This window comes from Podarcis muralis, chromosome 3 (assembly GCF_964188315.1).
Source record: "Podarcis muralis chromosome 3, rPodMur119.hap1.1, whole genome shotgun sequence".
Taxonomy (NCBI): Eukaryota; Metazoa; Chordata; class Lepidosauria; order Squamata; family Lacertidae; genus Podarcis; species Podarcis muralis.
The window spans coordinates 78,013,108-79,166,540 of record NC_135657.1 but is presented as its reverse complement, the minus strand read 5'-3'; the positions used below and the strand labels follow the sequence as shown (position 1 = coordinate 79,166,540).

The 1,153,433-nt window shown below is 41.9% G+C and overlaps 17 protein-coding genes and 1 long non-coding RNA gene across 49 annotated transcripts; 6 read left to right on the top strand and 12 right to left on the bottom strand.

The window, feature by feature from the left end:
* Nucleotides 1-27,618: 27,618 nt before the first annotated feature.
* On the bottom strand, nt 27,619-52,913 carry CNR1 (cannabinoid receptor 1). 2 transcript variants are annotated; one of them, XM_028722945.2, is made up of 2 exons: nt 51,935-52,913; nt 27,619-32,575 (listed from the first exon to the last, which is right to left on the bottom strand). In XM_028722945.2, exon 2 carries the CDS (start codon nt 32,514-32,516, stop codon nt 31,095-31,097), a length of 1,422 nt encoding a protein of 473 aa, XP_028578778.2. In that variant the 5' UTR covers nt 32,517-32,575; nt 51,935-52,913; the 3' UTR covers nt 27,619-31,094. The 2 variants fall into 2 exon arrangements, with proteins under 2 accessions (XP_028578778.2, XP_028578779.2); XM_028722946.2 differs by lacking the exon at nt 51,935-52,913 and adding an exon at nt 36,942-37,081.
* Nucleotides 52,914-246,392: 193,479 nt separating this feature from the next.
* RNGTT (RNA guanylyltransferase and 5'-phosphatase) lies at nt 246,393-369,855 on the bottom strand. Of its 3 annotated transcripts, XM_028722947.2 has the most exons (16): nt 369,636-369,854; nt 368,929-369,038; nt 367,260-367,363; nt 367,092-367,180; nt 360,217-360,292; nt 355,445-355,697; nt 345,837-345,946; nt 345,017-345,118; nt 329,439-329,574; nt 326,336-326,407; nt 314,062-314,226; nt 294,497-294,565; nt 272,093-272,193; nt 265,308-265,374; nt 256,307-256,430; nt 246,393-248,122 (listed from the first exon to the last, which is right to left on the bottom strand). In XM_028722947.2, exons 1-16 carry the CDS (start codon nt 369,697-369,699, stop codon nt 247,965-247,967), a joined length of 1,800 nt encoding a protein of 599 aa, XP_028578780.1. In that variant the 5' UTR covers nt 369,700-369,854; the 3' UTR covers nt 246,393-247,964. The 3 variants fall into 3 exon arrangements, with proteins under 3 accessions (XP_028578780.1, XP_028578781.1, XP_028578782.1); XM_028722948.2 differs by lacking the exon at nt 294,497-294,565 and having other exon boundaries at nt 369,636-369,855; XM_028722949.2 differs by lacking the exon at nt 368,929-369,038.
* A 13,507-nt stretch (nt 369,856-383,362) lies between these two features.
* On the bottom strand, nt 383,363-384,729 carry LOC114593947 (BLOC-1-related complex subunit 6-like). The gene has a single exon (XM_028722953.2). The coding sequence runs from the start codon at nt 384,571-384,573 to the stop codon at nt 384,076-384,078; it is 498 nt and encodes a 165-aa protein (XP_028578786.2). The 5' UTR covers nt 384,574-384,729; the 3' UTR covers nt 383,363-384,075.
* Nucleotides 384,730-385,135: 406 nt separating this feature from the next.
* PNRC1 (proline rich nuclear receptor coactivator 1) lies at nt 385,136-388,114 on the top strand. The gene is made up of 2 exons (XM_028722950.2): nt 385,136-385,733; nt 387,075-388,114. Exons 1-2 carry the CDS (start codon nt 385,308-385,310, stop codon nt 387,507-387,509), a joined length of 861 nt encoding a protein of 286 aa, XP_028578783.2. The 5' UTR covers nt 385,136-385,307; the 3' UTR covers nt 387,510-388,114.
* Nucleotides 388,115-396,156: 8,042 nt separating this feature from the next.
* SRSF12 (serine and arginine rich splicing factor 12) lies at nt 396,157-405,608 on the bottom strand. 3 transcript variants are annotated; one of them, XM_028722951.2, is made up of 5 exons: nt 405,131-405,608; nt 401,507-401,611; nt 399,743-399,846; nt 399,407-399,548; nt 396,157-398,669 (listed from the first exon to the last, which is right to left on the bottom strand). In XM_028722951.2, the coding sequence occupies exons 1-5, from the start codon at nt 405,193-405,195 to the stop codon at nt 398,315-398,317; spliced, it is 771 nt and encodes a 256-aa protein (XP_028578784.1). In that variant the 5' UTR covers nt 405,196-405,608; the 3' UTR covers nt 396,157-398,314. The 3 variants fall into 3 exon arrangements, with proteins under 3 accessions (XP_028578784.1, XP_028578785.1, XP_077782293.1); XM_028722952.2 differs by having other exon boundaries at nt 396,157-398,609; nt 405,131-405,603; XM_077926167.1 differs by lacking the exons at nt 401,507-401,611; nt 405,131-405,608 and adding an exon at nt 401,088-401,480 and having other exon boundaries at nt 399,743-399,866.
* Nucleotides 405,609-411,260: 5,652 nt separating this feature from the next.
* PM20D2 (peptidase M20 domain containing 2) lies at nt 411,261-432,764 on the top strand. Its single transcript, XM_028722954.2, has 7 exons — nt 411,261-412,082; nt 412,404-412,552; nt 418,020-418,162; nt 422,415-422,569; nt 423,874-424,006; nt 425,521-425,628; nt 426,892-432,764. Exons 1-7 carry the CDS (start codon nt 411,558-411,560, stop codon nt 427,095-427,097), a joined length of 1,419 nt encoding a protein of 472 aa, XP_028578787.2. The 5' UTR covers nt 411,261-411,557; the 3' UTR covers nt 427,098-432,764.
* A 2,833-nt stretch (nt 432,765-435,597) lies between these two features.
* Nucleotides 435,598-448,480, bottom strand: GABRR1 (gamma-aminobutyric acid type A receptor subunit rho1). The gene is made up of 8 exons (XM_028722956.2): nt 448,029-448,480; nt 444,118-444,185; nt 443,082-443,305; nt 441,776-441,858; nt 440,686-440,826; nt 439,568-439,720; nt 437,687-437,883; nt 435,598-436,397 (listed from the first exon to the last, which is right to left on the bottom strand). Exons 1-8 carry the CDS (start codon nt 448,045-448,047, stop codon nt 436,107-436,109), a joined length of 1,176 nt encoding a protein of 391 aa, XP_028578789.1. The 5' UTR covers nt 448,048-448,480; the 3' UTR covers nt 435,598-436,106.
* A 35,703-nt stretch (nt 448,481-484,183) lies between these two features.
* GABRR2 (gamma-aminobutyric acid type A receptor subunit rho2) lies at nt 484,184-505,674 on the bottom strand. Of its 2 annotated transcripts, XM_028722960.2 has the most exons (10): nt 505,110-505,674; nt 499,269-499,375; nt 495,157-495,224; nt 494,528-494,751; nt 493,821-493,903; nt 492,045-492,185; nt 490,571-490,723; nt 489,502-489,698; nt 489,258-489,395; nt 484,184-487,652 (listed from the first exon to the last, which is right to left on the bottom strand). In XM_028722960.2, exons 1-10 carry the CDS (start codon nt 505,298-505,300, stop codon nt 487,344-487,346), a joined length of 1,611 nt encoding a protein of 536 aa, XP_028578793.1. In that variant the 5' UTR covers nt 505,301-505,674; the 3' UTR covers nt 484,184-487,343. The 2 variants fall into 2 exon arrangements, with proteins under 2 accessions (XP_028578793.1, XP_028578794.1); XM_028722961.2 differs by lacking the exon at nt 489,258-489,395.
* A 1,736-nt stretch (nt 505,675-507,410) lies between these two features.
* UBE2J1 (ubiquitin conjugating enzyme E2 J1) lies at nt 507,411-520,595 on the bottom strand. The gene is made up of 8 exons (XM_028722962.2): nt 520,287-520,595; nt 513,992-514,065; nt 513,619-513,750; nt 511,958-512,042; nt 511,336-511,441; nt 510,636-510,765; nt 510,065-510,199; nt 507,411-508,463 (listed from the first exon to the last, which is right to left on the bottom strand). Exons 1-8 carry the CDS (start codon nt 520,315-520,317, stop codon nt 508,200-508,202), a joined length of 957 nt encoding a protein of 318 aa, XP_028578795.2. The 5' UTR covers nt 520,318-520,595; the 3' UTR covers nt 507,411-508,199.
* Nucleotides 520,596-522,711: 2,116 nt separating this feature from the next.
* On the bottom strand, nt 522,712-536,068 carry RRAGD (Ras related GTP binding D). Its single transcript, XM_028722963.2, has 7 exons — nt 535,583-536,068; nt 529,198-529,493; nt 527,947-528,146; nt 526,497-526,611; nt 525,833-525,975; nt 524,685-524,833; nt 522,712-523,481 (listed from the first exon to the last, which is right to left on the bottom strand). The coding sequence occupies exons 1-7, from the start codon at nt 535,788-535,790 to the stop codon at nt 523,330-523,332; spliced, it is 1,263 nt and encodes a 420-aa protein (XP_028578796.2). The 5' UTR covers nt 535,791-536,068; the 3' UTR covers nt 522,712-523,329.
* Nucleotides 536,069-538,604: 2,536 nt separating this feature from the next.
* ANKRD6 (ankyrin repeat domain 6) lies at nt 538,605-607,180 on the top strand. 15 transcript variants are annotated; one of them, XM_028722967.2, is made up of 18 exons: nt 550,142-550,274; nt 551,876-551,943; nt 571,027-571,291; nt 583,980-584,102; nt 586,084-586,335; nt 589,255-589,353; nt 590,591-590,689; nt 592,144-592,242; nt 593,842-593,940; nt 595,951-596,049; nt 596,198-596,275; nt 597,008-597,112; nt 597,420-597,557; nt 598,767-598,943; nt 599,818-599,970; nt 601,099-601,212; nt 602,574-602,901; nt 606,144-607,180. In XM_028722967.2, exons 3-18 carry the CDS (start codon nt 571,172-571,174, stop codon nt 606,710-606,712), a joined length of 2,652 nt encoding a protein of 883 aa, XP_028578800.2. In that variant the 5' UTR covers nt 550,142-550,274; nt 551,876-551,943; nt 571,027-571,171; the 3' UTR covers nt 606,713-607,180. The 15 variants fall into 15 exon arrangements, with proteins under 15 accessions (XP_028578805.2, XP_077782286.1, XP_028578804.2 ...); XM_028722964.2 differs by lacking the exons at nt 550,142-550,274; nt 551,876-551,943 and adding an exon at nt 538,607-538,854; XM_028722970.2 differs by lacking the exons at nt 550,142-550,274; nt 551,876-551,943 and adding an exon at nt 538,608-538,854 and having other exon boundaries at nt 584,004-584,102.
* Nucleotides 599,653-616,102, bottom strand: LYRM2 (LYR motif containing 2). 3 transcript variants are annotated; one of them, XM_077926164.1, is made up of 5 exons: nt 615,752-616,102; nt 614,764-614,811; nt 612,308-612,448; nt 610,405-610,605; nt 599,653-599,881 (listed from the first exon to the last, which is right to left on the bottom strand). In XM_077926164.1, the coding sequence occupies exons 1-4, from the start codon at nt 615,794-615,796 to the stop codon at nt 610,525-610,527; spliced, it is 315 nt and encodes a 104-aa protein (XP_077782290.1). In that variant the 5' UTR covers nt 615,797-616,102; the 3' UTR covers nt 599,653-599,881; nt 610,405-610,524. The 3 variants fall into 3 exon arrangements, with proteins under 3 accessions (XP_077782290.1, XP_028578812.1, XP_077782291.1); XM_028722979.2 differs by lacking the exon at nt 614,764-614,811 and having other exon boundaries at nt 615,752-616,087; XM_077926165.1 differs by lacking the exons at nt 614,764-614,811; nt 615,752-616,102 and adding an exon at nt 615,150-615,557.
* A 2,691-nt stretch (nt 616,103-618,793) lies between these two features.
* On the bottom strand, nt 618,794-708,831 carry MDN1 (midasin AAA ATPase 1). 2 transcript variants are annotated; one of them, XM_028722980.2, is made up of 102 exons: nt 708,572-708,831; nt 704,871-705,097; nt 703,654-703,878; nt 702,922-703,029; nt 702,616-702,808; nt 701,002-701,217; nt 700,310-700,441; nt 699,524-699,627; nt 698,694-698,808; nt 697,681-697,871; nt 697,323-697,404; nt 696,769-696,864; nt 695,609-695,721; nt 695,158-695,306; nt 695,004-695,064; nt 694,061-694,266; nt 692,647-692,750; nt 691,829-691,973; nt 690,861-690,957; nt 689,412-689,525; nt 687,588-687,735; nt 687,327-687,437; nt 686,224-686,375; nt 684,772-684,950; nt 684,425-684,633; nt 683,761-683,907; nt 683,268-683,409; nt 683,012-683,146; nt 682,765-682,903; nt 682,521-682,659; nt 682,234-682,361; nt 681,874-682,009; nt 680,662-680,791; nt 678,832-679,065; nt 678,342-678,539; nt 677,509-677,717; nt 675,362-675,484; nt 674,157-674,354; nt 673,879-673,986; nt 673,041-673,229; nt 672,148-672,237; nt 671,778-672,038; nt 671,290-671,560; nt 670,351-670,510; nt 669,592-669,708; nt 668,351-668,553; nt 667,959-668,104; nt 667,498-667,700; nt 666,320-666,540; nt 665,404-665,517; nt 664,869-664,998; nt 663,886-663,995; nt 663,607-663,740; nt 662,610-662,770; nt 662,030-662,150; nt 660,751-660,961; nt 660,256-660,478; nt 659,712-659,838; nt 658,440-658,607; nt 656,859-657,073; nt 656,201-656,588; nt 655,299-655,408; nt 654,104-654,803; nt 653,082-653,243; nt 651,833-652,106; nt 650,224-650,459; nt 649,794-649,889; nt 649,481-649,575; nt 648,750-648,874; nt 647,642-647,779; nt 646,690-646,799; nt 646,428-646,501; nt 645,662-645,857; nt 644,393-644,549; nt 644,113-644,259; nt 642,945-643,071; nt 641,588-641,693; nt 640,100-640,215; nt 639,310-639,765; nt 637,882-638,111; nt 636,711-636,851; nt 635,639-635,811; nt 635,268-635,429; nt 634,844-634,981; nt 634,019-634,160; nt 632,528-632,703; nt 631,343-631,483; nt 630,272-630,410; nt 628,966-629,261; nt 628,529-628,690; nt 627,436-627,537; nt 626,774-626,975; nt 625,804-625,977; nt 625,193-625,347; nt 623,799-623,879; nt 623,239-623,354; nt 622,505-622,679; nt 621,891-621,964; nt 621,689-621,803; nt 621,216-621,279; nt 620,530-620,672; nt 618,794-619,708 (listed from the first exon to the last, which is right to left on the bottom strand). In XM_028722980.2, exons 1-102 carry the CDS (start codon nt 708,668-708,670, stop codon nt 619,520-619,522), a joined length of 16,620 nt encoding a protein of 5,539 aa, XP_028578813.2. In that variant the 5' UTR covers nt 708,671-708,831; the 3' UTR covers nt 618,794-619,519. The 2 variants fall into 2 exon arrangements, with proteins under 2 accessions (XP_028578813.2, XP_028578814.2); XM_028722981.2 differs by having other exon boundaries at nt 701,002-701,214; nt 708,572-708,830.
* A 3,173-nt stretch (nt 708,832-712,004) lies between these two features.
* CASP8AP2 (caspase 8 associated protein 2) lies at nt 712,005-729,082 on the top strand. The gene is given in 11 exon segments (XM_028722982.2): nt 712,005-712,166; nt 713,801-713,881; nt 714,550-714,627; nt 715,570-715,670; nt 716,078-716,152; nt 716,607-716,722; nt 718,661-720,843; nt 721,953-724,911; nt 724,913-725,170; nt 726,177-726,276; nt 727,059-729,082. Coding segments are annotated over 10 exon segments (5,982 nt in total). The 5' UTR covers nt 712,005-712,166; nt 713,801-713,826; the 3' UTR covers nt 727,116-729,082.
* A 4,692-nt stretch (nt 729,083-733,774) lies between these two features.
* GJA10 (gap junction protein alpha 10) lies at nt 733,775-735,377 on the top strand. Its single transcript, XM_028721698.2, has one exon. It carries the CDS (start codon nt 733,809-733,811, stop codon nt 735,375-735,377), a length of 1,569 nt encoding a protein of 522 aa, XP_028577531.1. The 5' UTR covers nt 733,775-733,808.
* Nucleotides 735,378-742,094: 6,717 nt separating this feature from the next.
* BACH2 (BACH transcriptional regulator 2) lies at nt 742,095-987,289 on the bottom strand. Of its 6 annotated transcripts, XM_077926155.1 has the most exons (7): nt 986,840-987,289; nt 980,128-980,249; nt 827,784-827,938; nt 789,721-789,975; nt 759,371-760,918; nt 750,446-750,652; nt 742,095-749,125 (listed from the first exon to the last, which is right to left on the bottom strand). In XM_077926155.1, the coding sequence occupies exons 4-7, from the start codon at nt 789,961-789,963 to the stop codon at nt 748,643-748,645; spliced, it is 2,481 nt and encodes an 826-aa protein (XP_077782281.1). In that variant the 5' UTR covers nt 789,964-789,975; nt 827,784-827,938; nt 980,128-980,249; nt 986,840-987,289; the 3' UTR covers nt 742,095-748,642. The 6 variants fall into 6 exon arrangements, with proteins under 6 accessions (XP_077782281.1, XP_028578817.2, XP_077782282.1 ...); XM_028722984.2 differs by lacking the exons at nt 980,128-980,249; nt 986,840-987,289 and adding an exon at nt 919,300-920,227; XM_077926156.1 differs by lacking the exons at nt 980,128-980,249; nt 986,840-987,289 and adding an exon at nt 918,736-918,804.
* A 5,625-nt stretch (nt 987,290-992,914) lies between these two features.
* On the bottom strand, nt 992,915-1,031,885 carry MAP3K7 (mitogen-activated protein kinase kinase kinase 7). Of its 4 annotated transcripts, none has more exons than XM_077926153.1 (17): nt 1,031,130-1,031,885; nt 1,029,047-1,029,157; nt 1,026,580-1,026,645; nt 1,025,762-1,025,807; nt 1,024,819-1,024,957; nt 1,023,337-1,023,461; nt 1,021,255-1,021,383; nt 1,020,070-1,020,200; nt 1,018,386-1,018,467; nt 1,017,037-1,017,188; nt 1,016,441-1,016,600; nt 1,012,808-1,012,888; nt 1,002,731-1,002,795; nt 1,000,094-1,000,208; nt 997,255-997,316; nt 996,155-996,267; nt 992,915-993,165 (listed from the first exon to the last, which is right to left on the bottom strand). In XM_077926153.1, exons 1-17 carry the CDS (start codon nt 1,031,217-1,031,219, stop codon nt 992,985-992,987), a joined length of 1,848 nt encoding a protein of 615 aa, XP_077782279.1. In that variant the 5' UTR covers nt 1,031,220-1,031,885; the 3' UTR covers nt 992,915-992,984. The 4 variants fall into 4 exon arrangements, with proteins under 4 accessions (XP_077782279.1, XP_028578820.1, XP_028578822.1 ...); XM_028722987.2 differs by having other exon boundaries at nt 1,002,731-1,002,798; nt 1,031,130-1,031,884; XM_028722989.2 differs by lacking the exon at nt 1,012,808-1,012,888 and having other exon boundaries at nt 1,031,130-1,031,882.
* A 37,788-nt stretch (nt 1,031,886-1,069,673) lies between these two features.
* On the top strand, nt 1,069,674-1,152,463 carry LOC114593963 (uncharacterized). The gene is made up of 4 exons (XR_003705836.2): nt 1,069,674-1,069,761; nt 1,090,260-1,090,420; nt 1,149,274-1,149,373; nt 1,151,817-1,152,463. It is a non-coding gene; the product is annotated as an uncharacterized LOC114593963 (long non-coding RNA).
* The last annotated feature ends 970 nt before the right edge of the window (nt 1,152,464-1,153,433 follow it).

Genomic DNA, 1,153,433 nt, shown 5'->3' with positions numbered 1-1,153,433 from the left:
TATGCATTCAAAGCAACATACTAAACAGGGGACTAAAATTCTATGAAAAAGATTTCAAAATACAACATTAAACTACAAAATGAACATTAAACACAGCAAAGTTAACAAAAAAAAAATCTTAATGTTTCAAAAGAAAGCATTACTAAAGGAAGTCAAATATGAAATGCACCTTTAAAATAGTATAATTAACAAGGGACTAAAATATTATCCTAAGCGTAGAACATATCTGCTGCTGTTCTGCTAGTTGTGCAAGTTTCCAGTGCAATCCTATGCAAGGAGACCATTTTGGCTGTGAGTCCTGTAAGACCTGCTCCCTGCCCTTCCGGACCAAGTAGAAAAAGTCCTGCAAGACAGGGAACATGTCTACCAGGACTCACAGCCAAGATGGTCTCCTTGCATAGGATTGCCCTGTAACATGTTGTATGATTGTTAGACAAGCAAACCACAGATATTCGGTAAACTGCTGTTCCATGGTGCTTAGTAGAATTGGTTGGTCTTGGAAGCAGTTGGAAAGCAATATGGATTATTCCCCTGGATCTGATTCTGTTTGTGATAGCTAGGAACTGCTAGCACATGATGGGTGTTCTGTCATGCAACCTAGAAATATATGCCTTGAGTTAATGATAACATTCATTTCCCATCTGCAGTAAGCATTGGCATTTAATCTGGTCAACTGGGAAACAGTGAAAACAGTTTTCTGCAGCATGCAAGAAAAAAGCAAGTATTTTGATATTTATGGTATTAGGTGTTTTTGTTTTCTGTTGCTGGTATGCATATCAGACAACCACTAGATCGATATCCATGTCTGTGGAGAAACATAGTATCCAGATAAACTTGAATGCTGGGGGAAAACACACACACACGGTTTACAGTAGTGATATATTTCAAATGGTTTGGCCAAAACCTCTGGTATGAAAATGAATATTTCCCAACCCAGACCACAGAATCGTAAGTAGATACTGCTAAATTGTTGTCTATCAGAAAGTGTAAAGTTAAGCTGGTTATTCAACTTTCACACCTAAATTGCTTCATGCCTTTAATCTTAATGAAGACAGGAAATTAGAAGCACACTCCTTTTGAAATACGCTTCCCCTGCTGTTTGACCTTGCAATAGGTGTGATCTAATCATTTCAGATTTTCATTTCCTTTTTCTTATTTCTAGAGTCTGGTTGGTTCAAGCTCCAATGTAGGAATTCACCCATCTCTCTCTCTCTCTTGCTCTCTTTCGCTTGCTCGCACACAAATGCCCAGGTCTCCTTATTACTCACACCCAGGGTTCATTCTTTTTAAAGTCTATGTTTTCCTCCTATCCGCTTGTCAATTTGACATTCCTCTCAGTTCCCTCAGATACAATCAATTTGTGACTAGTTTTGTTTTGTTTTTAAAAAGTCAAAAAGCCAAGCAGGAGAAAATGGAAGATGTAGCAGCAGGCACTGAAAATATATTTCCACTTGCTCTTCTTTTGCATGTCTCCCATAGGCAGGTTTTCCCACTCTTGGTATTAGAATTCACTTTTAGGTTGCCCGGCAAACTAAGAAGCACACGCCTCTCTATGAAGGGAATATGCCGACTTCTGTACATCCTTAGCAGATGTACTGCACTGATATTTCAGGGGTGGGGAACATTTGGCCCTCCAGAAGTTCTTTCTTTGATTCCAACTTATATCAACCTCAGCCAGTGTGGCCAGCGATTAGGAAGGATGGGAATTGGAGTCCATCATCTTCTGGGGGGGGGGGCACAGGTTCCTCACCCCTGCTATATGAAATACTGCAGAGGACATCATATGTGACATCATAGTGATGTCAGATGATTGACATCATATGTGACACGACATCATAGTGTCATAGTGATGTCAGATGATTGACAGTTGGGTGGGCTCTACCTGTCAAAATATTCCAGCAAGGATGGGGGAAGACCCAGTTTTCTATTCCTGGTCAATCGTCTTGATGCCTCAGATTCTAAAGGCAGCCCTGTGTCAGGAAGTTTTTAATGTTTGACGCTTTACTATGTTTTCACATGTGCTGAGTGTCTGGGGAACCCCAGCCAGATGGATGAGGTATAAGAAACAACAACAACAACAACAAACAACAACAACATACCCCTCAACATTTATTCGATGAAAATAGGGACATCTTATTCCATTATTATTATTATTATTATTATTATTATTATTATTATTATTACTATTACTATTACTATTATTACTATTATTTTTATTTTATTTATACCCCACCCATCTGACTGGGTTGTCCCAGCCATTCAGGGCGTTTGCAACATATATAAAAACATACATAATAAAACTATACAGGGCTGCCTTCAGGTGTCTTCTAAAGGTTGTTACTTATCTCCTTGGCTTGGCTGTCGCATAACTCCATACCCTCCAACATTTCTCCAGTGAAAATATGGATGTCCTAAGGAAAAGCAGGACATTCTGGGATCAGATCAGAAACTGGGACAGACTGTCCCTGGAAAATAGGGACACTTGGAGGGTCTGCATACAGCACAAGGGTAAGGGTGACATCCATTGCTCCACCCATTCTTTACTCTGGCCTGCGATTCAGCCCTCTTCCTGTTCCCCATCTTATAGGGAAGTCACTAAATAGTTCCATGCTATCTAAGGCATTCTTTTTTCTTGTTGCTGACTATATAGAGGGACATTTGAGCCTGTTGTACTGATAGCAGAAGAACTTAATGGCAAAATCTGAAAGGTTGCTAGGAAGGCAAGATTTAGTAAGATGAAAGTATACCAGGTAAAAGGTGAACGAAGCCCACATTGACATCTGTGATGAAGCAAATAGCTGTGTCTTATTAGATAATCCCCCAGACGTGGGCCAAGCTGGATGTGGTACGCAAGTGGAGTTCTCAGATGTGAGCATCACTGATGCCTCTTTCCACTTGTAAATTCAGAATTACACACACACACATCTCATAGCCATATCACAGACATGCCTAACTCATTGCTGCTGCTGCACCAAACTTGATGGGACGGGGGACAGGGAACGGGGTGGTCCAGAACCAGGTCTCAATAAGTTTGAGCAAGAAATAGCAAGTAGGCCTGGTTTGCCCAGTGCCTTGTGGGTGGCAGGCCTACTGCAATGAGTCAGAGAACTCTGCATGCTTCAGGTTTCAAATGCAGCACTAGAGTGTGAAGCCCATGTTTTTAAGTTCCAAATACATGTTATGAACTAGAGTTTCTGAGACACTGTTTTGTAGCTCTAAATTATTGTTTCTATGTGATGTCTAAACCAGTCATGGGTTAATTTAATGCCCCATACAATTTCTAGTACATAGAGAGTACTACTAATAAATATATGGTTAATTGGTATCTGTAGTAGCAATCCTCAGTTATATAAGGTGTTTCATGTAAGAAATTGAAATTGTATTGGTTTTAGCTACATTCAGTGATTCCTGAATATAGGAAACCGCACTTGATACTTTAGCCTAAATCAAGAAGGAGACAGGGAGACGACTGAAATTGCTTCTTAACAATGAACAAATTTATTATTTTTATTATTTATGTGCATATACTGTAATTCAAGAGAGCAATTAGCATCCCTTTGAAATCTTACCATGGAATAATACAGTTTCTGTGGAAATGGGACTGTAAGCATGATTTGTTGCTGCTAGCAAAAAGAATATAATCAGATTCTGTTTCCAAATGTATTTGCTTAAGAAGACAATAGACAATATTAGCAGTGAAACATTTATCTGTCTAGCTGAACTGGCTTAGGTGAGAGAGTTACTGCTTAGAAGCTCAGAGAGAAGGAAAGTTAATATCCTTGGTTTGGTCAGCTTGTAACTTTCCAGTTTTAACATTTCTTCACAAATGCCACTTTCCCACAGGAACTACAAAAGGGAAAACAGAAAGGACAGTGCCTTCATGATATCAACAGCTGCTATCCCAGTCCTCCTCTTCTTCTTGCACTTAGTTGCATGATTACAATCCCTAGCACAAACTGATACACTATGGTGAATTCCATGCTGCTAAATTAAAATATTGCGTAGCAACCGACAGGTCTTCGTCTCAGACAAACTGCTCATATGTGCTATGTTTTTCTTACCATTGGACATGACGAAGAGATTAGCCCTTCCCATTTTATCCTCTGCTCTTTGTTCCTACTCAGAACACTTAAGGAGAGAGTTGGATGAGAGGTTCTCCTGTTAAGACTGCAGTGCAGACTGGGTATATACAGTCCACCTGCAATCTTGCACACAGTTAGGCTTCTCAAATCCCACAAAGCCGGTGGAATTTAAACAGACTGTGAGGAATGCTATAGCCCTGTAATTCTACTTTGCAAGGGAAAAGGCAATCCTGCTTTACCAAACAAGCCATTTGCATCAGCATAACTGCTCCCTGCCCGCTTACAAGGAAGGGGCAATGTCTACTCTGAATGGAGCTCTGAAAGGATGGAATTTTCCTCAAGCACATCATAAATATTTCCTTCAGTACCTATGGTGAGGAAGCAAGGATTGGCCAGAAATACATCCCTGGAATACATTAAACAAATGGAATTCCTCTACTGGAACACACTATATACATTTAATGGAAACCTGCACCCTGAATTATATCTTGGTGCTCCAAAGCCTGAAACAAGCTAAGTTTCTGCTTGCTTTTTTTTTTAAAGAGAAGCCAGAGTTCCTGAGTTTTGTAGAACTGCAACATCTGCAGCACTGTTATGAAACAGGTTTAAAATTGGGCTGGGGAAATTCCCTTGTGATACACCAATGAGAAAACAGACCTAGATTTTAGAAGCTGGATGCCTAAAATTAGGATCCTAAGTGCCTAGTTACACACCTAAATAAGCAAAGTGATTTTTGAAAGTGCTGAGTTGCCTGTATCTCCTGGTTTGGGAGACATTTGCCCCATAAACCTATCTTGCTGTAAGCACAGCACAGGAGAAGTATTTTATTCCCTTTCGTTTGCTGATAATCCCTTTTCTTCTTTCCATTTCTTGACTGCTTAGCAGAGTCGGAAGGGACATTGAAAGTAATTTAGTCTAACCTTTTGCTCAATGCAAGATCTGCAATGCGGAGTGCAACAACTGCAGCCTCTCTGCCCAGCCTCTGCTAGCCTTAAATACCTCTAGCAAAGGACAGCTCAGGTTTTTCTAGGCTTTAGACTCCCTGACACCACCCTGTAGATTCAGGCTAATCTGTTGAACTCATCTTTGTTTTTATATCTCTTCTTCCATCTCCTATACAAATCCTCTTTGAATCTCAGCTCGTCAGAGAGCAATCTGTGCAGCCACACTGGCTTCTTTCAATATCTCCCATTTTTCCTCCCTCCCTCCCGTGTTTCCCCAACATAGGGATTTACTGCTTTCCTAAAGTGCCCCCTCCCCAAGTTATCTAACATTTATATTGAGATATGGAAGCTATGGCTTGTGGTGAACACTGATGGATGTTTGCAATGAGAGTTGATGGTGCAAGAAGGAGCAAAAATGAACTGCCATGGCCCCAAGCTATATAACACTCATGTTTTATATTTATTTGGTTAAGAAACAGTCTGTCTAAAATTAAAGCCATTGGATCTGCCTTGAGCAAAATGCATGAGAATGAGCAGAAAGCTGACACATTTTCCTTCTGAGGGCCTGGCAACAGCTGCCACACAACACTGGGTACTCTGCCAGGAATGCCAAGTACCACATTAGGACAAGGACATGTGCGTGGAGCACACTTCCGAGTAATCATACTTACTAACACCCAGGGTGCATATTCAAAACTGAACTCGCAGGATAACTGCACCTGCGAAACCATCTAGGAAACAAGGATAATTAGGTAAAAGGTAAAGGACCCGGACGGTTAAGTCCAGGCAAAGGCAACTATGGACTTGCAGCGCTCATCTCACTTTCAGGCCGAGGGAGCCGGCGTTTGTCCACAGACAGCTTTCCGGGTCATGTGGCTAGCCTGACTAAACCACTTCTGGCATAACGGGGCACTGTGACGGAAGCCAGAGCACATGGAAACACATTTAAGCACATGGGCACATGGAAGTACATTTACCTTCCCACTGCAGCAGTACCTTGTTTATCTACTTGCACTGGTGTGCTTTCGAACTACTAGGTAGGCAGGAGATGAGACAGAGCAATAGGTGTTCACCACTGTTGCACAGATTTGAACAGCCGGCCTTTTGATCGGCAAACCCAAGAGGCTCAGTGATTGAGACCACAGCACCACCCGCTCCCCTACAAGGATAATTACCTATCATTTGACGGAAAGAAGCTCAAGGCCCACAATGTTTGGCACATCTTTGACACAACTTATTGCTGCATTAGGCCTCAAGTAGTGATGGATAAATGTGTCTCTCAGTTTCTCATTTTTCCTATTTTCAATTCAGTTCTCCAAATTTGCAACTTAAAAAAAATCCTTATGAAAATTCTTCAACATTTTCATGCGAATTTCTCCCAGATGTGCTCCTCAATGTGTTTCTCAAATTCTGTTTTTGCACTCTCTATCGTATTCTTTTTCCAAGGTTTGTGTTCCATTTTGTTTTTCTTCCTTAAAGGGAGCCTTAAATCTAATAGCTTCTTTAATTTTGCTCATTAACCTGATCATGCTCATAACGTAATGCTCTCCACTGTCATTCTCTTGGTCCTGGTGGTACCTTTCCTGATCTAGGATACATATTCTAGCTGAACATCATTATTGTGGTTTTAGACAATTCTATTTTTTTAAAGAGATTTGGCACTTGACAATTTCTTTCAGGTTCTCCTTCTTTCTTTTTTTTACCAATCCCCACATTTGGGGGAAATTTCCCTTTCCTTCTTTTTATTTCCTTATTTAATAACACATCACTTTTGGATATAGTGAGATATTTCCACACAAAACCTTCCTTTCCCCCCTACCAAGTGTTGAACCCCATTGAAGCAGACAGTTAATGATGCTACCAAAACAGAAAGCACACAATTTCTGAAGTAGGCCTCTGACGGAGTATCATCAGTGTCCTTTGTTGCTTCCAATATAGCATCACATGTGCTATTGTCATGTGGCTTTGTCTTCTGACACCTAACTATATCACATGTACCCAGTACTAAATTACTCTTGTGGTCTGGTATCGTCACTCATAGCAGTTCTGTGGAAGAGTCTTCCTCTTTAGGGATTTCTAGCTTGTTGGACTCTTACTTCCTCTTTGATTTTCAAAGCAATGGCAACTCTTGTGCCTCATTTAACTAGTTCTGCCTATTATGTACCCTCCTCTATGAGCAAGCACTCCAGTTTGCCCGTCCTAGCATTAGCATATAAGTAGTTATATGCAGCACTGTCTCTCTCCAAATGGCCTCTCTAATTTTCTATCAAGCCTCTGCACTTGTAGTGCCTAAAACCTCACTGGAGGTTTTTAAGCAGAGGTTGGATAGCCACCTGCCATAGATGCTTTAGTTGAGATTCCTGCATTGCAGGCGGTTGGACTAAGTGACCCCAGGGAGTCCCTTCCAACTACAGTACTGTGGTACCTCAGGTTAAGTACTTAATTCGTTCCGGAGGTCCGTTCTTAACCTGAAACTGTTCTTAACCTGAAGCACCACTTTAGCTAATAGGACCTCCTGTTGTCGCCGCACCGCCGGAGCACAATTTCTGTTCTCATCCTGAAGCAAAGTTCTTAACCCGAAGCACTATTTCTGGGTTAGCAGAGTCTGTAACCTGAAGCGTATGTAACCTGAGGTACCACTGTATTTGATTCTATGACCCCTCCTTTGCAAGAAAGACCCTCAATACAGTGGTACCTTGGGTTACAGACGCTTCAGGTTACAAACGCTTCAGATTACAGACTCCGCTAACCCAGAAATAGTACCTTGGGTTAAGAACTTTGCTTTAGGATGAGAACAGAAATCGTGCGGCGGCGCAGCAGCAGCGGGAGGTCCCATTAGCTAAAGTGGTACCTCAGGTTAAGAAATTTACCTCAGTATGAGAACAGAAATTGTGCTCCAGCGGCACGGTGGCAGCAGGAGGCCCCATTAGCTAAAGTGGTGCTTCAGGTTAAGAACAGTTTCAGGTTAAGAACGGACCTCCAGAATGAATTAAGTTCTTAACCTGAGGTACTACTGTATTAACATGCTGCTTATTTCAAAATGTTAGTTGATCGGTGCAAGTAAAGAGCTAATTTACTAAGGTCTTTAATTTACTGATACAATGTAGAAGACATTGGGAACTACAATGGAAGAAGAAAAATATCTTCTTCAGAAGATAATGTCCAACTTTATGGCTACGTCATAGATTGGTAAATACAAATGCTCTCATTGCAATGCTCTGCATGAATTCATAAAATATTTTACTACAGTTTATCTGATCACCATCACAGAACATTCCTCTTGTAACTGCTTTCTTTTTACATAAACTAATCCTCGAGGTCTTCTGTTTCCTCCCCAAGCGCATGTCTCTGATGAATAGCTGTGAACCCTCCCACTTTGTCCTCTGGGTGGGAACAGATTCTTAAGTGGCTGCAGCTGTAGAAAGCGATTAAATATCACTGTCTCCCTGTAAGTAGCAGGTGGCAGGTGGCAGCCAAAGGTTGGGGTCAAAGGGCTCCATCCCATTTTAGCACTTGCATTGAGTAACAGGGCAGGGGTGCAATGCATCAGTCCTCTTTTATCTTTTCTCCCTATTGAAAATGGGGAGGGGGTAAGGGTACAATTGCAAGGTGCCTGCTGGGTTGAGAAGCATCTTTCTACATCTAACTTTCCCAGCAAAGAGTTTGATCAGAGAACGGAACACAACAAGAAGAGGGGATCAAAAGACATTGGATACAAGAGGAAAATGGCTGATGTGTTACCTCTCCATTCCCATTTCACTATACATTCTTTTTCAAGGGAAACAATTCTTATATTTTTGCTTTAGACGTATAGACATAAAAATACATTGCATCTGCACTATACATTTAAAGCAGTATCATACTGCTTTAAAATGTTATGGCTTCTTCCAAAGATTCCTGGAAACTGTAGTTTGTTAAGGGCACTGAGAGTTGTTAAGGTAAAGGTAAAGGGACCCCTGACCATTAGGTCCAGTCGTGGCTGACTCTGGGGTTGCGGCGCTCATCTTGCTTTATTGGCCGAGGGAGCCAGCGAACAGGTTCCGGGTCATGTGGCCAGCATGACTAAGCCGCTTCTGGCGAACCAGAGCAGCGCACGGAAACGCCATTTACCTTCCCGCCGGAGCGGTACCTATTTATCTACTTGCACTTTGACGTGCTTTCAAACTGCTAGGTTGGCAGGAGCAGGGACCGAGCAACGGAAGCTCACCCCATCACGGGGATTCAAACCGCCGACCTTCTGATCGGCAAGTCCTAGGCTCTGTGGTTTAACCCACAGAGCCACCTGTGTCCTGTGAGAGTTGTTAGGAGAGCCCTATTTCTCTCATAAATGCTACAGTTCCCAGAGTAGTCAACCCTTCTTCCCAGGGAGTTACAGAGACAACCATTTCCTTCATTTGCCAGCAGAGTAACTCAGAAACGGAAAGGTGATGTGCACATGTTGAAAAAGAACTATTGACTGTGCTATTTGGAACGGATCTATTTTTTTCAGCTCATATTTGGCCGAATTTGGCCCTGTTGGATCACAAGCCGCTGAAACCATAGTTTGAATGTCCCAAAGAGACATCAGCAGATATGGATGCAACTACGAAACTATGATGGTGCCCATGAAATAGCAACAAGGCAGCCCTGGGGAAAGTGGGAAGAAATTTGTTCATGTGACAACAGAAGGAATATCTCATCATGAATGACAACTGCTGTACCAGTCTTTGGGAGATCTCACACAGTCACAAAGGAGGTAGAAGGCTACACTGGCCGTTGCAGAAATAGCTGAAATAATAGACCACAAATTTGTAACAGAAAAATGCCACAGCATACAGACTCATTGGGAATTTCAGTGTCTGCCCTCAAATGTAAACATGTGGGGTAGGGGAATAGTTGGTGAGACTCAATGGGTTCCGTCAGCAGAAGCCCCCTGCAAGGACTTCTGCTTGCTCAAGGGGGCTTCTCCCTCTCTCAACACTCTGCACCCCTGAAGTTGTCTTGCAGTGGGGGGGGGGGTGTATGAAGAACCCCCAGAGCAGCACACAGTGGGAGGAAAAGGAGTTGATTCCATTTGCCCAGCTCAAATGCTTGCACTGACAGAACGGTCAGAAGAGAACTGTGTTGAATTCCTCGTAGTATATATTAGAGGGACATAGGCGCCAACTCTTTTGGCCCCACCCCAATAATTTTTTGGAGGGCAGGCCCAGGGTGCAGAGGAGGCTGAGCATGGAGCCAAGCACAGAACAGCTTCAATGGCTGGCTCCTCCTCCTGCTGTGGAGAGGAAGTGGGTGGGGAAACAGCCCTGGCCGGTGGCGGCGGCTGTAACACAAGAGAGGAGGAACCGCTGGCCATTGAAGCCATGCTGCCACCACATTCAGCTCCACCCTGTGGCTCCTCCCAACATCTGATGTTGCAACGGCACATGTGTGACGTCCCAAGGCCACGTGTGTCATTGCCCCGCCAAATCTTCTGCCTATATTGGGGCCTCTATACATGGATATGTGTTGGGGTAGGGACTAAAGGGCTGTGTTTTATCATTATGTTGTAATTTGAAGGAAGAAATAAAATGTAAATAGTGAAGCAAAGCATCTTCTTTCTGTCTTTCCCGAAGCACTGGGAAAGCTGAATCAGCTGCCAAGATGGCTGAGAGAATTTGATTCAAATCTAGGACAAGCAGGAATTAATCTGTATTTCCCTATCTTGGACCAATACAACACTCCCTCACAAGGTTGGGGGAGGCATGGCACAGGGATTAAAAAAAGAATTTGGGGAAGGGGAGATATTTTGTTTGCATGCCTTTCTACAAAAATGTGCAAGTCATACCTGCCTGCAGACACTCTCTCATAAAAAACCCATTTCTTCCTCTTGTTCTTACCATCCAGCATTTTACAATTACAGCATATCTTCCATTAAATTTAATATAATCCATCAAGAGGCCTCACTGGGGATCTCCTTCATTCCAGATTTATTTGCTAATAGACTCATGACAGCCGATGATGGCTCTCTCTTTTCGTGCGATTATTAATTGCTAATGCAGTTTTATCACTGCAATCACAGAGTTGCCAAACACACATTCACTTCTTTTGAAAAGCTCCAGCCTAAATTATGGCTTCATCGTCCAAGTTTCTGCGGGAATTCAGAGCACCAATATAATATATGGAAAATAATTGAAGGGCGTAAATTTTAGCATTGTCTCTCATCTTCTTGACTGACTCCTAGCTCCTCGTTGGAACCAATTCTCTTTTGAGCACTTATACTCTTGTTCTCTGTCTCAGATTTATGCAGAATGAGGCCAGTCTCTCTTGGAGCAAATTCTGTGGCCAGAGATAGGGAAGCATGAGATCAGAGAAGTTGAATATGCCCAACTCTGAGGGAAAGATAAAGCCATGGCAGCCAGATACTTTGATTTCCCATCCCCCCCTGATCCTAAACACAGCTAGCTGACAGGAAATCTGTTCATTTCTATGGATTTTATTCCAACAGAAGTCTTTTAGCAAAGAAGTGTGTGAATTTCTGAGAGATCTATAAGGGCTGTTGGAGCTTGTTTTTGTTTTGGTTTCGCTTTTTTATGCAGTTGCCCCTGGGGAAACAACTGTCGGAATGTTGTGTGGGTGAGACAGCAGGTTTTCTGTCAAAGAGACTGTCCAATGTTCTTCTGAACAATGTGCAAAGAAGCCCTTCCCTCAGAATAGCTCATTCTGTATTTCTCCCATCCCATGTTGTGTTTTAACATCTTGAGGCATTTGTGTTGTGGTTCTCATTGCAATTTAATTGTTTTATAATAACACTTCATTTAACTGGATAATTGACCACATGCTTAACTTTAAGTACATAAGCAGCCCTACTGGGGATGTTAAGAACGGTCCTCCCAGCTCTTTCTTCACATTAATCAGCCCATACGTTTAGCTTTCTGTTCTTGTTCCCCATCCCTTTGCACTAGTTTCAAATTGAAAGCACTCTTCTTGAACACCAACACGGGTTGTAAAATGGTATTCACACTTCCCTGTTCTCATTAGAAATACAATGTATACATTGAATAATGATATTGTCATGAATTTGGAGTGAGAGAAGTAGGTTGTATACCCTTCTAATTCCTGGATCCAGCAAGTGTCAAAATCTAAGCAAGGATTCAGATTCATGGAGTAGACAGGCTAGCATCTTGGTGGGGCAATGGTCCATTAAAGAAACAAAAGAAGTGGCTCTGTGTCAGAGTGGGGGCCTCTCCCTGAACTCGCTGGTAGTTAGAAAGACAAAGGCCTGAGTTGAGAGTCACTTATATGAGCTAGAAGCTGGAAGCTGGAAGCAGTAGGCTGAGTAGGCAGAGAGGTGGAGTGATGCTTGATTTCTGTCGGAATCCAAGGCTATGGAAGAAACAAGACGCTCTTGGTCTATGTGTGGTCTATGTGGTTTTTGGTCTATGTGTGGACACTGTCACACACCATTTTGAGTCAATATGGTAAACCCTTCCAAAGCTAGAAACTATGACTCACCAACCCGCCTGGGCAGTAAGAGGTAGGAGTGGGCTCTGACATACCCTTGCCTAGAGAAACACTCTACTTGGTCTATCTTTTGTATGTCAGTATCTTACGGTACATTGATTTTATTTCCCTTCATTTTGGTTATTCTTTCCATGTCCATATTCTGTTCTGGGGGATCCCACAGATTCATCTCCCGCCCTCCAAAATATCCTGGCGTGACATGCGCAGCACTCTTGAGAGACATAAGGTAAAGGTAAAGGGACCCCTGACCATTAGGTCCAGTCGTGGCCGACTCTGGGGTTGCGGCGCTCATCTCGCTTTATTGGCCGAGGGAGCCAGCATACAGCTTCCGGGTCATGTGGCCAGCATGACAAAGCTGCTTCTGGCGAACCAGAGCAGCACACAGAAACGCCATTTACCTTCCCGCCAGAGTGGTACCTATTTATCTACTTGCACTTGACGTGCTTTTGAACTGCTAGGTTGGCAGGAGCTGGGACAGAGCATTGGGAGCTTACCCCGTCGCGGGGATTCAAACCCCCAACCTTCTGATTGGCAAGCCCAAGGGGCTCAGTGGTTTAACCCACAGCGCCACCCACTTCCCTCTGAGAGACATAAGCTAACAATATTTTATTCTATATCTTATCTCTGATAGTTGTCACCACCCAACTCCTTTCTTTTACATTCAGGCAACTATAGATTCTTCAACAGCTTCCTCAACCTAGTCTTTCTTGCTACCTGCTGGTGGCTTTCCAGTTTACCACTGAAGACGACGACGACGACGACAACAACAACAACAACAACAACAACAACAACAACAACAACAACAACAACAACAACAACTCTGCACATTTGGCTGGGTTTCTCCAGCCACTTTGGGAAGCTTACAGCACATATAAAGACGTGCTTGTTCTCCAGAGGCATAACCCAGAGGAAGAATGCATGATTATTAAATCTAAGTGTTTTGTTAATTTGATTTAGTGTTGGTCATTTTTATTTTAGAATTGTGTGATATTTCAGTGGTTTTACTGTATGTCACTGTGATATTGCTGCTGCTGCTGCCATTAGTTGATGTCTTATACATACTCTCTTAAATTAACATACAAATATTTTTTTGGGGGGGTGCCTCTAAGCCTTTGAAAATAATAACCATATAGAGTGGCTGGGGCAACCCAGTCAGATGGATGGGTATAAATAATAAAAATATTGTTATTTATTATAGTTTCCTAGTTACCAGTCTAATTCCTGGAGGTGGTAAATAGTGATTGGGTTCATTTTACAATATAAAGATGTCCAGAACAGATATCAAAGATATGTTTTATAGACAGGCCTGTGACCACCTGTGGTAGAAGTTGTTGCAAACAAGGTGTTTGTTTTGCTCACTGAACATCTCATTTCTAGCTCTGATTAAATATCCCTTTTCATTTATAGCCCTGTTCAGTATCCATTAAAGGCTCAGAAAGCAATGAGTGTATTGAACAAAGCAGTGAGGTCTATATTTTATGAGTGTCATTTGGCTTTCTGCCCCTTTCCTAGGCATGTGATAAGCTCACCTTCTAACCCTGCTTCTTATTCTGATTAAAATATTCAGCTTCTGTAGGGAAGCAGTGATTGTATTCAGAGTAACATGAATTGTACTCTTGCATATTGTATATGGTTTATGGCACTTGCTTCAATAGAAGTGGCAGTTGGTACACATAAACCCCTGGTGAATTCTAATTGCATTTTTTATTATTAATAGTATCGTGACCTTTATATTTAGCAGACTACTGGAGCTGCCATCATTTATTGTAACTTCCCAATTGCTGCCAGTTGTTGTTAGCATCCGTCTGTCTCGAGAAACAATGGAGTGCGCCTCCGGGGATGAAATCAAACTGGTGTGTTAGAAGCACTGAAGTGACTTCCCTGGGGTGCAAGCTTGGGCAGTGTGCAGGTTGGTCCTGGGCTTCCCAGATGGCAGGACCCCCCTCTCGGCCTCGCTGATGTGGTCCAAAGCAAAGGTGAGCAATACATTTGGCACCAGCTTGGCTGCAGGAGTTGCCAGAAGGAGCCGTACAAGGCGCCACCCAATCGCTTTAGGGACTGCAGTCCAGATTTGTGTAGGGTTCATTCCTTAGCCTTTTCTTCTCCTGAAGATATCCCACAAGGCAGAGGAGGTTTAGGATCAGAGTTTTTCTTCTCCTAGATGGACTACCTCTCCAGGTTGACAAGCCCCCTCTGCTCCTCACTTCCTTCTATGGCATGTGCAGAAACTGTCTTCTTGACCGTTGGACCCACTGTTGGTCTCGTCTGCTCAATCTGCCAGAGCCTGCCATCGCAGTAAGCCTAGCAGCTGCCATTCGATCCATTGTATCTCCACCAGAAGCTTGTAGAACACTGCGTTCCATTTGGTGTAGCCTAGGGCGGGAAACACTTTTCTGCCCACGAGCTGCATTTCTTACTTGGGTAACCTTCTGGGGAGGGGGTAATATGTCAGTGGTGAGTGGGGCCAGATGAGACAGCAAAACAACAAATGTAAATGCTACTTTTGCACAGTGAGCTAGTTTCTACACACATTCGTGGGCCTCTCTCTATCTTTCATTCCGACAATCAAGAGGCATCATCAGAGTTCAAGGACACATTTCAGTCAAGCAAAAGCACCCAGGGTGTAAAACAGGGTCCAGTCAGGTGGGCAGCCTGGGGAGAGTTTCAGGGGCCAGGTAGAGAGGGCTGTATTCAGCCCCTGGGTCTGATGGTCCTCATTCCTGGTGTGTTCAAGAAGAAGAAAACAGGTGAGCTGGTTATGTGAGCTCTGTTATGGCTTCTCTTGCATTATTAGAGCAGGGATGGGAACCAGTGGTCTTCCTGATGTTTTTGGGTCACAGCTCCTGCCATTCCTGACCACGGGCCATGCTGGCTGGGCTGATGGGAGAGTCCAGTCATATCTGGAGGGCCACAGGTTCCTCACCCCTGCATTAAAGATTTGAGACTGTGCAAGGGTAAAAAACATTTGCTTATTAAGTGAAAATGCAGTGACACCATAATCACATCCCCATGCTCCAAATCTCAAAAGTGTGGGCAGAAGGACCATATCTCTCAGTTTAAGAGCCCTAAAGCATTTGCAGCTCCAATTTGTCACCCAGCACAATTTTCCTTTAGAATCGAAAGAACGGCAATATCCCCCACGCTACGGGCACTGAACAGATTTGACAAAAGTAAATATATGGAAAGCAATGTCTACAGCCTCCCCCACAAACACATGTTGAGGAAAATCAGCCTACTTCTCAAATTGTGATGGAAATAATAATAATAACAAACTCTGCTGTACTTCATGCAAGCCAAGAGTCATCAACACGTGCCCATTTGCATTTGCTTTTCCTCAGAGACAATCTGTATCCTTTCCAAGCTGTATTTATGTACAAGATGTGTCTTTCATTGTGGTATAACCTTAGAAGTTCAAATGTGACATCTACTCCCTGAGGTAGGACAGCTATACCCGGAACGGAATCACGTAACTCATTTTCTCTTGCCATATGGTGATTCCCACCCCCTACGCCAGTCACCCCATGCTGACTGAATACTGGAGTAAAAGTCTCCATAGCCACTCCATGAGTGACAATGTGTCTTGCTATTCTGGGGGCGGGGGGTTGTGCTCTGCATGTGTGTGGTGCAGCTTTTGTGGTGCTGTTGCTGCAACGGATGTGTTTTGATCCTATATCGATGGACTGAAGTATTTTATATGATTGTAAGCCTCCATGGCAGAGATGAAGGAATTTTCCCGCCCTTCCCCCCCCCTCATGGGGTACCTCCCAGGGGCTTCGTAAAAGTGGTGGCCAGGCAAAAGACTAGAGGCAAAAGTTGCCATGGCAGTGGACGTGGCTTTTACTTTTTTGGACAATGGGCACGTTTTGAATTTTGAGAGAGTGCTGAGGAGGCCAGTAAAAAAATTACCTACTATGAGGAGGGGGTGGGAATTGCATTATTTAAAATGGCTACCATGGAGTACATGACATAACACAACATTAAGAGAGACAGACACCCACGACAACCTTATGCTTGGCCGTGGCAAGTCAGCTGTGTCCTGCTGGAACTGATCTTGGGGATCACACAATACTGGTTTTACTGATGCGGTCTAATAGCAACCAGAAACATTCCTCAGCACCAGGAAAAATACAGAACAACCCCACCTTCACTCTAACCTCACAGGACTCGCTTAGAAGGTACCTGCACATTTTGCCCCATAACTTCCTTTCAAGAAATGCTAGAGACTTTCTTTGTTTCTTTTTTAAATGAAATATTAGAATCTAGGGCATCAGCGATCACATTTGTCTGCACCAGTTTGGCACCCTCTGCTTTAGCAGTAGGCTACATTTTAGCCATGCAAAAGTCAGAACTACCCCTCTCCAAAAAAAACCCCAACCACCCTTTCCATCCAGGCAACCAAGAAACAATATTACAGTTCAAGGGCAGATTCTAGTCAGGCAAACCCACCTGAGGAAGCTGTGGAGCAGAGCCAGTGAGGGGTGTGGCCTAGAGGGGCGCAGCCTATGGAGCACCCCAAGGGTGGCATAGAGAGGCATGGCGGGCCACATTTGGGTCCCAGGCCTCAGGTCCCCCACCCTTGTTCTATGGGAAATCCTTTGATCCTTGTGCTTGAAGGATGGATTAAATAAATAAATATTTGTCTTGATCTGAAGGAGCTTGGATGCTTTATCATCATTGCTGAAGCTAAGCATGTTTGGGTCTAATAATAATAATAATAATAATAATAATAATACCCCACCCATCTGATTGGCTTGCCTAGGTGAGAGACTGCTTGGAACCTTTAAATATACACGGCCTTGAATTTTATGGGGGAAAGGCAAAATATAAATGTGAGGAAAATAATAGTTAAAAAATGATATCTGTGCTATGTTGATGGCCTGCCCTGGGCACTGGTTCCTGGGGGCCAAGGTACTATGCCCCACATTTTTTTTGAAGGGGCCAGACCCCCTCAATGTTCAGAGTGCGCCCCCCCCCAATATCAGAACGTACTACACACACTATCAGTAACAAATTTGCTCTGAAATTCCTCATGTGTGTGATTTTAAACATTGCCATGCTGGGAGGGGGGCAATTTTTTTAAAAAAACCAATAATAGATTTGGATGTGGCTAATAATAATAATAATAATAATTTATTTGTATACCCCCCCCCCAATCTGGCTGAGTCTCCCCAGCCACTCTGGGCAGCTCCCAATCAAATGTTAAAAACAGTACAGCATTAAATATTAAAAATTTCCCCTTCAGATGTCTTTAAAGATAGGATAGCTGCTTATTTCCTTGACATCTGAAGGGAGGGTGTTCCACAGGATGGGCGCCACTACCGAGAAGGCCCTCTGCCTGATTCCCTGTAACCTCACTTCTCGCAATGAGGGAACCACCAGAAGGCCCTCGGCACTTGGACCCTCAGTGTCCGCGATGAACGTACAAGTGTATGGGGCCTGAAGCTCAGTCATTTCCACATTGGATCATGTTTTTCCCCCCTGAAGGGGATCCAGCATAGGAAAGCTATGAAGACTATGAAGCAAACAGAGCAGTGAGTAAGCATGTTTCCTTTTGACAGGAAGATAAGGCAGTACAGTACAATAAGAAGGATTGCCAAATAGTGACTAATTTCTTGACAGGCATTTTCAAGTGACTTATTCATTTATTTACTCCTCTTGCACCTCTACTTTTCTTCAAGGAACTCAAGGTAACATACGTGCCCAGCCCCCTCTATTTTATCCTCACACAAACCCTGTGAGGTGGGTTAGGCTGAAAGATCGTGACTGGCCTATGAGTTGGTGGCTGTGGGGGGATTTGCACCTGCAACTCTTGAGTCCTCGCTCAGGCATAGAAATAAATAGGAAGTAAAAGTTGCAGCCGTTGATGGGCAAGCTGAAATCATTGCTTGATAAATGTAAATTTTGTAAGTCAATTCTTTTTAGTATCAGCTCATCCAGTTAGTATAGGAAACAGTGAAATAACTAAGGATGCGGTCCTCTGCCCACTTACCTGGCCTTTGACAGAGGTCATGTTTTTGTGACCTACTTTAAATTGCAAACAAATGTGATGTCTGTCTCCTGTTTCCCCACACTCCATATTAATGGTTGGCTTTATTTTGCTTTAAAGTTGTATTACCTTTGCTCTTGTAACCTGCTTTATGATGAAGGATGGGTAAGAAATCTAATAAACAAATAATAAACAAGTGTGCATAAGCTTGCAGCCTTAGAAGTTATAAGCACTATTTCTGGGCGAGGAGCTTGCAAACCTACCAGCTTAGAAATTAATACAGGGATCATTGCCTGGGAAGGTTGTTGTGTCTTGTTGTGTTCGCATGCCCTAGTGGGTACGGACATTTGTGGTTTAGCCAGATCCAGTTATGAGATTATGCTGTTTTTTAAGTGGAGATTTTATATTCCTATTACGACTGTTGCTACAACATTTTGGTGGCACATTATAACGTGTAAAGATGCTGTGCAACCTTTATATTGTTTGTCTGGTTCTGAACAGCTGTTTGGGGAATTTTAGCAATATGTGGTTTTGTACGGAGACTGTTTTGCTGGATGCTCAGCCATTATGGCTTTAGGCAGATGGAGTACTTCCTTTTGTTTCCCAGCCTAAGTTCCTATTTCCTCCTACTCTAAAAGGTATCAGTTTGTCTCATCAATAATATGAAGGCAGGCCATTAAATTTCAAGAATAATTTGCATCAAGGATTGCATGATAACAACAACAATAATGAGGACAATGTATTTAGCCGATACATGAGATATTCTGGGCTGCTTCTGCAACCCAAGTATCAGGAGAGGGCTCCCTTCAAATGATGCACTTTATCAAGAGAGAAAATCATAAACAGGGAAGCAGATGGAGGAGGAGGAGGAGGGAAAAGAGCTTTGTGAGATTGACCCATCAGCAGCAGACAAAATTATGCCAAAGACAAAAGCTAGTGGTCAGTTTAACAGTTTTTTCTTGCCAAGGGTATTTCATACACACAGATGCCCCGGGGGGGGGGGGCACTTCAGCTTCATATTTCAGTTATAAATATTTTGCTATTTCCTCATGCGCTACAGTGGTTCATTGTCTAAAAAAACAAAATAAAATCTCAGCCCTAGGGATAGACGACATATTTCCAAGGAATTTGCCCAATCATTTCACATTCAGCAGTAAGGAGCAAGTGTTAAGCAGAGGCCAGCTGATTTAGAGTCTAAGATTAGATACCACAAGCAACTATTTAAAAACCTCTCATAATCAGCAAGATTTGGACAGATTGTAAATGAGCAAGAACAGCGCATGAATGTGAAAGCTGCTTCCCCCCCTTCCTTTTGCAGTAGAATCAGGGGTGTGTGTTCATATAGATATGGAGAAGGCTAAGGATCCTCGCCTGCTTGGTTGTTAGAGGAAGCTCTAGAAATCTCTGACATATGGTAATGGATAAAGGCCTTCCATCTGTGAAATGATGCTATTTAGTACCTTCAGCTTCCACTTAGAGGAACTCAAGCTTGAAGACTGAAAATTCTTGTCTGAATTGAGTATTGGATCAGCAACTTACTTCTGTGGCATCAGGTGCAGTCCCTGGCGAGGATGATGTGGCCTCTGATAATTCAAATTCAATATGCACCTGCCTGGTTTGAAGCAAGGCCTTCTAAGAGTGGTCGTTCTGCTCGTTTTTGTTTAGGTGCTTTTAAATGGTTTTCAGTGCTCTTTTCAATAGGGTTGCTTATTTAAGTATAATTTTTAATATGTATGCTTTGAGCTACTCCTGCTTTAGCTTATGTGGCGAGCCACCTTGGGCCTTGCACTGGGAGAGAGGTGGGATGTCAAGAAATAAATATTAGATTCAGTGGGGCTTATTTTGAGGGGGACATGCTTTGGATTGGGCTGCCATTTTACTTTTCTTCCTCTCTTCTTGTGCTGAAGCCATTTGCCCCACTAATTTTTCTCCAGTGAAGCTAGTGTCTTGAAGGAGAATGGGCATGTTTCTCTGAGGCAGACCTTCATGCACCGTATTTCTTGTTGCATACATGACCACCCCCACCCCCGCTACTTTTCTTCCAGCAGGGTTTACCTTTTGCTATAGGAGCCCAGCTTTGGAGAAAAGAACTTGAGGGATGGATCCAAACACACATAAGCCAACCATGCACCCCTCTGGTGGCTGTCCAGATCCTGCTGGACCAGCAGCCCCATAATCCCTGACCATTGGCCATCCTTGCTGGGGCTGATGGGAGTTGGAGACCAACAACACATGGAGGGTCATTGTTTCTCCATCCCTGCCCACTTTATATCTGATTGGTGAAGTCCTGCACTTAAAGGCACTACCGTCACATGTGGTTTGGCCCTTTGATTTAGGAGAGAATGCCTCTTCGCCACTTTGGATTTCCAGCAGCTAATTGTTTTGAGTTCGACGTGAAAATTATTGTGGATTAGATTACATGGCCTGAGTTGCAGAAATGTGGATTGCATTGCTTCTGTGGCTTCTGCTGCCGGTGATACGTTTGATAGGATTAGGGTGTTCATTTCCCTCTGCATATTTCATTTGCAAAACACATTTGTTTTATGGATTAAGACAATTTTCTGTGCGCTTCCATTATTGCTAATGCAGATTCATTAATGCTCTTCATCCCCACCCCCACCCCTAAGATTAAAAATAAGTTGTGTTTCCAGAGTCCCCGTTTTTCTTTATGGAACTAGTAAGCAGAAAGTGTCTTTGATGGCTTTACAGCTTGTCTCTTCATGTGTCAGATGGCATTTTCATTTATTTTCAGATGACAGGGTGTTGTTTTTCTTTGGAATTATTTCCTTCATTTCGTCTGTCCTAGTATATCCTTGTAAGAATGTAGGAATTGTGCTGCATAGGAAGCTGCCTTCCTTCAGGTTCAAATCATAATCCATCTACTGCAGGTATGGGGAACCTCTGGTTCTCCAGTTGTTGCTGAATTACAGTTCCCACCATCCCTGGCCATTAACCATGCAAACTGGAGCTGATGGGAGTTGTAGTTCCATAATATCTGGGAGGCCAAAGGTTCCTCACCAATGTTTTCTACTCTGCCTGGAAGTGGCTCTCCAAGGTCTCAGGCTAAAAGTCTTTCATCTGCTACTTGTTCCTTTTACAGATGGGTAGCCGTGTTGGTCTGCCATAGTCAAAACAAAAAAAATTCCTTCCAGTAGCACCTTAAAGACCAACTAAGTTAGTTCTAGGTATGAGCTTTCGTGTGCATGCAGGAATTTTTTTTGTTCCTTTTAATAAGAGATCCGTGTTAAAACCTGAGACCTTCTGGATGCAAAGCACATGATCTACACTGAGCTATGCTCAGTTGTCTTATCATTTCCCCACCCCCACCCCAATGTAGCATGACCAGTGCCGTAAGTTGCCAACAAATGAACTTACAAATGCACTTGAATATTCAGTGCTGATGCCTAAGTGGCAGATTGCCACATGGGTTATTCCAGAATCCACAAGATCAAAGAGGACAGAGTTGCATTTTTTGAATATTATGTATATTCTCCTGTACAAAACACTCTCAGTCCAGAAATGTGTGTAGTACATATGTCAGGAAAAAAATAGCTGGCTCACTATCTTCTTGCTTAACATTTTATTTGTGACATTTCCTGCATCTGCCATTGCACATTCTCTCTCACTTGGAAGATATAATGCAGCAAGCTTGTAAAATATCATTTCCTCATATGACTGGTCAGTGAATTTTAAAACTTTGCTTTAATATGGCGTTTTAGAATATTGCTTTAATTCATGCCAACATCAAGGGCCTATTCCACAGTAATATTTTGCCTTATAGGGTAGCTATTGAAGTGTTCAGACTATGCTACTTGATCAAAGGCAGCCGTGTCAACTGATAATCTGATTTGTGGGCCGGTCCATTTCATAAAATTGTCCTCCAACGAATTACATGAATGACCTGTCCTGATTAAACATGTTAATATGGCTCAAGAGGCACAATTTGCAAATCAAATACTAGGTGCTTGTTGGATAGATGTTGTAACAAGCTTTCTTGCTACAGTATGTTGCTATCTTCCTTCATCGTTCGCATTTAGTCCTAGATAACATGGGTATTGGGGAGACTCAACAAAAAGGTAATTTGAAGAAGACCAACGCTTTCCCACCAAAAACTTTGTATAAGCTGATAATGACTAACCAGAGCCATTAAGTCTCTACTAATTGCTGAACAGAGCTCTCATGCAAGGACTTGGCTATGGTATTAAACTACAGCATATAGAACACAATTGGGGGTCCGCACAACCTACCCAGGGGGTCTGTGGTGCCATTCACATAACAAAACTACCATAGAGATATCAGAATTTTCAAAAGTAGGGGTCCATGGCTTGGCTTTTGAAAAATAGAGGGTCTGCTGTACTTAACTAATTGGGAACCCCTGAAGTATATAGCGCACCACTTAGGTATTCTAAGCAGTGCGTCTCCCCTGGTGCTGGCATGTGTCTCTATGGATTCAATGCATTTATTACTGTGTTGCAGTTCCCCCAAGTCAAGCAGGAGATGCTTATGGACTAGCTAGAGTTCCTGGCCAAAGAGACCTTTGCCTGATACTGCATTTTAGTGTCGAAATGCCATTTGTTCTTATTTTGGGACATGTTCCTTCTATTGCTCTTGCTGAGGGAGGAAAAAAATGGCTTTTTCATGCACATTATAATTAACTTGCCTACATACATATCCTTCCATTTTCCAAGGTGGAGGAACCTTTGTAACTCAGTCGGTAGAGCATGAGACTCTTAAATCTCAGGGTTGTGGGTCTGAGCTCCATGATCCTCACAGTCCCTCCCAACTCTACAATTATGTATTAACATACAAGTCTGAAAGTCAACAGTCAAAAAAACCACGGGGCTTTTCAAACTAAGTAAGGTTGCTGCAAACATTCCCAGGATGAATGCCACTAAAGTAGCAACAGGTTTCCAACCAGTTATCTCAGATCTGCAACAGCAGCAGCCCAAGATCGTGTTGTATTGTGCAAGATTTTGTGTAATTAAGCCAATTGCACAGCGCAGGGAAGCAATATCAAGCTGGTTAGCAATTGAGTTGGAACTATGATGAGCTGTAATTATACTGGCTGGATAGAAATCGCTAGCTGGCCTTTGCTTTGAATGGAGAATGTGATGAGTACCACTTAGACCAGATGGAAACACAATGGATCGCTCATCTTTGTGTCTTTCAGTTGGGAACCATGCACAATTAAGCCAAGTCTCTGTGCCTTTAAAATAAGATAAATGTGCAATAATGCTCAGATCCAGACTTAACATGAGGAGTAATTACCATTTTGACAATCCTAGCCATGTGAAAACTGTGTGCCCGCTTCGTAGATCTGTCCAATAAGAACGCAGTCTCAGTTTAGGGGAAGTTGAAATAGCTATAGAAAAAATGAAAAGGGTTTACACATCCCTAAAACCAGGAGAAGGGCAGAAAGTCTAGCTTTGTTTTTCTTAATGATATTGTTATCTTGCCTCCATGATACCACAAGATACCCTAAATAAATGCTGGTGGAATGAGAATTCAGAAATCTGGGCAGGCGTTTAAAAATCTGTGAGGTTTGAAAAATGTTATGGAAGTAGAAAAATTAGACATGAGATCTAAAAAGGAATCTCCCGGGGACACCACATGACAATTTCATAGTTTCAGATTCAAATAAACATAATTTTACTTTGAATAAATAACAGTTTAATTACACTGAAGAAATAAAATATGGTATGGTAGTAATACATTGGCAATATTACAGAAGTACTATTCCGCTATAGGTAGTTTAATGGTAGAAGCTACTTTTAATGACAGTCTTACCAGTACACTTGTGTACAAAGTAATATACAAGTTGCCAACAGAAACATTGCAGCAGTTGCAAGGATGTTACCAGCTCAAACAAACATCTAACAATACAATATACTTCAAAGTGAAAAGTAATAATGTTAGATTTACAGACATTAAAAGAGATAGGCTCTCCACTCGGAAACAATAAAAATAAAAAGCTACAGAAATCCAATTTTGCAATTTCATATTATCACAAGGAAAGACTTTCCTTTCTCCGACATTGCATCCCTGGAACATTTTGAGATGTCACAGCAACTTAATTGTTCTATTCTACAAGTACAGACTTGATTATTATTATTTTTTTAGGCCACTGCTTGTATAGCTGACATTTTAAATGTTTTTAATTTTATTTACATACATTCAACCCTATATCACCACGAGAAAGGATTTATTTATGATACAAGAGGCATTTTAATCAGTGCAAGAAAAAGAAATCCATAAGTGATTGCACGGCATTGAGGAGGTAATATACAAATATACATCAAGACTGCTGAGAATCTAATATGCAGATAATACAAATGGTCTCTGGTACAGATATACACAACATTTAAAGTTAATAAATACATAGAACTGTTAAACCACAGAGCTACTCATTTCATGAGAGTGGGTATGTGAGTAGTGAAACAGTGTGAGGATAAGCTGCCAGGCTATTCCCAAGGGAATGTGAACAATTGAAAATGGCATTATCTGCAGCAAGGGTGGAAATCTATTACCCTTTCAAATCCTGCTGTACAACAGATCCCATCATCTCTGACCACTGGGCATGATGGCCAGGACTGAAAGGACTCCAACAGCAGCTGGGAGGCTGTAGGTTCCTCATCCCTGATCTAAAGGAAGCTTTATTTTCAAAATAAGCTTTCCTCAATGATAAAAACTGCCTGTCCATGTTGCCTAAGAATAGGGCAATTGCTTTAGTGGCTCAGACTAAAACCCATGGAGTCTATTGCTCTGTCTCCAGCAGGAGACCAGCTAGATGTCTCTAAAAGATACAAGAAGGGCTTAACAGGTGTTGGTCATCCCTGTTGCTTGTGCTGAGCATCTGATTGGCTGAGATTACCCATATTCAAAATTGGTTTATCTATTTAGGCCAGGTGGGAACCAGTGGCTCCAACAGATGTTGTTGGCCATGCTGGCTAGGGCCAATTCCTACCCTTGATTTAGGCAGTGGTGAGCTGTGAAAATTGCAGCCGGTGACCAAGACGAGCAGAGGTGTCATGCTTTGGGTATCTACTGAAGGCAGTTGAGAGAAGGGGTAGCTTGCACAGCACCATGCAGGTGGCTGCTGGCGAATGGCCAGCAGTGCCAGCCACAGCTATGAGCCAATGTCATCAATGGCACTTACAGGGAACTTCTAACCATGTGGAGTTCCTCCACATGGCTCAGCTGCCTCCACCAGACACACCATGCAAAAGCTACAGGGCTCCTTCCCTTCCTGGTTGCCATTCAGAAGTGGCACCCATCTACTGCTTTCTGGTTGTTGCTGAATTTAGGTATCTATAGTGAAATGAAACCTCTGTGCCAAGGGTCACAGGTATTGTATCTCCCCAAAAACACCACCATCACCTGCGATGATTCTTCATGTACATGAGTACTTCCAGACATAGACATGGAGGCATGCATGTACAGAAGCACCCTGCACTGAAATAGAATCCTCTTTGCATAAGAGCTCTGTGTACGCCCTGGAATGTGCACAGAACTCTGACCATTCCATCGGCAATGCTTGCTTTTCTCAGCCTAGAAAGATACTTTAAAATATATATTTCCCCCCAAAAGGACATACTGGCCACAATATGCTTTAAGGGTCCCAGATAACAGTGATGCAGAATTGTTTTAAAAACACTCGCCATAATAAAAGGTGTCGCACCAGTCCCCAGAAGTGACAGAAGTGTCTATACATACTTTTAGTTCCAATAAATAGAAATAATAATGTGTCAGTTGGGAGAGGGTGGCATTTGACTAGCTTGTTTCCTGGCACCCACTGGGACGGATCAGAGTGGAGTTTGTACCTTCCCTTGGCTGAATGAACTTTCCTTCCCTAAGCAGCTTCCCAGCCTTAAGAACTACTATTCTAAAACATGGCTTAAGTGCAGCTAATTTATGCAGCGTATCTAGCAGCAGTTGCACTTTTGCGCTCCTTTTGTAGGGACATCACCACCAGCTCGGTTGAAAAATGTTGTTAGGACAATACACACAGCTAGAAGCACTTTTCTTTAAACTCACATATGGGAATGAAATATACTGATGAATACATACTATTTCACAGAATGTTGTTTCTTATTATATCAAGAAGCACCATGTTTAGTGCCAAGACAGCCCCTTTGTCCCGTAGTTTGTTTTTTTTAATTACATAGAAGTTAAGATCTTGTACATAAACAGAAACCCATACAGTGTGCATTAAAACCACAAGAATAGTTTCAAAAATGGCTCTTGAAGTTACCTTTTTTTCTTCTCCTCTGGGTTTTCTTTCCTCCCAAACTGTTTCAGATTGAAGATGTATTGTCAAAGGAAGAAAGTAGTTTCAAACTACAGCCCACCATAGACTCAGCACCTGCACACAGAGGAATTCCTACAGCACAGGAGCCTACTTTCTCTCCCCCTTCAGTATGTACACACAAGCAATTGAATGGGCTATGCTATTATGGGGGGGGGGGGTGTCTCACATTCTTTGACCAGTCAGAAAGACAAGGTGCTGTATAGGGATATGGAAAGATAGCACAAGTCTCCAGTTCCACAGAAAGGCCTGCCACATGGGACTGCTTGAATGTACATGCTGCAGGGGAGGGGAAAATGAGGCTTATGCCCCAGAGAAACCTCTGATCATGTGCTGCATCCATGGTGGCCTGCACTGAGCTCAGAATATTCAGTAAACATTATCTGGAGGTACCCAAGTAGTTACCAGAATTATCTTTTCCTTTCCTGTTTTTTAAATAGAGGACGATAAAGGTTTTCCACCGCTACTGAAAGTTACACACCCTGATCAAGTGTGCTATTTCAAGTGTGTGTGTGGGAAGTTTCAATGCACATATGGAGGATGCTTGCTTGCAAGGACTTGCGAATTCGCTTCAGTGGAGGGGGCAGCTCTGCAAATGAAATAAGTAACAAATGCACAGCTGCCCTCTTGGCAGAAGTCGTGGCATATCCCTCTTGTGCATGTCTTGAAGCAAACCAGAAATAATCCAGTCCCTTTCGATTGCCAAGCTACACCTCTCAGGAACATGCGTAGAATAGAACAGATCTGTTCTACACCAAGTCCAACATTTTGTACAGTATTTTGACATAGTTGTGAACAAATAAGGTTTGCATTTTTATCATCATCATCTTGCCTTTTAGCAACTTGCCTGATGGTTTTGGCAAGCTGTTCCCCTGGATGGAATTGTTTTATTGCACAAGGCCCAGAAGCTCTTTCCGATATTTTGAATTACCATGCCTCCATTGAATTGCATTGACTGTTTTGATGAATTTGTTATTCTGGTTTGCTACTCTGTTTGATAATAAAATGATTGCAATGCTTGTTGCTTTTTAATGCTACTATTGCGATTATTGTGAGCTGTTTTCAGCTCAACACTGTTGCTGGAGAAGAATACAAACATCAAATCAAATAGAATTCGTTCTGTAGGTGACCACCCAACTTACAATGCTGAACCAATGAACATGTTAAAACCTCCACTGCTGTGGCCCCTAGATTGTCCAGAAAGGACTGTGGCACTTCAGATGAAAAAGGTTGCCCACTCCATAGAGGTGGCAGAGCCATTTCTGGTGTAACACTTTTTATGACGCTTTCATTTCTGGAAAAGAACTAGTGTGAGCCAGTGGCGTAGCGTGGGGGGTGCAGGGGGGGCCAGCCGCACCGGGCGCAACATCTGGGGTTAGGGCAAACCCACAGGTTAGGGGGCGCAAATCCACGGGTTAGGGGGCGCAAATGACTTGCCTTGCCCCGGGTGCTGACAACCCACGCTACGCCACTGGTGTGAGCAGTGGTAAAATGTCAAGCACTTCACCCAGGAATGATAGCTCTCTTCTTTGCTAGATCCCCTTTAGTCATAGAACTTAAAAGCAGCATGCCACAAACTAGTATCTCTCTCCCTTTTCTATAGTTCTGTGCTTCCTTCTTTCTGATAGACTGCGGCTTCCAAGAATCACTGAGCCACCGCAGGCTAGGAATTCCCTACTGTACAATGTTACTAAAGAACTCCCAAGCTGTGAGTGAGGAGGTGTTTCCTTGCTTTCATTGCTAGATGCTCCTGAAACTTGTTCTGGCACCTCCTTCCCCATCTTACATCGAAATCATACTGATATCTAGTATAGGCAGGCTTTCCCCATATACTCTCTTTCTGAAAGGAGTCGTATTCTAGTAAAACTCTTCAGATGTGGAGCAGGGAGGAAGAGACTGGAGATGGAGAAGTTTTTCATATCAGAACTACTCTTTCATAACTTGCTCAGCTCCCAACCCTGAATAGGGTTGCCTTTCCTCTCTTGAGCATCAAAGGATCAACTTGTATGGATTCTAAAAGCAAACGATTTGCCCTAGTCAGCTTCCAAACTCATGTTACTCGGGATCTTTAGTTCTCGGCAGGCTACATTCTAGCTACAGCTTTAGTTTCACTTTACATTCTGCTAGATGATGGCATTAAGTTTGCATGTTCCCGGTTTTTAATTATTTCAGTGTCCATTTTATCTACTGTTGACTGGCCCCCACAGCTCTTCATGATCTGCCTTCACGCAGATGTGTGACAGCACTAGATTCACACAATGCTGTCCATCTGGTGCTTGGAATGCAAGCTACAAGTTGCAGCCCAGCAACTGGAACCCCACACACAATCCTCGGTGCAAGATGCAAGGATCTAAAAAAGAAAACTGCCCACGTTTGGTCCCCCCCCCAATACACGTAGGACCTGATAAAAAAGATGGATCTTAATATAGCAGTCTGCTTCTTTGTTTGAGCTGCCTTTGCTGGATCAGAGTAACCTTCTTTTAGCAACAGGAGGCCAACTATCTTACTATAAATGTGATTTAAGGTTACTACCTTTCAGATGGTTGGCATTTCAATTTTTGTCTCCTGCATTCTTAGTTCTGGCAAAAGAAGCAGCAGCTACAAATGTGGAGCATCCAATTTGAGAGGGATCTTAATTTTGTTGCAGTGGGGACTTGATTCTGACACGAGTGGATGACTGTTTTAAATTTCCTTGCATTTGTTCACAGAGACACTCGGCTTCCTCCAATCATTCCTGTCATTATTGTGGCTGAATTCACATTAAGCCAGTCAATTTTTTAAGCGCTACAGTACTTCTGCCATCTTAATCAGCTGCCAGCTACATATATTAAAATACTTCTCTTCAGTTATCATATTGGGTTGTTGTTTTCAGTATGATTTTACAAGTGTGCTCAATAGATCCTGCGAGCTCATTGCTGATTGGTTGGAAGAACTCACTTTTAGAAACAGAATTCATGTGCAAAGAATGCAGTAAGGAGTACAGAGAAAACATTTGGTCACAGTTTCTTATCTTAGTAATATTAATGTAACCACGGTTATTTAGAATACGTACACGATACACACAGCTACATAGATATTAATTAATTATATATACACATTCATTTTTTTAATCTAATACTAACACTTTATCCTCTTGTTACTGAAGACTGATGTTTTGGCATTTCAGGTTTGAAATCTATTTAAACCTGGGACATAGGAATGAAACACGTTTTCAAGTATACGTCACAGTGATTGAACTTTGTACATGGAACCGAACACATGTTGTCTTCGCAGATCCAATGCCAGCAACAGACCAATGAAAAAGCAGTTGCCTGTTAAAGCCATCACTGCCTAATAACTTTCTTTTGGGTCATGTTGGCATTCACACAATTTCCAATAAAAAGCCAACAGTCTTATAGACAAAAGATGGCATTTTTTTGAGGGGGGGGGGGGGAACACACACATCTTTTTCAGTCTGAGCCAGTGAATTTTTCCTTTTTCCCAAAGGTATTCTATGTTCCTTTGTTTCTGTTATTTCCATATTTACACATTTGTTTGTTTGTTTGTTTTTGTTTGTTTTAAAAAACTTAATAGGGATTTCAAATGTGAGCAGAAGAAATGCAAAGCCTTTCCTTTTAAGTTCACTAAAAACCACTAAGAATGTAAAAATTTCAAAATACCTTATAGGGATTCTTCAAAATACAGGAAGTATTTTCATGGTGGGGAGTGGGGGGGTGGGAAGGGGTTACATCACCACATACTTTACATTACATCCACACAAGTCTACCTAATCACTTTGGTTAGACAAATATCAGTAACATACAGTAAAACATCATACATCTCACAAGACATGGTACAAAATTTCTTACAATCCAGTACTGCCGCTTTGCGGGTGGGGGAGGATGAAAACCTACTTACAGACAATTAACATAGTTCACACTAGAAAAAAACAAAAACCTATGATTACAAAATTTACTTTTTTGTTCTAATTAAACTGTTGTATGTTTCAATTTTCAATAAGCTTCCTAAAGTGTGTATATCTTGCTCACTGATTAATGTGATTTATTTTTTTGTATACTATAATAGCCATTATTAGTAAATTAGCATTTTGCCAATGGAAAGAAATCTGTTTTTAAAAACTTCAGTTGACTTCTTATTTGTAGAACTCAGAAGAGGGGGCTACTGCTCAAGACTCATAAAAACAGTCACTTAGAAATGATAAACTTAAAAAAATGGTTACATTGGAGGAAACAAGCCATGAATTTCTACTTGCTTTCTCTTAATCTGTTCTCTTACGGTGTCGAGAGGTCTTTGTTTTACAGCGCCTCTGCAGTTGTGTCTGAGGAGACAGACATGGTCACTTTGGCAATCTTAACTGTGTTTTTAATACACTTTTCAGCAGCCTTGTGGACATTACCTGGGTTGTTAGCATGTCTGTGCTGGCAGTCAGACTCCAAGCTGTTATCAAGAGGCTGTGCAGTCCCATTGCAAGGTGGAAACATGCTCCTGAAAGCATGTCTCAGGTCCTGGCTCCTGAGAGCATAGATGATGGGATTCACGGTGGAATTCAGCAGGCAGAGCATGCTGCAGAAGGCAAAGATAGTCTTCACGAGCTTGTTCATCTTCCCAAAGACATCATAGAGCATAATTGCAAGTAGAGGACCCCAGCAGATGATCAAAACCACAAGAATGAGGACCAAGGTTTTGGCCAACCTAATGTCCATACGTGTTTGTTCTGGCCTAGTAATCTGATGCACTTTACCATCCTCTGAAGTATGTATTATTATGCTCTTCTGAGTGCCGCGCTGGAGCATCCTAACAGCATGACTATGAGCCTTCCACAGTATGTACATATAGGCATACACAATAAAAAGCAAGAGTACAGTGGTGACCCCAATCCAGAACAACAGATAGTTCTCGTCTATTAGAGGAAATATATCTGAACAAACAGAATTGAGCATTTTGCAGTTCCAGCCCAGCAGAGGAAGGACAGCTATTACAATAGCTATGGTCCACATCACGCAGAATGCTACAACAGCCTTCGATCTGGTGACAATCCTCTTATAAGATAAGGGCCTGTGTATTGATATATACCTGTCTATTGCGGTGAGGAAAAGGCTGCCCACCGAGGCAGTGAACGAGGCTGTAACTCCACCCAGTTTGAACAGGAACACATTAGGGCTGTCTTTCCGATGGAAAACATGGAAGTCAACAAAACTGTAGACGAAGATTACACTGCCCAGGAGATCAGCTACGGCCAGGCTGCTGATGAAATGGTAGGAAGGCCTGCAGCGAAGGCTTCGGGACTGCAGGATGACAATCAAGACCAGAAGGTTTTCCAGAACAGTGAAGGTGCCCAGAGTAAGGGACAGTACTGCAATGGCCAGCTGCTGGCTAGGGTTCAGAATCATAAAGCACTCCATATCCATGAAGTTATCCCCACATTGTATATTCTCCTCATTATCCTTGAAGGTGGTCAAGGTCTTGTTGTAAAAATCTGTAAGGTTGATCTGATCCTGTGGGTGCCCACCCAGGATGGCATCTTCTCCTGCAGTCATTTTTGGTCGGAAATCGCCTCGGAAAGAAGACAGAGGGAATTTCTGTGGGTAGTATCCTAACTTGGAAGCCATGTCACTTTTGAAATCTTCGTACTGCATATCGCTGGAACCCATGTATAGAAGATCTGTCGTAATTGTTCTGAAGGTCGTATCTGCGAGGCCATCTAGGACTGACTTCATAACCCCAGGTGTCAGTTATGCAGGCTTCTGGGGGGGAAAGACAGGAAAAGGCAGCAATCCTAGTAGAGAGGGAAGAAGACCAAACTTAATTAGCTATATGCAAACCATGCAAACTATAGGAAAAGGGCAAAAAGCATTGTAAACAGCTTAGCTGAGTAACATCCAACAATACTGCAAAGCTTATTCTACCTAATGGTGGATCTGTCTCATATTTTACATCAAGTGCACATTCATTCAGATGTAGAATGTCTAGACTGCTGGTTATGCAATGAAATGACTGAAGGTAGGGTACTTCTGTATTAGAAAATATATTGATTTTTATTAAATTATTATAGCTAGTTCTGCTGGATACATTTTCTAAATGGAACTTTGATGAGAGCCCCCTCAATTCCTTCATCCAAATCGATTAGACAGGGAAGTGGTATGTGAGCATGCACACCTCCAAGAATCTTGTTCAAATCCTTAAGCCACAACCAAATAAATTATCCAACAAACCAGGACTAGGTATCTGCAAGCTGGATTGCAGAAGTGGTAACATCAGATCAAGGAGGATGTTAGCATTTTTATCCTTAAAATGCTTAGTGAATTAATCACAGCAGATCACGGAGAGTTCTGTTGCATCACAATGCTGGCCAAGTTGGAAAAGGCCCAAATCACAGGGAAGAGCTCTACTGTGCAGTGTTGGGCATACATGACGATGGTAGAGAAGTATTGGGTAGGCTCACTAATGAGTGATTAATTGTGTTCAATCACTTACTCCAGCTACATCCTAGAATAAATGTGAATCACTTATGATTGCTCCACAACTTTTGATACTATTGATAGCAATGTTCTGATGCCTTAGTTAGAATAGCTGTAGCCCTGAAAGGACTTCAATGGTTCTATTTCATTCTTTCAGGCAAAAATCCCCTGAGGGTAGACTTGGCACATGCTTGCAGGGCATCTTGGGAGACATTTGTTCATAGTTCCATGGGTGGGTAAACACTGACATGTATACTGTGCAATTTATAGCCATTGAATGAGATCATCCAGAACTTTGGAATGACATGTCACCAATACACTTGTTACAGCTGGGTCTCTACTATTCCAAACATCCAAGTTAAGCACATGAAGTCCGGTAGGCAGGGGTGGCCTGTCCTGTTTTGCTGCCTGTTATTGTTGTTGCTGTTGCTCAGGTGCTCTAAGATGTTCTCACTCAGCCCAGCTCCAATATGGGGAATGAGCTGGGTGGGAGAAAGGTATTCAGAAGTACCCCAAAACAGTGAAATGACACAAGGGAGGGGTTAGGTTTCACTCCCGTCTTCCACACGTCCATATTTACACTAACAGTAGACCTTCTGCACCAGCTTTATAGCAAATGGAGCAGAGCATGATGATGACAACAATAATTTAATCATTTTTTATCCCACCTTCTCTCTCAAAGGAGCCCAGGACAGCAAACAACAAAAGAGGAAAACAAAACATTTTTTAAAATAAATAAATGAATAAATAAATAAATAAATAAAAACTCTTAGCAGTCATATATTGTTACAGCTAATAATTTCACAGTTTCCAGAAACAGTCATCAAAATGCCTGGAAGGTTTAAAAATTTCTCCTGAATGTTAATAATGAGGATGACATATGTACCTCTAGGGCCAGGGGTGGCGGAGATGTATTGAAAAAAATGGTAAACTCTACTGAGAAGGCCCAGCTATGGGTCAGAACCAAGTGGGCAGTGCCCAGCAGTGGCATACCAACTGGGCCTCCCCTGGCAATCATAGGGCCTGAGATTGTTTATACTGAGGGAGGTACTTTTTGAGGTACTTGGCTCCCAAGCTGTTTAGGGCTTAGTAAGCTAGTACTAACACCTTGAATTGGGCCGGAAGTCCAGTGAAACCAACAAGGTACATTCTGATTTACCTTCAGCTTCCAGACCATCTCCAAGGGCAGCCCCATGAGCAAGTGCCTAACTGTAGTTCTGTCCTGGCACCATTCTTAAAAGATCTAGTGAGAAAGGATGTCTGTTCACAGAACATGACAAAGAAGACAGGCCAGCCAAGATGGCAGAGATCCTTCATTGGATTTCATGACACCTTAATTTTTACTGGAAAACATCCATGGGGGAACTCCATGTTTTATGAATACAGTGTGGAAAGGGGTGGAACTAACCACCATATTGTGTTCCCATGTAATCTGATGCTGCTATTAGTCCTGCAGCAGAACACATACACTTCATGGGGCAATTTAAATAGGGAAAGTAGTATCAGGGTAAGGTTAACCTCCCATTCCCTTTCACTGCCTCTGCTTGCTCTCATTTGGGATTATCCCCTGGATGCGCTTAGGCAAAAATGAAAATGTTAGGAAATCCAATTACAAATGTCCTATGTCTTGTCAAATTTGAGAGGCAAGAACATGGTCTTCTACTTTATTGTCCCAAGGTTTAGGAACTGTCACCCTGTTGATGTACTTGTGACTCTTCGCCTGCTTTTCGGGTGGAGGCAAGTAAGACTCATTTGTTCTAACAAGCATTTTTTATTGTATTGCGTTGTGGTTCTACTGTTTTAAATTGGTATTTTATGGTTGTTGTAAATGTCATTGTAATTTTAACTCTCATTTTTACTGTGGTTTTATTGATGTTTTATGTTCGGACTATGAGCTGCCTTCAGCAAATTGTTTAAGACAAGATAAAAAAAATTATAAATAAATAAACATCAAAGCAACAAAACATGGATTAATATTATTTGGGGGGGACGGGGAGCTGAGAAGAACAGAAGCAAATTACTTGTGCTGCATTTCCAGATACAGTAATTTGCGATGCGCTCCATAGATCTGCCAGTAAACAAAATAGGGAATTTGCCTTTAATTGCCAAGAGTATATATAAAAATAGCTAATCCATTCAATGTCATGGGCTGGATGTACAGGAGTGGTGGGAGGCACCAGCTGGGGTGATAGCCTGTAGCTTATTCGAATTAATATGTGGAAGTCTGGTAGCAGATACCCCTTAGTCTGTTTTTGCCTGTGTTCTTGGGTCACCTTTGCTCATTTCTTCAATCTTCCTTCTCCTTAACGTACACTTTCCTTGGATTCCTCTTTCTCTGTCAGTCCTTTACCTACCAAAGTCTCTGGGCTTTCTTACACTTCATACAGCTAACTCCTTTCTCTGAACCCCGTATAATATCTTAATCCCAACAAAACTGGCAACTTCCCTTCCCTTTGCTGCAGTGCAAATTTTATGACAGATATTTGTCAGGGTAAGGTATTATTTATTTATTATTATTTATTACATTTGTATACCACCCTACACCTGTCGATCTCAGGGCAGTTAGGAGTGGGGAAACATTTTCAGCCCAAGGGCAGCATTCCCTCAAGGGCAACGTTCTGGGGGCCACATGCCAGTGGAGGTGGGGAGAGGCAAAAGTGGGTGGGGCCTGAGCCAAAATGTGGGTGGGACAAAGGTTGTGCTTCTTACCCTTTGCATGGTAGGCTACATTCCAGCTGTACAAAAATCAGACGTTTCTACACGCACCTCTTTAAACGTCCTCTAGGCAAGCAAGGAGCATTAACATAGTTCAAGGACACATAGCAACCATGCAAAAATAGTCAGATCAGAGCCAGGAAGGGGTGTGGCCTGGAGAGAGGGGTGTGGCCTTAGAAGGAAACGGAGGAGGTGTGGCTTGTGGAGAATTCTGGGAGCCAGAAGGGCTACATTCCACCTGCAGGCCCAATGCTCCCTACCCCCATAAGGAGGTGTGGACTCTCCTTCCTTGGAGGTTTTTAAGCAGAGGTTGGCTGGTCGTCTGTCATGGGTGCTTTAGTTGAGATTCCTGCATTGCAGAGGGTTGGACTAGATGACCCTCGGGCTCCCTCCCAACTCTATGATTCTATAATTCTAAGGCATGGAAGAAAAATATTGTGTGGGTTCTAAAGCAATATGGACATACATTTGGAAGATGCAAATGGAATAGTACCACCTGTCATTTTGACAGAAAGTTATTTTAAAATCTATACAACATGACAGTGGACTCAATGGAGAATAAAGAAAAATCATGGTAGAAAACAGTAAGTGTTGCTAATGATGAGCAGGGAAGTCCTGCATATGATTTAGTGCTGGCTCAGCAAATCTTGGTTCATAATTCAGTCTTCCAAAATATAGAGATGGAAGCGTTTCAGAAATACTGTTATAGATAGACTCTGCTAAGATGGACACTTCAGCTGGTTATCACTCTGTATTTTTATTATGCTGTTGTTAACTGCATTTTGTATTATTCCAATTGTTTGTATTTTAATTCAATTGATGAGAAAGCACTTTTTACAGCTTTGTTTATTGAGAAGCTAGAATGTTCACAAACATGCCATGTCATCACAGGAGCTCAGCCAATTGGTGCTGGAGCTTTCATCACTACAAGAACAAAGTAACATTTATTTTTTTAAAAAAGCTCTGTACCATTGGTGTCCTTGCGTAAAGTGCCAGGGGCTTTTGATCCAGGAGAAGGTATCTTCTAATGGAGGAGGTGACGCCATTTTTGCCGATTCTGCTTCCTAGCAACAACACTAGGCATGTCAATTGGATTCTACCCAAAGTCTGCTTTTTATGACACAAAATCCTGATAATGTGAACGGAAGCAGAAATAAACCCTTTTTAAACCTAAGTAAACTTTTAAAAGAGCAGATTTAAAATATGTGAGACTGAATTTGGAATCAATGTAGCATTCATCCACAAATGTTTGTGACAGATTATACAGGTGATCAAAATTAATTCCCTGACTGCTATAATTTATAGCCATTCTTGAAGCAAAATGTATCAATATTTCATGTAGTGCAGAAATGCTAGAAAACAAATAGTTTTCTGGTGACTTAAACTGCCACACAGTTAAAAACAAAAAGCAAAAATAACCTCACTCATTTATAATACAGGCAGAGTGTTGTACATAATGTTTCAATTAACCATTTAAAAATTTATAGAAGTGACTTTACTTAAATATGTTTATTTCTATAACACAAGGGGTTGCTATTTAAATCATTCAGTAGCAGACAGTTAGGAAAGTGTCTTTTAAACATTTTTCAATTTTTCATGAAGCCTAAGTAGTATTCAGTGATAAAGCTGCAGTGAGTATGATTTGTTAGTCTACTCAGAATAAATACCCCTTTCTCCACCTTTGAAGCACAAGAGTGTGTGAGATCGTATGTTTATTGAAAATGCTAATAAGACACTCTTATGTTTTAACAAACATTCAGCAAAGTACTACTCTGTATGCATATGCTTTGCCAGAACCATAGTTAATGGGATCATGAAAAGCAAATCCCACCCTGCATTTCAATTCCCCCCCCACACCCGTGCATTTAGATTTTTACAGTAATTTCCAAGTTATTGTATTTGCAGACAGAAATTTATTTGCAAGTACCAGGGAGTTCATTAGAACAGAGTTTAGACTTTGGAGGATGCTGCTGACATTAATTTTGTTTTGTTTGCTGTTGGGACTATCATAATTGCAAATCACTAGCAATGTGTATAAATGCACCTATTAAAATAGGAAGGAAAGTTTATTAAAGCCGGATCAAAACAAATCATACAATGAATTTGGGGGTTTGTTATTAATATAAATTAGGTACATATGCCTTTAAACTATGATATGTGAAGAGTATAAGACCAACCAATTATGAGGAACGGCTAAGGGAGCTGGGCATGTTTAGCCTGGAGAAGAGGAGGTTAAGGGGTGATATGATAGCCATGTTCAAATATATAAAAGGATGTCATATAGAGGAGGAAGAAAGGTTGTTTTCTGCTGCTCCAGAGAAGCAGACACGGAGCAATGGATCCAAACTACAAGAAAGAAGATTCCACCTAAACATTAGGAAGAACTTCCTGACAGTAAGAGCTGTTGGACAGTGGAATTTGCTGCCAAGGAGTGTGGTGGAGTCTCCTTCTTTGGAGGTCTTTAAGCAGAGGCTTGACAACCATATGTCAGGAGTGCTCTGATGGTGTTTCCTGCTTGGCAGGGGGTTAGACTCGATGGCCCTTGTGGTCTATTCCAACTCTATGATTCTATGATTCTATGAACCCATTACTGGTCTTGGAGATCCTTCAAAATACTTTTTAAAAAATAAATCATTTCTTAGTGCTTGCTTCATGCAAGCATACTCAAGTGCTAGTAGCGCTTCATCCTGTCTCAAACTTGATGACAACAAGAAGGGGGCATCAAGGGGAATTTGTCACTTCAAACAAACAAACAAACAAACAAACAAACAACATGCATAGCCTTCAAATAATTAAATAAATAAAATAAACAAAGGGGGTTAGATCCAGAAGTTCTCCTCTCTGAACAGAATAGCCTTTTTCCAACAAAGAAAAGATACTTACACAATAAAAAGGGAAATGAAATCTAGCAGGCATTGTGTATCTCTTGCACAAGTCTACTCAGCGGCACAAGCTTCCACCATTTGCGCTGAACAATGCCTTTCACTATCTCTTGGGCAATTTGCAGAACAGCTTCAGCACCAGAATTTCTTCCGCTTGCACATTTCTGGATCCAGCCCAAGCCTTACAAAATGGCAAGCCTTTGCTGTTGAGATGTGGAAGCTTATGTTGACAGCTTTTTTGAAAAAAAAAGGATGCCTGAACTCTTAAGCATTTTGACCAGTACAGCATTAAAAAGTGCTCCAAACTCTAAAGCAGAGAGAGACAGAAAACTTAAAATGTGAGATTAGAAGAAATGAAAGATTTGGGGGTGGGGTGCGTGGAAAAGTGAGATTGTGATATGCAACTTTTAAAATATGTAACCGTCAGCTTTCTTACTTCTATGTGTGGAGAGGAGAGTACAGTAGACGGACAGAACAGTGTGGATCTGATTCCCCCAAGAGACTTGTGAAGGACGTTTATCTCTAAAGGGGATGTATTGCAAGGAAAAGATGACATGGATCTTCAAAGCACTGAAATGTATGCAAAACAGAAATTTTCATGACTGCCTTAAACACCACAGTTGTTATCAATAGTAAGCTGCATGGCTGGCCAAATAGCATTGGCTGGAAGAGGCTCAGAGGTAGGTTAAGGCAGCACGACCAGTTCAGTGCCACTGAAATGTGAAATACTGAAGTCCTCCCCTGGAGAGGCTAAAGGGTAGGTTAGGAAGCCCTGTATAGATCAATGTAAGGCTTGTTCCTGCATTCCTCACACCCTGCAAACTTTAAAACGTTGAAATGGATCTCTCCTGCACTTCACAAAATCAGCCCTCAAGTTAACTATCATGTGGTTGTGCAGGGAGATTCTCTGTAAATAATTTGTGAACAGTTCAAATTTAATGATCTCTGGAGCCACTTCCCAATGCAGGATGTAGTCATCCTGGCCTACCAGTATTCATTTGGAGATCAGGAGCAGGCTGTAGATTCAGCCCTCCAGTTTTCCTTGCCATCTCTCAAGTGCAGATTCCTCAGCCCTATTCAGATGGACAAATCTAGAAATGCAACATGCCAGCAGAGTAAGGATGACTGTAGACTATGCTGTATTTATGTTTAGAGAACATTTACAGCTAACTTGATAAACGGAGGTGAAGAGTTGAAAATAGTTATCAAATGCCTATATTTACATGGTTGTTTAATGCACATGTATATTATCTAATTAATCTTTGACCTGCTATTAATTTATTAGTCTAATTACTTGGAAATTAGAAGACTGTATTAATCTGGGGGAGGTAGTTTCAGATGGACTGTGTTTACATTTAGATGAGGGAGGTGAGGAGTTTGTTCCTCCCTTTCTTTTTTAAAGCATCAGCACACCAACCAGGTCGCTGCTCCCTGTGAAAACGGGGGCTAGAATGCCCCCCATGGGAACAATTCTAAATAATGACAAAGTATAATAAAGTGCCTGAATTACTGACAGGCAGCTTTTGAAGGCACAGAAAAGCATCTTCATGAAAAGAAAACACCTGTAGCAGGTGTTGCTTTGTGTACCATATCTGCTGGATTTCTTTAGGGGCTGCCAACCATTTTGGTCTAGTGGTTACATTTTTAATTTTGAGACCACCATGGAGGGGGTGTGGCTTAATATAAAATTAGAGAGACAACCACCCCTGGTAATCTTATGCCCAACATGGGAAATCGGCTTTTTCCTGTGTGAGCTGACACAGAAGACAATTATATTGTAAACCTCCTGGTAATCATTGGATGATGGCCAGAATAGACATTTCATAAATAATATTAACTCAGTGTGAGTTCTCTTATCCAGGAGCAGCTTAGGTGTCTCTTATCATCCTGTAGTGGACGATAGCAATGTTTTATGGATGCGTTTTCCCCCTCTTTTATGATCTTATTTTCTAAATTATGCCAAAAAGGCTGAATAAATTAAATGAGTAAAATTGTGGTAGAATGTGTGGCTTAAAAGAATCACTCATATGGGCTCTCTGCCACCTAAAACTCAGTGTCACTACCTAAGAATATTGGGTTTTTTGCTCCAAGTTTTCCTATCATTACCTTTTAGTATTTAGTATATATTGGTGGCTTACCCACTTACCTGGGAGTAAGCCCCATTAAACTCAGTTGGACTTACTTTTGAGTGTGCACACATAAGATTGCACTCTTAAGTGCTTGGTCATGTCTTTCTTACCTTTTTCTGGTATGAACACCCACAGGCAATGGCATAATTCATCAGATGTATTATTTATATATGGTACCGTTATATATTATTTAGTGCGTTTTTGTTCTGCCCTTCATCCAAAGAGTTCAAGGCAGGATGCCTGTCCCTCAAAGATCTCCAGTGTTATTCTTCCATAATCTAGTGTCAAGTCTTTCTGTTTCAAACAGAATCAAGCAGAAAAACTTTTCCTGAATATAGGCCTGCAACTGAAGATAACAATTCATGTATCTAAAGGGAATTGTACCCAACAAAAGTCTAAATAAGCTATAATAAAATTTGCCATGAGTCACTTTGCTGTTATAGACCTATAAAATCAACTAGATAATCTGGGGAAATTTTACTTATGGTACTTATGGTTATTGTGGGGCATAGGTATTTGTTCATTCCCCCCCCCCCAAAAAAATATAGTCCGGCCCCCCCACAAGGTTTGAGGGACAGTGGACCAGCCCCCTGCTGAAAAAGTCTGCTGACCCCTGGACCAGATGGTCCCTGTGGTCCCTTACAACTCCACAATTCTGTGGTTCTATGTATCAGCTCTGTGTAAGGATAGAACACTGGCCCTGAGGTTGTGCACTCTGATGCTCCCAGAGAGCATGGTTGAAGTTAATAGTGGGATTATGGGAATAGAAATGCCCACCCACACAAAGTAAATCAAAGTAAGACTGCCTAAGAATGCCCTAATATTAGTCACAAAACATCTGTTTATTATTATTGGGGGGGGGGCTATTTCAAAAAAATTAAAAGCAGTGGCCCAGATGAAGTGTCAAGCTTCAGCTATTTGCTTTATCTCTGACTGAAAAAGAAGTTTGACTGACATTTTAAAAGTTGCTAAGGTATTTGTTGTACAAATTTACTGAGCACCAGAGTCGGTAGAAGTGAGTTCCACAGATTTTGTGCTGATGCAAACAAAAAAAAATCTTCCAGGCAAAAATGAAGCAGGCCCGTTTTTTTCAGCAAAAAGTAAATAAATATAAAAAAACAAACAAACCACATTTGTAGAAGCTGCACTGAGACCATTACAAAGAAAAACCTCTCTGCTTATAGCTATAACCCCATCTGCACTGTATATTTTAAAATAAAAAGGTGGGGTTTTCCTGGCTTTAAAAATGGTAAAAGGTATATTATTATTATTTAGTACATGTATATCAGGGACATCCAACTCCCAAGAGACTGTGATCTACTCACAGAATAAAAAACTAGCAGTGATCTACCCTTTTTTTGGGGGGGGGGTCAGGTCAAAGTTGTTGAGCATTTTTTAAGGAGGATGGTCAAAGTTGTTGACCTTTTTGGGGGGTTCATGTCAAAGTTGTTGACCAGGAAACAAATGGCCTCACAGCGAAAACTACGTCTTCTGTTCTAGCGATCATGCGCAAATGGAGGATGGGCCAAGGCGGTGGGGCTGGATACTCTTTTTCCCACGCAAAGGAAAAATCAACCACAATCGACCAAAACCTCCCAGGGATCGACCAGTCAATCGTGGTCACCCAGTTGGACATCCCTGCTGTATATCTTGTAAGTCTTGATGGTGTACTTGTTGAGTTCCATGATGGAAGACAAGTGGGGTGTAAATGTACTAAATTATAATATTTTAAAAAACTCAAAACTTAAAGGACTGGGAGACAGTACAAAGCAATTAATTTTGTTGCCATCTAGTTCACACTGCTGTAAATCTGTTGGATGCAAGATTCAAAAGCAGAAATGTAAGTGATCATAGCACTATAACTGCATTTGACTGGATTACAAAACAAGCAGCACGCTTGATGCTGGAAAGGGACTTTCAAATGTTGCAGACTGCAGAACATCTTCAAGTATTTGGCCAAGGAATGTAGTCTGAGATTCTGCCAAGCATATTCGTCCCGCAACATGGCCTTTGTACAACACAGCCTCCCAAATCTCCTTGCTTCTTCCCTACTTTAGGTTCCTCCATCTTCTTCTGCATTATGTTAAAGAAAATGATCTATGTTTGGAAATACTAACACTAAATCAAAAAATAAACAAAAAATGTGAAAAGGTAGGAAACTTTTTGAAATTGGGCAAACCTTCAGTTTCATGATAAATATGATGACAGTTATGAAGAAACAGATATGGATAACGGTAGCTTAAAAAAAGACGCTGATTGAATTTCATGCATTGGTCATTTAGTATTGTTTTCCCTTCCCTCCCCTCCTTTTGTGAAAATGAATGATTTATGTCTGCTTGATACTGTGAAGGACTGGAAAGAGACAAAATAATTTGCAGAATAAATAATAATTTGTTTTACTATAACACTGTTGGTTTATATTTTTCTTGGGTTTTTGCCTGTACCTCGTAAACTGGCAAAATCAAAGAGATTCTAGCTTCCTTAGTGCTCATCAACTTGTAGCTACTTTTGTAACAAAAAAATGTAAAGAATAAATTCAATTTGTAATCACTGTCTGAATTAACTGTACTTTTAATGTACCAGACATGATCATCCTATGGGAAACCAACTTATACATGATGCATTTTATGTTCCTTAAGTAATGAAGTGACCTTTGATATGTAGTGCTTTAATGAAATATTCAATTTTTAAAGAAATTTCTGGAAAATGGGCTTTCTTCCAGAAAAAAGATCCCCCATGGTTTCAAAAATTCCAGATATTTTACATCTCTAATCAAGCTGTTGAAGGAAAAAAAGAGGGAAGATTCTTGAGCTAGCTTAAAGTAGGTTGACAGACGACTTTAAAAAGGGCACTTTTTAATTGAATTTTATAAAGAATACAGAGTATTTGAAGGTTTTTGAGGATATGTCTTCTCGTTTATTTATTTAGATCTAAGCTATATCCTATCTCAGGGGCTCAAGGGGGTTACAATATCTTGCAAATATTAAAAATGTAATATAAAAAGACACAAGACAAGTACCGGTAATATGGAAAGGTGGTAATGATGGAAAGTTGAACCTTTGACCCAACTAAACATGCTTAAAGATTAGAGTTAAAGCTTGAGGGAAACCATAAACCACTGTATTTCATTCATGTATAATTATATTTAAGAAATGACCCTTTTTCTGGACAATAATGTTTGGAGTATGGATATGGATTTCATCAGACAGTACAAATGAGATGCTGGAGGCCTAAGGTAATGTTGCAGATGAAGTAGTGAATTGTTTTATGTGGGAGGAAAGGGAGAGCCAGCATGATGGATGGTGGCAGGGTTATGGACGGAAGAAGAGGCAAGAAACACATCATGAATTTTGGGAACAACAGCCATTTTCTACCAAAAGTAAAACTGAGGTAAAAAGTATTGACTACGTGCCTTATTTTAAGCGTATACTTCAGAAGTCCATTTGTAGAATGGTTAACATATTTGATATAACATATCAGCAAAACTATAATGAGTATCATTGATTTCCCAGCCAGATTTGACATGGAGAGAAGTATTTTCATTGTAATAGGTTTGCAGTGTACCAGTGGTTTTTCAAAGGGCGTGGTGTGTCGCACTGGTTTTGCAGGAGAGGGTGGCAAATGTAGTGGGAAGATTCAAAGGCAACCAATATTATATTTGGGAATGAGTCATGTTCCTACAAAGCTATTGTTTTATACTTTCTGGATGTCCCGTGATCATATTATAAAATGACTGTGTTCTGTGATATAAACCAAGCAGTGCCGGGAGTTGTTTCTTGTTGTTTTCCACTGCATTTCTGATCAATTAAAAATTCAGTTGTGGTGCGAGCAAGTTTTCATTCTGAAACTGTGGCCTAGAGAAAAGTTTGAGAACCACTGCAGCGTACTGTCAAATGATAAATGCAGATTGGTCTGATGAGAGGCGTGAAATGGAATCTGATGTAATAGCACCAAGAAAAAGCTGAGAAATAATTGTCAGTTTTCTCAAAGAAAGAGCTGATTTTGAAAGAGCACAAACTACTCATTAAGGAAATTGTTGGTGTTTTATGATTTTGGAGACAATCCAGAACTCAATCCACAATGGGAAGTTAAATTATTCATAGAATGATTAAATATACAAGTTTATATGTGAGACATGAATGGGCCATGAGGCAATACTGTAATGTAAAAGTTTCATAGACCCAATATCAACTCTGAAAAGGGTTTTGGGACAATATTTCAAGCCACATACCCTAGTGCAGGTCTGTCAAAGAGGCTGTTGCCACAGATGCCATCTTATCCAAACCTCTTCACCTCTTTTGCTTCTAGACTGGCAAGTGTAGGGACAGGTGCCACCTCTTTGGTAACTGGATTTAACCCAAGAACCTCCAGTTGCGGTCTCGTTTTTTTAGACTACAAGTAGTGATGAACGCAACTGCAAACGCATTTTCTTAACATTAGACCAATGGAGGAAATCATTGATGCATTATCATGCTTGGTAAAACTCTGCTGTTAAGAAAGAAAGAAAACATACTCTCTGTCATCAGCTTAAGTGATGAACACTTCTCAAGATGATGTTTTATGCCTCTCTTCAAAGCTGAATTCAAGTTAAGTAGGTATTCAGATACATACCCTAAGGGAAACAAATAGCTGGTGACACAGATACTTCCTAGCGTTTCAAGATATCACACCAGATTGTTGGGCCACGCAGCATACATTGAAAACGTGCAGATGCTTCTGCTTATGTAAAAAGAAAGAATTAGAGTGGATAATACTATTCAGAACAACAAAACGTGGGTGATGTCACATCTGCAAGCCTCAACTGCAAAAAAAATATGTTTAATGTAAAAATGCATTTCCATATGCTAAAGGGAGTAGATTAACTCACTCTGCACACATATAAACAACAACTATTACGGTATGTCAGCTCACTTGAGCAATGAAAAGCTTACAGATATTGAGGTAGTTCTTGGTATCAGCAAATGAAAATTGTTTATGCTGAAGTGCAAACAATGAAGCTGAGAAATATCCAATGTGTTTTAATACATGCCAGAGACACTTCATGTGGAATGTCTATCATATGTGAAATTCATACAAAAAAGCTTTCTGAAAAGAGGGAATACAGAAGAGGGATGGGGTGGAAGGGCTCCACTGAGATTATACTAAGACGTTTAATTTGCTCTCCGCACCCCAAGTTGGATCCAGAGCTGCTCTTCTGCAAGTGGAAAAGCTCATTCTGTCCACATGAGGGACTGAGATCCAGAAGCAGGTTCCCCTGGATTGAGTGGAAGAGGGTTCTCTCTACCCCTGGGGCCCATGCCCTCACTCCCAAGCTGTTCTGCATGGGGAAATGCAGAGGGAAGATCTTTGCATCAGCAAATATCACCTTCTCCCCTTCTCTAGCTCATGGTGGATACAGTAGATCTAACCTATCTGCACACTATGTTAAAAACAGGCAGACGTGACTAAAAATAACGATTCCGTACTAATTTAACATAGTCATCAAGGGGAGAAGAGCTTTGCAAGCTTTCCTAAAATGCAGGTGTGAAAATTTACTCCAGCTGGGCTAAAATAAGATTTTTATAGTGTTATTTAATCAGCATCGTCTACTCAAGTCTTTCTAGTAAACATGACTAACTCAATACACATGATTGCTTCAGATAAGGTCATCTCTAGATCATGTAAAATATTACAGCTTTGGTACGGCCTTTCCCTCGTAGATTTTCAGTGAATAAAATTGATATACAGAAGTACCTAATTTGTTCATTATCAACAGACGGGTCTGTGCTGGAGGGGGGGCAGCCAGATATTCTTGCCCAGGGTCTTGGATGGCTAAGCTGGACCAGCTGCTTTTTGTTTTAGGTTATAACTTTATTCTTATAAGACTCCCACCCTAGGCCTCAGGCAAGCTCTGCAGGGGCCTGCCAAGAGATCAGATGCCAGAAGATCAGATGCAAAAGAAAACAGGGTTCATGAACCTTTAATTGTTGCGTAAGAAGGGGGATTTAGGTAGGTGATGCACATTTGAAGTTTCCTGCATAATCAATAAAGGTAGAGATGTCTGGATCTCTACTATATCTGGTTGGCCTGCCATAGGGTAACATACTAGAAAAACATGGACCTGGTCCATTTGGGAATGTAGCAAAATAAAGGCTACTTTTATCACATAGAAAGAAACAGAAGGCTATGCTACAATTTGTAACTGTATTCTTTTAATTCAAGAAAAAAGTTTACAAAATGTTCTTCCAGATTACAAACCTTGACTTGTAATCAATTCTATAGACTTGATTCCCAAATAATTCCATGCAAATAGATGTGTTTAGCTTTTGGATTTCAGTAACAATATCACTTCACATATTTTATTCTATTGAGATCAAGCGTTCTTTGAAACACAACTATATACACACAACTATAACCCCAAATGCACACTGAGAGCGCAATTCTGTTTTTGTCTACTTAGAGGCAAGTCCCCCTGAGTTCACTTGAGCTTACTCCCAGGTAAGTCATTATAAGACTGCAGCCTTACAGTACAAGCCTAACTACGTCTACTCAGCTATGAGTTGCATTGAGTCCAGTGAAGGTTATTCCCAGGTGAGTATAGGACTGCAGCCTTAGCAAACTCTTAGTTCTAACATCAAATGTGCCAGCAGTATAAGAACAGAACAGCTTAAATTTTATCACAGCTTCTATTCAAATTTATTAACATAATATCATTTTAGGCCTGTTTTGGCACGCTTGCAAAACTGCTCTGAACTAGATGTTTAGTCCCCTACAAGTAAGAAAACAAGAGCAGCATTGTTGCAATTAAGGGCCCATTTCTCTCTGTCTTCTGTGTCCATTTGTACAGTTGCTTTAATCCTGGACAAGTCCCAGTGTTAGGATTGTTGGCAGCAGTTGACCGTACAATGCCTGAGTTTCAAAAAAGGTAAAATATTCAACTTTTCACAATGAATACATAGGAATTATTTGGGGATGGCTTGGGGGGGGGAATGCAACTCTAAAATATGGAGGAATTGCTCCAAATGGCATCCTTCTGAAAGTGAACGTTTTTGAAAACTAATAATATAGCCACGAACAAAGGAGAGTCGGGAAAAGACTCACACCTTAACAAGAGACAAAAATGAATTCTGAAGATGCTTTGAAGTATGATTGAGTTGGTGGAGAAAATTCATAGAATCAGTTGCTTTGAAAAGGACGTGAATCTTTTAGGGTATTATAAAAAAAACCACCTTTCCCTATAAGAAATTAGTGAGATGCGTGGGAGTGAGTGGATGAAATAGAATTGTACAGTTGAAGGGGGGGTTAACTCTAAAATTCTTAGCTATTTTATCACCCCTTTCCTTCATCAGTGAACCAGGTTTCCCATCCAGGCACTGACCAGATCCAGACCTGCTTCACTTCAGAAAGTGTGACAGCCTTTAGACCGTATCTATGTAAGATATGCTGTTTTATATGCTGTCTAGGATTTTGCTTCATTTTAATCTCTTGACTGAACTGCTTCAGTCACAAACAGAGACTAGTACTCAAAGTTTCAGTTATGAAAGCAGCACTGAAAATTTCTATTCGATCTCAGTCTCTGAGCTTTCTTAATCAAAACTACAGTATGTTTATATGTGAAAGTAGGAAGAATTCAATTAGAAATTTGAATTCAGAATCACAACGGCAAAGTTTGCCCAGGACACATCATCCATTTACCAAAGCATTAAAAAAAAACTTGTAAGGATGTCCTTTATGCAATGGAACCAATGTAATTATTTAAATAACAGCTAATAAAGTCAAAGACATCACACTCTTGCAGTGCAATACGCTGCATTTTTATTTGAAATGGAATTTATTCCCAAGTAAACATGTTTAGGAGTGCAGGTGACATCCAACATTGGTCATACTCAAGAGTAGGCCCACTGAAATCAATTAATGCACTTAAATTCCTTGATTCCATAGGTATAAACTGAGTATGATTAATGTTGGATATTACTCATGATCTTGGATTTTTTCCAGGTTTGTTATTTTTCCATTACTTTCCAATTTGAGGTGTTAGAGGAGGCTGATGATGTATATTAATAGAAAACATATCTTACATTCCTTGAAGACTTCTCTCTTTTTCAGTGCTCATTAGTTTTGAAATTAAATTATTGGTTTTATAAATTCAGCTCAAGATCATTTTATTCAGGTAAGTTCTATACTTCATCCCAATATATTCTAAAAGGTGATTCTGTGTGTGTTTTTGCTGCAAAGCCAATTTTGAGTTAATGCAATTTTACATGTGCATATTTGGCTTAAACTAATTAGACACTCCTGCTTTCTCTCTTATTGTAAATTTACACTTGCTGCATAACATGACCTATCACCATAATGACTGCTATTTCTTCTTCTTCTTCTTACTGAGTAGAAGAGGCAACATCTCTGTAATTTCTATTATGTGCAGTCTGTGTAAAAATAAGCTCCGCTAATTGCTGCAGTGTTAACCATCTTATTACTTAAAATGCATTTTTAAAAAATGCTGCTCTGGCTGGGTTCTTTAGGCCAAACAACAACAGCAATAATACCAGCAGACAGAGAGGTGCTTGTTCTTTAAGGCAAGGAAGAACAATAACACTGGAGGAACATACAGGAAGAGTGAGAACGACCCACCACCATATTTAAGCCTTTTAAATCATAATAACCATAATACAAATAAAACTTTGCATCATTATTGCTTAGCATGTACAAATAAACCTCCAAAGAGATCCCCCCCAAAAAATCTGATTAATTGAATTTATTTTCCTAGATGGTTTCAAAGTAACCACACAATAGGCAACCAAGCCATATTGCATGCTGAAGGCATATTTTTTCCTTAAAAGTAAAATTCATAGCATTCTTCAAAGCAAGATAATGACAGTTATCATCTAATATTGTTATATAGTTAAATATATATATTAGTAAAGTGATGTCAGAAATCACCATTTCATCCAAGGCTTGAGACATACCTCGCCCTGGAAGCTTTTCACTGTAGCTTGTACTTTTGATAGAAGCCCACCCAAAGAAGAGTTTGTTTGTCAAAATACCTGATGCTTAACACCAAAGATTTAACCATTTCTTACTTGCTGTAGATAATTCTACTAGATTGGAAGGTGGGGAGGAATCATCAAATATTTAGAGGCTATTGGATGCTCAGTGTTTTGTTTATATCTCACTGAGCATCTCTGCATCCAGGATAACCACCAGTGTACAAAAAAACAAAAACCCTATAGTTGCCTTTTCCTGCTGTTTAGAACCTTAACTGTTGGGAGTTGGGGCGGGAGGGAAGGGGAGAGGCGAGAGAAGAGATAATACAGGAAAAATCAATAAGAATGTCTTCCATTATTAATCACCAAAGGGTTAGGATTAAAGACGAAACCCTCTATGTCAGACAAAGTCCTATGGGAACCTAGAGGTTGACTGCCTGAAAGGTTCTGTATGGAGAAGAATGAATGCATATTAGCCATAAAACTACCAGTCTTTAGCTTCTACAAAGCTGCCTCTTGTCAGATCTCACATCCCTCCACCCCCCCTGTGCCCCCCCATCCCCGTTAAGATCACATCCATTAACAGAAGAAATGAACCTGGAGAAAATATATTTTCCATTCACTCAATCTTGCCTCATTACATAGTCACTCTGCCCTGATCTCTTCTGGATCAGATCAATTATACCTGTAACACGAAGGAAATAAGAGAGCAGTGCACCATTTGCCATATGCAAAGGACCTTTATTAACACAACACAGCATCTGCAAATTTCTGGTTGCTTTTAAGAATCCATTGATTTTGATTATGGCTCTTGTATCCAGCAATGATGCTATCACACAATGGAACGACAAATAAGACACGCCAAAATCTAGCAAAGCCACCTGAACACCGCTTTGCAGTTTTAACCTCAAATGGGTGAAGCGCAACAAAGTCTAGGCTGAGGTCTCAGGCTCAGTGTCCACAAATGACTCCTTTAAAGCGCTAATTCATTCAATGACTGTTAATTGAGGTCACCTTCTGCCTCTTTATGCTCCTGTATAATTCCAGACTGGTTATTTTCTTTCCCTAACAAAGGACATTAGAGTGGACATTTATATTCTGGGGCCACAAATACATAAATAAAAACTTTCCTGGTTCATCAGGTGCTGTGGATTTCATACAAGCCCCAATGAATTGTTATGATTTTCCGTTTCAGACCATTTTTTAAACAGATGCCTACACTGATCCTATGTAGGAAAATTGCCCAGTTTGAGAGTGAAGAGCATTTATGCATCTGGTACTATACCTGAATTGCTGTAGGCGGCTCTCAAAAGATTCATAGTTACAACAATACAGATACTATACAAACAATAATTAGAAAGCGGTTGGGTGGGATATATGTATATAAACATATGCGCGCGCTCGCTCTCGCTCTCTCTCTCTCTCTCTCTCTCTGACACACACACACACACACACACACACACACACACACACACAGTGAGCTACCTATGTGTGACACATAAACTACTTGATCTTCCTAAAGTAAAGCTTTTCAAAAAATCTATCCCCTGGGGAAACAGATCACGCATTAATTGGCATTTCGGAGAACGCTACTTGGCAGCAACTTCCCCGATTCGTCTGCTGATGACCGGGATCCAAAGGTGCAGTCCGGACAGAGGAATCAGTGGAGATTTTGCTCTGAGGACTGAACTCTCAAGGGCTTGCGTCTACCCAGAGGAACACCTTGAAACCGGCACCTTGAGGCGAGTCCAGCGAGGTCCTCGCCTTCCAAGGAGTTCGCCCCTGAAATTCGGAGCACCGCGCGACTCCGCGCGCAACTATCCTGGGCGGACGGGGCTGAGTTCCAGGCGGGGTTCTCCATCCAGCCCTGCGCGCGCGAGTAAAGCGGGCAGCAACACGGCGCCCCCGGCTCCCCCTGGCTGACCTATAGCCATTGCCCGCCCGGGTCTCCTTGCCCAAAGAGCAGCTGCCCCCCCCCACGTCCTTACCTTTCCCCACGTTCACATGGCCCCGTCTCTCGCAGCTCCCTCGGCTGAGGGGAGGCGGCGGGGGTGGTCCGGAGAGCGCGCGCTGGGTTTTCGCGCCTCGCGCTCCCTTCGCGGTGGAGGCGCGCTGCTGCTCCAAGGCTGACCCTCGGCGGGCAGCGAGCGGGGCGAGCTTTACCGCCCGGCGGCACTGACTGAGGGGAGCGGAGGGCTGGACCGGGAGGGGTGGGGGAAGAGAAGGCGGCGCGAAGGTAGGAGGAAAGGGAGAGGAGAGGGGAGCAGCTCCGCGTTCCTCTCGGCCCCTCAGGTCTGGCGCCGGCCTCGGTCTCCCGCGCCGCTCGCCATGTGCTTCTCTTCTGCGCTGCTCCTGGAGCTCTGAGAGGAAAAGGAACTGTGCGCAGCGCCCTCCCCGAAGCCCCGTCCTCCTCTTCCTCCTCCTCGGCTGCTGCGGCTTGTTGCCCGACGTCTCCCCTCCTCAACAGCTTGCCTCGCCGCACACCCCTTCTTTCCCTCCTGGTCCCATTTATGAAGCTCAGTTGCCATCACGTGTTAATGTGCCTTTGTCCTGTCGCTGGCAGCAGCGGCAGCAGAAGCGCGGCAACAGTAACTAGCGCGGAGGGAGGGAGGCAGGCAAGGAGGGAGGGAGGGAGGGAAGGAAGGAAGGACGGCGTGGGGGGTGGGGGACCAGGCAAGAGCGCCAAACTTCGCGAGTGCCACGCATGAGGCGGGCAGGGAGGCGCGCTGAGTTGTGCGCGCGCGTGTGGAGGGACGGCGGGGCGAGAAAACAGGGCTCTTTCCTGGGACTGCGCAGGGGGAGTGGGGGTCAGTGGAAAGGGGCCGTTTCTGGAGTGCTGAGGGACACGCTGCTGTTCTTGCTAAGGGGCTGAAGTCCCCTGTGGGGCGAGGGCATTCGTGCCTCGGCTGCTCTCCTTGGAAAGCAAAGCGTGCGGCTCGTTTTGCCCGCGCTCGCACTCTCGGGAGGCCGTTTGGATGGCTGGCACCGGCGCAAAGATACCGGTTGCTGCCGCTGCGTGCGTTGGTTGGCGAAGGCGGAATGGACGGGGGCAAGAGGGCTTCGAAGCCGCGCTCGTGAGAGCCGGAGGGGGTCGGCGCAGTGGGGCGCCCCAGCGCAGCTCGTGGGGCGCGGGGCACAGCAGGCGGGCTGAGGCGGGAGAAATAGAGCCGCGCGGGACCGGGCTGCCCTCCGGCTCGAGGCACCAAGGGCGCTGGAGGGGCGGAGAGTTGAAGGAAAGTTAAGCTGCGAGGGAGGCCTTTCACGAGAGACCTGCTTTATTTCAATCTTGAAAGGTGACCTGAAGCTCCTCGTGCCGAGGGCGAGACCTCTGCTCGGAGCCACCGGCAACAGCCTAGCAACGACTCCGGCCCCCTCCTCTCCCCCCCCCCCCCCATCCAGTGAGGGGCTTTGCATTATTCATACTAATTTGACTCCCCTCATCATCTCGGCAGGTTTCTCTTTGGAATTACAGATTATTATTTTTCTGCATAACACGGCTGGCTCCTCAGGGAGCGCGTTTTCCCGCCCTGCCCGGCCACCCCTCGAGGCGAGGTTATTCGCGGCCCTCTTACCCACCCCATAAACAAACAAATCAGGCTCGGTGGGTTTTGTGACCCCACCATTGCTCAGTTTTCTGACTGGGATGATATGCCCGGGAGAGGACCCGGCTCCTTTCCTCTCCCAGCGCCTTCTGGGAGCGCACGAGCAGGCTGTTGCCGCAGCCGGAGCAAGGAGGGGCGCGGGAAAGGCGCGAAGGAAAGCCGCCGCCGGGCCTCTGCTGCTCTCCATGGGCGCAGATCTGGCTGCCCTTCTTCGCGAGGGGGCGAGAGGAGCGCAGAGTAGGTGGTGGTGTTTTTATGTTTGTCTCCGGCAGCGTCTCTCCCCCCCCCCCCTTCTCCACCCCCATTTCAGTGATCAATACTACAGCTATAACTGCAACGCATTTAGACTGAATCCTCCTCCCACACTCTGGCGCATATTCCAGTCCCGTATGATCTGTTATGCAGGGAATAGACTGGGAAGCACGTGACAGGCCGTATTTATATGGTGCTTCTAGAGTTCTCCGTGCAAAACATTTTGCAGGCAGATTTCAATAATTCTTTCCAATAACCTGGCAAGGCTGTACCATTTTTCTCATATTAGTGACAGCATTCAGTCCACACACTTCTTTAAGTGTCGCCTTAAAACATCTCTGTTTTCCCTGGCCTGCTGAGATTTTAATATGCAATGCAATTGGTATGCATGTTTTCTTGGAGGTAACTCCCACTGTGTTCAGTAGGGCTTATTCCCAAATAAGCCTCCTCCGTTGCCTTTCCTTACCTCCTCCTTCCTTCCTTCCATTTATTTAAACAACATGCTGGCATTGTCATTGTTCATTCCGCTTTACACTGGGCAGCACCTTGCTTTCTCCAATGGCCTTAAGAAATAACAAAATCATATTATGTCAGAGGCACGTTTTGGAAGAAGACTTCCAGGTCTGCAGCTCAGGCTCTTTGTATTAGCATTATGCTGCACTAGCTCTTAATGTAATTTGCATTGTTGAAGGGAAGCGAGTGTGGACAACCAGTAGCCACTGGGAACCCAATGGAACCAACACAGAGCTTTTGAAATGAAGAAAATAAATACATGGAATATTATAAATGCTGCAGTGCTTTTCTCAAGCCTGCCATTCTATAATCATGGCAATATTACACAATGATTTAATGAGTAATAATGCTAAACAGTGCTAAATAAATATTGGATTTGCGGTCTGGTCGCATGGATCTATCTGACCTATCATTAGAGTGCCTGGAATTGCTATGAAGGCACAAGGCTGTATTGGGGAATTCCAAGTCTGGGTAGCTCAGTTGGTTAGAGCATGGTGCTGATAATACCAAAGTTGCAGGTTCAATTCCTGTGTGGGACACTTGCATATCACTGCATTGCAGAGGGTTGGACTAGATGATCCTCAGGGTCCCTTCCAACTCTACAATATGATTCTATATGTACAACACTTCCAGGGATGGGGAAGAGGCAGGTCCTCTCCGTCAGTTTCCTAAGGGCATTCCACCCCTGGCAGATGTAGGTAAGCTTATCCTGTGCAACATTGTGCCAGGCTTTTCTGATAGTAAGGGTTGGTTGTCCAGGAAGTAGCAGTAGCAGAGACTAGTGCACTCAGTCTGCCCTCTGCTAATCCCCACCTGCCTTCTTTCTTACAGCTACCAATCCTGGGAGCAGCTTTCTCCTCCTTAGTCTCAGTTTTGACTTTGTAGGGAGATGATGAGGACAACACAATACAGTCATACCTCTTGTTACGTTTGCTTCAGGTTAAATCTTTTCAGGTTGCGTCCTGCAGCGACCCGGAAGCACCTGAAAGGGTTGCTTCCGGGTTTCGCCGCTCGCGCATGCACAGATGCTCAAAATGACGTCACATGCATGCGCAGAAGTGGCGAATCGTGACCCGCAGACGCGGGTTGCGTTCTGCTAATGTTGCAAACAGGGCTCCCAAACAGATCCTGTTCACAACCAGAGGTACCACCGTAATTAGTTGGCTCTGCCTGTGGTTGGTTCTGGAGCCACCTACTGTTCACCTCCCTGCCTTCCACCTTACCAGGCACCACTAGCGGCAAGTTGCACGGTTGCCTAGATGAGTAATGTACCAGGACAGACAAAGAAGAGAGAGCAGTTCTTCACACAAAGCATAGCTAAACTATGGAATTCACTCCCGCAGCAGTCAGGGATGGCCACCAACTTGGATGGCTTTAGACAAATTCATAGAGGTTGAGACTAACTGGCTCTACTCTGCCTCCATGGTCGGATATACAGTGGTACCTCAGGTTACATACACTTCAGCTTACATACGCTTCAGGTTACAGACTCCGCTAGCCCAGAAATATTACCTCGGGTTAAGAACTTTGCTTCAGGATGAGAACAGAAATCGGGCAGCGGGAGGCCCCATTAGCTAAAGTGGTGCTTCAGGTTAAGAACAGACCTCCGGAACGAATTAAGTACTTAACCCGAGGTACCACTGTAGTATGCTTCTGAATACCTGTTGCTGGAAACTGCAGGAGCGGAAAGTGCTGTTCTGTTCAGGTCCTGCCTGTGGGTTTCCCAAAGGCATCTGCCTGTCAACAGGATGCTGGACTAGATGGGCCACTAGCCTGATCCAGTGAAACTATTGTTACATTCTTAATGGCAGCAGTGCTTGAAGCCACTGTTGTACCACTGTAAATATGCACATCACTGTGTCAGAGATATAAATGTGGGTTAGGATTCACCTTTCATTGAATGGAACCTCCGCCCTGAGACCTGCAGGTATTGGGTGGTATATGAATTTATAAAATAATGATGATGATAGACAGCTTTCTATCTAGACGATATCGTTAATCTAGCAATTTCTTTTTCACTGATAAATTTCAAGAAATGTGCCCCAGCAGCAGTAAATTTTGTGGAAGGGCAAACAAAGAGAAAGATGGCTAAGTTTTTCCTATTCCCATTGGGGATTCATATTATAAAATCATTATTATTAATCATTCATATTTATAACATTGAGGTCAAGGAGAATTTGGCACTTACTACAGCAGCCAGAAATGTATCCTTTTGCATGAAATGGTTGCCCTCTGAAAACAACTAGGTTCTCAAAGAAGAAAGAGACCAAAACTGCCTGCTCTGCCTCCCCCTCCCTTTTAATACATTAACACCTTTGAGATTGACAGCAATTCAGAATCAAGAAGACTAACTGTGCTGGAGACTTCCTAGTACTGACTCTGAGATGCTTGCTAAGTCTATTTGATCCTAGCTTTCTACATGTATTTCTTACCCACCAAGCCTCTTGCTGATGGTAATCCAATTATTAAAAGTGCAATGAAGAGAGAAGCATATTTATTTTAGAAATGGCTTCGCTACCTGGAGGAAAGAGGAGCGTTACCTCATTTGTGCCCAAGAAGAGTATCTGCTGTATATCTGAAAATTCAGTGAAGCTGCTGTGCAAACAAAACACAAACAAACACCCTTCGTTTTACACTGCAGTAAATCATAACAGATTTCCTTGGTTTTTACGTTTCTTTTCCTAAAGGGACCAGTTTGTTTTCACCTGCGGGGTCTGTTGTTGTTGTTGTTAATTTAATTTAAAACCCGTTAGGCTCTGCTTGCCTCACCAAAGGCCACCTTTCCCCCTTCCTAAGGTAAAACATGCTCTGTGTAAATGCCAACAGACCAGAACCAGCCCACAGAATGCTCTAGGGTGCTTCTCTCCTTCGCTGGCCCATCCTCCACCATGTTTACTGCTTGTTAAACAGGCTTAGCCTCAACTAGTAGAACAGATTCCAACAGCAGGATAATTATCTCTCTCCCCCCCCCCTTCTAAATAACGATACATCAACAAAGGGCTTTTCAATGCAGAAATCTATCATCTCAGCAGTTTCTCCCCCCTTAACAGCTGAATTTGTTTATTAGTTTAGCATAACGCAGTCACGGGAGATAATTCTAAAAGAGGCGAAGTATTACTGGATACTGTTGTTAGCACATTGAAAGCATAAGTCAACTCCTAGGAGGCAAGGTCTCTTCGGTTTCCCCAATAAAACATTTGAGCGCCCCCCCCCCAAGTTAATAGGCACTGCCATTCAAATGGTATGCATGTACCACATTGTGTGCTCGATTGGCACCCCTGATTGAGAAAAAATAGTCCTTCTTCAGGTAGGAAAGATTGAACCCTGTGACCTAGGACATCTTTGTATTGTCTCTTCCTCAACTGTTGAAACTTGGCCACTGAGTTCAAGCTCCACGTGGTAGCTGGTTTGTTTTCAGGAATCTGTACAGCTGCCCTGCAGGGCTCTTAACACAGGCCTGCAGCAGTGTTTTTCTTAGGCTAAGAAAAGAGAAGAAGCGAGGAGGCTGGAAGCTTGGTTGTACCTAACTGGGGAAGTGCACAATGCCTGAATACAGTGCACTTTTGCAGCAGTGCAGATAGTTGTGCTGTTCCAACACCAGTCTGGGGGTTACTGTATGCCAGTACTCATTCATTTCATTTCAACACCGGTCCGGGGGTTACTATATGTCAGTACTCATGCAATGTAAGAGTTAACATTGGTGCAGACACAACCCTTGTGGTTCTCAGCACCAGACCTTTCCTTACCTATATTGAGCATCCTGTGGACACTTCCTCAGAAGCAAATCATTCTTGATCTCAAGGAGATTAGTTTCCAAATAAATGTCCATAGGATTAGTGTTTAGTTGGTTTATTCCACTCATTTTTATTCAGGCTACCAAGTTCTGTTTCTAAGACTGGTGAGTGCACATTGTAGCCGTCAGTTAAAGTGTATGTCATATACTCTTAAAAGTTCCACTTCCCAAAGTATTCATGCTACTACTGATCCAGTGGTGGAAGCCATTGGGGAGTTATATATAGAGAAACTAGCTGTCATATACATGAAGAGATTCTTCCAAGTCAACTGAATGGAACAATGTTTTTCAGTGCTCCATTTGCCAGCAAACACAAGCGCTGCTGAATCTAGCCAGAGTTTGGACCCCTGGATTAATGTCCTTCGAAGGAAAATTACTAGGAATACTTCTCTTCATTAAACAGTGAACAGTTAGCTTCTTCAGTATCTGGGCTGACAACTGCAACTGTCATGGCAACAGACAACAAGAGACGGTGAGGTATGTGTTGGTTCTAGGTAGTCTACTTATCCCCTTCGTACATTTGCCCTGTAACACTTTTCTTCCTGGTACTGATTTCATGTGGGAATGTAGGCGAGAATGCCTTGCACCTTACTCCCAGACACCTTTTCATGACAGGTTGGTTTCCCCTCTAGCTCCTTCCCAAAGGAAATCCATTAGGCAGTTCTCCAGCACTTGCCCCCGCTCAAATGAACATAGCGGAGTAATGCTTTTGTGAACCTTCCCTGGGGATTGCAATAAGAAACATTCTCAACAAACTCTGCCCAATGGCATTGTGTTTTCCATGCTCACAATGCAGTGCTCAGAACCCCTTCTGAGAATTTCTGAGAGTTGGATCTACTGAGAATTTGCCACAATCCTAAGCATGCATGCTTGGAATCAATGGGACTTCTGAATAAATATGCTTAGGACTGGAGAAGCTGCTTTTGTTTAATGTCTGAAAATCAGAAATTATCCTACCATACACTTTCTTCCTCCTAGTCTTTTGTCTCTTTAGAATCTGGACTCTTTGTTTCTTGTTCCTGCTTCAGTACTATATTCTTGGGTGTTATCTTGAGCAGCGTTTTGCAACAGAAAGAGTTGGAACAAGCCATTACCAAACAGATCTGTTGAGAGCTAACTCCGCTGTCATCCATTGTGCCAGAAGCACACCCGCAAAATGAAGAAGGAAAAAAGAGTGACCCCACGTTGCCCTGATGAATAATTTAATTGCCTAACTTAATTGCACAAAGAGCTGGACAATAAGGAACCATTTGCATTTTGTAAAGTGTTTTGAAGTGCTCCTTTCTGCCTTGCACAAGTTTAATTTTTGTTGAAAGTGCTCCATTAATTTGCTGAACCCTGAGATAAATACCCAACCAGTGTTTCAGAAGGATTTCTCCTGCCATTCCAACCTACCCAATGCTCCTCAGATTGTGGGTGGGGAGGGATGTAGTTCAAGGTTGAAATCCACAAAGCACCTGCTATTCATATTCTTTTCAGCAGGGTTGGTACAAAAGCAGCACATACCGAGGTGGATTGCCTACATATCTAGTGGTTTGAGTACTGTTGCTGTCACAAAGGTGCCAATTAGGCTGGCGATTTTTGTAATGTGGATATCAGTTTATTAGGACAAAGGCTGAGACAGTAAACTCACAGGAAAAGGAATAGCTATCATATGTTAATGACTTCCTACCGCTACTGACCTGAAACAAATTAAAACCAGTGATGCAGGCATTAAAGCCTTTCTTTCCTATCATTAACTATACCCTGAAGCTATCCCGTCCCCCCAATATTCCTCTCTCCTGTCTTCTTTTTCTGCTTTGTCCTTTTAAATTGGACCTGAGTGACAGTACACCAATTTAGCCGCAATTCTTGATAATTTGGGTTGTGCATTCACTGAAACCAAGATGAGTAAGACATGGAGTATAGTTAACTGATTTTTTTTTTTAATCTATTCTTGGCAGAACTGTTAATAGGTAAGCTGATCCAATTGTGTTGGGAATAATCATCTGTCAATGCATTTATTGTATTTAGTTATTACTTTTTAAATGGGTGGCATTAGAAGTTACGAGTGGCTTGTTTTGTTTTTTGCTTTTGCTGTTTTGATGGCGAGGCTAATCCTTTCTTCTCTTCTTTTTACCGCTCTCCTCAAATGCCCCATTCTTCGACACAGGGGAAAGTATATCTGAAGGCAAGTGACAGATTGGTTCTTATAACAATGAAAAGGTTACCACTTGGAACATTTTTATCTGGAATATTTCAGAGGGTGCCTGATTCTGAGGGGGAAACTGTTGTCAAATTTTCTCTCTGAGGCAGTGCTGCTGTCTGCTCCTCTTCATTCCCTCCATGTTCCATGAGTTTCAATATATATAGGGGAAAACAGTATTCAGTACAGTGGTACCTCAATTTAAGAACAGTCCCGTTTAAAAACGATTTGGTTTACGAACTCCGCAAAACCAGAAATAGTGTCTTGGTTTGAGAACTTTACCTCGGTCTAAGAACGGAATCCGAATGGTGGAAGGGCACCGGTGGCAGGAGACCTCATTAGGGAAGGCGTGCCTTGGTTTCAGAACCTTTTCGGTTTAAGAACAGACTTCCGGAATGGATTAAGTTCGTAAACCAAGGTACCACTGTACAGGCAGCGACTGTTTTACGCACGTCCAAGTGATGCGCGACTGTGTGTGCACATTGCAGTGTCGGGGAAGTGGTCAGAGAAGGGGGCAGGGCAGGCTTATGCACGCACGGCTAACGTATATGGAGGTCAGGAACATAACCGCAGGGCAAAGCAGTCACTGCCTGTATAAAGTCTGTGTTCAATGTTCATGAAAAACTGATTTTCTATATATTTTCTATTTTGGAATCTGTGAGTGTGGTGGGCAGGGAGAGCCCCTACACTGTTCTTACTAGCGTTTTTTAAAGAACAGAAACTTCTGCACTGTGGCCAAAGCCAATTAAACTGCTTTTTAAGGTATCTTAAGTTGTATCTTAAATCGGTGTATCGGTGTGACTCACCCTGGGGACTGTTCCAGGAGTTTAAAAACTGCACAGGCTACTGGCTAGTCAGAGCTACTCCTTTAACAAAGCATGCGGTAGAGAAGACTTTCTCTCCCACATTCCTTATGCACTAAGCAAACCAAAAAAGGGACAATAAAATTAGGTCCCTTTTCACTAGATCACCATAAATTCAAACCTTGAGGAACAAGAAAAAAATGACACAAGGTGCAAAATTGGTTATGAGGGAGAGAAAGGGACTCTGCTGCACCAGGAGTCTGTCCTTTGTGACCTCGGTGTGCGTGTGATGATTTCAGACCTAATTTGTGCATTCTCCTAACACAAAAGAAGTTCCTGCAGCTCCTAAGTGATCTTTCAATGCAGAGGGAACACCCTCATTAGTTTTTTTCACCTTCTCACCTGCCTTCATTAAGGCATACCCTTCACAATCCCAATTGAACAGCAGGGGACATTATGAGCTGACTGAGAAGCGTTTTTCCTCCCCTTTGTTAACATGTGTTTGTCCCCTCCATCACTGAGCACCAGAGAAGAGTGCTGCGTGTAGATCATCTTTTCATAAAATTTGTACAGCAAAAAACCCCCCTCCCCCAGAATGTATCTAAACTGCACCTCATGACTACATAAACATCAGTATCAAGAAATTTCCCAAATGGGTTTGGGGAGCTGTGAATTCTTCATTTTCTGAAGCAAACTTAAGACATGTTTATCAATTCAAAGGTATGGATATAGATCACCCAAAACCACAAAAAAGGGGAAAAACTGTATCCTGCAACTAAAACAACAACTCTAATGTAGATTTATTTTGTTATAAAAATGCACACACCGTGGTTTTGTTTCTGTTGGTTATTCCTCACATTTGCCTTTCCTTGTTCTTTGTATGCATGAAGACAACCCTCAATACCAATTTCTCAGATGGAAATAATATGTATCTGTCTCTCTTCCGCACACCTTAGCTGAGCTAGCACCTTGAATTGTTGCTGCATGGATGAAAATTACCTGGTTTATGGCAAATGCATGTGCCACAATGGCCTTAATCCATTGTCAGGCTGCAAAACAATAAACTTGATTATTGTTTAAACTATAATAGTTTTAAGTTATTTATGTTATTGTTGACATGATCAATTATGTCAATGAACAAATATGGACTGAGAATAGAATAACAGGGTGAAGCAGTTAGCAAGCAAAAGCCCCAGAATTTAACAGGAAATAAGGCTTACCTTTATGAAGGGGGGGGGGCACACTCCAGTCCCTGCTAGAGGACCAAGGGTTCACCCCCTTCCTTCCAGGAAGAATATTCTGGCAAGGGGAAGACCTGGTCAGAGAAGGAGCAGCTGCAGGAAATTTTTCTTTCTGTTTTGAAACCAAAACAACAACAACCAATTTCCCTGAGACTGCAAAGCAGAAGGGAGCTCCATCTATTAGCCTAAGGGCTATTGGCTTGTGTGTGAGAGAGTATATGTTTGGGGTGTTTTGTTTTGTATTATTACAACCGATTACAAGTCACCTTGAGAATTATTTGATGGAAAGGCAGGTTATCAAAAAAACAAAAGAAGCAATATTATTTACTATTATTGCTGTTTGTTTTACAACCTAGCGTTCCAATTCCTTTTTTTTTTTTAATGTTGACATTAGAGGACACAAGTAGGAGCTATAACAAATATAAGGGATGGATGAACCCAAGAACAGATTTAGGGTGTATTTGTGTGTGTGTGCAAATGCCAGCCAATGATTGCAGCAGGAGCAGAAAAACCATGAGCATGTTGACATCATGACAGACATCATCTTTAACCAGATGACAGGTCAGTGGCAGCTGCATATACCTTGTAACATCAAGTTTTGATCTTGGGCATGATTTGGCTCCTACAAATGGATACTGTACAGCAATAGTGGTCATCTTGCTAGGACCACAAGATTGAATTGGATGCGCTCTGCTATTTTTGATGATGCAGCTCTTAGGCATCTCACACCTGCTGGTTATCCTTACAGGTCACCTTGGTTACCAGACAATCTTTAAGGTATGAAACATTAAGGCAAGAGATGCTGGTAGAATTCTTTTTACAGAATGATGGCCTTGCTTATCTTTTATTTGCTTTATGAGAGTATACAGATGAACGAAGAAGGTAATTTTGGCTTTGGCTATTAATCATGCAAAGAAATGGGCATGGAAAATATTTCAGTGCGTTTGAAGTCTGACTGAGGAGGACAGTTTGAAAACACCATTAGAATATTCCATTGCTCGATGCTTGATTTTTCCTTTCTGCCTTCTTTTGTGGAGGAAAGAAAACCCAGAAGAGTTTTGCTGCCAAATGGTCCCCAAAACAGTTCTCAAAAATCAAATGAGCCCTTTGTGTATCTTGGTCTGTCTCACACCAAATCCTGATTCTATTTAGACCTACTCCTCACAAGACTCATTCTTGGCCGTCATGGCTGACTAAGGACAGAGGGAGAAATTTGGGTCAGTGTTTCGTAGGATGTTGGGAGATGCTTACTGCACTGAGAAGTATGTCAGTCAATCAGACAACTATAGCTGGAGGCAAGGGATCAATCTAATTACTGGTTGCTCTCTAACCTAGTTCCTAGGAAAGGTTATTGAGAGGACAATGGCTCCAGCTTTGCTTCTTTCATTCCAGGCTCAGGCTCTTATAGGGAGTAGCTTGCTCAGTAAGGCAGAGCCACAACAATAGCCTCCAGGCAGCAGCTGTGCTGCCACTTACCAGGAGAAGGAAGGTGAGGAGAGAAGCATTGAAAAGGCACCTGATGGAGTGCCAAATCATAGAATCATAGAGTTGGAAGGGATCCTGTGGACCACCTGGTCCAATCCCCTGCAATGCAGGAATATGCAGCTATCCAATACGGGAATTGAACTTGTGACTTTTGGAATTATCAGCACCATGCTCTAACCAACTGAGCTATCCAGGGGTGCATCCGCACAGCCCCAGCCTTGCCAGCACTTTGCCTCTCTGCCTCCCAGTAAGCCAGGAGGCTATTGCTGCAGCCCCGCAACATCCCATTCACCTAGTGCAGGGAGAGGGACTTTTAAGGTGTTGTTGGACTACAGTTGCCATCACCTTTCCACACTGGCTAAGCTAACGGGAGCAGACGGGAGTCTGAGTCCAACAGCACCCTGCCCCTGATGTAGCAGTGAATGGTGACAAACAAGGGAGGCATACCCTTGATTTTGTACTAGCGGTTTTACTACTCTGTAGCTCACCAAAGGGTAGAGCCACCAATCACCTATTGTGATTTGCCAGGTTTTTGGCCATCTCCTTTTGCCTGCCTCAGTTAGATGGCAAAAAGAGGGGGTTTCTTTTGCCCTTTCTTTAATGGGCTATGAGTTTAGTTTGGCTTGGTGGGCTGCAAGGTTACTGGAATCGCCATGAGTCTGCTTTTGTAGAGTGAGGTGCTGGGTGATTGCTATTCCCCCCCAGGATTCTTAGTTATCTCTAAAGTTATTGGTGTGTTAGGAAGGAATATAGGTAGGACAGGTGGGACCTGCAACAAAACATGCAATAGAGTCTTGCCTCCTAATAAAAATGTTACTCTTCAGGGTCCTAGCCAGCCAGCCAGCCAGCCATGCTTTCCTCCAGAATACTATAAACTATTAGTACGGTGTGTGTGTGTGTGTGTGTGTGTGTGTGTGTGTGTGTGTGTGTCAATTTTATGGAACTCCTTCCAGTTAAGTCAGACAGGCTCCCTTCCTACTGAACTTCTAGCACCTCCAGAAGACTTTTTATTTTAATTGTAGTTTGATTTTATCATTTTAACTTATTTTTATTTTTTGTATCTTTGGATTACTAGAGTTAAGTTGCATAAACATTGTTTAAACAAATAAATACAAATATAAATTATGTGTGAATAAATCCTTTGGGTTTACAGAAGAATGAGATTAACAATAATGGTATAGCACTCTGAAGTCCTTGAGTAGAAAGTACAGAAAAAAGCAGGATATTTTGCTGCTGCTGCTGCTGCTTTTGTTATGATTTCGTTCTGTCTTCCAGTGTTGCTCTGTGAAGAATCATTGTCAAGGCCAAATTATATGAAGGTGCGCTAGTCTAATAAGCACATCTTGTCTGTACAACTGCATAGAAAATAGACCCCCCCCTCCTCCTCCTCCTCCTTCTCCCTGAAAAGGCTCTTTCCCCCCATTATGTCAGGCGGGGGAAACATGACCTTTCACAGTCAATCTTCAGCACTCTTCAACTGTGTACAATTACATTACAGGCTCAGTACATTTTTGACTGCATGCAAATACACAATGTGGGTGAGGATTATATACAAAGTACCTCACTCGCTATTGCTTTCATAAAAACCCACTACTGTAATTTAAATTGTGACACTTTGGATGGGGAGGCTCTCAAAACAGTGGCACCAATGCTCCTGGAATCACTGGTCATGTGGAGGGACAGGGTGACATTCTTTCTTTTGTAGGTACATGGGACTACCTTATAGTGAGTCAGCTGGTCTACGTAACTCGGCATTGTGTCTCCTGATGGGCAGCTGCTCTCCAAGGTTGCAGACAGGAGTCTTTCGCAGCTCTTCCTGGAGATGCTGAGAACCTGGGACCAGATGCTTTACCAAGACACTTACTATTTTATTTTATTTTATTTTTACTTTTGAAGTCTAGGTTTCTCTGTGTTTCTCAGGAGTAGGTCAGTGCTCTTTGAAAGCAAGATTTCTGCTCTCAACCTTCTGCTTGTTTAGGATAGCATCATCTAAGGCAGTCTTCTCTAATCTGGTGATTTCCAGATGTTTCTGACTACAACTCACATTGTCCCTGTACACTGGTTCTGCTGGAAGGAGCAGAATGGAGTTAGGCACATAGAAAGCTGTCTAATAGTGTGATCTATCAACTGACTGGCAGTGGCTTTCCAGGTCTCTCCCAGACCCACTTGTAGATGTTGGGAATGGAACCTGGGAACTTTCATATACATAGCAGATGTTTTGCCACTGGGCCACAGTCTGTTCTCCCAAGCAGTGGTCCAAAACATCTGGAAAGTACCAGGTTGGTGAAGCCTGCTATCAGGTAAAATTTGGGGGGAATGTTATGCACATTCAAAAGTCATTGACACTCAGGGGTCCCAACTTGCCTTCTGGCTCATCCATGACTGAAAGTGCATTGCTTGGGCTAGATCAAGGGTGAGGAATCTTTTACAGCTCAAGGGCCACATTCCCTTCTAGGCAACCTTGCAGGGGCCACATGCCAGTGGTGGACAGAAGCAAAGGTGGGTGGAGCAACAAATGTTAATTTACACCTCCCCTATTCTCTCTGTCCCTCATCCAGGCAACCAAGAAGCATGATCAGCGTTCAAGAACAGATTCCAGCAGGGCAGAAACACTCAGTTGCCCACATAGCAGGACTGGTACTCACTAGGTGTGGCCTGGAGAGAAGATGTATGGCCTGAGGGTGGTCACAAAGACCAGCAAGATTCCTGGAAAAAGCACATTCACCCCCAGAGCTTGAGGTTCCTCATCCCTGGATTAGGTGTTTGTGGGCAGCTAATGTGGCACAACTGTGGAGAAACTTCTGAGACTGAACGTGGTAATCCCTGCTTGACCTTAGTGTTCATTGAACAGCCTTGGGTGTCACTCATGCTGCCAAGCCATCCTTATAATTGCTTGGCACAAGCAGAAACTGCCTGGACTAGTGCTCAAGGGGCAAAATCTGCAGTGCTACAGCCATGCCACATACCATGTTTCTCTCGCACATCAAAAAGGCCTGTGATCATGTTAAGAGCTACTACCTATGCAGAGCTGCGGAGTGAAAAATTGTGCTGGGTGTGTGTCTGGTTGAGTGCTGCGTCACAAATTTAGCTCAGTATTGTTCTTTTCCTCTCCCTAGAGCCAGGAGAGCTACTGAGCCCTTAATGGGCCCAAGATAGAAAGGGAGAGACTGGCTTAACTCTGCCCTGATTAAATGTAGGGCAAGTGATGCAGACTTTGCTGCATGCCCAGCTTGATAGAAGCTACCAATGTAGTCTGCCTGCCTGTCTCCCTTCTGCCTTATAGGCTCATGGCCCCAAGAGAGATACCCAAGACTGGCTGCTACCACATCAACCTCTGTGCATGATGTACTCTGTCTCCTGTCTACCTTAAAAGATACTGACTCACACAGACAAGAGGATGCACCTGTGCTTTATGGGCTGAATGTGTCCTGGCATTTCCAAAACACACATCCTCCTGCAGTCTCTGCTTGCACATTCTGCCTTGACTTGTCATCACTGTGTTGAAGCTTACGAGTAGACATCTGCAGGAAACGGTACACAGCTGCATACAAGAAACCCACAAGGAACATGGGAAGATTGAGCTGCCCCCTCGCATTCAAATGTGTAGCTAAACATGACACTGTCATCCCTACCATGTATCATGGTGAATGGCCGCACAGATCTTGCACTGTAGAGATCTCAGGAGGAAAGGAAGGATAAAAAACATTGTAGGATGAGATGGAGGGGGGGGCGGGTGGAGGTAAGTTAAGGGCAGAGCCATAGCTCAGTGGTAGAATATCTTCTTTGCATGCTGAAGGTCCCAAGTTCAATCCGCAACAGCTCCAGGTAGGGCTGGGAATTGCATTTTTTAATTTATTTTGTTCATTAAATTTGTATGCTGCTTTTCATCCACAGATCTCAGGGCAGTTCACAACATAAAAATATGATAAAAAGCACAAAATGCAAAAAAAAGAGGCAGCTTCCGTATTTCCAAGTAGGGGGGAGCCCAGTGGCATTTTCAGCTGATTTTCAGCATTGTGTTGAGGGAATGTATTTCTCTCTTGTGAAAGTAGAACCCTGATTTCAAGCCCAGCAGACCAGTGCTTTCAGAAGTTAATTAGAAAACTCTTACACCGGGGAGGGGAGATAAGCATACAGTGCGGAATTCAGTGTAGCGCCAATACCTCTGCTGGCCAAATGGACAGGGCCGGCCCAAGACATTTCAGCACCTGAGGCGAACAATAAAATGGCGGGGCCTCCCCTGCCAGCGAAGAAGGGGTAGTGAGTGAAGATGTACATCAGGAACAAGGGGGAATAAAGACCTACATCTTATGGAGGAAAGCCCCATTAAACTAGCAGGTAACCTTGCACTGGCTTCAGAGAGAGCCCTGGGTTAATTGAATACAGGTACATCTAGAAACAGATCATCACAGTTTCTCAATAGACCCTACTATCAGCAATTCAGATGATTCCACCCGGTTCATGGACCCACCTATCATTTTGACCCGACTCAAATTGATTGGGATAGCTGAAATACATATAACAACAAAGATCAAAGTTTGAGAGTAGCACAGATGTTGTAAAGGTGTGTTGATCTGTCATGGAACAGCCCTGTATTCAGATCACGTTGCTGGTTGCGAAGGAGCCCCCATTACAGTTCAGTGCCCCCCAAAATGTAGGTCCACCACTGTCGGCACCCACGGCACTTTCTCAACATTCCACCAGCCATGGAGGATGATAGCCTTAAAAAAAAACCCACACACATATTTTAACTTTTGTAGGTTGTGCTGACACCAGAATGTACTCTCGTTTTGTTTCTTTTGCCAAAATACTTAATCTAAACTGGCCAGGCTAACAAAGATTTTGTCCAGGATATGTATAGCAAAGTCAAGGTTGGAATAAAGAGCCCAATATACTCATTTGATGGAACTAATGCATAAATACAACATACTTGCCAGCAATAAAAACATATAAAGTGATGCAAGAGAATAAGTTTTCTTGTTTCTATTATGAGTAGGACACATAATAACAAGAAATTATGAAGTTTTCTAGCCATGAATGCCAAAAATGCTGGCCATACTTTATTTACACTAGCTAATTTCACAGAAATAAGACTTTAAAAAGAAGAAGAAAAGGCATTTGGGTGGTGAGGGAGAACTGATTGGAACAAATTCAACATCTATCTGCAGTGTTTACAGCACAAACTTATAAATGTCAACCAAAATGTAATTCCTGTTGAGTTGTAAGCAGATACAGAATTACAGCCTTAATGATTTACAAAGCAGAAAAGGCAGTGGAAGCAAAAGGTTTTGACTGGAAATAACCCCAAGCACATTCTTACAGCAACGGTTTGTGTCCATCTTCTGGGCCTATGGCACTAAAGGCTTTTAACACTCCTTGGAAAGAGCACAAGAAAACAGATTTGGGTTAATCAGTATGCTAAGAATGCCATAGAGCAGAACAGAGCTTCAGTTATAATGGCCTCTGCTGGAGAGCGATTATCTGAGAGCACCTCTCTGTGGAGCATGTGCCAATCGTGCTCTGCAGAGCAGAATGACCACACATGCTAAAAGGCAGCAGGCAAGACAGGACCTTTGCTTGTTTCTGAGTGTTTAAGACCGACCGGCTCTGTATTAATCAGAAGGCAATGGGGCCTTATCATATGGTTCTGCATAGGGTCTCCATGTATTTTAATCAAATACTTAAAATATCTAGTGAAAGGCAACACCAACAAGGGATGTACTGAATAACTCAGCAGATCAGTAATAAGAGGCCCACATGCTGATCTTAAAAATGTACAATGGGCCAAACATTCAGCATCACACAGGCCAATAATTTTGACCAACTAATGTATACTAAGATGCTTGCCACTGTGCATTTGAGGGGAGAAGGATGTACAAGGCATGAAATAGTGTTTAGAGACCTGTGTATTTACCCATGAAAATGTAGTGCTATCAGTTAACAGAAGCTGCCCAGTTATTTTCTGCACACCTAGTTTTCTAGGGAATTATCAGAAGCCGGGAGGAAGCAGTTTTGTTGTTGTTGCAGATCCCTTTAGATCATCTTGCAGCTTTTACTTAGAAATCATTAGCATATCTTTATACCGAACTCTTTGTTTTGCCTTTTTCACTCTCCGCCTCCTAAAATTGCTTTAAAACCTTTGTGCTTCTTTGTATTATGTGACTTTGAGATAAATTAATTGCACAACCAGGAAAACAGTTGAGACATATAAATATAGGCTATTTAAGGAGGAAAGGGGGTTAAGCACCCCCATGAGCATGCAGATTCCAGAACGCCTCAAGCAGAGAGTCAGGAGGGATCAAAAAGCACCAACGCCAAAGTGTATGTAAGACAAGGAGTCCGTTTACTGAAGCAGGAACAGTCACTCTAGGCTCCAAGCAGAGGTCTAGGGGTAGGTTCAGTAACATATTTTACTATATAACCCAACCATTTTGTGGATGGATAAATTTTATAATGCAATCAGTATTCAGCAGCAGCCGCAGGAGCTTCATGGGACACTTCCGGACTGTCGTTTTTTTCAGGTGAGATTCAACTACATAACGGCAAATTCAGGTTGTGTGGTTAAAGCTGATTTCTAGCTCTTGTGCAACCTATCCCAAAAAACCAGGTTCTTTAGGATAAGGAATATATTGGTTTGATGCAACGTCAAATAGCCTCCCCAATAAGCAAATCTGGATGAATGCTCAATAGAAAGGTTGTCTGGAAGCACCCACAGTTCTGATTCATATGGGTAATAAGATTACTGATGGGAGCAGGGAGAGAGATCTGGTAAAAATTGCATTGATTTCCCCCCATGCCCATCATTGTAACAAAATGTCTCTAGAGGACACTGCCTGTTTTGCTCTGTATTTTCTCTGTGGATGTCATGACTTGAAAGCTCTACTTCTCCTTGTGAGAGCGAATTTGGTAGAATTTAACATCAACTCTGGGAAGAAGTCAGGTTTTGGTTATTTTGTTTGTTTTTTGTCTGTTCTGATTCTTCCGACATTCAGCTTCATTCCATGTTCATGAATTCTAGTATTATGAGACGAGGACAAAACCTTTACTCCATGCTTTCTCCATGCTGTGTGTGTTGCCTTTTTCTCCAAACTTAAAAGCCTCAAATGCTACAATGAATCCTCATAGGGAAGTTGCTGCATCCCTTGATCAGATCTTGATTGTGACTTTTCTGAACTTTTTCCAACTTTACAATATCCTTTTTGCAGCGAGATGACCAGAACCGACCACAGTACTCCAAGTGTGGTCACACCACAGCTTTGTATAGCAGCATTATTATTTTGGCAGTTTTATTTTCAGTTCATTTCCTAATGATCCGTAGCATGGAATTTGCCTTTTTTACAGCAGCCACACACTGGGTCAACACTGTCATCAAACTTTTCACTATGGCCCCAAGTTCTCCCTCCTGCTATGAGTGAATATGTGAAATGAATATTTTTAATGCCCTGACATGCATCACTTTACCCTTGTTTACACTGAATTGCATTTGCCATTTTTTTTACCGGTTCACTCAGTTGGGAGAGGTCCTTTAAGATAAGAGCTCTTTGCAATCTTGTTTTGCTTTGTTTGGCTGACTCATTGCTCACCCCTAACGCTAGATGATTTATGAGCAAGTTAAAAAGCACAGATCCCAATAACTCTCCACATTCTACAACCCTCCACTGGGAGAACTGCCCATTTAGCCCTACTCTCTGCTTCCTGTTCCTTGACACATTCCTGATCCCAAGAAGACCTTTCCTCTTATTTCATGACTGTCAAACTTACTCAGGTAAGTTTGGTATTTTGTTGAAGGCTTTTAATGATGTCATGTGTGGAGCAGGTAAGGGCAAGTCTTGAAAGGAACAACTGAGAACTGAAAGTCAACTCCTAATTGTTCCTTTGCATGCTCCCACTGCACAAGGACTGATGGGTTGTGGGAACACACTTTATTCTATGAAGGGGAAGCAGCTTCTATTCAATACAAGCTGCTTCTTCCTCCCGAAGCTGCTCCTTGAACCTCTGAAAAACAGAGGTTCAAAGAGCAGCACGAGGCTGCTTGTAAAAGGGCTTTCAAAGACCCTGTGCTGCACTTTGAAGTCCTGGCAATTGGAGCTTCAAAGCACAGCTTTGCTGGATGCCATAGTGATGCCCAGTGATTGACAAGTTCATGGCCTTGTCCACCTTTCAAATTTGACCCAGCAGGGTGGGAACTAAAGATCCGGCCCTGCAAGCAGAAAAGGCTCCCCACCCCTGCTCTATACCCTCATCCACATTTTTTATTTTTTATTAAAAAAAACCACAACAACCTTGAATACCACAGGGCCTAGGACAAAACCTCCACCCTCTTAGACTAGGCATGCATAGAACTGCACTGCAAGTCTGCTTTTGGAGCCAGTCATAGGGCAAGCATTTTATTTAGAGAAGTACAGAATATTGCTGGTGGTTTTCTGGAGCTTTATGCACCTTGATAATAAACATTATGGGAATTAGATAAAGGGTTTGGTATGAGAGTGATTATTAAAAACAATAAAGACTGGGGAGAGGGGTGTTCCCTGGAAACAGGAAAATGCTCATTTGAAAGTCTTAGAGTTATTGGAACTATTTGTTTGGATTTTAAAACAGTAGCAGAACATGGAAGATGCCTTTCATAGTCCTGCCTGAAACCCTGGAGAGCTGTTGCCAGTCAGTATAGAGAAGCTAGATGGTAACATGGACTGATTCTGCACAAGGTGGCATCCCATGTTCCTAATGTCACAGGCACATGGCTCTTGTGAGTAAGTATTACCCAGATGGAAATCAATTGCTTTCATTCTATTGACAGAAAAACAATTTTCCTTCCCATTAACTTCCCAAAAAAACTAAAAGTACTTTAAATATCGTAAGCATCTTGAGTGAACAATCAGTACTAGGAATTGTGGAACACACAATATTCTAATTTTCAATTGCCTGGGTGTTTATGCCTGGAAACAAAAACAAACTCGTTGATAATGGTTCTTTCAGGACAGCTGGCGAAGTGCAAAACAAAAATAGAACTTCATCTTAATAATTTAGCTAATATCACTAATATTTTGATTGTGTCCCTTCAGCTCCAGTCTGGCTTGGACCACAGTTTCCAAAGGGTTTGAAGTTCCTCATCTGAATCACCTTAGCCTTGTCTTGTTTGCTCCTCCACAACCAACAGACTTTCCTGTTACTTCATCCTCCCTGGTTTTCTAGTCTTGTCCCTCTAGTCCACAAGTGAGGAGCCTTTCCTCGGCCCATGCAACCTTCTCTAGGGGCTGTGTGCTAGCAGTGATTGGGGCCAGATGCAGACATGGGGGGCTGCCAACCTAAACATTTTGATTGGCTAAGCAGATGAGATGCTGCGCAGCCAGTGAAAAATGTATTAATAATGACTGTCAGTGCTAGGAGGAAGACTGGACTATGTATGGCCTTGGAGGTTTTGAGGGGCTCAGAATCGTAGGCCCTGAGGATAAAAATTAAACCTGAAGGGAAGCATCTTTCGGGGAAGCATTTATGTTGTTGTGCATGGCTTATTATAGCATTATTATTATAATCACAATTCCTCTAAAACCAAGCACCAGTGGGGGAACAAAAAGACAAAACTGAAGGGTAATGGAAGTTCTGCATCCTCTGTAGAGAACAGGGCGAGGCTTCCTTGTATTAATAGGTTAATGAGGTCCAGCAATTGTCCATTATAATCAAGTTTCTCAAACAAACCAGAGAGATGATGTAATGGATGTTGGCCCCTGCATTTAGGTCATAGATTTCCTATAGTGTATAACTTCCGCAAAGAGCAAAACATTAGCTTAATTGTCTGCCGAGTATAACATTCCGGTGGCTCACTTGGGACCTCATTGCCAGTGCGCTGCTAACACATATGGGGAGATACTTGTTGCTCCAAGGACTAACAACCCAAATGTTTACACAATGCTTGGCAAGCTGTAGGGCAGTCAGCTAAAACTGCTCCATTTAACCAGAATGAATAGGTTAAACTTCAAACAGTGTGTACATAGGCGCCGACTCCATGGGGCTTGAGGGGGCCCGAGCCCCCTCAAAAATTCGTTTGGGGGGGCTCAGCCCCCCCAATAATCTCCGGCGCCCCTCCAGCAGAGCGCCATCGCCGCCCCTCCCCCAGCCCAAAATGCACAGGGAGGGGCGGGCTGCGTGCCTCCTGCCCTCCCTCCCGAGCAAAAGCTCCACCCAATTTCCTTTGGAGCTGATTAATAGGCGCAGCACGCTCTCCCCTATTCGCTCACGAGGAGGCGGCGCCACTTTATTTGCATATTCATGAGCTTATTTATTATTCATGAGCTTTCCCGGTCCCCCCCAATATTTTTTATAAGTCCGCGTCCCTGAGTGTGTATGTTGTGGGGAGTACATTTTGTATGGAAAGCTGGTTTACATTTATATTTAAGTAATCACCTCCATATAGGGGCAAGTTACTGGTCAGTCTCAGGAGTGCTTCCTCCTGGAATTTCTAGGGGACAGTTGCTTACAGTTCCTGAGAAGAGGCTCCGGAGCATGAGACAGATTATCTTTCCCTGCCCTCCCCCAGAGAGTTGGAAGCAATTTAAAGGAGAGATTGGTGCTTGTGAAGTGTACACTCAATTCCACATTCGCCTTGGATAAATGGGGCCATTAGAAAAATGTTTCTGCATGTGTGTACACCATGGGAAGCAGTGTACCTCTCAGACAACCCTCTTTGAAAATACTGTTTTGTCTCCAGCCTGTGTGCTTCCGCTGTATGGATTCAGTTCACAAAGGACACAACTAGTGCAGCTGTAGATAGGTAGATAGATGATAGAGATAGATGATAGATAGATAGATGATAGATGATAGATAGATAGATGATAGATAGATAGATAGATAGATAGATAGATAGATAGATAGATAGATGATAGATAGATAGATAGATAGATGATAGATGATAGATAGATGATAGATAGATAGATAGATAGATAGATAGATAGATAGATAGATAGATAATAGATAGATGATAGATAGATAGATAGATAGATAGATAGATGATAGATAGATGTTAGATAGAGATAGATGATAGATAGATAGATAGATGATAGATAGATAGATAGATAGATAGATGAATGATAGATAGATAGATAGATAGATAGATAGATAGATAGATAGATAGATGATAAATAGATGATAGATAAAGATAAAGGTAAAGGGACCCCTGACCATTGGCCAACTCTGGTTGCGGCGCTCATCTCGCTTTATTGGCCGAGGGAGCTGGCGTACAGCTTCCAGGTCATGTGGCCAGCATGACTAAGCCGCTTCTGGCGAACCAGAGCAGCGCACGGAAACGCCGTTTACCTTCCCACCGGAGTGGTACCTATTGATCTATTTGCACTTTGACGTGCTTTTGAACTGCTAGGTTGGCAGGAGCAGGGACTGAGCAACGAGAGCTCACCCCATGGCGGGGATTCGAACCGCCGACCTGCTAATCGGCAAGTCCTAGGCTCTGTGGTTTAATCCACAGAGCCACCCGTGTCCCAGATGATAGATAGATAGATAGATAGATAGATAGATAGATAGATAGATAGATGATAGATATTCTCCGTAAAGAATCCAGAGATTAGGCCGATCAGCATTCCAGGGGCCATAGGCAGCCCCCAGCCTCAATTTTAAGTAGTCCCACCCCCCATTTCACAGGAGTACCTTTGCTTCATATTTTTCTGAGTTATTTAAAATGCATTTTTCCTCTTCCAATAGTTTCAGAACAATTGGAAGGGGCAGTATTTGATTTGACAGAAATAAATTGATGGTTTAAAAACTTCTTTCTTTCTTTCTTTGGCTTAGGGAAAAGAAAATCGCCTCCCCCCCCCCTCCACAGCTGTCTGAGAATAAATTGGTAGGTTTCTGCCGTGTGCGTGTGTCGCACACTAAAGTAAAAAAGGAATTACTTGTCACTTGCTTTCCAGAACAGTAGCTAGCTGTATTAGCCTGTTGTAAATTAATGATCATTATCATATTCATTCTCCGCATCTAAGACTAGCCCCAGCAAACCAAGCGGGGCTGACTTCTGAGTAGACTTGCATAGGATGGGTAACTAATCCTAACTTAAAGCAGGGTGATCTTTATTCCAGATTAGTTAATCCAGAACACTTTTGTCTGTGCAGCTGATAGCAAGTGGCCTCTGAAAGAGAGCATGTGGCCCTTTCAGGATGAAAAGATTGTTCACCTGGATTAGACCTTCTGAACCATCTCTATGCTTCATTCAACTCTGCCTCTACCATGCTGATTTATCTAGAGGGCAAAAGTCTTAGCCAGTGCTCATTTTCTGATATTGGTTTCTATAATGTATCCACATGTTAATTTAACTACTGCTTTACACTGAGTTTGGGCTAAAAAAGGAGAAATAGTCATAATTCCCAAGAAAGAAAAGAATTGATCAGAAGAAGAATCTATTTGAAAAGAGAACATTGTCACTCTAATCTCATGATTATTGGGACAGCTGAGTTCCTTTCCTCCCCAGCCCCTCACGGGAAACTTCAGGGGACTGATCTCTGGGCAAAACATTGGCATACTTATCTCATGTACAGAGTCCTAGCAAGTGCAAAGAAACAAACCATCTGCCTATGCAGTTCCATCAATTCTATGTCACAAAAAAGCAACAACCCATTAACTATCCTTTGGATGATGTGTTGAGGAAATAAGCTGCTAGAATTTAAATGCAAGACTAGTTCAATGGGAGTGCAGGAGGATCTTCACTCAAAATTAGATAATCTACAGTACCTGTTCTGTCCTCACCCCCTATGTATATACCAGTGACTGGTGTGTCTGAATTCTGCATCTACAATTGAAGTCTATCAAGCAAATGTACATGTTGGACTGGTTGAATACCCTTTCCTTCCCCCACCTTCAGGACTGAAAATAGCAATGTTGCTAGTAAAAGCTGACAGGGCATGTATGTGTGGATTTCCTTCCAATTAACTATGCTTATGACTGCAGCCTGACTTTGAAAGGTTGGAAATCGTACTATGTGGGGGATAGAATCGTCACGGCTTACTAAAATAATGATTCTTGCATAGGGATGAGCAACGATGTCAACTGTGGTTTCTCTCCGTTTCCCATTTTTTCAATCTTAAATTCAATTTTCCACATTAGTTTGTGATTTTCTTATACTAAAAAAGAGTCCTCATGAAAATTCACCAGCATATTAGGGCACATGTAGTATGCAATTTTCCTAAACAGATACATTTTTGCAAAGCATTTCCCCCATTAAAGTGAATTTTTGCACATTGTTTTCCCGAAGTATGCATTTATGTGCACACTTTAGTATATGGACTTTTTGCACACATTAATTGGTTGGAGAACCACATTGCAAAATTTAGAGAGAATGGTTGTGTTTTGATTTGCATATTGTTTTGAAAAAGGCAAATTGAAAAGGGTAGGTTCACTTTTAAATGTGAACTGAATGGGATTCTCCCGCTGCCATCCCTCAGTCTTGCATACCAAGGAAGGAGCTGTATCTAAGTGAAGAGTTGTTACGTGGTTGTATTTTTAAATGGAAAAGGTCATCTTCAAAAATCAAGAAAAGATGTTCATGCCACTATTGTCCTCACTATGGAAAGGAGGAATTCTCTCATATAGTAATAGAATTTCAAATTTGGGAGGGTTTTGAAAGTCATCTAGTCCAACTCGCTGCTCAACATAGGATCTACTGTGCAGGATGCAACCACACCATGCCCAAGTCCTGCCCAGTATCTGCTTCAATACCTCCAGCAAAGGTATTTAAGGTATATAATGTAAAACACACACATATTTACATCTGACAAATGAGGAACATGGAGAGGGTGAATAGGGAGGGAAATGCACTAAGACTTACACTGTACCACCATGAAGGTCAGTTCCCATTACGACCTCTGGCAAAACATTTATTTTGGGTCTCCATATTACAATGTCATGAGGGTCATGTGAGCACTCTATCATGGGCTCAAATCTCAAATGGATGTACCATCACCCAGCATTAGAGCTGGCCTAAAGCACTTACTAATCCGAGGGTGCAAAAAAGGTGAACACACAGCTGAGCTGCAGGCCCTGCCTTAGAGGACAATATTCAGACCAAAGTCTATATCTAGTGTTCCCCCCAAAAAAGCTGGCTAGATGCCTCCAGGGCACTCACAAGTAGATTATGCAGGTGGTGGCCTTCCTCTGTGACATGCAAAGAGACAGTATTATGCAGTGGTTAGATAAATCCTGGCCCTTTCTTATCCATCAGCAGCTCTGTGTGAAGATCTGCTTCAAGTTGATCAAAGTAGATGAAAGGTAGACTTGTCTTCCTTACAAATATGTAAAAACAAGGAGGTCACCATGCATTTTGCAATAACATGCTTGCAATTTTTGAGTTCCAGTTGCAGTCAGCGTTGGCGTTTGCTGGGGAGTGTGAGCGAGAGCTCATTTCCTTTTTGTGGGCTTCTCACAAGACTCTGGTTTTACCACCAGGAGAAGAGAATGCTGGACCAGGTAGGCCTTTGGTCTGACCCAGCAGGGCTCTTTCTGTGTTCTTGTGTTTGTCTTGGATCTACCACCAGACAGCTTTATTGGGTGTCCCTGAGTACAAGAATCAGTGTCATTCTCTCTGCTTTCCCCACACTCTTCATGATTTTCAGTGGCCGTTTGATCTTGAGAATATGACACCATGTTGCAGAATCTCTTGAGCAGAAGCAATGTGCATTCTGGGTACTGACGCAAAATATCGCGGCACTGTGGCCATGCCAGTTAGGCCTGATTGTTTCCTTTGGGGGTTGGTGGAAACATACAACGTAAAATTCATCTGAGTTTAAATAGCAACGTTTTGTCTTGCTTTCTATAAACAGCTCTCAGTGGGAACCAAGGGATTAGGCCCCTTAATTTGAAGCACTCAGGACTTCCTGGATTAGCCCATTCCATTAACAGTCTTGGCCGTTCTGCCTTTGGCTGACTGAAGGTCTTTTGAAAACAGAAACCACCAGTAATTTTTTTTCACGGGGCTGGTGCCAAGGCCAATTGGCCTAAAATTTCTACTTGCCCTGTACCACCCCTAAACATTTACATTTTCCTTGGCTCTGTTATTTTGCACGCCTCCTTTATAAAGGGAAGAAAAATACCAGTTTCGGAAACAAGAGCTCGCAGTAGTGTTAAAATCCAGCTGGGTGACCCGCTCTGAGCACATTCTGCTGATGCAGGCATGCTAATAACAGAGTTTTGCAAGGCAGCTGTGCCCTCTCCTGCCTCTTTGTGTCAGCTCCACAGCCACCAGCTTGCAGATTAGAGGAGCTAGGCAGAGTCCCATTTTCAACACATTTTGCATGAGAAGATTTCTACCTCTCTCAAAATATATTTGCCGGCTAAGAACAGAAGATGCTAACAAGGAAAGAAAATACTGGACAGTACTCCTTTCGTGTTCTTGGATCTCCCAGTCACAAAAAGTTGTGGTCTGAGTAGCATACCTATAATACCGTATTTTGCCATGCTTATTAAAAAAATGATTGACTCAGCAAGGTCTTCACTAAGGTCAGGAAGAATTAATTGAGAACTACAAGTGGTTTATGTAGTACAGCTATGTTCAAGTGACTCAGTTAACACTTGAATCTGGAATCCCGGGGTTTGCATCACAGAATGCCCATTTATCTCAAGTATGTACCCCATTCACTTCACTAAACAGAGCGCCTACCACCACAGATCTATTTATGATAGCAGGGCTGCCCCCTCCATGAGGAAGGGAAGCAATGGAAAAGCCCTGGTGGGTAAGAGAGCATGAAGTGCACAACTGAGCCCCTATATCTGAAATAGATGCTGAATCCAGGTAATTGCCTCCAACAACACAGCGAGACCCAAAAGAATTGGCATTATGAGCTGTGGAGCAGCTTTTAGGAAACTCCTGGCTTTGGATGCAGAAGAGTCAGGGCCACCCTACCATTAGGCAGATGACTTGGGCAGCTGGTTTTGGGTGTCATGAAAGGGTAGCCATTTGTTAAGTTGTTTCATTTATTGTTGTGTTTTTTTAATGCCATGGAGAAGAAGAGACATGTGTGGGATTGTCTACCTCAGAAGACAAAACAACTTGGCTGGCATTGGGTACTACGGACTCTGACAGGAGGGTGAAGGGCATCTGCTGATGCACCTCAGGCAGCAAAATGTCTTGGGCTGGCCTCGTGGGGAACCATGCTTTTGGTCCTTCATTCACAAAAACTACTGGATGGCTGAAAGCAAGTCACCATCTCTCATCCAACCGTATTATGCATGGCTATGTTGGTGATAAATCGGGGTGATCTACATATATTTCACTGAGGTTTGCCACCAAGTGCACATTCCACAGGGAGATTTAGTGCATCACAGTTGCTCAACAAGTTTACGCATATTTCCCCTCCAATATTTATTGAGCTTTTCACCATAGATGGTCAAAAAGCAGTTTACAATACGGTCTTTTTTTAAAAGTACAGGTGAAATGTAAGTTCTATAAATAGGCCTAGTACAGCTTACTTAAAATATGGTGTGTGTGCTTTCAAACATCTGTTCATCAATTTAATATTTTACCTACAGGTGATAGATGAAGTGGCTCCTAGGAGGGAGGGAAGGTAGATTATATGTACATCATGTCTATAGTTAAATCTGCAGATATCTATAGTAATCTGCTTAGAGCAGGAAACAAATATAAATGAATAAAAAAGCAGAACTATTAAGCAGTATCTTTCGTTTGTAAAAAATGAGAGTGAAATACAAAAGTTCAGAAGAAAATATCACTCCTAAAGGCCCTGGTAATGCCAACTCATCACTCTGCGTCTGAAGACCCTAACTCAGGTGGGGCTTGCAAGGAAAAGTCTTGCCAGTGATTGCCTGCTCCTGTATTCACTTTTCTGAGACTCAGGGCAAATGGATAGACAGATAATTACAAATATTGACTGGCAGAAAGGTGAACATCTAGATAACAGCACCTGAGGGGGGTTTAAATGGTCCCAAAATTGTTACAGGTTGCCTGAAGGCAACACACAAGGACAAAATGCACAATCAAAAGGAACTATTTTTATCCAAAGGCAATTTTTATTTCCTGCTATTACGCTCAAAAGCGGAGTATTTTGTTTTATTGTCTGCATCAAAGTAAGGCCCAAAGGGTGCCGGGAGATTGATGCTCCTTTGTATCAGACAGACTCTACACAAATACAAAAACATTATATCTTAATGGTTTGTCTTTTTTATTGTATTCTTAACATAAATTACCTGCAATCTCAAGGATCCTGGGAAAAAACACACAAGGTTGTTTGTCCATGTTGCTCTTCAAGAAGGTAAAAGGTTCTGTACAAATGAAAGAAAAATGTTCTCTCTGCTTATATGTCCTGTTTCCATGACAGATGGTAGATTTTGTCAACTTCTTGTGTTTTCTGATTGTTTACAGGTTCAGCAGCATCCCAGTGACCTCCAAGCTATCATACTGTGCTTTGTGTCTTCAAACTAATCATGTTCAGAATTGTACATCTACAAAGTTGTATATCAAACAATGACTTGGACTATCTAGTACATCTCATATGTAAGTTCACCGAACCACTGTATCCAGTTGACCTTATTTATTTATATGCACACCCCTATATTACTGCACTGTAAAGGTCTTTATATTGAAGGTCTTCAGATTAATGACCTGGCACATTTCCTTTCTTTCCAACAGTAACCCATTGGGTTTTATCATTTCACATCAATTGCTTAATGAAGGACTGTATACAATTGAATAGTTTTGTGGAACCAGAAGAGCCACTGATAAGAACAGAATTATTAACCTAGATAAGTTTAATGATTTTCATAATTATTTTCTCTTTAATTGTCCCCTTTTATGAAATCTAACTAGTGAGATGGAATTTAATCATACAGCAAAAACTGCTGTAATAATTTGTAATCTATCTTTAATAATGATACAAATCTATATGACTCAGTCTTCTCAGGGTGCTTGTGAAATGAATATCTGCAATACAGTGGTACCTCGGGTTACAAACGCTTCGGGTTACAAATGCTTCAGGTTACAGACTCTGCTAACCCAGAAATAGTATCTCAGGTTAAGAACTTTATACCTCAGGATGAGAACAGAAATCGTGCGGCGGCAGCAGGAGGCCCCATTAGCTAAAGTGGTACCTCAGGTTAAGAACAGTTTCAGCTTAAGAACGGACCTCCAGAACGAATTAAGTTCTTAACTTGAGGTACCACCGTACTCTTTTCTTTCTCACAAGCAAAAGAGAAAAATTAATTATGGGGCTAGCTAGTCTGTCTCCCCCCACCTGCAGGCCTTAAAAAAAGATAAAATCCATCTGGGCCTGGGGATTTATTTTGTTTCATTAGCTATCTTTTTTGTTTGTTTGCTTCATTTTATTTTTAAGTATTTATGTCTTCAATCCTAGAGCAGGAAACAGAGGCAGGAGGCAGAACCAGAAGATCCCAGCCAGCAGCAACTATCAAGAGTGTCCTTCCCACAGAGCCAATGATTTGGTGTCCCCAAAAGCTGTGATTTCTTTGAAGCATTCTGAATCCAACTGCAACAGGACAACTCTTGGCAAACTCTGAAATTTGATGCAGTGTGAGGATGTGGAAATTGCACGTTTGAAACAAACTTTTTTTCAGAAATGTATTTATCAAATTTACCTTAAAGGTATTATAAGGAAGGAAGGAAGGAACTGTTCCTTTTCTTTTACTATTTGAATGTATAAAAACAAAAAATTCAAGGGCCATTACAGCTTTTACATTCAATTGAAAGCTGTATAATGAAGATTTGTTTTTTTTGTGTGAAAGTTACCTTAGGAATTGATGCATCTTTAAACTAGGTACTGTATTGGAGAGGATGGGGTGGGTGGGTTTGCTTTTGAAGCCCATAGGCATTCTTTTGGATTCTCCATACAAACTGAACTATGAAAAATGTCTAGGAGTAACCACATGCAGAAAACCCTGCATAACTAGATGAATAGATATACATATCAATTGTGCTTTATGGTAAGTGTCTTATGCAAGTTAACGTTTTGTATGCATAATATCCTCTTTGAAAACTGAGACCTCTAAACTAAGTGCCACCTCTCCCATTGAATAATTCTGTAAGGCAGAAATGGAACCCACAAAAGCAGAAAATTCATGTACAAGTCCCTGAAGACATTTCAGCATCTTCTAAAGTGGTCACGTACAATATAGTCCGCCAAAGGAGTCAGGGAAGGGGGCAATACACTCGACATTTCTTTGCACTGATTTCTCATTTAGCCTTGGTGGGTTAGGGCAGCTACTTTGTACGGCTTACAAGACATATTTCTTCCAGTTGGCTCTTGGTTGAACTCTTTCTGTTGCTGCTAAATTTGATTATTAGGTTCTGCTGACATTTTTGTTTTCTTTGTATTTCATATTATTGATTGTAAATGACTTTGAAGAGCTAGGGAAAGTGGTATCTACACACTTTAATAAATAAATAAATAAAAGAATGCACCTTCCCTCCCACCCAATGCATTTGCAAAACCTTATTTTCACACAAAAACCTGTGCGCTAGCTCCAGAAATTAGGAACCTAGGAAGCTGCCTTATCCTGACCACGGAGACATCCAGCTCAGGATTGTCTACACTGACCAGAGCAGTGGCTCTCCGAGGTTTCAGACAGAGTCTTTCCCAACCCTGGAGATGCCAGGGATTGAATCTGATACCTTCTGCATGCAAAGCAGGTGCTCTGCTACTGAGTGATGGTCCTGTGGTTGCTTCCAATGCTGTTCTGAGTAACATTCTCAGCTGAGAGGTCACATGTGTGGAAACAATGATCTGTTGCTTCTCACAGTAGAATCAACCAAGCTGGGTGATGCATCCATGGAAGAATCTACATTGTTGGCTTCACTCATGTGATGACACAGGTTCAAAATGTACTGAGAGTGCATGGGATGGGATAAAAACACACTGCTTCCCTAAGTTTCTGAGAACAAGAGATCTTAAGGCAGGGGTGCATTCCGGATGTTGTTGAATTCCAACTCCCATCAACACCAGCCAGTTTGGCCAATGATCAGGGATGATGGGAATTGTAGTCCAGCAAAACCTGTAGGGCCATTGCACAGGTTCCCCTTAAGGGCTGGCTTGCATGTTGACAACCCATTGACCATAACATCAAGTGATGACCATCACAAGTGCGAATTATTCATCACAGGTTAATCACTACAGACTGAACCTTTTTATCATGACTTAATTCAGAAGCAATGCTTACTAGCAGTCAGAAATCAAGTGTAATTAAGTTGCACGCAGTACATGAATGCATGAACCAAACCAAAGAGTAAAGCATCATTGCAATCATACACACCTCGGCAAACTGTTATTTACTCATTGTAGATATGAACTCATTACGTTCATGTGCACATAGTGGGTTTCCGATAAGAACATCCTGTTGAAAATAGGACCTTTCCTGGCGCTTCCTGTGTGGATATTTCACACACAAACACACACCCTTTCCTCCAGCATTGTAATTTCTCTGCCACCCCACAAAGCTTATTTTGCTACATCTGTGACTCTTGGGCACAACACTGACCTTTCACTGTACATACCTTGGCTGACTTTGATTTAGAGTAACCTTTTGAGGGCTTTCCTATCCCCCTGCTAGGAAAGGAGTACTATGGAGCAGCGGAAGGTGTGGCATGAGGAATGACTTGCACTATCACTTCTGTTGCAGAGAAGTAGCTGGTTCAGGAAGAAATCCTTCTAGCAAGCTGTCCACAAAGAGATCAGCATTTATTTTCCTTTCAGTTCTTACTCCATATAAGGGATTTTCATTTTTACTTGCTAACTTTTTGGGATAGCGTGGCAATGATTAGACTAGGAGAGCGACTGTTTTCCTGGACTCCGGACAAGTTTGCAAATCAATAATGTATCTGTGAAAGGTCACATCCAGAATTGCTCGTTTGTCTCATGGGTGATCAGTGGCTTGGCTAAACTTATACGATACCATTTCCATAAAAGTGGGTAGCAGCAATTTGAAGGAGACAGCAGAGGGCATTGATCATCTTGCAGCTTGGGTAACTGAGTCAATATTATTTATATACTTACTTACTTACTTATTATGTTTCTATATCACCTTTCTGCCAAAGCACTCAATGTGCTTCAAAGTTATGGCTTGCAATCTAGAATGCACAACACAAAAGGGAAGATAGGAAGGGCAGAAGAAAATAATACACTCTCCGGGGCATTCTGGGACAATACATGGCGGAAGCCAAAACCGGATGCCGAAATCAGCTCTGAAACTCCTGCAACGGCTAAGAAAGTTAATCCACTCCCCAAAGAAGCATTGAATGGATAGGAATTGGTATGATTCTGAGTCATGAACAATAAACCTATTTGTATCCATTCATCACATAGCATAAGGTAAAGGTAAAGGTACCCCTGCCCGTACGGGCCAGTCTTGACAGACTCTAGGGTTGTGCGCCCATCTCACTCAAGAGGCCGGGGGCCAGCGCTGTCCGCAGACACTTCCGGGTCACGTGGCCAGCGTGACAAGCTGCATCTGGCGAGCCAGAGCCGCACACAGAAACGCCCTTTACCTTCCCGCTAGTAAGCGGTCCCTATTTATCTACTTGCACCCGGGGGTGCTTTCGAACTGCTAGGTTGGCAGGCGCTGGGACCGAGCAACGGGAGCGCACCCCGCCGCGGGGATTCGAACCGCCGACCTTTCGATCAGCAAGCCCTAGGCGCTGAGGCTTTAACCCACAGCGCCACCCGCGTCCCAGCGCCACCCGCGTCCCAAATCACATAGCATAGTGCCTGCCAAATTTCAGGGAGATTGAATATAGGACACCATATGAGATGCAATTAAGAATGGCTGACATCTAATAAGCATCACGTTATTTTCAATTACAGGTGAACCTGAGTTTTGCCACCTATAGCATGGGAGTTTTGCACCCAAATATAAAGAAATTTGCAGGTTTTATAGCAGGGTCAGGGAACCTCTGGTCTGCTGTCCGAATGCAGCCCTCCAGGCCTCTTTGTCTGACCCTTGTGGCTTTCTCGGGATCACACACACACTCCAGCCACCCCGTTACTGGCCCAGCTCTCTCCTCCTTGTTTTAGAAATTAACTACTGAATGAAGGATAAGATGCGCATGAGGGACAAGAGGCACCCTCGGCTGACCTAATGCAAGTATCCTGGCCAGCCTCCCTCCTTCTGCTGAGGGCAGGCCTCTGGGTCAGGACCTGCCAGCAGTTCCCAAAGGTGTTAGGCTTTGGGTCCACGTTCCATCAGGTTTTGTGTGCTCATTGTTCTGCTGCCCATTGTAATTCCTGCAGAGCCTGCCCCCATGGTTCTGATACATGCTGGGCAGGATGATCTCTAGGCAGGGTTGAGAGAAAGAGGGATGAATGCAGCCCTTCCATGGGGGCAGCCCTGGACCAATTGGAGCAAGGGCCATCTTTGGGCCTTCCACAGCTTCGGATTTTGACAGCCTTGGTGGGTCGGTGTTGTTGGCTTTCTTTATTGCATCTGCTGCCCATTCTACAACTTTGATGCACCATGTATTTATTTATTTGATACCTGCATTGCAGGGGGTTGGGCTAGATGACCATTGGGGTTCCCTTCCAACTCTAAAATTCTATAATTCCCCTAGAGTTGCTTTACCTGCCCCACCCCCAACCAGATCTGCTTGGAAGGGTTAGGGGGAAACCCACAACAGATTTAGTGGGTGCATGGAGCACACGCAGGCAGAGGAGAGGGAGGGGAAGTTCCATTACATAGCCAAAAATGCCTGTGCTTGTAAAACTGTTTAGTTGATTACAGTCCATTTAGCTTACGGAGTATGTACTCATTTATATTTTATATTATTTTATTGTAGGCAGCTTCACTAACTTTTTCTTGTGAAGTGATTTATGAATATGCAATTTTTTAAAGAAAATAAAAACTAAAAATTCAATTATGGTACACCTGCCCTGAATGTTGAAGGAATTCATTTCCAGGAAAGCGGCACTATGTTATTTCCTGAATACACCAAATAGTACTTACCAGCTTAGAATGCAAGTTTCAAATAATGCAAAAGGGGTGAAATTCCACCATGATGTCTGTCTGGCCAGGACTTTTGAGATCCCAAACTCAAACAATAGCTGAAATATTTGTATGTCTCTAAGCAGTGCTATAGATGCCGGAACTCACCATGAACACATCCCTTGTTCTCTTAAATGGCAATGGCACCCACTTGAGAGGTGCCAGAACTGAGTTCTGGTGAGTTCCAGGTGGAAAAAAAAATACCTGTCTATAAGAAAAATATATACAATTCTGAGGGGAAAGTATATCTTATTTCTATTGGGAATCAAAGCTAAAATTAATAAGCTATATTTAATAAGCCTAATTTAATTAAAACATAAGTGCTCCCCATCTGGTGTTATTTGTACAAAGTTGGGGATAGACAGAGTGATTATGCAATTAATCTGTGTTTCCATTGCATTTTCTATCCACGACATTCTGGTCAACGTATATTTTATATTAGATTTGTTACTTTCATTCTCAGCCTCTTTAATGTTTTAAGTGAACATTTAAACAACAGACAAACCTCATTGTGTGATAGAAAGAATATAATAATGGGTAATATGCATTCCAGAAATCTTTGCTGACACCTAGGAGACCCGTGCTCCATTTACTTCAGCGGAGGGCATAGCTCAATGTATGCAAATAGAAACATGCATGGAGGTGTTAGCCCTCCATTAACGCTACTAACAAAGGCTGCTCACTCAGATACTCCCTGTGCATAACATGAAACCTTTGATCAGGGTCAATGTATTTTTAAATCGATTAATCAGATAATTACTGTTCTGCCAGCCAGCTTGCTTGTAGCTGTGACTTGTTTCTCTTTGCCTGTCTTCTGTCGAATCCTGCTTGCAAAGTGCAAAATATCTGAACAACAGCTATCAGCATTAGTATCTCATTAGGACTCTGCCAGCTATTTATCAGTGCAAATGCAAATGCAATCATTGCTTTAGTGTTCAGTGCCATTTGCCTGAAAGTTCTGGTAAATACAGATAAGGTGAGGTTTACTATGGTGCCTTTTTTTTTTTTTTTTTTTTTTTTTTGGTAGGCCTTTTAAGCATCCCAAATTAAAACTGTAACAGCCAGGCGCTTTCCAGGTGATCCAGAGGCAAAACCAGTTCCAAGCCTGTTGTCTCTGATTGGGAAATACCAGGGAACAGCTGTAACCAGCACAACTGAATAGAATAAGGTGCTGCCTGCTACTGCTGCACAAAATCATCATCATCATCAGCAGCAGCAGCAGCAGCAAGCAGCAGCAGCAGCGTGACACTGTTGCTGTATTGAAGTGCAATGCCTTATCTTGGTTCATTTTGCTATGAGTTGTCAACCTTTTTAGAAACTGGACAGCATAAGCTGTAAATGAACAATAGCACATGTCAGCTTCTCCCAATAATACCAGCACTATATAAAAGGCGGTGACTGAGGACCTAAACTACTTCACAGTAGAAATGTGGACCACTGGAGTTGTAGATTGATTGGCAGCAAAGCCCAGCTCAAACCAGTTTGTGAGAGCGACATTTCAGATCACAGGTTGTCACTTGTCTTCATTTTTCCCTCTGTGATGCCCTGTTCAGTTCCAAAAAGATGCTTTTAGATACCCTCCCTCTTAATTTATATCATGTCCTTTCCATAGCTGTCAACTTACAGATTTGAAAATAAGGGACCAGCAGCCTCAAAAATAAGGGATCAGTAGCCAAAATAAGGGATTTTGCTTTGCTTATACAGAAATCCGGCACTCATGGAGCCATGCTGCTTTTGCTGCCACTGACTGTGTATTGCAGGGGGTTGGACTAGATTATCCTAAGGGTCTACAACTCCGACTGAGGAAGTGGCAGACAAAACTGATGAACGACGTCGAGATGGCAAAGCTTACAGGCAGAATTAGAAACCAGGAAGAGGACCTCTTTAATAAAGAATGGGGAAAGTTTATAATTTAGTTGAAAAGCTATTGTTAAGAGTTACATACATTGGTAGGATTGACAGAAAACTTGTAGTAAAAATTTGAACTATGGATGGACAAATGATTTATAAAAATAGAGTTATGAAAGGGATGCAGAAGGGGAAATCACTACATTAAGATGCTGCACTGGTTGGAGGGTATGCTAAGCAGCACGTCGGGGCTGCCGTCCTGATGCGAGAAGTTCCATCGGCCCTTCCCCGCCCGAGAGGGGGCGGAGGGAGAGAGACTCTCTCCCATGCCACCCGCGAGCCCGGCATGAAGTGGTTGCATCGTGCTGCGGCCGCTGAAGCGCCGCCCTTCTGGCAGTGCGGCAGAAGTCTCGTAAGAGAAGGGCTGCCTGCCCGCCCACCGCCACCCGTCTCTTCACAACGTGCCCCTGAGGGGGAAAAGGGAGAGACGGGGACACAGCAGCTTGTGCGCACGTTCTCTTTCGCGGCGGAGGACCCTAAGCCGCTGCTTCCCTCCCGAGCCGGGCGAGCATGAAACCCAGGAAATTTAAGGGACATCATCAATAAGGGACAGCAGTGGGACATGGCGCTGGGATAAGGGAGTTTCCTGCCAAATAAGGGACGGTTGACAAAGGAGCCTAGGGCAGCAAAGAATCAAATGATAAAAGAATTAAAACAGCTAAAAACAATTCCAATACAGATGACAGGTGAAGGCTGGAAAAAATGAAGAGGGCTACTTAAAAGGCTTGTTGGAAGAGGCAGGTATTCAGTGGGTACTGAAAAGAAAACAGAGATGACACCTGTCTGATAGTTAATGGGGGGGAATTCCAGAGGACAGGCACCTCAATACTAAAGGCCTACTCCCTATATTTTGCAGAATTTGGCATATGTCCTCTTTTTCCAGGACATGTCCTCTTTTTCCTGTGTATATTTAATGAGAGTCGTCATTAAAAGTAGTTAAAAGTAGATTTTGGTGCCCCCATATATATCTAAATTGAAATATAAACAATAATAAACTAAAATATTTCCCCCCCTTAAATGAAACAAATCCTACAGTTTTGTATGTAGCTAATTTATGTTATTACTATATTATTACTGCTTTTTAAATTATTAATTACTGTATGTGTATGTAATCTTTTTATTTATGATAGGATCTTTTTTTGTGGAACTTGGTTCAGCTGCATCGTATGGTCCATGGTAAATCCAACAATGGAAAATTTCTATGGAGCACCCCCTTCCCTTGATGTCCTAAGAACGTGCTTATTTTGCTTAATTGTTAATCCAGCCCTGTACATAGGTAACCAACACCTTGGACTCAGCAGAGTAGCTAATTGGCCGCCAGTGTAATTCTTTCAGCAGCAGTGTAGCACGCTGGTGTAATCCTGCCCCAGTGGGCCATCAAGCCAACACAGCAAAGCTGCAGATCAATCAATCAATCATTTATTTGTATGCCACCTTTCCATATTCTAGCCATGTGCAAGGCAGCTTACAGCATATAAAAAATTATAAAGCTACAAACATAACAAAACTAGTCATAAACAATGAACAAAACATCAAAAAGTACACAACCAAGTTGAAAATTTTCCACATAAACCATAAGACATAAATCATAAGATCCAAAATAAAGATATAAAAAATTAACAGCAACAGCAACAACAACACCCGCCCCGAACACAAACCCCTAAACAACACCCCAGCCCCAGCTTGCAGATCAACTTCAAGGACAGCACCATATGGAGTAAAGGTAAAGGTAATGGGACCCCGACCATTAAGTCCAGTCATGGACGACTCTGGGGTTGTGGCGCTCATCTTGCTTTACTGGCTGAGGCAGCTGGCGTTTTGTCCACAGACAGCTTCCAGGTCACGTGGCCAGCAACCAGAGTTGCGCACGGAAACGCCGTTTACCTTCCCGCTGGAGCGGTACCTATTTATCTACTTGCACTTTGACATGCTTTTGAACTGCTAGGTTAGCAGGAGCAGGGACCAAGCAACGGGAGCTCACCCTGTCGCAGGGATTTGAACCGCCGACCTTCTGATCAGCAAGCCCTAGGCTCAGTGGTTTAGACCACAGCGCCACCTGCGTCCATATGGAGTACATTGCAGTAATCCAACCTGCAGGGTACCAGGTCATGGACAGCAGTGCTCAGGCTACCCTGGTCCAGAAAGGGATAAACAATAAAAGAAGAAATGGAATAGAAAAAAAATTAAAAGATCAGCAAGGTAAAGCTGTTTCCATACCTGTGTGGCCCAATTCAGTACTGGATTCACTCTCCTAAGCTGTAAGCATCAAAAGTACAGGTTGCAGAGTGGTACAATTATTTACACAGAGATGCTGAGAGCCTCTTGTGGGAGATCAATCTGTTATAACGCTAAAGATCTTGTTTTGGCTTCAAGGCAATAAAATGGATCAGTGAAAGCACAAAGCTCGCTATTAGAAGCCGATTAGATCATCACCACTCCATAAAAACAGCAAGAGAGGAAGAGTCTGGCAAGAGGAGGGAGGATGGCACATTAATGCAAAGAATACAAAATGTCAAAGTGCTAGGATTACTGAAATTAGGTTTGATAATTATACCACTTTAATTTATGGTTTGACTCAGATCTGGATGTCTTAGTGTGGCAAGATGACAGACTGAAGAAAGTGTTCACAAATGCCTGACTCACAATCAGTCAGAAGCACAATATATCTTCCAGTGTGATGTGTTTACAACAGAGGAGTTGTTATAAGGTGTCAACTCTGAGCTCAATATGTAGATAACAGCTAGTGGTCCCAGAGGTGTGCGCACATCCACACACATCCCTCCATTCCTATGGAGCCAATTCAAGAAGGCTCAAGTGAATATCATGTTGGGTGCACATCCTAAGCAGATCTAAATGGTTTGGAACCAGGTGATTTGAAGGGCTGCTTACACCCATACGTATCTGCCTGACCCTTATGACAGGCTTCAGAGGCCCTGCTTACAGGATGCCATCAATATATGTTAGATTGGCGGACACTAGAGAAATCAGGGCCTTTTCAATGGTGGGCCCATGGGAACACCTTACCAATACATTTGGTCCCTTTTAGTCAGCTTTTAAATGGGCCTCAGAATACTTGTTGTCTCGATCTGCTTTTAGTTAAGAAACTGAGCTTAGTATTTTAATTGTTGAAACTGTGTCTGACTGTGTATTAAATTGTTTTATTTGTTCTATCTGATCAGCTATGCTGGCCTGTAGGGCATTTTAGATTTCTGGTTTAATTATAATGCATTATTTTAGTTGTATTTTACTTTTTGTATTATTTCTCAGAGCTGCATTGGGAGTGTTTGCCCTGAAACGCAGCACAGAAATATTGGAAATAATATCAACAACAAACATGCAATGTTTCCTTAGGAGTCAAAAATCTAATTTCAGGGTTGTTGTTTTTCCATTGGCAAGGTAATAGGATTAGAATTACAAAATCTTTTGTGTTTGCTGCAGATGTCCTAGTGCATAAATGGCATCTTTGTCCAAAGATCTGGTGTATAATTCAATCCTTTTAGCTAGTAAGATATTTCAGAAGTTCATTTGGGATAGTTCTGCACCTCACATCTCACTTAAGAGAATGCAGATGCCAGTATCTGAAGGAGGATTTAATTTTTCAGCAGTTAGTTTATACCATAATAAGGCATATCTTTTCACTCACACACAAATGACTGGCAAGTTTATTCCACTATGAATACCCCAACATGGGTAATTTTAGAGATGATTTAGCTAGGACCCCTCCTTGGGTGGTTAATTTTGGGCTCTACGTGAATAAAAAAAGGAAAGAACCTAAATGGTCTATAATCTTAGCAACTAGAGAGACATGGTCTCTCATCAGTTACGATTTGACCAAATGCTCACAATTAATTTTATGGGGTAATTCATATTTGAAAATAGGAGGCTGCCTTTTCTGTGGAAGGAATGGGTTGATTATAGGCTATATACACCTATCTGCTGATAGGTTCAGGTGAAAAATATTTGTTGTTTCCACATTGCTGTTTAAATATCATTGAGAAACAGTGTGGTATAATGGACTAGGACCGGGAAGAGCAGCACTGAAGCTCACTGGGTAACCTTGGGCCAGCTACTCACTCTCAGTTTAACCAACCTCACAGGGTTGTTGTGAGGATAAAATGGGAAGGAGGAAAGCTATAGATGCCACACTGAGCTCCTTGGAGGAAATGGGGCATACAAATGTAATAAATAAATAAATTGCCAGCGAGTGTTAAATGGCAATATCTTCACTTACAGCACCTGTTGCTGTGTATTTATCGACCATCTGCTTTGAGTGGTTTGGCATCATCTAAACTGTTTGAGGGAATTATTTTATCTTTACAGAAAGCTAAATCCATAACTGCTGTTTATAAATACTTATTGGATCTTTGTAAAGCAGATGTTTGGGAACTTAGGGAGGTGTGGAGTAGGGAATTAGAATGCACTATGCAATGAAAATTGTTTTAGAAGCTATATGGGACATTTCTTTAGTTCTGAAATTGAAATTGATCCAGCAAAAAATTATGTTTTAGCTATACTGCACTTCACAATGTGTTTACGGGAAGACACTAAGACAGATAGATGCTGGAAATGTCATGCTGGAAATGTCTTATTGAAGCATACAATGTAGGCACGTCCAATGATTTTTTGAGTCTGAAGTCGTTGTCTAGATCAATTTTGTATTGGTGTAATCCTTGATATTTGCAGATGTTCATGTAATAATAAACCACATTCGTTTAGTATGGGGATTAATGCCAGAAGAACAAAAATGGCTTTTGTGAGCCCTGGTGGTTGCTAAAAGACTTATTATTTGACCCTGGAAGGATAAACACTCAGCATCTGTTAACAATGGTTTGAGGACCTCATCACCCTTGCTGCATTTGAACATATTTTCTATAAAAATCAATCTCATGTGGATGCCTATTCTGAGGGGTGTGAGGAGTGTTAGGGGAGAGGAGGACACGTCATGCTGTTTGTCCACCTTTGGTTCCCACCCTGCGCTCAGTTCTCACCTGTGGCTCCTAGAAGCTGTCGGCATGTGGCAGTGGCCACACCCCAGGAAATGGCTTCAACTGGTTGTCTAAACCAGGTGAGGTTGGCCAATTGGTCTCAAACCCTCAGTGAGTTAGAGACTTCCCCTGCATGTGAAGAAAGGCTTTGGAGGACTGAGCGGACAAGACCAATAGTGGGTCCAACGGTCAAGAAGGTGGTTTCTGCACATGCTGTAGAGGGACGTGATGGGCAGATGGGACTCTTCAACCTGGGAAGGTAGTCCATCTAGGAGAAGGAAAGCTGACCCTCAACCTCCACGGCCTTGTGACTATACTCATTCGTGAGAAAGGCTTCAGGAGTAAATTGTGAGGAAAACGCCATAACCACTGCCTTGCAGAACATCTTCAGGAAAAGAAAAGGCTACACAAATCTGGATTGGAGTCCCCAGGACAGTTGGATGGTGTCTTGTATGCCTTCTTCCAGCATCTCCTGCAGCCAAGGTGGTGCCAGATGTGTAGCTCTGCTTTCCATCAGTGAGGCTGGGGGGGGGGGGGCTTTTCTTCTGGGCAGACCAGGACCTCAGGCTTGCTCCCCAGAGAGGTCACTTTGGTGCTGGAATGCCTATTACCTATTTGGACATCTGGAGGGCTTATATCTACTTATTTGATGAACTTCAGATGCATGTACTGATGGTTATTGTATTCCTTAATGTGAGCTGACAGTGTTTGTTGATATTGGATTTTTCTTCTTCACTTTTTTTCTTTTTTCTTCTTCATTAAATTTGCTATTAAAAAATAATGTTCAGTAGTTTCTCTCTGTAACAACATGAACTGCAAACTTATGTTTTCATCTTATATACAGTCCATAAGGTTGTGAGGGTATGATGCAGGACATAAGAAACTTTCAATATTTGACAGAAGAATCCAGTTGTGCTTGTTTTATAAAGAGCAAAGAAAGGTATTGCAGTAATGAGCAAACCAGTTGACCAAAAAATAGGGGGTGCATCAATATGGTATAGATCGCCCCAGCAATTTCCATGCACAATAAGAAAATTGTAATTTTATGTCCACTGAGTTCTGTTGGAGGTTATGAAACAAATGAGTTGCATGTCAGGTACTTTAGAAAGAAATCTGATGAAAAGCAAAGCCCTCAGCAAGAGCACACATCTGATTGTGTCAGATTTCACAACACAATGCTTATGTTGCTGAATAGGTTCACATCTCAAACTAGAAAACATTGCTATCTTACAAATGCCACCAAGGTTGAAAAACACTCAAAACCAAACACCAGCATGGAATCTTCTTTCTGCCCAAGCTTGAATGCAGGTCCCCCCCAAGAAACAGGAAGGGTTACTGAGGGTTCATATATTTTTCTTAGCATAAGCAGATGAAGATAAGCCTAAGCATGTCAACAGTTTTAAAGCTGCCATAGCCACACTGGTAATGGGCCTGGATAATAGTTTAATAAATAAGGGTGTGTTTGACTGCAATGAAACAGTTACTTTTTGCAAAGTAGTGGGGCCAGAAAACATTGGGTAAAACAAAGCAATTTTGTGCAAAAGGGATTTCAAAAGCTCGTCCATAGTAGTACTTAATTCTCTACTACCATATATGTCCACTTGCGAAGTTGTCTTTAAAAACAGCAAGAGTGGAATTGATTTTTCTAGTTAGAACAGACTGTCTATAGCTCTGTATCTCTATAACAACACAACAGATAACTTACAATGGAATGCAGTAACTTTTAAGGCCACATTCTGCCCACTCCATTTATGTGCAGTACGTTTATATTCTTATGTACATGTTTTATTTGTTCATCTATTTATTTTGCATACACAAACATCATTTTTTAGAGGAAAGACGTCAAAATACTCAAACTGTGTGAAAAAGAAGAAGTCACTTGAAGTACAATGAGTCACTGAGGGCCAAACATCTCTTACAGATGGATAATGTTCTGAAGTTTGTGTATGGGTATGTATAGAGGCAAGGAGATGTTTCATGAATTCAGATCTGGCTGCCCTGGACTCCTTTGAGAGGAAGGATATAAATTTCATAAACTATATAAATGGTTAGACAGACAGATTTAGGACACAAGTGTAGTGAATAAATAAATAAAAGTTGTCTTCTGTTTTCTAAAAAAGATATCAGCAGAATGCAGCCTTTTGGTATTACCTGGAACTATCAAATCAATTGGAGTTTTTCATTCGCTTTAGTGAAATGTGAAGTGCAGTCTTCAGCTGCTGGCTGAAGAAGAGAACTCTATTGCCCTGCTGTCCCATTCATTGCCTGTAAAACTTGAGCTTAAAGGAGGAGGAAGTGGTTTGACACATTCTCACTCATTTTTAGACAAAGCAACAGACATTGCTACATAGCGATAACTTTGAAAGTTCTGCTCTGCAGAATTTCCTGCTATTATTGTCACTTTTTATGGAAGGATAGTTTTGCACTTCTGGCCAAAGTAATATTGTTATTATTATTTTTTGTTTGGTTTACGCAGTAGCTTTTTGCCAGAACGATCTGAGAGAATTGATTGACTGCGTGTGTATTAGATCACTTCATGCAAGACTGTTATACAGCACAGCCATGCCAAAGTGGAAATGCAGAGCCCATCATGGTCAGCAAAACAATATTGAATGGCTTGTGCACAAGTGATAAATGACAAAGTTTCCCCATGTCTTCTAAAGTAATGTGTTGTATATTGATAGATTCTCTTCTAGATGCTTGAGAGAGATTCCTAAAGTACTTTCAAATAGCCCATACAAAGCAGGGTAAGAAAAATGGCAGAAAGGGCTAGGATGATCAAGGTTGCAAAGCTAGGAATGTTGGAGAATTCCAACAAAAACAGAAACGGGCATGGAAATGTTCACTTATTCACCCCATGTCCAGAATAGAAATCAATGCGGTGAACTGATACTCACCGTTGTTGCTGCTTTCAGTCTGCAAATGATGCATAATTGATTATGCTCCCCCTGTTTGCATTAAAAAGAATGGGGTGGAATGATGTAATGCCAATGTGGTCACACAGGACCTTGGTTTGCAGGTCTCACTATTCCTCTAAGTCAAGCTGTAATGTATCTCCCCCCTGTTCTCTTCAAATGCAAAAAAAGGGTATTAAGATGCCTACTTGGGAGACAAGGGCTACCTGAACAATTTGCTTTGCCACCCCATTGCTCAGCAAAGGTCAGAGCCACTCCCTCAAAAGACAGAGGTGAGAGAGCCTTTTAAAAGCAGTGCTGCCCTCTCTCACCCCCAGGGATCCAGACTGGACTTTCTAATCCCATTGGAAATCTGACCATCCACGCTGCCTACTTGTGCTAATTTTTGTAATTAGGGCAGGAGTAGTTCGGTTTTGGAGTCACTGGGCTCTTTCTGATTTTAGTATTTCTGTCGGACCCAATTGCCCTCCTCCTTAGATATTCTTATTAAAGTTTTGTAATTGGAGTGGTGGAGTTTGTATGTATTTGCCAGTCTTGGGATTTGGCAATCCCCATGAGCCTGGAGCAGGGACTTTAACAAGTAACTTGAATATGTGATGTTTGCTTTGATGGGAAATGGGCAGGGCTGTAAAATGAACCAAGTCACATATGGTGTAGTAGTGGAATTACAAAATGAGATCCTGGTGTACTGAGCATGCCCAAGGAATTTGGTAAAGGTGACCAATCACATAAGGCTCCCTTTGTTTGGTATTGGCCAATCACACGACGCTCTCCATGACACTCATGACATTCTCTGTTCAAGATGATAGTATGCATGCTTACACTGTTTGTAACTTTGGACCAATCAGGGAAAATGGGGTGAGGGAATCTCAGTATTTGGATTGGATAGGAATTGGATAGGAAATTTAAATGTAATGGAATTTGTGGAATGTGCTTTATCGATGTATAAAATGGTATGGAATGCGTTGGCACGAGGCCAGAGAATTTGGGAGAAATCCCTCCTGGTCCTTTCTGCGCGGATAAGAAAATAAAATACTCAGGACTTCTTTTTCACTCATTGCCTCCTGTGAGTTTTGGCTGTCTGTGAGACAGAGCAAGTTATTACCTGCAACAATGGGAGCACTCAGCTATGCTGCCCCTCAACAAATAGAATAGCCATTTGATTGGTCCAAATCAGACAAGTTACCTTGTAGTTTGCCAAATTGTTTCATTTTTTAGTGGCCTAGGGCCTGCTCTGAATTTGTCTCACTCACCATCTAATTAGTTTGGTCCTCACTATAGTTTGTAAGGTGAGGTACCCAGGGATCACACACTTAAATATGCTGACTGCAACTAGTGGACTTAAGGCATGTATTTCCCTACTCACAAAAATATAATATAATATAGAAATATATATTTATTTTATATATAATATAAAATAGAAATGTCATTTGCTTCTAATTAGAGGGTGTCCATTTAAAACATGAAATTTTGAAGCCCTATGCAGGGCCAGGCAGAGTGAGGCGCCTGCCCCAGGCAACTGATTTAATTTAATTCTATTTAATTTATTGTTGTTGCATTTTCATTTTTTACTGTTAGGGAGTGAGAAGGGCACATGTGGGATGTTCTGCCTCAAGTGCCAAAAGCTGATCAGCCTTGAGTCCCATAAGACTGGGCAGGGGGTGGTGGAGAGGGGACTATTACTGCTCAGACTGTCCCTGGTTCTACATTTCCTAAGACTGCCACTAGCTGCAATATCCCCTCAATCCTCTGTTAGGTGAGAGATGAACTGGTTTCCAGTTCTCACCCTACTTACACCTCCTGCTCTAGGCCTGTGTAGGGAGCGGTGTAGGAATGTGAAGCTGCAGAGACTACCCATCTTTTTGCCTCTACAGCAGATCCTTTCTCTGGCTCTTCATTTCTCTAGCCAAGAAGCAACAATTAGAACAGCATTTGATAAATGGCTTTGTGTGGGCTCGGACAACTGCTCCACAATTTCCTAGATTGAAGTCAGTGATTGCGGTATTTTGTTTATCATAGTTTCTCCAGGATCCTATCAGAACAACCATATTAAGTCCAGGAGTGCCTAGAAACCAGGATCTGGCTTGACTTTTCAGAGAGAGATGTTTCTGTCTAAAACACTTGTGAAGGATGCAGTGATTGATACCGTTTCAGAATATAGCAGCTTCTGAAATGACCAGATGAATGTGGCTGAGAAGCATACAAGGAAATGGCTCCACAAACTCTACAAATCACAATTTTGTACAGGAAGGAAAATGTTATTATTCCTGAGGCTGCTATTCTTTGCTTTCAATTAAAACACTTTCTCCATCTTGTTTTCTGCCTGCTTCCTGCTACAGATATATATACATTTTATAACACTAAGCATATCCTTAGCATCAGCTTTACATCTCATCATAAAAGTGGGGCACACAAACTTTACGAAAGTTGCAAATGAAAAAGTAGCACAATTCAAGATGTTAAGACTTGAGAATTTCCCTCACTGCAGAGATCCTGAATGTAGGAGCTGTGATTTGCACACATTTAGTGCCCCTCCAAACTGATCTGTTTTCTTTAGGGTATATGCTGCAGCTTATCATTGACTCAATAACAGTGCCTTAAAGCTGGCTTTAAATTGGACTGTCCACACCTCATTCCACTTTATTAGTTGTTCTGGAATGCTTCTCCAATGTGATAGCATTATTGTCTTCTGGAGAAGCATTCTTGCACTCTGGTGCAACAAAAGCGGGAGAAAACAACAACTGGAACATTTTGCGTTTTTATAAGTTCTGGGATTTCAGCAGGATGTTATCGGACATGCACTGATCGGAAATGAAGCAGTATGCCCGCATCAAAGCTTTTGCAGGTTACAAAAGTGTTGAAAGCAGGAGCCACCGTGATATCATTGTTAGCACAATAAAAAGGTCACCTGGAAGGGTCTGTAGACAAGAAAGCTGGAAATGCTGTCCTCTCAATAGCAAACTTAAGCATGCTCAGAAAGGAAATACTAGAATATGGTTAGCACCACCAGTACACTTAATATTCAAGAAGTCAAACAGCTGTATTTTGAGTTCCCATTTTTCTGTCACCAATCAAGACAAAAATAAAATGAGTAGGTACTCTTCCATGTAATGCTATGCCAGATGGAACACCAGGTTTTCTCCCTTGAATTATGTTTCACAGAAACATCAGCAGCACTTCACAGAACAGCAGAGCCTCCTCTTTACAAAAAAAACAACTCATCCCTGAATCTAGGGAGTCAGTGCAGTGTAGAACAGGTGCGAGGAACACCAGGCCTGGGGAACAAATGCTGTCCTCCAGACATCTCTATCTAGCTCTTGGGACTGTCTCCAGGCTACACCTCTCACAGACCCTGTTGCAATCCCTTTTTGAACCTAGAATAGATGGAGTGAACTGTAAAACCCCTCTTGTTTTCCTGGAGGGAAGTGGGGGAGAGAAATGTGTGTGTGTGTGTGTGTGTGTGTGTGTGTGTGTGTGTGTGCGCGCGCGCGCATGCGCATGCGCATGAAAAGCTCTGGCTTTTGTGTGACTGGAATATGGCTTGCTGTGCAAAGGGAAAATGTTACATCCATTGTTCCACCTACCATTGGCAGGAACACCCCAAAAGGTTCTAAAAGGTTCCCCACCACTAGAACAAAGCATAGTAGAAATCAGACCAGTGGAGACTTTGGGCCTCCATCCATCCATCCATTCACCCATCTCCTTGAGAATTAACAGCTGTTTCCCCCTCAGCTGCCAGCTCAGAAGCAAGAAGGGGGGAGTATCAATATGGGATGCTGGTAATCCACTTTGGCAGACTCATGGGGTGCTACCCCACCATCAGCCGTGCTCTCTTCAAGAACCCCTTCAGTCATTCACTCTTGGGTCCTCACTGCCCCTGCTGCCCACCCACCCACTCACCCCATTCATTGCTTAGAAATGTCTGAAGCGGGGAGCCTGATATATGTGTGGGAGATTAGCAGCCAAACCTAACAAATGAGAAGGAGTTAAGACCACAGAACTGCAGATACTCAGACCATATAAATACAATTGGTAGAGAGGACTCTGTGTGATGTCATTTCTTCTTCTCTCCTGGAGAGGAAAGAGCATATAGCACTTCCTGTTCCTTTCTCTCCCCATCTCTTTTGACCAGTGTTGGATGCAGACATCCCTCTGCTTGCTCCAGCTTTAGGCTCATGCCTGAAGCTGGTTATATGGTAAATATAACTATTTTGCCTGTATAATTTTTACTGCTACTGTTGCTGTGAACCAATGCAAGATTATAAAGTAAGTAAATGTTATTTTTAAACTTACTTTACAAGTCGTTGCCTAGTTCTTTATGAAGCGGGGTAAGAAAGGGGAGCCCACTTACTTCTTAGCTGGACTTGCTCAAAAGAAACCTAATTTGCAGCCTAATTTTAATTTTACTGCCAAGGATGAGATTTTGAAACTTTCTTCACCCCACACACCTGGGAGCCTGGTGGGATAAATTGCAATTAATATACTCTTTCCAACCCATTGAAAGCCATTCCCACAGTATGGACATATGTAGAACCCTGATGGTGGAGCGTTCTCCACTGTGTAGGGAGCCTAAATGGCTCTCCACCTCAGCCCTTCCTGACCAATGTAGGGCTGGCAGGGGGAGGACCAGCAAACATGGTGGCACTCCCCCTTCATATGATTATAATCTCATGAGGGGAGAACATCTGAAGGGAGCTAAAGCAGTCCTCCCATAAAATCAGTAACTGACCAGAGGGATAGAGCATTGCACTTGGACCAAGGAAACACTCTAGTTGGCCTCGAGTCAGTCACAGTCCCCCAAGTCTAACCTTTGATATTATGATGGGTTGTGGTGAAGATAAAGTGTGTGGATGGTGAGAGGACAATGTCTGGCATCCTGAGATCCCTGAACAAAGGACAGCACAACAACGTAATATCTAAATAAACCTACCCTTTAAAATGCATCAAGTGAAAGAGTGAGAAATAAAGGTTGCAGGAGGAGGAGGAGGATGAAGATGAAGAAAACACAAAATATTACTCCAATTTTGTGCATCTAAGATATACTGTCCAATGTTGCCTTTTGGGGAAACGCACTGGGCAACAACCATCAGGACGTTCTCCTGTGCTCACACCCCCCCTCAATGAAATAAATGGGAGGTGTATACAAGTTTGGAAGCATCCTGGCGGATTGTGTCCAGCGTGTTAATATGTAAGCAATAAAAGCAAAGCAGATGTTTATAGTCCTAGTAAAAGAAATGTTGTTTCCAAGTTCATTGTCTTTGGTTTTGATATATGCTTAGTTATATTACATTCTGGAAGCAGCTCATTTCCATATAAAGTGTAGATACTTTCATTTTTACTATGCACTGTGCAGGGAGAGAGACTTTGATTTGTGTGCCTGAGGGTGGATCAAAGAAATGCATAATTTCCTTTAAGTCCCCACTGTCATGCACCATCAGTAAATTCCTGTATAGCTTCACAACATGGATATTGAGTTAGAAGAACTGCAGTCCTCCCCACCCACTCCTCCCCTCAAAAAAAAAAAAAAAAAGATGTGAGAGAAAAATCAGTGTGTAGACTGAGAGAACTCCTGCCCACCTAGCAGTTCGAAAGCACCCTTAAAAGTGCAAGTAGATAAATAGGTACCGCTTTATAGCGGGAAGGTAAACGGCGTTCCGTGTGCTGCGCTGGTGCAGGCTTGCCAGAGCAGCTTCGTCACGCTGGCCACGTGACCCGGAAGTGTCTGCGGACGGCGCCGGCTCCCAGCCTCTTAAGTGAGATGAGCGCACAACCCTAGAGTCGGACATGACTGGCCCGTACGGGCAGGGGTACCTTTACCTTTACCTTAGACTGAGAGAAAACCTCATTAAGGAAGGTTATGGAATCAAAGAAAACATATTAAAAAGAGGCTAGTTGAAGCATTCCTGGAATTTTTACCCACTGTTGTAGTCTGGCAGGGCTTGCCATTTTCAATTGCGCTTGTAAGTTACTATCAGAATGGGGAGAAATTGCATGAATCTTATATGTACTTCATCGCATGCACTTACTTCATGGTATCTGCACACAGGGAAAGGCTACCACTGCTCACGGTTCCACGTACACATTTTGAAACATGTATCCTATGCAACAAGTACACAAAGGATTAATGCAATGTACTAGGCTCCCTTATTTTATGGTGGCAGCATAGGAGAGCTGTTGCAGTGCAGATCCTGCTGATATCACCAGGTTGATGGTAGAGCACATTTCCCAATAGCAGATGGAGCAGCAGCACTCACCTGACCTCTGGTCAGTCACACTGCTGATGCTTACCAGGAGGCAGACAAGGGTCAAGGTGTGGCGAGGTCAGCACACTGGAGACACATCAGCAGAGCCAACCCAGGGTTCTTGCTAGTGCAGGGATGTCCAACCAGTAGATCGCGATCTACCGGTAGATCCTGGCTGATTTGGTAGATCGCAGGATCGTTATCATGTACAAAAAGTTACGGGGGAAAGCTAAAAAACTCTGTGCAATCCTCCCCCCAAAAAGCTCAACAACTCTGTGCAATCCACCCATCCCACGCACGCTCCTCATCCTTCCAATGACAATGGGTAGATTACTGCCAGTTTTTTCATCACAGTCTCTTGGGAGTTGGACATACCTGTGCTAGTGCATTTGGACCATCAACCTCACTGCTGTCTCCTCCTCTACCTCCCAGCTGCGGCAGCAACAGGTCAAATGAGCCCCACCACCCCACCATGCCACCAACTACTGATATTCCCCTCCCATGATTGGAGCAATGACGGCATGGAATAAGGGAAGAACTACATTGTGGGCTCCTTGTATGTGTCCCAGAGCTTGGATAAGGGGGAAGGAGGTGACCTGTAGCAGCTTCTCTGGAGCTTTCATAACAAAAGAGCAAGGAGGAAAGGGGGAACTACTTCTATGTAGGAAATCTGTCTTGTGTGAAAGAGTCCTCACTAGACATTCATTCAATTCAGCAGCAGTGATAGCAAACATTAGTTATCTCTCCCTGCCACCTCTAGAAGCTGTGTTTTGAGGCTTGATTTGATTAATCACACTTTCTTGCGACAAAGACAAGCATATGAACTGAATGTGTAGCATTTGTCTCCTAGCATGAAGTGCAGCAGAAATCATGGCTGTATATTATTCTCCTTCTGAAGATCTGAATTAATTGGAAACCTACAAAGAAGGGAAGTGCACATGCGCACGCACACACAACCTATCAGCTTACGCCTGTGTAAAACAAACTCACAATGATCACAGTTTTTGACTAGCAAAGTATATATTTTGCTTTGGATAGATATGGAGATCTACAGAATCCTTCAGACCAAGGGCTGCTTCCTACTATTTTTATATTTTCCAAATCAGTCACTTGCATGACTAAGACAGATGTAACTTTAAATCATAGGTAAAATAAACTATGGTTTAAATGTGAATGTGCAATGTGCTGTTGTACGCTGCTGAAATTGCAGGCTACGCCCAAGGCATTTGTGGCATACAGGTAATGGTGGTAAAATGCACTTATTTACACCCTTCTTTTATGGGAGTGGTGTGCAGCAGTGCTTAATAAAAGATGCAATGTGAGAAGCACTCCTACTGCCCAGCCCTAAAAGCAGGGATAGAATTTGTACTTCTCCAAAATCCCCTGCAGGATAGGCTTGCCCAGTCTGCAGTCTAAGGAGCCTGATTGAATTTTGGGTGACTGTCCACATAAAGTTTGTTTTCCCTATGCAATTGTAGAAGTTCATAATTTCTTAAGTTATAGTTTAATACAGTAACCCTAATTTACTCCCCACACAGTGTCATGCCTCTTTATTTCTGATTTCCCACTGCAATAGATGCAGCTTCCACTCCTTCAAATTTTCCATGTGGACACCAAGGTAGAAGCGGAGATCTCAAAATTCCCTTACAGCCTCCTCATTGGCAAGGCTGACATATGAGATGTGTTACTTACACTAGCGAATAAGTACGTTTATACTTTTCTTGGGAATCCATCACATATAAAAAATTTAAGTGCCTTCTATGAAAAAGTGAAAATCTCCTGATTCCTTGACATTCTTTCCACAGATTTATTATTCTATTAATGACTCCCCCGTTCTTCAATGTGTCTCTCTTCTTGGCAGATAATAGTCTTTTGCAGTGTTCTTTTCTCTCAGCTCGACTTTTGTCTTGTTTGCAGCTTGTTACTTGGACTCTGGCAGAATGTAGATACAAGAGGTTTCCCATAATCAGCTCAATAATTCCACTTCAAACCCAGTAATACTCCTGCTGCTGACAACTCATTATCCAGAAACCAGGGTAGGCTTGGCTTCTGCCTATTAGCTGTTCTGTGAACATGTCTTCCTTTCTTTCCTCCCACTCTCATCCTCCCTCCCTTTTATACCCAAAGTCCTTGTGCCAAATTTTCTCCTTGTTTGTGAAATCAATAGGTTGCACAGTTGTAGCTGAGGGCAAATTTCCTTCCCCCTTACCATTCATGCCCAAGGTTATGCAACAGAGTGGCATGGACTCCCGTGAAGGGTCCTCAAATTACCTTTCTTGTGATGGCAGCAATGGAAAGAGAGTTTGCTTCTACGGAGCCTGCCTCTCTCTTCCGGTCGTTCATCCATAAATGGATAGAGCTGACACCCAGATGGAGCACCCATTGCTGGTGGCGCTTTTGCCTCCCCTTGGAGGCAAGTCAAGCAATATCTTTTCCCTCTCCCTGCATTTGAGGAAACACTGGCATAAAAAAAGGAATGGACTTGCCAGAGGAGAGGTCAGAGGTGGAGTCACAGAGCATATTGGATCTGGAAACCAGACACCTAGCTTAGCCACAATTCAACCCACAATTCATATTTAAAGGTGGACCTACCTAATTTTCACCTTCTGGCACAATATAGGAGCTGAAACACAGCAATCCTTCAAAATTTGTACTTTTCTGAATTTTTGCAAAGCAGTTCTCCAGTCAAGTGAGGTGTACGAAAATACATATACTGGAGTAAAGTGCCCATAAAAATGCACATACAGTGAAAATCGTATACAAAACTGAATTATTTTAAGGGAAATTGCTTTGCAAAAAAATGGCATATATTGGGCCAAATGCCATACAAAACATGTGCATGAGGAAAAACCTGCATTATAATGCTGGTGAATTTTCACCTGGTCTTTAAAAATATAATAGCAAACCGATGTGGAAATGTGGAGAACAGAACTGAGACTTGCAAAAGTGAAAAACTGCACTGACAGATTTGCTCATCCCCCAAAGGGATAGGGGACAATAAATTATTATTATTATTATTATTATTATTATTATTATTATTAGATCTAGATCTGCCATGGAAAGAGCAAACATGCCCTCTGTTCTCTGTTGGTGTTGCTAATAGCAGACCCATTTAGGGCAGGTGCTTATTTTTTTTCTACTTTCTTGTTAGAGGACATTCGGCACAGAAACATGTGTGTATACCTTTAAGAAGTTTCTGGGATTAATTGGCTGCAGGTGACCATTGCTATAAAGGAAAAAAGCTGAGTTTTGTTGTCTGCCTGCAGGAATAACATCCACCAGAGTTTGTGTTTATTTGCTTAGTAATAAAGTCTTCGTTTTAGTTTGGGTTTTTACACCTATGTCTCCTGGAGTCACTCTGTCCTCTGCCACCGGCTGGAAATCCCCCTCCAACAGGTTATGGGCCCAGTCCCCAGTCCTGAGTGGGCAGAGACAGAGCGTGAAAAGAACCCAAAGAACTGGAAGCAACTCAGCGTTTCTCAAGCAGCTGGCTGTGCGAAGGCATCGGCAGGGAGTGTCTGTTTGGGACCAGGAGCCGAACATTTTTTCAAGCCACGTGTGAGTAAGAACTGAGTGGAAAGCTGAAAGCTGGGTGGTGCCATGGCTGGACTTGGAGCTGGAGCTCAAGGGGGAGCTTCCTATTTTCCAGTAGAGAAACTGGGAGAGTCCAATTATATGTCATGGAGTTTACAGATGCAGGCGTTTTTAAAGAAAGAACAATGTTGGACTGTTATTGTTAACCCTCCTGTAAAAGAGGAGGATGAAGAAGTAGATGGAGCAGACCAAAGGCTGGAGGACAAAGCCTATGCCAATTTAATTTTGAGTTTAGAGAAGTCTCAGTTATCTCATGTGCGAGACCTTGAAACAGCAAGTGAGATTTGGCAAGTACTGAGAGCAATACATATTAGAGACACTGCTGGCAGCAAAATTACTCTAATGAGAGCTCTGTACCGAGCCAGACTAAGTGAGGGTGAATGTGTTTCAACACACCTTCAAAGAATGCGTGATTTGTTTTCACAGTTAAATGAACTTGGGGAACATTTTTCTGAACAGAGAAAGGTTTATATTGTGCTGTCTTCACTTCCTGAGTCATGGGACAATTTAGTGATGACTCTGGAAGCAATCCCAGAAAGCCAATTAACAATGCATTTCTTAACTGGGCGTTTGCTTGATGAGGAGGAAAGACGCCATGAGAGGAAGGCCACAACCCCTCACCGTAACTCCAGAAATGGGAGGCAGTCCAGTAAAAGATATGCAACTGATGAGGAGCGGCATCCTAAAGAGGTTGTAGACCACAGAGAGGAAGCAGCGTTCACAGTTAGAAGATGCTATCGTTGTGGGTCAACCAAGCATTTAGTACGACAGTGCACTGTGTCCGTGGGAGAAAATACAAGACAAGGGCGGCTTGCATTTGCTGGGAAGCGAGGAGACAGGAAGAGTCAAGTCCAGTATGTTTCTGCAGCAGTTCGAGGCACCAGTCACGACGTTGGACAAGACTGGATTTTAGACTCAGCAGCGACAAACATTTTTGTTAAGTCTGCACAAACCCTTGTAGAAAAGCAGCCTTGTAAATCTGTAAATGTAGTACTAGCTGATGGAACAGTGCATGAGTCAGCTGGAAAGGGTAGTGTGAATATCAACTGTTTAAGTACCAAGTTTACCAATGTTTTATGTGTACCAAGTTTAGAAAATAATTTGCTTTCAGTTACAAGTCTTGTTAAGCAGGGATTTAAAGTAACCTTTTCTGGTTCAGGCTGTAGAATAGAGAAAGCTGGAAAAGTGGTTACAGCGTCACTACAAAATGGTTTGTTTGTTTTGAAAGACCAGCTAGTAAGTGAGTCTGGGGCATGTGTTAAAGCCTGTAATAGAGCCTTGCATGATGAGTGCCAGCATCTGTGGCATCGTCGTTTGGGGCATGCCAATTTCCGCAGTATTGCAAAAATGCCAGAATTAAGCAAGGGAATTAAAATGAAAAAATGTTCAGTTTTTCTAGACTGCAATACCTGCAAGGAGTCTAAAAGTAAGCGAGGGTCTTATCCTGAAAGTACTAGAATTAGCAAAAGGCCATTTGCTTTAGTACATTCAGACCTTTGTGGGCCATTTGCAGAGTCTGAAGGAGGAGCAAAGTTTTTTTTGGTTCTTGTGGATGATTATAGCCGGTATACTTGGGTATATTTGTTAAAACACAAAAGTGAAACTGGTCAACTGATTAAGAATTGGGTCAACTATATAGAAAGGCAGTTTCCCTACAAAGTTACCCAGTTGCAAAGTGACCGTGGAGGCGAGTTTATGTCTGAAGCCCTCCAAGTTTGGTTGAAAAAGCGTGGTATTAGTCACCGTAAATCGTGTCCTTTTTCGCCTGAAGAAAATTCAGTTGCAGAACGCAAGGTAAGATCTTTACAAACAATGCTAGATTCAATGCTATGTGATTCTGGCCTATCCAGGAAGTATTGGGGGGAAGGAATTCTGTGTGCTAACTACATACAGAACAGATTGTTTCATTCTACCATAAACAACACCCCTCATTTTTTGCTTTATGGAAAAAAACCCTTTTTGGACCATGTTAAAACTTTTGGTTGCTGGGCTTGGGTTCACATCCCAAAAGGACAGAGAAGGAAAGGAGAGCCCAAGGCAAAGAAACTTAGGTTTGATGGCTATCAAACTTGGTCAAAGGGGTATCGTTTTGCACTAGGGCGTGGCAGAGTTGTAATATCAAGACATGCAGAGTTTTGTGAGCAAGATGGTTGGGTTCGTTTACATGGAAATTTAGAAGTTGTGTTATCTTCTGATGATACAGATAAATTTGTGAAATCTGAGGAAGAAAAGCCACAAATTAAAGAAAGTTCTGAAAGTGACAGTGATGAGGATTCAGGGGATGAGGATCCCAGAACACAATCTCCTAAAGCTGAACCAATTTCTCCTGAGCAGGATAAATCAGAAGGGGAAGATAGTTCAGAGGGGGAGAGTGTTCAAGTTAGAAGGTCACAAAGAAGCAATAAGGGGGTACCTCCAGAAAGGTTTACTATACAAGAAGCTAAAACTGTTGATGTGAAAAAGGAACCTCGTGATTATGAGGAAGTTTTAAAGTTACCACACCAGGAAATAGTAAGGTGGAAAAATGCAATGAAAGCAGAAATGAAATCTTTAGCAGAACACAATGTCTTTACCATTGAGCCATTGCCAGAAGGAAAAAAGGCAGTGGGCTGTAGATGGGTGTATAAAATAAAACATTTGGCAGATGGTGATGTTAAGTACAAAGCCAGACTGGTAGCACAAGGCTTTACTCAAAGAAAAGGTGAAAGCTTTGATGAAACCTTTTCTCCTACTGCAAGGAGTGAAAGTGTACGTTTATTGCTAGCTCTTGCAGCACAACGTGGGTTTAAGGTAAACCATTTTGATATTGAAACAGCTTATCTTAACGCAAATCTGCAAGAAGAAATTTTTATGAATCAAGCGCCAGGTTTTGAGGCAGGAGAACAGAATTCTGTATATAGGCTGAACAAAGCAATTTATGGGCTCAAACAGTCAGCTAGAAATTGGAACGAGTGTCTTGATAATGCTTTAAAAAATCTTGGCTTTAAAAGAAGCTTAGCTGATAACTGCTTGTACACTAAAGGAAAGGGTGATAAACAAGAATTGTGTTTGTGTTATGTTGATGATTTGCTTTACTCTACAAAAAGTGACAAGCAAGTGGAAAAATTTGCAGAACAACTAAGAAAGGAATTTAAAGTAAGAGATTTGGGTCCAGTAAAAAATTATCTCGGTTTAGAAATTCAAAGAACAAACGATGGAAGTTTTTTGTTGAGTCAAAAAGACAAAATAATGGAGTTACTTGAAAGAAACAATATGCAAAACTGCAAGGGAATAAAAACCCCAATGGAAATAGGTTTTTTCAAAAATGAAGGAGAATGCACAGAACCTGTAAATCCTGAAATGTACCATTCAATAATTGGAAGTTTATTATACATTTCATTGTGGAGCAGACCAGATTTGAGTTATGCAGTTGGAATACTAAGCAGACTAGTAAGCTATCCTACAGAAAACGCCTGGAAAGGTTTAAAACGTATTTTCCGGTATCTAAAGCAAACACTTGATTATTGTTTAAGATTACCATCTTCAGGTTCCACCAAATTGCAGTGTTACGTTGACAGCGATTGGGCCAACCTGCCTGATAAAAAATCAATTTCTGGAATGGTATTTCAATTTGGAGATTCTTTAATAGGTTGGAAATCCAAAAAACAAAGTATAGTGGCCACATCATCAACTGAGGCCGAATACTGTGCATTGTCGGAATTATGTAATGAAGTAAAATTTTATGTTCAGATCCTAAAGGATATAAACGTACAGTGTAATTATCCTATTCAAGTTATGGAAGATAATCAAGCCGTAATAACCTTGTCTGGATCTGACCTGTTTAGAAACAAATCAAAGCATTTGGAAATTAAATATAAAAATGTAGCTGAAAATGTAAAACAGAACCAGATAATGCTGAAGTATTGTGAAAGTACACAAAATGTGGCGGATGTATTTACAAAAGCGTTAACTTTTGAAAAACATACACGACTGGTAGCAAAGTTGGGAGTTGCTGTGTGTGATATGTAAATATGTTCTGTTCTGTTTAAAATATTATTGTTTCTGTTTGAATGAGAGGGGGTGTTAGAGGACATTCGGCACAGAAACATGTGTGTATACCTTTAAGAAGTTTCTGGGATTAATTGGCTGCAGGTGACCATTGCTATAAAGGAAAAAAGCTGAGTTTTGTTGTCTGCCTGCAGGAATAACATCCACCAGAGTTTGTGTTTATTTGCTTAGTAATAAAGTCTTCGTTTTAGTTTGGGTTTTTACACCTATGTCTCCTGGAGTCACTCTGTCCTCTGCCACCGGCTGGAAATCCCCCTCCAACATTTCTGTGGGCATTTTTATTGGCTGTGTTAAAGTATCAGGATGTTTGAATCTCATGTCAATGGTCACATTTGTGATAAATGCTTCATTGCCAAAATATGCTTATTTAGAAGTGCACAGATAACAAGGGGTAAAGTTAAGGCTCAGTTTCCTGTGTAATACCCTCAATACACATTTCTATGATTTTCATGGACTTTTCACTTTTTATTTGTTGAGAGCAAAAAAGGAAGGTACTATATTTTCAAGGAAATGGGAAATGCAAACATTCTGCTCCTATGATGTTGAGTTTGGGTTTTTAAAAAATAGAACAGAGTCTAGTAGAGTTATCATTGGCCAAGGTACACCCATTCACATTTTCTATCTTGCTTTGGCCCCTGGTAAAGCAAGGTTTGCAGGATTTCAAAGCACTGCAAGAAACCCCCAAACAAGAAACAATAAGCAGAACTGGGTGTGGGATGTGTACATACCTATGTCCAGCAGTCAAACTACTATCCTGTGTTGTCTCTGAAAAATGATTATCTGTACCTCAATAAGTTATTTTTAATGGGTTGTTGTTGTAACTACCATATGTGAGTCAGCCCACCAGTCCATCTAACCAGTCTACTCTATAATTCTACTAGTTCTCAAAGCACAGTCCTTTCTGAGCACTGCTACATGAGAACTTTTAAACTGGGGATGTGAGGCATTGAGTTTGGGGCCTGAACTCTGCCAGCCACATGAGCTACAGATCCCCCCTATATCTACTAGTAGGCTGGTTTAGAGCATGCCTGTGTGAGTCTGCTGCCATCCATATTTGGTAACATAATTAAAATATAGCTCTCAAAGTTATTCTTCCAGTGTCTAGCATCTACAATATAGAGTTCTGAGCAGTGTACATATTTTTCAGATAAAGAAATAATTAAATGACATTATAATATGATGCAAAAGCCAGACCTTTACACACCCAGAAAATCAGCTCTTGTTGCAGAACGTATTCATGCTGATAACAAACACGTTTCAATGAATTTCTTTTAATGCCGAAAAATAAGTAGAGATACTTTTCTTCACTCTGACTCAATAGAACTCCTGAAGGATGTCAGCCATTAAACCATGTAATTAACCAACCATTCTGCTCTTTCTGTCTGTCTCTCTTTCTCTCAAAAGCCCCATACTGTATCAAGATGTCCACTTAAACTTACAGCTATATTGTGCTATTATCTAAGTTAAGATTATTTTCATATTTCTTAGTACATCATCTGGGCTAATGCAACAATGGAAACCTATTAAGCATACGGACTGTAATTCTGCATAGTAATTTGCACATAAATTCAGTTCATTTCAGCAGGACCTATGGGCTCATAACTGTATGCAGGATTGTAGCCATGGGTTCTTACTTAACCCCAATAAAGCAGATGGATCAACTGTAATAAAAAAAGACTTTCTTACAGCCTATCTTCTAAGGGAAATGTGCTTTAATGTTTTTGCTAGTTAAAATAGAAAAAAACCTTAAGAAAATTCTATTATTATTATTTTTAAAAATATGCATATTTTGGTTTATCCAAAGTATCTGCTCACAATAATCACAATAGAATACCAATAGATTAAAACTCATAACAGTTACAGAACAAAAGCAGCAACAACAAAACAGCAAAATAAACAATGATGAGATTAGCAGTACATACTAATCATACCTAAAGAAATATAATGGGTCTTTGGCTAGTGCCCAAATGCTAATAATGAAGGTGACAAGTGGACCTCTTTGGGGAGGGTGTTCTAACTCTCATACAGAAAATGCTTCTCTGGTCACTACAATTCTCCTCCCCAAAGTAGAGGCATGGCTATATGGCATACTTGGCCCTCTATTTGCAGGGCATCAAATCCAAATCCAGTTTAAAGATTAAGAACCATATGAAGGGAGAGCCAGGGTTGGAGGTTTGTGCTTCCATTTAAATTACAGCATTTATTTCCAAATCCACCTATTTCTCTATATTTCTAAATTAGCACATTTGATGCAAATCTGTATCCTCTTCTTTTTGAGGAGTGATGCATTTCCTATTTTTTGGTAAGTGGCCACCCTGCCCAAGTGGAATGCTGAGTCAGAAAAGGGTCAACGAAGATCTGAGATAATGATCTCCTCGTATACATAGAGCCATTAGGGCAACTATACTGCTCAGTGATCAGGACTGCAGCACCTTAAGGAACCCATCTGCAAGGTACCCTCTGATTTTTCTCATGCAAGGCAAGAAGCAATATCAAGGGAGGGAATTGCAGGAGACAAGCAAGATGGACCGTTTGACATAGCATTTGATGTGCTGGTATATGCGTGTCTGGTCAATTCAGTCAGGAAAGTGGACTATCAGCCTATGCAAGCTCACTTTTCAGAATTTCGTCTTTCGTTCTCCCTGAGAACTGCACAAAGCTAAAGAAAGCAGAGGTGATAGAGGAGTGAGGCTGGTTGAGGGGGCAGGACAAGGAACAGTCTCAGCAGATGGAAGAACAAGCCTGAAAAGCTTGGAAGCCAGAACATTGAAATTCTAGGCTGACCCCCCAAGGGGTGTGTACGGGATGGGGATTTAACTGAGAAGCTGCAAGCAGTAATGAGGATGAATTAAAGGAACTGTCGAAAAGGAAATGAAACGTAACAAACAGAAGTTCCACATAGTTTCAGGGGGCTGTAAAAGTCAGAAACAGGGGGAATGGTTGCTGGACTGCAAGACTGCAGAGAAATACCTCAGGGTAATCACTCATGGGAATGATAAAAGTAAAGATGAGTATTTAATGAAATGGCATGATTAAAAAGGCAAATGCACTTTGGGGCTGCATGAAGGAGTGAAAAGGCAAACTAGGCAACAGTCAGCCCTGCGTTTCTTAAGAGGAAATGAAGGGAGGGAGTTTCATCAGAGGCACTCAAGTGCTGGCATTTACTTCCTCACTTTGCCCCCACGCAAGCCTGAACACCTTCAGATAAACAGCAAGGCTGATCCATTTACCCAGGCTGCGCCAGAGGAAAGTTGCTGAGTAGGAAGGGATTTGACTTGGATGGGGGTGGTGTTTTGTCACATTAATGACATGTTTATACTTTTCAGTCATGGTTAAGGTACCTTGAGGATAATATGAAAATGGAGAGAAACCACAATCACTTCTGAGGCATCGCTCATGAGGATAGAAGGAAGCAGAAACTTTCTGCAAATTGATTCTCCCACAGCCTTAAATTTATAGACCGACCTTCATCTGAGAATCACGGAGTGGTTTACAGTATAAAAACACAAAAATATATAACATAACAACAAACAAAACAATACCCCCTGCCACACATATAGATTGTTTAATTAGCCGAAGGCCTGGGTGAAGATGAATGTTTCTGCCGGATGCCTAAAGATATGTAATGAAGGCGCCAGGAGAGCCTCCCTGGGGAAAACATTCCACTAACGGGGAGCCACCACAAAAAAGGCTCGCCCTTGAGTTGCCACTCTCCAGACCCCTTGTGGAGGGCCTGAGGTGATGATTGCAGGGTCTGTGCTGGTTCATGTGAAAAGGCGGTTCTTGAGGTATTGTGGTCCTGAGACATTTAAGGCTTTATACGTCAAAAGCTATAATTTCAAGATCGATTGAAAACAACTCAATGTCGCAATAGTACATGCTGGTACATGCACCAAAGGACAGGGCTTGTCTTCGAAAAGGTTGTGCGGGGAGCAATGTAGGTGCTGCACAACCACAGTATAATGGCGAATCCTTCTGACTGCATTTTCACACATGATCACTGAAGTTGTCCCTTGAGGGCATATGAGACTGCTCCCATGGATCAGATATTGTGGATCACTGTCTCTTTTCTTGTCAGGCAATTTCCCAGGAGGTGATAAGCCAATCATGCCCCTCTGGTATCGTTTTTTGAACTGAATGTGTGGGCTCGCTCTTGAGGATCCATAATAGCTCAATCGATTCTGATTGCAAAGATGATACAACATGAGGTTTAAATGCAAGGTGTTAAAGCCCCAATTTTACTGCAGTATATACTGTAGAAAGATAAAGGGATGAAAGAAGCTGAAGTGAAAGGAGGAGTTCTTCAGAGAAAATGAGAGCTGAAGTCAATAGATTGTGAGGAGAGATTAAAGGAAATAAGCCTGGTATTTCCAAAGGGCCTAAATGCTGAAATCCCATTGAATCACCTCCTTTACTTCCTTTTGTGTGGGCTGTGTAGAAACCTAAGATATTATATACATGCATTGTAAAGAATAGGGACAAGACGCATGAGTTCCCCACACAGCTGGTAAGTACAATCTAAAATATGAACCTCAGCTTACTAACCAACTCCAATTTGCTTAACTATTTGAATTCTGATGTTGAGGTGGACCTTTGACTGCTCAAATTGTGACTACGGATTTAGAGAGCATAAATCTATATTCCTTTATTTTCTGTGTTGCTCTGCCTTGAATTGTTTTTGAAATAAATATACTATAATGGTTTAAATAAGAATTACCAGTTGCCTTGTGTTATTTCTAAGTCCGTCTTATGCTTTATTTTAAGCATTAAAATACTACCAGCCTGTTTTCTATTAGCAGGGCCAGCCCATACATGAGACAGGATGAAGCAGCTGCCTCGGGCAGCAGAATCCAAGGGACACCTCCTCGGGCTTGCCCCATGCCCGCCGCCAGAGAGGTGAGGACAAGTGATTGCAGTAGCTTCTGTCGAGAATTTGCAAGAGCCCCGCAAAATCACATGGAGGCTTCCGGAGGCCTGACGCAACCTTCCCAAAACACTGGTTTGGTGGGGGCTTTGAGATGTGGGCAGAATCATGCCACCCTCCACTAGCAACCGCTTCTGGTTGTCCATGCACTGTTACAAACAGTTTTATAAACTACAAATGCATGTATTTCCAAAGCTTTTTGTAACGAGTTGTAGTGGGTTACTGCTCAACAGTGCAACCCCATGCATGTCACTAGAGCATAACAAGTGCCAGGGCCCCACCTAATCTAGCATCCTCTTCTCACAGGAGGCAAGCAGATGCTCGTGGGGAAGCCTGCAAGCAAGATCTGAGCACAGCAGCACTCTCCCCTCCTGCAATTCCCAGCAAGTGGTCTTCAGAAGTATACAGCCTTGGACATTGGTGATCCACTTAGAATGGGTGGAGCAATGGATGTCACCCTTACCCTTGTACTGTATGCAGACCCTCGAAGTGTCCCTATTTTCCAGGGACAATCCCGGATTTACAAAAGCCATCCCAGTTTCTGATTTGATCCTGGAATAGCCTGCTTTCCCTTTGGACGTTTCTATTTTCATCAGAGAAATGTTGGAGTGTATGGAGTTATGTGAAACCCCCCCCCCCCCAGCCAAGGAGATACAACCTTTAGAAGACATCTGAAGGCAGCCCTGTATAGTTTTTTTAATGTTTAATGTTTTATTATGTTTTTATATCAGTTGGAAGCTGCCAAGAGTGGCTGGGGCAACCTAGTCAGATGGGTGGGGTATAAATAATGTTCTTCTTGTTGTTGTTATTGTTGAATAGGACGGCCACATTTTCACTGGAGAAATGTTGAAGGGTATGTTGTAGAGTTTCTATGTACACTTCTATTTCTCCAGCCAGAGAAAGAAAATGTGTCATCACAGTTCAATACATTCGAGCCAGGCAAAAATACCTGAGGACATGGAGCAGGGGCAGTGAGGGGTGTGGCCTGGGAGGATGGGGTGTGGCCTGGGAGGAGTCATGACCTGGAGACTGCCCTAAGAACCTGAAATAGAGAGGTCTGGAGGGCTACATTCAACTCCAGGGTCTGAGACTCTCCAACCCCGTTGTATAGGATGGCAGTCCAAGAAATGCAAGCTCAAAGTTCCCTTGGGCATGCAGAATTATTCATGTAGGTAGAGCTAATTTAACGGAGAGGACTTGGCCCTACTCCTTTGCCCATTTCTGTCAGCACAGGAACAAACCTCTAGGGGCAGAGGGGTCTTCACACACCCCCCAAGTTGATGAGTACTGCCATTCAAATGGTGTGCATGTCAGTATTTTATTCAAATGTGAGAGAGTTTAGGATCCTGCCTGTGCAAAAAAAAAGGGGACAATAGTACAAGTCATTCTGAATAACTCCTGCAGAGGTATTGAGTGCTGATCATTTTATCTTGTATAAGCAGATATCCAAGAGGATCAGAAATGGCTTGCTTTTAATGTGACAGAACAAATACTAATAAAACATTTTATAATGATAGTTCAATCTAAAGAGCCATTATTATTATTTAATGGAATGGCCTACAAGGAAGCATGATTGACCTAGGAGTAACATGTTGAAATAAAAATTGTTTGAGCTGTCTAAATGATGATAGATTTAAAAAACATCCTGGACCTATTAAAAATATATCAGAAAATGTATCAGAAAATGATGTGAGGCTGCCTACTGTTCCCTTTGCTCACGTCAGTGGCAGAATTCCCTTGCCTTTCTTTTCATAGATTTGACCTAGGTGACTCACCGTACAATCTTTCCAGCTTAATAAATGTTTCATTGGCAGCTTCCTCTCTCACTGATGGAGCAAGACGTTTTGTATAGTGTAACAATCATAGCTGTGTCGAAAGGTGCATAATATTAGTGATTAATTTGCTATGGCAGTTGTTGATATTTTGATGAGGTATGCCTATCTTTCCCCCCATATAGTTCAGGGGGAACCCAAATTTCCCCCTTGCAGCAACAGAAGCTGTGCACAAAACTGATTGGCTAGACACCGGTAATGTCAAAAACAATGGAGCTTTAAACAAGGAGAGGGAGATGGCTGTAGTTTAAAAAGTAAAAACAACAACAGCGAGGGGCTGAACCTCCGCTTTCTCTACTCACCAATCTCCACCACTGCCCCCAGATTAACCCTCTAGAGCTTTCCCCCCACTTTCTCCATTCAACTCGCTTTTTACCTTTCCAGCCCCATTTGTGATGCCATTTCTCTCTTCTGTTCTGCAGTCCCGCTTCACACCCATTTTCACCTTCACCTCCCCCTCCTTCTGTGCAACCCTCCCTTGCAAACAAACCACCCCATGGTGTTATTGTTTAGTCGTTTAGTCGTGTCCGACTCTTCGTGACCCCATGGACCAGAGCACGCCAGGCCCTCCTCTCTTCCACTGCCTCCCGCAGCTTGGTCAAACTCATGCTGGTAGCTTTGAGAACACTATCCAACCATCTCGTCCTCTGTCGTCCCCTTCTCCTTGTGCCCTCCATCTTTCCCAACATCAGGGTCTTTTCCAGGGAGTCTTCTCTTCTCATGAGGTGGCCAAAGTATTGGAGCCTCAGCTTCAGGATCTGTCCTTCCAGTGAGCACTCAGGGCTAATTTCCTTCAGAATGGAGAGGTTTGATCTTCTTGCAGTCCATGGGACTCTCAAGAGTCTCCTCATGGTAGAGTCTCCTCCTCCCCATGGTAAGCTCCTGCATATTTTTCCTTCCGCACACTGCACCAACTAAGCCCCCTTTTCACCTTCCACACAGTTACAAAGCCACTCCTTCCTATTCTGCAGACCCTTTGATGCCCCCTTTTCATCATCACCCGATTTCCATGTCTACCTCCTTTTTACAACCCCCTTTGCACTCCCATTTTACCTTCACCTCATTCTCCCCCCTCCTTACTTTTCTCAATTCTCCTTTCTACACAGATTACCTCCATTTCCATGCCTTCTCCTTTCTCCTATTTTGCAGCTTCATGATGGTATATGTTACTGTAAAGAAAGCTTGTCAGTTTGTTTCATTAGGGAAGGTTAAATTCATTTGATGGATGTTGTACATATGTAGGTGTTTACTTGTTAATAAAATGCCTGCTCTAAATTACTGCGTTGAATCTGGAACTTCATGTTGAAGACAATGCATGGGACTATGAGCGAAATATATTGCCAAAAGATGCAGTGGTACCTCTGGTTACAAACTTATGGTAATTCGTTCCAGAGTCCTGTTCTTAACCTGAAACCGTTCTTAACCTGAGGAACCACTTTAGCTAATGGGGCCTCCCGCTGCTGCTGCTGCTGCTGCTGCTGCTGCTGCACAATTTCTGTTCTCATCCTGGGGCAAAGTTATTAACCCGAGGTACTACTTCCAGGTTAGCGGAGTCTGTAACCCAAAGTGTTTGTAACCCGAGGTACCACTGTACCTAAGACCCCAACAACATGGGCTATACATCCTTTATTTCTCTCAGCTGGAAGAGGGGAAAGTTTGAATACAGCAAGAAGTTAAAGACATTGAAAGGGGTGGAAAGAGACCTTTTAAACAATGGGAGAAGTTTGAGTTAAAATAGCGTTGGAGTAAAAGTTTAGAAGAAAATGGCAGTTTTGAACAGCAGCAGAGGTTTGAGTAAAGCAAGGATGGAAGAACACTGAGAGGAAAATGGTGGCTGGAGACCACTGTTCTATAGAACTGACCTATAAGATGTACTAGAAGGCATGAAGCACAATGTTTACTCATAGTAGGTCCCACTGTTTTCAGTGGGGCTTGCTCCCTAGTAACACAAAAACAGGCTGATTAGTAGAAAAAGAAATACATGTGGGTCAAAATATATACTCATCACTGCTCAGTGCCACTTCTGTCTCTCTTCCAAATTTCTCATCAGAACCCACATTTCTTCACCTTATGCCCATGCTTAATCCCCTCTCCATTCTTCAACCCCAACCTAAACAAACAATAAGTCTAGGAACTAAGACCCCAACAACATGATGAATAAATATCATGTACAAGATTGCCCTACACTTCATTCACTCCTATCCCCCCTTTATTCTCTCTGTTCTCTTCACATTGTCAGCTGTTTGACTGTGGATGGAATTGGAGACCCATCTTTCATTCTTCCTTTTTTTGTTTAAGTTGTAAAAATGTTTACATCAATGTCTCTGTAATAAAAACTACAGCAGCTATCCAGTTTCCTTAACGTTTTGCCTCAGTGAGTGACAGTTACCCTGAAAAATCAATAAATATATTTCTGCTTGTTCTCCCACCTGTCTTCTCCGTTTACTCTTGCCTTGAAGTCCCCAAGTGAAGAAAATGGAATGTGAATCGTCTTACCTCATGAACAATTTCCATATTGTTAACTGCCTGGCCTAGCTTTTGATGTAATGAAACTTGATTACCGAACACAGCTGCAGTAAAACTGGATACCACTGAGCCCAATGTCCATTTTGATGGTTCAATAAATCACTTGGTCCACAGTGGCTGCAAGTCTGTGAAATCCTGCCTGCTAATGGAGAGGAAAACTCTCCATAGCTGAAGCTGATATAACCCTGACACTTTCTGCTTTTAAATGCTCAGAGCCCTACACACACACACACACACACACACACACACACACCCCATCTCTTCTTGAGATGCTCTGGGAATATTTGCAGCAAGCACCCTTGTCGGTAAAAGAAATATGATTAATTATTCATTGGGCACCTTAGGAGTAACTGACACATTAAAGACAACTGTAAAGGAAAAGGCATTGACCACAAAGGGGGAGGCGTTGTTAAGTTTAGACATCATAAGACAGATAATCACAGCAAGAAAAAGAAAAAGAAATAGTGCTAACAGTTAATGGACAGGAGAGCAAGGGTTAGAAAGATAGCTATTCCTTTGTTTTAATATGTTTACATCTCTGTCACGTCACAACGTATTACTGAGAGCAAAGCTTTGGCAGAATTCCAACGCCAATTAGGTATGTGTATTTGCGACATATACAGATCCTACTTATTACTACATTGTGCATAAAAATGGGAAAGAATACTACTGTTCAGGGAATAAGACTGTTGCAGTGCACCATATAGTCACACTCAGTGTATATACCAAGCACCAGAGTGGCATGCGTTTCACGCCCAGAGGGCTTACAGTGTAAAGCAACTTAACAGAAAAAATGGTGGCAGGAATTGTGAAGAAATATGGGAGGTTTTTGGAGGGGGGGATAAGTGGCAGTAGTAGGAATTTTTAAAAAGATGATACAGCAGTGATTCAGAAAGGTAAGAGTTTTTGATCCACAGCAAGGGAATTTGGCATTTCTGTAGAATGACTTGTGTCCCTAGACAGTGTGGGTGCACTTGGTGAAGCCAGTCTGGTGCTGTCACTGGTATACCTGGACAGCTCCAATCTACCTGCTTCCTCATCCCTCCCTCTCCCAGTAAGAGGCAGTGTCCTGGCTTCTTCCCACTGAGTGACCACCACCTCTTTCAAGTTCCCATCACCTTTCTGGAGCCACTCTTCTCAAGAAGTATCTGCCCACCCTCCTGTTCTTTCTCAAACTTCCTTATGGATTTTCCTTCCTTTCAGTCCACCTTCTTTCTTTCTTTTTTCATTCACAATAAAAGAATGGAGGGGGGGGGGATAAGTCTACAAAGAGAAAGTAGAAAGAAAAACAAAAGCCGTTAGCACTTGGTAGTCTGGAGAAGCTTTAAACAAAGAGCAAAAATGCTGAGGCTGCAACTTGGACAAGACATCCCAATTATAGAGATCTGTAAAGTAGCAGAAGTGAAAAGAAAAGTATATAATGCAATGTGGCAGCAGAAAAGATTTTATTATCTTGCCTATGGAAGGAAAAGCACAGCAAAAATATGAGTGCTAGTCAGGATAGTCTCTTTTTTGGAAGGAAGGAGAACTTCGGGTGTGATGGTTCTTCTGAGAATATATATCTGAACAGAGTCATGGTGGGAGCGGGGGGGCGAGGTTAGAAGATCTATATATTTTTTCAGACTTGCACAGACCCTTTGGATATTACCCAGATACATGTGTTGGGTTGGTGTCACCCCATCTCCAATTTATAGCGGGTGAGCTTGTGCTGAGTTCATTTCTATACAACATCTAACACCTAGCTTTTTAGTTTCCAATGCTTCCAAAGGCAACTTGCAAAAAACAACATATCAAAAAAAGTATCACCAAAAACTTTTTTAAAATGCAAACAGCTAATTTGCCCCAAACACCTCTTAAATGCCCAGGCTTTCACTGCTTGCCAGTAGGTGAGCATGGCTTGAACCAGGTGGGCCTCCTTTCGAGAGAATGTTCCATAACCATGGTGCCATGATCGAAAAGGTCCTGCCTTGCACGCCAACCCGCCTCACCTCTGAGGGTGGGGGAAGCACAAAGCAGAGTCTAAGATGTTGTCCAGAGCACACAGGTAGACACACGTGAGACAAGGTGGTCCCTCAGATAATTAAGGTGTTTAAAGGTTATTAACACCACTTTGTTGATTACATTTTTATTCCACCTTTCCCACAGGGAGCTCAAGGTGGCATTTATAGTTCTTCTCCTGCCCATTTTATCTTCACAACATCCCTGTGAAATAGGTTAGGCTGAAGGACTGGCCCAAGATCACCCACTGAGCTTCCTGGGGACCTGAACCCTGGTCTCCCAGGTCTTAGTCAAACCCTCTAACCACAACAACACACTGGCTCCTTTGAAATGGGCCTGGAAACAAATTTGTAACCAGCATGGAGAAAATAATGAGCTTCAGTGCTCCATAGAGCCCCAGTTAGACATTTAGGGCCATTTGATGTTTCTAAGCCCTTTTCTACTTCAGTCTCATATGGAGAGCATTACAGTAGTCTAATCTGCGAGTTGCATTTGCCCGAATGTGTACAGTCAAGTCTTGCTTCTTCAGGAAAGGGCACAGCAGCCTAAGCTGGTCATGCATCAGTAGTATAGCACTGAGGTCCAGGAACACTCCCAAGTTGTGAGTCTGACTGGGGGGGGGGAGGGGAGTGCAATCCCATCCAGACCAAGCTGCATACCTACCTAGGTAGGTGAAGTGGCAAAATGAAGTTTTCTGGATCACAGAACAAAAGTAATATTGGGCAGGGTAGCTTGCTGGCAAGAGAGTCACACACTGAAGTGCACAAAATGTCGTATTTGGTCAAGTTGCTTCCATAAGGTCAGGACAGGTGTGATCATACAACAGTGGCAAATCTTTTCCTAATGGATGCATCTTGCTTCCTTTCAATGCCTCCCCTTTTTTGGCTCTTTCTATCTATGAATGCCATTTAATGGCATATGAAAGAATGTATTTTATCATTATGCACACAGCATATCTGCTAACAAAAAAAATTCCTTGTTTATCTGGAAATTGAAGGAAATTGCACTAGGCAAATGTGGATTTAATTGCTGTTTCTGGCAAAGAGAAGTTGAACCACGCTGCCTTTTGCCTCACAAATACAATTTTCCATTGAGTAATGTTAAGGTGTGGTATTAAATGCTTACAAGGAGTGGGAGCAAATTTCAATGCTTGAACAGTTGGGAGCCGGAGTTAGTTTACACACTGTAATTCATCAAAAGCTCTGACAGCATATTATCAAAGAGGGAGGACTTTTGTATTTTACAAGAACTTTTTAAAAATACAAGTGACCCAGGTACATTGTTTGATCAAATAATGACAGTTTAATTTACATTAATTTCAAAGCATGAGTACAGAACAAAAAAAATACTCTGAAGCATTAAAGACATCCTTGTATAAAGTGTTTTCTTTAGAGCCATTTATAAATGGGCCTGTCAAACAAGATGCCCCTTACTGAAAGAATTTCGTGTCAGGTTGTGATTGAAGAGAAAATAACGTATTCCACAAATCATGTATTCCACTTCCACGATGCACACTTGCACCAGAGTCAGAAACTGGTTATCATTTGACATATACAGTGACAACCAAGGCTTGGTTCACACGTTAGGCACTACATGAACAAAAGCCTCCGGGCATCTGTAATGGATACTGGTCCTGACAGCTACTACAGGTACCCAGGGCTGGGAATTCTTTTTTCCAGCCCTCTCCTTCCCTCCACTCTGTTCACCATGACCCTGCTCATCATGTTGGAATAGAGGTGGCCTCTGACTTCCCTGGTAGTGCCTCATTTTTTCTTGAATATAGGAAGAAGGGAAGCAATCACCCTGAGATGGTTTGCAACCTTATTCACCAAGCGGGGGGGTGGGGGGCGCAGGGAAGGAAAAGTGCCAGAACATGCTTCCCAATGAGAATGAATGAATGAATGAATGAATGAATGAATGAATGAATGAATGAATAGCACACTCCCATTTAGAATGGGGAGAAGTAGAGGAACACGTTGGGGAACCAAGAAAGGTGTCATGGGGTGCCATGGCGCTTCCAGGCACCATGTCTCACTTTCCCCAAGGGTGGGCTATGAACATAAGAAGAGCCTACTGGATCAGGCCGATGGCCCATTTAGTGCAACGTCCTGTTCTCATAGTGGCCAGCCAGATGCTGGTGGGAAACCCACAAGTAGGACCTGGGCACAATAACCACACTCTCCTCCTGTGGTTTCCAACAGCTGGTATTCAGAAGCAACACTGTCTCCAACTAGCCCTCTGTCAACACCGACGAAATCAATGAAAAGGTAAAGCATGGCTATGGCACATTTAGACAAATAGGCTGTCTTGTGAAGACTGAAGTGATCTTTCTCTCTCTTTTTTTGCCTGAAGATTTACATCAGTGCTTAACGCCATAATAGTTTTAAAGAAGATGGAAAACTAGCTTGCCTAGAGGGAGGACATTAATTAAGCTGAGCTTAGCATTCCATAAATAGTTCTCTTAAATTCTATCATCTTACTTGCTCTCCACCCTCCTGCTCCCTGTTCATATGCAATTTGAACTTTGTACAATTCAAAGCCGTGCTGGAAACGCGCCAGAAATTTCCAGGTCACCACTTCACATGGAATGCAGCAAGTTTGCTTCATCCTTGTGTTTAATAAGGAGGTAAAGTCCACAGACATTACAGTCCTGGTATTCTATGTTCCACTGACAGATATAGCTAGGTAGAGAGATGAGTAGATATGTGTGTATGTTCTGCTATGGAAAAATGGAGGTGAAATCTCTGAGGGTTACATCATTTTTATCAGATGTGCTCAGAAGACACAGGTGGCCACCACTTCCCCAAAGCTAACCAAGTCTGGGTCAGGTCAGTGCCAGGTGACTGATCACCTGGGAGCCACATGTACACCACCTTGAGTTCCATAATGGAAGAAAGGGTGGATATGAATATAAGGAATAATAATAATAATAATAATAATAATAATACACAAATGTGACAGTATTCCATCTGTACTTTGACCTTCCTTGGTCCAAATATTATTTTCCTGTGAGCAGAAGCTCTTTTAAAAAACTCTCCCTCCACCTTTGCTTTATAAACTAAGCCCCATCTGTAGTATACATTGTTTTCCCCAAATAATCCTGGGAACTGCAGTTTATTTAGGGCCTGTGACCTCTATTCCCATCACAGAGCTACAATTCTCATGGTCATTTAACAGTCAACCCCCCTTCCCAGGGAACTCTTGACATTATAGCTTTGTGAGGGGAATAAAAAAGGTAAAGGTAAAGGAACCCTGACAGTTAAGTCCAGTTGTGGACGATTCTGGGGTTGCGGCGCTCATCTCACTTTACTGGCCAAGGGAGCCGGTGTTTGTCCACAGACAGTTTTTCCGGGTCATGTGGCCACCATGACTAAGCCGCTTCTGGCAAAACCAGAGCAGCGCACAGAAACACCGTTTACCTTCCCGCTGGAGTGGCACCTATTTATCTGCTTGCACTTTGACGTGCTTTCGAACTGCTAGGTTGGCAGGAGCAGGGACCGAGCAACGGGAGCTCACCCCACCATGGGGATTCAAACCGCTGACCTTCTGATGGGCAAGCTCTAGGCTCGGTGGTTTAGACCACAGCGCCACCTGCATCCCTTTGTGAGGGGAATAGGATGCCCCTAACATCTCTTGGCAGCTTTAACAAACTACAGTTCCCAGGATTCTTTGGGGGAAGCCATGATGGTTAAAGTGGTATAATAGTGAAGATGTGGCCTGTAATTCTCAAGAGAATGGGACCATTCTGTTTGAGTATTTATATGGCACTCTTAAAAAAAAACAAAAACCCAGCACTGTGGAAACATTAAGATATAGCATGCAGTAGGAGTCTGAAAAACCCACTACCAAGATCTTGTCTTTTAAATTAACCAAGCTGAATGGAGGTCCGTCCCTGGAATGGTAGCTCTGCATATTCTACCCTTTGAGCCTTGGAATTCTAACAAGTTCTCTTTATAGAGAATGTGAGTTACTTATCTTTAGTTATCTATAAAAAGAAGGAAAAAATAGTCTCTGCATGATTGCATTCAAAGTGGGGAAAAGCCGATTCCACTCCTAGCTCCTCTGTACCCATAATGTTTATGGTTGGAGGATTGGGCTCAGGTAGTGCTTTTTCCCCTCTCATTTTCCTACACATATTGAAATGCTGCCCCTCAATGAGGCCAAACTTAGATCCACAAAATGTTTAGGGGTATGGGTACCCCTGCGTCCCCCAGAAAAGAAAGCACTGGGCTCAGGTGATGTACACCTAACATCTATTCAACTTTCCTGTCTGCTGGCAATAACAGAACATTGATTTCAGACCCTCCAAGTGTCCCTATTTTCCAGGGACGTCCCCGATTTAGAGAAGCTGTCCCAGTTTCTGATTTGATCCCGGAATGTCCCACTTTTCCTTAGGATGTCCCTATTTTCATCGGAGAAATGTTGGAGGGTTTGTGATTTACATCACTTAAGTAGTCAGTCGTTCCACCCCACTCCACCTCTGCTGCTCCAAAAGTCTTCTCTCAAATGACTGTGTAATAACCTCTGGGAGCACAAGGATGGGCCAGTTTAGCTGTATTTTAAAACTCTAAAATTAAAGCATGAGCACTTTTTTGTTTTAAAGTCTGTGTGCATTCATGGAATAAACTGCTTGAAAGAACCTCATTTGATGCGCTTGGGATATATTCCAGCTGAAAAGTGAAAGCAGGTACCAAGGGACTGAGAAGCCTGTGTTGCTGCCAGTTATTTTTTAAAAAAACTTTTTCAGAACTATTATGGTTCACAAGTCAAGTGGATGGCAAAGGGTTGTTAAAGTTTCATCAGCTGAAAAAATAACAACAAACTTTTTTTATCTTGCAGAAAGACGTTAGTAAGCAGTTTTGGCTGACTCTGATGTATGGGTTGTAGGGGAGAAAGGAGAAAAATGATTCTACCTTTGTCAGAATGCTAATTCTCTGTCTTTAATGTCATCTGATTCCAAAGTGGAATCTACAAATATTAATCGTTTGTACCTGTGAACCCAATGGTCTGTGGAGCACTGTGTGCACCTATAAGTCTTTTTCCATTCCATTTTACAATCCTCCTTAAAATTACTTTTTCAAGTGCTGAATTTTAATGTTGCTTCCACAGTATCCCTTTTCTCTAGAATTGCCATCCTTTATTCACTCATTTAAAAACAAAATAAGATAAGGAGCCCATATGATGGCATTGTCAAATAGTTGGATTTCAGTATTTCCATTTTTTTTGTTTTTTCAGATCTGATGTGATTTGTTTGCTATAAAATACAGTTCTGACAATAGCCTGCACAGTGTGGAAAGGCACAGTGCTATTTAGGCTTTTAAAGGACAGTTTCTGTTATTTTAATTTGTTTTAACTGTTTTTAATATTGAATGTTAAATTGTTGTAACCATCTTGGGACCTGCTGGCAATAGCACCACCACCACCACCACCACAACTAAAAACAACCACCACAATAATAACTGCAATGGGAAATATTTCTGAGTAAACATACATAGGATTCCATAGTGAGTCTATGGGTGTAATTTGCTTCCTTGCTACCTTTCTAGTAGACCTTGTTTAAAATAAAATTTAAAAAACCCACCACAAATATAACAGAATTGATCATAAAATGAACAAATTTAGACAGGAAGCAGAGGCAATGAAGATGCAGATTTTTTGAGCCAGCAAAGTTAAACAAAGGTAACGCAGGAGAGCATTTGAACAAGAAGGTCTCTGTCTATGCAAGAAGGCAACAGGAAAATCCCACGGTGATGTTTCTGTCAGCACACATTTTGTTGTACTGCAAATTGAAGTATTATAATCACTCTTGTGTTAGAATGTCATTATCCATGATTGAAATGGATGGTTTTGATGATGGCAACTGATGCATAGGTACACCAGTTCCTGGCTATACATCCAGATACTAGGCAGGTAAGATGCATGACAAATTCTTGTTAAATCAAGAAGATAAGAGTTCAGCCATGCAGGCAAGCTTCTGGTCAGTCGGTTAACAGCATCACTGTACTGCAGTGTCTGTCTATATCCAAAGCCCCATTTATATCCATATACTTTATATAGACTTTTCTCCATTCTGCCGTAAGTGATTATTTGCAGACTTTATCATCTTTCAAGTTCTATAACCACAGTGAAGTAGGGATATCAAAAGCAGCAGATGAATCTTAATATGATTTTAAAGAAGTATTTTATGCAGTAGCCACCCAAGTATGAAATATTCATCTCATTCTTTTCCAGTGTTTTTACCCAACCTTTTACAAGAATCCAGAGGAACTTGTGGCCGGGTGACAGGGCCAGGAACGCTAAGTGGGGAGATATTGTGCAAGAGCTCCTGCAGTCTTCAGCAAGGCTTACAGTACTGAAGATGAAAAGTGTAAAGATGACATCAACTTAGGAAGTGGGGGATCAGGGATGTAGTGGAGAAGGAACACAGGACCCCCCTCACCTCCTTGAGCTGGAACCAGAGTAATTGGGGGCATTGGGGGGGCTGACAGCCCGAACCCCCGGACCTTTCCACTGGTCTTGAATATTCTGCCCGTTAAAGGTAAAGGTAAAGGGACCCCTGACCATTAGGTCCAGTCGTGGCTGACTCTGGGGTTGCGGCGCTCATCTCACTTTATTGGCCGAGGGAGCCGGCGTACAGCTTCCGGGTCATGTGGCCAGCATGACTAAGCCGCTTCTGGCGAACCAGAGCAGAGCACGGAAAGACCGTTTACCTTCCCGCCGGAACGGTACCTATTTATCTACTTGCACTTTGACGTGCTTTCGAACTGCTAGGTTGGCAGGAGCAGGGACCGAGCAATGGGAGCTCACCCCGTCGCAGGGATTCGAACCACCGACCTTCTGATCGGCAAGTCCTATGCTCTGTGGTTCAACCCACAACGCCACCCGTGTCCCTTAGTCTCTTTTAAAACTTTAAAAAATAAATAAATACATACTGGGTTGCTGGGCAAAGCACAGTGCTGGTAAGGCCCCAGCCACCCACCATCTTAAATTTCCCAGAGGCAAATGTGTGCCATGGTTCTGTACCCATAAACTTTTAAGTACTTTGCACTGCCCCTGAGGATGATGGACAGAACTAAGTTGATCTGCTAAGTAGATACAGTCATAATAAGGCTTTCAAGGTTGTTTATGATAATTGGTCACAAACAAACAAAGTCAGAGAATGAGTGAAATAATCAAGCAAGAGACTAGATATTTCCTTCCTTTTCTTTGACAGGGTTCTATCAAAGTTCACTGAGGAAGTTTTGGCTGAGTGCAACATATAAACGGTTCCAACTATTTCTACCTAATAGTGCAAAGAGAAGCCAAGACTGATTCACAACAAATGGTTTTCTGGTCTCTAAAATAAAGCTAGTTTCAATTTGAAGACAGACTCCTAATTTAATCAAAGTTCAGCAGAATGTAACAATGCTAGTGTTCCATTTCCTGAAATGAATTAGGTAATGGGAAGAGGGCAACTATCTCACTGTGTGGCTAAATGTCTGCTAACTAGATTGGAAATAAGTGCAAATGCCCCTGTTGTCCTCTAACCAGTCGTTTCGTTTACAGTTGCTATGTAGCATGGGTAGGCAAACTAAGGCTTGGGAACTGGATCCGGCCCATTTGTCTTGTAAATCCAGCCTGTGGACGGGAATCAGCATGTTTTTACATGAGTGGAATGTGTCCTTTTATTTAAAATGCATCTCTGGGTTACTTGTGGGGCATAGGAATTCATTCATTTTTTTCCTCCAAAATATAGTCCGCCCCCCCCCACAAGGTCTGAGGGAGAGTGGACTGGCCCCTGCTGAAAAAGTTTGCAGACCCCTGCTATATAGTGTGAAGTCATGCTAGCCGAAGCAACAGCATTCAGACCCTTGAGTGGCCATGAGGGGAAAGAACTGGAACAAAGAGGACCATGAAGAACTGGGGTAAAAAAAAATATCTCCGTGAGTCGCCCACCACACTCCTCTGTCTGTTATGCACCAACCAATCAGACAAAAATAGTGCAGGAAGTGCATTCCATAAGACCATACACAAACATATATCTGATTTTGACTTCCTATTGCTTATGAGCACTTTTCATCCCTCTTCTTCTAGAGATCAAACTACACACAGATGTCGGCATTCCCCCCCCCCCCCCCATTTTCATTTTCTTGTAGACTTTGTGGCTGCAAATCTCAGCAGAAAAATGGTGGGGTTGAACTGTGTACGTGTTTGTGCTTAACCCTTTCCCCTCTACCTAATGTGTGTGTGCTTAACCCTTTCCCTTCTACCTAATGTGGACAAAAGGGAAAGACTTATGCAACTCCTTCCCCATAGCACACATTCACACCTAATCACATTGGAGTCTCAATGGCTGTGAAAATATGCTGCTGTTATCTGAGGGCCCCATGAGCACCCATGGGTACCCCACTGGAGATCCCTGATTAAGACCCTGACACAGGCTGCATAACAGTTAACGATACAGAACAGCAATTTCATATCTCTTCACCTGAAGTTGTTAACCCTTTAAAGCCCCCCCTCCCACTGCCTAAAGAAACAAGCAATATTTTCAATGTTTACACCATGAAACATATAGGCAGAATTTTCATCATCAGGCAGAGATAGTTTCTGTGATTGAATAGCATAATTTCAGGACCATCTGCCTAACTGCAACTGGCAGCAGCGTGTTAAAAAGTAACAAAAGACATTAGGAGGGAAGAAATAAAAAGTTCTACAGAACTCTCCCCCGTCCTTGCTAAGCCCCCATCTGCAGAATACATTGAAAGAAGCACTGTGCCACTTAAAACAGGCATTGCTTCCCCTAAAGAATCCTGGAAGCTGTAATTTATACAGGAAGAAATACATGTTTACTTCTCACATATTTCATATTTTCTTTCTGCATTAATGTTTCAGCTGTTAATTACTACAGAACTTAACAGATCAGTTCATAAATATAATTTTTAAAAATGCAGTAGCTTTTTCCAACTCAGCAAAAGGTTTTTTAATTTTTCAATATGCAATCCACCCACCCTCTTCCCTCCTCTCTGTTAAGTTAGGTGAATGTTTTTAAAGCCCAGTGTCTACAGTCTCACGAATCACGTATCAAGCCTCTGGTATCATATGTTGAAGGTTTTAAGAACTAGCTGCATCTTCTTCAGCCCTTGATACTGCATGATTCCACTGTTTTCATCTGTTCAAAAAGCCCACCTGCTAACATATCTCATACCTGTTAACATTGCTTCCCACCATCCTCAACGGATGCCCAGTTTTTGTTGCTTTCTCACTAATGTCTGCAGCTGAAAGATTTCTCCCTTAGTCCCATTTCCCCTAAGCCATATTCCAGCATTCTTAAACTATACCGGGGGGGAGGAATGGGAGACCATGTGCCCTCCTCCCCCCTTCATGACTTTATTCCATTCCCAAGTCTGAAATGGGGTTGCAATGTTCTTGCAATCACTCCCCATGATCAGGAAAGCTGCATGATCAGGGCTCCAGTTGTGAGGAAGGTTGAAATTGCCTTCTGCAATTACACACCCCTCCTTCAGACTTTCCAATGCAGTGCAAGAAGATTGGGAGTGAAGGTAGCAAAGCTGGCTTATGCAAGCCCACAACCCCTCCATGGATATAATTTAATCATACCTGAATAAAGCAATAGTGAGGGTTATGGGCTAGAATGCAACTCAACACATTATTCTCCAGAGAAATGTGGCCCCTGATGGAGAAAATATTCCCTGCCACTGTTTTGCTCCCTTGTACATTTGCAATCTCTTTTTTTCTTCCTTCCTCATCTGACTGATCTCCAGAGGTTTCCTCCTGCATTTCTCCAGGCGGTCAGATGATCAGTCCAGTACTTTACAGTGATATAAAAATGGTGGGCAAGAAAGCTGAATTTAATAGGCAGCTTAATATCTCTGAACTCACAATAACCTCTGGAAGAGAGCAAGCAAGCAGCATGATTGACTGCAACAATTATGCTTAGGGACCTCTCTTATTGCAAGAACCTTGCTATTAATTATTTTTATTAAAGTTCACTTTTTGCTCATTTGAATTCTTCCAATGAGCCTCGGTACATTTGGTCTCCTATAGCCTGATAAGATTAGATTATAGCACTAGGACAATACATAACTCCTTGTTTATATTTCCAGTATTCTGCATCGAGGCAATGCATCATCCAGCGAAATTGTTATTCCCTATGATGAATGACCATCTTTACACCATTATCCTCTAAGCATCATAGAGACATTCATTACTGCAACATTTTCAAAACTTTGTCTTCTGGATGTAATAAAGAGCTGTGATAAAAAAGATAAATACAATAGGGAAATGGCATAGTTAAGCGGTGAAGGTTTGTTGTTTTTACAGGGCACGTAAACCAAAGTCACATGATACCAACGGTCAAGAAGGTGGTTTCTGCACATGCTGTAGAGGGAAGTGAGGGGCAGACAGGGCTCATGAACCTGGGACGGTAGCACGTCTAGGAGAAAGAAAACTCTGATCCTAAATCTCTGCTGCCTTGCAGGATATCTCCAGGAGAAGAAAATGCTAAGGAGGAAACCCTACACAAATCAGGAGTGGCGTCTCTAAAATGGTTGGATGGTGTCTTGTATGCCTCCTTCTGGCAATTGTTGCAGCCAAGCTGATGCCAAATGTATTGCTCTGCTTTTCTTTGGACCACATCAGCGAGGCTGGGAGGGGTGGTCTTGTCATCTGGGCAGCCCAGGGCTTCCATACACATTGCCCAAGCTTGTGCCCTGAGGAGGTAACTTTGGTGCTGCTAACACAGTGGTTTGACTTCACCCCTGGTGGCACACTCCATTGTCTCTCAAGACAGATGTATGCCAACAACTTCCTGTTTCTGGCCTTCACTTCCAACCCATAGTGGATGGGCCAGCATGGGCTATGGCACTGGGCTAGCAAGCCCAGTCCTGCTCCTTACCTCACACATTGGGGGGATAATGAGTGAAAAGGGCTACATTCTCATTGGTTTCAATGTGACTAAGTTGGATTGAATTTAGACAACAGGTCTAAACTCCAGTGATTTTGAGGCACTGTTACAGCACTGTGGTCTTGTGTAGATGGAAGAGGCACATCAGAAAGGGACTCAGGTTTTAATCCAGTTAAGAGCCTTCCCTAACTCATCACAGACGTAGGCTGAGGGCAGACCATCCATTTAAAGCACACGTCTCCCCCAGAGAAACCTGCCAACTGTCGTTTGCCCTTCACGGAGCTACAATTCCCTGCAATCTTGAGTCCCCAGGATTCTCTGAGGGAGGCCATGCATTTCAAATGTGCTTTAGATGTATGGTGTGTACACACTAAGTATAACTGGAGTTCTAGCACCATATAGTCTATAAAAGGAGGGTAAACGATGCATTTGGCATTGGACACCATACAACAGAAGTGGAAGATGAATGAGTAAAACAGGAAATGGATCACAGCCAATTTACAGTTCATTAAATGCAGCAGATCATGGCAAAACAACAAGACAAAGCTGGCAAGCTGGCATGAATCTCAGCAGCAAGCTGATTTGTAGAGGCTGGTGGAGTCCTTGCTTCCTTGGTTCACAGCAGTTCAGCAGCACATCAGGCATCTTCAGTCTAGAAACAGCTTGACTAAGCTAAGCATCGACAACAGCAATTATTGCCCTACTTAATTTATGACAAAGCAAAAAATAAATAAATCCTTCTTCCTGATACACCCCTCACAACGATACCTTATATTACTAGGGTGTGGTCATTTTAGGAGGTGAAACTTATTTTGATGGAAAATTTCTTCAGTGAGGGATCTTTATAAGATGTTTTTGGGTGTGTGGAATTCAAATCTGTTATTATTTTTGTGGTTGGACAACAGTTTGCTTGATAAGTCTGTGTTTGATGAAGAATCACATAAACTGCTTTCGGAAAACCAAAATAATAATAATAATAATAATAATAATAATTTTACCTTATGAAAATGTCAGATAATGCTAAAAAATAATAATTAATAAAAGTAATATTAATATGTAATATAACTGCAAGTTCTTGGCCACAGTTTTTAATTATTTCTATGCAATTTTACACACATTTTACTTACCAAGCAAAACTAAATTATTATATTAATTTAGCCAAAATACCTTTTGAATTTCCTAGTCATGTTACAACTTTTTAGTACCCCTCATTTTTGGAATCTGAAAGATGCAGAATTCAAACACTCTAATGTATTACTGACATCTCTAGCTTTGTGTTCCTTTCATGAAGGAAGAATAACCGTAGCCTCCTCACTCAGGCTGAAACCCTCAACACACCTAACATGGGGAGTGACTCTAACTGAACTGAATGGAGTTTGTATACTTCTGCAGAGTATTCTCCTTTTATGACATGGAGACTAGAGACAGGACGAGATGCAATCTAGAAATTAACAGGAGATTCCCTGGAAGTTGCAAAAACCTTGGGCCGGAGCTGCCAGCCTCATTCATGCCACCTACCTGAAACCCTCACCTATCCCACTCTGATCCACAGTTTCTGCCCCTACCAGATAGTTGCTTGCCTTGAAGATGGCTATTTAAGTGGAGCCTTTGTTCCTTTGGTACATGTTGCACCTGAGTGTATTCAACCAAGCCACCAAGTTCAGGGATCTGTCAGGATCTACTGTGATGTGTGGGTACCCACGTGGGGTAACATATCACTGAAGCACCTGCAGAGTCCTGGAAAGACTGTCAACCTAGACTGACCATCCTTGGAAAGAAAGGAGTATAAAAGATTTTTCCTGTTCTATGTGAGCTTTGCCTAAGCTCTGCTGCATTCCTGTATTCTTTGGCTGTCCTTTGGTCCTGACCGTCAGCTTGCTCCTCCATTCTCTCTCCTGCTTTGCCCTTGAGTCCTGACTTTGGATTTTGACCAAGACACCTGCTTCCTGGCTCATCAGGGACTGTTGCTTGCAGGCCCAGAACTGACAAGAATATATTCTCCTCCTCCAGACCTAGATTTCTGGCCAGCCATGACCAGCTCCAGCACTCTGAGTACACTGAGGGCATTGCCTGCTATCACCACCAGGCAAACCCACAGCCAGGAGTCTAGGTCAGGTGTTGATCCTCTTGGGCCCTGACAGCTTCTTCAGGGCTCTGGCAAGAGGCATGCTCACAACGCCAAACTTGCCCTGACAACAGAGAATATTTTCCTACATATTCCAGAATGGTTACGTGCTAAATTGATGCAGAGTTGGGTAATAGATGCTTCATAGAGCCAAGAAGCTTTCACTACAATGTTGGCTTGCAGGACTGCATCGTTTATTGATGTTTCTCAGCTCCAGTGCCATATTTCGACGGTAGAGTCTGTGATGAGCCTACGCCCCTGAAGAGCATCGCATGCCAATCATTATACGGATTTATGGAGTCAAAATGTCAGCCAACTTCAATCAATGTATCATCCCGCCCCCGCCCCCCAAAAATCAACATTCTTAATAAAATAAATGTTGTTCTGACCAGGGAAAAATCGATAAAAGATCCCCAGTTTCTTTTCAAGTATAGCATAATAACTAGTTGACTGTGAGAGAACAGAACTGTAGGCTTTTTATTGTTTCAGCTGAGATCAGCTGTTCGCATTGGCTACATCTGAAGCAAAAGGAGAGGAAATGAATGATTTGGAGGGAAAAGCCTATAATAGGACTAATGATAACTTGCTACAGTTGAAAGTGAATTGATATTGCAACAGAATAATAATAAAAAGGAGGAAATAAAACAAGGATAAATATGCCTTTGCACATATTTCACTTCACTTTCTTCTTCCTCCTTTGGCGTGGAGGTTTTGAAATAATTGGCTATTCAAAGCTACGTTTCCAACTGGAGACCATATTAATTGTCACACAAAAGGTTCCTTAAAACTGCTCCATGAATGGATGAGCTACATGGGAAAACAAACCTGAAGACAATCAGTCACCAGCAAAAAAACAAAACAAAACTTCAGTTTTATCCAAGGGAGCCAGCTGCATAAACAATATTTTTGGTGCCAGCAACATCTATCTGTATCCTTGTTTACAGGAGTACTACACTTTAAAAGTTCAGAAGAGGCTTGTTGACACGTTACACCAAAGACAGGTACAAGTTGTCTCCACACACACACACACACACACACGGGTTCATGTGGAAGAGTGTACACTTTTTTATTTGCACAGCTCAGCTACTGTGTGCACAGATACACAGACTGCATACTTGCTGAGCGTTACATGTTAACACCCCCAATATCAGGAAACCTGGGCTCAAATCCTTTGGTGCCCCTGGGCAAGGTGCTAGCCCTCATACATGCCTCATGATCAAATACAATGTAAAGGAAGTGGGGGGTTGGGTACAATATAACAATACATGAAAAGATAGACAGTGTCTTGCTTTACTACTTAGAAATGTGAGTGCTTGGACATAGTACCTGTACAGTAGGACCACAACATACAAACATTTAACTTGTGTGCGTTTAGCTTTATGCGCTTGGCAAAATGAATAAATAAAAGGGAGCGGAAAGGGGGTGGGCATCCAGTAAAAAAGACTTTGGCAATCCCACCTGCCATTGCACCCAATGTGTGCTGACCATACATGATTTGGTATAGTAAGTTGCTGTTAAGCTGCTGTCTACAGTACAGCAATACATACAGCACTGTAAGAAACAATCGCTTTTGCATGTGTCACACATGATGTTGTTGTTGTTGTTGCTATGACATAAAAAAATAACTCGGGACAGACTAAAAGATAAAACAGAAGAGCACAAGTACACTAAATATACAGTAAATACAGTACTGTATAGTATTCACAGGCATGAGAGTGAGAGAGAGAGAGAGAAAGAAAGAGAGAGAGAGAGAGAGAGAGAGAGAGAGAGAGAGGTCCTGTTTTGGTTCATTTGGAATGTATCTGAATCAGCTGCATACCCTTATTGGTATCTTCTGTTCTTCCATAGATGTTTTCCCTCTTTCCCCCTTACAACAATCCTGTGAGGTAGGTTGGGGCACTTGTAGCCAGGCAAGTGGCATGCCAGCGGTGCTGGCAGTAGCAACGGCATTTGAATTCACCCACAGTCTCAAATGCAACATCTTTATCACAGCAAGCGGGAGCAGTGATAATGATCCTCAGAAGCAGGCCTCCCCTGCCCCACCCACTGCCCTGCAGGCTGAAAGCTACAAAAGGGGGCTCTCTTTGTAGACAAGGAGGCAGTTGGCAGTACTTTGCCACTGGCAGCTCCTTTAACAGAAGCTGCAGGGGAGGCCAGCTTATTAGATGCAGGGACAGAGACAGCAGCACCTGAAGCTGGGCACTGAGGAGGAGTGGGGACTGATTCCAAAACACTGCAAAACAAGTTAAAACCAAAGCAGGTCATTTTCCAAAATGCCAAACTGGGGTCCAAACTGAACATTGGCGTAGCCGGGGGGGGAAGGGGGGCAGCTGTCCCCTCCCAATCAATAAAAACACATAGCTAACTGAGGTTCTCCCACCCAACAAAAGGCCTGTCCCCCCTAACAAAAATCCTGGCTATGAGAATGGAACTGAATCTTTCTTGTTCAGTGGTGCATCCCCATAGTCCTTGCCAGTACTTTTGACCTGCCATGACAGGGGCCAAGGAACTGGGAGACAGGAGCTAGCTGGAGCAGTATGAATGGACCTGAGGTTACGGGCCGCACTTTCCAAAGAAATAAGATGGATATCTAGTTGGATTCCCCCCCCCCCCCAAATCTCCTATCTATCCCTATTGGTCTAGGTAGAACATCAAAGTATGGTGCAAAATGGCAGGGAAGAACTGCAAGCTACTTTCTGAATGAGGATGACTCAGATAAAACTTTTGTTTTGACTCCTTTTCTGGATAATAAAAGAGGCTTTTTGTTTCATTGTCTTTTTCTTCTTTGAGTGATGATGATTTTCCTCTCTCACTCACTTACTTACTTATTTTGCCTGCCTGCCTGTCAGACTTCTCCATCTACCCTTCCTTCCTTCCTTCCTTCCTTCCTTCCTTCCTTCCTTCCTTCCTTCCTTCCTTCCTTCCAATATATTATCTGATCATTTCCCCAATGTTCATTTACAAAAGCAGAAAATAACTACTAAACAGCACTGATAATTCCCAGAAAACAATGCCGCTCTCTGATTTGAAGTAGCACTTGGGCTCTTGGCATTCAAAACAACAAGACTAATTAGTTTCTTGAGTGGATTGTTCAGAGAAAAACAAGAGAAGTGGAAAAAAAGAGAACCGCACATGATTTGGTAGTGGAGGACAGGGGTAAAAGCATTCTCAAACACACAAATATAACTTCAGTTATGGGAATAGATTATGATCAGTGATGATAATGTTAAATATTTATATAGCATTGTGCATGAACAAAGCATTTTAGAATAACTTATGCCAAAAGCCATGGGTCCTTACCTTCAAGAGCTTATCATTTAATGTTTGGATCCAGACTTGCTTTTCTACAGACAGAAGGCTCTTTGAGCCACTGCAAGAAGGGGGAAATCAGCCCAGATTTCCTTTCCCTGCAACTCTCCTCCCCACAATACCTCTCATACTGTTCCAGGCAGTTCCCCAAACCTCTGGAGCAGTATTTGGGGGGAGGACGTAGGGCGCTGCAGGGGGAAGGGAACTGGCAAAAATTGTCCCCTCCCTCACATAAGTGGGAACATCCCATAAATGGAATTCCCTGGATCGAAGATTAAATACTGGCAGTTTTATGGCAGGAGATAAGATTGAGCTCCCAGTGCTGACTGGAGACTTCTTCTGTTGTTATTATTCCAGCAGCCATATTTAACTGAATTAGGATTTTATAGTTTCAAGTGGGTTCCCCCCCCCCCCATTGTATTATATTCCTTGCAGACTGCCTGGAAAGAAGTGGCATAAACATTGTCCAAATAAATAAATAGAGATGGGGGAAGAGGAGGAAAGCGTAGAAAAGGGTAACTTAAATAAAAGCAAATGAACTTGTGAATATTGGCTTTGCTGCAGTTGGAGATGAGGACTAATGGGTTAAAAACAGAGGTCAGAAAGGGGGGTGAGGGAGGGGGGGAAGCACCTTGTAGATGACCTGGAACAGAGTTCCAGGTATGGGGGCAGGCAAGACGGAATAGGCAATTGAAGGCCAAACGAGACGTGTGCTTAAATACATAGCAGGCAGCCAAATATATTTTTCCGAAATGTAATTTCAAGGGCAGGGGAGCCCAATTCTCAATGTGATGGCAGTACAAGAGAAGCGGGTGCTTATCTCTTTATTCCTTTACCAAGATCAAAATGGAGTTTTCCCACAGCAGGAGCCTAAAAACAAAAGGAGAGCAACGGCACCCCTTCCAGCACGATGCCTTCCTTGTCCCTGCAATAAGTTAAAGAAAAGCAATTTATGTATCTGCCTGCTTATTAAGCGCATACAATTTGGTTTACTATATATGTTTTTTTAATAGTTTTACTGATTTTGTCTGTGTTTTGTTTTAATTACATACTTACTTTATGTATACAATTTTCAATAGTTGGTTTTTTAATCTATAATTCAATTACGTACACCATCCAAAGAGTTTTATGATTAAACTAATCACTAATTAGTTTAAAACTAATTAATAGTTTGACTGACCCAGGAGGCTTGTCCATGACTAAGTGTGGTAGAGCTGGAGAAGGGAAGCTCATGAGAAGCAAAAGGAAAATGGGAATCATTTACGGCCTTGGGGAGCTCTGAAGGAGGTTCAGGCAAGGAGTTTGCTCTCAACTTGGTAGAAGACTGTAAGCCAGCACAGCATTTTGAGGCAGGACATCCTGTGATCAGAGAAATGTGAGAGGCAGCAGAGTTTTGGATAGATGTGGAAGGATGGAGGTGTGATAAGGGAAAGGTGAGCTAGCTAGAAGAAGGGTGCAGGAGTTAAGGAGGTTGTTGACTAGAGCATGAGCCAGCATTTTAGCCAAGGGACTGAAGAGGAAGGAGCTGGTGGTACTGTGGTACTGTGCAGGTAGCATATCTTAGCAATACAAGGAGAATAGAAAGGTGCCTTAGATCAGCTCCCATCTACCTTGGTATTGTTTACATTGACTGGCAGTGGCTGTCCAGAGTTTTGGGAGGAATCTTTCTGGAGATGGAGACTGAGCTTGGAACCTTTTAAATGGGATCATAAGAAGAGCTTGTTGGTTTAGGCCAATGGTCCATCTAGTCCAGCATTCTGTTCTCATAGTGGCCAACTAGATGCCTATGGGAAACCCACAAGCAGCACCCAAGCACAAGAGCCATCTCCTGTCCTATGATTTCTAGCAACTAGCATGCAAAGCTTGTGCTTTACCACCACCACCACCACGTATATGAATCAGTCCTAAGTCCTAAAGATGTATTTCCTGCAAAGGTTTATCATAGAAACTTTCTATGATAGTATTTATCTGTACCTAATATATTTTCTTCTGATCTACCGAGTTTGTCCTTGCATTTATGTTCTCTTTTTCTTTAAACTAACTAGCCCTGTTCTTCTGCATTAACTTCCCGATGTGTTTGATGTATTTACTTGGCTATAAAAGTTAAGGATCTGCCCCTGAGTTCGCAGCTGTGATTAATGTTATAGAGGGAGAAAAACTGCGCAACAAAGCACAAATCTTCTCAGAGCATTCATATACAGAAGACTCAAGGCAGGCAAAAGAAATAGTGCATAGAGGCAGAGATGACCATCAAGAGAGATGGCTTTAAAAGGGGATTAGACCAGGTCATGGAAGGTAAGTGTATCAATGACTACTAGCCATGATGGCTAAGTTCTGCCTCCACTCTATGCCTCTGCATACCAGTTACAGGGAACCGCAGGTAGGATGAGTGCTCTAGCACTCAGGGCCTGCTGACAGGATTCCCATAGGCACTAGGCTGGCCACTGTAAGTACAGGATACGGGACTAGATGGGCCTTTGGCCTGATCCAGCAGGACTCTTGTGCTCCTAGATACTGAGAAGCAACCATGATGCTAACCCAGGAACCAAGGAGTCCGGATCCCATTGCCATCACCTGTCATTTCAATCGTCCAGCACAAGAACCCCCGGAGTGGTACATCATATCAGCTGAGGAGTTATTGGCTCCTCCCGTGGACTGATACATTGTGAAAGCGCTGTGTGGCCCTGTGGTTCATAGATTCATTATGAAAATGGCTGTATGATGATAATTTGTGAGAGTCACTCAATGTCTTTAAAACCTGGGGGGGGCGGGTAGTCCACACATTAACCCAGGCTTGCCACCTGCTATACTAAAGGTAAAGGTAAAGGTAAAGGACCCCTGGCAGTTAAGTCCAGCCGCAAACGACTCGGGGGTTGTGGCGCTCATCTCGCTTTACTGGCCGAGGGAGCCAACGTTTGTCCACAGAAGAGTTGGGACCGAGCAACAGGAGCTGACTCTGTCGTGGGGATTCGAACTACCGACCTTCCAATGGGCAAGCCCTAGGCTCAGTGGTTTAGACCACAGTGCCACCCACGTCCCAGCTATACTAAAGAGGCAGTGGCAAATATTGACACATTAATACCTTTGATATAGAACTGTTTGTGACATTTGCTTCTTTAGGTGTCCATTACAAAAAGAAAACTTAGGTACAAACCTACAAAAAAAAACAACAACTACGTGGTATGTGAAGTGGTGCAGAACTTCTCCCTCAATATCTCAGGAATTCCTAGTGATCATTTTCTGCGAGATCAGAACAAATCTACCTGAGCTGCTGTTGCTCACTGCTTGCCACTTTGCGACATTCCCTGTGCTCATAACTGAGGTTCTCTTTCCTCCCCCTCTTCTTACTATGGGATTCCTGAATCCCCTCGCCGCTGTAAACACAATATACCCAAACTTGTACAAGAACAAAAGTAGCAGGTTCATTATTTTGTATTCAACATATCGCATTGTAGCTTTCGTTGGCTTCAAGGCTGTATTTGCTTTCAGAAAGAGAGAGCACAGGACTTTACGCTGGGATTTCAAGGAAGGCTGCTCTTATAAATTAGTAAAATGGGTGAGTCATTCCAGTGTTGTGTTTGATGTTGCTACCAGCCAAGCATAACATTCTAGCATCTGTGCAGGGTACAGCATCCTCTTGTAGTCTGTACACCCGGAAACCTGGAGGTTGCGGAGAGGTGCCGCTGTTATAACACGGGTGAGTCAGACTGCCCTACTATATCTGAAGGACAGCAAAACCAAACAAAATGTGTGTGCGCAGAAGAAAGAAATCACCTCGAAAGGAATGCTGTGGGATTCCAATGATGTATTTAATTACCCTTGTGTGAATACATTTATTTTTAAGCAGCACTTGTCATTTTTACAGAAAGCATAGCCAAGGATTTTCAGAGCACCAGGTTGCTTTAAAACCTGAACAAAAATCAGCCAGGCTGACTCTAGGGAATTCTATCTTAGAATCACAGAAGTGTAGAGTTGGAAGAGACCCCGAGGGTCATCTAGTCCAAACACCTGCAATGCAGTAATCTCAACACTCAGTCTCTCATTCAATCTGAGAGCATGCCTGCTTAGTTTTGCAAATGTGCTAGCAGTTTTATTGCTGCACCACTAGGTCATTTTATAGGGAACAGCCACTTGAATGAGAATGCTTCCACCTTTGGATTTTGAAGCAGTGTTTTTGGCTTTGGCCAGAGTAGCAACTCAAATGCCAATCCTTTTATGCCAAAGCACACCTTTGTTTTGTTTTTAACAGGTCTGAGGGCCCACATTCAGAATCTCTTAGGTAGAATCTCCTGGTAAGTGTTCCTTTCAAAATCATCTACCCCAAGGGAGAAAGGGATTAAAGTCTTTGGTCCTCCTTTGCAAGGTTCCCCAACTTGCTTTTCCACCAAATGGTTCATTTTATGCCACTGGCAGGCAACGCTGCTCATAGCTGCCTTCCGTCAGCACTCTCACCATGGGAGAAAAAAAGAAAACAAGCTAGCTGAGTTTTGGCTGGCAAGTAGCCATGTACCTATTCCCAGCAATACCACAAACCTGACTGGAAACCCACAAATTATGGCAACATAGGAAATACAAATGAGCACAGTGGAAAGAACCATGCAAATGTGGGTGCTGGGCATTTATTTAACACCATTATATCCTGCCCTTTCCCAAGAAATCCAAGGTGATGCATAGTAAATTGGGTTATTCTGAGAGATAGTGATTGGCTTAAGGTCACTTCATGAGCTTCATGGCTGACTAGGGATTCAATCTCAGGCCTTGCTTGCTTGTCATAGTCCAACACCCTAACCACTACACCACCCTGGCACTCACCAGCTGAGAATCACCAAGCATATCAACACACCTTGCAAATTTACAAGGTCTGCTCTAGAGCTAAATTAGGGCCTAACTAGATGTGATGGCGGCAGAACCATGCATTTAAACAGGGCAGATCTCAGTGCAGTTATACCTCCCCCCCCCCCCACATACCCTCATTGCATTGGGACTAGGAGGAGAGCACTACTTTACATTTGCATTTAACAAGTTTCAAGCTTCAGCAATAAACTGGCAACATTTCTCTTTGTGACAGCTGTTTGACAGCATTTGGAAACGGTTAAAAATGGAAAATTATCCTAGAGAGGAAACATGCCCTTTTCTTCATAATTCAAACCGAGACATGGAATGAATGAAATAACACAGTCATTACGTTCTGGGTGCTGAAGTGAAGATGCACTGTCGTTCACGCTTCCCCTTGATTTGATTATCTAGTACAATTTAGGCCTCGGATCAATTAAATTGTTCAGAAACTTGGTTCACTGCCTAAAATCTGTGCACTGTTTAATGATGTCTCTTCCTTTGGGGTTTTTTATCCTGAGGATAAATGAGGAGCCCAACCAAATGTTTAAATGTGGATCTACCCTAATCAGGTCCAAAATGGAGGATGAGGGGCAGGGTCCTGTTGTCTCCTTGCTCAAGGCTTAGCTCACCACAGCCCCTTTCCCCAAGCACTTTTTCCAGCAGGCTGAGCACACTTTTATTGTCAGAGCTCATTTGAAGAGAAAAACACCTGCAGGAACAGACAGCAGGCGGTAGTTGTAGGTTTGGGAATAGTTCTGCTTGGTTGGGGTAAGATCTGCGTTTAGACACGTGGATTTGCTGCATTTGATTTGTCTCTCACTTACCCTTAATATAAAAAAATGTCAGAAGAAAGAAACAGCATTAAACAGTGCATATATTTTAGGCAGTGAACCAAGTCTCTAAACAATTTAATTTATCAGAGGCCTAAATTGTACTAGAATATTAAATCAAGGGGAAGCATGAAAGCAGGGCATTTTCAGTTCAGCATCCAGGATATAATAAGTGTGTTATTTCATTCATTCCATGTCTGTTATGAAGAGAAGGGCCTGTTTTCTCTCTAGGATATTTTTTTAATTTTTAACCATTTCCAAATGCTGTCAAATAGCTGTCACAAAGAGATATGGTGCCAACAAAGTTCGAAACTTGTTAAATTCAAATTTAAAGTGGGATTCTTCTTATAGTCCCAGTCCAATGGGGTGAAGCGCAGCTGTTTGGGGACCTGCCTATACAGAGAGGATAGCCAGACAAAGAAAGGGGAATGAAAAGGATTTAACCACAAGCAAAGGGACAATGACAGATAGTTGATGTTATGGAGACAGGGCCTACTCAGTTGTGGCCCCAGAATTCTGGAACTCTGAATGGACCTTGTCCCTTCAGTTCTGGCATCTAGACAGGCCCTGAAGACCTCCTTCTTTACAGCTGCCTTTAATTGATACCACAAACAGCTTGTGTTTCCACAGCAGCCTCTCCTAGGAATCTGTACATTTATGTTACTATTTTTCTATTGTGCCTTGCCTCCCACTCCTCTAAATGTCACTTTAAAAAGCTGCTTACAATATTGAATAAATATTTCAGAATAAATACATATTCTAAACAAAGCCTGAAAAGGAATTTGGGTGGAATTCCCTTAAGAGATGCACTTCTGTTCAAGAAATAGGGAAGATTCTCACCACCACCATAGGACTAGGCGTGAAAAACACATTAGCACAAAGGCATAAGGAAGAACCCGCCCCATCTGTCTTACTGCCTTGTGGTACAACAATGCAGCCATACCAGCCACAGTGCAGCAGGCTGCTGAGCTGGACGCGAGTGAGGTCAGTTCATCAAAAATAAAATCATGCAAGACAAGAAGAGGCTGGAGAGAATAACCAGAGCATGGAGCTTACACAGCGGAGTTCCTTGCAACAATGTCCACGACTTAGGAGGTGGATATAATAAATGACCAAATGGGTTACACATAAAGGCGGAGGCGGACAAAACAGTATGAAAAAGGGCGATAAGCAGATATTTGCAGCCATCAGGAAGGAGAGAAGCGGAGGCAGCTGCACAGACAGGCGGCCGGAAAAGATAAACGAATTGGGCTGGAAATATATACAATAATGATAACGACTGTGAAAGAGATTACATGGAGCTGCAATTAAATATCTTTGCTCTGCTGCTATTCCCTTTCACTCTATGCCTTTTGTTGAGTATCGATTAGGAGAGGAGGGAAAACTAGCTTCAGCAGCAAAGACTTGGGTGCTTGGATTGGATATTATGTAGCGCAGACTCATGAAAGGGCCAGGATATGTCCTCCCTCCCCTAAAGCCGGTGGCTGCAGGCAGATGGTCTCCTCTCACATCGCAACAACCGGACCTTCCCTTGTGTTTGGCACCCTTTTCACTACAGTTAAAACAGACTGAAATATGAACCAAGAAACTTGCTTTTGCCTACTTGTTTCATTATTCCTTTTAATCTCTCTTGTAAACTGCTCTTTGGGCTGTTCCTCCTTTCCTCTCTGTGATTTATTTCATACCTCGATTCTGGAAACTCTCCCTGAGCAAAATGTACTTTGGAACACGGGAGTGTGAACAAAACTGAGTTTTTTAAAATGTAGAAATTTTCCAACTTGGCCTTACGAAGGTCTGTAACAGGTCCTCAATGGGCAAAACATCAAGTTTCGCAAAGGCAGGATTCATTAATCATCTCTCGTGTATTTATTAAAATAGTCACATATCCTAAGTTTAAGTCACAAACAAGTATCCTAAAAAAGCATCAAATAAAAACACAACAACAATGTGGAAACATATATGTTATTATGATCTTCAAGGTTTACAGGCTTAATGCTACAGAGATCTGCTCTATACTGTAGTACTGAAGTCAATGGGATTTACACACACCCCCTGCCCTCTAATCCTATACGATTGCAGCCTTAGTTTCCATTTGGACAATACATTATTTATTTGCAATATCCTGAGAAATTACCGTATTTTTCGCACGATTGGACGCACCAGACCATAGGACGCACCTAGTTTTTTGGGGGGGAAATAAAGGAAAAAAATTTCCCCTTTATTTCCCCCCCCCCCAAAAGCAGGTCAGGGAAACCGAACCAGGTCGAGGAACAGCGGGATAGTGGCGCTGCGCCTCCCTGCTGTCCCCCGAGCTTGTGGGGCTGGCTGATGTCTGCCTGGTGCGCGGGGCGCTCTGCTTCAGGGCGCCCCACCCGCCGGGCGGCAGGCTGCTATCCGCAGCGTGGGGAGCCCTGTGGGGAACTCCTGCAAGGCTCCCCAGGCTGCGGATGTCTGCCCGGCGAGAGGGGCGCTCTGCTTCAGGGCGCCCCTCGCGCCGGGCGGCAGGCTACTATCCACAGCGTGGGGAGCCCTGCGGGGAACTCCTGCAAGGCTCCCCACTCTGCGGATGTCTGCCTGGCGCGAGGGGCGCTCTGCTTCAGGGCGCCCCACCCGCCAGGCAGCAGGCTTATCCGCAGCGTGGGGAGCCCTGTGGGGAACTGCTGCAGGGCTCCCCACGCTGCGGATGTATGCCTGGCACGAGGGGCGCTCTGCTTCAGGGCGCCCCACCCGCCAGGCAGCAGGCTGCTATCCGCAACGTGGGGAGCCCTGTGGGGAACTCCTGCAAGGCTCCCCACTCTGCGGATGTCTGCCTGGCGCGAGGGGCGCTCTGCTTCAGGGCGCCCCACCCGCCAGGCAGCAGGCTGCTATCCGCAGCGTGGGGAGCCCTGTGGGGAATTCCTGCAAGGCTCCCCACGCTGCGGATGTGTTCCCGAAACGCCTGGAGCTCTGCTTTCAGGGCGCCCGACGCTCCGGGAAGCAGGCTGCTATCCGCAGCCTAGACACGGCTAGCGGAGCGCTAATCCCGAAGCTTGGGGCGTGCGGAGCTCAGCGCGCCCCAAGCTTCTGGGCGCCGGCAAGGTCTCCACTAGCCCTTGCTGGCGCCCAGAAGCTTGGGGCGCGCTGAGCTCCGCACACCCCAAGCTTCGGGATTAGCGCGGCGCTTCGCTAGCCCTGGGAGAGCCCCGCGACGTCGCGGGGCTCTCCCAGGGCTAGCGAGACCTTGCCGGCACCCAGAAGCTTGGGGCGCGCTGAGCTCCGCACGCCCCAAGCTTTGGGATTAGCGCGGCGCTTTGCTAGCCCTGGGAGAGCCCCGCGACGTCGCGGGGCTCTCCCAGGGCTAGCGAGACCTTGCCGGCACCCAGAAGCTTGGGGCGCGCTGAGCTCCGCACGCCCCAAGCTTCGGGATTAATGCAGCGCTCCGCTAGCCGTGGGAGAGCTGGGTCTCCCACGGCTAGCGGATAGCTTCCTGAACCCTGGAGAGCGAGAGGGGTCGGTGCGCACCGACCCCTCTCACTCTCCAGGCTTCAGCGAAAGCCTGCATTCGCTCCATAGGACGCACACACATTTCCCCTTGCTTTTTAGGAGGGAAAAAGTGCGTCCTATGGTGCGAAAAATACGGTACAATTTTCTGACCATTTTCTTTTTCAGAGCCCTTCCAAACAAGAGCACTTTTTAAAAAGGGTGTTTTCAGAATGCAGCTGCCTCTCACACTAGGAAGTCACTCTCACTTCTGGCTGGGTGTCAATTAATGGGAGCTACCCTGCTCATGTGATTCCAACGTCCAAATATCACGGGAATGTTATAGCACCTGTGAAAAAGCAGCTCCCACACAATTGCACTAATTTATGAACAGCCCCTGTGAGATGCGGTAGGGCAGAAGTAGGGGACCACTGGTCCTCCATATGTTGCTGAACTACAATTGCCGCCAGCTCTAGCTAACATGGCTCATGGCCAGAGATGATGGGAATCTGAGAAAGTCATTTGTCTATGGCATTGAAAGAGAAAGATGGAGAGAGTTAGCTGGAGATTGAAAGCATCTCAGGCTACGGCTCTCTCTGGAGATATGATGAGAGGCTGCGGGGGGGGGGGGGGAGATTTGTTCGGTTCACCATAGTCACACTTGCTGAACCTATTCGAAAACCAAAGCACAGCTCTCCTTTTAAATTCGAACTTCTCTGAATTCTACAATGCAGTTCACCAGCCTGCCGAATGCATAAAATATGCTTATATGAGTGAAGATAACATACAAAAATGAAGTCTATTATAAAAAGAGATACAGAAATGCATTTATTAGGAGAACTGCAGGAAAAGTCATAGAATTTATGCAGAAAGGGTTGCTTTTTTAAAAAAATAATTACTCATATATGTGGAAATTGGATGAACTGAAGATTGGAAAATGAGAAATTGATGCTGAAGATTAGTTTCAATCTGCATTCACTGCAAGGTAGAACTTTAGGCATGAAGTACTTGAGTCACCCTGACCTTTCCTGAAGGTAACCTAACATGGGTTCTCAAGCATATTGTACATCGACTGTGTCTCTGGTTGCGTAGCAACTGTTCTTATTTGTCCCATGCTTAGGTCAGCACAGAGCCTCCTTTATATGATAGAGAATGTACATAAGTGCCAATATGCAACCTCCTGAGGTACTAACAATGCTTTTCATTTTCCTCAGGCAATATGGAGACTGAAGAGGGTAGGAGGTTTGAATGAGCAGGACACTGCAAAGCTAATGTGGGCCAACTTTCAGAATGGAAACAAAAAAACCCCAGAATATTCCTCTGAGGACCACTTCGCTTATTACATTTTAAAGCATTTTTAAAGCATGCACCAAAGATTCTGTAAATGTAAAGAGGGAATGTGGTCAAAAAATGAAGGGTAAATAAAAGAAGTGCATTCATCACAAAGCCCTGTTTTGCCAACAGTACCAAACAGTACCAAATCCAAACAGCAGACAAAGAAGGAAGCCCTGGGGATTGTCTCTAAGACTGGACATTCATAAGTGCAATCCTATACATGTCTGTGGAAAAGATACTTATTGGGTTCAATGGGGTTTACGGCAAGGTAAACTGTATTCTGCTGTCATATACTGTAATATCAAAAGCAGGAATGGCCAACACGGTGCCCTCAGATGTTTTTGGACTCAGCTCCCATCAGTCTCTCAGCTCAGCTAATGTCATGGATGATGGAAGTTGGGAGTCCATCAACAAAAGTACTGACAATAAGTTGGGGGGGTGGAAATAAGAAGGGCTTGCTTTTATTATTAACACTTTTTTAATATAGTCCCTTATATACATATCACAAACTTTGACATCGGTGCACAAGTTGTTCTTTAAATTGAAATATCCTCTATGAATGGATTTTTTAAGGGAGATGAACCTCACACTATAGCCAAATGTGACAATTTTAGATAAGGACAGAGAAACCAACACTTATCCTCCTGTACTATGGAGATGTCTCTGGTGTTAATGCATCTGTGTGTGCAAGCAGCAGAGAAGGCTATATATATGACTTTGCAGACATTTGGGAATCACACTAACTGGCTATTTGATGTAAGGAACAGCAAGACACAATCCTCTTTTTCTGCCCTTTTGAACACCTGATCTGCACTCCCCCACTGATTTTCTGAATGAGGTCTGAGAACTACATAGGGTCATAGAGTCCTCATCCAGCTAGTAAAACACACAGAGAGAAGTGTGCACCTACATACCTATAACCCTAACTGAATTGGGGCAAATATGTAGAACAGATAGCATCTATAAAAACTTTTATTAGCATTGTTATTGCTTTGAAGACCTTGCCCTAAATCCCTAGATTAATTAAGCATTTCAGAAGTTACTGCCCAGAATTCAGGGCCTTGTTGAACTGAAAATATTGGGATTTAAGGTGATTTATTCCTATTGATTTCAATGAGAGAAACTCAGATTAAATCCTACTACTTGAGTGTTACTGCATTGTGGATCAGGCTGCTAATTGGTCAACCTTGAAAGGATGACATTCCAAATCAACCCCTGCTAGCAATTGAACACTCCAGGGTGCCTAATTATAACAAATGTGGTGTTTAGACCACTAAGCCATTTCCCTAGTGTTTTAATCAGCTGTTTTTAAGAACATGTTTTGTAGCCTACAAGATCACGTGTCACATTAGATAAAGGCAAAACAGTCAACAATCCTCTCCTGAGTGGTTATTACTTGTGTTACAGGAAGCTGGATAATTTGATTATATACATATTGAAAGTCATTTAGATAAGAAAGATAACAAATTGTGTCATCCAACAACACAGCCACGCCCATGCCCCCCCCCAATCTAATTCCTTAATCCTATTCCTTTACTCTGCTTGTTACAGGGTCAATTCTAGGTACCTTTGGGTCTTGGCAAAGTGCCTTCTTCATTTGCCACAATGCCCCTGAAGCATACTTTGTCAGATGCAGTCAGGGAAATGAAAACCATCGCTCACTATAGCTGCCCCTGGGGCACCAAGTTGCCAGGTGCTGATATCAGGCCTGGGATGGATTCAAATGACTGGAAGCTACGTGGTAGCCAGTTAAAGCCGCCACCTAGTGCCTGAAAATCATGGAGGAGATGGTCACCTATGGCCTCAGATCACAGAGTTAAGCCCACCATTGCCACTGCTCCATCTCCACAGATTACTGAGCAGTTGTAGGGGTGGTAGCAAGACTGGGCTTCACCTCATGGTTGGTGGCTGTGGAAGGAAGGAAGGAATTTTCAGAAAGGGTTGTTCCAGTTTAGCATATCCTAATGACGCTGTGACAGCAATGAGTGGTGTGTGTTTTCTACTTGCTACACCATTTGGTTAACTTATGATGTGTCTGACATTTTCTCACAGTTCAGAAGATGCTGTCTCTCGTTTGTATCGTTGGAAGTTGATGGGAAGCCCTCGCTTCTTCGTTTAATAAGGCTTGTGGGTGGAGAAGGCAGTTTTATTCTGTAGCCAGTAAGAATGTGTGAGTTGTGAGGAAATGGCATTATGAACTTTTTATCAGAGGATAACACTGCAAATGACAGGCATGACCTCTCTTTCCTATCAGGGGAGGCTAAAAAACAACAACCCCAAAGTGTTGTTTTGGTTTGATATTCTGTATTCCGCCCCCATCAAAACATATGCTGCATGAAGAGAATTTGTGGATACCTGCTAGTGACACATAGAGTCTCACATGCTAATGTTTGTAGTGGACAGTTTGCTGCTGAAAAGTGGTTGGCAGCATACCAAGTTGCAGTTCTTGAATCATGCTCCTGAGTCACAGCCATTTGGAGACACCCAGGAGTGTTGCCTAAAGCTTGCTGCAGTCACTGACGGATGACTTCATGCACAATCACAAATTATCCTTATTTAGACCATGGTTTCTAAAATTGTAGATACCCTGGGGCACAATTGTGTGCGTCCCCACCCCCCAAAATAATACTAGAGCTACATCATTCCCTCTATTTCTGACCTTCAGGCTGTGACCGTCATTGCTTATCTATCCAAAATGGGACCACCACCCAAAAGAGGGCCTTATCAGCAGGCTCAAGGGAATCTCAAAGTTTGCAAAAGCACAAACATTATTTTGGGAACAGCCCACTGAGAACTAAGTGAGTTCAGTGTCCACGGAATGCTGGTTGGCTGTTGTGGAGGAAATGGAAAACTGGGGGGGGGGGGTTACCAGTGAAAGGGAGTTGCCTGGGTGGCTGGATGAAAAATTAAACAGGAGCCCTCCACACTGCAAAATTATGCTAACATATTTTCTTTGTCAGATTCTAGAACAATGGTCAGGCACCGTCCTTACAACTGCAAGATGACCAAAGCCATTTAAAGTACTATTATACCATGTTAAACATCATGGCTCCCCACAAAAATCCTGGAAATTTTAGATTGTGAAAGGTGCAGAGATGAGAACCCCTATTCCACTCACAGAGCTACAATTCCTGGAGTGGTTTAACAAACAATCCCTCTTCCCAGGGAATTCTGGGAACTGTAGCTCTGTGAGGGGGAAGCCTTAACAAATGACAGTCCCCAGGATGCTTTGGGGGAAGCCATTGGTATGATATGGCTTAAAACGTAGGGTGCAGATGAGGTCAGAGTTAATATTGCCACATACCTTTTCCCAGTTATGAGAATTTATTGGTGAGGCCCCATTTTCCGACAATGGTGCTAATTTCAGGGATTCCTTATTCCTGTGACTTGTACCGTGGTGCTGAGAGTTACTAGGAGACCCTTGTTCCCCTCACAGTTTATATGTGAGGAGCTCAGGTTCGGTTTTCTGCATATCTAGCCCCTTATCTCTGAGCTGGCAGCCATTATCTCTGAGCTATGGAGTCCTCCCAGGCATACAACGTAACTGGTGTAGAAATCCTTTCATTTTGGATATCCATTTGAGCAGACACAAGGCAATATAGCTTCTCGGTCTAAATCCTCAGTTTAAAGCTGTGCTCAGCTTGAGCCCAATGCTGGAAAGGACATTTGAATCAGGAGCCAATTTCATTTGCCTGCAAAATGCGAAAGAAATAGCTTGGGGAAATTGGTTGAGAGTCAAGGTTTTGCAATATACGTGTGTGTGTGTATGAATGAGAAAGGGAGGAAGAGAGAGTGTGTATCATGTAAAATCTGGAACCCAGGGTTCACAGATTATACTACAAATGAACTGCTTGTGGTTGAAAGAAGCTTTTCTTTTCAAAGAATGGAGAGGCGCGAGAGGGGGAAAGAAGGAAGATGCCTTTCCCCATTTCTTTTGATTTTCATCTGCTACCAATTCTTGTGCAGCTCACACCTGAATATTTAGGCAAAAAGCTAATTCTTTTTTAAATTAAAATTAAGCCTTGCAGCCTCAGACCACTACAAATAATCAGATGAAAGACCACATTCCCCTACAATATTTCTTTTTTTCAGTGCAGAGTTAGTGTTCTCCACATCCCACCGCTATCAAAGATGGTGCTAACAGGACTTGCCTTGGGCACAGAGAACAGCTTTCTTGATACATCCCCTAAAGATGTAACCTTGGTTGATACACAGATGCACAATTATGCTAGTTCTTTAAGCTTTGAACAGGGTCCCCAGCACCACTATGTTCTTGTAGCCCCTTGATGTTCAATGCTCACATGAGAAATGATAGTACACTTTCTTATCTAGTGCATGCATTAAATAATCTTGTGACTATATGGGTATATGGGAGTTAGTTCTAAGTACAGCATGATCTTATTTCAAATTAGCATGCTTATTGAAAGGAAAAGCCTTCAAATGTTCCTTAAAAATGCTGTGCATATTATCATTCAGCATATCTACTGAGCAATGAACTATTAGCATAATTCAGTAGCAGTTTGAATGCAATTGATCATTCTCCTGATCTGTACAAAATAGCAGAGCAGGGCATATACAGGCCGAATGCAAATAATGGGATGTTCTGTGTTATTAGCAAATGGCAACTGCAGCTGGCAGTTTCTGCCTTGTGAGATCAGGATTAATGGGAAATTCTACTGGCATAAAGATAGAGAGAGCAAAGCCAATCTACCTGTTGAGAAAGTTGCACAGGACTCCCAGCGATCAAAGCAAAAACAAATTTTCCCAAAATTATCCACAAAATTCTCTGTTGTGATTTTTGATGTCAGATAGTCTCTGAAGCATTAACCACACTCTGGACCCCACAAGTTAAACCCTGCTCTGCTGGATTTAATAACCCAGGAAGGGCAGAGGTCCAGAGTGTTGTTGGAGGATCCAATTTGAGGACATGTACTCTTTGGTGAGAGAACCCCAGCAGAATCACCAAAACATGCAGCAAAGTAAAGCATGGAAATATAGGTTGTTAGACCTTTAAAACACACCCTTGTGAATTCCAAAACTTCCCTCTTCCCCCACACGCAATGGCGTTGCAAGGGGGGTACACCCCTGGTGCCATGTCTGGAGGGGTGACAAGAAGGCAACCTATGGGGTGCTCACCCTGCCACCCCTGGGCACGGCAGCACGAGCAGCCATTGTGCCGCGACAGCCGCATGTGGAGGATCCTCCGTTTGTGGCTGCAGTACGGCGCTCGGGCGGTGCTGGCGGAAAACCGCTACGTACAACACATGCGCGGTGTCACACACATGCACTGTACTTTGCCTTTCCTCATGCACATGCACCCTACGTAGCGACGCCACACATGCGTCATACATAGCAGTGCAACACATGCACAGCCGGCGGTTTGCCCCACCCCGGGTGTCGGTTAGCCTTCGTTCACCCCTGATCACATGTTTGGTACGTTCAAATTTGTTTTACTTACAAACTGTTCAAAGGTCTAGTTCATGTGCTTTTCCATACAGCATTCAGAAATGTAAAGTAAAACTTGGCTTACTTACATTGCTGAAAGTTCCTAAATTATTGGTATAGGAACTCAAGAGTGGCTTGTGAAAGCCACGGAGTTTGAGCTTGGAGCAACACTCTCTGACCTCCTCAAATGCTGAGCTTCTCGGGTAGACTGAAGGGGAACAAAGGCTTGATTACCTAGTCCCTCCCAAGATGCTAAGCCTGGCATGACAGCCTACTCTATGGTTTTAACCCCTTCCTGCAGTAATTTGACTTAAGTATGCTTTTTATATGAGGCTGGTATCCCACACACAGGGCACATGGTTGGGCAGGTATAAGGAACAGGCAAAGCTAAGCAATGGGGAATTATAGTTTTCCCCACATTCCCCATTAAGCTTAGAGTACACATATTGTACCCTACTAGCACCAATGTAGTGTAGCAGCCAAGAGCCAGAGCTGTCAACCAGGAAATCTCCCTTCAATTATTAAAACACTAGATGGTATCAGAAATGCCACTATCTCTCAGTCACAGCTCCAACCTCTTCTCCAATGTGCGGCTAACATTACTGGCTATCCTTGCAAGACCGCTTTACAGATTACAAAGATGCTGCATGTGAAACATATCCGATATTCTGAAATATCATATAGATGCTGGGTGTTATTTTAAAAATTCATGGGAGCTCCTGGGAGAAAAACATGTTATCCATGGCTTAAATCCTATAGAAAGTGACAAATCTATGGCAAATGTATATAAACAATACACAATACCATTCTATTCCTCCCTAAAAGCTACACAAGTTCTATGTAGCTGTGAGAAAATGTGCCACCCAGGACAGGTAAGTATAGAGAGCTCATCATTCAAGACCTAACATACTTGTCAAAAGTATTATCCACCTGATGTTTCCATTCTTCTTTTGTCTGGAAAAGAAAATCCTCCCAATTGTCAAGCTGCATCCCTGCTTTATGAGGGCAGCGCAAACATATGCGTCTTCTTGCATCTCCACTGTGCCTGCGGCTGTCATTCTGACAGCGCAGTCAATCCAGCCACGTCCTAGAGAGATTTCCTGACATTCTTAAGTCATAGACGCATCTTCAAAGCTCACTGCATGCACAGTGGGAGTAATTTTCTCCCCTAAGAATTGCCAATCTTCATAATAATAAGGCAAGGAAAGGTTACACACAGTGAAAGGAAGATGTGGTTTTCCAAAATCCTTGCTTCAAAGGTGTCACTCAGAAGGAGTCATTTGTGGGCAGAACCATGACCATTACCACACACACACACACACACACACACACACACACACACACACACCTTGGCCATCAAGAAAATATCTCCATCCAAACCACCTTTGTAGAGAATATTTTGCTCCTTGGGACTGGCCAAAAACATTTTGCTGCCTGAGGCACAGGATAAAGGCACAGGCGTCTTACACTGGGGATCGACCAGCGTCCTCCGCTGCACTCAATGGCAGCAGGTGAGCTTAAGGGATTGCTGGGCAGGACATGTGGAACACACAGCCCTGTCCTTCAGTGCTTCCCTGCCATCACACAGCATATGCTACTTCATCTTTCCTGGTTGTAGAGCTGGCCCAGTTGCTCCTCATGCCCCAAGCAGTGCATCAAAGAGGATGACCATTTTGGAGTCAGTTTCCAGAACACAGGAGGTTTAAGGAACTCCAGCAACCTCTTTCTGCCCCTCATCCGCTTGTTTACAAATGTACAAGTTGCAAACATACGGTTATGGTGTGCTGTCAGCACAGCCACACCTACTGTACTTGCAAGCCCACACCAGTCTGGAGTCCTGACCGAAAGAGTTTTCCTTTGAAGCAATAAAAATATCCAGATAATCTAAAACACTATGGGTTGAATCCATTGTAGCACCAAGTAACTTGTTAAGTTAGCACAAGGATTTGTGTTTGTGCAATGGAACTGCCCCCTCTCCTCTCCTGTGCCCCCCTCAAACTGTTTTGGGGGTTCCTCCAACCCTCTGGAGTAGATTTGGGTAGTGTGCTGGCTGCATGCATTGTGAGGAGGGGGTGAGTTCTGTTGCACAAGTGTAAATCCATGGAGTAATGGAAAAAGTGTATTAGGTACCACCCTACGTGCTTGGACACACTAGCAGATGGTGCAAGTGGTCAAAGTGTGTACTGAAAAAATTAAGCTGCCATGTAGGATATTGTCACTGGTGCATTAAAGTCCCAGGCAGCAGCAATATAGGGGAACCGACATCATTCCTTGGACAGGAGCAAGTTCACTACATCTGGCCAGCATGAAGATTTCCTGAAGCATCACTACTGCACAGAAAGCACAGCCCTGTCCCTGATCATATAGAAGTACAATGGGGAGGAACACTGATGATGTTATCCCACAGTTGAAAATAAGACACTTCCTAATTATTTTGAAACCAGCCAAGAAAACCTAAAATGTTGCGCACAGAGCAAACTGGGCAGAAGACTACGTTACTACTCAGACTAGCTCTCTCAGCCTCTCTGGTCAAACAGGCCTAACAGATTGTAAAAGCTACTTTCTTCAGCTAATGGCCAATTTAATCAACTTAAATTGTTCCACCATGGAGACTCAGGGCTTCCAGGAAGAACACAGTGTCCCAAGCCTGTTTGCCTGGCCATTATAACAGCATGACACTTAGCCCCAAGTCATCTTTGACTGTTCAGTGGAACACATGGGAGAAATCCATCTGCTAAGCACACAGATACTAGCCTCCAAAGGACTTTGTATATGGCAACACAAAGTTTATACTGATTTTTTTTTTTATTCAGAGGAAGTCAGTGAACATCCTGGAAGGTAGATGCCACAGAATCCTTGGCTCATAAAGCAGAGAAGCAGGTGGGCAGGCAAATCAGTTTCCATGAATCCTCTAGCATTAACCTCCTCAGTTTTGTCCAGTCTCAAGGAGGAGCAGCAGGAGCAGCTGTGCTATACAAAGATATCAACCAACAGGCAGGCTTAAAACAGAATATAATCTCGCTCAATAGCCTCTTCCGCAAATTGAATATTGGAAATGACAAAATGGAGTTCTATAGGAACTGAAAAGGAGTATTCTCCCTGCACCATCCACTGGGGATTTGTTAGCTTGATATAAGTGGAAGAGGAGCATGCATTGTTGGCCCGCCAGATGCCTCTGCTGAGTCCACAAGTAGGATATGAATGCCAACAGTACTCTCCTCAATTGTGCTCCCCAGCGACTGAGAGTCAGAGACAATGCTGCTTCCAACACTAGAGGTAGCCCTAACCTCCCTGAATTTGTCAAACTCCATTTTAAAGCCATTCTAGTTGGTGGTCATCATTACATCTTGTTTCATGCTCCCCCACCCCACCCCACACCAGACAAGACAGGGCAGGGATGGCACGGTCTGCCAGAAGAGGAGGAGGACCACAGAACTGAGGGTGAGCAGAGTTCGGGCAGTGGCAGAGAAGAGGGATCCACCAGATGTCTACACCACCTGAGAATGAAGTTCCCAGGGTAGCTGAAAAGGCAGCTGTCTAATCAGTGGAGCAAGCAGAGATGGAGGGGGAAATGGGGTTGGACTCCAAGGACTCCCCACCTGTCTCCAAGGACTCCCCACCTTCTGCAGAGCATGGGGAGGCAACTAATTTACAAATTCTGGAGTACAGGATATAATCTAATTTATTACAGTCATTTACATTGCCATTACAAAAAAACAAGGGAGGCATTCATGGAGCATTCCGGCACCTCTTTTTCTAGAAAAATAGTACAGTGGTACCTCGGGTTTCATATGCTTCAGGTTACATACGCTTCAGGTTACAGACTCCACTAACCCAGAAATAGTACCTCGGGTTAAGAACTTTGCTTCAGGATGAGAACAGAAATCGGGCTGCGGCGCGGCGGCAGCAGGAGGCCACATTAGCTAAAGTGGTGCTTGAGGTTAAGAACAGTTTCAGGTTAAGAATAGACCTCCGGAACGAATTAAGTACTTAACCTGAGGTACCACTGTACTGCCTAAGGATGCATGCTTATTGACTAAGCACATCCACCTTGGACCTGATGGCTCGCAAGGCCTCCAGATTTAATCAGCGACAGCATTAAGCAAGAGCTGAACCAGTGTCATGCCCTAAGTTTCAGCCCAAGAGCAAAGGAGGTCCTTTCAGTTGTTCATTCTCAGAGCTATCCCCCTCCCCAACCTCCTTGCCGTTTTCCACTTCAGCCCCTTTTTGTCCCAAAGACTTTCCCCTCCCCTCTGCTTCTAGTTGCTTCCTAAAGCTTCCTTCAGCCCTACTCATCCTTCCAAAGTGTCAGTAAATCTCAAGTTGTATTAATAGGTAGAGAGAAATAATCCAAACGTCTGTCAGAGCGGCTGACTTCGGCAATGACTCATCCACAGCCTCTTACCGGGCGGCGGCGGGGGGGGGGGGACAGGGTTGAAATTTAACTTTAATTGCTCATTGTAAAACAGTATCTTTTTAATGAGGATGTTTAATAGCTCACACTATGAAATAATTACCCAGGGAAGGGAAGGGGGCGAGGGAACCACCTGACGTCTGCACCCTGCTGCAGGCATTTATGTCAGAAATTCATGAATGTGTAGATGATGGTGACAACTAGCTGTTAAAGTGCAGGGATTCTGCACTCTGACCTCTTCACCTGCCCTCCAGTAAATAAACCATCTCCTAGGGGAAGAACTTTAATGTTTGCTCAAGCCAGCTGCTTCAAGAAGAAAAATCTGCCTGCCACCAATTTTCTCCTTTTATTTCCTCATAAATGCATAAGCCTTATCCCTCCTATTGTCTCAGAGTCCAGAATATTCAATATTCAGTCCCTCTGGACTGGTTTAGGAAACTGCATTAAAGAAACAAGGAATTATGACACTGGGAAGGGAAGATGATAACACAGCATTAGAATGAGAAGTGTATCAAGACATCAGGACGTTGGACTTTACCACTGTCATATTTTTAAAACACTGAAAATATGTCCCTGTCTCTCTTATTGTTGCTGTAGATTGATTAGTTTTAATATTTCTCTTTTTCTGAATCCTGCACAGTTGGAACCATGGTAACTACAGAAGGATCTCAATAAAACATGATCTCAATAAAAATCTGTGAAAGAGAAATTCTAAAAAAAATACATTTCTTGCAAAATATGTGGCATAGGGACCTGTATTCTGCAACACATTATAAACTTGTGAGGCTCCTCAAATAAAGCATGGGGTAGTGTCATTATATTGTTTTGTCTCTAGGTGGCACTGGACTTAGTTGTATCTGGGTGGAGTAAAGAGTTTCCTCTTGCCATTATCTTCTTGTCCTCTAAGCTTTCTATGACAACATCCAAGCTGAAGTAGGAGGAGCTGGTGCATCAGCTAATGATCCAAATCTCTTAGGAGACACCAGGCTTGCTGCTGCTCTTCTTAGCTCAGAAAACAACATAAAAGGGAAGGCAACAAAAATTGTTAGAGTAACAGAAAAGCTGATGTCTGCAGGGAGAATGGAAACACCAAGCTCAGCTATACTTAAAGGGAGACCAAGAAAATGAGGGGCGATCAAAGCATGCCAAAGTAATGAATGGCCCTAGGAAAAGTCAAGGGATGCCTTTCATTTAGCATGGCTCACCGTGCAAGTAAAAAGGGAGGCATTCGGCTGAATGGAAAAAGAACCCATCAAAACCAATGTTGTTTTATTTGTTCATGTGGATCATAATTCACTTCTGACACACCGATTTTGCTGCAAAAAAAAAACCTCAACATCTGTCTCGGGCAGAATTTTTTAAAGTATTTGGACATAGCTGAAGAAATGAGATCACAAATATAGTGTGCGATTTCCCTTAAAGACCCTCAAAATCCCCATTACATGCTCTTCATCTCCTGTTTGCTATAGGTACCAGACAGTGAAGAGCTCTTCCCCTACGTCAGGATGTTGAGTGTATGCTGCCGAAGCTCAGTCAAGCAGCTAAGCTCACCACAGGAAACAGCTGTTTAGCAGAATTATCTAACACAAACACACACTCTATATACAGAGTTATCTAACACATACATTCACTTTATATACACACACTATTATCAGATATTACTAGTAGTCTTCACTCTCTGAGCCCAGAGAGGGTTATTTGCTTACAAAGTCCTTGTGCCAAAGTTCACAAGCCAAGTCCTGAATTCAGTTGCTTGCAAAGTCCTGCAACATTTCACAGTCATCCATCTTCTCCACAGTTCGTTATTCTTTCTAAACTGCTCCACACTCTCCCACACTGAATACTTTAACCTGAGCTCTTTTTCTACCCAATGTTACATGTAATTCTGACCAGTAACAGCCATAGCTAGCAAACCAACTGCAGCTGGGAAAGACACTCCATGCCACTGCAAATATTTGAGACTCCAGTGACAAGGTGGAAACCAGAAGTACCTCTGGACTACAGACCTTTTACTTCAATGTGATTTTCAACCTGTTGCTCATCTCATTCCTGGACTTAAGAAACCAACAAGCCACAGCATACCCATCTTATCAGAAATCATGTTTAATTATGTTTAGGTATTAGAGAAGACTACATTTTCCTTTCTTTTTTAGCCTTTCTTAAATATTTAATCCTGAGAATGCTTCTGTATGCTGATTTTATTCTTTTTAATCTGTTTTGTGTTCTAAATTGTGTGTGCATTATTTATTTTGAATTTGTAAATTGAAAGAGGGGATTAAAAAGTGTTTTTAATAAACAGAAGGAAAACCTCTGTGTTCAGATACAATGATAAGGGTGTTGCATTAATTGTGGAGAAGAGCACTCTTCTGTATAAATCAGAGCTCTTCTTTTTATAAGGGGAAACAAATGAATAGTGGAAAACTACAACACACATCCCTAAGAAGGAAAATGTATGATCTACACATCCATGTAACTGACATGATACAGTGCATGTTTATTTTGCTCTCATTACCTGTAGACACATTTTCTTTTACAAATGTAGTTCTTCCCTTGCACCGCAGACACCAAGACAGACCAGGCTGATGAAGGATGCAAAAAGAGCCTAACTCTATCCATCTTTCAGGTGCAATTTCTATAACCTGCTGCCTTAAAATCCTGCGTGCTCAGCAGGCTGCATCCTTGCTATCTTCCTTATTGCATCCTTTCATGGGGTTCTGAATAGCAACCAAAAATCAATCTGTCTTCCACCACTAGATGGCCCAGAAACCAGGATCACGTTTTGAATGAAATGGCAAGTTAATTGGGTTAATCAATCATATGGATTTAGTCTGAAAGATCTGTCATGACTCCACTGTAAAGCATATGGAAGGCACATGATGTTGTTGTTAATAAACCGAATTTTGCCTACCGCACTGTAGCAAATAAACCTACTTCACTCTGCACTAAACCGATCCTAAATTAGTGCTATGATTTCAGCTTTCTGTTGTGAAATTTGCAGTAATTATTGCATCTCCCTCAACTATCTTGACTAGGACATCCCTTGTTTTTGTGTGACAGCAAGGCACCCAAAAATGTGCATTTTGGGTCACCACAATCTCACCCTGAACAAAGCACTCTTTTCAAGGCTGCAGTCTTGCCCATGCCACGTGACTTACGGTATGCGGGAGTTCAGCTCCAGAAGATGTGCATCCCAGTTTTTCATCTCAATGTGTTGGAGGGTGTGTTATTGGAGGTAGCACTTTGGCAACCCTGGCTTTTCTAATGGGCCTGAATCTGAACATGGAGGAAGTCTTCTTCTGTGTGGCATGCTTCACATATCAGTCTCCCAGTACAGCCACCTCAGTGAAGGCTGACCATTTGCTACATTACAGGTGCATTTTGGCTGGAAACCATCTTAGAATGTTGTGAGGTGAGCAAATAGCCACCACTACCCTTGCCCTCCCTCTGAGCTCTGCATACATAGGAGAAGTTGGAAGCAGGCTGGGATCTGTGGTGGTTGCCGGTTGGAAAAGTGGCCTGTCTTTCTATAGGCTTTGTGAACCAAACTACAGGTTTATTGAAAGAGTTTATTCGTAAGAAAGGGTTGTAGCTCCGCAGTATAGCATCTGCTTTGCATTCAGAAGGTATCCCCCCAGGTACAGGGATTAAAAGAAAATCCACCATTTCACTTCTTACCTCACCAAGGATTGTCCTAGTGCAAAACAGCTTCTCCCACTGAATGGCAGAATCTGTTGAGACACAGAAATGTTCCTTCTTCCATTTTTGGCTTGGCCAAAGCAATAATCAGAAGCAGATTCCCTACAGGGTAAGATGAAGCAGCACTGTAGGTGGGATACTCAGCACTGTCAGAAACCCAGGTGTAAGGCTGGCAAACACATCTCCACTATGACAAATTGCCCACACTGCTGATAAGAAAAATAATTCAGAATGCCTTTACACAAGTGCCCAGGTTATCTCTTATAAACAGTTATTCCTTTATGGTAACTATGCGAGTGAAGCAAATGGGCTGTTCCAATCTTGTATAGACTCCCGGAGAAAAATAATTGTAGACAAAAAACATTGATTGTATTCTAGAAGAACATTAATTTAAAAATTGTGTGCCCCCCTACTCTCATTTCTCAGAACTGCCCAAAGAAACCCTAATACAACCTTTGGAAAATATTACAATTATCTTACAGAGCACAAAAGAATAATGGGTTAAAAATGGAAGTCCTCCAGTTCTAGGATCATGGAGGTGGTCTTCTCTCTCTTTCCTGGGCAACAAATTAAAAATGGGGGAGGGAATAGTTTTGTGTATTGCAACCACTGGGGGGGGGGGATGGAGGAGAAAATGCACAGAAATAAACTTTGTTCAGCAGAGAATACCCTAAATCAGTTCCCTTTTCATTTATTTGAGAGCCAGTGTGGTGTAGTGGTTAAGAGCGGTAGTCTCGTAATCTGGGGAACCGGGTTCGCGTCTCTGCTCCTCCACATGCAGCTGCTGGGTGACCTTGGGCCAGTCAAACTTCTTTGAAGTCTCTCAGCCCCACTCACCTCACAGAGTGTTTGTTGTGGGGGAGGAAGGGAAAGGAGAATGTTAGCCGCTTTGAGACTCCTGAAGGGGAGTGAAAGGCAGGATATCAAATCCAAACTCTTCTTCTTCTATTTTACAGGTCTGCTTACCTTATTTGGTAGGCGGTGTTGTGGCCAGGCCTTGGGCCCCACGGTGATCCGGCTGAGGGCCAGAGACTGGTGCCCTCCTCACTGGCACTTGGTCACACCAATGGCGCTGGGCAGGGCCCTACCAGGGGGTCGGTCCGCGGGGAATTTAAACCGCAGCACAGGAAGGAGACCATCATCTCTTGCCCTTTACAGTAACACATACATTTAAACCAGAAACTTGCATTTTTCTAAACACAAACCAAAGATTGAAGCTTTCCTGCTCAATTGTTCTTAATTTAGTGAGGCAACTCTGTGTTACTTACCAATATTTTATAGCAGGCATAGGCAAACTCAGCCCTCCAGATGTTTTGAGACTACAATTCCCATCAACCCTGACCACTGATCCTGTTAGCTAGGGATGATGGGAGTTGTGGTCCCAAAACATCTGGAGGGCCAAGTTTGCTTATGCCTGTTTTATAGCATAATTTTATTCAGAATGGGACAGATCCTGAGGCAAAGAGAGGAGACAAAAAGCCATCAGGCTATTTGAGACTTTTCAGTCTTCAAGGCAGTGAATGTAGCAAGTGTCTTGTATATGTGTGTGAGTATTCAATACCTTTCTCTGTCCTTATATTGGCCCAAATTTCAAATAAAAATGGCTGAAACATAAGCTGTGTCTATACACTATAACTTTAAAACACATTTGAATCACAATCTCTCCCCCTTCAAAGAATTCTGGGTACTGTAGTTTGTTGAGGGTTGCTGGGAATTGCAGCTCTGAGAGGGGTAAACTACAGTGCCCAGAATTCTTTGAGTGAAAGAATATGTTTCAAATGTTTCTTAAAGATACAGAGTATGCTATAGAGATAAAGCTCTTAGCCTCATAGTGCTGTTTTCCCATCTTATCTTAGGTAATGACTATCATTCTGAAGAGATTGGATATTGTATGTCGAACACTTCTTAAAAGCTTTTGTGACTCTCTTCGTGATAATAACAGCAACAGCAGCAACAAAAGTAGCATTAGCCACAACAGCACCAAAAATCTAGCTATGTTATCTGAAAAGCACCCCCATTGTGTTTTGCTGTTATTTGTTTTATTTTTGTTTTATTTTTCCTGCTGAGTGCATTTTGTCTTCTTTGAGCCTATTTATTTTATTTTTTACTGTCGAGTGTGTTCTGTTTTCTTTGAGACCAAAGGATGCTTGACCATTTCTGTTCTTCCTTTACAGAAACTCTTCTAAAGACTGTGGCATCGGTAAACATTCACAACAATGGCTCTGAATGTGTTATATAAGAGAGTGGCAAGCGGCAATATTTCTGTAGGGGAGAACTGTGGATCATCCACTCCAGGCAGGAGTCGAGGATGTGAAGACAAAGTAAGAACCAAGAAGCTAAACAATGCATTTACAATTAAGGGCTGGCAGTAAGCCAGCAATGAAAGAGTGGGTTCAGAAAAATTGGGATTATTCAGTAATGGCCAAGTATTTTCTAAGAGATCATGAAAGCGGTTTGCCAACTTCTTGGCAAAATTGATATATTAAGATGTGGTTTCAAATAAGACTTACGGATTTACAATGTATTAACATTTAGGAAGGAGAACCAAATTTTCCCCACACAAATGCTTACACTGACCATCTTTTTGTCATATTTATCATATTGTAAGATGCTGGGAAAGACCTCCTTACTATCACATTTTAGCATTCTAACTTTTCTTGCACCTGCTGCTTCACAGTTCCATCTCCAGTTAATAAGGGTCATTTTTATTAATTTGCTTTGTTTGTATTCTGCCCTTCCTCTCAGGATTTGAGGATAGTATTTTACCCTCACAACAACAATCCTAGGCTACCCACTGAAAAGGTTACTGGGCCTGGGGTGTTCCATCCCAAAATCTAATCACACCACACCACACCACCTTTGGTTTCTGTTATTGTTTCTTTGACTGTGCTTTGTTAAATATCACCGACCAAGCCCTGCCCAAGACATTTTGCTGCTTGAAGCAAAGCAGCAAATGAAACACACCCAAATCAAAGTGTATACTATTCAAGGCCAACCAAATAATTTTGGCACCTGAGCCAGAAACTCCTACAGACACTCACTTCCAGGCAATTTAAAAACATTAAGTTTTTCTAGTTTTCCGCCTCACTCTCTGCAAATAGTAGGACCTGTCCCATCACCCACTTACAAATCATAGAGCCAGCAGAGCACTGATCATCTATTCATCCATTCCTTGCTTTTTGCTGTGAAACCAAACACAAAACTGGAAACAAGGAAGACAACAACGCAGAAGTGAACTCCTAAAAGTTGTAACAAAGACCTATATAGAGCACTAGTTAGATGGAAGCACTAAGAGTTCCTTGAATCACCCTTAGCTTATTTAGCAGAAATGTCTGCTAGCCATAGCAATAGCCGGAACAGTGTATTCTACCAACAGGATGAGAAGAGTGAAAAGTCACATTATGTCTTTCATAAGTCTAAGGACGTGCTCCATTCACTTTGCAATAGACGCCAAATTGTCTCACTGCAGTCCTGTCAGCTTCCTGGCTGAGAATCATTCTGTGTGCTCAGGTACAATGTGGAACTCCTGATATTAAAACATCCTTGCAAAGGGAAAACTTTTTACTTTGTTATGCCTCAAAAAATTCTCAAAGTAATTTATGTGGTAGAATTAGGCAACAATTAAAACATAAGAAGCTACCTTTCAGGTACGTCAACACCACTTTCTAGGCCTAGTACACTGCACAACCACCTGCAATCGATGGACAAGAACGGCTGCTGATGTGCATAGATTAACTTAACCCAGTCTACCTGGTGGGTAAAAGGAGGAGGGGAGGGTAATGTACAGAACCTAGGAAGAAAAGCTAGCTACATATATATAATGTCACTCACAGACTGTGTCAAGAAAAATGCCAGAAAAGCAGCCTTTGTCCAATTTAATTGTCCTCCTGAAATTGCCTCCCATTTCAGGAGGCCCAAATTTCCCGCACACTTTTCTAATTTTGAGGCAAAAGTTCTCACATGAGAACCTTCAGTTCAGCTCCAATTTTTGTTTTTGTTTTTTGGGGTGTGTTGTGTGTGTGTGTGTGTGTGTGTGTGTGTGTGTGTGTGTGTGTTTTCTAGGTCTCTATCTCAGTTCAAGCAGGACAAACACTGAGGCCCAATAGGCTCAGCCAGCATTCTCTATGAACTGAAGGTGTGCCTTAGAACATGTGCCCATAATCCTTTGCATCCTAGGGTTTCATACTGGATGTGGAAATGATTCCCTGGAGGTACAACCACTGGAAACACTTACATTGGAAGCAGCAGCACAGATTTAATGAGAACACTCCTGTCAATAAGTCATTTGATATGCTCCAAACATTCAATCCCCAAATAAGGTTCCTGGAGCCCTTTGGAGCAGCAGCTTTCAATGCACTTTGCGCATTCTGTCAGGACAGGCTCACAGGGAAAGAACCTGTGTGCAGCCTCCTCTTTGCACAATAGGATTATAACAAGCATGCCTGAGATTCTAAATTTAGTATATATGTCGTACGCATAGGGGATGAACTCATCCAAGAGATGTGTTACAGATTTATGATGCACAGCTCATTAGGTTTTGCTGTCTTATTCCCCATGATTTTGGCAAAGACGGATTGCCATATGTGAATCGAAGGAACGGAAATCAGGCCAAGTTATTCCATGAAGGAGCAGTACTTCCCAGGCAACATGGAACTAGACAAACGTTTTAAATCAATGTGTGTTCAGATGATTTATATAGCATAATTTGATTTGATTATATTTAGTAAGCCCTCATCATGCAATATTTATTTAATCAAAGGAAAGGAAACAGAAATATACACAGTAATTGGAAGATTCATCACTAATCTAATGAGGGCTGATCTTATAATATTACTTCCACAGCTATTCTGGGAACAAGAGGACTCTTTGTTTTGTCATCCTGGCCCATGAGGATCTCCCACTTTGCAGAATTCGTGGTGAATGTGTTCAAGAGGGACGGGAAGAAAATGAATGAATCTCTCTCCCAAGGTGCCATGATTATCCATCTTTCTGAAGACACAAGATCTATAATGCACAAGTGCTGGAGACAGGAACATATTTACAAGTTTATCTTGTGTGCAAAAAAAATAATCCATTTTCTTGGGCATGATTTAGTATGCATCCCAAAAGAATGGAGATAAAATAAAACAAACACATTTAATTTTCATTATATTTCCAGGTCTGGGCTGCGGCCATGTTTTGATCGTGGAACTTCAGTAGGGCACACATGCCAATGTTTCAGAGGCATGTGATTATTCCTCAAAATAATCTATACATCTGGCCAGCCCACTGGTTCGACACATTGAGTGACTACAGTAATGCATGTCATTACTTAAAGGTTTAAGGGAGGGGCCACAGAGTTTTGACAGCCACATCCCAGAACCCTGCATCCCTGGCCAACTAAGGAAGGCCGATCTGGCCACAACAGAGTGTACCCTCTCTTGCACCCTCCCTTTTCCTGTTTGAAATACTCACCACCAGATAAGACATTATTTACCAGGCTGCAGCCCCTTATCAGATAGACTCCAAAGTTCCCTGGGGTGTCTCTGAAGCCTCCTTAGGTAGCATGATGATTAAAACTCTAGGTAAAGGTAAAGGGACCCCTAACCATTAGGTCCAGTCGTGGCCGACTCTGGGGCTTTATTGGCCAAGGGAGCCGGCGTACAGCTCATGTGGCCAGCATGACTAAACCACTTCTGGCAAACCAGAGCAGCGCATGGAAACGCCATTTACCTTCCCATCGGAGCGGTACCTATTTATCTACTTGCACTTTGACATGCTTTCGAACTGCTAGGTTGGCAGGAGCAGGGACCGAGCAACGGGAGCTCACCCTGTCGCGGGGATTCAAACCACCGACCTTCTGATCGGCAAGTCCTAGGCTTTGTGGTTTAACCCACAGTGCCACCCGTGTCCTCTAGTTATGAGTGTTTTTAAAATAAGCTGAGATCACACATAGGGTTTATGCATCAAAACTTTTTGCAGCAATTTGTGAAGTTAAAAAAAATCCTCATGGAAATTCATCAGCATTTTAGTGTGCATTTCTCCCAATAAACATTGGGAGAAATGCACCGCAAAATTTGGTTAAGTGCAAAATTTGCAGGACGGCTGTGTTGGCTCACTGTGTTGTTTCAGAAAATGTGAATTCGATAGCTTAAAATTTAAATGCATACTGAATCAAATCTCTCCATCCCTAGCCTCCACTGACCGAGGAAGCTCCAAAAAGTGTGAAAGTATTAAATATCTTTAAACTTTTCAGTGCTTGTTTTACATTCCTAATGAATGCAAGCATATTGATATATCTACCCAAGTTTTCACACTACAGATCAAAGAGCTTGTGTCTGGGATTTTCAGGTTGTGTTCCATCCATAAGATGTGGTGTCCAGCCATTATTGGACACAGTTGGGATATTTCTGCAAGAGGGCTTATTTCAGATCAATCTGCAGTAGACCTTTTAGAGTTCATTTCTATGAACTGACTGGCTTAGTCCTGCTTATTAGTAGGACTAATAGATGTGCCTAGGGGCACTGGAGAAGTGAATGCAGGGCTCAGATTCGATACCTTTGTGATATATTCTGGCATTCTGCCAGGTAAACTGAATTTAATAGCCCATGAAAGAGAGGGTATGTAATACAGTTCTACTGAATTAGCTGAGTAAATATATTGGCTACAGGCTACAGGGAAGCACGTCAACATCAATTATGCCGCATTCCTTTAACAGACAGACCAAAAAAAATTGAGAGGGTTTTGTTGTTGCTGTTAATTGTTTCAACTGCTAGCTAGCACACAGCACAAAGGACCCACAGAAGATTAGGAAGGAGCTAGATCTAGCTATTTTTTATTTTTAGAAAAACCTTTAAATGAAGAAGAAGAAACGTTTAACATTGTTTTAAAATATTATAGGTGTTCCTTGAGAATTTAATGGTGTTTTCCATGCTGCTGGAATTTTTAATGCTGTGTTGTATATTTTTGTGCGTGTGTGATTTATCATTGTATCTTAGGCTGCAATCCTAAAGTGGTGGTTGTTTCCACCTTCTCTCTCACCAACAGAGTGGAAGCAAGGGCTGATTATCTTTCTTACACTGAGTTTGGTTAGGCTAGGAGAACGTGATTGGCCAAGTGAGTTGCCAAGGGACAGTGCTGCAGTATTTAATAGTTGCTTGTCTCTTTGTTTTTTATCAGAGAGAACTGGGAATCATAGAATTCTAGAGTTGGAAGGGATGATAAGGAGCATCAAGTCCAACCCCCTGCAATGCAGGAATAGGCAGCTGTCCCATACAGGGATCAAACCTGCAACCTTGGCATGATGAGCACCACGCTCTAATGAATTGAGCTATGGAGTCATTGTAATATTTATTTACAAATGTACAAGTAGATCGCTTTGGAGCAGACTCCTGAAGTGCACAGCACGAGTGCTAAACATTAAGGGTTGCAGCAGGTCACCAAAGACAAACTGTATGCAAGTCTATTTCAGTTTAAGCCAACTCTAGCTAATAAACATTCTCTTATTTTTCTCTGGCCGCATGCCAATTCAAAGTACTCAAGCTGTCTGTCCCTCACCAATTCTGTGATAGATGTCACATACCAATGGCAAAGCAGAGAGATTTTCATTCATCAAGGAATACTAATATTCTTTTATTAATTCTCTGAGTGCATCTATTAGTTTGTCTGATAAAACCATAGCAACAGGCTCATTCATGCTAATCAAGATACCCAAAGTCATAACAGGATTTGCCCACACATGCACACAACACTATTAATGAAACATATAGGTAGGCTGTTATAGAATCCAATTCGTCAGATCTTACTATCACACCAGCTTTTGTCCAAACCATATCTCAAGCACGGGTTGCTAACCCATAGTCCATGGGCTGTACCCATCCCCTGAGTGTTTTTACAGGGTCCAGGATTCCTCGAATGTGGCATTTAAAAAAAGGTTTATTTTAAAAATCACAATATTGTTTTACTGACCACTCCTGCAAGCCTCTGCTGTCATACTGTGATTTTTATGGATTCTCCTCCCCAAAATGTACCCTTTAAACAAATAATTGGTCATGCCCTCTTTTACACTTTGACCACCCTTACTTTGTCATGCGTCTCCTGGAGGGTTGCCAATGCAGCCCTCAACCCGAAACAGGTCAGCCCCTCTGTTCATTAGGTCTTTTAAAAAATGGTTTTCCTTCACAAGAAATACCTTGGTGCTTCAAGGGAGGGGGGAGGGGAAAACTCCTGGTGCATAAACCTAGACGTATGTTGATGTAATCACCACACGTTCCTAAACATAAGGATTTTGTGCTAGTCATGCCCTGTTGCCTGTAAGTATTAAAACAGCCTGTTTCATGTTTGTAAATTACAACTTCAAAAAATAAATCAAACTCTTTTTGATTACTATTGATTTGTTTACCCAGATTTGTGCAGAGCCATCCTATACTTACACCAGAAGGGAGCTAACAACTTGAAAGCACATCAGCACTGGGAATTTTGCTGCCTGGGGTAGCATTCCCACCCCTAGTCCCAGCCCCCAATTGCTTCTATGAAAGGTAACTGGACTGGCAGCTAATTCTTACATCAGCACTGGCTTCCTCCGTCACATCTCAGGGCAGCAGACTAGTATAGGGGGCACGTGGCAGAATGTGTGGCATACGCTCTGCCGGTCCCCAGCACCTACCACCTGAAATGTCTCCCTAATGTTAGGGCTGGCCCTACTTGCCCAGAGTTAGCAAGTTAACAACCACAGAGGGATGGGTCTCCACAGAACGAGGTGTGCGGTCTTGTATCTGTGGTATAAGCCAGAGCATAAGCCGGAGCGTAAAATGGAGAGTAACAAGCAGTAGAATCATAGAACTGTAGAGTTGGGAGGAACCACAAGGGTCATTTGATCCAACCCCCTGCAATGCCTGAATCTTTTGCCCAATATGGGGCTCAAACCCACGACCCTGAGATTAAGAGGCTCATGCTCTACCAACTCAGCAATGCTAAGGTCCATCCCTGAAGCTAGATGTACAAGAGGTGATTATGAGAAGCTATAACTTGATGGGGTGCCCCACCAGTGGTGCAACTGGTATTCTGCCAGCCTTAGCAGGTTTCTTGTAAAACATGCAGCCACTCAGCTGGCAGATATTCCATTTGGAATTATCTCTTTATTTTCCTGTGTTGTACTGAACATAACACAAAGTGAAAAATAAAACTTGGTTTGGGAAACAGAAGAAGTCTCCACATTTCATTTTCTAGCTGATTGAGTTTTGCAATGAGCATTAGTCAGAGCCATGGCTCAGTGACAGAGCACATGTTTTGCATGGAGAAAATCTCTGGTTCACTCCTCAGCATCTCCAGGTCTGGTAGACTCCCTCTTTGAAATCTTGGAGAGTTGCTGCAATTCAGTGTAGACAATGCTGAGTGAGAAGGGCCAATGGTCTGACACGGCAAAACACAGCTTCCCCATCTCCATAATCAGCATTATGGATGCATAGGACAGGTTATATGCACAGTAAGCTGTGCTCTAATTGTACATAGCTGAAGGGGAAGACTTCCTATATTGTGAAATGAAGAGTAATCCTCCTCATCTAAAGAGCTGGCCACTTGCAGTCCTTTAACGATACCCCAAAACATGCTGCCCGAAGCAGCCCACCTCACCCTGCCAGCCACCTTCATTTGTTGTTTCTTAAATTTTTGTTTCTTAATAAGTTACAGGCTCATTGTTGTTTTCACACACCGAAGGCATAACAATGCTTACACAGGACGAGGTACCTGCTATTTCTATCACTGCATGAATTACGTGGAATAAAGATGTTCCTCTCACACCATTTCAAAGCACATGACAAATAGCTGGAAGAGCCCAGTAGCTGTGAATGAGAACCGGCAGTCCCATCAAAGGTTAGCTTTAGCAGGCACCTGCCAAGGCCTACCACTCCAACAGGCAGGGCCAGACCAGGACATTTTGTTGCCTGAGACAAAAGACAAAATGACAGCACACAGAGACACAGGTGTGTTTGAAGCTGACTGACAGCAGACTGGTGTTGAAATATACTTCAGCTGGGTTATGAGGCAATGTCCCCCACCATTCATGAGGGCAGAAGGCTAGCTTAGAGGCTGCCAGGTAAGATCACATGGCATGAACAGCTTGGTCCTCCAACTTCCTGCCATTGCTCTCCACCCTCTAGCATTTGCCACCTGAGGCGACTGCCTAATGAAAGGGGCAGCCCTGCCCACAGAGATCCCACTTCTGATCCTCAGAGCCTCCTGACCCTGTTGCTTCTCCTCCTCCTCCTCCCTGTTGCTGCCCTGTCTCCTTCTCTACAAGGGGGTGAGCCATAACAAGTGCAAGAAGAAGGAGAACGTAAGAAGAGCCTGCTGGCCAATGACTCATCTAATCCAGCATTATGGTAGCCAATCAGATGCCAACAGGAAGCCACATGCAGGATCTGACTGCACTAGTGATTCCCAGCAATAGGCATTCAGAAGCATACCATCTCTGACACAGCCATTGTGGCTAGTAGCCATTGGTAGCAGCAGCTTCTCATTGCCCTGACCTCTCCCTTCTGGGCTGCAGTGCATATTGTGCACCAATATGGGGGGCAAGCAAATGGGCAAAGCCCCCAAAATCTGGAAAAACACTGGGCAGGAAACCATGATAAATAAGGTAGCTAGATATTTTTGCCATCTCTTGTCAAAGGAATCTCATTTGCCAGTGCAGAGTACACAAGCAAAATTAAATCAGTGTTTGTCATCAAAAAAAAGTCCTCATCTTTTACTGAGCAACCATTTCTCTGAGGCTTCCTGTTCCTCTGTCGCTCTGTAAAGCGGGCAACAGTGCACACAGCGATAATAACTTTTCCTACCATGTAGTCCCTACACTTACAAGCTTGCCAACTCATTTCTTTCGTAGCTGAATGCACAGAGCAGATATTAGTATGCACAACTGCATCTGGGTGCAGAAGTAAAATGCTTATGCCTTGGTATTAACTCCATTGCTCTAGGAACCACTAACTACCACCACTGAATATTAAACAGATCCTACAGTTAAACACGCAGGTTCCATATAAGGCTGCAAAGGGTCAAGGTTTTGTTTTGTTCTGTTCTGGGGTTGTTGTTTTTTGCCAGCAGAGCCTGTATTCTGATTTCCTGGTTCATGACCAGCACAGCCACCTTGCTAGCAACATTTGGCATGTGTTGTTTCCGATCTGGAGATGCTTGGCAGGAATCTCCTCTTATCATTCAACAAACAGATCTGTCTGACTTCTTGGAGCACTGTTGTTATTAATGTTTATTTGGTCTTTCTTTTTTTTTAGGGTTCTGTTCCAACCTGCCCCAAAGATCTGGGGGTAAGATAATTCCATTATCTTACTTCAAACAACCCAATCCTATGAAATGGTATTATTTATTATTTATTTTGTTTATTGCATCTATATCCCTCCTTTTTCTCCAAGGAGCTCAAGGTGCCAAGCATGGTTCGCTCTGCTTCTCATTTAATCCCCACTACAACCCTGTGAGGTAGCTTAGGCTGATAGGTAGGGACTGGCCCAAGGTCACCCAGATTCTACTCTGATGCTCTAACCACTGTACCACCCTGGCTCTCAGGCAATGAGAGGCATTCTTTAGGTTTAGAGGCACCATCCTTTGGAGTGACAGTTGCTGGGGAGCCACAACAGGAGAGGGTCATTGACTTCCCTTTTGGGCTTCCCAGAGGCACAGCTCACAATAGCATTTGCCTGAAGCTCTCAGAATAGCAGCCTAAGATGTGATACCACAGTGCAACCTCATGGTGCTTCTTTTTCCAGTAGAAAAGGGGTGTTGATGTTTAGCATACACTTCACACAACAGTCATCATGGGCCCCTGACAACCTTTATAAATGACAATATATATATATATATATATATATATTTGCTTTCGTAGATTTTCACGGGTATAGGAATGCAGGTTTTGGTGTCCTCGGGTGTCTTCCCGTGTAAAAGTTGGGGTGTCTAGGCGACGTTTCGACGAGGTCTCACTCGTCATCTTCAGGCTGGTGCTTTCGGCTTCTTGTTACTGGAACAGAGCAGGATCTCAGTGTTTGAGTTCCTATAAATACTGTTGAGGAGGTGTGGTGTATAGCCTCCAATGTTCTGGGCAGAGAGGAAGTTCCCAGGCTAGTGTGCCTTTTCTTCTTTTGTTCCTTAATTGCTTGAGGGATATCTTGAGTGATTTCTTGAGTGATATCCTGAGTACCACTTAGGTGGGTCATTAGGTATGGATTAGTTGCTAAAGCCTTTGTGTCTTGACCTCTTGAACTTTGTGAAGAGTTTTTCTGAGAAGATGGCTGTACTGCATTTAGTTGTGCTCTGGCTTGGCTTCGTGTATAGGGGCGAGCTGTGGTTTTGTGGCCTGTGCCAGCCAGATCTGTGTAGGGATTGCAGGGGGGTGCAGCATCCGGAGGTGCCACCATGGTTTGGCTACTGGATGGTGTCTGTAATTTATCTGTGGAGAGGGTCTGGGTTTGGGTCTGGTGTGGTTGATTGGTGATGGCGTTCTGTGTGCCTCTGGATCTGGTGTCAGTTTTTGTGGGGAGGGCTAATTTCCAGATGTCTGGCAAGCGGGATGTGTCGTCACGCTTGTTCATGTTGTGAGGGTGTTTCTCTATCTCGATGGCTTCCATGATTATTCTCTTGTGGTGATGTTCCATGTTAGAGAGCAATTTGGAATCTGCAAAATTAATTTCGTGTCCTGTTTCTTTCATGTGTTGGAAAAGAGAGGAAGTTTTTTCTTCTTTTTTGACGGCATTCTTGTGTTCTGCGATACGTGCATTTATTCGTCTGTTTGTTTGTCCAATGTACGTGGCTGGGCAGACTTTGCAGGGTATTTCATAGACCCCTTGGTTTTCCAACTGGATTTTATCCTTGGGGTTTCTGAGGATATTGGCTATTTTTTGGTTGGCGCAAAAGGCTGTTTTGATATTGTGTTTATGGAGGATTTTGCTAATTTTATCTGTAGTGCCCTTGATATAAGGAAGGAGGGCCATGCCATTGTTTTCTTCTGTGTCTTGGTTTTTGGGGGGTGTTTCTTTTTGGATTAGCTTCGTAACCCTGTTTTGCTGGTATCCATTGGCAATTAACACATTTGAGAGATTCTGTAACTCAGTTGTCAAGTGGTCTTTGTCAGCCAGGCGTTTGGTTCTGGAGATGAGAGTCTTGGCTACGGAGTTTATTTGTGCAGGGTGGTGGTGTGATTGTGCATGTAAGTAGCGGTTGGTGTGTGTTTTTTTCCGGTAGATAGTGTGTCCTAGGGAGCCATCAGGTTTTTTGTAGATTAGGACGTCAAGGAAGGGAAGTTGGTTGTTGGCTTCTATTTCCATAGTGAATTGTATTTTGGGGTGTAGGCTGTTGAGATGTGTGAGGAAGCTGTCCAGTTTTTCCTTCCCGTGTGGCCAAATTACAAAGGTGTCGTCAACATATCTGAGCCAAAGTTTGGGTTTGTGTTCTGACTTGTCTAAAGCATTGGTTTCAAAGTGTTCCATGTACAGGTTTGCGATGACCGGTGAGAGGGGTGATCCCATAGGTGCTCCTTCTATCTGTTTGTATCTTTGTCCATTGTGGATGAAGTACGTGTTGGTTAGGCAGTGGTTGGTCAGATCCAAGATGTATTCGGGGGGATTGTATTTGTTTTGAATGGCTGTCAAGGCTTCATTAATGGGCACTTGTGTGAAGAGAGATACAACATCGAAGCTCACAAGTAGGTCATTGGGATGTAGGTTTTGCTTCTTTATTGTTTCTATGAACTGGAAGGAGTTTGGAACGTGTGAAGAGATGGATTCTGCATAGGGCTGAAGTTGCTTGGCGAGAAATTTAGCGAGATTTTGTAGAGGTGAGCCTATGGAGCTGACTATTGGTCTGAGTGGTGTTCCTTCTTTGTGTATCTTGGGGAGGCCGTAGAGTTTGGGGCATCTGGATGATTTTTCTCTGGGGATGATTCTTAGCTGGATTTCTTCACTGATAGGAGAGGATTTTATCGAGATAGAGAAACACCCTCACAACATGAACAAGCGTGACGACACATCCCGCTTGCCAGACATCTGGAAATTAGCCCTCCCCACAAAAACTGACACCAGATCCAGAGGCACACAGAACGCCATCACCAATCAACCACACCAGACCCAAACCCAGACCCTCTCCACAGATAAATTACAGACACCATCCAGTAGCCAAACCATGGTGGCACCTCCGGATGCTGCACCCCCCTGCAATCCCTACACAGATCTGGCTGGCACAGGCCACAAAACCACAGCTCGCCCCTATACACGAAGCCAAGCCAGAGCACAACTAAATGCAGTACAGCCATCTTCTCAGAAAAACTCTTCACAAAGTTCAAGAGGTCAAGACACAAAGGCTTTAGCAACTAATCCATACCTAATGACCCACCTAAGTGGTACTCAGGATATCACTCAAGAAATCACTCAAGATATCCCTCAAGCAATTAAGGAACAAAAGAAGAAAAGGCACACTAGCCTGGGAACTTCCTCTCTGCCCAGAACATTGGAGGCTATACACCACACCTCCTCAGTATTTATTTATAGGAACTCAAACACTGAGATCCTGCTCTGTTCCAGTAACAAGAAGCCGAAAGCACCAGCCTGAAGATGACGAGTGAGACCTCGTCGAAACGTCGCCTAGACACCCCAACTTTTACACGGGAAGACACCCGAGGACACCAAAACCTGCATATATATATCTATATATATATATATATATATATATATATATGCAGGGGGGGGGGAATATCCAACAGAACAAATTACAAAAGGGCAAGGCTTTCAGCTAGCACTAGCACACACAAAGATTGCATAAGCAGAACTGTCTTTTCAAACCAGGAAAGGCTTTTTAAAGCTACAGAAGCCCTTTAATAACAAAGTAGAATTAGTTAAGTTGGGCAATGCTAGATGGCGCTCCCGCTTGCCAGGCATCCAATCTATAACATTAGCAACCATGGCTCAAACCAGTTTATCTGAAGCTTCAACTATTCTAATCCTAGGGAATATGATGGTCCAAGAGAAAACGAAGTAAACATCAGAATAAATATAAATCCAAGTTTAGCAGTCTGATCTAAAATCCCCTCTTTCCCCTCCCATATTAGTGTGTGTTTCTCTCCTGCACATTCAATCCAACCTCCTCAGAGATTTTATGAAGAAAAATGCCATGACGCTGCACACAAAGGAAGCATTAAGGGCAACTATGTCACCTCATGAAACCAGTTCTAGACAGACCTAACCAGCTGAATCAGGAGTAGTCCAGAGCATAGCTGTCAAGTGTCCCTTATTTGAAGGGACAGTCCCTTATTCCAGCGCCATGTCCCGCTGCTGTCCCTTATTGATAGATGTCCCTTAAATGTCCCTTAAATGATGTCCCTTAAATTTCAAAGGAAGCAGCTCCTCTCCCTCCCTCCCTGCCAGCCAGGGAGGAGGGAGGCTCCAACTGTGTTGCTTGGCTGTGTTGCTCACCCAATAAGAAGTCTAAGAACGACTGGGGGGTGGAGCTTGCATGCCTTGTGTGTGGCTAGTTAATGCAAGCTGAGGAGTTTTTTGAATGCTGGATGCCATTTTGTTGCATGTGCTGCTGCAAACTTTGCAGTGCAAAGCCAGGCCAGGGAACCATCTTAAGTTGAGGCTGCATAGGCCTTGTGGTGCATGTGATTCAGATTCTATTCAGTTGAACCTCTGGTTACAAAGTTGGTTGGGCAGTGTTCTCGAAGCTACCAGCATGAGTTTGACCAGACTGCAGGAGGACAGGAAGACTGGAGTGCCTGGAACAGGTGAGGCTGCAGATCCCTTATTTTGGCTGCTGGTCCCTTATTTTCAAGGCTGCTGGTCTCTTATTTTCAAATCTGTAAGTTGACAGCTATGGTCTAGAGTGGCAATGTACATTGAATAAAACCAGTTTCATCTAAAGATAGCCTCTAGTTTAATCAATCTGCATGAAGCAGAATACAGCAGTCCATAAAACATGGACTAGAGGTCTAAATCTTGAGTTCAGCTTACTAGTCACTCCTAGCCTGTCCCTTACTTTCCTCATGAAGAAGGAGAAGACAGCAAGCTTTGCAGAGTGGGTGGGTATCAGAGTCACCTCTGAGTAGCTGGCCAGGCTGGAGCAGCCATCACCAGCCTGGTGCCATCCAGATGTTTTGGACTACAACTCCCATCAGACACAGCAGTTGAACATTTGATGAGCTGAAAACCATTAAACACCGCATTGCAGGAATGTGTGATTGCTGATACCATCACAGTACTAGACTGACACCTCATTCTTATGTGTCACTCTTTGTCCTTAGACACACACATTTTTGGACCTCCTGGGAAATGAGTTGCTGCTTTCCCTTTCGCATTCCTGAGTCCCCCTTTAGTGAAGCTGTCCACAAACTGTGGGATGACAAAATGTTTTTCTGCAGAGGGTGTGATGAGACAGTCGCACCGCAGGCAGGCAGGCCAAAAACGCTTGTCGGAGATTGCACACTGCAGTTGTTCCAGGTCCAGCTGATATTTTCAGGTCAGGAACCTGTAGCTGCACAAGAACTGACATATACAGCAGGCTGCACCCACGCAGGCTGTCGCCGATGAAGATTGATGGAGAGCAACTTGAAACAAGCACCTTTAATGAAGCAATGAACTTTATCTCAACTGTGAATACAAATGCTGAAAAGGCATCAGTTCTCCTGCTGTTGCCTATCTCAGTCTAGCATGGAATAAGTGTTAAATTATCATCCCCTGCCCATGCTGCCAAGTTTTGAGGTATTCCCAAAACAAAGGTGTCTGGCAAACGATGGTGTTGCATATATGTCAAACAGACTTTCCACAATCCAGCCACACCCCATTTGGTACAGACTCTGGATAAGCAATATACTGAATGAAGCACCCAATCGATTTATAATTTTATTTCAGCCCTGCATTTGCATAGTGACCTTGAACAAGCATGTTTGTTATAAAATGGAAATAGCATTAAACTGCTTTTCCATGCTGGAAATGAGATAGCAATGAAATAATGAAATATCAATTGGGAAATGGGAGGCACTAAGTGCTTTATCAGGGGTTCCCCACCTTTTTTCGACTTATGTGCACATTTGGAAAATTAAGGAACTGTTGTGGGACCAACAAAATACCCATTTCACAGAAGAAAATCTGACAGTTCTCAGGCACCCTTGAACCAAAGAAACACCCACCTTGATTAAAAAATGTAGGGAGAGGATTAGCTGTAATGATGATGATGATGATGATGATGATGCATATATTTTTATGATTTAGCAGTGTATAAATATTTTTACAATTAATTAATTAACAAAAACCATCCTGTTCTACAAGAAGTGCACATAATGTGCAGCATTTGGATCCTTAGCATGTGGCTTATTTAGGAGCACGGAAGGAGTAAACATGGCCCGGAGTGAAAGGAAGTTGCACTGGAATGAAATAACAATACGTGGCAGACATGCTCCAAGTCTCAGTGCTAAACTAAGAACTTATCTAAACAAACAGATGTGTGTTGTGTGCTATGGGGGGCAGGGAGAATACCAAGACAAATGTGTATGTTCAATGGACAATCTGCCATAGCTTGTAAAACCATTTAGAGATTTTACTACATCCAGCAGTTTATAAATTTTGTTAAATAAAATAGTCTGTGCTACAGTTGCATTCAGGAATACCGTACGGAGATTATATTAGCTCCTAAAGATAATACATTCCAATACAAGTGTGGCGTTTCTGGTGAGAGAGCCGGTGCATTGTAGTGGTTAGAGTGTCAGAATAGGTCTGGGAGACCAGGGTTCAAATCCCCGCTTGGTCATGAAGCTCACTGGGTGACCTTGGGCTGCCTCCCAGCCTAACCTACTTCACAGGGTTGTTGCAGGGAGTTAAATGAAGAGAGGAAGAACTATGTACACCCCTTTGATCTTCTTCGAGGGAAAGGGTGGGATACAAATGCCACCAACGAACAATTCATCAGCTATGCACAGGAAGCCCCTGGACTAAAGAGGTCCTCATTCATTTTAGCGGGGAGAGCAAAGCTGTGCTGCAAAGGAGGGTGTACCAAAAAAGTCAGTTCCTTCTATGGAAATGAATGGGTAAGCATTTCTATGCTGATGAGTTTCAGGCACACATCACAGCATTTATGATCAGAACAGATTACTGGACCAGGCTGTCTGTCTGCTGTGCTAGCAGGGGATAAACTAATGGTCTTTGCTCATACAGTATCTGTTAGTACAATTAAAGTGCTTTTAGCTTTCTATAGAGCTACCTTCTGAATGGCACTTTCAAAACAACTTCTGTTTACATTTATAAAGAATGGAGAGTGTGGATTGTGCATTTCTTTCCTTTTGTCCATTACACCACATTATTGGGTTGATTTTACATTCAGAAAGGCAAGAGATTTAGCTGGAGTTTGAAAGAGTCCATTTCGTAAGTTAAGTAAGTGAGGAAAAATCAGGCACTCCCCGCCAATTTTTTGTTCTGTCAAACTCTTACAAACACATAAAGTAATTTTACTTTTATTACTATGTCCCTCAGAGTCTTTAACATATAGGGAAGAATGAGTTAATTCTTCCTAATTAGAAAAACAAAATCAACTTTGTAGCTTAGAATACTTTCTCTAACCATTAGTGAAAGACTGAAGAGGAATAAAAGAGAAAGTTAGAGGGAGGGAGAGAATGTGAAAATGAAACACAAACCAATAGACTATTCCCAAGCTTCTAAGTGCAATTCCATTTACGAAAAGCAACTCAGTGGCCAGAAAATAAACACATTCCCCTTGCTTCCAAAGAGAAATAAGGCCAAATCCACTATTGGAGAGTCAGCTGAACACATCCAATTTTCCATACAGAACCTCAGCTACCCTGTTATTTCTGAACTGAGCAGGAATAGCATTGGTAAGGGGGCATGATGCTAAATGATCATTAGACAGTATGTCAATGTTTTTAAAAAAATACAATAGCAGGCAGGCAGGCAATTTTATTCGCACTGCAGCGTTTGGGGACCCTTCAGGCATGATCCCATGGTCTCAACAAAAACTACATCCTCTGGCTTTCATTTTTTTTTTTAAATACTTTTTATTAAGTTTCTTTTCTTATGATCATAAACACAGAATAGAAAGAAGAAGAAAAAAGAAAAAAGGCAAAAAAAGATAATAAAAAGGTTATTACAATCCAACTTTCAATAATTTTTCCAATATTCCAAATGGACTTCCCCACATCCTCCAGACTCTGCGTTCTTTGCAATAAAAGTCTCAGCAATTTGTTACCTTGTTTCTTAACTTACTGTGTCTTTCAGTTATTATGTTTCTAAGTTCACAATATTGTATCCCAATTTTGTACATTTAAAATAAGCATAATAAAGTTGTTTCATGTTACACCCTCTTTTTTCTTGTCACTTAATTTTCAATTTACCTAATCAAGTTGCTAAAGCAAAAATTTCCTAGTCGTGCGTATTCTTAACATTCGTACAACTTATAATGTTTTTGCAAATAGTCCTTAAGTTTTTTCCAGTCCTCTTCCATTGTTTCCTCGCCCAAATCTCGGATTCTGCCAGTCATTTCAGCCAGTTCCATATAGTCCATCAACTGCGTCTGCCACTCCTCCAGCGTGGGTAAATCTTGAGTCTTCCAATGCTTTGCAATAAGAATTCTTGCTGCTGTGGTAGCATACATAAACAAAGTTCTGTCCTTCTTTAACACCTTCTGGTCCACCATGCCCAATAGGAAGGCCTCTGGTTTCTTGGGAAAGGTATACCTAAATACCTTTTTTAACTCGTTATAAATCATTTCCCAGTAGGCCTTCACTTTTGGGCAGGTCCACCAAAGATGGAAGAATGTCCCTTCTGCCTCCTTACATTTCCAACATTTATTATCAGACAGGTGATATATCTTAGCTAACTTGACTGGGGTAATGTATCACCGGTATATCATTTTCATAATGTTTTCTTTCAAGGCATTACATGCCGTAAACTTCATCCTCTGGCTTTCAAAGTTCAGTTCCACTCCTATGCTAAATAGGGTTGCACCAACTTTGAAGACCCAAGTTTGCAGTTTTGGTGCACTCTTTGATTCAGGCCTGAGTCTGAATGCCCAGTTTGCAGAGGAGGCCAAGACAACTTTTGCTCAGCTGAGACAAGTGCGCCAACTCTACGCATTCCTGTAAATGTTAAATCTGGGCACAGTGATGCATGCTTTAGGTACATCTTGTTTGAATGACGGTAGCACATTCTATGTGGTGCCGTATGCATATATTTATGTTAAAAATATCTTAAATAGGAAGGTTTAATTAAAATGTCCCTTAAAGCAAAAGGCACATTTAAAGTCCTCCCATATAATCTACCCATACTTACATTGTCCCTCACCCCACTCATAATTGTATCATGTCCAACCTTCAGTTTCAATATTTAAAAATCCAGCTAATTTATAGTTGGAAAGAATGTTGCCTCACATGAACAAATGGCTTATTTGCCCAGCTTTATGCAGTTTTCTGGTGCCTTCCTGCTCCCTAGTAATAGCACATTCTTCCTCTTAATGTAAAGGTAGCAATGGATATTACTGTAATGTAGTTTACCTGCAGTAGAAAAATGTTTTTGCAGAATTTATTAACATTAAAGGGCTCAAATCATTACCTTCTATACCATCTCTCTTTCTCCAGCAAGATAACTTTCTACAGCAACAGAGCACCAGCTGGAATAGGAAAATGCTGCAATGGGGCCTTTTCTGTTTAATCCCTTAATCTGCCGAACATCTTCAAACACCAGGACTTCCCTTTCAAGCCCAGCTGGAGAGTGGCATCTGTGCTCTGTGTGTGTGTGTGTGTGTGTGTGTGTGTGTGTGTGTGTGTGTGTGTGTTTGCGTGTGTCCCCAGAGGAAAATCCATTAAGTTGTGAGTTCCTTCTTTCTGAGTCATTTGCTTTCACAGACATTTGTTAAAGGCTATGGCCCAAGCAGGCCCTAAAATAGAATTCCTTGCTTCACCTCCCTCTTAATTATAGCTCCATGGCCGCTCGTGTAGAGACAGATGATAAAATGTGGACACAATAAAGAATTGACCTAAGTAGTCGATTCAACTCCCTAAATGTTTGCTTTATCTTCATCATACTCTCTAATCTAATCCATTAATTCTAATCCTAACCACTCTTATCTCTCTTTCAAGGCTCTCCATACCACTTGACAGACTGTACAGCCGTCTAAAGTAGCAGATGCAAGATTGTGATGGGGCAGCAGTGACAGCCACCACAGCTCCACACAGCTCTTCCTAAGTCTCCTGGCTCTTCCACTCTGTTGGAAGCCAGAGTTGTGTGTACCAATTTTGGCTTTAGGCACAGTTCCTGGAACGTTACCCCCACATAGGCTGAGAACTTACTGTGCTAAAATCTGCTGAGCACAAACTTGTAAGAACACAGCTTAAAAATAACAAAATATATTAGGTAAAGGGACCCCTGACCTATAGGTCCAGTCACGGACGACTCTGGGGTCGCTGCGCTCATCTCACTTTACTGGCCAAGGGAGCCGGCGTACAGCTTCCGGATCATGTGGCCAGCATGACTAAGCCGCTTCTGGCAAACCAGAGCAGTGCACGGAAACACCGTTTACCTTTCTGCCGGAGCGGTACCTATTTATCTACTTGCACTTTGATATGCTTTTGAACTGCTAGGTTGGCAGGAGCTGGGAGAGAGCAACGGGAGCTCACCCCATCGTGGGGATTCGAACCGCTGACCTTCTGATCGACAAGCCCTAGGCTCAGTGGTTTAACCCACAGCGCCACCCGCATCCCAACAAAATATATTACTTCTAACCTAATGCCTTCAAGCGCTTCATTTTATTGAATCAGGGGGTAGAGAGGGGCTCAGTCATGCAGAGATCTTAGATTTGGGTCCCCTTGGAAAGCAGTGTCTGCAAGTCAAAAAGTTCTGATGAATCATAGAGCAAGAAGCAGTAGGTAGGAATGGACAGAAACAGACTTGGAAAGTGCCATCGTGATCCAGGATTTATCCTCAAGGGAGGAGACCACGGATTCAGAGGACATCTTGGACCAGGAGGAGAGTTGGGTCTCAGAACCAGTCTTTGATGTCCTTGGCATTTCTAGCACCAGAGGAGCCTATAATGCCTCTTTGACCTGAAGAGGTTGCACTGCCTTTGTCAGACCCTGAGGCCTCAGCAGAAACCTGCTCCTCATGCCACTCAAGTAAATGGCTGAGCCCATTAAGAGAAGATACTCCACTCATCAGGGATGTGCTTAGCTGCCCACAGAAAGCTGCAGTCCTACTTAAGGTTCCAACTGGTTGTTGGAGCAGTATTCAAACCTGGTTTATTGGATGTCTAGTCTAAACTTCACTGGGAGCTGTCCAGAGTGCTACCTGCTTTGCTTGTTTGCCTCTCTGCCGACTTCACTTCTGTGATCCACTCTCTGCTTTGTTTGACAGACCTCACTGGAACGTGACCCTCCTAATTGGACCCACACAGCTCATTCAGCCTTGCCCTGCTTGAACTTGACCTCCGAATCATGAATTGGGACTGGCGGTGCCTGACCTTCCATCCCTTGAATCTGTGTCCAGTGCGCACACACCCATCACTTGGGAATGACCCCTGCCCTGCATCTGCTGCCTGGGACAGAACAGTAAGTCATAGTTGGTTATCAGGAACCAGGAAATGTACAAGAAAAGCAAGTGAGTTCAAGGTCACAACCAGATAATCCAACCAGAGAAAAAACAGCAAGTGGTGAGCAAAATGCTGATGACAAACAGGAAAGTAGCACCATTTGGGAAGCTGGATAACTTCTCATCGTGAGTTACTCAGACACAGATCAAGGGAGAGGAAGCACAAAGCCAGTAGGCTGAAACAGATTATAGTGTGAGGATACTTGTGCATACAAATCACTGGGCTTAAGGTTATCAGTGGCTGCAGCCTCACACAGTTCCTGAAGTCACCTTCATCAGCCACAGAGAAAAGATGGTGCATTCAAAAGTCATCCCACCACAACTACCCAAGGTCTTGGGTTTCAGGTTCAAGGTATGCATTGACACAGAGAACCTATGCATGCTAGTCAAGGATAAACAAACAAACAAACAAACAAACTATGCTATGCTATGCTATGCTATGCAACTGCCTGCCTACCATGCAGTGTTAAGAAACATCTGCAAATTAAGAGCTAGTCAATACTGCCAGAAGTAAAAAATTGTGAACTTAATGTAAATATAAGAAATCCAATCTCCAGAAATCAATAGTTATAAGTAATAAGATAAGGTTGGCTGTAGTAACTTTTGAGAAATTTGTCCAGTATCATAGCTTCATATAACAATAGCAGGTCAGCCACGAGAAAGAAAAAGGCCAATCTGAAATTTGTATCCATTTAATACAGTGGTCAAAACAACTCCAACAGAACACTCAAGTGCAAATCTATAATGGCAATGTGAGGAACACATTGCTCTGTGAAGATGAATGCTGTCACCTAAGATCACCTACAAGTTGAGCGTACAGTACAGTATTTTAGCACAGCTGTCAGCAAAGAATAATGAGAACTTTCTAGGCTTAGAAACAAACGAAAGAATAAAGATACAAAAAAATGTGGCTTTTATTTCATGCAAGCATGCAATGGATATATTTATTTATCATACTTCAATTTCCACCCTGTCCTCCTAATGCATAAAATAATTACTCAGGAAACTGGAGGCTGGTCCATTAGGGCAAGGGAGGCACTGTCCCACCAAGCCCCCCACCTGCCTATAGCCTTACTCACAATCAGTGCAAGGGGTGACAATACCTGTCAGCTTCCTCCTCCTCAGACTCAGTGTTGCCATTGTAGAAGTCAGCAGGGACGAAGATGGAGACAGAAACAGAATTACCGGTAGTTGGCTCTGTCTATTATTGGCTCTGGCACCACCTACTGTTGGCCTCCTTGCCTTCTGCCCTACCAATGCTAAAGACAACTCAATAAAGCATAGACCTGTCCATCAAAAGAAAGATCACTTCTTTACATCACCTCCTCTCTTTAACTGTGGGCATTTCCCCAGTCAGCTTGGGTTTGTTTCCCAGAAAACACAAGGTGAGGGGAAAAGATAATGTGCTTAAATTTTGGGGGAAACCCGAGGAACAAAGCTACTGGTAAGATTAGGGATTCCCTGAATTGCCTCAATAGGCCTCATTAACAATGTGATCTGACTCAGGAATGTTAGGAGTACATACATTCTTTGGGGTACATACAGATGCACACCTCTAATAAATGCTGAAGAGAATCGTCTATTGGATATGTTTGTCAAGTATATTTAAACACAGAGAATAATAGGATATGGTAAGAGAGTATCTGACCAGAAAGCATTCTTCCTATGAATGCTTGAAATAATTTGATCTTTCTCTACAGCCAGTGGATAGGTAGTGTAACCATGAAATTTCCATTCTCCTACACTAATTTCCAAGCAAAGCACTACAATGTTTTCCCAAAGTCACATCTGTTCAGTGCAATTTTGATACCAAGTGCAGCACCCTGAAGTTAAGAATCTGGGAAAGTCTCAAGTCAGCTAGAGCAGGTTGGATATAATAGTCTTATGTTGGAGTTCAGAGGGAGGGTTAACAGTTTTCTCAAGGGCACCCTGCCCAGAGCCTTAGCCTCAATCAGCTTTGTTCAGCTCAGGATGCAACAATTCACTTTTTTAGAAAAAGTATATATATAAAAGAACTTAGGGTGTGGAAGGAGGCCTCCTCAATTTGTTACAAGCCAAGGAACTGCTGAAGACGTGAACTGTCACCTGTGCTCAGAAGGGAGCTAAACTTTTTTGGGTTCCTTGAAAGCCCTAAAAAGGAAGGAGTGATCTCACCCACAGAACTCTCTCTCCTGCTTCTCCTTCCCCTGATTTTATTACAGAACTGGCTTCAGAAAGGGAACAGCACAGATTACCTTGATAACTTCTCTACAAAAGATCAGAGCACTGTACCTTCCAGCCAGTCCTATTATAGATAATACAGTTCAGGGACGAAAAGAGAGAGAGGGGATGAGAAGAAAAGCTTTTTAGCAGTGATCAGCCTTCACACAGTGAAAGCTTTACCAACTCTTTTCATTTCCCACAAGAAACACCACAAGACCAAGGGCACAACAATGTGCTGTGGCCTTACCTTGCTCCTGTAAAAGGCCAAACCTGTGGTCGTTTATTAAGGTGACCTAAATGAAACCCAAAACTATTGTCACAGATTCCAAAGGAAACCTGGTGGCATTGCTAACAGCTTCAACAAAAGATGTAGCAGAATGAATGAAGAACCTGGAGCCCTCCTGCAGAAGACACAGAACAAAAGGAGAAAGGGGTAAAGAAGACATGGGAGATTTTTTTAAAATAAAAAAAATAAAGAACACCATAAAGAGTGATCAGGATGAAGAGAAAAAAATAAGTTTTTTTTAAAAAAGGATGGAGAAGAGAGAAGAAAGCAATCAGCTCAACAGTAAATAGTGATAATAATCTGAACAAAATAAACCCTGGTTTTAATAGACTTTCAGAGGACACACACTTCCTTTTGGGACAGCCACCTTAATATTTAATAGCTGTATAGCACAGTCAACTGTTCAAAGCAGTTCACATGCATTATCTAGCTGTAATCCTGACAACCACCCTGCAAGGTAGGGTGTTATCTGCCATTTTGGCAGATGAGAGCACCAAGGCTGAAATAGAGGCCACCTAGTAAGTCATGCTGGCCACATGACCCGGAAGCTGTACGCCAGCTCCCTCGGCCAGTAAAGTGAGATGAGTGCCGCAACCCCAAAGTCAGCCACAACTGGACCTAATGGTCAGGGGTCCCTTTACCTTTACCTAGTAAGTTCACGACAGTAGTGAAATTCAATTAGAGGACTTCCTGATTAATAGTTCAGTCTGCAATCCTTTACTTCATTACCTGAGACTAAGCGCCACTGACTCAATGGGACTTATTTTTTGAGAGCATATACAGGGATGGGCAAACTGGTCAATTTCTGATTCAGTTTCTCATTCAGCTTACTACATTTCAACATCAGTTGCAATTTTCTTTTAACATTTGTCATAGTTTTAGTGTGCATTTCTCTTAATATACATATTTTTGTGGTTTTCACCAATATAATGCATTTTAACGTTATTTTCACTAATATAGTGTTGTGAGTTTGGGGGGGTTAGCGTGCATGATGCCCGAGTCCCTTCTGATTACTGGGTCTTGGATTAAAATCTAATGGAGGGTTCCATTGCTGAATGAGCTAGGCAACTTTCTTGGTGAATAAATGGTCTTGAGTACTGTCATTTGTATAGCAAAGGATGTTGCTCTGTGCCAGAGAGCAAATAGGTGGACCCCCTTCCTCATCTGGTAGGTAGGGAGAAAGTCAAAAGCCAGAGTGTGTGTGAATTGGGCTAGAAGCAGGCACAAGGCAGAGTGCGAGTCATCCTTGATTTCTGTTTGAATCCAAGGCTGTGACCAGCACAGGATTTAGGGCAGTGAGCATAGTTCCCCTGCACAGGGTCCAAAATATAAACAACCCTCTGAGACAAACTTTCCAAGATCGCTGTCTTTTGGCAAATAGGGAGCGCTGGAATGAGAAAGTCTTTTAATTTACACACAGAGATTTTGAAGCATCCTTCAGGTAAGAGCACATAAGGATTCTATGGAGAATTTCGTCCTTTAAACACTCAAGTATACTAGCAGTGTAGCTGAAAGCGTTTCCTCCAGACCCACATCTCTGGCACCCTACATTTCTAAATGACAGCTCATTTATCTTTCTCTTTTTTAATGTACAGGATTGCCTTTAAGAGGTAATTTTAATTTATTCTGATCTTAGCCTGCTGGCTGTTCATCACTTTCTAAGCCTTTTCTCTCTCAGAAGCCTGGGTGCACCTGCCTTCTCTTCCCTTCACTCTGATATATTGCTGCTGTATCGTTCCCATAGCTGTTGTCCTGAAGGGACAATTGTTCCTGTCATTCCACACCCCCACGCCCTCATCTTCAGGCTCTAGAATTAAATAAAGGGCCGTTTGGTGTAACCAAACACAAAGCCTATCTCCTTAAATGAACTTTGTGGATAAATACTGGTTGCTATCACCTGGTTCTTGAGGTATTGTTTTTCTCCCATCCAGTGCTCCCCCTCCCCAGAAAATAAGGTGTCGGTACTCACTGTACCACTCAAAGGCACACTCACCTCCCTCCTCAAAGAAGCACTCCTAGTAGCCAGCTGAGGCGAAGTACCCCACGCACTCCTGCAGCATCTCCATTGGTGACATGGCCGCACAAGGAGATTGGCAGCAAGGCGGGAAGAGGGGAGGGAAACTGTATCTGCGTGGTGGGATGAGGCACTAGAAGTGCTTTCCTTACACAACTTCTTTCCCTCAGTTCCTTCCCCTCCATTCTCAAAGCTCATTGGCTGCTGGCACCTTCCGTCTTTGCAAATCATGCCTCCAATGGCTTGCAGAGTTGCCAGTCACTGCTCCCCACCTGCTCACCCACCAACCAAGAAACCAGCCATCAGTCACCTTCCATATAATGAATTAGAGTGGGCAGAGGAGACGGTTGACTTGGGGAATGACTGGGGTGGGGGTTAATTTCTGGGATTGGCTGAGTAAACCGAGAAGGTGCCAGGGCTGGCAGCTGTGAGGAGTGTGGGTTTTTTTGTCACCAGCAATGCTAAGAAACTGGAGGAGATGGGAAGCAGAGAAAGGGGATCTTGGAAACACTTCCAAGGCACAGATGATTTAGCAGCTGCCAGTAACTGCTCTCCTGCTTTAAGGTGGTGCTGTTACTTGGAAAAAGGCGCCGGTACTGCGTACCTGCGTGTACCACAAGGAAAAAAGCACTGCTCCCCTGTCAGATTAAACATCAGGAAAAAAGTCTGTCAGCTTTGGATCAAATCTTGAAAAGGGAATTAATGTAGACTGGATTTGAAGAATCCCTTTCCAGATATTTATAGCACAGGTATAAAAAGGTAAAGGTAAAGGACCCCTGACAGTTAAGTCCAGTCGCAAATGAGTCTGGGGTTGCGGTGCTCATCTTGCTTTACTGGCTGAAGGAGCTGACGTTTGTCCACAGACAGTTTTTCTGGGTCATGTGGCCAGCATGACTAAGCCACTTTTTGCGAAACCAGAGCAGTGCATGGAAATGCCATTTACCTTCCTGCTGGAGTGGTACCTATTTATCTACTTGTACTTTGACGTGCTTTCAAACTGCTAGGTTGGCAGGAGCTGGGACCGAACAACGGGAGCTCACCCCATCATGGGGATTCGAACCACAGACCTTCCAATCGGCAAGCCCTAGGCTCAGTGGTTTACACCACAGCGCCACCCGCGTCCCATAGCACAGGTATAGATCACTGTAAAATCCAAGCCAGTCATTCCATATCCACTCCTCTAAACCATTTTACCATACTGAAGCTGCAATCCTATATACACTTGCACCTCACCGACCTGGGAGCAAGCCACATTGCACACAACAGGACTTATTTTGGAGTAGACATGTATTGGATAGCACTACTGATAAATAAAAACTAATAAGGCTGGGTGGGTTTCTCCTGTCCTGCCTAACCCCCATCTCAAAACTTACTTCTGACATCATCTGCACAAGTAGATGCAGTAGACTGAGGAATGTAGCTTTCCTATAAGCAGAACTTTCAGCTGCTTCCGGCCTTTTATCACTTTGTTCTCCACACCTCTCTTTTATAAGCATCCATACTCACAAGACATTGCAGGCCATCTTCCCACAGTGGGTCAATAATCAGTGTCTCCTTTTACACGGTTGGCACCTCACCCTCACAATAGCCCCGGTGAACTTCCACAGTGGGTCGTCTTCTTTACCTTATACTTAGGCTTACCCATTAGCACAGGCTGCTGCCGAGACAAGTAATGCCGATGCAATTTGTTAAAAATCCTTATTTCTGTTTGGAGTCCTTCTGTGTGGCCGGCACAAAGAACTTCCCAAAGAACCTGGCACGCTAATTTCCCCCTTGATTTTGCTTTTCTAATAAGCACATGCTCAGAGCCCTGCAGATCTTTCTCCCCTTCCTTTTCTATGAAAACCCTCTCCATTATAAAAACATTAGCAACTAACCCTTTTCTCTCTGCCTTTCTCCTTCTCCTCCCCCTACCCTGGCGCTCTTTTATCTGCTTAAATATCCTTGACTGCAAGACATCTAGCACAGAATGTTCATCAATTTTTAATTCATTTAATCTCCTGGTAACGGTGTACTTATGAACTGAAGGGCCTCTGACAATGACATATATAGGAGCCTTAGAGACTAGCCTCTTTTGTTGGATTCAGGGATGAGGCGTTGTGGATACAAAAGACTCGGCTCCAATGAATAGTTATTAACAGGGTAGCCACTTTCAAAAGCAGGAGGACATTTTTTCCCCCTGAACTAGAATAAAACACATCTCTTTTCTTTTTAAGTGCATGTACCGAGCCAAGTTCAAGGTGTTGCTTTCTGTCCCTTAATGGTTTTGACCAGCTTATTTGCAGGATCATCTTACCCCATATGTGTCCACACCACAACTTGGAACTGTAGAACTGGCACTATTACAGGTACTACATAATACTTGTCCTGCACTTGGGAGAAATTGATATTTTGGTGTGGCAGTACCTTCACTTTGGAACTCCCTGTCTATTGACATCAGGGCAGGAGGAAGAGAAGTTTTTAAAGTTTGACCTTTTACTATGTTTTTATATGTACTGTAAGCTGCCCAGAGTGGCTGGGGAAACAGCCAGATGGGCGGGCTATGAATAATAAAATTATTATCATTATTATTATTACTACTACTACTACTTTTGAGATTTTCCATAGATGGTGTTTTGATGTTAATGGGGGTTTGAATGTGCATTCACAGAGACATACCTGCAATGGGGACTGACTTACAAAGATTCCCCTCTGACAAAATGCACCTGACTGACATCTTTGCAAAGGCAAGTTTCTCACGTTAGACTTTTAAGTGTACTCATAAAATATCTGAGGTGCACACCTAAAAATATGTACACATTGCCAATGTGAAAGCCACTTTCATGGAAAAGCTTGGTCAGAGAACTATTAGATGCAGCTCCCTTTTCAAGGTATGTCCATTACAAACTATGTTTACCTTGTGAAACGGTCCTTCGACATGAACCTTTCTCCTTTCAAATATCCAGTTCTGTGTATTCGGACTTGCAGTGGCTCCCCTGGCAGAGGGTCTTTCCTGTCATCTACAACTGAAGTGGGGAACCTTTGCCCCTTCAGATGATGCTGAACTACAACTCCCATCATTCCTTCAGATGATGCTGAACTGCAACTCCCATCATTCCTAGCAAGCATGACCAATGGCCAGGGGAGATGGGACTTGTAGTTCAGCAACATCTGTCAATCCAAAGGTTCCCAGTGCTATCATTAACCTAACTAGGCAGCTACCCAGGGCACAGACCGCAGAGGGGCCCAGTACGAACCTTTCAAGGACACAGTTTTACACAGATTATCTTTTGTTATATATTAGAAATTTCTGATAATATGTTACTTTTATTTTATATTTTGAAGATTTTATCATTTTTTAGGTAATTTATACATTAGAATTGTTTTTTATGTATATATGAAATAGATAGACCATAGAGTTGATTAGAGGGTATCCACACACAAAGTTAAAATGCACTTAATTTTAAATTGTACTGTCACATCTTCATCTTATTTAGAAAATGTATTCATTATTCTAGTGAGCTATGGCTGATAAAATAAATCAACCATCTGGAGCTCAGTACTGCAAACGAAAGGCTGAAAAAGCTAAGGAGCAAGCAAAGTCAGAGGGGTTCTTCCTGAAATTCCTTTGTACACAGAAAGCAATTGACTAACAAGAATATGACTATACACTTGTTGAAACTAGCACTGAGGGAGTTGAATGTGGTGCACCCACTACAAATCATATAAACTCTAAGACAGAAGTTTCACAGATTGGAGGTATTTCTGGAAAACAGAAGAAAAGGGGGGTGTCAAGAAAAGAGAGTACTGCAAAGTCTGCAGAAGAAGGTGGTATTGTGCCTGATTTGAATTACAGTGACCTGGCTAACTGGTCTAACTATTGCAGTGAAAATTTGTGACAATATGGACTGCAGCAGGTTGTATCACATTATTTTTGCAAAGACTAAAAAACCAAAAGATTTTCTCCTATACCATACAAGAGGAGACTTGAATTGCACTTATCTAAAGGTAAAACAATTGATGATATAAAGCAGCAGAAAATTAGGCAAGATTGGAGACCAATCTTGGAAGGTTTGAGTGCTTTGGTCAGAGTTCTAGGCATGCAAAACTTGGCATTCCATGGTACAAGTGAAAAGTTGTACAGTGCTAGCAACTGAATATTTTTGAAGTTTGTAGAATATCTGGCCCTTTTCTATCCTATCATGAATGAACTTTTGTGCAGAGTTAAAGATCAAGATACAATGGTTCACTAGCTAGGAAAAAATAGTCCAAATGAGTTTATACTGCTATAAACAGAAAAAAGTGCATCCAAACTCAGCCAGATACTACCCAGTTATTGTGGGCAGCACACCTGATGTTAGTAATATTGAACAAATGACAATGATTGTATGTTATGTTGATGTAATCAAACCATCAGTCTGAGACTGAGGTTATCATTAGAGCACTTGACCTAGAGGAATTGGTGACAAAATTTGCAGAGGAAAAGGCATGTACAGTAGTGTAAGATATTGATGTGCCTGAAACTGAAACTTTTAAACTTTAACATATAAACTTGATCTCGCTCTGAGAGATTGAGATGCTACCTCAGTGGAAATAGAAGTTACCTGCCATTTTTGCACACCTACCTCCTAAGCTCTTGACTGGTATCTTTACCTGGCAGATTTGTCAGCTGTCTGTCTGGAGCTTTTAGCCTGACTGCCTTGCTGGTGAATCTCTCACTTTTAACATGTGCCATAGTAATTCGGGTTATTTTCTATTCTCTCAGTGCAGCAATATCTAGTTCTGGAAGTGTTAATCCTTCCTTTTTCACAGGTCTACTTTGGCAGAGGTGTTAAATTTTAGTTAATAGAATCAAGCCGGCTCTCCCCCCCCCCATCAGTCTTTTGTGTGCTTTTGAAAGATGTTAGGATAATCTCTCCTTTGATTCTTCCTCTGCCCCTTGGAGGTTTACTCCTGTTCTTTTTTGCCTTTATGACTATTCAGTTATCACCTGATATGGCCTTGTTGTTTTTTTAACTCCTACAGCAGTGCTCCTCAAAGCTTTCGAGGCTCAAAAAGGTTGTCCTGTATTAATCATGGTGGCCCTCTTACAATCAGTTAGGCAGCAAATATTACAGAAAACATCGAAGCAGGAGTAGGGAGCCTGGTGCCCTCCAACTCCCAAGCCTGCATAGCCAAGGGTCAGGAATGGGAGACATTGTAGTCCATCCACATCCCAAGGGCAGGGATGAGGTTCTGTTCCATTCACATTAGAAGGCAAATCTCCCTATTTTGTCCTTTCCAAAACAACACGAGAACCGAAACACAAGAATCCTTTGAAAGTCACACTTCTCCAAATTTTGCAATGCAGTTCTTCAGCTAAGTAACTTACACAAAAATGCACATACAAAGGCAATGTGGGCATTAAAAAATGCACACATCCAAGAAAATAACACACAAAAATTCATCATATTACAGGGAAATTGTTTGCAAAAAATGTGCACGTTGGCCAAAATTGCGGACAAAACTGGTATATTCGTAGGAATACTGGCAGATTTTCATTAGGACTTTAAAAAATAATAATTACCACAAAATGATCTGAAATGTGAAGAACTTAGAATCTAACAACTATACTGTAGCAGTTCACAACGGTAATTTATTCCTCTATTCCCTAAGCATGAGTACTTAACTTCACAAAAAAGGATGCATCTCTTCTGGAATATTGTTTGATTTTTCAGGTTGGCAATCTGAGAAGCAGAAAGAATATATTGCACTGTAAAATAATTCTGGACAGTAATGGAGATAGAACAAGAAATACAAACCAATTTCTGTACTGCTCCAGTTCTTTTGATAAAAATGATTTGTGACAGGAGACCCTTCTCCCTCACATCCCATTTGATGGGTTTCTTCAGGAAGAACACAAGCACAGAAGAACAAAGAAGTCATTGGCAGAAGAAAGACATTGATGTATCCATCATGAAAAGGAAAGCTTTTTTCTTCCAAATCAAATGTTATAGCAAATTGTTGTACATAGCGTAATAAGCGAAAACTATTGGTATTACTATTTTATTTCTTATAAAATTTGCTTCCTAGCAGGGTCACTTTGATGTATCTGCTGCTGGACCACTTCAGCAGGCGCATGCAAAATGTAGGCTGTGATCCTATAGCCACTTTCCTTGAAGTCCATGCATAACAGGTGGGGATGTAAGAAGGCATTAATTTTCATTCTGCCCTGTATTTGTTGCATGCAGCCCTGTTTCCTTTCTACTGTAGTTTATTTTCACCAAAACCCATGTTGTTCCTCATATACCCTCAGGAGGTGGGATATAACCTTTAATTTAGGTGCCCTGTTTATTCTGCGTGCTTTGAGGCATAGTAAATTACAGAAGCTCTTGCATTATATTGACACGCAACTTCAGAAATGACTGCCTCAAAAATCATCACTCTTCAGTGGTACGAAGTTAACCTCACAATAGCTGGCAACTACTATTGGCTGAAATTCAGGGCATTGGTGGCCCTTAATCAACTGGTTATGCTAAGCCAAGCATCAGTAGGGTTCATTCAAAGGACGATTGACACTCCTTTATAATTATGCAAATTGTATTGCCTCCTTTCAAATCCTTGGTCTTTTGTTCTCAAGAAATAAATAAGAGGAAATGGATATGTACACTTGAGTTTCCCCAAGTCTTAAGGTGGACTACAACATGCTGACATTGCTGGCACCATTTATTTTCTTCATACACAGGGCTTATCTTCAGACAGAACTCACCAGAACTGAGTTCTGGCACCTCTTTGGTGTGGTTCCAGCAGCTCTTTAGGTCAGGGTTGTGCACTGGTGGAGGGCACCAGGCCTGAGGCTGTGCGGCGCAACGATCAAGTTGCCATGGTGATCGTGTTGGTGCTGTGCTTGTGGCTGCGTGTCAGAGGTGGTGGAGGTCAGCAGCAGTGTTGCTGAAAGTGGTGGTGGGAGTGAAGAAGTGAAGGTGGGTGCTCAGCGAGTTCCACCACCTCTTTTTCAAAAAAAATAAACAAAAGTCCTGTCCATATATACCTGGCAGTAGAAACAAGTGTGAACATTCTTATTGTGCTTTCCAAATGTCTTTTGTGGTCAATGGGATCTTTGTGGTGCTAAGATATACTTAATCAGATGCAAAGTTTCCTCTCTCTCTGATTTACCTAACCAAAAAGGAGACACTTTTCTTTGTTTCTTTGTTACATTGTCCTACAGACACTGACGATAGAGAAGTTATTTAAGCCATTGCAGATTCTGCTGCTGCTCTAAACTATATTTCTCAGCAAACTTGTTGTATATTAACAATCACATTACATCTTGGCCTGAGCAAAGGCTACCTTGGCACCTTCCAAAATTGTTTCAAAAATAAAGCAACACACATCAATGTGGCATTATTTTCACCACTCATGTACCATAAGTCTAAAAATAAGGTGAACAAACAGCTTTTAAGGACTATAGTTGGTACCGAATATACAAGGGGCACTAGGAGACAGCCTCCTAATGTCCCCATTAACGGGTGGCATATTTTTATCTAGTTTTGGCCTGCTTAGCTTGTGAGTACTGAGCCTCTCATAAGGAATTGCCAGACCGCAGGTATGGATCTCCATCAAAGCAATACAGTCTTGCCTTTCTGAATGACAGATTCTTGGAGGGGAATGTCAGCTATCTGAATAATCAAAAGTGATGTTTCCACATTATTATGCCAACATGGAGCTGTGGTGGGCAAGTAATACAGTGGCCTCTCTATTACAATAGCTAGAGATGCAAGGAGGCTTCTCTACAGCCCTGTCCAAGCATTTGCCTGAACACAAAAAGGCCTAAATGGAGATGGGGGAACAGGTATGGCACATAAAACCCACCCCCAGTATCCACAGGCTAGGGATGGACAAATCTGTCAGTTTCAGTTTCTCCGTTTCTCATTTTTACAAAGTTCAGCTCTTAAGATTTTTGCATCTGTTTGTGAATGTTCTTTAACATCCTCATGAAAAATCATCAGAAATTGAGAGAGCCAGTGTGGTGTAGTGGTTAGGAGCGGTAGTCTCCTAATCTGGGGAACCGGGTTCGTGTCTCCGCTCCTCCACTTGCAGCTGCTGGGTGACCTTGGGCCAGTCACACTTCCTTGAAGTCTCTCAGCCCCACTCACCTCACAGAGTGTTTGTTGTGGGGGAGGAAGGGAAAGGAGAATGTTAGCCACTTTGAGACTCCTTAAAGGGAGTGAAAGGCGGTTTATCAAATCCAAACTCTTCTCTAAAAGAAAAAAAAAAAAATCATCAGAAATTTTGTTGCAAAAATTCTCCTAAATACACACATTTTTAATTGCCATTTCCTCTAATGCACACATTTTTGCAGGTAATTTTCCCTAACATAGTATAGTTTGTATGCTACTTTCAATAACACAGATGATTTAAGGCACACTTTCCCCTAATTTACACATTTTTGTATACATTATCTAGTTGGAAAACTGCATTGTAAAACATGGGAAAGTACAATTTCAAAGGACAGCTTGAGCTTTGTTGTTTCCTATATGGGAGAGAGGGTCTCTTTGAAGAAGAGGATGGACCATGACCCCCATAGTTCAGGGGGGCACCTCTAACTAGCACCTTCCACTTTTGACGCCTCACAAAGCAGTGGAGTTGTTTGCATCCAGCTTTCAAGGATCCACTGGGTTGCGAGCGACTTGCAAATATTTACAAGTAGTGGCACTGTTTTCTTCTTAGTGACCTCGATACACACTTTTGCCTTATTTTTAGGGAAGTGTTTGTTAAAAAAAAAAAACACCTTTCAGCAGCCTCATAAGCATATTTGGAATCATCCCAAGTTACTGAGGAAAAAGCGGGGGAGAGATTTTCATATTCCTGAAAAGTGCTCAGCTGAACTAACTGTACGTGTTGCAGGCTCTTTATACACGTTTTAAAATTAAATGTCTAGCCACACACACACACACACACACACACACACACACACACACCCAAAGTCACAGTTCAACAGAGGCCAAATTCAAAGGGCTTAGACATGCCAGAACCTTATGTTGGACTGTCACAACTGTCCATGAAAGCTACCCTGTAGTATCGGGGTGGGGGGGACATGCCTAAAGGTTTATTAATCACTGAAGCCCTATACCTGAAGGAGTAGCTCTTCCTAACTACTTCCACCACTGGCTTAAGAGCCGCTGAATGACTCCTCCTCCTGCAGTATTGTGGGTGACCACCAGCTTTGCCAAGAGAGGCTTAGCTGCTCATTCAGTTTGTGCACAGAAGGCTGAATCCTTCTCAGAAAGGCCTATTTCACTGGAGCTAACACTTTGTCTTATTTATTTCTTGGTTTTATTACCATTTATTCTGTCTTTTAATCATTTTATCCTTTTTATGGCAAACCACTTTGGGAATCATCCTGGGCTATGAAGTTGGGGACACATTTACATAAAAAAATTTAATACAGAAACACTACTGGAGGATGAACACTCCCCACAGTTTTTCTGCTTGCAAAAATCCCACCTGCACTCCCTCTCCACAGCATCTCTTCACTGCACACTGCTTCACCCACTCAGATTCCTGAAATTCCAGCACAGGTGATGGAGCCCTTCAGAAATGGGAAATGGAAAGATGGGCATATGTAGTGCCCTGCTGCTATGGCGTTGCCAACATCTGTTGGCCAGTATCCAGTTTCTTCAAATGGGTTGGAAGTTAAGGGACCCACATCAGGAGTGCTTGTGAAGTAATGTTTGCTTTATTAGTTTTGAGAAAAATAAACTCAAAGCTCTTTTTGTAAAGGGGGGGGGAGATATTGAATGCTTTTTTTTTTTGAAAACAACATAATAGCTCACCTACTCTGTAGGTTCAGTCACAAGTTAAGATAAATTATAATCTTTGGAGGGGAGAATAATGCCGAGAACCTACCCAGAGTACACTTTTAATCTTTTTTTACGTGGTTTTAAGTGGTATTTTGGTATTTGCTGACATTTTGCACATGATTGGATTTCCTGCACTGTAAACACCAACAGCAATTACCCAGACAACACTGTGTACCCAAAATAATAACACTTCTGATCATTACTTCTTGTTGTGGCATCTCTTTTTTTTTACTATAACCACTTAATTCATTATCTGCCTGGTTGGCGGGGGACTCTTGTCAGATTGCCCACCCATTGTCCAACCTGTACATTTAGAAAATTTAAAAAAAAAAAACAGCTTTGCAGAAGGTTGCATCATTATTGCCTTTCCTTCATCCTTGAAGAAAGCATATTGTAAAGCAGTTTTCTCAGTTCTTAGTAATTTCTGTGCTTTCTGTTATTACACAACACAATGGTACAGTTCTTCCAAGGCTTATCACATTAAAATAGTCACATATTTTCATAACAAAAAGCAAGTGTGTTGCTCCCTCTCCGCACATATTCTTAAAACCTCAGTCTTTAATGTGAGCACTTATTAAAAAGAACAAAAGCGAGCACTTTATCCATTTTCCCTTTTTCAACTAATGCCATGGAAATTGCCACCACCTTTAACTGTCCTCCTGTACTGGTCGCTCCCCCAGAGTCCTTTGTTCCTAGCTAGTACATTGGAGGGGAAAAGGAAACAGACTTTGATTCCCTGACAACAAGCTTTTTCACCTGGATACTTCCTGCTATCTTGTGGCGGCTGCCCTTTGCTTCGCTAGAGAGCTTTGACATCTCCTATGGTTACTCATCTGCTTCTCAGTCTGGCTTTAGCCCTTTCCTTTCAACAGCACTTGCAAAGACTCTTTAGAGACCCAAAATGGCATAAACCAATATTTGGTCAGCAGGACTTGGAAATATTTTGCCTGTCTCTAACACAGAAGGGAGAAAATGGGTCAAGGACAGGGTTTTGTTTATTTATTTCTTAAAATTTATATACCGCTTGAGTGCGGGGGGGGGGCTCAGTGATTTACAAGAAAGATAAAACAATCCAGTTATCACGGGGTGGGGGAGTACAACCGTAATTTGAAACATACAGAAAGTTAAAACTACAAGAGGATAGACTAAGAGGAATTGAAACTCATACAGACTTATTAAACATAAGGCTTACCTGCTCAATAGATGCTTCAAGCTCACTTGAGGCTGGTTGTCCTGCACCTCCGGCCTATCTGGCAGCAAGTCCTGCAGGCATATACAGTATGCCAAATTCAAAGTTCAACAGTCAAGAACCCTAGGGGTCACTCCACATAAGCAACGTCCAACGTCCAATGGTTAGTAAACACAGTCCCGAGTCAAACCCAAAGCACTGTCCCATAAAGGTTCTAGAGCGTCCAAGCCAAGGTCCATCAACATGGGCAGTTGAGCAGACACAGCACCTCAGCTCTGCTTCCCTTTTGTACCTTGCATGTTGATTGCAGCATCTGGGCTTGACGAGGCAGGTGACCCTCACCTGTTCTGAGCCTGAGGAAGCACACACTTCCTGCCAGAGCTAACAAGCCCCACCTAGGCTGTGCGCCCTTACTTGTAGAGTGTACCAACTGCTGCTCCTTGCACCTTGGAGCTTGTCTTGTTTGTGGAGATGGGGGCCTCTCTGGCTCTGATGAGGGGTCCTGCCCTTCTGCACACTGACCCCCATCCCTCTGTCATCCTGTGTGTGCTTCCACAACCCCAACCTCTCCTTTCCCATCTCTTTTTTTTTTTTTTTATATAAATATTTATTAGGGTTTTTAGAAAAAAGAATACAATATTAATAAACATTGTTACTTTGTTTTAACAAATTTTCATAATATCCTTAAACTTCCTCACGTCTCCCGCTCCCACTTGCATCATTAATAAGTTTTTGTCGAGCAAATTATAATCTTATTTCCAAATCTGTAACCACTTACTTAAATACAATAAAATAATTCTCCTGCAAATTTGTTTCTCTTAATCTCTCTTATCATCAATTCCTGATCTATTTTAGTGATGGCCAATTATTTATAACCAAGCATCCTTCTTAACATTCCACTAAATCACAATATTTCTGTAAGTAAGTCTTGAATTTCTTCCAATCTTCTTCAATCCTTTCTTCTCCCAGGTCTCGGATTCTGCCGGTCATCTCCGCCAGTTGCATATAGTCCATCAGTTGCATCTGCCATTCTTCCAGTGTGGGTAAATCTTGAGTTTTCCAGTTCTTAGCGAGTAGTATCCTTGCTGCTGTTGTTGCATACATGAAAAATGTTCTATCTTTCTTTAACACCTTCTGGTCGACAATGCCTAAAAGAAAGGCCTCTGGTTTCTTGGTAAAGGTATACTTAAATACCTTTTTCAGCTCATTATATATCATTTCCCAGAAGGCCTTCACTTTAGGGCAAGTCCACCAGAGGTGGAAGAATGTTCCTTCATTTTCTTTACATTTCCAACATTTGTTATCAGACGAATGGTATATTTTGGCGAGTTTAACTGGGGTCATGTACCATCTGTATATCATTTTCATTACATTTTCTTTCAAAGCATTACATGCGGTAAAGTTCAACCCAGTGGTCCACAACCTTTCCCAGTCCTCAAACATAATGTTATGCCCAGTATCCTGTGCCCATTTTATCATAGCCGACTTAACCATTTCGTCTTGTGTGTTCCATTTCAACAGCAAATTATACATTCTTGAAAGTACCTTAGTCTTAGGTTCTAACAGTTCTGTTTCCAACTTCGATTTCTCCACCTGGAATCCTAACTTTTTATCACTTTTAAAAATTTCCTTAATCTGAGCGTAGTGTAACCAGTCTCGCACATTGTCTTTCATTTTCTCCATACTCTGCAGTTTCCAATTATCTCCATCTTTTTCTAACAGTTCCCAATATTTTGGCCAGTAGGCTTCCATATTGGGTCTTTTCCGGGCCTTAGCTTCCAAAGGTGAGAGCCACCTTGGAGTTTTGTTTTCCAATAAGTCTTTGTATTTTGTCCAGACATTAAACACTGCTTTTCTGACAATATGGTTCTTAAAAGCCTTGTTGATCTTAACTTTGTCATACCACAAATATGCATGCCAACCAAAAGCATTGTTATAACCTTCCAAATCTAACACATCAGTGTCTTCGAGAAGTAGCCAATCTTTTAGCCAGCAGAAAGCTGCGGCTTCATAGTACAACCTTAAGTCTGGCAGGGCAAAGCCCCCTCTTTCCTTTGCGTCTGTTAATATCTTAAACTTGATTCTGGGCTTTTTGCCCTGCCAGACAAATTTGGAAATATCTCTCTGCCACCTCCGGAAACACTCCGTTTTATCCACAATTTGCAATGTTTGAAACAAAAACAACATCTTTGGCAGCACATTCATCTTAATCGCAGCTATTCGTCCTAACAAAGAAAGCTTCAGTTTTGCCCAACTGTCCAAGTCTCTCTTAATTTCAGACCAACATTTTTCATAATTATCCTTAAATAGACTCAGATTTTTGGCTGTTATATTAACCCCTAGGTACTTTACCTTTTTCACCAATGATAATTCTGTTTCTCTCTGAAACCGTTCTGACTCTGTATCTGTCATATTTTTCCCTATCACCTTCGTTTTTTGTTTATTTAGCTTAAATCCTGCCACCTGACCAAAATCATGTATCAGTTGTAATACTCTTTTCGTACTAGGTTCTGGCTCCTGCAATGTCAAAACTAGGTCATCTGCAAAAGCTTTAAGTTTGTATTGTTTCGCTCCGACCTGGATCCCCTGCACCAGCCGGTCCCCTCTAATCATGTTCAAGAGCACCTCTAGAACTGAAATAAATAACAGAGGGGAAATCGGGCAGCCTTGTCGTGTTCCTTTTTCAATTTTAAATTCTTCCGTTACCACATTGTTAACTATCAATTTGGCTTTTTGTTCTGAATATATTGCATCAATCCCATTTTGAAAACCCCGCCCCGCTCCCATTTCTTTTAAATTTCCCTTCATAAATTTCCAGGAGATGTTGTCAAAGGCCTTCTCCGCGTCTATGAAAATCAGCACTGCTTTAGTGTTTATATCTGTTTGCAAAAGTTCCAAAATGTCAATAATGTTCCTTGTGTTTGCAAACATATGTCTACCTGGGAGAAAGCCAGCCTGGTCCTTATGAATTACTTCATTCAAAACTCTTTTAAGTCTGCCTGCTAAAACATCAGCAAATATTTTGTAATCCACATTTAAAAGGGAGATGGGGCGGTAGTTCTTAAGTTGTGTCTTTTCAGTTTCTGATTTTGGTATCAACGTGATAAAAGCTTCCTTCCACGATTCCGGCGCTTTCTTTCCCTCCAAAATTTCATTGCTGACCTCCATCAAAGGTTGAATCAGATAGTCACTCATTGTCTTGTAATACTTGGAGGTCAAGCCATCTGGTCCTGGAGATTTGCCCAGCTTCATGTTCTGAATGGCATGTTCAATTTCTTGTCGTGTTATTTGACTATTCAGGAGTAGTCTATTTTCTTGTGTAAACTTTTTAAAACTGTTTTTTTTCAAAAATTGTTCAATCTCAACCTCATTTTGTGGCCCTTGAGTATATAGTTTCTTGAAATATTTCTGGAAAGATTTTCTGATTTCCACGGGGTTCTGAATATTTCTTCCTTCAATTTCTAGATTTGTTACTATATTTAACTTTTGTCTCTTCTTCAACTGCCAAGCCAGCAGTTTCCCACATTTATTTGCCGATTCAAACGTTTTTTGTTTCATTGACTTAATCTTCCATTCTATTTCCTGATTTATCAGTTTAGAATATTGTGCCTGATGAAGTTTAATTTCTCTCAGAATCGGCTGCGACTTCGGATTTACTCTTAGCTTCTTCTCTAATTCTTTTATTTTTTCCAGGATCTTATCTTTCTTTTCATTTTGTTTCCTTTTCTTAATAGCATTCTGTTGTATTAAGAACCCTCTCATCACTGCTTTACTTGCGTCCCAAATTGTTCTTTTTTCCACCGTTGTGTTCAGATTTATTTCGAAATAGTCTTTCAATGCTTTTTGGGCCTTTTTGATAATCTCCTGATCTCTAAATAGATTGTCATTCATCTTCCATCGAAAGGAACCGGTTGGTAACAATGCCAAATCCATTTTCAAAGCGTTGTGGTCGGAGCAGGTCTTTGGGCAGATTTCCACTTTTCTGACCTTAGGTGCCAGACCTCTAGTAATCCAAATTTGGTCGATTCTTGTCCAAGTCAGATGGGCTTCAGAGAAGAATGTTCCTTCCTTTCCCAAGGGGTTTCTCATTCTCCAGATGTCAATCCAGTCCATATTGTCTGTCATTTCAAAAAAGGTCTTTGGTAGTCTGCCATCTTTGGTAACTTTTTGACTTTGCGACTTATCCATGTTAGTTGATACAATCCCGTTCATGTCTCCCATCATGATGATGTTGTCAAAGTCCAGATATTCCAGCATGCTCTCATGCAGCTTCTTGTAAAATTCCGATTTCCCTTCATTTGGTGCATAAATTCCTAATAACATAATTTTTTCTCCTTGATGCTGTATTTCAACTGCCAAAATTCTGCCGTGTTCATCTTTAAATAATAATTTGGGTGAAAGGCTCTCCTTTGCATATATCACCACCCCTCTCTTCTTTACTCTGTCCGAAGATATAAATTCCTGGCCTAGTCTTTTATTTACCAAAACTTTTCTATGGAGCCTAGTCACATGTGTCTCTTGCAAGCAAATAATGTCCAATTGTTCCTTTTTTAATATATGGAAGATTTTCTTCCTTTTTTCGGGAATGTTGCAGCCATTTATGTTCCAGCTCAGAAGTTGCAGAGACATCCTGTAGAAATCTGGTTATTTTTCAAGGGGTGGTACGTTGTCATCCAAGGGTGCCGGTTCCTTTGGTGCTCCAGGCTCCGGCAGTGATCCAAGTCCTTTATGAAGGTCTTCTCCGTACTGGTTCAGAAACTTGTCTCTATCTTCCAATGTTCTGATTTTGATCTTCCTCCCTCTAAAAGTAAACGATAATCCTTGAGGAAATTCCCACCTAAAGATGATTGAGTTACTCCTCAGTAGTTTTGCTAGTTCCAAGTATCCTGATCTCAAATCCAAAAGCTGTCTAGGAATATCCTTAAAAATTTCAATTCTTTTGTCCAAAATGTCCAGTGAGTTTTTGTAATGTAGGCCCAAAATTCTGTCCCTTTCCTCCTTTGATCTCACTGTAATCAAGCAATCTCTGGGCTTATCTTTTCTTATCAATCTTCCCAGCCTAAAGGCTGATGTAATTTTAAAGTCTTTTTCTTCCAGTTTCCACTGCACGGAAAATATTTTAGTCAGGAACTCAGCCAGTTGATCTTCTTCTACTTCGGGTACAAATCTTATCCTTAAATTGGTCTCCCTATTTTTCAATTCAATCATCGAAAGATAGGTCTGGTGTTCACCTACTTGTTTGTTGAGTGGTCTTACCTCTTTTTCTAACTGTCCAAGTCTTTGGCTAGTGTCTTCAACCAATTTCCTGTTTTCACCTGAAGCCTCCTCCAATTTTGCAATTGATTGAGTGTTCTGTGCCACTTGCCCAGTTATTCTATTTAGGCATTCTGTGTTCTGGTCTATTTTCGCAGTTTGCTCATCAGCTTTTTTGTCCAAAGATTCCACTCTCTTATCCAAAGATTCCAATTTTTCATAGATTTTTTCTAGAATGGAAGAAGCTGATCCTGAGGCCATATCCTCCAATTGTAAATCCTCTGTCTCTCCTCTCCCTGCCAGTGGCAAGGAGGCAGCTTCTTCCTCAGAGTGCAAAATAGGCACAGACGATCTGCGTTGCTGTAGAGTTGAGGCTAGAGTTGTTTGTCTCGTTCTTGGTCTTTGTTCTTTTTCTTTAGTCTCCTTTTTCTTTGCGCCACTCATTCCAAACTTATCTAGAAGTCAAGGTCAAGCTGAGTTGTTCCCATGGGAAAGGGACAGCCCAGGTGCAACACTCAGCCAGCAGGCCAAGAAATAAAAAGTAAAGCAAAATCACTGATGTTAAGTCCAAACACCTCTAGGGGGAGCCTAAAATGTCTTTTAGGAAGGATTACCCCAAAATAAAAGTTAAAGTCCCAAAAACCTTCAAATGTTAAATTTTTAGCAGAGTTGGTGTTGTAGAAACACAATGTCTCAAAACAGTGCTTGCTGGTACTTCAATTGATGTTATAAAGTAACAAAATCCAAGCCTCTCAAATTTTCCCAGTTTATGTATCAAAATGCTTAGGTCTGCAAACTGATTGCTACTGTTGCCAGGCAGCTCCAGCCCTGGTTTCCTTCTTTAAATTGTAACTTCAACAGAAGAGGATTTCAAAGTCCATGCTAACACATAAATCCAATGCTTGAACTCCTTTTCTGCCTTTAAATACAGTTCAGTAAATGCTCAGATCCAGTCAGTAAAAAGTTTACTTACAGCCTCCACTCCTCCGGCTCTTTGCGTTGAAGTTCAATGACAGCGGAAGACGGACTTCCTTTTTCTTTTCGTCCTCCGCTTTCCGCCAAATTCAATTACTTTGGTCTCAAATTGGTCTCCAATTGATTAAAAGTCTCTGTTACTCACGGATTGCTGTGTTTTAAGTGCCAAATCCAGGAAGAAAGGTCGGCGCTCACCGGCAACGGCTTCGCGGCTTCTCTCCGCCGATTGCGGAACGACCCTCAGCGCCGCTGCCTCCTCCGCGATCCGGAGCCCCTTACGGGGTCCCTTCAACGTTTCGGGGGCAGCTTCTGGCGCCCGCCGGGTCCCAAGGCTGCAGGCTTCTGCCGCCTGCAGTTTTCCGGTGTGGGTCTCCGCTTCGCCGTAGCGGACGACCCGTTCTCGGACGGAGCTCCCTTCCCGGTTAGGAAAAGGCAGCCATTACCCTTCGCGCCGCCTCCGGAAGTCTCTCCTTTCCCATCTCAGGCTTGCCCCAGTGGGTCCCAGTCACAGCTGCACCCCTCGCCAGGATCTTCTTCCTCCTCCCTGCTGTCCTGCCAGTTCAGGATGCTGGTGGTATCTGGTCTGTGCTTACACATTTGTGAGTTTGCTCATGCTCAAAAGCTCTCTCTTCTTTCTTTGATCCATGTTTTGGGTCCTGCCTCAAATTCTTGGACATTCCCACGCATGGCAAAGAAACCTATAATGCACAGGGCCAGTCATTAAACTGAATCTGGAAACATTGAGGAAGGCAGTAGAAATCAGACAAGATAAAATAAATTTGTTTGTTTGTTTAACCTCCATCCATAGATCTCAGGGCAATTTGCAATATAAAAAACAAAAAGATACGTAAGAAAAATAAGAACAAAACCAAATCAATAATTCCCCCTCCCACAACACATTAAAAAAGGGTATCAAATGTTACTTCATGATAACTGAAATATCTGGATGCTTCTTAAGGGCAGCCCCAGATAGAGTGTGATCTGTCCTAGAGATTACTGTGGTACAAATGAGTAAAACAAGTTCCAACTTGGCCAGACATAGTCACAACTCGTGCACCAGCCAAAGCTGGTAAACAACACTCCTAGTCCCCTATGCCCCCTGAGCTTCTAGATTAGGAGCAGTGGATCCAGGATCACTCCAAAGCTACCGTATATTCCCCATCTAGAACAGGCTATACTTCAGACTAAACCCATATTTAAAAAAGTCTCCCCCACCAACAGACCTTCCATCTTGTCTGGAATTATATTCAAGTTGCTCAAGGCTGGGAAATATCATTAGTAAGCTGCCAATATCCTTTGCCTCATAATGGCAACAGGAAAGATTATATTAATAATATGGAATATTCAATCACCCAAGCAAGAAAGATTATAAATGAGGTTCCATGAAGTGTTATTATCAGAATCCATCCTCCTCACGCTAGTACAGGGTAGTGCTTTGGGGAGGCAAATCCCCAGCGCTTCTAAATTAACCATTAAAGGCACTGCTTGACACGGCTGGAGTGGCATGAATAGGTTAGACAAGAATGATGGGAACAAGCACAAAGGGATCCCCAGCTTATGAAGCACCTCCATCTCAGTGACAAAGCACCAAGATAAACAGCTGGCAGGTGAGTTCAACATCTGTGTGAATGTATCAATAGGGCAAGGAGGCCAGGGCAGTTAATCATCCTTGGGTTTTGATCTTACTCATCCCAGTTGTCCAAGATTTCCAACAGTTATGAAGTTAGAAAGCCTGCAGGGGTATCAGGGCTACCCAAAGCATTGTACAGAGTGTCACGTGTACAACTAGGTCTCTGATGGATAGAAATCATGGGTGTGTGCTAGGTGCAATTAACTCCCGGTTTTCAGGGAACAAGATCATTCCCTTGAGACCAAAGTAATTCACCTGGAGAAACTGAGGAAGGCAGAAAGGTTTGTGGAAGAGTCCTTTCCAGTTTCAAATACTGGCATGCCACTCTCAGCATGACAGCTTTTCTGCTGTTACTGACAAGGAGGGTCTTGGATAAGGGGGTGTCTTTCCAAAAAAGGAGGAAATTATCCCACAAAGGGGATCTATTTCTTGGGGGATAAACTTATGCCATGTCATGCCAAGGATATGTCTGTTAGGATAAGGAGATCAAAGTAATCAGTTATAAAATCGTTAGAAGCCCAGAGAGACGGCCTTCTGATGGGTGTGTAGACCACATGGTAATATGTCTGTCTAGTTCAGAGTTAGGAGATGTCACACACCAGCTAAATATGTGAGTAGATAGCACTGGGAAGGCACCAATGATGGGGGGGGGGAATGTAGTCACACAGTCCTAGAAGCAAAATTTAGTTGGCTGGGTAGGAAGTTGATGGCACATGAATGAGAAGTTGTTGGCAGGAGGAATTTGTTATGCACACAGGCATGTGTTGGGATAAACTGAGCTAAAGGAATGGACTTCACTTCAAGCTAAATGGAACTAGGCATTAAAACTGGGGCCCACAATCACCCAATGAAGCCAAATGGTGGCAGATTCAGAACAGACAAAAGGAGGTACATCATCACTCAGTGCATAATTAAAGCACAGAATTTGCTACCGCAAAATGTGGCAGGGGCATCAATTTAGATGGCTTTAGGGATTAGACAAATTGATGCAGGATGAAGCCCTCAATGGCTACTAGTCATGATGATGACTATCTGCTACCTCCAGGATCAGAGACAGCCTATCTCTGAATTCTAGTTGCTGGGAAACAACAGCAAGAGAAGGGCTCATAGGCTTTGGTTTGATCTAGCACGACAGATCTTAAGCTCTTCATGAGAAGACTTGGCTGCATTTACATCATCTATTCTAATTGATGGTGTGCAGATAATGTGGTAGTGGGAAATTGCATTTTAAATTTCAGAAGTGTTTGAACAGGAAATCAAGTTGTTCTGTGGGAAACGTAGCAAACTGCATGGCCGATAACAAAGAATAATTACTGACACGTGCAAGTGTATTGTCTAAATTTAGATGCCTAATTACTAGCGTTGTTAAATTTCAACTTGCATGATGCACTGGATGTCCACGGGTGTTAGACCATATGGCTGAACAAAGTTCTTGTCTAAACATGTTCCATTTATTTATTTATTTATTAACCTGTCTAAAAACATTGCAAAGAGCATCCAAGTCCAATCATCTGCGTAATTATCATAATGTTGCCAGTTCGTGACTCTGTTCCTTACACTTGAGGCAGGACAGCAACAACTTTGAAGTTTCAGCAATATAGAGAGATATAGGATATAGCACATCCTATACGTCCCATACCCACCTCTAACATTCTTATTTTAAAAAAGCTTTTGTGTTGCTTGTGGAATATAGACAAGCTTACATTTTCAAGATAAGACGATTACGGAAGAGGAGAGAAGCCCTCCTTAACCACCCTACCACTGTGCCTCTTGAATGTATGGAAAGGACTTTCAAATAGTTGCTCAGAATCTGGACTCTGCTTGGCAGTGCAGTCAAGCTCATAGTCATCTGCTAAAAATTAGTGAAGAATTGCTCTCTCTGACAACTTCTGGGCACAGATGATACAAACAAAACTATCCTCAACTGGGTAACACTTTGTGGATGCTGTAGTCACATACAAGTAGGTTCATGCAAACAACACAACCTAGAGGAAAATGTGCATCACCCATCATCATCCAAGGATACAACCAAACAGTTCAATGAGGCTTAGATGGTGCACTTGTGCTTTCCAAAGTACAACTGCACTAGTGATACATGTGAAAGCTGTTTCTGTGTACTGATCTACTTCATTGGATTAGACCATATATGTTTCTATGTTGATGAAAATAATATTCTCAGTCTGTGGTGGTACACAAGTGATGTTTTGTTTATGCACAGTAGCTTAAATTAGGAAGAAAAGGAAATGTACTGTAAATGTAGCAAGAATTCAGGACTTATTGAATGTAAAATGCAACCCTTAGGTATCTATTATTGCGTGTAAATCTCTCGGTACACAGCAAATGCACATCAAATGTTCTTCAGCAGCCATGATTATTTCAGATAATGTAGAACAATTTCTCATTATTTATATTAAAGTGTTCAGATGACACAGCCTTCTCATTTTGCAAACATTAGGAAACCATTACAGAGATTGGATATTACATTTCCACTGTCTCTAAAAGCCCCTCTTTTCTTCTTAGCATGAAAAGACCTCCAAAGCACAGTGTTTGCCGATGTGCAAATGCATTTCCCAGTTCCAGCACAATTGCTTTAGCAGAATTGATAAAGGACATTGTAATAAGAACAGCCTTGTTTTGTTCCTAATGTCCACCCCAAGAGAAAATATGTTTCTTCCTTATAATAAAGAATGCAAGCAAAAATACTGAAAACACATTTTCCATTCATATTCACTTGCCAAAACAGATCATTCGCAACAAAACACACACACAGTGTGTCTGGCTGTTAACCAGAAGGTTGGTGGTTTGAGCCCATCCAGAGATGGAAGTGGATTCCTACACTAAAGGGGGTTGGACTAGATGACGCTCAGGATCCCTTCCAGACTCGGGTGGTGCTGTGGGTTAAACCACAGAGCCTAGGACTTGCCAATCAGAAGGTTGGTGGTTCAAATCCCCGTGACGGGGTGAGCTCCCGTTGCTCGGACCCTGCTCCTGCCAACCTAGCAGTTCGAAAGCACGTCAAAAAGTGCAAGTAGATAAATAGGTACCGCTCCGGCGGGAAGATAAATGGTGTTTCCATGCGCTGCTCTGGTTCGCCAGAAGCGGCTTAGTCATGCTGGCCGCATGACCCGGAAGCTGTACGCCGGCTCCCTCAGCCAATAAAGTGAGATGAGCGCCGCAACCCCAGAGTCGGCCACGACTAGACCTAATGGTCAGGGGTCCCTTTACCTTTACCTATTATTTCTATGAGCTCCACATTAACCTGTTCATTCTATTGCTGATGTCTTCAAAGCTTGCCTTTTTTTATTTAAAAAAAATCATTTTATTAACCATCTACAGCACACCTACCAAAAAATTTCTATACAGTGGTACCTCGGGTTACATACGCTTCAGGTTACATGTGCTTTAGGTTACAGACTCCACTAACCCAGAAGTATTACCTCGGGTTAAGAACTTTGCTTCAGGATGAGAACAGAAATCGTGCTCTGGCGGCGCGGCGGCAGCGGGAGGCCCCATTAGCTAAAGTGGTACCTCAGGTTATGAACTGTTTCAGGTTAAGAACAGACCTCCAGAACGAATTAAGTTCTTAACCCGAGGTACCACTGTACCTTTGTGAGAAACTATTTTTTCTGTTACATTCATCACCTAGTGAACTGTTCAGAATAAGCAGACTTCGTACTTCATCCTGAAGAGAGCATGCAAACTACAAAAGGTGGGGAGCTGCACTATTTAGAGGCAACTGCTAACCAGTACAAGGCCCAAGGGGTACAACCCAGCTTCTCTTCTGATACTCAGCTTACATGTGTGGATGCCTGTTTTGAGTGCACTCAGACACCAAACCTCTGTATCCAAAGGGAATGAGGGATACACAGCCCCTGGTGGAAACAAGCCTTCTGAGCATCAGAACTGGCTTCAGAATCCAGGGCAGAGATGGGGCAACCCATAGCCCTCCAGATGTTGCTGGACTTCAACTCCCATCAGCTCTAGCCAGCAAGGTCAAATGGCCAGAGACGAGTGGAGTTGTAGTCTAACAACACCTAGATGGCTCCAGGTTCACCATGGAGAGAGACAGTGCTTAACTCCACCCGGCATGTTTCCTTTTTCCAACCTGACTTCAGACATCACACCTCCAGCTAAGCTTTGTGGCATCTGCCCTTCAGTGTTGGTCTACATGCCCTCCTTGGAGGCCCTGGAGACCAGGCAAAGCAGGGAGTACAGCTCTGTTGGCAAGTGGACCACCATGTTCCACTCCAGGCAGCTCAGGCAGGATGCAAGGACTACACCCGCTTGCAACTGAGCCATTGTTTCTCCACTGGACATGCTGTTCTCCTCCATCTTGGCTCCCTACTGCAAGGGTCACTTTGGCCACTGGAGAAGCGGCGGACCTTGGGGTCTCAAATTTCAGCAGCACCCTGTACAACATCAAAAGAGACTTTCCAGCAAATTGCTTGGTGAGAACCCTAGACCTTTCTTCCACCATCAGCCAGATCCATTGTCAATACTGCAACACAATTGTTGGTTGGCAAGGATCTCACTTCATTCCTATTGTGGTCTTTTTCTGCATATATTTTGCACCACGTACCTTCCTTCTCTCCTTTGTCCAAGTACTTACATCCAGAGTATGCACACTGATAACACTGGAGTCGCTGCCAGTCAGGGTAGACAAGGCAATGGTCTGATCTGGTATAAGGCAATTTCCTTTGTTCTTAATGGCATGAAATAAAATATTGCCCAATCGCCTCTTCAAAGCACACTTTCCTGCAGTGGGACATGCATATATGTATTCACAGAACCAAAAGCTAAATGCATATGCAAACAGAAGGGGGAGACCTGTGTGGCTGTGTCCAGAAGCTGCCTGAGGACACAAGAAAGGACAGGACACAACAGATGGAGGAGCAGCAGGTTCTCCTGTAATTGCTGTGCCGTGTCAGCACAAATCAAAGCACGCTTGCTTGCTGGCCATATAGACTACAGCCACCCTCTCTAGCACCTGTTCAGGCTAATTGACCATTATTGCATCGGACTCATTCTGTGCTACAAGACCCTCATTCGACCACCATTCTTCCCAGGTCAGACATTAGTGATGAGAGTTCTGTTAACTACTATGTACTCATAGCAATCTAGCCAAAAGAGCAACCAACTGTGGTAAAGAACGGAACCAGTAGGAAGGCAACTGAGTGATAACCTCTGGCCAACCTTCCTTTGTTAGGGAGATTACTTGTTAATGGTCCATGAAGGTTAGGTTGGTGCTTCTATTATAGTTTGGGAGATAGGTGGACAATTTATTCCTGTGCGTGAATGAGTTAGCCAGAGGACTAGAGTGTGTGAGAATGGTTGTGTGTGTGTGTGTGTGTGTGTGTGTGTGTGAGAGAGAGAGAGAGAGAGAGAGAGAGAGAGAGAGAGAGATTGCTGGGAGTTAGTGAAGGCATTTTGGGTGCAGGATAGCTTTCTTTCAGGGGGAGGTTGTTGCAGGGGAGCAGAGCTGCTCCCTCTCCTTGTAGCAGCATCTGTACAGTTGTCAATAATTTTCTTTACACAAAATGCAACTAGTCTTCATTGTTTTCTCCCCCTAAGAAGAGCAAATCCAGGTCATGCTGCCCTTGGGCCATCTCAGTTCTGAGTGGGGAAATGCAATACGTAATTCATTCAGTTTGGACATAATGTTTCCATTGAATAGCATAGGCCCGGGAATTATCTGGCTATCTATTATCCTATTATCTGTGTTTAGGCTCTACAGGCATCTCGTGGGGGTGGCAGAAGCAGGGAACTGGTCCCTGGATATTTTGTTGAGTGGCAAAGGTAGTTCTCTGCCACCTCTATCCCTTCATTCTAGGAAAGCAGACATCTTTCCCTAGATCATCTCCACACACTTTCTTTTTTAGAAGTATATTTGCTGCTGTTTCTTGCTTTCTTCACAACCCAATAATCCCCCTTATAAGACAGTTTTCTGAAAAGGAAGGACAGATACAATGAATGAACCTATCAAAACCATTCTGGAATGATGCAGAAAAGGTAGCTCGCCCTGGCAGGGGCACCAAACTTTGTCTGCAATATATAGCTACCTTTTTAGTAGTCTTCCTTTTTAGGAAGGGTCATTTTGGCAGGGTCTTCCAAGGGCTAAAATAGACATGTAGCTGCTTGCTAAACACACACTCACTGGTTGGCTATAAAACAGGAGCTGTGTGTCTACTTTTATCCCTAAAACAGAGTGCAGAGGGATGGGAATGAAATTAGCCACCCTCTACTGCTTGAAGAGTCCCTACTTAGCTCATTTTTGAGAGAAGAGCCAGGCTGATTAGGGGGGGGGGGGGATTAAAGCAGTAGAGCTTTAGGTGGTGGTGGTGGGGAGTAGAGAGTTGTTTTGGTCCCTTCCCCTATGCACTTCATTTAATGACAAAAGTAGACCGGACCACCCCAGCTGGCAGTGAGAAAGAAGCAGGCTGCTGGCAAAAGCCAAAGGGTGAGAGCCAGGCTTGATTTCTGTTTGATGCAAGACCTTCAGTGGTGTTAATGCTGTGAGCCCCTTGAGTTATATATATATGTGTGTGTAAATAAACCATATATCATAAAGACACCACAGTCTCTGCTGTTCCTCATTCCAAGGAAACCAAACCCTGGACAAGTGTCTGGAACTGCTGGGATCTCATACCACTCACAGATTGGGCTGGTGTGCAAGAATATTAAATACTGCCTCTCTCACCCACTGCAAGAAATGTACCAAGTCCATGACAAGGCAGCATAAATTAAAGGACAAATTAAGTTGACAGAAGTTAAGCAGTCTAGAAAAACACTGCTATCATTTTAATTAGGGCTGTTCATTTTCTGCAGTATCATGCAAGCATATACTATCTGCCTCCTTGCTCGGCTTGAGGAGCTGGAGTCTGATGAACTAATTCTGTCTTCAGGCAACAGCATCCATCCAATGCCTCCAAGGGGGATGGTTGTTCTTCCTAGATAGTCTCCAGGCATGCTTCTCCATCTCACCTAAAGAGTATCTGGATGAAGGAAAAGAGCTCCTGTGCCTTCAAACGAGGAGCAGAGGAAATTTCACCAGATTCACTTATCAGGCAGTGCCTGAGATGAAGCGCTTTCCCCCCGCTCCACCCCAGTGGTATTATGGGAATTACTCATTTGTGCTGAGAGCAAGCCAATACTATTTATTCGTTTTTGTAGCCTTACCTTCCTCCAGGCAGCACACACAGTTCCTTCCCCCCTGCTTACTATTAACCTTACAACAGCCCTAAGATAGACATTAGACTGTTGGGCTCAGGAAGAGGGACTAGCCCAAGGTCATACAGTGAGCCTCATGGCCAGGGATGGCAGAGAAAGTCATTTCAGTTTGCATTTATAATAATAATAATAATTTATTATTTATACCCCGCCCATCTGGCTGGGTTTCCCCAGCCACTCTGGGCGGCTTCCAACTGAATATTAAAAACAATACCGCATTAGACATTAAAAACTTCCCTAAAGAGGGCTGCCTTCAGTTGTCTTTTAAAAGTAAAATAGTTGTCTATTGCCTTGACATCTGCTGGGAGGGCGTTCCATAGGGCGGGCGCCACTACCGAGAAGGCCCTCTGCCTGGTTCCCTGTAACCTTACTTCTTGCAATGAGGGAACCGCCAGAAGGCCCTCGGCGCTGGATCTCAGTGTCCGGGCTGAACGATGCGGGTGGAGACGCTCCTTCAGGTATACAGGACCGAGGCCGGTCCTGTATTTAAAGGCAAGCCTGCCTAATTTGCACTTTCTGAAACAACAGGTGAATCAAAACAAAGCTATCCTTCAGAATTTGCACTTCTCTGAATTTTGTGGTGGTGCTCTTCAGCAAAGTCATGTGTACAAATATGCAAGTGCCTTTGGTAAAATGTGTGCATAAAAATGCATATTTGCATGAAAATAACATACAAAAATGCATTATTTTAGGACAGAGTGCTTTGTAAAAATGAGTATTAGGCAAAATGGCATACAAACATGTACCTTGGAAGAAATTTGCTTCAAAGTGCTAATGAATCTTCATGAGGATTAATTAAAAATCACTTTCTGATATAGAAGATCTGAGTTTAAGATTGGAAAAGTGAGAAACTTGAGAGAAGCCAAAATCTTAGCCAGATTTATGGCTAAGTGGGAATTTGAACCTGGGTCTTTCTGGTTCCACCACACTGGTTCTCACCACTAGCAAAGGTCCTTGCAGGACGAGTGACGGTGTGCATTAGGTTTTAGCATGCCGCTTCAGGTGTCCCAAAGCATTGCAAACTGTTGCCCCATATATAAGTGACTTCATTCACCTTAGCAGCAGCTCACCATCAGAACAAGAAACTCCTCCTTGGCCCGGGAGGGTCATGAGAAGTGGAGCCAAGCATCTTTTGAAAGCAGCATGAGACAACAATGGCTACTACTTTTTAATCTACTGGTTATTTTGGAGACAGGAATGAGGTCAGTATAAGGATCCAGTGCTAATGTTTGTACAGAACTAAATTATCAAATAGATAAATCTAAGCAAAAGTGCATAAACTATATTTAAAAAAATTCTACAGAATGTCAAAAGAATAAAAAAAAACGGACCCATGGGTGACCTTTATGGCTGGATTCCTGCCTCTCTACCAATACAGGCACAGCCTGAGAGTTTAATTAGACTCACCTCTCCATGTAAGGACTCAAAGTTCAGAGAAATCCTTTTTCTTTCACACTCACAGTGTGAAATGGCGTGGGGTGGGGTGGGGTGGGGGAGGCAGGGTCTGATAGAGAAACAAAATTAAACCTCTATTTGACTTTGTCCATGCTTCCTTTAATATATTTTTTAGCCCGAAGCCTTTTTAAAAAAATCTCTGCCTTCCAAAGACTCAGCCTATTTTATACCATCCTTTGAAGATATTTAGGCTATGCCTATTGAATGGCAAAGATCAATGGGCCATGAGGCTGTGATAAACTCAACTATATCGCTGGGGGGGGGGGCTTAGCACCCATCAAAATGCTCAAAAAGCAACGTTTAAATGGGTGGAAATATTTTTAAAACCAAATTCCTGTTGCAGCTTCCTACTCCCACTTTCTCTCTGGCAGGGGAGTCATTTCAACATGGTGCGCATTTGTGACTCTTCTTTCAAATCAGCTCTTAGGCTTGGCTATTATCCCTCTTCACTCCCCCCCCCCCACTCCCGAAATGTGTTACTCACATTTAGTATATTCATTTATATTCATTCATAGCCTTTCATGCAGCTCGGCACTTACAGAACAAAACATGTGTGCCTGATGAGCTTCTGGATTTTCCATATGGGTGGGTAGCTGACAGGGTCTGGGGGAAGAATCCAATGTGTCGAGTCCAGAGCAGCAGATTTATGACAGTGACACATTTGTAAATAACACATCCTGTGGCTACTGTCGTTTTAGTAAGCCTTGAAGGGTAATTACATTGGAAGACCATTGGAGGTGAGTATGCTGGCGAAGATCACTGCTGTGTCCTTGCCTCACAACAAGCAGGCAGATGTTTGTGTATTTTATCGAATGAGCAAGGCAGGCTGGCAGCTTAGCAATGCTCAGAGGTGGCTTCCTGGGCTGCTGCTTTACAAAGCTTTTTTTCTCTTCCTTTTGCCAAGCGTTCCACTAAACATATGCTATGACACCTACACCTGGGCACAGGGTTAATGATACACACACAAAGACACACCTTTAGCTCATTTAATTAGGCCCCCAGGCAAGTTGCTTTGAAGGATTTCTGCCTGCTTGTTTCCATCCTTCCGGAGTCACAGGCTGCCACTGAGCATGTGCAGAGTGCCTTTTCACCAACCAGGAAAAAAAATGTGTTTAAAGAAAACAAGGAAAATACCTCCAAGCACAGTCAGAAGAGTATCATTTTTTTAACACACACAGAGAAAGCCACATTTTATAGAGAAAAGGAAAACAACTGAAACAGTGAGCAAACAATTTTTTTCCTGGCTCCGCCTATTCTGAAAACTGACCAGGAAGGGGGGGGGAATCCCAGTAGGACTGCAAAGTTCTGACTGCTTGTCAGCTCTTTCCTTGGTCCACTGAAGCCTTGTGCACTTGATACATTTGGATAACATTTCCATTATGGCACCCTCTGCAGGTACTCAGTAGGGCTGTGGACTGGATTTGGCTAGGACACAAAACAATTCAGATGAAGAAAGAGTCACCCCAAGTCCCTGAATGGAGCAAGTGTAGACAAGGAAGCAGACCTCACAGGGAAGCAGACCCCAAGTAGAAGAAGAAGAAGAAGAAGAAGAAGAAGAAGAAGAAGAAGAAGAAGAAGAAGAAGAAGAAGAAGAGGCGGCGGCGGAGGAGGAGGAGGAGGAGGAGGAGGAGGAGGAGGAGGAGGAGTTTGGATTTGATATCCCACTTTATCACTACCCTAAGGAGTCTCAAAGTGGCTAACATTCTCCTTTCCCTTCCTCCCCCACAACAAACACTCTCTGAGGTGAGTGGGGCTGAGAAACTTCAGAGAAGTGTGACTGGCCCAAGGTCACCCAGCAGCTGCACGTGGAGAAGCGGAGTCGCAAACCCAGTTCACCAGATTACGAGTCCACCGCTCTTAACCACTACACCACACTGGTTTGCTTGCCTAGGAATGTGGGATGGCCATGGAAGGAATTGCAAGAGGGCTTTCCTGCCCCAGAAAAAAAAAATGTTTCGTCAGAGCTGCCAGGAAAGAAAATTCCTTGACTGAACAAGTAAAACATGGAGGGCACTTACTCTTTGCAGGAGAGCTTACCAGTGGACTGGTGTATTTAGAGTGTGCTGTATCACCTAATGCCTTATAAAAGCCATTGAGCCAAGCATTTTCTGTGACTAGGACCATTTATATAAGGAAGAGGGTGGCAATGGGAAAGAAGCAGGTCCTTTTGACATCACCATAAGACTTGCTTCCCTGTCTACTTTTATCTCCCCTCCCTTCCTTCAGAGCTGCTTTTATAGAAGGCTCTGAGCCATTTTCAAAGGCATTCTCTGCAGCTGCATCCAACTCCCTCTGTTTTCTATCAAAATCCTTGCCAGCAGCCCCTGTGGAATAGGATCCTGATCCTTCATCCCTGGAGGTAGGAAACCTAGGCTGCAGCAGGTTGGTCCCTAGGGTTCCTTCACCTACAAACACCACACTGTTTAGCACAAATAGTTTCTGGCTTCTGCATGTGCGTAGCTGTTGGTGGACTGAGCTACATCCTCTGTTAATTCCCTCCCCGCTTTTCCAAACCTTTCTAGAGGTGAACTAATAGTGTGGAACACCCCCACACACACACACACACACTTCCTTGAGATGAAAATTGCATGATGAAAAGCATTTGATCAAGGAGATCATTAACATGTGATCAAAAACTTCCGTGTTTTGATATCTCAAATTTATAATTGCATTTAGCACCTTGGAGCCACCTCCCTATGTAGCCTTCTGGCTGAGCTACTGAAATACAGCCTGCTAAGAAGCATGAAAAAGAAGAAACTCTGGTGACTTCCATGTGCAATACATTGCTTAGCCAAGCCATTTCAGCTTACAAACAGCATATTAAGCAGGGCTTTCCTGACACACCCACACCCCGAACTGCCCATCACAGATTAGATCCATTTCATATATCTGGTCTCCTGAGGTTGATACCAGGGGAAGTTCAAGACATGGGAAGAAGCAGCAGTAACACTGTAATTTATATTCAGCCTCAAGAGTGAACCACAGATGTGGGTGGTAGATGTGCGTAAGTAAAAAGCTTAGATCCCACAGGGGTCAGGCTGGGGTCAAACTAACAGCTCTGTGCTTGAATCACCCATGCTCACCTCTGCCTTCCAAATATTTGATAGGCAGCAATGTATAAATTTCTCATCTTATGGGCAAGGTTGATCAGGACTGGCCCTAGCATTAGGTAGAGTGAGACAGAACTCACCATGAACACCTCGGTTGTTCTCTTATAATGGCAATGAGAGGTGCAGGAACTGAGTTCCGGTGAGTTCTGGCTGAAAGAAAGCCCTGCCTAAAGCGAAAATAAAAGCATTAATAGCTGGCATTAATTCTAGCTGCAAGTACATTCTAGCACATTTGGATGCAACTATCAGGAAAACAGAATAAAGAGCAGAGATAGCCAGCACAAATGGGAAACAAAGTGCCAGGCAAAGAGGAATGTTAGCACACAGGGGTGTGCATAAGAAATTGTGGTCAGTTGTACCTATTGGAGGGGGGAAACAGGAGATGAATTAATGCATCAGGAAGGGAGCGATGAGAAACAGTTCTAAGGACCTCTGCAAAAATTAAACAATAGGTTTCTCCCCCAAGGAGGGGAGACAATGGAGTTTAATGCCATTGGGACTCAGCTAGATTGGTAAAGAAAAAGCATTGTATATGCAATATAACACTATGACACCAGATGGCGCTGTGGAGTCCCTTCTTTCCCTACAGGATCTCCCTGTATGAGTTTACAACACGTTTAACTGAATCGCTTCTTTGACATGTCTAGATCCAGCCTAGGTCAAAGTCTAGGACTGGGGAGAGAAGAGAACCAGGAGCAGAACCCAAGCCTCGTCTTCAATTTCACAGCTACCTGCTATGAGCTTACCTTCATACCTACCTAGGGGTGTCTTGCTGACTCATTGTTTTACTACTTTACTGGTTGCAAGCATGTGTCAGCTTTGCTCTGTTGACTCTAACGTTTAAGCATTCTATTTCTAATAAACTCTTTAGATAATCTATTTCTGTTGTCTTCTGGTCTTGCCTGAATAAGCTGGCTCACCCCAGCAAACTTAGAACTGTGTGGTAGCTGAAGGACTACCTGCAGTCAGGTGTTATAATTAAATTAAATTAAATTCACCTTCAGAGAAATTAGACATAGGTAGGTTTAACCTCCTATGTTTTGGGGTGTCATGAGCAGGAGCTAATTGTTAGGCATTTCATTATTGCTGTATTTTAAATGCTAGGGAAGGGGAGAGGTGTTTGTGGGATTTTTTTTTCTGCCTCAGATGCCAAAAGAACTTGGCCAGCCTTCTGAACGAAGCATCTTGGCTTTGATAGAGGCACAAGATCATTTGCTGCTTTGCCACCTCAGGGAGCAAATTGTCTGGGTCCAGCCCTGCTCCAGATTCCGTGCTTTCTGCCAGTGCTTTTGCATAGGTTTTACAAGAGGATTAAAACCATTTACTGGCAGCTTCTCAAACACCTCGTTATATATATGCTACAGCAATTTCAGCAACGCGCAGATATGGAGGCAGGCAGGGAACTGTTGCCACCCCTGGAATCAGAATTCCAGGGGTGGCTGCTCAGAATTTGATCTGATAAGTTTAGCATGGTTGAAAGAGGTTAAATAATTTGCCCTCCTTTCCCCCAGTCTTTAAGCAACCTTGTTTTGAGTGCAAAAGATAATTAAAATGCACTGAGGCCAGAGTTAATTTGCATTGGAATAACAGAATACAGAATCATAGAATTGTAGGGTTGGAAAGGACCCCAAGGGTCTTCTAGTCCTGCAATGCAGGAATCTCAACTAAAACATCCACCACAGGTGGCCATCCAACCTCTCCTTAAAAACCTCCAAGGAAGGACAGTCCACAACCTCCCAAGGGAGACCGTTCCACTGTCAAATAGCTCTTACTGTCAAAAAGTTCTTCCTGGTGTTTAGTCAGAATCTCCTTTCTTATAACTTGAAGCCATTGGTTCAAGTCCTACTCTCCAGAGCAGGAGAAAACAAGTTTGCTCCATCTTCCATGTGACAGCCCTTCAGATATTTGAAGATGGCCATCATATCTCCTCTCAGTCTCCTCTTTCCCAGGCTTAACATACCCAGCTCCTACAACCTTTCCTCATAAGGCTTGGTTTCCATTATGGTATCTTGTTGGAGTAGAGGCCTTAATGTGAACCCAGGATCTGCTGGTATTTCCCTCCTTCCCTGATAGCTGGCGATGATGGTGGAAGAAGAGGTCCCACTACAAGGGTGAGAAATTCCGCAGGCCTCGTGTCTGTAGTGGGCAGGGGTGGAAGAGCAACGTTTGTGGAATGTGCTGCATTCCAGCCAAGCAAAAAGACACTTCTGCAAACATACCTCTCCATCCACTAAGCATTCTCACAGGTCAAGGACCATTCCAGCCAGGCAAAATATCTCACAAGGAGCACATAGAGAAGGGCTCCTGGAGGGTATGTCCTGAGGAGATGGTGTAACGTAGGGACTAGAGGGAAGGGCCTGAGGCTCCCCACCTCTTGCCATACTACTTTGTATTTGCCTGCTGAATTAATGGTTGATTCTGACATTCAGGATTGAACATTTGTAGCTTCCATGTGGTCCCATCCTATGCTCCTCTGACACAACATAGGACTGCAGAGACCCTGTGGGACCAGCAGGATCACATGGGAAAAGTCCAGCCCCGACCATGAGGAAAAACAACAACAAAGAGTCTTGGGGCATCTGTAGGAATGGATTTATTATAGCATAAAGCCTAGAGCCCCCTTCATCAGATACAATCTTGCTATACACTGAAATAAACCCAAAGAAGAATTCTCAACAACCTTGACCCACAAATCCCTTTTCTTTGCTTGCAGGCAAACGGGCCTCTTCAGATAATAACTACTCGCCTCTTGTCATCAGCAGTGAATTCTGTGGAATGCAGATGAGTAAAGATATCTCCCACATTTCAAAAGCATGCTTCAGACCACTGGCCTTCAAATGGCAGACCAGGACCCACTTGTGGATTGTGGCCTGATCCAAGGTGGGTCACTACCACCATGCAGATATATGGTAAGATATTGAGAAATGGGTCACTTAATAATAGTAATTATTATTATTATTATTATTATTATTATTATTATTATTATTATTATTATTATTAATACCCCGCCCTTCTGGCTGAGTTTCCCCAGCCACTCTGGGCGGCTCCCAATCAAGTGTTAAAAACAGTACAGTGTTAAATATGAAAAACTTCCCTGAACAGGGCTGCCTTCAGATGTCTTTTAAAGATAGGATAGCTGCTTATTTCCTTCACATCTGAAGGGAGGGTGTTCCACAGGGTGGGCGCCACTACTGAAAAGGCCCTCTGTCTGGTTCCCTGTAACCTCACTTCTCGCAATAAGGGAACTGCCACAAGGCCCTCGGCGCTGGATCTCAGGGTCCGGGCTGAATGATGGGGGTGGAGACGCTCCTTCAGGTATACAGGACCGAGGCTGTTTAGGGCTTTAAAGGTCAGCACCAACACTTTGAATTGTGCTCGGAAATGTACTGGGAAATGCATGTTTTGGTTAAAAGTGGGTCCTGGGTCTGAAAAGGCTCAAGACAACTTAGAAGCAGGAAACTGACATTTCTTTCATATCTTCCCTCCCTCCCTCCCTCTCACTCTGTGTGGAGAATCTGACCCAGAATTCCAAGTTCAAATATTGAGGGCAAATCCCTAAGAGCATTGGACGACTCATTCTTGGGTGGGGGGCAGTAGAGAGGGAAAGATTAGAATAACCTGAATTTCTTAAGCCTTTTTAATATCATAGCTGTTTGGCTAGATGAAGGCCTTCAGATCATCTGAAGCTGAAAGGGAAGAAAAGGAAACTGCAAGATCAGATCTTTGGGGTTTTTAAAGCCAATTTGCAACTCTTATGGAATTAAAAAGATGCTGATGAGCTCAGTTCGACAAGGTCTATGTTGGGAACAGGGAAAGCCTAAGTGGAAGTGACAGGGCTGGGAATAAAGTGTGATGTCTTCACCACCACGCATTAAGCTTTCAGCTCACGCTCTTAAATCTTTTGCCTATAAATATTAAATAATTTATTGGTGTCTGGATTTTCTGCTGTTTTTTTAAGGACATGCTTCTATATCGGAGATAAGGTCCATGCCTGAGCCCACACCTTCCTCCTCACACACACACGCCCCCAATCTTCTTTCAATGAGCAAGGAAAATGGCTTCATCCCAGTCAGCACTATAAGACCTTTGCACATGCTCAGTTCCTTGGTGACTTGAAATGGATCTTTCATAATGCCATACTTGTCAGGTGACATGAAAAGCATTGCTTGTGGCATTTGATTCACATGTTATAGTAATGGCTCAGTGCAGGTGCTACAAATTTTGCCACAGTGGGCAAATGTTTGCATTGCTGCCTTACCACCTCTCTCCCTCTCTTGGGTGTGTGTGTCCTCTTTCGTGGCAGCAGTGGCACTTATTGGCTGCCTGTGACGTGCAACATCATATTTTTTTTTAAAAAAGTGCTGCCTGTTGCATTTACATTGGGCAGAAGTGGTTCCTAAACTATAAGTTGCCACTTAGCAGGTGAATGCCAGCGGCAGGGGAACAAGAGCATAAGAGTGGTGTGCTGTTGCACTCATGCTCCACTTGCATGCTTCTCATAGACATCTAGTTGACCACTGTAGGATATGGTATGCTGGACTAGATGGACCTTGGGTCTGACCCAACAGGGTCGTTCTTCTGTCCCTAAGAGCAGCCACTTTAGCCCAATGTAGCAAAAACATCCAGCACCGAATTAAATAGAGTAGGCCTAGTCAATGTGGTGGTGCTTTGCAGAAGACATTGAACTCCAACTCCCATCAACCCTAGAGCAGCGTGGTTCATGGTCAGGAATGATGGGAGCTGCGGCCTAACGAATATCTGGAAGGCACCATATTGGTTACACCTGAAATAGGTTCTTCACCATAGAAACACCTCATGCATCAATGTTTCAGGTGCCAAGGGAGTCCCTAAGGTGTGTCCATAGCCAGTTGTTTACTTTCTCCCTCTGACTTGGCGTGAAAAGAACAACAGCTGATCTGCATGCTTCACCTGACAGAGAGATGCATTTGAACTGTATGCCTGCGAGGTCACTGTGCTGAGCTTGAAGCACTGGAGGAAGGGAGTCGAGAAACATCCAGTGCCCTGCCTTTGGTATAATGAGCCCCAGAATCATTACTCCGTGCCTGAAGCAGCCTCTTGTTTGCTAAAACACCCTCTTCTGAATGTTAAATACCAGCCTCGGTGCTCTGAGACTTGAAGACACAAAAACAAATCTTGATTTCTTAACCAACACATGCAACACAGCAGCACTTTTAAAAAAGTTTTCTTTTTCTTTTTCTTTTTGCACTCATCGGAATAATCACCGACTGGTTCATAGTCAACAGCATTTAATAAGTCACCGAAATGCTTAAATTAGAAAATGATGCTGCTTCATCTCTCAACAGGAAGCTTATTAGAGCTTGTGTTGATTTGTAGCATACAAAAACACAAGAAGTGGAAAGGGACTGGAGGCTTATACTTTATTCATATTAACCAGCCCACTCCCAGGGTGCTCGGCAGATAATGCCCTAACTGCAAAAGTGCCACACAAGATGACACGCCGGAATCGTCAAACGTGAGGAGAAATTGACCCTGTGCTACAGCCCACTTTTGGCTTAATAGGAACAGCTGGTCAGTGAAGCGTTTGCTCAAAATTTAACAAGGCTTCAACACCAAGAGGCATCTGCCAATAAATCAAAAGGGAGAGCCCAGCTCAATGAGATTTAATTTAAATTCATATCTGAGGCTGACAGACGAGAGCTTCATTGCTCTTCCACAGGCCTCAGCAAAGAGTGGCACTGGCTCTGGAAGGGCATTTTGTTTTTTGTAAAGCAGCTCAACCATCTAGAGGGTTCAGAGCGTGTATGATTAAGACTACTGAGAGAGTGGGAAAGAGAGAGATGGAAAGACCTAGTGCAAGAGGACTGGCCCTATCAAGACCATGGACACATTTGCCATGGCTGTGGTTGCATGAATAAACCACATTGAATGGGACACAAAACAATATTTAGAGCTTTAACAGCAACTTGAGATACAGATGGGCCTGTCCAGTACTATGGTATCCTTCCCAGAAGGACAGGAAATAGTAATGGGAGGAACTCAGTGCTGAAGTACAGCTCAGGGTCTTGCCTTATCAAACCTATATACCCAATCCTGTCTTACCTATAGTCTCAGGTTCCTATAGTCATGTAGGGAGGACTAGCTTGAACCAGAACATTTTAGCACTGCTGAGGCACTGCCTTTCCATAATCAGCTGGAAATGGAGTTAAAAAGGAGCTATGGAGAGATTTAAGAAAGCTATCATAAGCAGCAAGTTCAGTTCCAAAATCCTGTACTAGGAAGATCTTGCACACATATGCACACATGCAATGCAACACAATGCAATGCAACACAACACATACACATACACAAATCTTTCTGCCTCAGGCCCGACATTCCCCATCCATGATTTCCTTCAAGCAGCCATGGATGAGAATTCAACAACACACAAAAGAGGCTTCCACCACTCCACAGTGTTTTACAACCTATTAGTTGGGAAACCAGTGAAACAGAAACACAATTGTATAATTGCACTAGATCAGAACCCCTTGTCTGGAGCATACTAAATATAACAGTTAAGCATACTTTTATAAATCACATTATCTATCTATTTTGGTACCTTTATATCCCCCCCCCCTTTCTTCTCTTATGGAAGATGGCATACAGGACATTCCCACATGGTCTCCCATCCATGCATTGGGCCAGACCCAGACCTGCTTAGTTTCAGCAGGCCAGCTGGTGTCATGTGCCCGTGGACCATGCCCAAGATGAGACTGTGAGCATAGATCTGTGGGTGAATAAAGCCCCGCATCTGCTTATACAGTGGTACCTCGGGTTAAGTACTTAATTCATTCTGGAGATCTGTTTTTAACCTGAAACTGTTCTTAACCTGAAGCACCACTTTAGCTAATGGAGCCTCCTGCTGCCGCTGTGCCGCTGCTGCACGATTTCTGTTCTCATCCTGAAGCAAAGTTCTTAACCCAAGGTAATACTTCTGGGTTAGCGGAGTCTGTAACCTGAAGCGTATGTAACCCAAGGTACCACTGTATACAGAATATGTTCCTGCCCTACCCAGAATATGCTCCGGCCATCATTCAGAATCAGTTACAGAGCTAGACGAAGCAGAAAAGTACAGAGTGTTTTGTTTCTCAGTGCAATGTTATGAAGGGAATAGCTGCACAAAGTTTTCCCTCCCATGCCTTCCTGGGCGGCGTAGGGTCCAAGATTTCAACAGGGTGAGCGACGGTGGCCTCAACATTAAATTAATCCATATTCACTGTTTCAGAGACTTCATTTTCAGCATGACCGCCTTTGTTTGACTTCCTTGCCAAGATGCTCTCGGGCAAATCAAGTGTATTTGATAGTCCAAAGAACGGGGAAGCTCTCAATCTCCCGAGCCACTGAGCAGCAGAGAGGGAGGGAGGGCTCACATGGCACATTTCAAGGGATGCAGGTGTGATAAAAAGGAAGTGGGCTAAATTATTCTGCTCGACCAAGAGACAAAAACAGTTTAGCAGTGGTTTCATGCTTTGTGGAAATCTCTATGTATGGACAGGGGTTTTGAAAATGAAAAGGAAAGGAAGCCATTTCTCAACTGCGCTTCTGCTCTGACAGACTCTAGCTCAGCTTCTGCCATCAACAAGATTCGGTGGCATACTTGACAGTAGGTGAAGTTTGATGACTCATTGGACTGGCATTCAGCTCTGTGCTACATGGCAGGAGGGAAAAATTAAATTTGCTACTCATGCGAACAAAAGCAGGCGACCCTTTGCCGGAAGGCCTCAGTTACCATCCGATGGGAAACAAGCACGTTGGGGGCCATTGTGCAATAAGGCAACCTGCCAGTCAAAAAGCAAACAAGGAAAAATGACAATAAAGTTTATACCGCAAGAAACCCGTGAAGGAAGGCTGCTCACAAGTCATACAAGATGGGTCTGTGGTGTCGGGGAACAAATTTGTTAAGAGTATGATGAATTTTGGCTGAAATCCTACAACCTGCTATTCTCACTACCTCTGCTATTTCAGTGAGTTCTTTATGTCTGTGTAACTGGCAGGTCTAGGTAACCAATTGTCTCACTGTGGAAATTGCTAGTAGTAACACAGGGAGTCGCCTTATGCAAAGCCAGACCATTGGTTTGTCTAGGTGAGCATTGTCTACCTAGACCAATGATTCTCAACTGGGGCAATATGCTCCACCCTGGTGGCAATTTAACAAATTTCAGAGGGAATTCAGAACTTGAAGGGGAGCAAATGGAGAGCATTTGGGATTTTGCGGAGCTGCTTCTCTCTGGAACATAGGCAGCTTCCTTGCACTGAGCCAGGCCATTGGTCATCCAGCTCAAAAGCGAAGCAATATGTACAAAAACGCATATGCTAGCTTGAAGTATGCATAAAAATACATATGTAGAATGTGTATAATAGGAGACATTCACTCTAAATGCCGGTGAATTTTCACGAGGAGCTCTGTATTTAGGTATTTATTTTTTAAATGAATACTGATGTGGAAATGCAGAGGGCCTGAGACTGGCAAAACCAGACTCTGAGATAAACTGAATTTGAAAGACTTGTCTACCCCTATTCACAGGTCACCTGAGGCCAGTATGAGGATTTCTTACGATTGATCTTTTCCTTGTTGAATGGTCGTGAATTGAAGACGGTCCTCCCCCCCACCTCCAACAGAAAAAAACAACAACAGCTGCCATATGACTGGATTTGAGAGCAGCAACCAAAATAACACAGGGCTGATGGTGACACTTGATAGTGCAGTTTATTCTTAAGATGGAGGCATTTTTAGTTGTTTTTCCTCTGCATTTATTTTTGCATATGGAATGAGTCGTTTGATGCACTTGATAAAATCAAGGACAATTAAACTAAATTGAGCTTTAATTTCAGACTGAGCACATACTTTTGCGACTGAGCGTTCCCTACTGCAAGATCAGATATCGCTGATGAGCTGCGCACACCAAAATGTGGATGCCAGAAGAATAACACCAGGCGGGGGCGGGGGGAGAGAGAGAGAACATGAAGAAGGGCCTGAATTGTCCTGACTTCCAAGGTGGACTTATATAATAATGCACCAATGAAGAAAAGAGGGGGAAAAACCAAGTGGGTTTTTGTTTTGTTTTTTATGATACAGAAGGTCAAATAGTCGTTACGGCAACCACTTGGATTCTGATTAAAGTGCTAAGTGATCCAGCTGTCACCGAGTGCTATAAGGGCTGCGTTCTCTCAGCAACAGCTCATGGAGGAGCCATTCAACTTCAGGCTGCGTCAAAGCCTTCCAAATAAACAAAGCAAGTGAACACATTATTGAAAGCAGGCAGGGAAACACACGGAGCACACCTGCACCATGCATTTAAAGCACGGTCCTATCACTTTAACTGTCTTGGCTCCCCACAAAGAATCCTGGGAGCTGTAGATGTTAGGAGTCACACACACCCCATTCCCCTCACAGAACTAACACTCAGGCCCTCTTCCCAGGGAACTCTGGGAATTGCAGCTCCATGAGTGAAACAGGGGTCTCCTAGCAACTCTCGGAGCCCTTGACACCAGGATACTTTGAGGGAAGCTATGAATGTAATCGTGCTTTAAATGAATAGTGCCGATGAGGACACAGACATACTTACCTGGCTAATTTTTCAGTGGACCTTAATCCACCTGCGATCCCTTCCCTCACCCTTTCTTCTTCTCCACCCCACCCCACCCTAGAGCTTTTATTCCCTCTCCAAGAGGGGTAAGCAAGCGTCTCTCTGTGAAGCTGACGGACAAAACATTCTTCCATACAAAAGCGCTGCAGTTTATATCAGATGTTCTGCCTCCATATTAACTCCAGCTGGCTGCCAGTTCTGAAGGTTCTGCTGCTCTGGTGGCTTTTCACACAAGCCCTGATCCAATTGGCAGCGCCATACCTGGGACTATCTGCATTTAGGTGTGTTTTGATCCTGTGATTACTTTTAAATCATTCTCTCCCCCTGCTCATGCCCTCTCTCTCTCTCTCTCTCTCTCTCTCTCTCTCTCTCTCTTTCTCTCTAACACACACACACACACATACATACACACACAAAAAGTCTGGTTGGAAGAACAAAGCCTTTTTGGAGTGAACAGCTGAGAGAATTGCTTGTAAAATGTGCTATTTGAGAAAGGACAGTTTTGAGCTAATGGCTCTCTCCCTCTCAAAAAAAGATGCTTTCAAGAACCAAATCATGGTAAAAATGGGCCGAACAATGGAACCTCTTTACCCTGGCATTAGCAGACATGAATCAGTCAAAGATCCATTACAGCACATAGACACAATATCAAACTTTTTTTCCCCCAGAGGTTCTGGATCTATTAAAATAAAAAATCTGGAAGAGCTAAAAAGGCATCTGAGCCTATTGAGCCCTAGTGTATCATTTAATTAGAGACCACACCGAGCCAGGGGAAAAAAGGATTTCACATCCATCAAAACCGCCTGTTATCACAGGAAACCACAATGTCAGATGTTATACAGCTTAGAAAAATTAATAAATCAAACTCTTTTATTAAGTTGCTCTGCTCAGTTTATGAGCCATATATCTAACATTCCCTCTTACAGCACAATAGCTAGACGTTCGGAAGGTAATTATTCACATCATTTTTATCTACTCAAGAATAATTTAAGAGAAAAGGGGCGCAAGAGCAACTCACTAGTTTTGTAGAACAATTTGCCCACTATTAATGCCACAAAGGATTGGGACTCATTTTTTCCCTTTCTTTTTTTTTTTAATCCACAATGAATATTTATTATTACTATTTATTGAATGTCTATGCCACCATTTTTCTCCAAGCAGCTGAAGGCGGCATACACTGTTCTCCTCCTCATTTAATTCCTACATCAACCCTATGATGTAGGTTAGGCTTAGAGGCAATGACTGCCCCAGGTCATCCAGTGAGCTTCACAGCTGAGTGGGAATTTGAACCCTGGTCTCCCAGGTCTTAGTCCAATACTAATCACTAAACCACATAGGCACTCAGGCACAGAGCAAGAACATCTTTGGTTTTCAGAGACATATCTTTATATATATAAAAAAATAGGGTCCAACCCTATATCTGAAGGGCTTCAGTATTTGGTAAATGCCCCGAAACACCCATGGAACACCACATTACTGTCACAAGGCTTCATTTTTCTGAACTATGGAGAGATTTAAGAAAGATATAGTGGAGAAGTCAATTGGTGCCTTCCAGATCTTGATGGTCTCCAACTTCCATTAGCCCTAGCCAGCATGATCAATGATCAAAGAAGATAGGAGAGATAGTCCACTTAACTTTGCACTGTGTGAATAGGTAGTTTCTTTTGTCTGAACCGAATCTCCCAAAGATTCAGCTTCATTGGAGTGCTAGTATTATGAGGGAGAAAATATTCTCTCTGCCTTCTTTCTCCTTACCATGCCTAATTTTATACACCTCTATCATGTCCTATATTAGTAACCTTTTCTCTAAACTATAAGGCTAAAAAGCCCCAAAGCCTTTCTTCATAGGGGAAATGTTGGTTGTATGTGTTTTCCTATTATTATTATTATTATTATTATTATTATTATTATTATTATTATTATTATACCCCACCCATCTGGCTGGGTTTCCCCAGCCACTCTGGGCAGCTTACAGTACATATAAAAACATAATAAAACGTCAGATATTTAAAAACTTCCCGATACAGGGCTGCCTTCAGAATACCCCACCTTGCCTTCCACCCTGAACACATATTCTATAGGGCGGCCATTCTACATATATAGCAGCAGCACCTCTCTGCCCCAAGTATAACATTTCTATGTAAAAAGAAAATATGATGCAAGTCAGGTGGTTAAGGCACAGCAAGTGAAATGCTAATGTCATCAGCCTTTGGAGCATGAAAATGCAAAAATGTACCAAAGAAAGGAGTCTTCCTTTCTTTCAACTTTCATATATATATTCAGTCCAGGTACTACAGTGATCTCTGTGTGTGTGTGTGTGTATATATATATATATATATATATATATATATATATATGAGGACAAGTTGTTATGATGAGTGTCAGAAGTGTGAATGAGCTCTAACACAGGTGCCACTTACAATTTTCAGGCATGGTTTTGAATGAAAGAAGAGGAGCTCAAGTTCCAATTCAATAAGGAGTTCCTCTCTGTCCATCCTGTTGTCCCTCATAGGTAAAGAGGCACAAGTGCAGGCCAGGGGCTGAGTATATTTATTAAATTTCTAAGCCGCGTACTCCATGACAGTTGCAATAGAAAATATACATGACCAGCACCATCCCCATAATATTCTCCTATCAATTCAAATAATCATTTCATATCAATTATCAGCACTCATTCACTTTATATTGCCACCCATCAATTATGATTCCCTGGTCAGCTTACTAAGATAATACTAAAAATATAATATAGAATTATTAAAATCAGAAAGAAAGTTATTTTTAGAATTATTAAAAGTCAGAAAGAAACAGCTAACATCTTCCCTTGCAACAGAGGCAGTATAAACAGTTCACAGTCCAGATTTGAAACAAAATTAAAAATATATGAGCGAACAAATACATTTTCTCCGGGCACTGAAAAGACCAGAGACACAGTGCTTGCTGAGCCTTTCTGGCGAGGCTGTTCCATAGCCTGAAAAGGTCTGCTCTTTAGCTGTCACTTGCCTCACATCACTTGCCAATATACAAGCTGTCCATCATTATGAAGGTAGGAAAGAGGCGGCGCTAGCTCACCCCCTTTGCTAGAGCTCTGTGATGGATCCCAGTAGTGAGGGGACCCTTAGGACAATGAACACAGGATCAACTGAGAGAGCATCGGGGAACCGCAGCGGCTAAAGAATGCAAATTCACCAGGTTCTTAAGCCCCACCCCGAAGGAGCCCAGAGGCCACCAGGAAATGGGAGACTTCTCCTGGGATCAATTAAGATGCAGGACTTTGTGCCCTGTCAGCCTAGAACACACCTTGTCCTTGTTCTTCATCTCTCCCATACAATGAAGGGCATTCACCTGCATAGGAATATGATAAAGGAAAAACCAAACTGTACTGTTTCCCATTTAGAGCAGGGGTGGGAAAGATCAGACTTAGGAGTCAAATGCAGCCCTCCAGGCCTCTCTCTATGGGCTTTGGGATGCTCTCCAAGCCATCACCCTTCTGCCCCAAGCACATTGTTCACCAGTCCTGCTGGGGAGTGTCAAAAAATAAGCCTCATGGGCAGTGCTTTTTTCCTAGAAAAATAAGTGCCAGTACTCACCCTGAGGTTGTTACAGTAAGTGCCATACTTTTTAACAACAAAAAAAGAAGTGCTGGTACTGTGAACCCTTAAAAAAACCACAGTTTATGGGTTTCATTAAGCAGCTTCTTTCTTTAAGCCCTCTCTTAAGATAAAGTTGACCTGGCAAAATCTCCCACCTTCTTGAGGAGCATTGTGGCTTGAGTCAGAATTTTCTGCATCGGGTCCAATAAAAGAAAGCACTACAAGCTTTAGGGCAGGAATGGGGCTGTTCTGGGGACCTCCTCATGTCGTTGGACTCAAACTCCCATCAGCCCTAGCTGGCATGTCCAATGGTCAGATTTGATAGAAGTTGGAGCCCAGCATCTGGGGGGCCACAGATTCCCCCAAACCGTTAGGATTGCCATACGTCCTCTTTTTCCAGGACACATCCTTCTTTTCCATGGGTAGAGTTGTCATAGCAATCCATAGTTAAAAGTAGAAGCCAGCAAACGTGTCCTCTTTTTTGCTCTTCAAAATATGGCAACCCTAAAGTGCCTCCCTTAGAAGGAAATAATCTCTTTCTGCTCCAAGCCCCACTGACATGAATGGGAACTGTACAAAAACACAGCTTGAGCAGTTTCCAAGCATTGCAATGGGGCTTGTGCAGGAGAAATGCCTGCAGGATGCTGCACAGCTTAAAGCATGAAAAGAATATTCCCTTTTGATCTTCACCCTACAATATTTTTGGACTCCTTCTTTCTGATCAAAAGAGCTGTAAGAAATCTGCCCTACCAAGAACTCAGTTTGCTCCATGGTCTCAGATGCTGTTGCTATCTCTCTATGCAAACACAAGCAAAATGTTTCCAGTCACCCAGAGGCTGGCTTGATGGTCTCATCTGCAAACAGCAACTTACGAATACAGGCTGAATCAATGGCAAATGAAAATATTTTGCAAGGGAAAGTCTGATGGAAGAATCAACATCTGAATTAAGAGCTTTTTAAGTGTATCAAAAGAAAAGAAAAGAATATGAACATGAATAGAAATGGGTGGCAGACAAGGAGATTTGGGAGCCATGGATAACTAGCAGCTCAGAGTACAGTGAAAGAGGGATTATTGCTTTGGGGGTTTCTTTTTCCTAAAGAACCAAGAGAGCAAAAATATAAGGCCAACTAGATATCACTGAAATTTGCAGCCATTGAGGCTGTCAACATATTAAATTATACAGGACACACAGGCAAGGCTGGAATATAACCTTCTGCCAAAGATTTGTTTAAGAAACATCAAAGCAGCTAAATTTAATCACATTGAGCTTAGTCTGGTATTCTCTTTCATTTTCAGCAAGTTTAGAAAATTAATAATGTTATTGGCAAACATTTATTCATATCAGCCATGCTATAACGCTAGCCTGCTTACAGTTGGAGGCCTTTGCAAATGAATATTTTAGCCACTTTCTGCCCAATTTGGAATGAAGATGTGTGTGCTTCTGACAGATAAGAAACCAGCAGCAATGGGGGGGAAATTACACTTATGAAAGCACACACCAGGATCGCCACTGAAATCTCCCTTGAATCAAATCAATTTTTTCTTTAGTTTTTTTTAAAAAAGTCTTTTCAAACTGCCACTATGCCATGGAGACCAAGTCTCAAAGTTCTGAGTACCCATCCAAATAATGTGTTGTCCTAATGGCTTCCTCCATGGAGCTAAGTAAATAAATTATAGAACTTCAATCACCCTTGATTACGACAGCAGTCTTTCCCCCAACATGTGAGGGTGGGGACCCAGCCCCTGGCAGGGGTGGACTTTGGTGATGTCCTAAGCAAGGACAAATATTGCTTTTTAAATGAATCTCTCAGTAGGTACTTGTATAAATATAGGTGGTGGTGGTGATCAACATTTTGCACCCCCTTGGCCTGGTGCCCAGTGTAGGGGAACCTACACTGAGATTAGCTGCCCCCAGCCAGTCTCAGATGGGCTCTAACTTCCTCTGCCCTCCCTATTTCGGTATCTGCACATCTCTCTCGCTCACTTTTCTTGTGCAGACCACTGCCTAAAAGAAGCCACCAGACTTAACACATGTTGTGCTGCATACTTATGGGGCTAGTTGCATTTCAAAATTATTCCAACATTTTAAGCAATGGTATGGTACTAGTTTTTGGGTCAACTGTATGATTTTCCAAAGAATTTACACCCTACTAATTATTACAGCACCTCCCAGGCAGCACCCCCAGGCTAAACTACCCAGGCAAAGAATGAAGGGGGGTTCATTACCTACAGAGAGAGAGATACATCTGAGTGCTGTCCATTGTCCTGCGCTTGTAGAAAAGGGAGAGATCATACATTTCAATAAAGACATAAAAGAGGCATGAGCATCAATAGATGCTATTTTACGTACTTGCAAATTAAGCTCCAAAGTTTAATATTGTTCTGCCACTGATTATTTTTGCAGAACACCAGCAGAGGCACACTCATCCATGTGAATAAGTACTAACTGCCTACAAAATTACCATTGATTTGAAAGAATTGATTTCTCTACACCAGCAACGCATTAAATCTTTTTTTAAGGAATACATTTTCTGTGGAGCAGAAAGCAAAGTGTAAGTTGACTTAAAAAAATAAAAAGCCTCAATTCCTCAATTGTCTTCCGTTTGAATGGCCTCCTCCCCTCCCCTCCCCTCCCCTCCCCTCCCCTCCCCACATTTATCTTATTTAATGGCTATTTTATTGTCATGTATTTATTTTCTTGTGAGTGAAAATTTATTAGATTCACAAATTTGAAGACCAGAGGACCAACAAGGCAAAGACAATCCACATGCAGAAATAGGAGCTAGATTGCTCTTTTTGGATTCCTACCCCCTGAAGAATAGCAGAAAGTGGGGCAATGCATGTGCATAGCCTTTGGGCCGGAGGTGCACCAAGGAGCTCTGATAATCTGGTTGAGCATGGGAGACATTTAACCCAGGTAGGCCCATCTCCTCTGCATCAGCTGCCATCTGAATTGCCAGCATCAATCACTTAATTAATTAGCAGGCAAGAAATCCCTGTAAGCAACAATGTGTAAATTACGATGATGCTGTACATTAGGATCTCCACATTAGGGCCCATAAATCAAATACTGTTTATTTTTGTATTAACAGCCATTTATGTGCTGTCCCCAAACAGTGTTCTCTGGAAATAATAAAGCATACAATAAATAAAAAATGGAACAATAAAAGAAGTAAACAAATTATAGCTTAAACACTTGGCATTAAAAAAAAAAAAAACCAAACATCAGCAGGGGGTAAAAAAGCATCATGAAAATTATACAGCGGACCTAAAATTGGATGGATTCAAAAAGTTCACCATTTAAAAGCCTGCATAAATAAAAAGGTATTCATATGGTACCAAAAAGAAGACAAAAAATCTGCCTCTCTGGTAGGGCATTCCATAATCTGAGTGCTGCCTCTGAAGCCCTTTCCCCAGTAGTCTTGGGTACACTGATGGTTCAATTAATTAAAAAAGCTTTCTGCTTTGCATGCTGTGTTAAGGGCTTTCGATGTTCACAGACACTCCAAAATGTCAGGAAATTGCAGCTAAAGGCCACACCATTAGCAAATGCATTATTTAGACCATATGGAGATAGCATGATATGGAATGCTGCCGCTTCACCACAACATTGGAGGTGGATGGCTGTCAGTGGCAGAAGAGTGGACCTATATGCCAGATTTGTCTGTACACTGAAACAGACACATGGAATCTATACAACTGAAGCTTTCCCCACCCCACCCCCAATCGCTTAATATTTCTAAGAGGGCAAATTGAAAATCTGGAAAATTTACTCGGTTAAAACAAAAGCTGGTTAGAGCATTTCAAAGCAATGCCAAGTCCCTTGCGATTAAGTCTTCTTGTGAAGTTCTGTAATCCATAATTGATTAAGCACCTATCCTTCACAGCAGCTGACACACTTGTCCAACGCGTAGCATGAGGAATCATGCACGGGTAATTAAAGGAGCAGAAAGCTTCCGCTTGCTGTGAAGATGGCAAATTTCTACTGCGCAATCATTTAAAATGAATGCTAAGCAAGGCATTAACATTAATACAATGCCAAATGATGTGAAGCAACTCACCCATGTTGGAATTAAACAGAAACTTAAAATATTGACTCTTCAGAATATGATCAAATTAGCCCAGTAGGGCATTGTGAGATGGTTATAACTTGCTCATGCAAGGCTGCAAAGGTGTGGTGGGAGAGAAAGATGATGTCACATGTTGGAGGTAACAGTGATTTAGGGTCAGTGCAGACCCAACTTCCATTGCACTATAGCTCCTCTTCCATCACATCTAATGTGTGGACAGCAGGCAGGCACATCCGGTGTGGGAGGCAGTGCCACCTGCTCTCCCACCTGCTCTAAACAATTGAATCCTCATGCGCATCACTGCCAATGATAGAAGCATCCCACTGTCTCACAGTAAATTGCATTTTATCACAGTGGCAGATCATTTTAGTGAGGGCTATTATGAATATAGTCATCATTAGGAAAGATAGGGGTTGAGGTTTTAATTATGCACAATAGTCAAACTAACCACTAGACTCTGTGACTAGAAAACTCAGTGTAATTTCACTGGAAATAGGGAGGAGTGATTACCTCCCTATTCCAAAATGGGATAGTTATGTTGGGTTTTTGAGCCCCTTGAGCATCTGCTACTGCCTCCTACTACTACTACCTCCTAGACAAAAAAAGTTACCTTGGGGAAGACAGCAGGGTAGTTGTGGCAGGTGGTTCCACAGATGTAGTTGTACAGAGCATCTTTCTCTCACTGGGGATCTTAGGACTAGTTACATCCCACCTCAACGGGGGGTGGGGATCTCCACACATCTGTGGGAACACCCACTGCTGTCTCCATTCCTTTCCCTGTCACCTTTCCCAAGGTAGCTTCTTCACAATCTACTGGCCTATTAATTTGTAGTAGATACATCACAAAGAACACTGCCAAAAATAAATATAAATATTGCCACTGCAGAAGGCAGATTTGTCAAGAAACTATGTTTAAACCCTGTAGTGCATACTGCTGTTTACATGCCAAGCTGAACCAATGTCCAATCACCTAGACCAGAGATGGGGAAAGTGTAGCCCTCTCTATGTTTTGGTCTTCAGCTCCCATCAGAAGGATATATTCATAAACCCGCATGGTCAATGTTCAGGGATGATGGGATTCCAACAATATCTGGTCTCTGGAGGGTTACACTGGTTCCTTACCCATGAGCTAGGCTTTGCCCAGTAAACGCAATTCTCCAAGAAAGAAATCAAAGGCAGCATAGAAAAAAATCAAGACATTCAAGGTACAGGAAGCTGTCAAAAGGGCAAATCGTTAAAGGATATTCTTAACACTGAACTTTGCATATTGTACGAAATTAACGAGAAGGTATTTTAAGTCCATGTGATGGCTGATCTTATCTAACAGTCAGCTGTGAATATTATTACCACATTTGGGTATTTGCAGACAGCCTCTGTGTCATGAAAGTACAATAGTTTATTAAATAAAAGACAAGCATCTCTCTATACAAAGCTCAGGTAAAGCCGGAATGAAGAGTCCTGAGTCATTATCCTTTTTTACATGGCTGTGGAGCTTAATGGCTTTGGAACTATGCACCTTGCCCTCCTCCCCATTAATTCAGAGGCCACAAATGTTTCTTCTTGTGTGCTGCTTGACATACAGGCATTTAACAGGTCAGTTATCAACCTAGGGCGACAACCAAGGCATAAGAAAAAGACAGATTCTGTATTCTTCCCATTAACTCCCTTTTCAAATTATCCTATGATCACAGTACCTGGTGAGCATTCAAAATGTTACCTGAAAGATGGGACTAGTTGAAACAGTAGGAAGAACATCAAAGAAGAATGAGGGGGAAACTCCATAATCCTATGGACAATTTCCTTGGAGTAAGCCTCATTCAACTTAAGTTTGGCTTCCTTCTGAGTAAACATGTATAGGCTTGTTCAGTTATTGACTTACTTTACTTGGACCTTACTCAAAACCTTACTGTGCTACTAATCTAGATGGAGCTAAAGGAATGTAAGAAGGAGTTGAATCCAAACCTGTTGTTGGAATTCAATATACAAATGTGAGTACATTTAAGATAATCCATTCCCCAAATTGAAAAAGACTCAAATTGTTAAGTATACTCTGCCCAATAAATCCTTTAAAAAAAATTAAAAAAACAAGCAGCGCATATTAGTTAATGTCTATGGATGACACACTCTCTGTACTTAACATAGGAATAGGGCAGTTTTACCAATGTCACTTTTTGAAACCAGACTTTTGCTTTACCAGTAAGACATATCCATCTATTTACATAAAGTATAGGCAACTTTAGGAACATTTCTGAGTCATACTGTATTTGTGAATGGTTATGGCTCATTTATAAAAAGCAATTATGGGGGCACCAATCTGAAATGGGAACTGTGAAGTAAGGAATGGGGGATATTACAAATAGATCATTGGCAACATGCTTTAGTTTTTTTTAACAGAATGTATTGGATTATCTCCAGAAAGGTAAATTGAGATTAAACAGGAGGAAATTTAGGGTGGCATTTTTAGGTCAATGATGTTGTGTGGCTGCTGCAAAAAACTTCCATGTTTGAGAGGAGTAGCGATCCCAGAATAAAAGTAATGGGAAATGTCTGTGTGTCTTATGGAGAGAATGTGTGGTCCCTGGAGTCGAATTGCCCAAGTGCGACGCCTGCCGTTGTCCTGCCCTCCTGGTTTGGCGGTGGCCTCCCCTTTCCCCTGAAAGGTTTGGGAGTGGTGAGCAGGCTGTGCGACATTACCTCACGCTCCCGAGCTGCTCTCTTTGAGAGAGGCTTTGCCAACGGCCTCCCCTTTCCCCTGATGGCTCTGGGAATGTTGGCTGGAGGATGGCGAGAAGAGGCAGCTGCTGAGAGAGGGGAGGAAGAGGATGGAGAGGAGGCGGACCGAGAAGTGGGATGAAGGGAGAGGAGGTAGGTTGTCGCGAGTGGAGAGTCATGGTAGAGGGCAAAGGAGAGGCAGCAGCGAAGGAGAGAAATTGCAGGCGTCACCTGAGGAGTTTGGGTGAAAGGGACGGAGAGGAGGAGGCTGGAAAAGGGGCCTGTGCTGCTTGGGGAGGGGGAGAAAAAAGTGGGGAGAAGGAAAGCCTCCCAAGCCTCCACAGGAGAGCCATCCCTGCAGAGGCTTAGGATGGAAGCTGTGCCCCACCAACCATATGGCTGACGGGTGTGCAACTTCCCTCCCAAGCTTCTGCGGGGATTGCTCTCCTCCCGAGGAGGCTGTGATTCAGAATATATATTTTTCTTGTTTTCCTCCTCTAAAAACTAGGTGCGTCTTATGGTCAGGTGCGTCTTATGGAACAAAAAATACAGCACCCATCTGGAAGCACCCAGTAGCATGAGGTAACAATTAAGATAGAAAATGCAGCTTATCCATCATGTGTATATGATCTGTCCCAGGGACTATGTGGAATTTAATATTAGCATACCCTAAAGAACCCAGCAGCCATTTTGATTAAGCAAAATCTTAAGATCTATATGCAAAAATACTGCTATAGTTCCTAGGTTTGCAGCGCACGGTAGAGACAAAGAAAAATGTTGTTTCCAAATCTCATTGGGAATGAAAGCATATGAATCTGAAGCAATGCTACAATTTCCCCAGGCTATCATTTTCCAAAAGATACTTGACTTCAGAGACCCAATACTTCAAAATTCCGCTCATATAACCCACATATATTCCAATCTTTTAGTAGTCCTCAACAGTTATCTAGACATCTCTTCATTTCATGCTTTTGCTTTCTATGCTGAAACATAATTTAATATTTTCTACTTACACACACACACACACAGAGAGAGAGAGAGAGAGAGAGAGAGAGAGAGAGAGAGAGAGATTGTGTAAGACTGTCTAACATAATTGAAATTGCCATAGGGTTATCCACTTGAATAGGCATACAGGATAGATAAAATAAATAGGTATCTAGAGATATCTTGAATTTTCCTGAAGACAACATATGGATAATGCTCTCTTCACATTTCCTGTAACTGAACATGCAATTAGAAACACAGAACTTCCCTCTATGCTACAATTGTCATTTTTAATAGATCTGCCACATTTATAAAGCAGATATCATAGCATAGCCTCCCCTCACGTAGGCACACCTGAAAAATGTGTCTGGGAGAAATTAAATAATCTAAACATGCTAATTGCTGAATAGTTTCTATAAATATGAATTTCTTTTGTATCTATAGACATTTTGGAACAAGCCCATTTTTATTTTTGAGCCTTCAACATTTCTGGCAATTCTGTCTTTTTAATTTTACCATCTACACACTCAGAATATATTACTAACTTCAAATAAAATATCCCAAAATGAACTCTGTTTCTCATAATTTTAATGTAGATTTATTTTTCTCTGTGTGTTTATATGATATTTATATATTTGGGGGGGGGGGGAATCTATAGCCCACATTCATATAGAAAAATTCTGTATCCCATATTTTTAAGATTCCCTTTTCTACAGCACTTGACATATTTTCAGTGGATATAATTCTCCCTCTCTAGGATTCACTTTGCCACCCAAATGGGTGGTGATGTCAGCTAATCAGAGCTATTAGTTTCCTTCACTATTCTCTTGAAGGAACGGATGGGCTCATATCCATGGGTCCCCTTGCTTCTTTTTAACACAAGCCAGTTTTTCACAGCCACTGCCTACGACTAAAGTTGAGCTAAAATGAAGCAGCCCAGTAGGACAAAAAGAAAAAGAAAAAAACAACTCCTATTACAGGTGCCCAGGATGCCATCCTAAATCCCATTTCTGTGTTTTATTGTTCTGAGTTGATCTCCTTATGTCATGTTCCATTTGGGGAAATGTTAACTTTCATACCTGCCTCCAGAAGTGCTATTTTTCTAGAAAAAGAGGTGCAGGAACTCACCATGAAAGGCCTCCCTTGTTTCTCTTAGAATGGAAATGGTGCCCACCTGAGGTGCCAGAACTGTGTTCTGGAGAGTTCCGGCTGGGGGGAGGGGTTTGAAGCCTTGCCTTCATAAATGGTACTTCATCTACCTCATATGCAGTGGAGGCTGGTCTAATGGAATTACTGGGGAATGCCACCCCCTACTGAAAATGAAATATTCTCCTCAAATCTCACAGTCGCACCACCTCTCCTGCCTCCCCCCCCCCCCCACACACACACTGTATACTTCCATGAACTTACAGAGGCATTTCTGTCCATCTTATTGTCCTCTGGCCATTCAGCTCTATCTACCACTCCTAAGCCAAAAAGTACAACTATAGCAAGAAAAACCAGGTGATCAGGCTGTTAGAAAGGTAGCCCAAGTCCTATCCATAGTTTCTTCCACGCTTTCCAGGCACAGTCCACACTTTTAAAGCCCAGTGTCTGAGTTTTAAGCAAACAGCAATTGAGAGAGATGGCCTGTGTATGTGTTGCAACAAACTCTGTATTAGCCATTTCCCTATACAGTGGTACCTCGGGTTAAGAACTTAATTCGTTCCGGAGGTCTGTTCTTAACCTGAAACTGTTCTTAACCTGAAGCACCACTTTAGTTAATGGGGCCTCCTTCTGCCATTGCGCCGCCACTGCACAATTTCTGTTCTCATCCTGAAGCAAAGTTCTTAACCTGAGGTAATATTTCTGGGTTAGCGGAGTCTGTAACCTGAAGGGTATGTAACCTGAAGCGTATGTAACCTGAGGTACCACTGTATTAACTTATTAAAAGCTGCTGTAGCTGCTGGGTGGAATAGAGCATGTAAGGTAGATCTGAGTCACATGCAGTTCCACAATATTTCCAGAAAGGGTGTGTGGATCTGCTTCCAGCAAGCCCCTCCCCTAGCAGGAAATTTATATTGAATGCATAGGAATGGAGAAAAATGCTGTTACACAATTATTTCTACCTAGGGTTGCCATATTCCAAAGAGCTAAAAAGAGGACACACATTTGTAGGTGGGGCAGGAAGGGGTGGGGAGGAAGAAAAATAGTAGTAATAGTGTGTGTGCAGGTGTATTGAAATATTTAATAATGGGAACTAAAAATGAAAATGACATACCCTCCCAACATTTTGTGAGAAAAATTCAGAGCACCTCCCCCCCCATCTCGCATCTCCATGGGTCGCCCCCTCCCTGCTGCTAACCCCTTCCTTGCTCCCTCCTTCCCTCCCCTCTCTTACCTTTGCTGTCTTCGGCCTCCTGCTCACAAGATGGTGTGTCTCCAGAAGATGTGAGGCTAAGTGGCCCCAGGAAAGTTGCACCAGGCCTGGCGGCTGCTAGACACAACACAAAGCCTAGAGCGACCCCAGGAAGAATTGCCTGGCGGCCACCGGAAACAATTCAATGTCTAAGTGAGCCCCGGAAGGCCACACGAGGCCTCACCAGTGAGTCCTAGAGCGAGCCTGGTACAAATAGTACAAAAAATAAAAACCCAGACGTTTTGCAAAATATAAAAAATCCACCTGTGTGATTTTATCTTTGAAAAAGAGGACACATCCAGGCTAATGGCAACTCTATTTCTACCTTGCTCTAAAACAGAGCACGTCAGCTCTGTGCCTCTCTGGATATGACTACACATCCTTTTCCAAACCTGGAAGATATTCTCCAAAATATCAGACATAATAGAGGTTGATTGTGATTAGTCTGATGTGATGAAGTCTGCACATAAGCAGACATTATCACTTCATATTTTCAGGACTGAGCCATGCATTGCAAATATGTTCTGCTGTGTTCTGATGTGCCCTGGCTCAAATGTAACAATCGTTTTTGGTCTCTTGTTTGGGACTGCATAATCTTTTTAATTTAGGGGGAAAATATTTTGGATAATGAAAAGCCGGATTGATTTGGGAGGGGGTGAGGAAAACTGCATGCAACTGGAAGCACATTACCATCACATTTTAAACATTTATGTTTAGCTTTTTGCAACAGATGTATAAACAATAAATGAATTCCAAAACATACACATCATTTTGTATGCCTTACCATAATTTCTAAATAAGAGGTACGGAGTCAATCTTGTCTGAAAATCATGATTGAGCCCTTACATGGAAGCTCTTTCCTGTCCTTAGATATGCAGAGAATTTGATATTTGTTTTTTTAGTGATGTTGATGGTGTTTTAGAGGAGACAGTGGTACTCTGTGCATGTGGAATGGCCTGTGCTATTTTTCCAGAAAAAGAGGTGCTGGAACTCACAATGAACACCTCCATTGTTCTCTTATAATGGCAATGGTGCCTACCTGAGAATTGCCGGAACTCAGTTCTGGCAATTTCTGGTTCAAAAAAGCCCTGGTAATGGCACACTTTCCTAAATAAATGCTATTGTGATGAAAACAGAAAGGGTAAAAATTTCAGCCCTACCAAGTCAACATCTTACCAGACACCACTGCTTGGTTGTGAAACAGGCAATTAAATCCAGAAGCCTCTTTGGAACTATAGCTTATTTTCAGCTTATTTAGTTGTCTGTTCTGAGTGAAATCGCTCCCACTGGAGTGTGGCTGGCTCGTGGCCGATTCAAACATGAAGATTTGACTGGGTACAGCACTCACAATGGCGTCAACATGCCAGACTTGCTTTTCAGCGTAGGAGCCAAACCAGTATAAAAAATGTATAGACAGGGTGGCTGCTCTCATTACAAAATAAAATAATCTCCTGGGGCACAAATGAGGTGAAAACCCTAATGAAGAGACTCTGCCTTTGAGTTTCTTCCCAGCCTTCTTCCCTTTCCTTCCAAGAGCCTTTACAGATGCATCTGGCTCTTCCTATCCTTCGTAGGATTTCTCAATATAACTACCATTTCTCTCTCCAGTAGTCACAGAAAAGCTAACTGAAAAGTTTCATTGCCATCCTGCCAACCTCTATACATGACACTGATGACTGGTCATCACTAAGAATGGGCCTGTTTTGTTTTTTTTATCTTTTCCTTTAATCAGGCAACTTAATTTATTCCTCATTTTTGTCTAGCAGGAGGCAATTTTATCAGCAGGGATCTGTCAGCTCTCTTCAGCCTCTTTTCTGCAATCGTATCTGAAAATGAGCTCTGCAAATGCAAATTCCTTTTTGGAATATAGTCTGTGGCTACATATTTGCTTGGTTCATTTTATCCATTTAAGCAGCCATTATTTCTACCATTATTCTTGCAGAGAATTGAATTATTTCATCTTACTGCTTGCTGTTCAGTTTTTCTAGATTATGTTGTACATGTACACAAATCAGCAGGCTTGAAATGATTGGAATAAATTAAGTAATAACTTCATTTCAGAGAAAGCTCTGCCTTAAGATGGAACATAGTATAAACCAGGGGTGTATAACCTGCAGCCCACAATGCCTTGGGCTCTGGCATCCCCTTCTTGACCCCACCAAGCAGTGAAGCTTAACAAAAAAAAGTGCCCCCATTTGTAAATGAGACCTATTTCCCCCCTTAAACTGAACTACCATTATTTTAGATAACTGACTTCCCTCAAATATTTAAAATATATTTTGCAGCAGAATGTAATGACATTTTCCTGGAATGTCATTGAATGCAAATGTTCTGCATTACTTTATTTTTAAAAAACCAGCCCACTCAAGCTTCCTTTTATGTGGTCCAGTCAACTTTTCTGCTGCTGATGACTTTGGTCTCAGACAGATGGAGGACTTGCACTGATTAAGGTGAGCTGGTCCAACTGAAATTGTGTTTAGGATTATTCTTTCATTTGTTTCTCATGGACGCCTCTTGTTCTTTCATAGCTAAGTCAAGGCTTTCACCCTTTGGAAATAAAATGTGAAGCATCTATTCAGCTCCCCCGACCCACAAATGCAAGGGTGAGAGCAAATTTAAAAGGCAAAAATGCAATTGTACAAGTGAAATGGAAATCTCATTAATTCAATATAACCATTAATAATGTGAATGAGGACACAAGCAATGGGCATAATTTATGAAAATAATAAATACTGGTACGAAGCTATGGATCTAGAAGCATTTAAGTCATAACCAGCTGTTACAGCATGCTAGAATACTGAGAGACAGGATAAATATTAGTAATAGATATTTAAAATTTACATGTATTATTTGCAACATAGCTGAAAGGTTGCTATTACCATAAGTGTCCAAATGGCACTAGAAATCATGTTATGCTGTACCTGCATGACAGAGCTTTCAATCTAGGGCAAAACAATTTTATCCATTTAGAAACTTACATTTTATCCATGAGTGCAAAGCGATTGCATAGCTTTTCACATCTATTTATAAGGCTGATGGGAAACTACTGCTTAAGTGGCAGCTATCTTCTATAGGTGAACAGGAATATATGTAAGTAAAATAATTTTTGGTCAAATTTCAACTTCTCAAGAAGAATAAACTTATTTTATCTGTTCAGTGCCCAGAAAGATAAATGTAACATTTTAATAGACAGGTTTCAAAATGGCTACTGAACAAAGCATAAAATGCATTTTCATGTATAAAAACAGGGGGGGAAATATTAAAACTTTTAAATATTTCCTAATATAAACACCATTTGGTTATCATTACATAACAAATAAAGTTTTCGCAGATCAGTAGCTAGCTGAATGCCTAAGTGACTTATACATATCAATAAGTATAAACAATCAAAATACTAAATGGCTTATTTTACAGTCAGCTTGTGAAATGCTATTACATTTGTTCCTAGATCTTAAACATGTAATAATTGCTCAAGGTCTAAATAATGTGGCTCCTCTGTAGTGATGGAATAACTAATAAATTTGCTATACATCAGCAAAAACTAGGAAAACTGTTTAATTCATATTTTTTAGCTACAATCACTGGATGAGAATACTCATAACCAGCATTTGCCAACCTAGTGCCCCCCATATATGTGAGACTAGCTGGGGGCTGGGGGGGCTGAAGTCAAAACCACTGAAGGCCACTAGGCTAGGGAAGAAGACTGCTCTTGTTTGGTACCTAACATGGCTCTTGCTTTAAAAATAAGAGGTGTGGGGGTTCGTAATGCTACTTTCAGCAACAAAACTTTACCCTTTTCTATTAAAGTTTCTAAGAGGCCATTTCCCTGGAAGGGAAACCACACTTCACTTCTATTCATCACCTCAAGTATCTCCTGGAATTTCCCCCAACATTTTCTCCACAGAATTATTGCAGTGTCATTAACATGGTTAGCGTACACATCAACATGATGAACATCTTTTGACATAATCCATTTACAGCTGCTGTACAGAAATTAAGCTTTGCTTTTTCATATGGAGGATTGATTGTGCCTACCAAAGCATAAAACCTAAAATGTGATATTAAAAAGAGCGTTAACAGATGAATGTGGTTCTTCAGACTAAACAAAAACCAAAACCCAATACCTATCCAAAAGGATTTACACAACTTGTGTTACTTCTTTAATATAAAATGGTTTTTTTTCTTAAAAAAAATATTATGAAACCTGATAAACTTTTATTTTAACGAGTACACTGCATGAACATTTGCTGCTGTTTGTCTTTAAACATGAGCCTAAGAAACATAAGAGAACTATGCTAAATAAAACAAAGCAACAAATCTTAACTGGTTAGAGGCAACATCACACTCTTTGCAACACCACTTGGAAAAAGAAAAGGGCCGCTTTGTCATGGCTTCACAGTTCCAGTTTACTAGTATAAAACATTAGATTTGAAAGGTACCTATCAAACAAGGTGGCTTTCCATTGATTCTACACTTTTTTTTTTTCATCTAACCCTTTGGATTAAATCTGTTCTCAGTTTCCACAAAGCAATATTCAACTTGTCAAGTACAAAACAAATCTGAGTCCATGATGTGGCATTCCAAAAAAAATGCACATAAGTATTTACAGGATGTTTACAATAACTTTTTGCAAATGTCCCACACACATCATTTTGTAGAACTGTAAACAACACGGTATTCTCTCAGTCTTTAAATCATGGCCGTGGTCTTTTAGGAGGTGGCGGTGGCATGAGTTCAGTGTCAGGATCCAGGTGATGCTTGCGGGTCTGTCCTGGAGCTGCTGCTGTACATTTTTCAATGAAGTCGAAAAGGATTTCCTTTGTCACTGGATGTCGTATGCTATTACACACAGCTGTCAGGGGTACGGGGAGAGAAACACAGTCAAATAACTATGTGATAATAACACATTTAAATAGTCATGGGATAAAGTCAACTTTTCCTAAGTTGAATATAGCTAGTCAATTTAGGGCATCCCTCCTAAGCAGTAAGCCATTGGCACGGTCCACACATAATAAATACTAAGCCAGGATATCATGTGATTTAAACAAGCCTCAGGGAGTCCAAGAGTAGCACTCCTGTTCCCCTCTCAGCCAAAAGACTGTACAAACCAAAATTTGGTTTCCTGTTTTCTGATTCTGGTCATTATACACAAATCAGGAACTATTGTTTAAAAGAAACAGGCCAGCTTTAAAACCCATATTTTGAAGCTGGCTTGTTTTGCAAATGACCTCTGTAGTAAGTTATAAACATTACATGTACAGTATGGAAGTACCCTAAAAGCAATGTTGATCCAAATATTTCATGATGAACAGAAATGTCACAAAGTTGTCAATTACACAGGGTTGTATCCAATGAAGTCATCCCACTTACACAACGTAACTCCAGCCCATGAGTCTCCCAAATCTGCTCTGGAGGGTTGAAAGACCCCCAGATCAAATCTGGAGGCTGCACAAAGGAAGGGAAGACGCTGACGTTCCATTGCATAAAGTGAAGTCCTTGCATGAACAGGACAACTTTGTTGGATATTGTCAGGGAACTGCCATCGGAAGGACAGGAGGTGCAAAGGCTCCCTCAGGTTGAAAGAGACGGAGCAGCTGAAGAGGGAACCAGTAGGGGGCGAGCAGGAACTTCCAGGGAAAGTGAGTCGGAGGGGTGGCTCAGAGACGTTTCCAGCGAAAACAGTGGAGAGGTCTCAGGACCTCCTATAGGGACACCCACGCCTCGCCGGAAACTGTCACGCAGAGAGTCCAGAAGACGTGTTTCCGTGAAAGAGCTTTTATGTTGGAAACGTTTCCGAAAGCAACCACTTTCGGATTCTACTAGCGATTGACGCAGCCATGCCGGAGGGGCTCCGTCACAGGCAGAGGTTTGAAAACCTGATCAAACTCTGAGGGACTTGCATTTTACGCACAAGCAGCTCATCATCCCACCACAGCAATCCGAAAGTCCCTGAAAGCCAGCTTGTGCAGGGAGAGGCATCATGAGCGACCCAGCCGGAACCGGAGGAGCAGGAGCAGCTGGAGGAGGTCCAAGCCTGGAAGAAAGGTACAGGGCATTGGAGATCCAGCTGGCCATGCAAACGGCGAGGCTTGAGGAGAGGAGGGCTCAGGATGCAGAAAAGGGAAAGGAGAAAACCACCTCGATAGCCAGAAAGGTGCCAGGATTGGTGCAGAAATTCGGGGGAGATCCCAGAAACTATCATGCCTTTAGAACTGAGATGCAATACGCTCTCAACCTGCAGTATGATGACTTCCCCGACGAGGAATCGCGAGTGGCTTTTGTAATTGGCCATCTCGAAGGGGGGGCGAAGGATTGGGTTCGACCCCTGATGGCAGTGAATAATGAGATACTAAAGGACACGAGGAAGTTTTTTCGTGCCATGGACCTGATGTTTTCCAGTGACATTGAGCAGGGGGTGGTACGAAGGCAGTTAATGGCTTGCAAACAGGGGAGCCGATCTGTCCGTGAGTACTGGACTGAGTTTACTATGCTGATTCATAAATTGGGGTGGGACCTATCGGCGGAACCCATCCAAATGCTTTTTGAAGAGGGGCTTTCTTCGGCCGTTAAAGATGAACTTTCCCGGGGGCCAAGGGCGGAGTCTATGGATCAGCTGACCAAATCCGCGCTGGCCATAGGAGCGCGCCAGGAAGCGAGAGCTTTGGAAAGGCGGGAAGGGAAAGGAGAACGTTGGAGGGAACTGCGCATTCCGGACATTCCAGAGCCACCTTTCCCGCCGGCAGAGCCGATGGAAGTTGGAACAGCGCGGGCGCGCGCAGTTTCAAATCCCAGTGAAGGGCGGAAGAAGGAGGGAAAGAGTGCCAAGAAATGTTATCTCTGCCAACAGCCAGGGCACTTTGCCAGAGTCTGCCCACAAAGAAAGGAATGGCAAGGGATGGCAGGAGCTGTGGGGGAAAGGGAGGAGGAAAACAAGGAGCAAGTAAAAGCCAACGCCTGGCTGCCACCGTCGGGGCACAGCAGCCAGGCCAAAGAGCAGTGAAAGTGCCCACGCCAGAACCACCCAGACCTGCTTTAGTGATAGAAGTGTCACTAGAGCTGCCAAATGGACACCCCCTACAGGTCAAGGCGCTTTTGGATTCAGGCAGCTCCTGTAATTTTATGAGTAAGGAGTTTGCAGCTGAGCACCAGATACAGACCATCCCTTTAAGTAATCCCTTGCAGGTGACCACGATTGATGGCAGAGAGCTGTTGGGAGGAGAAGTTAGCCAACAGACTGTCCCGATGATAATGAGGGTGGCAAGGCACACCGAACGGATAGCGTTTAATGTGGCCACCTTGGGAGGAGCTCCCATCATTTTGGGGATGAGCTGGCTGGCGCTACACGATCCGCTAGTGGGCTGGCATCAGAGGGTGGTCTCCTTTGGGTCAGCGCATTGCCTAGAACACTGCAAGCAGGGGAAGGTTCAGGGCGGAGACAGAGTCACCCTAGCCGGGATGGAAGTAATGGGCAGAGGGAAGGTGCCCCCGCAATACGCAGATCTGAGCAACGTATTCAGCGAAAGGGAAGCAGACAAACTGCCGCCGCATAGACCCTTTGACTGTCAAATCAATCTACTCCCTGGGGCCCAACTCCCAGTGGGCAAGCTGTACGCCATGTCCGACAGGGAGATGCAGGAGCTGAGGGAGTTCATTGACAAAAACCTGAAGCGAGGTTTCATCAGAGAGTCCCGAGCGGTGGGGGGCAGCCCAGTGTTTTTTGTGGACAAAAAAAACACAGATAAGCCGAGACTTGTGTGTGACTTCAGGGCCTTGAATGCAGTGTCGGAACCCCTGGCTTTCCCTATGCCCCGAATTGATGACATTTTGACCAGGGTAAGGAAGGGAAAGATTTTTACAAAGCTGGACCTGCGGGGGGCGTACAATCTGATACGCATAAGGAAGGGAGATGAATGGAAGACCACCATGTTCACCCCTTTGGGAGCCTTTGAATACCTCGTTATGCCCTTCGGTCTACAAGGAGGCTCCGCGTGCTTTCAAGCGTTTATTAACCACGTTCTGGGGCCTTTGCTCTACAAGAACTGTGTGGCCTTTTTAGACGACGTGTTGGTGTATTCGGAGGATGAGGAGCAGCATGTGAGGGACGTTCGAGAAGTGTTGGGCAGGCTGCAAGCCAACCAGCTGTGGGTGAAACTGGAGAAGTGCCAGTTTCATACCAAGGAGGTGGAATTCCTGGGGTACCGCTTGTCAGACAAGGGATTGGCCATGGATCCAGGCAAGGTCCAAGCGGTACTGGAATGGAAGACACCGAAGACCAAGAAGGATGTGCAAAGATTCTTGGGGTTTGGGAACTTTTATCGGAAGTTCATCAAGAACTTTGCCCACTTGACGGCGCCCATCACCGACTGCCTCAGCAGCAAGAAGAAATTTGTTTGGACGGCGGAGGCGGAGCGAGCATTTGAAGAACTGAAAAGGGCTTTCGCCTCGGAAGAACAACTTCTGCATGTGGATTTACGAAAACCCATGAGAGTGGAAACCGATGCGTCCGACCGGGCGGTAGGGGCGGTACTTCTTCAACCGGGGAGGAGTATGTCAGAGTGGAGACCGTGTGCCTTCTTCTCGCGGAAGCTGAATAAATCCGAGAGGAACTACACGGTGTATGACAGGGAACTACTTGCCATTCACGAAGCGTTCCGGAGGTGGAGACATTTATTAATTGGGGCACAACACAAGGTGCAAGTGTGCACCGACCACAAGAATTTAGAGTATTGGAGAACAGCTCGAGTGCTCAACCAACGACAAGTGAGATGGGCACAGGAATTCTCTAAATTCAACTTTGAAATTTGTTATGTGCCAGGTCCAGAAAACGTCAGGGCGGACGCTCTCTCACGCAAACCAGAGTATTGGGAGGGGGAGGGGGCGATTGAAGAGAGACATGTCATCCCTGAGGACCGCTGGGTGTGTGGGGCGGCGCTGGTGGGGCAACGAGAACTGGTAGAGGAAACGGAAAATGATGAATATGCCCAGGATAAGCTCAGAGGACTCAGGGGGGAGGGCGAGAGCCCCGAAGGTTTTGAGGAAAGAAATGGGGCATTGTATTACAAAGGGGCACTGTATATACCCGAAGGTGAATTGAGGGGGAGAGTACTCAAGCAGTTGCACGATAGCCCCACGGCGGGACATTTTGGGCAACACAAGACCATGTGGTTGGTTACCAGGGAATTCTGGTGGCCCAAGGTGAGGGAAGATGTAAGGGAGTATGTAAGAGGGTGTGACCAATGTCAGCGAGCCAAAGGGGAAAGACGGGCGCCGGCAGGGTTATTAGAACCATTACCCACACCAGAACGGCCTTGGGAAGCGGTATCAATAGATTTTATGACGGATCTGCCGAAGTCCAAGGGGAAAACAGCCATCATGGTAGTAGTAGACCTGTTAACAAAGATGTGCCACTTTGTAGCATGCTCACATGCAGTCACAGCGGAAGAAACAGCGAAGTTGTTTGTAGAACACATCTTTAGGTTGCACGGGGATCCCTTGAGGGTGATCTCAGACCGCGGCAAACAATTTACTTCCAGGTTCTGGAGGAAGCTCATGAGCTTGCTGCACGTGGAAGTCAATTTTTCAACGGCCCGGCACCCTGAAACCAACGGGCAGGCGGAAAGAGCAAATGGCATTCTTCAACAATATCTGAGGTGTTATGTCAATGACAGAGAGAACGATTGGGTCGAAAAGTTGGCGCTGGCAGAATTTGCCTACAATAATGCGGAGAATGTGTCCACAGGGATGAGCCCCTTTTTGGCTAATTACGGGTGTCACCCCAGGGCATTTCCAGGGGAGGGAGGGGAGAGATGGAGCGTTCCAGCGGCTGAACATTTTGTAGAAGAGATGGAAGCGATCCATCATCAGCTCCAGCTCAACTTAGAAAGGGCCAAGGCACAATATAAGAAGCAGGCAGACAAGAACAGAAGGGAAGGTGAAACCATAAGGGTGGGGGATCAAGTGTGGCTGTCAACCCAAGGGTTGCCGTTCAAAGGGGGTTGTAAGAAATTGAGGCCCAGAAGATTGGGACCCTTTGAGGTCATTCAGCAGGTCAACCCGGTGGCTTTCAAACTCCGGTTACCCAACCACATGAAATTGCACCCAGTGTTCCACAGGTCGTTACTGTCACCATACAGGGGGGGACGTGAAGGGGAGCACGTCAGGGGACCAGCCTTGGAAGAGAGGGAACGCAGCAACCATGTAGCGGAAATCCTCGATTCCAGGTGGAAGGGAAATCAGGTAGAGTATTTGGTGGCGTGGGAAGGGGAACCGGAGTCAGAAAACACCTGGGTGACTGCAGGGGAGGTCAATGACGAGGTTTTAACAGAAACGTTCCACCAAAGATTCCCTAGGAAACCACAGCCGGTAGAAAGGTTTAGGAGGGAGTACTTCGGCACCACCGACGAGGAACAGGAAATGGAAGGATTCACGGAGTCGGAGTTGGAAGAGGGAATAGACTCCGAAGACGAGGAGTATCGAGAGACGAGGGACAGTAGCAGGTGGAGGGAAGTGTTCGAAACTTCGGACGATGAGGAAGGTTCTTTCAGGGGTTTTACTTCCTCCCAGCCCGGAGGGGAGGAGACGGGAGGGGGTGAAGGGGGCCCTGGAGGGGAGGTGGATGTCAGGGAACTGCCATCGGAAGGACAGGAGGTGCAAAGGCTCCCTCAGGTTGAAAGAGACGGAGCAGCTGAAGAGGGAACCAGTAGGGGGCGAGCAGGAACTTCCAGGGAAAGTGAGTCGGAGGGGTGGCTCAGAGACGTTTCCAGCGAAAACAGTGGAGAGGTCTCAGGACCTCCTATAGGGACACCCACGCCTCGCCGGAAACTGTCACGCAGAGAGTCCAGAAGACGTGTTTCCGTGAAAGAGCTTTTATGTTGGAAACGTTTCCGAAAGCAACCACTTTCGGATTCTACTAGCGATTGACGCAGCCATGCCGGAGGGGCTCCGTCACAGGCAGAGGTTTGAAAACCTGATCAAACTCTGAGGGACTTGCATTTTACGCACAAGCAGCTCATCATCCCACCACAGATATGATCCATAAGACTGATTACTACATATATCACAGTATCTGCAATTCAAATTCCAGGCTGGCAAAAAGAACAGAACTTTGAGAAAAGGACAAATAATGCAATGCTGGTCTCCTGAGGAAGGCCAAATTCTTCATTCCAGTAGTAGCGGGCAATGCCCTCCCTGAGCCCTCATTTTGCTCCCCCACCATGTTGTTCTGTCAGGTGACACTGGTAGAGAGGAGCCCCACTGGTTCCAGCACGGCAGCCAGTAAACTACCACCAGTGGTTCTGCCACAATCAATCGCCAATAGAAAACATTTTGGTGCATTGGAGGCTTTTCAATCTGCTGATCCACCTCTGCCTGGAGCAATAACAGCAAAAAAAGGCACAAAAGCCTACCCCCCCCACACACACTTCTACCCTGGATGGCAGGGCCTCAGATGTGGGAGAGGATCTTCCACTCTGCTCCATACCTCCTTATCGTCAGACAGGTATAATCTGCCCATCATTCTAGTTTTCTGGCCCTGCAGTATGATTTGCTATGGTAAACCACAAAAAGGCGAGATGAGGACTTTCTGTTGAACTCTGTATCTGCTTTATGAAAATGTAAACACAAAGGATATCATTCACAAGGGCTAACAAACAAGGGCTTCTGATTGTGCAACAGGGCTTTCCCCTTTCCCCCTTGTGCCTCCTGAAATTACCTCGGGAGTAGGGGTCATAAGAATTCCCAAATCAGTGACCTGAATCAAAAATTTAGGTCAGTATTAATTAATTGGAAGTATCCTTCTCATTAAAGAAACGGCATCTCTTCAGGTGTGAAATTGGCATAGCAAGAAAAAGAGTGCAACTGCTGTTATGAATGAGTTGTGCCATTCTTATGGCTTTTGGCCCCAGCAATTACCAACTCTCTCACCTGTTTGTACAGTCATACCTTGTGTTGCATTAGGTTCATGTTGCGTCTTTTCAGCCTGCGAACACGGCAAATCTGGAAGTGTATACTTCCGGGTTTCGCCACGTGTGCATGTGCAGAAGCGTTCTGTGTGCTTCGCACATGTGCAGAAGCGCTCTATCGCGCTTCACGCATGCGCAGAAGCGGCGCTCTAGTTACGGACTTTTCAGGATGCGAACGGCACCCCAGAACAGATCGAGTCCAAAACTAGAGGTATCACTGTATATGTGACACTGTATATGTGAGTAAATACCAGTGGGCTCTAGCCTGCAAAGGCTTATGTCACAATGGAATTGTTAGCCTTTTTTGATGCCAGAAGACACTTGATGTTTTGGCTACAACAGACTAACATGGCTGCCCCACAGGAATTTTTCAGTAGTTTAAACAGTATCTGAAATGTGCAGAGCTGAAATCCGTTACTGAGGAGTTAATAAATTTGTGTCTAGTAGTTTGTCTGACACAAAGAATAATCGTTAAAATACCTATATCACACAAACTTGCATTAATTTTAAAATTCTTATATTTGCCTTGTGAATGAAAGCTGCTGCCTTGCACATTTCATAATGTCCTTTCATTATCTGAAGGAGAATTAGAGTATGTCACAGTCTCATAAAGGACATACTCCCCCCACCCCTGCAGCCTTCATTTGTTTTATTCCCTATTGTTTGCATACTATTTTGGGATCTGAAAATTACAATTTCTCCTCCTAATTTAGTCTTCTTCCATCTGGTGAACAATGATTGCGCCATTTTGAATAGAACTGAAATTATCAAGGATTTTTGTTCCACAAGTTCAGCTTATATAGTACATTCATGTGCCAAGCTACCTTTTCTCTGTATATCAATGGAACACAACACAACATTGTGAATATGCTTTGTCAGTCCACGCTAGACAAAAATTGTTATTTTAAAGCAGTCGCAATTCAGACTCAAGTTGTGAACTCAAATTATAACCAGTGTCATTAAAACATTGATGCTATTAAAGAAATTTAGCTGAGTATAAAGTCCTTGAAAAGATGTCCTTACTGAAGCAGGGCAGACATAAAATGCTGAGATATTGGACCAATTATTGCACTCACCCATTGCAGTGTTGTAGGCATTTGGAAAGCTTTTGTCTATCCGTTGTCTCATGAAGACCCAGCTATTGTTTTCAAACTTGCATTCTATAATCTTATTGTCATATTGTTTCAAGTCTTTTGTTACCTGTTTTATTAAACAAATAAATAAAAGTTTTACATTTGTCAAAGATGGGGGAAATCAAACATTTCTTTCTTAAGTGAGGATACTCAAAACTACCAATGCACATTTCACATAGTCATGAAACTTTTTTCCAACTTGTACAACATACAATGGACATTGCCCCATCCCACTGCCAGCAAAAGATGAAGGAGTTTTAGACAAGACCACAAAGTAGCTATTTTTGGTTCCTGCTAGCAAATACACATAAGGCTAGAAACAGTAGTACTGTCCAAATAACAAGGAAAAGACTGGACATCAACTCCCCACCACATCTCATAGGATCGCAAAGTTGGAAGGGCCCCCATCGACCATCTATTCCACCCCCTGCAATGCTGTTGAAATCGTTAAGAACTGCACCAGGTTATGTGGTAGGGGCATATAAGAGTTCATCTGCTGCAAAGTGAGCTCTGCCCTGAGAAAATGGAAAACTCCTGGATTCCTGAGTGGGCACATGTATCAACCACAGGCCCTCCAAAAGTCTCAGGAACATTCAGAGCACAGGGAAGAGACTGACCATTATTTGCCACCCAAACCACCAAATTTCTGTTGTTGCACCAGAAGATGAGACAGTAGGACATATGAGAGATCATATCCTGAGTAGATTTAATAGAAAAGTAGATCTCAGCATCATCAGCATACTAATGCCTTGTGCCCTGATGGTTGCTTCCAACAGCTTTATATGGATGTTAAATAGCACTGGGGACAGAATTGTGCCCTGTGGTACCCTGCAGCTTACGCTGCCAAGTTGTAGACATGCAGCCTTCCCAATGCTATTCTCTGGTAACAGTCATGCAGGTAGGAGTGGAGCCACCATAAAAGAGTACCTCCAACTTCCAAACCCATGAAGACAGTCCAGGAGGATGTCATAGTCCATGGTATCAAAAGCCACTGAGATATCCAGCAGCAGCAACAGCAGCAGCAGCAGCAGCAGGGTTGCACTCCCCCATCTCTCCCTCAAAGGAGTTCATTTGCCAGGGTGGTCAGGGCTGATTTCATGCCAAACTCGGTCTACTGTGATAAGTTCACTAGGCATCAATTGTTAAGATTCCTGCTCCGTGATTGCAGTCAAGGGATTATTGTCTATCACATGACGGTGTATGTTTTGACTCCACAGAGTGGGAAGTGACGGAGACAGGATGTTTATGTTATTGTGTTCCTTGAAGTGGAACTATTGTCCTTTTTTCTTTCTTTTTGCTATCTGATGAGAAAGAGGAAAGAGCTAAGTCAGAATGCTCCATGTGTATTGTACATAAATAAACGTAGATTAGCAAAATGCTGAGATACTGAGTTCTGTTACACGAACTGCGCAAAATCTGCGGATCCCTGAGTGTGCCAGTGTCTGTTGACATCGGTAACAGTGATGTTCGGGCTGAAGAAAGCTTTTGAAGCTCCTGAACAAACGACCAGGAGGAAGAGAACATGCCAGTCGGGCATGTGTCTCTACCAGGGTCCTACTCAAGTGTAGGATGAGCTCCTGACATCAATACCACTATGCCGGTGAACAATTTTGCCCTCGATGCCTAGTGAACTTATCACAGTAGGCTGGTTCCAGTGCCCCACTGACTGGGGCAGGTAGTACCAATTTTTAAACCATTCAAAAGAGCTCTGCTGGGTGGCTACTTGAGTATGTATGTGGACCTTTTTCTGCTTCCATCATCACTATGTGATAGTTGTGGTTTTGCATTCTATCACTGTTTGATTGGCTCCAAAGTTTTAAAGCTGTAGTTGCAGTGGTCATGAATTGTGCCAACAATAACTCCAAGGGGTTATAATGAAGGCACACAGGGGGCTACAGGCAGCAGGAGCGGGAGAGGAAGGGGAAGTTCTGTTGCACACATGGAACTCAGTGGTGTGAACTGAACTTCAGTGTTGGATACAACGCTAACTGTTTTAAGCTATAAATACTGCAGACTAGCAATGAGATAAGTGGATCAACCTGGCACTGAACCTTAGCAGTGTCAGCATGCCCCTGGTTTCAAAGCCTCAATGCATTATACTTCCTACCTTGTACCATTCTACCATTCCCCCCCCCCCCTACTTTCTTTCTGCTCTGAAAATTCCCCTGGTATCTTTACATATCAAATGTCTGGAGTACTCCACAGGCTTTAAAAAAAAATCATTCATTACTTGCCAACCAGAGACAGATATATTCCCAAAAAATATTTTACTATTAAATGATTCAGAGAATCGCTTAAGCTCACTAACTTCCTTTTTGTTTTGCGCACCATACTCTATGCATGTTATTAGCCACTGCAAAATTTCTGAGTAACTATGGCAACTCCACTTGTTGAGAACATTTCATTTTTCTTAACAAGAACTTTGTTATGATTGGGTCCATCGCCACTTGATGAAATATTTGCTGTGCTGCAGTTTGAAAAAGGAAGAGTCTAGACTGAACAGTGTATTTCAGAAGTATTTTTCCTCACCAACAAACAATAATGAATATTTCAATTTCACTAGCAATCGTTTTTATCTATATTAGCTATCAACACACAAGTAAATAGAGGATTTTGCCGCTGAATAATGTGAGCATTATTTTGTTCCGAAAGTGTGTTACAAACTTCCACATCATTTTTTGTAGGGTATAGCTTATTATCGACTTCATTTCTGACTAAAATTGTACATGATGCACAATTGAGAGTCTGGTATAAAATGTTGTTTTTCTTCCCTTAGTTCTGCTGGCCAAGTTTCCTCCACCCCAAAGAACCAAAACAGTAATTTACTCAGCAGGTATTAGGATGGCTAAATTGATTTCTGAAAAAGGAAACTGTGGAACTTTATTTTTCTAGGAGAGGTGATACCATGAGAAGCGTTTGGCTTTTACACAGCCATGAAGTTACTACAAACCCAGTTTTGTAGAATCATTCTCATCTTGCTTGCTTGATTAACTCCCTGGTGTGTCTATCTTTCCTTCTCAGTAATCCTCCTTTGTACAGAACATTACACATTCCTCTATGTGTGAGGAAAGCATTTTTCAAACAGATGTTTCGCAACCATGGACTCAGCTAGCATAAAAGTCACACTCAGGAAAATACAACATCCTTTTCTAATCCACAGTGAATATGTTTAAACACAGGAAGAAACTTGAGGCTGTGTAATGACTTGGAAATGAATATTAACTGGTAGTGGCTGCCAAATAAATTTGGTATTTATATACATTTTTTCCTGTTGGAGCAGGAAAAGGTTGTTAGTGAACCACCTGCTTGATGGAGAAAGAAGGGGGTGAGGGAAGATATTCTGCAGCAGCCAAAGACTTTCACAAACTAGAACTCTCTGTAAGGCTTCGTTGTTGATCATTCTTGCAGTGTTCACAGGATGAGAATAGCAGAAAATTATGTGGTTGCTCTATTTGACTGTGACAATTAAGCAGTATTAACTATCTTATGTACTAACTTGCTTGGCCATTCATTAGCAATCTGGAAGACAAATCTTTCCAGAAAATGCTAACATCTGCCAGTGCAATGGCCTAAATCCATTTTCCCAACAGAAACTGCTGATCAGTTTAAAACAATAAAAAGTTCCCATAATTACTCTGAACATGGAAGGAGGGATGGGGAGGGCAAGAATAAACACTGGGCTAATTATACCCTGTATCATTTTAAGTGACTGCTATCTACCATATCACTCACTTATTTTGCAAGCAGTAAAAGCAAGCAAGGTGATAATAATAGGTTAACGGTATAATTCTATACATGCCAGTCTAAAGAAAGTCTCAGTTGAATTCAACTGGCTTACTAGTACCTAGTAAGCAGGTATAGGATTGAAGCGACTACTGCATGATAAACCTAGTGGGAAGACAAAGTGATGCATGGTCATTTGTACATGTTCAGAACCACTTCAACCTGCCCTTTTGCACAGGGAGGACAATTAGACCATTCCCACATGTCTAAGTTCTAGTGATTAAAAACTACCTGTATAGCAGGACACATTCAAATTGTGTGCTACTACACTGCTATATTTCCTTCAAAAAAACATGAAGCAGATTGGGTCTTCCATTTTGCTAAGGGTTCTTTCAGCTGCAGAAGAAATCTGAGCAATTCTGTTAATTTATTTTCAAATAATTGGATTTCCATTTACTTCATCCTGCATTTATCTATTCGATGAGAGCAGAACGATCACTGTATGAGCTACTGCTGGTCCTGCAGTGGTGATACACATCTAATGGAGCCAGAACTGGTAAGGCTAGCAAACCTGCATTTCTGGGATAGCGTTACCATACTAAAACTGGGAGGATTCGCCTCACAAATCCTTCTTAGTAGCACTGAATTGACATGCTCTCATCCACTGAAAAGTACCTCACACAATGTTGAGGAGGACTAGGTTCACACAACAATAATCTCAATAATGTCAGAGCTCCTAGTAACTAATGAAACACATACTTGGCAGGAATAACTAAACAGACATACAACCCTTTAGCTGCCTAACAGGCTTAAGGCTAATGACAATCAATTAGAATGTTGTCCTAAAATATCCTAAAATTGTTCTTCAAATTGCCCCTGGCCTAAAAATTACAATTGTTCAATACTGACCATAAGACTACATGGCTACAAAAATTAAGATGAGGATTTTCTTTGAAGCAAGGACTACCATAAGCAAAACTACCATCAATTTTAGTAAAAATTACCTCAGGTTCTGTGAAGAATCAGAGCCAGTGTGGTATAGTGGTTAGAGTGTTGGACTGTGGCCTGGGAGACCAGGGTTCCTATCTCCACTCAACCATAAGGCTCACCGGATGACCTGGCTCCAGTTACTATTTCTCAACCTTATCTACCTCATAATGTTTTCGTGAAGAGGATAAGATAGGGAGGGGAAGATGCTATATGCCACATTCTGCTCCATAGAGGAAATGTAAATGTAACAATAAATAAGTATGTGTTGTTATTAGAATGGCTGCAATTCACCCAAAGTTTAGCAGTTTTCTTCATGTGTAGAGAACTTCACCTAGTTAACTGTCCACACTATTTCCTACAAGAGCAATGCATCTCTTACCATACCTTTTATACAAAAAGGGATCTAAACTAGCTTATGCAATATATTTCAGTTTAGGGGAACAAAAATTAATATTATAAAAGTGAAATAATTCTACCATGGTTAGGCCATGGTTTAGCTTAGCCTGGTTTCCCGACTAGGACTCAAGGTTATGCTCTCTTCTAACTAACCATGAGCATTTGTAATTTAAAAAGATATATAATTTAATTAGAAAAATTTGAAATAGGAAATCAAGATTGTGGCTTTAGGGTTGCAGCTTTAATGTATCAACCCAGTAGTAAACAGGATGGATTTCTATCCTTTTCAAGAAAAAATCATCCACAAACAGAAGGAATAAGCAGAAGAATTAGTGTTGATTTCTTCTATGAAATTATAGTTCAAAGACATATTTAAAAAAGAAATTAAATCTCTCCCACTAACACAGGAACAGGTAAACTACTATATGATACGTCTGCAATCTACCGGGTATAGGGTGATATATAAATTCAATAAATAATAATAATATTCACTAATGAATCTCTTCACCTGCAAAACATCTGCCCTTTACTCTTATACAAGATCATTTTAGTCAGCTAAATTGCTGCTTCTACTCACTATGATCCGTCTTTGTGATTTACTGAGGTCTTAGCCTAACGGCAACTTCATTAATTATTTTTTAAGGGTACACATGAACACATTACCAATTAACATGTCCAACTCATGCATTATATTCAGAATTTGTCAAGGAAGATGGACAGGTTTCAGTTTCCTTATGAGTATGCTTGATGTTTGCACTGTAGAATAGGTGAAATTCCCTTTGTAAAGTTTGTAGAATAACTATATATCTTTAAAAAGTCAGTCATCACACATCAGCAAATGATATGAATCATAGGCTGAAGCAGGGAATAATTAACACGAGTAGTTTGGCACTTATTCTTAACTTACTAACATACCATAAAACAGTGAAATGCTAGGTATCTGAAATAGTACTTTTCCACTCTGCCTAGCTTCTAAACAGCTAGCTTTATCCAAGTTTTAAAAAAATTCAAATGAGAATTTAACACTGGGAACAATTATGCTAATACTGCCAGAAAATGTGTTTGCTTTGTTAAATTGAGCTTCAAAAGCATTTCAATTGAGCACACATTTGTGATTGCAAGTAAGGCCTATTCTTATACCATTCAAAATGTTTACTTTATTACAGCTTATTACAAATATGCTGTCTAAAATGCAACAGCATGACTCTTCAATTTCTAGTCCATAATTTTATGATAATTGCGTGTAATAATATGCATGGGTCGACTTCTATGCCTAACAAAGCCCCAGATTTGTGCGATAGGAGCTCTGCTTTCCCCATAGCACAATATTCCCTATATAGGAACATTCTTCAATAAAAAGAGGAAGATTTAATCACATATTTTCAGTTTCCTTTATATTCTCTCATCTGGGTTGCGGCACACTAAAAGAACAAATGTGATCTCAAAAGGCTAATTATGGTATATTTCCAATAGCCAATGTTGGCAACTGAGAAATATGTACTTTATTAAATACCTAGTCACATAAACGTTACTAGGAAACAGATCAGGAACAACTGCAGGCTTATTATTTCAAAATGATACCATCTGAAGGCATATATTTCATTCAGCCAAGATGCAAATTATATTTTATGAGCTGAATTTCCATTTCACTCTTGTATTTTAAAATGTTTTGCCATTTTTGCCTTTGGCTTGCTCATGAAGCCATGGCATTTTTCCCCATCATTCTGAGAAAGTTTTCCTATATTATGCTCTTCAAACTAGAATATGAAAAGCAAAGCTGCTCTTACATCAGAGGATCCACACAGGCAGGAAGCCTTATGAGTGTTTCAAGTGCCAGTTGTCATTCAGGCACAGGGAGGGCCTGAGCTTTCCCAAGAGAAAAACCCTACGGGTGCAACGACTGCAGGCCATGGTTCCACAGCAGTTCAAGCCTCATTCACCACAAGGAGACTCGCCATAAGAAGCCCTTTGGGTTTACTAGCAAGCTGGCCACCTACATTGCTCCACACAGGCAATGGGGCAATGGGATAAAACAAGGAAGAGAAAAAACAACACTGCCTTGGGTGGTGAGGGAAAGCTTCTGCCACATATTGCACCAGAGCAGCCACAAAGATGTTGGACACCATGAACTCCAAATTTCGGCTCACCTGATTCCTGCAGAAAAGACTTATTCTCTGTGGCTCCGTGGCCAGAAACACAAATGCACTGCCTGCACCTGAGGACTAGCAACTTGAAGCAGCAAATGCTTCACAGCAGGGTGGGAAACCTGTAGCCCTCCAGGTGTTGCTGGACTGCAGCTCCCATCATCCCCGGCCACTGGCCACGCTGGCTGGGGTTGATGGGAGTTGGATTCTGACAGGGTCTGTGGGGCCACCTGTTCTCCATCTGCACAGCCATGGACTTTAGCTACATGGTAGTTCTTGGAGATGGGAAGAAAAACAATTGAGTGCATCTTACTGCGCAGATTTAATTCTAATAGACTTCCCAATATTTTCCTCAAGAGGCAAAAAATGGACAAAATATGTGCAGTTATATTTTTTGGGAGATGGGTGCTAGAAAATAGGGATTGCCTCTGAAGGGTGGGGCCAGAAGCCCAAAGTGGGTGGGGCAACATATGTGATTCTTTTTAAAAAACAACAACAACCTTTTTTATTTAAATCATTAAAACAGCAAAATCATAGATTCTAACAAATAAGGTACAGTAATGTAACTGAAGGCACCCATTTACAAATGCTAATGGCATTACAACGACTGAAAGCAGCATAAGATTGAACACCATTAAACCTGGCTAAATGGCTAATTAAACAATCTATAGCCTTTTAAACTGGGGGTATTTTTTTGTTTGTTATTATGTTTTGTATTTTTGTGTTTTTATACTGTAAACCATCCTGTGATCCTCAGATGAAGGGTGGTATAGAAATTTTAATGACGTTGACGATGATAATAATAATAATAATAATAATAATAATAATAATAATAATAATAATAATATGGGTGTGTACTTTTAAGTCCTTAATTTACATGCCAATACATGCACCTGGGGTGCTTTTAACTATTTGGTGACCTAATAAACCAAGGTTTAAACAATCATCTGTCAGAGATCTCAGCTTAAACTATGTTTAATGTTAACCATGGTTTAGAGTTGTGTGCACAGACCAATATATATGTGGAGTTAGGATTTTTTGTCGCAATATGCTTCACTTTGCACTAGTATGGAACTGCATTTGCTATTTTGTTGCCTAGTCACCCAGTTTGGAGAAATTCATTTGGAACACTTCACAATATCTCCCTGCACACACATTTTTGCTTTTTTAAAAAACCAGCCTAAATGATTTGGTGTCATCTGTAAACTTGGTCACTACAATGGACCAAATGGATTGAAGGTGACTTTCATATAGCATTTTGAGACTGAGGCATAAACTAAAATGCCTCCCATAGAAACCTGTATCAGCCCCCAAATGCAAGTTTGCAGCTCTACAAATCAGCAAGAACCGCAACATTCCAAGAAAGCAATAAAGCTCATGAATGTTTGAAAACATCCACCTTCTGAAGTACTGAAGAATATATACATCCTAAAATGTTTTACAAATGTTACATTGCTAATATATTCCATGGCTGAGAAAGTTTGGCAAATATTTTTTCCCAACTTTGTTAGAGATACAACTAAGCAATCACAAGAGGAAGTGAAACAGAAACAAAACAATTAGTAGTGAATATTATTGCAACTAAGGCAACAATACAGTGTTCACTGCTTCGGAATATGTTATCGATGGCAAAATAATTGCACTGAAAGAGTTTTACCAACACACACACACAGACAGTTCAGTTCTCTTACCTTAATTTGTGCAAAAGGAGTGTCTAAACTTCCAACATAAAGCAGTCCAACATTCTGCGGAAGAAGCCTAGAAAAGAAAATGCATTTTAAGAAATGTCTATTCAGAGTCACATGCCTTGCTAAGAGCAGTAGAAATGACTAAATACACGTAATAAAAGCTGGTTTCTTAATAATACAGTACTCCTGTTGCTGAAAGCAAGTAATGCAACAGTAAATCAATAATATGTCCAAGACATTTTTAACAACAAGAACCTCAAAATAATGACGCGTGCATACATACGTGTACACACACAAACACACACACAATCAACACACTGGAAAACATTTTTTTTTCCCCTTCTCCCCTGCCCAAACTGTTCTGGGGGGTTGAGGAACCCTCTGGAATACAACTGAGGGGCCACAGGGGAGGAGGAGGAGGAGTCCTGTTGCACAAGGCAGGTGTTGTCCACTGTCATCAGCCCATATGCTGATTCAGAATGCACAAGATGTTCTCTCTTATTTTGGTGAATATTCCTGCCTCATGAAGTCTCACAAGTTATCTAAAAATTAATACTATAGACCAGTGCAGCAAATGTCTGAAATTGTATAACTTTATCTGCATCATTAGTTACATTTTAGTTTCTTACCTGTATCAGTAAACATGCAGTACAATTACAATGCTAACATTGACATAGATACAGTATTATAGGTTTATTACAACCCAATCAATATTAGCTACTCAGCCTGAAAGCATTAATTCTTTATCCAGTTTCTAGCTACAAACAGAAATTTCTTTGCCAAAGCAAAAAACCATAAAAACTCCATATCAACGTATTTTTTTTTGTCTAGTTAGAATAAGCTTGCCTCTGTAGATTGCAGAAGTACCATTTTAGCACTAAGTCATCTCTAAAACTTTGGATGCTTTATTTGTTTAGTCACTCTCATAGTAATACAGTCATTAGGACAGTTTAGAATATTTTCCCAAACAGTAAGAAAGACTGTTTGGGAAAATAGTCTAAACTGTCCTAATGTAAGAAGTTGCATATTTTTGGCAAAACAAGCACCAGGCATCATTTAAGTCCCATTTAAAGATCTATTATTTCAAATTACTTCACAAATTGAATACTGTAAAGTGCATCAAGTCAGCAGTCGATGTTCTAATGATCAACATTTCAAGATAACTTAAGGTTTGATGGACTTCTGCAGAGGGCAGTATTTTCCTGAAAGGGCGCATTTTTGCTGAGCATGTTTTGTATGAGTGTTTTATTCAGCAATGCAAAGCATAATATTAAATAGTTTTTTTTATGAAAAGTAAACACAAGGTTTACTTCTCAGTTACAATGGTTGCCTCTTCAGTTTAGGGCAATGTTCACAGGAGATGAGCATGAACACTTGAGGTTTTTAACAGTTCAAGTTTAAGGGAAATTGCAATATCATTGTTTATTATTGATAAACATAGGACAGGTGTTCATTGTTATTTATTTAGATGCACCCCTGGGGAGTCGCAGGTTGTTAACAGGAAGCAAATGAGTATGTGTCATAATTAGGGTGGACATTGCCCAGATGTTTTCTGCAGCACTTTTTTAAATGGTTTAGTATCGCCATTTGAAGTCATTTGAATATTTTCTATAAATATATGCCACTTGGTTAACCTTTTGGTCAAAGTTATTGTTTCATTTTTATTACAGGTTGTGAAATATGTGAAAAAGGATGCCTAGATAATCCTGTAGCATGTTCTTACCTGCAATTGACAGATTTCCTATAATGTGTCGAGCATTTTGTTTCGCCTATTTATAAATTATTCAAATAATTGATCTTCTCTTATTCCTTTGGGATATGATTGCGCAGTCTAATCGCCACTGCTGTTAGATTCCCCTCACCCCCCCAGTGAACTCTCAATTCTCTCTCTCCATTTCATCTCTTTGTAAAGTTGTTTTTATCCAGTTGGGGATTGGGGATATGGAAACGATTCATGGGGTTTCCACAGTATTTAAAAGTGACTTTGGACTGACACATTTCAATTCCTTTGCCTCCTCTCTAGTTTATGAATGAGATAATAAAAAATGCTTTTGAAAAACAGCATTTGAAATCTTCCGTATCCTTGTACATTTTGGAAGTATATTCTAATATCGTCCCTTTCTCCTGTCTCCCATGACTCAATACTTTATTCATACTTTATTCATACTAATTTATACTTTATTCATCCTAATGGCTACGTCCTCATAGTTTATATTATTCTAATCCAGACCTTTTCCCCTCCTCAGTACAAATGTATCAAGGTAAATATGTTTGTGCATATGCAGTCCAAAAAAGCTGTAGGCTTTGGCTGCAGTATTGAAATAAGTCGTTTTGCTATCTGTAGCTCTGCCTTTTGTGTAAGTAAAGTATTGTTGCAACATAATCCTCTGCACAACTTCTTCAAATGCTACCTTACCAAACACCAGTCTTGTATATATCCACTTGGCAGCACACTCAGTACATGTAACAATTGCCTTGTGAATCGTTTGTTTTTAAGGCCTTGTTTTAACTTGCTGTTGCTATCCCTATTGGAAGCATGCTATTTTTGTTATCCAAACTCTGGTCCGCTTTCTCCACTAGCCTGTGCTGCTCCAAATTTACAGAAAGTGTTATGATGTAATATGTGTCATTTTGGAACAGATTCTTAGGTAAGAAGATGGTATTCCAGGGCAGGGATTGAGAAAAAGAAACACAAAATTTGAGAAGCTAGTGGAGGTGAAAATTCTATTAAAGCAAATAGAGCATTTATATTAGGGTTGTCATGCCACTCACGCAAGGCCTTCCAGCTGTGCAACCAAACTTCCCCTCCCTCTCATCTCCCCATACCCCCTCTCCCCAAATCTACTCCCAATGGATGAGGAAAACCCCATTGGGCTGTGTGAGGCTGCTGCTGGGCAAAACCTTGCTGGGCAAAATCTTGCCAAAATCGCACAAGAACTTGCAAAGTGTGCAAATCCTGCCTGAAATCAGCACTGATGCTGGTGCTGGGATGGGCTGTGCAGATGGGAGAATAGTATAGGATCGTGACACCCCCTTCCCATTTCCTGTCTTAATAAGGCTTACTTGAGTTTTCAAATCTTGGACAAAGCAGCTTTTTATAAACTCATTTTGTTCCACATGCAATGACAAGGATGATCACTTTGAATTTAGGGGTGCTTAAAGCATCTAGGAAACCTATCTCTTTCAATTCAGTTGGAAAAATATGGAATAAACTGCTATATTAGCATTACAACAAATATACTTCTAAGTTTACTATGCTTAACCATTATGCTTTCAATTAGATAAGGAACAAAAGAGAACAATTAAAACTGAAATCCTACATTCACTAACCAGGAAGAAAGGCCCATTGAACTCAATGGATATATTTCCAAGTAGACACATAGAGAATTACACTGTGAGATGCATGAAAAATAATTTCTCCAAACACATGTAAACAAATAAAATGCACCTATCAGATGGTGCCTGATAACTGATTGTTCAGTTTGGTACCATAATGACCTCATTGCACTTGATTGAGGATTTCTACTTAATTTAAATTATTCATGATCAAACTACAAAGAAATTGCCTTGTCTACCTCAGACATTACCCCAAAGATCTAACTCACACTGGATAAACATTTTCCATCTTTATCTTTTGCTTAAAAACTGTTCAATGAGATAATAATTCATATTTCACTTGACCAATTAAGATTCCCTTCTCAATATTATCAGTGAGTATCATAAGTAATCAGCCTTTAGGGTATTCACAGTATTGTGCATTCCAATTTGTTTCACACCACTGGAGCAAAACAATTTACATTCCTCATTGCAGAAAGACTCCAAGACGGCATTAATTCCCCTTTCCAGCTAAATGCTGGTCCAACCAGGTCACTTGCTCTGCTCTGGGATGCTATAAAAGCAGTAATTTGTGGCCTGTGTATTAATAATGTTGGCATGCCAAAACAAAAACAAAAACTTTGGGAAATGGCAAACTCAGCTCAATTAAGGATATAATGCATTTAGAAAATAAGCATTAAAATACACAGGCAGTAAAAAGTCATACCCTAATCCATTGGGGAAATGTACATTTTTATTCTATTTGATCTATAATCTATCTATCACTGAATCATTAAATTATAGCATGAGCAATACAGATAGAAACCCATTTAAATCCATGGCACAGCCCATACCCCTACATTAAGAAAAACTTGTTTTCTTTAAAAGGACAATGAAAACGAAAAAAAGAGTTATTGAGTGGCTAGTCACTAAAAACATGCACTTTCAGAAATGTACAGGCTATAACTAAATCTGATACTTTGTAGGAACCTGTTTAAAACTATAAGATGAAAAAGAAAAATGTGTTTTTATAAGCCCAATTTGGCATCAGATGTTAAAATCCTAAATTGATTAGTATAAAATAAACCTTTTCCCCATCTGAGTTAGAACAAAAGGAAAGGTACTTTAAAAAATGTTAAAGATACTTAAATTGTTGGTACCTCCATCTAAGAAGGTGAAGCATACCTTCCATACTAGTGGGGGGGGGGATCATTCTCCCAAAACTATCCAACATTTGTCCAGTATGTCTGGAAATTCCACATACTCAAGACTGATTTGGTTGCATTCTTCACTGTCTCTTCTGCTTGATTATACATTGCAGTAGTGAACAAAAATGCTAACAGGTTGTTTACTGATGCAAGTTCAGTAGTCATCTATGAGGTAGTACTTCTGCCCTTCTCTTGAGGGGAGAGAGTTCTCCTTTTATACATGCCTCAAGAGACAGACGACATGAACCTTTCTGCTCAGTTCCTACAGGATGTAAGACTGCACGGAATGACCACTCAAAGATCATCACTTGCAAGGAAGAAGTTGTTTTTCTTCTTTGAGTGAGAAGTCCACAATTGGAGCCTTAGATGCCAGATCCCGGGGTTGAGTTCCAAACACTACTATGTGTAGGCACAGAACCATATTATTATGCCTTTGTCATGGCAAAACTGGTTCCTGGTAATTCTGTAATATTTTGCAAAATATAAAGGTTTGCAGTGCTTGAACAGAAGCAGAAATTCTGCAGCAATAAACGATTATTTATCAACAATTACTGTTTGATAAGTTTTGTAAAAGAAAATTATTATCAAATAATTAAAACTAGCTGGTTACAACGTTAAACATTCACATTAAAAAGTGAAGTTATTCCAGTTCCTATATTACATACATATATGTAGTTTAGCTCTAACAAAGACAAGCATATGATTTTTAACACTCATAAGAACCACTATGCAAGATCATCTGTATCCTTCTATGACAAACTTGCAGTTATTAGGCTAGCTTATTCCTACCACTGCCATTATTTTAAAGAAACTGACAGTTTCTTTCTTCCTTTCCCTAATTTGAATGAAATATCTACCACATAACTCTGCCTTTTCATCACGTCAAGGTACACACCTGATTTTGGCAGACCAGAATACAACTTTTCTAATTTTAAGACAAGCAAAAAAAGCTACTCGGGATATTGCAATTTTAGCAAACGTAAGGATCTGTGATCCCTATACACGACCTCCCCCAAAAGTTTATTAAACAAGAGCATTTTTTGCATAGCTCTAGAAGAGAATGAGCAGATTCTTTGCTGCTCTAGCATATCAAATGTTAAAATGATGAGCCCCTCCACTCACACTTTCAAAGCACCTTCCCATAATTATTACAGAATGCTTCTTTGTGCCCATCCATTGAAGCCGAGTGCAACTATCCACCCTTTCCCAATCCTTCCTTGTGCCTTGGGAAGTCCAACTTAAAGCCACTGGCAGGGCTTGAAAAGAAATCCACAGAGCCTAATGCAATATCAGAACTAAATAAATAAATCACTATTCCATGATTGCCTTTCTACCCTCATCCTGAAGAAGAAGTGAGGAAACTTTTTCAACCTGGGGGTCACACTCCCTTGTGGCTGACCTTGTGGCATGACAAAAGCAGGCAGGGCAAAGTTTGTGACTTTCCCCTTTTCTCTGCAAGCTTCTGTGTTTGCTGGGTGTGCCTCTACCTCCTCTTTAAGCTGTCGTGGGTTAAACCACAGAGCCTAGGACTTGCCGATCAGAAGGTCAGCGGTTCAAATTCCCGCGACGGGGTGAGCTCCCGTTGCTCGGTCCCAGCTCCTGCCAACCTAGCAGTTCGAAAGCACGTCAAAGTGCAAGTAGATAAATAGGTACCGCTCCGGCGGGAAGGTAAACGGCGTTTCTGTGCACTGCTCTGGTTCGCCAGAAGCGGCTTAGTCATGCCGGCCACATGACCCGGAAGCTGTACGCCGGCTCCCTCGGCCAATAAAGCAAGATGAGCACCGCAACCCCAGAGTCGGTCACAACTGGACCTAATGGTCAGGGGTCCCTTTACCTTTATCCTCCAGATAGGCTTGTTTTTTTCCAGTGTAAGAGCTGTGGTAGCTTTCCCTTTGTGAGCCTTGCTGTATTTGCTGGCATTGATGATGCAGCTACTCAAAAGTCGCTTTCTAAATTTGGGTCTGTTAACCTGGCACAAGGGAAAGCTTTGTAAGAGAAAACTTGCGGATGGGGTGGGGGACTGCTACAGCAACACATAAAATTGCATTGCTGCTTGGAATTAAGCATATGCTTCCTCATGGCTAGAAATTATTTGGAACCTACAAAGAGTCTGAAGAATTGCTAAAGAGGAATCTTGAAATAACTCTGGTCTCACCCAGCTTCTTCATCCGCAGCCCACTTGCCTGCAACACACCTAATAGTACACAGTCCACTTATATATAAAAATGAGGCTAAAAATAAGATGAATGGGAAGAGCTTACATACCCTTCTCCACCAACTCTTGTTATTTTTAGACGAAAATCCACCGAATTCAGACTGGGTGGCTTCCATTTCAAAATGTCATCACATCGTCCCGGCTTGTATTTCTTAAAAAAAAAAAGAATAAAAATTAAAGGAACGTTGTTTTGTTTTTAAGCCAGCATTTGATAGCTTGTCAGATATTTCAGAATGGCCATGTCTGTACTGTAACATCCCAAAATTCATGACTGGTGCTTTAACATGAAGCAGAAAGTAATCAGACCTACTAGAAGATGGCACCATGCTATATGGGATTTTACAAGCCTCTTCTGTAAAATATATGTTGCCCCTATGATTCTTCTTAATCTGCTAACGGGGATATTTGGGGATCAGTGCACACAGTTGTCATGTGGTCCAAACGGTCAGATGTACTAAATGAATTAATGAAATGGCTGAGTTGCCCTCGCCTTGCCAAACCCATTAAGTCACTAAGCAAACCTGGTATGGCTAACGATGGATGTTTGTACCTTTATCCCAAAGCTGGTTTGTTATAAATGTAACACAATATGCAATTCAGAAAGGTAACAGGATAGTAAAACACACAAATTATATCTTCTAAAGATAAGAATCAGCTTTCATAACATTGTGATTATTTCAAACTCTTGCATAAGTGTGTCAAAATAGGGATGGAAGTTTGAAATTCAACCAAGTCTAGGAAAAAAAACATTCATGTCATAAGGCAAGCTGAAATTGGGTGGGGAGAATAATTTTGCAAGCATTTTTGCCGTTTCAGGGAGGAGTCATGAAAGTGACTGGAATACTAAGCAGTGACTGGAATACTAAGCAGTGTATGCATAAAGTTAAAACTCAATTACGATTTCATAGGACACAATGTGAATTACTGTAGGAAGCCACACGTCAGTGTTTCAACAGCTCTGGCTCTAGCAACAGCTTCCTCAGTAACACCCACAGCAGTTTTGACAACAACCACCACCTTCCTGCATGGGAACATGAATACACCTATAACCAAACACACCAAAATGTAGGTTAATGGAACAGAATACTCTTGGAGGAGCCACACGTGAACACAAAAAGAGCCCTGCTAAAGCAGACAAAAGGCCTACCTAGCCCAGAATCCTGTTCTCCTAGTGGCAATCTATATGCATATGGGAATCCTGAAAGCAGGAAATATGCACAACAATACTCTTCCTCATTTGTGCTCCCCAGCAACTGGTATTCAGTGACATATTGCCTCCAGTCCTGGAGTTTTCCACAGCTATCATGACTAGCAGCCACTGATAGCCATTCTCCATAAATTCAAACCCAATTCAAAGTGCTTAAATAGCTCAGGACTGCAATACCTCAAGGACCACCTCTTTCCATATGAACCTACCTGGACCTTCAGACCATCATCTGAGGCCCTTCTTTGTCTGCCTTCTCCTAGAGGTCTAGAGGGTAGCAACACGAGAATGGGCCTTCTCTGCAGTGGCTCCCTGTATGTGGAATGCTCTCCCCAGGGAAGTTCACCTGGCGCCTTCATTATATACCTTTAGGTGCCAGGCAAAAAGGTTCCTTTGTAACTAGGTCTTTGGCTGATTTGATTGACACCCTATGCCCTTTTAAAATGTGGGTTTTTTAGGGGGGTTATTAGGTTGTTTATATTTTGATTATGTATTTTGTGGTTTTATATTTTGATTTTGTTCTGTGAACTGCCCTGAGACCAGTGGGTATAGGGTGGTATATATATTCAATAAATAATAATAACAATAATAAATTTGTCTAAAACCATTTTAAAGCCATCCAACTTGGTGGTCATTATGTCATCTTATAGAAGTGAGCTTCCTAGATTAACTGTGAGCTAGTTACGTGAAGAAGGTTAATGAAGTGGTTTCAGTTACTCAATTTCTTTACTTTTTATGTATGAAGCTTTATGCCCCATCTAAAAAAGAGTATCTGGAAAAGGTATGAAAAACAAGGAACTCAAACGAATGTCTACCTTACAACGAAAAAATTTATTTAGAAAAAAGATGGCTGGAATTGGGAGAGGGGAAATCATGATATATCACGATTGCATGATTATAGAAGTGGGAAACAGATAAAGAAACTTATCTTCCTCTCTCATCATATTCAGACTCATTTCTCCCACGCAACAGAAGAAACCAAGGAAGTGAACCAGAGTTTTCATAAGCAAATCCCATTGGCTGCAATCTCAAGGTCTGCATGGCTCTCAAAGTAAAAGTTATGCAAGCTGCTACTTATACTTCCTCTCCGTACAAAATATGGAAATCTGTAGGTAGAATCTTGAAGCAGTATTTGGCAGAGCACCTTTATAGAGATTTGACTGCAGCTGTCATTATGGGCATGTTCTTGGTGAGTGGCTGAAATAGCCACAGGTTTTTCTTGCATTGGGAAAAAGCCTATGAACCTCCCTGCCACTTTTGCATTAAAAAAACAATCAATTAACAGGTTAATATAGTATGCTATGCATGGAACATGCTCACGCTCCTAATTCTTTATAGCCCTAGGTACATCAGTGCTTTAGGCTGCTGCAACATGCCCCACCTCCAGCCAAGATGTTCAACAATTATGCAGAGTTTATTAACATGCGTTATATCCAATTATGTCCTTCCACAGATGGAAGGCTCTTCAATGCAGTGGAAGCTTCAATCAGCAGGACAGACAATGAGGCTACTCTGGCAATTCCACGCACCCCGGTCTGCACCAGAGTTGGGGGGTCCTTTGGAACAGCACAGAAGGTGGTGCAGGGGTCTGCTGGATCTACAACAGTCACTTCCCTCCCCATCTAACTGACATAAGTCTCTCTTGAATCATAGTACCTTATGTTAGTGGAGGGTCACCTAGTTACAACCTACAGCTACAACCTAGTACGATCCAATGTATGACTTTATGGAAAAGCAGAGAGAGTGTCATTTCTTTCCTACTGGTCTCTCTAGCCAACTAACAAAAAGTGACTGGTGTTGTTTGGGAATTCTGGGAAACAAAAAACATAGTGCAGTTTTGAAATCAGAGGTTAAAGTCAGTGTTGCTGTGAAAGGTTCAGTCCATCATCTTGATTCAAAATGGTGCCAAACATAACCAAACACAGACAAAACCTGCTCCTTGATCTCAGAACCACCATGTAAATTTGGCTGTGATATCTTACTAGGTGTCCAAATGCATATAGAAGAGACGGAGAGACAACCAACTTTCCAAAATATGTATCTGACGCAGTCATTTGTTCCCCCAGCAAACTAACAGCCAACACATTGTAATGTTCTTCACCGGACTCCAACAGTCTTTCTTCTTCCTGAATTTAACTTGTTTGAGCATAGTCCTTTATTTCCATCTACTAAATACTGCCACCAACAAAGGTCCGTATATTTAAAGCTATGGTTTTCCCAGTAGTGATGTATGGAAGTGAGAGCTGGACCATAAAGAAGGCTGATCTCCGAAGAATTGATGCTTTTGAATTATGGTGCTGGAGGAGACTCTTGAGAGTCCCATGGACTGCAAGAAGATCAAACGTATCCATTCTTAAGGAAATCAGCCCTGAGTGCTCACTGGAAGGACAGATCCTAAAGCTGAGGTTCCAATACTTTGGCCACTTCATGAGAAGAGAAGACTCCCTGGAAAAGACCCTGATGTTGGTAAAGATTAAGGGTACAAGAAGGGGACGACAGAGGACAAGATGGTTGGACAGTATTCTCGAAGCTACCAACTTAAGTTTGACCAAACTGTGGGAGGCACCATGGAGTCACGAAGAGTCGGACACGACTAAACAGCAACAACAACAAATATTGCCAGTCACAATATTCAAAGTCATTATTAAGAATGTATCCTAACAGGCACTACCCAATTTTCTGGCAAAAGCCTACCCAAAGTCATTTACATGCAGTAGTTAAGTCTGCATTTTTGCCACCTGAACTACCATATTCCTCTGAGTCCTATTTAAACAGCTGTTAGGAGATTTTACATGCAACATGACATCAAGTAATTAAAACTGTTGCTTGAACATTATTACTGTAACATTGCATTAGTTAACTTGTATGCCTGAGATTTCTAACCTTAAAAATTAAACACAGTTATTCAACTTATATAGTCCATGCAGGATTTCAGATAAAAAAAAAGAAGTGTTCAACTTGACTGGGAGAGAGTGAAAGTTCTTATATTGGAGGTATGCTACCTCAGTGGAAGAATTCTGGGGCATTTTATAGGAGCTTATACAGAACTCTGGGTAAGGCTGCCAGGATATGCTATCACCATTCCTGAATGCAAATTCACTTATTGCTTCTTTGTGGTTCTGCATTACAAGTGATGGATAAACTGTCTTCCACTTTCTTGAGCTTTCTGCTGAGGAGCTCTTAATAAGTTTCCAAGAACCCCCAAGGATTCCTCAAACCAAAGTTTGAAACCACTAATTTAACAGGCCCATTTGCTTTTAAAACAAACAAAACCACCCAAAGCTGATACCTGAGTGATAAAATACATTATAGGATATGAAGATTCATTCTGACATTTTTAGATAAAAGACTCTTCAATGACATAATTTCTGCCAAGAACTGCAGTCTCTCCATTCCCCCTTCATAATTGCTAATAATTAAATGTTATGTTTTAAATTCTAAAAACTGTATTATTGTAGACATAGCAGTAGCTGAAAACTGTTGTCCAGACAATGCCAATCTTTAAAATGTTCACATTTTAAGTCAGAGTAAGCACATCCGACCAGAAATAATCATTGCTAATGAAGACAAGACTTCACCTCTGCTATGAAGGGATGAGTGTTTGCAGCTCAATCTGTACCTGCCTAACTAGACACACGACCATTCACGTTGTTTTAAATTATTTTTAAATGGCCATTCATGCAAATTGTCAGAATGGAGGAATGGGCACTTTCCCCTAAGGTAATTAGTAGGTGGGTAGGGGTTTTTAGATTGGGACCACAATAAGGTAAGGGTTAAAGCCCCTCTACTTATCCCAGTCTGGGACCTTGAGACTGCTATTTCCTAGGGGACGGAATCACACTTTCCCTCCATACCTAAAATTTACTGTTAAAAAGCCATCCACACAATTTCAGTTCCCCAATCCTCCTATATACTTTTCACATGCTAGCAACTGCACTGCCAGACATAACTTCATGTCAGTCTCATAGCTACTTGCAGGTTCTTTTTTGGCTTATCCATGTCTATGATATCAATGTCCTGCTTTTTTTAAAAAAAAAAAATCTCACACACTACACATCAATGTGAATGTTACTGATATAAAAGTATCCCTGGTGAAGGTAAAATTGTGTTGGAAGCCCTACAATATGCTATGGCAGGGTCAGCCAGCATAGTGTCCTCCAGAGGTTCTTGGGACTACTGTGCCCATAATCCCTGACCAATAACCATTTGGACAGGGGGTGATGGGCGTTGTCACCCAACCACACCCGGAGATCGCCACATTGACAGCTCCTGAATGACTACAGGCTTTATCAAGAGAGCACAAACAATGTCTGCTGCCAAAAGGCCCAGTGCCTATGAGATTGCTGGGGATCCTTCCCTAGAGATCCTCTTCTGCTTTAGTTTTATCTTAATATAAGCTTTTTGCCCCCAAATTTTAGATCCTTTGTGGATCATTCCCTTGACCCAAGGCTTCTAAAGAAAATTGCGTGTTTACTTTTCCTCATCACCAGCTTCCCTGGAATTTATCCTAAAATAGCCAAAGTTTTATTACATAAACAGAGTTATTAGGATGGAAAAACAACATGTTAAATGGTGTTTTCTTCAACTGAGAACTCTCCATTGCACCAGCAATCAAGGCCAGCCTTAAAACTAGCTTTAGCTTTGGTTATAGAAGTCTGGGCAAAAGAAACCAGCCAAATATGGGCCCCACACTTTCTTCTTCCAAGTAAAGGCCCAAAGAGGTATTGATTTGGTGGTAACCACTTACCTCCAATGATGTTAGAACCCTGCTGACTTCTGCAATGCGTTTCCATATATCTCCATCTAAGATAAAGCATATTAAAGCTTTATACCTCTGGAAATATTTTTTTAGATTGGAAGAAGAATTCCACAACTAGAATAGCACTCCTGGGATTTGGAAATCCAAGAGATTAATCAAATCATTTAGGCTGAAAAATGTTTTGGACAAGCATTTCCTCTGCTTTATTATCTAAACAAAAATTTGCCCATACACCTACACTTATGACAGCTAGTCTTAATCAGTAGCAATCTGCCTTGGATTGCCATTGTCCTTACCCTTAACTGTCCATGAGAGGAGAGAGGGAAATCACACACAAGATAAATTACTTCCTCTCAAAGGCTGAGCCATTACCATGATTACCTAATTTGCCCAACCTTCCAGAAAGACAAAAGCCAAACCTTCCATTCATTAGTCTCACTTGGTCAAGTCCCTTTGGCAAACAGCCTCTGGAGGGTGAAGATCCCCAGTATTATCTCCATCTACATTAAATGTACTTAGGCATTCAGCTGCAGATACCACAAATGAAATAAATTCTCACAATTTAACAATAGTGCTGCCTACTGCTTTGCATTCCATCCATTCCCTAACTCCATGCTTCTAAACACAGTGTGAAGTAAGTCCCCACACTTATGCACTTGGATCATCACAACCTGCAAATTTAGCATAGGAGACTATGGTTTATTTCCCTTCCTTGATTGTTTTGATTGCAAGAAACATAGTTAAATGGTGGTGCAGGGTAATGTTACTTTGCAAGGGACTGCCATCTTCCACACACTTATGTAGTAATAAGTCCGATTGAACCCAGTAAGACTTGCTTCCAAATAGACACACACAGGATTGTACTGTAAATGATCTTTCAGCTCTGATGACCTTGGAGGTCGGTGGTTCGAATCCCCGTGATGGGGTGAGCTCCCGTTGCTCGGTCCCAGCTCCTGCCAAACTATCAGTTCGAAAGCATGCCAAAAAGTGCAAGTAGATTAATAGGTACCACTCCGGCAGGAAGGTAAATGGCGTTTCTGTGCGCTGCTCTGGTTCGCCAGAAGCGGCTTAGTCAGGCTGGCCACATGACCCGGAAAAACCGTCTGCAGACAAACACCGGCTCCCTCGGCCTGTAAAGCGAGATGAGTACCGCAACCCCAGAGTCCTCTGTGACTGGACTTAACTGTCAGGGGTCCTTTACCTTTATCTTTTTAAAACATTCATTTAGAATATAACTGAAAGAACAACATCCAGGTGCTTATCTTAAAATGAAACGGTCAAGTCAATAATTTCTATTGCCCTCCCGTACCTTTCCCTCTGGCTTCTGGTAGGTAGCAGTGTTGGTCTGACGCAGTCGAAATAAAATAATAATAATAATAAATGTCTAGTAGCACCTTATAGAGCAACTAAGTTTGTTCTGGAATAAGCTTCCGTGTGCATGCACACTTCTCTGGCCGCACAGACACACCAACACATTACAGGTTAGGAGGGTTAATCTGGAGGCCATCTTTGGGATCTCTCCACAAGCCTGTGATTATATCTGTGAGATGGGATTCTGTAGAAAAAGATAATGCTAAAGCTGTTGAAACAGTCTCTTTGTTAAGCAGTGCTTTTTTCTGGGGGGGACGCAGGGGTACGCATACTCCTAAACATTTTGTGAATCTAAGTTTGGCCTCACTGAGGGGCAGTATTTCAATATGAGTAGGAAAATGAGAGTACCCCTAAACATGTTTTAGACTGTTGTTAAGTTAATGGCTCTAGTCATGTCTGTTAAGTATCTTTTGCATAGCTAAGGAACTGCACTTGTGTGACCATAGAAAATAAAGAGCTGGAGCTCTTTCAAGAAAGTGGGTTGAGGGAGGGAGGCCTTTCCCTGGCTGGAGGTTATACCATTCAGAGTGTTGAAGCTGTACAAAGCAGCAAGAAATTCTGAACTGGGCAGGGAAGAGACAGTAGAGGCTTGACATGCTTTCTGAGCTGAATCCAAAGCTATGGCTTGGAAGTGGGGTCCTATAAAATTAATGGGGAGCAAGATCTGTTAGAATGTTAAAGCCAAATACCTTCCATCCTATGTTAAGCCTTTATATGTGTATAAATAAAACCATATAGCATGAAGATACAAGGATCTGAAGTGATCTTCAGTGTAAGAAAATGAAAAATTATGTATGTAGTGGCACCCCCTGAAAACTCTTACACTGCTCAGAGATTAGGGTGCACACAATTATATATATATATACATTTCAGAGATACAAGGTCTAAAAAATTTCAATTTAGTTTTGTAGTTCTTAATGAAAGGGATCACAAATATATGAATGTGCATTTTGCATCTCTCTTCCTCATATAAAGGAAGGAGGTACGCATTATTTACTGGGATCTTTTAGGAAGTTTACTATGTGTCACACAGAGTGAAGTGATACATTTTAATGTATCTCTCTGTGAAAAAATGCTTCTGCTTGTGGCATATAGGGAAGCTAGTGGGTCTAGAGCAGGCGTGGCCAAACTTGGCCCTCCAGCTGTTTTTGGACTACAACTTCCATCATCCCTAGCTAACAGGACCAGTGGTCAGGGATGATGGGAACTGTAGTTCAAAAACAGCTGGAGAGCCAAGTTTGGCCATGCCTGGTCTAGAGACTTACGCATTGTAATCCTCACGGTATATCGAGTCTGTACCGTTTAGAATGTCAGACAGAGAAAAATGAACACGTCTGATTTTAAAATAATGTCTATTGTTCCAGTAATTGCACAAAGCATGACTGAATTTCATCAGTTAGAGAGGATTATGCACCTTTATGTAAAAGGTTTTATTGGGTTTGCAGGGACTCCAAACAACAATGGCAAGCAAATAATATTTAGAAAATTACAGTAGCTGTTACAGCTTGGACTTGCAACGAAATATTGTCGTCTACAGTGCTTCTGTTCAGACTTCCAACCACTCCATTATAGTGCCTTCAATGGTCAGTCAGTATTCCATGCCCCTTGAGCCCACCTAGTCCTCCATAAGCTTTTTTGGGCTCCCCACCACTGGTGCTGACCAATGGTGCTGACCGGCTACGTAAGAAGTGACACACAGAGAACTGAGTGCACTATTCACGTATATACTAGACTTGTCAATACTTTGAGATATTTCAATTGTCCCTTAGTCTTCAGGCAAAAAGCATGTGATCAACACATTTTTATTGTACATTATATTTGTAATTACAGTGGTTAAATGTCTGCTTCTTACGTGCCGTAATTTAAACTCAGAGCTCAGGCCTCATTAAACATCTCATTTCAAAAGCCTACTAATAGCTTTTCTTGATATTCCACTGAGCATGACAAAAACATGACAAATTTTTCTCCATAGCTACCTTCATTTAAATATTATAATTAATCCCATTATTTATTTGATATGATAGGAGAGGGTTTTTTTGGTTTTTTGTTTAATTGTCGCAGTCTAAACTCTGTTGTAGCATTCGAATAACATCTGTACTAGTTGGTAGTAAGAATGGAGACCACAGATAATTAAATATTTATTTATACTTTTGGCTTTGATAACAATCTGACAAGTTTTGGCAATAAGTTAATAAGGAATATGTGAAATATGGGGTGGATGGGAAGTTGTCTGTAAAGTAAGAAGATATTCTTTATTCTATTATGTCAGATAAAAAAAATTCTTTCTTTTGGTTGATTTGTTTTATATTTTTGTATTAATGGATGATGAAGAATGTTTCTTTTGTTTATTTCAATTAAACAAATAAAATTATATAAGTATATAAAAAGGAGAGTTCACAGCTGAAAACCTTCAGACTTAAAGCAGCTACAAAAACTATCAGTGTTCATTTTCTTAAGCTTCATGGTTTAGCCAGTGGTCCTCTATCCCATATGATCATTAAGACAAATGGCAGTAGGAACCGGAAGAAACTGTTCAGTAAGAGAAAGGCTAGAAAACAAGATGAGTGCCACCTTAATTCCAATGGCTAGTCTGATAGTTCTGCTGCTTTGAGATAAATGAAATAACCAGCAGGTAGGGTAAATGTGTTAGTATCATTAAAAACTGAGTAATTAAACTCCATTCTAATTTGATTTGCCAGTTTGCCAAGCACTCTTTCCCTGAGTTATGAATAAGGTTAAGATCCTACATTCCTGTGCAATGCTTCCCAATTTGGTCATTAATTGCAATAGCTAATCCCCAAAGATGAGGTGGGGAGATAGAGTTAAGAAGTTATGTTTCGGTTATAGAGTTGGTTAAAGTACATAACACCCTGACCCCTAGTAGCTAAAACCACGATCTGCTGCCACCACCAAGTGTGAATTCAGTCATCGACATATTCTTTACCTTTCTGAAATATCAGCCTGCACACATATGCAGGGCTCTGGCAGTAGCTGTAGACTATCCTGCACGGCTGACTGTGTGCTCGGTTGTATAGCTACAGCTATGAATGCTGCCACTTTATCTCATTGTAAAAATGAGTAATAAGTATTTTCAGGTTCACCACCTTCAGCATTAAGAAAGCCTTAAGAAAATGGCTCTGTGCATTAGTTTCCCACTTTGCCTTAAAAGTGCCTTTTTCAAGCCAGTATCATTTGACTGATATTTTACTTCTTTACTGTATTAAAACTCTAACCATGTATGTGTTTCAACAGCAGCATCTCAGTACAGTCGTGAAATACAAATTAGTCATTCCAGCCCCATTAAACACAAAACCGCTCTAGGACCATCTCAAGTGATCTGAAAGCATACAAAATACAAAACAACGACTCAACTGACAATTGCTTTGATGCAGAGATCAGAGCCACAGCCCACCAATTAGAAACCACTGTATTTCCAGCATGTGTCCCTGGTTCAGAAAAGGGCAAGCTATTAAATCTGTATACTTTGTCCTTTTGGTTGCACTATTCTCACCCAAATCACAGGAGGTGTTATTATATTTACCATTCCTTCTGCACCTCCACTTTGAACAACAATTTATGGAAAGGAGAATTAAGTGATGGATTGGTTGCAGGTCCTCCAAAATACTCATTTGAATCATCTGGCTTTCCTCCTCAATGTATGTCATCCTTGTGCCAATCTTCTTTAGTTAGTCAGTAGTCTAACACTGTATAGTACTGGCAGAGTGATGCCACAGACAAAAATGGCAAGACATTACCTTCAGGTAAAGAATAAAAGGCTCCCCACCTTTAATTACTTTTACTCAAGTAATAAGATCGTCTTTTAGTCACTGCAGTCCATTCCTAATTTGAGTACAAAAGCATCAGACTCTTTACAGGACTACCTTATTTATATATTATAAATATATTAATAAAAACAAGACCTACGTAAACAATGATAATTAAGCTCTGTGTGCTGCTCTCTTACGAAGAGCCCAAATTACGGTTAGATTTGCAGAAAACAAGGGACAAGCTGTTTTAATCACCAGAGGACCTTGTCCCCTGATAGCTTCATATTGTTAAAGCACTGTACAACTTAAATTCAAATAATCTCACAGCGGAAACAAAATCATCCTTTCAAAAAGCATATTCTGGTGTATAATTATGCAATGATGAGTTTTAATTACATTAAATTCATATGCTGAGTTCTAGATTAAAATTGCAAAGGATAAATTTAACCTTGGTTAATTCCACAGGAATAAATTGGTCTTCAACAGGCAAAGAGTTAATATAGAGTATTAATTATAATATAGAGTTATAATACATTCAGGAAGATACGGCAGCAATATTTCTCTATAAACCGGGGGGATCTATCTACTATCTACTATAGTTCAGTGACTGGAGCCTAAGATCAAAAAAAGCTCATCTTCGTTTAGTGCCATTCACACACTTTTAGGGTAATACAAGCAACAACAAAAATATCACTGCTATTTAAGGGTTTGCAGTCTAAATTTTAAAGTGAAGTGAAGACAGAAAAAGGTGTGAGGGGAAGGGTAATAAGGGAAGGATGAGAGGAAATGCAATTCAATGCAATTAAGTTTCATTTCAATGGGGGTGGGGGTGGGACACAAAGTTAGTGGCCAACAGCTTTGCAGTAAAGGCTTGGTTTTTTTTTTGTTTTTTTTTTTTTAAGGAATGGGGGACATAATACACAGGAGGAAGCTTTGGGGTAAAGGACAAAAAAAAAGAGAATTGGTAGAATTGTTTAAGAAATAAGATATGGAGCAGCTGAGGGCAGGAGAGCTGACTGAGCAAAGGCCTCAAATATAGCTTTATATTCAGCATACCAGATTAAATTGTCCAGCAGCATCTGACAAAGAGAACTGAAGCTCAAACCAGCTGTTTCATGATTCCATCTCAAGGTCTACCTCTATGACAACAAAAATCTAACAAAGCAGTTCTCAAGCTTCCCTCTTCCCACACATCACAGATCATTTGAAAATGGCTGGGGGTCTTCATAGATCACTTAATGATTTTTGTTTTATGATTCAAAGCACATGCCTTACTAATACAGTAGAATCATTACTATGTGTGGGTTTCAGATATGAAAATCATGTACAGTGGTACCTCTGGATGCGAACGGGATCCGTTCCAGAGCCCCGTCCGCATCCTGAAGCCAATGCAACCAGCGTGCGCGGGTGCACCTGACGTCATTTTGAGTGTCTGCACATGCGTGAGCAGCGAAACCCGGAAGTAACGCGCAACCCGAAAATGCTTAACCCGAAGCTACTTCAACCCGAGGTATGACTGTATAAACTAACCCTTGGAGCCACCCCACGGCTAGAGAGTAAAAGGGAGAGAGAAGTCCTAGTACTCCAAGCAAGCAAGACAGAGAGGTTAAAACAGGCATAGGCAAACTCGGCCCTCCAGATGTTTGGGGACTACAATTCCCATCATCCCTGACCACTGGTCCTGTTAGCTAGGGACCATGGGAGTTGTAGTCCCCAAACATCTGAAGGGCCAAGTTTGCCTATGCCTGGGTTAAAAGCTCTTTCTTGCCTTGGGTAACCCAAGTGGACCTGACGCAAAAAAGAGATTTTAAGCTCCTGCTTTGCTTGCTAGGCAAGGCTCTCTCGGCACATCAGCTCTGGAATCCTAAGGCTGATTTGTATGCCCAGAGCTGGCATACTGAGCAGGCCTTGCCCTGCAAGCAAGGTGAATCCTGATCGCACCTGGTACAAAAAGGGCTTTTGAGCTCTCCTCATTGTTTGGATTTAACTTGTGCAATTTTAACCAGACTGTTTTCAACCTTGTATGGTTGAAATTGTGCAAGTTAAATGTAAGATGAGATCATACTATATTTCACAACCACAGTCTTGCCTTTCTAGAGCACCAGACGTGCCTGCTTCTGTGATCAAAGTGTTCTATAACCTTTTCATGAACTACCTGAATGGAGTTCACAGACCACAGTTTGAGAACCTCTCTAAGACATTCTATGGATGCTTTTCTTCTGTTTCTTTCCTTTTAATGTGTGTTCCTCTGAGGGCTGCTTTAAATGTAACTTTTACCAAGTAGCAGAATAATCAGCACCTGCCATGCTATAAAAAGATCAATTGCTGTGTGTGAAGTTGAATTAAAACTGCTGTGTAAGGTGGATGGCTGGGTCAAAATGGGCCTATTCTGTGAATTAAAATGTTGGCTATTGTCTGTATTCCAAATTATTCTGCCCTCCCTCTTTGATGTATACCAAATGATTTTCAAGTTTAATTTCCTTTTGCCTTCCCCTTGCTCTGAGCAACCCTGTCAGACTCCAGTGAGTGTGCAATATGGGATAATTATGCTAACAAGATCTGTAAAATGTAATTACCTTTTCCCAGGACAACCTCTGTACTGACGTTCTAATAATGTACACTTACATAAAACTTAAAATGCAGCTGGAAGCTTTTAAACATAAGGGGCTGAGAAGTAATTCCAAACCAAGAAAAAAGGCATCTCCAGCGTGACTCATGACAGTAAAAGTTTACATTTTTGTTAATGCTCAAATGACCACTTGACAGAAACCCTGCTAACAATCACTGTGAGCAAACTGTGAGCAAAACAGCTATTTGAAAATGATCTACATGCCTATATAAGATAGGAACCCCCCCCCTTTGTTATCTGTTTTCATACACAGAAGAAATTGGTTTAGTTAAAAAGTCTTACTTTTCTTTTGCTACACCTGAATCTAGGTTAATAGTAACAATAATTTATTATTTGTACCCCAGCCACTCTGGGCAGCTTCCAGCATATATAAAAACATAATGGTTATATTTCCACCAATTAATCTAATTTTTTTCTGGGTTATTAAAATGTCTGGCCAGACAAAACCCTAATAGGTATTCAAACGGAATTATTTTGATATAATGCAAAGGGGAAGTTATGGAAACCTACCTGAAGAGCTACAATAATTGCTACATGTTCATGTCAAAAAGCTGATTGTGGATCTTCATGAACATCAACAGGTTTGGAAGAAATGAAGGGATTGGAAAGCAGCAGCTACTAGAGTTGTTTACCAGTCACGCCACAATAGTTCTACAAGTGTACAGGGTCAGGACAATGTCTGGTTTGTGATGCTAATATTTTGGATGTTCACAACCGAAATTTGGATGTAAGAGTTTTCATGATCTCTTTAGAGCAATACTGTGTTTTAGCGAAAAGCTTACCATCAGGACCTTCAGAAAAGTCATTATGGGACAAACTGTAGGACCCACTGAACATTTCAAATAATTGGACCAAATAACCTAATAAAGGATAATGAACACTGTGGGATGGCTGAAATTAAATTAAATTAATCCTAAGGGTAGTGGTGAAGCAAAAAAATTGCATTCACATTTTTTAAAAAACAACAACCAGTAATTTAATGTTGCTGATCCCTAATCTGAAATGTTATCATCTTGTCCTTTTCTTCTCTATTCCTTCTACAATACAAGAAATGCTGAAAAGAAGCAACATAATTGTAAGTTTGTGACTTTTTTGTTTCTAGAGATGAAAGAAAACTGTTAATAGGAAGGAGGAAAGAAAATCTTTACGTGCCAGCATCAATAACCAATATGAAAGCATTATTTACAATATAGAGGATGCACTTATGACAGCAATTAGAATAATTTCTACATATAAGAATTACAAGAGCTGCCGGCAGATTCCTATCACATTTGTCATAATTACCTTTCTAGGAAAACTGTTACCATATAAAGTGGCACCCATATAAATGTACCTAACTACTTCACCTCAAGGTGTCGTTTTTAAAAAGACAGAGAAAATTAAGATTTTATAGTCTTTTACATCAATTTATTGATTACTTCACAAAACATTGTCTGGCAACTCAGTTTAAAGGCTTTCTTTTCTCTAACTCACAACTTTGCAGTAAAGCAGAGATTTCAGTTGCATGTCTATCTACCTGTTGTTTTTTCCTTAAGTTAATACCGAAGAAGCAAAAAGTACAATTTAATTTTAAAGGAAAAACAAAAGTACAATGCCTGGGTGTCAGAAGAATTCTGTAATATTCCACTGTATTAATTTTGCAGTGCAAAACACACAAAAAGGTTTGAGAAGAAATATTCCACCACCCACTATGCATGTCAGAGGACAAAACCCTTTGCAGGTTGAAGGCCTATCAACATTTGCAAGCAAATGTCATGGAAACGAAAGCTCTCTCCATGGTAACATCATCCCTGGAACAGCACCTAGCCACAACAACATCGAACATACTGTGACCTTGTCCCGGAGCATAACATGTTTTTTTTATTCTTCAAACTACTCACAATATTCAACGTGCCTGACAACTGTACAAATTTAATCCATTAAATTTCAAATACACCAGTTTCAGTCTGAAGTTGAATAAACACAAGAGGAAGCTGATGAGCTGTTATAAAAGACAAGCGTGAAGAAAACAAGGTGTTGACAAAAGTTATTTATCCTTGGTCCTTAAAGTATCAAAGCTTCGGTACATGTTTCAGCTCGACTCATAAAGTATACCAGGGCTCTCTCTGTGGTGCAATACTACAGAGGGGTATGGAATATGGCAATGGGCACAAAATTCACTCCTAGGACTCTCAGCCCCAAAAACCTCCCCCACTTTTTTAAAGCCAGTTTCTAACTGCCATAGCTTTTAAAGGTATGCTTGAAAGTATATGAACAAAGCTTGCTAAAATCTGAAAAATCAGAGAGATGATTCAATAGCATTTTCAGAGGTTGGGTTGAGGTGGTGGGTGAGTGGGGGGGGAGATCTCCAGCATTCTTGTCCTTGCTACCATGACCAGAAAAGCCAGTGTTCTGCAAAATTATTATTATTTTGCAACCACAACTTCCTTCCAGGTTAAAAAAAAACCTAATCTTTATTTGCAGCATTCAACCACTCAATTATTTTTAGTTTACATAATGTCTACATGTGACAGAATTCACATTTTGAAACTTGGGGTTGCCGCGGGACATCATTTCAATCTCTTTATACGTATGGATCTAGCAAAGCGATTGTTCCAAAGTTATAAATATCACGAGGATGATGACTTGCTAGAAACTTGCATGTTGTCATCCACAACTTAATAAACTCTTACCTTTCAGGGCTTTTGAAACTACAGAGAACATTTGTTCAATATGTTTATTATCCTTCCTTCTTCGATAATAATAAAAATAACAATAATAAAACCTCAAGGCAGCTTGCACAAGAAATCCATATAGATGAACTAGCTCAATACGAAGATTAGAGCTCAGCTAATGATTTACTATAAATAATTTATGACAAGTTTAGCTCCCTTTCATTTGCAGAATATTCACAACCTGATCAGTCTGCCCAAACATGTTCTGAAATGTCTATGAATATTTTAGTTCTGAAATGATGGCAGGTTTTAAGAAGACAAGTCTCTTGTGCTTTACATGACAAATCAACCGAACTGCACTGTATCGATTCTGGTCTGTAACTAGGTGCTCATGCACACACATGTAAGCCACTCTTTAGGTATACTCTAATCATGTTTGGGGAACACATGACGGGGAGCTGTGGGAATAAACAAGCTAGCTCTGCCCCCTGCTTCCATTCTGTGCATAATGCCCACAAGCTGCAGGGCAATCTTCTCAAGTGGGGTTCTTCCTGCACTTGTAGAGGCTCCCTGCACATTTTAGAAACCCACCATCAATCAAAGCCTTAACCAGTCCACACACAAGGATCACTTTCTGCAAATTACTGTGCTGCTACAGAATAGACAAGTACGAACCAACTTATATAGGGAACCCATTGGCCCATGTTTACCTGCTTCTTCTAGCTTCCACCCAGAAAGACAAAACCGTTGTCTATTGCCAAGTCCTACAATATAATCACATCTGTTCAGATCCTGCTCTGGAGGGTAGGACTCAAACCGATGGCTTGAATTTACAAGAAAGGAGATTCCAACTAAACATCAGGAGGAACTTTCTAACAGGAAGAGCTGTTTGATAGTGGAACTTGCTTCCTTGAAAGGTGATGGACTCTCCTTCCTTGGAGGCTTATAAGCAGAGGTTGGGTGACCATCTGTCATGCATGCTTTAGTTGAGATTCTTGCATTGCAGGGCGTTGGACTAGATGACCCTTGGGTCCCTTCCAATTCTACAATTCTGTAATTCTCTGATAAACTCCCCAGCACCCCAATTCCACTTGACCTCTTTCCTTTATTGTGGGATGTTCTTATCACTAGAAGCACTATAGCACAGAAAACTCAAAAAGTATATCAGTGGCAGCAACAAAACATAAAATAGCACATTTCTGGGAAACTAATGCCATCTGTAGACATGCTATTTCCTGAACAATGTTAAAAATGCTAATGATGTTCAAGTTTGCAATACCACTGAGAACCTTATTATAACAGCAGAAAATGTCTACTAAAGTTGTATGTCTAAAATGTCTCAAGTTATGGTACAAATATGTACCATGGGTGCTAATATTCAGTATATGGTGAGAAATATAAGCTTGAATGTTTTCTCTTTATTTTTAAAATACATTTTTAGAAAAGAGTTATTGGCAGGACTTCAATTTAGGTTTGATACAAAAACCACTGTGAGACCCTAGATTCTAGGGGAGTCCCCGCTCCACAGGAACTGAGTATAAGATTGACTGGTAGCACATTTGTATGTGCATTGGGAACATTTATAATATCCCAGTGCAATGTATAAGGTACCCTTACTCCCAACCAATAAAAAAAAATCCTCCCATTTATATTGTGTTTGCCTGTCTTCATTTTTTCTTTAAACAGCTCTTCATATAAAGGGGTCATACATATCTGCATAGGACATTAATCAATTGACACTGATTGCAGGCAGTGGGTATTACAGTGATATCAATATTAAATAATAATAATGCAAGGACATCTACTTCTAATAATGGTAAGTAAAGCCAAATCTTAGCTTTGCATGCACAGTTTCTAATTAACATTATTGAAAAATCTCTTGCCAGCTCACATAATAGTTTTCTTAAAAATCATAAAGAACTAAGAAACATAGAGCACCAATTATACCCTAGGAGGTGGTTTAGGGGAAATTGCTTCTGTGGTGTAGCACAAAACATAACCTTTTGGAGCCATATAATAGATTATTAACCGGTGCAATCTGAAGTGCACTTTTACAATGTGGCACACTGATGAATTTGCCCTGCTTCATTTGGTATGATGTAAATATCTAATAGGTCATTATGGATTCCAGCTAGCTGAGACTGTTAAAGAATATTATAAAATATTTGTGGCTAAAGCTAACTTTACTCCTTTACTCCTTTAAATGTATTTAAAAGTGCTGTGAAAGATTTTCTACTCAAAAGTACAAAGAATTTGAAGGCATATTGAAATTTACTCGCTTATTTCTGGATAACACAGCTAGTTTAATTTAATGAGATGTTGGTTAAAAAGAAAAATTAGGAAAATGCACCATTTTAAAGTGTGGGCTTTTAATGTATTTAAAAGCAATCCTAGATACTGAAACCCTAAAATAACCAAAGGTCAAAAAATGTATTTTGAAACTCGTTCCCGATTAACAACAACAACAAAAAAACTTTCCTTACAGAATGCACATTTCTAATTCATCTTTCTCTATATGGAGTCAGAAATCACTTTAGCAAAGCTTTATAAATGAAAATAAGCTGTCTTCCCTTTTCAGAGGAAGTCAATAATGCTTCTATGCAGTAGGTAAATCAATTTTGCAGAGACTGCTTACTTAAATATCAAGTGGCCTCAAAAGCCCAAAAAGACATCCCACAGAAGGCTGTAATTTCCAAAGCAGGTAGCTTAAATAATTTTCCTTAAGAGTAAGCATTTTGAGTTTCTCTGACCAGTACCATTTAAAAAGAAGCAAAGATTTCTAAAGTATCAGTTTGAACAAAAAAAGGATAACACTTGCAAAAGGGGCATGTGAATGTGAATTTATAAATCTGCAGTATTGCTTAGACTGAAAAATGCTCCAATAGTAAAAACTATCACTAAATTGGTACAATTTTCCCTATAAGAAAGATTGTAGATTTATAAATAAGTTTGCATTCTCATTGCAGACATAGGCATTTTAAATATCTACTCTCTCCAAACAAGTGGCAGAGCAAAGAGATGAGCAGAATAAAAGCAAAGGGTCTGCAAAAGAAAATAGAAGAAGAAATAGAAAGGAAGTAACATCTCATTTTCTGTCCCCACAGTGCATATTAATGTCAACTCTGTGCACATTGCAGGCAGGATAGCTTTAAGCACTTCCCTCTGCTATAATCAAGGCACTTGGCATATTTTAAATGCTATCAGAACTATCTCTGTACTCTGATAAGGCTATACAGTGGTACCTCTGGTTACAAACTTAATTCGTTCTGGAGGTCCGTTCTTAACCTGAAACCGTTCTTAACCTGAGGTGCACTTTCAGTAATGGGGCCTCCCGCTGCCGCACAATTTCCATTCTCATCCTGGGGCAAAGTTCACAACCCGAGGTAACTACTTCCGGGTTAGCGGAGTCTGTAACCCGAGGTACCACTGTATATAAAAGAACAGTACTGGGATGGTCAAACTGTAGTTCAGGGGTCACGTGTGGTTCTTTGACCAATCTAACTGTAGCTCTTGAGCCAACAAGGTTGTCTGTGCATTTTGGAGTTCCTGGCATCCTCCCTGGCACACAAGGCATCCCCTGCCCTCTGCAACCACTTGGGCTGCAGGTGCCACTGGGGCTACAGGGGAAGTCTCAGGAATTCAGCAGACAGAAGAGGTAATTTAAGAGGCAGGCGGGGGGGGGGAATACTATACAGTGGAGAGGGACAAGAATGCTGAAGCAGCATGGGGTGAAGGAGAAAAGCAGCTGCCTAAAGATGTGGAAAGGAGCAGAACGCCACCAGTTTATGGGGCCTTCCCCAATTCATCCACCACCCATGATCTGCAGGCCACACCTAGAAAGGGGGATTATTACTCTGCTCTCTACAAGGGCTTTTCAAAGGGCATTAAAACCTACAGGAGAGAATTAATCTGCACCTACCCTAGAACTTTCCCTTCCACCCATGGCATTAAGGAGGCGTTTGTCTCCCTCCTTCCAAGTTAAAAAAACAACCTTAATCTTTATTTGTAGCATTTAAAAAGGATCTTGTGTAACTATTTCTGCATGAAATGAGCTGGACCCACCTCACCGCCCTGCAGTAACATTTTCTAATTTGATGATGGAGTTTGCAGTGGCATCTAATCCTCCCTTCTATTCATGCAAGAGTCTTGGGAAATGCCATTTATATACATAAAGTAGCCTAAAGCATAATATTATCAAGATGTAAAAAAAAAAGCAAGTATGAGGAAGAAAATCAAAATTTAAGCCAGAATGGAAGATATTGTATTCAATGTTAAAGGAGGCATAGCCCTATGAAATGTATCATCACAATAAAGGAATCAACGTGAAGGCCCACTATGATCAAATAACAAAAAAAGTTTTATCTGAATACCTTCCTGGATCACAGTTAAGGAGAAATAATCTAACCACGTTAAAATTAAGCAGTCAACAAACCTGACTTTCTGCATTCATCAGAGTAGCTGGCCAAACTGAAATCAGCTGATAATATTGTATATCAATCTAAAAATGAATTAATGTTTAACTACTGTGTAAAGGTTGTGCATATCTCGTGGCTCTCAAACTTTTGATGGTTGGCATCTGTGGCTCAAAAGGTCTGAAACTTTGGCCACAGTGGTAATCTATAGTTCACAAGATCATGTTGGCAATGTGGGCTCTTGTACATAGGAAAGGATATAGAGCAGAGAATAATACAACAGCACAAAATTATCCAATTTTCTATGGTGGATTTCCAAAGTCTTAAAGATTTGTACACTTGAAAAACAACATTTATACCTACAAGAATATCTACAAACAGGATGAAAAAGATACACTAAGAGCCTTGTGTCTTCTAAAGTTTTAAACATCACATGATTAGTATTTGCAATCACTAATACATATTGATATAAAAAGATGGACAAGATGTTTCAAAGCTGTCACTGAAAATCAAAGACAGATGCAGCATCTTGAAATATATATGTGGGATGGGTGGGTTTCCAAAAGACTAATTTTTCATTGGTTATATAAACACAGTGACCTAATATGGGTTCACTATGTGTTACAACTTATGGAAAATAATATGAGAGATCTGGCTTCTATCTTTGGGCTACAGAGGTCAGACTGATTGCCAACGGTGCTCCAACACTACAAAAGGCTGTACAGTTATCATAAATCCAGACTAGGCTAACTCAAGGTGTCATATAGTTAAAATACTCTCTATTATTATTCTAGCTATAGGTAACACATTAAAAAAATGAAGCAGGACAGCTCCATGCTACTGTCTACTGTACAGTGTCTACTACAACAGAGAATTAACATTTTTCTCTTACAAATGTTCTTTGCAGCAAAGTCCATGAGATAAAAGAAACTACTTACTATTAACTTGTACGGAAACTGGGGTTTAACACCAAAGCTAATGACATAAATGTCAATTTTTTTATTCATGTTCCTCACAGGTTTATGGGTGATAAACATGCCCTGTATTTAGCCTATTCAAAGTCACCACAATTTGAGGAAAGGAAAGTAGTATTACTACTGCTTCCTTTTCATATTTGTTCCATATAATTACCCTTTCTGTTGCTTTTCTGTATATTTAACTGTCAAGTCAATACGTATGCCATTCTTTCTCCCATTAACAAGAATGTCTTTTTGCAGGAGAATTTCCACAATTCAGAAATAAAATAGTAAGCAAGATTTGTACATTTTCATTCAGTGCCAGCTTTTATTTTATCCTTTAAGATAATTTACTCAAACACATTCAATCAAATATTGATAAAGATAGAAAAGTACAAGCAATGTGCTCAAATATTCATGGTCTTTGTATTAAGAAGTGCTTGTGGAAAACTAATAATTTGATAAATTTTTTGTGAAGGTTTCAAGATAGACACAGGATACTGCATATCTAAGCCAACGAATTCTTCAGAAAGCCAAAAAGAATGGATTTTAGGGTCAAATAAATAAATAATAAATATTTGCTTAAATATTTTTCTGGCAGTGAATGATGAAATTCTCAAGAGCACAAGTTGATGAAACCCCCCCACCCCATAGCGAAAGCATTATACAGTGATTTAAAAAGTCAAAATCATGGCAACTTACTCCTACAGGCTGAAAAATTAGTCCGTCCACTTCATGACTGACTTCTCTAGCAAAATTTCCCTCAAGAAGCTGTAAAAAACATCAAAGGGTTATTTGGTTTTACAATAATAATAATAGTAGCCATGCCAAAAAATAAGACATAGACATCTACATCAATGCAATAAGGCATTTACTGGAAAACACTGGTTTCCAGCATCTAAACAAACAGATAAGTTTAGAAGATAAGCAGAACAATGAAAGCCATGAACTAATTCCTTTTTTTCTAAAGTTTGCACGCTGACGATTGCACTGCAAGAAGTCATACGGCCAATTCAGACTCAACAATCCTCCATAGATAAAGCACATCTTATTAGACATTGTACAAGCCTTGCAACCAAGTGCCCTGACCTCGCCTCCATGAGAGGCAGCCGCCAGTAGTCCTGGATGATTCCAAGGAAAATGCATAGGAACCATTTTACATATTAACTGTCCCTATATGGGTTGCATTATTTCCCCCCGATTTCATGTGAATGATTGATGTGTCCAGACATAATAGTAAACAATGATTTACTATCAATAACTTCTCCCAGCCATGCCACTCATAGCACACTAATGTGGCCAATGTGTTCTCCTTTCTATAAGTCATCTTGCTTTTGAATATCCTTCCCAACACCACATTTTTTTTATTCCTGTTAGCTTGTGGAACTTGGAAGCTTTTATTTGTGAAGATTTTATTATGAAACCCACAAATATTTTGAGATAGAAGTCTGTTGAGGTGAACATTTTGTTTTTAGCGGTTTTATATGATGTCCTCAAAACAAGTCCCTGGAGACAAAAATTACTTCGCAGCAATCTGTGGGATGAACAGAACTCTTAAAACCTAGCCCTCATCTGAACTGAAGAATATTTCCATTTTTTTAAAAAAAACACCATAGACTATTGATCTTATTCTGCAAAAGATGAAAGGTGAACACCCATGGCAATGCTAAAAAAATACACTAAAAACTAACTTACTTTCCTCAAAGATTTTGAAAAATTACTAAAATGGCCTCACACAGCATAATTGATTCAGTAGCTTGCTGATTTAAAGCATACATATACTACAAATACTTGCTGAATAAAATATAATTCACACTAAGGAATATGTCAGTTTCAACCACTGAGCTCAAATGAGCAGGGCTTAAATATACACTCTGTCTCCACCTATCTGAATTCTGAAAGTTTTATAGGGGATATACACATTTTCTAAAACTTTAAGGATGGTAGATTGAAGAGGATGAGGATGCTACTCAGTGCACTTGAAGATGGGAGGCAAAACTAATCTGTCATCTGGCAATAGATTATAAAATAATCCTTGCAAAGATACATAAATGTGATACAATTTTTTGTTCCAGTGATCATGGTATGGTATTTAAATTAAATAAATAAATAAATGTAAGACAAAGATAAAGCAAGCAATGATTATTAGGACATCTGGGGTGAGCCATAGGATTTGGTTAGCTTCCCCACCCCAACAGACCATTTTGACAGGTGGCTGGGTCCACCCACATGTGCATCTCCTGACATCACCATGATGTCAGGTGGACCAACTTCAGCTATCCCAGCCGAGTTTCCAATTTTGTTACAGGTAACTCTTTGGTATTCAGAGATGGCCTGAGCATTAGACACCATTTTCCTTATGTGTGTTGTCCCTCTCTCATATTCAGTTCCTTAATTTACCAGTGAGTTCTGAGCAGCAGAGATACAATGGCTGGAATACAGGTAGATGAAGACACCAAGCACAACCAAGTACAAATAAGAGTTTTTCATACCTTAAGAGCAGGATAAAAATCTAACTTCAAACAAAATAAACAAAGAACAGCAGCAGCAATTTTAAAAAATAAAACCCTGTTGTATTTCTCCAGTTAAGACAGACATAGAACGAAGCAACTGCAGCATTTCCAGCCTTTGTAACAAATCAGAGTGAAAAATGGCTGCGTTCTCTGCTACTTTTTGTCTTTTTTCTTGAGAGGAGGAAAAGCAAGATAGTACTCCTATTTCGACGACAAGTCTGAAGCCCCTACCCCACACTGCCCCCAGAGAGCTCCTTGCTGAGGTAAAATTTCAACTAGTGACTTGCCGGTCCACAGCCCCAACTTGCAATGTAATTACTGTATCTGGCCAGTTTTTTCAACATACTAGGTCAGGCTGGCTGTTGGAGAGAAGGAAAGTTCACTGTACAAAACTCTAAAGATAGCACAATGTTATTATCACTAACTATAAATTGCAACATAATTGTGTGGTTTTTTCCTGAAAAAAAGGAAAACAGTATGAAACTGCTGCTCACTAATAGCATCAGCTCACTAATTACTATCCATGATTCATTAGAAGCATTCCAAACCTGATTAATGTCAGGTCAAGTTTAACATATGACGGGGTTTATTAGTAATGCTTTGCTATCCCACAGCTTGTCAGTCTTTCACAGCGAGCACCATCTGTTACATGTAGAAATAAGTCAGAACACCGGTAACTCTGACTTACTGCTAGTCACTAATGTATGCTTTCAAAGTTGTCCAGGACACTTAAACTAATAACATTTGACAGCATTAGAAAGCATGTCTGACATATGTTTGCTTGCTTTAAAGGCTATTCCTACTACTGCATCTTCTTTCATATAAATTGCATATGATTTCATATAACAATCATGAGAAATGAAACATGCCTGATCTTAGAAGCCTATGTTATTATTATTATTATTACTAACTATAAATGAATCACACTCAACATGTTCCAAGCAATTATAAAACATTGTATCAGAGCAGTGTTCAGTATACAGATCTGGTTTTCATAATCAACAAATAATCCTAAACTGTAGACCTGGATTTCCAGAATGATGAAACTGCAAATCTAGGAGCATTCCCCACAGTCTCTTTAGTCAGTGCCCTGAGGCAAAATGGTCTCTGCCCAAATGCACCCCTCCCAGATGAACCCTGCAGCCTCTATATTTACATCTCAAAAAAGGTTCTCTCTCGTCCTTGATCTTATAAAGGGGGGAGTTATCAACTGCTCAACTGTTCTTCAGAAACTTTCAAAATAATTATCGAACAGAGTAATCCTAAATTTATCTACTCATGAGGAAGTCCCACCAATTTTACAATAGGGTGTCCTCTCAGTTTGGTATATACAGAATTGTAGCCTAAACAATTGCAGCCTAAAGAGAATGGACACATTTTTATCACTTATTTTTTAAATGGCACATGAGTTGAAATCCAGGCAACAGAAGTCACATGTTACATTGAATCTGAGAGCAAAAGGGATTAAGATTACGGGTACCTTGTTATATTTAACACCTCCAAGAAATTATCCCCCATACATGTAGTGAGAATATATTAAAGTTTAAACTGAGTGCGCAATCACTTTATTAAATTCAGAGCGGTAATTCAGTGCCTTGGTGTGTTATTCTCTTAAAAGGTAAAATTCTTCCATTAATTTCCCCAAGATGGTTTCAAGTGCTACTCAAATAAGAAAACCAAACATGTTTTGAGATGATTTTGCTGTAAGATGTTGGAGAACACTTCAAAAGGAAGTGAGATACTTAAGGCATAAAGCACCATTTCAAAGAAAATATTTTTCGGAATTTCATTACTGTGTATTCCAAACATATCAGTCAGAATCAGACAATGGCTGCTTTTGCCCATTCACATTACAAGGACAAACAACGGTGAACCTCAGGCTCTTGCACTCTTCCCTCCTACTCTAGCACAGCTGCAAGGAAGAGCCTAGAAACTTCACTTCTGCTTCATATTAAATGCACCTTTTCATGACATCCAGACCCAGACAAACTGTGGTTAAATTATGGCTTGGCTGGAACCAGCAAAGATGTCCCAGTTTATGCTGGGCCTTACAGACCTTACTATATTGCTGGAGGAATTCTCCTGTGGGTTTACTCATGTTTGATTGTTGCTTGCATCAGTAGCTGGCAGAATAAGTTCGGAGTGAGACATGGGAGACTCCTCTGCTGCAGTAGGGACAAAAGTGGTAAGCTGCCAAATACTTGTGGTGTGGTTCGTATAGCCTGGTTTCTTTGTGCCATTATGACTCTACCAGTAATGCCAAAATTCAAAGCAAGTTTTGAAAATAACCCACCAATTTCATATACTGTTTAAAAGCAACAAGAAAAGTGCATCTTGGCAGTCTGGAGGTGGTGAACATGCCGGTTTGGAGTAAGAATGCAATAATAATAATAATAATAATAATAATAATAATAATAATAATAATAATAATAGCTCTGTTCATCACCTATCCTGTACTATTCCTGGGTACGAGTCCAGCTTTGCTGATCTGCTTTTTCACTTCTTTAGTTAAGTATTGTAGTCTGAGGAATACATGGTGTGATTCTCAAGTTTGAGTTTCTGTTCAATGTCTCTGAGCAAATACAAATGCCGTCATAAGGACTGGATGCAAACAATGGCTTTTGTAATATGCACTGGGTAGAAGCTGGAAGCATGTAGGCATGTGTAGTGCTCAGCAAGGTTTCCATTTTCAGGTGGTGCTTGTCTGTCCATTATGTAGTTGCACAATAATGTCCACTAAATGAAATAGTTCAGAGACTGGGAAACCTTTTCAGCCTGAGCTTCTAGGGAACCTTCAAGGGGTGGCAAGGCCAGAAGCAAAGGTGAGCAAGAAATGCTAATTTACTTGCATAGTCCTCTCTTCCTCCATCCAAGGAAACAAGAAACATTATCAGAGTTCAAGGGCACATTTTAGCCAGGAAAAAACCCCCGAGGAGAGTGCAAAGCAGGGCCAGTGAGGGATGTGGTATGGGGAGAAGCCAGACAGAGATGCCTAGAGGGCTGCATTCTGCCCTGAAGTCTGAGACTTCTCATCCCTGGTCTAGCTGGCGGTGGTGGGGTGAAACTTATCAAAATCCTGGTGGAACTTCTCAAATATCTCCTGTCCATATGCACAGATAATAAAGAAGTCATCAATATATCTTTGGCAGAGGAAAGGCTTTTAGAGGCTGGAGGTGAGAAGCATTGATCTAAGTCAGCCCCATGGCATTGGCATGCTATGGAGCCATACAAGTACCAGGGTCGGTGGATACATTTTCTCTCCAAAGAAAATGTGCAAAATGCAGAGTGGCAGAGCTTGGCAATTAGATGTGCTAATCACCAAATGGGATGATATTCCTGATTGCCTGTAGTTGTCATGTTTTGGTCCATTGCTGGATACTGTGGAGGAGACAAGGCTGTTGACAATGTAAGGCTGATCAGAAATTTCAGGACCACAGATAGCTCCCAAGTTAGCAACTTGCTCCAATGAAAACTGAGTGCAGACTGGTGCCTTTTACGTTTCTGTTTCTAGACTACTTCCTTCAGGCTCCATGCCCTTGTGGAGAACTTCAGCACCTTCAAGGGACAATCCTCTAGCAGCCCTCCTTTGTTCCACAGCCTCCCTCATGGTATGCTCCGCTCCGCTGCTGGACTAGTGAACTGCAATGGGAGGCATCTGGTTCCTCACGCACCCATGGGGTCCAGAATCTGGCCCTGCAGGCTCTAGTGGTCCAGGAGCTTCTTCTGGGTATTCCTGTCTAACAGACTCAGGTACTCAGTAACCAAGTAAAAGAAATATGACCAATAAAAGCCTAAAAAGACGTCTATTCAGATAAAATACAGGTCTTACAGATTCCAGCCCATTAAAAGAGGCCACAGATACCCAAAACACTTCAAATTAAAGGCCAGAAGTCTGGATAAAGAGGGAAGTCCAAGTTCCAAGTTTATTACACAAGAGAGATAACTAAATCCTTATTTTATACCAAGCAGATAATTAATTACTTTGCATAATAATTGATAATTTGACTCAATACATAAAAGCATAAAAAGTATGTTGGCTTGACAATATACTTGTCTGAGCATGCTGAGCATTCCCTCCCCTTATGGTTTTGATCTACAGGCTACTTTTAAAATGAGGCTGCATTTTAAATTGTATTTTAACCTGTATTTTAAATTGGTGGTGGTTGTTTTTTCCCCTATTATGTTTTACTGTAATTTTACTGGTGTTAGCCGCCCTGAACCCAGCTCTGGCCAGGGAGGGCAGGGTATAAATAAAAATTATTATTATTATTATTATTACATGATCTGGAATACCCAATCATGCCTTTTCCTCCTACAGACAACCCTGCTTCCCTTTCCTTTTATCAGGTAACTACGATGTGTGTCTGTTCTGCTTATATTACTCATTAATGAACCTTAAATAAAAATATAGGAATCTAATTCCAGCCTAGGCTAGCATCAAGGGAACTTAGAAAGAGAAAGAACTCTAGGTCACAGCAACCCTATCCACAGAAGACAGAAAGGCCAGAGGACAGTTGGCCAGGCTGCCGGGGGAAGCAGCAGAGGATGGAAGATGCATAGTGTTCACTATTCAAAGGATGAATGGACCAGGAGTGTGGACAGCTGTTAGGACAGGAAACAGAAGAGCAAACGGGGGGGGGGGAGGGAAGCAGCCATTAGAAGACAACTAGGAAGAAACAACAGAAGTGGGGGCAGTTCTCTGTGATACAAGACAACCATGTGTGGCTTGCCAACTTGGAAACATCCCTGCTCTACCGTAGTTTATTTAGGCTTGGAAAGATTGCTGTTGGTGATGTTAATCATGATCCGATCAAAGCCATTTTTTCAACAAAAACTTGAAATCAAAACATGATTTTCAATAAAGCAGGAACTATGCAAAAGGAAAGGGTAGTGAAAGGATGCATTAAAGGATAGAGCAATGGAAAGACTTAATAGCATAGCAGAACAGTATTGATTTTAATCCTAGGTGCATATCTTCTAGTTTTCTTGAGAGCAACTGGACAAAATAAAGGAGTGAGAAAAGCAGAAATATTGAAAAGTGGAAGGCAGAGAGAGGAGAGAAAACAGGAGAAGATGACAAATAGGGCAAAAAACAAGAAGGAACAGATGGAGCTGGAAGAAGGGCAGGGAGAATAATAATGCCAATTCTGGCAGGAAACAGAGGGCTGATAGGTGAGGTGATTCAGTCCTTCCTGAAGGCATGGAAAATGAAAACAAAACTGAAAATCAAACAAAGAAAAGGGGTCACAGTTTTGGCAAAAAAAATACATCACCAGATGGTGTCAATTGTTTCTGCACCTAAATATGGAGCTTGGAAGCATCCAGCAAATACACACATTTCTCCACATCTCTTCTCATGTAATTTTACTTCTATTCCCTATCTGCTGCATTTTTCACTTTACACTGATGGATTGGAGTCCCCCAAAGTAGCCTTCCAACTTATATTAATTACAGTTAATTCAAAATGTATGAAACTGGAATTTCATCATTTAAAACCTCTCCCTACACTGTTAAGAGCTAGAGGACAGAACATTATTAAATATGGTACTATCTAAAGACAACAAAGACTTCAGAAAATGACATCCGTGCAAACATTAAACAAAGCAGGGGGAAAACAGGAGGTGTACAGTTTCAGAATGTATACTTGCCTCAGGGTTTGAAGAAAGTACCATGCTGTTTTATGGTTTACTCTTAGAGACAGAGTTTACTCACTTCCATTTGTCTCGTGCTAGGACCAGCTGTCATGTTTTAAACACAAAATATTCTTAGAAACAACACATCATTGCTATACTGTATTGTGGAATTTGAAAAAAGTTGCATAGGTTGACTTAAATGTCATTATTGAACTTTCTGCACTACTCTTTTGCTCACTGTGATCTACAGTAATCCTCCATGGGATCATACCCCTGTAGGGTGCACAAGGAGACAAACCATCATGTGCCTATACTAGAAATGCTTAATAAGTCTTTACAGTTTTTTATATCATCATGACAGAGAGGAAATGTCAACAATACTCTTTCTCAAGGATAATACTGGCTTAAAGGTAAAGGGTAAAGGGACCCCTGACCATTAAGGTCCAGTCATGACCGACTCTGGGGTTGCGGCACTCATCTAGCTTTACTGGCCAAGGGACTCGGCGTACAGCTTCCGGGTCATGTGGCCAGCATGACTAAGCGGCTTCTGGCGAACCAGAGCAGCGCACGGAAACGCCGTTTACCTTCCTGCCGGAGAGGTACCTATTTATCTACTTGCACTTTGACGTGCTTTCGAACTGCTAGGTTGGCAGGAGCAGGGACCGAGCAATGGGAGCTCACCCCGTTGCGGGGATTCGGACTGCCGACCTTCTGATCAGCAAGTCCAAGGCTCTGTGGTTTAATCCACAGCGCCACCCGCGTCCCATAATACTGGCTTAATGATGCTATAAAAATGTATACAAAAAATGTGAACCTTAAGTCTACTCATGCATGTCAACAATGGCTCACACATGTATGAACATCACATGATTTGACAGCTGAATATGTGAACAGATTCCTACGGAAAACATCAAATTTAAGGAAATATTAAGTTCCATCTGCCATGCCTTGGTATGTGAAAGTTCACTCACATATGCAAGTTACCAAATCATGCTGCAATCCTCATGTCATAAAGGTGCCCTTGTGAACTAGTTTTCCGTTATCTCGCTTACAATATATAAGAACAGCAACCTACATCCAGGGTAGGCATGTTTTAAGCTTGCAGGATTTACTTTGTATTATTTTGCTAAACCTGGCAATATCATCATAATTAAAGAATTCTGAGCCCAGTAAATTGATTTTGAATACCAGAACTGAGCAGAGCCAGATCATCTAATGACAGCTCCCAAATGCTTCATACAGATGTTAAGTAGCATTGGAGACAAAATGGTGCCCTGCAGCACCCAATAGCAAAAGTGCGGTGCACCTCCCCACCCTATCCTCTGGATTCAACCATCTGGACCCATGGCAAAACAACACTGAAAGATCATGAAAGAGCAAGGCCATACACCATCTGTGATTGGCAACTCTTAAGCTTTCTGAAAATTTCAAGGTTTCAAGCAAGCCTTTACCTACAAAGACAGAATCTAAAGAACTCCCTCCCAACTGAGATCAGATGCTTGACAAAGACCTTTATATTTCCATAGGCATTGTTTTTGTTTTCCTTATTAATTTTATCCAGGGCATGCATTTTTTAATCTTACTGTACACTGCTTGGAAACCTCATTGTTAAGTTGTATATAAACTCTTGAAATAATTAAATAAAGATTGAGCTTCATTTCATATAATGGGAGTAGCCAAACGACAAGTTTTCTCCCCCTTTCAGGGCTGCTAAAATACTTATACTATGCATACAAGTGTCCAGGAAGCCCAGATTTTTTAGCTAGAGAAGATTACACACTGGAAAATGTACAAGGAGAAGTGTATGACTAGGGGAGTAAGAATGGGAGGGTACAGGAATGTCATTTGATGAGGGACTTGGGGTGCAAAAAATGGAAGTGTTAGAGAAGATGTGATGAGGCAGGGTTTTTGAAGATTTGGCCCTGACAAGTCTAAAACTTCTGCAATTTAATACAATTTAAGTGATATTTGTGACCCCCAATGTTTGTGTGCAACTCAACTTAGCAATAGTGGCTACCGCTAGCATTTCTTAGGATTACTTTATCCATAAATGTATCCATTTTCAAGTATTAATATTTTAGACTTTTAGAGAAAGCTTCACAAATTAGTTACCATAGTCAAAAAGAAGCACCTGTCGAAGGAAGGATAACAACAGGAAGATTTAAAGAAGGAACTATTGGAAACTCAAGGCAGCATAAACATAAGGTGATTGGAACCCACTGAACTTGAAGCATGGGAAGCCCCAACAAAAATTTATAATTTGGCAGAATGTTTGGACTATATGATATGTATTTGTATAATCTGGAATACTTAATGTGATTTGATTGGATTGTTAAAATGGAAAATTTAATAAAAATTATTTTAAAAAACAAAAAGTAGCACCTGTGTTTCTCACCCACCCCGGTCACCCATTGCTAAAGTAACTCCTGACCACCAGAGAGGTATGTAATATTTTGGATAAAATGAAAGGCAAATGGCAAATTGCTTTTCTATGAGAATCACATAGGTGAGCTTTATGCAAAGTTTTCATTTGAATAAATTAATTACATTGTAGCTTAAATTATTCCAGTAGTAATATCAGAAGCAATAAATAATTACACATTATTAAATTACTTTATTATTGTTAAGCACACGTTCCCCCTTTGTTTCATAAAATGATCTCATATCTCAAGTGCCCCCTGAATTTATTTCATATATTAAGGACAAATATAAACCTCAAAATAAAATGGACTAATTATTCGATCCAAAATGAGTAGGTGGGTGCTTTCCACAGCCCTTTTGTTCTTATACAAAAACCAGCTGTGACATGCCCAAACTTATATCATCTTTCGGCCACTGTATGAAGAAATATCTGATTTTGAAAGAAAGAAACTTTTGAGTGGCAGGAGTTGCAAACATTCCTCCCTTCTTCCTTTATCTATGTCACTTGACTGGCCTCTCTGGTCACTGTTATCAGGAAAAACACAAGTAGGAATTCAATCCAACTCTTTTCCTTTCATTCTGGAAGGACGGGTCATTCTCCCCTCTTTGAGTTCTAACATGTCACAAACACCTCCCTCCCTCCTCTTCTAATTCTTAAAAATACAGGCTAGGCAGAACTGAATTTCAGATCAATTCCAGCTCTCCCATCCTGGGTCTATGAGAACTTGTTGACGACAGACACATAACATAATGTAGTTTTTCTTTATTTAAAGAAAAGAAAATATTTTGCTGACTTCCCTATGAGTTAAATGGTTTCTTTAAAGCAAATTCACTCATGGGAACCCATTCACTGATGAACACTTTATAAATCCTCTTAAAGGGAGCACATAGTAAGCATATAGTAATAGCACAGTAATCTGAAGCTGTAATAATAAATAGTAAGCAAGCTGACTCATACTGAGTCAGACCATTGGTCCAGCTAGCTCAGTATCGTCTACACTGATTAGAAGTGGCTCTCTAAGATTTCAGTATCGTCTACACTGATTGCAAGTAGCTCTCTAGGATTCAGTATTGTCTACACTGATTGGAAGTGACTCTCTAGGATTTCAGGCAGGAGTCTCTCCCAACCCTACATAAAGATGCTTTGGATTGAACCGGAGCCTTTTTGGTTGCAAGGCTACTACTGAGCGATGGCCTCTCCCCAAGAAACTTATACTCATTAAACAAAAACATGATATGACGCAGCATTCCTTTAAGCCGAGGGGGAAAATTCAAGATGTTTACACTTTATGGCTGGTGATCAAGTATCATTTTGGTGGAAAGGCAAAAGATCTGTTGGTACAATGTACCCTGATTAAGCAAGATTAAAATGCCTATTAGAATTACAGTTACGCTATGGGTTAAACCACAGAGCCTAGGACTTGCCGATCAGAAGGTGGGCGGTTCAAATCCCCACGATGGGGTGAGCTCCCATTGCTCAGTCCCTGCTTCTGCCAACTTAGCAGTTCGAAAGCACGTCAAAGTGCAAGTAGATAAATAAGTACCACTCCGGCGGGAAGGTAAACGGTGTTTCCGTGCGCTGCTGTGGTTTGCCAGAAGCGGCTTAGTCATGCTGGCCACATGACCCAGAAGATGTACGCCAGCTCCCTTGGCCAATAAAGTGAGATGAGCACCGCAACCCCAGAGTCAGCCACGACTGGACCTAATGGTCGGGGTCCCTTTACCTTTACCTTTACTTACTCTGTTGTTCTTATAATCATTCTTGGGATTCAATTCTCTGACTGCAGTCCTCAAAATGGCTCCAGGCCACAAGGGAGAGGTATCCTTGAGGAAACCCTCAAGATTGCAGAGTAGCCCACAGAAATCAATGGAGAAATCCATTAATTTAAAGTAACTGGATGGGGCATCAAGTATGTCCTTCCACACTCTAAAACCCAATGAGAACTGAGCACAAACTCAACTGACTGTTGGGGAAGTTGAATGGAATGACTGGAATGTTGAGAAGAAGCATTCTACACTGCAACGTTTTGTTGTAGATATTCACTTGTCCTTTGTCCTTTCCAATGCTCAAAGGTGAGTAATGGTCCTTATGTATATGAAATGGTACCGTCTACATGCAAGAGGGAGGCATCAGCAAGCTTGGGGATCTCCAAGGTTAGCAGCAGTACAATAAACCTTTGTAGGCGGGAACCCAAGAGGGGAACTGAAAGACAACCCGGTAAGTTCTGAGTATGCTCAGTGTCTATGGAATACTTACCGTTGGAGCAGGGGCAGGAAATCAGGAGGAGGAGAAATGGGAGTATCCTTCAAAAGAGGGGCATGACTGGTTGGAACAATGAATAATAACACTCCATACTTTTAACTTTTTCTGGGTCTCATTTGAATGTATTTAATGGAAGAAAATCATTTGTTGCTATAGTCACTGATATGACCGACTACACAAAGAGCACAGATTGATAACATGATCTAATATAGTCCATTATAAGAACAGGGTTACACTTCAAGTGTATTTGAAAGTCTAATGGCCACTGAGAAGCAATTTCCATATTGACATCTTGAGGTAGATGTAAACAATATTCACCACTGTTACTTAGGAGGAAAAACAAAAGACTAAAAAGTTAGAATGGTAGAATATCTGATTATTTCAGTTAAAAGTACATGCAGCATTCAAATGCAGCAAGAGTTCATGCTTCCATAAATGTGAAGATTTATTCCTTGTCTGATGACCTTTGTGGCATGCTGCAAAGCTCTTCTGTTCACTCAGGCATTTACCAGTTGGAATGGTAGAGCAGAATCGTACGCCGGGGTTGATGAGCTTTGCCGAGTGACATTTTAGTTGAGGACATAATAGTATGTTATGTTTTATACATGAACTTACAAGTGTCAACAGAAAAGACATTTAAATAATAAAAAAGTATACTACTGCAATCACCAAGGACAGAAACAAATCACCAAGTATTCCAAAAGCTTTCTGTTTTGCTTTTTAGGTTAAGAGTGGACATTACAGTACACCCACATGGTCTACATCCCCATAAGTTCACCAGTTTACCAACAACATGTCACATCCCCAAAATGCAGTAACTAGAGCCTGAGCCCCAGCTTGCTGCACTCGCCAAACCCCACCACTCCTTCAGCTTAACCCCCTGGGAACTTTCCCTTCCCCTACAATGAATGGCTGAGCTCCATTTTCCACCTTCCCAACTCTATTTCTGAAGCCACTTCTTTCTTCTGTTCCACAGTCCCACTTTACTGGCCCACATCCCATTATTCCCACCACCCCCTTTCCCTCCTCCTTTTTTCAGCTCTCACTTCACACGGACTACCTGCCATTTCCATGTCTCCTCCTCTTTCCTATTTTACAGCCCACTTTGCACACATGCCCCATGACGATGTATGTTGCTTTATCTTTGAGATGAACAGAATCTTAAGAACAAGCCTGTCAGTTAGATTGTTCAGTTGATGGCTGTACCTATATGGGTGCTTGCTTGTTAATAAGATACCCGTTCTAAATTAATACATTGAATCTGGAACTTCATGTTGAAAACAACAGGTAGTATCAAGATTGAAATACATGATGTGAAGGATGAATAGGATAGAATCATTTGTATATTCTATTCCAACACTGAGGGGCCAAGCGCCGAGGGCCTTATGGTGGTTCCCTCACTACGAGGAGTGAGGTTACAGGGAACCAGGCAAAGGGCCTTCTTGGTAGTGGCGCCTGCCCTATGGAATGCCCTCCCATCAGATGTCAAGGAAATAAGCAACTATCTTACTTTTAAAAAACATCTGAATGCAGCCCTGTTTAGGGAAGTTTTTAATGTTTAATGCTGTATTATGTTTTTAATATTCGGTTGGGAGCTGCCCAGAGTGACTGGGGAAACCCAGTCAGCTGGGCTGGGTATAAATACATTTATTATTATTGTTGTTGTTGTTGTTGTTGTTGTTGTTGTTGTTGTTGTTGTTGTTGTTGTTGTTGTTGTTGTTATACCTCAGAGTTAAATGTAAAACTGGTAGCCTTCTCTACAACCTGAAAAGCAGCTCCTGAGGTTCGGGGGATCTGATTCAGAGGCCTGAATCAGTAAAAATAGCAAAAAGCCTCCAAAATTTCTGCTGTTTGTTGAGGCCCAGTGCATCCAACCCAGTGGAACGGCATATCTGTATTACAGTGCCTCCTACATATTTTCTTTACCCAACTATTTCCATATTTTAAAAAGGTCATTAAAAAGAGAATCTTGGGAATATGCCAGTCTAATGGATGGCAGGCCACATAAATGGGCACATGTAGCTGACATGTAGCAGTTAAATTCAAAACTGCAGATAAATAAAAATATTTATTCCAGAAAGGCATTTATTCTGACCTTAAAAACTGAAAGCCTGTTGACAGCAGTGAAATGGTTGCTGGATATCTAGACTTTCGGTGCATTAGCATATCACTCCAAAATACTAATCTAATGTCCTTCAGAAACTAAAATTAATGTCACTGCCCTTTGGTTTGTTTTTGTTTTATTATGTATTTTGTGTTCTCTTTTGTATTTTTATGTTGTGAACCACCCTGAAATCTTCAGATGAAGGGAAGTATAATAATGTCACTGTCCATTTAAACAGTTGTAAAAATATAAAAGAACAAATTGGATTTTGGAGGGGAAATCAGTTGACTAATTGTATGGACAAGCTTGTTCTATTTTTTTGAAAATTATTGTTGGTATTTGTACATTAGAAATCACACAGCCCTCAGCCAACTTTGGTGTGGTCCACAGTCTCTCACTGCCCAGCTGATTAGCGCTGAGGAGAGCTCAGATTGGAGAATTCTTCAGCTGTTCCATGCACTAATCAGCTTGGCTGAGACAAGGGATACAACTGGATCTCAGCATTTCAGCACAGAGTGATGGGAGACAGGCCACATAGGAAAGGTGGGTGGGTATTTATGTGGTGAATGGGAAGGCTGTGTCTGTGAGGAAGGAAGTCAATACCCACCCTTGCAGTAAATGCTATCTGAAATGGTCAACTACAAATCTAATTAAATTATGTTCATCACTGGCTTAACTTGATGTGCTGAAATGTATGGCAAATCAAACACGGATTACTACAATCACTGGCAAACACTGTTTTAACCACTTATTGGTTTTACCTACAGTAAACATGCTATTCATACCCTTTGAACTCATTAAAGTCAGTAATAGCATCAAACATATTCTTCATACAAGTCTGTTTTTCAGAACTAGGTCCTCCCTTGTCCCCTAATATGCAACTTAATTTACAAAGCAGAGCTGACATGCTGTTTCTCAGCTTTGTTTCTCCTTATGTTTTATGATTTGGTTATTATCTTGGGCATTGCTTTTTCAATGGAAAACTAGGAAGGAAAAAGTTTCATAAATGAAATTATCCGCTAAACTTAACTCATTTTCCAGCCAGAAATAGCCAAAACATACACCTTACTCCCCTCCCCTGGCAAAGCATAGTTTTCTCTATGGTTTCTACTTGGACACAATGTAAGACCAGAAGCAGCCCCACATGTGTCTGTCACTTCTGATTAACAGGTTCTCAAGCAGGCCTAACTGGTGAATTCTTATTGTCTGCTTCTCACAAGCAGCTCAGGACCCAAGAGGAAATGCTCTCTAATGAAAGCACAATTTAAGCAACCATTACAAATGGCAGGCCACAATCTACCAAGACTTTGGCTTGCCCTTTAATTGATTGATTTGATTTACACTGCACACCTTTAATTTCCAAGAGTTCCCAGGGTGAGAAAATCACTCTTGCATCTCCTTTAAAAACAAAAACAAAAATCATCCACTTGAACGGTACTTTCTAAATCCAAAAGTTGATTGCCATGGCCCCTGACCCTGGAGTCTCACAGTGCTCCGGGGAAGGCTTGGATAAGATGGTGGTTCAGTCTACTATACCTGGACAGCCTTTACTATCTCCATCTGTTCCCTTCCATCAACTTTGAACTCACAGGATAGGTCCCCAGAAGTCCTTTTCTTAGATCCATTCAAGAGCCAAAGAATACAGAATCAGGCAAGGCCCTTTAAGAAACACAGCCATCTCTTTCAAGAGAGTATGCCCTACTGGGAAGCAGTTTTCCCTTCCATGGTGGTTTCAGTTCCCTGTTAAGGCAATTATCTTTGCAACAGGGCTCACTGGAGCTGTCCAGGGTTCTGTTTTATCCCTTGATTTTACCTGAATGACTTAACAGGACTGGACCTTTCATGACTTTACCTTACTGCAGGGCCGGGGGGGAGGGACCTTTTTTGCTCCAATGGCCAGGTCTCTATCTGATCCTGCCAACAGGCCAACTTCAACAGGTGAGATGGGCAACCCACCAGCCAATAACATTATGTCATTCTGATGATACACGATTGACAGGTATGTTCTCCCTCCCACCTATCAAAATCCCTTGCATAAGGTAATCCCTTGCACAAGCTTGGGAACCACAGTTCAAAATACATTGCCAGACCTATGCTTTGCAAACTGCTTCTCACTTATCTTTTCAACTTCCTCTTTCAGAGGTTGAAAGAAGTAGCATGAAGTGGCTTCAAAGAGCAGTGCAGATCTGGAGAAGCAGTTTCCACTTAATGGAAACACTTCCCCCTCCTTGAGCAAGGCATGTTCCTACAACCCATCAGCTGATTAGCAGTTGAGAGTATTTCTTGCTCCAACAAAGGAACAATTGGAAGCCCGCTTTAAACTCCCAATTATTCCTTTGAAGAACTGCCCTGATCCACCCCACAGATCTATGACATCAGGAGTAGGGCGCAGGCATGTGCCTTCCCCAATAAGGCTCCATATGCTAGATGAGGATGTGTTGCAGACCAGGTTTAGCCCATGGCCAAAGGTTCCCCACCCCTGAAGTTCACACTGACTGACTTCACCTGCCCAGAAGAAACTCAGCTGGACTGAGACTACTTCTCTGCAAACCTCAAGTCCCTGCAGAACAGGATGCTTGCACTGTAAAATAATGTAGTAGACTCTGCCAAAGCACCATATCCTCTACCAGGGAAACATATATAAGGACATTCCCCATAGGATAAATTTTGCTCATTTTTAGCTTTGGAGAAATGTCCATATGTCTGGACAGAGTCCAGAGCTAACCATTTCCCAAACCATCACTGCCTCTCTTTACTTCTAGCTTTAGAATTGGGGAAATTTTAGTGAGAATGTAACTCTCACATTCACTGAAAGAGGGAGGGAGGGAGGGAGGGAGGGAGGGAGGGAGGAACTGTCCTCTAAATCACCTTCAAGCATATAGCCAGAGCCTATTCTCTGCAGGAATGTGATATTGCTACCATTCTTTGCTACCTGGGAGTTGCAGACCATCTGGTTAGAAAAGGGGGGGAAATCATGACCATATGAATTAGATATAGAAGAAGAAAGGAAGAGAAGAGGAAAGGGTAGGAATCTCACAGCCACTATCTGTTGTTCTGTCAAAAGCCAACATGCGTCTCATCTGCCTCTACAATGAAAGACTACTTGGCAAACAATATATGCTACATGCTATTTACATCCTGCCTTCAGTGTACTGATGCTATTTCAAAATATTTTACAAATTCTTGACACACTTGAGGCCTCCTATTTATCAATATCTCAAAAGTACATCCCTGACACACAACAGCACTAGGGCTAAAACTAGCACCTGCATTCAATAAATACCCTTCTAGTTATTCCTCCCTTTCAGTGGATGAGAATCTATGGAGTATAGAATCCACAGCAATAGGACTTTATAGGAATAGGAAGAGAAAGTTGTCTCTCCTTTAAATGCAAGGAGAGCGGCCAGTCCACATTCATCTTAAACCTTCAGTTTGAAATCCAGTTTCACATTACAAGCATGCAGTTCCTACGGAAGAACTCCCTTTCCCTCTTTCTCTGTTTTTCTAGTAGCATATTCCATAGTATCAAGGAAAAGCTGGTAGGCCAAATGCTTCTTCAAAGTGTTGGTGTTGACCTTTAAAGCCCTAAACGGCCTCGGTCCTGTATACCTGAAGGAGCGTCTCCACCCCCATCGTTCAGCCCGGACACTGAGATCCAGCACCGAGGGCCTTCTGGCAGTTCCCTCATTGGGAGAAGTGAGGTTACAGGGAACCAGACAGAGGGCCTTCTCAGTAGTAGCGCCCACCCTGTGGAACACCCTCCCTTCAGATGTCAAGGAAATAAGCGGCTATCCTATCTTTAAAAGACATCTGTTCAGGGAAGTTTTTAATATTTAACGCTGTATTGTTTTTAACACTTGATTGGGAGCTGCCCAGAGTGGCTGGGGAAACTCAGCCAGATGGGCGGGGTATAAATAAATTACTATTATTATTATTATTATTATTATTATTATTATTATTATTATTCTCTTCAGTTTGACAGGAACTGATCAGGTGAAAGACATTCCTACCTAACCAGTCATGTTTTGCCTCCCCAAACTCATGGCAAGCTGGGGGGGGGGGGGGAGGCAGCAATTGAAGAGTTTTTGAAGTGACTTTTCTTGAAGTGACAGAGAAAGATTACAGAATTGTTCTGCTAATTTTTAAAATAAATTTTGTTTTCATACAGTGTGTGGTTATAGATGCTATATCGAGACATTAAATCAAATCTATATTAAAAGATGAGGGGGAAGCAATAGACAATTATGAGAGACAGATTTTCAAAAAGAATAGGTAATCTCAAAATCGTATTATTTATTTTTATATCCCTCTAACACTTCAGAGAACTTAAAGTACCATGCACTAGATTCCCAAGCGGTTTTTCATTCAGAGACTTAACAGACTGTGACATAATTACCTTCAGATCCCATCTCTGTCTCTCAGTTACTTTGGCAGTCAAGCAGAAGGGGAGGGAATGCAGTTAAGAGTGGTCTACTTCTAAGGCCTCTCCAGAATCACTGCCATTAAGGATTGTCACTTGTTTTAAGGGAAATCCTGACACCAACATGCCCCCAAAGCTGTACAGAATTCCCAAGCAGCTAATCATTTCAAGTAGAATAATATTCTACATAGTTTCAACACCAAGGCTGACACTTCAATGAGGCGAGGTGAAGCAATTTGCCGTAGGCTGGAGATCTGACCTTAACACAGCACCCTCGCCCTCACTTCTAATACTGTATCCCTGTTGCTGTTATTGCATCATGGTGGGAGTGCAGGTGCAGCTGCAGGTGAGAGTGCAGCTGCGGTAGCAAGGCAGGCAGCAACACAGGCACAACATCGGCGATAGGGAGGAGGCCCGGATCAGAGCGGGGGCGGTATTTTGTCTACAGCAGAAAAACATAACAGGCTGCCCCATTCAAACACCCAAGGCCAGCAGAAGAAACAAACCACAAAATGTTTTAACGAAAAATTCACTCCAATAATTAACTAGAATGAAGAAGACAATATATTCTCCTCCTATGAATGATCCTCATTTCAAACACACATATAGATGGCTCTAGACTTCCCAATAAAGCAACGACAGTACTTGCACCACTACATTGTAAGCACAGAGACAAACCTTTTTCTTGTTCATCACCTTTCTCTAAGTAATTTTTTTAAAACCTCCCCTAAAATGCACATTCTACTGTATCAATAAAATACAATAAAATAAAACAATGTATATAAAACAAAAAGAATTTATGTTTGAAGGTATATTTTAAAATGCAAGGATATCTTGAAAGAGATTAAAAACCATATACAAAGAGAATGACTACTCAAAGGACATAGAGTTAAATAATCAAAAACATGTTTACCTTTTTTGAAACGTGGATGTCAAAAAATGGTTTGTTACGAACACTAAAAGGTTCTTGTGCTTTGTCGATTTGTCCAGTCTTCATTTTTTCATGTCGTGGAAATATAATCTCTTTTTCAATACATGCCAGACGAATGTTAAAATCACATTCTCCAACTGGTTGTGCCTGCCAAAAGAAAATACACAATTTGTTAAATGTTTGCACATTTATAAAAATCTAAGTGGCATGCACTAAAATATCACCCAACAATGATCTACAACTAAACAATTTTAGTAATAAAATGATAAGCAAAGAAATAACAGGGAGGTATGCCATGTCACAACCCTTTTACTCAAATCAGCAGAGTGACTTTACAATTTTATCAATTCAAGAGGGCTATATCACACAGTCAGCTGCAGAAAAATATTCCAAAGAAACCACTAAGCTAAACTGTTACCCATTCTCTGCAAATCCTGCTTTTTATTTCTGCACCATACAGCACCACCTCTTGGTTATCCCCTCTTTTTCTGCTTCCTCATCTATAGGACTCACTAGACTACCATCTTTCTGCTATCTCTCCAGAGGTATCTATGAGCAATATCCAACTTGTCCCATTAGTGCAAGAATTTCCACATGTGCAACAGAACTTTCCCCCCTCTCCCCCCATGCTCCCTTGAATCTGTTCTGGGGGTCCTCCCAACCTACCTGAGACTTGGGAAGGGTACAGGGTAAGGGGTTCCATTGCAAGAGAGGAAATCCTTGTGCTGACAGAATGAGTCAGTTTGATCCACCCTATGCATTCCATATTGCTCATTTCTCTCTCTCTCTCTCTCCATCCCATAGCACTCTCCTCTTTGCGCCACTGCAGATTTTTATGCAATATTACCCACCTTTATATCTTTTCCTCCTACACAGGTTTACACACACACACACCACCAGTTACCTCCCTTTTCCTTCTTTAAGTCTTTTTTGTTTTTGGCTGGTTCTGATCCCTATCAATGCTGTGTGTGACAGCAATAGCTGACAAGGCTTTCACTCTCCCAGGAATTTAGAAACTGTCGGAGTATGACACACAGGTGGGTGGGCAGCATGGCTGGGTGGCTACAACAGACTGAAGAAATTAAGCCAACTCCACCACACACTTCTGAATCAGAAAAGTGCAGTTGTATTGATAAAAGCAGTGTTCATTCCTTCCCACCATTTCTGTGGGCCTTAGATGGTTCTTATGGTTGGCCGGCAGTAGTCTGTCTCGAGAGACAGAGGTAGAAAAAGCACAATGGCTACCATGGAGAAAACAGTTTCTACTCACACTGTTGATTCTCTAAATGTGTAAAAGGGATCCCATTTATTCCCACTCACACACTTCTACCTATACCTACCAGGTATGTTTTAAACCTTTTTGCCCACGGCCACCATATATCTAAATGATCTGCTAATGACAACACCTTGTTTTTACACACAAACAGCTGTGAGAGTTAGGCGCGACACCAGGCAGGTCAGATTCAATAGCAGTTAACCAATAGTTATACTTCATTATAAAATAACTATAAGAAGAAAAATGTGCATTTTCAAAAGGTTACTAAAATACATTAAGTGTTTACATTAACCAGGGTTCTGTTCCTCTAAATGACAGTTCCACTGTAACTGCTTCAGCTGAACTGCCAATTATCCTGAGCGACTCCTCCCAGCGGATTTGAGTACTGAGGATTTCCTGGATGTCACTTGCCTCCTGGAAACACAAGGAGTTTCTATGGAGCTTCTCTTGCAGTCTTCACCCTGGCTGAGCTCCCTGCAGCCTTACCATAGACACCGCCCCCCCCCCCCACTCTTTGCTGACTACTGTCACTGCTTACAGCTCCTTCTGAGGCTTCACAGAAAGAAATGTCATGATTCTCTCAGCCCCTTCTTGAGCCTAAGGCAGTGATATCAGCTCTTTAAGGCAGATGATTGCCAGTCTCTTTGATTGCCTCATGTATGGGAGTGAATCTGCTTAGAACAGGGTACCCCAAAGTGTTTTGTATTATGTTCAAGTACCATCTAAGTACTTCAGATCTAGAATCCCTGTCTCTTTTGTAAGTCCTGTTAATATCCAAGTATGAAAAGCAATTTCACAATTTCTCATGTTGAGACATTTTTGTGATTCAAGTGAAAGCAATCTAAATTCTACATACTCAGCATTTTCATTGGAAGGGTGTTGACATTTCAAACAGTAATAACATTCGCAACTTCCTGAAAAACATTCATCACCTTTCTAGCACTTTTCATCAAGGTATTGTTGCAGCAATCATAGTATTGGGATTGCTACCTTGCCTGGAATAGGTTTGGTTTAACGTTCTCCTAGCTTTTTGAAATAAGATTTAACAAGAATTAAGATACAAGTATATGTGCTATAACTATATAGAAAAAGCAAGTGCTATATTTGGTCCCTAGAACTTTATGTATTTTGAAGGTACTGAATTTTTCAATCCATCACACATATTTATGTGTTGATAGTATGGTGGTTTTCAAAAGATCAAGTTTATTTATTCGAAATTGAATTGACACAAAAATTAAGAATGTCTCATACTCGCTTCTAGTCCTTCCTTCCCCAGCAATTTTGTGCTAAAGAGGCACCTTTAGGCATGGTAGCATCAAAAACCACTCTTGACCCCTTGTATATTTGCCAGATTGCAAAAGTCTACTTCACATATTAAAATTGTGCACTGTGTGGAATGGGAAGGAATAGAGTTAACACATTCATATTTGAGATATAGTATAGCTGCTGGAGAAAGGAGTGTGTACATGTATATTCACACATAGGATTAAGTGACAAAACCAACTTGTAAGTAAAGTAATAATACCTTCTTTACAGACTTCCTGGAACAGCACAGCTGCTACCTTCTCCACTGTTGCTCCCATACCACACTACTGATACTGTCTACATAATCCACATGGTATCATGCAACAACACCTAATCACATGGGCAGAAAATGTCAAAGCTTTGCTGGTAGCAGTAGGAGAGTAAATGCAGAAAGATCAGTGAACCTTTTTGAAAAATTCACCCTTAGTATTCTTCTCATCCCTCCTTGCAACATAACCAAACACACCACTCTTTCAACACATGATATCAGTCATTCAACCCAAAAGCTACATAGTGTGTCTAATGGTGGCTTTATACTAATAGAATGTAAGGTACTGCACATGAATCCCTCCAACCGACTGCAGTCCATGTTTCTCCACACACAGAGAGCTTCTGAGGGTTGAGGAACCCCTGGAACAATATGAGAGGCTGATTACTCTTGGATGGTAAAAGATTGTACAACACTTAGATCAGATGTAAGCCTCTGCCTCCTGATTCCACAGCTCTAAGATCAGAGATAAGTCTGTGCTGGCTCCCTGCTTGACATTTCAATCAACCATATGATTTGTCAGGTGAATGGCCTAACCCACCTATCAAAAATGGCCCGCAGAAGGTGGGCCAATTGTGGATCCAGCTCTCCATCTAAGGAAGGTTTCCCACCCTGGGGATATGCCAAAATCAGGTGCATCACCTTGCGTGGAAGCAGTTTCAGCTAGTATGAAGCTTCCATGTTTGCAAGAAGACCCATTACACTGCATTGGATTGTTCATACACATCTAAATATGTTACTGTGTTTGCAATGAGAAATTTCAAAATGGGCAAGCTGCTTCCTAAACAGAGTCACTTTTTGCCCCTCAAGTGTTATACCTTGAATAACGTGAATAACTAGGCAGAGTATACACCGACACAAGTTAGGCACATAAGGCATGTCCTTGCCTTAATTTACTTAGCTTAAGCAGAACATATGCCACAACTTTCTTAACAAGTTTTATTATTCTGAAACCAAACTGTAAAACAACAGGCTAAAATATCAGCTTTTGGCAGCATTACTAATGATAATTCAAAGCATGCATGGCTAACATCTGCATTTTCAAGTGTCATAATAAATCTAAACATCCTTAAAGAAGATGAAATCTAATGTCTTGGAATGGAAGTAGCATGGTAACGCCTTTGGAATTATCCATCTTTTCTCTTAAATGGTGTCTAGCTCACAGTCCAGCATAAACAACAGATGATCAAGGTTCTACAATACCAGAGCAAAGGCTTGTTTAAGATAGCTGCTTATTACAGAATGCTGCTGCCAGACTAGCAACAAGGGCAGCTTTGAGGTTGTTGTTAAGATTGAATGCTGCCCTTCAGTCTTACCAGAAGTTGGACTTGAGGCTTTATGACACTTCTGTAAAATCACTATTAAAGGTAAAGGGACCCCTGACCATTAGGTCCAGTCGTGGCTCACTCTGGGGTTGCGGTGCTCATCTTGCTTTATTGGCCGAGGGAGTCGGCATACAGCTTCTGGGTCATGTGACCAGCATGACTAAGCCACTTCTGGAGAACCAGAGCAGCACACGGAAACGCCGTTTACCTTCCCGCCAGAGCAGTACCTATTTATCTACTTGCACTTTGACGTGCTTTCGAACTGCTAGGTTGGCAGGAGCAGGGACCAGGCAACGGGAGCTCACCCCATCTCTGGGATTCAAACCGCCAACCTTCTGATCGGCAAGTCCTAGGCTCTGTAGTTTAAACCACAGCGCCACCCGCGTCCCTTAAAATCACTATTACGGAATCCCAAAAACGTCCTTAAGCATTCAAAGACCTTAGGAGGTAATTCTCTACTAAATCTCAAAAACACATATTTTTAATATTTCAAGTATCATTTGTATAAAAAAAAAATGCTCAAAACCACTGAGTAGCTTTTATATTTTTAAAAGCTAGTTTAACAAAAAAAAAAGTTGCAATGGAAAATCTATTTAGTATGTAAGGAGAGAACAAATAATTATCATGAATTATAGTTTTTTTCCATTTTAAAAGGATATATTTCAAAAACTAATATAAAAAGGAAAGTCCATGTACATGAAGTCTGCAAGCTGACCGAATTAGAGAACCAGTAAGAAGACAAACCTTATACTATGAATTGATTTAAAATCAATACATAAAGCCTCTAATATTATAGACTACATCTGATTAATTCCTATAAAGACTAATTTGTGAAATTCATAAATATTGTAAAGAAATAAAATGTGTTTCTTTAAACAAAAGATTTTAAAAATACAAAACCAAGTACTCAATCCAAATAGCAATTATGCACATGACTACAAAGCTAAAACCCATTTCCTATTTAAGCTCAATTTAACCTACTTTAAAAATTATTAGAATCCTATTAAGAGCATCTTTAAATTTGACACAAAACCACAGTCACTTTATAAATAATGCATGAGACAGCAAAATAACTATTTGTTCTTAGTCAACTTGCTACATTAAATAGCAACTTTCAGGGAAATGAGAAACAAAATTGCATTATAATCCTATGTCTTTGAAGTGGAAGATTCTATGTACTGCACAATGGATATCGCAACCTCTTAAAAAACTTCAAGAACCTGGATAGCACAGTGTCGTCTGCCATGGAGTACTCATATGACAAAGTTATAGGAAGGCCATTTCCCAAAAGCTTTGGACTTCAGAAAAGAATGCCTTATAGATTACTGCTTTCTCTTTATAATACATGCAAGCAACAAATAGGAAAGGCTCGAGTCCTTGCTAACACGCTGGAGTGTGTGTTTGTTAATCCTAAATTTTATTACTGTTACATTACAAATGCAAATTGTTTCCACAATGTGTAGATTCTTGTGAGGAGTCTATGCATTCTGATAACAGCTGGGCTTTGGTATATTTACCATATTGATTCCAATCATTGAAAGCTATGACCATGTACCAACAAAACCTAGCATTATGCACCTGCCATCTCCTAATTCATATCATTCCCCCCTCCCCATTTTATTTCGCATTTTAGTTAACCATGCCAAGATAGAGGATAGATCTTCCAGGGTCTAGCTAACATAATTTCAGTGGTAGCTAACAAATCCGTAGGTGCCTCTGCTGTGAAGATTGTAGGCATAGATGGCAACAGAGGCCACCATGGACTGAAGCAGCAATGTGGTGCCCTTCAGATGTTGCTGGACATCAACCCCACATAGATGGCCAATGGGCAGGGTTGGCCCAACAATAATTAGAGAGGACCATATAGGCAACCATATAGTTAAAGCCATGGTTTTCCCAGTAGTGATGTATGGAAGTGAGAGCTGGACCATCAAGAAGGCTGATCGCCGAAGAATTGATGCTTTTGAATTATGGTGCTGGAGGAGACTCTTGAGAGTCCCATGGACTGCAAGAGGATCAAACGCATCCATTCTTAAGGAAATCAGCCCTGAGTGCTCACTGGAAGGACAGATCGTGAAGCTGAGGCTCCAGTACTTTGGCCACCTCATGAGAAGAGAAGACTCCCTGGAGAAGACACTGATGCTGGGAAAGATGGAGGGCAGAAGGAGATGGGGGCGACAGAGGACGAGATGGTTGGATAGTGTTTTCGAGGTTACCAGCATGAGTTTGACCAAACTGCGGGAGGTAGTGGAGGACAGAGGTGCCTGGCGTGCTCTGGTCCATGGGGCCACGAAGAGTCGGACACGACTAAACAACAACAACAACAACATATAGGCAACCCAAGCATCTCCCACAAGGAAATCTGGAAGAGCAAGTAAAAGGCTCTGTTCCTCTCTATAAAAACTCAGGTGATCTCAAGCTACCCTTTTAACTTGCATTTTTATATACTGCTTTTCCCTCCTCGGGGAGACAGGGAAAGCAGGTGCCTGGCTCAGTTGCTCCCTCTCCTGCCCCATTCCAAAGGAAGGCATAAAACAATCGTTTTAGCTTGCCTACTCACAAAGTGCTTGGAAAAACTCTTTCAGTCAAAGATCTTTAATTTATTATTCCCACAAGCAGAGTGCAGTTTGAAGACAGACAATAGTAGATGAATGACATATATGTATAATGGGAATCTAGGGACAATTGAACCAATGCCAAGAACATTTTTTAAAAAAAAAACATTTTCTGCCAATTAAGCCATTCAGGACAGCAGAGATTTCCACAGAACAATGTCAATATTCACAGAGGAATAAAAACAGAATGCATGCAGTTCATTCTGCAGCAGCCATGTGCTCACTGTGATTTGGTAATAACTGACAGCATCTATCCAACATCTCATCCTTTTATTCTGTATAAATTAATGCAGACCACTTAATGTTCTCATGACTCTGGTGCTCCACTGAAAGCCTGGGCAGGTTAGAATGAGCCTTTCCACTAGTTTGGACTGAAGTGTTCTATCACTTGGAATCCAAGGAGCCTGCAACTAGTCTGATGCATCCAAAAAGGTGTCAGGGTGTCTTTGCCCCCCAATAATTGTTGGGAGGGGACAGGGGCCTCTCAATGTTGAGGGGGTGGAGGAGGCCAAGCGCAGAGCAGTTTCGGTAGCTGACTCCCCCTGAAAACGAGAGAGGAGGAGCAGCTGGCCATTGAAGTCTGTTTGCTTGGGTTTCCTTTATTTAATTGTTTTGAGGTTTATCTGTCTTATTTTGACAGTATAGTATTGCCTGTTAAAACAATCAAAATGTTTTAATAAAAAATATTGTTGTTTAAAAAAAGAACTTATTATCCTTAAGGGCTAGCTTACCACCAGTTTCTGATGTGGAAGTGCATTCAAATAAGTTATCCCTCAGCTGCAAATACCTTCTACCAAATGTGTGGATGAATCATAAGGCCGGGAAGTTATTTGCTCATAAAAAGCTGCCTCAAGTTACAGAGGCAATTTACTAAGGAAGGCTGTAATTTTATTTGAAATTACAATGATTCCAGTGATGTTTTGATTATCAAGTGTTTTCTTATCTACTAATTCAACCCAGCAGATAAGTAGCCCCTGCACTTGCTCCCTCAACCCTGCACACCATGTGCAATGCGAGAAAAGCTGATATGTCCACAAAAACACCACTGAGGAGGAACAGCACCTGAAGCAAGTTTTCATTCACTATCAGTAAGGCAGCAAGTGAAAAAGTGTCATTCTGGACACATTAATGTTAGAACCTGACCTTGTATACACAAGAATCCCACATAGTGGAAGCGAAACTGTTGGACATTTTAAAAGGAAGGATTCAAAGTAAAAGATAAGTTTTGAATGGGTCAGAATGTCTCTAAGGTACAACAGGACTCTTATTATGGCCTAAACTACTTATCAATTCCATCAATGTTTAACTCAATTATGAAGTCAATCCTTAATTCTATTTCACACAATATTCTTTTTTAAACCACATTTCTATCTAGGTGCTTGGATTTCAGATTCTGGAGGTCTTTTTGAGACTGAAGCAATATTTTATAAAACTTATTGTAGAAATGATTATGGATGGGAATTTGGTAAATTAATTCGCCACATATGGACTACATTATCAAGTCAGACTTTGATTTTAAAAGCCAGAATACACCAGATTAACTTGTCTGACCTCTTGTAAAGCACAAGGAATTACATTTCTTCCCTTTATTTAATATGTGGCCCATCCGATTTGCATTTGACCAGAAGTTGTCTGAGAAAAATATATGTGATCAATCTGACCATTGCACTTTACTTTCTCTCTTGATGCATTTACAAACTCACACAAAGTAGTAGTAGCAGCAGTTGCTGTTCTTTTTTCCTCCCCTAAGCTTTTACATGTTCTCTCCATTCTTTACCTAGAACAAAATAACACACTGATAGGAAAGACTCTCCCACAGGATATTTAAAACTTTTAACTGCATTATCCGTGCAGTAGCAAACAGAAAGTCACATTGGCCAGGGAACCAAGGGCCACTGGGAAGGTGTAGCTCTTCCCTCCCAAGAACTCTACAGTGGTACCTCGGGTTAAGTACTTAATTCGTTCTGGAGGTCCATTCTTAACCTGAAACTGTTCTTAACCTGAAGCACCACTTTAGCTAATGGGGCCTCCTGCTGCTGCTGCGACGCCGGAGCATGATTTCTGTTCTTATCCTGAAGCAAAGTTAACCTGTACTTAACCTGAAGCACTATTTCTGGGTTAGCGGAGTGTGTAACCTGAAGCGTATGTAACCTGAAGCATATGTAACCCGAGGTACCACTGTATTTGTGGCAAGCGGAAGATTAGCTTGACCCCATTGGGTGACGTCAAACTGAGCATCTCTAGTGATTTTACTTCCCCCTTCCCTCTCAGAGCCCATCATCAACTACAAGATTAAAGACCTATGGAAAACCTCAAGTACAGCACAGCAGTAACTGACCTGAATTGGAAACTACTGCCTATTAAAGCTTTACCTCTTCGTTCTGGCTTTGCAGAGTCCCTTGTGAGTTTTCCCTTCCACCCCCACCCCACCCCCCGTGCCTTCAATGTCTCATTGCTTCATTAGTAAACATTGTCCGGTGTCTTATTTTCATTTACGTACAGTTCCCATCAGCAGCAATGGTCCATTTCACACAAAACTAGGAACATAGGAAAGCTGCCTTATCTGAAAGCTGATAATTGATCCATCCAGTTCACTGTTGTCTACACTGATGGGCAGTGGCTCTCTCCAGGGTTTCTCTGATTTCTAAATCAACGATTATGGCTTGTTTGAACAAATTATAGATTACACAAACCAGAGTTTTCCCAGTTTCAGACATTAAGGTATATAAATTAGATTAAAAACAGAAGCAGATTCTTCCGACTTCTTCCTCATGCCCACAATTGGATACAAGGCTCATGCACATAAGACTCATCACTGCTTGTGCATATAGTGCTAAATTAAGGTTTAGTTTGTGCACAAAACAGGATATTGTGCGCTTTTTTGTATGAGCCAGTTTGAAAGACTATTTTTTAAAATGGCATGAATATATAATGTATAAATAAAACAAAACTTTTAAAACAACTGTTATAAACTCTACTTTTATAAGGATCTGGAAGCGGTACATTTCTCTTACTATTGACTGCACATAATTCAATGCAGCACAAATTAGTGTTAATGTTTATATTCTGATTTTGTATTTGGGTCTAAATTGGGAGTGGCAATCTGTCTTTATACCATTTTCGTAATGACCCATTGGGCCTCTTTCAAACATTTGGTGGAGCGGAATTTTAAAAAATAAATACATAAGCAACAACTAGCACTTTTCCCCTGCGACAAGTCATCGCGTCCCATTGATTTTCATTGTTCAGTACCTAATAACTCTGAAAAAACTATGCTTCTTCTTGCCAAGTCAAACATTCCAGCTAAACTATTTTTGTAATTAGGCTTCTATAATTAGCATAAAGACAGTTTGTTAGCTTTTTTCATCTTTACAGCTTGGCTACTGTTAATGGCCTTTTGAAGATAAAGCCTTACTTCTGCTCCTGCTGATAACACATTGTCTGGAACTGTCCTTGAACTGGAAGCACAATGCTGCTTATTAAATTCCCTTTTCAGATTCCCACTATATTCTAAGCAACCTAAAGTATTTTGACTTTCAAGCATTACTAATTTCAACCAGGGTTAATATAGTTCCTGGTGGCTGAAATCTACCCTATCAGCATAGGTGTTCCTTTCCTCCTAAAATAAGCACACCAACTTCTAGAATAGTCTACTTTGTTTGATGTATGTGTGCTGCTAAAGAAACTGCCTTTCAGTAAAGAAATAAACAACTCATTAATTTAAAAATTAATTTGTTGACCCAGAACAGTCATGTTAACTAAATCAGAGAAACAGAATGCATGGCAATACATAGGGTCCAGTTCAGTTTCTTAAGCTATGATATGCGCACAAATGCTTGTGCCCACACACTCCATTTTTGAAGCACGTCTTCCCTCCTGCCTTCTTGGCAGACCCCAATTAAATGTTTCCCAATTTAATTAACCACCATTTCTCTTTGCACCCAAACTGGAAATCCATAGTTACAGCTATGGAGGTAAAAACAGGAACTGAAAACCTGAGTCATTGGATTTTGACTCCCCACATTTATTGTTTTGTTTTGGTTGGTTGGTTGGTTTTTGTTTGTTTCAACCCACCCTTCACCCAAAGGTCCCAGGGCAGGTTACAACCATTAAAATTTAATACACAGTATTAAAAACCATTGTGAACATCTTAAAATAACAGAGATAAGCGGCTTCTCCTTCCTCTCCTTCCCCCATGCAGCCTTCCACCCAGCTCCAAATCTGCTTGATGGTTCGCCAACTGTCTGGAGCATATTTGGGGGGTACATGGAAGGTTACAAGGAAGAGGAGGGGGAAAGGAAATCCTTTTGCAGAAGCAATATCAAATCCACCGGCAAACACACACAACTGTTTCGTATGAAGTTGGTTTCAGATCCTGTTTGTTTCAAACCTAGTAATTCTTGTTTCCAAGAACAAACTATGGTTAATTAACCATGGGGCACATAAGATACCCTACCATGTGGCAGTGTGGACTGCAGAGAAAGCTCATTTCACAGCTTGCATTGCATCCTCTAGGATCCAGCCGGTGGAGTTATTTCTAGATGTTAATTGATTCCCACTGTGGGGGAAGGACATCTGGAGCATCTGAGGTTCTGCTGTGATTAACTGGATTCATGCTTTGAGGATTAAGTTCTTCAGCTTTGGAGTAACCCTGACTCTGCAGTTATTGCAATTGCTGAGGACAAGGTGCTGCTTAATGCCCTGTCCCTCCTGGTTTATTAAATCTAGCAAAAGAGGTTTGACTGGTTGGATCCAGAATGTGCAATGTATGAGGGGGTAGTGCCACTGCAAAATAAAACCTTGGACCCTCGGACTGGAAAAGCTTCCAAACAGTCCCAAATATATCCTTATTGGGTAAGGTGGTGCAGAGAGTTGTAGTGGGATAGCTGTCTTGACTGAGTTGACCTTGGTCACCCTGGCGAATGAGATTTACAGAGATCAAAGGGAGTATGACTTTATTCCTATTTCTGTCTCTCTGTGGTTCTCAACACCATTGATCATGGTATCCTCCTAGACTACTTCTATGAGCTGGGAAGGGGAGGGGTGTATTCCAGTGGTTGCCACTGCTGCGGCAAACCTTCCTTGTAGTTCTCCTTTCTGCTCCCTGAGAAGGGGAGATTTTACTAAAAGATTCCCCCCAGAATCCTGTAAGAAAAGCTCAGAAAAACTGAGTGAAGAAGACTCCAGGGAGACACTCTTACCAAGTCACACACGAAAAATCCACAAATATATTCAGCATAGTCTCCATGCTGAACAATACTGCTGCCCATTACACATTTTAGTTTCACTTGACAGGTGTGATAGTAATTGACTTTAAGTATTCGTTGCTGTCTAAAAATACTACTGTTCTTCACCATATAGAGGTTTTTATTTGGTTTAAAGAAGTAGTTTATACATTTATACAAATGGTTATTAGAACTGGCTCTTCCTTACCCTAACTAAATGTTTCAAAGCATGTTATACTTACACTGAATTTAATTATGTCATATATCAAGTACCGAGGAACAACCTGGCCGTTTACCTTGTCAATAATCATTTCCTGAAAAAAAGAAGCAAAATAACATCTTAATATTTTTGCAAAACTTGCAAGCAGTCCTTTAACTAGCTTTGCTTTACCATTAGGATCCCTCCCTCAGTTTTCCAGCATGGATTCATTTTTCATGAAATTTTCTTGCTGGGAGTGGGGTTGACACTGCATAAAAGCCAAAAGCCATGTGGCAGCTGATGGGTTGTGATGGGTGGAGCTGAGCAGGACAGACAGGTAAATTAAATGCATGCTGTATGCATGGCAGTGCATCAGCAAAACCTGGATAACGCATGACACCACCAGGCTCTTACAATAATATGAACACCAGATTGCTGGTTTTATATGGTTCACTTTTGTTTGCAGCGCCAACATAATGATAAAGCTCTTACTACTATGAAATCCAGAATATTCCTATTAGCATATAGATAACAAACTCATGCAAACAAAACAGATGTTTAGGGTTTGGGACTGATCGTTCAAAGAGGAAATGTGTGCATCCAATCAAAGTCTGAATACACTTCAGGGCTGCTCCATATTGACGGTAGACACTGTTTGGTCATCAACGAAACCACCCTAGAAAAATGGTAAATCTCTTGTAGGGCATGTACTGGGGTGTAGCAGTGCATAAACTCTCTTTTTTCAGCATTGAGTTCTAGTGCTAGGGATATTAGCAACGTCACTTCTGGTCTTTGTTCTGAAATTCTGATGTTCTTTCCTTGAGATATTGGTGTGGGCTAGCCCTTCAAGGAGAGCTTGTGGCAGAAAGAGAGATAGCTCTGGCTGAAAGCTTGCAAAGATTGTAACAGGACATTGCCATCTTGAAGGAAAGCTGTTGCTGGAAATTCATATTCTTCTCCCTCAGCATTCAAGTCTGAGTAGTACTTTTCTCCTTGCAGCTTTTACACTAACATGAAATCAATAAGCAAGCACAACACCAGGAGCATTATTGAGCTCTGGGGCAACATTTGAGACCAGAAATGCATCTTTGGGGGTTTCTGTTATACAGTTGTGTTGCCATGGAAACTAAAAATGAGTATATTCACAATGGATGCTAGAGTTGCTGTGAGGAGTTTGATTATCTGGTGTAATGTTCACAACAAGTAATAGCTTTCGTTGTAAAGTGAAGACAGCATCTCTAATAAAGTGTGTGTTTTGTACCAAATTTACTTTGAAGACATTTGTTTTACATTTAATACGGTCAAAAATCATTGCTCAGGCCAATATTAAAAGAGTAAAAACAACCACGAGAAGAAAGGACACCAAGTCCAAGGGTGCTGTTGAGTCTTTCACATCACTGCTACAATATTAATTATAGATTTCAATTGCTATTCACATGGCTATGAATTTTATGTTTTTATTTTATGTCACATTCTAAATCCTTTGCTCCCTAGCCTTGCAAGATGGAAAGAAAACACTTGACTTTTGAAAGAAATCCACCTCACATTGTATTTAAATGGTTCCTGGAAAGACTAAGCAGTTCACCTGAAGGAAGATATATTCAGGATCTACTGGAATGACAGCTATAGCACAAAGGGCACAAACTGGGTTAAAAATCCAAAAAGGCATTCCTCATCATTTTTCCATCACCCTAAATATGTAACTGCTCTAAGTGATGGAGGTTATTATGGATATAAAACAGTATATAGATACTCATTTAACTAAACTGAAGAGCAGCCTCAGATTTAAATCAACGGAACCAAAGGACCAGGGCCGATGACAGTGGTACCTCTGGTTATGAACGGGATCCATTCTGGAGGCCCATTTGCAACATGAAAAGAACTAACCCACAGTGGCACATCTGCGCACATGCGGGTTGCGATTTGCTGCATCTGCGCATGCGCATGATGTCATTTTGCGCTTCTGCGCTTGCGGCGAAACCCGGAAGTAACCCTTTCCGGTACTTCCGGGTCGGCGCGGGACGTAACCTGAAAGAACATAACATGAAGCAGACATAACATGAGGTCTGACTGTATAATATTTCCAAAGGGAAAGTACATGCTAGAAGCACAGCTACACTGGAAATCACTTACCGCAAATTTTAAGCCTTCCACAAAATTATTTTTGTGACATTAAAACAGCCAGGGCCACTAAGTAGGTTTTATCCTGTTAAGTTCAGGGGAATTCCAGTTTCAAATAAAGTCTGGACTTTCCCAGTACAGAAGTCACGTTCTACATTCAGTGAAGAGTTTGAAGAATAGTGATGGAATATGCATACAAGGCTCACGTCTCACTCTTGCGGCCGAGTTTGCCTTGCTTTTTGCAGGCATTGTCTGTATGAACAAGTTCCCTACAGGGAACTTTCTCTCACAGCCAATCCAGCAGTCTTTGGAGCTCCCACCCATGGGGTGCTTTTCTTGCTCACTGCATAATCAGGAGCTCACTCTATGGCTCCCACTCTACCTGTGAGGCAGGCGGGCATGGTTTATGGGGGGGGGGGAGTGTCTCGTGGACCAAATCTGAACCTGTCTTCCTTTAGCTCCTCACAGCTAATTTTATTTACACTGCAACCATTTTGGAGACACTGATAAATCTCTCTTTTGGTGTGAAACTGTTGTATGCAGCAGGATCACCAATGGAAGCACAGAAAGCTATTATGTGTGGTTGTCACCGACTCCTCACCTCCTACATATCGTCTACACGTCTACACATGCAGTGAGAAAGAAAAAGTGGTGAGGAAGACTGCAGTGCTGCTTCCCCCAAAGTCTTGTTGCTGAAATAAAAGATCCTGCTCTCCTTATTCGTCTCCAAATGCCAAAGGACTCAGCGGAAGAGTGGAGTATCATTTTACTCTGTGCAGAGCTGCTCAGAGAGTTTCTGCCTTCTGCAAAGTCAGCCCAATGTGACTTGAACAATATGGACTGTCACTACTGGCAATCTGGTGGATACCTTCACAGAGCCCCAGCTGTAATTTTCTTCTGAAACCATAGAATGGGCAAATTCTAGAAATAATTGGACACTAGGCTTCCCTCACTGTTGCCACACTATCTTAAACTACTGAAATGAAAACAGCATGCATATGGTACAGAAAGACAGAGCCTCTTACCCCATCCATCAGAGTATTTTCTAAGTGTACACGTGGATCTTTACGAAATGGAAACTCCAGATTTGATACCTGAAACACTGAGTTATCTCTGTCAATCATATACACTTCATTCTTGCCATCAATCAACATCATATACCTGCGGAGAAAAATTAAAGACAATCAAAGCACTACTTACCCCAAAGCCAGCAGCAGTTTTTATTAACTTTACATCCTTTAAATCTAAAACAGTACAATTACTACAGACAAGCTGCACCTTGTGACATGTTTGTTTGAAGTCGTATAAGCAGCATTATTTCAGAAAAAAGAGGCCAGGATCCAAATAATAACTCATGCTGGTTAAAGCCCCAAAATGCTTTAAATTCGTTGTTCTAGGTTGGCAAGGAACAAAGTCCTCGTCCTGCATTTGACACAACTGTACAGAACACATACCACTGTAGCAAAACAGGCCTCAAAGTGTATGATGACACTATCTCTTTATGAAAGCCAATATGCACTGAGAACCACATCATAAATCTTTATGCTACTAACTGAACTGCCTATGAGGTGCTGCAAAATTCCATCTGTCCATATTAGATGAATAATTGGAATTCCATACAGCTGTTTTTCATATTTCATACACAACATTCTAGGAAGGAAGAAAATGTTTGTGTAACACAGCAAACAAAAAAAAAATCTTCTATACATTTCAAAGCAGATTTGTCCAATTACTCGTGTACATTTCAGTTACTTTGAGTCCAATGAATAGTATAATTCTCATGCAATTAGTAACTATTGTAAAATGCAATCTTAAAAAGCAAATAAGTATAGGGCAAAATACAAATCAGCAGAAATGAGGCATTTAAATTTTACGGAAGGAAGGAAGGAAAAAATACAGGGGTGATACCAACACGTGTGGTAAAATTCTGAAGTTAACAACCCACATCCACATGTGCATTTAATTTCCACTGTCTCTTCCTTTTACTTCTTTTATGGGCACAATAGAATAGCATAAGCTGAAATGCAGCAAAGGTAAACTATTCAGGCATCTTGATGCATTTGTTTAGAAGACAGAGCTTGCTTAGAGTTCCAAGATACAAGACATATCAAAAGATTTTTCACATCCTCATGTTGAACAAATCTTCTTGATGCATACAAATTCTGCCCTGCTGGTTGGAAGGCGCTCCTATGTGTCCAATATCTAAATAGAAGTTGCAAAATTTACCATCTCATTCAGCTTTGTTGGTCAATAACGCTGAGTACACAAAAAGTTGACTTATTTTGCCAGTCCATTGACCCTAATAATGTTCACTTTGACTGGAGGCAGCAATGCAAGATCTCAGACCCAAGTGTTTTCAATCCTGTTACTTGAGATCTTTTTAACAGAAAGTATTAGGAACTGAACCTGGGACATTATGCGCATAGAAGATGTCCTCTACTCACTGGGTAACACAATGAAGCTCAGGTAAACTTTCTCCGGATTACTAGCAGAGAAGGCGAGCTACTGAAACTGTCTCCTGGAAACTCCTTATCCCCGCCCAAGAGCTTTGTTGCAGGTCTGTTCCTTGAACAATCTAGAACAGACTATTCTCATCAGCAGGATGGCCACATATCTCAGTACCAATTACCTCACTCTGGATGGCTCAGTCAAAGCTACATTGTGTGCCCACTTATGGTGCTACAACGCTTGACAGGAGGTCCCTTTCAAGTCTCAGCAGAAGAAAGTATGGTGCCACCACACATGCATCACTGCAACCCAGAAGTGGAGTGGGATGAAGAGGGGACGGGGTCAGAAGGGGTTTATGCGTGCTCCGCCGATGCACGAGGGTCAGGAACATAACCTCCAGACTAGACGGTCGCTGCCTGTACTAGGGGTCCTACTCAATATGTACAACAGACACCCCCAATTCTGTCTCCAGGAAGTAGGGTTGTCCTTAGGGAGATTTGCTCCAAATACAGTGTTACCTCCAGCTGCGAACGGGATCTGTTCTTGAGGTCTGGCCACATCCCCAGGAATTCGCAACCAGAGGCTGCTGCTTCTGCGCATGCGCACGGTATAGTTTAGCGCTTCCGCACATGTGCATGACACAGTTTAGCACTTCTGTGCATGCGGCGAAACTTGGAAAAATACTTCCGGGTTTGTCACATTCGCATCCTGAAAGATACGCAACTAGAGGTGTGCGTATCTAGAGGTACCACTGTACTGTTCTAATTTGGAGCCTTCACAGCTCTCTGGTGGAACTACAAATTAAGCAGCAGCAACAACAAAGTCATTTATGCCATCACATATTTGATTACCTCCTATTTCAGCCTTCACTAATATAGTGAAGTTGCAGTCCAAACATCTGGAGAGATCAGATTGGCAAATGCTGCCGTATTTGCTTTCCTAGATGTTGTATTTAGTTCTTAGCTAATTGCTAATTTTACCTGGTATGCTTCCTAAATACAGCTTAAGCCAAAAGCATTGACGTCTCCCAGTTTTATTCATCTCCTACCATTATGGCATTCACTAAGTTAACACAAATATTTAACAGCTTCATTTAACGATGAAGGTACTTTGTTTTCTTATTAGACACACCTTTGCCACATAACCAAAAAGTAAAAATATCGAAACAATAAAGACCAGCTCACCAATGCAGTCAGGAGAAATCTAATGAACCAGCCACATGCACCCTTTGTGCAAAACCTCACTGGGTATGCCCAACCTTTCCTCTATTCCTCACATTGCTTGAAGTCAACCTTTGCAAAGTTCAAAATCTTAGGGAAAATATTTAATTCCTGGTCAGTCCAATAAAACATGGCACCCACCCTTTATGGGATCAACACTGCTCATACCTTGAGTCCATACAGTTATTCTCAATAAACTACAAGTATTTGGTGCTTCTTAAACTTAAATTTTCAAAGCTAATGTGTCTCTTCCCCCTGTCTCTCCCCAGGGAGAGTATGGCTACACATAGTATCTAAATCTTACATTCCTAACATGTCAAGAAAGAAACTTACTGGCTGTTCAGCACTTATGATTAGGATTCTACCAAGGGTAATGAAGTACTAGCCGGAAGCTTATTTGCCTCTAGGGGAAAAAATTGAGCGTATATTCATATTCCCAAATCCCTTTGTGCAACCAAGTCAAATAAGCTACTATTGTTACTGAGGGTAAAATATATTCAAACCACTTTATGCATGAAATGAACACTCGCCTATTTCATTTTATGCTATGCTCCCGTGTACGCCATTATTCTTCAGTGTAACACTCAGGTGCAGGCAAAATTTTACATATGCTGTTCGGTGTATGTCATATTTTGTTTGGATTATTAACAAAGCAGATCTACATAACATCCAAATGAAACCAAAAATTGTCCAGACAGGTGCAATCTGAGAGCTCTGCATCTGCAGCAGAATTTATGAAGGAAACACACAAAAACATTTCCCGAAATAAGTCCCAACAATCTGCTCCCAGTATTTTGGGAACTAAGGAGCATAAGCAGAATTCAAGAATGGGGGGAAACATGGTAACTACAGTAAATATACAATATCCCATGTAGTTCTTTCAATGATAGCACAGGTCTATACAGTACAGAAACATTTGTCTATGTCACTTGAAAGAAAACTCCAGTGACAGAAAATACAATAGTCAGGACACATAATTTCTTTCCGTTTTTTGGCTTCTTCAGCGAAACCTATCATTGCAAACTACATCTTCAAATACTACAGTAATGCTCTGTTCAAGAGAGAACATTAGTTATATCTGAGACCAGTCAAAGAATTATCAGCTTTTCTAACTCCTCTAAGAGGAAAGTGGAGTTTCTTACTCATTTGGGAAAAGCCCAACATACTGAGAGATCCCAAGATAAGCTGTACTATGAAAAATATGTTATAAACTATTGTAATTACAGCTTTAAATGTGTTTTCTGCATTGTGCTCTGCCCTAAAATATTTAATTATAAGCCGTTGATAGGGTATAATCCCATTGCTGCCTTGACTGACTGCTAAGGACATCCCCATTCAGTGCAGGTGACCCCCCACTAACACATTGGTTATGTTCCAGGGCCTTGTAAGCAAAAGTGAAATTGCAGAAGCCCCAATAAAAGGAAGGCCAATCTGTTTATTTATTTAACGGCAACCCACATAAACGTGATCACACGTAAGTAAGATGCCTGTAATATCATCATAAAGGGTCCAGCGATTTTTAATGTAATGTCTGCAGAGGAACTCCTTGCCAGCCTTTTCCTGTATGTGTTTCTCTCTTTTACATACCAATTCCATTTATGGAAAAGACCATGCCTTAGTACTGGCACAATAGCACATTTTTTTTAATATGCAGAAGGACCTAAATTCAATCCCAGTAGCTGCTGTCAGAAAGATCAAGTAGGAGGTGATGGGAAAGATCTCTGCTTAACATGCTGGAGAGCTGCTTCCAGTCATGTTAGACCATACTAGGCTAGATGGACAAATAGCAGAGCTAATTATCAGTTCACACGTAAGTGCTACTAATGGAATGCGTGGGGAAATGGTTGTAAAATTGCTGCACTGGTGGGTGCACTGTCACTTGTTTACCACCTTCTGATAGATGTGAATGTAGAAAGTCGGTGATACCTCTGCTAAATACCCACAGCTAGATCAGTATTCCATCATTCTACACTAGTCTTTCAAACACAAGGCAATTATGTGATGATCCATCCTGCTTATTCCCAGGCACATGCCTGAGATTGAACGTTCTTCCGTCTGAGTACAGAGACACTTTGAAAGGTCAGGTAACAAGCTTCTTTAGGAGTTAAAATTTCATCTGCCACTTGTCTCCAAATATATCCGATATTAACAATGAGACCTTTACGTACAGATTTCATTTTAAGATGTAAGTAATTGTACTTCCAACTGTTGAAATTGGTGGTGGTGGTGGTTATGCACCTATTAGTTTATAAGCCTGCGGGAAGGGAATGTACTGTTTCGCCTCTGTACAGCACTTAGAAAACTTTGTGTACTTTAAAATATGGAGGAGGTGGAGGAGACAGCAGGAACTTGGAAGGGAAAGCAAAATTAGGACTTGCCAACAAAGTTAAATGTAGGTCATTGTTATGGCCACATATCCACACATGCCGCCCACAACTTGGTAGGTAAAGCAACATAGCCTTGGCTCTATGACAATGATCTGAAGGCCCTTAAGCAGCTGAAATACTCAGAACGCCATTCACCTCTGAAATACTTTCCCCAGGATACTTTATTTTAAAAAATATCATGTTGCTGGTTTATTGATCTTGTGTCTCTCCTGCAGTTTAAGCCAAATGAACAATGCAACTATGATTTAGTCTATGAGATCACATAGCTTAAGTCGCAAATGCAATTAGATTTCAGCTGTGATCTGAAGCAAATTTTGGGAAGGAATTCAATTACACAGTTAGAGACTCAAGTATTTCAGTGCGTCCCAGGTGTTTAAACAACTTTAATACACTTTAACAATACTGCCATATTAATATTTAAAATTGTAGGTTCCCTAGCCTTCCAGAGCAGATTCCCAGCACATCGAGGGAACTGAGGGGAAGAAGAGGAGAAGAAAGACTGCACAAGTAGAAGGTCATTCCACTTGTGCACCACTGGATGTCTCCCTACTCCAAACCCAAATCTAATCAGTTTGGCATCCCCAATGGCACCAATAGTACAAAATTACAAAAGGCACATGACTCTAGAAACCATTTTTAAAATATATAAAATTCATCCAGCTTCCAGTAAAGTTTTACTTCCTAAATGATGTCACCAGCATCCGTCCCTGTTCATTACAGGTATCCTATGTGCTTGGTTCATTTATTGCATCTCTACTTTCTGGTTACTGTAAACATGAGGATTTAGGAAATGGTAACTTCAAATTGCCCTAGGTCAGGCACAGGATGACCTCCAAACCATCCTAAATATCTTCGCAGAAGCTTATGAAAAGCTTGGCCTATCACTCAACATCCCAAAAACCGAAGTGCTGCACCAACAAGTACAAAATAACCCCTCTGCAGCGCCACAAATCCAACTCAATGGTGTAACGTTGGAAAATTTCTATCACTTCTTCTACCTGGGCAGTTACCTTTCCACAAGGGCTGACATGAATGCCGAAATCCAGCATTGCCTGAGCTCCGCGAGTGCGGCTTTCTCACAATTGAAGTGCAGAGTGTTTGAGGACCAGCACATTCGCAGGGAAACCAAAATGTTTGTTTACAAAGCTATTGTACTACCAACCTTACTGTATGCTTGTGAAACATGGACCACTTTAAACGCCATCTCCAACTCCTCGAAAGATTCCATCAACGGTGTCTCCGAAAAATTTTACACATCACTTGGGAAGACAGGTGAACTAATACCAGTGTGCTGGAAGAAGCAAAGATCACCAGTGTTGAAGCAATGATTCTTCAACATCAACTTTGTTGGACTAGTCATGTTGTGCAGATGCCTGATTATCGTCTTCCAAAGCAACTACTCTATTCTGAACTTAAAAATGGAAAGCGTAATGCTGGTAGTCAACAAAAGAGGCTTAAAGACTGTCTTAAGGCAAAGCTTAAAAAATGTAGCATAAACACCAACAATTGGGAAACACTTGCCTGCGAGCGCTCCAATTAGAGAACAGCCTTTACCAAAGGTTTCATGGGCTTTGAAGACATTCAAACTCAGAACGCAAGGGAGAAACATGCTAAGAGGAAGGCACGCTTGGCAAATCCACACTGTGATCAACTCCCACCTAGAAACCAATGTCCCCACTGTGGAAGGATGTGTAGATCCAGAATTGGCCTCCACGGTCACTTACGGACTCATTGTTAAAACCGTGTTTATGGAAGACAATCTTACTCAGCTACAAGTAATCACCAAAGAAGAAGACTTTTTGGTTACTGTAAACATAAGGATTTAGGAAATGGTAACTTCACTTTGCCCTAGGTCAGGCACTGAACACACCTTCTTCAACCCACCCTCCAAGTCAGATGAATGTAAACAGAAAACAAGTGTATTGCTATTTTTAAATCCCCAGAAAGAGCAAGCCCAATCTCTTTCATCTTTGGGGAAAGAAATTATTTAATAAAGGACAGAATCCAAAAAAGTGTGTTACTTGTTTTGCATATCACAAAGAACATTGGGCTCATGTTCCTCAAACAGCAAACCCTCCATGCCTGCAATGAAGACTTTCAAAAGCAGTTTGTGAAGTGGCACAACAAAAGAAAAGTCAAATATTCCCCTGGGTATATCAAAGCCCTTTGGCAAGCCCAAAATAGTTCTTTGGTTTCTAATAAACAGTCAAGTTAGCTGAATTTGTCATTAGGTGGTAGGATCCCTGGAAATAAATCTGTCATCTTGGAAGGATAAAAATCAGTCATGATTTACTGCCATCTACTGATGCTATTAAAATAAAGCTTAACATTCAGGTGATGTATACCTACTGCCAAAAAAGTTCAAAAAAAACAACACCATTTTTTTAAAAAGAAGATAATGAAATATATCAAATGACTACTTACAACTATAAGTTCTATTTGTCAACAGAATGTCCTTTTTTGGGTTGGGGAGGATTCTATTCCCTCTGTTCTCCCTCAAACTGGGTAGTCAGTGCAGCATCAGGGCTGGTTCACCCTCAGAGGCTGATGGATCCAATGAGCTTTCAAATGGACTGTCAAAGCTCTAGCTGACCTCTGGAACGTCCAAATGGCATGGGCCATTGAAACAATCATCCCAGAGCACCCTTCTCCCACTTTGTGGAGCCTGCTTGGCTCCCTGGTATACTTCAGATACTTCGGCAAAGAAACAAGCTGGGAGACAGCTCAAATGTGAGTGGAGGAAAACTCTGGTCAAATGCTTTCAAACACTTGTGAAGGCTCATAATCAAGCCCACCTAGTGGCAGTGAAGGCAGCAGAGAAGGCATACTTGCTGCCCCTATTGCATCCTCACTGTGCTGTCTAGCAGAGCTTTTCTGGATAGTGTGGGGCCTCGTACATCATGGCCTGAAGGAGGTGGCAGAACTGACAGTAGCTCACTGTGACTTGTTTGCAGAGCTTGTTACAGCAGATGAATCTCAAGGGGTGTCCAGAGCACTGTCGAGTCCTGTTGTGTTGGGTGAGTTTCAGTTAGTAAGGATCCATCAGCTTCAGATGATGGCCCAGCTGCACCCCTATCAGGACAGGGTTAGCCTAACTTCTGTCATCACAGGGATAGCCTAACTTATGACATCTATGCTCTAGTAACCTCTAGGTTAGATTAATGCAATACGTAATACTTTGGGCAGCCTCTGAAGATCGTTTGGTGCAGAATTTGGCAACCAGGTTGCTCACCAGGGCAAGGCAATTTGAGCATATTACACCCATTCTGGTCCAACTGCACTGGATGAAAATTAGTTTCCAGGCCCAAATACAAGCACTATGTCCTTTTAAATATGTTTGTAGGAGCAGGTTTTGGGTTTTTTAAAAATGTATTTTGTGTTCTAATTTTGCTTTTTTATGTTGTGAACCACCCTGTGATTTTCAGATGAAGGGCAGTATATAAATTTGATGATGATGTACCTGATGGCCCCCAGGTAGTAAAGGGAGCTAATTCCCCAAAAATCACAAGCTATGGTACATAGAAGAAGAAGAAGAAGAAGAAGAAGAAGAAGAAGAAGAAGAGGAGGAGGAGGAGGAGTTTGGATTTTATATCCCGCTTTATCACTACCCTAAGGAGTCTCAAAGCGGCTAACAATCTCCTTTCCCTTCCTCCCCCACAACAAACACTCTGTGAGGTGAGTGGAGCTGAGAGGCTTCAGAGAAGTGTGACTGGCCCAAGGTCACCCAGCAGCTGCATGTGGAGGAGCGGGGATGCGAACCCAGTTCACCAGATTACAAGTCTACTGCTCTTAACCAGTACACCACACTGGCTCACCATAAACATTGTGGTACTTTTATGTTTCTTAGTCGAAGACATTGTTTCCCAAACTTGGGTCGCCAGCTGTTTTCGGAATACAATTCCGATCATCCCTGACCACTTGTCTTGCTAGCTTAGGAATGATGGGAGCTGTAGTCCAAAAACAGCTGGAGACCCAAGTTTGCGAAGAACTGATCTAGGAGGATGGCTTTCACTTGGCTTCTCTTCCACTTAAGGGTTGGATGGTTCTTGAATACTAAGCTTAGTATCCCTTTCTCAATGTTCCACAATATGAAATTAAATAGTCGTCTACACTTATGCAACTTGAACATTGCGTACAAACAAGAATCCCATTTATCTTGATCTAATTAGAGTACTCTAAGACAAAAGGACTACAAGATTATTATTCACAACACAAACAAGATAATTAGCATTTTGATGTACTGTATCTTTGTAAATAATCGAATGAGCATGTACAGCACATTATTGTATTGGTTATTCCATTTTCAGACTGGCTGATTAACAGTGCTGCTCATAAGCCTCAAGGAACTCTTACAACAATCCATAAAAAGGTAATAATTCAATTCCGTCCAATTCCAAAAAGTATGTACCACTTCATGTGGGACAAAATCAAGAATGATTATTTTTTAGTAAATGTTTGTTCTTTATAACTAAGCATTTACTCCACAGCAGGATACTCAAATGAACTTGGAATCAGCAGTAACCATCTGGGCAGCTTACATGAAATGCAGTACATAAAATAAAGGCTACGCATAAATGCAATCCAAACTTCCTTTCTCCTTCAGTTATGGGAATAAAGACCCCCAGGGGAAAGGAAAGTATTGGTTTGTTTTAAGTACTAAATGTAAAAAGCACTACATAATTATGAACAGACTTTAACAAAACTAAATTTTGCAACTGAAACATCTATTCAAGTGATCTAAAAGCTTGGTTCCTCCCCACCCCCACAGATCTCCAAAACCCATCAGATATGAACATTTAAGCCAGAGGCAAAGAATCTGGATCAAACCCATGAAACTTTTTGGACTGTCCCATCAGTGCTCAAGTTCTGGCCCTCCTCAGGGACCTCCACTGCCTTTTTTTGATGGTGTTCAAACAAGCCCAGGAATGTGTCTTCAAACAGCACTAAACATACATCAGAGATGCTTCCTGATTTCCTCCAATGCTTGTCCAATATTTGTTGGCCTGAAAGTAGGCAGGGCACTGGAATCAATATATTTTATGGGAAGCAATTCATAAACAGAATAATAAATAAACAAACTGGAAGAGATCAGGAAGCACTGGATATAACAAGAAACATCAGAGGAGATCCACAAGCTTTGGAAGTGTCCAATGTTTCCTGAGCATTGGTCAAGCACTCCGAGGCCTAATGACGGTGAGAGCTTTCTGTAGTGAAGAAGCAAAGAGAAACACAAAACAACCACTCATCAGTGTTCTGTGCCACTTGGGTTTCCTGCCTTTTCTGGTCAACAACTTCCATTGCTCTTGGAAACCTTCACTGGAGATGAGAGTTGTTTTATGGAGTGTTTGGACACCATCAAAATCAGTGGTCTGCCCACCTCTTGCTTCCAAAGTTCCTAGTCAGAACATGAAAGCGACTTAATAAATTGGAGATAAATTTAAGCAACTTCACCAATGTCACTTAAATAATAATAATCATTAAATCTTGGTGAGCTGCGTAGGATTTCTTATGACTGTCAGTCCCATCTAAAAGTGTGAGGGGGTTTGATTTATGATGATTCGTACATTTAAAAAGTATCATTTAATCATGGTGAGCTGCATAGTCTTGCTAATGCCACAACTCAAGCAATTTAAAAACAACTTCTGAACGTATAAAACTAGTCACATCTAAATACTGGCGGTGGGAGGGGGGAGATTGCCTTCCATACCACAAGTTTAGTATACTCATTAATTATCATTTCATTTTGATGAAAATCAAAATCTTGACCTTGTCCACTTTTGGCATGGGTCCCTGAAAGGTATGCCTGAGTAAACAGCACATTTAAACTAAATAGGGACAGTAGAATACATTTTAAAAATATCTGAATAAGAAACTATTTCAAAGCCAAGAAAAGTCAGGATCATTTTAGCTCCAAAATGAACCTGCTTACTCTAATGTGAAAGCAAGGGAAAATAGTTGTCCTTAGATGGTCTTAAGCCAACGCATCCACTGGTTAACTATCTGGTGCCAGTTATGTGAAAGAGTCCTGTAAGTGTACTTAAAAGCAGGGAGGCTCACTGGTTCAGATCAGATGATACCACTCGGATTGCATTATCTCAAAAAGTCTTGCTTAAATCTGCTTGCTTTCCTCTTCCCTCCCCTTGCCTTTCCAAGTTTTGTATTGTGTCCGTAAGAATATGAGTTTGCCTTATCTTTCCTTCTTTGTAAGGGACTTAGGATTTTCAAGGGGATTTTTATGGGATTTATTACTAAACACACACACACACACACACACACACACACACACACACAATAACATGCACAGACTGTATTGTCAGGGATGCCAGAAATAGGAACTGCCTGGTATTTCTCCAGTTCTGCCTGATCTGCCATACCTTATTACCAATCTGCTTTTGGCTACCTTGCAATCACCACCTTCGTTAAAATATTATAACCAGTTACCTTCCAAACCACACAGAAGCACTGCACCCTCAGGGATGCAGTTACAATATGAATCTACAGAAATCAAATTTCATCAACAGCATGGATAAGAAAAGACTTCTCTTACCTAACATGCTCCAGTATTCATTTTATTCCAAGAAACAAATACTACCTTATTCACTGAGTTTACTAATCTATGAAAATTCTATGTGTTTGGCAAAACTGTGCAAGCAATGCGATTTCCTATTTAAGTGTTTATATACAAAATGAATACACAAAAGTTGCAAAGATTTGATTTGAACAAGTCACATGCTAATTGGTTTCAAACTGTGGCTGTAAGGAAAGACAGACTGAGGTTGCCTAGTCACATTCAGAACAATTTTTGAATAATTCTGTTTTTTACACGGCAGCTAGCATGCACTGGTTATTAAAATATAATAACCATTTCCCATAACAGTTTATGTTGAATGTTTTATTGAAAACAATTCCCTCAACCTAAAGAATACTCATCTGTCTATCTCTCAGAATCATTTCAAAAAATTACATGTGTTATCTCAAAAACAAAATTATCGTATTTGCCTTAAAAACAACAGCAGTTAACAGTTTTTGTTGGCTAACAAATTTTCTAATCATAAAATTTAGAACTGCCTTTTTCACTATTGCTATCTATTTCATAAACAACCCAAACCCTTTTGTAATATTCTCAGTAGTTGTTTGAGTCTCCCAAAGATGGGTGTCTCATTACCTCCCCACACTATTCCAGTCTGAGCATTCACCTCCACTCATTAGAACAAACATCTGCTACAAACATTATTAATGAGATACGTATCTAGGGATTGAAGCGAACCATTAACCACCTGGCCTAATTATACTTTTCATTACAAAAGCCAATCGCAGCAGCAAGTATAGAACCCGCCTCACCATATTGTGATAATTATCTTATTCATACAATTTCAATTTCAATAACCTCATCCTTCCAAATTGGGTACATTTGTAAAACCATACTTCCCTTAGCTACTCCTAACCTATAATATTATACCCCATATCAGGACCACAAGAATAATTTGTGTAACAGAAAAAAATTAGTTTGCCTTTTAGATCTCTTTCTCATGAATATATTAGCATAAAAACATTTCAGAGACAGCAGCAGCTTAATAAAAATCTATTTCAGTAAATTCATTATACAATTCATTTCATGGAACGTTTAGAGGCAAAGTTTTAAAACCTAAATTGTTAAGACATTGAAATTGTATCAGAGTAAGTTCTTTTCCCCTGAGCTCCGTGCCAGAAAACAAAAGGATATACGCAGATGAATTAACATAAATATGTAAGCACAGTGTGATTAAAGCATGTTTGTATATTTTAGTTAAGTGCAGCATGTATTCTGCAAGAATGAATATATTCGTAGTTATAAAGGAATTGCCTTCTCCAACTCAAAGATTTCCAGTATGTGTGAAAGCACAAGTCCCACATCCCTGATATTTATTTATTTATTAATTTAAAACATTTGTGTACCACCCTTAATCTTATTTGGATTTCAGGACGATGTTTCTAGATTAACGTTTGTGACTACTACTGCAAATCTTCAAACCCAGTAGGGAAGGAAACAGATCTGTAAGTCAAAGTACTATTCAGTGTGTGCTTTGGTGTGCTGGGCTTTTTTGTCATCATCATCATCATTATTAGAAATGTGTAAACAAAGAAGCCCCACAGCTATAGAATTACAGTGGAACGTCGGGTTACATACGCTTCAGGTTACATATGCTTCAGGTTACAGACTCCGCTAACCCAGACATAGTACCTCGGGTTAAGAACTTTGCTTCAGGATGAGAACAGAAATCGTGCTCCAGCGGTGTGGCAGCAACAGGAGGCCCCATTAGCTAAAGTGGTGCTTCAGGTTAAGAACAGTTTCAGGTTAAGAAGAACAGACCTCTGGAACGAATTAAGTACTTAACACGAGGTACCACTGTACTAAGAAGGGATTCCACAGTTTACCATCTTTGCTCAAGGTGAAAAGTTGTGCATGGTGTTTTGAGACAGGTATAGCAGAAATGAAAGCTGATCATCAAAGCCAGGTAAGTTTTTTCCAATAACAGAGAAGACAAAACCTAGTAACTCCAGGAGCTAGCCGTGAGTAGATACTATATGCCCAAAAATAATGCAGTATGTCAATTTGTGCTACTGCATTTCACTTTCCAGTTCTCCATATTACCATGAGGAATAATGAGGAGATGGATGGTGTGCACTGTTTTCTAGCGTTGTTGTGAATACAAAAGTATAGAATCTTTAAGTCCTGGTGTACTTGGTTCTTCTCTGACTATGCTAGTAAGTGGCATTAACATGAGCTGGCCAGAAAAACTGGTCCTTTGTTTTCTCTGCACAATGATGTGGTCTTTAAGAGTACCAAAAATATTGTATGCCAATAACCATATACAGTGGTAAACAGGAAATCTGCATGGCCGCAATCAATTCACCCTGTCAGAAAATGCAGTCTCAGTTTTCCCCCATCACCCAGCATATGCAAAAGCTTCTAGTTTTTAGGAATATGGATGAAAGTCTTGGTAGGAGAGCACGGTAACCAAAGGTGACTTAACTATCACCCAATAACCAACAACTCCAGCCAACAATATCTAGTTAAAAATCATTATTTACTAAGAACAAATTCAGAGAAAGCTCACATGACTACCAGGTGGTCCAGCAAGTCTATTCGTGGCTTAAGAGTGGCAAAAAGAGAGAGCACACTTGTTTTGATGTTGCATGTCTATGTATTTTCATACTCTAGAAACTCTCAAATAAACTAGAGTACATACATACATTTCTTAACCTTTCTAATAGAAAAAATGTACATTAGATTGTACCCAAAGTCAAAGGAAACCCAACCTAGGACTGTCTGAAAGAGCAAACTTTGGTTATACAGAGTAGGCAATAACAAATGACAGGGACATATGGCAAATGCAGCAGGTAAAAACAAGGCAACAGAGTTTTGAAGAAGACCACGTCTTCCTCAGCATAACACAGCAGGAGAGCGGAAGAAACACATAATTCATTACAGTATTGTAAAGATTTAAGTAGTTAACACCCAAGGTCAGCACAAGAATAGAACTGAGAGCCGGGGGGGGGGGGTAATGCACAAATCTTTTTAATGCGCAGGGTGAGTCCTTTAAAAGAGGCCCCGTGGATACAGAGTACACATGTTCCACGGAGCCTCTTTTAAAAGACTCACCCTGTATAAGCAAGTCTAAGCAAACAGTATACTGTCTCCTTGCATAAACTATAAGTACCATTAAAGAATCCCAACTAAAGCCAAAGCATATAAATTAAAATAGCTTTTTTAATTACAAGTTTGCTAATATTTCTTTCTGCTTCTCATTTGGTAGGCGTTTGTTCAATCAGTTATAAACTCTTTTGTACTATGAGTAAAAAGGTAAAGGTACCCCTGCCCGTACGGGCCAGTCTTGCCAGACTCTGGGGTTGTGCGCCCATCTCACTCAAGAGGCCGGGGGCCAGCGCTGTCCGGAGACACTTCCGGGTCACGTGGCCAGCGTGACATCGCTGCTCTGGCAAGCCAGAGCCGCACACGGAAACGCCGTTTACCTTCCCGCTAGTAAGCGGTCCCTATTTATCTACTTGCACCCGGGGGTGCTTTCGAACTGCTAGGTTGGCAGGCGCTGGGACCGAGCAACGGGAGCGCACCCCGCCGCGGGGATTCGAACCACCGACCTTTCGATCGGCAAGCCCTAGGCGCTGAGGCTTTTACCCACAGCGCCACCCGCGTCCCTTGTACTATGAGTGGTATTACATAATATGTATGATGGATATATATACTGCAAAGCATTGCAAAATCAGTTAAAACAATAAATTAAAACTTTGGGAAGATCAGTTGGGTTGGGTCTCCTGCAGAATGAGCAAGCTGAAAGTCATCCTAATGAAGTTTTAGCAGCAGTATTATTATCAATGCTTTCTAATTCACTAAGATGTAAGGCTGTGCAGCAAAAAAGCACACCCCACATTAAAAAAAAAATCACACACAAGGACATGCATCACGTATATCAAAAAGGTGGCATGTCAGAACAATTCATAATTTGTGTTTGGAACGGAACACTAATTCATAAAGAAATTTCAACTTACCGAGTTCCATCTGCTTTCCAGCTCACTTTGTATGGCTTTTGCTCTAAGAGTTTAATATTTTGCTCATCCATAGAAACAGGTTGTGCCCCGGGGAATCCAGTTCTAAAGTTTGGGGAAAGAATCCTTATTAATATCTTGCAGCATCACTCTACAGTCAGCCTTTCTTGGCAATCAGCTTTCCTGCAATAGTGGCTTTCAAACAGGAATCACTTTTTTTGGAAGATGGAAGTGCTTGCAAAATGTTTCTGTCTTGTGGCCAAAATGGCTGCCTTAGGATTTTAGTATACTAGCTGTAGCTAATATCCACCCATTAAATCTTGCAGAGCAATTGGATACTGGGCTCCCCCATCTGGGACAACAGCTTCTGAAAGGGTCTTGTGAGTTTCCGAAGCAAATTCAAAAATATTAATCAGGTAGTAAAATTGGGATATGCTCAAAAGGCGATACCCAACTAAGTCAAACTCAGTGTACACCCACCAGTCCATTGATTTCAATGGTTCTACTCTGAGTATGACTAACATCACCCTAAAACAGTGGTTCCCAATTGGTATCTTGTGGTAGTTTTTTCCATGCAACTTCTGATACCATTTCAATTCAGTGAAAGTTTAGATGAAGATTTCTATTTCCATATCTTGCAATCAGCATTTTGAAATTAAGCACTTCAAAAAGGAGATAACAATTATCTAAAGATGTCATGTACTGAAATATTTCACTTTTATCTTTTTAAGAAACCTAGTATTGTTAGAGGCATAGCAGACATACCTATTTCTTGTTTACAGTATACAAACAATTTATTTTTTTCAAATATGTGTTTCCATACCCTTTCCAGCCACAAAACTGCTGGCATTTGCGTTGTATCTCTCCTAACTTTGGTTGAGTTGTTACTTGGGTTACATGCTTAACTGATATTCCTTCCAAGAACACAGCACCCTAAAAATAAACACACAGAACAAAGCAGTTAGAATACAACAAACAACAGCCTGAAATTCTGATGATAGGGTTATCCAGATTTCAGCATTAAGTGGGATCCAATTCACATTTGAAGTAAGATTTAAGAAATTAGATTACATTGCCATTTTTTGTCCAGCACCACATTTCTGCTGATGCAATTTTAAATTTTACATGGATGATGTAATCCAAAGTTAGTCTTGTCCATTGATTTCAATGTGTCTGCTCTAAGTTTGTCTTAGATTCAACCTCTGATCTCTACCAAACATTCCCAAGTACCGTAGTTTTCCATGTATAAGATGAGGGCTTTTTTACGTTAAAATAATGTTTTAAAATTGAGGTCATCTTATACATGGATAGTGCTGAGTTGGGACTAGGGATTGGTTGCTGCCGTGAGCAGGAGACTTTCAGCGACGGTAGTGCGGGTGATTCATTGCTGCAGCAAGGGTTTTTGTTGACTGGCCGCTGCTGCGGTGATATGGAGGATGATTTGCAGCTGCCATCTGCAAGCAGTGAGACAATTGGTAGCTTCTTTGTCGCGTGCAATAGGAAGTGTTGGTCCGGCGGGTGAGTTAATTTTGTCCCCAAAATAGGGGGCGTCTTATACCCGGGTGTGTGTTATACATGGAAAAATACGGTAACTTCTGGATGTAGATATTGCATAATTGATTTAAATGTGCCAACTGATTAATAGCAAAATCAATATATCTTCATATTATGCTCTGTTTAACAAGGATAACAAACCAACTAGGTTCCCCTGAAGCAGTGCCCATTGTGCGTGTGTGTGTTTGTATCATTTTTACTGTGCCCTTCCTCAAGGCAGCTCAAGGTGTACCATAGGGTGCACCTTGGTGTTTTTTTCACGAAACACCACCGCTGTAGCCCAACAGCAATTTACTCAAGGTCACCCACTGAGCTCCATGGCTGTGCAGATCATATGAATCCAGGTGTCCCTGATCCAAGAAGGGCATCACCAAGTGTACCATTGTGAGTGGGCTGGAGCACCTCACAAGCACCTATCTGCAAGGCTTTCACCTGCCCTGCATCTCCTTTAAAAAAAAGCACAATAAATCCATACCAGGAAAGCAAGCACAGGGCCCGGGCGATATCTAAAATTGATTTTCTTTCTGATGCTGCTCAGAAACCACATCATGCTTCATGTGACCTTTCTGAACAAATGTATACTATTTATTCTGCCATGCCTATCTTATAAAGCTGTTTGTACAAAGGAAGTTCAGAACAGGAAAAGACCTTTTCAACCAAAGATACCCATATTTTGCACACTCCAAAAGCCACGCTATCTTCTCTTATCTCTACATCTGCAAGCTCAGCTACGCTATGCACAGTTAAGCTTCAAAACACACAAGATTTCACATTAGACAAACATGCTTCTCAGTTTTTGCTTTCATAGGGATTGAACTGCGAAAAAAGTATTCTAAGCCTAATTTGTCTGTTATCAACTAGCACACAGAAGTGTGTTTTACAATCAGAATTCAACTATTTTGCCCTTACAGAATTCAAACATCAGCCAGTGAAGCTGCTACGGTTTCGTTATCATGTATTAACAACTCTTGAGAACTGACCAACCCAACAGTGCTGAAAGTCTAGGGAAGCAATGGAAAAGCTTCCCTGTAGCTGGCTGCTAGATACAGGAAATGATATGCAAGGTATTACATCCTGGAATGTTCAGTTTCTGTTAATTGGTTCTCGTGGGAAACTTGCAGATTCTAGCTTCACACAATTAACTCAAGCTGGTGTCAATTTACTCTTGGCAGAAAGCCCAGGTCTGCTTGACCTAGAAACTACTTACTCTGATTGGTTAACGACCAGCACTCTGCTCTGTTATCAAGGGTTTGCTAGCTCAGTTTGAAGTGAGGTGTTGTTAGGAGTAGAAGTGCTGTGTATGGTTATGAGAGAGAGAGAGAGAAAGAGAGGATTTATTTTTGCTTTGTTTTGTATGCAGAAACTCTGCTGGTTTTATTTTTTCCTTTTAATAAATCCTGTAAATAGTTATTCTGAGTCTAGCTGACTAGTCATTACTGCCGCAACTAGCTTCTTCGCTGTGCAGGAAAACTCTGCTACGTTTGGGCTAAAGCCAATAGGGCTATGCCTGACACTCCAAAGTTCCATGAGGTTATGGGCATTGTGCTGCCAGCCTGAGTTGCGGTGGTGTCAGCATCAACGGCGTTGGTTCCAGTAGTTCCAGAGGTTGTTGTTCCTGGCTGGTTCCTGACCGTGGTGAGCTGGTGACGCAGCGGACACAAGGACAACAGCTGCAGCGTGTGAGTGCTGGGTGCTGTGGTTCCTGTTTTCTCTCTCGGTGGTCGTGAGTAGCTGGTTCCGGGTTCCAGGGACATCGCTCTCAAGATGGCCTCACAACCAGTTCAGATGGCTTTTGAGCGTCTGAATGACTCCAATTACTTGCTGTGGTCGGAACGCATGCAGGCAGTGCTGCAGAGGGATCGTCTCTGGCAAGTGGTGAGTAAGTTTCCTGTGAAGCCTGATGATGAAGACCTCGATAAAGACCAAAGAGCAAGGGCCACAATTGTCTTGGGGCTGGAAGATTCCCAGTTGCTGTATGTGAGGGGAATCAAGACAGCTAGAGGTGTGTGGCAAGCACTTAAAGAACTCCATGTGCGTGAGACAGCGGTTTCCAAGCTGTTCATTCGCAAGGCATTGTACAAGGCAATGTTACAGCCTGGGGTTACAATGCAGGAACACCTACACAGTTTACAGTTAAAGTTTGTTGCGCTACAGGAAAGAGACTGTGCGTTAGACCAGCAGGAGAAGGTGGCTATTATTTTGAGTTCTCTCCCGGAAAGCTGGGATAATTTAGTTTTGTCTCTAGAAGGCATGCAGGAGCGTGATTTATCAGTCAGTTACGTTACTGGGCGTTTGATTGAAGAATGGCAGAAGAGGCAAGAAAGGTCGTTGGCTGCAGAGGCTTCTACAGGTGGGCGGTTTGGAAGGAGTTCTCATGCCGTGCCAGAGGTGAAGCAAAAGCAGCGTACCGGTGAGGAGTCAGCGTTTGCTGTTAGGCGTTGTTTCCGATGTGGGTCTTCAGCGCATCTAAAACGACAATGTCCGGAGTTGGTCAAGTCTCAGTTGCCGGTGCAGGAGCAGAGATGAGATCAGCAGCAGCAGCAGCGTAAAAAGAAATTCTTCAAACGAAAACAGTCGGCTCAGCTGGTGACCGGCGAGGTCAAGATTGCTGATGAGAAACAAGCGGTCTGGGTGGTCGATTCGGGAGCATCTCGCCACATCGTGAATTCAGATGAATTGTTTGTTTCCAAGAACTCAGCACAGCGCAGCCAGGTGGCTCTAGCAGACGGAAGTACTTCCGAAGTGATTTCGGGGGGTGCAGTTTTTGTTCCTTGTCTTCGTGAATGCCTGCAAAATGTACTTTGTGTGCCTTCATTAAGGAGCAATCTGATGTCTGTAGATTGTTTGCTAAAAGCTGGGTTTAAAGTGTATTTTGAAGGAGACAGTTGCATTATTAAGAAGGCTGGTGAGATTTTAGGCACTGCTAAGTCAGAGGGAGGCTTGTTTTGGCTTAAAGCAGGATCTCAAGTTGCAGCAGTAGTCAGTAAATCTCAGCCTGCAGTGAATAACAAAGCTATACATGACAACTGTGTGCACTTATTGCATAGGAAAATGGGGCATGCTTGCTGGAAAAGTGTACTAAAAATGTCTGAATTGGCTGATGGGGGTAATTTAAAGAGTTGTAACAAGTACCTTGATTGTAATGTTTGTAAAAAGGTCAAAACCCACAGAGTCTCTTACCCCAGAAGTGACAGAGTTAGTGAGTCACCGCTACAGCTGGTTCACATGGACGTAATTGGTCCATTTGCTGTAAGCAGGGGTGGATCGCGCTTTTCACTAACAATTGTGGATGACGCCACACGTTATTCTTGGGTTTTTCCCATGAAAAATAAGGGTGACGTGTTCACTAAGTTTAAAGGCTGGGTGGCATCTGTGGAAAGATTTCTGTCCATTAAACTTAAAAGGATTCAGACGGACAGAGGTGGTGAATTTATGTCAAATGCCTTTAGAGATTGGTTACAAAAGCGTGGCATTGGGCATAGAAAAACGAACGTTTTTTCCCCAGAGGAGAATGGCGTTGCAGAACGAAAAAACAGATCTTTACAAGATATGATGTTTGCCATGCTTGATGATGCTGATTTGCCCATGTCTTATTGGGGGGAGAGCATGCTCACCGCGTGTTATCTCCAAAATAGGCTCTTTCATCAAACAATAGGTACAACCCCGTACTTTAAATTGTTTCAGAAAAAACCCAAAATTGACCATTTGCATGTGTTTGGATCGAAAGCCTGGGTATTAATTCCAAAACAAATGAGGAAGAAGGGAGATCCTAAGACCAAACAGTTAGTGTTTGTGGGTTACCAGGAGCTGGGAAAAGGCTTCCGCTTTGCTGAAGGGACAAATGGCATTGTGATCTCCAGGAATGCCAGTTTTTGTTAACATAGTGGCTGGGAGAGACTACACGCCAATACTGAGGTTTGGTTTGAACCTTCCCAGGAGCTTCATGACTCTGAAGGTAAACAAAGAGAATCAGAGTCTGAGGGGGAGGAAAGTTCAGATAAGAGCTCTCAAGAAAGTGGAGTTAGCCAAAGACCAGTTGCTATGCAACAAAAGAGAGGTCGTAGTTCTGAGGAGGAAAGTGGGTCAGAAGAAAAATTTTCTCCCAGAAGATCTAAAAGACAAAACAAAGGAGTGCCTCCGGTGCGTTTTTCCCCAGATACTGCAAATGTGTTTAGTGTAATTGCAGAACCTAAGAGTTTTCAGGATGTGTTAAAGTTACCAAAAGAGGAGGCAGAGCTCTGGAAACAGGCAATGGAGGAAGAGATGTCCTCTCTGAATGAGCACAAGGTCTTTACACCAGTAGCAGCGCCTGAGGGGGCAAAGATTGTAGGCTGCAGGTGGGTAAACAAACTAAAAGGTTTGCCAAACAATTGTCCAGTAAGTTCAAAGTGAAAGACTTAGGCCCGGTTAGGACATATCTAGGGTTGGAAGTGTGCTGGGCCCAAGATGGCAGCTGCCTAATTAGTCAGCAGAACAAAGTTAAACAACTACTGACTACATACAGGATGCAGGATTGCAAAGGGGCAGTGGTGCCTATGGATCCAGGTTTCATAAAAACACTTCATATAGATGAGGGTCCTGAATTTGAACATCCTGATGTATATCACTCTGTAATTGGAAGTTTATTGTATCTAGCACAGTGGTCCAGACCTGATATTAGCTATGCAGTAGGCATATTAAGTAGATTGGTCTCAAAACCCACACTAAATGCCTGGAAAGGGGTAAAACAAGTTCTGAGGTATCTCAAACAGACAATTGGCTATATGTTACAATTAAATTCTTCAGAGGATGAAATGTTGAGTTGCTTCTGTGACAGTGACTGGGGAAATTTGCCGGATAGAAAATCTGTCACAGGACTAGTCATAATGGTCGGTGGAGCTTTAATCAGCTGGCGGTCACGCAAGCAAGACGTTGTAAGTGTGTCATCAACGGAATCAGAGTATGCCGCATTGAGTGAATTGTGCAACGAGGTGATTTATTTCAAGCATTTGTTAGCAGATTTAAATGTAAATTGTGGAGAACCAGTACAAGTTTACATTGATAATCAAGCTTGTATAACCTTAAGTAAAACAGAGGGTTTCAAATCGCGTTCCAAACATATCTCTGTAAAATACCAAAATGTACGTTGCTGTGTACAAGACAATATAATCACCTGTACTTATGTATCAAGTGAAGAAAATGTAGCAGATGTGTTAACTAAACCATTGGCAAAGATAAAGAACAAGCGAATGTGCAAGGGTTTAGGTTTGCTGGAAAAATAATCTCCTACATAGGTGTATTTGATGTTAATTGTTCAGCAGAATCTGTGAGGGGGTGTTCAGTTTCTGTTAATTGGTTCTCGTGGGAAACTTGCAGATTCTAGCTTCACACAATTAACTCAGGCTGGTGTCAATTTACTCTTGGCAGAAAGCCCAGGTCTGCTTGACCTAGAAACTACTTACTCTGATTGGTTAACGACCAGCACTCTGCTCTGTTATCAAGGGTTTGCTAGCTCAGTTTGAAGTGAGGTGTTGTTAGGAGTAGAAGTGCTGTGTATGGTTATGAGAGAGAGAGAGAGAAAGAGAGGATTTATTTTTGCTTTGTTTTGTATGCAGAAACTCTGCTGGTTTTATTTTTTCCTTTTAATAAATCCTGTAAATAGTTATTCTGAGTCTAGCTGACTAGTCATTACTGCCGCAACTAGCTTCTTCGCTGTGCAGGAAAACTCTGCTACGTTTGGGCTAAAGCCAATAGGGCTATGCCTGACACTCCAAAGTTTCCAATAAATATTTTCTCTGTACAACTTGTGAAGTTCAAAATTTATCAGACTATTAATTTGTTCAGAGAGCCCTTAATCTTTAGGCTATGTGTGGGGAACTATTGAACCTCCTTCTTACTTTGGGTCAAACCTGACCCATTACCAGTCTTAGAAACTCAGATACATAAGTTAGGCGCCAAATGGCTCCTTAACCCAGGGTTACAGTCACCAAAACAGTTGACATTTGGGGGCCAGACAGCTTGAAAGTCATGTTTTACAATATGACTTTTTGGTTCCTGAAATCCATTCTGATTGTGCAGGTAAAATATAACTGACAGATTTCTACAGAATGTGTTGCTAGTGCACGAAAACAGGCAAGGTCCAATGATCTCAAGGCATGCACCTCCAGATAGCGGAGATATCAGGTGCTATCCAGTTGTGGCCGACTCTGGGGTTGCGGTGCTCATCTCGGTTTATTGGCCGAGGGAGCCGGCGTATAGCTTCCGGGTCATGTGGCCAGCATGACTAAGCCGCTTCTGCTGAACCAGAGCAGCGCACGGAAACGCCGTTTACCTTCCCGCTGGAGCAGTACCTATTTATCTACTTGCACTTTGACATGCTTTCGAACGGAGCAGGGACCGAGCAACGGGAGCTCACCCCGTCACAGGGATTCGAACCGCCGACCTTCTGATCAGCAAGCCCTAGGCTCTGTGGTTTAACCCACAGTGCCACCTGTGCCAGGTGTAAAATGTGCCTGGCAAATTTTAAATGCTGCCCATAGCACATTTCCAACTGGCCAGCCACCTTCTTCTCGGCTGTTTGTCATTTTCCGAAAGATGGCTCTATTGCTCCCCCAGTCACCTGCCTGCTTTCAATTAAGCGGGGGATGGGTGTGTGAACAGATGTTTGGATTGAATAAGTGTCTGTGAATGGAAATAAGGATAAACTGTATATGTGTGTGAACAGACAAACAGATGGGGTGAGGCATGTATGTGGAAGAGATATGAGTGATGAACAGTGCTGAATGGCTCTGGCCTTGCCCACTGCCAACCGTGGCTCTGCCCACCCCTGGCATGCAGTGCCAAAAACATTACACCTGAGGGAATGTGGCCCCTTAGCAAGAAAAAGGTTCCCCACTCTTACATTCGGCTAATGGTAGCTTTTTAGTGACCTCAACAAGCAAAATGCTAAAGGATACCTGACAAGCTCTTCTCCTCATAGTTCTGCATTCCTATAGTTCAGTCAGATACAGGGCTGCCTCATCCTCTATTCAGCTACTGGCAAAGCTAAAGCTTTCAATAGAACTCTTCTTCCCTACACTCCTTGACAAAGAGAGCGCATCCAAAGCTGTAAAACTGAATTATATGAATATGCATATTAACCAAACTATTCTACTCCCTCGAATCGCTTCATCTTTGAATTCTGCTTCAATTATTAATATGCTTATTCGCACAATTTAGCTTTATGGTTTTTTTCAAATGACTAGGTGATAAAACGAGGGACAGTCATGGAGCTGCATCTCTTTCTCTACTGTGGTTTTGAATTAACAGATGAGAATTTAGTTTGAATAAAAGAGGATACAGCCTAATGTGCTGATGGCAGATCACACTTTCCCGAAGAAGGGATAATGGAGGGAAACTACCATTGCCACAACCATTCTATCTATGCTTATGGAGGTTTGCCCTATGCCAGAGAAACTTTTAATTTTAAAAAAAATTAATGCACGCATCTGTAGTATAGCATCGCTTTCAAAATTCTGGGTGTTATAAAACTCCTTCCACTGAGTCTGAACCACTGCTAAGCCCCACCTCTTAGTAGCCATTCAGAACCGAAGGCCCTGCAGTCAGGAAAAGAAGAAGCAGAAAGGGAGGCAAGAGGCACACAGTCCTCAGCATCATCTGCACCTGCTGCTTCACCAGCTGGCCAAAAGTCAGATGTTTAAGATTATAAACCTCACTATTATTTTCCAATATGCCAAGAATGGCAAAACAAGCAGATAAAATATATAGAATATGAAAGCCTATCCAATCAAATACCAAAACACAGTCCATTTGCTGCAATCACATCAAGGAAAGAAAGTTTGTCTTCAGCTAAACCATTAGTCACAGAAATCTATTTTTAAAAGTTCACATAACTGCTTGCCATGTCAACTAAAATAGATAAGGTTACGTACAATCTGTTTACTAATTTAAGCATTCAGAATTTCAATTTCGCGGCTAGCTGAAAAGCATCACAGTTGTGAATTTCCATCCATTAATTAAAACTCCAATGGCTCTAATCTTTGAAAGAAAAACTATTCACAGAAAAGCCATTAAGTTACCAGTTATGAATTTACATGACTCTAGAGAAACACAGTTCTAAACTTTTATACCCCGAATTTAGAAAACAAAAAGGGTTTCCATCAACTTCTGTATCCAGGTTCCTTGTACTGGAACTATTCTTCCCTTACACCCCAGAGTTATCCAACACAAAAACAGAGTGCTAATTCTGTAGCAAAATTTTTAGATTCCAGAGCATTTCAAAATTAAGCAACTACTTCTACCCTAAGGAAATTGCATAGGATACTAGATACAAATAGCTATCGATGTTTGCATTGGTTTATTATGGAATTCAGGGCCTTTTGAATGAAGTTCTGGTGGTTGGTGAAAAGGAAGTGAAAAGAAAGCATTGAATAGTAGGATGGAACACAGGACTACCAAGCAAAGCAGAAAAGGAACAATTCCAAAGCCCTTTTGCCTGCTTTCCAGAATTTTATCACACTTGCTGCCTTCACTCCTCCCGACCCCTGACACGCTGGGACCTGAAAGTCTTGCATGCACCCAGAGGTACTTAACTTTCCTTCTGTCAACATTAGAACTCATCCCACCACCATCCCCATGCCTTTTAGAAGTTGCCTAAAAGAAGAAGGTGTGGCTAAATCCAAAACATTGGTGTCTGCAACCCAAACATCTTGTTTGTCCATTTTCCCAGCCCATTCTGTTTGCACTCTATGCAGAGTCTTCTACTTTTTACATTTCAGGAGCAACTCTGTTGTCCTAGTATAGCAAATAACACAAAAACAGTTTCCTAAATCTCTGCAGTTCCTAAACTTTGTTTTAGCTAACTTCAAATACAGCTAAGGTCTCTTGGGACAACATTACCAGCTTTAAGTGTTCTTTTCTTCTTTTGCCTGAAAATGAAGTTGATGACCCAGCTTCTGATTCGGGGGTTCTTGGTTTGCAGTTATCATCCTCATCCTCTTCTTCATCTTCATCAAAGCACCACTCTGGCAAAGGGGGAGGGGTCGGCGCCTCCACTCCATCGCCATATCGACGGAAGAGTTCTTTCAAATAATCACCTTTATAAATACCAGGTGGTCTGGCTTGGGCAAAAATAGCCACAGCTGCTTCAATGCTGCAACAAAGCAGAAATTGTCAGGGAATTATTTCAGCACGTTAAATGCTTCATTTCTGCAACCCCAATCATTATGGTCCCCAACAAGGTATCACCATAGTTCACCATCAAATTTAATCAATATTCTGCTCAGGTTGAGTAAGCATATAATTAAGTATTCAGAAAGAGTCTCAAACACAAGAGTGCATTCCTTATGATGACAAAATGACAGCCCTGCTGCAAAATGAAGAAAGAATGCAAGGAATCTTCCCAACTAAGCCTGACTGAAATGCCATAAGCAAGGCTCAGTGCTGCCCACCCATTTCTGCAGGGTAGATTCAGAAAGTCTCCAAACCTATGACAAGCCTCAGCCTACAGGACTGTAACTCAGAACACTCCATGGTCCACAGGGCATACAAGTTATTGTAATGCTGAACAGGAGTTCTTGTGGCCAAACCCTGGAGTCCTGGCAATACCTTACTGAGCTTATGAGACTCCACAGACATATATTCACTGAAGATCAAGGCAATTCAGAGGACATTCCCCATAGAACAGCACCTAGCAAAAGTGCATATTTCAGTATCTTACTGATACGCCAAGAGAGCAAAAAACTGGCAAGAGGAACAGTGGATACTAGCTACTTTCAACGTCTGCATCTTAGGCGAAATACCCAGTTTTCCTCAATACTGCACTTTCCCCCTGCAAATGCAGGAAATGACAAATAATAGGCATTTGGCAGCCCTATCATATATTAAGAAACAGCCTGGTACTTTCATGGGGTAAAACTGCCTTGGGGGAGATCAAGCTGATTGCTAAAGGAGAGTCTGAAGTAGGCTCCCACTGATTAACTGGAGAGTTCTCCATCTGGACAACCTTTCCATAAACTAGCTCTAAAACTCATTTCAGAAGTCACCATGTATCTACAGCTTTTCTACTTCATATGCTAAAGGGATGATGTGGATGGACTATTCTACAAGGAACACATTTTTCCACCAGTAAATAATGTCTGCTAGCTTTAAAGAACAATGCAGCAAAGGGGACTTTTCTAATGGTAATGAACCCACTCTATATAATTGTCACATTAAGGAAATTCTCCTAATAGTCTCTCCCTGCTCCCCATTTTTAGTAAACTGTATTTTAAATCTGCTGCATTAGCCCACAATGATTTGCCTTTGGCAAGATGAACAAGTGTAATTACTAGTTAACTATTTGCCAGAGGAAAGCTATCTATGATGTGCTAAGACCTTTCCTCAAACACACACACACACGTATATTCCTGGGATAATGTGTGTCCATAATGAGTTGTATCCAGCAAAGACACAATGAGTAGACCCAATAAAATGAATGGATTTAAGTTAGTATTGACTTATGTCTAGAGATTTCAAAGAGTATAACTTCGTTGGGAATACAACTCAATGTGCTGCTGATAATATCAACCTGCTGGTGGAATAATGCTGTTTGGGTTTTTCTCAGCACTTATTCCAGAAATATATGGCTCACCTTTACTATTTAGAAAAGCTAAACTATTTTTCTGGTTATTGTTTCTCGAAGTACATTTAATACAGTCTTATAATTAAAAATATATACCGCATTTCATTTCAAGAAAAAATACCTAGGCAGTTCACAAAACAGTAATTAACTGGTTGTAATTATATTACTTACATTTCTATATATATTTATATCTGAGTAAACATACCTATTTATTCCAATTCAATTTAAACAGCCATTTTAAATAATCAGACCTCCTGATTCAAATGCTTCCATTTTATCTGTCTTGTTAGCTATTGAAGGTAGAGCACCACTGCTTGCATCTATTACATCTAAAAAGAGTATGTGCTTAAAGATACTTTCAACACACAAAATCCCACAGCAAGGGTCAAGACAAACATCATCCTTTTAAACTTCAGAGCAAGCCATTTGGCAACAAAGTCAATAATGAAAAAGGACAGTGGGCAAAAAGCAGTGGGTCACAACCACCTTCAGGATTCATGAAGTAACAGAAAGGAAGAAGAGGAGCCTGCTGGATCAGGCCAATGGCCCCTCTAATCCAGCATCCTGTTCTCACAATGGCCGATCAGATGCCTATGGGAAACCAGCAAGCAGGATTTGTGCCCACTCCTGGGTTTCCAGCAACTGGTATTCAGAAGCACTGCTGCCTCCAACAGTGGAGGGAGACCACAGCCATCATGGCTAGTAGCCTTTAATAGCCCTCTCCTCCAATGAATTTGTCTAATCCTTTTTTAAAGCCATCCCAGTTTGGGGCTACCACTGCCTCCTGTGGCAGAGAGTTCCACAGTATTAACTATGCACTGAGTAAAGAAGCATCTTTTCTTTTATCTGCCCTGAATTTCCCAACATGCAGCTCCAAGGATAGCTACAAAAATGCAAAGTCTGTAACATACATTATCGCTAATCATTCAATAAGTGACACATTGTGGTATGTAGACTTGCCAAATCAATTTAGGAATAACAATTGCACAGTCAGATGGCGTATGAAGTCTGCTGTCACTGGATTTGTTGGCAAAGTTTGTAAACACCAACATTCTTTGTCAAACTTATGCCCTATTCAGAACTGTAAAGTATCCTGTAAAAGCTTGGAAAGGATACATACATGCTTTTTAGCAATTAAATGCATGAGAACATTTACATGATTTTGGACGAGTGAAATTATTCCTGCTCTTAATATTCTAGTGAAAGACCTCTCTTTTCAGCAAGACCTTGAGCTAAAAGCTCCTGTGTTAAAATAAAGGTATTTGTATGCATGTTTTTAGGGGGGAAGGATTGGATGTGGTTTCCAAGTGCAAAAGACCTGGTATTGTTTAGCTTTTTTATGTTTCTGGTTTAAAGGCACTATTATTAATGTGACACCTTAAAAACCTGTCAGTGCACAAATAATACTAGGACAACTTATGAGGACAGCCACAGAAAAACAATTTTCTGATAAACAGAAGAATCTTTTCGCAGCTGCAAAACAAACATACCCAAGGGCTAAAAGATAAAGCTAGAAAATTAAAACTAGAAACATGGTATACATAAAATCCACTGAAACTTTTCACCAAAGCAAATCAACAGCAGACTAGGTAACTTTAAGCCCTTAAGAATCAGAACAGAGTATCTTAAGAGAAGATACAATCCAGTTCAACAAGATGTGTATATGAAAGATCACGATTCAAAGAGGAGCTAAAGGACGCCATGGTGTTCACAGGATCAAAATGTTTAAAAACTAAGGATTGTATCCAATACCATGTGAGCAGCATTCTGCACACACACACAGTGGCACTTTTCCTTCCTCTCTTCTCCCCATGTGCCCCCTAAATTTGCTCCAAAGGGTCCCCAACCCCCAGTGAGCAAAAAAAGAAGTGTTGGATGCAATCCTGAAACTGCCTGTAGCTTGCCTCAAGGGGCAATTGTATCAGTTTTCCACATTCAGGCAAGGGGAAGAGATAGAGAATGAATTGTTTGTTTCCAATTTAATTAATATGGCTGGCAGTTTGTCATAAGCCACCAGACAGTTCTTCTTTCTGCTAAAACTACACCTTTGTGGGTGAGAAAAAACTTGTTTGTATGTGTTTTGATCCAACTGGAAAGAGGGCCAAGCAGGGAACACAAAAGGAGCAGCAACCAGAGGTGCATAAAACCCAGCTGCCTGCATTATTGGAGGGGAGCACAGTAGAGCAGCTCTGAAAACTATCCACCTTGATTTGAGCATTTCATTGCAGAAAAAAGAGGGGTATCAATATAAATCTTAAACAGTTAAATAAAAAAAGGAAAGTATGTTTCTTGTTATGATACAAAAAGGCCTCAGAAATCATAATACTAGATTGAAATGCACATAAGTTGTAGGTAATATTCCCATGTATCATTATCATGTAACCAAACCAGACCAAACTGGTTGTTAAAGTTACACATACTCAACTCACAAGGATTCCTCCAGGAGTCTTGCTAGGTACCTACTGAATGCCAGTAGCAGCACTCTCGCATCTGCTGGTATTGCTTTATGACATAAAAGGGCCAAAATCTGACACTTACTTAGTTAACCTGTAACATCCAACTTATTATCAGCGGGGACTTTGTAATCATATCAGCTCCTAATTTCAAGACACATTTTCCTGGAGGTGGAGGCAGGGGGAGGGTGGATAGGGTGGAGGTAGTAGTAGTAGTAGTAATAATAATAATAATAATAATTTTATTATTTATACCATGCCCATCTGGCTGGGTTTCCCCAGACACTCTAAACAGAACACTAAAACAGAATAAAACTTCAAACATTAAAAACTTCCTTCTTCTTAAGTTGCAGTCAACTAACTCCTCCCTGACAATACTACGATCTATCAACTACTATTCCACATTTGCCACATTAATGAAAGAGATATTGGAAAAGATCATCTAATATTATCATCAGCATTCCTGAATCTTGTATACTAAAAGATAAGGGTGCTATAGTAGATTAAGCTACAAATTACAGCAACTAGCCCACCCATAAAACAATGCAATGTTTACAGAAAATCCATTTTTAAATTAAAAAAAAGTATAAAGTTACCTCCAGTCCAACTTCTCAACCAGAAAGGCACAGATAAGAAAACCAGTACGATTGAAACCATGTGTACAATGAACACCTAAAAAACAAAAATTAATTGCAGTTACAGAGACTATTTTAAAGCACCAATATTCCTTTTCTGACACAGTCAGCCCTCAAATAGGTTCTCCCTTCAAGGTGGGGTCAGTTGACTGCTACATTTCTCTCCCCCTGGCACATATTTGGAACAGCAACTCTGTGCTGGAAGAAATCAGAGCGGAAGCTGGATTAGGGAGGCTATAAATGCTTCCATGAGTAAACAAGCATTTCATTTTTTTTCGTTCTACTTTCAGCCAGCGGCTGAAGGCAGAAGTGCAACCTATTACTCCTGAATGCAGTTCTCCCAAGAAGGATGGCTTCGAGCTTCCTTGATGCAAGCACCAGGCCCTACATTATTCTGAAGACGCTTTTCTTTCCTTCCCACCAAAGATGACGATCTTTCATTTTTCAAGAAAAGTGAGAGAGAGAACTTTGAACTCTGCTCTCATTTGGTAGAAGGCACTTGCCAAGGTCACAGTGCCCAATCCCAACCCATTAGGTCTTCCAAACTGTTTTACTCAAACTTCCTCAAATTACCCTGGCCACAGCAGCTATATCCAGCTACATCTTTCTTTGTCCTTTGCCATTCTCCTCCCTGTTCCACTATAATGTGCAAAGAGCACAAGCACCTACAGTAGTGCAAGATCTGTAACTGGGCACATTTTAAGCAATATTTCTAACCACAGTTTTTCCAGAATCCAACATTATTCTTCTGTTCAAAATATTAGGCAAATAAATGTGCCTGAGCTAAAAGGAAGACTGCTTTTGCACATTACAGAATGTCAGTTTTATTGTTTTCCTTTGAATTACCTCCATCAAAAGATTCCCATTCTTATAACATGAATTCTGATAAAATCTCATTACTAATACTCATCCATATCAGTAGCCTGCACGGAAGCAGCTTAACATCAATTAGTGTACTGATTAACAGGTGCAAGTATTCCATTTCTCCGACACAAATATTTGTAGGAACCAAAGAAAGGACTATAAAGAATTTAGCAATCCAAAACCTGGCGGTGTGGGGAGGAGAAGGGAGATTGCATCTCTTTAAAAGGTAAAGGGACCCCCTGACCATTAGGTCCAGTCGTGGCCGACTCTGGGGTTGCGGCGCTCATCTCGCTTTATTGGCTGAGGGAGCCGGCATACAGCTTCCAGGTCATGTGATCAGCCTGACAAAGCTGCTTCTGGTGAGCCAGCACACGGAAACGCTGTTTACCTTCCCGCCGGAGCGGTTCCTACTTATCTACTTGCACTCTGACGTGCTTTCGAATTGCTAGGTTGGCAGGAGCAGGGACCGAGCAACGGGAGCTCACCGCATCGCGGGGATTCGAACCGCTGACCTTCTGATTGGCAAGTCCTAGGCTCTGTGGTTTAACCCACAGCACCACCCACATCCCTTACTTGCTATCAAACAAATAGACAAAGATTCTTCACTTAGTGTTACTGACTAGACTATCAGGGCAGGCAAAGAAGTAACATATTCAATCAACACATGATTATCTTAGGGGATTCACAAGATGTAATGTCAGTCACCGGCTTAGATGGCTTTAAGTGGGCATCAGGAAAATTCATAGAGTACAGATGGGGTTGAAAGATACTAGCTATGAGAAGTTAAACAGAACCTTGTGTTTCAGAGACAATACGCCTCTGAATACCAGTGACTAGGAGAAAGGCTTCATGTCCCATTTGAAGGCTTCTCATAGGTATGAGATGCTGAACAAGCGGAGTCCTTGGTCTGATCCAACAGGGCTCTCCCTATGTTTTAGGGAACCTTCAACAATAGCTTCAATTTTATGACCACATTGCACTTTGTTATTAAAACAAAGGTCAAAGATCATTAATCAGCTACAAGAAAATTCCTGAAGTATTAGATTTATGACTTAAGTTATTATATCTGCAGTATGTTTTTTTAATACAAAACCGCTTAAGAATATTATTCCTGTGGCAATATCTCCATCTAGTGGCCAATTTTAAAATATATTAAAACTACAAAGTTATTGATTATAACCAGCTTGGTTTTTTAATCTTGAGTCTAAATTAAAATACAACCGTCAGATTTAGATGTCTTTGTTTGCATTGGTTTTGTTATTCAAGACAATAACTAATTAAAGCAAATAGTTCTGTCCTTTACAGTTCCTACTTAATTCTCAGTATTTCAGAAGTGAAAGATTTGCTGGCTTATTTCCGTTTTTTGCTTCATTTTACTCAGGACCCGTATGGTCTGACATTTACTTATCCAATTGCATTTCCTTTATTGTAAATACATTAATCCAGCTCTTCAGATTCCCCCACTTCCACTAAGTCTCTCTATAAAGGCAAGCAAAAACTCAACTAGTTTAGTAAATTCACCTCAGAAGGAAAGAACTAGAGTCTATGGTTTCAGCAAGTACTTTTTAACAATGTTCCTATTTCAATTAGACAGGCACCTACAGTGATGTTTGGTCATCTGCTGAAAACATTTTTAGAGACTTAATTATTTCACTGTTGGTCCTTTGGTCCATCAGGGGAAAAGGCGGGGTATAATAAAATAAGGTCCAATGCATAGAACAAATGGAATAGTGTCATGATGTTATTTACAATTCTCCAGCACTTCTCAATTATATTTGACTCTACCTGCAGAAGTATCACCTATTTTCCCTTAGCAATGTTTGCAGAAAACCTACCAGATGTGAAGTTTTTAATATGCTAATATTCAAGAAAAAGAGGTAAAAATATTAATGCAAGATGAAACTTGCATTTGTGAACCATCTCAAAAATGTCTTGATTTATGCAGTATAAAATAAACAATGTGAAGCACTATATGTCCGCTGTATCCTAACATCAAAAGTTTACAGCCCATCACTGAAAATTACATTTAAAACAAGTATCTGTTATGAACTGTTTTAGAACCAGGTAACAATACCCAGTTTCACTGCAAATTGCTTATCCAGTGGCAAGTCCTTTCTGCACTATAACTGAATGTGCAGTTTTAGCCACTGTGTGCTGCAGAAATAACAGTGCAATATCCCAACCATACACATGAATGCATAATAGATATGAGCCGACTAAAGTACTTTGCTCTATGGGTAATTTTAAAAACATGCTTGCTGTATATTTCTGAAATTGTTTTTTGTGTTTTGTTATATACTAACAGAAACCTTTTTTTAAATGCTAAAGGTATTCACAAAGAGAAAAGCTGTGTACCATTCATCACAACATGATTCTATACCACAATTTACAATTGCTGTGAACATGTTATCCAAGGTCAAAAGATAAAGGCTCAAAGGACTCTCCTTCCTCTGGAAGTGAGGTAGCATATTTTGCTGATCTCCCCTTACCTCCTTCATCCCCTTGAAAATCTGATCCAAAGGATGAAGGAACCCTCCGAAGAGGCATGAGAGGTGGTAGGAGGGGGAAAGGAAGATGGGTAAAAAAAAGGCCTCTTCACTTCTGTACTCCAGACAAGCCTCTGCTCAATCCCAGTTCCCTCTGTAAAGAGCCCTTTATGATCCAAACAATAGCGCTTTAACTGCTCATAAAAATCAAATAACCCTTTTTTAAAAACCTACCTTATTGCAAGGCAAGCTGATTTGTTCTGTATAAATTTAACACATGTGCACTGTTCACACATACACCAATAAAACAAACAAACACACCCTCCTGAACACACAGAAAGCTTCTAAGAAAACTGCTTTTCTTCCCCCAAGAAATGATGTTCCTATCAACCCCAACTTAACCTCTGTAAGAGAACTATGCAAAGTATCACTTGTCTGCTCATCTGGGGAGAGTAACAACTACCTCGAACAGGCATTTGGGTATCAAACTTCTCCTTCTAACAGAGGAAAATGTACATACACTATACCCCAGTTCTGTGTTTAAAACAGAACTATGCCACAGAGGCTACACACATGCCCTCTCCCCATTTTATATCATTAAGAAACCACTAATCATTTAAACACAAGAAGGCTGCCTTGTACCAGGTCAGAATTATCTGTCCACTTGCTCAGTACCAACTTATCTGACAATCAGCAGTTCTACAGTGCCTTAACACAAAGGTCCTTGGTGCTAATTTCATAATGCCATTATACAAATCTACGGTGCAGCCACACTTGGATTACTGCGTACAGTTGTAATCACCTCACCTACAAAAAGCATATTGTGGAGCTGGAAAGGCAGCAAAATGATCAAGGGGGTGAGGAAAGATTACATCAGGTGGGGCTTTTTAGTTCAAGGAAAGGCAAGTAAGAGGAGACATGGCAGAGATGTAGAAAAGCATGCATGGGGTGGGGGAAAGTGGGCAGAGAAAATTGTTCTCCCTCTCGCATAAGATTAAGAACACAGGAACATTCAATGAAGCCAAATGCTTAATGTTTCAGGACAGACAAAAGAAAGTACTTCTTCAAACAAAGCATAGTTAAATTATGGAATTTACTCCCTCAAGGAACAGTGACAGCCACCAATTTGGATGCCTTTAAAAGGTGTTTAAGGATAAGGCTACTAGCCACAAGTGTTCTGTTCTACCTCCACTGTCTGAGACTGCATTTTCAATAGGTCTACTCTGAGTAAAACTTAGCCGAATACCACCCACAGGCGCCACAACAGAGAGCAGATAGGGACATTCTCTTTCCACTTCTGATCAATTCAGTGCTGATGTCTCAAGTGGAAAGACTTACAGAAGTGGATGGGCACTTGTAAGCTGTCTAATCCAACCTCCTGCTCAGTACAGAAAAGCCAGAACTAGAGCATCTGCAACAGATGACTGTTCAGCCTCCCTTTAAAGCTCCTACCTCTAGGAAATTGGTTTCACTGCTGGACTGATTTTGTTGTCGATATGTTTCTCCTAATGCTCAGTTGAAATGTGCCCTCCTACAATTTACGCCCCTACCCACTGAGACTGTATACACTTACATTTTCCTGTGGAGAACTTGAAATACTATGTAACAAATAATGTATTTCATTAATTTTACTCATGCCTCTGAAACTGGCAATTGGGGTGGGGGTTAAAAAATGAGCCTATGCTTTATGCCAGTGGTTCCCAACTAGCTAAGTACTGCGGACTTGGTGCTGAACCAAAGGTGAAGTGCTCCGAAAGCCCTGCTTATGCCATATTGATAGTCAAGGTGACCCCATCCTTGATTGCTAGTAGCTGTAGCACTGAGCTCATACACAGCTCATTAATTGGTCTGCCTGGATATAGTACCGTAGATTCCGGCATATAAGGCGACTTTTGAACCCCAGAAAATCTTCTCCAAAGTTGGGGGTTGCCTTATACGCCGGGTATGGTTGTGGCAGGTGGTGACGGCTGCGCAAGAGGCAGCGGCTGTGAGCTGGAGAGTTAACCCGAGCAGCGACGTCTGCGCGGGAGGCAGCCAGGCAGCAGCTGCGGGCTGGAGAGAGTTAACCCGTGCGGTGACTCTTCCCACTCACCCTCAAGCCCTTGCCCACTCGCTCGCTCGCCCGCCCACCATGGGGACCGCCAAACAGCAGGCAGCTATCCCGAAGCAGCAGCAACTGCAGCCTCCCCTTCCTGCGGCGAGGTGGTACATGGCTTTGGCCGGGGCTCCAAGGAGCTGGGCATCCCCAGAACTGCCAGAACTACCAGCCAGTAAGCGCAGCCTGCCGCTTTGCTGGATGGCGGATCGGGGCTCGCTCGCTCACCTTGCCTTGGGCTGCTGCTAGTTGGCTACAGGCGGGGGTAGTCTTATACGGCGGGTATATCCCAAACTCTATATTTTAATAGGAAAAGTTGGGGGTCGTCTAATACGCCCAGTCGCCTAATACGCCGGAATCTATGGTACTCTTATTTGTGGGCTTGGGAAGTTGGGCCCAGAGCCCAGAAAGAGAAAACATCTGTAATGTTTGGGGTATCAGCCACCTGTTTCCATGTGATGTATGCTGCTCTGTTGTATAAAGAATGTATGCACGTTTGCTTGGGTGTGGACAGTCCAACATCGGACACGCCATCTCCTTGCTGTGGAGTCCCACAGAAGACTTTGAGCTGGGGCAAGGGGAAGTGGCAGGTTGCTGTTGCTAAGTCTATTCCTTTCTCTTTAATAAAACACTAGAACTGAGCACTCTGGCATTTTAGGCTTCTTCCTTGGTTCTTCTGCAAAATCTGAATGCCTGTGAGCTCTCCGGCTCCGCAAGTCGCAACACCAAGCCATAGATCCCCTACTTTTGAAAATGTTGATATCACTATGGTCGTTTTTTATTATGTGAATGGTGCCATGAACCCCCTGGGTGGGTTCCACAGACAACCACCAATTAGGAACCACTGCTTTATACAATGCCTATGATTTATAGTTACTACCAAGTAATGTAGCCAAGAGGGCTAATACTACACTGTAGAAATTCATTAGGTAAATTTCAAGACTAGATATACCCAACTATACATTCAGGCCTATACATACATTACCAGTAATAACAACTATATTTTTCTCAAATTGTGGGATTCACCCAAGTTTTACTCAGGGCAAACCCACTGAAATTAATGAGAATGATTGTTAGGCCCATTAATTTCAATGGGTTTACTCTGAGTAAAACTTAATTGACTAACACCTATTTTATTCTGTCCCAGTTGTGTGATGCTGGCCAAATTAATTTACTGCCTTTAAAGGAAGATGGTTCTTTTACCTGGAACATAACATAGGTGTACTAAATAACTCCCCCACATAAGTACTACTGACCACACTACTACTACGGGAAATGCTCACTCCCAAATATAACTGGTATATGGTGGGGAAAGGATTGGAAGGGTGTTGTGTGAAGAGAGAGATAAACAAGGCAGAAGAATGGCAAAAACAGAAATATTAAACACGTACCTATAAGTTCTGTTGGGTTCTTATTACTAAAATGTTCACATATACGAATGAATGTTTCTGTGTTATCAGCTGTGGGGCATTCACCATGCCTGGCAAAACAAAACAGTCAAAGTTATAGAAACGCTCCTCTTGTGTAAAAGCAAATACTCGTGAATTCAATCAGCTTACCCTTTACACTGAAGTTTGATATATGTGATCCCATCCTTCTCTATATCACTCCTGTCATAGAACCTAGTAGTGTTTGTCAAGTCTATCAGCAGACCCATCTTAACCTGGAAATAACAAAGCCAGTGTTTAAGGCACACACAGTTCTTCCCAGCACTAACTGCCCCCCCCCCCGCCAAAAAAGAACTTATCAACCACTCCACACTGTCTCAACCCTTCTCCAACTCCTTAATGCTGCTGTTGATAAAAGTGCTTTTAGCAGTCTCCACCACCACAGCAAATTGTGTGATAGAGAAGCTCATCCCAAAAACAGTCTCCTAAATTTGTGCGCATATTGCTATTTTTTTACTTTTGCATCAAAAGTTAGTATATTTACCTTCTGTTTGTTATCTTCAGCATGCATATCCTCTGCACATCTAACATACCTTGCCTCACTCCTCTCAAACTAGCAATTCTTTTGGTTAAAAAATGTAGACATCTACTTTGAGTGTAATAATAATAATAATAATTTTTATTTATACCCCGCCCTCCCCAGCCAAGGTCGGGCTCAGGGTAGCTTACAAGCAATAATAAAAACAAGCTGAATGATTACAACTTAAAAACGAAATTAAAATACAATATTAAAATAATGAAACATTAAAATATTAAAATGTAGCCTCATCGCAGGAGAAGGAAAAGAAAAAAGAAAGAGAGGGAGGGAGGGAATCAAATTGGCTCCAAGCCAAAGGCCAGGCAGAACAACTCTGTCTTACAGGCCCTGTGGAAAGAAATCAGATCCTGCAGGGCCCTGGTCTCATGAGGCAGAGTGTTCCACCAGGCCGGGGCCAGAGTTGAAAAGGCCCTGGCTCTGGCTTCCTTAGGGCCCGGGACCACTAGGGTGTTGCTATTTATGGACCTTGAGGCTCTCTGTGGGGCATACCGGGAGAAGTGGTCCCGTAGGTACGAGGGTCCTAGGCCGTGAAGGGCTTTAAAGGTCAAAAGCAGCACCTTAAATCTGACCCTATACTCCACCGGGAGCCAGTGCAGCTTGAAAAGCACTGGGTGAATATGCTCCCATGGCAGAGACTCCGTGAGGAGCCTCGCTGCAGCAATCTGCACCCGCTGGAGTTTCTGGGACAGCTTCAAGGGCAGCCCCGCGTAGAGCGAATTATAGTAGTCAAGCCTGGAGGTGACCGTCGCATGGATCACAGTGGCCACTGTGTAGACAGTAGTAAAGTGGATTTATAGCCCCAGGCTACCAGGCAACAATAATAATAAAAAGGAGAGTACCAAGAAACAATTGCATAGCCAAATCTAAATGTGAATTTGAGGCTACATATATGCCTGGCGTGCTCTGGTCCACGGGGTCACAAAGAGTCGGACACGACTAAACAACAACAACATATGCTATGGAAGCACGCTGGGCACTTTTCATCTGATGTGCTGTTGCACATATGCTTACAGAGTTTATACAGTTAACGTATAATGTTTCACCAGTGCAAAAGGATAGTGATTCTGTAGAGAAAGTGGCTTATTTCTATCTGTACATCTTCCCTCCGCAATTGTGATTTCCCACTACCACTGTCCCCAAACAGCCATTATGTACAATCTTCTATTATTATACTTATCAAAGGGGAGGGGGAATCAAATGTTTATGCAGTGAAAGAAACACTTCTTTGGTTTTATTGTTTACCTTAAGACTTTTCAAGTAGTTTGATAACATACTGGGGTGGAAACGATACTCTTCAGCAACTTGATCATCATATTTTGGTCCCAACATTGTCTTCAGGGGCAAAAACTTCCCTGTGTGGCGACAAAATAAAAAAATCTTACGTCTTACAGCACACCTATGGAGTCATATAAACATGTGCGACCGTCGGCCTGAATCTTTGTTAAAATGCTTTCACGAGAACTGTAGCGGAGTTTGCAAGGTTTCGTTTCGGTTTAAAACTAACCAAAACAAACCAAATTGAAACCCTGGCAGCACTGCCATATCCAGAACGATGAGTAAATGCTTTCATACACCTGTGGGACTCCCAAGTCCTACGTAAACGGGGAAGCTGCGTGAACCTGATCTGTGTCTGGACGGGGAGCCCATGTAACCTGCGCACCTGCGTCTGTCCAGGAGAGACTGTGACAATTATCTCTTTGGACTGGAGGAGAGTGAATAAACCCGAGGACCTGTCTCCGCGAAGGCCGAGTCTCTCATGGCAAGGATAACAAGGCACCAAGCGGTGCACAAGTCCTCCTCTACCCGCCTGCAACCCACCGATCGCACCGGCGCGCCAGGAGGCACAGGCGCAAGTGTCCCGGGGCCGGGAGAGGCACGGCTGCCGCGCGCGAAAGCGACGCCTGTCCCGCCCTGCCGTCACCTCACCGGCCACCCCGCTTACCGCTCACCTGCCACGGGCTGCCCGCGCCTCGGGCAGCTCAGCCACCGCGGCGGGATCTTGTTGAAAGACATGGCGGCCCCGAGGCCGGAAGGCTCACGCAGCCGCCTCGCTTCTCCGGGAGGCAGGACTCCCTGACAGCTCCCCCTCCCGCGCCAGTAGCAGCGGCGGCGGCGGCAGCAGTCCCAGGCACTTCGCACGGAAGCCGCCAGACCACAATGCACCGCGGCCGAAGCGGCCGGTTCCGCTTCCGGGATCCATCGAACTTGCCGCTTGCTCTGGCCACTCTAGGAAGAAAGGAGGCGGTGTCCCGTCCTCTCTGTGGCAGCGCGGTTGTCAAAGCGGAGACACCGCCCTTCTTCCCATAGAAGTACGAAACATGTAGAGGAATACCTCAGGCTTGAAGGAGCGGGGAGTCATTATTAACTCTATTACTGTAATGCGGTGCGTTTTCAAGTAAAATATGGTTTCTGCAAGCAAGGGGTTTTAATTTAATAAAGTTTATACTGTACTGTACTGTAAAATACATATAGAGTGGGATTTAACGTAGCTCACCCAAACCCCGCAGAGAGGATTGGGGAGGCGGCGGAAAAAGGGAGGTCCCGTCGCGCCATGTCATTTTAATAGACTAAGTTAAATTTGCACGCAACTACTGGATCCCGTCCAGCTTTGCTTAACATCGTCTCGCTCCTCGCACCAAAAAGGGGCGCCCTATCCAATATTAGACTGCTTCTTGTGGCAATGCAATTGTGTTAACAGGACACGTTTAAGATGTAAGTTGCGTTTTAAAAAACAATAAATAAAGCCCACAAAGAAGACCTGAGTTTGAAAGTCAATCGTAGACTTTACCGTTGTCTCCTGTGTGCAGCTTTCACTTTTACTGTTTTAGCAAGCCTGGAGGCCAGAGAAACAGTCTAGGCTTTTGCAAGAGATTCAAATTACTTTTGAGCCATCAAAAGCATTGGGGAAACCCCTTCTGAAGACCAAGAAACGGCCAGGCCAAAAAAATAAATAAAAACAGGGTTACCATGTGTCCCCTTTTTCTAAGACACATCCTCCTTTTCAGACAATTTGAGACAAATTGCATTTATGTGCTTAGCAAAGTGCTGTCGGTGGGATCTGCTCAGGAGCAGGTGCTGGGGCAGTACCTCAAAGCCATCTTCCAAGCACTGGCATTTACTGCCACTTGCCTGGGCGGTGCAGTGGCGAGACAAGGTGGTGGTGAGGTCAGGGATGCACCTGTAGAGCCCATCCAGCACTCTCACCCATGTGCTTATGCAGCCTTATGCACCATTCAGGTAAACAGTGACCACACCATGGTCAGGATGTGATGCCACTCCTATGTGGGTTAGTCCTAAGTGCGGGGGTGGGGGTGGCTTCCACCAGCTGAATGGCAGCCACCCAAACTCAATGCTATATTGCGGGAGAGAACAGGCATTGTAAGGCACATGGGCTGAAACCGATGCCACTTTGAAAAAACTACCAATTATCCATTATGAATACATAAAAAAACAAATACAACCCCACGGAAATTCAGACACAACGTCCCTATTCCACACTGATACTTCAACTTCAAATTAGCCATCATCCTCCAATCATAAGTAAGCTTTATAAAATCATGGAACCACTAAAAATGAAGCATAATCTCAGGGCCAAGGGGCCAAAGCGGGTGTCTCCTGTGTCTTCATAACTGTTTAGTTTTAACTTTTTATGTTTGCTACCCTGGGCTCCTTTGGGAGGAAGGGCAGGATAGGAATTTAAAACAGTAAGTGTGTGTTTAATTTTAACTACTGCCAATATAGTTCATTAGCTGGATCAGGGTTCACATTGTTTTGGAGTCAAGTCTACGTGCACACAAAACAAAACAAAAATACTCTGATTCTTCATGTTTGATTTAAATGCAGCCTTCAGTCAGTAGGTGGCGCAAAGATTTCACATACTCACACAACATTAATTGCAAAGCTTCATCTCATTGGTGTATGAATAAAGCACAATCCATAAACACATAATATATCAAAAACAGGAAGGAAAGAAACAATTGTCAAATGATTCATCAGCAGATTTCAAAACGCTGTATCAGGTTTCAGCCTTCAACACCAAATGCCTGTGTAAAGAAATGTATTTAGATAGCAACAAAAAGTCAGTAATGAGGGGGACAACTGTCTCTCCATAATGTAAGAAGAAACATGATTTGAACTGAAGCCTTAAGGGAAAATTCCCTGAACATCAGACTTATAAAGCAACAGGAAAAGTTAAAATAAGTATTAGCATTCTGTGGGGGTTTAATAATAATTTTAAAAGGACTTTAACTATTAATATTAAGCTATACAAATAAAATGCTCTAGAGGAGGTTACTGAAAGAGCAAACATTGTGTTTGTACTAAAACTCAGCCTTCAAGAAGGTAAACAATGGAACTATTGCTTTCAGAAATGTGACCTACTTTCCAGACCTTGCTGACACTAGAAGATAGCTGCCTGACCTTGAAACAGTTGGCACTGGCAACGGGCCCAACCATTGCTTCCCTAAACACAGTTCAGCTGTCCAAGGAACTAAGTGTAAATCATGTTCATGTCTATTCTGGAAATTACGGCTGAGGCCTATGATCTGAACATAATGTGCTCAGCTGTATTAGTTGCCAGCCCAAAGTAAATGTGACTGCTATGTGGGAATAAAGGCCTCACGTACGAATACTGAGAGGGCAGCACAATGTGACACACACACACCCCTACCTATATTTCAATCCACATGTCTCCATTCCTTAGGAATACATTCAGGACTGGCCCAAGCTATTTTGCTGCCAGATGCTGATGTTTCACCCTGCTAGCAACAGCTATTTACCTCAGGTTCCTCAAAGTCTTCCAAAGCTTTGCCAAGCCTGTGGCAAAGACTTAGCCAGGTTATAATTGGGAGAGGCCTTTATACTCTATGGTTGGCTGCTGCTTCATATGGTGCCCCAGTTGCTATCCAATCTCTCTGGATTCTTGACAGCTATGGAGTGCCTGCCAGGCATCTTGCACTTCTTGCTTTCTCTTTTGTTTGAAATACATGTTTCGCAGCCCAGCAGTGTGAGCCTGAGGGCTTGCACAGCTGTCATGGTACAGTCATTCTAGCAGGACAGGAGGAACTCATTGCTCATTGCACTATGCCTCCCAATCCCATTCCCTGAGACAATACGTTGTGACCAATGGTAGGGTAGGCAGAGATCTGATTTTAGAGCAAAGGAGTGTGTTATTACCAGATTTGCTAGTGCACCACTGCACACATGTATGCACGTCCTACAAGTGTTTGGTCCAAAAGTCTAATTTTGAGGAATTAGCAATACTGTTCTTGGGATCTTTACTGGAAACAGTTGTAGACAGACAGAATTTCAATGGCTTTGATAACTTTCAGGGGTTTGACGCAGGTTGGCAGGAGCTGGGACAGAGCAACAGGAACTCACCCCGTCATGGGGATTCGAACCGCCGACCTTCTGATCAGCAAGCCCAAGAGGCTCAGTTGTTTAGACCACAGCGCCACCCGCGTCCCAGTGCCAGTAATGAACACACCTTAGCTGCAGTTATAATAATTATTCATAAATAAATACTTAAAGGTGACAGTATGCAAATCTAAAATGATTCAATAGCATCTGCAGAAAAACACAGAAAAGGATGGGTTTAATATTCCAAACACAGGCAAGCTCACCCACGCCTTGCCTGGACCATTTACTTAATTGTTATTGCGGTGATAGAGAAGCGAGACTAAAAGCAGCAAATTGCCTAATAAGGAACCATGAGACAAAGTCTTCAAAGACCCAGATTTGCTGTGCAGAAAGTAAAAGAAACAGGAAGGCAAAAAGGTTATATGCAAAATAGTAGTTCTCCTGTCTCTGGAGAGCCTGATTAGTGTGGAACTGGGGGAAATAGTCATACCTCTGGTTGCGAACGTGATCCGTGAAGGAGGCATATTCACAACCTGCAGTGTTTGTAGCCTGAAGCGCCGTGTCTGCACATGCACATGGTGTCATTTTGCGCTTCTGTGCATGTGTGAGTGCATGTGTGAGTGTGAGTACTTCCGGGTTTGGCACAGTCCGCAACCCGAAAATGCGCAACTCGCAGCGTTTTTAACCCGAGATATGACTGTACAGAAGAGAGGCGATTAGAAGAGTTGGAGCACCAATATTAGCGGCCCTGCAATAAGAGAGAAGGGAATCAGCTTGGTTTCTTCACTTTTAACAGATAAGGGATCCACAGAGACTGAATTAGAACTAAACCAATTGTGACTTCATTATGGGTCTGCAGTGGATTCAGTGTGCCTGTAAACAATTGAGGACAATGCCTGCCACTTCCCTTTACCGTGAGAACAGTTCTCCTGGATCTGACAGAGCTCCATCTTGTCCAGCATTCTGTTTTCACACTGGCCAACTAGAGGCCTATGGGAAGCTCACAAGCAGGACATGAGCAGAACTGTATTCTGCTCCCTTGTATCCCAGAGAAACTTATATTCAGATGCCTATAATATTGGAGATAGTTCTTACACCACCACCATGACTAGTAGCTACCGATAGCCTTGTCCTCCATAAATTTATCTAACCCAGGAGTCACCAAGCTTTTCAGACTAGTGGAGAAGCATGGCAGACAACAAAATTAGAGAACCCATCATCCCACCCCCACAACCTTCTGCTTACCATGGAAAGTCCGCTATGTCCTGCTGGTCCTGATAATAGAAATCACACACATGCAGACATATAGACAGATGCTGTTGCTGTCTAATAACAGGGGAAATACACAAGGTATCCTCACCACTCTCATTTTGCAGAAATTGCTTAGAAAGCACAGGCATCTCGCAACTTATGAGGATTTAACTTATGCACATTCGGCTTTAACAATCTGCTGGATGAAGAAGCACTTGTTTTATCTGTCCTGCATCTTCCAAAGTTCAGTTTTATTAGATGGCCCCAGGTTCTAATACTATGAGAAAGGACCAATCCACATTCTCCTCACCATACACAATCTTCTATACTTGTCAATGTCCCTGTCCCTCACAATTTGCCAGACTAAAAAGCCCCCAAATGTTGTAACCTTGTTTTAATTACCCTGAACAATTCAGTGTCATTAGCAAATTGGCCACCTCACTTCTCATCCTAACTCTACATCATTTAAGAACATGTTAAAAACTACAAGTCCCAGTACAGATCTTTGAGAAAACCTACTTCTTTCATCTCTCCATTGTGAGAACTGTCAATTTAGCCTTACTCTCTGTTTCCTGTTCTTTAATCAGTAACTGATCCGTAAGATGACCTGTCCCCTTATCCATGACCACTAAACTTACTCAGAAGTGTTTGGAAATATCATAGAATCATAGAGTTGGAATAGACCACAAGGGCCATCGAGTCCAACCCCCTGCCAAGCAGGAAACACCATCAGAGCATTCCTGACATATGGTTGTCAAGCCTCTGCTTAAAGACCTCCAAAGAAGGAGACTCCACCACACTCCTTGGCAGCAAATTCCACTGTCGAACAGCTCTTACTGTCAGGAAGTTCTTCCTAATGTTTAGGCGGAATCTTCTTTCTTGTAGTTTGGATCCATTGCTCCGTGTCCGCTTCTCTGGAGCAGCAGAAAACAACCTTTCTCCCTCCTCTATGTGACATCCTTTTATATATTTGAACATGGCTATCATATCACCCCTTAACCTCCTCTTCTCCAGGCTAAACATGCCCAGCTCCCTTAGCCGTTCCTCATAAGGCATCGTTTCCAGACCTTTGACCATTTTGGTTGCCCTCCTCTGGACACGTTCCAGTTTGTCAGTGTCCTTCTTGAACTGTGGTGCCCAGAACTGGACACAGTACTCCAGGTGAGGTCTGACCAGAGCAGAATACAGTGGCACTATTACTTCCCTTGATCTAGATGCTATACTCCTATTGATGCAGCCCAGAATTGCATTGGCTTTTTTAGCTGCCGCGTCACACTGTTGGCTCATGTCAAGTTTGTGGTCAACCAAGACTCCTAGATCCTTTTCACATGTACTGCTCTCAAGCCAGGTGTCCCCCATCTTGTATTTGTGCCTCTCATTTTTTTTGCCCAAGTGCAATACTTTACATTTCTCCCTGTTAAAGTTCATCTTGTTTGTTTTGGCCCAGTTCTCTAATCTGTCAAGGTCATTTTGAAGTGTGATCCTGTCCTCTGGGGTGTTAGCCACCCCTCCCAGTTTGGTGTCATCTGCAAATTTGATCAGGATGCCCTTGAGTCCATCATCCAAGTCGTTGATAAAGATGTTGAATAAGACCGGGCCCAAGACAGAACCCTGTGGCACCCCACTAGTCACTCTTCTCCAGAATGAAGAGGAACCACTTATGAGCACCCTTTGGGTTCGGTCAGTCAGCCAGTTACAAATCCACTGAGTGGTAGCATAGTCAAGACTGCATTTTACCAGCTTCTTTACAAGAATACCTTGTTGAATGCCTTGCTGAAATATGACTGTATGAAAAGTTTTTTGGAAGTCCAAGTACACTGTGATTACCACACTACCCTATTTACGTACTTATTGATACTCTTAAATATCGCTAAAGGGTTATCAGACTTACTGTTACAGAAACCATGCTGGTTCTTCTGGCTTTGTTCTTAAAGAACCATGCTTGATCATGTTATCTTTAATAACTGTTTCCATCAGTTTTCTCAAAACAGAAGCTAACCTGCCTGTAATTTCCCAGATCCTGCTCCAGATCCCTTTCCTTACAGATGTTACATTATCCGCTTTCCAGTCCTCAGGCACAAAAGCAGATCTTAGGGATAAGTTACATATTTTTGTCAGAAGATCAGCAATTTCACATTTCAGTTCTTTAAGAAATCTTGAGTGGATGCCATTTATACCAGGTGTTTTTGAGACATACAAAATAAAGGGGCAGATGTCTTCAGCAGTTTTTCCACTGTGCAAACAGAAGACAGGAATAAACGCTTCGAGGCAAGGTTAGGAAAATTAAGAGGCAGCTGTGAGACTACAGGCGCCACACTAAAAGGAGAAATTTGTGGAGGAGTATACACTCTGGCAAGAAAGGATCAAGTGAAAATCCCCAACTCCTCTCTAAATCCCTGGGCCCAGCTCAAGAAAGTGAGAGGGAAGTGTGCTGATGAACAATTTACCGTAAGTGGACAAATGGAGCTTCCCCAGTCTATCATGTATCACCTTACTAGTTTGAGGACTGTACAGATTATTGGAACTGAATTGTGGTCCCAATTGTCTCAAGGTGAGAAAAACATTCAAGATGTCTGCTTCAGCATTCTGTACTTAAGATCAAATTTTCTTTCGATGTACATTAAACCTGCAACTTTATGCACGTTTAACTTGCACACATTCAACTTTACACACTTGGTTAAAAATATAAATAAAAGGGGATGGGCGTCGAGAAAAAAGAGACTTTGGCAATTCCAACCACCATTGCACAATTTTGGCTTTAGGTGTGTTACCGGAAAAATCCGAGGGCTCCCTTGGACAAAACAAAGACACCAACCAGGATAACTTGGAGCAAAACAGCAGCCTGTAGGCTTGGCCTTTATTGAACTGATGCTTCAGGGTGTTCCCCTCACTTGCAGGAGAGAGCAAAGACCCAGAAAAATAGTGTGCCAGGTCTTATAAAAACTTTTGAAATTCCCCTCCTCTAGGTCAAGCCCACCCCCCAGAAACATCATGCATATATTACAGAAAGGAGGGGTTGAGGGAGGAGTTGGTGGTAACCTGAGTATCTTGTCACCTGGCTGGTTCCTCCTTTCCCCCCTCCCCATGAGTCACTTCCAGGAGACAAAGGGGAGTTTGCAGTTTCCTGCCCCCTGAGGGAAGATCTGATCATTGTCCTTTGTTTCAGTCCATGCTGAATCCACTCCCATATGCAAGTTCTTTGTGATCTTGATTGCCTTCTGTCTGGGATCATCTGGGCAGGGCTCCTGCAGATGTGCTGAGATGTGCTGAGATGGTGGAGGGATTATGGCTGACCAGGACTAAGTCACCCCCCTTTGGTAGTTCTTGTCATATGGAGTAAAATAAAAATGGAACAGTGCAAATCCGATGTATGGTTGATTTTCTATGAATTTATAACAGAAATGTGGCGTATGTAGTGTGTGAGTGTGTGTGTGTATGAAGTTTGTACAAGCAGAATGATTGGGGTGGGGGGGTTCCTGCTACAGTTGCGATCCCCAGGACGTAATCCCTGTGTAAATTGTGGGTTTACTGTATTGTTTATTTCCCTTGCTTTCTGGCTGGGGGAGTGTGTGAGGAAAATTGCCCATGAGAAGGGAGCAAGCTTACAACATGTCTTTCCATACTGCTTAATTTTGTCTGATCTTAAAATAAACTATCTCATAAATGTACACTGAATAGTTAAATGTCCTAACTAAATATGTGCCACTGTCTCACTCATTTCCAAATCAGGAATTTCCAAAACAGAAGCAAATTAAGGCTCCTGGAGCGTTTGCATGATGTTGCTTCCATTCAAAACTGAAACTGGGTCAAATATTTCCTTTTCCCTCCCCTCCCCCCCCCCCCGCTGCATACCGTATTTCCTAATGAAAAAAAACAGCAGGATGTACCCCCCAGCAAAGCTGGTTTCCAGATAATCCATTTTCTGCTGCTCTATCGCATATATTCTGTGAGGCCAATAGAGCTTCTCTCTTCGGCTGACGCATGAATGTTGCAATCGGGACTTTTCCCAGTACTACGTAAATGCCAGCAATAATCCACAAGCTTTGCAGTTTCACTTCTGTCTGAACACAAGGAGGAAAACCCAGCCCTTGAGCATACTTGGATATTCTGTCCCATCTTGCTCAGTTTAAGGTTCTGATAATAAATATCTACACGGAAATACTTTTCCAATGAAATGCAATTTACTAAGGCAACCTCCCATAAAAATCTACATTTGCTACGGTTAAGATTACAGCTTGGCATTATTTAAAAAAGAAATCCTAAATTGCTTTATTTCTAACTTTGAGCTTCAAGAAATATCCTGAATCTAAAATAATGTCCATACTTTCCTCTAGGGAGGGAATATCTGTATCACAACGTGGTGTTATAAGAAAAATACTGCTCCCTTTCCCTTATGGGGTATCTAAGAGCCCATATAGAGTCCTTAAGTAGGTTCTCTATCGGTAGGAAAAAATAACAGAAGCCAACCAGAGAATATTGAGAAGCTAAGCAGCTAGTAAGCATGATCTTTATTAAACTGTTGCAACAGGGTCCCCCGCTCACCCCACACAGGGAGGAAGGAGAGGAACCTAGAAGAATGGTGTGCAAGCTCTTATATAGACATTTGAAAATTGCCTCCCCTGTAGCTCAAGACCACCCCCCAAAACATCATACATACATCACTGAAGGGGCAGTCTACAGCAGAAAACCTGTCTGCCAAGATACCTGATAATGGTCACTGATTGCTTTTACCTGGGCATCCTGGCCATTCTTTTGTGATGGTAAACACTTAGTTCCTGAATCCAGGTCACAGGCTCACACTATTCATACGCAGATATGCCCTTAAGACAGAATATGTGAACAAAGAGACAATGGGGAGGGTTTTCCCATTTCCTTCCTATGAACATATGATTTATACAGTATATATGAGACCTTAGAATTCCTGTAAGAGTGGTAATAACAGGCGAGTTGACAATAATGTTTGAAAGCTTCCAGAGCAAGAAGTGTTTTTCTACTCCAGAATCTCTCATTTTGCTAATCTCTCATTTCAAACAAACACTTATAAATACGATTCCCAAACCAGCATTGTTAAACCAAACAAAATGCTACAAAATAGCATGCAGGCTTTCCATTCTCCATCCAACTTCAGGCTGGGTGGATAGTAAACAAAAACAGAGCAGGGGGAAAAACATTGGCTGTTGCTGCAGCCATGAATGAGGCCTGCAGCCTTAAGATGAAATGAGGGAAAGAGACAGCAGACCTTTAAATGAGGCACTATTAATAAGGGAGTCTTGTCGGTTTCAGGTTGCACCAGGGGATGCTGCGAAAAATAAACAGGCTATGGTTGAATACCAGGTAACTCTTTTTATTTTAACCCACCATGCCATCTAAAATGAATCTCCATCTTTTTTGATATACAAACTCTGTTTTTCCGCATTCATATATACTTAGAAGAATCAAATTTGTACTATCAACCTAATCCTTCCTTCCTTTGCTGTTACTTGGGAAAAAACAAGAGCCAAATTATCAGCACAGAATAATAGAAGTAGCTTTAACCAGGCAGTTTTGCGGGGGGGGGGGGTTGTTTCCCCTAGGATGTCATGTGTATTTCATACCAATTACATCACCCCTTTCTCCATATCACCTGAGGCTGAGTCATTTAGTGTTCTTGCATATAATCCTCAAGAGCAAGCCTAGGCAGCAGCTGTTTAATTTTCTTCTAACAGCCTTTAATTTATAGCAGACAACCCCCTTATTGGTATACTTTCAAAGTGCTCAACATATGTAATTTAGGGTTGCAACATGTTTCTGATTGTCAAATATTTAAATTGCATCAGAGTCTCTTATTACTTCATGTAACAGGGGAAAAAATACGGTATATTCTGTTAAAGGATGCAGTCATATCTAGCACTTGGCAAAATTACAGCTGTATATATCAAGGACTTCAGCTTGTAAAATCTGTCCCCCAAATTAAAGGTTCAGAGAAACAGACAATTCTAGCGTCAAAGGCATTCCATGCAAACAGCAACAAGGAGGGGAAGGACAAAGGAGAGAATGTGAATGAGATAATTACTGGAACGGTTTTAAGGAAATACTGTAATGTAAAATCAGAGATTAAGATATTTTATAGTAGCAAAAAAACAAACAAAACGAAAACACTATGAAAAGCCAATGAAGTCATCTAAACAAGGAATAACACTTGAATTCTGTTTTTCCTCTGTGGACCTCCAACTACACACAGGCTTACCTTATTTTTTTCCTTATATTCACCATGTGAAAGAGTGACTGCAGAATCATCACCCAGCAAATTTTGTAGTAAGAGTGAGGTGGGGGGATTTGAACCAAAGTCTCCTTGGTTGAAGTCCAGCGTTCTGTCTACTGACCCAAACCAGCATAATTCTGAAAGCATTATGTCAAAGAGAAATGAGGCAAGAAATGCAATTGGGGTGTAAATGCTTTTGATGTCTTGGGGGGGAGCACATACTGAAGGGGCTTCTATAGCACCTTGCAGAGCTCCAAGAAAAGAAAGAGGATTAGGGTGCAATCCATTATAACAAAACAAAACAAAGCAAAGTGATCTTGGAGTCATACAATATGACATTCTCCTTTCAAATAAGAAAGTCTCAAAAGGAAGTTGTTTTTTTCAAAATCAGTAAGCAAAAACAACAACAAAAACCCTGCAGGTACAGGAAAAAGAATATACTGTATATTTATGCCAGATCTGAAATGAAAATAAGCTGAGAGCTGATATGGATACACAAATCGTTGCCTCAAAAATCACTGAGGGCTTCCTCACCTTTACAGTATTACATACTTCATTATCACAATAATTTTTAAAAAGGTATGTATTAGAGGCAATAGATCGTACCCAATGACATCCTTCTGCTCAAATAATGGATTTTGCCCTTCGCTCTCCCCGATTACTTCCAAAATTTACTCTGGTTTGGGGATCTTCTTGAGCAGATTTGGAGGTATGCAGGGAAATGAGAGGATATTCTCACAAGGGCACTGGATACAACCCAGTCTTTAATATACCTTAAACCAGTGAGAATAATATTCATAAATCTAAGTACAAGAGAGCCTTGAGTTCATAACTCACTGACTGGCAGCAAAGAGATGCAAATAAATCAGGAAAAAGCACACTTTTTAGTCTACTGGATTAAAGTAATTGCTACCAAGTTGTTGACTTAATTAAACACTCCTGAAAAGGCCTTAAGGGTAAATACTCTCTCACTCATATGACACTTTAAATTTGTTTTAAAATCCACTTAATTATTTGCTGTGAGAATTAACTGAGAAAAAGCAACTTGTCATAAAATGAAAATGCTATCCCTAAAATACACTATCCACCCTGTGTTCTTTGGATGAAGGGTGGTATACAAATTAAATAAATAAAACTATAAATATGCTATAGTATAAAGGATAAAGATAGCATATTTCCAGCTTCTAGGATTGCAGTCCAAAGTGTTGTATTGTATTATATTATTATCATTGTTACTACAGCGCTCCTCTTCGGGCTGAAAAAAAATTCATGTCATTTTTGCTTATATGCACTAGAAATCTAATGCTAGCACTTTCAAATATGAAACATTTGCATAACTACAACCTGGAATTTCAAACATTTTCCCCCCAGTGCTAGTGCTGAAAGAAAATGTTATTGTACATCTTATTATACCAACCAACAAGGACTTTGATATTTAACTCTTCAGAATTGCAAAGTTATACAAAATCATCCTAATATTAAATAGGTGTTTTTATTATTATAGGCAGAACTACTGCCTCAGTCTATGTTGCATTCAAGTTATTTTAATTTCAGCAACTTCAGTGGTGATTAAAACCAAATAGTAATTATTCTTGTAGTTGCATTCCATTGTAACATGTATTATTTCAAGCCTTTTAAAAACCCAAACCCAACAGAGTGGGATTAATGATACCAACAGTGCAGCCCAAATCTTATCTATTTGTGAGTAGCACCAGGGAGCTTTAACAAGTGTCAGTGATGAGCAACACAGAATTGTTATTTGCTCCATTGGTATTGTTTTGCAGGCAATAGTAAGTCATTGTTTCTCGCTTTAATGAGTTTACATTATAGCTCGTGTCATAAAAGTGCATAGGTATACAGTATATATGTCCATAAAAACCGTATCACTTTCTATAGTTGGCAATACAGTTGGTAAGGTTGTGCTACAGAAGTCAGAATTTACAGGTTTCAGTTACTAGAGCATTATTATGTTTTAAAAATATGATCCAGAATAGGAAATTCTGAGTGTATGGCTTCAAATGTGCTTGATGTGGCGAGAACCCAAAGCTCTGTAAGAGCATACGCCTTGTATGTAAGGTCCCAGTTTCTACCATTGACATTCCCATTGAAAAGCCTATCAGATAGAAGGCTTGGGAAACCCCTGCCAGGGTTCATTAACTGGTGCCATTACTTGTGAATATTTGAAGTTACCATATAATGACACTGTGTCAGGGTAATTACAAGTATGGTCAGGGACATTTTATGACGTTTACATCCTACTCTTCTTCCATGGAACTCTAAGTAGTACTGTATATATAATCTAAACTCTGAGCAGATCCAGACTTGCTTATCTTCAGCACATTTCCTGCATCATGTGCCCTCATTCCTTGCCCTGGGAATGTGGCCTTGCCAAATCATTTTATGGGCGAGGCCAGGTTTGAGCCTGGGAATTCCAAGTTCACTGCAGCACACTAGCTCTTGGTTTCACATTACCATATTTCCCTCAGTAGCTTTAAATCCAAGAAGCATAGCTTGGTTGGCTCAGAGTTAAAACTTGAGCCAAAAAACCTCTATGAAACAGTTAACATTACAGCAGGCCTACAATTTATGCAGGGATTACATATGCAGAGTCAATAGTGGGTGAGATTGACAAAGCAATTTTCCCAGAGCCCCGCCCCTTTTAATTTTTTTTTAAGTTTTGCCATATGCTTAAACCTGAATGCACACAAGTTAAATGTACACAAGTTGCGGGCTTACTGTCTGCCAGAGTAAGTGGCTGGAAATTGCCACCTCAAGTTAGAAGCTGAATGTTAATTTCTAGTTTGTTATAAAAACCAATACTAATAATCTATTTTGAGTATTTTATTAAATAGAAGAAGCACAAGTTTGTGAATTATACTCGTTAAGTGCAAGATAGTGAATATTTGTTGTAATAAACGTCTGTGTCTTACGCAGCACAACAATGTCTCTCAGCCAGTGAATGTATTAGCCACCTTCCAGAACTACGACTGCATTCCATTTAATTTAACTGTATCCGCATAAGCAATTGCAGACATAAAATTTCAGATACAGTAGACAAAGTGTTTTGCATGTTTTATTTGGAAAATTCAAAATGGGACTTTCTACCTAGTAAGCATCTTCAGGATTGCAGCCTCAGGCAGAAAGCTTAGGAATCCCTTACTTAGGAAGGACGTACTCCTGAGTAATTATATATAGAGGATCAATCGGTAAGAGTCCATTCTATGGCTTTTTATAGCAATATAAGGGACACTAAGAAAATCTGTTCAACAAAGCCACATAAGCATGTACTGGAAATGCGATATGTGTCAGAGTTTGTTGCAAGAGGAGAAGTAAGTATTTATTACGTGGCACAATTGATTTTGCACAGTTTCGAACAAAAAGATTGGTTAAGAGAAAGCTATGCAATTGTCCTGAGATCAACGGAGTAAAAGGCCAGAGCGGGTTTTGACAGGGAAGCCACCAGCGCCGAGGAGAGATCTGCTGTCCGGAAACCAGCTTACTTCGTTTCAGCGCCAGGCACCAAGCGAGCCCGGCGAGGCCTATTTGCAGAGCCCCTCGAGTTTCTCCAGCGCCCCCTTCATGTCCCGGATGCGCCGGGCCAAGGCGGGCACCGGCTGCATGGCCTTGTCCAGCTCCTCGCAGCGCGCCATCAGGGTGTACATGGAGCGGATGCTGGTGTCCACCGCCTCGCCCAGGCTCTCCACGCCGTCGCGGTACGTCTGGATGCAGCCCACGCTGAGCGCCGTCAGGGCCTGCAGGGCGCCGTGCACGCTGCGCAGCAGCTCGTCCACCTGCGACGCCGCCTGCACGGCCAGAGCCGCCAGGTCCTGCAGCGCCGCGGGGTCCACGGCGGGGATGAGGCAGCCGGAGCCCGGCGGGGCGCTGCGCCGCATCTGCTGCTCGAAGTCGCGGGCCACGAAGTGCGTGAGGCGCCCGTCCCAGCGCACGGGGCCCTCGCGCTCCAGGCCGCTCGGCGGCTCCTCCGACAGGCTACCCGCCCCGCCGCCCCGCGGGGAAACTCCCGCCGCCTCAGCCATTGCCCGGCGCGCTACTCGGAACTGCCGGAGGTATCAACCGCCCCCTCTCTCAGAAAGGAGGCGGGCCTTGGCCTCCATACGCGCTTCGGATTAGCCGGCTCGCAGGCGGGGGAGGCGTGGCTCCCGCGATTTGTCGCGCTTGATTGGCGGCTGCCGCCTAACAGCGCAACCCTGCGCTTGTTTACTCCGAAGTGAATCCCACTGACTTCAATGGGGCTTATTCTCAAATGAAGGGTGGGTGGTCTGCACTCCTAAGAGGACTGGCAGTGGGGAGGTGAAGCACCCTCTCCTCATTTCGCTCATCGCTAAGCGAGAAGCTGAGAAAGCAACGGCTCGTTCTAGAAAGGGGGCGTGACCTCCTGCACAGTATTTGTGTCCGTCTTCATTGGGGAAAGTAGGGAGGCCCTCACAGGACATGCTCGGGGCTGATTGGGCAACGGCGACGGAAAGGCGGGCTCCCATACAAGCTTTCCGTTCTGATAGGCAGGCAGCGGGAAGGGGGTGCGGTCTTCTCGAGTAACAACAGTGGGGCGTTGTGGCGACTTCTCTTCACTCCCCCGCCATGTTCTCCTAGCAGCGGAGCTGATCGCCTAACCAGCGCAGGTACTTAAAACCCCGAGCGGACGCTCCGCACTCGCACCCCTTGCGCCCCAGCTCTTTTTTCCCCTTGCCCACCAACTGTTTTTTTTTTAACCACCTCCGCGCTGCTGCGCGAAATCCGACTCCTTTCGACCATGGTGACGACTACGGCGCCTCCACCGTTTCTAGCCCGGATCTCGGCCGGCACCGAGGACCCCCGGCGGTTCCCTCCATCCCTGTTCCAGCGCCTCATGCGGGCAGACTGCAGCGGGGAAAGCCACCAGCCCAACTGCTGCCCGGTGGGACCAGGAGGCAGCGCGCGGCCAGCGCTGAAGAGAGTGCGGCGGCGAAGAGCCAAGATACGGTCCGCTCCCTCCGGCCTCCTGCAGAGCCGCTACCAGCACTACCAGCAACACCGTGCCGGCTTGACGCGAAGGAACACCGCGCAGGGGACGTGTAACCCCTACGAAGTCCCCGTCCCCTCCTCAGAGCCAGGGCTAGAAACGGTTCCGAGCGCAGAACCGCCGGCACCTTCGCCGAGAACAGCCCCCGTCAGTATCAGTAAACCCCTCAGGAAAGAGGTAAATAATATTAAGCGCGGCTGGTGGGGGGCGGGGCGATGGGGGCTATTGCTGGTAGGCGAAAAAAAGAAGCCAGCCGCTTCTCTCAGCTCGAGAGGGACGCGCCTGCGCAGTTTCCATTTGACGGTCGCGGGGGGGGGGGGGAGTGTGAGGAAGTTTCCGTTACGTCTGTTGTCTTTAGTGGGAGAGGGCGAAGTGAGATTCCTCCGGGGCTGATAGGTTGAAGGAATCCACCAATAGGATTGGCGGCTGCGCCCCAGCAACAGCCCGATTTAGCCCGTTGTCCGTGGCTATTGACGCGGGGGGGGGGGGAGAGACGTGACGACGACGCCGTGCCCAATGGACGAAGGCGAAGGGGCTGGGGCGGGGCGGGGTTTGTATCGTGGAAGAGGATGCGGGCTCTCTTAAGACTCGCCTTCTCAGTGAACTGAGTTGGGGGGAGGCCGGGGAGGAGCAGGAGCCGCATTCGCCTGGAAGGCCTACGCTTTGTGCGCAGCCGTACTGGGCGAGGAGCCAGTGTTGACGTCAAGTTGACTGGTAGTTCTTCCTGCATAACCAAGATTGAGAGGGTTTAAAAAAAAATCTTCCCGTCTTCTTTAGATTTATAGAAGTTACCTAATCGGGATAGTTTTTCATTTTGTGGGAGAACTTTGAAGTATAGTTATGGGATCAAAGAGTCGCTTTTTCTGGAGCAAACTCCCCCAAATCCCTTTGAATTTAAGCAGCATTGCTCCATATTAACGGAGCTCAAAACTTAAAAAATAAAAATAAAAATTCTGCTGATTGTCTGTTGCTTACTGAAATTTGAATTATACAGCCCCATATAAAATAGTACAATCCTGTGCATACTTAACTCCTGGTGCCTTCAATTGGAATCACTCCCTAGTTAGATTGCCTCCAGATTATCCGTAGTTTGTGGAAGGGATTTGAGCACATACCAGAAATTTAGGTTTGCACAATTAAACCGGTTAATTAGATCTGTCACACTGGTGCAACACATCCACAAGCTGATTTTTGTGTTTGGGATATAGCAGTAGGGAAATGCACTGAAAAGTGTACATGATTAATGGGAAGATGTATAACCACTGCACTAGCAACTCAATATGATTTCGGAACAGTGCTCATCGTAATCTCTCAGCAGACAGATCAGAATGAATGCTAAGTAAACGGGGCATCTGGAAGAATTGCATGTTTGTTGCATCTGTGCATGTTTCTACGTCTGGTATTTCGACATCACAGAATCATTTAACACAAAGAGTGAATGTGAAGGACAACTAACTTTGAAACAATAACTGTGAATGTAGTTAAATATATTTATGAAATTATCTTTTATCTTTGCAGTTGTTCAGAAACAGGATGGGAAAGTCCGAGAAGGTTACCATTCCTTACAGTCAACCTATTCACAGTATACACCTTTGTGACCAATCAAAGATTAACAGACCAAGGAACAAATGTAATATACCACTAAACAAGATTCCACCTTCAAAAAAAAGTGAAAATAACTTTTGGCAACAATCCGTGTCACCTGAACTCATTAAAAAGCAAGAGAAAAAGCCTCTGAAAAATGCAGAAAATGTGAAATCAAAGAAACCTGTTTTTCTGACTGAAGCTAACCAAAAAGAAAACTATGCTGGGGCAAAGTTTAGTGACCCTCCTTCACCCAGTGTCCTTCCAAAGCCTCCCAGTCATTGGGTAGGAAGCCCTGTTGAATATTCTGACCAAAACAGGAAGATGATGGCAGTCCATCTAAAAACTCTCTTAAAAGTTCAAGCGTAGCTTATGGGTATTTACAGAGAGCATACCAGGAATTTGAAACCTGCCTTGTTGCAACATGAAGTGCGAAAGACTGTCAAATCTTAAATTCGCAAACTTTTACTCTATTTTTTATGGTTGTGTAAATAGTGTATATCATGTAATGTGTATATTCATATTTTGAAGTACATTTTAGTTTTGTTATGAAAGGATGAATTTTACACTGCCCACGTGGTAAGTGGTTTTTGTATATAATAACGGACACCTTCTAATGTGTGCTTGACACATGGAAAGACCTGACAACGTTTGCACAAGGTGCTGAGATTCTGAAAGAAGAAGAACTCATCTCAATGTTCAGATGGAAATGTGAAAACATTGCTAATGCACTACTGAAAAGTTTTACAATTTGGCACAATGCTTCATTGGATAAGAAGCGCTCATAAATCATGAGCTTGAAACAGTATATGGAGTTCAATTTCTCATTGGAAATATAAATTTTTTGATTAGATTAATTAGCCCAGAAACTTAGCTCTGTTGATTCTCTTAATAGAGAATAGCAGAGCAAACTGCCAGAAATAATTGGCTATTTTTAAAAAAGAACTTAAATAAAACAATTTGGCCTCCCCTTACTTGGTTGTCATTCTTTTGAGTTGCTCTGTCTAAACAGTAATGCTGCAGCACGTACTAAATGTTGCTGTGCTTTGTTAGTGGTAGGACATCCTTTTTTTTTTATTCTAGCTTAAGATCTTCCTTACACCCTGGTCTTGCAATTACTTAAGCACCAACACAAAGTTCTCCACAATCCTTCCCAGTGATACTTGCATTTGCCTTGGAAAATATGTGGTAATTATTTTCAGTTATAGGAAACATAGGTAGGCAACTCTAAAATTTCATAACAGTTTTAAGAAGTCTTCTGCAGACTACTATGAACTATTCATTGCTGAGATTCCATATTGCTAGGTGTATACAAGTACATTAAAAAACTATAAAGAAGCAAAACACAAAATGCTACTCGCGACCCTGAAGCAAACAGATCTGCCCACTGATTTCAGTAGGAAGTGGACTGCAGTACCCAAGAATGGAGGTAGAACAGTGGCTTTCGTTAAATATATGCAAAGAATGGGGCATTACTTATTGTGACTCGGGATTAGCCCATTTTGGGGGGCATGACATAAGCCCTATTCCAGATGAAATACTATCACCAGAAAGGAAACATTTGAAATTAAGCCATCTTTGGTCCTTGTACAAAAGACAATTCGAATATTTTCAAAAGTTGATTCATTTAATTTATTAAATGCCCCAAATAAAGCTTTTGTGGCATATTTCAATCGTAGCAAAGCATACTTCACTTTACCCTGTGGCATTCTGACCTTCAGCAATAATGTATCACAGTTCAAAGTTTCCCTTCACAGTAAGAGCATAGCTATAATATATAACACTAGAAACAGTGCCACCTTGTATTTATTTAGTTTGTACCTTGGTTCATCTGTAAAATCACTGTCTTCCAGGTCTTCAGGTGAAAACTATGTTCTCACCTGTGGATACAGCAGTCGGGTCTTTTTATTACAGTTCTGCTGATGGAAGCCTTTATCAGCTGAGATAAAGCTGAGATCATATCCCCATATGATACAGCCCTGTACATTTGTATTGGGAGACCAACCAATATAGTATTTACATTTACTTAATACTGTGTTGTATTAGTTAATTATAGTTCCAAGGAATGCCTAAGCTAAGGAAACAAGTGAAATCACAGTGAAACGACTGTTGAGAGAAAAACAGCTCACACGTCTTCCAGTATCTTAAGTTGTCCAAAGTAGTATCCAGTACTGAAATGGAACCCATGATAGACAGCAACATTAATACCATACTACACAACCAGCTGTCTGCTCAAGATAAATCTTGAAGGTTGCCAAAATCTGCTGTTTTGGGGAATGTTAATGTACACACCAAAAGGCTGGTTCTTTTGGCCTGTCTCTTCTATGATATCTAAGGGCTTATGAAAAACACATGACGAACGCATGTAGCACATACTGTAAACAATGTTTTTCATCAAGTTCAGATACAGTTCTAATTGGGAATGTTGTAGGGACAGTGCTTTTTATGGTCAGATGGTTGTCTTCTCAGTACAAATCCCCAATCTCCTGGCTTTTAGGCTGGGTTATCTTTAGAGTCTCCAACCAGATTCCAGAGCTCTCTAATGGTGGGGTTCTCCCCACTGATCTTCGTACAAAATAAGAAATTACAGTTTACCACAGCCCCTTCTACTAAACATTGGGTGCTTCCATGTTACAGTCCCTTAGCACTACCGAGGCACTGCTTTTCCACAATGGTATTCCCACAAGGCACTTAAATATACAGCTTCATTCCCCACATCAAAAACCTAACAATGCCCGTCCCTTAGGCGAGAGCTCATGTTTCTTTACAAAACATGTTTTACTTCAGCCTTCAATTGTTCCTTATTTAGTAGCTTCCTTTTTGCCCAACCCCCACCCTACCCCGTGCTTAAAAACAACAACAACACTACAGTAGTTCTTGTCAATCTACATTGGGCTAGTACTGTGGATACATAAGAAAAACACACACACAAACATGCATTGCCAGAAACTGGGTCTAAAAAAAGAGCACTGGAATGCTGCTGGCTGACTACTTTTGAATTCTTCGTAAAAACAACAAAAGATGTTAAATCCAGACATTCCAGTGTCTACAGCAGCAGCTTGCAGCAGTGTGGAGACAAATCATTTTATAGAGCTGAATTTGCACGGGAAGAAAGATCTCCCAAGAGGAACTGCTGCCATTTCAGGAGCAGCTTATTGCCTCCTAGGCTTCTTGTCTACTGTATCCCATCTCCACATTGTTATTTTTCCAGTTGGCATACAGCAAATATTCCAATGCATTTCTAACTGTATGCCCTTCTCTGCTTGTTTGCCGTTCCTAGCGTGTCTTCAAAACAAAAAGGAATGTAAATAAGAGGGAGACATGTTCATAGTAAGTCTCCTGCTGAGATGTACAAAAAGTTTGGAGCACCCTCTAGTGGATTTTTGTTGCCTTTGCCAGCTATACTGTACTACAATAAGCTTCAGATCAAAAGACTTTGTTTTGGCAGACAACTCTTAGCTTTAATAAATAGGGTTCAGCAACAATCTCTTTTAAATTCAGCTTTATTCAAAACAATTATGCAGGCAAAATTCCAAGTCTCAGAACAATCTTTAAACAAGAACAACTGCAAATGATAAGATTAGCATTCTGTTCTATGTCCCAGTTAAACTGCATATCGTAACAATCAATTTCAATCCATGCTTCTGCAAAGTGATTTGACTTGCATGAATTAGTCGCATAGGGCATGACAAGTTATCAGAGCAGACACTGAACCATATGCGTCAGTACATAATTTTTAGGTTGCAATTTTTTAAGGTGAAAAATTGTCTCTTCTTTGTCTTAACAGGGTATATACCATGTTTACTCAAAAGTGTGTTTTGGTCACTGAAGAAAAGGTAAGATAGTTTGCTGCATATTATGCATGTTTTTACAGAGGTAAATTCTACTTTGTTGAGTGTATCTTCATCCTAAAAAAAAAGGTAAAGGATCCCTGACAGTTAAGTCCAGTTCCGAATGACTCTGGGGTTGCGGCACTCTTCTCACTTTACTGGCTGAGGGAGCTGGTGTTTGTCCACAGACAGTTTTTACGGGTCATGTGGCCAACATGACTAAGCCACTTCTGGCGAAACCAGAGCAGCGCACGGAAACACCGTTTACCTTCCTGCTGGTAAAAGGTAAAGGTACCCCTGCCCGTACGGGCCAGTCTTGCCAGACTCTAGGGTTGTGCGCTCATCTCACTCTATAGGCCGGGAGCCAGCGCTGTCCGCAGACACCTCCGGGTCACGTGGCCAGCGTGACAAGCTGCATCTGGTGAGCCAGCGCAGCACACGGAACGCCGTTTACCTTCCTGCTAGTAAGCGGTCCCTATTTATCTACTTGCACCCGGGGGTGCTTTCGAACTGCTAGGTTGGCAGGCGCTGGGACAGAGCGACGGGAGCGCACCCCGCCGCGGGGATTCGAACCGCCGACCTTCTGATCAGCAAGCCCTAGGCTCTGTGGTTTAGACCACAGCGCCACCCGCGTCCCTTAACACAAACATATACCAGAACCATTGTAATTAGGATTTTAGGACTGGCATAGAAAACTAGATCCATAGGCGTCCTGACTTCTGCAAGCAGGATTTCTTTCTGACTTAGCTCAAGATCCTTATGCAAGAGATCTGAAATCTAGAGATAGCTATTCTTTCATTTACACACAGTCTTGCACAATCTCCTGTGGAAAGTCAGACTTCCACTAGACTAGCTCATTTACCACTGTTAATGGAATGGCATTAGTGCAATAATTTCTTCCACAAGTGTGTCTCTGGATCCAATCCATAGAGAAGTAAATGATAGACCAGAGTGCCCCCTGGATCTGATGCCAGAATCCCTTTGGGGGGGGGGTGTAGACTGGGCCAGTGTATGACTCAGCGGCATTCTCAGGAAATTAAAGTGGAAGGTGTTGGACTGCTCAATGCAAAGCTACATTAGCTCTCAACAGATTTTATAAGCAGCTTTGACATATATCTAAACTGAAAAACCATGATGGTAAATTATTTTTGTTTGAAAAAATCATAACATATATCCCATATTTTTTATTTTAAAAAATGTATTGCTCTTATTCAAAGTCCCAGAGATTAATGTAAATAAAAATGCCGGACAGAAAGTTCACTTACAAGTTCACTTATATACCGGACCACCTTCCTGGTATCTTCTATGCAGAATTGGTAAATGGAGAAGAAAAAATGCCTGAAGGTGGCCAGCATAAGAGAAAAAACTGAGAAAAAGAATGGTACTTACAGTTCAAACTGGATACAAAAACAAGAGGGAAAGGTATGAAGTCATTTATGCTTGCGCTGAAAGCTATGAAATTATGTAGCATGTAAGAGCCAATGGGGAAAACATCTTATGAAGAACATTCATAAATTTCCAATATCAAAAATTTCCAAATTCTGCCATACAACATAAGATCTTATTAAGAACATTCAGAACATTTCCACTTTCTTCTGTACAACATAAGTCATTTGTGAGAGTTTATAAGCCATCCATAGGCTTGTAAAACTAGCTGAGATGTACTTCAGTTGGCAGCTCTTGCGGTAAGTAATGGGAAGGGATGGCAGAGGGCACTTACGGGCATACCTCCCATCAAGAAATGAGATGCAGCACGAGACTTCTACAAGGGACCACCCTTTTCCAAAAGCAACACACAGCTATCCCTTGAAATTCACAAAAAGGGTATGAAAGCAACAGGTATCTTCTCAGAGGAATATGCGCAAGATTCTGTTCAGCTGCCATAGGTATCGATAGCACAGTCCTCCATTAATTTATCTCTTTAAAGCTTTCTGAGCTAGTATCCATCAGTAGTGGCATAGCATTCATGGCTCAGTGGTAGAAAAAGTATTTTGCGTGCAAAAGCTTCCAGGTTACCGTACATCTCTAGGCTGAATAATCTTGGGGAACAGACTTATGAAAGACGTCCTCCAAGACCTTGGAAACTTGGTGACATACAGACTGAACTAGATTGTCCAATGGGCTCCCTAGTTTAAGGAAGCTTGACATGTTCATTTGTAATACATCTTCTGTTATGTAATTCAGTAAGTTATAGACATTTACGTCTTGCTTTATTTCTTTTCCAGGTTTAGGATGGCTCTTTTGAGTGAGGTAGGAAAGCCAGAACTGCACAATATTCCAAATGTCAGCATGTAATGGATGTATATAGTCGTACTTTGGATCTCAAATGCCTTGGTACTTGTCCGTTTTGGCTCCCAAATACCGCAAACCCAGGAGTGTTCCAGTGTGCGAACACCCTTTGGAACCTGAACTGACAGGGCTTCCGCAGCTTCTGATTGGCTGCAGGGCCTTCCTGAAACCAATTGGAAGCCGCACCTTGGTTTCCGAACGTTTTGGAAGTTGAATGGACTTCTGGAACGGATTCCGTTCGACTTCCGAGGTACCACTGTAATGGCACTAAGATTACCGTATTTTTCGCTCTATAACACGCACCTGACCATAACACGCAAATCGTTTTTAGAGGAGGAAAACAAGGGGGGGGGGGAAATTCTGAATGAAACAGTGGATGTATCATTTTTGTGCCTCATGCTGTGGCCACAGACATGTGATCTGATGGTAAGTTTGGGGTGACCCAGTGCAAAGATCCTGAGGATCCATGTGGATCCATGCTTTGTAACCACGTTTTTGCACCATTGCAGCCTCAGGCAACAGTGGGTGCGTGATTTTTGAGGGGCAGCCTGTAGCCAGGGACATGCTATGTGATCTGATGGTGAATTTGGGGTGACCCAATGCAAAGATCCTGAGGATCCATGTGGATCCATGCTTTGTAACCACGTTTTTGCACCACTGCAGCCCCAGGCAACAGTGGGTGCGTGATTTTTTTGGTGCAGGCTGTAGCCATGGACATGCTATGTAATCTGATGGTGAATTTGGGGTGACCCAATGCAAAGATCCTGAGGATCCATGTGGATCCATGCTTTGTAACCACGTTTTAAGTGGGGAGGGAAGGAAAAACACAGAAGGGACAAGGAGCACGAGGGGTGTGCAGAGAAGCAGCTGGCTAAGAATGCAGGAGAGAGGTTTAACGGGAGGGAGGAAAGGAAGGCAAAAGTCCCCCCCCACACACACACCCAAGCCAGCCCTCTCTCTCTCTCTCTCTCCCACCTGCATGTTTTCCGGCTGCCTGCGAGTCCCTAAAATGCTTCCCTGGACACAGCAGCACCGGAGCACGGAGAGGAATTAGAAGGAAGGACGTGATCCTTTCCTGTCCCCTCTGCTTGCCTGGAGGAGAGGGGATTTGCCTGCTCTTTGTTCCGTTTGAGCAAACAGGAACCGAAACAGAACAGGGTGGGCAGTAAGACCCTGAGGCAGAATGCAGGAAAGCAAGTTTCCTCTCTCACGGAGCTCCCTCCTCCCTGACTCGCTCGATTGGATTTTTGCCAGATTTTTGCCCCTGCGCTCCGTCCAGTCGGCTCCAGGGACCACACATTCGCTCAATAACACGCACAGACATTTCCCCTTACTTTTTGGGAGAAAAAATCTGCATGTTATAAAGAGAAAAGTACGGTATATACACCCTGGGGAGGTCATTTCGGTGCTGAACAGGTATTTGCTGTTCAATCTCTTTCAAAAAGTTCTTAACACTGAACTTACCATTTTGCTACTGTATACTTAAGTGAGCTTAACTTTCTGCCAAGACTCTAAGAACTAGTTTTTGCTAATTAATAACTTATCTACAAACTTTACAGAACAAGCTGTACCTGCAACAGAAGGTTGCTGGGTAGAGTGCTCCTGTTCTGGCTCTTGCCAGTTAGCAATGTATTCTTCCTTCCATTCCTTCTCTCCTAGTTTTCCATTCTTCCCCTTGTTGGATATTCTGTGTGAGAGAATAATTTGTTCCAGAAACAGAAAAGTTTCGAGCAGCAGCAGAAGGCTGAGATTGTTTTGTCTATGTAAGGACACGCACAGGAAGAAATGATAACAATGGTTCAGTGAAACTTCTTGTAACTTGTTCAGTCTCTTGCTTGAGCCTGGTGGTGAGAGCAGTGAGTGAGTCTTGGACTCTTGTTGAACTCTAAGCATGCCTTGTCAAGTAAACCTTGTCAAGTTCTTGTTGAACTCTAAGCATGCCTGTCAAGTAAACCTCTGCACTTGACTGAATCTTTATGACATCCATGAGCGCTTATTGCCTACTTGTGTACCTTCAAACCTGAAGATGCTTCCAAGGAAGGAGTTGCATTGAGATGTAACGGCCAAGTATGGATACACACACAGCAAAAGTGATGCTGGACCCAATCCTTCTAAATCATCCATCAGAGGTTGATGGATTGATCCAACACCTCTCACACATTCTGTGGTCACTAACTGTGCTCAGTCCTCACTCTGTGTTTTTTTGAGGGGTCCTCCCTTAGTCTCCACCCAAATCTTATTTAATACATCCACAAATCTTAGCATTTCCCAGACTATGTTGCTATTCCCTCTTGTTTCTTGCAGATTCTTTTTTTAATGCTCCAAACAATAAAAGATCTACATATGTAGTAAACTGAAAACAGAGAAAGCTACACTTAATCTTTCTTCTGTGCGTTCTGACCACTGCATGCAAGGATGAATGTGTGTATTTTACAAAAAATGGGGGAAAGCAAATAAATAAATCCACTCTACAGTCTGAACTGCAGCAGTAGCCCAGCATCTTACTATCTTATTCCCTATGTGCAGATCTACAATAAAACTGGGATCTCGTGTCTTCTCAGTGGTGTGACATGCCTGGGATCATACAGGAGGAGAAGTCCATGCTGCAACTCTTCCTCACAATAGCCTCAACCCTCAAACATTGTGCTAATGTCACAGGGGGCATTATTGCCAGATGAGCCCTCCTGTATGGTTCTGAACTTCTCATCTAACCTGGCACTGTGAGCAGCAGCAGTGTGGAAGCAAGTTCCTGCAGTGTGGAACAAAATTAAGTACCCAATCCTAGATAAATTTTGTTGCTTTGGGCAAGTCACTCTTCCCCTATGCGAAACACTCTGCTATGCTGGTGTGCACAGTTGTTATGAAGTGTTTGTTTGTTTGTAAAAGGGAATGACAAGGAACTTTATGTGTTTTATTGAAAATAATATCTTAAGTTATGAAATAACAATAATGCTATTTCCAACACAAAATTGTATAATTGCTCATGAAGTGAAACGTGGTTTTACTGCCACCACAGTTACTTAATACAATGCTTGTACCATGTAACAGACATCACAGCTAGTACTATACACTTAAACACAAATTATAGGTTCCCAAACATTACTACACAATGCAAATGTAACATATTATAAAATACAAAGTATTTTCAGAATACCTTCTGTTACTTGGGTTAGACAAGCCAATAATTATTTTATACTCAATAGTTCAATAGTTTCAGGGGCTCAGAACTTTAAAATGTTTGAAGAAGGTGTCTTCTACATTAATCTCATAATACAATGACAGTTCGAAAATATATAATGTAGCAAGATTCTTAGACTACAAATATTACTGTTTTAAGGGTTTCACAAAAATGTTTTGACTACACATGAAAAGCATGTGCTTAACAACTTATATTACAGTATTACAAAATGACTTTATATAACCAATTACCACTTTTTAAATTTCCATCACATATTATTAGACTGCTTTCTACTAAGCATTAGTCACAATCCAGTGACTGACAATGTGATAATCATCCACTTTCCAAATGCTGAGAGACCACTGTACAGGATCAGAGGCTGTATCTTACACATACAGCAGAATGTTTTCATAGAGTGAACTGTACCAATTCCGGTTTGTAGATAAATCACATTTTGAATGTTCCCTTATGTTAAACACTCCCTACCAATAGAAGGTAAGTACAACAGGGAGTAGATTGTAGCCAAACTATTTGCCTGATATGACTTTCTATTTTCATTGCCTTTGGGAATTAAAAAAACAGAGAGAGCATTCAAAAGTGGTATTGCCCATATGAAGCAGTACAGTCTATTCCAGCCCTTTACTTGTACCTCATTCTGCTGCATATTCAGACCAGACTGAAATGCACCCCATCCCAACACACTGCCAAATCTGCATGCACAGCCTGTACATTGGTGAAGGAAAGGAAAGGCTATCTGGGTACTCCTTCTCCCTCTTGCCCATCATCTATTTGACAAGAAAATTGAGTTCCAAAAGCTTTAATGTGCTTGCAGATCTATAGATTGGGATTTCGATAGAAGTTAATTAAGATCGGTTAGCACTTCTCTTTCAAAATGGAGCCCCCAAATGGAAATAAATTGCTAGGCTTTTAAATATAAATTATATTTTAAAAAACATAAACTCGGAAGGATGTGAGATTCCAACTACCCTATGTTATACAAAATTTCCCATACTAGCCTGCTAATGTACTTCTCTAATCTGAAACAATTAGACCACCTGAATTTGAAATGGCATTTCAAACTCAACACACACATTATAATGCCTCCCTCAGCACCCCCCACCCTCAACAAAAGACCCTAATTTCCCAAAGAACATACAAGAACAGTAGACTCAGATTTGAACTGGTTATTCTTGGTATGACAATAAAGCAGGCAGAAAAATAATGCCAAAGAAAACAGCAAAATGAAGTAAAACAACCTGTAGCTTCATCCAATTCATGTCACGTTAAAACGAATAGCAAAAGGCTACTTGTTGAGCAGCTCTGCCCTTTTCCAGGTGTAGATATGCAGTACAAGCCTTGCTTGCACTACAATATCTACAAAAGCATTATGCGAGAGCCAAGGAGGGCATGGCTGAATGGCTCTGCCTCTATCCCCACATTAAACAGGAGGAAACCTCTCATACAGCTTCTATCCAGCACAATGTTAAACTGACATTAGGTTCGGCCAACTGAAAGAACATGGAGCAAAAGGCAATTACAGTTCTGATAAGGAAAGCTGATTGGTCTTTCAGCAGCTGAAGTTACATCACTGCCAGGACTAACGACAGCTTGCATGGATGCAGGGAGCTTAACTTGGGCACAGGATTGCCTACTATTGGGTTCCAAGTCCAGGGAAATAGAATCTAGACTAGGTAAATGTTTCTTTAAAAATTAAAAATAAAATCTTAAAAGGAGTTCTGCACACTGAAGCAGGGACTGAAAGGGCACATAGCAAGATCTCTCATTTATCAGTTACCTTACATATCATATAAGCTTTGGACAATTTCTGTTCTCCTTATTTTGTGCTCATAAAAAACGGTGTTAAAGAAATAGAGGCATTAATCTTCTTCAGATACTGACTGGTTGCTGTTTCTCTGATAGAAGCTCCTAGAGTGTGAGCGAGAACTGGAATTAGTATGTTTCCGAGGGGATTTCGACAGGGATCTGGTAGCTGAGCCGGAACGTTTTGGATGTGATCGTGACTTTGTTCTCGAACCGGAACGTCTTCGATGGGAACTGGATGGTGACTTTTCAACGTATTTGGAACTTCTGTGGGGTGACTTGGATCGCGACCTTCCCCTAGAACTAGAATTTCTCTGCGGGGTGATGGATCGTCTGGGCGAGCTGGAATGCCTTGGAAGAGATTTTGAGCGAGACTTAGATTGGCTGTAAGAATGTCGTCTACGCCTTGACCTGAAAATCATCCAAAGCTCCATTAGAAGCGATATTTGATCTTCTCCTGCTTTTTAAGGAGCATTGTAACCCAAACAGTTTGCTTAATTTGTTTGAGGTACTGTTTGTTTGTTTGTTTGTTTGTTTGTTTTTGTAACGGTACTGTATGCCAAAAGTACCCCAAAACTTCAAAAGGAAAATTTAAAGAGTAGTTTTGAGGATTCCCATGGTTTATGCTTCTATTCTTTCAGACTGGAATAACAAGCTATTAAAAATTATCTATGCATTGTTACTATCTCAGACAAAATCTACTTTGTCTCAAAACTTTATTTTTTCAAACCTGGTGCAACGAGAATGAGCTCACTAGGAGTCAGTCAGCAAGATGATTTTAATACTTACATTTTAATCCAACATTTCAAATGTAGTGCCAGAATTTTGAAGCTATACTACCTCATTGCCTGCCTGCCTGAGAATAGCCAGCCACACAGCACAATTCTATGCATTTCTACTCAGATGTAAGCCCCACTGCATTCAATGGGATTTATTACCAGATAAACAAGTACAGTATTACCTGTACAGTATTAGTGTTCAAATTATTTACAAAGGAGCCAGGATGACTGAACCTTTGCAGGACCAGCTCAAGTTTACCTTATCCTCACTGGTTACCATCACTGTTGTTCACAAACATTCTCCTGGAACATAATACACACAATCATTAGTATGCAATTGAATTTTTGTCTCATGATCCTCAGACTTACTCTTTAAAACTATCAGAATGTCTCCTGCTCCAGCCCCATGAAGAACTTCTGCTACGTGTCCTCCTTCGGCTACGGCTTCTTGACCTTCTGTAGTCCATTGGAGAACACTGGCGCCGCTCTTTCGATTTCATCTGACCTGGTGCTAGAATTTAAAGCAGAACTGGAAGATTGCAAGAAAACTGCAGCTTCTTACATACTGAGCACGCATGCAATTTTAAAAACTAGAGTTTATAAGCTTGTGCCTGTTTTATTTTCCAATCTTAAGAGATATGAAAGGCAACTATCTTAAAGAAATGCTTTGCAGAATAAGTAAGTGACAAGGTGGTGTTCACTTACTTTTGCGATCACCTTGTGCAAACTGTATTTCAATTTGCCGGCCACATACCCACTTTCTATTGAGGTTATAAAGAGCATCTTCTGCATCACGAACATCTTCAAACATGACTGTCTGTTAAGGACGCTTTAAACATGCACAAAGCAAAAAATTGTATCATGTAACATAGACCAAATTACTCCAGATACTTTAAAAAGCAAGAGTTATTTTGATATGCCACTTAAGCTGAGAGCTGCTTCATACTTTATATTGCCACTCAAATACAGCAGAACTCTAGCAGTGTGTCTGGTTGTATATACATATATGTATGTATGGAAGGAGGACACACAACCACAAGCACGCTGGGAAACTAGGATTGGCCACAACTCCCCGGCCAGGGTACAATGCATATTTCAAAACAGTGTTGACTCCAGAGAATGGCAAGCTCAGGCATCTGTCAGAGCCCACTGCCCTAGTCATGTTGTCATCTCCGCTTTGTTTTGCAAGCCCCATCTTTCTCAAGGGAACCCAGTAAGTGTCAAGGCCCACAAAATTCTGCAAGATGTGCATCTTTCTTTCACACTTTGTATGTGTGTCACAGCAAGTACCAGTCAGTATACCTGGATTGCCACAAAAAGTATGAGGCAGCTCAATGACATGCAGAAACAAGGTAATAATAAATGCCTTTAAAATATAGGTGCCCTTATTCAGAAACTCATGTGTACACTGAAATGCACATGAAATTCCCACACACAGTGGTTTCCCCTCCATTTGAATGTCATGTCTGTGGGCACACAGAGTTGTTTCTCTACAGATCTGAATGGCAAAGGAATGGCAGGAAGGGACTCGCTGTGTATTTTGGAGTCCCTAAATCTCTAATGCATAACTGAACTAAAGCAACAATATTTAAGTTGTGCACCTTATTTGAAGGCCCTTAAACTTGACACATTAATAGGAAATATTACCTACTAAGGAGGAAGTCCTACTGAAGTCAATGTGGCTTACTCTCAGGTAAGCAGCCTCAGTTCATTACTTCTGTTCTGATTTACTGCAGACATTGCTCATATCTATAAACAGCTGACTTGTTTTTCCTCCTCCTTTACTCCCAATATTTAAAACAAATAGCTGTAAATGCCACAAAAATATGTCACTAGATCATCTAAATTACTGATATATTTCAGTATTCCAATGAAATCTATTCTGTTAGGAAAATGACTCATGGAAAAGCGAACAAATATTTGCATACAGTTGTCTTGTACCAATTCAAGGAAGCAATATTTTAAACTAAAACAGTTATAAACAAACAAATTCTTGACTGCAACGTAAGAGCTTGAGCGATAAGATACAAAAGGAAACTTTGGCAGTTACCTCCACGTCACTTGATCTTGACCTTTACTCTTTAGGGCTTGCTAGATGGACTTGACAAGGGCCGGAGAACCAACCAAATCAGACTTGGCTTTGACTTTGGAACTTGAGCAAATGTCGGAAAGCCGAAGCCTTAACTTGGTGTTGTGGCTTTGTCTTTTCCTTGAAAAAGGACTTCCCCTCTTCCAGTTTTCTTTTTATCTTTTTCCACCCTCCCTCTTTATTCCTTGAAGCTTGAACTTTAAGGTGTCTTTTGGCTTGCCTGCTTGGACTCTATCTAACCAGGTTCATTCAAACTTTGGGGTGCTTGCCAGCCACTGTGGACTGCTTTACATTTTCTGAGACAAAGAAATAAATACATTAAGTTAGGACGCAATAACAACAATGCACCTCAATAAAAAATACAGTGACATAAAGGATATTGTATATAAGCAAATCCTCTTGGGCGTCTTGTGTAGAAGTCAAGCGGAATGTATACGTCTACTACAGGGCCATACCGACCAAATTCACGACGCAAATCCTCAGGCCTGAAGTGTTTTAGAAATAAGGCAAAAAGAATGAGTGTTTCTTTATCATTGTACCTGCTTTAGCAATACCTAGCCGCAGCAGACTCATCTTGTGTATTAAGACTATTAAAGACACACTTTCAATAATTCTATCAGTATTGGGAATCATAGCCATAAATTTTGAACATATATAATTATTGAAACTAAAACGAGCTAGGAACTTATTAGTATGTTTAGGGTTCACTTAAATGTATTTTTCCTGGTATTGGATCATTCGCATTGTGATTACTCTAATAGCGATTTGCAGAAATGGGGCAGAGACAAAAATGAATGCCAACAATCCTGCAACTGAAAATTCTCCAAAGGCACAATTCTCTTTCTGGAACCCCTGCTTTTTTTGTCAGACTACAATATCGCTCAGGAGATCAAACACCAGTTGAAGCACACTGTACTGTACTGAGATAAACAGGTCAACAACTTGATTGAATATAATGCCACTATTTTTTCAGCATGGGACTGGGGCACCAGAAAATGAGTTTTCAGTTTAAAACAAATATACTAAAGATTCAGACATGGGGGGGGGAAATCATGAAAGAGCACACAGAATGAAGAAGATGAATTCAGATATATTTTCCCTCACATAAGACAAACATCCTCACATAGGCAGAAGTATCAGGAGAAACAAAAGAAATAACTTTACACAATGAATAATATTATGCTGAATTCATTGCCACTAGATGTGGTGAGGATTACACAAACCCACAGAGAAAAGCATGCACAAATTTGCTCCTTTCTGTGAAATGAATAACTGGGAAGTAGGGGTGTCACTCCATACATATCAAAAGACTCCACACAAGTCAGTAATTATTGGGCACTTGTTAGAATGGATAACATCAGGTTATACAATATAATAGCTAGCTTTTTAATTATATGCCTTATTCATTGGCTGGTCTTTCAATCATAGGGGGAAAGGATAATTATTTGCAATTCTTTGCATATTGGGTTCTCATGCGGGAAAGAGTCTTCCACGCCCTACAAAGGAACAAAAGAAACCCTACTATGCTTGGAGCACAGGGTAAAGATTTTTTGCTAGCAGACAGATATCAATTTTGCATATAAGGGAAACAATAGTACTGCTTTTTTGGTTTTTAGATAATGCATTGCTGTGTGATGCTGGTCTGATATTAGAGGAGGCATTCCTAATGTGAGAAAAAAGGAGGAATACCTTTTTAATATGCTGCTTGCCATTTCTATTTATAAGTACATATATTAAAGATAATGCCATATTTTAATATTGCTGCCCAGTTAATTGGGGCACTTTTATTCAATTAAAGAGTTATGAAAGTGATTCATCTAACTAATTAATGGTTTAAACGCTGCAGTCCTAGCTGTATTCTGCTATCTGAATAAACTTTCACTACAAAGTGCTCCCCACTGAAGAGAGGAATCTCATAGCAGACTATGGGAAGACTTTTTAGCAAATTTTTTTTAAAACCCACAAAAGTACTGAAGCCTGTCCAAGACAAAACAAAAAATGTATAAGGCAAGCAAATGCAATGGAGGAGAGGGCTCCATAACTTTAATAGCTAGCTGCAACTATCAAAATTCAATGCCCTGCTTCATTCACATCTTGTCACCTTATGTGACGTTCCATTTAATTTCATTACTGGGGTTGCAAAGTGGCAGGGAAGAATTGACTGAAAACATGCTTTTAAGTACTCAGATAAAAATAGCTAGACAGGATACATATATACAGTTCAGTTGGTTAGAGCATGGTGCTGTTAATGCCAAGGTTGCAGGTTTGATCCCTGTATGGCAGTGGTTCCCAATTAGAGGTCTGGAGAAGGCACCCAGGGGGTCCGCAGCCCCATCCCTTGCCTCCCCCTCAACTACTTTTTTTGTTATTTTTGCATTGTAATAACACAAATTTTATGATCTGTTTGTTTTTTAGTATACCTAAAATCCTTTGCTTATTTGGGGCCACCTCACATTTTGTTCAAAAAATTGTTTTGCAGAGGTAACTACCATAGAGTTATCAAAATTTTCAAAAGTAGGGCGTCTGTGGCTTGGCTTTTGAAAAATAGGGTGTCCTGAGTAATTAGCTAATTGGGAACCACTGCTGTATGGGACAGCTACATATTCCTACATTGCAGGGGGTTGGACTAGACACTAGAGGATCCTCAGGCTCCCTTACAACTATCTTTCTATGATCTATGATCATTTTATTTGTATGCCACCTTTCCATAGTTAAAAAACCATTCTTAAGGCGGCTTCCAACATGAATAAATTTATATAATTACTAATATAACAAAAGATGACAAAGACCTGGATAAATGGGTAACGCTTATGATGCAAAAGGTCTGGGCTAAATGTCTAGTTGAATAGTGGTAGCAAAGGTCTCATACTACTGTGGTCCCTGACAGATAGAATAGACAGTACAGTCTTACCTCGGGTTACAGACACTTCAGGTTGGGTTTTTTTGGTTACGGACCCGCCGAAACCTGGAAGTACTGGAGCGGGTTACTTCTGGGTTTCGGGGGTCACGCTTTGCACATAAGCGCCGAATTGCAACCCACACATGTGCAGACGCGCCACTGCGGGTTGCAAACGTGCATCCCGCACAGATCACGTTCGCAACCCAAGCGTCCACTGTACTGGCCTAGATGGAACATAGTCTGTGGCAAACTTTCAAGCCACGTAACTATAACCCACAGGGTACCTGTAGGACCACATCGCTTGTTGGCACCTTTCTGACAATGGAGTGCCCTTCTGGGGGTGAAATCAAAGTGCTGCATTAGCAGCACCAAAGTGACCTCCTTGAGGCACAACCCTGGGCAGTGTGTATGGAGGTCCATGTCATCCCTTAGCAAATGCCTAGGAACCAATTCCCCCTCCTCCTCCTCCACGCCCACAGATTAGCCAGAAAGCGACACCCTGTACCCAAGCGGTGGGCGGGGGGGGGGGGGAGAGGGGGAGGGAGAGATACTGCTATAAATATCATTGCACTGGTTTTCCCAGGGCAGGTTGCCCTCTGGGAACGAGATCAATTTTCATTTTCTTCCATAACAAGGAGGGTGACTAACGTTTCAAAAAACAACCCGGGGCCTGCTTCCGTTTATACCCCGCCTTTCCGGCAAGTGGGACCGACGGCGGATAACAATGGAAACAATTTTAATTTTAAAAAAGAAAAAAAGTCGATAGGAAAATATAGCAGGGGGCGTTTTACTTGGCCCATAGAGCCACGCTGTGCACATCTTCGCCGCACACCTTTCTGAGACGCAGCCCCCCCCCGAAGAAGAAAGCGCCCCTTCTATCTTCCAGGGACCCACACCCAGCCCCTTATCTGCCCGTTTCTCCGCTGGGCCTCAGCCATTTTACACACAAAAAACCGCGTTTCTCCCAAAAAGGGGAAGCGGAAAGGCCTTGTTCCCCCCCCCCCCCAGAGGCCCAGCATCCTCGCAGGAGGCCTCCGCCCCGGGCAGGTCCCCGCCGCCCGCCCCTCGGTGCGCGCAGGCCGCCTCCCTCGCCGCCGCCGCTTACCTGGTGGCGTCGGCCACGTTCCTGACGAAGAGCGAGGTGTTGGGAGGCCGCGTGTACCGGGACATGGCGCCGGGGGGCCCGGGGACTCTCCTCCCCACCGAGACGGGGGCTGGGCAGGGCGAGGCGAGGCGCTCTCCGCGCTCAGCCGGCGGAGAGCCTGAGATGGAGGCGGCGGAAGGGGAAGGGGCCGGAGGTAGGAGCTGCAACGGCGGCAGCCGGCGGAGACCAGAAGGGGCGGGAACAATGGAGGAGGGGAGGAAGAAGAAGAAGCAGAAGCAGAAGCAGCGAGCGCTCTCCCCGCGCGCTGCTCGACGAGGGACCACGGCGGAGGCCGCTCGCTAGGCTCGCCGAGGGAAGGGCGCCGCCGCCGCCACGGGAAAGTCTGCCGCCTTCAACAGGCCCCAAGTTCACTCCCTGCTTTCAAGGGGTGTCAGGTAGCGGGATCATGGACCGCTCCTCCTTTCTCGCTTTTTTTTTTTCCTGAGGCGCTCCAGTTCCGCTGCCTGGAAATGTAGAACTGCACACAATCGACGCGCTTAGGCTTCCAGGAAAGGCAGCTGAGCTGAGAGAATTGACAGGTCTCACATTTCAATAACCCACGGAAGGAGCTAGTGCAATAATTCTAGCGTTTGGAGAAATGGGCTCAGGAGCTGAAGAGTCTCTGCCTAAGCTTTATTTATGTCCACACTCAAACTTGGGCTTTGTAGGGGAATCGAGATGCGGCTCAGCGCCGTGCCAAGATGGGAGCACCTGGAGCATCAGTAATGCATGGGAGATAAGTTACGGCTTTGCTTCTGGTTCTGAACCATGTATCAGAGCAGAGGCATGGGAAACTGTCAATAACACAAGTGTTAAGAAAGACATATGCTTCTGAATTGCTGGGAACTGCAGGAGGGGAGGGTGCTGTGGCGCTTAGGTACGGCTTGCAAGGCTTCCCACAGGCAGGACTATTACATTCTTAAATGCCACCGCATTGTAATATTAATGCCAAGCCATCTTTAATACCTTTCCATCATTTGGGGCTATCTGAGATATAGAACATTATATTCACCATAATAGCTTCCATTAATTCATATCTCATAAATAGGATGGAGCGGGTTAGCCAATGATGAAGTGACAGCAGTAGAAGTTGTAGAAATAGCCTGCTTGCCCTTTAATGACGCCCCTCATAAACCCAAGGTGGCCACTTCACTCTGCTTCATAGTCTTATTTATTTATTGCCCACCCCTTCACCCTAAGGTCCCAGGGCTATGGTAGAGATGGCCCTGATTATGGAAGGACCTGATTTAAAGCAAATATGAACATCATGCCAACTGTGCATTGTTGGCCTCAACTGCTTTAGCCTGTTTATTATTATTGTTATGTATTGAAGTTCTCACCCTGGCCACCAGGGGTATTGTGTATATAGTTTTCACTCAGGTCCACATCAGTTACTTTAGGCGGGAAACCCTGGGTTGTTGTTGCTACAATGTTTATAGCCGGTAGCCTATAAAAGCAGGCTGGTTGAGCTGTTTGCTGTTCAGTTCTGTTCTGGCTTACAAATAAAGAGCTGCTTTGGAAGAATCGTTGTGTTGTTTGATTATGTTCGCCTACAACTTAACAATTATTGCCAGCAGTAAAACCACAAGGCTTAATGGAAATTTATTTATCCGTTGCATTTTTATACCACATTCTGCCAAGGCACTCAAGGTGATTTCCAACCTTAACCTTCAAAAAAGGGTATAAAATATAGAACAATACTATCAGACCAACTAGTGGTCCCTTCAGGAGCTGATAGCATCAGCTGTCTGGTCTGGGTTTCTGCTTTCCCTCAGGGCATACAAGTCTTTAGGTAGCTCTAGGAAAGGAGTGCCTGGTGTGCTCTGGTCCATGGGGTCACGAAGAGTCGTAAACAACTAAATGACTAAACAACAAGGAAAGGAGTGGCAGACAGGAGTGCCTGGCGTGCTCTGGTCCATGGGGTCATGAAGAGTTGGACATGACTAAACAACAAGGAAAGGAGTGGCAGACAGGAGTGCCTGGCGTGCTCTGGTCCATGGGGTCACGAAGAGTCGGACACGACTAAACAACCACAACAAAGACAGGAGTGGCAGACAGGAGTGCCTGGCATGCTCTGGTCATAACTAAACAACAACAAAGGAAAGGAGGGCCTGCTCCAACAGTGCCCTCAGCATTTTGCCCACTGATGGTTCCTTCAGGAGCCAATTATTACAGACTTCCTGGCCTGGTGTTCTCTTCTGCCTTCCCTTAGGCACATAGGTCTTTAAGTAGCCCCAGAGAAGGGAAGAAAGGCTTAAATGCCAAATACCTGCTAGCTTTGAATACAAACAGGAAGGAGAAGCCAGATTTAAATATAATTTTCATCAAATTTGGCAAAGGGGGGGAGAAACCAGAGAGACTGTTAACTGCACATCAACATATCCTTCAGTGTTAACCTCACTGAATAATGGAGGGGAAGCACGTTTTCATGTCTATTCTAGTTGTATATAATACTAGGGAGGACCTGGTTTTGCTTGTTGAGACATGGGACAGGGACACCCAGCCCACTCCTGCGTATGTTTATTCAGAAGTCAGTCCCACTGTGTTTAGTGGAACTTATTCTCAAGTAAATGTGGATATGATTGCAGCTTTAGTGAGTGAGGTTTTCCTGCTTTAATAATTATCATAAAGATTATATTTATAACATAAATGTTGCATAGTGGTTAGAATGTTGGGTGAGGACTGGGGAGATCCAGGCTCAAATCCCTGCTCAGCCATGAACCTCACCTTTTGCCAGTCATTCTGCTCTCTCAGCCTCACAGGGTTGTGGTGAAGTAAAATGGAGTTAGGGGGGAGAACTGTGTATGCCTTTGACACTGCATTGTAATATTAATGCCAAGCCATCTTTAATACCTTTCAATCATTTGGGGCTATCTGAGATATAGAACATTATATTCACCATAATAGCTTCCATTAATTCATATCTCATAAATAGGATGGAGCGGGTAAGTTGTAGAAATAGCCTGCTTGTCCTTTAATGACACTCCTCATAAACCCAAGGTGGCCACTTCACCCTGCTTCATTCTTATTTATTTATTGCCCACCCCTTCACCCTAAGGTCCCAGGGCCATGGTAGAGATGGCCCTGATTGTGGAAGGACCTGATTTAAAGCACATACGAACATCATGCCAATTGTGCATTGTTGGCCTCAACTGCTTTAGCCTGTTTATTATTATTATTGCCAGCAGGAAAACCACAAGGCTTAATGGAAATTTATTTATCCGTTGCATTTTTATATACCACATTCTGCCAAGGCACTCAAGGTGATTTCCAACCTTAACCTTCAAAAAAGGGTATAAAATATAGAACAATACTATCAGACCAACTAGTGGTCCTTTCAGGAGCTGATAGCATCAGCTGTCTGGTCTGGGTTTCTACCTTCCCTCTGAGCATACAAGTCTTTAGGTAGCTCTAGGAAAGGAGTGGCTGGCGTGCTCTGGTCCATGGTGTCACGAAGAGTTGGACACGACTAAATGACTAAACAACAACAACAAGGAAAGGAGTGGCAAACAGGAGTGCCTGGTGTGCTCTGGTCCATGGGGTCACGAAGAGCTGGACACGACTAAACAACAACATAGGGTTGTGGTGAAGTAAAATGGAGTTAGGGGGGAGAACTGTGTATGCCATGTTGAGCTCCTTGGATAAAAGGAGGGGTATAATTTTAATAATAAATAGATGCAATTTAGGTATGCTAAATGTTTGTTTTCTTTTAAATTATTTTATATGTTTTGGCTCCGCCTTAATTAAATATATATATAATTTTTTTAATCGTTGCTGAAACTTGCATGCATCCCTGTATTCTGCTGTTCTTTTCATCTTTCCATTAATCCTAACTAGGCAGGTTATCCAGCTGTTAGTGCACAAAATTCAGGGTAAACAATGCAGTGCTTAACTTAATCCTTTCTCTCCTTTTTATACGGCTTTTATACCATAAATTTTGATTAATGTATAGCCACTGTTCAACCTCTGAAGCAAACAGCTCAGTTTTTATTATGTTTACTTGGATTTGAGACCCATTATAATTATTTCTCTAATGCACTTAAATGTATCAACATTTCAAACAGAATAAATATTCCAGCACTCTCTCTTATTAAAATAATGTGATACACGTGCTGCAGTTGTTAAAAATAGTAAGCCAGCTATCAGAAGATACAGCAGGAAACTGCTGAGATACTAAATGTATCTTAGCATAATCTCTTATTTATAGTCTGTGATGTCAATTAGAGCCTGAATATATATTAATTTGTGGTTTGGAGGATGTTTTATATTATTGGTATTTAAGCCAAAAGAAAGCTGAACTTCATGTACAGCTGCAATCCAAGCATGTTTAGAATTATTACTTCCCATTATTGCCAGGATAGGTGCATTTTAGCAAATATATATTTCTTAAAGTGAGTCAATCATCCCATTAAAATTCACTGTCATAAACACATGCTGCAATAAACTGAGCAATAAAGAAGTATCCTGCTAGAATGGGGATTTAGAAAGGATTCATTTCATTTCTTTGAATGATGAATGGCAATATATATTAAGCCTGTAAGAACTTGACTGATTCCAGGTGGAAACAGTTTAGACTTAGCAGGTGATTTACTACCAGAAGAGCTCTGCTAAATAAGATATTTATAAATATGATACAACATTAGCAGTTAAAAAATATTTGTTGCCATGTCAAAACACCCTACACTCTGCTCCCGCTGCCCCAGCGATACTTCCTTGGCCATTGTTCCCTTTGCTTGCTTGCCCTATCTCTTTTTATATTGAAGGTATATCTGTTCTGATGTCCAAGTAGGTCTGTGCTGGCAGAGGACCGATGTCCCCTCTGGCTGCCACTGCCTTTCTAACATTGCAGAGGCTCTGGAGGATCATTTTAGGCCTTAAAAACCTGAATTCTGCAACCCATCAACACCCTTCTGGAAATTCAACTTCTGCATGAATGTGCCAGTATGTTAATGGTCTTTCAAATTAGATGCAAAACATGCTGGGGGGGGGGGGGGAAGATAGATGACACTTCTGGGATAACAGTGGCTGACGTTTGGTCTGGGATAGCTTCTGTAGCTGGCTAATAACCAAACTTCTCTGATGATAGGGAATGTTCATAAACTGTCAAAACTTGTGAGGTTAAGTAGGCAGGAAGTTCTGGGAACAGTGAGAAACTAGGGGACCACAGCTCATACAGACTGTAAAGACAATAGGATGAATAGGGTGGTGGTCTCAACAAGGGAACATGTGACAAAAGGTAGGCTAGGAAGAACTGGGAGGTGAGGGGGATATGAATATTAATTTGACACAATCAGTCAAATCCTTGGTATAAAACTCTTACGGGTATTTACATGTGATCTAAACTGCTACTGGTTGGTTTCAATCAGCAATCAATTGTATTTCAGCCACTCTTCGTTTGACTTCAGCAGGCTCAAGACATCCTTGGGGACAGAAGCAGGCACTTCTATTTTAAACAGACACACACCAAAAGCTTTTTGCTATGAACAGATTAAGCCATGCACAGCTAAATACTTAATGAGACTTGTGAGGGCTGCATTAAACTTGATCTCCCGGCCCTTATGACCCCAACAGATGGTGGTTCTGGTAGACCAATGGAAAGTTGCAGAGCTTCATACACCCACCAGCATAAACATACAGATGTTTATTTGATGCAATACTCTTGATAAAAATACACTTGACTCCTGGAAGACAAACCTGATCAGACTTAAGTGTACACTTGCCAGCGTTTCTTCAAAGTCCTGAAACAATACAGATTCTCACTGGTATCTTTCAATGTTGATTCTTTTATGTGTTTGTGTTATGTTTAATGTTGTGGTACCTAAATAGAGAGATGTGAAAATTGCATATAAACACAGATATACATAAATTTTCACAAACCACTCTATCTGTCTCTTACCTATCTTCATTCGGGTTACACAACAGTAAACATAATATTGACCCAATAGCCTAGTCCAGAAATAACCTTTTTTTAACCTCTGTCCCTGGTGGTTGAACAATGCCCTGTATCGAGTTACTTCTAGGAAAAGAGGTAGGATTAGGTTTCGGTGTTGATCCTCGGCTCAGGTTAAACCCTATATATACACCTGAGCAACAACACTTCGGTAGCTTAAGCAGCACGCGGCGCCGGAGGCAGGAGCTGTTTTTCCTTTTAGAACTACTGTATTCGCGGAGTGTTAAAGAAAAGCGACTACTTTTCCCAGCAAGCTCTGCGGAAGAAAGTCCCGGCCTGGGCTGCTAACCGAGGCTATATAAGCCCCTCGGGCGGCGCGGGTTTCAGACATTTGCCGGTGGCTGTCGTGGTTGCGAAGCCGGCGGTGGCTCTTTTCCTGACGCTGCAGCGCGCCCTTGTTGTTCCCGTTTATTCTCCCTTAGAACGAGCTCCTTTCCGATGAGGCCGAACGAGGCGTCCGAGGCGCCCGCTTTGGCGGCGCGCCTGGAGGAGCTGAAGCGCCGGGCGGCCGAGTGCATCGAGGCGTCGTCGGAGCGGCTGGCCGAGCTGAGCCGCGAGATCTGGAGCCGGCCGGAGCTGGCTTACGAGGAGCGCCAGGCTCACGACGCCCTCGCCCGCTTCTTCGCCGGCCTGGCCCCGGGGTCCTCGCCGGCCGGCGCTTGGCTGGTGCAGCGCAGCTACAAGCTGGAGACGGCCTTGCGGGCGGACTGGCAGTGGGGCGGCGAGAGAGACGCCGCGGGGGCGGCTGCTGCCGCCGCCGCCGTCGAGGACGGGCAGAAGGCGCCCCTCCGGCTGGGCTTCTTGTGCGAGTACGACGCCCTGCCGGGCATCGGCCACGCCTGCGGCCACAACCTCATCGCTGAAGTGGGCGCCGCCGCCGCGCTGGGCCTGAAGGGCGCCCTGGAGAGCCTCCGCCCGAGCGGAGCCGCCGACGGACTGTCCCGCCACGTCCCCGCCGTCAAGGTGCAGGGTGGGTGGGAGAGGGAGAGAAGCTGCGCCCCGCATATCCTGCCTTCAGCCCACAACCTTTCCGAGCCCCCTCTTTTTCTTTCCTTTTTTGGGGGGTGGGCTCGCTGGGACGCTGCTGTAGTTCTCACCATGCCCCTTCTTTGCGTCTTGTTTTCGCAAAGTGTCCTAGAAAGATCTCTGGAGGTGTATATGCAACTTGTAAACTTAAGGGTAAAGAAAGAAAGACCCTCCCGTAAAGAGAGTGCCGCATCCCGCATCCCAGGATGCTTTGGTTTTTGCTGTACTTCCTGACCCACATGTCACCTTTGCTTTCAGGTCACCGTGTTGGGCACCCCTGCTGAAGAAGATGGAGGAGGCAAAATTGACTTGATCAAAGCCGGAGCTTTCGATGGTCTGGACGTTGTTTTCATGGCCCATCCGTCCCAAGAAGATGCAGCGTATTTGCCCGACGTAGCAGAACATGAGTGAGTAAACTGGAATGGGAGGCATTGTTTACTTGGCCATTGTAACAAGCCTTTCACTTTTGATCCACTTTTGAGTTACTCGTTTGGCTTTCCAAAGGGCACTTGGAACAATTTATGTAACGTTCTGCTGCTGTTTCTAATAAACCGCTAATGAGCACGTGGTGCTTGTGTGGTGCTGCCAAGCGAAACAAGTTTCTACTTCAATTAACTTGTATTACGTGAGGTTTGAGTTTTTATACCATAACCGTTAATTCATTATCCTAAAGGGCCTCAGTAAGAAAGGAAGGCTGGGTGGCATTATGAAACAGCTGCCAAGGCCTCTTGTGCCAAGGATCCCGTTCTTTCTCACTATGCTGTCCAGAAAAAGCTCACCCACAATTCTCCTACGCACTTTCCCTCTTAGCTGTTCACTGGGGAAAGTTGGGGTGATGCGTGAGGAAGATATGAGGACCTCCAAAGCCAACCTGCTCCCAGTAACCAGTCCTTCGGTATGGGTGATGGAGTCCATGCACAGAACACAGGTCCATTGGTCTAGCTAGCTCGTCTTGCACTACCTGAAGATGCAGGGGATTGAACCTGCAACTTCCTGAATGCAAAGCAGATGCTGTGCCACTGAGTTACTTCCCATCCTCCTTAAGCTATTTCCTACCCAGTGATCTGCCAGCAAGTTTTAGTTCCAGAACTGCTACTTTCTACATGTTTTTTACTCCCCTGGTTGTTGGGAGGAGTGGGCAGATAGAGCCTCCTAGATTTGGTCCTAAGATCTTCAGTTATTGACCTTATTCTGTATATTTACAATTATATGCACATTCTGAGTAAAGTACTGCCTGCAAAATTATGTCACTTTGTAGTGAATTACAGCAGGGCTTCATTTTCAGGGACTTTTACTTATTTGAAACATATCTTCTTTATTCAACATCATCTTATTCAAGTTGCCTAATGAGCTTCTGTTTTGTTTTGTTTTTAAATCAGTTGGACCAGTAGCTAGGTAACCCTAACAATGATTTTTTAATTTAGTTCAAGGTATAAATTTCATTTCCTGATGTGTGATAGCGTTCATGAAACTGCCAACTTTATTGGAATAGGAGATGCTGCAGTTTAACAAACACCCTTCCACCCACAATTTGTTTTATTGTTTATACACATTTGTTAATATATTTGGACGGAACCATTATTCGGACTAGAGAGGGTGCTGGGTGTTTTTGAAGTCATTCTGTTTAGTTGGAAGCAATTCTGGTTATACAGTCTTGCTTCATGTGATTGTTAAAGGAGTTTGTTTCAGCTGATCTCATTACAGAACATCTCCAGAAATTAGATCTGGTGTTTGCCTGCAATGTAGACCTAAATGTCTTGTACAGCTGTACAAAGCTGTACAGTTGAGTGTTAAAAACTTTTATATTTCCTTTCACATTTCTGCAAAGATGACCACATATAGGCATATTAAGAACAAGTAGAACTGATGTTCGGCTGTATACAATTTAGATTGTATATAGATTTGAATACAGTGGTACCTCTGGTTATGAACTTAATTCTTTCCGGAGGTCCGCTCTCAACTTGAAACCGTCCTTAACCTGAGGTGCGCTTTCACTAATGGGGCCTCTGGAGCGCGATTTCTGCTCACATCCTGGGGCAAAGTTTGCAACCAGGAGCACCTGCTTCCAAGATAGCAGAGCTTGTAACCCGAAGCGTTCGCAAGGAGGATGGTTTGTAACCAGAGGTGTTACTGTACATTGTACTTTTCTTAAAAGTTTCTGGCAGTTAACACACCAACCCAGAAATGCAGAGTGCCCCATTCCTCTTGGTATTCTGTTTTTTGACTGCCTTTCTGCCATAGTGAAGTTCACACCCAGGGTATATGATGGCTATGTTGACATCTCAGTAGCCTTCCGTATCAGGAAAGCAGTGGTGTGTTGCAGATATTGCAATGACAAACAAGTTATATTTGTCAAAAAAAAATTCCTTTGCAAAAGTCGTTTCACCCCAAATTGGTGTTGTTTTTTTATTATAGAAAGGCTCATCTTAAGCCACTCAGGGCACCTTTTGTGACTGAAGAGCAGGATAAAAATGCTTTAAATAAATAAAAGGTGTGGCTTCATTTCACCACCTAGCTCTCATTGGTTCAGTAGTAAATATTACAAGCTTCAAGTGCCTTTCCTCATCATTCTTAGAGATGGCTTTCCATTTTTGAAGCGAGCTGACCAGCACAGATGATTTCTTGTGACTAGAGGTAGAAGAACACTTCCTCACTTCTTTTGAAAACCACACAACATCGTTATAGAGACTAAGATGAGATTTCTTCCCCCCTCGACCCCCAATATGTGTGGTAGGGATGTTATCCCTTCATAGAAATTTAGTACAGTTTCTTCAGTTTTGTCTTGACTTAATCTTCCTTTGTTCTTCATATTGAACAGAATGGGCACAAAATCTAATGCCAGAAGCTATGAACTTTATAATTAATCGTGGTCTCATGTAACAGATTACTTTAGATCAGTGCTAATTCTAATGTTTTCACGTCTTCTTCTGCAGGTGATTCATCAAGTAAAAACACAGCCCTTTGAATTGTCTCCATTTGCAGAACATAATCTTTTCCCCCCTCCCTGGATGCAGTACACCTGATGCTTGATCCTCTACTCCTGCACAGTAATAGCAGGATTAGCGGGAAGGGAGGTGGTGGACATCAGTATATGAAAACTAACTGAAAACAGAGCTCTGTTTGAAAATGTGTACTTTCAGATGCTTTTTGTATTCTTAGCTTCCATATCCCTCCACATACCAAAACAACTAGTAGGAAAGTTCTACGCATTTACTTCTCAAAATTGCCATTGTAGTAATATTTTTGGTACATGGGGCAGTATTGAACTTACAGTACAGTACTGAATTCTTTCTTAGAATTTCAGAGCTCATTTGAGATTTACAAGAGAGAACTGTACAGAGCAAGTTTTTGAATGCTACTCACTTTAGGAATTTATACCCCACCTTTCGCATCCATCTCAAAGTGGCTAACACAATTTTTAAAACGTAGCAGCAAATAAAATTGAGTCAGAAAATAACACTTAAAGCAGTGATCCAATTAAAAGGGTGGTGTGTATCATAACAGGCCACCAAATGCCATTAGCATTCCAAGCAAACAGAACAGATTTGCCTAAATTGTAATGATGAAGGAACAGTTGAACATACCTTAGAGGAGAGTTCCAACACTGAAAAGGCACTTCGCCCACTAGTCACTCACCTAACTTCAGGATGCACAGAGAAAGGCCTTTGACAAATAAATGATGGATTCTATCCTAGTTCTTGAGCCAGGCCACCTTAAGTATTTTTACCCAGTTTTCTGTTGAAAAGGCTTCCAGAGCAGATGACATAAGATCAGTAGCAAGATGACCTGCTCACAGGCATGCAGTCTGAAAGACAGTGATATTCAGTGATAGTCATAATATGCTGTAGACCCACTGACAGCAATGGATTTTAGCCCGTTTTAATGGGTCTGGTCTAATTATGGCTTAGTTGGATATCACTCACAGCACAGAAGGGAAAAGAGGAGGCATAGGGAGGGAAGAGGAAAACAAGCAAACTCTGCTACCAGTTTTTGCCAATACGTCATACCTCAGTGAGAGGAGCTGTAGGATTTCATGATTAGCATTTCTATGTTCAACAGCAATGTTGAATCAACATTTCCAGCTGCTCTCAGTAGACTGATAGTATAGACCTTTTAACTATATATGCATAAGGATGGAAGAGCACTGGCATTCTGAGCTTAACAACAGTATTCCCTATGATTCAGTTGGGACAGAAGTATGATTCTCTTGTTTCTCTTATTTATAGCATTTATGCTGCTTCTCTATCCTACTTTATATAACTTATGCTACTGAACTCCATAGCTTGGCATGACCCTAAAAGGCTGGGCTGTCTTCGGATATAGCTTTATCGGTTGCACCTAGCATGCATTGCTGGGGTTATGTTTGGGTCATGTTGGAAGTGGATAGTGCTGATACACAGCATATCCACATTTATTTATTTATTTAACAATGTTTTTATAACACTTGATTCTAGGGAAAGCTCAGTAACAAATATTCTGCACTCTGGAAAAATGTTTGCTGAATTCTTCGTAGTTTTTGGTTGGGAAATGTGTCAGTTTGTCTTCACACAGGACATTGCAAACTGCTGTCTTTACCTTTGGCTTTTGTGTTTGTCCTAACCTTTTCGTTATAATTTCTGTCAAGTTTTATTAAACACATGTCACTGTATTTTTGAACAAAGTCTGCACAGTCTCCAAACTTGGCTGCAGCCAAAGAAGAATAGGTTTGCAACAGAATAACTCACACACCCTAGATGATAAATCACGCTTTGAAAATGAAGCCATGTAAGCAAAAGCCTATGCAAGGGTCCTGTGTAATGCGGGACGTTTGGGATTGTTTGCTCACAGTTCATAGTGTGCTTAATACCTGTTTCTAATTAATGATTTTTATTACTAAGCCTCAGGTAGTCATCTTACCTAAGTGTAACTCAAGTTTCCCAAGGTCAGAATAAAGTCATCAGATGTACATATTTAGACTCTTGAGTAGTTGCAATTTGTTGCAGCTGGTTTCATATCTTTATAGATCTCTTAAGATCTTAGGAAGAATATGATATATGCCAGAATAGGATAGATAACCAGTGTGGTATTGTGGTTAGTGTGCCAAATCTTCACTTGACTGTGAAGCTCACCAACTCAGCATAACCTATCACTCAGGGTTGTTGTGAGGGTCATCTGGAGAGAGAAACACCTACATCCCTTTGAGCTCATTGGAGGACAGGTGGGATATAAATGTGGTAAAGACATACATAAATAAATAAATACAAGAGGATACTTACTAATCTTTTGATCCCAGCAGGTTTTATAGGCCAAAGTTATAACGGTGCTAGTTCCTTGAACTCTAATTTTTTCATGCTAATTTTTTAACATTGCTTTTCAAAATTCAGATTGAGGGGAGGTGGTGAACTGAGTTGTCAGGAAATCTCACACCAGTTGATTGTAGTTTGTTATTTGCTTCACGCCTTTTGAAAATGTCTGTTTTCTTAGTTGATTTGTTAAGATATTTCTCTACCAGACACAATTTATTTCTGTCTAATATACTAATATTCTTTATTTCCACAGAAATTAGTTCTTGTCTTGTATGTACCTATTTCAGTACAAGTGGTCCATATAAATGTCAGACTTGGTTTTGTGATGACAAAGATCAGCTTTGAGTATCAAAGCTCTGTATTGAATACCTCCTACTCTCAAAACATGTTGGTCTGTTTTTCCAGCAATTATCTTTATAGAGGATTGAGGTTAAAAAAAAATTGAGGATTGAGGTTAAAAAAAACACAAACCCCTATATTATAGCATAGACCTTTATCTCATTAGAACTTAAGTTCGTTGAATGAATCCAAAGGGATATTTTTCCTTTCAAAAAGTGTTTAAAAACCAGTGATGGCTTTTATTTCCTAGTGTGACTGTGAAATACTATGGAAAAGCTTCTCATGCTGCTGCTTACCCTTGGGAAGGAGTAAATGCATTAGATGCTGCTGTTCTTGCATACAACAATCTGTCAGTTTTAAGGCAGCAAATGAAACCAACATGGAGAGTTCATGGTGAGATGTTCATTAAATCTTATGTCCAGCAAGTAATACTTCAGGCACTGTTTTATAATGTATCTGGCATGTTAACATTAAAATGAAAATGGCTGTTCATGTGCTTAAGTTTTCTGATAAATGTTCAATCTGTTGGTAAAGTTGAAAGTTCTTTAAGAGCTATACAACTTGGGTATGGATATGTTCACTTAATAGACTTTGGTCATGTTTTCCCAAAACAATATGTCAGGGTTGTTTGCTTAAGAAACCATATTGTGTGAGCTGCATGCTAGTGTATGCAGCCCATAGGTAATTGAACCCATATAGCAAGATGTCTGAAGTTTGGATTGTGATTTGTTTCACCCTAACAAGCTATGTTTACTTAGTTTGTTGTTGGCAAATTCTCGCTTGTTAGGGAGAACAAACCATGAACCCAAGTTTGGATGTTGTTCTAAGCTGATTTTATCTGCTCATACCAGGGGTGGTGAGAGCAGTCAGGCTCCATGTATTAGCCAAGGTTAATGAACGTTCATCAGATGGTGATTGGTGTTAAGGTTGAGTATTATGATGGCAGACACCTGCAATAATGTGTATTGTAACAGCGAGTCTTCACACCCACAATATTGTGGGTTATCATACCCTGGCAGTTGGTGCAGCTCTCTATTTCCTTCCATCTTTTTTATGCTTTGGGGATGCTTATAGGATCTGCCCCTCACCCTTAGTCAGAGGCTAGAACGCATGCTGTGCTAGGCTTGTGTCATCCAGATGTGTAAAGCATACGAGTTACATACTCATAAGTGTCTGTGACACAAGCTCTGCAGTTCATGCAACTGATACATTTATTAGTGGAGTCCTGGAAGAGGTGATGGTTATATAATTGAATGCTCAAATAGCGTTCTAGTTTAGCTTTTCTATTAAGTGCTAGTTAACTATATATAGGGATTATTGTGAGGACGAGGCAGTTTTGTAAGCTGCAAGGCTAAAGTGCTATGGTCCACACTTGAGTTTTAGCATGTAGACGACTGTTTGTCTATACCTGACCATAATAATATGGGTCTAACTGTAGAAGGATTTCTAGTTTATACAACGTCGTTTAAAGATATGTGGCAACTAAACTAGACAGCTAACCAAAGGGATCAAATTAGCCATAAACACTTGCAATTCATTAACTTGACTGAAGTTAGGTAATAGTGAAAAGGTTTGGTTTCCATCTGCATGGTAAAGTAACTATTGTTCCAAAAACCCAATAGGCCCATCAGGCAGTTTTGACCAATCCACAGCTACCTATCCTACACCTCTGGTCCTACCCATGAGGTCAGGTGTGAGGCAGGTAAAGTTGCACCTGGGCCACAGAGGAGATTGGAGGCACTGCTGATGTGTGTTGGGCTGACACTTTGAAACCCTGACTGTCAGCTGATTATCAGGCCTTCAAAGCATAGCCCCAACAATCAGCTTTGATCAGCTTCTCTCAAGAGTTCCCCATTGGATACCTCTCCACCCTATTGGATTAGCTCTCATCCAGAAGCACCCATATGATTTATGTTGCTGTTTGATTTCCAAAGCAATGGCGTTAATACCTTCCAGATAGAATTATGGGTCACTGTTGTAGTACTTCTGAATACTGCATAAAAAAATATTCTCAGTGGAAGATTCCCCCTCACCCCATATAAACTAAAATGTAAAAGGTTTTGAGCAACTTGTCATCCATAATACTTTCAATTTAAAGTAACATGGTCTTTCTGACTTGTTACTTTTTCTCGTCTTTGTTTGCTCCCATCAAATTTCTGCCCTTGTTCATGTTTATCTGTACTAGAGCTATCAAATAAGAATACAAATTGAAAAGAGTGAGGCAAAGTGCATCTCTTAGTGATGATAAGAAAGGAATGGTATGTCTTCTTGCATTCCCGATTTGTTTTTGTTTTTTGTGATGTTCCCTTCATAGCACGTAGTTGCTGGTTAAACTGGTTGGAGTAGCTCTACTGCTTTTTAACTTTTTCCCCCCATAGGCAAGGTTACCTTGCTGGTCAACATTTATTTTTTTATGTGGTCATGAAAGCTAATAGTAATTAGTTTTCTTTGCACAAAACCATTAAATTATTTAAAGCATTTGTGGCCCAGGCAGCACTGCAAGTGATTTGCTGCTTTTCAAGTGATAATTTTCCATTAAAATACTCTTAGCATGTGCATGGTTTAAATCTTACACATTTTTGTATGATGGGCCTTCTTGCTCTTGTGAGCATTGGTGCCTTATTGAGGCCAAATTGGATTATACAACCAGTATCATAAAAACACTGTGCACTGCCCTGTCTACATCTTCCCAGCTAGTTTGTGCAGAAACACATGAGAATGGGATTATACCAGCAGTGTACCACTTGGTTTTTCTATAGCCTGTTTACCAACCATATATAGAGATAGCATCTCAAAAGTCTTCCTTGTACGTATTGAAGCTTAGTCAAAGTGTGCATATTGATGCCACAGCATGGGGCAAGCATGGGCTTGCTCTTTAGAATAATACATTTTGGGATAACCTGTGCTTATAGGAACTTTGTTGAATCTTAGTGGAAGCAAAGACAACAACTAGTTTTGCTACACATGGATGGCATTCTCGGGAGTTCTCTTGAGTATTGCCTCTCACCTGTGAGCCAGCCAGTTTTTGCTTAAAGTTAAACCTTTCTATTCCTGTACACTCACTTTGATTTGCTTCATACAACTGTTGCATAATGTAAAAGTGATTCTTGGAGCAGGGAAGCTTGCCAGTTTTATGTACATGGCCTAATAAAATTTAGATGGTTTATAAATATTAGATGCAGCTTTCAGATTTGCTGCCAATGTTCAGTTACTGTAGTGTAGCAGATGGATTCTGGCAAGTGATTTGAATAGCTCAAGACAACTAAAGAACTATTCAGGTAAGCAACTATTCCAGGTATATTGAAGAAACCTAAAAACAACTTACTGCCTAAAAATTGCCATAGATTGCAAGCGCATTATGTCTGGGCACCACTGAGTTATAACAATATTGTAGCAATTCAAACTATCTTTAAACAAAGAGCCTCTTCTTGCTGGAGTCATTCAGAACTCAGTCAAACAAGATTCTATTCATGCAAGACTTTTAAGATGGAAATGTATCATACCCCTTTATTCTTGTTTGAAGTTCCCAATTGACAGTAGATTCATTTGCCTGGCCAAAATTTCATATGTGCATATATAACAGATTAAGAGTTACTTTATTCAAAGTGGTTTCAACTGGAACTTTACTTGAGCTGTTGAGTGATAATTATCATACTTTGAGTAGACTGATTGAAATCAATAGATTTCAATGGGTCTATTGAGTATGATGAATGTCAGCTATTGCCTATTGTGTGTTAGATCTGGGCCAACAGGAAAGCAAACAAACAACCAACACACTTGCTTTTGATACAGAACCTTCTCTTCTCTGATCTAAAACCTGTTTCTAACATTTGATGACGCTTCACCTTGATAGCGCTCTAGTCTTCATAACAAAATTTGAAGAAGGAAAGTGTATATATGGGCAGACAAAGGGTGACACTGTTTATATTATCCAGGGTGGAAAATATGGTGTTCTGGAATTTTGTGCCCCTTACCTATTTCAAATGCTTGCACAAAAAAAGCTCCTTAAAATGGATACTGTTTAAGAGTTTGAAATATTTTCATTTCTTATCCCTTTCTCTTGGTCAGCTCATGGGCAGCTGGTGTTGAATAACCCGCTACTTTAGTATTCTTCCACCATGCACTATGTGGAAGAAAAAAGGCAGAAAAAAGATGTTAGGAGGTGTATTGTTCAAAACTGATGCCTAAGTTGGTTAAGCAAAGTTGAATTATGCCACAAAAACATGTTAAATTGTTCAGCTTTAATTTATACTTTAGTCTTTTCCCCAGAGGTTAGGATATGAAAGGGATGTTTTTACGCCTTGACTTCTGGTCTAGTAAATATATTCAGCCTCTGTGTTACTGCTCCCTTAATCCCCCTTGTTCCAATGCCATCTAGTTTTATTTCATCCTGAAAGACAACAGATGAATAACTGAGAAGAACGTGAATGCAAATCTTTGTGGGGTTTTTATTGAAATCAAAATTTCAAGACACAAGTTTTTCTTTTTCCTTAAAGAAAGCAAGGAAATCTGTTTTTGTTCCCACATCTGCTGGAGAGTTGGCTCAGGTGCAGAAACTAGTGTGGCTTTCCTGTTTTAGCCAGAAGCCTCAGAAAACTCCTATTCAAAGTTCTGATTTCAGTAACACAGTTCTTCCTTCTTTTAGGTATAATAAAGAATGGAGGTGTGAAACCTAATATCATCCCTTCTTATGCTGAATTAGAATTTTACTTGCGTGCTCCTTCGTTAAAAGAACTCTCCATCCTGACAGAAAAAGCAGAGAACTGCTTTAAATCTGCAGCCCTGGCCACAGGGTGTGAAGTAAGGTTCATAAAGATTTATTTTGCTTTTAAGTGACAATGTGAGCTGACTAATAATGATAATATTATTATTTGTTCCTCACCTGACTGTTGCCTCAGCCACTCTCTGGATGACTTCTTGGCCAAACAACCCAGGACCTGTTGAGTGATTTTAGTTGAAAGAAGCATAACATCTACATGTCAGCCTACCCTCTGACAGTTTCCCCCTATAGTTGTGGCTCCAAGCAGGCTAGATTGGGGTGATTAGGCCTGTCAAGATGTTTGAAATGGTCTGGTCACCTCTGTCTTTCTCTCATTACAGTGCTTGGAGAAAAAGTTTCAGCTCAGTGCTGCAATGGGAATGAATGTGTTTCCATAAGTATGTGTGTATGTGTGTGTATGTAAGTGGTGGTCTGTGTGTGGTGAGAGCAGGGTGTGCTTGGCCATGACCACAACTGGCACGTGGCCCTCAGAGGATTGGCCTCAACCCTCAGGCTGAAAAGGTTTATCCATCTCTGAACTAAAACCCTGATCCCGTTGAACTAACATCTCAGCATAGCTGATATTTTGGACTCAACTTTGTCAAGTCTTGGTTCTCAAAAGTGCAAACATACCCAAGTAAGAGCGACCTTTCACATGCTTTTAAATACACAAGGACTCAGCATTGGGCTGTTTTTCTTTTTCTTTTTCTTTTTTAAAAAAGCTTCCTTTCTCACTGAACAGTTTCTAAGTACTTTTCCTTCTTTGGTATTTTCTTTAAATCATAAAAGTAGTGAGGAGCCAGAGGGGATTAACCCTGCTTCTAAAGGTTCTACTTCAAAGTAATTTCCAACTGGAGCTCACTTCCATATTCAGTTGGAACGCCCTTCCAAGAATTTACACAATCTTGGCTCTGTGTTTTTTTCCATTTGGCATCTTTGGAGCTGACATTCCACATTTCTAATTTATCCTGTTTTGCAAGAAGCTTGCAGTTGTCTAAGGGCAGGAAGCAGAAAATTGCTTGCTTGTTCTAGGAGATAATGCCACATTCATGCTTCGTATAAATAGGATGTGAAATGCCGAAGAAAGCTAATTAGTTCCTAAAAGTGTAATCCTTTGCATGTTTACTTTGAAGTCAGCCACACTGTGAATTGCAGCTTGTTCTCAGGTAAGTATGTTTCAGATTTCAGCCTAACACTAAGTCCTAAGCATTTTTGAGAGTAAGCCCCTTTGAGTTCAGTGGGACTGACCTCTGAGTAAGACAAATAGGATTCAGTTGGAGGCCCTTTGGTTTAGACTTTATCTGGTATTTTTGTGTCAAAGCAAATGAATATTTTTCTTCTCTAGATGGAATTAAAAGGTGGTGCAAATGATTACTACAACGTACTCCCTAACAAGAGCCTGGAAAAAGCTTACATTGAGAATGGGAAGAAACTTGGCATGGAGTTCATCCCAGAAGATAACTTGACTGGGCTGTCAGGTAATAAATAATAAAACATCCACGTGTTTACATTCATCAGGTTGGCTTTTACTCCTTTTCTATGCATTTTTGGTTGGTTGGTTTGTTTTACTAGAAAATACATTTATAAATCTTTTCAGAATTTCCCAACAATTGGGAAGTCTGATCAGTTTTTATATTTTAGAGTATCAGAACATGTATCGCTAGGTGAATGCAGAAACAAATTTGAAGGGAATTTGAATTTGGTAAGGGAAAATGTAATGGGGCTGTTCTGAAACTTCAATCACACACTTAAATTCATCTTCATTAAAGCATGGTGACCAGCACATGTTCAGAAGAACCTGCTTAAAATGTCTACCTTTTTACCATATACTTATTTTCTTGTAATACTCTTAGCATTTTGTTCAACTTGATCCATGAAGTAAGGACAGGTTGAGTTAAATGGGCAGTAAACAGTGCTGCTGTGGTTTTGCCATTCCATGGTATCTGTTTTTCATCATAAACCAACATAGGATGTAGAATTGAAAGGCAGTGGATACCCTACTGTCCATCAACATGCAAGGGATAGGATTGGTAATCTCTTAAGTTAAACTACCGTAGATGGGCAGCTGCAATTTGGCGATTTGTATTATAAGCCCAGTCGCCTAATACGTTGGGCAGCAACAGGGGGCGGGCTCAGCTCCGCGCCGCCCATACCCAGTGTATAAGGCGACCCCCGACTTTGGAGAAGATTTTCTGGGGTTCAAAAGTCATCTTGTACGCCGGAATCTACGGTATTATTTCAGGACTGCTTGATCTTGATACTGCAGAAAGGAAAAACCCAGTTTATGTGCATGCTATTTACGTATATCACTTTTTCTCCAGAACTGTCTTTTTTCCCTCCTTTAAGAGTGATGCCTTTTTCCATTTATGTGAGGAATTGTTGAACTGTTATTTAAGAAAACTAAATTCTCTCAACCAAAACCTCCATTCTGCTGTTGGAATCATTTCTGCATTCTGTTTATTTTACCTTGGCAAAGTGAAACATTTATGTTTGGGAGCTACCTAATGTACTTGAAAAATGCATTGTGAAATTGGCCTGATTCTGCATCTTATCATTTATCAACTTTCATTGCTAATCCCAAATATTTATTTTACACCTAAAAAACCCCCACAACCTGTTGCCTTTGTCTGTGTTATGTGCTCTTTTCTCTGTCATACTTTCTCATGCTGTGGGACAGGAGCTGAGTGTCCTGCACAGATTTTTTTCATTTCACTTCATTTCCAGTGCCTTTGGTTACCTCCATATCACTGTCTTTGTCCAATTCTACAGTTTTGCAGTCAATAAATAAATAACTTTGTGATCCTGACATTTGGAACAGTATAATAATGCAAAATGAACAAATGTGCCTAGTTGCACTGTTCCAATTGTAAGCTGCTTTCTTTGTATGAGATCTGAATTATTATATTGCTGCAGAGCATGCATAGCTGAGCAGTACTTACATATATTCCTTTTGGTAGCCTGATCTGATACATTTAAAACTACCTTTTCCTAGGATCTACTGATTTTGGGAATGTTACCTTTGTGGTTCCTGGGATTCATCCTTATTTTTATATTGGGTCTGATGCACTAAACCATACTGAGCAGTACACAACAGCTGCAGGTTAGTGAGTTTTATTTGTGTGTGTGTGTATTCCTCCTGCCCCCCCCCCCAAAAAAATATACAAGAACACTAAGATGGAAATTACATTGAGTTAAAGGTTTTTCCCAGCTGGCCTATGTTTAGTGCAGCTGAATGGAACATTAAATTGTTCTGGACTGGAATTAATGTGTCTTACCTATGTTTCTGTGATTATTCTTACTAGGTCTTGGACATCCGTGTACTGTGTTCCTAGGAATAGTCAGTAATAAATATTTGTTTATTTGCAAAAATTCTAAGTTGTCCTTTACCATATGGTCCCTGAGTGGGTTATAATAATATAATATACTATACAATAATAAGATAAAATTGCAATGACAAATAAAACTGTTCTAGCAAGCACTTCAGTGGTTAAAATCAGTCAAATTTTCAGAGGTTGTTTGCTCACACTTCTCTTGAGGTCTGTGCTACACTATTCCAAAAGTCTTGGCTTTTTTTATTGCAGCTGAAGCAACTGGAAATCTTGGTGCCTTGCTAGCTGACTAACACTAGCAAGAGCAAGCACAGGTCTCTCAATGTGCTGCTGACTTAAATCAATCTTTATAGGGTTTTTGTTGTTGTTTTTTAATAAGCTAACCTAACCTCCTGGTGGTCAGGTGTGGATAACTTGTTGAACTCTCTCATGTAGATATGCATCTTAAGATCCAGTGATACTCCTACTATGAGAAGTATGTTTGTGGCAGAAATTATGAGAGGGTAGTGAAGAAACTCTATAAATGTCCACATTTGGGACTTTGATTTATTCACAAGAAGCAATAACTTCAGGCTTACAATGAGCCTGAATTTCTTCTATGAAACACATATATATGCTAGATGCACTGAAATTGAAAGATGTGCATTTTAATGCAGGAAAAGAAAACATAAAGCTACTTAGGAGAAGACAGTATCTTTTTATTCCCAGGGTAATTCAAATTGAATTGTTTTGGAAGGGGAAATGGCCTTTACAAATCCCTTCAGTTATGGTATAGCTATACTGTAAATCCCTTCAGTCTTGAATGTGCTGCCTAGCTCTTGGTAAGACCTGCTCCTGTGGCCATTTCTGAAGGCAGCAGACCAGCTTAAGTTAACTTCAAAAATGGTGGGTTGTTTCTCTTTGATCCAGCAGGCGCTTCTGTTCAGAATGAGGAGGGAATTGGTTTTGCCAGTCCCTCCCTCCCAATGCAGCCCCCTACCACCACCTCTTTATTGATCCCTTCTTTTCTCATTTGTGGATTTAATTCTTCCTAGGGTCGGAAGAAGCTCAGTTCTATGCCTTGCGAACGGCGAAAGCTTTGGCAATGACTGCTTTGGATGTTATTTTCAAGCCAGATCTGCTGGAAAAAGTCAGAGAAGACTTCAGACTGGTGAAACTCAAAGAGGAAGGTTACTTGAATATCCCTGAAAATGGAAAGGTGTCTGGTCTTGGTATCGGAGCAGCATGTGCATCACGTTGAAATAGTACAGCATATTACAAATCTAAACACGAAAGAACGTCAAGATTTTTTCCCCTTGGAATTCTAGGAAATGTTTGATAGCTGGAAAGATGCTTGATATTTTAAGTGGTGCAACTAAGCGACCTCAGAGTACTTTTAAAATATTGCTATTGTCTGATATCATGTAGTGGTCTTAATTTGGCAGACAAAATGAGTGATTTCTCTGCAGTGATTGAAAATGTGCTGAATATTGCAGCTTTGCATACTTTTGGAAAAACTTTTTAAATGCTATTTACTCTGGTTGGAAAGGAATGTTGGGTTGTCTTCATAGCAGCTGTTCTCTTGCCAAGGAATAGTGAGAGGTGTTGCATGTTTAGCTTATTGTATGCAGAACCAAATGCAATCCACCAGGACAGGCTTAGTATGCTTCATAAATCTATATGTATTTGAACTGAAGATACCAAAGGTTAGGTGATGGTTGTTCAAGATGTGCCTAGACTTTCACATTAGAATGGTTTTTCACTCAGTATCTCGCGGTCTTTGGTATCTCAACACTTGAACATACCACACTTTCCTCTTTTGGCCATCTAATTTTTTCTAGAAGGACTATCCTTGTAATCACTTGATGTTTATAGGTGGGCTCCTGACCTCTTGTTCTGCACAATTTCCAAACGCTGTGTATCCTTTAGTAGCTTTGTGCATAGTATAGAATTATACAGCATACAGATACACCAGAAGAAAATAACTTGTATGAAAATGAGTGTCCAGGAATAAGTTTTAAAATGAAACCCAAAACTGAGTTTCTTGTGAAAAGTCTTCCTATTTGACACAAATTAAGCAATCACATTGAAGGAGAAGTTAAAGCAGTAGGTAGGGGGTTTGTTTGTTTTTAAGGGTACTGTGCAGAATCAAAGAAATGCTTGTGCAAACCTGGTACATGAACCTTGCTTTACTGTCTTATTTATGCATAGCTGCATTTTGAAAATGAATGGCTCCAGTCCATTAATGTAGCTGCTGCACAAAGTAGATTGGTAGAACTTGTTATGTTTCACATTCATTTTCCTTTCTGAAATAGAATTGTCTATAATTTTGTCAGTTTCGCCACCAGTTACTCCCCAGGACCCAAGATGTGTACATTGATGACAGAGATGAGTTGAGGAAAGGGGTGATGAATCCTATGGATGTTCAAGTATTTTGGGTGAGCCTCAAATGCATTTGCAAAAGCTAAATGTTGCCGTTGTGAGTTGGGTCAGCAGTAGTGGACTATTTGGGGGCTCATATGTTGTCTTTCGAGGCAGAGAAAATAGATGGGCTTTTTTCTTCTGCGGAACAAGCAAAAGATGGTGAGAATGTGAATTCTTGGGGCCTTTGGCAGGTAAAATGTACTTCTCCTGTAGGGGAGGAATGTGATCCTGTATGGCAGTGTTCCCCAACCTTGGGCCTCCAGCTGTTTTTGGACTACAACTCCCATCATCCCTCGCTAGCAAGACCAGTGGTCAACACTGCTGTATGGGTTGTCTCTGCCCCTCTCTCCACTGGCAGGAAGTAAAACTTTTTTAGAGAATATACCTGGGGCAGGGACAATCTCCTATCTCCATTTCCTGCCAACTCCACTGCAGATCATCAGTCAGCTGCCCAAGGTATGGCAAAAGAGAAGTGGCAGGAACTCTTGGAAGGGATTTTCCATTGTTCTTTGTTCTACTCCTACTCCTGCTGGAGTAGCTGGACCTGACAAATTCAGAGGCATTTTAGACAACTCATAAGTACTAACTTGTGTGGTGTAGTGGTTAAGAGCAGTAGACTCATAATCTGGTGAACCGGGTTTGTGTCTCCGCTCCTCCACATGCAGCTCCTGGGTGACCTTGGGCTAGTCACACTTCTCTGAAGTCTCTCAGCCCCACTCACCTCACAGAGTGTTTGTTGTGGGGGAGGAAGGGAAAGGAGAATGTTAGCCCCTTTGAGACTCCTTCGGGTAGTGATAAAGCGGGATATCAAATCCAAACTCCTCCTCCTCTTCTAACTAGGCTGTCTAGATTATTCTTTGCCTATGCTAAGATCAGCTGTCTTCTAATCAAGCTGGTCTTTGTATTTGGCATATATTAATCTACACACCAAAATTGACTTGAAGTACAATCCTTTGCATGTCTATGCAGAAGTGACTCCCATTCAGTTTATTGGGGTTTACTCCCAGGAAAATGCTGCAGGATTGTAACCATAATTATGTAACACGCCACTGCCTAAGCTGCATTAGTGGTATCATAACGTACCACTGCCTGTTACTTAAACTAATAGTAGATAAACATATCTTATGCTGAAAGAAAACACTAATTTCCTGTCCTCTTAAGCATAATGTGAAATTTCCTTTGTAAGTGTTGTAGGGAGCAAACTCTGCACAGAATTTTGTATTCTAGAACAATATAAATGCTGTCTTTATGCCCGCTTGTTTGCCTAAACAATATTCTGTTTCAGGGTCAAATACTTCCATTATTATGTTATTATTTATTCTTTTTGTCTTGCCTTTCTTCTCAATTTTTACCTGTCAGTTGATTCAGTAAAAAAGGCTATTCACATTTTGCTGAGTCAGTTACAAAAGCTCTACTGGTTTAAATGAATATATTACATTATTTTTATTCATAAACAGAAAGAATTGTAGCAAGTTTAGCAGAACTTAAGGTATATGCATTTCTACCTGAAGCGCACACATGCTCAAATGCACAAATCTATCTAGGGAGAAACAGAGATGTATATTTTGTACATCACCTGTATAAACTGTTCTGAAAACGACATTTTGAGCTGCACATTTGAATGTTGGAATGTTTTGCAGCAAATTAACATCCATTAGCAAGCACTGGAAGACCGTGTTAGGAAATTATTAACCACAGCACTTATTTTTTCCCACCACCACCAGTGCTGTAAGAAGAGAAGCAGTTTTCTTTTTACCAGCATACAGCTGTTTCCCCAAATGTTGCACTGTCCTAACTTGCCAGGGAACAGAAATCATACACAGCTGAATCATGGGCTAGTTAGTAGGCATAGCAAATTTTAATATGCATAACTGTATCAAACTTATGCTTCAATACTTTGATCCTGTTAAGAGTTGGGTCAACTTCAGAAGAAAATATTAATCTTACCATGCTGTGTTTAGTATTTCAGCTTCTTTCATCCAGTTAAACACAGTTTTTGCAATAACTCTTCACCTTTTCAGAAGAGGGAGAAAGGCTCTGGAAGGTTGTTTTTCCCTCTAGTAAGCAAGGGCCAGTTGTCCTCAGTGGGATTTGGAGCTGATCAGTACTGGCACTGAAAGGATCAGTGTCTCTAAAGGTTCTTGTTATGTCTCCTCATTCAACTGTGTAAGCTTTGCTTCTGAAAACATTAGTACCAAAGGTGAACTCGATATTTTATTGAGCTCAGGGCTATTTCTGCTCCAACCATATAGCTGTGCAAGTTGCTGCCTAAGCAGGATGTGAGCAAGATACATTGACTGGAGAATGCTGCATATTTCTGACAGTCTTTTAAAAACCTGGCAAAGATTCCTGTTATAGCTTCACAACTTGCTAAAATTGCAAACTCAAAAAGGTTGGATCCAGGCGTGCCACTTGACATGAACAGTCTGGAACTAACCCAAAGGTTGCAAGATAGCATGGCTAATGTTGTTATGGACCCATTGGTCTTGGATTGTTGCTCTGAGTGTTCTGCAATGAAAACTTGCTTAGATGGCAACCGCTGAACAGTGTCATGGGCATTATTTCAATATTTTGCTTACTGTTCCAAACTTGATTCTTTAGCAGAGGCCTACTTTGCAAGGAGATTTTGGCTAAGACTTATGCAGTGTTTTAGTGGTAGAAGCCATCCCAACCATACTGTATTCCTTACCTGAACAAGAAAGAAAAGAGGGAAATTGATTTATTGTGAATTCCTGTGTTTCTTGCATGGTTTTTAATATCACAGTTTTAATTTGGTTTTTTTAAATATATGCATAAATGTTATTTGACAGATCAAACAGCTGGAATCTTGCTACTGTTATGGGAGAGTACAATTTACCTTTTTTCTGTTTACAAAGCACAATCCAGTGAGAAAAAACAATCAAGCTGTAAGCCACATGGATTGCGCAGCAGTTGCTTTAAAGCTCAAGTGTCAGGAAAAGATCTAGTCTAAGCATAAGGCTACCTGGGTTTCCGGCCAGGCCCATGATCCTTGACAGTTGTTCTTCATAGCCCTCCGGGGGCTGCGAGGAAGTTCAGGCAGGGGAAGGAGAGGATTTATGCAATTGTATTAAATTATAGTAATTTGATTTGATTTGTAATAATCTGGAAAATAATAACAATAATAAGATAAACATAAGGCTACCTGGAACCATTTATGCAGCCGCACACTCATATTAAAAGGGTCTTATTGAATGTGAGGCTATCCCTGCACAGCTTTAGCATGCCATGCCATGCCAGCAACCAATGATCAGAGAGGAAGTGCTTTGCATAGGCCTCTTGCACGGATCGTTGCTGCATGGAGCACCTGTAGGGATACACAATTTCCATGTGGCATGTTGAAATTGTGGGTTAGAGACTGTATCTGAGGTGGTTGAACTTTATGTCTTTTCTTTGTAAGATCAGACGGGTTGGTGTTCAATTTCTTTTGTGTGCGGGTGAGTTGCTAAGTCAGTAAGTCCCATTGGTTTATAATTTCAGAACGTCTTGTCCAGTAACGTTAGTTTTGTTAGTACGCCATTGTTTATTTCTGTTAATAATGCTGAGGCTTTCTTTACAGTTCTGATTCTTGTCTGGCAGTTATGCAGTGATTCTATATGCCAGGTTGGACAGACTTTTTGCCAAGTAAGCCATAAGTAAAGTCTGAAGCATGAGTGCCATTTTTGTATATTCCACAGGACGTATACGGCTCCCCCTTACTAGGAGGTGGCTTTTCGTCTAATGTACCAAACTAGATAGTGTGCGCTTCATCACTAGTGCCATTTGTGGCCTCTTACACAATGCACTGCTAAATCCTAGGGTTTTGCACTTTTGCTGTAACCTGAATTAACAAGAAAAAGCAACTTTTTCACTGCTTCCTTAAATAGAATGCAACTTTACAGTAGACAACAGTTATTCTTGGATCTTAAGTAGGACAAGGACACCAGACAAACGTTTTAGTCAACATTACTTTTAGGCTGCAAAGCTGTTGTAAAGGCATATTTGCTTTTTAGTGTCTTGGCTATTGCTGCTGCACCAAATCTTGTATGCTGTTGAATCTATATATTCAGTTTTGAAGAATGAAGAGCCTGCAACAGCAGGCTGGTAAAAATGTATATGTAGCTTGGATGGTGAATTTACTTGAACAAATGTAACAGCAAACATGCACAAGTATATTTCAAGAGTTGGTGGTTTTCCTTTTTTTATACCTTCTAAGGGTTATCTTTGCAAGTGTAATGTTTTGCAGTGAATTCAGGTATTTGAGAAAAGGTACATTCAGGGGCTGAAGCAGCTTCCTGTGCCATCTGTACACAGAATGTTTTGTTTGAATAAAAACTTGAGCTACACTATAAACTTATTGCTATAAAAGTACTTTTGCTAAATGTGTTTTATGATTTTCTAGTGAGCCACTGTTGATGCTATCACTTGGTTTTGTACATTCAGCTTTCTTGGTATCCTGTGTGTAAGTACATTCTGGATTGTAAGAATAAAATTGACTTGCACATTATATTGTGTTTCTCAGGTATATCCTAATAAACAAATACGCTTAACTTAAACATAGGAAGAGTCTGGTTAAAGTTGACGAAGACTGCTCATTGTGATAGTTTGGCTGAAGCTGAGAATGCAAAACTACAGGAACTTTAAGGGACAAAACGGAAAAAGTAAGATAAAATAACACTCTTTGGGGATTATGCCTGTGATGTTGGTTTGAGAGCATCATTTAATCAGGCAGGGCAGCTTGCCAAAGAAAGGAATTTGCAATAATTTATTAAATACTCAGCAGCATCCCACATTGTCAAAGGTTACCTGCTGTCAGCTGAATAACCCATAAAGGCAAGAAGATTTGTGCAGCTGTATCTTTTTAAAATGTTGAATATTTATCCCCTCTTAATAATTGCTAGAGGCCACTTACAAGGGAACTCATAAAATAGACCATCAGAATAGCAATTGTCAACAAAACTAACAGTAAATGTCTACCTACGAAGTAGCACCACGTGATGATTTAATGTCACATCAGATAGTAATAAGGCTCCCAGCTGCTTACAGAAACTTTCAAAAAGAGGACTTCCAGAACTTTCTAAATCTCTGTTGAAGAAGCACATTATGCCTTACATTAAGGCGATTTCATTCATTTATTTGTCATTTAACTTCTCTGGGTGAAAGTTTAAAATAATTTAAAAGCATAAATGGTATGCTCCATTATGAAACAGGCTGGAAACTGCCAAATAACTGAGTATAAATCTCTAGAAATGCAGCAACACACCCCTACTTGGCTGATCATCCTTCACTAAATCCTGGTAAGGCCTACAGTACGAATTTTTCAACTGAGCAGCTCAACATACTCAGTGTTTTTTTGTAGCCAGAGTGCACAAGAGGGCAGTTCTGGCACCTCTCAGGTGGGTGCCATTGTGTCATTGTGCCATGCCCCTGCCTGCTTCTTGCCTTTACCCGCTTCTGAGAAGTGCAAAACAAACATTTCAGGTTAACATGGAAGCTGGTCAGCATGTGCGAGTCTACACTTTTTTTTTAGATCTATGCACCTAGCTCAGCCGTAATTGGTCAATTCATATTTCTTCAATCCATCCTTTGTGTAGCTGCAGGAGTAGGCTTTAAGCTTTCCAGCCAGGCCTCTACCGTTGCACACACAGACGTTGGTGCGAGGGCCCTTCTGAGCTGCCCTAGCCACCCACCTGAATCTGAAAGATCAAGGGAGGTGGGAGTGCATTTATTTGACGTGCACCAGAATCGGGTGACCCACAAACCAGGTAGGGAGACAGCTTGCCTGAAACCCTTCTAATTCCTGGATCCAGCATGGATTCAACCTTCCTGGTGATGTTATGGCCTTCTAAGTATGGGCCATCAAAAAGGAAGTGGCTCTGTGCCAGATAACAAATGGGTAGTTAGAAAGACAAAAGACAGGGTTCAAAGTTGAGTGTGTGCGAGCTAGAAGTTAGGCTAAAGGGCCGCTGGCAAAGTTTGCTTCATACGCCCTCCCGGTTCCACCCTTGGCAAAGTGAGCCGACCACAGGATAGTGGCATGCCTGAAGGAGCTGAGGCAGCAGCAGAGATGCCGCTGGTCCCACTGCTGTTGCTGCAACCACCACTGCCACCCCTCTGCTTGGGCTTTTTCTGCGACTACGATGCATTCATTTTCCAAGGGCAATGAGGTATGTGATGATGATGATTGCAATTATGTGTTTCCATTAATTTAGCTCAGTGAAGCTTTCTGGGTATGTTGCTAAACTAACAAATGCATGCTTCTTTTTCGACCTTTAAATGTCACAGAGAAATTCTGGTGCTTCTTAGTTGCCTAGATGAGCTTGAAGAAGTTAAGCTTTCCTCTTGTGTAGTGATGCCTTCAAGCTTGTCTGCCTTAGCCATTTTGACAGATGAAGTTTAAAGGTCAAATTGAAAACCTTGCCTGCTCAGTCCTGAGTTCTGCAATGCACTGACCACTTGAGATGTGTCACCAACCATTTTCAATCTTGCCTTGTGCTTTTATAGTAAGATGTTCATTCCAGCAAAAACCACCAAGAGCTTGTAATGTATTAAAATCATTTTCAGTCTTCAACACACGACTCGGTTTGTTTATAACAGTGAACCTCTTGAGCACCTGAGATGTGCAGAAACACTGTACTGTGTTCTCTTAACATAGTTTTTATAAAAATTGTATAAAGGTGCCTAGATAATCCTTTCTTGGAGACACAGTAAAGTTTTCTAACATTTCTGAACTAAAATCTGTTAGACTATATACTTAAACTGGAAGAATTCCATGGGAATTTTAAAAAGACCTCTGTGATCCTGCATGTTAAGTTGTGATGCTGCATATGATCTCTCTTAGCAGACTAATTTCAATTGCTTAATAATTAGAGTATTATCAAATGTTACTTTATAAACACAATAGTTTAAATTGCATTCCTGCTTTAGAAACTGTTTTCCATCTCAATATGCCTCAATATGAGAGAGGCACAGGCAACATCCCTGGTAGCTCTGTGAAAACTCCTGTGGAACCTCTTGTAGGACATTATATCCAATGGCAGTCATACTCTGAGTAGACCCATTGGAACCAACAGCTTTAATTTAGTTAATCCATTGATTTCACTGCATCAAATCTGATTAACATTGGGTCTCACCCAGGATATTCAGTTTGGGTAAATGTTCAGTAAGTGAGTGAGTTTAATCAATGTTATTACTAATATAACCAACATTGGGCATCCTGATAAGGAAAAAGGTGTAAGAACCTTGTAGGTCCCTGACTTTCCTTAGAGGGTGACATCAACAAGTGACTGATTAGCAATAACACACACACATGCCTGTAAGCCAAAAAAGTAGATGTTTTTACTTGAGAGGAGTCTTGATGGTAAAAGTGTAGAGTACACTGTTTAGATTTGCAATTTACACTTAAATAGATAATTTTACAATATTGTATATATTTACAATCTGAAACAAAAATATTAACATGGTCCATCGTTTCTGTAATTGGAACACAGATGTGCTCTGAAATTCCTCTTCCCATCATAGCGACACTGTTAGAATATTCTGTACTTTAAAAATGCCTATCACATATTGTCTTTTGAAATAAAAGCATTTGTCGCTTTGCAAATTTTCATTCCTCCCTCTCCCCACTTTTTATTGTTTTGATTGACCACGATGGCCATTTTGAGGCCTGGTGAAACTGGCAGTTCAGCAGAGATTTCCACTTGGGTCTCAGTATAATAAATTGGAGAGTGCGTTGTGTGAATTTCATGTAACAGGAGTATCAAACAGTCTCTATTGTCACATTTTCTTGATGGACATCTCATACAGTTAACACATGTCCCACTCACATGGAAACTGGCTAAAGAAATAACTATGAAAAAATGGACCAGTATATCAGGTTAAATAAAATGTATGCGCCTGGAAATATTATTCTGGAATACTTGTCAATGGCATGTGTATCGATCCTCATGCTGCTGTATCTCTGGTTTTTCCTCCTGCTTGAATTCCTTTCTGAGCCAAGTGCCAGCTGAACCATCATTCGGTCTTGTTTATCTCCATTTTCAGACACATACTGTCCCAGTTCATTCACCTCCCCGTCACTATAGCTGCCATCCATCCCCATCAGTTGCCTTGACTGAGGTAGTGTACAAGTACAAGGAAGCTGTAGAGGAAAGAAGGAAGATAGTTGTACTCAAGAATAATCTTAATGCCTGGCTGTATAGGGTAGAAGGTCTGAAGAAGGGGAAAAACTGGCAGTTGACATACTGGAGTGTAGCAATAATGCAGCCTTAAACTGTTGCTTCTGTCACAAATCCATAGGCGAGGACTCATCTCATCTAAACACAATTTCTCTTATCTGGCTATGATTTCCTGCATTATTAGTAGCCAGGATAGCTGATATAAAGGTAAATTTGTGAAAATACATCATACTAGATTTTGAGTTGGCTCTTCCAAATGGTGAGCAGATATATGCTTGCAGAATGGGACCCTCTATTATTATTCGAATTTATATACCGCCCTATACTCTAATGCAGCCAAGGAAAGGGTGGAAATTGGGGGCACCTCCCCACTTTTGCAAGTGCTTTTCTGTTAATAGAGGGCACCATGGAACCAAGCCACATTCAGGCTCATTTTGTCCGATATGAGATAGTCAGTGTGCTTGTGTAGGCTGTATAGCATGAGCATTAAAATTCATGTGAAGAAACTGATGGTTTTTCCAGACCATCCTTCCTATCGTGAGTGCAGTGTTCCATCGCTGTGCCAAGACAGCTGTGAAAAATGTGATTTCCATGCTAGGAAATGAATTGAAAACTAGTGGGAGCCCACCAAATTGAATGAGTTTAAAAGAAGGTTAGACAAATTCTATAAACCAGCCACGATGGCTATGTTCCACCTCCACTGTCAGAGGCAACATGCCTCTGAATGCCAGCTGCTGGGGAGAGTGCTGTTGCAGTCAGGTTCTGTTTTGGGGCTTTCCATAGGCATTTTGGCCACTGTGGTAACAGGATGCTGGCTATTAATCTAGCAGGCTGCTCTTAACATGGAAACGTTCAGAGGTGGCATAGTGAGCTGCACCATTTCTACCTTTTTTTAAAAAAGTTAGTATTCAGGCATCTCCTGTTGCATGTGTAGATCAAACCCGTGTAAAAAACCAAAAACTGGTTTGAACATACCCTTCGGTAGAGCAGTTTTACTGTTAGACCCCGTGTGTGTGTGTGTGTCTTGTCTGTCTGTCTGTTGTTTGATTCATCTTTAGAATCTACACAGCCAGTGCTTTTTTGCCAGGGGGTACTCAAGGGTATGCAGTACAGACACCTCTTTTTTTGTTGTTAAAAAGTGTGACACTTACTGTAATAACTTCATGGTGAGTACCAGCACCTATTTTTCTAGGGAAAAAAGCACCGTACACAGCCATTTTATCTGCACGGCACCAAATGACGTTACATTTACCTTGTCTCGCAGCTTCCGTTCCTTTCGCTCTTGCACTGTAGTCAAGTAGTTTACTGCTGCGTACTCTAACACCGAAAGGAAGACGAACACAAAACTGACCCAGAGGTAAATGTCCACAGCTTTGATGTAGGAAACCCGAGGCATGGAGGCATTGACGCCCGTGATGATGGTAGACATGGTCAGCACTGTTGTGATCCCTGGTGACATACAATAATCCATTTGGAGATGTCATTTTGGTGACAAGTTGGCTTTGTTTACCCTAAACAGAGGGCCAAGTGTTTCATTAAGAAATGAAATGCTAGCTTGAGGTGGGCTGGTCCACCTTCTTTGAATGGTGTGCTATCATCTTCCACCTTTCTCTGGTTGCGGCCTGGTGCAGATTAGCTGATGCATGGATGACCTGTGGGCTGATGTTACTTACAGCCCTTGGACACAGATTTAGACCAAGGCCACAGTCCTAAACATATTTACTTGGCAGTAAGCTGCACTGAAAACTCTGAGGTTTGCTTCTGGGTTGGATTGTAGTGCAGACCAGGAATCCAAGGCACAATTACCTAGAGGCCTCATTTAACTTAGACTCAGTTCTCTGCAGATTGTGCTGTAAATCATTCAGTCTCTCAAGGAAGGATGGATAAATCTGACTGTTTCCAGTTTGTTTCACACATTTTAAATCTAAGCTATGATTACATTCTGTGCCACTTCCGCATTCCATTTGAAAAGTATAAATAATTACCTAAAGGACAGGACATTCCTACATATTTAAGTTACGGATCGAAATAGCGGTGGTGCACAACAAGAAGGTAAATAGGCAGATGACCACAAAATGTGACAATCTGAAGTCACAGTAGTGCATAATTACCCCTTAGCCAGGGGGCACAACCCTGTATTACCAATCAATTAATATTGGTCAGAACCAAATAGCTTTGCATATGCAGTTTAATCACTGCTGAAAGTGTGAGCGCAGTGACCACTTTATATCCTATGCCTGTGATTGAATACTTTTCTCTCATCATTTACATCAGCAAAGAAAGATTTCCCTGCTTGGGCTTTGACAGAATTCTGCTTTGCGCTGGCCCTGTGCCGTTGACTAAAGACTTGTGAGAGAAAGAGCAAAAGGTCCAGGAGCTGATACCGTCTCCTTTGGAGTCTATGATGTCACATGCAGTGCTGCAAATATACACTACTCAAACTCTCTCAAGATACTACAGCATAAACCCCTGCCTATTTCCTAATGGGCATGAATTCATTGGACTCTGCATAGGCTAGAGCAGTGTTTCCCAACCTTGGGCCTCCAGCTGTTTTTGGACTACAACTCCCATCATCCCTAGCTAGCAAGACCAGCGGTCAGGGATGATGGGAATTGTAGTTCAAAAACAGCTGGAGGCCCAAGGTTGGGAAACACTGGGCTAGAGAACAGTACAACTATAACATCAGAAGCAATGAATTGGGAAGGGAAGAGAGAACTAGGAGATCCAAATACAAATTTAATAAATAATAATAATCCAGAGAAGATAATCACAGCTATGCCTACTGATGGAGCCACTGAAATATAATTTTCCACTCAGTGCTTCATACTCTGCAAATATTACTGATATTATTTCTCTATTTTACGTTGCTTTCTGAGCATTTAGCTCAGAAAAGTGACTAATAAATAAGCAACTCTTGGCCTATTTCTGCAGTGCCATCCATGAATGTGGATGCATCCAGGCCTCCACCTGCCACAGACCCCCATGGCCAGCTAATACTCCCCCAAGAAATAGGAGAAGGGAGTGAGAAACAGTTTCAGACATTGCAACGTCACCTGCTGTTCAGACAGACCCTCCTGGATTGGCAATGCTATAAAAAGAGCAGGTCAGACACAGCAAGGTTTGGTTTGTTTACCTAAGGGAACTCTTGCAGGCACAGCTCTGCGGTCTATCCAAAAGGACACCCAGGACAGCATGACCATCAGAGTGGCAGGGAAATAGGTCTGGAGTAAGAAGAAGAAGATATGCCGGCGTAAAGTGAAGTTGATGTAGAGGCGGTTGTACCAGCCTACAGGAGACAAAGAAGGTAGAAGTCAATCACAAAAGCCCACATCCACACCAAACATTTAAAGTGATCTTGTACCACTTTAACAGTCATTGCATTCTCCCAAAAAATCCTGGGAACTGTAGTTTATGAAGGGTGGTGACCTCATATAACTACAACTATCCAAACGTTTTGCACACCTTAGATGTACTCCTGAATAATAGAGACTTCAAAACAGCAGTCCCCAAAGATGACCACCATCTTGTTTGCATGGTGGTGGTCATAGAACTTTGAAGCTTTTAAAGGTAAAGGTACCCCTGCCCGTATGGGCCAGTCTTGCCAGACTCTAGGGTTGTGCGCTCATCTCACTCTATAGGCCGGGAGCTAGCGCTGTCCGCAGACACTTCCGGGTCACGTGGCCAGCGTGACAAGCTGCATCTGGCGAGCCAGCGCAGCACACGGAACGCCATTTACCTTCCCGCTAGAAAGCGGTCCCTATTTATCTACTTGCACCCGGGGGTGCTTTCGAACTGCTAGGTTGGCAGGCGCTGGGACCGAACGACGGGAGCGCACCCCGCCGTGGGGATTCGAACCGCCGACCATGCGATCGGCAAGTCCTAGGCGCTGAGGTTTTACCCACAGCGCCACCCGCGTTTACTGCACAGCAACTCCTTTCTAAATAGCCTTTTCAAAACGCAGTTGCTACAGGATGAGATTATCACCCTGTTAATAATAAGCTCTCTGAATGAACCCAGTACCAAAGATACTGGGTTACAGCATTGTGCACAAACCCAAATTTGGGGTTCAGGAGCACAATCTGGCATCGGCTGCTGAGCCCGAAGCCCTTTGAAGACAAAGTGTGACATGATGCCACAGCAGCCTCTCTGGCAAGACCAAAGACAGTTTCTCCAAGTAGAGATCAAACCTATTTCCATAAAAATTGACAATAATTGAGCCTTGTCCAGGCTTTATTGTCAAAATTCACTCGCCTGTGCTGCTATAAAAGGCAAGTTTGGTGGTAGTGTGAAACTCTTGTATGAGGAACTGGGATAGCGATATCCTCTCATCTGTTTTCAGGGAGTCGTTGCCATTCTTCCAGTACAGCATGAGATCATCTTCAGTGTAAGCATCTAGAAAGGGAGGAAATATTAACTCATTTATTGTAATGAAGCCAGTTGGCACTGTGGCCTAAGTCGCGTACCGAATGCTATCTTACTGTCAACAGATATACACCATATAGTCCAGTGACAGGATTTTATTTTCTATTTAATATGAGCTCTTATTTACTTTTCTCTCATTTAAGTGAATAGCTGCTGTTGACACATATGAGAATAAGGAAAGGACCTGAGAGCAGAGTCTTTAACATCAATGTTGGGGGGTGGAGGACATGTATTGCCTCTGCTTCTTCGCAATTCCCAGTTTCACCTCTGAAAATATCATCCATTATTTTTTTTAATCAAGTGGAAGCAAAAGGTGGGCAGCTGTTAATTTATAAATTTTTACATTAACAATTTTACTTACTCCTTTTTTTGCACAATGCTTTATGATCCCAGTAATTAGCCACAACAAGAGATAAGAAAACAAGGGGCACTGTACTGTCTGTAGATTGTTTGCTGGAGTAGAAGCTGTAGGCTATTCCGCAACATTTTTTTTAAAAAACCCACACATAATTGTTATTTTAGGCTCCTCGTCATCCAATCTAGTCACAGACCTGCAAGGGCCATGACTTGCAGGGGCAGTAGAGGAGGGAGTTTGTACTCGATCGCCTTTTGCAAGAGGGCTTTACTGAAATTAAAGTAGCCACAGAGAAGAAGCAGGGTGTTTGTTCCTATATCTTTGTGAGAGAAAAAGAAAAAAAGACTTGTGGGACAATTCATTGTGAGCTGTGCTCACTCTTCTTAGGGCAGCAGTACCAATTATGTGCGCACAGCACTCATGCTGAGGTTGCATAATTTCTCCAGCACACAGCTATGGAAAGCACAGGAACACCCTTTCAGAATAAAAGCACACAACCCCTATTTTGAAACAAAATGTGAGGCATCAGCATTGGGCCTTCTGCAGAGATCCCAGTTTACTTACAGCTTTCAATTTCCAGTGAACACGTTTGCGTGTCAAGGGGAAAGCGACTAAAATCCATGTTACACATAGCTGTTACAGTAACCCTAGAAACAGAATAAGCATATTTAAAATGTCTTCCTTTTACATGATTAAAAAGCGACATATTTTAAAAAGAAAACACAAAGCAGGAATAATGCACGTTGGATGCATGCCTAGTTTGTAACACTTTCACATGTTTCAAGGCAGTACAATTCTTTATATATGGAGAAGTAATTCCTTTGCATTCAACTAGGGTCACTCCCTAAGGCTGTAGTCCTCTGCACACATACCTAGGAGCAGGGGCGCCCGGCTCCTTGGGACCAAGGCACTATGGGGACCCCTATCTTTTTTTTAAAAGGGTGGGGCCCCCTCAATATTCAAAGGGCCCTATGCACGACGTCAGGACATTGTACGATGTGTGTGACATCAAGACGTTGCGCCGGGCGCCCTCAATCATCTGGAGAAGCTGGTGCTTCTGCCTAGCTGTCCCAATGATCCAATGGAAGTACGTCTCATTCAACATGCACAGGGTAGGCTGTGTTGACTGCACTGATTAGGGAAGAAATCACTCATGGGGCCTTGCTTCTGAATTAACAGGTCTGGCTTGCACTGAAAAGAAGTGAACCAGATTTGTGGTGGGAGGTACCCTGCTTACTTAGGAGCAAAAAAGGGTTGTCTTACACAAACCAAACTTGGCACACGTGAATCCCCAAAGCAGGACAACACCCAGACAACACTGTCAGGAGACCTTTGCCATTCTTGACTTTTGTTACAAGTTGTGAAATTGACTGATAACAAATATTATGCTTACTTATCTCTAGTGAATCTAACCCCTGACATTCCAGCATAAGGTCCACTGCTGAGCTCTGGAGCACCCTTGCCCTGCTTCTCCTCCTTGCTGTTGCTATTGCTAAATCTGCAAGCAGTGACAAATGCAAAAGAGAAGGAACAGCAGCATCTCATTCTGGGCAGTGTGAAGAGTGGGCTCAGAGGAAGACCCAAGGGAATGGGCAGTGATGGCTATGGCAAAGGAGAGGGTCCACTGAGAGCATCGTTCTCAAGGGCCCCTCCAAATCTGAAGCTGACAATGGCTTCGTCCACCAGATGACTCTGCATATACACTAAGTCATCTGTTATTCTGAACTTGGATAATGTTAGTGGCACAAACTCGTGATACATCTTGGATCTGGGTTACACCCACTGAGAATTCATGCACACAGCCGTACAAGAGATGAGGTCGGCATGCTTCCAGAAGCTCAACCAAGCATTTTTGTGGATTTCTCCTTACCTCAAGCTGTAAAGCACCTTCCCATCTGGCTGGACCCGGAGCATGACGTTATCTGTGGTGGTGTCGTGGATAAAGGATCGTTTGGAATGCACAAAGAACATATCCGGCACCCAGATCTTTTTCACTAGTCTGCCATCAAAGGTCATGCTTTGGTTGTTGGTACTTGGAAACGATAGCCTTTCATCTTTCCAGTAGTGTCTAAGGTAAAGTGTCATGGTGAAGTCCTAGCATAAGCCAGAAATTGAGACAGGGAAAAATTAATTCACATTAAAAAGGTAAACGAAAAGGACACCTGACAGTTAAGTCCAGTCGCGGATGACTCTGGGGTTGCAGCGCTCATCTCGCTTTACTGTCCGAGGGAGCCCGCGTATAGTTTCCGGGTCATGTGGCCAGCATGACAAAGCTGCTTCTGGCAAACCAGGGCAGTGCACGGAAACACCATTCACCTTCCCACCGAAGGTATTTATCTACTTGCACTTTGATGTGCTTTCAGACTGCTAGGTTGGCATGATTAATTCACATTACTATTTTTTAATCCATAAATATTTCTTAGTCCAATGTAATAAATGAAATAAGTTTTACACTGCAATTGTAAGATTCAGGTAGAATGGCAAAGACATCCTACAAGTGTTTGGCTGCCCCCGTTCCATAGTTAAAGATGTGCTGTATTAAATACATTTTTTCCATTGGAATATTGGACTGAATTTGAAACTAATGTACAAATCCATGTCTTAGGTCATACCCAAACCATACATTTAAAGCATTCTTAAACCAATCTAACAGTCATGGTGCTCCCTCCCCCAAGAATCCTGGGAACTATAGTTTGTTAAGTGTGCTGGGAATTGTAGGTCAGTTACCAGGATTCTTTGGAGGAAACAATGTGGTTAAAGTGTTTGGTGTGCGTGCAGCCTAAGTGTTTCCCACTCAGTAACCTCTTTTCCCACTCCTAACGTGATGTCTGTTTTTCAGAGTAGCCCATTCCATAAAACCTCTTGTTCAGAAAGAACAACCATCCAAACATGGGCATGACACTTACCATGTCAACCTCTGAAATACTGTCCAAGCTTTCAACTTGTACATCTACTCCGACAGGAATGGCAGGGCCTATAAGAAACACAGCATGCAACGCATCAGAATTGTTTATATGTTTTAAAAAGAGCACATATGAAGAAGTAGTTTGCAGTAGGGCTCTCACAAAGAAGGCAAGCATGCAAAATGGTTTGCTGGGTGCCATGTCTAAGGACACAGGCAGTTACTGCACAGCAAAGGACTTCAAATCATACCTGGGTTATTTGTCATTAGCTGCCAAGAAGTAACTTAGGGCTGAGCTGAACCTTCTAACAACGAAACATTAACATTAAAGAGAAGCACACAGTTGCTAGGTGAGATCACAGGCCATTTGCACCTCTGGGCTGGTTCCCAGGCAAACTACAGGCCTTCAAAGACCAGAGGTCTTCAGATGTTTTAGACTACACTGCAATGCTGGCTGGGGCTGATGGGATATGTAGTCAAAAACATCGGAAGAATACCAGGTTGGCAAAGGCTGGTTTAATATGGAGCAGGTAAACTATGCATTGTGTTTTTCCTTAACTAATTACAGAGGTGGGGGAGCCTGATTCTCGCAGTGAAAGCAACACACAGGAGACTTATTGTTTACTCCTCCAGCAAGAGAGGATGAAGATTGAATGTGCCACCCCTACTCACAAAGTAAGAAGCACTGGGGGTCCCCATGGGCAGACCAATATCTAAAAAGCCAGGACATCAAAAATGAAATTGATATTGATATATACGCAAAACACTTATGGCTGATTCACACATGCAGGTTCATTACTTAGCTCTCACTTAGGAACATAGGAAGCTGCCTTATACAAAATCAAACCGATGGTCCATCTAGCTCAGCATTATCTACATAGCTGTGGCTCTCCAGGATGTTAGACAAAAAAATAAATCTCCCAGCTCTACCTGGAGATGGCTGAGATTGCACATGGAACCTTCTGCATCCTAAGCAGATGCTCTACCATTGAGCTACAGTCCTTCCCCAAGTGCTATAACCACCTGTCTGCCTCGATCAATAAGTTCCATGTTCAAGGAGAATACGAAAACATGGTTTGAGACATTTGACACTTTGTACAGTCATGATGTTGCAGACACACTTGTTTGAACTCAGCCAAATAGGTGTACCACTTTCCACTTTTTATACCTAGGAGATAAATATTAGAATTTCTATTTCAGCAAAGATTATCTTAGTAAAATGCATACACAAATCCTCCTACACGAGTTAATAATGCAATTACAGAACATGAGATTTGCTAAAAGCATAAAGGTTCATGAACAGTGCTGGACAAAAAACAACAACAAAAAACCCTCAACCTTTTACAACTAATTGAACTTGTATTGTGCATATTGCGCATGTAGTAACAATAAGCTTCCCTCATCAAGGGGTAAAATAGTACCGGTAGTTTGGATTTGAATGACCATCTGTCAGCCAGGAAAGGGTAGATAAATTACAACATTCTTTAATCTGGTGGGGCATAAGAAAGCGTGTTTTCCTAATCCTCTGTCCTAAAAGCTTGGATTTTGTATAGCACACAACCACAATGCTGGAAGTAAAACATTAACCTGGAGCAATCTAAAATATTCTTTCTGTAGTGAAAATGCTAGGTCAGCAAAATGGTGCATTAGTTGATGGCATATTATATATATTAGGGCTGGGGAACCATTTTCAATTTGATGGTTTTATTCCCTTCTGGGCAGCATTCAAGGGGCCACATGGTGGTGGTGAGCAGGGCTGGAGATAAAAGTGGGTGGGGCAAGAAATGTAAATTTTACTCTTCTACAGTAGGCTAGTTTCTGCAAACAGCCACATGCCCCTCTGAGTTCTCCATCCGGGCAGCCAAGAGGCATTATCAGTCTTCAAAGGCACATTCCAGCCAGGCAAAAACACTCGAGAAGTGTATGAAGCAGGGCTGGTGAGAGGTGGGGCCTGAGGAGGGAGTGGGGCCTCAGGCAACTCCCAAAGGCCAGATAGGTAAGGCTTACAGGGCTGCACTTGGCCCCAAGGCCTGAGGTTCCTCACCTCTAAAATAAACGAATGTGCACGTACACACACAGTCGCTGTGAAATAAAGCCTTGGGATTTCACTGCCATCTGCAGAGAAATATGACCCAACCAGGCAGTAAGGTTCAGCTTAATGCCATGAAATTTATTTTTAATAGAAGGCATGTCCATTTTTAGAACAGGCATGCCTAATTTTTTGTATTCTCAGGATTCTGTTTTTGTATACTCAATATACTCTGCTCTATTCCTCAAACACTCCTCCTGTCAAAGAGTATTTTGCCAGTCACGTTTCTGGTCTTCATTTCAAATAAATGCTTATCCTGCAGCTTCCTGGTGTTTGTGTAACAAATGTTATTGTGGAGTAGAGGGTTGTCCTGTTTCTGCTGCACTGTGGCTCTTTCAGACAGCGATAATATAATAGCATTGGGGAAAGAAAGCACAAAGAAAGTGGATTTAACCCAACATGTGCCACAGAATACATCCACAATAAAATACCAGTCTGGAGGGGTCCTAAGGCTTCCATTTATAATTTAAGTTTATGAGGGAATTGTACTTATCTGCACATAACATTGTACTTAAAAAAATATTATCTGGCAATTCAGATAGGCCAATAAGCTTGCAAGAGATACGCTGCAGAAACAAACAAAAGCTCATTGTTCCTAAGCTTTTCAAAAAGGCAGCTGCCCATGAGTTAAGAGAGATGAACTAGCAAGCAAAGCCCAACAAACGTCACATTTAAACCACCATTCGTAATAACCCTCAAGCAAAGGGCAGTTCTTATGTTCTTATATGAGGAATATGATAGAGCCAAACTGAAGGCACTTTAGCACAACAGGAGCGTTTACTGAGCTAAATAAGGTCACAGACATATTTGTGGCTTAATTTCAGTCAGGCGTCTGAACCCGTTTTAAAAACCAGAGCTGAGCCCTTCAATACGGAAATAAGAAAAAGTGCCACAGAAAATACTCTTCCCTATTGCCCTCAAAATACCCTTTTCCTCCCACATCTGGGATTAGCGGGGGAGGGCACTGATTCGCTCTCCTAAAAAAATATATTATTTGAGTTTTATCAAAATATAACCACTTCACTCAAGCAAACAAGCCACATCAGCTGCTTGTCACATTTCCCCCCCCCCAGCCTCTGCGACCATCTGGTTTCATCCTTAACACAAGGGGGAGGAGCCTGTGGTACTCCAGGTGCTATTGAACTCCAATTCCCATCATCCCCAACTAGTATGGTCAATGAAGCAGGGAATGATGGGAACTGTAACCTGACAACATATGGACAGCCACAGGTTCTCCACCCCGGCTTTAACAGCTTAATGGCAGGCAGGAATTCAATGTACACAGCTCAGGATGCAGCAATAGAGGAAGCTGCACTTATTACTGTATATTTCCGCCTGCCCTGGCGTTAACTAAATGCACAGTGACTCTGTGAGGGTAGTCAGGGCCGACCTACTCATGAGGTTGGCTGAGGCAGCACCTCAGGTGGCAGAATGCCAAGAGGCGGCCTACCCATCCTGCTTTCTCCACCGCTGGCAGAGAAGAGGCAGGGGCACTGGCTTCCAGGGAGATCTCACAAGATCCTGTGCACTCCGTGTGATCTTGCCAGAACCCGCCATCACTGCTGCTGCCACATGACCCAGGTAAGGGAGGCTTTGGTGATGCGGAATGACACCTTCCTGTTGTGCCTCAGGCGGCAAAGTAGGACGTGCCACTCCTGAGGGGAGTGCATGAAAGCTAAACTTCAGGGTTAAAGCAAGGGAATACCTTTACCTGTAGATATTGACTATTCCTATAGACTTCTTTTATTTAAGAAAATCACTAAGAGGTGTTTGTAAGAAAACACAGGGAGGAAAAGAGATTATCAACAGAAGTTTACATGTCATACCTCCAAATCCTGGCCGCATGCTGAAGTCATGGTCATCTATTCTCAGAAGTTGCTCTGACTTTGTAAGTGGTGATTTAGTGATATCAGGACTTCGTTTCAATATTGGACTATGTGGAAAAAGAGAAAAGCACAATTACACAACTGTACTACTGCACTATTCCTTAATGTGGGTTCTCCAGGGGGCTCACAGAACACTAATCTGGTGTGTGGCGACACAAATCAAGTAATTGTATTGGTTAAATGCCTAAAAAATAGTCCAGCCCCAATATTTCCTAGAGTGGTGGATAACCTCGCCGAGTTCATTGGCAGTTCAATCCTATGCCTGTTTTCTCAGAAGTAAGTTCTGCAATGTTCAATGGAACCTCCTCCCAGAAAAGAGCATATAAGATTACAGACTGAGGAGATGAAATGACATTTGACATGTCACTGACTTCATCTCCTCCAGCTCTGCTCAAGTAACTGGACCCACCAACAACCACGGACTAGTAGGGGAGCTATGCAAAACCTTTGAAAAATAACCCCATATGACCTGGTGTATTTTTAGACAGCTAGTGTGATAGGAGTGCTAAAGCACGTTTCAGATTCTTCAGTCCCTATTGAATGAACACAACATTGTGCAGCGTGTAGCACGCTATCTAATGTATCTTTACCGTAATTGCTAAGTAAACAGGAATAGGGGCAGGGCCAGGAAGCACTGAGAAGTGAATTGTAAGCAAGTCTAAGATAGTTTTGTGACAGGCATTAAAGAAACAATGCTGAAAAGCCAACTGGCTGCAGCCCAAGAGCAAATGTGGCAAGTTGGGAACCCAGCCAGGCCGGAAGCACGTTTGCAGAGAAAAGGCTTCTTCCATACCTGCTCCAGATATCTTAGGAAAAGCAAAGAGAGCCTTAAAGAGGGGAGGGCGAAAACACAGAAGCAGTTACTTCAGAACAGTCACCTCAGCTTAGGCCCACCTCCACACACACACCCCAGAAGCCAAATGTAGCCCATCAGCATTGTAGGGAAGCTCACTGGAGATGTGGCAAAGCAGTTCTTCCTGTCTGTCTGGGCTTGTCAAATCGGGAAGCTGCCATGCATGCGACAGGCCTCATACAGGGCTGATGTGCAGGCTGCATTTAGCTGGATGAGTATAAACTTGTGCTAGTTCTGCTTGGGAAGCAAATTTGGTTGCACAGTCTAGGCAGTCTGAGCTGGATGTGTGCCTGGTTTATCTGGAAAGCAGGGCTGAGGTAATTTGCTGCTCAGGCCCACAGCTTCGATTTCAAGTTTGCAACACGCTGGTTACTTGATATGTTGACAGTGACTTGGTAGTGGTACTCGAGCCTAAATACTTTTGCTCCACTGTAACCATTGGAAATAGACTTGAGACCAAGAGCTCTGCTGGCTGGCTGCTTGTTTTCACCATTACCAGTATCACCCAGCAGAATGGGAGGGAGTGGTAGCATCTTCCGTTGGCTTTCATACCCCTGGATTTAATTTTGTATAGGAAGCTGCTTTGTACTGAATCAGATCACTGGTCCACCTAACTTAATATCTTCTAACTGGAAGCAGCTCTCCAGTTTCAGACAGGGCTCCATGCCAGCCCTTTCTGAAGATGCTAGGAACTTCCTGCGTGCAAAGCAGGTGCTCTACCACCTGCTATTGGTCCCAGACAACAATCATGCCTCCTGAAAACAGCTCAAAGTGATAGGCTTCTGGCATGACTTCCTGCCCAAAGGAGAAGTCTCTCTCTCCCTGCCTCCCCTGTGTGTATGTGTGTTGGCTGATGTAAAGCTAGCAGCATCCAGCAGCTTTGTGTGGATCTCTCCCCTTTTTGAGTCTCTTGTGCCATGTTTACTACAACCTCCTAAGCCCAGGTTATTATACTTAGTTATTAGTAGTGCATAGCTTATGATGCACCAGCATCTTCTAACTTCATGTATATAGTGTGAATAATTGTCTTGTGACTTGAGGCTCTCAAACACTTCACGTTGAACTGTGTGGCAAAGAGTTTTCCTCACTGTCAAGTCTGAAATAGCTGACAATGGAAAAGAACCAAGATCTTAAAGCTCTGCTGTGTTACTCTGCTAGTTACACTGGCATGGGTGTGATCTGAAAACTTTATCAGTACTGACTTCTGCTGAGGGTAGGGGTGGTTACAAAGGAGAGAAGGCATAGGAAAGGATGTTGGCCTGTTCCATTTTTAGTAGCATACCTGCCTTGCTTGTGTGATTCTCCATGTGTTTCTCTTCTCTGTCTTTGAGGCCGACTATGAACAAAAAAAATAAAATGATAGGTTGCATATGTTCACAATCTTCTAGAAAGTTACATTGATATCTTCTTAGTGCAAATCACATATTTCATCCTTGACACACTATATTGACACTCGAGATTAACTTTTCCTTTTTTCCTTTTTATGAATATAAATTTTATTATCATAAGCACTAAAGACAAAAATCCATTATTAAATTAATTTGTCTACAAATACAGAAATGTTATATAAATATTGGATACATACTGTACAAAGACATTCAACATTTTTCAATATAAGACAACCCAATGTTTTATTTTAATTTATAAAATAATCATAGTTCTAAAAAGAGATTACTTTAGCCAGCCATATTTAATGTGCAACTAGACTTCAAATATATTTAAATCTATGTCTGCTTCAATAAACTATATGCATTTGTTTCCTCCTGCATCCTTACATTCCAATACAGTATGATATAAACAAGCCTCACATTTCAATGAATCATCTTGCTGTCGGCCTTCCCTAATCCTTATTATATTTGTAAGTTTGAGCATTTGAACCATATCTCAGAACTTGGTTGGCCAATTTTCTTTTTCTGGAGGATCTTATTCTTGCCCCACTCCACATGCTTGACATATAGGTATTATCCACACCTTACATTTAATGCACATCCAACAGCACATAACTTCGCCCAAAGAAACATAGAAACTGCAATTTGTTAAGGATTCTGGGGATTGTACTCCTGTGAGATGGGAACTACAGTTCCCAGGACTCTTTGGGGGAAAATCATGTGCTTTAAAGCCAGGGTGACATAAGAAGGTGAAGGATAATTTATTCATCTTCCTGTACTGCAACTTCCTTGATGTATCCAAACAATATTACTCTATTAGAGATCTTGATGCAATTCGTATTCCACAGTTTCACTTATTTCCATTAATATTTGGTGCCAATATGATCTGCTCTATGAAGATGAGCAGAGAATATGGAAAATTTGATTAAACTGACACCTCCAGCATAAGCTACTAACATTGGGGTATGTTCTATTTAATCTTTTTTGAGGGGGAATCTCACTCCAAAAAAAGTTTTTAATTTGCAGTGTGAAACTTAGATGATTGGTCTGCAGAAGCGGGAGAGTGAAGTAGAGGCAGGAGGTTGTAAAATTACACAGAACCCCTGGGTAATGCTCATGGAACAAAGGATAAACATCTGCTGTATAGAGTCAAGTTCTCATAGCCTTTACTCAATCCTGCAGGGAAAGGAGAACAGGTGAAGCTATTGTTTTCTAATTCCCTCCACCCCAGTCACTGTTTTTAGAAGGCTACAGGAGCATTTTTTTCTGGCTAAGATGGATGGATTTTAATAAGGGTCTTAAATAAAGGGTCTTATTAAGAGCCCCCTGCCTTTCTCCCCATAATTTGAGCTCTGCAGAACATGAGACAATAACATTGTGAGTGAACTGATATTAACACTTTAGTAGCAACAACAACAGCAGTGCTCAAAATAATTGTTCAGACATTTTAAGCCACATTTTAAAACAATTTGATTATCTTCCAGGTAGACTAGAACACCAAGTGGCTCAGGTTTTTCTCAGGTTAATCTCCATGGTTCAGGTGCGGACTAACAATGTCATAAGACCCTGCCCAATAGGAGGTGTTCTCTGTTTCCACACAAGCCAAATGCATTTCAGAATGTGTCACAAAATGCAAGACAGCTTTTAACTGTTCCACTGAAAGGCACTTTCAAAACACCAAAAGAACAATGTACCAACAATATGAAGATGATGGTGTGGGTGCACTGACCAAAAAATGTGTCTGCAGAAGACAATGAATGCACTTTATGGCTGTGTGTGTCTACACACTTGGAGTTGTTGAAAGTGGCGTACTCAGAGTGGTGCAACATCCCATCCAGGCTCAGAATACATTACCCTGACAACACTAAACCAACCTATTTGTGCCACATTGGCTGAGGTAGGCTCTGTCGAGCCAGGTGCTGCCATCAAAATCTAGTGAATTCAAGGGACTCCCTGGAGTCAAAGATGCACAGTGCATTCTGGGGAAATATATGACCCAGAGAGAGACTTCAGGTCACTTGATGTACTCTGACAGTTGCCGACTTCTTTCAGGTTGGGCCCCTACTAAAAGAGGATCTTCTAAATTAGCACACTTGTGAGGGGCAAAGCAAGCAAAGTAAGCTTTTAAACATGTAAAATCCAGGCTTAATGAATGAAAAATGATGCATCATGTTAGCAGACTCATTTGATAATCTCTCCTCTTGTCTCTGTCAATTCAGGTGCACTTTGCATTGTCTTATGTAAGCACACATACACACTAACAAAGGAAATTCATTATCAAAATAGCTTTTGGTAATAACAGAAAGCAACTAAAAGCATTGGAAAATGTAGGAGAAGGCTAGTCTATATTCTTTTCTTAGGGAATTTGATGATCTAATGCGTGAAATTTGGCTAGCAAAATGGACTCAGAAAGCAGACAGGTGTTGGGACATGAACTTTTAACATCCACCCCCCCCAGAATTAACTGTGCAGAATGTTATAATAACCACAAAACAAGATTTTTAAAATGTTAAAGTCACTTTGTTATGGAAACTAAGGAAGCATTATTATCCCTCATCAAGAAACACATACTGAAACATGCTTACAACATGCTATTTCTGCAACTTATGAGAATTGTTTTACTATTTCTGCTTTAAGTTCTGTGACATGTTTTTCTATCATCTCATTTTTGTAAACCATCCCATGACTATTTTTGGTGGAGGGTGATATAGAAATCTCTTAATAAAAAATTCACACATACACACAAACTATGTCTGCACACATCTCTCTACACTGTAGTGTAGAGCCTATAGCAGTGGTGGCCAAATTTGGCCCTTCAGCTGTTTTTGAACTACAACTCCCATCATCCCTAGCTAACAGGACTAGTGGTCAATGCCAATTCCTTTACTGAACCAGGCTCTTCATTGCCAAACATTTGTAACTGTTCAACCCATCTAATCCAGATTAATAGTGTACCATAAAAAGAAAGCAAAAAGGTTCAAAGTGTAATGTGCCAACCGATGCCTTGGAGGCGAAGGGAGGTCAGTAGAACAAATATAGATGAACTAAGCTGCAGGGGAACTGAAAACCTTCCAAATGCAGCAGTAAGATAAACCAAAACAAGCATTGCCTCTTGACTCCTGATACCCTTGGACAGGGTACCCACTTGGACAGCCCACTGGCAGTAAATAATGTCCTGGACAGCATGCAACAACAAGCTGTCTTTTAAATTTCCCACAATGCCCAGGAGCAAATGCTACATTGGTTGCTTTCGGGCATTGTGGGACATTTAAAACCCTGACTCACAGTTGACTGCCATTGCCACCAGCAGGTCAGCTTGTGGCTGGAGGAGGTGGGGGACCCATGTAGGAGGGGTTTCATAGAAAGCACTTTCCTAAGGGTTCCCAAACCTGGAACTGATCCTGGATTGTCCATATTGATACCTAAATTGGGTGGGATTCAATCACAGATCGGCAAATTTAGGTTGCACTCTTGTGCAACAAACACAACCTGCCCCTCAGCAGATATTTTTTGCAATAAGGAAAGTGACAGGAAAATGTGCTGGAAAGTGTGGTAGAACAGTTGCTTCATGCAAACAAATCGGAGTGAATGCTCAATACACAGGCAACATTTAATCTCTCTGAAAAGTTGTGGGAACAAATCATGATAAATGCTCAATCAACAGATCCCCTGGAACAAAACCCTGAGTGCAAATGTAGCAACTCAGAGCAGACAAGCAAAGCTATGCACCTAGTGAGCTGTCATAGTATCTAAATACTCTGTTCTTACATTTGTAGAGGAATTAAAAATTTTACTACGTGGTTGTTTACAATGTGAGGGGAAGGGACCAGTGCAGTCATGTTAAAATGGAACTCTAAACTGCTTCCTCATACGTTTTTCCTTCGTTTAGCTCTCCCTGCTATTCTCTGCACTAGAAAGAAACTGAATTCTTTGATCATTCTACATTTCTTAGATGATAAAATGTAATCAGACAATTCCCAGGAACAAAACTGAAGGAGAAAACAAAAACACAAAGGCAATGCCTCAATGGTCAGAAGTCTATGTGCAAGATGTTTCACTTCAGATTGGAGATGGAGGCTTACATACTTAACACTTCTCCAGATAAACAAATTAAAATAAAATTGTCATTGCACACAGAAATCCTGCGCCTTGATGTCACATCTGCGCTATCCATTTAAAGCAGTATCATGCCACATTAAATACGGTAGTCACTGCTTCCCCCAAAGAATCCTGAGGTGTGTAGTTTGTTAAGGGTGTTGAGAGTTGATAGGAGACCCTCACAGAGCTACAAGAGTTCCCTGGAAATAGGATTGGATTGTTAGTCCACCCAGGGAATTTGTTACAAAGTGAAGAAGTTCCTAGTTTTCATCAGGGTTGTTGTGCACAGAGAGGGGAGTTGTAACCAGTTCCTACGAAGCTATGATCCTGTTTAGAATTCCTCCCCCTGCCCCAGCCCCAGTGTGCAGGAGGTTGGGCGGCCAATTAGCTTTAGAAAAAGTGTCAAAGAGGGGTTTAGCAGCAGCTTAACACCTGCCAATGGTGCCTGTAGAACCTGTGACCAAGCTGAATGCAATTCTGCAGTCAGATTTTGGCCTGCCAGGTGCCTTAAAAACTACCTTTCACGGGCTTCCCCTCCCCTCCCCTCCCCTGCACATCCCAGTATCCCTGCTATTATAATAGCTCTGCACCCGCCATGTCTGAGTGGTGTTGGAGGGTTAGTGCTCCCATCTCTTATCCGAGTCTATTCCCACTCCTCACTCATCCTGACTAGCAAATTAATTTTTTGTCTGTTTTCCACTCAGCCACTAATATAAATTATTCCCAGAAAGGGAACTCTGGATCAGAGTCTGGGTGTGGGGTCACATCTACACCACACATTGAAAGCACATTTAAAACATAATGCTTCTCCCAATTATCTTGAGAACTGTAGTTTACCCCTAACAAGGCTACAGTTCCCAGCACCTGTAACAAACTACAATTCCCAGGATCCTTTGAGAGGAAGCCATGTATGGCATGGATATGACCAAAGAGTTAGGAGGTTTGCTGTGAGCTCTAGCCCTGATCCAAATACCCACAAAGTTTGTTTGATTTCTCCAAAGAAACAGGTGGTCAGGAGTTCCAGCCATGAAACTCCCATGTCCTATCTAGTATAGCTTTCATACTCGTTCTTCAGGAGGCACAATAGTGTGCTCTGCAGAAAGCAGTAGCATAAAAACCCTCCCTGAGTTTCTTAGACATAGTAAGCCTTGCTCTGTTATGCCTGAAAGGGGAATGCAAACACAAGTATGGGGCATGGCAGGGGGGTGCACATACTAGCCCTGTCCCCAACATGCTTCCCCCATGCATGTTGCGTGTAAAGGTATGAAGGGTGTTTTTCATGCGTGTTCACATGAACATGCTTTGAAGTCTCTGTGTGGTTAGGACCCCTGTTCAATATGGGAAGGTATGGGGTGGGGGAACAGACAGGAACATTGGGGGCAGGGGCTACTTGTGTTTATATGCACAGTTCAGGCATAGAGTATGACATAATGTTGTGAGCTAGCTTTTTAGTTATTATGGGGTTTGCATCTTGTATTTTGCTCATCTGACAAGAGGGTAGATTGTGACTTATTTAAACAAAGACTGACCATGTGAACTCATCAAGTGGAGCCTAGAGAAGGGATGTACTGAAAGAAACATTTCTTAACTGTTCTTGATTTCTCCTCACATAACAGTAAAATCAGGTTGCACAATTAAGAAACTGGACTCTCTCTTTTTGTAAGGAAAGTGACAGGAGGGTGCACTGGAGATTGTAGGATAACAATTCATTGATGTGACATCATATAATACCGTCTTTGCAAATTAATCAGAATGAATGCTGAATGAATTCATTCCAGAATGAATGTTGGTGTGTATAACCTCCCTGCAAACTTTGTGCAAAGTAATCAAGATGAATTCTTAATGAACAAGTTGCCTGGAAGCAGCCAAAGAAAGTAAATAGAAGTAAATAGGATACTAGTTTAGCACCTCAAGTCTAGGGATCAACTTAAGTTGTAGTGATGCAGTACTTGTGCCCAATGGCTGTGAGGCCAGGTCTATCTGGTAAGATGTGCAGGAGCATTAGACCTGGTGCCTGGGAGAAGTAAGGCCAGATCTACCCATTAATCTTGAGCTATTGCAGATGACATGGAAAAGGTTGACATGCCAGAAGCAAAAGGCAAACCAGATTGGTACAATGTACCGTATTTGCATGTACAGCTATCCCACCAAGGACTGAGGGGTCAGTTGCTGTGCCCAGCCTTTGGTTTGTTCTCTAGAGCCATTATGAAGCAACAGTCTGCCCCCATGCACTTGGCAGAACACCACTATGTTGAGCTGTTGCTCAATACATTACTTATGAAACAGGACCATTGCAATATTGAAACAAGTGGCATCATATTGCATGTTCCAACATGGGGAACCTGAGGGGACTTCTAGATGGGGCAAGGTTACTATTGTAAAAGGATAGTTCTGCTATTGCAAACTGCTAGTTGGTAACATTTCTTTCTTTCTTTCTTTCTTTCTTTCTTTCTTTCTTTCTTTCTTTCTTTCTTTCTTTTTACAGTTTTGGGGTTTTCCTGGAATGGGCAAATCTGATAAGGGTGGGGGGGGGAGAGATATGGGAGCCATTTTGATGCCAGAAATGTCATGTAGATGCTGTAAAAAAAATGCATGTGCAAAGTGTGCCTACCCCACAATAAACACCGATCTGGAACATAGCTGTCAAGTGTCCCTTATTTGAAGGGACAGTCCCTTATTCCAGTGCCATGTCCCGCTGCTGTCCCTTATTGATGGATGTCCCTCAAATGATGTCCCTTAAATTTCAAAGGAAGCAGCTCCTCTCTCTCTCTCTCCCTGCTGGCCAGGGAGGAGGGAGGCTCCAGCTGTGTTGCTTGGCTGTGATGCTCACCCAATAAGAAGTCTAAGAACAACTGGGGGGTGGAGTTTGCATGCCTTGTGTGTGGCTAGTTAATGCAAGCTGAGGGGGTTTTCGAATGCTGGATGCCATTTTATTGCATGTGCTGCTGCAAACTTTGCAGTGCAAAGCCAGGCCGGGGAGCCATCTTAAGTTGAGGCTGCATAGGCCTTGTGGTGCATGTGATTCAGATTCTATTCAGTTGAACCTCTGGTTACAAAGTTGGTTGGACAGTGTTCTCGAAGCTACCCAGCATGAGTTTGACCAGACTGCAGGAGGACAGGAAGACTGGAGTGCCTGGAACAGGTGAGGCTGCAGGTCCCTTATTTTGGCTGCTGCTCCCTTATTTTCAAATCTGTAAGTTGACAGCTATGATCTGGAAGCGCCCTCAATCGTAGGTATTTCAACCAATCAGAGAAAAACTTAGGTTTTTGTTCATGGTCCAGTTGCAGGAAAGGTAAAGGGGATCAGGTGTTTTTTTTGTTGGGTTTTTTTTACAAGTGAATAGACAGCTTTACTGCTGGGCTTTGTTCATACATGTGGGGGGGAAACACTTCCACATTAGGTTATCCTCCCCAAAACCCAACCCACCAAAAACTGTTGGATTCCCTCTCCCCAAATTTCATCTGCGTTCTGCCCAATGCTGGGCATGGGCATAGGCAAGTAAATAAAATAAAGTAAATAAAAATACTTAAATAATTGACCAGTCGCATTGCGGACAGCTTAGTTGTACCCTCCTCCCAACATAAGGCCTGTCCCCCTGTAACATAAACCCTGGCCTCAGGGCGCATTCGACTTTGAGAATTTTTGGTTTTAAGCACTGGCAATACTAGGACTGAAAAGGTCTAAAGAGGTGATGAGAAGGAAAAGAAATGTCCACAACTCCAGGATTCTGTGTTACAAGTGATAGTTACTTAATAAAGTGGAAGTTACAAGCACTTTAAGAAACAATCGTTCTTAAATCCTGGTGCAATCATCACTTCCCTATCAGGGAGAACATATTTTTTCAGTCTTCCAAAAGTGTAACTATGGTACAAATAGAACGTGAAGGTATTATTTTACTTTAATTAAATCACTACCTTAAAAGAAGTTATTGAATAATTTTCCCACTGTTAATCAGAAATAATATTAGGGTTGCTCTTGAGGCCTTTTCTGAATTAGCAAAGGATAGCTGCACATGAAAAGGGAACTGAAATTCTGAGGTGTGCTTCAATTTTGCACAAGGAACTGCGCAATCTCTTGCAAGTTCTTTACAGTGACTCCAGTACTGCTGCCAAGCTTCTTTCTTCTGGATCCTATCCTGTGAGCCTAACTTTCAGTTTTGCACACCACAATGAAATGGTGTTGCAAAAGGTGCTTGATGAGCGAATAACTTCAAATAGCTCAGTCAAGCAATGAAAGATGTACAGCAGAGGAAGGCAAAAAGTAATCCAAATCATATAATCTTATCGATTTTATTTTTTCATAATCTCTGGAAGCAACACAATATTGACAACTATCTTTCTGAATGACATAAAACTTTCCTCCTCCACCCATCCCAGTTCTGATAAAAGTTGATAAAAAAAATCCAATCAGAGAGAGAGAGAGAGAGAGAGAGAGAATGTTGGTGGGAGGAAAGACAGATGGACAGGTCCTCTCAGTAGAGATGGAGAGATGCATTAGGGTGAATTCAAGAAGCGGGAAGATGGTGACAGTGGAAAGATGCTTAGGTTGTGGTAGAAAGAAGAAATTATCATCAGCATCTTTGATTTCTCAGGGCAGTTTACATAGATGATAGTTAAAAACACAAAACAACAGGTACATTTAGAAAAAGACTGAAACCCTAACAAGAGGACACTCATGGTAAAGACCCACTTGTCCAGCTGTGAAAGCCTGTTGGAACAAAAATGTCTTCACTTGTTTACAGAAAGTGCAAGAAGTGGGTGATGGTAGCTTGTTGTATCTCAGCAGGAATGTCACCAAGTAGAAAATGTGGTACATAGGCTAGAGCAAGGATGGCAAAGCTGTGCCCTTCAGTTGTTATTGGGCTGCAGCTTCCATCATTCCTAACCATTTGCCATTCTGAGTGGGGCTGGTGGGAGTTCAAGTCCAACAATAATGTGTTGAAGGCTGCAGGTTTCCATTTCTGAGCTGGAGGAACAAGTAGTTTACCAAGTGCCATCACAGAGAAAAAAATCACAAGGGGAAGAAGGAGTTAATAATAAACTCAACCTACAAAAAGTAAAAGGAAATGGGTATCACTTCTCCAGTCTTTCGTAGTGTATTTTTCTATTATCTTCTTGGCACCTGTTGAAGACCTTCCTTTCCCAACAATACTTTTAAGTGAAGATCATTTAAAATAAAAAATAAAAATCCCAGTCTGTATCTGTGTTGGGCTTGAAATTATTTTAAAGAAATACTTTTATTGCGCATATTTTTACTGTTGATTTGCTTTGGGGACATTCTCTGAGAAGTAAATCATAAGGGAAATAATAACTATCAGCAGTAGAACAAAGAGCTAAGAACAGGGAAGATTAGTAGGTGTGACTGCTGTTAGAAATGATGCAGTAGGGAAATGCATAGCAGAAAAAAGGAAGACGATAAAACAAGAGAAGTAAAAATAGATTAAATCTGGGTCACAGTGGGATTCTAGTGGCAGCACAGGAACGAAGTGGGGCTGCTCTGTGGCAGTGGGAGTCCCCCCTCCCCCCCTTCACCTTCCTCCCCTTTGGCAGTCTTTCCAGCCTGTGCATGTAAAAGAATTCATTTCAGAACCCCTCTAGCCCTTCTTTAAGGCAAATCCCCATCCTTATCCCTATCCTAGCTTGTGCCAAGATTGTGCGCAGGAAGTTGCAATGGTGGAAAATTTTCATGCCCACTGCAAAGCAGCCTCCGTTCCAGTTACACCTTAGTTGTCACCCATTAACTGTTCTGCCTCACCCAGTCATTTATATAAGAAGTCCACCTATGGGTGCAGTAAAAGAAGAAAACCCAGTCAAAAGGAGGCTCTGCTCCTGTTTGGCAATTCAGGAAGCTCTGTTAGCAAAATAACTGGGTTCTTCCAGACCGTCAGTACTTTTTGCAATTCAAATTGCAAAAAGGGGGAATTCAGCTGTATACCACAAGGATAGATTTGAGCAAATAAAGTGGATCAGGGTGTTCTGGCACAACAAATCCACCTTTATTTAAAGGACTTTTTTGCAGTTAGGCAAGTGACAAGGAAATGCAAAGTGTGGGAGAGAAGACTGATCAACAGGGAGCCATATAACCATAGTGGCAAGCAAATCAGAATGAATGCTCGTTGGCATATAGCCTCCCCACAAATCAGAACAAATGCTTGATAAAGACTGTACATGGTATAACTTCCATGTAAGCATTGTGCAAGCAGATCAGGCTATGCAAGCTCAATAAACATGTCATCTGGAGGAAATAGGGATCAGAAAATGTTTTGATTTCTCATTGGCTGTGAGTCCAACAAGAACTGGAAAGGTAGAGGTTCCCCCTCCTGAGACAGACAGTGGTGTGTGGGACACAATTTACAGAGCAGAAAAGGTGTTTGGGCAGAGGGTGCTGAACCGCTTTGTGCCCCAACATAGCCTGTCTTCTGATGTCACTTTTCCATCAGCCAGGCATGGATAATGATACTGAACCTACTTGAGAGACAACACTGCTATGTAAGTGAGGGGGGAAAAGTTTTACTTAAGCCAAGGGTTATTAGCCTTTGTAGTAACTTTGTTTAGTTATTTCACCACATCTATATCATTTGTACCAACGTTATCCAAGGCCCAAAAAATCCTATACCTGGGAGTAAGTCCCATTGAACTTGGGGAAAGGGGGAATTGCTTCTGATAAGGCAGTGCACACACAAGGAAAATAAGATATTTAAGGCCCTAGAAATAATCATTGCCTTGTTTCTCAGTGCTGGGAACATACAAACTCCAACAAAATTGGGACAGGGCAGATTAGATTCCCATAGGAGCACAGGGAGAAGGATCAACTTCAAGACTGAGGCCACAGTCGAGTCTGGAAGAAGCAGATCTAGCAGTAATCCTGAGCAAGTAGCAAGAGCAAGAGACTGACAAGCAAAGGCAGTGTAATTCAAAAGGTCAATAATAGTAATCAGGAAGTAATGGTGACCAGAGATATATATTTCAGGACCCTGGACAGGACCCTGAGATAAGACAACTCCAACAAGTGCTGTGTAGGAACTGAGCTGTTCTATTGGCCCTGACTACCCTTCCCAGGACTCCTACAGGTTCAGCCCTCTGTCCTGGAGTCTGATACACTGCCGTCTCTCCATTCTTTTTAACTGAGCACAGTACCTTTTGTGGTGAACATTCTCAGTGGCATTTGAGGCCCTTAAAGGCAATGGTTCTGGCTTCATGATGGGGTCCAGCTTGGAAGCTGCAGTGACTGGTGGTCCTAGCTCAGGGGTCTCCAGTCCAAGCATGTCTGATTCTGAAGGTCTCTGCTTACTGGACTTGGTCCAGCACTGGTGGGTTGTGCTACTGCCTCTTCTGACCCTCCTGATTCATCCCCCCTCAAAATCAGTGTCCACGTTGGTGCTGGCCGTCTAGATGATGATGGCAGGCACCTCTGCACACTCAGGAACCTTGCCTTTGCATGTTTCCTTACTGCATGGTGAGCTTCCTACTCATTTACACTTGTAGGCATACACTTATTTTAGATGTTGAAACAAATAGCCATAAGTCAGTGACAGCCTGTTGCTGAGGTGCCTCCCTACCCCTACTTATAGGCCAACCTTATCCCCCTGCTGGCTTTATGTTAGCTTGGAATTGGTTTTAGTTGTTATCTCTATGCTGGATTTTCCATGATTTTTTTTTTCCTGGTATGGGCTGAAACATCTGGAGGGTACCAGGTTGGCAAAAGCTGTAGTTGAATAGTTTTGGCGTCTTCTCATGGGAACACTAGCTAGAATGGGACAATTTAAGTACATCAAATTAGAATTAACAGAAGAAAAGCATCCTTATGGTGGGGCTGTCCATGGAACCCATGTTTTTTCTAGAAACCAGAGGCAAAGTTGAAAAGAACTGCAAAATAAAAATCTTTCGGGGCAAAATTATGTTGGGTGGTGATGTTTTTTAAAATGTCACTATCAGAAAAGAAAAAGGCAAGGCCACAGTCACGATACATTTGTATTTGTATAATTTGTTTCAAACTTAACATTGAAAGGAAACCAAAAGCAAATTAGGAAGTATTGTACAGGCAGCTCCCATTTTGTGCATGTTCAATGTATGCACAATTGTGCATGTGCGCACAATGTTTGGCACCAGAAAAGGGGAAGGGCAGGACAGGCTTACGCGCGATAACACTTGGAGGGCTACAGGTTTCCCATCCCTGCCCTAAGAAAATAAAAGTAGCTTTATTATATTAGGAATTGGAAAGTAGGCACCCTGTCTTCACCCATTACCTGATCCAGTTTGAACAATCCCTTTTCCAGGGTCTGCGAGAACTTTCCAAAAGCAATGTCCTGATTTCAATACATCAGGTATCAGTATCAGCACCACATTGGGTCTTGCCCACCCCCCGCCCACTCCAACAAAACATTCCCATTTCATGAAGGAATGCTTCTTCTTATCAGTAAAAACAGCCTCCCCGCTGGAAGCCAAATCCTGATCTACCCATAGTCTTCATGCATCATATTACGATGTACATATTTGGTTGATGATTTACAAATGCAAGCTTCCTAATTTTCTTTTGACGGGCCAGGCATATTTAGCAAGTCACATACATGGGGTGTGGGTGTAAAACAAGTCTGCTAGAATTGTTTTAACCAGTACTTTATTCTGTGGAATATATAAGATTCTCATCTCTCTGTTTTCCTTATTTGTTTTCTTGCTCTGGACTGTTTCTAGACAACCTATCTGTAATTTTTGATGTGCTCTTGAGTCCAGTTTGCCCAGTCTCCTGCAAAGCATGGGAGAAAGTACAAGCTGTCCCCTCCTGTGTCTAGTTTCTCTGCCCAGACTATATTAGGTGCATGTCATTCCAATATGCAACCAGTTAATAGAATCTTTCAGAACTCCTGCTGGAATAAACACAGGGCACCTGATGAGTCCTTTATGTCTTGCCAATTGGCTGTTGGGCCAACAATTACTGCTTTCTTTCACAGACTTCTGTAGCTTTCCATTTCTTTTCTGTGCTCCTACATGCCATGGAAAACAATTTGAAATGGAAATTAGCGCGATTGAGATCAATGTCAGCTGCAGCATACACAAAAGTATGATTATTGGAAAGCATGAACCGGATCAGGCAATTTAAGCATCAATATATCTTCCAACATTTCAGAAGAGAACATAAGGACAGCGATTTATGTCCTTGAAGGCCTGTCCTAGGCCAGGTGGTGGTGGTGTATGTGTTTGAAAAGCAAATATTAAGCAAATAATCACTAAATTATAATACACACCCTTTTCACATCATAGATCACTGCCTGACAGTGCAATATTAAACCTGCCTACCCAGAGGTGAGTCCTGTTGAATTCAATGAGGCTACTTCCAGGTAAGCAGCATTAGAACTGCACCCTAAGTGTCTTTGCCACACACATTTCTGAAGGTTTTGCTCCACTCGCTTACACTGTATTAATCTATTTGGCAGTAAAAATTAGCAAATGTCACTTTTTTTTAGTATCTGTGGCAATTTATCAATTTAATCATTCAGCTGCGAATGGTATCTCCTTTACCTATTTAGATACCAGCCCTGAAAGCATTTCATAGGCTTGGGTCTGAATATAATTTATGGGAGTTAATAGAAGAAAAGTTATTCCGCTGTGTAGGCCCCTGAAAAGCCTCTTCGGAGTGTCAGGGGTCCTTCCACTGCGAGATGATGGCTATGGCCTGTCCCCAAAGCCAGAGATGTTACTGCTTCTGAATACCAGTTGCTAGAAGCCACAGGAGGTGAGAGTGCTCTCCTGCTCAGACCTTGCTTGCCAGTTTTCCACAGGCATCTGGTTGGCCATTGTGACAACAGGATGTTGGACTAGATGGCCCATTGGCCTGAAACAGCAGGCTCTTCTTGTGTGATCACATGTTCAAGAGTTTGCTATGGGAGGGGGCTATTGACCCTGACATCAGGCAGAGCTCTTCATATAGGTCAATTCCCTCTACCACAAAACCCTCAAGCCCACCCCACACTGTTCAGGTTGTGCCCTCCTGGCCTTCTGGAGAGGCTTTCCATGGGATGCAGAGGGGACTTTCCTTCCACAAGCTTCCTTAAATTAACTTATCTTAGGATATAAACTATTAACACAAATACTGATACTGCAGTAATAGTTTTGAAACTGAACCTCTTGGCCTTCCTAAATCAGTGAAGTTACATTGCTTTAAAAATGTTAGATTCTCCCCACCAACAACACGCTCAACTCTATTAATTACAATCATTTTCACAGCTTATGCTGAAATAATATGTAAAACTGGTTTTTAAAATTAAGAGACTTATGGCTATCTTACTTAGCATATGTCTTAGATAACAGTTTTTGTAATGAAAACTACAATGTCACAGTCTCTGATCTAATCTGCACAAGCACTTACCCTGCTCGCCCACAGTAAAATGTTGAACTGGGCAACTGGCAGTTAATATTAGAAATACTGAACAGATAAAAATATATGGACCATCAGTATCCCTTCCAATCTCCAACAATTGTATGTTTTCTCCTTATTATATCAGCCCAAGAAAAATAACGCATCTTCATTGTAGAAATAAGCAGATCAGGAATCTAGAGGGAATTTTATAACTTTCCCTATTTTTCCACAACAGTTTGCCATCTGATTTGACTGATTTCCCCTTCAAAACACTAATACAATATAAGTAAATATTAATAATTATAATGGGCATATACATAGAAAGTTGAATGCATGACACTCAAAGAAGATTATCATGGCAGTTTTAAACAACATACCTCTTTATGTGTTGGGTATGTATTCAAAATTTGAAACTGAAAAACATTAGAATTTGTCTGTAAATTTCTTGTAAAATATCTATATTTATATCTAGTCACAGTCCTTCAGTAACAGCAATACATTGATTAAAATATTGTTTAATAAATGCCAGTTAAACTCCTCCTGCTTCTCTTCCCTAAAGCTAGAAAGCCATAGTAAATTGAATTTTCATTTGTTCATCTGGTATGTTGAGTTGTAAAAATGCACAACACTGAATGAAAAGGGAGCAACACAAAGCATTAAAAGCAAAGAACAGAAGATCTCTTATACAAATGTGAGGCAGCTAGTTTGACCCATTAAGGCCGTTTTGTTCATCTGAAATACTGCATCATCTCTCACCCTGCAGATTGACAATTCAACTCACCTGCCTTTCTTGTAGACTTCGTGAATTTCTTTCCCTTGCCAGTGAGCTCTGCATTCTGTGGACAAAACCCATGCCCAAAACAGCAAGAAAATGCTAAACTGCATTTTATGAACAGTCAACATGATATCCTCTGGTCTTATGTCCGGAAATAGTCCACAAAAGAAGAAGAAAACCAAAATGAAGATCCTTTTTCTCTTTTTAAGACATTATCAGTCTGTTCATTATTGAAAGGATGTTTACTCATACGAAAAATCATCCCACAGTATTTAATCTGGACAGTGGGGAAAGCAATTTCCACTAAACCTATAAATCCCTCTACGTCAGATGGCAGGGATTTTCAAACAGTGTAGAATTCATGGATCTGCACAGAACAATTATTCTTTTTCGCTTGAAACAGGCTATTGTACAAATTGGTTTAAAGTGAAGCATTTCAGGTATTTTAGAAAATGATATTTGTCATTCTCCTCTTGGAAAGCCAGGATTGTCCGGCTGTTCAGAGGCTGTCTAGCATAGCAGTTTAAACAGAAGGGAGGGTAACAGGAGCACCTGTTGAGATGTCTTTGTGTACCAGCACTGATTTTAACAAGCAGCCATTCTGGGGTGCATCATATACCAGCACTTCATTTTCACTGCTTTACTGTATGCGTGAAATATACTATTTTGCTCTGGTAGCACTCCGTCCTTGTTGTGTATGGAGATGCCATTATTGATGTGCTTCAAGGAACGTGCAGGGCTTGTGGCTTATGCTTTATTGCTGACTGTGTGCCAGGGTGCCTGGATATAGGAAGCATCCAATTATAAGGTGATAAAAGGTCTGCACAGAGTGAATTTCAAATCATCTCCAGAGCTGGATATTTATAAGCTAATCGTAGCTTATTATTCTCCTCTCAACAAAGTAGGAAATCTAATAGGAAAAGAAAGTGATAAAGAGTTTTCACAGGCTTGGGTAGTATCGTTGCCAGTATTTGGCAGTTCATGAAAAGGGTATGGATGCTAACAAAGGATTTAGAAAACTCGGAACTATTTGGGTGGGGATTCCCTCCCTGCTGTCAGTGCTGCCCATTCACTTGCCCCTCTCCGTTTGAGCCCAGTTCATGCACTGTCCAGAGGAAACAGGCATGGCGAGAAGATGGTGCTGCTGCATTTCCTTGTTCCTGCTGCTGCTCACTTTGTTAAAGGGGACAAGTGAACAGACAATAACAGTAAGGAGGAGCATCAGCAGAGCCAGTGGGATCCAGGGGTTGGGAATGGGCCTCCTCCTGGGGTGTGAACCTTGGCCCATGCCCAACAATGCTGACCTCTGATGCTAACCCCAAGATAGCTGCACCTGTTGTTCCCTTCCCAATAAGTCACAGAGAATTCCAAACCCCGGAGATGGAATATGCAGTGGAGGGGAGATCAGCATCCCAAACCTTACTGGTTGCATTTGCCATGGTGGAAAAGGGTGTTTGCAGCAACTCCAGACTGTCACAGTTGAAGGGCCCAGGTCAGTAGCAGCTTGCCTTCAAGGTGCCAGATTTTGGAAAGACTTTAAAGGGCCAACAATATCATATTAGTATTGCAAAGGCTGACACATTGTGTTATCAGAGAAATTGAGCCCCAAACACCACATTTTGCATGGTCTTACAAATACAAACAACTATGCAGCAATGTAATTTGACTTCACTACACACCTATTTTGCCCTTTTGTTGTTGCTGCTTGCATTTATATCCTGCCCTTTCCCCCAAGGAACCCAAGGTGGCATACATGGTTATTCCTTCTTCATTTAATCCCCACAATAACCCTGGAAGGTAGGTTCAGCTGAGAAGCAGTGACTGGCCCAAGGTTACCTAATGAGCTTCATAGATGAGTGGGGATTTGAACCTTGGTCTTCCAGATCCTAGTCCAATGCTCAAACCGAACTGGTTCTCCACATGTCATTAACAAGAACAATTGCATCGCACCTGGACACAATATAATAAGATATGAAGTGTTTAGCCCTACCACCAGATAACAGGTGACAGTTACCCAAGAGGCAGACAATGTTTCATCTATTTATTTCTGATATTTATTTATTTATTTATTTATTTATTTAAAATCTAGGTATTTGTGCAACAGTTCAGTGGATCAGTCATCCATTTTCTTGGTGGTTTCTGAATGAACACAACAATCTGATTACTGATATCACTGCCAGTCTTTCACCTTGGCTTTGGTACCATAGTCTCAATTGGTGATATTGAATTTCCAGGTACTGCTGCTGCATCTGATGATTGTTGCACCAATATGCAGATGACACCCAACTCTATTTCTGTTCCATCTGGACCAGGAGAGGCAATTGAGGTGATAGACTGGTGCCCAGAGGCACTGATGGACTGGATGTGGGACAATAAATTGAAGCTGAATCCTGAAAAGACAGAGGTGTCATGGGTCCCAAGTTCTTGAGTCCAGGAAGTGGGGAAATGTCCTGCCCTGGGTGGGCTTGCACTTCCCTGTAAGGAGCAGGTCCACAGCCCCGGGGATGCTCAGGTGTTCAACCTTAACTGGAGCCTTGTGTGCGTATGTATGTGCATGTGATGTTTCAAATGGCTCATGGAAAGTGATTCATAAATGAAATTAAAAACAATGATAGAAATTAATAAGATTATACATGATGTGGGTAAAGAGAAAGAGAGATTTTCTTCCACTCTTGAAATAATACTAAAACTTATGGACATATGGTGAAGCTGAATGGGAGATTCAGTACAGATAAAAGAAAACACTTTTTCATAAAGTTCATAGTTAAACAATCAAATTTGCTCCAAAAAGAAATAATGGGACTTGAATGGTTTTTAAGGGATTTATACAAATTCATGAAGGGAAAGACTGCTAGTTATGATTGACATTGTTCTATTTCATGTTATAAAGTGTGTAGCCTGTAATTCTCACATGAACTCTGGAGTGCTTCCAGGTTTCATGCCGAGTGTCAGGTTAGCCTGTGAGAATTGCAGGCTTGTGTGCAAACTGCACACTTATTAACACTCCACTGTTGGAGGCAGTATACCTCTGAATACCAGTCTCTGTGAATTACAGATGGAGAGAGTGCTGTTATGCTCAGATCCTGTTTGCAGGCTTCCCATAGGCATCTGGTTGACCAACAGGATGCTGGACTAGATGGGCCTATGGTCTGATCCAGCAGGGCTATTCTTATGTTCTCATGACAAGCTGGCTCACTCAGCAGAGCATGAGACTCAGGGTCGTGGGCTCGATCCCCACGTTGTGCAAAAAGATTCCCGTATTGCGGGGGATTGGAAGAAATGACCCTCATGGTCCCTTCCAACTCGACAATTCTATGAGTCACTCCCTTGTTTTCTTTCTTGCATAGATTGTTATTTCCCTCAGCTTCTTTAGACATGTACTATATTGCTCTGTCCCCCACATGTTAGCAATTTGAAGAGCAGTTTAGTTATAAAAGAAGTAGTTAAGGTCTCGAGACAGACCTCATGCAGGCAGGAAGAGAGAGAGGTACCGTACTCTGTGGGCATTGGCAGATGTGCAGTTGAACTCCATTGGAGCCTGGATTTACTGAAAAGCGTGGAGGAGCCAGAGGGCCAGGTCATATGGGTGTGGAGGGAGTATTCTCAGCTTCAGGATTTTATGCCAGGAAATGGGAGTGATAGTATTATTTTTAATATCTCACTTAGAGCAGTAAAATGTCCGAGGCTGGCTTTCTGCTGTTGTGTAGGAATGGAGGAATGAAAAAGCATCACAGGTTCAGATCACCAACCCAATATGCTGCAGCCTTCTGAACAAGCGTCAAGTGAGAGAGAAGCCCGATAGTAAGCCCTCCTACGAGGGAATTACAGTACATTGAGTCTCATAATCTTAAAGGCATGCATGGCTGATGTGTACTTGGCATGGAATATTCCTCTCCCCATACAGCCATAACAGAAGGAGAAAGAAATCCAATGTCAAGTACTTCTTATACCATAAGAATCACAACCAGATTATTATAAATTTCAAAATGAAAATGCTTCTACTACCTGAACATCTATTTCAGCCCCACAGTACTAAGTCCCCAAGCTGGGTACCTCCTGAGAAAAACCCTCTCATAAGGCTCTATCTCCTTCCCCTGAAATGGACAATATATTTTAACATGTCACTGTTGAAATAGTCCACATTTTACATAAGTTACTATTCTTCCATTTCTATGCTCCAGGAAAATTTAATTGGAATCAGCAGTCTCTATATTCATTCTATTTGTGCCTTATTGCCTACGTCAGGGATGGGGACTCTCTTACTCTTCACAGGTTGCTTTTGGACACCTATTTGCATCATCCCTGATGCACTGGCCATGCTAGCTGGGGTGGATGGGAGCTGGAGTCCAACAACCTCCAGAGGGCCACAGATTCCCCACCTCTGTACTAGGACTTCCATATATCCCTGTAATAATACTGTACAGTAGTACTGTTTGTTTGTTTGTTTGTTTGATCAATACAGTAGTACAGTGATAAAACTCTTTCCTGTTATATTTCGCATCACTTCAGTTTCCTGGTTCTAATTAATCTAAGTTGCTGAGGGAGAAAAACGGCATTATCGGCTCCACATCTTGAGTGAAATGCCATGGGATGCTCAGGTGAAAAATGATACATATTTTATAGCCCTAGAAATAAATTCAGTAAAACAACCAGCAGATGGCATTTTTGTAGAAAGAAAATGGTTGAGAGTCTTAACCTAGGATAAGAATATGAAGCAAGCTATCATTTTGAAAATGCTGTGGTATTGTCTCGTTCTGTACTCAACCTTAGCTCCCAGCCCTGGACAGAATAATATTATAGGGACAAAAGCTTACAAGGTCAGGAACAATCAAAGCGCTTGAAATGAGGGATGCTATAACAGAACTGATTCATTTGTTGTCCCACATGGAAAAACCTTCCACATCCCCAGCCTGTCTGATACAGTTTTACCAGATTTGTGTTGTCATGATTTTGGTTTGTTTGTTTTTTTACTGCTGACATCTGTATCCTGACCTTCATTTAAAGCCCCCCCCCCCCCCCGTTATTGGGTGAGGGATGCCATAATGGTATCTGCACAGCTGCAAGCAGATTCAAAACCATTGTTGGCTGTTTGAGGGGCTTTCCAATGGTAAATGGGGATAGTCAGAGGCTACATTAAAATAGAGTGAAACCAGGGGAATCTCTGGAGCAGTTGGAGCAGTTTATCTTCTCTTATAATTCTCCTAGCAGTTATTATTGGAGAAAATAAAATGCCACAACACTCATGACCCCAGGTCTCCTGAAACCAGAGCAAAAATAAAAACACAGGCAGAATATAGTTCATGTGCATCTAAGCCTGTGTAAATCCCTAAATGGATTGTATACTGTATAAAGAAAGGGGAATAAGCAAGGCAGAATGCAGTCAAGAAGCAGAAATCTCAAATGCTGCTCCTGAAAATTGGCCACATGCCAACATGAGCTAATGTGGCCGGATGTTGCTCAGATCTGCTCTGTTTAAAAGAACAACAGAATTCAAACCAAGATACTTCATTTACATCTCCACACAAAACACTGACAACATTGCCCTTGCACTGCAGCTGTTGCCCATCTTGCTTTTGTCACTGTAACCTTCTGCACCCTCACAAATACTTAGCTGGGTTTATTTGCACCCTCACAAACAACAGCAGGCCCTCTGTTTTCTCCCTTATGTTCCTCCCTCACACTCCCCTCCCTTCCTCCTTTCCCTCTCAATTTCACTTTTGTCTCTCAACTCCCACAGACCCTGCTCTACACCTCAATACCCTAACTCTCTTTTCTCTTCTGTCCCTCATCTCAGCCCTGTTTCATTCATTCTCTCCCTCCAGTAAGGACCACCCCTTCCAGAATGCCCCATCTCCCCCTTAAGATGCTGTCTCTATCATGCTGCATTCCTTCTATCTCTTACCAGCTCTCTCATTCTCACTCCCTTTCTAAATCTCTCAGCTCCAGACTGCTCTTTCTCACCAGCAGCTTTCCTTTTCATGCCATCTGCCAGTTCTTCAGTTTCTCTGTCTTCTATCAGACTGTGCTAGGAACTCTCCACTTGGACAATAGAGTCCAGGAATTACTCTCTGAAGGAACCTGGCAAGTGAATATACGGTAACTGTACTGGCTAATACGAATCCTTGCTGTGTTGGGAGATGTGTTCAAGGTATTATATGTGACACCTTAGGCTGGCATCAAGAGTGCCATCAAATCTGAGCATTTGGAAGTCCCCCACCCCGCTTTTGAGTCTTCTCTGAATAAATTTTCCTTCATGAGTCTAAGTTCTCAACTTCAGCCTCAGAAAGTGTTTCCTCTGATCATTCACATGGGAGAATGGTAAATTTAAGATTAAGGGATATGATAACAGGCCACTGATACAATATGGTACTTTTAATAATTTTGGGCTTATCCACACTTGCCTTTTGTCTGCTCTTTCCATGCAGAGGTCTACGCTTAAATGTTCTGTGTCCAATCTAAAGCTGAATTGGAGCAAACATTAATTCAAGTTTTCTGCAGATTGTCATTAAAGTGCAAATTTTCATGGGGAAAGCTCCAGAGCAAAAAGAGAAGGACACAGAACTTTAAATCGCAGGGCATGCTTGGAAAGAGCAGAGGAAAGTTAACTGTGGGTACGCCCTTTACTGCAAAGTTAAAGAGTTAGTCATAGTCACTGAATACTGAGTTAGTACTGTTTCTGTGAGGAAACTGTACAGGGTAATTAAACACTATGCAATAGAACAAAAGATCATTACCCCCATCTCTTTCTCTCTCCCCCCTCACTTTCCCCCCAGTCGCACAATGTCTATAACAACAGTGTCTCATACCGAATGTAAACAAACTGTAAGACTATGAATTGAAAGTGGAGATACTATATGTACTTTTCCTTGCTTATTTGTTTTGTAACACAACAAAATCTTTACTAAAAACTGATTTTAAAAAAACTCAGGTAAAACAAGCTACTGTACTTAACCCTCTTGATATAGGATACACTTTGACCAGGCACCTGAAACTCAGCAGGGACAGTGCCTGCCTAACTTCTTGTGGAAGGGAGTTCCATAGAGTTTGGCCCACAACACCCAAAGCATGACTCCTTGTTGGCTTGCATTGTCCTTCTGGCCCATAGGAAGCCACCAATAGGCCTTCCCCTAATGATCTCAGTGACCAACTTGCAGTTTACTGGGTAGGGTGGTCCTTAAGGTCTCCTGGGCCTAAGTTAGTCAAGGCTATGTACAGTAGTATATGAACCTTGAACTTGACCTGGGAGCAGATGGGAAACCAGTGCTGGTCTTTAAACACCAGTGTCATGTGTTGATGGTAGTCTGTACCCGTCACCAGTCTAGTTGCATCATTCGGCACTCCAGGGTCCTCTAGGGTTTCAGAGAAGGAACATTCCCAGCCCTCCTAGAAGCTGCCAGGGGATGGATGTGGGAGTTTCTGCATCACCTCACCTTAGACACTCTATATTCACTCACAGCCAAAATTACCTTTCAGCTTCACTGATTTTCAGCATTCCTTGTCTGACTCTTCTGCTGCTGAACTTAGAATATTTGATTACTTTAAATAATATAACAGGGGTTAGCCAGTTTCTGAGAAAAGGCTTGAAACCATAAGCAAGTGTACAGAGATTGTAGGCTACATAATTGCTGCTCATCCTCAACATGTTTCTATTAATCTAGATTGGTTCTAGATCCTGCCATCCACAAAGGTGGGTGTGGCTACTTGATGTGCATTTGAAAACTCCCCTTGATTAGGTTTTCCAGCCTTTTTCTCCCTACACATGTCCCAGGTGAAGGAAGAAGTGAGTGGCAATTGCAGTCTTGGTGTATGCTTCTCAGGTGTGTTTCCCCCCTCTCTCATTCTCCTTTCTTTTTTGCAATTTTAAATTCTTGAACTTTGAATGTTGTGTGTTGTATGTTTTACTGTTGTAAGCCACTTTGAGGCATACATGGTGGAAAATGGACTGTTTTTAAATTAATTAATTAAAATGCATAAAGTGAACCTCTGCCATAACTGAAGACAGTATTGAGCCAGTATCCCATATTCCAAATGGCACCTGGAGTTCATGAAAAAAAGCACTGTCTGTCTCTAGCTGGAGAAGTAAGAGCCACAGCTACACTGGAGACTGATGAACGCAAAAGAAAGGTGAGTTTCAGTGACAAGCAACTATGGTTGTGTACACATTACACAGCAAGGTTGTTCTTTTTGGATCAAAGCTGGTTTGCAGGAGAAGCAATTTCAAAACACAGTATTTCATAAGAAATGATAGGAGAGAGATGGATTGTTGCAGATAATGTGTGTACACTGCTTCCCAAACCAACAGTGGGAGTGCACTGGACACAGAGTAAGCAGAAGTGTGTGTACAGCCTGAGTGAGGTCCAAGCTTTGTAGTGGCATGGCTGCACACTGGAGAATTTGCTTTCTGAGCAGCCTCCAAATGGTCACATATTCCTGACTGTTAATTTTCGCATTATATTTGACCTTCCACGTAAAGGTCACATAAAAACCACTCCCAGAGAACTAATGTAATGTAATGCACTTATTTCCAAGTTATTTGATTCCAGAAAAATGCTTTTGCAGCCCCCTTCACCTGGAAAACCATGATAGTAAATTGACGGAATTTGGGGCGGTATACTGGCATACAATTCTTTCCAGCTGTTTTCATGGGGGAGCAGAACCAGAAAGCTCGGGAGAGTAATGTTGCCTCAATGATGTTGGTTGCCTTGTGAATGAAATTTAGCATGACATGCTGACATATTGGTCAAAAAGCCACAGTTCTATACAGGTACTGGGAATATTAGAAAATGAGGCAGAAGCTCTAACACAATATTCCCCATGTCTGAATGTACCCATAAAGCATGGACTACTTGTTGCTTGGAGTAACCTCCTTCTTTCAAAATTAAGTATGGCACTGATTGAATTAGCATGCATGTGGTTGTTTTTTTTAATGTAAATAGCAGTTGAGGGATGTAGGAGGCAGCTTCCTGGACCTGAGAAGCTGGGGAGGGAGAGTTTAACCCTTTCGTGCCATGGTCCCAATGAAAATCTGCCACAAGCACTTGTGAGGGAGGTCTCCTTTAGCATCTAGAAAAGGAGCCTTTTCCAACCCCTATGAGAGTCTGCTGATCAAGCTTGTTTTCAAACAGGTTGAAGAATCTTTCTGCTTGATCCTTGACTTCTAAGTTTAGTCTGTAACGATTCACCATTATACTCCATATTGCTTGAAGAGCAGACATGGTCTCCTACGATGCGTGAGGCAGAGCAGTGCTTTCCTGAACTGATGATTCAGCAGAAGGTGGACAACTCAGCAATGTCTGAGAGATTTTTTAATCTTCGGAGGGAGAGTAGGTGGAGGGCGAGAGAGACGATATTAAAAATAGAAAGATCAGAAAGGGGAATGCAGCTGCCAGATGTCGATAAGAAAGGGATTGCTGCTGCACAACTGTAACATGGGAGGTGATTCGTGCTATAGGAAAGGCAGCATTCATATTCTGCATGATTTCATCTGTCCTTATTTTCTCCTGCCAAAGAAGGTCAGGCTGAGGATCTGTGAACCTGCTTGGGTTCACTGTACAATGATCAGATTTTGCTAGCAGAGATAATTTGGAATGATAGCTTAATTTTCTTATGGAAAAATGTGCTCTGTGTGTTTGTGTGTGTGTGTGTGTGTGTGTGTGTGTGTGTGTGTGTGTCTGCGTCTGCGTCAGAATAGTCAGGAAATAAGAAGAGGAAAAAAGTAGGTTGATGGGATAGCCAACAGCCCATGAAGGCAATGGCTTTAACATAACCTGACCTCACTGAGGAAATTCTAATAAACTGGCAATAAACCCCGGGAATAGAAGAAACATGGCCTTCAGACAAAGCTGCCTGAAGAAGCAGCAGACCTGAGCAGCTGGCCATCTTTCAGACCAGTGGTGTGCCTTGCATTGCAGCCTTTGCTAAATTGTTCATTTCATGCTCCATGGAATCCCCAACACAAGTTGTTAATTCCATCTTGGAGATGAACTCGGAGGACCCTGGGGCAGCCCAAGGCAATTGCTTCTGTAGTGATGAGCAGGGCAGAATGTTAACTGCAGAGGCAGGGGATACATACAAGGCAGGAATTAAAGAGAAGATCGAAGAGGAAATACTGCTTTGACCGTGTTCTATTTCATCAGTAGCTGAAAATGTTGGCAAGCAACTGCTTATGGAAAAGATGAACCTATAAAATGATGCTGTACTGTGACAATAACTATTGAAAGTAATCAATAGTCTCCAGTGGTTTAGAACTAAACGCCTAAAACCTATAGCTCCAGCTGTGGGGAGGCAGATTTGGTCTGTCCTATGCCTCCGGAGATGCCCTCCCAGAGGCCATATCGGATTTTAGTTTTAAAAATTCAGACTGGGGTAGGGGAAATCTTTTGAGTCGCTTACTCCCCCCCCCCCCCCAACTATGCAGAGTTATGAAAGGTGGGGGAAGAAACGAACTCTTGAACCTTGCTAGAAGATATTAAATGCATATCCAACAGAAGCGGGCTGTTCTTAGTCTGGTGAAAAAATGTGTGTGTATTTATTCCCCCCTGGTGGAGCAAATGTAAAACTGCAAATTCTATCTCCCAAATTATTTTAAAATATTCCTGTGCTGTGACAGTGGCATGCAAAAATGATTTAAACTTGAGGGAGGGGAGGGGAAACATAAAGCAGATTAATAATTATTTTTAGAGACATTGGGCTAGATTCAAACTTAGCTGGCTGCTCCTAATTACCATTGCACTCACTGAAATTTAAGCCATCCCCAAAGTCCCTTTGATTTCAATGGGAATCCTATACATTTCTAGTGAGGCATAAGAATGAGTGAATTTGTCCATTTCAGTTTTTATCTGTTTCTAATTTTTCTAATCTTAAATTTGGTTTTCAACATTTTCACATCATTTTTAAAATAACCCTCATGAAAATGCACCAGCATTTTAGTGCAACTTCCCTTAACATACACACATCTTTGCAAAGCAGTTTCTCCATATATAATGTGTTTTGGCATGCTGTCTTCACTAACACATGGATTTTTTTATGCACATTTGCGGATTTTGAAGGATGGCTATGTTTTGGTGCACATATTATTTTAGAAAGAGTGAATTCACCTTAAATGTGAGCTGAACCAAATCCCTCCATCCCTATACAGCAGTTATAAGTGCCACAGGATTCCTTCACAGAGGGGAATCCTATGGCAAAGTCTCCTGGAATGAGATGCATGGGATACACTAGATCTCTAATTCAGTCAGGCTCAACTAGTTTTAAGTCCCCAACCCCTGCTCAATCAAAGATACACTTCCATAACTTACTCATCCTGATTCAACCAGGACTTGCTGAGCCAAGGCCGACGTAAGTCCCCCAAAGTGGGTGCTCTGGGGACATGGCTGGAGCAGAACCAACGAGGGGGATCCTAAACTCTGCCAGTTTGGTCACGTAACCTGGCAACCCAACATAAAATGCTATTTTAATGGTTTGCCACAGTTAGGCAGAGGAGAAGTTGCAGAGTTTGGATCTGGTATAACTTTGTGCCAGCTTAAATTGCAGCAGCTTGTTTTATGCCAGCTTCTGGTCCATAGGATTGCTCCCTTAGTCTAGAAGATCTAACACATTATATTTGCACACACAGTTTTCCTTTCTTTATGCCTCATATTTCCTTGTCAAAAAGAGAGAGAGAGGATTGTGGCCATAAGAAAGATAGAGGCTGTTTACTGGGGAGAACAAGTAGGCAGGGAAGCTGTTGTGAGTTTGGAAGAAAAAAAGATGAGCAAAAAAATGAAGGAATTGGGGAGAGTTAAGCAAAATAAGAAAGTGGAGATTAGTAGGAGATGATAGATGGGATAGAGGGCATTGACAGTGCCTCCTTCTATATGCTCTATTAATTTTCTCTGCAGTAACTTGTCTGTCGCTGACTTAAAAGCCTTGTGGGTGTTTGTTCTTCAGGCTAAATATATTTGACCCACATTTGATTGTCAAATATACCACATATTATCAAACATACCACAGCAGCTGCAGTGTGTGTGTGTGTGTGTGTGAGAGAGAGAGAGAGAGAGAGAGAGAGAGAGAGAGAAATGTCAAGCTTTATCATTTATGTTCATGAATTTGCATGTATGCACATTTGAAACACCTTCAGACATGCTTGTACACCAGAGATTCTTGTTGTCTCATTCTGAGATTTTGGTGAGGGAGCGTAGTCTTGAAGAAAGCCATTGCTAGCAATTAATACTAACAAAAATGTCAGCAAGCCTTCCCCAAAAGGCAAAAATACAAATGGCGATTTACCAGGGTCAAGCGTGAAAAATTAGGGTCGTGCTTGATAAATCAGGACAGTTGTAACTTGTGTGGAGGCCTTATGCTGAACCATGGAAGCACCCCTGCCCTGCCTCCATGGGCTAGGTCATTCTCCCTTGTTACAAATTAATTTGCTGCAACACAGAGAATTAGGTCATTCTGTTTCTTATAATTGCAATGTGAATTGTGTTTTGGATTTGATCCAGTTCTCCTTTCCCATTTTTGTAGACATAGTGAGATAGCCTTGGACAGAGATTGCTGCAAGCTTAACAAAAAAGTGGTGGCCGTGCCTTGTGCTCCTTGCATTTGCGTAGTGGAGAGCTGGGGGAATGTGCCTGGGAATGCTGCTTTGTTTACATATACTGAAGGCTGCTCTGCTTTGTTTACATATTCTGAAGGCTGCTCTTATCATTGAGTTCCTGCTTCTCCTTCAAACGGACACTGCTGTTCCAGGACTTATATTCCCTCCACACACAAACACATTTCCTAAGACCAGCGGGCTCGTAAATGATAGGTTGCCTTCATACAGTCTATTTTAAAGTGTGCCACACAGTTTCATGTTGCTGCTGGCCAGGCTATTTTGCCCATAGCAGAAATTAAGATCCTTTCAAACTTGGCAACTTTTTTAAAAATTACAAATATTGTTCTTTATTATTCTCTCCTGTGTGATATAGAAGCCTGATTCAGTTTATGGCCCAAATCAGGCCTGGGCTTTGTCATCCTGGGCCTAATCTGAGGTGCCAAATAAGGCCCGAAACCAGATAAGGGGGTACATTCACTGCCCTAGTGTTTATTGTTCCAATACAATGTTTTCAAAGTAAATACATTTTGCTTTGCCACTAGTATCCTTGCTGCTAATGTCAATAAAAGCAAGTACATGCCCTCTTCCCTCAGTGGTAAAGCACAATGCTTTTGTATTTGATTTTGATATAAACTGGGCTGCTCTTACCTGATTTTTTCAGTGTACTCCCCACATTTTAAAATGCATCACGTTTGGTGTTCAGAGTTTGTGCTAACGTCCGGTTCTTAACTGTTAGGTGATTAGCCACCATCAGTTCTGTGCCACGTGTGTTTTCTGGCCTTTGTCCTTGCTCTAAAAATGCAAGGGATAAGCTCTACTCCTCTTTCTTTCGCTGATCTGAAGCTCCTATAGTTTCTAATTGTAAATGCATGCAAATGGGGCGCAACCACTCCAGCACATACTATATGCCCTTTTATTCATTTTGTTTCATTTCCTTTGTGTGTGTGTATTTCAGTTTCTTTTCCTCAGTGACACCTTTAAGAATTTGCAACAGTTCTCATCTTGTGCCATAGGAAGAGATTGCCAGTGCTTATCTTCACACTCTTGATCATTTGTCAGGCTGACACGCTGCTCATGATTTGAGAACAGTTCATATTATTAAATGGTCCAATAAACAATGCTCGTGCCCAATAATGGTTTTGGGCCAGCAAAAATACTACTTCTTGCTTAAGACACCTGATTTTTGCTGTTCTTAATAATAATAATAATAATAATAATAATAATAATAATAATAATAATTTATTATTTATACCCCGCCCATCTGGCTGGGCTTCCCCAGCCACTCTGGGCGGCCTCTAACAAAATATTAAAATACAGTAATGCATCAAACATTAAAAGCTTTCCTAAACAGGGCTGCCTTCAGATGTCTTCTAAAAGTCTGGTAGTTGTTGTTCTCTTTGACATCTGGTGGGAGGGCGTTCCACAGGGCGGGTGCCACTACTGAGAAGGCCCTCTGCCTGGTTCCCTGTATTACTATGTATTACAACCCTCAGTGTCCAAGCCTGAGGAGAATGATGTTGCACGCATCCCAGTCTCTGAGTGGCTACAAACTCCAGAGGTTCCAATGCTTACCCAGAGTTCAGTTTACTTGGAAAGGTCAGTTGAAACTGTGATGTCTTTAGGATATAGGTTTATTTACACATATATACAACCTGAGCATAGGCAGTGGAAGGCCTCACAACCCTAGCAGGTCTTGTTTCCCCATTAGGTTCTTAAGGGAATCTTAGCAGTGGTTTTGAATTCAGCACAGGGCAGGGCAGCCCTCTCTGTGTCTCTTGAGCGCCCAGCATCACCCAACTCACACACAGACTATGGCTATTGTTCTTCTAACTTACAAGATGATGTCCTCTCAGTCAGGTAAGTTGGTGTGGAAATTCCTACCCCTTCCTGGATATAACTGTTACTTAGTTGTCACTTTGGCAACATGGTTCACCCTTTAAGATGCTGATGTTGGAACTTAGCCCGGCCAGCTAGGACCATTATTTTACAAGGAGACTAGTTTACAAGGAAACCTGTTCATCAGTTTTCACTTAATGCAAACCTGCCATTCCACAGGCATCACTTAATGGGAATGTATATGGGGAAAGGCAGTATTTTTTAGTAAGTAATTTGGTTCTCTCCTGTCGAGTTTCAGCATTTTTTTGGGTGGATATTTGTTTGCTCTCTGGTGTTATCGGTGAACTAGTTGTTAAAAGAATTGGCATTTTTCTCTGTGAAGCATTGCGAGGTGTGCAGATGAAGGCAACCAACATGATAAAAGGTCTGGGAACCAAGCCTTATGAGGAACAGTTGAGGGAATTGGGTATGTTTAGACTGAGAGGAGATAGGATAGCCATCTTCAAATATCTAAAGGACTGTCACATGGAAGACAGAGTGAGCTTGTTTGCTCCTGCTCCAGAGGCTAAGACCTGAACCAATGAATTCAAGTTACAAGAAATGAGATCCTCACTAAATATCAGGAAGAGCTTTCTGACAGTAAGAGCTGTTTGACAGTGGAACAGACTCCCATGAGAGGGGGTAGATGTGCCTTCTTTGGATATTTTTAAGCAGAGGTTGAATGGCCATCTGTCATGTATGATATAGTTGAGATTCCGGCATTGCAGGGGGTTGGACTCGATGACCCTTGGGATACCTTCCAACTCCACAATTCTATGATTCTTAGCAGAATAAGCAGGAGGGTCCCCAAATGCAGCCAGGTTGCATTACAACATTTTGAAGTGAAGTGATAACACATCACCATTTAAAGACCCCATTAAGTGCAGAGTCTGAAGTAACCTAATTGCACCATTGTCTACCTCACTTGATTACTCCAAATATCTCGGAGTATAAAATAGCATCACTTCTCTGGCAAAATGTAGCCTATTTATTTACAGGTCAAATTTGAATCTCCCACTCTTCTTGGTTGAAGAGTAACTTTAGATATGGGAAGATATTTTAGGGGGCTTTCCCCCCCCTGTGGAACAAAGCCGGATTTAAAGGTTTGGAGTGGTGAATGATTGCAACCCTTGATCCACAGCCAAAAGCATTACATTACATAAAGAGTTTTTGTCTTCATTAGGAATTAATCTGTACTAACCAACTGTCAGTTGGTGATGACAGTTTATTGCCTTCCCTTAACAAGGCAACAGGACATACTTAATTTATCTATTGAGCTAGATATGAAAAGTAGAAACACACATACCTACATATTTTAAAATCAGCTATCCATCATGGATGCCCACAAATGTACCATTTTATGAGTGCATTTTGCTAACTATCTGGAAATAAGTTGATGTTGCTATCTAGGCCTGCTTTCTTTTCCTATCTCACTGTCTACATACCAAAAAGCATCTGCATCTGTGATGACCTACAGTGGTACCTCAGTTTACAAACTTAATTCATTCTGGAAGTCCGTTCTTAAACCAAAACCGTTCTTAAACCAAGGTGCGCTTTCCCTAATGAGGCCTCCCGCTGCCAGTGCCCTTCCACTGTTTGGCTTCCGTTCTTAGACCGAGGTAAAATTTGCAATCTGGGACACTACTTCCAGTTTTGCAGAGTTCGTAAACCGAATAGTTTGTAAACAGGGCTGTTCTTAAACTTAGGTATCACTGTATTTCCATACAGACAAAAATAGAATGCTCAGTGCTCTGGGAAAAGGCAGAAGAACAGCAGAGAAAATACAGGAGGGCAACATTCAGATGATGACATCAACTGATCAAACCCTTACGGGCAAATTTGCTGGGAAGTTCCGAAGCCTCCCATATTAAGCCTCTCATATATCTTTTGGAAGACCAGTCAAATGATATTACACTGGCCATGGCAAAGTTTCTTTCAGAGGTTATAAGAAACAAATATCATTATGCCCTAGGTAAAAAAAAAAATGATTGCCTTGGTTTCTTCCATCTGTCTGTCTGGTCGTTTTAATTGTATCAGTTTTGAAATTGGTTTGTGGGTCTTTGGACCGCAATAAATATGGATTGATTGATTATGACATCACGTATAAGAAAAAGTTGAGTGAACAAAGTGTGACAGTTCCACACTAAATGGCTTTTGTGGATGCATCCTAGAAATGTTTCAACTTCAGTTTAGATGAGTTTCTGTGTACACAAGAATTTTGCCATTCCCTAGTCTCGTTAACGTAAGCCCACAACGGCCTGGTCTACACATGCAGTAGAAGAGGAGGTAATGGAAAGAAAGGGTCCATACATGATAGAATACACTTTATCATTTCAGACTGTGTGTAGGGTGTGGGTGGGTGTGTCACATTTTTCAGTGCCCCTATAAGGTTGTTTTTTTAAAAAAGTAAATAAATCTGAAATTAGAAAACTAGCAACAGCAGGGAGTGAGTTTGGATACAGACTCTTTCTGTGAGGGGCTTTTTTTTTTAACTTGCAGAAAGCTTGCACATAGATTAGTAATTTTTTTTAAAAAAAGTCACATACCCCACCAGTAGTCTGAAGTATTACAGTCCACTCTACCACCTCAGGATTCTACTATCTCATTCTTTTGGATGTGTAGATCAAAACCAAGCTGTTTATTGTATCAAAAAGTGATTTCTTTAAAATAAAAAGTAACAAGCATAACTTTTTAAGGTTATGGTGCAAAACAGTGTTTTATTCTGTCTTTCATTGCATTGCATTGCAAAAGTCATGCCTTTTGTTAAGCAGACTATTGGCTAATGGCCCAGAATGGTCAGGGTGACCTCTTCTCCAACAGGCAGGAAATAGCTGGACATTTCTTGAGTGTTTTGAATGGAAGAGAGCTATCAAGAGCTGGATATTTTCAGAGGAGTGTGGATCAGGGTCTTTAGCTACATTTTATACAGTGGTACTTCTGACTATGAACTTAATTCATTCTGAAGGTCCGTTCTTAACCTGAAACCATTCTTAATCTGAGGTACCACTTTAGCTAATGGGGCCTCCCGCTGCCGCCATGGTGCCGCCGCACGATTTCTGTTCTCATCCTGAGGTAAAGTTCTTAACCCGAGGTACTACTTCCGGGTTAGCGGAGTCTGTAACCCGTGGTGTTTGTAACCTGAGGTACCACTGTACTGGATTTTAATTATGAGCTACATTAGGAGCTGATTGCTGATTGGAAACTGGGATGAAAATATAATAAATTCCAAAACGTTACAAGAATACCCATTTTCCCCCACAAACCTGTTTTGAAACAACAAATTCAGTGATAATGTCCAACCTTATGCTGCTTTTAACATGCCTTAATAGTATTTCTGTAGGTTCTTTATCATTGGTTATATCTATCTTTCTCAAAAAAAGAGAGAAAGACTCTTCCAAAGGAAACAGGCAGCTTAAGGCTGCTATAACTCTCAATGGCATGGCGGGGTCTGTTGTGCTCAGAGCAGGAGCAAAGTCATCTTTGACTTACTTTCGTGGATAGTAATGTGGCCTCAGCAGGGTCGCAGCTCTGCCCTTGTGATTGTCAGCTTATAGCTGAGTCACGTGAGACGGGCATATGAGTGCGAAGTGCAAGCAGATTAGCAGGAGATGTCACAAGCTGTTCAGTAGGACTGCTGTGCCTGCCGTTTTCCTGGACCAGACACTTCCGTTTCAGAGACGGACAGTGTTTCGACATGGGTAGTGGCATATTTGGAAAGTGAACCTATCACAGCTCACAGCACACATTCGTGATTAAATTTATGGCCCAGTTTTTGTTATATTAATCAATATTCATTATTGCCAAAATGTTTTTGGGGGTGTTTTTACTTTTTGAAATATGGCATCCCTAATACGTTTATCTGGAAAAGTGTTCCAGCGATTATGAAAGGTAAATTTTAAAAATGAAATAATAAAATGGCACTCACAACAATGTGTGATGAGCTGCAAATGGCCCCACCCAGAGCACCTATGCCATGGCCACTGTTGTGAACAGAACAGAGTGAGATGTACAGATTGGAAAAGTGCAATACTCTCATGAATGTGGAAAGTCTGTTGTAACTTCACTTGTAATTTACAATGCAAGATCAGTGACTGGGTCATATCGCAAGGAACCTCCTGTCTAGAAACTGCCTGGGTTGATGAAAAGTTGGCTGAATGACCACAAATGCATGGAAATTAAGAGGTCTTGTTCTTTATTGGTATCCACTACTGAGCTAAAATTTTGAATCAGAGACAGCAAATACAGTCTCAGAGCTGTCAAACAATACTATGCTTCTGCTCAAGACTGTCATTTCAGTAACTGACAATCCCAGACCCGTACCCATGTCCAGGACACATAACTCCATCTGCTAGAAACACTTAGTTTTATATTCTATACATGCACATGTGCATAATAAGTTACCTAAGGCTAAGCTCTTCAGAACAAAATTCATTACATAGCATTTAAATGAGAGATCATGTAGACAAAACAGAATGTAGCATCTGAATAACTCTCTCCTGCCACTAGATAGGTTAAGCAAGAGAGCTTGTAAAAATAAATAACAATCTGTAGCCAATATAATTATTTACACAGCAAGTTAAATTAACCTGTATGCACACTATTTTATTACAGTTAAACATTTATCTCTGGTGCAAATCCACTAGTGTTGCTTGTGGTGAACCATGGCTAGCTTGGCCCCATTATTCCTGAAAATTCCGAATGATTCATGTATAGCAGTGGTGTCCAAACTTTTTTCAAAGAGGGCCAGATTTGATGAAGTGAAGGGCCATAAGGGTTGACCAAAGTTGTTGACCACAGGGGCCAGATTAAACTGATCGGTGGGCTGATTAGGCCCCCCGAAACGGACTTTGCACATGCCTGATGCATAGGAAACCAGTTTTCCTGGTAGTTCTTTATACTTCGCATTAATGTACTAATTAGCAGCAGGCTGCTTCGTTAAGTTACACTGACCACATCTGCACTTCACAGTAAACCAGAACCATGGTTTACTGTGCATGAATCAATTACACCTGCTCTTCTCTCCCATAGTGCTGGGGAGAAACAAACCATGGTCTCTGGCTTAGCACTACATAAAACCCAGGGATCATTATTTGTTTCACTCAAAACCACGGCAGTCAGCAGGGCAGAACAGGATGGCTTACCAACACAGAGATTGTTGATGGTAACTGAAAAGGAGATGGGAGAAGCAGCAGGGAGGTCAGTGAGAATCAGATTTGTCTTGATGCAGAACTTTCACTGCACCAACCTGTCAGCTGTCTTGACCCTCCATGCGGTGACCTCCATGTTGGGAAGCCAGGTAAGCAGCACCAAACCACTTTGAAGGCCACGGCTGCTCTAAACAAATCATGATGATAAGCCAGGTTTTGTACTTGGCTGGTCAGGAATAAACCACGATCCCTGGTTCAGACATAATGTTATGCCAGGGATTTAGGTTTGCATCCTCTATGCATTAGCAGGGAATGGAGCAAGACAGCCCAGATTGCTATGTTCACCACAAACCTTTAATTATTATGGCCTACTGTGATATGCAAACTGTGCCTCTATCATAGCTGTCAACGTTTCCCTTTTTTTAAGGGAAATTCCCTTATTCCGAATAGGATTGACAGCTATGGCTGTCATTCATTATAAAAATAACACCCTACATTTACACTGGGCCTTAAAAAAGAATCTGAAATATCTTAGCAATCATTCTTAGTCAGTCAAGCTTTCGAAACACTCCTGTGAGGTAGGCTAGTTCATCACCCCCTATTTTACAGATGGGGAAACTAAGGCACAATGTGGTGCAGCTACAACCTTATACCCACTTAACTGAGAGAATGAATTACATATAGAAATGAGCTTCTGTTTGTGAATTGCCCTTCTTTGTACAATCCTGCACATGTGCAAAATATTGCAGCATGGGGAGAAATCAGGACCAGCACACAAGGTTGCATACACAACTGGTTGGTTAATGTTGTCAGTTCTGACAAGCTTCTAATATCTGCTGAGGGATGTGGAGATTAATTCCAGGGTTCCCCTTTGTCCTTTCTTACTACTTCAAACAAGGATCTCTGGAGTGGGGTACCTACATATTGCAAAGTAACAAAGATAAATTAGCCTATGTATCTGATACTTCTCTGCTCCATTTCCTGCATGGTTCCCAGCTTTTGATATCCCCCTCTTAATATTTACATGGGAGTCTTCATTATATATTTCCTCCTTTAAGAAAAGCCCAGAATTATTGTCTATAAAAAAAAATTCTCTGTATGTGTTCCTATGTGTGCGTATTACATAACTGAAGATAGCATTTCCTACATCTGACAAAAATGAGCCCCCAAAATGTCATGTCGCAATAACCCTGTTCACCTTTAAGGCACCACTCTTTGCTGTTTTGCATTCAGAATGAGCTTCAGGTTCATATTTCCAGTGTTATTTATCTCTAATTCAAATAAATAAGAAAAACCAGAGTACCAAAATGTATAGCTTTGTGGGCCATGCCTAAACCTGATCCTTATGTTGCAAAAAATAATCCTTTATGTTCACCTAGGCAGCCCTACTCCCCAAAAAGACAATAGCATTTAGTCCACTGAATGCCTAGAAGATGTATAACCCCTGACTGAATTTGTTCCCATGTACAGGGAACATTATAAAGATGTGTGTGTGGAGGGGGGGTAACTTTCCTCCTGCAACATACAGGAGTTTGTGAGGAGGGAAGAAAGATAAAAAGTGCTTGTGGAAATACACTGGGATACCCAGCTATCATGTGCAACCTCACTTGTAAAAGCAGCCTTCTTAAACAGCATCCTAAGAAAACCTGCTGTTTTCAAGACAGTTTCAGTCACCATATGAAGCCCCTTTTTCTTATCAGACAGATTATCTTGGGTGGTTTGTCCATAGTAGTTGCAAAACAAACCCTACAGGTGTCAGCTTGCTACCCCTTATAATAAAGACCACCACATTCCCCTTAAGGGTGTAGCAGTTTCCCTTGATTTCAACATTTCATAGCAAACCCCAAATCTACTCCAGATCCCTTTTAAAAGTGTAGATCCGGCCATCCTATTGCCAGCATCCACTTGTAAAAGACACATGCAGTGACTGAGATCCAAAGCCAACAGGTGGATGTTTTCAAGTATGAAAATCAAGACTATCAAAAATTAACAAAGGAATGGGAAGCCTAAATTAACTGGCACGGGTGAACGGTCTCCAAATAGCATTGTGTGTTACAGTGCTTCCTTTCCAACACACACTCCAAAGGTGCAACAGGACGGGATTGCTTTCTCTCTCAGAGGCCAAAAAGCCTCAAAAATCACAATAGTCTTTAAAGTATCTCCTGGGAAAATCACTGCCTTAGCATATTCAGCAAAAGACAGACCAGTATATTAAATTAAAAAATATATAGGTGCCTGGAAATATTACTCTGGAGTATTTGTCAATGGCGTGTGTGTTTTGCATGATACGGAGGCTAACATGTCCCTTCAGCCCTTTCTTCCTTGATGAGTTAGACTCATTATTCAGGGCTAAATGGACCACCATCTTGTCTTGCTTATCCTCCTCAGCCACCATCTGGCCTCGTGGGTATCCTTCTAGGCTATTGGTATCCGATTCACTGTAAATACCATCCAGCATCATAGTTTTTGTAGAAGGTATTCCACACGTGCATGGAAACTGAGAAAAGAGAACAATAAAAGGCAGATGAAAACTCAAGGCATTGCAAAAACAGAACAGGGGACAAAAATTACACCTTGATTTTATACAGAAAATCCATTAATGTTGCAACTGAAAATCGTATTCTCTTTTTCTGCAGTTTCCCAAAGTTATTATCAAGACACACTAAACCCATACAGGTGTACTATCCATCTGCTCATGAAACCCTGTATGGGTTAAGCAAAGGTGAATTCAGGGTGGAAAATATTATTTGTGTGACATAAGATAACAATAAGTTTTAATTCTGAAATTCTGCATCCATTTGGACTTACATTTCCTTGCAGTAAAGGTGCAATACCTATTGTATAGGAATACTGGAGATCCTTTAACTACCATATTTTTCTTATTTTCTGGAAGTCTGCAGCTCAAAATTTGATTGAAAAATAGCTGAGGATAAAGACAACCTTTCTTTTTATACAGTAACACTGACTTATATAAATGACTGTAGAACTCAGAATGGTGATCACACAAATTATACTTTTCCTTTTCCTACAATTAACAACAATATATGAGTCTCCATAAAAGCAAGGTAAAAGGTAAATGTAAAGGACCCCTGGATGGTTAAGTCCAGTCAAAGGCGACTAAGGGTGCGGCACTCATCTCACTTGAGGCCAAGGGAGCCAGTGTTTGTCCACAGACAGCTTTCTGGGTCATGTGGCCAGCATGACTAAACCACTTCTGGTGCAACGGAACACTGTGACGGAAGGCAGAGTGCATGAAGCCTTGTTTACCTTCCCACTGCAGCAGTACCTATTTATATACTTGCACTGGTGTGCTTTCAAGCTGCTAGGTTGACAGAAGCATCTCATCCTCATCGTCAAGGGGGACGCAGGTGGTGCTGTGGTCTAAACCACTGAGCCTCTTGGACTTGCTGATCGGAAGGTTGGTGGTTTGAATCCGCGCAATGGGGTGAGCTCCGTTGCACCATAAAAGCACAGCAGCCTGGACCCAACTCTAGTCACACAAGTGGCAAACACTACAACTAATCAGCTTCAGATGAGGATGTGTATCCCCATCGGCATTAAATGATATTCCAAGCCAGCTGACTGGGGCCCCAAGTGAGCATCATGTGGTTCAGCTGCAGATCCACCTGATCAGATTCACGTTGGCTGTATGTGTGGATCTCTGGTTTGCTTCTTTAATTGTGGGAAAGATGCATGAGCTACCCCTTTGCACGTGACATGGAAAGTGCAAATGGGATGCATATGTCATTCATGTATCTGTTCCGGCCCCTTAATTAATAATTAATTATAAAATTATAATTAATTAAGGTCATTTATAAGCTTCCTTCAGTAGCAGGAGTCTCAGGGCAGGGTGCAATTCAGAAGACACAATGAAAGCATAAAAGCAAAGCTACAGAGTTCACAGAAGCCACAGCTTCTGTGTAACGCAAGAGGCCTGTCTATATTTTGTATTGCAAGCGTCTAGCTCCTACTATTATACTGGCTGAATCCAGTTTTGAAATGCGCACCTGACTGGTCAGGGCTTCGTCATGATTCATCAGGAGTACCTAAAAACAATGCAGCAAACACAGGGAAATGCCATACTGAATTTCCCCCTTCTTACCCTCCCTATATTGTCTTTGCCAAAGTCCCAGGTTGCAGACTTCCCCAGTTCTGATCTTAGTTTCCTTCCCTCTGTTGTTCCTACTATCACCAACTCCTGCTTTTGTGGTGTCAGGGATTCGGAGTCAGCTTGCATGCTCTAGACAAAAATTGTTCACACACACAGACACACAAGGGTCAGTTTTCCTCATTCATATTCACTAGCCCCTAATATATTAGTCAGGTGTGCAGGAAGTGCTTCTCACCTTTTCTCGCAGCTTCCTCTGCTTTCGCTCTTGCACAGTGGTCAAGTAGTTCACGGCTGCGTACTCTATCACCGAAAGGAAGACGAACACAAAACTGACCCAGAGGTAAATGTCCACAGCCTTGATGTAGGAAACTCGAGGCATGGAGGCATTGACGCCCGTGATGATGGTAGACATGGTCAGCACCGTTGTGATCCCTGAAAAGGCCCCACACAAATGTTAAGGATTGGGTTTAATTTCAGCCAGGTCTCAGCCACAGAACCTGTTTTCAAAAAAACTATGGCTCAATGTGGTACATGTGAAGTGATAATAAAGAACAGAATCTGCTTGAGGGTGTGCAGACATCCTCACCACTAAGCAATCACAGTCAGACACCAGGCACACTGTGTTCAATGGAAGAACTTGCAGATCAGTGGGTTTGACTTGAAGGAACACTGGACCGCATAGACTATTTTAGAATGAAATTACTGTCAACAAGCATCTATTATGAAGCTGAGCTTAGTTTCAGTGTTAATCATTGGGTCTTAGTCTCTCCCCATTTTAGTTTGGAGAATACAGTAATTCAAGAATGAGAAACCTTTTGACCTCCAAAAGTTACTGGACTGCAACTCCCATCCCATCAAAAGCCAGTGTGGTATAGTGGTTAGTGTGTTGAACTACAACCTGGGAAGCCAGGGTTCGAATCTCCCGAGTGACCTTGGGCCAGTCATTGCTTATCCTTAGTGGGGATTAAATGAGGAGGGGGGAGAGCCATGTACACCATTTTGAAGAGCTACTTGGAGGAAAACGTGAAATATACTGTAAATGCAATAAACAAACAATCCTTACTGACCACAGGTCATGCTAGTTGAGGCTGCTGAGAATTAAAGTCCAACAACATATGGGGGACGACAGTTTCCCTGGCCCTGCAGTAATTAGACTCTGCCTCTCACACAACTTAGGTCCATTAACTCCAATGAGTCTACTCTGAGTGTAACTTAGTTGGATATAGCTCATAGGGACTCTGTAGTTTTCCTTCCCTTGTATCCAGCTCTGCCGTCCTTTATAAAAGTTGAGAGGAATCACTCACCTAATGATACTCTAGCAGGCACAGCCCTGCGATCGATCCAGAATGACACCCAAGATAGCATGACCATGAGTGTGGCTGGAAAATATGTTTGCAGCAAAAAGAAAAAGATGTGGCGACGTAACGTGAAGTTAATGTACAAGCGATTGTACCAACCTGTTAGGGAGAAAATGGCAGTTATTAAAAATGTGTGGTAGGCCTCCTTATGGCAGTATGAGCAATAATTAGGTGAGACATAGTATGTAATACAGAGATAAAAGTCCAGCAAAGGGAGGACAGGGGTAAAGGATGGTTCTGAAAGTACAAAAATAGAAGAACAGAAAAGTAGACAAGGAAGAAATACTAATATTATATACTATTACAATGGTACCTCAGGTTAAGTACTTAATTTGTTCTGGAGGTCCATACTTAACCTGAAACTGTTCTTAACCTGAAGCACCACTTTAGCTAATGGGGCCTCCTGCTGCCACCCTGCCGCCATAGCACGATTTCTGTTCTCATCCTGAAGCAAAGTTCTTAACCTGAAGCACTATTTCTGGGTTAGAGGAGTTTGCAACCTGAAACGTATGTAACCTGAGGTACCACTGTATATAGATAACACTTTCTCTGTGTGATTAAATTTAAAGAATTCATTTTGACTTCAGAACAAGTTTCTATTCTCATTTTACAAATGTGGAGTGAGACTGAGAGTGACTTTGCCAAAGGATTTACACAGTGAGGTACTTAATACTGTTAGTATTAAACTACCATATAAAATGACACTTTTGTTCCTTAACAGCAGGTTGGGGATCATTAACATATACACAGAGTGCCTTTGTGCTTGTGGAAATTATTATCTTAGAAGATCGCACAGCTTTTGGTAAACTTAGTACCATCCACTGATCTCCAGTATTTTCACACCTTTTTTGCATTTCCACATTGAAATCTACATTATATAGAACGTGTGGATGATTTTAAAATGGCTTGCTCATGCTTTGATTGCATCCACGCATACATGCAAATAGCATGAGAAAGTTTCAAAGGTGCTTATTAAGGCAAGACTAGAGAATAAAAAAGAGACACCTGAATGCAAATCTATCAACATGCAGAGTTTGACCCTTAGTATTATGCTCAATGATTTTTAAATACTCACAGTGTTTGTGGTATAGTGTTTATAGTATTGGACAAGGATTGGAGAGTTCCTAGTTGAAATTTCTACTCAGCCATGATGCTCACTGGATGACCTTTGGCCAGTCACTATCTCTCAGCCTAATCTACCTCATAATATTATTATGCAGATAAAATGGGGATGGGCAAAGCTTTGAATCTTGCCCTTCAAGGAAAGGCAGGATGATGGTGATGGTGTTGGTGATGATGATGAACAAAAGACAGAAAAGGGACTAGTGAAGTTTTATTGGCATTTCACCAGGCAAACTTGTGAGGCTGAGTTATAAGTGTGGCAGGCATTTAGAAGAGGATTAGCAAGAAAACCTGATACCAGTGCTACTATAGAAAGCGAGTCTGGAGGTTGTATGAAATTTTTGTATCAAGAACTGAGACAAGGAGATTTTCTCATCTGTTTTTAGAGATTCATTCCCATTTTTCCAGTACAGCATCAGATCTTCATCTGTGTAAGCATCTGTGAAGGGTAGTGATGGGACAAAAATAATATTACATTTATAGGTCAACAGCAAAATAGTGAAATAGTCAGATGAATCAATGGCTTAATGTGAGAGGGCAATAAAATAATCTGTCGTTTTTTTAATATATAATGGACCTGGGTGCTGGCTAGTACTGATACTAATCTCCTGTATTTTTATCTTGTGAACCGCCCTAAGATCTTCAGATGAAGGGTGGTATATAAACAATAATAATCTCACATAACTAAACTGGGGTTCTTAAGATTAACAAACATTGGACAGAGGAGGAGAAAGTATTATTACACAAACATGCTTGATTAGTATATCTCTACTCTCAAACTTTAAAAAGGTTTATGCGGCAATCCTACATACATTTATTCAGAAGTACCTTAACTCCTGTGAGCTCACTGGGATTCACACTCAAATCTGCATAATCCTATGCACATTTACCCAGAATTAAATTCACTCTTTTCGGTTGGGGTTATTCCCAAGTAGGATTGGGTGAATCTGTCGATTTTGGCTTCTCTCTATTTCTCATTATCACAGTTTTAAGTTATCCACATCGTTAATTACTATTAAATTCTCACAATATACACAGTTTTGTATGCAATTTCTTTATATATTCCTTATATAAGCATTTTTGGAAGGCATTTTGGTATGTTATTTTCACTCATATATGCACTCATATATGTTTCTTTGTACAGATTTCCTGGCTGGAGAAATGCTTTGCAAAATTTAGAGAAGTGTGAACCTCAAAGGATGGCTGTGTTTCAGTGATGATGAGATAGGTTCTCCTTCAAATGCAAAGTAACTGAATTTCTCCCTATTCCTACTTCCAAGTAGCCATACATAGGATTGTAACCTTAAGGTTCCGTCCCTCTCCTTCAAGGACTTTGGGAATAACAAATCTATAAGTGTGGTGTGCTTGGGATCTTTTATACCTTTTTTAAAAACAAAACAAAACTGTAATTTTAAACATTGCACACTATCCTGAGTGTTACTTTTGTTGCAGATGGGTGAGACATGTACACATGCATACATACATACATAAAAATTGTTAATTCTCAGCACTCTCACCAGATGACAGTTCCCAGGATTCTTTGCACAGCAGCCATGAGAATTGCACCATTATAGAAACAGTATCATTTGTAGTGTACATATACACAAAATTGTTGGAATATGGCATGGCTAAACGGTAATACTAAATAGGGTCTTGCTGTATATACCATGAGTGGTGAACCTTTTTTCAGCCAGAGGACACACGAATGTAAATTTTATGGTTCACAGAGCAATTAAGCCTCTTCCAGAGTCAGGGATGCTCAGCATCAACACCTGCATAATTTAAACATGCCTTTTCCACCTCCTAGACTCCATGGTCCGCAGGATGTTCCATTGGTTGCCCCTCGGTTACAGTGACATAGACATTTACCTAGACATATATCCAGTCTCTGATATGCTGGATTCTATGCTTGGTCAGCTCTTATATGACTACATTTATTGGCTTGTGGTGCACAGTCCTCGGCAGATCCCATGGATCCTATGTTCACTTTAACATGCACACTTCAAACAAATCCATAAAGAATTGTGTAGACATCTAGGAAAACATTGCAGATAGAAACATGAATGGCACATACAGCTTTCGAGCTCCAGAGTACAAGTCTGCGAATCTAGCGGAAATCGGCTGAAGTCCATGTTGCACATGGCTGTAACCGTGATCCTAGAAATTCCAAAAAGAAAAGTCAGGTTCGCTAGGTTGGGAATAGGACCGAGTCACAGGTGCAGGGAAAATATAGGGAGATAGTACCCTCCCCAATCTCCATACTTGGGCAGGCTGCAAGTTGTAATTGATTCAATTGGTAGATTAATAAAATTACAGTGTAATTGCAGATTAATTAGTGGAGCTGAGATAACCAGGATCACTGTGGAGGCCACATGCACTAGGTTTTTCTCCTTCTTTCAGGTATTATATTAATTCCTGTTTTGCCACTTGCTATACAGAGGAAGGTAAACAGCGTCTCCGTGTGCTGCTCTGGTTTGCCAGAAGTGGCTTAGTCATGCTGGTCACATGACCCGGAAGCTGTCTGTGGACAAACGCCGGCTCCCTCGGCCTTTAGAGTGAGATGAGCATGCAACCCCAGAGTTGGTCATGACTGGACCTAATGGTCAGGGGTCCCTTTATCTTTACCTATACAGAGGAACAAGGGCTCCTGAGTGTGTTAGTTAAAACGGCTGTCAGATATTAACCATCAAATATTATTATTACACTGTAGAGCTATTCCAATATATTTCTGGGCAAACAATACAGTGCTGTTCACATTGAGCTAATTGGTGCGCTTTTCACCTCATACTATAGAGCACGTGGCCATCTGGGAACACCCGCAGCATGATGTTGTCAGTGGTTGTGTCATGAATGAAGGATCTTTTTGAGTGAACGAAGAAGACATCTGGCACCCAGATCTTCTTCACCAGCCTCCCATCGAAAGTCATGCTTTTGTTAGTATGACTGGGAAAGGAGAGGCGCTCATCCTTCCAGTAATGCCTCAGGTAAAGGGTCATCGTAAAGTCCTGCAACGAGAGGAAGATAAAGGGGAGATAATGTGTCTTGTGGTTATATGTTCCACACATGTGAAGAAATGAGTAGAATGGATGAGGAGAAAGTCCAAATGATGTATCCACTGCTGAGGTACAGAATCACTGTTTGTCTTTAGCAGCATCCCAGAGGACTGGAATGCCTTTCTTGTCCTCCTCACTTGTTTACCTGTTTATGAACACATAACACACATAGCTGCTTCTTTGTTTAAAGTCAAACCTATAATGATATCTCTATCCGTGGTAATCTCATAACGATATTAGTTGTAAGAAATAATTAAAACTCAGGCGTGGGACACCTTACCTTTACCTGGAAGCAAAATATGTTGTTTTTTTCCTGACCAGGCACAAGTAATCAAACCTTAATTGAAAATTACATACCATATCGACCTCAGAAATACTGTCCAAACTTTCAACCTGCACGTCCACCCCGACAGGAATAGCAGGGCCTGTGACAGAGTGAAATTGAACTATTAAAAACTATTATAAAAAAAACCTATTCTTATACAAATATTTACATAAAATTGTCATTAAATATGCCATATGAAATCACACAGTACTATACCATATAAATATCTTATTAATACCTTAACTATTAATATCTATCTTCAGCATTTCATAAACATCCTTTTAAAAATGAGAGTCCTTAAATATACCTATTAATATGATCTCACGAAAATTTCCAAAATATAGTATGTAACTGAATATATTAAGCTTTCTATAGTTGCATAGAGTCCAGCTCAAAATTGGACATACTACAACAATGGAATTGCTGGACTCCATTTATTTATTTTTTCCTGCTTTTATTTTGGATATAATTACATATCTGACTGCTTCCAAGTGTTAGTTAATTGTAGAAACTGCTAATAATATTCCTAGAAGAAGAGTTGTTAGCACAGTGCTTTAAACTGCCATATGCATTTGACTTTTGTAAAGCCTACATCAGGGGTAGGCAACCTATGGCCCGGGGGCCGGATGCGGCCCAATCGCCTTCTCAATCCAGCCTGCGGACGGTCCGGGAATCAGCATGTTTTTGCATGAGTAGAATGTGTCCTTTTATTTAAAATGCATCTCTGGGTTATTTATGGGGCATAGGAATTTGCTCATATTTTTTTTCAAAATATAGTCCAGCCCATCACAAGGTCTGAGGGACAGTGGACCTGCCCCCTGCTGACCCCTGGTCTACATCCTGACATCACACACAAATCACATAGCGTTTATGTTCAAGCACAGTGGAAATATTTTTTTTTAAAGAGTATCCTGCTGAGTAGTATTATAAAATAGCAGGAATCATTAAAAAAAAAACTACAGCCAGGGTGAGCACTTTTTATAGAATCAAAAACAATATAAATCCAACAACCTCAAGCCCTGCCTGGGTGGGTTTAGAAGGTTGTCCGTGCTGCAGACCATACTGTTGAATTAAGCATCTGGTGATGAGTCACAGGAAGATGTCAAGAGATTTCTGATCTCGCTAATCCTTGCGGTCATTAGAGAGCTGCTAGGTTTTTAATCCTGTCTCTGCTTCCAACTAAACTACACAGTGGTAGAAGAGGGAGGTCGGGCGGGGGGGACGCTGCTCCAGATGATTAGTTAAATTCGTCACCAACTAACACTATAGAAAGGGAAACAAAATAAAACTCTGACGTACAGGAAATAAAGGGTGGGGAAGGGAACGGAAATGGAAAACCCTGAAAGTATCTGTTAGAGATTCTAGGATGCAATGCATGAGGAATGTCTCTTACACAAGTCCCTATCAAATGAGCAGCTGGGGTGGTGGTAGGAGCTGCCTGGTGATTGGGAAGCTTATTTTGCCTGTGGCCCCCAGTCTTAGCTTGCTTGGTTTCTCTCTCCTAGTAAATATAAAGCAGGGATGGGGAGCATCTTTCCCTCGCAGCCCACCAGCTGTGGTGGGCCATGGCATGACCCAAAGCAGACCAGGTGTCGATGTGGGGTGTGTTTGCTGCTACCTACATCATCTGCGACCCTGGGGTGGTCATTTGGGGAAGTGGGTGCTGGGCTGGGCTTCAGCTGCAAGGTCTAGCCTTAGCTGCATCACTGCAGAGGAGCTTCTTGGGAGCCAAGATCTTGTAGGGAGGTGGGGGCTGTCATGGTGCTATGAAGAACTTGCTTCTCTCCCCTCCCCCTTGCCCCCTTTCATATACTGCAATCCTACATCTGAATGAACCTAGCAGGGTTGACGTCACTCCAGCTTTTACATTTGTGTACACAACAACATTACGTCAGTGATTCAGCATGGATGACTGGAAGGTTCTGTAGGTTAGGATTAAGTTCTGCTGGCAGGGCTCTGCAGAGAAGCTTATGCTGCTGCACCTGCCCGCTAGGCTCCAGGCTCTGGTGGCTAATCCTGTCATTCCGTGAGCAACATTTGCTATATTTTTATTTTCAAATTGTGATTGGATTTTAGATCTCCTTTAAGAGGCAAGAGATTAATAATCTGGGAGACTGAAGCCCAGACTTGACCTTGCATGAAAAATAAGCACAGTTTTAATTATACCAATGATTAAGTACAAGGTGCCTCCCGTCCACTTTGATTTGGAATGTTTTATAGATTTCATTTCAAGGAAAGGACATGCTAAATTTGGTTGTGCTTGCTCCTTCACTGAATCAGTGACCAAACAGCATCAAAAGGGAGCACAGTTACAGTGTCTAAAGAGTGCAGAAGTAGTGTACGCATTTATTTTGACAATGTGCCCCCAAACCTGCAAAAGCAGGAACCAGATAGGAAGGCACATGCAGCATTAATCTAACATAGAAGCTACCCGAATATACACAAGTTAGGCTATCTCTGTCCAGATAAGGGCACAGCTGAGCCACCAGCCAAAGGTGATGGAAGGCACTTTGCACCACTGAGGCCGCCTGAGCCTCAAGCAACAGCAAAGGCTCCAGAAGTACCCCCAAACTATGTAACTCGCTCCTTCAGAGGGAGTGCAGCCCCATTTTTATCCGCAGAGCCCTGCTCTGGTGCCCACAGGATCATCTCCCCTGCCTCTCCCTGCTGCCAAATTGATGCTTGAAATAAACATTATGTTGTAGCCAATGCATCAAGCCACAGAGTGTGCTTAATGGCTGCAGTCTGTGTGTCATGCCCACGACTATTTCTCCATTTTGCAAACATGCGGACAGGCACCCAAAAGATAGCAGAACCTGCTTTTAGCTCATATGTGCCAATTAAATGTCACCCAGTAGGAACTGGCTGGTACTACCCTGGGTGGGGAATAAACCGTATCACAGGAACTGTATTAGGCTGTTCTTCGACGGAAAAGATACAGCTATTTTAAGTATCAGCTAAAGCTGCTTATTCATGGACTCCCTATAAAAAAGAGAGATGTCCTAGATGAAATGCTTACAGTGAGAGTTTGAGGAAGGGAGCCCAAATGAAACATTTACATAATCTTTAGATATTAATATTTGTAGTAAATAATACCTGAACATCTGCTAGCTCTGACAAGGTCATTGGCACTGAGATAACTCTGAAAGGGTCAAATCAAATGTGCTCTCATATTAGGACAGGGAAAGGCTCTGCCACATGCAAGGAAAGGAGAAGTCAGATACATGAGGTGAACAGAGAAGGTTTTAGGTATATATTCATATGGGATCTATATATCCTGTATGGTGAGATGCAGTGGACATGCCAAACTGAGACAAAGGCCCATCTATACTGCTGTTTAAAGTGGACACTAAGCTTCCTGTACCTCCATGAATGAATCTTTATTTGCATCAGCCATCGGCCATAGCAATAAAACAGCATCCATTCATTTTCCATTGTCCATGTGATATTCTCCACAAAATCAATGCCTTCCCACCACTTTCCTCCCCCTTAGTCCGAATTTTCTCATACCATCTCCTTTTTAGAGTATCCCTGGTATAACAAATTGAGGGAGGGGAAAGTATGGCAAGGCAGTGATTAAGAGGAGTGCATCATATGGACAATGGAGAATTAATTGAGGTACAGGAAACTACACATTAAACAACAGTAGGGATGAGACCCAAGAGGTACATCCTAAGAGCTGTGACCCAATCACTTAGGTAAACACACTGAGCTGCTGACACAAATTAGATGGTAATTCCATAGCTCCAGTCAAAGTTGTACCCAGATTTCTTTGTGTGCATGCCTACAGTTAAATTCAGCTTGCTGCTTACGTACTGCATCTGCCACTAACATGCTTTCTGGGTTACAGGTATAAATTGTGCAGCTTAGAAAAGGTCAGTGAATATTTTCAGCAAAATCTATGGGGTAGGAGCATGTGCTTCTTCACCACATTTATAGATCTGACGTTTTATTATGTTTTTGTATGTACTGGAAGCCGCCCAGATGGGCAGGATATACTACTAATACTACTACTAATAGTAATAATAACTACTTGTGCAAAGAGGATCAATCGTCAGTACTGGAGACTTGAACTCAGTGAGTCCACGCAATGCCGTTCCCACCATTTTTTGTGGGGACGAATTTGCAACACCCCTCCAGTTACCTCCAAAGGCTGGTCTCATGGTGAAATCATGGTCATCTACCCTCAGGAGCTGTTCACTTTTTCCTGTCCGTGTTTTGGTCATGTCGTGGTTCTTCTTATATATGTGACTAAAATGGAAAGCAAAAGAACCGTCATTCCTAGTCATCCAAATAATAATAATAATAATAATAATAATACTGAAATTCTATATAACTTGGATATTACAATGGAAGTTGAAGTACTTTCAGACTGTCACTATTTTGCGGGTGGGATTCAAGCACATGCCAGCAAATTTAGTTCGAACGATAAAAGTGAATTTGGTGTTCTTGCACAAAATGTCCACTTAAAAAACAACAACAGACTTTGTGTGGCAAGGAAAGTATACGGGAAATGCTCTGGAAAGTGTGGATCATTGCTTGACTCAGTGCCACATAGCCTCCCTGCCACGCTTGTGCAAACTATTCAGGTTGAAACCTCAGTAAACAGGTTGAATGGAAGTGACCTTATAGTTACCACTAGCATAGTAGCAAAAAGATAGCAGAGCAACCTCTTGATATAAAAGTGAATATAACATACATATGTGGAAATTTAATTATAGTCCAGCTAAAGGTATACAGGGGTCAGTTAGGTAAGAGGAAAATGTCTAGTTTTCTAATCACTGCTGATTTAAGAGGGGGGATTAGAATAAATTAAGACCCAAGAGCCCTTTGCTCTAGCAGTGAGATCTGCAAAGTTGTACATACTACTGCTACAGTCAGAAACAGATATAGTGCTAGCTGAGACTGATGGGAGTTCTTTGAGTTTGGTCCAAACTTGTGCAGCCCTAAACAGCCTCTTAGTAGTGATTTATTTCTAACATTTTGAAGTATTCATAATATGGAATGCGGCTAGTACACTGTAAGTCTTTGTGGGGCAGCCATATTTGTGAATTAAGTAACACATGCTCCAGCTCAATAGGTGAAGGTCTCCGCCACATCATACCCCATGCCCATCTAAGAACAGGAAGCAGGAGTGTGGAGACTCACAAAATGGTGGCCCCCGTCTTCATTAGTAGTGTACCACCGCCAAACATTACAGTGGGGAGTGGGGATTGGTTGTCATGGGAGATGCCATTTTGGGCTGTATGTCCTTGTCACAAACACTCTCAGGGGTTCTATCCTAATGTGCAAAGCAACATGCCAGTGGGGAAATCATGGATTAGCACACTAAGCTCCCTTTGTTGGCTCCCATTAACCAGATCACAAACTTCTGAAGCAGGGAGCCTCAGGCATTCATGGAAGCTCCTGGAACAATTTAGAGCCCTAATCTTCCAGAATTCTCAGTTGTGCATGGAGGACATTCCATGCTTGCCCTCCAACTTGTGGAGAGTGATTGAGACTGTGGGGCAGAGCTTAGCACACTCACGACTACTATAGTGTTGTGTTTATATATGAAATATCTGAGGTTGTTATTGGCACCCGTCTGTCTTGAGACGCAAGAGGCAATGGAGTGTGCTTCCGGAGGTGAAGTAAAAGTGCTGTGTTTTCAGCACTAAAGTGGTCTCCCCAGGGTGTGCAAGCTTGGACAGTTTGTATGGAGGTCCTGGGATGCCCAGATGACAAGACCTCCCCCCCCCTCGGCCTTGCTGATGTGGTCAAAATGCTGGATATAATGTGTGTTCTGCATATAGGCAAGGGGTGGGAAGGCCTGAAGAAGAAGGGACATTTTTGAACCTGATGTTAAAGACTAATAGGGAGCCAGTGCAAAGAATGAACAAGACTGGAGATTGAGGTTATGATCACAGAAGCTGGAGAGGGCTTTGTGGATCAGTTGAAGAGAATCACTATAGCAGGAAAGGAGTGATTCCTGCCATCTATATAACATGCAAAGTAACAACAATTTTAACTGAATACAGGGAGATGCTGGAGGTCTTGGAGGAAGAAGCAATGTCTTCATTTAAAATCCCCCACCTCCAATCACTTGGCTACAACCCACCCACTCAATATGACCATCCAATTCCTCCCATATGCTTGTTGTTTGAGGCAGTAAAAGGGTGCAGATAGCATTAATCTGAATGCTCCAACATTATGTTTCTTCTTCCACAGCGTGCACCTTAACTGTACTTATTTAGTTGGTCTTCACTAGTAAACAAGCTTATGTTTGAAATTGTGAGCAATTATAATGATTAGGAGTTGTATTTGTTTGGTACACTGAAAAAATGTTTTCCTAGTGCTTTCTAAATGTTAAATGAAATTGTGCCTTCTAAATGTTAAAGCAAAAGTGGTCAGGGGTTAAAAAACAACAATGTATTTTTTTAAGCTAATAATTGCTAAAATCTGTGTGCTGACAGGTCTCACAAAAAATGGTTTATTCTACTTCTGTGCCCCACAACAACAAAGAGCTACAAACAGTATAAAACGAGTACAGTACAACACTTTTAATCTGAGAAATGTTGGAATGATAGGGAAAGGAAGATTTTATGAAGCCCACTGCCAAATGAAATAATGCCATTATATGTTGAAGCAGAAAGCATTAATCGATTAACAGCTTGATAGCAGATTAAAAATAGAGTTCCAATTAATCAGAGTCTGCCATCTGGGGCATTCCCAATGCCACTTACAAAGCCACAACCAGCTCTCCAAATTGGCTCCTTCCTTCTATGGCAGGATCTCCCTTCATGCGGAAGAAGGGGTCTTTGAGGAAAGCTTGGTCTCTCTTGGATGCTTCTGCCCAGAGAGTAGGTCAAAAATCCAGAAAAGAGCTGGCCCTACTGCTAGGGTGTGTGTGGCAGCCACCTCAGGTAGCAGTTGCTGAGACAGTCAGTGACGTTGAGGTGTTGGACAGAGCTATATGTGCCACACGACCTGCCCTGCACCTCCTAAGCCAGTCTCTGCTGTCCTAAATTGTGGTGGAGGATGCTGATGTTGTCCAATTGCCAGTGTTTGAAGTGAGAGTTAACCACCTATCTTTGCTGGCTCCCAGTACATTTTTGAGCACAATTCAAAGTGTTGGTGCTGATCTTTAAAGCCATAAACGGCCTCAGTGCTATACACCCAAAGGAGCCCCTCCACCCCCATCGTTCAGCCCGGGCACTGAGGTCCAGCTCCAAGGGCCTTCTGGTGGCTCCCTCACTGCAAGAAGTGAAGTATGGTGTAGTGCTTAAGAGCGGTGGACTCGTAATCTGGTGAACCGGGTTCGCTTCCCCGCTCCTCCACATGCAGCTGCTGGGTGACCTTGGGCCAGTCATACTTCTCTGAAGTCTCTCAGCCTCACTCACCTCACAGAGTGTTTGTGGGGGGGGGGAGGAAGGGAAAGGAGAATGTTAGTCGCTTTGATACTCCTTGAGAGCCAGTGTGGTGTAGTGGTTAAGAGCGGTAGTCTCATAATCTGGGGAACCAGGTTCGCTTCCCCGCTCCTCCACATGCAGCTGCTGGGTGACCTTGGGTTAGTCATACTTCTCTGAAGTCTCTCAGCCTCACTCACCTCACAGTGTTTGTTGTGGGGGAGGAAGGGAAAGGAGATTGTTAGCCGCTTTGAGACTCCTTAAAGGGAGTGAAAGGCGGGATATCAAATCCCAACTCTTCTTCTTCTTCTTCTTCTTAAGGGGAGTGAAAGGTGGGATATCAAGTCCAAGTCCAAGTGAGAGGGAACCAGGCAGAGAGCCTTCTTGGTAGTGGTGCCCGCCTTGTGGAATGCCCTCCCATCAGATGTCAAGGAGATAAATGACTATACAACTTTTAGAAGACATCTGAATGCAGTCCTGTATATGGAAGTTTTTAACATTTGATTTTTTTATTATGCTTTGTTGAAAGATGCCCAACAAAGACACCCAAAATATTATTATTATTATTATTATTATTATTATTATTATTATTATTATACATTGTTTGCAGCAGGGCTGGAGAAGCTGTGGTGCTCCAGGTGCTGGTGGGACTACAACTCTCATCCCTGACCACTGGCCATGTTATTCCGTTTCTGATAGTTTAAAGAATGATATTAAACAATACGCACAATCCCACATATAAATAGTATATTAAAGCTATTTATTCTCATTTAAAAAATTCTGCAAAGTACCCATTTTTGAAATGTACCAATAGGAGGATGTACAGCAATTTCTTGATATAGTGATGGGACAGTTCCCGTGCATACTTTTCACCATAGAGGATTACATGTGAGAAATGTTATGACTGTAGTGGAATAGACACATGGATTATTACAGGTCAGATCCAGGAGCAGGAGGCAGGAATCTAAGCAAGAGATCTTGTTTCACACCAAAAGGTATTCCTCCATAAAAAGAAAAATGTACTGAGGAGTCAGCTCTTAGGAACCTTAAATTGTGCAAAACTATGAACAAGAATCCAGTGCCCATTTATGCATCTGTAGGCCCTTCCTGGGGACCTGTTTATCTATATGGATAAGTATGGTCCTGCAGATTTTAATATAAAGGGTGAAATTCAAGCAAGCAGTGCACCATTGATTTAAGCAGAGGTTGATGGGACCTCTGTGTAAGGCCATCTAAAAACAATGGACCCTGCTTGGAGGATTGCACCATGTTGTAACATTTCAAATCTGAATTATTAACAAGCTGTTTTGTGAAGGCTTTTTCCCCCTTTGAAAAACAGGGTATAAATGCTGTCTTAAATTCTTTCCTAAACAGCAAAGAATTGATCAGTCTTTGTAATCAACAACATTCCCAATTACTTGCACAGTAAAGATTTGGACTGTAAATGTCACAGGAGGGCAAGAGAATGAAGCCAGTAATATGAGGTGAACTAGTTTTGCTGGAGAGAATGTAATCTTCCACCAACAATGGCAGTCCAATAAAATAAATCAGCTCATCCATTGTGAATCTCTTACCCACTGGGACGAAGTTAGTAATCACTTCATGTGCGAAGCTAGAGAGCAACATGCTCTAAGTTCACAGTGTCAGGCTGAAGAAAACACAACTAATAAAAAGATGAAGGTCACAGTGTTTCCATTTAATAAGACGGATTAACCCAACTTTGTTTATAAGGTCTTAACCAGGCAAATGGTCCTGTAAGATGCAGTTCACTGGATGACATAACTGAGTATAAAAATGGATAATATATACTTGGGGTTGCTTAGCAGTTTGGGGAAGATTATCTTTTTCTCATATAAACCATTCACCATGCCTCTATGATATTAAATCTGATAAAACTTTACTAAGACCTTTTAGCTGTTTGGTACATGCTTACAGTACTAAAAAAAAAGTGAGGCTCACCAAATAATTTGCAACAACAAAAGGTAGAATTTATAAATATGAGTATTAGACATTTATACATAAAGAAAAATATATGTTTAACCAACAAAACAACAAGCCCAACACCAAACAAATAAAAACAGAAAAGCTGTAATCCTCTGCACATCTATTTAGTAATAAGAACCACTGAACTAAGAGTTCTTCTCTCTGAGTAGACATGCATGATTTCAGGGAGCACATCCTGAAACTGATACAGGCAAGATATTTAGAGAAGTATATTTTATGTCTTATATTTTATACCTTCGGATCTACAATAGGCTTTGGTCAAGATAAAAAGCAGTCCTACGGGTTGTTTTGAAGTAACAGAGCAGTTGATGCAATTTCAATATTTAATGTTCATGTCTGAGAATCTGTTCCATAATCACATTATCTTTTAAAATTCTTGGAAAAAGAATCATTATAATAGCTCTCAAAGCAGTAATGCAATTTAGTATTATTCGGGGAACTAGAGTTTTACCTCTCTCACACACCAGCAGTTATAGTGCATGTACTTTCTGGCACACCATGCAATATACAGCAGAACTACACGTACTGAGCATTTTCCTGGTGAAAATATATAGTGAAAACTGAGGAAGTGATCAGTAAATTTAACTACTCCTTACCTTATTTGCGGCAGCTCTACTTGTCCTGTCCATCTCCTTTTCCTGTGCTTTCTGCTCTCCACAAGGAAGAACAAACAAAAGATCAGCAAAATTAGTTTTGCAAAATTGTAAGGCATTCCGTGGGAATCACTGCTCCACTCTCCTTCAGTCCCGTAACCGCCTGCCGTGTAAGTACACGCTGGTATAAACATTGAATCAGCTGCATCTCCAGAATCTCACATTTATCAGTGTGATCATTGTTAGAAAGAAAACTGCTTTTCTGCTTTAATATTTTAAACCTGCTTTCCAGGGCTTCCTACTCAGAGCTCTTCCTTTCCTTGCTGCTCAGGGATTGGCCATTACTCATGAAGAAGTTAGTCCTATCTGGGAACATTTCCACTGGGTCCTAAACGAGTGCTTTTGCAGAAAGCCATTGGATAAAAAGAATGCAACTCCATCTGCCAGTTTTGTTCTAGCCACTAATCTCAGAATTGCACAATCCTCTGCCAGACTGTGCAAAACCATCTCTCTCTGTTTTTTTTATTAGGGAGGCTGGATAGACTGTGTGACTTACAGAGAGCATTCTTACATGTTCATAATGCAGCAAACATACCCTAGTGTTACTCTACTGTAGAGTTTGTGATCTTGTAGTTAAGTTAGCCATCTAAAAGAGCTGCCAGCATGCAAACAGAGTCTGTTCACTCTGCTTTTTAAAATCATAGTCCTTCAGTTTTATCATATTTTTAATCAATGCTCGTAAATAATCTTTTGTAAACTGCTGTGTGAGGTTTGCTTGAAAAGCAGTATACAGGTACCTTAAACTGATAAGTAATAAATCAAGTGCCATTTTCTTTAACAGGAGGAAAATGCTAGATTGTTAACAAAATAAGTGAAATGGCTTTGTTTGTCTTTAGAGCACTCACAGTTGGTTTCTGATCCTGAAAGGTCATAATGAATGCAGGTAATAATGCTTATGCAGTAGATTTTGAGCTTTAATTTTCAAACACTTTCTATACACTCACTATCTCTGTCATCCTTGGGGCAACTCCATAAGGTAGACCAGTTTTTATTAACATATTGCTGATGGGTGACTGAGGCTGGGAGAGTGTGGTGGCTTCCCTAAGGCTGTTACAGTGAGATAGCTTCTGAAATGGGGATTTCTGGGGTCAAACTCCTAGCTACTACAACAGCTCTCAGGAGCTCAAAGATTAAAATGAGAAGTTAAATGCCAACTTTAACAATCCCTTGTTTTCAAAATAAAATGTTATTTAGTCAGAGTTGTTTTGAATCACTGCATAGCCAGGCAGCGCCACTTGCATTTCTATGTGATAAGCAAATTCAAGGAAGAAAATAATTTGGCTTCGTGAGATTTGAATATTAATAGTTGTGTAGCTTCTACTTTGATGTGGCATCTCCATATCTCAGGCCAAGATTATGTGTTATATTACAGGGACCAGACTTGATCTTGATTGTTCTAAGGGCAATTTTTTAAAGCCGCATATTCTATAGCATGTATACAGCACTACAAGTGGAACTCACAACCAAATATTGCAGTACAGTGTGCTCGTGTTCGTGTTTTAAGCCAGTCCATTCTATTCCCCCTCCCCTCGTTTTCCATTCCCCCTTTCCTACAGCAGTCAGCCAGCATCCTATGTCCATTTTTACGAGCATCTTTAATCCTCATTGGTCTGTTTTTGGAAGGATTCCACTCCTATGGCTTTCCCTACTAAAGTATATTGTACTTCTGCAAACTCTGGGGCTGCTGCTTCGTTCCTCTGGCTACACAAGGAGCAGCGCTCGGAGAACTGAGTTTACTATTAGTTTAGACAAGTGAGGACCCGCAACAAATTGTTGCATATTGTGTCAAGGGGGAAAACATTTAATATTTATTTTCTCAGGCAGGAGTTTGCCCAGAATGATACTTTTAAATGCAAATTACACTAGGCAAGATACAGAGAAATAGGAGATTTTCTTGCCCTTGCCTACCTTCTGCAACACCTTTGCATCCTGAACAGTCACTGCTGGAGGTCAAATATCTTCCAGAGCAGCATGGTATGGGTGTGTGTGTGAAGATGTCTCAAATCAGCTGAAATGGATTTCTTACAAAAGGAGTGGCTTTTGGTGAGTTGGAGTGGTTGGGAAAGCCCATTGGACAAAGGAGCTTCCACTCATACTGAGCCTTCACTCTATTTCAGGGGTCTTTTTTGGCACTAGGTAGATTTCATAGATGATGTTAAATTAAAATATCTTGTTTTTGCTTATGGGTTTTGAAAATGCTTTAATGAGTTTTTCATTAAATGATGGGCCCATGAAACAATCATCTCAATGCATTATATATATTTCTGGAATAAGTCACAGTCAATAAGCTCTGGGTAAATATTACATATTTATAACTATTTCCAGGATCTTCAAATTTAAAAAAGCAAAATATACACAATTGAATATTAGAAAATGACATTCAAACCTCACAAAAGATTATCCTAATTTCTGGAAAATTAAAACTAAAAAGAAAAGCAAACAACATTCTGGCCCCTCTTTTTCACAGAGGATAAAAACCCTACAATTTAAGGGATTCCCCCCCCCCCAAAATTTGTTGTGTAGGAAATAAATGTACTTACAAAATATCAACAACTTCCCCTCCCTGCTCAGTTTTGTAATATTTACTATGCAAGTATACCTGCTCTTCAATTTAAGAAGTTCTTTCTCAGGCAATTTTTTATAGACACACTTGAAAATAATAATTATTTATGTTGCCACATAGCATTAAACCACAATTTTATGTGTCTATCAGTTAAAATTACCCACCAAAGCTCACAAGTGATGCATTCAGCCCTCTCACTCCTTAAATATCCTCCTAATGCAGATATATATCCTGTACATCATCTCTCCGGTTATATGCTCAGTTTGTATTAATCATTAATAGTCCATGTTCACACCAATATCAAGGTGTGCTTTTCTTGCAGATATTAATGTACCTCATGATACATTAAATTCAGACGTAAAGTGAGTAAATACAAAAAGTAATTTCATGTAAACAATCCTCATGACATATCCAACATAGAACATTTTAATAAAGAATTCAAGTCACAGTTTTTTTTAAATGACCAAAACTCATAATTCAAATATATACTCATTGGCTAGATATATACGCCTAAATATAAGAGCTGCCAGTGCTAAAACAAGGAGGAGAATCAGCGCATTTGAGCCCATGTGGTTTGTGTTGACCCTTGGCTGCTGAACCTGATTGAAGTTGGTTGAAGTCGGCACCCTTCTCTGCTGTGCACGCCGCTGGCGAGGGCTCATAGAAGTATTATTTGATGCAGGCTGGTTATGTTGTTCTTGACTTGAGCTGGCTGAGTTGGTCTGATTTTCAGACTAAAAAAATAAAGATTCTGGCTTTAATAGAACAGAATGGAATGGAACATGGAATGGAAACAAAATGCAGCTTGGCAACTTCACTGAGGCTGCCCAGTGAGCTTCATGGGTGAAAGGGGAGTTGAACCCTGATCACCCAGTTCCTAGATCAACCCTCTACCCACTACATCACACTGGTTCAGGGTTGTGCATGAACTGGAATGTCATGCTAAACCAAGAGTGGCTAGCCTGTTGTACCCATAATCTCTTGACCACTGAACATGCTGGCTGATGGGAGTTGGAGTCCAACATCATCATCCCTGTGCTGAACCATGACATAGTGTGAAAGTTTGTTTTATGTGTGTCACTCATTCCGATGACCCAACAAATGGAATAAAACTAGTGAGCTGCTAGATGAAAACAAAGTCATCTAAAGTGAGGTTAATCAAACTATTACTGACTCTCCCCCCTTCTCAGCACAAAATACAATTAATATTACTGGTGAGTGAAATAGATATGCTTAAGAAGACAAACCATATACTCAAGAACTATGAAACTTGCAGGGGGGGGGGCAGGAATAAAATCACAAACTCTGTAAGAATCTGACAGAGGGGAAATTGTTGGGGAAATCTGCATAATATTAGCATGCCTGTATTTCTAAATAGCTGGAAAATACTCATCACCAAGCAACAGATGGTCTGACGCGATTTGACAGGATTTTTAAAAACCAATCTGCAGCTCCATCAACCTTTAAAACACACACACACCACACACACACAAGCTTAACTAGGATTTGTCTACAATTTGTCGGTGAATTTAGATTGCATCCACAGCAGTCATAGAAGCAGCTGCCCTGTCACAATACCAGGCCTCAGTTACTTCCAAAGTGGATGGGTTATATAAGCACTCTTCTTGGCTATATTAATATGTCATAATTAAGCAAACAATTATTTAAAATGGTCAGAATTAATACTGCCCTTTATGTAGTCAAATTTACTTGAGAGATTATAAACAAAAAGGAACATGATAAGCATATTTAATAGAATAAAAGCTGCAAATCACTAAAGAGCAGGGCCTCTATTTGCTTTGGTTTATATAAGTCTCTCAGGCTTAGGGATAAAACAAGTGTGGCTCTGGGGGCAAGTCCATATCACTGCTGCAAATAAATTACCTTCTGTACAAGGACCATTTAGATTCAAAGTCAGGATATTCTCTCTCTCTATATATATATCTCCTTAGCTTACAAAGATGTTTAAATTGGATTTTGATAGAAAAGTTAAAATAATATAGTAAGCAAGGCCAGAACTAAAATAACTGATGAAAAGGATTTTCTACGGGCCAACAGCTCTAAAAAATCATACACAGTAAAAGCCTACTTATGTCTATCAAGATATAAACCTCATTGAATTTAAAGGAACTTACTCTCAGGTAAATCTGCATGGAGCTGCAGTGACAAAAGGCAACAGATGAGTAAAGGAAGGTGACAGGACTTCAGGAATAGTAGTTTTACTGGAATGCTAATAAGCTTTTTAAAATGCTCTAAAGTGACATCCTATCAATATTATTTGGATTGTCCAAGTCTTTGCCTTCATTTGTTTTTCTCAGATTTATGAAACACCTACCACTTCATTTGGGGTGGTGTCCTGGAATGCTAGAGTTGTACTTTCTTGTTGGTGTTCAGGTGAACTGGGCAAGTGGTTAAATCCCGATAAGTCTGCAGGTTCAGCAACAGATTTCCTAGATGAGTTAACTTCAGCCTTAAGAGGACAAAACAGCACAAATGGTACATCAGTTAAAAACTCTAATCAGGCATGTTATATAATGCATCTTCTCTCTTCTCTAGCATTATTTATTCAATTGTTATTAAACAAGTGCACACACACTGTGTGCAATGTTATTTCCAGGGCAAGTGTCTTCTCAATTTATGCCTGAAATTCTGGACCTAAGCTGAGATGCTTACATCTTTTGGTTGCCAAAGCACAGTACAACCAATAATTCTGAAACCCACCGAATAAACTGTGAAGCCATAAATACAGCAGTATGGCCAACCCACCACATAATCAATCAACTACTGCTGCCTCCATTCTTTCCAAGTGAACTGTGACCTGGCTAGCTGCACCAACCAACCTACTCTAGGTATGGTCCTATTCAAATTAATTGGGGAGGGGGGGAAACAGCAAATAGTTAGACAACCTTGAAACTAATTTGTCTGGCAAGTTCCTTAGCCTCTTTGTCAGCTTGGCTTGAAGCACTTCCAGATGTTAATGGCAAGAGGGCTTCCTTCATAAGTGATCCACATCCTTCACAATAGAAATCCTGAGACCTGGAAAGTAACAAAAGTTTATACACTAATTTAATTGAACCACCAAGAGTGATCAAGATATCCAGCATTCTTAATGAATCTACACATGTACGAAATTATAACGTCCGCCATAGATCTACCAGCACAATTGCTATTAAATTTTGCTATCTATTAGCTCCACGGTGCATTCTTGACAATAACATATTTGCGGTAAGAAAACAAAACACAAGTGACTAAATGTTTTGCTCTTAAATATTTATTTAATAAAGAACATGCAAAAATAAGAATAGCTGACACCTGATCCTTTGCATGTTTATTCAGAGGCAAATCCAGATGTTCAGTGTAAGCATTCATAGGATTGTCCTCTAAGCTAAGAACAGAATGCACAAAATAAATGAAGGTGACCATCCTGAGCAAAGTGGGACAAATGTCTGGGTAAATATGCTTATGAATGCAATGTAACATACTGAGCATTATACACTAGCAAATAATATGATTTACCTAGCCAACTTAAGAGGAACACAGGAATAAGATTCAGAAATAAGATTCAACCAAAAAAAAAAAAAATTAGTCACAAAAACAAACCCTTACTTCTTAGCAAGTGCTCTTCTTTCCTCAGGGGTATAGTCTAGAGACCCTATGGCTCCCTCCCCTTTCGTTGGCATAAATCCAATAATAGCAAGCAATGCAGTTCTTACTGTGATCAAAAAAGAAGAGGGGTGCAGGTTAAGTACTAAATAGGGGAGGGGGAGAAAACTACTTAACATACAAATTTATAATAGGTAATTTAAAAAAAAAAAAGCCCAAGGTAATGCAAAATATATTAAATCCTGCCCCCAATGTCCAACACATGCCTGAAGAGAAGCAGGAATGTCACATAACATTTAAAAGGAAAGATCTGCTGTTGAATGTAGCACAGCGATCTTACAGTGGTACCTCGGTTTACGAACTTAATCCGTTCCAGAAGTCCGTTCTTAAACCGAAACCGTTCTTAAACCGAGGCGTGCTTTCCCTAATGAGGCCTCCCACTGCTATCTTCCCACCATACAGATTCTGTTCTTAGACCACGGTAAAAGTTCACAAACCAGGACACTACTTCTGGTTTTGTGGAGCTTGTAAACTAAATCGTTCATAAACAGGACTGTTCTTAAACCGAGGTAACACTGTATTTGTGTACTGAGGCCCTTTGCTGCCAACAATAGCTGATACTTACTGCTCCATGATGGTTGCCATGTTTCAGGATGATGCCCTGAGATGCTTAAGCAGATTTTCTTTCCCACTTCAAACCTGCCATTAGCCTTAAATGGGCACATAAGAAAGAAAGATAAAGAAAAATAATACTATGTAAATCAAACCATTTTCATAAGTCAAGATTCAATTAGCTTGAAGAGAATACAGGATCTTTGGAATACCGTACAATTGTACAGTCAACATTCTGTAATTGAATGTTACTGAAAAGAAACTTGAAGTCTCAGCTATAGCAGAATTATTTTAGTCGTGCTCAAAGAACAGAGTATTCCCAAAGATTGATGAAGCTACAGTCAAAGGTTTACCCAAACCACCTCTAAAAAAGGAACTCACACAAACATGAGTGCTGGAAGGAAGACCGCTCTCTGCCGCAAGGCCCATTTCCACCTGGCATAGGGGCAGGGCCCAGACTCACCCTGAACAGCCAAAAGAGGCTCCTGGGAGGCCACTGGGACATTGCGGGAACAACTCTTGGTTTGCGGCAACTGGCAAAAAAGTTTTTTATGGTTCTAATTTTCGTTCCTCTGTTTTGTTTTTGTCAGGTTGGTGTTAGTTAAATGTTTAGTTGGAGCCGGTGGTTATTTTAATTTGGGCATAAGTGTAAACTGGTGGTTCTTCTTCTTGTTGTTGTTGTTGTTGTTGTAAACTGGTTGTTGTTGTTGTCTATTGATTTATTAGTTTGTTTGTTGCTTGTATAGGAAATTTTGTTTTTTAATGTTTGATTTTTGTTGTGTTTTTATATATGTTGTAAGCCACCTAGAGTGGCTGGGGAAACCCAGCCAGATAGGCAGGAGATCGGGAGATAGATAGCCCTGATACAGTTTGCTCTTTTTTGAATACAGCAGATTCTCTCAAGATCTCATCTTCAGTCCATGTTGTGTCTCTGTTTGTCTAAACAATCCGCATAACCAACAGGACTGCAGTCACATAGGCTGCTCTAAGTCACATCAAAATGCTCCTCCAGTTTAATTTATTGACCAAAATATTAAGGTAATCCAGTACTAGCCTACAGTTATTAATCATAGCAACTAAACACAATTATGCACACATCCACCCCACCTCACCCCCTCACACAAGGAGGGAAATCATTTTTCTTGTTTTGATGTATGTAGCATTCTTGGTGCATGCATTGAAAAACAGCTTCAAATATTAGGAATAGTGGAAAATTCATAACTAGTAATTTTGTTAAGTTATACAGTAAACTGAACAAAAAACAGTAGTGATGTTTTGAAGACTAGTGGACATAAATCCTTTTTTTTTAATGTAACTATTAAAACTCTCAAAACAAATAGGAGAAAAATCCTGAATGGTACTGAGCATATTCTACTGTTGCCAAGCCTTCTCCAAATCACTTAAAACATTCCATTTCTCAAAACACCCTGAACAACATGCCTCACAGAGTTCAGAACAGAACACAATTCATTTTTCTTGGGACCTTTCTAATGCTCCCTGCATAAAGTCTAGAAGTTAAGTTCCAGTTTGCCTAACTGGATACAAAGAGAAAGGCTAAAAAACCAGGGGTCTATATTTGCTTACACCTTTTTAAAAATATCATTTAAGGAGACCAAATTTCTGATGTAGATCTAACCAAGTGCTTATGCTGTTATGAATGAGAAACAATCTTACCGTTAAGAGAATAATACTTGGTGGTTTCATAGGATACTCTGGTGGTAGTACTATTCTTCCATGATAAACTCCACCATCAAAATCTGAATCTGGAGGACCTCTGACAGTGAAATGCCACTCAAAAAGATTGTCCTACAAGCAACCAAATATACAGAAATACATTGAATATAATAGCAACAGGAGGACATGATGGGGGAGAACAGAGGCCATGAGCTGGGAGCCCTCACATATTCATGCTAAGCCATGGGCTTAGTGTTATAGTCAAACCAGCTCAATGTGCTTTTCATAATAACTGCAAATACAATGAAAGAGAGACTGGTCAAGGTAAGCATTGCTGTTGTGAATTTATTTATCAGAATGACCACATGCTAACCTCTAAGGGCTGTGCATGATAATGATCTGTTGGATCCTTCAGTTCTGCAGCTTCTTTCATTAAACGTTTTACAGCTGAAAGAAAAGAAAAGAAAGGAAAAAACACAGTAAGTGATTTCAGTATCAAAAACTTATAGCCGATAGGCCTCGGCGATATATCTATATATTGCTCAGGACCGGTATTAGGGGAGGAGATATTCAGGAGAGGTGGTGCTTTCACCAGCGATATACCGCTGAGTGAAACCAACATCATGGTCTGCCCTCATACTGTTGCAGATGGAGAAACAAGCTGCATTGCCAAGACACAATACACCTTGTTCTTCCCTCTGCTTCAACAAGCCCCATGTCTATCCGGCTTGAGCATGCTGGTGGGACATGGGGCTTGCTCAGCTGGGGGGTGAGATGGCTCAAAGAAGCACTCCTGCCCCCCAGATGAGCCTCACTAGTGCCCCTTGCCTGTCTCCAGGCAGCAGCAGAAACTGCCTCCGCTGCCTCGGGACCCGGGGGGGGGGGGGGGAGGCACGAACGGGCTGCTTCTTTCTCCCCAAGGGAGAGACAGCCCACCTGTGCCTCTCGCTCATCCCAAGGTGGTGGAGGATACTGCCTCAGCTGCTTGGGATGGTTGGGGTGGGAAAGGGAACAGCAAAACAAGACATGAAGTTTTAATATAGCAAGAAATTATAGAATATATCAGTTAAAAGGCAGTAAGACAGAATAGGTGTTTTGAAGTCCAGTCACCCATCTGAAAAAGGAGAAAAACTAAAGAAATGTGAAGGTTTGTTATTTCAGTAAATATATTTGTATGTATCTCAAAGGAAGATTTTTTTTTTTAAGGAGAAAGGTGCTTCCGAGTACATTTGTAAAATCAAAGTAGGTTACATATCCAGTACAAAGTGACAGAAAACAAAGCAATTGTTCGGGATCTAAGAAGCCGTGTGCTTAAAGAGGATCTATGCATAAAGGGATTGTTGAGATCTCCTTTAGTCTGAGTTCAAATGTTATGCCAAACGGCTGACCTTCAGCAGCAGCTTTTCAGCGAAAGGGGTGGGAATGAGGGGCTGCAATAAGAGGCCTGAAAAAAAATCTGATGGAAGCATAGAACACCAAACTAACTTGTATGGATCTTAACCATAATTATCCATCAGATTTATCTTGATTCTAATTTAATGCCCCTGTTTCAAACGCATATTCATGTAGACATGCACTACTGATTTAGTATGCAATTCACCAGACTCAGTTACTACTAAAACAAGTGTATATAATAACATGTCTAATATAGTAATTTTTGAAATGGCAAGGGCAAGAAGCAGGCTTTGCAAGGGCAAAAGAAGTTGCAAGGCAAGGACAAGAGCTTCTGAGCAATACTGATGAACTGTTTTGCTTTTCACAATTTATGTAAGTTGGACTGCTAACATCAGAACGTCACTTCACCTCAGAGGGGAGGCTGCCACCTACTGGATTAAAAACACTCCCACCTTCATTTTATAGATTACAAAATGTGAAATTTTAACAGGCCACCTAAAATTATACATTAAACAAATATAAAGACTCGGGCACAATCCTTTGAAAACAAATTTCGGTAGTGGTCATTATTATATTTCACTGGAGTACTTTTATCTCCAACCATTGGCAAGCATTTGATTAAAAGGACCCTATCAGGATGGACTGCAGTTTTAGCTGCACCCTAGATCCCTAGATGCTGGTGGCGCTGTGGTCTCAACCACTGAGCCTTGGGCTTGCCGATCCAAAGGTCAGCGGTTCGAATCCCCGCGATGGGGTGAGCTCCCGTTGCTCGGTCCCAGCTCCTGCCAACTTAGCAGTTCAAAAGCATGGCAAAAAGTGCAAGTAGATTAATAGGTACCGCTCCAGTAGGAAGGTAAAGGGCGTTTCTGTGCGCTGCTCTGGTGTTGGTGTTCTGTTGTGCCAGAAGCGGCTTAGTAATGCTGGCCACATGACCCGGAAAAACTGTCTGCGGAGCGGAGAAACGCCGGCTACCTTGGCCTGTAAAGCAAGATGAGCGCTGCAACCCCAGAGTCATTTGCAACTGGACTTAACTGTCAGGGGTCCCTTTACCTTTAGACCACTGTAGCAGATGACATGCCCGCAATGCCAAAACAGTATGGTGATTTTAAAAATACGCAGTAAAGAATACTTTTATCATTCTTGTGGAGAGAAAAAAAATCTTAAGCAAGCATTGGGCCATTTACCTATCAGACTGTTTAATGCAGTGTATATGTATAAACAGAGACAAATTTCTTATTATTTTATTTATTAAACACAAGGACACATGTTTTTCTTTGCTTCTCATTTCTGTCTCTGAAGAGATTAGTGAGCAAGATTTAAGTGCAGTTTTGTATTTCCAAAGTGCCTGCCATAATTTATTGCTTCTTTGTCCCAGCAGGGTTCAGTGTAACCTAATATAGTTCTAATCTAATTAAGTCTGCAATATCTTCCTTTATCACCATCTTAAGCCTGAAACAAAGTATAGTATACATATTTCTATAAATCTGCAAAATAATCCTAAAATACATTTATTCAATAGTGACTTTGAGTAATACTCTTATGACTTGCAGGCATGAAATTTATATTCAGCTTTAAAAAAATTATGTCTACTCTTTGTCTCTATTCTTGCATCTCCCTTGAAATGTTCCATTCTTTCATTCTTCTGTCCTACCTTGACTGAGTTGAGTATACAGGGGAAGAGAACAATTCCAATTAATTTCCAGGGGCAAGGAAGATATTTGCACTGAGCTATCCTTTAAAAAGTAATCTATATGTATGAAAAGTGATGTGCCTAATCACATCTGAACTGTGAAGGACAAGAATGCAACTTTGCATTCTACTCTGTATAGTGTCTACTCTGGAGCTAGTCACAAAGGAATCCTCTGTGCAATTACTCAGAAATAACTGTTTAATAATAATAATAATAATAATAATAATAATAATAATAATAATAATAAATTATTTATACCCCGCCCATCTGGCTGGGTTTCCCCAGCCACTCTGGGCAGCTTCCAACAAAATATTAAAATACAATAGTCTGTTAAACATTAAAAGCTTTCCTAAACACGGCTGCCTTCAGTGCAGGACTTATTCCTTGGTAACTGTGTAGGGTATATTAAATGCAGAGAACCATGTAGAGGAATGGCACTGACTGTGAAGGCTGTATTGCAGAAGGGTTCGCTTTTTTAAAAAAATTGTACTTAGGTACTTCCAACATTTCTGGCAAGAGGCTGAATGTGACCCACCAGGCCTCTCTGTCCAGTTCTCAGGACTCTCCCCAGGTCACAGTCACCACTGCTCTGCACTCTCCTTGAGAGCTTTCGCATGGCTGGAATGTGTCTGTGAGCTGTGATACTGCCTCATGCCTGGATGAAGGATGAGGAGAGTTGCATGAGTAGAAATTTCTGACTGTTTTGGGAATGGAATGCAGCCTACTGTACAAAGTTAAGAATCACACCCCTTGCTTTGCCCACTCTTGCATCTAGCAACACCCACTGTCCTCCGGACACCAGAATGTTGCATCCAATCACGTATTATCCACAGTAGACCCACTGAAAGTAATGACCTTAAGTCAGTCAGGGTTCCCTACCTCTGGTATACTAAACATTAAAAACCCACTTCAGATACAAAATGCCACTACATTTTCAGGTATGTCTCAAATGCATTCATTTGTCACCCAGAAAGCATCATGATTTAAGCTAGCTTTGTGGTCCTCCACGCTACCACAAATTGTTGGTGTTCTGATAACTTTTGAGAACTGTGTGACTGCAGACTTCCTTGCAACATACTTCATAAAGTGCTGGATACACTGAAGGCAGCGAGTGCATAAAGGATATGCAAACAGAGGGTTCATTTGAAACAATCTTCTAGGCCTATGGTAGCAGCATATAATCTTTTCTTTCAGTCAGACTAGAAAGAACCTACCACCACCTTGGCTCAAAGGTTCATGTGAAATCTGGCAGCTGCTAAACTCAAGTCTATATCAGCTATTTCCATGCAGGCACAAATAGTCTTAAAAATCACAGTGGGGATTGAGTACAAAAGCTAATCAGATCTGAGCTCAGCACATGCTGAGCAGCATCTTTTCCTATGAGCCTATGTATGGGAGTATGAGCCTATGGCAGGGAAGCCAAAGACAGCTCATACTAACCAAAGCCTCAGCTACCACAAGCTCAAAAGGCCCACTAGCCAAACTGCATGTGATGTTTGGTCACATGTGTTTGCCTTGCAGTTTTTTCTATAACAAAATACAGTCATAAAGGCTGCAATTTAAGGGAAAGACAAACAAGTGGCTGGATATAGGAGGTTCATCTCTCTTTCTCTTTGGATGGTTTTCTACTCAAAATCTTCCCACTTCCATGTTGGCCAGGTAATATTTAGCAAATCAAAATGTACTAGATCTTGTACTAGAAGTACATAAATAAAGTTTCAAAATGGCCACTTTCCAGGTTGCAATTAGTTATGTCCATTGTGTGGAGCTTCAGTATTCACAATGTATCCATTATGTAATACACTAGAGCATGAGTCACCATCATTGAACTCATGGGTGCACCTGCAGAAGCCTTTGCCAGTGCCTACAAGGTCCAGGTTCCCCCACCAATTTTTTCTTATTGGGGGGCCTTTATAATTGGGGAAAGAAGAATAAACCCTCCACAAGTATGGACCCCCATGCTAAATCCCCATCCCTGTTGCAGTTTCACTTGAAATATATATTCTATTATAGTCAACAGAATGCCTTTTTCAAGTCTAGTCATGACTTGACTGGGCATGATCTTGAAGCTGGGGAGGGACAATTAACTCTTGCCTTGCCAGCTGCACTCTCCAGGAAGATTGCTTCCCCCCCAATTAGACTTAGAGGAAGGGGGAGTTAAAACATTTTTTCAAGCCTAATTGCTGTCGGGAGTGGGATGGGGTGGGGAGAGTATGAGTGCACATGTTTCTGTATGGTTGTGGTGCATGTGTGGTGCCCATAACAGTTTCTCAAGCCTGCAAATGTGTCCACAGGCTCAAAAAGGCTGGCAACCACTGCTGGAGTCTGACCAAATTCCACATTATCAACATCAATTGTGACTATAGCGGTTGCCACATACTTAAGTGATCTTGTGATTGTTTCTTCAGGTGTTCATTTACCATGTCTCTGCTCAAACAGCTTTTCATAACACTGCACTGGCAAAATTACACGTGAACTGAGGCTGTGTACACACCTCAGAGAGCTGTCATTCTTAGCAACCTTAATGAACTACAGTTCCTAGGATGGGGGGGGGGGCAGGGAGAGAATGTGCTATAAATGTGTTGTGTATGCAGCTAGAGTTAAACACCTTTCACCTGTAACTAAACAGACTAGCATCTCCTTTGCACAGAGAAGGTTCCTGGTTCAATCCCTAAGATCCCTAGGTAGGGATGGGAGAGGCCTCTATTTGAAATCTGGCAGAGCAGCTGCCAGTCAGTGTAGATACTGCTGAGCTAGATGGGACCAATGTTCTGACTCAGTATAAGACATGTATATGTACCATAAGACAAACAGAGCAACTCAACGTGCATACCAATTTGGTCATGTGAACTGACAGTGTGATGGTGTGGAGTTTTTTCCTGCCCCATCCCCCGATTTAAAAAATAATAATTTAAGAACAAGCATCCTTCAGGCAAGAAAACACACACACACACTGCAAGCTTATATGGAGATGAGTGTTAGGTACACGTGTGCCAGAAGAACCGGAAATATGCTTGATCCAAAATAGACGCAGAAGATACTTATGGAGCCACAAGACATGAGCTGGGGGTGGGGAGCTCTGGACTGGGGCAGGAATGCCCCCCCAACCCCCAGCCCTGAGCAACTGAAAGACAAAACAACAACAACAACCCTCCCTCCACCCCAGTGACACGAATAACCTCTGTTTTCCAAGCCGTCTCCTCGTCACCCTCTTGGGGAATCGAAACTGAAGGAGGCGAGAGAAACGTCTCCCTTGAGCTGAAGCATCGCCGAAGAAGCGCAAGGGCAGCACCCACTGAGGGGCCATAACCATAACAATACATAAAGCAAAATGACTCCCCCCGCCCTCCATTCCTCCTGCCAGGCACTTTGCGGCAGCGGACGGAGGAGGCCGGGGAGAGAGCCGGTGGCCTTGGCCTAGCCGAGCATCCGAACCAGGGGCTCGCGTGATGCTGGATCCTAACTCCCGCAGTGCCATCTCCCAGGGAAGGCCACGAAAGGACCGTCTCGGACCCCCTCCCTTAAAAAAAAAAAAAGATGAAACCCTTCGCAATTCTCCCCCCGCCCCTTCCCCACAACTCACCGGGGCTTTTGAGGTTGTAGCGAGTCTCCATGGCGGCGGCCGCGATGCCTCTTCCCTCTCCCGCCCTCCTTCGCCCGTCCCTTCCCGGACTCCGCCGGGGCCACGTAAGGCTTGTTCCTTCGGCCGGGCGGAGAACAGCAACGCCGGCGGCGAGGCGAGACCGTGGAAGGGGCGGGAGGCGGCGCAGGAGGAGGCAGCCGCCCGCCCTTCGTTTCTTCGCAGGCTGCCGGGAAACTCCCCCTGACGTGGCGGCGGCGACTCGGAGGAGGACGGAGCCGCCTCCCCTTTGCTTCACCTTCCCGAAGGGGGCAGCGGCAGGCGGCCCTCAGGATGCCACTCCCGGCTTGCCCTTGCCGCTTCGTTCAGGTCTCCGGCACCTCCCCTTGACCATCACCCCTCCATTTACTGATCCGGAGTAAACTAATCTGGAGTAATTGCCACAACCCCAGCTACCCACTCAGCACTCGCTAAGAGGGTTACGGTCTTCTCTACACCCATTAGTAGTATATTGGGGAGAGGAGAAGACACACACCCACATCCCGCACGCACACAACCAAGCCAACTCTGAACAAGTTCGGTTCAAGGTATGTTGGATCCCGAGACATGAAATCAGATATGGTGAGGATATGCGCGCGCTCTTTCTCTCTCTCTCTATATATATTAAAAATCCTTATAAATCTGCTTCTCCCAATCCTGCCTGCCCACCTTGCAACTTGAAATGGAAAGCACTCTTTGTGCATCTTCCTGGTTCTAAGACAAGGCATCTAAAAAGCTGCAATCCCGCTTACCTAGATGAGATCATAGGATTGCACTGCAAAAGTTGTTTTGCTAAATTCAAAACCAAATTAATGTAATTTAATCCAGAAGATGGGTCATAATCACTGCTAATCTCACTACCTAGACTGTCATTAATACTTCATTGTGAGAACACACCTTTTTATTTACCAGTAAACTATAGTTTCTGTGCGCTGCTCTGGTTCGCCAGAAGCGGCTTAGTCATGCTGGCCACATGACCTGGAAGCTGTATGCCGGCTCCCTCGGCCAATAAAGCAAGATGAGCGCCACAACCCCAGAGTCGGTCACGACTGGACCTAATGGTCAGGGGTCCCTTTACCTTTACCCAGACTATAGAGCAATGGGATGCAAGAGAGCAGAGAGGTAATGCTTCACTTTCACATTTGTAGGCCAAGAAGTGGTTGTGAAGCCACCCTGTAATTAGCTGATGCTAGTTATATGCACACAAAACATAGTGGCATTCATGCTCAGAAGTACTCTTTCAGATGTACAGAACCTTCTCTCCAAAAGAAGGAATTGTGTGGTTTCCATTAAGCTTAATCTTGAGCTTCCTAAGAACAGATGGCAAAAAAATTAGTTGGCAGTTCTGCCTAAACAGAGGCAACAAGCTGTGCTTAAGCAATATGAACTTAAATGCCCATTGTGGGGACACGTGAGAGGGAAGGGAAGACAAGCAGTGTTTTATGTAATGCCTTTCATGCAGTAACTTGGGCAGGGTAAGTTTTATTAAACAAATCCAAATAATTGTATTTTGGGTAGAGGTAGAAAGAGGGAGTGACTATACTGCCTCATGTACCATCTTCTTTAGAAATGTAAATATAGCTTCAGATGCTTTTTGAAACCTGTATTCATTCAAATGCAACCTGTGAGCCACTTTAGTCATCTCTTGGAATTGGCATCTTATGGAAGCAAAAATACATGGACCCTCATACATTGTTCCTGTTACCAACATATACTTGCTAGTCAAAAGATTAGCATGAATGGTTTGAGAAACCATATGCTGTATTTCCATTACTTGAGAACTATGTCGATCACTTCCAACATGCACCCCTTCCTCCTCAAGGTTCTTGCTCAGCAACTGGGTCCTTCCGCTAGATAGCTCTGTGGGGCTAGCAGGCAGAGCCCTATTGCCAAATCAAACCACCCCTAATATCCTGGACCTAAATACAGTCATACCTTGGGTTGCGAACATGATCTGTGCGGGAGGCACGTTCGCAACCCGCAGCGCCGCGTCTGCACATGCACGTGACACGATTCAGCGCTTCTGTGCATGCACAAAGTGTGATTTAGTGCTTCTGCGCATGCGCCGAAACCCGGAAGTAACCTGTTCTGGTACTTCCGGGTTCGGCACGGTCCATAACCCAAAAATGGGCAACTCGCAGCGTTCGCAACCCGAGGTATGACTGTAGTCTTAAGGAATGACAGCAGCAAATACAGTCCTTTTACTGCGGAGAGTTCCATGGTGATTGGGGATTCCTCTCCTGGTAATGGGGGTGGTTAGAAGATGAACAGTTTCCTTCCTCTTCTGCACCCTGTGATTGCTGGTCCCTGCTTGTTTCCACCATAACTACATAGAATTTCTCCTGTTGCTGCAAGTGTATTTAAAAAAACAAACCCAAACACAACATGCAACTGTTACAAAATAGGTCTCTTTATAGAAAGTTGTAGAGGTAATCATCATTATAAGAACAAAATGGGTTTGCCAGGATTATGGAGACATTTGGGAGATATTTAGCTCAAAGCCTATTTTTACAAAACTTTTCATGTACCAATAAAGGACTCCCAGGAAATATTTTTATTGCTACTGTATTTCAAAATAAAACTTCAATTTACAAGTTATATATATAACTGGCATGAATATTAAACTCCCACAAATTTGTAAAAAGGTATCTTACCATTTTTTCTTGATTGTTTTACTCATTTGTTTGCAGCATATAGAGAAACTAACGGTACATATCCTACCCAAGTTCACACGTAAAAAGTGTCATTTTAAATAAAACACAAATGGGTTTATCAAAAGTTCATTTCCATCAAGAAACATGACAAAAGTGCAGAAAAGTTCTGTTACAGATACTTCTTAATATGAACAACTGGATAAGATAAACAAGTGTTTTGGCAGGAGGCTAGTGTGGTAAAATCCATGCCATCCAGGACAGCAGTCCCTTTCATCTTCCAGCTATGGAACCTGATGAAACCATTACAAGAAATAAGAAGTTTTACAAGTTAACAAGTGGTTCACACAGTTCGGCTACACTGGCATTCTAGGGGTGCCATTAGGAGTGGCCCTCTTGGTCTTCTGAATTTGGTTTTGATTCTTCCGAGCTTTCACCGCTTTCATTCTCACTTCAAATACTTCATGTATGGCCTTACGGAAACAGTGGAAGTTGTAGTCTATTAGTCCTAAAGAAAAGAACAGAAATGTTCCATGCTCAAACTGCCATGGCAACAACACAATTAAGTAAACTCTTTTCTGTGGTATGTACTGAAAGTAAAGGGCTAAAATCAGATTTCTCTCTTAAACGCAACAATGTAAGAAAAGCTGTAAACAACTACAGAAATTTATGTACAATTTACCAAGAACTACACATTATTTTAAAATGCACCATTGCAATGTTTGGATTTAAGCATTAAGCCAGTAACTTCACTCAAAGTTAATGCTATAAAGCTCTCTCACTTCCCTAAGTGAAAAGGGTACAAATTTTAAGTGGTTTAAATCTGTTGGGTTAGCCCTTTGTTTTTCCAGGGATTCAGAAGTCATGTGATACTGAAGCCACAAAATAATGAAGACTAGCCAAGTTTTATGAAATATATTTTAAGTTGAAATGCCTCTCTATGGAGACTGAAGTCATGAAGACTAAGTTATTCTATGCATACATTCCCCACAGCATTTGGAGAGTATGATGCAATAAGTTTACAAAAACAAAAGGCAAGGAACAGATAGGTAGCCGTGTTGGTCTGCCATAGTCAAAACAAAAAAAAAATCCTTCCAGTAGCACCTTAAAGACCAACTAAGTTAGTTCTTGGTATGAGCTTTCGTGTGCATGCACACTTCTTCAGATACCAAAGGCAAGGAAGTTACTGCTGCTTAAGTGGAAACTCTTGTGTGTTCTTGTGTATTTAGAGGATGGTAGGAAAATATAGGAGTAGAATGAGAGGTGAATATAACGAGAAAGTGTCATTCCTGATCAAGCGTTAGGGAGGAGAAAAGTTCCATTTCCAGAAACCCTCTAGTGTTGGACTAGGATACACAGGTTCAAATACCCTCTCTACCTTTAAAGCTCCCTTTGTGACTTTAGCCTAGTTGCAGTCTCAACTCTTAACCTCTCACAGATATGTAATAATAATGAGGGACAAAGAAGAACATTATGCCACTCTGAACTGAAATGACGAGATATATAATCTAACAACATGAATACATGGCTCCAGCAACTTTAACAGAGGCTATAGCAAGCCCAATGATCAACTGTACTACCTCCATACCCTCTGCATTCTTTACTATACTTTTGTCACAGCTTGTATATACGGAATCACCAAGACAAATATTTAATTATTAATTGGGAAGATTCTGAAGGATTTTTAAACTTTCAAAATGAAGTTCAATACCTTTTCTCTCAAAGCTTTCTTCTCTGACAAAGCAAACTAGTGCCAGGAACTTTGTCACTTCCTTTAAATAAAGGACTGTTGTGTTGTTCAGTTTTATTATTGCTGTTGATTCTTTGTCGTAAGGAGTTCCTGCTCCATCTGCTTTGAGCCTGAACAGCAAGACACAGGTGATGTTGGAGAGAAGATAAATGCTGTGATTTTATCTGCTTGAATGAATACGTTTTTATTGCTGCTTTCAAGTCTATTTAAAGCAAACTATGTTTGAGGCAGATATTGCCAACCTTTTTAGGCCCGTGGTAACATTTACAAGCTGGAAAAACTCTTGTGGGCAGACCCTCTCCCCTAATCAAGCACACACCACAACCCATTCCACCAAATGGTTCTTTCAAGTCTTAATTCAGCAGAGGAAGACGACCCTTTGGGTTCACATGCACCTTTGGGTGCTATGTTGATATTCCCTGATCTAGTATGTAAATATCTTATTCCAGCTCTATTTTCAATCCTAGGCTGCTTAAAAATTTGCAGTTAAAAAAATAATCCTGCCATGTATTTGATGGCTTGCCAGGGATAAAGTTGCTTATGTCTCAGCCTCAGTGGAATTATCACTGATTTTATTTACATGAAAATTACAATGCTGCCCTTCTAGTGACCAGGCCTTTGTGTAGAACTTGTGGTGCATTTTAGGACCTGTTACTAGAATCTCTGATCTATAATATTTTGTATACACAAGTACCCCCCAGTTACATCAGCTAACTGGCTCGTTGGAAGACCCTTGGTTTCTAGTTAAAAAGTGCTGTAGTGTAGATTAAACAAGACTAAGGCGAATTCACTTAATCTTTTCTGCACCCAAGCCTATTCTGCTCTATCAGTTGTAAAAGCTTTAGAATTTCAAAATCACTTTTATCTACACACACATAACTCTGATGACCTTTCTCTCTCACACACACAGTGTGTGCTTTTGCAATTAAAGGTTTTTTCTATCCAGAAATAACAGCAAGCTAGAAGATCATTACTGCATACGAAAGAAAAGCCTTCTAATCTTATTTGCATTTTAATTGTTATGTGACTTTAAGCCTTATAGGTTGCCCAAGACAGACAAGCACAAAGGATGGCGCAAGAGTACTTTTTGTTGTTGTTTCTTTACTCACCCATAAATGCAGGAGATGTCAATGACAACATCTATCATATCACAGCTGAGCTCATAAGTCTGCATGTCCACTGGAGTACTGTCTGTTGCAATATAAATTTTACTGACTACATCAAAGAGAAAGGCTTTCTCAATTCCAGAATTCTACAAGGAAACAGGAACAATATAGATTTCACTGAAGGAACCAAGTCTTTAGACAATAAAGATGATGCTCTCAGTGTGCATGAGAAAAGAAAAGCAGGTGAAATATGATATTATAAAAATAGTCTTAGTGTAATTCTTGGGCACAGACCAACAGAACTCACATTGCTATGCCCCACTGAAGGTATAACTTGGTGTTTGAGCTGCAATCCTAACACCAAGCTATGCTGAACAGAACAGTGGATACAGTTCTGATAAATATATGAGCTTGTAACAAGAATCATAGAGACCTAAGTTACATTCTAGCAAAAGTTTGAAATGAATTGTTGTTTACAAGCAAGCGAATGTTTTCAAAGTAATTCCACGTCACTGAACAGTTTTTATTGGCATTTATTCTCATATACCAAGTATCCTAAACAACACATAACACAAAAATGAAATTGAAAACAAACAAAAACAGTGTTTTGCAAGAAAATATAAAAAGGCTCAGGAAATACATATACAAAAGAACAACAACTATTTACCGAGATAAAGATGTTAAGCAAGTTCTCCAGTGTTGGGAGCTGGGGGATCAATTTCTGTACCACTTTGCTAAACGCTTCAAATATTGAATGGTCGTATATGCTTGTTAAATAAAAGCTGGAAAAGGAAATAGATATCAGTGTATCTCTCTGAAATGAGCAGCTCTGGAAAGTTTGTAGACAGAAATGAGGCGTTATAGTGCTTCCAGACAGGAGCTTGTGGAATTAGGGTTGCCCATGCATGCAAGTTCCCCCGCCCCACCCCCTGCCCGTGCTGCCATCATCAAAATGCCAGCTCAGACTTTATTTAATTGGGATTTCCCCTTACTGTGGAAAATTCAGCAAGTAAAAAGAATCCATTATACATCTGCATGCACTCCTGGTGTAAAAACTCATAAGGAAACTTCTTTTGATGGGTGATCTGACACATGATGTTTCAGTGAACAGTCTCTTATCGCCACACCTGTATTTCCATTTGCTCCTCACCCAAGCATAATCTAGCACTTCTGATGAGTGTCCCTATTTTTACCATTTGCTACATGCTGAAGTCATGTTCAAATTGCACACCGCCAACCCTGGCAAAAGCACAGGCCTCCACTTGGCGAATTGTAAAACGTGATAACTGAAGCTGGTATCCTTGTGAGGTTAGCCATAACAGGACTCTCATTCCTCCCTGTTTGTGGAATCTTCTAAAGGGATGCTCTTACAAGAAATAGGGTTAAAGTGCCATCTGCCTACTATTGAACGACTATGCCATCTTGTGTATTACTTGAGTAAATGGTAAATTATATCCTCAACACGTTTATCTCTTAAGCCAGGGTGGGGAATCTTATTCAGCATGAGGGCCGGGTTCTCTCTTTGGAAACCTGTCAGGGGCCACATGCCAATGGTGGGAGGGCCCTGAGGCAAGTGTGGGCAGATCAACAGCTGTAAGCATTACGTTTCCGCCATAGGCTGGTTTCTATACACCCCACTCTGCCTTCCATCCAGGTAAGGAAGAAGCACACTGTAGCTAAAAATGCAGAGCAGGGTCATTATGGGGTGTGGCCTAGGGAAGAGACTCTAGGGCCAGACAGGGAATTCTGGAGGGCTGCATTTGGGCCCTAAGCATCAAGGGATATAGTTTGACTATGCTGTTAACAGTTTTCAGGATTCAGGTAGTACATACAACCAAATATATTATTTTCCCATGTCAATTATTGAGTATTCATTTTAAAGCTGAGCATTAGTCAATTTTGGACATAATGCTGAACTCCAGCCTAAAAAGCTCGTGATTTCTAATTATTTGACCACCACAACTCTCAGTTGGCCATACCACTGCTGTGCCACCCCTTTCCCCCTAAGATTTTACAAAAAGTTGGCACATATGCTTGTTCAATATGTGAGGCATACTGCTTTTTTCATTCTCCCCTGTCCCCAAAGCAGGCTTTATCAATTGCTTTGCTCTCCTCACCTCAAGTGGATTTTTTCCAGCCCAGCATCTGCAAGGTCATCATTTGCCCTCTGATGAATGTCTCTCTGTGTTTCAATCTTGTGATCATCAGACAAACCATCTACTTTGTGGATAAATATTTCAAAGTTTATGTCTGGATTCACTTTATAGGCTCTTGTCACAGTGAGATGCAATCTTGCCAAGGCTTCCATATAGTCATCCTACAAACCAAAAATAAACTGGATAAATGCTTTGCTTTTGTAAATCCAATTAGGAATTAAAGTGTTTAATCTTTACTACTCGAGTTTTTAAAGGGTGGTTTTTTTTACATCTTCATAAACAAAAACCACAATGTGAAAGCACTTCAGCGAGTTATCAAGCACTAAATCTTAGCAACACTCCTACATTTTGAATCTTGTTTTTCCTGCCTGTCTCTTTCACCTTCCCTTATTAAAGCAGCTGTTTTAACAAGTACAGGTCACTTGCTTGCTCCTTCTGTGTAGTGTTCACTAAGAAATAGGACACTTTTGTGATGGTAGTTTTAACTAGGCATGAGGGATAGACAGATCATTCCATTTCCATTCTGTGTTAGTTTCACATGCTTCATTCATAAATCTCAAGCATTGTTTTAGTATGATTTAACTCTTATAAAAATTTCAATTCTACTACATGTATTAGTGTTTCAGATAATACATAGAGGTGCAAAAAGCATACTAGGTCTAATGTCATGATGAAGTCTACATGTACATAACAATGAAAGCTAAAATAACAAATATTTACACTAGAGCAATGAGAACTCAGGGCAGGATCCATAGAGCTGCTCTACACTAGAGCAATGAGAACTCATGCTTGTGTGGGCGAGGGAGATCTGGTTTTTGCCATATCACTTGGATGTAGGCCCCTATAATACATATCACACTACTCCACAGGGTCCCTCAGAATCAGCTTTTGAGGTGTGTGAGCAAGGGGCTATAGTGTGAAGGGGGACAGAGGAAAACTCTGCCTCAGAAGGGAAATCCTGATTGTCATTCTCTGGATCTTGCCTGTACTAACGAGAGAGTCAATCACATTGTGTGTTGCTATTCTTATTGGAGATGTGAAGGCCCAGAGAGAAATATCAGAAAAATTGGGAGTGGGGTGTGTGAGACAGGTATTTTTATGGCTCTTACATCTCTACTTTTTACCATCCATTTTACTGTTGGGTGATGTTTGTGTTTGCAAATTTAGGGTATTTGGTCTAAGCTAAGATCATAACCCAAATCCTTTCCTTACCTGAGAATCAATAACAAATATCAGTGCTCCGGTGCCTCGGAAAATCATCTCATAGTCAAAGGTAGGGTCAAAAAAGTCAATTTGCCCAGGAAAGTCCCATATCTGAAAGTTAACAAAGGAGCTGTTGGAAACATCCTCCCTGCAAATCTTATTAGTGCTCTCCAAGAAAAGGGTTTCATTCGGTGACATTTTATGAAACACAACTTTCTGAATCGAAGACTTTCCACTTCTTCTCAGTCCCATTAGCAGAATTCTTGGCTTGACTTCAGTACTAAAGGGCTCATTGAAATCTAGAACTGAATAAAAAGAAAACATTATTTGCAAAAATAACAACAATAAAAACAGGTGTTTATTTGCAACCAAATTCTAACACAATTTCAACTGATTTTACTCCCCAATCCTACTGTTTTAGGATTCCTTCCTTTCCAATGCCAAAGAGATCAAGCTTTAGTTGACTGATCTAATGACTAATTAACCTCTGCATTTCCCCTTCACCCTACCCACCAGATTTTGCCAGTAACAACTGCTGGTTTGAAAGACAACTCACCTCCCTCAAAGAATACTGTAAGCTACTGATGGTGAAAAATGCAGAAGACCCTCAGAATTAGTATTGCATTTTGTAAGCTGTTACAATCACAGGGTTGCTAGTTTTAATACTTAATCATCAATCCATTAAAGCTTTAGTTTATTGACTGGTGAGGGAAAACGTGAAAGCAATGAGACTTTTTGTTTTTGACTATTTTTGTTCTGGTTAGTTAGTATAATAGTGAAAGAAAGTAAAAAATATTAAATGCAGCCTTTTCTTCCAAGAATACAAGTGGCAGCTTTTTGTTTGCTCTATTATATGCTCTCACACTTTCTTAGTTATCTCAGAAAGGCACCTGTATTGGGGGTTTCAAGGAAGGGTGGTACAAAAATATTCAAAATAAGTAAATAAAAGTACTTCAGGTATATTGAAATGGACAGTGACCAAAGAAAAATATGCATTGCTGTATGTGACATCTGGAATAATTAACGCTATATACTGGAAGAGCTCCCAAATACCCAAACAAATATGTAAAATGGAGCAGCATAGCTTCCTCAAGTAAACTAACATGGGTGTTATGATTCAAATATGCAGTACTTAATTTAAATCTTTTTGAAAATTAATAAGGTTGTATTATTGTATTGGAATGCAAAACAGGATACGGTAGTAAGAAATCCATTACCACTGTATTTTTTCAATAGTTAAGAAAAAACTTTTAATTTTTTTTCTTTAGTTACCATGGCCTTCTAGTAAATGTAATCTTTTGTTTAAGATGTTGGTGTTGTAATTCAACATCGGGAGAGCCACAGCGATGTAGATCTTAATTCCCTGCCTTGTTCCTGATGTGGGTCTTCACTCCCTGCTTCTTCCCTGGTGGGGAGGGGCACAATTTTGTGGTTCATTTTAGGTGCTAAAATGTCCTGGGCCAGCCCTGGCCACAGCTTCCCTTATCCCTATCTTATATGGTGCAGCATTCAAATATTCAAACCTTTCTACCACCTGCAGTCTGTAGGAGTATAACCCAGAAAGAACAGTACCATGTGCTATTTCTGTACATTCAGATCAGTTCTGAAAGGGAGCTGTGAAACATGAGATGGCACATATGCTCACTGAATCATGGAAGAAGACCTCTGATAGAGAAGAATATTCGTTTTGGAGAAGAACACCTATTTCGGAGGCCGCTACACCGCAAGTAATATTTGTCACATTCCCTTCTCTTTGAAGGAAAAAAGAGCACTCTTACTAGAATAAGTGCCCCTTAAAGTAGTGTCACTGGAAAAGCTGTTTTGCTTATAAATCCACAGATTGTCAAGTGTGTGTGTGTGTGTGTGTGTGTGTGAACTATACAGACTCTATAGAAGTATAAACTCCTTTGCACAAAATACCAACAATGCTTTCTATGGATTAATGTCAAAAGGACACTTTGAAACATAAATCTAACGCTTCCCTCAAGAAATCCTAGAGTCTGAAGCAATTTTCTATCTTTTCCCAGCTCTGTAAAACAGAAGAGAATGCAGCCAAAAAGGAAAACGGTTTGTGTTATGCACAAAGCAACAGGTGGCAGAACAGCCTATTCTTTTTAACACAAAAATGTAGGTAACCATGGTTAACCCATTAGCAGAAAAAAGGGTTTCTCCTTTTAAACATGCCTATAAAAATACCCTTTCTATACCATCACACCAGTGCACACAATGTCATCAAAAATATGCAGGCAGACCCTGGAGCAGAGCCTGGTAATATGGGAACTGACATTCACAGCTGCAAAGGAGCTCTAAACACTGAGCCCTCTACAGCTGTTGCCTTTTATGGGCCTGAAGTCTGCCTTCCTTATTTCCTTAGACCTCCAAGTTCGCATCAGTAAAACACGTGCAATTTGTAAGAGACACTGGATATCTGTACCACAAATACCAATAGGAAGTACTTTATTAAAGCTTTTCCCTCCCTCCAGATACTGTTTCAAGAGTTTGCAACATTAGGATAGTTTCTTCCTCTGCTCTTAAAACACAGGCTGAACCCAACCTCCGTCTCCAGCTTATTTCCCCTCCCCCAACTCAATGAACAAACTTAGTTTTTCTTTCCTTTAGTTTCTCATTAACGTTTCATCCCATTGCTCATCTACATAAGTTTCCTCCCAACTTTATACCATCTACAATTCACTTCTGAAGCAACCCATACAATCAGCTGCGCAGCCACTTATGTTTTTATTTCCATGCTCTCCCAATGCTCTCTTCTACCTACCGTATTCCACTGTCTGTCACATGCCTGGACACCTCCTCCCCTTCCCCCTCTGTTTTCTCCCTGTTCTTCTTTTCCTGTTCTTCCCCACAACAAGGCAGCCACAACAGACAGTACTCTAAGTGCCTACTTGTTCCTCTCCCCAAATGCTCACTTATTATTTGGACACAAAGTCTAGATCCACAAAACTATCTACAAATAAAGTTTTAATGATATTTTTATATTGGTCCTCTTTTCTGTATTTTTGGTGCTGGCTTCTTCATTACATATGCTAGATTGTATTATTTAAGCAATCGTATTTTCCTATTTGATTTGATTTTTTCAAGCTGTCAGAGGACTTGGCCAACGGGGCAGTCTATAAATGTAATAAACAATAAAATACAAAGTTAGATCTGACTCTAGTCAATCAGCTACTTATTCCTCTTCCTTACATCAAATCTCATACTTAATTTCCTTTGGAAAAACAATGCTAGGTGTCATGCTGCACTTCAGATTGTACCTTTGGACCTGAAATCCCCTTTCATCCTGATCTCAGGTATGCATAAGCTAGAGGTGGGTATTCAGTAGCAAGGTAAAAGCCGCATATGTTGAGGCCCTCAATGGCTACTTACAATTTTCTGGGTGGGACCTACAGCATGATATCGAAAATATAAACTAGATGGGATGGGGGAGTAAACCCCCCCATAAACTAGACCCTGGCTCACATTAAATATGGTGCACCTTTATATGTATGCAGCAAAAATGAACCATGCATAAAGCTGGAGTACCATTAGTGTTTTAAGTGTTTGTGCTGTAAGCCAGAAGACTCCTAGTTTGGGGCTGCATACACAACATACATTTAAACACATCCACCACCACCCCAAGAATCCTGGGAACTTCAGTTTGTTAATGTTGCCGAGAACTGTAGCTCTGTGAGGGGGTAAACTACAGCTGCCAGGATTCATGTGTATATGTAGCTCAAATCTCTCTTTAACTACAAAATGGCTTTAGCAAGTCTCACCCAAGGCTTACCAAGATAATGAATGTAAAGTGCTCCAAACTTTCTGAAGCGATATACAAAAATATTACTATAAAAAGCACGAGAAATCTATCCCCTCCCAAATCTAATCCTCCCAACAGATTTCTCATTGTCAGGTGCCATCCTAAAGATAAAAGACATCTCTGGCTGTCCGTTTCATTTCTCCACTGAAATCACTGTAAGCTCCAGCACATCCCCACCTCAGTGACTAATGCCATAATCACACCTCTCTTTCAGTCTAGTCGTGTGCTCCAAATCTCTGTAGCCAAACTCCAGGAAGGATTGCTTCTCTTCCAACCCATCTCATTCCTAGCACCACCCATTCACACTCCAAATTCTAACCCCATTCCTAAACTAATGTCTCCAACTCCCAAACCTGATAAAAGGTAAAGGGACCCCTGACAGTTAAGTCCAGTTGCGAACGACTCTGGGGTTGCGGCGCTCATCTCACTTTAGCCGGCATTTGTCCACTCCACAAACAGTTTTTCTGGGTCATGTGGCCAGCATGACTAAGCCGCTTCTGGCGCAATTGAACACCGACACCAGAGCAGTGCACGGAAACGCAGTTTACCTTCCTGTCGGAGCAGTACTATTAATCTACTTGCACTTTTGGGTATGCTTTTGAACTGCTAGGTTAGCAGGCGCTGGGACCGAACAATGGGAGCTCACCCTGTCACAGGGATTCAAACCGCCGACTTTTTGATCGGCAAACCCAAGGCTCAGTGGTTTAGACCACAGTGCCACCCACGTCCCAAACCTGATATCACTCCCCAAATTCCCTCCTCTGCCCCAAAACTCTTACCCTATTCCAAATGTTAGCCCTGAGACATCAAGTACCTCTGTTTATGTTTACAGTGGTACCTCGGGTTGAGAACTTAATTAGTTCTGGAGGTCCGTTCTTAACCTGAATCTGTTCTTAACCTGAGATACCACTTTAGCTAATGGGGCCTCCCGCTGCTGCCGCGCCACCACCAAGCGATTTCTGTTCTCATCCTGAAGCAAAGTTCTTAACCCAAGGTACTATTTCTGGGTTAGTGGAGTCTTATACCTGAAGCGTCTGTAACCTGAAGCATCTGTAACCCGAGGAACCACTGTGCTTGTATCCCCATGTTCTAATATCTCTCCTTTAAGGCCCTCACTCTATACTCTACTCAATTCAAAGCACAGCCTTTCCCACCCCAGAAGCCTTCCACATCCCCACAACCTTATTCCCACCTGTACTGCCAGTGTCTTGAAAATTGTTGTACTTGTACACCTAAGAGAATGAAAGGCTTCTATAAGCGGGGCCAGTCCAGGGCATTTTGCTACCCAAGGCAAAGGACAAGCACAGACGTTGACTGGACTTTGGCAACTGAATTCCACTTCCAATACTGGTAATGGGACACCATCCTCTACCACATCCAGGGGCAGCAGGCTTCATGGCACACAAAGCTCTGTCCTCCAACCACTATCACCGTCCTCACCAAGCCCCCCATTCTGCTGTACGGACATAGGCTGTATGAGACCCTTTGCAATCTGCAAGAATCCAGGATCACTCAGCATTCACTTGGGCAGCATGACGAGACTTTGGTTCTGTCTCGCCAAAAAACAAAGCAAAGGGAAATCCCCAACCCAGTTCAACAGGTTAGGTGTGGGCCGGTCCCAGTATTAGGCAGAGTGAGGCAGCAGATACTGGGGAGGAGGATGAGTCAAGGGGTCAAGGTAATGGAAGCTGGAATAGCTCTGTCAGTAGAGCACGAGTCTCAGTGTCATGGGGTCTCAGTGTCATGGGGTTGAGCCCCACATTGGGCAACATATTCCAGCATTGCAGGGGGTTGTGGACTAGATGATCCATGTGGTCCCGCCCAACACTACAATTCTAGAAGGCCTCTGCATATCAAGCGGCCTGATGTGCCCCCTAAGCCCTCCTGCAGCCCTCAGGTGTGGTGGCAGGCGGAGGCCCTTTCAGTATATCTGCCAGCCCAGTTGGAACTGGGACACTACCTTGGCCCTCATTGCCTCGGGTAACAAAATGCCTTGGGCCACTCAGGTTGCTGCTGCTGCTTCTGTGGGCAGAAAGAAAGGGGGGGAGGGGGGGTGTAGCATGGCCATAGCCAATATTTTTGTTGGGGGGGAGGACATTGTTGGGGGGGGATTGATCAGTTAAATATTTCTATTCTTTTACTTGATGGGGAGGGCAGCTGCCCCCCTCTTTGGCTATGCCCATGGCATGCAAGGCAAACATTATGGGTGCAGTTTGTTGCTCCCCCCTCCCACTCCTAGGGGCTGAGGTCCCCTAAAGTCCACAGGCATTGCCATTCAAAGGGTGTGTGTCTGTGCACCCGCGTCTTGTGATCGATTACGTGGGGCGGAGCTTACCTGTGTCACTCACAACAATATTTTATCCAAAGTGGGCACCCCCGTGACCCAAGCTCGTTTCCTCCCTCCCCTCTCCCAGCCCCGCAACTCTCCCCAGCTCTCCCGGGTGCGCTGAACGCCGCCTGCGCGCAGCCCGGTGGGTTCCCCCTTCTCTCTCTGCCGCTCACTCCGCCCCAAAACAATGGGCCTGGCAGTCACGAGGCCGCCCTTTCCCTTCGGGGCAGCGGCGGCGCCGCCGAGCTACTTACACGCCCCGTCCCCGCCGTTCTCCGGGTCGCCGTCCGAAAACGATCCACTCCCGTCCCCGTAATCTGCAAGCCCCACGATCTCGTCTTCTTCCTCGTCTTCGTCGTCGTCTTCCTCCTCCTCCTCCTCTTCATCTTCCTCCTCTTCTTCCTCCTCCTCTTCTCCCTCGTCCTCTTCCTGCTCCTTCGGCTTCCCCGGCACCTGGCTCATCCTGCTCCCTCCCCGGGCTTCTTGCCCCTTCTCCGAAGGCAGACCCCGGCCGGCCGGCCCCCCAGCGGCACGCTCGCCCCGCCACGAGACCCCCCGCGCCCCTCGAGGCTGCCTCTCGCCTGGGACGCTGACCTAAGCTGCTCCCTTCCCTTGTATTTCTTCCTCGCCGCCGCCGCCGCCGCAGTTGTCAAAGGAAAGTCAGCCGAGGCCCTGCCGTCCCTCCCAGAGGAGAGAAACTGCGTGACCCAAGTCACCTGACACACTCACACACACTCACACTCACACACGGAGTAACATAATAGTAGACGCCGAGAAACGAGAAACGAGCCACTCGAGGGAGGGGCCCTACCAATGAACACGCGCGCGCGCGCACACACATACTTTTTAAATAGATATAGATAGATATATTAAGGAGTCTCATGCCACACGGAGGGAGGGGCCAGCGTTGAATTTGCGAAAGGAAAGCCGCGGGCTTTCAAACAATGTTTCAAAACACACCGTCCCGCCTCGCCCCAAAATTAGGTGTTTGTGCACTGCTGCGGTGGTGACTAGACTCGAGAGTAGTGCAGAGTTGGGGATTTTGACAGGTATACCTTTTTCTTTCTTTCTGTAACACAGTGACATGACAGGATCTCCCAAAAGTCCTTTTTTTGAACAGCTATTAAATGTATGGGTGTCACTGTCTCCTCTTGCATTTGGTATCTGAGCATGTACAGAGTACTTATGTCCCCATTAGCTTACTAGCACATCTGAGGGTGAAGTATTCTGGTCAGATTTGAGAGCCAAAACCCCCTTTTTAACATACAACTGCAGTCCTAATCATGCTTACCACAGAGGCAGGCTGCAATTATACAGGATGAGTCCTTTAAAGGAGGCCCTGTGGATACAGAGTACAAATGTCCCACGGGGCCTCTTTTAAAAGACTCACCCTGTACATGTGTATACCCACACCCTTCTACCTGGGAGTAAGCCCCATTGAACTCGGTGAGGCTTATTTCTGAGTAGACATACAGAGGATTGCACTGTAAGTCTCACAGAAGGCAGCAAGATTTTACCTGAGGAAACCTTCAGGGAACCACACCGCAAAATGTCTTTTGAAAAGCGCTGTCTTCTCAGTATTAATCCACAAGTTCAAGCAGTGGCATTGAATAAGCTGGCAAGACAGGGACAGTAAAGATGAAAAGTGCACCCTTGAAAATTTGCAGACAAGTTTAGTCAGGTAAGATGCTTCGGAGTGACTGGTTTACATTATACAGTTATGGCTGCACAATCCTGTGGCCAGTAAGCAATCTGTTGCTTCTGAACGCACTTGTTGACTCATGATTTGTAAGCGATAGGAGAAATCCATTATCCTCATGACCAGATGGTTCATCACTTTAAAAATATTGCTTTATATGTTCTGTTACTGAGCTCAGGCGCTTGAAAACAAATACAGTGGTACCTCGGGTTAAGTACTTAATTCGTTCCGGAGGTCTTTACTTAACCTGAAACTGTTCTTAACCTGAAGACCACTTTAGCTAATGGGGCCTCCCGCTGCTGCTGCGCCGCCGGAGCACAATTTTTGTTCTCATCCTGAAGCAAAGTTCTTAACCTGAAGCACTATTTCTGGGTTAGCGGAGTCTGTAACCTGAAGCGTATGTAACCCGAGGTACCACTGTATAGGCAAGGCCTGCTTTTTTGACCCAGGCATACACCAGAGCGCAGAACCAGCCCACTGATGCAGCGGGGTGAAGCACTTGCCTCAGGTGGCGGATGAACAAGAGGCGGCGCCCTGCCCACCCCACCACTTCCGCCACCACCAGAATGCGCCCTCTCACTGGAATGCCTCCTGGGGTGGAGAAGATGAGCCACAACACCTTGCAGGATGCCTCTCACCCAGTTTGGGGGTGAGTGGAACACCGGCTGTGTGTTCCGGTGGCAGCAGAAGTGGTGGCGGGGAGAGTGGTGTTTGACCTGTGGAAGCATTTTTTGCATATTCAAGTCAATCACTGAGTGATTTCTTTTTTTCATCTTACTGGTTTTTATTTTCAAATAATTTTTTATTATTTTCTTTATACAAACTTTTATAGTACATTGCAATAAATCATATACTTTAGCTCTGTCGAGCTTGTAACTTCCCTCCATCCCTTTAGCGAGTATCCTTTGTTTTCTTATATCGCATATTCTCTTTATTTAACCTTCTATCTGCCATACGTTGTAAGAGCTATCTCAGTCCTGCCAGTGTCTTTAAGGTTTTACAATTATCTTTTATATATACCATAAATGTACTCCAACTTTCTTGAAACCTCTGATCATCCTGGTCCCGAATTCTTCCCATCAGTCTGGCTAACTCTGCATAACTCATCATTTTTGTCTGCCACTCCGCAATAGTAGGAACTTCTTGCAATTTCCAATTTTGGGCAAGCATATTTCTTGCTGCAGCTGTGGCATACATAAGTGATTTCTCCCCCCCCCCCTTTTCCCCGCCCTTAAATTTGTGTCGCTCCTTTTGCCACTTCTCTTTTCCTACACAGCAAGTCAACAGCCTGATCCTAAGCGTGATTTTTTTTAAAAATTATTTTACTGAGAAGCAAGTCTCACGGTGTTTCATGGGAAACATATTGTGATGAAAAAAATTAGGACACGCGAGTCAAGGAGGGTCAGACGAATTCCGGACCGTGTTGTTCCTGACCGTGGCCGCTAGATGTCGCTCACCAACGCCCATCTCGACCTCTTGACTCTGCTCTCTGAGCAGCAGATCTTTTTCACTTTGGGCTGTTTCCAGGTGCGGCCGCTAGATGGCAATGCCGGAGCGGATGGTGAACGCAGAAGCCTCCCCCGCCCCACGCCGGAGAGCAAAGTTACCTGCGGCGTGCATTGGAGCAGGATTTCGTAGTAACTTTGCAAACCCTTTTCACGAGGGTGGAGCAAGGGAGGACCAAGCCTAGCGCTCCTACGAGGGGCAGCTGGAGCGGCAGAGATTCCCCCACCTCCCCGCTTCCTACAAGCCCATAGTTTTGCACGGTTTGTTCGTCCGCCGAGCTGGGATGTGCGTAGCAGGGCGCCCTGGGAGAGAAGAGAAAAGGTAGGCATTTAAAATATACATATATGCATTGCATTGAGAGGGGAGGATTATCCCTGCATGGAAGAGAGGGTTCTGCAGCCAAGTCTCCGTCTTTTACACCGTGTCTACATTTTGTAAACAAGCAGAAGGAGGGGGGAATCTTTGAATACAAGAGCTATCTGTAAGGAACTCCTCTGTTTCTCTCTCTCTTTCTCCCCACCCCCAGCTCCGGTTTCTGTGATTGTTTGGCCGCTGCAAGTGTTGCCTCTTCCTCTCTCGCCCCTCCTCCTAATCTCAGAACCTTCCAGGGCTCAGGTCTGAGCCAGCGTTAAACCATAAGGCTGCCTGGATATGCCAATGCACACCCTGGCTTATGTAGGAAGGCGAGAAAAAACAAAGAAAAAAGCAAGACGGGAGTCTGAGCATAGCCAGAGTGCCGCCGCCTTCTCCTTACCAATCAGAGAAGCAGCAACAGCTGGCCCAGGTCACACCTGAGATTAGAAGACTCAATTTACAGCAGGGGGGGGGGGGGCAGAAGCAAACGTGAGTGGGTCAATAAATGTGTCTCTTACCTTTGCACTGTAGTTAAACACATGCAAAAGTTACAGGTTCTACTCTCTTTCTTCTTCATTCCCCATCCAACCAAGATTAATTTAATTACAGCCCAAGGACTCATTCTAGCCAGACAAAAGCACTTGAGAACCCAAAGCAAAGTCTAGTGAGGTTGTGACTGAGGGGACACAGCCCAGGAAGAGAGGCCTGGATGGCTGCATTTGGCTCCTGAGCCCGGCTTCCTCATTCGTTGACTTGTAGGTTAGACTTCATGCCTTCCAGGCTGAGCTGAGAGCCCAATCCAGCCAGGTATGCTCCAAACTTGATGTGGAAAATCTAAATGGCCACAGTAGGAGTAATTCTCCTGCAAGCCTCATTGAAATAAATGGGAGCTGTGCATGTGCAAGATATTCAGCTCCTGTTCATTTCAGTGCGATTTGTGAAGGGACTTTTCCTGGTGGATTCTGCCCACGCAATGGTCACCTCTCTCTTGTCTCTCACTAATTAATGGCACTCCAAGTCTGCTACCCCTACTTGCCTCATGGTAAGCCCTGCTGTCAACACCTCTCATTTCCAGAATCCCGTCACCTTGATTTATTTAAGAAGAAAACACATCTCATGTTACATACTTTCTCTAAACGATAGGTGCTTCAGTGGAGGGTATTATGATGTGTATCCCAAATGTAAGTTGTCAGGTGTTGACTGCCTCACATGTGGTTTCCCTCCTGCCCCCATGTATAAATGCACTGGGAAGCTGCTTTTGAATAATCTCCTGCACTTTAGGAAGTTTATGAAGGTTTCTTATTTTAAATACTTATTAAAAACCTGCATTCATTCCAATTATAGGTAAACGTGTCACAACCAGTTCTCATTAGAGACAAGTTAGAATGAAGACAGAATCTGTTAAACAAAAACTTGCATTGAGCAAGTTTTATTATTATAATTTGTGTCTTTTACAACACACTTTGCAAATTTATTGCAAGCACTGAATTAAAACACTACTTTTATGCTTTTACATATGCAGAAAAATGGAATTAAACTATTTTAAAGCAAGCTATGTAAAGGTAAAGGGACCCCTGACCATTAGGTCTAGTTGCAGATGACTTTGGGATTGCGGTGCTCATCTCGCTTTACTGGCCGAGGGAGCCGGCGTACAGCTTCCCGGTCATGTGGCCAGCATGACTAAGCCGCTTCTGGCGAACCAGAGCAGCGCACGGAAACGCCGGAGCTGTACCTATTTATCCACTTGCACTTCGTGTTTTCAAACTGCTAGGTTGGCAGGAATAGGGACCGAACAATGGGAGCTCACCCCGTCACGGGATTCGAACCACTGACCTTCTGATCGGCAAGACCTAGGCTTTGTGGTTTAACCCACAGTGCCACCCGCGTCCCTTCAAAATAAGCTATAGTGGTTGTTAAATATAGTAAGCTGCTACCTATATTTTATGGTGTTTCTATACGTATATAACACACTTGGGTAATTGTGTAATTTCAGTGATTGACTGCGTTGGCTGAAGACAGTTACGAGAAAATAAAATTAACTGTTGGGTGGGAGAGTTCCTATAAGGAAGTGGAAGCTTTGGCAGAAAGTTACTGTTTGAATAGCTAATGCTGATTTGTGTGCATTTCAGTATTCCATTTGCAAGGTATAACACCTTGCAAATAAAGGTAAAGGTACCCCTGCCTGTACGGGCCAGTCTTGACAGACTCTAGGGTTGTGCGCCCATCTCACTCAAGAGGCCGGGGGCCAGTGCTGTCCCGAGACACTTCCGGGTCACGTGGCCAGCGTAACATCGCTGTTCTGGCGAGCCAGAGCCGCACACGGAACACCGTTTACCTTCCCGCTAGTAAGCGGTCCCTATTTATCTACTTGCACCCGGGGGTGCTTTCGAACTGCTAGGTTGGCAGGCGCTGGGACCGAGCAACGGGAGCGCACCCCACCGCGGGGATTCGAACCGCCAACCTTGCAAATACAGTGTATTAAAATATGACCAGATATTATCTGTTTCCATAGCTGTATAAAGAATAAAGCTTCCTTTCTTTTTGAGAATTGGAAATTCTAAGCACAATTGTTAGCATGGCCAGTCCCCATCTTGCTGCTGTGCCACAACAGCTCTGCATATATGCATTTCATACACCAGATGTTTTAAGGATCATCCCCCTGTTCAATATTGGCGGAATATTTTCACAGCCACACCGAACGTATTCCCTTAAACTTTGACAAATGTGTGTTGAATCAGCCTCTGCTTTGGCAGTGATAGCTCTCTTTGTGCAACTTAACTTTCAATGCAAGTTTTCTTCATGTTTAACTTGATGTATGGTTGGTGACCATTACCTGCAAATTCAAAAAGTCCTGATCTTCTCCACTGCCTGCCGTGAAGCATGTAGCAGCCTAGTCAAGAGGGCAGGATCCTCATATCTCTAAAATGCAGTTATCTATGCATTCCAAAACAGTGCCTGTCATCTTCTTATTGAAGAGATGAGTTGCAATTTGCTTCAGGCACTTTAGAACAGGGCTGGGCTTAGTCCTCTATCATTTAAGCTTTGTGTTGAGTATTAAAGTAACACAAAGTACAAAGCTTGATGAATATTCAGGCAGATGTAGAATACCTAAATCTATAAAAAACAATAGCATATTCTTGAAGCACTCAGCTCGAAACAGAACATAAAGAGTGATAGAAAAACGGTGTCCTAGCTAATGTGATTATATGCTTGTACAAGATATACCATTTGTAGATTTATTACTTAGGTGCACAGAAGTCATGTCATAATTCAGTACTAGGGAGGGACTGAACACTCTAGTTACTTTCATATGCAGTAAAACATATAGCAGGGGTGGATTGCAAAAAAGAAGAGGAGAATGTGTGGCACTAACTTACATTTCAGGCCTCTGTTTTTGTACCAAAAACATCCATATTAGATTACTAGTATTGTGTCTCTTGTATTATTGGCATCCCCTTGAGGCAAAATTTAAACATAGGATGAGTTGCGACTTGAAAAGGAACGCAAATCTTGGTGCTAGAATCTGTTTCTTAGTTGTTATCTGTTTAATTCTTTTAAATGTTTCTTACTGTCTTAATGCTTGAGTTAATGGTGATCCATCAAAATATCTGTTCAATGCATCTATTGTTTTTAGTTTAAAAAAAATTGTGGCAGGCAAAAGGAAGTAGCAAACTGCTATTTTGCACAGCCTAATACAGTACCGGTAATTAATAATTTCTCATGCCTCCCTCACCTGATGAGAACAGGAATCATGCAACCTTAGAATCAATACTTTCTGTGTAGATGTATAATCAGTTGAATTTTACCAAACATCTGTAGGCTGATATGCATACATCTCTAGATGTGTTCCTATGGAGTGCCAAATTTGTGTCAAATCCCCCACCCTCACTCTGCGTTGAGACCTACACCAATTTGTCCTGTGAAGACAGCAGAAGAGCATAATTAAATTCTTGAGTTTTTGGCATGTATTATAGTTTCTGCATAGTTATTTCTGTCCCAAGTCCATCCATAGCAAGACACATTGGAAGGTTTGATGTGCCCAGAGACATCCGTATGCAAAAGGATACTTCTGCAGACAGGCTCCATGATTGGTAGTCTTAGATATGTCTCAGGCCAATTTTTTTTTTTTTTTAAATGCCTCTGAAAAATCACTTAGAAAGTCAGCATTTGTTTCTTTTCAAAATAGCAGACTGTAATCTAATTATTCTTCCTTTAGTTGATATAATCCCACGCTCCATTGCCCATTTCTTCATTTGTGCTAATGGGGCATTGAAAATAAAGCATTCTTCTCTTTCAAAATTGGCACATTGTCATTCTGCTTCGTTGTAAAGGGGGGACTCTTTGTATGTGTTGTTGTTGTTGATGTTGATGATAATAAGCAACTGGTTGTGTAAAGGGATCTAGTTTTAAAACAAGATGAAATAAACTGAAGGATGCAATATATTTTTACACTCAACATTTCTGCACATTTCATTGTTATTTGCATAAACTAGGTATGCAAGGATTGAATTTAATGTATGGGGAGGAATATGCTATTCTCTGAAGTAGGTAGGTTGATTGGTAGTAATGTAATGACAAGCAATGCCTGTGTTTGTTTCCTAAATTCTGTTTGTCCCTGAGATATGCTTCCTGCAATAAAATATATCATATAGATGCTTGATCCTCAGTCCTCAAAATTAAAGCTCAGAATGCCATCTGACCTTAGGTTTTGCCTTAGGTATGTAAGATACAAAACAAAGGTTTTACTGTATTAAAGTGTTACAGGCCTGGTGAAGAGAGTTGATACTGTTCTCTTCCCCACTTTACAGTCAGTGTTAGAAACTGAGTTATGAAAGCTAGGAGATAATTGTCACCTTAAACCTAGGTTATGGGCACAACAACAGAATGTCTAGGCACACTTTTGTATAATGAATACAAAGCTGAAAATGAATGAACTGCAGCTAAAATATTATGTTTACTTTTCACATGGTCTAGTCCTTCTCGTGCCCAACCCGCTAATATTCTTAAGAAGGTCTCTTCTCCAGGCTTCAGAGCGTAGCTGGAAGTGGGGAGGCAGAAAAAGGTCCTCCTTTCCTTCCACTCTGCAGTTTTAATCTGAAATCTTAGGTGCAGTACTGTGCCCAGAGCTCAGAAACTGCTCGCGCTAATGAAATTCCCTGTTGCAAAATGCGCCTAGAATGATGGGAGTTTCAAACACTGTTTGCAGTGCTTTTTCTGTATTTTAAACTTTATAGAACAAATATTTTTTTTTTGTATGCTTCCATTAGAGGATTCTGAAAACAAGCATAGATTTGCAGTTACTGTCAGTTCAGTGTGTTATGTTGTACTGTACAGTACTTTGATAACTTTCTAGAATGAAGTTTTGTGTGTCGTCATTTAATGACTGAATTACAAGGTAGTTACGTCACAGGGAAGCTTGAACTCTTGTAGTTTGTTGATTTCCTTTCTGCTAAAATTGTCAGTGGCAAAAATGCATTATAAGTAATGACAACATTATTATTTACGTATATTGCAGGGCTTCCTTTAATACCTGGCATCTAGAGGATTTTAAGAATGATTGAATAGTGTGTGTGCAGAGCGAAACTACTGATAAGACAGGTTAAGCTTCAGTGAATTTGTTTGAAGGGCACAATAGGAATTAACTGTGTTAGCTGTGTTACACAAGGCTTGTAGCGGACGTAATTCTTCAAAAACTTTTCTGTCAGCAAGACCAATCATCGTTCATGCGTTTGAACTGTTTCCGGAAATAACTACAAAACCTCCCTTCTGCTCTCTTTAAAGTGACCTTTCTGAGTGTACAGAATATTTCCTGTGAAAGTATTCTAATAATTGTGATCACGAAAACGTTCTAGGATTGGGGGAATAAACTACTGTATTTTTCGCTCCATAAGACACACCAGACCATAAGATGCACCTAGTTTTTGGAGGAGGAAAACAAGAAAAAAAATATTCTGAATCCCAGAAGCCAGGACAGCAAGAGTGATCGCTGCGCAGCGAAAGCAATGATCCCTCTTGCTGTTCTGGCTTCTGGGATAGCTGTGCAGCCTGCATTCACTCCATAAGACGCACACACATTTCCCTTTACTTTTTAGGAGGGAAAAGGTGCGTCTTATAGAGCGAAAAATACGGTATGTTTGGTTTAAGAGAAGAGTAAAATTTACTCACCATCAAAAAGATACAGAAGTATTAAATTAAGGAATGGACCTACTCTTGCAGCGTGTAAATAGTAAACATATTTCCTCTTTCATGTAAAATAATGTGCTTTTACATTCTAAATCTTTCCTTCTGGCAACTGTCCTCTTCTGAAACCTACTTTGAGTTGTAGAGCACAATTTTGTGAATGTTTCAACGAAAGTGAAACAAGTATTATTGGAGCATAATACTGCTGTCTTCTGCTTGTAAATTATAACCATTTAAGCCTGTTGCAGAACCCTACCCTATGTATGCTGACTCAAAAATGAGGGACTTCCCCTCCTCTTTGGTCTTGCTAATTTTGAGGTCTTCTCATACTGATACAGTCGCTGACGACTCTGGGGTTGCGACGCTCATCTCACTTTATTGGCCGAAGGAGCCGGCGTACAGCTTCCAGGTCATGTGGCCAGCATGACTAAGCCGCTTCTGGCGAACCAGAGCAGCGCACGGAAACGCCGTTTACCTTCCTGCCGGAGCACTACCTATTTATGTACTTGCACTTCGACGTGCTTTCAAACTGCTTGGTTGGCAGGAGCAGGGACCGAGCAATGGTCTGATACAGAAACAAGTGCCCTAATGCCTGTCTGTCCCCAGTTTTGCATATTCCCTACAACTTTGTGTCCCCTTTCCTAGCTTATCCTTACAAGTTTATGCCATTCTTTCTCAACTTGAATGAAAGCAGTTTGCCCAGTGCCCATTCTTCTGATTTGTGGATTCTCTCCACGTAAGAGCATTCTTAATTTGTGATAAAGTAAGACCAGGTTTATAATTCCTCTGGTTTTTGCAAACCAAAAAAAAACCCTACTTCCAGAAGCCTGATACAAATAGTGTGTTTGTCTGGGGAGAGGGGAGGCAGAGGAACAAAGAACAAAATGCCAACAGTGCCTTGGAATGAAGGACATTATCTGTGAAGGATCTTGTAAAACCAGATCTTTTCACCAAGATACTAAATCTTCATTCCTGAGCCCTTTTGCTGCCTTCTTCTGACACAGGGTGTAAGTGGATGTTAATAGTATTCTTGTGACCCTTTATGACCTCTTTGAATCTGCCCCCAAGCGCTAGCTGTCTTTTGGTGGAGAGCAAAGTGGGAGAGGTTTAAAGCTACAGCTACTGAGATGTTGCTGAATTAGTGATTACTGCTGGCACAGTTCAAATATGCAAGAAACAATGTTGTTTACAGAAGAGGAAGAAATGTTCCTGCGCTGGAAAAAAACAACTTGCAATGTGCATTTCAAGTGTGTGTGGGGGGAGGGGGGGACCTGGCAGGGTGAAGGGGATAAGAATGAGAAAATGAGAAGCTAAAATGAGACTGAGTGGACGTGAGTCTAAATTTCTGTCAGAGATTAAGATTTAAATGGGGGGGGGGTATGTGTTTTCAATGGGTAATTGTAAGCCTTATAGTGCTCATGTCTACTTAGAAGTTATTCCCATCGAGTACAGTGGGATAGGATTGCAATCTTAATGTCTCACCACCATCAGAGTTGAGGCAGTCACTCAGGGAAAAGGGAATACACTCCCCAAAGAGGTCCACATGGTGCCTTCATTGCTGTGTGTTAAGGGTCAGGGTTAGGAACTTTTAGGTGCTAATCATTACTGAACAATCACTTGATTTTTATTTAATGAAAACTTGCATAAGGGAAACTGAGCTTGTTTTTTCCTGGTTTAATGTGTCACTGTGTGGTGTTGCTTTTATTTTCTGTTGCTGTTCAATTTGATATTTGTATTTAAAATATATTTTTTGTTTTATCAATATTTGTTGAAATTTTGCTTATAATTGAAAAGTCCATTATAAATTTTAAACCAGCTGTATAAAACAAAGTACTGTATTATAAGTGATAAGGCCATGGGGTGTGTGTTTTCAGATCACCCTTTGCATGAGTAGTCAAAGCATGCCCAGCTGCATTTTAGGCTTTTGGGTTGTAGTGGACTTATGGCCTTCCATTTGTTGTTGTTTACATTTGTATATCGCCCTATATCCACATATCTCAGGGTAGTTCACAACATAAAATCACAAAATAAAATATGAAATACATAATGAAAATAAAAACAAGAACAACCCAATAATCCCCCAAGTTTACAACATGGACTGAAGTCAGGAAGTTGTATCTTTCAGCCCTGATTATGCTTCAAGTAATGACCCAAATAAGGATCTTTGGCACAAAAAAGCGTTGATAGAAGTTAGTAGTATTAATGATATGATCCCAACAAAGATATTGTTTATATTCTTTACAGCCTGTTCTGCATACAGCACACAGTTAACGTAGAAAAATATGTGCAAGGGAAAGAGGAAGTACAGTGGGCAATCAAAGTTTATGACAATAAATGCTAGTCATTTATGCCAAAAGCTTCATAGAGATTTATTTGTTTTGAAGCAGTTTTGTTTGTCGACTGCAGTAGTATGGAAGGGAGCCCTTAACCTGTCAATTAAGCAAGCTTGCAAATATATTTTCCTTGCTTTAGTTTAAAGGGACATGCAGCCCATGGGTTGACCAGTATAATAAATTATGAAGTTGTTAAGAGCAATCTTGCAATGAGGTCAGCATGCAAAGGGCATGGGCATTCTAGCCAAAGTCATGCAGGCTCCATTGGTTTCAGTGGGAACGACTTGAGTACACTCATAACTCTCACTCAAATCAGTGGGCTGCAAAGTGCTGAAATTTGGCTGGCTAAACAAACCTTGTGATGCAATTGCTTTCTATTTGTGCTGACATATTATCCTCTACTGCCACATATTGAGATTGCTGTCCATTTTGCGGTCTTTTATTATTTTCATCTCATGAAAAACATTACTCATAACAAACAGTATACAATGGTTCCTCAGGTTACATACTCTTCAGGTTACATATGCTTCAGGTTACAGACTCTGCTAACCCAGAAATAGTACCTTGGGTTAGGAACTGTGCTTCAGGATGAGAACAGTAATCGTGCTCCGGCGGCGTGGCAGCAGTGGGAGGCCCCATTAGCTAAAGTGGTGCTTCAGGTTAAGAACAGTTTCAGGTTAGGAACGGACCTCCTGAACGAATTAAGTACTTAACCCGAGGTACCACTGTATTTTAATCATTCTGAATCCATTAGTGATAGCTCTTGTTTCTAAGATTTGCCAGATACCGGTGGTCATTTGTATAGCTTTCCCACCAAATCCAACTCGCCTACAGAATCCACATTTAAAACAAGTTTTATTTGAAACCCCCACTATTGAAGATCTGTGATGTGTATCTTGGAGATGTGTTTTCCTTATGGTTCAAAATTCTAGATCCAACCCCCCCCCCCCCCAACTTTAGATGGCTGTCTAAACAAAATTACACAAACCTACCTTATTACATCACCTCCAGCCAGTTAAAGGGGCGGGAAACATGTCCCCTTCTAGAAGGATCTCTAGCTGTTCCATTTCTGGAACATTACTCTAGCATATGTTACAAACAGGATCCTTAGCAGACCTTGCCAGGTCTGCTTAACAAAGAAACTGATCTGACCATTTTAGTAACCCCCCTTTTTTGCAGATCCCATTTTAGGGCTATAAAACCATAGAATTTGAGGGGACCCCAAAACCCCATTTAGTCTAATTCCAGTCTTATTACACTGATAAGACAAGCCTCATTTGTTCTTCGGAACAGTAAAATCTCAATGTATAACGAACAAACAACTTTCCAAAACATATGGTAGCTTGTAATCTAAAGCACTCAATCACTTCCCAAGTGATTAAACAACTGTGTTAACTTCGGTTAAGTGAAAGTTAGTAGGTTAACCATGAGAAGAGGATTCTGTGGATGTGAAATAAGAGTATGCTTTATTGGCTTTATTTAAAGAAAAGCATTTATAGAAATGCTCGTACATTGAGTAGTTGGCACAACCACCTTACAATCGCACTTCTCATGATGCAACCAAAGTTGTGAGGTGGTAACTTCCTTATTCAGCTGCTCGGGAATAGCTTGCCACAATGTGGGGGTCAGTCTGTTGCATATTGGTGCAGGCTTTTCCCCATTTATATCTACATATTTCCCATCCATCTCTGCACTGGATTTTGGAATGTTTGTGACATGCTCCCCCAGCTCTCTGAGTGCTGTTATCTAAAACTTCTAATGCAAGTGTTATTTAGACATCATTGGCAAGTGTACATTCAGTCCTGGGTCTATTAATTCTCTACATTTGCTCCTGCTGATAGTAGGATCCTTTGCCCTGATGTTTCATTTCTTTCTAATCCCACCAGGGGGCTGGGGAGGAAGTCCCGTTGTGCAAGCAGATCACATTCCACTCGTGCATACCCCACTTAAGAGTACGTTAAATTTCCACCCCATATTTCTAACTCTTGAATAGGGCAGTTGCAAGATCATCATGCATTAAGGCCATTTTTTCATCACTGCCATCTTTTAAAATAGCAGTATCTTTAAGGTCAGGGGTTGGGAACCTGCGGTTCTTCAGAAGCTGCTGGACTCCAGCTCCCATCAGTCCTAGCCAACATGAACAAGGGACTAAGATGATTGGACTTGTATTCCAAAAACACCTGAAAGGGTTGCAAATACCCCACCTGTTTTTTAACAGAATAGACAGTTTCACCCCTAGACCCACCAAAAGGGTCTTCAGGCTGTTTCATCTTGCTACACACCCACATTCTCTTTCCACCCGAGACTGTGCCCTGCTACCATTAGAATGTAAAATTCAAGAGTTTGTAATCCAAATGCTTTTTTTGGGAATGTGTTAGTGTGCGTTGGGGAACAGAAAAGGTTCACTGAAAGATTCAAAGTCCTGCTCTTGGAAATATTGCAGATTTAAGTTGCAGAGCATCAAAAGAATAATTATGATGTGGCTCTTTAAAGAGCATTTGTATATCTTTTTGTATAGTATTCCTCGTCATAACCAGAGATAGAGTAATCCTGGGGAATAATAGCATCTGGTCTGCAATACAATAGAGGAGGGGGCTGTGAACAACTGTCTAAGCAGCGCACTAATTCTAGGACCAAAGGCTTTCCCCACTGGACCCTAATTCTTTAGAACCTGATGGGCCTCTGGGGAGTCCTCTATTGACATGTAAATTGGCCTGCCCTATTATTGCCAGTGGTAGGCACACTGCTGTTTATCCCAGCTGTCCCCCTGTGTTGGGTGTCTGTTTGTTGCTTGGTCTTCAACGCCTAAATATGTTTTGCAAACACATGGCTGAGAGGATCCACTGTTTCCCAGAGCGTGGCAACATGTCTCACGTGAGTTAGGAGGCTTTTTTTATTCATGTGTTTGTAATAAATATTCGGTTCAGTTCTAGGCACAGGCAGCTAGAAATAAATACAACGTTTGCATTTAAATATTTGGAATATTTTGCTATCTAAGCTCCAGGAAGAGCTGTTAAAAGCCTTGAGGGGTAATTGAAGGTTCTTTCCTCTTTAAACAATGGGCCCTATTATCTTTCCCAGTGAGAGAGCCTGTGTAGACTTACACAGTGTTGGTAAACTAACAAAAGATCCTAGTCTTGTCTCTGTTGCTGCTTTGGTTTAAATTAAAACCCATTAAGTTATTGTGGTTTAGCAGAAGGTGTTACTTTGTGTTTCAGCAATTACATTAGGTGACTGCAAATTTGTTTTATAATACCAACTCATCTTTTAAAAAAGTTGACTATCCTTATTATCCTAGCATATAATTATTTATAATATTTGCTTTTTACAAGGTTTGCAACGCTGACTAGAGAATGTGAAAGTAGATACATTTCTGTAGGGGCCAAGCAAGTTGAAATGGTTTTTAAAACCTATGATATTTATTGAGGCATATTGATAAGCAGTTAAAATGTTTTAAGAAAAATATCTTAATTTTTGAAGCCATGCGTGAAAACTTATATGCTTCTGGCTTCCTTATTGGCAGAATGTGGAGGACCAGCCGTTACCCTTAGGGTGTTGAGAAAGCAAGGAAGAGACTAATTGAAATGTAACAGATTTATTATGTGCAAAACACACATACTGTACTAATCTATGGAGAAGCAGGTCTTTAAACATGTATGCAACCTGTGGATTTAAACTAATGCCTATGAAAAGCAGATTAGTTAAAATATGGGAGTGCAAGGTCAGACTTCAGTAAAGTCTATTTTTTAATGATACAAGAACTAATAGGTTGTGTATATAAAAATGTTTTATTATACCATTTTCTGGTTAATGAAAAATCTATCTTCAATTCCTTAGAACTAAGGCTGAGATTCTAAGAATCACTTTGTTCCCCTCAAAGGCTTAAAAAAACCCCTCCAAACAAAATTGAAACAAGAATCCAAAGTGGACCAGCTTTGTCACTTATTTTGTACCAATATTATAAGAAGCAGTAAGAAAACCTAAAATGCTTATTTCTTCCGGTTTTGCTGCCTTGAAGAAGCATTCAAAAAGAGACAACTTTCAAGCTAATCATTTTGATTTAATTGAATACTGTAACAGAGATAATAATAGTTAAAATGTGAAAAGATACTTTCCTCTGAGCTTTGAAACACGGTGGAAAGTTAATGAGGCAGAAGACTCCAGACAGAGTGCTCCAGATGGTCAAGGCAGTAGAGAGAAAGAAGGCTAGTCTGTGATAGACTGAAAGGGAAGGAGTATCTGAGCAAAGAGGCATTTTTTTATGAGACAGCCTGGAGCAAATCCGCAGAAGATTAAAAATCAAGAAGATAAATACTGAGCTCAGTCTGGAAACTGAGCCAGTGGATCTGCTAATTGAGGAGGTGAATGTTGGTGCACTGGGTAAAAAAAGAAACAATGCAAGATACCTTGCAGGATTCTTATAGCCCATTTTTAATGGCTCAATGCTTATTCACATGTTATGCTTCTGTTAACAGGTAGGTACCAATTGCCTGGAAGTACCTTAGAGGTTGTTCACGTTCTGCTTTTTAAACCCGGTACAAAGGTACAGTTTCTGAATGGCAAAGCACATGCATGGTAGCTTCTGCTGTGAGTGATGGTACACCTGCTTTTAAATGTTGGGGTTTTCCCTGTAATAAACATGGAAGAAAGACAAGGAAGGTTTGGGAGTGCAAACGGTAGTATCTTCTGTGATGCCTCAGCAGCAGGGATGATGGGTTCCAAAGCCAGCCCTGCTCCCCCCTCTGAATTTCTGCAATTTCTCCAGTTAAATAATCCATACATATTCATAATCTAACGTTTATAATAACTATAGCAGGGCAACCTTAGTAGCTAAAAACATGCTTTATTTTTTCATGAAACCCAAGTTTTTCAGGAAGCTGAATTCTGCTCCCAGTGCTTTATCTTTGCATGTGTGGAGCTGTGGCATATGCACAACTAGTTCTGAGCATATGAGAAAGGAATTATGTGTGGCATATGTATGCATTTCCTGTGCTTTCAACAGGAAAACATTCATGTTTGTATTTTCAAAAAAATAAATGTCCTGGATATTCAGATTATCTTCCCCATTTTACTAGATGTCAGCTCCCCCTCTTTGGGGGGCTGCTTTGCAGGCGGTATCTGGGTCTTGCAGTGACCCAGCAGTGGGGGAGTGATGCAGCCCCGCATCACTGGGATGCCCAGTTGCGTCACGCCCCCCCCCCCCCGGCTGACCAATTGGGTTAGCCAGGGGGCGTGGCTACATCCGTTGAAATAGCGGCGCAGCTGGAGAACAGTCTCCTTTGCCTCCTTTTGTCGGATCTCCCAGCCTACCCATCCTCTTTTCTTGCGCTGATTGATTATGGCATTGCTATGACTAATGTCGGTCGCCTGTTTGTTGGGGCCGGGTAGGAATTTTTCCACTTGGCAAATTGGCACCAGCCATTTGGTTTTCACCTACCTAGTAGCAATCGCCACAACTTTGTAAGGTTTGGCATTGGGTAAGCTTTATTATGGGAGGGGAGGTTGTAGCCTCTGCCTGCCCCTCCTCATTAAGGGTATCCCATTAAAGGGATCCGGGGGTGTGGTTCCTGTCCGTAGCCTGGGCGTGGGCTAGGGCCATGCCAGGACCCCATCAGTGACCCTAGGGGAGCTCTTAATTGGTGTATATCATAGGGCTCCCCCTTCTGGTGGTTGACCCTTATGAGACTTCCTGCAGACAGGCAGGAGTCAGGATATAGTCTTGCTTCACCCAATTGCCTAAGCCAAACTACTCACATCTGTAACCAATAAAGTTGTGGTCTAATTAATCCCATTAACTCAATATAGTTGTGTTTGTGTGTTTTTTTCAGAGGGAACTGTGGGGCCCGGGGCTTCTCCACGCAATTAATTCCAGTGGTTTTCTTTTCAGAGTTCTTTTAAGTGTTTATTGTGATTGATTGACAACACTAATACTGGGAGATTAAATACAATTGGCTGCAGTTTGACGCAGGTTTTTTTTCCTATGAAAGAGGACTGTATAAATTGAGTGGAAGCTTCAGGGGTTGAGGTATGCAAGTTGAAATGCATATAGTTTTATTTAATCTCTTTAATGGGTTGTTTCATTGACTTGCATAGTTGTGGGTTGTTGTTTTTTAAAAACTTAGCCCTGGTAAACAGGTAATAAGACAAGAGTTCCATTATTTCTCAACTTTTATTTTAATTTCACTCCAATTATGCTGTGATAGGCAGACATAACTGATCAGTCTCTGCACAAACTGGTTTACTGTCAGGATGATAAAGCATCATGTCAGAAACATGGGTAGGATTGCAGGGCCATCTTAGCCTGGAGATTGTGCTTGTGGTTTTAAAAGTGAAAAGGCACCTGACTGCTATCGGGCAAAACTAGTTTGCTATATACTGCAGGTAGGAGAGGATGGGGGATCAAGGGAACGGTAAAATAGGAGGTCAGGAGGTGCAGTGGTTGCAGTTTCTTTGAGCTTATGTAGTTAGACAATCACCCGTACCCAGCTAAGGAAGTAACATAAATGGGTAAATGTACCTGTATTACTGGATTTTGATATGATAATAATAATAATAATAATAATAATAATAATAATAATAATAATAATAATTTATTTGTACCCCGCCCATCTGGCTGGGTTTCCCCAGCCACTCTGGGCGGCTTCCATAGAAACCAAAAAACACTAAAATATCATACATTAAAAACTTCCCTGAACAGGGCTGCCTTAAGATGTCTTCTGAATGACATCTGATGGGAGGGCGTTCCACAGGGCGGGTGCCACTACCGAGAAGGCCCTCTGCCTGGTTCCCTGTAGCTTTGCTTCTCGCAATGAGGGAACCGCCAGAAGGCCCTCGGCGCTGGACCTCAGCGTCCGGGCAGAACGATGGGGGTGGAGACGCTGATCAGATTTTCACTAAGGACACCTGGATTCAAACACCTGCAGAGCTGTGAAGCTCACTGAAAGAACTTTGACCAGTCACTGTCAATCCATTTAAGCCATCCAGTGTGGTTGTTATGAAGCCTGAGTTCCTTGGAGGAAGGTTGAGATCACACGTTTTAAATGAACATATATGCATTCAGAAGTGCATCTAAGCCAACTTGCGGTGTGTTGCTTTGAATGGGATCTACATTCTGATGAGCATTCAAAGATCCACATTTCAAATATGTTTAAAATTGTGCCTGACTAGAACTTGACTGAGACAACTATTTGCAGGTGAAGAACTGGCAACCCTAAACAAGCAATACTGTAGAACTGTGGCCTGGCTCTTTGGTGGTATGATAACGATAAGATGTACATATCAGCCACTTCTACCTCTTGGGTAGTATTCTGCTTCTATAAGTGCTTACTTGTCTCCCTAGAGTTTGGATTCCACCACCATCACCACCACTTGGATCATTTTCATCTGGTGAGCTCCCGTTGCTCTGTCCCAGCTTTTGCCAACCTAGCAGTTCGAAAGCATGCCAGTGCAAGTAGATAAATAGGTACCGCTGTGGCGGGAAGGTAAACAGCATTTCTGGGCGCTCTGGCCCTCATCACATTCCTCTGTGTGCTAGTAGCGGTTTAGTCATTATGGCCACATGACCCGGAAAGCTGTCTGTGGACAAACACCGGCTCCCTCAGCCTGAAAAGCAAGTTGAGTGCTGCACCCCATACTCACTTTTGACTGGACTTAACCGTCTAGGGGTCCTTTACCTTTACCTTTCACCATCTGAAGATGTGCTAAGAATGAACCTTCATTTAATAGATATGCTTTGGAAATGTGCTTTGGCATTCTTCTATATTTAGGACCAAACTGGAATGGTGAGGGCAACCATCCTCGTTCATGTGCATGCCCTTGTTGACATATAACATAAGAGTTGGTAGGGGCAGTCTTAATTTTTTCACTAAAGATGATTTGTGGGTAAGGGGAACTGAAGCGTCCTCTCCATGGTCTGTCACCACAGGCGCTTCTCTCAAAACTGAGGAACACAAATATGGCTGCACTTGTAGTTTGTCCCTCAGTATGTATTGAATTCTGACACCTTTCACGTAGTTCATCTTTCAGATCTCTTCCTCCCCATGATATTGTGTAGGTATTCGTAGCCTGTGATGTGCAAGCTGCTCTGAATTGTTAGGCAAGGATCCTTCCTTTAATTTAATAGACTTGTATCTATAGTCTTCTTGATGGTTAAACATGATTATAGAAGTGGGCCTTTTTCATGTTCCCACAGATACCATATACAGTGGTACCTCAGGTTAAGTACTTAATTCGTTCCGGAGGTCTGTACTTAACCTGAAACTGTTCTTAACCTGAAGCACCACTTTAGCTAATGGGGCCTCCTGCTGCTGCCGCGCCGCCGGAGCACAATTTCTGTTCTCATCGTGAAGCAAAGTTCTTAACCTGAAGCACTATTTCTGGGTTAGCGGAGTCTGTAACCTGAAGTGTATGTAACCTGAAGTGTATGTAACCCAAGGTACCACTGTATGGGGATGATGATCCCAATGTCCATTAATGCTTGTAAAACAAATCAGGTTGGCTTTATTTGGAATCAGCCTACACTGATTGACACAGGGCCATCAGAATCTTCCTGTACACTCTGGAAAGAGCAGAGAGCCATGTCTTCTACCACATTTTAAATGATTACAACTTCGTGTACAAAAGAGTGACTAAATTTAGTTCAGGTAATTAGCCTGCTAGAATTATTTAATTGCTTGGTCAGCAGCTTTTCCCTAGAGATGCAGATGTCCGTGTGCTCTCTCACTTTAATTAGTAATTGTTTCCAGAGCCTCTAGCACAATTTACAATATCCATGGGGCACTCCAGGATGTGCTCATGCTTTGGACCCAGTCAGGATGTAGTATTCATTTCTGATTAATCAACCGGGAAGGAAAGAGTGTGGCTCCCAATTAATTATTTCCAGCAGTTCCATGGCACCCTGAACTAACTTTCCCCATGCCTTTGTTCATACAGCCAGAGCTTAATTTGTGCCAAGGCTCATCCCCAGGATGTGCTTTCAGCAACAGGACTTGGCCTTGTAAGCATGTGAAGTACTAATAAAGAGGGCTCTGTGTGTGTGTGCGCGCGCCAAGTGGTTTTTCTTCTGGCCACCTCAAAGCATGCAATCGGTGACTCTTACTTGTAAGTAAGAAAGAGATATTTATTCAGACAAGTGACAATACAGGCTCAGCAGCAGGCACAGAACTCCAGCGTCATGGTTCGAGAGCAGGGAAAGGAAGTTCACAACTGGAGGGAAGTGGCAAAAGATGTCCCACAACTTTCCACAAGCCACCCACCAAGCTTTTAAAGACGAGATGTGGCTTGTTCAGTCACAAACCTCACTTATTTTGTGGGAATGGCAGGATTGCAAACACATGTTCCATCAGGGTGGGTGGGTCTGCTTCCATCTGTGAAGGTGGCACCCGATTCTAGGCAACAAGACTGCACCCTCCTGTACAGGCTCCAGTTCAGTCATCACCTCCGTCACTTCTGCCGCCTCCTGGGCTAATCAAAGCCAGTCTTCCCCCAACAGGTGCCCTTAAAGTTGTTTTAGACTACAAATCCCATCAGCCCCAGCCAGCATGGTCTGCGCTCTGAGATGATGGGAGCACTAGCCTAAAACATTTGGCAGGTACCACGTTGCGGAAGACTGCTCTACTCAGTCATAACATCTTTCTCACAAGAGAGTTCTCACTGGATCAGCATCTTTCAGCCATTTTGAAAATTCCTACTTTGACTTCTGAAATATGTCCCTTTCCGCATCTTTAACTTGTGACTGCTTTGGATATAAGCAAAATCGCCAAATATGATTTTATAATGTGGATAGATAAATGACTACATTCTGCCATATTCAGTGCTTATATGGATATTGGAAATAGGTTAAAGCCTTTCTTCATCTATATATAATTGTTCAAGGAAGCCAGATGGCTAAGGATTAATTTATAATATACTTTTGACTTTTTTTAAGGAAGGAAGGAGGGGTAATTGTTTCTCCTGGGGATTAAAAGACATTTCATTTATAGTCTGATCATTAACCATTTGAAAAGTGAAACGTGAACAGCAGTCCACCAACTGTTTTCTCTCAAGCAAACTGCAGCTCTATTTATATATATGGGATTGCTCAATAATTATACCACACAAGTCATTTGTGACTGTCGTCCATCATGTCATTTCATAGCTCCATAGATTCAGGACTCAGGAGATACCATGCTGTTGTTGTTTACTGTTGTTAACTTAATGTACAAGCTGATACAAGATGTTGTTTTCTTCACTGGTCTGCAGCGTTAAGCTGTCCAGATTGCCTATTACATAGATTAATTTAAGTCTGCCAGTGGATGTTAAGTATGGGCTTTGTTTCCCCCGGGTGCTAGTTTGCTTGGGGTGAAAAAAAAAAAGGGACTAGAAATAGAATATTGATATATGATGGTATCTGTAAGCAAATGGAACCTCTATGTCAGGGGTCAGCAACCTTTTTCAGCCGTGGGCTGGTCCACTGTCCCTCAGATCATGTGGTGGGCCAGACTATATTTTTTGGGGGGGAAATGAACGAATTCCTATGCCCCACAAATAACCCAGAGATGCATTTTAAATAAAAGGACACATTCTACTCATGTAAAAACACCAGGCAGGCCCCACAAATAACCCAGAGATGCATTTTAAATAAAAGGACACATTCTACTCATGTAAAAACACCAGGCAGGCCCCACAAATAACCCAGAGATGCATTTTAAATAAAAGGACACATTCTACTCATGTAAAAAGACGCTGATTTCCGGACCGTCTGTGGGCCGGATTGAGAAGGCAATTGGGCCGCATCCGGTCCACAGACCTTAGGTTGCCTACCCCTGCTCTATGTTAAGAGGCGCTATACATTAAAAAAGTGATGCTGGAGACACACACGTAGGAGAGCTGCTGCTTTTGTGCCCTAATTGGAAGCTTCGCAGAGGCACCTGGCTGGTCATTGTCAGGAGGAGAAGATTGGATTAGATCAGGAATTAGATCAGGATTAGATCACCTGTGGCCTTCCAGATGTTATTAGACTCCTGTCAGTCCCAGCCAGCATGACCAATGGTCAGGGATTATGAGAGCTGCAATCCAATAACACCTGGAGGGCCACAGGTTCGCCATCTCTGCGCTAGGTTGACTTTGGCTCTGCTTTGTTCTAGCAAGGCTTTTCTTACACTCCTATCTACAATGTTCCTGTAACAGCCCACTTCAGACTAGGACATCCATTACCCTTATCTTACCTTAATGCTGAGTGCTTCTGATCACATGGACAGTTTTCTTGCCAGTGATGGATATTCCTGGAGGTGATGAATCAAGCAGTATGGAATCTCTCACCTGCATTCTAGAGAATTCTCTGGATACTATGCAGGTGAAATAAAGTTAGAATTGGTCCTAAAACAAACTGTTTTGGAATTTTGAGATTATCATCCGCATCATACATTCAGAATATTTTTATACCACTTCAACAATCACTGCTGCCGCCAAAGAATCCTGGGAAATATAGTTTGTTAAGGGTGCTGACCTCACAGACTTCGAATTCTCAGCACCCTTCAACACACTATTGTTCCCAGATTCATCCATGGCAGTTAAAGTGGCACAAGAGCGCTTTAAACACATGGGGTGAATATGTCCCAACAAAATTGGAACTGTAAGAAATTGAGAGAGATTAAGATGCAGTTCAGGGGCACCTTACCCAGCTTCTGCCATGATTTATTTGTTGTCTGAGGGTTTAACCAAATGTGAGATGGAAACTGCATTTATTAATGAAACCAAAGGAAACCTTTAGCAAGACCAACAACAGTTGCGACTGCATAATTAGAGTTTGGCTGCAGTCCTGGATCTTTTGAAGCTGTTGATCCATAGCTGTCAACTTTTCCCTTTTCTTGCGAGGAATCCTATTCGGAATAAGGGAATTTCCCTTTAAAAAAGGGAAACGTTGACAGCTATGTGTTGATCCCATTCAGTAGATTTAAGCACTCTGTGTGCAGGATTGCTACCACCTGTCTGTCCTTGCGCTGACTGTGCTTTCCATTTTTAACACCATCTTTAACTGCTTTGCCTGTGGGCAGTTCATTTCCTGCCACAACCTGACCTGTTAAGTTCTGCGCAAAGGGCTCACTGACATTTGGTCAGTGTCTCCCGCATGATAAATCCTATTTGCTTGGCTGTGAGCATATGTATTCATTTGTACTTGGCATCTGGTTGTCTTTGCCACTTTAATTTTTGCAGCAGTGCTAATACAGGACTGTTGTTATTGAATGTACGCAAGGTTTGCTGATGCACTCTATTCTTTTTCCGGCAAATCCTCCTGCTCAGTTTCTCTCAGTTTCTCTTGCCACCTTTTTTTGCAGGTGGCAGGAGGGAGACACTTCCTGCTCTCTAACTTTTTATTCAAAACATCCGGTGCATCCAGCAACCCCAAGAAGAAGTTTTTGAATAAAGTTTAGAAAAAAAGGGAAGAGTCTTATTTCTTTCGGGCTGCATTGGGATCACCATTAACAATCTTTGTTTGATACGCCCCATGAAAGCTTTGAGGCACATTGGCAGGATGTGGTAGTTTTTGCCCACTGTGAGTGAGCACTGAGGAGAGATTTGACAGCAGGACTGAGGGACCATCTCTCATTTTGCTCCTCTCCTCCCAAAACTGTTTACATCCAAGTTTGTCTTCATATAATAACTGCTGTAAAATGTTTCAGAACTTGTAGCTGCCCCTAGACCTAGTTTCTTCTCACCTTCCTATCTCTTTTTTTAATGGTTGCAGTGTCTTTTAGGTAGTAAGCCTATGATCAGGGACTGCCTTGTTTTTAATCTGTGTACAGTGCTTAGTAAATGCTAGAATCATAGAGTTGTAGGCTAGTCCAACCCCTTGCAGTGCAGGAATCTGCCATGCATCTAGCCTCTGCTTAAAAACCACCAATGAGGGAGACTCCACAACCTCCTGAGGGAGGCCATTCCAAGGTCAGAAAGATCTTCCTGATGTTTAGTGGGAAACTGTTTTCTTGTAACTTGAAGCCATTGGTTCGAGTCCTACTCTGCAGAGCAGGAGAAAACAAACTTGCTCCATGTAACAGCCCTTCAGATATTTGAAGATGGCTATCATATCTCCTCTCAGTCTCCCCTTTTTCAGGCTAAACATACCCAGCTCCTTCAACCGTTCCTCATAAGGCTCGGTTTTATAAATTATTATTGTGATTAGGATGATGATAATCCATGCCCTAGTTTAATCATTCAAAGATGGTTATTTCCTTCTGTTATAAAAAAAAGATCAAATACCTCCTATGGGATGGACAGCTAAAGCAGAATGCTCTGTTTATATATCAGGCAGATTTGAGGCTTAATTGTTCTTTGTGGGATTAACTTTTTTTCTTTTATTGGAAACTTTATGCATTTATTTAAAGATTCTTAATGTCCTAACCTCATAAGCACCTAAGCTTTAATTTTGCACATGAGAAGAAAATTCTGACCCTAATAAAGCAGAGTACAGAAACCACTCAATATCTCCTTATCTTTGAACTATCAGAGCTTGTTTGAACATTTCCCTTAAATCTTCAAAAGGAGCTTGTATCAAAAGGGACTTATTTGAATAGCTAAGGTCCCTCCTAGCCAAATGCCATGGGTTTCATGCCTTTATTCTTCTCTCTTTTCCCCTTCTTTTTCATGTGTCTGTTTTTCTCATTCATACTTAAAACACTTCAGGAAGTTAATAACTGTACAGTGTGTGATAGAACATTTAATTTTAAACATATGGTAGTCTTGAACTTGTTCATCCCAAATCCATATTTGATGCAAGTAAAGATCCTTATGCAATCAATTAACAAGCTTAGGTGTATCTCATAGACTCATAGAATTGTAAAGTTGGAAGGGACCCCGATGTTCATCAGGCCCACCCCACTGCAATGCAGGAATCTCAACATGCGGTTGGACATCCAATTTGAAAGCATACCAGATCCTGCTTAGCTTTGCAACTGTGAAATTATGGTTAAATAATGGAGGTTTCACAGTGCTTGCCTCTTCCAACTGCTTATTAGTTGTCCAGTAAAGGTACAAACATACCAACACCTTGTCTGGTTTTTTTTTAAAACAGACAAAAAATCTTTTATTATAAGAAACAAACAATATTCCAAAATAGCACGTACTGCACAAACACACCTAAACAGTATTGCCATACGTAACAATACATGATATCAAAACCCAGGTGCAGGTATTATATTTTTGTATTTCTCTGACATTTAGATAATTTGGGGGACTATCCTTAAAAGTAGCATCTTACCAACACAGGACTCATGTCTTTTTAAATGTATGTATGATGCACAGTCCCAAATCAAATTTCGTTATTTCTAAGTTCGGTTGAATTCTAGCCTTGTTGCACTAAAGTTTACTGAGTAAACAGAAGCTAGTTTACCTTTGTCTGTAATGTGCAAATTGAAAACGGAACACAATTTAAATACACAAACATCAATTTCAATAATTTTAGACTGCAATTGTATACGTATATACCTTGGAGTCAGCCTGATTTTATACAGTCTTGAGTAAACATGTAGACTTCCACTGTTACTTTATTTGAATATTACATACTTCTATTTCAAAAGTGGGTAATCTTTACTGTGGACCAGGATACATGCCAGTAAGTTGCTGTTCTATATCTTTTAAGAAAGCTGGGAAACAGTGCTAACTGGGTGCATTTAGCAAGCCAATGGAATTGATTCATAATTTGTTCAAACCATTGTGTGATTGCAGTTAAAATGCTATCTCTGTCTTAAAAAAAAACCCCTTCCAAGTTGTATTTTTGGAAGAGAGACCACAGCATCATGAATGCACATTTGCTTTCTGTAGTTATCATTTGTTAATTGTATTTGAGCAATTACTAATCTAGGTACTGTTTATACATTAATGCCACTTAAAACTTTGCATTGGAGATTACGCAATGTGGTGCAAAGGTCTTCAGAAAAAAATATTGTGTGGGGATGGGTACATATCAGATATCATTGTATTTGAAAAGCCTAGTAGGCCTGCAGGCCATGTCAATGGTGCACATTGTTATTGGCAAAAGGCATGAATTACAGATCTCCACAGCAAAGACAGAAACAGTGAACTTGCTTGGGTTGACAAAGACAAGTTTCTTCAGCTTGTATTGACCCTTTCTTTCCCTGGGGAAAAAACCAATCTCTACACCCCCCTCTTATGCTAAGTAGTCTGCCAGTAGGGTTGGCAGGGATCCAGTGCCAATGTCTGACTGGTGTCAAGCACCTGCTTCAGTTCGTTTCCTCATTTGCGTAGAAGCGGGGAAATCACCCTAATAAGCAGAGATGCATATATTAAGAAACGAGAACACAGAAAGACTGGAAGGGTCAGAACAAAAAATAAACTGTCAGGGAACCCTGGGCCATCAGGGGGTTTGTTAGGCCCTATCTTGTCTGTGTCTGCCCTAAAATCCTATTCATGAGCAGCCATCCATTCAAAATGTGGATATGAAACTAGAAATTCAGAACTCCATCCACCAGAAACGGAGGGTGATTCAGGAATATGGCTTTGCTTCAGCTGCCATGAAAATAGAGGTTATATTGTGCAGGCACTTTTCATCCTTGCCCTGATTGTTAACTGTAATATATGAAGACGAAAGGTAATGTTCTGTAAGGGTGTGGGAAAAAGGCAGAGGGATTTCTTAATCTGGTTGATGTAGGAAGTGGGTGTCTATAAGTCTTGTTGGAAGCCAATCTTCTAAACCAGGCTTTCTCAACCTCGGCCCTCCAGATGTTTTTGGCCTACATGAACTCCCATGATCCCTAGCTAGCAGGACCAGTGGTCAGAGATATGGGAATTGTAGTCTCAAAACATCTGGAGGGCTGAGGTTGAGGAAGCCTGTTCTAAACAATAAAGAGCAGGTTCCTGACTGACAAAGTTGTCATATTTAGGAAATTTATGACTTCATCTTTTATGGGCTACCTGGGCTGAAAGGGGTCAACTGCAACCTTCCCAGGAAAAAAAAACAACCAACCTGGAATTTACCCCACAAGAAAGACACTGACTTTATCCATCCAACATGATAAGCCAACTATTATTGGTACCATGCAAATGTGCAGGCTCCCAGAAAGGAGCTTGCTTTATCTCTGGACCTTTGGACTGCTGCACCACCCTTGAACTAAGCCAAGGTTTGGCTTAGCGTGTAATCCAAACACTGGCCCATGGCTAAGCTCTCTCTTTGCTAATTTATGAGCTACAGTGAATAACAAACCATAGCTATAGCTCATGGTTAGAGAGCAGAAAAGCACAAGCCAGTTCGGATGGTGTCCTAATCCACACCTTAGCATGGTGTTGTAGTCTGTTAATTATTTATTTCATAAAATCTATTTACTGCTTGATTGTAGAAAAAACCCTTAAAATGATTGATTGTGATTTGGTGTTTAATAACTTTGAGTTGAGGAGATGGGAGGAGGGAGAGAAAAGAGGCAGAAATAAATACATGCTGAAAATGTGACTGGAATAAGCATTATCTCCTTAAGCATTATTTGAGTCCTTTCCTTTTGGACAAAGGAGCAAATATAAAACAAGGCACGAGAGTAAAAAGACCTAGAAGCTCCTCTGTGGGTAACCCACACGTTTGTATGGTCCTAGCAAGTCATAATTTGGGTTGTTGGGTTGTTGTGCGAACAAGTAGTCTGTGTTTTGTGGCAGCTACAACCCTCCCTGAACTGTAAGCCAGCTACAGGATAAAAAGGAGAATCATTCTCATGCAAAAGAAGAAGTGCCATTAGCAGAAAGATTGTTGGCTTGTGTTGGGAAAGCAAACAGATGCAAAACCATACTTTGAAATTTCCTTTTCCATAAATGAATCATGGCATTATGTTTCTAAGAGTTCTGCCCAGGAATGCAAATTGATTACTAGAGACACTCTGCTCTCCTGTTCCTTTTTCTAACCCTGCTGGAATTCATTCTCTTATGTGCTGCTGGAAGGAACAGAGCCCATGTCCTCTTTTCCTTTGGGTCACCCTAGCAAGGAAAGTCCATCAGTTACGCGGATGCTGTAGCAGATGGTGTCACGTCCCGTGGTCTGAAAAAAGTACCCCCACCCTCTGTTCCTGCTTCTGTCTTTGACATGTGTGATCCTTTGGATCCTAGTCTATAAAGTGTAGTTTTCCTTTGTGTATAATAAAGATGTGCTTTTTAAAAATCTGTTTCGAAAATAATGAATTATTTAACAACTGCTGGAGATTAAATGAACTATTTGAGTGTGTTGTGTTTCTATTTTTAAAGAAGCAGAATTCAATTACTCCACTGGTCAGCTGATCTTGTATAGTGCGTCATGACGTTCTGTTAGAAACAGAGTGTCCTGTTTCAAATGAAACCCTTCTCATGCTGGCTGGGAAATTGAAAAATTAGGCCACAAATAGAAAGTTATAAAATGTATTTATGATTTTCTTGGCAGCACTGCTTGCCTTAGACCATAATGATTGATTTTCGCATAACGTTAAGAGCAAAATTCATTAAAAGCACAACCAAGACCGTGTCCTTAATGTTCTCAGTTTTTGTATATATTGACCTTGCATAATTTTCGTGAGCGAAATGGCATTTATCAGATGTGACCAAGTACTGTTTACTGTAAAATAGGTGTGGGGGACATTTTTTCAGCTGGAGGATTCCATTTCCTCATGGGCAACCTTCAGGGGTAGGTGGGGCGCTCACCAGTGGTGGGTAGGGTCTAAGGCAAAAACTGAGTGGAACCAGAGGTAAAAGTGTGCAGAGCAATGGATTTCATTCTTTTGTACATTCTAGCCATGTAAAAGTCGGGAGTTTCTGCACGCACCCACAACTGCTCATCCTCTGTTCAGGCAAAGAAAGAGTCCGAGGACAGATTCCAGCCAGATAAAGCACCCAGGAAGAGTGTGGGACATGGGCATTGTGGGGTGTGGCTTGGGGCCCAGGAACTGGCTAGATGGCTGTATTTGACCCTCAAGCCTGAGGCTGACCTTGATATAAGAGGTACACATCACCTTGGTCCTGAAAGACCTCCAACCTAGCCCTTCTTTATTAGGTTCATCCTGCCCGGTTCTCCCTGCAGCAGTCCAGGAATTGTGAAGGAACGGAATCCCATGATTAATCTACTCCATCTTTAACATGGTAGAGCGGACTCAACATATTTAAACATAACATAAAGTGCATATTCAGCATTTCTCCCATTTCTGCAACTGATATTGCACATCATAGTTAACCAAAACTGCTTTCCTTTTTCCCACGCTGGCACATTTTCATGGTTAACGTTCATGAAGTGTGAATATTGCCAACCAATATTTGGCATTCCTAGTTCGTTCCTCCAATCCTATAAAGGCTCTTGTAACTCAGCCAAACTTATGTACCCCCACGTTTTCCTGCCTTGTTCAGATATTCACCCAACGTCAGCCTTCGATATGTCCACCAATCCTATGCATTTTCCCATTAGGATTTCATTCACTCCACCCATCTTCTTTTGCTGCTGTCCTTTACCTGACGCTCCATTACTTTCATTTGTGTTCTTTCTACTACCTGAACTTATGTCGAGTTTTAAGTAAAGAACATGGTTGGCTCCAGATATGATGGCAAGATTGGACATTGGCTGGGAACATGAGCTTGGCATTCATGCTTTTTACAGAACGTACAAACAGGTCAGAAGCAGCAAGAGAGGGCAATGTCAATTTCACAAGTATCCTTTCTGTCTACTTTTAGATATAAAATCAAAATCAGGGAAACCAGGGGGAATCTTACTGAAAAGCAAAAGCAACATGCAAAATGAAAATTGCCTAGTAGGGGGTCACCTTTTTGAATGGGCAATGGCAGCAGAGAGAAAGGCACAGTACAAGGGCAAACGAGAGCTGAAAAGAAGTGTCACGGCCGGGAGCTCTGTGGTGTGATCTCCCAGAGTCTTTTTTTAATACAGTGGTACCTCAGGTTAAGTACTTAATTCGTTCCGGAGGTCCGTTCTTAACCTGAAACTGTTCTTAACCTGAAGCACCACTTTAGCTAATGGGGCCTCCTGCTGCTGCCACACTGCTGGAGCACGATTTCTGTTCTCATCCTGAAGCAAAGTTCTTAACCTGAAGCACTATTTCTGGGTTAGCGGAGTGTGTAACCTGAAGCGTATGTAACCTGAAGTACCACTGTGATCAAAAGCAGCTACATGGTCCTCCAAATTGGATTGGGGCCAGTCTTTTTCTGGGATGGGAGGTTTAAACTTTAAACTTAATGAATTGCTATTATTCGGGGGGGGGGGGGGAGAGCTGCAATGTGGGTATTGGGTACCATTGCTCTGCTCACTCTGCAGCTAATATAAACTGTGGGAAAGAGTTTAACCTTTCCTTCCCCGGAGCCATGCCCCTAGTGCATTCTGGAAGACAAAGAAAAGTACATTGTGAGATCTTGTTGCAGATTTCTTTGCATTGTTGTAGCTTGGTCCAGTTTGGCCAGCATGCAGAGTAACAACATGACACGTGTGTGGGTGCACAAGGTTTAACTATCCATCTCCATACATTTTTGTAGCTTGTTTTGTTTTAGAAGGGGCGTTCATGATTCCTCAATGCAGCAGAGCTTCACCCATGATTTCCCCAATTCCCAGTCTAGTTGGCACATACAATCTCTCCTTAAATAAAGTTCAACTTGGAACTGACTCGTGGTATACATTGAATGTTGAAAAGCGCTAAAACCTGGACATTGCTAACCTTAGCTCAAAGCCACCCATTCTTGTTGCTTTGAGATGCCTTTTTCCCTCCTGTTAACTGTCGATGCAGCAGTGAATGAGTCATTGAGGGATATTCTTGGATTCCATTATCTGGAAGCTGATTACATCATTGCCTCATTGCTGTGGGTCTGAAATACTAATTCTTTCTGTCAGTCAAACTATCCTTTTTGCTTTCTCTCATATCTTCTCATAAGCAGCATTAGGAAGAGTGATTTTCATTGCTAAACCTGTGTCCTCCTAGGTGGCAGATTCTCTTTTCTGCAGGGTGGGGTGAGGATGGGCTTTCTTTCTTTCTTTGCCACAGATTTTAGCTTGTTATTTCAAGAGCACTTGTGCATTAAGGAACTTTGAATTTGAACACACACACGGTGTTAAGATCTTCTCATGTCATTTCATATTGATAAAGGTGGGAGTATTAAATAATAATAATAATAAATAAATAGGGGGTTGTTGGGTTTTTGTTGTTGCTGTTACTGATATTAATTTTGTGTTACATTATTTTTGGATCTTATGATTAATGCTGAAACTTCAATTTGATAGTGATCTTTTTTGATGTGTTCTATTTATTGTTTAAGACTACTTTTGTAATTACCGTATTTTTTGCCCTATAGGATGCACTTTTCCCCCTCCAAAAATGAAGGGGAAATGTGTGTGCGTCCTATTGGGCGAACGCAGGCTTTCGCTGAAGCCTGGAGAGCGAGAGGGGTCGGTGTGCACCGACCCCTCTCACTCTCCAGGCTTCGGGCAGATATCCGTAAGCCTGGGGAGCCCGCGGGAGTTCCCGCAGGGCTCCCTAGGCTTGTGGATAGCAGCCTGCTGCCCTAAGCCTGGGGCGCGCTGAAGCAACATACCCCGGGCTTCGGGCAGATATCCGCAAGCCTGGGGAGCCCAGCGGGAGTTCCCGTGGACTACCCAGGCTTGAGGATAGAAGCCTGTTCTGGGGGCTGGGGTCGGGGGAAGCTTGGGCTTCCCCCACCCCAGCCCTGCGCCTGGTGGGAAAATAATTTTTTTCCTTTATTCCCCCCCCCCCAAAAAAAACCTAGGTGCGCCCTTTGGGTCGGTGCATCCTATAGGGCGAAAAATATGGTATGTGAATATTTTCCTGTTGTAAGCCTGGTTTTAACTATGGAAAGGCAGCATACAATGATAATGGTGACGATGAAAGGCTGTAGATGGAATTAACAGCTGAAAGCTGAAGGCCTGGTTGAAGAGAAATGTTTTTGCCTGGTGCCTGAAGCTAAGTAAGGAAGGTGTCAGGCGAGCCTCCCTGGAGAGAGCATTCCACAAATAGGGAGCCACCACAGAAAAGACCTGTTCTCGTGTTGCCACCTTCCAGATCTCTCATGGAAGGGGCACACAAATAAGATGATTGCAGGGTCCTGGCTGGTTCATACTGGAAGAGGCGGTCCTAGAGGTATTGTAGTCCTGAGCCACATAAGGCTTTATAGGGTCAAACCAGCACTTTGAATTGGGGCTGAAAACCAATTGGCAGCAAAGCTTTTATTATTGCTTTACTGCAGCACTAATCACCTGTTCCCATTTGACATTAAATTAGCATCAGAGGATGTTAACCAGAGGTTTCAGCATGACTCTTGAGAGGCATTATGATGGCCTCCCTGCTAAAGCAATGGCTACTAGCTAGATGATTTGGAAACTCAGACATAGGACAAGGGTAAAGACTTCCTGGTCAAGAGTGAGTGGTTTATCTTTTTGTGACCCACACACTTATTTGTATTTATTTGAAAGATTAAAGTTTGTTTCTTACCAAGCTATAGGTTAGACAAGAAGCTGAGGACACCTCCCACGCCACCCCAAATCCTGGGAACTAGTTTAGCCCCTACAGAGCTGCAATTCCTAGCACCCTTCATGATCAACAGTTCTTGGGATGGATGTGCTTTAAATGTGCTGTAGTGTGGATGCAGCCTGAGACCATACAGGATTAACTTTTTCCTTGCTGTTGTAGCATAGTCTCTCTCTTCCCCTTTTCCTTTTAGTTTTCTTTTTTTGGGGGTAGGGTAGCAGGTAGCAGAATTCTTCTTACTTGAGAGAGATAGAGGCAAGTCTGTTGTTTGGTCATAACAGAAAGCTTAGATGAAAGTAAGGCAAGGTCCCCCTCCCCCCATTACATCACTTGCTGTTGCAATGGCTGTGGTGGACAGCCATCCAAATACTGAGAGACCTCAAACAGTTTTTAAAGAGATGCTGTTCTGCCGAGTTAGTATAATCCACAATAAGCAAGATTGAAAGGATGGTAAAGGATCCAGTCAGCAAAAGAGAAGACAGGACCTCTAAATCACTGTATGGAATGAAAAAGATTCTAGTGATGCCTCAACGAAAATTATTGGTGCAATAATCCGGGCTGAGTTGCCGAAAAATATAAAACCAGGCTTTGAGATATTAGCCATTAGTAAAGTTGGAATACTGAGATATTCTGTTAAATAAGCTTCCACCTCTCTACAAGTCTTGGGGAGTGTTGCTAGAGAGTTTTTCATGTGTTAAATGTGCGATGAAAGTTTAATTATATATGTTTACAAGACATATTATAGTATATTAATGTCCTGCCTCACTTGTTCCAAGGGAAATTTATGATATTTAAGTACCAATGGTCCCCTCTCCTGGTCAGCTGCCTCTGCCACACACTCTTCAGAGCCCTTTCGGTCCCTGACACTGCCTTAAACTGAATCAGACTGTTGTTTCTTCTAGCTGAGTTTTGTCTGCATTTACTGGCAGCAGTTCTCCAGGGTTTCAGGCAGGAGACAGATGCCAGGGATTTGAACCCAGGACCTTCTGCAGGGAAAGCACATGCTCTACCCCTGAGCTGTGACACTTCTTTCATAAAGCTTCTTTGTGTTTCCCATGGCAAAATGAGTAATCCATTTTGTCAAGTGTTGTGTGGACAGAAAAGAAAAGTGTACTAATCTCTTCATTATTTTATCTGCCCTGATAATTAAAACGTAGTTATATCTGTAAATAAATTTAGGACAAACAACAACAACAACAACCCACCACCACCTCCCTCACACATGTTTTTAGATACGTTGTTATGTTTTTAGAGTGGCTGGGGAAACCCAACCAGATGAGCGGGGTATAAGTGATAAAAGTGTTATTATTCAACTATCTGACTTTTAGAAGACATCTGAAGGCAGCCCTGTTTAGGGAAGTTTTTAAGGACTGATGTTTTTATTATGTTTTTAGAGATGTTGTTAAGCCGCACAGAGTGGCTGGGGAAACCCAGCCAGACAGGTGGAGTGTAAATAATAAAAATATTGTTATTGTCACAGCAGAATAGCCATAAAACCTGCATATTATTGGGGATACTTTTGCTCTTTGGTTGCCGTTCCCAAAGAATATTCTCTGGCAACAGATCCTGAGAGTGCTGTGCTGATTGAGATCACGAACGAGTCAGTTTTACGATATTCCTAACAATCACGAGGCTCCTGCTGGAAGACATTTAGACATAGATAATGGATTGATACCTACACAGGCCGGAGGTTGTACTCTGTGAAAGTGAGTACACCAGTAAGGGAGGAGGTGCCGTGTTGCTGTCCATTAATGGAAAGGCTGTGGAGGGAAAGCAGGCTTACAAATGAACATCCTGGAGCGACAAGAGAAGGCAGGATGGTTTCCGAGCAGCGCATCCTCTCCCCTCAGGTTCCATGCATTCGCTGCGGTGTGGAGTTACAAATATAGTGCCATTTACGCACTGTAACTACTGATATTCCTGTTAAACAAATGGACGGCAGAAGGATGTTCCGAAAGTATATCTTTCTCAGATCCTCTGTGTTGCATGTAGGAATCCAACCATTCTAGCTTTTTCAGTCTTCCAGGTATTGTTTGCCACTCCTCCTGCTGCTTTTCAGATAATTTTTAAAGGAGTAATTGCTGCTGTTTTGTTTTCCATGATGTGACTGAGAGTGTGTTTTGTGTCTCTTCCCCTCTCCCTCCCCCTTTACACAGATGCAGAAGATGGCATAGCAACGGATCCAATCTTCCACCAAACTGGGGTCCCTCTGTGCACTGCAGTTGGACTGATGTGAAGCCTTTGTTTTGGACTGGAGGAGCTTGCCCACAGCTTGTCCTGAAATCCATTCTCTCCTAATTCATGAGCCAGCAGGATGTGGTCGCCGTGCTTTCAGAACGCCTTCTCATAGCTGCATACAAAGGGCAACTGGATAATGTTGTGCAGCTTATCAACAAGGGTGCCAAGGTAGCCGTTACCAAGGTAACAAGAGAAAAACTCCTTACAAATTCATGGAGAACTAACCTCACTCCCCAAGCCATTCATTCTTTCTGATAAATGTTCTTTTGGCTTTGAAAATCTAATTGTTCGAGGAAGTGGTGCGGACGAAAGTATTTGATTTCTCCACACCCCCCCCAACTTGGGCCAGTTTCATTTAAATGAGACACCATTTAGATGTGAAATAATTTTCCTTCTTTTTCTGCTGTTCTTCCTTCTCCAAGGGAAAGAAGCCTAGAGCATCATAAATGTGCAGAGTTGAACAGTGAATCCACTTCTATATTTTTCTCAAAAGTGCACACTGCATTTTGCAGTGGCAAAATTAATGGTTGTAGGGGGTGGGAAATCAAAATGAAGTTATCTGGGGCTGCCTGGAAAAAACAACACCTCCTCTGCTTTAAAAGGGCGGAGAGCATCCTGTTTGTCTTGGGGAATGTTACTCCAGCTGTAAATAATATATTTTAGGGAAGAGAACTAATGGCTGGGAACATAGTGAATGCTTCTAGTATACTGTGTAATCCTACTGATTGTTCAGAATTAAGGTTTGGAAGGGGTGGGTGAGATACAGGGTTTGAAAACTTTGATCTAGCATTTTTGAATCCAGCTTCCAAATTTCACCAAAATCTTGTTCGAAACAAAACTGTTTTCCAACCATATATGTTTACAAAGGGGAAAATGACAAAAATATACATTTCTCCACATGGAAGGAGGGTGGGAGTGTTTCCATTTTGTGTTGTCCTAGCCTGGATCCAAGAAGTTGGGAATAGGGTGCTTCTCCTTTGTTGCTTTTATTCCATTCTTCCAGAGGCCAGCGGTTTAAACACACGCTGCTGTTCAACATGAGTGGAATGAAAATTGCAGGTCTTTAATGGTAGGTGTGGCCACAAGGACCCTTCCCCCAGAGAGTGGTCATTCGGGTCAAGGATGGCACCAGAGATACTTGAAGGGGGTGGTGGTGACCAGGAGGTGGAGATGGCCTTCCTCAGGTGCCTCCCATATACTGAAAATGTATATGGGGCAGCCAATTTGCACAACATTCCAGGCTTCTTGGCAACTGACCTCACCTCTCTTACCACTCCCCTCACTTTCCTAACACATAGGTAGGAGGGAGATTTGTTTCACCTGGGAAGCACCAAGAACTTCAATATGTCTGCTAGTCCTAACATGGGGCTAAGATTCCAGTTGCTCTCCTAGGGAGGAATGTACTTCTCCAGGAAGTACAGTGGTGCCTCGCAAGACGAAATTAATTCGTTCCGCAAGTTTATTCTTCTTGCGAGTTTTTCGTCTTGCGATGCACGGTTTCCCATAGGAATGCATTGAAAATCAATTAATGCGTTCCTAGGGAAACCGCCTTCAGACCAGGTCTGGGGACAGTCTGTCCCCCGACCTCTTCTGAAGGCTGGGTGGGGGGGACAAGGGCTTTTCTTCCCACCGCCAGCCTTCAGAAGGCTGTTCTGAAGGCTGGCGGTAGGAAGAAAAGCCCTTCTCCCCCCCACAGGACTTCAAAAGAGCTGCGGGAAGTCCGGCGGGGGTCCAAGGGATTCCCTCACTGCCGCCTGCGTTTAAAAGGACTCTGGGGAAAGCAGCGAAGCGCGCTGCTTTCCCCGAGCGCTCCTAAAGGTGGGCGGCAGTGAGGGAATCCCTTGGACCCCCGCCGGACTTCCCGCAGCTCTTTTGAAGTCCGGCGAGGGTCCAAGGGATTCCCTCCCAGCCGCCCGCGTTTAAAAGCACTCCGGGGAAAGCAACAAAGCGCGCCGCGCTTTGCTGCTTTCCTCGGAGTGTTTTTAAAGGCGGGGGCTGGGAGGGAATCCCTTGGACCCCCCCCCCCGGACTTCCTGCAGCTCTTTTGAGGTCCGGCGAGGGTCCAAGGGATTCCCTCCCAGCCGCCCGCGTTTAAAAGCACTCCGGGGAAAGCAACAAAGCGTGCCGCGCTTTGCTGCTTTCCCCGGAGTGCTTTTAAAGGCGGGGGCTGGGAGGGAATCCCTTGGACCCCCCCCCCCGGACTTCCCGCAGCTCTTTTGAAGTCCGGCGAGGGTCCAAGGGATTCCCTCCCAGCCGCCCGCGTTTAAAAGCACTCCGGGGAAAGCAACAAAGCGTGCCGCGCTTTGCTGCTTTCCCCGGAGTGCTTTTAAAGGCGGGGGCTGGGAGGGAATCCCTTGGACCCCCCGGACTTCCCGCAGCTCTTTAGAAGTCCGGCGAGGGTCCAAGGGATTCCCCCCCCCCCAGCCGCCCGCGTTTAAAAGCACTCCGGGGAAAGCAACAAAGCGCGCCGCGCTTTGCTGCTTTACCTGGAGTGCTTTTAAAGGCGGGGGCTGGGAGGGAATCCCAAGGACCCCCGCTGGACTTCCCGATGCTCGGGGAAAGCAGCGCGCTTCGCTGCTTTCCCCAGAGTGCTTTTAAAGGCGGGGGCTGGGAGGGAATCCCAAGGACCCCCGCCGGACTTCCCGATGCTCGGGGAAAGCAGCGCGCTTTGCTGCTTTACCTGGAGTGCTTTTAAAGGCGGGGGCTGGGAGGGAATCCCAAGGACCCCCGCTGGACTTCCCGATGCTCGGGGAAAGCAGCGCGCTTCGCTGCTTTCCCCAGAGTGCTTTTAAAGGCGGGGGCTGGGAGGGAATCCCAAGGACCCCCGCCGGACTTCCCGATGCTCGGGGAAAGCAGCGCGCTTCACTGCTTTCCCCAGAGTGCTTTTAAAGGCGGGGGCTGGGAGGGAATCCCAAGGACCCCCGCCGGACTTCCCGATGCTCGGGGAAAGCAGCGCGCTTCGCTGCTTTCCCCAGAGTGCTTTTAAACGCCGGCGGCGGTGACCATGCCCCGCCCCGTCCCCGCCGCCCAGCATCGGGGCATGGTCCCAATGGCGGGGGGCGGGGGGAGGCGTTCCCGCCCGCCCCTGGCATCGGGGCATGGTCCCGATGGCGGGCGGCGGTGGGAGGCGTTCCCGCCTGCCGACCGGCATCGGGGCATCATTCCGAAGCCCGGCGGCGGCAGGAGGAGCTGTCCCCGCCCTGCCGCCAGCCTTCAGAGGAGGTCCGAGGACAGCGGGGAAGACGCGCTGTGCTTCCCCGCTGTCCCGGAGATTTCCCTATGGGCTGTCGTCTTGCGAAGCAAGCCCATAGGGAAATTCGTTTTGCGAAGCGCCTCCGCGACGGAAAACCCTTTCGTCTAGCGGGTTTTCCGTCTTGCGAGGCGTTCGTCTTGCGAGGTACCACTGTACTGGATTTCAGTCTGTGCTACCAGCCTATAGACAGTGTGTATTCCTGAACCCTGTAAAAGGTTGTGGGGATGGACCCCCCAGGATGCTGGCAGTCTGTTCACCAGTCTGTGACTCGAAGGCGCCCCAAACAGCTGAGCATCATTCTGGTGGAAGAGAGGGCTATTCATCTGGAACTACTAGCCTATCAAATATAAGTAGCTGGTCAGTGAGTCCTTAGAAGAATGGACCGTGCACCTGCCAGTTCCACATAAATAGCAAGGAAGACAAGTGCACTTGTCAAATCTACGCTCCTAGAATGGTTGGAGTTTTGTGCAATTCCCGGTGAGAGTTGATTGTGATGGTTCTTGTGGGCACAAGCCAAATTGAACAGAAAAATGTCATGAGCATACAGAAAGAGCCTCATGGGTGAGACTGAAGCATGCATTTAGTTTTCCCGTTGAAATAGATGGGATATTGTAATGCTTAACTTTGAGTGATTTATGCCTTAAATTTTAGACTTGCTTCAGAGGTGGCATAATTTTAGAAAGCTTTGAGCTATAAATTTGATAGCTATATAGGTGTAGTTCAGCCATTCTCCCAATTCCCAAATCCCATTTGGGACACGGTTTCCCCTATCTTTATAGGAATGCCCAAAGGAAAATTATAGACACATCTTCTACTGTAGATGCAGCTGCAGTTGCTTATAGCAGGAAATATACATTACCTTAGCATTGGAATGTGAGGTCCCACTCCTGCAATAGTTCTGCACTTCTAAACAGGGAGAATATCAACGCGGTATGGAAGAATCTCTTTCAGTGGAATGGGGTTAGGATAAATATAAAGCACTGTGTGCAAGCTCTAAAAATCTGCTAGGCACAAGTGTAGCTCAGTTCAGTTCTAATGTCTTTCCCTAACTGAACCACTCTTTTATATTCATCCATCCCTTTGCAGTAAGCCTAAGCTACATTTCTTCTTCCCCAGTAGTATTTCCTTCTTTAGTTCTTCAGTTCCAAGGCGGCCCCTTTCACTCTATCCTTCCAGAACATTGGAAGCATCATCTGACATGTTATCTTGGAAGCTTGCAGGTGGAAAAAAATGTTCTGAGATTATTTCACTTGACAGGCTGCTAATGTTCATTTTCAACCCACACTAATTTTAAGGGCTGGAGACAGCTCAGAGTTCAGAAATGACAGGGTCCAATCTTAACGGGTAAGATAAATCCTGTAACAGAAATGTCTCCCATCTGAAGCAATGAATAGGATTACAATATACTGCAGTGCCTGAAAGTGCCCATTTTTTGTGCCACTGGTGGCTCAGTGCAGGAAGGTAGAGGGAGGAGTGGGCACATGAGAGGGACTCTGAGGGTGGAGTCATCAAATGCACCTCTGTCCCCACTGATCATCTGTAGAGGGTGAGTGTTCATGAGGGCATATGACTTCCAATATTTAAAGAGATTTTAGAATAAACTCTTCTTTTTTTAAAAAAAAAAAAAAGCACACTGGCTAAAGATAATGAAAATAGACCCCTGAGGAAACACTGGAACAGTTATGGAGATATTCAAATCATTCTGAATTCAGGCTAGTACACACAGAACTCTTTAAACAGAAAGGAAGAAAACAGCATTTTTGAATTCTTGTTTACTTGAAGCAGCAACACATGAATTAACGTGGTCTTTCACGGACTAATAATATACTAGGTAGTTGTTTCAGCTTGCTGGAATTGAAAGAGGTTCCTGTTTTCCTTTTTCTTGACTGAAGGCCAATGTATCTGGACAAGTTACGTTTAATAAAAAGACAATTCAAGTATACAAAGTCCAGTAACTATTTTTTTTTTAAATGCCTGCAAGTTCAGACATATACCTAAACTTGCTCTTAACACTGTCGTCGTTGGAACTATTCCTGAATTAGGGCCAGTCTACACATTGCAGTGGTCATATAGTGTCTGCTTACTAGCCTTCTCGTGGTGGCTATTCCATGTATTACTGTAACACAGAGAAAGGCTCAGCATGTACTGCAGAGCTTTCCAAACTGTGTGTTGGGCAAAGGCTCCCTGCACTCCTCCCGGGGCTGGAAAGGGGTTAGTTTAACCTCCAGTTTGCTAGCAAAACTGAATTCCTGTGTCACGAAATGATGCATGTCGAAAAAGTGGGTCACCAACATGAAAAGTTTGGAAAGCTCTGATGGTACTGTATTAGAAAGCATTCCTTATTTTTTCAGCACTGGTTGATACACGCTGCTACTTCATCGCATAGGTTGTTTCCATGCCAATGTTTAGGGGCAATTGTTTGGGTGGAGATGCTCCATGTCTTGAAGGAATAGGACAGGTTTATAGAGGCAGAGGTAGAACTAACTAACTGAACTGAAAGAGAAACACGGAACTGACCTCTGTATCTCAGAAGCTCTCTGTAATGCATCCATAATGGACCACCAAGCACCCCTACCATGCTCTTTAAGACACAAGGAGGAAATGTTTTCCACAAATGTGTTAAGTGATATGCATGTTTCAGCAAAGTGTTGGCTGGAGATTGGAAGTGTATGCTTTGGCAGGGACGTGGAGGAGAAGTAAATGCCATGGAAAAGAAGTTAGAAAAGGACATGCAGAAGGGTGATGTTATGCAGCAGCAGGATAAAGGGTGTTGCATATATCAAATCAACTGTGTGTACTTGGTCATATAATTTGTGTGAGCGCAATGGCTCTTAGGGTGAATTAACAGAGATAATGGTAAGAAGTAATTCTTCACATTTTTGTATAGATGGGCACACACCTTGCACACCCAGTGTGTTGTGTCTGTGCAATAGCATTTGTAAAAATGTATGTATATGTGTGTGTGTGGGGGGGTTCCATCTTATTGAAAAATTAATTGCCATCCCAATATGTGGAAATTTACCCCAAGGCAAAGGATCTTCAGTCTCTTTGCTATGTTATACATAAGACACAACAGCAAGTAAGCAAAACCAAAACCATACAGCATTCCTAGAATATGTATGAACTTGCTTGGCTTTAGACCTTTCAAGGAAGTAAATCAAATTATTCCAGTTATGTAGATTATTCTTTTCTCTTTCTTTTGTTTCTACCTTTTAAGTCCACCACTTTCGTTCCATCTGCCTGCCATAAACAATTTTCTTTTTCTTAAAGTGTTTTTGTCACCTAGATAAGACCTCTCTATCTTGTCCCTTGGCTAGTGGCAGAGTATAAATCTCTTTCTAGGCCCTACACCATGTTGTTTACTTCCTTTTCTCCAACAGCCTCACCTCCTTATTACAGATTGCTGGCTGTGTGCCACCTCACACCCAGCCACCCTGCAAACTTCAGAATTCACATTTCCACTATCCATTTGGAAGGGTTTTTTAAAAACATTTTTTTGAAAAGTACATTCTGTCACAGGTCTTCCCTAAAAATCCTAAGGGCTCATCCACACTTCCTGCTTGTCCCGTGCTTAGAACCCATGGGTCTGAGCGATTTTCTGCTTGTCCTGCTGCTTTCCCCTGGGGGAACTCTCTCTTTGCCACTGAATTGGAGCAAAGTGGAAAACGCAATTGACATTTGCTCTGATTCAGTGGTAAAGAGTGGGATTTCCCAGGGGAAAGCTGTGGGACAAGTGGAAAGCAGGATCGAGCCCTAACATTTTCAATTTTCAGAATGTGCTTGTGAAAATTCCATGACAGGCAGGCATATCTGTGATGCCACATCAGAATCCAGCAAAACAGAGTTCTGTTAGTTGGGTTGGAAGTAAGCTTCAAAGTATAAACCATGTTCACTTGCCATGTGCTGACTTGTTGCCAAATTTTAGTGCTGTGCCAGCTCTGGTAACATACGTCTCCCACAATCAAGTGTGGAAGCACTATTGGGGAATTACTATTGCTGACTATGATGTACTCTGGCATGGCAAGTTCATATGGTCATAGAAGACCCTGCTGCATCCACTGTTTGTGGACCCACAGCATATGAAGGAAGGGTTACCACATGTACTCTTTTTCCAGGACATGTCCTCTTTTTCATGGGTATGTAAAATGAGAGTCGTCATAACAATCCATAGTTAAAAGTAGAAGTCAGCAAACGTGTCCCCTTTTTTTGCCCTAATAGGGTGAAACATTGCCAACACTGACTACAGGGCTAAACTTGTTTGAATTCATATTTACATATTCATATGTTTTGCATCTCTGAATCATTTATCATCAATTCAGGTTGTGGTGTGTGTGTGTGTGTGTGTGTGTGTGTGTGTGTGTGTGAAATTGCCAAGGGATTCTTTGAACCGTCTTACTACGTAGTCAGCTAAAAGTAGTGTCAAGTATTCTGGATATTATTCTCCAGGGAAGAATAAAAGGAAATGTACTCCTAAGGTTTCAACCAGCTGTTGACTTTAATGACAGCCTTTGAAAAGGTCCTGTTTGAATCAGATCAGACTTGTATATGTGGCCATCAAAGCTACAGCTTTCTGTTTGTGGAATTTAAGAACTTTATAGATTCACACATTACCTGAGACTTTTTGAAATGAGGGGTGGGGTGAGTTGTTGTTGTTGTTGTTTTAATTAAATTTTTATTGAAGTTTAAACAAACACCATAACAAAAAAAGAAAAAAAAGAAAAAAAAAGCAAAAAGGCATAACATACAAATACAAAAGATAAAACGCGTATAACCTCAATTTTTACTTTCTTTAAGCTTACTTTCACGACTTCCTCATACCTTCCCTTTCTGTATTCTAATTTCAGATTCAATTTTCAGCAAATCCTTTCCCTACTTTTACAATAATTTTAGTAACAGATATTTTCTTCCAATTTATCCCTTACTGCTTTTAACCCCTTAATAACCAATCCAACATTTTTCTAACCTTCATTAATTTTACAATATTTTTTTAGATACTCTTTAAACTTCTTCCAATCTTCCTGCGCCGTATCGCTTCCCTGGTCACGGATTCTGCTCGTCATTTCTGCCAGTCCCATATAGTCTATCACCTTCAGTTGCCATTCTTCCATGGTGGGTAGTTCTTGCATCTTCCAGTACTTTGCGATGAGTATTCTTGCTGCTGTTGTAGCATACATAAAGAATGTTCTGTCTTTCTTTAGCACCGATTGGCCGACAATGCCCAGGAGAAAGGCCTCTGGTTTCTTAGGGAAAGTGTACCTGAGTACTTTTTTCAGTTCATTATAGATCATTTCCCAGAAGACCTTAATCTTTGGGCACGTCCACCAAAGGTGAAAGAATGTTCCTTCAATTTCTTTACATTTCCAACATTTATTATCGGGCAAGTGATAAATTTTTGCGAGCTTGACTGGGGTCATGTACCACCTGTATATCATTTTCATAATATTCTCTCTTAAGGCATTACACGCCGTAAATTTCATACCTGTGGTCCACAACCTTTCCCAGTCAGCAAACAAAATGTTATGACCAATGTCCTGTGCCCATTTAATCATTGCAGACTTAACCACTTCATCTTGTGTATTCCATTCCAACAACAAGCTATACATTCTTGACAGATTCTTAGTACTGGGTTCTAACAGTTCAGTCTCTAATTTTGATTTTTCCACCTGGAAGCCAATTTTTCTATCTGTTTTAAACACTTCCATTATTTGATGATAATGAAGCCAATCTCTCACTTTCCCTTTTAGTTTATCAAAACTTTGGAGTTTCCATCTGTCCCCCTCTTGTTCCAGAATTTCTCCATATCTTGGCCATTTGGCCTCCATATTAAGTTTTTTAATGGCCTTTGCCTCCATTGGTGACAACCACCTTGGAGTTTTACTTTCCAGCAAATCTTTATATCTAGTCCAGACATTATATAGTGCTTTCCTGACAATGTGGTTTTTGAACCCTTTATGAGCTTTGACCTTGTCGTACCAAAGATATGCATGCCACCCATACATATTGCTATACCCTTCCAAGTCCAAAATGTCAGTGTTCTCAAGAAGCATCCATTCTTTCAACCAGCAAAAAGCTGCTGATTCATAGTAAAGTTTTAAGTCCGGCAGGGCAAACCCCCCTCTGTCTTTCGCATCAGTTAATATCTTGTATTTTATTCTGGGCTTTTTGCCCTGCCAGACAAATTTAGATATATCTTTCTGCCACTTCTTGAAACAATCCATCTTGTCCAATATTTGCAAAGTTTGAAACAAAAACAACATTCTAGGCAACACATTCATCTTAATAACTGCTATTCGACCCAACAAGGAAAGCTTCATATTTGACCAAATTTCTAAATCTTTTTTGACTTCACTCCAACATTTCTCATAATTATCTTTAAATAGGTTCAAATTTTTTGAAGTCATATGGAGTGGGGTGAGTTGTGCTGCAGACACCAAGTAAATCAGTTTGAGTTATAATATAAAGAAACTAAAATGCACAGGAATAAAGCTGCTTGAAAGCATATTGGAAGAACCTTCTGTTTTATAAGGCAGGAGTCACGTAGGCCATGTAATTAAATGAAATAGTCCAAATATATAAGATCACAGTGGGATTAAAATGGCATTCTGTTACAAACTTGATCAAATGCCTTCCAAAAGAAATGTTTAGCTAGGTAAGAGAGGTTGCCATTAAAAAGACCCACCTTGGTATCCTTACTAGACCAAGTCATCTGAAACAGAGTCCTGGAGGACGAAGACTCCCATTGGACAAGGCATTCTTTTGACTAAATGACACACTTGCATTTTCCAAGAGCATCTTGTTACTTTTTAATTCCAGGACTCTTACCATTAATATCTGATAGGGGAAGAGTGGATGGATAAATAGATTGTGATGATTTGTTAATTTCAAGTATTGGTTCCATTCACCGTCTTCTGACATAGCTGAGGATTCTGGACATCTGTTTTGCTCATAGTTGTGTCTTCATATGATGATCTCTAGAATGGCAACCACACCTTAGGACTGATTTGTTTTGCTTTTTTTTCTTTAAATATATCTCAAAGTTGCAGTTAGATCAGCCAGGGACAGTAAAAAACAGACAAGCAGAAAACAAGAACAAAACCCTGCTGTGGGCTGACCACAATTATGATCTCACTATGCTGGCAGCCTTTATACCAGTACGGTATTATGTAATGTAACAATCCTATGCACTCCCAGCAGCAAAGTAAAAAGCAAAACAGTGCTTGTAGAGGCAAGAGATAACATAGTACACAGCCACTCCCACAAGTATTCTTGGCAACTCCGCCAACACCTGCCAGCCATGATGTTATGCCCCCATAATACTCATGCAAGGTACCAATAATCCGTGGTGATGGTGGCAGCATCACGATGCTGTCACAAGTCCCAGCCCATGATGTAGCTCCAGACATGTATCTTTCTATGGGATCTGTGTAACTTTGCTGCGGGGCTGATGTATATGCTGCCGCCGTAAGTGGCTGTTGAGCTGGTTGGAATTCTGTTGTCCAAGGTGGTTCTATTAGGGTGGCCATGTGTCCTACAGAGGACCACTCTCTCTTAAAGAGTAATCCACCCAAGTGTGGTTTCAAGTTAAAGAACTATAAGAAGGGAGAGCAGGCTTAAAGTTGCAACTAGGTAGCAGATTAAGCAGATACGCACATTCCCCCTGGGTAGCTTCTTCCCACTAAGGTGACATTTATTATCTTTCTAGTGATTCTTTCGAAATGTGCATCTAGGTGCATATATATGCAAGCATATGCACGATTTATGCAAAGATATGTCCTCTCTTTTTTGGTGCGGTGTTTTCTTTTTTGGCAATGCAGAACTGGCAACCCAAAGCGGAGTACACTGATGCACAGACCAGTGGCTTTACTTAGCTTTTTCTTTTTCTGGTGTAATGCTATCTCCTTGTTGACAGAGGGACATATCCCCTATCCCCCCAGAAAGTATAATTTTGGGGACTTTGAGCAGTAATTCAGTGAAACTTAATTGGAGTTCAGGTGGATATTATTTGATTGTCACTTCCATGGATGTTTAGTTCCGTTTGGTTAGTTCCACTAGCTAGTCTGCTGATTAGTATATCCCTAATTACAAGAAACATCTAACTTTGCAATTAGTTCATGATCCCAAATTGTTCGTCATGTGGTGCCCCAATTATGGAATTGTTTCCACAGAGAGGTCCATCTGATGCCTGTTTTGTTGCATTTTTGGTGCAATGCAGACATATATTTTTTTATAGCCTTTCCTGGCTTAATTTAGTTCTGTTGATAGTTTTTTTTAAAAAAAGGTCTTCCTGCCTTTTGTTTATGTTTTTATGATTGCTTGGTCGGCTTTTTGTTTTATTTAAATAAAAAGTGTGTATCTTGATAGCTGCACTTCCTGTTTCTACACTCATTCTTTTCTGAAAACAACAGATAACACAGGGGTGGGGGTGGGCTTCTGGTTTCTATATATATTTGGCTGGCCACTGTGAGACTAGAATGCTGGACTGGATGGGTCTTTGGCCTGATCCAGCAGGACTCATCCTATATTCTTACAGTCAAACCTCATTTTTCAAACGTCTTGGCTGCCGAAGACTTTGGAAGCCGAACACCAAAAACCCGGAAGTGAATGCTTCCATTTTTGAACGCGCCTCGGAAGTCAAATAGCTTCCGATGTGCATTTTTCATTTCTTTCCATTGAACTTGCTGACAACCCTTTGATCCTCGGTTTTCGAGCGTTTTGGAAGTCAAATGGACCTCTAGAACAGATTACGTTCAAAAACTGAGGTTCCATTGTATGAAATTGATGATTTTATGTCATTTCAATGTTCACAGAGCTTTCTGTTCACTATGAATGATTTCTGTGCTCACTCCAAAGGATAATGATAAAGAAAGTCAATAAAATAATATGGGCAAAATTAATCAATTTTAAAAGTTGCAGTTTATCTGGGTGTAAGTGCCATTGAACTCTGTGGAATTTACTTCAGAGTAGACATGCTTCAGATTGCACTTCAAGTTCTTTTGCTTTCTGTTGTACAGTTAAACACCTGCTTAAATCCCTTCCATTGAAATAAATGGACTTCACATTGCTTAATGTGCCAATGTGGTGTAGTGGTTAAGAGTGGTAGTCTCGTAATCTGGTGAACTGCGTTCGCGTCTCCGCTCCTCCACATGGCAGCTGCTGGGTGACCTTGGGCTAGTCATACCTCTTTGAAGTCTCTCAGCCTCACTCACCTCACCTTTGTTGTGGGGGAGGAAGGGAAAGGAAAGGAGAATGTTAGCCGCTTTGAGACTCCTTCTGGTAGTGATAAAGCGGGATATCAAACCCATACTCCTCCTCCTCCTCCTCCTCCTCCTTAATATTGGTTGGTTTCTTCCATATATGCCAGCATTTATAGTTGTTTGCTTCTAGAGTGAGTTGGTTTGCTGGCCTAAAAGGGAATTCTAGTGGGAAATGAAAGTGGGTGTGAAACAATGGAAATTAGGAGCATCTGATACTCCTAGAGAGAAGTGCAGGTTCATGAATACAAAGAGAGGCCATACATTTGTAAGTTGGTAGTGTTGCAATATTCATTTAATAGGAATGTCTCTGGTATAAGGTTGCTAACATGCTGCGTACCAGCAACTGGCTTTGAATTTTTTTCAGCAATTGCTACCTTCTGCTTTACAGCATGGGAGGACACCTCTCCATCTTGCGGCTTATAAGGGTCATCTCCGCGTTGCCCAGATTTTGCTCAAAGCAGGCTGTGATGTGGATCTTCAGGATGATGTGAGTAGTTCTAACCATTCTTACGCCAGGGAAAGACCTTGTGTCTCTGCGTTAGCAGTCCAAATAACACTGCAACAAGTTGTCTCTTTTTAGAGACTGATTCTGTTTCAAAACAGATGTTTGCTTTGTTTACTAAGGGTACTTCCAGATGGCAGCTTAATATTGCAAACGGTTCGTTGGAAACAGGCTTTTCCTCTGCGTTGGATTTTACACAGAAAGTGTAAATCTGAACTATTATTATTATTATTATTATTATTATTATTATTATTATTATTATTTGTGGGGAGGTTGGCATTTTGATGCTGACAAAGTTGTATGGTTACTTCAAATAACAACAGAACCCTGCATGCAGGAGAAGCATTAATTCCACAATAAACCCCTATCTGGAAGCTCCCTAATTTTAAAGCTTTATAGGACAGCATGTAACTGGGATGGTCAAAGACAGTGGTCCTGTAGATGAGTGCATTGGGGCATATTTTCAAAATCTGCAAGGATCGTTTTGCCAGATACTTTTCAAATTTTAAGCATAAATGAAGGGTGGATGTTGCCTTTCAGAGAAGTAAAAGGTTTTTCAATATGGTGTTGGACAGGCACCAAGTGTTTTTAGATTTCACAGGCCTTTCCTTTCTCCAGGATGCTCAGAGCTAAGCTGTGCTGAATGTTCACATCTGCAAACTTTCCATGTGAAATTAGTGCTTTGAGGGAGCTGAATTCCCACCCCTGAACCTTACTCATCTTTTTCACTGCTGTTTTTTTCGGTTCCCCTTTTCTTAGAGCTGGAAACTCTTCCCACCACCCACCATCACATCATTCATGCTATTCAGAGGTGTGAAACCCATGGCAAGAATGCTTGCATTTATAACGCTCAGGACATTTCTGAGCGGAACCAAAATGCTTCGTGGCATGGAAATCACTCTATTTTTGTACTCCTAGTGGATGGTTCTTTGCCATTCATTGAACTAATATATTGTGATCAGCCATAAGATTAAAAAAGAAACATTGAAAGAAGCCTTTATTTTCATATTTTTGGCAGAATTTGACTCTCATAAACTCTGTGCAGCATGAATACTGTTGTTGCGCTCAAACAAACTTTTACTAGCTGGGGCGAAATTGGTTTTATTATTGAAAGTCACATTATGTACAAGTTATACAGAGCGGGTATATTCATTTGATGAAGTAATCATATTCTCTCTTCCTGTAGCTTTCATCCAGCTAGTGGATAGCAAAGATGAAATCCAATTGTCGTATCCAACTAGGTTGTATTCAGAGCTTGACTTAAGTTCATTGAGTTTTTCAGTGGATGTGCTCTGGGTATGGCTAACGTTGAATTTCACTCAAGGTCACTGTGGATTTTTTTTATCCTTTTACATCCCACCTGAGATATTTGTATCTCTTTTATTGATTGAATGCGTTTATATTCCACCTTTCCTTCAAGGAGTTCAAGGTGGTGTACAAGATTTTCCATCCCCAAATTTATCATCACAACAACCCTCTGAAGCAGGCTACCTGAGAGGTAGTAATTGGCCCAAGATCACTCATTAAGCTTCATGGCTGCTTGAGGATTTGAAGCTGGGTTTCCTCAGTCCTGGTAGCAACACTCCAACAACTAGACAACAGTGGTTGTTGTACACCAGAAAGAACTTGCAAATGTGGACTTAGAAACATAGTTCTGCTGCCTCCTGGATTGCAAATATTCTCAGCTTTCAAAAGACTGTCCTTTATCCTGTTTTTTTCCAGTGAACTGTGAAAGTCAATAACTATATTGTTTTTATATCCTATGTAGTAAATACATAATTGCCCAATTAATTTTCCATCTGCCAAATGTTGCATAGCATAAAGAAACTCTTAAAAATGTTGTGGAGGATTTAAAATGCTGACTTCATGTTCTACAGATGTTGATCGTTAACATATTGTAAAAGACCTTATCATTAGTTGAAGAATGACCTCCAGTGGCCTTGAATGGGATTATTATGAATTTCAGCCTGTGGAGACCAGCTCTGTAGAGTATGAAACCCCAAGAAGTAACTCTTTCCTTCTCCCTGCTAATCCTGCAAGCCCTTATTGGAATCCTGATGCCATCTCTGATTGGTCAATGAGTGTTCATACAGCACATACCTCAGAAATAGTCAAGGGAAAAGTGGCCCTGGTTAAAGAAGTCAAGGAAGAAAAAGATAAGAAAAAACAGAGGAGAAAGGCTAGAAAAGATCCTAGAAGATTGCAAAGAGAGAAGGAGGTTAGAACTGTTAACTTCAGCTTCTCTGCGACACAGTTGCATGTACCATTTGGATTGGCCATCTGGCATGTCAGAGCTACTTTAAAAGTGCATGGTTGCATGTCTGGCTTTTTTAAAATTATGCTTTGCCAAAAGGTTACCTACCTGTGTCCTTTTCACACAAGAGTCCCACTAATTGTTTTGTGGTTACCATATTTAAAGGAAATGCTTCCTGGGAATTGTTTGCATTGCCAAAATCTAAAGCAGAGGTGGAGATCTTGTGGCTCTCCAGGTGTTACTGAGCTTGCATCTTCCATTGACCCCAGCTAGCCTGGCTGGTGATCATGGATGATGGAAGTTGTGGTCCAGCAACCCCTTGTTCAATGCATTCCCTATGCCTGATCTGTTGTACAGTTCTGGACTCATAAAAGTCACTGGCCAGCTATGAATGACCTTGCACTTAAGAAATAGTTTCTGCATGAAAATAATGGAGGGTAGACGGGTATACTGTGCCTCAAAGGTGGCTCTTATTGGCTAGTTTTGGCTAGTTGGACATTTATGTTTCGGTAGTGCATACAGCAATTAACACTGCACAATTTCCTCTTCATTTGTCCACCTTCATCCTCCGTAGCACATGATGTAGTCGGGACTAGGGGAGGAACAGAGCTCTAATTATTTCCCATGATATTTTGAGAACACTGTTGCACTCTTTTGTGTTGAGTGAAAATATCCACTTCACTCCTAGTCATTCTTATGTGCTATCCTGTGTGGATATATACAGATGTAGCTGATTTACACATGACTTTGATAGCCAAAGCAAGCTGGCCTGGACAACTATTTATAAAACAGTTTTCCACCTTGACGTTGGTTGTCTTTCAATTACTCTTTGTTATTGCACTGGAAATGCATTTTTCTGTTTGTGACTTGAGATTCCTTTTAATTAGAGGGAAATGGTTCCCAGAGCATATGTTGTCTTCCTCAAATGCCAGTATGTTTAATAAGTCCTTTAATGAACTACATTAGTTTTTCTTGTTGCTGTCACTCTGATCTAATTAAAATAATTGTTACAACAAAATCTATCAAGCGGGTGAGCAAGTGGGTCTTTTGTTATGAAACAATCATCAGCCTAATCCATTCTATCTGCAACAGCTGGCTCTTGAGTTGTGCCAGTTAGAAGGCTTTGGGTTTGAGCTGCAAGGGAATCATAGTAGCTCATTTCAGTCCCATGACTCCCAGTGAAAAATGTAGCTTAATTTTATGATTTTATGATCTTCTAAAATTTGGCCTTATATATTTTTTTGAAAATAACATTTGAAAGAATAAGAAAATAGTATTTGAAAGAAAATAGTATCTGAACATGCCTGCCACTCAGAGAACTCTCTGTTCCTTGAAATGTTTGTACAAATAAAATGGTCTCCTGCTGCTATCTGAAGATATTTTCTGTACTTTCCCCAATAGCTTCACAATGGGTCAAATTGCAAACTGTCACATAACCACTTTGCTGCAGGCTAGGCATTGCATGGAGCCACTCAACTTACATTCCAGCTTCTTTATTTAGACTGAAAACAGACATAGCTTCTAGGAATAGTGGATGCGGTTTGAACATGCGTTGACCTAGTTTGCATGTCACGGTAACCCTAATGGTGTACCATGAAAAGGTTTTCCTGTCCTGTTCATCTCCCTACTAATGGTGGGGCAAAACAACCAACAGCCCTGGTTTAGTGTTAATGTCTGATCCATGGGATGTGGTTTGTTTCGCTTCGACAAACCAGTTAGGAATCCCAAGGGCAAATATTAGTGACAGATTGTATGGTTTGTTGCGAATGAAACAAACCATCACCCCTAGTTCTGATGTAACACTCAGCCAAGGGTCATGGCCTGTTTCTTCCTCTTCATCAAATATAAGCCCCAGTAGTGGCCAGCAGGTGTGTGTTGCTGCTGGTTACCAAGAGGGAGGGCAAGGCAGTGGGGAAACCGGCATGTTGTGGGTGCAGTGTGGGGAGCTGTGATGCTGCAGCTTCACTGTGCCAAGCTCCCTGCTGCTTCTCCCTTTCTCCTCTCAGTAACCAGCCGTGACACATGGTGTTGGTAAGCCAGGAGAGCAACACAGCCCCACTGGCTGCATAAGGCTTAAAAAAACTCCCACCACATGTCCAAATAGTTGGTTGACCAGTCAAACATGCGGCCTTTGTAACTGCATTGTTCATTGGGCTATCTAGATATCAATGGATATTGCAGACGTCAGTCAAATTGCCTGTTAGTTTGCTGAACTTTGCCTGATTTTGTTCCATCTGAAAGAACTAGATGATTGAGGAACACTCAGAGCTACTTGAGTGATTCTGAGTCAGTTAATCTGCTGATCTGGTGATACATAGTGCTAGGTAGACGTTTGCTAGGGAGGACATATGGTGAGGCCCATGATTTGTAAGCAGTGTGTGTTGGAGTGGGGTATGACTTTCAGAATCGTAAGCTACCAGCAGTTAATGGTTACGTCATGTAATGCTTCTGCAAGGAAAACCATGGGGTGGGCTGGCGGAGCATGATAACCTCTGTGGCTCACCACATACAGTTGTCAGCGCATTAGTTTTCATGCTGCAAAACTTCACATGTGACAACAACCTACACTTAAGTTTCATGTTCTTCTTCTTTTTCTAAATGGGAATTCTTTCTGTGTAGGAAAAGTATAACACGTGAAGTGACCTAATCACTTAGGTTGTCTGCTAATAGCTAGACCAGTGTAATGTTGCACAGTGTGAACATTCTGTAGAATTTGGAAACCAGAGTGTGGCTTGCTCTTAAACTCATACAGTATTTCAGTAGCACTGTGTATGTTGCTGCTTATGGGGATGGGATGTTTTGATGCGGCTAATTGATATGCATGTATGTTGATGTAGATTTGAAATAAAATGTGTGTTAGTAAATAATGGGTGCTCTTTGCAGGGTGACCAGACAGCTTTGCATCGAGCTACCGTTGTGGGGAACACAGATGTAATAGCAGCTCTCATCCACGAAGGCTGCGCTTTGGACAGACAAGACAAGGTTATTGTCAGTTTTGTGTTTATTCTCTTTCTGTGTTATGTTGTCATCTCTGGAGGAAGCTCTCTCCAACTTGTTTGTGTCATTTGCTGTAGAGGAAATAAATATAATGCAGAATAACACAACACAACTACAAGCTCTTGAAAATACACATCTGTATTGAATTGGTAAACTTAATTTTTTTATAAGTAAATATCAGTCATAGCTAAATACAAAACAACACAGCATATGGCAACATACACGCACAACAGCATCACTGTAAATACTGTAAATACAATACAGTGGTGCCTCGCAAGACGAAAATAATCCGTTCCGTGAGTCTCTTCGTCTAGCGCAGGGGTCAGCAACCCGCGGCTCCGGAGCCGGATGTGGCTCTTTTACACCTTTGCTGCAGCTCCGGGGTGGATACTAGCGAGGGGAGGAGGCGTATTGTGTGCCCCAACACTCCCCACTGTTTTAAATGTCGCAATGGTTTTGCGGCTCCCAGTTTTTTTTTCTTCGGTCCAAGTGGCTCTTTTTGTCTTAAAGGTTGCAGACCCCTGGTCTAGCGGTTTTTTCGTCTTGCGAAGCAACCCTATTAGTGGCTTAGCGGATTAGCGCTATTAGCGGTTTAGCGGCTTAGCGGCTATTAAAGGCTTAGCGGCTTAGCGGCTAAAAGGCTATTGGCTTAGCGGCTATTAGCGGCTTAGCGGCTTAGCGGCTAAAATGCTATTAGCGGCTTAGAAAAAGGGGGGGGGAGCGAAAAAAATCGCAAGACTTGCAAGACGTTTCCATCTTGCGAAGCAAGCCCATAGGGAAAATCGTCTTGCGAAGCGCATCGAAAAACGGAAAACCCTTTCGTCTAGCGGGTTTTTCGTCTTGCGAGGCATTTGTCTTGCGAGGCACCACTGTACTTACAAAAACTTAATCTTTGTACTAGTTCTAACCAGAACTAATTCTAACCAGGGATTGCACCTAGCTATGGTTTCTAGTGTACTTCAAACCCTGGTTAGCCTCAGGTAAATTAAATGCTGATGCTGAGCTGATGCTGGGTTAACAAAGATTGGGACCAGGAGGGTTTTACTTCCTGAAAAAGGGGAGAGAGTGGCAGTGAGTATGCGAATTCCCATTGTCTGCATATAGTAATTCAGTCATTTAACATGGCATCCAAATAGAATTATAAATAGCACCTCCGGATGTATGCAGTATTTTCTCTATATGGACACAGTACTCTAAACTGCTGCTTTTCTTCTGCCTTCAGGATGGGAACACAGCTCTCCATGAAGCCTCTTGGCATGGATTCAGCCAGTCTGCCAAACTGCTTGTTAAAGCAGGCGCAAACGTTCTTGCCAGAAACAAGGTGAGATGCATGCAGAAAGGAGCATTCAAGTGCTGCTCTATAAAAAAAAGGAAAAGAAAAGAATAACTAATTTTTAAATGGGAGTTTTTCCTCATCAGTAGTTTCCAGCAGAGGCATTTCTGGATAAGTGGCAGTGCATTTTCTTGGCAACACTCTTCCATTTCATTTAAGATGGACTATGCCTTGATTATTCTCTTTGAGGGAAAACTTGTATTCTGGCAGTTGACGCACGCACACACACCGCTCTGTTGGGAGTGAATGTTGCATTAATTATGGCTGAAGAACTATCAAAGTCCTTCTAGCACCCTAATCAGTACAGAAGCGTGTGAAAATGAATTGAACAAACAAGAAAATGTCAATTAAAAAAACCCCGTTTATCAGAAACAAGAAAGCCAGACACATGAATGGCAAAACTGAGGGGAAACAGCTTGTCTTCCATGAGACTTTCAGACACTAGGATAAGCTCTTGTTGCAAACTTTTGAGAGAGACTCAGGTGTTCTTCCTCCTCTCATCTATATTATGTTTTGAGGAACGTTTTGCAGGGAGGACTGGGGGGGGGGGGCGGGGACAGCAAAAGGTTGGATCCTGTCTTTTTCTAAGTCAGCAAGAGTGTTTCCTTTTGCATAATTCCACTCAGTGGAAACTCCCACCAGCAGAAAGCAGGGAGGTGACTTTTGCTAATTGTGCCACCTTTCATGCTGTTCTTCTGCGTTGGTGAATCTTTCAGAACACTCTTGGGAAAAGTTACTAGAAGGTGTTTGTGTGTGTGTGTGATCACAAATCGAACAAGCCAAAAGGTGAAGGGTCATAGGGTATCCCTAATGATGAAGCAAATCACTTAAGACAAATTATGACATTACTAAAAAAAATGTTAAAGTGTGGGTTAGTGTAAAGATGAAATCCTGGTACTGTAGTGGCAGCCATTTTCCTTAAGACACATCTTAAGGACTTAGAATGGGCACAAAGTCCCTTCTTAAAAACTACAATCACACTTTTCAAATCTAGATGGAAACAATGTGATTCCTATCCAGTTCCCATTTACCTCTCCTCCTCCATGTATGCTCTACTTTTCTATAACAAGAACAGAACCCAGTTGTTGTTTTTTTAAAAAGTAGCCAATAAACTAGAATTATACAGGATTAGGGAGTTCTATTATAATGACCAAGAAAAAGAAATCAGAGGAATTTTAAATGAACAAGAGCACCCTTGGTTTGAACTCAGGAAATTTAAGTTTATTTATAACAAAAGATATTATCAAACAGCAGGTAAAAAAGAGAATTAATGTTGTTTTAACAGCTGATTTTGGCACTTTTTAATGCCAAAGGGCAAACTACCAAAATTTATAACAAAGTTATGTATAGGTGATCTAACAGGATTGTAAGAAATGGTGTGAGGTAGTTTCTTGTTATTTTCTAAAGGTGACTATTGTGTTTCCCTCCATCTCTTTTCTAAGGCAGGTAACACACCACTACACCTGGCCTGCCAAAATAGTCATTCCGAAAGTGTTCGGGTCCTGTTGCTTGGAGGCTCTCGGGCTGATATAAAAAATAATGTGAGTGTTACCAAAATCTATATCTCCAGATTTGATAGAGAAAAACCCTCAAATGCAGCCTTTGAGTATTGTGGCCGGTCCCATTCCAAATTAATTATCAATTGAATGGTATTGAATGAGTTTTCTGAAGGTTTAAAAACCTGTACATTTTAACAGGAGAAGAGCAAATTTGCAATCAACCTAATAAAGGCAGAAAAACATTTTATAAGGGCAGCAGGGTAGCTTGTACCCCAACCTCATATCAATGTTGCCTCGTGAAGCTGCCCCATTCCTCTCTGCCTTCAGTTTCTTCCGGTGTTTTGTTCCTCCATTTTTCAATCAAGTGCATAGAGCATACTAGAGTCAGAAAGAATTAGTGTTGTTTATTTTCCAAGATACCAATTGTGTTGTACCTTAAAAAAACCCCACATCATCTGTGTACTTACGTGCATATGTATAATCCCATCAAACCCAGTGGAGCTTATTTCTGACTAGACCCATATTAGGTTGGGTCACCCAGGTGAAAATTGACGCAGGGTAGTCTTTATTCCAGATTAGTTAATCCAGAGCAGGGGCGTAGGAAAGGGGGGGGGGCGCCCCAGGTGCCATCATGGAGGGGGGTGACAAATTATCAAGGAACAATTACTGCCCTACTAGGGCACTTCATAAAAAAACTTTTTTAAAAAAATGCCTTCTCCAAAGGTCTTACCTTACTACACTATGGATTATATAGCTACATATGAAATTTCATGCATATCAGTGAAGGCTGAAATTTCAACAAAGCACGTGCCTTTGCTAGACTCTTTTCAGGTACCTGCTAAAAGCATTCTTCTTTAGGCAAGCATACCTAGAGGCTTAGGAAGTTGAAGTACCGGTAATTTTAATCTCAGCATTTTAGCTTTTGTATGTTTTAAAGTAGGATTGTTAATTTTTCTTGATTTTACTGCTGTGGTGTTTTTTGTTTTGGTAAACCACTTTGCAGGTTTTTAAAAATAAATTTTATTAAATAAACAAACAATAAATATAAATAAAATAACACAAGCCAAAACACAATCCACATTGACGTATCTGTCCATAGTCACCTACTTGTTATCAGAGGCTCAGAATCCACATTCCTTTGTAAGAAAATATGAAATAACGTAAAACCATTTTTTCAGGCAAATTTTTTTTAAAATAATCAATGGGGGGGGGGTGTGTGACAAGAAATTGTCTGCACCACCTGACCTTCCTATGCCTCTGATCCAGAGCAGTTCTCTCTCTGCTCCCACCTGCCATTCTGGCTGCACCTACAACTTGCATGAGGCCCCCAAGAGTTTACCCCTGGGAGAATGTGGCCCTTGACCGACAAAAGGTGGCCTCACATTTGCAAACTATAAGTATAAACTGGCTATTGTTATTGAACCATAGTATCTTAGTTACCAACTAAATGGGCCATGGATATTGGAGGGAAAGAAGCATAACTGTTCCATGTGGTTAACCAGATTTCCAGTGTACAGCACTTGCCCCTGCATGTTTACCCAGATGCATATTTCCTCACTGTTTATTCCACAGAACCACAGCTTTAATATGTTAAGGCATCATGTTAGCTTCCTTACTGTGATTTGCCTCCCTTATTTTTAGGCAGGAGACACCTGTTTGCATGTCGCAGCTCGATATAATCATTTGCCCATCATTAGGGTGCTCCTCAGTGCTTTCTGTTCTGTCCATGAAAAAAACCAGGTCAGTGCATGAACTTCATTGCCACTACGCTCCATTTTCTATAAGGCTTTTAAAGTATAATCTGATTCCGGTATTTAGAACAAAAGAGGTGGCTGTTGTGCTTTGAACTATGGAGAAAGCTTTTGAAATTATTCCCCTTTTAATTAAAGTGCTGCTATATCATAGGTATTATTTTGGCATCAAGAATTGCCTTAAAGAAATGGTGTGTCCTTAGTTTGTCACATCAGAGCATGTTGTTGCATTTACATTTCTTATCTGTACTCTTTAAATATATATATATATATATATATGCAGGTTTTGGTGTCCTCGGGTGTCTTCCCGTGTAAAAGTTGGGGTGTCTAGGCGACGTTTCGACGAGGTCTCACTCGTCATCTTCAGGCTGGTGCTTTCGGCTTCTTGTTACTGGAACAGAGCAGGATCTCAGTGTTTGAGTTCCTATAAATACTGTTGAGGAGGTGTGGCCTCTAATGTTCTGGGCAGAGAGGAAGTTCCCAGGCTAGTGTGCCTTTTCTTCTTTTGTTTCTTAATTACTTGAGGGATATCTTGAGTGATTTCTTGAGTTGTATCCTGAGTACCACTTAGGTGGGTCATTAGGTGTGGATTAGTTGCTAAAGCCTTTGTGTCTTGACCTCTTGAACTTTGTGAAGAGTTTTTCTGATACAAACTCAAGAAATCACTCAAGATATCCCTCAAGATACAACTCAAGAAATCACTCAAGATATCCCTCAAGTAATTAAGAAACAAAAGAAGAAAAGGCACACTAGCCTGGGAACTTCCTCTCTGCCCAGAACATTAGAGGCCACACCTCCTCAACAGTATTTATAGGAACTCAAACACTGAGATCCTGCTCTGTTCCAGTAACAAGAAGCCGAAAGCACCAGCCTGAAGATGACGAGTGAGACCTCGTCGAAACGTCGCCTAGACACCCCAACTTTTACACGGGAAGACACCCGAGGACACCAAAACCTGCATTCCTGTACCCGTGAAAATCTACGAAAGCATATATATATATATATATATATATATATATATATATATATATATCTGTAAATGAAAAGCTGCAACATTGAGTCTATGCTCCTGCTTCTGCCATGACTCATTCCATGGCATCTCGCATAGCTCATTGCAAATGCTGCAACTAGCAGGAAGATCATTCAGCAATTTTCAAGTGGTCTGTGGGTGGGGTAGTTTGGGAACCACTGATTTAAGTCACACCATCATGGCTATAAGACTAAAATGAAGTTTGCTTCTACTGCCTTGTTGTTAAACACATCTACTTCAGAACATTGTAGAAAAATATACTTCAAAAGTAAAAATAATAAAATGAACACATGTAACCATGTATATGCCTAGTCAGCTGCCTCGTGATAAAAATATTATTAGAAATAAGAAAGAAAGGAAGCTGTGGTGACGTATCATGAACCTTGGAGGTACATTGATGCTCGTCCTGTTTGCACTTGCCTTCATCATCTGCCACTCTCCTTTGGGACCTTCTGGTCTGCAGGGCTCTGGAATTTGGGTCCAAGATGCGACCTTAGTTGCACTGTTGACTGGATTGTCCAAAGGAATTTAAGATGCTGTGGAACAAGCGTGGTGACAAGTGTTGGCTGTGGCTTCCATAGGATCCTTTACAATATTTAGCTACACTGAATTGCTAATGTGTGACAAGTCTCAAAGCCAATATACTGGGGAATACATTTGTGGGTGTGGGTGCTTTTAAATGGCTTTACATATCTTCACTGCTGTTTTTAATAGGGCTATTTTTTTATTTTTTAAAAAATCCGATTTATTATGCATTTTTAGTTGTTTCTGTTCTACTTTATTCTGGGAGCTGCCTTGGGTCCTGCACTGGCAGAAAGGTGGGGTATTCAACCAACCAACCAGTCTGCTAGAAAACAATATGGTAATACAAAATGTGCACCCTCCTTATGGGTGGCACAAAATGGTGCTGTTTGTCCGGACCTCAAGGCGGGGCATGTGCAAGTCTCATTCTGCTTTCTTAACCTCTAGGCTGGCGACACGGCACTTCATGTAGCTGCTGCTCTGAATCATAAGAAGGTGGTCAAACTGTTGTTGGAAGCAGGAGCTGATGGCACAGCCATTAACAATGTAAGCACTGAAGTCCTTATTCTTACTGTTTCTAGTTATTTTTTCCTGAGTGTTGGATGACAGGACAGCATTGATGAAAGGAGTGTCTGGTTCTTTTAATTTCTAAAATGTCATTTGGAGAGAATCGTGTTATCCTTTTCTCTTGCAGGCTGGTCAGACCCCGCTAGAAGTTGCCAGAGAACATGACAACCCCGAGGTTGCTCTTCTACTCACTAAAGCCCCACAGGTACATTATGAATACAGTTCATTAATGATCGACTCAGAAGCATTGGGACGCGGGTGGCGCTGTGGGTAAAACCTCAGAGCCTAGGACTTGCCGATCACATGGTCGGCGGTTCGAATCCCCGCGGCGGGGTGCGCTCCCGTCGTTAGGACCCAGCGCCTGCCAACCTAGCAGTTCGAAAGCACCTCCAGGTGCAAGTAGATAAATAGGGACCGCTTACCAGCGGGAAGGTAAACAGCGTTCCGTGTGCTGCGCTGGCTCGCCAGATGCAGCTTGTCATGCTGGCCACGTGACCTGGAAGTGTCTGCGGACAGCGCTGGCCCCCGGCCTCTTAAGCAAGTTGGGCGCGCAACCCTAGAGTCTGGCAAGACTGGCCCGTACGGGCAGGGGTACCTTTACCTTTACCAGAAGCATCATTCTGCAAAACTGCTCTGGAATAAATGTCTCACACACTAGTGAAGTGGATGTGTTCCAGATGTTGACAAAGACAAGACTTGATGATACTCATTCTCGCATGCATAAGCAAGTGGGGTGTGTTGTGTCTAATGTATTGTACGCTGTGCTGTAGTTAGTGCATTTGGTTCAAAAACTACATTCTCTGCCCATTTCAGAATTTACTTTGCTGCTGCTGCTACATTCTAGGAACCAGGCAGATATTTTAAAGCATCCCTTTCTGTAATTGGACCAGGATGACTGGGTCACCATGGTATTAACTTGAAATGTTGCTACATGCAGATCTTGCGCTTTAATCGTGGAAGGAGCCTGAGGAAGAAGAGGGACAGACTGAAAGAGGAAAGGCGTGCTCAGTCTGTACCAAGAGATGAAGTGGTGCAAAGCAAGGTACAGCCAGCTTTCTATGTAGTGAAGGCAAGGAATGTGGTCTGAGTGCTTGAGTCCCCCACCTCTTGAAAGTATTTTTTTCATCTGCCATGAGTGTTTCACCTTTTGCGTTGTTGTGCTTTAAGCACCTGGAGGAAAATAATTAGTACCTGCATTACAACCTAGGTGAGCCCTCTTCGGTTGCTGCTGCTGCTCTGTTTGGAATTTTGAGAACTGTTGCGTTCTGGACTGAATGTGAGAACTTATCAGAGAGCAAAGATCAGGATCTCTAGCCCCCTTGCCTGTGTGTGCTTTTATTTTGAAACAGGGCAGTGCCTCAGCTGCTGATGACACTCACAGCAGTGACCAGGCCCTTCAGGGGAGAGGTGACATGAAAGAGGAAGCACAGTTGCCTTTATCAGAGCTCAGAGGGAGGAAGAATAAAAAGAAGAAACCAAGAGAAAAGGTACCGGCAGATGCAGAATGACAGCGGGAGGGCACTCTTAATCCAGGCAGTTTCTCTCATCTCCTTCAGGCTTTCTAAAACATGCCTACTTTTGGTGCCCTCTGTCAGAGACATCATCAACATTTCTATAGTTTCAAAGAGAATGGGCCATGGGGTAGCTGACCTTCAGCTGGAGGGGAACAATGGGCCCCACAGATTTCTGTCCCCCCCATTTGCTTAAACAAAAGTGTAATAGTAGTAGTTGCTGCTGTTAATATCATCACCAGCTTCTGTGAATCCCTCATGCCAAGTGAGAGGCCTGAAGGGTTGACCATGGGTGATTGCAGCACACAGCCTTAAAAGGATTAGCTGCTCCTGCTCTTGACCATGGGGAGGAGGTTTGGGTCCAGACTTCACATGAGCAGACTGCTGCTCAAAGGATGCTCCACAGAAGAAAGAGGTGGAGGCAACCTTTACTGATTCCTTTTTCCAATGTTCCTCCTGTTGACCTGCTCTGGAAGGTCAGGGGACCCTCTGGAAGTTATTAAAAGTAACACTGGAGGGGGAAAGGGGAACTGGCGGAAATTGCCTCCCTCCCTTCCTGCAATGGGGCCCTCCACTGGATCAAAGGCCTTTTTGCAAATGGAAGAAGCCCTTTTATTCACAGAAAGGTATTCTTGGGGCCAATTATTCTTTAATATGTGTTGAAATCTAGGCAGAATAGTGGGTGCTGAGTGCATTTAACAGAAGCATAAGTTCATAGCATGTTGGGTTCAACCCATTTTCCAAAACAGTTTGCAGAGCCTGATGAGCAGCAAACAGGAATATTGATTTGAATGAATGAAAACAAGTCCATATGGCGGCCACTTTGCGCCAATGCATTTCATCACTTAAATTGGGCAGTGGTAGCAAATGTAACAGGAGAGATAACATTTGACACGTTATTTTGACAATTTTATTGGGTTGTTTGAAGAACACAGTTAGCTTTGAATTTGGGTATCACCTTAAAATGGATATTGTGTGAAACAGTCTGATCCTGAAGAATGTGGAATGTTTCATATGTGTCCCCAGCAAAGTTTAATTAGACCTTGTTATGGAGTACGGGGAAAAGGGGGCTTTTTGTATGCCAATAGATAAGTTATCATGAGTGCTACATTTGCACTCATGGAGAATGAATGTGCTGGAATAAATGGGGTTTTTTTAAATGCTGTATTTTTTAAAACAAATCAGGTTTTGGCACTCTCTGAACCCACATCACCAGCTGATCAGCAAGTGCCTCCTAACCCACAGCAGAATTTGCCAAAACGCAAGAGCAAGCGCCGCTGCGCATCTCCTCCACCTCCCCATGAATTCAGAGCCTACCAGTTGTATACACTTTACCGTGGAAAGAATGGGAAAATCATGCAGGTAACTATGCACTTTGTAATTGGATTAACAGGCATGTACACTCTTCAGAGGGTAGGGGACAGAAAAGGATTTAAAAGTTAAATATATTAACTTTCTGTCTTGTGCCTTTGTGGGCCGCCCCAGCCCGGAAGCCTATTTCTGCCTGAATGAAGGATGGAGGGGTTTGTGTGTATGTAGGAACCTCTGACTTCTGGGTGGCTGGAATGTAGTCTGTACAGAGTTAAGAGTCACATCTATTGCTCTGCCTGTTTTTGCCTCTGGTACATAAGCCCCTACATTTCCCCCAAGGTAGCACAGTCCTTGACCTGAAAAAGGTTCACCACCTCTTTTAGAAAGATTACAAGCGAACAAACTTACATTTCTAATGAAAGAGACTTCCTCGTTTTAGGTTTTTCTTTAACAAGAAGCTGGAGGGACTACGGAAGCTGTGTTGGCATAGCATTAATAGAGCATCACAGAGATCTGATCTTAACCGTGTGAGCTAAGGGAGCATACACTGGTAGCCTCTAAGCTGCAGTCAATGGGAAATGCTGTGGTTCTACCGTAGACTCATTTTTACAGCAGCAGGTCAAGTGAGTTATTTGTTTAAACTATTGGCTGTAGTTGTGCTTTTCTTAAACAGCTAATATCTTGCCATTTTTCTCCCTAAATGAACAAAGGTCCTCTGTATACTCTAAATGTGAAGGATGAACTCTTGAGAGAAAAAAGGTCCAGGCAAATTTATTTTATTTTCATTTCCTACTGCATATTTGTTTTCTCCCTGGAGACTCCAAGCAGTACTGTTCGTTGTGGTTGCTTTGCTGTCCTTTGAGCCAATCATAGTTGTTATTAAGATACAGGGGATGTGTTGTCACAGTTGTTTTGTTTCTTGCAGGCACCAATAAACGGATGTCGTTGTGAGCCACTGATAGATAAAGTAGAGAACCAGCTGGCAGCCGCTGTGGAAGAAATAAAAGCGGAGCTTGTTACAGCGCAGGATAAGATGAACAGCAAACTAGGTCAAATGGAAAACAAAACTCAGCATCAGGTAAGGAAACATTCCATGGACAAAGTATTTCTTCAAACACCAGGAGCCTGATTAAAGCCTATAGGGGTTGGTCTGCATCAGGAATGGGGGACCTCTAGCCGGTAGACTATACTCTTGGCCAACAGGGGGTCCAAGTTGGCCCATGAAGCCATTTCCCCCAAATCATACCCACCTGTTCATCAGCTGATGTTGCTGGGTCAACTGATATAGGCAGGGTTCTGTTCTGCTGGGGTCTGCTTCACCATTCCCTGGGAGAACACACTGGAGTAGCAGAACCTGCAGCTTATCCTGTTGGTGAGCAGAGGGTGCAATCCTGTTCCATGTTTCTCTTCCCCACCTGTCAATCACCTTACATCAGAACGACACCAGGTGATGCAGACTTCAAAAAGCAGGGTGAGCTGATTGAAAGCCCTTTTGCAAACAGCTCCACGCTGCTCTTTGAAAATGAGGTTTTAAAGAATAGCGAGGGGCTGTTTACAAAAGAGCACTGACTGTCACTAGGTCTTCAGGGGTTTGCCCATCTGTCAGATTTGGCCCTCCTAGGGGTGGGGAGACACAAGGATCTGACCTGCCAGCCAGAAAACAGTTCTCCACTTCTGGCTTACTTGTTACAATCTTCAGGTGGAGGCTGCTTGAAACTCATAACGTGGCAATCTTTTCTATGTGGCTGTTGCCCCATGGAGTAGCCAGACCTGGCCTAGCCAGACATTAGTTAGTTGTATTTCTGGAGGGGCTGCAATGCAGGGCATAGTGGCACTACTCTCCTCGCCAAACATTCCTGCACTGAGCAAGGAGGTCTGAAAAGCCTTGGGAAGCAAGCAGGGTTTAGAATTACCAGAAATCTGCCTTGATCACTGCAGTATCTCTTATTATTCACCTTGATCATTTGTTTATTGTGTCACTCCTTAGAGTCATACCTGCAGCCAACTGAAATAACCTGCAGTGTTTTTAAAAACGCTGAAAGGAATACTTTTATTCACAATGTTTCACAAATGCCTTTTCTGCTGTCCTTTTTAGATGCAATTTTTGCCCTTGGTAAGTTAAATTACCAGTAGTAAAGTAATGAGGTTTAATAAGTCAGCCTATGCATTGTTGTCATTTCTGCTGTGCTTTCCTGTTTTATCACAGCTCCGCGTTTTGGACAAATTGATGGCAGAGAGGCTGTCAGCAGAAAGAACAGAGTGCCTTCATCGTCTTCAGGAGCATGCAGAGTTGGAAAAGAATGAAGGGGAGAAACGCCAGGTAGATTAGAAAATAAGTATCTCGTGGAGCATATAAGACAATGAGGAATCTGAAACTTTCCATTTAAGATACACAGAAAAGAGCGCTTATCTAAAAGAATGATAAGCAATTTTAAAAAGGAAATTATCTGGTTATAGTGAGATACATTTTCATTTTTGAGCAGTCATAGATAGCTTACTTGGGTGGTTGGAAATAAGCCATTTAAATATGTTTCTTGACAGCAGCTTATCCATTTCAGTGATCTTATGTAAAACCTTTTTGCAAGATGCTTAAACGAACCCATATTCTGAGGAAATATCTGCTTCTCATTTGATTTTTGTGGTGTCATAATTTGACTGCCTTTTAGGTAGCTAACATTTGAACTTCCAGTTTTAGAAACCCAGCAGGAAAATGCTTTCAGAATGTCTCTTAAAACTTCTATTTCCTTACATAATAAGAAAAAAAAAGTCAACAACCCTGTGCATTGATGAACATGGGGGTGCAGTAAAGGTAAAGGACACCTGACTGTTAAGTCCAGTCGCAGATGTCTCTGGGGTTGTGACGCTCAACTCGCTTTACTGGCCAAGGGAGCTGACGTTTGTCCGCAGCACTGGTTGGTTACATTATTAGATCTGCTCTGGGAGGTTAAAAACTTCACGTAGGTCAATATATTTTTTTAGCCAAGCGGAAGGATGAAATATAAAATGATTAAAAAGAATGCTCCTGCTTGCTATCCTCAAGAATCTTCATATTTGTTCTGACATTTTTATGGCTCTAATGCAGCAATTTCTGTGTTTCCGTTTCCGTGTGTGTTTCCGTGTGCTGCGCTGGCTCGCCAGATGCAGCTTGTCACGCTGGCCACGTGACCCGGAAGTGTCTCCGGACAGCGCTGGCCCCCGGCTTCTTGAGTGAGATGGGCGCACAACCCTAGAGTCTGTCAAGACTGGCCCGTACGGGCAGGGGTACCTTTACCTTTTAATGCAGCAATAATAATCTTACAGCAATGTCCTACTCCCCCATTTTGGTAGAATAAGCAAGACACTATCTCCAGACATACTACACTAGCAATTAATAATGGCTATTGCATATAATGCTACAGTAAATCATGGTATAATTACAGTGTGCCAGGCCAATACACCAATGCAAATGTTCCATTTCAGTGTGCAAGAGTGCAGATTGGATCCATTATTGCTAGGGTCTTTCAAAGAAAACATTCATTATCCCAAAGCTAGATTTGTAAACTTCCTTACTATATAGGACGCTAAGTTCTCTTTAACTCAGTAGATCAGGCTGCAACAATAATCTAGCATGCATTTAGCTGCTAAAACTAATAGAATGTAATTTGACGGCCTCTGATTTGTACATGGGTTTTTCCCTTACAGATATCGTTGGTGGGGGAACTGAAAGCTTGGTGCATGCTAAAAATTCAGAACCTGGAGTTGAAGCTTTCTGGAGACTCTAGATCTTCAAGGCCAAAATCAACTCTGTCTACATGTGAGTCACTCGCTGAGACTTTGGATACAGAGAACCTTCCTTGTACGAAGGACTGTAAAACTAGCCAAACCCCACTGCAGTCGGATGGTTCGCAGCAACATTCTTGCACTGCCCTTCAGAATAGTGTCTCGGAAGATACTGGAAGAAGTAGAGTGCCCACAACAGAGCAGAGCTTTGGGAAGCAGTATTTTGTTGTTCAAGAAGCCAACACTCCAGGTATCTTTTTGTTAGTAGTTTGTGGAGGGGAAAGCTATGCTAGAGTATTGTGGCAAAGAATTTGTAATATTAGGGAGCACCCCCTCCAATGCCATCAGATCCTCTTCCACACTGATCAGACACATTTTGGATTAGTGCATGTCCCAATTAGGTGATGGCTGGTATTCATTGTCTCTGGTTGAGACAATGAATACCGGAAAGTGGTTGAGAGAATGAGCTATGATTAGTTATGCGTGCACCCCCTTAACAGGAATAGTGGGTCAGAGGTTCATCACTCCTGCTGTAAATACTGTATTTTTCGCTCCATAAGACGCACTTTCCCCTCCTAAAAAGTAAGGGGAAATGTGTGTGCGTCTTATGGAGCGAATGCAGGGGGGAGGCAGGCAGGAAAAGCCCCCAAAACCGCACACAAGCTCTCCACGTCAGTCCCTTCTCCCTCCTTGTAGAAAAGCCCGCAGGAGCCGCACGCTCCTTAAAGGGTGCGTGGCTCCTGTGGGCTTTTGCAGGAGGTGGGGGTATTGCCATAGCCGTGTGCAGCCTCTTCCTGCCGGAGGGGCTGCACGCGCCTTGGCAAAAACCAAGACAGCGAGCGGGATGGATCCTGCTTGCTGTCTTGGCTTCCTCTTTAGCCCCAAGCAGCCTCTCCCGGCTGGAGAGGGCTTTGGGGCTGGGGTAGGGGAACCCGGGCTTCCCTGGCAGCCCCGAGAAGCTCGCGGAGCAGTCTTTCCGCTGCTCCCCGACCTGCTCTTTGGGGCTGGCGGCAGGCTTCCCCCCGCCAGCCCCAAAGAGCAGGTTGAAAGGAACCCGAAGCCTCCGGAGTGCAGCGGAACTCCCGCCGCACTCCGGAGGCTTCGGGTTGCCTTCACTGAAGCCTGGAAAGTGAGAGGGGTCGGTGCGCACCGACCCCTCTCGCTCTCGAGACTAAAGGCGACTGAACGCACCTTGAACGGCAACTTGTTTTAGAAGGGGAGAACAAGAAAAAAAATTCTCCCCCTCTCTGCGCAGCGCCTCCTGCTACTTCACTGAAGGGGCGCTGGGTAGAGAAGGGGAGATTTTTCCCCCTTGTTCTTCCCCTCTAAAACAAGGTGCGTTCTATAGAGCGAAAAATATGGTAGGCCTGGGTGCTGTATTGATACATCACCCAGGAACAGTATGGAGGGCAGATTGTGATGGTGGCTTCACGTGGCGGTATATTGTGGGTGAAACGACACCACACCCGAGACCAGTGACCCAATGTTGAAAGTGGCGCTGGTAGCAGAGGGTCTTGGGTGTGATGTCTGTTTCACCCAAAATATACCACTGGGTGAAGCCCCTATCACAATCTGCCCTCCATACGGCAGAGAGAGGAGCAAGCTATATTGGAGGGCCGATGCAGCTTGTTATTTAAACATCCCATGATATCAGCAGAACACGATGTTTCACCAACATAGCCAATCCTCTACAGCTAAGGCTGGGCAGAGAGAGTTGAAGCAATTTAGCACACAGTTTGACATTCTTCAACACCTTCAGTACAGGGGGTAGTCCTTTGAAACAATCGTAGTATTCAGGGCTTTTTTTTCAGCCAGAACTCACTGGAATGGCGTTCTGGCACCAGAAGGGGGTGGGGAGACCCACTCTGGAGAGGCATTGGCAGGGGCTCGTTCAGCTGTGGTGTGGAAGCCTCTCCTGAGGAGTCTCAACAATAGGCCTGGATGATACATTGCCTGGGGCCAGAGTGCGACAGTGGCTTCACCCTCTGGTACATCATGAGTGAAACTGCAGCCACTCCTCACTCATGTTGCCACTAGTACGCTGGTGGCAGAGGGACTCAAGAGTGGCTGTGGTTTCACTTGTGAGGTACCACTGGGCAAAAACCACCATCACGCTCTGGCCCTCATAACGCAGAGGGACCATGCAGGCAGGCAGCTTCTTTAAACTGTACCGCTGAGGAGTGCACAGCTGCCTGCCTGTGCTCCAGCTGCCTTCAGACAGGCAGAAAAAAACTCCAACTACTGCACCTCCCCTCCTCAGGGGGATGGGGAATTTCCAACATAGATCAATCACCACCAACCAAGTGCACCACATAATCCCATACGTCTTAGAAGATAAGACGAAACAATGTGACTATCGCCGTGTGTACCCAATCGAAAACACCCCCACCATAGCATACCCATTCCTTCAAAACTAAGGAAAATCCTCACAACACTAAACTAGGAGACGCCCAAATACCCTGGAAAACACACCACCTTAAACAATCTAGCAGTAAAAGCAGCAGCCACTAGGCCTTGGACCAACTTCGAAAACCACCTCCTGACAACAGGAGGGACATGCCATGGTTTCCACAAAATACAAAATACTAGAATCCCAGAAAACCCCTCATCTCAATCAAAAGGGAGCACAACATAGGTTATGAAATAAACCCCGCCTGATGGATTAAAGGAATGTTTAGATCATAGTTTAATCCATCTCAGCCAAAAGAAGGGAACTCACCTTGAAACCTATCTACAGATGGTAGCTGACACTGATACACCCAGGAACCTCACCAAAATGCTGGAGAGGCTGCACCTCCACATGTGGTGGGAATGCCCCCAAACCCAACCCTTTTGGACATCAGTCCTACAAGAAATATGCAAAATAACTAAGCATTAGAAGCCACCCCAGAACTGGCCTTATTTAAAAGTTTCCAAGACAATAATTCTCACACTATAACCCACCTACTCTCAACAGCCAGGAGCATCATAGCTAGACACTGGAGGGACCTGTCAAGAGTGAACATGGACCACTGATACTAAACAAACTGAAGCTAGCATGGGCACAAATAAGAATGGTTTCACCCTGGTGTGGTTCCCCTTTATTACACACACAGCCCAACAAGAACCCACCGACAGCATATGAACTGATATAGCTAACTTGACCCAACAACCCCTCCACCTGACTCATTGCAGTCAACTGAAGGCAACAAACCATGCCCTGGAGTCCCCAATCTCCCTCACTGCCAATGAAAACTAGTAAAAGAATAGTAAGAGAACCTACCCACGTGACACTGGCACAAAAACCTTACACATACTCTATGTAAATGAATGAAAGTTTACTCCCCCCAAACCTTATACTGTCTGTAACATAAGCATATAACTGATCTGAAGAAAGAATTCTATGAACGGAAAGCAGAGACTGAATGTACTTTTGTAACCCAAGAAAACCTTTAATAAAAACATTTTTTTTTTAAACCAACTCAATAACTGTTCATATTTCCTTATTTACAGGAATAGAGCAACAGTTAGTTGGTGCTGGCCCAACTCCCGCTGCAGTTTCTCCTCAAGTTGTAAGGCCCAAAGACAAAGCAAGTTTCAGCAGATTGAAACAGGAACTGCCACCATCTGAATACTCAGGCTCCAAACAGAGACATGCAAAGGTACAAACTGTTTCCAAGACCCCTACCGAATTTACAAAGACTGAGGTGGAGAGAGGAGGCTGCTTTATAGATAAAGGAACTCAAACGAAGAGGTCTGGCAGAAGTGGTCAGTTGAAGCACAGGCCTCAGCAACATGCAGGCACCCACTCTGCAGAGCAGCCGCCGCCACCACCTGCTGTCTCTGGAGGAAAAGAGGTCAGCCCTCAACTTGCAGGCACTTCTCAAGCTCTGGAAATCACACAGTACTTTTTTGAGGCTGTATCCAGCCAGATGGAGAAGTGGTATGAAAGGAAGATTGAAGAAGCTCGGAGCCAAGCTGACCAGAGAGCCCAGGAAGATAAAGCACTCCTCAAAGAACATATAAAAAGTTTAGAAGAGGAACTCTATAAGCTAAGGACTAAAGTGCAGAAGGAACATTAGCATTTGCCTGCTCTCATGAAGTGTTGCAAAGGAACTGACAACTTTCACAAACAGCAATTAAGCTAATTTTATTGGAGTTTTATTGGAATTTTACACTTCTTGGGGATTTGTGGCCTTGCCAGATTATAAGGATTTTTGCTCGTGCATTGCTCACAAGGAATGCAGATTGCTGCCCTCTAAGCAGCACTTGTTTTGTACAGAAACTGCATTGAATTTTCCTTCCCCTGTTAAAAATGTTTCTTTTATCCCTATACAGTGTGCCAGTGGTGATAGTATAATACAGAACATAGTTGTGTGGCTTTTCAGTGCTGATGATACAGCTCTCCAGTATGCCTGTGCCATTTTTATGAATCTTGTAAAGTTTTATTTTATACGTATTTAAGACATGTTTTTGAAGCGAAGCATTCTCTTGCTCTACCATATGTGCTCATGTATCTTTTTGAAAATAAAAGAATTAAGCGCCCCAAATTAGCAAGGCTACCTCTTCCTCCTTCATAGAACTGCATTGCCATTTTATGAATCCTATGGGTTCCCCTACCCCAGTACAGATAAGAGTAGCCTGTATGGGGAACTGTGTGCAAACAGGTCATGCAAGTGATTTTCAAGTCCTATCTAACACTTTGTGCTGCCTATGTGTACTTTTGTCATACTGTTTTACTGATCAGCTCTTGGGATGGAGGTGCTGAAGTTTTACCCTTCCAACCAAAAAGCTAATTGGCATACTTGGCAGCCAGAAAAAACATTATAGATAGATATTGAGTACCTTTGAGTGACAGTAAATTCCTAAAAGTTAACGCCTTGTCCTTGTATAGTGATGGTCAACAGGTGGTCTGTGAGCTAAATATGGCCTTTTTAGCTGGGTCCTGATGCCCCAGCCAACTTCTAACCAAGGTGTGGTACCTTGTTTCACTCAAAGGAAAAAATATACTGCTAGATAGTAGCAACATGTTCTTCTGGCCCACTAACTGTTATTTGGAGAATAGAAGAGTCCTTGCAAATACAGAAATGGGCCGTATTTTCTAAATTAGATTCTGTCTTCACTGCACTTGCCCCACATGAATTTCATCTTTTAACAAAAAGTTTAAAAACTTGCCTTAAGGTTTCTATGCACAATTGGCCCCTGACGGATTGTGTAGTGTCAAGTCTTCAAATTATACTGTTATTCAGCCTTACTTTATTTTTAAATATATCTTGAGTGCTGTGATATGTGTCAAGAGGTGTTTTTTTCACCCAGGGTGGTAATCTTTAACATTAACGTTGGCATGACACTTAGGCAAAAACAGCTATTGCTTTTAAAAGTTCAACAGCCCGATGCAGCTAAAGAAATCTAGTGTATATAAGCAGACTTGGATATATGTTTTCCACATCTTAGTGAGGATGCAATATATTAACATTGTATGCCTCCATGATTGTGCTTTGCTAGCCCTATTATTGCACAACTAATGCTGAATTGAGGCCAAATCTGTTGTGATTTAGAAATACCGTATTTTTCTCTCTATTACACGCAGATTTTTTCTCCTAAAAAGGAAGGGGAAATGTCTGTGCGTGTTATGGAGCGAATGTGGGGGGTCCCTGGAGCCGATTAGGGGAGCGCAGGAACAAAAATCAGCAAAAATCAATCGTGCGTTGTGTCGGAGAGGGAAACCTGAAAAGAGGAAGTGGTTGCTTTCCTGTATTCTGCCTCAGGGTCTTACTGCCCACCCTCCTCTGTTTCGTTGCTGTGTTTGCTCAAACGGAACAAAGAGCAGGCAAATCCCCTCCCCTCCAGGCAAGCAGAGGGGAAAGCAGAGGTCTTTCCTTCTAATTCCTCTCCGTGCTCCTCGCAGGCAGCCAGAAAACATGCAGGAGGAGAGAGAAAGCTGGCTTCGGTTTGTGGAAACTTTTGCCTTTCTTTCCTCCCTCCCGTAAAATCCCTCTCCTGCTTTCTTAGCCAGCTGCTTCTCTGCACACCGCTCTCTTGTCCCTTCTGTGTTTTTCCTTCACTCCCCACTTAAAATGTAGTTACAAAGCATGGATCCACATGGATCCTCAGGATCTTTGCATTGGGCCACCCCAAATTCACCATCAGATCACATAGCAGCCTGCCCCCCTAAAATCACACACCCACTGTTGCCTGGGGCTGCAATGGTGCAAAAACGTGGTTAAAAAGCATGGATCCACATGGATCCTCAGGATCTTTGCATTGGGCCACCCCAAATTCACCATCAGATCACATAGCAGCCTGCCCCCCAAAAATCACACACCCACTGTTGCCTGGGGCTGCAATGGTGCAAAAATGTGGTTAAAAAGCATGGATCCACATGGATCCTCAGGATCTTTGCATTGAGCTACCCCAAATTCACCATCAGATCACATGTCTGTGGCCACAGCATGAAGCACAAAAATGATACATCCACTGTTTCATTCAGAATTTTTTTCCTTGTTTTCCTCCTCTAAAAACGATGTGCGTGTTATGGTCAGGTGCGTGTTATAGAGCGAAAAATACGGTAGTTCTCCAGGCACAGATCTTACCTCTCATGTAAGAGTATAAACATTTTGAATGAAGTCCTTAAAGAGAGATGGTTGTATACGAAAAGTACATAAAGCTCTTTATGCACAAAATCTCAATCCAAATACTCTACATTTTTTACATTCATGTGCTTCTATGGTCTAAATCTATGCTGCCCAAAGTGGGGTATAATTTAAATCCTACAATGAATTTAAATCTATAAGCATATTAAATGTGCCTAGGTTATAATTGTTACAATTTGGAGGTGGTGGTGTTGGGTTGTGTGATACAGCTAAAAAAGCCATTTTTAACACCAAAATCCATATTTAAGGTAGGCCAAACAAGCTAATAGTGCACTATCACAAAGTAAGTCTGCAGATTTTTGTGTTCTTCAAAACTCTTTGTCAGGGTAGAACTGAGCAGTGGTGGAAAAAAGTTGGCTGATGGACATGGAGCCTGTTATCTCACCACAGTCTTAAAATGGAATGGAAGGACGTAGCAGACAATCTAACTGAATGCCTTTCCCCGTTATAGAATTATAGAGTTAGAAGGGATCCCCATTGGTCATCTGGTCCAACAATCCCCTACAATGGAAGAATCTCATCCAAAGCCATCCAACCTCTACTTGAAAACCTCCAAGGAAGGAGAGTCTACAAGCTCCTATGGGAGTCTGTTCCACTGTTGAACTGCTCTTTATGTCAGAAAGTTCCTCCTGATGTTTAGTTGTAATCTCCATTCTTATAACTCGAATCCATTGTTTCGAGTCCTACTATCTGGAGCAGGAAAAAACATATTAGGTTGCACTAAGCCTGCTGGAAACAAGCAGCGTAACTGACTATCCTCCATCTCTGGAAACACACAGAATGTCTCATCAAAAATTTACTAAAGGTTTCCTGCATTCTGTTCATTTTGAGTATCCTATTGTTTTCAGGCATGGGTGCATTAGATGTGCATGGGTCACTCTCTGGGGGTTTCAATGGATTTCAGAAGTGTTAACTGCCCTCAGAAGTGTCAAGAGCAGCACCTTAAGAAGAACTACTTAAGATAGCACACACCTCCCATATTATTACAGACCTAGTTCAGAACTAGAAATCTCCCTGTGTTTCAGCCTCTTATGAGCTGCTTCCCATCACACCTGAACCTTAAAAAAATCTCAACACTCACACCTATAGCAGTACTAGCTGCTTTGTTTAAGTCTACTTACCAATAAGGGAGTCTGCACAGAAATCAGTTTGGTTGTGTGAGAGGTCCTTCCATGGCAGTCTTTTGAAGGAGACACACTGAAAAAACAAATACTGTGTTCCACCATCAGTGAATGATCAGGCTACGATTTTGCCAGCTTTAGTGTTCTCTCAAGCTCTTCAAGCTGTAGGTTGCCCTGAGTGATCATCATCCTAATTGTGTCCTGCAAAGCAGAAATTATATACTTAGTAGGCACATGCAAGGCAATATGCATTCATACACTGAATCTGTTTTATTTTGACAAATGTTTTATCAGTCTATATTTACATCCATAAAATTCGCAACTAATGATCTCACCCCAAAGGCTGCTCTACATATTAGGGCTACTCCTAGAGGGCACTTAGAAAGGCCTCTGCTTATGTTACATACATACATGTTTAGGAAGCAAAGAACCAACAGCTGCACTAGCATAAACTTTTTGAAATGGGAATGCAAGATAAAGTTTCTTGGTCAATTGCAGGTAATCCTTATTATATTTTACACCACCCTTCCTCTGAGAGGAGCTCAGGGCTGACACACACTAACTGCAAATGAACAGTAATACAGCATTAAGAGAATCTGACAACTATAGCAGGTGAGGCATATTGTGTTAATAAAAACAGTCACTATTCTGCAGGGCCTAGGATAAACAGGCACATCTTGAAAAGATGCCAGAATACTCACACCGTGTGTGGCAAATGAATCTCTATGACAGGGATGGGGAGCCTGACCACAACAGGCAACAATGACAGGTGGGCAGGGACACCCTGTTAATCACCTAACATCATTATTGTATTCAGTCATGAGACTGTGCCACTGGAGCTCATACATACATACATAAAATGTTAAGGCCACAGAAAAGTATCAGAGCTGTTAAAAACCACCTATCTACTATACCAGCCTTTCTCAACTCTGGGTCCCTAGATGTTGTTACTACAACCCCTATCATTCCTAGCCAGCATGGCCAGTGGACAGGGATTATGGGAGCTGTAGTTCAAGAACATATGGGGACCCAAGGTTGAGAAAGCCCACAGTATACTGAAGCAGTATTTAAGAGCGAAACACAAGAATATTAAACTTGGTGACATCTGTCTGCAGACAAAGTGCTGACCTAACAAATGCCTTTGGTGCTATCAACATCTACCTCAGGGGTAGGCAACCTAAGGCCCGCTCGGGTGGCCAGATGCGGCCCAATCGCCTTCTCAGTCTGGCCCGCGGATGGTCTGGGAATCAGCGTGTTTTTACATGAGTAGAATGTATCTTTTTATTTAAAATGCATCTCTGGGTTATTTGTGGGGCATAGGAATTTGTTCAGTCCCCCCCCCCCAAAAAATATATATAGTCTGGCCCACCACATGGTCTGAGGGATGGTGGACCAGCCCACGGCTAAAAAAGGTTGCTGACCCGTTCTACCTGGTCCAATGTGGCTCAACTATTCCCCTCCCAATTCACTCTGAGCCACGGTTATCCTTTAGTAAGGGAAAGATATGGCACATGGGATGGATTCATTTAAGTATTATAACATATAACCATAAAAAAATTGGATCTTGTTAATTTCGCACAGCAAGGTATTACAGCCCATAAAAATTAGTTGAAATATTAGCCGATTACTTCAGAGGGTTTACCCCAATGACCAGTTTGGGGTTTTACATAGTGAGCCTTGGAAATCCCCATTCTTGAGTCATTTAATCAAATATCCCAAATTTGTCCAGTCTACCGTGGCACCTCTTGCAGGTGAGACACAGTGATAATTATTCCCAGTCATTATGAGGTGTTCTGAACAGGCTGTTTGGAAGTCTCGGAGAAGACATCTTCATGAGCCAGGAATACAGGTTCAACCTTCAACTGCAGTGTACCAAGTCAGCAGAACCCCAAGTATTTCTCACCTCGTCTGTAGCACCTTTGTTTCTTTTGAAGTCTTCCCTTGCCCAGTCCCTGAGGTAATGGCGATCAGCTTCATTAGGCACCTGACGAACAGCCTTCAGAATTTTTCTATACAACTGAAGGACCTGCTGCCTTCTCAAGAACTGCAAGGTATCAAGAAAAATAAAGGATGACCCTTTTATTGTTTGCACAATCTAGTGTGTTTTTAAAAAAACTTTTAAAATTTAAAATTAAAACAAAACATATTATCCAGAAACATATCGTTCTTTTTTCCTCCATTTTTCCGCCCTCCCTCCCCCCACCCTCCCACACAAAACCCACCCATCTAGTGTTAATCATGTGCTCACATCCTCATGGAAAGGTGTCTTAAACCGAGTCAGGTGACTGATAAAACTTTTGTATTCGTTGTCCAGGGATGTCAACCTGTGGCATGCTAGCTGGGGTTGTTGGCAGAGTCCAAAAACATCTGGTGACATGTTCCACCCTTCATCTGCTCTGAATGTCAGGTCTCTCCAGATCTCAAGTAGAGATCTAGCCCAGAGATCCTTTTAACTGGAGTCTGAATCTGTGTATATACCGTATTTTTCGCTCTATAACACGCACCTGACCATAACACGCACATCGTTTTTAGAGGAGAAAAACAAGGGAAAAAACATTCTGAATGAAACAGTGGATGTATCATTTTTGTGCTTCATGCTGTGGCCACAGACATGTGCTCTGATGGTGAATTTGGGCTGACCCAATGCAAAGATCCTGAGGATCCATGTGGATCCATGTTTTGTAACCACGTTTTTGCACCATTGCAGCCCCAGGCAACGGTGGGTGTGTGATTTTTGGGGGGCAGGCTGTAGCCATGGACATGCTATGTGATCTGATGGTGAATTTGGGGTGACCCAATGCAAAGATCCTGAGGATCCATGTGGATCCATGCTTTTTAACCACATTTTAAGTGGGGAGGGAAGGAAAAACACAGAATGGACAAGGAGCACGAGAGGGGTGTGCAGAGAAGCAGCTGGCTAAGAATGCAGGAGAGGGATATAACGGGAGGGAGGAAAGGAAGGCAAAAGTTTTCCCTCACCTACCCACCCAAGCCAGCCAGCCAGCTCTCTCTCTCTCTCTCTCTGCTTGCCTGGAGGGGAGGGGCTTTCCCTGCTCTTTGTTCCGTTTGAGCAAACACAGCAAGGAAACAGAGGAGGGTGGGCAGTAAGACCCTGAGGCAGAATGCAGGAAAGCAGCCGCTTCCTCTTTTCAGGTTTCCCTTCTCCGAGACGCGAGATTTGATTTTTGCCTGCTTTTTTTTGCCTCCACTCGCGCCATTTGGCTCCAGGGACCACACATTCGCTCAATAACACGCACAGACATTTCCCCTTCCTTTTTAGGAGAAAAAATCTGTGTGTTATAGAGGGAAAAATACAGTAACCTATGGTTGTAGTAATCCCACTACAGGGTCCATCTGCTTTCTGCTGCAAACCACAGTCTATAAATCAGTTATTCTAACTACCTGCCCTCCCATGTTGGTCCATTTACAGTCATCTATGAAATCACTCCAAAAGTAGAATAAAGGTAACCTTGAGTTTTAAAACATTTGACAGCATCATAAAAATGATTCAAACACTACAATGAAGAGGCCCATGTGTGTCACAAATCATCACTTACTACACTATTAAAGAAAAATAGTTCTTTTCTGTAGTTCAAAACAAATAAATCTTTAAATGAAAAAAGACAGAAGATATGTTAATACATTAATGCGTTCACATGTAAAACGCAATGTTTTCCAAACTACCAGTTACCATACATCCACTGTTGCCCATTCATTTATAAATTGTCTCACTTAAAATATAAAAAATTAACAAAATTGTCCAGTAGCACCTTATAGACCAACTAAGTTTGTTCTGGTATAAGTTTTCATGTGCACCAACACAGCTACCTACCTGAATTTAAAATATTAAGTTAAAAAGCTCAGATGCAAAACACACAATGCCACAGGTAAAGCACTCGTCTGCATAAGATTTCTGCAAGTACCTTGTCACATATAAATACCACTGTCCCATTTACATGCGGAGTGTAAATGCCTGAGTTACAGACCTGTGACAAGCTTGTGCTACACGTGAATGGCCAAACTCATGTGGAGCACATGTTTATAAGGGCAAGCACTTGTTCCCATTTTTGCAAGGCCCACTTTGCAAAGCAGAGGTGAGGCCTTGTTTGCCCAGAAAGTTCTATCAGTACAACCCGTGTTAACTCCTCTGTTATTCACAGCAACCAGAATGCTAAAATTCTATAGGAGTACAAACTCCTTTTCGAAAAGAAAAGAAACCTAAGTTCTTGATATATTTTTTTCATAGAACAAAAATATAGGTTGCTTTTCTATTTCCTACACTCTTGTCCTGTCCACTACAGAGGGTAGGGCAGTAAAAAAATGTAAGAAGTGGATCCAAGAACAATTCTAGGACATCACCTGCTCATCATCCCCTCTTGGGTCAAAAAGCAGTATATGTTCCATCACCTAAAATGTGAAAAAACAGAACAGAAGCAAGCATGCCTATCAAAATAACCCCTAGATGCTATTGCTAAATGCTATTGCTCAGAAGAATATAAATGCAGCCTTAATGGGGTCCCCAACACTCCTGTGAAGCGTGAACATAAACATGCCATATACTGTACAAACTATACTATTTACACCATCTTTCCTTTTCCTGTGGAAAATCAGCTGGCAATGCTTTTCCTCAGCATGCAAATGCTATGGTGGAAGCAGCTCGAGGAAAAGAGGACAGAGGCTGGGGAAGGAACAGTGGGGTGGTGAGATGTCCTTTCCCCACCCTTGGGACCCCCTGGGCAACTTACCAACCCTGCTGTACCTGGAACTGGGTGTGGAGAGCGCTGCCCGACTGCTAAAAGGGACATCCTGAGGAAGCTGCTCCCACCTGCCCACAAAAGCAAGCCCAGACTGAAAAGCTTGGGTTCTGCCAGGAGTTTCTAGGATCCTTCCTCTTCCTGGAATTTTTGCGGAACAGCTTTGAGTTTATTTGGGCCCTGGGTGAGAGGCGTGGGATGGAGAAGGAACCAATCCCGATTTATGTATTAGCAGTAATGTTGTAGTTTTGTCATATGCAACTGCTTGTTATTGGTTGTTGTTTTTTAACAACTGGTTACAATATTGCTGAAGTTGCTGCTATAGCTTCCGTTTCTTGTTCGCAACTTTAAATTTTTAAATTAAGCGGTATAGAAATGGAATTAGTAATAGAAATAATCAACAGTAATGGCTACACCCCTGACCTAAAGGTAGCAAAGCCATTACAGTATTGCCTGCTGCTGCTGTGCCCCGACCCAATGCCCAGTCTCCTCCAATGCCCGGTCGCCAAGCCTAGACCCTGCTCTCTGCCTCGCCGAGGAAAGGGCGAAGAGTCGCCTCGCTGGGGGGCACCTGCCTTCTCTTCCCTCTCTACCTGCTTCAGGGTGAGCGCCGTCGGGGGCAGCCGGGACGACGCCATGACTGAGGCGCGCGCGCGCGCTTCGCTTCGGCGTGGTTCTTCCTTCTCTGCGCTCTGCCGAGGCGCGTCCGAGGAAAGGGAAGCGGAGGCTCCCCCTTCCCCGCCCGGCGTCTCTCTCCAGGCTCTTGGGAAGAACGAGGCTGCTCGGAGCGGCGCCGGGCAGCTCCGCGAGGAGGGAAAGAAAAACTCTGCTTCTGCGGGGCGAGCGGCTCAGCAGGCCGCCCTTCGCGCACGGTTGCAAGGGAGAAGCGCGCGGACTTTGCAGATATTTGGAATGGACGGCGCAGGGTGGGCCGAGAGCGGCTCCTCCTCTGAAAACTGAAGGGCGGGACGGACTCCTGCAGCCTCGCCGACGAAGCAGCCCTTCCGGCCAGAGCTAAGCGGAGCCCACGTAAAGGGCCGGAGAGGGCTTTGGAAGAGTTTTACTCTTTCATGGCAGCGTCAAGCACAACGGCGATTGCTCCAAGCACCTTTTTAAACCTGGTTAGATTTACATCTGCCTTCATCCCCCTTTCAACAAACGGTCCCCACAAAAAGACTCAAATAAGTGATTTGCAAATCACTTTGCATATAAGTGGAATATTTACTCACAGTTTCCAGAAGCTGCAACGAAACAAGCCCTCTGTCAACTGGCAGTGAAACAAACGACCCAAGAAGGAAAAGAACTGTGTTTCCTTACAAATAAGCATCGTGTATGTATAGCACAGGTGCAGGCTTTTCAAATCTGCCTTTTGAAGAGATTCAGTTCACCTGCAGGATCAGCTGAGCTGGGAGCCAAAGCCACGTGACTCCTCCTCCTCTTGCTCCAGGAACACACACACACACAGAGAGAGAGAGAGAGAGAGGGAGGGGGGAGCAGAAGCTACTGTGACCCTGCTAAGCAGCAACCTGAGCCCGGGTTAACCCTCATGCAACTAACTGTATCTTACAACACAACAAAAAAGTACTTTCTACAGGCTCAGAGGTACACATGTAAGTGCATAAGGTCCAAGGCTCAGTATTGATGGAGGCAGTGAGAGATTTTACTTTCTTGGGCTCCATGATCACTGAAGATGGTGACAGCAGCCGTGAACTTAAGAGATGCCTGCTTCTTGGGAGGAAAGCAATGACAAACCTAGACAGCATCTTAAAAAGTAGAGACATCACCTTGCCAACAAAGGTCCGTATAGTAAAAGCTATGGTCTTCCCAGTAGTGATGTATGGAAGTGAGAGCTGGACCATAAAGAAGGTTGATCGCCGAAGAATTGATGCTTTTGAATTATGGTGCTGGAGGAGACTCTTGAGAGTCCCATGGAGAAGGGGACGACAGAGGACGAGATGGTTGGATAGTGTCTTCGAAGCTACCAGTATGAGTTTGACCAAACTGCGGGAGGCAGTGGAAGACAGAAGTGCCTGGCGTGCTCTGGTCCATGGGGTCACGAAGAGTCGGACACGACTAAACGACTAAACAACAACAACAGGCCTGTGCCTGAGAGCAAGCTTGAAGTTCTAACTCTGGTGACTTCACTAGTGGCCCTTTTTAATCAGTTAAAGACTGGTTCCACCAGAAGTTAAACAGCTTTAAGAGTACAGAGATTTTCTTTAGCCTAATGCAACACAACTGAACTTGTTAAAGTGGGAATAAAAGGAATCTTCCTATTTTTGTAATATCCTTTGGAGAAAGCCCAAACCTGCATATCAGAATGGTACATCACTCTTCCCCATCCCCTATCTTGTAGCAATATGCTTATATCTCCTGCTGAAAAAGACTTTAATTGGCCTGAATTAATCTGCCTTTATAGATTAATTTACCAAGTTGTATTCACAGCAGATTCTGTTTTTAACAGACACACATTTTTGCATCATTTAGGTTTTGACAATAGTGCTATGTAACTTCTATTCAAAACTTTTTTTAAAAAATAGCAGTTATTGGTATTTGCCGATAGTAAATTGTTTAATCAAAATTAATGCAGAAGTTGCAAAGTATGAATTTGGGGCATGATTCATCAACTCCCTTCCTACAACTTTTGTTTTTCTTTGATAAACCGAGGAAGGTTGGGGGGGGACTAATCCAATGGAAAAATTGGGCATAAATATCACATCATTTGAGCATCTTTCACTCCTTTCACTTTGGACCTTTCATATGAGCTTTTCCTTGCTGCCCAATTTTACCACTGCTGATTCTATTATCTAATTAAGGTTTCTCAGTTCTGCATCAACAATCAGTATATTGGCTTGCAATGCCAGCATTTTATCAAGCTTCTTATGCTATTAATCTTATGTATTTTTTTCTGTAATGCTTAAATTCTAAGTGAATGTGCCCAAAGACTCATCTTTAAACATTAAATATTCTTTGTCCTTATCCAAAGGGGCTAACTTAGTCACCCCTCAATGTGACAGTTGTTTACAGAGAAAACTATGGTGACAAAATTAACTGTCAAAACATAGAAATCAGGCTTGGATTTGCCCTCTGAACAGAGCAAAACAAAGGGCTCCGGGTCATCCATGTAGCTTTCAAAATCATTTTCTCCCAGAAGGCCTTAAGTGAGTCTTTCAGGATAACGTCATCAGCCCAAGCTCCTGTCCAGCTTCGTTTCCCTGGAGCTGGAGGTCTTTGATAAATGTGTATCAACAATGGTTGGCTTTTTTTCTTTTTAGGTCTTCAATAATAGAAGTATCAGTTTCCCTGATACTGAATTCCTTCGTTATCTTCTGTAGAGAGAGAGAAGGGCAAATTCCAAGAGGCCTTGTGATCGCTCGATGGACCCATCTTTGTCCATTCTGGAAAGAAGCTGGAGAAATCTGCATCTGATGGTGAACACGTTTCTTTTATGGGCTGTGAAAGCAAAGCGCACATCATGTGATGAGTGCTTTTCCTGGAAGGGGTGGAGAGGAAGCAGACCTGAGGTCACAGCAGCGCAGGAAGGTCAGGCCCACTCAAGACCAATTCTATTAAGTTCCCAAGATTCTTAATATAGAATCTTAATATTCCAAAAAATAATGGACACCACAATTACAAACAGCAAAACATTGTTTATTAGTAATCACGACTGATGCATAGCTTTTGCAATGAAAAAAGTTGGGGGGGGGGCAGGGAATAGGAGACGACAGAAAGAGCCTTGGGCATGCTTTCAGGATACTAAAATGTGTTTATCACTATTTCCCTTGAACAGAGGGCAAAGTTCACAGTGTAAAATGATAACGCGGAGTCTTTCCCTAAAAAATCTACTCTTCCAGCATTATCATAAAACCAGCAACTGTTCAGCGACAGTTTCAAGTATTCAAGTAGGATTTGTGGTTGTTGTGGGGTTTTTTGGTTGTGTAAAATTCAACCCTTCCTCCAAACACAGGGTCCCACTCACACATGTGACCCAAAACAGACAAGTATTCTTTAATTATGGTTAATCATTCTAGCTGCAACTTCCTCTCAGAAGGAAACTAGTTTCTTACTACTATAGAAAATAGTCTTGGGAGCCACTTATTTCTTAGTGATACAGAAATAAGAATAAATTATACAAAGAGTAAAAAAAAAACCAGGAGATGGTTTTCCACTGTTTTCAGAGATAGGCAAGAAAGTGAACAGTCTTTTAGTTCATCACCGTTTGCATAGTCTCCTGCACTGTTAAGGGGGAAAATGCATGTTATGTTAGCGTGTAATTTCTGGCCCGTCTGAACAGCAACTCAAATTTGCTGACGACCTTTGCCATTAACTGGCAACCATATGTTCACATGACCTGCCAAATTTTACACGTTGTCTGAACCAGTCACCAGTTCAAACCACTGCCTCAGTGCGTCACTGAGGGTCTCTGGGAGGGCATTCACATCTCTCAGAATGATGTAGAAAGGAAAGGGAAATTCCTCCATGTATGACCTGATTTCTGGCAATTCCCCTGGGCCTTTGAACACAGGTACTTTAATGTCCAAGATGGAATCCTGTGAATTAAAATGACAGTATCAGATACAGGACTACACAAGTAGCATTATGCAGCTAGATCAATGAAAAAAGTTGCCTCCCTCAGTCCTCATCTCTCACCAATCTCCTGAAAGAGTCAATTCATTGTGTTTTCAAATGAGTGGACTGTAGCCTTTGCAGGAGATCCTAACAATAGTTACTGAAGCAGGAGGTCACTAAGGGAGAGAATATTAGTGCTGATTTCAGGGCTGTCACCATACACTACTTATAGCTTTTTTACTACTCCATGTGGTCTTTTATAGTATAGTCTCCATGCACAATTTGCTACCTGTGATTGGAAAGAAACTTAACACAGTAGGAATACTAAATGCCAGTATTGTGGCAGGGAATGTCAAGACAAAGATGCTTGCAGAACTTTGTTCCTTGATCTAGAACCTGAAAAGTCAGGCTGAGAATAACCTGAGCTGGACCTCCAAGGGAAAGGGACTTGTCGCTTTCCTCCCTAAGGTGAGAGGCAGAAGAAGCTGGATTTAAATATCAAAAAAACTATTTTGCAGGAAAGGTAGTCAGCAATTAACTCTGGAAGTTTGTAAACATTAGGCAAATTTTCTTATCAGCAAAACGAATGTTGAAGGCAAGAACCAGAAATAAGTGCAGATGGAAGTAGATTTTTCCTTATAGTATGAAACCTCAGTTCCCAAATCTATGGTTGACAGGAAGCTTGACCAGTTTAATAAAGTTTCTCATATACAGGATGCCTTGGACCTATTTTAAACCCAACCAAGGCGATTTTCCCACCCAGTTAAAAGTGGTACAATTATCTGATGGTTCATTTACTCACCCGTGAATTAGGGTTGTCCAACACTACAAAAATGACGAAGATATTTGCATTCTGAACAGATTGAACAGCTGCCGTGACACGTTCTTTACCTTCGAGAAAAAGACCTCTTCCATCTGACACTATTAGGAGTAGCTGAGCAGTTTCTATTGAGGAAGGCATGTTTTCAGTTTTAGCAAACAAAACTAGAAAAAGGGTACATATTCAGCCTTACTAACATTTTCTATTACTTTAACATACAAGCGGACATGAAAGCCAGCCCCAAGAACAAAGTTTTATGTATAAAAATAGTATAAAATACATCCCTGAATGGGATGTGAAAGCTTTGCTTCCGAAAAATGGGACACGAAATTTAAAGTTAGACAATCAATGCTTATGAAAGTTCTAAAAGCAACAGGAAGAAACATCCCCACTTTCCAGTAGTAGTACCAACAAAGAAGAAACAAGAATTAAAATATTAATCTGAGAAGAGCTCACAAAGCTAGCCCAATCACAAGCAAGTCCTACCCAATAATGGGGCTTACTCCCCACATACGTTGGGCTAGGATTTCAGCCTTATTTACTAACAATTGCCGTTTGTGTATTCAGCATTCTGCCAAGAGAGCCACGCTCCTGATAAATCCAATGAAGAACTATTTCTACTACCATGCCTAACTTGTTTGTATACAAAAAAGGAGGGGGGAACTCACCTGGATTAATGCTTTGAGAGAACTGCTGTGCTGCAGCAAACATATTTGTTGAGGATTCTAGGAACTGTAGAAAAGTGAGAGAATATATGTGCATCAGCTGTGAGCTAACCATTTCTTTTCTAAGACAATTGTTCTACAGAAATGAATGGGAATGCAAGTTGAGAACTGCAGCCTAAGGTTGTGAACTCAAAATAGACTTAAAATGATTACAGCAGCCACATTATTTCCTTGGCTGTTTTGAAGGGGCTGCAGTAAACACAAGACTGCACCATTCTTTTTTGTTACAAGCAATATACCAGGCTAATGCAGAGACAAGACCATTTTCTTCTTGTAACATTCTAAGGACAAATTGGACAGGAAAGTAAGCGAACTAAACCAAGAACACCCTTAGCCTGGCACAATAATTATTTAAACACAACATTAGGAACTTTTAATGAAAAAAGGCAGTCCCACTCATCCAAGATGAGAGATACCTGAGCTATTTTAGTTTTCTTTTGTTCAAATTTGCACAGCTGGAGTATTCTCGTTCCCGACTGATCATTAAACTGTTCGTGGAATGGGTGTAGCAGCTGAACAGCCTCTCCAAAACTGAAATAAAATGAAATGTTTTAAAACAGTGCAGTGAGCAGGAGTAAAAAGATTTCTATGACAACTCCGGCTTTAAAATAGCCTTACCTGCACACGGCAATTTGTCCCACTTCTAAGAGAGACAAAGCATTTCCAATCACTGCCAGGGATTCATAAGCAAGCTATAGAAAACAAACAAAAGTTTGAGTCCGTTGTATATCTAAGCTAAGAACATACAATTCACCACAGAACAGTTAACGGACTGCAAAATTCTAAAACTGCTTCATGCATTTGTCATGGGCCGAAAATGCACTGTGATATGTGATACTATCAGAGAAGCAAAGGAATTAGAAAATGGAATGATATACCCCTGCAATGCAATCTGCACTTGCTTTTAACTTTCTCCCCTTGGTGATCATCCCCACTGCTAAACTCCCTGCTGAAGGGAAAGAGATGCATACTCATCCATCACAGCCATATGATTACCCCCCCTATATCCCTGTCACTATCCCTGAGCTTGTTGAAGGAGCATCTGTTGTAAGTGGCAGACAGAGGGAAGCCAACAGTAGCAGCCATGCTGACGAAATAGAAGGAAGAAGAACAGCAATGAGGTGGGGAAATGCCTCCTGTATAGCTAACTGCAAGTCTGATGCGTGAAAGATGAATGCTGAATTCATTCATATAAGACTTTTAAGTTGGCTTCTTCACCATTTCTGTTTTACCTGCTTAGAGTGGTTGTCTACCATACTGGCAGAGTCATCAAGGGCCAAGCAGATCTGGTACTGCCTTTTGCTGGGTTTGGTCCTCCGTAACCAAATTTTATCTTTCCGGAACTGGCTTGCAACATATGGAATTACTTTGCGCATGTTCAGCCTTTTTCCTGTTCTATAATCACCTCTGGCAGTTAAGAAGAAAAGACAAAATATTAACAGTAACACAGTTGCTGGGGGAGGAAAAAACAACTTGGCGGGATATCCATTTCAGAGAAAGTATTCTACATGAACTGGTAGATAATGAATAGTCAAAAATAAGACAACTTTTTCGGGCATCAAGATTCATTATTTGCACACCTATGTAACTGTCCTGATATTTAGAGGAACCAGGCCTATTTACATATTGCTTCTTATTTTGCATAATTTATTTCGGTTTCACACGGGTGGGTCAAAGGCACTGAATTTCCCCTCTGAGATTTCAGCAGGCATTGCCTACAAGGGCTGGGCATGTTTCCTCTCTGGGGGAAAAATAAGCTTCTCCGGAATCCTTAATTTGGAACTTGCTACTAAACCTGCGTGGAAATCCACTTGTGTTGGGAGGAAGGCAGAAAGGTGATTTTCTGCCAATATGCTAGTAACAATAGTAACAATATGCTAAAGCAGTTCTAGCTGGAAAGACGGCTCGGGTGCCAAATCGTGATGTATGTGGGCTCTGCTTTTATTTTTACAGTGACTCAACTTACTTCAGTTTGGCTGCCTGAGTTGGCTCCAGTATGAGTCTCAGCTGCTCACAGAGCTGCTGTGAAAGTGGTGCAGTGAGGAGAAGATATCTCTGCCACATCTCTGCTGCTGCCTTTTCCTGCAACATTAAGATAAAAAAACCCCATAGAATTTTTATTAGTGAAGTTAAAATCCCAGAGAATTAACCTTTTTTATACATAAATTCCTTTCCCAAGTACAAAACCTAAATAATTCAGGATATATCAGTTGCAAATACTTTTATAGCAATGCTTTTTAAAATAATTCTTGCTAGAACTTTCGAGTATAGCTTTGTCTTAGAATCCTGTGGTACAAACTGATCAGCTGCTAAGGGTCTTTATGTGTATAATAGTCATCCATGTATTGCATGCAAGATTATCAGCATCTACAATTCTGCCCCTTGCTCTGTAGTGATTAAGCAGTACCAGAATCCAGTATTTAACATGGCTTTGGAAATAATGAGTTAATATTCCATTTATATTCAATAAATGCTTTCCAAAAGAATTACGCAAGTGTATATTGCTTGACTGAACAATTCACTAACCTCAGTAGCGTTTCCACTCTGCCAAACTTCCAGTTGCTTCTCTAGTTCTCGTCTTAGCTCTTCAGGATCCTTAACAATGCACTTAAAATAACAAATTGGAATTTGAATCAAACAATATGGACAGGTATTTTAGAATGACATACTTGCTACATACATACATACATACATACATACATACATACAAAGGTAAAGGGACCCCTGACCATTAGGTCCAGTCGTGACCGACTCTGGGGTTGTGGCGCTCATCTCACTTTATTGGCCGAGGGAGCCAGCGTACAGCTTCCAGGTCATGTGGCCAGCATGACTAAGCCACTTCTGGCGAACCAGAGCAGTGCACGGAAACACTGTTTACCTTCCCGCCACAGCGGTACCTATTTATCTACTTGCACTTTGACGTGCTTTTGAACTGTTAGGTTGGCAGAAGCAGGGACCGAGTAACGGGAGCTCACCCTGTCGCGAGGATTCGAACCGCTGACCTTCTGATCAGCAAGTCCTAGGCTCTGTGGTTTAACCCACAGCGCCACCCGCGTCCCTACATACATACATATCTCCAAAAGCAAACTTTAAAAAAACCCCACCACATAACACATCCCTTATTTTTTTAGGAGAACTTTTAGTGTTCTGGACCACTGGATAGCAACAATTAAGGAGAAATTCTAAATTTACTTTTCTACTCATGGCAAAAATTTATGTGCATGCAGCATATTAACAGTACTTATCTCCTCTATGAACCACATGACCAAGCCCAAATCTGATTTATCTCCTTGTATGCTGGGGGTCTGGAGGAAAACAGAGATCCTCACATCCAGCTGCAAATATCTCCATGACTGGTATTTTCTAAATTTCCCCCATCCATCGAGGGAAATCTCCATGCAGATGCAAGTTTCTGCATGAATATACCAAGTTGGATCAGATTGTGCGCATGCAAAGCTACCAGAGCTGAATCTCTGCAGAGAGCATGGTGCCCCCAAACTCAAGGATTTCCAGCCCTCCAAATAAGTGATCCGTGTTGTCAAAGCTTAGAGTGTTGACTCGATTATAGACAGTCCCACCTACAGGCAGCTCACTTACACATGTATTTTGAGGCCACAAGATCTGAGATTCAACTTGTCATTTAAAAAAAAGCCATCTACTTTGATGTAGGCGGAAAACCTGCTTAAGTAATGTAGATTAGATGTATACCTTCCCTTCTCTAGTATCTCACAGTCATGTGATCTCCCTATCCCAGTCTCTACCATATGTATATGGAGGTCCTTCCTCAGTGGAACCTAAATATTGATTCAGAGCAAGAAACTAATTTGGCGATAAACTAAAATTACAAAAGCACTGTATCCTGGAAAGATTCACATCAATCAACACATCCTATTTATTTAATAGCACAATTGGTAGTTTACCTGGATGGAGGTATCCCTCAAGAACTGATGGGCAGTATGTATGGTAGAGTTTTTGTCTCTGTCCGGCTTTACTTCTGGTGGCGATTTTTCTGTTCCACGCTCTTCGTCTTCTTCAGAATTGAGGGCTTGTCTGTCCAACTCAACCTCCTCGGGTCCTATCATTGAATAAATGACATGCTTGCTTCACACATTTTCAGGGCCATTAGAAATCACACTACTAATCTCCAGGTATAGGGCGGTATATACATTCAATAAATAAATAGTAACCCTTTTCAGGTACTGGCCCTTCACATGGTTACAGTGGTGTGAGGGGAAGACAAGAGGCTGCGCTTGCTGGCTCTGCCACTCCTGGGAGTAACATCTGAAGTGGAGAGCCTGCCGCAGATGCATAAACTCCCCATGCATGATTAAAATCATGTATGGCACAAGCAGGCTCCTTGTAGGGGACCTTGGCTCCCCGCAACATGTGAACAGTAGGGGCAGGGTGGGTGAGTCAGAGCCAGGGAGCAAATAGTATGCCCCAAAGGGACTACAGGTCTGTTTTCAATTGAAATGAAGAAATTATTCCCGAAGAATAAAATTCTTTTAAAGATAATGAGCTGGCAATTTACCAGATTTAGCAGCACTAGGTGCCTTTAATTCTGGATTCAGTTTCTCCGCCTCTACCGTTCTAAGATCCTCATCTTTCTGAGCTTCTGTTTCCATATCTACATCTTCAGAAACTGGTTCTTCATTGTCTTCAGTGACAGGCATGGTTGTTTTCTGTTGTTCTTCACTAGCTACATCTGGTGGAAACATAGCCAAAATCAAACCAAAATCTTGCAACTCTGTGCTGTTCTCCCGTATCACCAAACTAACAGTCATCAATATTTATAAAGTTTTAACTTGACACCCGAAGCACTTGAAAAGGGGGGGGGGACAACAACAATTCAGAGAGTGAGATAAATATTGTAATTTCCATAGTGTTTGAGAATGTTCAAAGTACTTCATCTGCATTATCTTACACTCTTTAAAACCTTCAGGTAGGGTCAATGTCACCATTCCCATATTGCTAATGGGGAGAAGGGAGTGATGGGGGGGAGAGAATAGTGCCTAAAGCCTCTTAGTGAGGTCATAGCAAAGGTAAACTTTAAACTGAGGATTTCCCCATTCATAGCTCTGCCTCCTACCCACCTTGCTATGACCTAGCACCTAGGTGAATGAGATGAGATGAATGAAGAATTTATGGGAACCACAATCTCCTGCAGTCTAGGCTAGAAAGCTAGAAAATACCTTCGTAGGGATTTGTTTTTAAAGCTTCAACTGATTTAATGTGGAGAAATAAAACATGGCTGCCTATTAAGTTTAAAAATGAAGCCACGCAAAGCGAACTATGAGAGAGAAGCAAACGCAAGTTCCTTGAAAAATTCCTTATCTAAATCCTTTCCCCAGCGTTAAGCTATGCAAACCAAATCTAACATGTTTCATTGCTTTTACTTCAATAAAGAATGCGTGCTCATTTTCCTGTAAGCGGAGGTTCAGTGGTAAAAAGGATTTAAAATTGTCTGTCCCTCTGACATCACTGTGAGAATGCTGGCATACCATAGGTCTGTGCATCGTAGGCTTCGCTGCCTTGCTTAATGTGCTCAAATGCATCAGCTTCTCCCATGTTTCGTTCTGGCTGAACCTGCTCCTGTTCTGCTTCGCTGCTGGATTCAACAGTTTTCAGCCGCTTGTGAACTTGTTGACTGTGATCCCCCGTTGAGCGCTCATTGTTGGCTTGGCCAGGCTTTCTCTTAAAACTCTGAAAAATGAGCAAGTACAGCAATGAAATTTCAATGAGGTTCGGAAAAACCAAAGTCAAGACTCAGAAGCTCGGTAACTTATCACACTGCCCACTAGAACAAACCTGCAGTATCAAACCAAAATCCTATCTAGGTAAGCATTTTGTTTTCACAGCAGACAGACAGGTGCCTGTTCAAAGCCCACAAGCAAAACATGAGTGCATTAGCAGCGTCTGATACTGGGGGAAATATAAACATCTTTTTAAAAAATGTGAGAAAATTTGCATTTAAATATGAATTTCTAAATGTGCTCTCTCCAAAGATGCATTTTAAAACTCAATGCAATTTGAGCTGGGAACTGCTTAGGAGCATCTGGGGTGTACTACAGCTGCTGATCCAGGCATTAGTCCAGGAGGTGCAGAAAAGGTCATATAAAAAAGCTAGCTTACAATTTCTTTAATCTATGAAAGAATCAAAGACCTGTGTATTTTTCCTGCTCTGTTTCCGACTGGCCAGTCGTGCCATTAACTCAGATTCATGTCCTTCTGACTGATCTGCATCAGCAGCTCCAGTTCCATGTTCCTGAAGAAAGACAGACAAACCGCCAAAGTTAAGTCTTCTGCTAAAACGTAGAACACACAGTTCCGCGCTCATCTGAGAATAATGCAGTGTCTTCAAAACACAGAAGCATACCCGACTGTGTTTCTAAGAAGAATCCTGTGAGTAAATTCTGACACTGCAGAAAACCCCAAGGCTAGTTAGTGAAACACGGTCAATATGCTTCGACCACAGGGTTGGGAAAATCCTTGGGGGCAGCAGCAGGTAACAGAAGGGAGGAGAGGCTATTTCTGCCCATTTCCTTCTCCCCACCGCACATGCCTTGCAGTTCCCAGCACCCCAAATATTAGTGCTGTAGATTCAGGGGACCTTCTAGGACAGTGTGGGAGTTGATATAGGGGGTAGTAGCTCTGTTCCTGGGTGAGGAACCACTGGAGGTAGGTGTACTATATGAAGTTTAGTCAAAGGACTCTGGCCTGAGTGGAAGGAAGAGTCAATGCACTCTTGGACACCTCTTGCACACCAGAGCCTGGGAAGGTAGAGTGGCAGATGCAAAGGGAAGGGTGAATCAACAAATGCTGCCTCCCTGCTTGCACTTAGGGTCACAGACTGCTCAGTGCGTGCGGCCATCACATATATTGTTCTCCTTTAGTATGAGACTGCCCCAATGGGATCTGCGATTTGTGCACACGATTAACAATTTAGGGAATCGAGCAGCAGAAAACAGGGGCTGCTGGCCCTGTGTGCTGTAGTCATATATATGAGCATCTCTTACATCCATTTAAGCATACAGAATTAGCTTCTGGCTTAAGCAGTCCCCCTACTGAGATTTATTGGGGGGGGCGGGGAGAGAGCAGGGAGACATCTGTGTGCCCCAAAAGCCTTGTATTTACCCAGAGAGGAAAAATCATCAGCAGTGAGACAACCCTGAAAGTTAAGTGCTTTAGAAGTTTTTCCCCTTCCAAAGTATGTTCCACATAATACAAAAGGTACTGTGGGATTTTCCCTGCTTCACCTCTTTCGCCTGGTCCTTTTCAGAAGCAGTTCCGGCCAGCTCCACGGCCGTGTCGCTCTGCAGGTTCTCCTCTCCTGCCTGCCCGTAAGTTTCATGTTCCATTCTCTCAATAGCATCAGGCAGCTCCTCGTCCTTGTCAGGGATATCAATATCCTCCTCTTCCTAAAGCAATTCAGATGAAGACATCAGTATGAGCATTCGAAAGGTGTGATGGGAGGGAGGACCAGAAATGGTTTTGTACTACAGGAGATCTATTTGCTGTCCAAGAAAACCACAGCGCTACTACTACCATTTACTGGAATTTTAGCCTTAAAACTGTATACTATCTCTACAAACACTAAGGTGCTGAGACTAAGATGTGTTTTTCACATGCCTCCATGCAGGGGAACTCAAGGAGGTCATTTACTATTTTTTATTAATAAAAGAATAAGCATAACCTGAGGATTAAGGCCTTGGTCATGGATGCCCTTTTCTCCCTCTTTCTCAGGAGATTCACTCAGGTCTTCTGTTGGCTCCTCTGCTTCTTCCTCCATATTTGCATCAGGATGCCCTGCGCTTTCCTCATCCTTTGTTTCTTCTTCCTCCATTTTATCTTCTCCTTCACCTTTCTCTTCAGAGGACTCTTTCTCAGCTTGCTCAGGATCCTGGCCATCCTCTCCGGTCTCTTCAGAATCCTTAATTTCTTTTTCATCTACATCCATCGTCTTCTCCTCAATCTCAAAAGGATTTTCTCCTAATGCAACGCAAAAGACACACCTTTCAGAAGGAAGGCAGAATTCAGTTTTTTCTCCTACTGACTGCTGGGCAGGTAGGAACAGAGAGGAAGATTTACTAAGATTCCTAGATAATCCTTAAAAATGAAAAGGTAAGGTACATTTAAGTTGAAACTTTCCCTTGGTACAAGCATAGATTGTCAATATGTCAACGTACTGCAGTAATGGAAGTGCTGATATTATGTATTTCCAATGCCCAACTCTCTATATGGTATCAATCATGCAAACAACACACTACTTCTTTGAAATAGGCGAAACATTTGTTATATACACATATCAACGTTTGTGGTACTGAACACCCTAAAATATGAAGGACACATACAAACACATAGGCAAATGGCAGATATGCCCCATGAAACCAGAATTAGCCCACTGCTCCTTGGTCTGTGCCCCTGATGTGCATCTTACCACATTGTACAGTGTTTCAGTCCTGCAAATACAGGTGTGAGCTGGACCTAGGGGCCACTAAACAATATCATGAGAATCTCTCTTTCAAACTGTGTGCCCCTGATTGGAATAGGAGAGGATCAGAAGATGACAGATACTTGAGACTAGAGAGCTACGGAAACCAACACTGATATAAATGGCCGAGGCACCTCAGGAGGTGGGACAAAACTGGTAAGACTCTTCCTAAGTTTCGAAGACAATCATAGCCTACTCCAAACCTGTGTGGAAAAGGCAACAGCCTCCCTACCACATGGAACTGGCTGAATTCCTTCCTCAATGCAAACACAATCAGATGCAGCAATTAATTCACAAATTCAAATGGTTATAAGCACGAATGATCAAAATTATGACACCAATCCTTATTTTCCCCAAACAACAGGGACGACCCTTGTCTGGAATCAGATTAAGGCTGTGCACCTACACCCAGTCCCCAATTATAGCTAGACACTCAAGCGGCACCACAACTACGTAGTATTTTCTTTTCTTTATATCTGCTGATAAAGGAACACCTTGTGAGCCATACCTTCTTCTTCTTCCTTGTCCTCGTCATCTTTCTCTCCGTTCTCTAGGTTCAGGTCCTGAGGAAGATCCAATGCCTCAGCTTCAGGCTGTTTCTCTTGATTTCCATGATAAGGGTCTACCTCGTTCTCATCATATTCACGCTGTTAAACAGAAAGAAGTGACACATCATGCAAGGAATGGAGGCTGGAAGTTGGGGGAGGGCAGGGGGGGAACCTGTTGAGAGCCACAGTAAAGTAACTCTTGAAGTTATCTTTAGATGAACCCCCAACAGAAAGGATGCCAAACTTCGTTAAAGAGGCCTAGTTTCCTAGAATAATAATATTTATTTATACTCTGCCCTCCCCGGCCAAAACCGGGCTCAGAGTGGCTAACATCAAATGTTAACATTAACATAAAATCAGGCAATCAATTAAAATACATCCTAAAATTAGATCAGGATCAGAATAAAATCCAATCAGGTGGTAACACGCAGATTAGGTTTAGGGACCTTATATACTCATGAGTTAATTAAATAATCTATTATTATGATGATTAATAATTTATTATTTATGCCCCACCCATCTGGCTGGGTTTCCCCAGCCACTCTGAGCGGCTTCCAACAAAAAATAAAAAAGACATTAAAACATCAGTCATTAAAAACTTCCCTAAACAGAGTTCCCTTCAGATGTCTTCTAAATATCAGATAGTAGTAGTTGTTTTTTTACATCTGATGGGAGGGTGTTCTTCAGGGCGGGCGCCACTACTGAGAAGGCCCTCTGCCTGGTTCCCTGTAACTTCGCTTCTTGCAGTGAGGGAACCACCAGAAGGCCCTCGGCACTGGACCTCAGTGTCTGGGTTGAACAATGGGGGTGGAGAAACTCCTTCAGGTATACTGGGCCGAGGCCATTTAGGGCTTTAAAAGAATGAAAGCCACAAAGACAATGGGACCATGAACTATTTAAGAAGGAGCAGGTGTTATTCTTGGAAATAGCAATACATAAAAACACTTTGGAAACGCATGTTGCTCAAGTTCAGTTAAAATAAACGGTAATTATATAAACGTAGCTTTCTGCAGCAAACTTGCTCTCATTACCTCATCTATTTGCTCATGGACTTTCTCTTTGGGTTCACCACCATCTGGTTGATTCTCTTCTTCTTCGTCTTTGGGAGGTTTCTTATCATTTTTGTTGTCAACGTCCGTGTTGTCATCTTTTGCCACAAGTTCTGAATCGCCCTAAGTTGTTCAAGGAAAATAGCCATGGAACCATTTCATTGTACCATGCTACCATTGGTGTATATACAATTCTGTTGGCTCCTTTACAGTCAAGCCACAGGGAACATTCAACACGTTTTGAGACAAATGGATACTTTATCAAAACACTCTACTTATTACACTAAAGGTGGTGGCACACTAAGAGCTTTTTGTGTGTGAAGGCCCAGGGCAATTCCCACAGCAAAGGTGCAAAGGGTGGATGATAGACACATGACTGTCTACATTTGCCTGGAAGCTTAATCAGAGCAGGGTTCTCAGACAGGTGCACACAGCTGCTTAAATTACCTGCATAACATTATGCATGTATAACCTTGTGCGTTTTCTCTAAGTCAGGGATAGTCCATGTGGGGCCCTCCAGATATAGCTGGGCTGCAACTTCCATCATTCCTGACCATTGGCTACGTTGGTTGGGGCTGATGGGAGTTCAGAGTTCAATGACATCTGAAGGGCAACATCCTAGCTACCAGTCTACTTGAGGAAACATGGTTGCACATTTTAGATCCTAAAATATATTAGACAACAGTTGTTTTACAGGAATTGTCTATTATGAAGATTGAGTAGGTGCTTTATCTGTTCCTTGTCACTCTATGGATGGATATCCGATTAAAAAACAACAACCCCTAAGGTCGCCATTTCCTTTCATAGGAAAGCAGATGCCTAAAACTAGGGATGCAACATAAAAGGCTCTGGATTTGGTAGCCCCTGTTGATATTTACACCCTGAGGAGTGGACGATTTTGAAGCCCTGCCTCCTCAGCCACTCTCTGTGGGTGGCAAGTTCCATATGGAGAGAGGCATCTTCAAAAAAAGGTAGACAGCAGGCTAGCTTACTCCTTGCTGATTTTATGAAATCCAAGCAAGGCTTCTCAATAATCCCATTCTAAAAAGGGAATCTCACAAAAAATTGAGACACTAATCTCTGTATTGTATTCCATATACCGTACCATGCAATTTAAAAGTTGTACAATACTTACTCCTTGGAGCACACTTTTATTTACATTTTTACCTCATCCATTCCTGGTCCCGTTTCTGTTATATTGTCATCCTCATTATCACTCTCATCATCTTCCTCATCATCATCGTTGTCATCTCTCCAAAGCCTCTCATCCAATTTGTCAGCTTCAGCATCTCCGAGATTTCCCATCTGTTTGTCTAACTCTTCGTCAGATTTGTCGTCTTCTTCTGTATAAGGCAACACAGCTCGTTTTGCATCATCCTCTTTATAAGGTACCAGAACTCAGTGCATAAGGGACACACAGCATTTTGCAAACTTTCAAGATGAAGACCACAAGCATGGTGACATCACAGGTTAGCAATGCACATGTTCTGCTGGCAGGGACTGGACTAGGGTGACAGCCTAAAACCATTCAGCCACTCTGCATCAAACAGAGGACACCTACAGGAGTACAGTAAGCCTGCAACTTATGTACATTTAACTTGCTCACATTCAGCTTCACTCACCTGGAAATAATTATTCCAGTGGTACCTCGGGTTAAGTACTTAATTTGTTCTGGAGGTCCGTACTTAACCTGAAACTGTTCTTAACCTGAAGCACCACTTTAGCTAATGGGGCCTCCTGCTGCCGCTACACCGCTGGAGCACGATTTCCGTTCTCATCCTAAAGCAAAGTTCTTAACCCGAGGTACTATTTCTGGGTTAGTGGAGTCTGTAACCTGAAGCGTATGTAACCTGAGGTACCACTGTATTTTTAAGTAAAAAGTGGGCAGAAAGGGGGTGGGTATCCAGGAAAAGAGACTCTGGCAATCCCACCCACCATTGAACCCAATGTGGTTTGACTATTTGAGATTTTGGTTTTAGATGCAATCCCCAGAATGTAATCCTGCGTAAATTGAGGGCTTACTGTACTATATCACAAGAAGTGTCTCTCCTGAAATTGTTTCAACACATTTGGCGAAACAAGGGAAAAAGTTTATCAGAAATAAGAATTATGAACATTTGAACAGAATATATATACTCATATATTCTTATTCAGATTTCTCCAAGGGGCTGTCACAGTTTGAAATTAACAGTAATGTCATGAAAACTTTTTGGTAAGGCTCCCCCATTGCTCGCCCAATTGTTCTATCCCACTTAGAATAACACACTACACACAGACATGATATAGCTGGACTTCTGCTGCATTTAGAAATGTTGCAATTAAGGGTTTTCCTAATTTATAAGTTATAGATGCTTCCCACTCCAATTGCAGTCATTAATCAGGAAGAGCTCCTAACCACACAAGCCACACAAGGATTAATTTAATAAGAGAGCAGCAACATTACCATTTTCACAAATACTGAACTCTGCCAGATTTTGCCACAGAAGGACATCAAGCTGCTGGAATCACACTTAACGTTAATTCTGCGCAAGTACTTCCATTGCATGTCAATGTTTGCACAAAAAGCCCACAAAGAAAATGTTTAGCGTTCCCACCTGTATCGGCATATAACAGGACAGACACGTGAAACCTACAATTGTCATAGTACAAGCCACATACCTTGGTTTTCTTGCTCCCCGTCGTAGGTTTTTCCTTCAAAATCATCTGACATTTCAATTGCATTGTCCTCTCCTTCAATACCTGGTTTGGATTCTGGGTCTTCATCCTCCTTTTCTTGACCCTTCTGGTAAGTATCTTCTACCTGGGATATTTAACCAAAGATTATTCCAACTTTTAATGAAGCATTAGTTTCATCCCCACCATTATCTCAGCAACACAGTTTTATTACTGAATAAAATCTAACTGCTCAACCCCAGCAGGACAGAACTGCTTTAAGAATCCAAGGCATATTTCTTATTCTTTAGGAGTAAGCAGCAGATGGTTTGGAGGGGGACAATGAAAGTTACTATGAAACCTATTAAACTATATGAAAATAACAGCAGAGTCCAACCCCCAAGGTCCGTTGGGATGAGAAATTCTGAATTCGGAGGAACTTGGGGCTTTCTTGGCTGACTTTCACCTAGACTGTAACGATGTCAGTGCAATTCCCTCACCCCTACTCAGCCAGACAATCTTAAACCAGCCTAAGTCCTGAAAAGGGGCATTCCAGGGGAGTGGTGGGACAGGACAAGGAGAGACTTATAGCTATTCCAACGTCTGTTCAGCTAGGTCATGTGACCTAGGGCCTAATCCTCAAAACTCAAGCCCATAATTGCCTGCCAACACAGCCAACAGTAGCCACTCCTGAACAGGGTGTGGAATGGGGTTACTTACACTGGTGAAATTTACATTGGCTTCCTATAGTTAAGAATGTGCTTTAACTTATTTATGAACAGATTCATGGCTACTCTGGAGCCGCTGCCTCAAATCCCACTTGGCACGTACCTGATCTTCGCTTTCTATCTTGTCACTCACATCCTTTTTGCCTTCCCCTTCTCCAATGCCACCTCCTTCGTAATCATGGAATTCTGTTCCTCCTTCTCCTCCAGCATCTTCCATTAGCTCTTTTGGTAAACAAAACCCCTAATAATAATAATAATAAGTTGAAACATTTTGGAAAGATTTTAGCACTCATCAAAACAATTACGCTTCCAAAGGACAGATTATACACAGACTTGTATTTATCTATACATACATGCACACAAATAAAGTACTATGGAGCCAAAGATAAAGAGTTCATTCAACACACTGGCAAACATCTTGCTTCTGCTGTGGCTTTCTTTAAACAAGCTTTATTCACAACTCCAGATATCTCAGAATTCTATCCCCTTTCCCAAATCCACTGAGAGGGTAAACAAGAATTTCTTACCTTCCGGGCCAGTTCAGTAAATATGTTAGCTAGAACAGAGAGCAATTTCCCAGTGCTCCTATGTGTAGCCAAGGTAACAGTGAGGTAGAAGAGGATGATATTGGAATATTTGTAAAGTATTGGCATTAGACGCACCAGTAAGTGACAGGATTGATTGAAAAGCTGTGGACACAAAATAAATCCAATGTTCATTTAAAATATAGGGGCTTCCCCGCCCCAAACAAGACAAAACGAGAAGTTTCTAAGTGACCTGACAATTTCCCTCCGCTATTTTGCCTTTCACAGAAAGTCTAGAAATTCACGTTCAAACCCTCCTCCAGCTGGACCAAGCCTCAATGAATAGCAAGGACATTTCGACAGATGAATTTTACCTTGCACTTGTATTCAGTGTAATCCTCGCCATAGGATTTTAGTCGCTCCAGGAGTTCTGAAATAACCGAAATGATTTTCTGCACGTGCAGAGAATTCACATCTGCACAGATGTCTTCATCCAAGAGTTTAGTTAAATGCCCTGCCTTGAGCCTCTCAACCAAGGATTCTTCACCTTGAGTAAGAAAGGGAAAAGGGAAAAGACTGAAGACTCAATTCATCCTTAATCAGAAAACATTTTTACCCAATGAAAATGTTGCCTTTGTACAGTAGGCTCATTTCTACACACACTTCCATCTTTCAGTCAGGCAAGAAAAAGGCCTTATCAGAGTTCAAGGACATATTCAAGCCAGGCAAAACAATTCAAGGAAAGTATGAAGCAGGGCTGGTGAGGGCCTGGGGAGAGGGTGTGTGGCTGGGAAGGGGTTGTGGTGTGGGCTCAACAGAGAGGCCTGGAGGTGCACATTTGATCCCCATGCCTAAGGTTCCCCACTCCTGCCCTAGAGCACCACGGCATGTTGCAGGATCCAGGAGGAACCAGATGCCCAAGAGAACTGTACTGATTGCCCTTCACAGACAAGGGGCCTTGGAATTTTTGCCAGTTCTCTCCACCCTCCAGTGTGGTGTAGTGACTAGAGTTACTGGGTGACCATGGGTTTGCCACAGTCTCTCAGACCAACTTACCTCACAAGGCTGATGTGAGGATAATAACGAGAAGGAGAACCATGTATGCCACCTTGAGCTCCATGGAGCAAAGGTGGGATATAAATGCAATAAATAACAGATTAATAAAATCTACCAGAGCATTCAAGAATCCTCTGAATTCCACAAGTCTCTTGGGTGGGTGGGTGGGTGGGTGGGTGGGTGGGTGGGTGGAGGAGGCTATAGCAAGTCCAAATTTCACAATTTCACAGTGGCAATCATATTTAGAACATCCACCTCTGCCCCTGAAACAAAGACCTAATTTGCCAGGATATATGTTGTGTTCAGTTACACACACACACACACACACACACACACATTTCTGAAAGTATAAAGAGTGCTTCAGAGAAAAGGACAAAAGTTAAGACTCACCATCCTCCTTCTGGGAGGTGTCGTCTTCTTTTACCTTTTTCCTTTCTACCAAACACTGAATTGCACCCAGGATAGCTTGGATTGCAAGCTCTACTTGTTCTGAGTAGAGTTCTACAAATCCATCATCTGACTTCTGGTTCCCTTTGGAAATACAGGAGAAATGTTAGTGGGGAAGACATCCGATTTCGAAAGCAGCAACCACTTTGACTGAGGGTTTTGTTTTGTTTTTGCAATCAAGTGGTGCATAATAAATTTTATGAAATAAATAAATTATACGACACAAACAAATTGCAGTTCTAAGCCACAATAACAAATGCAACTTTAACAAGAAAGGCATAGTGCTAAAAAACCTGAAATAAGGATAACTATTAAGACTTTGACATGATGGTTGGGCTTTATAAAACTAGTGTCTCCCCAATGTTAAAACCTGGAGAATTCCCAGTTCCCCGCCTAATTCAAAATTTAACATACTCCATTACTCCAAGAGGTATATATGCTTTGCCTCAGTTATCTCACAGAACAAAAGTCTGACATCTGCCTTGCAAGTGGAAGATAGTGCAAATAATATTGCCTCTTAGCCTCTCACCAGCCCTTGGCCCAATCAGGGCTCAGAAATGAGACTGAATTTTCAGGCAGTGCTGCTGCTAGGATTTCCCCCAAGTCAAGTCAGGTCAAATCAATGAATCCTTAATCCCCTTGCAATGTTGCCACTGCTATACTTATTCCAGCTCATTTCATAATGCATTAACAAGACTCGGCTAAAGACATGCAGCGGCATGAAAACAAATGTCCAACTTTTATTGAGAAAACAAGCTTTGTAGCATCAGATACTAGGAACAGAGGTCCCAGGAAGTATCCAACAACAACTTGCAAGAAATAAACAAAACGCCAACTCCCACCAAAGTACAGCTGCTAGGATTTTGACATGCTACATTAAACAAAACGTTGAACATTATTGTGAATGCTTCAGTACTCTCTGCACACTTACATAGGACTGCCTCTTTGAACTCTGCAAGATTTGGTTCTCAGTAAGCATGCTTAGGATCCTAACAAAATTATGATCTAATTTTATTGCCCTTAGTCACAGATGCAAATATCCAAAGGCGATAACAGAATAATACTTAGATCAACTGCTTTATTGGCTGAAAGATTAAAAGGAACATGTCTTTACCATTGCAGTGTGAAATTGAACTGAAGAGCTGTGTCTTCCAAATGGCAAAGTCATCCACACTTCTATTAATTTCTCCTTGGATGTACACAAGACTTCTGATTAACGCCATCCGTGTTGAAACTTGATTGGCTTCCATCTCAGGTAGGACAAAGAAAGACTCTATATCTTGCAGCTGGGTTGAAACCTTCAGCAAACATTCTATTCCTGAAGAGCAGACTTCAAAGCTTTTCCTGGAAGACAAAAGCAATCACAGCTCACTTTAACGAGCCACCTTTTAGCCTGCACATTTGCTTTTGAGAAAGAGTGGGTCTGGGGTTAACAAAAAACATCGCTTCTGTTGAACTTACTGGTAATCAGAAAAACAAGCTAAGACTCAATTGTGATACTAAAAACATAACATCCATGGTTTTACCAGAAGGTTTGGAAGTTGTCTTACATGAATCGAAAAGGAACTTCAGCTTGTATAAGGTAGCCCTGTAGATTTCCTTCAGTTTCTTTAGCCTGTACCCCCACCCTTAAAAAATATTCTATGATACAAAGAGGCACTACACTGTTTAAACCACACACTTTACTGGAAGCTGCAGATTTAATCTATAGTGTTTACAATATAGTAAGCTTTGCTATTTTTTGATTCTGTACAAGTCTTACGCAAGTTGGAGGAAGGATGGCGGCTAATAAATTGAGGATTGTTGCTTTTATTTTGATTATGTATTTTGTGGTTTTATATTTTGATTTTATTCTGTGAACTGCCCTGAAACCTCTGGGTATATAAATTCTAATGATGATGATGATGATGATGATGATGATGATGATGATGATAATAATAATAATAATAATAATAATAATAATAATAATAATATAACCACTGGAACAAATACAGAAATAAGACATAAGCATTAAGATGGTAGGTGAGAAGAGTCCCTAACTGGCCTAACAGTTGTCGGTTTCCAAGAATTATTTAGTCCAATGAAGTTTATTATTTGTTTAGGAATACCAGTTTATAGTCTCTGCAAATTACTAGAATTTCTCAACTCACAGTGGCCTAATTCATATATAATGCTGAAGCACAGTTAATGATTTTGATTATGTCCTCTGAAATGCAAGGGGTGTATCACCCAGTCAAGGAGTACTAAGCTTCCTCTGTGCACTTCCTCCAAAAGTGAAGGCATAACTCTCCCCCAAGGCACTTAAGCTTAGATACAACATCTGTCTTGATGTTTGGCAGTGTAGAGGACTGTTTAGTGCCTCCATGGTTGGGCCACCAACTTCTGCAGCGCCAATCATTTATTTGGGATATAGTGGGGGCTGACTGCAGGCCCCATTTTGAACAATGCAGTCAATAAAGTCACAGTCTTACAGATTAGGGTGCATGAAGGCTGCAGGAGTGAAACCGTTTTCTCCCCATAAAATACTATGTACCTTACTTACCAGGAATGGAAGAGTGTCTCACAAGACAGTTGTCTGATTCTGTCCACATCCGATTTTACTGCCTTAACCTCCAGCAGCATCTCTTTCACGTCTGAAATTAGCTTCTGAAACAACGGGTCGTGCTTTCGCATCTTGCATCCAGCGGGCAGCTGATCTGCAGCTATGGGAGTGGAATATTGTAGCTCTGGAGGGTTAAAACCAGGCATGGACTTCAGAACACAAGGAGAATTCAGTTCAGTTGCTTCAGTCTCTGCCCTGGAAGCATTCAAGGACTGGCCTTTTGGACAGCACTCCATAAACCAGGACAGCTGCTCCAGGACCACCACACACTGCATTGAAAGGTATTGCAGTCTATCGGTCCACTGTTGAACACCGTCTTGAGGAGGAAACGGCACTTCATATTCACAGGCAGGGTTTAACCGGGCATCAATCTCCTGCACGCAGCTCAGAAGGTTCCTGTAGGAGATTCACAAGGTTAAGAGATATGCTTATAATAAAATACTATCGGTACACCTCAGTCAGTATACAGTGGATCACAGCAATTTCCAAATGCTGCAGCTTTTGCGGAAAGTTTATTTATTTATCCTGGGTGCCGCTCTATGCCCTTGAACTCTGGCAATGCCTCTTGCTTGTATGCACAGAGGATAGAGAACATGCATAGAAATGTACTGAGGGTTTACGTTTTGCGCTATTATTGCAGTATACAGTCTGCCTCTCTCTTTTTTGAGTCAGAATGCTTTCCTTTCTCAAATGAGCTAAAGAAGTACACAGAAAACCAAAGTCCAAATACCTCAGGATAATCCACTGCTCAGTCAAGGCGGTGAGGGAGCTCCTCTGCTTGACAAGCATCTTCATAAGGTGTGCTGTGAATCCTTTGCATCGCTCAACGGTGCCCAGTCCAATTTCCTGCAGTGTGACAAGGTAGCACTTTTCATTCCTGTGTAATGGTTGCCATAACAATGTGGCCCCCACCCCACTGATACTAGGCAAATGCATGGAACTCTGCCTACGCCTTGACAATGAAAGATGCATGGAATGCGCACAAACTACTCTGCAGCCCACTCTAACATTATGCTTGTTCACTCAAAACTAACTTCCGCTATATTCAAAGGTGCTTATGCCCAGGTAAATGTGCACTGGATTACAGCCTTTGGACAATTTTCAGGCAAGTAACATACCCAGAAAACCAGATTTGAAAGCCTATGCATAAAAAGATTAAAATAGCACAAACTCGCTTTGAAAACAATTTCCTATTGTAGCAACTTTAATGACAGTTTTAAGAGCTGTGGATGATGAGGACTGAATGTGCTAAATCAGGGAGGAAAGCAAGATCCCCACAACATTCCAGCTGTGGAATGGTCTCCCCAGAGAGATCTGTCCAGCACCATCCCTATCAACCTTTAGGTGCCACTTGAAGTAGCCAGGTGAAGATGCTACTAAGCACCTAGGCACTCATAACTGTTTATGTTGTACTCTCAAGCAACGTATTTTTATGTTGTGAACCACCTGTGAAGGGCGGCATACAAATTTAATAGATAACAATAACACCAGCAGCAGCAGTTCATCTGTTAGTAGGATGTGTCCTTTTAATGCTATGTGGACTAGAGCTGTCAGTAAATGCCTAGGTAGGTGAAATGCTTGTTCTCTGATCAGCTAGTTTATATGCTACCATTTTTATTTTACATCAATGTCACCTCCACTTTCTCCAAGGTATACAGTGGTACCTCGTTTTTCAAACGTAATCCGCTCCAGAAGACTTCTGAAACGTTCAAAAACCAAAAACTCATCGCTGACAGCAAGGTCACAGGATCCTGCACTCAGCGGAAGCCGCATGGCATGTTCTACTTCCAAGATGTGTATGAAAACCAAAGCATTTACTTTCAGGTATACGGCGTTTGAAAACCAAAATGTTCATCAACAGAGACATTAAAAAACCAAGATATCACTGTATATGAAATTGGAAAGTGAACCTGACTCAATCCTACAATTCAGTGACTTGCCAAGGATTTCTGAATATGTCAAGGTTTGTAACTGGGTACATTTGATAAGCAATATGATACATAAGTGACAAGTCTCGGTAGATTTACTGGTAGTTTACCTCTATTTATCTGCTCAACAACTACAATGTAGGCAGGTATAAACATGCCTGAGAAAAAACTATGTTGATTTGGAATAAAAAGCCAAATGTTTAGATGATGAATGATCCTGTCTTGCCTATTCAAAGGTTTTAAAAGGAGAAGATTTGAAAGAAATCTCTAGTACTGAAGCTACTGTTTACCTTTGAAGGTGCCAATAACGCTGTCTGAAGCCCACAGTGGCGTGCGAGAGACTGATAGAAGTATTTCTGGCATCCATCCCAGGACGAGGAGATCTCAGAGAGCAACCTGGAAAGCGTAAGACTTTTATTCATCCGAGACAAAAATAAATAAATAAGCAATTTCAAAGTCTTTCTACGACCACACAAACACAAAACGTGCATCAGTTCGGCTTACCCATGCTTTTAGGCAGTCTTAACCGGCTTTACATTGCCTGCTTAAGGTATCAGTTTGGTAACTGATACCCCCGACACTGTAATGCATTTTTACTTAAGGCAATATCCGGATGTTTTTGCTCTGCTGGTTCCAGAAAATATCACGTTACACAATTTGCAAGTCGCTCCTTAAAATGAAAACTGAACAAACCAAGGGCCAAACTAGATTCACCATTTGTCACCTTTGCAGAGATGATTTTCCTTTGCAGCTGGTGGGAGGGAGGGCTTCAAGATGGAGTGATGTATTTGCCCCCCACCCCATGGTCCTGATCAGAATCGGGATCCCCTCTATGTCTGCTGTTTGCAAGGGCAAGAAAGCAGCCACTGGCACAAATGGCAGCTTTCCTCCCACTACTAACAGGAGGGAAGTCACAACTCTTAACAGGGCTAACTCTTAACAGCCACAACACCCAGCTGTTTATTAAAGGTAAGTCACTGGTGCAAGAGTAACGTATGTGAGAAATGGCACATCTGGTTAGCCTTAAACTATCTTCACTAAAAGAGATACTATCCTTAGGTGGGACTATCCCTGCAATGGAAATCCCTTTTGGAGTCACCAATCAGGGTGAAGGAACTATTCCATGATGAGACCTGTTTATGGTCCCCAGCCTGCATGAATGTACGTTCCTTGGCGTCTGGAAGGCAAGTTACTGACTGCTGTGTAGGGCGAGAGCCCACAATAATGCTGGTCAGCTTGAGAGTGGCGGCACAAGTCCAGGTGAGATATGGGGTAGGGTCCTTGGATGCTGCAAGATCATGTCTTAGAACCAAAACTTTAGGTACAGGTGTGTCCATAATGCAGTTGTTTGCTACTTTTCTATTTCTTTAGGTTTTTAGGATAACCTAATTTATTTGCACTGTTGTTGTGCAATGTTAAGTGTACTGATCTTTTCGTCCTTATTAGTTCTGATTATTTATAAAGGTTTCTAATAGGTGCATAACAAATATTGTGCATCTGTTATGTTGTGAGCTACTTCGGGCACAATTTCTGTGGGAAAGTGGCATACCAATAAACAGACGAGGTAACGGTAATATTGGATTGAAAAACCCCAATTAGATACTTTTGGAGGTCAAAACTGCAGCTGCGGAAACAGAAAATACATACGTTGCGTCCAGCTTCTGTGTGCAGTTAACCAAGGCCAATGCACTGCTCAGATCCAATGGGTGAAGGAAAAGCAGGTCCTGGGAAGTTTTTGAACGAGACCAAGCAAGGCCTTTGCGATAGGACAACCCTGGGAAGATATTGAAAATACATTTAACTTTAATTTTTCTTTTTGAAATAACAACACGGAAGTTCTTTTTAGTGAGTCCATTCAGACATGCCTTTTCCTCTCCAACACCTAAGTGATGATGGCTGATATAGACAATTCTGAGAATTTAGTTTTAGCGGTTGAAAGGAGCAGAGAAAACAAGCGGCTATAACTAACCAGCAGGAATTGCTTTCAGAGCCAGTGTGGAGACCAGGATTCAGATCCCCACTGGGCCACAAAGCTCACCAGGGGAACTTGGGCCAGGCACCAGGGTGGGGGTGGGGGACTATGTATGCCACCTTGAGCTCCTTGGGATAGAAAGGTAGGATATAAATGCAATAAATAAATAATGAAAAGGTTCTGGACCTTATCCTTTCTGTGTGCATGGCTACAAAGCTGTGCATTAGAGAGTGTGTGTGTCAAGAGGAATGCAGTAAAAATTCATTCCACATTTCCAATTAGTATTCATTCTAACCCAATTGTACTACCTACCTCCCAGCTAAGGGATGCGGGTGGCGCTGTGGGTAAAACCTCAGCGCCTAGGACTTGCCGATTGCATGGTCGGCGGTTCGAATCCCTGCGGCAGGGTGCGCTCCCGTTGTTCGGTCCCAGCGCCTGCCCACCTAGCAGTTCGAAAGCACCCTTAAGGGCAAGTAGATAAATAGGGACCGCTTACCAGCGGGAAGGTAAATGGCGTTCCGTGTGCTGCGCTAGCTCGCCAGATGCAGCTTTGTCACGCTGGCCACGTGACCCGGAAGTGTCTCCGGACAGCGCTGGCCCCCGGCCTCTTGAGTGAGATGGGCGCACAACCCTAGAGTCTGTCAAGACTGGCCCGTACGGGCAGGGGTACCTTTACCTTTAACCTCCCAGCTATTGTCATTTGGTACACTATACATGTGCCTATGGAGATAAATCATGGGCAGTGCCAAACACATGGCACTTTGCTAATTTGAGGAGTGGGAGTGACTACTGCTTATATTTTGTTCGTTGTCTCCAAAGAGTAGTAGTTCCAGCTCCTCTTACCTGTATTAGCAAGGTTTTTAAAGAGCTCTGTTAGGGCCCTCTGCTTCTGCACGAGTAAATGTTTGGCCTCGGACTTCTGCTTTTCCTTGTCTGCAGCTGGATTTACAGACATATGCTGCAGCTCATGGGAAGAGGAAATTACGTCACCTGTAAAAAGGAGGAGCGCAGCAGAAAGCAATCTTACAATCTATTAATTTCAGCACGTCCACTCAAACCCAGCAATTCTTAAGAAAAACCAATTACCTTCCTGTTGAATGTTACGCTGTAATAAAAGTTTTACCTGTGAAATTGTCAAGGCTCTCCACCAGATCCAAGAACGAGTTGTTCTTCACTAGAGATGTACATATCTTCTCCATCCGCTTTGTAAGTTTGGGTAAGCGGCCCTGAAGGGACTCTGGGTGAAAAATGTCTCCCTGGATATCCTCTAAGTGAGCAGCCTGTGGGGGAAATGTTCACAACAGGCAAAAGTCCAGGTGACTGAAATCCTTGTGCTTCTGGTAAGACTTATGGGACCTATCAGTACCAACTAGCCTAGAGAGTGAAGAATGGGACTTCAAACCTAACGGAGGGTAGCCATTGGGCCCTTTGGTCAGCTTCCCAAGGCATCTGGCTGGTCACTACCGAAGAAGGAAATGCTGGCTTACAAACACCTGTGGTCTTGGCCTATAATAACAGCCATATTACTGGGTCACTGCGTACTTACTGTGAGATGACAGAAGTCAGCCACAGAGGGTTATGCCGCATCCTACTAGCCTAGACAGGAAAATTCTATTGCAAACTTGAATGCAGCCACACTCCCTTCCAGGAGCTTCTCCAGTTCCCGTTTCACAGAGAAGCTTGAAAGGATGTCCCTGGAAGCCTTGCAGTCCTAACTGATAAGTATAAAAAAATAAAAAAATAGCAACCAGGACTTTTGTCACCTTTCCAGGTATGCAGATAACAGACAGGTGAATAAGGCAGAGAGGGGCAATGCAGCCATAAGCAGCCTAAGAATGCATGTAGGGCGTGGTCCTCTCACTCATCAGGAAAAGAACCTTCTCAGGAAGTACCCAATGACCAGAGAAGAAAGCAGTCTGCAGAACCCTCTGTAAGAAGGCTGCCTCTATTTTGTAATCTTGGGCTGTCCTGAAGAGAGGGAGAAAAAAAGAAGTGCGAGCTCGGAGGTAGGGGGAAAGTCAAAGCACAGAATGGAGGAGAAAGGACTTCTGCTAGTCTCGGTAAGCAAAATAAACTTGGAAAAGTTAGGGGAGGATACAGCCTACCGATTTGCAAAAGAGTTTTCCTGTCTAGCCTAGTAGGGTGTGATGTAACCCCTCTGGGATTGGCTCCTGTGTCCATCAGGGGAAAACACACACTTGGTCACCTCTCAATGAAACACTAGGACGGCACTGAGAACAAAGTTTACGTTCCTGTTTCGCTGTTATCATTTCAAACATTTTGTCATATCACGGTTACAACTAAGAGTGTTCCAATACGCAGCAAGGGAATCCAGCACTCAGGTTCAGAATGCCTACTATTCCATCTGAACGCAAATGAGAACTCCAGGTACCTGAGCAGAATGGGACCTAGCAGTCAGTTTTTTTCTTAATATGTTGTTCAGGCTCTGAATTTTAGTTTCTTGGTTGCCCAATGTCTCTGCTTCCTGCAAAGAAGCTAGTTGCTCTTCTTTTGCTGTTTCCACCAAGGCAGAACGGCAGGGTTCATTGAGAGCAGCTTCAAATTTCTTCATAAACTTGAAGAGTGTCCTAAAACCCAGGAAAAGACAGGGATGAAAACAAGGACCATCAATTTGGGTGAGCGCTCAAGCTCCACGACAACATGGTTAAAGGGGACTTAAAAAGTTAAAAATCCACTTTGAGTGTATGCATATTAAGGTATCCAATGGAGTTATGGCAAAGCAGTATATCCTCGGTCACCACTTTGCTATGGGAGTGTCAAAAGAAGAGGATCCGGATACTAATATTGCACATTAGACACATGCAGGACAGTTAAGACAGATATTTTAACCCAAGCAAAATTCAACACTATACTGGTAGCTAAGATTTATACTGTCAATGACTGGCTCTGCAATCTCACAGTGAACAGAATCTTGGGACAATGACTCAGGTGTATAATTTCGTTATCCCACTATTGACTTATTTGCATTTACCCTCCCCTTAACCATTCTTAGAGTGGGTTTAAGGAAAAAAGTAAGAGGAGAGCAGTCCCCAGGGGACATGTTTCAAGCCCCCCCCCCCCCCCGTCTCTGGGCTGATAACTGATATAATCCTCCTGATGCCCAAATGCCCAATATCTCATCAACATTTCGTACTTACCTATGTGTCTTCTCCACAGACTGTTTTATAGCCCAAAAGCTGACATCATTCCACTTAGAGATTTTTACAAATTCCTGAAAAATATTCAATTCAATAAACTATGATGTTTATTGTAAACAGAATGAAGAATTGCTGAGAGGACATGTGCTTCTGGTTTGAAGAGATGTACTTAAAAAGCAGGGTAGGACCTAGCTATTTATTTGAACTAGCTTTACTTCCAACAACCAGAGAATACTATTACACCAAGAAATCTTGTTCTCACCTTCAATTCTTTTTCTATCGGATGCCGAAGTTCAGTCAGCCTGGTTTGGACACATTCTGAAAACTGCTTATAATAATTGTAGAGATTCCATAATACATTGCACAGCATGTCTGAAAAAGAGAGAACGGGTTTCATAAAAAAATGCATCCTTGTCCGCACCTGAGGATTTAGGGATCTTCAAGGACATAGTAGTTCTGACTGAAACAGCAGCTCTCTTTTCTTAAATTTGTAAGTTTCAAGAGGTTGTTTTTTAAATTCTACTGTATTGCTGCCTTGTTGTTTGCTTCCCTGGGTTCCTTTAGGAGGAAGGTCAGGGTAGAAAATTAATAAATTAATAATGAAAATCTGTTCAATGCCCCCTTCCAATCAAGAGATTCCTTCAGGCAATTTTGCAAGGGGAAGACAAGCAAAGAGGTGTGGGAAAAGTTTTAATCTTTCCTTCAGTGCTTTGCATAGAATAATCTACTTTCGTCTTTTGGCAAGCTACAGGGGAGAACTGGGTTGAATACACCACACTGTAATTTTGCCAGTATCTTTCGGAGAAAACTTTCGATGTAAAATAATAATAACAACTGGAAAATTTAGCTGAGCTCTATTAAATGTTAGGAATAATAATTCAACTGCGTGCAATAAAGAAAAGAAACATAAGCTCAAAGGTAGGCAGAAGGAAGATCTGGATCTGCTGGTAGATCTCCAGTTGATCCACAGTAGACTGGCTGGAGACAGAAACCCTTGGCAAACTGTTTAACAACAGCAACAAAAGCAAGCTCTCCTGCTCCCAAAGCAGGCAGCTGAGATCAAGGAAAGCTGAGCACATGCTCAGAGCCACTCTGCTCTCTTTAATTCTGTGTGTGGATGCGTTCACCACCCAGGGCTACCTGGTGGAGCTAAAGTACACCCCCCCCCCCAAGTCTGGTGTCTGCCTTGGGCCCATTTCACAGCAACCACCTACCATTTCCTTCCACCTGTGGCATCAGCAAGACATGGCAGTGGAATTCCAGCAGCATCTGAAGCCGTGTGTCAAACTCCCCCAATGTTGACCCTTCTATGAAAGCCTGCAGTGTGCCAAGCAGTGCTTTTAAATTCACATCTATCCGTTTCATGAAGTTGGGATTGTAGGGAAGAAAGGGGTGGGAGTGGGGTAGGACAAGATGGCATGTAAATTCATTTTTGACATTAAATGCAATTTGGCAGCAAACAACATCCATTATGGCCCTTTCAGAAGGAACTAACACTGACACAGGCTCTGCCTCCCTAAAACCAAGCCTTCGTGCACAATGCAACGCAGGCTGCCTTTTACCTACAGTTAAGGAACTGTAATCCAGATGCAGGAATAATTGCTTCCTCTTCCAAGCCCTCCCGTCTCCAGAGGAAACTTCCCTCTCCTGCCTTAACAGCAGTTAAAAGGAACCAGTTCCATAAGAGGAGAAAAGACAACACCATAAATACATCATATTATTCATCTAATTCTACAGTATCTTTACTAACAGTTCACTTCACATAGAGGGAAAAGGTTGTATAGAGTACACCACACAGACAATAAAGGCATACGTCCTGCTCAGATGTGATCTTGCCTACTTCATAAAAGATGGTTTTTGGCACTGATAACAGGTGCTTGGTCTATACTGGGTTGTTTTCAACTAGAGTTGCCCACTTGGGATGTCAATCTGGTTTAAAACAAGCCAAGATTTGTGTGCCCTGTTTACAGAGCCATGGTTTCTGAAGTCAGCAGTGTTGTGGGCTAATGTGTTTTTTCACAGCTCTTGTGAACAGCAATACACAGTTGGACTGCTCAACCTTTCAATAATATAGGCAGTTACAAGCTTTGCCTGTTAAGTTGCTTGAGAATCAAGATGTAAGAATACTTGATTTCTCCAATATGCTACATATTGAAAGAAGCTTTAAACTTGGCTATTGGGCATGTAATAGAGAATAGCAAATGCAAATATAGATCATACACCATTTGTATTTTTATCAGTTTATAGAAATGTGTATCCTTGAGTGTATGCACTTCTATTAACAGCTTGCATTTCTTTTACCACTCTGTTATCAATAGTTACCTTCAGTTTTCTTCTGTGTCTGTTCTTGCCTATATTTCTCAATCATCTGATAGATTGAAAACCAGTGTTTCATTGACTTTTCTGTGTGATGTTTCCTTGTGTTGTCCAGACTAACAGACCAACAGCTGACAATGCAAGTGGAAAAAGTAAGACCTATTAATTAACATTATATCTCAGAGCCCTATCACCACCCACCCATGCTTGCTTTTAGATCAGTGGGTACACATTTCTTAGAAAGTAGCCCAATTTTTGCAACAACTATTTTTACAGTACAGGTAAGGCTGTTATTTTTGCTCTGCACTAACAAAAACATCAGTTCTGAAATATGAAAACTTAAAAGGTCTGCATTAGTGTAAATAATCAGATTTTTAAAGAATTGAATGTAGCACATTTATTTTGCATAAGCTGCTAGGTTATCTATATTTGAAAGAACAGTGATTCTTCTTTGGCTAAGGATTGAAGAAAAATACAAAAAAAAAAAACCCCCACAACCCCACAGGGATCTAGAAGGTAGGAATTAGAAGACATTCTGGAACGAAGCAGGAAGCTGTGTAGAGGAATGAAACTCCACATCTCTCTCTCTCTCTGCTGGGAACCCCTGACAAAAATCCCTTCAACTTTCTGAGCTTGCTGCAGATGCTGTGAGCAAACCCCTGATCTGGTTTGTCCCCCCCCCAACCCGTCATTTACACTTGAAAATACTCAGCACAAAGGGAACTGACAGTACGTACTTCAGTTCCAGTTTACGCCACTGGATGATCAGCTGAGTGACCAAATCCAGATGTTTCCTAAGAGAGACAGCTCGACTAGCATTCTCCTCCCAATCCTAGAAAAGGAAAAGATGCCTTTCAGACAAAAACTGAAATTATACATTTAAACGTTGATAAAAAAAAATTGATTTGCTTGCCAATTATCTACACCTTTAAATTAAAAAATGCAATCACCTTCATTCAACTAAAAATCAGGTGTATTACAAAAGTTTGTTAATTTCTTCTCACCTTCTCTGGCTATACACACACAACCACTTGCCCCCTGATTTCTTACCTGGGACTTGGCCAGCAGAATTTCTAAGCCATTCAGGAACTTTGAAAGGGGACTGGAGAGTGGAAAACTACGGATTCTGTCCAGTACAACCAAAAGCTGCAAAATGAAAGACAATCAGTGCTTCTGGCAGTTGCTTTCTAAATCTTAAAACTAAACAACACAAAGGAACAGAACTTTTAACTTTAAATTGCATTGCAAGATCTCATCTCTTCTGCTAATAGCAGATATAACTGGTTGTTTGCCTGTCACATATAGCTGAACATACTAACAAATTTAGGGGACTAGCAGTATGCTTGTCCCTGTGAAAGGTGCTATCCATGCAAAGCCTTAACATGTAAGGAATCCTAGGTCAAAGCAAATATAAATTAAACTCTGGTTATTTTAGCTACTGCTTCAGTTCCTGAAAGTCTGGACTGTGGTCACCTCTTACCTGGACAAGCGCAGGGTGGTCTGGCCATTCTTGCAATAGTGCTTTCACCTCTTTTGTGAAGTTTTCAAGAATATGTTGACACTGTTGCACTTGCTGAATATTAGGATGGTGATAAAAGTCATAAGGCCCTTCGTTTTTCAGGACTAGTTCTGAAGCCCCCTGTTCAAAAAGTGTATTGTGCAGTATCGTGCTAGCTAGAAGTTGGCTGCCATGGAGATTATCGTTCATTTCAGATCCTATGATTTGGCCGTCCAGGGGGCAAGAAGAGAGACAAAGTCATTAAGGCAATAAAGCTTTCTGTATCTTTTTAAACAGCATATTGATTAAAACAGTAAAGGATAAGCTCAGAGGCAAATGTGTTGTGTCTTAGAGCAATTGCTTTGCACAGCCCATCACTATATAAAGTGAAAGCTCACTCCAAAAGCCTCTGTGAGTATCTACTTCTGAGGCACTTAAGACCGGAATGTTTAATTCTAGGAACAATAACCTAGAATGCCTTACTACCAATATCCTCTGCATAGCAAATCAACAAGATCACAGGGAAACATTTTCAATAAATGACCACCCACACCCTAGAGGCTGTCCAAGTTCAATTATACAAGGCTTTGTTTTACTTTATTACTATTTTTTTAGTGTCATTTAGATTCTTGAATAAAGAGCAGAACCAAACATGCTACTTTCCCTCGGTGGAAAGGCATCATGCTATTTGAAAGTGGGAGATTCCATTTACCCATTGCAATAAAATCTCACCTACCCTAATGCCTTCAGTAGTATTCTACACATACAACTAACCCTAACCCAAACTGAATTATGCTCATTATTTAAGCAGGGAAATGAGAGACCACTCATTTAAGCTACGTTGGCCTTTTAAGGCTCAAGCTAAGTATATCAAACGTGAGTGGGAAAATGGGTTTCTGAATACAAACAACAAAGAAGTCGTGAAGTGGTAGGTGCAACTGCAATGGGACTGTTTTAAAGAACGTAGCTCCTCAGATGTAGCCAAGGCTAAACATTTCAGTTTATTCTGTCTTACTTATTTTTTAGAGATACAGTCGTACATCAGGAGTCAAATGGAATCTGTTCTGGAAGTCCGTTTGACTTCCAAAACGTCTGAAAACCAGGGCACGGCTTCTTCCAATCAGAAGCCGCAGAAGCCCCGTCGGAAGATCAGTTTCCAAAAGAATGTTCGAAAACCGGAACACACACTTCTGGGTTTCGATCATTCAGGAGCCAAAACGTTCGAGAACTAGGCTTTTCGAAAACCAAGGTACAACTGTACATACTTCAACAACCATTAGTGGTAGACACACAGGATTTTTTTAAAGCACAGCTGCGGTCTTTGAATGATGGTTCCATGGAAACTTACCTGGGGTTCCTTAACAAGAAGACAGCTTGCCCATTATTAATGGCCTCACCCTGCCGTGTTCAGATGGCAGGGCAGCGCTGGGTATGCTGCAGGGAGCACTTTAGCTTATGTAAGAGATAGGAAGGTGCCACACACACTTGTGCAACATATTGGAGGGGGGATTCTATGGCTCCCTCAAAAGGATGGGGATTCTCTGGCCACTGAAGCACAGCATACTTGAAAGCAGAAACGAAAAATCCTTACCAATCAAAGGATAGAAGTGAGCTACCAGCGAAGTACCAGTCTGGTAACAGGAAAGGAATGTATTCAAATGATGCTTCGCCTGATGGGAGGACAGGCTTTGCTGATACCACAAGGACCGAGCAAAGTAAAGGCACAGCTGCTGATGAATCGTCATGACTGTTTTCATTGAGTGATGAGAAAGAAGGGCTTTTTCACAAACTGCTTCCTTTTCTAAACCGTCATTCATTTCCATTTTCCCCTCAAGGCTCGCCTCTGCTGTAATATCTTCAAAATCCTGCAAATTGTATTGAAAGGTGTATTTGGTGACAACTTGCAGCACTGTATTTTAAGATCAGCAGCAAAGCTCACCAGTTTCAAAGGACGCACTTGCATGGAACAAGACAGGCTGGTAAGAACCGCATGACTGCTTACTATGCAGCTCTTCAGAACATGGGGAACCAGTTGTATGCATCCTCAGGTCGTCTAGCAAGCCAGGCTTTACTAAAGATCCTGCTTCAGTGGGCATCTGAGAAGTTGCAGGAGCACAACTGGGCTCCACACACATCCAGGTAGGAAGCAAAAAAGTGGCCACCTCTCTGTGGCAATAGAGGAACTATACGGTACGTTTTGCCATAGCACTGCAGCTGTATTATCTGCTCTGTATTCTATTAGGAATCTTATTGTGTTAGTAAAAAAAAATGCTTGTACAATAATTGTATATTTTATAATTATTTGCAACATAATATATTTTCTTCTTTTTTCCAAGCCTCTTTATTCTATTATCCTGACTCCTACACTAATATTTTTACTGTTTTCAAAAAAAGAAAACACAAGCAACAGCACTACAACCAAAAGCAAGCAGGACTCAATTTGGTAACTGAAGGCTTATTTCCCTGGCTCTGCTTCATAACACAGTCCCCCCCGCCATTTACCATTCAAAGCTCTATAAACACTTTCCTCGGATGTGCAGAGAGCTTTTTCAGTCTTTACACTGTGTATTCTCCCAACAAGAACAAATAACGTCACAATGGCTCATTGAACACAAAGCGGAAACGTGAACTTAGGATTCTGGAAGTTAGGCTACTGGACATACTGACTTCCAGTGAAATTAAAAACATTTGCAGGTTCTGCCCCTATCCCATTTCATCCAGCTCCCAGCTGCCACACTATGGATACTTCAGTATTTCTTTCTGAATATGTAAACAGCTGCACAAACACAAACAGAATAAAGTTCCGTACGCAATTTCTGATTAAAGCAGAAGTTGTTTACCTTCTCATGCAGAGGGAATTTCCTCCTGAACTCTCTCTCTTCCTCCTCCTCTTCACTGAGGCCACTCCCGTGGCTCTTGGTTCTGTATCTGTAAAGACTGTTCTTCTGTTCCTCCTCTTCCTGGGCCTGGCGCTCCTGTTCATCCCATTCATTTATAATTACCTAAGAAATAGAATGCAAACAAACAAAAGCCCACTCATCTTGAGAAACCCATAAGAGACTTGTGCATAGAAATCCCACATGTGTCACGCAGTAAACATATGGTGGCGTGAGGCCACTTGTATGTTGAAGCCTAGTCAAATAGGCTTTGTTTTCTGCTCCATTTTTGTGGCAAGAAAAAAAAGCCCAAAGCTTGAGCCTGCAGGCTTGCTTTTATACTGGCTGTTCTAAAGCTGTGACCCCTCTTTCCAGTGAACATTAAGCCAGTCACCTTTCTCTCTCCCAAGGGTGTCAAGATTTATTTTTCACAGATAGTTTTTGGAAGAAGTTTTTGCAGCCATTTAGTCTTATTACCGGGTTTTCTTGATTTATTTATTTTTATCAGTTTTGAAATGCTTTGTGCAACCAGAAAAGCAGCCTATAAACAACTGAGATCCAACCTGCTGCATTTTATCAGAGATAAACAAAGCAAAGCACCACCCACACAATGAGGTTTTTTTCTTGGCTCTTTCCTTCCCTATGGCTCTCAGAATAGCTGCTTGTGAGGATCAAAGGACCTTCTGGAATGGCATTGTGAGGAACCAGGGTTGCAGCAGGAAAGGGAAACCAGGAGAACTTTGCAGAGCTGCCTTGCACAAGCAGAAGCATATTTCTATTTGTGGGAGTTATTTCTGGGCCGAAGCAAATTTAAAAAATATATAGAGCAACATTCCTACTTTCCTGCATTCCTGCTTTCATTTGCCAAATGTCTCTACGTAACATTTTAAGTTAAGTCTCCAAAGATGCCCCCCTGACCAGAGCAATAAGGAGAGAATGAAAGTAGAGGCTCCAAAAATGTAGCTGCTTAAATAGCACCACCATACCTGGCACAAATGCCTAAATAGCTGCAGAGATTTGTGGTCCAGTTCTCCCTTGGACAGCACGTGGCAATGGAGAAACAACAAAGCATTCACCAGCAGCTGCTCCTGGGTGAGGCATACCCTCTGCTCCCCATCAGCATCCTCAGAGGAGTATTTCAGAGACAGCCTGTTAAGACCGTGAAGGACGTCCAGAGCGTTCACAGAGCACAAGGCATCCGCGTGGGAAAGGTAACAGGGGAAAGTGGCGCTGACGGAAGGAAACGACAGCAGAGAGGCAACCAGAGTGCCAAGCTTGGCTGGGCAGACAAAACTGCTGAACATCGTCCTATGGACTTCAGAAGCCACAAGCCTTAGCCCATGCTGCATCTGCAAAATGGCAGCTTGCAGTGGGACGACTGCATCAGGGAAGGCGGCATAGTCCTCTGCCAACCGTTTCCTGAACTGATGGTGCGACTGCTGCCAGGCTGCCTCTTCACTGAGGACGTTTTGCACCATCTGGAGAGACTGAGACTTATCCAAATGGAGTAACTGCAGCAGGCGGGTCACGAGATCCTGGACTTTTGAAGTCTGGGCAATGCTGCTGACGTACTGATGAACTTCCTTGTACAATGACTCATACGAAGGAGCCTGGGGTCTATAGGCTTGCTTTTGGCTGAGGCTGGCAATCTGGTCCTTCAGCTTCTGGATTCTTTGGCATAACATCCTGAGAGAGGATAAGTTGCAAAAGGTCAAAGGTCAGGGTCATCCAACGATTATTAGATGAAAGCCACCTTCAAGAGCAGAACAAATTATTTTGCTGCCATGATGAAATCTAAGTGCCACCCTGGCTATTTATATATCTTCACTTTTCTTTGCCACGAGGAACTCAGGCAACTCTGTATAGGTCTAGGTACACTGGACGAAAGCAAGCTTTTTAAATTGTGTCCAGATGGATGGGGACCAAATGGCAAGAGCCACACACCTGTTCTTGCAATCCACCCACCCCTGCCTCAAATCATTCATCACCCAAACTGCAAACTGAGAGTCAAGAAAACAAGAATCCTGTAGTTAAGTGCAACTACCCAAGGCTCTGTTACAAGCAGGGATTTGAACCCACGGCTCACTGGACTATTGTGACCATTTACAATTACCCTTTCAAATTTGGGAACAGGAGGTAAACATTACAACATTCCAAAGCCACAGGGAATCTTGAAGTTACCTAATGTGAGGGTGACTGTGATGGCTGATGGCTTCATCTTCCAGATCTTTCCCTGTGCGTAACTGAGTTGACAGATTGTGTGTCTTCCATTCACATTCTAGATGGTGCAGCTGAAGGCGTCAGACAAAAAACAAAAAACCATGCAAGTTTTATTCAAGATAAAGCTCTGCCACCACTCCAATTGGGTGGAGGAGGAGCTATTCTTGTGTACTGAGAATTTACAGATCCTTCTGTATGTTGCAAGTCTACAGCGAGGCTGTTACATCATAACAGGTAAATGGAACCTCAAAGTCTAGAAACAGTGGGCTGTCTCCAATGAAGTTGTCATGTTTGGGCAAGGGCTTATGCTTGCATAAATGAATTTGGCCCCCTCCCCACACACCCAAACCTGTTCTTGGCATTCCCAAAACCCTCTGGAGCAGATTGGGAAGGGGTATAGAGAGAGGGAGGGGAAGTCCTTGCATAAATGGGATGATTTTGTTGGATACACCACCACCACCACCACCACTCCAGTTACCTCTGAATACCCATGACTAGTGACCATCATTGTCTAGGGAGCTGATCTCTAGCAATACACAGAAGGGCACAGATTCCTCACCTGTGCTCTATCTGCATATTTGTGTATATCTTTATTCATCTTGTAGGGTTTTACGTGACTATGCACACTCATTTTCTGTTTTGAAAAATGAATAAGATCTTGCACCCGCCCTAGTACTTGTAGTTATGCACCGTGTTATCTGAATATTGGGTTGTTTTGTCTCATATGGCAGCAAATTTCCAATGCAATCTTACTACATTTGTTCATGTGGCTTGGTATAGTTTAGCTGTCGTCTGAAGATTTGAAATGTCGGTGTAGCCTAAAAATCCCATTAGCCACAAGGCAAGGGAACCCAAGCCCTCACCTCTTCCTCTGCGTACTTGAGCTTGTATTCTCTTTTCACCGCTGGATCATACTGGGTCTGTGGAAGCCACAGCTGGATCTGTAGGAGACCTAGGTTGACCCAGAGACTGCCTCGCCGAGCCGTTTCGGGCAAGTTCTGCAGTCCTCCTTCATGCCCAAAGAACTGCTGCAAGCAAGTCAGCCAGATGCAGACAATCTGCTCAGGCAATATTTCCCGGGCAGCAGCATCCCTGAGCACTTTGCAAATGTACTGAAACGCCGCTGGGCTCTTGGAGGAAACCTTATTGCAGTTCCGGAGATATTCCTCCTGCTGTTCTGCCGGAACCAGGCCTTTAAGAACTACGAGTTGCCTATGCAACATGACACCTTGGAACCTGGAATCTGTAAACCTGAAAGAAGAAAGAGATGTTCCAAATAAGGATGAAGAAGAGATCTGAAACTGCAAAGTCCCTAGAGCTTAAACAGGCTACTGGATAGGTATCACCTAGGCCTCTGCTGCCAACATAGAGACAAGAGAACTATCTCTACAGTAGGGTGGGGAGTCCAGCCAACCACCCACCACATCCTCAGGAGTGCTTCTCTTTTAAGACCAGCTGTTAACCAAGGGTACAAAGCATCTATCTCTCCTGACCCCCCGGCTTTGTTTCTTAATACAGTACCTAAATTCAGCCATGGAAGAAAAGGGCAAGTTGGTCCACAGAACTGTGCTGACTTCCTGAAGCTGCTGTGCTCTCTCCAGCCGCTCTCCCAGTGTGACGTTGGAGGCGGACAAGACAGGAAGGCCGGTCACATCCCACTGGCTCCACTTGCTGCTGCTAGTTAGAATTTCAGAGAGGCACTTGGAGAAAACTGCTCGACTCAAAATACCCACACCCTAAATTAATAAAGATCAAAACATATATTTATAGCATTGATAAAGGTTTCCATATTTTATTTTATTTTATTTTTAAAAAGGGCAAGTCACAGACATGAAAATGTCACAACATTTTAGAGAACATGTTACCAAACAACAACACCACCATCATTGAAACATTGGAACCCACTGAAAGTCACTGAAATTTAAGTAGTGCACCAGGTTGGGTGGATGCAAAACAGGATTTCCAAACCAACATCCCACCCGTATTTAAAATACCGTGCATAAGCACTAAACTAATCCCTACCTTCAGCAATAAGATAATCCCAAAATCTGTAATTTTGCTACATATATTTCCTAATTAAGTTTATTTAAAAGACACTGCCCCATCTTCTAATGCAGGGTTTGTGCTATTTGTCTACCTGTCCTATACAGTGGGAGAAAAACCTGTCATCCCAACCCCGGCATTCTGATAATCAAAATATTTGATAGGGAGAGGTGAATCTAGCCTCATCTCAACTGTGTTCCTTTATCTCCTGCAGTGTCTCCAATCAATGACTTTCATTGACCACTACAGAAATATGCAAACAAAAGTGGACATACCAACAGGAACTTTGCTAATTTTGCACAAGTCGTTCAAATATGAAATGTCCAGCTAGATTTTTGGACAGGGCATCGAAAATGGGTTTAGTTTTTTGTTCAAGTTTTCAGGCTCCTTTTCAAAGCTTTGTTTAAAAAGCAAATCCAAGTTCCCCTGAATTTAGCATCAATTGTATGGAAGAATTATCCAGATTGCAGCTTGTCACAAACATCTCCTGCTTAACGGGCAGCTCAAAAGCACTTTAGGAGCATTAACGCTTTATTTTATATTAATGCTGTATTTTAAGCCCGCATAAACTATAAATAGCAGAGCCTTCCTTGGGATCAGTTCTAGTAGCTAATTCATACTCCAAGCAATGGGAGTGAATACCTTCAATCCTCTGAATGAATAGTGAACCCATTCTCTGTGTGACATCAAAATGGCACCATTCATTCACAAAAAAGAACTATTAGAAAGTTTGTAGGAAACTCAGTATCTGTACAAGTACACCCACCCCCCAAAAAAGATCTCCAGAAAAAATTGTAACAGGGAAAACTGAGTGAAGACTGAGCATGCTCAGTGGGCAGAGAGGGCTCACAATTAGGAGAGGGGAAAAAATAAACGAGGTGACAGAATGGAATAACTTAAAAGAAAGCATGGCTGGCTGGAATTGTGAACAGGAGAACTTGGCAGTGCATCATTTTGTCCTACACTATTCTGTAAAATAGTTTATCATATAATAAGTTCCTGCCCTGACAATAGAGTCTCACCCTAACCCTTTAAAAATGCAAGTTTCCTCACACAAACCTGAACAGAACAGTCCATGAGAGATTTTGGCATCGTCTTCTCTTCCACAGACAGCGGCTGCCAGGTCAACCAGCGCTCTGGATTTGTAGTAACGACACTGCTCCAAAACGCTACTAAAGCAGCATTCACCAGTTCTGACCACACGAGAGAAATTTCTTCTGCAGAGACCTAAAAGCACAGGACGAAAGTGCAGAAGACTTAAAGAGGCTCTCAATGTTTGCCTCCGCTTTTTAAGCATTCTAATGGATGTGAGCACAAGTTTTACTTTTCAGGGACCAACCACATCAGCTAGAATTTTCCTTAGCTTTGTTATTAAGGACAGGAAGCATTTCTTGCATCAGATATGAAAGTAAGGTTCTCCCTTGGTCCTAAGAGAGAACTTAAGACAGAAAACACCACCACATTGTTCAACTAGTTATAGCTAAGGACCTACTGCAGCATTCGCTGGGCAAGCAATAAATGGGAAGGAATAGAGGAAACTGAGCCAGATGCACTGGGAATAGTACACCAAAAGTGATGCAGCCTACATATGAGCAAGCAAATAGCATGGGGGGAATGGAGAAAGAGTGCCATAAGAACTTATAGCAGTACAAAGAGTTTAACAATGAATCAAGTAGAAGGAAAGAACTTTCCCACTCCTAAAACTTTGCAAGCAACCACAAAATGCTAGCTGATTCTTGAAGATGGTTTCCAGCACACTGGGCAACTGAAACCAGAGATGCTCACCAGGTAGCAAGGTTAAGGAAACAAGAGGGGGGGGGGGCAAGAAGGGAGAAGTGTTGGCTCCTTAATTCACAGCAGATGCTTTTTAGAGTCATCTTACCTACTTTCAATTTTCCCGTTGTTTAGCTCTTGGTAAACACACAGTTTATCCAAAAATAAATATGGGAAGTCAATAAAGGACTTCTGTTTGAATGCCAGGAAGTTAGTTTGTCAACCCCCCCGCCCCCATGTAGCTGCTCCTTTTATTAAGTAACAATTAAATTTATGTCAATTTGATTTTTTAATTCTTTACATAAATTACTCAAAATATGAATGACAAAGAAGAAAATAATGATAATAATAGAGCTAAAAAGTACCCAGGTGTTTGACACTGTTAATGAGAATGTGCAGAGCACTATAATACAGCCCCTTTTGAGATCATATTACATTTCCCCTTGTTTTGTATGCTGCAGGTCTCTGTCCTGGATTGGAGAATACAGTGCCAGGTGAATAAAGAAAAGAAAAATGAAAAGGGAAGGGGAGTTTTCTGAATTTAACACTTGTTCTTACCTTCTGAGAGTCTAACAAGTAATAAAGGCCTTGAAGCTGTTGTGAGGTAGATGGTGTAAACTTAAGGCAGAAAGCAATAAATTGCCTTATTTCTGAACATAGGCTTGATTGTTGACTGCTACCATTCCTGAGAAAAGAAAAGGAATGGCTATTGATTGATAGTTTGTATACACACCAAGGTACAAAAATAATGAAAGGGGAAAGACGCAACACATCAATTAGAAATTAAAGGAAAGTCCCACATTCAAAATCACCCTGGTCCTATTCAGAAATGTTCAGAATGTCTCATAATCCTTTTGAGACATAAATTCTGAAATTCTCCCCAATTCAAAGTTACTTGCATTTCTGTCAGCAGAATTGAGGTTTAAAAATATCTTGAGACATTCTAGCTCAGAGTGCGCGTTCATGAATTTGCTACCTGACAGAGCCATGGCAAACCACAAGATAAAAAGACTACAAAAGCTTAAGGAAGGGAAAGGCTGGATAATTGACCTTACATGAATCCCAGAAACCTTTTGCTCCATCACAGAAAACTTGCCCTCACCTTTGCAAGGAAGCCTCAGCTATACAATCAGTGGTTAGCTTGTACTGCCAAAGCACAGCTAGATACTCCATTGCAGGCCACAGTTGCACCTTATTGCAGAGCTGAGTTATCAAACTAGAATCCACCTGTTTGCCTTCAGCAGGCTTTTCTTTGAGAGGCTCAAGCAAGACACCTCCTTCCCTGAGCTTTGACTGCTGGAGATTCACCAGAGCCCATAACTCATCTGAAAGAAATAAAGAATAGAAATAGCCTGCAACTAAAATCTTGTACCAAAATAGATTTAAGGCAAAAACAAACTCACTCATCAGCACCAAATATAACAGGGGGGGGGGGGATACAAACCTGGAAATATGAATTTTATCCGAATTTTTATGTTTGTTTGAAGGAAACACGGAAGCTTACTATATGAACATGAAAATACATATTTGAAGTAACCTGTAGTACAAACATTATGAGGTGTTCTTCACTTCACCTGACCGCAAATAAATCATTTACCTGAAATGACAGCCTTCAAATTATTGGCTCTGAGAACTAGGCCTTGAGCCTGGAGCAATGCAGTCTTGATTTTCCACTCTGTGGCGGCCATTTTCAGAATACAGACCTCCTTCTGCCATTCACCATTTCCAATAGCGGGCCTCAGCTCCTGGACATTAAGTGCTTTGGAAATTTTCCGCAACTGAACAGACGCATCCACTACTCCTACATCCTGAATAAGTTGAATAAAAATAAAAATGGCAACTCCCAACTCAATAGATTGAACACTATTTTGTTTTGTTTTACTAAAACGCATAATAAGACCACTTATGCTGACCTCTTCTGTAAAGAATGAAGGGGTGCATATAATTTATATGCACGCAAGCAGCAGTCAACCGTTTAGGCAATTGTGCCAAAGTCCAAAGCATGAGAATGCCCCACACTAAGGGTGCACACTTTGGTATGTATGCAGTACTCTGTCTAAGAGAGTGGGTACTTTTGCCTCCGGTTAACAGAAGCAGCGCTGCAGGACAGGACAGGCAGGATCAACAGTTTGCTTCAATTCCTAAGCCAGGCCCCATTGGTCTTACAGCTTCTGCGCAAGCATGCTCCAAAAAAATCTGCTGCCTGAGCATTTGTATAGCTGTGCAGGTATATTCAAAAGTGGTATATTGTACTAGGAACTGCTATCTAGGAACACAGAAAACAAGTCAGCTGATTGGTCCATCTACCCAAGTACTGTGTGCACTGAATGGCAGTAAGCTCTCTGGGTTTTCAGGCAGGAATCTGAAGATTGATCTTGAGAACCTCTGTGCACAAGGCATGCATTCTGGGGAAACCCAACCAGATGGGCGGGGTATACATAATAAATTATTATGAGGATGATGATGACACTTAACTATGGCTCTCGCTGTAGGGTGTGTATCTGAAGAAGTGTGCATGCACACGAAAGCTCATACCAAGAACTAACTTAGTTGGTCTTTAAGGTGCTACTGGAAGGAATTTTTTTTGTTTTGACTATGGCAGACCAACACGGCTACCCATCTGTAACTGTAGGGTGTTTAGTAAGTCTGGTCTAACTTTTCTTGAAAGGAGAGTATTTAATATATTTCTAAATCCATACACTTGATCATCTTCTTAAATATCTATAAGTAGTTCTGTAACTCTGAGACACGAGTTCCTTAAATAATTCTAGATGGGTAGGGTAGCAGTGTAATACAACAGTTTTTCTAAAATGTATTACCAAAGAGAAACCTCCATAGAAGTCAACAGTATTCAGTTACATATAAATACATTGCACCTTGAATGGAAGAGGTCTTCCCCAAAACTTCTGCAGCTTCTTAACACTAGCAGAGACACCAGCAGGATTGGCTAGGCAAGCCTGGATTTGTTGTGAGGCAGACTGAATATCCTTGGGCAGCCTTAAAATAAGAGAAGGAATAATTGATTATACAGAAAACTGAGAAAAGGTAAGATTGGTCATCAAACCATGCATGCAGCCTGGATATACAGCAACCTATGAAACCTCATTCCCCCAGTCCAGAGCTTTCCAAACAGTGTGTCATGACACATTTTTGTGTCGGCTGTAGTGTGTAGGTGTGTCACGCAAACACTCCCCGCACTCCTCCTAGAGCTGGAAAGGGGTTAGTTTAACCTCAGGTTTGCTAATAAAACTGAATTATAGATGGTACATAGCCATCTTGACATGATTACCTACAGGGAACACTAAGAATACCTCTGTGCAGGGACTTTATACCTGCTAATCCCAGCCATTCCAACATATATAGGAAACATAATAAAACCTTAAACCTTAAAAAGCTTCCCTATAGAAGGCTGCTTTCAGATTTAATGCATTGGTGTACAAGCTAAAGACAACATACTTCTGCTGCTCATATGTGCTCAGCAACTTAGTTGACCTGCTGATTAAATGTTTCACAACCCAGTGCCAGTGAAGAGACAGGAGTGCCAAGCCAGAGGAATCCACAGCAACCATGTCCGATATCGTCCAAAACCTGTCACGCCACAATAAGCAGTGCAGTATCTAGAGGCAAGCCAGAGAAAAAAATAATGAGTCTTCCATTCCATGATGCACACGGTCATGCTTTTTCAGGTGGAGAACATTGTTCTTTTATCATTAGGAAATGGCACATGTCTTAAATCCAAAAGGGCCTTGTTTGAGCAGAAAGACACCTTCATTCCTGAGACTTTATGCCTGAGACGGGAAAGGTGCAAGTCTAGGATAACACAAGCTGCTAGGCAAAAATTGCACCTTCCAACCTTTGGTGTCTCAGGAGGGTAACCTCTTGCACTTCACCCACTGAGCTATGAGCCTGAAGTAGACTCCCTGTGGTCCTTGCTCAGAGGATCTCTTAAGGCAGCTTCCATGACCCATCCAGGCTGTGCTCCAGAAAACAGTATCTTTCTGGAAACAGATTTCTCTGATCTAACACCCTAAATTAGACCAGAAAAACAGAAAGCTGGAGCACTGCAGTTCTTGCAGTTTAGCTTATCCTTTGGCATGAAGATGATTAGCTTTCCATTTCTGCAATCATTCATGGATCCTTGGCTTCGTTCTGGCATGTACGTATCTTTACAGGGGCACACTATTTCCCTACAGTTCAAACTAGGCAAAACATTTATTTGTTTTAGACGAGCTCTTACTCCTAAGTCAGAGGAATCTCTTGAATGTGACTAACCACTTTGCCCGATCCTCCAAGCAACTGGAAAAGACAGGTGGATTTCATGTCCTCTTTCCAGGTTTCCACTTTCAAACAAAATGGTATGACAAAAATAGAGACCATAACACAGGGAAAGTAAGTGGACAGCTCCTAAAGTCCAAGCAATGGGTGACCCCAGATGTTTGTATGGTCTACTTACTTCATACATTTTTTCATCAGACACAGACCCTTGAGTAGACTTCACCCAGTTCAGCACGAAGGCATCCCAAAGTTCAAAAAAGCCTGCGAGGTTCACCACAATAGCATGCGGCAGTGAGCTGTGGCTGCCGGGATCTTCATTTCAAGAATAAAATTAAACCAAAAGACAATGCAGAAAATTAAACCAAAAGAAAATGCAGAACTGTATCCAAGCACCGTGCTACAAAAACAACATCAGTGATTCGTTTAAGTAATTTTAAAATGGAAACACAATAGATACCTTTATGGAACTCCAGTGACATCCTCAAAGCACTAGTTCTTGGCTTTTTGGTATTAATCAGGCTCCTTTCAACGTAGCTCTTTTTCTCACGGTCCAGAAACAGTATTGCCCTGTAATTACAACACAACAAACCCACATGGATATCATTAAGTTATTATGTCAAGAGTATATCAAAATCCTGTTAAGAGAAAGCCAACAGCCCACAAATTGAATCATGTTGGGACTATTTAACATGTACATAATGCAGAGAAAACATTAGACATTACAAAATACTAATGTGAAATGGATCCTGAATAGATAATTTACAATCTGCATTAGACAAACAAAACAGGAGGAAAGAATTCTGACTACAGCAGTGGGTAATGGCAGAAGATGCATGAATATTCTGAATGATTTATGTAAAAATGAGTTTCCTTGTGAAATAAAGATTTTGATGTAACTGTATGCTTAGATTTTGGATTATCGGTGAGCATAAGGGTACCCAACTTTTTCTAGATTGTACATTACACCAGCCTTCATCAACCTGGCGCCCTAGAGATGTTTTGGACTACAACTCCTATCAGTCCCAGCACAGCATAGCTATGGCTGATGGGAACTGTAGTCCAAAACTTCTTAAGGGTTAGCGAAAGCTGCCTTACAACTTGCCTTCCAAAAGAAAACATAGCCAGGGATTGATTGGTTGGTTTTTTTTAGCACTTTGGGGGGGATTGGAATCTGTGGCAATTATAGACTATCGGCCAACTTAAAAAGGGAAAGACATTATTATAGAAAGTGGAAATGACAAACTAACTTTTCTAATCAAAATAACAGAAAGAAGGTGGATACCAATTGGTCCTCCACATGTTGCTGGAACTACGACACCCATTATGCCTGGCCATCGGCCATGATGGCTGGAGCATATGGGGAGAGTTGGGAGACCAAAAACACCTGAAGGGCCACAGGGTTTCCCCATCCCGGATATAGCACACGTGTGATGAACTCACCGATTTGAAAGTGATTTCAGCAAGATAAGCAGCTGATCCGAGTGTTCTTCTGCTTCAAAATCCACTGAATTGCTAATGATATCCAAACACTGCATGTTCCATCTGGGATCCATAGGAATCACATGCTCATCTGTTTTAATAGATGAACAACAAGGAAAACTCATGTTTGTTTTCATTATAAACATTTTCCAACTCCCTCAATCCAAGAAATAGAGCGAGCAATATGCACCAGCATGAACATGATGCAAGACATCTAACACATGTTTACTGCGTAAAGGAGAGATTTGTTTAAATGGGAACGAACGTGGGGTAGGTTCCAATATGCAATTTATTGCGTCCTATTTTACGCACAGTAGCATTTTCTAAGCCCAATGAAAGGTTTTTTTAAAAAAACAAAACACAGCCCACTCAGTTCTGTTGCAAGCTACGTTTCACTCTCCATAACCTCATCAATATCACAAATCAATCTTCACTGTATCAAAAACACAGGAAGAGAATATACACTCACAGCCAAGAGAGAAAGAAGACATCTTACCAGTCATATTTGGTTGCAGCAACTTTATTACATTACTGATCGCACCTGAGAGGGGACTGAAGTAAAAATTATTCAGAGATGCTGCACCGGCTTCCAGCTGAGTATACACTGAATCTGTAGAAAGAAGACAACCTGTGAATTCATGCCTTTCTAAGCTTATTATTTTTATTTATATGCTGGTAAGAATTCTTACTCGCCCTTCATCGTCAGTGCAGGTTGCAGCAATATGCTGCACAATGATGAAAACAGACAGAGCCATTACAATTATAAAACGAGTGAAACGAAACAGAACAGTGTAATTTCAATTAAACGTGGTGGGTCCCACGAATCAAAACACCTGGACTGCCAAAGGATTCCGCTGCGATCCAATCCCAAAGCCCCTTCCACCCCATGCATAAGGACCAAGAACTCCTGTGCATATATTGGAGGGGGGGGGCTACTTCCTATTAGCTGCAGCTCCTTACACATCGGGTGACGCGCTGAAAGTCCAGCAACCTGAATGAGTGGGGTTTTCATGGGGCAGCTGTGAGAAGATAGCCAACCCCTGCGGAGAATGCAGTCAATTAATCAAGATAAAGCTGAATTGGTATCAACATATGAAATCAGTTGTGAGCTAGGGAAACCCAGCCAGATGGGTATGGTTATTATTCTCAGAGGCCAAGAAGAAGCTGCAGGCCACAGAGCCAAGAAATTCCAGTTTTGGGGTTGAGAGTCTAATCATTTATTTTATTTTATTTTTGGCCATGAGACACTATTTCCTTTCACTCACTTATTGCACACACTATTCTGGTGACGCTGTCCCCGTCTCTTTACATTTACTTACAAAACTCAAGCATAGGATCGTGCTGCATGATTCTCTTCCACCACCACAAACATTCAGATTAGTCTTGCTTAAGCAGCAGGAGTCAACACTTACCAGGCACTTGTGGCAAATTCTTTTTTAACTGATTAAGCCACCCAACTCTCAATGTCCAGTCTTGATTTGTTGCTTTCTCTATGAATAACTTAACGGCTGCAGAAAGGACCTCCATGCCGTCTGCCCAAGAGGCACTAGCCTCCACTGCACCAAATTTGAGGCAATCTGGATTAGGAGAGTGCAGGATTTTCTCAAAGTCATGTATAGTGAGAGGCAGCGTCCTGAAACGAGAGGTCATTGTAAGAAGATCATACCTATGCAAAGAACAAACCATCTATACAATTTCCAAAGGCCTAGAGGAGATTTAACCTCTAAACATGTTAGAAGTAACCATGGTGTGCTGCCTTAACTCTGAGTAAAATCCCAGCTGGACACTGAAACCATGCTTTCAAACTATTGACGCGTCCAGAATTGACGCTTTACAGTATTCCATTTTTCCAACATGCGCTATTAAAAAATGTGGTAACACCCACATTTTATGTGATCTTTCACATGATGTAAGACATATCTGGAAATCTGTGGGACCTAATGGAAGTTCAATGCTCATTTCCATGTTAACTGCTTCCAGAAAAACAACAGCAACTGTGCACCACCCCATTAACCTGGAATATCTCAGTAGTTTTGAGCTGTAATTTCCCTGCCTTTTTCATGTGATGAAATCTAGGAGAGTAGGTAGTCCATCATACAGTTCCCCTCCCCCCAACATTTTCATGGGTGAACAATGGGGGAACTGAAGCATGTATGCATATAGATGGGGATGAAATGCCCAATGACACCCGTCACGTCACGCCCACTGGTGAGAATGACTTTTAGCATGACATGGTGGTATATCCATCAAAAAGCCACGGTTCCATAACGCAACAGGTAATGCAGTGTGAAAGGAATGTTAGAAACCGGTAGAGCAGGGCTAGCATTATAACCAAAATAGCAACACAATAAACCCCACATTTGAAAGCAGCTTAAGCTTCGCAGGTATAGGGAATGAGAGCTGCTTGCTACCTTGTAAACAAAGAGAGTGGAGGCAGGAAAATGGCCTTAACTATGGTAGCCCAGTGCAGATGTAACTGCTAACGTTGCTCACTTATTTACATAGAGGGGCAGGCAAAAGGCTGCTCACCAATTAACCTGGAACAGTTCACTCTTACATGCCCAGAGGGATAGCAACACCTTGTGCTCACCTGCTGTTTCTCAGATTCAGCCTGTTCAGGCAGTAAGCCAGGACCTGGCCATCGTGATGAACCATAGAAAGCAGAGAGTCTTCAGCTGCAAACAAAGCACTGGATGCAGAATCTGGCCACAATCCTAAGGCAAGGAGGGAAGCACCCCTCGTTTCTTTTGAATCCAAGACTGAAACATGCTTCATTATCAAGTCCAGCATATGCTAGTATATCAGGAGAGACAAAGGGTTGCGATTAGGTTCTTCAACTGGGAAAAACAACAACAGTAATCTTCTTTCTGTAACATTTTTCTCAGGCATGGAAAACAATTAAAATGTAGCAGTTAGTTTGAAAAGATAGATATATACATGGTCTCTAATTCTTGATTGCTCAGACTTTGAACTGTCTCTCACTGATTTTGCAAAAGTTGACTCTCTAGCACAAACACTTGATGAGCACATTTCCAACGGAGGAAGACTTACCTTTTGATTGTCTCCTGACTGTTGTGAACTGACGTAGATGTCCCAACACGCTTTATAGAAGCTCTTTGCTAAACCGTATCCTCGGCGCAACTGCTGCACGATCAGCGTTGCAGCATTAATCAAAGCAGATAGAGTGTAAGAGGAACCTGAGAAGGAAAAATTAACATTACAACCCACCAAGCACCTTTGTAGAATGCCTAGGAATTTAACCATTTTTTTTGCTTTCCCCCTTTTTCAAACCACCTACCTGAGCTAACTTCCGTATTATAAATCTGAAATCATAATCAAAATTTCCCAATTCATTCTCTCTCTCAGATGGTCTCTAACACAATCACTAAATAGAAGTTATTCTCTTTAGCGCTTGCCAAGTTTATTATGCATGCTTATCTCACCTGCTATGCTTTCCTTAGCTTCTGTATGCACAGCCACGAGCTCATCACATATGCTGCTTCCAAACAAGCCCATTCCATGAAGCAGCAGCTTCACATCGTGAAGATCCAATGAATCACTCTCTCCAGGAACGTAGATCTCAATTCCACGATTCCGCATGGCTCGGGATATTTCACCGTGTGATGGATCCATCGAAAGGAAAAGCCTTTTTAAGTTTCAATACACATAAGAGAGTATGGTTATTTAAGTTACCCATCCAGTATGTAATCTTACACTGCTGCTCCTGGGGTGGAGCGAGCAAGGAAGAGGTCACACTACAGCCTTGCAATTAGGCACTTGCCTGCAATGTTTAGCGATCAAGGTTATCACCTTGATAAGAGCAATACCAACAGTACATTTCTAAGCTGAGTTTCTATTAGAGGGGTACTTGGTTTGTCTGGCTCTTCCCTATGCACAAAGTTTTTTTTAAAAATGCTTATTGCACCCCTGAACTGCCTCCTCTCCACCACCAGGGAACTCTGCCTTGGCAGAAAAGGGAACTAACCACACTGTTCTACTGTCTTGGCTAGGTGAACACAGAGGCATGTTGTGGCTGCTACTTTCATGGCTCCCTCCTCTCCTTATCCTACTTAGAATCACAGAATTGTAGAGTTGGAAGGGACGCTGAGGGTCATCGATTCCAGCCCCCTGCAGTGAAGGAATATGCAGCTGTCCCTATACAGGGATCAAGCCTGCAATCTTGGCATTATCAACACCGCACTCTAACCAACCAACCTCCCCAACCTGCTTTATTAAACTTGCTAGACACCCAAAGAGCAAATGCACTCTAGGCTTTATAACGAAAAGGAGGAAATGATTTTTTAAAAAACACAAGAATCCAGTAACAATCTAAAGGCAATAATTAAGCAGAGAATGAAAACGTATGTGTGCGTGTGTGCCTGCATATACACATGCAGTTCAGAGAAGGTGGAGAGACTAGCATTCGTGCCATCACACTGCTTTGCTGCCCAGCAAAGGAAGACAAATGACCTTGTTGTAAAAAAAAAAAAGAGCAACTAAGAGAAAACTATCAAGCAATACATCACTTTGTTGACCCAGCTGAGCGATGATCAAACCTACACTTATTTTCAAGGCTGCAGTAGTGATACCTTAAAGAGACGGTGTTCCCACCCCAATGCATACTGCAACTCTCAAAGCATAATCCAACAACACACTCCAATAAGCACAAAGAATGTCAGCGCACCTGAAATTTGGATGCGGTGTGATAGTGGGGGTTACACCATCGATCACTCCTCTTTCACTCATGGTGAGGACTCCTCCAGGTTCAAGCAGAGCATTCAAGCGGTCCAGCACAGAAGGACTACACACAAGAAGTAAAGGAACAATCAAGCACTAAAGGTGGCTCACTGATTTACTAACAACTGCAAGCATTCATTTGGCTTCATAATGGAAGGAGTATTCCTCCCCCCCCCTCAATCTGATCAGTTTTATAGCATCAGATATACGGAAGTAATGCAGAAATGTCATGGGATGGTGTCCAGTTCTGTCCCCTCTGCTCAACAAAGACTCTTTGCCCCAGTGGATGCTTCTGTGACTGGAAGGGAGGGGAAAGCAATTTGTGCAATTTTTTGCAAACTTCCCCCTTTCTTCTGCATTGCCTCCTCCTTTTCCAAAGTGTTCCCTAACCCTCTGGAGCAGGAATTCTTTTTTTTTGGGGGGGGGGGTCACAGCAGGCTACAGAGAGAAGGGAGAAATAAGCAAAAATTGCCTTATGACTTCCCCCTTCTGTTCACGGAAGTGTCTGCTGGAGCAAAGGACCTCCTTGAGTAGATGGGAGATAACTGTATAATCCAGTTTCCTTAGAAACAGTAAATGATGATCTACTCCTTGAATTTCTCTCTTTGATCTGGTACATGATTTGTAACAGAGATTCAATGACGTTTATCCAATGTGGTTTTCTATATTTATGATAATTTCTTTCTAACAACACAGTTGCGCTTACCTGCAGAAGTTAACATTGTCCATCAAGAGCCATTCTCCGGACTGTAAAGCCTGAACCAACATCCCATCAACCCATTCAAATGTGCCGTGGTTGCTGCTGCTCATATACTGAATAACCTGCAGCTTGAAGTGCCGAAATTCTTCTACAAGTCTTGAAAACTCTAAAATCGGAGGGAGGGATACTTAGAATACCATTCAATGAACCAATAAGCCAGTACTCAAGATTCACACAGAGTGCTTTTCACAACTACATTTAGTCTAGTATCCTTCGCCAACTTAGACAAACGGTCCCTCTTTCTTTGTTCAGTTGTGATTATAAGATCTTTGCATGAGCTTCGACAAGATGTGATGTCTAAACCAATGCATGTAGATCAACCAGGTTTTCATTAAAAAGGGAGAATGTCTTTAATATTCACAGAATGATAAACATAATAGACTATTGCTAACTGGTGTGGGGAAGTGGAGCAACCATAACTGTGATGGAGGCTGGAAAAATCTTTAAGGAAGCAAATAATTATGCTTTGTGCTTCCACAGATTATGTAGCTTTAATAAATATGGACCCGGGTGGCTTGCTCACAAGTGCTCTATGTGCATTCATCACTGTACGTGTAAAGTTCCTGCACACTTCGGCTGAATGCCAGTGGGTGCAGGAGAATAGAGAGGTGGTTGCACACATGTCTAGACCATGTGGCACCACAAATACTCATACTTTTCCTCTGGTCACATTTGTACACATTTATATCAGTTGACAACTGCTCCATAAAGACACACCATCTCTCGCCATGAAAATGTCTTCCTTGTAACATCAGAGCAGTCTTTAAAATGCTTTGTGGTTTTTGCCTTCTCTGGTGGCATGCAGCAACTGGAATTTGCACATGCTTAGCTGATGACATTTTAAAAGGGAAAAACGCTATCACTTCCTACGGCTTCTGCGCATACCTGGCTTTGAGTAGGAGCTGATCTTGTTGTTCAGCCGCTGGACCAGTGCAAGGACTCCCTCCAATTTGTTCACCAGTTCAATGGTTATGTTTTGATTCCCTTCCCCAAGGGACTTTGGCTTGAAATTTAGAACGAAACTGCTCCAGGCACGCAGCACAATTTCAGCATCTTCTGGACAGATAGCAGTGAGGAGGAGGCTGTCCCTTAGAAGTGTGCTTACAACATTCTCCACCTTCTCCAGCAAGCTCTTCCAAGGCCTAATGATGTCAACCTATAGGACATTTATTACATTGGTCACTGCTTGAACCACCACTTCCCACTGGGTTCCTTCAGCACGGTTTTGGAAACCACTTAGAGGTGTTTCTTTCTTGCTTTCAGTTAAGACATTTAAACTTTGCCCATTCATATACTCCTCAAATTTAAGTTAAGTGGTATCTTGCATGCACTTGACTTGTCCTTATTCCCAAATTTAAAAAATGCACACTTACTTGCTCAAATCCACCTAACAGCTCGGTTGTATCCATAGAACTGTTCATTGCCATGATCTTCAACTGATGACCTGTCAGATATGCTAGAAGCTGAATGAGGCTGGTTTTGCCAGCAGCCGCAGGGCCTACCAATATCACCATCCAACTCATATGCACACATTTCATGATGGACTCCAAGGGCTGGAGTGAATGGTGGAGCAGGGATAAGTTTCTGCCAGGAGGAGGAGCATAGTTTGCGCGGGAGAGGATTGAGAAACCAACCTTCAGTAGAATTAAAAACAAAATAAGCAAGTGCATTAGTGTGCATGTATAGTGTGGAGCAGAAATTCAAGAAGATGCCCAAGTAGCAGCAACTTTTGTTCTCTCTCACCTGGACGTCATAAGGAGTGATGTGGAACTGTCTGGAACCCATATATGGTTCAGCATCCTGACCAAAAATGTCCCTGAATAGACACACTACCTAAAACAAACAAACAAACAAACAAACAAACAAACAAAAAACAGATGAAAGATCACATTTGTAACAAATGCTGAAATCCTTATATTCTAATTCTGCAGCAACTCTCAAATGAACTATTTCAAAAGAAACCGGGGAAACTCCAAATGGGTTGTTTGTTGAAGTCTGAAGTCACCTGCTTCAGGATACAGATCTGCAACCTGAACTAAGCCTCAGCTTGAGAGAAGCTGGAATGCAAAACTAGACTGCTTACATGCGGGGCCAGTGAGTTTTCAATTGCCCCTCAAAACCACATTTATTTTTCACGCCATTTTTCTGAGCACTAATCATAAGCAAAACGAGAACAGCATTCTGCAAATCCACTAAAGGCTGATTGTGGTATCTGAGAGTTGCTGGCACAGGACACAGCAAGAAAGCTGTGGGATCATTTTGTCTGATCAAGCTCCCTAATCGCAATGAAATTACACTTAGGTAGGTTCCCTTTCCACACACTTGCTGTAAGCCCTCTTACCCAATGTACCAGGAGTTTAATCTATCTCTAACACATCCTTAGCACATGAATGGTGATAAAACTACATGAGGTCCCTTCAAATCCTGCACCTGCTTAACTGAAATGCTAATTCAAGGCCTTGGAGGAAAGTAGATAATCTTAAATAGAAGTCATTCAATGTTTCAAATAATGTGGGAAAAGGTACCCAAAAAAATTCAGTAAAATTTGTGTTTAAGATCCAAGAATGGTTTAACATATCCATACTTGTAAAACAGAAAAGACTAATAGGATTAAGCACATTTTTCATGCTCCTTACCTTCTCCTTGTCTGTATTTGTTCTCATTCTTTCCCCGTATATCAAGAACATGTGTTGGCCTGGATCGTAACTGCCAGGCGACTGGTCAACAAGCATCAGCTGACACCATCGGAAAAGGTCGCGCAGATTAAACTCCCAAGGTCCACCTTTATGCCCCCACTTCTTCTCAATCATAACTTCTTGATCAATCTGAATACCGTACCAGTTCAAAAGATTAAAAACTCAGACGTGTTTCAGCTCATGGTAGATTATTAAAACGCCATTGCACAAGAAAGCATTCATCGTGCCAAGCATTCAACTTAATTTACTGCTCTTCTAAGCTACCACCACTCTTTACCGTCCATTCAAAATCTTTATGGAATGCTCTTGTTCCAGAATAACTGGGGAAACCTAAACACATACAACATGCAGTTGTCTTACCTTGGACACACACGTATGATTCTATGCCTACTTGCTAGGGGGAAAGCCTCAAAGAAACTTTTATGTGAACTCAGACTTAGTAAGCCTCAGCCACACAAACGGAACATGCCATAGGAAGAAAAAAAGGGAAGTTCTGTCTGACATATTAGGCAACAAAAAATGAAATACAAACCCAGTCTGCAGTGGCTGTTATCTGTGGAGCCCAGCTAGTTTACATGCCACCGCAACTCCAGATTTGAAAATGACTACAAATGAAGTTTGTCTCAATACATGTTCGGATGAAAACTGTGACCAGCTTTTCACAAAGTTGCAGGAGTCATTGGCTTGGACTTGTGGGGACGGTCACCAGAACCCTGAAGTCCCTCTCCTTAAGAAGACCATTCACATCATCAAGAGGAGTTTCAGGAATTATACTTACCATGTTGTTAAATTCAACCATTTTTGCAATAATCTTTTTGTCAATAGCAGGAAACAGGGTATTTCCAATGTACTCCATGTCTGCGGATGAGAGAGGGTCCACGAAAACCTACATCATCAATATAATTAAATGGGGTGGGAGGTGAGACTCAAGTATTATTTTTATGTAGACACAGAAAAATGCACAGTGCGCTTGCAAATGAAATAAAAATGATTCCATTTAGAAAGGAACTGCAAGGAGGACAAGAGAAATAGTTTTAAATGACATTATGGACTTGCCTGTGTGAATCTGTTCAGAAAAGATTTGGGCAACCCCTTTCTGCCACCTCCTTGCCTGTAGGGATTCTGGCATCCAAAGATCTTTGTTTTCTTGTGTTGCACATGGAAGCTCATTCCCAACTCAGGAATGTAAATCTCTGCCCGATGGTCAAAACAAGCATTCAGGCCTTCTAGTACCGACTGAGAAGCCAAGTTCAGCTATTTGAGAGAAACCAACAGGGAAATTTACACTGCCCCTCTTCTTCACAACACACACTTTTGCCCACAAAACACCTTTAAATCTAGAGCAAATAAGCAAAAGTACTGTAGTTAGCTCAGGAAAAGTTAACTTCAGATTAACACAAATGCCCTGCTTATTTAGCTACTCTTTTGGCTTCAAGCTCCTTTTGCACAACTCAAAAGAGCAACAGCATAGCCCAGGGATGTCCAACTCCCAAAGACTGTGATCCACTCACACTATAAAAAAACTGGCAATGATCTACCCATTGTTGTTGGATGGACCAAAGTTGTTGAGCTTCTTTGGGGGGGGGGGAGGAGATCACTGAGGGGCCTGAGATCTACCAGGATCTACCAGTAGATCATGATCTACCTGTTGGACACGCCTGGCATAGCCTAAAGGTAAATACAACTGTGAAGTCAATGAGGCTGTCGGAATCCACCCAGATAAATGCCATTGCTCAGGGGTAGAGTAGATGCCTTGTGTGCAAAAAAAGGTCCCAAGAATCAATGGCTAGCATCTTCAAGTGGCACTGTTTGAAACCCTGAGCTGGATGGACCAATATTATAAAGCCACTTCCTATGGATTCTATTAAGAAAGTGTTGATTTCAAGCTAATTCAGCCCTAAGACGGCACTTAAAAGGCAAGTAGTAGTTTTAATCTTCTGTAAACTGCAGCACATCCATGACACGGAACTCAAGCTGTTTGTCCACAAAATCGCCTTCTGTAACTGCCACCCCAGAAAAAGCAAGTGTGTGTTCTCCCACTGGAAAACTGAAGATAAAATCTGAGCAGCCTCTTGAATAAATGGGAGCAGCAGACTGTTCCAGGATACTTTCTCCACGTAAGGAGAATGCACTGTTAACTTTACCATGTTTGGATAAGATCCTTTTAAAGTCCCCAAACAGCAAACTGAGACAGCTAGAGACCTCGTTTTCCAAAAAAGGAACTAAAATCATTTTTCTGTGCTACATTAAGCTGAACTCACCTCATCTAATACAATCCAGTGTCCAGCTTTCAATGCTGCAAGCAAAGGTCCATCACGCCAGGCAAATTCCCCTCCTTTGCCCCCTTCAACAGGTAAGTCTGTGCCAAACAAATCTGTGACGTCCTGGATCAGAAGGAAGAAAAGTCAAGGTTTCCAAATGCATGTGAAACAATTGCAATTTAGAAAAAGCTCTCCTAGGCTTGCAGTAATACTCCAGTAGCATTTATACCAAGAGTTATAAATATTTTGTTCTATGCATCTGTTGCATCAGCCAGTAAGTGCATTCTATGAACAAAAATGAAACCCAAGAGTAATTTTAAAAATAAATAAAAATAATTCTAAACCATTAAGATTTTAACCAATATTCAAGCAGCAAACTTTGATCAAGGTTCTTTGCATCTGTATTTTAGGCAGTTTGTTTTGATCATTCACACCAATAGATGGATCACAATTCTAGCAGAATGTGCCCCTTTACTAGACAGGAAAAGGAATATAGTGCTTCCTCTTAGAATTAATCCAGTGTTTCGCAACCTTTTTTGGGCAAAGGCACACTTGTTTGATGAAAAAAATCTCGAGGCACACCACCATTACAGCCCCGTGACGTCAGCGCGCAGCGTCGCGCCGGGAGGGACGCACGAAAGTGTAAGTTTCAATTTTTCCCCCTCCCCTCCTGTGTAAAGGGGAATGCACTCTGCTAAGTAAAGGCACTTGCCACAGCAGCGTCAACGTCACAGCACCCACCGGCACCCAAGAGAGAAGGGGTCTCAGCAGCCCTTTTGCCAGGAAGAGGAGCAAGAACGAGAGGAGGAGGAGGAAGAGGAAGAGAGTCCCCCCCCCAAAAAAACATTCTCCTTTTGATCTTCCTTATTTGCAATTTCTCATTGCAAAACAGCGGTTGATATAGAGCTGATTTTTTTGTTATTACAGTCCCCACCCCCTCACCTAGAAAAACACCCCCTGTCAATTTTATTATTATTATTATTATTATTATTATTATTATTATTATTATTATTATTATTATTATTATTATTATTATTCCCCGCCACTCTGGGAGGCTGAAGCCCTTTAAGGCTTCCTTCTGTCCACTCTCTGTGAATTACCTGCCCGGAGCGGGTTTCTGGGGGGGGGGGGGCTGCTGCCGGTGTCCTCCCCGTCGAGTCTCGCCTTGCCCGGCGCATGGCGGCCGCCCTTTCCCACACTCTGCCGGCTGCGCTGCCAAGCCCCGCGGCTCGGCCTGTCAGCGTTACCGGGCTCGGCGGGTGGTAATTCCCGAAGAAAGCCGGCGGCGCTTGAAGAGCTGGCAAGCCCCCATTTGCATGTCTGTTTTCCGCAGCCCTTGGAGAGGATTAAGTTCCCTCCTTCCTGCCGGGGAACCTCCAAGCTTTGGGGGTGGGGGGGGAGGAGGCAGCAAAGCGAGGCAGGAAGGAGAGTGCGGCTTGGCTGGGTGAGCTTTGGCAGGGGCAGGGAATGAGAGCCGCGAGGCGGGCGCTGCGGGCGGAAGCGCTGCCCGCCGAGCTCGCAGGCAGCCAGGCAGGCAGACGGCGAGAGCCCCGCGCTGGGCGGCCTCTCCTCGCCGCCGCCGCCCCGCCTCTCGCCGCCCGCCTCGCCCGCCTCCCTCCCACGGAGGTAGGCTGGTGTGCCGTGGGAGGGAGGCGGGCGAGGCGGGCGGCGAGCACACGCGGGGCGGCGAGCGAGCTCCCTCCCACATCCCATCGCCGCTCGCTTCGGCCGGCCTACTGGGCTGTCGCAGACGGAAGGCCTGTGCATGCGCGAGGTTTTCGCGCCTTCCTCCAGTAGGCCGGCCGAAGCGAGCGGCGATGGGATGTGGGAGGGAGCTCGCTCGCCGCCCCGCGTGTGCTCGCCGCCCCGCCTCTCGCCACCCGACTCGCCCGCCTCCCTCCCACGGAACACAAGGCAACGTTCCGCGGCACACTAGTGTGCCGCGGAACACCGGTTGGGAAACACTGAATTAATCAACAATACACCCCTTATTAAACTTACCTATTTCTAAGCATCTTCCCCCTCCCCAATCAATTAGGAGTATTCTCAAGATTTGTGAAAACTTAACACCTGTTAACTTGCAAGTATAGACTCTCACATTCACAAGTACAGGTATTTCAGTTAAGACCACAGTAATCCCTACCTACCGTTTGTTCAGAAAGATTGATTCTAACAAGGCAATTTCCAGAAGCCTTTGCCAAGGCTGCTACTAGGCTGGTTTTCCCAACACCTGGAGAGCCTTCCAGGAGAATGGGCTTGTTAAGTTGCAAGGCCCTTAACAACCGCTGTGCATTCATTGCTGTAGTTCCTGCATTTAGAGCGTAGTCTGAGACATTGTTCTTCTGGTAAATAGGGCCTACAGCACAGAGAAAGCAAATAAAAAATTAATTAGATTACAGGGTAAGGTGATCAACATTTTTGCTCCAGTGAAAGTACTAGCTCATCAGACAGAATACCAGATCAACATTCATCTTGATGCAGAGGGATTTTCCTCCAAAGTTTTGTTTTTTGTATTTTTGCCCTATATATATTTCTCCCCTAATCTCCCCTCTTTTTAATGGGTGGTGCAGGCTTAGCTATATTAAGCAACGACACTCCTGTCTTAACATCTGAAATACACAGAATTATGATACTTAACAATTCTAACTACAGATTGTGGAGTAAAATATTTGAATGCTCCGCCATTAAAGCTCTTAAAAACTCCATGCATATGGAAAGCTAGCATGCCAGAGCGAAGTCTAAGCTAAGTGCCTTCATCTGAGAAAAGAGCATTCAAGCACTCAATTAGAAATGGAAGGGTCTTGGAAGGACTGTAACAAATTATTTTTTCTGCATGTTTGTCATCTCTCACGCATTCTGCTCTTAAGTCATCGTAAGCGGCACATCACCATTCAAATTGTACAGCAGCAGCAGCAGCAGCAGCAGCAGCAGCAGCAGCAGCAGCAGCAGCAGCAGCAATACCACCAAAAGAGTTCCTTGCCTGTTGGTATGAAAAATGGGTGGATTCCTATGTGGTTCTCCATCCAAACCATTTCCCTTTCCCTCTTCAGGTCATATATTTTCAGCTCATTCTTCTGAACCTCAGTGAGTTGCACTACTTGGGAAATTTTCCCACACAAATATTCCAGGCATTTTTCACGAGCCAAAGCAGCTGAGCCAGCCGAACAGGACATGGTGCCTACATAGGGGGTAGAGGGAAGAAGAGATCATAGTTATATGTCAATGGTGGAAATGAACATATAGTTAACAGTAAGATATGGCCAAAATCTGTAGACAGGTTGTAATGCACACTCTGTAGCACAAACACTATACGTTGCTTGCATGCGTCTTGAGACTGTTTACTATTTTTGTTCCAAAATGACAAACTTGCTTTAAACCCTTGCGTAGTTCTCATCCAGGGGTTGAGGGACCCCCTCCCCAATAAACGATCTGAACTATTCAGAGATAAAGCAAAGAAACTGAAGACATACCTGAACCTATTCCGTCTATGTACACCAGACATGCAGCATGGACAAATGTTGTCACTGGACAGACGCTAAAAAGCTGGTGCTCCTCTGAAGAACTGGATAGTTTGTCTTGTGCCATAGCATTCATGAAGCTGACCCACGACAAAACATCCCGGATGCTGAGGATACAGTGGTGTCCAAATTCTTGATTGGTCAGCCACTCTATGAAATCCATCATGAGCCCTGCAATATCTGCCCCTGGGAAAGGTGATTAGATGGAGAGAAGAGAAAAAATACATAAGACACAGACCTGAAACAGAATATGTTTTGCAGTAATTCACAATGACCCACAAGGGATGCAGAGGCCTCTGTACATAATTTTTGCAAGATAACTGAATAGAAGTGCTTAAATGTTTTTACATAAATATTTGCAAAAGTAGAAAGGGTTGAATGCTTTTTAAAAAAAACCCATCCACAAGTAAATCAGCAGATGCAAAATTCAAAACATGCTTTGATCCTGCAACTTCATTGGTCTCTTTGTCCACAGTGACTGAACTTTGGCCCAGACCATTACTTTAAGCCTAAGAGGACAAACATTCATCTTAATGCAGAGAATATAGCCAAGGATAGAAAAAATAAGAGTGTATGTTCCATCAGCACTACTTATTTTTTCATCCTTCATTTAAAACCTTGGATAATAAAGAACCTAGGTCAGACCTGTATAACATGCACATATATTTGGACTAGAACAATCCTTAGATGTTCAATTTGCAAGAGCTTTTCCCGACAGCAACTTACAGCTGTGTTCAAATGAGGTCTCTGGTGACAATATGCATAGCAACCTCTGCCTATACCACAGAATCTGGTCACTGAATTCCAAACTTTTTTTTATCCCTTTCAACGTACTAAGAGCTCGAACAGTTCTTCCTTAAATCACTGTCCAAGCAATGATAAAATTTAAGCAAAAGGAAACTGATTTTGCACTTAAAATGACCCCAGTATTATGCAAATATATTTCAATTCCACAATCTAGGTTTATCAAGTATAGAATTTGGAACATACAGCATCTGAAACATACTCAAAGGCAAGCACTCCTATATTCAATTTGTCATACTGCCAGATAAACATGCATTGGACTAAATCTCAAGTGAAAAATTGCAGTGTCGCAAGATCACACCTGTTTGCAATTTCTGTTATCTGCTAGTCGCGTCTGAACAACAGGTAAGTGGTACCTTCAGTCTGTGCCATTTGTAGCAGGAGTCCCATGGGACTTCTCCACAGGAATATTATTCAGCTTAGAGAAAAACCTATGGGCAGCGTTTAAGAGAGTGAGACTATTTCAGAACCGCCTGAACTAACTTCTTAGCTTTTAGAATCTGAGAGAAGCTGACTTGCAAGAACAGAAGGTCTTTTAGAAGGAAACCCCACTGGGACACAGAAACGGAGGAGTGCAGGCTGGTTACTAGGGAGAAAGGTACTCAGAAGTGATTGCAGACGTTTTTCAGCAACAAAACCACTTCACTGGTTTTGAAACTGCTTTAGCAGTTTCATAAAAGTCTCTTTTGACTGTTAACATCTTTTCTGTTCTTTCTTTTTTCTATTCTCTTCCTGGCCTACAAAGGATGGAAAATCCTGCCTGAATGTGATTAAGCCAGCAGAGCATGGCAGCCCTAAAACTCACTAGAGTAAGAAGAGAAAGCTTTAAGGAAGAGGGGAGAGGTGCTTCTTAATCTGGCCAACACTGGCATGTGACCCTCGTGCTGAAAAGGTCTCCCATTACTGATATAAGCAGAGGGACACCCAGAGAGAATAAGTAGGTGATGGAGTTGGTGAACAAATACCTCTGATATTTACCTTTGTCATTCTGTTTGGCAAAGCAGAGTCCTGGATGAAGATTATGGTTTACAATTTGCATTAAATCCATACGGTTGTTACTTTGCGGACACCATATTTCTGTAAATCTATTACGCAAGGCAGGGGACAGCTATGGGCAAGAAAATATTAAGTGCAGTTATTATGAAGGGAACTGCTCAGAGGAAAATTTAAGAATCCTCAAAGAGGGTTACTGGGATAAAAAGAGAAAACAGAAGAATTATAAAACGAGGGAAAACATATTGCTATAAATAATGTGTAAGAGAGTATCAAAAAGCACAATAGGTTAGAATAGTGTGTGTCAAAGAACAAAACTGCATAAAAATGAGTTTTACTTTTTTAAATGAATGTTTTATTAGACCTAATTTATCCTTAGAAAAACGATTTACTCATACAAACATACTTGAAGCTTAATAGTCTTGATATTTTATGACATTCTCAGAGGAGAATGACATTAATTCCTGCCCCTGAAATTCCTAATAGTCTTATAATATGATCTACTACAGGATCCCAAACCAACCCACACTTCTTTATGCTGCATTTTCTTCATCATCGCTAATTTTATTAATCTCAACCATTTCCACATTTTTCCCGATTAATTCTATCTATCTAGGAAATAACACATTTACTCGGTTCCAACAATCCAACAATCAACAATCAAATTAGCTGTCAGAGCTCCATGTGGAGCTAGGTCGGGGCAGGGAATCTTTTTTCAGTCTGATGGCCACCTTCCCCTGCAAAGGATCACTATGTGGTGAAACAAATGAGATATGAATTTATACTGAAACAGCTTTTCCTAACCGTTTAATATTATTTTAGTACTCTTTACTCCTTGAAATGTAACCTACTTGACTTGAAAGGCCTGGTAGTAAGAGCTTTCCTGTCTCTTTCTCCCTGTGGTAATTAGGTCATAAATAAAAGAACTGGGAGTGTGAATGTGTGTGGTCTTTCTTACAGGTAAGGGCATGGGGCTCCCAAGAAGCTGTAGCCTGCGAAGGACAGCCATGTGATAAGGAAAATGTAACTATCAAAGAGTCTGGGGTCTGGGAAAGGTAGGATGTGGGACTGGTTGCAATGCCTTACAAGCTTCTAGAAAAACCCTAAGACCAAGTCGGCATAGGTATTTTTTTCATTCCTAAAACTACAGGTAATTGAAAGTGGCAGCCAGCACAGAATGGCATTTTCGTACATTACCTCTTTCTTCCCAAAGTCGCCGCCAGGATTCATTGTGGCTAAAATGCGAAACTTCTTTCCTGCCGTCAGCAGTTCTACTTCATTGTCCTCGCTGGCTTTTTCAGCCAACACCAGCGTCTTTTCAGTTTCAAGGACGCTGAAATAAAACCACGTTCTCAATATCTGCTCTCGTTAAATTTCAAACATCTATACAAAACACTAGAGACTTGCCTAATCGACAGAAGCTTTGCAACTCTTGTTGTTTAGAAGAGCAGCAAGAATCAGAAGAAGCCAGGGAAAAGTTAAGATTTATCCAATTTGCATTTGTGAATGACACACCAAGGCAACAGACTAAAAAATGCCCAGTTTTAAAGTGCATACCTATTTAGTCTTTCAAGAACAGAATCATCGGCCAATGAAATCTCGTCCATGAGAAAAAAGCCATCCTCTCTCATTGCTAAGACAAGGGCTCCATCATGCCATTCAAAGAGCCTAGAACTATCAAACTCCTGTTTGAAAGAAAAAAGGTAAGTCTGATCAAGTGTGTGTACATATACCTACCTACCTACCTACCTACATACATACATACATACATACATATTTGCAGACACACACTTTGTGGATTTTTCAAGCTCTCAATTATATCAGGCACCATAATGCCAACTTACCTCATCCTTTGATCGCTGCCTGACGGGTCGCAGTCCACCCAGGAAGTCAGAGGTCTCCATGTGCAAGTGACAGTTCACAGAATGTAATTTCCGACCAGCAAATGCTGCAAATATCTGACAAATAGTAGTTTTGCCACACCTGCATAACAAAAAGCTTGCAGTCAATTAAACTCCAGTGACTTGTCTGTTGCTCTACGCAAAAAATAAATAAAACTAATAATGAATATATTGAAGCCTGGTTTACCCTGTGTCTCCAACCAGAAGTATAGGTTCACCAAACTCTAATGCTCGGCCTGCCAAAATGGCAAGCCTTGTCATCCCTTGAGTCCACACAATGTGACTGAATTCATCACCCATTATAGATGTCCACTTAGATGCTTTAGCTGGTTCAAAGTGGTAATAGGGTTGGGGAAGGAAACAAACAAAAACAAATTAATTAGCTTCAGCCAAACATTAAATCTTTTATTATTGTTATCGTTTTTCAAATTTACCCATTTGCTTCTTTACGCTTTCTTCTGAGAAGAGGCGCTGGGGATGCAGCTTTCTCTTAAAGTGTTTTTCAATGACTGTTTGGATAACGTCAACTTCTTCTTGTTTCCTGACCCTTCCTGCCAGAAGCATAAATCCTAGTAACAGAAAGACAACAGTTTATCAGGATGTTCACCGCTTTTGAAAAACAGTTGAAATGTGGCTACTGAACTGGACACACTGGCTGTGTAAATTGAAAAGAAACGAGTGGAGACTCACCGTCATTTGCTAAATGCTGAAGCCAGTCATACTCCTTCTCCATCTGTTCTGCTAATCGGTACCTTTCAGCCCAGCGAAAGAGATCCCGAAGGGTAATGAAACCATGCTTGCCAGCAAATACTGAGGAACCTCTGCGATAAGACTAGATTTAAAAGGACATAAAAGCATTCATGATCCAACACAATTTTCTGTACCCACAACTGAATTTTCCACTACTCTTGAAATGCCTCCCCTCCTTACCAACAATTCTCCAAGTTGTCTTCGTAGCATTTTTGTGTCCAAATTTCACCAATATTTCAGTAATTACCATCAGTCCCCTGGGCCAAACATATTCTGGCAGGTTGCTATGTAGCACAACAATACCCCCTCCCAAACAAATCCCCCAAAGCCAATAAATGTGTATGCCTTGAGTATAAGACACCAAACTACAACTAGGGCTCAAGTGACTTCTCTATTATTTTCTCATTAAGAGAAAAAAGATTACTGTCCATACCTGCAACTCCAGCATGACTTTGACAAGTTTACTGCAGTATGAAGGTGGAAGGTCGCATCTTTTGTGCAGGATGGTTTCTAGCTCTGTACTTGGTAGCTCATCAAAATGCAGCTCCACAAATCTGTTCCTGAAAGCTCTGGACAATACCTTAAGACACACACACAAAAACCACCTGTCAAGTGTTAATCTACTGAGAAATTCACACACACTGAAAACACGAGTTTCCCACCCTCAAATTTCATGGCCACTGAACATGTTCATACTCAATGGGTTTGCCCTCTTAATCCCCCCCCCCCGAAGATTTCTGTGCATGTCTGCAAACAGTGGGGTTCTCCCAACTCTGCTGACACCTCTCTCTTGTGTTTGGATGGTACCATTTTGGATTGGCAACTTGGAGACTGATTTCACTATTGGTTCTGGATATGCTACAAAGACTAGAGTGTTTGACTAGCAGTGAGGAAGACTCAGGTTCAACTCACCACTTGGTGATCCTAGGTCAGTCTTTCACTCAAACTACCACTCAGCCTAACCTACTGCACAGGACTAAGGTGAAAGAGAGAAATCACATATGCCACCATAAGGTCCTTGAAGAAATGGTGGAGTGTACGTGTAAATAGCAGTATCAAAAGAAAGCCAGCTTCACCTGAGGAAACTATGTATGTACCTTCCTGCCTCCATAGAGCCCTGGAGGATTCTGTGTAGCAAAGAGCATGAATCTTGGGTGAGCTTTGACTGTTTCTTGGGTTTCTGTTATGAACAGCTCTCTGTTGTCATCCAATAATCTGTTCAGGGCCTCCAAAACATCAGTGGGTGCCAGGTTGAGTTCATCCAGAATTATCCAGTAGCCCTTTCGCATAGCATCAATGAGGACACCTATGAAGCATTTACAGAAAAAAAAGAAATAAATGAGTTGCCCACTTGAGGCAAGCCAGGCAAGCATCTGTTTGAGCAAGTAGGAGAGCCAGCTGGCAAGGAAACACCGAGTGACTGAGGTAATAATCAAAGTCCTACCTTCCTTAAATATCAGCTTCCCAGATGGATCTGAAGTATAACAGCCAATGTACTCTTGGATGTCAGTATGTTCATGATTGTTAATCCTAACACAATGGTTCCCGGTTGCAGCAGCCACCCAGCGTATTAAACTGGTTTTACCAATGGATGTGTCTCCTTGAATCAACACTGGATAGGTCCTTAAAGAATTAGAAAACAGCCAAGTTGGATATTGTGTTCTATGGTGGTGAATTATTACTATAACTATTATTATTATTATTATTATTATTATTATTATTATTATTATAAGCCACAATGGTACCTCCATTTAGGAACAACCCTGTTTACAAACTCCACAAAACTGGAAGTAGTGTCCCGGTTTGTGAACTTTATCTAAGAATGGAAGCTGAACGGTGGAAGGCACCGGCAGTGGGAGACCTCATTAGGGAAAGCGCGCCTCGGTTTTAGAACGGTTTCGATTTAAGAATGGACTTATGGAATGGATTAAGTTTGTAAACTGAGGTACCACTGTACCTGATTGGCTTCAAGGTCTTTTTACAACATATACTGATTAAGGGCACTTCCAGAAATGAGAATTGGGCTTCCTGTTGTGTTGTGTGATTAAAAAAAGAAAAATTTGCTGAAGTTCAGAATAAACAAGTCAAAACTAGGGACAACTGACAACAGTATTTGTGCTTCTTAACTGTCGTGTTATACACCTCCTCCAGCAAATGTCTGAAACTTGAACTATGTATTTATTGTAGTCGTTCGCTCCCATGGAGCAAAGAGACACTTTTGTGTATTGTACATACTTGTTAAGAGTCTTAAACACTTCGAAATTCTGGTTTCTTAAAAACAAAACAAACAATTGCTTACATTCCTCACATTGCTAATATAGACTTGGAAATGTAGGCTGCCATCTTGTTTGCTTCCTGTTAGCAAGAATGCAAAAACAAGGTGGAACGTAAACAGCCCCAACTCAGTGAATTTCAAGTCATGATTTCTAGGCCCATATACGTCAAAATTTGGCCACATAAACAATTCACACCATGGGATCTCAAAAAGCAGAATTCCATAATTTCAAGAAGACCGAAGAACACGTATGGCATAGTTTATTCCAGAGTCATAGCAATGCTCCAGAAATTATTCCAACTACAAACAATCAAGAACAGAAACAGTTTTAAGTCACCCCCCCCCACTGTTACTGCAGATGTAGAAAATATTTTCGTGCTTTTCTACAACAGAGACATTTGTCAATTGCTTATATATTTGCAATACTGTTTTCAGTTAATTTTTGGCTTTTTGCAGTACCTATAAAATAAGAACATTATTAAATAAAAAAAATATGAACTGTACCACAATTCAAGGAAGTATGCTCTTGTGAACAAATAGCAAGTGATTATTTTATTCTCACCAATTGAAATGAAACTATTTCCAAAGGAAAGAAAAAGGTACAGCTGAAGTCCAACATACCCAGCTGATACAACTCTGACGATGTCTCTGAGGTTAAGTTTAACTGAAGCTGTGAGCACATAAGTCTCATCCACGGTTGGTTCCATGTCACCAATTGAAATCCAGTATCCCTCTACCTTAATCATTCTCCCTCCTTTAGGCTCTGGTAACGACTAGAACGACATTACAGAAACAAAACCAGCTTATGTTATGAACTGCTATCTCCGCATAATAATTCTGTTCTTTGTTTAGCTAAGCAACACATTCTTAGAACCCCAGAATTCATGTGGTATTTCCTTCATATGTGAGATGCAGAAGATTATCATCCTCTGGTTATGGTATAATACACCAAGCAAGCACAGAGTCTACACCTGGTGTGGAAGAGAGGAGGGATATATTAACACAATGGACTGGACTCCCTCTGAGAACAGAAGGACTCCTTCCATTCATGGAAGATTTTTGATCCAGCAGGCAGCATCTCATTGGCAGAAGTGGATGAAAGCCCCCCTCCCAATCTTACACCCCCGAAATCACCTTTCACACTATTCTAGAAACGGCTCCAACAAACTGAACCATATTTCCAAATGCAGAAGGAAGGGGAACTGGAAAAAGTCACCTTCTCACCTTTCCATCAGCAGGAATGAACTCTAGATCTAAGCCAATGTATTTCCAAACCTTACATGGATTCAGCATTCCCGTAAGTGGGATTTATCTTATAGGGTGCTCCTATGGGGATTGGGTGGGGTGGGGAGGGAGTATTTTGTCAATTTCCACTTTCTCCTGCAGACCCGTCCAGATGGTTGGGAGACTTTCAAAAACAGTGTGAAAGGTACTGCTAGGGTGTGCGCAGATGAGATCAGTAACAATTGTCTTCCACCTTCCTCCAAGCAAGGCGCTTTGATCGATGTCAGTCCATTCAGCAAACAGAATGCATCCTTCCAGGTGAAAATGGGAAACCCTTGATTTAATCCAGGGTGGGTAAAATTAAACTCAGAATTCAAATTGAGTTTTGTTCTGTTTTATGTATTTTATGTCATATCCCCCAAAAAATTCTGAGGATGGGAGAACTCAAACTGAGAACAATTCCATTCACACACACACACTAATAGTAAGAAATTACTTGCCTGCTTGAGGATGCTTTTCATGTTTCCAGACAGAATATGCTGACATATTAGCCTTTGAACAACAGGGTAAGAACTTCTGTCAAGCTGGGTGAGAAAACCCAAGCAAAAGCCCTATCGAGAAGAAAACAGATTTGGGGTTTTTTTAAAGTAGCTAGTTTCAAAGAGATTTTAATTGCTAATGCCAGAGAATTTCTCTCTCTTTGTCTAAAGACAAAAGGGAAGAGAGAAGGAAGTTTAGGAACAGAGAACAAAGATAGTCACCTCATAAAGAGAGCGCTGTATGCTGCAGCATGGGTTGGATGATGCAAATTTCAAAGCTCTGCAGAGAGTACGAAGGCTGTAATGAGGTCTGTGGCCTGTCCCATCTACTAGTTTTGTTTCACACTCCTTTCTCACAGACAAATAAAAGCTGCAGAAGTGAAGGGTTATATATATATGAAGCATATTTTTCATGTATTACACTCATTTTTCTACCATATTAACAGGAGTTAATTTATCTAGGGGCTTGATACCTCAATGTGCTGTGGAGTTCCTTTTCCTGAATAAATATTGTCCCCTTCAAGATTGAATAAGGGTGCAAAAGAGATTTCACTCCATATCGTTGCTAACCAACCCAAGTAAGGCTCAGTCTATATATCACATATCAGTCTTCCAGAACATCTGGTGAAAGACTACAACTCCCATGAATCCCAATCAGCTTGGCCAATAGATATGATGGGAGATGGTGTAAAAACAACAACCTGGAATGCACCAGGTTAGAGAAAACTGTCATAAAATATAAGCTTAATTCTAAATGACTGTACTCAGCCAAAATGTTCCCTTGCCTAGCAGTGGAGCACAGCTATGAAAGAGCAAGGGACCATCTGTATGGGTGTAATGCTCGGATTCTCCTTTTAGGCTTCATGTTGTATATATGTGTAAATAAACCATATATCATAAAAACACCACAGGCTCAACTGTGCCCCATTTTTCCAAAAGGAAATACAGATCCTGGGTTTATCATGTATGGGACCCCTGCAATTTCACACCACTCATAGAAATTGGAGTCGTGTATTGCAGTATATACAGAGTGAGGCCCTCTATGAGAGAGTCCCTAAATATTCAGATGTATCCATTTAACAAAACTCATAAAGAAACCTGTAAGCATTTTATAAAATATAACATTTAAATTATTGATAATTTTATTTAGGTATTTAAGATATCCAAAATATTAAAAACAGTGGTTAAAAATAAATGCTTTTCCCTCCATATTAATCTCACCCCAGCAATAGAAAAATAAAGTGGTGTAATACATTATCCAATAATAAATAGTTTTCTAAAGAAATTAAAGTCTTCAAACATGAAAATTCCTCATAAATTTCAGGAGTTAAGAGTTAGAATGAACTTCTGAACCACTGTCAGAGAGAAGAGGGCATCCATGTTACGCTAATACTCACAGAATAAAATTGAAATACTCAAGGCTTCTGATTAAAATTTATTCAAATATTGGGGCTTAGAAAAGCAGGAAAAAGCCCTTATTTCTTGACTGACAGTGATATTTGCTAAGACAATGACACTCAGGGAGTGGAGCTCATACTTATTTAGTAAAAACACGGAAAGCAAGTGGGATACACATCTAGAAACTGGTGCACAATTTAAATAAATTATTTGACGTTTTGAACTGTAATGAGCTCAAAGAAATGGCAACGCATAGAGGAAGTTCAAAAGGCTGAAAAGCGGAATCTGAACTCTGAATTCCCATCACCTTCAGCCTGTGTATCCAAAGGTCAGGGATGATAGGAGATGCAGTACAGCAACTTCTGAGGACCACAGGTTAAGTACCCCAGTTTCAGAAATAAGACACTACAAGTTAGTGCTTTTTTTTGTTATTTAAAAATGTTTAGGAGTGCTTTCATTTTCCTACTCATACTGAAATATTGTGCCTTAAAAAGGCCAAACTTAGATTCACAAAATGTTTAGGGGTATGTGTACCCCTGCTCCCCCCCCCCGAAAAAAGCACTGCTACAAGTTAAATACAAAACTTTCCCAAAGACTCTTATCAAATCTTACAATTTATACAGCACTTTCTGTTCATCAAAAACTTACTTTACGATCCCTTGCACTACGCTCTTGCTCACGTTCAGCCCTTTGAGATAATCCATGATAAGAATCTGCAAGTCTCCTTCATTTTGTAACTCTTCTACGTAAAGTTCAGTGAACCTACAAGACAACATTACATTGTAAAACACCTGTCTGCTTATTGATACCAAAGTCTGATGTTTCATCACGGACCCTAGCCTGTCGACATCACAACCAATTACAAACGTACTGAATTAAAGACTAGTAATAAAGTAACATTCGGTGAAAGCTTGCAGATTACTTAGAAATCACATAATTCAGCATGCAGAAAGTCCCAGGTTCAACCCCCAAGAGCTGTAATTAAAAAGGAGTCAGGTAGCAAGCCTAGGAAAACACCTGCCTTTGGTCTTGGAGCACTGCCCCCGCCATCCCCAAACCTTTCTAGAAGGTTGGGGAAACCCCAGAACAGATTAGGGGACACACAGGGGAAGGCGGGGGAGAGATGTCCTGCCATGCAAGCAGAAGTAATTCTTCTCTCACAAAGCACTACTTAGCGCTATACTGAATACAACCCCAAAAGTTAAAACATACCATTAAAAATAAAAAAAATTAAAACATGCAAAAATTGCACTTCTATTGGCTTATCTGAGCATTAGTTGTTTCTGGAAAAACGCAGACCTTTTAACATAGGTAAATTTTGGAATCCTTTCATCTGCTATACACTCAAACCTAGGGTATTGGGTTTTCTATGATACTGCCACTGAATTATTTTGAGCTCTGCAGGGGCAGTGATAACACCATGCATTTGTCACTGATGTCACACTGTTTGTAAGTCAAAACCTGTTGAGCAATTCAGTGGGGAAATGAAAGTGCAACTGTAGAATTTAGTGCTTAATGAACACTGGACAAGCTACCATCAGCTCTTGCTTGCCTAGCTAATTTGGACTGCATGGGCTATGAAAGATCAAAGTGAGCATAAAATCCACTCATATACCCAACCAGCCTTTTATCCAGCTGTTTTGTAGCTAACATGTAATGCTGACAATCAGAAGATGGCCAACAGAGCAATGTAGATCATTTCCCTTTTATTTTTCCCATGAGACCACTATATATGTCTAGTATCCAACTCTGAATCTGATGACATAAAGGACACTTGAAGACAACTGCAGCCCTCAAAGAGAATGTGCAACGTCTATTATTCCGGAGACTGGCAGCAAAAGGTATTTTGCAACATAGCAGCTCACCAGCATGCTTCAGCTATAGCAGGGATGAGGATGGGGAGTTAAGAGTCTTAATACAAACTGGCTGGCCACAGGTCCCTCATATCCCTAAGCTACTGCATGCCAATCAGAGATGTATGCAACACAGACCAAAAGAAGTACAACAGTCTAGGCTACTGCAAGCCAAACACCTCAAGAGCTACAAGTTGTTCTCAGCTTTAAAATGGTTTTGTAAAAATGTACGTTCTGTATCTACCTGTTCCGTATTCCTGGAGGGAGGTTTCTTTTGCCAACATCAGTAGCTGGGTTCATGCAGGCAAACAAACGAAAATTTGAATGACGTACCAGGGGCTCTACAAGGAAAAAAACGCACAACCAACAAATTACAGTGCTGTTTGGCCTCATAAAAACAAATGAAGCATACAAACAAGAAAGCACGAAACAGCCATTTTAGGAAAATTAAAAACAGAAGTTCAAGAAGCAAACAGAAAAACTCATACACAGCCATTTAGTTGTCCTAGCTGGTGAAAACCTACTCTCAAACTTCAGAGAAAGCTATCCTTAAAAGCAAAGATGAAAACTGCATCTTCTATCTTAGCAAACAAAGGGGTCTTTTTTTCATAGTCCTCTGGGACTTGCTATTCTTCAAGCTAAGGAACAGCATGTACAAGGAATTGTAATTTTCCTCTTCAGGAGAAAACTCTCACATGCTAATCTCTTAAACTATCAGGAATCAAAAGAGTGAAAAGATAGTATTATTCAGATATGAGTTTTTCAGCTATCAGTTTACAGGGCTTCCTAAAGTGGTCAACGTTGACCGAGGTTTATGTGACTGTGCAGAGCAGAGGGTGACCTGGGTGTGAAGGTTTACAAGATATAGTGCAAAGGAATTAATTAGGCTCTATGAGCATCAGAAATAAAGGGATTGGATATTTAGAGATCAGCAACTCCTTTATGAATAATTTAATCTTTTTTACAATTCCTCGTAATGGTGATTATATTGTAGATTATATACTCAAATTACTTGAGTTTATTTCATTTACATTTCTAATAATTTGCTTTTGGGTCTGTTGCATCTTTATATGCTCATCTGTGGGTCAATGAATTTAGATGACTTGAAACCATTAATTTCAACCTCTTATTTTTTTAATAAAAAAAAGGAACTGAAAAAATACACCACCACAGAGCAAGAAAAGTTACTGCAACAAAAAACAAAAACAATACCTGTGTCTCCTCTATCCAGCAATATCAGTGAACCAGATAATCCTTCAAGTAAACCACTCAGACACTCTAAAGTTTCTGCTGCTGCCAAATTGATCTCATCTAGTAGAATCCATTCTCCTTTTTTCACTGCTTGTGCCAAGGTGCCCTAAAAAAAAAGACAAAATGACTCAAAATTAGCATTTGATAGGCATCTGGTGCTGCCCTCTATTTGGACTATGTTTTGAAAACTGCATTTATAGTTAGAGAGACCAGATAATTCCACAGTGGTATAAGCAGAATTCCATCTTTTACATTGTTTTTAAGCAAGTTGGTGGAGTGGAAACTCCTCATTTAATTAACTGCTTTTGTCCTATAACAGTTAAATATCTGCAAACCTTTCTAAAGTGTTTCTAGTTGTACCTACTTTTTTTACCTACCACCAAACCCTTTGCAGCATTAACTTTTTTCCTCAATGAGGACTCATTCTTCCTGGCTTGCAAGGAAATCTATTTGACCTTCATTTTCAGCCAAGACTAAGGGGAGTAAAGGTGCTCATCATACAAGGACATTAAGTGAAACCTGGCTAGCCTGAAATCAAATGACCGCCTCCACAGGCAAAGAACCCAGAAACTGTGTGTGTGTGTGTGTGTGTGTGTGTTCCACATCACACATTTGAAAGCACACTGCTTCCTCCAAAGAAACCTGGGGACTGCAATTTACCCCTCACAGATCTGTAATTCCCAGCACCTTTAACAAACTGCAGCTGTAACTTTATTTTAATAAAGTAACTTTAATATGCATCTTATGGACAAATATGCTCTTATGCACAAAAGGACTACCTCTACAAATGCAAAAACTAGAGCATTTTCTGTCATCTTCATCTGTTGTTTTGCATGGTCTAAGCGGATACCAAGTTCTTCCCACTTTTCCTTCAGTGGTGAGCCTACAAAAAAAAGAGCAAGCTATAGTAAACGTAGGATAAGATAAAAACATTCAAGTTCATGAAACCACATAATAGAATTTGTCATAGTGCAAAACAACTCTGAATATAACATAAGCCGCTCCGAAGAGAATAGTGTAAACTGAGGTGGAAGTCCAGTTAATCCAACAATCACCTTTAGACCAGTGATTTTATGAAATTTAAATCCTAGTAGCAGAACAGGGACATTAAAATGAATGAACTGAATGAGTTGGAATTCAATGGACTGAGTAATGTTTGAGGTCAAGTAATGTGCCAGTCCTTTGTAATGCATATGCAATCACCTCCTCTGTTTAAGCAAAGTAATGCTCACAAATCTGTTATCTTTATTGAACACATCTGGATTCAGCCTTAGGAGGCTAGTTACTTAAACTGTATCTCTTTCCACTTCAGAGCAGTATTTTATATTTATCTTTATTTATTTATTAAATTTCTGTACTGCCTGTCAACTGAGGACCACAGGATAGTTTACAACATGAAAACACAAAAATACATAACATAGTAACAAACAAAACAATAAGCTTCTCCCCTTTTGCTTTCCCCTTTAAAATGCAGTCAAGCTTATATTATTATTATTATTATTATTATTATTATTATTAGGCTGGGATAAAGTTTGTACAACTTTAACAAGACCTTCACCTCTTCAGTCAAAGATGATGTGTGAGAATGTTAAATTATTTCTGTCCTTTTATCTGACTGTTCATTAAATAGTTCAGGAAGGCTTAACTGTGACTCCCAAGCATCTCCCACCCAAGTCACTGATCAGATCCACACCCACTAAGCTTCAGGAATGATATTGGATCATGTATCAGAAAATGCTATTTTCTACTGCAGAAAAGTTGCTTTTCCCCCTCTACTGCTGATCTCTCCATATCTGAATTCTAAAGAAAAATCACACCTAGTACAGTGGTACCTCTGGTTATGAACTTAATTCGTTCCAGAGATCCGTTCTACCTGAAACCATTCTTAACCTGAGGTACCACTTTAGCTAATGGGGCCTCCCGCCGCCACGCGATTTCTGTTCTCATCCTGAGGTAAAGTTCTCAACCCAAGGTACTACTTGCGGGTTAGCGGAGTCTGTAACCTGAAGTGTTTGTAACCCGAGGTGTTTGTAACCCGAGGTACACTGTATCTCCCTTGCCAAATGCACACTGAAGCACAGTCCACCCAACTTTAAGAATGCAAGTTCTGCTTAAATCTCTCGTTTTATTTATTTGATTTCTACCCTGCCCGTCCTCAAACAGAAGCCCATTTTAAGAACTTGGAAGTCTTACCATTTTCTTTAGCTTCCTTATTAATGGCAGATTTGTGTACATGCTGCATCAGCTTGAGAAGATCATGCCAGCGCTTCTGTCTGTAACATGTCTGGATGTGCCCCAAGAAAGTCTTGTTTTGTTTCCTGGAAAACGTCTGTGCAAAAAGCTCCTCAAAAGACTCTCGCAAGGGCAACCAAATCAGTTTGTTATCCACTGGCTTATAGCTGTAAATTGGGTAAACAGTAACGTGTTAACTGAAAACTCTGGCAGCGACATGTGGCAAGATCAGGCTCAGTACGATCGGACAAGGTGAAAATCAAACCAGCCTCAGCAGATCTGATAACAGATAAAAGGTGAATCTGGTGGCCCCTGCACACCCTTACTAAACAGATGTCTTGAACATGCTTAAAATTAGAGACCAGCTGAAACATATAAGAGAACTTACCCTTTTTTTCAGGTACACAAAATGTCAAAAATTTCATCCCACAGCTACACGGCACCACTCATTCCAACATCTCTCCCTGCCCCAATACTGAACATTCCTTTTTCCTTGTACTTTTAAATATCTGTTTGCCATCCCACTAAAAGCAGCGGCATATCAGCTTCTGCCTAATATAAAGTGCCTATCTAGATAAACACACATGGCAGCAACTCACAACACATAACACTAAATAGTAGGGAGGGGTGTCAGATAAGGGGGCAGATCAGAGTGAGTAGGGGTTCTCCTTCACAGAATCAAAGTACAATGTCATTACCCCATCCGTGGAATCCCACACCCCATTTCATGTTGATCTATGTATTTTTCTCTGTGCCATATGGTTCTCTATTTTCGAATGCAGTAACTCTTATGAATGGGGCCCATGCACACTTCTACTAAATACAAGATCTGAACTCACGGGTGAAAAAAATGATTTGTTGATGCAGTTGCCAACAGCAATTTGCAGAATTATTAGACACTCACCCCCCTAGGAGATCTGCAGTATCACTCTGCTGATTCATGTTGATAACCCTCAAACGGTGCCCTTGAAGAAATAAAACACAGAAAACACACTGAAGCACTTCTCAAACCTTTTCTAGAATCCTGGTCAAAGTCCCCATATTATACTATATTTTACCTGTAATGTGGGCCAGGTATTGAACAGTAGATGTTTTGCCTGTCCCCGTTTCACCCACCAATAACACAGGCTCTCCTTTGTCAACACACACAGCCAGCTGCTCAATTAATACGGATGATGGACGTGTGGGAGCAAAGGTCTGCTTTTTTCTGCCAATACATGAAAGGGTAAAATCTTCTGTTAGCAATGCTCTAATGCTATGTGCTAAACATCTCCAAGTGCATTTGATTCACTAATTCTACAAATATAATCTCTATTACCAGGTTTCAAAAAAAAACAACAACAGCTAAATGAGACATCAGTAAAAATGATGGCATGGAATTTTAAAGTTACAAGCACATTTAAAAAGTGCACTATTGGACATCAACCTGTAGTCCATCTGGTTGAAGGGTGGCTTAGTAATTTTAAAATATAAACAAACAAACAAACAAACAAACAAACGCATCAATACCTTTGCACAAGAAGCGCATGAATTTGCTTCCGTAAGAGCTGGACTCTTCCCACAGAGACCTCTTGCTCCCTTATTGTAATTTCTGGTTTGTAAAGTTGACAGTAGTATTCAGTCTAGAGTAAATAAATAAAGAGCATACATACTGAACTCAGCTTACTAAAAAGAAACACATGATGTAGTCCTTTGCCATATGCAGTTGTGCAATACAGTGGTACCTCCGGTTAAGTACTTAATTCATTCCGGAAGTCTGTTCTTAACCTGAAACTGTTCTTATCCTGAAGCACCACTTTAGCTAATGGGGCCTCCTGCTGCTGCCGCGCCGCCTGAGTACGATTTCTGTTCTCATCCTGAAGCAAAGTTCTTAACCAGAGGTACTATTTCTGGGTTAGCGGAGTCTGTAACCTGAAGCGTATGTAACCTGAGGTACCACTGTACAACTGAAAAGCATAGTAAATAGTTTATTGTGAATGTGCCTTTCTGGGTTGTATGTTTCCCCCCCTCTCCTCATGATAGCAGGGAGCAAGCAGACCACATTCCCTGCTTAGCATTATGTCTAAACCAGAGGCCATGGTTTGCTTTGCTTCAAACCATGATCAGCAAGTCAAGAACAACCTTAGCTACAGTAATTTGCTGGGAACAAAACAAACTATGACCCCTCATTTGAATGTAACACTTGCTTCCTCCAAGTGTGAGTGGGCAGGATTCAAATGGCCAAGATCATCATGGTTACAGTGAACTATTAACTATGGTGATGTGAGAACAAGGCCTTTGGGCTGTATTCAGTGGTTACATGAACGGAAGTCAGCTCATGCAACCAAACTTTCTCTTTCACTCCTCCTCCCTGCAGCCACTTTTTCCCTCCAAAGGGTTGGGCGCCTCCTAGTGAAGCCTATGGTTGCAGGAGGAGAGCTGCTGCCTCAAATCAGGCAATGGAATCTTGCACCAGTGGCGATGTGCATGTGCATGATCCCTACACCCAATTTCAGCCATGTTACATGTGGCTTTCTTCTTTCAGAAGAAAAACAAGAGTGGACACTATCCAGTTATATCATTTAATTATTTCTTGGCAGTGAAGGGGAAATGAAACTATTTTTCCCCCTCCTTGACAAAAGGGGTATTTATTACACAATGCAGTATGTGTGTGAACTCTTCCAGTCTACCTTATGCTTGGAAATGTTCAGTTGGCTTCCAATGATTTCTGCCATCTTCAGTCTACTTTCTTGCTTGGACAGCATAGCTGTGAAACAATCCAATGCCTGTCAAAATAGCGTGGCAGGAGGGAGAGACAGACAGACAGAAAGTTCAAGTTAATTTGATATTTAATCAGAGATTCTACTTTTCTTCCATACCTGAGTTCACTGTAGTCAAAATATACAACTGAGCTTCATGCAATGTATCGCTAGTATGCCTCCATGAGGAAAACGAGAATGAGCCAATTCAGACATTTCAGCTCTCTTCATAATGGAATTCCTGGTGTAACAGCTGTGGGACCTGGCATGTCCCCAACAACAGCTGCCTCTTCCTAGTGTGATTTATGCAACCATTCCTGTGAATCACCCATTGCGAAGCAGCAGGTCTAGTTAGATTGACCCTCAAGGAAAATTTCCAACACCAGAACCAGCCCCCTGTTCATATTCCAACTGCAACCTGGTTTTTACATTTTAAGGAATAGGTCAACATCACTCTAAAAAACAGGGAACAGTTTGACACGTACCTCATGAAAAATGTTCAGTGCAGTAGAGGAAGAAGAACTATCAAAGTTGTAAGCGATCCTGTTGCACCAATTCAGCAAGTCCCTAACACAAGAAAATAAGTGATGTGAAGCAGCTCAACAGTAGTCCTTCATTTAACTTTCCTCAGCTGCACACTGCTAAAAGTGCTAGTCTCGCTTCATTAATTGCATGGCTATTTTTTTTAAGCGCCAACTCTCCAAATTTTCATTCAATTAATGCCTAGGAATTTCAATTAAGAACAGAGCAAATGGCCTCCAACACACTAGAGAGCAGTAGTCCAAAGATAATTTGCCTCCCCCAAACTCAAATATCCATCAGCTTAATTGCATATTAAAATACCTCAGAGATAACTCTCTGCCTTCTAAGCTCAGGCTTTTTTTGTTTTCGGTTAAGTGTGATGCGTCTTCCATTATGTTTTCATCGCCTGCGATATGGCTTTGCGATAGATGTTTATCACCAGTAAGCTCAACATAAATCTCTAACAAGCGATCAATTACTACAGCAAGTTTAGGATACCTCCTCTGAAGAATCTGAAAAATATAATAACATTAGCTGAAGTAAATATTTTACAGTGTTCCAAGGATTATATAACTCATTGAGTTTTGTCTATGCAGACAATGGTCTTAAAATCCAGAGATTTGATACATTTACAGTCTGCACAATTGCCTAGACTGGTCTCATGGGGTAGTGCCTACCATCAAATTTTACTTTGAAATTCTCTTAAAAGGAAAATTTCTTAGCATGCCAATTACACTGTAAAATATAGTGGTGCTCTTAGTTTATATTAGGCTTCATTTGCTAGATAGAAATGTCAGTCAGTAAGATGAACCTGGTGGATTGGGCAAACGGCCCATCTAGTCCAGGTTTTTTGTTCTCACTGTGGTCAACAAGATGCATATGGGAAACCTGCAGGCTATACTACGCTGAGGAAATGGCAATAACAATTTAAGATGATTTCATATGAAGTCATAGCTGGACAGTCGGGTTAAGTCAATCCAGCAACGTCAATCTGTTTCTCTTGCAGAAGCACAAAGCAGCAAGCATTCCATTATGGAATGGATACAAACTTCTTTCATGTAATGGACTGTGTTTGGACATCATGCTAAACTATGATTTGGTGAGACGTATACGAGACTAACTCCCTCCCAGTTTTTTGGCTCGGACAACACAAGAAACCATGGTTAACTAAACACAGATGCTTTTAAACTTCTCCTCACAGCCACGTGGGGAAAAGGGAACAGACACAGTTTCAACCTCTTCTACAAAAATTAGGACTACTTTCACTTGTTTTTAAATGAAAACTCTTTGCCATCAGTTCACAAAGTAAGAGTTCTCTTTCTGATACCATTTACCTCTCTGAGTTCAGCTTTAGGCATATTATTCAGCTTAATTTTTGTCCAGTATTTATCTAGAAGAGCAGCATGGCTGTTTTGCTGTTTGTACCAACCACCACCATAACTGAAGAGTCTAGATTAAAAATCAAAGAACAAGTTAATTGAAGCATTAGAAGTATTATAGTGCAGAAAAGAATAAGTTCAAGGGTTCTGTAAGGTTCTTTCGCTGCAGCTCTACAACCAGCTAAGGGAATCAAAGTCCCAACATCATCAATACAAGAAACATGAATTCACCATCTACAATTGTCCAATTGTCATTCTTCCACTTTACAGTCTTTAAATAATGAAATGCTAAGTAATTGCTTATGGGGCAGCTGTATCCCGCAGGCTAAGCAAAACGACAAAAAGCACGTTCTATGTGCAAAGCACACTTCATACATGTATAATGTCAATAAGCATAAAGACAGGATGTTATTATCTGCATATTACAGATTAAGGCCAAGTGATGATGTTTCAATATGGCTGCTTGGTAACTCCTCTTATCAAGCTTAGTTTTCACTTATATTCCAGGGGAAGGAGTTGTATTAGGTTTCAAAATAATCTCACGCTCCTAGCTATCATTTTCCAGAAGATGATTTTCTATTTCTTAATATGGAAAATTGCAAAAGAAATAGCAAAGGAGTGCTCATATACTTATAATTCAAAAATCATGTCACCTTTATATATGCACACAATTTAAATTCTGGATCCCCCCCCCCATTCCTATATTTATGACTATTGTCTAGTCACTGCCAAAAGGATTCATGTGCTAAGAGTTTTCCTTGTGTTAACAAAGCTACACAGTCTACCTTCTCGTTGCAAAAAGATGGAACCCAGGAGCTACTTTTATACAGTCACTTCGCCCAGGAATCAACAGTTCTCCATTTTCCAGAAGAGGAATCAATACAGAGATCTAAGGAATAAGGGGAAAAAACCACAGAATACAATTTCAATGACCAGGATGTAGAGCACCACAGAAAGAATCCCACTCATATAACAGGACTTTCTCACCTTAACTCATTGAACCCTTCCCAAAATTGCTTTTGGGCAGGACATACATAGAATGTGGTGCTATAGCAGTAGAAAAAAATAAAAAATCTAAGGAAGCTTCATTGTAATGCCATGTTCTCACGCATGAGGCTATCTTGATGCCCCACCTTATATCAATGACAACAACCAAAAAGACTTAACAGCAGTCAAACAGTGCATGAAACAATGTGTTTCACCTCTGCTGGTGACCAAATATGTTACAAGAAATGTTAGAAATCTCATTCCCAATAAGCAGCCTTTTACATATACATTCCAGTTCTAGATTGTGGGGAGGTGGGTGTATAAGAGAACCAGTGAATAGCAGATACAGACAGGATCCATTCAGTAGTTTGTAACAAGTGTCCCCAAAAATCACTGCCCACAAAGAAGAAAATACACTGGGAATTGAGAACCATGATAACTTTTTGGGGAGAACTTTTGCTTTCTTTTATCCAGTGCCCTTAAGTTTCCTTTGCTTTGGTTACAAAACATGACTTCCAAAAAAGATACCTGTGCCTCTCACCCCAGGTAGTTATGGACTACCTCTAGAAAGCACAGCTACATACCACATCCAGAGGAGCATAATCAATATCCTCCAAGAGTATCCAGTGCCCTTTGCTGACTGCTTGGGTCAGGGTCCCAGGTTGCCACACAAACTCCCCTGGTACATCTGTACAACGATACATGCCCAGTAAGGTCTACGAAGAAGAAAAAGCAAGCAAGATTTTTAAATAATGTCCATATAACTTTACAAAGTGTCTTCAAATATTTACTGAACGATAAGGTTTATGAGGTATGTATTTATTTCTATTTGCTTTCTTCCATACTGGGTACGCTACCAAATATAAATATTGCCAGATATAGCTTCAGCAGCTATGATAAGTTCAGTGGGAACAAGCACTGCCAAATCATTCTTGCTGTGCCCTCTCTTAGTATGAGAGGGAGCAAAAATCATGATTTTGGATTACTGTGGTGTTTGAGCCAGTGAGATAACCCTCACCAAACAACCCATGACCTAAAGCAAAGCCCCAATAGTGGCTGCTTCAGGCATCCCAGTAATCTATAGTCTTGCTCATGTTTTACTAGGGAAGGAATGCAGCAAGAGGGATTTCTGAAGTGTGCACATTGCTAATTCCATAGTAAGACATGGTTTTTGGCTTATCATTACATCTGAACGCAGTCAGTTTCTGCAAGGCAATTAACTTTGTAATAAAAAACTGCAAACTGCAAGTGAAAACTAAAATGCATTTTCCATTACCTTACTATCAGTCTGATCTCCTAGCTGGACTTTCAGAATGTGAGGTGGCTTTATCCTTCCCGTAACGGCTGCCAAGTATTCAACAAGATATGTTTTGCCACAACCTACTGGTCCTTCGAGTAACACTGCATTTTGTGAAGCTACAGCCATAGCGAGATTTTGAAGATTTGTGCAGGAAGATTTCACCAACACAAATTGGTTCAGGATGGTCTCCTGCTGAGACAAGAGAAGGCAATGCTTTCAACTGATAATACTGGGTGAAAGTACTGTGGAGAAATGTGAAATACAAGTTACAAATTTGCTAAGCTACCATTTTTTACGCATCCCAGAGCCACACACACCCATGTCCCCATTCCACCCCCATTTTTAAAGGGGGATTTAAACCCTTGCACTTTCTTCCTCCCACCAAACTTAAGTGTTCCACTTACCCTGCTCCAAGGTGCCATTTACTGCAATAGTACCTTCAGGAACAAATAGCAGCTTCAGGGGGTGAGATAAATATGGACCAATCACCCCACTCTGAAGCTGCTGTTTTAACCAGAAGAGGGACAATGGCCATGTTTAATGGCAAGTTAATGTATCATTTTATTATTGTTATTTCAAAGATACAGCTTACTTTAGCATATGCTCAAAATTGTGATTCATTTTAAATACATATACAGTACACCGGCCCAAACCAGGCAATTGCACCACACACACTAAGGAATCTTCAGTAAAAAAAAAAGCAAAACCCAACAGGCTATTTTGTGAAACTCATAATTGGTCATTTTTCCTATATTATTAGTAAGACTAATAGTGACACTTTTAAAATCTTTCTACTTTGTAGAGAGCCAGCCATTCTTGTATGATTTTAGCTGTGCCTATTAAGTCTCTAGAGCATAATTTTATTCAACTTATGTTCAGAATTTCACTTATGTTTGAAGTTGTGTTCTTCATATGTTTCTATGTATGAAATTGCCCTATGTTAAGACATCAGAATACATGGAGTGCCAGCTGCATACCTGGAGTGACAGAAAGTAAGGTATTTTGCTCCACGTATTAAACACTATTGTCAGATCACAGTGATATCTCTGCCTTAGGATCTAGCAGAGATTCTCACCAGTCAGAAAGTACAAGGTGATTTTCACCAACACTCTAAATCCTTCTGAAGCAGACTGTTTGGTAACGAAGAGAGCTGTATGGAAAGAACTGTCTTATCCCCTTTGGCATACTTCATACAGATAAATGAGACCATGATTTCTATGTTACTTAACATCCAAGCCTGTGGATATCAAAAAGGGAGGAGAAAACACACACACAGAGGCATGGATCAGGAACGGGACCGGAGATTTCAAAGGCTCTTGCTCTTAAACTGTAAAGTGTATTCCATCTATAAAGGGAAGGATACTATTTTGCAGAAACTTTTACACAAAACTTGTTTGTTTGTTTTTGCCTTAAAACTGAAGGACAGGATTTTAATCAATGCTTAAAGTAGCACTACGTAGAAATTCTGAGGGAAACAAAGGCCCAGGATTCCTCTCTTTTCAGAGAGAAATCTCCTAGAGCTGGGGTAGGCAAAAGGTAGATCAGGATCAGCGCCAAAGAATTTAATTTACGTATCAGTCCTTTACTTACATTTTCTCCTGGTCCAAACTGTTGTCTAGGGAGCAGAACACCACATACTGCTACAACCTGTGCAGAGAGGTCAGCAGATACGAGTTCTCCCTGAGTGTACCGCAACTCCTCTTCTTTGTTCCAAAAGGTTGCGTCTGGGTTGGCCAAGACAAGGGCACACTCAACATTCTGCATCCGTGATTCCTCCAGTAGCCTATCAGTCAAAAATGTGCATCTTTCAATGTTTTGAACAAATGGGAGACAAATCTACCATGTAAAATATTAACTGAAAACACACACACAAAGACATCTTGGGGGGAAACTTACTTAAGTCTGAAATGTATTAACTCTTCTGGATTAAATATCTTCTTCAGGAAGGATAACCGATGCTCATCATTCATGCACGTAACCAGTGCGAGACAACTGGCAGTATACCTAAGAAGCGAAGACAGCTCAAGTACTGTTACATCTTAAAGTCTATAGAACTAGGTTTCTTTCAGAGAAGGACAACAAAAGGCTATTCTGTCCCTTCAAATGGTCTCTGTTTGATCACTGGTCTTCAATAAATGATTTGGCCACTGATGCACAGGTCTATGTGCCAACTTAAAGTGGGCCACACCAATGGCACTATCACCATTTTCATTCTGCCTTATGGTTATTGCATTTGTAAGAGAAGAGTGATGGAACAGGACAAAAAACAAAGAAATTGGATGTAGGTCTCACAATTTAGTGTGGGGTTAATGGGCCTGAAAATTGAGGAGTAGTAGAAGGTTCGAAGAAAATACACCCAATATGACCAAATCAATCTTTCTTCATATTCGACTCCGGCAATTTTAGCCTCAATCTCTTGCAAGAAACTGCTCTTCTTGTCAATAAGAGGTCTAATGTAGTCCAGTAACCATACTGTAGGTTTCAAATCCAACTCAAATGTGGCCAAGTCATTCTCTGCCCTTATTGCTGTACCTTACTTTCCCCATGAGGTATTAGTAAGACAGAAATAAAATAGTCCCCACTACACACTGAAAGTGACATATAAAATTAAACGAAAATTAAACTTACCATCGAACTAAAGTATCATGACTCCTCAGTAAAGGGACACACACACTCCAGTCCCATAACTCTCTGAATACAGCCTGTTCTTTTTGGAGGAATTTGTAGGCTGCCTCCATGAGATCCCTTAACTTCATTCGTCGTCGCCCATATCGAACCATATTTGTATCTGAGCTCTCCAGAAACAGTCTTTGGAACACTGGTGAAGTATCCTTAAAGTATCTCAAAGCAAATCTACATGAAATGAAGATATTGAAAGCAAATGTAAATGTACCTAGCTAGAACAGTGAGGTTTTAGCTCATCTAATGAAGCAGATGCTTACCTATTAAAGTCCTGACACAAATAAGACTGCTAAGCTTTTCTGAACTTGGAAAGAAATTGGGGAAAAAATAGGCCCTAAGAAAAGTTATGGTCTTCTTTTCAGCAAGTTGCGTTTTAATAAAAATGGAGAAATTGAAACCCATCACCACTTTTTTCAGTTCCTTAGTTTATCAGAGATTAAGGTCAGCCTGCCAGCTCTGTGAGTGGGGTGGGGTAGGGACAACTGGTTGGAAGTAGTATTCTGGACTTGATATTCAAACAATAGCCTGAAGATACTTGATGTAGACCCAGCTCTGATCTCACTAGTAGCAAGATAGGAACAGTATGCATGTTACTCAAAACTCCCTGGATAAAAGTGTTACTTCTAATCTAATACAGGCATCTGTCAAAAGCAGCTTTCACTTAAAACTCTCTCACTGAAGCAAATACACACATCCACACCCCTTTATGTTAAAGAAGATGCAGGTCTAACTGCCATTCAATCTTTGTTTTCCTCTAAACTGAAGCCTGGGTTTCATCACCCTTATTGTCCAATCCTATGCATTTTTAGTCAAAAGTATGGCTCACTTCCAAGTGAATGTGCACCCAACAGCAGCTTTAGTTGCTATTCAGTAATTGCTGAATTGAGCATGTAATAGAATACAAGGCCTTGATTTAAAACAATTAGCCAAGCAGATACCCTTGACATGTGATACAAAAGGTATGCACAATTGCAAATTCCTGCAGCACACCTCAAAAAGGGATATGGATCATGGAAATTGGGCTCACTACTCATGACTGTATGAATGTAAATCCAACCTGAACTGGCTACCATGCTTGGCTGCCATGTGCACCAACCCTCAGCTTGTCCACCAATCAATTCCCCATGAAAGCAAAACTTAATCCCAGACATCTACTGACTTACGGCATCACATCTGGATGATCACCAATAAGTTTGCTCATTGCCACACAGAGTCTCTCATGAAGATCATGGTTGATCTGGCCACTGGATTTAATTATTTCTGCATTTCTTTCCATCAAATCGAGCAAGATTGGACGAAACTGACGGCCAATTAGGAGTGTGCATTCTTTATCCAACAGTAACTGTGCTAAGGCACTGAGGATGTACTGACGGTCCTGCTGACTCCAGATCTGAAAACAAAGAGATGCTCAGTAAAGAGTGACACCCCCCCCGCATTCTACTGCAGTACAAGTCAAGTTGTGTATAGAAGAGACTTTAGAGCAACATTCTTCAACCTTGGATTCCCAGACATTGTTGGACTACAACTCCCATCATTCCTGACCATTGCCTAAGCTGGCTGTGGATGATGGGTGTTGAAGTCCAACAGTATCTGGGAATCCAAGGTTGAAGAAAACTGCCTTAGAAGTACAACAAAAAGGGATGAAAAAGATTTTTCTAAACCCCCACAGAAATAGGATAAAGCTAGGAAGAAGAGCTGAAGAAGAATGTAGAAAGCAAGAATGGGAGGGAAAGGTATTTTACACTTAGTGTAACATAAACATTTCTGCTGTTCCTCCTTTATTCATTCTACTATGAGAGACTTTAGAACAAGCCTTTCTAAAAGGAGTGACTGGCAGCCATGGTTGTTGGGTTGCTCCTTATAAGCTGTTAAAAACTTAAAGTTACTTTTCTTGCAGACCTTTAAATTGATGGTCGCTGCCAGGCATGCCATCACACAAAAAGAAACAAAAATGTGCACAAAGTTAATTTACAGCTCCTTTAAGGAAAGCAAACTGCCAATTCCATCCTTCCTTGTTCCTAAAATAGTTTTAAAGTGTTTTTCTAACCCACCCTGAATAAAAAAGAAAGAAAACACAATGTGACTTTACTATAGGGTGGTATCAGACTGTGTCATACACATGAACAATTGCAAACACCATTTGCCTTGGAATTGGGGAGGGGGCAGTGAACTAGAGTATCCCATGTCTCTTAACAACCTTCTGACTCCAATAAACCAAGTTATCAGTGTACACTACATAAGGAATATAACCCCTCTCCTCATTTTTTTAATTCAAGATTACAAATATAGGAATTTGGCTTATAAATATAGTGGGCCTCTCTAGGCTCTTAGAAATTCAACACAGAGACCCTTAGAACATGGATGGGGATCCATGTGGACTCCAGTTCCCATCATCCCTGAGCACTGGCCATGCTGGCGGAAGCTAATGGGACTCAACATCTGGAGGGTTATGGGTTTCCCACCCCAGTCAAAGTATTGTACAAAATGAGTGCCTAAAGATCTATGACAGCTTAATCTAAAAAGTCCCAAGGACAGTAGTTAGGGAAGAAATTTCTAGCCCTACAAAGAGTAACATAACAGAATTAGGAAAGATGTAGATAACTTTTATTTTCATTCCTTGAAAATCTTTGAATCTTTTGACAAAAAAAACCTCCAAAACAAATTCCAACCTTGTAAAATCATTTCTAATGAACTACTTTTCAACGGGCACATGAATCAGTTCTCTTTAAACACTATGGTACAAATCTGATGGAAGGTTTTGTACCCAATGAGATATATTTTCCTGAAACAACACTGCAAACTACATTTGGATCACAGTGATGGGATGTGGCTACTCAGAAAAGTGCTACATAAAACAAGGGGGCCCTTGTAAACAAGAACAGCGCTCTGTGGTCCAAAGAGAGCAGATAACCTTTGCCCAAATGTCTGCTCAAGCTCTATAGTAAAACAATGAGAGATGGATTAAGCAAGCTGTAAAAATAATTTGTTGTTGCTGTAACCAATTTGCTACAAAGCTTGAAATCTGTTTGCCCCATCTCACTCAAGAGGCCGGGGGCCAGCGCTGTCCGGAGACACTTCCGGGTCACGTGGCCAGCGTGACAAGCTGCATCTGGCGAGCCAGAGCCGCACACGGAAACGCCGTTTACCTTCCCGCTAGTAAGCGGTCCCTATTTATCTACTTGCACCCGGGGGTGCTTTCGAACTGCTAGGTTGGCAGGCGCTGGGACCGAGCAACGGGAGCGCACCCCGCCGCGGGGATTCGAACCGCCGACCTTTCGATCGGCAAGCCCTAGGTGCTGAGGCTTTTACCCACAGCGCCACCCGTGTCCGTGTCCTATTAGTTAAATTAGCTCCCCCTTATATTAATAGTGTTTAATTTTAAAGCAAGCCAAATTAAGCTCCAAATTAAGCAACTCCAAATTTACTAAAGAGTTAATGCCAGTATGAAGAGAAACTAAAATGCTGTACTAAAATTGAATTATGACCCCTCATCTTTACAGAGCTTTGTAATCCACAGGCCTTCAAACATTAGTCTCTCTTTTAATACACAAAAAGCACTTTGTTGAGGATGGAGTAAATAGTGAAAATCACCAGCAGTCTCAGGCTCCATAACCATACAATACATGCATTCATTTTGATATGCAAAAATTGTATATCATGTATGTGATCTGAGACATGGGGACCTACACAAGACTTTCATATTTCGCCACATACTGATGTGCTTTCCACTTACAACTTTGCAACAAACTGAATCAGTCCTAAATCTTTTTGTTCGTGCAGATTACCAAAATAATTTATTTCTCCATGATTAGAAGTTTTTTGAATGGGACTAGAAGTACCTACATACACACACACACACACACACACACACACACACACACCAGGGCCATAGTCAAAGGGTGTGTGTGTGTCAGTATCTCTTCCCTTTGATCATAGTCATAATACTTCTTCGAATTCCTCAAATGATCTATTACTCTTTTGAGGTTGAATGAAAGCCAGATACACACACACAGAAAATTTTACTATTTGGAGAAACTAACTCTTCTCCAGCCTCTTTCAAACTACTTGTCATGACCTTTATGAACAAATATATGGGGGGGGGGGGGGTTGCCAGGGTCTTTGCCTGGTGACAGAAAGCCTAGTTTCGGCCCTGCACACACACACACACACACACACTCCTTTAAGTGGTATAAGAATTCATTTACAGGAGGGGCTAACAGTATTTTTCAACTACCCAAACTCAATGGTGGAGGCGTGTGTGTACAGTATTGCAAATTTGTAAGCAGAGAAGTATCAACTTTACAGCAACGAAGTGAGAAATCTTCCAAGTATGGATATACATTTGAACAAGGCAGCATTTCCTTGCAGTTGGGAAAACAAAACACAACACTTTAAGTAAACAGATAGGATTGTGCCAAAGTATATTCTTAAAAACAAAAATAAAAAAACAACAGGCAATACAAACAGACGAAGCTCCTCGGCGATCCAGAGAGTCTCTTTACAAATTTAAACCATCTCCACTCTGCTTGGGGCTTTTAAAGCGCTGGGAGGCTCAAGGAAGGGACTGTGCCGCAATCTCGCCTCCTTTCCTCCCCACCTCCCGCCACCATGAGAAAACAAAGAAGGCAAGAAGACCCAGCTCTGCTCCCTCTCCTTCTCCAGCCAGATCACCCCCTCCGCCCACAAGGCACTTTGAAGAGACGGCGCGCGCGGGGAGGGGGGTCGAGCCAGCGAAGATGGACGGCCAGCCCCAGGCAAAGGCTGCCTGGCTGCCCCCTCCCCCAGCTCCATGTCCATCACCGCCCTCCCCCCACGACTGCGGAGGGCGAAGAGGGCGCCGCCGCCGCTATTGTTGCTCTCCCACCTGTTTGGCGAGGAACCTGCTGAGCTCGCCGCTGCTCCTCTCGTTCCTCTGCGCGACCATCTGCAGCGGAGCCGCCAGGCTGAGACGCAGGTGCTCCATTGCCTCGGCTTTCCCGGAGCAGCTCCCCTCCGCCCCGGGACCGAGGTAACGGGCGGTGGGCGTGCGCGCGCGGATGCAGCCAGCTAGCGCCCTCCGCCACCCGCTGCTGCTGCGCGACACGTGGGGAAGGAGAGCGACTTTCGTTTTCCCCGTGTATACGCCGCGTCATCTCCCGGCGACAAACCAAGGCGGAGGAGGGATGGTCTCGGCCTTTGCTTTTTCACCCGCCTCTTGCAGAGACACACACGCACAAAAACTACTCATCCCAGCATGCACGGCGACTTACCTTCGTAGCAACTCTCTGCATAGTTTAGAGCGTTGCGCACTGGGATAAATAGGATTTCCCTCCTCTCCTTCGCTGTAGGCTGAAGTTGCGCGGGGTTTTTGCGCCAAGTCCCTCAAAAGCCGGGTTTAGGTTAGATAAAAACAGAAACGCGGCGGTTGCAGGGCGTTTGGGCTTTAAAGCACTGGGAACATCCCATTGGGACTTACTTCCGAACAAACAAACAAAACAAAACAAAAAAAATAAAATAAATCCTTCCAGTAGCACCTTAAAAAGTAAAGGTAAAGGGACCCCTGACCATTAGGTCCAGTCGTGACCGTAGCACCTCGGAGACCAGCTAAGAAGAAAGCTCATACCAATAACTAACTTAGTTGGTCTCTAAGGTGCTACTGGAAGGAATTGTTTTATTTTATTTTGTTTCGACTAGGCAGACCAACACGGCTACCTACCTGTAACTAAAACAAATAAAAGTGTGCTGATAAACAACAGCAACAAAACCTTTTCCCAGTTAGATGGAGCTACATCAGTTTCTGTTAGAGCGAGGAGAGAAATAGGTTTTCTTTTTTTTTTCTTTTCTTTTTTTTATTAAGTTTCGTTTAATGCATACACATAACAAAAGTAAATAGATGTAGAAAAAAGAGAAAGAAAAAAGAAAAAGTGAAAAAGAGAAAAAAAGTAGAGAAAAAACAAGACAACATACAATTCGACTTCCATCCCTCTTGATTCCGGATTCCTAATTTTTCCAAGATTCTATTTTTACAGCTGTTGTTGTTTAGTAACTTGAAACATCGAAAGTTTTATAATAAACCAACTATAGTTGGTATGTTTTCGTAATTTCTTTCTATATATGCCATAAATTTAGCCCAATCATCCCTTAACTTTGTATTCTTTTGGTTTCTGATTTTCTGCGTCATATTTGCCAATTCAAAGAAGTCATATAGCTTATTTTGCCATTCCATCATCGTTGGGGTGCTCGTGCTTTTCCATTTTTGAGCAATTAGCAGTCTGGCCGCTGCTGTTGAGTACTGGAACAAAATTACATCTTCTTTCTTAATCTCCTCTCCTATGATGCCTAATAGAAAGGCCTCTGGTCTTTTTGGAAATGTGTATTTTAATATTTTTTTTTAACTCGTTGTATATGGTATCCCAGAATTTTTTAATATCCTCGCAGGCCCACCACATATGCATGAAATTACCCTCCTTTACTTTACACCTCCAGCAGACCCCGCTACCAATCTTGTATATCCTGTTCAGTTTTTCTGGTGTTAGATACCATCTGTGAATCATCTTTTCTATGTTTTCCCTGATTGCGGCACACGCCGTAAATAGGTTTTCAAGGGGGGTGGGAATAGTTTGAAAACGGCATGAAAATACTCAGGTTTGTGGCCCTCTAGCACTATACTGTACTGAATAGCAGGGCCTGTGTTCGGGGGACAAAACATCAACAGCCCAGCAAGTCTTATGGAAAATCAAGCTTACAAGTCCATTATTTCTAGGCAACAATCCCTGACACACCTAAACCTGCACAGGACAGGACCGCACAGCTGCCATCTTAAACACACATACCAGGGATAAAGTTGAGTGGAGTTTATTCAGACTAAGTCCCAAATAAATATACAAAGGGTTAGATTGCACAGAGCACCTTAAATGGAAGTGGCCAAAAGCACTTTGTTGCATGCAAACAAGTTTGTATGCCAAAAGACAAAGTTGCTGCTATCAAAAGTATTGCTGTTGTAATGAACCTTAAAAACTATATGGGATAGCTAGAACAAAGCCAACAAATGACAGAGTTAACTTTTTAGGTCAAAGGAGATCTGAAAATTTACAATCAATCTTTTTAACCACTAGTTGGTACAAGATGTAATTAACTGTATGTGCTATAGCAGCTATACACTACATGACAGTATGTCACATTGAACTCCAGGGCTTTCTGCTGAGAAAGCATACATAAAATTCAGTTGCAAAGGTCTTATCTTATTTGCTGAGTTTCCAAAACCACAAAAAATTATCCAACAGCCAACTTCAGTCATCCTTTTCCCTTCCCCTTTACCTAGGAGATGAAAGATGGATTGCTAGATACCTTTTTTAAAAATGCTGAACCGTTGCTCATTTTAGGTCTATTACTTACACCAACAGCAAATAATCTAGCAGCACCTTGAAGACTTACGGTAATAGTGCGACCTTGCACCTTTCTTCAGAAGCTCCACTGTACCCAGTGGGCCTTACTCCTTTACATGTAAGTTCCACTGAATTCATCAGGGCTTACTTCTGAGTAGACAAGCGTAGGCTTGCAATGTGTACTGTGACATAAGCAGTGCTTTTGGTTTTAAAAAAATAAAATAGGAAAAAGGTGTTGGTACTCGCCATGAAGTTGTTACAATAAGTGCCACACTTTTAACATTTGTAAGGAAAGGTGTTGGTACTGCGTACCCTTGAGTACCCGCAGAAAAAGCACTGGGCATGAGCTTTTCCATAACCCTATGCATGTTTATTTGGAAGTAAGCTCCATTGCATTTAACGGGACTTTCTCCCAGTCCTCGTGAACAGGACTACAGCTTTTAAGAGCCCACTCCATGTCACATATTTGGGGTATGCCCTCAATTGACAGCTAACAGAGGAGAGTTTCTCTGTCTTCGTGCACGTTTGACAGCTGACGTTACGGCAATAAGGCTTTTGGTGAAACAAACAAATGCTCCTCTCTGATTAAAACGGGCTCTGCGGCTGCGCCAACCCAAACTTCTGCCCCGGCAAAGTTATCAGCCACGAAGCTTTCTGGTAGCTTTGCAGTATCAAAACACCGACGGAGGCTTCAGGGCTTGAGTTTGTATACTGTATATAAAAACAGAATCCGCCGGGTTGCTCCCGAGAGCAAAAGCAGGCGCCCCCCAGCGGAGGCGCTCGTCGAAGCAGCTCCGGCGAAGAAAACCCGCCCCGCCTGCATCCCGAAGGGGCGGGCCTTGTCGCTTCCTTTTGGCGCCAAGCGTTTCTGTGGCGGAGGTGGGAGCTGCTGACGTCGAGGCACGGCGCGCGCCCCAGCGTCTCCGGTGATTGGCCGGGCTCTTCCGGGCGCCACCTCTCCCGTTTGGCGGCGGCGAAGGTGGCGGTGTTTTGGGGTGGGGGGAGTGTTGCCAGCGAGAGAGGCAGCGCCGGCCGCCGGCCGAGGGAGCGAAAGTGAGGAGGAGCAGCGGAGGCGGCACGGCGCGCGTTATTCCGGTTTGTAGAAACAAGTGGCCCGGGGAGGGAGTGGGGGTGTTTTTCTCTCGTGGGGATCAAGCGGGTGGGAGAGTGGCTGCCTCACCTGCCCGGAACCCCTGCCGATCCCCGCGGCGGCATTCCCACGAGCACATCTCCCGAGTTATCTATTTATTGTCTTTCCCCCGAATGGCATCGTACCCCATCCCCCACCAGCATGTAACTCTTCCCGCTCCCAGTTCCCACGTCTCCCACTTTCTCGCCCCCGCTTTCTGCAAGGCTGGGGGTTGGGAGGGTGGGGCGGGGGTGCCTTTATGGCCCTCCAGACGTTGCTGGACTACAACTCAAGCCATCCTGGTTTGTGGTGACTGGGCATGTAGTCCAACAGCAGCTGGAGGTCACTGGGGTGAAAGTGGGGGCTGGGGCTGCCTTAAGGCCTGGTCAGAGGGAAACGAATGGGTCGAAGTTCCGAAGTAGTGGACTTGGATCGCACCAGTTTAACGGGAGTGGTGGTGGGTCATGTTTTATATCAACACTTATGCTTTGGGTGGAATTTGTCTTCCCACGCCCCACCTGAGTCCAGGACTAACCTTGTAATGCTAAACTTGTCTGCTGAGGAATAATTCAATGTTGAATTCAGTGAGGCTTGCTCCCAGTTAAGTAGACTAGGGTTGTGCATAAGTGCACAAAGAACATGTGCAGAGTGCCTTGCTGTTTAGTAATGAGAAAGCACTTTTACCTATCGTGGTTAAGAGTGAAGACTGCTTTTCGTTGGAGAAGACTTGTTTGAGCAGTAGGCCCTGTACTTTTTGATAGGAAGAATTGTATACAGTGGTCGCTCTACTCTGTCCTCTTTGGAGAACTGCTCTTCACTTGCTTTCCCCCTCCCCTCTGACTTGGTGGACAAACCACAAGCCCAGGTTCAAACATAACCCTAAGGCAAACCATGGCTTAGGCCAGAGCTTTCCAAACTTTTCGTGTTGGTGACTTTTTAGATATGTGTCATTTCGTGACACAGTAATTCAGTTTTACTAGCAAATCAGAGGTTAAATTAGCCCATTTCTAGCCCTGGGAGTATTTTCAAGACACACTCAACACAGTGAGCCAACACACTAATTTGTCCTGACACAGAGTTTGCAAAGCTCTGGCTTAGGCCTAGGTAGTGTGATCAGGGGAAGGAGTGCTTTGTCTACAATCTTGGTTCTGGGAAGCCACATGTTTGCTCATTCTCGTCAAGTTAAGGTTAGCTTTAGCGCCAGGGGCGAAACTAGGTTTTACTTCACCTAGGTCAAAGACCCAATTTGGCAAACACCCCATACACATTTGTGTACACACACACACACAAGCTGGGAGCCTCAATGGCGCCCCTCTGGTGGCTTCACCAGGGGCAAAAAGATCTGACTAGGCCCCCTGTAGCTACAACACTGCTTAGTGCTATGGAACTGTTTGTTGCAAAAATAAATGCTGGCAATCTCATTCACCTGTGGATATGTTCTTCCCATGCTGGCCACCATCTGTGTATGCAAGAACACTTGTGTCCCATTGTGAAAACAGAATAAAGAGATCCATCTTTCTCTGATGGATTGCCTTCTATATTAATAACCTGTATGTTTTTACTTAGGCTAATCAGAATCTTTTTTTGTTGCCAAATGCAGATGGAGAATACTAGGAAGAGAGTATAATGGCAACAGATGATGATGATGATGGGATGACGTTTTCTAATTTATTGCATGGTGGTAAGTTTTTTTGTTTGTTGGTTTTAATCAGATTATTTTTACTTAAAAAATAAATAAATGTAGGGAAACTCCATACCAAGGAAGAAACCCTTGAGAAAAGTTATATATGGACCAGTATATGTAGCTCCTTGTACAGCACAGTTAACTGTCATATGTTGTGGCAAGAGCTGTTGCTGGCCATCGGAAGAGAGTTTTCTTCCTGCATTGCTGAGAGACCCATCATATGGTTTTCTAGGAATCTGATCTTTGGGAGCAGAGTTGTGCAGACAAACATTGGATGCCCTCTTAACTACAATTTTAGGCTCTGCCCCATTTCTTCTGGCTCCATAGAATAAGATGGATACCATTATTGAACAAATAATGACCTAGATATTACTGTTATGGCTACGTTTTATGCTGTATTATCTTTTTAATGTAAGAAGTTATTTCTGACACAAAAAATGGCCTATTTTTGTCCCTTTTAAGTACTTTATCATTCTATAAAACCCACCGCTGAGGCTACAATTTGAAAGGGGACACTAGTGCAAAGGGAGAGGAGCTTCTTATTTCTTTCACCTCATAGTGATTTCCTACTAGAGATCCTTTCTAGTGTATTTCTCTTGTATTTCACCGTTACTGCGTACGTAGACTGGGTGAACGTATTCTTACTTTATTCTCTTTATTTGCAGTTTCTTCTCAAGGAGTAGATGATGATGAAAGTTCAGTGGATATTTATGATGGATTAGACAGCTCTCCAGTTATTTCTGGTATGTTCATAGCTTTGTAACCAATGGCATTGCTCAGCTGAGAGTAAAGATCTCTGAAGCAGATTTATGATGGACATGGGGTTAGGGCTTGAGCAGGAAGGATGAACCACTGAGAATTCACTGCTTCCCTTCCTGTTCCACTGACAGAAGCTTTCAGCTGAGTTGGATACAATCCATAGTTATTTGGTTATTTAATTATACTTTGGAGAATTTTGTCATAAAAGGTCCTGTATAGATTCATCCTGCTGTTAGGATAGAGCATTTTTGTTTTGGGTTTGTTGCAGAAACAATAAGTAGGAGTAGGAGCAGTTTGTATTGACTCTTAAAAGATGGCTTTGATATGTAATTTGCGTTAGCAGCTGACACAAACAGCATTTTGAACTAAGTAGAATTTCTTAGGTGACAAGTGGCAACCATGACTTATTTGGAAGGACTTCAGGGGAGAGATAAAATGTGCAGAACTGGTTGCTGTATCCTGGAACATCATAATACTATACATAATTTAAAAACCTGATGGAAGTTGTGAAACTGAAACTAACTTTCACAACTTTTACATGGGAGTAAGCCCCCCACTAGATGTCTAGTGCGCCCCGCCCCCCCGTCCCACATAGGAAACACTTTTGAAACTGAGAAAAATATTCAAAAGCAGTTTGATGTGGCATAGGGACCTGCTGTTCGAAAGAAAAAAGCCTTGTTTAGGGAAGTTTTTAATGACGGATGTTTTAATGTACTTTTAATCTTTTGATGGAAGCCGCCCAAAGTGGCTGGGGAAACCCAGCCAAATAGGCGGGGTATAAATATTATTATTATTATTATTATTATTATTATTATTATTATTATTATTATAGTAGCTCTTTTGATCTTATCTAATGGAAGAATGGGTACAATGGAAAAGGAAAATATTCCAAGTAAAACTCTCTCTCTCTCTCCCTGCTCTCTCAGTCAAACCTGCTACAAAACTGACCTCATCAATAAGTAGTTTAAACCTATTCGATGAGATCCTGATTGAAGAAGGAACAGCAAAGGAAGCTACTTACAATGATGTATGTATTTTGAATCAATGATATGTTGGTGAAATGTGATGTAGTTTGTTAGCAAGTTAGTTAGCAAGATGTGTATTTTAAATTCATCAGTTCAGCACATTTTAGTACATTATATGCTATCAAAACATTTTAAAATCTCCAAACACCAACTTTACTGAGAAGTCTCAATTTACTGAAAAATTCGACATGTGCATCAGGAAATCTGTGATCAGTCATGACACAGACATTTTGTAAATGCATGTTTGGATGGTTTTCCTGTTTGTGAGGGAAATTTTATTTGCTATTATTTTAATGTAATGATTTTTCTTGCATATGTTAACAAAGTTGGATTATTATTATTACCCAAAGGAAATTATGCTCACCTAATACTGTTTTTAATACAAATGTGAATAATCCTGTTTCAACAGTTGCAGGCTGAACATGAGAAATGTCAGCAACAACTTCAAGAGTTGACTAGGAGGTTTCAGCAAATACAGGAACAGGTAAAGCAGCATTATGTGGTAATTTATCCATTTTGTATCCTGTAACTGAAAGCGTTCTAGAAACTCTTCATATACATCTTCCAATTTGTATTGGTTTGCTGTTTTGAAGTATTAGTTGTGAGTGTATCTGGTTTTTTAAATAAAACAAAATAAGAAACAGCAACCACAATAATAATATTTTGAATTAGTGAGGCTGTGCAGGGCAGCTCTGTCTCAGTAAGGACTGTTAGTATCGTAAATGTATTTTGCTTTGATGCTTATTGAAGATAGTGCTTTTTGTATTAGGTTGCAGCACAAAGTCGGTGGGGCATTTTGAAAGTTCTTTGTGAAAGTTAACTGATTCATTTAAATGAGATTTTTTCCTCAACCGTTATTGGTCATTTCTTTCTCTCCCCCAATATATGCAGATACAAGTTCATAACATGTATATTTCTCTGTGTTCTTTTTAAATTAGAACTCTGCTCTGCAAAATGAAAACCAGTCTCTTAAAAAGAATATTTCCGCTCTCCTAAAAACAGCTAGAGTGGAAATTAATCGCAAGGATGAAGAAATTAATAATCTCCAGCGAAGGTATGGTTTTTTCAGGAATGTCCTCTATTGTCCAAATATTTAGAAGAAGAAGAAACAAGACACATTTGAAACTAAAAAGTAGAAGATCTTTTTTGTAGTTAAATTTAACATACACATAAACGTTAACTTGCTAGATATCAGATACTCATCTTCTGACAAAAAAATTCTGCTAAAATTTGAAGTGTTTCTTGAAAAAGGTTACCCACACATTCTGTTCATAGCTTCATGCTTGCTAGCATAACTAGTGCACAAAGATGTGGAATGTTTTCATTCTGTCCGGTATTTGGCCAGTGATGGTGCTAAGGTCTTGTGGTTCAATTGGGTGTTCATTTCATTGGCGATCAGGGAAAGTGTATTTTGTTTTTAAGCTGACTACTGTGGATGAGGGATGCGGGTGGCGCTGTGGTCTAAGCCACTGAGCCTAGGGCTTGCCGATCAAAAGGTCGGCGGTTCGAATCCCTGCGACGGGGTGAGCTCCCGTTGCTCAGTCCCAGCTCCTGCCAACCTAGCAGTTCGAAAGCACATCAAGTGCAAGTAGATAAATAGGTACCTCTCCGGTGGGAAGGTAAATGGCATTTCCATGCGCTGCTCTGGTTTTGCCAGAAGCTGCTTAGTCATGCTGGCCACATGACCCGGAAAAACTGTCTGTGGACAAACTCCGGCTCCCTTGGCCAGTAAAGCTAGATGAGCGCCACAACCCCAGAGTTGTTCGTGACTGGACTTAACTGTCAGAAGTCCTTTACCTTTACCTTTTTACTGTGGATGAACACTTTTAATGTGTTGTACTGTTTTGAGGTATCTGCATTAGCATGTACTTATCGGTAGGAAGTTGCTTTGAGGCTTCTTTTTTAAGGAAGCTACGAGCAAATTAAATGATGTTCAGTTCTCATTCTATCTTAATTTTAAAAGCTGAAAGGACCAGACTGGCTTCAACAAAGCCCCAAGCCATCAACATTTGTAAACAAATTGTTGCAACTGAAGCATATCATTTTCATCTCATGGCAACCACATTGGCACCAGGCAAGGATCCCTGGGAACAGCATTCCTGAAACGGGGCTGCCCTGTGTAAAGCATGTGCTGGGTGATTGGCACCAGGTTAACTAGAGAGGCTATGAGTTAAAGCTCTCTTTTTCTGCCTATTTTGGTTCTGGTATGTTACTATATTAGGAAGGGGGGGGGAGAGAAAACATTAAATGGGGATTGTCATTTTAAAAGGGAACGACAGCTCATTAGAAGAGCTCTCAACTGATTTGGACAAATCCTATGGGACCCTGGCTCTCAAAATTACTGGGAGAAAAGCAACAATGCAAGCAGGGTTTGTGCAGGTTCTGTTGCTATGCCTGCTGAGGGAAGGATGCTTAAGCCTGATTATATGTTTGTCAGACATGGACTGCTAAATTATTGCTTTGGGCATGATTCTTCAATTATTGAGTGAACTTTTAAGCAAGAGTATTTTAACAGTAAGAAATGTGTGTTGCTCTCCCAAAGAGTTATCGGTCTGCTGTCAGTGTAAGCAGAGATGCAATGTTGCCCCCTACCTTTCTTGATTCTAGCCTGCTGAGAGCAGCAGAGTGAAATGTGTGTGGTGAGAATATTCCTAAAGTGTGTGGTTGAGGACATGCTTTGAACAGGCTTTATAGCACCAATGATAATTTCAACAGTGTTATCCTTTCTGTTTGTTTGTATAAATCCTAAATAGAAGGTCCCCATCCAAACTGGTTAATCTTAACTATGCTTTGTTGATACAAGCCAACTTCATAAATAATGCCATTGTGTGGACCTTTTCTTCCTTTAAAAGTAAAAGGAAGATTAAATATTTATTTAACACTTTTAAAGGCTTATTCTCACCACGGCATTTAGATTTTAGTAGAATTTGCAGTTTGCTTAAATCTCAAATAACTTTTGAAATATATAGTAATACAATCTCTTTCTAAACAGGTTAACAGAATTTCAAGTTCATCCGAATACCTATGGTAGAACATACTTCCCAGCATCAACTAATAATGCAAGAAACTTGGAGGGATCAAAACTGAAAAATAAATTCAGAGATTTAGTTCCAGAGAACAATTCAAGAACTGATTCTAGAACTACCCAAGCCCTGCCTAAGGACAAACCTTGGGGTACAGAAAACAAGAAATTGCCTCCAGAAAAAGGAGACACTCTGTACATATCTCAATCTCATCCTGAACAGCTTTGCAGCGATGGTACTCATGTAAGGCTTGCAAGTGTTGACAGCTCTTATGACAGAGAAAAAGGAAAAAAAGAAACGAAACATAATGAGCATCATTACAGTGAGAATAACTACAGATACAAAACAAAAGCACACCAAAATCTGGGCAGCACACTAGAGGGAAAGTTGGATCCTCATGGAAGGTTGGAAGTTAATCCAGACAAAACAGAAAAAAATGGACTATGGAAAGATAAAAAGGACTTGAAGCTCAAAAGCAGCCCACATACAGAAAAAAGAAGTGGTAAGGTCCCTTCTGCTAGGGAGAAACAACCAACCCCTAAAGACACATCACTGTCAAAACCAGAACACTCCAGCAGTGACAGGAGTGAAAAGTCACAAAACAAAAATCAGAAGGACCTGAAACTGAGAAACAAAGAGGAAAGCAACAACGGACAAAAAAACAGGCAATCTGACAGCTATCTAGAACAACAAAGAACTGGCAAGGTTAGTAGTCCCCCTGAATGGAATAAAATTGCCAGAAGCCCTAAAAAATTAAGCAAAAGCTATGTGGAAGACAGAAAGAGAAAACATAGTGATTGCAGGAGGAACAAAGAAGCAAGCGGTCCTGTGCCCTGTGGAGGGAAACCTTCACCACCACCACCTCCTCCTCCTGTTTTAAACAAAGAGCCGAAACATGGCCACCCTAAAGAGGATAGCAGTAAAAGTGAATCTGAACACACACGTTTAAAATCGGGCAGACATAGAACTGAAGAGAAAAGGAAAAATGAGAGAGATGATTCTAATGAGGCCAGGACTTCTCAAAATGAAAAAAGAGAATCAAAGGAACCATCCCCCCAAACAGGAACAAAAGCCATGAAAATTAAAGATAGTGCAAAAAGGGAGAAAAAGAAGTCCTTTCAATCAGTAGAGACTGCCAAGGTCGTTGAAGGCTTGGAGGAGCAGGTGCCTATAAAAGTTAGAAGGGAAGAGGAGCAGTCAAAAAGCAAAGACTTAAAACTGAGCTTTATGCAGACACTAAATTTAACCCTTTCTCCTGCTAAGAAGCAAACAGACAAATGCAAAGCAGTGGCAAAGTCTACCAATAAATGTGGTACAGAAATTCCAGGTCAAGAAGTCATGTTGGTACCAGCTGAGGCTATTGGTGCTAATGCCATTAAGCAAACACAAACACCACTATCGCCCATCTGTGACAACCCTGTTCAGACCAAATCGGAACAAGTAATGCCTCTTTCTGAGGTCAAAATGAAGGTGGGAAATGAGGGGCTGCCAAAAACTCTAAACACAAAGCCTTTGAAGACAACCTCAGACCCACAAGATATAGCAGCACAGTGGGTGCCGGAAGATATGAAGCTCCTGACTGAGGCAAAAACTGGGATGGGAGAAGCTGGTGGAGTTGATAAGATGCATGTGGCTTCTGGTTTAGAAAGCCCCTTGGATCAAGACACACTTCCCGATAACTCTTTCAATGATGTGGAGACTATAAGTTCTGTGGATTTTGATTCTTTTAGTGTAATAGATGAGATCAGTGGAACAGATTCAGACTCACTGATGGACGAGAAGGAGTCCAGTAATTGGACAGGTGAAAATGTCTTGGAGGGTCCTGAAAAAGAGAACAAGCCTATGCCTCATAAAGCTACTGTGGAAGAAGGCAAAATACTGAGTGGTGGTCACTTGGAGCCAAGCTTTCCTGACCGTAACCATGAAAACCACTTGGAAACATTATACAGTGAAGGGTTAAAACCTACATCTCCAGCAAGAGAAATAAGCACAGTTTCTGTTGATGATGATAACTCTATTCTGAGCATTGATCTCAATCATATGAGGAATATTCCAAAAGCAATCAGCCCACTTAATAGTCCAATGCGACCTTTTGCTAAAGTACCCCGAATGGAAAGCCCTTACAAAGGACCTGTGAAAAGCTATAATACAGGTATATGTTTAATATGCTCTGCCTGTTACATGATTTTTATTTGAATAAGGAACACATTAAGCATTCACACGTATACCAATGCTAAACATAACTGAGTTGCAATTAAGTTCCGTTTGTTTTCAGTAGAACTTACTGCACAACTTGTAGGCAAGTGTGCTTCATCTGTGCAGTGCAATCCTGTACATATCTTCCCCATTGAGTTCAGTGGAGCTTTCTCTTTAGTAAGTGTTCTTAGTGTGTAGGAATTTACGACTGTGATCCCATACACACTTGAATGGGAGTACTAAATGCAACTTCTGAGCCATATACAAGATTATACTGCACAGCTGCAATTCACAGGCATTTTTTCTCAAGTTAGGAAACGAAGCTGCCCATCTAGTTCAGTATTGTCCACGTTGAGTGGCCGTGGCTTTATAAGATTTCAGACAAGCGTCTCTTCCAGCCTTACCTAGAGATGCCAGGGATTGAACTTCAGACCTTCTGTGTTCAAAGCAAATATTCTGACACTGGGCTACTGACTGTCCTGTTTAAACTCAGTGGGGAGTAAGATTTAGCTTTCAGTCTGCTAGCTCTGAGGTAGATATTCACACTGATTACATAGGAGGAAACTGTTTAAGGCAGTAGTGGCTAATCCATGACCCTCTGATGCTGCTGGACTACAGCTTCCATCAACCCTGGGGAGTTGGGGTCCAACAGCATCTAAAGGGTTTCCCCACTCTTGAAAATTGGAATTGCAAGCCACGTTAAGCTACAGAGTGTAACCCACATTCTGGCAGAACTCTTTGCACAGTTTCTTATCCACTAGTTTTGGAGGCAGTAATAATTAAAAGTGCCTTTGGGCTTAATCTTGCAATTTCAAGATAAGTTGCTATGGAACTTGATATATAAAAACTGTTTCCATGCTGAAGTTTTTTAAAAAAATCTAGCTCTTCTTCCAAAAGCTGCCTGTCCTCTGCTAAAATGCAAGGCCTAGAGCTACTGGCACTTCTAAACAATTATGTTCACTGTTCTAAACTAAAATTGACTATTAGATTATACTGTCGTTGGAATTTGTTTTGAGACTTGCTACTTTGGGCTGCTTAATTAACAAATTGTTTCATTATTTCTAGATTTTGTTCCAGAAAATGCAGTTGTCTATCCTGGAAGGAACCAGTCCAGCGAACTGAACAAGGAAAACCAAAAGCCTCTTTGCTCAGGTCATCAAATCTTAGAGGAGTCTCAGCTAAGCATGTCCTCAGATGAATTAGAAGAAGGTGAAATTGTAAGTGACAATGATGAGCCTAAAATAGAAGCCAACTCTGAAAATAGTAAAAAAACAAGAAGAAAAGCATCTCCAGATAGATCTAATTTGACCAAGAGTACTTGCAACCACAAGGTCAGGACAACATCTTCCAGAGAAGATACAGGAAAATTGTCTTCTGGGGGAAAAAATAAAGAAAATCCCAAAGGTGGAACTATAATGCGCTCCAATGAAGTAAAGAAAATTAAAACTGTGAGCATTGACAGTCTTGAAAAAATAGTTCAAATTATTGTACCTTCTACAGTGCATGAGTTCATGCAGATGCTGAAAGCTATAAGAAAGCAAGTACGGAAAAGCTACATGAAGTTTAAGATACAATTTCCAGTACAGCATTTTCATAGGATCATAGATTCAGCTATTTTGAACTTTACATCTCTGGTAAAATACCTTGACTTCTCTAAAATGTCTAAATCTAGTGAGGCTTTAAAGCTGAACCTCTGTGAAGTTATAGAATATAAACTTAATCGGATCAAAGAGAATAGTGCAGTAGAGCATCTCTTTGAACAGCAGCAATCCGATATGAAGAAAAAGTTGTGGAAACTTGTGGACGAGCAGCTTGACTACTTATTTGATAAAATAAAAAAAATTATTCTAAAGCTGTGTACCTTGGTAAGCTTTGGAAATGAAAGTGATGAAGGTAAGCTTGATAAAAGAAAGAAAGAAAGCCCCAAATGCCTTATAAATCATAAAAATAAAATTGACAGACAGAAATCAAAGAAACCAGCCTTAAATGCTAGAATGCAAAAGCCTGAAGAATGTGCCCCATCAAAACCAGTAGCAGGTAACCAGCTATTGAAGCGAGGTCACCATAACACAAATAAAATGAGCACACAGAAAAATGTGACTGCAAAATGTAGAAGTTCCCATACTGTTAACCCAAAACATTCTCGGACTGAAGCTGAACCTTTCAAGGAAAGCTCCATGCCAGACACTTCTTTGAACGGTGGAAAAAATGAAAATGAAAGATTGCATATGATTGGAGACTCGCACAAGTCTGATATTAGCTGTGGACCTCTCACAGAACAGCAGATGTCTGGCCTGACATTCAACCTGGTGAATGACGCTCAAATGGGTGAAATGTTCAAAAGTTTGTTACAAGGGTCTGACCTTTCAGAAAAAAATGGTGACTTTATCAGTGACAATCAGTGGGAGTTCAGGACACCAGAAAAACACACCCCAGATGGCCAGAACTGTGTGACTGAGCCTCCATATGAGACCGAAGAGCAGATTCCAAGAGACACTGGAGTTGAGTCAAGAGTACTAGATGGAATTAAATGGCCTATAGTTTCACCTGAAAGAGATTCAGCTTTTTTAGCTAGACTGCAGATGCCAATTGATCCAGATATTCTTGATGAAAGCTGTATGTTTGAAATTCCTACTAGTCCTGCTTTGAAGAAAGGTGAGGAGTGCATTTCAGAGAAACCAAAATCACTTGTCTCTTCTATTCTTCTGGAAGACCTAGCTGTGTCGTTGACTATTCCCTCCCCTTTGAAGTCAGATGCTCATCTTAGCTTCCTGAAACCTGACATGTATGGCTCAGTTCCTGAGGATGTTCTGAGCGCACACTTCAGTGAAGATGCCCATCTTGAAGAGGAGGATGCTTCTGAACAGGACATCCATTTGGCTTTGGAATCTGATAATTCAAGCAGCAAATCAAGCTGTTCTTCATCATGGGCAAGTATACCTCCTGCTCCTGGATTTCAGTATTGCCCAAGCCTTCCAATGCAGGCAGTAATAATGGAGAAATCAAATGACCACTTTATTGTTAAAATAAGGCGTGCAGCACCATCTACCTCACCAATCCTTGAACAGCCTACTCTACCAAATGAACCACTGACCTCTTCTAGTGGGGCAGGAAACAAGGAAATTGTGTTGGAAGAAAAATTAGATACTTTGGACCTCAAAAGCATTCCTTTGGAAGATACAGCAACATCTAAGGAAAATTTAAAGATTATTGACTCTGAGGGTAAGCTGAATGATGTTGGAGAGAGACAAGTTACTCATTTGCTGGGGTCTGAGAAGGAGCCACCTCTGTGCCTTGCAAACGATCAGGTTCCTCATCTTTCTGAACCCCAACAGGAACCTCATTCTGATGCCCCGAATGAGGCACTTGAATCTGTAGAGGATCTGTTCAGGAATGCCAGAGAAGAACGACCTTGCAATCTTGCAGCGTCTGAATTGCTTCAGGAGCGATATACTAATGCCAGTCAAGCTCAAGGCCCGGATTTACTTGGGCCCCATCAGGTGTTGCATAGTGGCGCTGGCCTGGAAGAAGCCACTGATTTGCAAGAGCCCCCTAAAGAACCAGGGAGAACTTTAGAATCCTTGATTAAAACTAGCCAGCATGAGGACACACCTGAAGTGTTTACACTACCTCAGGCACACACCATGAAAGTCTTTCAAAAAAGAGATGCATCTTGTGGTGAATTAGAACATTCTCCAATTAGCTGTGCAGCAGTTTCCCTTGTAGAAAAGTTGTCTTCTGAGACCCATTTTGATATATGTGTAGACTTGACTGATGAGACTCCCATAGAAAATGAAGTTGATTCATGGGATCTTACAGTGGAACGTGCTTCAAATGCTAGACTAGAAGGCTTATGTGAAGACAAAAAGGAGGAGAAGACAGCAAAACACCATGTAGCAGATGATCATCCAAAGCATGATGTTGAAGCAGTTGTAAATTTGACAGAGCTTCTGCCTGACAAGTGTACAGCAGATGAGAATCTTGAAACAGGTACTACTCTAAATACTGGTGGCCTGGGATGTGAAACAAAAGAAAGGAAAAAAAGAGACAGAAGATACATCCGACGCAAAGAGACAAAGAAAGGACAGTAGTGAATCGGCTTGTAAAAAAAACAGCAAAAGGTCTAAAGAGATTACTTCAGTGACCACAGACACATCCAGTAATAAAACTGCATCAGTCGGAGACAAAGATTCTTTACCATCAATATCCTCCCTGACACCATCAAGTCTGTGTGCCAAAAACATCATTAAGAAAAAAGGGGAAGTTGTGATTTCTTGGACAAGGTAAGAATACAAAAGAAAAACCAACAACTGAATCAATGGGATGAATAAGGGAGGTCTGGAAGTGCAGTTTAACAGTTGGAGATAGAATGATACATTTCCGCATTCTGTGGCCTGGGCATTATTACCATAGCAAACTTTTTTTCTTGGTTGTACGTTCAGCTTTGTTGACCTGCCCCTTGAATCAGGAAAGGCAAATATGTAGTCTTATTTTTACATTGCAGTTGAAACTAGGTTTTCTGAACTGGAAGGTAGGGACAGTAAATTGATTGAGAGGAGGAAACTTGGAAGCCCAAGTGAGCACCTGGTGGGTTGAATTGTGGTCTCTTGACTTGACAGGGTTCATTGTATTGTGTATACTTCCTTTGTGGAAAATGTCTGCATTTAGCAGTAAATCATGAAGCCTAATATAGTCCCAAATGGAAATCCTTGCTTTATTTCCATTTGCTTCATTGAGCAACGCTGCAAAGTAATTAGAAACTATAAGCTTTTACTTTGTTTTACAAATATTTTTTCATATCCGAATGAAACCCAAGGACAACCATTCAATCTGTTTTGGGTTTTTTGGTGTGTTTTTGTTTTTTGGGTTTTTTTGAGAGAGAAAACCTGACCTCAAAGCCATTCAACAGAGTTTTTAATGTCTGATGTTTTCGCTGTATTCTGTTACATTTTGTTAGAAGCTGCCCCAAGTGGCTGGGGCAAGCCAGTCAGACAGGCAGGGGAAAAGTAATAAATTATTGTTGTTGTTGTTGTTGTTAATTATTATTATAAAGTGATCATCATTGTTCCGAAGAAGCTTCAGAATGGTGTGAACATAATGGGTATCATTTAGTTTATAAGGGAGGGTTTGGGGAATTGCCTTCAGAGTTCTGTTTGTCTTCATTAACAGACTTTTAAGTTTTAAAAACTTATTTCGAGTTACAACATTGCTGTGTGAAGTGTTGACATAGATAGACTTGGTTCAAAACAGTGTTCAGATGTTGAAGTTACCCTTGTATGTTTATTATAGAAATGATGACCGGGAGATTCTATTGGAATGTCAGAAGAAAGGACCTTCAGGAAAAACATTTGCTTCTGTTGCTGTCAGGTTAAATAAAAGTCCAGCTCAGGTACGTATTTTGGTAAGCAATTGTGTTTGAACCTCCCTCGCACACAAGTGTAACTGTGTTTCTGTCTGGTTGAGCAGTGCATATCTTCAGAAATATAACCCCTTGACACTCTACTGAATTCATTAACATTTCTTAGGAGAAAAAATGTATCAGAAAAGATGTGTCAAAATTCAGATTGTTCTACAGACTAAAGAAATGATTGGTAGAAAGGAAGTTAATTTTTAAAATATGTTTATATGAAAAGTAATATTACATCCATATAGGCTTTACATGTAATTTTATTTGATCTTATATAACCCTTTGGGTATATACCATGCCATAAAAGATATACATAAATTCTGAAGTGGGGGCGGGGACTTGTTTATTCTGAGGTGGCATTCTGACTAATGATGCTGCATGTGGATATGCAATATTCATACACAAGACAGGAATCAATTGATTTATACCTCTGGTGCCTTTAAACTGTGGAAATCCTTTTTTATGAAAGCCTACATAACCCACTTTAGTCTGTTCAAGATGAGGGAATGTTCACATCTACATATACTGAGGCCATTCAATGCATAATGTTGCTTCTCCATATTGGCAAGGGTGTCCTACCTGAAGTATGCACGTGAGCTGAGCAATCCCTGAAAAGGCTGGCAGCATTTCCATGATTGTAGTTGCACTTTTCAGTAATCAGAACTGGTGGGATCACTTGGTTCATATCTGCACATGTGTGAGGGAAAAAAGCATACTTTATTTTTAGGGAAATGACTTCTAGACTCTTTGCTTTCTCTCCACAGGTTGAAGAAAGATTCAAGCAGTTGCTGAAACTATTCAAGATGTCAAACTGCAGCTAGTGGCTATACTATTGCTACTAAGAATGGACTGCTATGAGTTTATGTGCACTGTGTGCATGTGTGTGTGTGTGTGTGTGTGTGTGTGTGTGTGAGAGAGAGAGAGAGAGAGAGAGAGAGAGAGAGAGAGAGAGAGAGAAATGGGACATGTAATCAAAGTCAGAATAACTGTTTGTTGCTTATCCTTTTAGGTAGACTTAAAATGCACCTTTTATGCCCACAGATTTCATAATAATGCCCTGCGTTCTCAATTTTTTTTTTGAAGGTATCAAACAGATCTGTTGGACCTGTTAGTGTCCTTGAGCAGCCTTGCATATTACAGAGCACAGAGGAAACAGGAAGTGCATACAACCTGTCTTTCCTGTTACCTGAATTGCCTAGAGTGAAACTTTCATATCTCTCCTTAGAAGTTCCATTTGGGATTATAAAGAACGGTTAGGGGAAGTTGAAGTGCAAGACACTATAGTACTTCTCGTTCCTCTGCATTCCACTGTGGTCTGAAGCCATTATTTTGTTAAAACTTCGGGGACAGCAGATGATCAATTCCTAGCACATGGGAAGTTGAATTCTTTGAGCTGAAACACCTCATGCTATTGATTTAAAAACAGACGGAGAACCTGTTGCCTTACAGAAGTTGTTGGATTCCCAACTTCCATCAGCCCTTACCATCCCGGTCAATAGTCAGGATGATGGGCATTGTAGTCCAACAATATCTGGAGGGCCATAGATTCCCCACCCTGATTTAGAATGTCACAGAGAAATGTTGACCACTAGAAAACACAAGAGGGTTGGTTGTTAAACAACAGCCTCCTCTTTTCTCTCAGTTTTCAGAAAGCACAGATTGTGAAATTTTGCAGTATATTACCCAATGGCATTTGTTCAAAGATGTACTGTACATACAGTCCTTATTATAGATCATACAAAGTTAGCATATTTTGGCAGGAATCCATCAGTATTTGCAAGTGTTTCCTCAGATGAGCCAACACAATGGCAGCATTAGACATAATGCTAAACCATGAAATATGGCTTGTTTAACCGTACTGTGCACACAACTCAAGCTTTCCTGCTTCACTCTTCCATTAGTTCACCTGGGAAACAAACCACAGAGCTCCTGGCTTAGCATTATGTCCCAACCAGTGCTTGTGGTTTTCCCATCACAATAAACCATAGTCTGAAGCCAAAGTTTCTTTTTGCCTTCCCAGTCATGGTTTGGAGAAAAGAAACCAGGTGCTGCTAAGCCAGCCACTCTGTTGTTTGTTCACCAGTTTTATTAATGGGCAATGAGTGTGATTAGAGAAGCCATAATTTGTGGCTTAGCATTGCAGCCAAGCAGAGCAATTATTTGGAACCTGTATGCACAATTATTTGTATTTAAAAAGCCAACTTTTGCAATTAAACTACAATTGCCATTTCATGATAGCTTAAAAGTATTGCTTCCCTTTACAACATACTTTCAACATTTTATGAACTAAGTGTAGAATCCAAATATGTAAATTCAAAGGTGCTTAAATTAAGAGGTTCAAAATTTTAATTGCAGGTAATCCAGAGAAATTGATAGACACCTCTGCCCTAATAAGTCCTAACCTTTAGAGAAGTGAGGGTTTTGTTTTGGCAGCTATTTCTGTTGAAAATGTGCACAGCAGGAAAAGCCCTAAGTAGCTCCTCAGCCTTTTATTTCAGAAAGGAAACAATATAAAAAGGTGAAAACTCATATCTTAAAGTCACTTACTGCCGTTCTGATCTGGATATGTGTGTTTGTGTGTGTAAATAGTAGAGTTTAAACGAGACACTTCTGTAAATACCTGTACAGATTCTCTAATGTGTAAAATATTGTTCTTTACCTGAACATTTTTGATTACATAAAACAAGTTTTATTTTGTATCTACTAAATACTGCACACCGTTAAAACAAACCCCAAACTTTGTAAAATGAATGCACTTAATATTCATTAAACATTGACTTGAAGTGTTTTTTATAACACGTGTGGCTGTATTCCCCCCCCTTTTTTTCAGTACAGGGTATGATACCTTATATTACATAAAGGGTAACATATGTCATAATATTCCAGTGCCAAGCCCATCACTTGTACTATGTTCCACTGAAATTGAAATCATGGAGGCTTGCTTCGAGTGAGGGTTCTCTGATCTTGTGAGAGCAGTCTTCATCAAGATTCGCCTCTGTTAGGTCTCACATGCAGAAAAGGGGCCTTCATCAGAGAGAACCCATGTCCAGCATGTGCGCAGGGCTGCATGCACGCTTATTGGTCAGTGCTTCCTGAAAATCTTGCCTATCCTTATCACCACTAGTGCCATTCCCACTACTCTCTCCAGCACCAGAGAACCACTGAGGATAAGAATCATTCCTACCTAATTTGTATTGCCAGATGGCGTATTGAGGCAAGGAGACGGTGGTCTGGCTAAGCCCATTTGATGAGTTAATGGCAAAGGCTGGGATTTCCTATCTCATAGCTACTATACTAGACCAGGTAAATAATGGGTAAATAATATGTGTGCATGGTGCTTCATTTGTGATTTTTTCCAGTGTACCTTGCTCTCTTAATCTAATCGGCTCTATTTAAAAGGTAAAGGTAAAGGTACCCCTGCCTTTGACAGACTCTAGGGTTGTGCGCCCATCTCACTCAAGAGGCCGGGGGCCAGCGCTGTCCAGAGACACTTCCGGGTCACGTGGCCAGCGTGACATCGCTGCTCTGGCGAGCCAGAGCCGCACACGGAAATGCCGTTTACCTTCCCGCTAGTAAGCGGTCCCTATTTATCTACTTGCACCCAGGGGTGCTTTCGAACTGCTAGGTTGGCAGGCGCTGGGACCGAAGAACAGGAGCGCACCCTGCCGCGGGGATTGGAACCACCGACCTTTCGATCTGCAAGCCCTAGGCGCTGAGGCTTTTACCCACAGCGCCACCCGCGTCCCTATCGGCTCTATTTAGAGAACTCTTAAATGGCATCAGGTTCTCTTCGTGAAGGACAGTCAGTGGTTACTTCAAGTATTATACATATTTCCACCAAGAATGCCATGCAGCAAATTGTCATTTACCACAGAAGTAGTTCTTCAATCATCAAGCACCAAAATAAAGTTACGTGGTTTAAGAACGTGGTTTTAAAAAAGACTTCGATATGTTACAGGTGACAGACATATATTGTGCATGTAGTTAAGCTGTGTGTGTATATTTACCAACGAAGGAGGACACTTCATCTGACAAAGCGCTCTAGTCAATTAAATATTATGCCACTATAAGTCTGTTAGTCTTCAATGTTGCAGATGGGTTTAAGGGCTCCAGTAGCTTCTCATTGTCAGATAATAATTTCTGGAGATGAAGTTTAATCTGCAGCCTGTTTATCTAGAATAATCCCAGGAAGTCATTTGAGACTGTACCAGAAGTGAGTACGTATTCATATCTCTCTTCCCTAAACCTCATTGAATTGCAATCAGACATAGAGCAGATCCTCAAAATATTATGCAGCTGCAAACACTGCTGAAGTGAATGGAGGGTTAACTGGAATCCTATGGCCATCATAGGGGTTGCCAAGTACCTAAGGCTATAGTTATACAAACAGCAATTCCACAAGCAGAAGACTTCAATATGCTTTCTCTTTCTGCTTCATGTCATACAATAAATGTCTACACAATTAACATAGCTGACTTCATAGCCCTGCTTTTCATTAATTAATATTGTTACACAGAATGAGGAGACTTTGGGATGGGGGTGGGGAAAACACAAAAGTGCTTATTACAGTTTTGTTTGATTTATTGTATTCCTATTCTGCTTTTCATTGAAATGAATCCCAAAGCGACTTACAAGCAATAAATAACAGTAAGAGAATAAAATGTAACAGAACACCACAGATACAGAAAAATCATATAAAAAAATTTACTACTACTACTACTACTAATAATAATAATAATTGCATATGCCGCCCATCTCACTGGGTTGCCCCAGCCACTCTGGGCAGCTTCCAACAAACTATAAAACCACAGTAAAACACCAAACATTAAAAGCTTCCCTATCCAAGGCTGCCTTCAGGTGTCTTCTAAAACTCGGATAGATGTTTATTTCCTTTACATCTGACAGGAGGGCATTCCACAGGGCGGGCTCAACTACCGAGAAGGCAATTACAATAAAACAATTGCTATCTACAGTATAAAACATATTAAAAGCAGCAATTTTTTTAAACAAACACACACAAAACATCGCAATTACAGCAAAAGACATATGATTACCAAATCAATATGGCATTTATAATTTATAGAACAAAATTAACAGAATAACAACTAAAAATATAAGTTAAGTAAGCTCTGTTAAGTTCACACACAAACTCTCCATGTCCCCATGATTCGTAATCTTTCACTCTATTCAATTCATTAAAATACACATAACGTATATCTTTATGCCAGCTCATCCAGATGTTTGCCTTCCATTGTGGAAGAGGAAAGGAGATGAAGGCCATATAAGCATAAATGCTATAGCATTGCCAACCAAAACGAAACACAACATCCGTGAAATTCGATTCCTCATAGCAAATTTTAAACCCAGTTTATTCTGGTGTCTCATTCAACCCCTCCCCTTGAGTGCTGTTCTAACCCGTCTGTCCCACTAGGCAATAGACTATGAAATCGGACATGACCGATTGATCACCAGGCATTGATTCTCATGAAAACTAATGGAATGTAAAGAAAACGTAAGAAGCCAGATCCGTGTGAAGAGGCTGTTTGTTCATTTTAAAAAATAAACTCATTTACCAGTTGGCTCAGCAATAAAGGCTAACATATTTGGGTTCAAACGAAATTAGCAGTGGCCTTACAGAGTAACGAAGTATGTGTGAAGCCTTGGGGGTAATTTGGTAGGACTAAAATAATTGCAGGATAATTCTGGCTGAAGGCACTGTCCTCTTGTCAGCCAGTCGATCAAACTCTGCCTGCGTACTTCAGATTCGTTTATTCTGTCAGCTACAGAACTATGAATTCTAGTCACCGTGTCAACCGAAAACTGTCTTAAGAGTTTGCTCTAAAAAAAAAGGAAAAGGAAACCTAAGTTTCTAAATGATGCTTTCTGGCTGTATACTCATTTTCAGGGTCTGATATGTTTATAATACTTGAAGAGGCTTATGAGCAAGAGAATTACTATTAAGGTAAGCAGCCCAATAATATCTGAACTTATTTCAAAGGCAAATATATGTAGGCGATAACATAGTTCTTATTTTTATTATTTGGTTTTTAAATGACTGCTTAGGTTCTGTTACGATTTTGCCATGGTGAAATAGTATTTCCATTTTTTCCCCTTATCCATTTTTCTAATCTAAACTTTGCACCTGATTATATAAACCAGATGGGTGCTAAAACCATGAAGAAAAAGGAAGGTAACTGAAAAGTTGCAGCATTTCTGAACAAGGAAGTCTCATTGGGATCTTATTTGTTTATAATTATGTTCCTGGTTGAAACTTGGGTTAGAATCAAAGGAAAGGGTGTGTGTATAGGCATTTGTGTGGCTATTTTGTGGGTGGGGAATGGTGGCCTGCTTATGAGCATAGGTGGTCCAGCATCTATGCACTATGTGTATAGCTATAGTGTATAACTATGGTGTATAACTTATACAATTTGCTACCACAGAATGGGTATATGGGCATTAGTTTAGATGAGCTATAGGGGACCTGTGGACCATTCAGACTTTGCAGGACTACAAGTCCCATAATCCCTTACTATTGGCAATAGTGTCTGGAAATGATGGCAGCTGGAGTCCAACATCTGGAAAGCCACAGGTTCCCCATCCCTGCTTTAGGTGTCTTTAAAGTGGGATTAGGCAAATTTGTGAAACCAGGATAGAACCTGATACATAGGGCAGCATACCTGTTGGTAATAGATGCCGGGGATAGGCAACAGTTGATGCCTGTGACCTTCGTGCCCTGCTTGTAAGCTTTCAAAAACAAACAAACAAACAAACAAACAAACAAACAAACAAACAAACAAACCCAAAAGCAATTTGATAAAGAATGTGGGGCTATATGCATCTTTTGTCAAATCAGTCAGGTTTGTTCTTATGTTCTTTATTCATCTCCAAAATTCTTGGATGATAGGTGGCACCCCTCAAACATTCAGTCTACCAGATGCAACTTTTTATTGATATTTTGAGATGGGGTTCAATTTGTCCCAGTTTAGAAAACCAGGTGACAGGGAAAGGCAGAGGGAGGGAGGGAGGGAGAGGGAGAGGGAGAGGGAGAGGGAGAGGGAGAGAGAGAGAGAGAGAGAGAGAGAGAGAGAGAGAGAGAGAGAGAGAGAGAGACTAGCTGTTTCTATTATTATTTGAAGCCTGAAGGTCTTCTATGGTGAAGATCGTATAAGAAAGAAAATAATACAATAAATAGTAATGCCCAAGAGGACCCTTTAGGTTGGTGGATGGGGACTTGTAGCTATCCAAATATTATTCAACTCCCAGTCAGCATGGTCAATGATCAGGAATGTTATAGTTCAGCAATATATGGTGGGCCATAGGGTTCCCAACTCACAACAGTAAACACAGCAAATCTCATTTGATCGTCCTATTTCAGTCAGTGCCAGCTGTGTCAAAAGGAATTAGGAACAATTTTAGATAAAAATGTGATCAAACGCAAATGCCCATAGAACTGAACTGTAGTTTGGTATTTCATCCTTTAACACTGCATTGTTATTTGTTTCAGGGATGAGCCCATGACTATGGGGGACTGGAACTTGCTGGGCAGCATTCTAGAAGAAGTACACATCCATTCTACCATAGTGGGCAAAATCTGGCTCACCATCCTTTTCATATTTCGAATGCTAGTTCTTGGTGTTGCAGCTGAAGATGTCTGGGATGATGAGCAAGCAGAGTTCATTTGCAACACAGAGCAGCCTGGCTGCAGCAATATCTGCTATGACAAAGCTTTTCCCATCTCCCTGATCCGTTACTGGGTGCTACAGGTAATTTTTGTTTCATCTCCTTCCCTCGTTTATATGGGTCATGCCCTTTACAGACTCCGGGCCCTTGAGAAAGAGAGGCAGCGGAAGAAAGCTCACCTCAAAGCACAGCTGGAAGAGATCGAGCTTATATTGGAAGAACACAGGAGAATAGAGAGGGAATTGAGGAAGTTGGAAGAACAAAAGAAAGTAAACAAGGCACCCTTGCAAGGGGCCTTGCTGTGGACCTACATCCTGCATATCCTGACCCGGTCAGTCTTAGAAGTGGGTTTTATGGTGGGTCAGTATCTTTTATATGGGTTTCAAATGTATCCACTTTATAAATGCACTCGCCCACCATGTCCTAACACTGTGGATTGTTTTGTATCTAGACCAACGGAGAAAACTATCTTCATGGTTTTCATGCACAGTATTGCAGCAGTTTCTCTCTTTCTGAATGTTTTAGAGATTGTCCACTTGGGGGTAAAGAAGATTAAAAAGACCCTTTGTGGGACGCTCAAGGAGGAGCTTGTAGCCACTGATAATGACATTAACTTTTCCAAAAAAAATTCAGTGATACAGCAGATCTGCATCATGTCTAACTCGTCTCCCCAAGGCAGTTTTAAATTTATGCCAGACCAGCAAGTTGGGCTGCCAGCTTACCTGGCTCCTGAGGAAGGATTCACACCTGCTGAACAAAACCAGAACCCAATAAATGCAGAACAACAATGGTGCAGCAACCAAAGAAGCAGGCCAAATCAGCACCAGGGTCAACTCCACCACCTCTGCAGACATCTAGAACATCCTAATGAGTGTGATCAGCACCACAGACAGCTCCCCAGGCACCTCCAAAATCTCATGGGTCAGCGGCATGACTATCAACAACAGAATGAGTCTTCCAGCAGTGAGGATGTCCAGAAGCCATCACAGCAGGGCACCAACAGCTATCGAAAGAATGAGCAGCATCCTCTAGAACATTCCAAGAATCCTCAACATGGTCCTAAACCTTGCATTATCTCCAGTCATATGGACAGCCCTCAAGGCATTCTTCGAAAGCATAGCCGGGCACTCAGCTGCAAGGACCTAGGAACTGATCGTTGTGACTCTCCAGACAGCGGGCGTCATCAGAACCGCAAGTCTAGCTTTTTGTCCAGGGTGTTGTCAGAAAGCCAGCTGGACACAGACTCAGACACCTCAGACTCGCGGAATGGTTCTGGCTCAGATGCCAAACACAGAGATGATAGCAGTCTTCCTAACACACCACCACTTCCTTCCGCAATGGGACGCAGAATGTCAATGGCAAGTAGACCCAAGCGACCTTCCTTCTATACCCTGCTAGTGTGAGTTATCGCTCCTTAGCATAGTGCTAGCTTAGGTCTTGGGCTTTACTGGTTCGTTCAGAATTGTGATCAAATAGAGCGGGAAATAATTTTGAGTTCTTTCCTACCAAGTTAAGTCTTTGAGAAATATAACTGTTGCAGCAGAAAGGCATTTTAAAAACAAAACAAAATTAAAGGCATCAGACACTATGAATCTTATGGGGGGGGGAATTGGGAATGGGGGAGGTGCATACAATCAAATAGTGTTGCCACTGCTATCAATGTTAATATTAATGTAAAGACTTGTTGTCTTCCACACATGAACAAACAGGGTAAACAGTATATCCCTGAATCCTCCTTGAAGCATACTTTACCCTATTTTTCAGTTTGTGAACTCAAGTTACAGCTGAGTAGGATTTTAAACTCTATTTTTCAGCAGTTATGAGGATGTGCCATCAAATCACAGATCAGCTATAAACTCACATGGTGGTCTAAGATAAGCCAAAGACCTCTTGGATTCAGCTCCAACCTTTAATATGGGTATTGTAACACTGGTCTAACAAAGCATTCTGAGGCTTGAAACCTCTTAGCCCCTCTGCCATATACATGGCTTCCATTGTGTCCTGCTCACATTGACCCGTCTTGTGTGTGCACACCCTCTCGGGGGGACAGGAGGGTCCATTATCCCAGCAGGTGAATGTGATCAAGGGTATGTATATGTATCTCAGAATTCCTCCCCAAGCCATGATGCCACAATGTTATGTAGACACCATGCAGATCAATCAGCTGAACGACCTTTACAGTCATATCAAGTGAATGTGACCTATGCAGTTAGAAATTGCACAGTACTTTAATAAAATCTGAGATGCAAGTGGAGAAGCGTGGGCACATTTCCAAGCTGCAGAGATTTTCTGCTCCTTTATGAGCTAAACAAGAATTCACTGAGACTGGTCTCTTATCATGTGGTGATGCAGGCTTGCCTTCTTCTAACCTGTTCAATTGTCAGGATTCTGCCTCCATACTAATTTTGGCTGGCAATTGCTTCCATCTGGTAGTTTGAGCTAAGCATTACCACGGTCCTGCAGCCATTCCAATTCAGAGAAAGGCTCAGTGTACAATAACACTTGTTTTCCTAAGAAGCATAGGCTCATCTGCTGCATAGTCAGGCGATGCTACCTGAGAGGTTCTTATGTGGCTGCCATGTGGTACTTTGTGAGTTTCACTTTAAACGCCTGGACAGAACCCAGAAAGAGGACAAGAGGTCATGGCTCACCACACCTTCATTGGCCTGCCTGCATGTTCCATGACCATAGGCACTACTCCCTCTACATCATAGACAGGAAACTTATGCCCTACCCATATTCAACTCCCATCAGCCCCAGCCAGCATGGCCAGGATCTAGAGCAGGTGTGGAGGAACCTATGACCCTCCAAATGTTGCTGAACTACAATTCCCACCAGCCTCAGCATGAATGTTCTATGGCAATGATGCCAAAGGGCCAATGGGAATCGTAGTTCATCAACATATCTACGAATATCTAGAAAAATCTGGAGGGCTAATGGTTCCTCACACCTGATCTAGTAGGCTACAGGTGCTCCATCCCTGTTCTAGGCTCCCTTTCTACCTCTGCACTGACAATGGGGTGGGTCAGCGCTTTAGCTGCCCATCCCATGCCTACCCTCAAGACTGTTTACCATAAAGATGCTTTATTTGGGGCTGCCCTTGTTTCTGGTCTGGAAGCTGCAATTTCCAGCTGCCAGACTGCTCATGGGAGAAAGCTACATGTTACTCTTGTTGAGATAACTGCACAGGTTGTCAGCTTGCTGCTGGACCAAGTTCAAGGTTATTGTGTTAGTTCACAAAGCCCTACAGAACTAGGGCCTAAAGTACCTTAAAAACCACTTGGTTCCTTAAATATTCCACTGCCAAGGGGGAATTTGGGTAGCCCTTCATGCCCGTCAGGTTTGGTCAGCCTTTCCCAGGCACCAAGCTTTCAGTGTTGCAGCCCCTACCCTGAGAAACTCCTTGCCAATGGAAGTCCCTCAGGACATCTCTGCTTCCTTTTAGATGTTGAAACCTGTATTGTTCAGGTGGGCCTTTGGAACTTGATTTTGTTGTTTTTAACTAACCAGTTTTATTGATATGCTATTATAATAGCTTATGTTTGATATGCTATTATAGTAGTTTATGTTTCCACATCGCACGCCACCTTGTTGTTTTTCTATCAAAGTATGTATGTATGTATGTATGTATGTATGTATGTATGTGTGTATGTGTGTGTGTGTGTGTGTGTGTGTATATATATATATATATATATATATATATATATATATATATATATTTAAATGGTTTAATGAAACAAACCAGGTTCAAATCTGGCTCACGCCACCCAGCCAGCATGTCTGATGGTCAGGGTCAGATGATGGGTAGTTGTAGTCCAACAACACCTGGAAGGCATCTGCAGTTTAAGTTAATCAGAGCTCCAAGTTCAGATGTAAGGGGGAACTCCCACTAGCAGATGGTTCCACTGTGACAGGACATCTTAAACAAGACGGCTCACTTTCAGAGATTGGATATTGGGCCTTGTGGGCTGCTACATTCTTATATTTCTGAGAAAATATTATTTGTTTGCACTACTTACTATGCTGTTCAGCTGTTGACTGAGCTCTGCTGTTTAGGCAACAAGTGTCTATGTGGTTGAACAGGACCCAAGAAGTCCTGGGCAATTGATTTTCCTTTCCCAATTGAATTGTTAAAAGCCATGACATGTACAGCTCCATTTGCTGGATTGGTTGAAGCAGCAGCATTGACCAGCACAGCAACTGAAATGTGGCTTTGTTGCTTAGAGAATGGGGCAGACAGAGCAAAGCCAGTCCTGTCCTGCTACTTGGAAACTCCCTGAGTGACAAGAGATTGAGAGCAGACAAAGGGAAGTACCGTATTTTTTGCTCTATAAGACTCACCTTTTTCCTCCTAAAAAGTAAGGGGGAATGTGTGTGCGTCTTATGGAGCGAATGCAGGGTGTGCAGCTATCACAGAAGCTAGAACAGCAAGAGGGATTGCTGCTTTCACTGTGCAGTGATCCCTCTTGCTGTTCTGGCTTCTGAGATTCAGAATATTTTTTTCTTGTTTTCCTCCTCCAAAAACTAGGTGCGTCTTGTGGTCTGGTGCGTCTTATAGAGCGAAAAATACGGTACTTTGACATGAATTCAGAAATGGTCACTAGCTTAGATTGCTTTTTAAAGTGATCCCATAAATTCATGGAGGACAGATCTGTAATATCAGGAATGTGAAACCATTTGCATCCCCTGCCCCAAGGCACTGTTGAACCACAATCCCCCTGATCCTTAACCATTTTGCAATGGTAGCTGCAGCTGATGCGCCACCACTTCGACATCTTTTGGAGCAGGGATCAACAAACTTTTCCAGCAGGGGGCCGGTCCACTGTCCCTCAGACCTTGTGGGGGGGCGGACTAGATTTTTTTGGGGGAAATGAACAAATTCCTATGCCCCACAAATAACCCAGAGATACATTTTAAATAAAAGGACACATTCTACTCATATAAAAACATGCTGATTCCTGGACTGTCTGTGGGTCGGATTTAGAAGGTGATTGGGCCGGATCCAGCCCCTGGGCCTTAGTTTGCCTACCCATGATCTGGTGGGCTACAGCTTCTCTACCACTCTCATATTCTGAAGAATAGATGACTGGAAAGTATTTATTGGGGAGCAAACAGCAGGGCAGAAGTATTGCTTGTGGGTTTCTCACAAGCAAGTGACTGGACTAGACTGACCTTGGTTTAATTCAGCAGGGTGGTTGTTGTGCTTTTAAGATGAAGCACTAAACTGGTGTGGCTGACCTGCATCCCTCAATATATTGTTGGACTCTAGCTCCCAGCAGTCTCAGCATAACTAATGGTTAGGGATGATGGGAACATCTAGAGGGAAGCAGATTTGTCACTCCTTCGCTAAGCTGTAAGCAAAACAGGTAAGCTAAAACTAAAATAATCTACAAATCTATTGAGAATTTCACTGAACCTTCTTTCTTTTTCTACAAGCCAAGTCAGTTTCTTTCTCTTTTCTCTTTCAGAATGTGCTACTAGAACTATCATCTATCATGAAAAAATAATGCTTTCTTAGCAGCACTACCAAAGCACAGCAGCAAATCCCGAAACCTGAAACATGAAGGTTAAAAGCAGTTCTCTCACTTCCTCCTAGACCCTAGCAAATATGCTGCTTCAAGGTGGACAGCTATGGATATGGAATCTGTTATTTCTGACTGACACATGCATCTTGGCAGCCGCACGTGTGATCCAAAAGCCTCTTTCAAAATGCTCCCATTTCCTCTCATGTGCAACTACTAGGAGCTGTTTAGTGTGTCCAGCTGCTACAAAACAGCATTCTTTTGTTCCTAGGAGAAGACTATGGGGGAGATATGCCATTTGATTTGTAGGACTGCCACATAGCTATCCAGCAGGAGCCCCGGTACACAACTTCAAGGCTGTTGAGATACAAAACATCTGTAAGGGTGGGATTGGCAGACGAGACTGCTTTCTGAAAGGCTCTCTTCCCTGCCCACCTCTGTACGCCCCAGGAATCAATGAATAAAAGATGAAAGCAGCATGCAGTAAGTTTTTAGTTCAGTGCTGCAGGTTACAGACCTTTGGCACGCTGAATCTTATGATCTTGAAGGAATTGTCAGCATTACCTTGTTACTTGCCTGTTTCTCCAAATGTTAATAAACACGGGCTGAAAGCTTTTTTTAAAAAACAAAACATGATATAGCCTACCCGTTTTATTCCTTTAGCATAAAAGGGGACTAAAACAACAACTTAAACTGTTTCTACATTGTCTTTGTCCAGACAGTTCTACTTGCTGCTGCTTATGGAAAGGTTGGGTTTTTAACAACAAAAGAATAATAACGTCTCTTTCTGACTACTGCTGTTCCTGCCCTATATAGCACATAGGAAGTAAGGGTAGCCTTGCCATAGAAAAGATACCTGTCCCGAAGGGGAAACTGTTCATTATCTGGGTGTTTTCTCTCTTTCCTCTTGTTCTTAAATAGGGCAGAGATGTCTGAGCACACAGCTAGACTTAATGGAGGGGATAATAGATTCAAAAAATGGTAGGGAATAACTGCAAGGTCAAAAATGAATAGGCCAGACTGTTTCCAGCTATGTGTGGCAGCAAGGGAAAGATTATCGAGTTCACAACAGGGATGCACAACTCCCAAGGGTCACTTCAGTGCTTTTAACTAACTCAAGAGGCCCTCATTGCTATATCCTATGCGAAAAGCATTTCTGCTACAATTTTAATAGTTCTTTCTTTCTTTCTTTCTTTCTTTCTTTCTTTCTTTCTTTCTTTCTTTCATCGATTTCTTTTTCTCATAGAGCACACACTCTCTTTATGAAATCCATTCCATCTTTTCAGTCTCACTCAAACACAAAAAGCATACAGAGTAAAAAACAACCCTTACCCCTTTGGGACAGAAAGAAAAAACCAGCCCTAGAAACCACAATAGATAAATGTTCAAACAGGCAACTGCAATATGGAACAAGTGAGTTTCTTCTTCTGTTCCAGTTATTATGGTGCTCCAATCAACCCTCCTCAAGAATGCACAATTGCTTCAAGCTGCACACTTAAATGTTAGGTTGAATAGGAAACATTAACTAAAGGATAAAGAAAGACATGGTGGGGAAGACCCACTTCCATGTTTTTCACAAGCTTTTAGTGTTTTCTTTACTAGTAAATGAAGATTTTTATAAAAGATACCATGCCCAAGGAATACAGCGAGATAAATCACAAACTAAACAACTCTGTATTTAGTTTACAAAACCTAATTGACAATAATGTACAGCATGTCAACACATTCTATTACATGAGATCTTAAATAATATATACAATGCCAAAGTAATAATGACATGCGCAACTCAGTATTTCAAAGCTGAGCAGTCCAAATATTCCTGAAATAAGTCCATGTGAGCAACTCTCTAAATGCATTAAAGCTACCTGAAGGTGGCTCACATATGTATATTGCTTTATGAATGTTAAGAAGACCCCCATGTGAGAAAACGCTCATCAAAAGCTCAGACACAACCTTCATAGTAGCTCACATGACCTTGGATACAATGCTTTATAACTGAGGCAGCTCATTTGTTCGGCTGCACGCCACTGAGGGCTGAACATGAATGTGTGATTCCATTAAAATTCGCCTTAAAAGTAAGCTAAGATCATGCAAAGGTGAATTCTGCCCATGATAAAAGCCTGTGGCACCTACACCAATCTTGCTACCTGAAGTGCAAATGAAGACCAACAGTGAGCCAGTATGGACAATGGCAGAATGCCTAATTCCTACATAACACTACATTTAGATGTAGTCTTGCAGTTTATTTAAGATCTGGTATCTAACAGCACAATCGTGACCATGTCTATTCAGAAGTTGTTGCTGGCATCCATCTGTCTTAAGAGACAATGGGGGTGTGCCTCTGGGGGTGAAGTCACAGGTAAGAGCTAAGTGCAGGGTGAGGATCAAAGGAAGACAAACTACCACAGAAGGAGCACAACGCGTTCCTCCACCAATGGAACTATGCCTCTCCTAATACCCTATATACCCCAGAAGTAATTTCTATTGAATTTACTGGGACTTACTCCCAGGTAAACGGGGTTAGGATTGCTGCTTTAGCCACCTTTCAGATTTGCTTGGTTTTCAATGAACGTAACATTAAATTCAGAGGCAGAGATCTACAATACGTAATGATATGTCTTTATTTCATCAACAGAAATGGTGTCTAGACAAAATTCAGTTAACACTATCAATTCAAATGAATGGAAAGGGTTTTCTTTTTCTTTGCACGATACTGTATTTACAATGAGTAAATGAAGTCTTAAATTTATTAGTTCATAGCAATGCTGTTTTTTTTCTCCAAAAAGGTAAAAATTCTTAGTAACAAGGAATAAGCATCAACAGCCATTTCATTTATACAATATAAATCACAAGAAACCACAGTCACCTAGAAAAAAAATAATAGACAAGCTTAAGAACTAGTACAATAAAATGATGCATTGAATTAAGTTACATTAATCGCATAGAATCTGTGTAAAAAGTATATAGAAAAACACCTGATGCAACTTGTTACAGTCATTGACCAGTTATGAGAGGTACAGAGGATTATACAGGTAGATATGTGTGAAAACTGTCCATACTGTCTGACCTGGGGAGGAAGAGAAGAGGGATTGCATCCCCTTGCATACACTGATAAAAACCCTGTTTTGAATATGGCCTCTGAAGTTTGTAAGGCATATAGTAGAGGTGCACTTGTATCCCACTGGTTCTGGAACAAACTTGGGGTGTTCTCCACCCTTGAAATAAAAAGTTGACCCTTGAATTGAATGGCAAAAATCAAGCATCCAAAGATCTCCAAAGTGTTTAGCATAATTTCTGATTGGAGGGATCCAGATATATTCAGTCATATCACAAGTAGTAAATATACAAGTTTCTGAAGCACACATCATCTTTTTGTGTGACATTGCAAATGTAAGAGCTTAAACTTGCTTTCAAAACAACACACAATTCTATGGTTAAGTGGGGTGGGTGGGGAAATCCCGACTAGATACTCAGGATGGCTCTCCAAATCTGAACTGACCTATTAAGACAGAGTGCTATGGGAAATCCTAGGCTGAGTTTCTGACTCAAAATTCCTTCAAATCAATGGATAACTAATTCCAGAATGAGAAACTGAGTCACATTTCAAACTCTGAGCAATGAAAAAAGTCAATTTCTGACCAAACTGCTTAAGCTTTTCAGTTCCAAAGGTTGCAGTCCTATGCACACTTAGCCGGGAATAAGTTCTATCAAAAAGGAAGCAAACATGCTGCACAAATGTACATATCAATTACCACACTGCATAGGTGTCTAAACTTGTATGTAAACTGGACTTCTATAATAGAGCTGATGTTGTAATAGAGTTAATGACATGTCCAACAATAAAAGGTATTTAAACCAGTCATAAAATTTTTCTTTTAAGTTTGAGAAGGGAATTTGAATAATTAACGCTCCACCGGAAAAGTGGTTTCCATCACAATGGTAGAACCATATGAGTATTATAATTTAAAAACAAACACATATCACTAGTTTTAATGGGGTTTTTTTTTAATATATAATATTGGTGGAGTGTAGGAAAATACTGTAATTCTTTTACACGGCAAGCAATGACATTCTAACTTCCAGAGAAAATTATAATAATTTATTAGTAGTCTACAATCCACCAAACTATAGATTTTAATATACATAAAATTGTTTGAATGGACTTAACATATGTACATGTACACTCTATTCTGCAGCATCATTTGATGCCTGAGTCTTGAAATAATTCAAATATTATAAATATACATAGTATAAACAAGCAAAAGTACACACACTGATTTTATACTGGAGATAGAAATTAGCTACCACATTTTAGCAAGGTTTCCCTTAGGCTACATCAAATCCTTTTTTTTTCCCTTTTCATTTTGTCCCTATCCCCCTTCTCTAAATAGAATTTTAAAACGGGTACACAATTAAGCTGATGTAACAAAAATAAGGGGATAAATAAACATAAAACCTTATTATTTGTGTGTGAAGACTACCTCTTGGAGTCATTGGTTTGAGCTGGGTTGGTGAGGCTTGCATAGGCTTATCAATACTACCCATTAGGCCAGATGCTCAAGGAACATTCTAGCTTCATCGGCTAAACCTACATGTATTATTTTTATTTATTTTTAAAAGACACCCATGAAGATAAAATGGTGGAATGAGATTAAAGGCTCTGGAGGTCTCTTTATTTTAGAATTATTCTGACTCTGGCATACAAACTTAAAAAACCCCAAACATATAGCAGTTTGTCACAATGCTTACCATATTCCATCTAGGGAAGAATTCATTTTTGTTTTAAGAGCTCTGAGGAAAACTGAAATTCCACAGATGTAGCTTTTCTCATCACAGCAATGCACTGACGAGAAAAACCACACCTGCTGAATATCACAGTGTTCAGAACTCCTGTCAGGGGTGAAAACAAAAAGGCTGAATGTTTTTCTTTCTTTTTCTTAAAAAACCTGCCTATATAAGTATGCTGGGTATTTATCAAAGCTTTTGAAATTAAAAGCTTGGACATGAGTTGAATGTAACCCTTAACCACCATATTATCAGCAGCTGAATCTGTTACACTAAGTTTTATCCAACGTCCACACTATTTTTTTTTAAAAGAGACAGCAGTTGTAAATACTAATCACAGTGGTTTGTGTATCCAATGATTTTTTTTTACTTCCTTGGGAACAAAAATACATGGATTAGATCCAAAAAATAAAAATAAAATAGTGCATCTTTAAAGCAGCATATATCCTTAGAAAGACATTGAATAATTTACTTGCACAATATATAAAATAATAGTTTTATACTGCAGCATCAAACTCTGACGCCTGAGTCGTCGTATGTTAGGTCTAGAATGTAAATATGGGGATGTCTTGGTAACTTGATTGAGTCTTTTTTTTCCTTTTAAATTAGCTCTTTTGTTCCAGAATCAGGTTGCAATGAACTTCAGTTGTATTCAAGGCACCCCCAAGATAACACGGAGAAACAAATATATTACATAGTGTAATACTCACCTGACAAAAGCAGAAAAAGCCTAAATGAAATGAGGTTTTCTGGCAATACAAAGTATAGCAAAGGCAAATAAAAAGGAGGACTAGTTGCAGACTGGACAAAGCTAAATGCATACTCCTTACATGCTCTTTGTATCAGTGCAAAAGCAGTTTCCATCTAGCACAAAACGTCAAACTGAGACAAACCTATTAATTCCTTTATGAATTTTTTTATCAATTGAAGGTATTTTCTCCTTCTGCATTGTTCAGCAATGCCTACTTATTTATTTTCCAATAGAAGTTTGGTCAGTTCAAATGTGTCGCTTCGTGTCCAGTTCTGAAGCTAATTCTCCTACATGTCTCTCTTGACATTAACCCAAGAGCCACATGTAGTTCTGAAGAACCATACACAATATATAGTCCAATGAAGAAAAATATACATATCAGTCATTTGTAAATGGTGAAAAGCTAAACTCATCCTAAAAAGCTTGAAACGATAGACTTATCTGAGCAGTGGACTTTAAAAAATCAGTTTCTCCAAGAAAAGAAAACAGAAGAAAAAGGTAGAGAGAGGCCCAGCACCAATGAGAGAGCCAGGTCAATACAATAGCTGTGGAACAATATGTTCTGTCAATTGCATTTAAACCACTGGAATGAGGTCAAAAGTACCAGTTGCACGTGAGTTGGTGTGATAGCAAATCTTCATGTCAGAAAGCTAGCTCAGACTTGGTTGAATACCCATAAAAACCACAACTAGCTGGAGGTCACTTAAAAATAAAGAAGGCAACAGAAAAAAAAACAAAAACATTTGAACAATACTGTCGACTGAACGATTACAACAACAAAATCTCAAATGCAAAAACCTGGCTTTAAAGCCATAATGCAATTCACATGTAGCTTTAAAAAAAATCTAGCTTCCATCACTGTCCATCTCACAGAAGTTAAGATTTCTTTGCAAAGCACAGAAGGGCTCTACAATGTCAACTGATTACAAGTCAATCCCCTCATAGTTGCATATCCCCTAACCCCCTAAAGAGCTTCTGTTTTCTGCACACAGAATTGTTGCAAGCTTCCAATATAATTAAATAGCTACAAAGCGAGTCAAGGACTTTCTCACCCCTGCGCCAAAACATCCTACAGCTTGAACTAGCATCCTTATGACATATATAAATAGATGAATAATTAGAGTAAGTTTTTGTTTGTTTTACAGAAATGGTTAATACTTAATTTATAATATTTAAAAACATAGCAGTTCCAACCTACATAAGAACATCCCTCCCTTCCTAGTAAATAAATGTGGCACATGCAATGGATACGCCTCCTGGTTGGCAGGTAGGTTGCAGTGAATTTGAAGTACAGAGAAGAAACAGGACTGGCAAGCTGTCTGCATAAGCTGATAAAAAAGAGGGTGGCAATCCATCCTTTAGAAAAACAATGCAGATTTACTGAGTGCCATACCGCTTAGTGTAAACATTAGCACTGAGAAACATATTGTCATAGTTAATAGGGGGAAAAACCTGTTTGAATCACATGGGGTGGCTCAATATGGTTTTACCCACAGAAAAGGTGAACAGTACCAATCTGTAAACCATAGATGCCATCATAAAATATAGCTCAAAGCACCCTGGCACAATCAAGATAGAAAGTCACTTTAAAAACAAAACAAAACAGAGGACACAATCCATCAGGGATAAGGTGATGAGGGAAAAAGTATCCTACAAAAAAACTCCTTGAAATCTTTGGATGTTATGCAAAAGCATCTCTCTCGAGCAATTCCCATCAATCACAATAAAAATGGTGTAGGAAAAGTCCTGGTGGATTGTGCCCACCAATTCCCTGAAGAGTTGTTTCCATGTGTTTGTTGGGCAGATGTTACATCTGAAAGAAGCTTGCCTTGCACAATCACCATGTGAGTCAGGTCAGCTGGAGTTTTGTGAATTTCCTTGAGTTTCAGTACTTCTGAAACTTGTCCTCCAACAAAGTTTCCTCTGAGACAGATGCTGCTTTGTGCTGATAAAAATAATGCAAACTGAGGGAACCTGACAGCACAATATTTCCAACACATGGGCAATCACTGCAGAATCACTGCAGAAATGCATGCTTTTTAGCACTTTGGGGTAGAGATTGCTCTAAGCAAGCCTCTACATCTCTATATTATAGGGCCAGTCCTGGAAACCTTTCACGTAGACAGTTTCTCATACTTTTGTGGAGCTGAGTTAGAGTTGAACAAATGCCAGTGTAAATAGGAAGCAAGTGTAGTGAAACACTGCTGTTAACACCTGCATAACATGGTGTACAGCAGAATTACACACTGAGGCCAATAGGACTATTGGAAGGGATGAACAGCACTAGTACGACATAAATAAGCAAGAATTGCAGTGGGAAGCTTAATTCAAACTTCACTGAGTCTCATGGAACTATGTTCACCAACGTAAACAGCCTGTGTCTTAAGCTATAGTTCTCAATATCAGTGACATACACTGGCCACTGTACAGTTTTTAAGGTGTCTTTGTAAGTATCAAACGATACTTGACAAATAGAAAATCCCTCTTAAAGAAAGAAGAAGAAGCAGCGACTTAATATCTGAATTGGGGAAGTAAAAGAAAGAAGAAAAAGACGAATACAGAAAATACCCAATTCACACTATTGGGTGAATTCCATATTTGGCAAGATTGTTATTTCCCTACATAATCATCTCCTGAGTGGTGTTGTTGTTTTTTTATATAAAAATGTTGTTTTACTTAACAGATAACAATAAAAAAGCAAAGAATACAGTATATGAGTTATACTGAAGTCACAACTTCATTTATGAAAAGGGGTTTGATCCAAAACTCAGTGCAAGTGGCAAAGTTGACCATCGCTGTACAGTATTGTGAGAGGATTCAAATAAAACCCACTTTGCTCAAATGGGCACATAAAAGACAGCTGTGCCACAAACACTGTGTATATTAAAATTTCAAATCAGCTTCCAACATTAAACTTTATAAATAAAATACAAACTGAATGATATTGCTGAACCGTGAACCTAAGTGGTGGTGAGAAAATATTAAAAACAGTTACAAACTACTACCTAGCATTGACAAAAAAAAAAAAGAAAAAAAGGAATGTTGGAATTTGTTTATACAATAGAAATGGAAAAAAAATTCCAGTTGTTTTCATGAGAAAAAATTGAGGCATGCAGGGATTTTTTTTTGCATATGGATATATATTTTTATATATACTATATATAGTATGTACAGTTTAGTTATAAAACTTTGATGTGTAAAGAAGCTGTCTTCAATGAAAAATTGAACATTCAGAGGAAATTCCTGAGTTAGGGTTTTGTGACATGGGCCACTGAGAAAAAAGCTGCGTTTGGGTCCTCAGAGGTGTTATGTCCATCCCTGTTGAATATTGAAATTAAAATACAATAACAACAACAATAACAACAACAATAAAAAAGAAACAGACAGTGTTGCCACTGTTTTGTTCCCCTGCATGAGCAAGGGATAGCACCATAGTGAAGAAGTTAAACTCCCGCATGTAGAGAGGAGGGAATACTTAAAAACAGTATTGCTGCTAAGACCACTGTAGTGTGCACCAAATATGTTCTTCAATCTAAACAACAAACGAACGTGGCCACTGGCTGACTGAAGAATACCTTGCTAGGCAAGGCGTGAAAAAGGTATACAGCCACTAGGTGTATTCCTTCCTAGGTTGCTCATCTGTTGTACATTTATCAGTCATTTCCTGACAGAAGTCCACTGTCACCGTTTGGTTATTCTGCTCGAGAGGGAGCTCCTGCTCGCAGTAACTACCTTGGTCAGCTCCATCCAATACTCTTGCCGCTGCGCATTTGTCAGAAATGTTGTTAGGTAGCCAGTGAGCTCCTAGTTGCTGCACTGGGCTTTGCTCCGAACAGCACTGCAAGCCTTCCCCAACACACTGAGATGTCACCACATTTTGCTCTACTCCGGCTGGCGAAGGGTTGATACTGGTTGCTGTTGGAAGATCCATAGGCCTGAGGACAGGGCAGTATCGGTGCAGGTCTTGGATCTGTTCGGAGCTCTGCATATCCCTACACACTTCTTGGGAAAGGCAGGAGAAATTATCTAACAGCTCCCCCATGCATGCTTTCAATTGGTTCCTTTCTGATAGAAGTTTCTCCTTCTCACAAACCTGAGAGAGAGAGAGAAGTGAAAGGTCTTAATTTTAAGAAGTATGGTGTATCAGGCTTCTAGAACTCAGAAATAAATCCAGGCAAAGCTAATTCATACATTACACATAATGATGTGGCAAAGCTCTGGACTATACAACTTCAGACTAGAGATGGAGTAAAGATTTGAAGCAGAGTTTCTTGACCATGTGAGGATCACTGCTTGAATTCTTGTAGATAAAATCAAAAGGGGCACTGCATGCTAAGTGTAGGCTCCCTGTCCCAACCTCATTTCTGTTCACACCCCAAAGAGGAGAGTAAAAGAAGTCATTAGCAGAGTCTCTATACGGCTAATGTGTTCTGCTTATATTGGCCAGGAAGGAGGAGAGGCCTTCCATCTGGGTAGCCCTTGACTTCTTGCTGCTTCAACACCTTCCCCCAAAATAAGGTTATTTCTCCTCAGATAATGACAGGGTGAAGGGATAGAAGGCAGTAGAAGGAACCAGGCTCTTTGAGGATTCCTTCTAGAATGCTTGAAGAGGGCTTCAGGCAATTGATAGTACACTCAAAGGCCCAATTATTTTTCAGGGCATGCACTAGGAGGTTTGTACACTCCTGCTTCAGACTGCAGTGGTTTGTGTGTATTTGCACACATGTGACATATTTTTATGAAGTGCACAACCATGTAAAAAGCCCTCCCCCTCCTGCAGTAAAGTAGCACACCAGAGAGAAAAGTATAGCTCAGCCCTCTCTTAGAAGAGTGCAGACAGTTTCTTATTAAAAGGGAGCGTTCAAAAACTGGACTTTCTACCATTTGCACTCTATAAGGTGTGGTACACATCCAAAATTTTACCACAATCTGAAACCTCATTCTATGTAATGTGTAGAGCAGCCCAGAGCTCTAGTTAGGTCCATTTCCGATGTCTGTAACAGCCAGGGGAAGAAACGTGCAACTTGCTGATCTTATATATTGCAATTTCTACCTGTTTCTTCACTTTCCAAAAACAGCTGGGCCATATGTGCTAAGGACGAGCACAGGTAACTTAGGTAGCCCAGAGGGCAAAGGCAGATAAGAAATGCTTAGGGCTTCAGAGGAGAAAGGAAAAAATATGGTGATCAAACTTCACGCACATGCCTCTCTTCACTTTGGCATGACCAAAAGATGCACAGAAGTGGCATTTAAATATACATGTAGGCGTGAATCATGTGAAGGCACATGATTGCTAACACTAAGCAGGGAAACAACCTAGAACCCTTATGAAGTCAGTAGTAGGCTGAACTGTAGAAGTAAGGAAGGGCACAGAATGCAAAAATAATTAAAACATAAAAAAGGTAAAACTCACCAACTTGCGGATTTCACATTCTAAATTCTGAATACAGTCCAGTTTTCTCTTACGGCAACGCTGAGCTGCAATCCGGTTTTTACTGCGCCGCCGAACATCATGGATAAATTCCAATTGCTCTGAGGTTAATTTGTGCATCTTTATCATCATCTGGAAATCATTCCTTGGAAGATCCGTGATTTGATCTACAGGAAATGGAAGTTTCACCTGGGGGGGGGGAGAGAAAAAAAAATTCAGATTCCTTAATTAACGAAGTATTTAACAGCTGTTTAGGGAAAGAAGATTTTATCCAAAGAGGGTTGACAACATCTATACTAACTGCTGCATTCTAGTCAGCCTGGAATACTCATAGAAGTTAGTGTGTAAGTTAATGTTTATATAGTAAAATCAGCAGTGCTACCTCTATCTCTAGGTAATTATAAATTGAATAGAATTCATTTACATATAAGAAGAAACTAGTCTACTTGATAGAAGCTCCACTTGTGAGAATTAGGGTTTTTAATTTCTATAGTGCAAGATTTTGCTATAAACCCTAAAACAAGAACTATTTTGTAATATTTACTGAAGTTATTTATGCCTTATGTTAACTGTTTTAGTAGAGAGTTCAGCCAACTTATATCAGTGGAACTATATACTATCCAATTTGACAGCCAGCATATAAAAGGTTAGAGCAAATACATCAATGCAATGGCACAAAAATGTTATGCAAGCAGTTCAGTGACCCTTGAGGTTCACACACTGGCACAAATGTTCAGGATTTTGTTTGTTTATTTAGACATTTACTTCCCACTTTTCTGTGATAAAATAAAGTCAAGGCAACTTACAATGAAAATATAAATGAGAAGAAAATTAAAAACAAAACCAACAAATTAAAAACAAAGTAGTATACATAGGCCTTCAAGGTTCCTAAAATGTTTTTCCCTCTAAAGGAATAAATTATCCTAAGGGACTGAGAATAAAACAAGTAACATACTGTCATTACATAAGCATATGGCACATTCATATTTGGAATAGTGTGTTTAGTTCTGGTTAGAACTGGGCAAAGTACAGAAAAGAGCAACTAACAGCCCAAGCCTTTACATTATTATTTTTATTTATTAAATTTCTATACCACCCTTCATCTGAAGATCACAGGGCAATAAACACACACACAGAGATAGATATGTCGGTTTTCGAACGTAATCTGTTCTGGAAGACATTTCGTCTGCTGAAACGTTCGAAAACCGAAAACTCAACATGGAAGCCTCAATATGGAAGCCACATGGCATGTTCGACTTCCAAGGTGTGTTCGAAAACCGAATCATTTACTTACGGGTTTACAGCATTCGAAAACCAAAATGTTTCTGAACGTAGACGTTTGAAAACTGAGGTACCACTGTGTGTGTGTGTAACATAGTAACAAACAAAGCATATCTACTCAGAAGTAAATCCCATTAAAAGAAATAAGTAAATCCCATTGAGTTTAATGGGACTTATTCCCAGGTAAGTATGTATATGATTGCTGCCCGAAATAATCAATATATTGGGAATACCCTTCCTACAACCGAACACTAAAGTCACTATTCTAATTTATAGAAAAGATGGCATAAAAACATTTATTTACAAGAAAGAAGGAATGTCATGGAAAGAAACATAATCCCCCCACCCCCATCTCTGCCCACACCTTTTGTACTGGAATCAACAGTGGTAGCATTGGCAGCAGGTTCAGGACAGACAATAGGAAGTACTTCTTCAAACAAGGCATAATTTTACTTGCCCAAGACACTATGGCGACTACTATCTTACATAAGGTAACATAGGAACAGGGATCCTGTGGCCCTCCAGATATTCCAATGACCTCAACTCCCATCAGCCTTAGCAAGCATGGCCAATGGTCAGGGATTATGGGAATTATAGTCACTGGCAGAGGAAGAAGCGTGCGGGGGGAGCGCACCGCCCCCGGAAGTGCGATCCTGGTGGGGTGCCATCATGGCTGCCCCCCGCCCGTGCTGGGTGTCACGCCCCTACGGGCAGCACACCACACCCCTAGGATGCATGCCACGCCCCCAGGACACGTGCCACGCCCCTATGGGTGGCACACCACACGCCTAGGATGCACAGCACACCCACAGGATACGTGCCATACCCCTATGGCTGGTGCACCATGCCCCTGGGACAGCTCCGCCCCCGCCTGCTCTCCGCCCCCCAGTGCCGGAGCATGAAGCTCCGCCACTGATTGTAGTACCACCTCTGAAGGACCACAGGTTAAAGCTACTCCTTGGGAAAGAATCAGACAAATTAATGGAGCACTGGTTTCTTGACAGCTATTCACCACAGCTGAATAGAAGCTCCATTCTCAGAAGTAGTATTCCTCCCAGCAGTAGACCGTGCAACACCAAGCTCTTGCTCTGAGTTTCTAGAGGCACCTAGTTTGACTATTCCTGGAAATGGATAAGAATACTGATCTAGCAAGATAGATCTTATGGTTTTAGGTCATGTTACATGGAACCAATTAGTCCGCAAGGTGCCTTGACATCTTTCGTCCTTTTATGTACGAAAACAGCCCACTACGCTAGAATACATCGTGAATGCATCTTTGCTTGTTTCAGTTATCCACAATGGCCACGAGGTGGTGCCAGGCCTTTAAGTTTCACACTGAAAGAAAGACTGCACTTAGAAATGGGTAAACAGAATGAGGAAAGCCTTTATATTCTTTTGCCAATTGTAGAGTTTGAAGAGAACCCAAGGGTCATCTAGTCACAGATTCCTGAGGAAAACTCTTGTTGATATTTCATTGCAGATTTTAGCACTTAGTATGGATGCTGTCAAATACATGGAGACAGAGATACCTACTATTACTTTAGAAGCCAATTCAAACCTTTCTGCCTGTTTTAATACAACAAATAGTGTGCATGTCACCTGTGTTAGCACTAGGTTTTGGAGGGTGCTTGAGCAAGAAACCCAAACAGGCCCTGGTCTCTCACTAACTCCTCATTGCTATCATCATCACCAGCTGCTGCTCGTCTTCTTCATCACCACTGCCACCTGCTTGCTTGCCAGGCAGTGAGCTAATGGACAATAGATGACAGTGCCATCTACTCCTCCTCCTAACATTAGAACCAGCCTGCTGGATCAAAGCAAAGACACATCTGGATCAGGCCCAATGATCAGCAACCAGATGCCTATGGGAATCGTGCAAGCCAGACATGAGTAACAGCATTATCCCCACTTGTTATTCCCAGCATCTGGTATTCAGAGGTACAACACCCTCAACAATGGGGGTAGAACACAGCCATCTAGCCCAGTGTTTCCCAGACTTGGATCTCCAGCTATTTTCAGACTATAATTCCCATTCTATAGTCTAAAAACAGCTGGAGACCCAAGTTTGGGAAACACTGATCTAGCCTTATGCCACCATGAATTCACCGTATCCTCTATTTACTCTAAGTTGGTAGCCATCACTACAACTTATGAGAGTGAATTCTATAGTTTAATTTTGTGCTGGGTGGATAAGTACTTTCTTTTGTCTCTCCCACATCTTCCAATTTTCAGCTTCTGGTTCTAGTATTATCAGGGAAGGAGAAAGGTTTATTTCCCTACCCAGTTTCTGCACACCATACATAATCTTAGGAGAATTATTTCAACCCCTTGATCATTTTGGCTGCCCCTTTCTGACGTTTCCCCAGCTCAACGATATCCTTTCATGAGGCGTGGGAGCCATAACTGAGCACAGTAGTCCATGTGCAATCTCACTATGGGTTTGTATAATGGCTTATACAACACAGTAAGATTATTATATTGACAGTTTTATTTTCAACCACTTTCCTAAGGTTCCCTAACATGGAACCCATCGTTTTCACAGCTGCCACATATTGGGGTCAACATCTTCATCAAGTTATCCACTATGACCCCAAGATCTTGTTCCTGGTCAGTCACTGCCAATTCATCTCACATAAACAAATATGAAAAATTATTTTTTTTTGGGGGGGGGGAGTTACCCAATGTGCACAACTGCAAATTCTAACCACTACTGCTGTCTGGGCCAGAGCAAGAGGCAGGTAAACAAACAAGGAGGTTGCAATGATAAAGAAGAGGAGCAGGTCCAGGAGGCTCATCAGTGTACCCCCTGTTGTTTGGGTGTGGGTCTTTGGCAAACACCGGACCATGTCAGCCCCTAAACACCAACCCTGAAAGTTACACATAATGTGGCATTCACTACAGTGTAGTTTTTTCTACATAGGAAAGCATAAAGAGCAACTATTTCATTCCATTTCTTTGCGTATGACATTTGCTCATAGAATTCTATAGACTCCACAGTCACAGGAATGCATCAATATCTATCCACACATTCTGCACAGTGGACTTCACCCTCGCATCCCACCAATGACGGCCAAAGATGGCACCATATCAAAATACACACCGCTGCTGCAGGTCATGAAAGAACAGGAAAAGAGCTGCCAGAAAAAACAATGATTTGTTTGAATACACAGAAGCTGACCTTCGACACAGTGATGTGGACTATTAAGACTGCTGACTAGTGATTATGAAGAATGTTTGGCTTCCTTTTAATGCCCTTTGGACCATAAACACTCCACGTCAGATGTGAGTAACTGCATATATGTGTGACTCCCTCCGTGGAACTGCAGTAGAGTAAGGACCAGGGAGGAATTTTTTCACAGACATATTGGGCTGGGTCTGGGGGTGTTGCGGACTTCATGGCAAACACTCTAACTTTAGGGCAGAAGAAGCACTGGTCTGGATCCTTAGCAGGAATGGGCACAGGAAGGGCCCCCTTGCCCCATCCAAGTGTGGGATCTCCTTAAGGGATCTTGGAGGGCACTGCTTGCTGTCCAGCTCAGGGGTTGACAAGCAACCATGCCCCCTGCCAGTGACTGAACAAGGTCCACTGGAAGTGGTTCATGTCATGGCAGGTCCCTAACACTGGTACACTGCATCTATCAAAAGAAAGCATGTCAACCAGCAGGACGACTTGTTGATCAATGGATCATGTCCAATGCCTATGGCAATGGATACATGCCCAGTGTCTATGGCAAACCTATATGACTGCAGTCAATAAGGTTGTGGCCTAATTACAATCTAACACCTGTCTCCTGGTCTTCATTCGCTGCCTGCACAAGTCCCTCCATGGCTTCTCTGTGCCTGGGTTTGCAATACACAGTCGCTCTGGAAGCTCCCCCAAATTATTCATTCAGAACAGAAATAGCTGATGTAAATGAAGTTTGCCCATATATTTGTTACAGAGAAGGAATGTAACATATTTGAAATAATTCATTTACAATATTGCAAAGCTCACAGATTTGGCACTTTCTTCTTTCCCTAAAAAATAAAACAAAAAGGAAGTGGTTGTTGCACAGCAGTTAAGATGTGGTGCCATTGTTAATTTTAGATTGGCCATGGACCATCTCCCTATCCATTTGTATAAGCAGGGGGGAAATGTGTTTTCAAGAATCTATCAAACATTAACAGACCTTGAGGTGAGGTGACTATAAAAAGAGGATGTTTAAAAATAAACTGTTGCTGGTTTGGGTCTTGCACAGTGTAAATGACATCTTAACAAATGATCTGAGATGTTTCAAGATAGAAACAACTGTACAGGCTTCACAATTCCAGTGTGATGTTATAAACAACAACCAATAAGGCTAAAGAGAAAAGCTTTAAAGATTTGATGTTTAACATTTAAATAGCTGCACAATTAATCACTGCACATTTCTTTCTTCAGATATATGTTGTTTAAAAAACAAATCACAAAAACACCCTCCAGATATTTTGTCTTTTTTAAAATTCACAGCAGTGTCCTTCTTGGGAGAATGCACCTCATAAATATTGCAAGTCCAGACATGTGTACCTGCCTTCTAATGTCATTGCTACTCACAGTGAGCTGCATAGAAGGTGACATATAACAATGAGGGATGGTTAAGTTACCCTTATGACACACATACAAAAAGCATGAAATAAAAGTCATTCAAGATCTGGGGATTCCTTTTTCTGTGCATTACTGCACAGTGTGCTCTGTTATTTCATGAATTTCACAGGTATAATTTTGAAAAAGAAAAAAAGAAAAAAGGATGGGTGTAATTCAGTTCCTCATTTATTGTGCAGGGATCATCACACACACCCAGGTTCACAAGGTATCCCCAACAGCAGCCAGCACCTGAGGGCTGTGCATTCAATTAAACCAAGTTACGCAATGTCAACAATGCTATTGTGAACCAGGCCATGGCATGGCCATGGGTGGCTTCCTGTACATCATAATAATTACATGAATGATATATTCTAGTGTTCAGTTAACGCATGGGGGCGTGAAGGGTGAAGGAGGTGCAGGAAAGGGGAAAATGGCAGCCTAGGCCCCCTCATGTCCTCATCACTACCAGCTCCACTCTCAATCTTCCCATGTTGAGTTGGAAGGTCTGGGGAGGGATTCCTTGTGCATTTGGCAGAATGTGCTTATAAACTGCCATCACCCTTAGAAAAGTTTATGAGTGTTTTCAGCTAAATGCACTTAGAAGCCCCCTTCAGACCATTCCATTCAACATGGGAAGGTTGGGGCACAGGTGGTGGGAACAGGGATTTGCTCCCACATGATCTTTGAATGACTGAATAGGGCTTATAGTCAGACGGTATCTGCATTAAGCCACTTCCCGTGTAATTTGGGTGATGTCAGTGTTGTCTTGGCCTTTCCCCTCCTGGGGGCGAAAAACAGCTTTGTGACAGAGTGATTGAAATAATTACAAGCACACAACTGTATTACAGTGAGTGTGTTCTCAATATCTTGCTTTTTGAAATCCTGCTTTTATGCCTTAAACAGATTTCCAAAGCTGCACCCAAAACATAGGAACACTTAAAAAATACAACTGAGGAGCCAATTTGTGTTGCTCCATTGGCCAGGAAAATGCTAACGCTGATCCAATCTCAAATTAGCTCTATGTGGTAGCATCCCAGCTTTGGAATAGCTTTGCCTCTTGAGACTAGACAGTCATTGACACTGGATGGGTTGTGATCTCAAGCAAAGACCATTTTCTTTTACCAGGCCTTCCAATAGCAGTGGCGATATGGTATTTGTTAGATAAAGGGATTCGTATTTTGTTGGTTTTAACTGAAGTATTTTCATTTGAGTGCAGTAATTTTTATTCCTGCTTTGTACTTTGGTTTTCACCGAAACCCACCCTGAAACCATGTGTTGAAGGGTGGGATGCAGGGCTCTGGTTGGAGAACACCATCAGCTTACAAGCGAAAAAGCTAGATAAGATTAAGCAGTGGGTTCACACATTACTCATTGTTCTCTTAAATGTTAAATGCAGGTTTAGGTTTGGGTAGCTCTGATAATATTAGCTGAGCTATTCTGAAAATCAGGTCCTTCATATTTGGTTATGACTATACATATACACGAGTAGCTATTTGTAATGCAATTTGACACAAATGCTTTAGGACTGTCATTTAAGAGTTCATGGTTGGCCTTTAGAATTCTCAGTAGGCCAACTGAATTGTCTCACAGCACTGCCTTTGAGATATATTTCTTTTGAAAAGGAACATACCAACCCCAGTTAGGGAGATGCTATTAAATGAAAGACAAGATGAATGCAATTCCCCTGGCACAAACAGTTCTTGGAAGAACAGCCTACTAATGCTTTCTGTCTTTCTTTAAGATTCTCTAGAAAGCTTTTGCTTTTAAGATGTAGTAAGTTTAGATTTCACTTGCGACAGTCCAAAGGGAATATAACAAAAAGACAAAACAGCAACCCAGTTGTTTTAAAGTGACAGAAAGGACTGGGGTGGGAAGAGAAAGAAAGTCAGTATTGACAAGAGATGCCTTCCTATTCTTTATAAATTTATAAACTGGATACTTCTCAAAGAGTACACTATCTCTACTATCTTCGATAAAGTTAGCATTAGTACATATAAGAAGTCCGACTGCTGAATCTGAAGTTAACAGCATTTCCCTTTTTCTCCATTAAACTCTTTATTCTTCCGTTATGTCCCTCCAAGGGTGATAAAACCAATAGGAAGAAAAGAAAGAACTTGCCAACTACATTAAATTACATGCAGCACTTGCCAAAAACATTTTGGTGCCTGAGGCAGAGATTTTCCCCACCCCCAGCAGCAGTAAAGCTAAAATAAAATTGTAAATTATGTAACTAGCAATTTGCTACTATTTAAAGGTGGCCAGATTTTGCTGCCTGAAGTGCCACTTCATATTATCTTCTGGCAGAGAGCTGATTGTGACCATATGCCAATACTTAGCTAGATTTGGGTGGAAAATAATTCCTGTGTCTGTATGATAATATCCTTCAATCCATGAGAACTTTTTGAGAAAGGACAACCTGCCAATTCACACAGGGTCACTATACTTGAAAATGGACACTGGGACAAAATTTTCTGGGAACAAATCCATTTTTTAAAAAAGAATTCAGAATTCAGGAGGTGTCCATGAAGAAAAAAAGTGGACATTACAGGGCTTTCCCCTGTCCTGCAGTAACAGATGAGCAATTATACTATATCCAGCCTTTGCATAGGCACTGCCCTCTCTGATTCAGTTTTGGAGATGAGTATGATTAGCATCACATCTTGGCACACAAGCAACATATACAAAAATATTTTGTACCAACATTCTTGCTGACTATAGTTAACACCAAGCAGCACTCTGCAACTATGGTTAGAAGCAGATCACAAACTGTAGTTTGGGTGAACTATAGTTAGCAAAAAGAAAATGCTTTAGGGCTGCAATGAACCTTTTAATATGATGGGTCTTTACTGCCCCACCCCTTATTTCATGCATTTCCCCCCATTAGCCTGACTGCAATGTCAACAAAAAGTGAGGTAAAACAGGCTATTCCCTGCCTGTTTACAAGGAATGCCATTTAAGAGAACAACAGGCTTACTGAACTGGTAACAAGACGTGTTAACAGGTGTACTTATCACAAGCCCTACCTCATGTCCTCTGTCTTGCACAGGACATGATTCACTGTCTGCTTCAGAGAACGATCCAGACTCATCGCTAGAGTTTGTTCCATAGGATGGCTCACATTTTATCTGGGGTCTGACTTGGTTGTACATTCCATCTCCCATCACGCTCGGCTCCTGATGCTCAGCGGTCAGGAACCGAGTTCCTTGGGAACAGGGGGAAGATGAAAACTCGCAGAGAGGGAGGCTACATGGCGAACCCCCGCTGCCATCCTCCGCGTATGAGTAGGAGGAACATGAGCTGGAGGTCCTCGTTCTGGTTTCTAGTGGAGGAGAGCGAGGGCAAACTTTAATTGGCACTGGGCAGCTGGTGTTCGGCCGCATCCGTCCTGGTAAGAGATCAGCTGCCTGTCCAATGTGAGAATAGGTCTGGCAACTGGGAAGGGACTGGCTACTTCCTGCCCAGAGACCCTTTGGCACAGTCTCGGTGAGATCTTTGTCCAAGCTGCTCATGCCAGAATATGAATGCACCGAAGTGTTTACTTGGTCACAAACATTTGAAGAGAATATAACACTCCTCCTGTCCACCTCACCTTCCTGCTTACAGAGACCTTCAACAAAGCCAGGGCCCCTGAGAGGCGATCCCACGGTAAAATTGGAAGCATCCTTCTGAACAGCTTGGGAGAGTCCATAATTCCCTGTGAAAGGGACATAATCAGTTTTGTGGTCACCCTGAGTTGTCCCCTTATCGAAAGGGCATGCTGGACTCCTGGCAAAGTGCTGTTGGGAAGTACTGGGGAAGCCAACTAAGTCTACATTTTTTGTTCGGTTGAAGAAAGACCTTAGGCAGGAAGGGGAGGAAACACTTTTAGACCCGTCAGCTCCGGTGGGACTTGGCTGCTTCCGGTCCATTTCAACATCCCCCTCTTTATCCCTGATGTCAGGCTCATCTCCAGAGAGGCAAAGCGTGATGTTTTCTTCATCATTCTCCTCACTCCTAGGCTCACTTTTAATTTGCCCTACAGGAAGCTCTGGCTTGAGGCTATCGCCAGAACTTTCTTCACTGAATGTGCTTGCAAAACCTGAGGTACTAATGTGTGATGCGTTGTAGACATTCTTGGTACAAGCCATCTGGTATTTCTTATATCTGGGTAACCGTGTCACTGCTTCTTTGTCCAAACTGTCCTTGCCATCGTTCAAGATATCAGAGTCGGGCAGCATCCCTTCTTCCTTGTCCGCTCCCGAACTGGCCGATTCAAAGTTAAAGGGCTCTGGGTGCGTTCTCTCCCTTGGGCAAGAGATCTTGGAAGTCTCCGACTCCATTGTCTCCTCCTCTTCTCCCTCGGAGTTCTCGTCTTCATGCATCCGCTGGTAGGTGGTGTCTTTTTTGCACAGAAACAGGCCATCTTCATTGTTCAGGAGTTGCGTTTGAAGGAAGCTGAAGCAAGAATCCTCCAGGTTGTGCATGCGCAGGAACTCTGCACAGTGGATGACCTCTCGTATGTTTTCTCTGCTGAGTAACAGCTTAGCAGTGTAGGCAAACTGTAACAATGGGCCAAATCCCCTGGCAGTGACCTGCAAAAGAACAAAAACACAGGGAAATTGCCAGCATTACCATCAGCACTGCTATTGTCCCAAGCCCCTCAAGTGTAGTTAGATAACTCAACAGTTCTAATGTCCATAAATACCACCGTCCAATAGTTAATCTTTCCTTAAGTCAGCAGTAATGCTACTTCCAATCATTAATGCTGGCTGCCCTGTTGCTGCTTGCACACTTCATATTAGAGGATGAGCTAAACATCACTTCCAACAAATGACTTAAAGAGAGATGAGATATGTGGCAAATGGTATTTATATGTTTAACGAACTCAAGAATGCTGCCAAGTTTCCAATGAGTGCATGAATCTCACCAATTTCACAACATTCCCATAATCTAGGCTGACTTCACTCTGTGATCAGAATAAATTATGCCAATTACAAAATCCTTTATTCTTCTTCAACAGTTTATCGGGTTTTCAAAGAAATGGAATATATTATTATAATGGTTAGTTTAGTGAAAACCAAGTCCCCTACGCTGGAACAATGTAAGTATTAAATGGTACTAATAAAAAGCTGGAGAAGGGCATGGGGTTTGTCTGAGTATGCAATAGAAGTGGGAAGACAGAGAACATTAAGCATGGAGACAACTTGAATAATTGTATAGGAAACTATCCCACAAATGCTGGAGTCTCTGGTTGAGTTCAGATAAGGATTTAGTTAAACACTTATATTACATCATGGTTTCTCTAACAACATAGGGAAGCCGGCTATAGCCTCCCAATACACAGTGAAATACAATGTTAACATGCACCTGCTTCCCCAGATTTCGGCATCGCTGTGAAGAAGTAATAATTCTAGCCTTAACCATGTAGTTGATTGAATTCACTCTCAGATAGATTTATGGTCTACAAGTGCTCTGGTGCATCGAGTTCATTCACCTAAATAAATTTGACTATGTCAAAATTAGGGGTGTATAAGGAGATGATGATGATGATGATGATGATGATCATAAGGTTTCTATCTTTGCACTGTGCTCCCCCTTCCCTAAAACAACTTGGGAACTATCTCTGCTGTGAGCCTGACAGGAGGAAAATGTGATGATACGTAATAATGATGCCTCTGAAATAGGTTCCTGCGTTGCAGTTCAGTTGGACCTCATTGCAGTTGGGGTCCCTTCCAACTCTATGATTCTATGAAGTGACTGGCTAGCCAGAGCAGCCCCCTCAGTTCAGGGCTGGCTCAGGACGTTTTGCTGTATGAGGCAAAAGATAAATGGCACCGTCCCCGAAGGCACATATTGTACATAAGCCAACTGGAAGTGGTGGTAGAATCTTACTACAGTACTGATGAAAGGACAGTGTATTCAACTGCAGTTGAGGGCAGCAGGCTATCATAGGGGTCATGGCACTCACAGCTCCCTGCACCTCAGCTTCTGCCGCTTGAAGCAGCTGCTTCACTGTGCCTCAGCTTACGGCTGGCTCTGCCTCAGATAATATATGTATTCTATGAACAATTTGTAAAACTCAGATATTAAAAATGTCACTTGGGTCTTCAGCGCGACTATTTGCACTAATAAAAGTCCAAACCAAAGCAAGCACTTAATAGCCTGTGTACACTAGTCCACTTTGTGATTTCACTTCCTTCTAATTAAGGTTTTTGCTTACTGTCTCAGTCTGGCTTTGGTCAAAGTGTATGTGTGTGTGTGTGTGGGTGGGTGGGTGGGTGGGTGTGGGTGTGGGTGTGTATAAATAACCTAGGTGGCGCTGTGGTCTAAGCCACTGAGCCTAGGGCTTGCCGATCAAAAGGTCGGCGGTTCGAATCCGCACAACAGGGTGAGCTCCCGTTGCTCTGTCCCAGCTTCTGCCAACCTAGCACTTTGAAAGCACACTAGTGCAAGCAGATAAATAGGTGCCGCTGCAGCGGGAAGATAAACAGCATTTCCGTGCGTTCTGGCTTCCGTCACGGTGTTCCGTTGTGCCCAAAGCAGCTGGCCACATGACCTGGAAAGCTGTCTGTGGACAAATGCCAGCTCCCTTGGCCTGAAGCAAGATGAGCACCACAACCCAACCCGATAGTCACCTTTGTGTGTGTGTGTGTGTGTATGTGTGTGTATACATATACATATACAGTGGTGCCCCGCAAGACGAACACCTCGCAAGACGGAAAACCCGCTAGACGAAAGGGTTTTCCGTTTTGGAGGCGCTTCGCAAAACGAATTTCCCTATGGGCTTTCGTCTTGCGAAAGGGAAGGGAAATCTCTGGGACAGCGGGGAAGCGCAGCGCGTCTTCCCCACTGTCCTCGGACCTCCTCCGAAGGCTGGCGGCAGGCGGAGAGACCTCCTCCCGCCGCCAGCCTTCGTTTCTCCGCTATCCCGGACGGCTTTTGAAGGCAGGCGCGGGGGGGGGGGGAGCAAAGACTTTCGCCCCCCGCTGGCCTTCAGAAGAGGTCCAGGACCCCTTCTGAAGGCCGGCGGGGGGCGAAAGTCTTTGCTCCCCCCTGCCTGCCTTCCCGGGAGAGCGGAGAAACGCAGCGTGTTTCTCCGCTGTCCCGGACGGCTTTTGAAGGCAGGCGGGGGGGAGAAAGACTTTCGTACCCCGCCAGCCTTCAGAAGAGGTCCAGGACCCCTTCTGAAGGCCGGCGGGGGCCGAAAGTCTTTGCTCCCCCCTGCCTGCCTTCCCGGGAGAGCGGAGAAACGCAGCGTGTTTCTCCGCTGTCCCGGACGGCTTTTGAAGGCAGGCGGGGGGGGGGGGAGCAAAGACTTTCGCACCCCGCCCGCCTTCAGAAGAGGTCCTGGACCTCTTCTGAAGGCTGGCAGGGGGCAAAAGTCTTTGTCCCCCCTGCCTGCCTTCCCGGGGGCTTTTAAATCGCCCCGGGACAGCGGAGAAGTCCCCCGCTGTCCCGGGGCTTTTTAAAATGCTGGCGGGCGGCAGCGGAGGCTTCGCTCCCGACCGCCATCATTTTAAGATCGCCCTGGACAGCGGAGAAGTCCCCCGCTGTCCCGGGGTTTTTTAAAATGCTGGGGGTGGGAAGAAAAGCCCTTGGTCCCCCCCCCAGCCTTCAGAAGAGGTCGGGGGACAGACTGTCCCCGGACCTGGTCTGAAGTCGGTTTCCATAGGAACGCATTAATTGATTTTCAATGCATTCCTATGGGAAACCGTGCTTCGCAAGACGAAAAACTCGCAAGAAGAAAAAACTTGCGGAACGAATTAATTTCGTCTTGCGAGGCACCACTGTACATATACATATACATATACATATACATATACATATACATATACATATACATATATCTGTAGTTATCTAATGCAGCCACTAGGTGGGAGAACTGCAAAACAAGTAGAGTCTTGCCTAAGAGCTTCCAAGTACCGGGTATGTTTTAACCAGTACCTCTTGCAATGCCATTTAGGCAAAATAAAAGAAATTTCACTGACTCAGAACATTCCACGGTACATTTTTCTTTCAAGCTGATTCAAGACTTTCAGCACCCCAAAAGCATAGCATTTGAGACATCTGCTACATGTGTCTTCCTCCAGAGGATATTGCATGCAGTATTGTGATGTTGTTCACACTGCATCCTAGACAGCTGCTTGCTCTTAAAAACAAAGGGCAAAAAAATCCAGGAGGGGGGAAGCAGGGAGGTAAGAGGACTGAATCAGTGTGGCATGTTTGTATCTACAAAAATCCTGTATCAGTAACAACACAGCACCAATTTACAAGAGGCACTGGGTAGTAACGCTGTATTTTGAAGTACTATAACAGGCGTCTTTGCAAATTTAAAAGATGCCCTCAGGGAGGACTCTTAGAAGCATTTCAGACCAGCACTAATGTTTCAAGTACATAAACAGCAACTTTCATGATGAATGCAAGCAAGGCTTGCTGGCAAGTGTGGAAGCTGGCAGAATCTCAGTAGCCTGAAGCTGTCTAAATATTGATTTGGCCTTTATTGTGGGTCCACCAGCACACTGCCTTTGGAACTGCTTGTATTTAATTTGCTGTGACAAGAAAGCAGATATTCAGGGACTGCAAAGTGCTTATAAATATTGCACATTTTAAAGAGGAAGGTTTAAAAGCTGCATACATTACATCCACACACTTGTTTTCTGTATATGATGGTAAGGGCTTTTCACGGTGCAAACCCCTTCCACCATTTCTGGGCGAAACTTAAGTATGCTACAATGACAGCATAACAAAGAGAATACACAATGGGATGCAACATCTTTCTGCAGCAACAATGATGAGAGTAAAATAGCAGTTTTAAAAAAATTAATAACCAAGGTGTGCCAAATGATTAAGATATTCCATACGCACAACAGAGCAGCTTTCAACTCGGACCCAAATGTTAACCTGTCAACTCAGCCCTAAAAATGTCCACATAAAATGGGTGTGTCAGAAAGTATGTCACTAGTCTCCTTAGTTGCATTTCTTTACTGAATACCCACTTAGGTTGCAACAACCTCAATTCCTAGGAGCTTGTGTGCGGGTTTGTGTAAGCTCTATGTTCATCAAAATGGCCATGCAGAGGATGTTTTGCCCAAGAATGCACATTTCAGTTCAGCTGCAATCCAGACAAACAACCCCTCCTTCCTTTTTAGTGGCTTAGATTAGTCTGCAACCTTGTGTGAACTTGCATACTTAGCTGTGCAGTACAAAGAATGTTGGATTTCTACATGAGAGATCAAAGTTCAAATCCCTACTCGATTGCTCGGACATTTGCTGAGTCTCTGCTACCTTGCAGGGCAGCTGGGGAAGTTAGAATGAAATAAGGACATAGCATATTTCGCCATTAGAGATACAACCATAGTTCATACTACTTGGCTCAGAAAGTAACTCTTTAACTCAAAATGCTTGCACTAAACATAAAAAAGGCCTTCCAAGCAACATCTCTCTCCACTCAGATTTTGAACTAAACCAGAGAAAAACTCAATTCCTTTCCCACTGTCTCTCACATAAGACACCAAAACCTTCTGCCCCGCTCCCTCCCCGGAAACCCTCTCTTCCTCCCTCCCACTTCTTTGCCTGGCTGCTTCCAGAAGAAGAGGAAGTGTCTCCATCTTCCTTTTGCTTTTGAAGTGCTGTCCTAGAAGCTAAAAGGCCTGGGTGATGTAATTTCCCCCAGAGCTACTGACATCCACAGCAGTAGTTAGGTGAGGGTTTAGAGGCTAAAAGGTGGCTGGGAGATGAGACCTTTTTGCACACCTGATAATCTCGTCACAGTGAAATGAGATCCAGTTTGAGTAATCATTTGTCTTGGGATCAACAGATTCCAAAATGAAAGGTTGGGATCTGCCCATCACTACTTGCCACAAGCCCTTTCAGGGGGTTGGACTCGATGGCCCTTGTGGTCTATTCCAACTCTATGATTCTATGATTCCTTTGAAGCAATCTAATTAACAATAAATAACATGAGAGTGCTGAAGGGAGGTTTTGGTTCTCAACATTTGATTCTTGGCATTTATGGTTTCATTGTTTTCAAATCATAGAATTGTAGAGGTGGAAGGGACCACGAGAGTCATCTAGTCCAACCCCCTACACTGAAGGAATCTTTTGCCCAACATGGGGCTTGAACCCACAACCCTGAAATTAAGAGTATCATGATTTGCCAACTGGGCTATCTGAAAATCTTTGGAGTGGTGATGAAAGAAAATGAAACTTCCCCAGAAGTAGACCAAAACCATACCATTTCAGCAACTGTGGTCATCAGTGAGTGTCTTCTGTGGAAACTTTTAAAGGCCTTTTGAAAACCTTTCTATTCTGTAGGTATGTAGATACAAAAATTTAATAGAACAAAAGATACCATGCTGGTTGTCACTCACGGAAGCAGTATCTCTCAAAAAGATAAATATGAGGACAAGTTGGCCAACATATAGATAGCTCTTAATCAAAGTGGAAAATCAATTAAAATTAAGAAAATTTGAATAAATTAGAGAAAAGATAACAGATTGGTTACAATATTTTCAATTAAATGTTAATTTTAAGGAGGATAAAAAGACAGGACTTAGTTATACAATATTCAGATTTCAAAAAGAAATTGTAGAGGACAATACCAAATTACTGAAGAAAATGTATAGCTTGCTGCTAGAATGGGAAACAAAGGATGAAGAGGTTAAATGTGTGATGATAAAGTGGGCAAAAGATCTGGGGCATAATATTCAAATGGGTGACTGGGAAAAACTTTGGAAGGGGGATTTGAAGTTCACTGCATGCACAACACTGAAAGAGTACTATATGAAAATGATGTACCGTTGGTACATAATGCCGGTAAAACTTGCCAAAATGTATAGAACAAGTTCTAATAAGTGTTGGAAATGTAAAGAAAAAAGGGTACCTTTTATCACATGTGGTGGGAATGTAAAATTGTTAAAGTTATTGGGAAGTGATATATAATGAATTGAATAAAAAGTTTAAATTCACTTTTATTAAAAAACCAAAAGCATTCTTATTAGGAATAACAGGAAGCCAAATCCTGAAGGAAAAGAAGAAATTGTTTATGTACACAACAGCAGCAGCCCGGATTCTATTAGCCCAAAGGTGGAAGGAAGACATGATACCAACAATAGAAGAATGGCAACTGAAATTGATGGACTATGCTGAAATGGCTAAACTCACAGAAAAGGAAATGGAAGGAAGTCAGGAGGTTAAAGAGAACCTCCAAAAAGAAAGAGATGATGTTTATACAATGAAAAAAGTGTTAATGTCTTATGTTTCTGTCTAAATCTTTTTTTGTTATGTGTTTTTTATGAAGAATAATTGTTGAAGATAAAATTGTAAAATCAATAAAAACTTATTTACAAAAAACAAAAAACCGCTTTCTATTCTGCCAGGCCTATTGCTGGCAACTAAGAGTATTTTGTTTTTACTATTTTTTTGTTGGGAACTGCCAAGAGTGGCTGGGACAACCCAGTTAGTTGGGAGGAATACATATCATAAATAAAATCATCATCCTCATCCTCCCCATCCCTCACAATGGACCATTGATGACTGTTTTTAATTTATTTTTGCTTTTTACTTGTTTGTAACTTTTTATAATTTTATTGTTTGGTTTTATGTTTTCATATTGTTTTAAACCACTCTGACATATTTTCTGGATATAGCAATATATATATAAATAAAATAAATAAATAAATAAATAAATATACCCCCCCTTTCCTACACTTGTTTCTTTCAGTCAATAAAGTGCTTCCAGGAAATGCTCCTAAGCTCCTCCATTCTCCTGAGAGGGGCCTGATTCAGCCTGGAGCTGGTGTAATGATGAAGAGAACATTGCCCTTCTCTCCACCCTGGCTGGTGTGAGTTAGCAAGACTTGGGATGAGTCAGTAGATCATGCATGTCCCTCCCCACCTTCCACTAGGATGTGGGGTGGGTGGGGAAGCCCTATTGTGCTAGCAGAAGTCCTTGTGCAGGCTTCCTCTAGTGGGAACAGTTAGCTGAACCCAGACCCTAGTATTCAACTTGGGAAGGCTTGTCTGCGATGGCAACTGTTTAGAGGACCATTCCATTCCATTCTCTCCACCATTCCATCGCTCTTGGTTATGTCTCCTTTATGTCTTGCTTATACCCACTCACCTCCTTGGGTGCTCACCTCACACACTGGGGTGGTGGTCCAGTTGCTTGCCCATAATGCAATGTTCTTTATCTAGCATAAGAAGCCATCTATGACCATGCACAGATGTAAACACTAAGTAGAGCTTCCAGAGCAGGCTGTGGGATCATCATGCGCTCATGACTTCCTATCCTTCTGTTCTCAGGCACACATTCCCTCTAACCAGCCATGTTCAGTGTTCTAGACAACTCTTAAGGTTCTCGAAGCAAGTTTGGGGCAATGCCAGGTTGGGAATGGCTGAATACGATGCTGAACCTAGGTAGAGATGCAAGTGGAATTTGTGTGCGGATTCCTGAAGCTTAGTTAATTTTTATGCCTGTGCCAGTCTGAATTTCTACTTGCTTCATAGGTGGTTTGCCTTTCTCCCCTCAGCTCTATTAGTCAATTTACTTAATAGCCTCACTTGGCATTTTCCTAAAGCTACAATTTATATAATAAACCAGTCCCTAGAAATAGAAGATAAGCTTAGTGACAGTTAACTCTGTTTCTATTTTTTCCCCACAGCCTTACAAAAGTCTCTGGGATTAAACATGACTTCTAATCTCATTTGCTGTAATTAGCATACTTATTCTTTTTTAAAAGCCGGGTGCTGGTGTAATGTGTGGGGGAGACCAGACTGAGGAGGGTTTTTTTGTGGGTATATTCTGCTACATCTCACTAATGCAACAGTGCATTAGCGGTGGATTTAAACTGAGCTGTCCACACATTGTTCTGCTTTATTAGTTGTTCTGTGATTGGAATTGTGTTATTGTCATCTGGAGAAGCACTCTTGCACCATAGTGCAACAATAGTAGGACAGAAAAAAAAAACCCTAGGACATTTGTGATATGAAAGGTTGCAGACCTTCAGCAGGATGTTACACGACATGCGGTAACTGGAAATGAGGATTTCATACTGTGTCTGTAACTAGTACCAAATGCACTCAAAGTGTAATTTTATTACATTACAAGTTAAACAGACCAACTTTTTATTACAGTCATACCTCGGGTTACAGACACTTCAGGTTGTGTTTTTTTGGGTTACAGGCCCTCCAAAACTCAGAATTACCGGAACAGGTTACTTCCGGGTTTTGGTGGTTGTGCATGCGCAGAAGCACCGAATTGCAACCTGTGCATGTGCAGATATGCCGCTGCGGGTTGCAAACGTGCATCCCGCACGGATCACGTTTGCAACCTGAGCGTCCACTGTATTATTACCTCTTAAAATAAGGCAGAATTTCTCATTTATGAACTTTGTAATTCAAGACCTGCTATGCCGAACGATCAGCTTTTTCACCAAATGAAAGACAGAGAGCAGTATCTGGCACCCCCACCCCAATGCAGAGTTGCTTACATGCACATTTTATGCAGTCATTTTCACTCATTTTTTAAAATCGTTATATGTATTAATCTTTCAAAACATGTATATATATACACACACAAGGTGAGTCCTTTAAAAGAGGCCCCGTGGATACAGAGTACACATGTCCCACAGGGCCTCTTTTAAAAGACTCACCCTGCATATATACAGTACAGAGATATTCGGAAAGAAAGAACACCCACAATAGAGGACCAATTACTATGAGGAAGATTGTATGAAGAAAACGCTTTGCTTTTTAGCCTGGGACAAGTACTATTCACCCGAATATAAGCTGTTCCTGCAAATAAGCCACACCTTTAAAATTGAAGGGGAGGAGACAATATCCAGACTGCTGCCGGGGGGGGGGGGGGAGCCGTGCCACTTTGCTGGCAGCGTAAGATCACGAATATAAGCCACACTTTAACTTTTCACTGTCATATTTTTTGGGGTGGCTGAGTGTGGTTTGTATTCAGGCCAATACGGTATACTAGTTCACTTTGTCTCAGTTTCTTATGTAACCTCTTTCTATTTTGTTCCAGGGAATTGGCACATATATAGCGAACACAAATGGTACCACTTTCCATATGCATACTTATAATCAGATACATTAAATTTTAGGTGCTTACCAAGCAGTTATGAAGTCAGATTAAAGGATAGGATGCGTATAAAATGGACCAATGGACCAGTAACCTTTTAAAACTCCTTAACTGTGACAAAATATTTTCATCCAGACAGACAAGTCTGAAGAGTGTTTCCTGAGGATTTGGCTCTAGTTCTTTAAATGTAGTGGCTTAACTTTTATTATTTTTAAAAAACCAACAACTTGAAAATAAGAACATCTCTGGATTGTAGTCTAAGTAAATAAAAAAATAAGTTTACACAATTGGGAGGATTTGGGAGGAGGGTGAAGATGGGGAGCGGAGATTGTTATACCTTTTTGTGAATCCAAAAGCTGGAGATAAGCTATCAAGGGGAATATAACATTTTTGTCATATTTAAAAAAAACACATTCAAATTCTTGGGCAGTGAAATAGACCCACATCTGAAGAGCCACTCTGAGGGAAATAACAAAGAAACACTTTTTGTGCAAACCCACCACTGATTCTTCAACTTATTGTGCAGAGAGGCCATTTGCTTTCGCTTTTTCTACACAAATCAGGATTCAGCTTGGAGATTTATGCAAATACTTTTGACAGCATTCTGGAAAACACACTCTGGTGTATTTTGCAGTGAAATTAAGCCTTCATGGCAAGAGCCCTCCAGTCAGCATCTGCTAGTAAATGTTGCTGAGTAGGCTGGGGGGTGCAGATTTTGTGTACGTTTTAGCAAAAACGACACTTAGTGAGTATGCATCATAGCAAGCGCATCAAGCAAGGACCGGAAAGCAGAATTATACCCGGACCATTATAAAATATCCAAACATGAAAACGCCACCAGGAATTTTTCGATAAATTATTGACTGTGTGTGCTCAAGACTATGTACAATCAGGAGGCTAATATTTCAAAAGGAGGCAATGTTACTACTGAGCAGCAAAGAAAAAAAAATATTGAGGAGAAAAACACTTGAATCAGCAACGCAACTAGACTATTCTAATGTTCCAAATGGTGGGAATTTCAGCTGGGCTACTGAAGATATCCACTGTCAAAAGAGGATTCCACTTGACTAGATAACAAGGCAATTAAAATCATTAACTGGGTGGCTGCAGCCATGTATAAATATCCTGTCTTCCTGCAGGCCTTTATATACCATCCAAAACAACCATAAAGTGATTATCTATAGCTTTCAATTTCTAGTCTTTTGGGAGAATCTGAAACACCAATCCCTTATTTCCCCCCATTCTATCCCCCACCCCCGAATTTGGCACTTATTGTACTTTGTTCCTATACTCTTAGTGATTCTCAAGACTGACGCTGCTTGCATTTTAATTCATTCTTTGCATGCACATTGTCAGCATAGCTATGCTGAAAATGGGGGTCATTCTTCAGTGGTGCCCTCAGCTTAAACAAGGGGATACACCCCCAAATAACAGATCATTTGGATTGTGCTGCATACTAGTATATAACACTACAGCCATGCCTTCAACATTTTGAGACAGAAGCTTTAGAACAGCAGTCTACTTACATAATGAACAACGCCTCTTCTATAGTCATTTCTCTCTCCTCAGTAGGAGTATAAAGAACATTTTTAAAAGGTACTATTAGCTCAAAAGCATTCTACATCCACTTGATGGAGAAAGACACAAAGGGCACACTCAAACTTAAGAGTGTACTTGCTTTCAGTCATGTTTGGAGAGAAAACAGCGGGGTGTTTAGGCTTACTCTGCATTTTTTGTGGAATAGGTGCTGCTGCCCAGGCACCAACATTCATGTTCTTAACTGTGTATTTTTTGCATACTGTTTAGCTTCAACTGGATTAGAACTCAATTCTTGAGGCAGAGGCTCTGTCCCCCAACACCAATCCCACAAACACAAAACCAGGGCAATAGCAGGCACAATGGAACCAGTCAGGAACAAGGGAATAGAAAAAGCAGGGTCTGGGTCAGGATGGTCCAACTTTTCATACCAAGTGAACCGCAAGAGTACTTATACATGGAACCCATGGGCACACTGCCTTGTTGCCTGAACCCCTTATTCCTAAGTACCTCTGCGTTCTCAGGTGCACACTCCTTTGCAAGGTAGCCACCTGAGCTTGAAATTTCTGGCATCCACCATCTGAGGCTGAGAGGAGATTCCACCTGCCTCCGCCTCTGACTTGGAAAGGAGGTTCTTTTGCCACAGATGAATTGGAGCTCTGGAGACAAGCCTGCTGAAAACTCCTCTAGAAGCCTAAGGTCTCCCTCATCAGGGTTGGAGATGGGAGACTTCACAAGGTCTCAAGTGTCTTCTGACGTTCTAGGCAGCCTGGATGTTTGGCGTTGGAAGAGACATCCAGGTCAGGTCAGACCCTGCATGACACCTACATGGCCCACCTACTGCCCCCTGCCTAGTTAAATGCGCTTAAGACCAGTGGCCTAAGATCTGAAGTTTTCACTGTATTTGCATCATTTCTACTGATGAAAGGGACTTATCATGAGTAAAGGGGGCTTTTCATGAACAAAAGCTGCTTCCACTCAGTAAGGAAAAGACTGAGTTCTTGAACAGAAAGGACCAGAAGGTGGCAGGTCTTCCCTTTGACCACACAATACAGCTATTTCATCCAATACAGTTTCTCCGCTTTTTTAACACCTAAGAGATAGTAGCAACTGCAATATATATATATATATATATATATATGCAGGTTTTGGTGTCCTCGGGTGTCTTCCCGTGTAAAAGTTGGGGTGTCTAGGCGACGTTTCGACGAGGTCTCACTCGTCATCTTCAGGCTGGTGCTTTCGGCTTCTTGTTACTGGAACAGTAACAAGAAGCCGATATATATATATTTGCTTTCGTAGATTTTCACGGGTATAGGAATGCAGGTTTTGGTGTCCTCGGGTGTCTTCCCGTGTAAAAGTTGGGGTGTCTAGGCGACGTTTCGACGAGGTCTCACTCGTCATCTTCAGGCTGGTGCTTTCGGCTTCTTGTTACTGGAACAGTAACAAGAAGCCGATATATATATATTTGCTTTCGTAGATTTTCACGGGTATAGGAATGCAGGTTTTGGTGTCCTCGGGTGTCTTCCCGTGTAAAAGTTGGGGTGTCTAGGCGACGTTTCGACGAGGTCTCACTCGTCATCTTCAGGCTGGTGCTTTCGGCTTCTTGTTACTGGAACAGTAACAAGAAGCCGATATATATATATTTGCTTTCGTAGATTTTCACGGGTATAGGAATGCAGGTTTTGGTGTCCTCGGGTGTCTTCCCGTGTAAAAGTTGGGGTGTCTAGGCGACGTTTCGACGAGGTCTCACTCGTCATCTTCAGGCTGGTGCTTTCGGCTTCTTGTTACTGGAACAGTAACAAGAAGCCGATATATATATATTTGCTTTCGTAGATTTTCACGGGTATAGGAATGCAGGTTTTGGTGTCCTCGGGTGTCTTCCCGTGTAAAAGTTGGGGTGTCTAGGCGATGTTTCGACGAGGTCTCACTCGTCATCTTCAGGCTGGTGCTTTCGGCTTCTTGTTACTGGAACAGTAACAAGAAGCCGATATATATATATTTGCTTTCGTAGATTTTCACGGGTATAGGAATGCAGGTTTTGGTGTCCTCGGGTGTCTTCCCGTGTAAAAGTTGGGGTGTCTAGGCGACGTTTCGACGAGGTCTCACTCGTCATCTTCAGGCTGGTGCTTTCGGCTTCTTGTTACTGGAACAGTAACAAGAAGCCGATATATATATATTTGCTTTCGTAGATTTTCACGGGTATAGGAATGCAGGTTTTGGTGTCCTCGGGTGTCTTCCCGTGTAAAAGTTGGGGTGTCTAGGCGACGTTTCGACGAGGTCTCACTCGTCATCTTCAGGCTGGTGCTTTCGGCTTCTTGTTACTGGAACAGTAACAAGAAGCCGATATATATATATTTGCTTTCGTAGATTTTCACGGGTATAGGAATGCAGGTTTTGGTGTCCTCGGGTGTCTTCCCGTGTAAAAGTTGGGGTGTCTAGGCGTCTAGGCGAAAGCACCAGCCTAGGTTCCAGTAACAAGAAGCCGAAAGCACCAGCCTGAAGATGACGAGTGAGACCTCGTCGAAACGTCGCCTAGACACCCCAACTTTTACACGGGAAGACACCCGAGGACACCAAAACCTGCATTCCTATACCCGTGAAAATCTACGAAAGCAAATATATATATATCGGCTTCTTGTTACTGTTCCAGTAACAAGAAGCCGAAAGCACCAGCCTGAAGATGACGAGTGAGACCTCGTCGAAACGTCGCCTAGACACCCCAACTTTTACACGGGAAGACACCCGAGGACACCAAAACCTGCATTCCTATACCCGTGAAAATCTACGAAAGCAAATATATATATATATATATATATGCAGGTTTTGGTGTCCTCGGGTGTCTTCCCGTGTAAAAGTTGGGGTGTCTAGGCGACGTTTCGACGAGGTCTCACTCGTCATCTTCAGGCTGGTGCTTTCGGCTTCTTGTTACTGGAACAGAGCAGGATCTCAGTGTTTGAGTTCCTATAAATACTGTTGAGGGGTGTGGTGTATAGCCTCCAATGTTCTGGGCCGAGAGGAAGTTCCCAGGCTAGTGTGCCTTTTCTTCTTTTGTTCCTTAGTTGCTTGAGGGATATCTTGAGTGATTTCTTGAGTGATATCCTGAGTACCACTTAGGTGGGTACTCAGGATACTACAGCCATCTTCTCAGAAAAACTCTTCACAAAGTTCAAGAGGTCAAGACACAAAGGCTTTAGCAACTAATCCACACCTAATGACCCACCTAAGTGGTACTCAGGATATCACTCAAGAAATCACTCAAGATATCCCTCAAGCAACTAAGGAACAAAAGAAGAAAAGGCACACTAGCCTGGGAACTTCCTCTCGGCCCAGAACATTGGAGGCTATACACCACACCCCTCAACAGTATTTATAGGAACTCAAACACTGAGATCCTGCTCTGTTCCAGTAACAAGAAGCCGAAAGCACCAGCCTGAAGATGACGAGTGAGACCTCGTCGAAACGTCGCCTAGACACCCCAACTTTTACACGGGAAGACACCCGAGGACACCAAAACCTGCATACCTATACCCGTGAAAATCTACGTAAGCATATATATATATATATATATATATATATATATATATATATATAAATATTTTATTCAAGATTTTAAACATTTTCACCCATGCAATATAATTCAGATCATTATGTTGTTGTTTAGTCATCTCCGACTCTTTGTGACCCTATGAACCAGAGCACGCCAGGCTCTCACTTCCCCAGATCATCATTATAGTTTTAGATTAATGCCATCGGACAGAAGTCTTTCTTTCTAGGCTATTGTTTGTGGGGTTTCAACTGAGAATGATAAAACCATTTTGCCAGAGGAAGTGTGTATGCATATGTGAGAGGGAAAGAATATGGAGTGCATGTGTGAGCAAGCTTAGGTTCCATCTGTTAAGACAGGATCATGCTCACATTGAATTTATATTCCAATTGCTTTATTGCTACACTAGAGTGTATCCAAAAAAAAGAAAGGAAAAAAAGCTACAGTTCTGGCAGTCAGTACCACTACAGCTGCTCATGCTTATTAACAGCATAAATAAACTTTTAGAGACACTCAAAGAAAATAACTGCAATTAACGCTGTCTGAATAAAATAATGAACAGCAAAATGATATTCGGATGGTTCATTCATTTACTTCCGTACGATGAAAAACATAGCCTTCTGCATGCTGAATCATCTTATATTTAGTAATTAGAAAATTAATATCATGGTTTAGTGCCTCTTAACTAAGACGAGGTCCTCATTTGGCAAATTTAGTGGCTTTATAATTCCTTTCCTTATTGCATGCATCTCCTTTACTTCAAAATACAAGGAAGAGGACTATGAAACAGATCTTGACATGGCAAAAAGGTAATAAAATTGGGAAGCTATTCTCAGTAGAAAATGAATACAAGTCCAGTGGGGGGGGGGAGGGGTGATACACCTACAAACCTGAAGAGGAAGAAATGTTGGGAGAGTGAAGGAGGGAAAGAGAATTCACATTCAGCAATTCAGCACTAACCAAAATTTAGCACAGCGTAAAAAAAAAATTGCCTCTCTGGGAGCTCTTTCTTTCTCCTTCGATGACAACTGAAGCCTTGCTTGCTATTACACCCCCACATGCTTCTACATCTTTGGCAGATTGCTGGCTCCTGCTTCTGAAGTGATAGGTAGCCTCTCTTTCTCCTAGACAGCTTCAAGAAAAATAGGTTTTTGTTTTTATGAGCATAATTTGTCATCTTGCTACTGATGTCAAAGTAAAGTGTTATTCTCCCCCCCCCTGCGTGCGCCCGTTTCTTTCTACCATAGACAGCAGAGAAGGAAACAAGAACAAATGATCAACACCTTACAAAACAACCATTCTATGTTATTACAACTATAGTAGCATACAAAATCTGCAAATCCATGCAAATCCACACAAACCTCAAGAGTGGAGTCATGTCTTCTTTTTTTTAAGTGCTTAAGATCACTCTTCTGAGCACCACAAAACTTAGTTAATTTAATTAAGGCTAATTTTAATCAGCTCTCTGTAGCATTAATTATGTGACACTCTTGACATTCTTTATTTGCACAAAGCCCATTGAAGGCTTGAGCTGGTGGACTTTTTTTGAATACTGACAGCAGCAGAAAAACGTGGGGTTTCTCTGATCACCAAATTTGGTTTCCAAATCAGCAACTCTATTAAACTCAAATTCAGCCATTTGTTTCTTTATAGATGAATTGCACTGGAATATAGTTTGTATGTGATTGTGCCTATGGATTCAAGTGGGAAAAAAGGAAATTAAATTAAGCTATCTATTTAACCACTACTGACATGGCAAATGTTTATGTTTTTTTTAAAGAAAGAACAGAACGAGATATACCTCTTCTAAAATGAGAAAACAGATAATGGAGGCTTAGATTAAAATGGGCCAATATGAGTTAATAGGGACGCGGGTGGCGCTGTGGGTTAAAGCCTCAGCGCCTAGGACTTGCCAATCGAAAGGTCGGCGGTTCGAATCCCCGCAGCGGGGTGCGCTCCCGTTGCTCGGTCCCAGCGCCTGCCAACCTAGCAGTTCGAAAGCACCCCCGGGTGCAAGTAGATAAATAGGGACCGCTTACTAGCGGGAAGGTAAACGGCGTTCCGTGTGCTGCGCTGGCTCGCCAGATGCAGCTTGTCACGCTGGCCACGTGACCCGGAAGTGTCTGCGGACAGCGCTGGCCCCCGGCCTATAGAGTGAGATGGGCGCACAACCCTAGAGTCTGGCAAGACTGGCCCGTACGGGCAGGGGTACCTTTACCTTTACCTTTAATATGAGTTAATAGGTGCAAGCCTGGTTACTTTGAGGAACAGCAACTTGGTGTGGGTGGGTGGGGGGAGAAGTTAGCATTTTGCTCATATGAAGGACATAGGTTGAGGTCCATATGTACTGATTGCTTGAGAAAAATTTAAATGAATTGGAACCAGACAAACTCTAGAAGACCCAAAGACATTGCAGCAAGCGGAAAAGGAGAAAACAACAAAAAGCTATGGAGGAGCAAATCCCTTTTCTGCCCAGTATACTATAAAATATTACAAAATAAATGCAAATCCACCTTCACATTTATCTACTTCATGGTTCTTCTGCCATCTGCTCTATTATTTGTTCATGACTCCCCTCAACTTCCTTTTGTTGCATTCAACTCAAGAAATCACTTTCACAGCATTGCGCGTTCATGTCTAACTCTTAAACAGCAAATCACTGGGGGGTGGGGGCGGCAAATCACCCTTCTTTGAAGCTTGCCTGCACAAGGTCAGGATGGCGAGGATGCAACCTGAAGAATAAAACAGAAGGGCACCGCAGCACACTCTCGCCCTGACAGACAGAGCACAAACTATCCCTCTGACAAAGGCTCCTTGCTAAAGTGCTGCATTTCCTGCACTGGAAACCATAAATTCTTCCGCATTCCATTTGCCTTTCAGTTTTCCCTTTGCTTTCTAACAGCATCCCTCTTTGGCAGCATAAGTAGGTCAAATGTGGCTTGTTCTGAAGTGTTCTCTTTCAGTGAAGAGCTCATTGTTTCAAAGGCACACTTCGGGTCAACTCCAACGCCATGGTTTCCAATTCCCCCCTCCCCCCCCCCGCTCATGAAAAGCGGTAGAGAATGTCACCAGCAGAGACTCTTGAAGTGTTTACTATAGATAGTATATTTTAGTTCAGATGCCCCACTCCCTTTTATTTCCTTCAGAGGGCTCTCACTAAGGTTAGAAAGCTGAAACACATGGCAAATATATTGTTATTGGAGATGGAATGCTCTGCAAGGCATCATCTGGCCATATGGTTTAGGTATGTCGCATTACACTTTGGGGGGGGGGAGATAATATTAATACTACCAACATGAATACTAATAATAATATTAATCATTAATCCTGATGACAGATTATACTACAAACCACTGTAATACTAGTAACTCATATATCACCAGTATGAGTTTTGAATCAGAATGTACACGTGTGTTCCCTCAACTTCCTCCCAAATTACTTTCCTTTACTGTTATTAGTAAGACATATAATACACTATTAATCCTGGGAACACATGCCATAACCAAAGGCTGGAGTTTGGTATAACATTTGATAAACATGGCATCAAGGGAAAGAATCACAGATGTGACAATACAAAAGAAAAGTGATACTATATGCTGGTGATTTTATCACATGTTACTACCCCTTAATACCAACAGTAATGGGGTTTTTTCAGGGATTGTGAATGAAATGACCCACATTTTGTTTTTGTATGTTTAATTTTCATCCAATTGTTTTGTTATTTCTTTATTTGTACTTGATTGCACATATATATATATATTTAATGCAATGCAATACTAGAAATAAAGGACCAAGTCAAGCCATTGGTCCAACTAGCTCAGCACTGTTTACACTGACTGGCAGCAGCTCTCAAGGGTTTTAGAAAGGAAATCCACCTGGAGATACCCAGGGATTCAACGGCACTAACACTGAGAAATAGCCCTTCCCCTTGACTGGGGAAGTTTAAATGTTTATGGGAGACATGTGGACAAAGGAAGCAGGATTTTGTAGAAGGGGAACTATTTCCCTCAACCCCTCCCTTTCTGCCTCTGGTTTCACTATTATAACCTACCCCACTCCTATTATATTAAAAGGTGATATTACAAAGGAAGTGGAACTCAGTTATTAAAAATAAAAAGTTTCCCCCGTGGTTTTTATCCTGTTGTATGTGTGTGCTACCTTCCTAGATATTTGAATTAATACTTGCTATCTTCCAGAATACCTGCCTCTCCAAGTTATGGGCTAACCGTTTCAGGGGAGAATAGCTTCGCAGCAGGAGGTGATAACTAATCAGTGCTGATGCGAATAAACAGTGAGGGGATGGGGGTGATCCTATAAAGCAATATTTTTTCAATGGGAGAACTTCCAGGGGCAATGCTGATTGGTAGAACTGGTCACACCTGTGCAGTACTATCGGACAAAAGACAGCTTCTTGTAAGGTTCATAGTTGCACAATGAACTTAATGGAGCCTGGAAGTTGGTTTCATCTCAATCTCCATCTGAAAGGAAGTCTCTCTCTCTCTCTCTATATATTACTAATTATTATTTACATTTATTCATAAATGCTTTATGTATTAAAAAAGAAGGGGAAGCGGAAACAGATGACATTGCCACTATTTCCCTGCTGACTTTTTATTTTAATAAAGCTGTAAACATCCTGGAAGCTTTGATTCTGCTGCCTAGAAATCTCAGGGATGGGTGGGAAGAAGCAGGTTCATCCTAGCCCAGCTTTGGCCTATACAGCTGAATTCCATTTTTTTTCTCCCAGCCAAGAATGATACATTTTCACATGCTTCTGAAAGCTTCCAAAATAGAAAGTTTCCTACATATAAATACTATGGTATGCATATGAAAATACAAATCTTTCAGATGAAGGATGCAGCTTGATGAGATGGTGCGAGGTCCTGACGTTTGCTTTTTTTATGCTTAAAACAATCATGGGGCTGGCAGACGCGGGGGAGAAATAGGGCCAGGGGCGCGGCGCTGGGGAGGAGATATTTAACCCTTTATTCCTGGCAAGGCTTTCTTGGTTTAAATCCCCACCTCAACACAAAGCTCTGCTTATTTTGTCCTATGAAAGAAAATGTGTAGGCACTTTACAGGTTTGGAGAGAGTCGGTCTAAAAAAAAAGATTAAAAAATGTATGACACATTTCAGAAAGGCTATATAGGAGTTATGCTTGAGACAAGGCATATATTTTTTTACATGCAGGAAATGATGAAACATGAGGATCGGGCTAGTTCTTTCAACAGTATAAAAGGCAGATGAAATCTCCTTGAATGAATTTCTAACAGAAAAAATATCCCCTATGGAAAACGGAATAGAGAAACAATGCCGGGTATAAGAAATCACTGGAGAAAGCCTAGAGTTCAGTTTAAATCAGTGCGCCATGTACAAGCACTGTCTTACAAATAGGATTATTTAATTTAAACCTTAGATCTGCCTGGTTCCATTACTTCAAATGGAGCCTGTCATATCTTGACTTCATTATAAATCAGGGTTGTATTACAATTTGCGCTTAGGTGATATCGCCGCACAGATATACAAAGCAAGGAGCAGCAAATAAATAAATAAACAAACAAATAAAATTACACAGCAGTGGGTAAATAGAGCAAAGTCACTGCCTTTCTCTGAAAGGCAAAGAGTCATCCTGCTAAATGAGGATCCAAGCTGCCCTGCACGAAGACTGTTACTAATAAATAAAAGACCTCTGGGAAAAGTGCTGAGCATACGCAGGATCTATTTTCAGCTTGCATCAGCAGCTGCTACCCCTGGGATCACATCTTTACGCATACCCCAACACCATATGTAATCACTCGAGTGCTGCAACCAGTAAGATAATGAAAGAGCGCAGCATAAATCTACACTTGAGTGGAATGCTAAATGAGGAAAATAATACAAAAGGGGGGAAATAAACCACATTTTCAAGTCATTAGGAAGAAAGACTTTGACATATGAAGTGTTGCAGCCATTAATAGCACTTATCATATAGAGTGGAGACAAAGAGACAAATTAATCAAACTGACAGAACTGGGACATTTTATGCTAATGCGGGCTCCTGGGTTTTCGTTTCTATTCCTCTGCGCCCGGAAAACCGATACCATTACAGGGCAGGAAATTGCACGAACATGCAACAGATCATAAAAATTCACGTGCCTCAGAAACACCGCCAAAAGCACTGTAAAAACAAGACTAGGGACCCCTACAGAGGAACTACCTACAGCTAATGAATGCAAATAAGTACAGGAATACTTCCTATTCATGCATAACAATGAGATACTGGCTTTGACTCCACAGTCTCCACCATTAAAAGCAAAAAAATGAAGACTAGGGACCTGCTGGTCAAATCAGATTCTGACATGATATACAAAGGAGAAGGGAGGAGAAAATGTGTTTGCTTTCTACAACTTACTTCAGTAGCTGCATTGCTATGTTTTTCTTTCAATATAAAGAATTATATTAAAAATGTAGAAGCCGAGCGCAACGAACAAAATACAGATTTTCACAATAAAGTGTGTAATTGAAAAAGAAAATAGTCTGGAGTGGGGAAGGCTTATGTGATGGTGGAGAAATTAGATTCGGTTCACAACCTATGAATTCTGCACTTTCCAAAACAGTACAAGAACTGGAACCTACCCATTCCTTGAAATTTCCACTTCTCTGAATTTTGCGATGCAGTTCTCCAGGCAAGCAATGTTTACCAAAATGCATATACAGTGGTACCTTGTGTTACAGACGGGATCTGTTCCAGAGGCCAGTCTGTAACGTGAAAAGCCCGCAACTCAAAGAGCTGCGTCTGCACATGTGTGCGGCGCGATTTGGCGCTTCTGCAAATGCGGCGAAACCCGGAAGTAACCCATTCCGGTACTTCCAGGTTGCCATGGGACGCAAGATGAAAACACGCACCTGAAGCGGACATAACATGAGGTATGACTGTATTGGGTTTTAAGGGTCCATAAAATTGCATATACAATGGTACCTCGAGTTACAAACACCTCAGGTTACAAATTCTGCTAACCTGGAAGAGTAACCTTGAGTTGAGAACTTTGCCCCAGGCTGAGAACGGAAATTGTGTGCCTGCGGTGCAGCAGCAGCAAGAGGCCCCATTAGCGAAAGAACACCTCTAGTTAAGAACAGTTTCAGGTTAAGAACGGACCTCCAGAACGCATTAAGTTTGTAACTAGAGGTACCACTGTATCAGTAAACATAACATACAAAAATGCATTCTTTTAGGGGAAAGTGCTTTGCCAAAAGGTGTGCATTAGGCAAAATTTGGTTTCAGCAATTTTAGCTCTAATTCACACATTCTTTCTGTAGTGTGAACACCCCTGAAAACTACATCTGCTTGGTGACGGGGATTCCATGTTGCTCTTAGAATGCTTAATATCACAATCCTGTACGGGCTTATTCAGAAGTCAGCTTCCTGTGCTCAATGGGGCAGACCCCTAGTTAAGAGGCGGATTTCAGCATAAACTTTTCACATGTATCACACAAAAAGTGACTGGGTGAGGTAGAAATAAAATCATCATCATCTGCCACTGCCTTAACAAAACTTTTGAATCTGGCCCAATTTTCAGATGAAATCCACTTGCTTACCACACATGCTTACCAATTCCCATGCAGGTGGTGTGACATATGTGCTCTGCATGGAAGCTCTATTTGCAGGATTCCCCCCCCTCCAAAATATATTGAGCCCCGTTGTACAGGCTTCCTCAACCTCGGCCCTCTAGATGTTTTGAGACTACAATTCCTATAATCCCTGACCACTGGTCCTGCTAGCTAGTGCTCACGGGAGTTGTAGGCCAAAAACATCTGGAGGGCCAAGGTTGAGGAAGCCTGGCCTAGTACTACACATTACATGTTATGGGAAGTGCATGGTGGAAGGGAGGGTATGCATCTACTTCCTTGACCACGGGACTTGTGGCCACTAATTGGCAGGAGTATGAACTAGAACTAATAACAACACTGTGAAAAGATGGCTCACCATGATTCTAATATAAAAGTAATAAATTTATAGTAATTTAGCAAAGTTAGTTAATCCTGGTGCTTTGGAAGTAGCTATTTTAAAATCTATGCACTACTGGCTAAATTCACATCTTGTGGAAATAGTACAATGCAACCATATTCTCTTTTTGTGTGCAAGAAAATCAGCATGGGGGGGGGGGTAGACAGAGAGTAGTGCTTAACCCTTTCCTTCTGCACTTAATGTCTGTTTGAAATTGTACACCCAGCATTTCAAATGAACACAATTTAAACTGTGTGTGTGTGTGAGAGAGAGAGAGAGAGAATCACTTGGGGGGTAGAGAAGAGAGGATGGGATAAATTTGTAGGTAAAAAATTAAGCACCACTTCCTCCTTATGTGGCTTTACTTCCACAGAAAGGCCCTTTGGACTAACATACCACCTTTCACTAAAAAATAAAATAAAAATCACCCTATGAATAAATGTCCTCCAGACTCATCTGGAAAATGGTAAGTTTTTTAGTAAGCACCTTCTTTCATAGGGGAGGTGGCTTAGGGGTGGGTGCAACTACAGATTAGGCTTTCCCCCTAGGCTCTGTACCAGAAGCGACCGAGGTATAAGCAGGAGGATCTCACCAGAAGATCTTCAGGCATTGCTGGCTCAAGGAGTACCCCTAGGCTACATACTTGTTCCTTCTGGGTGAGTGCACATTGCCTAGAGCAGGCAAATTGCCTGATCCCCAGACTTGGGAATTCGCTTACACACAAAGCTTCTGACTCATCAGCATCCAGCTTATTTGCTCTTATCAAGCCCACCATTATGTCTAGGTCTAGGTTTTGCACAGCCACACCTGACAAATGTAACAGAGGAAAAGAGCTGGGTGTCATCCACTTACTGATGCTAATGACCACTCCCAATGGTTTCATATAGATGTTAAATAGCATTGGAGATAAGGCAGTACCTTGAGCACTCCACATCATAGCTGCCAGGGGGGCAAGGTGTAATCACCCAAAGCCACCCTCTAAACAACTCTGTAGGTAGGAGTGGAGCCACTGCAACACACTGCCTCCCATTCTATCCTACCAAGCCGGTTCAGTAAGATACCATGGTTGATGGTATCAAAAGCTGCTGAGAGATTGAGCAAAAGCAGCAAGATCACGCTCCCATCCATCTTTCTCTTAGGGCAACCAAGGCTAATACAGTCCCATAAACCAAGCCTTATTAACATACTGTTTGGCTTTCAATTTATATTTCACACAGAATATCAGGGAGGGGGTTGAACCCTGTAGTTTCATGTCTACATAATCTGTATTCAAATAGTGCATTTATATATTCATTTAAGAAACAACAACCTAGAATCAGGAACCACCACCAGAGGGAGGGAAAGGAATGGCTTTCAAGGCTTGCAAAGCTCTCTTTATCTCTTCCACCTCAAAAAGGTGGATGTTGTGCTGTATGCTAGAAAGCAGAACTATTGTGCCTTCTGAATAAAGTATCACAGGGTGCCTTCATGTGGTTTCTGAAAGCTTTTTTTTTTTTAATGGCCACTTCTAATAATATCCAATTCACTAATACACACAACAGAGCCTCACTTCGTATCTGCCGACACGATTACCCTTTTCAGAAACATTTGAAATTCCATTTCTTGGCAAAAAAGAAGAAAAAGAAAATCACAGATGAACTATGGAATTGCAATCCTGGAATGCTCTGAAATAGCCAGCCAAGAAGTTGTAACAGAGGATTTTCAGGCCAATAGTTAAATCTATGTAATTCAGGGAAGAGAACGAATCGTCTCTCTCGACACAGACTCATGATGCTGTGATTGTCAAAATACACTTAGAAAATAGACTGCAAAAGTTCAAACAACTAGTATGCATGCATCCGACTACAGGTGTAATTCCCCCCCACCCCCCCATCAATCCGCAGAGGCCAAAGAAGCACTTGCAAAGTGCTCTGGGTGTAGAATGATGATAATGCTTATTAGTGATCTGAGCATAATGCAATATAAATGTTCACAGATCTTAGCTTTATCACTTTAGCCTGAAAACTGATGGGTGCAAACAACCTCTCTCCAAAAGGAAAGATGGAGGGGAGTGAAGGCTGGAATGCAGGCCAGTCTGGAATCTGCCAAATCAGTGGAATAAATAAAGTGTATGAAGAGCTTCAGTTGATAGTTGCTGAGGGAAAGTATGTATGGCACCTTGAGCTCTTTGGGGAAATGGCGGGATAAAAATGTAGCAATGAATGAATGAATGAATTTCTCCACATCATACATAATTGTATGAACCTTTATCATGTCCCATTCATTCTACCTCTCCACCCCTCTTGTCCTCCCCACCCAAGCTAGAAAGTCTTTCCCAGTACAGTTGCCATCTCTATCCCTCTGATTATTGTTTTGTTAAATCACTAGATATTTAAATACGTACTGATTTTGTATAATTATTTTTAACCTATGATGAATTCCTGCCCGCTCTGAAAGCCAGGAAGCAAATTTGTCCATTAAAAATGGCTACTACTCCTGCTTTGTTTTTTCTCCAGATTCAGATCACTGTGGAGACCAGATGTGCTGCATCTCATGAGCACTCTGTCAAAGTATTATACACAATACATAAACAGAGGAGAGAAGAGAGATGCACATAACGGAACACTCTCGGTTTTCTAAAAGAACAAAGAATAAAACACAGTGTCATAATCTTTCATATAACACTCCAGTAGTAATTGACCTTGTACATTCTGCCTTTGATTTTTCTCCTGTGCCCAATCATCTTCTGTTGGCTAATACACAACACTCCTCTCCCCCATCTCGGGCCAGTCGGCTGCCGTGGATGGCTAACTGATGCAAGGGCTTCTCACTGCTGCCACTTAAGGAACACAGTTAACGCTGGATGCCTGACTCCATCCCACCCATGGCTCTGAATGGATGAGCTTTCTAAACACACTTGGCTTCTGCCAGCCTAGAAGCCTGAGTTCATCTTTCTGCCCAGCATTTCTTTCATGTAAAATATTCAGCAACCCAAGGCATTATATATGCAGATCTATAAGAAAACGGATGAGATAATGCAGGACAGTGACTGTCACTGAAAGGTGTTATGTTTCATAGCAGATCCCAGATAAATACTTAAAACGAGAGCAAAGTGCAAAGTATAATGCACACACTCTGTATTGGTAACACAATTTAGAAAAATAAACAAGGAAATGTTATGATGGACTGGCTGGGCAAGAAGTGGGGAAAGCATACTATTCCTATAATGTTGTACTGCCTGTAATTCTGGCTATCTTATTTGACAAGAGCTCTAGACAATACTGATTGCTACCCCAGCATTTTTCCCCATGGAAAATGGCTTCCTTAGGAGTCATTGTTTTTTTACCTTGCTTTGGTATTTCCAAGACTTTATTTGTAATGGGTTAAAACGCCCTTTAGTTAAAATCTCGACTTGTCAGAAGCAGGAAAATAAAATAAAATCCATGCTTTCCTTCCACGCAGCTTTCACCTTCAGATATGACTAATGAAGCTTTGCTTTAACTGGCAAAGAAGAAGGCAACCCTATGAATCAGGCACTATTCTAAACAGCGCTGGGTATTTCTAAAGTAAAAGTACCACTACACCATGAATGACTCAATCATTTTCCTGAGAGTTATTACTTGCAGCGATGAAGCAATGTTAATTGGATAATGGCCTTCTGCCAGCTAATATTGGCATGACCTACAATACCCTTGGCTGACAGCCCTGGATGTCTCTCTATCACACTTCTTCTTTTTTTTTGTAATCTAGATGGGAAGTGGAAACCATTAAAAAAATATTCCCAAGTGCTATTTAACTTCTTATCATGAATTAAAAGCTTAATTAAATGCCTTGTTAAAAGGAAGGAAGACTGATTTCTATGATTAAATAAAGCAAAAACACAACAACAACAGGAATATGGATCAAATCAATTCTACTGAATTAATATGTTTCTTGGGAAATAATTTATTCGGTTTGAATTTTTAACAAGAGTCATTATGGAAAGTGCACAGAGAGGAGGATCCCTCCTGCTGCTCCATAGACGGGTGGGTGTCATGAGGCCTGAGTGGGTTTCCCCCTCCAAATGAATGGTACTAAGTCATAGACTAAAACTCAAACCCACCATGACAGCAAATACTGTATAACCAAGATGAATTAACCTTGTGCTTTCATGTCAGCCCTAGGATGAAACCCTACACCTGCTTAATTGGGGGTCTGGTCCCACCAAACTCAGCAGAGCTTGCTTCTGAAGACATCCCAAGGATGTCTAGTGTTTTAGTGGTCATACTGGCTGGGGTTGATGCGAGTTCGAGTCCAGCAACATCTGCAGGAAGCCATGTTGGTTACCCCAGGTATGAAGAATATTTGCTCTGTTGCTTTGGAGTTTTATTACTTTGAAGTTTTCTTCATCTGTATAATTTACTCCAGTTGCAATATTTTATTTTATTATCTTATTTTATTATTACATTTATACCACATCTCTCTTCCAAGGAGCACAAGGTGGATATAGGAACTGCCTTATAATGAGTTCATCCATGTAGCTCAGTATTGCCTACTGTCAGGGACTGGGAAGAGGAGGAATGGTGGAGACCACCTCCCCAGCCTGACCCTTCCGGGGAGGAGGAAGAGGAAGACAGTACAGTGGTACCTCTGGATGCGAACGGGATCCATTGCGGATCCCTTCTGCGCATGCGCATGACATCATTTTGAGCGTCTGCGTATGCGCGAGCAACAAAACCTGGAAGTAACGCGCTCCGTTACTTCCGGGTTGCCGTGGAGCGCAACCCGAAAGCACTCAACCTGAAGCACATTCAACTCGAGGTATGACTGTACGGATTTACAACAGGGGCTTGCAGGAGGAGATGGGAGAGGAGGAAGAAGTGGGGTGACAGCTGACGGACACAGTGTCTCCCTGCCTTCTTTGCCTTCTTCTATAGAGGGGGTCCTTTCTTGGAGCAAGGCATTCTGGGTGAGGTGGCATTGGGAGTGTTCCCGTGCCTCTGATCCTTTTCTATGGCAGCTAGAAATTTTCTTTTAAAATTGAAAGCTAGTAAAGTTACTTTATTAAATTTAAACTTTTTTTAAAGTTTTCTAACGGTAACTGCAAAGGTAGAGACACTTCACCTAGGATGCCTTTCCCTGAGGCACAAATTCCTTCCTCAAAGTCAGGAATGGTGATGCTGTGATTTCATAAGGGCTGAATAGGTGGACTAGCAGGTGAGGCAAGTGAATGGGGAGCGGGGCGGGGACAATAAGCCTCCCCCACTAACCCTGCCATTGGATACAGTTTGTTCAGTTTATCTCATGGAAACATCAGCCTTGTTCTGGTATTACAATTTTATACAGATGGACACTTGTATAACGTGAGATTCTGCTGCACAGTTATCTTTTCCTGGTCTAATACAAACAGTAAAAGCTGAAGTGTCTTGGTTCAAAAAAGGTTCCTGCGTTACTATTCCGCATTATAAAATGTGCATTTAAGTGACAGTAATATCAGAAGCAATTTGCATGCTGCAATGAAGAGGACTAGAAATATCTTTCAAACTTCTACAAGTCGCTTGATTGTATAAGGTACTGGTAGTGCAGTGAAACTACAGTGAGTTTGCCATTTTGGATTTTACATTTCTCGCTATAGTGAAGTTCTTTTGAGATATTAGAAAGCTGTCTTCTATGTGCTGGAAATAGGCTTTTTCAATTATTCTTAAGTGTCACACAACCACTTGTAACGCAGCAAAAAAGTCCCAGTGACCCTGTTTCGACCCTGACAATGTTGTGAGCTTGGGAGAATACCTGCTTGGGAGACATACTCTGTTCTCTTAGTCACTTTCTATTATGCATTCCCTGTTTCTGCAATGGCTCATTCTACAACCTACAGATAAGTATTCCAGATCATTTTCCAGCTCTTGTTTCAGCAGCAGATTAATGGAGTTCATGAGGCTACGTTTGTATGATCCCTCCCTGTTTCTGCTCTTCCTTCTTCCCTGTCTGCTGCCTTGTTCTTGCCTGGTAAGCTCCTTTGTTCTCTTGTTTCTAGCCCAGAAGACCACAGGGAGTCAGATTCTGAATCATTTACTGCCCTCACTCCTGGGACTAAAACACACACAGTCAAATCTGAAAACATGAAGGGGCTCTGAGCTCAGTGTTGTTGTTGTTTGTTTTAAAAAAACCTTTCAGGTTTAGCCAATTCCTAACTGTAAGAGAGTGGCTTATTCTCTGTCTCTGTTACCATGTTATAAAGTTTTGCTTTTTTAAGGGACGTAGGAATGTTGACATACTATACCTCCTCTGGCAGGCTGACCACCAGATCATTTTCTGTCTGCCCGACCAACACCTGCAAGAAGTATTCGCTGCACGCAGCCAGCACAGCCCGGTGGGCTCGGAACTCTTTCCCCTCCACAATCAAAGTCACATCACAGAGAATATCCTGCTTCCGCTGGTCATTGAGGCACAGGAGGATATTGGTACAATGGACTGTTGACTCATACACATACATGGGGGATTCAGTCTTCTCATCCACAGACATTCCGTTCACACCCTAAAATAGAAACAACAAACAATAAGGGAGAGAGATAGGGCTGGAGAGATTTGTCAAAGTGCTTGCTAAGAAAGGAAGATTACATCATGATTTCTGCGTCCTGCATGGGCTAGCCAGCTCTCTGCAGAACTGCTGATCAGCACTTTGATTCTTAGCTGGAACAAAGAGCTCAAGAAATATATATATATATTTCTCTGAAATGTATCTCTGAAAAGACAATTGCATTATAAGCTCTTTACTCTATCCACTTAGTTGGTTCTTTCTCCCTCCCACAACATTGAATCAGGAATATGGAATAATGTCTTGAAATGTTGAAGGCTATCAACCAACAGTTTTAATAGACAGGAGGCTCCTGGGAAAGGGTGGGGAGAGAAAGGGAAGCACAAATAAAAACAAACATTTGTGAGCATCTTCTGGCAGAGAAAAGCAATTCAACCCAGAGCTCTTTCATATTAGAACTATGGTGTCACACTGGAGCTTACCGGCACAATTCAGAATAAGTTATCACAACCCAACATTTCACAGAAATCTCTGTGTAAAATTCCCACTGCTTGTACACAGAATATTTATCAGCATCAAAAAGAATGGGGCAGTGGGATTCACTCTGTATGTACACTTGACCTGTAGGATCAATGTGTTTGTGTGTCTTCAGAACAGGACCCAGAGGAAGCTTTATACCAAATCATACCACTGGTTAATCTAGTCGAGTATTGTCTACTGACCAGCAGTGGGCTCTCCCAGAGTATTAGGCAGGAGTGCTTCCAAGCTCTATCTCGAGATGCTACGGATTGATCCTGAAACCTTCTGCATACAGTGCACATGCTCTATCCACACTTGTAAACGATCTGAGAACACCTTGCACCTCAATAAGCTGGCTTGGAAACAGATATCCTGCTGGTACTGTGACCATGCTCTCTTGATAATAGTTAGCATTAAAATAAAACTTTCCCCTGAGTGTTCAAATCATTCTCTACAGAGAGATCTGCACTAGTTGCTGATTTGCTAGTGGGCCAAGTTCAAGGTGATACTATTGGTATATAAAGCTCTTAACAGCTTAGGACCAGTTTACTTGTGGGATTGCCTTACCCCACATGTGTTCTTCTGCCAACCTAGCACTTCAAAAGCACGCCAGTGCAAGTAGATAAATAGGTACCGATGTTGTGGGAAGGTAAACGGTGTTTCTGTGCGCTCTGGTTTCCATCACGGTGTTCCGTTGCGGATACCTTTCTTTCAGTGTGGGAGAACCTACACCTTGGAGCACACTGTTGACACCAGGCAGGCAACTTCACTGTGTTCTTTTTGGCGCCTGCTTGAAACTTTTTCGTTTAGGCAAGCTTAACAATACATGTTGATATGTTTTAATGTATTGTTGGTTTACTGCTGGTTTTAATTGGTTTTTTTAAATGTTTTTAATTACTTGTTTTCCGCTGCCGCAATGCTTTTCTGCAAGCACTTTGCCAAGTGAGTAACTATTCACAGTGACTTGCGTTTGATAGGTAGAAGCAAGCTTTGTTCCTCACCTGTAAGGTGCTTCACTTTATTGAATACAAAAGTAGCTACCATTCTCACCTCTAAGCAAGAATGTCAACAGAGCTGGCACTGCTTCAGGTGCCACATAAAACCTGTCCTGCATTTGTAAGAACTCAATCACTTAGTATGGCAGTGCCTACACATTGGAACTTGCTGCCTACTGAGATCAAGCAGGACATAGAACCATAGAATCACAGAGTTGGAAGGGACCACGAGGCGCCCTGAGGTTAAGAGATTCATGCTCTGCCAACTGAGCTACCACAAGCCCTCTGCCTTCAATGTACTCTTTATCACACCTGCTAAACAAGCAGACAAGCCTACCCAGAGCCTTAGAAAGTTGGAAGTATTTTACGTCTGTTTTAGAATTTAAACTTTTTAATGATTTAAAATATGGTTGTGAATTTTATTTTATTTTACTGTTTTATCTTTTGTAAACCTCTTTGAGGTTGTTTTTTTTTTACAATCAAGCAGAGCACAAATTTTATGAAATAAATAAATAAGAAAGAAAGAAAGAAAGAAAGAAAGAAAGAAAGAAAGAAAGAGAAAAACTTTTAAAAATATTTTATTAAGTAGGACAAGATTTGGTGTGACAAAACATTTTAACACCAGCCCTCACCATGTAAAAGGTTCCACAAACATCAGAAGAAGAAATAAGGCAGATGAATTAGTGAGAGATTACAGATGGATGTAACCCAAGCACAAGCGTCAGAAAATATACAAATATACAAAGAAGATAAAAGTTGCTTTTTAAAAAAAAGAATAATACCCAAAGCATTGTTGCATTTTGCAAAGGCAAAACAATAAAGGAAAGTATTTCAATTTCACCCCAACCTGGTCTGGGACAAAAGGTCCGACTGACTAACTGGTCTAGATGGGTTAAAGGGGAAGCACAGCTCTGCCTACACAAAAAGGTATCAAGTGGACATGTAATGGGGAATGCAGTTTGGTCTATAGTTATGCAGACTGCCCTATTTGTCTCTATACTGATATTTAAAAAGGACAGAAGAACGCATTAATTAAGAAACAGAATGAGGCAACTATAAATTATTGCCTCTTCGCTGCCATTTTGATTCTTTCAAGTTTTCTGCTTCCTGGGTTGCTCTGAAAATATGAGGCAAGTAGCATACATGAGATACCGTATTTTTCGCTCTATAACACGCACCTGACCATAACACGCACATTGTTTTTAGAGGAGGAAAACAAGGGAAAAAACATTCTGAATGAAACAGTGGATGTATCATTTTTGTGCTTCATGCTGTGGCCACAGACATGTGATCTGATGGTGAATTTGGGGTGACCCAATGCAAAGATTCTGAGGATCCATGTGGATCCATGCTTTTTAACCACGTTTTTGCACCATTGCAGCCCCAGGCAACAGTGGGTGCGTGATTTTTTGGGGGTAGGCTGTAGCCATGGACATGCTATGTGATCTGATGGTGAATTTGGGGTGACCCAATGCAAAGATCCTGAGGATCCATGTGGATCTATGCTTTGTAACCACATTTTAAGTGGGGAGGGAAGGAAAAACAAAGAAGGGAAAAGGAGCATGAGAGGGGTGTGCAGAGAAGCAGCTGGCTAAGAATGCAGGAGAGGGATTTAACGGGAGGGAGAAAAGAAAGGCAAAAGTTTTCCCCCACCCAAGCACCCAAACCAGCCAGCTCTCTCTCTCTCTCTCTCTCCCCCCCCCCCACACACACCTGCATGTTGCCTGCTAGTCCCTAGACGCAGCACCGGAGCACAGAGAGGAATTAGAAGGAAGGACTCTGCTTTCCCCTCTGCTTGCTTGGAGGGGAGGGGCTTTCCCTGCTCTTTGTTCCGTTTGAGCAAACACAGCAAGGAAACAGAGGAGGGTGGGCAGTAAGACCCTGAGGCAGAATGCAGGAAAGCAGCCACTTCCTCTTTTCAGGTTTCCCTTCTCCGTGACTCGCGATTTGATTTTTGTCTGATTTTTTGGCTCCAGGGACCACACATTCGCTCCATAACACGCACAGACATTTCCCCTTCCTTTTTAGGAGAAAAAATCTGTGTGTTATAGAGGGAAAAATACGGTAAATAAGCAGAGGTGGTTTTAGGGTAGCGCCACTGGTTCAGGTGCACTGGGCACCAGCACCACAGGGGGCGCCACAACAATAGTGTTGAACAGAACATGAGAGGCCGGGGAAGGGCGTCACACAGGGCGCCACTGAAATAAAAATAATCTTAAATGTGCTTTTCAGATAGGTTTGGGCTTCCATGTTATACAGTGGTACCTCGGGTTACAAACGCTTCGGGTTACAAACGCTTCAGGTTACAGACTCTGCTAACCGAGAAATAGTACCTCAGGTTAAGAACTTTGCTTCAGGATGAGAACAGAAATCATGCGGCGGCAGCAGGAGGCCCCATTAGCTAAAGTGGTACCTCAGGTTAAGAACAGTTTCAGGTTAGGAATGGACCTCCAGAACGAATTAAGTTCTTAACCCGAGGTACCACTGTATATAACCAGCCACAGAAGTAAATGGTATAATTCAAATAGGGTGGTGAAAGTGATTAGCAGATTGGCTAGATGAGAAGAGACTGCAAAAGACGATGCTCTAAGAAGAACATAAATAAGAGGTGACATCACTTTGCAACACTAATGAAGGGCAAGAGAGATTAAATTAATGCCCTCCTTTCAATGAATGAAAAATTGTATTTCCCTCCCCTCCTGCTCACCTTTGAAGGAGATTCTGTCTGGGAGACAAATGTAGAGACTGAGCATGTGAATTACCGCCAAAGGCTTCCCAGCCCTCTGGCAACTGTCCACATTCACTTGCCTTTCATTTTAATCCCTGGAGGCGCTATCTCTGAAGCAAAGTGGAAGGAAAAGATGAGATTGCCACCTTCTGTCTCCCTCTCCCCAGCTTTGGGGAAAGAGCAGGGTGATATCTCTGATACCTGATACTTTAGAGCACAAAATCCAAATAAGGCCATACCTCTCCCAAGACTGGAACTCAAGTGTGAGGCAGTGTCCCATTTAACTCCATTGCATAGTCTATTCTGAGACTGTTTGCGAGAAAAGACCTGCCCATCTACTGAGCTCTGCGTATTAGTGCAGTGTTTCCCAACCTTGTGCCTCCAGCTGTTTTTGAACTACAACTCCCATCATCCCTGACTAGCAAGACCAGTGGCAAGGGATGATGGAAATTGTAATCCAAAAACAGCTGGAGGCACAAGGTTGGGAAACACTGTATTAGTGAACATAAGGCAGTACTGGGGCAGTGACAATCACAAATAATGGTTGGCTACTAAGAGAAGTCAAATTGTTCAGATTCCTGGTTGCAGCAGAAGTTGTATAATGGCTGCCATGGCTGTAATCTCATCAAGGATGAAGGATAAAATTTACACCACATAATATGGGCAGAAGCAGAGCCCACTGGTGGGGCCAACTCTTACACTGCTGCTCTCTCATGAGTGCTAGGGCAGCCTGAGGCATCCATTCAGGTGACATACAGTGCCCTGGAACAATCACTGACATAGCATTGATATGGGATATGGTGTAGTATTGAAAACCCACTTCATGGACAGGTATTAGGGGTGGGACCTGCCAAGGTGCTGGGTGCCTGGCAGCTGCCTAGTAGTGCCAAGTTGCTAACTCTGGCCTTAGTCAGGACTTCACATCAGTTAAGTGGAAGAGCCCATAATAAGCAGGTACCACTGGCCTACTCATATCATACTCAGCGAGGCTTCAGGTGGGTAAAGACACACACTTATCAATGCATCAATTTTTGATGCTGAAAGTGAGCAAGACAACATTGAGAGGTAGGATACATGATATCCCTGCCATGCCACCCCAAATGGCATCCCTGTTGCACACTCTACCCAGCTCAGCTGGGACATTTAGGAGCTCTTACTTTGTGGAGGACTATCATCATGCAGCAAGTATCTTGCATTCTTTGTAGGGGGTGGGAGAGAAGACCCACTACATAATGTTCCATTCTATGTAATAAGCATTAAACCTGAAGGCAGGAAAACACACAACAGGAATGTTGTTTTTGATGGCCCCTAGAGCACGAATAATTCGTGGTGAGTCAGACTAGGAAGGGTAGTCTTGGCTGCACCTTTTACTCCCTGAACAGCAATTTTTTACCTCCCCCCCCACCCCCAGAAGGGGCCGAGTTCTGTGCTCCTTCATAGGTATGTGCAGGCAAGTTTATGTTTATATGGACAGGTTAGTTTTAAAGGATAGTAGTACAAGTACAAATTATCTTCAGAAAAATCCAGAATGAATTTTAATTACCATTTTAATTAACTGATTTCCCAATCAGTTAATTATACAATACTCTTGCATCTTTAAGGCAAGGAAGGTTTAAAATAAGAAAAGAAAGAGAGATTCTATGAAACAATCAAGATGCAGTCAGTTAAATAAACACCAGTTCTAATACTGGAAAGCAAGACAGCCAAATATATTCAGTCTAAATAAGCTAACAGGACAAAAGGTCCCCCACATACGCACAGTAATTGCTACATAGCAGTAGGTCAATCTGTCAAGAAAAGTCTTAATTACAAGCAGAATGGAAGCAAACTGCACTGCTGAATTCAGTGAGTTGGGCGTCTCAAATGTGAGTGGAATGAAGAGCTACTGACATTTGTTACACTAATATAGCTTCTTCATAACTATATTATCTAAGCCACGGGTGCAGAGTCCTTTTCAGCCCAAGGGCCACGTTCCCTTTTGCAGAGCCATTCAGGGGCCACGTGCTAGTGATGGGCCAGAGGCAAAAGTAGGCAGAGCAATGGATGAGACTCTTATGTCTGTACAGCAGACCACATTCCAGCCATGCAAAAGCCAGAGGTTTCTATACACTGATACCCAGCTTTCCATCCAGGCAAGCAGGATGAATTATCACAGTTCAAAGACACATTCAGGCTGCCCAAGGGGGTCTCAGAGCTAAGTGAGAAGGGCCTAGGTAGGGAGAATGGCCAAGGAGTCTTGGGGGCCAGATAGAGAGATCTGGATGGCCACCTTTCACCCCCAGGCCTAAGGTTCCCCATCTCTGATCTAGGCAAAGACACAAGTTCTGGTAAATAGCAGCAACCTCCAATCCTTAGTCCTAGAGTGCTCACAGTGAAAATATCCAGGTTAAAAGAGTGATAAATACAAACCACAGCAATCCTGCCAGCCACATGCAGGAGCTGTTAGGTCAAAATGCTAATACAGAGCAACTTAGTTCCAACCTTTAGAAAATATAATTATGAGGTTGGGGGGGGGGGGGGGAAGCATTAACAGGAGGGAGCGTGGCCATGAAGGAAAGAAGATGGCCGTTTAAACTCTAGCTCTGCTCCAAAGCTCAGAAAAACTGTTTTCAGCAAAAGCCCTGGTTGTCAAAACCCCAAACCTTGAAGCAAGGAGAGGGGAATGCAAAAGGATTTAGAAAAGCTGAAAATAAAAGACCTCACTCCATTCTTCCTGCCCTGAGACAGAAGGCTTACTTCAACAAGGAAACTAATGCATGGTCCAGGATGCTGCCGCCCTTAAAAGTGGCCTCTTCCTTGCTCAAAAAGATTATCTTAAGAGAAGAATTTTCAGCACAAGAAGAAGCCATAAAGAAGCTTATTAAAAAATACTTGGAAAGAACTAATGCTTCCAATGGAAACGAAACTGACAGAACTTAACAGGAGACTTAACAGAAACAACTACAGCAACAAAAGAATTAAGCCAAATCCATGCCCCCCTCCCCAAATCAAAGATTTACAAAAAGGAAATACAGTGGTACCTCGGGTTACAAACACTTCGGGTTACAGACTCTGCTAACCTGGAAGTAGTACCTCGGGTTAAGAACTTTGCTTCAGGATGAGAACAGAAATCGCGCTGCTTCGGTGTGGCGGCAGCAGGAGGCCTTATTAGCTAAAGTGGTACCTCAGGTTAAGAACAGTTTCAGGTTAAGAATGGACCTTCGGAACGAATTAAGTTCATAACCAGAGGTACCACTGTACAGATATACGCAACAAGCTTGAAGATGCAGAAAATCAAAATATGACAATTAATTTACTTTTTTTTTAGAGAGAGAGTGCAAGAGAATGACCCTGCACAATTTATTGCCTCATGGCTTAGATCACTGCTTCCAGACCTCATAGTATCTGCTGACGATTTTGAATGGGCACACATAGCACTTGGACCCAAACTTAGGGAGGGAGCTCCATTCCACTCCCCATGATATAATTGTCTGCTTTTCCCCTTACAGGTAGGAGGAGGAAGTGTGGAACAAACAGAGGAACCTAATATCCACAATGTATAAAAACAGCCCAGTTATGGTGATACAGGATCTGACTTCTGAAGCACTGAAAAAAGGAAAGAATCTATGTGCTTGCACGATTAAACTGCAAGAAACTAATTAAATATCACTGGGGCTTCCCCTTCTGTCTTATTGTCATGAGAGGATCAATATAGGTCATAGCAACAAATAGACTGGAAGCAACACATCTCCTCAATACTTTTGGAACTGGCCTACCTCTGGAATGGCAGCAAGCAATGGAAGAAGAAAAAGGTGAACTTTCTCATGCTGGTTGAAGGATGCTAACAGGAGCAAAAGTTCTCACAAATGCCTCACACATAGCAACAGAGGAAACCACTACAACATACCAAGCAGATTCCTATGTTCTAGACCCTCGAGATATTGCTGACACACCTAACTTGTGGCTGTAAGAAAATATCAAGGAAAATGGTATCCTGTTTATAAGTTATCCTTTAATCCACAAGGCTGCCTACTCTCCCATTTTGTTCACCCTAACTTTGGAACCATTAGCTATATGCTTCAGAACAACACCGGACATCAAGGGACTCCAAACTGGAAAACAAAAAGCATATCTTTTAAATGAAGATGAGTTTTTAGCACATCTTCAGAAGGTAAAAGACCCCTGGACAGTTAAGTCCAGTCAAAGGCGACTATGGGATGCAACGCTCATCTTGCTTCAGGCCAAGGGAGCCAGTGTTTGTCCACAGACAGTTTTCCGGGTCATGTGGCCAGCCTGACCACACCGCTTCTGGAGCAACGGGACACCGTGATGGAAACCAGAGCGCCCGGAAACACCATTTACCTTCCTGCCACAGCGGTATCTATTTATCTGCTTGCACTGGTGTGCTTTTGAACTTCTAGGTTGGCAGAAGCTGGGAGAGAGCAACGGGAGCTCATCTGGTCACGCAGATTCAAACCGCTGACCTTCCGATCGGCATGCCCAAGAGGCTCAGTGGTTTAGACCACAGCATTTAGAACCAGCCTAAAATCCAAAACAGCTTCACACAAACCATGCTTAATGTGTAGAAAGAGAAGGCAGGAATTCTGACTCCAGCACTGCCACCACTGCCCCCCCCCCCACTTCCACCCACTATTTAACAACGCTTCACGGCAATCTGATGGTGGATGGAGGAGGAAGCAAAATGTCTGTACTGGTTATGTGACTTTTATAATAGAAATGCACCACTCTCAGACCAAGAAATACGGACTAAACTACCTTGGAAACTTACAAAACCCCTTGGCTGCTACTCCACCAAATCCACACTTTTTTGGCTAACCCATTTACCAGTAAGGAATCCACAAGACCACTAGCCCAATTTGAAAGACTTGTAAACATCAATTGTTATCTTCACTTTGAACTCCCCCTCCCACATTCATCAATATACTAAGACTATATTGTTTCATTGGGAACAGAAGAGGAAAAATTACTATTACTCATACTTAATCTAAGCACAACTACAAGGGCTCCTGATTAGGCATTTAGCTATGAGATATTGAATGTTATCTGTTAAATCTGCTCTATCCTGTTTCCCCTTTGCTTCTGTTTAAACCAGTTCACGAACCAAGATCTTATATATTGGCCACCAATAATGAAGCATATGTTGTAGATATTACTGCAAATTTATTATGCTATTTTTGTGATATACAAATGACACGAGAGGGGGGAAAACACTAATTTTGCAGTTCTGGAGCAGAAACATTCATACCACTACAGAAACAAGAATATGAATTATAATAGCAATAATTCCCTTTGCATCAGGATATTCTCTAGCCAATTCTCCATTTGTCATTCAAATGGCAAAATCCACTGACATATTCCTCTGTTAAGTTCCCATTTACTGTGCAGGAAACAGAACTGGTAGATTGTGCTGAAAATCATTAAGAGCTAAGTAGGATGAAGAGAAGAAGAGACGCACACCTATTTTTTTTAGCCAAATGCTGGAACATGAAATAATTTACAACCATGTGAAGTTACCAGCTATTTGGGAGTATTAAAAAAATCCAAATTAATTACCAATTACAACATCCAAAAACATGAACATAAAGATAGAAATAATGAAATGTAATTGTACGTTATTATTATGATTCTTTAGCTGTTGCAAATATGATACAAGACTGATCTAGATTAATAATTCATTCAGCAATAATGTATCAGGAAAAGATAATTATACAGTGCCACAATTCTCACGCTGATTTCTGTAATTACATATTACAACAGTGTTAGCAATTTAAAAAAAGGTTAGGGAGCGGCAGTAATTTGCCATGTCATCTTCAGATGCATTAATCTCTCTTTCTTGGAGCATCAGGGATAATTGGAAACACAATAATGGGTCAAGTAGGACTACATGGCCTTGCCTTTATGTCTATTGGCAAACATGCTGAACATGGTGTACGTTAGCAGCCACTAGCCATAAATTGCTCATTCAAAGTGTTTACATAACTTATACAGGCAGGACAAAAGGTTACTTTCCAAGGGGCAAGAATAACTAAAACAGAGAAGGATGGCTCAAAGCCCAAGTTGAGCTTTCTTAAGTCCCATGGATTTGAATGGGTCAGATTTAAGCACATGTCTAACTCTTTCATTGAAACCAAAGAGGTAGAAGAAGAAAAGGCAGACGACCTTTTGCTAAGGTTGTAATATAAGCCTATGTGGGAAGCCCATGGCTAAATTAATACCTGCACCATATTTCCTGTGTGTGCACAGAGTTCTTGGAAAATAAATCCCACATGAAAATTCATTAAACTCACAATCATAGTTAGCAGAGTGAGCCAGGATGCACCATACTATGAGTGTGTGTGTGTGTGTGTGTGTGTGTGTGTGTGTGTGTGTGTTGTTCCCAATATATAGTAATATATAGGCAACTATGTATTTGTCAGATATCTATCTATCATCTATCTATCTATCTATCTATCTATCTATCTATCTATCTATCTATCTTCTATCATCTATCTATCTATCTATCTATCTATCTATCTATCTATCTATCTATCTATCTATATCTATATCTATCTATCTATCTATCTATTTATCATCTAGTAGTCCCACACATGGTTTTTTATGCCAGAAATTGGTCTAAGCCAATTTATAGCAAAATAAGAACTTGTGCCTTATTTTCATAAGTTCATGTCTGCTAAGAAGTATTTACTACAACAGTGTTTGTTTCTCATTTGAATTACAGTGTGAGGGAGGAAGGTTCAGTTGGATGGAAGTGAGAAAGTTACAATTGCAGAAACATGAAAAGGGAGCCTAAAAGCCGAGAGAGAGAGAGAGAGAGAGAGAGAGAGAGAGACCCAATGTTTTTGCAGAGTGTCTTTAACAATAAATTCATGAGATCTATCTATATGACATGGAGATGGTCCAGAGCTGAAGGTCAGAAGGAGAAGCAAGAGAATAAAAGCATCATGCAACACAGCCATAGGGGACAAAATGAGTGTGGAGGTCAGCCAAGATGAATGAGGGGAGGGAAAGGGGGTTGGAATAACAGGAGGAGAATGAAGTCAAAGTCAGACAGAAAAGTGGGTACGGAGATAGGTTTTTTTGTTTTTTTGTTTAAAGCAACTGTTAGCACAGAAGTCGATAGAGGAGAGTTCTGATGGAGGGCTGATTGTGGTAGAAATGTAGCCAAAAGGTGAGCCAGTAGTGACAGAGAAAAGCAAATGTTGCTGCTCAGTTGGGCAGGGGAAAAAAAGAAGGAAAAAAAAAAAGGACAGACCAGAAATAGTGTCAGTTTGGTGACAAAGGCAGTGGGTGCTGGCGGTCAAGAACGTATAAATGTGCAGCAATTCTACAGTAATACAGGCAGGCAAGGAGTGAAAATAACAGTTAATGATGATAAAGATAAGCATAAGATGATAAAGCAATTCTGTTTAAAACAGGTTAATGCCACATTCTGTAAAAGTGCGACCTGACACAAAGAAAATGTTACTTAACAAACAAACAAACAAACAAACAAACAAACAAACAAACAAACATTTTTTCAGGGACTTGGGAGATTCCAGGTTGGTAGCCGTGTTGGTCTGACACAGTCGAAATAAATAAAAAATTGTCCAGTAGCACCTTAGAGACCAACTAAGTTTGTTCTGGGTATAAGCTTTCGTGTGCATGCATCTGAAGAATGCATGTATCTGAAAAAGTGTACATGCACACGAAAGCTTATACCCAGTGTATATGTAGAGTAACAACATGCCCATCGTTTGAACATCCATTCTAAATTATGTAATGATCATCTTCTCTACAAGGCAACTTTTCAATCAACAATGAGAGGATGGATATGAAGATATGAGAGGGATATTAGTATGCTTATTATAAGTGTATCAATCTGACATCGCCAATGCTAAAACTGTCTGCCTCGTGAAGATTGCTAATTATTTAATACTTCATAAACTATGGATGTTTGACAGAGAAATTGATATCTACGTTAAACAAAACTCATGTAGTGTACATATTTTTATTAACGTTCTTTCACAGTGAAATGTGCAATTAATCACTTGTCTTTATTCCCCCATCCACAAATTCTCAAACAGTTGGAAAAAGCCTATTTAGGCTTCAGTACAACTATTTGCTATTTAAGAAATCTGAGGCAGTCAACACAGATTGCTTTCTAAGTAAGGCACTGCATCACATTATTAGAAGGACAGAATGCTGCTGAGGTTAACATAACAAGCCTTGTCCATCATGGAAGAGAGGTTAAAGCTGAAGATTTTCTTAAACTGTATTGATTGGTGCTATATAAAGCAAGTGCTGTGGCTGAATATTTTTTTGAAAAGGGAAGACAGGGTTCACTGATGTCAAACTTAACAGCAGTAGTTCTAGAGATTAAAGGATTCTTATCCTTTAGTTAAAAAAAACTGCACAGTATTTTCCCATTTGGAAATGGGCAGATTACTTTGCAGAGTAATAACGTCTCATGGGACGCGGGTGGCGCTGTGGGTAAAAGCCTCAGCGCCTAGGGCTTGCCGATCGAAAGGTCGGCGGTTCGAATCCCCGCGGCGGGGTGCGCTCCCGTTGTTCGGTCCCAGCGCCTGCCAACCTAGCAGTTCGAAAGCACTCCCGGGTGCAAGTAGATAAATAGGGACCGCTTACTAGCGGGAAGGTAAACGGCGTTTCCGTGTGCGGCTCTGGCTCGCCAGAGCAGCGATGTCACGCTGGCCACGTGACCCGGAAGTGTCTCCGGACAGCGCTGGCCCCCGGCCTCTTGAGTGAGATGGGCGCACAACCCTAGAGTCTGTCAAGACTGGCCCGTACGGGCAGGGGTACCTTTACCTTTACCTTTTAACGTTTATCTTAAAATAGATATACTATTAAATCAAGTCAGTTATAAGTAATAACAGTAATAAGGAAATTCTATGGGTTTTTTTTAATGCCATGTATAGGCTACCCTATGGCATAGTTCTCAGGTCATTTAAAATTCAACAGCAATAAAGACATAATGGTCTGTTTCACACAACACTAAGCCATTTAGCTATAGTGTGGCTTGTTTGAACATCTGAAGCCAACCCAGCAGACTAGCCATGATTTCTTTTCAGGCAACAAACTATGACGTGAAGCCATGGTTTACTGCCGTCTATGGCTTGTTTAGCTATAGTTTATCATTGAGGTTTGAGCCCAAGAGCCTTGCTTCACGATGGTTTGTTTGGCCATCCCACCTCAGGCACTTGCTGACCAAAGAGGCATGAGATATGGGCAGGTGGAAAACAAGCCAAGCTCTGAAGGAACAAGCCATGGCTTGTTTGCTAATGTGTGTTTAACAAACCATGGTTGAAACATGCCATGGCTTGGCATCAAGTACAAAAGCAGCCCAGTGTGTAATTGCCTGCTAAGTAGGTAAGAGATACTGTCCTGAAAATGGGAATGTTTTTAGCGTCTAACGCATATTGATCTGCCTAGCACAGGTGCTTGACTATAAAGCCAAATGGCCCCTTTCACCATAAATGGCTGAATCCAGCAATTCTTAGCAATTGTATAGAATTGTGGCTGCCTTTATAAAAAAAACTTATGCAAGTTCCTTCATGGTTCTAGAAGGGCTGCCCTTGCAGATTCGCTGCAGTGTCGTAATTCTTGAAGCTATTTGGGGAACAGCTGGCATAACAAGTTTTACAATCCAGCCCATTAGCATGCAAAACACTTCCATTTAACCTCAGCAGCCAGCTTGAGGGCAACATTTGGTATGATATCTTCCCTATTCCTACTTTCTGCAAAATGCAAGTAAGGAAGGAGCCAGAAACAGTGGGATGATCAAATGAGCGTACATGATGGGGAATGTTAGAAAAGGCAGGCATGAGTTTCACACACTCATCTGACAATCCTGGTGACACCCTGGACATTAGCTCAGTAGTTCCAGCACACTGCCTGGATTAGATTTAAAACTGAAAGAGAGCTTGATGTCGTCAGCATACCAATGACACCGCAATCCAAACCCTGCTCACTCACTCCATCCCTGGATGACCTCACTCAGTGGTTTTAACATAGATGTTAAAAAGCATGGTGGACATGGGCGTTGTTGGGCTTTTCTTAGGGGATCCGCCAGGGTTGTTGAGCTGTTTTTAGGAGATCGCCCCCTGAAGTAGTTGAACTGCATTGCTTATCTAGAAAAGGACTTGCAGGAATTAGTACCCCCTGCTTTCCCTTCCTAGTTGATCTGATGATGTCCTGTATGGCAGAAACAAGAGTGACAGTTCCTCATTGCAGGCATGTTGAGCCTTAATTAATGAGGTAAAATCAAAGTAGCTGGCTCACCAACTGCCTGCCATAGTAGTTTCCTCTTACTGAGAGGTTTCCTTGAAATCATAAACACATTGCAAACAAACTGGAGAAGAAACCACTTTCCCTACTGATTGCCCACTTGAACTTTTCAAGAAGGCTGTGTTTATTTAGCATGGCGCTTGGAATGCTGTTTCTGACAAATGCCATGTCCTGGAAAGGGTTCTTTAGTGGTGGTGACATCAAGCTAAAAAGATTAAATACCAGCATTCCAATCAAATGGCAATATCTAATTCAAAAGAGTTCTCGACTCTGCTTTTACTTTCTGAGGTTGTTAAGGTGGGGGGGGGGGGGAGGGGACAGGAGATGAAGCCTCTCACAAAATACCTTCAAAAGAATTGGGCTTAGACTACAGAAAAGAAAATATATCTGGACAATATAGATGCTGTATCAACAGACAGGTAAACTGGGAAAGTGCTGCAATTTTTCTGATTTTAGGGAGAGTGGAGGCTGCGATGAACCACAATTAAATACATGTGCAATTGCACTTCACCTGACAAACAGATTCTCTTGGGGTATGAAATTATGATAATAGTGCAATGACAAGTGCTTTAGTAGGAGCCATTTACACTAATGGATTTCTGAAGGAAGAATAAAGCGACTCTTCTCAAGACAGAGATTCAGTAGCAGGGAACTTCACACAATGCCAGTGGTGTGTACTCTATTCTGTTTCACAAAATCTCTCATAATTCAAATTCCTCTGTGCATATGTCACATGTGAACAAATAACTTCATTGTTCAGAACATATCTTTGTATGAACAGTGCTGCTGTTGGGGCATAGTGTTATTTGCCATTATTCCTCTTACAGAGTGGGAACAAAAGTGCTTTTTTTTTTAAGTGCAGTTTGGGGAACTTCAATAAAAATGGAAAGTTTTACACTTTCAGTTGGCAGTTTAATAACACTATGTTAGTTTATTATTTACAGCCTTTGACATATTAAATGACACTATAATGATATGTATTAAAGCAGCACTAATGTTACTGAATTTAGCCTTTGATAAGGAAATCCAAGCCTATAGGAAAGTGTGTGTGTGTGTGTGTGTGTGTGTGTGTGTGTATGAATTCTTTAAAAGCTTGGCACAAATAATAAAAGTTAAGTTCTAAGTATTTCACTTTTAGGTGCAACACAGCATCCCTTTCTGAGGCAAAACTTCAGCTTTGTTCCATGGTGGCAGGGCCAGGCTCTACCACGGAGGGGCTGGAAATAGCTAGTGTGTCCTATTATTGGTTAGAAGGGTGCCTGTATTCAAGGCTGCACACAGTGATGCTACAAGTCCACCTCAACCTAACCTGACCTACCTCACAGAGTTGCTGTGTGAATAAAATGGAAAGGACAGCCATGTATGTCACCCTTAAGGTATTTTGAGGAAAAGTAGGGTGCAAATCCAACAATAAATAAATAAAATTGTTGGATGACTTTTACGAATATTACTGCGCATACACCACTAAATCCCTTGTCCAGGGTGGGCTAAATTAAGAACCGCTATGAGTCTGAAGATTATGCTGAACGCAGTCTTAGAGAATGCAGTAAACCGAAAAGGCTCAAAGTGGCATAATCTGATTCAGCAGGTTTAAATGAAGGTTTTCAAGAAAGGGAGAAGGAAACAAAATAATGAGAGATTACACACACCACACATAAAACAGATCCAACTTACTTGTTTCTTAAGAAAAATAACATTCCTCTAACATGTATCTGCAAAACTTGTTCTTCTGCCCTTCCTAAAGCATTCATCCTGCCCCTAATCTTCCTCCTGCCATAGCAGTGCCTACTTCCTTTGTTGCCATCATTAGAGCAACCTTTACGACTTGAGCAAAATCTTGCTAGAGTTTCCAGAAGGAACCATGGAAAAACAGAAATACAAAGCATATTTAAGCTATTGTGGATGAAGGAACTGATCATAATTTGCATCTGAAAGCACACAGCCACAGCATCCCATTTCATCCATGAGAGGGACCACACAAAGCTCTGCAGAGCTCTGCTATGTGCACAGTTCTTTACATGAGTTTTCTACATTCTCTTTAATGTTGGGAAATGCACCTTGTGAATTTCCAAAACTAAGGGTAAAATTCAACAGATAAGTCCCAACAGTGGAAGCCCTGTGTAAGTGTTTCTGCAATAGGACTTCCCCTCTCCCCCTACACCCCCCCCTGAAATTGGATCAGGAGAACCCCCAGAACAGCATGCATGGGGAGGAGAGGGAGGGTCTTTAAGGAGTGTGGATTTTTAGGGAGGACTCTGACGTCATACTAGGGCAATTGTTCCACCAGGTCAAGCAGATCAGCTTGCCAGACAGAACAATTCCCTTAATCAGTGCAACGGCGAATGCCTCCCTAAAGACACACACATTCACCTGCTGGATCCTGTGAATGTGTATGTTGTTAATGAGGCTGATATGACTCTGTGAACACAAAATAAAAACCACTCTGGTGTTCACATGCATACCACTCTGAGGATTTCCTTGTGATCCCTTGGAATGCTATGTTAGAGAGGTAGTGTACTGCAGTGGCTGAGAGAAGCTGAGTTGTGAACCTGGTTCAGATTTTGTCTTTGCCATGAACTCAAGAGACAGCTTAAAACAAAACAGTATTCTCTCAGTATTCTCCAAATCTGCAATATGAGGATAATAAATAATACTGGCCTACATTACAGGGCTTTAAAAAGAATTAATATGATAATACATTGGAAGTGCTCTGAATGCTAAGGAAGCACTGTAACAATGCTGATATATATTTGTAAGCTTATAAAATAAAACTATACTATTTACAAGATGCAATTCTTGGAAAAAAGTCCCTACTAGTAGAACAGATTGAAGACTAAAGAACTGCACACAAAGCATCACGCACACACTCTGCCACTGTCCTCTGAAAAGCTTCTCCCAAAAGACAGGAAACATCACACTACCAACCTGGCAAAGGTCTCGATACAACCATGACCACATATATGTAATGTATTTGGATAGTTCCAGCCAAGCACCCATCCACTCATTTTCTTACTTTCACATATGTTTACCAAAGTTGCATGATTTACAGTGCATCCAGTATCTCAGCTTTCGCAGAGGTAGATTTCTAACTTTTCGGAAAGTACGGTGGTTGGCAATTACTGTTGAACTAGGAATAGGAAAGTGGATGACTGACTAGATCTCTCAAAATGTGACTTAATGCTACAATGGCTTATGTTACTCTCCTTGTATCTGATCCTAAGGGGTGAGCAAGTGAACAAGATCATTAAAACAATGAGACACAGTAGGCATCACAGTTTATGCTCAGAATGTTGAAGCATGTACCTTTGTTGGACGCGCCCCCCAAAACAAATGAATTCAATCTACACCACAAGTATCACAGCATCCCAAAATTATGCTCCTAAGCATTGGGGGACAGTGTAGGATATTGCACATAGGGTTGCAGTTTGAACTTCATTAGGTCGTATGTAAATAATGATCTTTCATAGGGGTAATTTCCTGGACATGTGGGTTTGTCATGGTCCAAAACATCCAACAGAAACATAGTACATGGGTGACTGATGTTTTCTTTCTTTTCTGGGAAGAGTCATAGGTGGGATTATGGTTATACATTAAGCTCTGCATTAAAAAAAAATGCTCTACAAGTTTTCTTAAGACACACATTCTATGGAAAAGCATTCTGTGGAAAAATATTAGTTCTCTGCTGCTTTTGCATCTTTTAAAAAAGGAACAAAAATGCAACACTTTGGCCATAGTGCAGCTTAAACTGTATATAAATCTTAAGTCTTATATATCAATTTGAAGCTTGGGGGGTGTTGTTTCTAATAGTCCTGGGGGATTCTTTTTTCTATCGGTTATTAAAAGAGATGTTGAATTGCACAGAAAAGAGTGGAAGGGGGAGGTAATTCCAGGATCCTTTTTTTGTCTGTGACAGACCCCACATTCCTAATCATTTTGGTGTATATGCTTTTGTTGCAATATGTTTGACTGGGCTACAATCCTGGCTTACTGCCCATATCCTCTGCAAAATAGGTCCTTTAATTCAAGTAACAGCAGCAGAGAGAATAAGAATGTATTCTGACACACACAAACTTGCAAAAAATTAAACGCAGAGGGCCCTGAAACGCTTTAACATGGTAAACTTCAGAAATGCACCAATTTCCAAACCCTGCAGCCAGTTGTACTGTAACGTCTTCTGCTTTATGCTGACAACCTCTCTTTTCCCCTCCACTCATTCAGACACAATGCCTTCAGGTCTGCCTAAGTAATGTAATTCACTGGAGTGGAATTCCCTCGATACCTGCTGCAGTACTCAGTGACAATATCATTTATACTCTACACTGTCATGCCATGACACTGATACATTGGCTTTCATCCCTCATTCACTGCAGAGTGTGCAGTTTCACCTTCCAATGTGCCCTTTCGCAGCACATGTGTACAAATTTACTCCATTCATCCCCAATTACAGAGCTCTGTTGAAATGCCCTCGTTGCATTTATATTCCGCACTCCTTATTTGAGAATTCCAATTACGCACAAGATTCTGCCATTAGCTGTAAGTGCTACACAGCATTCCTCAAGCAAGCATCCTTAGATTGTGGCCAGAGAGCAGAGATACACAGGCAAAATACATTATTATAGTGTGGCACTGCTAAATGCTGTATATTATTCAACTAAAGCGACACTGGCTGGACTGAGCTGCCGCCATCAAGCATTATGTGGAGATTAGGTCATCCACTGTGAATGGGAAACATCTATAAATCTCTGTAGTTCTTCTGCATACTGATGTGGGAAACGGATTGCTGGTGGAATATGATCTTTGCTGCTTCTTTTTTAAGGTTAGGGGTTTGTATAGGTCCTAGACAGATATACGCCCTTTTGCTGTATACTGCCTTGAGACAAAGTAGAAAAGCAGGGTATAAGTATTTTAAACAATCAGGGTGATATGCAATGTTACGCACACAGGTAGACAGCTGAAATCAACACATTTAAATAACTTAAGTTTATTTATTTCAGTGGGTCTATTCTGAGTAGAATTTAGTTGGGTATAATCAATAAGTGAAAGAGTCATAGGCTCACAGGTGCTGTCATCTCTACTCTCCCTCTCTGGTTATGTAAAAAGCAACACCTGACCCAATACAATAGCGAGTTCATTTGAGCAGGATCTTCCTGAACCGCCTACCTTGACTCCATAATGGGGGGTGGGGGGAAGGAATAGACCAAGTACTTAGATAAGTACCAGATACAGATGGATCTACTATTGCAGCACATAAAGCCCTGTGCAGGGAATAACTGATAGAAGTCTGTGTACGTCCAAGACCAACTCAGCCCATTTCAGAGACGTGTCTGGCTAGGCACACAGTAATTTCAAATGAATTCTGTGGCACGGTGCTAGAAGGTTAAATGCAAAAAGCGAGTTAAATTTAAGCATTTCCAATATTACTCATTTTATAGGCGACTGTTCAATTTGGAAAGGTTATAATCGCAAAACAGTCACCCATGCATAGAAATTTTATTAGCCAACTGTTTAAAATAGACTTCTGTTGCTCTCCAAAAACCAACATAAAGATATCCTAAGGTCTAAACTTCAAGAGATACCTGTATGCTCCCCCTCCAGGGTGAAAGAACAGCTGGGAAGGATTTAGATTTGTGAAATGGCATGGCGAGGAGGATATTTTAAAACCCTCCTTAGCATCACAGTTCCACTCAAAACCAAAGGACTCCATTATTTGTTCAAAGAAAAATAGAAATGTCATGAGATGAACTGCATCCAAGAGTATTAAAAGAACTGGCAGATGTGATTTCAGAACCACTGGCAGTCATCTTTGAGAATTCCTGGAGAACAGGTGAAGTCCCGGCAGACTGGAGGAGGGCAAATGTTGTCCCTATTTTCAAAAAGGGGGAAAGAGAGGACCCAAATAATTACCGCCCAGTCAGTCTGACATCAATACCAGGGAAGATTCTGGAGCAGATCATTAAGCAAACAGTCTGTGAGCACCTAGAAAGGAATGCTGTGATCACCAATAGTCAGCATGGATTTCTGAAAAATAAGTCATGTCAGACTAACCTGATCTCGTTTTTTGACAGAATTACAAGCCTGGTAGATGAAGGGAACGCAGTGGATGTAGTCTACCTTGATTTCAGCAAGGCATTTGACAAGGTGCCCCATGATATTCTTGTAAAGAAGCTGGTAAAATGCGGTCTTGACTATGCTACCACTCAGTGGATTTGTAACTGGCTGACTGACCGAACCCAAAGGGTGCTCATCAATGGTTCCTCTTCATCCTGGAGAAGAGTGACTAGTGGGGTGCCACAGGGTTCTGTCTTGGGCCCGGTCTTATTCAACATCTTTATCAACGACTTGGATGATGGACTCAAGGGCATCCTGATCAAATTTGCAGATGACACCAAACTGGGAGGGGTGGCTAACACCCCAGAGGACAGGATCACACTTCAAAACGACCTTGACAGATTAGAGAACTGGGCCAAAACAAACAAGATGAATTTTAACAGGGAGAAATGTAAAGTATTGCACTTGGGCAAAAAAAATGAGAGGCACAAATACAAGATGGGTGACACCTGGCTTGAGAGCAGTACATGTGAAAAGGATCTAGGAGTCTTGGTTGACCACAAACTTGACATGAGCCAACAGTGTGACGCGGCAGCTAAAAAAGCCAATGCAATTCTGGGCCTCATCAATAGGAGTATAGCATCTAGATCAAGGGAAGTAATAGTGCCACTGTATTCTGCTCTGGTCAGACCTCACCTGGAGTACTGTGTCCAGTTCTGGGCACCACAGTTCAAGAAGGACACTGACAAACTGGAACGTGTCCAGAGGAGGGCAACCAAAATGGTCAAAGGCCTGGAAATGATGCCTTATGAGGAACGGCTAAGGGAGCTGGGCATGTTTAGCCTGGAGAAGAGGAGGTTAAGGGGTGATATGATAGCCATGTTCAAATATATAAAAGGATGTCACATAGAGGAGGGAGAAAGGCTGTTTTCTGCTGCTCCAGAGAAGCGGACACGGAGCAATGGATCCAAACTACAAGAAAGAAGATTCCACCTAAACATTAGGAAGAACTTCCTGACAGTAAGAGCTGTTCGACAGTGGAATTTGCTGCCAAGGAGTGTGGTGGAGTCTCCTTCTTTGGAGGTCTTTAAGCAGAGGCTTGACAACCATATGTCAGGAGTGCTCTGATGGTGTTTCCTGCTTGGCAGGGGGTTGGACTCGATGGCCCTTGTGGTCTCTTCCAACTCTATGATTCTATGATTCTATGATTCTATGAGATCTTTTCACAGACCTGTTTTTTGTGTAGTTTGGCCTACTCATGTTGTTGTTGTTTAGTCGTTTAGTCGTGTCCGACTCTTCGTGACCCCATGGACCAGAGCACGCCAGGCACCTCTGTCCTCCACTACCTCCCGCAGTTTGGTCAAACTCATGCTGGTAACCTCAAAAACGCTATCCAACCATCTCGTCCTCTGTCGCCCCCTTCTCCTTGTGCCCTCCATCTTTCCCAGCATCAGTGTCTTCTCCAGGGAGTCTTCTCTTCTCATGAGGTGGCCAAAGTACTGGAGCCTCAGCTTCACGATCTGTCCTTCCAGTGAGCACTCAGGTCTGATTTCCTTAAGAATGGATGCATTTGATCTTCTTGCCGTCCATGGGACTCTCAAGAGTCTTCTCCAGCACCATAATTCAAAAGCATCAATTCTTCGGCGATCAGCCTTCTTTATGGTCCAGCTCTCACTTCCATACATCACTACTGGGAAGACCATGGCTTTAACTATACGGACCTTTGTTGGCAAGGTGACATCTCTACTTCTCAAGATGCTGTCTAGGCCTGTCATTGCCCTTCTCCCAAGAAGCAGGCGTCTTTTAATTTCGTGGCTGCTGTCACCATCTGCAGTGATCATGGCGCCCAAGTAACTAAAATCTCTCACTGCCTCCATTTCTTCCCCTTCTATTTGCCAGGAGGTGATGGGACCAGTGGCCATGATCTTCGTTTTTTTGATGTTGAGCTTCAGGCCTACTCATACAACCATGCTTTTCATATGATTGCAACCAAACTACAGCTAAAGTAGTACATCGGAAGCTCATATATATTTATCAGTGTCTTGCCCATTACAGAGGGGAGGGGTGAACTCAATATGCAGTTGGCTATTTCTACAAGAACTCTCCCCCCCGCAAATGCTTTTTGATTTATTTAAAACATTTCTTTCTTCGAAAAAGATATATCTCACTCTTCATCGCAAATGACCGTTCCAGAGTGAGTAGCAGTAAGACATACATTAAAACCAGCAACTTAAAATCAGCATACAACAGCACAAAACATGGCAGATAAATTACAACAACTACAGAAACATCCAGTCAGATAATTGCACTGCACCCCAAGCTTGGGTGAATGTAACTACGTCGGTGCCAGGCATATCTCAGAAAGTGTGGGAGTTCCAAAGCTGGGCTGCCACAACCAAGAAAGCATTCCCTTACATCACTGATAACCAAACCTGAGGAATAAGTGACACTGCCAGGACAGCTTCCCTGGCTGATCTTAACATAAAGGCTGGTTTACAGGTGAGAAGGTGTTCTCTCAGGTAATTGGACCCTGAGCTATTTAGGACACTCTGTATCAGAACTAAAGCCTTGCAAGTGCCACCCTGTCCAATAGCTAAAATCACTCTTAAAAGGTAAAGGTACCCCTGCCCGTACGGGCCAGTCTTGACAGACTCTAGGGTTGTGCGCCCATCTCACTCAAGAGGCCGAGGGCCAGCGCTGTCCGGAGACACTTCCGGGTCACGTGGCCAGCGTGACAAAGCTGCATCTGGTGAGCCAGCGCAGCACACACGGAAACGCCGTTTACCTTCCCGCTAGTAAGCGGTCCCTATTTATCTACTTGCACCCGGGGGTGCTTTCGAACTGCTAGGTTGGCAGGCGCTGGGACCGAGCAACGGGAGCGCACCCTGCCGCGGGGATCCGAACCGCTGACCTTTTGATCGGCAAGCCCTAGGCGCTGAGGCTTTTACCCACAGCGCCACCCGCATCCCTAAAATCACTCTTACTTTTCCTTTATCATTTGGGTGGCGATGGGGATTGATATATCAAGCCACTTGCTTGATTTTTATATTATAATAATCATTCAAATTGTTCATCTCCTGATACAGCAATGTCTTCAGGAGATATACAATATTTAAGGGATACAATTCACATTCCAATTACACAAAAAGTTAAAACACAACAAACAGAAACCCCACAAGTGATCATATTCAACTTCTCAGATCTGTAATCGCCAAAATTCCAAACAAACAAATTAGCCAGCTAAGACAAATTCCCTCAAATATCTTTTGCTCAAGGAGCACATTGAATGTGAGGGCTTAGGTTGTTTACGTAGTTTTAATTGTTTTCTTGATTGTTTTTCTTGTATGTGTTCGTTTCATTAATAAATGACCCATTGAAAGGTTGCCTGTGATGAAGGGCAGGATATAAATTCTACAAACAAACAAACAACAGTAATGAGAAGCAAACAAAGCACTGTCAATTAACATGGCCACCATAGATTTAGAGATTAGGGTTTGTATCCATTTTTGTCCTTCTGTCTACCAAAGAGCCTTTGCTCTAGCCTGGCCTCTGCTAATGGAAGAGGTGGGGAGATGATTCCCCCTTCTCCTTGCAGAGCTGTGCATCACCTTCCATGCTGACTTGTATGATCCTTCAAACCTCTGGGAGAGATTTTCAAAAGGTGCAAAAAGATGCAAAGAGGACAGGGAAATGGGCAAAGACTAGGTCTTCTCTACCATCAGTTGAGGCATCTGCTGGATCAAACATCCTTCCATGAATGGAAGGACACAAGTGGATTCAAGCCTAGGTCTATACACCTGTAAACAGAACCTCGATGTACAGAATGTACTGTACAGAATATCCCTGACCACCAGATGCTGGCAAAGAAACAACAGGTGATACCTATCACTTTCATGCCCTGCCTACAACAACCATCTGGTGCCATGCTTGATGGATCTTGGCTTTCTCCAGAAATGCAGGTTTTGCATCCAGATCCATGTTAAACGCACAATTGCACTTTGGGGTGATAAATTTTAACCAAGAATACAAGGCCTCGTTGCCACTTACGTCAAACCTTTGAAAACTATTTTACACATCCACACTATTTTGCTTTTTTTTTTTTAAAAGTAAGCAAGTTCAAATACTTTATCTCATAAAGAACAACTGCTATTTTAACCTGAAAACCCTCTTTCAATTCAACTGAGTTAGCTGCCAAATACAAAATATAGATCTTACCAGACAGACAGAGGCAGGATTGCAAGTCAGCCAACTGTGAGCATTTAACAGACTGACTATGTTTGGTCTACGGCTCCAGATTATATGAGTCTTTATTTTCAGTTGTACACAAAAGGGCAATAGATGGAAAGTCTTATTAAAACCACTAATTTTTCTTGTCCGCCCACACTTCCAACACCTACAAGGCAAGTACAAAAATGCAACAAAGACAAAGAGTGGGGGGGAAACCCAGACTGATGGCTCACTTAAAACCAAACCAGAACAAGTCTCTTCCTCTCCATCTGCCCTCGCCACCCAAAAACATAGTTGGTTCTTGATGAACAGATATAGGGGGTGGGAATGTATAGAGCTTGGGTTTGAACTAGATAGGATGGTGACAGATCCCTGTGTCACCATCAGACTTGCTGAAATCACCTAGGAAGCAGGAAGGAAATGTATGTAGGTAGGTCCGGTTTATGAACCAAAAGGGGGCGGGATGCGGACAGAATATCCTCTTTCTCATTGTTTGACTCTTCCAACAGGTTATTTCGCCACAACTAGAGACTCCAGCGCTAAAAGGGAATCGGTCTGGGTTCTGCATTCCTCACCTGAACACCACTTTTGCTCCTTATAATTGGATCTCCTATCTCACTCTCTTTCTACTTTACTGGAGCAGTTCTCTGCCCACATGAATCTAGGTCGCCCTTGAGGACATGAGGTAAGGGTTTCATGCAGGCTGGAGGTTGTCTAGGATTGGCTCCATTATGGAAATCTCTGCTGTAAATTGATACATGCAGATGCCAAAGCAATAATCGGCAAAAGCTGCAGAAAACATGTCAAGATGATGAGGTGATATGTTAACCTTTGCTCTGAGGGAGGGGGGATCCCAAACTATACATGATTCCCTGCTATATACCTATATGATCACTACTGTTAATCAGAGCACTGAGGAACATCCTAGTCACTATCTGTATTAGATTTGAAATGATTCTCGTATACAAACTTGTTTTTCATATGTTTCAAACAGTAACATTTTAAATGATTAATTGCTTTGAGATGTTTCATAGGAAGTGATTCATAAATGGAGATGAACAAATAAACATACACGGACAGTCAGTAAAACATAAAGCCCCGCCGTAAGGACGGCTAGCATTGTATTTCAAATGGAAAAGGCTGAGGTTATGTGGAAACACCGCATAGTATGCAGTCACTTTCAAGCCCTTTTAAATACCCCTGATTTCAGCGGCAGCTATTGAAGAAGGCTCTTAACTCTTCCACTGAAATTAATTAGTTGTCCAAGTTAAGCACTTTGTCTGGATTATGCACATTGTAAATAGTTAACAAAGAAGCTGCCGAGCAACTTAATGCTGGGGAGTTTTATGAATGGTCCACCCATGAACGATGTACAAACTTGCCTTATGGCTGGTTAGAGAGTATCTGTCTATGTAGTCCAGTATGATCCATTCTGGCTGGCAGAAGCTTTCAGTGTCTTTCACATCACACTCTACACAATATTTCCCCCCAGTGATGATAAGGATTAAACCTGGGACCTTCTGCATGCAGATTTGGTGCCGTGAGCCCCTGAGCTATGGCCCCTCCCAGAAAATAGATTACAGTGAGAAGAAAAAACCCCAGCAGTCATAATCGTACCTGAAGACACAGAAACATTGTACAGTCAAGCATGATGCTGGGACTAAATACTGTACTTCAGAACTTGCTTTGCAAATTAGACTAATTTTTAATACATATGACACACAACACTGTGCGCCTTTCCCCTCATTATGGGTCTCATGCATACCTAATTTTGTTTTCTTTCCGTGAAATACATGCATTTCAGAAGCAATTCTCTTTTAACACGCACATGACTAACTTCGCTTACATCTTCTGCCTATTTAGCAGAAACCCACCTTGAGAGCAGACACAGTTGGATGAAGACAGTTCAGAAAGCCAGCTTCCTTCCCTCCCCCATTAACCCCCTTTCTGAAATTGCACATTGTTATGTCCATTGACCTTCCATTATGACATGGCTTAATGTGAACTCTCCTCTAGTCACTGTAAATAAGCTAATGATTAATCAGGGCCAGCCCAAGGCATTTTGTTGCCTGAGGTAGAGTAGCAAATGCCTCCCACCCTGCAAATTAAGCTATTTTAGCACCTGAGGCAAAAAAAATAAAATAAAAATAAAAATAAATCCCACAAGTTTCTCTCCCCCAGCAGCAAAAATGACATTAATAAAGTAACTAACCATTTGCTGCTCTTTCATAGCACTGAAAATCAGCTGTCTGATGTGGCTGCCTCACTTCACCTACTGAGAAGAGATGGCTGTGTGCAGGGATTGCGAACCTTTTTCGGCCTTCACTCACTTGCCCAGATTTAAATGTTTTGTCCCCCTTAGGGACAAAACAGGACTAAAACTGACCCTTCCCACAGAGCGCAATGCCAGGATGAATGAGGGAATTAACAAACGATTACTGTAAAAGCACTTAAAACTAGAAGTGCTATATAATAAATTAACAGCAGCAGCAACGTGCTTTCTGAAGATTATTTCATGTTGTAGAAGTTCCAAATACGTCTGGTATTTGTAGCATTTAGAAGTGTTATGAAAAATGGGTCACATCTTACTCAAGCTGCAACCACAATGCCCTCAGATCAGACACTAAATGACTGTACAGTATGGGACGAGCACAGAAGGAAGTATTGAAACTGCAGTAAAATTAAAACTTATGTGGTGAGAAGAATTTGAGTTTCACTGGCTAAGGTTAGGGAAAGTGGATTTCACTAGTATCGTATTTTTAAGTAATCTTTCATTGAAATTGTCTTGAAATAAATGACTAGCGCTTGGCATGTGAAGGATTCTATGGGAAACTTTACGGGCCATAAAAGACAGCGACTGACCTACAGGGAAATGTTCATCACTGGGGCAAGATTTATGGAGGGCCAGCTGTGATTATTTTCCCAGTGCCTCTATATAACCCTGGCTATTATTAGGTACAAAAGAAACTACCACCACAAACCATCTTAAAATATACTCTTTTGTTGTTGTTGCTACAGTCTCGAAGCAAGTATCTGAAGCTTGCAATTTTTGGCTCTTTCCCCACGGAGCTCTCTTTGCCCAATGCCAACGTATGAAAATGCATCCCTTCTAGTTACCTTCAACATTGTGTATGTGTGTGTGTGTGGGGGGGGTCCTACCAATCTGGGATGTGAAGAAGTATACACAGGTTGCAACCTAAAAAAGCTACAAGCAGCATCTGGTAGGCAGCTGGGGGGCTGGGGGAGAAATAATTTAGCATTACAGTAACTTAAGGGACATTTCACATTAGTGTTAGGACATGGAGAAAACGACTGGAAGCAGGGAACAAAAGCTAGAATATTTAAAAGCATCCAATATGCACAGTGAAATGGCTTCCAAGCTTTAATTTTATGTTCAGTGGGGTTACAAATGGCATTTATCTTAATTTAGTGTCTGCATAGTGCAGTTTCCAGCAAAGGCATAAAAAAGGGAAATAGCAGTTTCTCACTATGATGCTGTCCTATTTCAAGTGTCAGCAGTTCCATTAGCTTTATTATCCTGTATGACAGTGACAGATGGCTGACCGTTCAACACCTTCCGATAACATTATATATGAAGTTATTGAGCCCATGTCTTCCCCTTGCAGAACAATTTCCAGCACACACATTTCTGCAACCATGCTGCTCTGATCCAGCTCTGCTTGAGTATATACATCAAGAAAGATTCATGCAAGACCTGTGCAAGAACGTGGATGGGAGCCTGCTTTCAAATGCATGTCAAAAAAGGGCAACAAAGCATAGACTGGGGGAGTGGGGGTTAAAACTTATTTAGTCCAAGGCTTGCATTTCCACGTGGGCAACCTTCCAGGGGCAACATGCAAAAGTGAGTTGAACCAGAAGCAAAAGTGGGCAGAGCAACAGATGTCATGTTTACTTTTTGTCCAACAGGCTACAGTCTAGCTACACAGAAGTCAGAGGCTTATCACAGTTTAAGGACATACGTATTCTCACCAGGCAAAAGCACTGATGGAGGGTGTATAGTAGAGCTGGGGAGGGGGCAAAGCCTTGGGAGAGTCTTGAGAAACGGATAAGAAGAGAGGCAATTTGCATGGTTTAGCCTAATCTCTATGAGGGCTGCTGTTGCTGCTGCAGTTCAGGGTTATAATATCTCAGATTAAAGACTCCAGCAGCAGCTCTCATACAAACCAGGCTAAACCATACCAACTGCTCCTGCCTCTGGTTAAAGCACCCAATTCCTAAAGTTCTAATTTTCTGCTGCTAAATCTGGTGTTTTATTATTATTATTAAGCATGAGTTTAAAAGGACTGTTTAATATGTAGGTATAATTTTGAATGTATCAATATGATATGCTTTTCGTCGGGTTCATGATACGCCGATTATGGACCTAACGTTCTGCTGATTTGTTTTGAAACGGTTTTGAGAAATTTTCGCTTTACACTGTTATCCTGTTCTGTAATGTGGGTTGGTATATTATATTGTGGTTAATTTGAATCCTGTTTCAGGATTTTTATTACTGTAGCTTAATTTCTTATTTTTAGTGGATTGTCCAGTCTTAGTTTAATATTGCATTTATTAACCGCAGGGGTTTTGGAGAGCCATCTGAAACATTAACTCAGGGATGGAGAAGCTCATTCCAGGGGGCCAAATGTGCCCCCCCCAGCCTCTCCACCTGGCCCTTGGGACTCTCCCCAGGCCACACCCCTCAGGGGTCCTGCTTCACACCTTGAGTGTTTTTGCCTGGCTGGAATGCACAACCCCAATTTATACTATTCCCATATGCTCTAAACTGAATTGTTAACCAACTGTCTTGGAATGCTGCGGTGATACATTTTATTATGCATATTCTTGTCAATTGCACTTGGTTCAGAGGCTACTGCAAGCCACTCTGGGTGCTGTTTATCAGGGAAAAGGTGGCACACCAGTAAACCGACAGTGGTTGTAACAACTGTTTTTCTGGCGCTGCAAAATAATAATAATAAAAGGACTTGTCCCTTGTGCCCACCACCACACTTTTAATGGCAGGGGCAGATGGAACTCAGCTGGCCACAGAAGAGGATCTTATGAGTCAGGCAAGTTTCATGTGAGTGGGGATGATTAATATATAGTCTGGTTGCAGTCTTTTCAGAAACTACTTCAAAGTGCTGGTTTTGATCTTTAATGATGAAAAATTTAGGGAGCCAGCACTTTGAATTGAGCCTGGAAACAAAGCGGAAACCAATGTAGATGGCATAATTTTGGAATTATGTGTACAATCTGCCAGTTCTAGTAATATCCTGGCAGCCACTTTCTGCCCCAGATGAAGCTTCCTATCTGTTTTCAAAGGCAGTCCCAACATTAGAGCATACAGGGTGACTACAGTGGGAATGACGCTGGCAAGGTCTGACTTCTCAAGGAAATGATGCAATTCACATACTGATAAAAGGCGTCCCTGGCCGCTGCTGTTGGCCATTCAGGATCACCACTAAGCTGAGAACTTTTTAAGAAAGAGGAGCACTACCTGTCCAATACAGATTGGACACCTATTCCTAGATCACAAGAAACCTGAATCAATAGTGCATTGTTCTCGCCTGGATTAAGCTTCAGTTTGTACAACTCCAGCAACTTCAAAACAATGACAATTCCCACACTGTGGTGTAAAAAAAAAGTGGATGGGGTGGGGGAGACACACACGTGAAATGTGATGTGAGAATATACATATGTGTGCAGTCATCAGCTAGAACATGGGTAGTTCATACTGGGGATTCAGCAATAATCCTTGGGGGCAGTGTTACAACCAGGAGGTTGAGATCTATGGATGCTAGTATGCATAGATACTAGTATTTTCTTTGGGAAGTGAGGGCTAGGAAGATGAAGGAAAATACACTGCACTTTCAAAATTGCACACAGATGCTAACAGTCCATCAAAAGATAGTTTTAAGTAAAACCATGAATTTAATGGATTTGTGAACATGTTGCAATTTCCTGAAAGCTACGAAACTGAAACTGCAAAGGGAAGAGCATCTGCTTTGCATGCAGAAGGTCCCAGGTTAAATCCATGACATTTTCAGGTACAGCTGGGAAGGATCTCTGCCTGAAACCATCAAGAACCATTGCCCATTTAGTGGAGACAATTCTGAGCTATAAGGCACTTGCTTCCTTGTATAAGGCAGCTTCCTATGTTCTTCAAGAATGATGGATAGTTAAACCTTTAGAAGCCTCATGGTACTCTCAATGTTACTGGCACTATATAAAAAACAACACTATACTTTTAATGTTATATGATGACCTTAGCATTTTTCAAAAAACGAATTTCAACATTAAAAGTTAAGTGTTGTTCAAATGCAAAAGCAACTAAAATGCTTCAAGCTACAGCTCAGAAGGCAATAATCTTGTAACGCTATGTGAAATGGACTGCTCTGAAGCAAGAATGCAGCACTTGCTAAAAGTAGCCATAATGACAGCATTTGCTGGCTCAAAACCCACTCGTTTAACACACACACACACACACACACACACTATTCCGTTAGGCACCACTATGTATGATTCATGCTTGCCATACACCTTTAATCAGCTTCTTTGTTCCGTTAGCACAAAGATTTAAGCACATTAATTCACATCCTAAGTGTCTACTCTGAAGTACTGCCTGCAATCTGAAGTACAGTGGTGGCTGTGCCAGCATTATGTGCTGATTTTCATCCTTGCACTGGCGTGTATGCAGCCTGCTTTCCTCTAAATATTCCGTTTGCCGCTGTGGCATGTTCTTGAATCAGGCCATAAATCCTTCACCAAGTCTGAATCCAAAGATGGTTATCCTTGAATAGTGTACTTGATACTTTCCAAGTACAGAATAGGCTTAGAGACGCTGGGCCCCTTCAAATGTTACATGGTGGCCACATGCCACAGCATGCACATGCAAGAGGGAGCCTGGAGCTGTATAATGCACAAAGAGAAGACACACGCCCACACACGAACGTTCCTGGGTACACATAAAGTGGTTCACTTGCACATCTGAATGAAAAGTGCAATGTGTGAAGCCGTTTTCAAGAAAGGGGTAGTTTAAAGTTGTGCTGGGGACACCAGGAGTGTGAATGACAGATGTCCTTATACAGAATATTTCACGTTCCCGAGCATTGATCCAGTGCAGTTTTCATTCTACAAATTCTTTCTGGGTTATCCTGGTAGAATTATCTGAGCAGCTGCAAATAATCACATGACCCCCAAGACTATGAATAGTGGGCATCACAGTACCCAGCCTCGTCTAAAGTAGCAGCATACCCAAAGACAAAAAAAGATCCCAAGTATTACAAGTGGTTCTGGTGGCACTTTCCCATTTACAAAAACCTGACAGTTCTGAGGTCATTTATATTTATAACGGAACTGGGAAGCTTCAACTAAAAGACCCAAATCTGGGAAATATAGGTCCATATTTTTGTGAGCTTATCAGCAAACTGCACCAATGCGCATGGGTTTTTGCCAACCTAAACATTGTGTTTCAAAGCTTTCTACAGTTGCCTTGAGTTGTCCTCCAATACTTTCACATTGTGGATTTAAGCTGTCCTCATTCCCATGCTTGCAAGCTGCTACTAGAACACTGTTGTCTCTCTCCTTGACTCTAGTTCACTTTCACTCCTTCCTTCAAAAACAACACAATCACCAACACTGTCAGAAATCTCTTGTGGGAGTTTAAGGCACATTCCAGCCAAGCAAAGCACTCGGGATACAAAGCAGGGTCAGTAAGGTGTGTTTTGAGAGCCAGATAGGAAAGCCTAGAGGGCCACATTTGGCCATAAGGTCTGAGGTTCACAAACCTTGATAAATATAAGAGTCACAATAGAACGAAAGCAAATACAATAAACAGTGACTACACTGGGACACATAAGTCATACAGGCAAAGCAGGGTTGGGAAGAATAGGATGGGCAATGTTAAGTCATGCTCCATCAATTTAGGCTTTTTGTCCATGTGGTCAAAATAGGAATGAAATGACGAGCTGTCTGGAGGCAGGGACACTAACACACACAAAAAAGTTTCAAATTTTCTCTCATGGATAGCTTGACGTTTCTTGTTCCCCTTCTCCCTCTTTTGACACATGCTCCTAAGCAAAACCTTTGAAGCAGGGAGCTAACACTGAACATGGAGCTCAATGGTACAATCTTCCTGTCCATAGTATAAGGCATATCCTTCCTTTTACTCGATTGTCCAATGGTACACTATCATTTTATTTAACAACATCATTCACAGAATTGTAGAGTTGGAAGGGACCCCAAGGGTCATCAAATTCAGCACCCTGCAATGGTTCACAGGAAGACGCACTGACCAACTGCACAACAGAAGTGCTTCCTTTAACCATAACATGGTTGTTATGAGGACAAAATGGGTGGTAGTAGAGGCAGGTACCCTGCTTTATGAGAAAGAGTGGAGTATAAAAGTACCAAATTAAGGGTGCAGCATAAAGGGAGTCTGTTTCACTGTTGAACAGTTCTTACGGTCAAAGTCCTTCCCGATATTTAAACAGAATCTCTTTTCTTGTAACTTGAAGCCATTGGTTTGTGTCCTACCATTCATCCACATGTAGGACATACATAAAGCGGTGTGTGATCAACGCTGTTGCCTGTTGTCTGACAGTTCAGTGCAAGAGCACTTTCTAGTAATTATGAGCAGGCAAAAGAATGTGGAGTGTGAATACCAGCAGCGTTGATGTTCCTCGCCAGCTATTTTGATTTTCAAAGTTTTGGATTGTATGAATGGAACATAATGCTTTTCACTGGCTTTATGGGGAAGCCCTTTGCTCTCAAGATCCATTTGGAGAAGAGAGGGCCAGAGGGTTATTTTGTCCTTGTAACAGTCCATTTGAAGTGGATTACGTACGTTACAAATGGATTATTACAGGTTGCACGGCTCATACAGGAATGTGGGAAAGCATGCAGACGTAAGCAATTTCAAAGCAGCGCCCCAAAATTCAAGTCAGCTCTGGAAATTAAGCAGTAGAGGGGTCATATCTCATGTGCTTTCCATGTGGAAGGGCCTAAGTTGAATCCCCAACATCTTTAGCTAAAAGGGTCAGGTACCAGCTGAGGTGAATCTAAGGCTGACTGGAATACTACTGCCAATCAGAGTAGACAATGCTGGGATGCATAGACAGATGGCATAACCCAGTACAGTCATACCTCGGGTTATAGATGCTTCAGGTTGTGTGTTTTCGGGTTGCGCACCGCGCAGAACCCGGAAGTACCGGAATGGGCTACTTCCGGGTTTCAGTGTTCGTGCATGCACAGAAACACTAAATCGAGCTTTGCGCATGCGCAGAAGTGCTGAATCGCAACCCACACGTGCGCAGACGCGGCGCTGAGGGTTGAGAATGCTGCGGGTTGCGAATGTGCCTCCCACACAGATCACGTTCGCAACTCGAGCGTCCACTGTATAAGACATGTATTCACTGGTTGGAAACAGTGGGATACTGATGCTGATACTGGTAAAATACACAGGGCCATATGATTCTCAGATGCGCAGAGGCATGTTATCTTAGTACTGCTCCTCCTGCATAACAAACAGCACTGTCTAATTTTAAAACACACACCCTCATATTATTCTGCTCTCAAAAGCCCATCAGATGAGTTGTCAACAGCTCGAAGAGAAAATAAGAAAAGCACTTGAAAAGTTGCAAGGTACAAAGGCAGAAATGAAGGGAGGTTCTATACCCGCCCATGTCCTCCATTTGCACTGACTGGGGCAGTTCTATGTTGAAAAGCACGTGGAGCAACAGTCGCTGCATCAAATTCAGCCCTGGCATCTAATTAAATACAGCCCTTGTCACCAAGAAAGCAAAAAGAAAAGCAGAAAACAGAAAGAGGACAATAATCCTGAGGAAATCAGACCACAGGCTTATCCAGCACAGCATTCTGTTCTCTCAGTGGCTAACCAGACAGCTACAGAAAGCCCACAAAGCAGGGCATGTGGGCAATAGTATTCTTCTGCTGTTCTTCCCTAGCAGTTGGTATTTAGAGGCATAATGTTTCTGAGTAGGCATCACTAGGCATAATGTTGGGAAGCGTTCATCCTCTAGCCCAGCTCAAGGCTAGCCGGAAGTTTCTTGTTACCCTAGAGCAGTCAGAGTAAGAGCAATCTCATGTGAATCAACAGTTACCTTCAGAACTCTCTGAGATGTGCCAGAAAATCCTGGGGCGCACTCTGTATTTATGCAGCAAGAAAGACACATTGGAAGTCACCAGAGTATGTGAGTTCCTAAATTCCTACTTTGATTTTGCTTCGGAATAATAACCTAAGCACCATTTGAAGTGTGCTACCAAAGGCATCCATCTAGTGTGTTTACGTGGTACACATTTTATATGCAACTGTTTCATTAGGGATAGATTCAAGCAACTACAGTGGTGCCTCGCAAGACGAAATTAATTCGTTCCGCAAGTCTCTTCGTCTTGCGGTTTTTTCGTCTTGCGATGCACGGTTTCCCATAGGAATGCATTGAAAATCAATTAATGCGTTCCTAGGGAAACCGCCTTCAGACCAGGTCCGGGGACAGACTGTCCCCGGACCTCTTCTGAAGGCTGGGGGGGGGGGGGGGACAAGGGCTTTTCTTCCCACCCCCAGCATTTTAAAAAACCCTGGGACAGCGGAGGACTTCTCCGCTGTCCGGGCGATCTTAAAATGCTGGCGGGCGGCATTTTAAAATCGCCCCGGGACAGCGGAGGACTTCTCCACTGTCCGGGGCGATTTAAAAGCCCCTGGGAAGGCAGGCAGGGGGGACAAAGACTTTCGCCCCCCGCCCGCCTTCATAAGGTGTTCCCGCCCCCCCGCCCGGCTTCGCAGCAGCGCTACGAAGCCCGGCGGCTGGGGCAGGTGTTCCCGCCCCCCACCCGGCTTCGCAGCAGCGCTACGAAGCCCGGTGGCTGGGGCAAGTGTTCCCGCCCCCCCCACCCCGCTTCGGAGCAGCGTTCCGAAGCGGGGTGGCTGGGGCAGGTGTTCCCGCCCCCGCCCGGCTTCGCAGCAGCGCTACGAAGCCCGGTGGCTGGGGCAAGTGTTCCCGCCCCCCCACCCCGCTTCGGAGCAGCGTTCCAAAGCGGGGTGGCTGGGGCAGGTGTTCCCGCCCCCCGCCCGGCTTCGCAGCAGCGCTACGAAGCCCGGTGGCTGGGGCAAGTGTTCCCGCCCCCCCCCACCCCTCTTCGGAGCAGCGTTCCGAAGCGGGGTGGCTGGGGCAGGTGTTCCCGCCCCCGCCCGGCTTCGCAGCAGCGCTACGAAGCCCGGTGGCTGGGGCAAGTGTTCCCGCCCCCCCACCCCGCTTCGGAGCAGCGTTCCGAAGCGGGGTGGCTGGGGCAGGTGTTCCCGCCCCCGCCCGGCTTCGCAGCAGCGCTACGAAGCCCGGTGGCTGGGGCAAGTGTTCCCGCCCCCCCCCCGCTTCGGAGCAGCGTTCCGAAGCGGGGTGGTTGGGGCAGGTGTTCCCGCCCCCCGCCCGGCTTCGCAGCAGCGCTACGAAGCCCGGTGGCTGGGGCAAGTGTTCCCGCCCCCCCACCCCGCTTCGGAGCAGCGTTCCGAAGCGGGGTGGCTGGGGCAGGTGTTCCCGCCCCCGCCCGGCTTCGCAGCAGCGCTACGAAGCGGGGTGGCTGGGGCAAGTGTTCCCGCCCCCCCACCCCGCTTCAGAGCAGCGTTCCGAAGCGGGGTGGCTGGGGCAGGTGTTCCCGCCCCCCGCCCGGCTTCGCAGCAGCGCTACGAAGCCCGGTGGCTGGGGCAAGTGTTCCCGCCCCCCCACCCCGCTTCGGAGCAGCGTTCCGAAGCGGGGTGGCTGGGGCAGGTGTTCCCGCCCCCCGCCCGGCTTCGCAGCAGCGCTACGAAGCCCGGTGGCTGGGGCAAGTGTTCCCGCCCCCCCCACCCCGCTTCGGAGCAGCGTTCCGAAGCGGGGTGGCTGGGGCAGGTGTTCCCGCCCCCCGCCCGGCTTCGCAGCAGCGCTACGAAGCCCGGCGGCTGGGGCAGGTGTTCCCGCCCCCCCACCCCGCTTCGGAGCAGCGTTCCGAAGCGGGGTGGCTGGGGCAGGTGTTCCCGCCCCCCGCCCGGCTTCGCAGCAGCGCTACGAAGCCCGGCGGCTGGGGCAGGTGTTCCCGCCCCCCCCCCCCCGCTTCGGAGCACCGGGAGAAGCGATCTCCCCGCAGCCCCTTGCTTCAAAAGAGGTCCGGGGGCAGACCTCTTTTGAAGCAAGGGGCGGTGGGGAGAAGCGATCTCCCCGCCGCCCCTTGCTTCAAAAGAGAAGACCCGCTGTCCCCGGGGCAAGCTTCGTTTTGCGAAGCAAGCCCATAGGGAAATTCGTCTTGCGAGGCAACTCGAAAACGAAAAAACCTTTCGTTTTGCGAGTTTTTCGTCTCGCGAGGCGTTCGTCTTGCGGGGTACCACCGAAGTTTCTTCTGTTAACACACACTAGCTACTTGCACAGAAATAAGTAACCAGGAATCTGCCATGTAGCTAGCTCTGTATATTTTGGAAGCTTCGAAAACCCTGATTTCCCCAAAATGCCAATACTTGGGCACTGAAATGCAGGAGTTGCCACACTGTATTTTTTATTGGGGGGGGGGGGGAGAGATGTCTGGCTGAATCTGTAGGCTGATTCTGAGAAGTGATTTATCAGTACAACCTCTCCACACCTCAACTGAAATATTACCCTGTTTTGCGCATATATATGCACAAACACACACCACATCAACTTAGCCTACTTTTGAGAAAAAAGCCTAAGCTAAAAAAGCCTAAGCTATTTATAAAGTACTTTGTGACAAGTTCAGCTGTGGCAGAAAACATACTTAGGAAGCCCACAAATTGACAAAATTACATTCTCCATTTAGTTTTTAAAGAGACAATAAGTACTTCAAGATCAATTTATTCACAGTCTAATGTTATCTGACGAATTACAGCTTTTAGGATGATTTAACAAGTGCTATATGGATCCCCCCCCCACCAGTTGGGAAAAAACCCCCACTTCTTTGCATAGTTTTTTTGTTTTGTTTTTGATGAAATAGGAATCAAAAGCAGGACTTACATGTAACTTTCCCAGGATCTGTGCTGGCTAATATTCTCACGAAACAGGGAAGTGGACAAATGGAGAGATTAGTAGGTTACAGCAATCCATTAAGATAAGAACACCTGAAGATTCACAGGGCAAGCTTCTGGCAGCTCAACTTCTCTGGTGGCAACCTAAACATAACAAAACATCAGGACACATTTGAGAAAACAGGTTTGCATTGCCACAAGCATTCCCTTTCCCCTACAAAATTTTATAATCTCATAATGAATTAAAAGCTATACATTGAGCTTCTGTTCTTCAGTGGCATTAAAGAAATGAGTCAATCAATAAGCATTCTCAGGATGTTCTGATAATGAGCAAAGCCAGAGTCTCTCTCTCTCACACACACAAATCCACAAAAATTACTAGCCCAGCTAACATTTCTTTCAAAATTTGCTTGTCTACTTATACCTACCTGTGTTAGTCATTTGTGGCCTACATAAATGTTTCAGTTGCTTAGCTCTGGAAGATTCCAAATGCTGTTCTGTACAGGCACATAACCTGTCTTTGATGCACCACAGAAAACCACAAAGAAGAAATTACTTTCTGTAAGCATGGAACATAGTGCCTTGTACACTGGGTCATCTACTATTGTCTGCCAATCTATAAAGTAAGGTGGGGCAGAAAGCCTGCATAAACCATTCTCAATAAATACAGAACTCAAGTTCTACCTGGATGGTAAAAATCTTAAATAATTTGTAGAGAAAGATGAAAAGCACATATCAACAAGTCCATGTGTAGCAAAAGTAGTAGTGTGTGTGTTTGTCATAACAGAGCCCCATTTGCTTTTTCCAGTCAAATTACAATTGTTCTGGGAGGAAGGTTGGAATGGAGGTGGGAGAAACTTGAGACATGATGGGAAAGTCTGTGGCCTAGTACAGATGTCTCTGCTGTTTCACTCCAGGCTTTATGTGAAAGCTAACACAAAAACATAAGAGCAGCCCTGCTGAATCAGGCCAATGGCCCATCTAGTCCAGCATTCTGTTCTCATGGTAGCTGCCCGGAGGCTTGTAGGCAACCCACAAGCAAGATTCAAGCACAAGGATTCAGGGAAGAAGATTCTAGCCAAGGCTTCTTTCTGGCATGCCAGATATCTATATGTACACACCTTTTTCTTTTTCAGTGGGTGGCCATTTCATAGCACGGGACAGTCTTGACGTGGCAGAGCCCAAACATAACTTTGCCACCTCAGTGAGAACCAGGTCCACCCTGTTCTTGGAAGGTGTGATTGATGTTCACTGCTGTAGAAGCCTGGGACTGCATCCCACACATTTCATTCCGTTTCTGCAAATGTCTCACTCTCTATTTCTCTCCCTGTGTTCCCCAGATATCCTTACACTACACTGAGTGAGCCAGAGCGTATTAAGTTTAACACATGACCTATAAAATGAAAGCAGGAATTTCTCTGCTCAGGGGTCAGGCTAGGGTAAGTTGTAATCTAACCTTGTCCTAATGCATTGCTAAACATCTGTGTCTAGTCTTAACTCCATCCCATGCTTCTGTTTTATACAGCTATTCTTATTCTGAAATGTGGGAATGACTAATAGAAATAATTTCGTTACACACACCAAAAAAACCCCACAAAAAAACAAAAACAAAAACAGGCACAAGGAGAACATACTCCCATTGATCAAGATTTGATGTAAAACACCTCCACCCAAGTATATATGAATCCTTTTCCTGCATTGGCTTCACACTCCAAGCCACACAAACAAGGTCAGTACAACAGAATGCAGCTATATGCTCATGGAGGTAGTTGTAGATGTAGATCATAGGTCAACAAAACTGAGTATAGAGAATAGGCTTCCCACAAATCTCTAGAAAGCAATGCTCATCTATCTACCCATGTCTGCTGCTCCAAAAAAAACAAAACAAAAACAAAACAAAAACAAAACAAAAAACAAAACAAAAAACAAAAAAACAAATGCAATCACTCACTCACTCACTCACTCACACACACAAACAAACAAACAAACAAGGAGTTTGGTTTGGCAGAAACATTGTTTAAGATGTGTGTTCTGCCTTGAGGCTATTCTACCACAGCTGGAGGCTACTCGTTTGGGGAAATAATCTGGAAGAACGAAATTGCTGAAGAGGAGTGGGACGGGGTGGAAGAAAAAGCATTATCTTCCACCAGAACAGGCTTCTAATTCTGCCCCCTTCTTCCTTGAACAACCCATTACTTGCTGATTAGACCTGTTCCAGAAACTACCATGACTTCTGAAAGTTATGCACTAAACCAGCAATACTGATTGCTTCAAATGTTGCAAGATCACCATGGTATGGACTGTGATTTCTGTTTCAGCCTGAATGAACTCAAGCAGAAATTAGAATTAATGAAGTGGAAATGAGACACTTTAAAAACAAAACACAATAAAGCAGAAGATGGCATAAGTAGAGAGCGTCCTTTCAAGCAGCAATGCACATTTATATAGGGCACTCCAAGTGCTCAGAGCATCTCACATATATCATCTTAAGATGCTTCACAACATCCCTTTAAGACAAAGCAAGGATTACTGTTCCTATATTTTAAATAATACTGGTTTGCAACAATACACATGACTTGGCTTGTAAAATGCAGTGTATGTTGGGCTGACCTTAAAAACCACAAAGGAACTTCAACTAGCTCAAAAATGCAGCAATTCAGCTTCTACCTGGAGCTCTCCACAAAGCCTCCAAACCACCAAATTCTTTCTGAACTTCACTGCTATCAATTTGTGCTAAAGACACGGTTCTGGCTTTCAAGTCCTGCAAGCCTGAGCACGGACTACTACAGGAAGTTCCCTAAAGTCAAGGGGAAAGACCCTGCTTCAATTGCTACAACTATGATGTAATGGACAGATTCTCCATCTTCCTCCTTACTGGTGAAGTAGGACCACTGAGATATACCACACCCATGTAATTTTCCTTCTAGTAGCACCATCACTATGCTTTTATAACCTTATTCTGAACACACAGAAATTCAAACAGGTATCTTAAGGTGGGGAAAGGCTGTAAAAATCCCTGAGTTCCTCAGACGAAGGTCACTGACTGAACATATGTAGAATGAACACACACACACACACACACACACACACACACACACACACACTGTGTGTGTCTCCAAGAGTTCACTTAGCTCATGTGACCAAATAAAAAATCTCAGCTCTAGCTGGAACTGCTTACAGACACATTGCGGGAAGGCTTAGCAAGTATATAATAGGACCCTGCTTAGTTTTTTAGTTTAAATGGATCAGGTCACTTCCCTAAACTTAGTCAAAACAAGTTGCAAACGTTTGAATTCCTTTCTGTACTAAACAGCATTTGAGGAAATGTTTGGCACAATTTAAGCTTAACCTCATTTTGAGGAATAGCAGGCCTGGAAATTTTGAAGCCAAAAAGTTCTTTTTCCTGGACTGAAGTTAGAAATGGAAGTGCCAAAACAAAAAACAACAACTTTTGGGGGGGGGGGCAACTTGATCCCTTTAAAATTCTTGGCAGCCCAGCAGAAGACAACTGAATAGTTAACCCAGAATTTCAACTGCCCCGCCCACTCCAAAAGATAAAGGTGTCCGGGTATTTCAAAATGCACAGGCTTTGCCTGAGACCCTGGAGAGCTCCTGCCAGTCAGAGCGGGCAACACTGGGCTGACCTGATATAAGTCAGCTTCCTATGTTCCTGTATTGCTATATTTGAGGAACTGGTCACAGTTTGCTAGCAGAATACATGCTTTGCATGCAGAAGATCCCAGGTATCTTTAGTCAAAAGGATCATCTCGTTCAACCTCCTGCAATGCAGGAATATTTCACTCCAAGTGGGGCTCGAACCCATGACCATGAAATGAAGAGTCTCATGCTCTACCAACTGAGCTATACCTCAAAAACTATAAGGCATAATAATTTTTTATTCACACCAGTGACTTTGATATGTGAGATAATCCAATGCAGCAATTTTAATAAAAATCTAAGAAGTAGTACCTTTTTTTCTTTCTTTTAATGTGGTGATCTGTCAAGGAACAAACCCACTGAAGAAGATAACAGTGGTTACCCAAACTTTGTTGCTGGTTGCAAAGGGGGCCCCAGTTCAAGCTTCAGGGCCCCCAAAATGCAGGTCCGCCCCTGCCAACAACTATTTGGAATTCCAAGTTAATTGAAGCAATAAACTATTTACATTTTATCTAGATACAAATGTTCAAAATTAAGGGGTATGGGGCAGCTGTGAGTGAAGAAGTGAATCACCCTATTGGCTCTGCTTTGTGTACGCATATATTGTATCACATACAATGGTACCTCTGGTTGCGAACTTACAGTAATTCATTCTGGAGGTCCGTTCTTAAGCTGAAACTGTTCTTATCCTGAGGCACGCTTTCACTAATGGCGCCTCCCACTGCACGTGTGCCTCTGGCGTGCGACTTCCGCTCACATCCTAGGGCAAAGTTCGCAACCAGGAGCAACTACTTCCAGGTTAGCGGAACTCGTAACCTGAAGCATGCATAACCAGAAGCGTTCGTAACCAGAGGTACCACTGTATCCATGAATACCAAAAGCATGTGGGTCATTCCAAGAGTGCCATAAAACTGGAGCTCTGTCCTTAGGCAGCATAGGATGCATGGGAAGTCTTGTTGACAGCAGATGCACAGCAGCAGTTTCTACTGAAAGTTGGACTGCGCTTGCACAAGACACAGCAGCAGGGAAACCTGCCTAAATTTGCATAGTAAGGGCTGGTGCTCAACGCATGGCTGTACCTCTGTAAGAAACCTTTCTCTGCTCCCCTCCCTTCTAATCTTCCCACTTCCATGTATATTACTTCTTAATTGTTTTTGAAACACAGGCCCTCCCTAGAGTCGTGGGAGCATGGAATGTGGTTTGATACTTGTGTCTGTGCTTGGCTTGGCTTAGCTTGCACAGGGAAATAGCATACCTAAGCAAAGGGGCGGAAACACACCTAGAGATCAAAATCAAATCCATAGATTCCAACAGTACTAGAAGAAATTTGCATATTTCATTTTAAAAACACGTTGCCCTGTTTAATTCATTGCAATTTCATACACTTAATTCAAGTGTAATGCCCTGGTTTCCCCCTTCCCTTTCCAGAAATAAACATCCCTTTACACAGGAGTAGAGAAGTGTTGGAAACTGAGATGTGAAAGCTAAGAGCTAAACAGCACCTTAAACCTAGATTATGGGTGCTACGGAATGTGTAGGCGCGCTTTTTTATAACAAGAATATAAAGCTGAAAATGAATGAACTGCAGCTAAAATATTATGTTCATTTTTCACATGGTCTAGTCCTTCCCTTGCCCACCCCCTAATATTCTTAAGAAGGTCTCTTCTTCAGTCTTCAGAGAGTACCTGGAAGTGAGGAAGCAAAACAAGGTCCTCCTTTCCTTCCACTCTGCAGTTTTAATCTTAAATCTTAAGTGCCCAGAGCTCAGAAACTGCTCACCGTAATGAAATTCCCTGTCGCAAAATGCACCTAGAACAATGGGACTTTCTAACACTGGAGCAGAGACATTCTCTACAAGAGATAGGAAAATATACTGATGTCAAGTTTCTCACTCGTGTGTCTATAAAAATCTGCAAGATACTATTTAGAATCATAGAATCATAGAGTTGGAAGAGACCACAAGGGCCATCGAGTCCAACCCCCTGCCAAGCAGGAAACACCATCAGAGCACTCCTGACATATGGTTGTCAAGCCTCTGCTTAAAGACCTCCAAAGACGGAGACTCCACCACACTCCTTGGCAGCAAATTCCACTGTCGAACAGCTCTTACTGTCAGGAAGTTCTTCCTAATGTTTAGGTGGAATCTTCTTTCTTGTAGTTTGGATCCATTGCTCCGTGTCTATATGGCAGTTTACTGAAGCCTATACCTGCACAAGATGGATCCAAGGGCTTGTAGAGGGCCCCTCTAACTCCTGATAAATTAGGAGTGCTTTGTGCTAAAATAGCTATACTTGGTTTTATTCATGCATCCTTTGTGTAAGCATTTCATAGAATTGGGTAATTTTAGAGTTGGAAGGAACAAGGGGTCATCTAGTCCAACCACCTGCAATACAGGAATCGTTTTGCCCAAAGTGGGGCTCAAACCCACAACCCAAAGTGGGGCTCAAACCCACAATTGTGAGATTAAGAGTCTCACAATCTACCTGCATTTTGTCATATATCAACCTCAAACCATCACCACCATCTTTATGAATCGTCTTTCACATAAGCTACATACAAAAAACTAAAATTAGGTTAGAAAACAACTAAAGATAGATTTAAATAATAACAAATACCCAAAGCACAGACCTTTAAAAGGAAACAAAAACAGCCAACTGGAAAAGTTTCTCAAAACAAAAATGTCCTCAGTTGTTTCCATGAAGTACAAACAATGGGTGCCTGTGTTTGCCACCCTTTTCAAGGAAGGGCAAGATATAAATTTAAATAATAATAAGAAAGAGGCAAAGCAGTTTCTCATGTAACTCAATCCCAAGCTTTATACATTCTTTTACATTAGGAACAAGCAACATTGCTGCAATGTTTCCCCTCCAACTACACAGAAGAGTGGCATGGCTCACTGAGGCAAGCAGCCACTTAGGTGCTAGGTGGGACAGGCAAAAGCAATAAAAGAATGGGAAAAGAAATCAGAGGGTCCAGATATGCCAACCATGGCCAAACACATACAGTTGTTTAGGATTGCCAACACCATGCATTATTTGTTAGATGTTAGATATGTTAGGTGTCATCTGTTAGTAGTAACATTTGCTTCTCCTCCAGATGTGATAGGTAAAAGCTTTGCAAATACTATTTACACTAGTAGCTCTGCTGGTGAATACAGGGATCCTGAGATTGAGTTAGTTGAGATGTTGCAGGCCTCCTGCAGGCTAAAGCTAAATCAAATTCAGACTTAGCACAGAAAAATCGCAATAGTACACACAAGCCTTATGTTCCAATCCTCGGAGTGTTTTGTTGGCTCAGGTTTGAGCAGGTGGAGTACCTTAAGGACGGGACTGTTAAGTCACTGAATTCAATGCCATGAATGCAAAGCACATATTTAAAACAACAACAATTATATGACCTCAAATGTAGTAACATCCTGTCTTTGCAAATACTTCCAACAAGTCCCATCAAATGCTGTAACTGAATCAGACAGCACTACAGGCAGTGAAATCATTCACTAGGAATTTGTTCTCCAATCCAAAAATTAGATGTGCCAGACAGTTCCAACTTCAGTTTCCTCCCTCCCCGCCCCCCCCCCCCATAATTGCAGCAGGACTGGATGGGTTTTACTAAGAGGAATCTATGGGACTGCTGACGTCCAGTGCATTTTAGACTACCAATGAACGAGCAATAATAAATATAATGCACTTGTTTTTTTCAAAGTTGTGTTTTGTTTCTGTCTGTCATTCAGAAACATATTTTGCATCTCAGCTTCTGACTCACCAATTTAACATACACCCTGACTGAAATGACTAATAAAGGAAACTCAGCAAGTGCTACAGTTTGACTCAGTTGTTTCTTTAACAAATGAAAATATAGATACAAATTTCCCCAGTTATAATTGTAAAGGGAAAGATCTATACGTCATCTACTTCATCCTATTAGCTGGACTACTTTTATTACACAGATCCAAAGCAGTCTTCTGCCCAAGCTTATTACTGCTTTTCTGACTGAGCAGTGATGTAGAACACAAATCTGACTTCAACTATAAAACAAAAACTATTCCTAAAAAGAACCTAACATGAAACCGAAACTCGGAAACTTCCATAGCATTGAATGCTTGAGTCATCAATTACTTTTCTCTATTAATAACCAATACTGACTCAATTTGGGGTTTTGTTTATTTCTTTTATTTACCTACTGCTGGCGTTTTAAAAACTCGTGGATAAACAAAACCATATAATTCCACACGTGCTCCCAAATCTGTTTAATTGAAGAAAACATACCTCAGAGTCAGATTTTGCTTATGCATTGACATTGTGAATCATACTTTAATTCGAGAGAGAGAGAGGGAGAGAGAGAGAGAATATGAATGATGGCAATTGTGACAGAGACTATCTCTAGAATTGGATACCAAGTCCAAGTTTGGCTTTCTGGTGTAAGAGAGAGAGAGAGAGAGAGAGAGAGAGAGAGAGAGAGAATATGAAAGAAAGAGAAAGAGAGAGAGAGAGATTACTGTATTCCTTCACAAGTTTCCATCAAAATGAAAATTTAGTCTTTAAAGCCCCACACTAAAGTCTCTTTCTGACAAGAATGAAAAATTCAGAGAAATCTTTTAGGAGGTAGTGACTGATTTCCACCCCGATGTTAAACAGGAGCACATGTACTGTATTTTATCCAAAAAAAGAAGTCACTCAGCTTCAAGTGTGATGTATGAAAAATGCTTTACACCCACTAGGAAATATGTAGCACTACAGATATGTGTTGTGGTAATGAGTTCATGGTGGCATCAACCTACAAATCTCCACATGAAGCTGAAGGCTTGTCATGAGACTCTAGCCCAGTGCAACTTTAAAAGAGAATGTCAACACTGCCAGTGTTGAGGTCAGAACTGGTGACCAACCTTTCCTAAACGACAGCATACCTGTACCTATTTTGTTCTCTGGAACAGGTGGCAACAGGGAAGGGTTGGCTGCATGATAGAGCCCGTTCTTAATAGACACACACACACACACACACACACACAGAGAGAGAGAGAGAGGGGGGGGGGCTTAACATGTCTGGCAAGCATCCCATTTGATCATTCTAGAATCAGTTCCTGAACCCTCTGCAACTTGAAGGAGTTCCATGTGGTTCTCTGGCAGACACACAGCATGTGAAAATTTCTTGATGGTAGAAAGTTTAAGCCCCATTGCTTTGGCAGTTCGAATAAATCCAACACAGTAACAATTAACTCCATGTGATGCCTATGATCAAGGTGCTAGGATTATTACCAGTAGTGGTCAGTAAGGTGGTATTGCTCACCTTGTCTCCCAACACCACGTGTCCCTGCTGGTTACCAAGAGAGAGAGGTGATGGGGAGCTGAGCTCAGGAGTGGCAGCAGGCGTACTGGATTGACTCTGCTAAGCCTGCGCTATGCCAAGCTCCCCACTGGTTTGCTTCTCCCCCTCTCAGTAACTGGCAGCAACACGCAGTGTTAAGGAGCCAAGTGAGCAATACTCGCAATGCTTGCAGCACCAACCTCTAATGGTTTTCATCAACACACTTTTGTTCACGCATCTCAATCTATATCCAAATGCAGATTCCTTCGTTGGATCAGGATGTATTGATGTCATAGCAGAGGGGATAGCTTGAGATGATGTTTGGTGAGACAAAGGAACAGCAGATGGACTGGAAAGAGGGTTGTCGTTCCAGTTGTGTTTGCTACACCTTTGAGAACATTGAGGGAAAGAACTGCAACAAAGCCTTGGAAGAACAACGCAAGTAGACTGACCTAGAGGAGCGTGGGGAATAGGCACACATTTAAGGAGCTGCTTGTGAAGAAAGAAGAGAATTTTTGATTTTTACTCTTCCCTTGGTTTTTATGCATCCTTAATGCAAAGGAGGCAACTTCTTGGCTGGCATTTGGAAGTCTTTCAGGTATCCAGCTAATTAACTGTGGTGATGAAATGATTGGACTGAAAGCCCTGGATTGATATTGCCTGCAATTAATTTTAAATTACAGTTTTGAGATGCGGTGTGTTCATGAGTATAAGGTTTTTGGCACCTGACTAGGCTATATCATTTGTTTAAATTAAGAAACTGATATCTGACTCAATATTTCCTGACAGGGATTCCTGTGTGAGAAGTCAAAGAAATAACAGAGATTTAATGAAAACATAAATAGTACCTGCAGACTCCCAAACTCTGCATATATTTTCTCTAGTATGACATATTACTCACATAGCATTATTAGGTACAATTTCAATTATAACTGAGGGGGAATCAGTTTTAAAAAGCAGGCAATGGACTTCAGATAGAAGGCTGAATTGCATGGTGGTGATATGGTGACCTGTTCCTTTACAGCTAGCTCCTCTTATCTGGAACAGCAACACAAATCCATTTTTTTCCTGATTTTTTTTCCTTTAACACAGCCAAAAACCTCCAGAATTCTTCAAAATATACTTATTCTGAGAGAGATTAGTTGTTCATGTGTGAAGTCAGAAATGTGGTTCCCACTCATGGTGAGAGAGCCATGATAACTAATGACTTCTGTGGGATGTCATAAGCTCCAGAAATCTTCCTTTAAATGTTTCAATTTAAGTAGAGCAATTGTAAACTTGTAAACTGGTTCAAAAAAACAACAACTGCAGAGATGGGGGAAAGTTGGAAGAGGGCAAGATTATAAAAAGCCAATCATAATTAAGGGGAAAGCGCAAAACACACACACACAGTCAGCTGAGAATGCAACATTGCAGGCTTCTGATGAACCTTGGTCAAAAATAAGGTGGAACTTGAGCATAGTTTGAAAGCTGCAGACAGCACGAATCTTTCTGAAGGGCACATTCTGTGCACCAATGGGTGGCATTCAAACTACATCTAAATATTCTGCAATTGTTCAATGGTAGAGCAAAGAAACAAAATGTATACCAAATGTAGTTCATTTTGCAACATCTTTTAAAAGGAGAAGAACAAAGACAGAAGAGAATTTGACAAGAGCAAGAGAAAAAAACGAGTGAGCTAACTTAAAAAGAAAAATGGTACTATTCAATTTACAAAGGGACAGAAATAAGCAAAAGATTGCTTTACTGAACTACTGGGGGGGAAAGACAGAAATTTAGCTTCTAATATTTGAAAGAATGCTGTCTTCATAAAGCAGGTGCTTGATGACTTTAGAAATCTGTTTTCTGGGTCTCTTATTTGTTTTAGATAAGCTATACTCCCCGCCCACCCCAACTTTGGTCAGTGTGAACCAGTGTGGTGTACTGGTTAGGCTGTTGTACTGGGTCTTGGGAGACAAGAGTGAACTTGGGCCAGTCACTATGAGCCTCCATTCCTGGTTAACAAGGAAGCAAATGATAGTTTGCCCAAGACGCTGCAGATGATATTGGTTAACAACTCCCATTACTCCAGCCATGGTGGCTGGGGCTGATGGAAGTTGTAAGCCAGACACTTCTTGGAAGGCCACAAATTTGCCATTCTGGAGTAGACTATAATAGAGATCCATCATAACTACTTGTAGCTAATTGTAGTCATAGCAAATTTTCCAGAGACTTCTTGTTAAGAAATGCTGGTCGCAATGCTGGAGCCTGAGGTTTAGAAAAGCACCTTTCAATGACATTCAGTTATTCATTCCCACTAACATTCCGGCACAAGTGGTCACATGTTAATACCAATTTTACCTGCAAATAGAGCTGGATCAAGGCAAAAATCCTTTACGTTACAACTTAAAAACAACAACCCCAAGAATGTTTGGGAGTGATTGGAAAAACAAAGACTACTCTATCTGCAAGGGCTGTTGGAACGGAAATCTGTAATTCTTCAACTTGGCTCAGAATTACAGTTTATCTTTACAGCTCATTAAATGAAAAACAAAATGGGACCTGCTCAGGAATGCAGAGAAAACCATATCCAAGAAAAAGAAATTATATTAATTCAAATGTACCCGTGTGTCTCACACATGGTATTATGACTGCGGAATAATAAAGGACATATGTATGCAAGTTGCCCTTTGTGTAATATTAGATTTTCTAGGAAACATATGCAGTAAGGCTGCCATCCTGTACAAATTTACCTGGGAATAAGGCCCATTTAGCATATTTTGATTTACGTGAAAACTTGAATAGGTTTGCGTGGCTGCAGATGTTGCAGATTTTGAAGACTGCATATAAACCTGGCAGCATTGAACTTGCCCATTAGATGATGATGATGATGATGTAGTGATAATAAAATCACTGTATCTATTTAACACTGCATCTGCATGTCTCTTTAAACAAAGTGTTTCATGAAACAACTGTAAGAAGCTTTTTGCTTAAACAAGCAAGTAGATTTTTTAAAAAGGTAGAATATCTCTTTATCAGGCTCCTTTTCCAACTCTCAGCTTGCAGCAGCCATTAATTACTTCAGGGCTGTAACAAGTCTGCTGAGAAGCCAGGCTCCTCCTTCCATCAGTTGTCACATAACAGCAGCCAGTTTATCAGGCTATAGTAAACAATGGGGAGAGAAGCAATGCAGGACAACTCTCTAGGAGTGTCTCAAAGACCAGCAAGTTTGATCTTTTCACCCCAGCTGGTAATTATAAGAGCTTGCAACTGGGAACTTGTATGTGTTTATGTCCTCCCCACACCTCAAATCCATTTTATTTTAGTGCTATGTCTCTTTATACTGTTTCCTGAGACCGATGGAATGCTGCCATAACAAGAGTAGGGACTGCCATGTTGTTGATTAGAAAGATGCCCTTGGAAACTTTTTGGGATGAAGAGCAGGATAAACCTTTTTAAAAAAAAAAATTAAAAAATGGAGACTACAGATATTCTGTAAATGGCTTGCTACAGTGGTACCTTGGGTTACAGACACTTCCGGTTACAGACGCTTCAGGTTATAGACTCCGCTAACCCAGAAATAGTACCTCAGGTTAAGAACTTTGCTTCAGGATGAGAACAGAAATCGCGTGGTGGTGGCGTGGCGGCAGCGGGAGGCCCCATTAGCTAAAGTGGCGCCTCAGGTTAAGAACGGTTTCAGGTTAAGAACGGACCTCCAGAACAAATTAAGTTCTTAACCTGAGATACCACTGTACTTTGGAGTTAGGTATAACAGAATACTGAAATAAAACATCTATTTGTTTTTTTAATGGAACAGTTTTATCCTACCCTTCCTTCAAGTAGTACTAGGCAGCCATATATGATTCTCCCCTCTCAAAAACCCCACAAGGCAGATTAGGCTGTGAACAGCAAATGTTTCAGCTCACATACATCAAGAAACTGTAATTTACACCCACGTATTCTAGTCCACTACTACTAAACCAACTTTTAAAACCAGTAGAAAGAAAGAAAGAAAGAGAAAGAAAGAAAGAAAGAAAGAAAGAAAGAAAGAAAGAAAGAAAGAAAGAAAGACTAAGGATACTCCTTTTTAGACAAGGCTGCTACTGAATTATTGGGAAAGCTGATCTAAGCATATCACAGGTGCTCTTCTCTCTTTGGGTTGCCAGTATAGTGATGTCTGCTCCACACATTGCTCAAATAATGGTCTATACATGGTGACATTCTGTCACAGTTAATATGAAGCATTACTCTTTGTGCAATTTTTCCACCTACTTCATGTTCTGACTCTCCACACACAAGCCGCCAACATTACCGGGCCAGATTGAAGTGGAATCTGTACGTTAGATGGAAGAATCATGTAAAGAAGTGTTACATGTTATGGTGATGGCAAGGATATGTCATCATGTGTAGGCTGTTTCAAGCAGCTGCCTCCACGGGCTAAATATAAAGTCTAGTCTGGTTGTCAGGTCAGGCAGACCACACAGTTCAATATAATCATGCAGTGCAAAACACTTTTATTTTGTTTTCTACTTTCTCACTCCCCAAATGACAGTGACAACTGGGAGCAGAGCAGAGCAGAAGCTTAAGGCACTAGCTGAGCAGTGCTTATCTTCTCTCTCTCTCTCTCTCTCTCTCTCTCTCTCTCTCTCTGTGTGTGTGTGTGTGTGTGTGTGTGTGTTCAGAGTTATTAATGACTTGAAATCCGCATACAACATGCACATCAGCACATGCCCATCTCCTGACCATTCATAGCAATAACTACAGGATAAGATTAGGTTCTATATAATCAAATTCTGGTTGTTCCTCAGGGCAGGGGTGAGGGTGGGGTGGCATTCCTGCAAGGAAACAGGAATTTCAGTTTTATTCAGTCATTCTACCACTATGAAGAAATGTAGCATTGCTACAATTTTATTATTTCAAAAGGTTCAATGCAAGCCTTGCATGCTGCATACAGTCTCCCAACATCAACAAATTAAGCTTTGTTGCAAGACATTTGCTTCTGGGGACAAGGAGGAGTGAGGAAAGGGGACTCCACAGTGACAGTTTGTGGTTCCTGCTGTGGCAATTGGGGAAAAAAATTAAATAAGTCAGGGAAATACAGGATATAATGTGTTTACATTTGTCAAGACAAGTTTCCTGGAGACAGTGAGGTTTACTGCTGCTGAGCTGTCAGTTGCACTATTAAACTGCTGCCTCATTCTATTGGGAGGTCACTGACTGACCTACATTTCTGAGAGTACGATTCATTTGCGAGTTCTGTAAACACTCTCTCTCCCTTTAAAGGGCTACTCAGTGACACACATACCATTTCAATCAACAAGATCTTCTAGATTCTGCACTACGCTGCAGTTTAGCCATTTCAGCCTCAAATAAATTTTGTAAATCATTAAAGTTATGTACAATCACACTTGTCTCAGAAAAAGTTCACCGGCATCGCTTTAACTGCCGCTATACACAGCAAAGACTATGAATTTCCTAGGGAACACCCAACTCAAAACATAATGGTGCTTATTTCCCCCGCCCCAACAAAAAGCGAGTGATTAATATCACTAGGATGTACAATTAACCAAAACGTACTGACGAAAAACCTGCCTTGTTATAATATTCTCTTTCAAGTCTTGGCTAAGGGGTGCAGGATTTTAGCTTGCACGCTAAACCTCCCCTATTTCTTTCTTTCACCCAACACTTTCAGGCTGTATCAGAGGATTACCCAAAATTTTCCCCATGTTATGTAAGGCACTTGTGGGATGGTAAAACGCAAACTCTTGGAAATGGGCATCTCAGACACCTTACTGAACTCCATAGACCTGTTTTGTTGGCTTCTTTTGTTTGCAGACTATAAAAACACACACACAAGCACCCAACATATTTTTCTGAGAAGAGATACTAATGTGTGCACATGACACACCTTTCCACAATACTCAGAATGCACAAGCAGGAACCACTTGTTTGAAAACACCCCCACAAATTCTTTCTCCACATGGACAAGCTAGAAGTCTTTTCATTGATATCTAAGCTTTTCACAACCAGGGAGAGCATGACATGAGGCATTGGCAAAGGCTTTTCCACAACTGATCCGCTTTCTTTCAGGACACACACATTATTGAGGAACACAATGCACGTCCCTTTATTTCCACAGGAACTACTTTCTCCTTGCAGACTCTCCAGCTGCGAATATGAGACATTATAACCTGCCAATCCTACTTCCCACAATTTTCCGCAGAATAAATATTTGCGGATGGTGAGAACTTTTAAGAAAAAGGTTCAGCCCAAGAATTTATTTTCATATGTGCGGTAGGATTTCATGATTTCTGTGGTAATTTTACTCCCACGCTAATATTTACATATACTGGAAGCTGCAATTATCCAAGCACTTGGGCTTCTGGAACAGGTGCCTTTTCATTGTAGCACATTCCCAGGGCAAATATTGGAGGCTGAACACACTTCCAGCTTCCTGTGCAAAGCTAAGGACAAACTTGTCAAAGTGGTAATTGCACAAAAACTGTCATCAGCAAATACTGGGGAACTTGAGCTGGATCAGGTATACACGGCATGTGAAGGAGTTTAACAACACCCACACCCACATTTTCTTGACAAAAATATGCCCTCCCATGGAATCAGCTATTTGCTGAAACAGGGAAATTAGCCAAAAAAGACTACCAGGTGGCCAGGCCATAGCCTAAGAAACACATAGGTGGACACACACAAGTGACAATGCTACAAAGCCCACTGCAAAGAAGTTGTGCCGACTGAACTGTATCCTAGGTTTCATTGACATTGATACCTCCCAGACCACAAAAGTATAGGAGAAGGTCCATTATGGGAAACATCACAGACCACTAGGTTACTTGGCACAACTTGCTTTTATTTAAGCTACTGACAAAGCTGTTATGTTTCAAGTTGTTTGAGACAAGGAATTCCTCTTATCAAGTTTGCCTACACCACAGTTTCCCAAACTTGAGTCTCCAGCTGTTTTGGGACTGCAACTCACAACACCCTTAGCTAGCAGGACTAGTAGTCAGGGATGATGGGAATTGTAGTCCGAAAACAGCTGGAAACCCAAGTTTGGGAAACCTTGGCCTACATCAAAGGTCCTGGCTTGAAAATCAAGGCCTCAAATTGATGTCCAAATATATCTATAGCTATAACTATCTATCTATGCACACTTTAACACTATTAAACAGAGGATTTTGCATCAGTTTGTAGAAGCCGATCTGTCACAAGGAATCAGGCAGAGGCTCAGCAAGCAAAGAGGACATCTTGGAAGGTTTATCAGCGGAACTAGAAACCAAGTTTACTAACTCTGGATCCAGATATACCTATTTTGGCTTCATGAGCAAAAACAGTGGTCATGACCATTGGTGGTCATCAGTAAACAAAACATCTCATGGGATTCAATGAACATCAGAGAGACTTGTTTTTTAATTAAAACTGTGAGATGCAAAATGCAAAGAAACTAATGAGTAACACAGAGAGTTCTGAACCTAAAGAAAACTATAAAGTGCAAAGACAGAGCAGATTCAAAATGCTAAAAGCCAATACACTTAATCTTCTTTTCTTCTCATTTCTGCAAGTCATCTCAGAGACTGAAGGGGATTTGCTGCTCATGCAAATCCTGGCAATACCTTTGGACTGCCTAAGCATTACAGAAAGAATTAAGTTCTGGCCCTAACAGATATCATTACCTGGGCAAACACATGACAACTTGGGACTTTACCAGCTTACGTTCAGGAACCATATTTCTGATGGGTGGTGAATGAACTATTTATGTCATAATTCAAAGAAAAGGCCAATGCAGTATTATATTTTGTAATGAGCTAAGTGTTTACCCTTTACTAAAACAAATAAAAGTGCAACTGATAGAGCCACTTCTTAAAGTAGCAGTTTCCAATAAAAGCCCAATTAATTTGGTGTCTCAGGCTGCAATAAAAAGTGTGATGTCATGAGGAATAGTCTGAAAGCTTAAGAAACTGAATCCGCTCAATGCTTAGATTGAAGACTTCCTGGAATATGTGCATACACCATATTCAGTTCCATGATGCATGAAAAGGCAGAATATAACATTCCGTAAGCAAATAAGGAACTGAAGTACCCCATAGAAGCAAGTCATGTGTACTCGGCTGCAGACTTAGAGAAATGTTTCAACCTACACCACATTTAAGGCTTACAATAATATATATACTGTGTGTGTGTGTGTGTGTGTGTGTGTGTGTGTGTGTGTGTGCGTGTGTGTATAAAGTTTTCAAGGTTTGAATGAAGTGCAGTGTTTCCTTCCGTTCCAAATAAGCTCTCAGTTCTTCCTATCTGCCTCAAAATGTTTAAAAGTGGCAAGACCTTAAAGAGGATCTTGAAGTCCTATCCCCTTTGCTATGAGATGGCCACAAACAGCCACCCATGAAGCCTGAGAATGGGATCCATTTTTATGAACTAAAGGGAGAACACAAGTAAAATGTAATTATTGAGTGGCAAAGGGGGGGGGGGACCATTAAACAAAGGTTGAGCATATAAGCAGAGTTCATGTGTTTGTCTCAGCAAGTATATAAGATATCAATGGTACATTTCATGCCATCATTCAAGAAAGGACACAATAGTTAAGTCAGTAAAAACTACCGGTAACTGCTACATATTGTGTGTATGTTTTAAATTGCCAACATGCTTCCTGGTTTTTCCCCTCTTGTGTCCATTTATTTTTGACTTTGTAATGGCCAAAATAAGACAAATCTGACTGATTAATTTCTAATTCATTGCAATGCACAGCATCTTTTAAAAACCCTATAATTTAAACCTAGAGAAGGAAATGGTTCCTTGGCAGAAGAGGCTAATAATGGCTTATATGCATCCAGTACCAAGGACAGAGGTTTTCTCCAAATGACCCTTAACACGAGAAATAATGTTAGTGTTGATTCATACACACTTACTTGGGAGAAAGTCCCAATGAACTCCAAAGGGCTTATGTCTGAGGTCTGTGAGCAACCTGATTACCTTTTTGAAATATTAGACTGTTTAAGTAACAGTGGGAAACCTGAAACCTTCCAGAGGTTGCTAGACTACAATCACCATCAGCCTCAGTCAGCATGACCAATAGTCAGGTATGAGGGAAGTTGTACTGGGACAAAATCTAGATGGCCACTGATTCCCCTCTCCTGTTTTAAAGTAATCACAATGCATTCCCTCACAATACATTGTTGTTGTTTTTTTAAAAAAAATAATAATAATCTGTTGTTACTTCTTTTCTTCTAAATTAGTTACTTATAAAATTAAGAAGAGGAAAAAATGAAAATGGGGTACAGAGGCAGATGTGATATAGCATGAAAGCAAACCATTCAAATTTTGGCAAAAATAACTGAATGGACACAGAGAAGAGGACTGGGAGTTCAGCCAAAAAGAGTTAGAAGTATCAATGGAGCCAGCATTTTTTCAGGAAACTGCTATCATACTACAGGCCTTGCTAAGATGATGTAGGGACTTGGATGGCTGTAAATATACAGCAATGTTGAAGTACGCAAGGCAAAGAAATAAGCATTCTTTCTGGCAACTGGTTTGGGGGGTGGGTGTGCGCGTGCGCGTTTATTAAGAGACCCATGCTTTTCTGAATATCACTTCCCAAAATTCCTTCTCCACCTACCTTTCACACATTTTGCTTTCATTAATTAAATTTTCAAACAAGATTCACAAGTACCGGTTAATTATTTCAATTTCAAAATGTTCTCTGTTCACACCTTGATATTAGTGCATCATATACACACATGTGCCACACACCTGCACCCCAACAAACAACATGCTGAAAGATGCCCCCACAAATGGCAAACTAATAAGGCCAATGGCAATTCAGAGATCTTGCTTGTAATCCTTACTGTCATTTGACAAATTGTCCCCCTCCCCTTTGCATGAATCAGATGGTCATAAGGGCATTTCCATGTGGGAGACTTAAATGTGGTCTAATACGTAAAAGTAAAATCCATGTCAGCTAGACCCTAAGTATAAATTTCCCTTCTACATTTGTGTTATTTACTCATTCAACTTGTTCACAGGAGTGCTAAATGTGTGTAGGGCTGTCGGCATGGCCTTCCTGTCCCCCAACACCACTTCTCAACAGGCATATGTTTAGCCCAAAAACCTGAAGGGGGCTTGTTCCACTGAACACTGTTAGAAGCACCCTTCAGACATCTCCAGTGAGCACACAAAGGCTGGGGAGAGGAAGGGCATGCCCAGAATACAGGGGAGGTTGGGGGCAGAGGAAGCACATGCGCACCTGGCCCTCTGCGCGCATCTAGCTGTTCCATGATCATGCTGAATGCCTGGACAGGGCTTCTCCCTCATTATCAACATTCACGTGTAGCAAAAACAGTATGAGAAGTTTCAAGTCTTTTTTTGGCTTTGTAACTTTCATATTCTTCTCAAACCTACAAAAGTTCAAGCTGAACCTCTAACCACTTCCAGAAAAGTCTAATATTGTAAAGATTTCAGCAGAAACAATAAATGATTCTAAAATTCCCATTTCATTAAAGCTTTTCTACACAGAAGCGCCTAATCACAACAAGTTGCCTAACTGCAGTCCACTGGTGTAGCCAAGCCATAAGGATTTCTGTGGTTATTGTAAAGACAACTCTGTAGCATAAGCATTTGTAAGCACTGGGTAAGAGTTGTCTTTATTGGATGCTAGTGTGCAAATAGGCAAAATTGAAACAATGCAAGACTGTACAGCGGCAGAATTTGCTTATGTCAAGTTCATCAACACAATTTTACAGTGATGTATGGAAACTAAGGCACAGTTCCTCTTAAGTAGTGAGTGAGTAAGCTTTATTGTACTAGCCAAAGACCATAGCAAAGCCATACAAACACTGACTTAAATATGTGCCTCTAGTATCAGTATGAATTCCAACGGCGGAGAGCAGGAAGAGGACAATATATATCCATTTGCTAAGATATGTTTTGTGAACCAACCTGAGATCTATGGATGAAGGGCGGTATGCACATTTAAGAAATAAATAAATAAAATTATGAGAGTAGGCAAATAGTTGGAATATCAGCAATTTGCAATGCATGCATTTGCTTAGCAAGTTCATCATCTACTTCTAACCCAGGAATGCTTTCACGGAGAATTACTTAAATGAAACCAATCTAAAAGGCGAACAAATTGCTGAGTGTAATTTCTCCCTCAAATAATTAAGCAATTAATGACATTTCATCAAGAACACTTTCTCTCTCTAAAAATAAATCATTAGCTGAATCTCTTATAAGCTGCTTGGTCAGCTCGAAATGAATGTGCAATAAATCTCTTTCCCCCATACTGATTCTGTTCTCCATGATAAAAAGACAGAAGGTAATCCTGTGCGTTCTATGTTCACTGGCACATCAATTTTATACTGCGCTACAAAGTAATTTGTTTTTAGGGGGATGAAGGCTGCAGTCATGCACATGGTTAGACAGTGTAAGTCCCATTCTATTCAGTGGGAGTTTAAGCATTCTATCTACACAGAAGGTTGCACAAGTCTTTTGCTGTCCTCCTGTGTTAGTTTCCCTCTTCCTCCAACATGTAGACACACTGATTAGTGCAGGGGTCAGTAAACTTTTTCAGCAGGGGGCCGGTCCACTGTCCCTCAGACCTTGTGGTGGGGCAGACTATATTTTTTTTGGGGGGGGGAGAGAAATGGGCGAATTCCTATGCACCACAAATAACCCAGAAATGCATTTTAAATAAAAACACACATTCTACTCATGTAAAAACACCAGGCAGGCTGCACAAATAACCCAGAGTTGCATTTTAAATAAAAGGACACATTCTACTCATGTAAAAACATGCTGATTACCAGACTGTCCGTGGGCCGGATTTACAAGATGGTTGGGCCGGATCCGGGCCCCGGGCCTTAGTTTGCCTACCCATGGATTAGTGCTACAATTGTGGGACTGTTAGACGCCGCTGCAAATAAAGAGCTGTGTAGAGCAGAGTTGGAAGCTGATGTAGTCCAGCTATTGAAATAACACATGAATTGTTCACCCCAATGCTATTAAAAGGAACAACATGAGGAGTATTGGCACTACGCTTGAATGGCAGTAGCTTTCAAGCAGTTTTCCCCCCTTAGCTCCTCAACATGAAGGTACACAATGTATGCAGGAAGCATGCTGTGAAAACATGCTCAATATATTTGCAGTACCTGTCCTACTTGCCCAGTTCCACACAGCCTGGATTCGTCCATTCATGAGTCAGTCACAAAGCTACCCCCCATTCTCCTCAGAGCAGAGCATGGATAGGCTGCCTTTGTGTCAGTGACAAAGGCCCATTTCCCCATGTCAGAGCAAATTCAAAGCCGTTTCTTTTTTTAAAAAATTAAAGGGTGGGTGGGAGAGAAGTCTTTTTAAAAAAATGTAAAACACCTAATGGGCCACTCTTGAAGCACTGTGAAAATGGAAATAAAACAAAGCAGACAACCAGGAGTCAATACAAAGACTGCAGGGATGTTAAGTACACCAGAGATTGTGCGGTGAAACCTGCACACACTCTTGCATCTAGCTACACATGTGTACAACCTGAAGTCCTTTAAACTGAAAGTCCCAGGGATTGCATTTAGACTCTTTAGTATACACCCCGTTCCCACCCCTGCACACAGATCCTATAGAGCTGTGGGCAGAAGGTACATTGGGATCTATTGGTAGATCTGTGGGTGATTTGCAGCATATTGGCAAGGGTTTACAACTTGCCATTAAACAATGGAAAAGCTCCCAACCGCTAAATTAGGCAGCTGAAACAAAAAGAGCTTAGGGGAATTTTTGTGTTAAAGCACTGTGAGCTCAGCTTGAGTACTGAACACAAAATGTGTGGGCCAAGCATATGCATGATTCCTTAATTTTAAGTGGCTATTCACTTCCCTTAGCCACTATTTTGCATCCAGAACTCCCAAGGCCCACCAAAAAAGCAAAGCAGAACCCACCAGTCTGAAATTTGCCCACCTCTGAGAACTGTGTCCTGCGCAGCCCAAAAAAGTAGAAACTTGAAGTATAGTGGACTAACATCTAGCCTTGACTATTTTATTCATGCCATACACACGCCACACGTTTTTAAACTCAAATGTTCAGAACTATTAATTTGGAACCTGCACTTTGGTTAGAAGGAAAGACTGAACCTCCTGCAAACCACTTTGTTTCCTGCTTGGCAGGGGGTCGTTTCCTGCTTGGCAGGGGGTTGGACTCGATGGCCCTTGTGGTCTCTTCCAACTCTATGATTCTATGATTCTATGATTCTATGATAAGGATGATCACAGGGAATTAATAGGCACGTAGTCTATGTTAAGCAATTTTTAGGGGAACTGGGAAATTGAACCAATGCATCACCTTTCAAAAATGTTTTGTATAAATGCGAAAGGGATGACTTTGAACATTGTAATAAGTGATGAAAAGATTATGCATTGATTCACAAACCTGTTCACTGCACAGTGTAACATCCAAAGAGGGAACTTTGCCCATCTGCCAAAAATTCCACCAGTGCCACACTCAATACAAGAAGTGGTTCAGAAATCAGGAAGGCAAAGAGCAAATAACTGAAAGCAAACCACTTACGCTTTAAAAAAATAAATGGAAGGAATGGGGCAGGGGGCAGTCTTCCTCCCCCATTCCTTCCATTTAAAAAAAAATCATGAGAAAGTATGATTAGCACTTTCTTCACTCCAATTCTTAGCCATTAATAAAACTGCTTTGGTTTCCAGTGCTTGCATAAGTACATTTCCTTCTACAGCATAGAGTCTTTTCTCTCTCTTTCTTTTACCCTCATGTGCACATAAATAATTGTCAACTTAGCTATAGCACTGTGGGGTTTCATTTGTGATCAGCAACAATTATAAGCCTCCTGTAAGAGCCGTGAATCAATTGTCGACCCTCCTAGGTCCCAGCTAAGCTACCATTATATTAACAGAAGAGAGCTTTCAGACGCTGGCCACAGCAACAAGGAGGAAATCCTTTTTACTGCATTGATCACACACTTTCATGGATGATGCTAGCAGTCCAGATCTATACTTACTTCCAGGAACATCCAACTAAAATCACTAGAGCACACTTTCAAGTAAAATGGTAGAGGCTGGGCTGTAAGAATACTTGGCACAGGCCTGCATTGTGGAATTGGCACACTGGGTTCTAATTGCTTAAGGCAAGCTGTTCCACAAAATTTTAGCAGTCCTTACAGCAAGTCTGCAAGGCAGACTAGTATAGTCCTCCATCTGGAACATAGGACTAAGGCTAAGGAAGTGTCAAGTTACCCAAGATAGCTTATCCAACTTAATGGATAGCTAGGTTTTAAACAAGACGTGTTGCATGCCCTTCAAGGCTATGCTACACCAGGTTTTAGAGTAGGATCTAATTCTGAGGGTACCTCTATGCAGCACCATGGTGAGAAGGGTTGTTCTCCATACAGAAAGCAGACCATCAGGAGAACTCTGGGTTGGAGAATCATCACCGGAATGTCACTGAACAGGATATTCCTTGTGGGAAATATTTTCCAGTATGCAATACATGCATTAGGAGAAGGCATACACTGCTAAATAACTTCTACAGATGTTCTAGCTGCTACATGCTTTTGGTTGTGTTCATAATGCCCCAAACACCTGTCTGATTGTCTACAAAGTTTAAGTCTGGTTCTAGAGGTACCAGCTGTTTAAGGGAACAGGAAAAATATTCATAGGACACAATTTTGACAGGTTATCCTGCAGGCAGGATTGGCAGGCAAGCAAGCATCTTCTCTCTGTCCCTTCTGCCACCCCAAATATAACACCAGAGTTATAAAGAGCAAAGTTGGTTTTAGCCTCTACAGTCAAAACTGTTAAGTCTAACACTACTCAAAAATATTTATGACAAGTCAAATGTAAATGTAAATGACCTTCCTTTGCATGCCACTAAACACCCACACATCAGGAAGCTTGAAAAACCCACAAGTGTTGATATGCATCTGAGCTTTAAATTCTGGAAATTTTGATACCTAGGGCTTGCATGGGTTTTTCTTTTTAAAGCCAGGGTAATTTTTTTAATGTAAGTTTTTTTAAAAAAATATCTTTTATATTCTTGAGATCTACAAAAACCAAAATACCTTCAAATTAGCACAATAATAATTAGCTAAAATTCCAATGTTATACAATGTTGTCATTATGCAATGATAACAATTAAAAACTCGCTAAATGCAGCAAGTTTTGCCAAATGCCTCTAAACAAGGGGGGGGGGGGGAGAAACGTTGAATTCATTCCAATAACAAATGAGCTACAATGGTGAGCATCCACGAGGAACTATTTCCACCAAGCTCAATCTTTACCCAAGTAGAGGTACAGAGCAGGAAACGAAAGGGAGGTGAAATACAACGGGCTTACAAGAGCCATTAACTACGGCATCTGGAGAGATGTGAAATGGGGAAAATGCCCCCTTTAAAGGACATCATCACTGTGGCAAACTACCCACAACTGAAAGTGTCTGAACAATGCCAACTTTTCACTGGCTTCAAAACTAAGTCCGTAAAGCTCACATGACCTGCTTTGGGAGTGGTATCTAGACAGCGCATTCCCTCTCCCCAGAAACAATCAAAATAAAGCATATCTCAGTCGGTAGAGCTTGAGACTCTTAATCTCAGGGTCATGGGGTTCAAGTCCCACGTTGGGCAAAAAGATTCCTGCATTGCAGGGGGTTGGACTAGATGACCCTATTGGTCCCTTCCAACTCTATGATTTTATAACCTCAAAAGTCTTATTCAAATGCATTTGTTGTGCCCCACAGCACTCCATAAATCCAGCTGCCTATGGAAACAATCCTCCACAGACAAATGAGAGATGAGAATTTAGCTTCCATAAAAATATTAAAAGCGGTGGTTAAGAAGACAGCCGTTCTCATGTATATTGTCTATTGCAACCTTCCCCCCTGGGCAAGCATGCCAGTGGGAGCTGTTGCTATTCTTTGACGCTTGCCCCTCCTGGCTCAATAAAGGAGAGATGAGAGAACAAGAATAGTTCACATTTCCAGTCCCAGCTCTCCAAAACATTGTCCACAGCTCCATATGTGGTAGGACCTCTAGCTGCAGAAAGACTAAAAAAACGTTCATGGAGGCACCACTTTCCTCACAAAGCATGTGCCTCCACTGTGGCCAAGAAACTGTGTTAACCCGCTTTCCTCTATTCTTTCCCCTCCTCTTCAAACACGACAGGCTGCTGCTGCTGTTCACTCCCAATATAAACTTCCTCCTCCTCCCCACAATCTCTGTCTATGCAGCAAACCACATCCTATGCATTGCTCCCCCACGCAGGAACTCACTGTCAGCCCTGGCTCCTTATGCATTTTATATTGCCCTTATGCATTTATACCCCGCATTCTCAGGCAGCTTACAAGTAAATACATTTCAAAAGCCATAGCAAACAGTATCAAAATACCAAAAGTTATCAGGATCTTCCCCACAGGGCAGTTGGTGGTATATGCCGTGTGTGTGTGTGTGTGTGTGTGTGTGTGTGTGTGTGTGTGTGTGGCTTTTACACCTTCACTGTCTGTCTGCTTCTTTCCCTCTCTTCTTATCAGGTCCTTATTCTTCCCTTCCATCCTATAGGCTTTCCCCATGTCAAGCCCTACCCAACTAGCTGCTAAACTATAACTCCCATCTTTGGGCTATGGGAATTTTAGTCCAAAATGATTGGGGGGGGCACATAGTTGAAAGGGGGAGGCTGTCCCTGACTCTCCTTGCTCAAACTGCTTACCAGATTGAGACACGAAATCTGCCTCGTCTCTAGAGAAGATGGTCATATTTCTTAATAAATGACAGCTTACCATTTTACTGTCTTCCCCTGTTTCCCATACCCCCAAGAGGCCAACCCCACAAGGGCTTAAGTCCAGTGTTAGAAACTGAGGTATGAAAGCTAGGAGTTAATGGCACATTAAACCTAGGTTATGGGTGCAACAACAGAATGACTAGGGGTGCTTTTTTCTATCAAAAATTCAAAGCTGAAAATGAACGAACGGCAGCTAAAATATTGTATTCATTTTTCACATGGTCTAGTCCTTCCCCTGCCCACCCCCCTAATATTCTTAAGAGGGTCTCTTCTCCAGTCTTCAGAGAGTATCTGAAAGTGGGGAGGCAGAAAAAGGTCCTCCTTTCCTTCCACTCTGCAGTTTTAATCTGAAATCTTAGGTGCAGTACTGCGCCCAGAGCTCAGAAACTGCTCGCGCTAATGAAATTCCATGTTGCAAAATGCACCTAGAACAATGCGAGTTTTGAACAAGGCTGAAGTCCCCCTCTCTGCAGGCACCAATTCTCTAGAGAGGAGGTGTTAGAAAGGCTCGTGTCACATTTGAGAACCTCTGCCAAACCTGCACCTGAGTTTCCTCTCAGCAGTTTGCAGAACATAAGAAGCACCCGGCTATACACGCTTCAGAAGCTGCAGCCGGGAACCAATTCAGAGTAATTCTTAAGTCATCAGCATAATTTCCTATTAATTCTTTTCCCTCATTATGGAAGGCACAACGATATACTTCTGCAAATTACATTATCATAAAAGGTAAGAAAAGTGATGAGTAAAAAAAAAAATCTCACTTCTATAAATAGATCTGTCGCTAAGTCATTGTGGTTTCTATGGTAGATGTGACCTATTTACACCCTTATTTATTCATCTGGGTAACAAGTATAATAGTTGCCTGCTTAATAGTTAGCAGCAACTGGGGTAGTGTGGCATTTAATTTAATTAGTGTTTATAAAGTACTTAATGGTGTAGACAATTATGCGAAACAATAAAACTTTTGCTGTATCTGCATGTATTGACAAGAACATTGAATTCTGAAGCATTTACCCTCGCAAAAAAGGGAGGGCCAGAGAAACAGATGTTTATTATTTAATATGTTCATTTTCTGCCTTTTGTTCTGCTGTGGAACTCAAGGCGGCCTACATGGTGCTTCCAGGTGGCTTCCAATCCCATCGCTTTGATTTGCTTCATTTCAGTCCTGCAGCTGCATCATCCAGTGGCCTCAGAACATGGTCTTACCAACTGCCTATACCTGGGGTAGCTAGAAGGGTGCCCTCCAGGTCTTGTTGAACAACAGTTCCCATCATCCATGGCCACTGGGCCATGCTGTTTGTGGGCTGAAGGGACATACAGTCCAACCACATCCATGGGACACTCATGGCTTATACTAACAAACCTCTAAAGAGTTTTACAATAGAAAGGATATGCTTTCATGATATTTCCAGGGTCACCAAGGCCCCAGGAGGTGATGCAGTGCAGTGAATAGGACTGAAAACCATGGATGAGAATGTGACAAATTCAAATACCCCCTCAGCCATGAAATTGATAGGTGGTCCCCCCTTGCTCTCGTCCCTCATCTGCAATAAAGTAACCGCTTAACTGCAGTTATGGCTTGCTGAAATAATTGGCACCGCTTTAAGTATTTGAGATACACAAATGCAAAGCACTGTTTCCTCCTTCAAGTTTCTTTTGTGGCTTTAGTGTGCAGTTTATATCAGACTCCAACTTGCAAGGCTTGGGACACAGATGTGTGCATATCGGAGTTTGATCCACAGATCCACTCATGGATCTTCTGGCTCAGTGAAGGGATTGGAGGTAATTTTTAGCAATCAGTCCTTGCCCATGCAGCCCTGTACTCTTTAAATGGGGCTGGTCTGAGGATGGCAGGATACTGCAGGAAGACCAAAGAACTAATGAAAATTGTAATGAATGGGAACCTTTACTGGATCACTACCCCTTCTGTTAATGCAAGAGGCCTTTTTGCTAACAGAATGGCTACTCTGGATCCAAGCTATTGACTCCAAACATTTACCAAAAAAAAATAATCTTATCTGCAACAGAGCAATGCCTTCGTGACATTAATTTAACAGTAGGATTGTAATTGGTGGAGCAGACTCATGCAATAGACTGTTCAACCAAACAACATCATTATCCAGAAACATTGCCCTTCTGTTAACAAAATAAATATATAAATCCTTCTTTTACAAAAATGACTGTTACTGATGTAGCAGAAGAAAGCTGTGTGAGAAAAATGACTTCAAATCCGCAATACTTCTTCTGTTCTTGTAAACTCTTGGGAATGTGTTTGTTCAAAGTCTTCTTACACAAGACTTTCTAGTCCTCTACAGTTTATACACAAGAACCTGCACTTTCATTAGGGATGCAGGTGGCATCATTATTCATTATTCACGGTTTCTTATAATGCAACCTGTTCATGGAAGAGCACTAACGTATTTTCTCCTTCCATTCACAGGTTTCTTGGCTTAAAGCAACTGTTAATAGAATGAAGAAAAGATATATTCACATGTCCATTTATCCTGCAGTGTAATGATATGAAAGCACTGAGGGAAGTTCATTGATTTACCTTAATGGCTAGACATTTTATTATCTTTCAACCATGATACTGATTTTTACCTGTAAAAACCCTTTATGCCTTAGACTGCATCTTCCCCATGTCTCCACTGTGTCCTTACACCAAGCAAATACACACTCCCATGGATGCCATAAAATAGTATAAGGGCACACAATTATATTTGTGCTTCTGCCCTGAAACACATACTTCTGAGATTTTCCAAAAGCACAACATTCTCATGAGATTCCGTGAGATCTTTGTCTTTGAGAAAGCATTTAAAGAAATGGGATATTTATTAATTTCTAGGCCACTTTCCACCCACACTTCTTCAAAACGGCTAGGATGAACAAATAGGTGGTGGTGGTGGTGGGGAACAACTTGTTGTATATTTATTTGGATAGGGTTGGGGCAATGTTTACAGTATATGTTTACACCCAAGTTGCCTGTGGGTGGTGTGATGTTACACATTGCATAAAAGTTTTTGTAGGTTTACTTGGCATGTGAGTTTTGTAAAGTTATTACCCATCCTGAGGGCACACTAACAGTCTAAACATCAAGGGAATATATTCATTGTAGGGGGATAAAAAGGTAATTTTAGTTAAGTTGTGACTGGAAACCTGATCCGTTTTTGAAAACCAAAGAAAAGAAAAGGTGACCCACCCATGTTGTGCAAAAACACAGTTCAAAATTCCTTTTCTTTTTCCATTTATCCTCTGAGCTCCTTCTGAATATATTGCTATTCAAAGAGCAGTGGCTAATGAACTATAGCAGTACCCCTCTTGGAAAGCACAAAAGGCTACAATTTATTTTATTTTTTCACATTTTCAACCTACTTTTATTCCAAATGGTCATACATGTGGTACCCAGGTAGTCACCCAACCAGACATGTGCTACCTTATCATACTACAGAAGGAGACATCTTAAACTGCTGCAGCAGTTTAAAGCAATCTTTAGCCAGTATGGTTTTTGTTCTGACCAAACTCTCATTATTTTCAGCATTCCAACAGTAGGTCTCCACTGTATTAGGTAACATACTTGATTATCAATACAGTGGTACCTCAGGTACCACTTCAGGTTACAGACGCTTCAGGTTACAGACTCCGCTAACCCAGAAATAGTACCTCGGGTTAAGAACTTTGCTTCAGGATGAGAACAGAAATCGCGTGGCGGCGGTGCAGCAGTAGTGGATGGCCCCATTAGCTAAAGTGGTACCTCAGGTTAAGAACAGTTTCAGGTTAAGAACAGACCTCTAAAACGAATTAAGTTCTTAACCCGAGGTACCACTGTATATGCGTGGCACCAGAATTATTGCTTTAGCAGGCAAGCACTGCAAAAAAGAAAATCTACAACAAATAATTTTTGCAGTCCTTTATCAAACCCATTCCAAGTAAAGAAGAAAAGTATGAACCAAAATTCTTGCAATTCCTACAACTAAGAAATAAACCTCTACAAAAATATTGACCTAATATACATTTTGCAATTTGGCTGCAAAATGGTGGAAGTGATTAGGAAGTTGTAGCCATGTATTTCCACATTCAGATATAATCAAGCTTTGAAAACAGTAAAAAGAAAAAAGAAAGAAATTTAATGGTGCGCACAGACGCTTGAACATATGCAGAAGAAATCTAATTTGCATTTCTGCCTCTGTATGTTGTGGTAGGTTTTTCCCCAACGTGGGAGACCATGAAATTTCTATGTGCAGCAACTCTTGGCTCAGACTGTAGGTTGATCTGTATTCTGTAAAAAATAAACATGCAAATACTTTGTTTGACCTTAAGTAGGTTGCTGCTTATGTGGCTGCTGATGCTGGGTATCACTTTTCCTAGCCTAAGTAAAGTCCATTTCAAGTTGTTCAGCCCAAAGTCCTTTGTACTAGGGATGGAGGAGGATTTGGTCTGTTCTGTATCGTTAAGTGGAATGATCAAATTTGCACCCCCAGGACTAATGCTCAGATCAGAATGCAATCATCTTATGGATTCTGCACTACTCAGAATTTTGTGACAGATTTCCTGGCTCGAAAATGGACCAAAATACATTTAAAATGCATGTTTGGGGATAAAGTGTGTTTATAAATGCATATCTACTATTTATTTTGGGAAAGTTGTCTGCCTGTTCACTATTCATTTGGGCATCTCTTGAGAAATTAGAATCAAAAGACTGTTCCTAAGATCAAGAAGCCAGTTTCTGTCTATGTTTAGATACGATTGTATGCCATTTTGAATCAAGATGGCAGAATGAGCTTTTCAAAACTGCAGTGATTTTCACCACTCATTTCAAAACTGCATTGATTTTTTTTTTTTTTACTTCATGAGCAACATTGGGAGCAATGCTTTTGGTGCTGAAATAAAATACATATTTCAATATACATTTTGACATAAATTACAGAATGAAATGCGATTTAAAATAAAATAAAATAAAAACTGCAGAATAATGCAGGAACAAGATGGAACAGACTTATGAAGAAACATATACAATATTTACATAGGTTGGAAACAGACAGATCTATCCAACCCAATTTTGTACTCCTTAGTTTAAAGGCACTTGTTCTGCTAGGGTCTTACTTTTTTTACTTATGTGTCTGGAATTACTTCCATTCGCTAAGCTGGCAGTAGCCAATGTGGTGCCCACCAAATACCTCTGAGTTCAGCCAACATAGCTAATAGTTTGGGGTGATGGGAGTTGTATCCCAACAACATCCAGAAGGCACCATGAACACCTACCCTTGTCCCAGATGTTCCCATAGCCCTGCAATTAAGTCTAGAGAAGTTACTCATCTACAAACCTTAACAGATTACCTTCAATACACACTCCTATCCTGTGTGGCCTAAAAGATAAGCGAGGATTGCCTTGACACAACTCTTTACTGCAAGAAATAACTGGATGAATAGCAATTTACACATTTCCATTATACAAATTACAATATGTAGAACTTGAAATTAATGAGAGTTTGGGCAGGAAGCGGGATGAAGAAAAATGGATTACTGCCAATTCCACTCTATAACCGTAACTTGCTCCCCAAGTTCCATTAGCAGCCTGCAGTCAAGGATGGCTGTCTCTGTTCTACTCACTGTCCAGGCTTAAGAGTTTCACCTGATTAATGAGACACTGCAGGAGTAGATTCCAAGACTTCCCATCATTTATGAATGAAGCAAGCAGCCGTTAGTCCCCTGAAGGAGGACAAAGCAAAACTGTGCTACCATGGGAATACAGTAATGCACACTTTTCTAAACAGATCTATGTGATTCAGTGGAAATTTATGTCTGCTAAAACTCTCTGTGTGCCAGAACCATGCCAGTGTTCTTGCATAGGAGGTGGTGTTGATTTAAAGGAGAAGTGTATGTGCTACTGCACACCTATTACAGGATTTTTTCAGTAGGATCTTGGCCATCTTGTGCCAGGGTTAAAGGATATGTCTCATAAGGAGGAGGACTACAGCTATTTATCAATTTCTAAACAGGAGCATAATTAGCATGAATGACCAGTAATGGGGTGTCTGACATGACAATGAAAGCATACAGGCACAGCACTGCTAGCCGGTTAGGATTCCCAGGATGTTTGATTCCCAATTGAAATGATATGATTTCAAACAATAGCCCCCCCCCCCCGCATTCTTACTGTATGGGAAGCACAAGAAAAAGAATTTCTGGTGCAACTGGAAAGTAATCACATTTAGAATTGTTGTACTGTGGGATATAACTGCAAAGCGGTGTGGTTACCCAAAAGCCAGATAAAGTTTAGTTATTCTAGGGGAAAACCCTACATCTGGGTGCACCCACACAGATACATTTTAAAAATTATTCTGTGGAAGAAAAGAGGTGATGGACTGATGGTTTAGTAACCTTTAAGATGTACTTTATATTTCCCCCTTTTTTCTCATCTAGCTCTTGTTCCTCCCCCCTATGACTGTATACATAGCATCTAAAACCATGTTTAAAAAGAAAAACATGGCACCCCCTAATACACATAGATATGTTTTGTTTAACCATGCTTGCTGGTCACCTTTCCTTTTTCAATTCAACCTGTGATGGTTGAATGTTAGTGCCAGTGATGTCAATATCTAACCGGGAGCTGCTGCTATTAAGCCAGTGTTCTGAAACAAAGCAAATGAAGGACAGAAGGGACAATGTGTATATATCTTGGAAGAAAGGAAGGAAAACTGACTTCAAATGCAGATGAATTTCTAGGGCCCAAGCAGAAGGATCTGCAGCACTTTTGCATGTGTTCAGTTATAAGCCTGATCCATCCTGTTTTCTGTGAACTTTTTTAAAACCACAAAAGAATTCTCATTTAACTCTTCCTCCATTCCTACCCAGGCAATATGCAGCTTATTATACAATATTGTTTCATGGCGGGGGGGGGGGGGGGCTTCTAGAGGTACAAATTAATTTCTGCTTATTCTGCACTCCCATCCCTGAAGTGTATTCTCATTCTAGGAAGTTATAAACTAATGATTAGAATGACAGACCAAGCTTGAATCTGTGATTCAGCAGATTCTAAGGGCTCAGAAGTACGACAATCCATGTACTATTGAAAGATAGAAGCAGTCCATTATGTGTATTGATTTGCAGCACTTTGTCAGCACTAATGATGTTATCTCATTAAAAGAGATAAATGTCTTTCAGTCGAGCAAAAGCATCTGCTTCTTGCTCTCTCACAGGCTCTCCAGTGGGGCCTTCGTCTGCTGTATGTGCAACCCCAACTGAAATCCAACGCAAGCCTTTAAGACTTGCTAACCAAGTCATTTCTTTTTAATTGGGTTATATTTTTCTTTAAATGTTATCTCTATTAAAGACATTGTGTGGGCAGACCGGAGGGGCGGGTGGAGTGGGGGAAGCTGCAATGATGAGAGAAGCCTCACAAACAAATAATATAAAAAGGTGTAATTTGCAATTTCTGAACATTACTATTAAGCTAACTCTTCAATGCAAAAAAAAACCCCTACATGCTAGCAAATTTCATCAGTATAGGTCAGGCATAGGCAAACTCGGCCCTCCAGATGTTTTGAGACTACAATTCCCATCATCCCTGACCACTGGTCCTGTTAGCTAGGGATGATGGGAGTTGTAGTCCCAAAACAGCTGGAGGGCCGAGTTTGCCTATGCCTGGTATAGGTGCAATTTTAAAGAGCAACAATTATTCAGCTGATTCCAGCAATACTACCATATGCAATGCTGGATACAATGTTTTCTACTTGTTAAATAATAGAAGGTAGTAATTTACCACAATGGATGTTTTATGCATAAATCCTTTGTATATGGGGTCTTTAAAGTACACTATTAAAAAGTCTCCATTTAGTAGCATCACTGATGTTCCTCTGGAGGAAATCATTACAAGAAGGAGAACATAAGTATTTCAATTCCATATTTTTTACCTTGATTAACAACCTAGGTGTTAACTTTCATATTCAAATACCCTGATCCTGCAAGAACACTTCGTATACAGAAACATCTGCTAACTGGACAGGTGGGCAGAGCATGACTCAACTGTGGTCCCCTCTCACCAACCATTTGCTAGGTAGGCCTTTAGCTAATTCAACATCCGATGCCCCTTTAAATTTGCTGTGGGAGTAGGGGATTATTGGCTTGTTGTTGTTGCTATTTTTATTGTGTATTTTGTGTTGTTGTTTTTAGTAATTTTATGTTGTGAACCGCCCTGGGATCTGCGGATGAGAGGTGATATACAAGTTTAAGAAATAATAAAAATAGTTGCAAGTAAAGCAGGAAAGACACAGCTTTCTACAAAATGCCTTGATTATGTAGATTAGTGTCAATCTACCAGGTTCCCCTCAAGTTTAACCATCCCTTTCCTAGTGTATAGAACAATTATCCTGGTTTAATTGAAATGAACTGTAAAATTGTATCATAATATGGTGAGTTTTCCATAACAAGTACCACAGATTACCAGTACCTATAATTAAGATGCATTTTTCTTGACTATCTTCATATCACACAATATTTTATTGCTATGGATACGCAAACTATCTTATTTATGTACTTGTATTCTTCAAGCATTAAACCATTGAAGAGTCTCTTACTGTATCGGCAAAAGATAATTTTAAAATGAATTAACAGCCCAGTGCATTGCACTTTCAAGCTACAAGTTAAACGGAACATGCCACAAAAAATTCAACTCATTGCAGTTCAAAATGAGGTTGTCTGAATGAGACACAAAAATTAGAAGTCAAAAGAAAGCTGATGATACTCCTAATATTTCACTACAGTCGTACCTTGGTTCTCGAACGTAATCCGTTCCAGAAATCTGTTTGACTTACAAAATGTTCAAAAACCAAGACGCGGTTTCTGATTGGTGGAGGTGCCCCAGAAACAATAGCAGACAACAGCACTGGAGGTTTGGCTTCTGAAAAACGTTAAAAAACCAGAACACTTCGGTGTTCGGAAGCCAAAACGTACGAGTACCAAGGCATTCAAGAACCAAGGTACAATTATGTGACAAAATCAACCATAAAAACTGGAAGTTGTCACCAGCACTAGAAAATATATCCATTTATGCATCAACAAATGATAGGATTCAAAAAAGGCTTATGCAGTGAATCTGCAGGATGCTACATGAGGAAAAGATATTTTATTTTGCTTTACTGGATTTCACTTTCCAGGCTCACAGCACATACTGGAACCATTGGTCACACTAGAGTTCTAGACAGTTGAGGAACTTAGATCAGTGGACATCTTGCTAAGGTTTGCCAACTCTGACTTGCAGTGGGTCCCCAGAGTTTCAAAAAGAGGTGCAGTGGTACCTCAGGTTAAGATCTTAATTCGTTCTGGAGGTCCGTTCTTAAGCTGAAACTGTTCTTAACCTGAGGTACCACTTTAGCTAATAGGGCCTCCCACTGCCGCCACGCTGCCGCTGCGCTGCCGCCATGCAATTTCTGTTCTCATCCTGAAGCAAAGCTCTTAACCTGAGGTACTATTTCTGGGTTAGCGGAGTCTGTAACCTGAAGCGTCTGTAACCTGTAGCGCCTGTAACCCGAGGTACCACTGTATTTCCCAGCTTTGTCTAGGGATGCTTGGGATTAATTTAACAGGATTTAACATTGAAAGAGGAAGATGCGGATTATTTTTTCCAGCATAAATATTCAGTGTGTTTTATGAGCAACTAATGTGGTAGATTCAGGAGGCGAGGCAGGCCCATGATAAATACCTGATGAGTAATAACTGATTGCAGGGCCTGGGGCATGATGAGCAGGAGAAGATGAAGGGGATTTCAAGGAACGAGTGCTTTTATATGTATCTGGCAGGACCCAGTCTAATACTAGAATGTGATTTGTCGTGTCAATATGGTGTGGCAGTACAACTAATGTTTATCATGAGTACTGCTTTTATGTTTAATTTAAAAATAAAGTATCTCAGAATATTTTAACACAGAAAAATGCCTCAAGAAAAATAATAGTATTAGAAGGTGTTACAGAATATTCGGATTGCACAGTGGTCAGCCGTATGGATAACTCGAAGATCAACATAAGCTAAAGTATCCTGGACCTCAGACATTTGGGAAATACAGGCAACACCGAACCAAACTGTGATGCTGATGTAAGCAAACAGGCAGAAAATAATTTCAGAATACAATATGCAATACTTGTATGCAATATTTCAGCAAACAACTAGTCAGGTGCTAGCTAACTGATCAGACAAGCTACTAGAAAAATCAAAACATCTAGACTTTTTGCCAAGCATATAAGCTGTTTCTCCGCTAAACAAATACAGTGGTACCTCGGGTTAAGTACTTAATTTATTCCGGAGGTCCGTTCTTAACCTGAAACTGTTCTTAACCTGAAGCAGCACTTTAGCTAATGGGGCCTCCTGCTGCTGCCGCGCCTCCAGAGCACGATTTCTGTTCTCATCCTGAAGCAAAGTTCTTAACCTGAGGTACTATTTGTGGGTTAGTGGAGTCTGTAACCTGAAGCATATGTAACCCGAGGTACCACTGTAATAAATGCTACAAGGTTGTATTGAGCTTAGAGCACCCGTTTCAAAACACTTATTAAAAGTACCCCCACAATGCCTGCAAATGTTGATGTTTCTGAATTTGTATTATGCGCTACATTCCTTTTTTTTCATAATCTTCCATTGCAGAACCCTAAACAGCACACATGTGGTTTCCTACGTGGTCTTCCATCCCTGCACTGACCAGACCTAAAACGTATCAGTGTCAGCAAACTGTCTGCACCATGTGCCTTCAGGGTATGACATAGGCATTAAAACTTCACCCCCCTCCTTTTGGGGGGAGAAGGATCTAAGAAACTATTCACAAACAGAACCCATGTCACACATTCCACTATAGGTATGGTTGGGGCATAAGAGCCTTTGTGTGCCACCCCCTCCAATGTGAAGCGGTCGGTTGCCATGAAGGCAATTATGCTTTGGAAGTCATTTGGGTTGGGAACAGATTGGTGATGGAGGCGAAAGAAAGGATTGAACATATTATGTGGACACAAGCACACCACCACCTCTTCAAATCTCTACTCCAAAGCCACTTTTCCCTAGGATAAACAGATATTGGGCTTATGATGAATGTATCTGATTACAATGTGTAGTTGGATCCCCAAAGAAAGAGACATTGCTATAGCTTAGCTCTTATTGGGGTGATAAACCAATGTTGAGGGTATGTTACTATAGAGTGAAATTACGGCTTACATGATGAAATACTCCTCTACGGAATATCTTATCCTTCTTCCTGACACACTAGTTTTCTATGTGCAGGGATTTCTCCCCTTCTGTGTATGGAGAAGCATTCCAGCATGTGAGCCGCTACTCACAGTCTGAAGTATCAGCTTCATTAATAGGCACACTGAAAGTCAAAAATAAATCAAGAACAGATTGAATTATAATTCAACTAGCCGGGTGCCCCTGTCCTATTTTTAGAAGAAGGGGAAACAAGGAGGAAGATATGGGAGGAAGGAGATAGAACCCACTGAAACATTACTTTATCATTCAAAGCAAAATATGAATATTGGTTTCAACAATATACACACAAAGAAATTATTTCTGTAGATAAATATATATATTTTTCATCCAGAAAGAAAGCGACTGGAATAGGTACAAGGCAAATGGGACGGGGACCCAACAAAACCAAATTTAAATATTCCAAGTTTAAATATATTAGCACTTAAAAAAACACTACCACTCTTCTTGCATATTGTACACCACCCAGTTTGCATATTTTGCTTCTATTCCAGCTATGGAATCTGGCAGATCCACATAATTTTTAAATCCCCAATTTTCCTCATACCTACCTCATATGAAACATTAAAACAAAGTGTTCTGATCAAATTTGAAATTGTACTTCAAAGTCTGCTTTATTACAATGGCATTCTCACTCCCCCCCCCCTTCCACCCACCACCAAACCTTTCAAATCAGTTTTCCAAACCCACCATTTGGAACGTAAATGTAGATACACTAAGTCATGAAGACCACCACCAAAACCACCTATCTATTTTTCAGGAGTGGGGTGGGGAGCGGGGGAACACCCACCACGCCACCCCCGGCTCTCCGTCCTGCCATGACTGCTGCTCTATGCAGATTCAGTGTACTGAAATGCTGACTGGTTTCCCCACCCTTAGCTGTCTTGTTAAATAATTTCTGGAAGGACCTGCCCATGTTGCTCACGTTGCATTCCAGCTCTTCCTTCCACCACCACCCCCATCCCCCACGCCACAGTCATGCTGGAGTCAAGACAAAGCAAACTCCCTATTGCATCACACAGGCAGGGTTTTCCGAACTGCGAGAGGCATTCTCTGCTTCAAAATACGCAATCCTGTCAAGTGGTTGGACTGCTACTGTGACCCACTAGTCGAAGGGAACAGCCTCCCCGCTCCACTTGGACGGACGCGTTGTGGCTTTAATTTTAAGCGAATCCCTTTGCCGTGTCTCCACCCTATACTGTAAACTAGACATTACCTTATACAAGAATAAATCTGCTGCATTCCACTGTCTAGCTGCTTCACTGAAGATTTCCTACACTCGCCAGCAGAGTCAACAGCAATGCACACTCTCCCACCCACCCACACCTCCTCCTCGGTTAACCCCCCTCTTCCCACTCCCCCACACTTCTTTTCCACCCCCCCCTTCACTGCCTAGCTGTGTTTTTGTGTAAATGATCTCACATGACTCAACAAATCCATCTGCCTCAAGCAGGCCAAGTTTGGAGCCTTCCCAGGAGGGAGGGAGGGAAGAATTGCTTTGTGGAAGAGACCTGGAGCTTTGCCCTTTCTCTGGCTCAAATTACCCGCCTGTCAGGCCTGACGGATTTGGCTAAAAATAAAAGGAAGCGGGCCATGAAAAGCAGATGAATGAGCTCAGCAGTTCCTTAGATAACATGGGGCCATGGTTTTACCCCCCAAAAGCTTCCAAAACAGGAACTTCAAAGGGTGGGCAAGTAAGGGCAACGCTGCAATCCAGGCTAAGCTTCCGGTTATTAAAAAATATGACATGCTGGTAATATATGGAGCACAGAAAAATGCACAAGCACACGGAGAACAACAAGAAAACTGATTGGCATTGGGACTCAGCTTGTAAGAAAGAGAAAGGAAGGGAGACAGAGAGGAGGAAGAAGCACTCTACAGCTTCGCCGCGGCAGACAGAGCAGGGAGGAGGAAAGTGGCATTTCTGAAGCTGAATATGACATCAGTTTCTTACTTTGTGCCAGTAAAGAGCTGAAAGTCGTTTGTGCAAGTGCGTGCCCAGAGCCCACAGTGGGTATTAAGCACTTAGCTTGGCAATGTAATGACACACTGTAGCAATCTGTAACGTGAAGCAGTCAGCAAAGCCCTGGCTCTGAAAGCTATTTCTCCTAACTATTAACCATATGTTTGGCTCCTCAGATATCTGAGCGGGTATCCCAGCTTACCATCTGGTTCCCATCCACACAAGCAACTGTAAAGCACGGAGTATTTCCCTCCAGAGCCGCATGTTTCTTTCTGTCTGCTTTATAAAACACACACACACACACACACACACACACACACACACACACTCACACTCACAACTTCCTTTAAAAAAAAGCCTTCCCAGCAAAGATTTTCTCTCATTCACCAGTCTGAAAGTAAACTTTAGCTCACAGAGTATCCCGCCAAGGTCTTTTTACTATAATTATTCAAGAATGCACTGCTGTACTGTAAACAAGGCATAGAGAGGCATTCCTGTTTGTACAAGAGATCTCGGAGGGAGCAAGTGCATACATACACCACACACACACACACACACACACACACACACACACACACGGATTTAAACCTGGCAGCACTGACACTTGATACAGCATGTTAAAAATAGGGTGCAGTCTCAACCGATCCAGGCATTGCCGTGGCGCCCTCTGTACACACACTGCTTTCTTGGAAATGAGTTTAAAAACAAAACAAAAACAAAAACAAACAAAACCCTGACAGAAGTGAGCTTCACTACATTCTGACAACTTCAAAGCTGGACTGAGGGTGTAATAATTAAACAGCAACCGAACACACACAAACTTCCCAATCAAATAAAATCAGATGGGTCAGAAGGATTGCTTGTGTGTTTTGAAGCTACACTTTGCCTATTGTAGAAATGTTCACTTCTCCAAGCAGTATAGCCCTGTGTAATGACTACTTTAGGAGGAACAATGACTATCCCTTTTGTTAGCCTGGTATTATTTCAATCGCAACCAAACATTCGCTGATGAAAGCAAATTGGAATGCTCAGCAAATTTTGTACTTGCTACTCTTAAAAGCTTGAAATGTAGTCAGCCGCGCACACAGTATTCAAGTAAAAATACCCTTGGACTCAATACCACATGTTCAAATATTCAAGCTTATTAAGTCAATTTCTTGTGCATGGAAATGATTTTCGGATGGGCAGCAAGCACAATTCATAAGGGGTGGTGACTGATGCGTGGCTGTAGCAGTAGCATTACAGCTGTCAGCCAAGGAAACAGCAGCCCCACTTATTTTTTTTCCCATCTAGATCCTAGTTGAGTGTCTCAGAAGTACCTCCCTCCCACTGATACTAGTTTCTTGGGCACCAAGATGGGTTCAGTCATATCATTTCTATTCAAATGCCTACACACTAAACCAGGCATGGCCAAACTTGGCCCTGCAGCTGTTTTGGGACTACAATTCCCATCATCCCTGACCACTGGGTCCTGTTAGCTAGGGATGATGGGAGTTGTAGTCCCAAAACAGCTGGAGGGCCAAGTCTGGCCATGCCTGCTCTAAACCAAGGGCAGTCAATGTGTGGTGTCCTCAAAATGTTTGACTATGACTCCCACCATTCCTGACCATTGGTCACATTCATGAGAGTTGTATTCCAAAACCTGACAATGTCTACTCTTATGTCCTGCACTAAACTCTTTTAATACATGATACAAGCAAAACATTACTATGGTGTTTGCAGCATGTTTGCACTCCAGGAATTTTAACTTCCCACTAAAAGGTGTGTTGGGTTTCCAAATTACTGTACCACAAAATCATTCCTCAGCAATATCTTCTGATCAGGCAGGCAGCGGTGGCCCACATCTATATTCCTGAGGTCTACTATATTCCTCCAATGGTTATCTGAAGCTGAAGAGTATGGTGTACAACCTAGTTCTTTCACCGGTGATCAGCCTCTACAATGAAGCTGATATTACCTAGCGGTAAGAAAGCTGTATGACACTGTCTTAATAACGGGAGGAATACAGTAAAGACTTATCCATTAAGGTTCATCTGTACCTAGCATTACGTACAAAACCTAAAGATATACACAATATTATAGCACAGAATGCATCTATTTTTCACTTATTTTTGAAAACTATTCTCTATTCGTCCAAACGGAAATTGCAGGCAAAACACTAGCACTGTACCATCAGGTAGAGCTGCAGTGGACATGTTTTAATTAGTCTGTAGGGGGTAAAATATCATTCACTAACACTGGGTGGGGGTCATATGGCCCTCCAGATGTTTTTTGACTACACAGTAGATCCAGCCAACAGTCAAGGATTGTGGATATTATAGCCCAGCAATCTGTGGAGGGTTAAACCTTGGAGCTCTCCAAGCTAAAACAATGCTAATACAAAAAAGATGAATTGCCAGACAAAAACACTATAGCACATGCATTTTATATATCAGGAAATCCTGAAGGGAAACTGTATGTAACACATTGACATCCAACAGAGGTGGGGAACCTTCTTTTTTGTGCTACAGGCCAGATCCTTATCAGATTCTAGCCTCATGGGCCAAATTACATCATGTGATTAGACACTTTGAAGTTCCAAAGTCAGGACTTCAAAGCACCATGGAGTATTTGCAAAGCTTCAGTTTTACCTCCCATCAACTGATGGGTGGTAGAGACAAAACCTGCTTTCCCTTGCCAATGGACTGTCAGGAGCAAACTTCATTTGCGCACTGTTAGCCACATGTCTATATGCCCCACATATGTCAGATGCAGAGCAAGTAGACATGAATTTGGGGGAATGGCCTAACTGGATAAATTTAATCCCTGGCAGGCCAAATTTGGCCCATAGGCTGGAGGTTCCCCTGATAGCAAACGATATGATGCAACAAACAAAAACTAGGATCAGCTAAACATAAAGGAAGCCAATATCAACGTTTTCAAGGTCTGTTTGAAGGCGTCAAGAGCAGAAGCTGAAAAGGGCCCTGATGTACCTCAATGGTCTTCTTCTTTGGCTATCACTCATACCCAAGTAAGATTGTCTTCCATAAACACAGTTTTAAAAATGAGTCCGTAAGTGATTGTGGAGGCCAATTGTGGATCCACACGTCCTTCCAGTGGGGACATTGGTTTCTGGGCGGGAGCTGATCATGGTGTGGATTTGCCAAGTGTGCCTTCCTCTTAGCACGTTTCTCCCTTGCGTCCTGAGTTCGAGTGTCTTCAAAGCCCATGACACCTTTGGTAAAGGATGTTCTCCAACTGGAGTGCTTGCAAGCCAGTGTTCCCCAGTTGTCAGTGTTTATACTACATTTTTTTAGATTTGCCTTGAGACAGTCTTTAAACCTCTTTTGTTGACCACCAGCATTACGCTTTCCATTTTTAAGTTCAGAATAGAGTAGTTGCTTTGGAAGACGATCATCAGGCATCCGTACAACATGACCAGCAGTAGAGAGTGAAGAGGGCCTCTGAGATTGGTATTTAGGGCCATCGTAGAATCATATGTTGTTACCACCATGAGCCCACACGGCAAGGAGGGATACAAATTACTTATTTTTCCTGTATCAAATATTAATACAATTAAACAACTTTCCAAACCAATGCACCTTTGATTCTATAGACCCAGGAAATATGCAGCATAGTGAGAAAAAGAAGTGCCTGGGGTTAAAATGAATCCACATGTCCAAACTCTGCCCCTGAGTCAAATACCACCCAGTCTTGAAATCCTGTACCAACCAGACTAACATACTTGCACATACTTGTTCTCAGGCAGCAAACAATAACCTCTTTTACACCACACAGTGATCTGAAGAAATAGGCCGAAACGTCATGGGAAAAACTAGGAAATATCCGCTGAAAAGAGTTCTCAAGATGAAGGGTGGACCTATTAATTTAAAATTATATGAAGCGTAAAAATACAGAAGAAAAGAACCTCAACAACCTTTGTTACCAGACCTCTAAACACTGCAATAAGAAAAGCCTTTTGTTGTTCTTGAGTCTTCAGAGTGGGGGAGAGAAAAGGAAAACTTGAGACGGTAGCTACTGTAGGAAATAAAATGCTCTAGAGATGCAACGCTTCTTCTTAAAATAAAATGCTTAGGGCAAAATTCATCTCTTAGAGTTACAGGGTGGATCCAGAAGGAAATCTACAGCCGCTAAAATGGTTATACTTGCAGGTAGGGAAGGATAGGTCCAGTCCATGCCATTCTTGCATGTGTTCATTCACAAATCTGTTCTATCCCGTTCCACATTTATTTGCAAAAAATCTGGATTAAAAATTTCATGAAATACCATTTAAATAAGGATTGGCTGGTCCAATCCACACATCAGTGTGGGAAAGATCAGATTAATTCACACTGGAAATAAGAATGCAAATTCCTCAGGCATCCTTACTTGAACATAGGGATAAGAACTGGTGTAAAAACAATTATCTGCTAGACAATTATCTGTGTGATTGTGGTTCGCTTTCAAGTTAAAAAGAAGTGAATGAGAGCCACAGTTCCGAAGCTGTCCCACTCTTATTCTGGGCTGGAAATGAAAATAATGAAGTTGCTTTACACTGAGATAGACAACAGTACTGTCTCTCCTGATTGGAACAAATGCTAACAATGGGATGTGTTCTTTATTTTTTAAAATGTGCCCAAATCATTTTGGCTAAACATACCTTCGTCAATGGCTTATCTAAAATGACAATATTAACATTTATTATACAATGACTCAACCACACATTAAAAAAATTTAAAACTTAGAATGCATTATAATAACAATTGTAAGGAGTCAGAAAACGAGTGGGGGGAAATTATATAGTGTTATTTTATTGTATTTTTGGCTGAAACATGTTGGGTATCTGTGAGATTCATTTCTCTTTCTGCACATCATCCTTAGATGCTTCCTGTTTTTCTCTTTCGATTGGCAGCAGCTTTCCAACTTTCAGAAGTTTTTCCTAGTACTACTACTAGTAGTGCTAGATATCTTTTCAGCTAAATACTGAATCTGCGACTTTTTTCATACCAACCATAGACTTAACTCCCATATAAAAGAAAAGTTTCTCTGAGGTGAAACTCCAATGATTTTACCAACTTCAATGAAGTAAAAAGAGGGGGGGCGGAGGGAGGGAGGGAGGGAGAGAGAGAGGGGGGGGCAGGCCCTGGAGTCGAAAAGGAAACAAGTTTTTGCAATCTTTGCTCCAAGAGGGTTGGGAGAAAAGGGTTAAGAAATCACAATAGCCAGATTTGGTGGAGTATGTTCAGTAATTACCAATGGCAAGGGAACTGGTTATAATAGTGAAGCTATAAAGGTAAAAGGATCCCTGACCGTTAGGTCCAGTCGCGGACGACTCTGGGGTTGCGGGGCTCATCTCGCTTTACTGGCCGAGGGAGCTGGCGTTTGTCCGCAGACAGCTTCCGGGTCATGTGGCCAGCATGACTAAGCCGCTTCTGGCGAACCAGAACAGCACACGGAAATGCCTTTCACCTTGCCACCAGAGCGGTACCTATTTATCTACTTGCACTTTGACATGCTTTCGAACTGCTAGGTTGGCAGGAGCAGAGACCAAGCAATGAGAGCTCACCCCGTCACGGGGATTCGAACTGCCAACCTTCTGATCGGCCAGCCCAGTCCTCAATTGCTGCAAATGCCTTCAGGATAGCAGCCAGATGTTTTTAGAGAAGGCAGAAGGATAAGAAACCCAACCCTAGGTAGAAACAAGCTGTGACTTCTTTGCCTATCAGCAAGCCAGATCCTGAATTGTTCAATATATTGCTAAAATAAAACTACTTTAATGTTATGTCCAAACACGGCCATTGTGCTGTTGATACCTCATGCAGAATCCACAGGTTTTCCCCCAAGTTCTTCAAGTCTTTGGTGCGGAAATTTACATTTTTCTCCAGGGCCCGGTCACAATATTTTACAAAATAACATTACATACACACTGCAGCTAGCTTGCTGGCCATTGTAATTGCTGTGAAAAACACCATTTGCCTCACATCTATTTGGAGATGTGTATGACATCATGGGTGATGTGGCACAGTTCCCTTTTCCTGCATTCACATGGCCCTTTTCCCCTCTGCATTCCCAACGCTTTTTACTTATTACTTAGTACTTCACTGGCTGAAATTCCCTCATCTTAGTATTCCATTATGGTAATGAACATGTGGCACGTATAATTACCACTGCCCACAAAGCTACATATTCCTGAGCCAACTACACCCTACCATTACATTAGTATCTTCTATATTTCTTAAATGTGTGTAATTTAATTATTAGCATGCAATGCATTTCATCACTGTAGCATATTAGCTTTACTTGATTAAAACAGGTGAATGTTAAGTGTAGCCACGAGCTGCTTTATGTGGGATATTATAGTGCTGGAGTTGGGCAGGAGCTCACGTAAGTATCACATTAAGGAAAATGTATGTGCATTTCATAGCCACTTTGTGTCTTTCCAATTCATATTTAAAGGAAGCTCTGGTTTTCCTCGCAGTCACTATAATGGGGAATCTAGTTTAGTTGTTGTTCTTTTTCACATAAGCAGATGGAATTTGCAGACATAGGAACACCTCCAGAGTGGATTGAGCCTATTAAATTGTAACCAGATGCAAGGTATTTGGGTGGGGGAAAGAACATGGAAGTGAGAGAAATATCATCCGCCAAGCAAGACTCTGCTACCTTAAGGGTAGCAGATAGGAGGTGGGCTTCTGCCTGCACCATATTTTTTTGAAAATACAGCCTCTTTCCCAGGGGGTGGGGGGATAGGAGAGATATCTCCATTGACTTACACAAGATAAGAAATGGACCCGCATAGGGAAAGAGACAGGCCCACGTGAAAAACAAACACATTGTTTAATTGAAATGCCCTGGGGGAAATAATTGTCTGAGTCAGCTTGGGTCACTATAATGCAAATGAGGGGCACCCAAGTCCACAGAGCAACCAAGGGCTTGAAGAAGCTCCTTATTCTACTTGAGATGCCTTGTTATGGGCAAAATGCAATTTCACAATGTGAAAACCTCTTCCAAATCACAAAGTACACAGAGACAATGTACACCCCTACACAAGTGCCGTAAGTGCATGAGGATGTGTGCTTTAAATTGTCTTGAAAACCCTACAGAAAATGCATGCCTAAGGCAGACAAAAGGTTACAGTACAGTGGGAAGTGCAGCTGCCCTGTGATGTGGAATTCAGCAATGAGAATTGCCTTCAAACATTTGGGTTTGCAACTTCACCAGTGGCTGAGCAGTGGGCCGCAGCTTCGAGGTAAGCCACAAATTTCAGCTAAGCCTTAGTTAAGGCATGAAACACCCAAGCCAACACCATCTGGAGGACATCCCATCTCAGAGACGATTCTGACATTCTTCCTAGAATCCTGCCACGGCAACTCTGTTTTATAATAATTGAAATCCAACCCTTCCCACTCAATGCCAATTCTGCAATATAAAACACAATGTTGACCCGAAATGCTTCCCAGGAATTTCATCCAATTGCCTAATAAGAGTCTCCACATCCCATTGCTTATTAAGTCTTTCCCTTGAACAAAGAAATATTTCTGTTAAATCTGTTAAAATATGGAATTTAATGTTGGAGCATTGATCTTAAGGAATTCATAATTATGTTTTTGTTTTTAAAGGATTCAACAGTTTGAAGGCTCTAGAAAATCATTAACACAAAAATTAAGGCAGGAAAATCAGTGTTGGCTAGACATGCTTCAATATTTGTTACCATAGAAACAAGACAGCAGGTTTGGGTTTTTAGTTATCCACTGCTATAAAATATTAAAACTTCTTCAAGTCTTCGCATACGCATACTACGCTAAGACACTGTCAATCTGCAGCTAAAAACTGTTCTGTTTTTAATGGAATATGGCTGCATCTGTTTTTCAGTTAAACATTATTCTAAATAAAAAAATCAATGACATAAGAACACAGGAAGAAGTGCTAGAAACTCAGATATATAAACTAGGTGCCAGGTCACAAAAAACAGAATGTCTAGTTGCCATTTGGGGGCAAGAAGGCTCAAAAGTCTTATTTTTCAAATGGACTGACTGTGATGATCAGTTAAACATCTGGCTAGTTCAGATGACAACCTTGAACTAGGTGAAGAGCTTTGAGACCTTAAAAAAGAAAGGGCACTTGATCCAGAGACAATCTGCATATATATTGACCTATTCTAACCTCTTTTTCTTTTCTGCCCAGGCTGCACAGAAAAAGCATTTTGGTTCCTGAAATTCATTCTGATTGTGCTTATACTGTAAAATTCTACAGGATGGGTTTTAGTGTGTGAAAACAGTCAAGATCCAAGGATCCTCAGCCATGCACTTCCAGGTGGTGGAGAAGTCTTGGTGCCATCCTGGGGCCCAGGCATCTTCACTTGTTTACAAGTGGTTGAAAGCCAGGTGTAAAATATGCCTGGCACCTGGATAATTTCGAACACGGACAGGAATCTGTCTTATACTGAATCAGACCACTGGTCCATGTAGCTCAGCGTTGTTGTCCTTGACTAGCAATGGCTGTCCTGGGTTTCAGCAGAAGTCTATCCCAGCTCTACCTAGAACTGCCATAGATTGAACCTAGGACCTTCTGCAAGCAAAGCTATGGCCCTCCCACTAAGGGAACCGACCTCATTCTGTTCTAATGACTTTTTTATTTAAAAAAAATCAAAATAGAAATAAATGACCTGAAATATTTTCAAAATTCCAGAAGAAAACATTTGTGAATGAGAAGAGAAATTTAGAGAAAGCAAATGAGAACTCACTCAAAATTTTTCAATGCAATACAGAAAATATAATAGGGATTAAAACAACCGCAATAATATTTTTAGCATTTGAATGTATAAGCCACCTTAAACCTCAAGACCTGGGGCAAATGGCATGTAACATATTACAACCAATACATTCAATATAGCTACCTCAGAGCAGTTTCAAACATTCCCCGGTTGTTCAGGAGCAGGATGAACAAGTTCACCATACTTCCTGCTCTTCTGTAACAATGTCATGTTTGACACATATAACCTTTGTGAGCATAGAAAACATTAGGCTCTGTCTAGTCTGAAATTTGGCTTCCAGCAGCAATTCAGATGCATTACTTTTAAGGGTGGAGCACTTATAAGTGATGCATAGCAAAGGGATGTGGGAACCAGCATCCACTGATAGTACCCCAGGGAGAAAAACAGATGGGAGATTTTGAGCAGAAAAAGAGCCATATAAGAAGCAGTTCTGTTCCCCTCATCTCCTCCCCTCAAGATTGCAGTTTCTTTCAGATGCTTGTGGTGTTTAACATGCACACACACAAACAGAAGCATGAATGTCTCATATAGCTTAAGACAAGATCATTATGGCTACCCGTTATTGAAGTTTTGTCATATGGTGCTGCTTCCTACAGAATGTTATTTCCATCACATGTGAGAACCACCAGTTCTTGCATTATGAGATACTGACCTTGGGAAATGGTTACCATTTACTTCAAGGGACTATGAATTAAACTCTGAAGCAAGCTTTGTAAAGTATAAGAGAGTTCTCCACAATTTCTTAGAATTCAGAGTATGTTGGCTGTTCCTTTTACCTTGTCATCACAGTTGAAATACAGTGGTACTTCGGGTTAAGTACTTAATTCATTCCAGAGGTCCGTTCTTAACCTGAAACTGTTCTTAACCTGAAGCACCACTTTAGCTAATGGGGCCTCCTGCTGCTGCCGTGCCGCCGGAGCACGATTTCTGTTCTCATCCTGAAGCAAAGTTCTTAACCCGAGGTACTATTTCTGGGTTAGCGGAGTCTGTAACCTGAAGCGTATGTAACCCGAGGTACCACTGTACTAGGCTGCAAGTATCCTCCATATGTTCAATACAACTCCCATCACCAGAGCAATCATCATCAAAGGTTAGGAATTGTGGGATTGTAGTCCACACCATCTAGAAGGCACCAAGTTGTCTACCCTTGCACTAGACCTTAGATGACTCCTTTTTTGCCCAGTCGTGGAATTTACCAGCTCAGGTTGTGGAATTTGTTGAACCTGTGGGCCCGATAGGACTTCTTCCACCTTCTCTTTGGCAAAGCTGTCTCAAGATCACACTCCTTCGTTATACTTCTCACTGAATTGTGGCTGAAAAATTTATGGCTGGCCACAACCCTTACCCTATATATTGGCTCTGGTCTTCAAGACTCCTCAGTTCCTGACCAACCTATTCTTTTCTTCTTTTCAGCATTGCTGTATCCATTTGACATTGGTCTAACAATAAAGACTCTTTAGAGAGTGAGTTACTTTAACCTCTCCATTCTGGTTGCAGTTCTTGTAAACTCTAGCTCTTTCTTAACCCCCTCGGCTTGCTAACTGTTTCGTAGCTTCTGTATCCCTTATGGACTGCTGGGAACTGTAGTACTGCAGGAATATCTATGAAGAAACTACACTGCAAACATCAAAGTCTCAACCTTCACTTAACTCAATGATTCCTGAGAATCTAAAAGCAATTACCAAGGCAACACTAAGAAACAGGAGTACCATTCACCAGCCCCTGCAACAGCAGAAGTGCTGACCTAGGTAGCCACCTATAGTGTTTTGTAAATTCTACCATGTCGTTATTTTAAGCACTGTGGGAAAGGCACTAGGCTTATGTGGCTCCATAAATGCTGAGTCAACAAAACTAAAAATTAGCTAAAGTCTGGATATGCTACAATATTATTGTTTACAATGATGAAATTAATGGTACTGTTGTGGATTCCTGAAGGTTCAAAAAGTATTATGTTTTATATCTCCCAGGAGGAAAAATAAATCACATTGCATCACAACAGATGTGATTCCTTTTTCAAGTAGAAACAAAGAATTACATTCTCATAACTAGACAACACTGCAACAAAATAGGCATAAAGAACCGATTATACCCACTTTGAAATGCTCATAGAGAACATCCTCTTTCTAATATTAACTGCTGTAACATTAACTGGTCTAATTCCCTGTGACTATCTAAGGAAGGAGAATCTTTGTTCAGTTTACACACAACACTAAGCCAAACTATGGGTAAGTAAGAACGTGCAAGTGTTCTCACAATTTTCCTGAATCATAGAATTGTAGAGTCGGAAGGGACCCTGAGGATCATCTAGTCAACGTCCTGCAATGCAAGAATATGCAGATGTCCCATACGGGGATCGAACCTGCAACCTTGGCATTATCAGCACCATGCTCTAACACAACTGAGCTATCCAGGATCGAAGCAGTATTATTATTATGTTATTTTCTACATTTAAAATTGGATAATGGACCTTCTCATCAGTCATTTCTATTCAGCAATACCATCTAAAGAAACTACAAAAACAGAGCCAACTTCATAAATTTCTGTGAGTATTTCTGTATCTATGTATTTTTAGCTAACCATGTAATAAAAGTTTGGTTTATTATATAAATAATAAAAGATCAGCATGTTTTGCCGACTCCACCCAATAACTATAACTAATACTTTTCAGGGAACCTATATTCAGGTGAGTTTCCTACCTATTAAAATAAGTACCCTGCCAGCTTTAATAAAATCTTACTAAAACCAACAAAATAAATGCCCTGCCCATGGAGTCTAAAGAAAACCACTCAACTGAAGTATATGTTGATCAGAACTGCTTCACAGTCCTCAATAGAAAACTTGGCCTCTGCATGTTCTATGTCTGCCACCTCACCTCAACAGCTTTCTTAGACTGCTTGGAGCACAGACCAATAACCTACTTGAATATTTTTGAGATCTTTTTAAAGACAGTAACTGCAATCTAGAATGGCAGTGAAATCATTTTAAAATAACTTCAGGTGAATGTTAATGCCCATTGTTTCTGATTGGCTAATACATTCAAAAGGGATTAACGGATTGCAACAGTTTACACACTCATGACTGAGTATATCTTTCTTTGCTGAAGACCAAGCACCTGGATCAACTCATGGGTGTCCAACGTAAATGACAGTTTCCCCTTCAACAGAAGTATTTGTCAAGTTCTATAGGAAACAAACTTCATTTTATCTGTTCGGTGGAATGAAGACTATTACAAAATACTAGCTGGCAATGCAGCCATTTTCAATTTATTTTGTAGACAATTCAGTATTTGTGGCACTGCTTGTATTAATATACTATTGTTACTGCCCTGAGCGATCCACATAAAACCGTAATATCGCTGTAGATTATAATATAATCCTTGGTTTAAAGGGATAGTTAAAGCAAATTAATGGAAGACTTAATGATTACTTAAGAGAGTAAGTACACAAAGGCCTCAAAAATCAATTCAGGAAAAGTGGCTATTAAGTGACAAGAACATCTATGATGCAACAATCACTAGTTTTCTGCATCACTTAAAGTACATGCAGGATCTTGGCAACAAAATGGCCACAGATGTGGGCCTTCATTATATAAACGGCAAGATTAAAGGCGATAGATGACTAGTAGCCTTCACAGACTCACCATTTTAAGACACACACACACACGTGTGTGTGTGTGTATGCGCCACCCTATACCTGTGGGTCTCAAGGCGGTTCACACATTATGAAGATGCACATCTGAAACCATTCTCTGCCTGCTTCACTATGCATGTTTTAAGGTCCTGAAAGAAGGGCAACAACACAGGACCATCACCTTTGTGATGACAGTGCCTAGCTCACTACTACATCCAAATAAAATTCATATGAATATCATTAGCAGACTATTTCACCTAATAAATCAACTGGGAGTTAGGAGGTGGTGACAGAAGGACAGAAATGCGTTCACAATCAAATCCTACAAAATTATCCCTTATCTGAAAATGTAACCGAGGCAAGGCACAACCCTAGCATGAACAGACGATTCATCTTCTCTTAAAGCTATGCAATGTGACAGCTTAAATACCTTAAATCCATGGTTTCCAATGTCTGAGAATGTGAGCAGATGCTTTAAAAAGTGGAAGCTCATTTGAACGCAGTTTGACTGCTTCCATCTAGCGTTTCCACTTCCACTTGTGCTTAAGGACAGTACAGATAAAACCTACAATTCGCCACATGCTTTTCATTTCTCTAAGGCACACATTTCAGAGAACAGTATGGCCACCAACCCTACATTTCCTTTCAGTTCACTGCCAACAGGCTGCATCTCCAGGAAGAAAAGGTTGCATATCTAGTTTGCTGAAAGCTTGCTGTCAGCTAGCAAGTCTAGCTAGCTGACAGCAACTCAGAGCTTAGACCAAGCAGATCACATAGAACTCCGTTACTTTCTGCCCTACCAACCTGGAGATTTAATTTAGTAATAAGGGAATAATGTATGCTAACCCTATGCACATATCGCTTTAAGACCACTACTTTATTTTGTTTATATTTTTAGCAAAGGGTGGATGAGAATGTTCACATTTTTATTTATAGATCCAACTTAGGCTGAAGGTTGGAGCCAGATAACAGCCAACTTTTTTTTTTTTTTAAGATTATTTTGGATTACTAGCAAAAAATTTAAGATAGTGAAAAACAATTAAAAAATAAAGAAAACACTGACACATTAAAAGAGCTACTTAGAAACTTAGTTTATAATATGTTTACTTCTTTTTTTAATAAAGCCAATGTTTAAAAGAATTCAAAGAATTTAAAATTCACATGATAACTGTGTTTGTTTTAGAAACATTGTTATTGAACAAAATGATTCAGTGTAGTTTTACAATTTCATATGATATTGTAGAAATGCAGTGCATAAGCGCCAAATAATAAAGCAGCAGGACATGGATGCTATTAACTAAAATTGTTCACACTGCCCAGTTGTTTGAAATGGAAATAAGAGACGTGCATAAATTTCTGCACAGTGCCCTTAGACCAAGGGAGGGCTATGTGGTGCTCTCCATATGCTGTTGCACTGCATCTGCTGCCAGCGTAGCCAATAGTCAGGGATGATGGGAATTGTAGTTCAGCCACATCTAGAGGGTACCGTGTTGGCTACCCCTGCTTTAGATTATCTGCTGGAGTTGATAATGTGTTAGGATACCAAATTAGAATGACCTAATCTGACCTCAGTAGAGACAGATGCTGCTACACTGATCTTGAAGAAAAAAAATAACTGACTCAACAGGCAATGAAATTGTTTTTCAGACCCATCTGTTAGCAAGACAGTCTTAGTTAACACCTTGACCCAAGTTTGTGCTAATACCAATTTATTCATACAAACATTTTAGCCCTGCCTTTCCTCCAACAGAATCCATGCTAGCTAACAATGTAAGATTGAAATAGAAATATGAGAAGAGATAAACACCCACCCACACCCCAAAAAATCCAACGAAACAACAGATAGCAAAGTGAAAATAAAGAGCATCCATTAAGCGCAATTTTCAGCTCAGGCTAAAACACTTTAAAAGACACAAAGCTGAATAGCATGGAAGAAAAGCACAGGGGAAAAGGGAAAAACAAAGGGCAAGGTGAACATAACTTGGTTGGAAATTCTAGAGCCTGGAGATGGCTACTGAGAAGGCCCCCTTCTTATTTGAACCCAAATCTGCTCCTGAAGCACATAAGGTCTCTAAAGAATTAGTCAATGGGCATATGCCTGTACAGAAGACTGTACAAACTAGTCCCAAACTGTGAATGCCACTGTGAATTGGGTCCAGAAACTAATCAGAAGCCAATGCAGTTGTTTCAATAATGTGTGTAAAGAAGCAATTGTCTGGCATGCTAATTTAAGAAAGCTGAACTGATTAAGTTTACATACAAATAAAAACATATCTCTGTATGATACCTCAAGTTGCAACTTCCTTTGCCCTTCTGGATCTGGGGTTCTTCTAGTGCTCTTTGCTGGCCAGAGCAGTGGGTGGGTCTGCTGGACTACAAAACCCATCATCCTTGACCACTGGCTGTGCTGGGTAGGAGGCTGATGGGAATTGGAGTTCCACAGCATCTGAAGGGCAAGTTCCCCATCCCTATTCTAGCTGGACAAGAGGCAAAGTGTTTGTGTGTGTCCTTGCTCTGTAGTGATCTGGCTCTTAAAATTCCAAGCAGAAACATATTTTCCAAACTACGGCATTCAGGTAGTAGGTAGCTCTACTGCCCCAACCAATTTTAACCAGTGTTAAAATGGAAACCTGTTCCCAAACTTTTCATTAATGTAATCTGGCTATTTGTCTGCTACTATCTTCCTAACACATTTTATAATAAAGGCACAATCTCCCTGTATGTGAAAAAAGAAAGAAATCTGCTTTAACTTCAGCACTGAGTATAATCCAGAAACAGAAGTTTAAAATCCCTACATACTTACAAGCTTTTGAAGTATAATGCATGTAATTTCAAAATGTAATAGTTTAACTTGCTTTCAAGCCAAAAGTGAGAACACATTCCTCAACTTAACAGCTGCTGAGAAGGTTTATTCTACTGGCCATGTGCTCTATTTTTTAAAAGATGAAAACACTTCCACACACTATACTTCCATTAACACATGGGAAAAGAGCTCAAGTAACATCACAACATACAAATCACGGTCACTAACTGTCAATAGCACAACTTGTACAACTTAGCATTCTAGCTAAACATGAAGATGTACCGTATTTGCAGAACGCAAATAGGTACCAGCACCAAAGTTTTTGGCAGCTTTCCGGTATCAACCTCAGTACGCCACGTCCTATAACACCATTGTAACATAATAATTTTAGTGTTAATATATATGTGTATAAAAATATGAACTCTAGGAGGGCACCACCACTTTATATATATATAGAATACACCTGAAAAAAACCAGACCATCACTTGCAGAGTACAAATGGAGTCTCAACAGCTGAAAGAGGAAAGCCTCCTTTCATTTGCAGTTCTGAATGAGATCCAGTGAAGGAAAATTTTCCTGGGTTTCCCCTTCTCTACCACTATGGAGGTTTTAAACCCTGCAGACCAACTTTTCAGGAGAATATGGGAGACATCAATGTTCTGCTCATATTAATTCTAAGGTATTGCACTGTGCAATGTCTTTTGTATACAATGGCACAAATCTTCACAGCAATATGTCAAGGCACTCCTCCAAGATGTTCTGTCCTCTATCCCACAATGTCTAGCCTCACAAGCCAGTCCCTGGGCTGGGATGAGTGCAAAATATAGCAGGTAGCCGCATAATGTGGTGGGGTCTATTCCTTCAAAATACCCCTCTCCCTTACAATTTTATAGGTGTCCTGCTATAAGACAGCAAGCCACGCTCCCCAACAGTTTTGGCACTACGTACAGGAATTTTGAGAAGGAGAGCTTTAAACCAAATGCTAACCAAATGTGTTTTGGTTCATCCCTTGTTGATGTTCAGTATGAAAGTAGCAAATAAAATTGGTTTTGGAGTAGGTATTTTTCTCTCTACTCACTTCCCAAGCACAAGGAAAGCAATGTGTTGAATCAAAGTGCCTGCAACTGCAAAGATTCCTCTTTCACAAAAGAGCATGCAGTAACTCCGAAATCCCACGCTATAAACTATAAAAGGGTGGGCTTCTTTTAGAAAACAAAATGATGGAAAGTGCCAGTGGGTGTGTGGACCTAGGCAGGTGCTAGTCTGGATCTCAGCCAATGAATTGCTTTAATGATCTGCTTCACTTAATACACTGATAGCACGTTATCAAAGCACAGCTGCATAGTGAAAGTAAGTTTTACCCTCAGCTAGCTGTTCACACTGTGGATTATGAACATACCAGTTTTCTTTAAATATCCACCCAGTGTTAGTTCCCTATGGCTATCTGCATCTATGAACAAGTGATTTAACGCAATTATCCTCAAAGTAACGATAAGTGGGCAGTCATGCGAATTTGCAACTTATTGGTTTAAAGCATGAAGTTAAACAAGCGAGAGAAATCAAATAAAAATGATTCAGTGTTAGACCATATTGGTTGTAAGATATGAGTATTAGAAATATAACATAATCTCATTTAAAGGGGGTTGTGCAACTCATATGTTTTACAAATATGTATAGACAGTAATCTTGTTAAGTTGATTCTCTGAGTTTTATTCCATTAACAGGAGACATTGCTACTTTTGAGACAAAGTGTCTGAATAATGGAATTTGTTTGAAGTCATTTGCTTACATTCCAAGAACACAGGAAGACAAGACATCTGTGACCCAAGCCTGCCAAGAGAGACTGACATGTTTCAGGATTATCCTTGTATTTTCCACAAGGTCCAAGACCAAGAATGAAGACAATATTTCATGCTTTACTCTTTTTCACATTTTACAAAATCAGTCACTACACCATTGTAACAAGTTATTCCTTCTACAAAGAAAGAATCTGATGTTGCTTGGAGCCATGCGCTACCAAAGTTAAAATCTTGGCATGACTATGAACAGACTTGTAGTGGCTTTAAGCAACCCACCATGTCTCAAGCCATTGTACAAAGGCCATTGCAAGAATCCAGTCTTTCATAACTGATACTATATAAGAATCAATCACATACTGAACTTTTGCATATCTAGTGACATTTTGGAGACTTGTTTCATTGCTTATTTGCCTGCATGCATGTATACAACCCAACAATCTAGTAACCTCTAGGTTAAATTACTGCAATGCATTATATGTGGGGCTGCCTCTGAAGACGATTCAGAAACTTCAGCTGGTGCAGAATTTGGTAGCCAGGTTGCTCACCAAGGCTGGCCCAACTGACTATACTGGCTGCCAATCAGTTTCTGGGCCCAATTCAAAGTGCCGGTTTTGACATCTAAAGCCTTAAATGGCTCAGGACCACAATACCTCAAGGACCATCTCTCCCCATATGAACCAACTCAGACTGCAAGATCTGAGGCCCTTCTTTGTGTGTCACCTCCACATGTCTCATGTACTGCCGCCTCTCACAGATTTCCCTGTAACTGAGAAATGGAAACAGCTTTTGCCTTCTATCTTTAAGCTCGGTTAGAGTGTTCTTTGAATGACATTTAAAAATTTGTAATCTCTGTTATTCAGTCTGCCTGCAACCTGTTTAAATCCAGGATGAAGTGGAGGAGAGAAAACACTGTGGTCTACAGTGCAGAATAAGAAGCCCTATTGTTAGGCCATCTATCCCTGCATTAGATGAATGTGTAAGGAATGCGGACATTGATCATATTTCCAAGGTAGGTACCAGCTGAAAAGTGGCAAGTTTCAGTAAAGAAGCCTATGGAAGCACAAGGGCCACAGACCCAGCCCATTCCTTCTTAACCCTCCCCCCAAATACATCTTGCTTCTAATCTGACCACAGCCAACATTTCATACTTTGGCAAGAAACTCCCAGAATAAAGGGAGGGAGTAGAGAATCCATAAATCTCACAGGCTGGTAATGGGAAACCGAATGTGTTAGCTACTAGGTCATACCACTGAGCCTATTAAATACCAAGCGACATTTGGAGAGAATTTCACAGCCTGGTTAGGATGGTCCACTGTCATGTTTGCAGCAGCTTGGGTTTCTAAAAAGCACAACACATACACATACACCCACACACCACACACCACACACCCACACACAAAGGTGATACAGCTGAAATAACCTATGCAGGTTAGGTTCTTCCAAGAAAAAATCTTGGAAATGAGGAAGAGTCTAAAGGCTTGGGAGCTGACTTGCTGATCTATTTTGAGAGAAGTAAACCAGAGGAATTCCCAATTTAGTTACACGGAGATTTCCTAGTCAACAACACTCTAGTGCCTGGCATGGAATGAAGCACCGCCACCAGTTTTAGAATGAAAGTATGGCCTGGCTGGCATCCGGGAGTGATGTTTAGAGGCCAGAGACATGTGCATTACCAAATAAGTCTATTTAAGCAGGGACAAGAAGGCAGAGAAGGGTCAGCAGCTACTCCTTCCCAATTCTAGAGCAGAATCACCTTCTAATCAAGAAAGGCCTTCTCTCATAGCAAAGTCTGGAGTTCAGCAATCTTATTTTTATTAGACAAGACAAAGTGATACCTACAGAGAGTCAAACTGGGTACAGGGGGAAGGGGTCTAAAATGAAATTCTTCACAAAGTAACAAATGAATATCAATATAGAGAAAATGTAGAAAAATATGTTTTTGGTAAAAGGCACTGACTGTACTTGAGGTAGAATACAGGATGCAGGACAGCTGTTTTGAAATGATGTAGTAAAGGTAAAGGTAAAGGGACCCCTGACCATTAAGTCCAGTCGCAGACGACTCTGGGGTTGCGGCGCTCATCTCACTCTATAGGCCGAGGGAGCCAGCGTTTGTCCGCAGACAGCTTCTAGGTCATATGGCCAGCATGACTAAGCCACTTCTGGCGAACCAGAGCAGCGCACGGAAATGCCGTTTACCTTCCTGCCGGAGCAGTACCTATTTATCTACTTCCACTTTGACGTGCTTTCGAACTGCTAGGTTGGGCAGGAGCAGGGACCGAGCAACGGGAGCTCATCCCGTTGTGGGAATTCGAACCGCCAACCTTCTGATCAGCAAGACCACAGCCCACCCGTGTTCTGAAATGATGTAGTAGAGGAATCAATTCACACAGTACATTCACTGCAAATAGTACTTTCCTTAATTTGAACAGCTTGTGCATAAACGTTGTTGAAGGAAAAAATACCAGTCCTTGCCTAGGGAATGTCTTTCATATGCAGAAGTCTTTTTTTACACAGCCAGAAGTCCACATAATTTGTTCAGGGACTTTTACATCCAGAAGTGGACATGCACATTCGGTCCATTTTCTTTTTCTGCTCATAGCCCCCTGTACCCTGGTTTTTATGTACCTGGCCCTCTCAACATCCGCTAAAATAGCCATAGGACACAGATCTGAACAATTTATAGATGGGGAACATATGTACAAAGCCCCATAGGCATATTATGTCCTTCTCTTCTGGACAGGGCTATACTCTCCTTATAAGAACAGGTTTGTAGCTTGGGCGCACTCCTGGGCTCAGACTTGTGAGCAGCAATGCCTTTGCCCCACTTTGACTGGTGCGCCGGAGATGTTCTGCCTTGGCAATTTCAGTAACACAGGATCATGGTCATGCATGAATTAGTTACTGGAGGTGTGTGTCAGATTTGGACAAAGTTCAAGACCCAAAAGTTGGGTGCCTTGGAGAAAATACTGGCTTGTCAGAGGTGAAGCAGCTGCACAAGTAGGGAGCCCTGAAGTGCTTTGTGGTATCTTGACAATGCAGACTGCAGACATTTTAAAAAATGCAGTAGACAAGTGGCCGCTGAAATCAAAAGTAATGTCTCCAAGTTTACCCATAGTGCCATAACACTAAGATGGAGTGATGCGAAGCAAACAGAGCAGACGGAGAATGGGGTGAGAGCCCTCTTTGCAACTGACAGATCAGAAGGAATGTTTTCACCTCAAAAGTTAATCCTTTTAGTTCTTCGCACCTCAAAATCAACTTTAAACATGCTTGCCTAGCACAAAAGCCCCTGGACCTCTTTCTCTGCAATTTGGAAGGTTTCTTATCCAGGGGCAGCTGTCTCATGTCTGTATTTTTCAGAGCAATTGTCCACAAAACATTAGGCAAGATTAAGAGATTCCCTTTTTATCCACCCTAAAACTAAGTTTGTCCTGTGGAAAAAGCATTGCAACTATACTTCTGAAATTTGGCAGGATTCGTGTGCTCAGAAGGCGTAACCTTGCCTGCAAATTTCTTCAAATTCTGTCCCAAATTATGGGTGCTTCCTTTTAAAAACAAACTTTAGGGGGATCTAGCACAAAAGCTCCTGGACCTATTTACCTATAAATGTGTAAATCTAAATGCCAGAAAAAATCCATCTACTGTACTCCGATAATCAGAAATGATATCACAAACAGAAATTAGGTGTGAATTTTGGATGCAACTGTTTTCATGATTACAACTCAATCCTGTTCTCTGTACTTGGAAGTCCAACTGTTTAACAAGGGGGCTTACTCCAAACTAAGCTGTATGGTTTGCAAATTAAATGCAGCTCTGGAATCATAGAATCATAGAATCATAGAGTTGGAAGAGACCACAAGGGCCATCGAGTCCAACCCCCTGCCAAGCAGGAAACACCATCAGAGCACTCCTGACATATGGTTGTCAAGCCTCTGCTTAAAGACCTCCAAAGACGGAGACTCCACCACACTCCTTGACAGCAAATTCCACTGTCGAACAGCTCTTACTGTCAGGAAGTTCTTCCTAATGTTTAGGCGGAATCTTCTTTCTTGTAGTTTGGATCCATTCTCATGCTCATTTTCTCAGCCATTTCTTTTGAAATGTTCAGCATTAAATATTAAATTTTTTAACACTTGGAAATGATGAATAGCTGTCAACTACTTTCAAACTCAATAACCAAAAAGGAGAAAGATTAAAAAGATCCCAACTTATTCTATTCTAACTATGACTGCACAATAAACTGTCTTTTGTATATACACACGCACACACACATTATTTCCAAGTGCAATGAAAGACATGAAACTGCGTAGAGTGACAAGTATTTCAGCATTCATGAAGGCAGTGTGTTGCTGAATTAAACATTTTGCAAGATGGGGCCTTTTTAAAAGCATCCTTGTTTTAACCATACAATATGTGTTAAGCCAGGTTAAAAAAACAACCAAAGAATCAAAAATGCATTTACAGAAAGCAGCAAAACTGCTTCAGAATGCATTATCCCCACCCTACAGAAATGCCTCCTGCAGTGACACATAAACATATCACGTTCAACGCAGCACTAATCACAACTGAACTGTTAGCTGGAGAAAATTTACTTTTGCCATTGACAAGACACTTTATGCTATTTTAGGTGCTAGAAAAATTGGATCTCCCAGCAACGGCAACATATTGAGAGATATGTGCATCTCATGCAACAACTGGGAAACTGCTATGTGAAGCAGGGGGAGAAGATTGAAATCACGGTAGCATATTTTGTGCATGAGCATCTTGTAGATTTATCTATTTTATTTTTTTGCAAAACTTAGTAGCCAGCAAGATTTTCCAAGAACAAACTGAAAGGAGAAATTGGGGGAGGTTCCTCTAAGAATATCAGAGGAACAATTTATCTGTTCCATCCTGGCCACACTTTCTTCTAGACCATGATGCATCCTGACCCTTGCTAGTGTGTTCGTGTTAATCATTCCCTCTAATAGCAAACTCAGGCTGTTGAGTGGCTATCTGTCTGGAAGCAAAATGGGGTCATGCTGAAGTATGGCCATTGTTTCTACCCACTTAGGGGACTCCCTATATAGGAAGGAATAGAGATGTTTGTAAATTAAAACGTTGCTTTCAACATTTTTTTTAAAAAGCTTCAATACAAAGAACCTGGGAGTTTACAAAATGCTGATGGCAGGTAAGCCTAGAATAATAATAATAATTTTAATAATAGAAGGGAGATTGAGGAAAGAATCTGAAGAAGCCGAAGTCAGGCAGACTCTGTGAGCCCCAATTAAGTCTATGGCTGATAGCAGCCGAAACAGAACATTATGAGATCAGTTGAACGTGTGCACATACACACAGGGAAAACACAGCACACAGGGAAAGAATTAGCTAGCTGAAGCCCTAAGAGTTAATCACAAGTATACTGGTAGTTAATGTAGTGATGATGCATCCTATGAAATCTGAAAAGAAACATACAGATATGGTTCAGTTTCCAAAACAGTGCTCTTCCCTCCACAATATAAAATGTTCAGATTTGGCACTAGCAATCCTCTAGTACAAAACAGCAAAGCAGGAGAAAGCTTGGGGTAGATGGTGGAGAAAAAAGGCATCTTTTCCTTTCCTATTCTAGAGACTCCCCACCTCTCCATTCTTTTTCAGACTGTTTAGATTCCTGAATGCAAGACAAAATTCACTATTTTGTTGCAGTGCCCACTTGAAAATTATAACAGAAAGCTCCCCTATAAGATGGTATGCCATATTATAGGTCTGATCCAGTAGGGAAAATAATAATAATAATTAAACTTGCAAAAAGATGTTGCCGTATATACCCAATTTCCTTGGAGGAGTGCTCCCATTCAGGAGGCCCCAAAAGGTGAAACAGGAGCATAATAGTCTGGAGCTGCTATCAACAAAATTACTCCGTTGCTGGTTTCACTCTGCGGTTGAATTTGTTTTGTTTTTGATTTCATGTTTTTAGGCTTTTATCTCATCGTCTTCATTTCCCCTTCCTGTAAACTGCCCACCAAATTTTGTGATTGGGTTGTCCATAAATAAATAAAATTGGAGAGGCTGGGAAATGAGCAGCAGAAAACAGCAGAAAAGTAGACCACTATGTGTTTTCAGTCCTCTCCTTCCCAAAACATGGCGCATGCACACAAACACACAGATCACCCAGTCTCTCTTATTTATTGGAGTAAAAAAAAGACATGTTTCCGGTATACAGACTGCTTTTTCCTTTTTTTGTAATGTTTTTACGTTGCTCTTCATGAAGCCTTATGTACAGCATCAGGCTTTATTTCAAACAAGTGTATGAAAAAATAGATTACAGTGCCATCCACCTGCTGTGTACATATTTTCTTTTTCAAAAAACCTACTGCTAATTTGGTCTACCAATATGTATGCTTTCAAACTGCTGTTAAATCACCAGTCCAACAGGAAATTTCAATCCTACTGAGAAACAGTTTTTGATTAGCCTTGATCCAACAGAAACAATGTACAAATGAGGAGTCAAAAGGGCCTCATATTCTAACACCGACGTATTGTGAGGAAAGCAATTTAAAATGCAACTCTGTTCTGGAGCTGCACCACTTTCCCTTTCAGAGCGCTGACCTTGGCTGGTGTGGCAAACCTGCCCCCCACTGCCAGTACATAGGATGAACTGAGCTTAGGGGTGGGGGGACAACAACAACGACACCTCAAATTTACAGCCCACTTTCCCTTCCTCCCTTTGTCTGCTTTTAACAGACAAAGTGGCCTGGCACTCTCTGAACAGCAACAGGTACCTGGCTCTAACCACCATTTTAAATTTCCCATGCAGAGCTTGTCTGAGGTCTGGGGGTTGGAATCTTCTTAGAATAAACACAATCAAAAAGGGAGCCAGTCCCTGCCCCCACCCCCAGCCAGCTTAACTCTCCAAACCCCAGGGGGCAAGTGGACCCGGCTGCCCTCCACCTGCCAATGCATGGGCCTGGGAATGGAGAAGCCTCACCCCAAGAAATGAGGAACAGAATTGTGAGGGGTTCTGTTAAGGGTCAGACATAATACTTTACAAGTGGGGGGTGTCCTATGATGAGAAGAGTCCTGGGTGGAATCTACACACATATAAAAACTGTTCTGAAAATGCTTTTTTTCAAAAGTGTTTTTAAAAATATGTGGTACTCTCGGGTTAAGAACTTAATTCGTTTTGGAGGTCCATTCTTAACCTGACACTGTTCTTAACGTGAAGCACCACTTTAGCTAATGGGGCCTCCCGCTGCTGCCATGCCGCCGGAGCACGATTTCTGTTCTCATCCTGAAGCAAAGTTCTTAACCTGAAGCACTATTTCTGGGTTAGCGGAGTCTGTAACCCGAGGTACCACTGTACATCGAATTTTCCATAAGGCTCACCATCGCCATCCAGTGTCACATTGTACATCAAACTTAAAGCACACTTAAAAAACGTTTTATTTGCAGCTGTATAGCTGAGTCCCTGGACTTTCTCACAAAGGAATGAAGGACTCTTCAGAACCTCGTAGCAAATGATAGAGGATATGGGTCTCTGCAGGTACACTGAGCCTAAGCCTTATAGTGAAGGGAAATCAGTGAGTAATCTCATACAGAATTCCAACTGCATCATAGGTTTCTCCCTCACTACTACAGCCATAAAAGGTATCGCACTAGCTCTCCAGAATGGTGGGACAAGTCACAAATGACTAAAGTGGGGTGGAAGGAACAAATGGTAGAAATCAAGAGTATCTACCTTGCACAAGCAGAAATGACTTCTATTGATGCGATGCAGAGCACCTTTGGATCTTAGCCAAAGTCATCCTGGCTCAAATCAATCCACCAAGCTGGATCAAAATATTTATAGATGATTTAATACATATTTCACTCAAGTAAAAAAAGAGGGGGCTGTTTGAAACCAAATGCTCTCTCGACCAAAACAGTGAAAGAAAAAGCACAAATCAAACCTGCTCTAACACAAAGCATATGCCAACAAACAGTAGCATTTCTTACAGTGTGTGCCAAAGGATGTGGGTGTTGTGCCTCTCCCACAGCTTCTCCTCCTTTCACCCCACCCACATCTGGCCACCTGTAACTGTCTCAGAGGAAGCCAGCAGTCTCCCACGTAATTTCCAGCTGCACAGCAACAACCACAGAGTACGCACATCGCCATAAGCATCTGCACAAAGAGTTGTGTAAAGGGCAAATCATTGTCACAAAACTGTTTTGCTACCATTTATTAACCTGAATGAGGGTGGTGTTTTTTGTGTTTTTTTAAAGACTATCTCAACAGAATATTGGGAAATTATTTTAAGCAGGACAGAACTTATCTTCTGTAAAAGGTACAGAGTAATGTTGACTTTAAAATATATGTGCTAAACACACAGAGAGACAAGCAATGAGATTTTGCTCTTCTGACGAGTCTTTTCCACTGGTGAACAAATTACATCTGGGAGGGTGGTGTTGGGAAAAATTAGCTTCCTTTTTACCTTCTGGTGTCATGATTCACAATACTTCCCCCCTCCCCCACAGGCATTTTTTAAAGCAGAACCTCTAGTAGTAGACTATAGGATTTCACACGTGGGTTTTTAAAATGTAAACTCGCCTCTCTTTTTTGGTCTCTTTTTGCATGTCCTCTCCAATTCCATGTTAGAATTAGTCACATGTTACTAACAAGACAACCAACAGCATGGGATGGGCTGGGGTGCACAGTGAAAAAGTTTAACCCGTGCACAGTGATCTCACCCTGAATCACACCACCCAGTTGTTATTTCCAAAAATGTTGGGGTTGAAAATGTGCGTTGAAAACGCACATATGTATCTCTAGTCATAACATGTAGTCTTACCCTGACACAAAAAATATGTTGAAATTATTCTCCTTCATTTTCCCACTGAATCTAAATATTTCAAAGCTATAATCAGTAAGAATATTATCATTACAATACCCCTTCAGCTACTTCCTATCTTCCCTACTTTTTCCTTCCTTGATCCCTTTAGCAAGTCCAGTCATGGTCTTCTAGTGACGTCCTTTTCAACAAGTGGGTATGAGGTGGGGGAATCAATTTTTTAAAAACCTCCAAATGAGACTGTGTCAGCATTCATACAACACAGCAACCAATAGTTAAAAGTTTACCTAAACATATAGATGGTCCCAGCTTCCCTTCTTTCCCTTCTTTCCTAGTGCAATCAGCAGATCATAACATCTGAGACTGTGATTTGTTACGCTCTTAACAAACCCTGACTGGTAAAACCAAATTTCCTTTTATCACTTACCAATCATGGTTGTTCAGTGCAAAACTATGGTCAGACCTAGCACTAAGTTAAGGGTTGTGATCTGCTGCTAGCAGAGGAGCAAAGAGGGATGCAATCTTTGAGTTCACAGTGACCATTAGGCATGGGTTACCACAAAGAGGAAAGTGGCCTGGGCCAACATGGATTAATTTTTCCTTAACATTTGTTGATCACCCTGCCATTAATAGCAAACCAGGTTGGCTAATGAAGGGTAGACAAAGGCTTATTTCATCTTCTATACTTGTAAGATGCATCTAAATGATTCAGCAACCAGTTTAATGCCCGGTTTTTCCAGGGGCTTTGCTTCACATAATGTGGGTGGCGCTGTGGGTAAAACCTCAGTGCCTAGGACTTGCCAATCGTATGGTCGGTGGTTCGAATCCCCGCGGTGGGGCGAGCTCCCGTCATTCGGTCCCAGCTCCTGCCCACCTAGCAGTTCGAAAGCACTCTTAAGTGCAAGTAGATAAATAGGTACCGCTTTATAGCGGGAAGGTAAACGGCGTTTCCGTGTGCTGCGCTGGTGCTGGCTCGCCAGTTGCAGCTTCGTCACGCTGGCCACGTGACCTGGAAGTGTCCTCGGACGGCGACGGCTCACGGCCTCTAGAGTGAGATGAGCATGCAACCCTAGAGTCGGACACGACTGGCCCGTACGGGCAGGGGTACCTTTGTTGTTGTTGTTGTTTAGTCATTTAGTCGTGTCCGACTCTTCGTGACCCCATGGACCAGAGCACGCCGGCTCGGTCCATGGGGTACCTTTACCTTTACCTTTTTTTTCCAGGGGCTTTGCTTCATGTAACACTTCACCTACCAAAATCCTCTCAATGTTACTAAAGTACAGCCACCTTAATTTTGAAGGGTCTCTGATGTAAAAGGCTACTTTATTTGTTATGTTTATATTTTGTCTTATCTCCACAGGGCCTGTGGCAGCATTTCTATATTACAGAAATCTTGACCAGGGCCACGTGCTGAGTTTCCCAGATCTAAGCACAATACTTTTCCTTAGTTACTACACAAACAAAATTGAGATTGCAGAAAATTAAAGAGGTGCCATCTTGTGAAAATTGGCTAAGTAACCAAGTTCTAGAAGGACACTTCAGACACACTTTTAAGAGAAGTTTTGCCTGTTTGCATTATTTCAGAAAAGATGTGAAGGCTTTCAAGTCCTGGCAAACAATATAAATTGTTTAGACAAGCCAAAATAATCTATGGAGATGGTTTACAGAATCACTACAGTATTAAGAGAATGCTTGGGAAATGCTTTATATTTCAAAAAGTCCAGAGATGTCCCACCGCCACGAGGCATATATGGGCGTAATATCAAAGGGAGAAAGAGAACTTTGGACGAATTAAAAAGAAAAGCAGACATTTAAATGCCATTTTTAACTGCTATGTTTCACTCGAGCGATTATTTAAAGTAGTGGTTTATCCAACTGAATAGAACTGCACCTGCAAAGTGAATCACTGACTAGGCTGCCAGCTCTGTAAATTGCAACCAAAAAGGATATTTGTTTGAATGCTTACATTATAGAGTCAACCACAAAATATTTATTTATTTATTTTTAAAGGGCCCTCATCTCTCTTCCAAATTCACTTCTGAATTTGGTATTTCTGCCAAGAAACTGCCTCAGTATAGGGCTTCACTACAACGTTTTTAAAAATATTTTGTGTTGTGTTTTAAAAATATGTTGTGATCCTTGGATTCTGCTAGTGATTGCCGCATTCACTTGGTTTTTTAAAACAATACCTAATGTATGATGAGTTTAAGCTATTGATATAGAAATTGCCAACTATGCAATTTTATGTTTAATGGACTATGAGACCCTCATGAAAAATAAGACTCCCCCCACCCCGACAAACTCTCACTTTAACCGAGATGGGAGGAAATAGCCCGATAGCCTTCCCTCCAAAGAGAAAAGATTCACAATGAAGCGTTTTTTACAGTATTTGGTAGAATTTTCAATGGAAAGAAAGAAAGAAAGAAAGAAAGAAAGAAAGAAAGAAAGAAAGAAAGAAAAACTCTCTATCACGAACATTTGTTGTGGCATCTGTCTCAAGAGACAATGGAGTGCACTTGAGGGTGTGAAGTCAAACCACTGTGTTAGCAGCACCAAAATGACCTTCCCGGGGCGCAAGTGTATGGTGGTCCTGGGCTGCCCAGATGACAAGCCCCCTCCCCCCCAGCAATCATTACATAAAGCCAGCAATCACCACATATTGATACACATTGAAGAAATTAAGAACCTGGAATGGGATTTCATTCTGAATGAAAAAACAAAACAAACCCCACCTCCTAGTCCTTGAAAGACTGGCTTTTAAGAAATCCAGGATCTGCAGCGTTTTTGAGAGTTTTCTCCAGGGCACAAATGCTTTTCCAAGTTCAAGAGTTCAAGTAGGAGGGTCACTTATGGAAACATAATTAAAAATAAAAGGTTGTGTCTAACTGCAGAACCACTCTACTCCCCACAATATCATTATTAAAACACACCATTATGAATCATCATAGACTTGTTGACACTACATCCAAAGAATTCACATTAGCAGTAGATTATTTTCTCTTCATATTAGCCTTTTAGTGCTGGGGTCACCAACATGGTGCCCATAGTCTCAGTGGTACCCTTGAGGAATTTGTCTGACGCCACCAAAGCCTGCATGCTTTGTTATGAGCAGGCAAAGGTGGTTGCTACACCCCAATCTGGAAAGTACCGTATTTTTCGCCCCATAGGACGCACCGCCCCATAGGACGCACCTAGTTTTTTTGGGAGGGGGAAATAAAGGGGGGGGGAATTATTTCCCCCCCAGGCGCGGGGCTGGCGCGGGGGAAACTCGAGCTTCCCCCGACCCCAGAACAGGCTGCTGCCTGCAAGCCTTGCGAGCCCGGCAGGACCTCCCGCCGGGCACGCAAGGCTGGCGGACATCTGCCCGAAGCAAGGGGCGTGCTCCGCAGCGTGCCCTGTGCTTCGGGCTGCAGGCTGCCGCCCCAAGCCTTGCGCGCCCGGCGGGACCTTTGCCTGGCGCATGAGGCTTGCGGACACCTTCCCGAAGAACGGGGCGTCCTCCGGAGGGTGCCCCATGCTTCGGGATGCAGGCTGCCGCCCCAAGCCTTGTGTGCCCGGCGGGACCTCCTGCCGGGTGCGGGAGGCTTGCGGACACCTTCCCGAAGCATGGACCATCCTCTGGAGGGCGCCCCAGGCTGCAGGCTGCTGCCCACAAGCCTTGGGAGCCCGCGCGAACTCCCCCGGGCTCGCAAGGCTTGCGGATAGCTTCCTGAAGCCTGGAGAGCGAGAGGGGTCAGTGCGCACCGATGCCTCTCGCTCTCCAGGCTTCAGTGAAAGCCTGCATTCGCCCCATAGGACGCACACACATTTCCCCTTCATTTTTGGAGGGGGGAAAGTGCGTCCTATAGGGCGAAAAATACGGTATTTAGAACAGAAGGAAGAAGATGAAAGGGTGATACCCTTTCCCACTAGGCCTCAGCAATATCTGGTTTTCAACATCACGATATATCACCAGTTAAACATCACAATATATTGATAAAACACAATGTTTGAAATAAGGATGGAACTATGAAGAGGCGGATTCTCCATATAGTTGGGGTATGTGTGTCACTGTAGTATGTGCTCAGATTAACTAGATCAGCAGACATCACTTGGAAATGTGGGAAATATCCAAACGTCAGATGGAAAAAGGATGTATTAGAAGATAGATTTGCTGTTACTTCATAATGCACATTAACAAAGACTCAAAGAGCATGTGGAAAGATTTGCGCATTTAGCAAGACTTGGCTTCTTTTTCAAAACTGAAATAACCACTTCTAACCCCAAACACAATATCCCTCTGCATAAGAAAATAGAATGAAAACTCACAAGTATAAAAAGAGCAGGGTGCAGTATGGAGAGTGCCATTTGGTAGTGACGTCAGCTATCCTAATATTTGTAACCCAGCAAAAAGTGTTCTCTATAAGACTATAGATAGGCACACACACAGAAGTTCAAAAATGGCTTCTTTGCGATTTTGCCAAAAAAGCTCAACAACTTTTGGCTGAACTAAAGCTCAATAACTCCCTCCCCCCCCCCCACACCCCGAAAAAAAGAAAGCTGAACAACTTTTCTGTCCGGATTTCCACTAGAAAACCCTACGTTTTGTTTCCTGAGGAACAACAGCAAATGCCTTCACCCTCACCAGTCAAGCTGCAGGTTAGCCAAGGCTAATCATCAACTTATTTCCGAGCCTGAAGCAGAAAGTGCCTCTCCTCAGGAGAAGAAATACAGTAAGTGAAACAACAAAGAATCTGCCTCCCTTTCATGACAGAAGAAGAAGAAGAAGAAGAAGAAGAAGAAGAAGAAGAAGAAGAAGAAGAAGAAGAAGAAGCAGCAGCAGCAGCAGCAGCAGCAGCAGCAGCAGCAGCTTTTCTCTCAGCCTCACGGCAGCGTCAATCTCACTGGCTGCTTTTCTAGCTGTTTTGTTCATCTTGATTTGCTTTTTCTCCTAATTGTCCTTTCTCATCCACAATGCCATGATGGGCAACTGGCCACTAGAGCACAGATGCACAATGACTGGAGAAAGTTGGCCAGCTGCTCCTGTTTTCCTTTGTGTTTTGCTGGTGATCCTCTCTAGCCTGCACTCTGTTTCTGGAGGACCTTATGAATTCTTAGCTGGTTTGAATGTGGCTGGTTTTGATGTGATGAATTCAACAGTAAAGGTAAAGGTAAAGGGACCCCTGACCATTAGGTCCAGTCATGGCCGACTCTGGGGTTGCGGCGCTCATCTCACTTTATTGGCCGAGGGAGCCGGCATACAGCTTCCGGGTCATGTGGCCAGCATGACTAAGCCACTTCTGGCGAACCAGAGCAGAGCACAGAAACACCGTTTACCTTCCTGCCAGAGCGGTACCTATTTATCTACTTGCATTTTGATGTGCTTTCGAACTGCTAGGTTGGCAGGAGCAGGGACCGAGCAACGGGAGCTCACGCCATCGTGGGGATTCGAACCGCCAACCTTCTGATTGGCAAGTCCTAGGCTCTGTGGTTTAACCCACAGTGCCACCCGTGTCCCATTCAACATGTAGCCTGGCTCTAATTTACAGCTGTCTAGTAAAAATGGACACTAAAAGTTTGATGCAAATTGGACAGTTTTTTCTTCCTGTAGGCAAAGTCTGGGGACTTTTAGCACATTTTATTAAATTCAGGCCTACAAATGGGTGGAATGTTTCACTTGTCTTCTTGCAGACAATTCAGTTTGTCCAGAAGTAATTTACATTAAGATAACACTGCATTCAAGTCATTATGAATTTGTAATACCTCATTATTACCTTAACTTGCAGTTTTTCAAATTGTAAGTTAGGCCTCTTTATGTATTGCATGGGCAGACAGCTAGTCCCTCCTTCCTTCTACATCAGTTTATGGATTATATATGTCAAAAGCTTTCTAGATCAAAGTTTTGTCTGGCTAGTCAGTCATTTGTTCCCTCCCCCCTCCAAAAAATAAAAAATAAAAATCCCCACACCCCTACTGTATTTTCCCTTGTCACTGAGGCACACATGATACCAAACATGTGCAGCTAGGGAGAGTCAAAATTATTAATATTAATGACTTAAGACAGCAACTTGATGGAATGACTCATATATGTTAAACAGCAAGCACTGGCAACTCAGACAGAACTTTCATATAACTCAACATCAAGAGTGCTACTTCAACTATGGTCTTTTATATATTCAGGGTGTTTCTAGACAGGTGTTTGTTGTGGGATTGGTGTTCCCAATGCATTTAAGTTTTTTGCAGTACAGTTGTCTGTTGTTGAACACCCTGGAACTCATAAGTTTTGGCTCCCAAACGCTGCAAACCCGGAAGTGGTTGTTCCAGTTTGCAAATGTTCTTTTGGAACCAGAACGTCTGATGGGGCTTCCACGGCTTCTGACTGGCTGCAGGAGCTTTCTGCAGCCAATCAGAAGCTGCAATTTGGTTTTCGAACATTTTGGAAATCGAACTGACTTCCGGAATGGATTCCGTTCGACTTCCTAGGTACGACTGTATCTACATAATGTCACTGGCATCAAAATGCCACCTTGGATTAATTCCCCATTTATTTTGGATTTACTATTTTCATATACCAAAACCAACAATAAATTACCAACAATATCTCAGTGACCTGTTAGCAAATTAAGCACCCCCCTGAAGAACCCGTGGCTTTCTTAAATTAAATAGTCCTAACTATTGTACAATCAGACAACACACCGAGCAGTTACCATTGCAAAAGGTGGAGATCTTTAGTGCTGATTTCATTTCATTTATATCCCACCTCTCTTCATTGAACAAACTCAAGGTGGTGTACATATGGGTCCCTGTAATATGGTACAGGGGTTAGAATGCTGAAATACGGCTGGGGAGATCCAGGTTCCAATCACCACTCAGCTCTGGTCCCATTGAGTAAATTTAGGCTAGTCATTGTCTCTCAGCCCAATCCACAGTGGTACCTCGGGTTACATATGCTTCAGGTTACATACACTTCAGGTTCCAGACTCCGCTAACCCAGAAATATTACCTCGGGTTAAGAACTTTGCTTCAGGATGAGAACAGAAATTGTGCGCCAGCAGCGCGGCAGCAGTGGGAGGCCCCGTTAGCTAAAGTGGTGCTTCAGGTTAAGAACTGTTTCAGGTTAAGAACGGACCTCCGGAACGAATTAGGTGCTTAACCCTAGGTACCACTGTATTTCAAAGAGCTGTTGTGAGGATAAAAGAGTGCCACAGATGTGTCTTATCAACCACTCTGAGCTGCTGAAAATAACAACGTAAATAAATCTCAGGCGGTCTTCTATTCTGTAAAGAAGAGAAATACAAGGAGAAAGATGGAAGAACAGAGTTTGTTCCTTGTTGGATAAGAACTATAGAAAACGAAGCGTTGCTGTTTCAGATCCTAAGTACTATACCTACCTTGTGGGGATCAAGCCACAAAAACTATGATTTTAGCAAACATTTAAATTATTCAAAGTATTAAGGAGGACACAATCTTATCTCTCTTTTTCCCCTATTGATCAGGTCAAGTGAGTTCAGTATAAAATGCTGGATGTTAGCTTCATGTGAATAATTGATCTGAAATCAGCCAAAAGAAAAGAGAGATACCCAAAGAAAATGGCTTAAAACAGAGCTATCCAAAAGGGAAGAGAAAGAAAAAGAACTAGCTGGCAAGTGAATTACTTCCAAAGTTCTTTTGTTTTTGTGAGTATTTCACATGCCTTTCATGCTATTTTAAAAAAGGCTAAGAAGCAGTGACCACCTACCATGACCAAACTACTGAGCCTCTTGGGCTTGCCAATCAGAAAGTCAGTAGTTCGAATCCCCATGACAGGATGAGCTCCTATTGCTCTTTCCCAGCTTCTGCCAACCTAGCAGTTTGAAAGCATACCAGTGCAAGGAGATAAATAGGTACCACTGCAGCAGGAAGGTAAACAGCACTTCCGTGCGATCTGGCTTCCGTCATGGTGTTCCATTGCACCTGGCACTCATCACGGTGTCTCATTGCGCCAAAAGCGGTTTAGTCATGCTGGCCACATGACCTGGAAAGCTGTCTGTGGACAAACACCAGCTCCCTCGGCCTGAAGTGAGATGTGCGCCGCGTTCCCATAGTCACCTTTGACTGGACTTAACCATCCAGGGGTCGTTTACCTTTTACTTTCCTAAAGAATGTGCAAGTGTCTTAAATCTATGGCAGTATCTTGACTATTTTAATAATTTATTTTCAGGTATATATAGTGAAGCCTCTGGGTGGCACAATCATTATTTAACTGAGAATACACAGTATATGCAATTACAGAAAACAGAATACATACTTTGGGTTGCAAACTGAAATTTAAACATTGGGGTGCTGGTAATATAAGCACGATACAGAATGCATGAAGCTGCATATTTTTGGTTCAGAAATTTATATTAATAATCAGGGCTAGACAAAGCAATTATGTTGTAACTCAACTAAGCAAGCATGCCAAATTCTATTAGCTTCAAAACCATGACATGGTAAAACTGGATATTGTTTGTTTTCTTGATGCTTGCATATATCAGCTGAGATTGTGGTGGTTACTCTTATTAAGTATTAGTCATCAGATTCCACCAAGCTGAAGGTAAACCTCAAGTGGCGGATGAGCAACTATAGGAGAAAGATAACTGAATGAGTCACAGATCCTGCTTTAGCAGAGCCCACAGGATTAAGAATGGGAAAGGGAAAGGATAGTAACGTAGGACATACTCAAATAATCATAGAATCTTAGAGTTGGAAGGGACCCCAAGGGTCATCTAGTCCAACCCCCTGCAATGCAGGAATCTTAGCTAAAGCATCCATGACAGATGGCCATCCAACCGCTGCTTAAAAACCTCCAAGGAAGGAGAGTCCACCACTTCTTATGGGAGTCTGTTCCACTGCTGAACAGCTCTTACTGTCAGAAAGCTTTTCCGAATGTTTAGTCAGAATCTCCTTTCTTGCCGCCTGAAGACATTGGTTCAAGTCCTACCCTCCAGAGCAGAAGAAAACAAGCATGTTCCCTCCCCCATATGACAGCCCTTAAGATATTTGAAGATGGCTATCATATCTCCTCTCAGCGCTCCTCATGACCCTTAATCATCTCGGTTGCCCTCCTCTGCACACGTTCCAGCTTGTCAGCATCCTTCTTAAACTGTGGTGCCCAGAATTGGACACTTTATTCCAAGTGTGGAAGCCAGGTGTCCCCCATCCTATATTTTGCATCTGGTTAAGGTCATTTTGAATTCTGATTCTGTCTTCTGCCTTTAGCTGTCAACTTTTCCCTTTTCTTGCGAGCGAGGAATCCTATTCAGAATAATGGAACTTCCCTTAAAAAAAGGGAAACATTGACGGCTATGGCCAGGATAGAACCCTGTGGCACCTCACTTGTCACTTTTTTCCAGGATGATGAGAAACGGTTAATGAGTTCTTTGGGTTCAGTCAATCAACCACTTTGTTGGTTCTCCCACCACCTGGGAAATGAAATTGTCAGCAATGCAATGGAGGAATTTGTCAGACCTTACACTCTTGGTAGAATTTGAGTCCCAAGAGATATCGGGGAAGTTTAAGTCCCCCATGATTATTATTTCTCTCCTTTTTGAATGTTTGGTAATCTGCTCTAGTAAGGCATCATCCAAGTCTTCAGTCTGGCTTGGCGGTCTATAGCAGGAACCCACAGTAAGGTCACTGTTGTTTCTCTCTCTTACAATTTTACATCATGTGCCTATGTAGGCAAATGAATTCTTTGTACAGATGCTTATATCTATGTATGGCATTACCCTTAAATTCCAGCTCCAGTGAACAAATTGTAAAGTAGAAAACAGCAAAATGCAGAAGTTTATACAACTTGCAAAATGCAGGGACGTCATCTCTTTTGGATCAGGCCACCTAATTAACATTTTGGATTTCAGCGCATATGATAGACCATTCATACAAGAAGAAAGTCCTTTATGCAGTGAATGGACTCAAACAATTTTCTCAAAGGAAGGGAAGGGGAAAGAGAACTAGCTTCTGTTTGGTCCCTTTCACTGTGCTTTTTAATGTCATGGGAGAGGACCAACTTACTGCACCATAGCCTACTTCACACAATACAAGAAGGCTATGCGCTGGTTTCTGGGTAGGGAATCAATGGGCCAATCTTTCCTCCCTTCAATTAAAAAAAAAGCTTTGAATTCCATGTGCCCTCAACTACATACCTTGAAGCATATTGTAGGCCCAAACACATTAGCCCCTTTCTTTCTGTTCCTCCTTCCCTTTAAAAAGGTAAAGGTACCCCTGCCCGTACGGGCCAGTCTTGACAGACTCTAGGGTTGTGCGCCCATCTCACTCAAGAGGCCGGGGGCCAGCGCTGTCCGGAGACACTTCCGGGTCACGTGGCCAGCGTGACGAAGCTGCATCTGGCAAGCCAGCGCAGTACACGGAAACGCTGTTTACCTTCCCGCTAGTAAGCGGTCCCTATTTATCTACTTGCACCCGGGGGTGCTTTCGAACTGCTAGGTTGGCAGGCGCTGGGACCGAACAACGGGAGCGCACCCCGCTGCGGGGATTCGAACCGCCGACCTTTCGATCGGCAAGCCCTAGGCGCTGAGGCTTTTACCCACAGCGCCACCCGCGTCCCTACTTTTACCTTTAGACACTGGTAAAAGTAAATATGCTGCCAGGCATACTCTGCTATCCAGAAAGAATTAAGTACTCTTCAATCCCACTGAGATCAATGGGCTTTAATTTTGCTTAACTCATTCTGGCTTCTGCACAACATGTCATTATTTTTCACACAAGGAAGTTTATATAACTAACACCCCAATATTTAAATGTATTTTTATCTGGAAGCAAGTGCACAGAGTTCAAACAGACTTGCTTCCTTATCAATTTGATTTGAATGCAAATATGGTTTTGGATTGCACATGAAGTTCAGAAATCTGTCCTAAATCCAGTCATGAACCACCAGAAGGTATGTCAGGAATATGAAAATACCCTCCTGCATGGTATGTGTACGTATTTCAAAGATGTATAGCCCACCCTTCACTCAAAGGTCTTAAGGCAGGGTACACATAAGTATTAAAACATCTATCATCTATCTATCTATCTATCTATCTATCTATCTATCTATCTATCATCTATCATCTCTGCCTCAAAACCAACAGCTATTATTTCAAATCAATATGATTAAGCGTAGAAATACAAAGAACAGAAAAATAGCATAAACAGAAAAGAATAAAACTGACAACACTCAATACTCAATCTTCTCATTATCTATTATTTGGAGAACTTGGTCTCCGATCAAGATTTTGCACAGAGCTCCTTCTTAAGAAAATGGTTCCCTTGTTTCAAGATAGGCACCTTACTTGCACATATAATAGACCATGAATAATTTAAAGAATAATATATTCTGAGTAGCCACCATTCTTACATTTCATTGATAACTACACTTCTACTTGAAAACTTTGGTTAGTAGGTGAGGGTATAAATATTCGTAAATCACAGAATTGTAGAGTTGGAAGAGACCCTAATCTAGTCCAACCCCCAGCAATGGAGGACTATGCAGCTGTCCCATACAGGGATCGAACCTGCAAACTTGGCATTATCAGCACCACACTCTAACCAACTGAGCCAACTGTTAATTATCTTTTGCTAAGATCATGCAGCTATGGCAGTGGTTCATGTGTAGGTGCATGCAAGTTCTACTAAATTAACTTTACTCTTTTGCCTTTTATTAAAAGTAACTCACCTATTGGTCTCAACAAAACCCAACAGTTAGGTGTTATTCTTCTATTTTGTTTCCACCATTGGAAGCTTACTTATTCACTCAGAAAATTTCTATAACTCAGTGGTGAGTCCCAACCATATTGAACACTGACTTCTCTTTGATACATTGGCATGATTACAGTGTATCATGTCCCTTTCAAAGAAAGAATTTGCTTTCCCTCCTACCAGTGTTATTTCAACAAGCCCATAATAATACTTCCAGTTAAAAACAAACAGCATGTTTCTAAACACAGTACGGTAACTGCCACAATTAAGTGTATGGATGAAGCATCTATGGATAAAATATCTAGTGTCTGCAATTTCCTATAGGAGCCTTTTAAAATACTATTGTTTCATCTGCATTGAGAAAATACGACTCTCGTCATAAACTTTGAATCATATATTTAAGTTATTTTTAGTAATTGCATCTTGGTAATATTTTCCCAGAGCTAGCCAAAAGCACTCATAAGCTACTGTTCAATCTACCATATTAAATCTGGGATATTAAGCATATTTCCCAGGAACTGAGATGCACAAAATTCAATATATTTTACTCCTAAATAACATACTTGGGATCACTGTGTAGGTGATTTGATGCCTCAACATTAGGAGATAATATTTAGTGCTGATAGCAGTAACAGATATTTACAGCGCTAAAGAATGTGGTTTGCCATACAAAAAAATTCTAAAATGCATTCCATGGCCACTATAAAAGCATGTAAAATATTATGAGATAATCATAATAAGACTTATCTTGCTCACATCCTTATTGGGTCTCACCAGCTGCGTAAACTACCCTGAAATCCAAACTGGGTGAATAACAGTATATAAGTGTTTTGAACAAATAACAAAGCTCTGTGTTGCAGATTCAGAAAACTAAGGCTACCTAAAAAGATTTACACTTGAGGACAACTATGGCTTCATCAATGCCACTTATAACTATGTTTTCTCAAAATCAATTACTTCCAAGCAAATCGTTTAAAAGGTCAGGGTGGCAATGTACCTCCCAACCCTCCAATCTACAGAATTTGGGGCATCATATAGCTTACTACAGGGTGAGTCTTTTAAAAGAGGCCCCGTGGAACATGTGTACTCTGTATCCCCGGGGCCTCTTTTAAAGGACTCACCCTGTATATTGTGCTTTAAAATCTAACTTTAACTACATGATTGATACCTGCTCCAGCTATTGCCTGTTTCCCCCTTCAATAGTTCCCAAAACTGAAATAATTGAGTAAAGCACACATCATAGAACCAAAAAACCCCCACAAGTGATTAAGAGTTCCATAGCAGGATGTCAATTAATTTATAGGAAGGAACAGACCACTACCTGACTTAGACAGAACACTGGAAGCCACTGCGGTGTAATGGTTAGTGTTTGGGAGACTAGGGTTTGAATCCCTACTCAGGTATGAAGCTGACAAACCATAAAGGGTGTTTCTCAGTCTTACCTATCTCACAGGGGAGGATGAAATAGGGAGGGAAGAACCATGTACACCACCTTGAGATTGTTGAAAGAAGAGGTGGTATATAAATAAATGAAATAATCTGTCCTGTGTCCAACTTCTGCTTCCAGTAACCTCCAATTCACTAGTGAGGAATTCCTGACCTCCAACTCCCTAGTTTCAGAAGCCACTTTGCCTATAGGATTACACATCCATAAAAGTATTATTAAGTAATTTAAGAAGGAGAACTCGGTAGCCAAATACCCTGAATACCCAAAGAAGTGAAAGAAACTGCAGCAGCAGTTGTGCAGATGGTGTCACAAAGAAGCAGAGGCTTAACAGGCCAACCTGGGAAACTTAGATGTGACTCCCTCTCTGCCTGTCTTGGAAACAGGACTACAGGATCAAGGAGGATATTCCATCTTATGCTTTGCCAAGTCAGTGGAATCTATATATTTTCCATTCCTATGCATATTTCTTAACCATGCAGCTAGCACCCAGGGGAGAGTAGGAGCCTTCTCTTTGTTTTTTAAGGAACAGATATAGCAATCATACCACGCAAGGTAACTGTTCAACTAACCAAAGAAATAATAACTGATTGACTTAAAAGAAAAAAAGAGTGCTTCTTCATGTAAAGTTTTCCAACCTTTCACTATGAGTAGGAACTTGCACCACAGATTTTTTAAGAAGACTTTTGTACAGATTTATTATTAGAAGTAGAAAACCTCCTGAAACCAATGAGTCATTATGTACTGGAGGATACAAAGAACACCCATTTATTTCACTTCTTCCACAGCACTCAGGGTTTTTTAAAAAAATAAATAAATAATCCCCCCCCCCCCCCAAATTCTTAATCATTAGTCAAATGGATTACAGAGACCTAACAAGAGTTGCTTAAAAACAAGGGAATTCGCTTTGGTTCTTAATGCTTGCTTCTTCAGGTCAACTGGTTTTGCTTTGTGTATAGCCCAATAAGCAGTGTTTATCCGGTAAGAGGCAACCCTATTAAGTTTTAATCAAGGTATAACAAAAGGTTTCCCAACCATTTTTATTCTTTAAAAACAAACAAACAAACAAACAAACAAACGTGTTTTCAAAATTTTGAGAGAGATTCCATTATTTAGTGAGCCTTTGCAACATGAGGCCCTACAGATGTTTTGCACTTTAGCAAAAGACAAGCTGGCTGGGCTGGATGGAAGCCATAGACCAAAACATATGAGGGCGCCAGGTTGGTGAAGCCTGCTTTAATGTTATCTGCCTCATTGTGATTTTATATGTCATATCCCAGTTGGCAGCCTGTGTGCCATAAGTGTGAAAGCTCTTACTCCTAGGTGCTGCCAACTTCATTGCAATATTGCAGGTAGTAAAAAAACAACACAGTCCTAGCCTCTAGTTTGCTATCTAGAAAAGAAGTGGCATCACTCCTAAAATCTAGCAGTTGGCCTGCAACATCATAAGCAACACACTCTTGTAAAGGCAGAACAATTAAACAATTAGTTAACCTTCAGAATTATAATATTAAATGCTATTTGCAGACCTTGGTGAGGCAATAAATGGGAAAGGACCCCTGGATAGTTAAGTCCAGTCAAAGGAGACTATGAGGTTGCGGCACTCATCTCGTTTTCAGGCCGAGGGAGCTGGCATTTGTCCGCAGACAGCTTTCTGGGTCATGTGGCCAGCATGACTAAACTGCTTCTGATGCAACGGAACACCATGACGAAAACCAGAGCGCATGGAAACACCATTTACCTTCCTGCCGCAGCGGTACCTATTTATCTACTTGCACTGGTGTGTGCTTTCAAACTGCTAGGTTGGCAGAAGATGGAACAGAGCAACAGGAGCTCACCCCGTTTTGTGGATTCGAACCGCTGACCTTCTGATAAGCAAGCAGGCTCAGTGGTTTAGACCACAGCGCCACCAACTCCCCTGGTGAGCAAATACCAGTGTAATGGAATACCAGTATAACAGAGCAGCTTACACTTTGTGTAATGGTGTGGCAAAGGCACCCTGGCTTTCACCACAAACCATTGACACCATGCAGATATTAGTACACCAATCATGCTCATGCATGGAACAGATCCCATGGGTTCATACTTCTGCATGCCTCCAGTGCAACCAGTTTTTAAAGCAAAAAAATATGCCGGGTAAGAGCGTTTCAGACAGGAGACCATGTGCCAACCAAGATGTAGAACCTGTGCAGCCAGAACTCAAAGTATGTACCAACTATTCGTTCTGTTATGAAGGAAGGGCGGCTTTTATGTCAACAGATAGAACCATTTGGGAAAGATGAAACAAGCTGAATCCACAGGAGCATAATGAGACTTTGGGATTTAATCTACTCCTGACAGTTAGAACTAGCATCATGCTGGTCACCATCCTATGGTGAAATTATGCCTGCCTAAGATCACAGGGGACCAGATATGAACTTTTCAGTGCACTGAATTCCGGCAGGCCACATGCACTCACCTATCCATTCATAAAACGAACGGCCCTCCATTGTGGGAATCACTGGCCAGAAGGCACAGTGCTACACAGAGGAATGCTGCAAGAAAAGCCTGTTCAGGAATTCTCTAGTTGTTCTGGCAGCATGAAAAACTGCTGTGCAGGTGTGTACTCAGATACCTATGCAATCAAGATTCACTGTTGTAACTAATGAGGAATTCATTTGGCAAGAAAGAAAACAGGGGAGGAAATAAATGAAAAGGGGGAAAGGAGAAAAGAGCAGTAACGATCTGCAATTATCCAATAGGCATAAAAGCCACCAAGACCCTCATGGAAACGCACTACCTGTGATCACTGTGTGGTTTGGAGGTTTTCTTGGGGGGTGTACAGGCACATATGTATCTAAAATTGAAAAGCGTAAGTGAGATAAATACGTTTTGAAACATGGCTGCTGTAATCAGGTAAAGGATTAAATGACTCTCCATGTCAAATATGCTTTCAACGTTTAACCTAGGTGTGCTGTCATGCAATGTGTAGAGCAGCCCCCATGACAGACAAACATATTCTACAAAACATCAGTAGGAGCCACCCCACATCAGCAGGGGTGCAGCAAACGTGGGCATCTTTGCTTGAAATGTGCATCTAAAGAGCAATCTGAAGATGTTAAAATGAAGAAGAAGAAAGTTGTATTGTGTTAATGAGGAAGGAAACTGCCGCAGCAAAGGGAACTTAAAAATAGCCTTTGAGCAACAAAACACCTCTCTCACATTCTTTGAGTCTGTGCTCTCCTATTGTGCACAGCTTAAATTAAAGGTAGCTTGTGCTGCAGGCAGACATGTGAGTCAGCAAGAGCTGCCTGTAGGAAACTGCTGACATTTTTTAATGGCTCAAATACGCTAAATGCACACACACGCAAAACCCTTCCCACTCAGTAAGTGCAGACGCACGTGTGCGCGCGCGCACACACACACACACACACACACACACACACACACACTAGCATTCAGAACAACCTTCAGCTTATAGTTCTATTCTCCTTATTCAAACCTTGCATATATTTTCTTTTTCAAAATATTTTAATGTGAGTTATAATTAGCAGCTGCATTTGAGTTTCAAGAGTCAACTAGTTTTAGCTTTCTTATTTATTCAAACAAAGGACTTGAGCCACTTCTCTATTTTCAAAACTGAAATTGTTGTCACAGAGCACAACTTACTGCACAGGCTGTAAAATGCACTTCCTTTTTTAAAGTTGGGAGTCTTTTGTTGAACTTGGAACACTCACAGTATCAAATACTCTAGTTAAGAAATGACTTCATAAGCTGGAGAATAAAGGTTTATTTCTAGAAAGAAAAATGCTGGCATTTAGTCATACTAGAAGATAATGCCTTTTGACCTCGAAGACCCAATTCACAGGCCTTGGATTGGTTTTTGAGAGGCAGGGGAAACACTTGCAATTATTCAGTAATATGATGAACACAATATGCACATATTGCTGCTACTTCACTCAGGCTTAAAATTGTAGACCTGCAAACAACAGGATTATAGCAATCTATTAACCTTTTCAGTCCTCTTCATACATTGGCCTGGTTCACACATAACTCTGAACTAAAATTTGGCTTAGCATGAATGAACAAACATACCAGTCCAAGGGAGAAAATCACGGCAGCCATTCCTGCAGCCACCAGCTACCAGGAGCTAAACCTTGGTTTGGCTTAAGCATTACATCTGAACCCGTAGTTCGTCTCATTCTAAACCAAACAGATCTCACTCCAAACCAAAGCAGCAGGAACAGAGAAGGAAAGCAGCCAGGCATGAGCATGCTTACTTGTTTGCTCTAAGCCAGGGGAGAGGAACTGCTAGTCCACAGGCCAATCCTGACCCACCAGGAGGTTCAATTTAGCCTTCAAAGTCATTTATACCAAACCATGGCCACCGTCCATCAGATGAAATTGCTGGGTGATGTCAGCTGATGGCCCAGGTTCAACTGCTGCATGAGGCTTCCCCAGCACATTTCCTGCAGGGAGTGCACTGGTCAAGCAGACCCCTTCCCCCATCTAAGCCGGTCAACTTCAACAAGTGGGGAGATGAATAGATGAGAGTTGGTCCATGGAGAGAGGAGAAGTAAAGATCTTGCCTAACAGGCTCCCCACCCCTGTGTTAAGCCACAGTTTAGCTTCACAATACATGTGGGCAGCTCTAGTAAAGAAATTAGCAGATACAGTATATTTCCTGCACTACCGCTATACTCCATAATGTGCAACAGCCATTCTTTTACTTTTTGTCCACTATGTGAATGTGCTACAGGAACCCAGAGTGGAACACATAGAATGTACTCATGGGGTGGCGAGAGGATGGGGGTCGCTGCCCCGAAACCAGAGGAACAGGATCCTTCACCAGAGCCAAAGGGGTCCCCGTCTCCACAAACACAGTCAGCTCTGAGGCGTAGGGAGCAGTAGGAGGTGCACTCCAGGAGGCAGAGACAGGCAAGTGAGCATAGCCCAGCTCACTAGCCCTGGGAGATTCCTCAGATAGAGTAGGCTTAGGTGAGGGTCACATGCTTCGTCAAGCCCAGAAGTTGCAATCAACACACAAGGTATAAAAGGGAAGCAGAGCTGAGGTGCTGTGTCTGCTCAACTTTCCATGTGGATGGACCTTGGCTTGGATGTTTCAGGAGTTCTATGGAACTGCACTTTTGGGGACTGTATACCCCAGGGAGAACTTGCTGCCAGGTACGCCAGGGGTTCAGGACACGGTGATTTCAGAGTATTCTGAATTAATTTCAATCTGAATATGTTAGGATAAGTGATTTGAATGCAGAAACAGTATTATCCACATGCACAAAAATTGTAGAGGCTTCAGGTTTAGGGCCAAGTAGGAAATTACTATACCAATTCATTATTCTTTTAGGATGACAAATGCTGTGATCCTAAGTGCACTACTAAATGCACAGGGAATTACTTCCAGGAAAGCATGCATAGGGTATCATTGTATGCATAAAAAGCATTGTCTTAAATTCATTTTCTATAGCAGGAAAATAGCAGCATACCCAAGTATGAAAACTGGACCACCCAAAGTCTCAATGAGCAAGTGAAGAGTACCCATTTTTCAACCTTCCATAGAAGATTACAAACATTATATGTCACTCACATAACATATCACCAAATTGGTTAGTTTCTGTGTTGTTTTTTTAAAATGCTACCCCTTTTGCCTTTTGATTTGCATGCATTGTTCATTGAATAGCTCTTCTGTCAATGCTGGTAATTGTTGTACTAAGCCAGTAGCTTCAATTTGAGCTCATTATTGATCACACAAAAATTTATATGCATTCCTCTGCTCGCTTGCTCTAAAATTATCATTTCAACTCCAGCAGTGGCAGGCTAAGTATGACGCTTTTCAACACACTACAAAGATGCTTCAGTCTGACTAGAAAGCAAAACGAGCATGCTGCAACTCAGCTGGCTATGCTCATACATTTTACATTTTCTTGAGGCAAGCTTCAAAATGAATACTTAATTTATGCAGCTGCCATAAGATTCTTTTTATTTTATTTTATTTTGTTCTGCTCAGAACAGAAGAAACAGTGACCAAGTTTTGCAAGAGCTGAGTAGGCATTATTAGCACAGTTGTAGCAAACCGTATGCAGATTTCAGAAAGGAAAAATGGGCACTTGAAGTATTCCAGGATAAACCATTATGTTCTTTGAAATCCACTAATGGAAGCATGGTCTGTCTATATTGCTAACATAGGAAGTTCAATTATTTTAAAACATCTGTGCCAAATTAACAGTGTAACATATTATATTTACTCCCTAACACCACAGGGCATTCAACAAAATTGGTACAGCTATAGCTGATGAAAGGCTACGTTAATCAGAAGATGCATCATATGGGGTCACATAAAAGACGGAACCAGATATATAAATTCTGCATGCCAAGACATTATCATCAAATATTGAATTGGTATGAGGCAGTATTACTAAATCACTTTACACAAGCTGAAACATTCCCTTTCAGTGTTTCAGAGGGTATACAGAATTGGATTTTAGAAGTGAAACAATAAAACTGTTAGCTATATCCTAGTGGAAGACATTATTAAATACTTACAGGTAAACCTAAAGCATAGCAACGCTTCACTACTGCTATTCAAGAACATACACATTCATTTATTCGAGTTCATATCCTCCCTTTCTGGAGGCTCAACCATTAATATCCTTTATTATCAACCTTTAATAGAATCACAATACAGAATAACTTAGGAACCTACAATAACAATTCACATACATATACAAGTGGTAATTCACTTAAGGTTACACCATACCAAAAATCTGCACACACACAAAAACTACTTCCCATGTAGATTGCCAGATTATATCATATATCCATATACCAAAGATAAAGGTAAAGGGACCCCTAACCATTAGGTCCAGTAGTGGACGACTCTGGGGTTGCGGTGCTCATCTCACTTTACTGGCTGAGGGAACTGACCAGGTCATGTGGCCAGCATGCCTAAGCCGCTTCTGGCAAACCAGAGCAGCGCACGGAAACGCCGCTTACCTTTCCGCCGGCGCGGTACCTATTTATCTATTTACACTTGACGTGCTTTCAAACTGCTAAACATATACCAAACAACCCATAAAAAGTAGCTCTACTTCGTTCAATATCTATTGCAGGAATGTATATGAAGGAATGATACACACTATAGTTTGCTATCATATGAAAGCTATCATGCTCAGCAAATTTCCTATTACAGCGCCAAGTATCTGCAAAGTTCCTTCTCATATTATGTATCTGAACATACTTTTATCAAATACTGCCTCTAGCTAGTAAGCTACATTATTTTTTATAGACTATTATTACCTCTGAATACCAAGGCTTGATGGCAAACAAAAGATGAATATCCCCAAGACAAAGACAGGGACATGACCATGTTCATGTAAATATGAGCACTGAAGGGTCTCTGTCACTGGCCCAGTTCAAATGTCATAATAAACCATTGTTTTAAACAAACTATGGTATTATGAGAACTAACATGGCTGAAAAGTTTGCAGTGTTCCTCCCTGATTCCTGCTACTGTCATGGAACAGACAAAGCAAGCAAGAGCCTGGCTTATCATGTTGTCTGAACCTAGATTCATGGTTTGTTTCCTCCAAACAAACCACAAATAGTAAGCCAAGCATAAACATTTGCTACCACTTCTGGTTTGTTTGGAGGAAACAAACCATGAATGGTGCTAGCTGTTTTGTCAGTGTGGCGGGGAGTAGTGCTTGTTCACATTAAACCACAGTGATGTGACCTGCAAACCAAGCCACTAGCAATAGACCCAATCCGGAATGCGATCACCTAAACTAAGCTAATTTATCTTGGCTTGGAATAGGGCCCAAATTAACTCTTTCAAATTTGGACCCTTTCCAAATTCCATGTTGGGCTATGCTCTCAAATATGTCACTGGGAATATGACAATGCCCAAGGCTTGCTGCTTTCCTCAAAGCTTTTCATTATTCCCATTGCTTCCAGATAAGAGTAACCGGTACTGTGGTTAGGCACTCATACAGCAACAGTATTTTAGGCAGCAAAATGGCTAGGAATTGTATTTTTCAAGGTATCTTCCAGGGTCTTTATGAAAGACACTGAAGACAATATTTCCTAGAGTCTTGGCACCCAGAATGCAGGTATCAAATGAAAGCTACAGCAGCAGCTGTTCTACTTTATAAGAAAGAGAAGGGGCTGGCAGTAGCTGTGGCAAGAACCAATGATAGGAAGGCTGAACAAATCAGAAGCCAAGTCTGAACTCCGAAGAAATTTGACTTAACTCATAATTATTGCAGAAGCTCCAAGAAGGGGAAGTTTCATATAATGAACTCTGCTGCATAACTGAGAATGTCAAAACCAAAAATATCATCCAAAAAAGTTTCTTCTATATCAAGGCTGGGATCAAAGATCTACTTTAAATATGTTTAACGACATGTGTGCATGCAGAGCCAAACTTTTGAATAGTGTTCTTTAGACAGCAAACCCCCCTCCCTTCCCAACTGCCATTATCACTTTAGCTGCTTTTGAAAATCAACTACATTTCAAAATCAGTTTGCCACCCTAGATGGGGGAGGGCTGCCATTCAAAAATACCAAGCCAAAGGTTCATTGAGCGTGTGGAAATAGTTGTATACCGTATTTTTCGCTCTATAAGACGCACCTGACCACAAGACGCACCTAGTTTTTGGAGGAGGAAAACAAGAAAAAAAAACATTCTGAATCTCAGAAGCCAGGACAGCAAGAGGGATCGCTGCGCAGCGAAAGCAGCAATCCCTCTTGCTGTTCTGGCTTCTGGGATAGCTGCGCAGCCTGCATTCGCTCCATAAGACGCACACACATTTCCCCTTACTTTTGAGGAGGGAAAAAGTGAGTCTTATAGAGCAAAACATACGGTAGTTCTTAAGCTCCCAGCTGAAGTATGCAACAATTTTACCCCAGACCGTATCCATTTCTGAATGTGCATATGCTGCATTTTTATACATGGGCCACCACTATAAGAATATCCCCTGTGATTTGTCTTTGGGTGAAAAAGCACTACCTGCTCTGTTTTCACACAGAGGTTGTTCACAAAAGGTCACATGTGCATTTCTTTGTCTGGATAAACCCAGACCTTTGGGTTTTGTGATTAAGGCTGCAATTTTATTCACAGCTTTATTGAACTTCACTTCTGAGTGAACATACACAGGACTGCACTGCAAGTTTCCCACAAGGCTCTCTAGTGGCAAGTTAAGAAGCAGTGTGTAGTCATCCCTCCACACCTCAACCTGTCTCTCCTGCCTACAATTGCATATGAATGCATACCTTCCAGAAGTTAATTAGGTCTGGAGTTTACCTCAGCTATTGCTTGAACCTCTACAGTATTTGCTCATCAAGAGATCTCTTAACTCTCTTGAAAACATCAATCATCTTTATAACATCGCTGTAGGCATTACCTGTACAGCTTGAGAAAATGAAGCATGTCACAGAACAAGTTATCTGCAGAACTGGGAATACCAACGTACAATCCCTACTCTTATTCCCACGCTTGTAAAGCAGGGAGTTGAAAAAGAAACACAAAACAAAATGCCATCCCTTTTACACTAAGAATTCGATGTCAAGCATCCAATATTTTCAACGACATATCTCAATTTGGGCTGAAGTGTGAGGAAGTATTCTACAACAGGGCAGAACTGGCACCGTCTTACAATTCTGACATTCATTAAAAAAATAATTGGAGTATTATTTACTGTTTACAGGCTAAAATGTATTAGCATTTTGTTTTATTAGCTATGTTTCCTTAAAATCTATTCATTGCCATATCCAAAAAGCTACAATGCTGACATAAACATCTAAGGTACATCTCTATTAAATTTTTTTTTGGGGGGGGGGTATATTTGATGTGTGTTGAACTTACATAAGCTTCAAATAGGTAATAACAATTGTTACTCAATAAATAAAAAAAGACACGAGTGAATCTTAATGAGTGAAGCAGGCTTAGCAATTTATAAAGCACAATACTGTATAAAGGTAAGGCATGGAGAACCTTCATCTTGTGGGCCTAATCACGCTTCCCCATTTGGCTCATGAGGCCATTTTGATCACATCATGCTCATCTGCTCCATGCCCAACACCATATGAGAGACCTGGCTCAGCTGAAGTGGTGTAGTGTTTGGCGTGCCTACAAAGTGCCTACAAAGGCCTGTGCAAAGTGCTGTGCACAAGTGTGTAGCAAGATGTGACAATCAGCTGACTCGGGGATCTTCACAGCATCCAACATCAGCTGATCATTCGTGCTTTACAGGTTGAGTCTTTGACTGCAATATTTGATTTCAAACCATGAGGACAAAAAGATGGAGGGCTTATCTAACATCATTGTGGCCCTGCCCACCTGACCATGGAGTGGGATGGGAGAAATACTGATCTGAAACACCAGTCAGACCCAGTTCCCCATCCCTGCTGTAGGTCAAGTCATGCCTATATTTGCTGGGGTTGTGGTGCAATACTAAAATATGACTTTAACACAGGCATAGGCAAACTCGGCCCTCCAGATGTTTTGGGACTACAATTCCTATCATCCCTAACCATTGGTCCTGTTAGCTAGGGATGATGGGAGTTGTAGTCCCTTCAGATAAGGGCCGAGTTTGCCTATGCCTGCTTTAACACTTATCACACTTCGGCTCACATGTTCTCGCTCCATGGTATGGATATAGGGAGAGGATTAGAACCACTTTTTATTAAATTAATTTGTATTTACTTTTACGCTATGGTTTTAGAACAAGCCAGGATAATACTCAATAGCATGATCATGGCTTATTTGAAAAAAACAGTTTACTCAAACCAAAATCCCCCTAAATCCATATGTAACTAACTCTGGTTAGTTTAAAATGTGGAAGTGGAAGTTGAAGCTTCCAATTGCCTTTTTGCAGCTAGATCAAAGGAAGACAGGGGAGAAGGGTTCATGTGAGCCCAATACCCAGCCGACTCACGCTCATAACGCTATGAACTGGCATAGTGAAAGACACAGATTGGCAAATAGTCCAACCTAGCATAGGAAGTCATATTAAAAGAGTGCTAAATTATTTCTACTGCCAAAGGATAACATTTATTAGCATTTTATTCTAAGAAAATATGATTTTAATAGGGACAATACATAGTCGTGTGCTGCCTAATCCTGTTCGTGCTTATTCAGAAGAAAGCCCCATTGAGACCAATGAAAATTTTACTCTATGTGCTTTTGAATGTAGGCCAAGACTGCACTTCTGTTCACACCTACCAGGGAGTAAGTGCACTGATCAGCACTGGACTTGTTTTTAGTGAATATACAATGGATCGGTCTGTAATGGTCCTAATCCCTAAATACGAGCATTTTCCTATGTAATTCTAGGGAGAAATTGTACCAAATAGAGGACACGTGTGTACCTAGCACAACATATTATGTGTGTTGTATATATGTAGTATAGCATAGTGATTGAGTGGCTGAGCCACAAATAAGAAATTCCTGGTTTGAAATTTGCCTCTGCTTTCATTAAGTCATGTGCCAATCTGTCCCAGGCATTGCCTTCTCTGACTGGTAAGTTCTCCAGGATCTCAAACAGAGATGGGTCTGTCATGTCACCTATTTTCCTTTTAACTAGAGATGGCAAAAAATTCAACTAGCGACTATTTGCACATAAAGATGTTCTCTGTCACTAAACTATGGCCCCTCCATGTAAGAAGGTGTCACTTCCACATCCTGATAATCTAAAATAGAAAAAAAAGTTTACTCAAAATCTGCCAGTGCCTCAGTAATGAAAAGCCCAATGATCTCACAATAAGCGTTTTAAAAAAGACGCCTGGTGATTTACAAAAATAGCCTGTTCCACAAAAGGAGAGGCATGATTTCACACTTAGCTTACTTCATGACAGCCAAAGCCTTTACAGTTAAGAGGCCTGGTCTGTATGTTACATTTTAATGATCTGGGAAAATAATTATCGGCGTTAACATCTCTCTCCAACTTTATACAGAGTAGAGAGAGAGAGATGAAAAATGTGGTCTTTCATTTGGCATTATCTTATTTTGGGAACCCACTAGGCAAGTGAGATATTTTGTTGGGAAGTAATTATCCTTTGCTGTGCAACTCAACAGATTAAATTGATATAGAAACCACTCTTTAAAAAAACTATGGCACAATCTTTTGTGTTACAATAATGAACGTTTGTCACAAATAATTTAAAGGAGAGTTTTGCTTGCCACAAGGCACTTCCAGTAATTAAATGATTTGGCAGCCTGACGCTATAAATGAAGCAATCATTTTTGATGTCCTAAGTATGCACATTTACACACAGTGACCCAAGTACTTTCACAAATGCATGCTAGTCTAGATTTCTCTCTGGGAGGAAACAGAACATAAAATTCTCTTCAAAGCAATCAACAGAATAATACTAGACACTGCCTTTGAATACACAGGAACTTGCAATGTAGTATTGACTCCCAAAGTGTTCATTTCATTGCAATGCACCACAAAGTTATTCCTATTATGCTCCAAAGAAGGAAAGGGAGGGAGAAGGGGAGGCAAGAAAGGATTTGAGGTGCTGACCAGATTGACATCCCCAATCCGTATTGACTTATGAATAGGAAGCCCCAATGGGAGGATGAGGGCAGAAGCAGCGGGTATAATGCGAGCAGCTTTGCATGCCTTGCCCATGCTGGATGGCTTTAATAAGGATCTGGCAGGAAGCATTTAGCCACCCAGATTGAACAAACAAAACAAGCTCACAAAAAGAAACCCATCTCCTCTCTGCCCGCTCACTATTCAGCACCACCTGAAGCAACCACCAGCAGCAGCAGCAACAACACAACCTCTTCCTTTCTTACAACTTGTCTCAATGCATTCCCAGGTTCTGCACAAGCTTTTCCCAACCCCAGTTGAGAACCATCAAGTCGCTGTTGCAACACAGGAAAACTGGAATGCACCGGAGACACATTTGGGGGAAGGGGAGAATTCATAAAAGTAGATGTGCAAGGCCAGGGAATATTTGCCTGCCAACTCCCCCTTCCCTCTTTCCCAGCTTGTTAAAAAGGCCTCGCAATCTGACAGCTGCTCGCATGAAAAACAAGAGTCGCTCTCTCTCCACTCCACCCCTCCCCTTCCCCGCTTTCCGACTTACTATCCTGAGCTCCTCCTCCTGCGGCTTGCTCAAAACACCCATCCCCGGGCATGCACAGGGCAGTCACCACTTTTCCCCTGGCGCGCTGGGACGGAAGCTTTAATGAAATTAAAAAATGCCCACTGTATAAGGCAGGCCTAACCCTCTCCACGCCACACACATACCCCTCCCTCCGCTTCGCTCCTCCCCAGCCACCTATAAAAGCCACCCTTGCGCGGGACTCCCAACAGAGCCAAAGCAGTGCCGGTCACAATTTACATTCACACACACACAAAACAGATCTTCTCGGAGCGCAACACACGGCCGTCCGCCTCCTCACAACAGGTCTGGCTTCGCTTCGGGTACACTTCCCGCGCTGCAACGTCTCGACTTTCTGAAGCCTCCGGATCAACGAGGCTGGTCTCCCGCCAGAATACAAAGGCGCAAAGGCAGAGAAATAAAGCGCAGGCACATTCTCCCCGCCGCCGCGAGGAAAGCAGCCCTTTCCCCCCCCCAGATAACCCGCGGCGCCAAACTTCGCCCTCCTCCCATCCCGAGAAGAAAGAGAGAGAGAACGAGACTCACCTTCTCATCCACGCAACTTTCGACAAGCGACCGGTCCTTTCCCTGCCAACGTCGGGAAGCGGGCGAAATATATCTATCTATATATGTCTTTTTAAAAAAGCAAAACAAACTGGATCTCGCTGAGGGCTCTCGCGGTGGCCGCTGAGGTGGTCTGTAGAAAAATGTGCGCCTCAAAGAAGGCGCCGGTCACATACCGACTTGCTCTCCGATCAAAAAATAAAATGAAATGGAAACAACAACAGCCAGCTGCCTCGCGAAGCGAAGACTTGCACAGGAGGAGTTTTAGATATGCCTATGTACACGCGCATATAGGCATGCATATACATAGACATAAAAGGAGGGGGGGACAGAAATGGATATAGACATATAAAAGGGAGGGGGCGGGGAAGTGGAAGAGGGTGGTGGTGGTGGAGGAAGAAGAGGCTGCAACGGCGAAAAGGGATGTGGGGGGAGGCAGAGAGAGAGAGGTGGCAGGGGGGAGCCACGCAGGGCTTGCTCTGCCGCTGCAGCGCTCGGGGGCTTCTGTGCACAAGGCGAAGGCGGCGGCGGAGGCGGCGGCAGCTCCGCGCTTCTTCGCAGCCCGGCGGCGTCGTATTGTTGCTGCTGCGGCTGCGGCTGCTGCCCCCGTCCTGTTGGTTCCACTGACTCTCCCGGTGGCTCGCGCTCTTCCCAATGGAACGCCGCCTACTCCCCTCAATCGCTACATTGTTGACATTCGCAGGCTGACATCATCCTCCTCCCACCGCCGCCGCCGCCGCCACTACCAACTACCACACACACTCACATACATGCATGCATGCATACAAGGCATAGAATCCACCCCGCCTTCCCCCCCGCCATTCACAATAACGCCGCGCAAATCGCGTAGCGCACGCTCCTAAGGCGGCGCGGGCCCGCACGCGCACAACCGGGCGTAAACCCGCTCTGCGAATAGGAGCTCCTGCGCTGGCATTCTCTCCCAGGGCTCCTGCCCGCATGCGCACAGCGGCCTCAGTGATTCCAAGCGCTGCTCCTTCGCTCCTAACTTTTCTCTCCCTCCTCCTTCTCTGTTCGCGCAGCTATCGAAAGGCACACTGGGAATTGTAGTCCTCCTTTCCCTCCCTCCCTCTCCTTCCTCACTTCTGCGTTTGTGGAAGAGCAAGGGAAGGGGAACTCGTTTGTAACGCAGCCCCAGCGGGACAATAAAGCAGCCACAGCCGCTGTGTGTGTGTAGCCGAAAGGGGCATGAGGTCATTGTTTCTGTGCTGAACGACTGGCGAGGACTTGCTTCCTGAGAGATGCATTAGGCGAATTCTGAATACCACCTCCTTCTCCATCATAAACTGAAACGTGTTTAATAAAAGCGTGGCAAGCGCGAAGCCCTAACATAATAAAGTGGTAATCACCAATATGTGCTAAACGAAGTGCTTTCGTGGAATAATAAATGGGCTTAGAGTATGGGCCAAGACAACACAAGCATCAATGGGCGATAAATCGATAGGTGTTTTAATTTTTTTAAAGCTGCATTGTAAAAAGAGCTCTCTCTCTCTCTCTCTGTGTGTGTGTGTGTGTGTGTGTGTGTATTTGTGTGTGTGTAACATTAAATAGCTTTTATATTGTAAACCACCCTGTGATCTTGGGATGAAGGGAAGTATATAAACTTAATAAAAAATAAAATAAACAAGTAAATTGGTATAAATAATATACTGCATTGATAACAGGAGGAACATACATCTGCTGCCTCTGGAGCTGTGGTGGCATCAGAGAGAGAGATCCAGGTTCTAACAACTACAGCCCCCACACCTTACATGGTGGTCACTGGGGCAGTAAATTGTTTAACTTAGTATTGGCTTGATTTTATTTTTGCAAGCCTTTCCATTGTCCTGGCTTTATACCTCAACTTTCCCTCCTTTTAAAAAAACAAAACAAAACAAAACAAAAAGCCCAGGTATTTTACATCCTGCACTGTGTAATGACATCCTCCTTTTCCACATTTTGCCATAATTGCAAGGGCTTTTGCCAAAGTTTTCCAGGTATGACACAAAGGCACCCCAGGGCAGCCTCTACAACCCAGCACCATAATGCAAAGTCCTCCGGGCAGCTTACAAGTAGAATAAGGGAGGGAGGAATGAAAAGAATAAGACCAAAAGGCTATTACTATTCAAAGTTCAAAAGCATGTAAGATCAGAAGTGACCCATGCACCGCAGAAGGAATGCCTCCCTGCAGCTGTTAAATTAGCTGACCATAGTTTGCTACCCAGATAGCAGCACCAATTGCCGCTGTCTTGAATAGGTCGTTTCTTATGCTGTATTTGTGTAAGCTTTACATAGAAAGGTAACAAACACATATAGTGGTATCTCGGGTTAAATACTTAATTCGTTCTAGAGGTCCGTCCTTAACCTGAAACTGTTCTTTACCTGAAGCACCACTTTAGCTAATGGGGCCTTCTGCTGCTGCCGCGCCGCTGGAGCACGATTTCTGTTCTCAACCTGAAGCAAAGTTCTTAACCCGAGGTACTACTTCTGGGTTAGCGGAGTCTGTAACCTGAAGCGTATGTAACCTGAAGCATATGTAACCCAAGGTACCACTGTATTGGCCAGTGGACTTCCTACATTTCATGACCTACACCTTTTCTTTTCTCTTTTTCATTTCATCTCTAGGTGTATGTATATCTGTATGTGTTTGTGTGTACACCATACATATATATAAGAGATACATGCATATATCTGTCTGCCAACTTGAGGATAATACTCCATGTGTTTGATGAACCCTAATCTATATACATTTAAGCACATTATCCCTCTTAGTCTTTACAATGTTGCAATATTGTATTTGCTGCTACACACTAATTACACTATCCCTCTGTGATTCAATGAGAGAGAGCACTCATTCATGCTTGATTCATTGATCTGTTGATTTCTCACTTATCTCTTTAATGTTCCTTGAACTTTCTTTCAAGATATTGCAATATTGGCATATGAATCTCACCCTAGCCAAACAAAGCAATAAATATATGAAATGAAAATAGCCATCACTAATTGTGCTCATTATCGCAACATACTGTGAAATGCAGGAAAGTAACTCTCCAACACCTCTTAATGGAGAGTGGATGTGGGATTTATTGATAGCAAGCAGAAAACAACCTCATAATGCACACATTAAAAAGCAGCATTGAGCCAGGAAAACGAATTTGAACCCTGAGTAACTGATGGAACAGGGAGCAGCCTTGTTGTTTTGACATTTTTCCCCCCTGTGGGTTGTATTTAAATGTTTATTTCATAAATCAAACATTCCCAAATGCATTATCTCACCTATCAAAGTTAATCAGACCTACATGTCCATAACTTAATTTGGACCATGCTTCATATTTCTGAGGATAAAAACAGAAGAACCTGCTAGATCTGGCTCCAAGTCCATCAAGTGCACCAAAGTCTAGCCTTATAAAGTGATCCAAGAGCCAGTGAGTTTTACAGTTTCCCAATGTGCAGTATGAAGAAGTACTTTACCTGTCCTGAATCTTCAAATATTCAGCTTCGTTAGGTGACCCCAGATTCTAATATTCTAAGAGATGAAGAAAACTCTCTTTATTAAATTCCTTTATCTATCCACTTTCTCCAAACTATGCATAATTTTACACAGCTCTATCATGTTTCCCCTTCCCTTGTACTCCCAACTAAAAAGCTGCAAATGTTGGAACCCTTTTTAATAGGATAGTCACTCCAGCCCCTTGATCATTTGGTTGCTTAATACTGAACCTATTTCAACCATACAATACCCTTTATGAGGTGCAGCAGCCAGAACCAAACACTGTATTCCAAACATGGTTGCACAATAGATTTGAATAATGGCATAAAGATATTGGCAGTTTTATTTTAAGTCCCTTCCCTAATTATCCCTAGTATAAAATTTGCTTTACTCATAGCTGATTTTCATTGATCTATTCATCACAATTCATGACCTTTTTCCTGGTCAGTCCCTGCCTGTTCAGTCCCTATTAGTGTTTATGTGAAATTAGGATTTTTGGCTCCGATGTGCATCACTTTACACTTGCCCACATTGCATTGCATTTGCCATTTTAATGACCATTCACTCAGTTTCAAGAAATTGTTTCGGAAACCCTCACAACTGCCTTTTCTTCTTACCATTTTCAGATGGATTTTAAGACTGAATAATGTTTACAGGGGTGTGTACCGGTAAAAATGTGCTAGAAAAGATTTCAGATTTGTTCAGATTTAGGACTGTAACAGCTTCAAACCAAGACATCTAAAAAGGAAGAATTTTCAGTTTGCTAACATCAAGCAAAATTGAACGGGTGTTAGGCACCTGCAGGGGATTTTATATCTTTTTAAAAAATGTTTCCATTCAGATTTTAATTCAGCACCACCTTTGTATTCTGCTTTGTTCTTCCCACACTTTGACAGGAGAGCAGACAATTTGCTGAGCTTACTGTTGCTTTAGCATGAGGAGGGATTCTTGTTGTTCTAGTGATGAGTCATGCAGGATATAGCAGATGGCATAAAAAGTGAAGCCACAAAGATATGAAAATACTAATGAGGTTGAGGAAGAAGATTGGTGTAATGAGGCTGAGTGAGTGAAAGCCAATAGAAATGATGTAGGTCAGTGGAAAGAGGAAATCCAGCAGGCACAGCACGGCTGGACTTGAATTTGCAAGATCAGAGAGAGAAGAAACACAATGGGTGGAGGAGGGAGAAAGAAGAAAGAATGATTGTCTAAGCATAACCAGAAGAAGTTGTGAGACAACAAACTAGTGAAGCCAAAGGGCAATCTTGGGTTTGCAGAGCTGGAAAAATCCTCGAGGACCTGAGCCGCTTGCAGTATAAGAAATGGCATCACACACAAAAAAAGAATTAATTAATAGAATACAAATCCCACTGTTTCTTAAATCTGCATACCTCCAAAGAATATATAAGGATTTACTGTAACTTGCATTCTGCAATTCCAGTAAGCAATAAACAAAATCCAGTTTTCAATTAACCTATTACCTCGGTGCCTACCTCCCCTAACTTTAATTAAGGATTTTAAGTAAACATTGTACCTTGAACTGAATGAAAATGAAAGGACTTTATAAAAGACAGGTCTTTGTTATTTGTTTGTTTATTTATTCAGAAAATGAGAGGTTTTGATATCGTAGGAATATATATATATATATATATATATATATATATATATGCTTTCGTAGATTTTCACGGGTACAGGAATGCAGGTTTTGGAACAAAAGAAGAAGGAATGCAGGTTAAGGAACAAAAGAAGAAAAGGCACACTAGCCTGGGAACTTCCTCTCTGCCCAGAACATTGGAGGCTAGACACCACACCTCCTCATCAGTATTTATAGGAACTCAAACACTGAGATCCTGCTCTGTTCCAGTAACAAGAAGCCGAAAGCACCAGCCTGAAGATGACGAGTGAGACCTCGTCGAAACGTCGCCTAGACACCCCAACTTTTACACGGGAAGACACCCGAGGACACCAAAACCTGCATATATATATATATATATATATATGATAAAATATATTAATTGAAATTGATTGCGTATAACTACTACTTTCACGTTGTTTCATATATATAAATAAATAAATGTTATCATTTGTGAACTGTATCCAAGTGCTTTAAAAGTACCGCATGGTGTGATTATGACCATAGTTAATAGTACTGAAATGCTGAGACACACAGGCAATAAAAGTCTGGAAAGTCCCTTTGTGATTGATACTTGGGTAGTTACTAATATTTTACAGCAGGGTGGTCCAATGCTTGGCCCAAGGGCCACATGCAGCCCTCAATGCCTTTTTGGTGGCCCTTGGCAACATTTGACGCCCCACCCCAGTCTTCACATTGCCTTCCCAAAGCCCAGTTATCACTTTTCCAGCTTTGAGAAGCAGGTGGGAGGACTCTAGGATCATGCCAGAGCCTCATGCCTCCTTTTCAAAGCTCAGTGTCTTGCTTAGCTGGTTTTGGGAAGGCATCATGAGGGCTGGGGGGAGGGAGAATCATTATTTCCCATCCCCGTGCGACAAGGTAGTTTGTAGCTCACAGGTTTCATGTCAAAATAATCTTGACATGAAAAGCTGGACTGCTCTACCTTATAGCATGAGCCAAGCCATATCTACTCAGAAATAAGTCCCACTGAGTTCAGTGGGGCTTCCTACCAGCTAAGTGGGTATAGGATTGCAGCCTTATACAGCTTCTTTAAATGTGTGATAGTCATTAAAGTAAATGAGTGCTATCCGGAATCATTTATTGGAAATGAGTTTCATAAATAATAACATATGCATAGCTGACATATCACTTAAGAGGTATAACTTGATGGAATTTTGTTTTTGACTTATTTTAATTGATATGGTAATTAGCACACATGGTATCCTACAGCAGGGGTGGGTAGATGGTAGATTTGGCTCTACTAAACGATCTCTGGGTAATTTGCAGCTGATCAGCAAGTATTTCTGGCTCTCAATTCTTTAATAATAGCAACAACAAAGCAACTTACAATATTTTCATCTGAATTAGGCTGCTGAAATTAAGAAATTAAGGCTGCTGAAATTAAGTGGAAGGGCTGCAAGCTCAGCTCAGCTCAGGCTCTGTAAACAAATTCCTAGGCTCAGAATGTGCTCAGAAACACCCTATTATTTAATTATAACTATATATCTTTTGCATCTGGCACTGATTGGTAGCTCTTGGGGTTCCAAGAGCAAAAGAAGTCGATCTGACAAGCCAGATGTCTGCTCATACCTGCCCTACAGTGTTCCTAAAATACATATAAAGCACATTTTACAACTCTGCAACCTGTGCAAATCATTTGTCTGCAAGGAAGAATTTAAACCAGAGAATATAAATTGGAAGCTTGCTTATTCTGTTCTTTAATTCTTTACCATGCAAAACAGATTGCAAATGCAGAAGTTCGGGTTAAAGGTGTCAGCTGCCTCTATTGACAACCTATTTCCTACCATGTAACTAAGTGATAGTGCACACACTTTGAATGCAAAATTCCTAGGTTTAAACCTTGGCATCTCCTGTTAAAGTTGGGAAAGATTCCTGTCTGATATTCTGAAGAGCTGTGCCAGTCAGCAGGCAACACTGAGCTAGATGAATCCACCTTCTGATTTGTTACTAGGCAGCTTCCTCTGTCCCTATGCTTATGTGTTTATCCTATATGTAAACTGTTCCTTCTGTTTATTAGTAAGTGGTCTAGACTCTAGAATCTTTCTCATCTAGGCAAATAAAGATCTAAAATGTATAAAGCTGGGTGGCAGTGGACTGCATCTACCAGCAGGGTCAGAATTTGTAATTAAATGACCAGAATCTGAAAAACATTTTCTATAAACCTAGAAATGCCCTTCTCCTCTGTGGATCAGCAGCAGCAGTCTCTTCATAAACCACTTTTGAAATTTAGGGGATGAAATATATATATGATATAGCTTGTAGGATAGCTGCATCATCATCATCATCAACAACAACAACATTGTCATCAACATCACTATTTGGCTTATTTGTAAGCCAAAAATTCTACTGAGCTAGTGCTAACTCATTGCATAAAGTGAAGCAGCTCTTGGAGTCCCAACCAATTTTCTTGTGGCGCAAATGCCACAAATAAGATGGGGAAAATATAACTGGGGGAAAGTTTGATGTGGGAAACAATCCTAAAAAACCCACAATTTCTCTGATGTAATTTTTCATCACATTTAAAGTTGGATTTTGTATTTCCCGAAGGTCTCTTAATTTTACTTTTTACAGTCAACATAGGCAAAGAGACTGTCTGCTACATTACAATGCCCCATTGAGTAATGGACTTATTAAATACAAAATATTTCAAATGCATGTCTTCCTTCCTTCCTTCCTTTGCAAAATCAGTTTTAAGGGACACAACATCCTTAGTTGAAAATGTGAAATGTGTGTTGGGTATTTGCTCTGTGGCATTTAAAAAAAAACAAAAACACCTGATTACAAAGAACAGTTAGCATATCATCATTATGCAGCAAAATGCTATTTGCCTCCAAAGTCTGTAAAGTACATCCCACTCCCAACTGTGTATATGTGTGTATGTGTGTGTAAATCTGATGCAGCATTGTTCTAAATATAGTTCTGAGCGGCCCACTGCACTCTTTGCAGAGCTAGGTTTTGACATTCTATTCAGCCTGATAGGAAAAGAAAAGAAAAGAAAAGAAAGACTTTATTGTGAAGGAAAACATACCCTCCAAAACGGTCAACATAGCACATGGGCAGGTAGGATAGTTGAATGGAATATTTTGTCAAAGAAGGCCAATATCTTTTAATTTAATCTTTAAAGATCAATGTTCAAAGTGATACTATCTAACCATAGAAATGCACTCCAGTCACACTCATCCATTATATTATGGAAGTCAAGATATCCTTCCCTAAAAGGCTTGATTTCTGAGCACTGTTTTCATTGCTGGCTCACCATAGGATGAAAAAAAAAAAAGGAAAGAAAGAAAGAAATCCCTTTAGGGCAAAGATGAGCTACATCAAAGCAGCAGCACAGCAATGCAGCCTTTGTTACTACATGCTCCTTTCACCTACATTACCCATCCCATCTTGCCTTTAATTTGTCAGGGAAATACTAGTAATTCAGAACCTTTTCTAGGATCCATATCATCCATATAAATATATCAAACCACGAAAGTGCATGGGACATCAGGTGATTCCTCTGCAGCTCCAAATTAAATGGAATGAAGTCCACTGCCGGACAACAGAGACTAATTGTCTTTACTTTTCTGTGCTTGGACCTAAAAAGCTGCCTGTACCATACCACTTGGGAGAGGGGTGGGGGAAGGAGCTGCTTTTGGACTGATGATACCTAAAGGCAAACAGAATTAGGACCAGTGGATCTGAAGAGTACTTGGAAGCGGTTGCCACTGATTTCATAACCCTGTGGTTTACTTTTGAGTAATGCATTTAGGGTTATAGAAGACTTCCTTATAAAACATAGGAAAAAGAAGAATGACCATTGTAATAACATCAGTAGGTAATAACATCACGTGGGTAGAAGATGTTCTTGGACTGGTATGGGAGACTCTTTAGAGAAGGTCACATCATCCTTAGCTGGGATGAAGGAAGATGTGTGCCCCCACCCTTCAGAAATTTAGCCATTGAGAAGACCAGCTATTGAGAACTGATTTCCCTAACACAAGGAAGATACTTGGCCACTTTTCAGTTTCCAGCAGTACTCCTGTGTGTGTGTGGTGGAAGGGTTTAGATGGCCTTCCAGTTCATTATGATAATCAAAGAGCATCATTAAATTACAAAGAGAGCGAGAGCACCTATTGGTCATCTCTTGGTCATATCTAATGTTGGGTAGGGTGAGAGTGCTTTTCAAACCGCAAGTTAATTAGGATTGCTCCTCAAGTTATTTAAATATGTCCTTCTCATCTAAATACACATGGTGGGAAGAGTCACAGCTGTAAACTCAACCACTTTTTGCAAGGGGAAAGTGGTTTGAGAGCAAGCAGAGGTTCAGTCTGAGAGCATGGCCCCCAAATACAAGGTCACTTCCTCTTCAACTGGTGGGAAGCTAAAAAGCAGCCATCCGTGGCTGGAAGTGCTAGGTTTTTTATGCCTTTTAATGGCTTCTTACAGGACTTCCTGGCTTCATGCATTTTAGGGTTTGCACACAGTTCCTGGGAGCTGAACCCTCATGTAAGTTGTGGGCTTATTGTATAAAAACGGGCCATCAGTTTCTTGTGCATTTGGTGAATAATGCATCTTTAGGTAGATCATTCATTTGAGTTCAGCACAAATAAATGGAAGGTGTGAGACTAAATATTTCCAGCTGTTTAGTAGCAGCTCTTCTTCTTCTATTGCTGCAGCTTTGGAAATCCAGGCCCCTTGATGTCAGGAAAAGGACTAGACTGTTAATATGTATCCTAATAGAAGATGTTCAAAGGTGAAATTACATACTGAAGTTTAGCACCAAATTGAAGTAACAAGATATCTCTTCCCAGAAAGGAGATACCGTTTAGCTTGGCCAACCTTGTTAGAGATAATAAAAAGGCAAGCATTGCACAAATTATTCTAAGTAAACACAGAGGTAATTGAATGAAAACTATGAATCACTCTGTGATGCACCAGATGTTAACAACCTTTCCAGAACTGATAAGAACTAAGCTAGTTATAAAAGACTAGAAGAAGCAAAACTCTTAATGATGCGGGCCTTTGATTAGCTCTGAATTTGGGAGGATGTCAGAGGGATGTGTCACTCTTTAAGAGGCTACATAACAAGTTGTTTCCTATGTTCCTGAAGGGAGAAAGAAACTTTATTGAAATAATTTCTTTTGTTGCATCCTGTGAAAATATTATTAGGACAGCAACAGAGGGTTGGAGGAAAAAGAGAGAAAGTTTAATGCTAAGCATTCATGTAAAGACAAGTTCCTCAGTTTTATAGCATAATGAGCAAGAGAAATGAGTCAAGAGAGCTGCACATGTACCTTTCTTGAAGATGCACCTATCTGAGTGAATCAAACAGACTTGTTGTAATTGTTGTAAAAAGGTAAAGGTACCCCTGCCCATACGGGCCAGTCTTGACAGACTCTAGGGTTGTGCGCTCATCTCACTCTAGAGGCCGGGAGCCAGCGCTGTCCAAAGACACTTCCGGGTCACGTGGCCAGCGTGATGAAGCTGCTCAGGTGAGCCAGCACCAACCGTTTACCTTCCCGCTATAAAGCGGTACCTATTTATCTACTTGCACTTAAGGGTGCTTTCGAACTGCTAGGTGGGCAGGAGCTGGGACTGAACGATGGGAGCTCACCCCGCCGCGGGGATTCGAACCACCGACCATGCGATTGGCAAATCCTAGGCGCTGAGGTTTTACCCACAGCGCTACCCGCATCTATGTTGTACTCATATTTGTTGTACTCATATTATGTTGTACTCATAATTGTTGTACTCAGCAGCAAAAGAAAGATAAACTAGATGGCTTTGCCTCTCTCTTATTATTTTGATTATTGGATGAGATTATGTGGACTCTGTGGGACACTCTTAAATTAACCTGTGGCCCTCCAGCATCCCTGACTATTAGTCATGCTATGTGGGGCTGAAAGGAGATGGAGTCTAACAAATCTGGAAGGTAACAGTCTACTCTAGCCTAGCCACAGTTTAAGGTTCAAATTTTGTTCATGATAAATTTCTGGACAGGTCAGGACTCAGGAGAGACAGGGGGCTGTCAGCAAGATTCTTGGACTCCCTGTCAATAGAGTCCAGGTAGCACAGTGTCAGGAATATAATTCAGGTTTGCTCTCATGGCAGCAGCAACCCCAAATTCAGCACTTTCCCTCCAGGAGAACCTAAAGGAAAGCACACCACCTTGAGTGAGGTGTTTAGCTGCAGGTTAGTAAGTTTTGAAATCATTCGCTACTGGGTGTAAGGTCACTTTGAGAGGATTTGTTTATTGAGCACGATAAAAAAAATAGGATAGAAAATTATTACAAATGAACATAAATACATATGGCATATAAAAATAATTTTGTGGAATCTATTAACAATTGCAAACAAACAGTATGTATATTAATATCCAGAGCAAGAGATTGCAAACATAAACATTGAATACTGACAAAACATCAGTACACACTGTTAGTGTTTGCATTCTCTTGCTTAGGATATTAATAGATATACATTGCTTGTTTGTAAGTGATTACATTTCATAAAATTATACCAGTATATGTGGATTATGTTTGCACTCTCTCACTTTGGATATTAATAGAGATATATCATTTGCAATTGTTATTAGATTTCATAAACTTATTTTTATATGCCTTATGTCTTTGTTAGTTTGTAATAATTTTTGGATCCCAATTATTTTTTATCAAGCCTACAGTTTGTAGGAATTAATTTCCTTTTTTTGTACCATCTGTTTATTGAGCATTCATCCTGATTTGTTTGCACGAGGTTTGAGGGGAGGCTATATGGGAGGGGAACAAGGGAGGGGGGAGGCTTTGCTCCCTTGGATTTACCAGAATCCCCAGAATCCCAACTTTCATTAAAATAAGAATTATTGAACCTGAGAAATGAGGCAAGATATGCAGTCACTATCCTTCTTATTGAGAAACTAGCTTGTTCCTCCCTTTCAGTGTTTTACTTTGGTCACTCCGCCCGCTGGAGAAAATCCTCTGGACACCCATGTAGAAATGTGATTGTATGCATCCTTATTTATTTGCTTTTGGGGAGGCTCCCAGACACCACATTAAGCAATTGCTACCCCACATTTTGCAGCGCATTTTCCTGTGGTCAGAAATGTTCTCTCTCTCTCTCTTTTTGGAAGAGCACCAGATCCACTTTAATTGCACAACCTGGATCTGGCGGTGTGCCATTGAATCTCACCCCCCCCCCCCCCACCAGCACAAAGAAAGGAATAGTTCCCAAGCACCCTAAATCAATTATGAGCAACTTCTTGCTATCCTTTCCCACCCCCTGGCTTGTTGACTTCCCTCATTTCCTTCCAAATACTAACTTGAAAACTAACTTCAAAATGGATTGAACATGAGGCATTGCCGCTCATTTTCACCCAAGCATTCTACCAGCTGGAGTCTTAATGACAACACTGGTAAGTGTTAGTTAGTACAGTGTACTCTTTCTTTAAACAAAGCTTTTCATATGCATTCCATGAGAGGAAGCAGATTGTTTGCAATGTTTATAGAATATTGTGCTCTGCCTATTGTTATAGTGACACATCATCACCTACCTTATTTCTGCCATCTGTTTCATATCATGTGTGTGTGTGTGCCTGTGAGTATGCGTGTCTTTTGTTAGATTCAAAATACTGTTTGTTTTTATGGCAGAAACGTCAAGCAGGGAAAAGGACAAAGAAATGGAGGGAGGGTTTGGATCATTCTAAATACTGTATAGGGGGGGAAAGATGCTAATAAATCAAAAAGCTGCTGGAGGGAAGAAAATACCCAGAAAGAATTAATCTGAGGGTATTGGAAGAGATGCGGGTGGCGCTGTGGTCTAAACCACAGAACCTAGGGCTTGCCGATCAGAAGGTCAGTGGTTCGAATCCCTGCGACGGGGTGAGCTCCCATTGCTCTGTCCCAGCTCCTGCCAACCTAGCAGTTCAAAAGCACGTCAAAGTGCAAGTAGATAAGATAGATACCGCTCCAGCGGGAAGGTAAACAGCATTTACATGCGCTGCTCTGGTTCGCCAGAAGCGGCTTATTCATGCTGGCCACATGACCCGGAAGCTGTCTGCGGACAAACACCGGCTCCCTTGGTCAGTAAAGCGAGATGAGTGCCGCAACCCCAGAGTCGTCCACAACTGGACTTAATGGTCAGGGGTCCTTTTACCTTTACTGTTGGAAGAGAAGGATAATGTTCTTGTAATGAAAGAAAGCACTGGTCTGATTTTGTATTTCTAACCCCAGTGAAACCATTGGACTGGATCCCGTAAGGTTCATGCACAAGGTGTTGTGGCTAATACTGAATGTGGAATAAGTCTGTGAAGTCTGAAAGGCAGCCGATATGCCTTTGCATTTCTGCAGCATTGATGACACAGTAGGAGGAAAGAATGGGAGGAAACACCTCGTCTCACTCCCTGACACTTCTCTGCTCAAAATCCCCCTCCCCGTATTATTATAGATAGATATATGTACATAACTTGTTGCAGGTAAATCAGATCTCTGCTGATAGGGATTCAGGTGTTTCCATAAATAAAGATCCCCAAACCACCCCTCCTGATGTTTTATATTCTCCTTAACATCGTTAAGGAGAATGAGCAGCAAACCTGGCCAATCCCTCGGTTATGGTGAGATGCGCTATATTTCTATTAAAATAACAGTATTCATGTATAAATGTGCATCTGTACATGCAAATTAGCATGTGCACATGTTATGCATATCAGCGACATCTTTTGTCCTGCATTTCCTCCCTTTTGGCAATGTGTAAGCGGCCACTCTATTAATTAAATGTACTCAGGGATGAACTAAGTGGGTTGGATTGGAGGGTTTGAGTGGGTGGGCGGGTGGATCAGGATTCAGCCTCCAATGAAAAGCTACATTTGAAAAAGCGATTTCTCTGCTTTTCAGTTTATATCTTTCAGTGAGTCAAGCAAGACAATCCAATGGGTTGTGTATAAATCACAGCATAAAGTGCAAGGCAGTGAAGATGTCAGCTCTGTATATTGTCCCAGCACTCGCAGTGCCACTCAGTGTTGATGATGACTAATCCTTTAATAGCTTATTTGTCAACAAAGCTGCAGAGAGGATTTATTCATCGTGACAAAGGTAGTTATAGATGCTGCCACAGTGCCATATAGATGGAACCAGTGTGTCAGGCAACAGTTACGAATGCTAATTTGAAACTGCAATCAAATACTAAATGTGTGTCTTTGGACACAATGAAAACAGTCTGTATGTATGTTGATTAGATCTTGTTGCAGGTTTTGATTTGGATTAAGTTCCTGCAGAAAGTAGAAATTTCAGTAGTAATACAATTGTTTGAAGATGGAGGTGAGGGACCTGTGGCCATCTAACTTTGTTTTTGGACTACAACTCCCATAATCACGGATCCTTGCCCATGCTGGCTAGGTCTGATGGGAGAGGCCCACAATAACTAGAAAGCCACACACTCCCCTCCTGTTCAAAAGCTGGGTGTGCAAATCTAGGGAAGAAATTTGCTGGAAACTAAGACACATTATATGATTAAAAAAACACAAAAAACATTTTCCCCCAATATGATTTACTTAAAATGCAAAAGAAATTTTGCCAGTTCATTTAACTGGCAGTTGTTTATCAAACATATGTGGTGTTTCTTTTTTTAAATAAATAAATGAATGAAGAATTATGGAAGGATCTGGAGTTCATATCTGTCAAAATGTTATATTATACTCCTTTGCAATACTTTCTGGTTTTATCTATTCTATATTAGGTTTATGTACATGGCTACTTTTTATGTATCTTGTCATGGTACTTTGTTCGTACTGTGCATGTGTATGTTTGTGTGTGCATTTACCTATTGGAAACCACTTCAAGATCATTTAGATAGTAAGTGGTATATAAATAATAAATAAAATCAAAATGGTTCAGTAATGGAAATCTAACTATCCACTTGTCATTAAAGACAACACATTTTCAGCAAAGAAATTGACAGATATCCTTAGGATCAGATGAAAAAGGCAATCCAATAATTTCTTTAAAGAAAATAGTACTCTTTCCTATAATATATGAATAAGAATAAATGTATATGAATAAAGCCAAATGAAATAATTATCTTTGTAGTCTTCTTTGTTTCTTTTTTACTCCATTTCCTTTCCTTTTCCTTCTTTTTTCAAAACTTGTAATTTGTATATCTGCTAAAATTTCTTTAATGCTAATACAATTTTTTTAAAAATGAAGCCTACCCCCAAAATTATACTGGCGTAGTAAGGTCTTTCTTCTTCTTGAAAAAAGACAAGAGACACTTTCCTTGAACTGTTATTCTGTTCTCTCCCCCCGCCTCACTATGTTCACATGTGGTTGAACATTACTTGAAGGCTGATGTTGAGAATTTCCTTAAGAAATTTCATGCTTCATTACTTCCTTTTATGAGAGCAGAGAAATAAATTGCTGTAATGTCAGCTAATGTGATTAAAAGTGTTCACATTTTTCAATAAAGAAATCACTGCCCTGATTTGCTGAACTCTTCCCAAAATACATTCACAATCACCCTTTATTCCATAATATCGTCACAGAGCAGATTGAAGTATTGCTGTGCTGGATTAAGGAAAACAGAGTGAGCAAGTTAGTGAGGCAGGGGAAAACATTTTAGATGTACCTCATGAGAGATGAACCTCATGAGTATGGTTTACAAAAAGTTAAATAAGATGATGACTTGGCCACAATGGTCCATCAGCCTGGATTGTTGTAGACTACGGTATGTGCATGGGTTCAAATTCTCAGTTAGCTGTGGTCTGGATATGGGAGCAGCTGTAGCTCAGAGTTAGAACATGCAGTCCCAGGTTCAGCCCTGAGCATCTCCAGCTAGGGCTGAGCGATCCCTGCCAAAATCCTGGCGAGCTGCTGTTAGTCAGTGTTAAACGGTGGTGAACTAGATAGACCAATGGTCTGATTCAGTGCAGAATAAGGCATCTCTCTATGTTCCTATGACCCAGAGCCACTTCATACATGCAGACTTCGCTTTCAATGTGTGTTGGATGTCATGTTTTAATGGGAGCTTACAAGTGTGGAGTCCAACTTGCACATGCCATTCCTAAACCATTTGTTGCAGGGTGGTCGTAATATTTGGGCTATACACATTGCATTTGATTAATGTAGACCCTGGTGGAATCTACACACATATAAAAAATGTTCGGAAAATGCTTAAAAACAAACAAACAAACAAACAAACAAACAAACAAACAAACAAACAAACAAACTATTTTTAAAAATACATTGAATTTTCCATTAGGCTCACCATCGCCATCCAGTGTCACATTGTACATTGCACAATGTTTTATTTGCAGCTGTATAGCTGAGTCCACAGATAAAATTGTGACATTCAATGAAAGGACACCAAAGAACTAGGGCCACTTGCTGTGATCGCAGTCCTCCACTGGATGTGGAAATCTGTCTGGTTTCCACATGTTTAAAGTAGGAAACCTCTTTCTAGATCAGGTGCAGGGAACCTTTGACCCTCCAGATGTTGCTGAACTGCAGATCCTATCTGCCCAGCAAGCTTGGCCCAAGGATAACAACAGTTGTAGCTCAGCAACATCTGGAGGGTTAAAGGTTTCCCACACTTGGTGTGTGTGTGTGTGTGTGTGTGTGTGTGTGTGTGTGTGTGTGAATGATTGGGCACACTTATCTTTCACAGTACATGCATATTGCATACAGATGCTGGGAAGCTATAGTCTATCTTCCCAAGTAACCTGGTAACTTTTTAACCAGGCTTTAAAAAGATTTCCTAATCTGACCTGAAATAGTTTGGATCCCTTTTCAAACAATCAAACCATAATTAGATTTCAACCTGGTCCTAAGTCTGCATTCTGGAATCTTGTTGTTTTTGTTACCATTCTTATTAATAAAGATGTAACTAAATGAGCTGCTAGAGCAGTGGTTCCCAAAGTTAGCGGTGGGATTACCTAGCAGGGTGCTAAGAGACAAAGTGGCAGCAAAGGTGTGCTGGAGGTAAAAAAGCTGTTGCCGCTGGATCCATTTCATCAATTTTGTTGAATTAGTTAAACTAATAAATAGTTTTAATTGGGTTTTGAATAAATGTGCAATTAATTGTGACTGTTCTGAATTTTATTGTGTTATCCTTATGGTGTCCTGCAAACTGCTATTCTGAATACAGTAATGTTTTTTATAAGATAGGGTAGAGGATGTGTTTATGGAACCGAGGGGGAGATGGCCAAAAAAGTTTGGGAACCATTGGTCTAAAGAAGGGGGGGAGGATAGTTTGAACATGTGTTTGATGCAGTCCAAAGAATTTACATGCAAGACAGAGAATATGTGCTCCTCTTGTTTCTGTTCATCTTGTATCTGACTTCTTTAGCTCTGAGGTAGACTGTAGGTAGGAACCAGCACACTTTGCGGGAGGGTGGTGGTGAAGAGATTAATAAAAGTATTTTGTTTCATCACAAGCTCTATGGGACATGTATAAGGCATTGATGGCTGTTTGTTGAGGACAGGAGAGTGCCCTGAGCAAGAAGAAAGCAAACACACTATGAAAATTGTCAGCAGGGCACGCCAGTGAAGAAAGAGGAGTATTATTACAATAAACCTATTGATTGTGCATTTAGCTGCTATGTGAGATGATGACCTCAATAATGTATGTTTACCCTGACAAAGTACGCAGGTAACAAATCATAATCTTGCATCATGGGAATCATTTTAAACAGAGATTTACAGTACTTCCTAAAAATGTGCCCTAAGCCAGGAGATAAGTCTTCTAAGCCTGTATTTACTACATGGAACACATGTTTAACTCTGGGTGTGATTTCTCTTGCTGCTAAAGCTGCTACTGCAGCTCTGGGGCTCTGCAAAGATGGACATTATCTGTGAGTTGGTTTGTTTATAGTATAGCCCACCTTTCCATATATAGGAAGGCCTGCAATATATGTGCATTGATTATGCATGTGATTGAATCGCTTTCTTTAAATGCGTCTGCGTATTGTGTAGCACAGAGTATGTTGGACCTGTATAGTACCAGAGGAATGTGGGTTCAGATGCCCACTTAGCCATGCAGGAGCCGTGAACGGGCATACAAGAGGAGATACTTCCAAGCTGCATTTTAAAATATTTAGCATTAAAAATAAATAAATGAAAATGCCTGCAGCAAAGAGGGCACTTTAAAAACAACAACGCAAAACTGCATCTTCTCTTTACATAAGAAAGGGGATGAAATTCAATTGCTGATCTGTTGATTCATAACATTAGATGAAAGGAGAAACTCGGCACAGCTGCTCAAAGAAGAAAGATGAAGAGAGCAAGAGACAAAGGGGGGGGGGAATAGAAAGCATCTGTCAAAGTATCTCAGGGACTAGAACGTATGACCACAGTATGTAGCAATGACCCCAAACTTGGATGGCAATAAAAGGGTTTAAGACACATTCATGGAGGATAAGACTATTCAATGGCTGCTAACACTGGTGCCTATGTACCACTTCTGGTATTGGACGTGGTATGCCTCCCAGGGTATGCAAGTTCCTGGGAACCACAACTGGGGAATGTGATGTTGCTCTCACACCTTACTTGTGGAAATCCCATAGGCATTTGCATGACCACTGTGAGGACAGAGTGCAGGGCTAGATGGGCTTTGGGGGTGATCCAGAAGGGCTTTTGGCTGACTCCAACTTTGGAGGGCTTCCTTGAACAAACTGTTACTTGGTTCCCTATCAGATTTTGGCTAGCAGACCTATCACTGTGTGTTGTCCCGAGTCAACACCTGGATGGAGCCTTGGAAGGGATAGAAGGATGTTAATATTCCAGTGTTGTTGTGTTCCCATGGAAATAATTGTTAGACCAATTCTCTTAAGTCTTCTGAATACTTGAAAGGGGAGGGAAGCAGATTTCACCTCCCCTCAACCCCCACTGCGGATGTTGCAGTTGGCATGAATACACTCTATACACTTAAAATACCCCTACAAAGAAATAATTGGAACTTCAGTTTATCCAGCTAGAATTCCCAACACCCTTAACAAACTACTGTTCCCAAGATCCTTTGTGTAGGTGTAGGTGCTTTATATACACAGAGGAAGGGACAGAGAGCCGAGTTTGGGTTCCTCTTAGGATCCTAGCTGTCTTCCTGGAGATCTGACGTGGGACTTTGGTTATCTGTTGGGGTGTTTAAACTGTGCCTCCTCCTGTGCTCAACCTGTATAATTGTAAACAAAAGAAAATATGATAAAATGTCAATACGCCTCCAGTGACTTTTCTTCCAAAGAAAACCAGACTTGGGTAAGTCCTGCACCCCTCACCATTTGAGAAGCGGGGTGAGAATAACGCTGGTGTGAGAGTGGGATTGTGTTTACACAGAAAAGAACTGTGAGCTGAAGTGACTGAGTCAGAATGGAGGAATGAGAAGCAACACATTCTGGTTCCAGCAGTTTCAGATGACTGCAGTTCCTGCACTCCAGAGGCAAATTCTGGCAGTGGGAGCAAGCCAGAAACCTATGCGTTTCAAAGTGCTAAAGAAACTGGGGGATGAGAGGTGCCTTAATTTTGGACTGGGAAGGTAGGCAGAGGGATAGAAATTTCTTGCTGCCAACTTGAATGGACTAGGACAGCTTGTTTTGAACAATGTTCCACTGGACAGATGGATAGTTAGTTCCAAGGAATGGATTTGACTGGTCAGGGTAACAGAAGAAAGAAAAGGAAACCATTTGCCCTTGAGGGACAATATGATTGGAAGGATGTCCCTTAGATCTTCCTGCAGCAGTGCCTTGAAAGGCTTTGTGCAAAAGAAAGCTTTGGAGCTTCATGAAAACCCTGGATAAAAAGTCTGCCCAGGACATTACACTGTTTGTAGATGGGAGCTTGTGCTTTTTTGGACTACCTATTGATTTTTAGGAATCAGTCCAACAGCTTTCCCACAGTAGGTGGTTTGGTCACATCTAAGATTCACTAGAATGTAAATTTGCAAAGATTATAACAGCAGAGATTTTGTGGGCCTGTGCCTTCGGATGGCAAGGAAAAAATGGCTTGCACTGCAGCAACGCAAGAGATGGGAAAGATCTGTAATGTCTTATATGAAGATATCTTTCTGTAATGCAGTTCTGATGTCACAAAGTGGAACTTCTCATAGCTCAGAGATGCGGGGTGAAAGCAACAATACATTACGCAAGGTTCAGCTGCTCCGTGTACCATCAAATATTTCATATTAAAAATTAACGAGTCGGTGGCTGCCAGAGCAAGATGCAAATGGATGGAACGGGAGTTTGGGTCACCTTCTTTAGCACCAAGAGATTTAATGAGAGATGAGTTTTGCATTACAGTTGAGAGTACTGCAGTGAAGGATTAAGGAATATATCTATCTTGAAAACAAACCCCTTCCTGATGGTTCTTTGGCTATTTTGCCCCTCCACCCACCAGTTTAATACAGTACAAATAATATAAGTAACGAAGGGCTTCATCTCCCCCCCCCCCCCATCTGCAATGCACTTCTTCATAAGGAAAAAAAAATGACTTATGTCCAAGATGGAAGCTTATCAGCTGCTCTCCATCCTGCCTCTCAGTCAGGTTATAGTGGAACAAGGTAAAAGCAAATTTGGAGAGAAAGACATCCAGGGAAGCACAATGAATTTTCTTTTCTCAACCCAGCCAGCAAGGGAGATCTATATGCACATAATAAAGCACAGGACCCAAGAAGCTGCATTATATTGAGGCACAGCATTAGTCCTTCTAGCTCAGTATAGTCCCCACTGACTGGCAGCCATTCTCCAGGGTTTCAGAAAAGGCTCTCTTCTTGTCCTTCTGGAGATGCTGAGGATTGAACCTGGGATCTTCTGTGTGCAAAGCAGATGCTCTACCACTGAGCTCTGGCCCTCAGACTGGTCAAGATTCCAGTCAAGGAGTGTTTGAATGGTAAGATGTTTAGGTGGAAATGCAGTAGGTGAAAGGTCTTGCCTGTGCTGAAAGCCAGTCTCTTTCAAATATGGTCTCTTTCAAAATATTATATCAGCTAAAAAAATTAAAAACCCCTCTTTTCCCATTAGGACCAAGCAAGCAACATGTTTTTCTGGAATGCACACATAAATGCCGCCCCCCCCCCGCCTTTTGGAAGCCAAACTGCCCGGACCCCAAAAGAAGATCCTGCCCATTTTATACTTTTCCTTTCTAGGTTCCTGCAAGTGGCAAGTGCTAAGGCACCCATGTCTGTGGTACTCAGCCTACATGCTGGGTATCACCTCCATCCCTCACCTCCATTGCCTCTTTTGAGCAGATTGTTATCCTCCACCCACCTGCTCTCCTGATCTACAACATTAAAATGGGGGCAGTATTATTATTAAAATGTATTACCTGCCGTTCACCCAAAGGTCCCACGGTGAGTGGGTCACAACAATCAAAACACAACATGGATATTAAAAACACAATATTACACAGTTTAAAACAACTTAAAGTATGCCTTTGTCTTTGTTTACACAGAAGTTCACTGCTTGTTTGCTGCATTTTAAATATGTTACTGGAACTTAGGGGACTGTATCACAGTATGGATTAGATAAAAAATGGCTGTTCCTTTTCCAGTTTCTGATATCTCTGTTTAATGCTACTTGGTTCTTAGAAGAGAACTGGCACAGATCTGACTCTTTCCCTTAAAGACACTGTAAGCCTGAATTCCTGCATATTATTCAAGATAAAACATAGGTGAGTTAACCTATAATTTGAGATGGGCAAGAGGCAGAATAAAGCAGACAAGTTTCTACCAGTTTGGTATGATATTATTAATTATATTAACAGCAGGGACAATGACAAAGAACCAGCAAACCGGCTTTGATCTGGAACACCTGAATACCTATTGCTAGAAATTTAGGATTCATTGTACATGTATATATGGACATTCCATATCTGTTCCGAATCTATCCTGTTGTTTCTGCATTTTGATACGTTTTTCCTCCAAAGTGGCTTCCATCTGAATTGAGAAAAAGAACGAGCAAGCTGCATTTTAAGCTGGCAATGTGCACACAGCCATAGTCGTAGCCATTTGCTCACTGAGGGGGAATGAAATCCTAAGCACAAAAGGTTGTGCAGAATTTTGTTTACTACAGCTAAATATGCCCAAGCAGAAAACAGACGAATTTAGGAATAAGAAAAAGCTGCAAAAAGCTGCTAATTACACCATGCAAAAAAGAAAAAAAAATCTCTGAGAATTATCCATTGATTGCAATTAAGCTGACTCTATTTTTGTGACATTGGCAAGATCTAAGAAAAGAGAGAGCTTGCTAGTCAAAAGAATCCCTCCACCAAGCTCTCTCAGTCCTAATGAAAAGTTATGTGTTTAAGGCCAATAGGCATTTATTTGGATAGCCAGTGTGGAGATGAAACAAATCACCTTGGGTCCCTCAACACACACACACACACACTACAGTTTTAGAATGTAATATACGTACAACTCTAAAGTAAGGTCAGGAAAAGCCCCCCCTTTTTTGGGAGGGGGAAGATGGTAATGTTTTATACATCTTGAAATCTTAGCAGACTGAAGAATCTAGCAAAGAAAATGCTGGGGGTGGGATGGGGGAAAGGAGAGGAAGAAATGGCTGAAGCACTCGGCACAACCATTTCCCCCCTTTGATTTATTTCCCTTTCCTTTGATCACCTCACCGCTTGGATCTTCATACTGCATTTCTTTTTGCTGTGGTTGAGTGTCTAGCTCATCCATCCATGCTTAGACAACAAGTAGTAAAGCATAACATGATATTGCAGAGAATCAGATAAGCTGGGTTCTGGTACTCTACACTGCCTCAGCTCTTTGCATTTGGCATATTATACACTGAAGCAGACCTTTCGTTACATTTTATTTACTTCATTTTATTTCTTACATTTATATACCACCTTTTCTTCCACAGAGCTCAATGTGGTATGCATGGTTCTCATCCCCATTTTATGCTCACAACAACCCTGTGAAGTAGGTTAGGCTGCGAGACGGTGACTGGCCCGAAGTCACCCAGTGAACTTCATGGTTGAGCAGGGATTTGAACCCTGGTCTCCTAGGTCATAGTCCAACACTCTAATCATATTATGCTACAGATTGCAATCCTAAGCACACTAGTGAGTAAGCCCTGCTTAACGCAGGGAGGTTTAATTCAGAGTATATATGCATATATATACTCTGAATTTAATTTTAAATTAATTCAGAGTTTACTTCAGAGTATATATGCATATGGGACGCGGGTGGCGCTGTGGGTAAAAGCCTCAGCGCCTAGGGCTTGCCGATCGAAAGGTCGGCGGTTCGAATCCCCGCGGCGGGGTGCGCTCCCGTTGCTCGGTCCCAGCGCCTGCCAACCTAGCAGTTTGAAAGCACCCCCGGGTGCAAGTAGATAAATAGGGACCGCTTACTGGCGGGAAGGTAAACGGTGTTTCCGTGTGCTGCGCTGGCTCGCCAGATGCAGCTTTGTCACGCTGGCCACGTGACCCGGAAGTGTCTCCGGACAGCGCTGGCCCCCAGCCTCTTAAGTGAGATGGGCGCACAACCCTAGAGTCTGTCAAGACTGGCCCGTACGGGCAGGGGTACCTTTACCTTTACTTTATATATGCATAGTATTGCACTATTACTCATTTAGTTTTACATGATTTTAATATTGTATTTTTAAATTGTTACAACTCAACCTGGGTTCTCATGGTGAAGGGCGGGCAGGAAATCTCATTATTATTACAACTTGTGCAGTTCTTACACTCAGTGGTGGAGCTTCAAGCTCTGGCGGGGGTGGAGAGCAGGCGGGTGTGTGGCTGGCGCGCGTCCAGGGGGTGTGGTGTACTGCCTGCGGGGGCATAGCGCCCAGTGCGGGGGGGCAGCCCCTATGGCACCCCACTGGGATCATGCCACCAGGGGCGGTGCGCTCCCCCTGCACCCCTGTTCCTCCGCCAGTGCTTACAGTTATCCTGACTGTATACTGTAGTACAGGGATGGGGAACTTTTTAGGCCCCATGGGCCAGATCTTTATTTACCTGCCACCTGCATGGGCCAACTTTGACAGGTAGGCAAGATTGATAGCAGAATTGAACTCTTTATCCATCAGCTAATGGATGGGTGGATGAAGTCATTCCTGCTAGGTGAAGGGATTGACTGTATGTGCAAATTCTCTGTGCACGCAGCCAAACCAAGCAGAACTGAACTGCTTTCTGCAGGAATCGACTATTCCCCACAGGACTGTGTGTGAAGTCGAAGCAAGCAGAATTGACCCTCTCCCTGTCCATCAGCTGATGGGAGGCGGGGATGTTTAATTCTGCTGGGTGCAGGGAACCACCATGCCCACAAACTTCACTTCACCATGCCCACAAACCTGCCCATCAAATTGAAATCACCTGTCCATTGATGTTATGTCACCTGATTGTCAGGTGGGTGTTGTTTTTTTTAATGGCATCACAGGTAAAATTGGAACTCCTGGCAGGCCAGGACTGGCCATGTGGTGAAGGTTACCTACCCTGGTTTAGTAGATTGTTTATCAGCTGGCTGAATGAGATAAGCATGTCAAAATGTAGGAAGGGGAAGGGACATGCCCAAGGCATAGCCATGGCGGTGGTGGCATGGCACAACTATGGCAGAGGTTAGGACACACCCACAGAGGTGGCAGGAGCAAAACATATTGGGTGGGCCCCGAATGCAGGCTTGTGAGTTACACATAACTCTATATTTACATACCCATGGGTTGACAGATATGAGTTGAGTGAAAGCTGTCACCTAACCCAATGTTATACTTTTTAAATCATACTACTCATCCACTGTGATCTAGACAGCCAAAGAAGTAATACTTCTGTAACTAAGAACTCTAACAACTGAAAGCCACAAAATAAAACTGAAATACCGCAAAACATAATATATGCACTCATCACTGCTGATCTTATATTTTGCTTTTGATTCTACAGTACTTTCGAAGGCCAAACACAAAAAGGTTAAGCAGACTAACTGATATGTTTTAGGCTGAAACTTAAATGGAAGTGTTTGATGGAACTCAGTGGGACTTACATCCCTGTAAACAGATACAGTATAGGTTTAGTTTGAATGTACTATTTTGGTGGCAAGGTAGCCTGTGCAAATGTTTGCCCTTAAAAAAAAAGGTAGTATACTTCTCCATGAGGGTGGAGAAACCCCTGTACTGTATATACATGGACAGCAAATGCAAGTACTCCCCAAAGAGTATATGTTCTAGAGTATAGGGTCTCTAGGTGCACTCTGTACTCTGAAAAAAATGAAGGGGACAAATTGTGTGTATGGACCTACATACACTATGGTGATGCTGGCACATTTCTGTGCAAATGACACATTGAAAACATGGAGACTGAAAGCAGGGCCAATTGACATGATACCAGTCTCACCTCTCACTTATTTATTTGTGCATTCAATGACCATCTGCTCAGGACTGTTGTGAAATCACAGTGCATGGATGCATCAGAGTAACAGGTTCTGTGGGTGTTTCTCCTTTTTGGAATTTTCAGTCTCACTGGGTGAATACAGACAGCCATTTACTAAGTGGTTATGCATTGCACAACTGAGCATGTAACCATGTGATAAGCTAGTCTCCTGTATTATTTGGCCAAATGATGAGAATTCTACTATTCCTCTGGTTCCCAGATTTCTGATACAGAAGTGTTTTGGCAGGCTGATATAGATGGCCAGCCAATCAGCTGGTTACATGCACAGTTGTCATGGTCTGGCTGGATTTAGAGGAGTGGTGGGAGGCACCAGCTGGGGAACCCCCAAGGGAAGAAGGCTCAGAGCCCAGGGATTAGTGGTGGGACAACGGTGCATGGTCAGAAGGAGAAGTCTGGTAGGAGGAGGTGTCAGGAACTAAAGAGGCAACAGGATTTAGTGAACAGGAAGAGGCTGCGGCAGAGAGCAGTCCAGAATCAGAAACAGAAGCGGAGGCTGGAGAAGAGGGGGGTCAAGTGGCAGAGATGGGTCAGGCTGGTGAGGAAATCAGGCTGCCTCCCCCTCCTGCAACAGGCAGCTGCCCTCCATCCTGGTCTCCCAGAACCCAAAGAGGTATGAAGCGGGCAGAACAAAAAGAGGCAAGACAAAGGCGTCTCAGGTTGCTTGGGAAGGACTTAGAGAGCTGCGGGAAGGTGAGGACCTTCAGTCCTCACATCTGCCTCATTGGCACAAGATCTACCAGGAACAGTTACTGTGTTCACTTGGCCTGGCCTACTGAGCTGTCTTGTTTCTTTGAATAAAGAGAGTTAATTTCACTGCCACCATGTGAGTTGTTATTGCTGACCTGCTCCTGACACCCACCCTGACAACAGTGTGGCAAACTATCACTTGATAAACCCAACTAGTCAATCTATACACAGCTTGCCTTTGTGCTCAAGAAACAGAAAATCCCAGAGAACAAAGCAGGGCCTCTTTTTCAGATACAGGAGCCTATGCACAAGTCACTGCATTGTCTGGAAACATCTTAAAGGTATTATTGATGCCTGTAACTAGCAGCAAACCAACCATGTGCACTGTGCAGGTCTGCAGTCCAGGAGCATGACTTGGAGCTACTTGTTTGTCTTAAACATCTTAACAAGGTTTTCTCAAACTTGAGATGGATGGGTTAATCTATTACCGGGTTCATGTCAGTTTCACGTATCCATTTATAAGTCCATTCCAACATTAATGTGTATTCCATGTAAACTGCTTAGAGGTTATTGATGATTAAGTGCTATATAAATCCTGTTAAATAAAATAAATATGTAATTTAAAAAATGGATGGAAATTAAAATATAAAAATGTTTCAAATATGTATTTAAAATGCAACATTTCTAAATATATTTTATCCTAAAAGATTATTTTTTGCTATTCTTTTGAGCTGAGAACCGTATCACAAATTTCAGAAAAGTATGAATTCCAAAGGATAATGTCTCAATCTACACAATCAATCAGGAGGTGTGCATTTCACAAAGATCAAATTCCTCAAGGATCCCTGTCTTGGAGACAAGAGTGACTCCGAGCGCTCCTGTCTTTCCAAGCAGTGAGCTCTGCTCAGCACCCTCTACGATATTTGAATTTTCCTGAACTGCAGGAAAAAGCAAGCATGCACTGGTCTAGGAATTAGATAACTCAAAGCAATGACTCATCCAGCAGCTATGTAACATTTGTGGTTAAAAACACTTTGCCAGAAGATGACTAAAAACTGTTGGCAGCTGCTTGAAAAGAATCATGACTGGGCCTAAACGACTGGATGCGTAAGCGAGTTCTGTTTAACTGGAGGAAAGTTAGGGGTGGGGGAAAAATGTCCCTGTTTACTCGGATTACTACAGCACTGTTGCAACCTCAGGGGGCCTTTCAACCACTGCATTCGGTGGGGCCAAGTTCAGACTGAAATTCCCTTGTTCAAGCTTGGCCATGTGAGTCTCTTTTGAAGGCCTCAGTTGGCAGTTCCTGGATAGCTGAAGGGCATTCATTCCTGAGTCAGTGTTCAACATACAGCAGGAGGAAGAACCAATTTCCAGCACTTTTCTTTCCAGCAGAAGGAATTAAAAACAGAGAGGCAGACTTTTTGTCCGAAGTCTAGACTGAGAATTATTTGGAGCTAACGCAGAACCTGTTTATCTTTTACTCTGGGTCCCTTCACCTCCCACGACTCTTTCAGCATCTTTCTTGGATTGATCATGTTCTTAGATTTCCACCGAGCTTCCCCTCTGACCAAGAAACCCAGATGAAGCATTGCAAACATGTGAACGAGGACAGGAAAAGAAAGCATATATTTTACACAATGCGCAATAAACATTCAGAATTCAAGACGTAGTGTAGCCAGTAGCTTAACTAGCTCTGTTCAGTCATTCCTCTAGGTATTTATCTATACTGATAGAGAAAGACCACATCCACTGAACCTGCTCCTAGCCTCCAGATCAGGGATAAGCCATTCAGCTGTTGTTACACTGCAATCCCATCAGCCCCAGACTGCATTCCCAGTGGTAAGGGTTGATTGGAACTGTAGCCCAGCAACATCCGGAGGGCCACATGTTCCCAGCCATTGCTCCAGACATGCATCCCTGGGTGCACCAAACTACCATGTATGAACATGAAAAGAGCCCTGCTGGATCAGACCAAATGCTTGTCTTGTCCAGCATCCTATTCTCACAGTGGCTAATCAGATGCAAGCTCAGAAGCAGGACCTGAGTGCAACAACACATGTGATTCAAAGGCATACTGCCTCCAACACTAGGGTTGCCATATTTCAAAAAGTGGAAATCTGGACACAAAAGTTGTTGAGTGTTTTTGGCAAAGTTCTTGCAGTTTTTGAGCTATTTTTAAGGAAAACCAGCAAAAACGACACTGCTGGCATGGCTTGCCATGTGTCCGGATTTTCCCGGACATCTACTGATGAGAGTAGATAAATAGGTACTGCTTCAGAGGGAAGGTAAACAGCATTTCTGTGTGCTCTGGCACTCGTCAGTGTTCTGTGTGCCAGAAGTGGTTTAATCATGCTGATCACATGACCCAGAAAAGCTGTCTGTGGACAAACGCCGGCTCCCTCAGCCTGAAAGTGGAGATGAGCGTTGCACCCCATAGTCGAATTTGACTGGACTTAACCATCCAGGGATCCTTTACCTATTAATCTGTATGCACCAAAATACTTCTTTTGATTTATGCACACCAAGCTGTTGATATAAGGAACAAGAGCCGGGATTTTTTAAATTCTTTGTTAAATCTGGTCAGCTAGCAATTCTACCAGCAATGCAGCTCTTATCTTTTTAAGAAAGAGCATTTGTGAAAATATGGAGTTTGTTTTCTGTTGCCACTGCTTACCAAAAATAGCTTTCATACAGTTTGGTTTCTCTGGCTGTCTCTGATATCCATTAAAAAAAACCAAAAGATACCCAGAAAAGTTGTGGTACAGTCCCACAGACTCTCCTCGTTAAGTTTACTGAATGCCAACAAGCCCTTCCTCCGACTGGCATCTGTTATCAAGCAGGGCTTTACTTTAAATTAATTTGAGCATATTTGCCTGATTTTAATGGATGAAGCTTTGTGGCAGCTCGTCAACTATGCAATAAACCAGTCATTTGGTGTGTGCAAACACTTATTTCCTTCCAGCCAAGGTCTGAGCTGAGCCCTGGCATCATTCAGAAAAACCTCCCCACACCTGCTTTTAATTTCCTATATTTCTGGTAATGAACATACGCTGGACCTTGAACTATAGATTCCGAGTACAAAATGTCATTTATTTTTCTTTTCCACTAAAAGCTGGTGTTGGTGTGTTTCCCCCCTCTTTCTTTCGCAAGTTTTATTCTTATAAAACATTAATACACAACAGAATTTCAGCAAACATTTCTGTGCTCTGTGCAGCATTTCATAGCATTAACTAGCCAGTTAATTTGGTCTTGCTGAACCAAACTGAGATTATGGGTTTTTGAGAGGTGAGCAAAAGAAACGGGTGAGGTGAGAGGATAGGCAGAGAAAAAGAGACCCTCTGTGGAGATGTTGAGCCTGTGTGTCACATGATCAGCAATGTTGATTCACTGCTGTTCCCCGTTTTGCATTTAGACAAGCGGAAAGGGCAAATAGTTGTTGAATTGCTGGTTCAGCAAGGACAAAGCAATATAGGTTGCTCCTTCCAAGCTTATTATAGAGACATTATGTGCTGCTACTAAGCGCATGTACACACTGCATGATAATGTGCATTTGGTGCTGGATGAAGATGTCTTTTTTGGGTGCTGTGCATATGATGTCATGCCCATGACATTCCTGTCCCACACTATTTGCCAATCTAAAGTGAATTCTGCAGGAATGGCTATAATCTGTTTTGTACCAAGAATGCACTTCTGAAGCGCTTGCTGTCTACATGTTTATACACAGAGTGCTTTCTCAGGTCACTTCCTATTGGAGCAGACATAATGATGTTGCAGGACTGTGCCGCTCCCCCTCACTATGTTTAACTTGCCTGTGAATGAAACAGGCAAACAAGGAAGCAGTATAGTAAGTTATATTGATATATATCCTCTGTGTATCATTATATCAATGTACCAGTTTCCAGCCCCTCTCTTTTGAAGGCTTTGAACGTGTGTGTGTGTGTGTGTGTGTGTGTGTGTGTGTGTGTGTGTGTCTTTAAAAAATGGTCTGCGGAAACAGTAATTGAAGGACAGGGAGTAGATAGCACACTGATTTGAAAACATGGCCACCTACAGACAACATGGATATTAGCTGGCACTTTAGATGATGTTAGTGCATGAAGAAAACTATTATGTACTGTGAAAAAACTGACCCCTGTGCATTTCAAATGCTACGTGTGTATACAGTCTACAGCTGCAATCCTATGTAAACCCACTTGGGAGTAAGCCACATTGAGGACGGTGTGGCTTCCTTCTGAATAAACATGTCCATATAATTATGCTGTGAGTAGCTTACAATAAAATACAAAAATGATCATGTTTAATGCAAAGATGGCGAACTAGTGTGGCCCTCCAGATGTAGTCATACATGAATCCCTATTGTCCTAGCTGGCCCAGCTCATTGTGAGGGATGATGGGAGCCAAAGTCCAGCAACATCTGGAGCCAGAAGTTCCCCATCCCAGTACAGTGGTACCTCAGGTTACAGACACTTCAGGTTACATATGCTTCAGGTTACAGACTCCGCTAACCCAGAAATAGTGCTTCAGGTTAAGAACTTTGCTTCAGGATGAGAACAGAAATCGTGCTCCGGCGGCGCAGCAGCAGCAGCCCCCATTAGCTAAAGTGGTGCTTCAGGTTAAGAACAGTTTCAGGTTAAGTACGGACCTCCGGAACGAATTAAGTACTTAACCTGAGGTACCACTGTATTGATGCATTCTCATCATGAAGTGGTGCAAGCAGGGAAAGGACTCTTCAAGTGAGATTCCCAGGAGGAAAAAGTTCTTACTTGGGTAAGAATTTGTTGAGCTGGGTGTTTAAAGGTGACGAGGACTGAAAAAGGACAGATCCTTGGATGGAGAAGGAGGGGAACTACAGCAGACAGGGGTGGAAGAGAAGTTGCCTAGGAAACTAGTTTCAAAAAAAATTAATTCACAGAAAAAAATGTTTCAAGATAGGTCTTATGACTCTTCTTTGTGTGTCTCTGTCTGTGACTTTCCAGCTGGGGGACGGGAATTAGAAGAGAAGCCTTAACAAAGGGATCAGGTGTACAAGCCTCCCTGGGACAGAGATTGCCTAGGAAACTAGTTTCAAAAAAAATTAATTCACAGAAAAAAATGTTTCAAGATAGGTCTTATGACTTTTCTCTGTGTGTCTCTGTTTGTGACTTTCCAGCTGGGGGACGGGAATTAGAAGAGAAGCCTCAACAAAGGGATCAGGTGTACAAGCCTTCCTGGGACAGAGATTGCCCATTGCTGCCGATTTTCCTTAAATTGGACAGAAGTGTCTGGCAGGGAAAGACTGATGAAGTGGCTTTCTGGAAGGGAGAGGGTTGAAGTGGCAAGAAGTTTGGCACTGCACAGTTGCATCAGCAAGAGTGCTGGATTGGCTCCACTGCACCAGCACTGACCTCTCCACCGCCTTCCCCATCCCAGGAAGCTGCAATGATGCTGGGGCCTGGAGGCTGACAGATGGTGAAGCCCAAGAGCCTTAGCTAGCAGACTGTACAAGCTAGCTGTGCCGCCCAGAAGTTTTAAAAAATATATTTTATTTATTTAGGTAATAAATATATATGTTTGTTGTTGGCATCCATCTGTCTTGAGAGACAATGGAGTGTGCCTCCGCAAGTGAAGTCAAATCACTGGAGAATCACAGCAGCTACTGTGACTGCAGGGAATGGTAACTCATAACTGCTCCCTCCTGTGTTGTTTTTGCTGTGTCAGCTGCACCAAAGTGACCTGTCCAGGGCACAAGACTGGGCAGCGTCCATGGAGGTCCTGGGCTGTCCAGATGATAAGACATCCCTGCACCCAGGTTTTGGTTCAAAGGAAAGCAGAGCAATACATTTCGCACCACCTTGGCTACTGGAAGGAGGCGTACAAGATGCCATCCAACTGTCCTAGGGACTCCACTCCAGATTTGTGTGGTGTTCACTCCTTAGCCTTTTCTTCTCCCGAAGATGTCCCACAATGCAGTGGACAGAGATTTTGCTTGGGGTTTACCCCCAAAGCCTTTCTCACAAATGAGTACAGCCTTCCCAGGTTGACCAGCCCCATCGGCCCAAAATGTATATATATAGCTTCATATTTCAATGAAAATCTCTAAGCCATTTACAGCATTCTAAAATGCTACTTTTAAAAGTCAAATACAAAAGTAAAGTAAAAAGTCCACTTTTTAGAGCAGCACAGATAACAATTAAATAATATACCCTCTTAAACATCAGTGTAAACTGAAACAGTTAACATATGGGGACTATACCCTTAGTAGCTTTTTCTTCTAAAGACAGTGGGTGTTAATTAAAGGCTGTAGCCTATTCCAACAATAACTACTAGCAGATCCAAAATACAAAAATGCAGCAGAGGCAGACAGTCCCACCCACCAAATATACAGGCATGTATTTATAGGTAGAAGCAGCACTCTCACTTCTGCTGTCTCCCTAACATAAACGTCACGGTAAAAGGTGTAAGAAAATTTTACTGTCTCCCAAAGCTCCCTGCTCTCGCCAGGAAGCACCCACAATCCCCCCATCCAAATATCAATAAAAACAAACAGCGAAAGGGAGTGGCACCATCACAGTCGTTGTAACCCAAAAAGGTGATCCACAGTGGCACTGGTTGTCCACCTTGCAAGGAAGATTAAGTAACTTGACCCACATTTCTATAGCTAAATTTGGAAAGAATGAATTTGTTGGACTTATCCAGACTTCCTCTCGTCCCTCTGCCCCTCCCCCAACCTGAGGAAAACCACTGGAGCAAATGGCAATTCAGGTCTTCCTTGGATTGCCATTTCTTCCAATCTATTGCTAAAGAGTGGGTTTTCCCCTGGGAAGGAGTAGGGCAAGTGGTAAACCGCTTGGATCCAAGCCTAAAAAGTGTGAGTCAAGCAGAAAACTGCTCAGAACAGTGTTTTATAGGCACTGCACAAGTTGAAGTGAGGATGAGCTCTTGCTCTGCTTTATCTGCTTAAATTAAACCTTTTTTAATTTAAGGATACCGTGATCTTTTGTTTTTTGGGAGAACAGATCTAGCCTATTTGGGTTACATTTTTATTAAGCTATAGTCAATGTAGAATCATTTATTTATTTTGTTTGCAATACTAACAAAATACTTTGCAATACTAACAAAATGCTTACAATACTAACAACAACAGCAATGATAACCCCCCTGACTTAAAATAGCAATAAAAACATACAACCAAACAGAATAAAACAAGCTGCAGAGTCAGCTGAAAAATAACTCAAAGGTGTGATGAAGTAAAAAAAAAAAAGTCTTTATAATAAGCCTGGATATAGTCAGCCTTAGAATTTTAGAAACATACTTACATTACAAATTTGAACTACTTGCTGAGCTCTAGACATTAGAGGCACCTGAAAGATTACAACCCCATGTCATTTGAGTTGCCCCATTTCCAGTTCCACCTCTTAATTCACTATCTCCTCCTCTCCCCTTCTCATCCCATGAGCAATGTGAGCCAGAAACTCACACAGTTTACTTCAGAAACTTCCATGATTATTGATGTTCCAAAATGCGCCTAACACCTTGTGGTTGTTGCTGCATGGGCATAAACGTCTAAAATTGCTGCTGGCTCAATTTTACCCCAGGACCAGACTAGAGGAAAGGACAATAGAGAACCTAGTGAAAGGAAGTACAGTGGTACCTCGGTTTACATACGCTTCAGGTTGCATACGCTTCAGGTTACATACTCCGCTAACCCAGAAATAGTGCTTCAGGTTAAGAACTTTGCTTCAGGATAAGAACAGAAATCGGGCTCCGGCAGCGCGGCGGTAGCAGGAAGCCCCATTAGCTAAAGTGGTGCTTCAGGTTAAGAACAGTTTCAGGTTAAGAACGGACCTCCGGAACGAATTAAGTACTTAACCCGAAGTACCACTGTACCGTATTTTGCTGATTAGGTTGAATTGCAAATATGGGTGGACCTGCATAGGCCCGTGTGATTTAAACACAAGAAAATAAACAGACCCTATCTAGAAGCCCATCTACTCCAGATTCCTGTTTCACATGGTGGCCAGCAGGTGACTATAAGAAGGCAAGGAGCATCATTGCAAATGGATCTCTTCTGCTCCTGCTCTCTAAGAAGTGGCTTTGCCTCTTACTTGGAGCACAAGGGAGTGCTCACGGCCCATGTTGTTTTGCCATGCCTTCATTCTCTAAGCTGTGGGAATTGGTCAGTATTTTAGCACACTTCGGCAGAACCATGAAAGGATTTCTTTTGTCTTGCAAAGCCAGCTCCTTGTCTTCTCTACTTATACAGATGGAGTCTGGATGCATATTGATTTTTCTATATTTTTCAGACTGTGGCCATCAGTCATTTTATATTACTGGATAAACCATTAGCAATTAAAAAAATATGAAAGGATAAGAGGTAGTGGGCCCATTAGCGTATGCATATGAGGAGAGAGGGTGAAACAATTAAAAGAACATCAGCTTATAAACCTGCTGATACAATTATTAGCGTACGGACTAAAATACCAAGGGACACAAACTCCCCACTTTGCTTTTTTCTCTTCCTTTGCCCTTAAATGAAAGAGAGAGAATCTGGTGTTCCAATAACACTGCAGAATGCAAGTAGCTTTAACAGTTGTAGCTGAGACAGGGAAAAAGAAACCTCTGTAGGAAAGTAAAGGAAATGATAGAATACATGAACATTACATGACAGAAATTCAGCTGCTGGTTCATGCATGAATAAATTTCACAACCATTTTGGAGAAGCTGAAGTGTGAGGCATGTAGGTTTTAAACGAAAGGAGTGACACTGAAGTCTCTAAAATGTATTTATAACTTCCAGGGAAAGAAAACAGGCCAAACCCAAGACATGTTTCCTTCTGAGGCATAGCACCAAATAGCATCCATTTCCCCCCAAGGTAAGGTGTACAGGATGCAAGGCTGGCCAAATTACTTTGGCACTCCAGGCAGAAAATCCCACAAGTGTTTCCCCTCTGAAGTATAGCTTACAATCATAATTAAATAAGTAACAATTTACTGCCCTTTCAGAACTCCCAAAATCTGCTGCGGGAAATGGCTGCCACACTCTGCCTAATGGTAAAGTTGGGCCTGAAAGCAATCCCTTTCTGGTAAATTGAGAGATGAGAGAGTTTCTATTGTTTGATGCTAGATTAATTATTTACAAAACATTCTTCAGGTGTGGTATAGTGGCTATTAAGAGTTGGTAGTGAATCAGTTAATACAGAGTGATTGTGCAAGAAGTCTTAATCATTCTTGTGTATCCCTTAGTCAGGTAAACATCACTCTTGCACAAGATCTCACTATTTTAAAAAAGCACACATCATCTAAATCAGTGATGGTCAAACTCGGCCCTCCAGATGTTTTGGGACTACAAGTCCCATCATTCCTGACCACTGGTTCTGTTAGCTAGGGATGATGGGAATTGTAGTCTCAAAAAACATCTAGAGGGCCGAGTTTGGTCACCACTGATCTAAATGGAAAGGGATGCTGCCCACCCCAGCACCAAAACAGCATAAGCTTCCATTTTTGTCCATTGTGAAACCTGATAAGTAAGGCGGGTAAACGTTTGCCCTTTCACAAATCCTAGGATTTTAAAATTACTTTAAGGCGTGCACACAGAGATAGTTGTACGCATGTCCTGAATGGAATAATTTGGTGGCAAGTGGAGGAGACATGACTGAAAGGAGGGACAACTCCCCTCCTCCCAACCAAAGCCCCTTCTTTCCAATGGAATGGGTGGTGAGTGAGTTGAATACCAATGATTATCAATGACTGGGAAAGCAGGAATGCGTGGAAGCTAAAGTGCCAAACATGCTATGAAAACCCCCCCACCAGATTTGAATGACCTGTTTGAGTTCAAGCCGTGCATCTTGAAGTACCCAAAGCTACTGTGTCTGCCTTAATTAAGCCACTTTCTTCTCAAGTTCCTACTCACCACCCAAACTCCTGTATGATATGATAGTGGCTCACCTCATAAGTTGTTTTAAGTTGTTTTTCTTGGGGGCAGGGTAAGGTTTACTGAGGTAACTTTTGACTGAAAGTGAGAAGCAGTGTTTAATTTTATGGTTTTATCTTTAATTTATATTAAAATTATATTTCATTTATTTGTTGTAAGCCACCCCAATACCTTTATGTTATGGGATGGAATACAAAAATAAACATAGATTTTAAAAACAACACACACCACGTGGAATACTTTGGAAACGCAACATAAACATGATGATATTGATGATGATGTTATCTGACTGCCTAACTAAGAACATTCTAACCGCGTGAAATAATTTATATCAGCACTCACATTTTCCCCTTCATTGTGCAGAGTTTAAAATGAAAGAAGAAATGGCTGTTCTCAATGTGATGTCTTGGTGTATTCAAAAGAAGATGAAGAATGGCATATATGCACTGTGTGGTCAGAGGGCAGGAATTTAACTAGGAGAATATTATTGTCATGAAGTACTGATCCTGTGAGCAAGTATCGCTGGGTGTGGCCCCTCAGGCAGGTGGTAACCAAAGCCTGGTAACAGGTTTGGTTCCTGTGTGTGATTGATTAGTAGCTTAGAGGGAGAACTCAGGAAAGCGACCCCTTCCCTGGCAATTATGTGTTTACGTGTATATACAGTTTTCCTAGCCAGGAAGGAAATGGCAGAAATAATCCAACCAAGGAACCCTATGTGTGTGGCTTACACTGCTTACCCTGCCTCTCTCACACATCAACACCAGACAGGAACATCTGCAAGGTAATCAAGAAGAAGTGCTGAGTGAAGAGACGCTGTTGAATTGCATATTTTTTTATTCCCACCACTGACAAAAGGTTAGATTCCAATTACTTTTATGTACATGTTTCAGATGACATAAAGGAAAGTGCAAGTCTGACTCAAAAATGCAGGAGTAAGCTCATTGTTGATTGTACATCCATTTTGCTTAGTCAGGAACACAGCAGCTGTCTCTGGCTTTAGAAACCTTCCTTCAGTCACTAGCAGGTCTCCTAATGCAGTGTTTCCCAACCTTTTTTGGGCAAAGGCACACTTGTTTCATGAAAAAAATCTCGAGGCACACCACCATGCCAGATGGGGAAAGGTCACTTTTTACTTATGTAAAAAAAATAATAAAAAAATAGTAACAGCATAGAAGGTAATGGTTAGGCTAGCATCCCTCTTCCAAATATGCTAGGTTTTTATTTGCAGGGACTGTTCTACATGGGAAAGCATTCAGCACTGTCATTCTCCCATCTGAATTGGTACTATTCTGGGTCAACTTACTCTGCTGCATGTGTAGATGAAAATGGCACCAAGTGTGGGGGAGGGGGCAGAACAGGTTTCAGATACAGGATATTAAGCATACACGTACTTCAGATTGAACTGGTTGCTTGCTTTGCAAGTTTTCATTTCCCAAATGACTGCCTTGGCAAGCGCAATACCTACCAGGCTCAACGCCGGTTTCGCGCTGCCGCTTCCCGCGCTCTCAAGGACCCGGGAGGAGGAAGGCGTGAAGGCAATCCCGAAGGCGCGAAAACGTTATCAATTGCTTCTTCTTGTACAACTGCAGCCAGATCCTACCCGTATTTACTCTGGAGTAAGCCCTAGTTTGTTCACGGGGTTTTGCTCCCGCGTAAGTCTGCACGAGGGATGGCAGCCTTAAATATCGGGGAGACGCAGGAGTCGCCTGCGCTGCTGTAATTCCCCCTCCTTTTGGGGAGGGAGGCGCTGGGCTACTGTGTTTACTTGGAAGTCCCACGGAAGTTAATGCATTATTAGGCTACTACTGGCTTAAGCCGGTGCCCGCCTTCATCCCTAGGCGAGAGGCACAGAGTTCTGTTCCGCCCGGGCGCTGCCTCTTTAAATGAGCGCGTGGTTGAAGAAGGCGCTTGCACAGCTCCCCTCTGCGCCTCGGAGGGCGGGTTTGAGCACGCGCAATGCGCCGCCCTCCCGCCCTGCGCCGCCGCCGCCTCGCGCTCCTCCCTTTTGCGCGCGCTGCCCCGCCGCCGCCCCATTGGCCGGGTCCTGTCAGCTGATCCTGTGTTATTTCCTGTGTGTGTGTGTGAGGGGAGAATGGAGAGAGAAACCTCGGCACCACCACCGCGGAGCCGCCCCTGGCTTGACGCGGATCCTCGCCGCCCCGCCTCTCGCCGCCCGACTCGCCCGCCTCCCTCCCACGGCACACCAGGCAACGTCTCGCGGCACACTAGTGTGCCGTGGAACACCGGTTGGGAAACACTGTCCTAATGGGAAAACCCCCAGATTTGCTATGTAAAATATACTTACTGAGAACTTAAGTATCCAAATGATTTAGTGCTAATAGTCCTTTTTGAGCATTCCAAATACTTGATATGTGCCTGATTAGGTGTGTGTTTGCAGGGCAGGATGGGGTGGGAGCAAGCACTATCTACAAATTACATTAGCTATGGATGCATGTTGCTCATACAGCTGCAATAGTAGGGTTCATTACCAAATGTACAGCTCCATACATGGAAACCTCCACACTGGACTCACCCTATCATTAGGCAGCCACCTCAGGTGGCAGATGTTGAAGGGCAGCAGTGGCAGCTCTCCTGGCTGTTGCTCCAGCCATTCCCCTCTGCAGGAAGACAAAACTGTGTGTGCCTCACAGCATGCACTGTACCCCTTAAAGTATGGAAGGATGCTTGTGTCAAAGTGAGTCTCATCTACCAGTCCAGTCAGCTTCTGTATGTGTACTGGTGAAGGGCGCCATCTTGTCCTTCACCTTAGGCTACAAAGCCTCCTACAGCAGCCTTCAGCCTCCCACAACCTTGAGTCCTGAGATCATCACCAGCATAGTCAATGGTCAAAGATGAAGGAGATATAGTCCAAATAATATCTTGGTGGCCAAGAAGAGGCTGCCCTACAGGCATTCTAATGAGCAGAGTTGTGTAAAAGAGAGATTTGAGGTTTGTGAAGCAACAAGGGTAATAAAATTCCCTTCCACAGAAGTGTTAAAAAGAACAGAAGGCCTGGTCACCCAAGCTCAGACTGTGAAAATCCTTTACTGTTGCCACACAGAACTACCAAGAACAACATTTTTCCAAGGAGAGCAAAGGAACAATAGGACAAGTAAGGCAAAAAACCTGCACCTTTGCTTTGTCATAGGGAATGACGTTTGGTAACACATCCCTGCACTCTCACTTGCATAGCTTCAACCCCAGGTGCAGGTTTATCCTGTTATTATGCTGTAGTGAAAGGACAGCCGAGTACCACCAACCCTCCGCAACTGGCTCTTGGCACAGAAAGCATTCCCAAGTGTTAACACAGTAATTAAATGCTGTACCCAGTGCTTTTTGACTCTGCAAATGACAGTCTGTGGTTTGTCTGCCCACCCAAAGTGTGTGGGAGGGCAAACCCAAGTCTTAGCATTCAAGCTTCAGTGAAGTGGCTCGTCACTGTCTTGATCACAGTCACTGGGGGGGGGGGGGGGAGGTTGCACCCTTCTGGAGCTGACAACAAGCTGGCTTCTCTTCTTTTGCAATCAACTTGCTTGAGATGCCTGCCCAGTGATGTTCCATTAGCTCATCTCCTGCATTGCGGCAATGCTCAGTGCTGTAATTTTCCCTTTATTTCCTATCAATATGTACAGGCATCTGAAATGAGGATCCAACTACTGTAGCATGTCCACTCATAGTGTTCAGTAAGAAATCAAATTAATGAATGCTGCTGTCAATACCCTATTATCCTGTTGCTTCTGAGTAATGGCTCAGACCCATTTAGTCACTTCAAACATTAGTACAACTTTATGGAACAAGCAGCACAGCTGATAGCTTCTGTCATAGGCGCCGACCCAATGGGGCTTGAGGGGGCCCGAGCCCCCTCAAAAATTCATTTGGGGGGGCTCCGCCCCCCAATAATCTCCGGCGCCCCTCCAGCAGAGCGCCATCGCCGCCCCTCTCCCAGCCCAAAATGCACAGGGAGGGGCGGGCTGCATGCCTCCTGCCCTCCCTCCCGAGCAAAAGCTCCACCCAATTTCCTTTGGAGCTGATTAATAGGCGCAGCGCTCTCCCCTATTCACTCACGAGGAGGCGGCGCCACTTTATTTGCATATTCATGAGCTTATTTATTATTCATGAGCTTTCCCGGGCCCCCCCAATATTTTTTATAAGTCCGCGTCCCTGGCTTCTGTAAGTTCATATCTGTCAGAGACTGCCTCCCGGTCTCAGCTCACAGAAGACCAACGCTAGCCATTAGAACTGTACAGAAGTCTTTATTGGCATTTAGTTTCCATTTCCAAACACTAGCGTGCGTCTCTACGTCTAAACCCTAGACCAGCGAAGCCTCGTCTGAGTCTCCGCCCCCTGTACACCAGCTTAAGACTCTAGCCTTACTCCACCTTCTACGTTTCTCCTTCCTCCTCTGGGTCCTACTACCCCCCTGGGTGCCTTCTTTCCGGGATGCCTCGGAAGCGGACCCTTCGGACTCCTCCCCTTCTCTCCGGCGGGCTTTGGGACCCGGCTCTCTCTCCGGACTGCCCATTGCGCCCCCCTCCTGTACATTTGAACTTGGCGCGCGCGCGCTGCCCCTGACCTTCCTTTTGACCGTTACCTCGCTCTCTGATGCAGGCGTGGCTAACCCTGACTCATGTCCTTCCGCTGACGGAAGGCTGCCTGCTGCCGATGTTTGGGACTCCTCCCCCTTACTGCTCTCCGGTGGGAAAGTTGGTCCCGATTTCCAGCTGCTGCTCTCTGAATCCCCTCTGGCCCCTCCTTCCTGGGGTGTTCCCTCTGGCAACCCCCTGGCTCTGACCACTGGGGCCCCTTTCTGTGAATCCTCTGATTCACTGGAGAAACTTAGAGACCTCGGATGGCTACCCTCGCTGACTTCTCCCTCAGATTCCTCTCCCTCGGTCTCTACTTCCTCCCTCTCCTGTCCCTCTGCTCCTGAACCCCTGACATCCATCCCCCCCTCGAAGCCCCCCCTTCCCCCCTCCCCTCCTTCCGGTGCGGGTACTGGGTGCTCCGTCGTCGCGGGGGTGCTTGCCGGATACAGTTCATCCCCCATGTACTCGTCAACGTCGCTCTCCTCTGCTTCCATCTCTCTGTCTTCATGCTCGAACCCCACGTTGTCCCCCAACACGTCCATGTCCGTCTCGCCCCTCTCCCCCTCTTCGGGTGGTCCCATCCAAGGACCCCTCAGCCACTTCCTGCGCCACTGCTCCTCTGGTTGATCGTCCCACCAATACGAGTGGTCTGAGGCAGACCCCGGTGGCGAACCCACCTGAGAGCTGGGGACTGGTGCCTGTTCCTCGTCCGAGTCGAACCCCAGGAATGTGCTGGCTGAAAGAGTGGGTGTGAAAAGCCAGTCATCGAAATACTCTGCTGGCATGGGCCTGTGCGGGAAGAGGGCATGAAACTCCTCTTTGAGCAGCGGTTCCTCCAAGGCATAGTCCGGTACCCAGCTGTTGGCACTGGCCGGGGTACCCTCTCTGGCTAGGAAATATTCTACTCCCTCTTCCCCCCATCTGGAGTCCAAAATCTCTGTGACCTCATTGATGTGTCCCTTCCTAGGCGGCCCCCGCACTCTGGGCCCTTCACTGCTCTGGTCAGGTGCGGTGTCTGGCTCCTGAAACCTATGAGGTGCTTTGTAGGGCGTGAGCACCGATCTATGGAACACCGGATGCATTCTGGAACCCTCCGGAAGAGCCAACCGGAAGGCCACTGGATTGACCTGCGCCTGGACTTGGTAAGGTCCTAGCTGCTTATGTCCTAGCTTCTTCTTAGCTAATGATCTGGTCGGCACTGCTTGCGCTGCTAGCCAGACCCAGTCACCCACCTGTATGTCTTCCCCAACTCTTCTGTGTCTGTCGGCCTGCACCTTGTATGCGTGCTTAGCTAGTTCTAACTGCCTCCTGAGCTGTTCGTGGACCTCCTGCAACTCCGACGCTAAGGCCTCCGCTGCCTGTGGCTCCCCCTCCCCCACTCTCTCTAAACCCGGGAAGGTTCTGGGATGCCTCCCGTTGTTGGCGAAGAACGGCGTCACCCCCGTCGACACGTGCTTCGTATTGTTGTAAGCGAACTCGGCGAGCGGCAGGTAGTCCACCCATGTCGTGGGCTGCTGGTTGGCGTAGCATCTTAGGTACTGCTGCATGACGGCGTTGACCCTCTCCGCTTGTCCGTTGGTCTGCGGGTGTCTCGCCGACGCCAAATTGACTTTGACGTTCAGAATGCCCATCAGCTTCTGCCAGAAGTTCGAGATGAACTGTCGCCCCCGGTCGGAAAGAATAGACCGTGGCAGACCGTGGACCTTGAACACGTGGTCTATGAACAGTTTGGCGGTCTGCTCTGCCGTGGCTACCTTCGCACACGGAATGAAGTGTGCCATCTTAGTAAACATGTCCACCACCACTAGCACTGCTGTCTTTCCCCTCGAGCTGGGCAGATCCGTGACGAAGTCCAGGGCCACCCTCTCCCACGGTTCAGACGGTGTCTGCAGCGGTTCCAGCAATCCCGCCGGCGGTCTGTGAACTGACTTGGCCCTTTGGCAGGTGTCACATCTCGAGACGTAATCCGCTACTTCCCCCCGCATCTTGGGCCACCAAAAGTCTCTGGCTACGAGTTCGACAGTCTTTTCTTTGCCAAAGTGCCCTGCGGTGGGAGCGTCGTGTAGCTGCTGCAGGACCCTTGCGCGGAGGTCATCTCCCGGCACGTAGAGTGCTCCCTTGTGGAGGAGCAACCCATCGCGAATCTGGAACTCGTCGGCCCTCGCTGTGCCCCTGTGCACCTCCTCCATCTTGGCCCGTGCGAAGGGGTCTTCCCGCAGCGCGCGACGTACGGCGTCCAGGTCCACGGTTGCCGACGCGCATGCCCACGCTTCCGGTGCGAAAATGTGCTTGGCCGCCGACGGTGCCGCCTCCTCCAGGTATTGCGGCTTTCTGGACAATGCATCCGCCATCACGTTGTTGTCGCCTGGGATGTACTCTATCTTGAAGTCGAAGTCCGCGAAGAACTCTGCCCATCTAATGTGTCTCTGGTTGAGGAACCTAGCCGTGCGCCAGTACTCCAGATTCTTGTGGTCCGTGTGGACCTGCACTGTATGTGTGGCTCCGATGAGGAAGTGCCTCCATGCCTTGAATGCTGCATGTATGGCTAGCAACTCCCTGTCCCAGATAGTGTAATTCTGCTCCGACTTGCTGAGCTTCCTCGAGTAGAAGGCGCACGGCCTCCAGTCCCCCTGCTGGTCTTGTTGCAACAGGACAGCTCCCACGGCTCTGTCTGAGGCGTCCGTCTCCACCCTCATGGGTCTGCTGGGATTCACATGCAGCAGCTGCTCTTCGGACGCGAAGAGACGCTTGAGTTTCTGAAAGGACTGCTCCGCTTGCTCCGTCCAGATGAATTTCTTCTTCTTGGAGCTGAGCGTGTCGGTGATGGCCGCTGTCTGCATGGCAAATCCCTTGATGAACTTGCGGTAAAAGTTGGCAAAGCCGACAAACCGCTGGACTTCCTTCCGATTGCGTGGGCTCTTCCAGTCCAAAACTGCGCGAACCTTGGCGCTGTCCATGGCGAGCCCCTTGTCCGACAACTTGTAGCCCAGGAAATCCACCCCCGTCACGTCGAACTGGCACTTCTCCAGTTTGGCGTACAGCCTGTGCTCCTTCAGTCTCTGCAGAACTTCCCTGACATCCCTCTCGTGCGCCTCTCGCGATTCTGAAAAAATCAGGATGTCGTCCAGGAAGCATACGCACTTCTTGTAAAGGAGCCCCGCCAGCACGTGATGCATAAAGGCTTGGAAAGTGTGAGAGCCATTTTGTAATCCGAAGGGCATAACTCTGTATTCGTAGGTGCCCAGTGGCGTGAACATGGCCGTCTTCCACTCGTCTCCGTCGCGCATGCGAATCAGGTTGTACGCGCCACGTAGATCCAGCTTGGTGAAAACGCGTCCTTTCCGCACCGTCGCTAGCAGGTCGTCTATCTTGGGCATGGGGAAAGCTGAGGGCTTGGTTTTCGAATTCAAGATTCTGAAGTCCACCACCAGTCTTTTTTGGGGCGTATCCCGCTTCTTCACAAAGAATACGGGACTGCCTCCCACCGCTTTCGACTCCCGGATGAACCCACGCTTCAAATTGTGATCTATGAACTCCCTGAGTTCTTGCAGTTCATCCTCAGACATGGAGTACAGTTTCCCAGTTGGCAGCGTCGCCCCCGGCAGGAGGTCAATCTTGCAATCATAGGGTCTGTGAGGGGGTAGCTTGTCCGCCTCCTTCTCGCAGAATACCTCCAAAAACTCCGCATACTTGTGGGGTACTGCTTGCAGCGTGCCCAACTGCAACTGCGGGTCCTCCTCTTCCCCTTCCGGGCTGGGTATAATGCAGTGTTCTGCACAGTAGGAGGAGCCAAAAGTCAGGTGGCGCTGGTACCACGCCAATGCTGGGCTGTGCCTGTGCAGCCAACTCATGCCTAATACTATAGGCGTGTCGGACAGCTGGGTGACATTGAAACTGATAACTTCCCGGTGATTCCCAATTTGCATCACCATAGGCGGCGTCTGCTGCACCACCTGCCCCCCTAGCAGTTCCCTGCCATCCACCGTGACAACCTTCAGGGGCAGTGTGGCTGGCAGTAATGCTACGTTGTGTTGTTGAATGAACTCCAATCCTATAAAGTCTGCGTTACTGCCAGAGTCAATTGTAATAGGCACTTCTAAGGTGAGTCCATTGGGCAGCTGAAGCGATGCGGTTAGCTGCACCACTGGCTTGGGCGGGAGGGGGTCTGTGGGCTGCAAAATCTCTGGGGACTTCCTCACTGACTCGTCTGGCTGGGCCCCAGTGCCTCCTCTTCCAGCCAGACCTGGTCGTTTCCCTGCTGTGGTGCTCTCTGCTGAGTTGTTTCCAATACTGTCACTGAAGCTGCAGTGTGCTTGAAACTCCTCTGGGGACACTCTTTCGCCATGTGCTCTGCACTCTCACATATATAACACTTCCTGTTCCTTCTAGGCAGCTTCGATTTTACTGCTCCTGGCGTTAAGGCTCTGGTAGCTGAGTGAGCCCTAGCACCGCCAATCTCCATCTGCTCCTCGCCCCCTCCCTGTGGAGGCGTGGACTGCGCACGCGCTGCCTCTCTGGGCAAGAGGGAGGGCACTCTCGCTGGTGAACGTCCCCAACGCCCTTCTTCTTTGCTCCACGGACGTTCTTCCTGCCTCACCCCAATAGACAACGCTCTTTCAACCACTTGCTGAGTGGTGGTGGGTCTCTCTCCCCTTGCCATCTCATCCTTGATCTGTGCATTCAGACCCTCCCAAAAAAGGTCTCTAACCGGCGGAGAATCCTTATCCCAATTCAGCGCGTTGACCAATGCAAAAAACCGGGAATGATACTGCCTTACGCTGGCTTTCCCTTGTCTTAGCCCAAATATGTCCCTCCGGGCAATGTCCAGGTCTATTTTGGATAAGAAACAGGAGTCCATCGCCTTAATGAACGCATCTGCGCTTTGGAGCGCTGGATCCTGATCTCTCCACAGGTTGCGCAGCCATGATTTCGCGTCCCCATGCAAATGAGACAAAATAAACCCCACTTTTTCCCGCTCATCTCTAAAGTCTCTTTCCAGCAGCTGCAGCGCAAACAGCACATCTGCTCTGAAATTGGGGTACTGCTGCAAATTCCCATCAAAATGAGATACAATGCTGCCTCCTCTCTTCCCCAAACCGATCCCCTCGGACCTGGGTGCTGGGATCCCCTGCTTTACAAGCCCTTCCAACCTGGCTTGAAGATCTCTGCATGCAGCTGCCGCTTCTTCCTCTCTCTTCCTGGATGCGATTATTTCAGCGTTGAGTAGCGTCACCGCTTCTTGCAGGGAAGCTATTTTCTGTTCTGTAGTCATCTTGCCTGACTCTTGTGAGCTCGCAAGGCACCAGTCTTCCACCCTCCCTGCCTCGCTTCCTTAGCGATGCTTGAGGCGAAGAAAACCGATGATAACGTGAGACGAGGCTTACTGTCAGAGACTGCCTCCCGGTCTCAGCTCACAGAAGACCAACGCTAGCCATTAGAACTGTACAGAAGTCTTTATTGGCATTTAGTTTCCATTTCCAAACACTAGCGTGCGTCTGTACGTCTAAACCCTAGACCAGCGAAGCCTCGTCTGAGTCTCCGCCCCCTGTACACCAGCTTAAGACTCTAGCCTTACTCCACCTTCTACGTTTCTCCTTCCTCCTCTGGGTCCTACTACCCCCCTGGGTGCCTTCTTTCCGGGATGCCTCGGAAGCGGACCCTTCGGACTCCTCCCCTTCTCTCCGGCGGGCTTTGGGACCCGGCTCTCTCTCCGGACTGCCCATTGCGCCCCCCTCCTGTACATTTGAACTTGGCGCGCGCGCGCTGCCCCTGACCTTCCTTTTGACCGTTACCTCGCTCTCTGATGCAGGCGTGGCTAACCCTGACTCATGTCCTTCCGCTGACGGAAGGCTGCCTGCTGCCGATGTTTGGGACTCCTCCCCCTTACTGCTCTCCGGTGGGAAAGTTGGTCCCGATTTCCAGCTGCTGCTCTCTGAATCCCCTCTGGCCCCTCCTTCCTGGGGTGTTCCCTCTGGCAACCCCCTGGCTCTGACCACTGGGGCCCCTTTCTGTGAATCCTCTGATTCACTGGAGAGACTTAGAGACCTCGGATGGCTACCCTCGCTGACTTCTCCCTCAGATTCCTCTCCCTCGGTCTCTACTTCCTCCCTCTCCTGTCCCTCTGCTCCTGAACCCCTGACAATATCAATTTGCTCTTTCATAGTCTGGGCTATTCAGAAAGCTGCAACACTCCCTGTATTTTTATTTTATTTTACCATAGTAGTAAATTTGCTTTTGATCTGTATTTTCTCCATGGACCCACATACAAAAACTGGGGTGGTTGTGCATTCAGCTGTTGAGCATTCCTAAGTATAGGTTGCTTCATCTACGATGCTAATAGTCCTTCCTATATCTACCAGAAATTGTATTACAATGCTTTTCACATAACAGCTCTTTTAGGCTGGACCATTTTTGAACTAGTTCAGGAGAAGAACACACCAATAGGATCTCTAACAAAATGTTGCCATATATTCTAAATACGTGACAGGAGTGTTCCTCTTCAGGCTGAGACTGAAGAAGAAGAAGAAGAAGAAGAAGAAGAAGAAGAAGAAAACAGTTTGTATTTCTTTCATTTGAAAGGTGGAATAGCCATATAGGCCAACCAATCAGCACCCTGTGGAGTCAAGGGGGAGGTGTCTTGCCAATCAGCACTCTGTATAAAGACAGAATGGGCCAGAAACAGAGGGGGTGTGGGGGTGGGAGACCTGCCTACCTTACTGTTAGAAGTTTGGAAGCAGAGTTTCTATTACATTTGCAGCTCAAAGCAGAGGTGGATTTAGGGGAGTGCAGCCGGTTTGGAGCCTCAGGGTTGCCTCAGGGGTCTCTGGAACTATGAGGTATTGTACATCGAATGGAATGCAAGAGGCGCAGGGTGTCAATTTTTGGCATCACACAGGGCGGTGCTGAAATTTGAGACCCCAAGGCCCACCACTGCTTAAAGCAGAACAGGAAAGACTTGGGTGCAGTTAAATTGTCTATGTTTGGAAGCACCCTTCCCTTGAATTAGAGGCAGCCTGCACTTTCCAAATTCAGTGAATATGCGGAATAGGAACACCTTGCTAATGGGATTACTGGCATCTTTGCTGATAGTTTCACTTAACACCCCGCCAACCCTAATAATATACTAGTTAGTCTGTTTATATGCTCTAGGATAAACGTCGTGCTTTTTTTTTTTTTTAAGGAACTAAGAAAGCTGTTTGCTCAGATTTCAGAAACAATGTCTTGTTGCATTTGGCTACCTAAGTAAAATGGCCTCGAGGCAACTTAGCTGGTGTCACCAGCTCTTACGCAGCAAATCACTCTGGGTGTAGCTGACCTTGCCAACTTCACATAGGTCATGTTTTCTCACAGCTAAGACCGTCCCCTGACGCAGTAAGAATGAAAAGGTTTCTTTCACTCTATATATATACAGTGCACGTCAACATCTTTATCCTTATTTGTTTCACTTCACAAAATAATGACGTTGGAAAAGAAAATGCATCAGAGTTTGCTCACGAGATGATATATTCTTAAAACCATAATGACAAATGCATTATTCCATCCTCTCCTATTCAGACTTTCTCATCCACTGAGGCTAGTAGCAGTGGGCCTTCACCCCACTATCTAAGGAAGAAGGAATGGTAGAAAAAGTCGAAAGGGTTTTATTGGTTGTGTAACCCAGAATGTGGGACTTCCTCTCTCTGAGAGACCAATTCAGCTGCCTTTCTCTGTCTTTTGACGGCGGCTAAAGACTGTCATTTAAACAAGCTTTCACCTTGTCTGCCACTTGAGGTTGAATTTGTCATTGGCTTTCTATAGTCCTGTCTGTTATGTCTTAATATCATTTTGTGGTTTGATTGCTGATGTTAACCACCTTGAATGCTGTTTTGGAGTTCAAATGGTGGCATAGAGACCCATTAACAAACAGACAGACAGAAAATGACCCGATTCCCACAACATGGTATGCTGAACTATGGTTTAGCTAGAACATGCTCAAGGGCAGTCTCCCAGAGAGGAGCTCACAACCTCTCTTTTATATTCATTTCTTTGTCCATGAGCAATTCATTAAAATAATGTCCTTTCCTCTCCCTTCTCCTCCTCTACAATTGGCTCCGGATCAAGATAAACTTCCTATGTTTAATCTACACAATCACAGAATCATAGGCTGAGGTAACAAAAATGCTGCTCTATACCACTGCCTTTGGCAAGACAGGCCACATGCTAAGTTCCTTCAACGCCACATACATTTTTCTGCTTACTAAAGTCACTATGTATGCGCATGTTCCGTTTTTAATTGAGACAAATGCTGTTTTTGACAATGCCTCTAGAAGAGTGTATTGAAACGAAACAGTGTTAAATGCACAAAATTCACCTGGTGTGTTTTTAGTCACATTTCAGTTCATCATAATCATGGTACTTTTAAACCTTAAAACAGGCTTCCTGTACTTTTCTTTCATTTGTTTCACCTTGTTGTTGCTTGTCTGTTTAAAATCTGGTAGAGCAGATGATCAGTGAATAGATAGGCAGCTTTGACAGTCCTGTTTAGGTTTTAAAATGTGCTGGTGACATGTCTGGTAGAACATGGAAATTGGTGGCAGTGTGGGTGAGTGAGTGGGCAGGAGGGTACAGGATTTGTTCTTAAAGCAGACAAAGGTAAACTATAAAAAACAGAGCAATTTTTACTGTACACACAACACACACACACACACACACACACGATCAATGCTCAATTTCTTCAACTGCTGCCTCATTGAAGATGCAGAAGCTATATTTTAATCTGTGTCATGTTCTTGCTTTTTGTATCTTGCAGTGTTGATGCATCTTGGTGTACAGTAAATGTTGCAATCTAAGCATGGAAATCCCTATTCTACCTTAATAAGAAGTCAAAACTTGAGCAAAGGTTAAGGAACTCAAGTTCCAGTCATATACACACTTAGTTGGGAATAGATCCCCTCAGACAAAGTGCGTCTTACTATGAGTAAACATACACGGGATTGAAAGAGTGCTTATTAACATCGGTAAGGCAGACTCTACTACAAATATCAAACCGTATCCATTGTTCATTACTAGATGTTGCTGCCACTTTCCCAGGAGTGGGGCCTTCAAAGAAGTGAATGGACAACTACCAACTTCCTCTTATGCAACAGAAATGCCTTTTCATCAAGTCCAAGGACTCAGCTATACAGCTACAAATAAAATGTTTAAATTGCGTTGTAAAGGGCAATATGCAAATGTGATACTAGATGGTGATAGCGAGCTATGCCAAATTCAATGTATTTTTCAAAACTTTTTTAAAAAGCATTTTCACAGTGTTTTTTATATGTGTGTAGATTCCACCCAAGTGTCCATGAACTGTTAGCACCCCCAAAACAGACATTGAATCAGAGCCATTATTTTAAAGTTTTGAAGCTTTTAGTAATTTATGATGAGCATCTTCCTTCAGTAGATAATGGCTTGGATTCTAGAATAGATTTTATTTATTTTGAAATATTTTGTAGGTTGCCCTGCATCACAAAAGTAACCCCCGAGTTACATTTAAATGGAATTAAAACCACAAATATAAACAGCTGTGTATCAGACTAACCTTAAAGGCATTCATGGAAGGAAAACTTCCCACACCCTCCTCACCACAGCTTGAGGGACCCCTCTTGAACAATGTGGGACAGGGCTTGGGAGTTGCTTTGGGAAGAATGGGATGGGAAACTTTTCTTCCATGGGTTTTCTTAAGTTAACTTATCCTATGCTCTGAGACTGGTTTTGGGGTCCCCTCCTCCCCAGCACCCCCATGCAACATTGTTCAGGAGTGCCACACCCCAGTTCAGAGAGAATTTTGAGGGGTCACAGCTGGGAGAGAGTGGGGAGTGGGAAACTTTCCTTCCATAAACTTTTAAAACTTAATCTTAGGATCCAAGCCATTACGGTACTGTCCTTAATGTATGCTGGCAAGCCACACATTTTCAATGTTCAAAATTTTCTGTATTGTTTTGTTGTTTGCTGCTCTGGGCTCCTTTGGGGAGAAGATTGGGGGAAAATTTCCATAAACAAAGCAAGAAGTAAATAAGTAAGTGTGTGTGTGTGTGTGTGTGTGTGTGTGTGTGTGTGTACATTTTAAAAGTTATTTGGGTCTTGCAAATCAATATTCTGTGCACCAACTGGCTAACCTATATTCCTTCTACCTCAGTGCATAAGGCAGGACCTCCTCTGCTGTGGCACCCATCTTATGCAACAGCTTTCATGAGGTTACTAGCCTATCAACTTTTATTTTTACATATCTTCAGCTGAATAATAAAGGGTGGTTTTTTATTTTTAACAGCTTAAACGTCCTGAGAAAACCTTGTATGAAAAAAACAGTTTGAAAAACTTGACGCTGTCCTCCCTATACTCTGCTAAATATACCGTTGCAAGTAGGTTCTTGGTGAAATTGCTTTCTGACCTCATATTTGATCACCATGAGTAGCTCAGAGGGAAACCTGAATGAATAATTCACTGGATATAAGACGACCTAAATGAATAATTGACAGTGAATAATTTGCCCATTGAAGGAAGTGCCTTTTTTCTTGTGGAATGTGTCTAATCATATTGCCTGGATTCAATCCTCCTTATCCGATCGTCCAATGATCCTGTACCTTGAGGCATCTGGGTGTATTTGTAGCACCTGCTGAATTCCCCTTCCCCACCCTCTGCCTTAGGAAATATGATTTAAGCAGTATTATGAGAATCAGATTTGGCACTCTATGAAATCATGGAATCAAAGAGCAGAAAGGGAACAGAAGAACATCAGTTCTAGCCTCATTTATCTTTCATACATCACCCCATCACAAATCAATGCATCTTATTATTTCATTTTCTCTAAGATAGTTATACACTACCCAGAAGTATAGTTCAGAAAGCAACATTATCATGATAAAATACAAAAAGGAAATGGTTAAGATGAACTATGAAACTTAAGAAAAAAACAGCAGCCAAATGGAAGAATTAGTCTCTATTAAGTCTTCAATTAAAGTTTAAACATCAGCAGAAAGGCCTCCACAGATGGGAAACCTGTGGCTTTCCAGATGTTGTTGGATTACAGCTCACACCATCCCTGACTAGTGACCATGCTGGTTGGGGATGATGGGAATTGGAGTCTACCAATGCCTGAAGGACCACAGGTTTACCAGCTCTGCTCTAGATGAACAGATTGTGCATTGGGAGGGGGAATAGACTTCCAAAACTGAGGTATTATCATTAAGAAGGCTGCTACCCACTTCAACTCAGAAAAGTGCTTTAAACGTATAGCAATGATAAACCTTTATTTGATTGATGTTAAACTGAAAACTTTTTATCTGCCTTAATTTGTAAAATGACACAAATATTGTGGGAGAAATGGTAATAGAACGAATATGAGTTTGCTCAAAGAAAACCACAGCCTTGACAAAGTTTCACCAAGCATCCTGGCCAGAGAAAGAGAAAATAGGAATACGTGCACAAAAGACAAAAGAAACTCTGTCTTGAGTGAGCCATCTTATCAGGTCTGCAATTCTGCACCTTCCCAGGGATTTGTCTCCTATTGGTTCTCTTCTTTCATATTTCTGCAAGTGCAAATTAGAGCTTTTTACACATGATGCATGATGTGTAGAGCTATGCATGATGAATAGTCCCAAGGTGGCAGAATCCCAGCCTACAAATCTTTTGACTGCAGATGGGACTCGGAGAGAGTCATGCTTTTGAATACTCTACTACCTTAAAAACAAAACAAACACCCTGCACGTGGTTAATTATTTATTCATTTAAAATGCATTTACCCTGCTGCTCTCCAGGGGGGTCGCAGTGATGTACAACACACTCCCTGATGTGCCTATTTACTGCACTGAGGGGCATTTTATGTGGGCAGAGGGTTCATTGGCTCATAGGGAGGGGGAAAGAACAAACAACTCCATATCACTAGGTCTCTTTGACAGACCTCGCCATTGTTTTGCAAGTCCCACAGCCTTCTGGTTCAACCTCAAGTTTATATTCAGGGCGCAATATCCCTGAACCAAGGGTCTCTCAAAGAAAGCAGGAAGAGGAACAGGATGCTTTCCGATATTGCTTTACCGTCAAAAGCCATCTAGAGATTTTGAGTGGAAAACCCAAGTCAGCCACAAATAATTAAGCATTTGGTGGGCATCCAACTCCTTCTGTGCTGCTCAATTTTTATGTACTTTTTGTGGTCTTTTCCTCCCCTTTCTTTTCCACCAGATTGAGCAAGGAGCAAAGAATCTTTCTTTCCTCCCACAGCTTTGCTAGTGTAAATAATATAACAGTATTTTGCCACCGGTAGCACCATCCCCTGGTGCCTGTCCATGGAAGCGGGAATGTTGCAGGAAGGAGCAGAGTGAGAAAGGGCAGCTTATGAACGACTCCAGTGAGCCAGAGCGATGTGTCATTCTGGCAGGGAGCCTATTAAAGAGAAAGTCATGTTCTGGAATATGTTCAGCTTGGGATTTCTGAGAACCCCTTTATACCCAGTCATTATGCATTTCACTCTCTGGAAGGAGATGGCTATGTTTGCTTTTGTGACACAGGCCTTAATTGTCCCCAGATCCTTCAGTCTAATGCAAACACCAGGCTAGCAATTAACATTAAGTGCTAGGAAAAGGATTGGTGGTGCGATAAATGCTCAGCGCATCTTGGGAATGTAACAACAGCTTCTCATTTAACAGGCGTGCCAGGAGCACGATGGTGAGGCTCAGTCCTGGAACAACAACCCAATAGCACCCCACCTCCAATGCACATGAAACTGAGCCCCCAAGCATACACCAAGATCCTTGTAGAATGACATTCCAGGAACACCAGGCAAAGGAAGCCAATCCTGGAAGTTCACATGCTCTCTGGGGCAGAGGGAGGGATGGGAGGACAGACAGGGGAGGAGGTCAAGTCGATTAGTGTTGAGAACTGCAGAGCAGTTCTGCAGCCAGAGCAAATAAATACAAGTGACCTCAGCAGCATATTTGAGCAACTGGTCTTTATAGTCTGGGCTCGGTATTACAGATGAAAGCTCTGCCCCCTGAGCTGTGCATCAGCAGAAAAAGGACCAGTGCCTTTTCCTGCAGCGGTTGCTTTTTTCCTCCCTAGACAGTAGATTTTCATGCTTCAGGAACTTATTTGGGGTAAGCTCTTTACACCTTTTGGGACCCTCCAAGAAGTCTGTGGACCAGTCATTGGAGGCTGGTGGTAGAAGGGTCTACCTGGGTTGCAGGGGATGAGATGCAGGGTCAATGGACCCACATGGGATGGAATGGGGAGTGGATCCAGCTCATCCTTGGAGTTATTGTTGGAAGACTCTGGTGTCTGAAGATTCCTGGTCCTAGACCACAGCGGAAGTGGGTACACCCAAATTAGTTTCCTTATTTTATGTACAGATTGGCATACATATAGTATGGAATAAAAACTTTTTACCATAGTATTAATTTAACTCTTTTGGTGAAAATAATTTTAACATGAGGCTATGTTTTGGTATAGCCAAATCACATTTACAAGAGACTTCAGTACACAGAACAATTTTAGGACTTGCACCAAAATTGTAGAAGAATCGCTGCCATATGTGGAAAATCACAAACTGTGACGATGATGGGAACCATGTTAACCGCCTAGATTGTTAGACAACCAGATGGCATTACTTACAGATTGGAACAACATCCCTGCCTCATAAAGTTATTTCTGTTTCAGAGCCTGCTTTTTATTATTCTAGCTACAAATGATTCAAATTGAGGTCTTGAGGCTTCATTTTTTATTTAGCAGTACTTTAGGGATAGTGATTGCAGGTGGATTTGGTTTCACAAAAAGAGTTAACACTTTCCCAACATGATCCTATTCAGGTACTCAAAATAGTATCCGTGAGAAAGTGAAGCCTCCCCATCTTTGCAAAAAGGCACTACAAATGCATGTACAATGCACCCCTCCTTTGTACCAGACACATTCCAAGTTGCAAGGAGATGCACTCACACAGCTAGTGTAGCCTGTATCTCATCCTAGCAGTGTTCCAGAACAGGGCTGTGCTTCTGGGGAAAACTTAATATCCTGATTTTTTAGTGTTTCCTGGTTGGAAGGGCTCTTGCTGCTATGCACATTTTTCACAGAGTAAGTTGCGTAGTCTTTCCTTGCAGCTAGGTCATTCAAGTTTCAAGTTTTATTGCGGCAAAGGCCAGTAACACTAAACACCACAAGATCAAACAAAAAGAAATCAACAACAACATCAGAAAAAAAAAGGATTACACAAGGGAACTTCGCAGTGTGCCATTCAACAGAAGCGATTTACGCTTCCTGATTACTAAAGTGCAAAATTTGGCCACCTCATATGATATTAAGCTTGAGGAATCTTCCAGAAGGTATTTTCGTAGGAATTCGGGAGAGGATTCCAAATAGTGTTGTAAGGGTATAAATTTTGATAAAAGCGGCAAAATAAGTTGAACTCGTTCTTCACTATAAAGTTCGCAAAATAGAAGGATGTGTGTGACAGATTCTACCTCAGCTAGGTCATTAAAATGTGGGGCTCTTCCCCATCTGCACCAGATCTGCTTGCGAGGAATGACAAGCTGGAACCCTTGCCTTCCAGGAGGGACTGCTTACTCAACAGTGTTGGATGCTCTTTTGCCAATGATGAAAAATGGCTCTGCCTCAGTTCTTCATTACACAGTGAACCATTGATAAGAGAGGAATCTCAAAGAAGTTCTACCACAGGGGTGGGGAACTTGTGGCCCTGCAGATCAGCCTTCCCCAGCCTGCTGCCTGTTGCAGGACTCAGCTAGCATGGCAATGGTTAGGGATGATAGGAGCTGTGGTCCAACAGCATCTGGGGAGACACAGATTCACCACTGCTGCTCTGTAAACCTCCTAGGTTATTATACAATTTAAGCATTCAGATCTGGATCATAATCAGAGCTGGATTACTGGACTGACTCAGTACAGCTGTTCTTATTACATGATTTATATTACAATAAATCGTAACAGTCTACATAATTGTATTAGTGCAGTGCTTGCAATTGCAAATAATTACCTACACTTGGTCCTTTATGCTATAAACGATAGTTGTACATTCTTGGGATGTGAGGCCAGTTTCCAAGCCACTGAAGAGCTTCTTAAGTCAACATTTACCTGATGTCTAATTTGTGGTTGTGGTAGGGTAAACCTTAAGTGGTTTTAGTTTTATACCTCCCACCTTTAGTCTTCTATGCATTTGATGTGGTCAGCATTTTTAATTTTAAAAAGAATGCCTGCAGTTGAACAGGTTGGCAAACTACTGGAACATCTGTGCCCTTAATTGGGGGCAAACAAAACTTTCCTAAATGTGATACGTCCCTATTCATGTCAGTGAGCAGAACTGCTGGCCTTGTGTCGTTCTGGGTCGGTAGGAAATGCAACATGATAAATGAGCACTTGGCCTCTGTAGCCCAACTATTAATACGCTTCTGTTGAAGCATATTACTGAAGGTCTCCATACTTATTGATTCTGATGGATGCCATTAAAAAGAAGCACCAAATAACCCTGGAAGTATAAGAGAATACTAGGGGGGGGGGGGCTGGCTTACAAAGGTGGTTTGCTGAAAGAAAAAGGAGAAAGCCAAAGTGGGCATTTATTTCTTTTAGTGGGCAGATTGCCACAGTCAATATGGCAACACACTAATGATTCCTTCCAGTCACATCCGACTTAAAAACCATTTCTCCCTGCCCCCGGTCCCGCAGCAGCTTGGTGTGGTGATGAAGCAAACTAGCAAACCGATTTCCGGATTCATAGATTCAGAGTTGGAAGGGACCCCAAGGGTCATCTAGTTCAACCCTCTGCAATGCAGGAATTTCAACTAAAGCATCCATGACAGATGGCCACCCAACCTCTGCTTTAAAACCTCCAAGGAAGGAGAGACCACCACCTCCCAAGGGAGACCGCTCCACTGTCAGAAAGTTCTTTCTGCTGTTCAATTGGAATCTCTTTTCTTGTAACTTGAAGCCATTAGTTCGAGTCCTAACCTATCCTGTGGCTTCTGCACACAGTTCAACCAGTGGCAAATGTTGCCAACAGGAAATAGGACCTCTGATGCCCAGTTTTAAACCATTGCCTGAAAATGTTACTTAGGCTTCCAATAAAAGGCAGTTCCCCCCCCTGTCCTAACATAGTCATAACGGATACCATTAAGCAGCTGAACGATTTATGTATTGCTCTCGCAGAAGGCTTTTCTCAGCAGAAGAAAAACAGCAGGAAAAATTATACAGGTTTATCACCACTCTGCCCTTTTATGTGGGCAGAGAGGAGGCTCTTGAAGAACAGATTTAAATCTTGTGGAAGCAGCTTCACACCTCTCCAGACTCCTGTAGTCTATAATTTATTATTAATATCAATAATGTCTGAAATTGCTTAACAGTTATTCTCGCTTACGTACTTCTAAATCATGTCTAAACATAACAAAAAAAAATGAATGTTTGGAAATCTTTTAGAACAAGGCCTTGGGCCTTCCAGAGAGTGAGATGTGCAAGTTTTAATACATAAAGGTATGAGTCACACAAGCAGATTGTACAAGGAAAGACAATCTGATGTAACAGAAACATTTACAAGTCTCGTAACCCTCCTTTCCTCTCTGCTAAGCTTTAAAAAGCCACGTAAGGCCAAGGATCAAAGCAATGAAGTTGCAGAATGCTCTCTGCTGAAACAATAACAAACCCAACTTCCTCAGACGTCAATGGGGCAGATTTACAGAAGGGATATATTTATTATTATGACTTTGCAGCCACTGAAGGAAGACTAATATAATCACATGCATCACAGATTGGAAGCTGAGCTCTTATGCCACCAAGTCTTATCGCTACAATAATGCAAAACATTATTACAGGGGTCACTGGAAAGTATCAGAAGCAGAACAGGAGGAAGGAGGCTGCAAAGCACACAGTCCAGAAGTGCAGAGTTAGTTAATGCTTACCAGAAGCAATCAAATTGGAGGCCTGTTGAGTTATGGCCCCAGATATGTGTGTTATCATACTACACAAGAACCTTTGCTCTCTTTGCATGTCTTTGCACAGAACTATATTATATCTAGCTCTCTGTTGCAAACCACAAGAGCTAAGGCATTCCTGTCACATATTTTAGCTGTCACTGTTTAGGAAAGGTGAGAAAAGACAAAACGTTATGGTTTGAGTTGATTTTTGTATGAGGCATTAGACAAGAGAAGGCATGGAACTATACATATGGAAGCTGTTTTCAACAATATCTGAAGCCTTAGCAGCTATCTAGTTTGGTTCCACCCCAACATTCCCCATTTCCAAATGTTGACCCAGCTACCCCTGTATCTTAAATTAAGGGATATATTCTGGTTCTAATTTGGGTTCCCTCCAGTCTCGCCTGTAGGTCAGGGCTGGGCGTGACACCAATGAGCAGTGTGGCCTGTGTGGAGGGAGTGAGGTTTAGGGAGAATCCCAAGGGCTGCGTTTTGACCCCGTGTCTTGGGTTCTCCACCCTTGCTTTACTATAGCACAATAGGACATATGACTTTGTTTATTTCATTTGAGACAACTGTTCCCAATGGGCATAGTTTGGCTGTGACATCATCATCATCATCATCATCATTTTTATTATTTGCATTTATATCCCACCTTTTTCTCCAGGGAGCTCAAGGTGGTATACATGGTTTCCCATCCACCCTAATTTAAGCCCCATAACACCCTTGTGTAGTAGCTAGGCTGAGGTGCAGTGACTGACTCAAAATTACTTCATAGCTGGGTGGGGATTTAAACCCTGGTCTTCCAGGTCCAAGTCCAACACATTGGACATCTGCACTGAGTCTGTTGAGAAGGTTTAGTAAATCATGAGAATTCTCTCAAATGCTCCTATATTTTGTGTGCTCTGCAGTTCACACAGTATGAGTGTGTGTGGAGTGGAATATCAATACTGTGATTAGTAGGTCATGCTTTTTATTTTTTAAAAATACCTCTATAGTTTATCTTTATATTAAAATTTAAAAAATAAACTAAAATAAGCAAGCATGGCCAACCGCCCTCCCCACTAGAGAGATTATAAGAGGGAAAAGAATATTATCTAATTCCACAGCAGTGTCAGCAACACTTGACAGTGGTTTGCATGGTAGGTGAAAAACCACCACAACAAACTAACAGGAAAGGCACAACCACGAACAACGACTAGTCAGGCCCTTCTAAGCAGACTTTATATCAAACTGTAATTTTTTAAAAAAATGTATATTAAGTCAGAAGAACTTTATCATCACCATCTTGACCATAGTCAAAACAATTTTTTTCCCCCTTCCAGTAGCACCTTAAAGACCAACTAAGTTAGTTCTTGGTATGAGCTTTCGTGTGCATGCACACTTCTTCAGATACATCTGAAGTATCTGAAGAATACTTCAGATACATCTACAGATGTATCTACAGATACATCTGTGTATCTGAAGAAGTGTGCATGCACACGAAAGCTCATACCAAGAACTAACTTAGTTGGTCTTTAAGGTGCTACTGGAAGGAAAAAATTTTTTTGTTTTGACTATGGCAGACCAACACGGCTACCTATCTGTAACTGCATCTTGACCATTTGAAACTTATCAGAATAAGCATACCCCAGCAAGGAAACTTTGAGCTGGCCACAAATCCTCCCCTTCTTTTGGTGCCCTTCTGGTACTTCTTTGTTTGTTATTTTGTTTTTCTGAACTGTCTACAACTCTTAAATCAATGTTCTGTTTGTTAGTCTGTATTTTCACTCATAACTTCCATATTTCATCGGCCCATTTTCAATGGTTGCCAACTGTGCTTTTATTTTATTTTTTGTCACCACTCTTCTTGACCATTGGACCCACCATTGGTCTCCACCGCTCAATTCACTGGAGCCCGTCTTCACAGGCAGGGGAAACCCCAAACTCACTGAGGGTTTGAGACACATCAGCTACCTTCACCAGGTTTAGCAGGTCAGTCATAGCCTTTTCTCAGGATGAGGCCACAGCTGACAGCTTCTAAAATCCACAGGTGAGAGCAGGGTGGGGACCAAAGGTGGGCAAACCACCCCAGAACAATCACGACACATCCCCCACCAGAGGTACTACTACCCCTCCCCTACCACCACACACACCAGCAATGGATACTTAGCAAATAAGTAATTCTTGTGGTAACACTGGACAATGCTACACCTGCAGGACATCTGTGTGTGTGTGTGTGTGTGTGTGTGTGTGTGAGAGAGAGAGAGAGAGAGAGAGAGAGAGAGAGAGAGAGAGAAGGAGAGAGAACCAGTTTAAAGGGAATTGGGGGGAGGGGGCAAATGACATGCCAGTATATACAGACAGCTCTTGAGTCAAAACTTCCAAACTGTTTTCTGGCTGTTTGAATTAACTGCATTTCACTATGCCTCATTTTCCTAGAACATGACGATATGTGTCCTTAACTGACTTCGTAGGCAGGAAAATCAGCTGTGGAATATAGTGTTGTACAGTACTTTGTGCTCAAGTTATCACATTTTGCAAATGATAAGAGATAGAGAAACACCTGGCAACAAGTTGAGGAACTGGAAACATTTAATAATTATGAAATCACACCTAAGAGATAACAGACTATATTAACTGGCAAAACACAGACATATACAAACAAAGCCATCCATGTTTATATTACAAAAGAGATATTTTAGAGAATCCTAAGTAAGTTCAATAACGAACATAAGTATTTCTGTGTTGACAATTGGCAGGATTTGGTGTTCCCTGATATGTTAATTAAACAAACTCTGGTTATCCAAAATGCTTAATGGATGTTAGCATGACCAAATGTAGAGGAAGAGTCATGGTTGTGCAGAAGTCTTTGTAGAACTTGCCATGCCTGTCAGAGCAGACATTCAAGATGCAGAAATTATTCAAGACACAATCCTTTGTATCTGCTGACCTGAACACTCCTCAAAAAAGGGTTGCCAGTTCCTTATCTGGCAAGGCTCCTACCCTAAGAGTTTCATGCCTGGGAGAAATTCATCATGCGAAGGAAGGTGATGAAGTAATGGGGAGAGCGTTAGCTCCTGAATTTCTGCTTGCCACACACCTGTTAAAGGCACTGGAGCCGTGCCAGAAAAAAAGAGTTGGCAGCTGACCCATCTATGCAATATGGAATAGTAGCCCCTTGATATATTCTATCCAGATTGTTTGGGAAACAGTGCTTATTAGTAAAAAGTTATATTCTTACCTGGCAGAGCATATACTGAGTTGTGGCGAACCAAACAGCGCCTGCAGGTGAGGGTTCTGCATGTGACATCCAGCTTTTTCACAAAGCCGTCCCAGAGCTTAGCTTCCATGATGCAAGCAGCCCTTATTAGGGGAAGGAAGGGAAACATCCTTGTAAACAAAGCAGCAGTGCCGGTAATATTGTAGTCATGTCAGGAGGGCTACTGCTGTTTATGGGGCTGCAGCAGTGTTTTTAACAGCACCCTCCCTGCTTAATTTCTGCCTGTCAGGCTGCTGTTGGGTCATTGTGAACTGACAAACTGCATTTGATGAAATGTCTGCTTCCAGCCCAACTATTGAAGGAACAGATGCCTCACAGCTGAAGGCTGCACTGTTGTTACTGTGTGATGTGCTGAGCATAAGAGGCAACTTTATATGGACTTATATTACACTATACATTTATAGAAACCTCCCACAAAGAGGCTTGGGAACTGCAGTTTGTTTAAGGAGATGGGAATTGTAGCTGCATTAGGAGGAAACTACCATTCCCATGATTTGTTTTTTGGGGGGAGGCGAGTCATGTGCTTTAAATGTGCACTGAATGTGTTTTAAGTGCATGAAGTGGATCTACTCACAGTCTGTTTCAAAGACAGCATCTCCTGGAGATTTTAGGCAGAAGGTATTTTCCAGCCATATGTCTTTAAGGAAGCTATTTTGGATTCTCAGCTGGAGATGCCAGGGACTGAACATGGGATGCATGCTGAGCATGTTTTACAACAGACTATACTTTTTCTCCCTAGGTGGAACATCTTGCTTTTGTCATTTGAGTTCAGGTTTCTTTGTATGAATGGAGATTCAAAACGTACTTCCTTGAAATAAAGTGCTGAGGAAATAAGTGAAACTTACTTTTGAGTAAGCATGGTTAACATTGAACTACAAGTGTTACACTGGAGTAAATGTCTCCCTGCCCTCTGCCCACCTTCAACGTTTCCCAAGAAAGATTAAAAATGAAAAATACCCTGGCCCCACTGAAATCCACTAGACCTTTCCCATATACCGTATTTTTCGCTCTATAAGACACACGAGACTGCAAGACGCACCTAGTTTTTGGAGGAGGTAAACAAGAAAAAAATATTCTGAATCTCAGAAGCCAGCACAGCAAGAGGGATAGCTGTGCAGAGAAAGCAGCAATCCCTCTTGCTGTTCTGGCTTCTGGGATAGCTGCGCAGCCTGCATTCGCTCCATAAGATGCACACACACACACCCTTACTTTTTAGGAGGAAAAAAATGAGTCTTATAGAGCAAAAAATACGGTATTCCAGAGGGGGTAGAATTTCAGCAGAATTGACATTACAATCATCAGGGCACAGATCATGGACAATATAAAATTGTGATAGAAATATAGCAAGGTAGGTATAATTAACAGGGCTTGGGAACAAGAAATTTAAATTCCAGGTTATGCTTTTCACTGTCATAACTGATTTTAGGACATTGTCTCTTCAACCTCATTGAATAAAGCAATGTGTCTATTGCCATCTAGTGTTTAAAATATTGAACAATACTTCAAAGCAGGATTAAGCTCTGTATTAAGTTAGTGGATTTAACATATTTCACAGCATATCTGTCAACATCTGTGATAACTAGTTCTGCTGGTTCAACCTTATGTGACTTAAACAACATATAGAGGGCTTCAGGTTCACCACCCTGGGAGGGACAATATGTTCTAGGTTTTCATAGCAGGGCTGAGTTTTTCAGTGACTAATTGGTTGTGTTCTCGCCTCAACTCTTTCTGGCATATTCTTTTCCCTCATGCTCTCATATGCCTTTAGCTCGATTGAAGATGATGTGTACTTTCATTCAAGGAGCAACAGGGGTCTTCCACAAGTCTCCGTGCCAAGACAAAGGTGTGGCCTGTCCTTTTCCAAGAGATGCAGTTTACAGATGATGCAGCTTTGACAGCACACTCTGTGGAAGCTCTACAGAGACTCAGCAACCGCTTTGCCCAAGACTGTGGGGAGTTCAGCCTGATGAAGACCAACATCCTGGGTCAGGAGACTGACAGCACTCCACGCATCAGCAGTGGTGACCACATGCTTGAGGTGGTAGACAATTCTGTGTACCTGCGTTCCACCATAACCACCAACTGTATTGGCAAAGCAGCTACAGTAATGGCTCACCTTTCCAAAAGGGTATGGGAGAATGTGATGCTAACATGCCAGCATGTGCAAATTATATGTATATTTATAAGTATAAGTATATGTATACTGTATATATCTCCTTTTTAAAAAGTGTACCATGCCTAGTAGCAACTGAGATCTGTGTGCTTTACCAATGCTTTAATCAGCTGAATATTGCAATGAAAATCTGACAGCATGTTTTCTTACTCTTTTGAACAGGTGCAATATCTTTGATACTTAAGGAGGGAGCCCCACATACACTAAGGCAGGGCTTCTTCTCTCACTTTTTCTTAAGAAACAACCCTGCCCCAAATAACTGTTTCAGTGACCAGTTTCTGCGACATCCACAGATAGTAGTTAAAATTTTGCAAGGTGTCAGCAAGTATTTTAGTCTCAATTAGCTCTTGGAAGAGAGGACATGGTGCGTAAGGTGTGCCAAATAAGCAGCATGGAACGTCTAGCTAAGCAGCCTCGCTCTCCTGCCTGATGCCTTTGCTTCCTGCAGCGCCAGATGTAGCGAGTGTTGTACCATTTCTTTCTTCAAACAGCAGTGCTCAGGGGGGGATAAACTTTACTTAACCTAATTAATTTTAATCACAGCTTTCCAATCTCATACTGTGTAAAGAATTACAAATTGGAACACATTAATAGAGGCTATGCCTTGCGCTGCAAGATCATTCTGAATTGTGCATTTACATTTTCTACATGAGTTTGCAATGATCATTAGAATAAAAAATGCAGTTATGTCCCTTTTAAATTACAGAAATTTGAAGAAACAGATTGGGACCTGTCCCATTTGCTGCGCTAAATGACTCGAAAATAGCTTGCATTTCAAGGAATTGAATGGCTCTCATTGAACAGGCAGCCCTGGAAAATGATTTCCAGTTGTTTAGAGAGTTAATGTGCTCCTAGGCGTTTGTGTTGTTTAAACAATTTAAAAAGGGGGTTGAGCCCTCAAGGCTTTCCACCTGCTGTGGTGCAGAGGTTCTGAAATAATACTAATAATACTAATGTTAATGCTAGCATTTAGGCAGCACTTTAGAATGTTCAAAGCACTTGAGAACATACGAGAGGGAACAAAGGAATCTGCCTTCCATCAAATCAGACCACTGGTCCATCTAACTTAGTATTGTCAACCAAACTGGCAGCAGCTTTCCAGAGTTTCAGGCAGGGGACATTTCCATTCTTACCTAGAGATGCTGGGGATTGAACCTGAGATCTTCTGCATGCAAAGCAGATGCACTGCTACTGAATTTATGACCCACAGTGCTGCTGTGCCCCCCCATAATAACTCCTATTTATCCTCATCCAATTCAGAAGCCAAGCCTCACTATGCATAATTGCATTGCTATAATTGGGTTGTTATTTTCATTTTATATTTTGTGGTTTTATATTTTGATTTTGTTCTGTGAACCGCCCTGAGACCTCCGGGTATAGGGCAGGATATAAATTCAATTAATAATAATAATACCTTTATGTCTCTCTTCACACCCTCTATAGAAATCCAGATTGCTCCTGTGATTTGTTTATTCTGCTTTATATAGTACCCTGTATATTAATTACCCTCACATTGACTGAGTAAATTAGTTTTGGGGTTTGATCACAAAGACACATCATTTCTAGATAGAATAAATGATGGAGTTTTAGAGGAGGTGATAATTTGTGGGGTACGGGGATGGGGTGGGAAGGTGGCGGAAGAGGAAAGTTTGGGCTATATTCTGAAGAGTGCTCAGGATGTGGTGTGTTGTTTGAACTGCTTTGGAACAGTGATTGAGGTGTCTCAGAGCTGTCAGATCCAACATACGTGAAAATAGAAAATGACCCAGAAAGCCCAACAGGGTCCTGTTTAATTTCAAAACCTCGAATATTCTGAAAACATATTGATTAGTTAGAAGAAAGGTGAAGGGAGGAGTCAAGAGAGTCAAATCTGTTCAGGACACTTGTAAATTATTTAAAATCATGGTAATAGAAGATCAGAGATAGACTCATGTATACCATTCCTTCCAACTCTACAATTCTGTGATTCTATGAGGTGTAGGGAGCTGTGGGAGTGGTGCTCTAGGAGGCTAAGGCAGGCTTGGGCCCACAACCTAGCTCCCTAGCTGATCAGGTGGGGCTCACTAGCTCTGGGAGGAAGTGTGTGATTTCTCAGCTGGAGTAGGCTCCAAACAGGTGAGGGTCCACATGCCTCATCAAGTCTGGATGCAAAGTACAAAAGGAAGCAGAGCTGAGGTGCTTTGTCTGCTCAACTTCCCATGTTGATGGACCTTGACTTGGATGCTCCTGGACCTCCACAGGACTGTGCTTTGGGTTTGACTATGGGCTATATCCTGACTGCTAGACTTCAGGCTTGGCTACTTGAATTGACTCTGAACTGTGTTTCCTGACCTTTGAATTTTGGCCTCTGTACTTTGCTTGTGTGGATTGACCCTCAGACTTGGAACTGTGCATACTGACTTGCTGCCAGGTAGGCCAGGGGTTCAGGGCAAAGGGCTAGTGATTTATTAGAGGCTTCCACAGAAGGGGAGGGGGAGACAGTGGTGGCTGCTGTCCATATTTTGTATTATGTATGTTATCTAATTTCTTTGTTGCCTGTTTAAGTTTTGGACATATCAGTGATCTGGTGTGTATATGTTTTCAACATGTTATTGTATGTTCAATTTCTGAATTCTAAAATGCTGGCATGGCTGTGGAGAACAAGCAGTGTGGTCTTAAATTAACACCCACAGATAAAAATCTGGTAGCATATTTATCTACCAGTCTGCAGATGCAAAGTGATGAAAGTATGCACTAATCTGTGTCATGTCGGGCCAGGCGTGGAGCACCTCTGACCCGGTTGCCAAATGTGGCCACACACCTGCCTCTCACACCCTCTCTCTCCAGGCCAAATTCCTCACCAGCTTTGCGTCACAACTTCCATGAGTATTTTTGTCAGGCTGTAATGTGCCCCTGAACTCTGGTAAAGATCCCTGTTTGTCCAGATGGAGGACAGAGTGTGAGAGGATGTCTAGAAACTAGCACAAAGATAAACATTTACAGTCATTGTTCCACCCACTTTTGCCTCTGGCTCCTCCTACAACTGGTATGTGGCTGCCACCCCCCAAAGGTTGCTTAGAAAGGAATACATTCTTCAGACTGAAGGAAGTTCCCTACCCCTGCCATATGTAAAAGCTCCATTGTGAGGCATTCTCTGTAGAACATTAAACATCCTGGCCATTTGTCAGATAAATACTAGCTATTAATGTTTGGCAGGCAGGCAACACTGGCTCTCCGACAAATTGCAGCGTGAGAGCCATTGGCTCTGCTTGGATTCAGACTTTTCCTCCATATGCTGCAATGAAAAACTAGCCCTTAACATTTGGAAAGGTCCTTTGAGCCAAATATGTCAAGTACAAAAAGGGGGGGGGGAGGAGAAAGAAAAAGGGCAGCCTTTTGTAAAAATAAAGGAAAAATCTTCTAAAGTGTAAAGTATTAGAGCTCTCTGTGTGATTCACCGAGAACTTCCAGTGCATGATATATTTCAGCTCTTCAAGTGTGGTAATTCTGTTACAATGACGACTTGAGAAGGGTTAGGTGTTTGCTTGTGTGTTTTTTAAATTAAAGGATGTACTTAAAAGCTGTATCTCCAATCTAACAGTCGAGGCAGGCATTCAGTTACCACTTGTCTTCCTTAGTTGAATCTAAGAACCTCTCAGGTATAACATTTAAATGCTTTGTTCTCACCAAATGCTACCCAGAGACAAAGGATTCTTCATCGTTAAGGCCAAACTGTTTGTTTGAAATATTTGTATCTCGCTTTCCCTTTTTTTAAAAAAAACCCTCAAGGTGGGTTGTGCAAAATATGTGATCGTTTATCTTTTTGAAACAGCTGACAGCCTTCTAAAGCAACAATAATTCTGCATTTATAACCCAACTGCCCTCCAAAGATATCAAAGTGGCGTACATGGTTCTCCTATCCCCATAATATCTTCACAGCAATCCTGTCTGGTCTGGTCAGATATTCCATACAGAGAAGCAAAAAAATTGTAAACTACGGTGCGGGGGAACAACTCGAGAGGCAGACATTTCTGGTAGGCAACAACAGTGTGGTGAAACTGGAAGCCAGAGGTGGTGAGAATAAGTAGCTAGAGTTGCGGGAGCATGAACAGAGTGTAGCAAGCCAAGAGGCAGGTGTCTTAAAAGCTGAATTGCTCTTGCCTAGGACAAGTCACAAACAGCAGATTACACCTGTGCTAGAATGCAAGGCGCTTGATTCGATCCTTGAAAGCAGGGGTGAAGATGACTTATTTTTATTTACGTATTGTGAAGACTGCAAGTGTCCATCTCACATTAACAAATGCCAATATTGCATCATTATAGTTGTATGTGGAAAACAACCACTGCAGTGTTCAGTGGCAAGTGTGCTATTATGTTAAGCTTTTGATGCATCTCTAAGAGCAGCTGCTGATTTCCCCCCCTTCCCCTTCCAGCCAAATGAAATAAGGCTGGACATTGTCACTGCTCACTGTGTGAGCTGAAAATGGCTTTGCCCATTGTGCTGAGTGCACAGATACTTACTCAGTGGAGAAGATGATGTGATGTTGGTTCAACTCCAGGACTGTCCAAAGTCTTACAGACTCTTCATTTTTCTTTAGCTGCTAATGTATAACTGCTGGAAATGCTTCTTAATCTGAGTATTGGAAAGCTATCCCTCCAGCACTGTGGATACAGTTCTCAAACCCTTCGCCTGGGCTAGTGCCAATGACTTCAAGATGGAATGGTTGTCTTAACCGCTTCTGCCTTGTCAGTCTGGTTAGGGCTGAAGGCCTTGAGCAAGACATCTTCCACACACACCCTCCCCACAGTGCGTCTGCTTGCTCACTGCTATTGTTGCCAGTTGCTCCTGCTTCCTTGCTGAGGAATGGGCGGGGTATAAACAATAAAATTTTTATTATTATGTAAAGACCTAATGAGGAAGCTGGCAGCAGCATCTACTGCTCCCTGTACTAAACACTGCAGTTGTTTGATTGCCCATCCCCTCTAGGCCAGAGCAACATTCAAGTGAGCAAGCAGGTTGCCATGGTGAAGAGGAGCAGGCCAGCAGGCCCTCTGCTGTGGTGTGGGCCCTCAACAGGTGCCCAGCCTTGACACAGGCCCTGAAATAATAAATTAAGCAGCCAGCGGCTTGAATCCTGCTAGCCCCTCCCTGTCCCATTTTTACAACCTGGTCAGATTGTGACAGTTTGGGAAATAGGTGGGGATTATGAGCCAAGGTAAAATCTGGAAGCAGGGTTGATCTCTGCTTACAATTGTAGGGTGATTGTGACACCATCTACCCCATGAGTAGGCAAATTAAGGCCCGGGGGCCGGATCCGGCCCAATCGCCTTCTAAATCTGGCCAGCGGACGTTCCAGGAACCATCATGTTTTTACAGGAGTAGATTGTGTCCTTTTATTTAAAAGGCATCTCTGGGTTATTTGTGGGGCATAGAAATTCGTTTCTCCCCCCCCAAAAATATAGTCCGGCCCCCCCCCCAAGGTCTGAGGGACAGTAGACCGGCCGATGGCTGAAAGTTTGCTGACCCCTGATTCTACCCAATTTTAGAATTTTCTCTCTAGTTAAGACAGTTTCCAGGACCCCCAAATCCCTTAAGGGCATGTTCTTGTTTTTTCCCTGTCACTCATCATCAACACTGTGATGGGTTGGATGCATGAAAGTCATCACAGAGTGTTTCCCCAGCTTCTTATAGCACTAACACCATACTTTTCGATGGAGGCAGTTCAATGGGACTTATGTTGAAATGACTATAGGAGTATACATCCATATGGACCCTGGAACTGAACCACAAAGCTTGGCTGCAGATCCAGGCTTCTCTAAAATTCTGGAAATTTCGGAAGCCTATCGATAAAGGAGGCGGTAGTTTTTCCATAAAAGTCATTTGCTGGCCTCAGCTGTTGCCCTGGGCTGTCATTTGAAGCACAGGTGCTGACAGAAAAGTGCATAAAAATGGCATCTTACTTCACGTTTGTGCTCCTCTTATCTGCTTAATTTACAAAAATAAATTCTTAGTACCATTCTTGTGGCACAGTCAGCCCAGCTCCCAGTGTGATTTATTGCGTTGGTGCATTGTGTCATTCACCAGTAATGTCAAGCTCTCGTCTAACCACAAAACACCGGTTTGAATTGATGCAGAGAGCTGAAATGCAGGGCAGGATGCAGAGTTTTGCTTAGTTATCTTATGGCTATCAAAGTGACATTTATACCCGACCAGTATTGCTTCTATGCAGTTCATTAATGTGTCTTGGACAGTTGTCCAAGTAGATTACTCAAGTCGTTTTCAACCTTCTCCGATTTTGGACTGACATTCAGCCCCATCCTTCAACAGCATCAACACAAATTTTAGTCTTCCAGGGCTTATGCATAAGGAACCAAAACCATACTGCCAAGAAAGACGTCAGTAGACTCAGGGTAGCATCAAAAGTTTACAGATACAGATATAAAGAAATAAATAACTTCAGGGGAAAACCCCTCTAATTATCACAAGATTTGTAGAAGCACAGGACTACATAACCCCATTAAAAAAAACCTGGTGACCCAAGATTGGGAAACCCTGATTTAGGTTATGCTTAGCACCTCCTGCTGCTGTTAGGTATTGTTTAAGCTTATTGCTCACTCCCACACCCAGTATTCCTATTTTTGAAATTCTCCATTCCAGAAAGTTAAAAAGATGTATAAGAAAGAAGCAGGCAAAGGGCAAGTTTTTATATGTAGTGAGATGGATTGATGGGAGTATTCAAATGATTTCTTGTAGATGTCTTATATATATTACAGTGCTGCTTCTCCTACAAGATAACCTGTTAAAAACAGAACCAGAAACACAGCTGTATTTCACCGCCTCCCAAATATGCATATGCATACTACTGATATTGAGGCCAGCAAGTTTCCATCTCCGTATCGATACAAAACACGTTGTTGGTCAAGGATCACTCCTTGCTCCCAAGACATATTTGAGCTGATGCAAAGCAGAATGTATTGTTCATTTAAAGCACATTTATGTGAAACATGATTTAGAATACCAAAAAGATGTGTATACTTTCCTTCCCTCTGCAATTCCTGCATTAAAAACTTCCCTCTGCCTGCCTGGGGGTTTGTTCTAGTATCAAATCCTAGCTGAGAGGGAACTACAAGGCTAAGATATCCGGGGAACTTTCAGCATCTCCCACAGAAGCAGCCCTTCTACTTGTTAATTTTAGCAACTCCTTGCTCTAAAATCATAGAACTGTAGAATTGTAAGGGGCCACATGGGTCATCTAGTCCAATCTCCTGCAGTGCAGGAATATTTTGCACAATTTAGGGCTTGAACCACTGACCCTGGGATTAAGGATCTCATGCTCTACCAACTGAGCTAACCTAAGATGTAGAAACGCTACATTTGGTCTAAAAGTGCACAGTTCTGCTTGCCATTTCAGCCCTTCAGAACTGCTCCTACAAATCTGAGGTGGAGCTTTCTCATTTGTGATATAAATCTATTGCAATAATCAACTGGATCTTGCACAATGGCAGCAATCATCCTTGATGAAGCTTTTCCATAGCCCTCAAAGCACATTATATGGTAAAGGAGAGTTGCTCAGTAACGCTAATCCCTATGAGTAACTTCTTCAGCACCACTAGGCCTATTTTGTATTAAAACAAAATTAGTTAAAACCACAGCTTTCAATAGATATTCTATTAACTTGCAAGTTAAGCACCTGCAATTATCTACGCTGACTACACTTCAAAAGCTATTTCACAACACAGTAGAACAGGATTGTTCCAGAGACAACTTGAGGTTGTAGCCTATAATGTGTAGAAAAAGTCAAATTTCAATGCTTTTATACAGATGTGCTTAGTCCTATTCAAATTTACTGAGAAAAGTGGATGCACCACAACTGCATCCATTTGGCTAACCTGACAGATGTGTGCAGATAGCAATGCTTTGGATAACTTTGAGCTATTCCTAATACTATAGTTATTTTCCCTGCCAATTACATTTTGCTAAAAATAGGTGTGCCCTTAAGTTGATCCCAATATCAGTTTCAGCTAACTAATCAAATTATATGCTAAGGTTTCAGGAATTATAACCCTCCCCTTTATTTAGACAAAATGAGATGGGTTTTAACTCTGAGAACTTGCCAAGAATAGATTTATTTTAAAGTTGAAGGGGCTGTTTTCAGAACACAGACCTTTAGGTTTGGTAATCTTTGTGAACAAGTCAGCAATACTTCATAGTTTAAAGAAACACAGGAGGGCAAGGATAAAGTTAGGACACATACAGTGAAACCTTATACCTGTCTACTCAGAAGTCATTAGGAGTTCAATGAGACCTACTACTAGGCAAGTAGGTAGGATCCTGCACACACTTACTATGGTGTAAGCCCCACTGCACACACTTCTTGGCAAACAAGCATAGTATTGCACTATAACTGGGGGGAGTTCTGAGTATTTTGGAATGGCTCCTGACCAGATTGGTTTTTCCAAGGTCTGTTTCACATGAAAGCAGCATCTGAGTGCAATGGCTCACCGGATATTGTAGAAGCTACTGTATATTTTCCTCCATGCCTCTGTAAACAGTAATGTGCACGGGTATGGTATACAGTGGCAAATGTGTGGAGTTATTTTAAAAACCTTTCATAGGTAGCTATTTCGTGAAAAGCGAGCTTGAATCAAAGCTCAACATTCTTCAGTTAATCTTTCAGAGGCTTCTTGGATATTTCACCGAAGCAATTACCATTTTTGTTTTATAAGTTTCAAGTCATTAAAAACCATAGCTGTTTCAGAAATGTATTGCCATATTAAGGCTGCAACACAGCACATGCTTTCCTGGGAATAAGCCTCAGAGAATACAGTTGGACATAGCGCTAAGGAAACTTGCATAGAATCAGGCTGCATATTTCAACTAGGACTGAAAGTTATCCAGATTCTCAGTGTCAACCCACAGAACGATGGACATTGAAACGTGTAAGGCTGTATGTCTTCCTTTTGGACAATTCTAACCACACGTTGTGAGTCATATCTTTAATGATTTTCTGACTTACAAAATCTATAGTTGGAATCAATAACTCCTCCCTCTCATCACACTGGGCCATATTTACATATACACACAAAAGAATTCATGTCTAATCTTTGTGGTTCAAAGTACTGACATGACAAAATATTGTCAAAATGCAGCCTTTCTGCTTCAGACTCGGAAGACAATAGGCATTTTATGTACTAAAAGTAACTTGACGTGGTTTTTCACTCAGACCCACCATTTCACCACCTTGTTCTCCAATTCCCAACCACCAAGTGCCCACGCAACATGGAAGCCACTTTTGAAACTTGGGGCAGTTCAACAGCAGATTGTGTTGGGAGTGAGGGGCAGCTATTCTAATAGGGTTTAAAATATTTTTTTAAAATCCCTGTATGGATTGTGGGAGTTTGTTTTCTTAAAACAAGGTGGAGGTTAGTGAGAGAGCTTAGGGACATTCATGGCGTTTTTTCTCTCCCCTCCCCAACTCCGCATTCAAATTTGACTGCGATATAGGTGGCAATGTTTTGATTATTCTAAGATGCAGCAGAGTTGTGACCTTCGGTCTGATCACATTCCTTATAATCTCTTGCAACACAAGAGAAGGTAGCTGCTGTTTACTTGTTCGCTCGCTGAATCCCATCATCCACATGTTACCCATTGTGTAGCAGTGTACCTGTAATCCTCCTGCTCACATCTGACAAGGCAAAGAGTGGTGTAGAGAACAGGATTCAGGGGGGATTGCAACTGCCTTCTCTCTTGCTACATCAGGACATTTAAAGCTGAGACCTGGGGGCTCCGGTTGTTGCTGAACCCACATCGAGCCCAGCAAGCATGGCCAGCTGACAAGGATGATTGGAGTTGTAGGTCAAAATATCTGGAAGGCCTCAGGTGTCACACCCCCGATTTAAAGGAATGTGCCCAGTGTCCAGGTTACAATGTGGTAACTCTCAAGAGATGAACCAATTTTATACATGTCCATACTTAACGATACATAATGTAACTGGATCCATTTGGCTTATTGAATCTTTATCCTCAATTTGAACATACGGGCTTGATAAACTTCTTCACCATATCTTTCCATTCTTTAACTCTCAAATGTAAAGAAAATACAGGATTGTATGATAGCATGATTACAAGAAATTTTAGTCAAAATGCAGGGTGATCAAGTGCTCAACCAGCTTAGACTTCCCATATTCAAAAGAATGCAGTGTTTAGCCAGCATCAGCTCTCGAGCTTGGTGGAGTCCTGGAAAGTGACTGATTCTTGCTAACAGTCCGAGATGGGGGAATAACAAAAACATTCTAAAAATCGGGGGGGGGGGGGGAAATCTATACTGTTCCTATTGCGTTAACACCAAAAGATCTTACAATTTAGCAGCCACTTAAACCACTTTTGGTAGGCTAGCCATCACACGACGGGCATGCAAACAGCCAGAGTTCATTGCATTTTGCTTTATGTTTAGTGCTGCTGATAATTCCTGTAGCTGCTCATACCTTTCTCAAACAATGTTCAACCAAATAAAAAGGATACTGGACTGATGCTGGAAGAGCAGCAGGTATGTCTACACATTCAGCACACACCAATAAGGGAACACTCAGAAGATGTCATATTAAGGGATAATTTTTTAAAAAGAAGTTTTTCTGTGCAACATTGTCAATTTGAAGTCCCACTGAATCATGATGTCCCTTGACGTTTTTGTTGCTGATTTCGGATAACTTCCAACTGTTTTTTGCATTGCTGGTAGTACGTGGAAAGACTTTTATTTTCGTCTAAAAGCTTTTTATGCTCTTGTACCAGACGTGATGTATTTTGCTGGTCTTTTTCATCCTGGTCCAGTTCTGCTATTAGTTCTTGCCTAAATTAAATTTTGAAAAGTTAACATTAGAATCTCAAGACAAATTAATTGATACTCACATTTATCTACCAATATTGCTGTTTACTTAAAAAAAATAGTCTCAAATATTATCTGATATACTTCACAGAGGTTTGATAAAGTAATCTCCACAGGGTACAGTAGCAAGGTCTCCTTCACACCCCATTTAAGTATGCATGTGCGGTGGCATGTGTGTCCATGTCCACAACTATCCATGTACCATATAACAGCACATGATTTTTGAAAATTAGGCAAGGGAGCAGTGTAAACCAACCCCAAGTTCATTAATATTGAGAAAAAACAATATTTCAGTAGCAGATGCCTGCTGAAGTACAGAAGATCGTTGCCACCAATATTTCGTTAGTAGTATAACTTAAGTCTATTATTTAACAAGTTTTTTGGATGCCAAAATTGTGTGTCACAAAATTATGTATGAAATTCACGTGTTGTTTTAGTGAAGCTGTACTTGTCACTGGCTCAGTTCAGGTATGCAGCGGTTCTAGACAAATGCACTGAATGAAGCAGATGTTCACAAAGCAACTATCAGTTTGATTTTAAGGAGAACTTAGTACAGGCTTCAAGTTCTGACTCCTATATGTAGGATCACAATGAATAGTCATTGTCAAATTAACAGGCAATGATCTGGCCACAGGTTCATCTAGAAATCAGTGTCTGTATCTGCCCAAGGTGGGGAGTATTCCTGAATCCCAACTTGTCACTGGAGTCTCAAGTGGCTTCTGTGGCTAGGAGTGCTTCTGCCCAGTTTAGGTCAATTTGCTAGCTATGGTCTTTCCTAGCTTGGAATAGCCTTGCATCAGTTGTCGATTCTCTGCTAACCTCTCATCTGGACTACTGCAATGTGCTGTATGTGGGGTTACACTTGACAACTGGAGTTAGTGTGGAATGCAGTCACTAAGCTGGTAAGTGAGGTAGCCTGATGGGATCATGTGTCATTGGTGGTCCTCAAAACACCGTGTGTCAGTAAGCTACCAAGTTAAATTCAAGGTGTTAGTACTGGCATATAAAGCCCTATATGACACAAGTGCCACTAGGGGCTGTCTGATTGGCAGTGACCTCTGACACGGCCTTTTCTGTGGCAGTTCCCCATTTGTGGAATCTCCGACCTGGTTTGCTGCATCTGTCTCCCTTGTTATTGACTTTAAGGAGACAATAAAAACATTTATATCCACCTAGCTATTTGATGACTGAGATACTGTTTCTGGAAACCCTGAGACCACTGTTTACATTTGTGTGTTTTGAAATGTTTAATCATGTGTCCTGTCACCCTAGGCTCCCTTGGGAGAAAGGGTAGAATATAAAACAAACTAATAATATTAATATTCCAGAAGATTATTTGGGCTCATAGTCTCAAAGATTATTTAGGTTTTGTCCTTTTTACACCATTCTCAAAATAGGTCACGTTCTATATTGAGATGAACTCTTGTTAAAATAGCAGAGGCAAGAGTCACGTAGACTATTTTTTCACAACTGTCATTTCATTTAATTGATGAGATAAGCATTCAAAACACTTTCGGCCTCTAATTTTAGATGAGAAAATATTCTAGGCAGAGTTGCAGTGAACTAGTTCTGTGAGTTTTCTTCTGGGTCTTAAAGAATCTACTTCATTTAGAGAGTCCAGCTGCCCCACAGTGCTCTCTTAGAGATGTACCTGTGAAGCAGAAATGGGAATACAGTGGTACCTTGGGTTACGTTAACTTTGGGTAACGTAATTTCAAGTTACGAACGCGGCAAACCCGGAAGTGTATACTTCTGGGTTTCGCCATGTGCACATGTGCAGAAGCACTCTGCACGCTTCACACATGCGCAGAAACGCTCTGCGCAAGTGCGCAGAAGCGGCGCCTCCAGTTACTGACTTTTCAGGGTATGTACAGACCCCAGGGACGAATTAAGTTCATATCCGGAGGGTCCACTGTACTGCCTTGCAACTGCTCCAAATGATGCACTCTCAATGATGAAAGCTGGGAAGCACATTTGTCACAAGATGGGCATCAGCTGCTTCCCTTAAGACTGGAGAGTGAGTGGCATTTAACACTCAGAGAAAAGAGTGATGTTGTGACACGGCTCATGGCAGCAAGGGTTGGAACGGCTGACTGCCTTGGGAACTGAAGAGCATGCTGTTTGCTCTGTCACAAAAAAAATGGTCCTGCAGTCAAAAGTAGGAACTGCTGCCTGGTAAGTGGAAAGCTGAGCTATGGTCGCAGGCCAGGGTATTGGGGAAGCAATTGGGAAAAGAAGAGGAGAAATGGGGGTTGACTCTGGAATTGCAGCAACCGTCTTGGAGGATGCTCCCATGATAGGAATGAGCCAGTCGTCACTCCTACAGCTCTAAGTTGGGAAAGACACAAATCATGGCACCAGTGTGTTATGAAAAAGTTTTGATTATTTTTATGTATTGTTTTAGTTTATTTGTTTTTGCAGTTATTTATTTTGTATTTTAGCTGTGAACTGCATTGTGATCTTGTGTGAAGAAGAATATATAAACAGGAATGAACGAACGAACAAATAAATAGTTTGGGAGTCATGGGAATTTCCAAGGCCTTCCCAGACTCATCCTGTTCTGAGAAATGGGACTCTGTATCTCACTAGGAAGTACAGAAACATTACTCCATGGCTTGTTGCATGTGAAATATTTATAACTAACAGCCCAATCTGCCATTCTAAGCAAGTGAAGAAGATAGTTCAACCTTAGGACATGATACAAAAGAGGGCACCATACCTTTACATGTTCTTGTTTCTGTAAGCAGATTACAAATTCATCTACAGAGACTCCTAGTATTATAAGTTAATCATAACCAGAATCATGCTTGAAAGTAAGAAAATGCTGCCATTTTAGAAGCAATATGTAGGGTTTTTTTTAATGTTTTTAAAATGCAATACTGTGTTAATCTACACTTTTGTTTCAGTAAAATTATCACACAAGAACAAAAAAGGAACCTATTTTACCACTTACTTTCTTTGCAACAGCAATGCAATTTCTGTCTGTACTTTCATATATTCTTGTGCCATTTTACAGTGCTGTTCAAACACAGCCATAGATTCTGAATTTGGACATGGCTGTAAAGGCTGAAAATAAAATCAAACATGTTAAAAATGAACCAACTGTTATCTCAACACACAGCATGTCAAACCTTCTCTTTTTAAATTCAAGGGAACTAAACTATATCCAGAAAACATCTTCGCAGACCTAGGCAAACATGAAGTATACCAGAGTATTATTTTATAATCTGTAAAAGAAATATATGTGGGCAACTATTTAGCGATCACCATGACTGATGAAGTATTTCAAGTGGCAGCCCACCCTGCTCTGGATGCCTACGTCATCCCTGGGATGGGTGACCATGCAGTTACCAATGCGCTGCTACTTGGTACTTCTTCAGCACAGAGTGTGGGATAAGAGGCTAGTGTTGGCAAGATGTAACTCTAACTTTCTGAGCTGGGTTGTCAGGGCAGCAGTTCGTTGCATCAGGTCAATTTATTCAGACATAAAGACCAGAGACTACATTTTGCATAGCTAGCTTTTTGGCTAATCAAACCAATTGCAACAGTACCCCTTTTAAAAAACAAATAAAAACAAAACTATTTTAAACATGCACATGCTAAATTTGGCTTGACTCCTGCATGCACACCAGTATATCTCCTGACAACCTAGCAGTTTGAAAGCACGCCAGTGTAAGTAGATAAATAGGTACCGCTCCAGTGGGAAGGTAAATGGTGTTTCCGTGTGCTGCTCTGGTTCGCCAGAAGCGGCTTAGTCATGCTGGTCACATGACCCGGAAGCTGTATGCCGGCTCCCTCGGCCAGTAAAGTGAGATGAGCGCTGCAACCCCAGAGTCGTCCACAACTGGACCTAATGGTCAGGGGTCCCTTTACCTTTTTACCCCCCAAAATGGACAAAATATTGAAGATAGAGAATTGTATCATCTGTTTTTTTATTTATTAATAGGTTGTGTATTGTATGCTTCTCTTTGTAAGAAACCTGGAAAAGAGCTTTTGCCATTAAAAGTGGCCTAAACATATTAAGCAAAAATGGAAATCACAGAATGATTTTACCTGCAATTGGTGATCTAATGTAAGATATGCCATTGGGATGGAGTTATCAGACCCATTGGTATCTGTTGGAAAAAAGACAGGTATTTTGAGTTTCAAGTGTGCAAAGTGACATCAATACATGCTGGAACTTCTCAAAGTCCTACATAGACATTGGTTTCATGAGGAAATGATACAGGGTACTTTCACATGACTAAGTGCCACATAGCACCTGTTATCTATCTCTGCATGATGGCTGCATTCATGGCTTGCTGACTATACTAACTGATCATGCAGTGAAGTATTTAATGAGCAACTATAACCACACAGAACTGTAAAGCTGTTGGAGTGTATTAATGTCAGATATCTATCCTGTACCTTTAGTATCTACGTGCTTTCAAGTAGTCTAATAATAATGGGTACAGTGGAGATATATTTATAAAAATAGTGTTTTTGTTGCTGTTAAATCCTCTTATTCTTTTTTCAAGGAGCTTACATCTACATACATCAGGTTTCTAGAGTCTTCCTCCAACTAGGCCTGTTCAATTTCAAAACCACATAAAAAGGTCACTTTTCCTGTAATCATCCAATAATGTAAATGGCCATTATGTTGTACTTGGTCTACTGATTGGTTTGGGCAGGGGTGGGGGGGTGTCAGAAAAATAGCAATCCAAATCTACCCCAAAATCAACCCAAATCTGTTTGCAAAAGGCAGATAGATATTTCTTTGCACCAGCTACTGACTTTTGCAACTTGATTTTAAAAGGTAAACATGTATAAACACCTCTAAGCAGTTAAAATTACCAAAATTAATTAGAATCTTAAAATTATACAATTGAAAATTCAGGGCAAAAGTGTAGTCCTTATTTTAAGGATGGTTACTAAGACTTTTGCAGCCATTGCTGTCACCAGCTAGTATTGATCCGCAAGGAGAAAAATCACACAATAGCTAGTTTAGCACTCCAGCTGAAATAGCAATATTGGGGTGATTAACTCCTTACACAAATCTCTGTACAAAGAGCAAAACAATACTACAGTTTCAGTACTGCCATTGTATATGTAGGATTTTGTAATAGCATTCGCTTACAATGGCCCTCAGGAATCTACAAGATGCTGGCAATAGCATCCTTTTTCATGCACATACAGAACTGCTCATGTACATAAGTTTCCTTGTTTTCTTAGGTCAAGGCATACTTTGCATAGGCAACGAGGATTCTTTGTTGTGAAAACAAGGTATTCTGTTACTCATAAAAGATACAATCCTTTCAGGTGCACAGCTGTGCGTGTGGCGTGCACAAACACTGCAGTCCTATGTGTGCAGTAGGGTAGCTGAATACAGCTCCCAGAAGCGATCCCTACTCCAGCATCCTCCTAAAGGGAAAGAGTCCAGAACAGAGACCTTTTTGTAATTATATCTGAGGGATGAGCAGAGTATTTTCAACAATCCTATTATGATCTCTTCCCCCCAAAGAAGCTGGGCATCTTTGTTTTCATTTTAGAAATGGTAAAGGATTTTTTGTTCTAGAAGGGGTGTGAATGTGCGTTGGGGGGGGGGGGGACTGGGACCAGGCTAAATTTTTATAATATGAACCGTTGGATTGTCAATCTGCTATGATTTCTTCAGGATTTTAATTTTATTATTTTGTATTTTGTTTAGTGTGCTTTTTATAGTTGTTTTGTGCCATGTTGGAAGCTGCCCTGGGGACTCCCAGGGACAGGATATAAATTCCCCCAAGTAAAATAACAAGTTGGTGCTTTTGGACCATGTGTGTATATACACGTTTTGGAGGTATTTATTTATTTCATAAAATTTATATGTTGCTTGATTGTAAAAAACCAACACCCCCCCCAAAAAAAACCCCAAGGCACTTTTGCAGCAGTATGTGAACCACTGGTAAAAGTTGTTTCTCCAGGTTAGCTTGAAAAACAATCATTATGGAACAGTCATGTTTACAAAGCATTTCTTTCCTAATATTGAGTATTCATTATCACAAGACTTGGACATTTACTATCTAATAAGAAACAACAGTTTGATTACAGTACACTGTATACAAAATGTCCGTTTCTACATTATTTTGCAGTTGGATGTAATAATGCTAGAAGTACAGGTGGAAGACAGGAGTGCCTGGCGTGCTCTGGTCCATGGGGTCACGAAGAGTTGGACACGACTAAATGACTAAACAACAACACAGATGGTAATTTACTTTGCTGAAGTCAATGTAGTTATTCACACTAGAAGCACTGGGAATAAACTTGGGGAGAGTCTGATGTAGGGTAACATTCACAATCAATTAAGCCTGTCTTAAATGAAGGCATGCACATAAATGATGTACAATTTGCTTTTATTATATGCTTTATGCTAAAACGTAACTTACATACAGCATTGGAAGAACACATTTTGTAACAAAAATTTGACACACAGCACAATGTCCGACAGTCCTGGCTCCAGGTTTTTGCATAAAAATTTAGCAGGTTCCTGTAAAATACAAATGATCACCCTCCCATGGCTCAGCACTACTGATGGAGAGCACGCAAGTGAGCAGGTGACAGCAGCAGCTTTCTCTCCCTCTGTGATGCAGGTGAGTTTTTTAGATGATGCTGTGGCCTTTGGCTAGTGCAATAAAGCTTCTGATTATGGTGCGGACACAAGAGGCCAAATAAGGAGCCGCAGTCACAGCCGCAGCAACACACTCACTTGCCCTATGGTAGTTGCCTAGCAGGGACTCACATTGATTTTGAACCTGAAGTTGATAAAATTTAATACACGCAAGCCTTGTGTGTAAATCATTACGCAAACACAATACTTCTCAAGAGCGAGTGTTGATACTTCCAAACCCAAACCCAAACCCAAACCCAACTTTACCTGTAGAGTCATCAGGTGTCCATGGAAGACTGCGAGCTGGCTTTTCAGAGGTTGGTCCCGATGTAGTGATCATTCTCACACTAGGACTAGATGATCTACTGTTGTTTCTGCTTTCCTGTACGAAGACATTTTTTTTTTAAAAAAACCCAAATTATTATCTTAAGCACATTGCAATTTCAGAACAACACTGTTGAAAATCTGAAATTTCTTGATTGCCAGATCAGTTAACTTTCATGAACATTTGAGAGGTTTGCTTCCCCTTGAAATAAAGAAAACAATAATATAAAAAACATGTGAAGCAGTCCACAAGTTTCGGGAGTCATTCTTCCATGATGTTTTTCTACATGTTTCATCAGAGCTCAGGGACTTTCTAGTGAAGGGGACAGGGGAATATACTGCTGTCAGAAAAGAGTAGAGCTAAAAAAGCAGCAATGCCTCTTCTCCAACCCACCCACTTGGTGCCAAAGGACATATTCTTCCTCCCACTGAAAATAGCCGGTGTGGCCTCCCATCCTCAGTTTAGACTGACACCATAATGCAGCAAAGGCTTAAAGTCCCCCTTTCCCCATGCCATGATACTGATGTGGTTTGCAGCTCCTGGCGACTATTTAACTTCAAGAACAAAGGAAAAAATAATTGCATACAAGGGCTATGGATGTTTAAGTTTGGCCCTCAGAAGTTGGGTTCTACCCTTTTAAAATATGGTGGGGTTTTTTTTTTGGGGGGGGGAGGAGGGTTATTGGGCTGTTGTTTTTATTTTGCTTATATATTTGTGGTTTATATTCTGATTTTGTTCTGTGAACCGCCCCGAGACCTCCGGATATAGGGTAGTATATAAATTCAATTAACAACAATAACAACAACAACAATAGTATAACATCATGTAAATAAAAAGCAGGATCTATTGGGATAATAAACAGCACTATTCATCAACCAAATAAACATGGAATGGTAGGCTGGGTTAAGTGAAAGGATTCTTGGGACAAGATTGCATCAGACACAATAACCCTGCTGAAAAATGCAAAATTACAAGAACCGGCTGTAAAGGGCAACAAAATTAGCAAGGACAAATTATTGTCATGGAAAACGAGGAGTGTTGCCCATCCTTTGGAATGTGTACACCTCTTACCTCTGCCCTGCTCCAGTCCAATCAAAACTTCTCTGTACATTTATGGATGGGCTTCTTAGAGCCCAAAGTAGGAAAGGTGCTAAGGTTATCAATGGCTACATTACACCTCCGCTACACTTCCAGGATCAGAACAGGCATGACTCTGAATACTGGTTACTGAGAAACCACAGCAGAAGACGGCTAGAGTGCTCATGTCCTGTTTGCAGGGTTGCCAGAGACATCTGGGTGGTCACTAATGGAAACAAGATGCAAGACTCGATAGACCTTTGGTCTAATCCAGTGGGGCTCTTCTTCTTATAATACATGCATAGGTAATGTGTGGGCATTAATGCCCAGACTGATGGTTGTTAAAAAATATACAGAGAATTTATTGAAGGACTAATGTTATTAAACACTTTGCACCAAGATTCTGGTTGGCTTGTGGTGGGCTCCCATCTCAACGGGGAGGAAAGATTCAATCCCTGTTCTATGCTGATACAAATACAGGTGGAGCACAAGTATTAATTATGAAGGCCATGCTGACACGTTTCACAAAAAATTAAAATGAAAAGCACCTAGGCAGCATGCATGCTGCCATTACTAGTTTGACACTAACCATATTCAAAACAAATGAATCAATGTTACTCATGCTACTGACGTTTAAAGACTGTTGCCTGACATTCCATTAGCTCAGGTATAAAAATTAAAAACACAAAACGTAAAACATTTCATTTCCCCCCTTCCAGTGATTTCACTCTAAGCCACTAAGGACATAGTGATGAGATGAGATGTCTTTGGTATGTGCATATGTACTCAGAAATGTCACCTCAAATGACAAGGTGAAACTATAGATAAGTCAGTAGTTGTATTTTCCCTAAACGCAAGTTTGCGAGCTTTCAAATTCACATCGGTTTTGAAAAGTTTTACAGTAAAGCAATGAAGCTGAAGAATTCTAAGTTTTATAAATAAAGGTTTGTGCAGGCAAGAAATTGCTCTCAAATTTAGCCAAATATCAAGTAGTATAGTTTAAAAATAATAATTAACAGCATCATATGCATAATCAACAATAAACATTTTCAATGGGTAGCGTTAACAGAACTTGCAATCTTTTTAGGCATGTTAGACGTTTTTCGCTTGGAACCAATTCCTACTAAGTACAATGCCATTTTCTCACCTGGAAGCATACATAGGGATATAGGCTTGTTATACCATTACTAAGTCTTACCAAAAGGCAAGCAAATATACTTTAGACTATAGCAAAGGAGAGACAATATTGTGAAACTTTTCTTGCCAGTTTAAGCATCTTTAACTCAGTACAGAGCTATGGTAGAGGTTCTTCAAAGCTGTACATTGCAATTTCACAATTCTAGTGCTCTTCAGGTATTTTATAATTTTAATTTGGTGGTTTCAATTTGAAAAGAGTTGCTCACCCACATAAACATTTTTTTTTAAAAAAGTAAAATAAAATAATATTAGACAATCATTTAATGAACCAACTATGATCTTCAAGGGGAAAAAAGGGTTTTTACCTGGTTGGAATCTGTTCCAGCAACACTAAGGTCTTGAATAGATCTGCGCCTCTGTTGTCCGTTGCCTGCTGATGAGAGAAAGAAAAAAAAAAGGAGCTGAAATGCACTCAAACAAAATAAGGGTGCGACTGTTGCAGAAAGAGCTTGGAATTTGTACAGATCCAGCGAGAGGGAGAGAAAGAGTGTGTTTGTATATGGGGAGGAGTGGGGGAGAGCAGAAAGACAGCTGCAAAGTTTTAAGAAGAAGAAAAAAACACCCTGCACACTGGCGTGTCAACAGAAAGCATATCCTAATACAATAACCACTCCTATCCCATGAATAGCTTCTGCACTTTCCTTCACCATCTTCTGTCACATGTGCTTTAACAGGCTTAGTGCTTGGGGGGCTGGCACTGATGACGACATCTATTTCAAGGAGGTTACGTTATGGGGATTTCTAGAGCACGGCTACTACGATAAGATGCTGCCAGTTTTCTCACTTCTTTGGATTAGTAAGCAAAATGAGTAATCAGCAGTACTGACCTGCAAATCATAATTTTGCTCTCTCTCACAGGAAAGGCCAACCCAATTTCTATTCCAGTTATAATGCTCCTGTTTAGTTGCCGAGAATCAAATTATACTTATTTGTCCCATTCTTGAAAAACTAGCCTGCTTTTATTTTATATATATATATATATATATGCAGGTTTTGGTGTCTTCGGGTATCTTCCCGTGTAAAAGTTGGGGTGTCTAGGCGACGTTTCGACGAGGTCTCACTCGTCATCTTCAGGCTGGTGCTTTCGGCTTCTTGTTACTGGAACAGAGCAGGATCTCAGTGTTTGAGTTCCTATAAATACTGTTGAGGAGGTGTGGCCTCCTATGTTCTGGGCAGAGAGGAAGTTCCCAGGCTAGTGTGCCTTTTCTTATTTTGTTCCTTAATTGCTTGAGGGATATCTTGAGTGATTTCTTGAGTGATATCCTGAGTACCACTTAGGTGGGTCATTAGGTGTGGATTAGTTGCTAAAGCCTTTGTGTCTTGACCTCTTGAACTTTGTGAAGAGTTTTTCTGAGAAGATGGGTGTACTACATTTAGTTGTGCTCTGGCTTGGCTTCGTGTATAGGGGCGAGCTGTGGTTTTGTGGCCTGTGCCAGCCAGATCTGTGTAGGGATTGCAGGGGGGTGCAGCATCCGGAGGTGCCACCATGGTTTGGCTACTGGATGGTGTCTGTAATTTATCTGTGGAGAGGGTCTGGGTTTGGGTCTGGTGTGGTTGATTGGTGATGGCGTTCTGTGTGCCTCTGGATCTGGTGTCAGTTTTTGTGGGGAGGGCTAATTTCCAGATGTCTGGCAAGCGGGATGTGTCGTCACGCTTGTTCATGTTGTGAGGGTGTTTCTCTATCTCGATGGCTTCCATGATTATTCTCTTGTGGTGATGTTCCATGTTAGAGAGCAATTTGGAATCTGCAAAATTAATTTCGTGTCCTGTTTCTTTCATGTGTTGGAAGAGAGAGGAAGTTTTTTCTTCTTTTTTGACGGCATTCTTGTGTTCTGCGATACGTGCATTTATTCGTCTGTTTGTTTGTCCAATGTACGTGGCTGGGCAGACTTTGCAGGGTATTTCATAGACCCCTTGGTTTTCCAACTGGATTTTATCCTTGGGGTTTCTGAGGATATTGGCTATTTTTTGGTTGGCGCAAAAGGCTGTTTTGATATTGTGTTTATGGAGGATTTTGCTAATTTTATCTGTAGTGCCCTTGATATAAGGAAGGAGGGCCATGCCATTGTTTTCTTCTGTGTCTTGGTTTTTGGGGGGTGTTTCTTTTTGGATTAGCTTCGTAACCCTGTTTTGCTGGTATCCATTGGCAATTAACACATTTGAGAGATTCTGTAACTCAGTTGTCAAGTGGTCTTTGTCAGCCAGGCGTTTGGTTCTGGAGATGAGAGTCTTGGCTACGGAGTTTATTTGTGCAGGGTGGTGGTGTGATTGTGCATGTAAGTAGCGGTTGGTGTGTGTTTTTTTCTGGTAGATAGTGTGTCCTAGGGAGCCATCAGGTTTTTTGTAGATTAGGACGTCAAGAAAGGGAAGTTGGTTGTTGGCTTCTATTTCCATAGTGAATTGTATTTTGGGGTGTAGGCTGTTGAGATGTGTGAGGAAGCTGTCCAGTTTTTCCTTCCCGTGTGGCCAAATTACAAAGGTGTCGTCAACATATCTGAGCCAAAGTTTGGGTTTGTGTTCTGACTTGTCTAAAGCATTGGTTTCAAAGTGTTCCATGTACAGGTTTGCGATGACCGGTGAGAGGGGTGATCCCATAGGTGCTCCTTCTATCTGTTTGTATCTTTGTCCATTGTGGATGAAGTACGTGTTGGTTAGGCAGTGGTTGGTCAGGTCCAAGATGTATTCGGGGGGATTGTATTTGTTTTGAATGGCTGTCAAGGCTTCATTAATGGGCACTTGTGTGAAGAGAGATACAACATCGAAGCTCACAAGTAGGTCATTGGGATGTAGGTTTTGCTTCTTTATTGTTTCTATGAACTGGAAGGAGTTTGGAACGTGTGAAGAGATGGATTCTGCATAGGGCTGGAGTTGCTTGGCGAGAAATTTAGCGAGATTTTGTAGAGGTGAGCCTATGGAGCTGACTATTGGTCTGAGTGGTGTTCCTTCTTTGTGTATCTTGGGGAGGCCGTAGAGTTTGGGGCATCTGGATGATTTTTCTCTGGGGATGATTCTTAGCTGGATTTCTTCACTGATAGGAGAGGCTTTTATTTTGGATTTGGTGGTTTTTTCCAGGTAGGTGGTGGGATCTGTTTTTATAGGTTGGTAGGTAGGGTCTTGGAGTAGATTTGATAGTTTTGCTTGGTAGTCCGATGTGTTCATCACAACAGTTGACGACACCTTTGTAATTTGGCCACACGGGAAGGAAAAACTGGACAGCTTCCTCACACATCTCAACAGCCTACACCCCAAAATACAATTCACTATGGAAATAGAAGCCAACAACCAACTTCCCTTTCTTGACGTCCTAATCTACAAAAAACCTGATGGCTCCCTAGGACACACTATCTACCAGAAAAAAACACACACCAACCGCTACTTACATGCACAATCACACCACCACCCTGCACAAATAAACTCCGTAGCCAAGACTCTCATCTCCAGAACCAAACGCCTGGCTGACAAAGACCACTTGACAACTGAGTTACAGAATCTCTCAAATGTGTTAATTGCCAATGGATACCAGCAAAACAGGGTTACGAAGCTAATCCAAAAAGAAACACCCCCCAAAAACCAAGACACAGAAGAAAACAATGGCATGGCCCTCCTTCCTTATATCAAGGGCACTACAGATAAAATTAGCAAAATCCTCCATAAACACAATATCAAAACAGCCTTTTGCGCCAACCAAAAAATAGCCAATATCCTCAGAAACCCCAAGGATAAAATCCAGTTGGAAAACCAAGGGGTCTATGAAATACCCTGCAAAGTCTGCCCAGCCACGTACATTGGACAAACAAACAGACGAATAAATGCACGTATCGCAGAACACAAGAATGCCGTCAAAAAAGAAGAAAAAACTTCCTCTCTCTTCCAACACATGAAAGAAACAGGACACGAAATTAATTTTGCAGATTCCAAATTGCTCTCTAACATGGAACATCACCACAAGAGAATAATCATGGAAGCCATCGAGATAGAGAAACACCCTCACAACATGAACAAGCGTGACGACACATCCCGCTTGCCAGACATCTGGAAATTAGCCCTCCCCACAAAAACTGACACCAGATCCAGAGGCACACAGAACGCCATCACCAATCAACCACACCAGACCCAAACCCAGACCCTCTCCACAGATAAATTACAGACACCATCCAGTAGCCAAACCATGGTGGCACCTCCGGATGCTGCACCCCCCTGCAATCCCTACACAGATCTGGCTGGCACAGGCCACAAAACCACAGCTCGCCCCTATACACGAAGCCAAGCCAGAGCACAACTAAATGTAGTACACCCATCTTCTCAGAAAAACTCTTCACAAAGTTCAAGAGGTCAAGACACAAAGGCTTTAGCAACTAATCCACACCTAATGACCCACCTAAGTGGTACTCAGGATATCACTCAAGAAATCACTCAAGATATCCCTCAAGCAATTAAGGAACAAAATAAGAAAAGGCACACTAGCCTGGGAACTTCCTCTCTGCCCAGAACATAGGAGGCCACACCTCCTCAACAGTATTTATAGGAACTCAAACACTGAGATCCTGCTCTGTTCCAGTAACAAGAAGCCGAAAGCACCAGCCTGAAGATGACGAGTGAGACCTCGTCGAAACGTCGCCTAGACACCCCAACTTTTACACGGGAAGATACCCGAAGACACCAAAACCTGCATTCCTGTACCCGTGAAAATCTACGAAAGCATATATATATATATATATATATATATATATATATATATATATATATATATATATGAATCATTTTGCACCTATTACAGACCTGAATGCCACCAGTTTTTTTTAACAAAAAAATTAATGGCTCTATGCAATATATATACATTGTTAAAATCTGCAAGCCAATAAAATAACAAAAGATCACAATTTTTGGGTATGCAGCATTTCCGCTAGCATTTTGCTATTCTAATGATCATTGTTTATGATGCTTCTGGGATGAGAGATCAGTTGTCCAAAGGAAACACCAACACATTGAAATTAACAGCTGACACAATACTTAGGATTCTTCAGTCTTTGAAGGTTACATTACATAACATTTTTGTTTTAGAAAAACACAGACCAGCGGTAACGCAAGCAACCACTCCAACAATGAGAAGCACATGCATTCAGCGTCCTTCAATTGATCATTCTGTTTTACAACATGCAGTTTGGCTTTATACGAGGCCTCAATGTTGATTAAAGTGACCTAGGAACTTATTTCCAGTTTGAATATAAACGGGATAAAAAGGAAGAGAACAACCCAGTTTTCTGAATAATGTCTTGCTTAACATCTTGGGTTTCCCTTGAGTTACACACCACCCAAAAGGAGTATATATTTGGACGGCTTGTTACCCATTTCTCCCAAAGGATTTTGATTTTACAAGTTATTTAAAAAAATACAGAGAGGGAATCAGATACTTTAAAAGTTTTTAGAACTTTAGAGCAAATTGATATTGTGAGCAGCAAAGCGGTTCAGAATTTCTGCGCCACTTCTGAAAATATCAATTACAGAGTACTGACACACACAAGTGCTTGACTTCCAGGTCAACTACACAAACTTCCCAAGAACTGCCTAAGTGGTCCGTGATCTGCTCCTTAAAAAGCATGCAGCAGCCTGTCATTAAGAAAATGATCATTAGGAGTTTACATTGGGAAGCACAACTTGTGATGTTTTTTTTAAAAAAGCAGTTGCTCATTAACAGATTTATGCAGTTGGTCACAGGCTCTAGCAACTTAGCATGGACCTCAAGATGATCCACTCATGACTGATGTAACAATTATGTCCACATTTCATTCAACAGCTCCGTTCTAAAATTAGCTTAACTGAAATAAACTTGTAAAAAATATCTGGAATTCCCATTCTCCTTTCAGATTAGCAACATTTGTGAATCTAAAGAACCCAGCACATGTGCTGCTGAAACATTATATCATGGCCACCAAAAAGTTAAAATAATCAGAGTGGGGTAGAATTAAAAATGCCTTTATATATTTATATTCAAGAAGGTTGTGCTCTGTAGCACTGACGACACCAAACTGCTTTAAATGAGAAACCTCCAGATTAGCAGCATGAGATTTAAAGCAAGCTGTTAGGCTAAGGCATTTTCATTGCAGTTAACTAGTACTGGCATAGGGCAAGCAGCTCAAGCACAGCCAAACAAACAGGAAATCAATAAATACTTGTTGCTCCTGGATCAATATCAGCTTAGGGGTCCAGCCATAAAAACACAAGCTTCCAGCACGGAAATCTGTTAGCTCCGGTTATAAACACTACCCTTGAACACAAGTCAGAAACTTCAACTGGTCCAAAATGCAGCAGCCAGATTATATGCCTTTAGAATGCATATAACCCATTTTAAAACAGCCACGTTGGTTGCCAGTTCATTTCCAGGCCCAATTCACGGTGCTCACATTACTGTTTAAAACCCCTCAAATGATTAGGCCCCAAATATTTGACAGACCGCCTCCTTTCCTATAGACCCTCTTGGCTCTTGGGTATTAAAATAAGCAGGTCTTGGTATTTCTGCCACCGTCAGAAGTCCTGGTGGTGCCCCCAGGAGAGCATTTTCTGTGGCACCCAAAGTATGTCTGCCACCTTCACTATACAGCTTTTAGTGAATGCTGAAAAGGCACCTCTTTACATTGGCCTTTAACACCTGAGATGCGCGTTTCAGGACACCTGTGACTGCAATTTGTTTTAAGTGTTTTTAATACTGAATTTTAAATTGTTGTAAACCACACTGTTGGCGAAGAGCAGGCAGTAAATTTAATAAATATTACTACTACTACTATTTTTTAGAAGTAACCTTCTTACTCTTTACGAACTGAAAACAATGCTGTTAAAACACAAGAGAATATCCTACTGCAAAGAGTGCCATTCAAGTGATTACGTAATTTGGGGGTAAAAGGAAGCCTTTAAAAAGAACCATAACCCTAAATTTTAATGATAGGTAAACAAATTTTGGGTGGGGAGCTACTTAACATGTGTACTGACCACCAATCAATACATGTGTTTAGTAACTTTCTTTACTTTAAATTCTGGTTCAAATCCTTCCCCTGAGAAGTTTAGTGAAGTGTTATAGATACTGTAGAATCTGTCACTCTAGCTGTTTTAGTTGAGGGATTGTGGCAAAGGATAAATTGAATGTCTGCGACATATTTGCTACTGTTACATTGCACAGTATACAGAAGCATGAGTAAATTGAAAGGGCTTAAATCAGGGTTATCAATGAGGCACTTGTGGGCACCAGTGTGCCTGCCAGTACCTCCTATGGTGCCTGCAACAGGTTTCAGTAAATGTCCCATCAAAAATCTGGAAAGAATGAGAATAAATGTCCTTTTTGTCCTGTCGCTTTTTGCACTATTTTGGCCTCTCCTACACGGAATATGTCCCCTGAAACATGACCACACTTCATGCTCACCCTTCTGTTCTGGGCAGAAAATAGGTGAAAATATGGCAATGGCTTATTATCTGAGGGAGAGGGGTCTGCACCATTTTGTGATCCTGTCATTTTCTGCTCATTTAGATATGGCAGCCATTTTGTGCTATGCCCCTGGCAGCCATTTTATGACTGGCACTCATGGCAGTGCCTCCAAATAAAAAAATGTGCCCCAAAAGATTGACAATCCCTGCTTTAAATTATACTACAACCTCACAACTGTAACTTGCTAATGACCACCCCCCCCTAGCTATCAACTAGAATACTTGCATATTTTGTTAGCTCTGCATTTTAAGTGAATTAGATTTGCGCTTCCTGGATTTATGGAATGGAATGCATTAACCCTTTGTTTTTTGCACAAATCTTGACTCAAAATAAATACCAAAATGCATACAAATAATGCGCACCTTGTGAAGAAATATTTAAAATAATGCACATTTTTGTGCAGTTTTAAAACAAATTTGGACTGTTCTGGAAATGAGATACATGAAATAATATTGTGAAACTGGCACAACCAGAAATAGATTGATCTGAGCCAACAGTGAATCCCAAAGCAAAAAACACAGGAAATATTAAAAAAAATATGGAAATGCCATCCTGTGCAAAACATTTTATGAATAAATGTTTGGCATGCCAATTTTCCTCATAAACATATATGAAAAACAGGTTCAATGACTGAACCTGTTTGAAAATAATGTATTTCATTCATCTGAAAATGTGATCTCCATGCCTACAAAAGTTTATGACTGAATTCGTTTGTTACTTTTGTTCCAGAAACACTTGGATTGCTGAGAATGTAATGAAGAAGTTCCTAACCACTCGTCACCAGAGATTCCTTATCACTTGGGCAAGAGCAGAGGTGTTGGCCTTTGTTTCCAGGCCAAGTTCTAGGCTATGCATTACATCTTGACTATTTAGAATTCCTTTCAAAGCTTTCTTTGCTATGTCCTAAGACATCACATAACATTGTATTCATTTTTTAACTCAGGGTGTAATAGAACTTTTGTAAATATTTGGTACATGAAACTCGCTAAGCTATTTGGCTAGGAATGACTACTATATGAAGGTCATTTGTTAAGAATGTTTTGATTATCACTTTGTTTCTGTATATTTGTCAATCTTACATAGAGCATTCATTACTCAACAGGCGTCATTCCTATTTAATTATAAAGTTGACAAAAATAGACTTGGACCCTAAAATAAATCAAAAAGTTCAAAGAGAATGCTTCCTGTCCCCTCCTTTCCAGCACTGCACTCTGTATAAGATTCTTATTGCTAACACTTCCCTGTACTGTCACATGATTTGAATAAGATCTATAAAACCAACACAGATACTTGTTGGGGAATGTCACTCTACCACAGGAGGTAACTCATACATGTGGTAGCATTTTCTGAGATAAAAAGCTTTTGCTATCAAGTAAAAACAGCTGTCATGAGATTTATGACAATCTGTCCTTACAACCAAAAATTATGCTGCTTGAATTTGCAGGGGGAAAAAGAGAGAGAGAGAGAGAGAGAGAGAGAGAGAGAGAGAGAGAGAGAGAGAAAGAAAGAAAGAAAGAAAGAAATGGCTTGGATCCCAAGGTTGCAGAAGGAGACATTTCCATCCTTCCCAGAAGCCCGCTAAAAGTCTCTCCCAAAGCTAAGGTGAGGTGCAGGGCAGTGGGGTGGGAGAAGGAACTGCAATTTTTAAAAAAATGAGCGCAGGTAACTTCTGTGGGAGAGGCATGCATCCAGTTTTGAACTGCTCCTTGCTTCATAGCTCACCCCATTCAGAAGGGCCCACCAAACTTTCAGATGTCTGGGGGAATACAGGAAAGTGCTCTTTTGCCAATCCCTTTCTCTGAGCACTTATTATGATCCAATACATTGTTTTTAATTACTTATGACTGGAAACTTAATTATTGTGGCAAACTTAATTATAACTAAGGATGAGACTGTTCCAAAGTATGAAGAAAGGATATAGTGTTTTGAGCAGATCAACTTAAAAACACCCCAAGTGAAAATATTAAATTGAGAGAAGGAAGTCACAGTAACAAGACATCTGTGACAGAATAGCAACTTTTTGGAGAAGAAAATATATTAATGTACATGTGTACCAGTGTTTTTCAATAACAAGTGTGTCTCTTTCTGAAATCTGATTGTATCCATCGACCAGTGTAGCATCCAGAGCAGATTTGGTGTGGATGAGAGAGAGAAGAGGCGGGATGAGGAGAGGAAGGAGAAGTCTCTTTGCACAACACTGGATCTTGCCCTACATTTTTATTCATATATATTTATTTTAAGTCATTTATTTACCGCATGGCCTTCCATATATTCCCTTTATGTATTAATAGTAATTAGTAAAAATTAAAACTAACAAAATATAGTTGTAACAAATGCATTTATATCTCAGGCTACATTTAGTCAGTCTTAATAGATATTGCATACTTTCTTAAAATCTGTTATTTTAACCATATCTGTTGCACTGGCATAAACCATATGCATGGGTTTAAATAACCATTTAATTATTACTATAGCCAAAACTGGTCTGATATAATTTTGATAATGTAGTTGTTATTTAATCATTCAAAATGCGGACTTGTTTCACATATTAACCTTTCTAAGTAAGAGGTTTTTTATGAAGAGAACTATTTGGATTTGAAAGACAACACTGGTATGTTGACATAATTCAGGAAAATTTATCCTGAGAGTCATATTAATAATTCATTTTTTAAAAATCAAGTTCTTTCTACACTGAGAATTTGAACAAATTCACCTGTTATTATTATTATTTTTTACTAGTTCAAAGAATTGTGTTAATTTGCAATGGGAGCAAAAGCCTTCTTTTTCTCATGCATCTTTAGCATGTAGTGCCAGCTTGTTAATTCATTAACAGGAGCAAGAAGTATTTAAAGAACTGATCATTATTCCAGCATCCATGTCAATGGCCCACTTTGCCGGTATGTGATACCTGGTTTGATGATCTCTGGGACATCCAGAATGTTGCCAAATGAAGCAGTTTTACGATGGCCTCGTTTAGGTTTGGAAAAGGCTGAAAAAACACATACACACATACAATACACATGCAAACGACTACAATTTTAACACAAATCATTCAGACTAAAACTGCACCTTTTACTCAACTTGGTTAAACTGGAGACCATGCAAAAAAGGTCATGCAGAATGGTCTGCACAGCTTTCCATTCATGCTCAAAACTGTAAAGCATTTGTTAAGGGCAACAAATATAAGTATGGTCAACAACGTAACACAGCACTTTATTAGTTATAGTTAGAAAGACAAAATCCAAACAAACAAAGCGGAATGGTAAAGGAGAGAGGGAAAACCAAAGTCTGGTCACAAAATAAACTAAACTGTCCACCGGCTCCACTTCACTAATATACTAATAAGATGTCTGCCACATGTGGCAGTCCAAATATTTTCTAAAAAGTGTTCCTCTCAAAAGATTTTAGTGAAGACGCCTATACGTTTTCAAGAAAGCTTTTTTGATTTACGTGCACTAAATTGCCAGGTTATTCCCTGCCACCCACTTTTCAGCTGGAAACTGACTGGAACTGCCATTTTGAAGGAGAGTCAGAATCAGCAACCTCCATAATATTAAACACAAATGAAAGATTAAAATGATGGAATATAAGTATTTTCTGGAAGTGAAATGTGTAATGGAAAGCTTTGGAATTAAATACAGCTGTTAATGCTACCAGTAACATAAAGAAGGGTGGTGACAGTGGTGGTATAATGGCCCAACGAGTTAAGTTAAAAGCTAACAAATAACAGGTCTGGGAATGCTGTTCTATAAAAATCTTATGAATACGGTGGATGAGAATCTAGCAATATTTAGTGCCTTCACCAATCCTTGTATACCATCGGGTTCACTGATATGTATGTATTGTATGGTACTTCTAAGTTGGGGTAAGTTTGTTTTACAGTATTGTATTCTATTCTATTTCTAAGATGTAACATGCCCTGGGACCTTATGGAAAAGAGTGGGCCACAAACATAAATAAATAACAGTAATATTGCCAGCTCCAAATATAGATTACTTCTGGACTAGAATGTAGAACTGCAGGTATAGGGCAGCATATACTACTACTACTACTACTACTACTACCACCACCACTACTACTACTAATAGGATGAACATAGCAGATCTGACCATGGGCAACATTCCCTGTAGTTAAAAGATTTAAATTCTGTTGCTTTAGCCAATTGCTTGTATTAAGAGCATATAAGCAGGAGTTGTTGCTCTCATTGGTTTTCTAATAGAGGCCACACATCAATCTTTAAAACATTTATTTTATTCTAGGCACCACAACTTCTGATTTAGACAGTCATGGAATTGGAGCATTCTGCTCCACCACATTTACATAAACATAATTAGATGATCTCCATTTTGAAGTTTCTCCTGGAATTATATGTTATTGATTTGGGTACTTGACATTTTCAAATTAGCCTTCTTTAAATCAAAAGGATACCCAGATCAAAATCTAAGAACAAAGAATTGCCTCTCAGTTTTCTCTACTGCTCCATTGAAGTCAGGAAACTGATTTAGTATAAAAACTAATGACAAACCAGTATCAGTTCCAGTGTGTATATTGGTTTTATGTCTCCTAATAAAGTGAGTGTGTAGTCAAAATGTAATTTAAAAACACAATCCTACGCATGTCTACTCATTGAATTCATGTGTATGAATGTTCAATGGGACTTTCTCTTCATTAATTTTGTACAGGAATGCAACTGTAGCCATTACAAGGACATATTAAATGTTGAATTATTACTGACAGAAGAGAACCTACGATCTTAAAGGCTGGGATTTAGTCATCCCATTTGCCTGTTGAAAACTTTGCTTCATCGTTGTTCGGCCAATATCTCACCAGAAGTAAGCAACAGAAAGGATGATTGAGAAAATAAAAATGTCTGTTTAGTAAGGGCACATTAAGAGGTTCAGAATACCAATAATTTTCCATAGTACAAAAAACCCATCTTTAATATAAAGGTAAAAGTACCCCTGCCCGTACGGGCCAGTCTTGCCAGACTCTAGGGTTGTGCGCTCATCTCACTCTAGAGGCCGGGAGGCAGTGCTGTCTGCAGACACTTCCGGCTCACGTGGCCAGCGTGACAAGCTGCATCTGGCGAGCCAGCGCAGCACACGGAACGCCGTTTACCTTCCCGCTAGTAAGCGGTCCCTATTTATCTACTTGCACCCGGGGGTGCTTTCGAACTACTAGGTTGGCAGGCGCTGGGACCGAGCAACGGGAGCGCACCCCGCCGCGGGGATTCGAACCGCCGACCATGCGATTGGCAAGTCCTAGGCGCTGAGGTTTTACCCACAGCGCCACCCGCGTCCCCTATCTTTAATATACAAATAGATTAAACAACATCGTTTTAGTTATGTCAATCCCAATTAAGCTGTGGTTGCCTTTTAGAATAAATTATGGTATTATAATTAGCGACATAGTACATTTTAGGTACTCCACTAATTTACTAAAAAACGGAAATGGAAGCCTTATTTAGATCCTTTCAGACCTCAAGCCAGGGTAGAAAAAAGTGGGTGCTCTGGCCCCATTTAGGCACCTCCCTCTGCACAACACAAGATTAACGCTGTCAAATACTCCAGACATGCTCTCTGCCTCAGCTTTGATCATACCAAATATCTGAGGGGCTCCTTGAGAAGGTTCACTTGGAAGCCCCTGGCAACTCTGATCTATTGGGAGCAGCTGGGAGAAAGGCCCTGAAACAAAGTCTGGACACACACTTTGCCTTTGTTCCCACGCTCTGAGACAGCAGCTTCTGCTTTCCAACCATTTCAGGATGATGAGTAGGCATGCAATTTTCTGTTCTGTTTATGAATTCTGTGCATTCTGGCCACTGAGGCATCCTTTAAATCACAGACTTGTATTCAGAGTTCATTATAAAAGGCCATACACAACACTTTTTAGTTACGATATAGTAAAGAGTAACTAGAATTCTCTAAAAAAGATCACCGTATTTTAATTTAATAATAGCTACCTTACGTATGCACCAGTTTCCTCTTACATGTGGAGAATTCCAGTTTGCACCAGTTTCCTCTTACATGTGGAGAATTCCAGTTTTTCAATTAAACCAGCTGTTCTTAAAATGCAGAAAATATTTGAATTCCAGGCAAATGAAAACATTCAGTCCTAAAGGGAACTGCATAGATTTAGAAAAATAAAGTGACCAACTTTAATGGTCATGGACATACCCAGAGAAGGCAAAAATAATTGCATATATACCTCACTCATCTTCTTGCAACCCAAGTGCACTTAACTGAGAGTCAGACTGCACCCAGCATAACCCATTTCAATGGCGAAGGATGGGGGTGGGCGTGTAGAATTAAACAGCATCACAAATATGCACAGCTGGCAAAATGATCCTTCTCTCCTGCAGTCCTCAGGGAGATACATCTTGTGCCAGCAAGCTCCACTGGTGCAAGGTTCATCCACCTGATTGTGGATGATTTTCTCCTCCTACAATGCAGCTCTCTCTGTTCATTTTGGTCCTATAGCCCCTGGTAGAACTTATTGACCTCAGTCCCATTTGCCTAGCTGTTTAGTAAGATTCTTTTACCTGTGGTAGCAGCAATTCTTGCTTCAATTTCAGACATATCAGCACTCATTCGTTTGCTTTCTCCCGAAACAAGGGTTGACTGCGGTCGCCCACGAACTTCTGACAAGCTCTCGACACTGCTACCGCGAGATGGAGGTAAGCTCAAACGGCCAGGCTCTCCCTGCAGAAAACGAAAGACAATGATTCAAAAACTAATTGCAGAAATGGGTGAACAAATAAAGTTTGCATGAATACTACATCTGCAGCCACCATTTTCATTTAGTTCTTAAGATGATAGGCAAGCCCATAATAACCACTCTCAGAAGAAGAGTAGGCAGTAGGTTTATGCTTCTGTTAAGTTATAAACATATGTTTAAGGCATGGAACTTATTTTTTATTCTCTCTGCAAACCTGGATCTCCATAACAAAACTAGTAGCAGTTAGATTTGATAAATGTCTTTAAATCTTGTGTATTTTTTTGTCACAAACTCTGAATATGTACTTATTGTCAGAGTTTTAAAATAATTTAATATGTATTTTTCAAGCAGTAATGGTTAGGGAGATCTCATTATTTCGATTTAAAGTTTCCTTAATGACTATTATTTCTATGTTCTTACCGACTGCTTTGCTGAATTTTTCATCTGCTGGGCCAGTTTTGACTCCAAGCGTTTAATAGTGTCATTGGTAGCAGTTCCTGGAAAGTCATTTGGTTCCATGTTGGCATCACTCTTGTTACTAGTATTTGTGGAAGTCATATCCATGAAGGAACCTATACATTTTAGAAGTATGTTACTTTACTTGAGAAGTCACTCATGACTACAAAGCTACAGTTTTAAATATTGGTTGTATTCTATTTCTTATTTTTAGATTATTATTTTTAAAAAACCCCCAACTAGACTGAATAACTACAGCCTTAACATATCTGTTAGAGTTACAGATTTATCCCAGTATGTGAAAATCAAATTCATCCTCCCAACACAACAAATCACTAGTACTAAAGGCATTTTGTCTGGAAACATGACAGGCAGTGCTGCTAATGGATACCAGTTCTGCTGACATAAATCCTTCTTTAGAAGGCTTAGGTGTTTCAGCTAAACCCCGGTTTCAGAATAGAATGATCCTGCATATCTTTTAAATATGGACTGCAAAGTTGTTATCTTGTTTATTTCTTTCTGTGAGCATATGAGATGGATAGCACTAAATCTGAACATAAAGCTAGCTTCCAGGTAATTTCTCCACATATGAGTTAAGGCATTTCACAGTAACTTTGTGTGAAAAGGATTCCTTAGTCTGTTGAAATCATCGTACTGTCAATCAACTACAAGAAAGAATATCTTATACTCTGCAGCACTGTTTATCTACAGACTTACTGTATGTAAGGCATTTGAGGCATAAACATGTATGCTTCAGATATTTAAGGCATAAGAAGCAGAACTAACTCTCTGTGGGGAAGGGTTGTATCTCAGTGGCAGAGCAGAGGCTCTGTGGTCCTTCCAGGCAGGGTTGGGAAAGACTACTGTCTGGAATTCTGCTTTCTGACAATCAAGAAAACACTGAGCAAGGAACTGACTCAGTATAAGAGAGCTTCCTGTTCCTATGCTGTCTGCGGGTTACAGCCCATATTAAGAAAATATTAAACACAATGGTTGTTTCATGGTGCCTGAAAAAAACATCTGAAACAGTATGTAGGTGAGTCTTACCATGACAGCTTAGTACAATGCTACAAAAGAAAAAAGGTTGCTTGTTTCTAGAGTTATACCAAATACTGCTGCGCCAATATGACATTTTTTGCTGTGTTAGCATTAGAATAGAAACTGTAAATTGGGAACTCATACTAGTGCAGTGGTTCTGGGCTATGCCTATACTATTCATCTGCTGACACAATGAGCAGTAGGACATTGTGCATGTTTTTAATTCTATATAGTCTTAATTAATAATCAACTACTTATGCATTTAATCTACTTACCTGTGCTAGTGGCAGAGTTGCTTTGGCCTTCATCAGAATACTGACAAGGGTATTGTAGGGGTTCCTCTGCTCCTGGAAAGTACTGCAAAGACGTAAAGGAGGAAAAGCTCAATGATCGACAAATTCATTTTGTCTCCTGGCTCACTGGACAGAACATGAAACAGGAAAAATCAATACTGTATATATTATTTTAGTAAACTCCCTAAGATCTTCAACTTGATTCTCAAAATGTGTGGTTCGATGTTTGGTATAAAGCCAGTTTATTCTTTAACTAAAAAGTCATGACAACATAAAAATGTCAAACAGACATAAGTACAAGGAGAGATGTAGCATGATTCATATGTATGCTGCTATCAGGCAAAAGACAACACTCAGCTAACATTATTTTTAAAAGATGTATGCAGTCTTTCTACTGTGATATTAAATAAATGGCAACATTTGTTTAATAGCATCAGTCAAAATATACTGAAACATTACTCACTAGACAAGCCTGATGTTCAGTAATGAAAGGCAGTATTCATTTTGCAAAGTTGACTCCAGTTATAATAAGATTGCTGTAATTAGGTTGTAAGGCTGAAACTGTTGCAGGTAGTCGAAAGAGGATTCCTAGGTGAAATGCTATGGGAATCTGTCCTGGAAAATCTCAGACTTCAAAGCTCCCCACTTTTCTCTTTTCACCTGACATGAGGATCTTCAGTATCTGCTTTTAAACAAACCAGAGTTCCTTGCTATGACCAAACTTGCAGGAACTGTGGTTAGTTTAAACATGATTTATATTCAAAAGTAAGGCTCAAACCATAATTTTAATAAACTATAGTTTGGGCATAACAATGAAGTGGGGGTGTTTAAAATTCGATGCTTCTGATCTCCTCCTTGCAGCTATGACAGAGTGGAAAGGTGAGGAGGAGTACCTGATAGTGAGACTTGTTCTGAAAGTGCTAAACAGTAATTTAGCATGAAGTGCAAACTGGGCCTGAATGGAATATTTTACAATGTATTTCTGTGGGTAGGGAAGCAGTAAGAAAAAGTCTCAAATAGAGTAAAAAATACCTCAATCATAAGATATCAGTCAAATAAAAAATTAAAGAAGGAATGGAAATGTTTCGAAGATTGTATGTTAAAATATTGTTCTAAGAAATATGTGCTAATATGCCTAGAATAAAAATGTAAAGTATATCTATGATTTGGAAAAAAGAAGAGATAAAAGAAATACAAAGAATGATACATTTGGAGAATGCAAAGATAAAGGTGGAAACAGATATTCAAAGAAGTCGAATTGTGGCGAAGGGAAGCTGGGGGGGGGGAGTATTATATGGTAAGTATGTAATATTTGCTTTCAATATTTTTGGATTGTATTCAATCTAATTTTCTTTTTCTTTTTTTGCTGTTGTTAGCTTTTTCTGTACTACTTATTTAAACAAAATAAACAAAATATATATATATAAAATAAAGTTTTAAAATATGCAGAACATTATCCCAAGCCAGCAAATTTTTAGGGACTGGATGTTCTGTTGCAACAAAGTGAGCATATAACTTCTGGGGGTCTTCCATTATCATTCTCTTCTACAATGGTAGTGACTTTTCCATACTTCTCTTTCCCCCACTGCTTCCAAACCATCTACTTTCCATGCCTTATATAAGCCAGTCCTTTTAGTACATTATGCCATATGTAAGAAAAATGTACCTGCATCAAATGTGTCATTATTTTGACAATTTCTTCCATTGAGGGTCGTTGTGAGGGATCTTTTGACCAACAGCGAGTCATTAAGCTCTCAATAGGCTTGGGTAAATTTTTTATCAGTGGTGGCCTAGTACCTACAGGGAGACCATTAAAAAAAACCACATTATAAAATTGTACAATGAAGTTGTAAGAATTCTACACAAAACTAACCATCCTTGACGATTTCAGAAAGTTAACAATACTATTGCTTTTTCAACAAAATAATCTTGCGGCTTTCCATCTGCTATCCTTGCAACATTGCAACTTGAAAGATTTCACATGAGTAGATATAGGGATTATTTTACCACTTCACTAAATTGCTTACCGAAAAGGTATGCCAATTTATGAAGTACTTGGGTTCTGAATGAGAAAAGCATTTTACTTGAAGCAAATACTGTATATCCTCTCAACTGAGGATGGGGATCTTCTTGCCAGTAGGCCAAATGCAGCTGTCAGAGGCTTCCCATTCAGTCCCCAAAGCCTTTTTTACTCCCAACCTGGCCTCTGCCAAGACAGCACAGAAGGCAGCAATTTGTTGCAAGAAGGTAAATTGGGACCTAAACTGAGTGCTAGAAGACCTTTTCCCACCTGGCCTGGGAGGGCAGGGCCCTGACTGACTCCAGTTACAAAAGCTGAGGCTGCTTAACAGAATCTTGGGCTGGGGTGTTGTTTAGGGGGTTTGGTGGCGGAGGGCTTATTGCTGTTGTTCATGTTAAATCACAACATCCAAAATTAAGATACAATGAATTAAGTGGAAAATGTTTAATTTGGCTCTGTACTTTTTGATGTTTGTAGTTATGCAATTTTTTTAAAGTTGTAAATTTCCCTGAGCATGGTTTTAACTTTGGAGAGGATGCATACAAATAAAATGATTGACTGATTAATCCATCCAATCAATCAATCAATCAATCACTTAATGACCATTTTACTATTTAAAATAACCCCCTGCCTTCTATGCGACTAGAGCAGATAAGAGTTTAAACAAGTGGATTTGCCCCTGGCTGGTCTACTTTTGCCCCAATCTTGCACCAGTGAATTAGGCACCAGAGTAATGCACTTTACTGAAAACTTGTGGCAAATGCATACACACACACAAACACAAAAATTCAGAAATGCTACTTGTTAGTTACCAATTAAGTCTGAACTTACCATTGTGAACTGCCCACATGATTCGAAATGCAGGACCACCAATCTCATCAAAAGGTTTTCTACGGGTAATCACTTCCCAAAGAATAATACCCCAACTGAATACATCACATTTTTCACTGTAATTGCTACCTGAAAAAAGGTTATTCATATAATTTATATCCTTTTAAAAACAAAATGTGTCCCTTCTCAAACAATATATTCTCTGAATGTTAGTGACAAAACTCAAGGTGTTCCATGCATTCAACTCTGTATGAGATGCTACAACACAGGTAAAGAAGAAGTTCCCCATGACCAACCAATGCAAAAAGCAGGCTTGAAGTTACTATCAGCTGTGTTCAAGTCTGTGGATCAAGTTAATCGTGGGGTGTGCCATCAAACAGCTAATCTCTGCAGAAAGTAGGAATGCACTCGGCTGATGGGTGGTTGCTTCAAAGCGCCCTGTAGGGCATGGTGTTTTGAAGTACTGACAATTATCACTTAACATCATTGTGATGTTCGGTGGAAGGTGTCAAGAAAATGATTCTTTTGCTTAGGCCTCTGGTCTGTGCGAAGAAGTTACTTTTCAGTAATGGAGTGAGATCATCAGGTTGAAGCACTATGTTATCTTATGCTACTGTGCTTCAAGATCAGCAGTGAGGCCTGCTAGTTGAGAATGGGGGTCAGTGCTTTATGGAACTGATAGAGTTAGGAAGTTAGCTTTCTTATTTAGTCTGATTTGTAATTCCCAGAGGTGTTTGTCAATTGGGTTTTTGATCTGTAACTTTTATGGCTCTTTTGGTTCTGTCATATGCTGCTATTTTTATTGTACTTCCAGTCTTTTCTTTTTAATAAATCTACCTCGCTTATGTTGCTATCTGTCTATTTTGGGTAATGCCTTGGTACTAATTCTAGTTGCTAATCTCTTGGTTACCGATTACTGAATAAGGTGGTTAATCTGAGGCTCAGGGAACAGACAGTCCTGTTTCATCTGTTGCTTCTTTGGAATCTTAGGGAAGTTTCCAGTAAGGTCTGGGAGCCTCTTGGCCCAGGCTGGTTGCACTTAAGAAGTAATGATAGTGTAATACCTTGCAGGGTTGGTTTTATACCCTGAATATTTTGAATCACCAAAGACAGGGTTCCGGGTTTGGGTGAGGGGCAAGTTATTGACACGCAGGACTACCCAACTGTCAAATTTGACATACAAAGCACAGGAAAGGTTCTCCCACCCACCCCCTCTAATTAATTTGATCAATGCCAAATATCTAGGGGAAATATTTAACTGGGAGTCCCTTAAATTCTCTTAGTACAACAGTTGATGAGTTTTCAAAAAAGAAAGGAAAACTTCTTTGCAAGTAGTTTTGTTAGAAATTTAAAAAGAAATCATTCTAAGCATGTTACAAAGCATCCCTTGAGTGACAGTTCAATGGAACCAAGAGAGTGCATCCTTGAATGGCTTATTACATATTCAGATTGAGAACAGGAGCAAGGAAACTCTTAGGTGGCTTCTGAGTGTTGGGTCCACACCAGGATGGTATTGCATGTGACAAGGCTACACCAATGCCCCTATCCTGCAGGCATAATCTCATATACATATCTATTTCAGTGCCACACAAGTGATAGCACTGAGCAGATTTTATAAATGGCAATATTTGAATCGAATTCCTCCTAGATTAAATGCAGGTATATATTAATATGGAAGCAAGTTTATTTATTTATTTATTTAATATTTAAGTTTATAGGCCACTTTTCAATGTAAATATGCACAAAGTGATTCATAACAGCACAAATTACTTTGTCAACAGGTAATTTCCTTCAAGATATATAATTTATGGTGGGTCTACATATATAGCTACTAATATTTTAACGATTTGGAAGTTTATTGCTTATTGTTAAAATAAACTCAAGGTATGAAATATCTAACTTTTGTTAAATATATTGTTTTTAACCTCCCCAACCCATTACCTATTACAATATTCAACAGGAATACAGAGAGAGAAAAATTACATATGCCCTTGATAAATAAAAATCAATATAAAAACCAATGAACAATAAAGCTTGTAGAACACACAAAAATGCATATTAGGCATCAAATTACTTTCTTACCTTCAAAAACTTCTGGTGCCATCCAAGCAGCACTTCCCTTATTGTTGGTCATGTGTGTCTGAATATCACAGGCTGTACCAAAATCACAGATTTTCAAAACTGTCCCCCCTGCCACCAAGAGCAAGCTGTCAAACAAATAGAATAGTTTAGGAATCTTGTGACTAAATAATAGTTGCTGCCCTGAGCTCTTTTGGGAAGAAGGGCGGGATGGAAACTTAAAAAATGTTACTACACTAAGGGTGAGATTCTATGGCTGCTGGGAAGGTGTTACAGGAGCCATAGGATAAGATCTTCTCTGATGAAGAGGGAACTCTTATGTTGCCCACTGCCCCCTCTTAGGTGATGCTGACCCCTCTGATGTCCTAGCAAAATCACTTATGGAGCTCTGACACAGCAGGGCCAAAAAAGCAAAAGGTTGCTGAAAAGTAGCTAAGATCTGAAAAATCCAGTCTTCTGGTCCTCTAACCCCTCCCTCCAGAGCCCCAAACTGGATGGAGATTGACACACTTCTGAGAGGGTCTAAAATTGTTTCTTCCCTTTTCTTTCCATTGTTTTCAGTGGGAGAGAAAATGAAAAATATAGAGTTGTGGTTTTTTGTTTTTTTTTTAAAAAAATACAGGCTGGGAATAGAGCATTCGTCTGTGCTTACTACTGCCCTAAGGCAAGCCCAGGAGGGTGCTGGATTTGTATTTCCCTGTAAGCCAGACATTTCAAGATTGCACTCTGAAATTCCATGCTCCTTTGGGGAGAACGATGCAAACTTGCCAGAAGGAGAGTTTTATTAGAGGATTATCATGTTGTTCCAAACTATTATCAATCACAGATTTTCGGCTGTGGCTCCAATCTGGTGGAACGCTCTGTCACAAGAGACTAGGGCCCTGCGGGACTTGACATCTTTCCGCAGGGCCTGGGAGACAGAGCTGCTCCACCAGGCCTTTGGTCAGGGCACAGCCCGACTCCCTCCTTTGGCAATCTTCACAGAATTTTAGCCTAATGGTTGCCATCAATTTGAGTTGAATTTATTTTAATGAAATGATTTTAGAATGTTGTATTATTTTATTGTTGTTAGCCGCCCTGAGCCCAGCTTTGGCTGGGGAGGGCGGGATATAAATAAAATAATTATTTTTTTTTATTATTATTATTATTATTATTATTATTATTATTATTATTATCAGAATAAAGAATGGAGCGCTATAATGGGGAGTTCTTCCATAACTTTCAATAGATTTTTTAAACATTGTTTTTAATGTTAATTTTAAAGAACAGTTTCGTAGAACTGGGTATCTGATGTTATACAAACACATGCTTTGCATGTCGCACAATGAGCACTTGTGCTGAATACCCTATTCCCATAATATGAGCATAGTATCTGCTTTCAGATGTGCTGTAAGCCATTTATCCTCTGAGATGGGTGGGGGTGGGAAGAAGACTACAAGATTTATTTTGAATGTTAAGAAGCTTAAACAGTGCCCAAAGACCTACTTTGGTGGTTTTAGGTCCCTGTGAATTAGAGCCTTCGGTTTCATGCTATGAAGGTATGCCACTCCCTGGGAACACTGTAAACACCAACTCATTGCATGTGCAGCAGTGTAGTAAGGCAGAGGTTCAGCACCATGTAGGACTGAAAAACAAAGTTACAAACTAAAAAGAACTTAATTGCACATTACAGTTGATACAAAACAAGAATACAAAATCACAGGTCTGAGTCACTGAGTTTCTAGCAGCATTGGACACAAAAAGGTAGCCAATTTAATTTGTGAACTGCACCACTTATGTGAAGAATAAGTTACAAACATCTTGGGTATTGCAGTAACTCTATTTCTAGAACAAAACACAGGGCCAAACTGGCAGACTAAGAATGTGTGCTCAAAGTCATTTGTCCTGAATGGCATTTGTGGTAATGTGAGGGTAGCTCAAAAACTATTGTGTCTGGATTTTCACTTTTTGAAATATGGCAGCTCTAGGTAATGCAATATAAGGGATGCTTCACTATGAATACAATTCAGTCTCTATGGTTTATAATACCACAAGTGAATATGCTTTCAGTGGCTTTGTGGTGACTTAAAAGATGTGGGTTCAGTAATTGTATACTCATAGAAAAGCAATTGCACCACCACAGCATACCTTGCTGATGAACCCACCTTCTTGCTTAGCCAATTTGGTTATATGAAATATCTTCACAACTTTAGCCCCAATACCAATGGAGTTGATTAATGGTAGTTGAGTAGAATACTTAATAGCGAGTTCTGATTTATTTTTTTTAAGTAGACAAAACAAGAACACATGAATTCACATTATAAAAATCAAACAACACTAGAAAGAAATTGTCACTTCTACAGCTTTGGATTTATAGTACAAATTTCTAAATGCAACCTTGCATTTTCGTTAAGTGTTTTGGATAATGCAACTCAAGAGAGAGACTCACCATTATACAGAGAACCTCCTTCAGCATATTCCATAACAAGACAAACCTTTGTGGAAAAATCAAAGTGTTAAGTTAGAAGACACTTTTGATTTTTATGTAGAAGAAAATCTTTAAAATAGGAATGTTTTTGAAAAGTTCTGCATCTAAACTCCTGTGTGGATTTGTGAGTTCCAAATTGCCTGATCTTGTTTGTGCAGCGGCAAAAGTGACTTAGGATAATTTCATGATCTTTTTTCGATTTCTGATCTTTGCAGATAGCTTCATACACATAGTTTGCTACAACTTTGATTTCCTTCTGTTCTTACACGATATCCACTCAGCCCTACTTTACTGATGCACACATGGGTTTGTGCATATTCATGAAACATAGCACACACACAAATCTTGATGCACTTCTATGTTGTATTTCAGTTAATTATCACTTGTGAACATTGGTAATGAAGGGGGGGGGAAGAACAAATGAAAATAAATTAACTGGTGCACAGTTCTAAAATTTTAGAATTTTAGAAATTATTCATGTGAATTGGAAGGGGGGCAAAAGAAAATGTTGGGCCAAGTGAACCCATGAAACATAACCTGGGAAACCTGATTATTCCAGGTTTATTGCTAAACAAATAGCAAAAGCATATCCAATTTATACACACGTTTTCATAATAAAAATGGGAAAAGTCAGTGCAGTATGTGCAAGTAAGCCAACTAAGGAACTATTTGCTCTCGTATTCTTACTTAATGCAAGCAAAACTTTTAATCATCATAAAATATTTAGTCCTACAAAAATATTGTATTGTGATCTCAAAAACAGAAAAAGTGCAACTTACTGGGTTCAAACAAGCTCCATATAACTTGACAATATTAGGATGGTTCACACGTGACAACTGTCGAAGCTGGAATTTAAGAGAAATAATGCATTTAAAGGCTACGTCCTTAATTTTAAAAAGTGATCTTTTCTAATCTTTGCTCATGTAGGATTCACAGCTGAATGCTAAAACTGGTTTGATGCTGTATGGTATTTTGCACAGACCTGGAGAATGAACTGTGGTTTAGTTAGCGCAAAGCAGAGACCTCACCTAACACTGAAATTTTTAAAAAATTTACTACCAGTTACCCTCTCCCTGTGCAACTTTTCAGCGAGAAGGACTGCTATGACTACCCTTTGGATAAAGTTTGTGTTATCTGTGGTGGCCCTTGGTTGCCACTACTCTGCCAGTGACAGAGTAGTATTGTAGTATTGCCTGTATAGAACAGCATCTGAACATAAAATCAGATTCTAGAAACACATCTAGCAGGTTAGCCTTTGCAAGCATTCAACTCTGGGTGATCACTGTCCGAATCACAGTATGATGTGAGACCCCTATCCCCCAAGTCCTCTCACCACAGAAAAATCTGGAGGGGGAATTCATGGCTTCTGATTGCCATTAAGAATGAAAAGTGAAAGGGTGACCCCACCCCTGTCCAAAGTCCACAGCACATACAATAGGGGAGGGATAGGTGGAGACCACAAATAATGGCTGCCTAATCTACACATGTGTTAAAAACGTTGTAAAATGTGTTTTTTTAATTGTTTTGAAAAAAGCATTGAATTTGCTATAGCTCACAGTCACCATCTAGTGTCAAAATTGTATATTGCACTTTACAGCACATTCAAAATGTTTTATTTGCAGCTGAGTCCCTGGACTAATTTTACATCAATATGCATCCTTTGAGGAGAACAATAGTCTTTAGCTATAGGTAGAAAATGTACAGAGATGTTACATGGCAGATAATGGTAGTAGTAACTGGCAATCCTAATCGACACTTTACTCAACAGAAGCAAGGCTTGGACACTCCACAGGATCCTGTGGGGGAATCACCTGAGCACTCCAATTCAGTCCAGAAAGAGAAATGTAGTTGCATCCCACTCCAGAGAAAAGGCATGGAAATTTGTACCAGGCCTTTGAACCATGGTTCTGTCTCTCAGGTTTATCCAAGCAGTTGGACTTGGATATAGTAGAAGCTCCCTTTCAGCAGCTGGACTGGACAAGTTAAGGTCGATGTTTCTGCCCTCATATGCAAAACCAACTACAAGCATGGCTAATAAAAATTACAGCCAGTTATTTGCCTATTTGTGTGAGTCAGGCCTATTGTGGGCACACGATGCTTAATAATAATAATAAGAGTTTGGATTTGATATCCCGTTTTATTACTACCCGAAGGAGTCTCAAAGTGGCTAACAATCTCCTTTCCCTTCCTCTCCCACAACAAACACTCTGTGAGGTGAGTGGGGCTGAGAGACTTCAAAGAAGTGTGACTGGCCCAAGGTCACCCAGCAGCTGCATGTGGAGGAGCGGAGACGCGAACCCGGTTCCCCAGATTACGAGTCTACCGCTCTTAACCACTACACCACACTGGCTCTGTATTTCTGCATGTTTAAATAGTGTACTAGCAATGGACCATTGTACTAGAGCATACAACCAACAGAAGTGCCATACCTCTCTCTCTCTCTCTCTCAACCCCCAACCCCCTGAAATATTAAGTGTTGAGCATCTGATAAATAAGTGTACATATTCAAGTAGTTTGTCACTTTGAGTGATCTGGTTTAAATTACACTCACTTCCTGATCTCTTTTCTATGTGTGGTAGAAAACACACCTTCCCTCTCCACCCTTCTGACACACCCTACAAAATGTGACACCCACATCTAGTGTGACAAGAGTTACCAGAAGGCAGAGTAGGAATGCACAGTCCCATTTCCCTCATTATTGCTTGTAGGGAGAACATAGAGGGAAAGTAGTATTTTAAATGGGCCAGCGTGACTGGAGAAGCAGGACACCAATAACTCAGCTTTAGTAGTTTGCAGAGTTGTTTTATTCTAAGCAAATGTAGTTGACATAATATCCCTACAGACAAGGAAGAATTCAGTCTTTAATCAGCTAATTGAGTTTGCAATATTCCCAAATACAGGTGGTGGGACTATGATTCAGAGGGTTATTGGAGTCAACTTTCTAGTTTGTCCCTCATCCCAACGGAGTCCTGAATACACCCCCAGGGGTGTAGAAAGTTTTCAAAACACAACTCACAATAAATCTTAAAGGAACATTTTACGGCACAGCAATAAAATTATGAGCACCCATACAAATTCACAATATTGTAAAGTACAATTAGAGTTGCTGTTTTACTGACTGAAACAGTACAGTTCTCACAAAGTCCTATTTCTCTTCCAACACAGCTTAAATAAAATTGTTTTGAAAACAATAGGCTACCTGTTAATCAGATTATGTTAAAAGAATTTTAAAAGGAAAAAATATACCTCTACTATGAAAGCTTTTCGTTCCGATTCACTTTCTATTTGTTTAATGGCCACATCTTTTGCTCGCCATTTTGCTTTGCAAACTACTCCAAAGGCTCCTCTTCCAACAACCTATATAAAAAGGCAATTGGAAACTTTCAGTTACATATTTCAAACAAACCATCTGCATAGCTCATATTATTTTCTTTCTTCCTACTATAGAATGACATGGTAAAACATTTATGTTGTGCAAAAGACCTGCACAACTCATGGCTTGCCAAGATACCTCAAACCCAAAATACATTAATCGCAGTCTGCCAGATGCTTGGCAACTTCCTGTTTTTGCAGTCTCAGGCAGGCAACAAAACCAAGAGGTTTAAACAAGCTCCTGCAAACCACCATACCTGGATGGTGGGTCATGTTCAGATTTGAGATACTGCTGTGCAGATCTGTCCAAAATAATTTCCATCTCTGCATATGCCCTAACTTCTTTCTATCCTAAAAACCTTTCTATCCAGGCATTGACTGATTATCCTGAGTCTCCAGGAGTGTGCAGATTTTTTTTTTATTTTTAAGAAATGAACCTTGGGGATCTTATCCTTCCTTACACACTTCCCATCATTGACACACCATTATTTTATTTGAATGCAAGATCTCCCTGAGCTGAGAAAATATGTCACTTCTGGCTACCTAGTATTTATGAAGCTGAATGCATATGAAAGTTTGTAATTCATCCAGGAGATGTGATAGCCCAGATGGAAAAGGTTAGTCCCACAAAAATCAACAGGGACTACTTGCAAGTAAACTTGCAAAAAAGATTTTGACTTTATGATGACTCTTCCAGCTTAAGATACCAAACCTATATTCAGTAGCTAACAGTTTTAAAGTGATCCCACCACTGACGGGTCTTGTTGATCTAAAAAGGCTTTGAAGATCAATCTGTTCCAAGTGGCTTTTACGTGGTTTCATTGGCGATACTGTTGATTTAACACAGCTTTAATGCTGTGTTTAGTGAGACTTATTTTATATTGGCTGTTTTATATGTTAATTTCTGAGGCAGCTCCACATATAACACATTGCAGTAATCTAATCTAGAGGTTACCAGAGCATAGACTACAGAATTTAGGCTATCTCTGTCCAGATAGGGGTGCAGCTGGGCCACAAGTTGAAGCTTATGGAAGGTACCTTGTACCACTGAGGCCATCTGAGCCTCAAGCAACAGCAAAGGATCCAGAAATACCCACAAGCTGCGTACCTGGTCCTTCAGAGGGCATGTACCCCCATCAAGAGCAGGCAACCTCCCATCCATCCAGTCTAGGGAACCACTCACTAAAAGTCCCTCAGTCTTATCTTTTATTTTAAAATCATGTGTGTTGGGGTTCCCTAAACAGGTGTGTGTATTGGGGGTGGTGACCTTTAAATCTTATTGCGACTCAAATCTTGAGATGAGATTTGAACTCAGAACTAGTTACTCAAGCCATAGCTCAGCTTTCATGCTTGATAAAGTACCACTGGAATATTAGTATTATTATATTTTCAAACCTTCTAAGGAATTCAAGGTCGCCCCCCATTTCATCCTCACAACACGCCTGTGAGTTATGCTCAGAGATGGGGATCAGCTCAAGATCATTCACTGAGCTTCACAGTCAGGTAGAGATTTGAACCCCAAGCTACTGGTCTAAGGGCAGCCCTTTAAATACTACACACAACCCTGACTGTCATATATTGTCTTTATCTCACCAATGGGTCATGTGTACAATTAGCCTGTAAACAAATAGTGTGTGTGTGTTTTTTGGGGGGGGGGGGGCAGAAGAGAGAAGGCGCAGTTTCAGGAAAGCCTCGAGCCCAGACCCCTCATATAAATTTGTACTCCACGGGGCTTACTCTCAAGTAATTTTTAGGCACAGGATTACAGCCTCAAGTGTGTGCACGGGGGCAATGCAGGCAATGTTGACTTCGTGCAACCGAGCCTGCCATCCTATATATGCATCTATAGATCTCCAAGGAGGTGGGGGGGGAGTGTATTTGGAGTTATGTGGGGCTTACTGCCGAGCTGAGTTACCAAGTGTCCCTCCCGGCGCCCTCTCCACCTGTGGGGACTCACCTCTTCCACCTCGATCTCTTTGTAGTCAATTTCTTCGAAGTTGAGCACCGGGGGGGTTTCAATCATGTCCGCGGAGTTGGCAGAAGACATCCCTCCACTTCCAGCGGGTGAGTGTGCGTGTATATGGGGTGTGTGGGGCTGCGCGTCTGGAGGGAGAGGAGGAGAGCGCAGGCCGCCCAGGCGAGGCGGGGACCTCTCGCGGGGCTGTTTCCCCGGGACCCCCAGCCCACCTCACAGCACTCAGCGGGGGACGGAGGGCCCGACGGAGGCGCCTCCTGGGCCGCGGAGAGGCCTCATACGAGGCTCTTCCGCCGGGGCTTTATTGGAGCCACCGGGAAGCCCAGGCCGAGGGGGCCCGGCTCGGCATCCTGCGCCCTCGCAGGCACGCAACCTCCGCCTCCACCACCACCCCCGGCTTCCCTCCTTGCTCCGCTCTTGCAGGCCGCGGCCTCTCCTCGGTCGGAGCCTGGGAGTCGCGTCGGCGGCTGCGCCCCCCCCCCCCTCGCAGAAGAGGAGGAGGTTGAATGAGGAGGACGAGGAGCCGCCGCAGCCGCCGCTCAGAGCCCAGCACCCGCCTCCCCCGACATCGGAGCCGCTTCGCGGAAGGGACTTTCCCCGCACGGCGCGCCGCCTCTCCCTTTCCGGCTACTGAGGAGGCCCGGCCAGGGCCACGGCCTGGCAGGAGAAGCGGCGGCGGCGGCACCACTTAGCTGCTCCTCCTCTTTCCTTTCGCTCGTTCGCCGCCTCACTCTTCCCGGAGCTGCTCCGCCTTCCTTCTTGCTTTGCCGCCTCCCAGAGGCCGCCGGAGGAACCCGCGGCCGTCATTTCGCATCGCTTTCCCCGTAGCCGCGCGCGGGGCCGGGCAAGGGCTTTTCTCCCTCCGGGAGCCGGCCAGCGGGTGGAGTGGCCCGCCTCGGCTTTCAGCTGCCTGGTGCGAGAGAGAGCGGGGAGTACGAAAGCGAAACATGGAAGCGCATGTCTCCCTTAGGACAGAGGTCTGCAACCTTTAAGACAAAAAGAGCCACTTGGACCCATTTCTGAAGAAAAAAAAAAACTGGGAGCCGCAAAACTCGTCATTATAAAAATAACTTTTTTGTCACTTTTTTTTATTATTTCTTTGTTTGACCCCTCAGAATTACTCCTCCTCATAGAAATAAACGTTCAATCAACAGGTTACCTTTGTGTGTGTGTGTGTGCTTCACTCCCCTTCAAAACAGTGACCATCGTACATGCCCCCGTTTCAATGCAGTGACCAGCGTACATGCCCCTTACAATGTAGCGGGCCGGCAGGCAGGAAGGTGACGTCGGGACGGTGCGTGACTAACGCACGCACCGCCCCCATGCGACGTCACAGCCAGTACAGCGCCCGCCACAGTGGGGAGTGTCGGGGCGCACAATGCGCCTCCTCCCCTCGCTAGTATCCACCCCGGAGCCGCGGCAAAGGTGTAAAAGAGCCACATGCGGCTCCGGAGCCGCGGGTTGCTGACCCCTGCCTTAGGAGAAGGTACAGTGGTACCTCGGATTAAGAATTTAATTCGTTCTGGAGGTCTGTTCTTAACCTGAAACTGTTCTTAACCTGAAGCACCACTTTAGCTAATGGGGCCTCCTGCTGCTGCTGCACCATGTGATTTCTGTTCTCATCCTGAAGCAAAGTTCTTAACCCGAGGTAATATTTCTGGGTTAGCGGAGTCTGTAACCTGAAGCGTATGTAACCTGAGGTACCACTGTACTGCTCTCTTGTACGCCTCTGAGCAGCAGCAGGACAGGCAGAGATTTTAGACGGGATGCTTTTCTGCTACCAATGCACCAACACACTAGGTAAGAGCGTTGCCAAAGAGCATTGTAGTGCGCTTATATTGGAAAAAGTCAATGGGCACAAATGGGCACACCTCACTGAGCATCTGACCATGAAAAGGGACTGAGGATCACCCTCTTTCTGCCCAGGTAAGGTCCAGAGTGTGGCCTGCCACATGCATTGGGCCAATGACATGTTGGGGCAGCCCCATGGTTGTCATGGCAGCAATGAAGTCCTGATAATATGGGAGTCCTAAACCAGTACCGAAATTAGGCTTTCTGTCAGTCGGGTCAAAGATCCAGTTTGTCACCTCACCCCCCCCCACCCTGATACATGTTTGCGTACATACACATATATGTATGCAAAGAAACACACCCACCCCTGAACACATTTATCTGTAAAGAGCATAAAAAGTAGTCAATATATCATTTTAATACAAAGGAATCCTAAGAAGTATTATGACTGTATGACCAAAGGGAAAATGAGCAATCCCCTCCAGTAAAAGCAAATTGTTTGTCAAGAGTTGAACTTCCATGTGCATCAATTGTTTATCTGAGGTCAGGTTTTGAATTGGATTTATTTGGTCACAGGATCATTAAAAGACAGCATTTCTATAAGATCAGTCAAGGCCCTCTGGTTTCCTTTTTCCCTTTGAGGCTTTTTGCCACCCACCCCTCTTCTTGGTTCTGAGAGAACATTTTCAATGACTTTTGATGTGTAAATTTACTCCTGAGTAAGCTCCTGCCAACCTAGCAGTTCGAAAGCACATCAGAGTGCAAGTAGATAAATAGGTACCACTCCAGCGGGAAGGTAAACGGCGTTTCCGTGTGCTGCTCTGGTTCGCCAGAAGCGGCTTAGTCATGCTGGCCACATGACTGTATGCCGGCTCCCTCGGCCAATAAAGTGAGATGAGCGCCGCAACCCCAGAGTCGGCCACGACTGGACCTACGGGTCAGGTGTCCCTTTACCTTTAAGCTTCAACAAGATTCCTTTCAATTTTGTTTTTGTTTGATTACTCACTTTAGGAAATGATAATTTTATAGCAATTTTAGGCTCCATGTAAGGTGAAAAAATGCTTTTTACGAGTTTAAAGTAGAAAGTGCCCTTTCATTACAATCTTAGTGCAGTAGCAAATCCACAGGGGGTCTTTTGCTTCATGGGGGAGAGCCATGCAACCTCTCCAGATTTTCCAACTCTCCCTCTCCCTGCATCATGTTGTAAATGAGCCTTTTTCAGCTTCTTAGGGGAAGGAAGGTGCTAGTGGCTGCCTTCACTTTTTCATCTTTTTCTCCAGCTGAAGCCCCGGGAGGCTGGGAGCCTCAATGGTGCCCCTCTGGAGGCTTCACCTGGGGCAGAAACCCTGCCTAAACACCACCTCTTGAGGTCAGCTCTGTCAGCTCAGGCAGGGAGACTGCTGGGCAGTGAGGCAGGCCAGTGAAATCCCTAACCTGTCCTAATTGTCCAATGCCAGGAACTAGATCCCCGCAACTGGGTAAATAACCAGGAGAGAGAGAACCTGGAGGGGTGGGAAGAGAATTTCTGTAGACCACAGTAATTTCCCCTCTGCAACCCTCGAATCTGGCCTGATGCTGCACCAAATATCCAGATGGGCACAGCTGGATGAGACCAACTCCTCCCTGCTCACCCATCCAGGTCTCAGTGATACAGGACAAGATGGTGGAGGAGGGATAGGCCTGCGGGGATGCTGGGTGGAGATTGGTCCCATCGTTTGCCAGGGGAAGACTGACTTGAAACTGTGATGCTTCTGAATTGTGTGGTATTTGGGATCTCAAGAGGCCTCCGTGGCTAGCAGTGCTTTTAACAGTTTTAGCTGGTACTCCAGCTATGACCATTCCTGAGCTGGTATAACCTGATGATAGTGGTCCATGCACTGGTAACTTCAAGACTTTATAACTGTGACACACTCTATGTGGAATGTCGTTGCATCTGGTCAGAAGCTGCAAGCAGTGCAGAATTGAGAAGCCAGACCGTACACAGGAGCAGGCTACTGGCAACGTAGAATCATATGGAGTTGGGTCAGCTAGTTCAACCCCCTGCAATGCAGGAATCTTTTACTCTTGTTGAAGGAATTGCACTGGTTGCCAGTTTGCTACTAGAATGTTTGTACATATTTCAACTATTTTATTGTACTGTAGTAGAATTCAGATTATATTATAGAGCAATCACAAACCATGTCTTCTCATATATATATATAAAGGTAAAGGTACCCCTGCCCGTACGGGCCAGTCTTGACAGACTCTAGGGTTGTGCGCCCATCTCACTCTAGAGGCCGGGGGCCAGTGCTGTCTGGAGACACTTCCGGGTCACGTGGCCAGCTTAACATCGCTGTTCTGGCGAGCCAGAGCCGCACACGGAACGCCGTTTACCTTCCCGCTAGTAAGCGGTCCCTATTTATCTACTTGCACCCGGGGGTGCTTTCGAACTGCTAGGTTGGCAGGCGCTGGGACCGAACGATGGGAGCGCACCCCGCTGCGGGGATTCGAACCGCCGACCTTTCGATCGGCAAGCCCTAGGCGCTGAGGCTTTTACCCACAGCGCCACCCGCGTCCCATATATATATTTTCCATCAAAAAAATACAAATCACACCACATTACAACTTCTACAGATTTTCTCGTTTTTGGACTTCCTTCAGCCTCTCTGACAATCATCCGAATTGAACTTTTTTTAATTACACATTTCCAAATTTTACTATTGCCTTTTGACATACCCTCCGCACCTGTTTTTCTTTTTTGCAATATTTCTTATGTTATTACAGAGCTTCTTTAAATGCCACTAACATTATTTCTTTATCACTTATACATTCCCAATACTCAACTAGCTTTCTCCAGTCCTCGATGAACTTTTGATCTCGTAGATATCTAATCTTCCCCGTCAGTTTATCAAGTTCTACAAACCATGTCTTCTTAGAAGTATTCTTCTTGATTGAATGCTATGCAGTCTTAACCATACCTTCTCTATTGAATTGAGACTTAAATGGAGTTGGGCTTGCAGCCTTAGGTACTACAAAAACATATTCTGATTTTCTGAACTCATGTAGCAAGTCATACAGGTCTGTAAGTAACAAACTTGTCCAGGTTTAACAAATAATGGATAAAACTATTGATCCCCCAAACAGATATTGGTAATAATATTGACAGCAATATTATTGCATCGTATGTTTACCCGACGATGCATTCATAATATTTATTTTCTTTCTCTTTTAAATTTTAATTTGATTGAACACTTTTCAGATACTTCAACACTGTAACACCAGCATATAATTAAAATAAAGCACACAGAAAATGAAATACCTGCTACTTTGCCTTTTCTAAAACTTACTTCCTATTCTTCCCACAAGGTGGTACTGTGGCACTACTGTTCTATGAAATCTTCCCCTTTACGTTACTAAATTAATTCATTTCTGAAACCAACTTCCAGAAATCTTCAAAATAAAAGAGTTCAAAAAATTAATCACCAAGTTAGCAAGTTTTTTTTTAAAAAAGTATTGTGTCTTGTCAGTACTTTTGTTTTTACATTGTAAACAGTATTTATACATTTTATTACAGTGGTACCTCAGCTTACATACGCTTCAGGTTACAGAATCCGCTAACCCAGAAATAGTGCTTCAGGTTAAGAACTTTGCTTCAGGATGAGAACAGAAATCGTGCTCCGGCGGCGCGGCAGCAGCAGGAGGCCCCATTAGCTAAAGTGGTGCTTCAGCTTAAGAACAGTTTCAGGTTAAGTACGGACCTCCAGAACTAATTAAGTACTTAACCTGAGGTACCACTGTACAAGATAACTCATTTGCAACAATATATCCTTTTTGTTTTTAAAACTTGAGAGGTATCTTCAGCCAGATGATTAGAATATTATTATTATTATTATTTAAATGTGAGAAACTTTTGTTGGAAACCTGGGCTGAAATGCTAAAACTGCTAGGTGGCAAACGGTCCAGCTGAACTCTCCTATAATATTTTTTATTAATTTTCCAACATATATTAAACACAATACAATACACAATACACAAACAAACAAACAAACACATAAACACGTATAATTTCGAAAGCCTTCTTTTCATAAATCTTACTTCTCCGACTTCCCCATGCCTCCCCTTTCTGCATCCCTATTTCAAAATTTCTCCAGCAAATCCTCACTTAATTTAACTAATTACTCATTTTTCCCCCCTCCTCTCTTACCTAATCATTTACAGCTGTAATCCTCTTTTTTCATTACCCTTGACATTTTAGCACTCATTAATTTTATAACAGTTCTTGAGATAAACTTTGAATTTCTTCCAATCTTCTTCCACCGTCTCTTTTCCTTGGTCACGGATTCTGCCAGTCATCTCAGCCAGTCCCATGTAGTCAATCACCTTCGTCTGCCATTCTTCCAGCGTGGGTAGTTCTTGTGTCTTCCAATACTTTGCTAAAAGAACCCTTGCTGCTGTGGTAGCATACATAAAAAACATCCTATCTCTCTTTAACACCAATTGGCCGACAGCTGAACTCTCTATGCCTATTCTGATAACATCCTGGATTAAATTTGGTGCAGTGTATGGCTCCACCCAAGATCACAGGTATTATTGGCTATTTCAGTGGCATATGAATATCTGGGTCTAAAGACTGGTTTTGGAGTATATTCAAGGTTTAGTTGGAAAGCCCCCCCCCCCAATTATTTTAAGAGCATTTGTTGTGATAATTTCCTTTCTTATACTTCATTGCAACTGTAGCAAATATGATGAACACGAGTACCTAAGTACAGGTGACAATCATTTAGCATGCATCCAATTGACATGTGACCACCAATGCATGTGTTTCAGCTCCAGAAGGGGTGAAATGGGTGTGTGTCGGGGGTGGAACGGGTTTATGACATGGACAATGACCTGGAATGCAACCCCTGTGCAAATGAGGAGTTGCCTGTAAATAGATCCATTTAGGGTGCAATTTTTTACTCAAGTTAAGCTGGCTGGGGGGGGGCTAGGCAACATGGTGCCGTCTGGGTGTTGTTGGAAGCCAGCTCCCATCAGCCCCAGAAAGCATGGTCAGTGGCCATAGACAATGGGAGTTCTTGCCTAGCAACATCTGGAAGGCTACCTCTGGATATGTGAAATGGTGGAAGCCACACTGTGCTGGCAGAACACAAGATACACTGCCACTATGACACATATCTCAGCAGAATGGTTTGGAGATGCCTGTAGAAAACTCTGCTGGTACCGTTTGCTGTGCTGGTGAAAATGCACCAACAAAATGGCTAAAATAGAGTGGATTCCTGGATGGGATGGGTGTGTCATAGGAAAGAAGGACACCTACATCTTATCCTGTACTCAGTGAAACCATGACTATGCTTCTGTCAATGGTGCATCTTTACACTACCCAATGTAAGGAAATTCTTCATCGCCTTTTCCTTCTTCATGGAATTTCTTTTTACCAATAAACACGTTTTAATGAACTATGCATTTTTGTAGACATTACTTGTCTGTGCTGCAAAATATGGAGAAGTGTGACTTTGAAAGGATGGCTGTGTTTCAGAAAGTGCAAATTAGTCAAGTTTGCCTGTAAATGCGAATGGTCTTGAATTTCTCCCCCATCCCTACTTATGAGTAGCAAAAGGTGACTTGCTTTTACTTTAAGAGATGCCTGGGGATTTGAAGAAATGGAATAATAGCTGCTTGTGTTCCTGAGCTATGGCAACCCTAGTGTTGGTCATTTCGGGATAAGGAAATTGTTTTAGATGAATAATTATTTAGAGTAACTGTAACAATATGCAAGCAAATATTTCTGTTCTTCTCTAGGAACCTAAATGAAAATATTGATGTGTATGAGAAAATGTAAAATTCAAACTACAAGAAATGTCACCTATATGCCTTTTGGAGAAGTGTAACATTTTCTTGCCTTTCCAATGTTTGTTTTATCATAATTAGTTCAATATACACTATGCGGATGCAGATGTTTTAAAAATGCATTTTCCTTAAAGCTCTTAAGAAATTATTTTTTAACTTTTCAGTGGCCTCTAAAACTTTTAGGTCTGCTGTTTTTCTGGGTTGCTGGGGCAGTTTTATTCATCCAATCAATGAATATGTACCTTCATCTATTAAAATTGGCCTGCACCAATTAGTGAACTATTGATGAAGTGGCCAATTAAGCAGACTAACATTTGCAGCCTCATTTTAGACCAGGGGCTTAACTTTCTGTCTCCTCCTTTCCCCATCACCTTGCATTGACTATCACTTTTATTACCCTTCTTTTAGGGATCTTTCAAGTGTCTTCCTGTTTCTCCTTCTACTATTCCTATTTTCTGTGTTTTGTTCTGAAGCTTCTTTTTCACTATTCCTTATGCTTAGCATGTTCCTGCTGGGAGTAGTCCTCTTTTCAGGTTTGTTCCTGCTCAAGGGATCCTCTTACTCAGATGACGTGGAGCACTCCAAGCCAAATGTCACAAAGGAACAGCCCATGTTGAGGGACTATGCTGAGGCATATCAAGTGGATCTGAGACCCCCAGGGGAGATGGCAACCAATGCTTCCCCTCAAGATGCAGATAGGCCCTGCTCTGACCTAGAGGTGGAGACTGAGCAGCCACCAGAAGCAGAAAAGTGACTGCATGAGTAAAGGGGTATTATTTGTGAAGAAGCCACTCCTCATGAGTACACAAATTCCGTAGTTCACACTGATAGCCAGCAGCTGTGCTATGAAGGCTCAGGCTTAAAAGCCTTCAGTTCTTGATGCAAAGTGATGGAGCAACATCTATGCACTAGCTCTCAGAACTGGGTAGCTTCTGACTGCCTAGCTCTTCAGTGGAACAAGATCCATGCTTGGACCTTGGACTTCCATCAGAGTATGCTCCAAGTAGTGACTATTCTTAACCGTTCTGTTTTTGTGCCACCTGAATCAGGATATTGCCTACCAGTCACCTTCTTCATTGTCCTTAATTAAACCTGTCTCTCTAAACAAATTCTTTCCCTTTGCATTTCACCGGTCGTAATCCTTTCAATTTCCCTCTGCTGCACCAGCCCTTTGTGTCTCATCTTATATTTATTTATCTCTTGAGTTATTTAGATACAAAATCTTTGGAGACTGTGGGTCTTGCCTATCTATGTGAAGCACTCAGTTATGAATAAACAATTACACTAATAATAATTTGTTAAATGCATGCTCGGCTAGCAAGGACAATGTCATTGTCAGAGTTTGATATATGTCACAGATCCTCCCACAGATTACTTGTCAGGGCTGTGACAAAATGGGGACAGAGACAAAATGGGGACATGGACTCCTCACACACAGTAGAGCGGATAATAAATGACTGTAAGTCCTGGAACAACAACAACAAAAGGACATTTACACAAATAGAACTGGTTTCCATGTGTTTTAAGGGAAATTTATGACTATTTGATAAAACTGCTTTGGACAACTTCTCCAGTTCACATGGACTCCTCCAAAGCAGGGATGCTCTACTTTTCAACATAGCCACTCTTGGGTAATCAAAGGGCTGGGTTCAAAGGCCTTGAGATTTGTCTCTCCCCTTCGCACTTGATTCTTCACCCGCCTCCAAAACCAACAGATCACATGTTGAAACTGTTTTTTGAACAGCAGAATGTGTGTCCCCCCAGTATTAAAACTCCCTGTAGATAGAAAAAAAATAGTCTTTCATAGAGAATAAGGATTCCAGACTAGCCTTCCCATTGTCAAGGGCTACTTCTAGATGACCTGTTTATTGAGCATTCATCCTGATTTGCTTGTTTATTTTGTATCAAAGCAAGTGTTATTCCACACTTCACACACTTTTCCCATCACAAAAATTCCAGCCTTTGGGGGAAATAGAATGTGTGGCACAATATTTCCCGGTCAACTACCCTAGTGCCAGTATATGATTGAAGCCCATCCAAAAATAGTGAGAGTCTGGAAGAACCCTAAGAGTGTGGAAGTTGATATATCTGTCCATCTATCTGGATCAGTAGAACTGTCTCAAATAGAAAACTAGCAAAAACAGTTTTAGCACATTATCTGTTTGTGCCCCCATTGGTGTACTTGGGGCTTTAAAATTTCAGCAGCACCCCCCCCCCCACCTCTTGCCTTCTGTTGTTTGTCATTGTTGTGGCACCTCCTGCAGCACTCGGTGTGGTCGAACCAGTTGTGCTCCCCTAAATCAGCCTCTGATGTCCCAATCCCTGTAACCCTCCAGATGTTGTTTAGACTGCAATTCCCATCATCCCTGGACATTGCCCATGCTAAAGTCCAGCAAAATCTGGAGAGCCACTGGTTCCCCTTGGTTTTCCTTGCAGAGGGGATGAGCTGGTATTTTGGTACTTTGATAACTAAAAACTCTTCTACATTGTATCATGCAAATCCTCTCTACCCCACCTCTCTCTCCTCTCTGAACCAGCATGAGTATGATCTAACTGAAGCTGCTGTCCTAAACACAATTACTCATGAATACATTCCACTGAGACTACTGGGATCTCCTAATAAACGTGTTTATTATCACAACCAGAGAGAGTAATCCAAAGTGAAACATCTGTTAGACATGCTGTTCCATACGGCAAAATTAGTGTTGCTCTGGGAACCTTAATTTTTGTACCTTTAACACGATACATCCACTGTCTTGGTAGCAATCCTTGCTATCTTAATTCAGCACTCATTTATCATTGAGTAACCTTTTTTCCTTTTTTTAAAAGAAAATGGCACAATCACTTGGACATTTGCTGTGGCTCCCATATGATATAGTGAAACCTGTGCAGGGTACTTTCCAAGAGTGCTATGCCTACTGTTTAAACATTATTTGTTGTGTACATATTGTCTTTATTTTATATCCTGAAAATATTTTTTTTCAGGGCAGCTTACAACACCCAGTTGAAATAATACAATAAAGTTCAAAGCAAAAACATCCTTGCATAGAAATAAAGCAGCTGATAATTTCCCAGAGTTGCCAACCTTTTTACGTCGCTGCTGGCAATTTTGCAGGACTGGAGGAGGTGGGCAGCGACTGGAGGGTGGCTCTTCCAGCGGGGAAGAGGTGGAGGCTCCGGGCGCGGCGCTGCTTCAGCGAGGCGGGCGAGGGGGTGAGCTGATGCCGGGAGGTGCCGCGTCCAGCCTCTGCCTCTTCCCTGGCGCCCTCCAGAACTTGACGCCCTGGCGCCCCGCGCCACTTGCCTCTATGGACAAGACGCCCCTGATTTTAACATCACTATGTCCTGGGTCTCCAAGCTTTAATGGGTAATAAGCTTTCAAATGTAGGCCTGCCTGGTTTTTTCCCCCCTTTTAAAAATTTTAAATACACAAGTGAACAAAAAGCACATGTGATATATTACATATTACCTAATATTCACCAAATTTATAACTTACTTCTGTATGCTGCCATGGGTTCCTTTGGGAGGAAGAGTAGGATAGAAAATCAATCCTACATTAAAACCATAACTTTAATGTAATATAATATAAATATTTCCTAAAATGTATCTCTTTCTATAATAAAAATGTAAGAATGTCATTTCATAGTCTTCTCTGGACAAATGCATCACAGTCCTGGATTTTCATAGATGGCGTAGGGGAGCAAAAGTGAAGGCAATCTGCACAACAGCAGTGGCCATGGCATGGGAGAAGGGAGAGACCCTGAGAGGGAGAAAGATGATAGTTTAAAACAATGGCAGAGGCATGATTAAAACAAGGATAGGGAGAACTGGGAAGAAAATATTTATTTCCACATTTCATCTGAGACATTTATTTTAATCTTTTTATTGTTAATGTTCATTTCCTTTATACTTCATGAAGTATAAAAATATTATCATATTTTGGATAACAGTCCCCCCCTTGTGTAATTATTTCTTCAAATGATGTCAATTGTACCAATTCTCCTTTCTCTTTTTCTAAAATTATCATCGGAAAGCTCCTTAGCTGAAAATACTGATACCATGGGGCTTGTTAGCTTCCATTGTAGTTGACAATTCCTCATTTGATAAATAATCACCATTTCCTATTACAGATCTTATTGTTGTAATTTTGTACTTATGTCATAAGTCTGCACTGCCCAACAATTGAAATTTAACATTGTATAGAATGCACTGAGGTTGTGACATAGACTTTTTATGATTGCCCCATATTCCCAGAAAAATTAAGTTTGGTTCCATTAAATGCTGAATCTCTTGATATCTTTTGTCATATGCTCAGAGGTAATTTTCAATGGGCATTTTACTATAACATATATAACCCATTATTTTCTTTAGTGTGGTCTTTGGCAGATCATTTAGCTTGATTTAGCATTCAGATTTTGCTTTGTCTTGTAAATTGCTGCTGAGTCTCCCTCTCTGAACAGAAAGTGATACTGAGTTACAAAACAATGGCAAGAATGACTCATATCACAGACTTTTATTTATGAGAACTACTAGGAACTTTTATGAAAACTACTAGGAACTTTTTATGAGCCCTCACTTAACAAAATAGACGAGCACTTACTATAGTGCATAAGGCTGCAGAGATTAATAATATTTTAGAGCATTGCCATCATCATCACCATTATTTTTTCTCAATTGACATACCAGTTCACACGCAACACAGCTATGTCCTTCTTTGGCAAAAGAGAGCAAAGGATCCCTGACTGGTTTGAGGTCAGCATTAAGGGCCAGTTATTGCTGGGAGAAGACAGAATCCCAACAGAAGTACTCAAAGCCGATCATAATTCCTCCTTCATGATACACCTCTGTGGCCTTCTCTTGCAGTGTTGGGAAAAAGGATCCATGCCACAAGGCACACACAACCACAACATTGCAGCTCTCTAGGAGAACAAATGTGACTACCATGATTGTAACAACGGCCATGGAATCTTGTTGCTGTGCAGAAAGCCTTTGCCTGTGTGCTTCTCAACAGATTACAGTTCCTCACTGACAGGGTCTGTCTCAAGCCACAGTGCGGCTTCACAGTGCCTACAGAGGATCACCTCACAATAAAGACGAGTGCTACAACATAGCACAGCCTTTGCCAGCCTGGTGCCCTACAGAAACTTTGGACTACAGCTTCCATCAGCCCCAGCCAAAATTGCTGTAAGATTTTGTGGCCTTGCTGGCTGGTGCTGATGGGAGTTATAGTCCAAAACACCTGGAGGGCACCAGGTTGGTGAAAGCTGGCACAGAGCTCAGGGCTAGGTAAGTTTTTCACGCATGGAATAAAAACTGCGATATGAAAGTTCCAGTTCCCTTTGAACCAGCCTGGTAAAAAAAAAAGGACAGTAGTTGCTTGTGTTTAATGCTTACAGACTTCAAGCTGCACTTACTAGTACTGCTTAACAATGCAACTTGTTTCCTTTTAAATAAATTAATAAGTAAATAAATCTCAGAAGACTTGCCACCATCCCAAAGAAAACTATCTCTATCTATCATCTATCTATCCCTATCTATCTATCTATCTATCTATCTATCTATCTATCTATAATCTAAATAATCTATTATCCAGTTGGTTGGTTTGCAGGTCTGCTAAAGTCTGAAATACAAAATATTAAACCACATTGAACAAACAGATAACAGATCTTTCCGTTACTATAGTTTTGAATCAAAGCTGGTAAAGCACAGAAATGCCCTTTTATCTTCAGTGATATCCAATTAATTTGGTATCATTATTGCCGAGGCTTGTATTCATTAAAACGCCTTATTATAAATCTGATTGTACCATCTTGTTTGTGAAGAAGTGGCTGAGAAATAGATTATGAGCTAAAATAATCACTGGTGTAGAACAGCAGAAGTTTAAACACTTACTGATTTTTTTAAAGAACCTTTTTTGTGACCTGTAGTGATGACTTTTTTAAAAAAGCCTTTCTTTGTACTGTGATTAGACAGTTTAATAAAATGGGGAAAAAACAACCCCTCAACCAGCACTTTAAATTGAAGGTGAATGACTGATTTAAATATTGGTTGTTTCCCAAAATGGCTGTGATAGAGAATGGTGTTCCTGCTCTTAGTTGAAAGCAACACTTGTGGCAGTATCCAATGAAGTAGTTCTATTAGTGCAAGGATTTGTTTGTGCAACAGATGTTCCCCTCCCTGTCCTCTCCTTGTACCTCTCACAATCTTCTCCAGAGTGTTGAGGGGACCCATAGAACACATTTAGGAGGTGTGGGGGAGCTCTGGAGAGAAGAGGGAAAGCAAGCTCCATTGTTCAACCACTAATGAAACTACATGCATTGGGGAGTGGGGGACAGAGTGCGCACAAACAACTCCTTTTCCCTCTGCCCTCAGGTACTGGCTCCAGTTTTGGCCTTTGTGCATTGACAGCAAAGGTCTAAGAGGGGAGATTTGACACACATTTGACTGAACTTCCGTAGAACCCTTCCTGCAATCAGGAGCTTTGACAACAAGAAGGCATCTAAGCACATTCAGCTGAACATGCTTTTAATCTCCCTTCAGATCTTCACATTCAAATTAGCTGGCACAAGAGGAGGTATGTGTCTTGTATGCACACTGCAAGCCCCTCCTCACTTTAAAGCCCACACTCATTGACCGGAACACATGAATAGACTCAAATGTGTCAGCCTTCCATTGAGAATTACCTTGATGGATATGCATTTGAAAGAGGCTAAGTCGGGTGGTGCTGTGGGTTAAACCACAGAGCCTAGGGCTTGCTGATCAGAAGGTCGGCGGTTTGAATCCCCACAACGGGGTGAGCTCCCTTTGCTTGGTCCCTGCCAGCCTAGCAGTTCAAAAGCACGAAGTGCAAGTAGATAAATAGGTACTGCTCCGGCAGGAAGGTAAACAGCGTTTCCATGAGCTGCTCTGGTTTCGCCCGAAGTGGCTGAGTCATGCTGGCCACATGACTCAGAAGCTGTACACCGGCTCCCTCAGCCATTAAAGCGAGATTAGCACTGCAACCCCAGAGTCATCTGTGACTGGACCTAACGGTCAGGGGTCCCTTTACCTTTACCTTTTAAGTCTGCATGTGAATTAATTGTTTGACAGTTAAAGCTTAATGAGGCTTCCAGCAATCTGTCTTTGGTGTGACATGAGAAAATGTATATTAAAATGGGCATATTTCTTGGGAATTCTACATTCTGGGGGGCCTTGGGTGACAATGTTGGCAGCCTGGAACTCAGCAATCTTTGCTCTTCAAAGCATGTCCTCCTTCATATCTTTTTGGAGATAATTCAGAATTTAAAAGGAAAGGCACACAGTATTCTTGCAAATCCAGTGACTTTACCCTGGCAGCACAGCGGTAAGTTTCTTATAAAAAAATGACAGGAGAATTGCAAAGCTTTTGTGTTTGCAGTTTGATATTTAATACAAACTTTCAGGCCAGCATTGCTCTTCTTTTGTTTATGATTGCTTTCTGTCTGACCGTTTTAGAAAAAGTGAGGGGGGGGGGAAATACTGCAATAATGTAGCCTTAACTTTTTCAATACTATGTCAGCTTTGGGCTGGTGTTCATGGTAATTCTGGTGTGTGTGTGTGTGTGTGTGTGTGTGTGTGTGTGTGTGTGTGTGTGAAAGAGAGTGATGATCAAGCAATCACAAGTTATTTATTTAAAATTTATTTTTAATTATCATTTGATTATTTATTTTAAATTTAATTACCTCCCACTCTTCCTCCCTAAGGAGATTGGAGCAGTGTACAGTAAAAAACCTTATTAAAGATAAAAAGTTTTAACTGCACTCCTTAACATAAGATGTGAAGGAGTCATAACAATCTCCAGTGGAGGGCTACCACAGGAAACACTCCCTTGTGCATTGTCACTCTATGACTAGCTGAAATGAGATCTGTGGAAGGTCTCAGTTCTTGGGCAGAATTATCAGAATGAAAGTAGTCCCTTAGGTAACCTGATCTCAAGCTGTTTTTGTTTCTGGCAGGGTGACCAGGCACATAGCACATCTGTGGCTTTATATGAGATTGTGTTTGATATTACAGCGATGACAATGTTTTTGTTTTAATGCTACTGTGATTATTGTGAGTCACTTTGAGCTCAACATTTGTTGGTAGAAAAGCAGGATATAAATATTAACTCAACGCAACTCAATAGCATGAACTGGCAGGACAATGGGGAGGAGGAAGAGGATCCTGGCGAGGGATGCAGCTGTGACTGGGACCAACTGGAGCAAGTATACACGGGATGACAGAGGACAGTGAGAGGGTGGGGGGCTCAGTGTTCTGGGACCAGAAGAGCAGGACCCCTCATCAGAGCCAGAGAGGCCCTGTCTCTACAAACAAGGCAGGCTCTGAGGCATAGGGAGCAGTGAGAGGGACACTCTAGGGAGGCTAAGGCAGGAAAGGGCCCAAAGCCCAGGTGTGGTTTGTTAGCTCGGGGGGGGGGGAGGTGTGTGATTCCTCAGATGGATTAGGCTCAGAACAGGTGAGGGTCACATGCTTCGTCAAGCCCAGATGCTGCAATCCACATGCAAGATATAAAAGGGAAGCAGAGCTGAGTTGCTGTGTCTACACAACTGCCCCTCTTGATGGACCTCATCTTGAATGGTCCAGACTCCAGGACCTCTATGGGACTATGCTTTGGGTTTGACTCTGGGCTGTTTCCTGACTGTTGAACTTTGGACTTGACATACTGTATGCACCAGCGGGACTTGCCGCCAGGTAGGCCAGGGATTCAGGACAGTCTCTTCTCTTCTCTTCTCTTCTCTTCTCTTCTCTTCTCTTCTCTTCTCTTCTCTTCTCTTCTCTGATGAAAGTTAACACTGACCCCAGGGTGATGCTGCCACCATTCTCTGAATTATATGCTTATTTCCAAAGACACTAATAAACTATCTTATATCTCTATAAGGGAAGAGAAGAGTTGATTTGACTGTTGATTTGTAATGGAACCAAAGCATATATTTAGCTGAGTTTTGCAGCATCCAAAATTATAATATAGTGCAAACATTATTTCAAAATAATAGCATGATCCTAAGCATGTATCAGTCACAATAGACAGCATTGTTGTTATACGGTAAAAGTCATTTCTCATATTTATAGTTTGCAATTAACTGTGCACATGTCAATGATTTCTGTGAAAGACACCACTGCCATTGATAAATAGATATTTCTGAAAACATTACATTATACTTGGAGGACAAGAGATGGCTCCTGTGCAAATAACAAGACTTACCGTAATTTCATTGGAAAAGCTCACCTGGCATCATAAACCAAGAAAACTTTATCAGGGTGGTTTCTGAGTTAGGCAGGCCTCAGGAATGACTTCATTTGTTTATGCTGTTGGGCCAGCTGTTTCTTTGAAACAAGAGTATACGTATGTTGTATAATATACAACTTGTTAAGCTTTTGATGCTTTAAAGTGTTCAGGTTCTTAAACTTTTACGGGTGAGGCACTGACTTCTTAACAGCTTTCATTTCTGTCTTTGAGTGATGTCAGCTCGAGAGCATTATCACGCTTGGTGACGTTAATAGTATATACTGGAATATATCTAAGTGAATTTGCTGTTACATTGTCGCTTAGTAGCTGGTTTTGCTAAATCTGCCGTTCTTTCATTTAGCTGAACAGAAATGATTAGTTATGAACTCAAGTGTGTTTGTTTGTGTGTGTGTGTGTGTGTGTGTGTGTGTGTGTGTGATCAGCTTGTGCTTTTATCAGCAATTGACAAGAGAGCATTATTGCCTTATTAGTGTGCACATTTTTTATGCATTCACCTAGATGAACATAACTGTCAAGAGCCATACCTTTCTGCACATGATAGATTCTCTGTGTGCACAGTTCTGCAGGCATAAAATGGCTGCATGGAAAATACTTCAATTTGTGCAGCAGAGAAGGGGTGGCTCCATGGACTTGCTATCCCAGCAGCAGGACTGTTGTGTATGAGGATGATGAGTGGTAGGGCAGGGTGACAGTGAGGTTGGAGCACTTTGGTTCCACTGTTGCAATGCCATATTGGCTCCACTGCTATGCCCAAAGTGCCCTGAACTTGTAGGTGCCCTGTTCCCTCTCCATCCCAGTACACGCCATTGGTGCTACTGCCATTGGGCCAGGTCCACCTTGCCACCCCTCCCTACCAGTGATCTCCATACTGATCTATTCCATCAGCTGGATGTGTCAGGTACACTACAACATACCCAGTTATTGCCAGTAACTTGAGACCCTCCAATAAAGTACACATGTTATTCAGTAGTCACACTTTCCCAACTCAAGTACACTGTAGGCCTGAGAAGAGACTGTGCTTGATGACTGCATGTGACATGCTAGAGGCGCTCATGTTACTGCTGATGGCTGGGCACATTAGACTGATTCTGGCACTGTGCAGGGGCAGAAGGTCAGTAGGGGGAGAACTCAGTATAACGCCAATGCTGATATCTTCTGTGCATGCGGAGCTGCATAAGGATAAAGTTCTGTATGTAGGCAGCAGGGGATAGATTGTGCCAAACAGGAAATTGTGGATATAGTCTAACAATTTTCCACATCACAGGAGCCCTGTGATTATGGGACTTGTCTCTGACTATATTTGTGCCTACCCTCATCACACATCCATTTTGTAATCCATACAAATACCTGGTGAGTCAAGACTGCCTGTGCTAGCAAAACTGGTGTGTGGACAGGTCCTTGTTTTCTAGCTGTGAACTCCACTACAGGAGCATACATCTTAGCTAACTACCATCAAACCAATATGCCTTTCACTTGTAGAGCATTTCCCTCCAGAGTGAATTAGCTAGGGAGCTTAAGTGTAATCATGCAAGGATAATATGAAATATGACAGCTTGAAAAATGAATTATGTTTCACACATTGACCATGCTTCTTCCACGTCATATCTAAGCCCCCCCCCCCGCCCCCAATTTCATATTGAAACTTGAAATGTAACTTCTCCCTTTTTTAAATCCTGGGAGGTCTTAATGTGGAGATTGTAGAGAGACTAAGTGGCTAAAATGCTGTGCTACATGGAGGTTGCAAGGTTCTGTCTCACACTGCCCTACACCATGGTTACAAAGTGCTTTGGGGAGAAACAAACTGCAGAAACATGGGAAACTCTTCTTCTTCACTATGTAGTGTATCCTGTCTTGGTCTTCAATCTGTATTTTCATTTTATCTCTTATCAGGCTCCCTGTCAAGGGTGGTGGTCTTCCTCTTTTCAAAACCCTGCACAAATTCTGAACTATAAAAGAACTGAGGACCATTTGATCCCAGAATCAACTTAGGTTTTCATTAATCAATAGTTCATGATCCTAATAATCAGCTTATTATATGTAGCAAGGTGATATTCTTATATTTTCATTAGTGCAAAACATTGATGAAGTGATGACAGTGGCTAATCTATATGTTGGCAAGACAATTTACGGTGTTCAGCATAAACCTATCTCCTTTTCTCTTGGATACAAATGAGCAGTTGATTCCTTGGCTTAATTGAAATCAAAACCTGAGTAACACAGGAAACTCTTGAAGTACATAGGCTGAACAAATGACGTGAGTTCTTTTGTGTCCCTACTATGTATAAACTCTAGTTTTATATACTGGAGTGGGGAACAGGGGAGCTTGGAGTCCAAATAAGCAATTGGCAGTGTAGTGTGCAAGATTCTGTGAGCTTTGCAATTTTTCCACAGAGCTCAGCTGGGCAATGTATTTGACCACCAACTCTGGCAATCATTTTTGCACCAGATACATAGTAAGTTCTGCTTACCACCTAAGAGGTTTATGAAGACAAGCAAGTTACACTGAGGTTGGTTTAGTCATCTCTGTGGGCTCGTGGGGACCTTGGCACTGGTGTCTTTAGATAGAGAAGTTATGTGAGTTGTGGTATCTGTGGCATTCAGGGCAGCAATGTAAATACTTGGAAAAATGGAAAACAATTCCATTTGCTCTTGTGCATAGCTGGACAGTCCACCTGTGTGCATGCCATTCTCTCCTAGGTAGGCCAGTGAAGGGGTATGACATGACTTCCACTGCTGCAGTTATTCTGGCTGTGTTATGTGGAGGAACTCTGTGTCTTTTGCTCCTAGCTGCGGAAGCTACTGTTGTCTTCTGTGCAACAGGGCCGTACTAACTTTCTGTCTGGATCAGGGACAAATCATTGGATTTCTTTATCATAAGGCAGCAATGTAAGTAATGGCAGTACCTTCACTTCTTGGCCAATATAGCCCTTTGGTATATTCCCACTCAAACACAATTTCATGCTGACCAAGAGAAACAGAAACCCAGAGGCCAAATCTGGCCCACCCAGTTCTTGGGTAAAAGTACTATATTTTCTTAGCATCTGGATTTTTCTTGCTGATAGGGAAAAATCTAGTGGGGCTCACCCAGACTTGTGCTTGCCCCACCACTTTCCTCTGGGAAAACCCAATCTTTACCACTGAATAGGAGCAAAGATCAATTGGGTTTTCCCAGATTGACATTTGCACTGATATTAGCACTAGTGTTTTTTTTTCTTGGAGAAAGTGACAAGGCAAAGGCAAAACTACTCGGATCCGTGTCTAGAAGGCACAGGACAGGCATAAAAACCAATTGGACCCATGCTTTTCAGGCACAGGGAAAATGCACGTCTAGATGATCCCAGACTCTAGACACCTGCCCAAGTCTGACAACAATGCATCTGTTGTTGCAGTCGTAGCATAGTGAAGGAACCTCAGAGTCTGACTTGCACCAAGTCAGACCATTGGTCTGTCTAGCTCAGTATAGTTGACACTGATTGGAAGCGACATTCCAAGGATTTTGTCCAGCCTTATCTGGAGACCCCAGGACTGAACCTAGAACCTTTTGCATGCAAACCATGTGCTCTACCACTGAGCTACGACCTTTCTTATATGAATGTAGAGTCTATCATTACAACAGAATTGCTTTATCTTTTGCAGTAACCGTCTCCCAAAGGAACTAGGCATCGATTAATATTTAATTTGAATATGATAAACTAAACTTGTGAGCATACTAAATTCTACACAGACCCATAGGTTGTTAGATTAAAATTACTGGAATCTATTACCATGTTCATGCTGTTTTGAAGCGGTGCTGCTTGGATAATTTTTCCCCTTACTGAGTCAATTATATAACAAATTCCAGTAATTAGTCGCATAAAACCAGGTAATAATATAATTAAAAAGAAAATATTTACTTGCAATGGAGGATGTTTTTATACATCTTAATTATGTTGTTTTGCTCACCAACTAATAGCACAGCATAATATTTGTGTAGGTGTACATCTCACAGATATGGAATTAATAAAAACAAGAGAGTATAATTAAGTCTCAGGTACAATTTGAATGATAATATGCATCAGGGTATGGCCTTTTGATTGAAACAAGCCTGGAAGAAGACAGAGGGTCTGTATCCAACTAAGCCATATTTTAGTGTAGGTCCACTGAAATCAGTGCATTCAAGTTAGTCAGCACACCAGTTTCAAGAGGTCTACTCTTGAGGTGGATACAACTAAGTAAGAAGAATGGCTTTACTTATTTGAGTCTACTGCCATTGGGAATCTCAGCTAATCTTATCAGGGAAATGCTTTTTGACATAAGCTTTCCAGCTTGGACCTCAGGCCCTCCAACGTTTCAAAGATGCAAATAGAGGTACTTTTGTTAACCTATAAAACATCTGTATTCCCACACCAAGGAGCACTGAATGAGTCTCCTCACTATTATATATTTGAGTAGAGGTAGCAGAGGTGATTCTTACCTAACCTCCTATCATCAGTGTTGCTGGACTGACCAGAAGGGAGAGGAAGATGGGCAAGGCAGTGGGCCAGCCAGTGCAGTGCAAATGCACCGACAAGAATGCTGGGTTGGCTCCATTGAAGCATTTGCACAGGGATGACTGCCACACTACCTCTGATAAGTGCAGTGATGCTGGGGAAAGGAGGTCAGGTAAGTGATGACTCTCCTTTCTGCTACCTGCTACTGAATTTAAAGCAAGACTTGTTAAATATAAATGAGTAGAAGCCTTAAGAACATAAAGAACATAAAGAAGCCATAAGAACATAAAGCTACCTCAGATGTAGGCAACCAGAGGCTATATCTGGGATGGGTACTCTGCTGCTGTCAACCTGATTTCAGGTAGAAGCAAACTTAACATTCAAAAGCTATCAACAGCTGATAAGTTGAGAGCTCTAGCAAAAGCAGTATGTCCAGTAAAGTGGGCAGGGGAAAGAAAGAAAGAATTGCAGGAAGAGGTGGGAGGAAGGAATGGTCTAATCTAATTTACCTTTGTCTCTGGCCCCATCCACCATAGGCTTCAGCACTGGCCACTACCAGCATTCAGCCCCTGGCAGATTTTCCCTAAGGGAATGCAACACTTAATAGTCTTAAGTTAATGCTCCTCACCCCTGGCTTATTGAGTCCAGCATTGTGTTTCACATAGTGGCCAAACAGGTGCTTCTGAGAAGCCTGCAAGCAGGAGATAAAGCCAATTGCCCCCTCCTGCTGCTGTTCCTCAGCAACTGATACATCAGAAACATACTTCTTCTGGTCCTGGAGGTCATGTGTAGCCATCATGAGTAGTAACCATTGATAGCTGCTTTAATTTGTCTAATCTCCTTCTAAGGATACCCAAGTTGATGGCCTTGACCACATTTTGTGGTAGCAAATTCCATAGGTTAAAAATGTGCTGTGTGAAATAGTACTTTTGTATGTCCCAAATCTCTAATCCTTCTGCTTCATTCAGTGACCCTGGGTTCTAATATTGTGAGATGGTGGGAAGGAGGGAGAGTGAACTTTACTATGATCAACTTTCCTCACAGCATAAATAATTGTGTAAATCTCTGTTGCGTTGCTGATTACTTGCCCTTTTTCTGAACTAAAAGGTCCCAAAGACCTTAACCCTTTCCTTGTAAGGGGAGTTGCTCCATTCTCATGGAAAATTACCTGGACTGTTTCCAGCATCCTTTTTGTGATGCTGCAGTTGAACTGTACAAAGTATTCCAAGTGTAGTTGCTCCACATACTTGTTTAAAGGCATTTTGATATTGGCAGTTTTATTTTTGATCCCTTTCCTTATGTTCAATTAAAGGGGGGGGACTCACCCCTGTGATAAAAGCTCTATTAAGAAAGGGGATTGATAGTTCTTTTTAATTAGGAGTTTGAACTGATTTCCTATGGGTAACTGTTTAAAGACTTTCTTGGTTCATATTAGAAGACATTGTATTCCAGCTTGGTAACCTTTATAGATCTTCTCCTCTGGGCTCAATGCTATTTAGAAGATGAGTTTTCGGTAATTTTTAGGAGAAAGAGTGCAACGTATTTCAAGCCAGCACAACATGAGTTGTGGAAAAGCCTGCCCTTATTTAAGCCAGTGAAAATGGGCTGTAAATTTGAATTAAGCAGCCAGATCCCATATTGCCCCAATACAATTTGGGGATTCCCCAGGCTGGGCAAATTGTCTGTTGACTGATTAAATTGGTTTAATAGCCTATTTGTGCCACTGCAGTATACAGAGGGGTTGTAGTAAAGCCAAAAGTTTATGTGCTTAATGCTGACACATGCTCTCCTCAAGCTATTTGGAGACCTAGAGGTTTTGAGGCTTTTCATCAAGGTACAATATAACTAACACAGGCGCCAGCAAATAGTGTGTTCTCATGTGTAAAGGAGAAACCCTTCTGGATACATTTAATATCCTAGTTTAGCCCACTGTAGAGCCCACTAGATCCATATAGATAGAATCATAGAATTGTAGAATTGGAAGGGACTTTGAGGGCCATCTAGTCCCTTAAATACAAAAATCTCAACACACAGTACTCCATCCACTTTTAAATCATTCTAGACCCTGCAGATGTATGAGTATCTAAGGGTCAAATGATACTTTGCACTGGATGTGCAACCTGTAGTTTCAGTTGCTGAAGTTAAGATTAGTATTTTGAATATTTTATCAGCAAAGAGGAGATGAATAAATTGCCTACTGTCTTTAAAAAAAAAAAAGCTGAACAATTTGCTTGATCTCTTGAAAATTAATTAATTAATGCAACACAAGTAGCTACTTCTTAAAATTCAGGGTTGGCTTTTGCATCACTGTGATTCATTACCCTCCTCTTGATGTCACTCAATAAAAAGAAGTATTATGATAACCTCTTTCCATGACCTTAACTAAAGTGCTGTCAACTGAAAATTCACCTGTGTGCCCCCATTTACAATATGCATGAAAGGACAGGCATCGAAATGTATTTTCTGCAGTTCTCCATATCTGACTGCTTGTGCAGCATGGTGCAAAATTGCAAATTAGGCAAACATGGTAGATTGATGCTGGAGACGTTTAAGGTGTTGGTGGGGAATGAAATCTTCTCATTTATACATGAGGTGGCAAGATAAATTAATAAAGGAAATTGACAATCATTTATACATGCCAGCATCAGCAGGCCTCTCAGCAAAACTGCCAGCCCTAGGTCATAGCTCACCTGCCACTAAGACAACCCGCAGTAAGGGCTAAAAGTTATTCATTTGCAGACATTGTTTGGGCGCTTTGATTACAGTGGAGGCAGAAGTGCTTCTTTCTCCCCCCGCCCTTTAAAACTGGCAGAAGCTATAAATCAGCCCCTTTAAGAAGACTCAGCTAACTCAACATAGATCGATTTCACAGGGAAGTTGATGAGCTGTTAATAGAATTACAACTACCTGTCATAACTTGGAAAACATATCTGTGGCAGTGACAAAGGGCAAATCAATTCAAAAACAGGTTTTCTTTCATTTATTTATTTTACTCCACACAAGACACACAGAGGCAGAAAATACAGGTGTCTTCCTTTTTGAATTACAGTGGTACCTTGGGTTACAGATGTTTCAGGTTACAGACTCCGCTAACCCAGAAATAGTACCTCGGGTTAAGAACTTTGCTTCAGGATGAGAACAGATATCATGCTCCGGTGGCGTGGCGGCAGCAGGAAGCCCCATTAGCTAAAGTGGTACCTCAGGTTAAGAACAGTTTCAGGTTGAGAATGGACCTCCAGAACAAATTAAATTCTTAACCTGAGGTATCACTGTATAATGGTGAGTTTAACATAGGATATAAGCTGAATTTTCCCAGATTGTTCCCAGTTGAGGTCAGTGGTTCAGTATCCTGGCAGGAGGGTTTCCTAGAACGTTGTTTTCAGGGGCTTGTCAATACAGCTGTAAAAAACAGGGTTAAACTGAAAATTTAATAGACAAGATCATAGCATATTTTATTTATTCCTGTTTCCCATAGTTTTCCTACACAGCTTTAGCCTTTCACCTGCATCCTTCAGTTTATAGTATTCAGACTTGGAATGCTTTGTACTATCATATTTGAACATGAGTTACATCTTAATATAGCCAAATTATAATGTATAGTCATGTGCATAGAATGGGATTAGAGCCATCTTGCTGGTTTAATAATGAGATGGACTTTAAAAAACATAGGTACCAATATATTTTTAGCAGATGGATTGGAATAGCTATATGGAATCTTTCAGTTCAGTTGAGTAGTTATATTTCCCAAGATACAGCACTGGTTAAGTTTTATTTTTGAAACAGGAAATTATAGCAAAACTGAAAATACATACATATTGCAGCCTTTTTTTAAAAAAAAAACCAAACAAAGCAAACTCTTAATACATTGTGTCATTGTCTGTTATATAAAAGAAGTTAAATATACAAAATTTATGAAGAAAGTTCATGCAGTTGAGAGGAGGGTTGTACATCAGTCTATGCTGTACTTTCCTCTTCCCAGGTGTGGAGATGAAGAAGCATTTTTCACCTGCTCATAAAGGTGTGCTGAGGAAGGTACTCCTTCTGACCCTCTGGTTGGATAACCATAGACGTGATAGCAGTGCTCCATAAGGACTTTCTGGAGCACATTTGGGAGGGAGTGTAATGTGGGAAAGGGAGGGTCACCAAAAATTTATCCTTTGCTGTTCCACTGGTGGGTTTCCTTCTGATCGTGGACCGTCACCATTGGATACCACCATATGACAGCAATCCTATCTCTGTTTACATGGGAGCAGTTCCCATTGAAGAATGCATGATTTACTTCTGAGTATGGATGAATAGGATTGTTCTGTATGTGAACTAAGACAGTTGAGGATTCTTGAGTCTGGGGGCTGTTGCCTTAGTATACAGGAAGCTGCTGAACCAAAGGGAAGCATCTTTAGCTGTTAATATCCTTAACAATCTATCATTCCATTTCCTCCCTCCAATGGATATGATTGGCTAAGAAAGACCAGTACTGTAATTTTCCCCCAAAAGACAACAGGATAGTTGTAGTCTTTATCAAGGGCTAAATTTAGTAATGTTGGAGCTAGAGCTGTAGCAACTGACCTTCATTTGAAAACAAGATAAAGCTGTATTGTGTCATATCCTGTCACTGGCATTTTAAGGCTTGATCCCAAAGGTGGCTGCCGCCATCCTACATGGTGATGTGCTTGTTTGATCTGAAATCAGAATTGAGCTTAAGGCTTGTTGCATCAGGGACTACCCTTTACTGCTTCACAAGTCTGAAAAGCTTGCTGTGCATTTCTAACGCTAAAAGTAATTTAAAGTAAGTAATAAGATTCAAGTAATCCCTTCCTTCAGAAAGGCCACTTCTGATGTTAGTTTGCAAATCTTTTAATTTGATGCCTGACAAAGTCACCTACACAGCAGAATGTTTCCTTTTTCTGTGTTGACAATAGATTAAGCTATATATTCCGCCTACAAATGGGCTTCCTGTGTGTTTTCCCAATGCTGCCATCTGTTATGATTCTCTAGATATTACCGCAGCCACTCTGAATCATTTCCAAATAACTGCAGTGAAGAGTGTAAAGAATATGAATAATAAAATGTATTTAAATGAGATATTTAAGTTAACTGAGTGCATCATAAAAATGATAAATGCAAATTAAACGCACACCATGAATCCCTCCCAAACAGATCTTGACACTATTACCTACTGCTCTAAAGGCAGAGAAGTTTCTTAGGGTAGGGATGGGGAAATCTGTGGCCCTCCAGAGGTTGTTGATCTCTAAATAACCACCAGCCCCAGCCAGCATGGCCAATTGTCAGGGATAATGGAAACTGGAGTCCAACAACATTTGGAGGGTCACAAATTCCTCACCACTTGCTTTCAAAGACCATTTCTGAATGGTCTTTGAAAGTAAGCCCTCCTAACTTTTAACCTTTGCTTGGTACCCCTCAGGCAAACTCTTTTTTCAGTGACTAGGATATGAAGCACCATGAGTAGAAGACTGAAATACTGTATATTGGTGCTCTCCTCTGAACACTTGCACAAGCGCTAGTTAGTCCAGTGGACGCTCGGGTTGTGAACGTGATCCATGCAGGATGCACCTTCACAACCCGCAGCGTTCACAACCCGCAGCGGTGCCTCTGTGCACACGCAGGTTGCGATTCAGCACTTCTGCGCATGCACGACCCCCGAAACCTGGAAGTAACCCATTCTGGTACTTTCGGGTTTCGGCGGGTCCATAACCCGAAGAAACGCAACCTGAAGCGTCTGTAACCCGAAGTATGACTATAGAAGGCTCCTTGTAGTGAAGTGCCACAATGTATCAGGGGTTGCATCACAGTACAAGAAACATGGTGAGTAAGACAGATTTTACTATGGCCACCCACTTTAGTGGCGGCAAAAGGTTATTGAAACCCCCCCTGCACATTTTAGAAGGTATTGTACAAGTATTCCTGTGAGGATAGAGCATCTGCTTTGCATACAAAAGCTCTCAGGTTCAATCCCTAGCATCTCTGTGTAAAGCTGGTGAGTTTTCTCTCATGCAACACTCTTCTGCTAGATTGGAAACAATAGTCTCATGAGTGGAAGAGGCTTTCTGTGACTCAGAGGGCAAAATAAATGACAACATCCTTTTCACGTGTAACATCTGGGGTGGGGAAAACATTTTCAGGGCAGGAGACAAAGCTAGCTATGTTTAAGAATACAACCTGACTCAATACTCACTAAGTGGTAGGTGTTGGTGATTAAAGAGGGTGGGGTAAAGGATAGTTTTGCTTGGGCTTCTTGTTGATCTTGAATACCAGAGGGTCAAACTTGACAGCCTATGAACCACGTCTTTGAATGCTGACCATCACTTTAAGGCAGTGGAGTCAATCCCCATTGCAAAAGTGGTTTGCCTGAACCCTGCCTCTGGTTGCTGTTTTCATCTTGCAACCTCTTCCTCCAAGTCATTTTTCTTCCACTCAGGCTCTGACACACATCTCAAAGTGTAGGGAAAGGCCATCCTTCCTGATTGCCGTTGAACGCAGACTGAGGCATCAAATCCTAAAACATCCTAAACATGTCAATGTTTTCCTGTTATCTGTGAGCTGAACTAGTGCAAACTTGATACGATGTCTATTGCAGTGTTTCCCAACCTTGGGCCTCCAGCTGTTTTTGGACTACAACTCCCATCATCCCTAGCTAGCAAGACCAGTGGTCAGGGATGATGGGAATTGTAGTTCAAAAACAGCTGGAGGCCCAAGATTGGGAAACACTGGTCTATTGCATGAATACAATTCATGTGCATTAAAAAAGAAAGTGTAGGAAATAGCAACTACTGAGAGACCAGAACAGCCTTGGGATAATGGGTACTGGAGAGTGTTCCTGCCTCTCTTAAGCTGCTATTTGCAAGCTCCAATTGGCCCCAACAGAGGCTTCTGTTGAAATACCAACAGCAGCTTCAGAGAGGTGATGTTTATTTCTCTTCTGATACTGTGTTACACAGGACCAGATGTTAAAGTCGTTAGCAACCGACCCCAGCCAGCTACATGATTCTTAATCTACCTGACACAGGAATTAAATGAAGGTTTCCAGGAAAATTATAACAACATTTATCTACAAAGTAATTTACAAAATAAAATTTGAAAGTATCATTTGGTGGGGGGAGGAAAATTAAAGCAGAATAAAACTAAATGTAGCAGAACTAAAATGTGCCTTTTTAATTTAGTTTTTTTATGCTGCTTGCTGCAAAAAAATAACATTTAATTTTCTGAGAAGAAATATTCTTTACTTAAAATGAAATGAAACTCGGCTCTGCAAAAACAGTTTAATTAACTTAGGGCTGCATTATGCAACAAGAAGCATTTTCACAGAAAGACAGCAGATTTATCATCTGTAAACCTTTTGCCTCTAATTTATTTGTTACCTCATAGAGTTATAAACTACATTAACACTCATGCGTAGGGCTCAGCAATCTTTCAGAGCTCTTGAGCAGATGCACGACAAGAGATCCTTTTCATTATTATTATTATTATTATTATTATTTATTTCAACTCAAAGAATAATGACTCTGCAATATCATGTGGTGAATGAGCAATAATTTGATAAACATTGTCGTTCAATTAGATTAGAGCAATTAATCTGATTCCAATTTAGCTGAAACATTACCATACAGGAATCCCTAGAGCCCTGTGAATAATCTCTAAACACATTGACACACTCAGCAGACAGACATTATCTCCACTCTTACTGTTCTTCCATATGGTCTCCTCCCATGGTGATGGAGGGCACCCTGCTGTTTCAATCAAATAAATGTCAATTATCTGAGATGGATTTTTAGTTCACAAGCTGAGGCTTGCTATTCAGCCAGCACATTTCCTGTTTGTGATCCTTTTCTGAAATGATCTCTCTTTCTCTTTCTTGGAATTGTCTCCAAACTCTGCTGCATCATTGAAAGTTGTCTGGGTTAAAATTGCAGGCGCAGGAATCAATTTCTGGCTGAGCACAAAACAGAAGTGGAATGCCTTGGGAGCAGGGAAATGGTGGCAGACTTCTATATGGATACACCTCTTCTGGCCTCTTTATATAGGTATTATAGAAGACATGCAACAGGCTATGGACTTGCCAGTTGCGTTGGCATGACAGCCCACCAGGGGCTTGATAAAACTTGCTTCTATTGTGTGCCTTGGATTGCATAGACAGGGAGGTTGACAAGTGCCTGGGAAGTCAAAATTTGTGACCGCTGGGCTATACATTATGCAGTGTGGTGAATGGAATTTTACAAGCATGGCTTCCTCAGTTTACTTAGCAAAGGGGGCATCTTAAATGTGCTTGACATACATTTGTGTAAACATGTATTTGTACATTTCAGAGCCAGGGAACCTGGGGGCCTCCCAGTGTTGATGGACTACAAGAGGTGTGTGGAACTTCTGGTATTCCAGATGCTATAACTCTTATCACCCCTGGTCATTAGCCGTGCTTGCTGGGGCTCATGGGAGTTGTAGTTTCGCAACATCTTGAGTTCAAAAGGTTCTCCACACCTCGATTCCCAATAACTTCTACCCCTGACCATTGGCCATGTTAGCAGGCCATGTTAGCAGAGGCTGCTAGGAATGGAGTCCAACAACATCTGGAGGTCAACAGGTTATTGATCCTTGGTGTATATGAGCTCTGAGAATTGCTATCCAATACTATACTTCCTCATTTTTCTGTCTGCTAGCAGGCTATATTCATGCAGTGGCACACCAAGGAAGTAATAAGGAATCAGATACTGAATCTGTATTATATTGGTGTGCTAGAAATCATGTGTCTGGATCTTGATAAAGGTATTCCCATGCTGTGATTTTGCACATTATCAGCTGTGACAATAATTATTGGTTTTTTATTTTTATTAAAAAACCATTGCTTTGAAATATATTTTACTGTTGTGCTGTGTTTTATATAGTATTGTTGTAAAACTGCCCTGTGATTCAGACTGGGGGAAGGATGGGATATAAAACATTTAATAAATAAATCTGGATTATTCTTTACTGTGGGCCTGATCCTGTGCTCCTGTGTTGCCTTCTCTCCATTCTGATATGGTTGGTGCTCCTTGTGTGCAAGGCAGCTTTCCTGACTCATCTTGCACTCCCCAAAGCTATTATTTATGGTTGGTGGATATGCTGGAACAGTGTGGAATGGGAGGCTGTAGCAGGATGGGATAATTTGGTAAGACTCCCTTGCACAAGCAGAGTTCATACACACATCTTTGGATCCATAATATTCACCAAAGTTCATTTAAGGAAGTGTGGTATTTGCTTCTCTTTATTTTCCTGATTTGGAAGATTACACACAGAAATTCTATTTGCCACAGCAAGCAAATTTGCATGCAGGAGTTATATGAGCCTTTCAGTGCAAGATGAGATGCGAGATGAATAATGTGATGTATTTATTGTATTGAAGCTAAAAGTTTTAGTTACTTAGATCTACAGATTTCATAAACAAAAAAGTGCCACTTACCTAATGAATTTGGACACACTTCTCACTATTAATGGAATCACACAGCCTTTGCTCGAGGACATTGGGAACTACACATTCTTGTTGATGTTACTCAATAAAACAATTAATGCAATCAATTTGGTGTGATGTGTGTCTTGTCTTGTAAACCACTGGGTCGTTAACTTTAACAATGTCACTGTGCTCTCACTATCAAATTCAACTAAATTAATGTTCACGGAATAGGTATGAAGAATTCATTTTGCAGAGAGAAAATGTTTAATGCACTGATGACATTAAAGAAACAAGTCACCTAACCTTCAATTTGTTTGGAAGGGTTTTGGCAAGAACTGCATATCAGTAGAAGGCAAATAAGAAGAACAGAGTGCACACCTAATGGCAGGCAGAAATAGCTCTTGAAGAAAAATGGGTTCTAGCAAAAAAGACTCCTCTTCTACACACTCTTGTAAAGTCTGCAGGGAGGGAGAGTGTTGCCGTAGGACAAGGGTGGCTAGCTTTTGTTCCCTAATATATTGTTGGGCTTCAACTGTCAGCATCCCTGAATCCCATTTGTCATGCTGGTAGGAGCTGATGGGAGTTGGAATCCAGCATCCTCATGCTCTGGTCAGACCTCACCTGGAGTACTGTGTCCAGTTCTGGGCACCACAGTTCAAGAAGGACACTGACAAACTGGAACGTGTCCAGAGGAGGGCAACCAAAATGGTCAAAGGCCTGGAAATGATGCCTTATGAGGAACGGCTAAGGGAGCTGGGCATGTTTAGCCTGGAGAAGAGGAGGTTAAGGGGTGATATGATAGCCATGTTCAAATATATAAAAGGATGTCACATAGAGGAGGGAGAAAGGCTGTTTTCTGCTGCTCCAGAGAAGCGGACACGGAGCAATGGATCCAAACTACAAGAAAGAAGATTCCACCTAAACATTAGGAAGAACTTCCTGACAGTAAGAGCTGTTCGACAGTGGAATTTGCTGCCAAGGAGTGTGGTGGAGTCTCCTTCTTTGGAGGTCTTTAAGCAGAGGCTTGACAACCATATGTCAGGAGTGCTCTGATGGTGTTTCCTGCTTGGCAGGGGGTTGGACTCGATGGCCCTTGTGGTCTCTTCCAACTCTATGATTCTATGATTCTATGATTCATAGCCACAGGGTAAACAAACCTGCTGTAGCGATCAGGCTTTGTATTGGGAAGTTTTGTGGCACTTGCCCGTAGTTTCACAATACCTGAAATTTGGCCATGGGCTCCTGTGAGAATTCTAATGAGAGACATGAGTGGGACCTACAAAAATTCTATTTCTACCTTGCCTTAGTACAGTTGGGCAGGCAGAAGGGTAGCATACTCAGCCAACAGCTTTTGTGATGGAGTACTCTGGGCTATGGCTGCTTGCTTTTAATGGGGTCTGGAAAGGATTATAAAAAATCTGTTCCTGATTGCCTGTTGGAACATTTCTGACCTTTGCTTGGGTCTTCTATCTCCCAGGTGGCCTTTATTTTGGGATATTTGGATAATTTACTTGCTATGGATATGGGAAAAACACCTGCTTAGATGTGTGCATGTGGGAGTATTGGAAAGTATAAGAGTAGAGATGGCCTCTGACTGGGAAAGTCATGGTGGTGAAACTATGAATTCCCTCAAATGGGAAACCTGGAAAACCCCAAACTCTCTCCATGAGGAAAATGGTTAATTTATCAGATGCAATTCCTGGGTGAGCTGAATTGCATTGGAGAAACATCTCATTTGGAGGTTCATACTAGTTTCTGTGGGCACAGGCTCGAATCACTCAGTCCACACTAGTCCGAATAGCTACTGGTCCCTCATGGCTCAGGTGTATGACTGATTTCCAACAGGAGCCATGTCGTCAGTAGGGATAGTATTCCCCACCTCTGTTTTACACCTGGAACTATATTGCCACCCCACAGTTTTCCTTGGGATACTTAAGCTCCAAATATGCCCCAAATGAATGAAGCCCCTCTGTTTCCTAAGACCATTTCTATAAAGGTAAAGGTAAAGGGACCCCTGACCATTAGGTCCAGTCGTGACCGACTCTGGGGTTGCGGCGCTCATCTCGCTTTATTGGCCGAAGGAGCCGGAGTACAGCTTCCGGGTCATGTGGCCAGCATGACTAAACCGCTTCTGGTGAACCAGAGCAGTGCACGGAAACGCCGTTTACCTTCCCGCTGGAGTGGTATCTATTTATCTACTTGCACTTTGACGTGCTTTCAAACTGCTAGGTTGGCAGGAGCAGGGACCGAGCAACGGGAACTCACCCCATCACAGGGATTCGAACCGCCAACCTTCTGATCGGCAAGTCCTAGGCTCTGTGGTTTAACCCACAGCGCCACCCACGTCCCTAGACCATTTCTATGCTGTGCAACAAACTTGATTTGCCATGCTTCTCATCACTTAGCATCTTCACTTCGGTCTCGGAAATTGCTTTCCCCTTGAGTATCTTGCCCTTCTCTTCAGCCATATTCAAGTTTATCTATTGTTTCAATTAATTTCCCTGGTATGTGCTTTGGTCCACGTTGTTCAGTCTTCATACCTCAAGCTGTTTTAGTCTTTGTGGAAACACTGTGTGCATTGCAGCATTGCTCCAACTCCAGCTAGTTCCTCCCTCTCATTCCCTTGTCTCTTCTCCATGTTTGCTGTTTTCTTTTGGATAGTTAGGAACCTTAAAGGAACATGAAGCTGTGCTCTCTCTTGCATTTCTGCTTTTTGAACATTTTTGCAGTGAAGCTTGCTGACTAAGAATGCAAATACGTGCAAAAGAAAGATTTGATCTAAGCATAAATGCTCCTCTATCACACTGGCAATACTTTAAGTATGCACTGCTAACATTTTGCTAGCTTTTGTGAAATAATGGCACTGCGTAGTTGATTTCTGTGATACATTTCTTTGGTTCAGCAACCTTGTGCAGAATTCTCTTTTCACACTGTTATTTCCTTTGTCTCCCCAGTCTGATTAATCATTGGTTCAATGTATTTGTATTGACTGGGTCGAAGATTTAATAACTCTCCCATGTCAGAGCTATGTACAAGCCCTTCCCAAGGGCATTCACTGTACCATCTCTGCTCGCACTGTTTACCCACCCAGCTACATGGTTTAATATTAAAGGGCAGACGTAGCTTCCCTTTCCATCTCCTCCAGTGCACGAGAACTTGAAAAACATAGTAAACATTACAAAGAAACTTCAAGATAACTTGGTATACCGTTCAGAATTCTTTCTGACCTTGTTTAATAGATAGCTATGTACTCCAAACTTGCTCAGAAATCAAATTAAGTTTCAGGGGTCTTCTCTACACAACAAGTTTACCGCAAGTAAGTGCTAAGTTAAAAGTGTTATGTAGAGTCCAAATTGTGAAACAGAAACACCTGGGACTTGATGAATACTAAGGCTGAAAGAAAAAAAGGGGAGAAACTGCTCCTCCTAATTCTTCTCAAAACACTCCTTTCTGAAGTTTAACAGTGAAACTTTTCTGGATGCACACATTTGGTAGATACTCTCTCAATATTTAACACTGAGCATTAGCATTTGACACCCAAAGACTTCTTACAATAGGGAGCCAGCCAGACTGACTCTAGAATTTGGAAGTTCCTTGACATCCACCTCATTGTGAAAAGATCCACACAAAATTGTTCTGCAAAATTGTTAATGGCCCCACGTTTCATCTACACATCAGATGAAACTAACTCCCACTGTTCACATTGAAAAAAAGGGGCTTCTGGAGGCAACAAGAATGTTGTGCAGTGCATTACAGTGGTGTCGCTTTCAGTGCTGTTAGCTGCAGTGAGGCTTGCTGACTTCATTTTTGCGGGGGGGCGGGGGGCGGGCCTGAGGCCTGAGCATATAACAAATGCTTCCACTACCACCACCTTCACCACATCTCCTTGGCTAGGAAGTATCATCAGTTACTTGTTGCAGTCTTAAGTATTCAGCTTCTGACTCTCAGTGGCAGCCTTAATGTTCCATTATTATAATTTTCTTTTGGAATTGTTGTAAAGTAATCTTTCTTTCTCGTATTCAAATATTTGCAGACAATTAGCATGCATCACAGAGATAGCTGGCTCTGCATAAGTAATAGCCACAATGTCGACTATGTCTTTCATGCACCCTGGTTTTTGTGTAAAAACATTGTAGTACTTGGAAGGCTATATTTATAATAAAACTAGTTATTCAAATGTTGGCTCTGTCTTTAGTGGAAGTGATGGACTCTTAGCTGAGGAAGTGTCTTGCCCCAGTGCAAAGCATCAAGGTAACAAGTGAGTTTTTCAGTAGGGCAAGGAGCCAGAAGCTCATTAGACAACAACAATACATGTCCAGGTAGAAATGTGGCAGCAGGAATGTGGGAGCTATTCTGTATATGTGTATGTGTTGTATGTTGTATGTGTTCAGTGCCGCAAGCTCTTGGCACTAAGGACACAAGTTTGTTTTGTTGAGTCAAGATAACCAGAGAGAGTCAGTGAAGTTGCTGGATGAGGTCTTAGGGACATGAGAGTGCTTTCCCACTCCCAAGTCAGAGTGCTATCACAGAGATTGAGGGTCTTGGGAATGAGCGGACTTTGGTCTTTCAAAATTCAGCGGTGCTCTGTGCAGGGCCAAAATTCGGTGTACACTCCCACCTCTCACCTTCCATTCTGCTCAATTCACTAAGTCATAGTCGTGACACCTTGTGGTTCCCCCTAGGCTTGGTGCTCAGTGCAGTGGAACCTGTTGTCTCGCCCAAATCCACCTCTTTCTTAGGAAACAAGGTAATCAGTCTGAGGAAGATGGAAATGATCCATTAGGAAAAGGGGACCCAGTGCAGAAGTTCCTTTCTACCCAGGCACCTATTGGGTACAACCCACAACCCTCCAACTCATTCTATTTTATAAGTGGTGGGCTGGGGGGGGGGCGATATCATCTCAGTTTTACAGGCCTAGCTGGTATATCAGTATGTAGTAAGAGCATAACAAAAGACCTGCTGGATCAGGACAAAGGGGCATACAGCTCAGTATCCTGTTCCCACAGTGGTCAAGCAGATACTCATCGGAAGCCTGCATGCAGGATCAGTGCAGCAAAACCCCTTCTTCCTTGTGATTTAATTTCTTTAACCAAGATTATAATATTGTATACAATTATATGGGGACGCGGGTGGCGCTGTGGGTAAAAGCCTCAGCACCTAGGGCTTGCCGATCGAAAGGTCGGCGGTTTGAATCCCCGCGGCGGGGTGCGCTCCTGTCGTTCGGTCCCAGCGCCTGCCAACCTAGCAGTTCGAAAGCACTCCCGGGTGCAAGTAGATAAATAGGCACCACTTACAAGCGGGAAGGTAAACGGCGTTTCCGTGTGCGGCTCTGGCTCGCCAGAGCAGCGATGTCACGCTGGCCACGTGACCCGGAAGTGTCTGCGGACAGCGCTGGCCCCTGGCCTCTTGAGTGAGATGGGCGCACAACCCTAGAGTCTGGCAAGACTGGCCCGTACGGGCAGGGGTACCTTTACCTTATACAATTATATATTAGTTACTGAAAAATTGAAACACATCACAGTAAATTGTTGTAATTTCACAGCCTTCTTTCCTGATAGTAGGGGTAGGATCCCCTATTTTCCATTTCCTCTCTTTTCTTGTCATGGTTGACAGCTGCCATTGGCTTTCCTGACAAACTGTTGAAACAAAAAAATTGCTTTACATTTCCGTCTGTGAATTAATGTGGAGATCAGGTCAGCGTCTGCATCAATATTTCTTTCTGCCCAAGGGATAGGATAGTACTAATCAAATCTGGAAATATACCATCACCAGAAATCGAACATGGCATGTTGGTCTCATAATGCCACTGTCACATGAGTGCTTACAAATGTTACAAAGTTGCTTTGTGTACTGTAAAAATTGGCAGAGAAAATAATTATCCCAGTAAAAATGGCTTTTAAAAAGCAATGAGTAAATAAATACATATATTTATATGCAGTGGGGTTGCTGTTAGTCAATTAGATTTGGCAAGATGATGACATCACAGATGATAAATAAAACTAAGGGGGCAATGCTCCCATTCCAAATAGCTTCAATTGACTGCAGTGACATCATCACTTAACCAAATGTGATTAACTACACCATGGCCTCACTGTTTCCAGAACGAAAAAGGTCACTACAAATGGGACTGAAGCAATAGCTATGCAAATCTGTGACTAGCAGCAAATTGGCTCAAAAATTGTGAGTGTGTCTGTAGCTCTCAGGAAACTTTTAACTTCATCAAAAAGTCCCTTTTTGCACTTAAATTCAAATCCTGAATTCAGCACAGCAATCTTCTGTATTGTATTTTTATGTATCTTATTTAGCATTTTGCCTGCTTAAATGTGTAGAGGTTCTCAGTGCACCTGACCTCTAGCTGTAAGAAGCTCTTTAGCATGAAAGAGCTACTGGTCACAGGTTCACAGTTTTTCTCTGCCATGAACTTAACAGATGGCCTTAGGTGAGATACTCTCAGCCTCACTCCCCACTGCCTTCCCCATTCTGGATAATGATACTGACCTGATGCAGCTTTTGCAAAGATTGTGGCAATAAATTCATGTGAAGGACTTTGAACACTCTAAAATGCTATATAAATGTCAGATATTATTATGCTGAAAACCAAATGTGTTTATACACACACACACACACACACACACACACAACCTGTATCTTCTTTAGCATATGAAATCCTTTAAAAATTGTTTTCACTTAAAAAGTAAGTGGTATAAGCTTTGTAGCTATAATACAGAACCTATTAATGCAAGAAATGCTGACAATAACAACAAAACAGGCATAAGCCAAGCTAGTTTACTTCTGATTAGAAGTAAGACTTTTATTCCAGAAGTCTTCTAAAGCAGAAAAAGCTGGGGGGGGGGAGGGGGGAGGTTATATTTACCTAGGCTATAGTTGTGCAGGCCAACCCTACAAATATTTACTCAAAGGTAAGAACCTCTGAATTCCACCAAGAGCTTTCGTCAAGCATTTATCCTGATTTACTTTCAAAGCTTATGTTGAGGTTAGATATGCTTGTTCTTTTTAAGGATTCATTCCAATTTGTTTGTAGATAAATTAATGAGTGTCATTCTTTATACACTTGCATGACATCCATACATAGCACCTTAGGGTGAAGGGAGGGTAGGTGATAAAATAATAACAGTGCTTCCTGTCAATCATTAATTCACCTCAAACTTTCCAGTGCATTTTCTCATCACTTTCCTAACTGCAAAACATGGATTTGTTGTGCCTGGGTGACAGAATGCTTTAATCCACTTTAATTGTGCAAACTGTACAACTGTACATTGTATGTACATTTTGCTTCATAATTTTCCTTCCAAGAGGGGACTTCCTTCCTTCCTTCCTTCCTTCCTTCCTTCCTTCCTTCCTTCCTTCCAGCTAAGAATATGGGACCCTCTTATAGACATGGATCATTGTGCAGCTGCTCCAAGTACACCATTATAATCCAGCCATAGAAATACAAAAAGGATTGTGGGACAAAGAAGACCAAAAATGCAATCATATGTTCCTCTTTCTTCATCTGGTAAGCTCTCAGCTTCCTACCTACTTTGAGCACACCTTGAAATAACAAACAATTTGCTTTCCTAATGGCTATTTGTTTGTTGCATTTGTTACTTTAAAAAAGAGGAAGCTAGATTTAGAATTAGAACACAAAAATACCTTTAAAAGCCCTTCTGATTTAGCTCACTGCAGTCAGTTTAAAGATAGGCATTTGAACAACTCTGGGGTATCTTTTTCCCTTTAGGAATTTCTACACAAGAGAAGAACAGAAGCCACATATTGAGGGAACAATCAGAGCCATTTGGGTGATTGCATTTGTAGATTTGACAGGTAATTTTGGACATGACCATAAACCTCTATATTTTATTAATCCATTCTCTGCGGGATGGGATTTCTTTTTCAGAAAACTGTGATTACAACTGCAGACCTACTTTTTCATATCTTTTTGTCTGTGGCACTTAATATGCTCACAGTAAGACACCATGCACACCCAATACACCCATGGGCTCAAATACATTGCTTCATTGAGCTGTAGCTTGGTTCATTCAATGGTTTTTCAATCTCTTGGTGAATTTGTTAAATAAAGCGTGCAATCTTTTCCTTATTTCCGGCTTTCCTCCCATCCCAATATAGCGATAATACAGACAGCTGCTAATACTTTAAATATGGAAGCTTTTCTTTTGAACAGTTATTACCGAGAAAGCCAGCCTCAAATGCCATTTAATTCTTCTGATTGCTTAACATGGCTCTGTAAAACAGGCCATCTTAGATGTTGTGATAGTTATAATTGAGCGTAAAATTCTCTGCAAGGATAATACAGTAGGTTACTGGGATTCGTGAGGAGTTAGCACAAGATAAAGGGGTCAATGAAGGGTGAGTGGAATTTGATAGGATGCCCAGTATAAATATCCAGATGAAACTACAGCTAGTTACTCAGTTCTTGATATCATGCCTTGACTGGTGGGGATAGGAATCCCCCTCCATCAGGCTGTTCAAGGCTTTAAATAGTCATTCATAATAAAAAATGTGATAGAATGATATGATTTCACCACACAGAAGAAACAAATCTGACAGCTGAAAACAGGCAAGGTATTAATCTCAGAACACCACATAAGGCTTTCTTTTCTTCCCATTCTGCAGTAGGAACAAAACCAGCTTCTCTTGTTTTTATCCCAGCTCAAATGTCATTGCTCAGGGAAAGGGTGATGAAGGAAAAGGAGAGAGAGAGAGGATGAGATGTGACAGGAAAACAGAAAAAAATGGAGCCCGTTTGTCCCTCTCAGTCTGCCTGAGGCCTAACATAGTAGACGGCTTCACAGTGATTACATTCAGCCAAAAGAGCCCAATAGAGCAGCTTGCATACTGCATTTGATCATATATCATGTGGGCATAACTGAGTGGAAAAATTTCACAAAGTACAGTCTCATCACTGAGCGAGGCAATTATTATGTTTTTTGGTGTCGCATTTGGCCTTTGATATTTTCTGACATGAGGAGTAGAAAGGGACAACTCTATTGTCCATAGCAGAATGGGTCTCTGCTCCAGTTTCTTTGAAGAAACCACCTTTTGGCACGTGACACATGGAGTCAGGTTTCATTCTCTTGGAGAACTCTTTTAAATACCACCATAAGGTTACAAGGGCTAATTCCCCATTCTGACATTCCTGGAATGGGAACATTAATGGAAGAGGACTCTCAGCACCCCAATTCATACCTTATACCAACTGTTACCTTTTTCTTTTGCCGCTGCAGAAACCTATGCACCCTGACTTTGGTGTAACTCCCACTGAACTAAGTAACTTTATTCGTTTTCAACAATAATAGATTAAGTTTATTTTAACATCAGTTAAACTAATATTATAGGGTGGATTAAGCTTCTATTACAGTTAAACCACTGGGTTTATCACAGTATATTTTTCTGAATAAATTCTGTTGGCCTTCATCCCTAGTTCTGATGCCATAGCAGACAATAGAAAATCTCTAATTTCCAAAGGGAAATAAAAACTTCCCAGATGCTATTTAAGAGCCCTAGAGCACCATAAAATAGCCTTTCTGTTTATGTTGCACAAATTTACCAACCAAGATTATTTGACCTTGCTTTTGTAGGGTACTACTAATCATGGATTAGTTTCAGACATTTCACCTGTATGGGCATTTGCCTGAATGCAACTGAACTTAAAGTGGTGAGAGCACATAAGCCACAAGTCCACCAGTTCCACTTCAGACCTTACTGTGTTGAAAAGGAAGTTCTGAGGGGAGATTCTAAGTATGTTCACCTAGATGTCCTTAGAACCCCCTTTCAGAACTTCTCTCTTAATAGATGAAGGTCTGAATTGGCACTGGTGTGCATGGGGAAATTTGGATGAGGACTGTGAACACTGTCCTGCCCCCTTCAATTTTTAGCCTGAACGCATTCACCTCAAATGTCTGAAAACAAAGCCTTTATCCTCTCCCTATCCTCTCAGGATGTCCAAAGCTCAGCTTACATATTTCCCCAGGGAAATATTCGTGCATATGCTGTCTCTTCATCTAGAGTAGACACATATTCCCAAAGGAATAGTTTTGGATATTCTTTGCATGCAATCTCAGGTTCCCCTCATTTCACTTAAAAAAAAAGAAAAAGAATGGAGCTAGCCCTATCAACATTCTGAAGATGGTAGACACTTACAAGCATGTAGGAATTCAATTAAAAATGTCTTCCAATTGGAAATATTTTTCTGTCTTTAGAAGATCATACAGTTTGAGCATCGAGCACCACCATTAACCCTATATAGCTCTCCCGCACTTTGCTAGTTAATATATCATTTTCTTTTTGCTATATGGAGCTTGGATAGCACATTTCCTATTATTATGTTCTTTCTCACAATGAGTCCTACTGACAATTTGCATAATGGAATTGTAAAGCAGGCCAAAAGGTAAAAAGAAAAGAAAAGTCTAGGTGTCTCTGATTATGTGGAAGAAGAAATTCACATATATTAAAACAGAATTGAAAGAGCATGGCTTTCTTCTGGTTGCTTAAGTTAGGATTTAGATGATGGTGAGATCATGGTAGAATCAGATATGACTTTTTATCCTGGGCTAAGTATAACTATCAGTATAATTGGAGATTTATATTGAATGTCTTTCAGAAAACAGATAAAGACGCTAAATCAATAGAAATGTTTTTAAACCTGACTTGGGTTTGATCTTATTGTCATAATAGATTTCTCCCTAAAATAAAAATACAATTGCACAGTTGTTATTGTTCTTATTTCATTTAAGGTGCATTGAGTATTTTGCTTCTCAGTGAGCTTTAACTAAAAGGAACTTACAGGCCACTTAGCAAATATGGTGATTCATGGCAAAAGTTCAGATCCAAAGCACCATACACTCTTGCATTAACTTGAATGTAAGTGGTGTACAATAAACATGCAAATGTGGATCAAAGACTATGGAAAAATCCTTACATTTATGGGAGCCCTGTATGTTCACTGGCAAATCCATACATGCAAGAAATCCTTCATGCTGCTACATGGTGACTTTGAAATTTATTTATGCATGTTTCTTAATTTAAAAATGCTCATGGGGACAGTGGATCCTAAATACTTTTATTTTAGTCAATAGCTTCAGGTGTTGTTGGACTCCAACTCCCATCTGTCCCAGACAGCATGGTCAATAGACATGACAGCAGGAGTAGACATTTAAGAACACCAGGAAGGCCATGGTTCCCCATGCCTAACCTAAAGGTACCTGGTGGTCAGTAGAGGATAGTACTGAGCAACTGTGTTGAGACTTCTATTGTACATAATGCAGCATTTGCTTATTGGAAAGAGTGAAGTATTGAGAGCTTGTAACATTGGCATAAAGAGAACTCTACTGGCTCTCACAATTCAATTCACTCTTTTAAAACACCCTTTTAAAGCCAATAGCACAAATCCAACAGCTCAATAGACTAGGCCCAAGGTATATTAGCCAGCACATTAAGATATTTCAAGGAGGCACATGCTGAATCTTATCCTTTGCTTGTTGAATTGATGGAGAAAAGAAGTGAGGTCCACTGAGTTGCAATATCCTGTTATGAAATCCCTTACCCAGAAATGCAAAATTGTTGCTGGGTTAATTTTACTTAAATTTTATTTTATTTAGAGCACCATTATAAGGCAATGGTGTATACTTTATATTGTAGTTAAATTCTCTGAGTGCATGGAGGTGCCATATGACAGGATGTATATTCCAGAATCCATAGAAATAAATATAAGGTTCTATCATTCTCCAATAAAAGACCACTGTCAGGGATGTATAACATTTTGGACCCAGCAGGCCAGGTTCTTATCTGCCCTTACTCCATGGGTCAGCTTTGACAGGTGGGCAGGGCCACCTACCTGACCATCATCTGACATCATAATGCTAATTAACTATTTAGCTGAGTTGGTAGAGCATGTTGGGCAAAAGATTCCTGCATTTCAAGGGTTTGGACTAGATGGCCCTCGTGGACCCTTCCAGGATGTCAGGTGATTGATAGGTGTGTGTGTGTGTGGGGGGGGGGTCCCGTCCACTAGTTAGCTCATGGGTTGGGGGGAATTGAACTCTACATGCATCAGTTGATGTGCATAGTTCAATCCTGCTTTCTAAGGTTGGGAGAGTTCTCCATGGGGAAGGTGGTTTCAAACAGGACCAAAGGCTAGAGGAAAAGACTTCACCATAAATAAATAAAATAAGCGTATTGTGGAATCTAATTGTGGATGACCCTGGAAATCTTGGGCACATTTTTAAAACTGTCTGACTCTTCTTGTTTTCAAGTCCAAATTAGGGTTGAGCTTTCCCAGTTGTTCTCCCTCTGCTTTGTTTTATAGTGGATACAATATTAATCACCTTAGAACACAGTTACCCTAATAGCGAAAAGGGAACTATTATCTGTTGTAAGGAATGCTTTGCAACTCTATCTATCTATCTATCTATCTATCTATCTATCTATCTATCTATCATCTATCATCTATCTATCATCTATCTATCATCTATCTATCTATCATCTATCTATCTATCTATCTATCTATCATCTATCATCTATCTATCTATCATCTATCTATCTATCATCTATCTATCATCTATCTATCATCTATCTATCTATCAATCAATCTATCATCTATCTATCTATATCTATATCTATCTATCTATCATCTATCTATCTATCTATCTATCTATCTATCATCTCTATCCCTTTTTAATTCATTTTAATTGCAAGGCAATATTTTACATTACTGGATAAGGAAACTTTAGGATGTTTAATTATTGAACCTTTAAAACTACTTATGTTGTAATAAGGTTTGCCTGGGTTTGTATTCAGGTTTGTAGTATTTGTGTGTTGGATATAAACTAGGCAGCTCTGCCCTGTGTTCTGACTAGTCCTGCAATTCTTGTTTCCTCTTGGTGTCTTAGTGCAGCCTCAGACAGCCTCCACAGTTGCCATTACCATACTGGAAGTTGTACGGTACATGTGCAGTATGGTTCCCCAGATAGAAACAATAAACTTCATAAATGTACCAGAAACAAAGGGTGGGACACAGTGTGGCACAAAGTAAGAGTGGCTTTGAATTGTCAAAAAACATAGGAATGGGTTTTTTTTGAGGGGGATTCTAAGACCCCCCAAAAAAGCTTAATCTGCATCCACAATGGTACACAGGTGATATAAAGTACGCAAAAGCCCTATTCACATGAAGCAGCAGAAGTGGGGTGATGCCTCTGGCTCCACCAATAACATTATATTGTTGTTGCCATGTTACCCTAGATCTTCAGATATTCACTGTGGAGGACTTTGTGTGGACAGCTACTGATGCAAAGCTATCCCTTTTTAGACTCCTGTGTTCAACATAGAAAGGCCATGGGAAGCATGGCAATAGGACATAATTTTGAGGAGGGGCTATTGCTACTATGAGTGTCCTGCATAAATGCATGAACAGAGCTAGAGTTAAAATGGGCTCAAAGCAGGTACATAGATAGGAAGCTGTCTTATACCAAGTCAGACCATAGGTCTTATCTAGCTCAGGATTGTCTACACTGACTAGTAGTGGCTTTTCAATATTTCTGGCAGGAGATACTGGGGATAGAATCTGGGGCCTTCTGCATGCATAGCAGACACCCTGCCTCTGAACTGCAACTTAGTGCATCCATCAAGGTTTTCTCCCAGGGTTTAGCCTTAGGGAGCTGAAATGAATACAATATGGAGTTTCCCTTGGCAGCTTACCTATGCAGGCACAAGAAACCAACTGCTGAAGAACCATAGACAAAAACCTTCCTTTTTGAATCCATTAGTAGCTATTCCTCAGAGTGTGCTCCCTTCCTTCTGTCTGGGGTTATATCATGACACATGGGAGGCAGAAGGAAGTGGGAAGAGCAGCTTCTGGAGGGCAGGAGGCCCTCGTCTTTCAAATCTCAAGTCCCACTGACACGAGTGGGAGCTGAAGGTGCCTGGTACCTTGCAGGACCGCAGCCCTTCAGAACGGCATATGATTAATACATGTTATGAATATCTATTAAATGTTACAGCAGGTTGGTGACACTCAGCCGTATCGCTCATTTATTACGAGCAGCTCTTCAGTTATAGGCTGAACAGGGGGTGAGAGAGCAACTGCACTGCAGTCTTAGATTGATGACACTTCTAAAAATTGTCCAAGCATGTGTGCAAAAATCTATCAAAATAAGAGTGTAATAAATGAGAAGGTAACTCTTACTGTGCACAAAAGCTGCAATCATGCCTCATTTCTCCTCCTCTATACAGGGGGAATAAACAATAGTCTACATAGGTAAATAACGATCTTGAAAGAAAAGATGGTATAGAGGAGGAATGGCACAGCCGTGTCAAGAGTCGCTTCTTTGTCAGGGTCAAGTTCTCAGCCTGGTGTGAGGAGCTGAACTGTAGCCACATCCAAATTGGGCTGTTAGAGGATTTCTTGCCTCAGGCCCCTCAAATTAATGTGAATAACTTCCATTAATCAGCAGGAAGCTATTCTGAAGAGTTAACACTCTGTAATGAAGGTTGTGGTCCTGCAGGACAACTAGATTGACAATAATGGAGAAGAGGCTGGGTTACTTACACCTGTCAGCAAGATCATTATGAACCAAGCCTCCAAGCCATATTGTCTGCTATGCTGGGTACATGTCATATATTGAAAGCATATTCTCCTCTCTCCAAGAATCCTGGGAACTGTACTCATGGAGCTATAATTCCCAGCACCATTAACAAACTACATTTCTGAGGATTCTTGGGGTTGTGCTTTACATGTTTAGTATTTGCACAGCCCTAGTCGTGATGTTTATAGATCATCTCCAGAATCAGAGACAGCATGCCTCTGAATACCAGTTGCTGAGGAAAAACAGAAAGAGAGGGCTATTGCTCTTGTATGCTGCTTGTGAGCTTTCCATAGCCATAGGTCTTTGGTCTGATCCAGCAGAGCTCTTCTTGTGTCTTTAGGGATGTTTCAATATCAAAGCATCTTACCTATGTTAGATAGCAGCACTGTACTAGTTGGTGCATGAAAGGATTGTGGCACATTTGCAATGAAAACACCCTCCCAAATCATTACCAGCCAGTCTCTTTGAAAACTTGAGATGATCTTTGGAAATGGTAATGGTTTGGAAGAAATGTTGTCTGGATTCCCTGCAATAAATGAGTGATGAATAGTGTCAAAGCCAGTTTGATGGGCTGCTACACAAAGGCTAGTGCAGAAACACTCAATTAACACGTTTAACATGGAACTGTGCACTGCTTGGTTGCCAGTTTGACAGTGTCATTTAATAGGCAGCATATGTGGCCTTATGCTGTATGCTTTTGCCATGGCTAAAATGGAAGAAATAGATCTTCACAAGCAATTTAGCACAGCAGAAGGAAGGAAATGTAGCTGTCTGACATTTGTTTTCATTTCTGAATCTAATTGCAATAGATTTTGGACTAACGACACAGACTATGACATTCATGTTCTATACGTTTTGCAAAAACCTGACACCATTGGGGAAGAAAAGCTACAATGGTTTTTATGATTACACATGATAATGCACACATAATAAAATACCTTTCTAAATAAAGCTGATCTTGCCTTTGACCATTAATGCTGTAGTGCAGGAGCGCAGGGCTGAGAAATCTGTGGCCCTCTATGTAAGGGCCAGCCAGTATGGCCAATGGTCAGGGACGGTGGGAGTTGGGGGTTCAATAATATCTGCAGTCATGTGGGCTTTAGCCTCACTTTATGCTGATGGGAAGAAGAAGTGGGAAAGGGAGTGGCAGAGAGACAGAGAGAGGGAGGGACGGAGGGCAAAGGGGATGACTTTGGACTCAGTTCCTGCCACCATCTGCATGAGGACCCATCCTCCACTGGCATGCAGACCCTGACAATTATCTCAAGATAATGCAGTCCTTGATGGGCATGGGGGGAGGTTCCCTACCCTGCTCTTAGCAAGAAGCAGCGTTTGACACACTTGAAATAGCATACCTGCTTAGTTTTGGCATAGTTTCCCCCACTCAGTTACATTTGTCCCTAGACTGCACCACTGTGCCTAGAATGCATATTATGTCACTGAACCCTCTCTGGCATACAAAGTACCTCTTCCACACATATGTGGAGGAAAAGGGATTTAGCTTATCTGTCTTGGTAAATTTTAGTTTTCTCTTTGCAGATTTTGTCTATCCAACAATCCATAGCTTCAAGTGACAGAGCTCCGAAACAGGTCTGTCACCACAGAGAGAATATGCCTTTATTTCAATACAGGCGCATTTGTTTCCTGTTTAAACAGGGCTTCCCTTCTTTAATGCTGCTATAAGATTGACATTAAAGAAAAAGCAAGAAGTAAAATAATCATTTTCATTCATCTGTTTGGTAAAAAGACAATTAAATAAATGCTCTGGCTGATGAGATCTAAGTACTTACGCTTCTTCATGATGGAAAGTGAACACCCACTTCAGATTAATATTTTGTCGTGCAGAATGAATGTAAAGGTGCATCAATTTGTCTTTACTGTCTGTAATGGAACAAAACTCGTTTGATCAAAAAGTACAAAACCTACATTTCCCAAGCATTTTGATCCATTGCCCCTCTGCCTATGATGAACACAGTATTTAATTTTAAATGACCCAAATAGCAGAATAAACACCTCCTGGGTGCAATTTATAACCATTTCCTGTAAATGCACATGCCAGAAATATAAGCATCCATTTGTATGCTTGAGTCTTGCCCATTGTGGCTAGTAAAATCTAGAAGAGAAGGCATGGCTGGTTGGGCCAAGGAGCTGATTAATATCTCCTTGTGTGAGGGGGCAGTCCCAATCCATGTGAAAAAGGTGCTAATAAGACCATTCTCTGGATCTGAATAATTATAGACCAGTCACAAATGTTCCCTTCCAGGGCATGATTCCCAAACAGGTCGAATCACTCTGAAATAGATGAAATTGATTTTCTAGATCCATTAATCGGGTTTGGCACTGAAACTGTCTTGGTTACCCTGTATGATGAACTTGTATGTTAAGGCACCTGTTGATTCTCCTTGGTCTCCCAGTGACTTTTGATACAATTACCGGTAATCATGGCATCCTGGAGTGGCTGTCTGACTTTGGAGTGGATGCTGCTGCTTTGCAAGAACAAGACTTGCTGAAGCAGAACCAACATGGTTTATACAAGGGTGACTCCTGTCTCACTAACCTATTTTAATCCTTAGAGATTGTCAGCAAGCACATAGACAGATGTCTTTGAGTTGACACTGTGTACTTGTATGAAGTATACTTGAGTTCTGCACCAGATATGGGGGAATCCTGAGTGAATCAGGATTCATCTTTGTGTGAAGGAGCTTAGCACATGTGTATGACCCCTTCACACAGCTACTGAATGCACAACTGACAGGGGGTATAGCAGATATTGTATCAGTCGTGGAGGATGGGACTGCCTATCATGCTCGTTCAACAACATCACATGTGTTTTCAGAATGTGAAGCAGATCACCTGAAGGCCACTTACCACATCAAAGTGAGCTTCTGTTTTCCATGCTTACCTCGATACTCAAAATATCTCATTGTAGTTGCTCACATTCCAATTAAATAGTTATAACAGCAACAGCAACAACCACACTGATGTGGTGAAAATAATCTAAAAATTCATGGTGAGTTTTACATGCCCCAAAATAACTTAAGTAACTCGCCTGAACTGGTTAGCAATTGCCAGAGAATCAATATATTCTACCCAGAACCTTCTAATTTAAGCCATCTTTAGGACACTGGTTGTTCAATATCAATTACAGCTCTTTTGCTTCACCTGGGAAGAATAAGAGATGAAAATAGTGTCTGGTTGAGCAATTACTGGGCTATTTTGAAAAGGTATGTTGAAGGCCCTTTTAATATTTAATGGAAGTCATCACTGGAATGCAGATTGGTTATCAAGATATCAACCATCTAATAAATCAGTTACCCCCCAGATGGCATCTTTTAGGTGCATTACTCATCTTCAGCAAGTGTAATTGAGGATAAAAAAGCATCGCACCGATGGAGGCCTCTTCTTCATCTTCAGAACTCTTGTTTTAATTCTTGAACCGTCAATGGAAAGAGAATCTTCTACATTTAATTGCACACCTGTTGGATATTTTAAGAAGAAAAAGCCCTCCAGTTTAGTTGAATTAGGGTCGTGTGTGTATATGTAAATAGAAAAATCCTGTTAAAATAACTCTACCAAATTCATTAATTGTATTCCTAAAAACTTATATCTACCAAACTGTTTTAATAAATTAATTCAAAACTAATTTTGTAGGATCAGTGAAGTTCGAAGGTGTCAGCTGAAAAAAGAAGACGTGCTTTCCAATACAGCAAAGCCATACAACCCATATCACCTGCTCTAAGTTTCTGGACACCAGCGGTAGCCCATACAGTAGCCTCCATATATTGTTGGACTACAACTCCCATCGTACCAGGCCACGTTGACTGAGGCCGATGGAAATAATAACTCAGCAACGTCTGAAGAGCACTATGTTAGCTATGCTAAAAAATATTAAAGCTCTCTAAGCAAACATGCCACTATAATTCCTACTTGAGGCTAATTCATCTTGAAGGTTGGTTTCAAAGTTTGTTGAAATAGTCCCAGCTGCTTCAGTTCTATCTTCTTTTTCAGAAGAGCTTTGACATTTGAGGAAAGCATTGCGTTGTCTTCCTTTTTTCGTCTTTTCCTCCCTGGGGTTGCCTGTTGCTCCTGGGAACTCTTTCTTCTGTTTAATGAGATATTTCTTGTCAGTTGCAAGGAGTAACCTTGATGATACCTTGATCTCTGTGTCTGTCTGTATATCCTTTTGTTGCTGCTGCTGTTGAATAGTGAAGATTTCTCCCAGAAATCCTTCCCTGTCATAGAACCTTTCTAGAGTGTCAAGGATTGACTTCCAAACATCTGGTGATCATTGATATTTTTGTTAGCAAGACATCAATGCTTTTTAACCTGACTATAGAGTATGAGGGGACGCGGGTGGCGCTGTGGGTAAAAGCCTCAGCGCCTAGGGCTTGCCGATCGAAAGGTCGGCGGTTCGAATCCCTGCGGCGGGGTGCGCTCCCGTTGCTCGGTCCCAACGCCTGCCAACCTAGCAGTTTGAAAGCGCCTCCGGGTGCAAGTAGATAAATAGGGACCGCTTACTGGCAGGAAGGTAAATGGCGTTTCCGTGTGCGGCTCTGGCTTGCCAGAGCAGCCATGTCACGCTGGCCACGTGACCCGGAAGTGTCTCCGGACAGCGCTGGCCCCCGGCCTCTTGAGTGAGATGGGCGCACAACCCTATAGTCTGTCAAGACTGGCCTGTACGGGCAGGGGTACCTTTACCTTTACCTTTATAGAGTATGAACCAGGATGCAATCCCTGGAGCTCTGGAGGGAACCCCACTTCCTCTTAAACAGTTTTCTGAGTAATTACGTTTAATATTTTTAAACATATGTGAATCTCAAACCAATGTTTGATTGTTTGACAAATAAACATCAAGGCTTCCAGGGTACTGACATGGAGTTCATAGCACAGTGAGTGCATGTTTATTGACATTGAAGGCTTCATTTTGTTCAAAGGTTCTGAAGAAAAGTGAGTGCAAATCATCATCATCATCATCATGCTCATTTCGCTCTGTACATTCCATCCCCAAACCTGTGAGTGAATGCATTAATGCATTAATATAATGAACCTGCAGCATAATGTCTGAATCAAAAGCAGAGTTATCTTTTAGTATATTGCTCAACTCTTTCCTTTGTAAAGCTATTTATTAAAAAGAAGGCACTCATGAAACCAGTGTCTTAGACTGGCCATCTCCTTATGTTAACTAACTTTGGATCAAAGCTACTGTATTCTGGTGAAAAATATGCAAAGTTCCTTATCAAAAGAGACACCCAGTTTTTCTTCAGAGGCTATACTGCAGTTTCAGTATCAAACGTGGGGGTTAGTGCTAATAATTAGAACCAGAATTTTTCACCCATTTTCTTTAGACCTTTCTGCAAACAAGGACTTCCATCATTAATTAAAAAAATATAATCAGTGGGTCTTGGCACTCAATTACGTCCAGAAACATTTGAATAATGAAAAATGGTTTGTCAGTTCTAAATATGGCTCTAGTTTTGAGCCCTAAAAATTCAGATGTCGTGTTGTAAAATTATGCTAATGCAAAATCTGATGATATTTGAATTTTTCATGTATTTTTTGTTTTCACATTCTGAATTTGATTTGCATTAATTTTACATTAGTTTAAGATTGATGGGGCACTATCACAGGATATACCTATTTAACTATGAAAAAGAAAATGTAGTCTATTGTTTCATAGGTAAACAGAATTTTAGCAAGTCTGACTTTTCAAACTCTATAGCACTTTGCCAGAATCCCTGTTATAGCCAGCAGTTAAAGTTACAGGTTCTACAATGTTGAAAAGCTGGCTATCCTGGCATAGAACTATACTTTAAATCTTGGGAAGGGAAACTGTGGCTCTCCAAATGTTGCTGGACTACAACTCCCATCACCCATGACCATTGGCCATGCTAATTGGGATTGATGGGAGCTGGAGTAAAAAAACAACAACCTAGAGTCACAGGTTCCTTACTCCTAACTTAAGCAACAGTTTGAGCCATTTTGAATGATTTATTGTTCTGGGTTAGTACAACATAAATCATTTGGCTGAATCAAAAGCATTATTTCTGGTAGCAGCGCATAGGTTCAGAATAGTACATGATATTTCTTCCTGTACATCATAATTAATTGTACCAGCCACACCTAATGATGCTTACTGGTTTGATTCTTATTGATGTTATCCACCTTGGAGATTTCTAATGAAATGGAAAGGATGGTTTAAAAACCTCTCAATCAATAAGAAATAAAAAATAAAGCACTTCTGTAACTTACTGTTTTTTTCTGTGAATAAAATAAAAGCACCTGGATTATTTGGTGTAGAAGAATGTAAAGTAGCATCCACTTAGTGACCTGGCCATGCACATCAGCAGATAGTTTCCTGAACATGGTGAAACTGACTGCATCGAGCATTTCATAGGTGATAGCAGTAATATGTTAAATTGAAATCTGTTACTTTACGGATGTTGTTAGTGTTGTAGAGAAGCTTAAAAGACCCAGTTGAATGTGCAAGGCAGCTTTTAGAATTTAAATTGCAGACATGAGAAATGCAAAGATTACAGCATCATTTGTGCAAATGACCATAGAGGGTGACTGGCAATACATGTAGAACAATTGCTGCGAGAAGAGCTAAGGGGTGTAAGGGGACACAACAATTACATGGAGCCTAAAAACATCTGGCAACTATGATGTGTACATCTATCAGCACAGCAAATTTGCAATTAATTGTCCTAAAGATGGATGTTTGAGGAGGCGGCAAAAATTGGCCTGATATGCTGTGTCAAACATTTCTGCCAAGCTTCCTTTAATGCTAATAAATCATAAAATGTGACCTAGACAAGCATTTTCATATTTAAAATGCCTTCCCCCCTTTTCTACTTGTATGGGGTATTCTGATTTAATTTCTGTATGATGATGTTACAGTCTAGAAGTTGCCATCCGTGACCCCACATATTTGTGGATCATGTGGTAGACAAAAGCACAGGCTTAAAAGGAAAGCTAAGATTTGGAAAGGGTGGATGGAAACATTTTTATTCAATATTCCCTCAGAGGCCCCGGTTTAAGAACAGACTTCCAGAATGGATTAAGTTCGTAAACCGAGGTACCACTGTATGTAGAAAATTTTGAATGGATTTTTAAAAAAGAAAAAACCCAACAGAGACTGGGTGAAATGTGGTTCAATACATACTCCAAAGTGAAAGCTTAGTCTGAAAAGCACAGCTTTTCACATTTAGGCAAGGTTTATAGCTAAGATGACTACAAAAGCAAATATATTCTGTGAGCCTGTTTGTATTGCCCTGACAGATAGTAATTTGTATTTACCAGTTCAATATATTAAAATAAAATGCAACCTTCTCCCTTAAAAAAAAAAAAAAAAAATTGAGCAGAAGATGTCCTTTAAGTAGGTAGAATATTGAAATGACGAAGAAAAGTTTTTAAATTCTTCATAGAATAATTTAAAGGAGTTTTATCAGAAAGAGATAACCCATGGTCTATGCACATATTTTAAGAAGAAACATTTGGAGGAATATTCCAATAAATGGCAAAGTGTGCTATGCATTTATTCACTTCCATTGGAATAAGCTTTCTCAATTACCAGAATGAATATGTCCCCAGTTTCACTGTATCTTTCTCAGCCACTAAGTGTATTCCAAAGGTTATTGAAAGCATGTTAATGCAAGCTCTGAAACACACAAAAGCTCTAAAGATATTCCCTCTTCATCATTCTGAAGTTCCCCAAAGACTTAGGCATTTTAAGGCAGAGAGACTCAATTTTATAAATGAGTCAAAAGGATGCAGAGCCAAAGCAAAGACCCCAAGCTAAAGCAGAGGGTGGGAAACCTTGGGGTGGGGTGTGGTGTGGCCGGATGCACCCCTCTAGGAATTTCTATCCAGTCCTCGGTACTTTTCCCAGGCCATGTCCCACTTCCCTAGTCCCACTTTCTTTCCCCAGACCAGTCCTCCTTAGCACCCTCCTTAAGAACTCTGTCCTGGTTGGCATTATGTCCTTGAGTTGTGAATGTGAGTCTTGCTTGCCTTGATGGAGGATGCTGAACTCTGTGTGTGTGTGTGTGTGTGTGTGTGTGTGTGTGTGTAAACCTCTAACTTGGGTGGAATGTAAAAAGAATCATATTCGTTGCTCCTCTCTCTCTCACCTCTGGCCCCCACCCCCAACTGGTGGTTGCAGGAAAGTTGTCCTCAAGGGAACGTGGTCTTCAGATTGAAAATGGCTCCCCATATCTGTCTAGAGGTCTTTCTGTTTCACTGTGTTACAGTGGCAATCACTCAGTTTAGGTAAATGATGCAAGTTAGCAATCCACAGCAACAACGATTTTGTAGCTACCTTATCTAGAATGCTGACACGCTCTTCTCAAGATGGTACTATGAAGTTTTCAGGTTGCAAAATGATTGCCTTTAATCTTTAATATGGTTAAGCAGCAGGAGGTAAATAGACATTTGAACATAGCTTTGCTTTTTATAAGTGGCATTTAATATGTTCAGAATCTCCTAGACAACGTCTCTTCTGTCCGATGCTTTTGGCTTTGAGGGTTTTAATTTGTACTGTATGCTAGTGGAAATAATGGAAAGTTCAGAAGATTTCCTTAGGGGGAAGCACGGTGTCTTGAGCTGGACCATCTGCTTACAAAATGCAAAAATAATTAAAGGACACATTTCACCAGGACCTTCTCTCATGAAGGTCCCATTGAAATGAATGGGAGGTGTGTATGAAACAGCATCTCTTGTGCAAGTGCTTGCTCAGAAAGTGTTATCACGGGATTGTGGCCAATAACAGATCTTTATGAAAGAGAACTATGACTATGACAATGAAAAAAAATGAAAACAAATGTTATTCCCCCCTTCACATTTGCTATACAGCTGCCATAGCTGCACCTAGCAAACTACTTTAAAAATTACTTCCTCTGCTCTGGGAAACCTGGGAACTGTAGTTCTGTGAAGGCAACTTGGGAATGCTGGGAATTCTTAGCATCCTCACTAAACTCCCATTTTCAGAATTGGAGCTCTTATACACATTTGTAGATACGACAGGTGATTTAGAACTTCCCCTATGCTGCTGGAAAAACAACCTGGGATAGTATTACAGAGATCTGATCACCTTGTGAAACTAATACTCTGTTCTGAAACATCTACTTCTAACAATGGCATTTTATATTATTCCATGTTTGCTGTGGCCCTACAAAAATGCAGTTCTGCAGGTGAGAGCTGGTGGGTAGGAACAGAGCCGTCCCAGCCATTAGGCAGGGTGAGGCCACTGTCTCAGGGCACTTCATTGGTTATTCTTTGACCCTGACTTGTGGCTTACTCCTTACACCTGCTTCCTGGCTTGTCCTTTAGTTCTGGCTTCTTTGCATGTCCTCACAATGAGTGTGTTCCTGGCTCACCTAAGTCAAAAGTACCACTCATACCTTTATTATGTACCTTTAGACTCATGCCCTTTAAAACATTGCTCTTTTTATTTGAAAAAAAAGCAGGACGAATTTCTAGCCTTACTATTCAGCTGTAAGGCTCCCAAGGAGAAAACTTTTGTTAAATTACTGGTTCCTTCTGAACTGAATGCCCATGGGCACTTGAAAACGGTGTGTATCTATTTTTTTGTTCCTTTGTTTCTTCATTAAAAGAATCAAGGTCTCTTGCCCCTGAAATGAAAAAGAAAAAAAGAAAACAAAACCCCACAACACTATCACAGTCTTTCTCTGCACACCAGTCTTGTGCTGATAGAGAACTTTAGCTATCATTCTGTGTCGTTCTGAACTAATCCTCCTTGCTAAGAAAACTTTGATAGATTTCAGCTTCCTTTTATTTCCCACCCAATAGCGATCATTGTGGCGCAAAATAATTTTGGAGGTTCTCGGGTAAGAAAAAAAGTGCTATTAAAGTAAGCTTTATTGATCTCTGTTGCAGGAGGTCTTATCACAGCTGACACCATCTGCGATTGCAAAAATGGCTTTTAACCAACCATAGAATAGTTAGTGCATTTAAGTGAAGATGGGCTTTTTCCTCCTTTTAAAGAATCAGATACAACAAACCTATCCTGGTGTGAAATTATAGATTCAAACGACTTGAAATTTATTTCTTTAAAGTTCATCCATTATTGTATTCATTTTCTCTCTCATCTTATTTTGATTTCTGAGGCTTCTTTAAAAAGGAAAGAAAAGAAAAGAAAAGAAAAGAAAAAGAGGATGGGAAGAACTTAAAAAGTTAATTCCAGCTTATTGCAAACACATGGGATGCCTTTGTTAGGACGAAGAGGGTGAGCATATGGGAATTCTTCAAGGCTGCACTATACCATATGGCACACTATGTCTTATGCACTGCATTATACTTCAATATTCTCCACCTAAATGGAGTACTAAATTTGCAATAAGGACGTCTTTGCTCTTTCGCTTCCTCAAGAAGTTGTCTTGCCTTAACTCTGATATGCATTCAGGCTTTGTGAAGGGGACTGCTGTGGAACACTGCCATGCTCTAGGCACTATGCAGAGCATAGGTGACGTGGCACACTTCCATTTTGGAAGTGACTTCTGTCAGACAAGGTTCACAAATCTTTTGGGCCCTGTGCGCACATAGGAAAACCAGAGAAACTGTTGTGGGCACCACACACCCCTCACACTGAAGCACACACTGCAGCCTGTTCCATGGGCTACAGCTGAATACTGTTTTCACTTTGAAGTTCATCTGGAGGGTGTGGTGGGGAGAGGAAACTGGGGGCGGCAGGGAGGCCTCTGTATTCTCATGTGTGCCTGTTGATGCCATGTCAGTGATGCCTGATGTAGGCCACTGGCCTGTGAAATGCAGTTTAGAGTATTACTGATTCACTCAACCGCATTGCCATGACAAGTCATGTAACTTTTTTCCATTTTCCATGAACCAGAAGGCCGCAGATGTTGTCTGGCAGAACAAATCTCTAGGCAAGCTTAATGAGACAAATGACAAGTCGTTATTGAGGACACTAAAGTTCCCCAATAAAGGTTGGATTTCTGCTCAAAATCTATTAGGGCACTTTATGTCCTTCTCTTTCATAGCCTTCGAAACCTTCCATAAAAAATGTGTTTACTGCTGTCTCAGATGATGAAGTCAGATTTTAAGGTGTTAAAAAAAAAGTTTTCCAGAGCATTTTTCCTCTGTGTTTTTGTTTCAGATTTTACTGCTTTGAATGCAAACACAGATGAAGCTAAGTATGAGTCGTAACCAGAAGGCTTGTCTTCAAAGATGATGCAATTTTACCTCCCCTTAATGAAATAAGATGTTACTTTCTCAAAGATAGATGGCTTACATTAGAACCATAAAATCAATAGGAAGGTCATGAATCCCAGTTCTCTGAATCAAGGTAACTTTCTTTATGTTGAAACATCCCAAAGATTGTAAAAAGAGCCCCGTGGGGGTCAGTCCAAAAGCCTACACAATGCAGCATCTGATGCCCACAGTAGCCAACAAACAGGACAAAAGCCTTCTTCCACTGTTCGTTTATTTATTTAATAAACTTATGCCTACTTTTCCAGAAATCTTCTTTACAAAGCAGTTTACACTGTGTTTAATTTTTTAAACAAGCATTATGATGCATAAAAGACAGATGGAGAAGAAACTTTTATTCCATAAATTAATCAAATGAATAAAACAGCAAAGCAACATTAAAACCCAGAGCCACACAAAATCAGTTTCTCCAGATATGTTACCCACTAAAAGCCACTGAGAGGAGCTGGGTCTTCCATCCCCTCTTAAACATTGCAAGAGAAGAGGCCTGTCACACTCTGAAAGGGACAGAGTTCCACAAGAGAGGTGCCACAGCGGAGAAGACTTTATTACAGGTGGTCAGCAATCTTAACAGGTGGACATCTAAGCCAAGCTTCTGATGTTGATCTCGTGGAATGGGCAGGTTGACATGACAGCACACCATTCTTCAAGTAGTTTGGGCCAAAACCATCTAGGGCAGGGTGGTGTCCATATTTGGTAGAACTATAATTTCCAGAGTTCTCTGGGAAGAGAAATTCATTGTTAAACCACTCTAGGAACTGTAGTTCTGTGAGGGAATTGGGGTTCTTCTGAGAACTCCCAGCATCCTTAATAAACTACAGTTCCCAGGATTCTTTGGAGGAAGCTGCAACTATTTAAAGTGATATGATGCTGCATTTGATGTCTAGTGCAGATGGTGCTCATGTCTCAGCATCTAGCACCTTGCAGTTAGACAAATATCAATATTGTAAAGACATTTGTGATCATTTGCTAGGCCAAAATCCAATAACCCAACTGAATTACACAGTTGTCTTTGACATAGGAAAGTCTTCAACAGCTTGCCCAGTTTTCAAGCATAAAGCCACTTGTGTGAAATTCAAACTCAAAATTCACTCCAACACAGAAAATGGCTTTCACATAAGCACTTCCACCTCTCATCAGCAAATACCTGTAGAGATATGACATTTAGCCCTGTGGAAGACAATGGAAGGACCTGGTTGACTCAGCTGGTGCTGGTAACTTAATCAGTGAATTGGGGCAACATATTTCAGAGATAGGATGGTGCTTGCTTCTGTGCAAGAGACAAATAGTATGGACAATATAGGTATATTTTGCTCACTCAAAAGAGGCCAGCTGAAGAAGAGATCAATATGTATTTGTAGAAGATGCTTGCCAATACAGCACTAGTCCTTCAAGGGATCCCAAGCAACCAGATGCTGGGTGCTCTCAGAGTTGCTAATGTCAGTTTCAAATAAGCAGCCCCACCTCAGACACCCCCTATGTTAAGGAAGAAGGAAAAGCATGTTGCTAAGCAACCACAGCACCCTGTTCTACTTACTCAGCACCTTGGCGAAATGGATGAGCTTAATATGGTACACATTTTATGAAAATGCTATAGGTGGGAATAGAAATTCCCTTGGGACAGTGACTAATCTGGTGTGTCTGGAGCTTCCTTTCCTGTCCTGATAAAGCCACGGAAATTGAAGTGCAATATACACCGCCTATCAGATTTTCAGTCATTTTGAATTTCAAGTCCTGAACCTCTTGGTTTACCTCATTATGAACTATTATTATTATTTATTAAAGACTCATCATGCTGGTATTTTCCATGTGAAATTGGCTGCTTAGTTGGGCACACAGCTATGGGAGCAAAATTTCCAATTTCTAATTACACTGTGCGCTCCAATTATGCTTATAATAGTGCATATATATATATATATATATATATATATTCATTTGAATGTGAAGTTTTCCCTTTGTGATGAAAACAGAAGCCTTTGGAAAACTAATGTGTTTATTTACGTAGATGCCAGGATGCATTTATGGAAAGTGCTTTAACTCCAGCGATGCCAAGGCACTCTGCCTGAATGAGCCTATAGCAGTCTGCGTTCTGAAGCTGCCATCTCCCAAACAAAATATGTCTCCTAAGAACAGTGAAAATGAAATAATGTTTCACTAACCCCATGTGGAAGAGGGTGGGCAATAGCTCAAAAGAAAGATATTTTGGAATTTTATACAGTTCAAATAGTAAATGAACCTGACACTTCCCCAGAATTCCACAGATAATGGCTCTTTAAGTACCTTCCTTATGAGGTCCTAGAGCAGCTCTTTCTCTTAATGTAATTTTCTTAAAAGCCATATTTCGAGCAGGAAAAATTATACTATTATTTCATTGTTATGACCATCAGCTTCAGGATAAGCTTTGCTGCCTCCCATAAAACTGCCTAGAATAAAGTATATTAACTCCTGGGGAAAGTGTAAATTTTCTTATAATTACAGATTGATTCTGGTGTTCTCACCTGCTCTAAGGCACTGGGAGTCAGCAGGGGAAAAGAAGAGGACGGCGCGGCCAGCGGTGACTTTGCAACAGCGGAAAAGCAGGCAGCCACAACTCTCTTGGCGTTGTCACCTTTCTCCACAAGCAAGCTGTTGAACTGAAGGTACAAAGAGATTGCTCACCCCCAATTTCTTGAGGCTCACAAAAGATGATGCATCCTATGATCTTGCCCCCAGTGTAACCCTGGAGGAGGCTAAGTGCAATGCTAAGCAGCAGCATAGCTCCTGGTAGTAGTAAGAGTTATGCAATTCCACATTCGTAGTGGGACTGGTGCCAGAGTTCGTGTTGCTGGGCATCTGCTGTGGTCTGTACTGCCCATTTCCAGGGTCTCCTCTGCCCCTCAGCCTCCTTGCTATTGCTTCTTGTTCACCTGCCCTCTCCGAAAAGGCAGTAAGGAGAAGGAGTACAGTGGTACCTCGGGTTAAGTACTTAATTCGTTCCAGAGGTCCGTTCTTAACCTGAAACTGTTCTTACCCTGAAGCACCACTTTAGCTAATGGGGCCTCCCGCTGCTGGAGCACAATTTCTGTTCTCATCCTGAAGCAAAGTTCTTAACCAGAGGTACTAATTCTGGGTGAGCGGAGTCTGTAACCTGAAGCGTATGTAAACCGAGGTACCACTGTAGTAGGTTTTGCATGCCTTGTCCTCTAGCTCCATGTGCTGGTGCTGAATGGGCCCAGAGTGGGAGGCAAGCAAAGAGGGCATGGCAATAGTAGGAAGGAAGAGGGGCAAACTCAGGGAGATGGCTCTTGAGAGTATTTTGCTCAAGAATCCGCAAAAAACTGGAACCAGCAATATGCTCTAGCATGCATTCCCCAAATTCACACACTATGCAATCATTATGTACCATGACAGGGGAAGGCAGCCCATCTAGGAGAAGGAAACTCTGATCCTAAACTTCTGTTGCCTTGTGGCTGTACTCATTCATGATAATTTGTAGACTTAGGCTGTATCCAGACAGCACTTTATTCTGTTTTCCTGCTGTCTCTTTACCTGAGCATTTTTTTGTGTTTTATATGAAAGTCTTACACCTTGTAAAAGCCACTTCCGGAAATCTAGTGGAATCTAGTGAAAGGCTAGCATTCATTTCTGTTTTAATTATTTCCAGAAAAAAAGTCCATTTGCAAACCCATTAACATGGGAAATTGTAGAAATTTTGCATTGCAATTCCATGTGCTGAAATTTGGGACACTATTCTGGCATACAGTTATTTCCCACCATTTAAAATTTAGCATGACATGTTGGTATAGGGATCAAAAAGCCACTGTTGCATAATGCAATGCTTGCAACCAGCTGGGATTGCATGACAGAGCCAGTTGCACGAACTGGTACTGCCAAAAGAGGATAGGCGTGTTGCGATGAATTTTCATGAACACATAAAGGGGGAAAAAAGCAACCTGATTCAGAAATGTGGCAAACTGGATTTAATATTTGGAAAATGAGAAATGGAAAGAAACCAAAATGGGCAGATCCATCCATCCCTGATCTGATCATCCTGACAACCTGTGAAAGGACCCACGACCACCCTGTAATTTGGCAGCAGCTCCACCTTGGAGGTGCCAATTCATACACAATCCACACTCCCACAAGCCGCCACGTGAACGCCTAAGAGCATCGGAGCCTCAACATTTAATTCATAACCTACCTCATCAATTTAAATACTGACTTTCCCTGCAGACTTTGCTACTGTGCAGCAACTTCCTGTGCAGAAAATGAGTTTTTGCCATTCTGAACAAGATTAGCGAATCTTAAATCAGATATGCTTGGCCTATAATGGGCTTGGAAAGCTTATAAATACATTTTCATTGCAAACATTGCTGGCTGACAAATGTCAGTTTTGCCGCAGGTTTGTAGGGAAATGAAGAATGTATCATACAAGGAGGGTTCTGCTGCTGGTATGATCAACTCTTAAAAGCAAGCCGAGACCACCTTATCTGAGCCCTTTTATTTATTTTCCGACTAGGCTCTCCCAATCTGTGATTTTCTTCTGGAATTCTCAGTTTGTACGTTATGAGCTGTAGCAAAGGTTGTGTTTTCCTGAGTATGTTGCAGGTTGAATGGACTGCAGAAAGTGCTACAGATAGAGGGTGCTCTTTTCCTAAATCAAGTTGCATCCAGCAAATGTATACCTCTGACTGTCAAGGAAGTGAGAGAAGCCCAAAGCCAGTGCATTCTTGGGAAATATTGTAAACAAAAAATGTTGCCTTTCTTCTGTGTAGGAAGGCAACATAGTAAAATCTTAATCTCAGTTAAAGTAAAGCTGCAGGCTTAGCATAAAAGGGCTCTAGTGCCTAATCTTGGGATGCGGGTGGCACTGTGGGTTAAACCACAGAGCCTAGGACTTGCTGATCAGAAAGTCAGTGGTTCGAATCCCCATGACAGGGTGAGCTCCTGTTGCTCAGTCCCTGCTCCTGCCAACCTAGCAGTTTGAAAGCACGAAGTGCAAGTAGATAAATAGGTACCGCTCCGGCGGGAAGGTAAACGGCGTTTCCATGCGCTGTTCTGGTTCACCAGAAGCGGCTTAGTCATGCTGGCCACATGACCCGAAAGCTGTACGCCGGCTCCCTTGGCCAATAAAGCGAGATGAGCGCTGCAACCCCAGAGTCGTCCGCGACTGGACCTAACGGTCAGGGGTGCTCTTTCCCTTTCCCTTTAGTGCCTAATCTAAAGCATCTTAGTGGCCAGTTCAGTTGAATGAATGAATGAATGAATGAATGAATAGAATTTGAAAATGTTAGCAACACCACTGCCCCAACTACTATGTCTTTTGAACCTGGTCAGCAAGCATATATCTAAAGAGGGGCACAAAGACTTCACTTACTCCCATGTGAGCTAAGGGCGCCTTCAGACGGTCACTATTCTCCGGTGTGGTTCAGTCACCTGAAAACATTATTTCATTACTAGGCTGAACAATTAGAGTCACCTAATTAATTTTTTTTTTTTTTTTGCAAAGCAGTTTGCCTTAATATGCGTTTTTGGCATGTTACTTTAGCCAATACATGAATTTTTGCACACATTACTTGGCTGGAGAACTCATTGCAAAATTCAGAGAAGTGTGAATTTCAAAGGATGGCTGTGTTTCAGTCTGCCTTTTGTTTGGAAAAGTGTGTATTACATATATGTGAACTGAGTTCAGTTTCTCCCCTATCCCCTGTCTCCTCCACAGGACATATAATAGTTCTTCTCATGTGCAAAGTCGGGCTGTAGTAATCTGTCAGCCTTATGACAAAAGAACCTGAAAGGAACTGATGGAATATCTCATTTTAAAGTTGATAAATGTACGAGTTGATCAGGAAGGTACCTGGATAGTTGAGGAGAACTGATAAGATGCATAGGAGTCTTCTGATTACACACAGATTTCATTTAAAACCTTGTTTGTTGCTGGGGCTGTTTACAAAACACAGCGGGATGCCAAGGAACAGCTTTCCAGTCTGAACAAATAGATCAAACAAGCCTAATAGTAAACAACATGTTGCGCGTGCGCGCGCGCACACACACACACACACACACACACACACACACACACTACTGACAATCTCAGAAAGATTACAGCAGGAAGTTTACATCACTAACCTTTTCAAACATTTATCTTGACAGTACTCCTTTTGTCAAATTTTAGAGGGGGTGAGTGGCCCTACTTTGTAGAAAGGCATTGCAGCATACTGATAAAAAATGTTATTATTGGAGGATAATGACCATTGTTGGCGCCTCTTTATAACAGCGGTATAATGTTAACAACATAAAGGATTGCTTCAGGATAAATGAGCTCTGGTAAGGTCTGTTCAAATGTTTGCTTTCCTCCTACCTAGCTGCTGGCATTTCCAACAATCCGTCCTGGGTTTCCCTTTTTACTTTCTACAAAGTTCTTGTATTCATATACAAAGTCCTGAAAAAACTGGGCCTAGGATATAAGGACTGCCGGAGGCCTTATATCTCAGCCCAGTTCCTGAGAACATCCAGAGGAGCTCTGTTTGGTATCCTCCTATGTTGCAGAGGTCCAGCTGGCCTGAACTAGAAGACAGGTATTAAGTGGTGCTGCTCCCATTCTGGGGGACTTTCTTCCAGCAGAGATTCAACAGGCTTCTTTGCCTTTGACTCTCAGGTATCTCTGGAAGACCTTTTCCATTTGGTGGTTTGCATTTTCTTAATGTGAGTTAGTCATTTATTCAATGATGTGAGCAGAAGTGACTCAGTTGGTGGCACAGAGCTAAAGCAATGGCCTTCCTGCAATAGTATTGCTACTGCTTCCAGAAAGGGGAGATGCAGCAATAAGGTTAAGGCTGTGTATGGTTGCACCATTGGCTCTGCTATTGTGTCCAAGAGGCCCTGAAGTCCTTGCTGCCTCTCTCTTCCACCTGATGTCTCCAGGAGATGATTGCTGAAGCTCCATTCCACCAGGTTTGGTGAGTGACCCTCCACCATCTCTCAGGGAGCTTCCAGGCTGTCCCTTTTTTCAGATGGGATTCAATCACATGCTGGTAAATTTAGGTTGTGAAACTCAAACTGAATTGGTGTTGCTATGCAACAAACCCACTACCCCCACCTTGCAAGCAGACATTTTGTGATCAGAAAAGTGATGGGGAAATGCATTGGAAAGTGCAATATAACAATCACTTAGCACAACATCGTCTAACCTCTCCACAAAATAAAAAAATCAGAACAACATTGTCTAACCTCCCCACAAACTTTGTGGAAACAAATCATAATGAATGCTCAATAAACAGCTCATCTGGAATCAATCTTGTTCTGGAATCTGGAGGATTCTCCTATGTGCTATAGGATACACTGGGATGGTTTCTAAACCTCGGACTGAAAGATTTCTGAATCAAGCAGTAAAATATATTATTGAATAAGTGGCATTTCCATTAAGAACTCTTTAGGAAACTAAAACTTAGTAGAAAAGATAAATTATTCAGTAGGTTTTAAATACTGTTTGGAATTGTTTTGAGGTTCTGTTTTTTTTAAAAAAAACCAATCATAAAGAAACGATGCAAGTATTGGGTTCACAGCAATGCATATGCCAACTGTGTACCCATGCGGACATGAGTGAGCATTCAGAGCCACACGCCATCTCACAGTGGAAAGAAATGGAAAATTAAACCTCTAATTATTTCACTGGAAATTATAGGATTATATGCAACCACCCATAGCAGATAGTGGATAAAATGCCCAGCTTTGTTTAGTGTGCTTATAAAAGTGTGCCGGAAGAGTGAAAACTCAGGAGTTACTTTAATTGTGCATGTGTGTTTTTAAATAAACAAGACAATTACGGGAAACCATTTTCCTCCTGAGTTAAATTGTCAGGTACACTTTGCGACCACAGTTCCACAAACACCTGAAAGTTCCACTGAGCACAACAGTATTTACTTCTGAGTAGGACTAGAGTTGCACTGTTAAAAGACAGATAGCAACATGTGCTCAAGGGAAATGACGTTCTTAAAATGATGACTAACAGTCTATGTCCTTTTAAATGTGTTTGTGAAATGGGGGTTATTAGTTTGCTTTGTTCTTTTTTTTTGTTTATATTATGTATCTTGTGGTTTTATTCTGTATTTTTGTGCTGTGAACTGCCCTGAGATCTTTGGCTGAAGGGCAGTATACAAATTTAATTAATAACGATATCCGATGTATGGTTGATTTAGAAACCAGAAATAGGTCGCTCTCTGTTAGTCAGGATATTTGAGCCATCTTGGTCCAGCTGATAAGCAAATGAGACCGTATAGAACAGGAATAGTGAACTGGGGATAGTATGTATGCATATATGACTATGTATGTATGAATGTTTATTTTCTCAATTTTTTATATAAATGAATCCACAAAACATCTTACAAAGCTACAGGTGTGCTTTTTGTAACTATCAGCTCAGGGCTTTATACTTCTAAAGGCAGCACTGTTTAATCTTGTAATGTCCAAAATGGCTGGGATTGTTCTCTTCTTAAGATCTTGGGCCTCCAGAAGGGTGGAAGTGAGCTGTAGAAAGGGGAAGAAGCAGATTCCTTAGTATGGGGATGAAGTTGAAGGAACAGACAGGAACCAAAAAGAAGGGGTGGAACAGGGAGAGAATGAGGAGTAGCAGAGCATAATTAGGGCCTGAGTGGTAGGTCCATCTTAGTTGGTCACAGGCTGTGGCTTTAACTTGATGTATAGAAAGATTAACAAGCTGAGTTATGCATATTGATCCACTGTGAAAAGCACAGGTGCAAGCTGTCTGTTTTTCTGATCAGTTGGCAAGCCTAGTTGGTTGGCTGTTGTGTGGCCCGATGTTTGGGATGTCCCATGGCATCTGCTCTGACATCATTGTCGGTATGTGTGGGTACCCTGTGTTGTTGCAAGGACGCTGTTACCACGATGGCAGACACTGCTGGCAGACAGCAAGTTGGCTACCCCTGCAAAGGCCATAGAGTACAATTAGGCTCAGTTCCCTGAAGATCAGGACCTAATAATGTGAGCTACTGAATCATCTGGGTCAGGTTTTAAGTCCAATTATACAAACATAACTGAAGAGTGAATTGCAAAGGAGTGTAGTTCATCAAGCATTTTCTGCATTCCAGAGCCTTAAGAGATGTCAGCAGTGAATTATTCTCCTGTTGAAATAAACAGAATAAGATAAACCCAATTGACCTTTAATACTTTTGCTGCTCACAGTTTCCCCAGTGGAAATCATCCCCAAGTGAAGCTGGACTAGATCAAGCAAATGACCTAAGCTTACCATTAGGCAGAGTGAGGAAACAAACAGAGAGAAAACAGGTACTGGGGGTGCCCCCTAAATTGTCTTACCATACTTCGGAGCTGGTATCCCAGTAGCGATAATAGCATGTGCTTACTGTTGTTCTGGGCTGCCCTGCCCCGACTCCCAGCATATTATGCACAGCACTGTCGCGAAAGGCCTTAATGAGGCAAGCAGGCAGAGAAGCAGCCACTCTGTGTATGCTTGCTTGATTCCCACTGCCATTGCAGGAAGAAGCAGAAGGCAGAGAGGTGCCAAGGGAGTGGGGAGTGAGAAGTGGTGAGGCCTCTTAGCTGGAGTGGAAGATAGTGAGGAGGGTGGGTGCAGAAAAGGTGTGGTGTACCATAAAAACAAAATGTACATTAGTTGCTCTGCCTGCTTTTGCCTCTGGCCCTACCCACTCCTGGCTCTTAGAAGGTTGCCCAGAAGGGAATGTGGCCCTGAGGCTGAAAAGTGTTCCCCTTGCCTCCTTTACTCACTGCTCTAACATCCTCCAATCACTTCCTCCCAAAGCAACTTTTCAAGCACAAAAAGAGTCCACTCTTACTGTGTTGTGTAACTTTTTTGAGTGTGTTTGGGTTCAGTCCTTGAATATCAGGGATGGCTGCAGTTAGGGATGGTAAGATTGATAGCTCAACAAAATTTGCAGGGCCACAAGTTAGCCACCTCCGCCTTACATGGACTGAACAGGACCGACAGTAGATATGTGCCCATTCTACTCTAGTTAGGTTGATGCCTGGTTGATTTATGCAGAGGGCCCTTCTTCTCAAAATACTATTCACCAGGCACCTTTTGTTACTCACTAAAAGATAAAACCTGTCCCATTGTACTGAGAGTTTGCTTTAATGTTTTATTCCTAGACTCTTCTTTTTCTACAATGACTGTGAATGCTAAAAATACCCCGTCTAGACATTTATAGTATCCCTTGCAAGCACCATAAACCCTGGTGTGAAGAGCTGGAAAAATAAGTTTTGTCTCATTGAATTCCCCCTGGCCCTCCCTAATGCATTCCAATGTGCTGTCCAACTTTTGCATGTATTATGTTTTCAAAGTTGTGCAAATGCCTTAGAAACTGTTTTAATAATAAACCGATAACAAAGGCTGCATGCACACCAGACAATTAAAGCATCTCCGCAAAAGAATCCTGGGAATTATAGTTTACTCTTCACAGAGCTACAGTTCCCAGCACCTTTGACAAACTACAGTTCTTATGATTCTTAGGGAGGGGTGTGTGTGATTTAAGTGTACGGTGTGTGTAGAGTCGAAATCTCTGAATTACTTCATTTATGTAAGGATACAGAGGTAGGTAGCAACTTGATCTAACAAAGTATTGCTTTGTTGTTAAATGAATTACACCTGCTTAGATTTCAGAAGTGTGCCCTCCCTTTATATATATATAAAACACACACACACAAAAACAGATGTGGGGGAAGAAAGATTAAAACTAACTTCAGGAACAGCTATGTTTGTTTACTATACCAGATGCGGATCTTATGTTGTTTATAATCCGGCACCTCTGAGAGAACTCATTGATTGTAATAAACCTGCTGTAGAGAAAGTGGTTACTAGGCTAAAACAAAATACAGTGGCTGTTGCCCAAGGAATCTACTACTTAGTGAATCACTGGTGTCATATTTTGCTCCAGTCCTTCAGAAGCTTTTGTTGTGATAGGTCCTTATAGCCCATACCAAGCCCAGCTTAATAAAGCAGCAGTATAGATTTGAGGCTAGCATTAAAGCAACAGTCTCGTTTAAGTGCAGCATCTAACCCATCGTTTAAGCACAGCATCTGCCAAGGCAAATTCCTTCCAAAATATAACAGGGTTTGCTTGCTTTGTAAAGATAGAGAGGGATGTGTATAGGCAAGCTGGAGTCTTGTGTGGCAAGAGTACTTGCTAAAGAGCCTCTTTAGTATCCCATGAAAGAAGGTCATCATCAAACCTTTATTGGCATCACTTACAAACATTCAAAATAAACAGGCCAATGCGATCTTGTCGCCATTTCAACAGTACAGTCATTTGCCAAAGGGAAGAAGAGGTGAGCAATCTATTTCACCTCTGTGGGATGCCAGCAAGGGCAGGGGTCCTCTAGTGTACTTCAGCGGCAGAAAATCAAATAGAGGAACTTGGCTACTGTCTTGGTGAGCTCCTGGTCTCTCCCCTGTAATAATAAGCGTATAACCTCTGTCTCTAGTTTCCATGTCTAAGAATTGTTGGTGGAGACCATCATATATTTTACAATTAAGGGCCATGTGAGCTAGAGTTTCCGCTAGGTGGGCATCACATGGGCAGATCCTATCTATGAAAGGAGGTCTTTCTTCAAGTAAGCAGGACCTAGTATGTGTAAAGAGCTTTGAGAATTCAGGTTAGCACTTGGAATTTTGTCCAGAAAGCAACAGGTAACCTCTATAACTCTTCAAGGACATATGTAATGTGGTCCTTACAATCTTACCCTGACTGCTGAATCCTGGGTCAGCTGTACTTTTTGAACCGTCTTCAAAGGCAGTCCTATGTAGAGGCTATTAGAATAATCTAATCTAGAAGATACCAAGGCATGAATCACAGAGGCAAAGTCTCAATTGCCAGTTGCCCAGCTGGATGATTTAGCCCAGTGCATTTGCTGACCTGCCTGTACGTGGCCTTTGCAGTCTATGGAAGCTGGACCCTCAGGGAAACTGCACTATACATTCTTTCCCTCCCTTAACTGGCAATTCACAAACAGTACTTAAGCCTGAGTTGTTACTTCCAACATTTTTATAATGTTTGTTATAATAGGATGTATGCATCCCGTTCTCCCTGGGTAGGCTGAAGTCGCAATTTAACTGACTTCAGTGTGGAGACCTTTCCATGACCTGTCCTGCTTCTCAGATTAAAAAAACAAAACACCCCCACAACAACTTGCAACCACTGAGAGTTAGAAATTTTGGTTAAATAGTGGAAACTTTAAGGGGAAATTCTCACTTGCTCCATTCTGGGTGTTCAGAAGTACTGTGCATGAGTCTTTCTGGTTTCTAACTTATATGGGGTTAGAAGACCTTTAAAAGACCCGATTCTGACATCAGCTAGATCACCCTTGAACCTGCAAGTAACTGGTAAAATCCACTGGAATCTCAGTCTATATGTTTGCAATATCAATTTACTTGTGGGCCTTCACTTTTATGAAGTTTGAGAATCTCTAATCAAGTTTAATCTGTTCTTAGTCTGTCAACATAACTCTCATTTACTTGCAAGGATGCAACTTCTGTTTGATCATATATGCATAGAGCTGTAGGGTTTTCGCTGTGTGTATATTTTAAATGCTTGGTTGTATAGCTCACAACAGCACCAGCTTATAAAATGTGCAGATTGTAGACCAAGAAGAAGAAATTTCCATTAACTGCTTATGCATGTGGAATCAAAGCAAGCGAACATATTCCTTTCTCCTGAACAGGGGCAGGCTGCAATAATTTGCAGGAAATTAAAGCCATTTTTCCTTGCTTTGTATGCTTCATATAATGGTGTGCCAAGTTTCAGCCTGAAACAGATTTTAATGGCTACATTGCAAAACTTTGAAAAAGGTATAATGAAGACACAGGCAAACACTGAACCATCTCTGTGTAGCCCACTTAGATAAGACATATGAATCTTTTTGTTTGGCATACGAGGATAGAACAGCTTGATCATCTATGCTGCCTAGCACATGCCTGGCTACACTAGCCTTGCACAGAGCAAAGTAGGAAAGAGCCCACATTCTACAGCCATATCCCCCTCCTAATGTAGGACGTCACAGAGAGGAGAGAGAATTTGACATCCATTATGCAAGCTAGCCTCTTGAAACAGCCTTTCTTGCTCGAATCAGGTTAAATGTCAATGTAAAACCTACATTGGTCTGAATGAGAAATGCCTCTTTTCTCTGTTTTCTATTCTGCATGGGCCATGATCAGGCATTCACATAGTGCAGGAGAGGCTCAAAATCAATTTCAGCCTCACGGGTGGAAAATGCTTTCTGACTCCCCTATCCTGCCTTGCAATGATCATTACAGGAAAAATAGGGATGGAGGATTCAGTTCAAGGCCTCTTCCTTTTTCTAGATCACTCTTGCCTGCCACACCCTCTGTGGTAGTGCATATGTTTTTTACAGGGGCAGATATATCATCTCACACATGTACAAGTTGGGGAGATCAAGGACAGGGATTTGCAAACCTGTCGATTTCAGTTGTCTCAGTTTTCTAATTCCAAGTTTAGTTTTCTACATTTCTGCAGCATTTTCTTTTAAAAACATAGTCTTGAAAACAGTGTAATTTTCTCCTAATAAACACATATTTTGCATTCAGAAAGGATGAGCAAAAATTGGGCAAAAAAATCACACTTGGTCCCCGAAGGTGGCCCTGCAGTTCTGCACTTACAGCGGTGGTTTTGTGGGTACAGAGAAGAGCTAAAGGGGCTGAAGACTAGAAAGGATCCACCACGATGGGCAGCTTAAGGAATGGAGTGCTTTGCAGCTTTCTTAACATTCGCAAAGTGGGCAAATCTAGTGAGGAGAAAATTACTCAGCCTGCTTAGCAACAGTTGATGTGAGCCCACACTGCTAAAGCTGAAGAGCAGCAAACCTAACTTTAAGCCTCTGCCCCTCCAAATGTTGCTGAACCATAACTATCATCATTCCTGACCTTGTCTATCCTGGCTGAGACTGATAGGAGTTGGAGTCTAACACTAACTGGTGGCCCGCTGACTTCCTACTTCTGTCATAACACAATTATATGATCCTCCTTTGCACTGGGGCACTGTATACATTCACCCCAGATATCACCCCTCAATTATTTATGAATCATTTCCCCCTTCTTCATGTAGCACTGAAGTTAAAAATACGATCCCCTCTGCCATCTGTTAAGAAGATTTTCTTTATAAAGGGAATATACTAAAATGATACCACCAATCATGAATTTATCTTCATGAGATAGGGATGGCTTCATCTTTCATAAGTGTCATTGTGAAGCAAAGTTGAATAATGAAGCCACCTTTATCAAGAATAGATGGATTCAATTTCCTCTGTACCAGAATGTCATACTTGAAGCACATCTACTTCTTAAAACTCGCCTGTGGGTTTTTGCCCTCTCTTGCTCTGATGCAGTCTCTCCACTTCTCCCTCCACCATCCCTGCTTATTTTATTTTTGGTTCCTGCTACATAAAGCAAGTCTCAAAGGTTAGTTGTTCTCTCTCTTTCTCCATGTTCATTCTTACATTTGTATATCACCTTTCGTTTGAGGAGCTCAAGGTAGTGTATATTTCATTCTCATTTGGTCTTCATTTCATCCTCACAACAACCCTGTGGGGTAGGTTAGACTGAGCAATAGTGTGTGGCCCAAGGTCACCCAATGAGCCTCGTGGCTCAGTTGGGATTTGAACTCTGGTTTCACAGATCCCAGTCCAGCACTCTCACCACTACACCATCTTGGACCAAAGGGAGAATAATGTCACATGGCTTTTCCATGCAAACTGAAATAGTTTGAAATGGCAATTGGAAGTGGCAATTATACATCTGTGAATATGTTTATAACAATATTCTAGCATGTGTGCATGCTAAAAAAAGTTTGAATGAGCTAAGGCAAAAAACATTCTTAGCAATAGTCCAGGTGGGGATTCGGTTCAAAAGAGCGCACAGGAGAAACCCCACTTGATAGTTTGTTTTCAACCATTTCCTCTGCTGTCCCTATGGCTGCCACTATATGGAGAATCTCTGTGCCTTCTGGCTGCTGCCAGAAATGTGGGCTAGAGGCATTGAGAGTGGGGACTGCCATGCGACATTGGTCCTTTACATGGGTTTTGGCAGCATTCCAGGGAATGTATCGTGTGTGGTCTGGTCTTGTGTTATTCATTTCCATGTTCAGGTGCAGTCAGTGCTTTTTCTCTCCAGAAAAATAGGTGCCAGTACTCACCATGAAGTGGTTGTAAGTGCCACACTTTTTAACAACAAAAAAAAAGAGGTGTCGGTACTGCATACGCTTTAGCACCCCTGGAAAAAAGCTCTGGGTGCAATCCAAAATTTAAGGTTTAGGCATCTGTAAGATTGTGCTGGTGGATGAAAAGAGCAAACAGACCATTTTTTAATGAAAGAAATTGGCTAGAAATAAAGGAAGGAATTGGGATTGGGAGAGTATATCATGGGGAGGCTGTGGAAAGACTTTGCTCAAACTGCTCCAGATACTAGTGCTCTGGACAACAGGACTTTGAGGATACAGTTGCAGGAAATGAGTACTTAGGAAAGTACTGTAGCAATTGTTCCTGCTTCTCAACTCTTCTGTTTATTTTGAAGTACCTCAGATCTGAAAATGGAAATGCAGAAATAGTGATGAGAGTTGAATCCTTTGTAATATATTTCTTTCTGTACCAATAGATGGAGCTCTTCCTTTTCATCTATGTTTCATTCCACCAAGTACAGCCATCTTTCTCTGGCTATGTCCTCCACAAGATATAACCTTCATCTAAACACCAGTCAATAGGCATAATTATATGAAAGTTACAGTCTTTGCCACACCACCTCTGTACATATCCATGTAGCAATGCCACTTAGCTTATTACACATGTGCGGTAGCCTGCTGAAAATATGGGGGTGTCTTCTTGCAACCTGTCTCTCAATCCAAGAGAGCCTTAATATAATACCTTGCTGAATTCTCTGCTATATTCATGCCTTTTGCCCATCTACACAACAGTTGTTCCATCACAGCATATGGAGGTGGATCAATCACATTCTGCACTTTCAGCATTCACTTTAAGAGAAGGAAACACACAGAGACTCAATTTTCAACCCAATTATGTACTAGGAAGGAAATTCTGTGGGAATGACCTTCCAGGTTTTAAACTCCTTAGAGAAACAAGGAAACATTTTCACATTATATTTACCTAATTGAGGAGATTCAGGCTATTAGATGAGATATAAAATAAATTAAATTCCATGGCAGGTGAACACCCTAAGGGTACTTTGGTGCATTACACTATATTAATATTCTTCAAGACCGCTGCGTAAGCTTAGGAGAGCTAACTTCAAAATGAGCTGTATAGGCCACCTGCAGCAATTCCCCCCTCTTCTCTCGCTTCCCTAGTCAAGCTACAACGCTAGATAATTTTGCTCCAATTATTGACTAAATAATTGGCTTGGAATATGTCGGGTTTTAAAGAAATCTCATTCTCAGAACACAAAAGCAAGCTATGCAAGCATATGATAGAATGTCCTAACCTTGCAATTCTAGTTCCCATTAATGCACATATTGAAAAAGGTAAATACATTTTTACATATCCCTCTAAAGGCGGAGAAAGAGCAAAATATCTTATATTGGGAAAGGGATATTAATTCACAGGTCTTCTTAGAACCTGGTCAGAAGAAAGATAAAAGGTTTTAATGAGCAGCAAGGTTTTTTCCCTGGATGTGTGTGCGCATCCATATGCATTTGCTGATAGGACTATAAAACCGAGGGATTTCGTAATGCTCTTCCAAAAGGATGACTGGTGAAATGGAGCGCTTACTGAGATGATAAGGGACTAGTAGTTGGTGTTCCTTATTACTGCAGTTTGGGTTAGTGGGGAACTTTTAATTAGGCTCTAGAATTTTAAAACTTGCAAGGTTATCAAGAAGAAATAATCCCAGTCACTAGACAGCATCTTTAGTGGGGAATAGAAGGCACATTTCTACTTGGAAGAAAGCAAAGCATTTCTTTACAATCCAGTTCTTCTTTCATGCCAAAGCTTGGCAAAGAGATCAAGTGGAATTATTCTCAGATGTCAGAATTTTGGCTGTTTTCAAAAGATCTTAATGATATTTTGGGAGCAGGTCAGTAAGTCTATTTCTTTCCATCCCCCCATTCCTTGATATTTCCAGTTTCCACAGTTTAATCATTATGACTTAAAAGCCTGTGCCTCCTTTCCAATTATAGCATAATATAGGTATAATCTTTGCATAGTTTCAATAGATGCCCTACTTTCTGACTGTTTCTTTCTTTATAGTTACAGAGGCAGGCTGTGATTTCACCGTTGTTTAAGAGTTCATCTGCTTTATGCTCCAATCAATACATTTCCCTTTCTTCTCTGCTATATGATGAAATCAAGTTTCAAAAGGAGCAATGAGAAATGGGCTTGGCAAGTGCCACTGAGGTTATGGATTTCATCTTAATTCTTATTGCAAGTGCCTCTTCCGTGGTAGGGCTTATGTTGTTCGTGCCAATTTACATTTAATGCTACAATGGAATGCAATAGTTTTACATCGTCTTTTAAATTGCTGAAAATTTCAATATAAGACTGCTAAGAAATATATCTTTCCTGGGCTGCCACATCCTATGTTCGTTTTATTTTTTCACATTGCATTTTTACAGGTAAAACACATTACAAGCATACTTTAAAACAGGGGCGGGCAGACTTTGGACTTGACGGCTCTATTTTATTTTTGGGGTAGAACCCCAGGACCTGTCAGCTAGAGCCAGGTGCAAAAGTCATGAGGCTAGAATCAACAAACAGGCTGCCTCTGAGCACATTCTGAGTCTAGGAATTGGGTTTCAGAGCAGTCCTTTCACATAAATGTGAGCACACAGTCCTTTCACACAAGTGTGCACTCCTGGCTAGCCGACTTATTTTAGCAGCCTAGCCTAGGTAGAATAAAAAAGTCATTTTGTTGTCGGTATTGTTCAACAACCTATATCTGCAAACATGCAATCGATTTAGAATCGGAACGCCTTGTCGATCTACTGCAAATCACCCAGAGCTCCACCAGTAGATCCCTATCTGCCTTCTTGCCTTAAATCACTTAACACGTGAATCAGATCTGGTCTGTGGCCTTGGGCTGTTTAACATCACTCGGGCTGAGGCTGAAATTACCTCCAAGGTCAGAACAGAGGCGCTGATCCACCCAGCAGCTATTTCTGTGGCACGTCTGAGCTGGCTGCACATGAAACACATCATTTGCCAGAGTAAACACCAGTCAAAGTGCTGCTGCTTTAAGAAGAGCCAGTATCTCTGTTGGAGAGCTTGTGCTTTGCCTGGTTCAATCTCTAGCACCTCCAGTTAAAGAAAAGGATCAGGAAGCTGGTGGTGTAAAAAATGTCTGCCTGAGAGGTGCTATCAGCAGAGCAGACAATAATGGGCCAATAGTTTGAGACATATTCCTATGAACAGAACTCGTTAATTTACAGCCTCCTGAAAGAAGCATGGCATGGAATGGTGGGTAGGGAATGCTTACTGCCACTTTATAGGAACTTTGGAAGCTCCCTTATACAGAGTCAGACCATTGCAGTGGCTGTCCAGGGTTTCCAGCAGGTAGTCTTTCCAGCCCTGCCTGGAGATTACAGGGACTGAACCCCGGACCTCCAGGTTCCACGGCAGATACTGTACTGCTGAGCTACAGCCCTTTTGTTTTAAGTCCAATTGCTTAGCCCGGTGTGGAGAACACATTTAGACTGATCCTACTTCCATGAATGCTGAATGTTATTTGTATCTACTGGGTAATTTGTGTTGGCTGATTAGATTTTAACTTGCACAGTTATTATAACTTGCACAGCGTTCTATGTATAGCTGTTCTACTTTGTGGTAGGCTTTAGGACTTGCAGAGCTCAGTTGTTTACTTGCAGTAAGCTAAGATCCCTGCTTTATCATACCGAAGCTCCCATCTGGGGAGACATCTGGCAACCTTGAGATGAAAGGGCGCAAAATAAAATTTAAAAAAGAAGAAAGTTTCCGCGACCTCGGTGAAACACGTTCCTGACTCCTCAAGGGCCTGGGAACATCAAATTGAAAACCTTGATACATTGCAATGTCTTTAAAGCACTCTTCCCCCCTCCCCCCACTTACACCTTGGCCATACTGTAAAGCTAGAGAGAGAAAATGTAATAAATGACCAAAATCGAGTGTAGTGACATTGTATGGCGAATAAATTGAAGCATTTAGTCATAAGACTAGTAACAGAAGGAGAAGGAAATTAAGAAGCATAGGCAAGGGAGACAGAGTATCTAGCAGAACAAATGGATGCCATCATTTCTGAATGTGTCATTTTGAATTGAAGTAAACAATTGCTATCAGGATGCAAGCTTGGACCTAGCAAGTCCCCCCCCCCTTCATTTAAACATTACAAGAAATCTAAGTGAATTATAAACATTTGGGAACATAACATCTATTTATCTACCTTTTTTTAAATCGTCACTGACACTGCACTACTAAAATTTGCATTACTAGTTTCTCCAACCAGCTTCTGAAAGTATAACCATAAATATCTAAGGGTCACACAAAACCCCAACCCCCAGCCCTGGAGCAGCAGAGCAATGCACCACTGCACCCCAAGTCCCAATGCTTGTGGTGGCCAGTGTGGAAAGGACATTTTTATGTAGTATCATCTGGGGCACCTGAGGGCAAACAGGCCCCTCAGGGGATCTGTGGGACTTTGCATCCTATGGATGCAAAGACTCTGGTGCCACACCCTAAAACACCCTGTTGTGGATGTTTCTCCCAGCTATGACCACCAGCAGAAAAACCAGCAGTAATAACTTCCCATCCACCAGGGCAGTGCTTGGGGATTCCACTGCGGAAGACCCTGTCCCACCAGCCACTCTCCCTTTCACTCATGGAGACCAGTAGAGAGGCATTTGCACACCATCTTAAACCCTCCTCCTTCTCAGGCATCAACATCAGGGAGTTAGACATGTGTCCTCAGTGTGCTTTCCTAATAGCTTGGAGCAAGTACATGTCAAATTCATGTGGGATAAATCATGCTTGGATAGAATTTACCCAGATCAGAACTGGGAGTCTCACTTACCTAAGAAATTGGGTTAACTGATGCACATACACAAGACAACTCCGGTTTTCAGCCAAATAAAGAAATAAAAAGCAAATGTTGTTCCTGACTTACTTTTCTCAACAATGATATGAAGCCAGCAAATTATAAGTTTTATAGGTTTGGGAGAAGCTTGGTCATTTCTGAAGTAAGAAATCAATTCTCCTCATTGCTCCTCTGGCAGGTCCATCAGCTTATTTCCTACTAACCGAGGACAGCTAGAGTCACCTTTGCACTGTCTTTATACAGAGAGTATTTCTGAGAGTTAGCCCTGGGATTTGGAACCAGTAGCCGGGAAAAGCAACAGCAAATATGGCTGGCTAGTGGCCGATCACAGCCACAAATGTAATTTTTGCATCCAGTAGGGACAGCCTCTGATCTGCTCTGACAGGGAAGCAGAGAATAAGTCTTCCAAAATGGTACCTGGCATCATAGGTCAGGAAGGGAGACATAGGAACACAGGAAACTGCCTTACACTGAATCAGACCCTTGGTCCATCTAGCTCAGCATTGTCTACACTGACTGCTGGTGGTTCTTCAGGGTTTCAGACAGGGTTCCCATTCCTACCTGGAAATGCTGAGCCTAGGACAAAAAAGATGCTCTACCAACTGAGCTATAGCCTATTTTTATACCCCAGAACTGGAGTGGTAGACTAGAGGATGTCACGTGGAGTTGGTATACGTTTCATAACAAGGAGCAAAAATCACAGCTCATTCTGATAATACTTAGAACCTAATGGCTACACACAACTCAGAGACAGCGTTGAGGCAATCCCATATAATACATGGGATTGTGTTCCAGAAGAAGACCCATTTGGTATTACTTGCAGGATACAGGGATGATGGGAAGTTGATTTGGCTCCCCTTTGACATTTCAACGTCAGCTGATGACAATTGGGAGCAAAAAGGCACTGACTAGACAACACTTGTTCTCTTGCAGTTGAGTATGGACACAAGCACGGTTATAGATATAAAAATCTTAGCCCACAAAACCAGTCCAGGCTTTAAAACTAGTGAGTGAATGTATTAAGTTCATTGATTAAAAGTTTGGGATCCTAGTCTACATCCCCTGGTATCTTAGTACAGTTTAGGCAATGCTACCTTTATAAGATGGACTTGATAGATAAGGTGTCTGCTAAGTTGATTGGCTATATATCATGTGCTAACCTTTAATCTTTAAGATGACATTTTGTACCTCTGAAGCTTTAACTCAGGCAAGGTGGGAAAATGTGCTTCTTGATTTATTCAGTTTTAACTTGCTACTCTTACAGTATTTATAGATAACTTAAATGTCCTGGTTGTGATCTTCAATCATTTTAAACTGGCACCAATCCAGAAAATGTTACTAGGTTTTACGGCAACCAATGGGACAAGTTAGTTGCAACTAATTTAAAGCCCAGGAATTTTGACATGATTTAAGTACATCTACCTTTCTTTATATCTGAGCATCTATATCTTACTCATTACCACCGAATAACTAGGACTTTAACCAGGATCCAGTAGTTCTGTTATTCCCACTAAGAGAAATAATTGGTGGGAGGTAAATGTTTGAGTAGTGAGTTAGTTATATGATTGGTTAATCAAGTATCTAAATAAATGTCTTTGAAAATGTTTTAACTGAATCACATTTTTGAAGACCATGGGCTGGACATATTTTATTTTCCTTTATGGAAGGAAAGTTCTAAGTTAGCTTTCCTGTATAGGAAATTTAACCTGTATATTTATATTTAACAAAGGCTGGAATACTGTTATACATGCTGCCTCATGTTATTGCTTTATGGCGGAGGTGGGGGAACAGGCCCATGCAGAACTCACCTGAGGCCCAGAGTGGAAATCTTGTTAGAATAAATTATAAATGCAAACAAAGAAGCAGCCAGTCTATGGCCCCTTGAGGTCTGGGGAAAGTATACCCGGCTTTCTGCCCCCCTTTTCATGGGTCTGGTGGGGAAGGAAAAGGAAAGGAAAGATCTACAAACTGGGAGAGGCTGACCATAAGTCATGAAGAAGGGATGTTCTCATTCTATTGCAGAGTGAAGACATTTTCCCCAGGGAAGGTCTTTGAAGCATCATAATAAGGAACAGATGAGAGGGGAAAGGCATACAGCTATGGACAAAGTATGAGTGCATGTTAGAAACCTCAAGCTTGAAACTCATGTCAGAAGGGATGGGGAATCTTCCCAAGCGCTTAAAGTATGAGGATTCCATCTCATAATGAGGTGCAGAACAACCCTTGCTACATGGCTATAGCTTCTGCAGTTGTCTAGCTTTCCATCTGCTTACTGTGTTTTCCTACCTAGAGCATTACTACGGAGACACTTTCTGCACAGCAAAACCCATTTCTCCACACCCAGTTGCTTTTCTAGAGTGCAGACATTATTGGTAAAGTGGTTAAAGTGGTTTCACATTTCCGTAATGGTTGGCTGTTTCTGCACGAAGGAGTGCTTCTGATATTATTACACATTGAGGTAAGTTGGGCTAGAAAGATTAACGGAGAGGAGAAAGAGTTACAGCTATGGACAAAGTGTGAGAGCGCTAAATGACAGAACTAGAAGCTTGAAATGAGTGTTGGCGGAGATGGGGAATCGTTCATTGAGAGAGACAGTGATATGACTACCAGGCTTAAAGCAAATCTTTCGCTGGAGCAAATTTGTCCCATTTAGAATGCAGAAGGCCATTAGTGGGAGTAGTTGGCATATATCACTATGGAAGATGCATAGGTGAATGACCCACTGATGTTGTGGATAACATTATTAGGTTATATAACAGTGCAGCCAGACTAGACATAGGTATATTGCGAATGAAAAACTCTTCTGGCCAACTTCAGAGATAACAGGGAATCACTATTTACCGCTACATGTGCAAGAGCCAACGAGAACTTCAGGGTCAAAGTTGCACTTTCTCTGTTTTTCCTCTGCTGCATTCCAGACAAGGAAACTGAAAGCTTCTATTTTTATTTTATTTTAAGATAACCACAGTTGTGGATGCTTCAGAACTTTGGCTTGCTTTAGCTATAGTTAGCAAAGAACAAAACAGGATCAACTGTAGGTATAGATCCTGGGTTATTCTTCAGCCATGATTTAAAATATAAACTTTCATTGAGGGAAAAAACTATGCTTAGTTTAAGACTGGAAGGGAAAGCTTTTGGTCTCCTCTCCATAGTTACAAAAGCTGAAGGTTTGCCATAGTTGATACATGTAGTAGAAAACCAAGGTTTCCTGTTGCACTTGAACCTGGCCTAAGTGTGAAGAAAAAGGTGAGATTAACAACTGCAAACAATTTTAGATCTGGAAGTTTGTTCTTTAGGATTGTGTATTGTTTCAAGCCTTAATCATGCCTTATTTAAATATATTTTCATACACCCTGGTTTGGCTTTTGGTGACTAGTGTCTTTTGATATTGCCCTACTACATGTGTAGTTACAAATTTGTCACAGTGACCTTGCCAATGTGCAAAAATCAAAAGAACTGGCACACTTCTCTACAAAAGAAAAACACATACAAATGAACATACCGTGCAAGATCAGTGCATTCTAAATTGTTCTGCCACTTTTATTTCTAACATAAATCATTTTATCTAGGTCTCACAGTGTGATCTGGCTAGATAATAGATTTGAGAATGTTTGATGAAGCACAAATTGAAGACTGAAGGGTATAAAAGCGTTTGCATTTCCTTTAAGTTTCTTGGAACAAACTGGAAGTGTCCACATTATTGGGCATTGCTGTCAACTGGCACAGTGGTGATTTGAGGTTCTGATGACATGTGCCATATCATGATTCTACACAAAGTTATGCAGCATTAACAAGTAGTGATATAATTGTTGCTATATGTTGTAGATGGATGTAGTACAGGCATTCCCAAACTCGGCCCTCCAGCTGTTTTGGGACTACAACTCCTATCATCCCTGACCACTGGTCCTGTTAGTTAGGAATGATGGGAGTTGTAGTCCCAAAACAGCTGGAGGGCCGAGTTTGGGGATGCCTGATATAGTAGGACTAAAGCTCGTGATGTAACTACAAATTGTTTAGCTGGAGACCTAGTTCCTCATTTTCATGCACACCCAAGAGGACATTCAGATGCCTGTGGGAATCCTGCAAACAGAACATGAGCACAAGAGCAATACAGTGGTACCTTGGGTTACATACACTTCAGGTTACATACACTTCAGGTTACATACTCTGCTAACCCAGAAATAGTACCTTAGGTTAAGAACTTTGCTTCAGGATGAGAACAGAAATTGTGCTCCGGCGGCGTGGCGGCAGTGGGAGGTCCCATTAGCTAAAGTGGTGCTTCAGGTTAAGAACAGTTAAGAACGGACGTCCAGAACGAATTAAGTTCTTAACCCAAGGTACCACTGTATCTTATCCTGCAAATTCTGGTGTTATGACAGAGGGGGAAAGCATTTTCTCTCTCCACTCTTTCCATACCATGCTTAATTTTAGAAACTTCTATCTCAGTTATTTTGGTTGCTCTTTCCTGAGCATTCCCTAACTTTGCAATATCCTTTTTGAAGTGGGATCACAACTGTACACAGTAATCTGAATGTAGGCACATCAAAGATTGGCATACTGGCATCATGATATTGGCACCCCCCAGTTCTTTTCCTAATGATTCCTAGCATGGATTTGCCTTTTTTTACAGCTGCCCTACCATGGATTGATATCTGCACTAAGCTATCTACTACGGCCCCAAGGTTTTGTTCCTCGTTAGTCACTACCTTTTCAGACCCCATGAACCTATATGTGATATTAAGAATTTTGGCCTCAACAAGCATCATTTTATACTTGTTTACATTGAATTGTATTTATCATTTTATTGCCCATTCACTCAGTTGAGAGAGGGCTATTTGGAGCTCTTTGTAATTTCCCTCTCTCTTAAAGAACCCTGAACAGTTTAGCATCATCAGAAGGCCTGACCACCTCACTGCTCAGTCCTAACTAGATCATTTATGAACAAATTAAAAAGCACGGGTCCCAATACCAATCTTTGGGGAACTCCACTTTTTACATCTCTTCATTGCAAAAAGTGCCCATTTATGCTTACTCTCTGGCTCCTGCTACTTAAACAATTCCTGATCTACAAGAGGACCTCTTCTCTTATTTCATGACTTCTAAGCTTTCTCATGAGTCTTTGGTGAGGTACGCTGTGGAAAGCTTTTTGAAAGTCTTTGTACACTCTGTCAACAGGATCACTTCTATCTATATACTCTTATCTGGCAAAGCTTTTGCAACACAGTGAAGAGCTTTGGAAGACTGTGAAGATAGTAGGAGAAACAAGGGGATGATAAATATTCAAAACATGGGTGGTTTTTTTGACACTGAAGGTGTAGAAAACATGATTTTGATCCAATCCCATGATTTCTTCATCTTTTGTGAAATTCTTTAATTGGCACGTGGCTGATTCTGTAGCACTTTGATTGATGCTGAAATGTTTAAAATTCTGCAGCATTCTCTTGGCAGATATACGTTGATACAGAATCCAAACCATTCAGATCGGTGGAAAGATCTTCTCAACTCCTTTTGAACTTTATTTTCAATATATGGGAAAGCTGATGTTTTGAATTGTCTCTGATCCCTGTGGCCCAAGGGCTAGTTACGCATCAACTGCATTAATGAATGTAATCTGAGGGAAACATTTGTCAGAAGGGAGTAGAAAAAGTGATCATGGGGAGGAGGGAAGTATTATGGGGAATGGAGTGAAGGGGCAAGCCCTCTGATTATAAATCTAAAATATTTAAATGATGGATTCACAGAATCCCTATTAGACATCAAAGCTGGCTCCTTATTGAGAGTATGCTTTTAATTTATAGGCCTTGATTCAGGCCAAAACTAAGTCTGATAAACTGTGTGGCGAATTCCCAAGATGATTAAAAAAACCTGACTCTGGTTTGTTGCTCTCCACAAATATGTGAAGTTGGGAAAGCAAAACTTAAATGGCTAATTCCTGAGGTAATTCAATGAAACTTAATGGATATGGCCAGCAACTCAAGAAGACACAACACTCCTTTTGATAAACACCAATTAGGCCACCATATCATGCTATTTCGTCTTTATTGTTCAGTTTCGGCATCTCCAGCTTATAGCAAAACAGAAAGCAATGCTGTCCAAGAGACAAAAGCAGCCTCCTCTTACAACTAATAAACATGAACAAGTCCTTTAAAAGAAGGGTAAAAAGGGAACCAGAAAAAGTGTAGCAACTGAGGTTTACAATGTAGCTGAAATACAATTTAGAAACTTCTTTCATATATTAAATTGTTCAAAGGATGTGAAACTCTAGGTCATGAAATTCTTTAAGATCTCAGCACTATTAGTTTAATACGATGGATGACGCTTGTTAAAGGAGCAGTGCTGACCAAAATGGCTGAAAGCTATAGACATCTCTGTTCCTTATTTGGGGTACTTTCTCCTGCCCTAGGTCTTTGGAAAGCAATGAAGCATTCATTATCAATGTGACAAATGATGAATGTTTCATGTATGAAAAAAATTAAGGTAAGCTTCGTGCAGATGATTGATCACTAAGAGGAAGGGTGATGATACATGGGGTTGCCAGATGTTTCTTCTGCTGGAGGATCATCATTTTTTGCTACCACACCACAGCCCCAAAGCACGTATGAGATGCTCCATTTTTCCACACATCACACTTCTATTAGAACATAACAGATTACCTTTATTTCAGATACCACATCAGAAAAACATTGCTTGCTTTTATATATATAAAAAAGATGAGCCAAAGTTACGGTACTTCTGTCCAACTTCTGACCCACAAACACAGCCTACCCAGTCAAGTTAGTATAGCAACCCTCCAAGGATTCTGTAAAACTTGTTGTGGTGTCTGCATAAAAGAGCCAGTTGCCAAGAAGTGTCTGGCAAATCACAATTGATTTGGCCAGTCACAAGTCCAATCTTAAGTCAGAGTGTGAAGTCATTGGCCTCATATGAAACAGCTCCCACAAGGAAGTCTGCTTGGAAGGCTGGCTCTATGGTGCGAACTCGGTGGCTGGCTCTATGGTGCGAACTTTCTTTCTGTTTCTTTTTTGAGAATTTTAGTAGAATGAAGAAGATTCACAAATTTATCTACAGCTTTTATGCAGCTCACACAGATTTGTAAGTAGTGAGTCATTCTCAGCCAGTTGCTACTTCCTCAGTTAAGTTTTCTGTCACCAACACAGCAGAAACAATCAGAAGAGGGGAAGGCACCATTTTTATGTTATATAATATATGCTTTTATTTTCTGCTGGAACACACTCTATGATTCTTTTATAATGAAGAACAGTCAACGCATTTAGTAAGTAAATCAGTAAGTAACAAAATACAGCAACTCTCCCCTCTTCTCTAGCACCAGTAGACAATTCAGGAACAAAGGGCAGAGTCTGGTAATGCTCTGATACTATCTGCTTCTTGACAGATTGGAGATAGGATTTAATGCTAGTCAAGCCAAGCCACGGGGTAGAGGAGGCTGTACCAGGCTTGTTATTCCTGTCTGCAAATTTTATCCAAGAACGTTACTCCTGTTCTGGGTTGGCTTTATCTCCAGCTTCAGTTGCCTTCACCTCTTGCACATGTGGCAATTCAAGTTCAATGAGTTATGATGGTGACCATAGGAGGTCTAGCAATATGGTTGCCAAGGCTGCCAGTCTGTTCATATATCTATTAGCTTCAATAGTTCTGATTTGGCACTCTAAAGATACGAATATGCTGATGACCCAAAATGGAATATATTTCTGCATCCTTACCAACATCAGGCTTCAAACCAAATCAGTTGACCCCAGGTTGCCTTGCATTGAGAGCATCCTGGGAGTGAGTACCTGAGATGGGACTATTTATATGCAAAACAGAGGGAGACCACCAGAGATGAAATTAGGCCAAACCTGATGCTTTTGCCCCAAAGGAACAATTTCTCTTTGCTAATGACAACTGCAGCACTGATGGAAAATTCCCCGTTCGTATGTTTTCAGAGTCAGCTCACTAGACTACATGTAGATCTTCTTTTTCTTCCTCCTCTCCTCCTTCCTCTTCCTCTTGATTAGCTTTCCTTTAACCTTCCAAACTGACTGTGCCTGCAGGATCGTGATGTTTTCATCAATTATATATTTTCATTTCATACCGGTAATCAATACTACTTCAGAATACTAATGTCATACAATATCTTTGTCTCGACTCCTAAATGAATTATAGCTAAATAATGCATTTTCAAGCAAGAGAACAAATGTACATTCTCCCCCCGAGCGCACAAAGAAACATGCAAAGAGAAATCACTGAACAATAAGGCATTGATTTTTCTGGTTCCAAAACTTTCATCTTGCTCAAAATAGGTAAAGACAACACACTACTGCAGGCAGTATAAATCAGAGAAATGATGTAGTGTATTATCCTCTTTCAAAAGCTGGCAAAAAACGCAGAGAGGGGAAAACTCCAATAATGTCTCTTGTTTCTTCAGCACCAAAGTCTGCAGTAGCATTTGAAAAAGAAGGCAACAAATAAAAAAGGGAGGCAGGAAATGGAAAGACCCAAAGCTTACAGATTGTTTTGATTTTGTTTTTTTTTAAAGGAGCTGCTCATTACAATTCTGTTACATTGTGGGAATATTACAAAAGCAAGAACATTGCTTTTGTAACAGTGCCCAAAGTGACACAACATTGAGACTACTCACCCAGTGCAATAGGACTGTGCAACTAGCTTCACACTGAGTGGTGTTCAGGGTGCAAAATCTAGGCATTTGACAAGGAAGCATAGGTAGCACACTGTTACTATCATGCAAACATAATTTCAATCTGTTTTAAGCAATCTGGTGCAGTATATCACTACACCTTGCATTAATTGTTGTATATATGGGAGTATTTCAATTTGGGGTTGATGCCTGTTGAATCAACAAACAAAAATAGGATGATAATAGATAGAAATGTATGAGTGCAGATCTGTGAAAATATATTTTTTGCCAAAAGGATCGTCCTCACTCACAATTATTTCAGTGCTCCAGGTATGTGTTCTGTGCTCAGTGAGAGAGCACATACTTTGCTTGCAAAGGTTCCAGGTCCAATTTCTGACATCTCCAGGTGGGCTGGGGAATACACATCATGGAAACTCTGGAAAGTCAGTGCTAGACAGTGTAGTCCAGGGATAGTTTGCATAGCATCTTATGGATGTTGCTGAACTACGATTACCACCAGTCCTGACCATTGGCCATACTGGCTGGGGCTGATGGGAGCTGGACTCCAAGAAAAACTCTGGAGGGTACCACACTGGATACTCCAACATAGACAATACTTACATTGACCATTAGTATAAGGCAGGGATGGGGAATCTGTGGGCCTCCAAATATTGTCCATTCCAGCCACTATGGCTAATACTCATGTATGATGGGAGTTGGTGTCAACAATTAGAGAGTCACACTGCTTCCCCATTCCTGGTATAAGGCATTTTCCTGTGTTCCATCCATACTGACAAACAGGCTAGTCAAACAGAAGCAAAGGATGTGGAACATCAAATGAGAACTGTACCTTTTTGAGTCTTGTGGTACTCTGACTTTAGCATAAGGGGAGCTTGCATGTGGAAGACTTTGGCTTTCAGGGTTTTTTGGGGGGGGGGGGAGTGGAAGTTGGGAGGCAGTAGGAGGTACTGCAATTACCCATTATGTTTTTGCAGAAATAGGTATTTATAAGAGACTATCCTGCTCTCTCGCCCTCTAAAATTTTCTCGCCATCCTTAATTGTAGGCAGATGCAACCCTATGCATATCTGTTCAGAAGCAAGCTGAGCATGACAAGACTTAGTCTTGGGTAGGTGTGTTGCAGCCAGAAAATGTTTCTATAGATAGGGTAAAAATCATGCGTATATCCAGACATATGCTTAGTGGTATCTTCTAGAACAGGGATAGGAAACATATATGGGCCATGGCTGCCAAGATTTTTTACCTTGGACTGTGCAACACCATGAAGCTGCCATATGGAAACTCACCTGCAGGCCAATTGTTCTGAGAAAAAGAAGGGAGGAAAGCTTTTCTGAGAGAAAGACCTTGGCAGGCTCAGCGTAGCACATAAGCTGTGTGTTGATTAGCTCTCTTCTACTTCAATATGCTTTTCTTTATGAAAACCATACTGACGGTTTTTAGCACAGCCACAGAACGCTTGGGTTTGATTCCTCTTAACACATGCATCTCGTCTTCACTTTGCAAACACACACACACACACGCGCGCGCACACACACACACACACACACACCTGCTCCCAAATCAGTATTTTGACAGCGATGGTGTGTTTGCATAAATTTATTCTGCAATCTTATGGAAACAGTGTCTTAAAACAGAAGTACAGTTGAGATTAATCTTCCTGTGGGCTTTCACTAAAATATGATTATGCAGTCAATATGCAGTAAAAGTATAGATGAACAGCTTACCACTATTACATCAAGAAAAGAATATGGGCTCTTAAAAGCAGGACTATTCATTTATTCTTTAGTCTTCTGACACATTCATGCTGTCCCTTATGTGCCTCTTGTCTTCAATTTGCTTGTAGGCCACAAAAGAAATGATGGCCACAAGATGCCTTCAGATTCTTAAGGAATTGTCTGGGGTTTACATCTCAGCCTTCTTTTCATATGGACCCAATACTTCCCCAGGATATGTGCAAAACTGATGATCCAATAAGAGTCCTTAGGAATTCACTTAGAAATTTAACTGAATCTTTGATAGCTAACAGCTTGATTCAGGAGTTGCTGAAATGCACCTGGGGTGAGGGACTAGCTAATGTTTGCATAGATTTTCAAGACTCAGTTTTGGAAGTAGGAGATTACATTTAATAGGACTTAGGCACATGAGTGAAATCTGGGCATGTATCCCATAAGTACTAATTTATAATCCCTTAACTGTAATGGTGGAATCATACAAGGGGAGGGGATTTTGTAGGCCATGTGTTGGGAACCTTTGGCCTTCCAGATGTTGCCAAACTACAACTCCCATCAGCCCCAGCAAGCATGGCCAATGGCTAAGGTAAGTGGGAATTGTAGTTTGGCAACATCTGGAGGGCAGGGCCAAATGTTCCCCACATTTTGCTATCTGAGGTGAAAGACAGGAGGTTTATTCCTCCATAAGTCCATGTACAGAAGCTTTGGGGGCAGAAAGTCAACTGTCATTTGACTTTTAATTCAACACTGACTGTGTTTTCTACTTGAGGGAAACAGTCTAGCTTATAAGGTGGAGCATAGGCTGTGTGAAGTGGTGCCATCAGGACAGGACTTTAGGGCAGATGTCGAGGGCCCTACTCTGGGGAATGAGCAGGGGGGCTCCCAAATGTAGCAGGACTGGCTTACCACATTTTGAAGTATGTATGCTACCATCTATTAAATGCAGAGATTAGAATTCCTTAAATGCACTACTGGCTATGTGGCAAACACAACTCTGTTCTCCAACCTCTTGTGCCACTCACAGTCTCTACCATCTGTTGCCTGAGGTAACTGCTTGACTCTGCCGAATGGTAGGGCCAGCCTTGCCTGAACTCTGCTTTTCCCACCTTGATCAACTATAAGCACCTGCACCCTATTGTTAACTCCCAGATATTCTTTGCACTGGACAGAGTAAGATTAGATAGGCATCAGGTGTGGTGTGCATGATTGCCCCATCTTCATGTGTAACAGAAATGGTTGGTCGTAATTCAAAACTGGCACATCAAGCCTGTGAAAAGACCTGGAAACATTAGAAGTGTTGCCCTCACCTGGAGTGTCCAATTTGGCAAAGAACCTACAGCAGCTAATAGCCAGTGGAAGAATTTGTTTCATATGGTAAGTAATTCACGTTGCCTACAAGGTTAACATCGGATTATACTTTCATCTTCAGTTTAAGTGACTTAAATTCTTGAACATATAAAACTATATGGAATACAGACTTTTACTGGAGAAAAGAGATCTCATTGCTGGGGATATGTGGAGCGGCAGCTGGTTTGTTTATGGCTTTTGTGTTTTCATCTCAAAGTGTGAGGTTGCGTTTTATGAGTTAAGTGAAATGTTGGATGAGAATAACGGAGCAGAGACAGACCGACCCCCCACCTCAGTGTGTTTAAAGTTTAAAATTCCTAATGTCATTTCCCCAGCAACTACGATGAATATTTTATATAAATTACTCATTATTGGGCAGGGGAGAGACCTTAAGAGGATGGAATGTTATAAGGAATAGCTCTAGAAAACCCTGAGACATTTCTATATGCTTTAGATGGTTCCTTAAATAATTAGCAAATATAGGTTGTGTTTTTCATAATCTGTTGTGTAGCGTTTCATGCCTCGTTTACCTATAGGGCCATGCATACAATTGCTGTACACAAAGCATATATTTAGGAATGCAAAGCCCCTATGTGCCTAGAACTGGAGCAAGGCATCTGTTGTTGGGGTTGCTCTGTTTTGGAAATTGATGCCAACTCTTGGGTCATTGCCCATAAATATTTGCAAGTGTTTGGCGAGCATCCGCTTGCACTTTAATGGATGCTTCCTGTCTTTGCATGATAATGGTAGTAGCACTACTTTGGATCATTGGATGAATAAATGAAAAAGAGAGATAAACAAGGGTTGCTTTTCAAGTTGCTATTTAAAAAGAGATCAACTTCCCAGGGCTGTTTCTTTTCATGTCAATGGAATTGATGCTCAAGGAAAGTTTTCATGCCCTTCTCTTCCTCCCTGCAGCCACTGTGATTTTCCCCAAAGCCTCTTCAGAGTGAACTGAGAGGGTCTCCTGAACAATGTGGGATAGGATAGGACACAGAAGTGGGGGCTGCTGGGAAGGAAAGGATAGGTGGCTACTTATGCATTGCCAAAAAAGGAGGAAATGCATCATAAATAAAGATGGGGGCGGGGAGAGCAAACATATTTGCATAGAATTTGCATATGCTATTATATACATATACAATGTAAAAATAATCCAAAGAGAACTAACAACTTCATCCACAGAGGGGGCGGGGGGAAACTGTGATTAGGTGAACTATAGACCTGCTTTGTCTGCTGTCTGTGTAGATTAACCATTGATGGAGACCTTTCATTCCATTAACTCAGCGGGGCTTACTTATGAGTAAGTTAAGACATGTATATGACTACTTCAGTAACGAGAGCCAGTGTGGTGTAGTGGTTAAGAGCGATAGTCACGTAATCTGGGGAACCGGGTTCGTGTCTCCACTCCCACATGCAGCTGCTGGGTGACCTTGGGCCAGTAACACTTCTTTGAAGTCTCTCAGCCCCACTCACCTCACAGAGTGTTTGTTGTGGGGAAGGAAGGGAAAGGAGATTGTTAGCCACTTTGAGACTCCTTAAAGGGAGTGAAAGGCGGGATATCAAATCCAAACTCCTCCTCCTCCTCCTCCTCCTCCTCCTCCTCCTCCTCCTCCTCCTCCTCTTCTTCTTCTTCTTCTTCACTGTTCTTTGTGAATAAACCACACATGTGAGCAGGGGCTCTCAGGACTCCCGAGAGGCTCAGTCCCTTCCCATAATAAAAATTTTAAAATGACAAAACTAAAAACAAAAACCTGTTTACTTCAACCTCAAAGTAAGAAATAAAACTGTCCCACACGAGGGTAACTTGTGAGAATTAAACACGCAGATTGAATGTTGAATGTCTTTTACCAAATCACATCCCTTCTTTGCTTGAATTTGCAGCTATGACAGTGTCACGTTTTGGCTAGATGTGCATAAGAAGACATTGCAAATCTTATCAAATGCCCAAAATAACAAGTGTCTTCATTTGAGCCCCCTTTTGAGATGATGCCCTGGGTCCAAACAGCCCTGTAGAGTCCTACCCCACCCCAATAGGCCCTGCATATAAGCCTTTGGAGAAGTTGGCCTCTGACATGTTATAAGTAACTGAGTTGTTATTTGCTATCCATCTTGCACAGTGTGTGATGACACTGTCACTTTAAGTGGATTCTGCAAGTTATTAATATGTATAAGAATAGCACACAATCATAATCATGTAGCAGCCTTGTTTATTTGGACAAGGTTCAGTGGATTCTGTGTGGGAAACCTGCAGATTTTTATGCAAACTAAATACAGTTTAACTATCAAAATCATTATAACTAGGCCAGATGCTATGGCTGCCTGTTTTGGCACTTTGTCCTCTCCCCTTGGCCCAAGTGTATCCATATGAGCTACATGTTATCAGGTAAATAATTTAAGTAGAAGAATCAGTTATGAGCAGAAGAAACGTATTAACCATTTTATCCAACAATCCTCCATCTCAACTCTTGTGCCTGATATATGAAAAACGTGGGGCGAACCCTTTTACTTCACTCTCATTTCATTAAACTCAATTGCAAAAATCTGTGCTTTAGTCTGATAAATTCCGGTAGATGTTTTCCAAAATTGAATTAGAATAAAAAGCAGATAAATGACATAATGTTTTATTTCCTTTCTTATTTGAAAATTATAGTTGACATAACTGAATCTCATGTGATAGTTTATTAATTCTTCACTGGGCTTTCAAGACCAGGAATTGTTTTTAATCTTCTTGGTGTAAAAAGTAGTGTCATTCTTTTTTTGTTCTCCCGCTAACCACCACAAAAGGTTTGGAGTAGGTCATTGGACTGGGCTGATGCATTCTGATAAGAAAGTCTGTTTGGCACCAGGAAGATTATTTTGTTCTTGATTAGTTGAGTCATCTGGGACACTTGTCTATACAAGTGTATAGGAATGTGGGGTGGTTAAGTGATGATTTGAGTGCTATGTAATGCACATCTGACTTGCATGGTCTGAACTGGAAACATCTGGAAATTAGTGCTGTTATGATGCTCAGAACTGTATCATCTGTGTGGGAAAAGGACAGTTTAACGCACTGTAAAAGAAGAAGAAGAGGGGTATCTAAAAATCCCATTATTGATGGTGCAATCATGACTAATGAATGCAGAACTACACAGTTCTAAAATAATTAAAATAATAAGGCGCAGTAGAATGTTGGAAATAAAGTAACATCCATGCATTCCTATAGCCATAGGTCAGTGGTAGAGCATGAGTTTTACATGCAAAATATAGGGCTAGGAGAGACTTTTGTCTGAACCCTGGATAGCTTCTGTCAGTCAGTGTAGAGCAGGGAGTGTGAGTGTGTTACCTGTGGATGCCTATGGAAGGTCTTGGTAAATATTGCCTCAAAAATTCACAATGCATGATAGACCTTTTGGTCTTCCTGTTCAGATCTTCTGTCTGTAAGCAAGTGCAGCAGTGGCTGATATAGGTGCTTTCCCCTTCCAACTGATAGTGAGTTACATACCTGCACCATTTTGTGGTTCTCTTTTTCTGCTCTTTTAGACATGGTAATCATTTTGTGTTAGGCTATGTCCCCACAGCAGCTGTGACTGGCACCAATGATACTTTATCAAAATTCCAACTGTGTCTGCTGACTCCAAAAGGTTACAGCAGAGAAAACTGTTCCCTTTCCAGTAAACATATTTTATGATATTTGTGCCAGTAGATAAAAGAGGTACACCTATCAATAGGATACTGATAGGTATGGTCTAGGTCACAACCCAGAGAGTATCTTTAAAAGATCTGAAACCTCATTTGCTTTTGTGTATTTTCATTCATCGAAGCCTTCTTTCGAATTTAACTTGCTCTCCTTCCTTTGCTGAACTCATTGCAACAGTCTATTGTCAGTATCCACCTTCCTTCACTTTTTTATGGTTGGCAAGCTTCTCCCAGACCCTGTTTTAGGAGATCCTTCCCCACCACTACCCAATTATGCTTTAATCTATTTCCAAACAAATATCTTCAGGATCTGAGGCAAGAACTCTGCATGCTTCCTACTCAAAGCAGTGATGGATGTTACATACTTAACATGTTCATTACATTTCAAAACCTTCCCTAATTGAAACAGCTCCTGAAACTTTCTTCCAGGGTATAATAAATGCTAGGATTTATCTGAAGCTTTATATTTTAATCCATTCTTGGTCTCATTGACTGTTTGACCTTCCTGAGAGATGCTGCAATTGCTGCCAAGGTCAAGCAGGCAGGAGGGACTCTCACATGAGACATGCCACAAGATAAACAAAGAGAGGATTACTCTGTAAGACCAGCACATTTCTCTAAAAGGTCATATTTTATGTTGAATAAAAAGACAGCATGGGCACTGCTTGCAAGGAGCGTTCAAAGAGCACTTTAAAGCATTTTTACACTTTTAGAGGGGAAATACTTATTCACAGACATCACAAACCAGGTTCTAAATCCAAATTCCAGGAACAAGCTCATAATCTAAGATTTTAATTCCATTTGCCAGCTCTTCTTGACACATCACAGCCTTTTCCTAACTTGCCAGCATCCCAATCCTCTGAGTTTCACCTTTGTGTGTATGTCCATAAATTATTTCTACCTACAGTGGTACCTCTGGTTACAAACTTAATTTGTTCCGGAGGTCCATTCTCAACCCGAAACACTGCTTGTAACATGAGGTGCGCTTTCGCTAATGGCGCCTCCTGCTGCTGCCGTGCTGCCGGCGCGCGACTTTCGCTCACATCCCGGGGCAAAGGTAGCAACTGGGAGCATCTACTTTCAGGTTAGCGGAGCTCGTAACCCGCAGCGTTTGCAAGGGGTATGGTATGTAACACAAGGTTCCACAGTATTTTCAAATGACGATATTGCGGTATTTTGAGATTAACTCAAATTAAATTGTGTGTGTGTATGCATGCATTTCAGCAAAAAAATTTCCTTTTTTATAAATTTATTTATTTGGTTTTTCAGATTAAAATTTATAATCACATATCCAACATATAACATAGAAACAAGATTCCAAAGAATCTTCTAGACTTATCTCCTCCCCTTTGTGGATCCTATTCTTAATAATTTCCTCCTGCATCTTTTATAATAATCCAAATCTTTTAACTCTCAATTGTGTCCAAAATTCACCATTAAACTACAAGTGTTATTCCAATCCTACTAATGATTTTAACTGTTTACAATGGTTTTTAAGATAGATTATAAGTTTTTCCAATTCCTTGTTAAAATTTTGGTCTTCCTGATTTCTGAGTCTTCCAGTCATTTTAGCCATTTTGGATAATCCATCAACTTGATCTGCCATTCTTCAGCAAAAATATTTCCAAGAGATGTTTTTTGAAGGCATATAGTTTACCCACATGACTACCTTTAGGATCAAGGTGCTAGATCAATTTTAGATTTATTTTTAAACGTGGAGGAGTTTTGTGTGTTTTAAGCTTCACAATCTGCTTCAAAGGCATTGCCAAGAAGTAGGGCAAAAATGGAGAGCTAGTGTAGAATGGTGGCTAAGAGACATTCAGTGTAGTGAAATCTATAGAGGTGCTTCCAGATGGGTATTTATTGTGAGATCAGTGGCAGACCTTGGCATCTCAAATTTCAGTGGCACCCCGTGTAACACCAAAATCTGGCACCCTATGCCTCTCAATTTATGTTGGACGTTGTAGTTGCGGCACCTACTGCAGTGCCCCAGAAGCTCCCCTATATCTGCATTTGGTAAGATCAGTGCTTCTCATGCATGCAAGGGTGGGTTTTTTTTCTGAATCCAGACAACATTGTTGGCATCAGAATACCACTCCCTCCCCAATTTAATACAGATCTATCCTTTCCATAGGAAACCCCTTAACTAAAAAAAAAATAAAATCTGTTGCCATTGACCCACTTGTGATATATGGATGACCTGGTGACTTCCAGTCACCATCTGAAAGAACTCAAAGTGGTGTTAGGCAATACCCACTCCCAGCAGTATTTGCAGAATGGGGGAATAATAATACTGATGTACCTTATGGGGTTGTTGCAAGAATTACAACTAAATAGGCATATGAAGTGCTTTGAACCCAGGAAAGTACTATACAGTCGTACCTCGGAAGTCGAACAGAATCTGTTGGGGAAGTCCGTTCGACTTCTGAAACGTTTGACTTCCAAAGTTCCTGCAGCCAATCGGAAGCCGCAGAAGCCTCATCAGACATTTGACTTCCAAAAGAATGTTCAAACACCAGAACATTCACTTCCAGTTTTCGATCGTTTGGGAGCCAGAACATTTGACTCCCAAGGCATTCGGGAACTGAGGTACGACTGTACAAATACTACCTAGTACAATTCTCTCTATGTCTAATGTTTAGGCTGTGTGTTCTGTTCCTTATGTAGGCAAAACGTTGCACCCATGCACAAGAGGAAGGTATCAGCAGGCTAGGGGGAACCCCAATGTTTACAAAAATACAAAAAATCCTGGTGAACACTTTCTTAAAGTGGAGAACCCCCAAAATTGTCCAATGGGATTGGAAAATGCTCTGGAGCCTTGGAATGCTGATACAGGAGGGACAGAAAACCAGGACAGGGAGACAGAATAGAGCGACTAGAATCCTGAATTGTAGAACTCCACACTGCAACATTTTATTAAGTCTTTGAAATTGAACCATCCATCATTTTGCCATGTTTCTCCTGACGCACTGACCATACTCCAGTTCTTCTGCCAGAATCCAGCTTCAGGACCATATGGAATCTAATCAGGCTCACCTATCTCTACCTGGCTTATTCCAGTCACAGTTGTACATAGCTTTGCATTGTTGAGGAAGCTGCGGGGAGGTAGCACCTTTGCTGTCAAGCTTTGAAGCAAAAGTATTACAAAAACCCTGAATGCTGCATACTTAGGCAAGCAGCACATCATTCCTCCCGCTAACCTTTTAAGAGAAGATCCATGATTTAGCATACAAAACGGATTACCTTTCACCCCAATTAATGTTATAATAATGAGTACCAAAGGCAGAAATAATCTTTTGCCACTTATTATAAAGTGTTGCCAGCACAATCCCTTAAATTCAAGGCGTAGGTCATCAGCAGCTCTGACACAGTGGCAATCACACAGCTGAGGTTTACACCCTCCCAAAGTTTTTAAATAAAATGGGTCAATTTAATTTCCGGCGCTATCGGTATGGTGCTTGGAATAGTGAAGCTCAAGAGTTGGAAATAGCTAGAGGTCTCTCAAATCTGTTGAAAGTCGCACACAAAGTTTCAGGCTTAAAATGTTATGGTTCCCCCCCCCTTTAAAAAAAAAGTAATAAAGAGTATTTAGTAAAGAGCATTTAGCCTTGAAACAGAATGGGGACAGCTTAGGAGGTAAAATTAACAACAGCTTGAGCTTTCGTAAACCCCTTGCAGTGGTTTAAAGGACCCACGGTAAATATTTTTCTCCAATTCCATTTTCAAGCTTGCCAAATCAATTCCTGTTGTGCTCTCACAAGCACCGGGAAGGATTGTACAGCCATTATCCCCGTTGACACAGTCTTTTTGTCCTGTGCAATTCTAAACAACACACACACACAGAGAGGCATCATTTTAATTGTTTGGCTTAATCTGATCCCCAGCCTCCTTTGCATTTTTTATCGCTACTGTTATTTATCTAATGAGTAATTATACTTGAGGGGGGAAAATAATGTTGGACGGCAAGCAGACACAGAGGGATACCTTAAATGCATTGACATATTGAAGCAAGGCTTTTAAGGAATGCCCTTGGACTTTCTCATAAAGGAGCAATTAGGCTGCCATTGGAGAGTCAGACTCCAAAGCAGAGGCATATTAGCCTCAAGCAGGAGTTCAGCAGTCAAGCCCGCACTCCCTTTGCTAATAAAAGGAATGCTGCTGCTTCAGAATATCCTGCAGTGAAGTAAAGAATTCTATAAAGGACAGCAGCTGCCCCATGCCCACTTGGCATCTCCAACAACTGACACTGTGTGGATTCAAGCCCCAAAGCCTGTCCTCCGTTCCAGGGCTCAGTTTGGGAGCGTATGAAGAAACAATAAAAACACATGTTAATGTGTCACTTATCCCAGCACTTTTCTCCAAGGCAGTGGTTCCTATCTGGTGGTCTGCAAAACCTAGGGGTTCTGCATAAGCCACCCAAGGGGTCCGGGTACCATTCACATAACAAAAAGCTACCATAGAGATATGGAAAGTTGGGGCTTAGCTTTTGAAAAAGAGGGGGTCTGCAGTACTTAGCCAATTGGGAACCACTGCTCTAAAATAAGGATGGACCCTATGATGACGGTGATGATTTAAAACCCCTCAGCAAGTTGCTTGTGAATGATCTAAACCAGTCTTTCTAACCAGGTGCCCTATAGATGTTTTGGATAGGGGCTCTTTTTTCAGCCAGAAATGAGTTCTGGCATCTCTTGGGAAGGCATTCATGGTGTGTTCTGGTACCTCTTTTTCCAGAAAAATAGCACTGTTTGCAACTACAATTCCCACCAGCCCCAGCCAGCATGCAGGAAAAGGCTTGTCTAAACTATTTGAAATGCAACCAATAAGTTGTGGTAACCTTCCTCTCCAATTTGTGTCCAATGTCATGAAGTGCACAAAAATGTCAGGTGAATGCTATTGATGGTCTTAAAATGCATCATTTGGCACTTCTATTTTGCCTCTATTTAGTGAAATGTAAAAGCATTCTATCAGTTTCTTGCTTCCAGTTCCCATCTCCTCTGCTGGTTGTAAACCATTGCAGAGGTCATTTTTTAAAAAGCGGGCCTTTTGCTCCCTGGCAGGCCTTTTGAATATTGGCCTTCAAGTTTTATCTTACCCGGTCAGCATTATTAACTACATCAATGACTGCTGCTGTTTTCCTTTGCCATTGCAGTGAAACCTGAGCTACTAATTGCAGTGAGCTAATTTGGCAGTGGTATATGCACTTCCTTGAAGGCATTAGTTAAAGTCTATACCTTTCTGTGCACAAAGAGTGCTTAAAAGAGAAAGCATACTGCCAGGGCAGCAGAAAGACCGACTCTTGTACCTTAATACCGAATAACATATCCTATAATTAGCTGGAAATGGGGATGGATAGATTGCAGCAAATGGCAGGAGAGCCCGTACCTTCTGCAGTGGCACAGCTCTGTAAAAATTGTAGGTACAATATTTATGTTTAAGGATTTGCATTGGATATACACTGGACTCCTGATGAACAAGGCAATCTGTATCACTTTAGGTTTGTTGGTTGGTTTAATTAGATTCTCCTCTGTCTTCAAGGCACCATATAGTCCTGTTGCAGCAATAGTGACTTAGTGTTTCCTTATTAAATAAGTGGACTCATTTCCTCACCCACCTCCCCAGCTTCTGTTAAGGAGAGAGTAGATAGTTGAGTTTTAACAAACCTCTCAGAGCAAATTGTATAACGTGTTAGCCAAAACAATTTCAGGGACAGCTGTTTGCTCAGGCTCTGCTGTGGAATGTACTCAAATGCTTAGCACTCCATTGATGAGCAACTTCTGTACCCTGTTTCAGTAAGGGCAGTCTGTTGATGGCTCAGCTGTTGGACTGGGTCTTCTCCACTACACCCACCCAATAGGGCTGTGGTCATCTTTGCAACACACTGCTCTCTCCTTAGGGTGCAGGGCAGGGCTAAGCATTGTTGGGCACCTATTGAGGCCCACACCCCAGATGCAAGTCCTTTGACTCTGCTCTTCTTTGTCCTTCACATCTCTCTCTGTCCATCTGTGCTGTATGAGTGTATGAGCATTGGGTAGAGCAAGGGAAATGAGTGCAAGCCTCCATTTGGCTTCTTTTTTTAGGTAGAAATGTAGACTGGACACCAGGGGAAATGGCAGTTGAATGGTCAGTGGCAAGAGTGCGAGAAAGAGGAGGGTCAACCAGGAAGGGGAGTCTTCTGAAAGCTTCTGGCCCACAGCAATGCAAACCCTGCAGCCAGGGGAGAATGATTGAACCAATTCCTGGTATGTAGAGCAACCCTTGGCTTGGTCCAGAAGCTGGTTCAAAATGCTGTGGCTAGACAGTTCGTGGGGACGAACTACCACCAGCACATAATTCCAGCGCTTAAAACCTTGCATTACATGCTCAAATCTTATTGGGCCAAGTTCAAGGTTCTTGTATTAATTTAAAAGGTCCTTAACAACTTGGGTCCAGGATGCCATAAAGACCACCTGTTTCTTTATATGATTCAGATGCATGGCTTGTATCCACCAGAAGCCATGCATTCATTGTTGTGGGTCTGATTCTGTGGAACTGCCTTCTGGCTGAGATCAGTCAAGTCCACTGCATTCTGAGTTTCAGATGCCTGAACAATACAGCAGGCATCTTAAGGACAGTTTTCTGCTTTTATGATTATTTTGAATTGATCATATCCTCTGTACGACTTTGGTAATTTGTATGTACACCACTTAGAAACTTTGCTGATTAAGCTTGGCAGGGGGTTTTCCTGCTTGGCAGGGGGTTGGACTCGATGGCCCTTGTGGTCTATTCCAACTCTATGATTCTATGATAAAAAGCTGAAATAAATGAAGTAACTAGTTTAAGTAATATTGACCATGAAGACTCTCTATGGATATGTACACTAGGTAATTTGTGTTTTGTGACTCACAGTTTCTTAAGTCCAATGCTGATATCTCTCTTCCCTTTCCCCACTATGTCCCATGGCCTTGCAAACCTCTGTAGGCACTTCTGCATATCTGACTTTGTGACTATCTAGATCATTGTTGTGCTCCAAAATTTAAGGAATTGTGATTATACATTAATCTTGCAGCAGTTTGTGCTTTGAAATGGTTAAAACACCTGGAATCTAATATTTGTGGTATACACATAGGATATGTAGGTATGTTGGGTATGTATTATATGTAATGTACGTAATGTATTGTATTGTATTTGTTAACTGTTAATTGTATTTCTATGTAAATTAATGTATAATAAAGATTATTTCAAAAAAATAATGTTTATCTAGCTGCAAGAGTGGATTCTGCTAATAAGAACAGATCATATTTTGATGAATCACATGATTTGTGACATTAGCACATGCTCTGTAAGTTTTTATCATGAGAAGAGAGTCATTGGTACAAGAAAGAAGAGTTCCTTCATGAGCCTCTGTAATATATGTGACACACACAAGGTGGCAGAATGAGCATAGGGCTACCTAAGTAAAAAGAATGGAAATGCTGCAAAAGAAATGTTTCCCCCTTATTTTTGTTCATATTTCTCAAAAGCCAAGTGATTTCTAAATATGTAGAAAGGTGGATATGATTATTTAAGACTTCAGTCTTGCCAATCATCCCATCCTCTCCTAATAATTGGCAATTAAATGCAAATGTTCAGAGCTCACCGGCTACTTCTGGAAATTAATAACCCGGGCAACTACTCACACCCTCATTTTTATTGAAAACACGATTCTATCAACATATTGATTCTCTAAGTGAAGCTGAACTTTTCTCAGCTGAAGGACAGCTGCAAGAACATACCCCTCAATAACATTTCATTTTGCTTTATAGATTTATGGGCAAATTCACCCCTGATGTAAAACCAGAGGGTGTAACCCAAACAATCTTAATAGAGTTGTATTCGTTTACTTTGAGTATGAGTCTCACATTTATGATTAACTTTAATTCATCCATGTTGCAATCTACTTGTTTGGGCACAGCACAGTTGAGATTAAATCCATCCCTTTGTCATGTCCAATAGAGTTACATTTTATGCAGCCAGCCCTGCTACTGGCCAGATGGACATCTAGCTAGAATAAACACAGTGCTCTGTGTCCTGCTGCAAGAATACTTGCCAGGTTGATGCCCCCTCTTCTACTTTCCCTGTCTAGTTGTTTCAACCTTTGGGTAGGAATGGGAGTTAAGGTGTGTACAACTGCATGGATGTGTTGCACACACTGTTCAAACACTTCTTGCCCTCTAATGCTGTTAGGCCCCTTTCCCCAGAAGATCTCAGCCCCTTCCTTCTTCTACAACTGGTAATTTCAGTTAATAAGGCTATATATTTTTCATGCAAATGTTGGTAGTATATAATGCATCCATACACTATGTTTTCACACACACACACACACACACACAAAAACTGAAGCGAAAGCTTCATGGGCTAGAGCCTACGTTATTGTATGTGTGAAATACTATCCTTGGGAAATATGTGTGTGTGTATTGCAAAACAAAACAACACAGGATGCGATATCCAACATGTAGGTAAAACTACAAGTAACCTGTGTACACATTTTAGAAACCACAAATCGGCACTTTAATTCTTAGAACCACAGTCTGCCAGAATTATCAATTATTGCTATAGCGATGCCAACATATCCAACAATGTTAGTAAAAAGACCTCAACCTCTTTGAGGATAGTACCTTAGCTTCAATAAGTTAAACTCTTCGGAACTTTCCACCCTCAAAACTCTATAACCACTACTTTGGAAACGACATCATTTTTCTCAAAGCAACTGATAAAGGTGGAAGCCGAAATGTTATGTTAAAGCCCAGTTCTATTCTAAATATGTTGATGTTTCGAAAGCATTGCAGGGTCCACAATGCCTGCTACCTTGGCCTGTGCTGGGATGGCTCATTAGACTGCAACACTGACCTGTGAAGGAGAGAAAACTTCTTGCTGCAGTTGGTTGCAGTAGTCAAGAAATACTCTCAAGTCCAAGCACAATGGTAATATAGGGAAGTTATTATGCTACATTTTGTTTAGGCCACATGAATGACAAATGGCCCCTGTCTTAAAGGCGAAAGGGTTTTTTTCAAAGCTGGAAGCAACAGTAAAACTTTTATCCACTTACCGAGTCAGCCTTTGAAGGGCAAAATAACTCTCATTAGACAACGAAAAGTCCTTTGATCACATTGAGTAGTCATTCCTTTCACTTGCTCTTTCACTGATGGGATTTGGATAAAAATGCCTTAACTAGATATGATAAATGTACTGGGGTTCAGTGGCCAAGATCTTTACTCACTGCTCTGAATTCAAAGGCTTTCTCCATCTGAAATGTGAAATTATGCAGGCCCGACCCTACTCTTACTAGAGAATATGTGGCCCATGGAATGTGCTCCTGAAAATATTAATGGCAAAAATGTCGGGTATGTGTTCCTGGAGCAGCGTCGCTACATGTCACCTGTTTCTGAGGGCATCTTGGAAATGCATTTACCTGTGCTAATGAGTAGATTATGAAATTCAAATGTGTTCTGTGGATGGTTAAATTCCTCCTGACTGTCATTAGAAAGTAGATGCTGGGTTTTCCCTTCCCCTCCTTTTAGCAGTTCATCATATGTACAGCCACACAACTGCTTAGGTAGCATGTAAAATATGGGTAAGTATTCATCAAATTCATCTAAGTGTTCATCTCCCATTGTACATATTTTAGTCCTTTTTCTTAAGGAGCAGGAGGGATGGAGGAAGTATCTGCTTTAAATGGATTCATATATGGATTCTGGTAGTTCTAACACAATCAAGCTTTTTCTGCATTGGACTGCCCCTTGCGTCAAGTGTCTAAGCTGCCCCTGCTTTGTCAGTTTTTCCTTCTTATTTTTTAAAAAGCTTGGCTAATAATATGAAAAAGTCTATGCAAAACATACATACATTATACAAGCACCTTGCTGTACTGTACTTCTGCAACATATCTCTATCTCTATCTCTATCTATATCACAGTTATTTGCATCCTTGTAGGTAATCTGTTTATGTACTAGATTGAATATGCGTATAATATGCATAGAATATTATACATATAATAGCACATATAAAATGCAAGAATTGTTCATATTTTAAGAGGAACTGTGGGAGGGAAGTGCTTCCAAGTTCACTGCCACAATGAGGACTATGAACAAGAGTGGCCATTTGGCATCAGACCCAGCTAGTACTGGAACGAAGCGGAGGTTTGTCCTTGGGGATTCTCTGTTTTATACAAAGGCTTCCTGGAATCCTGCCTGCTGTAGCACTCTCTCTCCTGGCCTGGTTGGCATTTGGTGTTTGATGTACACCAGTGGCTGAGAATCACAAGTGAGGAAGAGTGCTGTTGGGCTCAGGGTCTCTTTGTGGGCTTCCCATGGACATCTGGACGTCTACTCCGAGAACAGCACGGTGGACAAGATGGGCCTTTGAATGGATTCAGCCGGCTCTTCTTATGCTCTTATGGGCATCACACTAATGAGGCCCAAATTTAAATAACATTTTAAGAAAACAATCTATTAATTTATCTGTTTCTTATGTTCTCAGTCTGAATTTGGTTTGACACATTTCCATATCAGTTTCTGATCAAGTTGTTTTAAACTGTTTTTTAATATTGTGTTTTAATTTCAAAACCCACCTTAGGGTGACAGGAAATAAAGTAAGTAAGTAAGTAAGTTCTTATGAAAATTTGACAACATTTTAAAACAAAGTTATCCTAAAATACACCTTTTTGCATGCAATTTTGCCCAATACACATGTTTTTGAAAGCATTTTTTCCTCAATTTTTAATGCACACTTGGTCCTAATATACTCCCCTTTCACACATTTTTGAAGTTGGAGAACTGCATTGCAACATTTGTAGAAGTATGCGCTTTGAAGGCTAGCTGTGTTTCAGTTCACTTATTGTTTTGGGAAGCAAACTGAACCAAATTTCTCCCCCATCCCTACTTAACCTAGTTCTCTGGGAAAGGGCATGATACAAACGTTAAAATAAGTAAATATATTTGTCTAGCTGCATTACAGAATTAAGTAGAAAGATGCGAGCATTTCAAGTGTGACTCAATAATCACAACAAGCACAGAGACCTGGGTAATGGGCATGAAATGAATACTGTGTTTTCTCTAAGATTGTACTTGAAGTTGCTTAATTTAACTATGGCAAGCAGTTTATTTTTAGATTATGGATTATTTCTCTTGATGTTCCCCACTCTTTTCTCACTGCATATGTACATGCTAGAGAACAGGCTGGCAGAATTTTTACCTCTGGCTTGATTCCTATCTCAAAACACAAGCTTATTTGATTGGTGTGGTGTATCTTAAGACTCTTTAAAAGATAAAAATAAGTAAGCACTTCATCAGACTTCCTTGTTTGTTTTGCTTCAGAGAAGGGAGGAGAGGATAACCGTGGAAGATATTTCCAAGCCAAGAGGCAATGGCAGTTCTAATTGTTCATGTGAAACTGTGCACATTTGTTGACAATGCTACATTAATCTTTATCTGCAAACATGTTTTCGTGAAATGCAGGTGAATGCACTCAGGTAGATACTCCCAAGAGCTATCTTTTAATGTAAAGGGTTGGACCCAAAACAAAGCAAGAATAATCCAGCATCTCTTTTCTGTGCTTAGTATTTGTCATACTAATCCATTCCTTTCATTTTATGTGAAAGTCTTGGGATGGGGAAAGGGTGTGGTTTGAGCAAGGAGAATGACATTGGATTGAATCTAGTCATCCCCTGAGATGGTGAAAGAGACTAGAGGGGAAAGAAGCAATGTTACAGGAATATATTCTCCAGTGCTGCACAACAGCTATCTTGACATAAAGGGGTGTCATGAATTTACCACATATATGATTTGTAAAAGCCACCATATGGACAATCAATTCATCCTTAAGACTGTGCAATGCATGACTGTGGTATGGAATTTTGTTGGGGAGGGAGTAGAAATATGACCAGCAGGATAGGTACTGTTATTGTTGACGCGGAGAAAGAAAAAAGTGAAAAACAAATTCTGGGGGGAAAATCAAGATCCCCTCTAGTTCCATTAGTACAGGGACTTCTGGACTATCTGTCTGTCTAAAAAGTTCAGGAGAAGGTACATGCTATAACAGATTATGACAGATTTTACTTTGAGCAGCAATATGTGATGCATGCATTATGAGTAAATTACTGTGAAAATGTAGTATAAGATGTTAGCCTTTACAGTTTTTGAATGAGCCAGTCACACTTTGTTTTAGTATTGATAAACCAAATGCTTTGAAATATGGACCAGAAACCTGAACCTCTAACCACCAGGAAAATATCTCACCATTTCTAATACTTGCTCAATGTTGGGTGGGAAAAAACCCTTCACCCAAATCCAAATTAATCTGCTCTTTTCCATCCTAACTGTTTCCTGCCCCTCTGGGAAAAACAGCAACATTTGGAATACACCCCCCCAATTAATTTTCAGTTTTCTGTAAGATGGTGTGATGGATGTAGAATAGCTTTGTAGAATTTGGATTTTCAGCAGGCAATGTGGCTTCACTGGCATAATCTCATTGGCAGTTTATTTTTAGATTATGGATTATTTCTCTTGATGTTCCCCACTCTTTTCTCACTGCATATGTATATGCTATATGTACAATGCAGAGGTTACGACAGGGTTGCAGGACTGGCTCAAGACATTGTGCTGCTTCAGGCAAAGGATGATATGATGCCCCTCTTGCATCCCATGTAAATAGGATGATAGAACTGGTAGTTGAATCTTCCTTGAACACTGGTTTGTTTCCCTGCAACAACTGAGAGAGGCAGGCTACTCCAGAGGGCACAGAGGAGGCTGTGTTGCCCCCACAGCTGTGGCCTCCAGCACCTCAACCCCACCCACAGCATTTACTTCTTGAGATGGATGCTTAGCTCAGGCCTGAGGGGTGGGAGTCAGTAGGAGGAGTGCCAAGCCCATAAAATGAGTTTGTTCACAGAAAAGCCTACAGAATGACAGGGCTTTGCTGCTTGTCATTAAAAATGGCTAGATGGGTGCCGGAAGGTAAAAAGCTTTAAATGTTTTAGAATTAGATGATAGTGCCACATCAGTGTGCTTTACAGACCAGTGAGAACAGTATGGGAGTTCAGCGGGGTATGAGTTTGCTGTCCCACTGCTGGGAAAAAGAGATCCCTCTTGAGAGAAGATGCTGGGAACACATGCAACAAACATGCATTTATCACACTGAACACTGAAGCCTTTTCTTCTGGGCAGTAGTGGTCCAGGTGGCAGAGCAATTTGTCTTTGTGCTTGGTTTTGGCCTTTGTGTGCAGATAAAGCACATTTCTTGCTCATTTTCATATCCACGTGTCTTTCTTGGGCGGCTTGAAATGTGGACCTGTTGAACACAAATCTGTTTAAACTGTTTTCAATATTGTATTTTTCAATTGTAACATGCCCTGCGACCTCACGGAAGGCAGATAAGAAACAACAACAACAACAACAACAATTATTTCAGGGCTCGCCATGCAATTCTTCAGCCCAGCTTCCCTAAACCTGTCTCAGGAAACTAGTGGTGTATGAACTCCTGTAGTTCTACGGGTTACAATTTTCAAGAATTGTTAAAGGGAAGTCTTAGAAAAACTTGTGGTTTTCTCAGGGCTTTTTTTCAGCAGGAACAAACCAGAGCTCAGTCCCAACACCTCTCAGTTGCATGTCATTGCCATTATAAGAGAACCGGGGAGGCGTTCATGGTGAGTTCCAGCACCTCTTTTTCTAGAAAAATAGCACTAGCTTTTCAAGCCCTCTTCTCAAATTAGCTCCAAACAGAGAGGTAAACATGTAGAGCAGGGGTGGGCGGGCTGCATATCCTGCCCCTGCCTCAATATCATATTGGCCCCGCCTAAAAATTTGTGCTTGGGGCAGAATGTTTGCAATGGGGAGGCTATGCACAGCAATGGCATTATACAGTTCACAACTAGGCTAATTCTTCCGGGTCCCCGACAACTATAGGATCCCTACACTGATAATGCTGGCTCCCTTCTGTTGGTTTCACCTTAGTCATCTTAAGGGCAGTTTCAAACAATTGTAATATCTGCTTCAGAGTCTTTCCTGGGATAGTACATTGTTCATTGGTTAGGATCAGGGATGAGTGAATCTATCATTTTCTGTTCCTCTTAGTTTCTCATTTTTCCAGTCTTTAGTTCCTCCACATTTCCACATCAGTTTAAGGTTTTTTTTTTTTTAAGTCCTCATGAAAAATTGTCAGTATTTTACTGTGAATTTCTCCTAATATATAATGTTTCATATGCATTTTTTCCTAATATACATATTTTTGCAAAGAATTTCCTCAAATACCAGTCCTTTTTGTATGCTAGTTTCATCAACATATTTTTTATGTATGCACTGTACTGTAATAAACACATTTTTGTAACCATTTTTGGTTGGAGAACTTCATTGCAAAATTTGGAGAAGTGTGAATTTTGAAGGAATTCTTTGTTTTGGTTCTATTGTTTCAGAAAGTGCAAATTAGGTAGGTCTACCTTATATGTGAAATGAAATGAATTTCTCCCCCTCTCAAGTTAGGATGCAGCAGCAAAGCCCAGCTCACCCTCCTGTATTTGCTACTGGAGAGTTTAGCCCTCCATCCTGCCCTATAGTTTGCTGAGCATCATTTATAGTCCACAGCAGGGACAGAGAACCTTTCTCAGACTGAGGGCCCCATTCATCTGTATTTCTAAGCATGAGCTAGCCTTACATCACAATAACATATTTATCTTGCAATACAATTTGTAAATCTTTTGAATCGTGAAACAAACTTCAGGGGGATTTTGTGTATTAATGCAGATCAAATATGGAAATAGATGCACCCTAGGAAATATTTCTACTGAAGCATAATGGGGAATGTTGTAATATTAATCCTGATTAGAGGCAGTTTCTGATACAGATAAGAGACAAACATGCTATCCGGATTTTCTTTTTCTTTTCAGACCTACTTTTCTCCTTCAGCTCTGATTGAGGGGGACAGAATGAAGGGCAATATTTGCAATCTATGGGTGGACTGCATTGTCTGGTGCTATTCCCACTGAAGGATGCTGGAGTGGCGCTTTGTGGATCACACTCTGTCCACAACATTCTCTCAAAGCCTAACTCATGTGCCTTGAAATAAATCATCCAAGGGTGGAGCTTTTACAGCTATTTTTACAGCTCATCTACTTATGCAATCTCCTCACACCCTATCTTTAATACCTTAAATGAAATTTCTCCTCAGCAAAGGCAACAACGGAACTAAATAGTGCAGGATGAGCAAGTGACTGATATGCCAGAATAACAAAAACAAGAGCATTAGGAGAAGTGAATGGCTGAGAGATCTGCAGATATCTGCTCTGTGATTAATGGTGGACAAAGGGAGACCACAGGTTGATGTCCGTTTGGAACAGAGAGGAAATTTTCTGTGATCCCTCCTCCCCCTACAGTCCCCCTGCCATCCCTAAATTTGACCCAGAGGTCTGAGGCAACTTCTAGAGCAGACTTTGGGGTGCACAGGCAAATTGCTGGGGTGGGGAGAGGGTGAGGAGAGAGAGAGAGAGAGAGAGAGAGAGAGAGAGAGAGAGAGAATATGACCACTTTCTCTGTTCTGCTGATGGGTACCTCCCATCAATTGAATGCCAGTCAACTATGGACTGACTTTGATGGCCTCAGACTGTGAAGTGGTTTATACCTATGTACAATAAGTAAGTACATAGATAGATAGACAGATAGATAGATAGATAGATAGATAGATAGATAGAAAATAAATAAATAAAGCCAATGTGCATTAAAAAGCCCTATGTAGTCTTTTGAAATGATTCTACCAGAATATGGATCATTTGTTGTCTTGAGAAACAACGGAGTGCACCTGTGAGAGTGAAGTCAAATTGCTGGAGAATCACAGTGCCTGCTGTGGCTGTAGAGACTGATAACTTGTAACTGCTGCCTCCCATGTTTTTGCTGCAATAGCAGCAGCTGTTTGATAAGGGTGATAATTTATTTATTAAATAAATAAATAAATTTATATACAGCCCTTCATCAAGAGATCCCAGTGCAGCTCACAGAATAAAATACACCACCACCACCAGCCCTTTATTAGGAAGTCCCAATGTGGGTTACAATAACTTAACACTCAGAGTTAAAACAGATTACAGTCACGGGAATAGGCTGGCCCCTGAAAACCACACATCTTAGGCGTCAAACAGTAAAGAGTTGCATTTTCATCATTTGTTGAAAGCTGTATAGTGAAGAAGCTAGATGAACCTCTTTGGGGAGGGAATTCCACAATTTAGGTGGTGCCACGCATAAAGCCCTTTTCTGGGCCACCCCTCACAACAGAAGTTGTGGAACTACCAAGAGAGCCCCTTCTGCAGATCTTAACACCTGAGGTGTGTGTGTGTGTGTGTGTGTGTGTGTGTGACTCTCCAATATTTGGGGGCTAACTTGTTTGGGGCTTTAAATGCTAGTGCAGCCCAGAAATGAACTGGCAGCCAATTATAATACTAATAGTACAGTTCCCATGAATCATTGAGGTGGGGAAGGAATGTGCTTTAAATGCATGGCGTGCACCCAGTGTAACACAACTACCCGTCTGAAATCTTTTTTAAATATCTTTAGCAGATGGGTGTGTTACCCTCCATATTGGGTGGAGGAGGATCTCCCACTGATCTCAGTTTGTCTGACTAGCATGAAAACTGTATAAACGGCACACTTAGCACTGGAGTTCATCTGCATGAACTAGGCAACAGCAGTATAATTTATATTCTAATCCACAAAGTCTCACGTCACGTTGGCATACTGTCAACCCTTGGTGTGAAACGGCTTGCAACTTGCTCTCTTCCGTCTGGGCCTCATTACCCAGCCTCTTCTAAATAACCGGCATCTTAGCCTGCACATTAAGACATAGAAAGTCACTGACTGTGAATCAGAACTGATGTGACTGTTGCTTTGTGTAAGGCTTTAGATGTTTTCCTAAAGGGATTACCACTCAGCCATTAAACAGTGTTAGAAATGCTGATGTCACTCAGCAAGTTAAGGAGAATACATATCCTTACAATCCCAAAGAAAGAAAGCACACCATTTATTTGGCTTTCTCTTCTTGTTAGGTGGGGGGGGGGGGAAATCCACCAGTAGCTCCAACGAGGAAGAAGTAAAGACTGGATCTTTCTTTCTTTCTTTCTTTCTTTCTTTCTTTCTTTCTTTCTTTCTTTCTTTCTTTCTTTCTTTCTTTCTTTCGCAATGAGTTCACAGAAACTTCATTATACTTTTCCTGATTGTTACTGGGGAAAAACGCTTTTGCATTTGCAAAAAGCAACTGCATGGATACGGACTGGTGCTATTCTTTAAAAATTCTGACCAAGCAAGAGCCTTGGTCAACTGTAGCATTCCCCAGTGGATTGAACTCTTGCCCTTCACTCTATTTTCTCCCCCTGCCTGCTGCAGTAAGCATGATTTCAGGTGTGCTGGTCAGCACAACAGAAAGGAGGAGGTGAAAACAGGCTGTAGAATAAACAACTGATCTCTCTCTTAATCAGGGAATGTAAAAAAAGCCAATTTCTAGGTTGCAGCAGACAAACCTAGGTTGTTGTTGTTGTTGTTTAGTCGTTTAGTTGTGTCCGACTCTTTGTGACCCCATGGACCAGAGCACGCCAGGCACTCCTGTCTTCCACTGCCTCTCGCAGTTTGGTCAGACTCATGTTTGTAGCTTCAAGAACACTGTCCAACCATCTCATCCTCTGTCATCCCCTTCTCCTTGTGCCCTCCATCTTTCCCAACATCAGGGTCTTTTCCAGGGAGTCTTCTCTTCTCATGAGGTGGCCAAAGTACTGGAGCCTCAGCTTCACAATCTGTCCTTCCAGTGAGCACTCAGGGCTAATTTCCTTAAGAATGGATACGTTTGATCTTCTTGCAGTCCATGGGACTCTCAAGAGTCTCCTCCAGCATCATAATTCAAAAGCATCAATTCTTCGGCGATCAGCCTTCTTTATGGTCCAGCTCTCACTTCCATACATCACTACCGGGTAAATTAATGACACCCCTTTAGCTGTTGTGCAGCACTGGAGAATATATTCCAGTTGGGAGAGGGAGAGATAGCATTTCAGTACCCCCTCGTAACATTGCCTCTTTTGTCTCTTTTACCATCTCAGAGATGACTAGATTCAATCCAATGTCATTCTCCTTGCCCCAACCACACTCTTTCCCCATCCCAAGACTTTCACATAAAATGAAAGGAATGGATTAGTATGACAAATACTGAGCACATCAAAGTGGTGCTGGATTATTCTTGCTTTGTTTCAGGTCCAACCCTTCTTTATGGTCCAGCTCTCACTTCCATACATCACTACTGGGGAAACCATGGCTTTAACTATACGGACCTTTGTTGGCAGGGTGATGTCTCTGCTTTTAAAGATGCTGTCTAGGTTTGCCATCGCCTTTCTCCCAAGGAGCAGGCGTCTTTTAATTTCGTGACTGCTGTCACCATCTGCAGTGATCATGCAGCCCAAGAAAGTAAAATCTCTCACTGCCTCCATTTCTTCCCCTTCTATTTGCCAGGAGGTGATGGGCCCAGTGGCCATGATCAGAGTGGCCTGATGTATGCTGCTGTACTGTATGCCCTATGTGCAGTTCTGAGGGAGTGTCTCCTCTGTATTTTTAGTTGAATGCCTACTTGTTATGTTCAAGGCCTCAAGACAAAACCTCTCGGTTTATTTCTTCTCAGATTGTACACTACTTTTGTTTCATTTCCTCAGAAAAGTGTTACTGGGATTTCTTTTCTCTCTGGACTCTACATTATTTAAGCACTTTTGCAAACATGGAGCTCTAGTTGCTGCATACTGCTTACTTGAGAAAAAGTTTCTATGAGCTTCTAAGGTGGACAGATATAGAAGATTCCAGCATTCTCCGTAGGAATGTCTACTGGACCTGGATATATGGTCTTTGTAGCAGTGCATTCCCTTCTGATCTAGTCTCCTGCAAAGGACTATATAGATGGTCCAGTGAGCACTGACTAGCCTCCTAGTTTACCTTCCCAGTGGCTGCTAAATATGCATGAAACACTTCTAAGGAACATTCTTCCCTGTAAGCGAATGGGGTCATTTCCAGAGAGAGTAAATGATATTGCAAATGGGAATGGGATTTGGCTTACCAATCTGAACTCATGTAGAAGTGATTGTGGTGATCACACACAAAATGGGATAGAATTCATTAGACAGTCTTTCTATACAGTCTGTGGTTGTATATAAAAGTGTGACTTGGCTCTGTTTATGGAAAAAAAGAGAGATTTACGTGTTTATGTAGCTGACAGAATCCAATGATGTGCCAATTTCTTTTCTTCTTCATCGTTTCAATTGCCACAAGTGCATTTTCTTTTTAATTCCATAGGATAGCTTGAAAATGGGGGTAATATACCCAAGGTAACACGAGTACCATTATTTTAATTATGTTTAACTACAAACGAGTGCAATCATGCTCTAATGGGAAGCATTCAAGTATCTCCTCAATAAGAGATTTAGAGACAGTAGATGTGATCATAGTCTTCTGTGGAGTGAAGCGTTCCACCACTGAACATAAGCAAAACTGCAAAAAAGCTCAGTCCCCTTTCAATTAAATAGTCAATGAATATGTTAACTTATAAAAATCATTTATTTACCACAGAGTTGATTGCACCTGAAGAGAATTTCCACAATTCAACCAATGCTTTCCTACTTTTTAAGCTTTTCCTCAAAACGTCAATAACACTATTAGAATAATGCAACTTTAAATTGTAGTTTCTTATTGCCACAGAACTCTAATGCAGCTCTTGAAGGGATTTAATGGGGTATTGTGTTAAACAGCTAATGAAACGAGTGAAAATGACTCTATACATTGCATACATATGCATGAGAAGCGTATTCCCTCACACTCGATGCCTTAGCACAGAATTTCCTGAGTACACAATTCATTCTTAAAACAAGTGTGGAACTTAACTTTAAAAGGCTTCCTAGATTGCCCCAAGAATCTTACCCAGAATCATACCTTTGGCGAATTAAACAATTGATAGCTTTTTATGCTATGTGTGGGTTTTTGTTTGGTTTGGTTACTATGTTATGTATTTCTGTGTTTTTATATTGTAAACTGCCCTATGATCCTTGGCTGAAGGATGGTATAGAAACGTAATAAGTAAAAGCTAAATAAAACCTCATAATATGTGCCATTCATTCCAATATAACACTTCAAACTAAGCATAGTATTTGATATTCTGCCTACTTATGTTTCTGGCCCAACACAGCACTGGTATATGATGCCCCCTAAAATGGTTGCCCAGAAGGAAACATGGCCCTCAGGCTTAAAAGGGCTCCCCATCCCTGTTTTACATTGCCTTGGTAAGTTTGTAAGTGAATATGATCTTATGCAGTTGCCTTAACTCACATTCTCCCTTCACCATTTAATATGCCTGTGTGCTTGGAGACAAGCACAAATGTCACCTACTCCCTGTGTGAAACCCTGATAAGGTATGGGTCTCTTCAGAGTAGTGTCACTGATTTGGAAACATGGGCTTGTGGAAGAGCTGAGGGGATGGGTGACAGTCAAGACCTTATCAGGATTACACAGCAACCTCCTGAAATACGTTCAGCTCAACTCCAGCTGCCATAAAATACTCAACCTACATTTTGACATGCAGTATAGGTTATTCATTGTGGCCCTCAATAATGGAATCATATGAAACTTGTAATGCTAGAGAAGACATAAGAAACACTGATTCTGTGCAATTTTGTGAGAGGGTTTTTGTTCACGCTTCTTCATCCAGAAAGCCTTCTAAAACCCACCCCCTCCCTTTCCAGTATCAGGAGATTGAGAAATGAGGGGAAAAAATATTTCAGTGCTTGCTAACCATGACTGCCAATCATTGTAATGTGTTGTTGTCTTGTGATTGGCACCCCACTACTTCCTCCCTTAGTTGAAAAGGATTTTGGCTGCCTCATTCCTGAGGGCACCACAGGGTCACTTTAAGAGTCAGGCACATGATAGCTATAGCGTCAGAATTCCTATACTTGGAGAAAAGCAACAACACCAAGCCTTTTCAGATAAATGAAGCAGTTGCCTATTATGAAGATGTCAGTTTCCACAAGGTTAGCACACCACCCCCACACAAACTTTTTTCTGTTTCAAACACTCCCAAAAGCATTGGGGGAGCCTACTAACATTTTACAGACCTTGGGAATTCATTTTGTCTTCATATGTTCTTCATTCCCTAGGCATAGCATGGAGCTCTATAAATTAATTGTCTGTTTCTGTAAGCAGCCCCCAGTGCAGATGGAGGTTTGATTAGCATGTGTGTATCCTGCTGACGTCTGTCCGCTGCCCCAGCCACTTTGACAAACCCAGCCACTGAGTGGCATAGGCTTCATCGTCATTAACATTCTTTAGCTCTCCAGGAAATATACATGAAAGGCTAGCGTTTCCATTAGGCGAGGCAATGCTTGCAGGAAATAAAGACTGACATATTCTCACTGGTAACTGAAGCAATCCAATGTCCTCCAAACAGAAAGTCATTTAATGAGGGAAGGCATGACCTGGCTTTAGACAGCTAATGACTGCTCTGTGTACAGAATATCTCCCAATGGAGCAAAAGTTTATTGGTATGAAAAAACAATCCTCCAGGTTGTGTGTATATGTTTTTTTAAGGGTTATTTTGGTGCTTCTCATAATCATGCTTTCATACTTCAGAACCAGAATGTTGTTTGTAAAAGTAATTGAAAAAATGGCTGCCCACAAAGTGCTATTATTTTACAAAAACACAAAAGCATTAAAAAATAAACAAGCCCAGCACAATAGTCTTGTACATTGTTCACATTTTAACTTCAATATTGTGTGCTAATATATTGTTGTTTCTCTACCAGATTTGAAAAATGACAATTATTTGTACTCCTGACAACCCTTCCTTCTTTCCTTCCTCTCCTCCCCAAATGGCCTGAGTATGTTAGTAATTGTTTTGATTGTTAGTGGTCTTATTAATTGCCATTTGTTGTGTTTTAAGTTATTGAGCAGTAGAAAGATATACGTGTTTAAATAAATGTTTGTGGGTATCTATCTAGCTACTGCCTGAAACCTACTCTACACCAACTGAAAGCAGTTCTGGATTTCAGTCTTTCTCAGCCTTACTTGGAGATGTTGGGGATTGAAACTAGAACCTCTTGTGTGCAAAACGTGTCCTTTAAATGTTATTACCTCAAATGCTTTTGAAGAAACAAAGTCATATTTGGAAGTGCTCTTGTGTGAACTGATGGAGTCTTGAGCCATATTTGGATATTTCCCTTCACATAATTGCAGTGCTATGATGGGTGTGTGTGTGTGTGTGTGTGTGGAGGCATGTTTCCTGGCCCCACAGGGGTGGCATGTCCCTTTTCACCAGCTGAGGCAAAATGGGCATGTACTACTTCCTGCCCTCCTGCTACGCTGCAGCCCCCACTTACGCTGCATGCCGGAACACCCCCCTCACCAAACTTGGCAAGAGAGGGAACGCTTCACAAGGAGTGAAGAAAACAAGCAGCAACACTGTGTGCTGGAATGCCCCATGGCAAGAAGGGGCTTTCTGCTGGCAGCAGAAGCAGTGGGGCAGGTGGGATGTGGCCTCTTGTTCTTCCACTGCCTGAGGCAGCTGCTTCACCTCGCCTCATGGGCCAGCTCTGTGGCCTCACCTCCTCTGCCACATGCTTGTTGGCCAGTCCGTGATCCTCTCATGTGTGATGGGGGATGCCGTAATAGGGCTTTCCTTTTGAGTAAATTTGCATGGGCGGGGGGGGGGGATGAGATAGAAAATAGCATAGGGTTCCTGCATCTGTAATAGTTGCGTAGAAGGGGGAAGTTGAATGCGTGTAGCTTGCCATGTTGGCTATACCAGCTAAAATTCTGTCTTCTACAAAAATATTAAATTTAGTGCCTGGTCTCTTTTACATCTGGCCACTCTAATACATGGGGAGATAGTAACATATATCCTGGTCCTTGGGATGTAACATCTCCCGTTTGTATTCTGTTTGACTGCACTATTCATGTTAAATAAATGCAGTATGCTAGTAGAAGCAATGATGGGTTTGCCAAGTACTCTGCTCAAGTGTTGCAGGTTTAACATTTTTGGGGTTGGTTTTTTTTTTTTGGAGGGGGGGGTAACTTGAAGTCCTACAACTACCTGTAGTCAGCTTGAATTTGTCCCATCTTACATGTAACTGAGAAATCCCTTTGGTTTTCAGTAGAGGACTAGATTTGCTTGGAATATTTTGACACTTATTTTGGAAAAAAGCTTTACAAGATATAGTTCCAACATGATGTATCTAATTCCTGGTTCGCCAGCTTGCTCCCTTTTGCTAGGTCTTTAATCTGCTCTATGTGAGTGAACTGTGTCTTACAGATCAAGTGAATTAATGCACTAAGTTCTCTGGTGGTGGATTTCAATGCCTTCATGTACAGAGAACTTGCTCGTAAAGTGTGGCACATAAAGGAAATGTATAACAGACCTCCATAAAGTTAAATCTCCTAGTACAAGTAAACTCTTATCAATGGTAAGCTTTAAAGAGCCATCTCCAGAAGCTGGACTGGATTGAAACTTCAGAATAACTCTTATGTTCTAAGATTTACAGTCCATTAGGAGATCTATTTAATATTTCCTTTCCTTGGCGCCTAATGGCCCTTTAAAAAAATGTGAATGCCTATTAACCACAAAAGTGACTCATAGCACTTTAAAAAGTGGATTATTGCATGCAGTGGGACAATGACAACTCCTGGTTCTGCTTCTCTGTTATAATACCCCTTTGAAGTAGTGTTCTAACGATTTATATGTTCACAAAGGAAACGATCATTGACATCTTGTTTGAGATAGACATAGCTGTTTAGGGCATGGTTGGGGAAACTTTGGCCTTCATTTTGTTTGTTTGTGCAGCTTTAAGCATAACAACCACGTTAGCAATCTGGCCCACTATCTTGCATCTTCCATCCACAGTCATTGTGGGGCAAGGAAATGGTGGAGAATATTCAGGTAAAACTCTGCAAAGTGATCTTCTTGGGGGGGGGGAGAAAAAGGAAAGGTCAGACATTTTCTCTGAGGAGTATCATCCTGGAAATGTTGACTCGGCTTTAGTAGTACCATAGAGGAGAGCACAGCAGATCCTGGTTCACAGGTGTGCTTCTTAGGTTGCAGTGCATTACAGTCGGTTTTCCGGCAGTCTCAGCTAGCAAAAAAGAGCATCAGTGGGGGAGTCCTCTGCTTCAAGTCCTCTGCCAGTTGAATGCCCTGAAACTGGCTTGTAGGGATGGCTTGTAGGGATGGGGCCTCAAAAACCCCAGGCCTCTCTGCTGTGCCAGCCCTGGAAATGATGCACCCCTTCTGGGGCTATGCATGTGATGGTCGTTCTGTCACTCCAGTTTTCCACAAATGCTGTTAGCCTGCCAAGCTATGCACAACTTCACGTAGGTAAGGTGCATGGATTACAGTGAGACTTGCATTTGAGTTAGCATGCAGTGAAATTGGGCTGTCTTGTCACTACACTGCATTGGCTTCTTAGTGGCCCAGCACAATCATAAAACCAACTTCTGTCAATAATGGGGTCATTGCACTGTTTGACTTTTTCGCCATCACTTTCATTTTTTTACAGCTGCAATGAGGCCTGTAAAGAAGGAAAACTGAGCTTTAACAACAACTTGGATGAATCATTATGTAGCAATAACTTGTAACACTCCTATTATGGCTTTTTTCATTTGCCGGGTAAAATATTGTTGCCGAAAACCCAATTTCCAAATGCATACACTTCCATTATTAACACATCGGTTTGTTTCAAACAACTTCCCTATTAAAAATACCATTTTGCAAGATCAGACTTTGGCAGAAGTTTTGAACCCCCAAATTTGAACTGAGACAAATAAAATGAGCCTTCTCATTTGTTTGCTTGTGTCTGTGACTATGTATATTGTGTTTTTGTTGGATCTAAGTGATGCTAGATTAAGGCTTTCGATATTGGCTGAAATTCCAGCTAACTGTAATACCCAGACTGAAATTCTTTTTTCTAAGAACTGAGGAAAATAACTCAAATGGTTGCCACCCTTCTTTCATAAGTGAGTTCTGACTAACTCTTGTCTATCTGTATTTGTGAATCCCTGAACACATAATGAAGCTATTTCATTAAAATGCATCATTTGAGACTAAAGAGATGTCTGAATCTCTTTGAAAAATGTCTCTTTTGAACATTAAGAGGACAACAGGAAGAAATCCTTCAAGATTTCAATAGAAAGAAGATGCTTGAGCCTGAAGGATCAATGTTATACAAAGGTTGGATGCAAGGTATTTTTTTCCAAGTTCATTAGTGACTTGGAAAGATGATATTGTTATAGACACATCTGAAGTTGTTAAGAAATGGCTTGCATTTATGTATGGTTTGTAAGAAGAATAGGAATACATGGATGTGTTTACTTTGTGCACTCCGTAAATAACAAAAAGGAAAGTAAAAGAGAAGGAGAAGCTCAGCTGGTGGTAGTTGCTTTGACCTGTTTTTGAAAACATCTGGAGATGCTTCACATTTTCTTCTTTAAAGTATAAGATGAAGGCAGGATCATTGTGATGACTCAAAGAGCTGCCTGCCTTCTCCGGAGTACAAGGAGGAACATGCCTTTTCTTTCTTTTCCTTTTCTTTTTACAAATAGCAACTTGAAAACATTTGTAGCTATTAAATGCTCTGGGAGCATCTGTCTCCAACCAGCCAACAATGATGACTGGGGAAAGTGGTATCTACAGCAGTTTGATATATGCCCTTCCAAACTCTTATTGGCTTGTTAATAAAATATTCTGTGCTGCGCACTGATATCTCAGGCAGAGGTCACCTAAAATGAACAGTGGTGGGCCGTGTGTGTGTGTGTGTGTGTGTGTGTGTGTGTGTTCTACTCAAACTTGGATTTTAAGTGGAATACCCTGTATTCTACTCAGACTTGGATTTTAATCTCTTTTTTTCTGAATTCCTCATTTATTTATTTTTGAATGATAAATACACTCTCCCCACTCTCTTTTAATGCATTTCTTCTTATATTTAGACTATTAAACCTTGGAATGTCTCCTCTTTTCTCTGTCTTTCTTTCTTAGGGGCTGGATTTGGCCAATTACAAGTTGCTGCTGGGAAGCCTGCAAGCAGGACATGAGTGCAATAGGTCAAGCCCCCTGAAAAGTGACTAGAAACTACAATGTAAGTCTTTCATGCTTCCATTAAATTTATGATGGTCACTTGAAATTTCTGTACGTTATGGCAACCTGCGTATTGACCGCAATCTGTATGCAGTCACTTCCAGGGATGGGGTTTAACTTTTTTGCCTGCCATTCAAAACCTACATTTTTGGTCAAGAACATAAGAAGAACCTTCTGGATCAGGTCAAAGGCACATTTAGTGCAGCATTCTGTTCTCACAGTAGCCAACGGGTTGCTGATGGGAAATCCATTAGCAGGACATGAGTACAATAGGCCCCTTCCTATTCCACAACAACTGGAATTCAGAGGCAGGAAGACATACCCTTCATGATAAGTAGGCTAAGTTATGGGTGTGTGCAACAGACTTAATCTTACATACATCAGATTGCCTGGCTGTAGGCAGGGAAATGACACACATAACAACTTGAAATGGCCAACATAATCCCCAAGGTTGTGTGAGTTGGCTGTGGAACAACTGCACAAACACCCAAATGCTTATTTTTTCCAGATATCCTATTTGGGTGGTGTATTGCTAAACTGAGAACAAATTACTTTCTGCTCTGTTTGCTGAGTCCTCTCCATATGTACTTTGTTAGTTGTTTATGTTCTGTGAAAGCTATGAGCCCTTAAAGATGTGAGTGATGTGTTTTACCCTCTAGGTTAATTCATTGTATATAAGGTGTACCTACTAGAGAAGGGAACCCACGGGAAATCCACTACAGGCATGCATTTTCAAAGTTCTTGCAGATTTTTATGGTTAACCATATTTAGGCTGAATAAATATGCTGTATTAGGGATGAGGCTAGAAACTATTCATGAGAAATGGAAGAAAGATTCTTAAAAGTTTAAAGATCTTTAATAAAAATCTATTTAATCAAAATACGGAAAAACAACAACACACCAGAGGCAGAGAAACAACAGATAAAACACAACCTTTAAATAAAATGTCAATTATTTAGCATGACAAAAGATTTCTGTAATTAAAATGTCTTCAGCAACCAACAGAAGACAGCTTCATATCAATGGAGGCCTACATATGAGAATATGTCTACTGCAAAAATGATGTAGGTGGTGCTCTTTCTCTCCCCCCCCCCCATAGGAACCTTTCTTCATATTAAACACTGCATATGTTGTGTCTGTACTGGGCTGATCCAATACATTCTGCTCCTTGGAGTGAATATGTAATTCAGCCATACTGGCTGTTGAATCTTACTAGTGATGGGACAACATTTGCCAGAGTACATGAGGCCAGCTTAGGGGACACAGGGCATGCTAGCTTAGGAGGTGCTTGGTGAATAGTGGGAGCTATTGGCACCTTCAGCACCTGCCATCTGAGGCAGCTGCCTCATTCTGCCTTATGGTAGGGCTGGCCCTATGTGTGCGTATCTATGTGTTGTGGTTCTTTAGCACCAAGGCTTGTTCCCATGTCCTTCAGCACGACTTGGCTGACCTTGCATGTGAAAAATGCACAGTTGTGGAAGATTACATAAACTGGGTTCATGCGCGTACATGCCTCTGTATTTGTTAAATTTCATTTGTCCATTTCACACATTATTATTATTTTATTATTTGTTAAATTTCTACGCCGCCCTTTATCTGAGGATCGCACAGTAGGTTATAATATAAAAACACAAAAATACACAACATATTAACAAACAAAAACAATCCCCACCGAGTTTAAAAGGCCATAGATTGTTTAATTAGCCAAAGGCCTGGGAGAAGAGGAATGTTTTTGCCTGGCACATAAAGATAGGTAACGAAGGTGCCAGGTGGACCTCTACAAGTGGGGAGTCACCACAGAAAAGGCCCATTTTCAAGTTGCCACCCTCCTGACCTCTCACAGAGGAGGCACACGAAGAAGGGCCTCTCATGATGGGTCTGGGTAGGTTCATGTCATGGTTTTCACCCCCACCTCCATACACACAAAGGGAATTACCAGCCTGGTAAGAACTGAGTGAAAAATTCACTTTTTTCCCCTACAAATGAATTCTAGAAAAGCAATAGAACATAGACTAAGATCAAGACCAAGTATGTTCTGCAAAAGAGAATTTGACTTTGCAGAAAACAAATGGGAAGCCAAAGTTTTTTTGTGACTTTGAAGCTTTCTGTCTGCCAGTGGGGTGGTAGGGACAGGACTCATTTACAATTCAAATGTGGCTTGGTTAATAAAGGATAATTTGGAGCTGGATGTGCATCCAATGTGTCCTCTGGGTTGTAAAGATGGGACCACCCAGGCTTCAGCTAATATTAGTGTTTACATAATGTTAGAAGGAAGCTACTCTCCAATTAAAAACCCACTGTCTAACTAGATGCTAACTGGTTATATACCCTGTAGTCTAAATGTTAATAGCTTTGACCTCGTTCAGCTTTATCTTAATCTGCTTGACAGAGCAAGTGAACTCTTGGTTACACTATCCATGACGATTCCTCTTTTCCTCTCACAGCATTTTTCTAACAGTGACAGAGCCACCTATTGTAGGCTGAATGAAAGCCTGTCCTCCCCCCACTCCCAGTCCCTGCAGCTATAAGGCTAAGTATATGAATGGCAAAACCCTTGTGATTGACGCTCTTTCAACAAAAGCAGATCCCGTTGACTGATGATAAGAGGCAAAGTCATACAACAGTGTTTACAGAACAGTGCAGGATAGCAAAAAATGAGTGATAAAAGCACTAATCTTATTGTTTCTCTAGATGAGACAGTGACCTTTTGTATTTGCACTTGCACAAGCCCACACATTGTACTCCCCACCCTCTATCTGAGCTTTTGGCTGCAGAAAAAAAATTCCAGATTCTGAATGCAAATGTGAGCCAGTACCTTAAGCCACACAGCTTGACTATACTTTAGTTTTCGGAAAGCAAAATGCTCATTCTTTAGGATTGTTGTACTTCTATTTGCTGTAAATCACCTCTTGCAGAAGATTTACATTAAAAAACAACAAACCCTCTACATGTATAGTTGTAAAAGTAATAAAACATATATATCCCTCCTTTCCATCTTCTGATTCCTAAGTTAGACATAATGCTGGGCAAGGTGAACTGCCATTAAAGAGGCAATAACATTTTCCTATAGGAAACCGGGGGGTGGGGGGGTTGCCTTGCATTGAGTTGTCGCCTTGGTTATGGGCTGCTGCGTTCATTTCTGGATTTATAATAAAAAGGATAGGGTTTATATATGTCCCACTCATCCTTCAGAAAGACCAAAGTTTTCATCTAATAAAACCATCTACTCACTGATCAGGCTGAGACCCGACATAATTTCTCACCACCATCAGTTATGTCCACCAATACAGTCTTTCCCCTGCATCACATAGGCAGAGCAATGTGTACAGTGCCTGATAAAGTTCATGGACCGGGCTGGTGCTTCCCTGCCTGCTTGTTTGCTGAGGGTCCTTTTTAATGGTGCTGTCTGTCATGCATTGGGAGAAGATGGGAGAAGATCCATTGGGAGAAAATGGCTAAGTAAAACAGCACCAAGCAAACATTGCTAGTGTTAGCTTAGGAGGATGGAAGTAACTGGGGAGAGGATTCAGGGGTGGCAGTTAACATTATTTCTGCTGCTCCTAGCATTTGCCCTTGAAGTGGCTGCTTTGTTCTTCCTAATGGTAGGGTCAGCCCTGCTCCTGATGCAGATGTGAAATCCCATCCCGATTGCAACATGTACCCAAAGGAACCTAGAAGATCATCACTGTGTACATTCAGAAGTGCATAATCTGCTGCAATTGCTCTCCTCACCCAATCCTATTTCCACAGGTGGGTTTCCCTTGCTGGTTTAGGGTGACTCTTTAGCTCCTTTCAGGGATGCGGGTGGTGCTGTGGGTTAAACCACAGACCCTAGGACTTGCCGATCGGCGGTTCGAATCCCCATGACGGGGTGAGCTCCCGTTGCTTGGTCCCTGCTCCTGCCAACCTAGCAGTTCGAAAGCACGTCAAAGTGTAAGTAGATAAATAGGTACCGCTCTGGCGGGAAGGTAAACAGCGTTTCCGTGCGCTGCTCTGGTTCGCTAGAAGCGGCTTAGTCATGCTGTCCACATGAACAGGAAGCTGTACGCCGGCTCCCTTGG

Excerpts from the sequence above, each read along its gene's own strand:
- ANKRD6 (XM_028722964.2), top strand. The coding sequence starts at position 571,172 with ATGAGCCAGCAGGATGTGGTCGCCGTGCTTTCAGAACGCCTTCTCATA. Across the intron at positions 596,050-596,197 it reads ATGGCACAGCCATTAACAAT|GCTGGTCAGACCCCGCTAGA; the intron begins GTAAGCACTGAA and ends TTTCTCTTGCAG. Across the intron at positions 596,276-597,007 it reads TACTCACTAAAGCCCCACAG|ATCTTGCGCTTTAATCGTGG; the intron begins GTACATTATGAA and ends TGCTACATGCAG.
- LOC114593947 (XM_028722953.2), bottom strand. The coding sequence starts at position 384,573 with ATGGCTGAGGCGGCGGGAGTTTCCCCGCGGGGCGGCGGGGCGGGTAGC.
- PNRC1 (XM_028722950.2), top strand. The coding sequence starts at position 385,308 with ATGGTGACGACTACGGCGCCTCCACCGTTTCTAGCCCGGATCTCGGCC. Across the intron at positions 385,734-387,074 it reads GTAAACCCCTCAGGAAAGAG|TTGTTCAGAAACAGGATGGG; the intron begins GTAAATAATATT and ends TTATCTTTGCAG.
- GABRR1 (XM_028722956.2), bottom strand. Across the intron at positions 441,859-443,081 it reads AAGGTGCTTTACAGCTTGAG|GGTTACTGTAACAGCTATGT; the intron begins GTAAGGAGAAAT and ends TTCTGTTTCTAG. Across the intron at positions 440,827-441,775 it reads TTCACTGGAAATTGAAAGCT|ATGCTTACACTGAAGATGAT; the intron begins GTAAGTAAACTG and ends CTCCCTTTCTAG.
- BACH2 (XM_077926155.1), bottom strand. The coding sequence starts at position 789,963 with ATGTCTGTGGATGAGAAGACTGAATCCCCCATGTATGTGTATGAGTCA. Across the intron at positions 750,653-759,370 it reads TGCAAGACAGAGGACATGAG|GTGAAACTTCCATTTCCTGT; the intron begins GTAGGGCTTGTG and ends CCCCCCCCCCAG. Across the intron at positions 749,126-750,445 it reads AATGTGAAATCCGCAAGTTG|GTTTGTGAGAAGGAGAAACT; the intron begins GTGAGTTTTACC and ends TCTCTCTCTCAG.
- RNGTT (XM_028722947.2), bottom strand. The coding sequence starts at position 369,699 with ATGTCTTTCAACAAGATCCCGCCGCGGTGGCTGAGCTGCCCGAGGCGC. Across the intron at positions 294,566-314,061 it reads ACATCCACGTTTCAAAAAAG|CTTCTTGAGGGAAATTTTGC; the intron begins GTAAACATGTTT and ends TGTTTTTTACAG. Across the intron at positions 272,194-294,496 it reads TAATTTTTCAGCCTGTAGGA|AAATACAAGCCGGGACGATG; the intron begins GTAAGTTGCCAT and ends TTTTTTTTTAAG.
- CNR1 (XM_028722945.2), bottom strand. The coding sequence starts at position 32,516 with ATGAAGTCAGTCCTAGATGGCCTCGCAGATACGACCTTCAGAACAATT.
- LYRM2 (XM_077926164.1), bottom strand. The coding sequence starts at position 615,796 with ATGGCGTCGTCCCGGCTGCCCCCGACGGCGCTCACCCTGAAGCAG. Across the intron at positions 612,449-614,763 it reads CAAGAGGGGATGATGAGCAG|TTCTTGAGAAGGCAGCAGGT; the intron begins GTGATGTCCTAG and ends GATACCTTGCAG. Across the intron at positions 610,606-612,307 it reads ACAAAGGTGCTACAGACGAG|GACACAATTAGGATGATGAT; the intron begins GTGAGAAATACT and ends TCTGCTTTGCAG.
- GJA10 (XM_028721698.2), top strand. The coding sequence starts at position 733,809 with ATGACTATGGGGGACTGGAACTTGCTGGGCAGCATTCTAGAAGAAGTA.
- MAP3K7 (XM_028722987.2), bottom strand. The coding sequence starts at position 1,031,219 with ATGTCTTCTGCCAACTCCGCGGACATGATTGAAACCCCCCCGGTGCTC. Across the intron at positions 1,012,889-1,016,440 it reads AAGAATTGCTGCTACCACAG|CCTTTTCCAAACCTAAACGA; the intron begins GTAAAAGAATCT and ends GTGTTTTTTCAG. Across the intron at positions 996,268-997,254 it reads CATTAGATCACCAATTGCAG|CCTTTACAGCCATGTCCAAA; the intron begins GTAAAATCATTC and ends TTTTATTTTCAG.
- PM20D2 (XM_028722954.2), top strand. The coding sequence starts at position 411,558 with ATGAGGCCGAACGAGGCGTCCGAGGCGCCCGCTTTGGCGGCGCGCCTG. Across the intron at positions 412,083-412,403 it reads GCCACGTCCCCGCCGTCAAG|GTCACCGTGTTGGGCACCCC; the intron begins GTGCAGGGTGGG and ends CTTTGCTTTCAG. Across the intron at positions 424,007-425,520 it reads TAACTTGACTGGGCTGTCAG|GATCTACTGATTTTGGGAAT; the intron begins GTAATAAATAAT and ends ACCTTTTCCTAG.
- RRAGD (XM_028722963.2), bottom strand. The coding sequence starts at position 535,790 with ATGAGCCAGGTGCCGGGGAAGCCGAAGGAGCAGGAAGAGGACGAGGGA. Across the intron at positions 526,612-527,946 it reads CTGGAAAAAATCCACTTGAG|CTTTTATTTAACAAGCATAT; the intron begins GTGAGGAGAGCA and ends TTCCTTTTCCAG. Across the intron at positions 524,834-525,832 it reads GACATCTCCTGCATTTATGG|GCTCAAAGCAGATGGAGCAG; the intron begins GTGAGTAAAGAA and ends CTTGCTGTTCAG.
- SRSF12 (XM_028722951.2), bottom strand. The coding sequence starts at position 405,195 with ATGTCCCGGTACACGCGGCCTCCCAACACCTCGCTCTTCGTCAGGAAC. Across the intron at positions 401,612-405,130 it reads AACGTGGCCGACGCCACCAG|GCCTGAGGATTTGCGTCGTG; the intron begins GTAAGCGGCGGC and ends AAAACACTTCAG. Across the intron at positions 399,549-399,742 it reads TGCACAAGGTGATCGCAAAA|CACCAGGTCAGATGAAATCG; the intron begins GTAAGTGAACAC and ends TTTAAATTCTAG.
- MDN1 (XM_028722980.2), bottom strand. The coding sequence starts at position 708,670 with ATGGAGCACCTGCGTCTCAGCCTGGCGGCTCCGCTGCAGATGGTCGCG. Across the intron at positions 683,410-683,760 it reads AAGTCATGCTGGAGTTGCAG|TCTTATCGCAGAGGTTCCTC; the intron begins GTATGGACAGTA and ends TTTTAAATCTAG. Across the intron at positions 662,151-662,609 it reads AGCACATATGAGCAGCAGAA|GCTGCCCAAGGATATTCAGT; the intron begins GTATGTTGTCTT and ends TCTTATTTTAAG.
- GABRR2 (XM_028722960.2), bottom strand. The coding sequence starts at position 505,300 with ATGTTTATACCAGCGTGTACTTACACGGCAGGCGGTTACGGGACTGAA. Across the intron at positions 489,396-489,501 it reads AGAGGAAGCTGCGAGAAAAG|AGCATGCAAGCTGACTCCGA; the intron begins GTGAGAAGCACT and ends ATTTTTGTCTAG. Across the intron at positions 487,653-489,257 it reads GCAAAGACAATATAGGGAGG|TTTCCATGCACGTGTGGAAT; the intron begins GTAAGAAGGGGG and ends CTCTTTTCTCAG.
- UBE2J1 (XM_028722962.2), bottom strand. The coding sequence starts at position 520,317 with ATGGAGACTCGCTACAACCTCAAAAGCCCCG. Across the intron at positions 512,043-513,618 it reads CAAGTATTATTCTCTTAACG|GCTAATGGCAGGTTTGAAGT; the intron begins GTAAGATTGTTT and ends TGCCCATTTAAG. Across the intron at positions 510,200-510,635 it reads CCAGACAAATTAGTTTCAAG|GCTGAAGTTAACTCATCTAG; the intron begins GTTGTCTAACTA and ends TGTCCTCTTAAG.